This window comes from Homo sapiens, chromosome 12 (assembly GCF_000001405.40).
Source record: "Homo sapiens chromosome 12, GRCh38.p14 Primary Assembly".
NCBI lineage: Eukaryota > Metazoa > Chordata > Mammalia > Primates > Hominidae > Homo > Homo sapiens.
Window position 1 is genome coordinate 78,674,259 of NC_000012.12, and position 910,054 is coordinate 79,584,312.

At 36.2% G+C, this 910,054-nt stretch overlaps 1 protein-coding gene, 2 long non-coding RNA genes, 1 other non-coding gene and 3 pseudogenes across 20 annotated transcripts, besides 23 other annotated features; 4 read left to right on the forward strand and 3 right to left on the reverse strand.

Annotated features, from left to right (window-relative positions):
- Positions 84,938–86,137: an enhancer, noted in NCBI's record as "MED14-independent group 3 enhancer chr12:79152976-79154175 (GRCh37/hg19 assembly coordinates)". NCBI's record gives its function as "activates an origin of replication core promoter dependent on BRD2, BRD4, P300/CBP and CDK7 cofactors, and independent of MED14, by STARR-seq in HCT116 cells {active_cell/tissue: HCT116}" and the evidence as "EXISTENCE:reporter gene assay evidence [ECO:0000049][PMID:35650434]".
- On the reverse strand, positions 119,066–119,998 carry LOC642550 (RAS like proto-oncogene A pseudogene; annotated as a pseudogene).
- Positions 119,129–120,328: an enhancer, noted in NCBI's record as "CDK7 strongly-dependent group 2 enhancer chr12:79187167-79188366 (GRCh37/hg19 assembly coordinates)". NCBI's record gives its function as "activates an origin of replication core promoter dependent on BRD2, BRD4, P300/CBP, MED14 and CDK7 cofactors, with strong dependence on CDK7, by STARR-seq in HCT116 cells {active_cell/tissue: HCT116}" and the evidence as "EXISTENCE:reporter gene assay evidence [ECO:0000049][PMID:35650434]".
- Positions 144,298–144,498: a silencer, noted in NCBI's record as "peak1851 fragment used in MPRA reporter construct". NCBI's record gives its function as "represses an SCP1 promoter by STARR-seq MPRAs in K562 erythroleukemia cells {active_cell/tissue: K562}" and the evidence as "EXISTENCE:reporter gene assay evidence [ECO:0000049][PMID:32103011]".
- Positions 161,154–161,655: an enhancer, noted in NCBI's record as "NANOG hESC enhancer chr12:79229192-79229693 (GRCh37/hg19 assembly coordinates)". NCBI's record gives its function as "activates a minimal SCP1, AML or CMV promoter by ChIP-STARR-seq in naive H9 embryonic stem cells {active_cell/tissue: H9 hESC(naive)}" and the evidence as "EXISTENCE:reporter gene assay evidence [ECO:0000049][PMID:30033119]".
- Positions 165,754–166,567: an enhancer, noted in NCBI's record as "OCT4-NANOG-H3K27ac hESC enhancer chr12:79233792-79234605 (GRCh37/hg19 assembly coordinates)". NCBI's record gives its function as "activates a minimal SCP1, AML or CMV promoter by ChIP-STARR-seq in naive and primed H9 embryonic stem cells {active_cell/tissue: H9 hESC(naive and primed)}" and the evidence as "EXISTENCE:reporter gene assay evidence [ECO:0000049][PMID:30033119]".
- Positions 166,568–167,380: an enhancer, noted in NCBI's record as "OCT4-NANOG-H3K27ac hESC enhancer chr12:79234606-79235418 (GRCh37/hg19 assembly coordinates)". NCBI's record gives its function as "activates a minimal SCP1, AML or CMV promoter by ChIP-STARR-seq in naive and primed H9 embryonic stem cells {active_cell/tissue: H9 hESC(naive and primed)}" and the evidence as "EXISTENCE:reporter gene assay evidence [ECO:0000049][PMID:30033119]".
- Positions 189,300–189,359: a silencer, noted in NCBI's record as "silent region_4680". NCBI's record gives its function as "represses an Ori minimal core promoter by ATAC-STARR-seq in GM12878 lymphoblastoid cells {active_cell/tissue: GM12878}" and the evidence as "EXISTENCE:reporter gene assay evidence [ECO:0000049][PMID:35858748]".
- Positions 189,724–777,750, forward strand: SYT1 (synaptotagmin 1). 16 transcript variants are annotated; one of them, XM_047429481.1, is made up of 16 exons: positions 250,761–252,462; positions 253,005–253,107; positions 260,892–261,029; positions 263,893–264,022; positions 279,969–280,100; positions 281,204–281,308; positions 303,541–303,673; positions 373,039–373,104; positions 543,245–543,427; positions 611,529–611,713; positions 617,750–617,872; positions 621,811–621,978; positions 625,126–625,293; positions 679,244–679,361; positions 769,815–769,948; positions 774,660–777,750. In XM_047429481.1, the coding sequence occupies exons 9-16, from the start codon at positions 543,262–543,264 to the stop codon at positions 774,864–774,866; spliced, it is 1,269 nt and encodes a 422-aa protein (XP_047285437.1). In that variant the 5' UTR covers positions 250,761–252,462; positions 253,005–253,107; positions 260,892–261,029; positions 263,893–264,022; positions 279,969–280,100; positions 281,204–281,308; positions 303,541–303,673; positions 373,039–373,104; positions 543,245–543,261; the 3' UTR covers positions 774,867–777,750. The 16 variants fall into 16 exon arrangements, with proteins under 16 accessions (NP_001129277.1, NP_001402869.1, NP_001402872.1 ...); XM_047429482.1 differs by adding an exon at positions 265,024–265,059 and having other exon boundaries at positions 220,109–264,022; XM_047429479.1 differs by having other exon boundaries at positions 220,109–265,059.
- On the reverse strand, positions 230,766–428,621 carry LOC105369863 (uncharacterized). 2 transcript variants are annotated; one of them, XR_007063385.1, is made up of 7 exons: positions 421,428–428,621; positions 418,141–418,241; positions 394,715–417,895; positions 362,228–362,315; positions 302,335–302,411; positions 269,616–269,686; positions 230,766–230,898 (listed from the first exon to the last, which is right to left on the reverse strand). It is a non-coding gene; the product is annotated as an uncharacterized LOC105369863 (long non-coding RNA). The 2 variants fall into 2 exon arrangements; XR_007063384.1 differs by having other exon boundaries at positions 394,715–428,621.
- Positions 370,550–371,136: an enhancer, noted in NCBI's record as "OCT4-NANOG-H3K27ac-H3K4me1 hESC enhancer chr12:79438588-79439174 (GRCh37/hg19 assembly coordinates)". NCBI's record gives its function as "activates a minimal SCP1, AML or CMV promoter by ChIP-STARR-seq in naive H9 embryonic stem cells {active_cell/tissue: H9 hESC(naive)}" and the evidence as "EXISTENCE:reporter gene assay evidence [ECO:0000049][PMID:30033119]".
- On the reverse strand, positions 471,876–498,710 carry LOC124902973 (uncharacterized). Its single transcript, XR_007063386.1, has 2 exons — positions 480,338–498,710; positions 471,876–474,042 (listed from the first exon to the last, which is right to left on the reverse strand). It is a non-coding gene; the product is annotated as an uncharacterized LOC124902973 (long non-coding RNA).
- Positions 559,297–559,376: an enhancer, noted in NCBI's record as "active region_6685". NCBI's record gives its function as "activates an Ori minimal core promoter by ATAC-STARR-seq in GM12878 lymphoblastoid cells {active_cell/tissue: GM12878}" and the evidence as "EXISTENCE:reporter gene assay evidence [ECO:0000049][PMID:35858748]".
- Positions 578,151–578,445: a silencer, noted in NCBI's record as "tiled region #15006; HepG2 Repressive non-DNase unmatched - State 24:Quies". NCBI's record gives its function as "represses a minimal TATA promoter and a strong SV40 promoter by Sharpr-MPRA in HepG2 cells {active_cell/tissue: HepG2}" and the evidence as "EXISTENCE:reporter gene assay evidence [ECO:0000049][PMID:27701403]".
- LOC100420794 (RE1 silencing transcription factor pseudogene) lies at positions 633,305–634,809 on the forward strand (annotated as a pseudogene).
- Positions 689,998–690,198: a silencer, noted in NCBI's record as "peak1855 fragment used in MPRA reporter construct". NCBI's record gives its function as "represses an SCP1 promoter by STARR-seq MPRAs in K562 erythroleukemia cells {active_cell/tissue: K562}" and the evidence as "EXISTENCE:reporter gene assay evidence [ECO:0000049][PMID:32103011]".
- Positions 695,858–696,058: a silencer, noted in NCBI's record as "peak1856 fragment used in MPRA reporter construct". NCBI's record gives its function as "represses an SCP1 promoter by STARR-seq MPRAs in K562 erythroleukemia cells {active_cell/tissue: K562}" and the evidence as "EXISTENCE:reporter gene assay evidence [ECO:0000049][PMID:32103011]".
- Positions 706,835–707,433: an enhancer, noted in NCBI's record as "OCT4-NANOG hESC enhancer chr12:79774873-79775471 (GRCh37/hg19 assembly coordinates)". NCBI's record gives its function as "activates a minimal SCP1, AML or CMV promoter by ChIP-STARR-seq in naive H9 embryonic stem cells {active_cell/tissue: H9 hESC(naive)}" and the evidence as "EXISTENCE:reporter gene assay evidence [ECO:0000049][PMID:30033119]".
- Positions 744,999–745,063, forward strand: MIR1252 (microRNA 1252). The gene has a single exon (NR_031700.1). It is a non-coding gene; the product is annotated as a microRNA 1252 (primary transcript).
- Positions 838,438–838,938: an enhancer, noted in NCBI's record as "H3K27ac hESC enhancer chr12:79906476-79906976 (GRCh37/hg19 assembly coordinates)". NCBI's record gives its function as "activates a minimal SCP1, AML or CMV promoter by ChIP-STARR-seq in primed H9 embryonic stem cells {active_cell/tissue: H9 hESC(primed)}" and the evidence as "EXISTENCE:reporter gene assay evidence [ECO:0000049][PMID:30033119]".
- Positions 838,939–839,439: an enhancer, noted in NCBI's record as "H3K27ac hESC enhancer chr12:79906977-79907477 (GRCh37/hg19 assembly coordinates)". NCBI's record gives its function as "activates a minimal SCP1, AML or CMV promoter by ChIP-STARR-seq in primed H9 embryonic stem cells {active_cell/tissue: H9 hESC(primed)}" and the evidence as "EXISTENCE:reporter gene assay evidence [ECO:0000049][PMID:30033119]".
- Positions 858,581–859,081: an enhancer, noted in NCBI's record as "H3K4me1 hESC enhancer chr12:79926619-79927119 (GRCh37/hg19 assembly coordinates)". NCBI's record gives its function as "activates a minimal SCP1, AML or CMV promoter by ChIP-STARR-seq in primed H9 embryonic stem cells {active_cell/tissue: H9 hESC(primed)}" and the evidence as "EXISTENCE:reporter gene assay evidence [ECO:0000049][PMID:30033119]".
- Positions 865,277–865,788: an enhancer, noted in NCBI's record as "OCT4-NANOG-H3K27ac hESC enhancer chr12:79933315-79933826 (GRCh37/hg19 assembly coordinates)". NCBI's record gives its function as "activates a minimal SCP1, AML or CMV promoter by ChIP-STARR-seq in naive H9 embryonic stem cells {active_cell/tissue: H9 hESC(naive)}" and the evidence as "EXISTENCE:reporter gene assay evidence [ECO:0000049][PMID:30033119]".
- Positions 865,789–866,302: an enhancer, noted in NCBI's record as "OCT4-NANOG-H3K27ac hESC enhancer chr12:79933827-79934340 (GRCh37/hg19 assembly coordinates)". NCBI's record gives its function as "activates a minimal SCP1, AML or CMV promoter by ChIP-STARR-seq in naive H9 embryonic stem cells {active_cell/tissue: H9 hESC(naive)}" and the evidence as "EXISTENCE:reporter gene assay evidence [ECO:0000049][PMID:30033119]".
- Positions 868,353–868,864: an enhancer, noted in NCBI's record as "H3K27ac hESC enhancer chr12:79936391-79936902 (GRCh37/hg19 assembly coordinates)". NCBI's record gives its function as "activates a minimal SCP1, AML or CMV promoter by ChIP-STARR-seq in naive H9 embryonic stem cells {active_cell/tissue: H9 hESC(naive)}" and the evidence as "EXISTENCE:reporter gene assay evidence [ECO:0000049][PMID:30033119]".
- Positions 870,915–871,428: an enhancer, noted in NCBI's record as "OCT4-NANOG-H3K27ac hESC enhancer chr12:79938953-79939466 (GRCh37/hg19 assembly coordinates)". NCBI's record gives its function as "activates a minimal SCP1, AML or CMV promoter by ChIP-STARR-seq in naive and primed H9 embryonic stem cells {active_cell/tissue: H9 hESC(naive and primed)}" and the evidence as "EXISTENCE:reporter gene assay evidence [ECO:0000049][PMID:30033119]".
- Positions 873,020–873,748: an enhancer, noted in NCBI's record as "OCT4-NANOG-H3K27ac hESC enhancer chr12:79941058-79941786 (GRCh37/hg19 assembly coordinates)". NCBI's record gives its function as "activates a minimal SCP1, AML or CMV promoter by ChIP-STARR-seq in primed H9 embryonic stem cells {active_cell/tissue: H9 hESC(primed)}" and the evidence as "EXISTENCE:reporter gene assay evidence [ECO:0000049][PMID:30033119]".
- Positions 873,191–873,485: a silencer, noted in NCBI's record as "tiled region #2515; K562 Repressive non-DNase unmatched - State 13:Ctcf". NCBI's record gives its function as "represses a minimal TATA promoter and a strong SV40 promoter by Sharpr-MPRA in K562 cells {active_cell/tissue: K562}" and the evidence as "EXISTENCE:reporter gene assay evidence [ECO:0000049][PMID:27701403]".
- Positions 873,191–873,485: an enhancer, noted in NCBI's record as "tiled region #2515; HepG2 Activating DNase matched - State 5:Enh". NCBI's record gives its function as "activates a minimal TATA promoter and a strong SV40 promoter by Sharpr-MPRA in HepG2 cells {active_cell/tissue: HepG2}" and the evidence as "EXISTENCE:reporter gene assay evidence [ECO:0000049][PMID:27701403]".
- NOP56P3 (NOP56 ribonucleoprotein pseudogene 3) lies at positions 884,522–885,007 on the forward strand (annotated as a pseudogene).

Sequence of the window (910,054 nt, forward strand, 5' to 3'; positions counted from 1 at the left end):
TATAAAATAAGCGTTTGGTGCAAATGAGAACAGACATGTTTTGTTTCCAAAGGTAAGGATGGTAACCTGCTTACAAATTACTCTCTGAGATTCATACTACATCACTAAGACTTTGACTGTTATCAACATCATACTTTCATGATTTTCTATCTCTCAGACAAATTTTGCACAGAGAAAATGAACTTATTGTGCAGTAGAGTCCCCAGGGCCTCGCAAACCACACAGCTGTAAAAAGCTCCTCTTTTGAAATGAGTTGGGCTAAAGTAGAAAGGTTTATTTAGGCCCTTATATGAGATGATTCAGGAGGAAAGTCATTTTCAGCCCAATTACCACCAGTAGAGTTGGGAAATCTGCCTGGATACCTTTATCCAAGAGACGAGTATTTGGATATCCAATGCTTAATGGAAATTGAGGGGAGGGCTCTGATATTTAAACAGCAAAATATTCACCCAATTCTCACACTAAAATTTTAAGTACTTCTCATAGAAGAAGAAAGTAACTGCATAGCCTACAGTGACACCAATGATTCAATGTGAATCAAATATATTTTGAAGATCCTAAAAGTCTGCTGGAAGCTTCAGACAGCCTGTCAGCAAGCTAGCCACATGACTAACCAGAGGTGACATCAGAACTACCAGTTTCCCAAGCAGGAAAGCTTTCCAAGAAGCCATATGCCACTAGAAATGTGTCTGTCAAAATTCAGCATCTGAATCTAATGCTTGATTTCAGCTCAGCTAAAAGATATCACAAAATGCTTCAACTTCCCACTGAAATTCTCTCTTGCCTTCAATTAAATTATTATGTTCTTTAGTGCCCAGAGGGCACAACAAGTAGGTATGAATTATGAAAAAAAAAAGTAAGTCACTAAGAAACAAGGATCTTAAACTTCAGAGGCAAATAACCTTATTGAAATATAGTGGACAGTGTTATGATACATAATACTGCCCCAAGCCTTCTTAGTCCCTTCAAGGTCTTAATTCCTGAATCATGAATCCCAGGTATAAGAAAGGCACTGAAAATATCTTGCATACAGGTACAAAATATAAATATGTCTATGCTTCCAGGGCTGTTTGCATGTTAACAGGGACCAAGAAACCTTAAGTCAAAATAATGACACTCTAGGGAATTACCTTCAGGCACAAGTGAGATGGAGGGAGAAGTATATTTCAGGGCACTGGTCCCTGTTCAGCATCCCAGAAATCATAGGACCTGAACAGATGATTACCCAGCTATATGTAAGTTTAGTCCCTAATTAGATTATATTAGTCTGATTGCCTATAAAGCAAAGATTTCTTTTGCCTCAATAATAATAAACCAAAAATTACAATAAAAATATGATTAGCACTGTATGTACTTACGCATCTATTATTTAATCTTAACCTTGAGTTATGAAAAGCACTTAATTTTATATTCTCTTTTTTTCAGAAATGAAAAGGCAGACTTGGGAGGTATATATTAGTTGCTTACACATGACAACTTTTATGAATTAGAATGAACTTCTGAGCTGATGAAGCTGAGTCCTCACGGGTGATGGTAGTGTATTCCAGAGGCAAGCATGCCTAACACAGTGAACATTTTTATTCAATAAACAGTGAGATTAGTAGCTATTACTACATGGCAAAGTGCTATGGGCATCAAATGTGGGAAGAAGCAAGTTCAGAGAACAGCAAGAAGATTACAATAAAACAGATTAGTGAAATTAAAGGAAATAATGAAATAAACAAAAATAAAATCAAAGGTAATAATAAAAATATCCACAGATACTCTAATAGCATGTTTCTGTTATTTGAAAAGGGGAGAAAATTGATTATGAATATCATATATAAAGAATTTTCCTGACCAAGTCTCAATGAGATATAGGATTTAAATTATGAAAATTATGAGAATCTTTGAAAAGGTCACCCACAATCTTGACCAAAACACACTGTAAGTTGCTGCCAAATGACTGGACAGAGAGAAAGGCAAGAGGCCATTTCTGACTACAAAATAATTTCTGCATGAACACATAAAGTTTTTGCCTAAAGATCAAGCCTGTGAATATGATTACATTGATTCCATTTTATAATATTCTTCGATAATGACCACCAATGAGATAGATCCACATATCCAAATAAAATTGGGGAATGAATTGAGTATTCAGAAGAGCTAGACAAAGCACTTGAAGCAAGCATTAGTGACAGAATGCTGAGCAGGGTAAATTATTATACTTATATGTATTTTTTAATATGTTACATTAATAAAAGGCTGGATTATTCAGGCCACTTTGTAAATTTTTGATTACCCACTTCCTACCTAGTTTCTACCATATCCCTAACCAATGTAAAATATTATTAGGATAAGTCCTATTTCTTAAGCCATGATAACAATGTAATATCATGGAGGAGAGCTTAAGTCAATAGAGGCTACCATTTCATTTTTCCAATGTGCTCTGAGGTGAGCTCAAATGTGCAATATCATTAAGAATTATGACAACATGTTTCATAAAAATCAAACTAAATTTATGTAAACATGATGAAAAAGTCACATTAGGAAATTGTTTCACATTAGCTAAGATATTTCACATTACCTTCACATTTATCTAACATTTGGGATAAACTTTAGGCCTTCATTAAATGATAGCCTAATTGGTTAACAAAGTTATTGATATTGCTCATTTTCTGTTCCTCATGCCAGACTCTTAAGGGAATAATAAGATTAGTTTAATACAGAGAAATAAAAGGAGTTCTGAAGGTTAATGAAACCAAGGGTAGCAGAGAAGGAAGATGTTAGTTCTGGCGCACCAGCTGCGTATTTCAAGTACAGAAGCATCTGTCTCCTGTCTGTGGGCCTATTACTATTAAATTTGTCAAAACAACAGCACCTAATGGAGCTTTCTGTATTTTTTCAGGGAAAGGGCATTTGTTTGACAAAGTCAAAAAAGGGTTCTTGAGTTCATGGAAAACTCACACTTTGAAAACATAGTTTCCTTTATACATTCTGAACTTAGGTCTTTTATTTCTTGCCTTCATCAAGTCTTATAGACCAGCCTGGTCAATATAGTGAAACCCCGTCTCTACTAAAAATACAAAAAATTAGCCAAGTGTGGTGGCAGGTGCCTGCAATCCCAGCTACTCAAGAGGCTGAGGCAGGAGAATCGCTTGAACCTGGGAAGCAGAGGTTGCAGTGAGCTGAGATCGCGCCACTGCACTCCAGCCCCAGCAATAGTACAAGACTCTGTCTCAAAAAAAAAAAAAAAAAAGAAAGAAAGAAAGAAGAAAAAAAAAAAGTCCTGAACAGATCTGAGTACAGATGTCTAGGGTAATCCCGTTAAGAATACCACCTATATCACCTGTAAGGAACCATACAAATAAAGGGGTACAAACTCAGCATGACTAGTCCTATACAATTATTGAACATACACAACATTTATTAAGTTTGACATCTTATGTGGACACAGTTTGTGATGCCCCAAAACAATTCCAATGTAACATAAAGCATTACTGATCAGAAGCCACCACAGAAGATGTAATAATAATGAAAAAGTTTGAAATATCGTGAGAATTACCAAAATGTAACACAGAAACTCAAAGTAAGCACAGGCTGTTGGAAAAATGGCACTGATAGACTTGCTCTAGGCAAGGTTGCCACAAAACTTCAATTTGTAAAAAACACAATATCTGCAAAGTGCATTAAAGAGAAGCACAATAAAAAGAGGTAGGCCTGTATACCTAAAATGTTCAATTAAATAAGGCATAAACAAAATTCAATAGGTTTCCTGTATACTGGTGAGATATACATGTATTTCTTATGAGAAAATTTGCTTTCTCATATGTTCCTGATTGGATTATAAATGAAAATATTTTGGAAAGTAACTTCTTTGACCTGATAATGTATTTCTAGAAAATTCTCCTACACAAAGAAAAAAAAGTAAGTATAGAAAAAAGCAGCCTTAAGCACATGATTTTTATCTAGCTTTATCTATACAAGTGAAAGATAGGAGGCAACATAAATATTTAGTAATACTAAATGGATAAATACCATCTTGATGTAATCTCACACTACTGTAAACAACGATGGTGATTTTTATTCAAAATAATATAGAAAGTGCTTATGTTGCTATGACAAATTTTTTAAGTATACTAAATTATTTACATAATATCAACATACTCTTTATTTAGCATAAATCAAACCCCAAATATAACACATAGAAAACTAGGACACACACCAAGTATTAATTATGGCTATTTTTATGTGATGAGAACATTGTTGTTTTTGTTTTTATTTCTTTAATTGTCTAGGTATTTTTTCTCATAATTTCTTACATGGATACATTTTATAATGGAAAATATTTGACCTTTTATTTCAATGAGTGAAATAGACAATTAGACTTATGAAAAAGAAACAGTGATTAATGCAATTATTGTCTTCGATCAGTACTCTGGGCATAACAGCTTTTATAACCTACTTAATAAATGCACAGTCATAAATGTCTTTGGTATGCTTAGTAGTTCCTTAAACCCCATTAAAGTATATGTCCCCTATATATTTCGTTTTAAACTGGTTCTATTACTTTTTCCTCTGTCCAAAATTGAAGTTCAGAGCTTTTAAACTGTTATAATAGGACATCATCATCATCATCATCATCATCATCCTTATCCTTATCACCATCATCCTTATCATCATTATCATCATCTCACTTTGGGCAATTAACAGAGATACTCAGAAAATCTCTACGTGTTATTCCAGGCTAGCCTTCTAATAAATTCAAAGACTTCTCACATGCTTTTATATTTGGTGAACTATTTTAGACAACTTTTGTTTCATAGCCCAATCGAAATTTTTTTAGATCAACTTATTCCATAGGCAGATTTCTGTTTTATAGTAAAAATATGTGCCTTGGGCCAGGCACAGTGGCTCACACCTGTAATCCCAGCACTTTGGGAGGCTGAGGCGGGTGGATCACCTGAGGTCAGGAGTTCGAGACCAGCCTGGCCATCCTGGTGAAACCCAGCTTATACTAAAAATACAAATATTAGTTGGGCATGGTGGTGGGTGCCTGTAATCCTAGCTACTTGGGAGGCTGAGGCAGGAGAATCACCTGAACCTAGGAGGCAGAGTTTGCAGTGAGCCAATATCGCGCCATTGCACTCCAGCCTGGGTGACAGAGCAAGACTCCATCTCAAAAAAAAAAAGTGCCTAATTGAAAGACCCAAACAATCATTAGTCATTTTAAGAATCCTTAACCCAATAGCCACTATGCATTTATACCTGATTTTATTACTTTATAATGAGTAATTTACCACCTGCGTCCTGGAGAAAGCCTTGATAAGAGAAGCTAATTTCAAAATATGCTATAGGGTCCATCTGGCCCGATATTTTCATTTTCATTTTTACCATTTCTTTAAATAAATTATTATAGATCAAGCTCCTGATTCACATTTTATTTTAATCAAATCTTTTTAAAAATCCTGATATCATCAACAGAAGAACAAGTCAGATTCTATTTAATAATGGAATTACATTGTTGTCGACATATCAAAAATTGAATTATGATCCTTCCTACTGTCAAATAACATACAATGGTTCAGTTCAGTCTTCCATTAAAATTTCACATTTATTTGTTTGTTTTCAAACCCAGACCCTTTTATGCTCAGCTTAATGACAAATTATCATATGATTAAAATGAAGGTACCCAACACTTCTACCAAAACCATTATTGACCCAGACATAAGTCATATACCAAGGAAAATGGCCATTACATTAAATTCATGAAGATTCTAGAATCTAAGGTCATGTCTGTCTATATGGTCCTCTGAAAAGCGTTACTGTGGCTACAAAATCAATTTGTAACACCTGTCCTCATTGGGAAAGCAATCAATTCTGAGGCCTCTAAGCTTTAACTGTCTGATATTCAACAACATAGTCCCATTATTTCTTCATCAAACTTGTCAAACATGACTAATCACTTGTACACATGAAGATTGCCTAGTGCTTACCTCGGGCCATATAAATTATACATGTAAGATATAAAAACTGTACAATTATGAAACAGGAGACAACTGTAATATCTAACGTAATGAAAGAGGTTAAGATTCAAAGACAAGCTTGACTGGTCTTTTTGTTCCGTGTTGAATTTAACCATCTTTAGGTCTCCAATCTAGTCTTTACCCTGTTCAAAGGAAGAGAGCTGGGAGAGGAACAGGTGCAAACTCCCTCAAATTACACTAAATTCTGGCTTCACTCTCACAAAAAGAGAAGTCCTCCAGGGGATACAACAGCCAATGAGAAGAATTTGGATAAATATCATCTAACCAGACTCTTGCATTCTCTGAAAATGTTAACAGTGTAGTGGTCACAATCAAGCGGTGCGTGGCCTTGTTTACCACAATTATTAAAAAGCTAACCCTGAAAATACTCCATCTGACACAAAATGGGTCAGGTTCCTTTAACACGGAGTGTGTCAGAGAAGAGAGAGCCCAAGGTGTTATCCTGAAACTCTAGGAGACTTTCAATGTGGCCTAATGCTTCCCTCTCAGGGAGCAAGCCAGAAGCGTTGCATTTTCTGTAAGAATCTCTAACCCACTTAGCACTCTATCTCCTGGGTCTGGCCTTTTGTTTATTTGCCTTGAGCCTAGACCTGATTTAGTTAGACAAGCAGACTCAGCCAGATTCTTGTCATTCAAAATCTCTTCCTGAGTCTTTTGTATTTTATTAATATCATTAGTCTGTTCCCAACACCCTGTGAAGACTTTCTCAATTATCATGTTCCTCATATATCAACATTTAAATTCCAAGATAAATGTAAACAAGCCACTTTGGGTTGCAAAGTACAACAAATATATAAATACATTTATCATATTTAAATGTATTTAAAAGTCACAACAAGCTTGCAATGTAAAAGAAATGCATGGGAGTCCTTTCATAAGGCAAAGAAGCTTGAAATAAATCAGTGAGGAAACGTGTATTCGAGTAAGCATGGGTTATAAGAGTCAGATACATGCCCCAACCCCCCCAAAGGCTTATTGTATAATCTCAGGCAAGTAAATCATTTAACCTCCAAACTATGATTTTTGTTCATTACAACTGGAGTGTTGGATTATATAATCTCCATGTTCCCAGTAGCTCTAAAATTTTACTAAATTATGTTTTAATTAACCATCTGCATTATGAGCACTCAGCTTCTACAGAGTTTATCAACACAAATGACCCCCTGCATATGCAGTGTCCACTTCTACCCATGAGCTACATCTCATACCTCACATGCCACCCACACAAAAGTTTTAGGCCCTTGCTCTAAATAGAGACAATTATAACTTATGCCAAATGAGACATTGGCTGATTTTGCCATCATCTGTATTTAGGCACACTAATTCCTTAGCTTTAAAAGGTAGGATCATTTTTTTCCTTTCTCACAGAGTTACTGTAAACATTCAATAAAATAATGCATATGCTGGTGCTAGTATATCTGGAGGAGAAAATAGTGAATTTGATTTTTCACATTTAGATAGAGTTAGAATTGCCTATAAGCCATTGGTTATTCTGGTCCCAAACCATAAGAGATATTTAACTAATGTGAAATTGTTATTAGTCATATAATTTATTGGTCCATCTTTTCTCTTTGCCCCTTTACTCTCCCTCATCCCCAGCAAGGCTGTGAATTCATCAGTAGCAGACCCCATGCTCATAATTAAATTAACTGTAGTGTCTACATTTTTGGCACAGTATTTTGCACATTTTTAGGGCTTCATGTTTGATGAAGGTGATGGTAATTTTGGCGATACACAAGAAATGGTTTCAGAAAAATTTAGGGAGACCAATTAGAAGACAATTAAAGTAATACAATAGAAATGTTTGTAACTTAGAAAACATTATTAGCAGTGAGAATGCAGTTATGTGGATGGATTTGCGAGACAGTTATAAGGTACAGTCATCGGTACTAGCTGATGAAGTGGGTGTGAGGGGGAGGCAGAGAGGGCAGTCAAGGACAATCAACAGCCTTCTAGCTTGAATTGGGTGAAAGGTGGTGTCATTTACAGAGAAGAGTAGAGGTTTTGTACATATTAAGTCTGAGATGACTGTGAGCTATCCAAATGTCAAACAGATGGTTGAATATGAAAATCTTGAAATCAGAAGCAGTGTGAGAGCTCTAGAAATACAGCATTTAGATTATAAATTACAAGTGAAGTCATGGAAGTCCATGGAATTTCCTAGATGAAAGGATATTGAATTGGGAACCTAGAAAAGAATCCTGATAATTTCTAATATTTAATGACCTAGTTGAGAAAAAATAACCAATAATGAGACCAAGGAATAGGTAACAGAGATACTGGAGCAAAATCTAGAGAGATGGTATCATGAAAGCCAAGGGCAGAAAATATTTCTAGTAAAAGAAAGTTACCAGCTGTATCACATTCCACTAAATCAGCTAAATCATAAAAAACATTTTCAAAATTTATACCATTTTTATATTACACTATTGTGAATTGCAAACTACAGAAAACTAAAAAGAAAGAAAATAAAAAACACTCATAATCCTATAACTCTGAGATAACTCCAAATAACTTGATATTTAGCCTACTGGTAGTTTTTTGATATACACATCACAGATACTTTAAATACCACAACCATAGCAATTTTTAATAAAAATAATGTTACTATAGTTATATTTGGCATAAAATTAAATCGGTCTTTGAAAGCCTCTTATAATTTGTTTTAGGCACAGGAGATATCAGGACAAATTTCAATAAGGTGCAGTTTGATAAGGTATGAGTAAAAAAATAAAATAATTAAAGAGGTATTAATGAAATAATGGAAAAACAAGTAATTAACTAAGGAAAAGTGCCATAAAGGGTGAAGTACTCTTCTAAGATCATAAGAATTGATTCCATTTGTCTTTGTGACCATCCTATGAAAGCAGCACAATTGTTTTCCTAAATTCATAGATAAGAAAACTGAGTCATAGATGATTAATAACTTATATGAGGTCACACAGCTAATATGTGATATAGCCAGGATTCAACCAAGACAATCTGATAGCAGAGCCGGTGCTCCTCATCACCATGTGATGCTGCTTCCTAGGACTTTATTTAGCAGAAGGTTTGCACAAACGTAGGGAGATAAAAGTCCACGATCTACTAAAGGAAGAGCCAGATGTTTTCTGTAGCAGTACAGAGTGTCAATGTAAGATAGTGGAGGAGATTAGACTGGGAGAATAGGTTGCAAATAGATTATAAAAGCATTTATGCCATATTAAGGAATTTGGATCTTACCCTTGAGGCAATAGGGAGCCACTGAATTATTTTAAGGAGGAGGAAGACATAAATTCTGTGTGGATTTCCAATGCAAAATATTGGCATCACCAATTTCAGTTCTAACGTGTCAGAAATCACTTGTTAACTTTCTCTTCACAGCATTATACTTTAGCTTGTTTTTAGAAGCATAGAGGTATTAATAATAAAATTAACAGTAATAACAGCTTAGATGGAACAAGAAGTCTGTGCCTTACTCCAAGGGGCAGTTGGGAGAATGTTAGGACATGTACTGGGTACCTTTGTTTAGATGTAAATGTCTTCAGAGCGCTTATGACCAATTGGAAGGGCCGTCTTCCTGTTTCTTGTGTTCCCCAGGTAGCAACTGAAGAAGGTGCAGGCCAATGAGACATTATCTTTAAATGTTAAGAGGATACAACTGAGTAAGTGGAGGAGCACAAATTTACTACTGGAAATAATAGCTCTGAGTACGGTATATACTTTCTAGTATTTTGCTACAAAGTCATTCCTTATACTGCTTTATGACTACAACTGATATAATGTTTTCTTTAACTTCATTTTCACATCTTGTAGAATATACACGATTTTACTAGAAAATACAGAATTTCAAATTAAGGATGTACTTAAGATATCAGTTTCCAGATCCACAAAATATTTTTAATGCACTTGGGAATCTGTCTTTCAGGTTTTCAAGGTGTTAGATATCATACAGAGCAAATGTTTTGGAGATGTGAATATAGTCTTACCTTTTTAAATTGATATTAAAGGTATCTATATTCTAATTGATAGAAAAGGTTTTCCACAGGAAAACCTTTTCCTAGAATTATTAAATGGTGAAAAACTAGGCCGAAGTTGTAGGCCTTGATTTTTTTTCCTCATTTTAAATGGGAGTGCCAGAGAAAACCAAAGTGACTAAAAGATATGAAAAACAGGTATAAAGTATAGAGCTGAATCATTTTCAGAGCACTGGTAATAGGATTTGTTCATGCTCTATTTTAGCAGATGAACATGGAAGGGACAGACGATGTTTTCTTATTTGGGAAATTAGACCATTTCCTTTCTTAGTTAACTGTAAACAACCCGTCAGATTTTATGAGCTTCCTTTTATGCTGCAGCTGAAATTTGTAGAGCTATGGATTCTGTTATTCTGCTTCCTAGAGACCGAAGGTAATTAGTCATGGTTTGCCAAAATCCAGTCTCACAAACAGAATATTAAATTAAGGTGAATAAATATGCCCCTACATTTAGGAAATTTAAGCAGCAGAACAAATAAAAAGGGAAAGGAGTTTTGCTCTATTGGGTAGATTAAAAGCTAGCATTGAGCCTTGAATTCTAAGGCTGAGCTCTGCCACTCCCTTGTTGTTTATGAGAAACTCTGTTTAAGCTGGAAAAGTCCTAGGCAAAAATCTCACTTTATCGCTTTATGTAGCCACTCCCTTCCATCTTTGTTCAACGCACTATCCCCTCACACTCCCAATCCCCCATCATCAGTTGCCTCTTCTTTTAATCTGATTCATATCAAGGTAAAAATGACTTGATATTGGTGGGTGATGTGTGGAATAAGCAAAGCTAATCCCCAAGGAATAAGTTGCTAGTAATGAACAATAGGCAATATAACACTTCAATCAGCACACTGTTTTGAAGCTTAAGAGTCTACGTAGTTTTCCCAGGTCTCACTGAATGCTAATTAGGCAGCATGATTTTGCTCCTCCTGGACTTGAGTCCTGGATTCTCTATATACATACACTTGGACATAGCTATAAAAAACCTTGGATGTAATACTTCATCTCTCTGGTTTTAGTTTCCTCATCTCTACAGCTGAAATGACAGTAATAATACCAGCCTCATTACCTCGCAACCACCCCATAATACCTCTTGAGTAGCTGGAACTACAGTTGCATGCCACCATGCCTGGCTAATTTTTTAATTTTTAGTGGAGGCAGTGTCTCCCTATGTTGTGAGGGCTGGTCTCGAACTCCTGAGCTCAAGTAATCCTCCCTGATTGAGAGGATTGTCCCAGGGTGGGAGGGAAGGTATTATAGGGTTGTCAGGAGGAATAAAAGAGGTACAATTGTCTTAGCCACAGCAAGCACTCAAGAATTATTAGGTGTTATTTATTTATTTATAAATTTTCTCAGGGTTCTAAAGGAAAAAGATAAATGCTTGGCATCAATTTTGTTAACAAGTCCCCAAAATCACTATTATTATTAAGAATAGGCTGGCATGGTGGCACACTCCTGTGATCCCAACTACTTAGGAAGCTGAAGTGGAAGGATCACTTGAGCCCAGGAGTTCGAGGGTCCAGTGAATGGTGACTGTGCCGCTGCACTACAGCCTGTGTGACAGAGCAAGACCCTCAAAAAAAAAAAAGAAAAATAATATATATCAAACTTGTCATTTATGATTTGTGGGTTAAAATATTTGCAATTTCCTCTGCCAAACTTAGTTTTTGTAGCACTCCTCTTCTTTTCTTTTCTTCTTCTTTTTTTTTTTTTTTTTTTTTGAGACAGAGTCTTGCTCTGTCACCCAGGCTGGAGTGCAGTGGTGTGATCTGGGTTCACTGCAACCTCTGCCTCCTGAGCTCAAGCCATTCTTGGGCCTCAGCCTCCGAAGTAGCTGTGATTACAGCCATGTGCCACCCCACCCATGGCCAATTTTTGTACTATTAGTAGATGTGGGGTTTCACCATGCTGTCCAGGCTGATTGCAAACTGCTGGCCTCTAGTGATCTGCCTGCCTCAGCCTCCCAAAGTGCTGGAATTGCAGGCCTGAGCCACTGCACCCAGCCTAGCACTCCTCTTCTTACAAAGAGGTTGGTAGAGGTAGGATTGATGTATCATGATGTAGTAGAAAAATGCTTGGACTTACAAGGCTTTACTTCAAATCCTGGCTCTGCCCCTTAAAACCTAACCAGTTTATTAAATATCCCCGAATCTTAACTTAGTCCTCCATGAACTGGAGGTGGCAACTGCCCACTTTGTTGAGTCACAGTGGCATATGGAGGACACTAGTTATCCAGATTAATCAAATAGCATATTAAAGAAAGAGGAAGAAGAAGGCTTGTGGAGGTATATAAATTCAGCCATGGTAAGATGTCTCCATTTCTACTTTCCACCAAATATAAGTTTCTACTGAGTAATCCATTAATTGTCTTAGTCCATTCAGGATGCTATAACAAAATACCATAAACTGGGTGATTTATAAACCACAGTTCTAAAAACTGGGAAAGTCCAGGGTGAAGGTACCAGCAGATCTGGTGCCTGGGGAGTACCTGCTTCCTAGACTGCTGTCTTTTCACTACAAGCTAGCATGATGGAAGGGAGGAGGGCACTCTCTGGAGTCTCTTTTATAAGGGCATGAGAAAAAGAAAAGTAGAGAAAACAGCTCAGAGCAACCTGGGCTATGCGAGATATGCAGGGTGCAGATTCACATGAGTATGGGACTTCAGACTTCAGTCAACTTGCCCCTGCCCCCGCCATGGCCCCATTATCTTCATGTTGCTAGAATTTATAATACAGTGAACAATGTATAGTCAATCAATAGCTTATGTTATTTTAATATAAATTTTTGGTAAATACCACAGGAACTGCCTCTTTTTTTCCTTCAAAAATTTACTTATAACCACTGCTAATCAGAGCTTATATTCAGGGCAATAGAATCTATGCTTCTGAATTGTTAATTCTCAAGCTTAGCCCAAGTAAACTCTCTACTTACGTTAATTTTTGACTCAGCATCTTCCTTTTAGGTTGACATATCTGATGTAGCTGATAGGACTCAGAGTGACTCCCTCTGACCACCTGGTACTTCTCTCTGTCTTTTTTTTTTTTTTTCAGACAGAGTTTCACTCTTGTCACCCAGGCTGGAGTGCAGTGGCACTGATCTTCAGCTCACTGCAACCCCCGCTTCCCAGGTTCAAGCAAGTCTCCTGCCTCAGCCTCCTGAGTAGCTGGGATTACAGGCATGTGCCACCACACCTGGCTAATTATATATTTTTAGTAGAGACAGGGTTTCACATGCTGGCCAGGTTGGTCTCTAACTCCTTACCTCAGGTGATCTGCCCGCCTTGGCCTCCCAAAGTGCTGGGATTACAGGTGTGAGCCACCGCACCTGGCCTGGTACTTCTCTTGAAAGTGGCACTTGGAACAGCACAAACTCTTCATCCGTAGAAATTTCACTGGGTATTTCAGGTGAGTTCTCCTGAATTCAGACCTCCAAATCTTTGACTGGAGATCTAGACTGTATTTGAGCTGCTTTCAAACCCTCTCTTTTTTTAAAAAAGTGAGAATTTTGGTCTCTTCTTTAGACAGGATTTCAGGTAAAGAGCTCTGCAGAGAACCACCTTTTATTCTGCCTCTGTCTCACAGCAGACGTTTAGGTCAAAGGTTTGGCAAGTAGGCACCGGTGGTTTCATTTTACATAGCAAGCTTTTAAGATTGCAGCTGTTTTCTATTGCTTGAAACTTTGGATTTAGCTTTTCATTTGTGACCAACTCCTCTTAGTTTCTAACTGAAAAGTGTGCCCCCATTTGCTCTTCTGCATGAGTATAATATGAGATACCTTGAGCACTCTGCTACCATCTCGCAGTTAGAGGCAGTCCAAGATACATCACACCTCAACCCTAAATACGTTCCTGGCCTCAATCGCTTTTGAAAAGCTTCCGAATTATGGAAAATCAAACTTCAAAATCTAAACACTTTAAAAAAAATCAGATGAATTCATGTATAACATTATGGGACATCCTTTTGTAAATATCTAGGAAAATGAAGCCACCTAACCCTGAATAGTCATTAGAATCAGTATTCAAAATATAGATTCTTTGAAATGTCTGAAATACTTTATTTGCACACACATTTAGAAAAACTGGTTTTAGAACCAAACTGAATGAGAGACCTAGTTTATATTTGTCCTGCCTAAAATCTGATAAGAGAAAGCTAATTTTCGGCTCTACTTCTAATCTCTTTCTGCTTTTCCTCTTTTGGATCCTGTTTCTGGGAATTTTTTCTTTTGACTAAAACCCCCTTTTAAATGTTTTTTGCCCCTCTGTTTGCTTACTATTGAAACCGCCTTTGCAAAATTATGACTGAGACAGTGAAAGACATCTAACTTAACCGACTTCATCTTGCTTCTAACCTCCAAGCTGTCCTGGTTCATTCCTGGGCATAGGCTGAACTAACTTTGGGAGAAATTTAGTTTATAGTTTGAACAAAGACAGTAACATCCCTTTCCCAAAGCAGACCTCCTTCTTGTCTCAGGACTAGATTGCCTCTGTAGGACTAACATTAGCCACAAGATTAGAAATTATGGTTTAGGAGCCCTGCAGCTGGAGGCTATGTGATTCTGACCATCCCTAAACTGCTACTAAGATCAGTGCTTGAGATATTTTGCAGACTCTGCACTTGATGGATCAGCTGGCACCACCCAAATCAATAAACTGCCTCATCTGATCTTGTGGCCCCCACCCAGGAACTAACTCAGCACAAGAAGACAGCTTTGACTCCCTGTGATTTCATCCCTGGCTAATCAGCACTCCTGGCTCACTGACTTCCCCAACCCACCAAGTTATCCTTAAAAACTCTGCTCCCAGAATGCTCAGGGAGACTGATTTGAGTAATAATAAAACTCTGGTCTCCCACACAGTTGGCTCTGCTTGAATTATTCTTTCCCTATTGCAGTTCCTCTGTCTGGATGAATCGTTTCTCTCTCGGCAATGGGCAAGGTGAACCCCTTGGGCGGTTACACTATCTTGTTGGCATGATTTTTGCTGAAGAATGTTAAACTAAATTGATGTTTTTTGTTTGTCTTTGAGATGGAGTTTTGCTCTTGTTGCCCAGGCTGGAGTGCAATGGTGCGATCTCAGCTCACTGTAACCTCCACCTCCCAGGTTCAAGCAATTCTCCCACCTCAAACTCCCTACTAGTCGGGATTACAGGCATGAGCCACCATACACAGCTAATTTTTGTATTTTTAGTACAAACAGGCATTCACCATGTTGGCCAGGCTGGTCTCAAACTCCTGACCTTAGTTAATCCTCCACCCCCCACTTGGCCTCCCAAAGTGCTGGGATTATAGGTGTGAGCCACCATTCCCAGCCTGTATTGATGCTTTAGAAAGCTTCAAATCTCCCAAAATTAGTTTCTCTAAGATTTGTTCTTCTATTTCCTTCCACTTCTGCTCCTCCTTCCTTTTGCCATAATGATACCACATGAAGAAATTTAGAGGAGACAACTAATGACTTTGAGATCCCTTGAAAAATATAGAAAAAAGCACCACTCACCCTGCCTACTTTGTGGGGTTTTCTGTTTTCCTTGTAAAGTCTGAAGAGTTCTGGGCAGTTTCTTCTGTTTTGAAAAAACTCTGCTCTATTTTGCACTATATTACCTGATCTCCTTGGTTTTGGGTGGTAGCAGGGATTACTTTGTATTGTGAGTGATAACTTGACTTTTTTGTGTGCAATGGCTGACAAGTTACCTGTGAAAGTTGCACTTTTTAAAATGGCTGACAGCAGTTGCAATGAATGGATGTAACTGCAGGGGGGCTACCTACATCTTTGTGCACTTAGATAAGAAAGACACTGCTTAAACATTTAGAGAAATGTCTTCCTCTACTCATTAAAGCACTCCACTCTGATGTCAGTCATCTAATAAAGAAACAAACTAAGTTGAAAAGATCACCTATCCAACTAGATCAGTCTCCAAAACATGACTTTCAGGTATTTAGCTGATTATTTTGAAACTTTTTGTAAAGAAATTCACATCTGTAAAGGAAATCTCCATTTGTAATGGCATTTCCCTGCACCCAAGCCATTAGAAACTTTTTTTTGTCTGTATTTTTTTTTTTTTTTTGAGATAGGGTCTTGCTATGTTGCCCAGCCTGGTCTTGAACTCCTGGGCTCAAGCAATCCTCCCACCTTGGCCTCTCAAAGTGCTGGGATTACAGGCATCAACCATCATGCATAGCAAGCCGTTAGAAACTTACAATGGGAAAGGCATTGGCTTTAAATTTACATACCAAACCTTACCTCAGTTTAAGCTACTTTTCCTCACAATCTTGTCTTGGCTGGTTATTTCTGTTTCCACAAACAATGGTGTTTAGATCTAAGTTCTATGCCTTTGGAATGCTAATTTTCACCTGAGTCACATCTTTGAAAATGAAAATTTAGGGTTGCCTAGCTAACAATTTTTTAGAGTAATGGCACAGGTAAACAATAAATTGATAATCTAAAGAAGGAAAGAAAATTATTTGAAAATTGACAAATGAAGAATCTTATATAGCTACAAGATTTGCTTCTGTCTGTGTTCCTATGTCTGTATGTTTATATTGGTCATGTATGTAATATTTCACTACCAAAATATATGAAAGAACTCTAATTAATCGGCTTTAAGAAAAAGTGCTTGAATCAAGTATTTTATCAGAAAAATAGGAACTGATTCAAATGTCTTTTAGTTCACATGACTGGTAAGTATTTGGTAAATAAAACTAGTTTGTTGGTTTAAGGAAAGCAGCCATCTCTTCTACCAGCAAAAATACCCATGTATTTTAACTTGAGGGTTTTACAGGCTGTAGAAACGATGAACAAATAAATAACTTGAGTTGATAGCTAGCTTTTTAAAATAAGCTACTCAAGCATAATTATTAAGAATGAATAAATTGGCTAGGCATGGTAGCTCATGCCTGTAATCCCAGCACTTTGGGAGGCTGAGGTGGGCAGATCACCTGAGGTCAGGAGTTCGAGACCAGCCTGGCCAACATGGCAAAACCCCGTCTCTACTAAAAGTACAAAAATTAGCCAGGCATGATGGCAGGTGCCTGTAATCCCAGCTACTCAGGAGGCTGAGGCAGGAGAATCACTTTAACCTGGGAGGCGGAGGTTGCAGTGAGCTGAGATTGTGCCACTGCACTCCAGTCTGGGCGACAGAGCGAGACTCCGTCTCAAAAAAATTAAAAAAAATTAAAAAAAATAATAAATAAATAAATAAATTATGTTAATGTAAATGGGATAAAAGCTTAACATTAACTATTCACACTTTCAAAAATCTTTTTACATAACTTAAAGTTATGTTAAATTAAGTTTAAAAAGCCATAAAATGGCTGAGTGTGGTGGCTCACACCTATAATCCCAGCACTTTCAGAGGCTGAGGTGGGTGGATCATCTGAGGTCAGAAGTTTGTGACCAGCCTGGCCAACATGGTGAAACCCTAACTCTACTAAAAATACAAAAATTAGCTGGGGTTTGGTGGCACGTGCTTGTGATTCTAGCTACTCAGGAAGGCTGAGGCAGGAGAATCGCATGAACCCAAGAGGCAGCAGTTGCGGTGAGCTGAGATCACACCACTGCACTCCAGCCTGGGCAACAGAGCTAGACTCTGTCTCAAAAAAAAAAAAAAAAAGTCATGAAATGCCTGAGTCTATTTCTATGGTATAGAAAATCTAAATATATTTAGATATTTTAATAAACAAAAATTGTGAAAATGTCTTTCTAGAAATTATGAAATGATTTCATCTACAAATACTGATATAAAACAGTTCAAAATTACCTACTTTTGGGTTTTCCCTGGAAGATAGGATTACTAAGAGTTAAAATCGTAGTTAACATGTGTAATTAAAATTAAGTATAACAAACAATTTTATATAGAGAGTGTATAAAGAAAGTAATATGTAAAGAAAGCTGAAGAGGAATTTTTTTTTCCTTTTATGTGAGAGATAACTGTGTGTTTGAAATTATAAGAGGAAAAGGGAAGTAAATTTTATTTCTAAGATAGAATGCCAAAATAAAAAAGGAAGTATAGGACAAAACTGAAGGTTTAAACAATTTGTAGAAAGTTTGTGAAAGACTAATCTCGTGAAAGATTCAGTATGTGATCCAATAGGTTAAAATTAAAAGGGAATACTTAGATTTTTTCTTTTTTTTTTTTTTTTTTTTTTTGAGATGGAGTCTGGCCCTGTCACCCAGGCTGAAGTGCAGTGGCGCAATCTCGGCTCACTTCAATCTCAGCCTCCCGAGTTCAAGAGATTCTCCTGCCTCACCCTCCTGAGTAGCTGGGACTACAGGTGCCCACAACCATGTCTGGTTAATTTTTTTTGTAGTTTTAGTAGAGATGGGGTTTAACCATATTGGCCTGGCTGGTCTTGAACCCCTGACCTTGTGATCTTCCCACCTTGGCCTTCCAAAGTGCTGGAACTACAGGCGTGGGCCACCTCAACTGGCTAGGGAATACTTAATTTTTCTAAATATTTATAATTAATATCAAAATCATGCTGACATAGAGAGTGTGAGAGCCTGTGTTAGAATAACAGGATTTTCTTAGAGCATTGATCTGCTCTTTAATTGAAAATTGTTAGTTTTGCAAGGTTTGTGAAAATCTTATCTTTTGTGGTCAAAGCTAGTTGAGATTGGATGAATTTGTTTACAAGTTTATACTAATATGCTGATGCAAAGAGAGAATTTGGTTTTCTCTTTTGTACAGAATTTTCACATAATAGTCATAAGTGATCATAAAAGACTTTGTTCACCTTTTGAGTAAACTGCAAAATAAAAAATAAAGCAAGAAAGACAGATTCTGTTGGGCTCCTGCTGTCTTTCTTAGATATTTTGATTGTTTAAAAAGCTGATTCTTCTATCAAAGATAAAAGTTTTTGCTTTTTGAAATCTTTGAACTATCATTTTGGTTAACTGAATTTGATTAATTGAACTATTATTTAAAATGATCTATGATCCTATTTTTAATTAAGTGTTTTAAATCTTTAATATTTGACATACTTCCAAAAATAAAATTTTAAATTCTAAAATTAAGTTTTTTCCAAAAGTACCCCTGGAAGTCCAAAAGGTTTACTAGGCTCTTATTAGGTTCTTACTAGGCTTATGTGGTATATAAAAATCTTATTTAAGACATTGTCAAATAAGAAATTGTGTTTAACTTTCTCTGAGCTATATTTATATGGCTATGTTATTAATATGTGTTCTACACTTTTATGATATTCCTAAAATTTTGATATGTCTATATATGTTATTAGAGATTAGTGTAGTTATTATTAGAAATTGTTATATGTCACATAAAAGACCAAATTTCCTTAATAGTGGTTTACAATTGGCTATAGTCCAAAATTTGCCTGTTTTTCAAGGAAATTCATGGAAAAAGACGTTGAAATGTACTCTTGAATACAAGTTTCTAAGTTTGGAGATCATACAATAAACTGATGCGTTCATGAAGATTGCTAACCCAACATCAAATAGAACAAAAATTAATTACATGAGACTAAACTGATTAGGAGTGACATGATTTTTATAGCTTTTTATTTGAAATTTTGCTGATTATTTTTATATTTTGTTTTCCAGGGCCAGGAAAACTTTTATTCTTTGAGCTATTTATAGCTTATAACCATTGTGTAAAATATATCTTTGTGAGCAAAATTGAAACATTTGCCTCTCTACCTGATTTTTCCAAAACTTGGAAACTATTTGTGAGCATTCTGATTTTATGATAATGCAGGTATTTGCATAAGCTCAATATGAATCTGTTTTCTGGAACAGGACATAATTTGAGACACTGGTTGTTTTATCAAGGCCTTGACTAAAGTGGCATATTTTCTGGACAGACTGCTTTGAGGAATTGAGGTTGACTTTTATAGACCTGATAAAAAGCCCTGTGTAAAGGCAGGCCTGGTACTTTGTCTTCACAATTCTCTTTAAAGTTTTCTGAACTTGCAGTAAGTTAGGCCCAGGAAGCTCTGATATTTTGGGGACCTTGAGAAGAGAGGAATTCACCCAATTCATACAGTACAAGTACAGTTTAATAGTATATCTAGGCTTGGCTTCCTAACCTTGAGGCCTTTAGGAGTTGAATTTGAAATTCCCTATGAAAATTTTAGCAAAGCCAACTTTAAAAGTGTATATGGCCAATCACTATTCTTATTAAACTTTATGCAAATAGTCAGGCTAAGTATAATACTACTAATTATTTTGCAAGTAAATTGATTCTACTAAGATTTATTTTTGGTAAAAATGGGAACTGGAGAGAGAATACAATTATGTGCACTTGTTAATAGATTTCAGCCCTAACCATTGTTTTTGAATTTTTATTATTTTGCTAAAATTTGGACTGAATCTCCAATGTAGATGTATCTCTCATTGTTTTACTTCTTCTGAGAAAACAAAAAACATGAAATTCCAAGATTAGAGGTGATTTAACAAGCAGCAGCAATTATATAAATCGGTGACTTGACTGAGGACTATCAAGGAATGAGCCTTCTCAGTACCAAGGGATGAGAACCTCTATCTCTATAATCTAAGCAGAGATTTATTATCAATGCTTCCATGGGAAGATTTTTCATCAATGAAGGGGAAATGAGAAAAGAAAAATAGCTTACAGTAGTTTCAGTTATATGAGTTATGGAGGCTGAGGGAGACATGAGTGTGGGACTTCAGTCATGCCCCTCCATTTCCCTCACCCATGCCTGGGGGAAATTATTTAATCTTTTTATTCCCAGCTAACTGCCTCAGCTGTTATCCTCATATTCCTGGAATTTGTGATACAAAGAACAATATATAGCCAATAAATCAATTATTTTGTTTCATAAATTATTGATAAACAACTCAGGAACTGCCTCTTCTTTCCCCTTAAAAATCCACTTGTAACCCGTTGCTGATTATCAGAGTGTATATTCATGGCAACTTGAATCAATGCTCCTGGATTGCAATTCTCAAGCTTGACCCAAATAAACTCTCTACTCATAATAATTTTGCTCCAGCTTCTTCCTTTTAGGTTGACAGGCATTAATCACATTCATGAAGCCTGTGCCCTTGTAACTTAATCACTTCCCAACGACCCCATTTCCTAATATCACCACCTTGAGGTCAGGATTTCACATACGAATTTTGGCAGGACACAAACATTCAGACAAGAACAGTGTTAATCTGGGCTGAATGAACCCTGCTTTCCTAATGTCTATTGGGAAGATGAATCAGCCAATGTGTAGCATTGACTATCTCTGCTTGTTTCTCCCTTGGCTTTTATATCATTTCTGGTTTTCCTCCTACTTTAGTGACCATCATATCTCAGGTTGATTTTTATTGTCTTATCTTTTTTTAACTCTCTCATTTAAAAGTCCAGGTTATTTAGTATTCATTCATTACCCCACTGTTCATTCATATGCAACATTCCACTTGGATAATCTCAGTAGATTCAACTACCATTTTTAAGTGGGTTACCCCCAAAACACACCTATCTCCAGTTTAGCCTTCTCGGCTCTACTTTGGACTAACCAGCTACCCTTGCTGTAAACCTCCATGAGATATTCCGCAATCATCTGACACTTAGCCCAGTACTGAACTTAACTCAAATCCCAAGTGAAAAGAGTTTTTTTTACACTCTATCTTGGAAAATTACACTACTATCAACCCAGTCACTCAAGACAGAACCTAAAAGCCCTCTTAGTAAAGTGCTTTGTATGTAACCTCCATTATCACCGCTTATGTCTATTCTTCCTTGATATTTCTCACATGTCTCCAATGTACCACCCTAATTTAATTTAGCCTCTCCTGGCTTCTTGACTGATTGAATATAATAGCCATAAAGTGGTCTCCCTACATTTGATATTCTCATTCTTAAGCCTTTCCTCTCACTATGACCAGTGATCCCTTGCATGGCAAACTGAACTTGTCTTTCTGCTTAAAACCTGTAATAGCCTCCCACAGCTTTCAAGATAAAATTTAAAATACATAGGCTAGTATATTGGTATTCACACTCTGGCCTTGACTTTTGTCTATCACTGGACTGTGCCTGCAGTATCCACATTTATCACCTTGAGGTCACAGGACAGTTTCTGACACAGGCATCAAGATCAGCAATTGGATTCAGGCAATGCAATGAATTCCACTTGAGACACTCTCTATTGCACCAAATTACTTCCAGAGACAAAGGAAGGAAGTAAAACTGGCTTTCCAACATTTGAGCGTAGTTGGCCATGGATGTGGAAAATTCAGTGACATAATGTGTAAATAATGCTAGTTGGACTCCACAAGCCGGTTTGAGCTAGATGGAGTAGAGAGTACCTAGGCTAATTAGTGGTGTCTTTTTCAGACTTAAATACTGTGAATGTAGAAATCATATATTAATGGACTTTGTATACTTGATGCTTAATACAAAAACTAGCACACATTAAGAGCTCACCAAATTATCATTTAGGGAATAAAAGAAAAAGCAATAGGGGAGGACGTAAGAGCATTTATTTGGCACCTCACTCACTTCCTACATTTCCTTCATTATTATGGTATTCGATGTGATAGAAGATGAGAGAAAAGGAAAATATTCACCAGAATTTTAAAACATTTACTGAGATAGGATTTACATATGGTAGTGCCTCCTTTTCTGAGGTTTCATCTTCTTCAGTTTTAGCTACCTGTAGTCAACTTCAGTCCATAAATATTACATAGAAAATTCCAGAAATAAATAATCTCTAAGTTTTAAATTGTTTGTGGTTCTGAGTAGTGTGATGAAACTTTGCGTTGTCTCCTTCTGTCAGGGGATTGGTTCCACGACCCTCTTGCGATACCAAAAGCCAAGGATGTTCAAACTCCTTATATAAAATGGGATAGTATTTGCATATAACCTATTCACGTCTTCCCATGTACTTTAAATCATCTCTAAATTACTTATAATATCTAATGCTATATAAGTAATTTTTCTACCTATTGTTTTCTTATTTGTGTTATTTTTCTTGTTATACTGTTATTTTTTTATTTATTTAAAAATATTTTTTAGTTGTAGTTGGTTGAATCCGTGGAGGCAGAATCCACAGACACAGAGGTTCAATTATAATAGCCTGATGCTACATCACAATGCCTACATCATTCATGTCACTTCATCTCATTATGTAGGCATTTTATCATCTCACGTTCTCATAAAAAGAAGGGTGAGTATAGTGCAGTGAGAGAGATCACATTCACATAACTTTTATTACAATATATTGTTATAATTGTAGGTTTATTATTAGTTATTGTTAACCTCCTAATGCACCTAATTTACAAACTAAACTTTATTACAAATATGAATGTACAGTCTTAATGTCACTTTTTTTTTGTTTTTTTTTTTTTGAGATGGAGTCTCACTCTATTGCCCAGGCTGGAGTGCAGCGGCACGATATCGGCTCACTGCAACCTCTATCTCCTGAGTTCAAGCAATACTCAGCCCCCCGAGTAGCTGGGATTACAGGCAACTGACACTAATCCCGGCTAAAGTTTGTATTTTTAGTAGAGATGGGGTTTCACCATGTTGTCCAGGTTGGACTTGAACACTCAACCTCAAGTGATCCACCCACCTCGGCCTCCCAAAGAGCTGGGCTTACAGGCATGAGCCACCATGCCTGGCCTAGTCTCAATGTCACTTAATGATAGAAATACATTCTGAGAAATGCAGCAGTAGGTGATTTTATTGTTGTGCAAACATCAAAAAGTGCACATATATAAACCGAGATGGTATAGCCAGTACACACCTAGTCTATATGGTACAGCCTATTTATTGCTCCTAGGCTACAACCTGTACAGCATGTTACTGTACTGAAAACTGTAGTCATTTGTAACACAATGGTAGTATGTGTGTGTATCTAAACATAGAAGAGGTACAGTAAAGATATGGTGTAAAAATAACAAGTGGTACACCTGTATAGGGCACTTACCATGAATGAAATTTGCAGGACTGGAAGTTGCTCTGGGTGAGTCAGTGAATGAGTAATGAGTCAATGTGAAGGCCTAGGACATTATATTACTATAAAATTACTAAACACTGTATATACTTAGGCTACACTCAATTTACAAAACAATACTTTCCTTTCTTTAATAATAAAATAATCTTAGCTTATTGTAACTTTTTTACTTTATAAACTTTTTAAATTTGTTAAGCTTTTTTGTAATAAAACTTAGCTTTAAACTCACATTATACAATTGTAGAAAATATTTTTTGTCTCTTTATTCTACACGCTTTTTCCATTTTTAAAATATTTATTTATTTTTTACTTTTTAAACTTTTGTTAAATAGTAAGCACAAACACACACATTAGCCTAGGCGTACACAATGTCAGGATCACCAGTATCACTGTCTTCCAGCCTCCACATCTTATCCCACTGAAAGTCTTCAAGGACAAAAACATACATGGAGTTGTCATCTCTATGATAATAATGCCTTGATCTGGAATAACTCCTGAAGGACCTGACTTAGGCTGTTTTGCAGTTAAATTTTTTTTTAATAGGGAAAAGGAGTATACTATAATAATGATAAAAAATAGTATAGTGAATACATAAACCAGTAACATATTTATTATCATTATCAAGTATATACTGTACATAATTCTACATGTTATACTTTTATACAAGTGACAGCACAGTAGGTTTGTTTGCACTGGTGTCACCACAAACACATGAGTAATGCATTGCACTGCAACATTACAATGGCTATGATGTCACTGGTGATAGGAATTTTTCAGCTCTATTATAATCTAGGGGATCACTGTCATATATGTGGTCTATCCTTGACCGAAACTTTGTTGTACAGCTAATGACTACATAGGAACAAACATTGTACTTATAGGATTCAGTACTATCTTCAGTTTCAGACATCCACTGAAGGTCTTGGAATTTACCCTCATGAATAAGTGGGGACTACTAGACAGTAAACGCACATTTTTAACTATACAGTATGATGCATTTTCACAAATGTATATTCCAGTATAACCACCACTCCAATCAAGGTATAGAAAATTTCTGTCACCCTAATTCTTTCATGATCCTTTTCTATCAATCCTTCACCTCTGCACAAGCAGCCATGTTTCTTATTTCTAACACCGTAAATTAATTTGCCTGTTTTTGAGCCTCATTTAAATGGAATCATGCAATGTACACGTTTTAATTTCTGGCTTTTATTACTCATCATAGGTTTTAAGAACTGACCCATAAATTTGAAATGTTCAATCATAAGTTATTTTTTTATCTCTGAGTAACATTTCACTAGATTAATATAAATATACCCAAATTTATTTGTACACTCACTTGTTGGTAGACATTTCCACCCCCGAACACTCCATCATTCAGTTTTTGATGATTATAAATAAGGTTTCTGTGAAAATTCTTATACAAATATTTCAGGAGAAATATGCTTTTATTTTGTGGAAGTAGAAACTTAGGAGTGGAATTGCTTGTTCACATGGTAAATATGTGTTTAAATTGATAAGAAATTGCCAAACTATTTTCTAAAATAGTCATTGATTTTACAGCAGCAGTTGTCCCAAATTTGGCTAATACTTGACATTAACAGTGTTTATAATTTTAGCCATTTTAATAAATTGTAATTGTAGTTTTAATTTGAATTTTCCTGATTACTAGTGATGGTGACCATCTTACATGCTTACTGTCCATTATATAACTTATTTTGTGAAGTGTCTGTTCAAATCTTTTACCCATTTTTATTGTTTGTCATTTTATTATTGAGTTCTACATAACAGACTATTTATAAATATAATGAATATTATAATACATATATAATATTTTTTTCTTAATCTGTGGCTTGTGTGTTTTTTTCCTTAACAATGTCTTTTGAATAGTAGAAATTTTTAATTTTGATGAAGTCCAATTTATTATTTTATATTTTGATTAATGCCTTTTTATTCTAAGAAGCGTTTTCTACCCAAATATTATAAATACATTCTTTTATTAATTTTGAATTAACTTTTGTGTATGTATATCAGTTAGAGTTAGATATGGGTTAGGATTAGATATGACATAGTGTTCTTTATTTTCCATGTGGATATCTATTTGCACCAGATAATTTGTTGAAAACTTTCCTTCCCCTGTTGAATGTCTTTGTCATTTTGTCATCCATTGGCCATATAAGTATTTGCATATTTCTAGACTCTCTATTCTGTACTACCAATCTATTTATGGATCCTTACAGCATACCACACAATTTTAATTGCTACAGGTTAATAGTAATTTGTGACATTAAGTAGTAGACGTCTGTTCAATTCATTCTTTCAAGACTATTTTGGCTATTTGGTGTACTTTGCATGTAATCATTTTATATATGTTAGAACCAGCCTGTTTCTACCAGGAGAAGAAAAAGAAAAGAAAAGAAAAGGAGAGGAGAGGAGAAGAGAGGAGAGGAGAGGCGACGAGAGGGGAAAGGAGGGGAAGGGAAGGGAGGGGAGGAGAGGTGAGAGGAGAGGAGGGGAGGAGAGGGGAGAGGAGGGAGAGGAAGGGAGAGGAGAGGGGAGGAGAGGAGAGGGAGGAAAACTTGCTAGAGAGGGAGGAAAACTTGCTAAGATTTTGATTGGGACCGATAAATTTTGGTGAAATTGACACCTTAACAGGTTGACTCATCCAATAATTTGATGTATTTCTTCATTTGTTAACTATAGTTTCTCTCAACAGTATTTTGTAGTTTTTCAGTGTAGATATCTTAAACATTTGTATTAAATATATTCCTTCTTTATTTTAAAAAACAGAGATGACATCTTGCTATGTTGCCCAGGCTGGTCTCAAATTCCTGGACTCAAGCAATTCTGCCCTGGCCTCCCAAAGTACTAGAATTACAGATGTGAGCCACCATGCCTGGCCTATATCCCCTTTTCATGATCTTATAAATGATAGAAGTTCTAAATTGTATTATCTAACTGTTGCTGGTTTCAAAAAATTCAGTTGATTTTTGTATGTAGACCTTGTAAACCATGTAACCTGGACAATTTTCTTAGTAATTGCATCATTTCTTTTCTTTTCTATTTGGCAGATTTTTTTTTTTTTAATTCACTATGAACACAGTTATGTTGACTATAAAAAATGTACATTTCAGTTTTTCCTTTCCAGTCATTACTATTTTTACTTCTTTTACTTGCTTTAATGCACTGATTGGTAACTCCAGTGCAGTATTGTTAGAAATGAGGAGAACAAAGCTTAGCTAGTTCCATCAGAAAGGAAATAATTTTAATCTTTAAGTATGATGCTAACTGTAATTTTTTTATAGATGACCTTTATCAGATTGAAGAGTTTTCTTCTATTTCTATTTTATTGAGATTTTTTAATGAATAGATACAAAATTTGATCAAATGCCATTTTTGCATGTATTGAAATATCCACACAATTTCTTAAATGTTTCATAGAATTCACCAGTGAAGCCATTTGAGCCTAAAGTTTTATTTGAGATAAAGTGTCAAATTAGGAGTTCAATTTACTTAACAGATATAAGGTTATTCAGGATCTCGATTTGTTATTGAATTAGTTTTGGTAACTTGTGCTTTTCAAGAAGTTTGTCCATTTCACCTGAGTTGTCAAATTTACTGGCATAAAATTGTTAATAATGTCCCCATATTATTCTTTGAATGCCTGTGGAATATATAGTGATTGCTTCCCTTTATTGTTGATACTGGTAATTTGCATTTTCTCTCTGTTTTGTTGTTGTTCATTGTAGGCACAGTTTTATTAACTTTGTTTCTCTTTTCCAGAAACAGGTTTAGTTTCATCGATTTTCTCCATTTCCTGTTTCTATCCCACAATTTTCACTTATTTTTCAAAATTTTCTATTCTGCTTACTTCGAGTTTAATTTGTTCACCTTTTGCTAGCTTCTTAAAGTGGAAACCTGGATAAAAGATTTTAGAGCTTTCTTCTTTTCAAAATCTATACATTTTCTCCAGGAGCTGTGTAAAGAACTTTCAGTATACTCTGATCAATTATGGAGGCTGTTTTATCCCTGTGATTTAGTTTATCAAGATTTCATTGCAAATGCTGCTTTTTCTTAATCTCACGAAAGTATGATTTTAATTTTTTATTTATTTTTTATGTTTCTTGTTTTCAGCATGGGAGAAATGGTCTTTCAAATCCTTTTGCATCCAGACTGACACGGTACCTCACACCTATAATCCCAGCACTTTGAGAGGCTGAGGAGGAGTTTGAGACCAGCTTGGACAACATGGTGAAACCCCGTCTCTACTAAAAATACAAAAAATTAGCCGGGATGGTGGCTTGCATCTGTAGTCACAGCTGCTTGGGAGGCTGAAGCAGGAGAACGCTTGAACTCGTGAGGCGGAGGTTGCAGTGAGCCCAGATCGCGCCATTGCACTACAGCCTGGGTGACGGAGTGAGACTCTGTCCAAACCAAACCAAACCTAACCAAACCAAACCAAACCAAACCAAACCAAAACCAAACAAAACAAAAATCCTTCTATCTCTAACCTGGCTACCTGGTAGTGAAAGTTTATTTAATGACTGTTTAAAATACATATCCTAAACATACAGAGGTTCTGCTAAAATCTAGTTTATGAAACATTCATATATTCTTAGTATCTTTCACCAATTTCCTGATTTACTCCTAAGTAAAATCCTGGCATATTAATTCTGAATAATCTCAGAAAAATTACTTTAAAATTCAAAATGATAAATATTAGAGGTGTAGTTCAAGGCTTAGCTTTTCCAGGCAAGGAAACAACCAGTTATCATTTTAATTCATTTCTCTAAATGAGTTACTAATCTAATTTCCAAGATAAGTTACTCAAAGAATCTCTTTCACATCTTTTTATTTCTGCTTTAAATTTTTAAGTAAAAAGAGTACTGTAAAGTGATCTTTAAGCATAAAATATCTTCAAAGATAAAAAGAATGAAGGAACATTTTATTCTATCATAAGACTCATTCAACAGATATTAAATTCTCTTAGGTGAATTTTCTTTTTAGTCTTTTCAATAAATGACAGCTATTACTTGTATTTTAGAACATGTACACTTCAATACTCAAAGAAATTGCCAGCGATCTCTAAAGGTTCACTTTTTTTTTTTTTTTTTTTTTTTTTTTGAGACGGAGTCTCGCTCTGTCCCCCAGGCTGGAGTGCAGTGGCACGATCTCTGCTCAGCAACCTCCGCCTCCCAGGTTCAGGCAATTCTCCTGCCTCAGCCTCCCAAGTAGCTTGGACTAAAAGCGCAAGCCACCACGCCTGGCTAATTTTTGTACTTCACTGGAGATGGAATTTCAACGTGTTGCCCAGGCTGGTCGCGAACTCCTGAGCTGAGGCAATCCGCCCGCCTCGGCCTCCCAAAGTGCTGGGATTACAGGCGTGAGCCACCGCGCCTCGCCAGGGTCACATTTATCTTTGTGGATTAATCATGTCAGATAACCCTATTGTGAGAAGCTAAAGCCATACCCACTGGATGATTTTATTTCAATAGATTTCATTTTCTTCTTCTGACCGCCACTTTCTTTCTGGTTGCATTAGAGAAAAGCATAAAGAAGTCCCATTGTGAAGAGAAACCAGGAAAAAGCTTTGCTACAAGGCAAGAGCTAATACACTATTCTGTAGGGACTGATATTCATCTATTTTTCAATAAAAGCTAATGGTTCAATAGTCCCAATGCACCCAGCTAATCTAGAAAGAAGTTGATGCTTGGGAACAGGGATTCAATCAAGATTCATGCATAAGTGCTATTACTACATATAAAATATACTTACACCTACTTGATACATGACTAATTTAAGAACATAACCAACTGACTTTAGCCTTGGCAACATTGCATAGACATTTGAAAATGTGATGCTACTGAATATACCAGTTTGGGTAATATAGCAAATGTTTATATCTAATTAGAAAATAAATAAATAAATTTCTGACCTGGAAAGCAGCCGTGCATTCCCAAGGTCCTTTAAAAGATTGAAAATATTTAAGTGATGCCATTTAAAAATAACTCAGTGACTGCTGTTTACTATTCAGTATTCAGATATTCTAATAAAATGAAATAAGCTTCCCTATGAAAGGTATTTTTGCTGAACATTCCCAAGGGTAAGAGCAATTTCCTTTTTAGATGAGTAATGTGTTAGTTAAAGGCACGACTATGCTACGCATATCAAGATCTGTAAGCAGATAGGAATTCATGAGCAGAGAAAGAAAGCAAGTGAGAAATCAGGAGCATAAAATTCTGAGACAATTAAAGTTCTTAAATAGGTAAGAAACAGAATAGTTTCTGCATGATTAACTGCATGACTTGGGGATAGCACTGGGTAATCAGTGCAAAAATAAAAAAGTCTCCTAAAATACCTTCTCTTTACTTAATTATATACTCTTTCTTTAGATGGTTAATTTTAGTTAGCACAGAGAAATGACAATGTTAAATTGCTCACAATTGCATAAAGATATAGACATTTAAAGTGTGATTTTGATTTACCAAATACTCCTAATATAAAAGTCACATGCTATTCTTTCCATCATTTCAGCCACAATAATATCAACTTTCAATTTTATTTGGGATTTTGTTCTGCATCTAAAGGCAAAAAGTTAATTTTTAAAAGGGGTGCAATGTACTCATGATGTGTTAAATGAAACTATGTTCATGTATATTTATGTGGGGTTTATGTAAAGCACATGCATTTAATTGATATTTATTCAGTTGGCATCTTACTAACAAGTGTTTGAGTATTCTCTGGCATTTGAGTATGATTATATATATTTAATTTTTAATGGTCTACTTATGCTGAAAATATGTTAATATTGGTCTAAGCAAGTAGAAAGTGTACCATGGTGAGTTATTTCTTCTTGATATAATAGATATTATATTAAACCCTAAGAGTTGTATTACATATTGAACACTCATTGTGAAAGCTCTCTACTAGGACTTAAATTTGATCATGTGACTCTATAATCTCCTACACCTCTTCTTATTCTAATACTGTATAACTATGTGTTTGTAGTTTTGACTTATAAAGGATAGAAGTAGGCCTAGTATCTTAACCCAAGGAAGTGCTGTGCAAAAGTTTTCAGATTACCAGATTCATCTCTAGATGGCTGTGACCTTTGAGAGATTCAGAAGCATCAGCAACAATTGACAGGTTTTTTTTATTATTTAAGGTTAAAATGCATTGCTCATTGCCTGTAAAATTTAAAGAGTGAACTTTGTATTCTGTAAAAGTTTTGTTCATCTGTAAACCAGAGTGGTCTGCAAAATGGTAGCTATTTGGCTTGGAAGCATATCTTTTTATTTGTGAATCCTAGAATGAAACTAAACAACCTCACAACAGTGGACTAATAATATTTAATGTTTATTGACCACTAAATATATGCCAAGAGTTCTTCCAAATGCTCTAATATATGAACCTATGTAATCCTCACAACAATTATTTGAGACAGGTATTACAATTATTGTTATACCCATTTTACAGATGATACACATGTGAACAATTAACTTGCACAAGGTATAGTAAGTAGCAGAGTGAGAATTCAATGCAGACATTCTGCCTCCAAATTCCACATTTGTAATTAATATACTGTAGTGTTTCTATGTAATAAATGTTCAATTGAACCATGTCATCTATAGTTCCACATCACTGGTTTTGTTTTTTTTTTTTTTAAATCACCAAATTAGATAACATGGAGCATCCTATTGGTCTGTAACAGCTGAGTCCTGCTTGCAAAGGAGGTCATAGGGACCCAAGTTTTCAAGGTCTTTTCCTTCCAGACCTTTACTTATTAATGTATTCATTTAAATATTAGGCAGTGTCTTAATCTGCTTGGGCCACTATTTAAAAAAGGAGCCATAGACTAGGTGGCTTAAACAGCAGATACTTACTTTCTCACAGTTCTGAAGGCAGGGAGTCTGAAATCAAGGAACCAACATGGTCAAGTTTTGGTCCCTCTTCCTGGCTCACAGGTATTGCCTTATCACTGTGTCCTTACGTGGCTGAGAGAGAAATCTGTGTTGTTTCTTCCTCTTCTTATGAGGGTGCTAATCCCATCATGCAGATTCTATTCTTATGAGCTCATTGAAACCTAATGACATCTCCAAAGGTCCACTTTCTAATACCATTACATTGGAGGTTAGAGATTCAAGTCATAAATTTAAACGGTCCCCAACATGGAGCCTGTAACAGCCAGCCACTGTTCTAGGCACTGGGGATGCAGTAGTGAACAAAGGAGACAAAAATGCCTTGCCCACATGGAACTTAGAGTCTCATGGGGAAAATAGTAAGATAAACATGTAAAATAAATAGACTATTTGACGTTAGTAAGTGCTATAGGAGAAAAAAGAGGAAAGGAATGCTAGGAAATATAACGTGAAATTTGGATAGAATGGTCGAGAAAGCCTTTCTGAGAATCTTGGTTGACTCAATCTGAATAGGCTATGCTGGGAGAAGGCAATTGCAAAAGACTTGAGGGGAGTTTAGGGGGTCTGTTCAAGACAACGAAGCAGGGTGGCTCAACTGGTGTGAATTAGACAGAAAGTGTAAGGGATTTGGTTAGAGAAGTAAAAGAAAGGCCCAGACCATGAAGGTCATTACAATTCATAATATGAACCTCAGATTTTATTCTGAGTAAAACAGAAGCTATTAAAGGATTTTGAGCAGAGGAGTGGCATGATTTGGACATTCATTTGAACGGAATAATTCTGGCTGCTCTGCTGAAAAGAAACTGAAGATAGGAACAAGAGCTGAAGCACAGAGACCAGTTAGGAGGCTAACATGTCAAATCATTAAGAGATTAGGCAAATGGGTGCTAATCAAGCCTCATATGAATTGACCAAATGTTTTATTTGCTGCAGAGAGAAAATGTGAATATGATTTTAATGCTAATTTGGGAAGACTTCCAAGAAAGTTGGCATAGTGCACAATGCATTAATCTCTCTCAAACCCTTTGACTGAACAAAAACAACCTTGAATTGGATTTAAACTACATATACAATGAAACTAAACTGTCACAGTAAAGTCCATACTTAACATTCTGAAAGTAGTCTGCTAGAAAATATAAAATGAAGACATAAATGAAGTATTCTGTGATTGCAATAAATATTACTTGTAATACTAAATATGAAAAAGAGTTTAAAAGGTGGATGATAACATTCTGAAGAGCACTACTAAATTCTCTAACCTGCAGATCAATAGTGAGAAATGTTTGTGGACACATTTGCATTCTGTAGAACAGGATGGATAGTGAGCAAGAAACCTCTTGACCATACAAAATAACTTTTATTCCTAATGTAAGAGAAAAGGGAGCAGATTGTAGCAATAGCCGGATCAGAGGAGAGACAAGGAAAAAAAGGTGGAAACATTAGGGGTCAACAAAGATATCCTGTGTGTAAATTCAATAGCAACGTTCTGTGGGCCACAGATATTCATATTGGATGTAACTTTTCACAAGGTTGGTATTCATTTTTGGAAGCCTAGATATGGAGCTCCCATACTCACCTCACACCTATTTGACCAGAAATGCCAGTAGGAGATGGGGTTCAATGAACCTGTAGGAAAAATCAGCAAAATGTTGGCTGCATACTGCCCTTTCCCTTAGTGCCCACTCCTCCAAGCAGCTGAATAAGCTTTAGCAATTGAACAAAGGTTAAAGTCATCAACAACACGGAGCATTCCAATTTAAGATATTGAGTGATACGATGGAAAGAAGGAAAGTCAAAGAGAATTTCTGCACAGTGTTTGGAAGCAATTATTGGCCTTAGTGAAAGTGTCTATACTGAAGTCAAGATTAATTGCAGTATTTAATTGATACAAACGTTTTTCAAGATAATGAAAGAAGATAAAGTTGTACGCAAAGCATAGATAAGTCAGCTTTTTGAATTTTAGAAAAGGATGGCTTACTCTGTCCAGCATATTAAAGATATCAAAGATAAGATAAAAATATCAAATAAATTATCAATTGGAAAAGGAGCTACTACAACTAATAAAACTGATAATTTCAAAAACATATTGAAAAGAGCAAAAACATACTATTAGTGTTTTTTCGATGGCATACCAGACAAATTTGAAGAGTACAAATACAACACTGAGAAAAAGGGAAAGAAATTAATGTTCTCAATGCAAAAACTTGATTGGAAAAATTTGACTGGACGAAGTTAAACAAGTAAGGAAGATTTTATTCAAGGCTATTGCAATAACAAAGAAAAAACAGAAGGCAATGTGACCGTGACTCTGCTAAAAAAGGAGCAAGAGAATTTTTAAGCTCTGGAGTACGGAGATCATAGTCTATATGTATGTGCTAATTGGCCTCACCCAAAGGAAAAGTAAGCTTTTTCATATCTTCATGACAGGCGATAATTACACAACTTGGGGAAAGACTAGCTAGTCTCCTACCCTCCTACGAAGATTGGGAGATAGTGGTGCTATCTCTTTTAATGATTATGATTCAAAGGGATGGCTCCCAGGTCCGTGAAAAGACAGTCCTGTGTTGTAACACAGACAACAGGATTTTTAAAAAATTTAAATTGCACAGAATCAGAGAAGGAATTTATAATGAAAAAATATTTAAGTAAATGTTTTAAGAAAAGGGAAAGAGGGACCTCTGTGACTAGTGACTGGGTTGAGGAGAAGATCAGGAAGAAACCTGTCTAAAGTATAGACAAGTTGAGGGTAGTGTTGAGGCCATGTTAGTCCATATAGATAATATAGTTCGTATGGAGGCCAGACAATGAAGTTTCTATGCACAGATTCGCATAGAAAATACTTTCACAGACATAAAGGAAGAATAATTCCTGAAATCAAATAATACCTGAATCAGTACATCAAAATATGACTGTTCTAGGACAATTTAACACCGAGTTTTATCTTGATGAAACAACTAAACTTTGAGCAAAAACAGTTGCCAGTTCCCACAAGTTGCCAGGGCAGCAGGAGCACGGTGAACATAAAACAATTCCAAAGGAGACAAAATATTTAGCCAGGCCACCTTCAGACCTCAGACATCAAAAGGTATGGTTCAATGTCATGAGTATTCCCAGAGACTAGTAGATTGCAGAGAGAAATATATATCAAGCCAAAGAATTTTGGTTTTATTTTATGTGAAAAGTCAGTTTTTCCCAACTGGATGTTCCAAAATCAATGCATGCTACAGTCTTTCTCCACTCCATCTTTTAAGATTCAGTTCATCTATTAGCACATTAGAGTCAAGAAGTTCCACACAAGCATATGTAACTTTTGGTAACAAATATTTCCTAAATTATTTGACAGCCAAAACATGTTTTGAGGAGCAACTTTTAATGCTGCCTAAATTAAGTAATGTTCCCTCAAAATACTGTCTTAGGTCATTTAATCAAAACATCAACATAAACAGATGGATGTTTAGGGAGATTAACACAGGGTTTTGAATAGAATGGATTGAAAGCCAGAAGAGCTCACAAACTGGAAAGCCATTGAGATGACTATTGCAATAAGCCAGACAGGGGGAGATGACAGCCTAGAGAGTTATAAAGAAAGAATTGCTAAAATGCCTTCCTGAGTTTCTTTTGCTGAAATGCCCTATTCTCTCCTCTCCAGCTTGGATTTTAAATAATTGTTAAAAAAAAAAAAAACTTAAACAAGGATAATATGATACTACCATTTACTACTTAACAAATTGTAATCACAAGTTTTCCCCTTATTTCTGTAATCTTCTCACTTTTATTTGAATGGACACACAGGCTTTTAAGAATAGATTAACTAGTTAAAGTGAATGTAATAACCAATCAACATTAAAAATCAGTGTTGGCAGGCTCTGCCCACTATGCATCTCTAAAAATTGCTAATTATCTTAATATACAAGGTCAAATCCCACTGCTTCACCTAGAATTCCCAGATCATGCTGTCACATATTAACTCTTTCATCTCTGAATTATGTTGGCATTTACTTCCTCTATTACTGTAATATATCTTGCCTTAATTTGTCTTTTTAAATGTATTTATTCTTATTACTCATCTATATTGTAAGCTACTCTATGGAAGGAATCTTCTCGTGCTTTCCTTTCAGTACCATCTATGGACCTATTGCACAAAGCACAAAATAAGTAATAATTGATTATTTTACATATTCTACTTCCCTTGATTTTCTACTATATAATAGAGAGGCTGTGAATTTTACTTAAGTATTCTCTGTATATTGAAGAGAAATTGAATGGAATAGGGCACTTTCTCATCGATGAAAAGTTTTTGTCATCCAAAAATATAAACTTAAAGGGTACTTATATTCGCAGTTAAGTTAGTTGGAAATTATTACAATTTTTGAACTTTCCATTAAATTTATTACAGATGGTTCCTGATATAGTTTGGATGTGTGTCCCTGCCCAAATATCATATTGAAATGTAATTCCCAGTGTTGGAGGTGGGGCCTGGTGGCCTAGTGGAAGGTGATTGGATCATGGGGACAGATTTCTCATGAATGACTTAGCACCATTCCCGTTGGTACTGTCCTTGTGATAATGAGTAAGTTATTGTGAGATCAGTTCATTTAAAAGTGTGTAGCATCTCCCCCAAGTTCTCTTGCTCCTGCTCCCACCATGTGAGACGCCTGCTCCGCCTACACCTTCTGCCATAATTGTAAGCTTCCAGAGGCCTCCCTAAAAGCTGAGCAGAAGTGAGCATCATGCTTTCTGTATAGCCCGCCAAACCATGAGCCAATTAATTCCCTTTTATATAAATTACCCAGTCTCAGGTATTTCTTTAGAGCAATGCAAGAATGGTCTAATACAGTCCCAGACTTACAAAGTTTTGACTTTGCATTTATCAGGGTAGTAGATGCAGTTTTGACATTTTGATTATGGGTTTATTAGGAAGTAACATCATTGTAAGTAAAAAAAAAAATCTGTATATTTCATTGTAAAACAAGATAACTGATAATATATCATCAAAAACATTCAGCCTTAGAGCTTGTATGGAAACAAAAGTTCATATTCATTTTCTTCTAGGCAGCCAGAAGTGAATACAAACCAAGCATTAAAGTTGCCTACCTTCCTTTTTTAAAAAATCAATTTTTATAGTGATACAATATAATTTCTGGAGCCAATGAAATCAATAAAATTCGGTTTTAATCACAGCCTTTGTTTTACTTGCTAACTGACCTAAAGGCTGCCATAGCAAAATACCACAGTTTGGGTGGCTGAAACAACAGAAATTTATTTTCTCACTGTTTTGGAGGCTGGAAGTCTATGATCAACTTGTTGGCAAGTTTGGTTTCTCCTGAGACCTCTCTCCTTGTCTTGCAAATACCTGCCTTCTTGCTGTTCTCACACAATCTTTCTTCTGTGTTCATGTGAATTCATGGTATCTCTTCATGTTGGATTAAGGCCTGCTTTTATGGCCTCATTTAACCTAATTTCTCCTGAAAGGCCTTATCTTCGAATGCAATTATATTGAGAGTTAGGACTTCAACATATGAATTTGGGGGAACATCATTCAGTCCCACTCTCTGCATGTCCCCCACAATTCATGTCCTCTCTCATGCAAAATACATTCACCCCTCGCAATAGTCTGACACATCTTAACTAATTCCAGGATCAACTCTAAATCCAGAGTATCATCTACATATATAAATTAGGTAGCCGTGAAACTTGAAGTATGATTTATCTTGAAGTTAAATTTCTCTCTAGCTGTGAACCTGTGAAACTCGATGAGTTATATGCTTCCCACATACAATGTGGAACTAGGATAGGGTAGACATTCTCACTCAAAGGGAGAAATTGATAAGAAGTCAGGGGTGACAGGTCCCCAATAAGTTCAAAATCTATCAAGGCAAACTCCATTAGATCATAAGGCTCAGAATAATCCTCTTCGTCTCAACGATTGTGGCAGCATCATCCCCACAGCCCTAGAAGGTAGAACCACCACCATCATTCTGGGCAGCGAGGTTTGTTTCTGAGGCACTGGCTGGCAGTGGCAAGGCCTGCTGAAACCAAGAATGAAACAGGCTTGACTTTTGAAACCAAGAAGAAAACAACTTTGCATCCTCCCCAGTCCTGACCACTCAGGTCCAGTGATGAAGATGTCAGAATTAAAGATCTCTGAATCACCTTCAGAGTCGTTCTTTTCTTTTCTTGAAGGATGGTGCACATTTTTACACAAATAGCTCTATTGCCCCATCCTGCAGAATCTAGAAGTCTGCTAGCCTTGTTTTATTTTGTTCTGTTTCTGTTACTTTTTGTCCCAGCTGGCAGTGTTTCTACTGGTATAAACTTCTGTTCCTAGTTTCTGCTGATGAAAGATTAAATCCATGAGTCACACCTATCATCTCTTTATTAAATGATTTTTCCAGTCACCCCCCTGGTCTTTTCTCCAGAATACACTTTCTCCTTTTTCACAATATACATAGGTTGGGAATTTTTTAAATCTTTACTTCTGTCTTCCTTTTACTTAACAATCCCTTCAATTTATCTCCCTCCTCTTACATTTTACTATAAGCAGTAAGGAGAACTAGACAATATCTTCAACACTTCTTAGAAATCTCCTTAGCTAAATATCCAAGTTTATCATTTTTAACTTTTGATTTTCTTAACACATTAGAAAACAATTGAGCCAAGTTCTTTGCCACTTTATAACAAGGAAAGACTTTCCTCCAGTTTCCATTGACTTATTATTCCTCATTTCTATCCGAGACCTCACCAGAATCACCTTTAAGGTCTATGTTCCTACCAACCAGCTCTTTAAGACAATGTAGGCATTTTTCAACATGCACCTCAAAACTTTTTCAACCCATTACCAGTTTCAAAGCCATTTTTACCTGTGTAGGTATTTGTTACAGCAGTATTCCACTTCACAGTATCAAAATCTGTATTAGTCAGCATTCTCTAGAGAAAGAGAACTAATAGAATATATAGATGATTAATTTATTATAAGGAATTGGAGGCCAAAATCTGTAGTTTAGGCCAATAGATTCAATACCAGGAGAGTAGATTCTATAGTTCCAATGAGAAGACTGGCTGTAGCCTGGAGACCCAGGAGCGCCAATAGTGCAGATGGAATCCAAAGGCAGTCTGCTGAATTCCCTCTTGCATAGGGGGGCAGGTCTTTTTGTTCTAGTCAGACCTTCAGTTGGTTGGATGAGGCTCATCCGTATTATAAAAGGCAATCTGCTTTACCGAAAGTCCACTGATTTAAATGCTAATCTCATTCAAACACAGCCTCCAAGTTGGCATATAAATGTAACCATCAAAGAGTTAGATTATGTTCATTTATCTTGATTGTACTAATGGTTTCATGGGTGTACACAAATATGAGAACTTACCAAATGATATATTTTAAATATTTATAGTTATTATATGTCAAATGTACCTCAATACAGCTGTTAAAATATTATGAGAAACAAATAAAATAAACTAGTCTTTATGTTAAAAAGCTGTTAAAATATTATGAGAAACAAACTAGTTTTTATGTGCATATAAAATAATCATATAATTTACTGATAAATATCACTCTATAATTTTTAAGTAAAATCTGTAAAGCACAACATTGGTAAGAAAAATTAATCAGAAACAGATGTTTAAGAAAACAATATCTCTAATGAACAGGGTCATCTAATGAGTAGGGATCTGCCACAAGAAAAAGTCAGCAAGTTTGCATTTATCTTTGTATTCACTTATTGCCATGTGATGTGTATTAAAAGACATATCTGAAATCTAACCCCCCCAATTAAGAAATACATAAAAATTTTGGCTCATAGATGTTTGCCAAATTTTTATTAAATTTGCTTGTTCCTTTACTTTCTTAATCCAAAGTTTTAAAAAATATGTTTTACATCTATAGCAATAAAATCATTTCTATTTAGTTTGAACAAACGGGTGGTTTTACAAAATAATTTTCTAACAAGAGGTAGCAAAATCAATATACAGAGAAACTGGCACCAAGTATCACAAGTCAAAATGTAATGCAAAGTAGATTCAATAAGGGTCCTTGAGAGGTAAGTTGTTAAATTCTGTGATATTTTTAAAATTCACAACTAGCTGTTTCTCCCAAGTTGTATGAAGCTCTGCCTGCTATTTGTTTATTGCTCTGAGCAATATACCTGTCGACTGTTAGTAAGCCTCTGATTTGGTATGAAGTGGCTGCTTACAGAAGTGACAGGTCTGAATTACATAGGGCAGTAATTAATAAATATGTACTGATGTAGTCATAAGGATTCAATTAGTAAATACAGTGAATTTAATGGAAAAATTATCATCATTTGGGGAGCTCTCTGTATCTGACTCTAAACAATAAAAAGGGTTTATATACATCCACTAATTTTTCTTTTAAATTGCCTATTTTTGGTTTTGAGATATTACTTGTATACGTGTTAGTATTTAAGTCACCCACCTACTTATCAGGCGAATTTGGGAATTGTATTACTCTTTATAAACAGAAGGTTTCATTCATAGAGAAGAGTAAATAATTATGTGAATGAGATATATTTTATCAATAAATGCAGCACATGACACTTTCCTTCTTTTGTAGACACTACCTACTTTGCTTTTTAAATGTCATCCATATTTATCAGACCACATGCTTCTTGACATTTAGGAATTTTAAAAATCAAATTGTAACTGAAGCTTTGACAACAGGAGCTGATTACCAAGGGACTGAAGAGTAACAGTTTTTTTTTCAAGCAGTAGGCTACAGTAGAAGTGTGAATTATCAGTCATTTGTGATACTCTTCAGGTGATTATTTATGCTTATTATCATAATGTAATTAAGCCTTTCTTAAAGCACTTAATAGTTCTTGGAAAGTTCCATGGAAAGTTTTAGGAATTAAGTTGAATTTACTAGCCAACTTATTCTTTTTGTGTTCCCAAGTCATCTGTGTACATCATATTAGAAAATCATTCTGAAAATCTTCCGCAAAACAAAATGTCTTACTTGAAAAGGAGTACTTAATGAAGATAATTATTTCTTCATAAAAAGTGAATTAAAACAAATGTTAAAATGTGTTTGATTATTCAAATTTATCTCTTAAAAGCCACATTCCAAAGTATATTAATGACTTGTCAACACTTTGTAAACTTTAATATTTCCACTAGATATGCCTGTAAATTATTTATCATCAATTAATATTATAATTATTTTCCTGCTCTCAAACCAGTTCATAATAATATCATCCAACATGTTTAGAAATCTCAGGGACCACAGGTGAGGGGGAATATTTACTGGGAAACTTTTAGTAAAAATAGTGGATTTATCAAGAATTGTGAGGGGCTTGCAATTTTACCCTATTTAAAGGTTAACAAGTTAGTAGACCACAGTTTACATTTGAAAAATATAAATGAGCAAGGAAAACATCAATTCACTTTTTGAGTGCAGTATACCCAGATAACAAAACCGTACAAAAGCATCACAAGAAAATAAATGTACAGACCATTATCCCTCATGAATATAGACACAGAAATCCTTAAAGAACAGTGGTTCTCAAAATGTATTTCTAAATCAGGAGCAGCATCTTTTGAGAACTGATAAAAATGGAAATACTTGAGCCCTATCCCAGAGCTGCGGAATCAAAACTTTCAGAGTAGGAAGGGCAGCTATTGGTATAAGATACAAGACTCCTGGATCAGAGACTAATAATAGTTTATTTCTCACAGCAGTGGCTTTAGACAGAGTATCATTACTTTTGCTTTGGTTATCTGAGGCTTGATTCTTGCAGGCTAATATGGAGAGAACCAATGGACATCTGCATATATAGTGGGTTGCATTATAGGAGAAGAACCCTGAGGTTAGAGAACCTGAGTATTTTGCAATGGGCAGTAATTGTGCTTGGCCTGTGCTCTGGAAGGAAATATCATCTTTATCTTTTAAGTTTGTTTGCTTCTCTGGAAAAGGTAGTGTGGCAACATGGTAGTCAATGCCTCTGATCTCAAGACATTCTATTTCTGAATAAAAACAGGAGAGATCCATAAAGAATTGTCTCTCAGTCATATTTTTTTTTCCTGGATGTATCTCTAGTCACTCTACACAGTAACTTCTCTAATGAGTATTTATCATGTGACTGACACAAAAATTTGTAAAAACCTCTGTATATTGAGATCTATCAAATTATGTATTGATATAGTATCAATTCACTTACCATACTTTAGGAATGATATGTAAAAATCCTCACATTCCTACATCAAGGGAAACTTTATTGTTCTGAACAGTACACAAATCAGCCATCTTTCTTTGATTTAATAATTCTGGCTTCTATTACCAATTCTCTTGTTTAGGAAATCCAGTTCATTTCTTTTTTATTAAAGATATTATTAATGCAGTTATTTATGTGTAATAAATATAGAGAATCTAAGATTAAAAGTGATCATCAGTAGTTAAAACAATACACAGAAAAGGAACAATCCAAAATCCACAACCATCTATTCCTCTATTAATGGACTACAATTCATAAAGGCTCGGCTAAAAATCCTTTAAGCTGATTAAGGTATCTTAAATATGAATCTTTAGAAGGATGTTTTATTAATTTTAAGATAATGCTGAGCAGCAGCTATGTACTAGAAAAAAATGTAGCTGAAAAGAAATTGTATTAAAATCAAACATAGTTTAATATAAACACAAATAATAAGGTATAAATAAAACCTAAAATGGACAATGGGATAAAAATAACAGAGCCTGAAAACGGCCAATATTTGATATTTTGGAGGTAGCCACAGAAAGTAGGATTCAACATTGTGCTAGAGATGAAGTAGTTAGGACTTTGTTTTAGAAAGCTTCAGTCCCCTGCTTCTAATGTTATGAATAGATGTGGCTCTTCTCATAAGATTTAGCCCTGAAATTCAGTATTCTCCTGCTTTAGTCCTGCCCATAAAATATGAGATCCACCATAAATCAGTGAGAACCACCAGGAATACCAGCACTGAGCCATAAAACCATCACCAGAGAGCGGTGTTCAAGCCAAACAGACTGATGCTGGGATGCTTAGTCAAAACCTGTGCCCAGTAAGTGCAGTCCTTATTGGGTGGACTTAAAATGACTCAGTTGGATACTCTCTTGCGGAGATTTTAAAAATGAGATGCACACAAGTTTTAAATAGATGATTCTTGATTCTAAGAAAAATGAAGCATGATGTGTTATTTGAGTTGTCGTTTAGCTTGAATCATAGTAAAACTTTTTTTTTCTATTCTTCTTAAGTCTGGTACCCATTCAAGCCGTGGAGCTGTAAGTAGGATCCAGGAGCTATACAACTGAAGATGGCTTTCCATGATCACTCCCTTCTCCCTGCATTGATAGAATACATCTTCATTATCTAAAATAAACTGAGTACCTATCTTCCCTTCAAAGGGGAAGAATTTCCCTGATACATGAACATAGGATTAATTATGACTGAAGTATATAGTTTATAATATGGTTAACATAATGATAATTATGTACAAAATTGCTTATGCTACATAAGGTAATTTTCTATGGATCTCTCATGGAAAATTCATTTGTAGAAATTAGTGAAATTATTACTTATGTCTGACTAAGGTGAATAATGTCTGTGTTGGACAAGTGTAGTCCAGGCTATTACCCAGTTTATCTTCTATATCTATATCGATTTCTCTAGAAATACATTTAATATTAATTTGAGAGAATTCTCTCTCTGAATCTGAAGTGGCTCAAAATTTAATTTTAATCAAAGAACTCTTATAGATGGAATTTTTATAGCTCTGGAAACTCTGCTTTAAATTTTATTCTTAATTGCCTAGAAGATAAAATAGGCTTTTTCTCCTTCAATACAGTTTTCAAAATGTATTGGGTCAGCTACAAATTTGACCCTCAAGAAAGGCTTGTCGGATACTCCACAGGACACTATATCTTTCTGTTCTTTCTCTACAATGCTTTGCCTATATTTACAAAATCACTACAGCAGCTACATATCCTGTAAATCCTGTAATCTAATTATGCTGCAATATATTGCAGAGGGTTGGGGGGAGCAGAATTTATCCTTCTGTGAATATTTTTGAGAAGAGGATTCAACTTGAAAATACTTACCATGTGCACAAAAGTCTGATATCCTGTGCGTCACTAGTTTTCACAAATCTAGTTTCAACAATGTCTCCTTCACTTTCATAGCACTGGTTTTATTAATTATTTCAAGATCTCTGGTGTGTAGACTACATATATATCTATTTAAAAGTAGTACAATAGTGTAAAATTTTAGCTGTAAAACTGCTTTGTAAATATCTGGGGAAAAGAGAAAACATAAGAATACATCTACCAATGATAGAAATTACTTTGCTATGTAAGATGAAATTAAAGGCGTGGGCCGGGCATGGTGGCTCCCGCCTGTAATCCCAGCACTTTGGGAGGTTAAGGTGGGCAGATCACGAGGTCAGGAGATCGAGACCATCCTGGCTAACACGGTGAAACCCCATCTCTACTAACAATACAAAAAATTAGCCGGGCGTGGTGGCGGGTGCCTGTAGTCCCAGCTACTCGGGAGGCTGAGGCAGGAGAATGGCGTGAACCCGGGAGGCGGAGCTTGCAGTGAGTCGAGGTCGCGCCACTGCACTCCAGCCTGGGCGACAGAGCGAGACTCTGTCTCAAAAAAAAAAAAAAAAAAAAAGAAAGAAAGAAATTAAAGGTGTGATTTTTAATTTTTTAAATATATTTAGGGAGTACAAGCACAGATTTCTTACCTGCTTACATGCATATATTGCACAGTGGTAAAGTCTGAGCTTTAGTGTATCCATAACCTGAATAGTGAACACTGTAGCCAATAGATAATTTTTCAACCCTCACCCCCTCCCATCTTTGTAAAAGGAAGTAGTAGCTATTAGGTTGATGCAAAAGTAATTGTGATTTTGCCATTACTTTCAATGGCAAAAATGACAATACCTTTTGCACCAATCTAATAGATGATCTTAAAGGTTTCTACTAGTTCTAGCACTTTAAATTCACAAGATTATTTTTAATACCATCCACTAGCTAGTATATGGGGAAAAAAAAACCCTTCTACTAACCACGCCAAAGCTCTATTTTATTTTAGTATTAAAGGCGAACAAAGGATATAATGAGATAATTGGTCATAAGAAGCATCTCTTTGCCACTATATAGCATGGTCCTAGCCCATAGACACCTGATGGGCCTCTCTGGACAAAATATTTATGCACAAAATTTTCCCAGATTTTTACTTAAATCTCTTACTGTGATTGATAAAATTGAAATTAACCTATCCAGTCTTCAAATGATTTGATGGGATAAAGAGATCATGAGGGAGGAGAGGAAAATGAAGATTCCAAAACAAATGGTGGATCCTACTGTTACCTTGGAGACAGGGTCTCCATGTTTTGTTTCTTGATATGTAACCACTTTTTCTGGTGGAAGAGCACACATACTGATACATGAACTGAATGTGTATGATATAACAAATGCCCAAAAGAGGAAAACTTAATTTTATGAGTGGGTGTTATATGTAGGGTGAGGAGTTTGGGTTGTTGGAGGTACTGAAACATGTCTCTCTGCCTATAGATAAGATGCATCGATAGCCCCTTCTCTTTTCCCATGTATCTATGGAGAAATGTTTGTTGACCAAAATGCAGAGAAAAAAAAAAACAGAACAGTACAGCATGGGTAACCATGTTCCCTGGGAATGTGAAGCATTCATCAGAGCCATCATTTAAAACCTCTGCATGGAGAAAGTGATTAAATGAGGCTTGAGAAACTAGGCTCCAAGAGAAGGAGAGGAATTAAGTTTTTATCTAATAAAACAGCAGCCAGCCACAAGCCTGAAAGGTTACCCTTTCTTTATCTTCAAACTTTGTAAGAAAGCCACAAACATTTGAAATGCTTGATATGATTGAAGCTCTTGTCATGGCCAATGGTAGAAATAGTTTAGTGATGAAGAGCACACATGAGTCTCCATGAAGGTAGGAACCGAGACCAAAGGGGCTTTGAGGAATTAAGTTTGGATGCTTTCAGGAGTGGCAAGGGAGTCTAGTGTTACAAAGATGGTAAAATCATGATGTGAGGCATGCTTATAAATCTCAAACCTTATGAGGCCTCAGATGACCTAAATACATTTAGTCTGCCCAGTTACTTAAACACATTTAGTATGCCCAGTAATTATAATACTACACAACTTCATAAACACAGTCATATGATTTCTTTTTTTGCACTGGGAAGTATCTCAGAGACCATCCCATAGCTGAGGGAAGTACTGGACTCTACTCCCTCTGGATCTTAAATTATTCTTTTATTTATACTTCATTAAATTACATTAAGATGCAAGGGAACTTCATAGTGTTGAGAAGTTTAGCTGAGTTTATGTATTCAGAGTACAGTTGGCCCTCCCTATCCATGGGTTTCATAACCATGGATTCAACCAACTGCAAAAAAAAAAAAAATGGATGGTTGCCAAACACGTCCAGACTTTATCATCATTATTTCCTAAATAACACAGTATAGCAACTATTTACGTAAATTTTACATTAGATCGGGTATTATAAGTAATCTACAGATGATTTAAGGTATACAAGAGGAGGTGGGTAGGTTATGTGTGACTATTATGCCATTTTCTATAAGGGACTTAAGTATCCATGGATTTTGGTATCCATAGGGATCTAAGAATCAATCTTCTATGAACACTGGGGGATGGCTGTTCTTAGAACTGTTTCTAGCACAAAATAAGTATTCGATTAATTTTAGGTGTTGTTGATGTTACCTAATCTGTGCTCTTTTGTAGTACTCACAGCTTAATATTTTTAATCAAATAAAAAATCCATACATCTTACTAAAATGCTTTTTGTTATATGAATAAATAAATGTTTTGATCAATAAAATGCTTTTTGTTATACGAATAAATAAATGTTTTTATCAAAAAATTTTCTAGATTGTCATGAAGGCATTGTTAGGGAATTTTTTTGTTGTTGTTGGGGTAAATGAAGCATGAAAGCATAAACAACACTAAAAGCTAACCAATTATAAAACTCAAATACATACTGAAAAGTAGAGTGACCTTTCAACAAAAAAAATCACTTGGTTTAACAATTTCATTTTTCAAATGAAGAAACTGAGGGCCAGAGAGTTTGAGACTCGTTCTTAGAAATAAAGTGACAAAAAAGACCCTAGAACTTAAGTATTTTGACCTAGAACCTTTTTTCACTATGCCACATACAAACTGCAGGGAGTTAAAAAGGATCAAGTGACATTTGATTCAGAGGGGAAAAACACATCAAAACAAGCAAACAAGAAAATGAAAGGGTATTTCCTGTGTGAGATATTAAGTGGGGGGGGGGCGGCTAATGGGGGTAGTTAATTAAGTAATAGCCTCTTTCTGCTTCCATAGATTCCCATAAAACATTATCTTTGGGGCTGATTTTTGAAAATATTAAATGCAAAATCACAGGGCAGTTTATGCCCTTTGATTCCACATATGCGTATGTGCATGCACAAATGAGACATCTGTATAGAAGACACAGCAAATGAGAAAAGTTGCTTTCCCTGGAAAAAAGCATGGTGGTTAGAGGAAGATGCAGTTATTTTAACTGTATACAATCATATGCTGCATGTATTTTTATAATAGTATGTCACACTTTACTATTAAAATGATATATAAGCCAACACAAAATGCTAGTTTTGCCTTTCACCCTTTGACTCTGAAAATATGAAATTTCTTAACAACATCAACTATCTTTAAATTCATGCAGAGACAGCTACTTCCTTGCTGTGGACCATCTATCATTTTCTTAAATCAGAACACAAAAATCATGTTATTTATTATTTTATATCTCCTTATGTCTCCACTGGAATATTTATTTTAAACCCCTCACCAGGAAGACCTTTAAAAAAAGAAAGAAAACATGATACTCAGTCTAATGTGAATACTGAAATTTATTACAGTAGTAACAAGCACTGTACAGCAATGATTTGCTGTATTTAGATTGCATGTGATCATAAACAAAGAATTGATCTCACACAAGCCTACTTATACTTCCTGTGACTCCCACACAAGCCTACTTACACTTCCTATGAACCCAGAGAGACATTGTAAAGTAGCAACTATAGTAAAAAAATTTTCAGATGCAGTGTGTCTTTAATAACATATTGTAGTTTTGTGATCTCCAAGGAGCCTTTAAAAGATAGATTTTCTTTAAGGCAGGCTTACCTATGCAATTCTTTTTTGATTACAGTTACCTTCCCTTTCTTTTTCAAATCTTTCAAAAGCAATAACAACTGAGTTCACAAAACAATTTCATTGCTATTCTTTATTATGTATTTTACAAATAAGCTTTTTATTCTCATATTTTATGATTAACCAATATATGTTAAAGTAGGACTGCTATGTAGTCTACGTGCATAACGTGCAATCATGTCAGAAGTTCCAGATGTTAACATGTTTGAATATCTCAGAACTAGTAGAAAAATAGCCACAACCCTGAGTTCCCTTAGCACCTCCCCCAGTATTTTGGCCATCCTGTCAAGATTGCAGCAAGATCCAGAAATTATGAGCTAACATTTGAAACAGTAGGGAGCCCCTAGAACTCTGCCTTAGCCCCTGCTCATTTGTGACATAATTCTTGTTAAATGTTTTGAATATCAAGGGATGCTGATTTGAATTTACATTGCATACTACTTTTGTTACAATTTTTATATTAGAAAGTAGAAGAAAATAGTTGCATTTAAGCCCAAGAATATGGGCTATAACCTTATTACACTGATGTACCTGGTTGGGTCTATTTCGGGGACGTTTTCTGGAAGAGTTGTTGGAGGTCCCGCTTTCCAACTGATGATTCCTTGGACACCACAACCCAGCTTTAGTAAAAAATGCAAGATCAGGAGTTAGACTGTCTGGATTTTGAATCTTGGTTTTGTCACCCCACTAGCTGTGAAATCTTAGGTGATTTTTTAACTTATCTATGCCCTATGTAATGACGATCATAAACAGAGTAATTTTTATACATATTTGATGGCATATTTTAAAGCATATTTTATACAATTAATGTAAAGCACTTAAAAAAGTGTATGAAAAATATTATGTTCAATAACTATTACTTGTCACTGTTGTGTTGAAGGTCATTGTCAGTATTACTGGGTCATATTGCCATCATTCAGCAGGCCAGAAAATTTCTAGTGATTCATAAATTTAGGCCTAGATTTCAGAAACAATGAGTAATTGTTTTATACAATCTATTCTAGCAGAAGCACCCCCAAAGTAAAAGTTATCTTTCAGTCTACCAAATAAAATCTTTCTGCAGAAAGGCACTCATTATCAAATCACCTTTAATTTAATAAAATATACTAATGGTACAGTATTACAATAATTCAGTTACAATTCTGCTCTGTACTTACCCTGCTTCTTGTCTGTTCCTTGAAAAAAGAGAAAACAGTTAATGAACTTTTGCATTCTGCACAGGTAGGAGACAGTAGCAAGCAGAAGAACTACATATATTTAAGTCTATTATCTTGATTCCTCATAGCACTCTTAAATAGTAGTTATCATTATTTCCGTTTTACAAATAAGGAAAAAGATGATTAAGAAAGGCTAAATAACTTTTCTAAGATTACAGACCTAAGTTGAATAACTGTTTTCCAAAATCAAATATGCCATTTGTAAAAGTATTTAATAAATAAATAGCCATGATAAGAGTTGGATAGAATGATCTATGGCAAACCTGCTTCCGTATATCTTCATAATCTTAGGATGCATTTTTTTTTTTTTTTTTTAGATGGAGTCTCACTCTGTCGCCAGGCTGGAGTGCAGTGGCACAATCTTGGCTCACTGCAACCTCTGCCTCCTGGGTTCAAGCTATTCTTCTGTCTCAGCCTCCCAAGTAGCTGGGATTACAGGCACGCGCCACCATGGCCAGCTAATTTTTGTATTTTCAGTAGAGACAGGGTTTCATTTCACCATGTTGGCCAGGATTCTCTTGATCTCTTGACCTCATGATCTGCCCGCCTCGGCCTCCCTAAGTGCTGGGATTACAGGTGTGAGCCACCATGCCTAGTCCTTAGGATGCATTTTAAAAAAAATGTTTAAGAATGGGAAGCTGCTTTTTTCACCCCCAAATTAACTCTTATGTGAAAACTATATACATCATAGCTAAAAAAGATTTGTCAATATAAGCATATTTTATACTTTCAAATTCACAATATATTGCTGATAAAATCCATGAGTGAGAATAAGTGAAGCAGTTTTGAGTAAAAACTAACTTTTCATCTAAGGGGTTATGGGCATCAGCTGCATTTGTCACCCTTGACATCAAAATCCATTTTTTCACTTGCATTCACAAGAAAAACCTTCGTTGTATCTTTATTAGTTTTGCCTATGAAAACAGTTTTTCAAGTAGATTTCATAATCTCAGGTTATTCTTGCATTAAAACTGATCCAAAAGCCTGAAATTGGAATAGAATGATACTTAAGTTTCCAAGTGAAAAATTAGCCATAACTAACATAGATAACATTTTCTGTTATAATAGTTTTTATTATTTATTTATTTATTTGTTTATTTTTGAGACAGAGACTCACTCTGTCCCCCCAGGCTGGAGTGCAGTGGTGCGATCTTGACTCACTGCAACCTCCGCCTCTCAGGCTCAAGAGATTCTCGTGCCTCAGCCTCCTGAATAGCTGAGATTACAGGCATGTGCCACCACGCCCAACTAATTTTTGTATTTTTAATAGAGATGAGGTTTCACCACGTTGGCCAGGCTGTTCTCAAACTCCTGACCTCAAATGATCTGCCCACTTCGGCCTCCCAAAGTGCTGTGATTACAAGCATGAGTCACTGTGCCCAGCCTTTTTAAACAGTTTTTAAATAAAAGAAGAAATATTCATAAATTACAAAAGTTTTTTAAAAATAAAACCACCTAGTAGATTAAATATTTATTTGATATGTAACAACTCACATATAAAATGGTGAAGATTCGTCTCTTACCTGATAGTAATTTATCTCCTTTGCTTTGCTTTGCTTTGCTTTATTTCCCTTACCTTCTCTTTCCTTGATCTTTCCTCTAATTCTCCTTTGCCTCCACATTTTCAAGCACCTAATTGTGCTCTATTCTTTCAAGTGCTCTATCTTTGGAATAATCTTGACAACTCAGCAATTTCTGATGTTGCTGAAAATAATGCAACTCTCTGTGATAAATATAAGATTTAATTAAAAGCAAGAGAATAAGTCCAAAGGAAAAAGACTTGAATGCCAACATGAAAATGATTTCTTTTCTAATTCTGAGGCTATCTTAGTTTATTGTTTAATTTTTTTAAAAAAGATCCCAGATGCAATAAAATGAGATTCAGCTTGTAATATAAACGATTCTGCCACTTAATTTGTTTTATCTTTGCTTCTCAAACAAAAGAGAGATTAAATCAAATAATTAAATCAAACCTAAATACAAAGTTTGAGCTAACTCATACTGCATATGCCCTAAAATGACCAGTGCTTTGTACCTATATATATGATGAGGATAAAATTAGATGACTTCTCTGGTTTAATGCGAACATTCAGCATGGAATTAATGAATGATTATTATTCATGGAAAAAGTGTGAAACAGAGTGGCTTCCCAAATTGGTACTATTAGTTGTTGCTTCAGAACAACAATAACAACAAAATAGTTAATGATTCTGCAATTGCATAATTTTTCCAATAAAATTAGCTGGCGCAACCTCTTAAATTTCTGAAATATTTTGCAGTTTGATTAAAAAACATTCTCTCAACTGCCAAAGTTCAGCGTCATGCCAAGAGAGTAAAGTGCTAAAATTAAATGCCATTCTCCTTTTAAACAATTGAAATAAAAAGGCAGCTCATATTGAGTAAATTTAACAAAAGACTTTGACTTTCAGAGCATCACTGAGAAAAATCCCCAAACAAAAGCATGTTCAATGTTAGTCAGTAAATCCCTGAAAAGCCCAACCAAAGACAAAAAGCATATTATAGTATTTTAATATAATGTGAAATGTTTTCAACTTACATAAAATGGATTAAAAGGGGTTGGACCGTAGGTGTCTTTATGCAAAAACTTGTCTTTGAAAACACCAGTGAAAGACTGACATCCCTGTAAAACTTACCTTTCCACAGAACTTAAAGACTGTACAAATCTAGGCTACTTAAACAGATTGTAATTCACGAGGATCTTTGATTTGGCTTGACTCTGTAGTACAAAGGATATACTGCTGTAGCATGTTTGTTCATCAAACAGTTCCCTTTGCCCTGCCTAACAACGTGTGTCCATGGCAATGCAATTAGCACAGAGCCATGTGAGATCAAGGAATGAGGAATCAAGCTATAGTGTTGCTTCAACATTCTTTGCACCATGCAGTCTCTCTCTGTAATCTTGTATCTGTGAATCAATGAGTAGAACTAAATTATTAAATGGATGGCCTCAAAAATTTACAATGACTCTAGAATCACTAATCAGTTCTGACAGGAGCTTAATCTCAAACTGAGTGTTACTCAGCTCCAGACAAAAGGTATTGAGAGAAGCAGACTAAGGCACAAGTTATTATCTATTCCCTAGGATCTCAAGGTTTGCCCTCATAAAAGTAAAGTCATCAGGCACACAGTTTTTAAAATTTTGAACTAGGGAGGCTATAAAAGTCACCCATTACATCAGTTTTTTATCTTTTGCATCCTTTGCAAATCATCTTTTTCATTTTTTGAGAACATTGGCCATTAATTTGTTCATTGTCCTTAGAGACAACATGGAATAGCAGAACTTTCAGTGAAATGTGTGATAAGAAAATCTACATTCCTGTCCCAGCTCTGATACTTACAAGTGCTGTAATCTTTTACAAGGCACTTGATTTCTTTGAGTATCAGTTTTCTCTGAAAGATAAGCAGGTTGGACCAGGTGGTTTCAACTACCTTTTCTAGGTTCAAGTCGTCATAAACTTCTGACAATAGTCTCTCTGAATAGGGTGACAGGGTGTGTCTGACAGCTACCTAGTCTCTCTGCTCCAAACTCACCTTTCTATGCTCTGGCTCTGTGATCCTCGGGGCAGGGACTCTACAAACCACATTTCTCCTTTGCCATCTGATTTTATCTCAGATTCTGTAATCAGGAGGCACTAGAGGGAGACTGCAAGGCTGAAGGAAGGAAATGGGACTTGCTCCTTTCTGTTTGCTTCTTGTTCCATGAGCAGCGTCTATCAATCATAAGTTGTCCCAGAAATCGGTTTCTGTATCCAGCTACCTTCAACACTACTTCTTTTTCAGTCCTCTACCACCTGTTTAGCCATTTATCTATATCATATTCTGCACTGCCGTTTCCAGTTCTCTGTCTGGACTTAGACTGGTATTTAGAGCATGGTGCAATGGATAGAGCCACATCTATCAAGAGGTCATGAACCTAACTTATTTACCTTATTCACTGCTGCATCTATTGTTTTGCATTACTAAAACAAAGTAAACTCTCAATACATACTGACTGAGTGAATATGAACGTTTAGACAGGTAACCTTGATTCAGGTTCTAGGTTCTACCACTTAAAAGTCCTGTGATCCTGGGAAAGTTTCCTAAAATTTCTGATCACCCTCAATCCTCAATTACATAATCTATCACAATCTATAAAATACAGAAGTAGAAACTGTGTTTAGTAATTTCTGGTTACTTAAAAAAAAGTTTCTTTCTTTTTTTTTTTTTTGAGAGATGGTCTCTCTATCGCCCAGGCTGGAGTGCAGTGGAGTGATTATGGTTCACTGCAGCCTCAACCTCTTGGCCTTAAGCAATCCTCCTGTCTCAGCCTCCCAAAGTGTTGAGATGACAGGTGTGAACCACCATGCCCAGCTAAAATTTTCTTTTATACCATACTGTCCTTAGCATCCAGCAGATAATCTGGCTTACAGTTGATTTTCAATAAATGTGTGTTGATGAATAAAGTGAAGCCTACATATAATAAACAAAAATAATTTTTATAATTGCAAGAACGTGGTAGGTATTTGACCCATTTTGAGTATATCATCATTATTATTGTTTTGTAAGAGTCAGGTTTCCCCAAAGAATAGAATATGTGTGGGTAAGGACTGTATTTTACATATCTTTCTGATGTCAATGCCTAGCATAGCACCTTGGCATTATTAATATTTATAAATAGATTAATGAAGTATATAGTGAATACTGCGCAACTACACCAAGTGCTTCCACCTGCTCCCGGTTGTAATCATCTACATTTTTATTACTTTAGCTGCATTGTGTATGGACATGGTAAACTTTTGTAATTAAGAGCTTAGGTTTCTTATGTTCAAAACCCATCTCTACAAATTACTAGCAGTTAACATCTCTGCTCTACATCTTTCTCATATGTAACTGAGGATTATAATAGTACCTATCTCTTAGCGTTAGCTTAAGGATTAAATAAATCTTACTGCATTGAAAGCATTTAGACAATGTCAAACACGTGGTAATCATTAATAATGCTAGCTATTGTTATAGAAGCATTCACCCAGAGCAGCTGATATCTTATTTCTGAAATAAGTAAGGTAGATATAGATTATCAATAAACCAATTACTGAGCTGACAATATTCTGGAGATATAAGAACTAGTTATTCAGAGTATTCAGTTGATGGTATAAAAATAGATTGACACTCATTTTTTATAATATTATTATTTTATCAAAGGATGGTGAAGGGGTAAAAGCACAACCTTAGCAATATCAGGTTCATATAACACCCTGGAAAATGGAACATATAACCCAAATCCAAGAAGAAAAATTATATAAAATTATAATTCTCATTTTTTTCTGCAGTTTAGGTGAAGATGAGACCTAAAATAAATGTTACAGTTTTAAAAAATGCTATCCATGCTGTCTCTGAACTCTCTGTTTATCTACCTATTTCTCTATCTACTTATAAATATTTCTTAGCACCTACTAAGTGCTAATTTTTACTTATTTTGCCCATGAACATCCAAAGTTGTGTCATGATCCAACAAAAATTCAAAACAGAAACCTGGTAGCCTTTTCTTCTTCTTACCCTGTACATCTAACTGCTCACTGTGTGCAATACAAAAATAAACAAAGAAGGCCTTTTTATGTAGTTTATTTATTTTACATCCAATTTTCGAGTCTTCATTATATACCAGGCTTCATGCATGGTGCTGATATTAAAACAGGTAGAATAAATCCTTGACCTAAATAAGTTTAAGGGTTTTTGTTTGTTTGTTTGTTTTGTGTTTTGCAGGAAAAAATATATACAATCCTATGGCTGGGTGAAAATGACTGTAACGGTTTTATTTATACAAGATACAGGTGTGGCTTCAAGGCATTGTATTCAACCTCCTTTAGGTAAGTGAAAGGAAAGACTACAAAGAAGAAATCTTTGGCCTACACCAAACAAAGAGAGAAGTTCTTAAAAGACAAAGACATTAGCTGGAAGGTTGCTACAAACTAGAGTGTCCTAACCCAAAACTCTAAGTATTAAATAACCTGATAGATAGTATAAATGTTATTTTTAGGCAATATTTTTTTTTTCTTTTCTTTTTTTTTTTTTTTGAGATGGAATTTCACTCTTGTCACCTAGGCTGAATGCAATGGCTCAGTCTCACCTCACTACAACCTCCGCCTCCTGGGTTCAAGCAATTCTCCTGCCTCAGCCTCCTGAGTAGCTGGGATTACAGGCACCTGCCACCACACCCGGCTAATATTTTTTTTTTTTTTAAAGTAGAGATGAGGTTTCACCATGTTGCCCAGGCTGGTCTTAAAATTCTGACCTCAGGTGATCCACCCTCCTCGGCCTCTAAAAGTGTTGGGATTACAGGCATGGGCCACCATGACCGGTCTAATTTTTAAGTAATAATGTTTCTCTGATATAAGCTCCCATATTTGGCTAAGTATAAGACTAGAAGTTTAAAGAGGTTTAAAAATAAGACAAAAATATATCTAGTCCTTTTAACTATACATCTGTCTACAAGAAAGCATTTTTTAATTTTTTTAAAGTTATCTCAAATAGATTCGACCATTTTATTTCACCCCAAAATGGCATGTAAAATCCTCACAATTTACAGTTTAATAGAAAAATATATGTACTGTACAGATTATATCTAGAAAAGCGATTATCAGTGCCTCAGTTTCATCTGTAAAATAGAGATGCTAAAAGCACATAGCACACAGAGTTATGGAAAGAATTACGTTACCTATGTAAAGTGCTTTGAAGAGTGCCTGTCACATAATAAACTATTAATAAATGTATTATTATTATTGTGACAATATTCTAGACAATCATACATATTTTTCAATGACTCTTTAAATGAGACAAAATAGACGGTACTTTTCATGCTAAGTATTTTGTTATATTTATTGTTCTCTTAATATAAAAGTAATAGCCTCCAGGCACAGTGGCTCACACATGTAATCCTAGCACTTTGGGAAGCCAAGGTGCTTGAGCCCAGGAGTTCCAGACCAGCCTGGGCAATAGAGTGAGACCCCATCTCTACTGAAAATTTTAAAAATTAGCTGGGCATGGTGGTGTGAGCCTGTGGTCTCAGCTACTCAGTAGGCTGAGGTGAGGGAATTGCTTGTGTCTGGGAGTTTAAGGCTGCAGTGAGCCATGATTACACCACTGCACTCCAGTCTGGTTGACAGAACAAGACCCTTTCTCACACCCAAAAAAAAAAAAAAAAAAGTAATAGTTATTTTCTCTAGAAATTTGATACATTAAATTTATTTGTAACATATTATGTATGCATTCATTTAAGGTAGTAGGAGATGATTTGTGCCCGGTCCATAATATATTGAATGAAAGGCCAAAGAGGACATCAATATATAAATGGCTTCTATACCCTCCAGCCCTGAAAGTGAGTAGAGGTGGAGGAGAAACATGGTTTGAAAGGTGCAGAGCTAGAAGCTAGTCTGCGAAAAATCCTTCCAATCTTACAGCTCATCCACAAAAGAACTTGACAGTTTTCCAAAATTAGACAGTGATTGTAAAAATCTGTGTGGTATTGCCTAACATGGCTTCTAAATCTCAAGTTACTTATTTATTTATTATTTATTTATTTTTGTCAGTCTTATTCTGTCGCCCAAACTGGAGTGCAGTGGCACAATCTTGGCTGACTGCAACCTCTTCTTCCTAGGTTCATGCGATTCTCAAACCTCAGCCTCCTGAGTAGCTGGGATTACAGGCGCCTGACACCACACCCAGCTAACTTTTGTATTTTTCTAGAGATGGGGTTTCACCATGTTGGCCAGGCTGGTCTTGACCTCCTGACCTCAAGTTATCCACCCACCTTGGCCTCCCAAAGTGCTAGGATTACAGGCAGGAGCCACCATGCCCGGGCTAAAGCAATTACTTCTAACCTATCAATAAAATATTCAAACTACCACGATAGAGGAAGAAGTAAATTTTTTTAAAAACCTATCTCTGTAGAAAGTGATTTAGGAAATTACTGTTCTAGGAAGAGCCAATCAAGAAGTCTGCAGCCAAAGTTTGTAGAAAACAAAAAGTATTATAAAGGTAATCACTTAATAAATACAAATATTACTTTACTTTCTAAATCTTGTGAAACCATGGTTTCAACTGGCTTTTAACTAATTTTACCTTATTTTTATTTCTTTTTTATTCTTAACAAACATATACTTTGTGCCTATTTTTAGTCCAAATTTTGTTTTTTTATAAATTATTTTATCCTGTAACTGCAAAAGGTGGTTATTTTGTGTTATTTTTTAGGCCCCTCAAATTATCTAAGTTCGGGGTCCCTTTCTCTGAATACGGTTGTTATCTCTGGTTTACAGGACAGAAAACTGAGTCACGGAGCCAAGTCACACAGCCAGTAAGTGCCAGAGCAAGATTACAGCTATGATGTGTTAAGTATGATGAGAAATGCAAAGGTTGTAGCTACGAAAAAAAAAACCCAGAGCAAACAGCTCAAATAGCCAATGTGATGGAGAAAAATTAAAAAAAAATACATTATAAGTATTTTAAGGTCAGAGAGGTGTGTGTTTGTGTCCTGAGTAGATTGAGGGGTAGAAAGGAGAGCTTCAGAAGTTTCGAGATTGAGTGAGGAGATACTCTGACAGTTTGGGAGGAGGTGGGGAAGTAAAGCCAGAGAAGAGAGAAGGAAAGAGAAACATCAGGATGAATGGACAGAAAGAGTCAGAGAAAATGAAGGTTTTGGTTTGACTGAGCAATCTGTTAGGGTTCCACCTCCAAAGAATAGACACCTACTTGAAAGTTTGTTTTTGAGTAATATCGTGCAAGGAGCATATGTGAAGTATCTAGTGAAAATTTATTATTTAGCTGTCTTAATGTTAGCTTACAGTTAAAGAAATATAAGAAACTTGGGCACAAACAAGATGAAATAAAAACAGTAGTTATTCCAGGTCTAAGTAAAATTATATATTATTATTCCACACATTGTAATATACAATAAAATAACATTATTACAGCTTAATGGAGGTTTTAAGTTACAGCTCATGACTTTAGGGGAACCTTTATTGCATGGTTTGGCTCTGTGTCCCTACCTAAATCTTATCTCCAATTGTAATCCCCATGTGTTGAGGGAGGGACCTGGTGGGAGGTGATTGGATTATAAGGGGTGGTTTCCCCATGCTGTTCTTGTGATAGTGAGGGAGTTCTCATGAGATCTGATGCTTTTAAAGTGATAGTGTCCCTGCACTCTCCTGCTGCCTTGTCTCTCTCCTGCTGCCTTGTGAAGATGGTGCTTGCTTCTCCTTCACCTTCCGCCATAATGGTAAGTTTCTTGAGGCCTCCCCAGCCATGTGGAACTGTGAGTCAATTAAACCTCTTTTGTTTATAAATTACCCAATCTCAGGTAATATCTTTATAGCAGTGTGAAAATGGATTAATATACTTTATTTGCATTGAAATAATAAAAAAATAGGTTTTAAAAATTAAAAGGGCCTTAATCACTTAATTATATTGCCACATGGCACCACCAAAACAAAGGTAATCTGCTGAAGTGAAATATTTTATCTAGATTGTTTATGTTTTCATCTGTTTGTTATATTTTTTCACCCAAATCAGTGAATACAAAATATCTATCTTAGCCAAAGATTGAGCCATGAACCAAAAAGCTGTTTGTAATATTGGTAATCATTCCTTCACTTATTCACTCATTTATTCAAAAAATATTCAATGCAAATTGTGTTCTGAGCACTGTGCTTTGTGCCAGGCAAACAGTGGTAAGGAAAGTAAGGCACAATCACTTCAGTCAAGGAATATACAAAGTAATGGGGAGACAGAACTTAGTCAAATAACTACATAAATGAATATATGAGTTCATTGTGAGATAAATACTTTTAAGAAAAGTAATGGAAAGGGAACTTTCCTGAGGATGTGTCTTTTTGAATCAAGAGTGATGGACAGAGAATGTTCTAGTCAAGGGAATCAGTCATGTTAAGTTCCCTGTGCCTTAGCCTAAGAACTAAAGAAAGTAATTTAATGGTGGAGAATGGATAGAAGAGGAGAAGAGCTGAATGAAGAAAGAGTAAGCATAAGTGACAATTGAAGTCAGACAGAAGAGAAACAGGGGTGTCTTGGGTTAGGTGGTAGTGTTGGAGATTGGGAGAAATAAATATGTAGGAGATAAAATGTAAAAGACTTATTGATAAATTAGATATGAGAGGAGTGGTGAAAGGGAGGGCAGAATCATGAATAATTCCCAGATTTCCAATTTTTGCTTCTGGATAGATGGTTCCACTTATTAAGACGGAAAATACCAGAAATGATGAAATATATGGGATGTGAGGGTGCTGGAGATAAGGAAAGTTACTGGGATTACACCGGGCTATTCCAACGATCTACTGCTAATACAGCATTATTCTAAGACACAAGGCTGTATGCTGAGCTACAATTACCTCTAACGATAAATAGCCATATAGGTATAAATCACTTAGTAGTGAGGAGTATTTCATCTTCTTCACAGATAATTCTGTAATAGGACCAAGGGAAGTATTACAGCACAGATTACATTTTATTCTTTAATGAGGTGGCTTCTTCTGGCTCATATAATTGTTAATTTGGTATCAGAATAGAAACAGCATATGTAAACATGCACACAAGTACAAAGTTGGCCTTCAAAAAATCTTTGCTAAATGTGTTTTTCTCTATGTTATTCCTGAGTAGCCTTTCTGGAACATGTAGTCAGTTTATTATAATCAGTTTATTGATCTCATCTCCCAACATCCCAAAATAATTTAAACCAGAGTGAAAATATTTCATTTAACAGTAACAAAAAAATCTGGTAAAGCTTTTATACTTGGGTAAAACGTATATTTCTAAAGAGTACCATGGGAAAAAAAAATCCTTGCATATCCCAACTGCATTTCTACACAGTTTGCATTTTTTAATTTTTTGACAATTGATGGTATGTAAAACAGATGATAATTATTTGTTTATATTACATTTTCAATAGATTTTTGCTTCCATTGGAAAATAATAAATTTGTTATTATGTTATCCTGAATATAATCCCAATTATTATAGCCCCATAACTTTGTAAATTTATTTTCATTCTTTGTGGATTCTAGGAACAGATGTTGAATACACATCAGATCTTGATTTAATCACCTTATTCCCACAGTGTTAAAAATGCAATGGCTCATGGAATTTAAAAAAATTAGAGTGAATTTCAGATAAGAAAATCAAGGACCAGAGAAGTGAAGCAAGCCTTGTACAGCCGCATAGGAAGCTCCTGACCAGAGGAGGGCTAAAGCTTTGCCATACGCATCCAAAGCATTGTTGGTTCCACATCACTATGCACTGCTTCTCCATCAACTGGCTCTTTTATTTAACACCTACCAGGTGCTATAAAAACTACTTGATAGTACATCCAATGTTTATTCATCTCTTATCATCTCACTTTTATAGATCAGGAACTCGAGGCATAAGGAAATTAATAACCGCAGTACAGGGTCAAACTGAATTCCAACCTATGCCATCTGACTTCTGCATTAAAACTAAGTTATTTTAAAACTAACTGCATTATTTTAAGTTATTAAAAAAACTAAGTTATTTAAAACTAACTGCATTAAAATGCAGTTAACCAACAAACTATGCTGCCTTTTAGAAAGGTCTTCAAAAAAGCAAAATTGACAATGCTGCTTCTTTTTTAATAATTTAATAATTAATTTTGTATCAATATATAAAAATGTGTACTTTATTTCCTTAATGTGAATAATTTATTTTAAACATTTTCAAGGAAATATTCTCTTGCCGAATTCTAAGAAATCATCATGAAACCTTAGTCAGTAACACCCCACAAAGTTAATTTAATATATTTACCTCTTCATAGGCTAACATTCATTATATTCTTTGGAGGAATTCTCATTAATATGACTATTGAGTCAAGTGTAAAGTCAGCAGAGAATTCCCCAATAGTATTCAGAAATAGAATAATGTAATTCAATAAAGGTTCCAGTCTGCTTAGTTTCCTTCTTTTTCATAATGAGGAAGTGGTAAAGTGGTAAAGAAAGTCCAAAATGCCTTCACTTTCTCATTATAAGCTTATCATAATGCACTTATTTGAACCAAATTCTATGCTGCTTTTTTTAAAGGTTTCTATTTAGGCAACCATTTTTAAACACCAACATCTATTCTCATCAGATGTGATAGAAAAGAATACTGAATGAACTGAATTAAGCACAGTTAATGTTTTATGGGATTTTCTACCTTGATATTCTCTATAGACATTAAATCTTTATTAGAACTAGGGAGAAATGTATTAAACAAAGAGGAAAAACATTGTTGAACTAGGTTCTAGGTATTTTCATGTAGGTATTTACCTTTTATTACAGCTCTGAGATAGGCATATGTTTTCTTTATTTTACAGATAAGAAAACTAAGGCAGAAAGACTGAAAATACTGTTCAATATGCAGTCAATTATAGGCAAATTCATGGCCCAGATTCAGAAATACCTGTACTATAGCTGAAGCTTTTCTCAGTAGTTTGTATCATATAGTCTGCAAGGGTAGAGATTGCTTCTAAACCTTTCCAAAAAAAAAAGAAAGAAGCAAGATGGACATTTTCATTTAAGGAAACAGAGGCATTTTATAGAAAGGTAGGTAGAAGGGAGAAGTGAGGTAGAGAACAGTATGGATGTAAGATAATAGCTTGGGAAAGAGAGAGAGGAAAAAATGAAAAAGAGAAAAGTCACATACTGGGAACACAGAGTCGGGATAGGCTGGAGTAACAGAGAGAGACAAAAATATTTTCTAGGAGTTACTCTGTGGCATAGGTGAGAGACACAGAGAAAGAAGATTTTAAAGAAGGTGTAAAAAAATGACTTCAGAATTTATTGTCTTTGGAGTAGCTTTCAAATGCTGAAGCAAAGATGTATATTTTCTTCTGATGAAGTTTTGTTATTTGTTTTAATGTAATTTTGCATAAAATCTGGAATTCATGGGCCTTCAATTTTATTAGTGTTACAGATGAATGATCTATACTGATAAATGTCATTCATAACTATTCTTCCATATTACTGCTACTCTTTTTCCCCTTTCTTTTTACTATGAGGGAAGGATAGAGAAGAATATAAAAGACTTGAAAACATGTAAAGTAGTTCTTTCCACTCTAGAAATAAATACAAATATAACATGTTAGCATTTTGGCTAAATTGAAGAAAGTTGAGTTTTGTGATGTTGTGAATAGTTTAATTTAGGCATTAATGACTAAAAGTGTGATTTTTAGCTACTGCCATACACCTAGATGGACATGGAAAATATGCTTCTCTTACGCCCCAACATTATTTTTAGACATTCATTGCTACCCTGTTATGCTATTTTTCTCAACTTTCCTTTGCGCATTATTTATATATCCTTTGGGGCATCCAAAATTTCCTGATTTTGTTCATTTACCCACTTAACAAAAACACTAAGTACCAACTTTGTTCCAAATTCCCTGTGAAGAATTGTCTCTTACACCCACAATTTTTGTGCTGCTGCCTGAATGGGTGTGTCATATATTACCAAGAGAGTAAATATAATTACAGTAGATCTTAGAGCCCCCTCCTTTTCCTAATGCATGACTACCTACCATGTCACTCTAGGGAGATGGTAAAATAGGTTCAGCCCAGGAAGGTATGTTCTATTTTTAAGCAAAAAACATAAAATAGCTACTAAAATCTTATTCCTTTTCAAATCAAACTGCCTCCCTAGACTAAAGCTTGAAAGTGGCTTAGAAATTTGAAGATAAATATTCAGTCTAAAAAAGAAATGTAGAAGGTTGAAAAATCCTCCTCCAATTGTGAATTATATGGGGGATAAAAAAATATGAGTTCCTCATATGCCAGCAGCCAACTTTTGGCCCCTTCTCATTCAGTGTATCTGGGAGCAAAACACATACCATTTCTCACCGTCATTGGAGGATATCTCAGGGTACCAGCAAGCATCAACTCTGTTTTTTGTTTGTTTGTTTTGAGACGGAGTCTTGCTCTGTTACCCAGACTGAATTGCAATGGCATGATCTCGGCTCACTGAAACCTCTGCCTCCCGGGTTCAAGTGATTCTTCTGCCTCAGCCTCCCAAGTAGCTGGGACTACAGGCATGCATCACCACGCCCAGCTAATTTTTGTACTTTTAGTAGAGACAGAGTTCCACCATATTGGCCAGGCTGGTCTCGAACTCCTGACCTCGTGATCCACCTGCCTTACCTCCCAAAGTGCTGGGATTACAGGTGTGAGCCACCGCACCCAGCACAAGCATCAACTCTTAAAGAGACTTACATTTGAAAAAAATCTCAACAAGTATGACAGTATCTAGGAAAGCATAAATTATGAAAATTGACTCAAAAAAATTAAATGTTTATATTAATCATAAACAGATGCCTAAAATATAGATCAAACCAAATTTTTAGAATAGATAATTATTTAGGTATTTGAAAATTTCCAGAAAAGTAACAAAGATTAAATCCTCCCCCAAATTATTTTAAAGCTAAAAATGTTTTGTATGTAAGCTTAAAATGTTATTATACAAAGAAAGAACAGTTTAATATAACTTATAGAAGGGAAAATCTTGCCGGGCACATTGGCTTATGCCTCTAATCCCAGCACTTTGGGAGGCCAAGGCGAGCAGATCACCTGAGGTCAGGAGTTCAAGACCATCCTAGCCAACATGGCGAAACCTCATCTCTACTAAAAATACAAAAATTAGAAGGGTGTGGTGGCAGATGCCTGTAATCCCAGCTACTCAGGAGGCTGAAGCAGGAGAATCGCTTGAACCCAGGAGGCGGAGGTTGCAGAGAGCTGAGATTGCACCACGCACTCCAGCCTAAGGGATAGAGAGAATGAGACTCTGTCTCAAAAAAAAAAAAAAAAGGAAAATCTTGGGAGAAATCCTTGAGAATTTCATGCAGCAGGATGAAATGCAACAAGTTGTGTTTATTTCAAGAAAAAAAGGATAACTAAACCTTATAAAAATATTTTTATTAAATCCATTATACAAATACATTTATAAGACTTTTTAAAAGTTATAATCAATTTGAATCATTTGATAAATTTAACATCTTTTCCCTAATCTCAGAAGCACTCATAAACTTGTGTTTCCAAAAACATACTTCTGATAACGTGATTAAAAATTTTCCATTTGGACCAACAGTAAGCATCAAGTTTAATGGTGAAATTCTATAGCAATGCTGTCCAATAGAATTTAAATCAATATTGATAATGTTCTCTGCAATGTTCAATACGGTGGCAGTCGTCAAATAAGGCTGTTGATCCATTGAAATGTTAATAAGAATTTTAAATTGCATTTAAGGTAACTTAAATATATATGTAAATATCACATTAGCTAGTGGCTATTATATTGGAAAGTGCAGGCCCAGATGCAAACATCTTAAATTCATGAATAAAACAAAGATACATACTATCGCTCCAGTTTTTTACCACTTTCCTTAAAAGTTTCAGACAATGCAATAAAACAACAAAATATGTTGTAAAAAGTGAGAAGAAAAAGATGAGAGTTTCAGTGTGATGCTTGTATAAGAATAAACAAATCAACAAGATGGAATAATGAATTTAGCAAAGAATATAAAGATTATGTAATAATGGTCATAAATAATAATGAAATTTTTCATTGGTGAGCATACACTAAATAGCTGAATAAATGGTATTAGCAAAACTGGTATTTGGAAAACCATTCAGCATACTTACATCATATTGTATAATGAAATATTCAGATGAGTTATAGACACAAAACTTAATATCTATAAAAGTACTAATTCAAAATATACTTATGGTGTGCCAACTATGTTCCAACTATTCTATGTTCCAGAATAGTAACAAAGATTAAATCCTCCCCAAATCAGGAACTATGCTATGTTCTGAGGATACAAGAGTAGTTGAATAGATCTAACTCTTTCCCTTATTACATTAACATCCAGTTTGTCTCAAAACAAGCAGCAATATTATTAAGAGTACCCACAGATCTCATTTTGGCATGCTGATTTTCTGAAAAAGTGCAGAATTTAAAAGGGAAAATGTAAATAGATATTCACTTCTTTTTTGTATAAGTAAAATCCAACTAGAACGAAAGCTCCTTGAAAAACAGACTTTATTTTGTTTACTATTGCATGTCCTTGGTAAGAATAGGTATAGCACACTGTGGACATTCAATAAATCTTGATGGGAGAAGGAGAAAGAAAAAAATGAAGGAAGAAAGAAAAGAAGCAAGGAAGAAAGGAAGCGGGGAAGGGAGGGAGGAAGGAAGGAAGGAAGAAAGGAAGGAAGGAAGGAAGGAAGGACGGACCACATGGTTTTTCTATTAAATCTTACAATGCTGGATTATGTCATTGACGTTAAATTATTCGATAACATTGGTAATAATATAAGAACAGATTTAATGAGATTTCCTTACCCCTGAGCCATTTATAATGCAAATTATATCACTTAGGCCTACACAAGATTGCTCCAAACATTTAATAAGATGTGTTGGAGAGGATAAAGAATGTTTTAAGATTTTTACAAAAGTAAATGTATTTCAAGACTCCCTACTGCTATTAATTATGAATTTCATGTTATTCTAGCCAGTGACTTGCAAATCAATGGGAATTATAATGTATTTAATATCATTATTTTAAAATTGAAAGAATTTTGTGTTTAACAAAATTGCTAAATACTGAATGGGGGAAAAAGAGAAGGGAAAGCAAAATTAACAAGTCAGCTTGGGTTTTTGGTCTCAAGACGATCTGATCCCTGTAGAAACAAAGGTCTAGCAACCATGCAAGTGACACTGAGAGCAGGATCCATGTTCCTCGAGCCATAGCACAGGGAAAAAGGGTGTGCTTTAAAGTCGGATTGATCCAGATTCCAATTTTTTCTGCTGCAAGTACTGACTTTGTGACCCTTCAATTCTCCATGTATAAGTTTTTATAATAATACTTTACTAGAATAGTGCAGCTGTTTAACGTAATAGTGATAGAAAGCACTAGCACTGAGCTTGATGAATAGTGGACACTTAATAAATGCACGATTCAACATGGAGACCATATATCCCTGCTCAGTATCTTGGTATACATCTTAAAAGTGTTTTATTCCATGGTCACATAGCAATTTGCATAGCTGGACAAGAAAAGTTTTGCATACACACAAAATTTCACTAGTAGTACATTAAAACAACAGTGTTTATTGTCACAGAAACCTCATATTTGCTAACATAGTTAGGCTTTTTTAGTGCCATAGACTCTTTTGTTGAAAATTCTCCTGTTTTTGAAATTCCAGTCAACGAAAGTGGGAATATTTCTTGTTCTTCAAAGACCAGTTGTGGATAAATTACAAGTAAAAGACCACATCTAGTCTGATAGAACTTTTTCAGTCTAAACAGAAGTATTTTCATGTAACCTAGGCTCCATAAAATAAGTGAGCTACATCAATTCATAAATGTTATTTCTCAGCAAATTTCAAAATGCACGAAATCCCTTTGAAGAACTTCCATATTGACCTTGACTGACTCTTGCACTATTCCTGTCACAGTCGCTGATTGATCACAGGGAAAATAGGTTGGGATTGAAAAAATGAAAGATGAAGTAGGACTAGGAGGACATTTTGACCCAATTTCACTCATATCTCCCAGCTTGCATGAAAAATGTAAAAAATGTAAAATCTATTTAAAAAAATAGATTTCAATGGAATAAGAAATGTGATATGCTACCTATTCGTTGAGATGTTAAGAAAGTAAACTTGACTATTAAAAGTCATACTGGGTGGTCTTTGACAAGCTCTTTATCTCCTTCTCTGAAAATAGCAGGATGACAAAATTAGGAAATCTTCTATATTTGATTTTGAGAAGCACTGTTTCATTTCAATCCAGATTCAGTTTTCTTTTAAGATTGACAATGTGGCCTAGCTTTACAGTGCATTTCTTCCAAAAGCAGTCTACTGAAACAACATTGCAGTATTGATTCATTCTACATGGTTGATAGTGTGATTGTATAATTAGAAGAACTGTGAAAACAGCTTTCACAGCTCTGCCCTTGTTGAAGAAATAAACAGCTCCATAGGCTGAATCTTTAAAACATTAAAGGATTTAAAAAGCAAGCACTTTGTTTGTGATTCATGCAGCCCATAATAATTAGGGTTACAGTTATCATTTAGTTATGCAGAAAGAAACTTGAGTGAGCAACATTTTCTAAGAGAAGAGAAGGCTTAGCTATTTCTTGACTTACCGTAGGTAATAGCAAAAGTTAATGATGAATGCTTAAAACAGTAGTTCTCAAAATTTAGCAAAATTGAGAACAGTAGTTCTCAAAATCACCTAATATCTTAAAACATTTATATTCCCCGGCATCCCTCCATGATGTTCTGTTTTAATAGGCAGAGTTTGGGTCTAGGAATCTGCATTCTGAATAAACCTCCAGGTTATTTTGCAACAAGTTATCTTAAGGCCACATTTTGAGAAACACCACCAGAGTAGAACAAAATCTCCCCCTTATATTGGCTGAAAATATTTGTCTTTACTTCACCAAAGACAACTTTTAAATCTACCTAAAAGACACTGCAAATAAGATATAGTAAACAACCCCCCCAAAAATATTTATTTTATTATATGTATATATGTATATAAAATAAGATATAATAAGATATATAGTAAGATATAGTATAAAATAAGATATATTAAATATGTGTATTTAAAAATTTAAAATATATAGTAAGATATCTTACTATATTTTATTTTATATACACATAATATATAAAGATATATATGCTATATAAATATATACAATATCTTACTATATCATATATATATATATATTTCTGGGTTTTTTACTGTATATATGTACTGGGGAACAATCTGATAACACAGAAATCACTGAGGACATAAAATTATTTCATCACAGTAACCAGGAGACCTAAGGCCTTAATCAGAAATCTAGGAAATACCAGTGAAAATCAGATACAGTGGTTTGGAGGGTTTTGTTCCACTTTCAGGTCTGACATATAAAGAGTTTCAAAGTCATCACTGCAGTCATTATAACAAGGACACACAGAAATCAGCAACTATTTGGACCCATCGAGAAATTAGGTTTCAGGGTAAACTGACACACAGAAATCTGGAGAGACAGGACAATATCGAGTCACTTCGGAGATAAGTTTACTTGGAGTAGAAAACTGGAACCATAAATTAACTAGTAGTAACACTTGAAGAGCAATTTTGATGAATCGCTAGAGGTTGAGTGTGAACTAGCATGAGAACAGGAAACTCTTTGGGCTACAGTCTTAGCGGTTCTCCATTCCACTGTGGGCTTTACTTCCAGGAACTTTGCTAAGTTCTCATATTGAAGATCAGAGAAAGATCCCTCTCCTAGCTCTGGCATAGAGAAGAAACAATAAAAATCCAGAACAGATTATTCAGGAACTGTGGGACAATTAAAAATGTGTAATACACATGCTATTGTAATGCAAGAAGAAAGAGAGATGGGAGCAGCAGAAATATTTGACTTAATAATGGCCAAGAGCTTCACAAAATTAAGAAGAAGCCCCAAACAACACATTCAAGAAGGTCCAAGAATAGCAGAATAAATACAAAAATACTAGCAAGCAAAAAAAAATGCCTATGCATTTTTTTTTAGTTTTTTTTTAATTGGCAGATACTGTTGTATATTTCTATCATGTATAACATGATGTTTTGAAATACATATACATTGTGGAATGATTAAATCTAGCTAATTAAGAATGCATTACTTTACATAATTTTTGTGGTAAGAGCACATAACATCCACTCTCTTTACATTTTCTAAGAATACAATATATTTTCATTAACTATAATCACCTTGCTGTACAATGGATCTCTTGAAATTTCTCCTAACTGTAATCATGTATGTAACTGACATCTCCTCATTCTCCCTTCCCCACTAACCACCTCAACCTCTGGAAACCACTGATATACTCTCTACTTCTATAGCTCAACATTTTTAGATTCCATATGTGAGTAATGTTGTACAGTGTTTGTCTTTCTGTGCCTGCTTTATAATGTCCTCCAGGTTCATTGCTGCTGTTTTAAATGGCAAGATCTCTTTCTTTTTTTATAGCTGAATACTATTCCACTGTCTGTATATACATTTTCTTTATTCACTCATACATTAATGGACACTTAAGCTGATTCCATATCTTAGATATTATGAATAGTTCTGCATAAACATGGGAGCATAGATATCTTTTTGACATACTTATTTCATTCCTTTTGGCTATATACCAACTGGTGGGATTGTTGGATCATATGGTAGTTCTATTTTTAATTTTTTGAGGAACTTTCATACTCTTTTCCATATGGCAATACTAATTTACATGCCTACCATGGTGTATGAAGGTCGCTTTTCTCCATAGCATCATCAGCACTTTCTTTTGTCTTTTTGGTGATGGCCATTCTAACTGGGGTGAGGTGATATATATAATATGCATATGGTTTTCAAACTGCAGAAAATCAACCACAAAATGAAAGTCTGTATTGAAACCATAGTACAAAAACACTGTTTTTATAGAGGAACAAAGAGAAAAGTCACAGTGGGCTTCAGGCCACAAAGTAAGAAAGTAATGAGTGTAGTGAAATATTTAAAGTGATAAAAAAAACAACCTCAACAACCTAGAATCTTATATCCAGCAAAATTATCTTTCCAAAGTGAAAGGAAAATAACAAAAACTCTAGAAGACCTGCTCTGCAATGAATGTTAAAAACCATTCTTCAGGCAAAAGGCAAATGATGTAGGTCAGAAATTTGAATCTATACAAAGAAAGAAAGAGCACCAGACAAGGAATAAAGAAAGATAAAACAAAAGATTTTTATTTTTTATTATTAACTTATCTAAAATATAATCCTTTAAATAAATCAACAATTTAACAATGTGCTAAATGATTATAGAATATGGATATGTGACAGATAGCAATATCCCAAGAGATGGGAAAGAACTGGGGATAAAGTATTCTATTAATAAGATTCCTCTTCCATAGGTGAAGAGTATAGTGTAATTTCAGGGTAGAATTAAATTAGTTAAACATGTAGCAAATATATATAGTAAATTCTAGAGCAACCTCTAATTAATGTGTTAAGGAAGGGAATTAAAATGGATTCATCTAAAATGTTCAATTAAAACCAGAAGAGGCAGACAAAGGGAGGAAAAAAAACAAACAAAAACACAATTAATAGAAAACAGTTACAAACAAGGTAGGTGTTAATTAAACTAAATTAATAACATACTAATTACAAATTATCTAAATGTGCTAATTAAATACCATAAATTTTCCAAATGGATCAAAATGGAAGACCCAACTCTGTACTTTCAGAAACATGCATTGAATATAAAGACTATATAAAGTTAAAAGTAAAGGGAAAGAGAAAAATGTGTCACATTAACAATAATCAAAAGAAGGCTGTAGTAATTATTTTTATTTCACAAAGAAGATTTCAGAACAAAGAAAAATATCAAGGATAAAGAGTGGCATTACATAATGATAAGAAGGTTAATTCTCCAAGACAATATAGCAATCTTAATTATATATGCACATTACAACACACAAAATTTGTGAGGCAAAAATGGATAGAACTAGATGTTAGTGTAAACAATGGAGTAAACACCTGTAAAAATTCTTTTTTTTTCTTTTTTTTGAGATGGAGTCCTGCTCTGTCGCCAGGCTGGAGTGCAGTGGCATGATATCAGCTCACTGCAACCTCTGACTCCCTGGTTCAAGGGATTCTCCTGCCTCAGCCTCCTGAGTAGTTGGGATTACAGGCGTCCACCACCACGCCCAGGTAATTTTTGTATTTTTTTTTAGTAGAGACAGGGTTTCACCGTGTTGGCCAGGATGGTCTCAATCTCCTGACCTCGTGATTCACCCGCCTCAGCCTCCGAAAGTGCTGGGATTACAGGCATGAGTCACCGCGCCTGGCCCAAACACCCCTAAAAATTCTTGCCTTCATAATAACAACAATAACAACCAAAAAAACACTGGAAAAATTTTTCAAAATCAACTTTTCTAGAATGCTGGAAACTAACTAGAGTCTGTAAGAAACCCAGGGAGCATTCATTCAATAAACAAATGAAACAAACAAACAGTTAAATCTTGGAAATAACAATGAGCTTTGTGGCATTTTTAGCTTGCCCTAGTCTCATCTCTTCTTTCCACCTATGCAGTAGTTTTAAAAAGTAAACAGCCCAAATTCGTAGTGCAGCCTGGAAGTTGTCTGAGGAAATACAATTTATTTACAACCCTTTCAAAGTCTTATGCACAAAGAATTGTCATTATTTAACCTGCCTGGCGGTTCCCTGGAAGACCCTAGTTGCAAGGCTGTTTGTATATAACATAACAAAGCATATCCAAGTGTAAAAAAGCCCTTTCTTTCACAGTTGTTTGTTGAAAACAATTACAGCAAGCATTTTAATTTTATAGCTGTCTGGAGTGGTGAATAACAGTGCAAACAATAGATTAACTGTAAATCTTAAGAGGAAAATCTGGAGAATAGTATGCGTAGAGACATTTTGAAAACCTCTGACATGTTCTTCGTAATCTAAAAATTCACATGCATGCTTGTATACATACTGAGGATTGTGTGCATGCCTAGGAAAGACCTGAGAGGCCCTGAACATTCACCTCCAGCTAATGCTCCAGCAGGTAGTTAAAAGTAAAAGATAAAGGCTAAGATAGAGATGTCAACTGCTTGTTGTGTTGAAGTGTTGAGTGTTGAAGGCATGCCCCAACATGTACAGAGAGCTTTTGGCAGACATTGGGATATTCATTTGTTCAAAGCAATAAAGAAAATGTCTGTTCAATATTAACTAACCAGTAAGCTAATTGAGCAGAGACTTCAATGGCCATAACAATAAAAAATACATATTTTGCAGAATTCATTCAGAAACATCAAGAAAAAAATGAAAACTACAGTAAATAGCAACAACAGCAAACTCTGGTGAAGGGAGAGAAACTGATTTCCAGATTTGCCACATTATATTATTTTACATGTCCAGTGTTCAACACAAAATTATGACACATACAAAGCAACAAGAAAGTGCAGCTCATAAACACATAAAAAATAAACAGTAAATAGAAACTGTTCTTGTAGAAGCCCAGACAGTTCACTTACTAGACAAAGACTTTAAGACAGCTATTTTAAATATGTTAAAGAGCTCAAAAAATGTTTCTTTTAAACATGGTTTACATAAGTACAGGAAAGTATGAGAATGATGCCTTATCAAATAGAAAATATCATTAAAAATACAGAAATTATTAAAGGAAACCAAATATAAATTCTGGAGTTCAATAGCACAATAACTAAAATGAAAAAAACATCACTAGAGGAGCTTAATAGCATATTGGAGCAGACAGGAGAAGAAATCTGGAAACTTGAAGTTAAATGGGATTGTTCAGTTTGATAAACAAAAAGAAAAAAGAATAAAGAATAATAAACAGACCCTAAGAGACCTGTAGGACACCATCAAACATATCAAGATAGGTATAATGGGAGTCCTATGAGGATAGAAGAGAAAGAAATAGGCAGAAAGAATATTTGAATAAATAATAACCAAAAACTTCCTAAATTTGATGAAAACATTATATGTTCAAGAAGCTCAATGAACTCCAAGTAGGGTAAACTTAAAAGATCCCCTCCTAAGCACATCATGATCAATTGTCAAAAGCCAAAGGGCAGGAGAGACTCTTAAAATCAACCAGAGAGAAGTGACTCATCACACTATATTGAGGATATAAATTATCCTCAATAATATTAATAGCTAATTTCTCATCAGAAACCATGGAATCCAGAACACAGCTGTGTGACATATTCAAAGTGCTTTTAGAAAAATTTAACCAAGAATTCTATATATAAGAAACTATTCTTCAAAACTAAAGGAGAATTAAGACATTCAGGTTTTAAAAAACACTGAGAGAATTCATTGATAGCAGACTTGAATTAATGTTCATATCAACATTATTCATAGTAGCTGAAAAGTGAAAAAACCCAATGTTCATCAATTGAATGAATAAATAAAACATGAAATATTCATACAATGGATTATTATTCCACCATAAAAAATAATGAAATGCTGATACATGTTACAAATGGATGAACCCAGAAAACATTATGCTAAGTAAAATAGCCAGATACAAAGGATGACAAATTATTTAGTTTCATTTACTTAAAATCTTCAAGAATGGAAAAACCCATAGAGATAAAATGTAGGTTAGTGATTGTGAGGTTTCTTGAGCAATAACCAACAAGCACAGGCAACAAAAGCAAAAATGGAAATATGAGATCACATCAAGTTTAAAAGCTTCTGCACAGCAAAGGAAACAATAAACAAAGGGGAGAAAAATAGAATGGGAAAAATATTTTCAAACTTTCCATCTGACGAGGGATCAATAACAAGAATATATAAGTTCAAACAACTCTATAGAAAAAATCTAATAACAATTAAAAAATGAGCAAAGATCTGAATAGACATTTCTCAAAAGAAAATATACAAATGGCAAACAAGCATATGAAAAGGTACTCAACATCACTGATCATCAGAGAAATGCAAATCAAAACTACAATGAAATGTCATCTCACCCCAGTTAAAATGGCTTTTATCCAAAAGTCAGATGACAACAAATGCTGGTGAGGATGTGGAGAAAAAGGAACCCTCATACACTGTTGGTGGGAATGTAAATTGGTACAACCACCATGTAGAACAGTTTGGAGATTCCTCAAAAAATTAAAAATAGAGCTACCATATGATCCAGCAAGCCCACTTTTGGGTATGTACGCAAAAGAAAGGAAATTAGCATATTAAAGAGTTATCTGTACTCCCATGTTTATTGAAGCACTATTCCCAATAGCTAAGATTTGAAAGAAACTTAAGTGTCAATCAACAGATAAATGGATAAAGTGTGGTACATATACACAATGGAGTACTATTCAGCCATAAAAAAGAATAATATCCTGTCATTTTCAACAGCATGGATGGAACTAGAGGTCATTATGTTAAGTGAAATAAGTCAGGCGCAGAAAGACAAACACATGTTCTCACTTATTTGTAGGTGCTAAAAATCAAAACAATTGAACTCATGGAGATAGAGAGTAGAAGGATGGTTACCAGAGGCTAGGAAGGGCAGTGAGGGGTTGGGGCGGGGAAGTCAGGATGATTAATGGGTACAAAGAGATAGAATGAATAACACCTAGTATTTAGTAGCAAAACAGAGTGACTATGGTAAAAAAAATGTGTACATTTAAAAATAACTAAAAGAGTATAATTGGATTGTCTGAAACACAAAGGATAAATGCTTGAGGTGCTGGATACTCGATTTACCCTGATGTGATTATTACGCATCGCATGCCTGTATCAAAATATTTCATGCAACCCATAGATATATACACCTATTATGTGCCCAAAAAAACAAAAAATTAAATAAATGTTTACCAAGATGGACCACATTTGGGTCATAAAATAGAACTTAATAAATTTAAAACCATAAAAATCATACAGCATATCTTCTCAGACCACACTGGAATTAAACTATAAATCAATAACAAAAAGATAGCTAGAAAATTTCTAAATATTTGGAATAAAACAGCATACTTCTTAATGATCCATTAGCCAAAAAATAAGTATTAAGAGAAATTTTAAGAATATTTTGAATTCCATGAAAATGAAAGTACGACTTGTAAAAAATTGTGAGAAGCAGTGAGAAGAGTTTAGAGGGAAATTTATAGAACTGAATTTACATACCAGAAAAGAAAAAAGATCTAAATTCATTAACCTACATTTCTAGTTAAGAATCTAGAAAAAGAAGAGTAATTTAAACCTAAACAAAGTGAAATAAAGTAACTTCTAAAATATTAGAGCAGAAATCCATGAATTTGTAGACAAAAATTAGAGCAAATCAATAAAACTGAAATCTTGTTATTTGAAAAGCTGAATAAAAATAAACCTTTAGTCACACAGAGGCCAAAGGAGAGAATATACAAATCGCCAATAGCAGAAATGAAAGAAGGTTATTACTACTGATATCATGAACATTAAAGAGTAATAAAGAGATACTTCCATGTGTATAAATTTGATAACTTAGATGAAATCGATCAATTACTTGAAAAACACAAGCTATAAAAACTCACACAGGGAGACATAAGTAATCTGAATAGATCTATATCAACTAAAGCAATTGAATCTATAATTAATAACCTTCCAAAACAGAGCACAATGCCTAAATAATTTTACTAATTAACTCAACAAAACATTCAAGGAAGAAATGATACCAATACTCCATAATCTCTTTCAGGAAATAGAAGCAGAAGGAACACTGTCTAAAAAGAAAGTAAAAGGCCAATATCATTAATAAACATAGATGTAATAATCCTCAACATAGCATTAGCAGATGTAATTCAAAAATGCGTAAAAAGAAATGTACACCATGACTAAGTGGGATTAATTCCAAGTATTCAAGCCTGGTCTAACATTCAAAAATCAATATACCATATCAAAAGGCTAAAGAAAAAAATTCTATCCTATTTATTGGTGCAGAAAAAGGTTTTACCTACTGATGATCAAAATGTTCAGCAAACTTCTAATAGAAAAGAACTTCCTAAAGTTAATTTTTGAAATATTTTATTAAAAACCTACAGCTAGCATAATATTTAATGATAAGAGAAAGATATTGAGAAGCCTCTGGTATTGTTTACAACACAAAGATATCATTTCTCAGCATTTTTATTCAGCATCATACTTGAAGTTCTACCTAGTGGAATAATGCATACATGGATAAATAAATAGCATAGAGATGGAAAAGAAAGGCAAAAAAAGGTTTTTGTTCCCAAATTGCATGATGGTCTATGGAGAAAGTCCCAAGGAATATTACCAAAAAAGAAGAGTACTTAGGTACTAATCTGACAATTTATGTACAGGATCTGTATCTATAAAATTGCAAAATACAAATGCAAGAAATCAAAGAAGAGTTGAATAAATGAGCTATTTCTTGTTCATGGATTGAGAGACTCAATACTTTGTCAGTTCTTCCCCTATCTGATTTTTACACTTAATCAAAACCCCAGAAAACTATTTAGCAGATGTTGACAAGCTGATTCAAAAGTTTATATAGAAAGGCAATACCTAGGCTAGTCAAACAATATGACACCAAAGTTCAAAGGCTTACACTACTTGTTTTTAAATCTTACTATAAAAACTACAGTAATCAAAACAGTGTGATAGTGGAGAAAGAATAGACACACAGATCAATGAAACACAATAGAGAGCCCAAAATGACAAACTCAAATACAGTTTACTGACTTTGTACAAATGTGCAAGTCATTTCAGTAGTGAAAGATTAATATTTTCCCACAAATGATGCTGGAACAATTGGGCATTCACATGCCAGAACTTAGATGCAGACCTTACAACTTTCAAAAATTGATTCAAAATGTATCAAAGACTATAAAATACCAAACTATAGAAGTTCTGGAAGAAAACATAGGACAATCTATATCATCTTGTGTTTGATTCTGAAGTTTTAGATAAAATATGAATAGCCCAATCAATGAAAGAAAAAATGGGCTGAAATGAAATTTGAAGTTATAGATAAGATATGAATAGCCCAAAGAAAAAAAATGGACTGAAATGAAATTGAAGTTATAGATAAAATATAAATAGCCCAATCAATGAAATAAAAAAAAGGACTGAAATGAAATTTGAAGTTATAGATAAAATATGAATAGCCCAATCAGTGAAAGAAAAAAAGGAGTGAAATGAAACTTTCTGCTGTGCAAAATTCACTTTAGAAAGCTTAATAATCTCTCCTAAAAGATATAAGGTCCTATTCTCTCAAACCTGTAAATATTATTTTATATTTGGAAAGGGAGTCTTTGCAAATGTGAGTAAATAAAGGATATTGAGAAGGTAGACACTAAATGTAATCACCTCTATAAAAAAAGTAGAAATAAATTTTATATAGACAAAAGTGATCACAATATAACCACAAATGCAGAGATTGTAGTGATGTGGCTACAAGCCAAGGAATTCCAACAGCCTCTAGAAGCTGGAAGGGGGCAGGAACAGGTGCTTCCCTTGAGCATCTGGAGAGTGTATTGCCCAACCAACACCTTGCTTTCAGCCCAGTGAAATAGATTTTGGAATCTGGCCTTCAGAAATGTGTGAGATTATATCTCTACAATTTTAGGCTTTTGTGGTAATTTGTTACAGCAGCCATAGAGAATGAATACAACATTGTTACGGGAATGAAAAAACAAGCCAAAGACTGGGGAAAAATATTTGAAAAGTGTGCATCTAATGATGAACTTGTATCTGGAATACACAAAACCCTTATAACTCGATAATAATAATACAAACCATCCAATTTAAAAATGAGCAAAAGATTTGACCAGTCAGCTTTAAAAAAAAATATATATATATATATAAATGTGTATATATATATTTGTGGTATATATTTATATATGTGATATATATTTTATATATTTGTGATTATATATATATCACATAAGTATTTGAAAAGGTGGTCAATATCATATACTATACTCTTAATAAAATGCAAACAAGGGCCAGGCGCCGTTGCTCATGCCTGTAATCTCAGAACTCCGAGGTGTGCAGATCACCTGAGGTCAGGAGTTTGAGACCAACCTGGCCAACATGGCGAAACCTCGTCTCTACTAGAAAAACAAATATTAGCCAGGTGTGGCGCACACCAGTAGTCCCAGGTACTCGAGAGGATGAGGCAGGAGAATTGCTTGAACCTGGGAGGTGGAGGTTGCAGTGAGCCGAGATCGTGCCACTGCACTCCAGCCTGGGTGACAGAGTGAGACTCCATCTCAAAAACAAACAAATAAATAAATAAATAAATAAATAAATAAATAAATAAAATGCAAACAAAAATAACAGTGAGAAAATATTACACAATTATTAGAATGGCTAAAATAAAATAAAAAATAGGCAATACCAATTTTGGTAAGCAAACGTGGAGCAACAAAAATTCTTGTTCATTACTGTGGGAGGAAAAAATGGTATAACCACTTTCAAAGACAGGTTGGCAGTTTCTTACAAAGTAGAACGTAGTGTTTACACATGATCTAGCATTGCACTTCTAGGTATTCACTCAAATGATTTGAAAACATATGTATATATAAATCTGCATGAGAATGTTTATAGCAGCTTTGTTTATAATCACTCAAAACTGTTATCAACCAAGATGTCCTGCAACTTAGGATGGATAAACAACCTGTGATACAGCCATATAATGGAATGCTTTTCTGCAATAAAAATGAATGTGCTATCAAGCCACACAAAGATATGGATGAATCTTAAATACATATTGCTAAGTGAAAGAAGCCAGCCTAATAAGGCAATGTATTTTATTACTGCATTAAATGGAATTCCTCAAAAGGCAAAACTGTAGAGACAGTAAACAAGAGGCTGTCAGGGGATTGGAGGAGTGTGGAGGAATTACATATGTGAAGAAAAGATGATTTATTTTTGGTGGTGAAACTATTATGTGTAATATTGTAATGGTAAATACATTACACTGTGCTTTTGCCAAAACCCACAGAACTTCACAGCACAAAGAATCAAACTTCATGGATGCAAATCTTAAAAATATTTTAAAACTCAGGTGATTTAAGGATAGGATGCTGAACATGACAAAAGAACCTAACTGTATTATAAAATATGAAGCGGCTTCACTTAATGGGGTTGGGGAATAAAAATGCTGACCTAAGTAACTTTGGAAATGAGTGGAGTCTTTTAAAGTAAAGGCAAAAGGAACTAAACATAGCTCTGTACTCTGGTTGATAAAGTTGGTTTCCAAAGGGTTAGTTGTTAGCAATTTTGAAATTATATATATTGTAATTGCACAGTGAAGTAAGTGGAAGAAGTTGGGAGTCAGTTTTCTCACTGTTTGAGTGGGAGGGTACATGTAATTAGGGGGTGTAGGGTAGAATGACCCACGTGCTAATGGACTAAAGTGGCAATATCAGTATCAACTCATATCTTGCTTAATGTCAGTAGGTATATTTACATATAGAAATATTTGTAGATATGTGTATATACACAGGTTAGTATACACACATTTTCTTTTCTTTCTCAGCTGAGAGTGCTTTTAAACAAATAGTCAAAATTTGTAATTTTGATTTCTGAACTTCCTTTTGAAATTCAAAACATTTCTATTGTTTATCAGTGTGATCTAGCCCTGATTATTGGCTTTATTCACACCTGAATTAACAAAATAAGAAATCTTAAACAAAAGTGTCTATTCATTCAGTTCATCATTCACTCATTCAAAAAGTATTTACTATGTGTTCATTCTGAGCCAAGAATATTTCACCCTGAGAATATAAAATCAATAATATTAATGACCTCATGGATTAATGAGGAGGCCATTCAGTAAACTTAATAATGATATATGTACTATATATTTATATCTTTGATATATTAAAATATTTCTAAAACAAGTAAAATAAAAAATGTTCTTACCCTGGAAGAAAATTTCAGAGCAAGAAAAATAATTCAGTTCTTGGCTTGGTATTTGACAATTGCCTATATATTTTTTCTTTACCATCCAGCCTGATTGTTGCAGTGTCTTCATTAATCCAATTTTGCACTTAATTCAACAAATTCTTGTTGACATCTAACATAAGATATTAATTCCCTTGTTCAATGTTTTTGGAGGGTAACTATAATCCTGTCTCTAGAAATTTTCAAGATGAATTAGATTATTACTTATCCTTAAATAGGTCAGTACAATGGGAGAGAAACACAATTAAAACAAAACAATTTAAATACACTGTCAAGATATGTGCAAAGCATCATGGAACTATAGGGCATACCACTTAATCTAGGCTGAAGGGCAAAGCAGATTCCTGTTAGATACCTTTTTTGAACTGTCAGACTAAAAGTTTGAGAAGGCACATGGGCTCCAGAAGCAGGCAGGAAGAATGTAAAAAATGAGAAATATACTGCATAAAGAACATGAACACTAAGAAAAAATAAGGTGAACACACAGGGAACTGAAAGAAGTTTAAGATGTCTCTTATGTCAGGCAGGAATGACAGGAGATGAATCTGGAGAAAGAGGAAGACTAAGATTATGGAGAGGCTTATGCCATGTTATAGAACTTGAATTTTATTCTATGGAATGAGAATAGCACGTGAGCTTTAAGATGGAAAATTATATGGGCAGATTAGAAGTGAAAGATGTATTCATCTCCTTGAAAATATTATAGCCTCAGAAATCAACTTTCTGTTTATAGGAGGTCGACTGTTCTTAGTCTTTGAAGAAACCTAGAGCTTAGGGACGAAGAAACAAATTCTTGACGTTACACCAGTGGCAAGGAAAGATACCAAGGACTCAAAGAAAAATAAACACAGTGAAAGTTCTTATTCTAGTGAATTTATCTCTCTTTTTTTTTTGTATAAGAAAGTTAGGACTGTGAATTCTGAGTTCTGAGGCTGATCTTTAGAAATATCTATTTTAAGGACTGGAACATTTAAAGAGCAAGACATCTCTACAACAGGTTGGCATATGTAGGAGAAAGATATTTTGTGTACTTTGCATGATCTGAGCAGGATCACTCAAATGGTCACAAGCAAAGATTATCATAATTGAAATTAAGCTTTTGGTTTCTTCTTGTTAAGAATGTGCCTTTTGGTTGGCATTATAAAATGCTTAACACATGAAAGCACCTTCTTTTGAAGCTGGTACAGTGATTACAGAAACACATAACTTTCCTCTTAGTCAACCAAATGAAGCAAATTATAGTGAGGGCTGCAAAGAAGAAAATTACATGTTGTCAACACTTTCGGCAATAGAGTAATAATTTTAATAAAAACTTTACTTATTAATTTTGTCTATCACTTTCTTTCTATGTGTTATTGTTGGATGACTAACCATCCCAATGGTCTAGACAGGTTCACATTAAACGTTTTCTTCTTTAGCAAAGGTTTTTCTAGAAGCTTTCATAGCATTTCATATTTTTATTCATTTATCAAAAAGTATAATGAAAGTGACTAGAAATAAACTCGAAGTTGTTGAGAAGGGAGAAAATTTGAAAAAAAAATCTGACAGTGCACTTAATCTCAGATTTAAAGTGTCACAGAATCACTTGCAAAGACCAGCACTATTCACAATAGCAAAGACTTGCAACCAACCCAAGTGCCCATCAATGATAGACTGGATAATGAAAATGTGGCACATATACACTGTGGAATACTATGCAGCCATAAAAAGGATGAGTTCATGTCCTTTGCAGGGACATGAATTAAGTTGGGAACCATCGTTCTCAGAAAACTAACACAGGAACAGAAAACCAAACATTGCATGTTCTCACTTATAAGTGGGAGTTGAACAATGAGAACACATGGACACAGGGAGGGGAACATCACACAACAGGGCCTGTTGCGGGGTCGGGGGCTAGGGGAGGGATAGCATTAGGAGAAATACCTCATGTAGATGACGGGTTGATGGGTGCAGCAAACCACCATGGCACATGTATCTCTATGTAACAAACCTGCACGTTCTGCACATGTATCCCAGAACTCAAAGTATAAGAAAAACATAAAAGAATAAAAATAAGAAAGAAATTTCTCCACTGTAAATTTACTCTTTGTTAAAGTATAATAAAAAAATTAAAGAAATGTATTAAAATGATAATGACAACATGAAAAAAAATATTGTTTAACATATAATGCCACCGGCCACATCTCTCTTGATTTCAAGAGGGTGAGTAAGATTTATATTTTTTAACACAGACATTTCTGATGCACCCCAAAGTTTGAGAATCAGGGTTAGAAAATAATATAACCTTCATATATCAGTTTAAAAAACTGACTTAAAATTTTCTAGCAAGAACAAGAGTGATTCTTTGCAGCATGCTTAAACATAGAAGTTTTAAAATGCTGTTAAATTCTCTGTTAAAATATGCATGTCATCTACAATATCTGAGTTGAAGATAAAATTTATTTGAATGACTCAGTATAATAATATTTAATAAAGAGTACTATCTATGCATTTAGCAAGTTACTTAATCTACTTATATCTTGGTTTCATCTTCTATAAGATGATCAATAATAGCATTTCTATCATAGAGTTTTAAGGATTAAATGAGATAATATGTAAGGTGTTGGGCACTGGGCATGGCACAGAGTCAGCACTCACTGAATGTTGCATATTGATTTTACCATTACTATTTTTGTATGTATATGATGATGATAGTTCTTATTTAAGTTACAAAATAGAACATACAGTAAAAAGTTGTAATTTCTCACTCATAAAATTGGTTTTAATTAGTTTCTAGAACTCTTACATCAGAATAGAAAAACCAGAAGATTGTGTAGAGTGAAAGCATTCAGGCTTTTTGTAAACAGCTAATCTTAGTATAAACTGGCCAACTTTGCAAAAAAAAGCAACATAGTGAGAGAGAGAGAAAAGGTACAAACAAAATTAGTTTGCTTTCAGGACTGCTCCTTTTATCTATTGCTGCATAGCAAACCACTCTAAATTTAGTTGCATTAAAATAACATTTAAAAATATTATCTCTCATAGTTCCTGCATTTACTGGGCTCAGCCAAATTTCTCTTTGTTAGGATTTATCGTGTGATGGAAGTCCGTGACTGGAACTGGAGACATATCAAAGGCCTTTTAAAATATATTTTTTAATGCTCAACATCACCAATTATCAGCATGCAAATTAAAACCACATTGAGATGTCATCATACACCAGTCAGAATGGCTTTTATTTAAAAAGTTAAAAGAATTGGGAGACCAAGGCAGGAGACTCTCATGAGGCCAGGAGTTCAAGACCAGCCTGGTCAACAGAAGGAGACCCTGCTTCTATGAAAAGTAAAAAAAGAAAAGAAAAAAAAAAAAAAAAAAAACTAGCCAGGCTTGGTGGCATGTGCCTGTAGTCCCAGCTACTTGGAAATCTGGTGCAGGAGAAGGAAGGATCAGTTGAGCTCAGAAGTTCCAGGCTGCAGTGAGCTATGATCACACTACTATACTCCAGCCTGGGCACAGAGCAAGACCTCGTATCTAAAATAAATAAATAAAAATGAAAAAACGACAGACGTTAGCATGGATGTGGAGACAAAGGAATACTTATACACTGTTGGTGGGAATGCAAATTAGTTATTTCAACCTCTATAGAAAACAGTATGGAGATATTTAAAAGAACTAAAAATAGAACTACCAATTGACCCAGCAATCCCACCACTGGGTATCTACTCAACGGAAAATAAATTGTTATATAAAAAATCATTCCTGCCCTTGAATGATTATCCCAGCACTATGCACAATAGCAAACACATGGAACCAATCTAAGTGTCAACCAATGGTTGATTGGATAAAGGAAATGTTCAAATACACCATGGAATACTATGCAGTCATAAAAATGAATGAAATCATATTTTTTGCAGCAACATGTATGGAGCTGGAGGCCATTATCCTAAGTGGACTAACTCAGAGGCAGAAATCAATCAAATCTAATACCACATGTTCTCATTTATAAGTGGGAGCTAAACAATGAGTACACATGGACTTCAAGATGCAGATAATAGAAACTGAGGACTCCAAAAGGCAAGAGAATAGGAGGAAGTGAGGGTTGGAAAATTGCCTGTTGGGTACAATATTCAATATTTGAGTGATGAGGACACTAGAAACCCAGTCCCCACTGTGATGCAATATACCTATGTGACAAACAAGCACACATAACCTCTACATCTAAAATAAATAATAAAATACTTTTTTTGTTGTTTTACAAATTTCATATTTACAAATTATTACAAAAACAGTAATTTTTTATACCGCATACCCAGTTTTCACAATTATTAGCAATTTACATTAGTATGGTACATTTGTCACAATTAATGAACTAATATTGATATATTGTTATTAACTAAAGTCCATAGTTTATTCAAATCTCTTCAGTTTTACTGTAATTTTGTGTTTCAGGATTTCATCCAGGATAACACATTACATTACATTACATTACATTACATTACATTACATTACATTACATTACATTACATTCTATCACATTCTATCTTAGTCTGTTTTCTGCTTCTAGAACAAGATACTACAGACTGAATAATTTGTAAAGAAAGGAAATTTATCTTTCACAGTTCTGTATGCTAGGAATTCCAACAGCCTGGCACTGGAATCTTGTGAGGGTCATACCATGGAAGAAAGGCAAAAGGAGAAGTAATTACACTAGACAGAGAAATAGGACTAAACTTATTCTTTTATCAGTAGTTCACTCCCTGATAACTGACTCACTTTTGTGATGATGGCATTAATCCACTAATGAGGGCAGAATGCTTATGATCTAATCAGCTCTTAAAATCACCACCTCTTAGTACTGTTACAAAGGCAATTAAATTTTGACACAAGTTTGGTGGGGACATTCAAACCACAGCACATACATAGTCATTTATCCCCAAACCCCTTAAACAGCCTTCAGATTCTTTGCTTTTGATGACTTTGAGAGTTTTTAGGATTAACAGTCAGGTTGCTCATATAATGTTCCTCAATTAGGATTTGCCTGATGTATTCCTCATGATTTGACTGGAGTATGTGTTTTTTGGGGGAAGACCATGGAAGTAAGGGGACATTCTCATCATAAAATGTCAAGGAAACATATATCAATATGGATTCCCACTGTTGATTAGCTGTATTTATTTTCTATTACTGATATAACAAGTTATCACAAATTTAGTAGTTCAAACAACAACAACAAAATCTTACATTTCTAGAGGTTACAAGTCCAACATGAATCTCACTAAAATCAAAATGTCAGCAGAGCTGTCCTCTCTTTCAGAGGCTCTAGAATATTTTCAGGTCCTATCCCAAACTGAGGTCCAAGGGGAGTCAGTGGGCAGGAAGCTGGAAAAACACTTGAAGAATCATAGGCAGTTTCAACATGGCTTTATTGTCTCTCTGGGCGAGAAACATATGTATAGCATCAGCAGGGTAATGATATCCTTTGCAGACAATAGTGGCTCTGAGCCAAGCACAAGCTCACGTGAGTGGTCACCTAATGAGCCTCACATGGCGTTGTTACAGATAGTGCAGAGTTGTGTGTCTGCACTCCAAACCTGCTGAGTCATGCTGTGTGGGAAGGCTGCCTTGGCCTACTCCTGACTAAAGCGCAGCCATTTCCCTTACAAATAGCATCCATTTCTTTTATTTTCCAGCTTCAGGATGTTGCCCTCTTCCCTTGACTCCTGGTATCTTTCACCCACCATCAAGGTCAGCAGTGTTGCATCTCTCTGGCTTTTCCATTGTCACATCTCCTGACTTTCCTCTTGTGTTTCTTTCTTTCATCTTTAAGGATCTTTGTGATTTCATTGGTCCCACCTGAGTAATGTAAGATACTATGCCTATATGAAGGTCAACCGATTAACAATCTCAATTCTTTCTTCCACCTTAATTCTGTCTTGCCCTGTAACAAACATATTCACATGTTCCAGGGACCAGGACATGCACATTGTTGAACCAGTATTATGCCTACTGTCATAATCTTGATTACCTGGATTGAGGTAATATTTTTCAGGTTTCTCCACTGTAAATTTACTCTTTGTTTCCCCCCTTTCTCTACTGTACTCTCTACAAGAAAGTCACTATATCCACAGTTAAGGGGCAGGAAATACATATTCTACTTCCTTAAGAGCAGAATAACTACATAAATTATTTGGAAGTATTTATCTATTTTCCCCCATTTATTTCTTACTGAATCATTTTTATAATTATAGACACATGAATATTTATTTTATGCATTGGGTTATGATCCAATACTACTTAGTTACTTTGTATTTCAAGTTTTTCAGCTTGGTTCTTGGGAACTCATTCAGGTGACTTCTATATCCCTTTGACATGCCCTCATAATATAGAGTTTCTTTTTATTTTTTGAGCATGTTCTTCCTTTCTAGAATTACAAAATGCTCCAGCATCTGCATGTATACTTTTTGCTCCAGTTCAAAAATCAGCCATTTCTCTAAAAGGCCCTTGCTCCTTTTACTGAAGTCCAAAGTCTGGGTGGTAGGTAAATTTGTTGCTATTACAGTATCATTGTTTTTAGAACCTTTCAGCCGATAAAGCACAGAGACATGTGTGTATTAAACTATGCATACAAACATATCTATAAATATTTTATATTTAACTACCTATATCCATATTAAGCTAATGATGAGTTAATAATGATGCCTCCAACTCTAATCAAGTATCATATGGATCATGCTACCTTTTTACCCTTGTGTATTTATAATCTACAGCTCCAGTAATTAGAAATATGACTCTGTATTAGTTCATTTTCACACTGCTATAAAGAACTACCTGAGACTGGGCAATTTATGAAGGAAAGAGTTTTAATTGACTCACAGTTCCACATGGCTGGGAGGCCTCAGGAAACTTATAATTATGGCAGACGGCAAAGGGGAAGAAGGAACAATTTTCTAGTGGTGGCAGGAGACAGAGAGAGAGGGAGGAAGTGCCACTTTTAAACTATTGGATCGCATGAGAACTCACTCACTATCACAGAAATCCACCCTCATGATCCAATCACCGTGACACGTGGAGTCTCTCCAGTGACACGTGGGGATTGCAATTCAACATGATAATTGGGTGGGGACATAAATCCAAACCATATCAGACTCCTACCATCTTCTTCCACTTTCTTTATTGTTCAATTTCTCTATACATATATGGTGGTTTTAGAATTGTTAATGCCTATGCCATGGAAAATAATGTTATCAACCAGAATGCAATTATTTTTATTTTTATTTTTATTTTTTGAGACAGAGTCTTGCTCTGTTACCCAGGCTGGAGTGCAGTGGCATGATCTTGGGTCACTGCAACCTCCACCTCCGGGGTTCAAACAATTCTGCCTCAGCCTCCCGAGTAGCTGGGATTACAGGCAAGTGTCATCATGCCTGGCTAATTTTTGTATTTCACCATGTTGTCTAGGCTGGTCTTGAACTTCTGATCTCAAATGATCCTCCTACCTCGGCCTTCCAAAGTGCTGGGATTACAGGCATGAGGCACCACACGCAGCCTAGAGTGCAATTTTTATGTATACTTTATTTTGCCTTCAGTCTAATACTCTCCACTTTTATCTAAAGTTATTTATATCAGTGCTTTATTCTGCCACTCCATTTGGTGAGGTTGTTTTACGTATTTGTAATATAGTCATGTTCTTTTATTCCATTTAATAATTATCCTGGAATTCCCTCAACCCTAAATGATTTTTAAAGCATTGGAATACTTTTTTTTAATTTTATTATTATTATACTTTAAGTTTTAGGGTACATGTGCACAATGTGCAGGTTAGTTACATATGTATACATGTGCCATGCTGGTGTGCTGCACCCATTAACTCATCATTTAGCATTAGGTATAACTCCTAAAGCTATCCCTCCCGCCTCCCCCCACCCCATAACAGTCCCCAGAGTGTGATGTTCCCCTTCCTGTGTCCATGTGTTCTCATTGTTCAATTCCCACCTATGAGTGAGAATATGCGGTGTTTGGTTTTTTGTTCTTGCAATAGTTTACTGAGAATGATGATTTCCAATTTCATCCATGTCCCTACAAAAGACATGAACTCATCATTTTTTCTGGCTGCATAGTATTCCATGGTGCATATGTGCCACATTTTCTTAATCCAGTCTATCATTGTTGGACATTTGGGTTGGTTCCAAGTCTTTGCTATTGTGTATAGTGCCGCAATAAACATACGTGTGCATGTGTCTTTATAGCAGCATGATTTATAGTCCTTTGGGTATATACCCAGTAATGGGATGGCTGCGTCAAATGGTATTTCTAGTTCTAGATCCCTGAGGAATCACCACACTGAATTCCACAATGGTTGAACTAGTTTACAGTCCCACCAACATTGTAAAAGTGTTCCTATTTCTCCACATCCTCTCCAGCACCTGTTGTTTCCTGACTTTTTAATGATTGCCATTCTAACTGGTGTGAGATGGTATCTCATTGTGGTTTTGATTTGCATTTCTCTGATAGCCAGTGATGGTGAGCATTTTTTTATGTGTTTTCTGGCTGCATAAATGTCTTCTTTTGAGAAGTGTCTGTTCATGTCCTTCGCCCACTTTTTGATGGGGTTGTTTGTTTTTTTCTTGTAAATTTGAGTTCATTGTAGATTCTGGATATTAGCCCTTTGTCAGATGAGTAGGTTGCGAAAATTTTCTCCCATTTTGTAGGTTGCCTCTTCACTGTGATGGTAGTTTCTTTTGCTGTGCGGAAGCTCTTTAGTTTAATTAGATCCCATTTGTCTGGTGCTGGGAAAACTGGCTAGCCATATGTAGAAAGCTGAAACTGGATCCCTTCCTTACACCTTATACAAAAATTAATTCAAGATGGATTAAAGACTTAAACGTTAGACCTAAAACCATAAAAACCCTAGAAGAAAACCTAGGCATTACCATTCAGGACATAGGCATGGGCAAGGACTTCATGTCTAAAACACCAAAAGCAATAGCATTGGCATACTTAAAGTTAACGCTTTGTACAGTAAAGTTCTGTAAGTTTTAACAGATGCTTAATGTCCCGTACTGACCATTAGATTGTCATACAGAGCACTTTTACTACCCTAAAAATACCTTTGTGATTCACCTATTCTAACCACTGCCCCCGAATGCCTGGCACCCAATAATAGGTTTACTCTCTCAAGTTTTGTCATTCCAGAATGTTATATAAATTGGAATCATACAGTATGCAGTGTTTCCAGACTGTCTTATTTCCCTAGCAATATGCCTTTAAGGTTCGTCTGTGTCTTTATTTGACTTTATAGTGCATTTCTTTTTATTGGTGAATAGTACACCATTACACAGATAACCAGAGTTGTTTTATCTATTCACCTATTATTGTGGGACAGCTTGGTTGCATCCAGTTGTTGACACTTATGAATAAAGTTACTATAAACATTAATGGAAGGTGTTTGTGTGAACATACATTTTCAAATCAATCAAGTAAATATATAAGAGCATACCTGTGAAACTGTACAGTAAGACTATGTTTAGCTTTATAAGAAACTTTCAAGCCATTTTCTATAGTCATACCATTTTTTATCTTCACCAGCAATAAATGAGAGTTCTAATAGTTCTGAATCCTCACAAATATTTATATTGTCAGTATTTTTAGATTTTAGCCATTCTGATAGATATGTATTACTATCTCAATGTTGTCTTAATTTTCATTTTTCTAATGGCAAATGATGTTGAGCCTATGGGGAAGGAAGACGTAATATTTCAACAAGTAAAGAGAACATTAAAGTCTTGGACAACAGTCTAGGACAGGGAACGCCAAACTTTTTCTGTAAATGATCAGATAGATACTTATACTTCTGGCTTATGGGTCAGATGATCTCTGTCATAGCTCCTCGTCTTACTTTTTTTTTTTCAAAGCAGCCATAGGCCATACATAAATGAATGAGTTGATTAAACTGTAAAATTCATTTACAAAAATAGGCAGTGGGCCAAATTTGGCCCATGGACTTTGTTTACAGACCTCTTGTTTAGAACAATAATGTAAACAAAGTTGAAGGGGAAGAAATTCACAAATGCTATTTTTGAAATAACTAAGTAGGACATGTTGGCTAGGATAATGGGTAGGAGAAAATAAAGAGTAAGATTGAACAGAAATCTGTGAACAGATACTGTAAATTCTTGGGAAAAGTTGAGGGCATAGAATTTATTATGTTAACAAACAACATTCAAATATAACTAATTAAATATTTATCATTAAATAATAATATAACAATGTAAAGGGCATGTTAAAAACTGACCATAATATCATTTCTTTAATGCAGTGACTCTGTGCATTTTTGCATGTTCCCTGTGTGTTCCCAGAGCTTTCTGACTTTCTCACACTGCCTTACAGTAATCTGTTTATAGGCCACCTGCTCCCCTGCATGGAGACTGAGAGCTTCTAGGAGGCAAAGAGTTTAACTGTTTCTGTATCCGTGATACTGATCACAGCATCTAGTACTTTAAAAAATTAAAATAAAATTAATATACATACATATATACATATATATACATATGTAGGTAAAAATGTATGTATATGTATTACCTATGCTCTTTAAATTGGGGTTATCTTGATAAATCCATCATAATTCAAAAATATTGTATGTCAAAATGCATTTAATACCCTGATCAGTCCATCATAAAGTAAAAAATTCACAAGTTGAACTATTTTAAATCCAGATGCTTTTTAACGTACAATGGGGTTACAACCCACCCCCAAAAAACTATCATAAAGTCCAAAAATGGTAAATCAAACCATATATATGCATGTCTATATATACATATTTATGCAAATGTGTATAGTTTTTTTACAGGAGCGATGCCTACTTATGGTTAAAAACTAGCAATAAAGAAATATACGAAATCAAAAGTAAAAGGTCTTCATAACACGAAGACAGTATTATTAAGAATTTATATATACTCTCAGACACTTTTTTCTGTTCATCCTAACTTCATGTCCATATAATATTTAAAAATATGCTAACCAAATTTTACACAAAATATATTTTGTGTATTTGAGTTCAATATAGCATAGTAAGCATAATTTGTTATCAAATAGTGAGTGTAATTATTTTTCTCATGTCTGCATCAAAATTCATTGAACTGATAAGCCCTAATTAACTTAATGATTCTTCTATTATAGAGCACTTAGGTTCCTTCCAATTTTTACAATTATTAATAAAGCTTCACCAAGAGTCTTTAAGGCTATAGCTGTAAATAAATGGAATTAGTATTTTAAAATACATTTCCAAGAATAAGGTTAGTGAATACAAATATATATATACCAAGTTATATCATCACCAGTTATGCAAATGTGACTTCCTTATACTAATATCAACATTGCATATATATGTATATGTATACACACATGCAAATGTACACAAATATATATATTTAAATTGATCAATTTATTTAAGTAAAATTATACCTGATTATTGCTTCTTCTTCTTGTGCTTATTTGATTAATAATGTATACTATTTTATAATGAATTGATTTCTTATTTGTGTTTTTTATATCATTATCCCATTTCTTTATTGCTCTTTATATTATGTTCATATAAATGTGAATGTACTCTTCATACACTACAGTGTTAACCCTTTTTATGTACATGATTAAGAGTTTTACCATTTGACATCCTGTAAGTGATGTTTTTATTATATTCCTTAAAGTCTTTTACATTGTATTCTTATTGTATGTTTCTGAATAGTGATTTGCTGTATTCCTGACCTACTTCCTCACTAATTTGATACTAGGGGACTATAAATTTATCTTCAATTGTTTGAGTTTTTGTTTGATTGTTGTTTATAGATATATTGTCGTATTACTTTAAATATACATAACAGTCAGGAAAAATACTCTGCGATATTTCTGATTTTATGCATTAATCTAATCTTATTTTTATATTATTATATGACAAATTTTGACAAATACTATTTGGTCACTAAAGGTAATGTCTATTAATTATCTTATGTAGGAGAATATTGTTAATTTAATTTTTATCTGATTTTACCACTTTGATCAATCAGAATGATAAGAGATCTAAAATAGTCAAAATCTTTCACTTCAATTGTCTTTTCATATACATTTTTAACGATCCATTTATTCCTATTTTATGCACATTTAGCATTGTTTGGTATAACTAGATGTAATGTTTCTATGTTTTAATTGGTGCTTATTTTCTGCTCATAACATTATTTTAAAATATATAAACCACAAATTTTGGAACATAGAACTTGAAAATCCTAAATATATCTACCCCTAGAGAAAACCAGTGTTAACCATTTGGCATACAGTTCTTTGTTTCTGTTTCTTTTAAATGTACATAGTAATGTTTGTAGAGCTACAAACATTTGTTTGTTTTCTACAAACAAAACTGGGTCTATATTCAACATGCTCATTTCTTTTAATTGCAGTAACATTTATATATGTACAATGTAGAAATCTTAAAAGTACAATCCTGTGCATTTTGATGAATGTCTATGCAACTGTGTAACCAATATTCCTGTAAAGATTTGCGGTCAACTGACTTTTAATAGAAGTGCCATAATTTCAACAGGTTCACTTGTGGCAAGTAAATCTCTCCCCACATACTCTAATTTATGCTAACATAGATAATATTGCCTATACTTTAATTTCATGTAAATACTATTATACAGTACGTATACATTTGATCTGATTTGTTTCACTCCAATGTTGTTTTTGAGATGCATATATATTGTATGTAGCATGTGTCGGAAACTCATTTTTCCTATTGTTGGAAATGATTACACCAGTGATATAAAATGATATTTACCCATTGCTCTGACAAAGGATATATGAGTTTCTAAGTTTTTTATTTTATTTTATTTTATTCTTTTGAGACAGGCTCTCACTCTGTCATCCAGGCTGGAGTGTAGTGGCACTATCTCAGCTCACTGCAACCTCTGCCTTCCGGGTTCAAGCAATTCTCCTGCCTCAGCCTCCTAAGTAGCTGGGACTACAGGCGCGTGCTACCATGTCTGGCTAATTTTTGTATTTTTTGTAAAGATGGGGTTTCACCATGTTGGCCAGGCTGGTCTCGAACTCCTGGCCTCAAGCAATCGACCCGCCTTGACCTCCCAAAGTGCTGGGATTACAGGCTCTAAGTTTGGCTATCAAAATCATTAGGAAAAAAGTAACTGCCAAAGTATTTTTCTCATAATGATTATAACATGTTACCCTTTCATCTCCAACATATAAGTATTCTCTTGTTCCACATCCAAGACAACTTTTGATATTGGCAATTATTTTATTATAATTATAGTAAGATACATATAGCATAAAATTTACCATTAGTGACATTTAGTACATTCACAATGTTGTATAACTATCGCTGCTATCTAGTGCCAGAGTATTTTCATTATTCCAAAGGAAAACCCCATACCCATTAATGAGTAACTTTGTCTCCTTCTCACTCTAGATAACAATTGATTCTGTTTTCTGTTTCTGTGTAATTTTGGCAGTTTCTAATTTTAGCTCTTCTAATAATGAAGTGACAGCTTTAAATTTTCATGTGTTTTTTTTTTTGGTGAATAATGATTTTAAATACCCTTTCTTATGCGTATTGGCCATTTGTATATGTACTTGTATAAAGTGTGTGAGTAGTTCAATTAGTTTGGATACAAGTTATGGGGCAGGTCAAGTATATCAGGGGTCACCAAACACTGGGCCACAGACCAGTCCATGACCTGTTAGCAACTCGGCCACACAGCAGGAGGTGAGCCATGGAGGAGCAAAGGTTCATCTGTATTTAAAACTGCTCCCTATCTCTCATATCACTACCTGAGTTCCACCTCCTGTTAGATCAGCAGCAGCATTAGATTCTCATAGGAGCGTGAACCCTGTTGTGAACTGTACATGCAAAGGATCTAGGTTGAATGGTCCTTATAAGAATCTAATGCCTGATGATCTGTCAGTCTCCCATCACCCCCAGATAGTTGCAGGAAGAAAAGCTCAGGTCTCCTATGGATTCTAAATTATGGTGAGTTATATAATTATTTCATTATACATTACAACATAATAATAATAGAAATAAAGTGCCCAATAAATATAATATGTTTGAATCATCCCAAAACCATTCCCCCACTGCCCAGATCTGTGGAAAAATTATCCTCCACAAAACCGGTCCCTGGTGCCAAAAAGGTTAGGGACCACTGAAATATATGTATTGAGACTATTATCTCTAAGTTTGTAGCTTATACACATTTTTCATATCTTCTGATGAACAAAAGTTTTAATTTTGATATAGTCTAATTTTTCCTTTTTTAAGATTATTGCTTTTTGTGTCTTCTCTAAGAAATATTTGCCCATCCCAAGATCATGAAGATACTCTACATTTCCTTCTAGAATTAAGAAGTATTTCATATATAAATTTTAAAATCTCACAAAATTGTTAAAATATTGATACTAGCCAAAGTGATCTATAGATTCAATACAATTCTTATCAAAACATCTATGATATTTTCACAGAAGTAGAAAAAAATTCTAAAATTGATATGGAATCACAAAAGACCCTGAATAGCCAATGCAAATTTGAGTAAAAATAACAAAGCTAGAGGCATCACACGGCCTGGCTTCAAAATACACTACAAAGCTATATAACCAAAATAGCTTCTTAGTACTGGCATGAAAATGGACACATAAACTAATGGGACACAATAAAGAACCTAAAAATAAATCCACAGATTTACAGCCAACTGACTTGTAACAAAAGTGCAAAGAATACACAATGGAGAAAGGGCCGTGGCTTCAATAAATAGTGTTGGAAAAACTGGAAATGCACCTGCAGAAGAATGAGATTAAACCTTTATCTTACACCATATACAAAAATCAACTCAAAATGGATGTCTTACATTTAAGAGCCAAAGCTTTAAGTCTATTAGAATAAAACATAGCTGAAAAGCTCCGTGACATGTGTCTAGGCAATGATTTTTTTGGATATGACCCCAAAAACACAGGCAACAAAAGCAAAAATAGACAAATGGAATTACATTGAACTAAAAAGCTTCTGCACAGCAAAGGAAACAATCAACTGAGTGAAAAGACAGCCTACACAATGCGAGAAAATACAAGCCGTACATATGATAAGTGGTTAATATGCAAAATATAGAAAAAACTCAATTCAATAGCAAGAAAACAATCTGATTTTAAAATGGGCAAAGGTCCTGAACAGATTTTTCAAAAGAGGATACACAAATGTCCAGCAGGTATTTGGAAAAAATGCTCATCGTCAGGAAAATAGAAATTAAAACCATAATGAAATATCACCTTTCTCCAGGTAGAACAGCTATTATCTAAAAGACAAAAGATAAATGTTGGAGAAAATGCGAAGAAATGGGAATTCATGCACACTGTTGGTGAGAATATAAATTAACACAGTCATTATGGAAAACAATATGGAAGTTCCTCAATAAACCAAAATTAGAACTAACATATAATCCGGCAATCCCATATGGGTATTTATCCAAAGGAAATAAAATAATCATGTTGTGGATATATCTGCACTCCCATGTTTGTTGCAGCATTATTCACAATAGCCAACATATGGAATCAACCTAAAATATCCATCAACAGATGAATGAAGAAAATATGGTATACATACACAATGGAATACTATTCAGCTAAGAAAAAGAAAATTCTCTCATTTGGGGCAGCAATGATGAACCTGGAGGACATTATGTCAAGTGAAATAAGCCAGACAGAGAAAAACAAATATTGTATGATTTCACATGTATGTTGATTCTAAAAAAGTAGAACTCATAGAGGTAGAGAGTAGAATGGTGATTAACAGGGATTTGGATGGTGGTGGGAGAGGAGGTTTGGAAGATGTTAGTCAAAAGTTACAAAGTTTCAGGAAGATAGAAGGAGTAAGTTCAAGAGATTTATTGTACAGCATGGTGACTATAGTTAAGAACAATGTATTATATTTTGTATTCCAATTTTTTAAATTATGTATTGTAATCTCAAAAAATTTTAAGGGAGGTCTTATGTTCTCACCACAAAAATTATAACTATGTGAGGTAATGTATATTTTAATTAGCTTGACTTAGCCATTCCCCAATGTATACATTTTTCAAAATATCACGTTGTTCACAGAAAATATACAATCTGTCATTTTCAAAATAAAATGAAACTTACAATAGTGTAGTTCCAATTACTCTATTCTCTTCTTTATGTTGTTGTTATGATTTACCTCTACAAAGTTTACAAACTTTACAATAATACCCTTTTTATTTTTTAGTCAATTGACTTTTGAAGAAATCAAGAGAAGAAAAAATATATATTCCTTCATATTTACCCACATATTTGCCACTCTGGTGGTCTTCATTCTTCCTGCAGATCTGAAATTCTATCTGGTATCAGTAACTTTCAGTCTAAAATATTTTCTTTAGCATATTTTGAAGTGTATATTCATTAGTAACTAATTTTCTCATCTTTTGTTTATCTGGAAATTTTAATTTTCATCCTCATCTTTGAGAGATATACATACAACATTTTGTTATATGTTGTTGTATATATGTTATATGTTGTTATATGTTGTTATAGTACATACAACATTTTGGGGTTTTGACTGTTTTGTTAGTATTTTTGTTCCAGCACTTTAAAGATATCATCACATAATGATATTACATAGACAATATCACTCCACTATCTTCTAGCCTCCATTTTTCCTACCAATGAAAAGTCTGCTGTCATGATATTCATATTTTTCTATATTTGATGTATGTTTTCCTTTATACTTAATTTTCAAAAATGGACTAAGATACAGTATGTGTGGTTTTCTTTGTATTTATCCTTCTTAGAGTTCACCAAGCTTATTTATCTACAAGTTGATATTTTGCCCTGAAATTAGAGAAATTTCTGATATTATTTCTTCGAATATATTTTTCTTTCCCATTCTCTCTCTATTTTCTTTCTTGGACTCCAGCATGCAATGGTAAACTGGCTGATATTGCCTTATGGTTACTGAAGCTGTATTCCTTTGTTTTTCAACCTTTCTTTCCTCAGATCTTGTCATGGAATTATTTTTGTTTGTCTTTGAATTCTGACCTTTTATTTTTTAGTCTCAAGTTTGTTGTTATATTCATTTAGAACATTTTAAAATTGTCAGATATTATAATTTTAGTATTAAAATTTTCATTTGGTTCTTGTTTCCTATTTCTCTATTGAGATTTTCTATATATTAATTATTTATATCTTTTATGTAAATCACTGAACATATTACTACTAGTTACAGTGAAGTCTTTGTCTGCTAATTCCAGCATCTAGGTCATCCTGAAGGTCTGTTTTTATTAACTGTCACCTTCATTTCTGGCCACATACTCTTGTTTCTTTATACTTCTAATATTATTTGTTTTAAATTATATTCTGGACACTGTGGTTGATGTGCTGTAGAGAATCTGAATGTTGTCTTCCTTAAAGAATATCATATTTTGTTTATTTGGACAAATCAATTACTGTAACACTACTTTATCAATTACACAAATTGATAAGCCACAAATTTGTCTATGAGACTCCTAGTAAACAGAGGAAAGAAGAACAGTGAACACAGTATCAATAATGCTAAAAGAAAATCCATATATTTAGGAGAGATAATTATTTTTGACTTGCCAGAATGGTGTGTGTGTGTTTTATTTTTCCTTCTTTGTGCATATTCTCCACAGCTCTCAGCCAAGTACATAAAGGGACCTCTATCAGAGTTCTGTGTCCATCTCTCTGTCCAGCTGTCTCCTCTTTGGTACCTTACCCAGTACATTCCAGACACCTCAGCAGCATTTCCAACATCTGCCTCTTCAACTTAGCAAGACTTCTGTGCTCTACTTCATTTCTATATCCTTGTAGCACCATCTAGAAAGAGATCACAGGTAGAAAGCAAGGGTAAATGTGCAGTTCACCTCATGTGTCTCTCTTCTTTTGAGAATTAGAGTTTTTAACTTCTGAGGCTTAATGCCTGTCGAGTATTTTATCCAGATTTGGAGTTGGTTGTAGAAGAAAGGGAAGTCTAGAAGTCAGAGAAGTCTTGACTGTGGAACTTTGATCAGTTTACAATAACACTGTGTTACGAAATGATTATAGTTTATATTCATAACAATATTGCTCTCTCTATCCTTCAATATTTTTGTTCCAAAACATATTTACCTCAATTTTTAGCCTTGTATATGTTTTCATATTTTTCTGTGAAGCATATTGTTTGTTAAAAATCAATTTAGAAAGCGCTTGAAGGGCTGTAATTATATTCTGTTGCAATAAAATGGTAAAAAATATTGAATATGAGTGGGAAGTTACAAAATTAGGATAACTTTGGAAGTAGTGTTAAAGGGACTGTTATAACAAAAATCTAGTGAAGACAATATAGTGTGTAGGTTACTTCAAGGTCTAAATAAGATAATGACATGGAAATGGAAAAAATTAGATGGTAAGAGATAGGGAAGTTCTGATGACTCAGTGTACAGTATTTCAAAAATCTCTTTTTTGTATATGTTACAGAATTATAAACACTGACATACAATAAAATAGATTACTAAATCAAAGATAATAAAAAATAAAATTAAAGTCAAATTGCTCAAATCCTAGATCACATGTTCAAGGACCACAGATTTGCCTATGAGATTCTCAGTAAACAAAGAAAAGAAGAAAAGGGAACACAGTATCCATAATGCTAAAAGAAAATCTATATATTTAGGAGAGCATCATTAATTTATTAGTTAGATAGTTTATTTTTTTCCCACCACTTAAGAGAAATTTCTCTGGTGAGTTCTACCAAAAGTAACATATTTCAGGATATTCTGTAACACCTTTATTTTAACCACAAAGATACAGTTTGTTCAAGTCACAAAATTACATATTCTGATGTGTGGGGATAATGTTCTTTCCTTCACCTTGCTCATCCACTCCAAAAGAAGTATATTCACAAATATTGTGTTTTATTATAAAAAGATTGGGTGGTATAGTGTTCTTGATCTGCAATCCTTTTCCTTGATATTACTCATCAGTGTTCTTTAACTATTTTTGCATTTTTAATCATAGTAATTCTTTCTTCTACATGTAATTCTGTATAACATGCAGGTATATAACTGAATAAATGAATGAATGAATGAAATAGGAGAAAGAAAAATATACTAGTTCTAGATGATAGCCTTCTATGTTGGAAATCAAAACCTATTTGTTGCAATAACATCCAACTACCAGTGTGCCAATTGGCCAAGTGGGAGATTTAGGAGCAGTAATCTTCTAGAAAATACTGGATCAAGGCTTATAATTGACCTTTTTGATATTTGTTAGAGTTCAGTCTTCTTGCGTTCCGTCTTTCTTTAGACTCCAAAATGTTGGATCTATGCTAATCTCAACAGGAACTTTTCAGCCCTAGCCTTTCCAGATATAAGAGATATTTGCATAGTGTGAACTTTATATTGATTCTTAGGATTCCTCAGATAAATGTCACTGATGTATTTAAAAATGAATAAAATTCATCTCATAAAACTGACATGGAAAATTAAAGAAAAAATGTGATTTTCCTTAATTCTAAACTTAAAAGTGACTGTCTTATAACAACAAGAAAAAATTTAAAACTTCCTATTTCTATATATCTTTGGTCGTGATCCTTAAATAAATAATCCTTCATTGGAAAACAGTAAGAATATTGATTTTGATTATTTTATTTGTCCATGTACTTCCTTCTTTATTTTACTATCTATCACACATGAGTATGAGTTGTCATTATGACAACTCAAATTAGAAACAGCAAAAAGAGATCAGGTAAAAAAGGGGATGAAGGATTTTAGTTTTGGTTGAATTAAATAAATGTGATTGCTGAGCCATTTATCATCTGACTTATTGGTAGGAAGAATTATATGAAAACATTTCATAAAATATAAATAATTTTGAATGTATGATCAATAATCCTACTTTGTCAAGGATTTTTTTTTTTACTATACTACTGGATATTTTATTTGTCACTGGATATTTCTAAATGAGATTATTTTAGAAATTTTAATTTCATGCCTCTTTGATAGATATTTATATTAGTAATATATATAATGTTAATTAGGCAACTGTTTTTCCTATTTCCTGGAAGATTATATTAACTTTTTTATTTAAAACAGTTTAAAAAGCTATTAATCAAATGATCTGGGGATGTAGCTTGTTTTGGTTATAATTCTTCACAACTTATTTACATACTTAATTATTATTGATTCATTTTGTTTTGTTTCTTCTGTCAGTTATGGTCATTTATATCTTCCTAGAAAATTACTGATTTAATATGCATGTTTTCGTGTATCATAATAGAATGGTGTTCTGAAAACTTGGTTTCTTGAGATATTAGATTCGGGAATTGTTAATAGATATGCCAAGAAAAAGTATTCATTAGTAAAGTAGATTAAACAGCCATATAAGTCAGCAGTGTGCATTCACTATCAATTTTTCTAATTAGCCCTGGAATCAAAATACATCCCTATTTTTGTTTACCCTGGTATTTTTCAAACAGACAGTGAGACTTTTACCACCCATACACAAACATACTTATAAATATGCTGTAAAGCAGTGCTTTGTGCAGTAATGGTTTAGAAACACTAGCATATGGATACAAAAAGTGGTCATCTATATCCATTTATCTTTTATTATGTATCACCTTTGTAATTCCAAAACAGTAAGTGGACATTGCAAAATATGTATAAACATAAACATAAATAAAGTTAGTAAAAGTCTTCATTTGTCTCTTTTAATTTGAACCTCATTTTATAAAAATTTTGAATAGAATGATTGTCTGATTCTTCTTAATTATTAGGTAGTATATAATTTAATCATATAAATCATATGCATTTTTATAGTTTTTAAAGATTATTTTGATTTTTATTTGAAATAATCATTTGGACTGTTTCTTAATTTAACAGTGGGTGATTTCTCATTTAAAATTTTGCCATTAACATTCAGTTTGTTTATCTGTAATTGGAAATTATGCCTGTATAAACCTGACTTTAGGTACTTGTGGAAGTATTCTGTGTAGTCTGGTATATAATCAGATTTTATAATATGTAATCTTATGTATAATCAGATTATTTGATGTTTGCAAAAATATATAGTCATTTGTTGTAAAGTAAAATAGTCCATATGAATTCTTATATTAATAACGTATTCATTACACAATATTCATTCATTTTAAAATTCACATGAAAATACCAAGGTTGAAATTTCCAGTTGAACACATTAAATAAATAGTAGCATAAAGAAATTAAAGGTGTTTGCAAATAAATATTATAATTGATAATAATTCCTTTATTTTAAACTTCTGTTGATCAATTTATTTTTGCCTAATTAGTCTGCATAAAATTTGAATGGTATTTTGCACAATTCAAGTACACTTATTCAATGTTTATTGAATTTATAGTGAGTTTTTGCTTTATTTATTTACGAGACAGAGTCTTGCTCTGTCGCCCAGGCTGGAGTGCAGTGGCACCATCACAACTCACTGCAGCCTCACCCTTCCAGGTTCAAGCAGCCTTTCCATGTCAGCGTTTTGAGTAGCTAGGATGACAGGTACATGCAACCACACCTGGCTAGTTTTGTTTATTTTTTATTCTAGACATGAGGTCTCCCTGTGTTGCCCAGGCTGTTCTCAAACTCCTGGGCTCAAGTGATCCTTATACATCAGCCTCCTAAAGTGCTGGGATTATAGGCACGAGCCACCATGCCCAGCTAGTTTTTACTTTGGGTTGAGTCATTCATTCATTCAACAAATATTTACTGAATATCTACTATATTCCAGGTATTTTTCTAGGTACTGTCAATATATTAGTTAGACAAAAATCGAAAGTCCTTGCTCTCATGAAACTCGTTTTCTAGCATCTCAATATCATCTTTGGTGCTGTGATAGGGTTTGACAGTAAAAGATAATGAAAGGTATGTATTAATTTTGCCTTTTTTATTACTAAACCTATTCAGTATAAATAGGCAACTTAGAATATTTGTACTTGTATGCAAGTTTGTACTTGCCTGGCATAATTTTTTCCATAGCTGGAATTTTTGTTTTACTTCTTCTTCTATTTCTTTATTGATTGCTCCTTTATAGAGAATATACCATTCTGATAGCCTAGATATTGTTTGCTCTATTTTTACATTTATGTCTTGTCTTCACTAACTAGGTATTGTTGCATAGCCTGGGACAAGCAGTTTTTTCAATTCCTGAAAATAAAGTGGTATACAATATAGCCAAGATTCCCGCTCTCCTGAAATATGCCTTCAAGTGGAGAGAGACAGACTATATTTTAGATATTTCTAAGTCCTATGGAGATAATAAAGGCAGTCGAATAGGATAAAGGTGATATGGGATATTCTAGATAAGTGAGCAAAGAAGGATTTTCTGAGTAGGTGGCATTTGCTAATTTCTGAATGAAGATCCTGTCATGCAAAGATTTAAGAGAAAAATATTCTAGGGAGTAGCAAGAGAATGTACATTAGATTCAGGAATTGGAGAAAAAGCCATTGTAGCTGAAGTGTATGGAGCAAGTGGGAGTGAAGGTAGAGGGTATATAGGATTCAGATTACTTAAAGGCTTTGGATTTGTAGAGTGGGCTAAGTATGTAACACAATGTTAAAATAAGACTGCGCATGAAGTCTGGCCTCAAATCGAGAACAACAGTGTAAAGTATTGTTTTTCTAAGCAATAGAACTTGCTTGCAGGACATGCAAAGGAGGTATCCAAAATTGTCTGTGTCAACTATGAATGCATCTCTCACCACAATATTATATAAGCAAAAGCCAAGAATTCCTTAGAGAGAGTGGTTTTTATGAAAAAAATAAGAAATTCTATGAAGAGAATGCTGGTTTCTTCCTCCATCTCCATAGACACAAGCCTGGCACATCCTCCCAGTCAAGTAAGAAAGCTTCTATGAGCATATTCAGAAAGATTGACAAGAATCCAAGGGCTGGAAAGGAACTACCACTGATGTCTGTGTCAAGCCCGAAAATACCTGAAGGCCAGAGGCTGGCTGGAAGGGCCTGGCCTGACAGAGGTGAGAAAGGTGTGTTGGAAATAGACTGAGGTTCAGAGTTCGGCAGGTAAAGACAGAGAACAATGAGAACACTTAGACACAGGATAGGGAATATCACACACCGGGGCCTGCTGTGGCGTTGGGGGGGTGGGGAGGGATAGCATTAAGAGAAATACCTAATGTAAATGTCGAGTTAATGGGTGCAGCACACCAACATGGCACATGTATACATTACATATGTAACAAACCTGCACGTGCACATGTACCCTAGAACTTAAAGTGTATATATATATATAGATAGATAGATACACACATATAAAAGATAGTACTTAAAGTATATATATATAAAGTATATATATACTTATATATATACATTATTAAGTATATATATACTTTATAATGTATATATATAAAAAGATAGTACTTAAAGTGTATGTGTATATATATACACACATATATATATAAGATTATAAGATAGTGTGTATATATATATACATATATATATACATACATATATACATATATATATGTGTATATATATATGTATATATATATAAAAGATAGTACAGATTTTCCTGTGGAACACATTTGAGGAAGGTAGCTAGGGGAGAGACCAATGGGAAAGACAACCTCTACTGACTGGGTCTGGGTGGTGAGGACTGCCTGAAGGTAGAGCAAAGGAAAGGTCAAAATTCGCTACCAGAGGAACCACTGCCCACATCAGGGTCCTGCAGGTGAGAGATTCTACTGACAAAACTGGTCTAGCTGAAGGAGTGGAGGCAAAACTTTAAACTCACCACCTTTCTACTTCTCAGGTGTGTCAGGCATCAGTGAGGGAAGTACAAATGATTTAAAGGGAAAAAGGAAGTCAATTGTTGCTTCAAATCAAATCAGACTTTATAAATCAGAAAAATGAGGATTTCGGTCAATATCTGAGAGTGACTAAAAATCTGTGAAATCTGAATAGTATTAGGAGCAAGGGTGTGAAAAAAGCCTATTTGTATGATTTCATTTCTACAAGTTTATTTTGTTCAATAAATTGACTCACAGGACTTTAATAATTAGCTCCATTTATTTTCATAAGTGACAGTATTGTCTTACTTTCTGCATAAGTGTAGTCTCGGTTTTTGTTGATGTAACCTGAAAATTACATTATATTAATAATATTTTAAAAAATTATTTACCTTTCCATCAAGAATAATTTTTTAACCTTTATACCATATTCAACCATAGGAATTATTTTTAGACAAATTATTTGCCTCCATTGCTCAAAATAAATCTTCATAAAATCACTGTTTCTTTGTTCTTTCATTCTTCATGTTATTTATTCCTCAATCACAATTCATCTTTGAGTAATTTTTTAAAGAAAGTATATTAGTCTGAGGATGGTTTTCTATTGTGTTTGCAAAGGCATGACAACTTGGTTGGATAAATATTTTCCGGTTGTGCAATCTTTTTACCTTAAAACTCTTGTTTTGTTTTTTGTTACTCAATATTGCATAGATGTCTGCCAAAAATCTGATTTTGATTCAAAAAGTATTTGTAACGTTTTGTTTTGCTCTTCCTTTGCCCTTTTTATTATCACACTTTGTCTATATTTAGGTCTATTTCACTCAGCTAAAATTTCTTTAGAAAGAAGTTCAAGAACATCTTCCAGGCCAAAAATGTTTTGTTTGTATATTTATTTGATTGCTGCCTCCAATCCACCTAGCCTGTTTCTCATTCTAAGAGCTGTATTATGTGCAAAATTAAACTTCCTACTTCTTGTATGGGTTGGTCCCAAGAACAAGCATTTCCTACTTGGAATCTGCATTGGTCAGGTTGTTAAAACGGTGTCCTCCCTTCCTGCTTCTCTAGCATTTGTGCCTTCATCTAAAAAGCCTATTCTGCCTGCATACTGATTCGCTAACACAAATTTGTAAGTAACAAAAGACTGATGACTTGTTTTCTGTTTTCACTACGATACAGCCTTTTCTTTGATTTTTTCTTTTTTAAAAAAAAAGCCATTTCTATGGAAATTTGGGAAGAAGTTGTATTTACCTGTATTCTAGTAAAAATCTTATTCAGACATCCAAAGGCATTTCTTTTAAGCAGTGTTATATGTTGTACCCTTATGAAAATATCTATATCCACATCTCTGAATGTAATGCCTAAGGTGAATTGATATAAGTAGAATTATTGGCTCAAAATCATGACCATCTAACCTTTTGATGTATATTGTCAAACTACTTTCCAGAAACGTAATGTCAAATTTTAAATCTCCTAATGTCTGGTTTTCATTTTAATAGGCTAAATTGTATCTTAATATTTAAGTAAATTTGAATTTTCTTCCAGTGAGGTTGAACATAATTTCATAAAATAATTTAGTGTTTTATCAATTACCTTTTCAGGTCTTCAATTTTTTTTTAAGTACATTTAATATGTCACTTATAAATTTGAAAGAGTTATTTGTATATTCAGAATACTAATATCCTATATATTAGTTGCGTTAGGCTTACTGCTAAAATGAATAGACCATTAAAAGAAAAGACTTTTATTACTATGCAGATTTTTACTTAACATAGATTGAAGTAATTTTATATATGATTTTAACAAATGCCAACACAGGACTTTTTACAGGTTTTACGAGTAAGTTGTTATGTCCACTATCTTTATAGTAGATAACTTATACTTCGTTAGTATTTTTCTTTTTTCCTTTTTTTTTTTTGAGACGGAGTTTCGCTCTTGTTGCCCAGGCTGGAGTGCAATGGCGCAATCTCGGCTCACTGCCACCTCCGCCTCTCGGGTTTCAAGCTATTCTCCTGCCTCAGTCTCCCCAGTAGCTGGGATTATAGGCATGCGCCACCACGCCCAGCTAATTTTGTATTTTTATTAGAGATGGGGTTTCTCCATGTTGGTCAGGTTGGTCTCAAACTCGTGACCTCAGGTGATCTGCCCGCCTCGGCCTCCCAAAGTGCCAGGATTACAGGCATGAGTCACTGTGCCCGGCCTTTTCAATTTTTTTTAACCTCGAAATCTAAGGAGTTAGTATATAAGTATTTTGCCATTATCTTTGTCAAGGATTCCTTTCTTGGAGAGAGAATTTTTGTTGTTGTTGTTGTTGTTTTTATTTCAGCACAATTTTTTTAAGGAAAAAAAATAAATTTGAAAAAACATTTATATGTATTGTGGGATTAAGGATGTGGCTCGAAAATCGCATTTTTCCATTACTGGAAGAATAAACATTCAGGGTCAAAATTCATGTAATACACATGAGAAAGCTGAGTGAAGTAAATTATTTCCCAATTCAAGAAACAAACTGTATTAAAACTTAAAATGTTCTTGTACGCCACAAGTTTTTTCTTATATGTTTTAAGTTACTATTTTTTCCTGTTTATCTCCATAAATCACCATGAAGCCAGGATCAACCTCTGTTTTGATCATCAATTTTTCCGTTGGAAGCATACTTGACAAATATTGTCAGGTTAAATAAAATCTTTGTCAACTACAACAAAAAAACTTAAAGTTTTATGTCACCGTATTTTGTGTGTGTGTGTGTGTGTGTGTGTGTGTGCACATATTCATCATATATTCAACAAAAATACATAGGTGACATGTTTTCTGAGCCCTTGAATAGCTGGAAATTTCACTGTTTTCTAACATGGAAGAAACTTTTCTCTAAACTTCTTGGGTCCTAATTGTCCAGTACTCTTTCACTATTACTCCATTGCCCTTTGACCTTCTATTACATATGGTATAAAATTAAAACTGTCTCCTTTTAACAAAAAGTTTATAGGCTAGGGAAGGGACCTCATCTCTTTTTGAAATTCAACACTTCTACTGGATATGTCTTGATAAGGATCTTATTTGACTGAGTTTGGGAGTAGTACAGTGATTCCCTTAATTTATATAACGGATTACTATTTTAAAAACATTTTTTCTCACTTTTAAAAAAATATTGCTTTTGTTCTTATTTATTCTTCCAGAGAAGTCAGGCAAAGTCACAGTCCACTCATAGACCTGAGAAAGATAAATCAATGCTTATTGTGAAGGCCATTTAATTTTGATTTTGTCATTATGCATCATTATTGCCAAAAAAAACTGATTAATATACTGAAAAACTCATACATTGAGAAAACACCAGAGACACTTAATTTAAAGTCTGAAATGAGACAAAGATACCACTATTGTCATTACTATTTAACATAGTACTGAGCTATTAGCCAATAAAATTAGATAGAAGAATGCAGTTAGAGGAATGAGAATAAAAATTGAAAGAAGTTTTACAGATGGCATGATTTTATATCTGGAAAACCCAAGAGAATCCGTGAAAAAACTACTACAAAAAATAAAAGAGTATGATAACATGACAGGAAATAATCATATAGAAATCAATACAATGAATAACCAATTAGAAGGTATAGCAGAGAAAATCCTATTTTCTATAGTAACAATAACAAAAAACAACAGAAAGCCAGAAAAATGTTTATGCACAAACTTAAAACTGCTGTGCAAAATTAAATGAGAAAACTTAAAAATCCGATAAAAGACACATAATATATTTAAACAAGTGAAAAATAAAATGTCAATTCTTTCTCAGTTATAAATTCGCATGATTTCTGTAAAAATATCAACAGGCTTATTTTTCTGCATTGATTATAAAGTTCATATAGAAAAATTAACAAATAAGAATTATAGGGAAACTCCAGCAAAAGAAAAAAAAAAAGAAGACTATTGGGAACACAATCCTACCAGATATTTAAAAATATTGTAAAGGCCCTATAATTAAATGTTTATTGTTATTACAGATCTACCAATATAACAGGGTCCAAAGCCCAAAAACAGATCCAAATGCATGCGGAAAAGTAGTATGCAAAGAATAGGACATTTCAAATGTATGCAGAAATAAGGACTTTTTGATAAGGATTATTAAGGCTAGTCATTTTGAAAGAGATAACTGAATCTATATTTCATACCATACTGCATGATAAGTTACAAATGGGTCAGAAATGTAAATGTAAACACTAAAATCATCATGTACTTAAAGAAACAATAGGTAAATTACTTTAAAACTTGAGGATGGAGAATAATTTTAACTATGATTCAAATAATTAATAGATTTGCAAATTAAAAGTTGCATTACAGAAAACACCATAAACAAGTAAAAATAACATACTGACTGATAAATAATATTTAAGACATAATATACACAAAGTTTCCCTAGAATTATTGTTTGTTAATTTTTCTATATGAACTTTATAATCAATGCAGAAAAATAATATACAAAGGCATCTTAAAATTTGAGGAAAATAAAACTATCAATAATTTTTTTAACTGAATAAAATATATGAACAGACTATTCAAAGCAAGAAATGAAAATGGTCCTCAAACATGTGAAAAAATATATTCATCCTTACTCATAATAATACAAATGAGCATTAAAATTATACCTCGCATTTATCAAAAACCTAAAAATTTGACAACAAGCTCAGTTGTATGGAAACAGGAATATCCATGCATTGCTTATGGAAATGCAACAAGCTTTAACGCTTATGGTGAAGAACACAGCAATATCTGGAAAAACTTTAGGGAATTTATTACTCTCACCCAATTGGCCACTTGCAGGAGTCTATCCCAAATATATACTAGCAAACTTATAAAATTACTTAGGCACAAAATTATTATTTATGGTTATATTTGTAATGCCACATGATTGGAAACAAATATCTCTCAATTTGGGACTGATTGGTAATCTATAGTCGACCTACATAATGTATTATTAGGTGGGTGCAAAAGTTATTGCGGTTTTTGCCATTACTTTTAATGTTAAAAACCGCAATTACTTTTGCACCCACCTAATAATATTGCACAACTGCAAAATGTTAAGAACATATCCCTAAGCTGATATGTAGTGATCTCCAGGATATAATATGGGATGAAAAAAAAAGAAAGGTGAAAAACAGTATACAAAATATGTTCGTTTGTGTAAGAAAAGGAATAAATGAATACAAATATACATGTTTTCTTACATTTCTAAAATAATCACTAGGTGGATAAATTTTAAAATAATAAAAATAGATACTTATAGCAGAATTGAGTAAATAAGGTCAGGGAGCTGGTGAATAAAAGGTCAGACACTACAGTAACTATTACAACACTGTTTTTGTCACAACTCTTCCATTTCTGGACTAAGCATAACATCACTGGAGAAAACAAGCAAAAGGCATCTATCTCTACTTTCTGTAAGGTAAAAATGTTTGCATCATGTTTTGGTCAGAGTACAATTTGTTTTTAATTGAAATATTATTGACATTATGGCTATTGGAAATTTTGCAGAGAGTGCCAGTATTTTGACGACAAGTACTACTTTTTTCAATTCCTTTTTTTTTTCTATCTCTTCATAGGCATCTTGAAGGAAAAGAAAACCTAGAAACTGCATTAGATTGCTCATAAAACGTACACACTAACTAAATTATGAAATTGTACTATTAGTCTTTATGCTATATTTCTAAAATCTAACAAGATATGTACTATTCAGTCTTCTTTTTAAAATGGCTTGGCTAATGTTGTTTGTTTATTTTATTCAGCTGATATTCCAATTCAATCCTACAAAAGAATAAAACATTTCCCACTTGAAGTTTTACTTAAAATTACTTAACCCTCTAATTATTAAAGAAGACTTTAAAGATTTATTCGTTCTTGCAAGACCAGATCATGGTATACGTCTTCATTTATAAGATTTCTCTTACATTGCTCCATATTTGTAAGTAACTTCCATAATGTAATTTCATCATATTTATTGTTAATTTTTTCTCAACATTTTATGTTTTTGTACCAGTTTTTATATAGGGCAGCTATTTATTTTGGTATATTTAGTTTTTATCCAGACACTGCTATACCATTAGTTCTCATAAATAGAAAAGCATGTTGTCTACAAGTATTTATGATTATGATGCCAGGTTTTCAAAAGTTATAACCAACATATCTTATTTGTGGCTTATTGACCTAATAAAATATCAGGCTCGTAATTCTTTTCTCACTTCAAATTATAATGAGAATACCTTCAGAGTTGCATTTACATATGATGCTCGCTGTTCTTTGAATTAAGAGAGAACTTATCTATAGTTTGCTATTGGGGATTTTCTGATATTCTATTCTTTGGACCCACTTTAAAAAGTGGGAATTCCAGGACATCTCTTAGGAACACATTCCAATAATTAATAAACCTAATTATCAGGAAATATATTTATAACATTTTAATCTCTAGTGCTTTACTTCAAATCAACTACATCTGATACTATCCCTCATGAATTAAGGTAGTTCATTGTAAACATTTTTCTCTATAATAACCCATCTGATACAATATTGGAAAGAATTAATTATATCTAATCTCAGCCTTCTCTCTGCTTGGATGAAAAATAAATAAACTTATTTCACATGGTACTTACATGTCTCGGAATCATCACTAAATTTTTGTTGGATGATATTTCAGAACAGGGTAAATAGTCATATTCTTTCCAAATGTGTTAGTGAATCCGTATGTGAAATGTTACTACTGGGAAATTTCTAAGTGAAAACAATAATGGAGAACTTGAATAATGAGACTAGATAATGAGAAAATCCATCCTATTTAAATGTGTGCATACATGAGTTAAATGTTAATATAGCTAAAAGAAAACCTAGAGATGCTAAATTTGAGTGCTTTTATAATGCCAGTAAAAATATCTTACTAAAGGGAGAACATGGATCATTTTTTGGAGTATTTTCAATGCAGGTACAACTAACTAAAGAAAAAAGAGAATTATGAAGACATGGACTTTAATAAACAATATTCACAATTAATAATTAAAAATAATTGCACCTCAATATTTTATAATATAATTCATATATTTATGCTCTTTGTTCTGAACTTCAAATAACTAAGGAGAGTTGAGAAATTACATATATCTATGTATATATATTATATATATGGAGAAAATTGTGGTGTGATTTAGACAAAAGTAATTTTCCTTTAACTTTTTAGGCAAGTTGCATTCTTTTAAAATGTCAGATTGGATTCCTGTAATTGACACGCATCTGAGATTAAGCAGTTAGTGAGTAGAAGATGTAGATGTCAAGAAGCATTGACATTATAAGTGAATCCCAGATTAATTTTGTTTTATCTCTCTGTGTTCATTATTCTTCATATGAAAGTTATTACTCCTTCAATTATTCTCCTATATGCTTCAAAAATATTCAGTGAAGAGTATGCTCATTTGAACAAATACATCATGGGATAGGTTACAATTACTGTTATTATTTCCAATTCCTTATATAACCATATATTTTATGCATGAAAAATGTTCAAGTGGACCCTTGGCCTGATGCTGCAAATTATTTAGTAATAATTTTTAACCTTATTATACCAGAAAAATGTTAATCAAAAGAGAATATTCTAATTTAACTCTAAACAATCATTAGGTAAGAGAAAATTCTTGGGAAATGAAATTTCTGACTTGAAAGTAAATAAGGTTAGAAAATTAGTTTAGCTATATAAAAAATTTTAAGTATGCTGCATAGGAGGTTATATTTGCCAATCAAATACAACCATGGAGTTCTGATTACTAAAAATAATGTTAGGTGATTAGTCAAAGGTAAATATATACATTGGAAAGTATATATGAATTACAATGGACTTTGTTAAATTCTATTAGTAGTTAAATGCATAGCAGGGCAATAAAAATACAAATTATGTATATAAGACTATATGGTCTGAAGTTCTCACTTTAGATAATGAGGTAAAACTTTTTTCTAATTTTCAAACAGTATTATTTTTATATACAGAGATTGGGAAGCCCAACATTTTAAAAGAGGACTACATTGATATTATACTCTCTCTCTCTTTCTGTCTCTCTTTCTGTATCTCTCTCTCTCATACACACACACACACACACACACACACACACACACACACACAGACACGGTATATTGCTTTCAGAAGCAATTCTCAAGACTTGAGACAGATACGTACTTTGCTTTGTTTTAATTCATTGCTAGTTTTCCTGGTTGGTTTGGTAGATTCTAAATAAAGCATGTTTCATCGATAAATAAATGTATATATGTGATAAAATCAGCTGAATGTATTTTTGATCAGTGCAGATTTTGAAACAAACTATAATAATGAAACACAGTAATATTAATCTTATTTATTAAAAAATTTTATTTTTATTTCAAAATTGGTTAATTTTATTTTCTTAGAAACTAAAAATTATACATTTCTGAATCACATTATTTAACTAAAATTTTCAATTTGATGGAAAAAAATGACTTTTTCTCTTGGTAGTCTTCCAGATATGTGCATTTTACTTCAATATTTATCTAGAGAAGCATTTTATAAGTATCCCAGGACTGTCTTTATCAGTGGAAAGTAATAAGTTTAAATATAAACTCCTATCCTTAACCAACATTGTTCACCCTGGGTCTAACTCTGATAGACAGCTATTCCTTCTTCACAGATTGTCAGTGACCTAAGCAAAGCATACAGAAGTTCTAGCAATTAAGCAGAAGAATTAGGTTTTGAACTCCTAAACACTGAGTGTATTGTGATCACCCATCATAATTAAAGTAAAAAATCTTTCAAGTGTCACTAATTTAAATAGGGCTTTTGTTGTTTTATAAAATCCAGTGGACCATTCAGAATAGAGGAATGGTTTTTTTTCCTCTTACTATACCACCAGTGGTCTAATTCAGCCATAATAAAGCAATTCTTCCTATTTTCCTATGGCCTAAGCAGATTTGAAATATGAGGGGAAAATTGATATTATTGATTACTTTTGCTTTTTGTCCTTTTAATTAATTCGGATTTTTCAGTAAGAATGGATTGGGAGAGCAGTGGTTAGTATGCTTGTTATTTCATGATATGGACGAAGTGCTGATATAACTGATGGTTGATTCTGCTTTGAAATTTAAAAGCTTCTCTCACAAATATGGGACTTTTTTTGGAATAAGCAAGTGAGAGTGTAAGGGCATTTATAGGTAATTAAGGCTGATAGTAAGGATACATTTAAATGTTTTTTCTGATTTCCAAAACAATGTATTTTCACCTCTAGCCTCAGCAGCTTCTGATAATAGAACAAAAGAAAGAAGCGGATGGCATTTATCTGGCACATACATATTTTATGCGAACTTTGAACACTCACTCATACAACACAGATTTATTGAGTTCTTACATGACAATTGCTGTTAATAGACACTTGAGATATAATGATGAACAAGACAGATAAACTCCTTACTCTCAAGGAGTTTATAATCTATAAGGAGAAGGTGGAAATTTAACGAACACACAAACTAGAAAAAGTTCTATATACACGGACTTTTAATTTTGTTTAAGACATTGTAGCTTGCAACAGAAAAATGTTCCACTAAAGAACAAAAAGACAATCCGGATAAAATAATTTTTACATTATAGGCATTAGAGAACTACTGAGATAACCAGAATTGGGGTGGGGGTGTGTAATCCCTGAAAAGCAAGCAGTTTCAAGGTTAAGCAAATCAACACTTTGTAGCCAGTTTGCTTAGGATTCTAAACACAGGCAGTAAACTGATGAACACAGTATAGACCCAGAGAGAAGGCCTCTATTACTAGATCAAGAAGAAGCATGTAGTTATTATTGCCCCATGGGAATAAAGTGATAAAAAAGTAAACACTTAGATTGTTAGTAAGAAGGGTGGAACAAAGAACTGATGCCAATACCATCTCAATTTTCACACAGAGTATTTGCCAAATTTTAAAACCACATAAGGCACAAGATTGAGAAACCAAGCATAAACTCTCAACACTTAAAGAAAAATTTTCTATAGTCTCCATGTTAAACAGGATTAGGGTTCAGGGCTCATTTGTGAACACACCCCAAGTGTGGCTGGAGAGTTACATCCAAGATTATAGGTAAGCCAAAAGTATACAAAACCTTAGTAATGCTGAAATCCAGTCTCAAGCTCAACTTTGATTGGATTAAAATAACCTATCTGCATTTTTTGTGTTTAGCAATGGAAAGATTAAACACATTTTGGAGAGCCTCCAAATCCTTAACAATTTTTCATACACAATATCTAATAATCAATAATCAAAGGCAAAGCTCCAGCCAAAAGAAAAAGTAGATAATATAAAAGACCCATAGATGACATTGATTTTGGAATTAGAAGACAGGACTTAAAAATAGCTATGATTAACATGTTCAGGAAAATAGAGGAGATGTTAGAAAACAGATTTTCCTGAGAAACTTGGAATTTATAAAGATAAAGTGAAATTCTAGAACTGAAAAGTAGAGTATGGATGGATGCTGCCAAAAGAAACAGTTGAATTGGCTTAAAAAAGAATGACCAGTGACCCCAGTAGGGAAACTATTCAAGTTGGTCATTTTCTACATCCAGTACAGCACATAAGATATCAAAGGATCAGATAGTGTGACATTTTAGATCAGTAGATCAGTTCCACACTATATGGAAATGTTTGCAGAAGTTATTGGATCTGTATCCCCAGGAGTGAAAATAGAAGGAGGACAAAGCAGCAGAAAATTAGATGAAATGAATCCTACAGAAGCCTCAGCATCCACCGAGGAAGGAATCAAGATCATAAAGTCCAGAAGGCACTAGACTCCTATCTTTTGCATCTCAGAAATATGAGGACCTTTTGCAAAAATTCTTTTGGTCACTTAACAGAATTTATTTGCTTCTACTGTTTGTGCATTATAATGTATGAAATAGCTTATGTTTACATACACTGAAAATTATGCTTATGTGTCTAGGTGTCTTTGAAGGTAAAATGGAGCTCTCAGCTGACCTAAAATATACGTGCAGCATGAGTGAAAACTAAACCTTTATTGCCTTATGCCTCTGAGATTATGTTACTGTGAGTTACTGACATGTAACCTGGCTTAATCCTGTCTGATACACTTCTCAAAATGATCTGGCCATATGCCCATTCTCCATGTTGTGCACCACTTTAGACACACTAGCCTTCTTGCTGTTCCTGAAACAAGCCAGATGCATCTCTGCTTCAATACCTTTGATCTTGACAACCCAAGGCTGTAATGCCCATTCCATCTGATCTCTGTATGGATCAATCCCGCACTTCCTCCATGTCCTTTGTCAAAAATCACCTTTCGTGAAGCCTCCCCTACTGTGTCACCTAACATTTCACCTCTCTCAACAGAATCTCTCTGCCTCCACCTGGCTTATTTATTCTACATATAATTTGTCATCATCTAACATACTATATTTTTTTCTATTTTTTTTATTTTGTTTCTCCTCCACTGCAACATAACTTCCATGAGGGCAGGAAGTTTTTTAATAGTCTTCATTTTTCAGAACCATTTTAGATTTACAGCAAAATTGAGTTAAAGATACTGAGATAGCCCATATACCCCTGCCCCACACAACCACAGCCTCCCCATTATAAACATCCCCCGCTAATGTGGTACATTTGTTGCAACTGACGAACCTGCCTTGGCACATCATAATCACCCAAAGTCCATAGTTTACGTTAGGGTTCACTTTGGTGTTGTACATTCTGTGGATTTGGACAACTGTATAACGAATTTCATGTAACCACCATTATAGTATCATACCAAATACTTTGGCTGCCTTGAAAATGCTCTATGCTCTGTCTACTAATTCTGCCTTCCTCAACCCTCAACTCAACTCTGGACAGCTAGTGATCTTTTTAGTCTCCACAGTTTTGCCTTTTCCAGAATATTATATTGTTGAAATACAATATGTAACTTTTCTCAGATTGGCTTATTTCACATAGTAATGGATGTAAAAGTTTCTTCCATATCTTTACATGGCATAATAGTTTATTTTTTTTTAGTGCTGTATAATGTTGCATTCTCTGAATATACAATACTTTATCCATTCACCTACTGAAGGATATCTTGATTGTTTCCAAGCATTAGCAATTATGAACAAAGCTACTATAAATATCTATGTGTAGGGTTTTTTTTGTGAAAATAAGCTTCTGATTCCTTTGGGGAAGTACCAAGAACTTCTACTGCTCTTGGATCATATAGTAAATATTTGTTTAATTTTGTAAGAAACTGACAATCTCTATTCCAAAGTGGGCATACCATTTTATATTCTCACCAGTAATGAATGAGAGATCTGGGTGCTCTATATCCTCACCAGCATTTGGTGTTGTCAGTATTCTTCATTTTGGTCATTCTAATACGTGTGTAGAAATAATTCATTGCTGCTTTAATTTTCATTTCCATAATGACGTGACGTGGAGAGTATTTTAAGTGTGAATTTGCCATCTGTATACCTGTTAACGTCATTGGCCCATTTTTAAATCAGCCTTTTTGTTTTCTCTTTTTGAGTTTTAAGAGTTTTTTTTGTGTGTGTTTTGGATAACAGTCATAAGGCCTGCAAATGTTTTCTCCCAGTCTTTGGCTTGTCTTCTCATTCTCTTCCCATTTTCTTTCACAGAGCAGTTTTTAACTTTAGTGAAGCCCAGATTATCAATTATTTCTGTCATGGATTGTACCTTTGGTGTTGTATCTGAAAAGTCAACACCAAATCCAAGGTTATCTGGATTTACTTCTATGTTATCCTCCAGGAGTTTTATGTTCTTGTGTTTTAGGCCTGTGACCTATTTTGAGTTAATTTTTGTGAAGGGCATAATGTCTGTGTCTACATTGATTTTTTTGTATGTGGACGTCTGGTTGTTACAGCAGGGCAAGATTTTTTTGTCTACTTCTGAACTAAGTCCTCATTGCCTAAAAAAGTGTCTGCTGCGTAGCAGGCTCTCAATAAATCTTTTTTAATGAAATAATATACATTTTATTGTGTTTGTGAATAAGTCACAATAATATAAACACAAAATAAAAATTCACTTGGATTAAGAAATACTCTTAATGCATGATTATCTATAGGAAAATTATTTTGTACTAGAAATTTCTTAGTGTGAGCTCGTTTTTTAAGTTTGTTTTTTATCTAAGAGCTGAAATCAGGAAATTTGAAAGGGTAGAAGATTCAATTAAGAGATGAGGATGGAAATAGTTGAAAGAGAGAAAGAAAGAAGAAAGAAAAGTAGCATGGCCAGATAACCAAGGAATCAACTTTTTAAGTCCTGAAAGCTTTATGGCCAAAATATGCTAAGGACTCAGTGCCACGCCAGCTTTCTAGATAACAGATGTCTTCAAGAATGTCAAAAAACTATGGTCAGTGAGTTGGATCTTAGCATGAGAGTCTGGTGGTTTTAGACGAACAAACAAGGCAACACTCATTTCACTCAACTGTTATAGAGCAAATTAATATTCATTAGATAAATTTTGTTCAATTCTTCTTATGTTCTGTAAAAACTACCAGACATTTTCACTTTAATTATGTCATTTAATCTTCATAAAAATCTTGAAAGAGGCAGAGCCAGGGGTGAAATTCAGCTCTGCTTGACTATGGAGCACAGAGAGTTTGTCAGATACAGTCTTTTGATGGATAGTGCAACGTCCCAATAGGACATTAAGGACTGTTTTTATGTTATATAGAAAAACAGGTGGAAGAAACCCTCTTCAATGCCAAAATGTATGCACAAAAACCTACAAACATTATTTCAATTTTTTTAAAATAAGTTTATTGGTTTTTAAATGGCTCAAATTGCAAATAAACAAATCAGGTAGTGGCACCAGCCTAAGACACATGATGCATCTTTGTCAGTTGGCTTCATAGCACTTCAGTACCCAGGAGAGAAAAGGTCTCAAAGCAAAGTCACAATGTTAGTGGTTAGGACCCCTGGCTAAATAAGACTATAACGAGTATACAGGGAGATTGCTAGGCCCACTGGCCAGTGTTACATTGGTTACGAATTCTGCACATGGCATAGCCTATGAGAAATATGAAAGATGTACATCTCAAATCCTTTAAGGATAAATATTTAACATGAGAAGCTGGATGTCCTATCTAAAAAGCGAGTTCCTAAAAAGCCTATTTTTAAATTTACGTACACACCTATTACCTGGACTGCCGCCTGAACATATCTTTGACCTGTTGAAAGTAGGACTAAGCAAAAAGAAAAAAATACTCTGTTCAATCAACTGTCCCAGCCCCACTGCAAAGAGGAAAAAAAAATCTGACAGTGGCATATTTCCGACTGAAATTATGTCCCCAAATAACGTGCTAGAATTCTTCTAGCAGGGACACCACGCAATGGTGACACAGCCTAATGTTTGGTCAGTGTGTGCCAAACATATTTTCTGCACTGTATCCCGGTTTGACTGCTTGATGTTAACTTCTGAAAATGTAGCTACAGTGTTCTTCATTATGAACATAAACAGACAAAATTTACTCCTAATAATTCCTATATAAAACTGTAACTTCATGAATACAAACTTGGAAATGAACAGATGGCAAGCATGAATATTTTCCCAAAGTGTTCCAGTGCAAAATGCATTAGCATTATTGACATTTTCTTCCTGTGCCCTGCTCCCAGGAGATTAAAAACTTAACACTTACATGTTCTCCACTGGCAGAAAGTGATTTCCAGGGACCAGCATCTTAGAGAAAAAGAGAGTTCATTCAAACTGGTGCTGAATCCTCGCAGTCAAAAATTCTCTTACAACTACATGCTGGTCCTTCATTTTAAATGACCTTGCAGTTTATTAAAAGCGATCAAAGAGATCTGGAATCATATTTTCAAGAAACAGAGAATGGCCAACATTTTAAATTTAGGCAGAGTCCTAGCAGCCAGTTACTTCTCAAGGATCTTTTATACAAAAGCAGTACTCCATGCTGGGCATATATTTTCTCACCATGACACATGGGGCAGTGGAACCCTGGTGTCAGCAAGAACACATCCAGAATGATATAACTGGGTGTTTTTCAGTTTCTAAATTAAGGTATATTCAAAAATTTCCATGTACACATTTACAGCACTTTTCTAAATTACTCAACAGGTAATTAAATCAGATTCACAGATGAATTACTCTCAGTTTAACTACATGCAACAACCATACCAATAACTTTTTCTTCTAAATTTTGCATAACGATGGTTTAAAAAAAAGTGGTACAGTTTATCATGTTCACAATTGTCATTTTTCAAGGTAGTAGAAGACCAATATATTTTAAAATGATATAAAATTTAAGCTTTATTTAAAAAAACACGAGAGAAAGTCACCTTTCCTCCCATTCCCCACCCCCATCTCACCTCTTTAACATTTCAAGAAAGACTGCCTGAGAAAAGCAAGCTCATATGCTACATTCAGGACGATGATAAATGTAGGCAATAATGAAATAAGTTGAACTTTGCCTCTTGGTAAAGCCACATTTATTTCTTTTTTAAGTAAATTTGACTTTTATTGCAGTTCCAATTCATGCTTTTAGTGATATACAACAATTTCCAAAATGTTAAAGTAATTTCAGTAATTGAGCCTTCAATGGCAATGCTTATAAATTATATTTATTAGTATGGTCAAGATAAGAAAGGAATTTGGACTTTGATTATAAAATGCAGCACCTTTCTCTGATTCTCTTGGCTGAACTTTTCCTCTTCTTTTTTCCATTCTTTTCTTTGCTGTCTTCCATCTTTTTTGCTCGAATTTCTCTCATTAAATCAAAAAGTACCTTGTCAACATTAGCTGTGTTTTAGCAGATGTTTCCACATAGTTAACATTCCACTGGTCAGCTCTGTTTTTTGCCTCTTTTACAGAAACCGGCCTTTTATCTTCTAAATCTGATTTGTTACCAACCAGTAGAAATGGAACATTCTCATCTTCTTTTACTCTTAAAATCTGCTCCCTGAAGTCAGCTGTAGCTGCAAAGGATTCCATTTCTGTAATAGAGAAGACACAGAGAAACCCCTCTCTGCTTCGGAAATAGTTGTCCCTAATTGCAGCATAGTCCTCCTGCCCAGCTGTTTCTAAGATACCGATCTGTACTTCCTCGCCATCCAGTACTACTCTCTTCCGATAGGTGCCTTCTTTGATCGTACATGAACTGTAGAGTCAGAGCTGCCTTGCCCACACCGGCACTGCCCACCGTGATGACTTTGTGTAAGGCCAAATTATTCTGACCCTTGGGCTTATTTGCGGCCATCTTGTGTTGTAGTTCTCACCAACAGGTTAGGAAGAATCTGCACCGTGAGCCAGTCCGCCGCCCCGAGGGCTCCGGAAGCAGCGGGTGCTCGGCCCACGTCGCCTGCGAGGCCCCGCACTGGGAGCAGTCGAAGGAGGAGTCTTTATTATTTCTATTTCACCTATGATGAATATGATCCTCAGTCGGCCAAGGTCACAAAGCTTTTAAGAGGTAATACCAGAATTCATACCCAGATAGTTCTGTCTCCTAATGTAGTGCTTTTCAAATATTGACGTGCATGAGATTCACTAGGATATATTATTAAACGCAGATGTTTATTCCATGGGTCTAAAGTGTATCTGAGATTCATTGTTTCTAACAAACTGCCAGGTGATCTCAATGTTGCTGCTGATGTACCCCACTTTGAATAGCAAGGTCCTAAAAAGTTGAATCCTGAGATATGGAAAGGACGATAAATACAAGAGTAGCCTGTTGGAGCATTTGGAATCACACAAAAAGAGTAATTAGGCTCTTGTCTTATTTTTTTCTCCTACAAGGCAAAAATCTTAGTAAGCAGCAAGACCGTTTATTACACATCCTCTAACATAGAGCAACAATCAAGAGTTGAACAAAAATAATGGGATAATGGACATAAGCAACCAAACCATGGCATTCTCTTCTGGGGAAGCAGGGGTGGTGGTGGAAAGGCCTTGGGTTTCAGCAGGCTTTTGCAAATGACTTCTGTATCAGTTACCTGTGGGTTTGACCACATCTTTTCCCCTATAAATCAGGATGCTATGTTGATTACCGAGAAAGGAAGTAAAATGGAAAAATATTCTTTTTTATTATTATTTTGCAGAAACTGAGCATACCTTGCATGAGACCGCCTAAGTCATTGTGCTCAACTGTGCTTAAAAATTTTGCATCTCAGTTAGATATCAGTCCTTATCCCGACAGAAAACAATATATTGAAAAGGCCAAGCAATAATCCTTCAAGTGCTTCTAAGTGTTCAAGTGAAGGAAAGAGTTATTCATCTTCCTTTAAATCAGAAGCTAGACATGATTCAACTTAATCAGGAAGGCATGTCAAAAGCCAAGATAGGCCAAAAGCTAGGCCTCTTGCACCAAACAGTTGGCCAAGTTGTAAATGCAGAGAAAAGATTATTGAAAGAAATTAAAAGTGCTACCCCAGTGAACCCATGATTAATTAAAGGGGAAAAAAAAGGGCCGGGTGCGGTGGCTCACGCCTGTAATCCCAGCACTTTGGGAGGCCGAGGTGGGCGGATCACGAGGTCAGGAGATCGAGACCATCCTGGCTAACATGGTGAAACCCCGTCTCTACTAAAAAATACAAAAAATTAGCTGGGCATGGTGGCGGGCACCTGTAGTTCTAGCTACTCAGGAGGCTGAGACAGGAGAATGGCGTGAACCCGGGAGGCAGAGCTTGCAGTGAGCCAAGATCGAGCCACTGCACTCCAGCCTGGGTGACAGAGCAAGACTCCGTCTCAAAAAAAAAAGAAAAAGAAAAGAAAAGAAAAAGAAGCAAAGAAGCAGCAACCTTACTGTTTGTCTGGGAAAGTTTTATTTATTTATTTATTTATTTATTTATTTATTTATATTTTTAGTGATCTGGATAAAGGAAGAAAGCAGGTACAAAAGTCCCTTGCTAAAGCAGAATTTAGAGCAAGGTCCCAACTCTCTTCTATCTTATAAAGGCTGAGAGAGGTGAAAAACCTGTAGAAAAAATGTTTGAAGCTAGCAGAGGGTGGTTCATAAGGTTTAAGAAAAGAAGCCATGTCCACAGCATCAAATACAAGGTAAAGTGGCAAGTGCTGATGGAGAAGCAGCAGCAAGTTATCCAGATCTACCTAAAAGTACTGATGAAAGTGGCTGTAACTAAACAATAGATTTTTAATGCAGATGAGACAGACTTTGGAAAAAAATGCCAGGTAGGACTTTAATAGCTAGAGAGAAGAAGTCAATACCTGGTTTCAAAGTGTGAAAGAACAGGCTGACTCTCTTGCCACAGGCTAATGCAGCTGATGACTCAAATTTAAAGGCAGTACTCAAGTACTCATTAAGCATTCCAAAAATCTTAGGGCCCTTGAGAATTATTCTAAATCTACTCTGCCTGTGCTCTATAAATGGAATGACAAAGCCTGGATGACAACACATCTGTTTACAGCATAGCTTGCTGAATATTTTAAGCCCACTGTTGAGACCCACTGCTCAGAAAAAAGATTCCTTTCTAAATATTACTGCTCATTGAGAATGCACTTAGTCACCCAAGAACTCTAAAGGAGAAGTACAATGAGGTTAATACTGTTTCCATTCCTGCTAACATAATACCTATTCTGAAGTCTGTGGATCAAGAAATAGATTTTGTAAGGCTAGAGCTGCCATAGATCACTATGGATGTATATGGACAAAATAGATGGATAAACTTCTAGAAAAGATTCACAATTTTAGATGCCATTAAATGCATTTGTGATTCATGGGAGGAAATAAAAATATTAACATTAACAGCAATTTGAAAGAAGTTGAGTCCAACCCTCAGGGATGACCACGAGGAGTTCAGACTCCAGTGAAGGAAGTAATTGTGGATGTGGTGGCTATAGCAAGACAATTGGAAGTGGAGGAGTTCATGATTTTACTTAATTGCTGCAATCTCATAAAACTTGAATGAATGAAGCATTGTTTCTTATGGATGAACAAAGGAAGTAGTTTCTTGAGACGGAATGTAATTCTGGTGAAGATGTTGTGAATATTGTTGAAATGACAACAAAAAGGCCAGGCGTGGTGGTTCATGTCTGTATTCCCAGCACTTTGGGAGGCCGTGGCAGGTGGATCACTTGAGGTCAGGAGTTATAGACCAGCCTGGCCAACATGGTGAAACCCTGTCTCTACTAAAAATACAAAAATTAGCCAGTCATGGTGGTGTGTGCCTGTAATCCCAGCTACTCAGGAAACTGAGGTGGGATAATGACTTGAACCCAGGAGGCGGAGGCTGCAGTGACCTGAGATCATGCCACTCCACTTCAGCCTGGGCAACAGAGCGAGACTCTGCCTCAATTTAAAAAAAAAGAAAGAAAGAAAAGAAAGAAAGGAATGAAATGACAGCAAAGTATTTAGAATAGTCATAAATTTAGTTGATAAAGTAGTGGCAGGGTTTGAAAAGATTGAATCCAAGTTGAAAGAAGTTGTGCTGTGGGTAAACTGCCACCAAACATCATTGCATGCTACAGAGAAATTTTCATGAAATGAGGAGTCCATTGATGTGGCAAACTTCACTGTTGTCTTATTTTAAGAAACCCAGCCTTCTGCAACCACTATCGTGATCTGTCAGCAGCCATCAGCCTCAAGGCAAAACCTTCTACCAGCAAAAAGATTACAACTTGCTGAAGGCTTAGATGATTGTTATCATTTCTTAGTATTTTTAAATTATTTTTAAATTAAAATATTTTTAAATTAAGTATTTTTAATTAGTATTTTTAAATTAAGTATTTTTAAATTAAGGTATGTCCATTTTTTATATATAATGCTACTACACACTTAGACTACACTGTAGTGTAAACATCATTTTCATATGCACTGGGAAAACAAAAAATTTGTGACTCACTTTATTGAAGTGGTCTGGAACTGAACCCACAGTATATTTGAGGCATGCCTGTACTGTGAGTTACATTTTGCAATAATAGTCAATGAACATTTGCAATATAACCTATTCATGACCTATTACTTGTGTTTCAAAAATTTTATTCAGTTATATTAAATTGATTTGCGTAATTAGAATGCTATTCATTTGACAATAGCTGATGATCCATAGTATGTTAGAGATTAATTTTAAATAACTCAAAACTGATTTTGGAGAGCTTTTACATTATATTGACATTTCAGTGAAACTTGATTTTAAAAATTGTGTTCCGTTGCCTTCACTGGTTACTTAGCAATTAACATAAAGTTTTCAGAAAAGCCTATATACATTTGAGAAGCAAGAAACAAAATTGAGAAAAATAACAAACCAAACATATGGTGTTTGAATTGTTTTTTAAATTAAGGACTGTATTTATAGTTGCTGTGTTTGAGTTACTCATATGCAACTGAGAAATTGAATTTCATTTTCCCTCATTGGTTATTATAGTCAAAACTACAAAGTTATTATTTTATTTTTAATCATTGTCTTTTCTGTTTTCTGCATTACATTTCTCTTGAAGCTTATAGAATTTACCGTGTCAGTCTCCTCCCTAGGGTGACAGTCTCATTCTCTAGAACTTCTGAAAACACATGAACCATGCTTCTTCATAAGTTTTTAAAATATTATTTTCTTTTGATTTGCCATGTGAAAATACTGCAAATTAGTTATAATAATCCCATTTCTATGGAAATATTGTAGATATTATTTAATTAATCTTGCTAGATGCTGAACAATTCATGAACTACTTGCTGAAATTCAATAAGCAATTCATGAATACTTGAATTAAGAGTTTTTTTAAGTCAGAAACTGGTAAATACCATCAATGACAAATATTATTCCATCAAATTCAATCTGGTTATGAAATATCTCAGTTTTTAAACTCATCCTGAATACACTCAGCAGTGAAAAAGATGAGGTGTGACTACAAGGTAACGAAATTCATTTTCTTAGGTGGTTTGTAAAACCAGCTCTCTGAACACAATTCAAGAAGAGGAGTTCCAAAAATTTTTTTTTAAGTGGAAATCTTTTCTTTTTTTTTTTTTTAATTATACTTCAAGTTCTAGGGTACATGTGCACAACGTGCAGGTTTGTTACATGTGTATACATGTGCCATGTTGGTGTGCTGCACCCATTAACTAATCATTTAACATTAGGTATATCTCCTAATGCTATCTCTCCCCCCTCCCCCCACCCCACAACAGGCCCCCGGTGTGTGATGTTCCCCTTCCTGTGTCCATGTGTTCTCATTGTTCAATTCCCACCTATGAGTGAGAACATGCGGTGTTTGGTTTTTTGTCCTTGTGATAGTTTGCTGGGAATGATGGTTTCCAGCTTCATCCATGTCCCTACAAAGGACATGAACTCATCATTTTTTATGGCTGCATAGTATTCCATGGTGTATATGTGCAACATTTTCTTAATCCAGTCTATCGTTGTTGGACATTTGGGTTGGTTCCAAGTCTTTGCTATTGTGAATAGTGCCACAATAAAATGTTTTAAGCCATGGTAACATAATTATCATCAACATACAGTCTCCCAGGGCAATTCCTAAGAAGGTCAACACTCATTGTGGTATTTGTTAATTTTTTTTTATTATTTTATTGTCATACTTTGTAAGTTGGTGTAAAGGCACTTTGAAACAGAAGGAATGCCTCTCAGAGATCCTGGTAGAGCGTGACGCAGGGAGCTTCATTCATATCTGATTATTGAAAAAAGAAAATAAAGTCATTCCCCTTGTATATCAGTGTACATCCGTGTCCTGGTGTCCTGCTATGGATACATTTTTAATTGCTCTCCTTAAGAGCTTGATCCAAAAGCCTTTGAAGTAAGCAGCCCTCTACTTTTATCCTATTACAAGTGAACAGTCTCTCAATCCTGCCCTGATTTTTAGAGCCAGGGGAAGAAAAGCATTTGGAAATTGTTCTGAAATATAGTTTCTACTAACATTTTCCTATGGGTGATCTTACTAGCCTATTAAACATTTGTAATCACACAGAGCTTAAAATATGGAACTGCAAACATGTTAGCACAGTGTGTAATCTCAGTGCTCAGAAGGGATCCAGCACTCACAGTGAGCTTATTTCCAGAGCTCTAGCTGCACCAGCTCTCCAGGGAGCTAAAGCTGCCAGTCCACCCTCCTAACTCCCTTGGAGGAGAATAGGTGGTAGCAACAATTCATGTGGGTGGAAACTGAAGAAATGGAAGAATACAGTAGAAGAGGAGGGGAAGGTAGCACAGGCATGACAGTGACGGAATAAATGACACAGCTTGAATTCAACGGTGCTTCTGTCCCTGTTTTTAGACTGATAATGTGTGTAACTTCCCCTCCCTCTTTTTAAATTAGCAAACATAATCCTTACTAAGCACCTGGCTGCCTTGATTCTAGACCACATCAGCATCTGTCTCCTTCCATACATCATTCTAATAGAAAATATGAATGCAGTTTCACTGCTTTTAGAGATTCACTGGGACTCTGCCGACATTTTCCCAAGTACAAGAACACTTAAAAATACATCTTTGTATCAGAATTTCAAGCACTGGAATAATAAAGGATGATGACAAGAATGAGCAAATGGTTTAGGAGAAAATCACAGTCTACTTTCCAAAGTAACAGTTTTAAAAATCCTATTCCTAGCACAAAATTACAATTAAAATGAAATAATAGGTTATGTTAATTAAGTGCTATGTTTCCAGCTTTTTTTTCTCTTCCAAAGAGGGTCGGGGGAATATGAAATGTAGCATGATTTTTTTGGGATGACATGAATAGCCCAATTATACAAATATATTTCTGGTTGGTTTGGTAAACATTGAAAATTTTGTTTTATCAATATATTAGTATGCCCTTTTCTTCAACACCACAGATGTTTAAATCCCCTTTGGCTGCTCTTGCAAATTCAGCCTAACCACCAGTTCTGTACCTTGCTGCAATTATCTTTAAAAACACAATTCCCAAGGTAGACTGTTTAAGGCTGGGTGGAAAGGTTGCCCTTCGTATTTCTTACACACAATCAGACAGATTATTGTTCATGTGAAAGCCTGTGAACCCTCCCACACAGGAGGGTGATCTATCCACAGCAGTGATAGTTTCTGACTGTAGCTACATTCTTGAGAGGATAGCCTGCTATTACCACCCATTACTTTAGCTCAGTCTGTACATAATGCAAGATGGGAAGGTGTGGAAGTTTTAAATGCCCAGTTTCTTTTGACTCCTGAAGACATTCACAGTAGTGGTAGCTTAGCCAGTTCTGTGTGTATGGCTTATACCATGAATCAGAACCACTAGTAATTTTATATCTCTCTTCCACTTTAGTGTATGTGAAAGCTTGCGTACAAAAAGAAGGGGCAACAACTATACAGGAAGGAGAACAGGTAAATATAAACATAGAAAGGTAGCCGAGTTAAATTAACTCCTAATTCTTTTAGGACACTTTATAATGGAAAAATAATCATAGTGCAAAATTGATGTAATTAAAAGTTATGCATGCAAGAAAATGTTGAATTACTTGTACATTTCAGAATCTACACTCCAAGTGTAGATGTAGATACCCTCTTATTTTACTTTTGATAAGTGCTTTTTACAACTTTCAAGTTTCAAATGTGTTCTAAACTCTGTGCTACAGAGCTAATGTGAAAATAGCTTATTCTAAAATTGTCCTTCTGTTACTGTTACTGTATGTATCCACTTTTGAAAATAATTAGATTGCTTAATATCTTGAAAATTTATGTTGAAAAAAATCTCATGAATAAAATATTCAATAGGATTGCCATTTGACAATGTGTGATAATGAATCCCAGTACTACAGTAATGTTATAAAATTGTAATCTCACATTTGATGAAAAATATTCCAAATGCAAACTAAAAATCTTTGGCATATCTTATCATTTTTAGCTGTATTGAACACCATCAAATTATCAGAGAGTCTGGTAAAGATGACTCAATTAAAGGTCTGTCTCTTTATGTAAAAGTTTCTAGTTTATTTAAACCTTTAAAAATTTAATGGATTACTTGAGATTCACAGAAAATACATTTCAGTTTCGAAGAAGTTATCTATTTCAAAGACTATCTAAATACTTTTTTAAGCTTTAGTCAGGAAGTTATTTTGTGAAATAATATATATTATTGGTTAAGATCAAGGGATATTGATTCAGGCCTACCTGAATTTCACCCTATGTTCTTCTATCATTTAGTTGTTTTGGGGGCCTGGAAAAATCATAAAGTCACAAAGTCTTGATTTTAAGACTTATAAAATGTAGATGACCAAAATTGATCCCATAGGAATTTTTCTGAGGATTTAAATAATATAAGTAAGTTGTTAAGAACAGTGCCTGGGACATGAGGTGCTATTATTATTACAAATCAAAGGTAAAGTTTAAATTACTATAGATTAAATAGCAATCTCATTAGAGAACATCAGAATGATTGCAAAGTCAGTATAAAATATCATTGTGCTACATTTGGGAAATTATTAAATACCTCTTAATAGCCAATGCCCAAAGTTTTAGGATAGCCAAGAACCAACATTATTAAACCTTGAGGAAACAGAGTATCTACCAAATACATGGGTTGAACTAGCTGGTCTCTATTATCAACAGTAGTATTGACCTAAAATCAGGAAGTTTAAACAGTTCATGCTTAAAAGAAGATTAAAGCTATCTAAGATGTAAGGACAATCAAGCCAGCACCCCAAAAATCTTATTTTCTTGAAATGAAAATAAAAATGTCAGAGACATTTGAGATGAGGTCTTTCCTTCCTCCAGTAGAGAAGGTAAAAAATGCAGAGAAGAGGAAAGTCTATGTATTATATGATTCAGCAATTCTTACTGGAAGTTTTTCATCTTCTGGTCAGTAGATCAAATATGATATCAGGAAATACAGAAGACTAAATATACCCATTGTTCCTGCTGCGAAAAAGATGGAATATGATTAAGCTCTCATACCACCCAGGTCCACACCAGACTCAGCTCACCCAGGAATGAGTCACTGCTCTGATGGACTGATTGGCCTGGGCTGAGCCAAAGCAGTGATTAAATAGCTTAGAGCTTTGGAGCTGAAGGGAACCTCTGCACTAATTCTCCTTCATGCTTAAACGAAAGCTGATTCTGGAAGATATCCAGTGATGGCTGGGATTTAGGAGGATGGTCTTCTGCAAACCAACCACAGGAACTGATGCCAACAGGCTCTTCACTGAGCAGATGAAGTGCGGGCTGGGGAGCTCTTCGGCTAATTTGTTTTCCATGTATAGTGAATGTTTTCAAACATAAATTATTAATTGTACTTTAAAAGTTGACTGTATAAAATGAATTTTCAGTTAATCTACACTCCAAATGGTCTGCAACAAATAAACAACTAAAATACCAAACATTTCTTTACTCAACATATGACTAAGTTATTCCTTTAAATAAAACATTACTCTTTTTTTTTTCTTGGACTCTGTATTATAATACTTAACATTTATTTTTCCCATGGGAAAACATTATTGTAATGATCCAGAAAGATCCTTTCTAATCTACTCAAAATAGTATATTCTAAATTAATTGGCTTAGTAGTTTACGGTGGATGCTGGTTAGTTTCATAGGTTGAACTTTGTGATGCTGCTGCCAGGGTCACTGGCTTACGTTCTGTGTATCAAGGTGAGCCATAGATATCCATGCACCGCATGTCCCGGTTACCCATAGTATCCATGCATCGCATGTCCATGTTAGCCATAGATATCCGTGCACTGCATGTCTAGGTGAGACATAGATATACATGCATCGCATGTCCAGGTTACCCATAGATACCCATGCACCTCATGTCCATGTGAGCCATAGATACCCATGCACCGTATGTCCAGGTGAGCCATAGATATCCATGCACTGCATGTTCAGGTGAGCCATAGATATCCATGCACCTCATGTCCAGCTTATCCATAGATATCCATGCACTGTATGTCCAGGTGACCCATAGATATTCATGCACAGCATGTTCAGGTGAGCCGTAGATATCTATGCACTGCATGTCCGGGTTACCCATAGGTATCCATGCACTGCATGTCCGGGTTACCCATAGATATCCGTGCACTGCATGTCCAGGTGAGCCATAGATATGCATGCACTGCATGTTCAGGTGAGCCATAGATATCCATGCACCTCATGTCCAGCTTATCCATAGATATCCATGCACTGCATGTCCAGGTGACCCATAGATATTCATGCACAGCATGTTCAGGTGAGCCGTAGATATCTATGCACTGCATGTCCGGGTTACCCATAGGTATCCATGCACTGCATGTCCAAGTGAGCCATAGATATCCATGCACTGCATGTCCAGGTGAGCCATAGATATACATGCACCGCATGGCCAGGTTACCCATAGATATCCAAGCACCGCACGTCCAGGTGAGCCATAGATATCTATGCACTGCATGTCCAGGTGAGCCATAGATATCCATGCACCGCACGTTCAGGTGAGCCATAGATATCCATGCACTGCATATCCGGGTTACCCATAGCATATCCGGGTTACCCATAGCACGTCCGGGTTACCCATAGATATCCACGCACCGCACGTTCAGGCGACCCATAGATATCCACGCACCGATGTTCAGGTGAGCCATAGACATCCACACACCGCACGGCCGGGTTACCCGTAGATACCCACGCACCGCACGTCCGGGTTACCCGTAGATACCCACGCATCGCACGTCCGGGTTACCCATAGATACCCACGCACCGCACGCCCGGGTTACCCGTAGATGTCCAAGCACCGCACGCCCGGGTTACCCGTAGATGTCCAAGCACCGCACGCCCGGGTTACCTGTAGATGTCCATGCACCGTACGTCCGGGTTATCCGTAGATGTCCATGCACCACATGTCCAGATTATCCATAGATATCCATGCACTGCATGCCCAAGTTACTCGTAGATATCCATGCACTGCATGTCCAGGTTACCGGTAGATATCCATGCACCACATATTCAGGTGAGCCATAGATATCCATGCACTGCATGTCCAAGTTACTCGTAGATATCCATGCACTGCATGTCCAGGTTACCCGTAGATATCCATGCACCACATATTCAGGTGAGCCATAGATATCCATGCACTGCATGTCCAAGTTATTCGTAGATATCCATACACTGCATGTCCAGGTTACCCGTAGATATCCATGCACCACATATTCAGGTGAGCCATAGATATCCATGCACTGCATGTCCTGGGTTATCCATAGGTATCCATGTACTGCATGTCTAGGTTATCCATCAATAACTACGCATTGCATATGCAGCTATTCATAGAGAAAATTTTAGTTCCATCCCCTCATTTGTGTGCAATTTCACATCTGATAATGAATTTTAACATGTCTACCACCACTTAGATATATTAAATATGTGAGAAGGACTTGATTCAATCCATCATCACTGTGAAACACTGCTCAAAGTGAATACATTTGGGAGAGTTATGAGGACAAAATGCATTTACGAACAAAGTGACTAAAATACATAGATGGATCCTGGACTTCTGTAAGTTTATAAGCAAAAACAGATTAACTAACTGACTTTCCATGCAGACTATCTATTGTTATCACGGTGAATAAGGTCATTAAAAATGCATTAAACAAGTGGAATTTCATTTTCAGTTATAAGGTAACAGAAAATGTATTTCTTCTTCTAGTAGAAATAGGACTATAATAAAAGAAACAGTTCATCATGCTTAAAATCTGCTGCTCTGATACTGTGTTCCTCTCATGCATTCATGGTTTCTGTTTCTCCAATTTGATTCAAGGAGCCTTGAGCAGTGAGCTCAGTAATGATAAACACAGAGTTGAATTCAGAGCAGCGTTCATACTCTGGAATACACATTCTAGCTGTCTCATTTGAAAAATGTGTAGCTCTCCTGAGCCTTGGCTTTCTCATTTGGTAAAGCAGTTTGTAAGCCATAAGGTGCTTTTAAAAGAAAGGAGTAGTACTCCCTGAAGTCCCTCATCATGTCTAGCACAATCCCAAACACTTGGTAGATGAAGACACATTGCTAAACCACCTTATTCATCCTTTCCAACTGCATATTTAAAATTTGAAATGGCCTTATGTTTATCTTTAAAAAATCACAAGTAGATGTTATATCATTGGCTAACATGAAGAGTATAAGATAGAATAATAAGAAAGTTTAAAGAAAAATGTATTTCAATAGTTAATGGAAATTAAATATTTATTTTATTTACTGTATTCCTATAAAGTTTTTAAAGCCTTATGAACACTATTTTACTTTTTGTGACACAATGTTTGGACAACCCTAAAGAACTAAAAAAAAAAAAAAAAAACAAAAAAAAAAACCCTCAGGAAATCCAATGACGTTTTCAATAAAATTTACAAACAGGTTTTCTTCTCTTCTGGTGTCATTCAGCACCATATAGTTTCTTTTCCATTACATACAGCTGTATCGCAAATGATTTTTATCAGTGAGTTTGCATGATTTAGCTCAATTATTGTTTCTGTCTGCTTATGCTATTTAACTGAAAGGGTACTCTTAATTGGCAGAAATTTATTGTTAAAAGGATTTATTAATTTTTTTCTAATATTTTATCCTTCCATAAGAGCTACAAAATGGGAAAGAACAGAGAGATTTTTATTCTATTCATGTCTCATCACATAGTAAAATATGAAAGTCATTAATTTGCACATCACATCTGAAATGCCACACAGATTGCATAACCATATGGAAGAGTTACCATCTGAATTAAAATATATTAACAAATTGAAATAGTGAAACTATGAATATGTGTTTTAAACTCAGTGAGACATTTACCTTGGGATATAAAAAGACTATAAAAGTTAAATTTTAATTCAACTCAGTGAAATATAATAGGGGCATATTAATATATTTAATTTGGGACATTTGAATTTATTTCTTTGGTGCCACCTTTAATTTCTGTGTCTATTTTTTGTATTTTTAAAACTTATTCCCTTATATTATTTGTTCAGCTATCTAACTCCCCAGAAAAAGCCATGTCTTTCTTAGTTGGTATTCTCATGTGGCCCACTGTATTGTGCCTTACGTAGTATAGGAGTAAAGCCATGTTTATTAAAGTAAAAAAGAGTTTAATAAATAATGCGATGGGTATATTATAGTCTTATGTGGATATTAAAGCTCTATGGAAAAATATTTAACAACATGGGAAAATATTCATAAAATAATTTGAAAAGACCTAAAGCGGGATACACAATTTGTGTAATCATAACTATAATCCCAATTTTATGTAGAAATGTGTACATACACTGAGAAAAATGCTGGAGGTTAATACACCACAATCATTTTTTTATATACTGAGTATGTTGGGAGCTAGAAGGTGAGACTAGAGATCTCTCTTTTCTTTCTCATATATTTCAGTATTTTTCAAAATGTCTACAGTGAAGGTATATTAATTGTATAATTAATATGCACTTAATCACTTCTCAAAATATATTTTGAACAATAAATTTATTTTTTAAATGAACAGAATTTAGCATTAAATTTTTTAGGGTCACTACCTTACTTCATCCATTTCCAGTCTGATCTTATGCCCAGAGATACTAATGTTCCTTTTATTACTCTACCAGAATATAAAATACACCTGAGTCCTTCAGATACTATCACAAATTGAGGAAAAATCAATTATTCCATCTTCTTTTAATTATGTATTCAACTTAAAATTAAATATACTGAATAGAAAATAATAATAATAAATCTAGTCAGTCAACTATGGAGTATTTCATTATGAAGAGCAATGTCAATAAAATTTTATTTTAGAGTTCCTGATGTCCCGCTCCAGTAGCGGAAAAAAAGTTTTTTGTTTTTGTTTTGTTTTGTTTTGTTTTTTGCAGGGTTGATAGTGTATGAGAGAGAAGAATATTTTTTGTTTGAGCTTTTAAACTTTAATTTGGATTTTAAATAAGTTCACAGAACTCTTCGATTCTTATATTTTTTTTTGCTTTTTGAAAGTAATAAATGCTGAAAGGTTCTGTAAAATATAAGCACCACTTGATACGTCGATAAAGCAAAGCTACAAAGGAGCATACTGCGTGGATAACACCCAATTGAGCATGAGTTTTAATGGTAATCTTAGCTGACACTTACCTAATACCGTCTCTTACTTTGTCATTACACTATTACAGGTACAAGTTTGAGTGGCCCATAAATCAGAGATTCTCTAATTCTGCCTGAAAAATCAAGGCTGCTTTATTTAAATTTATCTGAAATCCTAAGGCCCTTAAAGAATGGGATATTAAATAGAGATATATGGCTCTCTAAGAGGGAACAGACATTGTGTTATGGTCTATAAATGTTCTTAACCTGCTTCAGACTTTTAACTTATCAAGGTTCTTTATTTCAGAATAGGGTGTATAAGAAAATAATCTGTACTTTATCGAAAAGCTTCAATATATTGTGTTTCACCCATAAAAATTTATCTTAAACTGACCTTGAGAAGCTTTCTAAGAGAGAGCTTTTTTTGTTGTTGTTGTTTCTTTTAAGGTGAAATCTTCCACTCAAGAATTCTACCCAGGAGGATTAGAGATGGCTTTATCTCTGTTATGTATGTAGAGATTCCTATTGTTGGGTAAATTTTCTAGTCTGTTTTATGCCAGATCCTTGTCTCTCAATTTACCACTCTAATAGTATTTTCTCATTCAGCATACATTTAAGAGGAAAATGATGTATATTTGCATATATTAAATTACTGTCATCCTTTCTTAGATTTATATCTCTAAGTGTTTTCATTTTAAAAACAAGTAATTTAGGCCTTTCAAATAGCATCCAAAACAAATTAAGGATTGCAAAACTTGAATTTCAACGTAAGCCTTGAAAAAATGTGAGGTTCAATAGTTATCTGGTTTTAATATGTCTTTTTGGTTTCTCTGTTGACTGATATATTCCTGCCTAAAATTTTGATCCAAATTTAATATCTCTTGTTACACAAGATTTATGTAAAAAGTAAATTCAGTTGCTTTCAAATTCATTTTGTGTCTCAGTGAAAACAGAATTTACTAATTGCAAATCTTCTGGAAAGCATTGTTTTTTCCTGCCTCTAATTGTACCTTTAAAACTTCAGTCCATAATTTATTCTTTTAAAGAAAAGTACAATTTATAGTATAGTTGTTAAGATTGTTTAGTAAAGCAAATATGTTGGTAAAATAAGCAACTTTTTAAAAATCTGAAATTATCACCAAGATGAAATTACAGAATTTATAAAAATCTCCTCTATCATGAATTACTTTCTACTGAAACAATTCCTAATAACTTATTTTCACAAAGACTTAAGAATTATTCTAGTTGTAATAGTCCTTCATAAAAGTTACTGGGACTTAAAGTCTTCATTTTGTAAGAACAACATTTTAGTGCTGGAACATTGGCTGACTCCCTCCCACAAGATCAATGTTGTATGAAAAATGGAAAACACTCAAAATAGAGAAAACCTCACAAAGCTTATGGGGTTCTGTTTTGAACTAGTGTATGTGTTTCGTGTCAGGGGATGGGGAGGAAGGGCAGAGAATAAAATTTTTAGCATGGGGCATGGCAATGTTGTAGAAAGGTAAAGTAGAAAATAACTCTTGGGATTAAGTTTCTGCCATTGCCTTGGAGAGAACAAATGTGTGCCCCCACACCGGCCATGATTTAGAGCACCAGTCAGGAGTTTATCAGGAGTAAAATGTGGAGCCGTATGCATTTGAGAATTTGAGTAAAACAGGTGAAAATAACTAAATTTAGGCAGTGTTTTCACACCACTTTTTTTCTAAACTTTCTGGACTGATGAATTATATTCTAAAAAGGCTCTCCTCCTAATGGTCTTTGGTAGGGGTGGGGGTGAAGGCAAAACCTTTTCTGATTTTAGGAAGTGAAAAGGGAATTCCTGTGGTTTTCTGGTAACTCCAAATATTCATCCTAGAGCTCATTTCAGCTCTTCAGAGCCATCCTGGTCTTTCCAAATTGTCTGCAAATAGCTGATATACTCACAGGCAAATAAATACGTTTACTGGGTAAAATAAAATAAAATAAAACCAAACTTCTCCCAACACAACTGCTTAAACAAACTGTTCTTACTGTGAAGAAGCTAATCTTGAACTAATAGACAAAATAACCCAAACACTTTTTTGTTTGTTTGTTTGTTTGTTTTGAGATGGAGTCTTGCTCTGTCACCCAGGCTGGAGTGCAGTGCTGTGATCTCAGATCACTGCCACCTCTACCTCCCTGGTTCAGCCAATTCCCCTGCCTCAGCCTCCCAAGTAGCTGGAATTACAGGAGCACGCCACCATGCCCAGCTAATTTTTTTGTATTTTTAGTAGAGACCGGTTTCACCATGTTGGCCAGACTGGTCTCAAACTCCTGACCTCAGGCAATCCTCCGTCCTTGGCCTCCCACAGTACTGGGATTAAAGGCGTGAGCCACCTCGTCTGGCCACCCAAACATTTTTATCTTCCCTCTGTAGAATTATCTATAATTGCTGCTCCAGGGGAATGTTATAAAGTTTATCAGCAACAGTAAAAGGAGCACATTATTCATAGAAAGCTGTTATGAGAAGAAAAGATATAGTAGGAATCAAAACTTTTTAGCTGAAGCAACACTCCCAAAACATGCCAACCATGAATCAGAGGAAAACTGATACACAACATCAACATAAATTAAACTTAATTGAATCAATTGTTAGAGATAAGATACACCACAATGAAGTAGAAATTCAAACTACTGAATTTTAAGTAGAAATTCTGAAAGTAGAAATGAAAAATACATTATTTACCAGATTAATTGAAGAAAAATAAAAAGTCAAATCTGAAGTGAATATTAAAATAATAAATGGTCATGGGAGAATCAACATGATTGAATGTACAGTGATAGAGATGATACATGCAAAAAACAGCAAAAATAAAATTTGAAAATATAGATTAAAATATGAATAAAAGATATAGATCTGGAAGGCAGGCACGGGAGATCTAACATACCTATAATTGGAATTTGAATATGTAAAAATAAAACAAAATAGTACAAAAAAGCTAAACGTTTTTAAATGTTCTGAAATGGTGAAACCCCGTCTCTACTAAAAATACAAAAAATTAGCCCGTCGTGGTGGTGGGCGCCTGTAGTCCCAGCTACTCAGGAGGCTGAGGCAGGAGAATGGCGTGAACCCGGGAGGCGGAGCTTGCAGTGAGCCGAGATCGCTCCACTGCACTCCAGCCTGGGCAAGAGAGCGAGACTGTCTCAAAAACAACAACAACAACAAAAAAAAGCACCTAATTTTTCCACTAAAGAGGTCCATCTTTGTAATTAGAAAAATTAACCCGGAAGGGTCAAGTCCAAAACATATCACAGTAGAATTTTTAGAAAATCTGTTCTTCTATACAAAAAATGAACAAAAATAACAACAAAAAACACAAAGGCCAACCAAATCATTTTTTAAAGAAAAATAATTGGCATCAAAATTTCCAATATTGTGTGGAGCAATATTTTTAAGTTACTGGGAAAAAATAGTCTAAGCAAAGCATTTTCTTTTGGATAAATTGATTTTCGAGTATCAGAGCTAATAAAAACTGACTTAAACATTAAAAAATACAGAAACTATTTTAGTAGAAGAATAAATAAACATAGGGGACAAAGAGAAAATAAAAAATACAATGGTTAACGTTCTCACAAGTGGGAGCTGAGCAATAAGAACACATGGACACAGGGAGGGGAAAAACACACACTGGGGCCTGTCATGGGGGGCGGGGGAGGAAGGGCATCAGGATACATAGCTAATGCATGAGGGGCTTAATACCTAGGTGATGGGTTGATCTGTGCAGCAAACCACCATGGCACACGTTTACCTATGTAACAAACATGCGCATTCTGCACAAGTATCCCAGAACTTAAGGTATAATAAAATTTTTAAAAATTTGTAGAGAAGCTATTTTACTTATGAGCCAACCTGAAATATTTACTGGTGGACAAGCATCATCCCACCAAAACATGATAGGAGAAATTTCAAAAAAAATTATTTTTCAAGGAAAAATTCTAATGGAAGCACCTAGAAATAAAGCCACATTACTAACAATGAGCCTAACTAGTGAAAATCTTCTGAATATCACTCACAACAGAAGGAATAAGGAAAGCTTGAAGAAATGGCTAATTCTGAGTCTGGAGAGGTATGAGTATGAGATATTCTCAGCCAGAGTATGAGAAGTATGAGATATTCTGAGCCAGAAAGTAGGGAAGATATCAAATATTAATGTACACAAAAGCTAGTTGTATGAAGAAAATTTAACCAAATTTGGAACAAGTTTAGCTTAAAAGAAGGAAAGTAATATTGTAATTGGTATGTATTAAGTATTTAAATATGGACTTTGTGGTGTGTGTGTGAGAGAGAGAGAGAAAGAGAGAGACAGAGACAGAGAGAGAGAGAGAGAGAGAAAGAGAAAAGAATCATATTCTAACATTCCCCAGGCAGGGATCACCAAAAGCTACTAAAACCATAAGACCATTAGGTGAAATGATATTGGGAAAAGATATTCACCAAGTACAAAAGTGTTACCCAAAATATGTATTGCAAAAGAGAGAACAGTCCTTTACAATACAGACATTTGTCAATCACGATCTTTAAGTCACTAAGCTTAGCATCACTAATAATGGAGCAAGCTGATATATGTTTCCTGTTGTGACATTTTCTGAAGTATATATTATCAACTACAAAGTATTTGTTCCAAGAATGCTCAATTTAAATCTGATCAAGTCTGCAGGCATATAATATCCAGTTTATAGGAAACAAAGGGCAATTTATTATAATACTACATTAATTGGAACCAAGAAGTGTGACTATTATGATATTTACAACTTACATTTAAATAATACAAGTATATGTAGGCAAGACAGAAAACACAATTTTGGTTTAGTTATTGAATCTAGGTAAAGGGTAAATAGATGTTTCTATATTATTCTTACAACTTTAAACATTTTTTATACTAAAAAGTTATGGGAGAAACTCAGGTTCAAATTCCTTATAAAAAATTGAACCTCAGGTTCAAATTGCTTAACCAAAAATTATAAGGAAAACCCCACAAAAACAAAATACAATACTTGGAAACATTTTGGTAAGTTTTAAGATTTCACACACAAAGATAAAATTAAGGATACAGACAAAAAAAAAATAAAGAAGAAAAATTGGTTTATCCGAATTTTTAACATTTGATGCAAAGTGGCAATAGAGTCACATTTTCTAAGAAGGATGTTATTTGGAATTTCAGATGTAATACCAGTCATTGTGTAATTCAACTACAGTGTCATGATAAATTTAAAAAAAAAATTATATAAACTACTTGAAGAGAAAAAATCCAGGAGATGCTGCAAGATAAAAATAAAAGCAAGTGATCAAATAGCATTGCAAGTTTTGTTGTCGTAAAAATTTACAAGAGTAAGAGTGAGGTTGGAGTGGATGAGGAGACCAATAAATCAGAGTATGCTAAAATTCTTATGGCAGGTAGAAGCAGTAGATATTATTTTTAAAATAAGATAAAATGAAGGAATAATACAGAAAAGGTGGTACAATTTGAAATAATGAATTAGGGAAAATATTCAAGTAAACCAATGATTATAAAAAGCATCATTGGAGTAACTCAGAAATTAAAGGCAAATAACAGCAGATCGCATTAAGAAAAGAAAGAGATCTGGACGTCTAGATGACAACAAGGAATATGTTCAATTCATAAGGAGATATTAGATCAATTATAAACATGTAAGAAATTTAAAGTTTCATATAAAGTAAATATTATTGATACATCTAAAGAAAGAATTTGAGTATTTTACCATCATACCTCAAGATTTCAATATCACTCTCAATTATTGATAGATTATGGGGAAAAGACAAAAATATGGAAAAGCTACCACCTAATAACACAATTAAGTCTTGATCTCATTGAGGGAGAATATATATACCTATGGGAGTATATATACATACTTCCATGTTTATATATACACACATACCTATATATGTGTATTTATATAGGTGTGTGTGTATATACATATATATAGAGAGAGAATAGCACTTATTCAAACACTCATTAAACATTAATAAAAACATATCAAATACTAGGCCTTAAAAAAGGCCATACAAATTCAAAAAATTTTTCAAAAAATACAAAACATAAAGACTGTGACTTCACCTTATTGACAATTATGATAGAAGTTCATAGTGAAAATATAAATTAAAATTTTCACATTTTGGAGATTAAAAGGAAAATATATTGATAAGTAATTAATTCTTCAAAAAGGAGGTTGTAGAAATTAAGCAACCCTGAAACTGAATAAAAATGAAAACATTATTTACAAACTTACAGGCTACATTAAATATAATTTTTCTGCACTTTCCAATATGGTAGTCATCATCTATTCAAGTCTATTTAAATTTAAACTACTAAACTTATAAGTGCTCAATGTCACATGTGAAAAAGCAATCTATAAACTGGGGAAAAATACTTTAAAAAGTATATGTAATACATATTTTAACATAGACTAAAGAACTCTTACAGCTTAATAACAAAAGAACCAGTCTAGTTACAATAGAAATAGTTCTGAACAGATGTTTTAGAAAAGAACTTATACAAATGCCCAATTAGTACATTAAAACGTATTCAATATAATTAATCATTTGGGAAATCTAAATTAAACTACAAGGAGATACTACTATAAACTAGAATGGTTTAAAGAGATTGGCAATGACAAATGTTGGAAAGAATGTAAAAAATGGGAATTCTCATATATTGCTGGTATGAATTCCACATTATAATATACTTTGATCGTTTCTTCTAAAGGCACATGGACACTTACCACACAACCCAGCAATCTCACTCCAAGGTACACACCAACATAAATGAAAATATATGTCGAGTCAAAGATGTATACATGAATGTTAACAAAGACTTTTTCATAATGACCATAAGCTCTAAACCCAAATGCCTATCTACAAATAAAAGGATAAACAAATTGTGGCATAAACCTACAAAACAAACAACTGTGCTTACTCACAACAAAAGCATTATGCTAAGTAAAAGAAGGCAAAAACAAACAAAAAGAAATTCATGTACCATATAATCCCACTTATATAAAATTTGAATAAAGGAAAAATTAACAATCAATAGTTATTAGTGTTGAAATGGGTATATGGAGGGGATCTACTGCAAGAGGGTATGAGGTTACTTTTTAGGGTGATGGAAATATTCTGTATCTTGAATGCCATGGTAGTTATATGGATTTGTACATTTGTCTCTCAAAATTCACAATACAATTCACTTTACATTGATGAAATTTACTATGTGAAATATACGTCAATTAAGCTGATTATGAATTCCTAGGAAATAATAATTGTCATAGTAGAACTTATAAAAGCTGCAGAATGTAGGAAAATCACAAGTACTTTGTGGAAAACTTATAGCATTAAATATTTATATTAAAAACTAGAAAGTATCATAATGAAGGACCTCAAACATGCATCTAAAGAAATGTTAATGTACCAAGATATTCAGGACCTGGACCCAAAATTAAGCCAAATGGATCTGATAAACCTCTACAGAACTGTCCGCCCCAAAACAATAGAATACACAGTCTTCTCATTGCCACATGGCATATACTCTAAATCAACCACACATTTCGACATAAAACAATCCTCAGCAAATGAAAAAGAATTTATATCATACCAAACACACTGTCAAACCACAGTGCAATAAAAATAAACATCACAACTAAAAAAAATATCATTCAAAACCATGCAATTACATGGAAATTAAACAGGCTGCTCCTGAATAACTTTTAGGTAAATAATGAAATTAAGACAGAAATCAAGAAGTTCTTTGAAACCAGTGAGAACAAAGATACAACATACCAGAATCTCTGGGACACAGCTAAGGTAGTGTTAAGAGGAAAATTTATAGCACTAAATACCTAAATCAAAAAGTTAGAAAAACCTCAAATTAACAACCTAATATCACAGCTAAAAGAACTAGAGAAGCAAGAGCAAACCAACTCCAAAGCAACAGAAGACAATAAATACCAAAATCAGAGGAGAAATGAAGGAGATTGAGACATGAAAAACCATTCAAAAGAGCAACAAATCCATTTTTTTTTGTTTTTTTTCTTTTGTTTTAATATATCCTCGATGAACACACACGCACACACAAAAAAACAAGGTCATGAGGTCAGGAGATTGAGACCAGCCTGGCTAACACGGTGAAACCCCATCTCTACTGAAATAAAATACGAAAAATTAGCCAGGTGTGGTGGCGCACACCTGTAATCCCAGCTACTCTGGAGGCTGAGGCAGGAGAATTGCTTGAACCCGGGAGGTGGAGGTTGCAGTGAGCTGAGATCACACCACTGCACTCCAGCCTGGGTAACAAAGCCAGACTCCATCTGAAAAAAAACAAAAAACAAAAAAGAGAGAGAAAATCCAAATAAACACAAATAGAAATGAGAAAGAGAACATTACCACTCACCCCACAGAAACATAAATAACCATTGGAGCCTACTACAAACACCTCTATGCACACAAACTAGAAAATATAAAAGAAATGGATAAATTTCCAGACACATACACCCTTCCAGAAGTGAACCAAGAAGAAATTAGTTCCCTGAACAGACCAATAACAAGCTCCAAAATTGAATCATTAATATATAGCCTGCCAACCAATAAAAGCTCAGGACCAGATGGACTCAAAGTCAAATTCGACCAGATGTATTCAAAGTTAAATTCTACCAGATGTAAGAGCTGGTAACATTTCTACTAAATCTATTCCAAAAAAATTGAGGACAAGGGACTCCTCCCCAACACATTCTATGAGGCCAGCATCCTCCTGTTACCAAAACCTAGCAGAGTCACAAGAAAGAAAGAAAACTTTGAGGTTTTTCTAAGTTTTTAACGTAGGTTATTTATTTAAAACCAGACAATATCCTTGATGAATATTGATGCAAAAATATTCAGCAAAATACTACCAAACCAAATCCAGCAGCACATTGAAAAGCTTATCCTGCCTGGAGCGGTGGCTAGTACCTGTAATCTCAGCACCGTGGGAGGCAGAGGCGGGCAGATCACCTGAGGTCAGGAGTTTGAGACCAGCCTGGCCAACGTGGTGAAACCCCATCTCTACCAAAAATACAAAAATTAGCCTGATGTGGTGGTGTGCACCTGTAATCCCAGCTACTTGGGAGGCTGAGGCAGAAGAATTGCTTGAACCTGGGAGGCGGAGGTTGCAGTGAGCCGAGATCGCGCTACCAATGCACTCCAGCCTGGGCAACAAGAGCGAAACTCGTCTCAACAACAGCAACAAAAAAGTTTAACCACCACGATTAAGTAGGCTTTATTCCTGGGATGTAAGGTTGGTTTGACATACACAAATCAATAGATATGATTCATCACAGAAACAAAGCTAAAGACAAAACCACATGATTATCTCAATAGATGCAGAAAAGGCTTTTTATAAAACTCAACATCCTTTCATCTTAAAAACCCTCGGTAAACTAGATACTGAAAGAACCAATTTTAAAATAATAAGCACCATCTATGACAGTTGACACCCAACATCATACTGAATGGGCAAAAACTGGAAGCATTGCCTTTGAAAACCTTCACAAGACAAAGATGCCCTCTCTCAGCACTTCTATTCAACGTAGTATTGCAAGTCCTGGCCACAGCAATCAGGCAAGCCAAAGAAATAAAGTGCATCCAAATAGGAAGAGATGAAATCAAACTATTCCTGTTTGCAGATGACAAACCTACACTGACTTTTTAAAAAAAATGCTGATACATAATTGTATATATTTATGGGATGCAAGTGATATTTTGAGACCTGAATACAATGTATAATGATCCAATCAAAGTATTTAGGATATACATCACCTCAAACATTTATCTTTTTTTATGTGTTTGGGACATTGCTAATCATCTGTTCTAGCTATTTCAAAATATACAGTATAGTGTTGCTAACTATAGTCACCCTACTGTGCTATCAATGCTAGAACTTATTTCTACTATCTAAGTGTACGTCTGTACCCATTAACCAACCTCTCTTTTTTTCCTCCCCCCAGCGTTTCCCAGCTTCTGGTAACCATCATTCTACTCTCAACCTCCATGGGATCAATTTTTTGATTCCCATTATGAGTGAGAACATGTAATATTAATCTTTCTGTCTTATTTCGTGTCTGCCTGGCTTATTTCACCTAATATAATGACTTCCAGCTCTATTCATACTGCTCCAAATGACAGGATTTTATTCTGATTTCATTTCGTTTCGGTAAATATCTAGTAGTGAGATTGCTGGAAAGTATGGTAGTTCTATCTGAGAAACCACCATAATGTTTTTCATAATGGCTGTACTAATTTACTTTCCTACTAACAGCACCCTACACTGGTACTTCTTACACAGAAGTAAAGCTTTAAAAATTTTTAGTTATCAATTAGTCATGACATAGTAAATATGTGTCAATATAACCAAATCTATATTTTAAATTACCCTTAAATCCTCAATTTTTATATGAAGACAAGAGTATTCTCTCTCACCTAGCCTCTCTCTGTAAAAGCACCTGCATGGATTTTTACTGGAATAGTCAATTTGGGTGCTTACATATTCCAAGGAGTGAATTAGAATTCAAATGAGATATAACACAAAGTTACAGACACAAATCCATGAACAAAATTTTAATAACTCAAGCTCAAGAAGGTTTATTTCTTGCTCACTTTTCAGTTTAAGCAGCTAATGCCAATCTTGAAGTAATTAGGAGACTCAGGATTCTTCCGTCTTCATTCTACTTTACGGGAGAGCCTTACTGTCATTTCCATCATCCAGTCACTTGAACGGGAGAGAAAGGGTGGAGCAGCCCCACCCATCTTTTTAACCCTTGTCCCAGATACGACATGTAGCACTTCCACTGCATTGCACTGGCTAGGTCTCAGAGACATGTTTACGTTTAACTGCAAGGAAGCCTGGGACTTGTAGTCAAATTGTGTGGCCCCCCACCCCCAAAAAAAGAGCAAATAGATTTCAGTAAATGGCAGTTTCTGGTATAGAAATTCATTCCAGTTTGTATTTTAACATTTGAACTGTTAAGTGAAAAAGCTGAGTTCTTCTGGGGAAAAATACATATGGCATAGTGTCATAAAAAAGATGAACAAAGAATCATCATGCTTGCGCCCTCGATACCTCTGCCTTTAACAAATGAGTAAATAGACAAACTATTAAACTTCTGTAAAATTGCATTTTGAGCAATTTTCTGACTGGATTATTTCTAAGATTAGCTACAGCTTTAAAATGCTATGATTATACTTCTGACAGTTTCCGAGGAGTTGAGCGAGGCTTAAATGTACAAAACTCCAGCAAACTGAAAAAGTGAAAAGCATATTCTGAAATAAATATTAAGGTTCATATGGATGATTTTCATTACATATCAGAGTTAACTTATTCTTTCTGTAGAAATTAAAGTGACAGTAATTGGGTAACTATATGATATACCAATTTATTTAAATCACTTTTTATATTTTATATTTTTAAAACACTATGTGCTGACACTACTATTTCTGGCACATAGCAGGCACCCTATAAGCATGTGCTGAATTAATAATGATGAATAAATGGACAAAATGAATTCAAATAAAATTTAGGTATTATAGCCTGTATTCGTTATAAAAATATTTCCTAGACATCATCTCCATGGTTAATTGAAAAACATATTGAAAAGTCTCCTATAAAATTTAATACTTAAAAGGCAGTGCTCTCTGACATTTTCTTCAGGGCATGTTTTAAATGAAATTTAGATTGGTCTAATAATTAAACTAACTCTAACAAAAATCAAAGAAATGTACTTCTACAACTGAGACTGGTAAATGCATAGATATTATGTAGTTCAAATGAAAAAGACTACATTTTCCCACAACATATTACATACCAAAATTGATATTTTTGGAGGAATTTCCTAAGGGAAAGAACTAAAGAAGGAAATGTAATGTTGAAATATTGGGCCTATTTTCATTCATTATTTAACTTAAACCTAAAAATATAGTAGCAATAGAGTGGTAGATAAGTGAGAGGACTTTGATTCTAAAGCTGGCATAAAGCTTCAAAACACTATGAAACAATTGCCACATTTCCTATTCTCGATTATAACTATCATCCTGCTCCTACACCAGCTTAAGGCAGTTTTCCTTTCTTCAGTGCTTCTGGGACAGAAAAATTTACTTATATTCATGTAAATGCAGGCAAATTCCCTCCACAATTTTATATTTTTACATAATTAATTCTCACCTTTGTTTATTTGTCCAACAAATATTCATCAAGCATTTCCTTTGGGTCAGGCACAGCTCTAGGTCTGAGTACATACTGGTGAGATAAAGACACACAGTTCCTGTCCTTTTTCAATTTGTACTAAAATAATATAGTATGGACCAGTATGTACTCTTTATCTCACCAGTATCCTCAATTATAAATGCTGCACCACTGTATTTGCTGAGTTAAAAGATTGAATAATTTGCCATTCACCAATTATAGAAAAGCAAAACATTCAAAAACTAAAATTAATATAGAGATTGATTTCATGTAAAAAGATAAATGAAGTTAGATAAAGTAGGGTTCAAATCCTATTTCCTTTTTCTTTTATTATCCACAAGTGTGTGGAAATGCTAGAAAAATGTCATAGAATATCTTAAATATATCTAAAAATCAAAAATAGCTACTTTGGAAGGTAGATATTATACATTAATTCATTTATTCATTCTGCAAATATTTATTCTCACCTTGGGACAAACATGCACAGATTTAAAATATAGATCAAGGGCCTGGGTTCATAGTAAATGTTCTATAGTGGTCACTAGTGTTAGACTCACTTATAGAGCCTTAAGTTCACATAAGAGTAGTCAATGATGTTTCACATAAAGAAAATACAAATAGAAAAGCAGGACAACAGAACGATTTTATATCAGGTCCTCAAATAGCATTTGAGGAGCTTGTAGGAAGTGGACTGAATTGAGAAAAAATTAGTAAAATATTACTCTGGTAAAGTAGAGTGGCAGAAGTTTGATAACTAAGAACTTGTATGATATTCTATAGAACAATGCATAACAGATTTGTGTTATAGAAAATTATTCTAATAGCAACTAGAAGGTATACTGGAGATGAAACAATACTTGGATTAGAGAGATCATTTTCAAAGCATTTGAAGGCACACATCCATTTTCTCCATGTACCAGGCACAATGATAAGTGACATTGATGCATAAATGAAGAGACGTCCACTTGTAAATCCAGCAGAGAAAGGATAAGGCTTGAAATGAAGTGGAAGAGGGAATAGTGAGTCATGGATTTGGGAAAACTTTAGGAGGTATAATTGACAAGAACATATGACCAAGTACATGTGGGCTTTGAGGAACAGGGAAGCATCCAGGATGACTCTCAAGTTTCTGACTAAAGCAGCTGAGTAGGATAGAGGCAGCACAGGGCTGGTGAAGAGTGTGATCTCTAGAGAAAAGATTGTTTGGGTTCAAATCCGGACTTCATGATTTTTTAGCTGACCATACCTTGGATAAGTAGCTCCTCCAATTATTAGCCATATGCCTGAGGTGGAACAGGGAAGACCTGAAGGTCAAAAAAGTAGAGAAATCCTCCCAGAACTTGATTGCTTTTCTGGAGGGAATTGAACATGTTTGCAGTTTAGGGTTAGTTTTCTTATTAAGAATATTATTTTTAGAAAGGTAGGTATAGACACAAGAATATATGTGGAAACCAGACAGCCAAGGAGTAATTGCATGAATATTTGATCGTTTGAGGTACCATCAATATTAAATCCTTCTTCTTTCCATTGGTAAAAGAGGGAATAACATGGACAATATTTGTTCTATTTTCTTCTATGGAAACTGAGAGCAATTGCACCTAATGGCAGCAAAGCTGTGTGCAAGTATGTAAAGCAGAGCCCTGGGTGTTGAATCTGAATCTGAAGCAAATGATGTAAACACATTAAGATGGTTGGAATCATTAAAATTAGCTGTAACTAAATCCAGAGACAGAAATGCTTTAGCTGTTTGTTTATTTAGTAAGAACACTTATAATTCTTACTATGCTTCAGGTCCAGATCTAAGTGTTTTACAAATATTCACTTACTAGGAAATGTTTATTAGTCGTTGACACTCTTCATCAAATACTCTGAACTCATGGTACAGTTGTACTCCCTGATAGCCTTCTGGTTGAGTGAAACCAAATAACCAGTTTTGGCCAATGAGTTAAGTGACAGTAGTTCCTTCTTTAGCCTGGTCATAGAAATGAGAATGACAAGACAAGGAGCTGTTACCTGCCAACCCATAATAAATATGTACCATGAGTATAAAATATACCTTTATTTAAAAATTGTTGAGATTTTGAAGAGTCGTTACCAAAAAGTAGCCTTCCCTAACCTAACCTGCCCAACACAAACCTTTATGAGGTAAATACTGTTATTATTCCCATAGTATAGATGAGGAAACTAAGCCACGGAAAGGTTAAGTACCTTATACAAAGCCACAGAAAGGTTAAGTACCTTATACAAAGTAACATAAGAGTAAGCAGCAGACCCAAGATTCAAACCCAGTCACACTGGCTTTAGAGCTTAGACTATTAATTGATAAGCTATGCTGTCTTTCTAGATTGTCAAACATAAAGCATGATTTCTGTGCTTTTTTGATTTTTATACTACCAGACTTGCCCTATACCTGTGTGCCTTCTTTATTAGCTACCCATTATTAGTTTGGGCCCTCAAGTAAGTTTGTCTTTTCTTACCTAACATAGACAGAGTTGTTTTGATGCTTAAAACCAAAAACTCCAAAAGACACATGTATATGCATGCATGGCTTTCTATCTTAAAAGCAACAGGGATTCACTGAACAAGTTAAAATGTAATGTCATAATCCAATTGTATTAAAATAAGTCGAATATCTTATAGAGTGATCCTACATTCTAATTTTATGAATTGGAAGTGTAGTAAAATTAATTTATTTAAAATAAGGATATTAGCAAAATGTCTTCAAGGTCCCAATGAATTGAGTCATGAATCTCATAGAATTTTAGATATTAGGGAAGGGTAACACAGGAATGCTGTGCTCTCGTTATGATGCTAATATCAAATAAATCCTAACTGTAAATATTCATTCCAATTTTTAGAAACTGATTTCTATAATGTTATGACTAAGAAAATATATTCTGAAAGTCCCACAGAACTACTTTTCTATTCACTATTGATGTTAAAGTATTTCCAAAAATCCTGGTTAAACATTTGGAACTCCATTTTAAAGCTAAAAAAGAAGCTTTGAAAAACTAAGACTGGATTTTACATTTGATAAGACTGCCAATTACTTTTCAATTTGGCTGTTAAAAATATTTAGATAGTAAATTGAAAGTTTTTATATCTACCACTAAAAAGTGGTGTTTGTCCTCAGAATGTCTGAGATAGAAATACATGATGACGCAAAGGCCTAAGAAAACTTTTAGTTACAGTGGCTGGAACTCAATATATATCTCCGAGAAGTAAAACAATACATACTGTCAACTTGGATTATTTCCATAATTGTCTGCCTCTTTAAATCAGATTTTTAAAATCTGAAACTAATCGAAACAAAATAATAGTTTACTCATTATACTTGAAAACTGCAGATAAATTTTATTATTATTTGTATATGTTAAACCTCTCCTAGAAAACATAGGACTAGATGTTATTGCACAAAACTAACCATAATTTTTTAGATTTTAGAATTCCCAAGGCAGTTAATAGAGTATAAGGATGATAATTTTGTTTTAGGCCATATAAAAGAAATTATGCTTATACAGATTTTTCTGTTTACCTTTTACAGAATAGTTGCATGTATTTGTTTCTATGTGTGCTGGTTTATTGTAATTTGCTATTTTTTTCAGTAATCTCAATTGCAATGACTTCTTTCTATGTAAAGAGAGAATATTAGTAAATTTGGGACCATTGTTTATAAGTAAGGTTTGCCAAAAGGCTAATACATTCTTTTCTGTAAAAATATAATTTCATGTTTGCATTACGGAAGAATGAATTAACATATGCAAATCCAATGACATTTTTGTTGGAGATCTTGCTGCATAACCCTATCATCTTGATCTACTTAAAGTGAAGTTTGTCCCTTTGTTTAAGTTCTAATACAATTGCTAAGCAAGGACCTTTACTTAGGAGGTACTGTGGGGAATACAATTCAGAGATTCTGTGAATAAATTTTTGTCATTAACTTTGTCAATCACACTATAATTCTTATCATAACTTCTCTCCCGGATGGAGTAGAATGATGTGGTAATTTCCTGCCAAGGTAAAATTGTTGGCCAGGAACTCCCTAACTTCTTAGTTTGCCCCAGCACAAGCCAGCCTGAGAGTTTAGATGCACAGAACCACTAAGATGTTTCAGGTTTTAACTGTCAGGTAGAGGGCCAAAAGCCGTCATAGAACAGCTAAGTATGGCTTGAATATTACTTTTAAGCAGAATACAAAAGGTGCTTGGCCTAATCAGAAAGTACTGCCTTGTCAAGTTTTAAGACTCCCCCAAAACAAGTTACCAGTGTCTATTTAGAATCCAGGAAAAGACACGTAAACTGTGAGCAATTAGGATGATTTTTATATTTTTCTACTATATTTCTTCAACAGTAAATATGAAAGAAATAGGCTTGTATTGCTTGTTTGGAGAATCTCACTCTTCTGTTATTAATCTCATTATTTGCCTAAGTGCTTACTATGTAATCATTAGATGAAGAAGTATACAACAATAGAAGGAAAATGTATGAATTCTAAACTAAGTTTATCTCTGAAGTCTGTCAATTATACATTTTCTTATTCCCCTAAACGAGGAGAGAATATTACTTATAATTACATTATTTAGTTACTAGAAAGAACGGAAAGATCTAAACATAAGGTTCAAAATCATAATTAGATGGTTCCTTGCAGTGAGCTCAGTAATCCATAATAATTTGATACAAACTGACATTTGGCTAAACCTGTGACAAGGAAAAAAACAAACTTTCATTGGAAAATAAGTAAATAATCTCCTAGGATCTTGAAGTATAGGCTAAAATTAAGGGTTTTTCGAGCTGAAGATAAGCTGATAAGTGTTACAGCACTTTCCTCCAGACTTTCAGCAAGCCCACAATCTACAATAGTCCCTAGTATTCCTTTTATTTTGCTCTATCACTTGCTTTTCTTTTTCTTTTTCTTTTTCTTTTTTTTTAAACTCCCCAGTGACTGAAGACATTTTTCTTAACAGGTGATTTTTCAATGAAATGTCATTTTGGCTTTGTGAGTATCCTTAGTGGCATGTACCAAATGACTCATTTCATTTGTGACCAGGGCCAAATTCAAATTTAATTTTCCAGAGGGGACAAGTTAATGTATAACCTATTGTGCCACCTGGCATCCTAAATTAAATTTCCTGAACTTTTTTCACTGAGAACAGAATCAGGTATATTGCTGTGTAAAGGCATTTTCAAGTGTCAGCTGTGACTTTGATCACTCTTATAGTCATATAACCTTTTTGTTAGAACTAATAAATAATAAATACCCAAGATTCTTAATTTTGAAAATAACAATTGAGTTATTTGGCTCTATGGAATTGCAAATGCCTATATTCTGAACATTACGGAAATACTAGAAGTTTTCACTTGGACTTTCATTAAAACATCATATATCCAAATGATATGCTTTATGAATACAAACTTAGAGTAAAATTTTAATTTGAAATTCAAACCCAAACAAATTTAATTCCAAGGATTCCAAAGCCCATGTTCTTCCCACCACATAATATTAGAGTTGCAGGTATTTTATTAATTTTTATGGAATGTGTGTATATCATTAAATTAAACAGAGAGAAAAGCATTTTAGACCACATCAAAATGGCATCTAGACACAAAGCCCTGGTAACATTTTATATCTGTAGGTTTAAACAAATGAAGTAAAACTCAGAAGGATTCCATGTGTATGAAATTCTGATTTATTAAGGCCACTTTTTGTCTGGAGTGGCTTGACATGTCACCAGGACACAATAATCATCTCTAGCATAATATATATCCTGTAGCTCACCAATTTACATTCCATTAGTAACTTGCTAATTTTTATACAAATATTCATTTTTCTCTATATGTTTGACTAAACCCAAAATGAGCCATTTCAAATAGCTAACAAATATTACACTTTTTAAATTAATTAAATACTGTTTGAATTTATGAATGAATTTTTTTTTAATTTCAGAAGCTGTTACTCCCTTCCTTATCCTTAACTGGAAGTTAAGACTACAGATTCTGAGTTAGACCAAGCTTCAAATTCCAGATATGCCATTTATTTGCGGTGTAACCTTGGAAGATAATAATAATGATTTCATTGGCTAATTATGAGAATTAGGCAATTTCATTTGACTAACGCACTTCAAACAACACCCACACATAGTGAATACTCAGAAAACATCAAGAAATACCTGTCTATAATACTTGATTTCTAGTGTATTTATTTTCTCTTTTCCCTCCTTTTTACTTCATTTTTCTGACAAGTGATAAATAATAATTATAAAAAATTAGAATATATGAAAAATAAAACTCATGGCATCTCCATCTAATCACATGTGCTATAAATATTTGAGAGTGTTGCTTCTTTTTTAAAATTTTGTTTTAGGTTCAGGGGTTCATGTATCGTTTGTCATATAGGTAAACTTGTGTCATGGGAGTTTGGTGTACAGATTATTGCATCACCCAGGTACTAAGCCTAGTACCCAACAGTGATTTTTTCTGATCCTATTCCTCCTCCTACCCTTGACTCTCAGCTATGCCCTGGTATCTGTTATTCCCTTCTTTGTGTCCATAGGTACTCTATGTCTAGCTCCCACTTATAAGTGAGAACATGTTATATTTGGTATTCTGTTCCTGTGGTTGCTTGCTAAGGATAATGGCCTCCAGCTCCAAACATGTTCCTGCAAAGAACATGATCTTGTTCTTTTTTTATGGCTGCACAATATTCCATCTTACATATGTACCATATTTTCTTTATCCAGTTTGCCATTGATGGACATTCAGGTTGATTCTATGTTTTTGCTATTGTGAATAGTGCTGCAGTAAACATACACATGTAGGTGTCTTTATGGTAGGACAATTTATATTCCTTTGGGTATATACCCAGTAATTAGATTGCTAGATTGAATGGTAGTTCTGTTTTCAGTTCTTAAAAGGAATCACCACACTGCTTTCCACAATAGTTGAACTAATTTACACTTCCACCAGCAGTGTATAAGTGTTCCTTTTTCTCCACAACCTCATCAGCATCTGTTATTTTTTTACTTTAGTAATAGCCATTCTGACAGGTTGAGATGGTATCTCATTGTGGTTTTGATTCCATTTCTCTAATTATCAGTGATATTAAGCATTTTTATATACTTGTTGGCCGCATGTAGGCCTTATTTTAAAAAGTGTCTGTTCTTGTCCTTTGCCCACTTTTTAATGGGATTTTCATTGCTGTTTGTAAATTTAAGTTCTTTGTAAATGCTGGATATTAGATCTTTGTCAGATACATAGTTTGCAACTATATTTTTCCCTTCTGTAGACTGTTTACTCTCTTGGTAGTTTCTTTGCTGTGCAGAAGCTCTTTAGTTTAATTAGATCCAATTTGTCAATTTTTGCTTTTGTTGCAGTTACTTTTGGTGCATTGATCATGAAATCTTTGCCAGTTCCTATGCCATAAATGGTATTGCCTAGGTTATCTTCCAGGGTTTGTATAGTGATGGGTTTTACATTTAATCTTTAATCCATCTTGAGTTGATTTTCATAGATGGTGTAAGAAGGGGTCCAGTTTCAATCTTCTGCATATAGTTACCCAGTTATCCCAGTGCTATTTTTTGCATATGGGGCCTTTTCCCCACTGCTTGTTTTTGTAAGCTTTGTCAAAGATCAGATGGTTGTAGGTGTATGGCATTATTTCTGGGTTCTCTATTCTGTTTTGTTAGTCTATGTGTCTATTTTTATACCAGTACCTTGCTGTTTGGGTTACTGTAGCCCTGTAGTACAGTTTGAAGTTGGGTAACATAATGCCTCCAGCTTTGTTCTTTTGATTACCTAGGCTATTTGGGCTCTTTTTTGGTTCCATTTGTATTTTAAAATAATTTTTTCTAATTCTGTGAAGAAAATGTCATTGGTAGTTTGATAGGAATAGCACTGAATCTGTAAGTTGCTTTGGGCAGTATAGCCATTGTAACAATATTGAGTCTTCCTATTCATGAGCATGAAATGTTTGTCTGCTTTTTGTGTCATCTCTGATTTCTTTGAACAGTGTTTTGTAATTTTTCTTGTAGGGATCTTTCACTTCCCTGGTTAACTGTATTCCTAGGTATTTTACTCTTTTTATGACAATTGTCACTGGGATTGTGTTCTTGATTTGGCTCTTGGTTTTGATGTTGCTGATGTATAGAAATGCTACTAATTTCTGTATGTTGATTTTGTATCCTGAAACTTTGTTGAAGTTGTTTGTCAGCTGAAGGAGCTATTAAGCAGAGACTTTGGGGTTTTCTAGATATAGAAGCATGTCATCTGCAAACAGAGATAGTTTGACTTTCTCTCATCCTATTTGAATGCCTTTTATTTCTTTCTCTTGCCTGATTGCTCTGACTAGGACTTCCAATACTATGTTGAATAGAAGTGGTGAGAGACGACATACTTGTCTTGTGCCAGTTTTCAAGGGGAATGATTCCAGCTTTTGCCCATTCAGTATGCTGTTGGTTGTAGCTTTGTCATAGATGGCTCTTATTGTTTCAAAATATCTTCATTCACTACCTGGTTTATTGAAGGTTTTTTAACATGAAAGGATGTTGAATTTTATCAAAACCTTTTTATGTATATATTGAAATAATCACGTGCTTTTTTGTCTTCAGTTTTGTTTCTGTGATGAGTCACATTTATTGATTTGTGTATATCAAACCAACCTTGCATCCCAGGAATAAAGCCTACTTGATCATGGTAGATAAACTTTTGTGCTGCTAGATCTGGTTTGCTAGTATTTTGTTCAGTATTTTTGCATCAGTGGTCATCAACAACATTGGCCTGAAGTTTTATTTCTTTGTTGTGTCTCTGCCAGGTTTTGGTATCATTATGATGCTGGCTTCATAGAATGAGTGGGGAAGGAGTCCCTCCTCCTCAATTTTTTGGAATAGTATCAGTAAAAATGGTATCAGCTCTTCTTTGCAAATCTGGTAGTATTCGACTGTGAATCTATCTTGTCCTGGAGTATTTTTGGTTAGTAGATTGTTTATTACTGATTCAATTTCAGAGCTCATTGTTTGTCTGTTCAGGGATTAAATTTCTTCCTGGTTTTTCCTAGGAGTACATACACACACTGTTACGATCACATTGCAAATATGATTCTTGGTCTTGCCTTATTCATATAATATTACAACAACAACAAAATATTTTCTAAGAAACATGTAGACATCATTTTAAATATCCACATAATGGTTTAAATTATTAATATATACTAAGTTATCTAACTATATTTCTATTATAGAGCATTTAGTTTATTTTTATCTTTTTATCATTATAGTTAGTGTCATGATTCATTCATTCACCAACTAAGAGTGTTCTCTAGCCAGGAGATACGGTAGAAAACAAAAGATGGAGAATCCCTACCTTTGTGAAGCTAATACTGTGGCTGGGGAAGAAATAATATAGACACAGATAAAAACTTCTATATACATATAAATAAATGGCATGGGCTACAAAGAATACTAAGGCAAGACATAGATATAAAAGGTAATGGGGAGGCTCTCTTTTAGACAAGGGTGAATTGAGAAAGCTTCTCTGAAGGGGAGATAGTTGAACAGACACCTGAATGCAATCCTGATGAAATCATAAAAATATTAGTGCATAAAATGTCTCATTATAATTTTTTTAGTATATATGTACATTTATACATAGATGAAAAATCAATAGGTGCAAAAATCCTAAATATTTTCATGCCGTATCCTAAAGGCACTCCCCAGCAAGCATTAATATAAGCAAATCAATAACATGATAACAGCAAAATAAACATATTTGACTCACTGGTTGATAGATGACAGGTTCAAAATATGGCTCATAGAGTTACATGATTACTCAGGCCAATTTTCTTGTCTGGCAGGTTACAAGTCATGGATCTGAAAAGGGAATTTGGCTTTATATTTCTCAGCAAAATCGTCATCATCTATTTATAAAATATGGTCAACATCCATGGGTATGATTCTAACAGGCTCATCTGCTTGGGTTCAAACTATTGGCAACAGCATATCTACATATTATTATACCTATAAAACAACTTAGACTCTCCTGTGGAATCTCAGTAGACAGAAACCTGTTATATTCAGCAATCTATAACCTGCAAAGAATTTCTTCTGACAGTCAAGGTGCATAATGGAGGCTGCCTTTGCTTAGAATTTTACATAATCACTGACAGTCAGCCTTCCTGTAGAAGTTCCCATATTCAGCGCTTCAGCCCTTTGATCATAATGCAATAGGACACATGTCAGAAATTATATTTCTATAAAGTGAAATAAATCTTGTTCTTTAACCCAGAAATGACTATAAACATTACCTTCATGCAAATTTCACTCATATGCATATATTCAGCTTCTGTAAGGAGAACACTGAATGACAATTAGGTAGTGGTATTTTTAATTGAAGACAAGATTAAATTTTACTTAGCAGATTCTCAAATAGTACAAGCTCAAAACTTTCATCTATATTCTATAGTAAAAACACAACCCTTTGACCTCAAAGCATTTCAGGTTTTTAAATTTTTCTTTGACTGAAAGAAAAAGTGAAATTAATTTGGATAAGTCCTCTTGATGGAAAAAATTCATACAATATTTATATATCTGTTCTGTTCTTTAGTAGTGTGTTTATATATTTAGAGATAAAACCCAGAATTTCTTTTTTAGTTTTTTTGTTTGTTTGTTTGTTTGTTTACAATGTAGTACTATAGGAGCTCAAAAAACCTAAACAAAGCCTTAGGTGCATATACAAGGCTCAAATTGGAGATATGAGGGATTTAAGACTGGGCAATGGTAAGAAAGAGGAAAAGTAATGAAATGAGAACATACCTAAAAACACTAGGGAAGAATTTGTGGTAAGAATGGGCAGATAAGTGTCAGGCATGGTGGCTCACACCTGTAATCCCAGCACTTTGGAATGCCAAGGCTGACAGATCACTTGAGACCAGGGGTTCAAGACCAGCCTAGCCAACATAGTGAAACCACAGTTTCTATTAAAAATACAAAAAATCAGCTAGGCATGGTGGTGCACATCTGTAATCCCAGCTACTTGGTAGGCTAAGGCATGAGAATTGCTTGAACCGAGGAGGCAGGGATTGCAGTGAACTGTGATCAGACCACTGCACCTCAGCCTGGGTAGCAGAGCAAGACTCTGTCAAAAAAAGAAAAAAAAAAAAAGAATGGTTAGATAAGAATTAGAAGTACCATGAGAAGGAGAAAGCAGAAAAGGAGGTAGGTAGAAAAAAAGACATAAAGAGTAGATAGAAATAGAAGCAAGAAGAAAGGGAAGAGAAAAGAAGTATTAGTAGAGAGGATTATATCAGCCCTCAACAAAAAAGAGGTATCAAGAAGGGAAAAGAGGAGAAAGTTAGAGGCAAAGGAAAGATAAATTCCAAGACTGAAAGTTACATAATACAACTACAACTAGGGATGGATGGATGGATGGTTAGATAGATGCATAGATAGATTAGATAGATAGATAGATGATAGATAGATGATAGATAGATAGATAGATAGATAGATAGATAGACAGATAGATAGATAAACTATCTCGTAAAGATACACAGCTGTCTCAGAGAACACAATATGTGGAAGTTCAACCAGGTCTTTCCAGGAATTAACACCAGGACTAGAAAGCTGATAATTTCAAGACCTTATAGTCTTAATTGTATGTACTTGCTCCCTTCTTCTCTTTCTGCAGTTTGGCTTCTAGTTAGAAGTTTTGTTTTCTCACAGTTGCCAGTTTTTCATCTATTCAGTATGACCAACATCAGAGACTGGCTAGGATTACGAATTTTAATCCTCGACTTACCCAAAAGGCAGCTCTGCTTTGGGCCAGCCACCCCTGCAGGAGAGCCTACCACCAGAGAAATAAGGAGAAAATATAATATCCATGAGTATTCTTAGAAGTAAGGGAAGAGGAATGGCTTACCCCTACCTACAACATTCCAAATTAGTGAACTCATATGATGAGTGAGGTGCATTAACTAATATTGAAACAAAATATAAATGAATAGTGAGAAAAAATGAGATCGAAAAATTTTTACTAAATTTTGTTTTAAGTAAAGATTTAAATTTACTCACTAATAATGCCATTGATTTCTGCTTGTAACTAATACATTATTACTGTTTTTATTTATTTCTTAATGATAGCAATTAAAGCTTTGGTTATAATTCTCCTACATTAATTTAGTGGAAGCTTTCCAACAGTAATCTATTAAATTGTCCCTGTTAAATTAGCATGATGGACTTTTAATGGATCTCTTAATAAACATTATGATGATCAAAAATATTGTGAAATCAAAATCACTCTCAATGACATTTCTGACTTTGTGTAGTAACAGTCCTCAAAGTCACGGATTCTGGTCCTCTGAGAAATATCTCAAAATCCATTATTAAAAAATTTCTGTACTGCTAGCAAGAAAAATGACAAGCGAACATAGACTAGGTCACGTTTAACAAGATTTTTTTAAAGAAATAAGCTCTTTAATTAGCTAATTTAAAGTTTTCATTATGATTCTCCAATTCTATGATCTTTCCCAATAAAATAGAGATAGAAGAGATGAGATTTGATTTTGAATTAAAGGAGTATAATAGATGGGCCATCTATTTGTATTTGTAAACTTCATGTCTTGGGATCATGTGTTCAATGATTTGGATCACCCATAAAGGCAAATCTTGAGGAGTTTAATTTAACCTAATTTCAAAAACGACATTTCCTCTAGGATATAGATTCTTAAGACCTTCATGTACAGCCAGCAGCTATTTCCCTTTGCTTCTGTGGAAACAGACAACAAGACTCCTTGAATTAGCAAAAGCTAGAGAACTTCAATAATTTAACCTGGCTTGTGTCATGAAAAAAAAAAAAAAAAAAAAACCCGCTAAGCTGCATGCTTACAGTCTCTGAGGATATATTTTAAAGAAACTTCTGCAAGTGGTTGAAAGTTGTGCTCTATGCAGCTGCAGTAAGACAATGAAAACTGCTTACCTTGGGAACAATGACTATACCATGCTTATATCATCTGTGTTCTACTTAAATAGTTTACATTGCTGAAGGGGTAGCAAGGCTCATTGTTATGTTTCTTTCTTGCCACCATCATTTCCTATACTCACTGGGTATTTATTGCGAGGAAAGCAAATAGTTTTTATTTGAAATTTTCATTAGATTTTTATTATTTGTGTAATATATTTTCACCAAAGAAAATGTAAATATATACATATAATGACAGAACAGAATTTAGGAAATATTTGTCTTTCTTTTTTTTTTTTTTTTTGAGACAAAGTCTCGCTCTGTCACCCAGGTTGGAGTGCAGTGGCACGATCTTGGCTCACTGCAACCTCTGCCTCCCAGGTTCAAGTGATTCTCCTCCCTCAGCCTCCAGAGTAGCTGGGATTATGGGAGCCCACTCGTGGCTAATTTTTGTATGTTTAGTAGATATAGAGTTTCGCCATGTTGGCCAGGCTGGTATCGAACCCCTGGCCTCAGGTGATCTGCCTGCCTCAGCCTCCCAAAGTGTTGGAATTACAGGTGTGAGCCACCGCGCCCAGCCAGGAAGTATTTGTCTTATAATCCAGCACTTTATTACAAATCCTGGTAACAATTTAATTAATAACCATTAAGACATATTTATATGAGAATATTTGTTTTGCTTTGTTTTATTTTCCCTCATTATTCATTTAGTTCATTCATATATAAAGAATATTTCAAATGCATTAAACTTATAATTTCTAATGAACTACAAATGTTATAGAAAATTTTTTTAAAAATGAAAGAAATATAATAAATTGGAAATACTATATATCATTGCTCTCAGAGACAACTACTATGAATATTTTAAGATAAATATTTCATTTTCCCAATTTGTATTCTGAATAATTGAAATAACTGAATAATATATTAAGAACATACCCCATGTCAGTAAATGTGGAGAAACATCAATAGCATAGTGACCCAAAACATCATTTCTAGAATCACTTTTCCTGGTTTTCTGAATTAAGACTACCACTCAGTTGTGGACAACGGGACAAATTGCTTAACTTTATTGAACCTCATCTCTTTAATGGGGAATAAAGCACTACCTACCACATATGGCTATTGTAAAGTAACTAGTACATGGCATTTATATAACTAGTACATAGTATTTTATATAATACTATATAACTTGATACAATATTATACCACTAGTATATATTATTTTAGGTCACATTGTATATTATAACATAAAATCTTATATTTTTATTACTATTACTGCATACTTTGTCAAATGAATAGCTATACTATGAACTATTTAATCAATTCAATTTTGATGGACTTTCATAGCATTTCCAATTTGTCACTATTAAATAGAATGCCTGTGATAAAAATCTTTAGACATATTCCTTTTTCAATTACCAAATTATTTTGCACAAAATGGAAAGATAAGTCCAAGATTATTCATTTGAAATAATTTCAGAAAATACAAAACTTTAAAATTTTAAATCTTATTAATTACATGCGAGTATAAATAAAACTATGAATAAACACAAAAAGTATCAGAACTCTTCTTGGTGTCAACAAATGCCATTATTTATAACTTGCATGGAGGAACAAAAGGACTCACAATCTTTCAGAAACTTATCTGTTCATAAATAGAAGAATTTTTTTCTTGCCAAATTTCTTCTAGAAAGTTTATACCATATATCTTACATCACGTATTTTCTGTTTAAAATATTCAAACAAATATTTAAACAAAAATAAAAACCGTGTAACATAAATTTATAAGTAACTGTCAGTGTGTAAATATTTCGTGTTCAAGGGTTTATTTTAAATTTGTTATTTGTTTTTTGGAACTCATCTTTCCAACTGAGGGAGTGATAGACATAATGTAGTGATTTTCAGGCTACCCCCCCAAAGACTTTATAAATCATGCTGTGTCTGAAACACATAATTTTACAATTTGTTATAATCTAATATTGAAACAAAAAATTCATGGTGCAAGGAGAATAAAATTTATATTTCTCACAATACTTGATACAGCCACTAGATACTTGCGAAGGGTGTTGACTCTCAGAGAAAGTCTATCAAGCTGGTTCTTTTGGGTTTTGTAAAGGAAAAAAATGGAAAAAGATAGAATAATGGAAATGAGAGAGACATAAAGAAAGCTTAGGATTAGAAGACATTCCGCTAAAAATAATATAAAATTTTGGAAAGAGATGGAAGAAGAAAAATAAATCAGTAGCTTTAGGATAATGATTGATTTTTCCTGATGGTCTCCAGGGCAATTCCTCAAGGACCCAGAGGCAGAAATACTATTTGACCCAGCAATCCCATTACTGGGTATATACCCAAAGGAATATAAATCATTCTATTATAAAGAGACATGTACGCATATGTTTATTGCAGCACTATTCATATAGCAAAGACATGGAATCAACCTAAATGCCCATCAATGATAGACAGGATAAAGAAACTATGCATAGAAAGAAATGAGTTAATGTCCTTTGCATTGACATGGATGGAGGTGGAAGCCATCATTTTCAGCAAACTAACACAGGAACAGAAAACCAAATACCGCGTTTTCTCACTTATTAGTGAGAGGTGAATGATAAGAACACATGGACTCATGCGAGCAAGAAACATACACTGGGGCCTGTCGGAGGAGGCTGGGGGATGGGAGGAAGGAGAGCAGCAGGAAGAATAGCTAATGGGCTATTCAGAATAGCTAATGCTAGGCTTAATACCTAGGTGAGGGGATGATTCATGCAGCAAGCCACCATGGCACATGTTTACCTGTGTAACGATCCTGCACATCCTGCATATGTACCACTGAACTTAAAATAAAAGTTGGAGAAAGAAGAACCTGAGTAACGCAAGAAAAATGAACAAAATTTCTTCTAGAAATTTTATACCATATCAAATTTTATACCATTTTTTAATATGTTTAGTAGAACATGTATTTTTATATCTTTTAATTTTTTTCAAAATAAGCAAATAGAGAATGGCCTATAGGGAGAAAAAGAGAAAAGACATGACAAAGAAAAAGTAGAAAATGACAAACGTTACAAATAAATTGAAATAATTACTAATTATAATTATAGATGGACTTAGTTATTTAGTTAAAAAATAAAGTGGTTCTCAGAGGAACATGTATAGCCTCAAATGTTTATGTTTTAAAAAAAGTAATGACCATAAATTAAGAGGCCAAATCTTTATTATTTTCTCCTTCCTTCTCCCTCCCTTTCAGATGGCATCTTTGGCCACGGATGCATGTCTTTCATGGTTCCTCTCTGAGGTCTCAGCTCTCGCTGGACGGCCTTCACAGCAAGAGGAACCAGGGAGCTTGGCTCCTCATAGGTGGTAGTTGTTTCCTGATGCTGTGGAGCTCTAGATTCTCTCAGCTTCCCTGTATGGCCCTTCAAGTTTTTCAACCTTTGCAGCCACTTGGCTCTTTGAAATGTCTGCTGTTGAACTACTTGGAACACACTCTAGTTTTGCTGACTGTATCCTTAGAGATAGAAGAAGGATTTCCCACAATTCCCTCCCCACTCAGCGCCACAAAATAGTCCACAAATGATTGTAAAATTCACCACATTAAAATATATATATCCTTTTTTATCAAAAACAGTGAAAATGAAAGACAAAAATGACAAGATACATGCAACACATATAAATGATTAGTACCCAAAATATGTATAAACATCTATAATAAGCCAAATTAATAACTATATAAGAAAATGCCATAGATAAGGGAATTCTAATAGAACATTTGAATGGCCCATAAACATATCATAAGCTTAAGTCTATTAGTGAACATGAAAATGCAAATTAAAATAGCATCATTTTATACTCACTAGATAGAAAAAAAACTTTAATCTCCCAATATTAACTGTTGACAAGGATGAAAAGCAACCTGAAAATTATACAGTTCTGGAGGCAGTACAAACTGATTTAACCAATTTCAAAAACAATTTAACATTCTATAGTAAACTTAAGATTGCATGTAACCTCAGACTAATGTTATCTGATTTTTAGAAGTACATACTCAAAAAATCCTCCATGCTTGCAACAAAAAATATGTGTAAAATTGTTCCCAACAACAACACAGACGTAGCACAAAAAAGCAAATGTACTTCATTTGAGAATCACACAATAAATCACGATATATTCACATAATGGAGTAATATACAGCAGAAAATAAATGACTTGCAGCAACACTCAACAGTATGAACTGATCTCAGCAACTCAAAATTGAGTAATAAATCATAAAATGATAGAGCAGAAATTTAATTATATAAAGTTGTACAAAATGTTTAAATGTACAATTAAATAATGTATTGTTTAATGATACGAAGATGTGGTAAACTATAAAGAAAACTATAAATATGTAGGGGACTATTAGGCAGCAACTTCTGGGCAGTGGTAATCTCTGACGGGGGATGCAGTGGCTTGGGTCAAGGAGGGGCATACAGAAAGCTTTAAAGGTAAAAGTATTTGTTTTGGTCAACTAAATAGTGTGTAAAAATTGGATGATATTTTCATTGTATATTATTATAATTTACATATGCTTGTAAATATTTATCTGTATCTATGCAACAGGTCCCAAAAGACAAGTTTTTAAAATGACATAAAACTGCCCACTTGAGCTAATAATTAAATCCTACAGTACTTCATACCTTAATATGAGTTATTAAACATAATTATTTGGTAATTCACTATTATTGGACTTCATATACTTATACCAAACATCATCTCCTGTATAAATCGGGAAAGATATAGTATTTACAACCAGTGTCATTCTGGCTATTTATAGATATATGTTACATATCATGTTTGAGTATTTATAATTCAGAACATGTCTATAGTATCTTCTAAAATCTAAAATAAGTAGCTTTTCTTAAGTTAAAAAATGTATTCTATCAGCCAAAGATTTAAAATGTAGGCCCTCTATCTCTTATAACATTAAAAATATAGTTTTATGATAGTTGAACTTTACATACAGACAAACTTATCTTGATGTAATGAACTCACATTTTATTTAACTTCTTGCTCATTTTTAATCCCAAATAAGTTTAGGGAATTCCTATTGATACACCACATTTTCCTGAGTTACCTCTTTTAAAGAAATGCCAAACTTAAATATAAGAGTTATAGTAAAAGTTTCCAGAACTTAATCCTTGAAATTGATTCACTTGTTTTTATTGATGTGAGATGGACTAAAAACTTTATTGATATTCAGGGTTCCAAGTTTTATTTCCTTGCAGGATTGACTTTATGACCAGAGGAATAGGTGAATTAAGTATATTAACACATAAAGAAAAAAAGTCACCATTTTATGAGAAATTTTGTTTAAGATTTATCTGATCATGAAATAATTAAAATTTAGTAATTTGTTGAAATGCCTAAAGTTCTACATGTCTTAAAAACCTAAAATTAGGTTATCATGTTTCACTGAAATGTTTCCTCTATTGCAGTGCTTCCTGAAATGTTTTTTTCTCCTTTCTTAACTTACATTTAGTGCTCCTTTCCCCACACAGTATGCAACTTGGCCAGTATTTCTTCTTATTTTAAATAGAATAACATGGATATCAAGAGGTTCTTAATTTTCATATTTCAGATTGTGCTAATTGATACCAATCCCTTACATTTATATTTTTAATTATAAGTGAGCAATTTTCCAAGTTCAAGTAAAAGCACTTATTCTAAACCTTGGCTTTATTGTTCTATTTTTATAGTTCTTAAACAACTTACAAGTATCAATATCTTCCACTTTAGGTTATTAAGTGAAATCAAGTAATAAATGTACAAAGTATAATTGCTTGATGATGCTCAATATGTTGTAATATTATTATTGCTTCCAGGTGATGAAAATAGTGGAGGTTTGTTTATTTGGGAGTCTAAATAAAGAGTGAACAGTACCAGGTATCATAAACGTGCAGAATTTCATAGTGTATGGAATGAGGGCAAAATATATATCAATCATATTATTTACATCACTTTTAAACTCAGACACATATAGGAAAGACATTTATGTGAATGATATGTTCAATAAGGAAACGAAATGAATACTAATGTTTTTAACAACATAAGGTTATTTTCTAATATACGAAAAAACTTGTTAAAGGATATGCCTGAAGATCTCACAGTAGAAAATTTTTTCACAATCAATTTTAATTAGAAAACTTCCCACAATCCAATTGGAAGGAAAGCAAAAGAAGTGAACTCCTGCAGTGTCATATGTTTGAGAGCAATGAAATCCCTTCAGTCCAAGCATTAATAAGCATTTTCAGACTATAGAATAGTACACTGTTGGCATACTTTAAGAATGAACTTCTGGTTACACAGGAAGATTGGCATGTGTGTGTTTCTCCATCTTTCTTTGAATCATATCAAACATAAAATATACCTTATCTGTATAATCCTGTAAATCAAAAACTTGTAAATCCAGAGGGTTTGCAATTGTTTACGTTAAAAATAACTTTTAAATGTCTCAGAAGTAAATGATTTAAACTCTAATTTGGATATAAGAGCTGCTTAACTTTACAGATCTTCCACAGGTGCTGGACAATACAATTTTGAAAGCACATAAAAAAATTAAAGGAATCAAAGATGATTAAGGGGTGGAAAAGTAACACTGGTAAGAAGAAATTAAACGAAGAGGGTTATAATGTAAAAAAAAAAGAAAAGAAAAATAGAACTAGTAATTCCTTTTCACACATAGTTTGTCTAACTTTGTAGAGACTGAGGCAATATGCTGATACCTTGTTAGGAAGGGCTATCTGTATTGGTATGTCCTGAAAAAGTATCACACATTAACCATGGGGTCAGAGAAGACAAATTCAGTGTAAAATTGTTTCAGCAAATTTCCCATACAAGTGCTACACTGTAAACAGCTTTCTTTTTATTTTTTTATTTTTTTAATTTTTTTGGAGACGGAGTCTCGCTCTATCGCCCAAGCTGGAGTGCAGTGGCGCTATCTCGGCTCACTGCAAGCTCCGCCTCCCGGGTTCACGCCATTCTGCCTCAGCCTCCGGAGTAGCTGGGACTTTCTTAAAGAAAAAAGTTCAATACAGCACCTCATCAACAATGAAATGAAGTTCTATTTCAAGGGTCTCTTAACAACTCTCTTGATTCCTTCTAACTCATGGGATCATGACCATCAAAAGCGATATTCTTAACACAAAAACATACAATGTTATTCTCTTTTCCCACTATCTCCTTCTGAGCACATGGAATAATTTGTCTTTTTAAGTTTTTTATTATTATACAATACATATAAAATAAGAAATTTACCATCTTTCCATTTTAAGGTATACAATCCAGTGGCATTTAATGTCGTAATGATGTTGTCCAATCATCCCCATGATCTGGTTCCAGAAGATCTTTATCACCTCTAAAAGAAACTCATACCCACAAGCAGCCACTCTCCTTAATGGGTTGTCTCTTTCCCCCACAACCCTTGACAGTTATTAATATGCTTTGTGTCTCTATGGATTTAACTCTTCTGGGTATTTTATCCAAGTGGAATGATATAATATGTACCCTTTTGTGTCTGGCATTGTTTACTTAGCGTAATTGTTTCAAGGTTCATGTATTTTTTTTTTCTTTTTTTTTTGTGTGTGAGCAACATGGCTGTTTATTTCACCTGGGTGCAGGCCGGCTGAGTCTGAAAAGAGAGTCAGCGAAGGGAGATAAGGGTGGGGCCGTTTTATAGGATTTGGGAAGGTAAAGGAAAATTACAGTCAAAGGGGGTTTGTTCTCTGGCAGGCAGGAGTGGGGGGTTGCAAGGTGCTCAGTGGGGGTGATTTTTGAGCCAGGATGAGCTAGGAAAAGGACTTTCACAAGGTAATGTCATCACTTAAGGCAAGGACCAGCCATTTACACTTCTTTTGTGGTGGAATGTCATCAGTTAAGGTGGGGCAGGGCATATTCATTTCTTTTGTGATTCTTCAGTTATTTCAGGCCATCTGGGCGTATACGTACAAGTCACAGGGGATGCGATGGCTTGGTTTGGCTTGGGCTCAGAGGCCTGACATTCCTGCCTTCTTATATTAATAAGAAAAATAAAACAAAATAGTGTTGAAGTGTTGGGGCGGCGAAAATTTTTGGGGGTGGTATGGAGAGAGAATGGGCGATGTTTCTCAGCGCTGCTTCAAGCGGGATTAGGGGCGGCGTGGGAACCTAGAGTGGGAGAGATTAAGCTGAAGGGAGGTCTTGTGGTAAGGGGTGATATTGTGGGGATGTTAGAAGAAACATTTGTCGTATAGAATGATTGGTGATGGCCTGGATACGGTTTTGGATGAATTGAGAAACTAAGTGGAATAACAGAAGGAGAAAAACAGGTATAAAAGGTCTAAGAATTGGGATGACTCAGGATGTCTGATTAGGGAGTGCCTAAGGAGATTTAGCATAGTCCTGCCAGCAAAGATTATTTATTTACTTCAAGAGTTAAGAGTGGCAGTTTGGGGATAGCACCAGGAGATATCAGCTGTGATGGCTTGGAAAAACAGTGTAAACCGGCAGTGTAAACAAGAGCAGGGCATGTATGAGTAGTTGAGAACGGTGAATAGGAGTATGACTAGACAGAAGATAGTAGGGACGACAAGTTTTTTGGGGCACAGTGTAAGTTGGTCTGGTGTCTGGAATGAGACTGGGGCCTAATAAAAAGGAGTGTCCATACAGGAGCTCAAATGGGCTGTAACCTGTAGCATTCTGAGGACAGGGCTGAATTCTATGTATTTTATAAGCATGCACCGGGTACTTCATTATTTTTCATAAAAACCATATTCCATTGTTTGTTTATACCACATTTCGTCTGTTCGTCGATTGATGGACATTTGAGTTGTTTCCACATTTTGACTATCGGGAATAGTGCTGCTATGAATATAAAATATAAAATTTTTGGTTTGAACACTTGTGCTCTATTCTTTGGAGTATGTATCTACAAGTGGAAATGCTGGGTCATGTAGTACTTGCATGTTTTACTTCTATGTTTTAATTATTGAAGAACTGTTTTCCATAGCAGCTGCACCATTTGACATTCCCACCAGAGATATATATGAAAGTTAATATTTCTCCACATTCTTGTCAACACTTATTTTCATTTGTTAAATGATTATAGCCGCCCTAGTGTCTCTGAAATGGCGTATCATTTTGGTTTTAATTCTCCCTAATGACTAATGATATTGAGCATTTTTCATGTACTGGTTGGACATTTGTTTATGTTCTTTGAAAAAATGTCTACCGACATTTGCCAATGTATTAATTGGGTTGTTTTTATTTTAGTGGTGATTTGCAAATGTTCTTTATATATAGGAATACCTCAGTTTATTGCACTTTGCCGATATTGCTTTTTTTCTTTCTTTTTCTTTTTCTTTTTTTACAAATGGAAGGTTTGTGGCAACTCTAAGTCAAGCAAGTCTACCAGAACCATTTTTTTCCAACAACGTGTGCTCACTTTTTGTCTCTATGTCACATTTTGATAATTCACACAATATTTCAAATGCTTTCATTGTTATTATACCTCGTTATGGTCATCTGTGATCAGCAATATTTGATGTTACTATTGTAGTCGGGTTTTTTTTTTTTTTTGAGACAGAGTCTCAGTCTGTCACCCGGGCTGAAGTGCAGTGGCGCGATCTCGGCTCACTGCAACCTCTGCTGCCCAGGATTCAAGCAATTCTCCTGCCTCAGCCTCCTGAGTAGCTGGGATTTCAGGCGCCTGCCACCGCGCCTGGCTAATTTTTTTTGTATTTTTTTGTAGAGATGGGCTTTCGCCATCTTAACCAGGTTGTTCTTGAACTCCTGATCTTGTATTCCACCTGCCTTGGCCTCCCAAAGTGCTGCGATTACAGGTGTGAGCCACTGCGCCCGGCCTTGTAACTGTTTTGAGGTACCACAAACCTCAGCAAACTTCATTGATAAATATTGTGTGTGTTCTGACTGCCCCACCACCTGACTGTTCCCCTGTTTCCCTCTTCTTAAGCCCCCTTGTTCCCGAGACAGAGCAATATTATAATTACATGAAGTAATTAATAATCCTACACTGGCCTCTAAGTGTTGAAGTGAAAAGAAGAGTCATGCATCTTTCATTTTAAATCAAAAGCCAGAAATGACTTAACTTAGTATGAAAGGCATGTTGGAAGCCAAGCTAGGTCAAAAGCTAGGCCTCTTATGCTGTGAACGCAAAGGAAAGGTTCCTGAAGAAAATTAAATATGCTACTCCAGTAAACACATAAATTATAAGAAAGTGAAACTATTTTATTACTAATATGGAGAGAGTTTTAGTGGTCTGACTATAAGATCAAACCACCCACAACATTCCTTTAAGCCAAAGCCTAATACAGAGTAAGGTCCTAACTCTTAAATTCTATGAAAGCTGAGAGAGCTGTGGAGGCTAAAGAAAAAAAGTCTGAAGCTAGCAGGGGTTGGTTCATGAGGTTTAATAAAAGAAGTTGTCTCCATAACATTAAAGTACAAGGTGAAGCAACAAGTGTTGATGGAGAAGCCACAGCAAATTTTCCAGAAGACTTGGCTAACGTATTTGGTTGCCACACTAGAGGTGGCCACACTAAACAACACACCTCTCTTATAAAGGAAACAGCCTTATATTGGAAGAAGATGTAATCTAAGACTTTCATAACTAGAGAGAAGTCTATATCTGGTTTCAAAGTTTCAAAAGGCAGGCTGACTCTCTCGTTAGAGACTAACACAGCTGGTGACTTTTAGCTGAAGCCAATGAGCATTTACCATTCCAAAAATCATAGGGCCTTTTAGAATGATGCTTTATAAATGGAAAAATAAAGCCTAGATGACAGCACATCTGTTTACAGCATGGTTTATTGAATATTTTAAGCCAACTGTTGAGACCTACTGCTTGGAATAAAATAATCCTCTCAAAATATTATTGCTCATTGACAATGTACCTGGTCCCTCAAGAGCTCTAATGGAGATGTACAAGGAAATTAATATTGTTTTCATGCCAGCGAACATAACACCCATTCTGCAGCCCATGGATTAAGGAGTAATTTTGACTTTCAAGTCTTATTATTTAAAGCATACATCTTGTAAGGCTATTGCTGGGATATATTGCGGTTCTTCTGATGGAACTGAGCAAAGTAAATTAAAAACTTTCTGGAAAGGATTCACCATTCTAGATGCCATTAAGAGCAATAGTGATTCATGGGAGGTAGTCAAAATATCAAGATTAACAGGAATTTAGAAGAAATTGATTCCAACATTCATGGATGATTGAGGGGTTCAAGACTTCTGTGGAGGAAGCCACTGCAGATGTGGTGAAGATAGCAAGAGAACTAGCATTGGGAATGAAGTCTAATATTTGATTAAATTCCTGCAATCTCATGATAAAACTTTAACAGATGAGGAGTTGCTTCTTATGGGTAGCACAGAAAGTGGTTTCTTGAGGTGGAATGTGCTCTGCTTGAAGATGCTGTGATCATTATTGAAATAACAATCAAGGATTTAGAATGTTACATAAACAGAGTTGATAGGGCAGTGGCAAGTTTTGAAAGGATTAATTCTAATTTTGAAAGAAGTTCTATTGTGGGTAAAATGCTATTAAACACTATTGCATAGTACAGAGAAATTTTTCTTGAAAAGAAAAGTTAATCAATCTGGCAAGCTTCACTGTTGTCTTATTTTAAGAAATTACCAGTCACCCCAATCTTCAGCAACCACCACCCTGATTAGCCAGTAGCCAGCCATCAATGCCAAAGCAAGACCCACCACCAAAAGCAAAAAGATTACAACTTGCTGAAGGTTCAGATTATTGTTAGCGTATTTTAACAAAAAATTATCTTTACATTAAGGCATGTACTTTTTTAGACATAATGTTTTTGCATATTAATAGACCACTGAATAGTGTGAACATAACTTTTATATGCACTGGGAAACCAAAAATTCATGTGACTCTGTTTATTGAACTATTTGCTTTATTGCAGTGGTTGGAAACCAAATCCACAATATCTGTGAGATAGGTCTGTATTCTGGACACCAGAACCTGACCAAATTTATGATTTGCAATTATTTTCTACCAATATGTGGTTTATCTTTTAAGACTCTTGATTGTGTCCTTTGATAGATAAACATTTTTAATTTTGATGAAGTCTAATGTATCTATTTTCTTTTGTCGCTTGTGTTTTTGGTATCATATCTAAGAAACGATTATGAAATCCATGGTTATACAGATTTACCACAGTTTTCTTCTAAGAGTTTTATAGTTTTAGCTCTTATCTTTGGGTCTTTGATCCATTTTTAGTTACTTTTTACATATGATGTGAGATAAAAAAGTACAACGCATTGTTTTGCACATTGCAATCCAATTGTCCCAGCACCATTATTGAAAAGATTGCCCTTTCCCTTTTGCAAAGTCTCGTCATCCTTGTCAAAAATTAATTGGTCATAGATATTTGGTTTATTTCTGTACTTTTAAGTCTATTTCATATGTCCACCCTTATGCCAGTACCACATTGGCATTGATTACTGTAGTTTTGTAGTTACTTTTGAGATCAGGAAGTGTGAATTTTCCAGTGTTTTAAAAAATATTGTTTGACTCTTCAGTGTTCCTTGCAATCTTACATAAATTTTAGGATCAGCTTTCCATTTCTACATAAAAGACGATTGGCTTTTGATAGAGATTTCACTGCTTCAATAAATTGCTTTGAGAAGTGTTGCTATTTAAGTAACATTAAGTCTGCCGATTCATGAACGTGGAATGTCTTGCCATTTATTTAAGTATTTTTAAATTCCTCTCAACAATTTTAAGAAATTTTCAGTGTACAAGTGTTATACCTCATTTGTTACATTTATTCCTAAATATTTTATTCTTTTGATGCTATTATGAATAAAAGTGTTTTCTACATTTTGGAGGATTGTTCATTGATAGTATACAGAAATAAAACTGACATTTCGTTTTAATGTTGTATCCTGAAAATTTTTCTGAATTTATTTCTCTAACAGTTGCATCTTATGGATTCTTTAGAATTTTACATGTTTAAGATCATGTCATTTAACAATAGAGATAGTTTTACCTTTTCTTTTCCAATTTAGATGTCTCATATTTCCTTTTCTTGCCTAAATACTTGGACTATAACTTACAGTACAATATTGAATAAAAGTACAAAATGAAATTTTTCTCTTTTTCCTGATCTTAATGAGAAAAGTTTTATTCTTTCTGCATTGAGAATCATGTTAGATGTGAGTTTCTCATAAATGCCTTTTATCTTGTTGGGGTATTTCCTTTTTATTCCTAGTGTGTTGACTGTTACTATAAAATGGTGTTAGATTTTGTGAAACGCTTTTCCTTCACCAATTGAGATAATCATATAAGCTGACTTTTTGTTGTTGTTTTTCTTTTCTTTTTTAACCTTTGTTCATTAGTGTAGTATATTATACAGATTTGTCTATGTTGAGCCATTCTTACATTCCTGGTACAAATCCCACTTGTTGGTGGTCTATTTCTCACTTGGTCATGGTGTATAATCTTTTTAATATTTTGCTAGATTCACTTTGGTAGCATATTGTTCAGGATTTTTTTCATCTATAGAAGTAAGGGATATTGGTCTGTGTTCTTGTGGTAGTTTTGGCTTTTTATCAGCCTGGGCACATGGAATGAATTAGAAGGCATTCCCTCCTCTTTTAATTTCTGGAAGAGTTCAAGAAGAATTGAAGTTAATTTTTCCCCAAAATTTTGGTAGAATTAACCAGTAAAGTGATCTACTCTTGCACTTTTCCTTATTGGGAGGCTTTGTAGGGATATTTTACATTGTTTTAATTTGCAATTTCCAAAACATAAATGATTTGAGCACTTTTAAATGTACTAAACATATTCTTTTGTGACATGTCTGTTGAAATCTGTTCCTCATTTTTTAAATTGCTTAACTATATTTTTATTATTGGGTTTTAGGATTTGTTCATATCTCTTGGGTACCAATGTGGCTTGCCTATTTAATTTCTTAAGTATCTTTTGAAGAGATTTTTAATATTGGTAGACTGATTTGTCAATATTTTCCTTTAATAGTTATTATTTTATGTGTTCTGCACAGTTAAGAACTCTTTAAATGCTCTAGATTTCAGTATTTTATTAGAAATGTGCAGTATAAATGATTTATCTCAGTTTGTGATGTGCCTTTTCAATCTTTTAATAATGTTTTCTGATGATCTGAAGTTCTTAATTTAACAAAGTTCATTATGTCAATTTTCCATCAATACTTAGTTATTTCCATTTAAGAAATGTTTGCCTATCTGTACCATGCGAAGATATTTTTCTATATGTTACACCAGAAGATTTACTGTTTAACTTTCACGTTTAGGTCTATGTTCCAATTCCAATTATCCAATTAGATACATACATCCAATTGGTTTAGTATTATATATTAAACATAAATCCTTTTTCCCACTGAATTGTAGATGTGCATTTGTTATAAATCAGATGACTGTACACTTATGTGGGAGTATTTGTGGACTCCGCATTCAATTCCATTGGACTATTCACATATTCTTTTACCAGTAACACTGTTATGATTATTGAAGCTCTATAATAAATCCTTATACTCAGTAGTATAAGCTTTTCAATACAGGTAAATTTCTTCAAGAAGTTTTATGGCTACTATAAGACCTTTAGAGCTCCATATACATTTTTAATCAGCTTGTCAACTTACATTAAAATTGGTATTTAATTGTGCTGTAAATCAGCATAAGGGAAATTTATATTTATTCCTCTAATATAAAAATATGATATTTTTTCCATTTGCTTAATTTTTCCTCAGCAACGTTTATAATATTTAATATAGATGTCATAACCATATTTTGTTAGGCTTAATATTTAATGTTCTTTGATGTTATTTTAAATGGTATTTTAAATGTTATTTATAATTATCTGTTTCTAATATATAGAGAAGTTATTTATTTTTGCATATTGATCATTTATCCAAAAATTGGTTGTTTGTTTATTAAATTTAAGACCATTTATCCTTTTTAAAAATTTTTTGCATATAGAAAAATGTAATTTGCAAATAATGACATGTTGATTTATTCATTATTTACAAACACACAGACATACATACAAATTCCTATGTGAATTTAATTAGATGGGAATTCTATTTTCCAGAATTTCTTTCTATGTATGATGTAAATAGAGAGTTGGTTCAGTGTTACTTGTGTAATATATGAAAGATAGAAGTAAAGTTGCAGCTATTGGTCACAGAAGGTCCTCATACTCAGATGTGATATCTGACAGAAACTGACAAATGTGTAACATAAAGAAGAACTTGGCAATTTCTAGCTTTTCCTCATATCTCTCCATTCTATACCCAGTTTTTCTTCCTAATAATGCCCTCAGACCCATAACCAGACCCTTGGCTGCAGACCCACAGACACAGAACCACTTTCTATAAATCTCTCCATAAGTTTCATGTATTAGCTCCTTACTAAATATTAAGCTTACAATTATAAAGGACAGATAACTTAAACCTCTAACTATTTTTTAAAAAGCAAAGAAGCAACAAAATGTATTCTCAGGCATTCCGAAGAAAAAATTTTTAATATGCAGAAAGAATATAAAATAGGTTTATATTTTATGATGGGTTGCCTGGAAAACATAAGGGCGAAACTTGAGGAAGTATATAAAGAAATAGTTGTTTCAGATAAATTTGAAGGAAAAAAACGCTATAATTAAATCATAAATTATTTTATATTTAAAAATGAAATGTTCTTCAACTTCTACAGACATTAACAATATAGACTGTTTATTTTAATTTTAGCGCTATTAAGTGTGTAGTTTGCAAATACATAAATTGCTACAAAATATTTTAAAGTACCATATAATAGTTAAAATCTTACACATTAAATTTGTGATTAAAATGCACCTCATTGTATTAATGATATTTAATTTCCAGTTCAATTTTTTATGTTTTAAAACTGTTCAATTTATGTAAAAATATAAACACATAAATTGTTCAGCTAAGAAACCCATATGTAAGCAGAGAAATGTAGACATTTTGAAAATAATAAAACCATTGTAAGCAATACTCATTGAATAGATGATATGAAGTTCTTATGGTTTCATCACGAATGTTTACATTAGACATGCCAAGACATTTGGCATAATTTTGATAAAATGCTTAAGAAAGCTGTATCGTCTCTACTAAAAATACAAAATTATCTGGGCGTGGTGGTGTATGCCCGTAATCCCAACTACTCAGGAGGCTGAGGCATGAGAATTGCTTGAACCCGGGAGGCGGAGGTTGTGGTGAGCCTAGATTGTGCCATTGCACTCCAGCCTGGGCAACAAGAGCAAAACTCCATCTCAAGAAAAAAAAAAAAGAAAAAAGAAAAAAAGAAACCTGTATCTTGCAGATACATTTTATTAAAATAAAATCATAGAAATCTCAATTGTACGCACCTAAATTTTTAAGAAAGTAATTCTTTGACCAATAAATACCTAACCTATAGTCTTAGGAATAGGCAGCAAAACAAAGTTAATTTCCCAAATTTTAGACCAATTCAAACTCACTTGAACCACCATTTTTACTAGCTCTTTGCAACTTGTGCTCTGAATTTTCTTTCAATTCAGTCCATTTTCATTCTCATTGACCTTCTCCTAATTAACCTTTTTCTAATCAGTTCCAAAATCCTCTGGTCTGTTAGATATGCCCAGAATCAGCTTGCCCTCTCATCACCCCAAAACCAGAATGTTAAATTCTTACTATTTAAGCTAAAACCACCGCAGATTTTTCTTCCCTTGGGAACAGCTTTTCTGATCAATGAATTGAAATAGCTGCCTTTGCCTAGTTATACCTCATATTTTTTAAGGCTTTACTGGCATAGCCTGAAACTATTCCTGGCTACTGCATTCTGGATTTTGCCTGGCATCAACAGTTTACTCTGACACTATCAATGTAGATGATACAGAAGTAAACTAGGTAAAGCAATAGACATAGCATCAGTAGAAGCAAGTTACACTCCTATACCATTAATTGCTCTGTAATGTTTATTGTGACCTTTAAACAATCTGACTGTTAATTTCATCCTCTGTAAAGTGGGACCAATGGAAATGAGATCAGAAGGCTATGAGAATAAGATGATATGGGTACAAATATTCTGTAACATACAAAGTATTCCAATCATAAAATATGCAAATTTTGAAAGTATTTTTGTAATATTCTGACATATTGCACTGATGTTTTTCTCCTGTAGAAGTAGTATTACATATGATGGTTAAAATAGTTAATATGAATTATTATTATTAAGCTTTAGGTGTATAATGGATTGTATAGGCCTTTGTGAGTCCTGTAGAAGAGCATTATGACAATCCCTCTCTCTCTCTCTCTACCTCTACCCCTATATATGTGTGTGTGTCTGTATATATACATATATACATATTTAGTAAGCAACCATCTTACAAATAAACTTTTCATTATAATTTATTAATTTGTTTATTATAAGTAAAGGTAGCTTTTTTTTCTTTATATAAAATTATGCTCTAAGAAGCTTATGAAAACAGGGTAAATGGTGAGATACAAGTATTCTACCTTATTGTTAAAAATTGTGTGCTAGAACAATAGTACAAATGGCAAGAGCCCTTTTTTCTTATTGTGTTCCATGAATTTGATCACAAATAAACAACCTCTTCAAAGTGCTATCTTGAACCTGTACCTGATTGTCAGAGCTGAATATTTTTGGCCTATGCAAACACCATCATATCTCCTTTCCATAGGCAACCTAAACTTCACAACTCCCACACTGAACTGACATTCTTTTTAAAATGTAATTTTTCTGTATTTGGACCTTAGTTAACAACTAATTTAAAATTTTCAATTAAGTCAGAAATCTGCTATCCTCCTATATTTCTCCTTTATCACCTCTGCCCTCAGACCTGAAGAAGTCTTAATTTTATCTGTTAAATATCTCCCCAGTGTGTTCCATCTTATCCATTTACTATCACTGACTTCATTCGCGTTCACATACATGCTGAGGCTAAAGGCCAGCAAACTTTTCTTGTAAAAGACCAGAGAGTAAATATTTTAGGATTTTTAGGTCATATAACCTCTGTATCAATTACCTACTTCTGCTGTTACACCCTGAAAGCAGCCATAGACAACACATAAGCAAGTGGGTGCTGTTGGGTTTCACAAAAATTTTATTTACAAAAGACCACTGAAGCGGCAATTCATGTCTAATCCTGTAATCTCCCTCTCAAATCCATACTCCACATTTTATTTTCTGCATTGAAAAGAAAATCTGACTATATTTCTCTCTTTTAGTTGTTCTTTATTATTTGTAGATGCTCAAAGTTTGTCCTTCATAATGTAAGTCCTGGCTAAAATTTCAAATTTATTTTGAGAACCCCAGTATACTCATCTACAGTTCTAAAGTTACTAAAGTACTTGCAGTTCTTGGCTCCTTACTCATGGATTTGGTAAACATTTATTAAGTACATATTATCTGCCAGTGTGGACTATTTTCTTTTGTGTGAATCTCTCTCTAGACTGAACACCTGGGGTGTGTCGATCTGGTAGCCCAAATTTGCCTCCTCCAGTTTCACTTAAGAGCTTCATATTTTTATTTACTTATTAAATTTTATAATCTTCCCAAGGTTTCATTTTTAGCTCTTGATTTTCCATCACTATATATTTGATCTACTTTTATCACTTCAATGCTCACTCATAGTTGCCTGAATCTAAAATACATATTCCTGGTTTAAATTTCTGCTTTAGTTTCAATTATGTATTTACTATTGTCACATGCAAATCCTTTGAAGACATCTCCAACTGAACATACCCAAAACCTGAACCATTAGCTTCCTTTATTTCTTATCTTGATTAGCACAACTATTAAATCAATTACCCAAAGATTCTCGGTTCAATGTAATAAAGACTACATCTTAAGGTTGACAGGAATGTTTATCAAAATTTGAAACTCAACTTTTATTTATTTCAGCTCATTAATACATTAAGGTGAACAGCCTCTGTTCTATCCACCTACCAGAGGAAAAGATAAATTCTCTGTGGATGAATATATTTTAAGGCTCTATATTTTTAATGAAAAATGTGATGCATTCTAAAGAAAAATAATATTAAGGTATGCTGAGAGAAAAAAAAATGAATGACAACAATCCAAGGTTAAAAAAAAAAAGAAACACAAAGATACAAGTGATAAAAATATTGTAATTATGGTTAAGCATTTTTTAAAAAATAATCATGATTGACAGTCAAAAAAGGAGATTAAAAAGGAGAGCGTGAAAATATAGGAAAGGTGTAATAAAATAGAATTAGAGTCTATGAAAATGAATTAAATAAGGCTGGGCTTGGTGGATCACACCAGTAATCCTAGCACTTTGGGAGGCCAAGGTGGGCAGATCACAAGGTCAGGAGTTTGAGACCAGCCTGACCAACATGGTGAAACCCCGTCTCTACTAAAAATACAAAATTTAGCCAGGTGTGGTGGCACGTGCCTGTAGTCCCATCTACTCAGGAGGCTGAGGCAGGAGAATTGCTTGAACCTGAGAGGCAGAGGTTGCAGTGAGCCGAGATCATGCCATTGCACTCCAGCCTGGTGACAGAGTGAGACTCCATTAAAAAAAAAAAAAAATGAAATGGATGTTCTAGAACTGAAAAATACAATAATTAAATTAAGTATTATATGGATTAAACAACAGATTAAATAGAGTAGAAGACAGAAATTGTACATAACAATTAAATTAAACATAATTCCATAGAGAAAATAAAGACTGCATACAGAGAGAAAAAGAATAGAAAATACAGAAATACTACAATACAGAGGTAGAGCACAGTAAAAAAGGTCTAGCATACATATAATAGGAGTCCCAGAGCAAGAGAAAGTAAAAGAAATGAAACAATATATAAAGATATATAAAGTGACTATAAAATTTTCAAAACTGAGGAAAGATATTAAGTCATATATTAAAGAAGCTCTGTAAACCCAAAGCAGGACAAACCAAGGGAAACCACAAATTGAAATAAGTTAATAAAATTACTGTAAAACACAGACAATTTCAGAAGTGATCAGAGTGAAAAAGAAATATTATATTTTGAGAACAAAAAAATAGATAATTTGCTTCTCAACAGAAAACAATAAAATGAAATATTTAAATGCTGAAAGAAAATAACTGACCACAGAATTCTAAACCCAGTGAAAACATTCATTAAAATGAAAGCAAATATGAAAAACTTTCACTTCTAGCCATGACAAAATAACAAGTTCCCAACTTACATTCTGTTCATAAAAACACTAGAAAACTGGACAAAATATATGAAACAACTGCTTTCAAATATTGGACAAGAGATACATAACTGCATTCCCCAAAATAGGGAAAGAAAAGAGTGTCACAACCATCCTGAAATTCTGCCTGGAGGCACTTTCTGGACTGTGGTTTAGAAAGGAGAAACTGAAGCAGTGCAAACTCAGTTTGCCTCTGGGTTTGTCTGACTCAAAAGAGACCATTTTGGACAGTCTGAAGCAGCTGGAATTAACAGGGAAGGGTACTGGAAAAGGCACCAAATAGAGATGGAACAGAGATCCTGAAGTCAGCATAGAGATTACTTTGACTCTTTGGCTGAATACTAAGATCCACATGAGGGAAAAAGGGAACTTTCATGAGGGTGTGAATTCAACAGCTCACACAGGGCAGAGAAATAATCAGTTTCTGACCTACTCAAGCGGAGGAACTTTGCTGAACACCCAGAGCATTTAGTGGAGACCTCAGAGAGGTCATGCCTTAGGAAGAAAGCTACAGTAATCCTATAGTAATGGCTACTCTAGATGCACTCTAATGAAGCTAAAACATAAACCTTAAAATGAACAAGTTGATCTTAGATAAATAAATCTTCATGCCAATATAAAATTCAACACATTTCAAAAGAACACAACAATGCTCAGGTGCTCAACAATATAATATTCACAATGCCCTGTATTTTTCTTTCTATGATTAGGAGGAAAATCGTTAATAGAAAAATAACAGAAATAGCAGAGATGATAGAATTAGCAAAAAGGACTTCAAAAGAGCTATTATAAGTTCAAGCATTTAAAGGTAAACAAACACATAACAGAGAAAGAAATAGAAGATAGGAAACAGAACAACATTCTGAAGTTAAAGGCCCACTATCTAAAAGGAAAAATGATAGGCTAACTAAATATCAAATAAGATACTGAGAAGAAAAGAACAGTGTATAAAGTGACATAGCTATAAAATTATCAACACCCATACTGAAACAAAGAAAAAGAAAAAGTTAAATATATAAGTTTTGGTTAACTGTGAGAATATTAAGAAGTCTAACATATGTATAAGTGAAATCTTTATTAAAAACAAAATAGGTTTAAGGTGGGCAGAAGAAATATTTCAAAGATTAATGGCCCTAACTATAGACTGAAACTCTAAATCCATATATTAAAGAAACTGAATGAACCCAGCCAAACTAAAACAAACTTTTTGCAGGTATTTTTCCGTGAAAATTGTGAAACTAATTTTAAAAAGCATATTGAAATGCAGAGGACTAAGAATTGTCAAAGCAGTCTTGGAAAAAATCAACAAAGTATGAAAACATACTACCAAATTCAAGGCTTATGATGAAGCAGCAATGTTAAATAAGATAGTGCAATATTGTCATAAGGACAAAGTAAACCAATTGAACAAGATATAGATTCTATTAACAGAAGAAGACCTGTTGCATATTGATTGATGAGAATTGCTACTGCAGTGAAATGAGCAAAGGATCAGTTTAATAAATCCTGTTGGGTCAACTAGATACTCACATTGAAAAAAAAAATCTTGACCCCAACTTAAAGCCATACATAAAATGTAATTCCAGATGGAGTACATAAGTGAATGTTAAAAGCAACAAACAAAGCTTTTAGATGAAAATTCAGGAAATTGTCTTTACAACTTTGGAGTCAAGGAAGATTTCTTACAGTAGACACAAAACAAACCATCCATAAGGGCAAAATGCGAAACATTGTACTACATAGGAAAAAGAACGCATGCCCAATATATTTTATTATGATGCTACAGTAACCTTGATATCAAAACCAGCAAGTATAGCTCAAGAGAAAAATTATAGTACCATCTTAGAAGACAATAGGAATGCAAACGCTTCAACAGAATATTATCAAATGAAATCCAGTAATTGATTTAAAAATATTACATTATATTAGAGTTCATTTATTTCAAAGATGCAAATGTAATTTAATTAAAATACCCATTGTCTAGGTACAGTGGCTCATGCCTGTAATTCCAGCTCTTTGGGAGGCTTAGGTGGGAGGATTCCTTGAGACCAGAAGTTATAGACTAGCCTGAGCAACAAAGCAAAACCCTCCCTCTACAAAAACTAAAAAATTAGCCAGGCATGGTGGCATACACCTACAGTCCCAGCTACTTGCAAGCCTGAGGCAAGAGGATTGCTTGAGCCCAAAAGTTCAAGGCTGCAGTGAGCTATGATTACACTACTGCACTCCAGCCTGGGTAGCAGAGGGAGACTTTGTCTCAAAAGCAACAACAACAAAAATACACGTTGATATAAATCATGTAAACCACATTAACAAATTGATAGAAACTTGCCCTCTCAGTATGTGTAAACAAAATAACAAACAAAAACCTAGACAAAATTCATCATCCATTCATGGTTACAATAATTAAAAAGTAAACCAAAAATAGAAGAGAACTTCCTTACCCTAATAAATAACTTTGTCTAAAACCCTACAGCAAACATTAGATTTATTGGTAACATATTATAGCATTTTTCTTAAAGGGAAGATAATAAGAGTCCTTACTTTAAGTGGATAATCCACCCAATGCAATAAGTAAGCATAAAAACTGAAAATGATAGATGTTGGAAAAAAACAAAAGCTACTTTTCATCGATTTTATGTTTGTCTCTAGAGAAAATTGTTAAAATCTGCAAAATATTATTATTAATTAGAAAACAGAATTGCTAGATACTTAATCCCTCTACAGAAGTTAATTTATTTCATTTTTATGAGGAAACATAAGTTTTAAAATAGTAGAATTTACAACATTAAAATTGGTATTAAATTAGATCTAGGAAAAAATGTGCCTTGCCTTTATTAGAAAATATATTAAATTTTTATTGAAATGCTTAGAGGAAGAACCAAATAATGAAACTATAAGCCAGATTGATAGAATCAAAGTCAAAATAATGCCAATTTTCCTCAAAATTAATTTTAAAAAGTAATAAATGATAGCAATAGATCAAGCAGGTTTTCGTTTTGCTGGAAATTTACAAGGGGACTCTAAAATATATATGAGCATGTTAAAGATTAAGAATAATCAAAACATTTTGGAAGTAGAAGCAAGAATTTGTGGGGAAATGCTCTTTCAGATATTAAAATATATTAGAAAGTTACATTATTAAGCAGTATGCTATTAATGCAGGAATAAAGAGGTCAAATAGAATGAAGACTTTTAGAAACGGATATGTGCATATATGAAAAAATGATAGAGCTAGAATTGAAAGTTGATGGGGAAAGAAGAGGCTCTCAATAACTGCTGGGAAACTGATCATTAGTGTAGAAAAATGGAATTAGATTATGTCTTATAGCATAAATAAAAATTATTTTTAGAAAAGGAAAGCAAATATAAAATGATTAAATTTTATTAACTTAGAGAGAATATAAAGAAAAAATGATAGAATTGGACTACACTAAAATAAATTTCTCATATGAAAAGAAAAAACCTCCCTAAAATTCAAAATATGAGCCACAAGCTGGGAGAAGATATCAATAGTATATAGTAGCCAATGCAGTATTAATATTCAGACTATCAAAAATTCCACTGAATCGAAAGGAAATATTTAAAAATAAATAGATTATGGGCAAAAGATCTGTGAAGGCATATCACAGAAAAGGAAATATGAATGGCCAATAAATATGTGACATTGTTCTCAAATTTCTCAGTATAAGAAAAATATAAATTTAAATCTCAAAAATATATCATTGGTATCCGCCACACTGACAAAAATTATTTAGATTTGTTGTGATTTATTTTCTTATTCCATGTAAATATAAACATCAGTGCCTAATTTGGGGCTATTTTGTTTTTACAAAATACCTTAAATTATAAATATTTCCAATCTACAAAACCTGGATCCAATTCTTACCACAGGAGAAGCTTACCCAAGAGAAGCTTATGTATGTGTGACAATGTTCATAACAGCATTGTATGTAATATAAAATAATCAGAATAATGCAAACATCTAAAGACAGAAGAATGGGTTTAAAATATTAACGCAGCAGGGCGCAGTGGCTCACGCCTGTAATCCCAGCACTTTGGGAGGCTGAGGCGGGCGGAACACAAGGTCAAGTGATCAAAACCATCTTGGCCAACATGGTGAAACTAAAAATAAAAAAAAAAAAATAAGTGGGTGTAATGGCACCTGCCTGTAGTCCCAACTACTCGGGAGGCTGAGGCAAGAGAATCGCTTGAACCTGGGAGGCGGAGGTTGCACTGAGCCAAGATCACGCCACTGCACTCCAGCCTGGCAACAGAACAAGACTCCATCTAAAAAAAAAAAAAAAAGTAATGCAATTGAACACAATCACGCCTGTAATCCCAGCACTTTGAGAGTCCAAGGCGGGCAGATCACTTGAGGTCAGGAGTTCAAGACCAGCCTGGCCAACATGGTGAAACTCCATCTCTACTAAAAATACAAAAATTAGCCAGGTTTGGTGGCGGGTGCCTGTAATCCCAGCTACTTGGGAGGCTGAGGCAGGAGAATCGCTTGAACCCAGGAGGCGGAGGTTGCAGTGAGCCAAGATTGCGCCACTGCATTCCAGCCTGGATGACAGAGCAAGATTCCGTCTAAAAAAAAAAAAAAAATTGATAAAATAATTTCAGTTACATAAATAATTCTCAAATTTTACTCTTTCACTAAGAAAGCAAGTGTCAGACGTACATATTAAAGCATGATTCTATGTATAAAGCATCAAAAACAGGTAAAACTAATATACATGGTAAAACTATAAAGAATAGCAGTATAATGGTAAACACAAGATAGTAGTTACCTTGGTTGTGCAGCTAGGGAGAAATATCAGATGGGGGAGAGAAATAGGTGATGGCAAATGTTACCTTAATACTTGATTTCTGAAGCTGGATTGTGGGTATACTGGTGGCTTTATTATTAACCTTTACAGCATGCATACTATTTCATAATGAAGTTCTAAGATTTCTTAAGCCCATAGCTAAAACTCAGTCGCCTCATTGATTAAAGAGAGTGACTGGAAAAATATCCCTACTCTAGCTTCATGGATTTCCCTTGGTGGTGATGTGATACTTATATTAATAGATGTGATTCAAACTGTTCCTACATAAATCTTTCAAGTTACTCAGTATTTCTAGAGTCTACTCAACTAGACTGGTAGTCCTTGAAATAGTCACAGCTATTTTTAATATATCTTAATTGTCTATTAACATTATCAAGCCATGGCATTTGAAGGCATGGAAGAGGGGGAGTCAGCCACCATGTGATCTTCAAAAAATTACTTAACATTTCTGTGTCTCAGGTTTTGCAAAAATGTTTGTTTTTATTTATACCATTGGCTTCCTGATACTCAAATCTAGTTATTCAGTTCTACTTAGGATAGATGTGGGGACACACATCCAGGACATCTATGGTCCAGGAGATGTCGTTTTTTTGCACCCATAGTAGGTTCCCGCCACCTGGAGTGAAAGCATGCCCACAGACAGAGAACAATCACTCACGTCCCTATCACCTCTAGCATGTCTTCAATATCCAAAAGACTTAAATATACAAATGGAAGTATGCCCAGGTCCATGACAGACATTTCTGCTGGGGCCAGAGGCAGAAAACCTGGTGTCCTTACCCTTTTTATTAGTTCAATGTCCAATAAATGAACCTTCCTTTAGGAGTCCACCAATTTATGGTGCTTTATTTAGTATTAGGTGAACTAGGAACAAGTAGTACAGATTGCATAAAATATTGAAGCAAACCCATATGGTCCGCTCTGCAAAAAGCCATCCAGAAGTGTCCCGGAAAGGATCAAATGTATTTTTCAGCCCTTATCAGAACACTAAGAACCACTGCAGAATCAAATTTCAAAGTAGAGGTTTTGATTGTCTACCATCCTTCTCTTCACAATTGTATTATTAAAATAGTTTTATTTTGTTGAAAACACAGACTCTTCTCCCACTCACACTCAACCCTCTATGGCTTTTGGTAACTCGATTAGTCTCTCTGGACACACTTTTCAAATAAGTTGAATGAAGCAGCTGAACTATAATTCTCTGTGTGTTCAATTAGATAGAAATCCTTCCTCTGATTTCAAAGGGAATTAATGTAAACTTTAATGTTGCCCTTGCTTTATTAGCAAACTAGTTTTCACCACGGTATATTCCTTTTATCATAGAGTATTTGAAACATATATCATTTGTTTCCTTTCTAAGACCTTTAGCTAACATTAGCTCAAACTACTTTTATTTTGCCCCTGAGATAGATTCACCTAAATGATATTTTCCTTGCTAACCTCAACAGCCTGACACAGTATATTACTTTTTGAGTAACTGTCCTCCTTTTCATTTCCAATACTTTCTTAGCCACATCTTTAAGAAAAGGCTTTTGTAAAGCCACATAGAAAACTACTAGCTCTTTGTTTTCCTTTCTTTGGAAATTGTGAAGTTTCATCGTTCAATTATGGGGCTCTAACTCTCTGCTCCAGAGACTTGACTCCCATCAGTATTCATTTTTTTTCTTCTCCCATTTCTAGAGTCTCTTTATTAAATTCCATGGATGTTCAGTATAAAAATCAACACAGCTAATTTCTAATCTAATTCTGATACAAGGAGCCTTCATGTTTTTTCTTTACCAATTGGTTACAAAATCACTAGCAGTAATCCCAGGACAAATGATCTTGAGAAAGATGAATGGAAGAGAAATAAAAATGATGGCTCTACTGTCTTCAAGAGCATTTTCTAGAAAACAAAACAAAACAAAACAAAATAGTGTTCATCATTTTTTTTTTTGCCACCAGAATTGGATATTTCTTAATTTGAAAGAATAATATAAACAAATGTTTTTATGAAAAAAAAGCTTAAGTATCCATCCCTAAAAACTAAATTATTCATCTCGTAGATGATTACAGTGTAAGACTACTACATGCAAGACAGATGACTGTTGTCATTTTACGTATTAAAAAAGTTCTGTATCCAGGCGCGGTGACTCATACGTGTAATCTCAGCACTTTGGGAGGTCAAGGTGGAAGGATCACTTGAGCCCAGGAGTTCAAGACCAGCCTGGGCAATATGGCAAAAAAAAAAAAAAAAAAAGAAAGAAAGAAAAAAAAAATTAGCCCAACATTGTGGCATGCACCTGTAGTCCCAGCTACTAAAGAGACTAAGCTGAGAGAATCACCTGAGCCTAGGAATTGGAGGATGCAGTGAGCCATGATTGAGTCACTGCGCTCTAGCATGGGCTACAGAGTTAGACACTGACTCCTCCCATCAAAAAATAAATAAAAGTTCTTATAACATGAATTAACACCCTTCTACCTTTAATGCTCATAGGTGAGGAGTCTATGGCTCACTATTGGCTTAAATGGATGAGATGATGGGAGGAAACCCAATAACCCAGAAATCTGGAAAAAAAAAATAGTAGTAGCAGAAGTAGCAGCAATGATAATGATAAAATGATAATAATAGTCATTAAGTTCTTGCTATGTGCTTGGAACTAGCACTTTATGTGCACTGCTTTTTTTAATCCAGAAAAAAAACCTAATGATAAATGTTGTATTCTTATGTACATATTTTAGATGACAAAACTGAGACTTGGAGGGGTTTTGTACATTTTTCAAGGTGGCATAGCCAATTAGTGGTGAAGCTGGAATTCTACCCAAATTCTGACACCAGAAAACATTTAATTAATTATCTGTCCTGCAAAGAGACCAAAAAGTCAGTATCTTGAGAAACACAGATATAAAGTGAAAAGAATAGTAAGATCTGCATCTATATAAAAAATAAACAAAAAAATAGAAAAATTTAGAGAAGTCAATTATTTTTCTTTTTTAAAGAAACAATCCTGGGTAATGATATTTATAAATAGCTTTTACCAGACAACTACTGTGGCTACTAAAGATATAAAGTTTAATGATGTATGAGTCTTAATTAAATGTAACTCTTTTTTTATTATTTATTTATTTTGAGACAGTCTCGCACTTGTCACCCTGGCTGAAGTGCAGTGGCGGGATCTCGGCTCACTGCAAGCTCCGCCTCTCGGGTTCACGCCATTCTCCTGCCTCAGCCTCCTGAGTAGCTGGGACTACAGGCGCCCGCCACCACGACGGGCTAATTTTTTGTATTTTTAGTAGAGACGGGGTTTCACTGTGTTAGCCAGATGGTCTCCATCTCCTGACCTCGTGATCCGCCCACCTCGGCCTCCCAAAGTGCTGGGATTACAGGCGTGAGCCACCGCGCCCAGCCGGATTAAATGTAACTCTTTAGTATCATTGATCAACCAGGTAATTCTGGCCTTTCCAACAACCTGCAGAATTTTCTTGATACCTCTCTCACGTTAAGTATTCTTTCTGTGGTTTACAGAAACCTTGGCTAAGTTTCCACTTAATGAATTTCTAGTTCTAATGTCCCTAATTCCCACTCTTGCCATAAGACACACTTTCCTCCTCAGTGCCCCAATCCAATTTAGTTTCTATTCTGATCCTGTAGCCTAAAATAGATGGCAAAGGAAGCATGAAAGTAGTAAATAGATGAATCCAATAAAAAAGGAATAAAGAAAATATTGAAAATGAGATCTTGATCAGAGCAAAATGTGAAGAAAAATTAATAACACTTTTTTAACGAAGAAAGAGGAAACAAAACATTAAACAGATTTTGTAAAAGTTCTGAAAATAATATTTTTAAAATACCATACAATCAGGGGATAAGTTAATTCTCAACAGCAAAAGTACTCTAGATGTAAAAGTACTTAAGAAATGGAATGATAAGAGTGACAAAGAGCTCTCTCTTTGTCTCTACAGAACAATTGACCCGATCTTCCTTTTAATAAAAATGAGTCTGCTTCAATAGGCAAAGAGATGATACACACTTGCGGCAAAGTATAATGTTGTGTCAGCCCAGTAGATCCAGGAGGACGTCTTCAACACATTCCCAAGAGCTTGGAGAGAATTTAGGAATAGGAGGGAGAGTTAAAATCTTAGTATAGCTACAGTCACCATATAAATAGAGTCTTCTTATTATTTATGTACAGAAAATGTTATCAATTCTAAAGTTAAGCACAATATACATGTAAAGCCCATTTCTTATTTTAACCTGCAGTCTCCCTCAAGGAACATTGGGTTACAAACTTCTGATACCATTCATGTTGCCAAGGATTCTGGCCACTGAAATAGAAAGATTGCTAGGTAAGATGTGAAGTAAACAGGAAAAGAAATTGACTAAAATATTAATGACAAAATCAGTGTCTGGAGCAAAAATTTTAAAATCTGTATTTGTATTCTATTGACTAATTTATTCTAAAATAAGCATACTTTTTTTCTACATGCAGCTATTGGTAAATAGGATAAATGTGCCAGTTTTAATCACTGGAATCTAGAAAGTATGCTAGGCATATATTTAGAATAAAGATCTATATTAAGTGGATATTATAATAATCTTCTCATCCAAAGATATTTATTGGACAACAAAATTACAGGGTTACTTAATTCTTCTTCGTCTTCTCTTCCTCCTTCTTCTCCTTTTCCTCCACCTCACCATCCTCCTTCTCCTCCCCTTCCTCCTCCTCCAACTTCTTCTACTTTTTATCCTGTCGTTTTTCTTCCTTCTCTGTCTTCTCCTCCTCCTCTCCTTCACTAAATAACTGAAATAAAATTTAGACCAAATTCTTTTATCTTATTTCTCCAACTATGAAATGATTTTAAAATAAGGTTTGGAGACTATTTTGGAAAATGGAAAGTGAATATTTACATGAAGTCACAAGTCTGGGGTGCATTATTTTCACACTTCTACCTCTAATGTTAAACTTCCTATTATTCAAGCATAGCCCAAATACAAGTGTTTGTCACTTAGAAGGATATATTTATATCACGTTGCCTTCTTTTCCCGTATACTTAGAATAAGGATCTTAATCTTAAACATTACATAAGTAGAAGAGATTTAATTAAAAACTTGAAGAAATGTGTTACTGTTAATTGAATTCTTGCTACATTTACCTTTGCACACCAATGTTAATAAAACTCCAGTTCAAAGTGGATGGGTTTGGGGAATTGAGATAGCTATTTATTTCCCTACCTGAGATGCCAAGATAATCTTCTCAGTAAAATAAAGAACCCAATTAGGAGAGTTCTCATTTGTAGCTATTGATCAAGTTTACACAAAATGCTAGGATTTCTAAATAAAACAAATAAGAGGTTCAAAGGCCTTTAAACGAGGTTGAGGGAGGGAGAAAGGGAAATAGTTCTCTCCGTTTTGAAATCCTTTCACCTGTGGAGCAGATAATGGACGGGCCCCTCTCCCAGCTGGGCTCCGCTCCCGCCCCTAGCCTGGCGCGCGGTCCCTTCCCCCACCCGCTGAGCCTTCCTGTTCGGTATTTCGGTATTACCAAGCTATAAATTGCCTGAGAGCTTAGAGACAATCAGGTCACCACCGCCCTCACAAGAGAAAAGCTTCTTACTTCCGAGCAGAACGGTTCAGCTGGGAAGAGAGGAAGCAGGGAGAGAATCTATGCTTTAGTCGTCACTGCTCTGGCAAGGGGTCGAGAGAGATGGGGGAGGGAGGTGGCAAAAAATAAAAATGAAAAAATAAAAAAGCATCTCCAACAATGTTGCACTTGACCCAAGTGTACAAACTTATTGGTCGCTGCAATGGAAACTCCCAGTGCACTCTCCACGGCCTGGCAGCCGCCGCTGATGGGTGGAGTCGCGCTCCCGGCCCCACCTATGGGACGGAGCTGCTTCTCCCGCATCTCGGCTCCACCGCACCCTTCGCGGGAAGTCCCCAGGCTTCCAGCAAAGCTCAGCTTATCCCGCCCCCGCTTCCAACCCGGAACCCCAGAAGAACAGCATGATGAGCCTCCGGCAGCCAGGTGGGCCACCTCCCCGCGGCTCAGTTTGAGGACACTTGTGCGGAACCCTTTCACATCCCCACCCTACCCAGCTTTCACAACTCCGCCGGGTTAAATGGCCAAAGACAAACTTCTACCTCTCCTGTCCCCGGTCCCAGCTTTTCAAAAACCCACAGCTGGCGAACCCACACACATCGAAACTCCTAGGTCGCTGTTGCAGTCTGGGCATGCTCAGTATCAGGGTAGGTTTTGATTGAGAGTAAAAAAAAAAAAAAAAAAGCTTTGTATTATGCTCTCTTTCTCCTGTGCATACTGCTTGCTGAACAGCTTGTGGGGCATTCCTGAGTCTACCTAGAGGTTTTATCAGACGCCCTTGATTGTGTCTCCTTGGGATCTGTTCCCCTCTTACTTCACCCCCTCCCCCAACCCGCCTCCACCCCGCTTCCCAGGTCCCTGTCCGCTGTGGGGATGGAGAGACACTAACAGAACTGGGATGGGCGATGTTGGCTGAACGGATCCACCTATTATTAGTGCGCGGGGATTGGCTCCTTGGCGCAGCGTACCCGAGGTGGAGCCAATCAGGATGCTGGGGCTCGGAGATGATGGGCGGCCGCCTCCTCACTGGAGGGATTCCTGGAGAAGCTGCAGTGTGGGGATGCTCTAGACCGAGTACTGCCCCCAGTGTCTTTCCACCTCCTCCTGCAGCAGCGGCAGCGGCAGCAGCAGTTAGCAGCGGCAACTTGAGGCTGCACCCCGGGCAAGTCCCCAGGGTGGTGCTCAGCCGAGAGGGGGGCTTGGCGCCCCGAAGGGGTGTGTGTAGGGTGGGGGCGACCACGTGGGACCAGCTGGTGGCCCTGGAAAACCTCCCACACACCCACACCCACACACCCCTTTTGTGTTGCAGGCTGCCCCTCCAAGAGCGGAGGCAGCGAGAGTACGCGTGTGCCTCGCGCCGGTCCACGCGGGGAGAGCACTGGGGACCGAGACCCGGCACCACCTCCCGGTCCGCCCTCCAGGTAAGGAAGCGGGACTGGCGGCGCGGCCACCTCGGCGGTGCCTATCTGCTCGAATCCATCCCAAAGATTTTCTTCTCGATACACTTGGGTTTTAGTGGTGGGAGTCTGAGACCTAGGGAGGGATCCCCGGGTGGCCTATTGTGAGAAATATGAGACTACATGTGCATCTCCTGGAAAAGCACTTTGCACAGCGCCCGTGATTTAGAGCCTGGAGTTGATGTTGGGCATCCCCCATCTTCTTGCTTCCTCTTTCCTTCTCTTGTTCTCTCTCCTCCGTCCCCCACCCCCAATCTCAATCTTTTCTCTCTTTCTCTCCCACACCTCCCCTCTCGCCCTCCTCCCACCCTAAGCACGCACAGCGTTTCTTTCTCCTCCTGGAGAGGATTGCCTTTCTTAGAGGAAAGAGGGGGAGTGAAGAAAGGAGAAAGATTTCTTTCTGTTGGGGAGAGGGATATGGGGGGGGGGGGGAACGTAAACAAGATAGAATACAAGCTCTGCGAAAATCAGAGCACATAAAGCAATTAAACTGAATAAGGGGAGTAGACAACCAGTCCAGCTTGGGCTGTCAGAGAGAGGAAGCGTCAAGTTTGACTTGATTTCCTCCTTGCAAGAGTCTATGTCTCTCACTTGATTCGTTCAAATGGAACAAAAATAAACCGACAATCCAACCCACTTTCAACTGCTTAATTGCTTTTGCTTTTGAGTGCCAACCATCTGACTTTTCCTGTTTCCATCTGTCCTGTGGGGCTAACAATTTGGTATTGCACATCAGTGTTAATATCTGAACTTTGAAAGCTTTCTTGAGTAACAAAAAAAAAAAAACAATTAAAATAGATTATTACTTTCCTGAGGTTTCTTGGTATGGCCTGTTGTTGGGGGATCAAAAAATGTAAAGTTTCAAAACATTTGCAAGGGACAACAATTTTATAGGGAGGCTTGGATTTCTACTTTGAGAAAGCTAATCTTCTAGTTAGCTTTGTGTACATGTTGATATTCACTTTCTCCAGTATTAACCCTTTCGTGAAATAAAGCAACTGTTTAACTTTTGTATGGAAGCTACATTTGTGTAGAATTTTCACTTTATTCTACCTTTGTACTATTTGCATTTTATTGTCTGGATACCAAACTTATGCCTGGCTTTATTTTCTTTTAATAGGACAATATTTAATGGATGTAAACATGATGTTTATACAATTTCAGCACTCCCTTTAGAAGGCACATGGAGGCTCAGTTGGACAAGAATCCTCCTGTACTGGAACTAAGTTTAGAAAGTAATGCTAGAAAGATACCCTAAATTTTAAAAATCCTGAAGGGGAAAACATTTTTGTAACGTCTTGTTAAAAGAAAGAAAAATATATCAAAACACCAACATGCCCCTGGCTGCCTGCATAATAGGTCAAGTAAATGGTACTTGTTGGACAGAGCCTTTACAGCAGCTTCAGCAGTCTCTAATTCCATCATTGGGGATATAAGCTTTCTTTTCTTATTATTCTTCAGGGACAGCTAAGCGATAGTACTGTCAGATGGAAGGAGGTATAGAGAAATGCCTCGTTTGATGTAATAGGAAAGCATTCCAAGTGGGTCTTACCTGAACACAGAGAAATCCACAGATGTTAGTATACAAAACACTTCTTTTTATTTATCAGGGGAAATGCAGAGTCTTACTTTTTTTTGTCTAGAACTCCACTTGATATAAGAAAAGAGAATCTTCTATCTTAACTGTGTCTGACCTTCCACACTAATTTTGTATCTCAGAGAGTATTTTTTCACTACGTACGTTTAATATATAAGTTTACACACCAACTTAGAGAAGAGCTGAATTCATTTGCCATCAGTGTAATGTGTACTATTTTCCAAACCATTTTGCATTTGAGGCAATGATCTCTCCCTAAATAGAATTACCAAGTCACGAAAAACGATTTTCTTTCTAGGGCTTTGACATTTAAATGAAAAAAAAAAAAAAATAGTGTCTCTGTTGAAAGCTAACTCTGGTTTTTAGAGGTGCCACCTTTTGGTTACAAGGACAAAGGGACAATCACTTAATTACCTCACATGTATGTACAACTGAATTAACAAGTTTAGACATGAAAAGATGTACAAAAAGGAAGCCAGCTGCCTTCATGTGAGAAAATTAAGATTTTGTTTTCTCATTTCTCCACTGTCTTAGGAATATGTGAAAATTTAGGCTTGGTTTGTGACATTTATTTTCATGACTCTTTACAAATGTTAATTATAGAAATAACATCTAAAAATATGGATATGAGTAGTTTTTCAAATACTTCTAAAAAATTCAATATCTGTGTATTGGAAATCAGAACTAATTCCAATATATAGTGAGTGGATTGGGGAGAGACCTTACATGATATATTATAGGAAATTCTTACTTTGTTATCCCACAAAATAGTCTAATGTCACAATTTCATACAATCTTTGTTTTTTCTCCCTTTGACAGGATATTTTAGTAAATCTCATTAATGTTTCAGAGTAAATATGATAATTATGCCTCGAGGTATTTTTGTCAGAATTGAAGACTGCTAATATATAGGGAAAATCCTAAAATACTAATTTCACAAAAATACCACATGATTGAGAGTTGTTGCTGAGTAGTTTTGAACTTCATTTCATAATGGAGAATATTAGTTATTTCATCTGGTCAAATTATCAGATAGTTCTAATCAACAAATATGAAAATGAATAACATTGTATTTATACGATTTGCATATTAGACTGAAATTGAAACTAAAAAATAGTATTAATTATATGCTTGTATTAATTATATGCAAGATGAGCTGGAAGATTAATAAAATAAAATGTAGAATATGTTAGAAATCTGAAAGTTAATTTGAACTTCCTGTTAGCCTAATAACACCATTAACATAATATCAGTTCATCACTTTTGATGTCAGTATATTAAGTTGATTTTGAGAAAATTCCCAAAACAGTTAGAGCCATCTAATCTTAAAGAACACACACTTAATGCAGACAATTATACGAGCCTGAAATATAGTTCTTATGATTTCCAGTTTGTGCAACAACCAAGAAGAGCTATCACTAATTCCAAATTGAAACATAATATTTATTTTCCTAATGGTAATAATTAAGTAATTTGGGGGGAACAAGAAATAAAAACAGTTTGATTATATAATGGAACAAATCTTTGTCTAATATTACCAAAAACCCATACCAAAGTTAGACTTTCTGCCATTGTGTAATGTAGGTATGCGTCTTGCATGCATTCTGCAGAAAATATAATATTTTTAAAAAGTAAATATCTGATGTAGTTGTGATATTTTAAAATTCTTAAATAATTTATTTATCATAAATATATCTGTACCAAAAGTTCAATACATGACGTGGCTGATTTTAGCTGAAATTTTTTCACTGAAATTGACCAAAGCCATTTAAAAAGAGACAAAGTATATGGCAATATACATAATAATTTCAGCTAGAATTTAAGGATATGTGTGTGTATATACATATGCATATATTTGTGTGTATATATATTCCGAAATTATCTAAATTTTTCAAAAAGGTTTAGAAACTCATGGACAGTAGACTATAATTTGCTGAAACTAGGGGCTATTCATGTACAAAGTACCATTTAAAGAAAGATGACGGTGTCTTAGGAATGCTTTTAAGGGTTCTTTGGTTGAAAGTCTGGGAATACTCAGAGATAATATTAATGAGAGCCTAGAGTTTTTTTCTTTTAAAATGGGGTTCCATGGCTTTGGGCAGAAATGATTTTTATATGTATCATGATTGAAAAAACTCTCAGTACAAGATGATGCACTTCTTTATACAGGTAACAAATAAGTTGAAATCATATTTTTACATGATTTAGATATGATGGCTGATAAAACTTCTGTCTTTCTAAGGCTTTTGGCAGATGTTTCTTTCAATATTTGCATTAAGGTAAACATTCTTAATTTTTTATGTAATTGAATGGCATGATTATCATTGCATTGGGTGGGAGAATGTGGGTTGATATGTTTTCATTAAATTCCTCAAGAAATGATCAACATTTTTTCAGTCTTTTTGCAAACTTGACTTAAACTTCTCCACTAAGTGTTTCCATTTCCTTAAGGAGAAATTTAACATTTCCAAAAAAAAAGATAACCAGCATTTTTCTTTCAGCTGGTCATTTTAAGAGTGTTCTTGAGGAGCTAGTTTTATATGGACTGTAAGATAAACTGTGGTAGCCGGGTATGTGAACATCACTCCATTCATATGTACTAGCAATACAAAATAAACTTATTTAAAATTATAGTGCAAATGTATGCTACCTATTAGAAGAGAGCATGCCATCATTTACTGTCTACATCAATAAAATTAACTTTTGTTTTATTAAAAAAGGAAAACTTTTCTTTAAAGTGGACAATAAATATATTGCTATGTTGTAGAAATGGTAAACACTAGAGATGCTATTTCTGCAATTTAAAATATAATATTAGAGATTCTATTGCAAAGAATCCTAGTTTTAAAATGGCATCTACATTACATTATTTTAAAAAAGCAATATTTAAGAGAGTTTCAAAAGAAATTAAAACCTACATTAAAGTAAAATAACACCTTTATGGTAGTGTTAGAAATGAATTTTCTAGCATGTCTTTGACACATGCAAAACAAATATTTTAAAGAATTATTTCTGTAATTGCTCTAATTTTTATATTTATTTAAGCCTTAAGTTCTGATTGCTGATTTCCATACTTTACTAATAATGCAAATGAGAGGTCAAAGTTTATCTTTTTTGGTTACTGCTATTGCGGAAATACAAAGAAAGCATACTGGTCACTCCTATAAATGTCTCACACATAGTATGTTTTATGTTTAACATTATTACTTATGCACATAAAAAGGCATTTTGTTAAAGAGGAGCTCTAGAAAATCATAAAGCAGATGAAGATATAAAACACGCCTTCTATTTCTAGCTGTTTGTACAAAATGAGAGCTGGGGAATTTCCATGTAGAACGGGAATGGCCTATAAACTAGTGTAAGAATTCGGTGAAACTACTTGGTTAAGATATAATTTAAGATATTATTTCCAAGAGTTCATACAGCCCTGTTGGACAACATTTCATCACAGATACTAGCTTGCAACCATGCTACGGCAATCATAAATACTGTTAAAAAGACATTTAGCTAAGTGCCTCAGTTAGAAATTAATTTCTGATTGAAATATCCACTTAATTAAATTCAGGTATGGTACTGAAACTTGGTCATATCTTACCTCAAAGAACCTATTTCTGTACTTGTGAAATATAGCTTTATTAATAATTTTAAAGTGCTTAGAGTTCCGATATTTTTTTATCAAAGGGTATTATATAAGTAAAAGTAATTGTGTCTTATTTCCTGTGATAGATAAATGTTTTCTTTCTCTTTTGAAATCAAAGATAAAATGCACATATGCACTCAAATGCAAACATATTTGAAGAGTTTGAAATGTAAACATTCTTATTTTGCAATTGCTTACATGAGAAGTATATAGTCTCCTGTCCTCTTCCATCATGCTCCCTGACAGCAGCCATCATTTCAGTCCCTTGAGAATAGAAAGGAAAGCAGACAAACCACCTGAAAACTCTGGTGAAAGTTCTCATGATGTGGCCTCCAGGGAACAGCCTCTTGTTTTACTTGAGGCTCATTTCCGCTGGGCCATCCTCCTTGCATGTCACTCCATGCCTACTGTGGGTAGGAAACAGGTACTTGGATTGACTGATTGCTGCTTTGAGATTCCTTGACATATTTTTTCATCAACATGAAGGCAAAAGGACATGAATACTCAGTCAAAACATGCAGAGCTGTACTTACGTGAACACTTTTAAAATGCGATACTGAATCTTATATAATTTTAGGATAATTTATGAAAAAGCTTTTCTTTCTTGGAATTTCTTTTGTTTACTCACAAGTGATCCAAGCAAAAGATGAAGCTGTTAAACCATGAGTCAGTATAGTATTTTTTTAACTTAACACCTGAGAATAAAGCTGAAAGGATTGTTTAAAAAGTGTTTCAAATCATACTTTCAAAATCCATCTGTGTCTGGAGACCCTTAAATAAGCACATGCTTCATGGTCATTATCCCAGATAACTGACAATTTGTTTTTCTACAAAATCTCTGGATATTATGAAACATCACACACGAGCTTGCTTTTAGGATAGATTATTAATAATGTATTTTTCAGACACAATTGTATGTGAGAGTTTCTGCAAGTATAAACAATAAGATAACATTACAGCAGCAGGCAACACTCACTAAAATATCAATTTTGAATTGTCTGCTCTCTCTTTGAGAAGGAGAAAGAGCTAACTGAGTATCTTTTTCCCTCATGATGTACTTACTGGTCTCCAATATCCTATGCCATACAAACAGTGGACATGGTCCTTGCTTAGCTCCTATGAAATACGGAAACTGCCTACCTGCTTATTTTTGAGGGAAAAAAAACTTTTCTAGAAAGATTTTTAGACAAATGATTTATTGGCCTTTGAAGCAAGGACAAGTGCTATAACAACTCATTAAGGGACAGTTGAGCTCTAGCAATCAGGTTTTGAGTTATCAAGATTATTAGGAAGAAAAGTTGACACAGTTTCTCAGGAAAAAGACAAGGAAGCAAAGCATTGAAATCTGTTTCTGACTTGGAGTGTCTGCCAGATCCTAGTTTACAAGGCTGGCTTTCTGCCTAATCCCTAGCATTTTCATCAGATTTGAAGACTGAATAAAGTGAACTATTGGGCATTAGAGCATATTTCTAGAGCACCGAGACCTCTTCTATAAATAGCATAACATCACTCTTCTATTTTAACCAATGTTCAGAATCCGAGGCCACAAGTTTTTATATTTAAATATGTATAAACCAGATCATTCTATGCCTGAAAGTACTAGGGTTTTATCTGTCTGTGTACAGGAAATTCTTCTGTTAAAAGCTTAGTTAACAATATGACATTACAAATAATGTACCTATTTTTAGTGGTTTTATTAAATTATAATGTTAAATTTAAAAAGCCAAGCATTCACCTTGAGCTACATCTGAGCCTGATAATTCAAAAAGTGACATTTCAGTACAAAGCCAACATACCCTTAAATTGACAAAACTGCCCTGCTTTTAAATTGTTTTGTAAAAAAGTACTTGATATGCAAGTTTCCAACGACTTGTTTTTTTTCTGGAGAATCTTAGATACTTTCTGAACCACTCTTAGACAACACAGAATGAATATTAATGACAGGAGAGAGCTGACTCCTTCAGGCAAAAGTGGATGAGACAAGTTCTTTTATGCCTTTGAGAATCTGTTTCATCATTTATATATTGAACACATAGCAACAGTTTTATTTCTCTTGATTTCTGGACTTTTAGACCTGTATGCATCGAAGCATATTACACCTCACAGCCTGAATAGGAAAGATTTGTTCAGTTCTCTGGTTATAAGAATGATATAGGAATTCCTTTGTGTTCTCTTCCTTTCTGTACATTTTATTCCTTTCTCATGTCTTCTCTTCCTACTCTGCCCTTCTTCCTTCTTTTCTTCATTCTTTTGTCTTTCCTTTCTTTTTTTGTATCTTAATTAAATATTTTCCTATAGAATCACTAAATGAAGGTTTAGTACTTTTGACCCATAGTAATCTTCACCAGCTGAATTAATTTGTGTCAACAACTAAGAAATGTAATTCTTAGTTTGTATACATTTTAGGTTAGCTTCACAAAATATATGTATAGATAAATAAAGGAGCAGCCTTTTAATTTGTTTATGTAATTGGCACACTTAAATGGAATGTGTCATCATATGAATGTTTTTAAAATTTTGCATGTAAAGGGCTTGCGGATAATTTTTAAACCGTAACTTTTTGCAGAGAGACAGAATAATGTTTTAGAGTCCAAAAAACTGGCATGTACTATTTGGCATGTTTTTCTTTATTTTCTATTTTGCCATTGCAATGGTAACAAGTTACTGTGTTCATGACAGGCGTGCAGCACTGTATTTTTATTTGTTTATTTATTTTATTGCCTTGTTTGATGTTGATAATGAAGAGGTTCTCTCTCTTAAAGATGCAATGAAGGAGACTCAAGTGTTGTTACTTGCCTGCAATTACACATTTAGAAAGCCTCTTATATTTTTTGTCTGTTGGAACTTACTGCCTCAGCACTTAATAAAGCAGGAAAAAGCATGTTTTGTAATTCTCTTACTATGTAAGAACTAGTTTGCTTTTGCTTATCTAACATCATTATTGAGTATAAGATACATAGTCTTTATTTATCCCACTGAAAAAATAAGAAAGATTTGATATACCATTATTTCTTCTGTGACTCTAATTGCAAAATAAATTGAGTTTGTGTTTTAAAATTATTCAAGGGACATTTTTGTAATCTACAAGAAAAGTCACTAAGCTTGAGTCACTAGGCTAAGTTGGCCTTTAGTCATTGCTATATCACTGTGATGTTAGATAAGTCACCTTATTTGTTTTCTTATTTGTAAACTCCATAGTTCCAAGCCACCAAGTAGGGTGCAATGAGAAGTGATTGTAATCATAAGTGTTGTAGCTTTATCACTAACTCTCCAAACTTATCTCTTATTATTCTCCTCATTGATATTCATACACACCTTCTTGCTGTTCCTTCACATAACATTAGTGGAAGTTGTTGAATCTATTGATACTTTTTATCTTCTATTCCAAGGTAGAATGGTTAAACATTCTGCTCTAAGTGAACATATCCAAACCACAATTATTATTCAATTCAAATATGAAGTCTATCAGTTGGCAATTCTTTGTGTTAAGAAACACATTTGCGAGCAATAGCTAATAGCCATACCATTGCAATGTGGAATAATATAAGTGTGTTTGTAGCTAATCTGATTTAAGAAAACAGGAATTTTAGTTGGGAAGGGCCTATAGAAAGAATACAAAATTATATGAAACATAGGATAGGTATTAAGGGAGATATTTGAATGAATACAGGTATTCATATTGTTTCTTACAATATGTCAGGCACTTTTCTATGTACTTTCCATGCTTCATCCCATTTAATATTCTCAATAACTCCTTGGGATTTGTGCTAATTTGTTTATAATTTTTAAGTGAGAAAGTAGTGGAAAAAGAATAACTGAGCAACTTCCCAGGGTCACATTATGTAGTAAGATGTAGAATTAAACCCAAGCTACCTATTTACAGAGCCAATACTCAATCATAGGTAGTCACACAATCAATAAACTCATAAATGTCAGAAGAAGAGAATAGATGGTGGCAAAGAGGTAGAGGTACCCAAAAGAGATTAAATAGTGATAGGCAAATTGATCCACTTTATAGGTTAGGTCAATATGAGCATGATGGCAATAGGATAAAAGTATGAAACTTAGAGAGCTGGATTCAGATAGCCAACTCTGGAATGGTGAACTTCAATAAGATAGTTCCCCAGGAATGAAAATGCAATAATGTTTGCAAATTGTCTGGTGCCCTGTTACTATATGGTAGATTTGACCACCTTTGCTCCTCTTTCTCTTTTTTTATTTTCAGAAATTCTTTCACTTGTAAAAATGCCACCTGACTCAAAATGCTTAAGCAAGAAAAGGGATTTTGGTGCTCATGTGACCATAAAGTTCATGAATATTCTGGCTTCAGTCATAGGTGGAAATGGGAGCTCACACCATGTGGTCAGAACCAAGCCTATTCTCCTTCCTACCACTGTACCACTAGTACTCAATAATTTAACGACTGGTATGATTATACCAGTGTGAAAAGTCTACCTATAAGAGGATATTGGCTGAGTTGATTGTTATTTAATTCTAGTTATGTCCTTGCCTTACTCTGTTTGGCTTCCTCACTTTTTAATGCAGAAGGGTAGATAGTCTTTATTCATCTCATTGCAAAGATAAGAAGAAAGTCCTTTACAAGACTTGAAGAAATTAAGCTTAGTAGAACCAAGAACAGCAAATTGCAGAGCCACTTGCGTGTAAATGAGAATTTCAAACTTTTATTAGTTTTGTAAGGAAGGAGGGGTTATTTCAAGGAGTTTATAAAGTTTTAACCTACATATGCTACAGATTAAACGTTATCAATTTGTACAAATATATTATACATTTTTATCTTTGTTGTACTCTGAATTGAAGAGGAAATATTTGGGAATAATATATTTCTTCGGTAAGTATGATGATGTTCCTATTATATGCCAGGCACCATTTGGATGCTGGGGATACAGAAATAAAAATAGTAGACAGGTTTCCTGCATGTAGGAGCTTACATTCTAAGGAAGAAGAGAGACCATTAAAAACAACAACAAAACATTGCTATGGTACTTATATAATAAATACTATAAAATTGTAAAATAGGCTAATAAATAAAACAGAGCAATAGTGGGGAATGTGATCAACCAAAAGGAAAAGGAGCCAGCCCTGTAACTATCAGGGGAAAGCACTGGGGTCAAATGAAGCAACCAGTACAGAAGCTCTACAATGGGAACAGTTTGGTCTATTTAGGTATAAAGACACTGGTTTTATGTGTTTCCCGTGCCTTAATATTTTAATTAAAAATAATCTGCAAACATTATTAAGAAGTTTTCAAAACAGTGTAATCATGTATAATCTCACCATGCTTTAAATATATGCTGTCTCATTTCTGTGTAATATGTTTCCAGTGTGTGTTCATATGCTTACATTTTTTATGGCGACAATCATAGAATATACACTGTTTTTACTTTGACTTTTAAAATGTATTCTCAGATGTCTTGTAGACATGTATTTTTATACTCCAGTTTTATCTTCGGAAGAGTAGCTGCTTTTCTTTTATTCTGTATATTCCTCAGACACTTTCTACATATCTTCCGTTTCTTAAATCTTAATAATTCTTTCCCTTTCCCCTCATTTCTAAAGAAATTAAATACATGGCCTAACTCCAGTTTTATTGTTCCTATAAATTTAAGTCAACACCTTAACTTTTTATCACATTCATGACACTTGTCAATGCAATTTCCTTTTGAGTATATTTTTGATTATATCCTACAAAACTCTAATTTAGATTTTGAAACAAAAGTAAATAAACACAGAAAACATAATGAAACAAATCATTTTGTGTCGATTATCACTTAGACAACACAGTTCTTGTAGCATTAACCGGAAATTATTTTTCCTCTATCTAGTCTCATATCCTGGTTTCAAGAACTCAATAACCTAAGTCTACCTAGGTTGCTATATGATAGTAAACCAGTTGCCTACAAAGGCATATTAACTTTTGTGAGACTGCATTACCACGCAATCTGCTACACAGTAATGAAGTAATAATTAAAGCCTCAATCATAAATGTTCCTCTTTTATTTTCTGCTAATGCTCTCTATAGACATTATATTCTGATAATAACATGTTTTGAAAATGGAGGTGTTTTTTTTTTTTTTTTTTTTGCCAAACTACTCTGCTCCATCAGGCTCTTTTGTATCCTAAATATTTTATGTTATACTATATATATGAGTGTGTGTATATATATACACACATATACACACACACGTATACATATACACATGTAAATATATACACATATGTATATACACACGTGTACACATATGTATATACACACGTGTGCACATGTGTACATGTGTGTATATATACACACATGTAGTATATTATATAATATATTATATAATATAATTATATATTATATATTATATATTGTATATTATATATATTATATATTTATATATTATATAATACATATAATATATTATATGTAATACATATCATATATTATATGTATTATATATAATATATATTATATATAATATATATAATATATTATATGTATTATATATAATATATATTATATATTATATGTATTATATATAATATATATTATATATTATATATAGTGTATTTTGATTTTTTAAATGCACCTGGCTCCTCTAGTAAATGCCAGTTTTTCAGAATTTTGCGATGACATTTTTATCATCTCTGACTCTTCAGTACCTGAAAGATATTAAGGAGTGAATATTTTATAGAATATTTATTGAATGAGTGTATTAGTCTGTTCTCACGCTGCTAATAAAGACATACCCGAGACTGGGCAACTTATAAAGGAAAGAGGTTTAATGGATTCACAGTTCCACATGGGTGGGGAGGCCTCAAAATCATGGCAGAAGATGAAGGAACAGCAAAGGGATGTCCTATGTGGCGGTAGGCAAAGAGAGAGCATGTATAGGGGAACTCCCCTTTATAAAACCACAGGATCTCGTGAGACTTATTCACTATCATGAGAACAGCATGGGAAAAACCTTCCCCCATGATTCCGTTACCTCCCACTCTGTCCCTCCCACAACATGTGGGAATTTTGGGAGCTACAATTCAAGATGATATCTGGGTGGGGACACAGCTAAACCATATCAATGAGTAAATCCAGTAACTCTATATTTTCTAACATTTTTAACTGGCATCCAAATTTAGTGTATGCATACACACACTATTAGCAAAAGTTCTATGAAATATTACTTGTTATGCTTTCTGATACTTTTCAATTATCCTTTTCTATTTCATTAAATAAGTACTGGTCATGATCAACTAAGTTTATATTACAATCTAACAATGTATAACAGCCTGTATTTTTTTTCCTTTTTGAGACAGATTCTGGCTCTGTCATTCAGGTTGGAGAGCAAGCACATGATCCTCCCAACTCAGCTACCTGAGTAACTGAGACTACAGGTGCATACCACCACGCCTGGCTAATTTTTGTATTTTTTGTAGAGACAGGGTCTCACTATGTTGCCCAGGCTGGTCCTGAACTCCTGGGTTGAAGAGATCTCCCTGATTCAGCTTCTCAAGGTACTAGGATTACAGGCATGAGCCACCACACCTGTCCTCAAAAGTATAATCTTCTTGCTATATTCACATACAGGTAATTTTGTGTGAATTTATAATCCATTATTTTTAAGTCCACAATGAATCTAGCACCAATGCTGTTATTGGCCACTCTTAAGCAGATTCACGTCAGTTGGCTACCTTCTAAGGGATTCAGCTAATAGCTCTTAAGCTTCCTTTTGGTTGTCATGGGGTTGATATATTGCACTCTTTTTTGTGTGTGTGTGTGTGGATAAACTTTCTTGTAGATCGGAAGAGGATACACGAAAGGAATAAGGGATTACCTCTTTTCCTTTAAAATAGTGAGTGGAGAACTAGTCTATGGAAAAAATAGACAATGAAGATTGAGCATAGGTATTTAGAGTTTTGTATTCAAATTAAGAAACAAACAAATAACATAAAATCTGTCAATCCTTCACCAAGTACATAATGTGGGAATTTTACTAAATGATTTCTCTGACACCTTTCAGTGCTAACATGTGAAGGTCTGTAATTGACTATGGCATTTTGCTGCAAGAAAATTAGACATATGAGTAACGCAGCACATAAAGCCTTTGGCTTCCCTTCTAACATTTGTTTACTCTCATAGTGGTGAATAAGTTTGAAGAGTATGTCTTTCATCTTTCAGTCATTCATTAATCTACTCAAAAATAGTTAAAGTACACAAACAAACTCCAAGACACCATTAGCCACCCATAAAAGAATTGAGTACCATCTAGTTAAGAGTGAAACCATAAGGAAGTAATGATTCATTCACATGTGAGCTGTGAAATAGCATTGTGTAGGATATTCTGTGGTAGCAAACAGTACAAAAGCCTCAAGGGCTTCAGCACGAAAGCTTTATTCCTTGGACATACCACATAGCCATTGCGGATCAGAGTGTTTGGAGAGTACATAGGGGAGAGTGTCCTCTGATTTACATAGTCATTCAAAAATCTAGACTCTGAGAGCTCCAGTGCCCCAGTGTCTTATAAGACTGTCATCTCAATGTAAAGTTTAAGGATTCATTGCAGTAGGGCAAAGAACATCAGAATTTCTTACCAGCAATTATCTACTCTCACCCTGTAAAAGATACATAAAATTTCTGCTCACAGTCCATTAGCCAGACCCAGTCACGTGGCTCCTAATTACAAGGATATAGGAAGTATAACACACCCATTCCCACCCCAGGCTTGGAAGAAGAGGATATTGGCAAGTATTTGAAGAGATAAGCTGCATCAGGAAAATGCAAAGCTTTCTGCAAACACATGAGAGTGAATGACAGCTGAAACAGCAATGGCTTTATATAGGAGGTGATGCATAAGATACTCTGAGTGACTTTGGGGTTATGTTAGGTGTTCAGTTCATTCATTAATGAAAGCATCTCTTTTTAAAAATCTAAGTCTCCAACAATGATATGTGTTTGGTTCAGAAGGCCAGCACTCCTGGCAAATTTGGAAGCTGAACAAAATCATTCCCGTCTTACTAGGATTCCTGACACGTAGTGCAACCACCTACATGGCAGATCTATTTAGAAGCCTGAAAGACATCTCAAACTCACCACATTCAAACTGAACTCATCTTCATCAACATATGTAGTCCTTCCCTAGTGTCTTCAATCTTGGTGAATGATTGCACCATTCATCTAATTTTGTTATCTAGAAACCTGGGAGTTATACTTGTTTCATATGTCTCTCATTTTTAATCTCAAATTCAGAATATATGTCTTAATAAAATTTTTAACTCATAAATATCTTTTGAATATGTTTACTTTTCTCTGTCTACATTGCAGCACCATAGTTCAAATCAACTTGCCTTCTCAAATCTATTATCCTTAACTTGACTTTCAAGTCCATGCATTATCTGGCCCTACGTATTCACCAGCCTCATTTATCATATTGTTCCTTTGTTCTGATACTCTGGCCATATTGGCCTTTTTTCAGGTTTTTAATATTCCAGATTTTTTTCTGCCTCAGGATCTTAACACATGCTGGTTATGATGTTGGAGTGCTTTCTTTTCTCTTTTATCTGGTTAAATTCTATGCAGCCTTCAGATCTCAATATAGGTATCAACTATTCAGGGAAGATATTTTTGACTCTTCAGAATCACTCAGAACTTTGCATTGTACCTCCTCATAGTGACCTGTATTTTCCCTTTACAGAATTTATCAATTTATCATTATATATGATTATGTATTTATTTGGGTGGTTATTTGATTAGTAACTTCTTCCCCAACCAGATTTGGAGTTTCAACAAAACAGGCATGATTTTTCCTCATCCATGTGGACCAGAGCCTCACAAATAGTAATTAGTCATTACATTGCATTCCTGCCTCAGATCCTTTGTTCTTCCCCTTCCCACTGGATGGAATGCACTTCCTCTGTATTCTCTTTTGATTACTTCTTCAAACCTTTTGTGTGTTTACTCAATTTTTGTGTGGTCTTTCCTGACCAGTCTTGTAGTACATTTATATCTCCTCCCACTTCCCTAACATCTTTCTTCTTATCACTTATCACTCTTTGAATACAGTTTTTAAATAAATAAATTTATTTATTTATTGCCTCCCTTTGATCATTAGACTGTAAATTCCATGATAACAGAGATTTTTATATTTTTTACTTCCTGATCTCCGAATGCCTAAAACAACACATATTTGTTGTTCCATAAATATTTGTTGAGTCAATGAATAAATGAACTGTGAATTGTCTCTCCATTAATTAGAACAGCTCTATGCATCTCATCCAATGAAAAAAATATTAATTTACCAGTCTTAACAATTTGCATAGAGATGACAAGCTTATACCTTTAAAGTGCATGTAGGAAATTTTCTTTTTTTTTGTAGACTAAGTTATAATTTACAATAAGAAGGCCAAAATGACTAATTTGTCTATTATACCATACTTGGAAACTTAAACTTTCTAGTGAAAGGGTTATATTTATTATAAAAATAATTTTCAGCTTAGCTATTTTCTGTCATCATCCAATCACCTTCATCCTACTGAATTTTCCTCCTAACTATTGCTAATTTGTTTCTCTAATCTCACACTAATTATTGTAAGAAAAAAAACAAACCTTTTTCCAACTGGCTTTTCTACCTTACAGTCCTGCTTTCTTCCAACTCATCTTCCTCACAGTCACCTAAGTCACTGAACACAAATGTGATCAGATTATTCTTCTGATTGACATACACATGCAGCTTCCTCAAAATTAGAAAACAAAAGGAAATGCCTCTCATTCCTATATACCCATTATAATTGACTTTGCTTGGCTCGTCACAGTACTTGTCACCCCCAAATACTTCCCTCCTGTCCCTCTCCATGAACAACTGCTACCCTTAACTACATCAATTTTATATCGCTCCCTTCACTTCTAATTTATTTTTTAGGTCTGTTTCTCAAAGAAATTTTTCCCAACCCATCTCTGTAGTTCAAAGCTTATGTAATACTCTCAGCATATTTCCAGCATTACATTTGTCATGTTGTTTTAGGATTATTGTTCATAGAGCCACCCCCTTTTGGTTTTGAACTCGCTGGGTTTAAAGATTGTGTCTTATTCTTTGTATTCCCATTTACTGGAGGAATGTCTGGCACATAACAGACATTATCGAACCTTGTTGAATAAAAAGAGAATGAGTATATTTAGCCTTGATGGGGGAAAACTTCTAAAATATGCACAGAAATCAGGCATTTTCTAACTGTGTTTGTAAAGCTAAACTTGATTATATCACTAGCCATTTATGCTTTGGGGAGAGTAAGCTTCATGCAGTCTAGGGAAACCAAGTAACCTTCGCTTGGTAATTTTCCTTTCAAAAGAAGAAAAGAGGAGAGGAGATGAGGAGAGGACAGAGGAAGGGAAAAGATAGAAAAAAAAAGAGGAGATAAAAGAAGAAGAGTACCAGCTCTCTTTGAGAAGCTGATTCTAGGGCTCATCTTTGACAAGAGAAATGTTAAGATGATTTTTTTGGCTTGCTAAACTTGACTCATCCCTCAGGCATCTGCTTAAATCAGAGAGGATACTTCTGATCTCTCAATGACAATTTTGTCTCCCATTATATTTCCCATAGCACCCTGTATTTTTTTTATAACATTTGCACAATTTGCAATTATATATTTATTTATTATACTATTCATTAAATGCCAGGAGAAGCCACTAAGAACATAAACCATAAGAGGTCGGGGGCCATGTATGCTCTATGGAAGCAGCCACAATGCCAGTTACACTCAACACCTGACACATAGTAGATGTTCAAAAAACGTTTGCTGAATGAATGGGGAGATGATAAGATGCATAGGCGATTGACTGAACTTTAAATAGATGCTTTCTTTATCCCCTAATCTTTAAAGAAGTATGAAGTTTTCTGTATTGGGGAGGAAACAGAAAATAATATTGTAGTCTGGTATATTTGAGGGAGGATGAGCAGGCTTGGTTAAAATAGAAAGCTGAGCTTTCCACAGTGATTGGATCCAATCTGAATACAAATTTAATCACTCTATGAGTGTATCTACTATCATTAGACACTAAAATTGTAAATTCAGCAATGTAATATGGCTGACTCTTTAAAAATAAATTTTTATTATTTATATCTGAGAGTAAATATTCAGTTTTTTCATATTATAGTAGTATGAATAATTTGCTTTCCAAAATTCCTCCAGAACTGCCAAGAATTGGCAAACTCTGCGTGGTAGAGAGATTTGAACAAATAATTGCAACAAAATGAAAATATTTCGGTAAACCCTAAGTAGACATTAAGTTTGAAAATATTGAAAACTTAAACGATTTTAAAGAAGAAATATATTTATAAATTCATATCTCATAGGTGAGGGTACTGATGAGACTAAATTTAGTTGACAGAAATCTGAAGTGAATGTAGAGAAGTGCTTTAAATATATATTGCTAAAATTTTAACCTTGAGTTTTTATCCAATTGTTTTGATAATCTCTTTTCTCTGAATCATGGCATCATAGATTTTTTTTTCTTGTTTGCTTCTTTTCTTTGTAATGGGAACAGTCTGTGATCTTACATCCTCTGGGTGTGAAAACTCATTTTCAGAAACTACCTAAAAAAGTGCAGTGAAAAATAAATCTTCTAGCTAAAGATAAAGTAGAGATTGTTACTGAAATACAAGGTCATATGATTTTTTAAAAAAATATCTTATTACTTGATTACCCAGTTGAGAATAACTATGTCAAAAAATCTCTGAGATTCTATGTGTGTATTTCTGTAATTTCTTCGAACAGTAATACACTAAATTATAATGTTATAACAGTGAACAATTGATGTTTATTGACACAATGCAAAAAATAAGATTGAGTTAAGTCCTCTATGATTGCAGGAACCATTTCTATATTGTTTGCAATTTTTTCCCCAGTACCGACCTAGCAATACATGGCACATACTAAGTAGTACTTAAAAATCTTTGGTGGATATCACTGAAGTATCATCCTTCTTGATTTTTTCATTCGTTTCTCACTCACTTATATATTTCTTTTGAATAAGTGTAATACTTTAATGTGTGGTTTTGGTAATAAGCCTTCATGAACTGATATTAGATGTAGTCAAGTCTTCTCTTCCAAGGTGAAATATGACTTTCTTTCTTTTCTCAGTCTTTGTTTCCCTAGATTAAATCACCAGGTAGCTCACTGTTAAGTTTCAAATAAAATATGGTAATTTAAATGCTCATTTTGTCATGGACAATTAAGAGTGAAGAGATGATGTATAATAATATATTCCAATTTCTCTTTAATGGGACCAACTAATGTTTTGGATTATTTGAGCCAATGTTACCTATCTCTGAAACAGATAATCATTCTTGACTTTCTCTTTTCCCTTTCACTTTCTCTCCACCTTTTCTTCTTTCTCTATTTTTAACCACTTCTTCAGTTATATTATAAATCTCTATGGCATCCAAAGTGCGAAGGGGTTCTGTCACTGAAAAAGTTATTCCTTCTGTAAATATATTCAATGTATACTTAATACTATACACATGAAAGTGATATTTTTAAGAAAATTATGATTCATTTCTAGTAAAGAGAAATATTTTAAAGGAAATATTTTAGCTTGTTTTTTAAATAAAAATAATTTTCTAAATAAAAAATTATTCCATAAAATTATTTAAAATACTCAATCTAATAATATATAAATGGAAAAATTAGTCTTTTTTCAGACACTGTTTTCTTTCAGTCAGCCACTGTTACCAATCTCTTATATTCTCTAACAGAAATATTTAAAGCCCCTAACAGAAATATTGCATTTGCAAACATCACATTTAAAATCAACATTCCATGATATACACAACGGTCTATACATTTTCAGTTAGATTATTTTATTTATGTTGGATTAGATATTACTTTATACAATCTACAGTGATTTTTAAATGTATAGTTATATATTTTATATATTAGGAATAGCTATATCTACTGCTTTTGGTTAATGCAGCATTAAGTAATTGTGTGAAACATGTTAATTTGAAGTGATTTTTTACTCTAAGCTAATTCAGTTTGATAATTTAGTTTTTTTCTAGTAAAATTTGTGATGACAGTAACAATGAACATAAGGTGTACTAAAGGATTTTATAGATTGATCATGTCTAAAGATTTTTGTAAATGTTCCACTTCTTTCATACTGCAAAGTATCCTTGTGTTAACATATTTTATAACATCTTGTTTGTTTAATATTTTCATTAATAATTGATTCTCTTTATCATAATCTTAGAATATTTTAATGTTTGCATTTCTATATACATTCAGACATTATAAATAAAATTTTATAATTATATTTAATATATCTTTGGTTTGGGGCTGCAATTGTTGAGTTTAAGAATATTAAAGCTTTTCAAAATGTAAACTTGTTAAGAATGAGCTTGCACATGTTAGCTACATGTAAAATCTTTTTAAAACAAAAAGAAAAAATATGGAATCTGTCTGAAGAAATATGAAGTTTTAAAAGTGTTTATAAAATTTGGCAAATTTAATAATAATAGTTTATATGTATAGAGTTTTCATTACATACCAGGTGCTATTTTAACTGTTTTTGTATATTGCTTATTTAATACTTACTTCAAAACCTCTGTGAACTATTATAATGCTTATTTTGGAAATAAGAAAATTGAGGCACAGAGAAATGATACTATTTGCTTTTAGGTCATAGCTGTTAAATGTTCGGGGATTTGGATTTCAATCCACTAGTATCTAGATGATTTATTACTTCATTAATTCAAAAATCTCTGAGCATTAGTTCAAAATGTTTCAGTATTAATAAGTTATTTACCCTCAAATAACTTACCTTTCAGTGGGGGCAGAAAAATAAGTGGAGAAAGGAAGGAAGGCAGGAAGGGAAGAGTGAGAAGAAAGGGGGAAGGAGGGAAGGGAAGGAAGGAGGGAAGGAAGGAGAGAAGAAAGGAGAGAGGGAGGGAAGAAGGAAGGAGGGAAGGAAGAAAGGAAGGAAGGAACGAAGGAAGGAAGGAAGGGAGGGAGGGAGGAAGGGAAGGAAGGGAGAGAGAAGGAGGACAGGTGCTATTAATAAGCTTTATTTTCATGATTGCTATCAAAAAAATAAAAATAAAAAACAAGGAAAGAGAGTAGAGAGTGCCAAGTTGGGAATATGAAGACAGAATACATTTTTAAATAAGATTGTCACTGAAAATCACATTTCACCACAGATCTGGAAGAGGTGAGGAATTAAGCTAGGGTTAAAGATCAGGCCATGCCTGGTGATTTCAAAGAAAGCAAGGCGTCCACGTGGGCCAGGTGCTGCAGGCTGAGGGAGCACTGAAAGCTTTTTTTCTGAGAGGGAACACAGGGCCAGATGGTGTAAGGCCCTGGGGTGACTATGGTTTTTATTTGGAATGAGAGGTGAAACCAGTAAAGGATTTTGAGCATATGAGTAACACATCCAACTTTGATATTTTTAAGGATCATTGAGAATAAAATATTCTTGCTAGAATAGACTGAATAGGGCCAAGGGTGGAAACAAGAAGGGAATTTGGACTTTGTTGGCCTATGATGGAAGCAAAATACATATCTATTTTATGTATTTCCTAGATTTTGTGACCTCTAAGTACATTAAGATAGCAGTGGAAAGCTCAGAAATACATTCCTATCCATTTTTTATAAGAAATGGAGTTTAACTTCCCTCATACTTGGTAGGGCTTATCATAACACTAATTTTTTTAACATGTTATATGTACTTCCTCAGCCACTTTGCCAGCTAATTTATTATCCTGGGGCAAGTAAATAAAAGTTGGGCTAACTTCAAGGCATCTAGGAAAATAGCAGAAAAATATCTTTTTATTTTTTTCTATGATTGAAAGACTAATGCATTCACAAACGTCAGAGAATGAGAAGCATTAAGGGTTCATGAATATAGAGTGAGTGCAATTGGTTCTAAAAGCTATCCTCCTCAAAATTCCTGGATTGGTATTGCTTTTCAAGTAAGTTATTTTGAGACAAAATGGTTTTGCTTTTCAATATTTACATTTAATTTCATTTTAAACAAAAACAGATTGATACCAACATTCACAGGGATACCTACTGTGCTGAAGGCTGATTTTGACAGTTGTAAGATAATACATGCAATTCTTTGAAATTAATCATCACCTAAATGTTGCTTATTATAGACAAATACATAGCAACAAATTTAGAATTAAAAGATGTTTGTAACCATATGCCTGTGATGATCTATATTTTAATCAGTACATACTCCTGATGTTTTTAATACACAGTCAGCAAGTATTTACCTATTGCCTGCTCTGAGATGAGCATTCAGCCACATTTGAATAATGTTTTGAAAGGTTTGGGTTGTTTTCAGGGAGAATATAAAGTAAACAGCCAAGAAAGACCCACAAAATGCTTTTGGAGAAAAGTGTATGATAGTGCGTTATTTATTGCTCAAATAAAGACAATGGATATTTAAATAAAAGCCATGGGAAATAAGCTGATACAAGCTATATGGGGTTAAGTCATTCAACACATTTTCATGATCTATATTTAGGCATGAGATTAAACTGGAAGCCCCACCAGTCAGTGTAGGATAGAGTGCCAGTTTATGTATGAAGTTTTAGAAGGAATATTTTTCTTTGAGATTAAGGAAATAATGGTATCCCATGATACTTGCACTTTCTACCTTTTACAGTAGTCCTCCTTACCCACGATTTCACTTTCTGTGGTTTCAGTTACCCATGGCCAACCATGGTCTGAAAATATTAAATGGAAAAATTCCAGAAATAAACTATTTGTATGTTTTAAAATGCATGTTGTTTTGAGTAGCATGATGAAATCTCACGCCATCCTACTCCATCCTGCCCAGGACATGAGTCATCTCTTTGTCCAGTATCTCGATGCTGTGTTATCCACCCGTTAGTCACTTAGTAGTCCTGGCAGTTGTCACACTGACTATCGGTATTACAGTGATTGTGTTCAAGTAACCCTTATTTTACTTAATAATGGCCCAAATGCACATGAGTGTGGATGCTGGCAATTCGGATATGCCAAAGAGAAGCCATAAAGTGCTTCTTCTAAGTGACAAGGTGAAAGTTCTTGACTTAGTAAGGAAAGAAGAAAGAATCATATGCTGAGATCATTAACAGCGATAGTAAGAATAAATCTATTCATGAAACTGTGAAGAAGGAAAGAGAAATCCATGCATGGTACACATAATTATTGGTACTAGGCATAGTTTCAGGAATACAGTAGGGGAGCTGGAACATATCCCCTACGGATAAGGGAGGATTTCTGTAACGTAATTGCTTTTGTATATTATCTTCCCTATTAGGACAAGAGCTCCTCATAAGTAAAGAGGATATCTCAATCATCTTTATATCCAAAATTATATATCATAAAGTTACTATTCAGTAAATATTTATTGATTGAAGTAGGTGATGACATACTAAAATATAATTTCAATATCTAGCCCTTTCTTTAGAAGAAATTGATTATTCATACTTGTTTTAAAAACCTGATTGTATTTCTCAAGTATAATATTGTTAACTTATTGAAGACAGGTTTACACTGTTAAGATTTAAATAATTAAAACCAACTAACTGAATTTTATTTCTAAAGAGGACTGCTCAAATTTTGTGCCCAAAAAACTATGATAGACAATTTAAAGTAAGAGATTTTCAAGTTATAATTAGTAGTGGAACTCATTACATGAGAAAATTAAGATGTGTCATTGGTAATAGTAATAAGGAATATAATTTTGTAGAATCACAGATATTATAATATTTTTAAATCCTTTCTTAAGAAATTGATAGTTTTTTTCAAAATCTATGATTTTGGAGGATGAGGTATTGTAGGTATTGGCTTTGTTTGTAGAAGATTACACATATAATTGTATAAAGTTAGTGTAAATGGATTGCTCATATTTCAATTCTTAGACCTCATCTTCATTTCCTCTCCTGGAAATCCTTGTGTACAATTACCCTGGTAAATGGATGGACCCATTTCAATATTTTATATTTAATTTCATTTTAAATAAAAATAGATTGACATCAACATCCCCAATGATACCACTCTGCTGAAGGATGATTTTGAAAGTTGTAAGACATTTTATGCAATCATTTAAAATTAATCATCACCTAAATGTTCCTTATTATAGTCAAATGCATAGCAACATATTTAGAATTAAAAAGATGTTTAGCACCGTGCTGGACACTTAGAAATGTCCAATAAATATTTCTATGATAGTTATTATCATCTTTTCTAATCTTGTTGGAGTTGTTCACTTTTAGGAGTGCTTCAAAGATCACTTCTTCTAGTCACCTTCTGAACTCCTCTTTACTTTTTATAGTTCAGCATACCACTACCTGCTGATTGGTTAATATCTTTGGTAGCTTCTGAGTCATGGTTCATCAGGAAACCAAGGGTGCGATTTGCATTCAAGCAAATCCTCCTCCTTCCTCCTGCTCACTGTCACTTCTATTTTTACTTTGGAGCGCAAGGTTCTTTAAGGCGTCTGGTATTCTGAGGCTTCCTGCATTTACAGATTTACTACCTGCTTCTCTATAAGAAATGTGAATTGGTGACAAATCTTTACCAGAAAAAGGCAATTGTAATTAGATTAATACCTAAGGCCAAAGCTTTTCTTTGCTCCGAAACCCGTATTCTTTCCCCTTTTTAGACTACTATCAATTTTTATCTCAGTTCCTTCAGAGCTCCTGGTTAATTTTTTTTTTAAGAAAAAATCAAGACTTATTTGAGAACCTTATAGTTAATGCATTGACAAACATGTATAGAATTCCTGCTTTGTCTGGGAATGTTTGTTAAGAACTAGTTCAGGATTTCTTATCCTGGCATCCATGTTTCTTCAAGGGTTTCAGAGAATTTTCTCTGAAATTTTATACAAAATGTGGTGTATACATTTGCATATGCATTTTTCTGGGGAATGAGCTTATAGCTCCAATCACGTTACCAAAGGGTTGAGACTCCAAAAAAGTTAAGATTCACTCACTACACTGGCAGAAATACAAAAAACACATTTCCTTGGTTGAGGAACTTGTAATATAAATGAAGCTGACACCATAAATGACAGTATAAAAATAAAGGTGAAATGCTCTACAATAGGTAAAAAGAGAAAAATCACTTAATAATCATTTTGGAGAGGAATAACTGAGACTTTGTCTGGATTTAGAAATGTTATTTATGAAAGTTTTATGGGACTTCTATCCTGTGTGGGAAAGAGTGTGAGCAAAGCCTTGGAATTAGTATTGATTAGAGTGCATGGGAACATAACGAAGAGCCCATGTCTTGAATAATATTGATTTATAAAGAAAGAAAGGTTATTGAACATGTGAGATATTAATAATTCTCATGGTTTAAAATGTTGACTAATACAATGATACATTGTAGTTGATATTTTAGCTAATTACCCTTAGATTTAAACACTTTTGGATTTTGAAAACCTTAAATATTCTTCAAGGATGTTTTGTAAAATGCCTCAGTCACAATGATCATCATGATATATAATTAATAAAGACACTGGTCCATTTCCCAAAGGGGCTAAACACAGTTTTCCAATAACAAATCACATTATAGCAGTTTACACTGACACAGACTGCCCCAAACTTATGTATATTTGAGTTTTATTAAGTACATTCAGTACAGTTTGCATCTGGGCCTCTGTTTTATTTGATTAAAAGAAAAAAGTTCAAATTTTATGGCTAAAGAGAGCAGACATATCCATTTGAATATTCCACTGTCACCTCAAAAATAATATTTTTTTCTTTTCAAGCAGTGCTTTTATTTCTTACAATCTGTACAATAAGGTGACTTGCCTTGAAAGCATTTCACTTTTTCTATCCAAAAAAGTTATAAAAATTTGCAAAGTTAACTTTTATAAATTGATAGTGTTGTCTCTGACTCACATCATCATATTAGAGATGAATTTCCATAGTGGGAGGGAAAGAACCTTAGATCCAACATACCCACAATAGTATTTTAGATCAAGAAACAACAGGGTGGGGAACATCACACACTGGGGCCTGTCGTGGGGTGACGGGAGCGGGGAAGGATAGCATTAGTAGATATACCTAATGTAAATGACGAGTTAATGGGTGCAGCACACCAACAAGGCACTTGTATACATATGTAACAAACCTGCACGTTGTGCACATGTACCCTAGAACTTGAAGTATAATAAAATAATAATAATAATAATAATGTATCTTAAACTAGACTGTTCAGGATGCTCTCCTCCCTTCTACTTTTATCATCTTCCTCCTCGCTCCTTTTTCTTCCAAGCTTCACAGTTTCTGTCCATTGTAACCAGTCTTTCATTCTCCAACTCCCTCATCTTTCCCAAAATGGACTCATTTTCCCCAGAAAATTACTTTCTTCATCTCCTTACACTGTCTTTCTTATTTTCACTCCTCGCTATAACTGCATTTCTGTTACCTCCAATCTACAATCCGGAGTCTATCTTTTCCTTTCACCATTTTAAATATTGCTCTAAATTCAAGGCTTGGCTGAAGAGTAACCATCTGCTAGAAAGTTTCTGAATTACAACTATGCAATAATTATGCCATAGAACTATGCTCCTAACATGCACCTCTCCAGATTTTAGGTACATAGCTCACTATTTTATTTAGAATTAATTCTACTGATTCCTCATGTATATGTGTATTACCTATCTTCTCACCCAAACTATAATATTCTTGGGTCAGATATAAGTCTATTTTATTATTGGTTTATTGTTTGTTTTATTTTGTTTTGTTTTCATCTATCAGATCATTAGGCACAAAATGAGCTCTTGATATGTAGTTATTAAGACACTGGCAAGATTTTAGGAGGGGAATGACACATAGTTGCTAGCCGCCAACATATAATTTATGGTGTACAAAGCACTTTTACATGCTTTTTCTCATTTACTAATCATAGCAACACTATTATATATTATCATCCACATTTTGCAGATAAGAAAACAGTACATTTAGAGAAAGTCATCGATTTGGTTAGGAATAGGAAACTAGTAAATTGCTAAACTGAGCATTAAACTCAACATTTTTACTCCATACCCAGGTTTCCATGTTACCATAGCTGTCTTCCAAGGCTGCATTTTGTACAAGAGAGTTAAAAATGAAATTGTTTCTAATATCTGTTTGATTAAAGGAAAATATCTGGAACAAATTTGTCAAGATAGTTAACAGAATTTCTAGGTGTTACTGAATTTTAAAGTCTCCACGGTGAAATGATGGTTAACTAACATTTATTTACATATGGAAGAAGGTATTTTTGGCAGCTTTTTAAGGTGTAAAACTTAAGACACCTCAGAACATGTAGGATAAAAGGAAACTTTGTCAGGGATGTCTTGAGAAACCTGTGGCAATTTGAACTGTGCTCAGGAGGAAGGACACAAATCATGGCTGTAGTGAGATCTGTGAAGTAGTCTTCCCTCTACAGCTTCTCTTTAAAAGCTAAGTAATGGGTGGCAAAATAAACCAAACTGAAACTGAGATGCATGTCATCTCATTAGTGTCTTCTTAGATCCACAGTGCTAGCACTGATAAGCTCAAGTGCTGAGAATTGTTCAAATAAATTCTATGTGCAATCAATAGAAGACCTAAGAAAACTGTGAATAAGTTAATCACTATAATTTTATATATTAACAATTTTTCATTCTCTTTCTCCTGATATAAATATTTTTGTCTTAATTCTTATGAATTGAGGGTCAAGTTATGTCTGGTTTTCCTTCCATATCATGTATGGTCTGCCTGAACTATAGATCTGGCAAGTCCTTGAACTATGCTAAGTGGTTTAAATGGGATAATACTTAACATACTTTGATAAAAACCAGGTGGCTTCACTCATTAACCTCTTGGATTCACTAATATGGAAAACATCATCTTATCACGTTTTTAACATGAAAACAACCTACCTACTACCTACCACTAATTTTTAAAATAATAATCTTATCATTCAAATTATAGTACATTTTAGGTTCTGCACATAATACTACTCAGAAATTAGCTTAGTCACATACACCCAGGGGATCAGTCACTGCTATTATAAAAATCAAAAAAGTTATAAACCATTCTTCAGTAATATAAAATAGAGAAAATATTTTAGCAATAGGAAAAATGACCAGTATAGACCTAAACAATCAGTTGTTTCCCTTTCCCCACCTCTCTAAACACACATTTTAAAATAGGAGCCGCCCCGATCAAATTTTAAATTTTGGCAAATAAATAGAAGACTTCAATCTTCCATAGAAAATAACATTCATTTTATTTTACTGGAGGTCTGATTTAGAATTCAAAAGGAAGTCAAAATTTAAAAGGAAGTCAAAAGGAAGTCAAGATTAATTTGGAAATAATGGGACACAAATATATATGGATATTTAATTTAGCAATACATTAATCACCCAAAATAATCTCAAGGGAAAAAGTTTAATGACAAATAACGGTAAAGAGGAGAATTATTTTTTTCAGAATTACACAATATTGTTGAAATAACTAGATATGAATCCTAATTTGAGTAAACTCACTTTCACAGAGAACTTAAGAGAAACATAAGTCATATTCTTGAATTGAAAAATTAGGATGTATAAGTAGCATTATAATATTCTCATAATGGTTTGGACTCACTCCTAACTAAATTGCCCAAATAAGTTGATCTACTGCTGGCCTTTGCCATCAAAAATATTTACCAATCTCCACTAGGATTGTGCAGATAAATGCAATGGCTGCCATCATTACAATCAGTATGCATGTACTTACTGAGGAGGAGTCTACAAATGAAAACCAATTCCTGGGAATTTGTGGGCAATTTCAATATTAAGAGCAACCATGACTAACAGTAAATGACAGGCTACATTTTTCAATTTGCTAATAATGATTCTTGCTTTAATTTTTTTAAAATTTCCACTGCTGATTTATCAAAATATATGGATTAGCACTGACTGTAAAGTTATAATCTAGATGGATCATTATTAATTCTTAGTACTAAAATACATATTTTTGAATTAAACTTGTCAAAAATTCAATTCTGTCTCCAAAATTTGAATCAATGTTAAGCATAACTTTCAAAGCCAACTCACCTAGCAACATTCTTCTACATCTGTATTAAAGAGGAGGAAAGTCTTAGTGCCAATAATCACTGAATACTAAAAAAATAAAATGCTCACAAACTTAGATACTCATGAAGTCTGAACTATAAGAGAATATCCTGGAAAAGTTGAGGCAAAGATGTCAAGTCTTCTATTTGAATAAAATTTGTTATCCTATAATTTCTGCTTACACTAGGCCAGTAGATGACAATATGTTATGAAAACAAACTTCTCTGAAGAGAAACTAAGACTTTAACTAAAAAGATAGGTTTAAGGCTAGAATTTATCTCATGTTTTATAGATAAGCAAAAAATAAAAACCATGGTGCAGTGTTAATAAATTAGAAGTGAGTTTAATGTTTATTTTATACGGATGATTCTGCCATAACCAAGGCAATTATAAAAAATAATAATAATAATAAAGTTGCCCTCTGCATTTCTCCTGAAGACCTCAACTTTCAGTCTCTCATGCGCAAAGATGCTTCCAGGGGCTTGGAATGAGGAGGCTAGCAATGGATATGTTTTATTTTTGGAAAATCTGCAAAAATAAGCTGTTTTAACCAATATTGGTGAGAGCACTGTGTTCTTTCTACCTAACTTTGTATTCATATTGCTTTTATAATTTTTCTTTTTTTTTCCAAAAAGATTCTGATAATTGTACAAGTGTCAAGAAACTTAACACCTGGAACCACTCCTACATTCTTTTTCTCTGCTTCAATATCTCTCCCCATCAGTCCTGCTCACTGAAATCCTTCCTAGCAGTCAAGGACTACCCTAAATACCTCCTCTCTAGGCAGTTGTTACAGTATGTTTATAGTACTTCGATTGTATCCATTTTCAGTTTTAATTTTACTCGGTCTTAATTTATGATTGTGTTTTTTAATCTGTTTTTTTTTTTTTTTTTTTTTTTTTTTTTTTTTTTGTGATCACCATAATGTAGTAGCAAATGTCTACAGCCTAAAATAAGGCTGGCAGAGACTTGTACCCAAGCCTTATGACTTTCTAGCTGTGTAACATACACAAAAAAAAGTCACTTATTCTTTTACTCTGATTGAGCCTCAGTTCCCTTACATTTTGATACGCATCAAAATAATAGGATTCTCTTCATAAACTCCTCACGATTAAATGAAACAATGCATATTAAGTGCTTATCAGAGATCTTGGACAAGGATGACAACTCATTATGAGCTAGTTCTTACAATTACGGCTATTTAAAGCCAGGCACAGAAAGCCAAATATCTGACGATCTCACCAATATGTGGAATCTAAAAAAGTCAAACTCATAGAAACAGAGAGTCAAATGCTGGTTACCAGAGACTGGGAGGTGGGGATGGGGAGCTGTTGGTTAACGGACACAAAATTTCAGTTAGACAAGAAGAGTAAGTTTAAGAGACCTATTGTACATCATGATGACTGTGGTTAATAGCAGTATATTGTATACTTGAAAATTGCTAAAAAGTAGATTTTAAGTGTTCTCACCACAAAAAAATAATTCAGTGAGGTAATGCATATGTTTATTAGCTTGATTTAGCCATTCCACAATATATACATATATCAAAACATATTATACAATATAAACATACACAATTTTTATTTGTTAATTAAAAATTAGATAAGCTAAAATTAAAAACTAAAAAAAATTGTGACCAAGCCACTATTTTTGATGTATTCTCCGTTGAGGTTTTCCATACCATCCTGCAAAATACTTAGAAAATAAATATTTATTGAAATGAGTAACTCATGAGAATATTACTTTTTTGAGATATAAAATTATTTTGAATACAAAATGAGCAAAGATAAAAAAGTGTTTTTTCATAAAACTAATTTGTGACATTTAGGATTATAGGATTAAGTAATCAGCATATTAAATAAAACAACCAAAAATTCTTCAACTATAATGTTTATTCTGTCAAATGCATAATGTAAAATAATATTTGTTTTGGCAATTACTGAAGACTAAGCATTTGTTTGCCTCCCACATAATAAGCAGACTAAAGAAAAACACATTTGGTAGCTTGAAAAATGGCATCTTCATATGAAAAATTAAATATTTCTATAGACACATTTTCATTTATTTGTGATAAAGATTTAATTTTAAGTATTTTTAAAAGTATTCCATAACACAATTCCATTTGTTGTTGTTGATCTATATACTTACCCATATGTAAAATATTTTAAATAATAACATATTTGAAGCCACCGGGCACAAAAATGAATGATTGTGAAATGTGCAAAGTATTTGAATAGTGAGAGCTAATTCTATACTATTAAGGACAATAAAAAGTGCAAAAGTAATTGTAACTGCTAAAATATTATTTCAAGTTTTAGTCCATATTTTGATCTATGGTCTAAATTGAAGTTTATTGATTCTGTAACTCATTGGAGTTTCAACCTAGAGAAACCAGTCACTGTATTATGCTGGGGGCCTTATAAAAAGTATAATTGTGTAGAAGAAAGAAAAATGGGTAAGAGAAACGTAAGGACAGGAGACAAGTCAGCTATTTAGTTACCATGCAATGCAGTTATTTGGGAGCTTTTTCTCAAATGTAAACTGAGAATAATTATACCTAATTTAAAGCTGGGTGGTGCATAGAGCACTTGGATCAATTTCTGGCATATAGTCTGTGACAGAGCTATGTAAATAAATTAATGAATTTATATCTAGAAATCCAACTCTGTATACCACCAAATCCCTTTATTATTTTCTTTTCTCTAAGCATTTAATGTAAAGTTTGAACTGTATTATTCTTTCCTACTAATTTAAATTGCTGCTTGCCCTATTTGAATAAAAAATTGCCTATTTCTATGGTTTTGCTAAATAGTGAATAACTAGTGCCCTTACAGGAATCACAAGAAAAACACACTGAAAAATGTACTTGGAAGAAAGAATATATGGAAATATATGATAAAGAAATAACTGGGAAGATGCCTTAGGATAAATTATGAAAGAAAATATTTTAGCTACCCTTTTCTGTTGAACAAATGAGAAAATGTGGTCAAAAAACAAGGATAAATCTATTGGGAAAAAAAATTTATCTCCTATTACCCAAAATTTTACCTGAAACATGTTTTTAAGGAAAGAGAGAACAAACATATTCTGAAACATAGAAGAGGTGAGTTTAACTTGAAATTAAGAGCAACCACCCTCCCCAAGGGGAAAAATATCTCCAAACCTCTCTCCTCATGTAAACAGAGACTTTAGAGTATTAGCAGTCAACAATATTTTCATTAATTATTTATAATGTAGAAAGCCATGCCCATTTAATTCCATTTTCATTTAAAACACTACAAAATATGATATATCTTCATTTTAAAAATTATGTGAAAAGAAAATATCTGAATTATCTTCATTTCTTTTTGATGAATACAAAAAGAGAAAAAGGAAGTAGTTTTTACTTTACGATTTCTATATCTTTAGGAAGATAATAAGGAATCTTAAAATCCAACATATAAAATATCACTTTCTACAGCAAAATTACTTTCAATAAATGGAAACCTATAATTAAATAATTTACCTTCCTTAAGTCTGAGAACCTCACAATCATGCTCTTCAGTTCTTTTGACTTAACAAAATATCTATATAAGTGTATGACAATGTCAATAGTCAACTGAAGGCAATATATTCGAGGTAAATTTTATTTTAAACTTTTCTTCTATTTCATACATATAGACTACAAAATAGCAAACCTGGCATTTAAATATATAATTCCTTCAAATTAATTAAACTAAAACATGTCATAAGTAGCTTTTATACATGTTTTATTAAAAATAACACTTAGAAAATATTCAGCCTAATTTATCTTTAAAAATGTCAAATACCAGGATACTTTTAATGATTTTTGAGCATAAAAGAAAAGCAACTTTTCTTTCTCTGTGGTTCAAAGATACAGACATGGGAATATTACCCAGTAAACTATCCTTGTAGGATTAAATTTTCAGTGACCAGAAGCTAGATTGTTTTGTTTTGTTTTGTTTTGTTTAACAAATTAGGCTCAAATACTGTCCAAACCTAAAAGTGGATCTTCATCATTACATAAATTCTGCAAGCCTAAACAATGACAGCCCGAGACTGTTGTACAGAGACATATGTGAGACTTTATCCTGATCCTTTAAAATGAATAGTCAGATGATGGTTTCACACTGATACAAATTAGATTTCATATGCTGATATGCTCAATAATGCTAACAAGGATCTATATATAACTTATTAAGTGCTACAGGCAGAGCCTATGCTAGGGCTTTACATCTACCATTTCAAATGCTCATCAAAATCACAATTAACCTATTGATAAGTTTGTACTGGTAATTTAAAATTTGGAGGCATTCTTTTTCCAGTGGTTTTGAAATATTATGTTCATTAGAGAATATAGTGCCAAGCCTCTGATGCCTTTGTTGGTTTTTATTTCATGAAGTTAGTGTACACAGCACCTCTGCCTGAGCAGAGCTGAAACTCCCAAGTTAGGACATGAACCAAATATAAGGGCCACCCAGAGCTTGGGTTTAGGCAGCCTTCCTCACCTTTAGCTCCTAAAGGGTGAAACATCTCAGATGAAAAACCTCACTAACCAAAACTCCTAATTACTAAATAAAACTTAAGGCATTCATAAACGCTTGAATGTCTGAAATTGCAAGTCTATACAGTTGAAAATGCATTTTCTGAATTCAGATATTTGCCCTTGCTACATAATAACTGTAGAATGTTGAGCAAATTACTTAAACTCAGTGTCTCATTTGTCTTATCTGTAAAATTGGAATAAGACTAGCACTGCCTCATAGACTTATTTTGAGGATTAGAGTGACTTAATAAATATCAATACTCTTGGAACGATGCCTGGCAAAATTATTATTGTTTTGCCTTGTTGTTATCTTAGATAGGTTGTCCCTATACCATGCCAAAACTATTCTGTCAATTTGAGGGGGAAAAATTAAGAGTCAAAATAGCAAGTTGGTGCTTGAACATTTACTTTCCTTTTGGTTATTTTATCATTGTGTCAAAGAATTACAAACAACATAATCCCTATTTTCAAAACTTCCTTAGCCCTCTGATCTTCCCAGAGTCACAGAAAGTAGTAGTTGAATGGCTTTAATCTAGTTTGTCTTAGTAATAGACCAACAATCCATCAAGAAACAAATGCCATTCTATGGCCCTAGTTAGATAGAATTCATGATTGTTTTTTCCCCTAGGACTGCATTGCAACCTCAGACAAGAATGGCAGACAGCCAGCAGGTTCTGCCAGCTGGCTTTGCACTGCTCTCTGGGTTTTAGAGAACAGGAGCACAGATATTTTTGATTCTGCAGGCCAATTCAAGCATAATTTACAGTGAAGAAGAAACCCTTTAATAGTGATTTCGCATGTAGAGAAATTATATTTTTAATATAAAAGAACATCACAATTTTTTAACATGCGTGCATTTGAAATGGATACTTACAAATTATCAGCTAACATGGGACATTTCTTTAAAAAGCATGTTTTCCAACAATTGATTGCAAATCCAGTAAAGATATAAAATGACCTGTTGGTTTTGAGATATTTTATTCATTCATCTCTTCAATACATCTTTAGTGAGTGTCTACTATTTGCTCAACACTGGCATGACTCTGTATTAACTTTATTATTGACAGCTTTGATGTGGCACATTCTGCTGTAATATTGTTGCTTATACTATACTAATAGTGGAAACTATTGCTCACTAACTATAACTAGTTTAAAATAAAATCTGAGATTAAAATTTAGCATTTAACTTTCTTAATAATTGAGATTATTGCTGAAATCATTATGAATGTTTTTAGTGTAGGGAACTTTGCCTTGTCCCTCAGTGTACTAGAACAGTGCCTGACAGTTAAGAGTGCAATGTAATAACTAATTCAGTAAATAAGTATGAAAATCTAAGAAATGCAGAATGTCAATTAGAGGAATTATGCTAATGATGAAAGGCTACGAACCCTGGAAAAAATTTTCATTTCAAAAATATACATAATATTCTCGAAATATAATTTTTATTTATATTTAAAAAGATGTGCATAATTTGTATTAAATACATATGAATGTATTATAAGGTAAAAAAGATGCATGTCTATATTTAAGTGTGGGTGGAGAGAAATACAATCTACTCTATTTAAAAGTTTCTAAAATGTACTTGTGAAATATTAATATTTTTCACCTAAAAGAGTTTTTTCTTTTTTCTTATTCAAGAAAGTTTTCTCTTTGAAATTTAATGTAGCGCTTAAAAATATTCAGTGCTTTGTTTAATACGCAAACTTAGCATAATTGGATTTTGTGAGCCTGGCTCTTAAAACACTATGTGAAAACTTTTTCTCTAATACACTTAGTTCAATATGCTTTATACTTTTTATCAAAACTTTGTAATGAATTTTAAAATAATTTTATAGCTAGATTATTTTATAGGTAACACAAAATATTTTCCAAGATGAAGTTCTTTGAAGCAAAGTCATTAATTTTGTTATATAATTGAATTTAGCTCCTACTTTTTAATCTAAGTTACTTTTAGAAATATAAATTAGAAAGTCATATGAATAGATAGACTCCTTATTGAAAGTAAAGTAGCATTATCTTGTAATTGTACAGTAAGACCAAACGCAAATGTGACAAACCAGGTTAATCAAATAAATGGTCATTGAAAATTGCTATTAAATGTGTAAGTGGTGACTAAGAGAGGCTGAGGTAATGATAATTATATTTCCATAGTTTTCTGATAAAGTAGATGTTTTGGATGGAAAAAATACTGAGGTGATGTTTATTTACTTATTATTTTATTCTTTCATTTAACAAATATTGATTTAAATTGACGCTTTGCCAGGCACTCTTCTATTACTAATACTAAATTTGTGAACAAGCCAGATAACAAAACTGCTCTCAGGGAACTTAAATCTGGGAGGAGAAGGCAGATGTTAATACATTATAACTATGGTGAAATCAGGTGGATTTAATTGTGAGAAGAAAATAAGAAAGACCAGAAAATGATGTGGGGAGACAGGGCCAATTTAGATTGAATAGTCAAGGAAGTCTCCTTTGAACTGAGATCCAATGACAAGATGCCAGCCATTACAAGATTGTGAGTCCTATTCTCTAGGCAAAAGAAAGAGCCAAATGTTCCAAGGGAGAGAGCTGATCTCGGTGTGTCTGAAAAATGGAGAGAAGGCACATTAGAGTGGAGCATGGAGAACTGGAGGAAGGAAGTGGAGAAGAGGCTAGAGCACATGCAAAGTACACCACATAGGGCCTTGTAGGCCATGGAAAGAACTGGACTGAACTACAAGTATCATGAATTGTGAACAGCATATTGGTACTATTTATAATTTTAGAAATTTCTTTTATGTGGAACAATAGCTGTTCTATACTTTTTATAGTTACATGAATTTGGATTCCTGTTGGTGAACATTCTTATTTCTTAATTTGAATACTCAATACCATCAAAATGCATGTAATTTTTAATTCATTGCGGTTTGTCAGAACACTAGAGGCAATTAAAATCATTTGACATAGTATTTTCCTTTTTATCCTTTTACATGAATGCATTTTTCAGTTATTTCAAAATTCAATTGAACAAAATCTAAACCATTTATTTCACTATATCCTTCATAAAACATCACACTTTTTAAAACTTGTATGGATATGTATCTCTATCTGTTTGATTTTATATTAATCCATTGCTTCTCTAACCAGAAAGAATAGTAGTGAACAATATCTTTTCAGGTTAATGATTTAATGTGTCATGAAATTTTTCATGAAGTGTATCATGAAATGTTTCATGATGATAAAACTACTTATTTTCTAAAAACATTAACTTTGAATTGAATGTGGACCTCCTAAAATATTTTTTTCCAAAAAGAAAGTCTTCTTCCATGAATGATGAAGATTAGTGTTGGTTACTGAGTTCGAGATTTTATTTTGGTGTAGTATTTTTTCCCTTTTCTTCATTTTCCAGACATGAATGTCTGCCAAACACACACTGTATTTAAACCCCTGAGAAGTTCAAAAGGGATTGGAGACAGCAAAGGGAGGTCTTTTATATTTCAATATCCTCTGTAATTAACATTTCTGTCTTAGCATTAATAAAACTAAGCTTTTGCCTACTTTTGCTTTTGATTTTAGTGGTTGAAGCCATTATTATTTGTGCAAAAAGACAATCTAGTAACACAAGTGTAAATTGGAGGGTAATTTGAAGAGATAATTTGCTGTTGTGAAAACAAGTCCAAATATTTGTTCATGTAGTTGTTGGCAAAATGGTGATCATAGACCAATCCAATTCTCCTCAGACACCAACTGGTTGTTGTTGAGTGCTTGGCCTTCACAGTAGTCATGTGATCAAACTCCATCATACATGCTTGAAACATCTTTAAAAATGGAGAGTACTCTTAATGGATGAAATGTGGATGCTGCCTCCTTACCTCTACATTCCTAAAAATAATCTACATTCCTAAAAATACACTTCAAACTGGAAACCATCATTCTCAGCAAACCAACACAAGAATAGAAAACCAAACACTGCATATTCTCACTCATAAGTGGGAACTGAACAATAAGAACACATGGACACAGGGAGGCGAACATCACACACTGGAGCCTGTCATAGGGTGGGGGATGGGAGGGAGGGATAGCATTAGGAGAAATACCTAATGTAGATGATTGGTTGAGGGGTGCAGCAAACCACCATGGCACATGTATACCTATGTAACAAACCTGCACGTTCTGCACATGTACCCCAGAACTTAAAGTATAATAATAAATATGTATATATATATATATACTTTAATACTGATTATGCTGATCATATAATCGCAATTACACACATAGTGTTGATCTTATGTGTGTAACTATGCCCACTGATTCTTGAAAAAATGACAATACATTTGTTTACATAAATTGTAAAGAATCCAATTGAAAGCAAGCTCAACATATAGAGTAGTAAAAACATGAAGTGTATCTTAGGGACATCTCTGTACCTTCCACATAGGGCAATATAATAGGTCACAATTTATAAACAGCCATCTACCAGTGTTAGTTCCTTATAAACAATGATGCAAACTAGTGTAGGTAATATAAACTGAAAATATGGAAAAGAAAAAATAATTTGTCAGTAATAACAGCCCTCACTTTGAACTATAGCAATACTATTGATGAATATCAGTATTATTATATTTTTTCCAGGAGGTTTCTCATTTTTCTAGAAAGTGGTAGACCTTGAGTTTTTTAACAACCAAATAAATAAATATACAAAATCAAATTAAACATAAGAAATTTAAGTTTATTTTTTTCATTGATGTGGGTGCACACACATTAACTGTAAAGCAGAAGTAAATTGATAGTTGGTTATTTTACTGGCAACTGTGTTTTGTTTGATCTTGACATCTGATACTCATGAAATTTGTAGCGTGCTGTGAAAGACTCTGACACTATTAAAAATTTGAAGCTCCAAATAAACATACTGGATGCACCATTTTCTGAAAGTCATTTGTGAGATTATGTACTAAAGCAAGGGTCTTAATTTCAAGTCTTAACTATTCAAACTCTACTAACGTAAGTTCTGAAAGAGGAATTAGGGTCATAGTATTAAATCAGCTGGATTTGGCTACAATTTTACAGAATCAATTCTTAACTCAGAAAATTGTCAAAATTCATTTATCTTATACCTCATGTGAAAGTAGTATGGCAGTTCATAGAAGTAAAATAAAAAATCGTCAAATCTGAAATTTATCTTTCAAATAAATGTAGATACTTTTTTGTGTTTTATCTTAAAAAGAGTTTTGTGTTTTATATTAAAAAAAGAGAAAAATCTCAAAATATTTATACATATACAAAATATATATACAAATATATATTATATGTATATATATTTTTGAGATGGAGTCTCACTGTGTCGCTCAGGCTGGAGCACAGTGGCACGATCTTGGCTCACTGCAACCTCTGCCTCCTGGGTTCAAGCTATCGTCCTGCCTCAGCCTCCTGTGTAGCCTGGGATTACAGGCACGCACCACCATGCCCAGCTAATTTTTGTAATTTTAGTAGAGATGGGTTTTCGCCATGTTGGTCAGGCTGGCCTCGAACTACTGACTTCGTGATCTGCCCGCCTCGGCCTCCCAAAGTGCTGGGATTACAGGCGTGACCCACCGCACCTGGATAAAATATTTGTATATTTTATATGTAACACTTGTTTTATAATTATCTGTACAATTCAATAGGCTTTTATTCTTTCTGCATTCTATAAAAAGGTTTTCTTTATTGGTTAAAGAGATACACATATATTAATTTCAAAAATTGCTGAATGAACATGATTTACAATATTCTGAATATTTAATAGGTATGTATATTTATCATAATCTTGAATGACAAATTATAAGATAGTTATACATAAATTAATTTATAAATGTGCCAAGAATTTTCTTATAGTTTTTGACCATATTTTATAAAAAGAAATTTTTGTACCTTTTAAGCTAGAGGACAATTCTCTTACCCCATTATTTTTTTTCTATTAAAAAATCACATATTATTAAAGAATCACAGTTGAATCTGTATTACAGAAAACTTGATCTGTCTCATTAATGGAACCAAGTAACTACTGTATTCAGTAAGAAAAATAATAATTTAAACAGCTATATATCATAACAGTTATTAGAATCCCCGGTAACCAAAATTTAGTCATAAACCAAATTTACTAATTTTTGTTTTTATAGTGAAATGTTACAATTTAAAAAACAAACTGGAAACACTAGTGTGTATTGAATTTGAATTTATATTTTTATAGACAATGTTTTCCTATAAATATTTGTGAGATTTTAAATTGGTCATGATCTGCATATGACTTAGCCTTATGATACTTCTATATTAAGTTACATGTGATTTATCCATTGGAAAGCTAATGGAAAGCTTAGATACATTGAAGAGAGACACTATTAACGTGTAAAAATATAAAATTTGAATTTTTTAGTAAGTATTCAATGAGCACCTACTCTGGAAAAAAATAATGTACTGGATCTTTGGAGAACATGGATGTATAAAACATCATAACCTCTATTCACCAGTTTTCGAGTATCTCGACCTAACTCTGCCCAAGGATGAAACTCATTAATTCTAGAGTAGCTCATGATACGTAAGTCAACCTGAAACACAGAAAAACTATCTTTATATGGAAAACTTTTAAAAAGAAAAGTGCTGCAAGATAATGTTATTTGACATTTGAAGGGAAGAGATACATATTCCATTGTTCAAAAATGATGCAAAATCTGCTCCATTACATGAGTAATATTATATGAGCCATAGTCTATACAACATAAAAATACACAAGTGGACATTCTTAGTGTTCTAATAACATACATACAATTTTAACCTGAAAGATCAAATTATATATATAATTGTCATTGGCAATTAGGCATAATAGAACTAAATGTTTTAGAAGAGATTTTATTTTTTTGGTAAAAGATTTCAAAGTTTAAATAGAATCAACTTTCACTTAAATCCATTTAATAGTTTGTAATATTGTCCTATCTTGAGTCTCAATTATCATTGTATTTAATCATCTTATAATAAGAAGGCCAAATATGAATTAAGCAATCTCCTAAGATATCTCATAAAACTGTAGCTTTTTTGTTGTTATTGTTCTTACCTGAATACATCCAATAGTAGGCACTGATTACTTGGTAAGGCAATTTTTTGTTCCAGGACCATTCTAATCTTGAGAAATGTCTTCCTGTTTTCTGTGGGCCAGAAAAGTTTATCATCTTTCTTTAGTAACATGTTGCCATGATTTTAAAGAGATTAATTATCTGGGGCCAGCCCATAGTTCCTTCTTAGTAGAAGTACAGAAATCCCGCGGGGGGCGGGAACTGACTTACCTACACACTTCCACATAACATACAATGGGTTTTGCCATTAAGATCAGCTTTAGGAGTAAGAATCCACCAATTTCATGGAGAATTGGAAACTCTCCCTATCCAAATTATCTAACTTGTATGTTGACAGTGGTGTCCCGGTGGTAATTGAAGGAAAACAGTTGTAATAGTAATAGCTAAATTGTCTTGAACACTCACTAATATCAGCTTTACATTCAATGTTTCCTTCAAAGTCATACAATTTATGTTTACTAAAATTCCTTAAGCAGGAATGGTTGGGAGAAAGGTAAACCATCTATTCTTCTCCCCTAACCTTTTATTACATGGCATCTACAATATATTGGATTTTGATTTTCTTACTGTTGTTTATTTTCATTTTATTTCAGTTTCAATAAAATAAACCTAAATACCTGAACATTGGACTATTATTCCTTTTAAGGGAAATGACCTAGGAAAAGTAAAGATAGAGTTTTTTGACCTTTTTAATTTTTTTTTAAATTACAGCACATTACAAGGCTATTAAAAGTGTTGTAAATAATGTAAAATCTATTTAAAACTCTAATATGGAGAAAAATTACTCTAATTATATGTGCTGCAGCATCAAGGAAGTTTTTTCCCCCAAAGGGCTTCTCATATTTCATAAACACTGATGAGTTTTCCCTTCACCGAAGTAACATCAAAATTATATTTGTAATTTAGAAGTAAGTCTCCTTGTCAGTATATTTCAAGGAATCTGAAGAAATAAAAGCACTATTTTTAGCATACTCCAATCAAGCCAGTAAATAAAGATATGGAATATATAAATATAAAGAAATTTGTGTATTTAGAAAGTACAATTATAAAAGAGGTTCCTTTCAATAGAAGATGATTTATTGAATTATTTTCTATAACATTAAGAAAGTCTTGAAATAGAAAAAAAAACAAAATGAAATCAAATATTAAGTTCTGGTGATTGATTTTATTGTAGGCTTTTGTGTATGTATTCAAAAAGTAGGAAGATGTTCTGAGGGAAAAATGTATTTCCTCATGACAAGTGGAAGTTCATTCAAGTATTTAACAAATACTGGTGAGTACCTGCCAAGTACCTGATTCTAAGGGCTGAAGATATAGCAGTGCCCAGAACAGAAAAAGATACCAACCTTCATTTAGTTTATGGGATAATAGAGAGAAGCAGATAGATGTACTAAGTTGTAAAATATTTAGTATGTCAGACTCTAAAATTCTATAGAGAAAAGAAAGGGAAAAAGGCCGTAACAGCAGTAAATACATGAGTTGTCTGTGGGCCACAAATTCATGCGACAGCATTCAAGTTGTGAGGGATACACTGGAAGTCCTGGCCTCTTGTGGAAATTAGAGTAAACAGAGGATTCATTCTGCCTGTCTTGATGCAGGTCGTGGACAGACTGGGGGTGTCTGTCCTGGTGTAAGAAATGACCAGAGTCCTGCCAGGAAGAAGCAGTGTTCTGGGCTCTATCTTTACTCTGCTAGAGCACCACGGTATCCCTAGGCCGTATTGATCATTCTGTCATTTTCAGGTTAACATCTCATCACCAAAACATTTATTTTAGTGCCTACTGTGTCAAACGTTATGCTATATCTTGTGCATACAAAGAAAATTAAGACTTCATAACCGCACATGAAAAGCTTAATTCTGGCACTTTAATAATACCTACTGCTATAACTTTTGATGTAAATTATTTAAAGATAAGATTTTCATGTTGTATTTATTAAAGTGTACATTTATGGCAAAGTGTGTTTAGACAGGGAATTTAACATTTATTGAGGTCCTCCTCTTGTTTGGGTTTGTGGTAGGTGCTTCAGGTACATTACCTTATAAAATCACCTTAAAACATTATCTTCAGTTGGGTGTCATGTTTCCCATTTTAAAAGAAGAAAAAAAAAGATATGCAAGTTCATAAAGCAAGCAAGTGGCAAAGCAGACAATTGAATCTTAAGTATTCATTTATTCTTTCTGTCAAAATAGGATGCCTGCAAAAACCACCCCATAAAATAGATTCATTCTGTAGCTTGATAATATTATCATAATTACCTATACAATATGGAAAAATCAATTAGTTTATATGAAAATACATTAAATCAGAATATATTACATAATACATAAATAGATTTATGTATAAATCAGAATATATTACATAATATATTATATATTAGCTCTCTGGGATATCACTTGTCTAGTTAAGGACCAAGAGATTGAGTTTCTCTAGCAAAGCAAAATGATTACGTTTCGGTAATGATTCTTAGAGATTTACATCGTCAAAGCAGTTCTTTCCAGAAGTTGCATACTTATTAGAGCATTCAACACTAAATTCTTCTCTTATGTACTGATGAAAGTATCCGAAGATGAGCTGTCTGAAACCAAAATATAAAATGCCAAGTGCCGTTAGGTCAAACACTCTGATCTGCCTCCCAGTTATTACTGTCATGAAGCTACCTTTTATTTTGTCAAATGAAATAAAAATGTGAGTTTGCCTATGCTTTACAACCAAAAAAGCATCATCAAAACCACAAGTTCTTAGGACTTAATAGAAGCAAAATGATCAAGATGACTGTTTGTACAAAGCATTGATCTGTTTCTCTGCTTTATACTTTGAAGGTAATGAGTAATTTAATTACCTCTCAGGTATATAGAGAAAAGTTTTTCTCCAAACATTTTCTAGGGTCTGAAGTATCTGAAATTGATCAGCCAGCAGCCGTGTGATCACACTGAAAGTATGCAAATTTTGGTTTTGCCTAAAGGTCAAAATAATAGAAAATCACACCAAGCTATTAAAATCTTACTTTATTTTTTTGTGTGTTTTTCTCATCTTGCCAGTTTTCAGAAACTCAAGGAAAATAATCTGTCAAGGATTCTTCACTATCTGATCAGCCTGAGGCAAATAACTTCATCTCCCTCTGCCTCAGTTTCCTCATATCCACAATCTCCACAATTCCATGAAAATCCTACTCATTCAACTAATATTCATGGAATTTCCCATTTCTAAGCACAGAGGGTCTTTCTTAATCCATTATTTTAGTTGAAATACTGAATTTAAAATTACAAATTTTGAAGACGGATCAGTTTTTCTTTTTTTTTTTAAGTACTGGTTATGTTATTTCTAAATATAATGTTACCTTAAGGGCACATGGTACAACTTCAAAGAAACCAGAAGCTCAGGCTACAGTCTCTGTCAGTTTTCATAAGAACATATCTCAACAATATAAAACTGAACAGAACTCAACAGTTCACTCTTAGAGCAGAATCTGTGTCAATCATTCTGCTCTAATGATCAGTACTTAAAGCCAAGATATTTTCCCCAAACACTAAAATATGGTTTTCCCATGTTCCAGTGGTTATTTGGTAATATTTCCACTTTACCCTGTATTACAACTTCTAATATTTCTATAAATAAAATAGACTTAATAGAATATTGCAGTGGAAATGAATAAAAAGAATTCATGGAAAGAGTCGGCAGAGTCCACTATTTTGGCCCTTAGTAAAGTCATGACATGTCCAGGTTTAACCTCTTATCTGGAATATGCAGAAAATCAAATATTTTTTTTACTTCATTTGGGATTGATCAGGTTCTGGGACACTGATCTCTATTATATGTTTCATAAAGAAATGATTTAACAATCAGATCATGTTTTATTAATATATAATTAAGGCATTTCAATCAACCAAAAGATTCCTAATCCCTGCAGGACAAAGAGGGCATGGAAGTTGCCTTTTATGACAGACTCTGTATTGCTCCTCCCTGTGGATATGGAATGATTTCTGCCCAGAAATGGCTATCTTAATTGGCATTGCACTGAGTAAATATATTACAGTTACTGTTTTTTCTAGCCTCCATGCATTTTTTGTGCTCCCATTCACAATTTTATTAACTTATTGTAAATATTTCCAAGGTGAATGGTTATCTAATATAAGTGTATGATTAGTTTAATTACTTTATGAAATTAAAGTATGCTATGATTTATCATCCATTTATTTACAAAACATCTCAGGGTGAGTTATTTCTAAATTGCTTTGCTTCGTCTGTTTCCTTATTTTCTAGGTAGAAAAATAATTTATTTTTTTTCTTATTACATCTTCAAATTGTTTTCGGTATTTATAATTCCTTTTTGCTCTTAAGATTCTGATTAAATTCTAACTGCAACACAAACAATAAATATAAGCTTATGCTTTATCCATAGGGAAAAAAATCCAGGGACATGTATACCCCCTTCTATCCAGAGAGAATTGTTATAGAAACCATTCTAACCAGACTTATTTGCTGACATATTTTTCTTATGGTTAAATTTTGGTCCTCTTATAATCTAAGCCTAGATAGACAGAGACATAGATATAGATAAAGATTTTGTCCTCATTGTCCTCCATGAAGGAAAATTACAGATAATGACTAATCAATATAATATCTACTTGTTTTCTTGAACATTGCCATCACCAAACTAGTACTTTAATAACTAACACCTATCTCAATATAATCCATTTCACTTTTGGTTGTTGTAATTCATTTTACTGCAATCGAATACCATGTTATTCTAACTTAGTCTTCAAAGTGTCAAGTACCACCCACAACAGGTTGTTCTTTCAATTTTTAAAAAATGTACTCTCTCTTTAAATAATAGTCATTCATAAAGTTATCAGATATTACTGATGCCCTAGTACCATCTCCAATATTGTTTGACCCCTTCTTCCTCCTCTGTTCACATATATCCAGCTTGGCATTATCAGCCCCCAACCCTGTTGTTTCCTGCTTTATTCATGTACATCCAAGAATCACTACATTTCATATCTAGAAATAAATTAGAAATTGCTTCCTCACCATTGAGTGGGCCCCAGAACTATTTACCTACTAGGTTGTAAGCTTCCTAAGGAAGGGCAGTTGTCATCTTACATTTGTAGCCCAAATGCCTAGCATAGTCCATGTGGCATAGTAGGTGTTTAACAGATATTTGCTAAGTAAATGGATGAGTGAATAATTGGATAAACAAAAGCATGAACTTAAACCCTGACCTCCTTGCCTAGTTCTTATAGTTCCTTTATTGCATATCCAGTGTGTCAGTTCCTAAACATTCAATTTCTGCCTACTGCCTTGTACTAAACCTGGGTTAACTTTTTTAGACTCTAGGACTCAAATAATAAAAAGGCTTAGGGATTTTTCTGCCCTTTTAATTGATTTCTCAGCTCATCTTAAATCCCTAGATATTTACATCCATCTGGTTCAGACTGCAAACATTTATTTGTTGATTCATTCAATTGGTGTATATTGATTTTTTAATGTAAGTTGTTGAATTTTGCATGCAACAGGGAGTAAACACGCAACAAGCAAAGCCCTTGCCTTCATGAAAATTGCAGTCTAGACAAATAGAGTAATTAGATAATTATTGCAAAAACACGCAAAGTTACAACTCTGAAAAATTCTACAGAAGAGGGTAAAATATACCGTGTTCTGAGAGCTCATAGTAAGGAAACTTGACCTTATCGAAGAATCTAGGCTTTCACCAGTAGTGTACATGTGAGCTGACACCAGAAGGACAAACTGGAAATAACCTAGATAATGTGCATGGGAAAGAGAATCCAGGCAAATTATTGAGAGGGCAGACAAGAGAATGAAAAGTCCCCTGTATGTGGAAGTTCAGGCAATGCAGAAAGGCATGTGTAAGAAAAGATCAAAGTAGACATAGCCAGATCATGCAGGGCCTTTTAGATTATGGTGAGATTTTGTTTAAGAGTAATGGAAGGCCACTGAAAGGTGTTGAACAAGAGAGGAAAATGATCAGATTTGATTTTTAAATTATCATCCAAGCTTCAGTGTTGTAAATAGGTGAAAGTAGCACTAAGGTGGATGTAGACAGATTAGTTTGTTGTCAAGATGAGTTTTCTGGCTTGTACAACTAGACGGATGTGGGTGTTATTCATTGAGATAGAAAACACACTGAGTGTGTGGGAAGGCTGTGAATTTGATTTTGGACATGAATATGTGTTTGGAAATAAATCCTAGGAGAGATGTCTTATAGAAAATTGAATATATTGGTTGAGAGCTCAGAGAAAATAATTTGTGTTTAGGTAGTAATTCAAGCTGTGGATGTGGAAGAAAGTATACAATAAAAAAATGGAGAGCCTAAGACTGAACCTTGGGGTGCGCCAACATTTCATGTCTATGTACACGAGAATAAGCCTGCAAGCTGATAGAGGAAAGACTAAAATAAGGCAAATATGTGAGAGAAGACCTGGAAAGACATGGTTTAAGAGTGAGAGAAGATGCTGTATCAAAAAAAAAACAGTCTCCTTTGAGATCACCTAAAAACTGAAAAATGTCTGTTAGATTTAGTAATATGGAAGTCTTTCGGGATCCCAGCAAGGGCTGTTTCAATGCAGTCATGGGACCAGTCAACACAATGGTGTGGGGTGAGGAGATAAGTAAAGACAACTCCAGCCTCTCTGAGACTTTTTGGTCATGATGTTGGTGACACCTTGGGAAAGTGAGGAGACTTAAATGCTGGGGAAACATTTGCGATTGCCTCATTTCTTTCACTTTATTCTAAACATGGTAGTGATGGAGTCCTAGAGGCTCCCCATTGGGACTACCTACTTTGTTAAATTACTAAATGTGATGAATATTTGTTGACAATAGTACCTAAAAATTTGTATTAATAGAATCATAAAGTCTTCTACAAGGCTCAAAGTCCAACATAATTGATGACATCGTGTCTGACTTCCAATATTCATGACTTCCCAGGTGAGTTTCCATATTTCTGAAAGTTTTCTCTGTAACACTTGGAAAATACAATTTAGAATTGGGATATATAAGAAAGATAATATCAGGGATGGAATGTTAGGTGTATCTGTCATTTGTGATATTTTACAAAGTGAAAATAGATTTATTCATATATTTTTACCCCATCTTCTTCCTTTCGTATTCTTTTTTTCTTCTTGTTCTCTTTAAGAAATGAATACCTAATGTTTATTCCGTACTGTACAAGGCACTAGATGATAAATAGAAAAAGGAAATTATGAGATAATGATAAATACACTGAAATTGCTGAAAAAGAAAGGCTATGTCAGAATGAATAAAGATAAGGTTAAAGAGAATAGCATTGAGAGGACAGGTATGATAGATACTTTTGAATGCAAGGCTGAGACGTGGTGGAGAATAAAGCAGCATTGAAAAAAATAACATTTAACAGAGATTTCCTAGCAGCTCTGTGAAGGTCTAAAAATAAAGAGAGTTTGGTTATTGTAATAATCTGGATATCAATTTTAGGAAGTGTATATAAATGAAAATCATTATGTAATGGAAGTAGTCTGAAGACTCAGTAATCAACAGGGGCATGCAAAGGTAAAGGCAGTGAATTTGGAAATAACAGGAACTTTTTAAAAAAGATGCTTTAAAAGGGAGATGTTTTAAATAAGTAAAATTATAATTATTGGCTTATTGGGCATCATGTGTTGGTAGGACATCTAAGTGTTCATATAATAAGCAGGAGAAAATGCTCACACACTTGGGGTTGCCCTGTAACTCACCTCAAATTATCACTGGGAATACCCACTTAGTAACTAGCATTTTCTAAGAGATGCTCTACATTGATAAATACAAGTGAAAATGTCCATTGATTGAAAATATGTTACACATCTATTAGATTTATTTACATAAGACTGGAAAGTTATATTTTACTTCTAATTATAAGTAAAGTTATTTTTAATATATTCACTTCTACTGGATGTTATTGAGTCTATTCTTAGATTACCTAAATAGAACATTTCAACTTTGTCACAGAAAATGTACACAATAATCTTGATTTTCCATTTAAAATTCTTATGAAGAAGGCTTATTTTTAAGAACTAAATTCTAAATTTTATTTCTCTGTTCTTCATAGATATGTTTTATTTAATTATTGAATTTATTTTGTTTTCTTTCAAAATAATTTTTAAGCATATTCATTTTGCATCAATCTACACTCATTGTAAAATCTAACATTGACTTATAGCTATTAGTTAATTTTAAACTAAGCAAAATACACTCTTTTTGTCTTATTAATTGTGTATTTGAGAAGATCCATAAACTTTGAAAAAATTCTATTTCTTCAAGAAACAATTTTTAAACTTCTATATAATGAAATATTAAATACTTTATTATAGTTAAGGAACTTTATATATTTTTTCTCTAGATCTCATAATGATTTAAAATCCATACATGCTTCAAAAATGCTTTAGTATGCTCATTTCTCCAATTGTTTAACTGAAAAATATCCTGTAATGAGGTCAGTGATTATTTTTTATAAAATGCAGAATTCCTCATTCATTCTTTACTCTGAATAAGTATTTAAGTAGCTTTTTCCAGTATGAGTTGTTTGTTTATGCTTTGCTTGATTGATAATCAGATTCTTTACAACTTTTATTTGATCTTGTAAAATATGTGATTTATTTAACACAATGGTGGGTACATGAAATGATTAAACTAATAGTAATTACAGTCTAACCATTAACCAGTGATATAGATGGTGAACAAATCAACCTTATGTATCACTAGTCACATACATGGGGATATTGGAAGGGTATCTTGCTATCCAAAATATTTATTGTGTCTCTAGGAGTCTCATAAAAATTTAAGTATCTTGGGAAAAATGGGTATGTTGTAAAGGGCATTGAATTGGGTTTGCCTTGAGAAAATCAGTTAATTTCTTTAAGTTTCAGTTTCTTCATTTGTGACATACAGATAATAATTTTTACCTATTTCACAATGTTATTCTGACTATAAATTAGATAATATAGGTAAATTTATCAAAATAAAAAGATGATATTAATGTTCAATTAATTATTCTTTTGATCACCTATCAAATTAATCACTAATCAAAATTCTGAGGATATACATATATATATATAAAAGTAAATTTTCAAAGGGGCATTGGGAAATGATTGTGGATCTTTTACATTGGAGAAATGGGTATTGCAGTGAAGATACCCTGGAAACTATTTCTGTGAGTGGGAAAAAGATGGCTTGTGGTGCTGATAATGAAGAGTGAGGTGCATAACTGGGACTAGAAACACAATGGAAAAATTCTATTTCCTGGTTTGTCCTGGAATCTATTCTGATAACAGTCTATGGCCTCTGCACAGATGTTTTCATATGGATTAGCCACCAAGCAGTTTAATGCATTAAGCCTACTATAACAGCAACAAATTATAATTTGTTTGTATTGATGCACATGTTAGATAGATAGATGATAGATATGTGAGTATAGATAGATAGAGCGATAGATGATAGATAGGTAGATAGGTAGATCGATAGAGAGACAGATGTTTCCACTTAAATGCCCTCATTTACATAAGTTTAAATAGACATATGAATTACAGCTCAGGCTGATTTGACTTCATTTATGGTTCCTATACCTTTTGATGTTTGCCTAAAGATATATTCAGCTTAAGTGCTATATTAGGAATATTTATTTTTCTTCTTATAAAATCTCTGAATTCAAGAATATTATTTTGTTTTCTATGTATTTTTATGTATTAATTCATGTAATTAAATATGTACACTTGTGAGATATGTACACAGAATACAGAGTTTGTACATATGCAGACAATTATAATACAAAAGTGAAGATTACAAATGCCACATTAGTCATACAGAATGTTTGGGGATTCCAAAGAGGGTGTGATGACTTCTCACAGGTGGTGAAAGTGGGCATCTTAGAGGAAGTGTCTTCTGAGCTGTGCCTTGAAAGATAACTAGTAATCTCTTTAAAAAGATAGACTGGAACTCAACTATGAGCTATTGAACGTTTTAAAATAGAAAGGTGATGTCATCAGAGAGATGCTTTAGGAAGATTGAAGTAGTGGCTTGAACCAGGTGGACTGGAAGGCAGGGAATGACTCTGCAGGTAAAAATGCAGTCAGATCACTATTTTAATAATAGATCAAAGGTTCCCAAGCACTGAACCCCCTGCTACAGAAGCATCTGCAGAGACTTTTGAACTGCAAATTTCCAGGCCCCTCCTCAGGGCCTAATTCAGTGGGTCTAAGATATAGCCCCAGAAGTAATATTAAAAACCTGCAGAGTGATTTTGATGCATAGCCAAGGTTAAGAACCACAGGCTGCAATGAAAAAGCTCTGGCCTCGCTGATAGACTCGAAGGAGGGTGAGAAGACAAGACAATGGGGTCAAAAAAGAAAAAAAATGTAGAAATGACACAGAAGATATTTTCTTTCCTGTTGTCCAAATTTCAAAATGATAATTTCCACTATTTGAATTTAATAAAATACACTTGCCAAAAAGTTTGTCTTATATATGTATTTGTCTGTATTTTATCTATAGATGTATTGAATGGTTCTTTTCCTGCCATTTTTCTCTTATTTAAAAAACAACAAAATTTGTCTGAATAAGCTTACAATATTTCTTTTTTTTCTATTTATTCTGGCTAGAATTTTGAAAATGTTTTAAAATTTTATGTCCTTTTACAATTACATTGATATTTAAAATGACTCTGCTTCTTACCATGGATATTTTTAAGAAGAAAAATATCAGTTGATGAGAAAGAAAACCACTATGCTTGAGACCATTTTCAGGGCTTTGTTATCTACTTTTCATCCCAAATTCTATATATTTTTATTAAGATTCCCTAATGCATAAGGATAGAAATTGTATTTGTAAATGCTAACTTAAAATACCAGTATTTAATTATGTTGTGTTGATAGGGATGATTTATTCTAGACTTTAATCGGATGTTTTTGTACCTAAATGAAATTTAGTCTTATTTTAATTAAATGGTAGAACATGCCAAAAATGATGGGTAAAACTAGAAGAAATGAACCCCAACGGAAGACTCCGGTTTCAGTTATCAGTTTTGTAGCTGTAAAGTAGTTAAGCTCTGTGGTTGAACCTGCCAGACAGGCATTAACATTATGGTATAGGATTCATCTGCTGAGATAAGATTTTCTCTTATTTAACTTTATTGAAATGTCTGAATAAATCACTAAGCCAAACGTATGGTTTCTTGTTTAAAATATATTAAAATCATGGCATAAAACAAAATTCTCATGTGAAGTAAATAATAAAAATAATTGTGAATGTATCATTCAAAACATTTTTTCAATAAAAAATGTTTGAGGAGAGCTCAGATTTGGTTACTGAAACCAATATTCCTTTGATAACTTATTTCTCTTTTTTGTTTCAAAGTTCAGACTAGTTAAATTGACTTATTTCTCTCTTATCCTACTTTTTTGTAGTCTTGCAACTAAATAAATTTAGTTATTACTTATTGATCTGTTCGCTTGAACCATCTGACATTTTTTCCTATTGTGTACATATAAAATAAGCAAAGTATCCTTTATTTATAAAGGACTTGGTTAATTGTACCCAATGAAACTATCAAAACCTTTTTTAATTACTTCTAAAACTCTATTCTCTGTTCAAGTCTCCGTGTTTAATATTTAATATTGAAACCATAGTGTTTACTGTTTTGCTACCTAATTTCTTTTTAAAGACTTTATTTTTTAGAGCACTTTTAGTTTCACAGACAAAATTGAGAGGCAGGTACAGAGATTTCCTATGTACCCCCATTCTCACAGATTCATTTCTTTTTTAAAAATATAAACTTGAAAACTTTTCTTTTTACAATCTTAATATAAATTCTCAAAGCATTTACAATTGTCCCTGTCCTTTATTAGAAAATTCTCGCCCAGGCTGGAGTGCAGTGGCATGATGATGACTCATTGAAGCCCTGACCTCAAAAGCAATCCTACCACTTCAGCCACCCAAGTACCTGGGACCACAGGCATGCACCACCATGCAGAGCTATTTTTTTTATATTTTGTAGGAAATAAAAGAAAGAAAGTTCTTTCCTATATTGAGTTGAAATGTTTTCTTATATTTCCACCAATAGCTCAATCCCTTGTGGCTACACAGAACAAATCTTACCCTACACGGCAGCCTTTCAAGAATTTGAAGACAGTTGTATTTATCCTCCTACATCGTCTCTGCTCTTGGCAGTTTTTCATGAGTCATGGCTTTGAATTCTTTATCATCCTGTCTTCTGAATGTATCCCAATTAGTTTCCATACCCAAAGTTGACTGTAGGACCCAGTTTTAGTCTGAACATCACAGCAAAAGGAACAATGAGAGCACTTGGACACAAGAAGGGGAACATCACACACTGGGGCCTGTGGTGGGGTGAGGGGAGTGGAGAGGGATAGCATTAGGAGGTGTACCTAATGTAAATGACGAGTTAATGGGTGCAGCACACCAACATGGCACAAGTATACATATGTAACAAACCTGCACGTTGTGCACATGTACCCTAGAACTTAAAGTATAATAAAAAAATTTCAAAAAAAAAAAAAGGAAAACCAATTTTGTTCTTGAGAATAAATTTCCGTTAACACCCCTTGCTGCCCACCCACACATCCCCACAAACCTGCCTAATGAGATTAGCTTTGAAGATGGTTGTTTTGTAATCTTGACTCATATTGAATTTAAGGTTGACGAGAATTGGGCCTTGGACAGAACTAAAGCCTACGTTGTTGGATAGCCTAAAACACAAAATTTGTTAACTCTTAAGAATTAATGTTTTATATGGAACAAAGTCTTTCAGGAATTCTAAAAGTCATACATCAATAAAGAGATTTTTATGTCTTTGGTAAGGCTTTTAAGTACTGTCATATTAAATCCTCCCTAAAATAATTTAGCTCAGAAATGTACAAGCAATATTAACACAGGTTTTTTTGCTTAAATAGTTCATTAGCCTCTGTAACTTCTTGAATATAAAAAATAATGCCAGGATTTTTTTAAGGTGTCTTTAAATCTGCTAGCAAGTTAAAGAAAAGGTTAAACTTTTTCAGACGCTATGCTTTAATGAAAACAACAGAAGACACATGTTTTATTGTAAATAAGTAGATAACTTTTCTATTAAGATTTGGAGCAAGGCTATGCACCATACATGCTCTGAGTGGGCTTGATTCCTCCAGGGAAGAGGCCAGGAAAGCATTGATGTGAAAACAGCCTTTCCCTTGCCATTCTCTCCATTCCAGGCAGGTTATCTGCCAAGAAGCTCATCCCTATCTGTAAAACTGCCAGCATCAGTTCATGCAGCATTCATGTGTAATTTGCTTTTTCTGGAGAGCCATACCAGGGCAGAGTTGACTGATTGAGGGAATTAAAAGCTACAGACTCTGGGACAGGAGGGCTGCCCTGTGGGTATATGAGCTGGTTACATTTTGGCCCCTTTTCAAACCAGGGATATGCAACTCTTGATATGTATGGGAAAGGCAGAACTGCCAATACTGACAGCGCTCCTGAGCAGCGCAAATGCTCCACATGGCAAATGCATCATTCACAGAGGACTCATCAGAGCAGCACCCAGAAAAAAACCAAACAGAGCAATACACAGAGAGACCAACTGGGGCCAGATTTTGTATATAAAACATTCCTCGTAGAGTGACTTATAATGGGTAGAAAAAGGATACGTCCTGAATGGCAAACTATTATAGTACTGATTATAGTACATCCATACAAAGAAATATCATGCATTTATGTATGATGATGGTAAAGAAAAACCTTTAAGATCTTCAGGAGAAATGTTTATGACATACTAAATTAAATATTAAATTTCAGTGCAGTATGTATATTGTTACCTCATTTTTAAATTCTTAACTAATTTATTTGGAAAGAAAAATGGTAATTAAGATCAAGATGTGGAGACAGGACAAATGAAAGATTATAACGAAAATTTTAAAAGAGGCCAGGAAAGCATTGATGTGAAAACAACCTTTGAGATGACAGAGTTATTGATGACTTTTCATGATTATTAATTCCTGTCTTTGTGCTCCTATGTGTTATGCAAATATTCCACAGACAATAAAGTTACTCCTTTTGTAATGAAAGTCTGTGTAATTAAATTTTTTTTAAAAAAAGTTGTGACAGGTATAAAAGTTTCTGGTTTATGAACAATAAAAACTACCTCTGGGGACCTTGAGCAAAATAATGATGGGTTAGAAGGCTATTAAAGAACTCCTAGAATCTGCTGGGTGGCTAGATCCAAGCTTCTGAAGGATGTCAAGGGAAGCTCCATACCAGGTGAGACCAGGGAGCTGAACACAAAGCTGGATCAGGCAGACCAAGAGAATAGTCTGGCTACAACTCTTCCACTTGACAATCGATCTGTGCCACAGCCTTTGACCCCTGGGCTGTCCTGCCATGAATAATCGTTAGTTCCCCTTACATTTTTGCTTTGCTTTGCCAAGAAACAAAAACTTAAGGTGGTGTAGTATATATGCAGTATATATTACCACCCCATTTCCCATGGCATATGCCGATGTCTGAGCTTCCAGGGACTTGCATGTATATTTACTGCTTCCTTTGGCTTCTAGTGAAGGCATTTCTCATATTTTGAGATTTCTGTAACTCCCTGCCTCCAATAGAAAGGTGTTGGATGCTAAGTAGTGGCAAATGTCCTGCACATGAAATGTTGGAATAGAAGATAAAGTATTGTGTTAGTACGTCTCTGGATATTTTTAAAATCCTTAAAATAAATTTTTACCTGTCCAAGAAAGTCTAATTGTGTGTGCCACAATTCCTAAGACTCTAGAACATTTCCATAATTTGTATTATATATGTCAAGCATAATACAAATACATTGTCCTAGTGATCAATGTGTGATCTGATTTATGTATGCATTGCCAGCCTCAGACACCATATATTAGTAGCAATATATTGTAGAGTATCATTGGGCTATTTTTTTTTCAAAGAGCTATGGAATTTAGTCTTTTTGAAATACTAAGGCAGAAAAATGTGAAGCTAACTACCGAAATTTAAATAAAATAAATTTTCAGTTATGAGTGATATATAGTAATGTGTCTTTATTAATGGACTTGAATGAAATGTGCAAACTAAATTAAAATCTTGGAAATCTATAATTAGGTTAATAATGTAGTGATGACTTCTTACCAGAGAAATAATAACATTTGATAGGATATGCTTTTTTCTTTCATAAGATGTTTTACAAGATAAGAAATAAAGTTATAGATATAATACCTGTGACTGGGTTGTCTTATGAGCTAATAGATCGCATTCAACAAATGAAAATGAAAAGACAAAATATGCATCATAGACAAACAGATGATGCCATCATCTATGAATGCACAGTATGGGTTATTGGAATGGCTTTAACACATTGAAGTTGGTCTAGTAAAAATTCAAGAAGCAATTTAGTTTTTAATTCACATGTTTTAATTTCTTCTTTTACCCACTTAGGTGCATGCATTTTTATAAACTTTTATAACCAAGTTCTCTAAATAAGCATTTTTTATTAAAATGCTTACATAACCACATTGAGAATAGAAATAGCTCTTTAAATATTGCTATTACCTTGGGGTATATAAAGTAAGTCTCAACCGGCAATTCAAAACCTTCTATGATCTATTCAGTTGAAATTAATCCCCTTTCTTTCCCTTCATGTTTCCACTAAACTTTGCTTTAACCTTTATTATCTGATTCAAGTTTGTATTATATGATGCTGCTAATAATGATGATAATGATGAACTTTTAGTGATTTGCAAATCAAAGATTAGACAGATTAGCAGGTTTGTTCAAGGCCATGCAGCTGACAAATAAGGTATTAATACTAAGATCCAGTCCTCAGCAGTCAGACTTGAGTCCATAGTTTTCATTTCTACACGATTGATAGATTATCTATTTTCTTCTCTGCATCATCAGTTTTTTGAAGGTGAGGCATTGATTTTTATTTAGTATTACAACTTTGAAGATACTTAGGACCACCATGACCACCAAATAACTAAAATTAAAAGAAAATACACCAAAAATTTTAGTACAGTTGTATAGTGTGATTATAAGTTCTCTATCTCATGTTTTTACCACTTTAATTTTTTTAATATTCTATAATGAACAGAAGTTAGCATAGGGGAATACTTTAGAGTAGAAATTTTGGTCAAATACAACGGATTTTAAATTACTTCTTCCTCACTTTACGACTATAACAGGTTATCTATTGCTTCATCTAATCCATGAATTGGGAGCTGTTGGTGAAACCGATACTCAAGTTTGTTGTAACAACTATATATACACTTAGAGTCTCTGGCAGAAAGCAGTCAGTAGATGCTAGTTATTATTTTTAAATCAAACAAAATATTTAAGGAGAGACTTTAATATTCTTAAACATAACCCTTCAAATCCTTAAACCAGATTTTTTTTCTGTACAAGAAAGTCTGGTTGTATATGCTACAATTCCTAAAACTGGAACATTTCAATAATGTTATTACACAGCTCAGGTCTTGATTCTAATGCTCAGGGTGGATAGAACAGGCAAAAAGTGCTAGGTAATGAAGACATGCCCCACCAGGCTTCTTCCCATTGGTATGCTGCCTTGACACAGTCATATTTAACAGTGAACTCTGTTTGGAAGCAATTTATATGCATATATAGATATGTTCACATGGCGCTGCTGAGATAATTACAATGTTATTTACTAGTTTTGTCTGGTATTTCTGCTATGTCTTTAATGACAAAATGCTGCAGAGACACGGGTGAGAGAGACAAAAGATGATGAGGATGAGGTGATTTTGTAAATAAGCAAAAAGAGGAATATTTTTGCATACTTTTGTGCTGGATGAAACCAGTAGAAGAGCAAATTTAGGTCTAAGAGAAGGTAATAAATTATATGCTTAAATCAAATACCTTTAAAGAATAAAAAAAAAAACTTTTGATCATCACAGGAAAAATTTCAAAATATTTTATCTTGCATCAAAAAGTTACATCTAAATATTACTTCATAAAAATTATCCTAGGGTTTACTTGACTTTTCTCCATGCAATTCCAAATAAAATAAGGTTTTATGAACTCTGAGATTCTTTGAACAGTTTGAAGAACTTGAACTGGAATATCTCTTACACTAAGCACAGGAGACTGTTCTCCATATTTAACACTATTTTCACAGTGTATACTACCATATCCAGTACATACTATGTGCTCAATAAATATACAATGAATGTGTAACTAATAGAGTCAAGAGGCATAAAGGACTTGGAGTTGCAAGACCTCGCTTCAACCCTAGGCTTTGCCAGTTGTTGATTATTCAACTTTGGGCTAATAATTTATCATATAAAATGTTGTTTATTATATTAAATTTTAAATATATAATTTCTTAAGAAAACATATTATAAAGTAAATTTATTTATTTGGAAAATTAAAAAAATTCTCAGACTGTATTAAGGAAATATATGTAAATGATCCTTGCAAATTATAAATGCTAATTGTTTTAAAGTCACTTCCAGGGCAGAATGGCAATGCTCTTAATATTATGAAATCATAGAGCCTCTGTTGAAAGAGACCTTAAAAGGCATCAAGTTCAACCACATCTCTGGTTTTTAATTATCTTTCTACATAGGGACCAGATGGACACATGCTGTATATTTAACTTTATCTTTAAGGAAATTGTTAACTGTATCCCTGGTATGCCTCAGAATGTTCTCTTTGAATTATAAAGGAGTGTTCTTTTCAGTACTTTATTTCATTCATTTAGTTCTCACACAACCCCATGAAGTACTATTACTGTTCCCATTAAACAGATGAGAAACCTAAATAAAAAATGTGGTTACTTGCCCAGCAACTCAAAACTAGTAAGTTGTATAGTCAGGACGAGAACCCAGGTAATCTCCAGAGCCCATTCCCATAACCAGTACAGAGTACCCTTTCCATGTGAAGTGGAATGTGAAAATCTCCTCTGCTTCTTGCACACGATTGTGGTTGAATGTAAGGAGCACCCCTTTTAATTGCATTACAGTATATCATCCAAACCAGCAGAGTCCAATTTCTATACAAATTTCAGATGTGAAAGAAATATTCTATATTTATGCTGTCCAATATGGTGGTTAGTAGCCACATTTGCCTTTTGAGCACTTGGTATGTGGCTAGTGTGACTGAGGATCCAACTTTATTATTTTGATAATTTTAATTTAAATAAGCACACATGGCTGTTGCACATGCCAGCACTTATTGGGCAATGCAGTTTAAGTTCTATATCAAAGCTCTTCAGTGTTTTCTTTATTGGCATGTGTTACAGCTCCTATTTATATGTGAGACACTCTCCCATAGCTGTAGGCTGACAAGACAGAGAAAGTAGTGACTAAAAGTTTAGATGCTGAAGAGACAAGTTTACATCTTGGCTGTGGAGCTTAGTATGTTACTCTGAGTTTAGAGCTGACTTACCCTTAAATTGGGATGATTATTGAACTACATTATAGAACTATTTAAAAAAAATTTATTTTGACATAATTTCAGATTTCAGACGTTCAGAATAGAGACAAGAATTGTACAAAGAATAACTGCATGAACTTCACTGAGAATCTCCAAAGGTTTCTGAACTCTCTCTCCACCCCCCCTTTCTTTCTCTCTCTCTCTCTCTCTGTGTGTGTGTATATGTGTGTGTGTACACTTTATTGTTTTCATGAACAATGTGAGAGAGTAAGTTGCTGGCTTACTCCTTTTCTTTTAGGTGCATATTTTCTAAAAATAAAGGCATGATCTCTCATCAGGAAATTAACATTCACTAGTCTTAATACTATTATCTAATCTACAGACTTAATTCAGATTTCATAGGTTTCCCAATAATGTCTTTTATAGCTAAAGAAAATATCATCTTATGCCTTGCATTCCATTTTCATGTCTTTAAACTTCTTTATTCTGAAACAATTCCTCAATCTTAATTTGCGTTTCATGACATAGACATTTTCTAAATAATATAAGCCAGTTATTTTGTAAATAGTCTCTCAATTTAAGTTTGTCAAATGTTTCCTCATGATGAAATTTATTCTATGCACTTTTGGTGGCAATACCACAGAAGTGATGATGTGTCTTTTGCAATGCATCATATCAGAAGGCCCATGGTATTCACTGCCCCATTATGGTGATGTTAACTTCAATCACTTTATTATCGGGTTAAGGTGCTGTCTATCAGAATGGTGTTTGCTAGTATAGGCAATGTCTGCCAATAATTTCAATGTAGTTATTACTTTTTCCCTCTGTAATGAAAAATATATTGGGGAAAGTTACATTGAGAATAACTAAATATCCTGTTGCTGCCTCGAATTTTTACACACTTCTTTTTGCACTTATTCATGATTCTTATGTGAATTCTTATGATGATTGCTAAATAGAGATTTTCTAGTTCCATATTTTCTTTACATTTATTAGTCGAGTTTCCACCTGAAAAACAGCTTTTTTCCACCTAATTATTTATTTATATCCTGGTAGACATATATTATTCAATGGGTTGTCATCCTTTATGTCATTACATATAATACATGTGAATATACATATATATGTATATATATTCTTTATATATATAAATATATATATTTGTATATATTTCTTTATATCTTTGATGCTCAAATTGTCCTGGATTTGAGTTAAGGGAGCTCCTTCAAGCTAGCTTCTACGTCCTTTTGATGTGTCTCCATAATTCTTTGAATACATCCCTAATTTCTGGCACAAGATGAGGTTTCATAATGATTTTCTACTTTCCCTCACTAGCCCTGGAATCAGTAATTTTCCTAAAATTCCTTTATTCCTTTGAGTGAAAAGTATTTAGAAGCCTAGATCATGGGCTAGGTCTTCTTCTTGTTGCTACTGGGTGTCATTGCTTCTAGGCCTTCTCAGCAGATAGCCTGGAAGTAGGACTTGAAATATTCATGAATGTATAATTATCTATATGAATAAATACATATAAAGGCATATATATTTATACATGTTTATGAGTATATGTGTCACTACATATCTATTTCTATTTTTATGCCTATCTATGTATCTAGCTATCCATCTTAAAACTCTTAAATTCAAACTGACGCCTCCAAAATCAACACCTTGGAGTTCATTCTATCTTCTCCCTTTTCCATATTTGTAATTCCCTTCTCTAATTTAGCAAAACTTAGTTACCATTGGCCACAATTTATTTTATTTCTTTGCTCACCTTAGAATATATAGAAACTAGTTTCCAAACTGTTAATCTAGGAATCTGAGCAAAAGCTACTCACTAGAATTGAATATTTGTTCAGAGTTGTCTTCAGACTCAGAGTACATAGTTCTAATAGTCAAGGTTCATATAGTTCAAAAGTTAACTGAGGTTCCCCCTAAGCTGTGTGGCCATGTTATTCATTTGAAATATGACTCTGTTCATGTTTTTGTTTTAGGTTTTTAGTTCTAGGAGTTTTTTCCTCCCATGCTTGTTAGTTTTCTATTCTTTTTAAAGTATGTATGTGAAACATTAAAAATTCCCAAAAGTCAGAACCATAAAATATTATACTCAAGAAGGTGTAAGTCCATCCTCCCTTTCTTCATAGAGCAGTTTTGAAGAGTAAATAATATTATAAATGTTTAGATTTTGCATTACCTGGCACATATTTAGGTCTCAAAAAATCTAATATAGCTATTCATCTAATAATCGCGCTTTTTCTATGTTCAATTACACACTCACTAAGTACTTCATACCTTTTTCTCAATGTATGAAACCAAATAAGAATGCACATATGTGAACAAAACTCTTCTAAAATTTTGGTATTTTAACTCTTACTAGCAAAATATTATTTGCAATCTTTCTCACAATTAATCACGAAACAAACTATTGTGTTTGATTTCCTAGCTAAGAAATAATGGCTTATTTCATTCCTTAAAAAGTAGAACATGAATGCTGCATGTGGCATAAGCACAGTGTTATTGCAGGAGTAATATAGAAAACATATCAGGGTCAGAACTCATTTAGTGGTGCCTTAAATGTGAAGAAAATAGCTGTAATTCTGCATAAATGTTATAATTGTTAGATTGCAGAGAAACAAAGAGTCCTGAGGCATGTCTGAAGAAATGAGCAGATTACATGCTTAACTAATTCTGGAAGATAAGGTTTCTAGATTAAGTCATGCTCTGCAAGGGAAACAAATAAAGCAAGCACTACATCATTAGAATCTATTTTATTTTAATGTATTTCTTTAAAGAGAAAGCTTTGATTCTGGAAATGTCTGACATTGCTGCATTTTTCTCATGAAGTCTTCTGTGCATACTTAACTAGTGATTCTAATACGTATATTTTACTAGTGATATTCAGTAAATATGTCAGAGAACAGATTTCTTCTCTTGGCTAAATGTTTGCAATAAAATTTCTGGATAAAATTTGAATTATTTTCCTATTTTGTGAATCATATATCCTTACTAAAGCATCTTTTTACTTCTTTTTTGATCATGTATAAAAGTTATTGAGTATCATAAGAAATTTTAAAACATTTTATTTTTATCACATAACAGGAATGGAATAAACCAAAAAAAAAGTATACTTAGAAAACTCTTAAATGACAATACAACTATGAATCTTAAACATTTTTGGGAAGCAAATAGAGATGACATATCAAGATCAAATTGTAAAATCCATGTAAGTATCACCAGCATGACAATCTTTCTAAGAGATGTTTACTTTTAGATATACTCCCTATATTCTTTATAGTATATAGAAACTTTCTTTGTCCATATCTTAATAGCAGGGTGAACTTAGAGGTAAGTTACAAGTTGCATACATTTAAATGTTAATTTTAATGCACCTTTGGTACACTTTATATTTTGAATTGAAGGGAAATTTTAATTCTGTAACATAAGTATCTTAATAGATACTTAATCATATATCCAGAGATATTAATAGATATCCAGTTTTACCCAGAATTTTCTTAAAGTAATACACAGATGCTTACTGATTGGTTAGTACCCTTCTTTCACATTTCTGAGGTCTCATCTTCCAAATGAGGTAGATTCAACAACGTTTCCAAGTTGTAGCTCCTCAGGACCCAAGTCCTCTCCATGCTGTGGCTAGGGCTTCCAAAGTCCCTCATTTCCCCACATCACCACTCCTCTTTAAGATCTCCTTCTTTCCTGATTTCTCATACAACTTTTTTATGCCCATCTCTGTCCTTGATGCTGGAGGGGGAAGTGAAACTGCCAAACATCATCACCAGGATGTGCATGAAATCCAACCACACATTGAACCCCAGATTTCCTTGGGCTCTTTTGAACACCCAATCTTTGGGTAAGATTATTTCTATGAAAATTTTGTTTCAACTTTCTAAACAATTGAACTGTAAATTTTACTGTAAGATTAGTGTGCGTCATTTAAAAAATTTTGTGTCTTCCGTGCGTTATGAGATATGTCCCATTCTGTAATCTCTGACCATGGAATCAAGCTTAAATTTCATGACCCTTTCTGAAATTACATAAGTGTCTTGAGTTTGTTTTTAACTGATATTCACCCGCCCCGCTTGTTGGTCTAAATGAAGAGGAAATTATCCTAATGACTTTATTTTCCTTCTTTAGATGAAATTGTTAGCATGGCAAGGAAAAAATATATTAGCTTTTCCATGTTTATTGCAATAAGATTTCCAGTAGATATCAGGATAATTTAAGGCTTCCGTTGCTACAGTTGCTTGCCTTTCTCTCTTCTGGTTTTGAAATTATCATTAGGAATAAAGAACTCATTGCTTTCTCCTAGCTAACCGTCTATAGCATAATACTAAATACCCTTTCAAAATGATGCTTCTATTTGCATTTATGTTACTTCATTCTACTAATTTTCCCTATGCTTTCACTCAAAAAGCTATGGATACCTCCACACTGTGTTTTTCGGTATTTCTCCCCGTGTTCTTCTGCTGGGATTTGAAAGTATACACTTGAACTTGAAATAAATAATAGTAATTCATGCAATGTAAGAAATATGCTGCTATTATAGGATAGGGAGAGAGATAACTTAGAAAGACATAATTTGTAACAATAAAAGTTTTGAGTATTTTTCCTTCTTGGCTGACTTCGTTAGTAACTATCATAGAAGCATTTGACACTTCATTTTAAAGTACAGTAGTCCCCCATTATTCTCCAGGGATATATTAGAAGACCCCCTAGTGATGCCTGGAACTGCAGATAGTACTGAACCCAATTGCTGTCAATCTTCCTGTTCATCTTCCACCTACAAATTTAATACTTATTCCACCTTAACTAAGCCCTTATCATACACTCTAGCCATAACTTTTATAGTGAAGTATGACAGCAAAGCTTGCATAATTTGTTTTCCTTCTTCCCGATTTCATGAATAGAAGACTCATTCTTACCATAGACATTAGCAACCTCAACCTCAGCATACTTTTTTTTTCTTTCCTTAAGTGGAGAACTTTCACTTTTTCCCTTAAAGGAAGCACTTCCCAGCTTCTGTTTGGCATATCCAAATTCTCACCAACATTACTATTGTGCTTTGGGGTTATTCTGAAGTCAATTAAGGGTTCCTTGAACACATGCACTGTGATATCACAGACAGTCAATCCATCACAGAGACGGATACTAAGTGACTCATGAGCAAATAGCGTGGACAGCTTGGATACACTGGACAAAGAAATAATTCACATCCTGGGCCTGTAGGAGCAGGATGGCATGAGATTTCATCAGCTACTCAGAATGATGTGCAACTGAAAACTTATGAGCTGTTTATTTCCAAAATTTTTTATTTAATATTTTCAAACTGCACGGTAACTAAAGCCATGAAAACCAAACCTTGAACAAGAGGGGAATGCTGTATATATGTCTGAATCATATTCCATTGGGAATAATTTACATAAGATATACAGCATAGCTATATCTGTATAAACAACACAGGTTTGAACTGTGCGAATCTTCTTACAGATGAAACTTAAGATTGTTAACTAAAAAAAAGATGGTAGAAAATTACATATAGTTTTATTTTATGTCTTAAATAATAATAATCAGGAAATTTGGATAAATATATAAAAAGTTATTAGCAGCCAGGCATGGTGACTCACTCCTGTAATCTCAACACTTTGGGAGGCTGAGACGGGCAGATCACCTGAGGGCAGGAGTTCAAGACCAGTCTAGCCAACGTGGTGAAACTCCGCCTCTACTAGAAATACAAAAATTAGCTGGACGTGGCAGCACATGCCTGTAGTCCCAGCTACTCATGAGGCTGAGGCAGGAGAATTGCTTGAACCCGGGAGGCAGAGGTTTCAATGAGTGGAGATTGCGCCAGTGTACTCCAGCTCATCAGCCTGGGTGACAGAGAGAGACTCCGTCCCAAAAAAAAAAAAAAAAAAAAAAAAAAAAAAAAAAAAAGGTTATTAGCAGCAATTAGTTTTATAAAGGTAGGAAGAATCTTTACTCAATAATTTTACTTTCTAACTTCACAATTTATGTAGTGTTTGAATGATTTACAGTTAGCAGTTATTACCTGTCTGAGTAGGAAAAGATAGAGATTTTCAAAAGACAAATTTTATTTTAAAAAGCCAAATGATGTAATGGAAAGTTGTGGAGTTTACAGTCAGAAAATGTAGCAGCCATCTAATCATATGACTTACTAGACTTAATTTATTCCTTCTGAGCCTCAGTATTCTTACCTGTAAAATATGATAATAATTACCAACCTAAAAGATTGTTCTGCAAGCAACATGTGAGAAATGTAAGCTGCAAATAGCAAGATACGTCTTCTGGTTTTGTATGTATGATTTTATACTGACTTACAGATACTTATAATTGAGAAAGAATGTGGTGGGGGGAAGGGTGGTAGTGAGTAGGACCATTTGTAAAATGATGAGAACAAAATTCAATAAAGAAAGCTCATGTTTCTGTGAAGTGGGCTTTTTTAGATTACACTAATAAGTGAGATCTAAGAGGACAGAGGGGAGGAAGAGTTATGGAGAAAGAGGAGCTGTTGATCCAGGGATAAAATTTCAGTTAAACTGGAGGAATAAGTTTTAGTAATCTATTGCACTGCATAGTGACTACAGATAATAATAATGTACTATATATTTCAAAATTGCTTATAATAGATTTTAATGTCTTCACCACAAAAAATCAGTTGCTGAGGTGATGAATACATTAATTAGACTGGTTAAAACTTTCTGCAATGTATAGATGGATGAAAACATCACATTGTACCCTATAAATACACACAATTATTAATTGTCATTTAAAAATAAACCAATAGAAAAAGAAAGCTCATGTTGAAAATTGAAGGCAGAAAGGGAAGGAAAATACAATGCAAATATACTGTAATACATTTTCAATCAAAGTAAAATAGCTATTCAGTGCTGAAAGTAAGGAGAAAGGGAATTGAAGAAAAAGTAACAAAGAAAACAAAAAGTCAAAAGTTGGGAAAAAAAAATAGATGGAGTTAATGACTCAGAGATTTTTAGAAATAGCACCAAGCTGTGAAGCCCAAGAATGGTCATTCAATTTGGAAAGGATGATCGAAGCCTCAATCACTTTTGTAGATTGATAATGACAGGATTAAAATATTTTTAAAGATTTTCACCACTTCCCAACCTCCTCCATTGGGAGGTTGGGAAGTGGTGAAAACTTAAACATAACCAAGTGTTGCAAGCAAAATTTGATCTACTGAATGTAATGCAGCTCTTCATGGCTTCAGGTTACGTGAGCAACAGGTATAAGCTAAGCTTTAGAGTAATATACAGATTTGTAATCTTGTGCCAATTGCTTTTCTTCCTTAAGTCTCATTTTCCTCATCTGTTAAATGAGGTTAAAAATAATAGCTATTCCATAAGGCTGTCAGGAGGAAATAATGTGTTGCTATACCTAAGACTGAATAAATGGTAAATATTGTTGTAGTTGTTGGAAAATTCTCCAGGCATTGTGCATCGATGATTTAAGAAGTTAGATATTCAAGTCAGGCGCTGTGGCTCACGCGTGAAATCCCAGCTACTTGGGAGGCTGAGGCAGGAGAATCACTTGAACCCAGGAGGCGGAGGATGCAGTGAGCTGAGATCGCACCACTGCACTCCAGTCTGGGCAGCAAGAGTGAAAGTCTGTGGAAAGAAAGAAAGAAAGAAAAAGAAAGAAAGAAAGAAAGAAAGAAAGAAAGAAAGAAAGAAAGAAAGAAAGAAAGAAAGAAGGAAGGAAGGAAGGAAGGAAGGAAGGAAGGAAGGAAGGAAGGAAGGAAGGAAGGAAGGAAGGAAGGAGAGGGAGGGAGGGAGGGAGGGAGGGAGGGAAGGAAGGAAGGAAGGAAGGAAGGAAGGAAGGAAGGAAGGAAGGAAGGAAGGAAGGAAGGGAGGAGAGAGGAAGGAAGGAAGGAAGGAAGGAAGGAAAAGAAAGAAATAGAGAGAGAGAAAGAAAGAAAAAGAAAGAAAGAAAGAAAGAGAAAGAGTTAGGTAAATATTCAGAGAGCTTCCATCTGCCCATAGAATGCAGGACTTCAATTCGCATCTTGAGAACTGAAATTGGTTACTTAGAACTGAGTGAACAAGTGTGTAGGCATGATGTAGATTTATTTATTTTTCTCTCAGGAGTTATTTTAACAATTTTGTTTTGAGACTTCTAACAGACTTTCTGGAGCTCTCCTACCAGCTGCTATTGTTCTGTGTCCCTTGCTGGCAAGTACTGTCTTTCAATAGAGATGAGCCAATTTATTTGATGCTGCCTCTGGAGAAGAGAGAAGCCCTTTGGGTACAAAGTGTGCCTGTCATGCAGATGGCTTCTCTAATCTAATGAGGTAGAGAGCTGAGCAGTCAGGAGAGGAAGGAGTGTTGGTAAAAGCAGAGTCTGTTCTCTGCACCCACTTCTCCCATCTATATATGAATAGTTAGTACAAGAGCCACTTTCTACAAGAATCTTTAAACTTTGACATGACTATCCTAAAGATGAGCACATCTGAGTCTGTGCATGGCTGGTGTATCAGTGCAGTCTGTTTGGACAGCCACTTTCCTCTGCCACAAGGTGTGTTTCCTTTTTATTCTTCGTGACAGTTTGGCTTATAAAGTCTTCCCTTATTGATGCAATTGTGAGAGAATAAATTTCATTCTTCCCCTGAATCTGTAACATCTTTAGAATATAATCTGAATATCAAAATTTAGGTTTTTGGTTTGGTTTTGTTTAATTAATTCATTTAACCATAAATACTTCTGTAATGAGAAACCAATTGTAGCTTATAGAATAACCTGATAGTGGTGATGAGGGAGACATAAGCCTGCTGCCTTAATGCTTTCTGTGCCTCAGTTTCCTCATGCATATAAGTGGGAAATATGTCACTATCTTTTACTGGTTTCATAGGATTATATTCAGTGCCAGTTATATTTGTTCTAAAACACTTGGATAGTTATTTGTGCCTTCAAAATTATCTAATGTCATATGAAAATACAAATTTTGAAAGGATACTATTGCAATGAGCTGTCAGTTTTAAATATTTTGATTTGAATTTTATTGAAAAACCAAATTCCACCTTAGGTTTTCTATCTGAAATGTTTAAAATTTGTGTAAATATTAACATCACATGGAAATCATATTCTATTTAAATTTTTTGCCATCATTTATTTTTTATCTGACTCTCCTTGTAATTTTATTTTCAATTGCCTTCAGGGAACAATATGCAAACTCTTCGAGAACTCATTTAACTCTTGTCAATTTGTACCAATAAAAATCAAAGCTTATATAGTATTATGCAAATATTTTATTCACTTGGATAAGAGGGAGTCCATTCTACTAAGTCAGTTCTTGTATTAAAATAATTATTCATTTTGTTTCATCATTTCAATTATAGGCGCATAAATTCTTATATCTTGTCTCAAACACAAAATCTCAGAACGTCTTACTTTCATGCAAAAAAACTAAGTTCTAAAAAAGCAAATTTATATCACCTTAAGACGTCCAAAAGTATAAAGGTTATTGGACATCACTCCTGGTATCCTTGGAAATATTTGTTTGATTTTGAAGAAAGCCTCTAAGCAGTCAAGTTGAGTAATATTTTTAACTTACTCTTCTCGACTTTGAAAGAGTGCACCTGTGAAGAAATATCTAGGGCATAGATATTTCCTCATCTCTCTTTATCATCTTGCTTTCTACCATGTTGGTCTGCATATGGTTAGATGAATCTGTGTGACTAATACCAGGGCAATCTTGACCTCAGTGTATCAACTTCTGTGAGCCTGTCTTGTCTAAAATGAATTTGGCTGAGTTATAGAGCCTCTAAGAAACTCTTACCAGAGGAAGGAAGACAAAAGTTTGCGGTGGGAAAGTGAAGAGGTCAAAAAAGGAGCTAGAACTTACTAAATAAACATTTTAGCATATATTATCAATATAAGAGTAACCCAGGAAAATCATTGTTATGGCTTCTATATTCTTGAATTTAGTAGTAAAAATAATTTGATTTTGGCTTAAATGTAATGTTCTATTTCTTAAGGTCCTGTTTCTCAAGGTCCCATTTCTTTTCACTCTACTTGTCAAGTTCAAGACCATTTAAAAAATTAGTATTTTGCTAGTACAGTTTATTAATAACCATCTCATTTAAAAGATAGAGATATATGTCAGGTGCACTCAACTTTATGTTTCAGATCACCTTGGATACTGTTTTAGCATTAGTTTAATAATTTTTGATAATTCATCATAAACTTCCATCACAGATATTAGCATAAATTCTACAGGCCAATTTTTTTAATAAATCCTTGTTTTACCTCATCAAGAGAGAAATAAAGAGTGAGAGAAAAGTGAAAGAGAGATTGAGATGGGGTAGAATCCGATAACATTAAAATTTAAGGGAACATGCCTGCTTTGTGTGTTTGTCTGTTTGGTTATTTCCAGAAACATAGGAATCTCAGTAGGAGAAATTGAGTATAATGTTCTGTATTTAAGGGATGCAGTTTATATGTCTTTTTGGTCAATACAGTTATTCCCTTTATTCAGGGGGATATGTTCCAAGACCCCCAATGGATGCCTGAACCACAGATAGTAGTAAACCCTATATACACTGTTTTTACATATATATATGTGTGTATATACATATGTGTGTGTATATATGTGTGTGTGTGTATGTGCGTGTGTACACACACACACATACACACACACACACACACCATACCTGTTGATATGGTCTGGCTGTGTCCCCATCCAAATCTCACCTTGAATAACCGTCATGTGTCAAGGACAGGGCCAGGTGGAGATAATTGAATCACAGGGTGAATCACTTGAGTCAAGGAGTTCAAGACCAGCCTGGGCAACAGGGCAAAAACCTATCTCTACAAAAACAAACAAACAAACAAAACAAAACAATTAGCCAGGTGTGGTGGTGCACATCTGTAGTCTCAGCTACCCAGGAAGCTGAGATGGGAGGATCACCTGAGCCTGTGGGGTTGAGGCTGCAGTGAGCCATGATTGTGCCATTGCACTTTAGCCTGGATAATAGAGCAAGACTCTGTCTCAAAAAACAAACAAATAAAACGAAATAACAACAACAGAAAAAACACTTGTCTTACATCATGTCCGGAATTGAAAACACCTGTCACGCAGTCAAAAACTAGATTAATTTTCTATGTGGAATATAGAAAAAGAAAGAAGTTGAAGTGGAAAATCTGGAGCAAAATATTTATATTGAAATAAAATCTGAACATTTTTTTGAAAAGATACACTGAAATTTACTACACAAATAAGTCAAGGCTCTCTCTAAAGAATGTGGCATATAATTTTTGTCTTTAGAAAGTATTAGAAGCATGGTGATGGCTGCACGGCCTCCACATTCTCTGCGGGTAGATGAAATCTTGAATTTAGGAATTCAAGCAGATCGTGCTTTCTGCCCTTAGAGAAAAGGTATTACATGTTGGTAACTGAGGTATAAAATAACCAAAGCCCAGATCTCGTCTCGTGCTCCACGGAAATCATGCCTCGCCCGAGTCTATAATTGGCTGAATTCATTTCCAATGAATGAAATGCAAAAACATGGAAAAGACTAAAATTGAAATTTTATAATTTAAAAGATTTAAACTGTGAGGATGGTACATCCTTGACCTAGAGAATTTTGAATCTGTCTTTGGACAGGTGGGCAACCATAGGAAGCAAGTAGGTGTCTGGAGATGGCTGCAGAGACATCCCGTCCCCTCGGTAGCACTGATTGCATTTTCCATGAAGGTTGCTCTTAACTTCAAAGCAGACACTCTGCTGTGAAGGTTCTGAGAGGTTAGTTCTGGGTCTCGTTGTTTCAATTAATCATTTATTCAATTAATAAATTTTGAGCTCCTGCTGTGAATCAGGCAGTATGCTAGGCCCTGTGGCTACAATATAGGCATGGTTCATGTTTTCAGCAAACGACATTTTACTGCTTTGGTAAAAATAACAATTCATCAGAAGAAAGGCTATATACTAAGTTATAGAACAGAACAGAAGTAAGACCCTCCAAAAAGGAATGTGAATATACAAGAATGGATATGAATAATTTTCCAAATTATAGGTTCAGCTTGGGTAAAGAAAACTGTGGGATTAGTTACCCTTGCTTTATGCTGAGAACTAAGAAAAAATAAAATAAATAAAATAAAATAAAACCGTTCATGTTAATCCTTTCTAAGACAAACATGCTTTTATATTCTGATTTTAATTTTCCATTTGCCAATGAAAGGCTCTTAGATAGCAGTTAAAAGAAGTATATAAAAATTAAAACAAAAAAGAAATTATTCCTAGGTTACTAAGTATTTAAGAGCTACAAACATATATAAAAACTAAAAAATTTGTTGTAAAGTCATTTGAAAAGGAGTATACTTATCTGTAGCCACCTAAGCTATATCTTAGGGCAGAGTAAGCACAGCTTGATCATATAATCTGGAAACCAGAATTATGTTAGCCTCATAAAGTATTTCCAAGTACAAAGAGTTCATTTTCTTTGATAAAACAAAGGAGAGATACAGTAATCTTATAGCCAAGGCAAGCCTTTGGATATAAGATTTTTAAAAGCTTGGAGAAAATTATTTTATTATAATAAAATCAATTATTGAGATCCACTGTATTTATGTCACTTCTTTTAGAGTTACATAGAAATTTTAATCTTTGTCTACAAAGAATTACACTTTAAAGGAACAATTTCAGTGTAGGAAAGGTTAACCGATGAAAATATCATATATTTGGGAATGTTTGCTTAGATAAGGACATAGTATTCATTGTTTCCTCATTTGTAACATATGGTGGTTTAATCAGTATTATCTCTAAGTTTCCTGGTAACTTGAACACTAGGATTCTTTAAACCCTAAGGAATTAGAATTCAAATTATGACTTGTGTGCTTCCTACTATATAATTGAAAAGTTAAACCTTGCTTATTTACTGTTTCTTAAATCATTACATATGTGTTACGTCTTTTAAGCGGCTTTTAGTATAATTCTTGTAGATTGGCCTTGTAGGTATGCCTGTTTATTTTCTTTATTCTTTAAATTGGGTATTTATAGATAATTAGGAGGTAAGATTAATTACAATTTTTCCTTTAAAAACCTACTTTTATGTTCACTAATTAAAAAATGCATATTCTTTATTTCTTAGTATATGTAGACTATATTTTTCTGACTTTAACCGAGTTTGGCAATTTTGCATGAACAAGCAAGGGACACTTTATTCAAGACTATTGCAGTAGGAAAGGAAGGCCAGAATTCAGTCTGAGCTCAACTCCACTGAAATAAAAGGCAGAAATGTTCTTAAAAGCAGTGGTGGGGGAATGTTAAGCCATAGGTGTTTGTTAATTGTCTTTACCAAATGGAAAGGAAAACTTTCTCATATCTTCCAGGCAAGGGATGGCTTTGCAACTTGGAGCAAGGTACCCCTGAAACTTAGGCTTCTACCCTCCAAAAGACAGGGGAATAGGAGCTCTATCTTCCTTAATGATGACATTTCAAAAGGATGGCTCCCAGGTCCTTGAGAAAGACATTTCTGGTTATAAAACTGACAAGAAGCTTTTTTAAAGATTTACATTTCAAAGGAGGAAATATTTTGCAATTACAAGTTTTCTAAAGCAAATGCTCTAAGAAAAAAGAGATCAAGGGCCTAGAATCAGGAAGCAGCCTGTCTAAAATTTAGTCAAGCTGAGGGGAATGTTTAGTCCACCTTGGCCAATATATTAGCCTGTAATTTAACTTTTTTTTCGAGGTCCTGTGATTGTGGGCCTTCTGGGTATGACTCATTTGGACTCTTGGAGATAGGAGGAACAGTAGGGATGATGCTTTGGGTACTCTCCTTTACTCTGCTATCCACTATTTATTTCTTGAGAAGACTTTGTGGCCTTTAAATTCTATAAGTTGAGTAGAAATTAAATATTTATTCTGGTAACAAACAATGAAAATGTATCTTAAATCAGTGAGATTGCATAGAAGAGGATTATCATTGAAACACAATTATTAATAATATTTTTAGTACTTTTTTTAGACCGTAAACATGATGGGGAATAAAAAAGAGAGGTTGTTATATTACAAAGATAAATAAATTCAAATGTAAGTCAAGATAAGCAACTACTTAAATAGAATAGCCATATTCTTCTATTAGCTGCTTCTTACCTTCCAACTGAAGTTAAAAGAGAAACGGTGTTTATGTGTCATTTTAGTAAGAAGACTGTAATAATTACAAATTACTTTTTTCCTTCAGAATCTTCTCAACAAAAAGCCACAATTTCTGGAAAATTCTATAGTGTGCTATAATGCTGAAAATAATTCAGAATAAATTTGCTCATAAAAATGTCAGTAAGAAAAGCTAACTGGATAATTTTTATTTCTCTGAAAGCCAGAGCTCTCTAATATCTGCTTTTGGGATGCTGCTTAGGGTAATTAGGTATGATTTTCCAGTTACTTGGGGACGAGCAGATGTGACTGGTATTGCTGAGATCCTAATTTTATACTGCTAATGCAATGCTTACCATACAAAGGCATGTGAAGGTGAGACAGTTAAAAGTCGATGTAAAGACTGGAAACTGGGAGTCTTTGTACTATATTTAAAATAATTACAACTAGGGCTAAAAATAATTTTATCTTTGCATTTCTCTTTTTTCTTTGTTTTCATCCACCATTCCCATAGCACCTGAATTCTCAGGGTCCCTCCTCTCCCTTTCCACCCTTTTCCTTCTATTTCTTTCTCTTTTAACACAGCTTTTCTCCAGGAAAATAGGACACAGAAAGAACATCTACCTGCAAACAGCCATCAGCGAGTAAGTCCAGATCATGCCAGTATTCAGTAAGCCATGTCTGACAACTCACCCTTTCCTCTGAGTTTAATAGGATAAAGCTAGTAGTGGAATAGAAATTGAGAAATGTGGCTCTACTGATAAGGAAACCTTGTCATAAAGTATGAATTAGCAGCGGTTGAGCAGATTTACTTCAGGAGTGTTTCACTGCTATTATATTGCCTGTTTTATCCTTTGGCTTCTATGGACATATCATCTGAGATAATGACCCTCCATCTATTTGCACAGGTGCAAGTAAAAAGGTCCTAAAATGGACACACAAACTCACACACATGCACAAGTAAGCATGCCAAGCATACTAAATTACAGAAACGAATAACTCATCAATAAAGCAAATGTTATAAAGTCCTGTGACTCATCATTCATGATTTACTCATAACACAAATTAAAAAATAATTTTGAAATAAGTTGACAGATTGGACCAGAGGATAAATGTAGGCTATCCAGGAAGTATAACTCTGTACAGTAACACTAAAGGAACAGCTGCCGTCTTTGTGTAGCTCACACACAGTCTGCTTTTATAGACCCTAATGAGGACAAAACCGATTAGCAGATTAGAAATTGACAGAAATCAGAGACACTCTGCTTAAGAATCACTAAAGTTGGATAGTATTTCAACTAATGCTATTCTTTGTTCATCTAAAGATTTATGGAATGAGTGTCTTATGTATAAACATCTGCCTCTTCAGGGAAGCATCTGTCATGCAGCCACCAAATAACATGACAGAGGGGTACTGTGTGCATCTGAAGAGCCTTAAGATCTGTGGTATTGCCCAAGTTCCTACTGCAGATTAAAACTTTTAATCAGGTAGTTTTTAAAAAAAATAAAATAAACCTAGCTCATAAAATGAACTGTTGAATAGTTTAATGTAAAAGAAAGCATTTCAAAGGATATTTCATTTAAATGCAAATGTGGACTATGAGTTATTAAAGAGAATCGAGTTTTCATATTCTTGTTTTTCTAGACTCCTGGGATCAAAGTCACCTTTTGAACTTGCAAAGTAAGCTTCAAAACTTCTGTCTTACTGTTAGGATTTAAGTTTATTGTTTTCGCTATTAAAAGACAAATGCTATCTGAAGCTTTATCTGCAGCATTAATTGTCCCTTAAAGACAAGGGAACTGAATTAACAGGAGAAAGGGTAGGACTCTAGAACATTTAGGTCATGGCTTTGGAATCAGAGCTCTCAGCAGTTTCATGCTTTGTGGATAATTAAAATCAATACAAAATAATTACAGAACTAGAAGGATCTCCAGATACCTAATCCAGTCCCTTGTCTCCAGGAGAAACTAGATCTAGTTTAAACTAACTTCCACACAGATACTTGAGTTGTATGAGAGAAACTGGGACTCTAGATTCACTTTCTGCACTTACCAAGAATATTGCAAATGTGGCTTGGTAACCAGTGTTCAAAAAGAGATTATGGTTTTTATAAGCATGACATTGGCATCATGAAACTATCTTCTACAGTCTCAGATCAGCAATGGAAGGCAATGATGGCCAAAATAATATTCATCTTTCACACTACATTTATAGAGAAATTAGGGTTTCTGACAATGCCCTATCTGCTAGCTTGTCTTCTCATTTTTAGTGTATCCTGTCTTATCTTAAAAGTTTAGATTGGGTGCTACATCCTCCATGAAGCTTACCAATCTCAATTCTTATTGGTTATTTTCTTTTTGATTCCTTTATTTAATAAGACTTTAGGATATATACATAACTCTATAGTAAAAATATAGATGACCATATAAAGCAGCATTTGCCATCTCTCTACTTAAATGAAATGTGCTTAAATGCTAGTCCCTGGAGCCTAACAGAATACTCTTTACTTAGTCACTACTCAAAAAATGCTGGTTGATGATTTTTTTTTTCTAAATCTGGTTGAAATTAATTCTCTTTATTATTCTGTTCTCATGGAAGATGAGGACAAGAATGAGATGTATTGAGTCTCCTGATTTCAATTCCCTATTCCAACATTATATTTCTCTTTATACCATTCTTAATGCTCCTTTTTGTTATGAGCTCAAACATCAGAACAGAGTGAAACAAATATATCCAAGCTCCATTAACTCATTTCTTTAAGTAATTTTAAAGAGACAGTGACTTGCCTATTGCCCAGTCTACAGTGCAGTGGCCCAATCATGGCTTGCTGCAGCCTCAAACTCCTGAGCTCAAGTGATCCTCCTGCCTCAGCCTCCTGAGTAGCTGGGACAACAGGAGACTGCCACCATGCACAGCTGATTTTTTTTTTAATTTTTTGTAGAGATGGGGCTATGTTGCTCAGGCTGGTCTTGAACTCTTGGCCTCAAGCATCCTCCTGCCTCAGCCTCCCAAAGTGCTGGGGTTACCAGCATGAAACACTGCACCTAGTCACTTTAAGTAAAATTTAATGTGACAAAATTACTTTGCAACATAAATTTCTGGATGACTCCTTGGAGTTTAGTTTTATTTTTAGATACATTTTCTTCCTAAAGAAAAGGGGCATGGTTATCAAAGCATTTTGTAAATCAGTAGAATTCAACATGCCTAAGGTAAGGTGTCGAGTTAGATTAGTGGACTAGTACAACAATACTTTCTGTTTCAGAAAGGTCAACATTGAAAACGTATGTGTGTCTGCATTACTGAATTGAATTGGCGAAGTTGAATATTTAATTGTGTGCTCTGTGAGAATAACTGCAGTGAGATACATGTCCTTTAGAGCATTTCTTTTTTTCTTTTTCTTTTCTTTACTTTTTTTTTCTTTTTTTTTCTTTTTTTTTTTTTTTTTTGAGATGGAGTCTCGCTCTGTCGCCCAGGTGGAGTGCAGTGGCACAGTGGCGCCATCTCCTCTCACTGCAAGCTCTGCCTCCCCAGTTCACGCCATTCTTCTGCCTCAGCCTCCCCAGTAGCTGGGATTACAGGCGCCTGCCACCACGCCTGGCTAAGTTTTTATATTTTTAGTAGAGATGGGGTTTCACTGTGTTAGCCAGGATGGTCTCGATCTCCTGACCTCGTGATCCGCCTGCCTCAGCCTCCCAAAGTGCTGGGATTACAGGCGTGAGTCACCGCACCCAGCCTAGAACATTTCTTAATAGAATCTACACACACACACACACACACACACACACACACACACACACATTATGTAATACTTTAGAAGAAAAAGATGGATCATTTTCATTGTTAGAGAAAGTCTTAGGAAAATTTTATATTTTACATCTACTGCATGCTTTGCAAAAATAGAAGAGAGCTTTTAATCAATAGTAACATTAGGCAGCTATATGGAATTGCATCCTATTTCACTGAATCTTGTCATTCTTGACTACTGGTCAAAATGAAAGACTGCTATTACACTATTACAGGAAATGTTTCCCATTGATTGTTATTTCTACAACCAACAGTCTCCACCATACTTTTCTATATTCTCTGATCCACATCTTACATTTCTTTATAAATGCTTCTTCTTCCTCCTTGAGCTAATAGACACCTGGTCAGTTCACCTGCCAAAAACACAAGGCATCCCAAGTGAGGCTATTCATTTCATTACACCAGTTGGGGGTGAAAAGAGAGGGAAGGGCTGAAAATAGGGATGACATTCTCCTCAGTTTCCATTGCCATTCAAGGACCATCACTTTCCTCTTATGTAAAACCTTTCCTCTGCACACACATCCCAGCACTGTCTTCTAATCATTGAGGACACTGGCATCTGGCTTACTATTTTCCTTTTGGCCTCTTTTGTACAACTTCATTGTCTTTGTGGAGAACCCTTCAATATGCCAACCTCCTCTACTGACATTCCATTCAGCAAACATCGTCAAACCTGAGGTCCAAAGAAAAGAATTAACCTTCATTTGATTCCTTATTAAAATCTCTCTCTCCATTCAAGCTTTATGTCCTTTAACTCTTTATGTCCTTTAAAATTATTCATTGAATCCTCCAAAACAACACATTACTGCAGACAATGACTGCTTCCCATGATCACATGTTCAATCTTCTTATCCAGGCATTCAATGACCTTCAAGATTGGTTCTTAACCTTTGTCTCTAGACATTTTTTAATTACTTGCACATAATTATAACTAATCCAACGATTCTCCAAATATGCCTAACTTTTCAGACTCCAAATCTTTCTCATGGCCTCTCTCCATCTTTCCAATTCTCTTCCTCCCCAACAACCCCAAATAATCATCCCCTTTAAAGCCCAAATTTCCAGGCATTCCATGACCTTTCCATGTCAAAGCGTCCATGTCCTTCTCTGAACTTCTGCAGAATTGTGTCCCACTGTCTGAAAGCATTTACTTTCTTGCTCTGTGGTTACCTATATATTTATCTAAGTCTCCTTAACTACTTGGAAGGTAGTACCAGCTTACTGTATTAGTAAAATAGGGTATTAGTTCAGTCTCTGGTTCTAATTAGTTCTTCTGACTTATCTCGCCATCCGTATGAACAACAGTTGTAAAATATATTGCCTGGAACCAGCTTCCACTTTTCCTGTACTTCCAGGCTGAGCCGAGGGTCGACAGAAAGGAAAGCCATTCAGCTCTGGGGTCCCGACAAGTTGGTTGACCCTGCAGCCATGAGCGGAACTCTCAAAGTCATGTCACCCAAGTGAGACCATGCAAAGATAACTGGTTACAGTGCTTTGAGTTCTGTATGTGTTCTATGAAATCATCAGTAAAACTGACCAGGGCTTTCCTATGTTTATATTTTCCACATCACTCTCTGTATAGTAGTCTAATAATAGTAAATATTCAATGAGTATTCATTGACTAAGAAGAAGATATTTACTACATTCTTTTGTATAGAGCACAATAATTTATAAGGGGTTTCTAATCCATTCAAGTGGCTAGTTCTTCGGTCATCTATTACTTCTTTTATCCCATCTGTGGTTGGAATTTCTCATGGAGTCTCATTGTGTTAGGCTGTTCTTGCATTGCTATAAAGAAGAACCTGATAGTGGGTAATTTATAAAGAAAAGAATTTAATAGGTTCATGGGCCCGCAGGCTTTATAAGAAGCATGGTCTTGGCATCTGCACAGCTTCTGGGGAGGCCTCAGGAAGCTTACAATCATGGCAGATTACAAAAGGGGAGCAGGCACCTCACATGGTCAGAGCAGGAGCAAGAGGTGAGGGGCAAGGGAGGTGCCACAAGCTTCTAAACAAATAGATTTCTTATGAACTCATTCACTAGCTTGAGGACAATACCAAGGACATGGTGCTAAACCATTCATAAGAAATCTGCCCCCATGATCTAGTCATCTCCCACCAGGCCCCCTCTTTAACACTGGGGATTATAATTCAACATGAGATTTGGCAGGGACATATATTCAAACTATATCACCCATCTCACAGGCCACAGCTTTAGCCTATGTCGAATACTAAAACTAGTAGAAAAAGCATGGCATGTCAGATTTGGCAAAACAGATTTTTAAGTAATAGTGACAAGTCATACCATGTTACAATGCCATGATTGCTTTGAAAATACTTTGCAAAACTTCTCAACTACAATTCATCATATGGTTCTTGTACCTTGACAATATTTCCCTGATAAAATGACATAAAATTGGCATTGTTACTCACCATTGACAAGACTGCATCACATGATCCATCTGGCTTGAACCTCATACTAAGTCAGAAGTTACAACTTCTTCCTGTTGAATTAGTTGCATATTATCACTAATTTTGCATAATTATATGTGTTTCTTTGAATGATGATATCTCATAAACATTGCAATTTATATCTTTCAGAAACTTATACCTTTTGGTTGTATATATTGATAAATAATATTTAAAATTAGTTTATTCTTATAAAGATTTCAGAATTTTAAAAATCTCTGGGAAGGAATATACGCTAAAAGATGCTTAATGTTCAGTGTAGCTGAAACATATACTTAGAGGAAGGTTTTTCTTTTTAAACAGTTAAATAATGGTAAATTGGCAAGTACCATGCCAATCCCCCTTCTTGCCATGTGTAGTACAGCAGTGGTGATAATGTTAGCGATTAGAGATATTAATTTTATTTATCTTTTTTCCTGGAGATAAAGGCTTAGTAAAAGATGAAAATATTTCTTATAAGTAAGTTACTACAAACAACTTAGTTTCTATTTAAAAAGTGGAAAAAGCTTCTAACTCAGCCTCAGGACATTAATTTTATTTGTGTACCATCTAATATTTGTAAGTGGACTTCATTTTATCTTGGGAGTTCAGAATGCAAATACAAAAAAAAACTCCTGGGGGGAAATGCAGTTATTAAAAACTCCCTTAGAGAATTATTCAAAAGACAGGTTACTTTATTTACTTCAATAAATAAAGTAAAAGAATATTGTGATCACAACATGAAAGAATGAAATTAATCTGTATTTGTTACAGAACAGAAATAAAATTAAGTTGTAATTAATTCAAAACAGAAATATGCCTTATTTGTAATTACCTTATTTGTGACAGCATTTAATTATTCCTTTAAATACAATTTTGGAGAAACTAAAATTTTTGACTAAATTTTGATTTTAATCAACACACACACACACAGTGTAGTCTTATGTCATAATAACTGAGATTAATATCCAGTATGCAAAATACTTGAGATTAATGTAGAATAATTTTGAAGCAAAAATGTTTTTCCCTCAGATGTGGGACATGATTCAGCATTTGATACTTAAATTTCCTTTGAAATGTTGCAGAGACAAACTGTACTCAAACTCAAATAAGAGCAATTTCCATTATTACATACCAATCCTGGAAATGTGTGTGAGAATGACAACTTCAATCACCACCACATCAGTTTGCCTTCCTTGTCGATTTCTTAGTAAAACCAGTTTAAAAGAATGTGTAGCCACAGGTGTGTATAGACAAAACTGAACTTATAAATAACACAGCAATTCAGCTGTTTTTTTGTTTCAGAATAAATAAGTAATTATTTCATTTTTACAAATTATTTCTAAACTTTAAAAATATAAATGCACCTTAACTTGATTTTTTTTCTTACCTGAGCATCTGTGAATGATTAATTGGATTTTTAGCCTAAGATATTCTTTCATGTATGATTTTCTTTGTAGGAACTTATAAAGCTATGCACACATATATATAATATTACACATATGATATGCATATGTTATACATATGCATATATGTACATAATATATTCATACATATTTTACATTTATATTATGTGTGTCTATATATATATATATATATACACATTTCTTTCTTTCTTTCTTTATAAAATTACACAATTTTAGGTTAACCAATGATGTGATTAGGCAAATGTTTTCAAGCCAAACCTCCCTCCTCTGTTCAGAAAATGAGATTAGCAGTGCTTATATGACACACTCCTTGAATCATCAGTCTTTGGTGCTAATTTAGTCAAATTAGGGTTATGCTTCTTTACTAATGTAGATTTTGACAATGTAATCCAAAGACATGAATCTCGTAATATTAATGGGAAGTCACTTCCATTTGTAGAGAGAGTAAAGAATGGACAATTGTGCCCGGTCCACCCTTATTCAGTCCCTGATCCTCAACCCCATAGCCAACATGCCTCACACATATCCTACCTATAATCGAAGGCAGCCCTTCTTGGTTTTACCACTTTTTCTAAGATTCTTTAGCCTTGTAGAAGAAGGTTTAAGGGGGAAATAAAAGAAGTCTAGTTCAAAATATCCAGTTTCCTCTTCAATGGCACCACTCAACCTAATACTGTTCAAAGAAAAATTCAGGACCTTTTCTTTCAAGCAGTAACATCCATGAGAAAATTTTAGGCTATAACACAGTGATAATATTGCAGCTGATTAATAACACACAAATAGTTATATATTAGAGAATTCTTAAATAAAACTCCTTTGTTTTTATTTCAATAAAATGTCTTTTTAAAAACATTTAAAATCTGAAGTAAACATTTCCAAAAGATCATCTCTTCCAATGAGGGAACAGGTTTATTCAGGCCTCAAGAATTTGAGGGGCATCTGGTGAATGCCAGGTGTCTTCTAACTGAAGATACAGCAGGAAACAAGAAAGACAAATGTCTTGTCTTTGAGAAGCTTATGTTCTAGTCATACGTAATGGATAAAAGCTTGTATTTATGGCTGGGCACAGTGGCTCACACCTCTAATCCCAGCACTTTGGGATGCCTAGGCGGGTGGATCACTTGAGGTCAGGAGTTCAAGACCAGCCTGGCCAACAAGGCAAAACTGCATCTTTACTAAAAATACAGAAATTAGCCAGGTGTGGTGGCACACACCTGCAATCCCAGCTACTCAGGAGGCTGAGGCAGGATAATCATTTGAACCCGGGAGGCAGAGGCAGGAGAATCGCTTGAACCTGGGAGGCAGAGGTTGCTGTGAACCAAGATCGTGCCACTGCACTTCAGCCTAACAGCCTAAGTGACAGAGTAAGACTCTGTCAAAAAAAAGAAAAAAAAAGAAAAAGAAAAGAAAAAGCATGTATTTATAAAACCTGGAGCAATTCTTAAACCCACTAAACTCAGTAAATCTATAGTGCCTATAACATTATACTAAATAAGTAATAAATACTTTTCTGATGATACACGTACTCACCAAATGTAATGACCAGAGAAGATATGTTTTTAGCTAAAATATCCTAGCTTTGGGATGAACAGTAGGAGCACTGGATTGGATCAGAATGCAGTATACACATATTTATTTCTTATGAGTCTGCCTCTTAGTAAAAAGTGTATTTTATACCTCTCTGTTTTCAAAAACACACCAAAACCCAAGTTTTGTTTCCTCAAATGTTTAATGACATTTATTTATTGTATCTGAATGATTTATTATGATATTGTGATACAGCATCACTTAAGGTTGTTTGGATTTTTAAAAGCTATTCCCAAAAGATTTGCAACTACTTTCCCCTGCTATCTTGGTTGCTTCCTGTTCTCACAGAAATGTGAATGATGTCCCTCATGTATTGCTTATTTCTTGAGCTTTTAGGTACAACTTGGCAAATATACCAAATGATAGAGAGGAAAAATGAAGGTATTTTTACATTGAAAATTTTTCACTGGCAAAGCTCTTTTCCTGAAGGAAACATCACTCATGTTTAGGCTAGATTATGTGCGCATCGTGACCTAGAATTGGAAACCCAGTGGCTACTGAACTGGGGGCTCCTCTAAAGCCAAACCAAACCATTTGAGCAAGAACTATGGACTATTCATACAGTTTATCAAATTTAGCCAGATGACAGAGACAGTGTCTGACAAAAGGTTGAATCTAGTAAAAAAAAAAAAAAAATTCACTTAGGATAAAATGTCTAATGGAGATTAAAACTTTAAAATATGTACTAAATTGGTGTTCCCCAGGCTGTTCATATTCTCAGTGCCTACAGAATACAGAAAAGCTAGAAATAGCTAATGTAGCTTTGGAGGATAACAGAAATTTTGTTTGGTTTTGTTCCTATGTTTTCTTCAAAATGTTGTTATTCTTTATATAACTATTTAGGTTATTTTAATTGGTTTAAAAAAGCTCGAGTCTATTCCAGGAGGGATTGTTTAAAAAAAAAAGATAGAATTTAAAAAGGTTGAGTCTCTACATGGATGAGAAAAAAAAAGCCAATATAAGTCTTTTATATAAACCAATCTCTTAAAACATTTTAATAAATATTTTATTTTAATCTATTAAAATCCCTTCATAGCCCACTAACATTCTAAAATACCAGCTATAGATTTCAAGTTCATTTTTTAGAACTTTGAAAGAAAAATAGATATATTGCATAAGAAAGGTGATGAACTTAATAATAGTTATGGAAAAAGATACAAATATAACAATGAAAGGTCCTGCAGATTAATTTAACCATTTAATTAAGAAAAAGAGAGCACTATTACTTAGGTAATTTTTTAAAGTCAATATTACTATAACTCAGTATATTAAAGGCTTTCAAAATGAAGGAATTAGTCATGGAATAGTGTTTTGTATAATTAATGACATATTTAACTTTTTCATTTAGTCATATTGCTATCTTTACTCCTAATCAAAATGCAATTTACAGAATGTATTATTTCATCGAGAAATTAACAGCTGGCTTGTAAGAAACATTTAAGTTAGGTTAATTACTGCCTTTTAAATTTGTATAATATACTGTGACAGAAAATTAATGATGCTCACACTATTTAGCATAGTTCATAACCCATATTTTAATGAAAATATACTATTATTAGTGATATACATGATACAGATATAATACACTCTAATTGCTGGTCATTTTATGTCTGTTCTATATAATTCTATAAAATGAAGCCATATTCATTCTGCTTATTAATTTAGACTTCACAGATAAAAATTTGCATTTAATATATTCATGTGTATATTGGATTATGTGAATTTTATTAACCTAAGGCATGACAAGTGGGGTTTGACTGACAGTTTCTCAAGATTCTAATCTGGTCAAGAATTCATTTTCCTTTCATCTTATCACAGACATATGAAAATCTTAAACTGAACACGTTAGCATTTTAAGTAGTATCCATTTTCTTCCTGTGCACTGTGCCAAAAGTGAGATAACTACTTGCATAGTGTCCATGGAGAGGTGTTTCCATAACATGCCCTGATAATAAATTTGTGACAACTCCAGTTCTGCTGTCTCAAATGTAAGTTTCTTACAGAAGCCTAAGTTAAAATCTCTTTCTTTTTCTGTAGCAAAAATCAAGGCCTATTATATTATATTATATTATATTATATTATATTATATTATATTACATTATCAACTACCAAATTTAGGTTTCTTGAATTGGGTCACTGCTTTCTTTAGTCATACTAAGTTCAGTGATCGTCTTTATGCCAGTTGCTAGTGATTGGCTATAGGACTTCTCCAAACAAGGACTACAATTATAGGAAAGAAATGGTATACCTCTGAGCTAATATGAGAACACATATTTTTTGAACCATAGGCAAAAAATACTAGAAAAAGTGCCATTGTAGTTGTACCATAGAACATAATTTTAGAAATATAGGACTCCCGTGAAATACTTGAAGAAAATTTGATAAATATATTGCATGAATAGTCAAGATGGCTATATTAAAATGGGTGTGAAATAAAGTTTTATTACTTTTTTAAAGTAATACCAACTAACTTCTGTGCAGGTCAATGATAACGAGTAAAATATGTCTACTGGTTTCAAGATATTTCCAAGAAAGTTTAGAAGATGTGAGTTCTCACAAGACAATATAGCTCATTAAAAAAAAAAAAACCTTAAATAATATCCAGTTTAAGAGATTTCAAATACCATTGCATTTATAATTCACTTTGAAGTATCTATATTCCAGAAAATCACTGACAATGGCAAATGTTTCTGAGTCATTGCTATAGAAAATATCCAAGATGGGTTATTGCAGACATAAAACTTCCCCTAAAAGAAGAGAATTCAAAGGAGGCAAGTAACAAAATTTATTTTTGAGTGAGAAAATATGACAGATTTTCAAATCTCTCATTTTGGCTTATTCAGCATATTGAGAAAGAAGCATATCAGAGAAACAGAGAAGCCACAGAGGATAGTAGGGCAGTTCCATCCCATTAGGGTGAAAGGACAAACAGGAAAAATGTGAAACTGGGCAACCTAAATTCTATTGGATTATCTGAACTATGAAAACCTTTAAGATATGCATTTCTAACTGAACAGGAAGAGTAAATAAATAATATAATAAATGTTTGTACATAGCAGCAGAATAACTTTTTTTCACAAGTTACAAATATTTTAGCATTTTTCTGTTAACCCACAATTCTCCAATTATTTTTTCAAAAACACAAAGAAAGTAAAAGCCTCCCTGGAATTATTACTATATACTCTAAAAGTAACTGCAATAATCAGTTTGGTGTAAATCCCTTCAGACTTTTGGTAGTGCATGAATATGTATTTTTGCATTAATGACATTTTCCTATAACATTTTGCTATAGACTAGATTTTCATTCAGTCATGAGGCATAAGCATTTTATATCATTACATATGAACCTACCTTATAATTTTGTCACTACAGTGTTTAATTAAATAACTGCATCATAATTCAATTGAATAATCCTTTTTGAAGTATCTTTTTAATACAGTAATATAAGCCATCATGCAACATATGTAAATGAACAATCATGCAACACACACACTTCTAGTGGAATTTACATTTTTACACAGTTTCTAATAAGCCTCTGTGATATGAGGGGACCAGTTTCTGTGGAATATATAGGAACTGCCAGGGACTTTTTCATATATAATTTCATAAAATCAAAACATTTGTTTGTAGAAATTGTGAGCATTGTTTTACAGTAGAAGACAATATGTTTCAAAGAAGTTGAAAAGTTTGTTGAAAGACACATACATAATATACGGCAAAACAAATCTTCAAAATCAGTTGTGTTTGGATGATTCCTTGGTCATTCCAGGTCAACAAACTGCAGGAAAGGCACTTTAAATGTATGTATATTTATTTGATTAGATCATGCTTTTTTAATCAGATGGTTTGAGTCTCAAACTGTTTTCCTTAACCACAAATCTCTGATTTGCTTTTCTAAACAGCACAAAAATTGTGCTGTTCTGATTTTCACCTAACATCCTTAACAGGAAACCTGGCTGTTCAGACAAAAATGGAGTTGCCATAGTGCTCTAGCCAAAAGTATCAGCTCAAAAATTGTCTCAGCAGGAATGATGGGTTTCTATATTTCTACATTTTAAATACAAATTGACATCACCCATGGACATCAAAAATAAAATTTTCCCATCTGGTGCATATTATAGTATATTGGAACTAATTGGTTTGGTTGGAAAATGAGGCAATCCTCTACATAAATGAACGTATGTATTCTCTCCAGAGTGATAGTCAAGTCCAAACTCTCAGTATATGGACTAAATCTTTTTTCCTAATTCAGTAATCCCATTGCTTTCATAATAAATCCTTACTTGTAACTTTTTAAACAACTATTTTCTTTTCTTTTGAGTAAAAAGCGTTCTTTACCTCCTAATACGTCAGTCTATTATGGGATCAGGAAGTCATCTATTTATTTATTAAACAAAACTTATGAAACAATTATTATTTCCTAGATTTATGCTAGACTCTAGGGATATAAAAACAAATTACACATAGAATCAATATCTTCACGTAGTAGTTACCAATATAGTAGGTAGGAAAGTTATATGGGCAAGGAATTGTTATAATGTCGACTATAAGGTGAAAATATAGTCCAAAGTTCATTTTGAGTTATAATACAGAAGACATATGAACACCAGTGTAATTTTGGTTTCCAGGACAACATTAATATGGTATCTAATAACATAAAAATGTTAAAGTAATTGGAATACTCCAAGGTGGGAGAAATGTACCATTTAATATGTGATGTCAATGTGTAATTATGCAAAGAAATACAATGCCTGGTTAACAGTAATTTAAAACTCTCCTAGTCTGTATTTTGAGTCAGTACAGTGAACAAGTTAGTCAACCTACCAGTGAGCATGTTAAAAGCCAGATGAATGACCAGATTTTTTTGTTCACCTGAGTGGGTATTTTGCCATTGTCTAATCGCAACCTCCGTGCAGCTCCCAGTGATTTGGCTACGTGAGTGCTTTCTGGAGCTTATGTGTCATTCAGGGCATCTCTGGCGTCTGCACTTCTGTCTGTTCTAATGACCACACTCAGCAAGCTCCAGCTTTCGAAGGAGACTCCACTAATTAGCTTAGTCGGCATAGCATCTGGTAACTGGTTGGTGGGATAAACAGAAAAGACTCCCGAAGTGAAGGATGGAAAAATGAATTCTCCAGGCCATGAAGAGCAAAATGAAATTATGAGCATACAACCCAAAACCATGAAGAAGCTTGATCATTTACATTAGCCGCATCTGTAACATTGCCTGGCACGAAATCCTGGGCCAAAATGGAGATAATTGGAATTATGCAATACTCAGCGCTTCAGTTTGGCATCAGTTTCATAATATAATAAAACTTATCATTTGTAAGCCTGTCTGCTTTTTCAAAAAAAGACCTAGAACAATTTGATCTGTCCTGCTACAGCAGACACTGATGCAGGTGGTTTAAAAACAAAGCATTTAATCAGGCAGGGTTTTACTTAAACTACTTGATGATTCATCATCCAGCCTCTGCTCATTGTCAATTGTGCCTCTCTGAGCTATTATTTATAGAATATTTAAAGAGCCTGGACTGCATGTGCCTCTGTCTTGGGTTCTATTGTACTATAAATTATAGGTCCAGTTTGTTTCAAATTCGGCATGGACTGTCAGGATACCATGACTCATCCTCTGTTCAGATGAATACTGTATATGGCTAAAGCAAAAAGTACTGTTGTTACTATTAATTTATAGGTAATTCTGGAATATTCCTAGACTACAGTTTTGTCATGTTTTAGGTCCACAGAATCACTCTATTCCTACATTCCCCTATGTTCTTCTTTCCACAGGGTAAAAATAAATGAGTGGCTTTATGACCACTATGTAAATTCTGGTCTTCTAAATGGCCACTGCTAAAGGAGGTTGTTCGGGATGACACAACCCTTTCTCCATCATGAAAACAGACCAACTTTTCCTAAGTAGAGACTGCATAGATTTATTGAAATCACATTCTATATGCTGAGGGATTTTTGTTTTGTTTTGTTTTTCTTAAGCTGACTATTAAAAACAAAGTAAGCCAGAATTAGATTAAAGAAAGGAAAAATTGACCTTTAATGAGAAAACCAAGAGGGCAAAATTTTTTGTGTCTCATTTTTTAGCACTCAATAATTGCAATTAAATATTCAGTTTACTTCATCCCCATAGGCTCCTTGGAAGCAGAACTGTCTATTTTCTTCATCACTGTATTCTAGCCTTTAACACATAGTAAGGGCACAATAAAAAGAGCGGTGGTAGGAATCAATGCATGAGTGAATGAGTAAAAGACAAGTTGTGTGGCTAGACTATTGTGAGTCTGGAGAAAGTGGATTTTTTTAACATTAAAGGATGAGAATAGGAATGAATGATATAGGGAAGAGATGAAATGGATATGTTTGTATCTGGTCTGAGAGTCCACTTCAAAATGAACATTCCCTCTTCAGAGCACCCATGCATTGCTCATGTGCTGCTATTGCACCCATCACATTGATTTGTTATAGCTCCTAGGGGTTACTTAGATGGATTAGTTCACCTTTTTATTTCCAGCATAGAGTGTGGCACATTAGAAGTATCCGAAGTGCATTTATGTATACACTGACTCATACTGGATGAACAGTATCATCATCGCCCAATCCTAAAGTCTTGCCCCGTTTAAGGAGCTTTGAGGTATTATTGTCTTGAAAACTCATGGAAATGGAAATAATGCACAAGAAGCAATGTCTGAAAGAGTCAGGCATTCAGCAAACACAATTTTTTGTAAAATTTGAAAACCCAAACCACAGTATGACATTAAGAAAACACAAATATTACTTAGCCAAAAGAAAAACCATTTTGAAATTTTTCATAAAATATTTAGAAAGAAAGAACTTGGAGCCTGGAGCAGTAGAGTGAGAAATAAGGAAGGAATATGTGGGAGAGAAGAGAAAGGGAAAAGAAAGTGCATCAGATTTTTTATTGTTATTAGCACTAAACTGGTTTGCTTTGGGCCCTTAGCCAGGGTTGCTTTTTAAAACTATCCAAATATTTTTTTTAAAAATCCTCAATGATATTTATATGTCTACTAACATTTCAGTTGTTTTTATAGGGTCAGTGATATTAAGGCAAATTATTCAGATTCACATGGTGAACAAAGGCACTTCATAGAATTCTTGGACTACTTAGAGAATCAGAGAGATACTTTCTCTAGCTGCTACTTCATTTGTGGCCTTAGAGAAATAATGCATTAATCTCCAATTAGATCATGTCATCTTTCAGGATGTTTAGCTAAGGTGAAATGTGTAATTAAACATTTTAAATTGCATGTCACCTCCACCCACAGGGTTGACACATGTTTTCTTTTTGGTATAGTTTTGTGTAAGGATTCACTCAGTATATCCAGAAGTCACCTTGACCATGAAAATAAATCTGCTGCAAATTACAGCCTCACAATTAACTCAAACATTATCATCTATTATTTGTGTTCTCTGACTTGAGGAGCAGGTATTTGATTTTTTTCCACTTTTTACTTATTAACATAACTTTTATATTTGAATATATAGTAATTTTTTAAATTACCAAAATGATAGCAGGTATTAAGTGACAGTCTTCAGAATGATCCTATGTGGTACCCTGTGTAGCTTTTCTTATAATAAAAATATACATGGAACATCAGAGAGAGAGAGAGAAAGAGAGAAAGAAAAATATATGTAAATATCTTTTTAATATTGAGCTAATTTAAGCTTCATCAGTTTGTTGTGCATATGATATTTACCCTACAGATTTGTTTTCAATAATGGTATACTATGATGAATAACTTTAAATAGAAGTATTTTTCATTTAGAACTTTGTTGAATATTAGCACATGAGGGAAAAATAAAATATGTAACTCATCTATCTGTGTAAAATAATAAATGCTAGATCTAAAGGAGCCATTTGCTAAAATGTACTTAAACAAATGCATATTGCCTGCATTATATTTCTCTACTCTTTTATTGCACTATTAGTCAGAAATTTAAATTCTATTTTTGAGCTTGTGATTATCCTGAATACTAAGTGAAAGGGAAGTGATGATGGAATTTTTATTTTAATGATAACAACAGTTTTCAAGGGAGATAATCAAAATCTTTTTCTGAAGTTTGAAGATGAGAAAACTGTGTAAATCCATCTGCTGAGTTCATGTGCCTTTTGAGATTTGCTTTTCTGTCTTTTAATTTCACATTTCTGGTTTTTAAATTATTTCTCCTATAAAAGAATTTTTTGATGTCATTAATGCCGTTTCATTTTGAAATGACGGTTAAACAGAGTTTCTAATAATTCAACAGTTCTGTTTGGTTTTGTACAACATGTTATATTCAGGTGATATCTGAATGATCAACTGGATCAAAATTCAGAAGACAAGAAAAGCGTTGCTTGATCGATTTTCAAACACACATTCAGGTTTTGTCCATAGATCTTGAATGCCATAACACCAGTTGTGCCTCAGGGAAAAGCATATGCTTACTTGTCACATAGATTTTTAGTTGGTATGTTAGACCATTTGGGTCATTATAACAAAATACCTTAGACCGGGTAATTTATAAATAACAGAAATGTATTACTTACAGTTCTGGAAGCTGGAAACTCCTGGATCAAGGCCCTGGCAGATTCTGTCTGGTGAGAGCCCATTCCTTATGGTGGTAACTTCTATATGTCTTCCCACCACAGAAGGGGTAAGCAAGCTTCTTGGCCTCTTTTATAAAGGCACTAATTCCATTCATGAGGGCAGAGCCCCCCCAAAGGCCCACCTCTTAATGCCATTTTTGGAGACACAACATTCAAACCACAGCAATTGGTTTTAGTGTCATTGAACTACAAGCTTTATAAGGACCAGAAAGAAACTTTTTTTTTTGCCCTTAACCTAACAGTTTTCTGGGTCCATGCGTTTTATTTTCTGCCAAGATATTTGTGTGTGTGTGTGTGTGTGTGTGTGTGTGTGTGTGTGCATGTAGAGAGAGAGAGAGAGAGAAGCACTCAAATGCAATGTCTGCACTATCAATTGCATTTTCCCCTATCTTTTGAAATTTCAAGTTCAAACTCGTAGTTTAATATTTTTCTTTGGCTGAAAATAAATGAGTTGATCTGTGTGGAATGGGGTGATAAAAGAGGTCAAGGTGTGTGGGTAAGGATGGAAACTTCTATAATATGAAAAAATACTGCAATGAAGGTGCAGTATGAGGGTGCTTTACTTCTCTATTGAACACAGATACTTTTTGAATGGAAATGTGGTATGTAGTAATTTGGGAGAGAGTATCTTAGTAATAATGGAGTACCAACATTGACAGAATGACTGGTATGGGGGGGCAGAATGTGCATTTAATAAATATTTCACAAAAGTGCAATAACAGTCTGAGAAATACCTGGAACATTTTAACATAAGATATTAATATAAAACACAGACAAATAATCTGGAGACACACTTATTGAGTTTGAATCCTAGCTCTTCTCCTTTTTTTTTCCATGATGGGCAATTTGTTTAACTTCCCTGAGCCTCAGTTTCCTCATGGGTAAAATTGGGGAAACAGTAGCATCTATTTCATTAAATTGTCTTGATGGTTAACTGAGTTAATATCTCTCTCCCTACCCCTGCTAGAAAGAAAACTTGAGGAGGTTTTAACGTGTTTCAGGAATGTGGCCCAAACACCTGAAACAATGATGAAAATCATTTTAAACTTAAAATAGGCATCAAAAATGAAAAAAAAAAAGTGTTTATTGTCAAAAATAATGACATTTGTGCAGAGGTTCTGTATTTTAGTAGCCAATTACTCTGTAATATTTATTGAGATTTGACTCCGTATATATAAGGGAGTTTCAAAAAGCTTATGGAAAATGTAGTTAAAAGATAAAATTAAAAATATAAACTTTATTTCTTGACATAAGTTCTATCAAGTTCAAGAAACTTTTGTACATGAAGAACTAAAGTTCCTGGGAATTTAAATGTACTCTAGAGCAGTTAAATGGAGTCTATTTTTCAAAACCCATCTAGGCCATAAAGCCTTTCCTGACTTGAAAAAGAAAGATCAAATAGGACAGGAGCCCCACATCAGTGATTTCAAGGAGAATGCACAGCAGAGTGAATATGGACTATATCCTTTGTCCATTTTATCAGAGGACTAAGGAGATAAGGTCAGAATCAGAAAAAGATTTGCTGTTGAAAGTCACATTTGTTGATTCCACTGGCTGTCCACTGTTTGAGGGAGACTGATGGGCAAACATCTGCTTAGTTTTTCTATCAATTGTCAATTTACCGGAAAATATACCCATGTGCCTTGATTATTAAGAAGAACACCTAAAACCGGTCACAGTGGCTCATGCCTGAAATCCCAGCCCTTTGGGAGGCCCAGGCAGGAGGACAGCTTGAGTCCAGTTGTTCAAACTATCCTGGGCAACATGGTGAGAGCCTGTCTCTATTTTAAATAAAGAAGAAGAATACCTAAGAAGTAGTTACTTTTTTTCCCTACTTTCATTTTCTCCTTAAATAAAAGTGCTTTCTAAGTATTTTAAAGAAAACTCTTCTTTCTCATCCTGCCTCTTGCTGAAGCACTTACGACGTTCAAACATTAAGCATAATACTTACATTATTTCAACTAATACAAAAACTCTTTGGGATGAATTTTATTGACTTTATTTTGAAGCTTTAAAATGAACTCAGAAAGATTAAGTAATTTGTCTGTGATCACACAGCTAGTAGGAGAGTAGAGCCAAGGTTGGATCCTGTTTCTTTTTAAAGGAAAAGCTTATATTCTTTGCATTTCTTTGGGAGTCAAATAGCGTGCTGAACTGAATCACTACATGGTTTTTGTTATTGTTACTGTTGTTGTTGTTATTTTGGGTTGTTAAGGTCCTGTGCACATTTTTTTTTAAACCTGGAGATCTTAATCTTGTAAGGTGTTTTCAAATAATACTCACAAAATAAGTAAATAAAGAAATCCTACAAAATGTAGAAAATCAGTAACATTATACCAAATTGTTTGGTTCAGAAATTGCTTAAGACTTTAAAATCAGTTGACCCAATCTGTAATTTTATTTGCTTTCCAGCCTTCAGATAATTTTCAAACAAAAGAAATAACTAAAAAACTTTAATTTCTCTTTTCCTTTAAATTCTTGCATAGTTTCATGTGAGATCATAGCCTGTTATAATTCTGTTCAAACTAATTTTTATGGAAAAAAACCATTTTTGAGTGTACTTTTCATCTTTCTTTGTGAAGAAAGTTATAAGATAAAGATTTATCTCCCTTCTCCAAGTGTCCTTTAATAAATGGATTATGCTTCTGAAGCCCAGGTAGTTTCAAGCAACAGCACAAACACTGCACACAAGAGCTGTCACTTAGAAATGAAGTAATCAATAAACACTTCAAATTTCTTTTTAAAATTTATTTCACAAATCCAAACAAAACAAGTTTGTCTATAAGTTCCTTGCCATGTTTTTTTTTCTTTTTTTCCCCTGTTTATATAATTCTTATTTAGTCCCTATCAGTTATGTTCAGGAACAGGCCAAAATCAATCAAAACACAAACAAGGCCGGGAGCCATGGCTTACACCAGAAATCCCAGCACTTTGGGAGGCTGAGGTAGGTGGATCACCTGAGGTCAAGAGTTGGAGACCAGCCTGGCCAACATGGTGAAACCCCTTCTCTACTAAAAATACAAAAATATGCTGGGTGTGGTGGCACACACCTGAAATCCCAGCTACTCGGGAGGCTAAAGCATGAGAATCACTTGAACCTGGGAGGCAGAGGTTGCAGTGAGTCAAGATCACACCACCACACTCCAGCCTGGGTGACAAAAGCAAAACTCTTTCTGAAGAGAAAAAAAAAAAACTATGCATTATTGTTTATGGTGATTGAGTTTTATTACTTGCAGCTGTAATTTGAAATAAAGGAAACCACACTATGCTTAACCTCATTTTGGATCATTTACGCAAACGTGGAAAACTTTCAAGATCTGTATAGTATCTGAGAAAAATATTTAGAGGGCTTACAAGTCTACTTTTTTTTTGATATGTGAAAAGATTTCCTACATAAATATTCTTATAATATGCTAACTCAAACTTCATTCTTTCATTTTTCAGCAAATTATTCAGTCAATCCATTTAGTTACTTTGCAAACTGATAGAAAGCTGTCAATATCTACAAACTGATAAAAAGCTATAAAACTGCAGCATAAGGGAAGCCCATTTGCATTCAGCTGAGTTTAACTTGAATACCTAGATAACTTCTGGAAATTTGAGAAGCTACCTAAGCTGGAATGCGCAAATGTAGCTACCTGCTTACCTCACAGTTATTGTTATGAAATAAAAGACTAAAACCTTAAAAAAATACAGCATGTATATACGTAATTTATATATGCATGCTGTATTGAGGGAAACTCGGGAGATGTTCCAAAGTGTTGAATCAGCTAGAAGAAAGATTTTTTTAACTAAATATGTATGTTCATAAATATATTTAGAATAAAATTATAGGTAACTGCAAATATAATAGCTTAAGATGTTTGTTTAGAGTTACTGAGATAATCTTATTTTAAAATTTGTAATTTAAAAGCTACCTTACATAAAAATACTGATTTTATTTTGCTTCAAATTTGTTCTTTAATTTTTTTGTACACATCTGATATCACAAAAACATTGTTTATGAATTGGCACTGCTACCTTAAAATGTAAATGAGGGGGAACTTCGCCATAGATATCCATTATTCTGTTGGACAATTCTAGCAAGAGACACCTAAAAAGGAAGAATAAGTCAAACATAGAGGTTCTAGCCTCTTATTACAAACAACAGCTGTCAGGGCTTCTTAAGAATATGTGCCCATCAGAGAAGGCTGCTGAGTTCTTCTGTGTCTGAAATTAATAAAAACGCAGTTGCAATGCCAGCTATGTAAGCCAGGGAGGAACTCGGTGGAAAAGTGAGATAACAGGGGAAATGTTTTTATGTCTTTGGAGCTGTAAGTGCATTTCAATGTTATGCCATGATCAGAAGGGCCATATGAAGCAATTTTGTTTCTGAAGAATTGTGGTTATAGAGTTTGAACTGCAGGTATCAGTAAACAAATAAACACTACTGGTGATTTTGAAATTGATACAAAGCCAAAGTTAGGAAAAACTGCATTCCAGAACTGTTTTAAAATGTAATATAAATTCAAAGTTCCAAAATTTATATATTTTTAAATTCTTGGTTTTTTAAAATTTTACCGTCTAATAGTCAATACATTAGTGAAGAAATTTAATAAAAATGGCAACTTTACCACTCATATGTTTTTCTGGGAGTTATGCTGGCTTTTGTTTTAACCCCATTTGAACCCATTCTTTTAGGTAGATTTCTTTCTAAACATTGGCCTTTTCAGATTTTCTCTAAATATGCATTTCAAGTAATAACTTGAATTTCAGGAATTTTTTGGTCATATTTTTCTGCCACAATTTAAATATATACAGCAATCTGGCAATATAGTGACCTGCAAAATCAGTGCTCATTTCTTGAGTGAATAAGTAAATATGTTTATAATTTGGAAAATAGAAACACTTTTCTGACTCAATCTTTATCCCTAAGTTTCCCTTATCTTAAAGAAATGCCAAACAACAACAACAGCAACACCAACAACAAAACTGAGTTCCTTTAGCATGAATGAAACCATTTGGTGAGCTAAATGTAACAAACAAATGTTCTCGCGTGCTTCCTGCTCTGGGACATCCCAGGCTCTTGAAGAGGACCAAGTTCAGAGCGGCACCATCAGTGTCATGTTATGAAGGGGGCTGCAGGATCCGCAGGTACCCAGGAAGGATTCTCACTTACATCAATAGGGTTAGAGATGGCTTCTGGGAGATGTCACCTGGAATATGGAACACTTTTGAAAATTTTCAAGTGAAAAAAACTTAACCTAGCTAAAAGTTTTAAAGAAGGACCTACCATGTTTTTTTCCTGTAGAACTAAAAATATTAGTTTATACTTGAATTGCAAGAATGTCTATTAGCCCAGTGGTCTGTGTTCACATGTTAGCACTTTGGAGCATACGGTAGAGGTGGAAAGCAATATAAAACTATCAGAATTGTTTTATATAGCCCAATATGGCTCTGTCATCCATTAATTTTCTAAAGTTTTCTTCAAAAACACGTATATATTCATTCTACCTTTCTGAAGTAGTTTATTTCTGTACTCAAAATGCCCATTGAGTATTTTTTTGTTGCTGTTTCCTTAAGTTTGCTACTTCAAGCTTTATTTTTTTTAAGAAATTTTTTTTTTAGAAAAAGTTTCTCACTTTGTCATGCAGCCTGGAGTGCAGTAGTGTGATCACAGTTCACTGCAGCCTCCAACTCCTGGGATCACTTCCTACCTCAGCCTCCAGAGTAGCTGGTACTACAGGTATGCCCCACCTACCCACTGGCTAATTTTTTGAATTTGTATTTTGTGGCGACATAATCTTATTGTGTTGCCCAAGCTGGTCTTGAACTCCTGGCCCCAAGTGATCCTCCCACCTCAGCCTCCTAAACTGCTGGGACTACAGGTACCAGCCACTGCTCCCAGCACATTCCACACTTTAAATAGTTCTTACCCTCTTAAATTCTAATGATGCAAGATTTCTGTGACCACGTTCCTATTGAACCAATTGGCTGCTTTCATGTCTTCATGAAAATTGATCATACCTTTTTGTCTTTGTAGAAGGAGAAGATTTTATCTTTGTAACTATGTCTCCTATAGTAGGTTGATATTTCCCTGGGTCGCAAGCAGTATGGCATATAAACATGAGAAGGTAGTTATAGAATACATTGCTTAACAATGAGCAATTCTTAGGCATTACTAATGACAACTTGAAACTATTTAGGCAGAAGGGCTCTTAGTACAGATAAAATGACCATCCTTCCAGAAGATATAAGCTGTATAATTGAACTGGAATAATTGTTGAACATGGTATCCTTTTCTTTTCTGCTTGATATGTCATATTTTGGCAAATGGACATAATCATTTACTAAGTAGCTGATATTATACTTTAGCAACTTCACAGTGACAACTTTTTGACTCATAAGTTACTAAGAACCAATCAAAGATAAAAGGTAATATTATAATATTCTTACAATTTTTTAATGTCACATAATTCTATGTAACTAAATTGTATTGAGACGAATGTATCGGATTATGTTGTTTGTTGTTTTATAGGTTTCTTCTCGTTTTTGTTTTCTTTTGTTGTTGTTTTGCTTTGTTTGGCTTGGTTTGGTTTGAGTTTAGGTTTGCTTACTTCAGTGTTTTGGACTGTGCTGACATAGAGAGTCTACACACAAGTTTGGGTCACTCAGCTAACTTAAGGAATTATCTCAATGAGGCTGGGTATATAATGGAGCAAACATACATATGAACTATCTAATATGATTGTTACAAACGTTAAATAACTTAATACGAGGTAAAGTATTTTGACCACTGCTTGGTACGCAGTAATCATTCAATAGCATTCTTTCTTTTTTTTTTTTTTTTTTTGAGTCTTATAATTAATAATAGCATCACTTCGTGGGTCACGTACCTTTGCTTTTCTCTTGTGCAAACTTATCCTTTATAGCCTAATGATCAATAAATATTGGACATCAGTACTAGAAAACTATCTCAATGTTTATGACCTAATTACATCAACCAAGTGGGTAAATTTGTAAAGAGATTGGACCAATTGAATAAGTATATATATGTGAGGTGTGTGCATTTCCATCTTGTGTGGTGGGGGAGAGAGAGAGGTTGGCCTGTGTGTATTCTCATTCGTAATCTCTATAGGATATTCTAAATCTGAGCTGTCATTTAAATTATGTTTTAATAATGTGGCTCATAGGTACAAGGAATTTGATTAATCAGAATTGGAAAGAAAAAATTGTGTAGCTTAACTTGTACATCTTTGTTTCCCTGAAATCTACTCACCATGCCACAGCCAAAAATGATGTTTCAAAAATTCAGGTCTGATCAAGTAGAATTGCCCACCCGGCTTAACAATTTTTAATGACTTCCTTTTTCATTTTATTGTGGTAAGAAGAGTTAACACAATATCTCTAGAATTAATTCATCTTCATAAACTGAAACTTCATACCAATTGAACAACTCCCCAGTTCCCCTTGCCCCTAGTCTCGGGCAACCACCATTCCATTTTTTGATTCTATGAGTTTGACTATTTTACCTGTCTCATAAATTAGAACCATGAAGTATTTGACCTTCTGTGACTGTCTTATTTCACTTAGTGTAATATCCTCAAGTGTCATTCATGTCGCTGTATATTATAGGAATTCCTTCTCCTTGAATACTGAATAATATTCAATCGCATATATATATATATGACATTTTCTTATCCATTTATCTGTATTCTTAAAATATGTTTATCATAGGGAAAAACATCATGACATTGGTTTTTGCAATGATTTCGTGAGTCTGAAAATAAAATTACGGGCAACAAAAGCAAAAATAGCAAATGTGACTACATTTAGCTAAAAAGTTTCTGCACAGTAAAGGAAACGATGGCGTGAAAAGACTACCTACAGAATGGGAGAAAATGTTTGCAAACCATAGATAATGATGGGTAAATTTTTAATGTAGGAACTCCTACAAATCAATAGCAAAAAAAACACACTGACAACCCAATTTAAAAATGGCCTAAATACCAGAACAGACATTTCTTTAAAGAAGACATACAGTTAGCTAGCAAATATATGAAAAGATGCTCAGCCTCACAAATCATTAGGAAAATGCAAATCAACACCAGAGATATCACCTCACACCTGTTAGGATGGCCACAAACAAAACAAAAACAAAACAAACAAAAAAACAGATGCTGGCAAGGTTGTGGAGAAATTGAAACCCTTATATGCTCTTGGTGAAAATGGAAAAAGGGTTCAGCTGCTAAAAAAGCAAGAGGAGGCTTCTCAGAAAATTAAAAGTAGTGCTATTATATGATTCAGTAATATCACTCCTGGGATTTGGTCAAAAGAATTAAATCAGGATACCAAAGAGACATTAGCACTCCCATATTCATAGCAGCAGTATTCACAATAGCAAGATGTGGAAATAACCTAAATGTCCATTGACAGATGAATACATTTTTTAAATGTAGTATATACATACAATGGACTACTGTTCCACTCTCACTTTGCTTTCTGTGCTTCAGCTGTCCCCGGCACATGCTCACTCATTTTGGAGGAATCTTTGGCATTCTGAATCATCCTCCTATAACACTTTCCCATCCAGGCCCCACCCAACTAATTTTTAATCATAATTTAGATCTCAACACAAAGGCTGGCACAAAGGTAAGTCCCAAAAATATATGTAGGATGAATGAAAAAAAGATGAATGAATAATTAATTGAATGTGTATTTTCTCAGAGGCTCTGGAATAAAGTATAATTTGAAAAGTTTTCATTAGTAGTTTTTCCTCTATTTGAGTTAGTTTTATATTAGAATTATGTCAAAACCCAACTTAAAGCTTCCCTTTCTTATATTTCATAATCATGTATCTGAATGTTTAAGATTCTTAGCAGGGTAACAGAGAAAAGAAATCCTTTATGTGCTACTATTTTCTTTTAAAATTTAGGGTTACTGCATTAAGCAGGGGAGGATAATACATACTCTCTTTAGAATTTTGGACGATTTGAGATAAGGCCCAAAACTTAGCTCACTGAAAATGGAATTACTGCACATATCAAAACTACACTGAATGGTCACAATTGAAATAGTGAATATGCTGCATATGGCATAAACTATTTTACTATTTGTGCTCTAAAGTGTTATAAAACTGTAGTCATACAAAGATACTAAAGTTTAAAAATCTTAAAGTAAAAGAATTCCTGTAAGTGTTATGACCTTAATCCCCTGCAACTGTCTCAGTCTCCTCTCACAGCAGTCTTGGTTGTTTAGAGTGAGTAATTGAGACAAAAATAATTCTTTTGAAAGAAAAAACATTTGAGCCTCAAATGCTGATAACTTTTCTTCTCCTCTTAGAAGAGCAAAAAGAAAGAAAGATACAACCTCTGCACTTTACTTTTATATATAACAAGGTTGTTGTGGTCAAATAAATGTGAACAGTTTAGAATTCTATAAAATTATAAAATACTGATGTAAATAATAATATTTTATTATTAACTATTATTAATGCAAATATATTCTGATATGCCACTGAGGAAAGTGATACATTTTATGCACACTAAATAAAAATAGGCCCAATCTGACAATGAGAAATTATTCCTAATCTTATTTCTAAGCTTTGTAAAATTTGTAAATTTAAATGATTCAAAAATTTTATATTCACTTTAATCTTCCTCTATTTGTTAGTTCCTCACCATATTGGAAATCAATATTTGTTGTCTGATATATTTCTTAAATAATACGAATTAAATATTGTGAGATGTTTTAGGCCTTTAAGAGATATCATTTTTCCTTTTCAGTTTATGAAAATGCTAGTTGCCATTTTATATGTACAGATTAGGCAGCTACTATGAGCATAGAACAATAATACTAAGCAAGTGATGCACAACCTCTGCTCTCCTGGAGCATATAGTCTATAATCCTCTGTTTCCAGCTTCCTACTGAATATTTGTGCTTGATTTTCCTATTGGCATTTCAAATATATGATATTTAAGTTCAAATCAAATACATGTGTTCCCCTCAAATCTACATCTAGTGCTAATACTTACAATCTTTACAATTATAACCTAGTAAATCAAATATCACTTTAACTAGTCTTTGAGGGAAACCACTTTTTGAGAGTTTTCACAGGTGAGAAACAGGAGGCTTAATGGGGCTCAGCCACTTGCCAACAATCACATAGTTAATAAGTCCCAGAGCTGACACTTGAGCCAAGATCGGTCTCCAGGCCCCATTACCATCATGTGATACTCTCTCATCAAAGATCTCATGTTGCGTGGAGCCTAGTAAATCATCAAAAATATTCTGGAATAGGCTTGGTGCAGTGGCTCACACCTGTAATCCCAGCACTTTGGGAGGCTGAGGTGGGTGGATCACGAGGTCAGGAGTTCAAGACCAGCCTGACCAAGATGTTGAAACCCCGTCTCTACTAAAAATACAAAAATTAGCCGGGCACGGTGGCAGGCGCCTGTAATCTCAGCTACTCGGGAGGCTGAGGCAGGAGAATCGCTTGAACCCGGGCGGCAAAGATTGCAGTGAGATGAGACCACGCCACTGCATTCTAGCTTGGGTGATAGAATGAGACTCTGTCTCAAAAAAAAAAAAAAAAAATTATTGAATAAACGAATATAATTGACTTTTATTAATTCATAGTTCACATTTTTTTACTATATCTATTTTCTGTTTTGTTGACAAGGTAGTGGGAAGGGACCAACATTTGCTGAACATTAAACATTTACATTTATTTGTAATCATTTATTTGTTTATTTGTTTATTTTTTGTATTATTTATTTATTGTATTTATTTGTTATTATTTGAATCGTTTATTTGTCATATATCATCCCATCTTATCCTCTTAACTCTAAGATTGGTACCCTTATCATCATTTTAAAGAAGTGAAAACCCAAGAAATTGAACAATTTTCTCTAGGCCAGTGTGTGTTAAAGTCACACACTGACTTTAGACAGACAATTCCAAGTCTGCCTAATTCTAATGACTTAAATCTACTACACCATCTTGCTGATCCATTTTGCCTAGCAAACTATAGAGAGTAGTTTCCTTCTTCACATTTTTAGCGTTTCAAAAGATGTATGGCAAACATTTCTTCCATATTACTTATATCAGGTAAGTCAGAATAAAAAAGTTGATGAGGTGTCACCTATTTACTTACAGTGCCTCAGCCTGAACCCAGGAGCATGATTCAAAAATTCAGGCATGTGTGTTAATTTCCCACTACATCCTTTTGATATGATGTTGGAGAAAGCACTTATTCCTTCTGTATCCTACAGATACATATAAAGCATACCAAAAAGTTAATATTCATAAAAGCATTTTCTTGCCAAAAATAGATAAATTTAAGAGAAATCATTGTTGATTTCTGAGTTACATGTAAAGTCAATATATGCTGCTAAACTCTCTTTAACTTTTCCAGTATGTTACAGTTTTTAACAATCTGTTGTTCAAAAACTAAATACCAGAGGTATATAAAATATTAGATAATATTTGAGCATAAACTGTTGAAGGCAACAGCATAATTTTATTTCCTTATGCCATAATAGAGCATCACATCTCAGTCAGCCTACCCCAATGATGACATATTTTCTGAATTGTTTTTACCCACACATCTTATGCTCAATTTAACAAATATTTATTAAGTGCATAGTTGGCAAGGTGACACTATGGAGGAGATGAAAAAGACTAAGGTATCATTTGTGCCCTTGAGGAATTAATAATCTGACGGCAAAAGCTGACATGTATACAATCAACTGTAGTATTTGAAAGGATAAAGTAAGTCCTTTAATAGCAATATAAACTGCTCGGCTAGTATTGAGAGAGCAAGGCTAGAGGGCAGAGCAATGTGAAGCTTGGATTGAAGTGGCAGGATATTAAAGGCAAGACATCAGTTATGAAGCTAAAGCATATATAGGCAATAACATGATAACAGCCTGAATTAGTCAGTGGACTGATAGAATAGAAGGAAAAGGAATACCAGGGGCATTTCACTGGAAGAATCAATAGTATGTGACAATTAGATGTGAGAGTGGAAATTAGGAGGAGTCAAAGATAAATTCAAGTTTTCTTATCAGATACTGGGCTAGGAAACACAAAATAAGAAAACTGTGGGAGAAGCATATGACATTTCATTTGAGGTTTGTGGGTTTAATATACCAGCAAGCCATCTATGAGCAGATAGCCATCAGTGGGAAATTTGAGTCTACAGTACAGTAAAGAGACCAGCAGCAAAGATATACAGCATAGCAGTAATTGGAGTACATAGAAGATTATAGAAATAGGAAAGTGCCGAGGATAAAAACTTGGGGGAAATTAAACACAGATATGATAAAGGAAGAGTAAGCAGAAAAATACACTGAAGTAGAACACAAAACTAGAAAAAACAAAATGTGTGTGCATTGACACGGAACCAAAATTTTGAAACAAAGAGTGAAAAGAAGCTCAACAATATTAACAATGTAGAGGAGTTCGGAATTGAGAACGAGGTATGGGATTTGACAACCAGGACTTTTGTGATGACTTTAGTAGGATGGAATGGGGAACCTAGATTACTAAAGATTACATATCTATATATGGAAGTAAATGCATAAAAATTTACTATGAAAATTTAATTGTAAATAGGAGAAAGAGGAGTATATGGTTAAATAGGATGCAATGTGGAATTAATATTTTGACTCAGTATGGAGAAAATTGAACATACTTGTGAACCAGTAGGGAACAGAAATAGAGAAAAATGTAGCAAGAATTCTTAACCCAAAATCACGGATTAGGAGTCTATTAGGTTGTTTTTGATCTCCTGCAAGCCTAGGCAATATATTGAATGTACATGTAGTTTTATTGGAAGAGTCATCACATTCTCATAAAGATTCATACACCCCTCTAGCCCCCACCACCCTCAAAAGGAAACTTTGGAATCTCTGAAATATGTAGACAGAGTATTTTATGAGCAATGCCCAAGGGAACAAGATGAAATGCATTTGAGAGGATGTATATTCTACACTATTTCATTGAAAGTTCATCTGTGAATTTCAAGTGTTCCCTGTAAATTTAAAACACATTTAAAAGGAGTAACTCATATCTCTTAATTTACTCTGAATCTTGAGAAGAAAATAGATCTAAAAGGATCTCCACTGTATTCATTAGTTCAACAAATGATTGTTGAACACTTCCCAATCTGGGGCATGCATAGTGCAGAGTGTACTTCAACAATTAAGCAGGATACCTAATTAACCCAGACTTTAGAGGGACCATGCCAAAGTAGGGTTCAGTAATATTTTAGCAGACATAATATCTAAGCTCAGGCATGAAAAATCCATTCACTCAACAAATATTTATATGGTGCTCATATAGGCCAGATACTATCCAAGATGCTGGTATCATGTGTGTGAATAAGACAAAGTGCCTGCCCTCATGCATTGTATGAAAGAGAGAAAATAAACAAATGAACAAGTAAACAAATTCTATAATCATGTAGTGATAAGTGTTATAAAGAAAATATATATGCAGTGACCCTTCTGTATCCACAGGTTCAACATCCTTGGATTCAACCAATCATAGATCAAAAATATATTTTTTAGAATTTGAACATGTAGAGACTTTTTCATGTTCTATTTCCTGAACAATAGACTATAACAACTATTTACATGGCATTTACATTGTATTAGGTATTATAAGTAATCTAGAGATAAAGTATACTGGAAGATGTACGTAGGTTATATTCAAATACTACAACATTTTATATCAGGGTCTTGAATAGCCAAAGATTTTAGTATTTACAGGAGGTCCTGGGACCAATCCCCAATAGATACTGAGGAATGACTGAATAAGATAAAGGTACAATGGCAATGGAAGACTTCCCTACAAAGGTGACATTCGGAAAAAGACCGCAATAAATAAAAGAATAAGCCAGGTTAACATCCAGAGGAGGTGGAGGGAAGAGCAAATGCAAAGCCCTGGGTAAAAACATATCTTGGTTGGGCTTCAGGAATGACCAATGTGGCAAGAGCAGTTTGAGGAGGACAGAGAATGGTAGATAAGGCCAGCAGAGCCATTATGGGCCATGGCAGGGGATCAGGATAGGAATAAGTCAACTTGGGATTGGAAGGAGTAGCTTGGATTGGAAGGAGTAGCATGACTTATTCCAGAAGTTTGATTTGACTGTGATATAATGAGGGGAGTGTGGTGAGATGAAGTAGGAGAAGTCAGCAGGACCCAGGAAATAAAGGGCATTATAAACGTAAGTTATCATCAGAGCAAAGGTGAGCCACTGAAGATTTTAAATGGGGAGGTGACGTGCTTTATCAGTCTTGCATTTTGAGTATTGCATTTTCACTGGATATATTATAGAAAATGCCTTGGCAGATGATCAAGATTGTCTTCAAGGATAAAATTTACAAGTAAAGGCCCAGGATTCGATGTCTATTGCTCTTTCTACTAGTACTTTCTTTCCTAATAATGGGAATGATTATGTACTCAAGTATATTAGGAAAATTAATCTGAAACTGGTGTTTCAGATGAAGGGGAAGTAGAAGATTATTCCAGAGTTTGTTACAGTATCTAAGTATAAAGTGGTAAAGATCTCAGTCAGTCCACTCAATGTATTAATGATGGAAATTGAGAGAAAAAGGTGAGTTGCTGCTAGAGTCATAGAAGAAAGAATTGATAGACTTGTGCCTGATTACAGAAAGAAAGGAAAAAAGCAAAGATGACCTCATGTGGTATTAATGACTAAAGACATTGTTATTTGTATTTGTGGGCCTAGCCCATTGCAAACCTCCAATAAACCCTACTTAAAGTGAATAAATGAACACAGGACCAAGTGAGAAATAAAGAAAGCAAGGTTATGGGAACTGGTTTTAGTTTTAGGCATCTTATATTTGAATAGAATGGGTAAAGACAGTTGCCTAAATTTTAAAAGGTTATCAGTATATTAGTTTCATTTTACATCCTGGACTAACTCAGTAGTATTATAAACATGAGTCAGTTTAGCTAGGTGCACCTATGTTTCAGCAATACACAGAAAAAAAATAAGACAGAGACATGTTTAAGAGCAAGGTCTTGAAGCGTGATAGCCAGGGTTCAAATCTCAGCTCAACTTCCTGTTAGTGTGACCTTGAGAAAAGTATGTAATTGTTATATTCCTATTATCTTCTTCAGAGGATAGCAAAGATGTGATAAATAATCTGCTACCACTAGCCTTTAGCACATACACTATAAATCAGGTTTGCAGATCAAAGACATCACTGAGTAACTTAATTACCCAAGATTCTCAACCGAGAAATAAACCCAATATGGCTTATTATGAGCTACACATTTTAATTGGATTAATTACCCAATCCTCATAACAGCAATGTTGGAGATTTACTATTATACCCATTGTTTTTGTTTGTTTTCTAGATGATGAAATCAAGAATTATAGCTAAGTAGGTGGATCACCTGAGGTCAAGAGCTCAAGACCAGCCTGGCCAACATGGTGAAACTCCATCTCTAATAAAATAAAATTTAAAAAAATACAAAAAGTTAGCAGGGTGTGATGATGCATGCCTGTGATCCTAGCTACTCAGGAGGCTGAGGCAGGAGAATTGCTTGAACCCAGGTGGTGGAGGTTGCAGTGAGTTGAGATTGCACCACTGCACTCCAGCCTGGGCAACAGAGTGAGACTATGTCACTGTTCAATAGATCATGTGAGTTAAAAATTTTCTCTCATCATAATTACTTTCAGCAAATCTCTAGACTAGATTCCTTTCTTAACCAAATTTATCTTATAAAGATGTCCAAACTTCTTTTGAATAATTTAAAAATAAAATTTGAAAAATAAATTTACAAAAGATAAAAGAAATACATTCATCTGTCCTCACTAACAAAGGACTAGAGAAAGTGAAGGCAATTCAGTTGAACAAAAACAGGTTGTTAAAATTCACAGCATAGTCTGTGTTGAGATTTTAGAAATAATAAAAAAAAGAGTAGATGCATTGTTCCATGGATTAAATCAGACAAGAGAGCTAAGCTTTTCAATTCACTTTTCTGAACAATTCACAAAGAAAAATTATATAAAGTTTCTTGTGTCTTTCATTTCACATTGAATAATATGGTAAACAATTTTTCCTAACATTTTTGATAAGAAAACAAACAAATTTTATTTTTAATAATGAAGCTAAAACGTGTATTTCTACGTATTTTATACTATTTTAACTTTGTGATTCTAGAGGCAAATAAAGTCTTATGATGGCTTGACTTGGACTATATATTATAGCAGAGGCAATGTATAATGAAAAGGGCACTTTTCACTGACTAGACTGAGAATCAATAGATATGAATGATACTTCAACTATACTACTAATACGCTGTGAGACTTTGGGCAAGTAAATTCAATTTCTGAACACTGTTTTCAAGGAAGGGAATCATTGACCCCTTTTAAGGGTCTGGTGAAAATGCATAAACATGTATAATTTTACAAAATATTTCAGGAGGTTTGCAGACTTCTAGGAATTAAAGTTCCTATTAATAGGTAATTAAATGAAGAAATACATAATCCTAATGTCTGTTTTACATTCTGTTTCTAATACAATTTGTAATCATTTAATTGTAAATGATTTCTTAAACTAAGAACAAACAATTGAACGGTGTAGGTGAAAGTCTCGCTCTTCTATTTTCTCCCCCATTTGCTGCCTTTGACCTTTTAAACTAAGATTCTTCTTATGTAAATATCATGTAAGATATCTTGCCACAAAGAATATTTCAGTGTAATTATTCCTTAAATATTCATGTCTCAGGTAATTAGCTGATATATCATCTGTGATTTGCTTATACGTAAGGTCAAAAACCTAAGGTAATGCATCATAAACTAATCATTTATATTTTCTTTGCCAAGGTTCACTGAATCTTTTAACCTACATTGACTACGATAAAGTTAATTTTCCATATTAAAGTAATATTCAAATTAGACTTTTAAAAATTATGCTATGGGAAAAAACGAACACACAGAAGTTAAAATTAAGGGTGCCATAAGCAAATAACTTGGCAGCTTTTCTCAGCAAAAAAAAAATATATATATATATATTTATGAGGCACATTTCTCTAAATTATTTAAGTTGGTGTATTAAACCAATTTATATCTAATCCAGTGAAATTTATGTCACATATGTTCATTAGGAGAAAATAATTGATAAATTAAGAAACACTTCACTGTGAAAAATCTATTAATATTCCTAACTCATTCGATTTTTTTTTCACCTTTGAGTTTTTATGAACTTATTTCTATGCCATAACAATATAATATAGATAAGTATAAAATACATACGTTTGGCTTAAGTTATATCCCCACCAGTCTCCCTATCAAATAAAGGGTGCCAGACAGTCTGCTATCTGCATTTATCTCTAAACTGAGAATAACTAAAGGATTCAGAATTTTATGTAAACATCAAGACAATGGGCTTAAAATAATTGAATCTTACTCTACAATAATCGAACTTAAAGTCTCAGAGAAATATGTTAGTTAGGACAAACGTATTTTGCTTTCCCATTAGCCTCTTTACCTTCTATTTTTCATCAATTTGTTTTGCCCAATCGGGTTTTATTTACACCTTTTTAATAAACTACAACAACTCTAACAACTGTTTCTTTTAAATTTATTTTTTAATTCACAGGAAAAATGATATGTATTTACATGCACAACATGATGTTTTGAAGTCTATGTACATTGTGAAATGACTAACACTAGCTAATTAACATATGCATTACCTCAAATAATTACTGTTTTTGTGGTAAGAACACTTTACATCCACTCTTAGTATTTTTATGACTACCTCATATTATTAACTATACTCACCATGTTGTACAGTAGATCTCCTGAACTTATTCCTTCTAACTGAAATTTTGTTTCTTTTGGTCAACATCTCCCCAGCCCAACATCTAAACACCCCAGGCCCTGATAACCGCCATTCTATGGAGGCTTCTCAAGAAATTAGAAATAAAACTACCATATCATCCAGCAAGCCCATTACTGGGTATATATCCAAAGGAAATGAAACCAGAATGTCAAAGGGGTATCGCCATTCCACTACATATTGCAGTATTAATCACAGTAGCCAATGTATGGAATCAACCTAAAGAATGTTTTTAATGACAAACAACCAGGAACACATTTTGTTAATCTAATGTGCTCCAACTTACTACACAGGTTGACCTTGCATAAAAGTAACTTTACAAGAATATTAGCACTAAATAATTCCTAACATCTTGGAGACAATTTTCAAAATAATGCGTTTGTTTACTCATTCAAGATGTATTTACTGAGCTACCACTGTTATATGCCAAGTGATGTTCTAGGTCCTAGACATGTAGCAAAAACCAAACTGAAAAAAAAATTAACTCTTGTAGATTTTCAAAGCAACTATAGCAGCAAGAGGAAGAGACGAACACCAAAAAAAAAAAAAAAAAAAAAAATATATATATATATATATATATATATATATATATATATATATATATATATGCAGTCATGTCTTAGTGACAAGGATATGTTGTGAGAAATGCATCATTAGGCATTTTGTCATTGGGTGAACATCATAGAGTGTACTTACACAAACCTAGATGATATAAGCTAACTATATACATAGGCTAGATGGTATAGCCTATTGCTCCTAAGCTCAAAACCAGTACAACATGTTACTTCAATGAACACTGTAGACAATTGTAACACAATGGTAAGTATTTGTGTATTGAAACATAGTACAGTAAAAATATGGTATTATAAGCTTATGAGACCATCATCTTAAATGCAATTCATCATTAACTGAAATTTTATTATTTGGTGCATAACTATATTGGATAATGATAAGTGCTATGAAGAAAAATATAGCATTACTTATAAATTAAGAAAACAGATCAATCTACTAAACATCAGGTCTTCCGAAAATTATTATTATTATTTTATTTTTATTTATTTATCTATTTATTTTGTGATGGAGTCTTGCTCTGTCGCCCAGGCTGGAGTGCAGTGGTACGATCTCAGCTCACTGCAAGCTCTGCCTCCCGGGTTCACGCCGTTCTCCTGCCTCAGCCTCCCAAGTAGCTGGGACTACAGCCACCCGCCACCATGCCCGGCTAATTTTTTGCATTTTTAGTAGAGACGGGGTTTCACCATGTTAGCCAGGATGGTCTCGATCTCCTGACCTCGTGATCCGCCCGCCTCAGCCTCCCAAAGTGCTCGCATTACAGGCGTGAGCCACCGCCCCCGGCCCTGAAAATTATTTTTTAAACCAATATAATAGTTATTCCTGAGAATAGGTACAAGAATTTTTTTAATCATGATAAATTTCATATCCTACCCCTCTTCATTCCTGCCTCCACCTCAATCCATTCTTCAAAGAGCAACTAAAGAAATTAGATCGTCCAGAGGCTTCTCGTGATCCTCCTTGCATAGACCCTTCAGCACAAACTCACCCATGCCCGCCTCCAGCTTCATCATCCTCCGTGTTTCTCTAAACTCACTATATTCAAGCCATAGTAACTTTTTATTTTTTTAAGTCTGTCAAACGTTTAATGCTCCTTCCTGCCTTGGGTCTTCACACATATATTGTTCCCACGTTGCGCCCACCCCCACCTCCCTGATCCCACCCCACCCCCAAACCCGACTAACTCCTGGTCACTTTTTAATACCGAAGTGTGATTTCTGCATGGAAGCCAGTTCTCCATGAGGTTCCTCTGTTTTCACTCTTCAAGGGTCTTTACCTATCCTTTGGGAACTTACTACTATTTAAATTATGTAAACACTTATGTTATACTCTGTATATTTATCAAATACCCCTCCTCAGATTGCAAGTTCTGCAGGACGAGTTCAGAGAAGGGGTGGAGGCAGTTGTTTCTCTCCTTGGCCAGTGTACTTTCACTGCTTTGCACCCTGCCTGGCATAGACTAGGCATTTAGAAAATTGTTCCTGAGAGAATTAAAGAATAAATTTCATAAAAAATGTCTTCAGTTTACAACATGTAGTTTTATGCAACACTTGGCAAAGTGGGTTCTGGTGGGAGCTGGTAATATCCTTTAAATCATGGGACTGAGCAAATGATTCTAGTTGAATCTGTGTTATTTAATCTGTGTTTTTAAATCTGTGAGGCTCTTGCCCCAGACTCTACTTGAAGTCTGCTGTGCTTGCCTGTAAGCTCATAATCCCAATGACAGATGGTTTTTAATCTTTGCTATTTGGCTTCTAGAATGGGTATGTATTACTAACTCATGTATTTTCTCTAACATGTAGAATCTGATTCTGGTGGCCATTCCCTCTGAGGAATAAGATACTTTCTGGGACTTGTAGCCATGGGAGAAAGGTTTAAAACACTTTCAGAGAGTTGAGGGGAAGCCACTTTATGCTTGGAATCATTGTTGAAAAAAATTCAATTATGAAAAATCACAAATGGGTAAAACCATTAAATAATCCCAGATAGCAGTAGCTCAGGGCATTATTGTTTAATCATCTCATGCTCAATATTCTAAAGGACACACACATACACAGCAAACAAACAGTGTTGGTGATGTTTTCTGTGTTTTTTAGAGTGAGAAATTAGAATTATTTTTGAGGACTGGAAGAATCTTTCCTCACTAACTAGCATATCCCAAATTTACACCATGACACTTACCAATTTATAAAAATATTTTATTTTATTTCCATATATGTCGCCCTAACTTCTTTAGAGGCATGAACCTATCTTTTCTCTTTTTTATCCCCAAGGACTGGCCAAAAAGAAGAAAAAAAAGTTTAAAATAGGCAATTAATATTCATTAAATAAATCACAGATAGTAAAGAAGTATTAAAAGCAGCCTGAGCTGGAGTCAACTATTTCTTGTCTGTATCAGCCAGGCAAAATGTTGCTCAGAAGCCATTCAGGGAATAAAACTCTCTTGTGAAGAATCTGTTCCTTTAAACTAAGGACTTACGTTTTCCCAAACCCTGTAAATTCCCATGTTTTTCTATATGGATTTATGCCAGAATCATTCCAATCCACTGGTTGGCGAAGAGAATGGTTTAATAACTGCAGGGGAAATGTAAAATTCTATTCAGAATATAATGAAAGCTGTATGGTATTATGTATTCATTTACCTTGTAGTAGGAAAACTCAAATCTTCAAATAACAGAGTGTTGCCATGTCAGCTTCCTCTGGAGAGTTGAAAACTAAACTGTAAAGACAGTAGAACGATGTGATTTGTATTGGAGTCACTGGAATCGACAAAACCTAAATTTTTTTTATAATTTATTTATTTCAATTAACAAATGACAAATTTTATAAACTAGTGGTATACAATATGATTTTAATGTATGCTCTACTATGCAAAGCCTCAATTCTTAATTGGTCTACAGGATTCAGCTGATAACGTGAATTCTGTCTACCTGCGTTTTTATATTTGTGAAAGAATTATGCTACTTTATAACTCAGTTTTTTAGAGTTTCTATATTCTAAAATTATTACTTTCAACCATCAAATATAAGATAGTAGAAATATGGGGCAAAATTTTTTGCAGTTTTATATCAAAAAAGTAGATGAATGCAATAGGGAGTGCATTAAAGAGAACAGAAAAAAATTTTAAAAGAAAGAATGGGGAAAAAAGAAGAGAAAAAAATGTAAAAGAAAGGCGAAGGAAGGGAACCCGAAAGGGCAAAGAAAGTGAGGAAGGAAGGGAATATTGAAGTATTTGATAGAGCTTCCCTACCACCCAGATGCTTTAGTATGTGCAGTATTTCAAAGTTCTTCCTAGGTAAATAGCAATGTCTTTCCTTTTTATTAGCACTGCTGCAGCTGCTGTTGCTCACAAAGAGATTCACAAATCAAAATAGACTCAGTTAGCTTTTCAATAATTCTGAAAAGGTAGGAGAACATTGCCAGAAAAGGATAGCACTCCAGTATCCTAACATAGAGTCTTGTTAGCAAAACAAAGTGTGAATTGCTTAGATAATTCCCTGCTGTTGGTAATTCCACTGGGTGTCTTCTGTGGCAGCACAGGCTACTTCTCCTCTATAGACCAATGCCATTGAACAGAAGATGTCAGAATGATATGAAAAAGTTGCTCTTTTGAAATGTTTGTTCTTCTAGATTTTTTTAAAATGTCAGCATGATTCATACCTATTGGTTCTTAGCCTGGAGCACCCAGCACAACCAGGAATTGAGGAAGCTAGAGCAGGATGTGAATAACGAATGGGCTGCATAAGCAGAAGTCTATACCCAGTCAATAAGCAGAAGTCTATACCCAGTCAGTGTGCAGAGTTGCAGGCTAGCATTTTCACAGATTCTATTATTCTCTCTCTCTCAAGGGAAAACGGGAAAACTAGCAAGAGCTAGCAAGAACTAGCAAGAGCTTGAACAAACGCCTGGACTCAGATTGGAAGACTGCTCATTTGTCTACTGCCTCATTCCTGGAAATTGCACTGGAACTGTCTGATTAAGGTATTTGGAAAAAACAAATTTTTGACACATTTTGTTGATGATCAACCTCCTTTATCCATCCATATCTTTTTATATGTGGCGGCGGGGCCGGCGGAGGGAAGGGTAGTATTTGTGCTGAAGATTGAAGAACTGTATCTCTTTAAAAATTCTTGTGATATTAAGGGGAAATTAGTGTTTGTCACATATTCTGAAATTATTACTATTATTAATGTTTTTGAAATGCTGTTTTCGTTGGTGGGGCACTGGCTCCTTGTATAACATGTTTGCTTTCTCCCACTGTCATTTTGTACTCTATCAAATCCAAAGTTGTCATGGTTCATTATCTGTAGATGATCTTGAGCAGTCTTGCATTCTAAAAGAATATGCCATGGCATCTGCCTCTGTGCTTTTGTGGCCTGCTGCACAGATGATATTTTAGCACGAGTATTGGGTGAGGGGTTAGAGGGGAGAGCAGAATTTGTCTCAGACTGATGTTTCCTTGTACCATGCTGTGTCTCATTCTTTCATATATGGCTAATTCAACAGTGAAGTACATATATCACACTGTGACTATTACATATGTTAGAGTACATAATTTGGGTTGTAAAGTATCTGTTTGTCTTAACTAATGAATTCCATCAAATTCAATTACCATTCTTCATTAACCAATCAAATTACTCCTTTGGTCTAAGTCATTTCTAACACACTTTTATTAGGCATACACACAATTCTATGAAGTAAACGTGAGGTGATTAGATTATCTCATGATCTTTATTTGGAGTCCCATGCTACAGAAGTTTGGATTTCTAAAGAATAGCCTTTCACATTACTTCCACTGTATACAGGAGAAATAGTGTTACAGTGTGAAGCTCTGTCTTTAAGACTCTGTTTTACTACTTCTATCTTAGACTTTCTTTTCCCTGAGGAAGTTTGCTACAGTGGATCGCCAATACAAAAATACATAGAAATACACCAACTATATATTCCTATAAAATTAACCTATTTATTAAGTAAATGTACCTATACGCTTATGCGATACTGGATCATAATATTTTTCACCTTTTAGGAATAAATTATTTCAGTACTAGAACTTTCTCCTATCTCTTGCAGTAAGATACCACAGTGTAGGATCACAGTTGTTATTGTTGAAACACTTTTTTCAAATTATCATTATTTCTTTACATGGATTTCTTTTTAAACAAAGTGGTTCTGGAAATGCATATACCCAGTATTGATAGTACTTCAGTTTTCTAGGAAATAATTGCCACAGTACTAATTTACATTGGATATTTTAATCATTTTACAATGAAGGGCAGGTGCCTAATGTCCTTGCAGTATGATTCTTACCATACAGATCTTAAAATATTTCCATTTTGTTCTCTTCTACATTAATGTCTTTTAGGAACATTTTCATCTTCTTTCCTACAACTATTTTGAGAAACATCTCAAAATGTGGTCTAAAGCCAACCTACAAAAATACATGTTCTGAGTTCCATGCCAGACTTAAGTCAGAATCTTTGGGAGTAGGCCCTAGGACCAGCATTTAAAATATACATATTAGGTGATTATAATGTAATCCAAAGTGAAATAACCACTGCTCTACAAAATGAGAGCAAGGAAACAACTGACAGAAAAGCATTGTAAAACTAGATGTATAACTGATATGAAAAATAAAAACACCACAATCAAGTTAAATTTGAATTTTAATTTTTTTCTACATGTTTTCATTACTTGGCTGCAAAAAGCATTCTAGGTTGTTTATTTCACCTTTAATATGAGTTTTAAATATCTTAAATTAAAATTTTAATATTTAGTGTTAATTAAGGATATGGATGTCTGTTATTTAAAAGCTTTTTCCAAGTTGCCAAACAATGAATGATAGTTATAATGGTAAAAGGTATTAAATTTATAATTTGTATCATTCATTAGTATTTTCATATTTGAATCTTTAGTTTTACAAAGCTTTGTAAATAACAAGTCTATCTTTAATATTTTATATATCTAATAAACAACACTTTTTAAAGAATTTCAACCGATCTTTTTGTTAAGGTTTCCATTTAAATGAATTACGTGAGTGTCTTACTTTCAGAAGATACTTTATTAATACAACTAAATTGAATTCTTTGGGCTGAGATTTTTCCATTTTTTCATAAATGAATATTTCCATATTATCTAATCTTAATAAGAATATTTTCTCAGTGCGGCAAGTAAGACATGTTTGCCAATTTAATATACCAAACTCTAAAGTAAGTATACACTCAAATGAGAGTTAGGGGACAAAGAACTGTCTTCTGAACCATGAAAAGACGGAATGTCGTGATTACCTCAGGCACTGAAAGACAGCAAAAATCTACATTAGTTCTAGTAGAAAGACTACAGAGAATGTTTGACCCATAAAATTAATTTTTGCTTCCTACATAGCCGACTCCATGGAGACAAGGTCTAAAAAGGGAAAATGGTCGAAATCTTAGGTTTGTAGGTTAACTTACTTTGTAAACTAGATATGTCCTGAAAAGACTGGAATAATTTAAATTGTTTCTGCGTTCATAAGAATCATTTTATGTATCAAAAATTCTTTTGTTTTCAGCTAGTTTTGAAGATTGTATTTAGATTATGGACAGACTACTTTAATTGGGTTGTGTTTCAAAAGTTTCATTATGAAGTTAAATATTTGGGACTCAAAACTTATTTTCAAATATAAAGAATGCTATAAATGCTGTTTCATGCCCAGATTCAATTTTATGAAATCCACAACATTATAGTAAAATTACATAAGTTATAAAACTAGAAATTGAAGGGAAGAATCATTGAAAACAATACTATATGATCGTCAAAATTAAGCCAATTAGACAAAAAATATTACATTATATATTTACTTTGAATATAAATGCTAAAGGAAAGTAAATTTGCTTATAAATAAATGAGAAATTAAAAGAGGGGGTAGAATATTTTTCTAAAACACAGAGAGAGTGGGGTTATAGCATGAACAGTATTCTCCTGAGCCAGGGGGGAGAGGGAGATGGAGGGGAGAGATGCTGGGTAGATTTAGAGAATGAAAGGCAAAAGGATCTCAAGTATGAGTGGCCAACAGCATTGAACTAGCTATTAAAAAGAAAATTTGCTCATAAATGGTAGGCTTATAATCCAGAAGAACAGGTGTATTCAATGGTTTGTTTGTTTTTGTGTTTTTTGTTGTTGTTTTGTTTGTTTCTTTGTTTTTTTTTTTTTTTTTTTGAGACGGAGTTTTGCTCATGTTGCGCAGGCTGGAGTGCAATGGCATGATCCTGGCTCACTGCAACCTCCAACTCCCAGGTTCAAATGATTCTCCTGCCTCAGCCTCCTGAGTAGCTGGGATTACAGGCGTGAGCCACCACACCCAGCTAATTTTGTACTTTTAGTAGAGATGGGGTTTCTCCATGTTGGCCAGGCTGGTCAAAAACTCCTGACCTCAGGTGATCCACCACCTTGGCCTCCCAAAGTTCTGAGATTACAGGTGAGAGCCACCATGAGCAGCCTTAATTCTTTTAAAATGAATAGGTAACTATGTTGTTACATATCCATTTAGAAAGCAGCTGTGTAGAGGAAATGGTAAGGAGAGATAGTGGGCGAGCATGCATGCTAACTCAGTGAGTGCCAACTAATGGAGTGAAGGGAGAACTAATGAATCTTTGGCCTTCTACTAATGGCTTTATCTCTGAGTGGATTAACTCCTTACTCTTTATTGAGTTCCACTTTCTAAGGAATTCTACCCTTTGTTTCTTTCTGAAAATTCAGCATCAAGTGAACCAAATTTACCAATTTGCTGCCTTTGTGTGCACAGTTGTTCATTTAATTTATGAAATAGTTATTGAATACCTACTATGTAGTCAGCACTATGCAAATTTTGTTACTTTTAGCCCAGACATTAGGACACAAAGAATATTTTGTTGTATTTGAATTTTAGTATTTTGTATTTTACCATTTCTCATTTATTTTCTGTTTCTTAAATTTGGATAGTTGAAGGGAACAGGTGGCATCCATGCCTAGGGATGGAGGGCTAGGAGTGTGGATAACCCAGAGAAGAAGGTGCAAAAAAAGGAGGTATCTGTCTTGTTCCTCTATTCTGCTGATTTTAAGGAGGTCTTAGCAGCCCTAAGCAGAGCCCCCATCACTTCCATTTAACCTTAAAAACAATTTTTAGAGATGGAAAAAATAGAACTATTTGCTCATGATAAAAATTCTACATTCAAAGTGAAGAAAAACTACTACATTCAAATTGAAGACCTGCAGTATATAGCTCTTTTTGAGCTGATATATCTCATTACTAGGCTAATCTATGGTATAAGAAGCAAGAAGTTAGAAAGGCATCCTGGAAAAATGGCCCATAATTCTTCATCAACTGTAATTTTCAGTGAAATAAAAGTCTAAATCTCCATTACTAGTTAGTTTGAAGTACAGAAGGTCATCATGTAAGTTTCTAAAATCCCTTTTAACTCTAGAAATTCTACTGGAGAGACAGGTGAATAAGATTGGGAAAAAATAATTGTTCATCTTTCATTGAAGAAAGTTATTTAGAGGAATTTTTCAATATCAAGCACCCCTCCTTTCCGTTCCATTTTCAAGAAACAAGAGCAAAGGATGAGTTTTGGCAACATTCCAAGAAGTGTCTTAGGGCAGAAATGGTCAATGCCTGTGTTGAGTTACCTGAATCTCTATTTGGCAGCTTCTGAAAGCTACTATAAAAACCTGGGCTTAAGAAGAGGATGATGGTATGGTCTCGCAGCCTTGTGTGAATTTTCTAAACGGTTTTGTTACCCCAAAGCATAGAAGTGATACCTCAAAATTTATAACTGATGCTATATCATAGTTATACTCACATATAAACTTGCTTGATAATATTTCCTACAGTTGAGTTTCCAATCAATCTATTTTTATCTCCTACACTTCCCTGATCCAACAAATCTTATCCATCATGCAGCCTGAGTTCATACCTTTGTTTCTTCAATGTTTTTATTAAACATCTACAATGTCAGTTATTCTTCAAACCTTCTTGTACAGGCCCCTGTCCTCATGGAGACTACCTTCTAGTAGAGAGGTAGACTATTAACAAGGAACAAATATATAAATAATAAGACCCACCAAAATCTTGTTTATTCACTAACTTTAATCGTATTTTTGTCTAAATTTTCTTCTTCCAAGTTTTTTTTTTTCAGTCAGTAATCCTACTCTTCATTTTAGCCTACTTGATTCTTACTGTTTTCAACATTGCCCTCAAATTAATATAATCCACTATTTTAACTCTTTTAAGATTTTCCATCATCTTAAGTGGAAGGAACAAATAAATTCATAAATTTACATATTAGATAAGATGAATTGCCGGAGAAATTTGATCCGTATAGCCAGATGTAAGTAATACCAGAGTGGCTCCAATGTGGCCATTATGGAATCAAATACCTCACAGCCCAGGCCTCAAAGGCATCTTTTCTTATCATGAGATTTTTCTTAATTACATTTTCCAGTGATTAAGTGTCCCATTTCTACACATTGGAATGCATTTTCTATATTAAGTTGTCAATGATCATAAACTATCTGTCAAGAACTTATTCCAATTATCCTAACAACCTCCTCTAGGATCCCTAGCTTAACCATTCTACATTTACTATATGTACTTGGCACAAAGATGGTATAAAGGTTTAGCCCTAAATTGTTTATAAATTTTTCACACTATTCCAGGATATTAGAACAGGATAGTCATTTACTTGTGTACACATATAAATGTCTGAATACACATCTTGAAAATGCAATAGGTTACATCTGATGATGGTTCAAGAAGAACTAAAAGGATAATCTTAAGGGAACATAAAAATTTCGTGTTTGAAGTTACTGCTAAGAAGAATAGCAATGTAAGAGTTCAGATAACTGCAAAAGTAAAGAATCAAGGCAGTGTAAAGTTTCTATAACTTAGGGAACTTAACTAGCTGTTAAAAGGGCACCTCTCTGACAGCATTAACATTTCAAAAATTTGATACATAAAGATGTGCCAGTACAAAGTTTGGTCCTTAGCAATAATCAATTAATGATACTGTCCTTTTCATTCAGTGAATCCAAGAATAATAGTTTTCAGACCTAAATATTTACAACCACAGTTTCATCAAAATACAGAGAATATATATTGTATCAAGTGTGCCTTTATCTAGGGCAAATCTTAATAGCGTCTAGATTCAGACCAACCACCAAGACAAATTGCCAAGAGAATTATTAAGAAATTTGTATAAATCCCTTTATTACATCTTAGATTTTAAAACTTCTCAAAACAATTACAGCCCTTACATACCTGTGATGGTTTTTAATTCCCTGGACAATTTATCAAGAAATTAAAAATTCAGAGCACCCTAGCAACACAGTGGTATATTTACCATTGCAGTATGCCAGTTTTGTTTATTTTTTATGGCACAAATACCACAATGTATTTTATTTATTAATCTATTGGCTGAAGTATAATATGCCAACAGAAAAGTGAATAAAACATGCATTTTATATAGCATTATGAGATTTTTTCTCTTGCTTTTTGGTCATTGATCTTGTAAATTGTTATTTTTTAGTTATTATGATGAGGATTTAATATCCAGAATATATTAAGAAATCCTACAACTCAACAACAAAAACCTAATGTGTCTATTTACAAATAAAAATTACAAATTAGTTTAGATAATTACAAATTAGAAAACAATGAAGAATAGAATTTAATTGAATGGAAAATAAATGTTTATATTCATGGAAGAAACACACATAAAGATGAATTATAATTTGCTATCAAATATACAGAAAATTAGATGGAGTTTTTGGTTCACAATAGCTGACAAGTTGACAATATGCTTATGTTAAAAATAAACATTATTCTAAGGTATTTAAATAGAAACATAACAAAAATAATCCTGGGTACGGTCACTTCGTTAGAGACTTGGGCTCAAATTTAGGTCCCACAATAGAAAAAGAATTAACAGGAAGGTGGAAAGAGCAACAAAACCGCAGTTATTTGTAGTTTGCGACATAATCTTGTAAGAAAATAAGTTCAAGATGCTAAAGAGAGAAAAAAGAAAGATGCATCAAGTGTGGATTTAAAGTAAATATATACCATTACAAGACACATTGTATACCGAGAACCAAAAAGAAACTTACTGAAATTGTAGGAAAGAACAACGAATGACATAATGCAATATTCTGAGAAGAGAATGTTGAAATTTATTCTTGATTTTTTTTAAAAGACAGCTATTTATCTTTTGTGAAAAATCATAATACAGTTCTGTTTAACAATGAAGAACTATTCCACTGTATTACCTCCCAATTCTCACATATTTATACATAAGTATTAAAACTATACGTAGTATAATAAACCTAAATTTCTGAAATATGAACACTATCACAATTTTCTAGGTGATAAGTTATTATACGATTTTGTTATTTAACTGTAAGCAAGGGAGAATCTAAGAAAGAAGAATATATTCTTTCTAAAATAACTCCCCTTCAAGATGGCAGCTGAATACATAGAATAATCAGACTAATCATTTGGGGTTAGTGGTTGTTTTTATGTTACATAGAAGGAGAAATGACCACTATCTGATGGCATCCAAGAAAGTGCCTCTCTGGGGACAGAATTGTCACCCTGATCACCATTGCTCATGAACCCCCTTCATGTTAATGGGCACATTCCAAGTAGAAGACGTGATAACAAATTCTTTATGTTCTTTTAGGACTGTTAATTCTAAAAATTTTGGGACTTATTATATAGTGCTGGTTAATTCTGAGTATAAATGTAAGGAAATTCTGTTTCATAATTTAGTGTCTAGAATAGGACTTTATAAATTGGTTTATGATCAGTGTGCTTCAAGTTTATTTTGGGTACCAAATGTTCCCTTTATTTAATCTATTTAAATCAACAAAAGAAGCAATTTCAAACGGTATTCATCCAATAAACTGTAGTTAGGAAAATGTTCATTAATCTATTTTTATTTACCAACAACTTTGTCATTTTCTTTCGAAAAGCACTTTGAAGGAGGGAAAAATAAAAACAGAAGGAAAGAGAAATTATATACCACTATAAAAATTATATGCAGTTTTGCCTGCTTTTTATGTAACCTAGTATTCAAAACTTAACTGGTTTTATCAGATTCCATTATGTTATGAACACACAGGCCAGTATTTCCCCACCAGTTTCTTCTAACTAGGAAGTACATTCAAACGGAAAATCTAAGTTTGTGTTTTTCTACTGAAAGAAATGTCGCTGGTGAATAGCGAAGATGATTTATGTGCATAAAGCTGACCTTATAAAAATAATCTCTGTGTTCATCATAATTTTATTGCTATGTAACATTTGTTCCATTTTCTTTTTGTATATCTCTGATAAACCATTAGTTTGTAGATCTCTGATGCCTTAGAACATATGACAGTTTAAAAATATCTATTGTGTTTTTCCCCAAATTATTTTATTAGTCAGTAGTTTTTTTTGATGAAACAGTGACATCAATTTCTTTCATGGTTACAATTTTTGCAGTGTTTTAGCTAACATATTTTACTAACTGAAAATTATCCTTGCCTTTTATTTACACTTCAGAAGTTAAAAATAAATATATTTATTAATTAACAATTATATCTCCAAAACAAAGTAACGATTATTTGGTTTCTAATGCTAGCAGTTCTTGTTTATATTTAATGAAAATCGCATTTCTCCTGACAGGGGAAAAATATTTTTCCACATTAAGAAAGGCTTTTCATTCATGTCCTGAAACTACATATTTTTGTTCTGGAATATAAATCATCTATTTATTTGATATGTATGTTGAAATTTAGTTTGTGAAACAGAATATATATCTATTTGTATGTCTCTCTATAATAGAATTATGGACTGTGATGAGTTGTTCTCCATATACATGAAGGATTAGATACATATCTTTCTTCTTTCCAAAAATGCCATCAGCATTGTCAGTCTCAGAAAACAGGTGGAAAATTGCCTCAGTGTTTCTGATATCTCTTATTAAAGATAGTTACGATGCAGAACTGAAAAATACTAAAGTTTTATGAAGCATCACCATGAAATAATAAAACTTTCCTTTAATAAAGGGCTCATATCCAATAAAGGGCTTATATCTGAATGAATATTGTCGTTCACTATGGTCACCTTAAATTTCAGATGCTTCCATCGTTCAAAATATTCTGCTGTTTGTTTGCAACTTTTAGAGCCAGTTTATGCACCAGGAAGCAGTCTTTGACAAACACCACTGTGAAGGCATTATATCATTATGATCAGTACAAATGAGGAGGCACCCTTTCTAAGCATGAGGAACATTTCTTTTAATGAGTCTGTGCCCTCTCCAAAGGAAATATGCATTCATCAAGTACACTTTAATTCAAAATGGTGTGTGTTTTCTAGACAAAAAGATACATCTCTCATAAAGGAGAAGTACTCTGAGGCTGATGGGCTCATGAGGTCACATGTTGGCTAAAAGACCTCGCAGGCTATGCCCAGAACATTAGTTAGACCTTTTCAAGATGTGGGGGAAAAAAAGACACATAAAGTTTCAGGCTGAATCAAAAAGACTATTTTTTTACTCAGCTCTTGTTATATTTTATAGTTACATCCTTATCCCAGACAGGATATAAGGTCCTTTCAAGAACCCATGAGGCTACACATGACCTTCCCCTGCTACCTCTCTTTACTGGAATATGAAACCTTACTTGAGCCTACAGTACTCTGCATACATAGTTACCATTTGCTATTTACTTTACATTAGGGATATATAAAAAAACCCTAAAAAGCCAGCCTATACCAAGCTCAGATGGGCTTACTAGTGAATTTTACTCAACATTTAAAGAAGAGATATTACTAGTTCCCTACAATCTCTTCCGGAAGATAGAAGCAGAGGGAATACATCCTAACTCATTCTGTGAGGACAGAATTACATGAATATCAAAACTAGACAAAGGTAATACAAGAAAAGAATACTATAGACCAGTATCTCTCATGAATATAGAGGCAAAACTCCTCAACAAAAGCCAGCCCATAAACCATCCTGTCAGGTGAAAAGGTAATGGAACTGTGGAGGGATGTTCTGCTTTCCATTACAAACCATTTATTCATTCAACCAATATTTACTTCTGTGAGGTTGATTCTACGTGGTCAAGAAATCAAACCTGTCATCTCTCTCATTCAGTCAGTCACTTATTAATTCACTCACTGAACAAATTTTTTTTTTCAAAATGTACAATGCGTTAGGCATTATACCTGGTGCTGGGGGATACAATAGTGAGCAAAATAGGCCAAATCCTTGCCATCATGGTTTTTACATTATATTGGAGAAACAGACAATAAATGAGATATTAAACAAATAAACAATAAACAACATAAATATATCTATGTTATATACTATGTTATCTTTATATCAATAAATCAAGATACATAGATATCTTGTTTATTATCTATTTCTCCAATATAATGTAAGATATATAGTAAGATTTATATTATATATAATAAATATTATATATATATATAAAATGTAAAGTATGCTAAAGATATATGCCAAGAAGAAAACAAGAACTTAACATGTACATACGGTGAAATTTACATAGATTGTTCAGAGATGGCCTCATTGAGAAAATGACTTTGTGTAAAATCCCAAAGGCAATGAAGAAAAGCATCTTGATAATGTTTCCTGGAAGAGCATTGCAGACATAAAGAACAAGACACAACAACAGAGGCTGGTGTAGAGTGAGTGAGGAAATATACTTGGAGATGTGAAGTCAGAGATTTAGATGGAAATCAAATCATGCAGAGCCTTGTGAGAAATGACATGGAGTTGTGATTTTTGGCCAAATGTAATGAACAGCCATTGGAGGGTTTTCAATAGGAAAATGCTGTAAAATGATTGACTATTATACAAAATTTATTCCAGTTTCTGTATAGAAGACAATATTTAGATATCAAGAGTGCAGGCAGATAGAACAATAGAAGTTATTGCAGTATTCCAGGTGAGGCAGCTACCAGAGTTGGTAATTTTGATTAGGCTTATGGCTGTACACTACTGAGAAATTAATAGACTTGAGATATGTTTTTAAAGTAGAACCTATATGACTTGTTGATGAATTGAATATGGAAAATAAGAGAGAAGGAATCATCAAAATAATTACCCTAGAGATTTCCTTGAACACTTTGGTGAAGCCATTTATTCTGATGGGGAAGACTCCAACAGAAACGGGTAGGGGAGGAGAAAACAAATTTTGTTTTTATATGTTAGGTTTGAGGTCATCTTTGGACTTCTAAGAGAAGCCAGTTAGGCAGTTAAAATATAGGAGGCTGGACCTCAGGGAAAAAGACTGGAATGAAGATATCAAATTAGGATTTGTATGAAGTAAGATACTCTCAATAGCAAATTAAAGAATACCTTACTAAAATTTACTTAAATATTATTAATATTTGTTATGTCACTTTATTATATCTGTTTATTAAATCCAACTCTAGAGAGTACCAAGGTTTATTCAGTAGATTATTGATATGAAAACCCTGGGTCAGCCTCTCTGGGAGTCTCAGGGCCTAGCCCCCCCGTTCCCAGACTTTGTGCAGCATCTCAAGCATCATATCCTCCCATGGCAACAGAGAAGGCAGAGTCACTGTAAGGAGAACATGCAGGAGAAAGGGATTCTTTTTAAAGTTAGCTCTCTTATCTGATTGGGGAGAAGAGAGAAAATATCTTCCAGAAAACTACCAATGGATTTCCCTAATGTCTTCCTCCAGAGCTACAGCAAATGCCCATCCCTATACCATCCTTTGCAAAAGGGAAGTGTATTGTCTAAAATTGAGAGGACAAGTATGAGTTATTACTTGTGACTCAGGTTCCATCATCAAAGAAAAAACTAGGACATGTTGGGAAGGTAACCTTCCATGTCTGCTACAGGAGACATTCTCTTACAGATTTTATTTAAAATCAGGACCAGATGATGTCCCCAAAAATACACCCACTGTGCACTCAAGATATCTTCATCCTCTCTGTATAAAACTCTATGTGGCTACTGGAAGAAACAGATTATATCAGCCTGATAAGGGGATAGACAGACCTGTTGAATCATAAATAGAACAAGCAGAAATAATAGAAGAGCTTAGAACATTCACAGGAAAGTAGAAGAAACTGGATTTTGGAAAATAAGTTTCTGGGTTTTTGTACCACAATTGAGGGATTGTGGGTGGTATTTGAACATGAGCTAGTGCACCTGAATGTCTTAGATGCCTGTGAATGCTGCCATTCACCAGCAGCCTCTGTGAGAGGGCTTAATGGGTATTAATTGTTCATTTGTTTCTGAGACTCTCCGATATACCAACCAGGTGCTGTGCCTGGAGCAAATAAAAAGCAGGCCTCTATCCTCAAAAAGTTCATAATTTCTGATGGTGATCTAGGTAAATTAGTAATATATTAAATATTTTTGCCATAACTCTCCTATTATTGTAACTTTTTCTGACTTTAAAAACTATAACCCAAGCAATCTATTGACATTTAAACCATGACTATCTGGTTTACACTGTCTTTCCAGACATTTACTTTGTTCTATTTGTTCTATTATAGAAAAGACAATGCGAGTTGATATCTACATGTGTTTTTAAGTACAAATTCTTATCTGTGTCTGCCATATCACACGGTATTGTGAGAAGTCCAAAATTTAGGTTCTTTCTTAAATTTAATTATCTGGTACTTTCCTACAACACTGTGTCTCCTATTGACATTTCAAATTTCATTTTGTTCACATATCTTATGTTTGTGTCTCCTTGATATGGATAACAATAGCTGGTGTAAGAGCTTATCTCCTTTTGATTCTGAAAATGTAATAAAGAAGGAAAATGCAGAGTAACAGCCACATGTGCCGGTTATTCAAGCAACCATCCAACTTCTGTATGAAGTTAATTTGGGGAAAATATGGTATGCACGCTGCAGCTCAAGCTCACTTGTGTCAAAGAGAAATACGAAAGGCAAGGGATGGTGCTACTTTGACAAGTACATGAAGGAATAAAGTATTGAAATAAAACAAGTGAATGTGGCCTTATGAGAATCTTTGTTTTACTTATAAGGCACAGCAGTTTCAAGAATATGACCTTGCTTAATATATTACTGTTTTTACTTCAAAACAACAGCATTTGTATTCTTATCTAACAATTTATGAATACAAATGACATGAAAATCATGAGATACTTTTACTCTTTATATTAATTTTTATTCCATTTACTCCACTTGGATATATATCCTAAGTAATCATCAAAATTAAATGAATATTTGAGGGAATATATAACATTAAAAGAACCCCTGAGAAGTTATGTAGTTCTTGCCTGACTCTAGGCAAATTTATAATATGTAAAGATCTTCTAAAGAAGAAATTCATATAACCTATTATAGAAACTCTTCCTTATTTCTAACTCAAATCTTTATATTTTATATTAAGCTTGTTGAAGTTTTTTCTTAGAAAATTTGTAATAAAACATCATATCATGTCTCTTTGGCCTATAGCGAATGAAAAAACCTCACAGTTAATTAATACAGAGATTTTAAAATTGTAGACCTCTAGAAAACTCATTTTGTTTTCTTTGGATTTTATACATAAAAGTAAACATTGATTTGTAATTAAGAGAAGAGAAGAATTCATGATTTGGAATCATTTTCTGTAAAAGAAGAATAGAATTAAAGATGTGGCACTATTTAAAATTAGAAATTAGACTTTTTATCCATGAAAACTCTAGAGAAATAATTTTGATTTTCAAATATGATTAGAAAAACTCAAACATTCAGCCTTGCCCTTTCTTTGAACTCTTTCTTAGGCTAACAAGTTCTTCTAATCTTATAGTTTTAGGTGCTGTTTATAAAATTGATAGTTGTACATTTATAGATTTTACAGAAATGTACTCTTTTTGTGGATAAGTATCTTTATGCCAAGTTTATTTGGCTTTGTGTGAATTACTGTTTGAAAAAAGACTGATCATTTTGTAATGAGTATCATTACATGAAGAGCTATTATTTCCTGGAAACTTTATTCTGCAGCCTCAGAATGTAGATCAGGGGCCCTAGCAAGTTAAGGTCCAGGCTCCTCATCAAGGTCATTTTCCTTTTCATACCACTGCCCTTTCCCCAACTCAAAGTCAGCCTAATGGTCAGAAAGGTTCACTTACAGGGAAAGAAAAGGAACAGTGCCTTCTTTACCTATGCCCTGCATAGCAGGTAACAATTACCTAAAATTCATTGTGGAGGATTGGAATATCCAAGAGTTTTAGAAACAGTTATGCTCAGACACCTCTGTGTGACCCTAGGCAAAGTGACTAAGCTCTCCAACGTATTGTCCTTTATACACAATAATTAAAAAGAGTCCTCAAAACATTATCTCTAAGATAAGATATGAAGGTAGTTATGGTTTTTCCCAAACTATTTTGACTTGTTCTTTGTCAGTAGCATGAGGCTATATTAAGATACAACTTTAAATAGTGCTTCATAAACAGTGGATGGCCATGGAATCGAATTAGTGGCTTGTGATTGGCATTTGAATAAAATAGAATAGAAAAAAATAAAGGATGTAAGTTACATCAAATGCAGCAAGGATTAGTATTGCTTTGTGAAACTTTGTATATTTGTACTGTGTATATGAAATTGTGCTGTAAAATGTATTTCTTACCGTGTGTAAAAGTTTTCCAAAAATGTTTAAAAGATGTCAGCCTACAGAATTGGACCATCTAGTACAACATGAAAACCCCCTAAAAAATACCACTCAAAGATAGAGAGCACAGACTGGCATTCAGCACCACTAGAAAGAAGCAGTGCAGTGATGATCTTCAGGGTCTGTGATTGCTTTGGGCAGTCTTCTTGCTGTCATGTTGCAGTAAGTAAGGTATCTGAGCTGCAGTCATCATGTGGGTGTAATAAGTAAAAACTCACACATGCCCATTCAGTTGGGCACTTGTGGGAAAAAAGCAAATAGAATAGTGTATCCTTATTTAGTATATGTAAGAGCTGTGTTTAGGTATCTTTCCTCAGAATTCATGGTACTATGATGACTGCAGAGAAAATTCTCTATATGTTTCCTCTACAAACTTTTACACTTGCTCTTTGGCATTTTTTTGTCAGCAACAAGATGGCAACTGTATGCTAATAAAATCCCTGTGCATCTACCTGCAACTCATCCCTTCTGATGGCTTTATATCTAATTACTTAAAGCCTGTATTATGTTTATCTGTTTTATAAAACAGAATATGAAACTGTCAGGCCTAAATTATCCTGAACCCCAATCTGTGAAAGGACACATAATGATGGGGAAAATATATTCCTTATCAGAACAACCAGGTGTTCTCAAATATTGACTGAGCTGCATAATCATTTGGGCAAAGTATATCTTGCAAGAAAAGGCAGTAATGTTCAAATTCTTGCATTTTTATTTTCCATGAGTTTGGTGTTTTCCTTTCAGAATAATCATTGTTCATGTTCTTGATAAAATCAAGTTGATGCATCAAGGCAGCTATCCTTGAAGATATAAAGCCTATGACATTAGGTCCTGTGATGTTGTTTTACATGTTGCTTACTGGCATGGATGCCCATTCAGAAATTCTGCTATTCTACTGGGACTCCATTTCTGTTTTTCTAGAAGCAACTGCACATCCATAGAATCTTTCTTCTGGAAAGAAAACCTTTCAAATAAAACACACTCTGCATTTATTTATTTTAAGCCACATTAAAATTTTAAAAGGCAAACAAAATTTTTAAAAGTATTTACATGAACCATATGAAATTGCTGATACTTTGGTTTTTTGGCCTATAAAAATGATGATTTCATATAGCCCAATCTAATATTACTTTTCAAAAAGTAATGTAATATTCTAAACCCAATATGCAATTGCTTTTAAGTATCCAAATTCTTTGAGTTCAGCTGGTATTAGAAGCAGTCTGATGCTCTTCCTCATTCTCATACTTAACAAATATTGTCCTAAGTTTCTGCTATGTTCAGAGTGCCAGGCATGTGGTAAAGAAAGAATAAAGCTGACACAACTTAATAATTATGAAACATTTTTTCTGATGATAGTATGTTGTTGGCAGAACAAAAAAGTTGTGTTTCCATTGCCTACAAAGTGACCCAAAACTTTACAACTCCTTCACATGTGTGGTTTTTCTTAAGCATTTCCTCAACTTCGTACTGCTTTTTATCGAATTCCCTGTATTTATTTCCTCCTGAGTAGATTCACCCTGAATCAACCTGTCAGTGTAGTTTAGTCTTTCCCAGATATTGTTCCCCAATTTTTAATGTAAGAATTAGCCTAGTCTTTCTGTGTCTTGAAACATTAACAAAGCACTTAAGTGAGCCTTTATCATTTCAATTGCACCAACCACGATAAATAAAACATTAGTTGTTCTCATATATTATTGTTCCTTCAGTTTTGAGGAGAGAATCACAAGTGGATGTCTATGTAGTTTGTCCCTTTGTAAGACATTCACTGAATAGTCTGCCTATTGTTCTGCCTAGCTCTTTCACATTTACTTGAGAAGTGTCATCATAATTTTTCTTTTTCTTTGTTTTCTTTTTCTTCTCCTTTTTTTTTTTTTTCTTTTCGCTTGGTGAGCATCCTTTGTTCTGAGGATTTTTTTTTTTTTTTTTTTTGAGATGGAGTCTCACTCTGTCGTCAGGCTGGAGTGCAGTGGCGTGACCTCAGCTCACTGCAACCTCCACCCTCTGAGTTCAAGCGATTCTCCTGCCTCAGCCTCCTGAGGAGCTGGGATTACAGACACCTGCCACTGTGCCCAGCTAATTTTTTGTATTTTTAGTAGATACGGGGTTTCACCTTCTTGGCCAGGCTGGTCTTGAACTCCTGACCTCGTGATCCACCCGCCTCGGCCTCCCAAAGTGCTGGGATTACAGGCGTGAGCCACTGTGCCCGGCCAATATTTTTGAAACGAATGTTTCCCACCATCAATATACCCAATGCTGCAGAGTTTCTGTTTTTTGTTTTTTTTCAGAGCTCTCACTTTGTTTCTCCAAAATTGGTCATCCCACCTGTGATTGCTGCACTGACGCTCCCCAGTCTATATGCTGAGTAACAGTAGGGAAATTCATGGAAGCCAGCGATTCTCCACCTTCACTTCACCCTGGATCACCTGGGGAGTTTTAAAAATACTGACACCTGGGTTTCACTCCCAAGATTCTGATTAAATAGGCCTGAACCAAAGGCTGGGCATTAGGATTTTTTTAAATCTCCCAGGGGGAGCTAAATGCACAGTGAAGCCTGAGAACCACTAATTGAAGTTTTAACAAGAATCCCCAGGCATAGCCTTGTGTCTTTGACCTCATTGAAACCAGGCCCAAACTTTGGAATAGGCTAAAAGCAAGTGTCTATATCCACTTTTAGAAACCCATTGTGGTGATTCATTGGCTACCATTTATTAAGTTTTTTCTATCTGCCCAAAATTCATCAGAGTAGAGCTCAGATCTCAATAGGGGTGAGAAACAATAACCATAATGGTCTTGAAGTCACTTTTTGGTATCCACTGCCAGATTATGCTACTCACCTAACAATTTGGGCAGCTTTCTCCAGAGAGTAATTAACATCTTTGTAAAGATGTAATCACCTGAAGCAGCTATATAAGCAACAGCAGTCTCAAGAGCTTTCATTTCTAGCAGCAAAGAAATTGTATTACAGTAGCATTTCGCCAGCATATCTTAGAACATCAGTGTAATCAGTATTAGAATGATGCATTGTAAGACTGAATAACAGAAAGAGATTAATTTCTATTAAATATCTACATCTGTTGGTTCCCCAAGGTAGATTATGCTGGGAAAATCTAATGGAGGATTTTTTTTAACCCAGCCTCCTTTCACTCCGTGCCCAATTCCTGCAGTTGTTGCTGAGGTTTACCAGATGGATTAAAAGAAAAAATAAGAAGTGGCTCCAAACATGTAAGCAATCCTCAATTCATTGCTGTTTGAATGAACTGTGGTGTTATTTGCATTCAGTCTTAATTTACACGGAAAATGACATCCTTTTGCTTAGAAACAAAGATAGTTTTCTTTTTCTACGTAACATTACTCACTGTAGGATCAAAAACTTGCCTGAAGTTTCTGAACCAAACTTATTGTTGTCCATAATGTCACTAATAACCCAGGTCTATCTCCATCCAGGATTGTTACAATAAGGTCTGGAGGTGTAATTATAGGTATAATTTGACCTCTTTTTTACTACCTTCATACAATTTACTTGGTTGAAAGATCTCTGTCAGCTTTTGCTGAACTTTATGCTTCGCTACCTCAGTGCATTAAGTAAACCATAAAAAGAGGTATTAATAGTAATTTTCAATGAATATAATATCCAGCTGCTCTCAAGAGAATCCCTTGATCACATCTATTGCCATGATTTTGCCTTAGAAAAATGTTACTAAGCACCGACTTCTCCCTTAAGGAAGGGTTGGTTTCAGGATTTTATAGGGGAATCTTGCAAAGACACTTTTGCCCATTGACCAGTATATTGAGACAAAGTTAGAGAAAAGAATGAGATGGGAACTCTGCTAGGTGTCTGTTCTGTTTTGTCAGAACTTTGTTAAAGCCGTGGGGAAGAGCTTTAAACTTCCCTTGATTGTTATTTTAGACGCTAATAGTCAAGGGTATTCTTTAAGGTTCTTAAAGTTCAGAAAGGCCACATTGACACTGTTACCTATCAATAATTAGGTTTCTAAACATCACATCAAACAGCATATGCAGAATGAGCCCAAGAACAGTACGATTTGAGGATGCCGTGGAGTTCCATGCCACACCCTACAAATCCATATATCTGCTTTTCCTGCTCAACTCTAGTTTACCAAAATACAGAAAACGGGTCAAATAAATCACAGATATAAAGAACACAAGTAAACTAACAAAAGCAGCCTGGGAAATGCAGTGCTTTAAAGGAAACTCAGAAACAGAGTTTGGATTATTCACAGAATAAATATAGGCCTGGTCACTGTATGAAGAATCTTTGAATGGTAAGTCATAGAAACCATGTGAGCTAATCTCAGTGATTTTTATCAAAAAAGACACTGGGCTATCTACAGAACCCAAGGAAGCATTAGGCTTTAGCATCTCAAAGAGAGAGGGATCAAAAGCAAATACAGGGAGGTCAGCAGCAGGAGTATGGTCTCCAGGTTTCTGGAAGTCTCTTAGAGGCCCAACAGCATATGCCTCTATATCTCTCAGTTCCAATTCCAAACTGGCAGGAAAGTTATTTGATTTTTCTATTTGGATAAGAGGCTCATCCTATATGAACTAGTGAATTAGCAATAACCAGGAAAGCTGTTCTTAGAACAAAAACATGGCCCGTGGGAATCATTGCTATAGACAGTGTCAGCAGTTCTCACTTAGAAGGACCTAGATAGATAACTCCATAAGATTCTGTTATGGCTATTTTCACAGAGTCCTTAAAATAAAGAAAGGTCACCAAAATATAGGGAAACTTATGTATCATGTTATTCCCAATGCCTTGGGCTTTTCTATTTTGGCTAAATTGCCTTATATTCTTGACAGCTAGATATTAAATAATTATGCCTTGAGAGTAGGTGGTAATACTTTGCTTTTAAAAATAGGGTTAAACTAGTCTGTAAGCAACCTTGAGTTTCTTTTCTCTTGAGTTTATAAGTGATACTTGAGGAGGAGCATGCACTGAGGGTATCTTCTGCCCTCCCAGAAGCCATCTATTACCCAAATTATGTATCTTTCCCCTTTCTTTCCTTCTTTCTCTTTCCTTTTTTTTTTTTCTTTTTTTGAGAAATGAGGAAGAAAACAGTGGAGTTTGGATGAGATGACGGGTAGGAAAGGCCGTGAGGAAGAAGAGACACATGGGGAAGGAAAGACAGTGTCTAGCAGAGAACACTGCTGTTAAACGAGGTATCCCCTCACCCAGCAGCCTCATGGAAAGAGAACCACTGCTTCAAGGAATAATTCTGGAGAAGTGAGACTGACTCCACAGTCACCCCATCTTTCTCTTAGTGATCCTGGTGCCTGAAATGACTTTACAAAAGCTCTGACCCTCAGTCCACATTTAAAAAGGAAAGACTGGATTCATTTAAATTCAAAACAAGTGACAAATTGGCTCCTATCAGATCTTTGCCCCAGATCAGGTTTTGGTAGATCTGAGAACAAATGAAACAAAAGAATTACAATAATCTGAAAAGGAAAGAAAGAAAGAGCAGGATCTGAGAACCCCCAAAATGACTCTTGCTTTCTTCATAGTTTGCCTAGTGCTGTCCTTGATTAGAAGTAATTTTATTTCATTTGCCTATGAAAAAGAAAAATATTGAAATTATGACCAAGCATGGAGATATTTTACAGATACCAACCTTTAATTTAGCTGAAGGAACAGTTAGGGCAAGAGCACAACAGTCAGGATTTGACATGAAACAAATTTCATTCATACTCATTGGAAGATAACCCTAAATATGTGAACTCAGTGCAACCTATGTGTGAAGTCTCTTTGCCAAGGAGCAATGCTGCTTGCTTTGTTCAGGGATCTGGATTATGAGCACTCTGAGAACAGAAGTCATGTCTACTGTGCCATGACATAACACCCAGCACCTAGCATAGGGCCTGCACATGGAGGCGCTGGACTGAGTAAGATTTGCTGAAAGGATATTAAATCATAAAGCAGTATCTAAACAACGATATGATGTTTGAGAAATCTTGGGAAGAAGTGTAGAATTAGTAGTGTTTAAGAGTGGGGACTCTCAAGTTAGATTAAATTGATTCAAATCATGACTGTATTCTCTAGCTTTGTGATCTCCGATTTGTTTACTCTCTCTAAATCTGGTTACTTTCTCTGCAAACTTGGAGTAATAATATGAGCTTCCTCATGGGATCATTCTTAAAAATGAATCAGCTTTTGGACATAAAGCACTTAGCACATCTTCTTTCACACAATGAGTACTCAGAAATATTAAGTACAACAAGTTGCTGTACAGCTATATGCAAAGTCCAGTGGAAATTTGGTCAATATCTTGAGTTTCCGTATTGACAGAAATTTTCATTCTATCACACTGATTACTGATCAAGGGATGGGTGAAATAAAGCGTGGTGATAAAAAGGTCTCGTTTGTAGATAGTAATATTGATGTTCTAGAACATCAATACTTTGGACCATGTCACAGAACATGGCTTATTTTAGTGCTCTGCCCTATCAACTAACCAATAAATAAATTATAAAATTCAAATAGGAAGCTCTGACTCAGCAAGTAATTTTTGGAAATTCATATCTCGTGTTTTTCATCTACATTAGCATCATTCAAGGAGCAGTAGCATGCTCTTGGCTGTGGTCCTAAGTGTTTTTGAAACTTCATTTGCAACATTCTCTCTAGAAAGGCAGCAAACAATTTAGAGGCAACATGATGGTGTTATTTGTCAAGAAGATTCTTATGTATATCTATAGTTTCACTTTCTGAGGGTTATTTTTAAAGAGTCTGGATCTTTGACGTATTTTTCTATTTTTTGTCTAAAAGTGGGAGACTAATAGTGCTGACCAAAACCAGGATAACCATGATGTAAACGGTTTCTGACAGCCCTTCTAATGACAAGTTCAATTTTGATTTATATCACCTTTCCTTTTCTTTTCTAATCCCTCCAGCCTGGAAGAAATAGTCTACTTTGGATGGAATGTATATCTATCAGAATACATGTGATTAATAGCAACTGGAATTAAAATAATCACACTCTCAATATTTGAATTTGTGTGTTTTAGAGAGGATAGGTACATGTAATGCAGGGTTCAGTGTAGCACTTTGGCCCACTGAATTGAGGTAATTCAGGAATCAGTCACTGTCAGTAGTTAATATATTCAATATTAGTGAGAATGGGAGAGGGGACCATCACAAGGTGTAGAAGCTTGCTAATATCCCTACAAAGAATTCATTAACTTCAATATGATGTGATTTGAGAGAAAACGTTCTAATCACTACACATTTTAAATAAGCACTTGCACTTAATAGGTGCCAGGGTGCCGATTATACAACTGGATATTATTTCATACTAAGAAATGCTAACTATTGGAAATGTATCAGTGAAGTTCATGGAAATATACAAAATGTTTGAAGTGTGAAATAAATGCAAACATTACCAATATTAGATCAGATTATATTAAATTGGATTGGGGCGTGTTAGAATATAGGACAGACAACATCTCTAAAGTAATTCAAAATTAATTCACCATTACTAAGCTGTGATTCAGCTGCAAACAAAATGGAAAGCAGAGTGCAATTTTTTTTTCAGCTAAGCAGTGGAAGGATTAAAAATTGTAAACTTCTTGGAAACAAAATACCTCCCTTGCTGTTTAACATAAGTGGTATTTAAAAATGACTTTTTAGAATTGCCTTAACTGCTTCTTTTTTTTTTTTTTTTTTTTTTGTGACAGAGTTTCGCTCTAGTTGCCCAGCGTGGAGTGCAATGGCACAATCTCAGCTCAATGCAACCTCCGCCGCCTGGGTTCAAGCGATTCTCCTGCCTCAGCCTCCCAAGTAGCTGAGATTTCAGTTACAGGCATGTGCCACCACACCCAGATAATTTTGTACTTTTAGTAGAGACGGGGTTTCACTGTGTTGGTCAGGCTTGTCTCAAACTCCTGACCTCAGGTGATCCACCCACCTCAGCCTTCCAAAGTGCTGGGATTACAGGTGTGAGCCACTGTGCATGGCCACCTTAACTTCTTCTTAATTTGAATACATAAAGCTCTTTATCCTTAAAGGGAAATTATAATTTGTCTGTATAGTTGAAGCTGCCAAGACTGAGGTTGGATTTCCTAATGGTGCCTTAGTCATTCATACACATTATTCTGGGGCCAAAGGGTTCCAATCAGTATTTTGTTTGGGGAAGAAACTTTTTTTTCATCACGATTTAATGAATTAAATATTGTGGCTAGACCAAGTGGTTTACCTTTTAACATCAATATCTGTTGATCAAATACCTGTATATTCAGTTTCTCCAAGAAATGCCAATTTAAATTCCCCCAAATATCGCTACTTAGAAAAACTAAACAAAAGCAATCTTAGCCACACTGTCAACAGAAAGTTTCAAATACATTGGATAATTGAACAGTGCCTTTCCAAGAATTCTGAAAGTTTACGTTTCTAATGTGATTGCCCATGGAATCCCTTATTTGTCCATACCTTAATTCATATACTATTCTAGTGTAAAAATTACAGCAAGGATAAGGGGCTCCAGGAGATTTCTAGTTTAAACTTTCAGTAGCTAAAAATTGCCATTATTTAACCAGTTTACCTATTTTACATGCTACATTTAATGGACTAAAATGATGATATTTTGCAAATTCTTTACACATTATGAAGTTCATTTCTTTTAAAAAAAAAAAAGCCCCTATCCTTCTAATGAAGCCACTGTCAGTAGTACAGTAGAACATTCTGAAGTTTCATCATTCAGAGATAATTTAGAGAACATTAACTTTAGTTCCTATTATTAATTGGATTCAAATATCAATACTTAGTAGTTTTCTCTTCCTTTAGGGCAAATTTTAACTCTTGTATAAAGAACACAGTTCAAACAACGCATTTAAGGAGAATCTATGACTAGGGTTTAGAAGACTAAAGATGTTACACTGCTCTCTCTACGATCCATTCTAATGGTTGGTAAGATCAGGTGCTATTAGTGACTATATAAAGGCTCAAGGAGTCAGCACACCACCATTATCTGACTAATTGCTTTGTGAAGTGCTTTTAGAAAAATTGGAACTGAAAGGCACTCCATACTACCAATTTATTTTCTGTTCTTAGTGTCAGTGATGCATGAGAGAACAGCATATTGTAAAGTGTGTTTTTCTGGTGATAATATTTTTGTCAAAGTGATGCAGATTTTAAAATACTCTCTTGCTGAAAGGTACAGACTTATCATCTGTTTTTCCTGATGTGAAGTTTATCTTCTGGATATTGATTTCTTCAACTTTCTTCACTCAGATAAACTAGTGTTTTTTTTTGGCACTTGCCTGGAATTTAAAAGAAGCTAAAAAGAGTACATGGATTAATTTCAGTGGTTGAATTAACTGAGAAGTTTTGCTTTTGGTGATTTCAGGGTTTTATAATCCTATTTTAAGAGCATTCTCTACTTTAATCATCTGCATGATAAAATAACTAAAATATTTAAGGAAAAAACACTGCTACAGTTGCATAGAAATGTTTATAGGTCCCTTTTATAAAAAAGTATAAAAATATAATGTTTGTTTCTCATTTCTTTCAAACAATTAAATCAATTTTATTATAGACTTACTACAATCCTTTGCTGTTTAAAAAAATTTGCAGAAATAACATGGAAAAAGTAAGCTTAAGCAAGAACAAAGTGCATCAATGCAACATGCTCCCTCCCCAGTCGAAAGACTATGAAATAAAAGCAATCATGGCATATGCTTGCTGCTCCTTTATTATAATTTTCATTTATGAACAACTTACTTGCTCTTAGCTGAAATTTCCTCAGTAGGAGGAATAACAGCGCACTTGTGATTTCAACATGAAATATTCCTTGTTTGGCTTTTTGCTCATTGCCAGTATTTTTTTTTTTATGAAGGAAAATTTTGCTTAAAATAATGTCTCATCATTTCACATTTTTAAAAGTTTTTCCTAATGAATGAAGTTTGGCTTTTGACCTCAATTTCGGTATCCAGGTAGGGAGCTACACCAAAAATGTTCTCATGCTGTTTTTATTTAAATTCCCTGAACTCTTGCCCTGAGCTTATTTCATTTATATTCCAAGTCTCCTCTAATTGTGAATCTAGTTTAGCATCACTAATGACTATGTATTCCTTGACGCTCAAATTCACTGAGTCACTCCATTGGGATCCTTCTATTGTTGTTAAGGAGATGAGGAGGTAAAATAAGGCAGAATGAGAAACATAGGAGCCCCCTACTTTGTTTGGAAATGATTTTATGAGATTTAAAGTTTTAAAAATATGTGTTATATTAAGATCAGTATGTCGTTTCCTTTTAAAATGAGTACAAGGATCTTTTATTTATGCAGCACCTTTCTTCCCTAAGGAGTGTTACAAACTATACAAACTATACAGAGTGCAGAAATCACTTGACCCACCACTGGAGTAGAACAAAGCAGCTGTTTAACAGATCACAACAATACTGCAAAATCATTTAAGAAAAGAATTCAATGAGAAAGTACAGCATCCCAAAGAATCTATAGGGAGAGTCAGAAAAAGCAGACTACAGTCTCTCAACTTAGAATTTAGCTAGGATATTCAAGCCAAACACTTCATTCCATTTTTTTCCCCTTAAAAATTGTAGTGCCTTTGATCCAGTGATTGGTATCTAGAAATTTAAGTGTTTCTATCACATGACATCTCCTAGACCTAGTCCCTTGGAAATTACTTGTCTAGAACTGATCCCCCCCACCACACACATACACACAAATTCCACTTAATGACTTGCAATCTTCACTCTTCTAGTGTACCTGCCTTCCTACCTTCATGTATCCTTTCCAAACACAGTCCTAGTCAACATTAGCAATATTGCAACACATATGTTATTTAAAACCCACAGTGGCGGAGTTGTAGCTTATCAAAAGCCTCATAAATATGAACAGGCACACACTTAAGACATCACTGCAAGATTAGAAAAAATTTAGAGATATTCAATGAAGTTAAGTAAATAATGTAGTAGTAAAATAAACCTAGTATGCATCATTGATTGGTTGTTGCTTCTTTGTTTCTGATTACAAAAGGGTATACTTTAATTCATATTATACTGCAGATCTTTCTGAACTCCAGAATATGATCTATTCATACTTGACACGTTGATGATGTAGTCTGTTTTCTCAATTTGTAAGTGTTGAACAGTCCCATTTCATTTTACATAATTCTATAGAAACTACTTCTACAAAGAAAAAATGTAGGCTTTGAAGTCAGATTACAGTTATTTTTTTTTCCATCTGGCAGGTTTGAATCATCACTGTCTCTAAAAGGATTAATTTCTTTTGTTCCAATTTAAAGCAACAATTGCCAGCATCTTGAAAAGTATCAATTATGTGGGAAAACAGCCATGAGCAGAACCATAAGAAAACAGTTAACCTTCGTCTTTAGAGTAACTGTGATGCCACTAATAATTCCATTTTCTATGTTCCCAAATATCTAATGACCCTCCTTTTTAAAAATCTAATACTCTATCCAAGAAAAGGTAATCACATTTAGTTTATATGTATAAGAAATGATAATGAAAAAACATTCATATTCACTGAAATTTTATTCGATTTACAGTTATTAGTGAAGCTACCAGTTGTCTAAAATTCTTAAAGGTAATGTACTTGGGCATTTTAAAGCATGCTATATTATTATTAAAAACAAATTATAAATATGAAAGTGATGACAATTGCAATTTCTGTTAAAGTAATTATAGCATGTAACTAATTCATCTAATTCTCACTGACTTCTCTTATGTACCTGATCAATTCCAAGATTTGGATATGAAGCACTGAGGACAGTCTTGGGAATTACTGAGCTCTACACAAATTTTGCCATTTTTATTATACTATCGTTTTCTTTAGTTGCATAAGTAATTGTATAAATTACTTTAGTTAGCATAAGTAATTTGAATGAAATTTCAATAAAATGTCAATAAAATAGCTATTTTGTTTTGTTGGCTTAGGGCTAAAGATAAGAAAGATTTGATGTTGCAATTGCTTTTGGATATTTTATTAGTACAGTAGCAATTGTTCATAAATACAGAGTGAAAATAATAATGCAATTTTGATACAGATGTGAGAAGACTCTAGACCAATATTTTGTATCTAATATGTCTCAGCTTCCTTTAAGTACTTTACCACATTTCATTTCACAACAACATTATCAAGAAAATATTATTTCCATATTTAGATAAAGGAAATGGAGCAGAAAGTGATTCAGTAACTTGCCCAGGTCACATGGTTATAAGTGATAGATCAATATAGCTAACTCTAAGATCCTTTCTATTAAACAATAATATTGGTTTGGTGAATAATATGCTCATATAATTTCAAACTTTCAAAGCAGAGTTTACACAAAAACTTGAAGCTTAACTTTAGTTGTATGAAACCCCAGGGTTTCATAGAAGGTAACTTGAAAACCATAATAGATAGCATCTTATAAAAAGATGCTTATTGTGTGGGCACAGTAAAACTTTCCTTTAGCACTTTCAGTCCTAGCAAATAAGGCTTCTCTGTGACTATGCTAATTTTATTTTCCTTAGCTATATGTGAAGTCAGCGGAGAACCTTATTTCAAGGGTGCATCCAACATGTGTTATAGGCCAGCCATAGACTTTAGAAAGAGAGTATTAATGAGCTCATAATATATCTGAACCTATTTATTAGTAATGTTTTTCATGATAATATTTTATTCATATCATGAAATTCAATTATATAAATATTTATTAATAGAAAGTATACCCCCCATGGATATTAAGAACATGGAATTTAAGGTCCCACAAACCTGGATTGCAATCTCAGTTTTCCTTTTGCTGGCTCTAGATCTAGGACAAGTAATTTTAATTCACTCATCTACAGTTTCCTTATAGGAAAACTCAGGCCAATAATAATGTCTATCTCAGGGCTGTTGTACATTAATCATGTATTAAATTAGATAGTATATGTAAAACACTTAATGGGATATCTGAGTATAGGAAGCCCTTCAGAAGTGATTTTATTATTTTTGCATATATAATAGCATTATTAGTGATAGATACTAGACATGGTCCTTAATATTAAATAGACACGGCCCCTACATAGACATGTAGGTTATGGACTGAAAAGAGAGGCAGTTAAACAAGCATTGGCCATGCAGTTTACTAATTACCAAGCCAGAAAAGAATTAAAATTGTCAGAGTTCCAAAAGCTTTCACTGAGTTCAAAAGTAATTTCAAGTTGAGAACTGGTCCCATTGAAGGTATATATGTCATGAGGGCCCCAGTCTAAACTCACATTTTCAAATTGTCCTTCCCACCATGGAAACACTTCAACACTCATGGGTTAGAATCAGATACCCAAAGGAGTATTGCCATTTGGATAGGCGCTCTGTTTGCCTACATTTCTTTTCCCTAATTGTTTTGCATTGAAAGTGTTTGGTGCACCTTTTAAGATGCCAAAAGACCACAGGCCTCATCTCCTAACAACCAGATGTGACTGTGAATAAAAAGTTTAGAGAGGCTTCTCATTCAAGGTTTTCTTCTAGGGAGGACCAAAATCTTGAAATTGACTAAAAATACAATTTCTATTTTAGCTTAGAGAGGACATGATGGCATTCATTACTTTCAGGATTTCCTGTCTCTGGCAGGCCAACTTGTGACCATGTATGAAGATCACTTATATCAGGTTTGGGAATTAAAGTATTAGATTCGGTCATCAAAGGAATGCTTGGTTAAGACTAGCCAATGGATCAAGTGACTCCTGTATGGCTGAAATTGCCAAGGCCAAAGAGTGGCTAGTATGTAAGAAGTGGTTCCCATAATATGTTGTCATTGGAATGCTCTATGAGGGGAAAAAGCAGAAGCAGCAGTGACTGTAAATGAGGTCTAGACAACAGGTGCTTTTCTTGAGAAACTGGTCATGTTACTAAGAATGATGATGATGATATATATTTGGCTTTTCTTATCTTTTGGCAGTCAGTAGGGATAAGTATTTGGTGCCATCTTCTGAGAGCCCCTGAAATGACATCTGTCCCATCTGTTTTATTTATTTGTGTGTGTGAATTTTTTCTTTTGTTTTGGGTTTTGTTATCTGAAATATACTATGTAGGATCGTTAGATATTTGTGAGAAGATATTCTCGGAAAGCTTCAGAGCTTTGCGTAGTAAGTCTGATTGCAATGGGGGAAAAGGGGAGGATCCTGCAACACAGTTCCTGCTTTCTCCACTATCAGCCATGCTGATGCTTTTGGCAAAATGCATTATGATCACACTTAATTCCTTTGAAACACAGTTTGTTAATGGGTAATTAAGATGTCTTGCATTGATTATTGACTTTGGTTGATATATAGCTCCTGATATTTCTTGCTTTGTAAATTTTTTCCAGCCACTAGCAGAGTTCTAAAGAAAGAAGTAGGTCTGTATCCTTACAAATATACCCCTAAGCTCTCTGCCCATTAACATTTCAGTTTATAAGTGTTTTCAATGTGAAACTATTCACAGTTACCTTGTTGGCCATTTTTCAGCAAAAGGGCCACTCCTGCTGCTGACAGGCATGACAGCCAGCCAGGAGAAACTGGGCATAGAGGAGAAGCAAATCTCCCCTCAAAATTATGTGAGGGGAAATTATATGACTAAATATAGCAACTGTTTAAATTCATCCATAATTCAAGATTTTATCAAGTCCCTCCTCCTCTGTGATGCTTCGTTAAGTACTCCAAGCCATGTTGACCACCTTGTCCTCTGGACTTTCATGGCTCTTAGTTTATTCGGGTATTTAAAATGAAAAGTAAGACACATTAGTCATTGAGCACATGGAAACTATTTTCCTAGAGGGTGAAAACATGCATGTTTTATGTGATTATTGTATTTTTTTGTAGTCAGCTTCATTACCATTATTAGGAGATTATTGCCTGGATCAGTCCTGACCAAAGCTGTTTAACCATCATGTGGTAATAACAGTACTGCAGGAACTTGATGCCCTTAAGGACCTCTATGTCAAATATCTAGAATTTACTTTTTCTTAATTTAATAGATCATTTGAACTCAGAAGTTAGTGAACGGTTAATTTGGGAATGGAGGACAAAAGCTAGATCATACTTATACCCTTTTTTGTTCCCATACGTCAACCTTCATTTCCTGGGAGGTGTCAAGAAAAGGCTTTGGGAGCAGAAGGTGAATAGTAGATTTGAGAGCTCAATTCTCATTAGAGAGGTAATGAAATAATTTCAGTGCAAAAGTTCATCAAAGGCAGAAGAGTATGTGGGAAGTAGATTCTGAGATAGGAAATGCATGTGGATAAAAAGTATGAGTAATGGCCCCCTTCAGTCATTCGGCATTCAACTACAAATGCTTTCTAAGTGTCTGGCACTGGTTTTAGGAAGCACTTGGAGATATAGTAATAAATATGTTAGCCAGGATCACTGCCCTCAAGGAACTTATACTCTAGTGAAATAAAAAAAAGAAAATAACCAATATGCCTATAAATAGTGATTACTGTGGTGAGGGGAAACATGAAGATAAAAAGGGAATAATGAGTAGTGACTTGGGAGTAGAAGGTCCATTTGTATAGCATGGTCAGAGAAAGGCTGTCTGAAATGGTCACCTCTTAGTTGAAACCTAAAGAATAACAACCATCCTGGAATATCTGAAGGAAGAGGGCTCCAAGCAGAGGATTCAGCATGTGCAAAAGTCCTAAGGCAAGAGTGACTCTGGTTTGTTCTAGGAGCAGATAGAAGTGTATGGCTGGAATTTAGTAAAAAGAAGAAGAGAGGATTGGATGAAATAGGCATGACCACAGCATGTAGAATCGTATAAGCCATGACAAGTGGTCGGACTTAATTCTAATTACAATAATAAGCCACTGAGATGTTTTCAGCAGATAAATACTATGATCCCAGATATATTCAAGAAATTTACTCTGGCTATTGGGTAGCATATTGACTATAGGGAGAAAAGATAAGAGTTAAGAGAGTGAAGAGAATAATGGAAGTGATTTAGACTATAATAGTGGCTGTGAGAACGATATGAAGTAGTTAGATTTGGACCACTTTTTGGAGACAGAATAGATAGGTTATGATAATGTAGAGAGTGAGGGAAAGAACAGAATCACAGATGATTTCCAGGATCCTGGAATCAGCAGTATGTTGGATACGTAAGGTGCTCCAAATGCCTTCTCAGCCACCTCCCTTTGCTTATTCCTGCTTTTTGCTAGCCTTGTTTTCCTGCCTAATGTCCTTCTGGACAAGTGCCCCCATGTCTTTTCTCCACACCGTGTCTAGCATAGCTTGAAGTACACAGCAGGGGATCAATTAAAACTCCATGAACTGATTTTCTCTACTACCTAGAAAAGAAAATATGATTCAAGAACAATTTTCTTCTATAGGAAAAACATTTTGGTAAAATTTATAGAAACTTTAGCTTTGCTCTAACCATGTTTATGGTTCCAAGATTACTTGGAACATGATTGTTCCATTTAGTGGCCTTCCATCAAATTTAAAATATGAGTTGTTCACTTTCATTACATGTTTAACTTGCACGAAGATACCTCTTTTTGTTATTATGTGACAACTTCTGTTGTGGCTGTTATGAAATACAAAACAATATTTTAAGAGCTCTATAAATGGTTAGTACTTTCTATGAGAAAAAAGTCTCTATGATTACTGTGTATCGTATTTTCCTACACTAATACTTTAAATCTTAGTGACTTCACCATTTAGATAAAGAGCCCTCTGGTTTTTGTTTGTTTGTTTTGTTTTGTTTTTGAATTCCAATTATTTATGTAAGGCCATACACTCTGTGGATTGTCAAAAGCAGTAGGCAAACCTACTTTCAGTCTTCCCTGACCTCAGAATAATCTTTGGTTGTCTGCATACTTCCTTATGGATGAGCATTGGCAAATGCAAATCATAGCTATTAATATTAAATTATAGGTATTAAGTTCTTACTTGCTCCCTGGTACCATGATAAACACGTGTATGTTTTATTTCACTTAATCAATGGAAATACCCTATGAAGTAAGTAACATAATTATCCCCGTTTTACTGATAAAGACTGAGGCTTAGAAAGGTTAAACATTGTGCCAATATCATCTAGCTGTTCAACTAGAACTGAAATGAATAAAAGTCTACAACTCACATTCTTAACTGTTTAGATTTTCAGCATTTTGAAATTTGATGTGCTTTCACTTGCATCTCTTCTTTGTTTCCCCATCAATATCAATTCCATTTGTTTCATTATCATCCTATGTTTCCTTTCTTTTATTTTTGTTTCTGAATCTAGATTTGGTGCTTTTCTCCACAGGTACTTTGAGCTTAGCACAGACGGCATCCTCTATGTTTCATGGCACTTTCCCCTCATTGCTGTCACTGTTCTCTCTCCCAGATTCACAATACTGAGCTCTGATAATATTTCCAACATTTCTTACTTGCCTTTCAGTGTCTGTGAATGGAATACTGCTATGTGAGTCTGAGGTTTGTACTGGAGGTTTTATGGGTTTCTTGTTATTGCTAGATGAATACTGTAGGTTATTACTATTACTGTAGGTTAATGTTTCTTTATCCTGTTCTTTCAATATCTTCCTAGTATGATGGAGAGAGAGGTTGAAAAATCAATAGAATTAGAATTGAAAAGAGACCATGACAAGATGAAAATTGGATAGAAACAAATTGAATGATTTTTTTTCCAAGTTGAAGTTCAAGATTAGAGTAAAGAGGTGTCTCCAGCTTCTCTCAGAAAATAAAAGGTGGGGAATGTCTCACATGTATCTATCACATGCCCTTTTCTCACTTTGGTTGCCTACTATGGAATCCTCCACTTCATTCTGAACAAATTCTCCTCTCAAAATGTTTCCTTATGTGTTCACAGCAGGGACCAAGCTGTTTGTAGTAGTATTTCCTACTGCCTCCCTTGATGAAGACCGCACCTCTTTATATGAAAGTGGGGAGAGGAGGTATCTATATTTTATCCCCTCACTTATTAAATAAAGCCCACTACACTATTCCCTACTATATTTTTTAAATTAAACCTGGATTCCTGATTTAAAATTTCAATTCCTCCTATAATGCCTCCAAAACACCCAGATCTTCTGATCTTTTGATTCTCACTGATTATGCCTTTGTTCCTTCACTACAGACTCATAAAGTCCTGTCCTGCTATCAGTTTTCAAGTCATCCCTATGGAAGTTCAAAATTTTTTCTAGAGGTCATCCTAATCATTTCACCTTTCTATCTGTATTTTCATTATTCATTTTATGAAGACAATTTTCTTCTAAAGCTAGATCCTCTAATTGTACCCTTCATTTTATATTTACCTAATTCCTGAGCAATCTTGCTCCCATAAGAATGTTGTCGTTTTCCAAACCTATTTTATTTCCCCTCAAAGGGAAGGAAGGACAGAGGTGTCTTGGTCTAGAATTGTACCTGCAGAGATGGTGAGAAATAGCCAGATTTAGGTCATTATGCCAATCATTGTTGAGAAGTTCTTACAGAATTTGCGTTCTATTTCTTAAAAGAAATAATGGCTAAAAGGTTGCATTAGAATATAATATGAAACTTTACTCGAAATAATATAATGTCATTAGTGAAGAGGAAGTTAAGGAAGAGACCACAGTCTTCAAGTAATGGAAACATTTATTTAACATTTACTGCATATTTTTTCATGCAATAAGTATTTATTAATTGCTAGGTACTCTGCTAGATATTAAAGATTCTCTTGAGCATACAATAAACAATATCTCCTTAAGTTTACATACCAGCTTAGAAGAAGGATAATTAATCAGTTTATTACAAGGAAGTGTGATGAGTGACCAGATTGGGAAATTACAGAGAAATATGCAAATTTATAGTAGGGCATTCCATCTAGTCAAGAAGGAAATAACATTTCATCAGAGACCCTAAGAATAAATAAGAGTTAATCCTATCATAATATTAAGGAGAGAAAGTTGAAAAAAACTGTCCCTGACCTCTAAGAACTTACAACACAGGAATCTATATGCTTTCTGAAAGATCTTGCTAGAAATAGTTCAAATAAACTAGGGAAGAATTTTTAAAACAATAGCTGCCAATTTTGCTCTTAACATTTTCCAGAGATTTGTAAAAAAAAAAAAAAAAAAAACACCTGTGACCAATCACCATTTTAAACCTCCTGAATTAAAATTTCTGGGAGTAGATCCTGGGAATCTGCATTTTATAAGCTCCCTGGGTGTTTCATATATATATGAATAATTAGGAAACTTTGCCTAAAATATAAACATAGGTTTTCTTAAGAACCATCTGTGGGTGTTTTAGGCCTGGCATGGTGGCTCACGCCTGTAATCCCAGCACTTTGCGGGGCTGAGGCGGGTGAATCACCTTAGGTCAGGAGTTCAAGACCAGCCTGGCCAACATGGTGAAACCCCAACTATACTAAAAATACAAAAATTGGATGGGCATGGTGGTGTGCACCTGTAGTCCCAGCTACTCGGGAGGCTGAGGCAGGAGAATTGCTTGAATCCAGGAGGCGGGAGCAGTAGTGAGCCGAGATCAGCCCACTGCACTCCAGCCTGGGTGACAGAATGAGATTCTGTCTCAAAAAAAAAAAAAAAAAAGGGAGAGAATCATCTGTGGTGTATTATATCTGCATACTCTCAGGCTGTACCTGAGAACCTGGAATTTGTAGCGGTAAGAGGTCCAGACTCTATTTTTGGGAATCAGCACAGTCAGTGCTGGTTGAGGAGTAGACAGACCACACATGGTAACTGAGAACTCTGAAGTTTCACCACCATATTATCTATTACAGAAGACAACTGTGGACTAGACACTGATTTAAGTTTTAGAGGCAGATTGGATCCAATCACCTGGATGATATCTTACTTTTTGACCATACATAGCACAAACCATCTCTTACTCAAGCATAATTGAGCAGGTACTATTCTGGTATACAAAAGGCAAACACTTCTTTGTTCACAAAAATGTAAGTATATGTAGAGATTTCAATAAGTAAGGAGAGAATCACTTTTCCAATTCTATTATTTGTTATTGTGGTGCTTCTGGGATCTATGTGGTCACGTCACCATTATATAGCTCTTCCTTTCAAAAAGAGCTGAAGGGAAAATTTATTATAATATTTCCTGGTTCCTTGTGAAGTGTGTAGGCAAAAACAGCCAGCTGTCTACAAACAAGTGTTCAATGCTTCTGAAAACAGGAGAGTGCACCCTGTCGCTGCTCCCTGTGCCTCTTTCCGGACTGCCACTGCTTTGTAGTCAGAATGGCATTTTCCTTCTGTGGTTTCTCATTATGCTTTATGATGAGGTAATGTCCTTAATGTGGCTTGCTGTGCTTTCTGGGACGTACCCCAGCCCACCTCCAGATGCATCCACCCTCTTTCTTTGCTTCATTAACTGTGCCATGCTCCTTTCTACTACAAGGCCCCTCCTCCCATGCAGTCCCTTCTACCTGGAGGTCTGTGCCACCTCTGCTTGCTTCCACACCAGCCTAGCTAACACTCGTCTTTCACATGTGAGCTCAGGAGTCACTTACCAAAGAAGCCTACCTTGATTCCCCATCAAGGTCAGTTATTAAACACTATTTCTATCTTGTAGAGTGCACTTCTCTGTTTGTTTTTGTATTCTCTTTCATGAGTTTATTTGCTTAATATCACCTTAACTAGACTGAATGCAGGGATTGTGTGTTGGTGTGTGTGTGTGTGTTTACCATATTGCCTAAGCATAGTAGGTATTTCATAAGTATTTGTTGAAGAAGTGAATGAGGGTTTAAAACACTTTGAGAGCATCAGGTCTATGATTTCAGTTCACTGAGTGGGTTCATCAAATAATTGTTCAATATTTGCTATGTACTGAGTCCAGTAATGGGCACCAGGAACTCCAAGAGGGATTAACTGTTTATAAACTGTAACTACAACTTGCACACTGAATTTTAGCCAACTCTCTTACAAGTAGATGCTGTTGGAGCACCCATTTGTATAAGCGGTAGCCCTTTCTCACTAACTCATCTCCCCATCTTCTCTGCAAGCATCTGAAGCATATTTCACTATATTTCCTGCGTTTTTTCCTCTATAACACCTAGGAGGTCTTAATAAAAATATCCAATCCAGTCCAGTTATAGAAAACAAAGCAAAAACATCAGATAGGTTCTTCATTTACTATATAAAGCCACTTTTATTCTAGATAGTTATAGAATGTAAAGGCTAAGAGAAAACATTAGAAGGGTAAGCTTATGAAGGTTTTCTTCATGTAAGACCAAGATTCTATCATTATGTCCATTTTGTTAGAAAATAAGCCTTCAGGCCGGACGCCGTGGCTCACGCCTGTAATCCCAGCACTTTAGGAGGCCAAGGCGGGCAGATAATGAGATCAAGAGATTGAGACCCTCCTGGCCAACATGGTGAAACCCCGTCTCTATTAAAAATACAAAAATTAGCTGGGCATGGTGGTGGGCGCCTGTAGTCCCAGTACTCGGGATCATGAGGCAGGAGAATCGCTTGAACCCAGGAGGCAAGGGTTGCAGTGAGCTGAGATTGTGCCACTGCACTCCAGCCTGGCAACAGAGTGAGACTCTCTCCAAAAAAAAAAAAAAAAGAAAAAAAAAAAAAAGAAAGAAAAAGGAAAAGAAAATAAGCCTTGGGTATTTTTGACAACTTCTAATGAAAAACCAGTTCAAATATTTTCATCAGTAACAAGTCTCATAGTTAGTACAATTTATTTTTTCTGAAATTTAACCTGAAACCTATGTTCAGATATGATTCCCAGTCTTTTCAAATACTTTATACTATTTAGAATAATGTTTAGAATTCTTCCCTTTAACCATTCCATATCATGCCTATTTTAGTGCAAATATTTCTTCTCTTTGAAAATGCATTCTCAAAAGAAGACATTTATGCAGCCAAAATCACATGAAAAAATGCTCACCATCACTGGCCATCAGAGAAATGCAAATCAAAACCACAATGAGATACCATCTCACACCAGTTAGAATGGCAATCATTAAAAAGTCAGGAAACAACAGGTGCTGGAGAGGATGTGGAGAAATAGGAACACTTTTACACTGTTGGTGGGACTGTATACTAGTTCAACCATGTGGAAGTCAGTGTGGCGATTCCTCAGGGATCTAGAACTAGAAATACCATTTGACCCAGCCATCCTATTACTGGGTATATACCCAAAGGACTATAAATCATGCTGCTATAAAGACACATGCACACGTATGTTTATTGCGGCACTATTCACAATAGCAAAGACTTGGAACCAACCCAAATATCCAACAATGATAGACTGGATTAAGAAAATGTGGCACATATACACCATGGAATACTATGCAGCCATAAAAAATGATGAGTTCATGTCCTTTGTAGGGACATGGATGAAATTGGAAATCATCATTCTCAGTAAACTATCGCAAGGATAAAAAACCAAACACCGCATGTTCTCACTCATAGGTGGGAATTGAACAATGAGAACACATGGACACAGGAAGGGGAACATCACACTCTGGGGACTGTTGTAGGGTGGGGGGAGAGGGGAGGGATAGCATTAGGAGATATACCTAATGCTAAATGATGAGTTAATGGGTGCAGCACACCAGCATGGCACATGTATACATATGTAACTAACCTGCACATTGTGCACATGTACCCTAAAACTTAAAGTATAATAATAATAAAATAAAAAATAAAAAAAGAAAATGCATTCTAAAACTTTGATATTAAATGTAAGTTAAAAGTTTCAAAGCTAAACTTGCACTCTAATATAAGCTTATGCTGCATAGACTGGACTCCAATTTAAATATGTTTGTAATATTGTCCTTTTGTTTTAAGTAATAATAAGTAACCAACTTTTTTATTTGTTTTTCCTATTTTTATAGGTGTGCACATCAATTTATACCATATATTATCTCTTTGACAATTTGTTTTATCTGATTCATATTGTTGATGTCTGTATCACTTACTACTTTGCTAATGATTTAAACTAGAAGAATCAGAGCCTAAATAGCCAGAAAAATAAAAGTTTATGCATTAAACATATTCATATAAAAAAGATATGCAGCCAGAATATTTCGGTCTAATGGACCGAAGTAAATATAATCGCTCCCTATTTGCTTAAACGAATCCAAAATACCTAGTTGTCAAAACAGTTCTGAAGTTCAAATGAAAGCAATTTGTTTAAAGGCTTATGTGAAAGACACAGTAATACTCTTATGCCATCATGTTTATCCTTTATATCAATAAACTTCCATGTACATACCTATTTAATGTATTCTGCTAGTGTTTATTTTTGCCAAGCTAGGTAGGCCAGGATTATCTACACTTCTTATAAATGAAAAATCTGAGGTAAGGGGAGGTTAAATGACTTTGCCAAGGTTGCACAGTGAGTCCACAGCAGATCTAAGATGAAAACAAAGTGTAATGAGCCATGGTGCCTCCCTTCCTGGAAAATAATTTATCAAGCACTTATCCCAAATCAAGATTAATAAGGTCAGATGATAACTTTTCCTTCACTGAAACACATTCAGCTAATACAACTGAGATCTGTTTAAGTTACCATTTCTAAATTTTGTGTGTAATGAATCGCAAAGAGAAAGACAGTTAAAAACAGAAGTTCTTTCTGTTCTCTAATAATATCAAAGGTTTCACATCTTTTCACTATCACAGCATCTGTGTGAGGTAGGACATGTATAGTGAATTTATCACACCTATCTCCAGATAAAAGCTCAAAAGAAAAATAGGTCTATGGCTCTTCAATGCTCTGATATCATACGTGTTTCTAGAATTAAGGCTGTGTCTAGTGTGTTTCCATAAGCATTATGCTTTCCTTTGGAGTCACATGGTTCCTGTTTAAACAGCTGTCCTCAGTGCAACTGCTTTCATACTGGTTGTAATTATACTTCAAATGAAAAACATTGTTGCATTGTTATTTATAAATTGGGGAGGGAGAGCAACTTAAACTACATAGAGGTTAGTTTTTCAGATCTGGAATCAGTTAAATTATTTACTAAGGGCGCCAGTGTCAGAAAGATTATCCTCTGGTATATTTATACATTTAAAGGGGAAAAACTCAATTACAAAATCCCTGAGCATTAAATGGGTAGCAATGCTTACTGCAACTTAATTTGAAATGGATTTTTAAAACTGGTGGAAGTTGTTACTAATGATGTCATGGAGGAGGCATGGTGATTAAGTTAATGTTCAGTATATGCCCAGGATTTAAATATCTGCATTTGGTCTCCCATTCAGTTTGTAACAGTTTAATAAATAACTACCAACAAGGTATAAATTTGGGAAAATTGTTATTTTTTATTTGAAATGTAGTGTAGTTTGATGGATGAAGGCCACCATAAATCCACTCCACTATGTACTAACTATGATGATTTTGGGCATTTTAAGAGGCAAAGCATTGGTCTGTTTAATTATCTGCTCCTAGATATGGACAAGGGGCTTATTGTGTTTACACAAATTTTCTTACATCCATCACTTATTGACCTATTAGAAATCCCTGGTGGGAATGGAGAAAAATATAGTGACTCCCTAATATTCCACAAGATTTCCAAAGGTGGCTTTAAAAAACAACCTCAAGTCAGCTACCTGAGAACTGGGAAGTTCTCTGCTTTATGATAGGTAGATATTCACTTTAAGAAAAATATGACTTCAGATCAGGAGACAAGAATATTAGAAATAATTGTAGTACATTCATTTTATACTTACTTGTATTAGGCATTTATTTTATATCAAGCATTATGCTAAGTGTTAAGAATAGCAAAATAATTAATCATAGTCTTTGTCTTCAGTGAGCTGTCTAATAAAATAACCAAGCATGTAAGCAAATAACCACAATGTAATGGTAGAGTCTCTAATTGAGACACATAGATCAACAAAGAAAAATTAACTAGGATAGTTCAAAAATATAACAGAGATGTTACTGAAGAGATAATTGTTCAATGATTTTTCAAAGTATTTTATTTACCAACAAACTGATAGATGAGGAGGGGGTTGTGAGCAATGTGTGTGATACAAAATTAGGAAATCTAAAAGGGCATGACACATTGTGGGGAGGGGACTTCAACCTAGCCAGAACATGTAAGAGTTGGGAGCCAATGTTGGAGGAAGAGGTTGGAAATATAAAAAGAGGTTAGGCTGATAAAGGTCCTGCATGCTCTGCTAAGTAATTTCAGGAAGCAGCTGTTGAAGATTTTTGACCAGAAAATTGACATGATTAGATTGTACTTTGATAAAATGTCTCTGTCAACGAGGAAATAAATAGATAGAAAGAGTAACACAAGTCATATAAAGCTAGCAGCCAAGAGTTTAGTATAGAAGTCATGGCATGGTCCAGGCCAAAGGTGAAGAGGTCAGTAGGGATGGTTTAAAAAGACTGGTTTGAAATAAAATTGTTTATTTTGGTTAGAAGAGTAGTGTGGCATGGATGGCAATGGATAATGAGGACAAAGAAGGACATGAAGAGCAGATCTAGGTTTAGGGCAAAAGACAATTTTTCTTAAAAATTGTGCACTGTTCACAATAGCAAAGACTTGGAACCAACCCAAATGTCCAACAATGATAGACTGGATTAAGAAAATGTGGCACATATACACCATGGAATACTATGCAGCCATAAAAAATGATGAGTTCATGTCCTTTGTAGGGACATGGATGAAGCTGGAAACCATCATTCTCAGCAAACTATCGCAAGGACAAAAAACCAAACACCACATGTTCTCACTCATAGGTGGGAATTGAACAATGAGAACACATGGACACAGGAAGGGGAACATCACACACCAGGGACGGTTGTGGGGTAGGGGAGGGGGGAGGGATAGCATTAGGAGATATACCTAATGCTAAACACGAGTTAATGGGTGCAGCACACCAACATGGCACATGTATACATATGTAACAAACCTGCACGTTGTGCACATGTACCCTAAAACTTAAAGTATAATAATAATAAAAAATTGTATATTTATTAAAGTCTTTCCTCTTATATAAAACAAATTCTAAGTGAAAACCAAGTACCAAGAAAGGAAAGAGCTGCTAGAAGTGGATTTCCCTTGGTTGGATGGGCCAAACCTAAGTCCTATAAAGGCCTAAAGAAAAACATTTGCCACTTGAGGGTGGAGACTTTCTAGAGTTGGGCAGCAAGACATTCCTGGAAGAAAAGTTGCTCCTTATGGGTATCATTATTTACCTTCAGTAAGCATAAAGACTGGGTTCTTTGAGAGTTAAAGAGTTTCCTTCTAATAATTTGGGAAAGACATGTTAATCTCAGTTCCGTGAATTAGTAGTTATAAAATTTTGTATGAATCAGTTGGATTCTCTCTGAAACTCAGTTGTATTATGCTTAAAATGGGAGAATAATATCTGCCTCATAATTATTTCTAAAATTAAATGAAATAGTATAAGTAAGGTGTTTTGTATTCTGCTCAGCACATACGTAATTTGTAAATGATAGCTATTCGTCAAATTCCTATTGAAAGTAGTACATGTGTCCATTAAATTAAGGGTTGCCAAACCTCAATTTTATATTTCTTTATATCTTGTTTCTCTCCTTTATTCAATCAACAAGCAGTTTTTGAAGTGTTGTCCTGTATCAAGGGGTCACAGATTTGCTGGCTATGGTCTGACAATCTAATGGAGAGAGAGAAGTATTGTCAAATAAAGACAGTAAAATGTGATTTCGCAGTCTATAAATATATACAAATAATATTTCATTCATGAGTATTCTTTTAATGTCCTTCTTAAAATAACTTAATTTGGGGATTTGTCTTTAAAACTCTCGCAAAAATTTGAAGCCAAATTAAGTTACTCATGAGATAACTAGTTTGAATTACCATCAACATTCCAGGGTTATACTGCAAAACCTATAGATGATATAACTACATAAACCAATCTACACATTGATAATATCATAATGATAGTAATCATAATGAAGTTAAAAGTTAATGCAAACATTATATTTCAGAGTGCCTACCTACCACAGTTGCTATCTGTATAGATGTAATTATCAAGGATAATCAACATGAGAGACATTTTATTTATGATTCATCTGCCTGGTTGGTACTATGTTGGTTACTTTTAACTTCGATGGGAAAAATGACATTGGACTGGGAGGAGTTAGAAGTGAAGAAACGACCTACAGCATTTATTTATTTATTTATTTTACTAAACTCCTTTCATGTCAGAGAAACATAAAACTGCTGATTAGAGAAACCAGGAGTAAAATTTGTCAGTGAAACAAAACAAATTCTAATCAATTCTTGTTACAGTACTAAAATGCTTTCATTTTCATAACCCATTTAACAAGTAGATGTTTCCTGTGATGCAAAAATACATTTTTTTTCCTTTTCACACCTCTACAAATTGCTTTTGTGTGATACACTGCACCACAGGACACTTATCCAAAGAGCTAATGTAAAAACCTCATTTTGAGAAACAAAAGTAGTGTCAATTTATATGTCAAGAGAATGAATACTGCATTCCAAGTTGATACAGGATCTGACATTTCAAATCCAACATAAATTATTTGGAAGACTCCTGTCTTTTTCCCTGATCTCTGTATTAACAGCTTTTGTGACCTTGAATGCAAATGAAGTACAATACTAAGGATGTTCTTCATCAGTATGAATTAGAAGTTTTTTAATGTATGTTTCTGTGATCATCAGCTTATTTTCCAACATTTATTTTTTATCTCCCTAAATCAGTTTAACCAGCAGCATGTTGCGAATGTGACTCATGTCATCTGTGCCTGTGGTTAACATTATGTTGCTGCAACAAGTCCACCTGACAGATTTTTTGAGCCTAGGAAGTTGTCCATTTCAATTAACAGGATGCCCAGGACATTTCCCTGGCAGAATAATAAAAGCTCACACTGGTTCTCCTCCTCTCTGAAAAAGAAGAAAATATTATGTACTATTACCATAAAGTCAACTTTCTATTTTTGTTTGAAAGCACAGTCTTAGCAGGAAACCAATATAAACAACAACAAAAAAAGTATGTGCTGAAACTTAGAGAAGTGTGATTTCTTTATTCTCTGCATTATAGTATATGCACCAGGCATTCCTTTCTTAATTCTGTCTCTCCTGTGGAAAATAGATGGATACATCCATGAGTTTATATTGCTGCTATTGCCTGCTGTTCCCTGTCCATAGCAATAGGTCTGGGTTTTCTGTGCTCTGGAAAGAAAGCACTTTGAAGAAAATGCATCATTCTAATGTTTAAATAGCATTTACTCTATGAACTCTTTGAAGAAACCTGTGGTGTTTAATTCCTAGACCATTGCTAAGCAAGGCTACCTAATGGGTGGTAAAGTAAAAACACAGTGTGATGATGACTCCAAAGGGCTTCAAGAAGAATTTATGCAGCTTCTCAATAATACTTTAATGAGATAGGAAACTGACATTTTCTCTTAGTCAACGTTGGTGCTAAACTTTTAACAAAATTGCATTGTAAGCCATAACTCTTTTAGTCCAACTCAATTTCTCTCTGTTCTATTCTTGATAAATATTTTTAATTTTCATGTAAACCTACATCAGAAAAGAGGCCAAAAAAAGAAAACCAAACTGAAGCAAAGCTCCATTCAGCTATAAAAACATCCTTGCAAATGTATGCAGGCACTCCTTAGATATACCATTTTGTATGGTTGAGCTTCACAAACTCATCTCTGCAGCAGGCTGCACATTTGGCTAGGAGACAACTGAGTTATAAAATTGGTTTTGGACTGTTGAGAAAAGAAATGGAGCTAAAGCATAGAGATTCTATCATGAGCCTAGTAAAATAGGAACCATTTCTTTTAGTAAATTTTTCCTCTAATATTGGTTTATTGTCTTTCATAAGGGGCCTGATCATTATCAAGCTGCCTCACCCTGTTTCTCCATGCACAGTGATCCTCAATTAAAATTGTGCATATATAGATAGTGAGGAGATGAGCCTAAAATACTGAAAATATCTCCTTTCTTAAAAAAATCAATTATTACTGAAAATAGTATCATAGCATCGTACAATTGATAAATTATAGCATTATGAAAAATAATTATAAAAAAAGAACCATAGCATCATACAATTTGAGAACTGAAAGGATGATCAGTTAACCCCTCCAAAAATTATTTTAAAGATGAAAATTGCTGTGCACAAATGTTGATTTGCACCAAATCAGAAAGCTAGCTAGTATTGGAAGAATAGAAGTTTAGAAAATATATAATGCCCAAACCTAGGCTTTTTAAGAAAATAATTTAGTGTAATTCTTTTTATTTGATTTTTCAAAGAATTGAATTCTAAGCAGAAAATTTAACTCACTCATTAACATTTTTATTCTGTTGCCAAAATAAAATTATTTTTTATATTTGTACGCCCCCTTTTTTTTGAAAGCATCTTCAAATCTATTATTTTTGTCTTCATAGCCATTCTGTAAGTTAGCTATAAAAATTTCTGATTTACTTTTTTCCCACTGAGGACAGTGTAAAACAGAGATAAACTACAACATTTCTAAGTTCACAAATCAATGTCACTACAGACATTGACTATATAATTATGAGTGCCAATGAATTTGCGGAAGAAAAAAAAAAGAGGAAACTTACTTTCACTGAATACAAAGTTATTTGTGCTGAAAACTATTGAGAGAAGTTTTATATTTATTAGGTAATTATCTGTGGAGAGCCATTATCTCAATTTCCCAAACAACAGACTGAGTCTCTTAGATAGGGTAAATAATTCAACTGAGGCTTTAAAACTGCTTGGAGACAAAGGTGGGATTCAAACTCAGTATTGTTACTCCAAAACAACTACATGGTCTGCTACGTCAGTGGCTCTCAAAGTATGATCTGGGTACCTGTAGACCCCAAGACGTTTTTAAAGAAGATTCTAGGATTAAAACTATTTTCATTATAATACCATTTAAAATCTCATTCTCTAACAATTGTACACTGGAGTTTTCTAGAGGTTACCTCCAGCTGCTTGACTGAAGAAGCAGAGTCCATCTGTTTTCTCTTAAATCAAACATTTAATAAGATTTGCAGATACAAAAAATAATGTCATGCTTCTTATTATTTGTTTTGTTTTGGAAAATTGTTTTAAATATATTAATTATGTTACATGTTAGAGGTTTATTGTTTATTTTAAAATAAATTAATTATATTTTTATTTTTTACTTTTAATATCTAGTAGGTTATATGTCTGTAGATGCAGCTCACACACATAAAACCTCTCATGCATCCTTAATTTTTAAGAGTATAAAGGAGTTCTGATACAAAAAACATTTTGAGAACTGTGCTAAATTAAGCTTCTTTACTGAGTAAAATTGGAAGCTACAATATACAGCAAAACAACCCAGGATCTAGCTTTCGAAAGACAAGCAAATCTCTGTGTACCTTAGTTTTAGTGCTAGAAATAACCTTTAGATAAAATCTTGCTTCCATGCCGGTTTTTTATTTAACTTATCCTAGAAATAAATCAGTAATTATTGTTCTTTGCTTGGAGGTCATGAGTTATGAATTGTCACTGTAACCAGGTATTTAAATCAGACTCTTTTGACTTAGTTTGAGCAAAGGTCTAAAAAGCCAAAAAGGAAAAGATGGGTGATAAAACTTGCACGTTCCAATGTGAGGGGCTAGAGTCTCCACAGGGCTTTCAAAGACAACTTTAAAAATTGGTTTGACAATGCTGCTTCTACCTGAATATAAAAGAGTTGAAGTAGGAAAAGCCAGGTTTTTGGAAATTAAATAATTTATTTGATTATGGCTGTCATTGTGCTCTGAATCTTCATAGAGGAGGGAAGAAGAAAGCTTCTGTCTCCCACAAAACCTGAGGGGTGGGGCTTTAGAGAGACCATCTGGAGATCCTCATCTGTAACACATGACATTTCTGGGGCTCCACAGAGGATGTCTGACCCACAGCAGGAAAAGTCAAAGGTGGGGATATTGTGACTGACTCAGCCCTCAAATGGAGGAGCATGCATTGGGAGCTTCATTGAGAGCAATCTGTGCTTACAGAGACTGAGAGCCAAGAATGATGTTTCCTCTGGGACCAGATATTGAGAAACCAGCCTGTAGTCGTTGTTTTTAGTAACTTTTTATTTTTTATTATATATAACTGACAATAATACATTCATTATTATTACATAATTATATTGCATTATTTCATGCCTACAGACGTTACAAGACAAGCACAAAAATCCCCATATACTCTTTACCAAGCTTCATCAATTGTTTCTGTTATCTCATTTGCTTTATTATTCCATCTCTCTCTCTCTCTTTCTCTCTCTCTCCATGCACATTCATCACACATCCACTTTTGTTTTCTGAACTATTCACCTATAGGTTAGAGACATCATACCTCTTTACTCCTAAACACTTAAGTATGTACTTCCTAAGAATAAGCACATTTTCTTATATAACCACAGTACAGTGGTCAACATCAGGAAATTTCACATTGATGCAATAGGATTACCTAACACATAGCTGGAGTTGTTTTAAATTCTTCGCAACACTGCCTGGAAGAGCATCCTAACCTCACGGAGGGAGAGAACTGCTGTTTTCCCAAAGGTTGAAGGAGGAAGTGTGAAGGGCAAACAGATGGAAATGCATGGGGTTCTAACTCAGTCTTGAGTGTCTAGCAATGATTCTAGGAAATTGGGGCTGGAAATAGAATAGAATCATTTACTGAAGGACAATTCAAAGACGTATTTGCTGGGTAATGGGATTGAGAGAGGCGTGTGGCCAGCAAGCAGCAAGGCAAATTCGAGGATGGGTTGGAGAGCACCTATCCCAAGCTTCTGTTTGTGCCTATTGACTAATGTCAGAATTGGTGGCAGAACCCAGGGTTGTGCTGCTTCAAAAAGTAAAGCACATTTATGTTAGCTGCTGTACTCTTATCCAAATCCAGAATTTTGCTTGACAGTATGTTAATATAATGTGTAATGTATCTTTAACATTCTAGGGCTATAAACTCATTTATTCATTTAATAATCAAATATTAACTGAATGTCTACCTTGTAAAGATACCTGAGCAGTTTGTTCAACACTCATTCATTCAACAAACACTTACAGATAAGAATGATGTACCAGAGTTTCTAATTGCTAGGAAAACAGTATTTGACTAAAATGGGCAAGACCCCTGCTCTCCCCTGGAAAGTACTTTCTAGGGTACATTCTGTTGTCCTTGTTGAACTTAGCAATATCATTTCTGTAGGGGGATGCTGAAATGATGTTTTGGTATATCTGACATACTATATTTTTTATTTTTGTGATTAAGGAAAGATTTGGATTGGAGAATAACGCTAAATAAAATTTTGATCTAGCTTTGTTCCTCAGAATGATCTACTGTCTTCTTAAAGTCCTGTTTGTTGGCTACATATTTTGTTATTTTTAAATATTTTCAGGATAGCAGGTACTTTATGCTGCATTTATTGTGACCTTTGATAGTCTAAAGCAAAGCAGAACACACTTATTTAAAATGTGCTTATAAGATGCTTCTTTAGGCAAATAGAATTTATACATTCATGAGCAAAAGCTTACAGATGTATACATTAATGAACTAATTATTGTGAATACCAAGTGTTGATTTTATATCCAAAGTTCCATGTGTGTTTTTAATATTTAGGAAGTTATGATTTGTCTACAAGTATTTTGACGTGATACATGTATTAAACACTCAAGCCTGAATTCAGAGTAATTTTCCTCTGGAGGCAAGAAAAAAATTATCTGAACCATCATTAGTTTTACTTCAATGTGAATCATGACTCCACATCAACATGATTCCATTTCCCCTAAGCTGACTTTAAAACTCTTAAACTCAAAGCCAAAGCTATAATGACATTTGCTTGTTGAGCTTTATAGAAGCACTGGGAAGCCTGGAAATGATGCTTAAATTATATTGAACCTTGTTGTTTCTAGTAGCCTTTTTTAAACCATGAGAAACTAAGTTTAGTAGCTTGCTTTGGGGATATTATTTCTAGACACACAAATCTAGTGAAAAGAACTCGAAGTACACTGTGTCAGATTTCTGGCTATTATACGTTGTAGAATAAAAACATGATTGATATCTTAGGCATACACACACATATAACACATATGCATATATATGATATATGTATGTATATGTGTTTTATATATACATATATATTTCTTCTATACATATGTATATAGGCTCTGTATTTTGTTCTTCAGTACTTGTAATGTATGCATTCATATATATGTTTATGTGTGCGTGCATAATAGCTATTAAGTGGTAGCAAGTTATAAAGCCTGTTTGACTCTAGAGCTTTTTTAAAAAATACCAGACATTGTAACTGTATAAGTGACCTTTTCAGAAGGTTGGTAATATTGACAACCTCGTTGGGAAATGTGTTTTGATTTTGCTAAATAGAAGTAGATTATGTTTATATATGAATATGAAACTACTTTAAAGTGAATCTTTCCCTCAGTGCTAGATATAAGATACTGAAAATAGATATTTAAAAAGATCCTTGAAATGCAAATGCCTTTGGCATAATATTATGATAAAGCATTGTGTTTAAAGCCTGATTTGTTAATTTTATGCATCATTTATTTGAATTTTATATAATTTTTAAAGGAAATATTACTATTCAAGTGTTTTAAATCACTTCCTTTTATAATTCTAAGTTAACAGATTGCTTACAGCAGTTTATGCTTCTGTTCAAACATTTTAAAGGAAGAAGAACTTTATTAACTTGTTGGGCATAGAAATTATATCTGTTCCATAAACATGTTCCAAGTACAGTACACAGTTATTATTGCTTCTTGATGAAGGAGGAGTGCATGTCCTAGTTATAGAAATGAGGAAGTAAAGATCCAAAGAGTTAGTTGCATTCTCTGAATGTGTAATGCATTTATATATTGAACATTGGAAAAAATGCCCATTCTTATCCATTTAACATGTTCTTTCTTGATAAGAAAATGCAATTTTGCAGTTAAGAAAAGCGAAAAGTTATAACAAATAAAACACTATGCTTTTATGTTATTGGAATCACGTGGTTTATTTATTTATTGGTTTTTAGCTATTAGAATATATTTAAAGCTAATTGAAATTCCACAGAACTGGATACTGACTTGTTCCTTTTATACACATATATGTATAATATTGTGTGTGTATATACATATATATTTTATATATATATATATATATATATATATATATATATCACACTTTCATTGTCCATTCACTATCAATGGACACTTAGGTTGTTTCCATTTCTTAGCTATTGTGAATAATGCTGCAAGAAATATGAAGTGGAGATATCTCTTTGAGATACTAATTTCTTTTCCTTTGGATTTATCAAGACCACAATGAGATTTCACCTCACACCTATTAGGATGGCTACTACAAAAAAAGATAAGCGATAACAAGTGTTGGAAAGGGAATGGAGAAAAGGGAATCCTGTACATTGTTGATAGAAAAACAAATGCTACAGCCGTTATAGAAAACAGTGTGGAGGTTCCTCAAAAAATTGAAAATAGAACTACCACACAATCCAGTATAGCCCACTTGTGGATGTACTCTGCTTTATTAAGAGGACTGAGGTTCTTGCTATTTCTTGAACACAGAGAACTATCTGCTGCCTCAGGCCACTGAGCCTTCAGCTCTCTCCACCTTCTCTCCAGGAAGTTTCTTACCTGGATCCTCAGCTGAATGTCTTTCTCACTTTACTCTGGTTTCTGCTGAAATATCTTTCCAGAGACCCCTTTGCTGACCGCCTACTTTAAATAGGCTCTCCTCCCTGTCTCCTGCTTACTTCCATTAAGCTTTACCTGCCTATATTTTTCTTCATAGCCATTATTACTACCAAGAGTTATATTGATTCACTTTCTCAATGAGTCCATGAGAGTGAGGACTTCATCATATTTAACACTAGAAACACTGTCTATCATATTAAGGAGGTGTCAAAAAATAAAATGTCAATGCATATATAAGGCATATAAATATATAAGTATGCTTTTTATTATATATAAGTATAACAAATAATACATAGATATTATGTAGATATATATAAACTTGTCAAGCCCTCTGTGGAATAAATGCATTGGGCAGGTTGAAACTCGAAAGCTTTTAGGCATGTGACAACCATACATACTCGAAGCCAATTTGTGATCTTAAAAAAATTCATTTTTTTCCCAAAGAAGAAGTCAAACTAAAACATAATATTCTATGGATATTTTAATGTGGAACAATAGAAATAATTTATTTAAAACCATAAATAAGAAGCTTTATTAAGATACATTCTATCTGCAGCAATATAAAAGCATAGCACCACATCAATTATCTTGAGTTTGCTTTAAACAGATAGAGACCAGTATAGCCATAGACTTCACATCAACCACCGGCCAAATTTTCATGGTCTGATAGCCTTTCTGTGGATGGACATTTCTCCTTATACATTCCCACCTTGTGTGCATTTGAACTTGTCTGTCTCTTTATGCAGTCATATTATGGACTGATAAAGATCTCCACATTTGATCAGATTAAAGGGGAAAAAGAGGATATTGAATATGACCAAATCCATAAGATGAGATTATCAATTGCTTGTTCAAGTAATATTGTAAAAACACGTGGTTAATTTTGTCATCTCAAAGGTATTTCTATGGTGAATGTGTTCAAAAACCAGAAAAATCACATACTGTGTACTGAAAGCCTCTTCAAATTTTCTGTCTGTCGAGTTATTTTTTGTGTTCTACTAACCCTGTCAGACCTTATCAGATATTTCTTCACTTCAATACAAATCTGTTTTTAAGCATAATCTTCTCTTATGTTACTGTTCTTCTAAAATTTTAAGTGTAAATGCTGCAGAATAATGCATGTTGCTGACTAATCTAATACTATAGAAGTTCAAAATTCAAAACACAGAAATAAAGGAATATTGATAGAGCTAAGTGCTATTCAAAGTTTTTTCTGTAGAGAAAATTAGAGCCTGTATATTCGTTACAGAGACTGTAAACACTAGGAGAGTAAAGTCCCTGTGCGCACTGTGGGCCTCATATCCAGGGCACTTAGCACTATATAGGCACTCAATACATCTTTGTTGGATAAACAAAAATTTGAGGCTATGTAAATGATCCCTTTTCCCCCAAAATAAAAATAATTATAACACAGTATTAGCCATTTAGGTATAATTGGTAAATAGTTAATATAGTCTTACTTTGGTCTAAAATGTGCCTGTTTTTCTGGATGTGGTATTGGGAAGGAATGAATTATATTCAATAAACAATGAAATGTATAAGTATTATAGTTGTATAATTGAGTGACAATTTTATGCCGTTCCATAAGTAAAAACTTCACTTTACCCATGACCTTGTCTCAAGAGCAATAGAATAGTTGAAATGGGACAAGACATAGAAAACGTATGTAGAGGTTCCTGCCATTCAAGGTGGAATAATAACAGTAATAAATATTCTAAGAGCATTATTTCAAAAGAGTCTTTTATGTTAACAATAGTCACAAAAATATTTCATTTTTCTATATCTTGTGGTTGGGACATTAGTCTCTTATGCAGAAATATGTACAAGATATATTTTTGTTTTTGAAGTCCTACATGGTAGTAGGATACTTTCTTGTTCCTGGGTAATTTCTACTAATGCAGGTATCAGTTATGCCTTCAAACTATTCAATACCTCACCCTTGCATACTATCGGTAGTGCAGATTTGTTTTTGTTTTATAGCCTTTGTTAATGCATTTGCAGATTGCACTGAAAAGAGCCTGAGAAAATTACTCCATATATCAGCATCAACAGTACAAATTGTTTTTGTTTCTTTTCTTTTTTAATTCACACACTGTGCTAGTGTGCCATATTGTACAAATCAGTAAAAAAAAAAAAAAAATAGGTAATTAAAGCTGTTCTGGAAAGTTGTAGTGCTGGAGCAAATATATTTTTTCAATGTTTCTCAAAACCAAGCAACAGAAAGGGTAAATAAAATAAAACGTGAAGCCAAACATACATTCTGCCCTCTTCCAACCACAAGGATTCAGAAATATTTGCAACTTCTGATTTGGTGATTAATTTAGCATCACTTGTGAAATTAGTGAAATTAAAATATTTTTCATGCATGTAATGTTATTCTCTAGCTAAGGAATCCTGAATGAAATTTTATTTATGTAGATATGCTAAGTGTGGCCATAGGAGGTTACATGGTATAAGTTAAGTAATTAATAATAGCTGTAATAAATGTTATTCTAAGAATTCTCACAGTAACATTTTACAATTAGAGATTATTTTATAATCAACTGTATTATAAAGATAATGATTTTCTTCTTTACTCAAATGTAGAAAGAAAAGTTAGCTGATTTGTATGTTGCTAGCCACATGTATTATATAAATTCTAATACAATTACATGTCACTGTGCTTAGTTTTTATGTCAGACTTGCTTCACCATTCACAGTTTTCCTTTTTCTCCTTGAACACAGATCATCAGTACCATATAAACTACATGAAATTTTGTGATTTTAAGTCAATCATGTTTTCTCTTCAACATGTGATGAATTTCAGTATTAAATACACTTCTATGAAAGAAGCAAAAATTCTACATACTTCATAATTCACTTTCTAAATTTTGCCTTACAATATTTTATTTTATTCAAGTACTGTGACACATTAAATGAAACATTACCTGATCAAATAAATGCTACCAAATTCTTGTGCTATATTAATTTTCTGAGTTTATCACTGTTCTCATGAGAAACCTGAATTTGCTCTTTGTTGCCCTTTGTGACCTTATTCTAAGGATGTCTACAATATGGTCCAATCAACTTTTTCAGTCTTCTTTCTCTCTCCTTCCCATACTTACCTTATTCTCCTGCCACACTAACCTACTCTCTAGAATCCAAACATTCCCAGTGCTTTTCTCCCTCCATAACTTTTCTCCTTCATAACTGAAACACTTTTCTCTATCAAAACGCATAGAAAGAATGGTCACCCTTCAAGGACCAAATGCCATTAGGGCTTTTACTATTCCATTGAGCTCTAATTTGTATGCATAAAAAACTCATTATAGTCTGCCTTGGGTAGAGTTTTAAATGGGTTGAACTCTCCTTTTCCCACTCCATCTTCTGGATTAAAAATTCTTGAAAGCAGAAATTTCTTGAGATTTCTTGCTTTTCTATTTTAAACAGCATTTGGGAAAATGCTTTGCCCAAAATAGTCTATCAGCAAAATATAATGAACCAATATACATTATGAGTGAATGGCACCAATTACTTTGGTGAGGCCATCCCAAAATAAAAACAATAGTTCTTTATACACTTTTATGTTTAAATTAAGTGAAGGAGTAAGGTGATGCCATCAGCTCTACTTTGTCTTAGAAGTATACCTACATTGTCTTTAAATAATGATGACATTTAGATGAGATGGGTTGAGTTCTCCTCAGAGATATGTTATGTCTCCAGTAGAGTTATAGTATTCTCCAATCCTTACCTCCAATGCGTACTCACTCCCAACAACCACTATCTAAACTTTTGGAGCTGCTGCTCATTTATATATATTCCAGAAAGAATGAAATGCGTAAGTTTAAATAGAGAATAAACACATAATTTTAAAAAATGATTTACATAAATAACATCTATTAAAATTAGCTGCTCAATAAAATCTCTACTAGTTGAAATAATCATCAAAATAGTATTGATTATACTGATATTAACTATTAATATCACAATTATTTGACTTCTCTCATGTTAAAACTCTATTCTAGAAAATAAATAAGAACATTTTCCTTAGTATATTAAATAAACGTAAATTTTATTTTATGCCTTCTGCAAATACTTCTGATATTCCCTTTTAAGTAATATTATAAAATTTGAGGTTGTAGTAGATTGTGCCTAATGTATTCATCAGGGCTTCCATGTTAAGTTATTTTCTTAGCTTTGGCTTCTTCACAATAAAGAAACATGAACAATGTACAACACAGAAACGACCTCTCAGGTTTGTGGATAATCTGTTATAGCTTGTCAGAAAATGCAGGGGAATTTTATATTTATGGCTTGAATATCCCTAAATCACCAAATCCATCCGCTCTTACTTCCTGTTAAGATGCTAATTCTTGTTAGAACCCTATTATGTAACTTTCATATTAAACACATCACAGAATTAATCCTGGCTCTTCCTTATAGAACTTAAAAGAAAAGCAAAGGCATGCATAGTTAATGGGCAGGAGGTTAGTAAGGTTTGAGGTGTAGTAATTATCAGACTGGGAAAGAGGAAAAATGAGACATAGAATAAGATATAATAATATTCTACTTTTGGAAATCCTAATCATGGGAAATGTCTAGAATATATGCCCACATATGGCAAAGTATCTCCTGTACCCGTTTTTTCTTTCTATTAATGGTCACAAATCATGTTTAATGATGCAAGCTGGCATGTAAGCCTTTGTGAAAATATATATATGTTATTAATCTAAATAAATAAATATCATGGGAGATAATTGAAAATTATTTTATGTCCTACATAATAACTAAATATCCTGTAGAAATCAAGTAACTTTTTTCACGTTTACATAAAAGTCAGGAGCATAGCTAGTATTAAGCCTAAGTGTAATTGTAGCTCCATGATTCAACTGTACCACCAGATTGGCAAGGTAAATTCTGAGTGAGAGGATGCTGTGTTGGGAAAGGGGACTGATTGTGTCCTTTGAGCTTTTAGTTTAACAAATATTTATTTAGAACCTTATATGTATATACCAGGCAATGTGCTAGGTACTGTGAACTGAAGATTAGTTAGATAGCATTTCTTGGGGAGCTTCTATTGCCCTAAACAACAATAACAAAAACAAACAGTGTAATGCACTAAGTGATATATGATAGAGACATGAATTTTATAGGCAGGGACCTTATCTTGTACTCTTTTTTACACCACACAACTCCTGGAATTAAACAATTTGTTGATGTTTGCCTGTTTTATAGAAATGGAACTTTGGCTTCACTTGGGGCTACCTCCAGTGTATTGACATAAGAATACAACTCACAAAAATACTGTGATTTGTATTCAGCTAGAAGGGCTGAGCTTCCCATCAACCTCTGCCAACCAAGTTTGCTAGTCTTAATACAGTTAGCATTTAAACGATTTCATTATGTTGACATTTTAGGTCATGTTACAATTGTTAGTAAAATTAAAAATCCACATGTGATAGATGGTGTTACAAGATTCCAGTAAAGTCTGTTAAAGTGAATTATTTTATGATTATTTTCTGATTATTCCCTATTTCAAGGATACAAAGTAATTGTAAGAAAGACAGTTTCTTTTCAAAAGTGTTACAAACTTAAACCATAACAAGAGAGAAAATCACAACGCTAAGGGATTCTATGGCAAATACCACAATGATGACATTGAAAAACAAAGCAAAAAAATCACTTGAAATCACTTGCTATAGTATATAACTCCAAAAGAATTTGAATTTCAAATTGAACTTCAGTCTCTTTAGTTGAGTTTTATATCAGAAGACCAAAAACTCAGATCCTTATAATCTGCCTCGAGTTGTACCTCCCAGGAAATTTGCCTGTTCTAAGGAATTAATCTGATATTTCTCTTGAATATGTTCTTTTGTCAGTAAAAATTAGTTGCCATTCACATTAGACACCTAAAAGATCAAAGATTGGAAGCTGAGAAAACAGCTCATCCATGTTATTGCTTCACTTGATCTGCTGTTATTCTATTCATTGTATCATTTCATGGGTGAAATGAGAGTCTCCTTCCAACCAAGTCAAATAGTGTCAAAATTGTAGGTGTAATTAGATTGAACTCTTCCCCAAATCTCTAACCATAGTGCACCCAATTGCTTCCTCTAGTGAAAACTTTAGTATGACTTAACTATACGTTCCTCATGTAATTTGTTGAATGCTGTCTATTTCTCTCAAATATAATTACATTACTTTAAAAACATCTTTGAATTCTCCTCTGAATAAATCATTGATTTAGAATTTCATAGGATTGCATTTATGCTCATTTTAACATTAAAGAATAATTTGATCAGAATTAGGTGGTTGGTTCTTAACTTATGGTGAGCTTCTTTCTTGCATCGTCTCCTACCTTTGGTCTTTTCTGTTTATCAGTATGTTTCATCCATTGAAGGGGGATCTAGAGTCTAGTATTCTGAAATCATGGCTTCATAAGTACTCCAACTTCCGAACATCTAAATCTAAGAACTAGCTTTTAAAATGTGTTTTAACCAAAGTAAATTTTTAAAAATTTTACTTCTAGGGCTTTTAGAATTAAAGAAATGCTGTCCATTTAAAAGGAGTGTGGCTATTTGGGTTAACATGGTCTTTTGTGATTTCAAGTCTCCATATAACATATCTTACCCATCTCTCTAGTACTTACCTCTTCACTTAGATTTTCACTCATATTTTATAGACTATAATTAAGACAAAACATATCTCTAGACCTCCATAGACATGTGGTTTTGTTTTATGCCTAATGTAATTCTATGTGAACTATGTAGAAATAGATGTTCTGGAGTTAAAAGTAGTATGACAAATGTTTTGAACTTCTCATAAATTTATCCTGAAGGCAAGCCCACAATATTAAATCATCATGTGTAGAGGAAGCTGTCCTGTTGATTTTGAATTTTTTAAATATAAGAATCATGCTGTTCAGGCAAAAGCCCCAGGAAAACTGATCAATTTAAAGATGTTTTATCTTGAAAATTCTTTGGAAAGCCCTTTTGTTTTAAGGCTTTTGTTCCTCTAAGATTAGATAAATGATTTTCAGAAATCTAAGATACCTCAATAAATTAGTAAATCTGTTCTCTTTCCTTTGGGTAAATACTGCTTTCTCCCCATTTTACTGATGAAGAAATTAAGATGAAGAAAACTTACATTAATATGAAGGTAATATATCTAATAAGTAGTAAGGAATGTCTAAAAAATTGATTTACTACCCTCTCAAAGTCCATTCCAAAATTACAGAGACTTTTTTGCAAGAGAAAAACAGGATTTGGATACAAACAGAATTGAATTTAGATCCCAGCTCTGATACTTATTAACTCCAAAGAAGTTATGAACTGAGTTTGCTCATATGTAAATAGAGATAATTAACGCCTACTGAACAATTTCCTTGTGAAGCTGAATGTGATAAACATATGCAATCTGCTGAATGCAGCTTATTAAATAGCAGCTGTAATTTTTTTAAACTATGCTGCTTCTCCATAAATAGGCATATAGCCTCCTCCAGTGAATCTCTGAAGAGGGCAATTTTCATGTGAATATAAAGGTCCAGGATACCTGTGAACAAAGCTGTATTATTTTTTATAATCTGACACCTTTTTAAAAAGTTTTATTCTATTTTTAATTGATATATGCCCTTTTGATATACCTGTAAGTTGGTGTCTTAAAGACAGGGATAAAAAATAATGGTGTCTTTAGAGTAATTTAGCATGAGAAGTTGATTATTTCCTATTTTATTTCTACAGTTGTTCTCCACATGGATGCCCAACAGTGGAAACCAAAGACCACTTCCTCTAGGCTGTAATTTTTGTCCTTACTGGTCTTGCATTTCCAGCTTGGCACCTTCCCACCATTGTCATCACAGGGTATGGTACTGAACTAAACTCAGAATATAGCAAAGCACCTAAAGATGAGCCGCTAGTCAGCTCAGAACTATAAAAATCTCACGCCGAACCCCAACATACCACTTACTTGTTCAATGACACACTGCTGGGTTTGAATATGGAGCAAACCAAGGTTTAAATACATAATTTTCTCTTCTTCAGTCTTAGGCGTGTATAGAGAATTGCTACCCCATTCTCTCTACCTCACTTCCCCAAAAGTTGGGAAAGCTGAATCCATTTATGTTCATTGTTTGTCATTTCACCAACATCCTCCATCCTTATAGGAAATGTGCAGAGTTTAGGCAGTTACCTTAGAGCACTTTGTAAAGATTTTTGGTTGGCTTCTCCTTTTTATGAAGCCAACAATTATGTATCTGTTTTATCTCAACATTCTCCAGACTCTAACTGTTGCAGCATCAGAATCTGTGTAGATATCAATACCTTCTGGAAATGAAATAATTCCTTTGCATTCTCTTTCCCTCATGCCTTCCTCCTCTTCTGTAGTCCCCTTTGTTTACCCACCACTTCCTGCCCACAAAGCCACCCATTCTGCCATCACTGCCATGCCAGCTTCCTTATAGGAATATTGCCATGGTGGTCTTGATTTGTACATAGAATCATAAGAGACATTCTGCTCTGTTTTGATATAGCTGAGAAAATGACCCCTGCTCACCCCTGCAGACTCAACTGGCAAGGAAACTTGAAGCTGTAGCTTCAGTTGCTTGTAATGCTTTTTAAATAGACCTTTCTCATTAAAGAACTGTACATCTTTGAACCTCATGTGATAAGTGCCCTGGCCTCTCTTTCCAAGAACACCTAGGAGAATATGACAATGAGAAAACAAAACAAACAAACAAACAAAAAAAAAAAAAACAAGGTAGAGGCATCACAGAAGTCCCAGGAACCATCCAGCCTTCATGGCTGAGAAGTCATCTTTGGCAGCTGCCAATCAACATTCCTGTCCAGTTTTTAAGCTCAGAGTATTTTCTGCTCATCTCCATTCATTGATGAGAGTTTATCTAACAACTACTCATTTTAAGTACCAGCTTATTACAGGGAAGCACAAATATATAGTGCATGGCCTCCTCTAGTTGTCAAGACTAAATGAGCATTGATGAAACTGGGAAAATAGAGAGATCATGTGTAAGTAAGTGTTGAATTTTGTGTTACAGAATGTAAGTACCTGACAAGCTTGTAGGAAAAAAAATACCTAAGGAAGCCATTGTTGGTATGGAAAGCTTCATGGAGGTGTCAGTAATTGCCAGATGGGTATTGAATTAGCTCTTCATGGAATTAAATATAGATGCTAAGAATTTATTCAGCTCCTTTTCCTCTACAATGAGTAGTCTCAATTATATGACCCTGTAGTAAAAGAATGTTTACATAAACTCCTACCATTTTGTAGCATCTTTTGAACACTCTTCATATCTCTTCACTTGGGGATGCTAAACGTGGAAGCAGGAAGTGTGTAGAGTCACTCTGACTGTAATAAAAAGAAAAGATAAAGATTTCTACATCTGCATACCTATATCAATAGTACATGTGAATGTCAGTTCATGCATACAAAAACCATAAATTACCTTTGGCATTCTCTCCTTTATATTAAAGCCCCTTTCAGTGGTACTTACTTTTCATTATTTGAATCAGTGCATTGATCCTTTATTCATCTTTTCTATTTTTCTCATTTCTCTTTATATAATTCATATCAGGCTATTCTCTTTCACGAGAGTGTTCACAATGGCCCATTTTAATAAACGGACCTGTATGCAGAAATATTTAAAGCTGGAAGTCACCTTGGAGAATCAACTTCTCCCACTCTCTCATTTCACAGCTAATGAAATCAAGGTCAGAATAGATGAAGTGATTTGCCTAAGGTTATGGACTAAATAGAGGCATCAGAAATAGGATTATAAGATACAGAATTTTACTTTTGTCATTATGTAACCTTATTAATTGAACATTTATTTATGTGACAGGTACTATTCTAGGGGCTGGAGACCAACCAAAGCCCCCCCAGGTACAATTCTGCTCCTGATATTCACATCTCTGCAGATTTCAGTTAGATGTGCTCAATGTGACTTTCCGTTATAGATTTTGGTAAATAGTTTTGTTTCTTCATGCTTTGATAGTGCCCTTATCGTCACTCAGTCCCAATTAACTTCCCCAAGCTTCTCATTTAATTAATTCCCATCCTTTTTTTTTCAAGGTACATACTAGCTCTCCTGACTTAGTGCCATCCTGCCTCATTGTCATCCCCCCTTTCTAAAATAATTATTTTGAGTATAATGAAATGTTAAACATGATTGAACCCAGTATGTGATTATTGTAACTCTGGCTGCCAACAGATGTTTTCGTATTTGTTGACTTGTATAATAAAGTGTCAAAACAGAAAAAATGAGTAGTTCTTTCATCCCTGCCCCCTTTCCCTTTTTAAAATCTTTGTTACTAAACATTTGTTCTGTCATAATGAGAGCGGGCTTGTAGACTTATGCCTCTTACATGGTTGTCAATGGTTAGACAACAAAAGAGAAAAAATAGGAAAATTCTTCTGCCCTAAATATGAGGTACAATCTTTTGGCCTTCTACCTTCATTTCCAAGAAAGTCCATATTCTGAACCATTACCTTCCATACTGTTCCTACCAGCAACCCCACAGGTACTTCTAGTGGTTACCTGTAACCATAGAACATTTCTTTGTTTACTCTATTACTTGATGAATTCTTTTTCTTTCACTACCTAATACTCTTTAGTAGTTATCCAGGTAAACATTATTATCTTCTATAGCTGTAGACACAATCAGATAATGTTGTGCTTAATGAACAAAATAAAATAGCCACAGTTTCATGTAATACAGTATTGATAATGAAAATGGCATTTTATTTTTGTTTAATATTTTTAAAGGATAGTTGTATGGTCTTTTTTTGGTAATGTTTATTGCTCTATAATTTTAAGTTCTCACAAAAAGCTGCAGGGATAGTACAGGTTCTCATATGCCCTCTACCTTGACTCACTAATTATTTACCTTTTGTCATATGTCATTTTTTCTCTATCTTCTCTCTCTCTGTGAATATATGAATATATATATATATACACACACACATATATATACACATATATATACACACATATATATATACACACATACATATATATATATAGTTGTCCAATACAGGCAATTTATCTTTAATATAATGGTATTAATATAATACCATTATCTAAATCACAATCTATATTCAAATTTCATCTACTGTCCTAATAATGTTCTTAACAGTTAATTGTTTTATTTCCCACTGGTCCAGGATCCAATCTAGAATCATGCAGTGAATTTAGTTGCCATACAGTGCTTTATTTTTGTGTTGAAAAGCTTACATTAACAATAATGATCTGGACAGTGTCCTTTTAAAAATAATCCCTGCTTACTGACTGCTGTTCCAATAATAAGAATTTAAGTCAAAAGATATGTAACAAAATCCCTTAGGATTAGTGATATCTGTGCTGAGGATATCTGTGCACATCAACCTTGTAACTATTTTCTAACCACCAGTTTTGGCATTTCAATGGGAGAGGGTCCAAGACAGAAAACTCTGAGTTTATTAATATTTTACAGTTTTGAAATTTAAACCTTAGGACTAGGATTCTACTGCCATTCTAGTCCATCATGGGTTAAAGGGATAGTGTTTATAAGTAGCCATGGAACAAGGATTCACAGTGCCCTCTTTAAAGCCAATCCTAAATAAATATTTAGCTCAGCACTATGCTACCGAAGCCTCAAATAAAATCAATATTCTCCTCAAAAGAAATGCTTGATATATTTAAAACAAAACCTGGATGTAAATATGAGTTGTCATTCTTGAAAGTAAGTTATCTTTTTAAAAACATACAGCTATGCACTTTTAAATGTCCAACATTAAAATGAATATAAATAGTTGTCTTCCTCCCCAAAAATGCCGCAAAAATTATTTGTATATTTCTGATGCCTAAAGCATGCAGTGTTTTGCTTAATTCTGTAAATAGACTATGGTTAGGTCTACAGGGTGTGAGCAGTTTGCTTTCTAGCCTCTGTCGAAGCAACAATAATCCCTAAATCTCAGATATATTTTCTCAATGTCAAGCCTGTTTCTAAAACTAGATACAAAAAAACACTAAAAAGTCATCAGCTTTACCAACTATGAATGTATATAATATTTTGTGAAAAACACACAACCCTACCTAAACAGATTAATGTTCTTTAAAAGTATTGTACAAAAACATAAAAGTATCAAGCCTTGATAAGAGAAAATTATCTGAGTCAGTTAATACCAATTACATTACTGAAACATCAGATAGATGATGGAAGGTGCAAAATAATCCTTTGCTATGTTCACTTTCTCCTCTAAAATAAAGACAAGGCATTTATACATGCAAGAAATAGAAATTAGCTACCAGAAAAATGCTGTGCCCATCCATATTCAGAGCATAGATTAAGAATAAAATAGTTTTTTAATTGATTCTACCACATTTTTTATTTTTTTATTTTTTATTTATTTTTATTTTTTTATTTTTTTTATTATACTTTAAGTTTTAGGGTACATGTGCACATTGTGCAGGTTAGTTACATATGTATACATGTGCCATGCTGGTGCGCTGCACCCACTAACTGGTCATCTAGCATTAGGTATATCTCCCAATGCTATCCCTTCCCCCTCCCCCCACCCAACAACAGTCCCCAGAGTGTGATATTCCCCTTCCTGTGTCCATGTGATCTCATTGTTCAATTCCCACCTATGAGTGAGAATATGCGGTGTTTGGTTTTTTGTTCTTGTGATAGTTTACTGAGAATGATGATTTCCAATTTCATCCATGTCCCTACAAAGGACATGAACTCATCATTTTTTATGGCTGCATAGTATTCCATGGTGTATATGTGCCACATTTTCTTAATCCAGTCTATCATTGTTGGACATTTGGGTTGGTTCCAAGTCTTTGCTATTGTGAGTAATGCCGCAATAAACATACGGGTGCATGTGTCTTTATAGCAGCATGCTTTATAGTCCTTTGGGTATATACCCAGTAATGGGATGGCTGGGTCAAATGGTATTTCTAGTTCCAGATCCCTGAGGAATCGCCACACTGACTTCCACAATGGTTGAACTAGTTTACAGTCCCACCAACAGTGTAAAAGTGTTCCTATTTCTCCACATCCTCTCCAGCACCTGTTGTTTCCTGACTTTTTAATGATTGCCATTCTAACTGGTGTGAGATGGTATCTCATTGTGGTTTCGATTTGCATTTCTCTGATGGCCAGTGATGATGAGCATTTCTTCATGTGTTTTTTGGCAGCATAAATGTCTTCTTTTGAGAAGTGTCTGTTCATGTCCTTCACCCACTTTTTGATGGGGTTGTTTGTTTTTTTCTTGTAAATTTGTTTGAGTTCATTGTAGATTCTGGATATTAGCCCTTTGACAGATGAGCAGGTTGCAAAAATTTTCTCCCATTTTGTAGGTTGCCTGTTCACTCTGATGGTAGTTTCTTTTGCTGTGCAGAAGCTCTTTAGTTTAATTAGATCCCATTTGTCAATTTTGTCTTTTGTTGCCATTGCTTTTGGTGTTTTGGACATGAAGTCCTTGCCCATGCCTATGTACTGAATGGTAATGCCTAAGTTTTCTTCTAGGGTTTTTATGGTTTTAGGTCTAACGTTTAAGTCTTTAATCCATCTTGAATTAATTTTTGTATAAGGTGTAAGGAAGGGATCCAGTTTCAGCTTTCTACATATGGCTAGCCAGTTTTCCCAGCACCATTTATTAAATAGGGAATCCTTTCCCCATTGCTTGTTTTTCTCAGGTTTGTCAAAGATCAGATAGTTGTAGATATGCGGCGTTATTTCTGAGGGCTCTGTTCTGTTCCATTGATCTATATCTCTGTTTTGGTACCAGTACCCTGCTGTTTTGGTTACTGTAGCCTTGTAGTGTAGTTTGAAGTCAGGTAGTGTGATGCCTCCAGCTTTGTTCTTTTGGCTTAAGATTGACTTGGCAATGCGGGCTCTTTTTTGGTTCCATATGAACTTTAAAGTAGTTTTTTCCAATTCTGTGAAGAAAGTCATTGGTAGCTTGATGGGGATGGCATTGAATCTGTAAATTACCTTGGGCAGTATGGCCATTTTCATGATATTCATTCTTCCTACCCATGAGCATGGAATGTTCTTCCATTTGTTTGTATCCTCTTTTATTTCATTGAGCAGTGGTTTGTAGTTCTCCTTGAAGAGGTCCTTCACATCCCCTGTAAGTTGGATTCCTAGGTATTTTATTCTCTTTGAAGCAATTGTGAATGGGATTTCACTCATGATTTGGCTCTCTGTTTGTCTGTTGTTGGTGTATAAGAATGCTTGTGATTTTTGTACATTGATTTTGTATCCTGAGACTTTGCTGAAGTTGCTTATCAGCTTAAGGAGATTTTGGGCTGAGACAATGGGGTTTTCTTGATACACAATCATGTCGTCTGCAAACAGGGACAGTTTGACTTCTTATTTTCCTAATTGAATACCCTTTATTTCCTTCTCCTGCCTAATTGCCCTGGCCAGAACTTCCAACACTATGTTGAATAGGAGTGGTGAGACAGGGCATCCCTGTCTTGTGCCAGTTTTCAAAGGGAATGCTTCCAGTTTTTGCCCATTCAGTATGATATTGGCTGTGGGTTTGTCATAGATAGCTCTTATTATTTTGAAATACGTCCCATCAATACCTAATTTATTGAGAGTTTTTAGCATGAAGGGTTGTTGAATTTTGTCAAAGGCTTTTTCTGCAACTATTGAGATAATCATGTGGTTTTTGTCTTTGGTTCTGTTTATATGCTGGATTCCATTTATTGATTTGCATATATTGAACCAGCCTTGCATCCCAGTGATGAAGCCCACTTGATCATGGTGGATAAGCTTTTTGATGTGCTGCTGGATTCGTTTTGCCAGTATTTTATTGAGGATTTTTGCATCAATGTTCATCAAGGATATTGGTCTAAAATTCTCTTTTTTGGTTGTGTCTCTGCCCAGCTTTGGTATCAGAATGATGCTGGCCTCATAAAATGAGTTAGGGAGGATTCCCTCTTTTTCTATTGATTGGAATAGTTTCAGAAGGAATGGTACCAGCTCCTCCTTATACCTCTGGTAGAATTCGGCTGTGAATCCATCTGGTCCTGGACTCTTTTTGGTTGGTAAGCTATTGATTATTGCCACAATTTCAGATCCTGTTATTGGTCTATTCAGAGATTCAACTTCTTCCTGGTTTAGTCCTGGGAGAGTGTATGTGTCGAGGAATTTATCCATTTCTTCTAGATTTTCTAGTTTATTTGCGTAGAGGTGTTTGTAGTATTCTCTGATGGTAGTTTGTATTTCTGTGGGATCGGTGGTGATATCCCCTTTATCATTTTTTATTGCATCTATTTGATTCTTCTCTCTTTTTTTCTTTATTAGTCTTGCTAGTGGTCTATCAATTTTGTTGATCCTTTCAAAAAACCAGCTCCTGGATTCATTAATTTTTTGAAGGGTTTTTTGTGTCTCTATTTCCTTCAGTTCTGCTCTGATTTTAGTTATTTCTTGCCTTCTGCTAGCTTTTGAATGTGTTTGCTCTTGCTTTTCTAGTTCTTTTAATTGTGATGTTAGGGTGTCAATTTTGGATCTTTCCTGCTTTCTCCTGTGGGCATTTAGTGCTATAAATTTCCCTCTACACACTGCTTTGAATGTGTCCCAGAGATTCTGGTATGTTGTGTCTTTGTTCTCATTGGTTTCAAAGAACATCTTTATTTCTGCCTTCATTTTGTTATGTACCCAGTAGTCACTCAGGAGCAGGTTGTTTAGTTTCCATGTAGTTGAGCGGTTTTGAATGAGATTCTTAATCCTGAGTTCTAGTTTGATTGCACTGTGGTCTGAGAGATAGTTTGTTATAATTTCTGTTCTTTTACATTTGCTGAGGAGAGCTTTACTTCCAAGTATGTGGTCAATTTTGGAATAGGTGTGGTGTGGTGCTGAAAAAAATGTATATTCTGTTGATTTGGGGTGGAGGGTTCTGTAGATGTCTATTAGGTCCGCTTGGTGCAGAGCTGAGTTCAATTCCTGGGTATCCTTGTTGACTTTCTGTCTTGTTGATCTGTCTAATGTTGACAGTGGGGTGTTAAAGTCTCCCATTATTAATGTGTGGGAGTCTAAGTCTCTTTGTGGGTCACTCAGGACTTGCTTTATGAATCTGGGTCCTCCTGTATTGGGTGCATATATATTTGGGATAGTTAGCTCTTCTTGTTGAATTGATCCCTTTACCATTATGTAATGGCCTTCTTTGTCTCTTTTGATCTTTGTTGGTTTAAAGTCTGTTTTATCAGAGACTAGGATTGCAACCCCTGCCTTTTTTTGTTTTCCATTTGCTTGGTAGATCTTCCTCCATCCTTTTATTTTGAGCCTATGTGTGTCTCTGCATGTGAGATGGGTTTCCTGAATACAGCACACTGATGGGTCTTGACTCTTTATCCAATATGCCAGTCTGTGTCTTTTAATTGGAGCATTTAGTCCATTTACATTTAAAGTTAGTATTGTTATGTGTGAATTTAATCCTGTCATTATGATGTTAGCTGGTTCTTTTGCTGGTTAGTCGATGCAGTTTCTTCCTAGTCTCCATGGTCTTTACATTTTGGCATGATTTTGCAGCGGCTGGTGCCAGTTGTTCCTTTCCATGTTTAGCACTTCCTTCAGGAGCTCTTTTAGGGCGGGCCTGGTGGTGACAAAATCTCTCAGCATTTGCTTGTCTGTAAAGTATTTTATTTCTCCTTCGCTTATGAAGTTTAGTTTGGCTGGATATGAAATTCTGGGTCGAAAATTGTTTTCTTTAAGAATGTTGAATATTGGCCCCCACTCTCTTCTGGCTTGTAGGGTTTCTGCCGAGAGATCCGCTGTTAGTCTGATGGGCTTCCCTTTGTGGGTAACCCAACCTTTCTCTCTGGCTGCCCTTAACATTTTTTCCTTCATTTCAACTTTGGTGAATCTGACAATTATGTGTCTTGGAGTTGCTCTTCTCGAGGAGTATCTTTGTGGCATTCTCTGTATTTCCTGAATCTGAATGTTGGCCTGCCTTGCTAGATTGGGGAAGTTCTCCTGGATAATATCCTGCAGAGTGTTTTCCAACTTGGTTCCATTCTCCCCATCACTTTCAGGTACACCAGTCAGACGTAGACTTGGTCTTTTCACATAGTCCCATATTTCTTGGAAGCTTTGCTCATTTCTTTTTATTCTTTTTTCTCTAAACTTCCCTTCTCGCTTCATTTCATTCATTTCATCTTCTATTGCTGATACCCTTTCTTCCAGTTGATCGCATTGGCTCCTGAGGCTTCTGCATTCTTCACGTAGTTCTCGAGCCTTGGTTTTCAGCTCCATCAGCTCCTTTAAGCACTTCTCTGTATTGGTTATTCTAGTTATACATTCTTCTAAATTTTTTTTCAAAGTTTTCAACTTCTTTGCCTTTGGTTTGAATGTCCTCCCGTAGCTCAGAGTAATTTGATCGTCTGAAGCCTTCTTCTCTCAGCTCGTCAAAGTCATTCTCCATCCAGCTTTGTTCCGTTGCTGGTGAGGAACTGCGTTCCTTTGGAGGAGGAGAGGCACTCTGCTTTTTAGAGTTTCCAGTTTTTCTGTTCTGTTTTTTCCCCATCTTTGTGGTTTTATCTACTTTTGGTCTTTGATGATGGTGATGTACAGATGGGTTTTTGGTGTGGATGTCCTTTCTGTTTGTTAGTTTTCCTTCTAACAGACAGGACCCTCAGCTGCAGGTCTGTTGGAGTACGCTGCCGTGTGAGGTGTCAGTGTGCCCCTGCTGGGGGGTGCCTCCCAGTTAGGCCGCTCGGGGGTCAGGGACACACTTGAGGAGGCAGTCTGCCCGTTCTCAGATCTGCAGCTGCGTGCTGGGAGAACCACTGCTCTCTTCAAAGCTGTCAGACAGGGACATTTAAGTCTGCAGAGGTTACTGCTGTCTTTTTGTTTGTCTGTGCCCTGCCCCCAGAGGTGGAGCCTACAGAGGCAGGCAGGCCTCCTTGAGCTGTGGTGGGCTCCACCCAGTTCGAGCTTCCCGGCTGCTTTGTTTACCTAAGCAAGCCCGGGCAATGGCGGGCGCCCCTCCCCCAGCCTGGCTGCCGCCTTGCAGTTTGATCTCAGACTGCTGTGCTAGCAATCAGCGAGACTACGTGGGCGTAGGACCCGCCGAGCCAGGTGCGGGATATAATCTCGTGGTGCGCCATTTTTTAAGCCGGTCGGAAAAGCGCAGTATTCGGGAGGGAGTGACCCGATTTTCCAGGTGCGTCTGTTACCCCTTTCTTTGACTCCGAAAGGGAACTCCCTGACCCCTTGCGCTTCCCAAGTGAGGCAATGCCTCGCCCCTGTTTCGGCTCGCGCACGGTGCGCACACCCACTGACCTGCTCCCACTGTCTGGCACTCCCTAGTGAGATGAACCCGGTACCTCAGATGGAAATGCAGAAATCACCTGTCTTCTGCGTCACTCACGCTGGGAGCTGTAGACAGCACTGTTCCTATTCGGCCATCTTGGCTCCTCCCTGATTCTACCACCAAGAATAAAATAGTTGTTTGTCCCCTACAGTAGAACAAGTTTGCCCATTCATCCTTGTGATAGATATGCATGCAAAACCAAAATGAAATCAAATCCCCACAGATGGCTCGTAAGTCAAAAACACTGTTTAATTCTTTCACTGCATCCCTTTGGGAAGCCTGGCCCTTGGTAAGTAGTAATGTACAATGTATATAGTGTCAACTATTCTCTTATTTTTTAATAGAATGTCTTTGTCTTATTTAACAGGTTTTTTTCCCATATTTCTTGTAAGAAGCTCTGTGTCACTGTTTACCTTAATGTGTATGTCCACAGAATCTTGCTCTAGTTTTTGTTTTAATAAAAAAGAAGTGTCCGTATACTAAAACTATACAAAGCATATCTAAAATTGATTATGGCTCTAAGTCATGTTTTTAGAGGCAGTCAGGCAAACCTAGGTGCATTTTAACATTGCTCTTCCAAATGGATTTTACTAAGAAACAGTTGAGTTTCAAGCAGGAATAAAGGAAAAGCAGATCTTGGAGATTTAACTGTTGAGCAGATGCAGTAAATGAGGTTTTGGAAATACCGCTGTCACTTTAGATATTTTATGCTGAGTTACCTATGTGACCCAATAGCTAGAGCTGCTGATATTAAAATATTTTTGTAATTCTGTTGAAAATAGATGCCATGAGAACTCTTAAAAACAGAGTAACATACTTATTATAAGACCTATTTTAAATATTTCATTCTTTCCTCATTTTCATGATACCTAAATTTTTTGAAGACTGAAAATGATGAGAACTTATATAAAAAGGTACTTGTCTGTAGCATCATGGAAATTTTCATTTATGAGTTGTTAACATGTCAAACCAAATCAGAAATTCCTGATATCTTTATTACATTAAAGCAATTCTTAATGTTGCCTCTTGAGAAGGGTTTAATTTTTTTACTCTTTAAACTGAAAGTTTATCTTTTTTATGCAATGACGTGCAATCATTTTTCTCTTAATTCCTGATGGGCTTGTAATATATACATATTTATTTGTGTGTGTATGTACCTACATATCTATTAATATGTATATAAACATGTATATTTAAATACATGTATGTTTATCCTATGTACTAGAATAGTTAGTAGGTTATATCTAGATATTGATTAGCTTCTGAAAATAGGCAAATATGTATAACATATTGAGGTGTTTCTAACATCGGTGAAAAATATAAAACTTAAAAGTAACATGGGGCTGTACAAGGTTGATTTGTAATAGTCATATTGGTAATTGAGACAGCACCAGATATTTAATTGACTAAGAATCATGTGATTTATTTCTTAATAAATGTAATATTCTCTAATGTCTGCCTAGATTAGTGTTACTCTAATTTCAAATTAAAACACTATAGAAAGCATAATTGACTTTTCATAAAATCAGTATATAAACTATCCACAGACTCTCAATCTCTAGCTCATCAAACAACTTTAAAATCCAAACTATCTGTATTATATATACTAAATATGGATATATATGACATTATTTTTATTGGAATATATAGTAAAATTTTAAGTAGAAATATTAAATAATAAAATTAACATATTTATGACAAAAATGATTCTGAACTATGTGTAGTCAAGTAACCTCTGTATATATTGTTTTCCTTTTAGAAAAACAGAATAATTCTGAAAGAAAGAAAACAAAGAAAAACATACTCCAGAATTCCTAATAGAACAGTAAGTACTTTAATGACACAATGATGATAATAAATCTGTAAAATTAGAGCTTACAAATGTCTTTTATAGAAATACTAACTTCTATTTTCTAAGATAATAAATTAGTAGAGGAAGCAAGTTGAGCCTTCTCTTTCAATTTACTGGAGTAAACTGAAAATCATTTGTCCTATAATCCTCTTACATAAGAGGGCAAAGTACTCGTTGTGATACATTTATGGGGCAGAAAACGTTTATGATGACTCCATCATATCTTTTGACTAGCATAGTATCATCTTAAATTCTAAAGAAGAAAACAGTAATAAGCTAGATGTAATCAAAGTGCCTCATTTTCTCCATATGTGATAAAAAGTTTTTACTTATTTTGAACAAAATTTTAAATACTATTGATGTGCTTGGTTTATTTATAATCACTAAATTGGGATTATTAAAAAATGGCAGCTATCTGCAGGCTTAAAATCTACACCATATTCTCATTAGTACATTTGTTTCTAATCTCACAACTTAACTAAAAGTGTATTTCCTAGAAATGTATTTCCTTGCTATTGTTTGATGATAATATAGTTTTCCTAAATATGTTCTCACTAAGCAAAGTACATGTTGATGTCAATCTTTATGGTAAAATTGGTGACAATATAAAATTTTCAAGATGCAGGCAATTATAAATTTTGAATATGTGAATATGAAGAACAATAACATAAAGATAGAAAAGCAAAACCCATGTTGATGACCCACGTTGTATCACATTTAATATTTTTGAAACTGCATTTGAAATTGCATTTCAAACTCAATGTTTCAAAAGTTTCAAACAAATATTAGAGTAAAACATAGTATAATAAATTAACAAAATGAAACATCTATATCTTAGTACATATCAAACTAGAGTCAAGTTCAATGGAAAAAAATGTAAGTTTGATATATAAAAAGTAGAAATTTCTAAATAATTTTATAGGATATATACAAATTATTCCTGCATAATAACATTTTTTAGCCCCAAAGAACTTTGATGCATAAATTACATCTTAACTTTGAATGATTGGGTATAATTAATCATCATCACGATGATATAAATGAAGTTTATCTGAAATATATTTTATTTATTTTTGAGGTGTGAGAAAGGCAGAGAAAACACATTTCTTTTACCTGCCTGTCTGAAGGTTATGTATGTTACAACTTCACACAAAGCACTCTGCCACTTACTTTTTGTTGTAGTTATGAACGGCCATATATTTTAAACAGAAATCTATAAAATTTATAATTCAAAATGTTTACACTTTTAAAAACTACTCTTTGATTTAAAAAATTAACTCTAAATGTATGAAAGTCTATTTTGAGTATTCAGAGCAGGTTACGGGCATGTTTACATAGTTCTGGGTACAGGGATAATTTAAGAATCAGATTTTTCTGTCATATATAACAATTTTTGAAACCTGCAAATCTGCGTGAGTTACAAGATATGAAATAAGTGAGAAATTTCTTTTTGACATAGAAATTTTTTATCATCTTAATACCCTAACATAGACAATGAAATCATTCAGCCAAAACAAACCTTTTTCAACATCTAAAAGACTAGACTGTCTTAAAGTTTTGTTTTTATATATATAATTCTGTTTCTAAACATAATTTCAATTCTGTACAATACTCATTGGAAAATGGTTGAATTTTTTAAACTGACAGGACTGACATAAGCTCTTTATGCAAGAACCAAGTGATATCTACTTCACTCCCTCACAATTTCTCGGCCCTCTGAGTATAATTTCATGTGAAAAGCCATCAATGACTCCTTTTCTGCGCTGATTTATGTATAAGTTATTTGATCTATTGTTCAGGTGTGACCTATATAAGTTATTTGACTGGAACTGTAATTTTCATAATTGTATTGAAATAGGATTTAGCCTAGCATACCTCGGAGACATCTCATTCAAGTAATGAGATCTCCTGTTCATTTGCAGTAATCTTAGAAAAAAATAACATACATGTTTCCAAAGAAGAAATTATGCCTCTTTTCATGCATTTTTATGTGGTTTGGAGCAGGTTTTAATCTCAGATTTTAATTACCTATTATTTAATAATTATATGCTAAATCACTCATAAATTACATGCAAAAAAAGACTCTTCTTATTATACTGTAATAAAAAGTATAATTTATCCTTTAAAAATTTTATCAGATATTGTGAAGAGGAATACTCTGACTTAAATGACATTGTCAAAACATAAGAGTTCTTAAAATATCTTAGCCACTAAAGGCTCGTGAGTTAGTGTTAGACAATACATGGAATAAAACATGATATCAGATGAATATAATAGATAATACAGTGACATTTTATCTATAGATTGTGCATGTGTTTCTAGCCCATGAATGAGTTTTATGAATTGTATTGGAATCAAAACTTTATAAATGAAAGCTTTTTAGCACAGGAAAGCTCTACAAACCTCTTACAATTTTGCTTTTAAATCCATAGCTTAAGAACAAGTTGATAATTGATTAAAATATTACTATAATATTGCTAAAGACGCTTAGAGCACATTGCATTTATTGCTTACAAAAGGTTTTTGTGCTTAAGAAATATAAAAGATAAAAATATAAGATGCTTTCTTATAAGAATAGAAAAATAAAAGACCACTGGAAAGTGTATTCTAAAATACAGTTGACTCTTGATCACCAACTCCCACACAGTCCTAAAATTCCATGGTTAACTTTTAACTCCTCCAAAACTTAACTACTAATAGCCTACTGTTGACTGGATGTTATCAATAACATAAATAGTTGATTAATTCTTATTTTTCATGTTATGTGTATTATATACTCTTCTTAACAATAAAGTAGGAAAAGTGAAGAAAATATTACTAAGAAAATTGTAAGGAAGAGAAAATGTATTTACTATTCATTAAGTGGAAGTGGATCATCATAAAGGTCTCCATCCTCATCTTCACATTAACTAGGCTGAGGAGGAGAAGGAAGAGGAGGGGTTGGTTGGTTTTACTGTCTCAGCAGTGGCAGAGGCAGAAGAAAACCTGTGAATAAGTGGACCTGCATAGTTCAAACCCGTGTTGTTCAAGTGTCAACTATAGTCATCTTTCTTTTGATTGCTGAAGCTCAGTAATACTTTCAAGAACTTCATAGTCTCCTCCTTGTAAACTCTGATCACACTGGATACTAATAATAAAGAGGGTGTGTTTAAAAAATCATTCAGATGCTCAGACATCCGTGTTAGAAACTCTTCATATTATCCTAGATTTCCTAAGCCTCTTTAATAAAACTGGGAGTTGATACACTCACTCAAAGTGTGACAACTATTAACAACACTGCTTTCCTGAAAAAACAAATATAGCAAGAAGTTTTTAGTAAGAGTGATTCTAATGGAAGGCAGATTTTAACCAATAAAACATCTTGTGGCTCATTAGAGAATAAATATTATTTGCAAATATCCCAAATGTTACCTGCAAATGCTCCTGACAAGTTTTACTTAGTCAATATTTCCCTATTAGAAGTAATAAAGTCCTGCAATAAAAAAGCATAAGCCTGTGAGTGTGTGTAATAGTGGCATAAAGCTAGGAGAAAATTTAGAGGTCACCTATTCTAATATTTTCATTTTATAGAGGTTACCTCCTCTAATATTATCATTTATATATGGCCTGATAGGTCAAGTCATTTGCCTAAGCTCTTATATCTAGTGATAGAATTGAAAAAAAAATCTGTGCTAATTAACCACCCACCATTTTTTTCTATCTGCCATATTAACTGAAAGTGCTGTTATTAAAAAATGCATGTGTCGGAACTGTTAAAAAAAAACTCTTCTCCAAATTTAATCTTTTTTCAACCAAAACACTAGTGAAAATTTATGTAAATTATTGTTTGTCTAATCTCTAGTAGTTTAAAATTGTATTTTGATATAGTTTATTAGAATGATGTTTATAAAAGTTATATATCTCCACAGTATAACCTTTATAAATAAATATATATATACATATATATGTATCTCCACTATGTATGTATAAAGAGAGCTCATTTATATAGGTATTTATTTATTTATATTTATATATATCTCTACTATATATGTATAAAGAGAGAGGTAATCTGAGTCTTGGCTTAATCCATCTCCACCTAATATTTATTAATGATAAGTAGTAAAGAAAAATAACATATGCACATTAAGTTTTCATGTGCAGCGAATCCATAGGAAAATGTGAGGACATTCAAGATTACACAGTGAAAAAACAACTAGATAATAATAATATGTAATAATAATACATAAAAGCAATCTGCCATCAGCAACACTTAAGCAGTTATCTCAATGAGTCTCCCTTTTCTCATCTGGGTAATGAAAAATGTCTACCCAGCATACTTCCCAAGATTCTCTGAGATTGGATTAAGTATATGAAGATCTCTATAGTGATATTTAATTTAAAATTCTTATATATATTATCCTTTCCCCATTGCTTGTTTTTGTCAGGTTTGTCAAAGATCAGATAGCTGTAGATATGCGGCATTATTTCTGAGGGCTCTGTTCTGTTCCATTGGTCTATATCTTTGTTTTGGTACCAGTACCCTGCTGTTTCAGTTACTGTAGCCTTGTAGTATAGTTTGAAGTCAGGTAGCGTGATGCCTCCAGCTTTGTTCTTTTGGCTTAGGATTGACTTGGCAATGCAGGCTCTTTTTTGGTTCCATATGAACTTTAAAATAGTTTTTTCCAATTCTGTGAAGAAAGTCATTGGTAGCTTGATGGGGATGGCATTGAATCTATAAATTACCTTGGGCAGTATGGCCATTTTCACAATATTGATTCTTCCTACCCACGAGCATGGAATGCTCTTCCATTTGTTTGTATCCTCTTTTATTTCATTGAGCAGTGGTTTGTAGTTCTCCTTGAAGGGGTCCTTCACATCCCTTGTAAGTTGGATTCCCTATTTAATAAATGGTGCTGGGAAAACTGGCTAGCCATATGTAGAAAGCTGAAATGGGATCCCTTCCTTACACCTTATACAAAAATTAATTCAAGATGGATTAAAGACTTACATGTTAGACCTAAAACCATAAAAACCCTAGAAGAAAACCTAGACGATACCATTCAGGACATATGCATGGGCAAGGACTTCATGTCTAAAACACCAAAAGCAATGGCAACAAAAGCCAAAATTGATAAATGGGATCTAATTAAACTAAAGAGCTTCTGCACAGCAAAAGAAACTACCATCAGAGTGAATAGGCAGCCTACAGAATGGGAGAAAATTTTTGCAATCTACTCATCTGACAAAGGGCTAATATCCAGAATCTACAATGAACTCAAACAAATTTACAAGAAAAAAACAAACAACCCCATCAAAAAGTGGGTGAAGGATATGAACAGACGCTTCTCAAAAGAAGACATTTATGCAGCCAACAGACACATGAAAAAATGCTCATCATCACTGGCCATCAGAGAAATGCAAATCAAAACCACAATGAGATACCATCTCACACCAGTTAGAATGGCAATCATTAAAAAGTCAGGAAACAACAGGTGCTGGAGAGGATGTGGAGAAATAGGAACACTTCTACACTGTTGGTGGGACTGTAAACTAGTTCAACCCTTATGGAAGTCAGTGTGGTGATTCCTCAGGGATCTAGAACTAGAAATACCATTTGACCCAGCAACACCATTACTGGGTATACACCCAAAGGATTATAAATCATGCTGCTATAAAGACATGTGCACATGTATGTTTATTGCGGCACTATTCACAATAGCAAAGACTTGGAACCAACCCAAATGTCCAACAATGATAGACTGGATTAAGAAAATGTGGCACACATACACCATGGAATACTATGCAGCCATAAAAAATGATGAGTTCATGTCCTTTGTAGGGACATAGATGAAGCTGGAAACCATCATTCTCAGCAAACTATCGCAAGGATAAAAAACCAAATACCGCATGTTCTCACTCATAGGTGGGAATTGAACAATGAGAACACATGGACACAGGAGGGTGAACATCACACACCGAGGACTGTTGTGGGGTGGGGGGAGCAGGGAGGGATAGCGTTAGGAGATATACCTAATGCTAAATGACGAGTTAATGGGTGCAGCACACCAACACGGCACATGTATACATATGTAACAAACCTGCACATTGTGCACACGCACCCCAAAACTTAAAGTACAATAATAATAAAATTTAAAAAAATTCTTATATATATTATATAAATTCTTATGTATAAAATAATGCATATTAACTTTAATTAAAATTATTTTATAATATTGACAATTATTTAAAATATATATCACCAATAAAATATATTGATTTTTAATTAAAAATAATTAAAATTTATATATAAATAAACAACACTTATTTTTAAACAAACAATAAGTATTATTACATAAAACTTAGACTATATTATTGTAAAAATAAGTTGTTTTTGTGAACATTTGCCTTAATTGTTTTTGGAGTACCATGCATCATTTTATGAAGGCATGTTTCTGAAACAACCAAAGTTGTTGGTTGATTTTTGCTTTAGGCAATAATGATCATCCAGAAAAAAAATTCTCTTTTTCTTGAATTTATAATTTATCTTTAATCCTGATCTGTGTTCCCACACATAAGCCTAAGAGAGTTCATATATAGAAGGAAGGGAGTTGGGAAAGGAAAGGAAGCATTTATTGGGCTCTTGTTTTGTGTCAGCTGTTTAGTAGGCATTGAACTAAATTTCATTTAATTATTCAAAGAATTCTTCTGATGTTATAGTGGTTTTGCAGATGATGAAAATGTGGATTGAAAGGTTTATAAGGTTAGCTTACTTAGTATGCAGCAGAGTTGCCATTTAAACTCAGGTCTGTCTGATTTCTCCTTTTCAAGTTAGGACTCAACTAAACGGGGACAACTAGTGAAAGTAAGGCATATTTCACCTTCCTATATGAATGTCTATGCAAAATACTTAATGTGCACACGTTACTTTTCTTTTCTACTTATCATCAATAAATATTAGATTGCATCATGCATATTTGTCCTTCAGATGCTAAAAATAAACCATGGTAGGAGAATTTAATTATTAAAGACAGCAATCTTTTGATAGGAAAAGTAGAACCCAAATCAAAATGGATTATAGCCATAAGTATAAACATTCACCTAAAGGAGAAAAACAATATTTATTTTGTTTGTAAATAACAATACAGTGGACATTCACCATATATACTTAGATTTTTATACATGCTACATTATCTGGACTTATTTTCTTTAAAAACTTTGGTACAACTTTGGAAATTCATTCCTTTATCCTTCATTCTTTATTCAACAGCTGCTATTGATTACCCACTGTATACATAGTTCCAGGTGTTTTAGATATAGGAATAAATAAAGTATAGTCTCTGTCATCAAGTAGTTTATATTTTTAGTAATTACAAATATAGAAAAGTTTGCTTCATAAGGAGAATAAAAGTTATATTGACTATAAGTCATAGATTTTCTTTTCAAGCTACTCGTCTGTTTAACCATGATCAGATTAAATTATGTTTTTATTTGTCAAATGATTCAGTGTTTTGTCACTTTCCCTGGAAATTGAGTAAAATGGGTTTCCCACAATCATTATTATTCATGATAAATCTAAACCATATTTCATGATTTACAGTATTTTTTGATACACTAACAAAGGAGTCTTTTATAATCTTATTATAGCATAGTACTGGCTTTGAAAATTCTCTATATTCAAATGCCAGCTCCACCACTTATTAACTATGGGATGTAGGACAATTTTTTAGACCTCTGTGAGTTTTGATTTCTCCATTGAGTAATTGTGATATTCAAATGAGTCAAATATAGGCAATGTCTTTGTTTATATAAGTGTCTTGTTGATTGTAGTTACTGTATTCAAGTTAGCTATTATAATTAGTTGATAGAATTCAGTTCATTGTTTCTAAAACTTCTTATTAATCTTTGATTTGTAAGCTCTCATTGATATTAGTCTTTATTTTATTCTGAAAAACATTATCTTTCATGACTCTGATATGTAAGTTGTCTAGTCAAAAGAGATAAAGTGGAAATTATTTAACCAGCATTTACAGTTTTAAAGAAATCATGTAAAGTCCAAAGTTAATAAGACTTTAAATCAAATGATTTAGCTATATGAATTATTAGTTTTGATCTGCTATAACATTATGATTTATTTACTTGGCTACACCAGGGTTTTGCCTTGGGTTGCATTATTCTCCTTTGTAATTAAGAATGTTTGCACTGGATAAAAAACTGTATTCAAGTGCTATTTCTGCCACTTACTACCTGTGTGTCAGCAGGAAAACAAAATAAGCTGCCTCAATGTCCTCTTCTATAAAAATGAAAATGAATCCTATTTTATACGTTTCATATGAGAATAATGACATGTTTATTAACTGCTTATTACAGAAATTAATATAGTAACATAAGTAAAAATTATTGTTGTTATATTTGTTATTTAAAACATCTTAGTAATATCAAAGGGGCATTCTTTTCTTTCAAATTTATTTATTTATTATAAATTGACATCTTTTAAATTATAAAACATAGTCATGTACCACCTAACAAATTTCAGTCAATGATGGACTGCATATATAGCAGTGACACCTTAAGATTATAATATCAGATTTTTACTGTACCTTTTCTGTTAAGATGCACAGATACTTACCAATGTGTTATAATTGCCTACAGTATTCAGTACAGTGACATGTACAGGTTTGTAGCCCAAGAACAAAAGGCTAAACCATACAGCCTAGGTGTGAGGTAGACTGTACCATCTAGGTTAGTATAAGTACATGCTATGCTGTTCAGCAACAACAAAATTGCCTAATGATGCATTTCTCAGGATGTACCCCTGTTGTTGAGTGATTCATAACTGTATATAGAAGTCTAGATGGAATAAAGAGGAAGGGAAAGTGTGAGGGAAGAAAGAAAAGGAGAAAAGTCTGGTTGGAAATCTTTAACACAAGATGAAATTTCGATTTGATAGAGTAGGATGCAGGCTTGCTTTGGGAGGAGTCCATCAGGAGCCCTCTCCTTGAAGGCCTCTTCCTTCTTAAAGCAAACACAGAAATTAGACAATCTCAATAGCATGACTCACTTCCAGAAAGGTGGAGAGTAAAGCTTGAGACATTTTGACAGTCTTCGTGGCCCTAGAAGTAGGCTGAATCAGTATGCATCACGATGTGAAGGGTAGCAAAAATGCTTTCTATCTTATCATGAAATTATTTTCTTTGTAATAACAAAGGGGACCACTTCCTCCAGAGAAAATAGACCTAACCAAACTCTAGACTGAACAGATGTCCAGAAATAAATTACATCCCACACATTGTTATTACATGCACCATTTTAAAGTTAAGGGCAGTATGATGCCATTACATGGCAACTCTCATTTTAAAAAATAATAAAATTTTGTATGTGATGTCTGAAATTGAAATCACAGCATTATTCTTTTACCAAAGAAATCTCAGTTGACAAAGTTGCTTATTTTGCTGCATTTTTCCCTCATGATACAGAATACTGTTTCTCCTCATTTTAAAACCTCAATTAATTATCTTCAAATGAAAATTTTCATATTCACCATTTTAAGTGGTTTTGTTGTTTGAGTCATTCTTTTGCAAACACCATAAAAATCCCTTTACAGTCTGACATGGGCTATCAATCCTAACACCACTTCTCCTTTCAATGTAAAATCTTGTTATGCCTCTAAAGATGAGTATATCCCAGTCTTAGTAATAACTATTCCTGTTTCAGCAGAAAGTAATTCATAATAAGTATCTTAGCATTTTCCTCCTTTCCTTGGAATTGAATCATTACAAATACTGACAATTTTATTTCTTTTCTATTCTGAAAGATGAAAAATCTGGTTCAGCATATGCTCCATTGTACATTTGAGCAATCTATATCCTCTGTTCTTATGGTTAATATGAATTGCTTAATCCTGTGATTGTTTTTGTTTTCCATTTTCAAAGGAATCCTGGCAAAGCCTATGTTCATGAATTTGTACAAAATGTTTCAGACTAAGGAAAATGTCTCTAAACAAAAGCTCAAAATACATTGGTTTCTAACTCATATGACCCCCCCCAAATGATATTATACAATTTTTCAATAGTCTGAAATATATTATAAGAAATAATTCTTAGCAGTAGTTTTGCAAGTTGCTCAGGATTTTTGCTTATCCATTTTATATTTGCATGTGGCATTGACACAATTTGCTATAACATCTCCTAGGAAGTAATATATTTTTTTTAGGCATTTACTATTTGAGCTGTGAAGGTTAGTCTTAGATGTTCTTTCTCTTTTGTACTTTAAAATTTTTTTTCTAATTTTGCACAAGGTAAAAATGTTTTTAATACCCTCTATGTCTTAGACTCACCATGCAGGGGTGTCCAAGGGAGAGAGTACAGTCATGGGTTCTTAGTTTCTGTTTCTGGTTGGGCCAGTAAAACCCCTTCCTCATCCCTCCTTCCTGCTTACAATTAGACACAGAAACCAAAAATTATGGCTTCAGGCTGCTAAAAGCCTGAAACAAAACAAAATAAAAACAACAACAACAAAATAAGGCAGGTTGGACAAGCTCATGAGCATTACATATGTCACAACCTTTATAATAAATACCATTTTATTACAGAATGCAACAAAATAATTATTTGAATTATGCCTAGTAACATAATTCCAGAAAGAAATGGGTTTGGACAATTGTATATTTATGGATATATCCATTGTTCCCATTTTAAGAAGTGAACAATTATTAGTGTGTTTTTTTGAAAGGCAAAGCCAGATTTGTCATTAAATGAGACAGCTAAAAGAATGGAAGCAATACAAGCAGTCCCCAACTTATGAATGAGTTATATAACAAAATTCCTTTTAAGATGTTTTCTTTCCATTTTATAAGATGGATATTTATCGACAGTGGCCACACAAAAAAACCTGTGAAAACCCACAGCTTATGCTAAATGACAATATTTTTAGCATTGGTTATGGTGACTGTGTGAGTGAGAGGGACACAAGGAAAAACATGTTTCTCCATTTTTCCTGATACTCAGTTGACCCTGCCCAATATGTGAAAAATAACTAAAGCCAGCTTTTCACACAGCCTTCTCTCTCTTTGTCACCTTTGTTTTCTTCCTGAGGTAATGCTGTTTCCCAACTGATATTCTCTAGCTGCCTTTTCTTTAAAGTGGTTTTGGTTTCCAATTTTCTAACCCAACTTATCTCTTGATCAAAATGACTCAGTACAGCTGGTATGGGGAAATGTCTAAGAAAAAATAATTGGGCCAAAGTGTCCACACCAGCCCTGCATCTTGCATCCCCTCTGCTTCTCACTTCCCGACCCCCACACCACAATTGTTAATTTAAATAAACAAATAACTTAAGGAATTTCTGGCAGTGTGGGGTCCTGGAGTGATACATGTATAGATAGTATGGGTGAAGATATTTGGAGACAGGAACTGGGATAGGTGGGAATTCAGCCTTAAATGCAGCATCCCCTGCACTGCTCTTGAAGTGATACATTTTCTTCAATACTATACTTAGGAGCCTATAGTTTCTTTATTTTAATACATACACATTTTCCCAGTGGGTCTTGCAAAGCTTGTGATAGAAGATTTGTTAATGAGGTATGTATTAGTCTGTTCTCACACTGCTAATAAAGACATACCCAAGACTGGGTAATTTATAAAGGAAAGAGGTTTAATTGACTCACAGTTCCACATAGCTGGGGAGGCCTCACAATCATGCCAGAAGGTGAATGGGGGTCAAAGGCACATCTTACATGGCAGCAGGCAAGGGAGCACGTGCAGAGGAACTCCTTTTTATAAAACCATCAGATCTCATGAGACTTATTCACTGTCACGAGAACAGCATGGGAAAGACGCCCCCATAATTCAATGACCTCCCATTGGGTCTCTCCCACAACAGGTGGGAATTATGGGAGCTACAATTCAAGATGAAATTTGGGTGGGGACACAACCAAACCATATCAAGATGTAATAAGCTAGAGATAACTGCTTCATTTTTTCTAAAATGTAAAAGTAAATGTAAAATACATGATTATATAATATTGTTTACCTATATTTTAATTTTAATTCTTTTCAATACCTCAAATGTAAAACCATCCACTCATAAAGTAAATTTTAAGAGTTACCTCTATATGAAAGAAATCGTTATTTGTGTTAGTTATAACATTCCTTATACCTGGCCACCCAAAACAAGAAAATAATCAAGTTTTCAATTTTCAATTTTTTTATCATAACTCTGGATATAAATATAACTAAAATGTTTTCAGTAATAACTCCATGCACAATGATCAAACAAATGCTGTACTTGTTGTGGGCTGGCATCAACAATTATGAAAGTGGCTTGGTAAGGCCAGGCCAGACCTTTGTAACCAGTTATACCAGGCTACTGTTAGACAGCCCCAGATAGCCCATCCCTCTGCCTCAGGGCTTATGGAAACAGTGGATGTTGGTAACTGAACACTTACTCCCTGCTGCATGCTTCCCATGTCATTTCATTCCTGTGAAGTGCATTTTCATATCTATATTTCATAAATGAGGAGACAGATTCTGAAAGGCAAACCAACTTGCTCAAAATAACTAGCTTATATATTTTGAGCCAGATGCAGACTAAAGTCTGTGTAATGCTAAAACCTGTGCTCCTAGACATTATGCAAACTGTTTCATGGGCTTACACTGAAATAATATCTGATGAATTTCTCTTTGCATAAGAGAGTGAGCTCCACAAGTGTGGTAGGCAGAGCATCCTCCTATCTCAGAACCTGACACAGCGAAGGTGCTCAATGCTGGTTGAACCAAAGTGACAACTTGTTTATCCAGCTCTATCATAGCAGTAACTTTACTAAAAGTTCTCTGTTCCCTTACTTTTTTTCAGAAAAGTTATCCACGTCCCCAAACAAAACCTACGTCCCTGTAACAAAAAGCTTTTATTTTCAAGAGCTGTATCTTTAGCCATTTTTTTAATTGTGGTAAAATATATATAACATCAAATTTACCATTTTAACCATTTGAAAGTATACAGCTCAGTGGTATTAAGTACATTCACACTGTTGTTTGATCATCAGCATCAGCCACCCTCAGAATTTTTTCATCTTCCCAAAGTGAAACTCCGTACATATTAAACAGCAACTCCCCATTCCCCCTCCCTGCAGCCCCTGGCCATCACTATTTTACCTTCAGTCTTGATGAAACTGACTATTCTAACTACGTCATATAAGTGGAATTAAACAGTATTTTTCCTTTTGTAACTAGGTTATTTTGTATATTGTCAAGGTTTATCCTTATTGTAGCATGTGTCAAAATTTTCTTCCTAAGGCTGAATAATATTCCATTGTATGTATATATCACATTTTGTTTATCCATTTATCTGATGATTTATTGAGTAATGGAGTTGTCCAAAATGAAATCTTTTTGCCAATTCTTTGATGGAAAGATAAGATGCAAATATAGAAATGCAATGAGTTCATGATTTTTAGAACATCTCTCTTTTTATATCATAAGCCCTAAAATTAATCATGGAAAACTAGTTCAGTTTAGGCAATCAGCAAAAAAAAATAGATGGGCTTAAGATAATTTAGGATTTATGAGTTATAAATATGCCACATTTTAACTACTCAGGCTGGAATTAGCCTGTCTTCATTTGATTATCTGTTTTGATACATTGACTGTTCTTCAGAAGATTCGTGAAGTTAGGGTATTTAAAAATTGCCATTTCTCTAAAATTAAATAGAATAATAGGGAAGGGAGCATTGATTCTAAATAAGAATGCAAATTTATAGCCATCAAGTTTTCTACTACTACCATTTAACTTCTAATCAGCGTATTATGGAATATTCTTGTTCAAGAATTGGTGTCTGAACCTTAAGTCAATAAGAAGGAAATAATCTATACAGTTTTTAGTATTTTCAGCAGTTTTCCTTATGTGCTAACCAATAATTTTTTAGCTGGCATTTATCAATGCCAGAGACACGCTCATATACACATATTATATATCCTATAATACACAGCATTATCCTCTAATCCTCACACTGAAAAGTAGACATCATCACCATTTTACAAATGAGGAAGGAGAGGATCAGAAAGGTTAAGTGACTTTCTCAGTTAATAACTGGCAGAGTTGGCATTTGAGAACAGGACTTCTAGATACAAGGCTGCTGCTCTGTCACCTCACACTTCCCCTACATGTTGTGAATGGTGCTGGGCCACAAAAATGAATGGGACAGTCTCCACCCTGGAAAAATTTATATTATACTGGAATGGATGGGCATTTTTAACTAATTAAAATATAATAGTATGAAGATTAGAAGTTCTTTGGATGCCAGCAGGTAGACATAGCTTAACAGTGCCTGAAAAGCTTTGCAAAGGAAAGGGCATTCCATCTTGGCCTTACATGACTTCCTTCCATGCTGGTTTTCCATTTTAATTAGTAAAGAATTTAGTTAAGCACATGGGATGATTGGTTAAAGTTGAAGCTGTAATGAGATCATGAAGGTTAAATTAAAGTGTTTGAAGTTTATCTCTTAGCAGTGGAAAACAAATGTTTTTATGTTTTCATTCTTGCTACTTTTTTCTGCTTAATCTACCATTCTGTAGAAGCCTTAGTAATAGAACAAGCGAAGGAGAAGAAAAAGATAATTTTTTTAAAAAAGAATCCTTTTATGAGCTTATGCTAGCTTATTTTAATGTTCTTGCATTATAGGCATGATTAAAGATTTTAAGTGTATGACTTTGCATTTTGATCAGAGTTATCATCTCCCTCAAGGCTGCTCAATAACATGATCCATAATGACATTTTGTTGTTATTTTCTGACCTGTTGGGTGAGGCACTAAAGCCAGCTTCCCTAGGTCTATGTAGCTTTAAGTTATTGCAGTGAGGAAATTTCACAGTGCTGTCATGCTTTTGGTTAATACAGTTTTGTGTTTTGCTTGGGAAAGACAATTCTGAGAGTGTCCTATTGATTCAGATGTTTTCTGACAGTAGCTGCCTACCAGGTTTGCCTTCATTGACTTTTCAATGTTCTGTTACAAATAACTTGCATGTACAATTTGATATTGAAAAGCCTAGAAGGTTCCCCACTGTGCATGAAGTTAGAGCAGCCCTGAGCCATGGGGTGGTGAGTGCTTATTATCATTCTGAAAATCATCCACTTGTCCTAGGCTGTTGCCATAAAAGGGTTGTGTTTTCTCTGTTATTCTTTTTTGTTCTCCTGCTTCTTTTATTCTTTCAGACATTCCAATGCACTTCTTATTCTTTAAAAGTTTAAACTTCATTCTTAAAAATTCCCCATGGTGACTGAAACTTGAAATATAAAGTCACAGGTGTTTTCTGATATTTTTGAACACACGGAATGTGAGATGGCTTGGATTGGAAGTACTTATTTTGTTAGTACAATTTAAAAGAATCACTTCTGTGAGATTTTCCTAAAATGATGAATGGTTAGAAATGTTCTTTTATAATCATAATAAAAATAACTACCATTTATCGAATGCCTACCATCTGCCAAGATCTGTGCTTAGCAACTTTCATGCTATCTATAATATTGACAACTCTGTAAGGTAGGTATCATTAAACCATTTACAGATAAAGAAACAAAGACTCTGAGAAGTTAAGTGACTTGTCCAAGACAAGAATGATTACTTCTATCTTTCTAATTGTGGTTGACTTCTACTTATTAAAAATGATGGTAATATCATTTGGGTTTGCAGAGCACGTCACGGTTTACATAGCAGTTTCACATATGCCACCTCCTTTAACCTCACAAAACTGATAACTATATTTTGCATTTCACCTTAATCTTTGTGAGACCATCTTGAGGCTTTAGATCAGAAATGGGGTATGAATTTCCTTGTGCTGAAATATGACCCTTTGTTAAGTTAGCATCATTTGCAAAAATGTCTTCTTTTCTACCATTACTAGTTTATGCTTCTATTTTATCAGGGGAGAAGGCAGCTGGAGAACTTGTCTGTTGATGCCCTTGAAGAGTTTGTGGGATTATGTTTACCCAGAAAATAGTTGCCTGTAGCAAAAGCATAATAATGTTTTTGAGACCCAGCTGCTCTGCCCCTGAAAACTATGTAGGAAATACTTACATAGCTGCTATTTCCTGCTCTCTCCTCCCAGGATCCCAGCCCGTGGCATCTCTGCCTTTCAAAGACATTCCACTGTGCAGTCTGTCCCTATGTCTGCTTGTAAACCAAAGCATAATGTTCATTTACACATAAGTGGAGGAGGGGGAAGGAGAACCTTATAGAATTACAAATAAGATAATATTATAATGGGTAATAAGTACATTTCTGCCTTATCACCAGTATTTCCAAAACCCAATGGCATCAAATTCTCTGAAATAATTTAGGGCTCTGAAATGGGAATTGGGTAAAGAAAATAAGTAAAAAAGTTGTTGGATTCAATAGGGAAAAATAATAAAACAAATACAGTAACAGGTACACTACCCTCCTCTATCCCCCTTGGGAACACCAAAGCAAACCCACTCACCCTTCCAAAAAGTATCATTTCTTTCAAATATCAGAGCTTTGACCCAGGAGTCTGACCTCACTTTTCCTGACCTAACTCCTCCTAGGCGAGATTGGTTTCTCCCTCTCTTCTGTATTCTCAAAGCACCTAGGACATGCCTCTGCTTCAGTATCCATCTTCTCTACTGGACATGAGCAAAATGAGCCCCCTCCTTATCCCTACCATTCCGGAGAACAGTCCATCACTTGGAGCATAAAGCTTAGTGCACAAGTAGATGAATCTATTCAGCCATGCAACAGTACCAGACCTTCTGTTAGTGCTGTGTGCTACACTCAGAGAATGTTTAAAGAAATGAGGAATGAAGAAAGGGAGTGAAGAAGACAGGGAATGTAGGAATGAGAGAGACAGGGAAGAAAAGACTGAAGGAGAAAGGAAAGAGGGAGTAAGGAAGGAAGGAAAGAAGAAAGCCTGGCCCAAGATGTGAATAAGAGTGTAATGATTTCACTTATCACATAGTATTTCACATAATATCTATTGTTTACTTTCAGCAAAGAAATTTATTTTGAGAATATGAATATTTCAGAGGAATAATTCACAGTGGAGATGGGGTAGATAGTTTTGTAGAAGACTAGAAATCAGTTTCTAAATGTTTCTCTTTCCACTAATTTCAAAGTCTATTTTTCTTATTACTAAAATATTTCCACTTTTATATATGTGAAGATAAAACTTTTGCTTACTCCTTAGCTAATGAATTTTATAAACAAACTCTTTTATATGTTTTTATAATATAATATGTGAAATGAGAAGACTAAGGGATTTTACCTACCACCTACATATTACCATATTAAGATATTCCTGAATAAAGTAAACCCCACCATAAATGTGTGTGTGTTGGGGGGTATGATTTTTCTTTTTGGTCTATGAAACAGATTATGCTAATTTACACCAGCACTTCCAATAACAACTAACTATTCTGCACCCCAAACACACACACACACACATACACACACAACACACCCCATCTACTCTTCTCTCTCCTGCTCCAGTACTCTGTAGCATTAGTTTAGTTTCTCTTATTCCCTCAGCCCCACTCTTTAGACAAAAAAATAGAGAGAAAGAAAGAAAGAAAGAAAGAAAGAAAGAAAGAAAGAAAGAAAGAAAGAAAGAAAGAAAGAAAGAAAGAAAAGGAAACCTTTCCTTCTCATTTCTAGGGCTCTAAGGGTTTGCACGCTGCCACTCTACCATTCTTCACACATTCCAATTAGAAACTTAAGGGAGGCCAGCGTAGTGGCTTGTGCCTGTGATCCCAGCACTTTGGGAGGCTGAGGTGGGTGAATCGCTTCAGCCCAGGAGTTTGAGATCAGCCTGGGCAACATGGTGAAAACCCGTCTTCACAAAAATAAAAACAAACAACAACAAAAATAGCCGGCATTATAGCACACACCTGTAGTCCCAGATACTAGGGAAGCTGAAGTGGGAGGGTCGCTTGAGTCCGGGAGGTGAAGGATATAGGCTGCAGTGAGCCTTTAGTGTGCCACTGCATTCCAGCCTGGGCGACTGAGCGAGACTCTGTCCCAAAAGAGAGGAGTGGAGGGGAGGGGAGGAGAGGGGCACAAAGGTGCCATGCATATCAGAGGATGCTTTCTTGTCTGCTTATCTCAAATCTGGCCATACATTTGAATATCAAATAAAGCTGATATTCTCATTTTCTTCCTCTCTACTGAAAAATAATCTATCCCAGTAACAACAGTTAGCAGTCACTGCAGGCAAGATGATAAAGAGGAAAATAAAAAAATCTTGAGGAAAAAAAAAGTCAAGGATGATTTTGAATATTTATTATATTATCTTGAAACCCATCATAATCACTTCACAAATTCTTAATGAAATCTGACCAAAATGTGCTCCCACTATTTGTTGAGATCTATAGGAAAGTCAAAATGATACAATTTCTCATTTTATCATTATTTTTTGTGCACTTATGCGCACAGAAGATACTGTGTGAATTGGTTTGAAGTTTTCCTTCTTTTCACTATCTTATAGCTTAATTGGTAATGAGCAGCAAATTTTAAAAGATTAAAAATTACGGGGGGGAAGGGAAGAGGAAAGTTAGTGCCCTAGATAGAGTGAAAAAAATTACAAAAGAACAAAGTAATTATTCACAAGATGGGAAAAAGATATAAATGAATTGAATTATGAGTCAGACAGAAAAGACCACACACATATATACCCACATGCATGAACATACACAAACACAAATACACATGCACACACAAAAAGACATGCACACACAGTCTACACTACACACATATCATCCACCCACACAAATGCAGAGACCACACATTTGACACATGCTCACAAACACACTTATCCAAACATGGCAAAATTATGCTCCCAATTTAATTAGCAAAGAATACATTTTACCAGAAGCAGGGTAAACACCACATAGGATAGTAGCATATATCAGAGTAGCTTCCCTTGATCCCCAGAGTCCTTGTGGGGGCTCACAGCTGCCTATGAACTGGACATATAAGCAAACCTATAAACCTGAATTCTTTCTGCAACACCGAACTTTTATAAGCCAGAGGTACAGGATGACTTCAGAAAATCTTAAACTTACAATTTTTATGCCTCTGATTAACATTAAGCATCACATCTCTTGGTTTGAAAAAAAAAATTAAAAAAAAAAACAACTCAGTGACATGGAGGCCATATCATCATCTGGGGAGAGAGAGCAGAGTCAGTGAGCAGAAGCTATGAGCAAAATGGCATTACCTTGCAGTAAATATTGTGAATTATACTTAATCTAATATTCAATTTACAAATGGGGATAATTAATAATTAGTGCCTAATTAGAAATAAATGAAATAATATTGGTAACATAGCTAATACAATGCCTGGCACATCAAAGATGCTTAAAAAAACAGAAATGGGGAAAGGTGAGACAGATTTTCACTTCCTTGTTATAACTGATGATTATCCAGTTGCTTTTGGTCTAGTTGGTTCCCCTTGCATAATCCATTAGCTTAAACTAATTGCATTTTCCAACTTGATCTCCATTTAGTGTCCTAACATGTATTAATATGGGCTACTGAATCTGCATTCATATGTCTCTGAGACCTGAATAAAACCTTAAAATTTTCAGGGATAGGTTGGAAATACACATTACATGAATGTTACTATACATTGCCTTGATGCAGTGTTACTATAATTGCCTCCACGCAGTGTGCTTTGGGATCATAGATCAAAATGATGGGAAAACCTTCCTGCCACAACAAGCCAGTTGGCTTGTCCCACTGTGAGATTCTCCCCCAGCTTACAAAATAGACATGCTTTTTCAAAAGTGTTTCTTTTAATTTGTTGAAATGTCAAGAAGAGCCTAATGTTATAGATTTTGGTGAAAGGTAGTTTTCCCTTATCAAAATCATATAGCTCATACCTATCTATTTTTTTCAAATGTCCATTGTACAAAAATACAGTCTTTATGGGTATTTAACTCCTACAGTTGACTTTAAGTTCTGCTCTCTATATTGAGCAGAAAAATAGTCATGGAACTGTGGAATTGGAATTTGAAGGTATGTATATCAATGCCATTTAAATATTAAAAGTAGTAGGAAACTATATCTATATAAATATAGTCATTTTCTAGAGTCAGTTAGTTTCAAGAGGCTTTTCTTTTTTTAACATTTAAGATGCTTTACTTGGAGTTCCTTAGAGAAAAATTTCTTCAAATGCTAAGATAATATAAAAACCATAGCTTTCCAAAAACTTTTACATTAACTTTGAAACAAGTAACTAATGCAAGTGAGGCCAAGCAATTAGTTTGTAAGGAGACCTTGTAATGCAGAGGTGTAGGGGATTCCAGGTAAAACATCAATACCAACTGTACTTTTTTGCTGTGTGGTGTAGAAAGGCAGATGAGAGAAGTCGGGATATGGACACAGGTCCTGGACTTTAAAGATTCACTTAAATTTCCCCACTTCTTTATCCTGGCATACATCCTCCCCTAGGATCAAGCTGCCATGGGCTAGAAATAAAGACTCAGAATATATTTGTTCAAGACCAACAGATCAAGTAGAAATTGTTGTAGAACATATATGTGCTGCTGCGTTTCAGGGTTGAATATAATCATTTGGCAATATCACCTCTACATTTTTATTTCCACGAAGACACACCCATGAGACAAGCCTTAAAGAAGGTGACAGCAATAGATATTATTTCCAGAGCTCCTACCATGCTTTGGATTACAATCTTATCAATTTGGGTTGAAGTTGCAAAAAATTCAGGCCAAAAATGAACTTTGAGTAGTTTATGAAACCCAAACACACTTGTCAAACCTAACCATGCAAAACAGCACAAATTAAGTCAACTTTCAATCTGGTTTTGTGCCAAATGGAATGAAGCCTCTGGTGGGCTAGACAGCTCTATTTCCTGCTTTCAATTTTGGAGATTCCAATTAGTAAATTAAACTTTAAAAAGCTGTCTAAAATAATTAATTAGGTCATAATTATTCAGAAGCATATTTTATAGTGTACTCTAATCTAGTGTCTAGTCTAAATACTTGAAAACGGTATCAATTTCATTATTAAAGAATTAATTATAATTGGGCCTAATCCTTTGCTGATGAACGTTGAAAAAATACTCTGGGGATAAACTGTTCACATATGCGAAGTGGATAAATTCTTTCAGAGCTCAAGAATAATAGTTATGCTCTGGAAGTGTTTTCTGCTTATATTAATTCCTTTGTTAAAATTCTTACAGATATCACCCAACAAATAAAAGTTTCATAGGAAAAAGAGCCCTCTGTTTAAATGAGTTTATCACATATGGACAACTGATTTTCCTCCTACTCTATTCCAAACATTTTCCATAATCAGTACATTGGTACAGAAAAGAGAAAAGAAACAGGGAGAAGTAACCTGCCGGGCATGGTAGCTCATGCCTGTAATCCCAGCACTTTGGGAGGCCGAGCCAGGAGAATTGTTTGAACTCAGGAGTTCATGAGCAGCCTGGACAACATCATGAGATCCATGTGGGAAAAATTTTGATATTTCTTTAACTTCCTTCTCATTTCTTCCTAATGTCCTTTTATGATCTAGCAAATCAAATTTAAAAACTCAACATATCATAAATAATGATACCAGAGATCAGTATAGCTTACCTGTTTCCATCTATGTCAGAGAGAAGAAATAAATATAGACCATTTCAATACTCTTCCTGCATATACAGGCCAAATAGAATTATAAAGCCAAAGCTCTAGAGTTCAATAAAGGAAAGGCAGTTAATGATTATAGTTTTATGGGTAAATTGTTGTAGTGAATTAATGTGTTTTTCAGAAGAGAGAGAACAGGAATGGCAGGTGTTCATCTATAAATGGTGATGAACAATGTGAAACCAAGACCACAGGTAATATTTCTGGTAAGGATTTCACAAGAGTGTAAACCACAGCAGCTAAAAACAAAACTTAAATCCATAAGTAGACAAGTTAATCAGAAACATATTTTATGCACTGTTTCTTCTATAATTTTAGGCTTCACAAAATACATTACATACATAACTAAGGCCATAATGCTGACTTAAGCTCTTATTTAAATGTATTTGTTGAAAATATTCACAGACTTTTTCAGAACATATGTTCTTTTTATATTTGTCTATACATGTTTCTATTTTTTTTCAATTGTGTTTGGATGTTGAGACTCTAAGTGATTTTTCTATTTTATTTATGGATATTATAATATTAATTTTAATACTAATTCAAAATTTTAAAAATATAAAAAGGAATCTAAAAATCCCTGTAATGTAGAAAGATGGCTACTAACTATGACTTACATGTGACTTGACATTGATAGAAAAATACTCGTGTGTTTACAAATGAACACATAATAAGTATGAAATAAGGATATAGTCAGATGTTAAAATCCCTTTCTGGATCTCAGTCCTCTTGGCAAACATAACTGTTGTGTTACTCTTTTTATTTTAATGGGAGTAAAGTGTTTGGGTGAAAGAATAATTTTTACTTTTATGTTTCCAAAAATACAAATACTGCTGTTTTGAGATGCAAAATGGAAAAATTGAATAGAATAGAATTAAGTCTCATTGTCCAACAGAATCAATAAATAATAAATGAGAAAAATAAAGAGATGCTCAAATATAACCTTGAACATAATGCTTTGCAGGGTTATAAGAGTGTTCAAATGCCTTTCATTTTCATCCTTTCAAATTTTTCAAAAGCTAATTAAGGTGTCATAGGTAAATAATAATGCTTCTATTATAACCAAAGCCTATTCTTTGAAGGCGGTTTATCAAGCATTTCTGCTAGTTTATATAACCGTAGTGGATCTACCAATACACCCAATGAGTGGCATACAAACTGATCAAGATAGACCCAGGAATCTAGATACATGTCCATCAGTGTGAGAATAGCATTTGCCAAGTCAACATTTTTGCCTCCAAAATGCTTTATAGACCTCAAGAAATTCTAACAACACTCTTGAGAGAACATTTGCTCTTATTAACAATTTCTAGTGAGAAATTAATGGCTAATTAATTTGCCCAAGGACAAAGAAAGTCAGATTATGGTTTTCAGGCTCATTTTTTTTTAGTCTAATTGATTATTAGCGTTGCATTATCTCTTTTTTTAACCTTGAAGGTCTTTTTGTTTTCTTAAAAATGCAGCATTCTTTGCTATTGTGAATCCATGTTGTGGCTATACTTGTATTTGAGGTTACACTTCTATTCTAAGTTCCTATTTCCAACACCAATTTTTTAGGCGTTTTTCTCTTCTTTTTTTTCTTTTTCTAAAGTTTTACTTTATTCTGCAAAGCTAAACTAGAAAGATGTACTAAAGATTGTTTGGCACTGGGTACACTTGAACATAAACACGGGAACAACAGATACTGGGGATTACTGAAGAGGAAAGACAGCGACAGGGGCAAGGCTGAACAACTACCTATTGGGTACTATGCTTACTACCTGAGTGACAGATCATTTATTCTCGAAACCTCAATATCATGCAGTATACTTTTGTAACAAACCTGCATGGGTGCCCTCTGAATCTGAAATAAAAGTTGAAAGGAAAAAAAAGAAAGAAAATTGTTTGGTTTTGTTTCAATTAGCCAAAATTTGAGATAAGTAATAGCTGCAAGTAGTAAAAAATAGTCTACGCTGTGTGTACATAAGAGTAGATAACTCAAACCTCGGTTCCCCTCTAAACACAAACTCTAAATAAAGGAAGAGGGTTCTGCCCTTCAAAAGTGAAGATATATAGACAAAAGAAACAAATATCTTGAAATGCTGAGCCTCATCCTTTTCAAAAAATACTTAAATAACTAGAAAAACAAAATAAAAATAGAATTCAGGGTGTGTGTTTGAGAGCAACAGATCCTTCTTCAGTATATTATTGGCTGGAAGTGTACAGAAATCTTTGTAAATTTTATTTAAAAATAATTTATTGGCTAATTCAAGATTTTATTTACTACTTTCTATGCCAGACACTATTATGAGTTCTGAAGTTACAATAACAAATGATATGGACTTTGTCCTTAAAAAGCTCACAGTCTAAGAGAGTGGGGGAACCCAAATATAATAAATCTGTGCTAAAAGAGTACAAGGAAAGAAGTAATTATTAATACTTCTGTGGACAATAAACACTACTATAGATCAGAAAACTGTATCCCAAAGCCTAAATGTGGTTAAATGCCTACTATATTTGTTTGCTACCATAACAAACCACCAATTTGCATAACCTCAACAAAAGAAATTTATTCTCTCACAGTTCTGAAGACTAGAAATCCAAACTCAAGATGTCAGTCAGGCAGTGCTTCCTCTGAACTCCTTTAGGGAAGGCTCCTTCCTTGCTTCTTCCAGCTTCTGGTAGCCCCAGGCACTTCTTAACTGTGGCAACATAACTCTAATTGCTGCCTCTGTCTTCACATGGCTGTCTTCCCTCATTGTCTTTGTCTCTTCTGTTCATTTAAGAACACCAGTTATGTTGGACTTAAGGCCTACCCTACTCAAGAATGACTTCACCTTAATTACATCTGCAAAGACCCTATTTCCACATAAAGTCATATTCATAGATACCGGGGATTAGGACTTCAACATATCTTTTTAAGAGGCACAATTCAACACAAAACACTTACTCAGCTAGGTGCTCATTAAAACACTGGATTTCTGCCATTCTGAATTTAAAAGGTAATGATTTAATTAAAACATCAGAGAATAAAATGACATATTGTTTTACAGTTTACAGTTCTATATATAGGCATATATATACACAGCTGTCATTATTTCATTGTTATCTGTAGAATTTCTTATTCTGTCTTTAAATATAAAAAGGATTATCTTCTATGAACAATAAAAAAGATAAACTAAATTTAATTACCAATTAAAGATGGGGTAAAAAAGAGCAACAACACTCTAAAACAGAATAATCATGGATATTGTGTAACCTCTCTCTTTCGTAGTTTGTTCATACTGGGAGACTAATGAAATAGAATGATAAAATCTTGTCCAGAGATGAGGAGGAGTATTAAATGACATCCTGTTCATTTAATGTGAATATAATAAACTTCAAAGTCAAAAATGTGACTATAATAAAGTTTGAAATTTTTGAAAATATGACACATAAGCATAAATACGTACATAAGATTAACACATTTTATCTATAAGTTATTTAAATTTATATACATATCCAACCTGAAAATTGTTTAATATTTGAGTTTTTTATAGTGTCTAAGAATGCGTAAATGGTATGCAAAAATATTTTCAATTTTTTGCTTACCATAGTTGAATGTTACAAACTTACTGTATCCAGCAAATTCCAAACTATATGCTAGAACTTGCAGAGAAAACAAAATGTTTTCCATGACAGCAAGAGACTCTATTTAATCATTATATTAAGAGATTTAAACAAGATGAGAATTAAGGATGGGATGGATATTCCAGAGAAATGGAACGATTAATTCATTCAATTTATATATGTTGAGTTTCTGCTCTATACCAGGCACCGGTCAAGGTATTGGGAACACAGCAATGAACACAATGTTCCAAGTCTCTGCCCTCAAATAGGTTAACCTCAAGTAGCTTAAATTCTAGGTGAAGGAGTAAGGGGAAGGAAGGGAAACGGGATGAATAATAGATAAACAACAAATAAATTTTTAGTACAAGTATGTTCCATGAAATATTTGGGACACTTAAATAATTAAACAATGAATAAGTTGTCAGAATAGGTAATGACAAGGACAAGTAATAATATTTTTCATATGTCTGATGCAATAGTTAGAACATAATTATTCTTTTTTTTAAAAAAAGACAAGGTCTCACTCTGTTGCCATGCTGGGGTGTAGTGGTGCCATAATAGCTCACTGCAGCCTTGAACTCCTAGACTCAAGCCATCTTCCCACCTCAGCCTCCCTAGTAGCTGGGACTATGGGTGCATGCCACCATGCCTGGATAGGATATAATTAACTAAAAAGTTTTTTGTTGCTTGTCTGAAGTTCAAATTTAACTGGGTGCCCTGTATTTTCATTTGCTCCATCAAACCATCTTAACAGGAGGAGATAGCAAATAAAGGCATTTTTAAAAGTAGTATGTTATATGGTGATAAATGCTTTGGAGAAAATAAGGCAAGGTTAGGCGAATTCGGAATGTTGTGAGGAGTGGGGAATCCCTACTCCATACATCAGCGGGATGACCTCTCCAATAATGAAGCATTTCAGCAGATACTTGAAGAAAGTGAGCATGTGGTCCAAGCCACCGGAGTCTTCCTGGCTTGGCTAGAAGGACAGCAGGTGAAAATCCCTGAGGCAGAAGAATGGTAGGTCTCTCCAGAAACAGAGAGTCCAGTGAACTGGAGTAGAGGGAGGAAGGAGAAAAGCAAATTTTTGCTTACCCTTGCAGTATTTGTTGTTGGCCAGAATTACTTCTTCGACATTAATCAAAACATGACCTTCAGCTGTATGTATCTGCTCACCTCTGTCTACCTGACTCTCTTTTTCTGTCTCTCCCTTTATCTCTGCCTCTCAGCACAGGCACCTATCTGTCTTCATATATAGCTTACTTATAAACCAAACACAAAGCAATGTCTGCTGCAAGAAAAAATAATGAGCAACTTAATTCAGGCCTTATTTACCCTCACGTTGTCAATTTTGATCATTTGCTTATTTAACTAAATTGTTCTGCTTTCATTCCAGTCATTAGCTTCCATATATAAAAAATAATGTGCTCACATTCCATAAGTATGTTAGATATTCACACATTTTGCATTTTGCAATAGAGACCAAGACTCTGGAGTGTTTTTATTTAATGAAACCTCTAATCAGATCCTGTGGATTTACTAGTAATTAATCTTTAAAATAACACCATATACAGGACTTTAATACCCCAATATGTTAATCTCATCTTTTGTTTTGAAAATCGTCCTCTATTTAACATTCTATCACACTGTATGCTGCCTCACTCCTGCAGCCCTCATCTCCACACAGCTGTGGTCTACATGGCCCCAACATGTGTATTCAGTACTGCCCTGCCAATTGTAAATGAGAGGTTTAAAAGGCTCCAGATCCAAGTGACACATGCAGCATTTGTGTTGAGGTTCTGCCTCCATCTTTGTGCCTAAATCTCTAACTGTGTAGCTTCCCACAACTAGTCTCTAGAAGCCTGGAACTCCACCTTTATCCTCTCATTAAGTCTTTTAAAAATCTACTTGTTCTCTGATTTCTAGCCCAGTTGCTGATAGAATTTCACCTGCTGATAAAATTTTCTGAATAAAATGTCAGAATATGAATCATCCTTCATTCTTGAGTTTTGCTTACTTATGAACTGCGACATCCTATGTCAGCCTCTCAGACTCCTATTCTTGACTTTCCCCTCGACCTGTACCCTGCTATTATCATGCTTCTTGACACAGGCCAAGGTTTGCCTGATAGACTAAATTTCTCTGAGCATCAGCTGATGCTCTTGGGCTTCATTCAAGCCCAATTCTGAATGTGATTCCAGATTTTATTATCCCTGTCTTCCCTCTTTGGATTTGGCAGGGCTGAGACACTTAGGGATAAGGTAAGTTCTGCCCTCTTCTCAATAATGGGATTGGTTGGATATTGCTTTTTACTTCTTGTTTTCCATGCAGTAGGAATATAACCAAAAAATACTATGTACTTCACTGTGAAGTCCTGAAACAAAAATATCATCGTAAATACCCTGGATCTCAAGGATCTCTAATTAGATGTACCATACACATATTGTATAACACTTCCAGAACCAGGGATTAGAAGAACAAGCCCTATATTTGCAGAAATGCGAACCTTAACTAATATATGTCTAATCTCTTTAATTTTACATACTGATGCAAAAGAGATACTAGGAGTTCCCCCATCAGTTCGTTCAATCTCTTGCTTCTTGGGCAAAATCTTCAAGGCTCTTGAATTTCATAGTGAATTTCTCTTTTTGGTCTGTGGGCCTACTCTCCATCTTTGTTACTTCTCTTTTGAGGCTTTCACCTTATACTCACTACAACTTCTCTCTCTCTCTCTCTTTTTTGTGCTAATCCAAATAGACTTTTTGGCCTTGCCCTAGCAGACATTTAGATTTTCCTTCCCAGCAAGTGTCTGTCTCTAAAGCTTGATGAATAGTTGCCAAAGAACACTTTCCTGATATAAGGAAATAGAGCCATGTTTGGTTGGGCTTTAAGATGAAACACAGAATCGTCTTTTTCACTGTGGTGAAGTACATCTGATGCTTTAACATTTATATTCTAGATCTAACATTTAGACTATCAGTTGTGTGACCTTAATCCCCAAGTCTTGGTTTCCTTATTTGTAAAATAAGAATATCGGCTATTTGATCTTGAAGGTCACCTACACCTCTGCAGTTTGTGATACAACTATTCATCACATTTAGCAGATGCCCTTCTCTTTAGAAAAATCTCAAGCCTATAGAATCGGATACAATTTAAACGATCCCCAGCATAATTTTGCCCTCTCAGGATTTCTATCTTCATAGTCATACACAGATTTTTTTGAAAACCCCAAGAAAAGAAAACCATGCAAATTAGAAGTGAATATATATTAGATGATTATAAATCACAAATTATATCAACCTTGTAGGGAAGAAAAGATTTCTTTTCTAACCCATAGCTAGGTTTGTAGCTGAGGCCTTTATAACAAAAGTCATTAACAAGAGAAAAGCACACAGATTTTTTAATAAAAATTTTATGACATGTCATAAAATTACATTACAGAACACAGGAACCTTCAGAAGTGAAGAGCAAAGGAACGGGGAAACCTATGACCTTTTTGCTAAGTTTGATGAAGAAGTGGATAGTTGTGGAGAAGTATGATGTGATCTAATGGAACAAGCTGGGGGAATTTAGGAGGGCCTATTTGTTCAGATTCTCCTCTGTGTCCCTGTTCCTTCAGAGATAAGGATGTTTCTTTTCTCTGGGTATAGCGAGGCACCTCTAGAATGAGGGTTTTATGACCTGCTTCAGGGGAGAAAAATCAAAGGAAGGTGACCGTGACCTTCTTGCTTCTGTTGTTTCCTCAAATGCCAAGATACATTATTTTGTGGTAGCGTGTTCTGAACTCCATATTTAAAAAATAGAATGTTACCAAAATTTTCTAAAAAGAAATAATATACTATTTTATATGTTGTTACTCTCATACTTTCTATCCATTCTTTACTGTTTTATTTGTAGGTGAATACATAAAAAGTTTCAGAATTTTCTAAATTAACCAAATCAGGTGAAATGCAATTGTGACCCCTGGTCCTCTGTTTTTGCTTTTCATAGTAGATATTATAAATATAAAACATTCAGTGCGAGCATATTTATAAGAATATAAATTGTTGAGGCAGGGTGCGGTGGCTCACACCTGTAATTCCAGCATTTTGGGAGGCCGAGGCAGGCAGGGATCACGAGGTTTTTGGGAGGATTTTGGGATCACGAGGTCAGGAGATCGAGGCCATCCTGGCCAACGTGGTGAAACCCCCTGTCTACTAAAAATACAAAAATTGGCTGGGCATGGTGGCACGCATCTATAGTCCCAGCTATGCGAGAGGCTGAGGCAGTGGGCTTGTCATTGCAGACTTCCATGCCTAGATTTCACTAGTATTTACAGAGATGTTTTTTAGCCTGTCTTCCTTCCTACCCCTAACCCCAACTCTTCTCTGGATTTTCCACTTGCTGGATCTACTGTGTCAATTACTGAGCCAGTCTTGACAAAGTTCAGGTGTTTTAGTGCAGGCTGCATCTCAGCATGCCTTTATTCCCTTGTCCCAGCTGTTGCATTAACCACCATGAATTTTCTACTTTGGTCTGCTGCTGCCCTGAGCTCTCTTGGATAAAGCCTTATTCCTGCTTGGTTTCTGTCAGCCCCACCTCTAGAGAATGAGAAGCTATTTATTCCTACAACATTGCTATATTCCTTCCAGAAATGGGCTACTTTGCCCAGATACAAAGCACTGCCATCCACCTAATTCTGATATTAAACATACTGCTTATTCTTCCATGATACAGTGCATTCACACTATTGTATTCAATGCTCACAGTAACCACACAGAGATCTACCATTTGACACTGGATAGGACCAAGGGAAGGTACACTTTCTAGTTTCCAGTTTCTTGCCCATTTCCTTTCCATTGTCTCTTGTTGATGAAATGGCTCTCTGGCCCATTCTGACCGATCCAAATAGTGAGGGAAATTAGGTGGTTATTTGGGTAAGTTATCATGTTCTTGGGCAATTAATGGGAAAGGAATTGAGGCAAATTATGAATATTCTTCTTTTAAAATAAAGTGATATTAAGCAATGTATTGAAGGGTCAACTGTGCAGTATTTGCAAGAAATAAATGACAATTAATTAAAGACATAAATTTTGACAAGAGCATTACATACTTTCTGCTTTTCAATGTGTTGTTGCTTTTCCTACAAATTGTTAGCTGAAGGGAACTATGAAAAGCTGATTAAAAATAATGTCACATAAAAATAAGCATTGGGCCATTCAGTATTATCATGTCTATCTTGCTGGCCCTATTAGAAATACCATGCCCTTTTTAAAAAATTGTATGCTTTTTTTTTCTGGTTTGATAAATTTTTACATTTAAATTTTAAATCATTAAAAAGTACTACTCACATTTTTTTCTGATATGTTTTCTGAAATATTTTTGCATTAGTTTTTATGTTAGTAGGTACAGAGGCAATTTTGTAAAACTACATTTAAGAATACATTTTTGGTGTTTAAAACTTGTTTTTTATGAAATGGTTTTTTTTCTCTAAAATTTCAATAAGCTTCACTAGAACTATAAAATTAAGGTTGCCTTTTTCCCTTTACTCACTGGTCATTGTCCAGTTGTAATTTATCCTACTGACTATCACTTGAGAGCCAGAGCAATGTTGGGGAAGAAGCAAGTTGACTTTAGACTTAGAGTTGGGAGCTGAGCGTGCCTTCTCCCCTCACCTTCACTCTGTTCTTGGATCTCACCCTCTTCAGCCCCCAAATTTTCTCATCTCTAAATAGTTAAGAATATCAGTGTCTTCTCTAGCAGAGGTCATTTTTAGGGCTTTTATAATAGCCAATATATATAAAGCACTTAGTTTAGTGCCTGACATACAGTAGGAGCTTAATAAAATAATTACTTAATAAAACAACATAATTACCTATCTCTGAAGGAATTAACCTTTTTATATTTTCCATTATTTTTTTTCTAATACTAACAACCTCCTTGTTTTTTTCTTCAACTTTTAAAATTCTGGGGTTCATGTGCAGGATGTACAGGTTTGTTACATAGGTAAACCTGTGTATGGTGGTTTGCTGCACAGACCAACCCATCACCTAGGTATTATGCCTGGCCTCCATTAGCTATTCTTCCTGATGCTCTCCCTCCCTCAACCTACCCACCCCCAAAAGGCCCCAGTGTGTGTTGTTCCCTCCATGTGTCCATATGAAAAAACTGCCTTTTAAGAGAAGAATACATCAGTTTGTGTATACACACACACAGAAAGAAACGGGAGCGTTATTTCCTGGTTTAGAGTTTCAAGAAGGTTTTATACATACTGTTTGCCCCTGGATGCAAATGGATACTTATGATGTATGGTGTGACTTCATGGAGAGTCCATTGTACTCAATGGTAAGTGATAAATATATTCAGCTATATTAAGAGGAAGAATTTAAAAGGCACATTAATTTAAAAGAATGCATGAGATCCACCTAAAAATTCTGTTCTGACAGGGGACTAATTTAGGCTACAACCCTGAATCCCCAGTATGTTTAGCGCTTGTGATGTTTGGAATACCCTATAACTAAAGAATGAATAGAAAATATTTAACTTGCAATCATGGTAAAATATAAGTCTAATAAACTATTGTCACAAGTTGGCAAAACTATTGTCACAAGTTGGCAAGAACATGAGAACGATTTCAACTGACTTTCACCTCTCCCTACACAGAGATTAATACAGTAATAATTTTACTTTGATGTATAATCCATATTAAAAATACACTGAGTGATTTAAATGGTTCCTATGCTATATGAAGCATTAGGTATATCAAAAGCCCCTGAATCCAAGATGTAAAAGCCTTGGAACTTTATAAGAAGATTGACATGTATTTGTGAGATTATTTTTGTAGAATGTAAAATAGGAAATTTTATCTAGCTAAATTTAAATCCCCACTAATACAGATTATCATCTCATTTAAATTATGATATATATGTTGTTATTTAAATTAATTACCTAGATATTTTATACATAGATATATCAAATAAAATTAATGTATCAAAGTATGATAGTAGAAATGACATTTTCAGATATTTGAATTCCTTTATTTTTTCTTTCATTGTAGCAATGTTCTATATCAACCACAGAACCTTTGAAACATGCACGTTATGTTATGAACATATAAATAAATAATTTTATTCATTTGAAAGGCCACAATAATTTCAAAGAACTATTTGCAGTTGACATTGACCAAAATAAAATACACTGAAGTGATAAAACAGATTTTAGATCTTAAAGTTGTAGTGGCTGTTAACATTGAATAGATCCATAAACATGAAAAATGGGCCATCTGTCCTTTGTGCTGACTCAAGGATAATACTTTAAAAATAAGATCAGTACTTTTACATAGCTGCTGATTGTTATGGATAACAATCTTAAATTCAAATTTAAGATTGAATTTAATCTTAATTCAATCTTAATTAATTTAAGGAGAATCTTAAATTCAAAGTACAATATTTTCTATTATTCGCCAGTGAGTCATTGTTACCAAAGTAAAACCTTCACTTCTTCAATAGCAAACTTTCTGCTCTTTCAATGAGATTAAGCATTTGACTAATCCTCATTTTATGTTTAATATTAACTTATTGGTCCTATAGGAAAACAGCCTGAGGATTTAGTATATAGACATTTATCCAATGATATAAAATCTGTGTATTTGGACAAGAAAGAAAGAATTATGCAAATTACTTATTTCTTTTTATATTATATCAGACATCTGCATATTTGGGACATCTGGATATTTGACAACCACGAACCTCAATATGATTAACTGAGCATTTCATTTTTTATCTAAATGATTTGGCACCAGGCAAAACAGATTTAATGATTATTAATTAACCTTCAGGTCCAAGGAGAGTTAGAGAAAGTTCTGCTATAAAATATAAGAAAAGCCATTCACTACACTAAAATTATTGTCCCTAAATCTGAATCTGAAAGGAATCACAATGGATTTTGGTGGATATACATATAAATACATTTTCTTCAATCTTTAAGACAAAAAAAAATCACAAAAAGATGGTGGGGTTGAATATATAGGTTTTATAGGCTAAATATCACAAGCAAAAATTGATGAGAATGTACTGGCTCCAATATAAATTAGCAGCAATTACACCAGACAATTTTTAGACTCTATTATCTTAAAGGCATTCAGATCTTACCAAGTCCACAAGCCATCTACTTGGATATAACAGCTCCCGAGAGGCTGCCTAGCAGCCACAAGGATGCTGTAGACTAACTAGGTTAGTACCTTCCACTTTCAATACTTCGTCAAAACAGTTTAAGATGACAGATGGGACAAGGAATTTAGGAATCCTGTAATGGATGTGAGATTGGAGAGTGTCTACAGCCAAGACATGGGTTTATGATAAAAGCAGATTAAAGAGGATACTATTGTGACTAGATGGGGGATTTAGGTCATGCTGTAAAACTCTTCAGATGGTATAGAGCTATATGTTAGGTCAGTGCAGAGGCTGAGGGTGGTGGGAATGGGTCTGTAAAGGAACTGATAAAAGTTTGGGACTGAAAAGATTTTAAAAAGACAGAGATCTTGGAAGAGCTATATGTTATATCAAAAGCTATTGTGTGCCTGTGCATATGCATGTGTACGTGTGTGTGCACCTTGCACACATAACCTGCTGCTTACTACTCAGCCCCCTTGTGTCTTCTCCCCTTCCAGAGTAGGCCATATACCTATGAACGTTTTAACGCTCATGTATAAAATCTATAAAGAAAAGAAAAAAGCAAATTACTACATTTTTACCTCCACAGTGGAATCTGAGACACTGTTATGTCACACAAATTCACTTTTTTTTTTTTTTTTGACAGAATCTCACTCTATCACCCAGGCTGGAGTGCAGTGGCATGATCTTGGCTCACTACAACCTCTGTCTCCTGGTTAATCTGATTCTCCTGCCTCAGCCTCCCAAGTAGCTGGGGTTATATGCACCTGCCACCATACCCAGCTAATTTTTTTATTTTTTAGTGGAGACGGGTTTCATCATGTTGGCCAGTCTAGTCTCAAACTCCTGCTCTCAGGCAATCAGCCCACCTTGGCCTCCCAAAGTGCTGGGCTTACGGGTGTGAGCCACGGTGCCCAGCCCAAGTTCACTTTTTCTACAAGTGACATGTGAGGCCTATTCTGTATCTAGTCATTCGTCCTCATTTCTCTCTGTATTCCACAGTTTCTTCTTCCTATCAAATTTAAAATTAACAATTTGTTTCTCTGATGGAGCATATTCTCTGTCAATTCAAGTACTTCTGCTCTGCTTTCCCCAGGAGCTTCTAAGAGCACAAGTGACTGCTTTACCATTGAATTCATCTCACTGTAAAGGAGTATTTGTCACAATAAGCCTCTTATTTTCAAACCTGAAATAAATACAAAAATATATAGAAAAAATAGAAAATTATTTTTCTACAAAATAGAAGTAGTACATACATTGACATTAAAACTTTTTCCTACTGAAACTATTGTGGCCAAGATGAATAATGTAGTAAGCTGGACCTCAAATGCCCATCTATTGAAAGGCTTGTGTGAATTCAACACAGATTTTGGAAGGAATTTTGACCTTTTATAGATGCTTTCTTAGAGAGGAAGTTATATAGCCTTTTTTCAGAGTTTTGTCATTTTTTAATCTTTTATTATTTTTAAAAATGTTTGTGGGTTGGTGTCCTTTGTCTTCTTTTCTGTATGTTTCCACAAAGGCTTAGAGACCCATCTCCCACTCAACAGTCTGCAAGAAGTAGCTTCAATAAACATCACAGGATAGCAACTTTCCAGGGAGAATAAGAAAATCTAATCATTCATTTATTAGTTCATTTACCATAAATTTTTGTGCACCTACTATATCCCAGGAAGTACCCTAAGCACAAGTATGTTAGCTCTGAACAGACATGATCCCTATCCTCAGGAAACTGGTACAACAGAGCAGAAGTCAGACAATAAATGAATAAGAAAATAATATATACATAAACATATACCTTATAATATGTGTTACGAAGAAAATAAGTTGAGCAGTGATGGAAAATAGCTATCAGAGAATTATGGGAAGAGGATGGCTTGAATATATCCCTGAACCCTTGCTGCTTGCTGTATCTGAGCCAATCAGCTGCTAAGGCCTCCTGCCCTGCTGAACTATTGAAAGAAAGAGCTAAGGCAAGAATTTTTACTTCATGAGCCAAGGAAGAGGCAGGGACCAGTTAGGGGAGGTCCAAGGTGAGGCCCCAGTGCATGTGTTAGATTCTGAGAAAAGCCTGGCCTGAGGGGTATATGAGCTAAACCTGCCTGTGAGAATGGTCCTTGCCAGGTGAACACGTCTTCTCAGGCTTTGAGTAGCTTCCAGGTAAAGGAAAAATTTTTTAATGAAAAAACAAAAATAAAATAAGCAATAAAAGAAATGATTGTCAAAGATAACTCCAAGAGGATTAAAAGAAACAAACAGACACAAATGAAAAAAAAGGTAAAAAACATGAAAGAACAAGTCAAGACTAAGAAAATATATTTAAAAAACAAATAAATAATCCAGAAGAAAAATAGGTAAAAGATAACATCAGATATTTCATTGAGGAAAAAATTATAATGTCAATAAATATATCAAACGTTAAAGCTCACTAGCAACTTCTGAAATATTAATAAAGGAGGTTGATTGAAATTAATTAATTTTTAAAAACCAAGGTACTAGTGAAGATGTGAAAAGATAAGACTTATATACATTACTGACTGAAGTATAAATTAGTACCACTGCAAAGGAGAGTATCTTCAAAACACCTGGTGAATTTGAACAGGCTTATGAGCTATGACTCAGCAGTTTTAGTAGATGAATCCCCTAGAGTAGCTCCCACACATTTCCATAAGGAGTTATGGGCCAGGATGCTCAGGTCAGCTCCCTTTGTAAAGGTGAAACATAGCAACAACATAATTATTTTTAGTAAGAAAACAGATAAATAGTATTGGCTGAAAAATACTATACTAGCCATATGATTTTTAAAAAGCAAATTGCTAAAAATAAGAGTATTAAAGTATTTAAAGTTGTAAAACGTATATTAATGTAAAAAATGCATTTATATACAATCTTTAAGTCTAGAAAATAGCATTACATATATTGTTTATATAGATATCCATATTTTATGAAATATAAAATTATGTGGAGATGTAATATACACCAACTTCAGCAAAATGATTGCATTTGAGAAGGAAGGGAGGGCAAAATAATAGAAGAAGCTTTAGCTGATATCTAATATTTGATTCTTGGAGAGAGAGAACACTGATGCAAAGATGTCAACACGAACATCTTTGTGTTCATGGAAGTGGACATCCTTTGTAATATTATTTTTGTATTTCATAAAATCAAAATCACAATGGAAGATTCACAAATGAGCATATCTCCTAACAAGAACTAAAACAGCAGTTTGTCAAGGAGAGAGGCAGGTTGAGGGTGTCCTATGTCACAGAAGTGCATATGTATAGAGTAGCTGTTGGTGTGCTTTGAGATCAGGTGTGGAGCAGTTCAGATGTAACTATTTACCAGATGTGAATTTTTTAAAAGAGTTATTTCTCCTTTTAAAGATTCATTATTTTCATTAATAAAGTGGAATCTACTTCACAGTACTGTGATGCAATGTACTAATATTGCCTATATAAAACAATTGTCACTATGCCTAGAATAAATATTCCATAAATGTTGATGGACACATAGTTTATTCATTCATCTAGATATTATTAAAATTTCAGGAATAAAAACATAATTAGCATAAAGATATTATGAGGGTAAATGGTACTTTAATAGTGAGAATTAGTTGAACATACACTAGTCTCCAACTACCTTACATAATTAACCTGATACCCTCCAAATAACCATGCAGTGGTGACTCCATCATTCTATGTAAGGAGACCGAGACTCCAAGAGGCTCAGTGCTTTGCCTAAATCTGAGGTCCAGATTAAAGTCCATATCTGACTGCTGCACTCTTTCACTTTTAGTGATATTCACACTGGACTTGCAGAGGATATGACAGCTTAAAAACATTTGAGAACCATAATTCTACACTACATGCTCTTTATGAATACTAGTAGATGTTTTCTAAGGTTCAGAGGAAGGCCTGTACAATTGGCCAATCTATAACTTTGATACCAGTGTAATATATCAATTATATACTACAAGTAAAATTTTAAAAAGAACAAAATTGTTTAACCTTAAGCTTATGATTTAATTTTTTTGATGTGTATTATAGAATTTGATATAGATAAAGTAGTTAATCAGATGTATAAAGAAAATAATACAGGTTGAGTATCCTGTAGCCAAAATGCTTGGGACCAGAAGTGTTTTGAATTTTTTGATTTTTTTCAAACTTTGGAATATTTGATATACATAAAGGGATATCTTGGGTTTGGGACCCAAATCTAAACACAAGATTCATTTATATTTCATAGAGTACTTATACACATGACCTGAAGATAATTTTATACAATATTTTTTAAAATTTTTGTATGAAGCAAAGTTTGTGTATGTTGAACTATCAGAAAGCAGAGGTGTCACTGTCTCAGCCACCTATGTGGACAACCTGTAGTTGTTTGGCATCACCATCATTCCTGACTCTGAATTTATATGCTAATGATAAGCAATCATTTTCTTGCAGTTACTCACACATAAGTATTAGCAGTAAGAAATATGACATACCATTACTACAGTGAAAAATTAATGTGGCAGAGGTGGAATTTTCCACTTGTGGCGTCATGTCTGTGCTCAAACAGTTTCAAGTTTTGAAGCATTTCAGATTTTGGATTTTTGTGTTAGTGATGCTCAGCCTATACAAAAATGACTCTTATGCTTGAAAATCTTAGTCCGTCTCTTCTGGTTTTTAAGTCATCCAGGAAGTTTATATGTGGTGGAAAATGCAACTGGCCATGTCCCAGGGCAGACACCTCCTCCAGTGCTCACAGTGGAGGCCACTGAAGTGTTATGACCATGTTCTGTCAGTGATGTGTACCTTTCTTTGGGCTCACAATGGCATAGAAAGATGTAACCAAAGTCTAGGGAATTGGGTCCTAATTAGAGAACTGCCAGTAACCAGGAGTAGGACCATAACACCTGGGACTCTGAGCTTCACCTCTCCAGGCTCCAGTTTCCTCATCTATGTAAATGAAAACATTGAACAAGAACAATACAGCAGTTATCAGGTCTGTTTTGACTCCTACAGTCCTTTATTCACTTGAAATTTTAAGCAAATGTTAAATATGTAAACCTGAGCCTGAGATGGGACTTTGAGTACTCTCCCCAAATCCTCAGAGACATTTCAAGAAGCACTTTGGAACAACTCAGAGAAATCTTTGTAAAAATTAGTGGACAAGATGAACTCTAAGATTAAATTAATTAAGGAGAAAATTGAGGGTCCCATAATATGATCACCAGGTTTGAATCCCAGATCTTCCAGTTACTAGTCAGTCTGAATATTGACTAAATTACTTAACTACTCTACAAGCAGTTTACTAACCTTACAGGATTATTGTGAATATTAATTAAGATAATTCATGTGAAGCACTTAGAAAAGAATCTAGAACATAAAGAAGAAATCAATAAAGTGATCTGTGATCAATTTACCATCACCATCATCATCATCATCATTGTTATATAAATGTGATCAAATACATGAGAAAAACCTAACACTTGTCTGGCACAAGGGAGCTGTGTATAGGTATATGTGTGTGTGTGAGCCTGTGACTAATTTTTTAGCCTCCGTCATTTTTCCTACTTTCCTGTCAAGATATCTACTCTCTATCAGGCACTAGAAATATAAAATGTGATTAGTTTAGATTAAAAGATACTGAGGAATGAAGTACCAATCTCAGAACACGGTGACGAAAAATATTTTCTGCAGATTAAAATGAATATTGAACTAATAGCATTTTTGTTAGAAACTTTCTTTCATCCCCAGAAGTTTAGTATTCCCTTTTCTGGACATTTTAGTGGTTGAATCATTCCTGGCTTCGCAGGATGTGAAATGTTCATTAAAAGAAGCATCATGGTTACTGCCTTGTAAAGATGATCCTAACAGCTTAGTTCTTTGTGAACTATTTGTGTGTTGGCTTGCCGTGACTTTGCACAAGTTAGCCACTGAAGCAGAAAAATCACTGCCGGGGTTGTCAAATATCATTGGTGCAAGGTGCCTTTCTGTGTGCCTGGCTGAGCAGCTTCCAATGACATGTGATGTGGGGTTTTCTCCCAAGGCTGTTGCGTGCTGTGTGCAGCATATCTAAGCTGAAAAACTAATGCATGGCCGGGTATTCTTGGTAGGCCTCCAGGCATTTCACATTCATTTATAAAATGCCTTTTTTCTACTTCAAATTAATCTTATGTTCTTTCCAATCACCATTGTAATACTCTTTTGACTTTATATTCTGACAAGCTTGAAATAGCCTGATAGGATTGAACTAAAGTATAAAAAACCAGAGTTACAACAGTCAGAAACAAATGAAAAACTGAAACCGAGTCTGCAGCGTTACCTTCACAGCTGTGTTAGTACACAATTCGGGCCTTTTCTAGCTTTATGATTCTAAAATATGTCTTTGTTTTGAATTAAGTTGCTGGCATTATGTTTGCAGAGCAGTTAATCCATCTCCAAAATTTGTAATAGTCATGGTTATTCTGTGACTTTCATTGCAAATGGAACTTCAGTGTCAGGTTTATGGGACAGCTATTAAAAAAGCAGAAGGAGAGTTATCACAAGTCTCTTATGGAACTCGTTAACTTATGGTAATTAATCTAAATAGGACATTTATTTGAATTCTATCTCAGGAAACCAAATGAACTTTCTCTTCTTGAATGTGCAGTTTAATGCTCATTTATGTTAATATTATATTTCTTTAAGTTGTTAGTCACAATTTGTGTTGCTGTCTCATCTATTCATCTAACAAGCATGTATTTGGCACCTCCTGTATGTCTGACTTGTAATTGAGTGATGAATAGGACTAGTTCCTGTCCTCAGAGAGTTCCTAGTCTGGTGGAGGGGAAGCTTTGCAGGCAAAGAATGAGTAAGGTGCATCAAGCCCAGTGGTGAGTAACATACACCAGGCAGAGGGATAACAGAAGAGAATGGCATTAACTCATTCTGGGAGTTGAAGGAACACTTTCTGAAGAAAGTGATGTCTCAGCTGGATGAAAAGGAGTAAAATAGTGACAATCCATGATAGAAGCTCAGGTATAGTAATTTGTTAACCAAAATATTCCAAGTGAAAGTAATTGAAATAGGGCATCTGAACAATTTGCATGGGGCTTTATATTTAACACTTTCCTGCTTTCAACTGTTCATTTTTTCCTCCCTCTTACAGAAACTCCCTGAGATACACAAACTGATATTCCTCTGAGTTTTCAAGTTGGAGAACTGGCCCTTAGGGTACACTCAGTGACTATTAGTTGAATGGGATAACACAACCAATATTTATTGAGTGCCTACTGCCTCTCTGTGCCTTAATTCTTTATTTGTAAAATTAGCATAATAACCAGGCCTCTCTCCTATGATTATGGTAAGGAAAAAATGAGATTAATATGTTATTAACATAGACTAGCATTGGTCTCAAAATCAGGGTTATATAAGCCAGTTATTATTACTAGTAACTGCTACTGGTTATTAATTAGTTATTATTAGTAACTGGCTAGTTACTAGCCAGTTATTATTACTAGTAATTTTCTAGATAACAAGAAGTTGGTTTAGGGGTGAAGGGAATCTTCCTTACCCCCTTCGGAAGGTTCAATAATTTGAGTCTGTAAAACAAACTGACAATAGACAGGTTAACAGGAAACAGGCATACAAAACGATACTAGTAATAATAATTAGTAGAGACATGCCACGCACTGTTTTAGGCACTGAACGTCAGCAGAGCAAAGGCTGGCTTTCATGCAGTTTAAACCGTGTGGCCAGAGCGGAGTGGCTGAGGAAGGGAGTAAATAAAAAGAAACGAAGTTGAAAGACTTGCTGGAGGAGGGAAAGGCACAGATTACAGAGGGATTTATAAGCCATGGTGAGACTTCAAAATTTTAAGCCAAGAAGGAACCTGATCTAACTTAGGTTTTAAAAGAATTACTTATGCACTCTGAATAGATTGGAGGAGCGCAAACATGGAGAGAACAGAAGAATCAGAAGGTTATTCAGATCACAGTGGCTTTGGGCCTGTGTGTGTGTGTGTGTGTGTGTGTGTGTGTGTGTGTGTGTATGTGTGTGTGTGTGAGGGGGCAGAGAGAAGTGGTCAAAATCTGGATATATTTTGGAGGTTTACTAGGCAGAATTCACTAATGGAGTAGATATGTGGCATTCAACAAAGAGAGGTTCCAGAATTTTGGCCTAAGCAGAAAAATAGAAGCTTCCATTTCTTGAGATGGGAGAAGATTTATGAGGAAGAAAACTGGCTTCAAGAATGAAAATTTCCATTTTAGACATGTTAATAATAAATCAGTGAATATAATATGGTATTGCAAAAGACCAAGGAATTAACCTGGGTTAGGAAAGATGGATAGAGATAAAAGAGAAAAGAATGTGAGAAAGATGTTACTATGGCTTCAAGATCCAAGGTGAGAAATGGGAGACAATAAGGCTCATAAAAGAGAAATCTGTTTGGATCTGAATCAGAAAGATCACACAGTATAGTAATGAGAATTAAAACTGCACAGAAACAATCAGGGTTTAGAAGGCTAAAGTGGACAATTTGAACTCATTTACTAGTAGCTTGGCAACAGTTAAAATTTTCAAAACAAGCTGATTTGAGCTAAGTCTCTTAGCATTCACCACATTATACTGAGTTATCTATTTCTGTGTTTTGCTATCCCACCAAACTGTAAATTCTGCTGTGTTTTATTCATCATTTTACTGCCTCTGCCTAGCATGGTACCTGGTACATGCTTGCCACTCAGTAATCACTTGTGGAAGTCAACTGAAAAAAAAAAAAAGAAAAGAAAAAAAAAAAGGCTTGTGCCCAAACAAGGACACAAATTGAAATAACAGGCTCCATTGGTTCAAATTCAAACTATTCCCTTATGCAAAGGATTCAAGTTTGCTGAGACCCCAGATCCAAGGCCCTATATCTGTCTTAATATGATAACAAGGGGTAACACTCACCTCACATATCCCAAAAATAATTTTCAGTATCCTGCTACTACCTCATTTTGTCTCATACCAGAATTGAGAGCAAACACTCAATGTTTCTTTATCTCTTGCGTTTAATTTGCTAAACTCCAAATCAAATTGAACCCTGGTCTATTTGAAGAAAATACACTGTAGTAGTTTCTCCTCCCCTGTGCAGGTTCATTTATCTGTACCCTAATTCACTCAAAACTCAGAGGAAAAACACATCTGTATTGAAACATTTTTGTGGCATTGATTGCTCCCCATGTGATTATTCCAACAACAACTATGTAACAACGTGAGGGTGAAAATAATCTCTGTAGCTTGTTTTGTGTGGGCTAACACCCTAGTGAGATGGAAAAATAGCCTAAAACTATGTCTACTTTTTCCTGAGACTTGTCTTTTCAATAAGAGCTTATTTACTATACCTCCTGCTTGCTTTTAGTCAGTAATATGTTTTGAAGATAGAACAAATGATCTTTTCTACTTGAAAACACAATTTATTTTTATTGTAGTAAAACTATCCCATTAAAAAGTTTTTAAGATGTGGAGAATAGATCTCATTGTAAGTTGGTACAGCCTGTTCAAATTTTGATACAATAAATCAAACTGAAGGTGTTGAAGGTGTAGGATAGCAAACTTTTTTCTCCAGTCCCACTTAACAGCCAAAACTACATCACTCCAATATATCTGCCTCCATTTGGTTTCTTGCTCTTTCGTATCTTCCCTCAATTATTATGGTATCTCAAAACACCTCTCACACTTTCCTGTTTTGCCCATCCAGCCAATACTCCCTCATTCCTGAAGAATTCGCCCCATCAGAGACCCATAAGCAGTGCTGGGGTTCATGTACATCATAATTTTCTAGATAATAAGTTGGTTTAGGAGTGAAGGGAATTTTTCTTACCCCTTCTGAAGGTTAGATAATTTGAGCCTATAAACCAAACAGACAGATTCACAGGAAAAAGCATACAAATTTATTACATGCACGTGCACAGGGAGCTACACAAAATACAGGACTCAAAGAAGGGCCTAAGGTTTTTATATGATACAGAAAGAAAAAGAGGCCTGAAGCTCCTGGAGGCTGTGGTGACAGGTTATGGAAGGGTAAGGGGAAGAATGCACTGTGAACAAAGGCTGTTGTTTCATTGTGCAGAGAAGGTCTATCAGGTAATAGCCCTCAAAAAGAGTAGATGGTAACCTGTGGTAATAGTTTCTCTGTCAGACCTTTAAAAGTGTCAAACCTGTCTTTAGTCTTCTTTTCCTGTGAGTTAATCTTTCCTAGATTCAAATAAAAGGACCTCAGAGAAACCGTCTGCCTGCATCCCTTGTTTGCTTTATTAATATATACATGTAAATTTATTTTACAAAAGGATAAATTTTCAGAGCCATGCTTTGTGTCTGCAGACCCTCTGAATAGCCATCTCAAAATATGCCAAAGAGGCACGCTTTGGATGGCATATTTTGGTTTCCCACAGTCCCCTCTTTGAAATTTATTTTCAGAAAGTTTTACATATTAAAATAGGATTGATAACTGTGGAAAATTTGCTTTAGACATTTTGAGATAAGACATTAGCAAAGGGAAGAAAAACATATATTGGAATAAGTAGAAAAATGTCTCATTTTAGGAAGTGGTGTTGCAGGGTTCCCACAGTTAAGTCTCTACATGGTGTAAGCAAACAAGTTTTTAATATGAGGCTTCTCTAAAGAAACAAAAGAAAGACAAAAGTTAATAATTGAAGCAGCATATAAACTAGTTCTGAGTCTAGCAGTTGAAAAGATTTCTAGATTTGGCCTCAAAACATCTTCAGTTGAAGTGTGGATAGACAGTGACAATCTGACAGATTTTAAGTTGTTATTGTGATTTATCTGGAGTCAACCAGCTTCAGCTTTCAGGGCTTCAAGAAAAAGGCACATTTAATTTCAGTGATTCCAAGTCAGAAAAAAATTGGAGAAAAAAGTGAAAATGTTATTTTGGAGAGTTGCAGTCAGACATTAGAGGAAACTAACAATTTCAGAATCCAGTCTAAATTGTAGGTAAATAATAAAATCTCAAAAAAATGAACAGAGCTAGAATCTAATAACAGATACACTGTAGTTTTCTTTTAAGTCATAATTTTTCTCTCTCGAGTTCCCCCCTTTTTACCAAAGTTAATCACAATAAAACTAATTTGTTTGCAAAATAAGTTTTAGGCTTGTTATACTTTGCCTAATAATTTACAGAAGTACAGCAAAATGATGATTAATCATATAAGCTCATTTTCAATTTTGCTTTGCTGGAACTTTTCACAAGGAATCTCAGATTAAACTTTTGAAAGCCTCTTGAGGCTGGGAAGCCAATCCAAGGAGGAGTCACCCTCAAATTGTGCCTGTAATACCTTTAAACTTGAGTGAATACTTCTCTTCTCAAGGTTCCCAAAAATATATTCAGGTTCCAGGGCCTCTCAGGAAGTGACATTTTTTCTCACCTGTAAATCAACCATGTTAATTATTTATCCAAGATATCAAGATAGATTTTCCAAGGGGTTTTAATTGGCTTTATAAAGTCAACTTTAATTCCTTAGAGCAATCTGGTCATATCTCAGAATAGGACATGTCAGGCAAAGCCTTGGTAATATGGCCAATGTTTCCAATTGTGTCCTATTAGAAAGAGAATAGATTCTTCTTAAATGTAAGCAAATAACTATATTGTTATTGAAATAAGAATACTCACAAATAGTCTCCAAACTCTGGAGGGATCAGGTAGGGAGAAAAAAAAATTTCAATTCTGCACACAAAAGTACACCTTCCCATATTCCCGTAAACTGTAGATAGCTGAAAGAAAAAAAAAATTAATGTGGAAAATGAAACATGAAAGAATAAGCCATGTGCCAAACAAAAAAGTCATAAAATCATAATCTTTCATTGCTTTAGTCCCATGTAATAATTCTTATTCTGCTTGATGTTGGGTTAGTAGTTTTTTGAGTTCAGTTTTTTCACTGAAGTTCGGAATTCTTACCCAGTCAAATACTACGATCTCAAAATCATCAGAAAACTATATTCAATGGTACTTGTGAGAGTCTTTTCTATAAATTTCATTGAAGAAAAGCAATTTGGGGCTATAACTGACTGCAAGATGCTTTTAGAGAAGAAGCAAAACCACTGTCTGTCAATGACAAAAACTTACAATAGCCATGGTTAAAAACCTAATGAGAATTCATAACAAGTCATTGACAAGGAAATGTGTTGTGGCACACAACGCTTTAACATAATAACCATAATTATTACTGATAATGTACACTAGGATATAAATTTCTAGAAATTTCATACAATTTTGGAATACATGTGAATAACATATCTATAAAATTATAACTCAAAGAAGGTTAAACATACATGTGAATAACACATGTATAAAATTGTAACTCAAAGAAGGTTAAACATCACTTGCTATTTGGAGTGCTTCCCATATAACTTAGCGTATTAAATAGGCCTAACTTGTTTAATATCTCTCTTTTGTACTGCTAGGGGTCCTTCTGGAATGCCCAAAAGTTAGTCTGAGGTCAAAAAGACTTAATTTTGATTTGGAGAAGGTTGTTAAAAAATAAAGGTTCGAAGCATTCGATCAAAAATAAGATCACAGGTTACTGTTAAATTCATTTAACCAGAATGGCAATTTAAAGACTTCAAAATAAAATGCAGGAAGTTACATAATTATAGAAACAGTTTAATTCTTTAACCCAGTTTTTCTAAGTAATCAAAGACCTAATAAAGACAGTATAAAGCATAGGAAATTATTTTGATAAAATGCAAAATCTATCAATACTCTTGTTTTTAAAAGAGAAGACCAAAGTTTAGTTTTTTACCAGTGCACTTTTTCTATTAAAGCTCATTTCTGAAACCTTTATAATAATTTTATTCAACTTTAGTCAGTTTAACCTTACAATATTTTCTCTCACTCTCTTTACCCAACTCTCTTGAACTGTCATTCAGCTTTTTATGTATCATTTCTTCATTCTGAAACAACCTTTAAACTAGAATAATTATTTTTCTTCAACAACAAAAAATCCTTATGCCTTCCTTATAACTTTCCTCACCAAAAACACATCCTAGTTTCCTTCTACACTTACATACAGAATTTTTTATCTTATTTCTAGTAGTTTTAATTACATATATTAATTAGAATTTCAATTCTTAGTAATCTTATTTTCCAGTGAAAATCTAGGAAGTAAACAATCTTGAACTGGCATTGTACCAACATGTTATCAATAGATTTCATAATTTCTAGAAACAAAAGCTTTCTCATAAAGTAATTTTACAATGTGGATCAGGACATATTTACCAGCCAAACCAAATATATTTAGTTCTCTTGTAACAAGAAGTTAAAAGTAAATAAGCTAAAATGTATGATTAACAATTAATGTTCCAGTATTATATCTTATTTGGAAATGATCTAATTATTTAAAGAATATTCATTATCTAATTTAGTTTAGCAATACTTTAAGGGTGTAGTTACCTGAAAGATTTGAGAAACCTTTGAAAGTATATATTATAAATCATAATTATTGTTAAAAATTAAATTTATAAAGTTTTATCTCACTTACATCTATTTAATTACTTTAAAACCAACAGCATTAAGCTAGTCCTATTTGTGAAAGATTTACCCAAGTCACATGAACTTGAAAAGCCTTTGAGTTTGTTACCATATTTCTAGCAGTTTTAAAAGTATTTAATTCATAAGAACAAATTTTTCTTTAAGCCAATTTGAAATTCTTCCAAGAAATTTTATCCCATGTAGATACAACTTGCACCATACATGCACACATGTATAAACATATACAAACATACAGATAGGACACAAACAAAAATATTATAGTTTTTATTGTAAAACTTTAGACAGATACAATAATATAAAACTCACCAATTTATGAAGTATTAACCAAGTTAACACTACCTGTTTACAATGGTCAAAACCCTTTATCAATATTAATAGAAAAGACCTTTAAGATTTTTCATTTGTTTTAAATTTTTAAATAGCTTTTTTTCCCTGAGTATATAGTTCCATTTTAGCTTAGGAGAGAAGGCAAAGAAATTCTTATTATGCTCTGAGTATGAACCACAGCCCTAAAACAAAGGTATATCTACAAGAAACTCAACAGCAAAAATAATTCTCATGACCTAAATTAATAAGCCTTTTAATGGCTTTAACCAAGTGTCTAAAGTTAGAGCAAAAAGATACAGGCTGCTGAAAATCCAAAGCCACTCCCAAAAGAAAGGCAGTCAAAAAGAAAGAAAAGCTTTGCTTGCCAAAAATGGGGTACAACCCATATTTCTGTCCAGCCATATTTGTGGGTCTCTCAACCTTTTGGTAGGCCACCCATACATGAGGGCCTAATAACCTGTGTGCCCTCAGTAGACAAAATGTTTAAAAAAGACAACAGTTGGTAAGACAAACAGGAAAACAAAAGCCATTCATGAGAGGGAAGAGGATCATTATCAAACGAGTACCCCAAAAGTCAAGAGTTATACAAATTCAAAACAAATAATTCAAATAAATTCTTATAAACTAATTCTTACAAGTATTTATCTCCTGAGCTAAAGAAATGTACTGAAAAAAATGGAGGTGGATTCAGAGAAGGGAAGTTTTAAACTTTGGAGCCCAGAGATCCAAAAACTTTTCTCATTTAAAAGGATTTTAACTTTGTTCTAAAACTGATTTTTATTATTTTAATATTGCCAAAGGAGTCTTTAAGGGTAACAGTTATATTTACGTGTGTCTCTTCTTTTTTTTAATTTGATCTTTTCATAGATAGCAATAGTTAAGATGAGAGTTTTTCTACATATAACCAATTTATTTATTACAAAAGTGATTCAAATCAATAAAAGACTTCATTTATAGACCTGTTTTCACCAGCAACTCCAAATTTGAAGGAAAAAGAGACAAGGAGTGACTCTTGCCACTCTTACTCAACTGGGCTCTAAAGGCAGAGATCTGGGAATACTGACCTTGGTAAAAATTCTTACCTTTCTTGGCTGGCTTTTTTGTTAGTTGTCCCAGGGTCCCATTTACAGCCTCTAAACTGAGCAGAGTGACTTGTTCTCCTGCCTGGGCTCACCAAAACTGTTAGGGACAAAGGCAACTTTCCTCCCTCTTCCTTCTGAAGATTCAATAATTTGTGTCTATAAAACCAACTGACAAGAGACAGATTAACAGGGTAAAAACACATACAAATTTATTATATGCACATGAGCATGAGAGTCACACAAAATATGAGACTCAAAAAAGAGCCTGATGGCTGACGTTTTCATATTGTACAGGAAGGATAGAGTCTTGGCGGTCCTGAGGGCTGTGGTGGCAGGTTATGGGAGGATGAGGGGAAGAAATGCACTGTGAACAAAGGCTGTTGTTTCATTGTACAGATAAAGTCTCTCAGGCAATAGCCCACAGAAAGAATAGATCATAACCTGTAGTGATAATTTCTCTGTCAGACCTTTAAAAGTGTCAGACCTTTCTTTAATTCCCTTTTCCTGTGATTTAATCTTTCCTAGGTTTAGAAAAAAGGGACCTCAGAAAAAGCCTCTCCCTGCAACTTTTGTTTGCTTTATTAATATAGATAGATGTAAATTTCTTTTACAAAAGGATAGATTTTTCAGAGCTATGCTTGTGTCTGCAGCCCCTCTGAATAGCCGTCTCAAAATATGCCAAAGAGGTACACTCTGAGGTGATGTATTTTGGTTTCCTGCATTGGTCAGGTGGAACAATATACCAGCTAGCAGGGATCTTTTGATCTCCTGAGAGACACTTTGCTAAGTGTGATTAATGCTTTAACAGATGTAGTCCAGAAGATACGTTTCTTAACACTTCCTGGGGCAGCTGAGGAATATTACACTGCAGAGATGTTGTTTAGTTGAACCTTGAAGGATGAGACAGAGTTTCCCCTTGAAAGGAGGCATTTTAGGTGAAATAAGCAGTATGTTAAAAGGAACAGAGGAATGCAACAATATGACCCATTTGGAGGAAAGAAACTAGGTGTGATTGGAAGGAAGAATCATGAAAGATCAGGGTAGATACTGGTGGGGCAGCTATTAAAGGAGTTTGAGCAGGGGCATGACATCTTCACATTGAAAGCAATATGGGAGTCGAATTAAATTTAGTACCCAGTTGAGATAAAAGTCCATTGCCATATTCACAGTGAGGTGGGACAAAAGCAGAGTCAGAGAGATTAAGAGGCTGGGAAAGATTGAAGTGATTTTTAGGAATCAGAATCCACATCAGTTGATGACAAGTACAGAAGGGCACAATAGCAAGAAGAAGAAGTAAATGATAATTCCTAGATGCCATTAGTCACAATCAAGTACGGAAGAGACATTATTGACTGAGGTTGAATCAGGGCAGAGAAGATAATATACCTGATTTTGGAAGTGTTGCATGTAAGGGGGCTTCGATTTCAGCTACTTACATACTTGGGAATCTTTACAAAAGCAGGAAGGCTGAAGCCACAGATGTGGATGTAATTACTAAAAGTAGAAGAGGTAGAGTGAAAAGGGACATGGGATGAAGCAAAAGCAACATTTGAGACTGTCCAAAGAATACAGGTATATTCCCTTACTGCAGTAGTCAAAGTCCACAAGACCCTGAATAGGCCTAGTCCGTCTTAACTAGTCTGAGGGCTATCAGCCATACATCCGGTACATAAGCATATATTCCTTGGTTTAAATAATTAAAATAATATATTGTCATCCTCTAAGATGCATGAGACTGCCAGAATGACCTGTTAGCCAGAGGTCATTGATATCATCTATCCACAAGAGATTAAACCTCTGAGGTATTAGAAAGCAGTTTTTGGAGGGCCTATAGAAACACATGTTTCCCTTTTCTTATGACTCCCTATAGCAGCTGGTATCACTATAAAATACTGTGTAATCTTTGAAAGTCCCTCTAGAAAAACCAACACGCTCACAAACTAAAGCTAAGATTTTGTCAAATGAGGCCTTACCCAGCTTTATTCAAGAAATAAGCAGTCCTATTGACCTCTGGAAAATGACCTATTTGTCTTCTCCTCCAAGGAATAGTAGTAAAACTATAACAACTGTACATTTATATTTAATAATGATAGAAAATTTAAACTTTCAAGTATCCTGCTTAGAGATGGAAAGCCAGGACTCCCAAAGCAACACTGCTTGTTCCTAACTAGGGAAAAGCTTAGTTTCTTCGCCTTCTTTAGTGTGAAACAAGAGCCCATTTCGGGTGTGTGCATGTGAGCATGCATATTACTCACACATACACATTTACCTGAAATCTACCAGACATTGCATGGTCTTTTAAAAACTTGTTTTGTTCTCCTGAAATGTTTTCTATTTTGTTTTCTCCTAGTCTCTCTGGGCTTATGTTTTATCTCAGCCACCATTTAATGAGTTTCTATGCTGTTCAAAACCATAGAAGTTTCACATTCTTCATTTCATTTTATTTTTCAATATTTATATGAATGAGATGTTAACATCCACTTTTATACACGAATCTCCCTCTGCAAAAGGCTCAACAACTTGCCCAAAGTAAGTCTTTCTGACACTAAAGCCATCACTTCTTCCACGACACTGTCATCTCCAAATGAGCTGGGGAGAAAGTGGCCCCTAATAATTCTAAGTTACCTTGAACCTCTTTATTCCAGAATTCATCATCTACTAACAAAATTTTTTGTATGTAAATAATAAAACTAGAAATGAAAAATCTCAAAGTATTAGCAACAAGAGCCCAATAAGTATGAAACACCCAGCAACAGAAACTATTTATATTGGCTAGATCTAAATTTGTCTATGTCAGTTAATATTATTTATGTTACCTCATCTCAAAGGGTATACTAGAATTTCAAGTTATAAAGATGTGGTTTCAATTAAATATATTAAAGTAGTTCTCAAAACAGTTATTTTACAGTGTCCAGTTATTCACTAAGAAAAAAACATTTAATGTTCTGGTTAGTGGTGACTTAGTACGATGTTTCCATCCTTGGGCTCTTGGCCCCAGTCCAATCATAAACATGTTGTACCCTGCTGTGGTACAACAGGAGAAAACCACGTGTTAGCAGAGGCTCCTATCAGGACCTTTGAGGAACTGAATCTCTTTGTGAATAAGCAGCTCCTAAGAAAGATCTGATCTAAGCATAACATGATCTGAAAATTTTTGCCTCTCCACGTGCCATTTTAGAACCTGTGAACAGCACACTACACAGATTGGTAGCAGAGCAACTTCAACTGGTCCAATGTATGAGTATCGACTTTTTATCCTTTAGAGCTTTACTGCTGCCACTCAAGGGCAAATTGGGAAATAATTCCAAAAAATGCAGCCAATGGTAATTTTCTACATTGTAAGCACAGGAAAGGAGGAAATAAAAGAAAAGATAAATAGGTTACCTTAGTGCTATCCTTAGTAACTCTGTTCAATCTTGGCAATGACAAACCTATATAAACTTTAACTAAATAAAGGCAATGCAGCCAGAAGGTGAATTTTGCTACTTGGCTTACAGTCCTGATCCTGAGAAAACTGTTAATTCCCCTGATGTCACTAAATACTCCCTACAATTAATTACTCCCTCAACTAATACATTGAGAAATGTATTAATTCAAAAAATCCATTTTCCACATAAAAGAGAAGCTTTAGCACAATAACGTTTTGTCTAAACATTATTTATTCATTGCCACTGAGAGTTTTAAAACAATGCAATTTGGAATAAACATATGCCTGGTTAATGTTATCCTTTAGAGAGAAATAAAAATTAATAATTTAAAACCACATAGTTGTAAGGCATCTGGTTTGATAGAAATGTACTCTTGAGGTAGAACAGTGAACAATTACTCAAAAATCAGAAATATTGGAGGAATCACAACTTCTCAGATGGTTAAAGTAGTCTATCTGTAAATACAAAGTAGGGTTTTTAATCCTTAAATAGCTTGTCATTTCTAACAATGTGAAGAATATATTGATAAATATCTTTAAAAGAATGAGTTTTTTTTTTAACTTCTGTGTCTGTGTTAAAAACAAACACTGGTATACTTTGAAATAAATTGTCAGTAATGTACTGTGTGATTTTATAAAAATAGCATAGACACTAATTCCTAATTATGACAGTGACTGGCTTACTGGATTCAATTGGAGATTAATCTAGTTCACATTTTTCAAAGCACAGCACTAATACTCTGTACTCCTAATCCGGATCCTCTAAATTAGAATCCCAGGGGAAGCATTTCCATTCAACATTCCAGGTAATCGTAGGCATGCTAAAGCTTTAGAATCACAGTAAACATATTTTGCCATAGAAATTTCTGAAGATTTGTCAAATTATTTAACACTTGATTAAATAATTGTACATGTTCTTTGAACTTTAAAGTAATAGAGTAATATATTATTCATACGTTATATATAAGCATATTCAAAAATAGATGTATGTTAAATAATAATAACGAACATTTGGAGTGCTTCTTTGGAGGTATTGTTTTAAGGAGGAGTTCGTTAATATTATTTTGTTGAGTACTCACAGCAACTGTACGAAGTATTATGTTTATCGCCCATTTTATGATGAGGAAAAGAGGTAACTAATTTGAATAAATTGCCTGAGGTCACACACCTAGCAAGTGGCAGAGCCAACTTTGGACTCATGCAATCTAGCTCCCAAACCTCGTCTTAACCACCAGGTCATACTATATCTTAAAGGTTTTTCAGTGAAAACTGGTCTGCTAAGAAGTCATAATAATAGGAAATGCTTTTAACACATTATTAGTTGAACAAGAGGAACCAAGGTAAGGAGGAGAGAGGAGAGGAAGGAAAAGAAGGAAAGGAGGAGGAGGAGAGAAAGGATCTTACAAAACAATATAGACACAACTGTTTTGCAGTGAAAATATACATAGAAAAAAAAGACTAAAAAGGTATAAACCAAAATACTTATTATCAGATGATGGGGTGGCAGTAATTTACTGTGTTTTCTCTATTTTCCAAATTCCCTATAATAAGAGAATGAATGATCATGTATTGCTCTTATAGTCAGAAAACAATAAATGAGTCATTTTACAGGCTGATTACATATGTCTTAGTTGACCTGTTTCGTAAATATAGGAATTGATTTAGATTTTTAATTATACTTATTACTTAGCTACCTTTAGAACACATAAATGTATAATAACTGTTTTTTAAAAACTTTGAAGAATGGTTTAATCCTTATATGTAAATTCTATATTTTTATATTATGTTTAGGTGCTCTGTGAAGAAAAAAATGCAAACCACATTGTGGCTTTAAAATAAGTATGTTATTTCTACCTCACTGCAATGGAAAACATTCCAATCTTATTTTGTTCTCCAATATTATATACATAATGAAATAAATAAGATTATTTATCAATACATTTTATTTTACATTTGTTTTATTATTCTGATCAGAATTTATTTTGTTAGAATTCAGAAAAACTGTACCTTAAAATGTAAGGTAAGAACAGATATTTGCACACTGGCGTTCATAGTACCACTATTCACAAGCATCATTCACAAGCCAAATAATTCATAGCACTATTCACAAGTACCACTTATCAGTGGATAAGTGAATAAACAAAATGTGGTATAACCGTACAATGGAATATTTTTCAGACTTAAAAAGGAACAAATTTCTGACACATGTTACAAAATGGATGAACCTTGGAGACATTATGCTAAGTGAAATAATCCAGTCACAAAAGAACAAATATTGTATGATTTCACTTATATGAAGTGACTAGAGTTGTCAAATTCATAGAGACAGAAAGTAGAGTGCTGAAGGAAGGGAAGAATGGAGAGTCAGAGTATACAAGGTACAAAGTTTTAGAGAAGGTGAAAAGTTCTGAAGATGGAGAGTGGTGTTGGTTGTACAATGTGAATGTAGTTAATGGCAAAGAACTGTCCACTTAAAATGGTTAAAATAGTCAAGTTTGTGTTATATATAAATTTCCTCAATAAATAAGCTTGGTGTGGTGGCTTATACATGTAATCTTAGCACTTTGCAAAGTTGAGGTGTAGAAACCACTTGAGAAGAGCCTGGGCAACATGGCAAAACCCCATCTCTACAAAAAGTAAAAAAATTAGCCAGGCATGGTGATGCATGCCTGTAGTCCCAGCTACTCGAGGGCTGAGGCCAGAGGATCACTTGAGCCTGACAGGTCGAGGCTGCAATGAGCTATGATCATGCCACTGCATTCCAGCCTAGGTGACAGAGTGAAACACTTCCTCAAATAATAAGTAAAATTGAAATAAATTAATTAATAAAATAAAAGATATTAAATAGTATTTTTCATTTGTTATTGCGTTCAAGACAGATCACATTCTCAAAATCTTAAAATTACCTATTCATAAGGGTTGTACTCCTAAAGATGCTTTAATAGACATCTTTTTTAGAAACCTTGCATTTATCGCCTCCTAATTGGTCTTTGATCATAATATATCCCTGCTTATTGAACTCCTCCTGTGGGTATCATTCACATTATAAATAAAATCCAAATTCTGCAAAAAATGCTTTATAATATTGATTTCTGTGCATAGAAATATACCTACACATATGTCCCCTCTCCCTCTCTTTCCTTCTCTCTCTCTCTCTTTCTCTCTCTCTCTCTCTCTGTCCTTCCTACAGCTGCACAGGCTTCTTGCTGTTCCTGGTACATACCAACTTTTTAACTTTGACAAAGACATGACACTCAATACTTCCACCCCTGGAAAGCTTCCCCTAGACTTCTGTTGTTCCTTTTCAGCAAGGTCATTCCTAAGGGCCCCATCCAAAACAGTGCTGCTTCTAAGATGCAGCCACTCTACGCTTTAGCCTTCTCTCTGTGTTTCCTCCTTAGCACTTCAATAACTAAAATGCTGTATGGTTCACTTGTGTGTTTTCTTTCTTTCTGTAGTGGAATGTGAGCACCAGGACAGCACACATCTCAACTGTCTTGTTACCACTGTATCTCCAGTGTCACAGCACTTAGCACAGTGCCTGGTACAAAGTAAATACTCAGCAAATACTGCGTGTGCAACTGTTTGTATAAACATATTCGAAATACCTCATTGGCTGTCATTGATATTTGTGGTATAGATAAAATGAGATTGAGGTTTGCAGTAGTAAGGATGAGCCATTTCTGAATCAACAAATTTTAAGTAGGTGGTCATTTGTTCTCTGAGATAATATCCTGATTTTAGGTAATAGAATTTCATAAAATGGACCCAACTTTTTTCTCCACTGAGAAATAATTTGAATATGAGCATTTGTCATGTATTTTCTTAAATGCTTTACATTCATTGTAGCATTTCATCCTCACAACACTATAAGGTAAATATTATTATTGCCATTTTACAGATACAGAAACTGAGGTACACAGAGCCATTTACCCCAGGTCAAGTAAGTATTCAAATTGGATTTCATTATTAGCAATGATTCCCAAGCTAATGCCTTTAAGCAGTATTGACTGTGGCTTTCCCTAAACACAGATAAGTTTTACTTATCGTGGCAATTTTTTATTACCTATTACATTTAAAATGTGTGCTCATTCAAAAAAGTGAAGACATGAATATTCAAATAAGAAAATAATATAAAAATCATCCCTAATCCTTTAATTAGACATTACCACTTTTAAAATAAATTTTCCTTATCTTTGGGCTTTGCATAGACAACTTAAAATAAATAAAAGTGAAAGAGGAATGAAAATAGTGAACCAGTAAAATTCCAGAATAAGCAAAGTCCTAAAAGATATTTTTTTCATTTAACATGTTAAATGTTTTTTTCAATTGTATCCATTCATCTTTTACTTTATGATATGGAATGAGGAGTGAAAGTTTCCTTACTAAAAATTTTTTTTAAAAAACTGACCTGGCAGATAGTAGGTATATTCTTTTATGTAAGTAAATATGAAATTATTTAAAGGGTATTCAAAAAGTTTTAATTGAATAATATAGCATAATATTTATTCCATAAAATAAAAATATTTTAAGTAGTTATAATATTAGATTCATAGTGGCTTCTAATATTTTTAGGGAAATAAGAATGATGTGACCTCTTAGTGTCCAACTCAACTTCCCTGGTTAAACTGTATCTGTGATAATTAACCATATTTTGAACAGATTTACTCTGAGCAGGCATTTTTCATATGTGTGAAAATGAGCCATAAGAGCTTCAACAGATAATGCCAGAGGATGGGGCTCTCTTAAGAATATGTACTTACCCACACCAGCAGTGCAACCTTACCCTTGGGTCTGTAAATTTCACTTGATAGATATTCCACATGCATACTGTAAGAACATAAGGCAGGAAATATAGAAAAATTGAATGCTCCCACAGTGACAAATAGTAAAATTATACTAAAAATAGCTGCACAGGGATTGTTTTACAGTATTATTATATGCTGTTGTCACTGGAAAATAGTGTTTTTCTTGCAATACATTGCAATGTTATATGATATGTTATTATAAAAAAATTATGTTGACATCATTCAATGGAGTCAATTTTTTTTTTTTTGTAATTTGGTCTACTCTATCAGACAACACTCATCTCAATGTGTCCTTCAAAATACAGAGTTCTTTTTTCAAATTTAATAGAGATTTAGTGAAAACTGTAGAAAGTATATAAATAAGGATTTCTGTTGCTTACAAAACTGAATAAAAGATCATACCTCTCTTTAGGGAACTTACAAATTAGGAGGGAGAGGGATTTTTAAAAACACAGTACATGATATATATATACAATACATATATAGCATGTTCCCTAATCGCTACAAAATCCTAAGGCAATTTAGAGAAAAAAGTGACCATAAAAATTATGATTAGGAAATAATGGGGAGATGCATAAGTCCTGATGTTTCATCAGGATAATGGCTTTAATTTGGATCCTGAAGTATTAGTAGGCTATTAATAGGCAAGGATCTCTTTATTCCTTACACACATATTAATTTAGCATCATACTATGAACTTGTCCAAGGGCTAGACAGATCAATTGAACAGCACTAAGTAAACCCTACTCTAAAGGCTTCTGGTAAACGAATACTAGATAAATTAGGTAAGTTCAGATACTGATAAATTCTATTACAATAATAAGATAGGATAATAGCAAGTTGCTTGAAAGAGTAAGTTGCAAGCAAACTTGAAAGTTGTTTGAAAGAGGAGAGAATGGGGCCTTTTTGTGAGGTAGGGCTTTCTGGAAACACAGTATCTGAATAAATATTAAAAGCCAATCTCAAATAGAGCATTTCAGAAAAAGGAAATAGATTTATTAGAGATTCCGAGATTGAAACAATATTGGTCATGAGTTCAAGAAACAATAACTAGAACAAAACGGCGGTGGGACAGAATGAGGTCAGATTAGAGAGGTAGACACAGATCATACTGTGCAGGATCAAGGAGATATTCAAGACAGAAAGAACAGCTAGAGCCAAAATACAATTCAAAACACATAGAGCACAATGGTTGAACATAGGTGGCTATTGGGATCAAATGGCTTGGCTTCAAATTCTAGCTCTTCCACCTCCTGTTTGTTTAGCGTTGACCACATTATCTATTTTTTCGAGCTTCAGCCTTCTCATTTTTAATGCAAAAATAATGATGATGCCCAGCTTCCCATGTGTGATGAGTACTTCTTGGTATGATGCATGTACAGGGCTTAGCAACGTGTCCAGCACTAACAAAGTAACCATTCTAGAGTATTTTGAAGAACAGAATTGAGTCCAGTTTAATTGTTACATATAAGGAAGAGTAATGGAAAATGAGTCTACAAATAAAACAGGAACTAGAGTTAAGCAGAATATGAAACATCAGACTATTTCATAATCAGGAGAAAATCCTTGCACTCCTTTAAGCAGGGAAGTGATGTGTCAGCAGTAAACTTTGGGTAGATTAATATAGCAATTGTTGACAAAGTATTTTGGATATTGGAGATAAGAAAATAAGCAGTTTGGCCGGGCGTGGTGGCTCACGCCTGTAATCCCAGCACTTTGGTAGGCCGAGGCAGACAGATCAGGAGGTCAGGAGATCGAGACCATCCTGGCTAACACGGTGAAACCCCGTCTCTACTAAAAATACAAAAAATTAGCTGGGCCTGGTGGCGGGCGCCTGTAGTCCCAGCTACTCGGGAGGCTGAGGCAGGAGAATGGCATGAACCCGGGAGGCGGAGCTTGCAGTGAGCCTAGATTGCGCCACTGCACTCCAGCCTGGGCAACAGAGCTAGACTCCGTCTCAAGAAAAGAAAAAAAAAAAAAAGGCAATTTAATTTGTTCTAAGATAGAGACCAAAGAGAAGGACTGGATTGAAGACATTGTAGAGGTTAACTTGGCAGGACTTTGTGACTAAATGAATGAGTACAATCTCAGGAGCCTGAGAGAATATATAATTGAAATACAGACGGTGGGGAAGGAACCAGTTTGAGTCAGAAGAAATTGAGTGAACTGTAGACCTGCTGCTCTGAGATTCCTGCAGCTATCCAGCAAGCAGTTGGAAATGCAAAAGTAAACTAAGGGGAAAAGTACTGGCTGGAAATGTAGGCTAACATTCAGATTTTAGCTGCAGCTTTCAGATTGCCGGTTGGATTGTCAAGAGAAAAGAATGAAGATAAAAGAGCAGAATACTAAGGATATAACCCTAAGGTCCAAGTATAGTTCACTAACAAGACTAGAAGAATGAGTTTATGAATGAGATAGGCGAGTGATCCACATGGTCAAAGGAAAGCCAGAAGAACAGGGATCATATTCTACATGTCAATTGCTGGATATAAATGATACCTAAATAATGAATTTAAACATTTTAACTCAGATATTCAGTTTATGGCATGGCAAACAACTGATTTAAAAATTGTTTATAATGCTTTTTTTTTTTTTGCTCATAATGAAAATGATGTAAAAATTCCTGAACTCTGTGTGTTTTTCCTGTATATATCTAATTTACTTACAAAACTCTCATAGGGAACTTTTTTTTAATGTTCCATTTTTAAAGCCTAGAATAACTTCCTAAGGAAAGTGTGAAATATTCAGACCCATAATAGCTTCCTAGAAAGTAGTTCTTACTTTCCATATGAAAAAAAAAAAATTCTTTGACATAATAGCTAAAGGTGATGAAATTGTTTCTTCTTTAAATGACTCTAGTCTTATGGTGGCATTTAGAAATGCATCTTAAGTGAGGGGTTATCACAAAGTCTTTTTTATCTGCTAGTTTTTCCTCTACTTTACCTTTAATCATAGTAGGAACAAAGTATAAACAAAATCAGCAAATATAAATAAAAATTGTATACATTGTTCTATTTTATTTGTTATCCAACATATGTCTCACTTTGCATTGTGTAGACCAGAATTCGGGTTCATAGAAAAAATTCTTTCTTCAAATGAGCATGCTTATCTATATAAATAAAATTATAAATGGAATTAAGAAATAATAAAACTTATGTAAGGTATTTAATTACTATGACCAACTATATATTAATAAACTTGCAAATATCAGTGAAATAAATATCTCAAAAGCTAGAAATGATCAAAATTAACTCAAGACATTTAAAACATAAAGAGTTCAATAAACCAGGAATAAATTTTATTTTTTATCCAAGAACTTTAGGGCCAGAGAGTTTACTAATGTTATTTTGAAATTCAAGTAATAACTTGATATAGTGTTTGTATAATATAAAGTGTAATGGTTATCTATTATTGTTCCTGATGATTACAAAATTTGATCAACAATTTGATCAACAGCATGAAAAAATGTAGTACAATGATGCAACTATTAACATAGATGAATACAAAAGTATAAAATATATACCAACAAGGTATTTCCAATAATACATTAATGTATTGATGACATAAGATAGGTTTGTTCCAGAAGTTTAAAAAATGTTGTCAATGAATTTGATAAAGTTTAATATTCACATTAAAAGTATTACCGTTAAAACCAAAATATAGCATACTTATTCTCTCCATTATTTTGGAATAAGAAAAAATTATTCTTTGCAGAGCTCATGCTTATATGCATAGAATACCCCAGAGAGTTATCTGAAAACTGTCAGACATTATTCTTAAAGACTTTAGCTACAAGAATTTAGATACAATATAAATAGCCTAAAAACCAGTAACTTGATGTTGTATCACTGATGACTGCTTACAAGATGGAAATAATTTATTATCAATTAAGAAAAAAGCTAAAACATACCCAGAAACAATCCTAACAAATCTGTGGGAACTTTACCAATAAAACTATAAAGCTTCATTTAAAAAACAAAAAACTAAATAAACAGAGAGATGTACTAGATGGGCTACTGGATGGAAACAAATATTGTAAAAATATAAATTCTAAATTTAGAGATTTAATGCAATCTTCAGCAAATTACTAGAATATTGTTAAGAACTTAACATAATCATAAAGTACATTTGGAACAATCAAAGTAGAAAGACAGCTACAATTAAATGACATTACTTTTTTTTAATACAAGAAAAAAGAGCAAAGATGAAGATATGCACCAAGCTGATAACAATATAATCTCTTGGGGGTGGAATTAAAAGGGTTTGATGGAGGGGTGAGGCTATTTCTTTTTTTCTATATTTCTTTAGTGGGAGTGATTTTTACTTTCTTCTGACTGTATTTTTTTAAAAAGTTGTTAAAGCAATAAAAGCTGAAAATCTAGGGAAATATTTACATCCAATATAACAAATGTTTAATATCTTTAATATGTAAACATATGTATCACTTATAATAAAAGTATTCTAATAGAAAATTTTATAAATATTATCAGGTAATTGGCACTGAAAATAAGAAATTAAAAATTCAATATAACAAAAACATTTTAAAAATAGAGAAAGCTTTTTTATCTCTGTAATTTTGTGATTTAAATGTTAAGACTGATAAGGATACAGTGAGAGAGACCCTCCCATGCCCCTTGGATAGGAATGCAAAAGGGGAAATGAAAATCTCTGATTGCTGAATCATAATGCATTTTTACTTTCCTTCTCATACATTTGTGGATTTTAAAAAATTCTATAATACTACACATTATTTCTATATTAAGGAAAATAAAAAGTATTTCAAATTCAAGAAAGTTATGTTTTATGTAAATGCAGCAAGCTAGAACTTTTAAATATAGTACTTCTTTAAAACACTGCTTTTTAAAATTTATTTATGAGTACTGAACATGGTTATGGTCTCAATTTCTCTCCCCAGTAAGTTCATGCCTAACATTTTAGTCCTTGAAATGGAAATACACAATGTCTTCTCATAAGGATAGTAGATGGTATATATAGTAATAACTATCATAACATTAGTAACGTTGCGGGAACTTTTCCTTAGTTCAGCTAAAGATGGGTGTCCACAAGAAATTAGGCTTGCAGACAATTTGAAGCATGAGGAGGGCAGGGTTCAAGGAAAAGAGGGAAAACAGGGACTCTCCACAAGGCCAGGGGCCCTGCTAGGGTGCTTCCAGCCTGGCAGATTGAATCCCAGGTTCTACTCAGGAAGAGGAGGGCCAGGCTCCTCCCTGCTGCAAACAGCACAAACTTTTATGGCTCCAACCCAGTGCGCACTCCTCCCAATGTTCAGGCCAGTTGGAGGCTCTGCCAGGGAGCCCTTCCCACCTGTCTCAGTAATAGTCAAAATATTGAACTTTATCATATGCCGGATACTGTGTTAAGCTCTTCAGAGGCATTAGCCCAGTTAATCATCAAACCCTATGTGATGGATGTTACTGCTTTCACCATTTTGTAGATAAAAGAATCGAGGGTCAGAGAAGTTACATGAATGTCCAGGATGGTGGGACTTGGAGGAGGAATGCCAACACCTACGCCCAGCTAGATCACTTATTTATTTGCTATCTTCCCTGAGAGGCCATTTAACTTACTTGAGCCAAAAGGTTCTCAACTCAGCTATAAAATGGAAATAATAATACTTGGCAATGTTGTGAAACCCAAATGATGTACTATATGTGAACGCACCCTGAATAGCAAATTCTATAAATTCAAAGCATAATAGAGATTAAGTATTTACAGTTTCCTTCTTTAAAGTATCTTTCTTATTTTACCACTTATCTTTGCCCCAAACTTTAAAAATTGTGATATTTCATAGGAGAAATTATTTTTCCTTATTGAATCCAATATCTGAAGCTTTGTCTACCCAGTGTTGCTAGTCAGTGTTTTATTGCAGACTAACCTATTAATGACCTCTTTAAAAGTAAATTCCAACCACAGAACCTGTCTTCCTGTGTAAGACTTTAGGTGCAGCAAATCATCATGCATCTACAGCAAGTTTTCCACTCTATATTGCTACTGCCAAAGAATCTCAGATGAGATATGAGAGAAAATAAATTAGTCTCATATGATTCAAAATGTAGTGAACACTTTGCAAACAAGTATTTTTTAGCATCTTAAATAAATTTTGGTTGAATTACGTCTCATTTACAATATCACATTTCATCCTAATTTCAGTTGTTTTCCATATTGTCTCCTATTGACTTCTACTCCATTTCTCAAGAAGAGTAAACCTTACTTTAATTTATCTCCGAATAGAAGATTGAAGGAAGACCCTGCTATAAGCATAGCGTCCTACACAAGGAATAGCTAGAGATGTAGGAAAATTTTTATTGATTGGAAAAAAAAAAGTGAGCTGACCTCCAATATTTTCTGTTAGGTTTTCTCTGTAATATGGCACAGGAAAAAATAAATAATAATTTGAAAAAAGAGGCAGCTTTTTCATATTGCTATGGAGCAATTTATGAATAGGACATAAGTCCTTTTTTCCTCCTAAAATAGGGACTTTATGGGGTTTTCATCTTCTTTTTTATTAGTGGTTGGATTATCTGATCATTTACATTATAAGAAACACACGAAAATCTAGAAAACATTTTACATTTTGTTACAGATTTACAAATAGCATGTTTTCACTTTCATTCTAAAACTAATTATTGATATCAGAAATTTGTATCTTACCTAGATCATTGGTTAACAAGACAGATTTTTAATTCATAAACTTTAATTCTTCATATGGCAGTCTGATTGAACCAATACATTTTTTAAAAATTTATAGCTAATTGAAGTATAACATGAATTAAACACACATAGACTTCAAAATAAAGCATAAATAGAAGTGCATGGAAAGATGTACCGATGATTGGTTCTTAGGAAATTAATAATAAAGGCTAACATTTGTTGAACTCTTACCAAGTACGACCTGCAGTTATAATATGCGTTACTTCTTTTAATATTCACAATAATTTTATAATTAAGTACCATTGCTACTTTATAGTCAAACTATTAAGTGATTTGCCCAAGGACATGCCACAAAAAAAGTGATGAAGTTGGATTATGCAGGCACTGGTCGAACTCAACAAGCAGTGTTCCTCACCTCTCACCTACACTCTGGGTAACATTTATTTTTCAAAATCTTAACTATATAAAGTATAGCAATGAAAAATGAAGGATGTTCTAAATGTAAATTGCCCTCACTTAAAAGCTTAAAAAGAAACTAGCTACAATGAAAGGAGAATTCGTATATGTCAGCGTGATCTAGCGCAGTATTTGTAATAAAGCTGAGGTGGGGGGCAGTGGAATAAAGAAGGGAAAATCCCTAGGGGAATATATTAGAATTAAAAAGGAGCATTTTAATACTATGCACACACCACCTCCCAACTCTAGAATTTCCCACCAGTTTTTCTCCTGCCTTACGTAGCCTTTCAAATACTCTTTCTCTTCCTGGAACACCCTTTCTACCTCTCCCTCACTTCAGGGCTAAGTTCTGCAAGTTGATCTCTTCTAGACTATCAGAACCTTTCAAGCAAGGACCATGAGTTTTTTTATTCATCTTAACATAATAATAAGTTGTAATAATTATAATAAATTATAATAAGTTATAACAACTTTTAAAACTATCACGATGCCTCCCACAGACTCAACACTCAAGAAGTATTTGTTGAATAGACAAATATGATATATTTCAAAGTATCTCACAGTTTGCAACGCATTTTCTTATAATACCTCATTCTATTTTCATGATAAGCCCCTATGGTGAGTATTTAAATAAGAAGAAACCTGAGACACAGAGAAGCTAAGAAACTTGTCTAGATTCACAAATCCTGCAAAAAAAAAAACTGAGACTCAAACTCATGCCTTTCAGTTCTGCATCCAGTGTTGTTTCCCTCACAGCTCAGACAAGAAATTGGTCTTCTGGTAAATTATAAGGCCTTCCTGTCATGTACCTAATTTCATGTTCTAAAAAATTTTACTACACCGAAGTGTTTACATTCCACAGAAATTTTTTAACTTTTCATTTCAACTTAACTGTTTATTGCAGAGCGCAGTGGTAGTAAATAATAGATACAATCTTTGCCCTTGAGAGAACTTAAAGTTTAGTTAGAAAGGATCAGGAAAAAAAAAAAAACACAAAGAACTGCAATTCAAAGCAAGAAAGACATGGTATAAGAGAGTCAACAGTTAGTTGGACAAATTTTATTAGGTAATTAATCTATGCACCAGCCTTAATACAATATGCTAGTACATGAGGAATTTAAAAGAGGGGATTGTGGACTCAAAAGAAAGAGATACTAACAGACTCATGGGTATGGTAGAATCTGAGACAAAACTTGAAGAACTGGTTTACTTTTAGAAGACAAATATAAAGGTAGTCATTCTGAGATAATAATGAGACGTTGAGTAAAAGCTACGATGTGGAGACGTGTGGGGCATGTTTTGGAGAGAGCCAGTTTAGTAAGAGTGATACAAAAAAAAGTTCTATTTCTTAGAATATAAGAGTGAAATATTAGGACCTTAAATGCCAGACTAAGGAATTCATTCATAATTTGATAAGCCATGTGGAGCCATTGAGAGTTTTGAGCAGGGGAATGACATTATTGGAGGTGGGGTTTATAAAGATTGACCTACCAGTGAATACAGGATGCTGTAAGAAGCTCAAAGTAGGGACACTAGTCAAGTTTTCAAAGATAAAAATGATAAAGTAGCATCACTTAATTACACCATTGTATCTCAGAAAATATTTAGGTGATCTAAAATAAACATATTCTTTTAGTTTATTCCCTCAAATAGATAAAATGAGTTTAAGAGAGTCCCTGATGATGAGTTTTTATACTAAACAAAATGCTTATTTGGGTGAGAGATTGCAACTCAGTATGGTTAAATTAGATTTGTTATTTCTTAGAACTACATTCCCTTTGGTACTTGTAGAGAACTTCTATTTCTGATTTAAAAAGAACACAAGGCATATGGCAATTTTTCATAGTTATTACAGGTGACATCTAAACTGGCAGAGTGCAGACAAAGGAAAGGCATATAAATTAGACAAATAAAAGTTTCTTTAGACTCATACACAAACACCAACAGAAGTGTACAAAGAGATAATGAACTTGCCTAGGATCACTGCAACTGAATGAACAAGCCCAGATATCTATCAATTCCAAAATGTATTCGACATAAAAGTCAAGTTATGTTTTTTATTGCTGTTTTCAAAAGCAGCCATTTTTAGGATATTTGTGTTTCTGATATGTTAACCAAAATGTTTTATGTATGGTGTCCATTTTAATGGTGTCAATACTGAGTATATTGTGCTAATAATGACCATAACAATTGGCATCTCTAAACAACATAGAAGGTCAACTTCATTGATTTAACTTGAAGTTTTTAGCAAATAAAATAGGAAAGTATTTTCCTTGATGCTGGCTATTGAGTCTGGCACTTACTGGCACTGAATAAGCAGTTTTTTAATGATAACTATCTTATACTAGAGAGATATGACTTTGAAACTACGTTGTATTCGTTGACCAAAAAAATTCTTAGAGTTATAAATTCTGTGAAATGATCTAGAAAAAATTATATTGTCAATTGAATTTTGGAAATTTGTGTATTTTTTTCTTTTGGAGATACATACTGTGTAGTAGCATATTAAAGTCTAACATGTGCTACCTAAAAATAAAACCTATTTAACTTTCTTTAACCCAGTGCTTTCCAAACTTATTTGACCATGAAATTGATTAATCTTCCTTGAACATATATTCAGATTCCATGCTGACTTTAGGAAATTTTGCCAGAGAACAAGGAAAGCAGCATTATATACCAGAGAAATGTGAAGTTTTAATAAAAGATCTGCTCACCACTAATCCCAGTTCCCACAAAAACTGCTATAGTGTCCTGTAACCTCACCCAACACCTCAACCCAATAGGTGTTCAAATTTAACCTAAGTGTTTACAGGATTTTCATAGTCCTATCTAATTCTGCCTCAAAAATAGAAAATTATCTCTGATTATTTTATCTCCCCATCTCTGCTGCCTCCATCCGTTCATTCAACCAAGGCTTTCTATGTTCTGACTCCACAACAGGAAGCATGACATATGTTGAAATGAACTCATGAGCAGACCTCATGGTCCTCACCTTCACTAAACAAGCAGGGTAGTAGAAGAAAAAGACAAGGAAAGAGCCTGATATGTCTTTGCTAAGGAAAATACCTTGGGTTGTGGGAACTGCCTTGGTGGATAAAGGTAGTTCTGTGAATAAACCAAAATCTGAAGGATGAGTAGGTAAGAGGGAAGGAAGAGTTTCAAACAAGGTCTTTGTGTGGGAGAGCACGGCTTTATGGGGAAAAATAAGTGCAGTAATTCATTCCATTCATGCAGTACAGAGCCTAAGGGAAAATATTTTTTACTGTTGGATTTCCCTTGTCAGGAAAGCTTAGAAACACTAAGCAAACCCTGGTACATGTAGGATAATCTGGAGGCAGAATGAGTGGCATCACACCTCTTACAAGCTTTACCTTTGGCTCTTTAATCAGGTAGCTACAGGTATTGGGAGGTAAGGGGGCTGATGCTCAATTCCTCCAACCCCTAACTCCCATGTCTTAAGCCCAGAGTTGCAAAGGGTGACCCACCTACATCATAACTCCTACAGTGCTTTACCTCTGGGGTTTTATCCAACTTTGGAGAAATTCCTTCATGCAGACTCTGGGTCTTGATTGCAATCATATCTTCAGGCCAGAGCACTTCTTTATTGAGATAGAACACAGCTCTTTGAAGTATATTCCCAAAATACAATATATGTTAGAATACTTCTGGCCAGGCCTATATTGATGTGTTTACTTCTTGTCAAAATATTCATTTGTCTTTGAGGAGAAGACCCCCCAGATTTTGAAATCAATGTGTAAGCCATATAGAAGCAAAATTAGAGTTTCTACAATTGAAAATTTCAGCATTTTTCACATAATCTCAAAAATACCAAACTGGCAACATTCCAGTAAAATGAAGATTAAAATGTTTTAAAAAATGAAAAACTGGAATATGTTAGTATATGCAATTATTCTACATTTTTGAAAGGAAACATTCACAGGACAATGTGCTCATTTATCATCCTGACCAGACCTCTCCCACTCTTTTCTCTTTAAAGTTGAAAATGCTGCAATTATTCTGTTATGCCTCATAAAATAGTAAATTATCTCCAATTACTGTACAGTCACAGTAGCAGTAAAAAGCTTGTGTAGAACAACATACTCCCCATAGTCATCTTGAAATTTATTAGAATATCATAAAATTATAACTCAGAAAGGAGTTTCAAAAACATGTCTAGTCCATTTTTATTACCTCTGGGCAGGACTGAGTTGCACATAATTCCAGGAAACTATCTAAAGAGAAGATTCAACAATTATTCTTGTTAGCTAGAGGGTTCAATCACACTTACATAGTGAGAAATATTTTTCCTATATGATACATTTCTTAAATGTTTCCTCATGTTCATATGCAGCTAAATTCTCAAAATTCACTTCTACCACCTCAACCCAAGTGAATGGCATCTGAGCAATACATAAACAACAAATTTTACCCTTATGAACTTAGGAAAAACCTTTCATTTATTTGCCACAATATTTTCATTTTCATCTGAAAGACAGCACTACCTAGACAAATTTTTAACCCCCTTAAGTGAAATATCAAAAATAGTGTTTTAAGAGCAGGAGGTAACCTTGCCTCTGCACAAAAACATCTTGTTCTTTCCACAGAAACCATAAAGTAAGCACAGCTTTCACCACTGATATTGTAGAATATTAAGTAATTTTTTTAAATTATAATTACTAATTTTTGTTGGGAATCAGGGCAATGCCAGATATCCTTTGTAAAATTTTAACACAGTCAACTGTTCCTTTATTGCTCAGCATGCCATCCAGGCTCCATTCCAGGGCATGCCCTTCCACAGTTTAGGGTTGCTTTGAATATTTCTACAGGATTTTTCAGACATTAGCCTGTCAATCAAATATGCAGTAAGTTCTCATAAAATTTCTCACTTCCCCACACCCTGAAAGCTATAATGAGCAAACAGAGTAGATTCTAATGATGTGAACAAGATAGCATACAACCTTTGAACTTAGATATTTGTTTGATACCTGGTTCTGTCACTAACTAGCTGGATGACCTTGGAATTATCATTTGTCTTCTCTAAATTTCAGGTACCTTGTCATTAAAATGGGAATCATGATGGTTGCCTCATAGGTTAGAGTAGGATTAGTTGAGATAATTAATGGAAAACAAATAATAGGTGGTAAAGAAAACTGGCCCTCAGCCCATGTTTGTAGTTACTATGGCTGATATTTTTGTTGTTCTTAGTACTACTATGTCTATTGGGAGTGCCAGAGGATGATGGCCCAAAAAGCCTAACGAAGACATTTAGGATTGGTATTAGTGTTCAGTAGGAGAAGTGCTTGGGGTTTTACACTGGCAGGGATGTACACAATATTCAATGGAGGAAAAGATAGGTGAAAATTAGGAAGGCAAAGTATTTCCTGCACGTGTTGGTGAGGTGTTGACTTAGGATCCACACAAATCAAGCAAAACACTCTCTTATTTGTGTCTTATTTCATAAGTGAGGAACTCACAGCATAGGGTATTAATATAACATGCCCAACGTGGGTGAACTAAGGATTCAAACTTCAGATTTCAAAGTCCAAAGTGAATGCTTTGTTCACTTTTACCAGGCTTGCCCTCTGCCATTTACAAGAGCAGTCTTTCCCATATTCTTCCCTAAGCAGACAACAATTTAGCCCTTACCTATATTGAATTCTCATAGTATGCTATACTCACTTTATTATAGGATAACTATTTGCTGTATTCTGTCACTTTCTGCTAAATTGTGAGCTCTGGGAGGTCAAGGAGAATTTTCCATTCAGCTACATATCTCAGAGCCTACACCAAAATCCTGAGTTTCACCTCTGAAGGCCTGAGTAGGCAAGTTGCTCCTCTCCCCCTCCAGTGAGGAGGGCAAGTAAGATTCTATCTGGGCTCCTCTGAAATCCACGAGCAGCTCTCCAAATAGAGAAGCACTGATGTAGAGATTGTTGGGTAATAAAATTAATGAGGAAGCCATGGTACAAAATTTTAACACCTTTCTTTTCTGAACTAAAGTTAAATTCTTGAGTGTAGGCGTTCCTTCTTGAAAGTCCTGTTACTGGAGAGATTAATCTACCAGCAATATACAAAGACAGATTAGTGAGAGATGGTGGTCCCAATAAAATCATTTATAGGCTAATTACATTCCTTCTTCACTCAGTTTTACTACAATTAAAATGTAAAAGGTCTGTTTACATTTTTGGTGCCTCAATATGTATTGAGAAATACAATATTGTTAAGCAGGTTTTCACTTTGCATTTCTCTGCTTTAATATAATGAAGTCATTATCCATGCGGACCCACAATGCTCCGTGTTAAATTCGCCAACTGCTGTTCTGTACATTCCCTCAGCCAATTTATTTCAATTTCAGAAGGAGCAACCAACTCCACAGTGGATGACTGCTGACTGCAGTTCCACACCATCACTCTTCAAGAGTAAACTCAAATCAAGGAAAAAGCTTCCACATGTGAGCATGGGTGTGCTCAATCTCCTGTTAGCTGCAGCCACAGTTTCAGGCCTGATAGACCCCAGCTTCTGCCCATGGGGTGCAGAGCTACAGACAGCTCACCTGCCTCTACCACAGGACAGATCACAGGACAGGCTGTGTGTGTGTGTGTGTGTATTACATCATATATATATATATATATATATATATATATATATATATATATATATATATATAAAATAAATAGGTTGCATACAGAAGATTTTCAAACCAATCATTAACACATGTAAGAGCTAGGTCATATTATTTATGGCACTGTTGGTGGTAGCCAGATATCATAAATGCAGTGTCATAAATACTTTTGTATGAAATTATATAATTCTTAGGGTAACACCTTAAAACTCATAATTTGCAGAGTTCCAGGGTTAGAGCCTAAATGTTCAGAAATTTTCCACAAATGGCTATCATCAATTTAAAATAGCTATGTTTACCAAATAAATTTGTACTGAGCTAGACACGTGGATTAGCAAATCTGTAGCACAGAGCCGAGAAAGGAACCCCTTGGTCCTTTTGACCTCCCTGCTCTTGTCTCTTATTTTCTCTGTTTGCTGATTCCATCAAATAATTTGATCTTTTTAGAGCTGATCTAGCCTGTTGTTTGACAAGACCCTTTTTTCTTGAACTACATTATCACTTAACCCATTACCTTGTACTTGTGAACAGCATATTAGAATGAATCATTTTGCCATTTAACATGTGTGGTTAAAAATTATTGGTTATGTATTGAACTCCACTAAAACTATGATTTTAATATAGAAGCTGATGTTTCAAGAAATCAGCAGTCTCTACTGGGTTAGGTTTTTCAAAGTTTGGGTTGTGCATGATCATAAGGTTAAACATTTTTCAAGTGTAACATTAAGAACAAATTTTTCATGTAATTTGGATAGATAAGTCATTTCATTCAAGTCTATATACAATTTTCTTGTGCTAATCTTGATGTAAAAACTAATGGTAGACTGTCTTTTTCTGCTTTTGTTGTTTAAAATGACAGTAATCAAGTTTACCATCTCCACCATTTAATAAAGCAAACAGCACTAGTATAGAAATTAGAAAGGAAATAAAAGGAGCATTTAGTGAATGTCAGTGTTGATCTAGTCAATCATTGTACATGTGTTAGCTCCTCTAGTTTCCACAAAGCCAAAATGAAGTCGTTATTATCTGAGTTTTACAGGTGTTAAGAAATTCACCAAATGTGCCCTGGTAGCTCTTTAAATGTTGTGTTCCACAGGCTCCCTATCCTGAGCACTCTAATTTTCTATGGTACATAATTTACCTGGGTGATCTCATCTCTTTACTTGGTTTCAATTGCTACTTATATACTCTGATTACTCTCAAATCCATTATTTTCCACTGTTACCTTTCTTCTCAACTTCAGATCCAGATATCCAACTGCCTACTAAACATCTCTTCCTTGTCCCTAGACATATAATCCTTCACTTACCCACTTTTGAATTCCCTATTCTCTATGTTTCCTGTGGTTGCTGGTACCATCCAGCCAAAGTAGGAAAGGGCTGGTCGTTTTCTTCTTCTCCATTACCCCTAATATATTCCTACAAATTTTATCTCCTCTATAATGTACAAAAGCAACTAGAGAATCTGTGCCTGTCCTCTCCACTCTCACTAACTTCTTATTGTGTCTATCATCATATCCTGCCTGAACTTTTAACAGGTCCTCCTGCCTTCAGTTTTAGCCTCCTGAACTTTGTCCTCCATACTACTGCTGGAGAAGTCAATAGTAAACAATGCAAGTATGCCATTTTGCTTTTTAAAAACCTTTAATGGTTCTCCATTTCCTGGAGAAAACAGGCCAAGCTTCCTAACAAGTCCCTCCTTGATCTGGTTCACGCTTTCTTCTATAAAACTTTACCGCTCTTCAGTTTTTTGACCCCTGACTTTTTTCTCCAGACACACAACTCCTTACATATTTTCTCACATAAGGTGTTTTTTTTTTAGTCATAACTTTTCTTCAGCTGAGAAGGTCCTTCTTATCTACCCTTTCACTTTTTCTATCTAACTCCTCCTCACCCTTTAAGATTCAGTAAATGTCACTATCACCAGAAATCCTTTTCTGACCCAGTCTTACAAAAATTTGTAAGGGTCTTATATTTTGGAATTTGTTAACTAAATGTCTAGAGAGTTGACGTGACAGCAAGAAAGATATTCTTGTAAATGAACTCAAGAAACCCAGGACTCACTGAAACAAAGAGGAACATTTCAAATCATTTTGGAAGATTCCTTTACTTCCTGAATTAATTCATAAGTTGTTTTTTTTTTCTAAGCTAAATTACTTAAATAGCTTTATTCTCCCCTTGAGTAAGGACAGAAGCTAATTAGGCATTCTCCAAGGCACAGATGGGAAAAATATCATCTCCCTTCCTCTTTTCTTAATCCCCAGTATAGCCAGATGTAGTGAAGGTCCCAGCTGCCTCCTAAAGACCTGCTGTGGAACAACAGGATCCAAGAGACTGAGGGAGCCAATCAAGCTTAACATTTGCATGCGAAGGCCTCCCAGAAGCAAGGAATTCAGCTCCCTGGCTCCCTATCTGTTCTGCTGCTTGTGGGCAATAGCACCACACAAAGAAATGGGCCTGTGCTTAGGAAAAAATATATATATATTTACCCAAGTCAGAATGTTCGTATGCGGCGATGAGAACCCAATCAATTCAAGAGGACAGAGCAATTAATTTATATATCAGTTATAAAAATACAAATTGATATAAACATGGGAACAATAAGACACTGTGGACTACTAGAAGGGGGAGAGAGAAAGGGAGGCATGGATTGAAAAACTACCTATTGGGCACTAGGCTCACTACCTAGGTGTAATATTCCCATGTAACAAATCTGCACCCGTACCTACTGTATCTAAAATCAAAGTTAAAATTTAAAAAAAATATATAAAAATGCAAAATTTGAGAGGGAGAGCTGCTTAAAACAGCTTCAAGGATTTTTATCTTTCTTGAATTTCTATTTAGCAGTCAATGTTTCACACTCTTAGTATATAAGTTATCAAAACTAACACATTTTCAGTAAAACTGGACTTCAATGATGTAACTTATGCAAAGTATCCTCTAAAACATGGTTTTTCCCTTATGTAGATCAGCTGAGTGAACTGTAAGCATCAAAGAAATCTATATGAAAATGTATGTTTATCAAAAAGTTATATGATGTTTCATGTGATTAAATTCTAAGAAGATGTTCCTAAATGTCTCATTCTTACAGCTGCAAAGCAGTGTTGACATCATCCGATCCAAATTCCCTGCTTTACAGCTGAAAATCCAATGCATGTAGCAGTTCAGTGACTTTAATGATGGCACAGCCAGTGTTAGCCTAGAAACCCAAGGTGCCTGACCTTGAAGGAAGTTCATATGTATACACATATTTGTGTATGTATATATATCTATATATATATATAGATATATATACACACACACATTTGTATATATATATACACACACACATATTCGTGTACATATATACACACATATTTGTATATGTATATATATGCATATGTTCATACATCTATCACCAATCACATACATATATGTAACCTGAATATATATATCCAGGTTAGGAATCTGTTTGTCTTCCTTCAGATTACTCCTAACCCCTGCCTTCTGTCTTCCTTCTCCTCTGGCAAACCCATTTTCCAATCACGAGCATCCCATTGCCCACTTACACACTGCTCACCACCCAGAATGTAGGGACTGAGTCTTACTCCCAAGAGACTCACTTCAAGCCACCTCCTTCCCAGCCATTGCTGGACTTGGCATCTGAATATGTTTTGTTCTGCAGGAGTAGATAGCCTCATATACTAATCAAGGGTGAAAGTTTTCTTTGTCTGTCAGGTTTCCTCTAACATCTTATGAATAATCTTAAATAAAATGTAGGGAAAGCTTTCAGTAACATCAAATAGATCTCAAAAGAAAGGCAGACTGCTATTCAACATTGCTAGCCTCTCTCTGATTCTAGAAGCAAAGCCTCTGAATAAAGGGTTCAATTTTACACTTTTGTTCTATCCCCACTCAGGACTTGCTAACCACAATCACCCCCTCACCCCATAACCTGCTCCCATGCCCATTTCTTAGTGTGGGTATAAAGTCAGGCCAGAGACAGCTAACGAGCAATGAGTCGGCTGCACTTGCGTACTGAGCCACCAGAGGTGCTAATAGACAGGAAATTTTCTTATTAGATGCTTTCAAAAAATAAAATTCTGGAGCCCAAGTATTGTCTTTAATGTCCTAAGGGCAGATCTTGTATAGAGAACTCAAGCCTTGTATTTGTTTAAATATCAAGAACCTGTCAATGTATTGAATAATATACAAATAGTAGATGTAATTCAATTTGACTAGTGTTTATTAAGTTCCTAATACAAGATAGCCTGATATATACAAAAAAGTGAAAAGCCCTGCTTCTGTGGTAAAGGGGAACTAAGAAAAGCTGAATTTAACCACACAGATTAATGAAAATATTCTGCTCTTGTCATTGCTTTCAGCACTTTTTGAAGTAGATGTCTTCTGTTTATCATATTTCCTGGCAAGATTTATAAGAGTCTTCAAATTATAAATCTTTAGCACATCTTGAGTAAACTCTCATTTCTTCAAACTCTTCATCACTCGTATAATTAGAAATAAAAGACTGTAGAAAAATATGAAATTCCTTTGAAAGAAGTCAATAAAGAGATTCATATTTCAGGCCGGGCGCGGTGGCTCACGCCTGTAATCCCAGCACTTTGGGAGGCCGAGGCGGGCGGATCACGAGGTCAGGAGATCGAGACCATCCTGGCTAACACGGTGAAACCCCGTCTCTACTAAAAATACAAAAAATTAGCCGGGCGTGGTAGCGGGCGCCTGTAGTCCCAGCTACTCGGGAGGCTGAGGCAGGAGAATGGCGTGAACCCGGGAGGCGGAGCTTGCAGTGAGCCGAGATCGCGCCACTGCACTCCAGCCTGGGCGACAGAGCGAGACTCCGTCTCAAAAAAAAAAAAAAAAAAAAAGAGATTCATATTTCAAATGCACATGAACATTTAACTAGTTATTAAAAATTTCCAATAAATTGAGCTATTACTAAACTGGAATATACCTAATTCAGATTCCAAATGTGATGAGTAAGACACATTTTTCTGGTCAAAAGTAAGTTCCATTCATTTTATTGCCTATAAATTGAGTCTGGTAAGTTTGAGTGAGAGATATTTGAGCATTATGATTTTTAAGGTAATGCTTTGTTTCCATCAAGTTCTTAGTAAATAATAAATTCTCAGTTATTTGGAGAAAGATGGCTTTTATTTTCCCCATATTGCCTAAGCCTCCAAGTTATAATTCTAACTGTTCATCCAACTTGCTCTATTTTTTATATAAATGATGACACCTTCTAAGTAAAGTGATCATTAACATCCATCATTTTTAAAAGCAGTTTCACTGAAAATGAAGAATGATAATGAGAAGAGAGCCTAGTTTTACAAAAGGGAATTTTACCTTTTCTGTGGAGACAATTTCTACAGTCACCCACAGAAACTTGTATGTTTAATTCAGTTATGATGGAAAGAATAAAATATCTCTTAAAAGCTTCAAACTAATTTACCATTTTATCCGCAAGTTTCTAGTAGGCTCTAACACTAAGCAAACCAGAAGCCAGTGGATTTCTAGACAGAACCTACCTAAGTGCCCATCTATCTAAAAATGTGCTTTAAGTTGGGTGCCTCAGCATTACAATTCCTATCAATGGGTCCAGTACTCGGTAACACTCTGTTACATGTATCTCTAAAAATGCAATGTGTGTGTGTGTGTGTGTGTGTGTGTGTGTGTGTGTGTGTGTTTAGCTATCATCTCAGAAATCAGGTAAGCAAGTCACCCAGGAAACAAAATAGGTAACTATGTTAAAAATAAACACCTAATGTTTATTTCATTTGGTCCTCTAGGTACTAACATCATCTCCATTCTAAAGATGAGGAATCTGAGGCTCATAGGGATTGAGTAACTTGTTCAAGGCTATGCTCTTAACCACAGCGCTGCATTCTTGTATTGAAAGCAGTTTGTTAACTTACAATTCAGAAACACATTTACTGCATAAATCCAATACTGTTGTGCATAGAACCTTATTATACTTTTTTCCTCTGGCTAAAATAAAATTGAAGCATTTTACATTTCCTTAATTGCCAGCAGGTGTCTAAAGGTTCTGTTTTCCATTTTCTGGTGTTAAACCTGAATGAGCTCAAATTAATGATTCCTGATAAATATGGAATAAACAGAAATGCTTTTTAAAAATTAACAAATATTAGTTCTTTATTTCATTGACCAGTAAATCAGCAAAAAAGAAAAAAAAAGTCTTAAAGAGCTTTACTCTTCCCCTTAAGTGAAGAGGAGGCTAATTAAAGACTCTTTAATGCCAATAGGAGAAATATATTTCCCACCCTGCTTCTGTTTTGTTATTGCTCTTGTGTTTTTGGCTAACATTTATCAAGCACATACTATGCGCCAGGCACTGTGACAAAAACCTGCATCTAACTATTCAATGTTTGTCACAACCCCATGAGGTTTTCCTGAAATAAGCCACATTAAAATTGTCAAAAAGAAAAACCTCTTGCAAATAGCTGATCAAAATTCATCCTCTAAAAGCTATCCTGTAACTTACACATTTTGACTCTGCCCTAAACATAGCCAGAAGTAGGTTGCCTTTCAAAATTATGTGGCCTGCCATGGGAAAAAATTCTCCAGCACCAACATGATGTAATTGGAAGAACATAGATGCCTAGTGTTTTAATATACCCTTCGCAACTTTCTTGCTGTATGATCTTGGAGACAATACCACCAAAGCTCTCAGAATCAGAATATCACATATTATCCTATCTGAAAAGGGACTATGATACCAAACTCATAATCTTCTGAGATTACAACTTACGACTCTTCTTTGGCTTGTCGTGAGGTAGAATATAGATAATATATGGATAATCTGGAAAAAAGCGTGCCCAATAAATAACAGGGTATTACTCTCACCATCATCATCATCATCACCATTGCCATCATCATCATCACCATCACCATTATCATCATCATCATCATCATCACCATTATCATCATCACCATCGCCATTATCATCATCCTCATCGTCATCATCACCTGATACATTCTTAGATTCTTTGGGAGAAAAATGGTAGGAAATGAGTAGAAAATAAGACTCTTCCATGTGGTAGTTGTGTGTATTGTACATATACAACAATATATGAAGTCATTTCATGTTTGGTAACTAGACAATTGTATCTCTACTCTTTTTTTTAATATTATTAGTCAGATGTCCAGTCCATAAAGGTTTAAAAAGTCAAGTATGGACTAATTTGAGTATAACTGAAGAGCTTCATTTGTTTCAAATGAAATGAAGGGGAAAAAAGACTGGAGGAAACCAGGAAAGAAAGGAGGGAAATTGAGAGATGGGGAAAAAATTGGAATGTCAAATTTTTTTTTTCCATTCTCTGCTCTTGTGGGTTTTGTTTGGTTTGGTTTGGTTTGGTTTGATTTGGTTTGGTTTGGTAGGACTACAGTATAACATATGCATCCTTGCGTCTTTTTATTTCTCATGACGAATAATCCATCCATTTTTTGGTAAGCATCTTAGGGCTCAGCAGATTGCTTTATCACAGAAGGTTAAATCATAGAATCCTCAAAAGAATGGGTAGAATCCATTAAAAACTGTGCAAATGGAAAATAACGTACCTATTTATTTTTCTGTTTTCTTCTTGCTACTTCAGAACTTTACTTTTCTTTGGCAAACATTGTAAAGAAAGAAAAATGTTCAGAGGCTGGGCGCAGTAGCACGTGCCTATAATCCCAGCAATTTGAGAGGCCAAGGCAGGAGGATCACTTTAACCCAGGAGTTCAAGACCAGCCTGGGAAACATAGTGCGACCCTCACTGTCTCTACAAAAAAAAAAAAAAAATTAGCTGTGTGTAGAGGCTCGTGCCTGTGATCCCAGCCACATGGGAGGTGGCTGAGGTGGGAGGATTGCTTGATCCTGGGAGGTGGAGACTGCACTGAGCTGTGATTGCACCACTGCACCCCAGCCTGGGCAACAGAACAAGCCCCTGTCAAAAAAAAAAAGAAAAAAAGAAAAAAAAAGAAAAGAGCTCAGAGTTCTCAGCATATTTACACAAAATTTAAAATATAAAAACTATATTTTTCCTTTGACTGCTCTAATATCAATATGCAGCTTGCTAATAGGCATATCACATTCCTGAATAAATAACATTCACTCTTCCTGGAACAGGTAGCCCCCAAGTTTCTTCATGTCTTTGCACAAAGGCCTCCTTATCAAAGAAGACTTTCCTAACCTCTGCAGGAAGTAAGTTCCCCGGCTCATCAATCACTACTTTCCTTATTTGTTTTTTTCTTTATTTTCTTCAGAGCACTTCTTGCAATGTAACATCTGTTTATTTAGTGTCGTTCTCAGTCCATTAGAAAGTAAGCTCCATGAGACCATGGATTTTCTTTGCTTCACTACTGTATGTCATGGCAGAAAACTTCAGCAATAATTATTTCAATGGTAATGCAGTGATTACTGAAAAGTGAATATTAAAGACTTATCTTCTGGAAGAGCAAAGTCCTAATTATTAGGTATCAGAAACTGATAAAAATTAATATCAGCACATTTAAAATACATAGCTGATATCTTGAGTATGTAACCCATATATATGGCCATTAATAAAAGTGGTTTTTGTTTTGTTTTGTTTTGTTTTGTTTTTGTTTTTGTTTGAGACGGAGTCTCGCTCTGTTGCCAGGCTGGAGTGCAGTAGCACGATCTTGGCTCACTGCAACCTCTGCCTCCCGGGTTCAAACAATTCTCCTGCCTCAGCCTCCAGAGTAGCTGGGATTGCAGGCATGTGCCACCACACCTAGCTAATTTTTGTATTTTTAGTAGAGACGGGATTTCACCATGTTGGCCAGGATGGTCTCGATCTCTTGACCTCATGATCCACCCACCTCAGCCTCCCAAAGTGCTGAGATTATAGGCGTGAGCCACCATACCCGGCCAAAAGTGTTTAATAATATGCTAGAATTGTCCCTTAAATAACTCCAGTGAAATAGCGACTTTGGAGGATTTATATATGCAGTGTCAAATAACCCCATTTAAAGTATCTATCTGGACACCTCAAAATGGTGTTAGTAAGAATTATTTTCAGACCTACAATAAGACAGTGTCCTAGATGTCCTGGATTAGTAAGTGAGCAGGTTTAAGGGGTACTAGAGAGTAGGGACTCCCTTATTATGTCTTGGACTCAAGATTGAAATTAGGGTAGGGTTTACCAGTGACGTGAATTCTGTGCTTATTTGTCAACCCTATGGTGTCTATACTGAATTCAGTAAAACTCTGGCTTTCAACTTGAGAATTAACACATCATGCTTGTTTCCAATTTTATGTCATTGACATTGGTGAGAGACTCCTATGTAGGACCATAGCCCACCAGGAAGAGACACTTGGGAGTCTCTGGCAGCATCTCTCAGCATCTAGTCTATTGTCTCACACTGTTAAAATGTGTCTCCAAAGTTTCATATTTTATTCCACAAAATGAAAACCCAGGAATTATCTGGACTGATCTTCCACTGAAAGCAGACAAGTGGCATTTGTTACTTAAGCATAATTTTAGAGCTTCACTCTCTTCAACCAGGTTGCTCATCAGAGTGTTCCTCCCAGAGGCATAAACAAGCTCTAGTAGATGCAATTTTCTCCATCTTCTAACATTCCAAAAATAAATTTTAGTGCCCTTCACACATTGGCTTTCTGGCAAATGCCTGACTGGCCCACACTTAATCTGACTTTGACTTAACATAGCACTGGTTGCAAAAGATGTGAAAAACATGGGCAGTTCTTACGAAACAGATTGTGGTTCTAGAGCTTAGTCATATTTAAGAGCAAGAGTTTTGAAGCCAGTGTAGGTGGTAACAGCCATCTGAATGTGGGAAACTTACTTAATGTTTCTAAAGCTCAGATTCCTCAGTTGTAAGATAGGAATAATGATAGTACCTAGCTCAGAGGAGTGATGTGAGAATATGAGTAAGCACTGAACAACGTTGTCTTAAGGCCTGAGCAGAATAGTGAACATGAAAATGACTATCACATAGCAGTTCAACATGTCTGTTGTTTTCATGTGCTGCCAACATCCTGCATTTGTGTGACTGTTTCTGTTTCCAGCTGTCTTTATCCAGCCACACAGAAGACGAAAAGCTCATAGGAGTCCTAGAAAACAATGGTTACTTTGTCTTTATTTCAAGCAATAGAAGGGGACCTTCTTTAGGAATGCATGTTGGATCAAGTTGGAGAAGTTGATTAATATTGTTTAATGTTGTTTAAATTCAGCTGTTTAGGAAATGGAATGCCTGTGCTGATAATAAAAAAGATCATAGATAGATAGATGGGTAGATAGGTAAATAAATGCATGATGGATGAATTAGGTAGACAGAAAAACAGAAACAGTCATAATATAGATGAGTGGATAAGTAGGTGGGTGGATGGACACAGAGATAAAAACATATAAGGGTGCATAGATGGATAATTAGATAGAGAGATTAGATAGATAGAAAGATAGCCTGGGCAGAGTGGCTCACACCTATAATCCCAGAACTTTGGGAGGCCAAGACGGGGAGGATCTCTTGAGCCCAGTAGTTCAAGACCAGCCTGGGCAACATAAGGAGACCGTGTCTCTCTAAAAATGAAAAAATTAGTCAGGTGTACTGGCTCACATTTGTAGTCCCAGCTACTTAGGAGGCTGAGGTGGGAGCACCTGTTTGAGCCAGGAGGTTGTGGCTGCAGTGAGCCACAGCACTCCAGCCTGGGTGACAGAATGAGATTCAGTCTCAAACAAACAAACAAAAAAAGATACACAGATAGATAGATGATAGATAGATACATAGATAGATAGACAGACACGTAGATAGAAAGAACAAATCTTGGAACTCCCTTCCTCTTCTGAGTTACAGCTGAACACACTTATGTTTAAAGTCTATGCTTTTCAGGCATGGTGCACTCAAGTTGCAAGGAAAACCTGGCAGATTTTCCTAGAACTTCTGATTTTGTTGATACCCTATTAAAATCATCAACATGCCCCTGCAAAATTTGATAAAATCCCAATTTCTTTATAGAACATAAAAACCCATTACTGAGTTGATGGGTGCAACAAACCACCATGGCACGTGTATACCTATGTAATAAACCTGCACGTTCTGCACATGTATCCCTGAACTTGAAGTATAATAAAAAATAAATTAATTTTAAAAATCCATTATTATCATACTTACCTTACTAACTTCTCTTCCTGTCAGTTCTTCCTACTCCTTGAGCCAAGCTGGACTTACTGGTAATTCCCTGAACACTTTTGATTTCTACATGATTTCTATATGCTATTCTTACTAGAATTTTGTGTTTGTGTTTCAAAAAGTGTAGATATAAGACAAAACAAAAAATATATATTTATATTTTATAGAACAAAACCTTAAAGAATCAGTGTCATTTTATGTTAGAGGAGCATGGCCTTGGGTTACAGTCCCCTAGACCCTCCTGATGGTATCCCTTCCCTCTCCTTTAGCTTTATGTGTACTTTGGTGAAAATTTTTAAAAATGCGTGGTTAACCAAAGGACTGCAATAATTGGTGTGGCATGACTCATAAAGCCTTTGCAATTTTTGTTTTATTATGCTTTTATTTTAGCAATGTATAAATTCATTTTTGCTAATACTAAATACACATGCTATTAAGGTGATGCTCATCAGATGATATTTTCAGCAGAAAGGCTATGAGATGCAATGGAAAACAGAACACAGTTTGCTATGAGCAGAAGATAAAAGGCATAGATGCATGCTAAGCCAAAGAAAGATCAAATGCTCAATAGACCCATAAAACTTTCCCTCATGGGTCTATGAAAGAGCACAGTCAAGCTGATAAAAGTTATACTGAAAGGAAGAGTCACTGTTGAAAGAAGATCAATTGAGTAGTGTATTGACCATGGATGCAATTTTCTAAAGCTTTGTAGAAATATTGATGTAATCTAGGAGGGATTACTTTGCAAAATTTGCTGTCTAATTCACCATATTTGAGTATTTTAACCCCACTAAGTATGAGTGTCAGCAAAGACTTAGTACTTGAAAGTGTGCTAAGAGTTCAAAATGGTTAAGAATCTCTGAGTTAAATTTTGCATTTTAAATCAAGAGACTTACCAGTACCTTTTATCATCAAACCAGAACCAGAAAATCAGGGTTGGGGAGGAGGCGGTGGCTTTTAATATAGTAAATCTAAGTATAAATGTATAAAATTCCATTTAAGTCATAGTGCTTCCATGGAATGTAAAGTTGTAACAAAGATGATTCAAATATGGGTATATTATAAACATTTACAGAGATGTATTATTTTGAAAATGGTAAAGACCTCTGCAAATGGCCAGATGGAGAGAATTACACATATACAAAAAAAGTAACATTTTTAGATTAAAAGTTTGCAGATCTTTATCAGAAACCTTTATAAAAGCAAGTAAACTTTTTTCATTGTACATAAAAACATGGAAAATTTGCTAAGTTTCAGCAGGTATTTGGGGTATACAGTTATAGCCACCAAAGAATAATTTTTATGCTCATCTGGAAAGAATATTTTTTCAGGAATAAAGTGTTTTTTCACAGTGAGCTGTAACTGAGTGATTATATATGTATTCATATGAGACACTTTTGAGAGAGGAGGTGCTAAAACAAATTTAAAAGTATTAGTTGATCTATAGCAGGCTTTGTCCAGGCTTTTCTATGAGCAAACTGGAACACACAGTTAATCGAGGAATAATAACTACCTTCTTAATATCATTTGCCATCCTATGCATTATATTGTCCACCATCTCTAAACTCTCTGAGTCTCACCATCGTATTGTTCATAAGCAGTTCTCCATGGATGTCTGTTTCCAAACATCTTGAGAGCACAGGAATTGTCTGCCTTGATTCCAGATAATATATTCAAGAAATTTTGTATGGCAAAGAGCTTTGGAAGCTAGAAATTTGGAGCAAAGATCAAGTTTATTTGTTTGCATCTTTTGTAAGATTTGGATTTTCTAAGACTAGGATTTCTCAGTTCTAACTTCAACCCATTATGTGAACATCATCTGCTTGGGCCATGCCATAATTACCCGCATGGGATTTGGGACTTGGGGTGTCAAGGGGAACTTGCACAAATATAAAGCTCATGCTGCTTGTTATGTCATAAATAATTTGGTCCTTTGTCTTTGAACCAGGAGTCTCATGTCTTCTGCTAGCCTCCATGAATTTATAGCAGGCTAACTTGTTAGCTTACAAGTAGGTCAGAACCTCAGTCCCTTCATAGTTCTTAACACACATCTACAGGGCAAAAGCAAAACAAATAAACACTATAATAGTGATATTCAATCCAGTTGAGCATGAGACAGGGCATTGAACAGGGATTTGGAAGTAAATTGTAATCCCACTGCATTACAACCATTTTTTGAGTTACTCTGTGCAAATTATTTCACTTCTTTCTGCTACTCAATTTCTTTTTTTTAATAAAGGAACTTCTGCTAACATGCAAATGTGTGCATGTGTGTTTTCTTTTTTTTTTTTTCTTTGCCCATTGTTTTATTATACTTTAAGTTCTGGGATACATGTGCAGAATGTGCAGGTTTGTTACATAGGTATACATGTGCCATGGTGGTTTGCTGCACCCACCAACCAGTCATCTACATTAGGTATTTCCCTTAATCTATAAAGTTTTTTTAGAGAGGGTGGTGGCCCTATAAGGTCTAACTCTAAATTCTTAAAACTTGTTAAATTTTTTTCAGTGTTTTTCATAACTCTGTCCCTTATTCCTTCAACAAGGGTTTTTTTGTTTGTTTGTTTGTTTGTTTTGTGTGTGTGTGTTGTGATAACTTAAAAATCAGAAAATATTACATATGGGAAGCTCCTTAGAGATGATGTACTTTAGGGACTTCCACAATTATGTTCTGATCAATCCTAGGTTTCTTCAGAGAAAATTTTGGGTCTCTGAAATGCTTGATTGAACTTTAATTTTCATATACAATTTAATTAAGTTTTAAGCTAATAAGACAGCATGTATAATCAGATGTGTTATAAGCCAAGTGCTAACACATAGAAGACCATCAATGAGTCAACTTATATATTCACTGACATTAAAAATGCAAATGCCATAAAATTCAATTTCTAAAACAAATCTATACTGATAATATATTTATTTTGACTGTTTTTCTATGGAAAGTTAAGAACAATAAATCACTTTGAACAGCCCATTTTACAAATCAGAAATATGAAAAACTAATAGGAATATGAGTATGATGAAAGAATGTGGTTAATTCGAGTAAAGAGAAGACAGAGGAGGCAGGAAGTTAGCTATACATGTATGGAGCTATGATAATTTAGTTGAAGTTTTTTATTCCTTTTGAGTTAAGGATCACGTTTTGTTTCTTTTGAGTTTCTATAGTTAAATGCTGCAATACCATGGAGTGTGGTTAACCAGAGTGAGTTTTCTTCCTATTAGAAATTGTTATTAAAGACTTTGTTACAACTAAACAGAAAAAATAAAGGAATAATCCCATTAAAAAGTATGCAAAGGACTAAATAAACATTTCTCAAAAGAAGACATACAGGCCGAGAGTGGTGGCTCACACCTCTAATCCCAGCACTTTGGGAGGCCAAGGTGGGTGGATCACGAGGTCAGAAATTTGAGGCAAACCTGACCAACAAGGTGAAACCCCGTCTGTACTAAACATACAAAAATTAGCCTGGTATGGTGGCACGTGCCTGTCGTCCCAGCTACTCAGGAGGCTGAGGCAGGAGAATCGTTTGAACCTGCGAAATGGAGGTTGCAGTGAGCCAAGATCGCACCACTGCACTCCAGCCTGAGCGACAGAGCAAGATTCCGTCTCAAAAAAAAAAAAAATGCAAATGGCCAAGTATATGAAAAAATGCTAACCGTCACTAATCATCAGACAAATGCAAGTAAAAGCCGCAATAAAATCATCTTAACCCGGTTAGGATGTCTGTTATCAAAAAGACAATAACAAGGGCTGGTGAGGATGTGGAACTCTCATACATTGTTTATGGGAATGTAAATAAGAATAGCCCTCATGGTCAACAATATGGAGTTTTCTCAAAAAAAAAAAAAAAAAAAAAAAAAAACCCTGAAAATAGAGCTACCATGAGATCCAGCAATCTCAATACTGGGTAGCTATCGAAATGAAAGGAAATCAGTATATCAAAGGGATACCTGGATTCCCATATTTATTGCAGTACTATTCACAATAGCCAAGATATTGAATCAACCTAAGTGTTCATCATTGAATGAATAAAGAATATGTGGTATATATACACAATGAAATACTATATAGCCATAAAAAATAATAAAATCCTGTCATTTGCAGCAACATGGATGGAGCTGAAGGTCATTGTCAAGTGAAATAAACCAGAAGCAGAAAGATAAATATCACATGTTCTCACTCATATGTGGAAGCTAAAAAGTTTCTCTCATGGAGGAAGAGAATAGAATGATAGTTACTAGAGGCTTGGAATGTGGTGGTCAGGGTGGGATGAAGAGAGGGTAGTTAATGAGATAGATAGATAGAAGGAGTAAGTTCTTGTGTTTGATAGCACACTAAGGTAACCATAGTCAAGAACTGTATATTGTGTGTTGTATATTTCAAAATTGCTAGAAGAGGGTCAGGTGCAGTGGCTCACACCTGTAATCCCTGCACTTTGGGAGGCCGAGGTGGGAGAATCACTTAAGCCCAGGAGGTCAAGGCTGCAGTGAGCCTAGATGGTGCCACTGCACTCCAGCCTGGGTGTCAGAGTGAGACCCTGTCTCAAAAAACAAAAAAACTACAAGAGAAGATTTAAAATGCAAAGAAAAGATAAATGCTTAAGGTAATGGATATCCTAAATACCCTGTTTGGATAATTATACCTTGTATGCATGTATCAAAATATCACCTATACCCTGTAGATATTTACAAATATTATGTATCCAAAAAAATTAAAAGGCTTTAAAATGTACATTTCTTCCTTGGCATTGCTACCTCTAATGATGAGATGACAGACCTAAACTTGGGAGAAACCAACCAGAATGAAAAAGAGATATGTATAAAAGACAATATGGAAGAAAAACCACAGAACTTAATGGCAGGTACAAGTACAAAAAAAATTAAACTTTGCTCTTGCATCCTGGTGACTGGGAAATGATTATATTGTTGACAGAAATATGAAAGTTGAACAGAGCAACCGGTTTGGGAAGGAAAAAATTATCAACACAATTTCAGAAAGTTAGGAGTTTGAAGAGATAGCAGAACTCCTGCTCTAAATCTCCAGTGAACAGGTCAGAATTGAGGAGAAAGGCCTAGATAGAATTAGAGATTTGGCAGTCATCTGTGTCCATAGATTGCAGGCTTCATATATCAGATTTTATCTGTTATTCTTGAATCTTGAAGTGCTGGTCATGTGGCAATTTTCTGCCACTCTTTCCAATAAAAAGTCCATATTCTGATTTCCCTGTGACTCAGTAAATTGCCTCAAATCTCATACACTGTTTTTCTTGTTACTGGGTGTCAAACCAAATCTGCCTTTACTTTAAGTGTAAAAGTTTTAAAACTATGTTGTGTATATGCAAACTGGATAATTACATATTCATTTACTGAGAATATGGAAGCATGGAAAAAAACTAATAAATCATTTTCCTCAATCAATGTAAGGAATCTAGGTTTACAAAGGCATATTTGAATTACTATAAAAGAAAAGGAGACCTGACAATTTCTGTTTGATTGTGAGATGTATAGCATCATCAAAATTACAAGGTAAAAGCTGAGGAACATTTTTCTGAATGCTTGAAGAATTGACTGGGTATTCAGCAGAAGCTGAATGAAAATGTCAGGCTAACAATGAAGATTTTGTACTTTATCACACCCTGATGACTGGTACATAGCAAGATTTGATCAGTTTCATAAAAGTAGGAAATTGAACTTTCAAAGACATCGCTAGTACTAGAATATACTAGAATGCTCCTTTAGTATGCATTCAAGTTTTTTAATAGTATGTTACTTGGTTAATATTTATGTCTGTCTCATCCCTTAAGTCTACCTACATTTAAATTTTATTTCTTGGTAAGTATAAAATTATTCTAAGCTTACCTCAGACACTAACAAATAAGTAACAAGGGCTCGATGGGTATCAATTCCATGCCTAACACAGGGCTGGGCATTATGAGAAGTTTAAGACATTCTAATAGAGTAGAATGGTGGTCTCCAGGGGCCACCTGGAGATGGAGAAAATAAGGAGATGTTGGTCTAAGGGTGCAAACTTTCCATTATAAGATGAATAAGTTCTGGGGATCTAATGTATAGCATGGTAACTATAGATAATAATATTGTATTGTACACTTGAAATTTGCAAAGAAAGTAGATCTTAAATGTTCTCACCACACACACACACACACACACACAAATGGTAACAATGTGTTAACTAACTTGATTGTGGTAATTATTTCACTATATATGTGTACTAAAATATCATGTTGTACACATTAAGTGCATATACTTTTTTATTATTATTATACTTTAAGTTTTAGGGTACATGTGCACAACGTGCAGGTTTGTTACATATGTATACATGTGCCATGTTGGTGTGCTGCACCCATTAACTCGTCATTTAGCATTAGGTATATCTCCTAATGCTATCCCTCCCCCCTCCCCCCATCCCACAACAGTCCCCAGTGTGTGATGTTCCCCTTCCTGTGTCCATGTGTTCTCATTGTTCAATTCCCACCTATGAGTGAGAACAGTGCATACACTTTTATTTGTCAATTATATCTCAATAAGGGTAGGGTGGGAAAGTGAGCCAGGACTTCTAATATCCTGCTAGTCAATGCATTTATAAAATGTTATTTAATTACCATGTTCCTATTGTAAAGACTCAGTTTCAATAGTTCATAAATTATTTATTCATTATTGGTGTCCCTGACAAGATAAATAAATATGAAACAGGCTTGCACTTAAGAGGGGAAAAGCCTATGAAAAAATTACAAGCTACTTGGGAAGCCTTTTGGATACTTGTAAAGTAGGTTACTCCAGATTTATTCTGTGATGAGGAAGAATGACAGACTTGGATGGTTTACAGGAGCATCTTGCTTTCGATAGTAAAAGGCACTCATTGGAACATCAGCTTATTCAACTCCATGCCTTTACTTTTAGGGCCACAGGAAACAGGGGTCAATGATGGTGAATGCGTGCTTTTTCTCTTGACAGAAGTAGGAGGATTGAAAGATTCTGGTGCCCTTAAGTGTGGTTGAATTTCTGAACAAATATGATCCTTGCAAGAGTAATTAAAATAAGCTGCTAATTAAAAGCTTTTGTTGTTTAAACTTGGAGAAGCAAATCAAAGTGGCAAGCTTTCACTCCAAGTCAACTCAGTGCTCTTTGACTCCCAGAAGGGCAGCTTGAGACAACATTGCCTAAAAATTTCTTGAATGCCTGAAAGGAGTTGGGTTGAGTTCAGCTTAGAAGTTTAGATTGGAAAAGATGTCTATGTTAGAATAAATCGTGGATTTTTAGATTTAACATTTAGATAGAAAATTACTTAATTTTGATTATTCTAAAAATAAATCTACCATTCCAGTTAGTAGAATAGACATCCTTTCAGCTACCATCTATTGAACTCTTATTAACAGTCTGGCACCTGGTAACTGCATAAGCTTAGTTAAATCTCACAGTAGTATTATGAGGTTGATAATTTAGTTATCCCATTTTTATAAAGAAGGGAAAAATAATGAAGATGTTAAGTAACATTCAAGATTCATTAGCTCACAAGAGTGAGGCTGGAATTGGAACCCAATGTACTGACCCCAAAGCCATCTTCTTTACTACCATATTTTGCCAACCTTGACCAGCTGTAAACTTGAGGAATCCCATACGCATGTGCTGGGTAAAATAGTTTCCAATTACAAAAAGACTTCTAATCTCCATTTTTTTGTACTACATATTACTATTATACTATTTTCTGTAGCTTCTAACAATATATAATACTCTAATAACGACATTGTAATTATTAATAAAAATGACTAATGCAACTCTGTAATTTTCACTTTTAACATGTTACCTAAAGCACTTTTTGCTTAAATGTTTCTTCTTGGTCAATAATTTATTGCTCTTGCTAAACTGAAAAACAATATGTTTGATGAAGTTATTTCATGTAAATGGTAAATCCTTTACATTTAGAAAAAAATCATTTCTCTTGTGTTTTTCATTAATTATAATGGCAGTGATCAATTTTAAATATGGCCTTACTTGCATATTAAAATTGATTTCCTTCCCAGTTTAGTTCTGCAAGTATTACTTATTTAGGAAACAAGAAAAATTATAAAATGTTTTTACTATTCCATGTTTGCAAGGTATGGGTAGTTATTTCTATGGGTCAGATATTTGTTCCAAAATACTATTCCTTTGCTTCCACAAACACAATAATAAAAACAGTTAGGTCTAACATTTATTATTCAATAAATTGATATGTTCCAAATACTATACTTGGAACTTTTTTTTTTTTTCCTCCCCAAGATGGAGTTTCACTCTTATTGCCCAGCCTGGAGTGCAATGGTGCAATCTCGGCTCACTGCAACCTCCACCTCCCTGGTTCAGGCAATTCTCCTGTCTCAGCCTTCCGAGTAGCTGGGATTACAGGCGTGCACCACCACGCCCAGCTAATTTTTGCATTTTTAATAGAGACAGGGTTTCACCATGTTGGTCAAGCTGGTCTCGAACTCCTGGCCTCAGGTGATCCATCCACCCCAACCTCCCAAAGTGCTGGGATTACAGGCATGAGCCACCCCACCCGGCCAGAACTTTTTTATACTTGGAACTTTATATCTATTATCTCATTAATACTCACAACCATCCTATAAAGCAGCTGACATTATACACAATAATACAAGAGCAATGGGGCTTAGATAAGTTAAATAACTCTCCCAAGTCATAAATTAGAAGAGACAAATGATTTTCTAAAACCAAGACTGCCTGCTTCCTAGTACTAATTTTTTACCCTATCAACTTGCTGCATTCAAAATACCTTTGAAAATATTAAAAATTAAACTATAAGTATAAAATAAGACCTTGAGTTCATTTAATATTTGGTTTATTCATAAACATTTTAATGCATATTTTTAAATTTTAGATGAATAGAATTTGATTTAGCTGTAATTCTATAATGCATTTCTTTACATAATTGGTATCATGTTAACTCTTTGTTAGCCTTGTTGACCTTTCCTAGCACTGGTATTCATGTATATGAGCCTGCTTTTGTATTGACAGTGGATATTTCTTCCTTTCCTCTTTCTCTGCACAAATTTCTTTGCTGTCATGTTGTTAGCAAATATTTATTCCATTCCTGCAAGCAGTCATGCATAAAAATATGATAATAGATATTCATGTCCTTTCTTAAACCCCAGCACATACCTACTTAACCATCACGTCATTCAATAATACTTATTTCACCATGACAAGAAGGGCAACATAAATAATTAATATTGATTTCCCTGATCTTGCCTCTAACCCATACAGCTTTCTCAAGTACTGATTGATAGAAAAATACTTTACCTCTGAAGCTGTCTGACATTTAAATATTTAACTCCCATCTCATAGTTCATGAAATATTACTAAAATACACAGAAAAAACTACTTAAAAAGCAGTAATTCAAACTAAAAACTTGAGAAAGCAACTGAAACCAATGAAATCATGTATGATTTTTAAAAGATACCTCTAGAAACTTAAATTCAGGGCATCAAATTTATATTTTTAATCTCCATGAAAGAGGCAAGAACATTATTGCTATTTAGTAATGCAATATTAAATGATATTTTGCTGCATTTCCCAAAGGCAGTAATAACTATTACTAGTAGTTTATTGGTTTATAAAAAAGTACTATCTTAATTCATAAATAGATTACTTTCTCTCACTTCTATTCACCTCCTGCCTTTGACCCGTCAGCTCTGCAACTTTGGGTAAATTACCTCTTTGAGCTTTCCTCACTTTATCTATAAAATGTAATGCAATTCACAGGATTAAATACAAATACACATACATATTATTTGTGTGTGTGTGCATGTGTGTGTGTGCATGCATGCATATGCATAAACAAACGATGCCTGGCATACATGTAGTAGGTTCTCAAAAACTGTGAGTCCCATCCTTTTTTTCCCTTTTTGTATATTTACATGACCTACCTGTGTACACACCTAGTTAAATACCTTATATTTTGCAAGGCTTTCACATATGGTGGGGCCAGGGTGAGGCAAGTGTGCCACTTGCCTTATGCACAAAATTTAAGGTGGTAAGAAAAAAACTCAGTAATTAAGGTGAAATAAAAATTTAGGCAGTATTTTTAAAAATCAGAATTTATCCAAAATTTCCTGATGAACAAAACCTCAAAATATTAAATAAAGGCAAGGTCCACAGGACTGGCATTTCCTTCGCCTCAGCCTCCAGTGTGGCTTAGCCCAGCTCTGCTTTCACCAGCGTTGCCTACACATGTCCCGTAGCTCTGGCCCCCACACAGAAACAACATCCAAGATGTCTGCGTCCTTAGTCGCAGGCCTCCTACATAAGGCAGCTCACAGCCTCATTCCTTATTCTCGGTTTGAGGTTGAAAGGTTTAAATCTTGAATTTGGAGATAGGAATGAAGGCAAAACTCAAGCTGAGAATTTGAGAGAAAGCAAGAATGAGAGAGTATAGAACGTCACAAAGATCTAGCAATGAGGGAGCTTCATTCTGAACTCACCATGCTTGAAAGGCTATAGATGAGCACTGTCTGTTCCCTCAGTCTGCATCAGCTTCATCCAAGAATGATTTTTGATGATGACATTGAATAAGTATCCATGTTTCTGTAATAGTTTTAGGAAGCACAAAATGAACTTCTGGTTCCTCTTAGGCTTATAAATATAAAGGAGTATTCCATAGTTATTTTATCTTCCTATTGGCCTTGAAAAAAATACCCTATTAGTTATCTAAATCCTCATCATGTGTAGGTGTAGAGTCAATGTTAATGGTACTTTTTGATAAATAAAAATGATGACATCCTCCTTCTATAATACCTATTCCCAAATATTTAAATACGCTTCTACTAAAACCAAATCATAGACTAAGTTGGAGTGCTTGGTGTTACTTGGTTTTGATTTGTTCTCTCCTGAGACAGGACACATTTTTGTCTTTGATTTACCCCAAGAGAAAGAATTGTCACCACTGGATAACCCAGTGAGCAGAATAATCAGGCCACTGAGCAGAATGAGTGAGTCATGGTGTTTCTAGTCCTCCATTACCAAATTGTGCACAAAATATATCGCAGCTGGTGCTGCCACGTATGCAGCATTTTAGGTGGGCTATGGACTGCTGGGAAAAGACCATACAAACCTATAGAAAGTCCCTGATTTATTTAACAAGTATCCTGAAATTAATGGAACAGGGGCTCTCCACAGCAGGAAAAGATAGGTAGTATATGGCCTCCCCTTTGCCCCTGGGCTCCCAGAGGGGCACACAGCTGCCAGAAACTCGCTTCATCTGAGAAGACCATGCTAATGTTGAAAATATAGCCAAGTTCTTGCTATGCCACAGTCGCTTAAAATATGAGGCATATAATAACCATATAATATTCCAGTGGCATTTAGGCTAAAAATCTGCATGCTTCCATTATAGAAGCATTTACAAACTTCAGACTCTACAGGTTCTTCTGCACACAAGAATCCCATATCCTCTTCTGGTAGATAACGCAGAATCATGTTTCCCTTTACTGCGTATCTGCCTTTAGAATTCTTGTGTCTATAAAAAACTCTTTTCTAACAGAACACTCCTTGATACAGATTTAGTATGCCTTTACCTAGGTGCTTTCCGTATATAGTGTGATCTTAATAGTCACTTCTCTGAAATATATTGTCTTTACTGTGTGCAAACTTAAGTATTTGTTGGGGTCTTAGATCAAATGAATGTGTTTTAATCCAGGCCTAACTGACTATAAAAGACCGTGTGCTTCGTTACCATGCAGGGTTCTACAGATTGCATACATCAGAATCATCTGGAATGCTTATCAGCACCTCATTGCATCTGGTACTGAATCTTTGTCTTTGGGTATGGGGCCTAGGAATTGTTAGTTTTACAAGCTCCTCATACATGCTGAAGTTTGGAAATCATTGCTTTAATATTATACTGCATCCTGGTTGCACTGATTCCTTCACAATTTGAAGTTCTTGTTGTCTTAGGAAGAGAAGCCTATAGGCTAACAGATTGCCAGCACCCCTGTGACCATTACTGTTTGCTTCCCTCAAAAAAACCACATTGTTGATTGGCATAAGTCCTCTAGTCACTACCTCACCCTGAGCTCAGCTTGCCGACATCTGAATGAACTGGCAGTCAAAGCCATACAGTGCCAAGAGAGTTAGCTTCCTAAGAGTTCCTCATGAAAAATGGAAGCCAGGTTTTGCCCCTTGCTTTCTATCTTGAATTTTGTTAAAACAAAAACTATTTTTATCTGTGGAAACAAGCATGTATGCCATCTGTTTTCTTTGAGATATCAAAGTTCAGTATTGTTTTTAATTCAGCAACAAATATTTATTTTGCCCTTCCATATGATGTTTATTCATACTCGTCTCCTTCACCCTACCAGCTTTATCTGATTAAATTCAGTCTATACATTGGTACATTAATATTGTCTGTTAATTTTTTTCCTAATTAAACCTAAGGAATTGTATATTTTAATATACTGTGACACTCTATGTATTCTTTATTTCTTCAAAATTATACTCCTTTGGAAATGTACAAATAATGCGTATTTGTATCTCTGCCATTTCTTAAGCTTATTATTTAGGCACATAATATATATAATATTAGACATGCTGGTTTAACTAAAATAAGCTATTCATTTTGTTTTCTTCCATTTATATTATTGTGGTTATATAGGTTAATATATTTGAAAAACATGAGAAATATATTATAATTAAATTATTTTGAATTTCATAGTCCAAACAAGTAAAACTAATGTTGTTCTAGCACTGACAATGAGACAAAGAGGAGTCATTGAATAATTAGGAAAAAGATAAAAAATATCTAGATTAGCAATGATTATTTAGACATGAAAAACAAGATGATATCTACTAAAATGTATATAAACTGATATTCAGACATATTCCACTTGTCATAATTAATTTGAGCCTTGTGTATGATATTCATTGCTTCTAATGCTCCCACAATTTTTTTCTGTCTTATGGAGCCCATATTTTCTAAGAAACGTCATAGGGCCATAAGGACACCTTGCCTTCAGATGCATAATTCATTAGGTTAAACAGTGTATGTCATTGGCTTGGGTTTCTTTCTTCAGGGTGCTGCCCAAGTGCATCAGAACCCTGTTTAACTGGCAGCAATTTGAGATGCAGAATTAGCATATTGTTTCTTGGGGAATGCCCTTGAATGTGCTTGAGTAGCTTGTTGTGTAAGGCATGAACAGAATTGCCAAGAGCCAGGGAAGAAATGGGTTCCAAGCATCATGCAGTAATCCTGTGTGCCTGTGCATATCTCAAGAAAGCTCCTCAGGAAATGTCAGATCATTGCTGAATGATTAACGCACAGACATTGCAGACCAGAGTTATACCTGGGGACTCACAGCTCACTCATATTACAGCACACCTGTGCAAAATTCCAAAGCGAGGGATCCCTGTGGTGCCAGGTAAGCGTCTCACCTTCACTACTAATGCTCTAAAGTTACAGCTGAGAAATTATTGAGAAGTTAAGCTACAACTTTGCTACAACTTGAAAACTTACATTTTTCACCTTTGTGGGGATGGAGCTTAATATATTTGTGTCCTGGGAGAGACAAAATGTAGAAATAAATAGAGGGCTGGCTTGGATAAAGTATACTAAAAATGTGACCATAAAAAGATGTAAAGAAAAACAAATCAACTTCCATGTGGACCAATCATGAGAGCTTAGAAATACGACTTTTTATTAATCTCACATGCCAAGAAACCATCCCTTACTAAAATGATGGAATGGAATATTTCCATTTGGCAAAATGCTTGCAGGTGAAGCAAAATTTAATCAATCAAATTCAAATATTAGTAAAATGAGGAGAAATAAACTCTAGGCAATTCATAATTTCATAAGAACTCTCATTTGTCTTTTGAGCAAAGAATAAAATAGCTATCATTGCTTTTAATCACTGGAGAACCAGAATTCTTTTTAGACTTCCATCACTTACTGTTGAATATGCTTGTGTATGAGTCCTCCAGTGTTCTGAACCAGAGAATAGTTTCTTTATGGGATTTGTGTCTGCTGCAGAATGCTTGGAGGAATATCATTTTTGCTTGCAGAAAATTGAAATAGGCATGGTCTATGTCTCAAGTGCATTTTAAAGTAGGAGGTCAAGTACAACTCCTTGGCAAGTGAGAAGCAGACATAATAACAAAACTTCAAACCCTAGATTGTCTTCATGTAACCTTGTGGGTCTATGATTCTAAGAAAATCCTACATTTAAAAAAAAGATGGGTGATTAGGTATAGAGAGCAATATACAGTTTTCTCTGATGATACTCCAAAAATGGATTCTTAAGAACAGACCCTGTTAAGATCTTTCCATGTTGCTAGGAGCAATTGTTACCATAGGAACAATGGTACTAGTAAGCATCATTTATACACACATAACATCCAACCCAGAAAGTGATTTAATTAAATTACCTTTACAATTATATACTGTTGTCTTTTGCAGCGTTTTCATGTGTATAGTACAACTTATTAGGCCCTCTTTTAGGTAAGCTTATGTAAATTTGCTCACTGGTAACTTTCACTGGTTTATATCCTCAACCATTTTGTTACATTGAAGTTTAGTCTTTCTTTGGCATAGAAGAAAAAAAGATTCAATATTCTGAGCTCAATTGTCATTTTTGTAGGGAACTTTGAGTCACAGCAGTGATGGGTGCTCAGCCCTGATGGGGCTGCTATAATCAAATAAGAAAATCAAAGAAAATGTTGACACTGCTGCAGATTTAGATTGTGCTTCACCCACAACCCAGTCATTTTATGTTGAGTATTATTTTGAAAACATAAAATCAGAACAAGTAGTCATCCTCAAATTCCTTAAAACATTCTTTTTTTAATTTTTCATTAAAAATCACATTCTCTGATGAAACTGAAAAGAATTCAGCTCGAGCAACGTTGGAAAATGCTCCTCTACTTCCCCCCTTAAAAGAATAGTTAATTAGACTATATTACAGATACTGATTACAGGCCTGTGGTTTGCTGTTGAAAGAATATGCTAGCTCAGGTTACAGATCTTTCTAAAGCCGAAAGAAAGAAGTATGAATTCAGGTTGTAAATTGTTAACATATTGCCAGAAAACAAATTGGGAGATGCGGTCCTCTGCTGTGATGTGGATTTGTGCCATGATTGTGGATTTCCTGAAATACTCTTAAGTAGAGAGTCTTAGGTACTGGGGAAGATAAAGCACACCACACTTGACTGCAACAGGCTTCAGCTAATGGCACATCCATCCTCACCTCCTTGATCTGTCATTTCCTCCAAAATTAGCTCATTTAGTTTACAATGCATCAAATTACTTTTCAGTCTCTATCAATAAAGTGTGCCATCTATTATTACAACTGTGGAATATACTGGCAGGCACCAGACTTATTTCTCCTGAATCTCAAAAGTGGACAGGAAAAGCAGAGTCAATAACACCTATTAGCAAGGATTATGCATTCAGCAGTGTATATAAAATACTGGGTTCTTTAAAATATAATAGAGAACAGAGCTATCAGTCCCAGGGCTCAAATCCCTTCCCTGACATTTTTCAGTAAGACGCTTCCTTTTTTACCCCACCGCCCAGAAGGGCATGTCTCAGCAGTTTCCTCAGCCCACATTGGGATAAGGGAAAGAGGCTTCTGATTTTCTGTGCAAGGACCCTTTCCAAGAGCATCCAGATGCCAGGCATCCATGGCCCAGGATGTACAATTCCCATTTACAAACAAACTGGGCTAGACAGCACCAGGAGGTAGATGGCTCTTGCAACAAGACCCATCATCTGGGTCAGCCAGTGCAACTATTGACCCGACACTAGGAAGACCAGAATACCTCTCAAACCTCTTCACACCCTGGCTCATTTCGTTTAAGAGACTTATTTCCCAAGAAATTGGCGTGGGATAAGCTTCTAATAAGCTTTCACTTTAAATTACCAATAATTCTGTTTTACCTTTTCAGGGGAGAAATACTCTTGAATCCATCTGCACTGTCAAAATCAAAACACTGTTTCATCCTATTTAGCTATAGCCTGAAGGCACTTTCTAAATTTTGTGTCATGTTAGTGTTTAACACATTCAGAGCTTGGTACCCTCAGTAACGAAGAGTTTCAGAGTCTGACCTTGCCCTGGACAATTTGTTTTTTTCCTACAAACATCATAGAAAGAGCAAGAACCTTGGTATTAGCAACTTTCTAAGCTTCAGTTTACCTGTATAGAAAATAAAGAACATCACTTTACTCCATAATATTGGAATATTAATGAGGATCAAGCTAGATAATGCATATAAAAGTACACAGGACAGCATCCAAATTACTACTCTTGTTCATTTCTACTCTTCCCTTAAATGCTTTAGATGGTAACAAATCCACTTAATATTCTGGAATGTGTACTATACATGCTTAATAATATATTATCTAATTTTATAAATCTCTATAGCTTTGACTCATCTTGATTAAAAACATATTTTTCTAATTTTATTTAGAATATTAACATTTTTAAAAAATATGAATTAACAACCTTTGTCATTTTGTTATATGTGAATTTTAAAGATCATAATCTTCATAACTCATCAGAAATATTTAAATTAATATTTATTTTTATCTGATTCTTTCTATGACTTTAATAATTTTTTATCTAATTCTTTACATGCAATAATTAGTAATAGCTAACAAGTGTATGGTATGTATGCTTACAATGTCCAAAACACCATGACCATTTTTAATGATTTTACATATTAAAATTTACTACTCATGACAACAACCCAATGAGATTGACATCATTACCAACAGCCTAGTTTTGCAAATGTGTAAATTGTGGCACAAATGTTTTATATAACTTCCCCAATATAACACAGCTAATTTTTCAAACCCAAATAGTTGGACCCCAGAACCCAAGATTTAAACATAGTGGTTTTTTTTTTTTTTTGTTTGTTTGTTTGTTTGTTTTTTGAGACGGAGTCTCGCTCTGTCGCCCAGGCTGGAGTGCAGTGGCGGGATCTCGGCTCACTGCAAGCTCCGCCTCCCGGGTTCACGCCATTCTCCTGCCTCAGCCTCCCAAGTAGCTGGGACTACAGGCGCCCGCCACTACGCCCGGCTAATTTTTTGTATTTTTAGTAGAGACGGGGTTTCACCGTTTTAGCCGGGATGGTCTCGATCTCCTGACCTCGTGATCCGCCCGCCTCGGCCTCCCAAAGTGCTGGGATTACAGGCGTGAGCCACCGCGCCCGGCCTAAACATAGTGTTTTAAGTCCTGTGGAGGAGAGGGAAAAGCAAAAAGCTAACAGCACAACAACAAAACAAAAACCACTTCAGACTTCAAGGAGTTTTTAATCATGAGAATGTACAGCCTGTGTCCTAACCATCTTTCAGCCCTAAACATATTCCCACAGACAGGCAGCACATTCATACACCCTCAGACAACACACTACTCCGTCCTCACACTTTAGAGTAGAACGCAAGTTACAAGACAATGTCAATTAATGTTGTTGTAGGAAACAGTCCATTGGAAGGACTGGAACTGTCAGCTGTATGTCAGGCTCTTTCCCTGTACTGTCTCATTCAATCTTCGTCACTTTAGAGAAAACTGAGGCCTAAGAAAGTTCATTACCTTTCTGAAGACCACACAGATAATTATGAAAGTTTTAGAATTCAACCCTCATTCTGACTTCAAAGCCTACAACACCACCACACCACAGTACAGAGGCCTTAACCCAAACTTCCAGTTTGAGAAGACAATGCTTTGAGTAGTGTGAAATGCTAATCTTCTCCAGACATTCACCTCAGAAGCCAGGAGACATTAATAATTAAACAAAAAGGAGTGTCTGTACTTCAACAATTCTGGAAAATAATAAACTTTAAAACATGACCTTATGAAATGATATGGTAGAAGAATAAACAGAGGCCATTGAAGTTCATCAAAGGATGTTTTCTGAACGTTTTTAGATCTGACCTGGGTTTTAAAAAAATTGTGTAAAGTGTCTACAAAGTAAAGGAGATAAAAGGCTAAACAGCATATATCTACTACTTTTTTTTGAGATGGAGTCTCACTCTGTCGCCCAGGCTAGAGCACAATGGCACGATCTCAGCTCACTGCAAGCTCTGCTTCCCGGGTTCAGGCCATTCTCCTGCCTCAGCCTCCTGATTAGCTGGGATTACAGGCGCCCACCACCATGTCCGGCTAATTTTTGTATTTTTAGTAGAGAAGGGGTTTCACCATATTGGCCAGGCTGGTCTCGAACTCCTCACCTTATGATTTGCCTGCCTTGGCCTCCCAAAGTGCTGGGATTACAGGTGTGAGCCACCGTGCCCGGCCAGCATATATCTACTTTAAAAAATAAATAAATCTTCAGAATGTACACATTGTTTGTAAACTGAATCTTTGTAATCATTACCAAAAATTAAGCTGTCTACTCTTCATATTTGCTCTCTTCCTCCACCTCTTAGCTAATATAATATTTATTCTTAGCTATTATCTCCTTTATTTTCTAAGTATATGAAAAGGAAAGACAGGCCTTTAGAAAATATATTCTTAGTGTTCCCCTAATCACAAACTTTCTTGAAAATTAAAAGACAAAGAAAGGAGCTGAAGTATGTTTAAGGTGTACAGCCTATTTTTTTTCTAGACTTACACTGATTTTTAAAATATTTTTGTGAATTTTGAAACTGGGGGAAAAAGAGTGTTACAATGTTCGTTACAATAATTGTAACTTAAATTTGGACAATTTTAAGTAGGCTTTGTGAGGTTAAACAGTATTAACAGATCTTAAACTCAAAAGTTTGATAACTATAACTACATTTCTTACAATACATTCAGTACCAAATGCAAGTAGCTAATAATTAACTTGAACAGTCCCATCACAATGATTAAAAATATGTCAACTGACACAAAGGAACTGTTATACCTAATGAGTTCATAAAAGTCTGAGATTACCTACAGGAAGAAATATGAAATATCAATCCTGAATATTTTAATGTTTTAGTATTTGTAAGTCAGGGTGAGGGTCAAACGTAAAATTTTTCAAGGATGTATAAGGGAATTTGTATTTGGTGAAATAGTAATGAATTTCAGCACTAACATATAATTGGTTTGAAATAGGAAGTTTTGATGCCACATCTGGAGAACAGAATAATATAATCCACAACAGGTAGTAATTACTTACTGAAGGTAATTGTAATGCAGCTTGAGTTGTAAACATTAATGAAAAAAAAGATTTCTAAGCAAATAAAATCTCACGCATCAAAAAGACAAAAAGTTTGTGATAAATGGTTCATTTAGGCATGCAGTGCTGTGTGGGCAAAATTGGATTGCAATCATAGGCATTTCAAAAAATGAAAACATTAGGAGAAAAGAAAATTGGACAGAAATGGCAGGGAAATTACAGCCTTTGATCCATTCCGAAGAACTTTTTTTTGAAGCATCATTATGAGTGGGCAGCAAACTCCTTCCAATCTTCTGTTAAAACTTTTATGAAACCCTGGAGACCACAAGGTAAAAATAATCAATTTAGGACAGACCATGGAAATATTTTTCAGTGATAATCTTTTTTTCCCGTAAAATTGTACAAAACTAATTCCAATGTTAAATTGCTATCTGGTCTTGAAATTGACACTTTTAATTTCAGGAGAAGGTCTTTCCTGAATCATTTTTGACCTCTTCAACTAACGATCAGTTATTAGACACATGCTTCACGGTAAATTATATGGAGATGGCACAATTTCACAAAAATAAAGAGTATTGTAATGCTCTTACTGATATATCATTGAGAATATCATGGGTCCAAGAATCATACCTTTAATAATCACACCTTGAAACATAAATGGGCACTATGCTATGGAAACAGATCTTTGGCTATTGTAAATAATGCACTATAGTTTCCAAAGGGCTGAGGTGCTATATCTGTATGTGCAAAAACTTAAATTAATCCCTACAGCTTTGAAACAATGATGATGATAGACTTGTTCAATTGCTATTAAAATGTCTGTAATTTGATTGTAAACCATTAATATTCGAGATTACCGATTGGCTTTCCTTATTAAACACTGGTAATTAGTCATTTCATGAGGATTTTTGACCTTTATTGTTAAATCTAGGTTTTTAAATTAGCGTCTCAATATCGTTTAAATTAGTTCTTGTATATAAGATTATTTTAAGTTATTATCTTTGGAAGAATGTTACATCCTAAAGTTAAAAAGGAGAATTACTGGCAAATAAGTATAAGAACATTACTTTATATTTGAGTAAATAGTAGCTTTATTCTTCTGAGAGGGCTGTTTAAATCAGATTTACAATGCCTGAAGCAAAATCTAGATTTATTTTTTTACTTTATTTGACTTGACTACATTCTGTTTTCATTAACATTTTCTATTTGACCTTTTGAATTATAGACCCCTTCTAACCTAAAAAGATGTTATTATGAAAGAAGAATGTGTTTGTTTTGTATCTTTGAAAGTGAATACTGGTTTTATTGCTATTTGAAAATATTACTTAAAATATAGGGAGGTGAAATTTCAAATGAAATGACTGAAATATGTTTTTTCTGTCAAGATTTTTAACTCAACTATGGGTAAAGTAGTTTCTAGGATTTATTAATCTGCAAGTTCTATAACTAAAATGAATCATTTGCATGACACTTTTAAGGTTGTAATGGTAATTTTTCTAAATTATCCCTAACAATGTTTAGCATCATAAAATAGTTTCCTAAATAGCCTTTTTCTTAGGTCATTGTAACATATAACATATTTTTTTAATCTGAAAGAGATGAAAATCCTTGCCTTTGCCCTTGAAGAATCCATACTTTATGGAAAAGATTGATAAGTGATAAATTTAAAAATAGGGTGATGAGTGCTGTAAGGGAGGTGCTTAAACATCACTGCCTCAGGGACTGCTAGACTAGATTATATCCCCTGTGATAGACTGCCTTAGCACACTGAACTTCCCCTGTTAAAATGATCCACATTCTACATGGCAATTACGTTTTTCAAATCTGTATTCATAATAGACCATAAACTCTACACTGGCCCCACACCTTCTCTCTTGCTCACTATAGTATCTTCAATGCCAAGCATCATTTCTGACACATAGTAGCTGACTTATACATACTCACTGAAGAAATAAGTAAATGAGGGTGAATGAATGAAAGGTCTGAAACGGTGTTTTGTTATGTAACCCAGATTAGACTAGTTTTGAATTTTTTATTTTTAATTTATAAATAGTAATTGTATATGTTGATGGGGTCCAGTGAGATGTTTTGATATTTGTATACAACATGGTATAATTAAATCAAGTAATTAACATATCCATCAGTTCATATTCTAGTGTTTCATGGTGAGAGCATTTAAAATCTACTCTTTTAACAATTTTGAACCGTACATTATTACTAACTGTAGTCTCCAACAGATGAATAAAGAAAATGTGGTATATACACACAATAGAATACTATTCAGCCATTAAAAGGGAAATTCTGTCATTTGCAACAACATGAATGAACCTAGAAGACTTTATTCTAAGTAAAATAAGCAGGCACCAAGAGATAAATATTGCATGGTCTCACTTATATATGGACTCTTAAAAGTCAAACTCACAGAAGTAGAGTAAAATGGTGTTTACCAAAAGGTGTATTGGAGAAGAGGGGTAGTGGGACTTTGGTCAAAGGATACAAATTACAATTAGACAGGAGGAATAAGTTTTTGAGATGTAGTGGACAGCATGGAGACAGACCATAGTTAATAATAATGTATATTTCAGATCAGACCATTTTTAAATGGGCACTGAACTGTCATAAAAGAAATTCCAAGTGAACATGATGAGGAGGGCACAAAAACAAGATGATAGTCATGCCAAGGTGCAGAGGTGAGAAAGAGCACAGAGCAAGTTAAATCAACTGCAAGGAATCTGGAATGATTGGGCATTCATAGAATAGTATTGCAGAATAATTGCTTAAGATATTATATTGTATTTTGTTGTTGCCCTCCTCCATTTCGAGCAAGTAACCCATTACTTGTCTAAAGGCATTTTCTTTTCAGAGAAGAAAGGAGAAACAGCCAGGAGTCATTAGCAGTTCTTGTTTTTTATGAGAGTTTAAATGTATTGAAGAGATACGTTAAGTGCCTAGAAAAAAGGAAAATAAAGGGGAGCATGATTTTGAGGACAAGGAGGGAATAAGAAGAGCGACTCCTCGAGATAAGAAAGGGGAGCTAGTTTGTCAGGACCGTAAGACAATGGTAATGACTGTGCCACAGACCCAGAGGCTGCTGGCTTCACCTCAGAGTCCTGTGTCCCAATGACAGAATGAAGAAAAGGGAAGATGGGGTGATAAACCTATTGAAGAAACCACACTGGCTGAGAAATTGGGCATGTCAGAGGTGTCAAGGGTTGGCAGAGGAATTATGACCAGAGGAACTTCCATTCCTGCTTGGCATTCAGTAAATTCCTGGGACTTCGGAACAACCTGGAGATTATAAAGTTCCATATTTACTAAGATTGACATTCCCACCTGCCAGGAAGAATGGGAACTTGGAGTCAGTTTTAAGATGATTTATGAAAATAAATAAATGCAGTAGTTTTGTCATTTGAATTTGCAACTTGAAATTCATATGTGCTACCTAACCTAGAAAGACAGGTTAGAGGCACATCACTGAAGGGATCATATATCAAGCTAATACATTTGAAATTGATTCTGAAGAGAGTCGGCCATTAATGGTTTTTAATCAGGAGAATAATAAAAAACATCACCCTAATGATGACAAAAGGTTGGACTGGACAGCAACAAGACTAGTGGGAAGTTGACCAGGTACAGCCAATATTGCAGTCGAGTTGATGAGCTGGACCAAAGATTATGAGTATAGAAAGGAGCTGATGGTTTGAGAGCTATTTAGGCTGTAGAATCACCTTGATTAGATGTCTGTGGTGAAGTAAAAACAAACCTCAGAGCACTCCCAAGTTCCTGGTTCACAGCAGGGCAGTACAGAGGAGATGTAATATTATCATTTGTCCCAAAAAGTACGAGGGATGTGCTGACGAGAGAAGGGAGAAAATGATATGGAGTTCAGGAGAGAGAAATTGGGGGCTTATCAGCAAAGTTGAATGTCAAACCACATAAAAGAGACATGGCCCAGAAATGTATAGATAGTAAAAGGGCTGAGAAAAGAACTGTGTGTATTCAGGAAGTTTCAAAGAAGACTGAGGAAGAGTGAGCACAAAGCTAGAAGAACAGTAGAGAATGATGTCACAGGAGAAGTGAGAGGAGAAATTTTCTGGAAGGAGAGATTAGTCAACTGTGACAGATACTACTAAAGGGAGAGAAATTAAAATAAACTTAGGAAATTTGAACGATAAGACTTTAGATGACCTGCGAGAAAAGAATGTGCAGATGTAGGGGGATAATGTGGAAACCAGACTTCAATGGGTCAAAAAGGCAGTTCTAAGTGATGATGTAGATATGTTACAGAATTTGATCAGGAGGAGAGAGGGAGATGCAGGACTCTGAATGGTTTTTAGGACATAGGAAGTTGGCAGTGGAAAGGAGTGAGATACAAACAGACATACCTCTTCTATTGGCATGGAAGGGTGGTTGGAATCCTTATGAAGTGAGAATCGTTTTGCACTTTGTATAGGGCAGTTAGAAGTGGAAGAAAAGTGCCAGCTATCACGGAGATTGTTGTTTGTTTGCCTCTATTTTCTGAAGGGAAATGTATGAGAGAGGAATTATCTGTTATATGAGGAATATTATGTGAGGAATTATATATTCCTCATATAATCTCATATTACCTAAATATTTATCCATTATATCTATTCTATGAGAAATTGTGTGGAGGTATCTCTATAAAATGAGAAAGGAATTGTATGCTGAGAGTGAGGACACAGCTTGGAATATTAATGGTTTAGAAGTAAGCATAGTAAGTATTTGAAGAATAGAATGGAAAGGGAAGCTTGACTAGGGACAGGTGAAAGGGGTATTATAGAAATTTTTGCTAGGAGCAAAGCTTTCATTTTGGGTCCAAACTATGGAAACTAATTAACTGATGATGCTTCATAAAAAGCAAGAAAAATGTAAAAAAAAAAAAAAAAGTAAGAGAAATTAAGACCTAGGAGAAACCTTAGGTTTTACCCATTATTATTATCCTTCTCATTTATATAAGAAAATTATTACCCTTCTCATTATATATAAGAATATTCAAGACCCTTTAATTTAAGGTAAGCTACATTAATCTTGACAATAAGCTATAAGTGCCTATTTCCCAAGTTGTCATCGATGACCAAAAAACAACCCCAAAAAAGGCATTAAACTCAAAAGGAACCCTCACTGGGAGAGGTTGAGGGAAACGGGGCTGAGTTCTAGCCCAAGACATAGGTATTTCCAAAATTATTTAATTTCACAGGTTTCTCAGCTTTTGTCATCTGGAAAATAAAAACCTTAAATTTAATAGTACTTATGATCTCTATAATCAATTGGATGCCAATCAGATCAAATTCACCTGGTTTCAAATTTAACAATAAACCTATGCCCCTAGCTAGCTATCTGGAAAATTGTAGGTCGGAAGAAGAGCCATTGAACATGTTAGAAAACTCTGTTCTGTTTCACTACCTAAAAGAAAAATCGAGTTACAATTTTGATGGTTTATTGGCTACCCTAATGCAATCTATGTTATAGGATGGCTGTGGTTAAAAACTCAGTTGATGAACAATACAGACACATTAATTATGACTGGAAAAAATAAACATAAGCACAGAGGATATAATGCATTTTGTATGTAAATTATCCTGCCTTATGATAATCAAACTATGCAGCAATGGTAACCCTTCTTACTATAATGGTTATTTTCAAATGCTTTTACTTCGTTAAGTGGACTTCATAGATGATAATCTCTGACATAAAAATCATTCAATTGTCATCACTATTTCTTCAGAAAATTTGAAAGTTCATAGGTCTTTACTTAAAATGAGTCATTACGATGGTGCTATTTTTCTTTCTACTGTTTGTCTGCCCATGTATTCAATTAGACATTTGAGGTTCAGAAATAAAATCAAGTTGAATGTTTATCAGTTGGATATAAAACATGTACCCACATGGAAATCACTGTTGCTAATAATGTTGTCTCTATTTTACAGTCAGAGAAATTGACATTCAGAAAGATTAAAGAACTATGAAAACCAAGCAGATTTTAGTTGACAAATCTGAGAATCAAGCCCCTGACTTTATAAACTTAAAGTCCATTGATGTCCACTCTATAGCTTAGACTTCAGATACATTCTGCCAATCATTAGTGTGAAGTTAGGCTGAGACCTACTAGCTCATGTTACTACTAACCTGATTCTTGGTTAAATTTCTGTGGTGTATATCAGAGTTAAATATTCACAGGTATGTTAAAGAGCCACTGAAGAGCTCTTCAGAAGCTCTTCAATTTCAGAAGCTCTAAAATTTCAGAAATCACAAGAAAACTATTATTTTAGTTTAGTTAAATGTTACCTTAAAATATTGGTTAACATGTATTGAGTACTTACCCCATTGTTATGAGAACATTATGGGTAGGAATTTATTTAATCCTGAAACAACTCTATGACATAGGTACGTTTTTTTCTCCTTTTTTTTTTTTAATAAATGAGGGATCTGAGGGACAGAGAAGTTAAATACCTTGACAAGGTCATACAGCTTGTAAGTTTTGGAGCTAGATTAGGAAGCAGTCTGACCCCAGAATCTATGCTTTACACCACTGTCAGGTAGAGATAATGGGGGGAAAAAGAGCAAAACATTGAATTCAATGATTACTTACATTTTGATGAGAAGCAGGAAAATCCCTGTAGAGTGAAGCATTTAGAAAATAATGGTGTTGGGGCATGTGATAACTAAATGAGGACCACATAGTAACAAACGGAGAGAACTTCAAACACTTCGTGAAAGGGTCACTGAGGACATATTGCTTCATAGTTTCACCTGGAATGTGTGAAGATAAGTTTAGAGGGAAAAGCATATGGACTTGAGGCCTTGGAATCAACATGACAACTAAGGTTTTGGGGGAAAAAAATGCTGTTTCACTCCACTGAAGGCATATTGCACCACTTAGAGGTGCTTATTACTGAATACATCTACCAAGAAACATATGAAAGAGCCAGGAAATTATCTCTACTCCCACATGAAACAGCCATATGGCCATGGCACCACAATTTCACTCTTCTAAGCTCTTAAGCTCAGGATCTGATGAGCAAGAAAACATAAAAATAAATATTTAGCTAAATTTATGAGCCAAGTGTAGAAATTAAAAGTATATCAACATCAAGTTAATGGAAACAATGAAAATATATTATAAAAACAGAAAAATACATCTTGCTAAAGGACAAGCTAAAGAACTATGTTCATTGCCATGAAAGACCAAACAAATGTAAGAGAGATAAAAATAAAGCAAGAGATTATAAAGAGATATAAGAAAAATCATTTTATTGAAGAGCTAATCAAATATTAGAATGGGCTGCCAAGAGGGATTATAGAGGCTCTGTCTCTGAATATCAGAAGGGATGCTGTTCATCCTCATTAGTTAAAAATTCAGATGTTGGAAGGCAGGGACTCCCTAGGATCCCAGTGTTAATATAGAAATCCATACTCAGCTGTAATCATTGTCTCTGAGGCATTAACAATCCAAACATGCCTGAGTTTCTCTGTTGACATTATATTCTTTTAAAATAGGGTAAAACTTTCTTCTCATCTAGGCATCAAATCAACTGTAAAGATTTTGTTTAAAATCTGTGAGTAATTTAGTAGTGTCCTAGATTCACAGTGATGTCCCTAAATAACACAAAATATGTTTTAATGTACTTTATATATCAGAAAAGACAGCCTATTACAGTTATGTTTCCATCAATGCATTCTTTATCACAATTACAAATATCTAGTTTCACTTTTAAAATGTGCATTAAAATGGAACAAACTTCTCTGACAGACTTTTAGTGATGACTCCATTTCAGAAGGGAAAAAGCCAAAGGGAATTCTTCTGTTGCCTTCCGGCCTCTCTTGTGTATTTCCTCTTCACAGAGTAGAACTTGAATACTTTCAACCAACCAACGTGAGATGGGAATTTGTTAACAATTACATAACCTCAGTGGATAACTTGATTGCCTAATCAGCCATTGTTACATGTGTGGAGCAAATTACTAAATCATGTACTCAGTCTCTAACCAATCTTCCTAGAGGAAAAACATATTAAAATCTACTTAGGTCTAACATCTGGTCATTGTATATCTATCAAGTACCGTATGCCAAGTGTGTTACATATACGACTTCATACTAAGAACAACCTTGGACAAGATGAGTATTATTATTATTCATTTTACAAGTGACAAAACCGGAACTCAATAGGGTTTGACAGAATGAACTGACAGAATTGTGAAGCTAATCCAGAGAGGTTTATCTGACTTAGAAAGCCCACCATCAGTGAGCGAGGCCGTATGACCTCATTTTAATCAGGGAAGCTCACTGGTGTTCCTTGTATACACAGATGGCTTGTACGGGTAAATTATCTGTGTATGTGTGTAACCCTTTAAGGTTGTTTGCCTTCAGAGACTATTCTTACCCCCAAACTGCCTGAAAACTGTAGGCTGTTCAGTTAATTGTTGTGGTTGTTGCTGCTGTTGTTGTTGTTGTTGTTGTTGTTGTTCTTGTTGTTGTTGTTGTTATGGAGTCTCGCTCTGTCTCCCAGGCTGGAGTGCAGTGGCATGATCTCAGCTCACTGCAACCTCTGCCTCCCAAGTTCAAGCAATTCTCCTGCCTCAGCTTCCCAAGTAGCTGGGACTACAGGCACATGCCACCATGCCTGGCTAATTTTTTGTATTTTTAGTAGAGACAGGGTTTCACCGTGTTAGCCAGGATGGTCTTGATCTCCTGACCTTGTGATCTGCCCGCCTCAGCCTCCCAAAGTACTGGGATTACAGGCGTGAGCCACCGCACCTGGCCTGTTCAGTTAATTTTTAATTCAATTATTTAATCAAAAATCATCAAAATTTAACACAACTTAAAGGTTCTGATTAGATGTACTCAGTGACTTCACTCAGAGAAGGGTCCTACTTGGCGAGCATGACTGTCACTTGTCACAAGCAAACACTTCCAGGTCACCTTTCCCCTCACCAATACAGGCAGGAAGTGTCCAGAGCTTCACCTCTAGAATTGGCTTAGGCAAGAGAGAGACAGACTGATGGGGAGGAAAAGAGGAGGAGGGAAAGGCGGTGTCAGGGTGAGGTGCAGAGAAGAGGAACTTGTAGAGTTCAAGTAGACTGCCTAGACTGATCCTGGGTCTGGGTCACCCATCCCTGCTCCTGCCACCTCTGCACCTGCTGCAGTTAGTACCCTCTCCTTTCCACTGTCAGGCAAGCTTGTCACGCAAGACAAAGTGAACTGCTTGCCGTTTATTGCAAGGGAACTTTTTAGCAGTGACCTTTAAAAGCACCACATCCTATAGGCATGACTATCATTCACCCTTTGCATTGATGCAGGTGGCTGAAGTATGACACCAGGTTATGCACCTTGGGCAATTAAAAATTGCAAAAGACAGACTGACACTAGGTGAAAAAACCAAAATAGCTACTTCAGAATCAACCTCCATCCCGTCGCTATTTAGAGACTTCTTTTTTGAAATAGAAAGTGACAAAAAGTCCCCCACTTTAAATGAAACCTAAACATGTTTAACTCTGTCTGTACAAAGAACCTGACAAAAATAATGTACTCATTTGACCTTATATGATAAATATGTGCTTCCATTCCATGTTGGTTTGATGGTACTGTTCATCTAATAAATACTTATGGAGTATTGGACAAATGTCAGGAACTAGATTGGGTATTAAGAATATAAGGAAAAAACAGGATATTGTCACTGCCAGTGAAAGACTGGCTTTATAATTGGAAAGGCAAACAATTATAGGACTTTGTACTAAGAGCTTTAACCTTACTATGCCCTGGAATTCTTCTAAGTGATTTAAGTATATTAACCCAATAATTCTCCCAACAACTTTTCACATGGTTGCTATTATTATCCCCCATTTTACTAATAGAGAAAATAAAGCACAGAGAGGTTAAGTGACTTACTAATTTATTTATTAATACCTCTGAAACTAGGACTCAAACTCAGGCAGCTGACTCCAGAGTCCACATTTACATCCACCATGGTATAAAGGAGCAGTCCCCAATTTTGGCATTGGGGACCAGTTTCATGGAAGACGATTTTTCCATGGACCAGTGGGGAATGAACGGGGTGGTTTCGGGGTGATTCAAGCACACTACATTTATCATGCACTTTATTTCTATTATTATTACATTGTAACATATATACATATGTTACAAGTAACTACATATGTACAAGTAACTACATAACTCACTATCATGTAGAATCAGTGCGATCCCTGAGCTTATTGTCCTACAACTAGATGGTCCCATCTGGGGGTGATGGGAGACAATGACAGATCATCAGGCATTAAATTCTCATAGGGAGCACACAACCCAGATTCCTCACATGCACAGTTCACAATAGGGTTGGCCCTCCTGGAAGTATCTAATGTCACTGCTGATCTGACAAGAGGTGGAGCTCAGGTAGTAATGTGAGCGATGAAGAGGGGCTGTAAATACAAATGAAGCTTTGCTGCTTACCTGCCACTCACCTCCTGCTGTGTGGCCTTGGTCCTGAGAGGCCACACACCAGTACTGGTCCATGGCCTGTAGTTTGGGGACCCCTGCTATAATCACCTAAAATAAGAGAGTGACCCTTTCAGGGGAACCAGGAAATATTTCTGAGTAATAATAATAGATGATAAAAGGCCAGGCATGGTGGCTCATACCTGTAATCCCAGCACTTTAGGAGGCTGAGTCAGGTGGATCGCTTGAGCTCAGGAGTTCAAGACCAGCCTGGGCAACATGGTGAAAACCCATCTCTACAAAAAATACAAAAATATCTGGCTGTAGTGGAGCACACCTGTAGTCCCAGCTATTTTGGAGGCTGATGCAGGAGAATCACTTGAGCCCAGGAAGTCGAGGCTGCAGTGAGCTGTGATCACGCCACTGAACTCCAGCCTGGGTGACAAGTGAAACCTTGTCTCAAAAAAAAAAAATTGATAAAAGATAGGTTGAATTTATAGTCAAAGAAAAGTATTTCAAGGCAAAACATGTAGCATGTCCTGAGGCAACACAGTTTGTTCAAGGAACCTTGATGAAGTCTGTAAAAAATGGCATTTAAAGTATGTCAGAGAAATGAAGAAAGGCGGGGAAATTACATTAGGACCAGATTGGAAAAGGCCTCTTATGCTTTGCTGAAGAGTTTGCACTTTATCCTGCAAACAATAGAGAGACAGCAAAGGTTTCCAAAGCAAGGAAAGAGAGGTGAACAGTAAGGTGGAGCATAGGCTGGTGGATTCTCTCCAAATTATAGAAAACGCAAAATGTAGAAATTAGGTAGGTTTAGAGATGATGCATACATATCATATTCAGCATTTTGTTTTCTAAGACTTATCCTGAGGACTGACAAAGAGAGTACTGGGGAGTGAAGACAGAAAGAGGAAACAGAAGACAGAATGGCTGGGAAGGTTGAGTAGTCCCCCCTTATCTGTGGATTGCTTTCCAAGGTTTCAGTTACCTGTGGTCAACCACAGATTGAAAATATTACAGTATTTTGAGACAGAGAGAGACAGAGAGATAGACCATGTTCATGTAACTTTTATTACAGTATATTATTATAATTGTTCTATCTTATTATGGTAATTGTTGTTACTCTCTCACTGTGCCTAATTTATACGTTAAACTTTATCATAGGTATGTATATGTAGGAAAAAAATAGTATATCTAGGGTTCAGTACTATCTAAGGCTTCAGGCCTCCACTGGGGAAATTGGAACGTAACCCCCATGGAGAAAGGGAGATTACTGTACACAGAAAACCATTAGCATGTTTCATCAAATCTAAGGCACCATCGACTGTAGAGCACATTAATTTTAAGAAATCCTAAGAAAGAAAAATACTTCCAGTTAAACACCGTCTGTTATTAGATACATTCCAATTTCTCGGAGTTAAAATGTAGCAGGGAATGCATCTCAGAATCTATGAAATATTGTATAATAACTTAGGCAAAAGTAGAATTGATCACTGGTTCCAGCCACTGAGTAAATGAGAACATAAATTAATTGCAAAAATACTTATTGAGTGTTGCAAAAATACTTACTGAGTATTACATGGAAATATAATGGAGATGTTGAGAATAAATGGCGGTTGTGATTGAAGGGAAGAAATGATCATGTTTTAAGATATTTAGAAAATAGAACTATTAGGCTTTGTTGTGCTACTGAATGCAGATGGTGAGGGAGAGACATTTAAGTGATGTCTAAGATGGCTGATGAGGTAATGTCTTTAAGACCAAAAGGGCAAAAAGAAGATCATGTTGGGCTATGACATCAAGTTTGGCTTTGGACATGCTGAGGTTGAAATATAAGTAGGACTTACATGTGGGATCCCCAGCAGGCAGTTGGAATATTGGCCCTAGCTCAGAAAAGAAGATAGAACTAGAGGTATTGATTTTGGATGCATCTAAGTGATGTGGTCAATGAAACCATGGAAGTGGATGAAGCCACTTACAAAATAAAAAGTCTGGCTAAGAAGTTATGTTCACGTGAACTAAGGGAAAGCATTAGAAATAAATGAAAGGAGACAGATTCAAGACATACTGTGAAGATGTCATTTCTAGGTCTTGATAACTGATGATCTTTAGGTATTGAGAGAAAAATGGTCCCAATAAGAGATACAGAGAAGTTAAGAAATATAGCAGTTTAGTTGGAGAAGAGTAAAAATTTCAGTTCTAGATATGCTATGTTGAAAGTGCTGCCAAGACATCAAGTGAAAATGACCCAAGAATAGTTGAAAATGTGGTCTATATTTCTGGAGATGGGGCAAATCTAGAGATGTAAATTTGCAAATCATCTATTCATAGTGAGAATTGGTGCTGTGGCATAAAAGATTGCCAAGAGAAAAAATATAAAGAAATAGTAAAGGTTTCAAGCATAGAACCTTAGAGTAAGCTATACTTAGCAGAAGTCATGTGGTGCATAATGACCTTTTGATCAATGACAGACTGCATTTATGATAGTGGTCCATAAAATTATAAGACTGGGCCAGGCGCAGTGGCTCACACCTGGAGTCTCAACATTTTGGGAGTTCCAGGCAGGTGGATCGTTTGAGCCCAAGAGCTCGAGACCATCCTAGGCAATATAGCAAAAACCCATATCTATTTTTTAAAAAACACAAAAAATATTAGCCAGGTATGGTGGGTGCACCTGTAGTCCCAGGTACTCAGGATGCTAAGGCAGAAGGATCACTTGAGCCCAGGAGGCAAAGGTTGTAGTGAGCCAAGATTGTGCCACTGCAATCCAGCCTGGGCAACAGAGTGAGATCCTGTCTCAAAAAAGTGGGGGATTATAAGACTGTATTTTTACTTTACCTTTTCTATGTTTAAATACATTTAAAGTACAAATACTTACCATTGTGTTACAGTTTTGCCTAGAGTATTCAGTACAGTCACATGCTAGGTTTGTAGCCTAGGAGAAAAAGGCTACACCATATAACCTAGCAGTGTAAAAGGCCATACCATCTAGATTTGTGTAAGTACACTCTATAATGTTTGCTCAGTGACAAAATCACCTAACAATGCATTTTTCAGACTGTATTCCATCGTTGTTAAGTGATGCATGCCTTATGCCAAATAATACTATTTAATAAAATACTAAAACTACTACTATATAATGGATGCTGACATGTGTAAGACATTTTACATCTGATTTAAAATACTTATAACTGCATAACAGATAATCAACTGTCTATTTTACAACTGAAGAACATCTGAGGTTTAGTAACATTCCCAGGGTCACAGAGCTAGTAAGTGACTGAGTAGGGATTTGAGCCTGAGGCTCTTTCTTGGAAGCCCTCATGTTTCATACTGCACCCAGCCTACACAAAGCCTATCCTCCTTTAATTTTTATACATTGCTCTTACTTCTTTATAGAGTATAATATCAAACCCAAATGCTTACAGAAGACACAAGTAAGTAACATATGAGAGACCCTAGCTGGGTCTTTCCCTAAGGATATCTGGAATTGTATGCTTCTGACACTGGCATGCTTCTTTTAACTATGAAGACATATTGTTCGATTCCACACACAAAGAAAAGGTTTTCTTGAAATATGTGATCTTCTTACTCTATTCTCATTTTTCTGTATTTTGACTGAAACATGGAAACAAGTATTTCTCTACCATAAGAAAGCAACAATGTAAGATGATGTTAAGAGCACCAGATACTTGAATTCAGTTTTGTGTACAATAAGGAATGGTGAGAACTATTGCAAAATGGAGAGTAAAACTCCATCTAAAAAGGTGGCAAACCCCCAAAGCTCTGTGTTGCTCAAATTTCAGATTTTGTAAGGGAAGGTGGAAACTTAAAATATTAGGTGAAGCCTCCCATTGATAATGTGACTCATTATTTTAAATACTATGCAAGCTAAAGAAAAAATCCCTGTGGGCAAAATGCACTTCAAAAGATGACACCACACTGCCTTATATTCTCGAAATTTAATATTTCCAATTCCTTCAACGGTTTATGTTGCTTGATTTACAAAACTTTATACTCTCCTTTGAACAGAGACCATTCTATTCACTGTTCCTCTTAAAATATGACATCTAGAGCTAAACAAAATCATGCAGCTTCTCTCTGGCCTTCTCAGAATTCAGTGAAACTGCTACTATTTTTGTGCTGAGCACTATATGCTAATGTAACCTAGTATTGCATTAGCTTTTTCTTTTTTTAGCATTTACAACATTTTACTGGTGCCTAATGAGTTTTAGTCCATAAAAACCCTTAGTTATTTTTTCACATTAACTGCCGAGGTAAATCTTAACTCATCCAATACTTACAAAGAAGCAGCAATTTTGTTTTGAAATTAAATGCAAGACTTTACATTTTCTCTATTAATTTTTTATGGTGTAGATAGAGTTGAATAAACTTTATTTTATTTATGTGGGCCCATTATTCTAGATTTCAGGCAGAGTTTTCAATCATCTGTCTCTTTCCACAGCTTCAAGTATAAGGATCTACAATTCATTATATGTACTGTGCACAGATACAATGAATGTTCCTGAGAAATCTCATCCACCAAGGTGCACACAATTTTAAAAGGTTCAAATCAGAATTGATCCATAATTAGAATATTACATTAGCCTTTAAGAACTATCCCCACAGCACCCTGCAAATAACCACAGCATTATCTGTATTTGCCTGCCTTATGTATATGCACCCAGAGACGTCACACTGAGTGGGACACCTACTGCACACAGGGTGTCATTTCAGTAATTTCATCTATTTGGCTGCTTCTGCTATCATCCAGAACTCCAGCCTTAAGTCCTCTTCAGTGTTCATGGTAATTAGGAAATTCCTTTCTGGCAACTGTAAACATATGTTTGATCATAGAGAACATTCTCTTCCTGTTCCTCTGTTTAAAAGAACTAACCCATAAACATCAATTTATCTGGCTCATGGGGGCCTTGCACTCCACATGGCTTCCTTTCAGGGAACTGTGTAGGCTACAGTATCAATAATGAAAGTAGCTCATGCATCCTAAGGGGTCACTATGTGCCAAGCACTATGCTGTGCACTTTATGTAAGTCGTCTCCTATATTCCTTGATAACACGGTCTAAAGAAGGACTTCACAGCCAAGGAACTAAGATGTAAAGAACTTGAGTAGCCTCACAAGGTCAGTAATTGTCAGGGTCAATTTTCCAAAAAGCCTGTCTACACTGAAAACTCTGCTCTTTCTATTGCCGTTCTCGTTCCTCTGCAGGTCAGCTGACCCTTCCTTTGGTGTAGTCAAATAAATTACCAGTTGGACAGCAGCACCCGCCATCACCAATGAATACCCTGTGTTCTGTGTTCTAAAGAGCTAATTTGGCAGGCATGTATCAAACCCTAAAGCAGAGTTCCCTCATAGTCCACTACTAAGTCTATACTTTTTAGCCTTTTTAAATCAAGGGGAGTATTTTTCAAACATTTTTCTCATTGTTTGTTAAGTAGGTGCTTTAGAGCTCAACATACACCTTCATTTCTTCAATCAGGCTGTTGGTAGGATATTGAATGAGAAAGAATTCTGGGCTGTGCCATTGTTGTATGACTTTCTATCTTTTTTCCACCATGACACAGATAATTGACATACATATCTGTATCATGTTCACAATACCCATTGCACTCCTAATTCTGAAGCTTCTTTTCCATTAAAAAAATAAGATCACAAGCATAAAATAAAGTAAGCATGGTATTATCGTAGGGACAACATCAAATCAGTTTTACTTTTTAAAGGAAGTAATTAAGAAATGTTGGTGCTTTACCATCGGGGATAAATTACTGGTGTCCCAAGACACTACTGCGGAGGACCACTTAGCTTGAAGCATTCACAGAGAATTTAGTGGGCATCTTTTCTTTAAAACTTCCATTGTTCCACCAACTATTAATTCATCTAAACTAGATTGCCCTCTCATTCTTCATTTTTCCATTTGCTTTTACAAAAAATGTTGCAAGAAGTTGTGCGGATGCCTCACTAAATTAAAAAGTATGTGAGTACGAATAAATATTTATTACTTTTTCATCCACATCAGGCTTTGCTGTCATGAGATGAGAATAAAGAGAAAGACCTATGTCCCTTTACCTGCCTTAGAGCATGCCCAGAAAAAAACAATATAGAGAGAAATCCTTAGTAATTGCTTCTCTCAGTGGCTGCAATCTCTGTTGAGCCTCTTGTTTTGTCTTTGGAAATTTAATGTTTAATTATTTTTAATATGTCAAAATATTAGTTTCTCAAGAGAGAGGCTGTGCAGTAACAGGCATTTGGAGATCATTGGTTGCTTTGCAAAGTGGATAGATTAGATTTAAATTTATTTTTTAATGAATCAAGAAATATCCAGCTTTTACATTTAATAAATAAGAAATGGCAAATGAACAAAGGGAAATGGTGATGTAGACAGAACCCGGCGGATACCTAAATTTCTGTTGAGGGAGATTTATCCCTGTAGTTTAAGACTTTGATATAAAGTAAAAGGCAAATATCTAGAGAGGTAACCTTTTGGCTATCATTGGTCTTTTGTGAAGGAGTTGGACACAAATTTTGATAAGACCGTAGAAAGAGAGGAATCTTATACTGGAATCCCTGTGGAAGTGAGAGGAAAGCAATAATAGGGTTGTTGGTTTTTTTTCATTATCTTCAAAATTTTTGCTGACTAGTGTCCCATTATTGTTTAGAAACGTAATTTTTCTTAGACAAGTATCAGCTAAGCTCATTTAAGAGAAGCTTGCTCTGGGTGACATTTTTGCTGCATTTATCTTTAGAAACAATTTTTAACTCTGTTTTTCTATGTCATTTATGGCTGAAAATTATAATTGAACAGTTAGAAAAAATCTCTGTTGATTAATTACATAGCTTATGTGGTATTTAAATAGCCAAATTTATTACATATTTGTAGCTTGAGAGTATTCTTCACAAATAAAAGCTTTTTTCTGGGCTAGGCACCATCCCAAATCAGATTTAGAACAGTGTTGCAAAGGTTTTGTTCACTAAATGTATTCCAAAATTATAATGTTCTTTAAGGACGGTATGGTTGCTGATTTTATTTGATGGTTTACTGTGAAGACTCTTCGATTAAAATGTGTTTCACTGAAAATTTATTCTTCAAGCAGACGCCTTAGAAATTTATCTTGATTGCAATGGAAGATGGCAATTTAGAACAATTATTTATCCTTATAATAACTCAAGAGCTTTTATCATCAAGCACTTGCTATTTGAAGACCTGACTCCCATTGCTAAATAAGTGAATATTAATCTGATTGTTTTTAGTCCTTATAACATAACTTAATCTTTTGCTACCCTATTGCATGAACTGAGTAAATATTAAATGGGAGCTGAATTGTCCACCTTCTCCACTGTTTATAAAGATACATATTAGGTATGTTACAATAGAATGAGTGCTAAAGCACATTTTCTTTTGAAGAATAATATTCTAGGAAACTTAAATTTCATTACTTGCTAAAGATCACCCATGGAATTCAATTTTTTCTTACTTTTTCTCATTTTGACTACCTGCCTTATTGCACAAAAACATATTACTGTTTACAAGAAATCATTATCCTTTATTTTCAAATGGAAAAGGCAAACCAAAGACAATAATCAAAATTGGATATTATGTCAGATTCGTCAACTTGGAATTCTGAGATTTGATTATTCAAAACGTGGAACAGTACCTATAAAATTTGTTTTTACCTTTGTAAGCCATCTGGAACTCAAGAGCCATTAGACCTGCTTTTGCAAATCACTGTTTTATACAAATAAAACAATTTTTCAGAAGGCAATTTAGAATTTTGAAACACATACCAATTGTCAGAGTCAGTCTGTCAGGTTCTGCTCATCATTAATTTTTTAAAACATCAATTATGGTAAACTCTATCATAATTGCAATAGAATACAATTCAATAATGAATATAAACATTTAATGCAATGCATAGAATAGAATTCATAAGCTGACAATAATATTGGTCTCTTCATATTCTATTCAGGGAAGCCCAAGCTCTAAACTGATATATACACTGCAGAGACTAGGAGACAAAGGTAATATTCTGAAGAAGAATATTTTAGGGAGAAAAAATGAGAAAATGAATAGCCATCTAGGTCATTTTTAGACCAAAATTTTATTTAATTTTATTTTTATGGTGTGATGCCCAAGTAATGGTTCAATAGCATCACAAATAGTCCTAAACCCTGGGGGATAACATGCTCTCCTTCTATTTTTAGAAATGCAATTGACATCAAAATAGGTATAAAAATACCTACCTCCCTGGGTCTTGTGAGGATCAAATGAGATGATGTGTATGAAAGACTCCAGATGCTATACAAATGTTGGTTGGATTATACGGGAAGCTTTAGAGATGCCTTTGCACAGTGGAAGGATCCTTGGACTTGGTAGTTGAAAAAACTCAGTTTTGCTAGCCATGTTATTTTGAGTAAATCATTTAAATTTAATTCCTCTGTGTCATACTTTTTACATGTAAAACGAGGATATAATTTCTACCACAGTGCTGTTTTGTAAATCACCTCAAACAAAATGAGATCTATAATGAAAGTGCTTTATAAACAATGAAGCATAATGCTAATAGTGTAACAGATTGTTAATAGAGTACTTATTAAATATGGCATAAGTAAAGGAATGACATTTACAACAAAATAAATACAATTGTTTAAGTGAAAAATCTATGTAGAAAGGATTGAGAATTGAACTGAGTTCTTCTGTTGAATACTTACCATATTGCGATCTCAGATTCCCTATGAAAAGGACAAAGTCCTGCCCTTGAAAATGTTAGGATTTCAAGAAGACGTAGGGCATACTTTGGGTATCTACAAGATATAAAGGAAATAAACCCAAAACTAAAATTTGCATTATAAGCCACTTTTATGGTTAAATCTCATTCCTAGCCTGAATAATACTTTTTATTGAGAATCAGTTGTATAGAAAGCATTGTCTTATGTCCTGATTTCTGGGAGAATGTGTGTGTTTGTGTGTGCTTGTGTGTAGTGGAAATGGATTTGAAAGGTATACTACAAAAGAATGTAAATGTTTACTTCTATTCCCTCAAGCTTATATACTTGAGAAACATAAAATTTGATAATACGAAGAATCACAGAATAAATATCAAATGACTTACCCTAGAATGTATTACTGAAACTTATTAAGCCTACTATGTGGAAAATGGTCTTTAATTATTTTTACCAAAGAAACAAGAAGGTGAAATGTCAGGGACTGAATATTTGTGGCTATACTTTCCCCCAAAATCTAATAAATTGCAATTAAAACATTAAGAATTAAGAATAATTATGCTTATAGTGTAATACAGCGGTCCCCAACATTTTTGGCACCAGGGGCTTGTTTCATGGAAGACAATTTTTCCCTGGGGGATGCAGCGGGCTGGGAATGGGGTGGTTTGGGAATGAAGCTGTTGCATGTCAGGTCATCAGGCATTAGATTCTCATAAGGAGCGTAACAACCTAGATCCCTCACATGTGCAGTCTACAATAGGGTTCACTCACCACAGGGTTCACAATCCTATGAGAATCTAATGCCTCTGCTGATCTGACAAGAGGCAGAACTCAGGCAGTAATGCTCATTCTCCATCTGCCACTCACCTCCTGCTGTGCGGTCCAGTTCCTAACAGGCCATGGACTGGTACCCATCCCTGGCAGGAGTTTGGGGACCTCTGGTCTAATACATATGTATGTACTTAACTTCTTTGTCTTCTAGTTATTCCTTTAGAAATGTAAAGAGACAGGGAGCTTAAGAGAGACAACTAGATCTGGTTAGAGCCTTATTTGAGTGAAAGTTGTCAGATTACCTCCCTAAGCCTCAGTTTCCTCATCTGTGAGGGAAGTCCTAACTCAATGGGTTGTTGTAAAGATTCAGCATTATAATCAACACAAGTGAACCAAAACCGTGTCAGGCAAATGCTTGGGTCTCAAAAAAGTGAGAGTTTATTAAGTGTCTCAGTAATCTTTATTCTTAATAAACCCACCAAGTGATAGTTTGATCTGGCAAAGATGGGACGGCACACCCAGCACTAAACTTAACTATTCTCTTTCACACAGAATATTGCTAGTTTTTACTGGTGACATTTTAATTTTAAATTTACATTTTAAATTTTTCTGATATAGTCACTGGGAAGACAAAGGACAGAGTTTGTTACAGTGAGAAAATAACACAATTTTCTGAGGTCTTTTTCATGAAATGTTTTAAACTGGAGCTTTGTCTTTGGAAATTCTTGCTCTTGGACATAGTTATCATGTTGTTTGAGGTTAGCAAGGATGTGATTTTGAGGTCACAACCAGACATTGTTTACTGAATGTGTATAAGATAAAATGAGATGAGAGGGTAATTATCTATAGGTTTGCCTTAATTAGCAGATAACATTTTCTAATTTAACGAGGCCTCAGTGATAATAATCAACAGTCAAGTTTCTAAATAGCTTTCCCATATCTTTGTGGCCATTAATTCCCTCATCTTTAAGTTTTCGACATTCTTTTCAAGGCATCTGGAACACTTGAGCAGCAATTTTCCCTGTTTGCAGCAATCACCAGTTGAATGCTTTTGTGAATGAGAAATTAAATGGGTTTTCAACAATGTAGATAGTTTTAAGTGAGAGTCCCATTGAAATTATGGATGAATCAAGGGACAGCAGGAAGTCTGTGATTTTCTCCATTTGCAAATGTTTTTCTAAAAAATGCCATCCTAAGAACACTTTACAGATATTAACCCATTAATTCCAGTGCCTCATTTTTTTGAAGTAATTCTTATTCTTTCTTTATGGCTCCAAAAATTCACAGAAGAATAGTTAGCAAAGCAGCAGTCAACTATCCACACCAAATTTTATAAACTGCATTAAATGTACTACTATTCACTGGAAAACTCTTATAAAATATATACATGCATGACTTACAAAAGTATAAATTATAAATGGTATGAAAAATGCTTCAAAATCTAGAAAGAATGTAAGAACTTAGGCAGGGAAAAAAGAAATATATACAATCTTATTTAGCGATCTGCTTATTATCACATGAATTTGTGAGCAGAATGATCTAGAGAAGGCCTATGACATGTAGTGAGGCAAACAACATTTTAAAAACTCCTCTGGAAGAAGATGGAATCAATGAAGTTTCAAATTCACCTGCAAAAGTTACAAGCAGATTTGAACTATGTGACCAAATCTAGCTGCACCTAGATTTGAAAGGACACCATTTGGATTTGCCATATGCGCTTCTGAGAAGGAGAGAGGTATGAGTAGAGCTTTTTTTTTAACTTTTAAATTTAGGGGTACAAGTGCATGTTTGTTTCATAGGTAAACTTGTGTTATGTGGGTTTGTTGTACAGATTATTTCATCATTCAGGTATTAATCCTGGTACCCATTAGTTATTTTTCCTGATCCTCTCCCTCCTTCACCTACCTGGCTCCAAAAGGCCCCAGGATGTGTTGTTCCCCTCTATGTGTCCATGTGTCCTCATCGTTTAGCCCCTATTTAGAAGTGAGAACATGTGGTATTCGGTTTTCTGTTCCTGTATTAGTTTGCTAAGGTTAATGGCCTTCAGCTCCATCCATGTCTCTGCAAAGGACATGATCTCATTCTTTTTTATGGCTACATAGTATTCCGTGGTGTATATGTACCACATTTTCTTTAGCCAGTCTATCATTGATGGGCATTTAGGTTGATTCCATATCTTTGCTATTGTGAATAGGGCTGCAATGAACATACACATGCATGAGTCTTTATAATAGAATGATTTCTATTCCTTTGAGTATATACCCAGTAATGGGATTGCTGGGTCAAATGGTAGTTCTGTCTTTAGGTCTTTGAGGCATTGCCACACTGTCTTCTACAATGGCTGAACTAATTTACACTCCCACCAACAATGTAAAATCATTCCTTTTTCTCCACAACCTTGCCAGCATCCATTATTTTTTGACTTTTTGATACTAGCCATTCTAACTGGTGTTAGGTAGTATCTCACTGTGGTTTTGATTTGCATTTCTCTAATGATCAGTAATGTCGAACTTTTTTTATATGATTTTTGGCCACATGTATGTCTTCTTTTGAAAAGGGTCTGTTCTTGACCTTTGCCCACTTTTTTATGGGATTGTTTGTGGGGTTTTTTGTACATTTGTTTAAGTTCCTTATGGATGCTGGATATTAGACCTTTGTTAGATGCATAGTTTGCAAAAACTTCCTCCCATTCTGTAGATTGTCTGTTTACTCTGTTGATAGTTTCTTTTGCTGTGCAGAAGCTCTTTAGTTTAATTAGGTCCTATTTGTCAATTTTTACATTTGTTGCAATTGCTTTTGGTATCTTCATCATGAAATCTTTGCCCATACCTATGTCCTGAATGGTATTGCCTAGGTTGTCTTCCAGAGTTTTTATAGTTTGAGGTTTTACACTTAAGACTTTAATCTATTTTATGTTGATTTTATATATGGCAGGGGTCCAGCTTCAATCTTTTTCATATGCCTAGCCAATTATCCCAGCACCATTGATTGAATAGGGAGTCCTTTCCCCATTGCTTGTTTTTGTCAGGTTTGTTGAAGATCAGAGAGTTGTAGGTGTGCAGTTTTATTTCCGGATTCTCTATTCTGTTCCATTGGTCTATGTGTCTCTTTTGGTACCAATACCATGCTGTTTGGATTACTGTAGCCCTACAATATAGTTTGAAGTTGGGTAGTGTGACGCCTCCAGCTTTGTTCTTTTGCTTAGGGTTGCATTGGCTATTTGGGGTCTTTATTTGGTTCCACATGAATTTTAAAATAGTTTTCTCTAGTTCTGTAAAGAATGTCAAGAGTAGTTTAATAGGAATAGCATTGAATCTACGAATTACTTTGGATAGTATAGCCATTTTCATGATATTGATTCTTCCTCTCCATGAGCATGGAATGTTTTTCCATTTGTTTGTGTCATCTCTGATTTCTTTGAGCAGTGGTTTGCAGTTCTCCTTGTAGAGATCTTTCACCTCCCTAGTTAGCTGTATTCCTAGGTATTTTATTCTTTATGTGGCAAGAGTAGAAATATTTTTAAGGAAGATGATTCTTGCTCCTACTAAATAACTATAGAAGAGGAAGAATCATTTGGCTTTCACATGACTTGTGTATTATAAATAAAAAAGTTCTTTCAAATTAATTCCATTTACTATGTTTTATATATTCCTTCCATAATTCACTTATTCTATTCAGTAAAGGCTTAGTCTGCCAAAACCACTGCATGATTTTCCAAAGGAGGTACACAGTAAAAAAAAAATGATTAGAACCATAAGTTCTGGAGTTGGACCACATGGGTTTAGATCTTGGCTATACTCCTTGCTAGCTGTGTAACATGGATGAACTAGTTAATCTCTCCAAACCTCAGTCTCCTCAGCTCTCCTATTATTAATAAAATCGGTTTAATAATAATGTATTCCTCCTTATTTTAATGAGAGGATTAAATGATAGCATGTTGAGAAAGCACTTACACAGTATCTGGCATATTATAAATGTCCAATAAGTACTAGTTATTGTTAGAATTTCTGGATTTAAAGAGATCACTTATTTTTTAAAGGTATCTTGATTGTTACTACTATATCATGCAAATCTTTATCTCTTTTAATTATTTATTTAATGACAGAAAAATACTGTAAAAACTGAAAAATTCAAAATTAATTTTCCAAGTGCCTAAGTAATTTCTAAATAGAGATATAAACACATTTAAGTTCACAATAATAATTGCATTTCATTGGAGTTTTACAACTACTGCTTGGTTCTAAATGCTTTGAACTAGACAGTTAAACTTCTCATATTTTAAATTTTTTTCCAAACATAAAATGCATACATTGAATAACCTAACTTTAGGTATACTGAGACTTCATTTTATAATGAACAGTTACATGAAGAGTGCCTGCTCCCAAAAAAAGGAGTTATAATGCTTCAATTTTAAGTGGTAAGACATTTACTGGGACACAGAGTAAAATTATAGTGAAAAATGTGAAGATGCTATCTGAATAGTGATAAGATAATTTTATTGTCTATTTAAAGACAGGCCTTGGCAATTGGAAAATATTAGTTAAATCTTTTTTGAGCTTTTTGCTGTTATTGTTGTTTTTATTATGTTACTAGTTTTGCTTTCTTTCTTCTATCTTATAATATTTTCCCTAAAGAATGGGGTTAGTTATGTGGGGCAATCTAATATGATGGTATTTATAATGCTCTAAATTAAATTTTTGAGCTAAGAAAATCAGTCACAACACTTGAGATTTGTCAATTTTCTAGTGAATTATAGTTATCTGTAAACAGTTTTGATTATGAAACTTCTATGAAATCTCTCATTATTTTGTAACTTCTTTCCCTTATTTATTTTACAGACTAAGCCATTTTCTCTTAAGCCTATGTTAGCAGCATCTCCCCTTGGAAATACTATGATCATTTGATAATACTGGGTTTCAAACTCTAGATGCCTTTCTCACATTGGCTTCATAGTTCAATTCCATAAGTTTGTGTCAAGATACTACTACATGTAATTCAGGTTACTAGAGTTCCTGCTCTCAAAAAAAAAAAAAAAAAAAAAAAAAAAAAAAAAAAAAGGGAGTTTGGCCTGTCCAGAAATAAAATAATGTGGCAGAAAAGGTATATAAAACCTCTTGAGATTTTAGGGAACTGATTAATAGCATCTCTACCTTTTCACATCAGAGTCCTGAACCAACTAAGAGGTAGAACAAAGTATCAAGCTGCTACAGATCAGGATAGTAGCTTTTTGCATTATGGGCTTAAATGTGTATCCCCAATTTGGTTCCTTGAATTGAGCTTACAATTCAGATCAGCAATGCTCCCCTGCAAGTTCCCTGTAAGCTCACTATGCATCTGATAGAGCAGCATGCAGCCTCTTAGGAGGTAGGCAGATGGACAGTAAGAACCCTAAATGTCCTGGACTAAGCGTGCTTAATTTCTTCCCCCAAATTTGTCAGTTAGGCCAAGCATCCTCCCCACTGCCCCACCTGGGCAAGATGGATGAAGGAAAGGATCCCAAAAGATGTAAATGTTGCTCCTTTTTTCCCCTTTAGTGCATGCAGTGGAAATTCCCCATCACTCGGTTGGAATATGAAGAGTAAAAATAAGTGTTCCCATCCTAAAAGAGACAACATGAATTTCAATTCAAAGAAGAAAGATTCCAGATGGTTGGAATGATCAGGAAATAATTCAGAGAGAAGATAGTATCTGAGAAAGGCTTAAAAGAGGAATACAAATTAAACAGGCAAGATGAAAGAAAAGGGCTACCATAAGGAGCCTTGTAAAACGTCCAGAAGAAATAACTAGAAGAATTTCCAGGCTTCAAAAAGGACCCAGTTAACATTGGAGTGAATTTTTAATGAATTTAGTCAGTACGATTTGAGACTTTCTTTATTAATATTTAGGAGGCAAGGATAAGGCAGACATCATAAAGTGTTTACAGTTAGCAAGTGCCGTAATGTATATTTAACTTAATGTGGCATTCTATGAAAGTAGTGTATCATTACAATAGATGTTGTGGAGTTCAGGCTCTGTTGCTGGACAAATGAAACCAGTATCTGTGTCAGTCTAGGAGGAGTAAAGAAGGGAAAATAATGAACAGATTTATGGGGAAAAGCAGAAGACAGACGTCTATAATGAAAGAGAAGTTTTGGAAAATGGATTAATGCCCAGAGATAAAACCCACACTATAATTATGAAAATCATTAGAATTTTAACAAAAGGAATTTTGAGGGCCAAATAGCAGAGGGTCATCACTGGATGCTGAAATCACTAAGGATGCTTCTAAAAATGTTGGCACAATGTGGTGTAAGCTAGTGGAGAAAGATGGATACCCATCACAGAAGTTGTTGGTGACATTGATGAAGAATTAAATAGCATAAATACAGAAAAAATAAGTGGCTTCAGAACATGCTGTTGGTTAATAATCTGGAAGTGGTATTGGCTGATAAATAATATGGTGACGTATTCTCCTGTCCTTATAGAAAAAATAGGCTAGAAGGCATCAGGGAGAAATCGGGTTTCAATTAATAAAAAGTGTAACGAGCCTTGAAAAAGATTTGAGAATTTATTACAATGTGCAATAAAATGTAGCTAGTCAGTAACATATGATTTATGAGACACTAGCAAGGAAATGGGCCAGAGTATATATGTGGCCTGGGAAACAAGAGAGATCTAGGTAAGAAAAGGGAGTTGGGAACTATCAATAGCAAGGATTAAGAAAATGGGTTGAGAGAGAAGCTCCAGGAAACTGTTGACAGTACAGAAGGTGTCATAATTTAATCACTTCAGTCCTTTGGAATGGTATTGCCAAGTCACTTTGGGATGTTAAAAAATTATATTCCTTCAACACTTTATAATTAGGAACAGGAATTGGCATCATCCTATTGGAGCTTGCTGCTAACAACGTGGGAGTTTTTAGAGACAGATACAAGGTCTTGCCAACACATTCTAATGTAGTCACAATGCCATCCAGTGGTTACTTTGGTTACTTTACAGGTACTTTCCATTGCTCTTTAAGAATATATTTTATTTTATAGTTAATATTCATCAAAGTTTCAGAAAGCTTGTATGGAAAGTGTTTTATTATATCTTCAAAAATGGCATAGCAGGGATTTGATTTGCTATGTACTTCTAAGCTAATGGAGTTATATCCAGCTTGTTTTCTATATGTGTTATGCTCTGGGAAACATGATTTAGCCTGTCCTCTATCAAAATTAATGCAATAAGGAACCATGAAATAATGGGACTTACACTGTATTCAATTTTAGTTCTAATAGAAACACAATGGAAAATAACATCTGCGACATAGGCCTGGTTGATCAGAGGAAAGTAATGGACATTTGTTGCTGTGATTTTATTGGTGCTATGGGTTTTTTCCTTCACGGTATGCTCATCAGTATAGGGATAATGTAATAAATACTTTTGACTTCACTCGTATTTAGTCTCAGTTTGTCTGTAAGGTCATAATGAGCAAACTTAAATGGGAAACATTAATTTGGCAGCTGACAACATAAAATAAATCTAGCTGCCATTAGCAAGGACCCTTCTTAAAATTTTTATAAAAGCACAGCTTTCAAGTTTATTGCACATCTCTTTAAAAATGTATTTCAAAGTAACTTCAGAGACATCTATTTGGCACACTCAAACTTTTGGTGATGAAATTCCCTTTTGCCACTAAAATTCATTATTTGAATCTCCATGGTAAATTAGCTTTATGAGTTAGCTATTGTAATTATTTTTCTGTGAAGCAAAGGCAGGAGTAGAGACAATTTCATCATCTTATCATCATTTGTATGTGGAATCACTAAAGAGTTTACCCATGTGGAACCATGAAAGTCCCTGATTTACCCCTCTATCAGTAGGCATAAACATATCTAAACCACCCAAGAAACTGTACATTAATATTGCTTCTAAGACCTGGGGGTTGGGGGGTAGCATCCCCACAGTCAACAATGTTAAAGTGATGAAACATTTTAAATAATTTTAATGTTAAAATAATTGGAGCCATTTCTTGTTTGATTATTTTCACACTATTGGTCCTTAAACTGTTTAAATTTGGTTCAGAAAGTACAGAGCGGGCCGGGTGTGGAGGGTCACACCTGTAATCCCAGCACTTTGGAAGGCCGAGGAGGGTGGATCACCTGATGTTCAGAGTTCAAAACCAGCCTGGCCAACATGGTGAAACCTCATCTCTACTAAAAATACAAAATTAGCCAGGTATGGTGGTGCATGCCTGGAATCCCAGCTACTTGGGAGGCTGAGGCAGGAGAATCACTTGAACCTGGGAGGCTGAGGTTTCAGTGAGCCAAGATCACTCCATTCACTCCAGCCTGGGCAACAAGAGCGAAATTCTGTCTCAAAAAAAAAAAAAAATACCAAAGTGATTTGGAAAAGAAAGTGATATTGATGTAAATGATGGCAGTGTCTGCAGATTTTCAGGGGTGTAGGAGCAAGAGATCTAATGTTACCCAGACCGAGTGGCAAAACTGAAGATAATGACCACAATAGAAACACTTCACAGTTCACAAGAGTTATGGTGTTTTATCTTCACTCATGTAGCTAAATACTCCATGTTGATATTCATTTGTCAATACTAAATTAAGCTGAGTAATTCTTTTAACTAAACACTGATACTCTACAACCTGCTTCGTACAGTACATTTATTGGGGGCTTTGTTCTTGTTGTTGAGTTCTATATTTTTTTAACTTTACATTTGAAAAAGTTTTAGACTTACAAAAAAAGTTGAAATAGTACAATGAACACACATATACCTTTGCTTACACCAAATGGTAACCTCTTTGCCACATTTGCTTTGACTATCAATTTATTTTTTTTGGAGTAAACTAGATAAAAATAAGTTGAAGACACTTCAACCTATAACCCTGTAAACCTTAGGGTTTACAACCCTACGTAGTTTACAATACTACTACATACTTCAGTAGTATCTCCTAAGAACAAAAATACTTTCCTGTATAACCACAATGTCAATCACACATCCAAAAATTGAACATTCGTCCAATAATATTATCCAATATAATCTCTAAATTTAAATTCCCCCAATTCTCCAAAATTTCACTGATAACTCCATTGTAAAAGCATATTTCTTTTTTTTTTTATGTTTTTTTTTATTATACTCTAAGTTTTAGGGTACATGTGCACATTGTGCAGGTTAGTTACATATGTATACATGTGCCATGCTGGTGCGCTGCACCCACTAACGTGTCATCTAGCATTAGGTATATCTCCCAATGCTATCCCTCCCCCCTCCCCCGACCCCACCACAGTCCCCAGAGTGTGATATTCACCTTCCTGTGTCCATGTGATCTCATTGTTCAATTCCCACCTATGAGTGAGAATATGCGGTGTTTGGTTTTTTGTTCTTGCGATAGTTTACTGAGAATGATGGTTTCCAATTTCATCCATGTCCCTACAAAGGACATGAACTCATCATTTTTTATGGCTGCATAGTATTCCATGGTGTATATGTGCCACATTTTCTTAATCCAGTCTATCATTGTTGGACATTTGGGTTGGTTCCAAGTCTTTGCTATTGTGAATAGTGCCGCAATAAACATACGTGTGCATGTGTCTTTATAGCAGCATGATTTATAGTCCTTTGGGTATATACCCAGTAATGGGATGGCTGGGTCAAATGGTATTTCTAGTTCTAGATCCCTGAGGAATCGCCACACTGACTTCCACAATGGTTGAACTAGTATACAGTCCCACCAACAGTGTAAAAGTGTTCCTATTTCTCCACATCCTCTCCAGCACCTGTTGTTCCCTGACTTTTTAATGATTGCCATTCTAACTGGTGTGAGATGATATCTCATAGTGGTTTTGATTTGCATTTCTCTGATGGCCAGTGATGATGAGCATTTCTTCATGTGTTTTTTGGCTGCATAAATGTCTTCTTTTGAGAAGTGTCTGTTCATGTCCTTCGCCCACTTTTTGATGGGGTTGTTTGTTTTTTCTTGTAAATTTGTTTGAGTTCATTGTAGATTCTGGATATTAGCCCTTTGTCAGATGAGTAGTTTGCGAAAATTTTCTCCCATGTTGTAGGTTGCCTGTTCACTCTGATGGTAGTTTCTTTTGCTGTGCAGAAGCTCTTTAGTTTAATTAGATCCCATTTGTCAATTTTGGCTTTTGTTGCCATTGCTGTAAAAGCATATTTCTATTCTTATCATTAATATTCTCTTCCCAGGATACCTTCTACCCAGTGTTTTTAGCATAGTTGGCCCTTGCCTGAATCACTTATTATATTGACTATTACAAAAAGGTGATTTTCTAATTCTATCATTTCCTTTACATTTTGAGATTTTTTTATTCTGTGAAGACTGTTCTCTTCCTTTTACTTAATAGTATCACTCAGCCACATAGATTCCTTTTTATTTCAATTTTTTTGTAGTCCATCACCATTATTTTTCTTTTTCATGCTCGTATTGTCTGAAATTTAGCTGATGAGAGCCACCAGAAACCACCCCTGTGTCTTTCTGACATGTCTCCAACAGATTTGGGGCATGTTCTTACTTACAAAATAAGGTATTCTAGGCCCACTTTGTACCTTGCCTGTTCCAGACATTTGTTTTTTGTTTTGTTTTGTTTTGTTTTTTGTTTTTTTCCTATGGGCAATGATATTTGGAAACCTGCATATGCTCATTTTTACTGCAATATTATTTTTCTAGGCTCATTTGGTGGACAGGGCTATATTTTTCTTAATAATGAGTACATAGTTATACCTCCAAGTCAAATCCAATACCATAGAATGTTTCCTCACTTTTCTCCATTTCATATGTTTATATCACATCTCCCACTGTCAAAACAGTAATTTGTTTATTTATTTATATTTATTTATTTATTTTTGAGATGGAATTTCGCTCTTATAGCCCAGGCTGGAGTGCGATGGCGTGATCTCGGCTCACTGCAATCTCCTCAGCCTCCTGAGTAGCTGGGATTTCATGCATGCGCCACCACACCCAGATATAGATATAGATATATCTATATAGATATAGATATAGATATAGATATAGATATAGATATATAGATATAGATATATCTATATAGATATAGATATAGATATATAGATATAGATATAGATATATAGATATAGATATAGATATATAGATATAGATATAGATATATAGATATAGATATAGATATATAGATATAGATATATAGATATAGATATAGATATAGATATATAGATATAGATATAGATATATAGATATATAGATATAGATATAGATATATAGATATAGATATAGATATATAGATATAGATATAGATATATAGATATAGATATAGATATATAGATATAGATATAGATATAGATATATAGATATAGATATAGATATATAGATACAGATTTAGATATATCTATATAGATATAGATATAGATATAGATATATCGATATGTCTATATCGATATAGATATAGATATAGATATAGATATATCGATATAGATATCCATATAGATATAGATATAGATATATCTATATAGATATATCCATATAGATATAGATATAATCTATATAGATATAGATATAGAGATATAGATATATCTATATAGATATAGATATAGATATATCTATATAGATATAGATATAGATATAGAGATATAGATATAGATTTAGATATATAGATATGGATATAGATATAGATTTTTTTTAATAGAGACGGGATTTCTCCATGTGGGTCAGGCTGGTCTCAAACTCCCGACCTCAGGTGATCAGCCCACTTCCGCCTCCCAAAGTATTGGGATTACAGGCGGGAGCCACCATGCCTGGCTGAAAACAGTAGTTTCTAACGTCCTTGATCTATTTGCCATTTGCTCTAGCCTAAGTTTCAGATTTTTAATTATTCATTTTTGTCCTTGGACAATGTACCACTAAGGGTGTCTCACTTAACAATGTATATTGAAACTAACTTTACACTTGAAAAAGTTTTAGACTTACAGATTATAGAGATACACTTTATTCTTTTTTATGGCTCCATAGTTCTTCATTTTATGGATCTATCAGAATTTACTCAACCAATCCCTATAATTTGATATTTGGGATTTTCCCCAATATTATGCTATAATGATGTACTTTGTGCATGTTATTTTATATTCTTCAAGACGTATCTTCAGGGTGAATTTCTAGAAGTGGGATTGCAAAGAGAAGAGTTACTAAAGATAAATACTTTTGTCAGATATTGCCAAATTTCCCTCTATTAGAAATTGTACCATTTTGCATTTCCACCATTGTCCTTCCTAAAATAACCAAACCATTATTTCTTTGAAAATATGAACAATATTAATTAACTAATATTAAAAAATAAAGAGCTTTTCTAGAACAAGCATAAGAATTCCTTACACACTATCCTCACTTCCTGATTCCAAACTCAAATTTAGATTTTATAGGTAGAATATGCCACTGCAGAAGCAGAGAAGACTATAATTCTAGACAAGCCTCAACATATGTAATCATTTAAAGCTTTAGTATTGGTATTAGTCCATTCTCACATTGTTATAAAGAAGTATCTGAGACTGGTAATTTATTTTCTTTTTTTTTTTTAAAAAAAGGAGTTTTAATTGGCTCGGGGTTCTGCAGGCTGTACAGATAGCATAATGCTGGCATCTTCTTAGCTTCTGAGGAGGCCTCAGGAAACTTATAATCATGGCTGAAGTGGAAGGAGGAGCAGGCGTCTCACATGGCAGGAGCAGGAGCAAGAGAGAGTGAAGGGGGAGGTGCCACACACTTTTAAATGAGCAGATCTCAAGAAAATGAACTCACTATCATGAGGACAGTATCAAGAGAATGGTGCTAAACCATTCATGAGAAATCACCCCTATGATCCAATCACCTCCCAGCAGGCCCCACCTCCAACGTTGGGTGATATGGTTTGGCTGTGTCCCCCAGCCCAATCTCATCTTGAACTGTAGTTCCCATAATCCCTATATTTCATGGGAGGGACCCAGTGGGAGATAACTGAATCATGGGGGCAGTTACCTCCATGCTGTCCTCATGATAGCGAGTGAGTTCTCTCGAGAGCTGATGGTTTTATAAGGTGATTTTCCCCTCTTCACTCTGCATTCTCCTTGCTGCCGCCACATGAAGAAGGACGTATATGCGTCCTCTCTGCCATGATTGTAAGTTTCCTGAGGCCTCCCAGCCCTGCAGAACTGCGAGTCAATTACACCTCTTTCCTTTAGAAATTACCCAGTCTTGGGTATGTCTTTATTAACACTGTGAGAATGGACTAATCCATCGTCCATTGTAATCCATTGTAAACTAATCCACGTTTACAATTGAACGTGAGATTTGGATGAGGACACAGGTTCAAATGATATCAGTATTTATGATTGCATTTTTCTTGAGCTAATTAAAAATATTAAATAAAACAAAGTCATTCATAACATAGAAATTTGGAGTGGAAAGAAATCTTAGGGATTTACTTTTATGGATCATATTAGCAGAAGGTGAAGTACTGACAATATAAAAATGATTGAATGCATATCACATTGTTTCTTAGAGTATGGATCAATACATATAGCATTTTTGCCACTTTCTACTCAAAATACAATCTTCTCTCCCTTTTTTTTCTTCCAGGGCCCCCACTCTTCTCCATATCAACCGTATACCTTTCTAGATGTCTAATATATTTAAATAGTTCCTGAGACCCTATGATCTGATTTCTCAGTTTCCATTCCCAAGTAGCTAAGTGTGGCAGACCAGGTCATGTGACTGGAACCACTGTGGATTCTCCTCATGAGACACCAATGGGCTTTCACTGCTACTCAGTACTCCTGCTGCTCCAGGCTTCAAATGTCTGAAATTCCCACAATGCCCCTAATCCCTTCTCTTTCAGTTGATAACCTTAGTTTTTAGTTCACATGAAGACCAACAACATCCCATTGTGTTCCTATCAATTCTATCATCCCTTTTCCAGAACATCTTTATTTTCACTCTTTTTTCTCTTTCTCCTAGACAACCCCACCCCTACCTCATCCTCCATGCTCTTCCTCTGGAGCACTATAAGTCATCTCCGTTTTAATTTATAATGTTTTAAATCTTTCTCACTTCTGGTAACTTCTCTTTGTCTACACACATGTATAGGTCTGTAACATTCTAAAGACAGCTTTTCACCATGTTACCCTGAGTTATTACTTTGTCTTTGTCCTTTCAACTGCAAAATTGTGCACTGTTTTAAAATCACAGCTTTTTACTCACTTGTCAAGCCCTTGTAATCCAGCTTCCACTTCATAATGCTGTTCTCTTAAAAGTTTCTAGTGACCTCTAAACTCTAATTTCAATAGTCTTTTACTGGTCTTCATCCTCCTTAAACTCACTTTAATGTTTGGTACTACTGATTGGTCTTTTTTTAACTCCCTTTCTGTGATTTTTTGGGACACTTTGGTGTCATGGTTTTCTTCCTAAATGCTCTTATTCTCTCTTGTTCATTAGTTTGTCCCAACTCCTAAAATTAAGCATTTCCTGAAACATCTTCATAAAGTCTACTTGAGTAATTGACCAGATGAACAACAAGTTGAGGACCATCCATGAGAATATACCTCCTGGACTGTGAAAATAGCATAATGCATCCTGGGGACTCAATCAACAAAGCCTGAGAGTAAAAGGAGAAAAAACTATAGATATGGGTAGGTCCAGATGATATGCGTATAGTTCAAGAACTTTATTTTTTAGACCAACACATATTGCAGTTAATTGCATCAATAGTTTTTAACTGACTGAAAGCAGAGATCTGAACTATAATTTAAAAGCATAAATGTTTACCCTTCTTCTAGCATCTCTGCTGAAAAGATTTTCTTTCAATCTGATAACCTAAAGCAAATTGCATAATATTAGTGTGTCTAAACTGTGCTTAGTTACTTCTCATTAGAAATCAGTTCTGTTACTTCTGTTACTTCTCATTAGAAATCAGTTCTGTTTCCCCATTTTTAAAGGCCTAACAATTTTAAAAAGTTAAATATTGTGTACAGATAATAATATTGTTATAGCTTCATTTGATGTAGGTCAAATTCTGATGCAAACTGGTCCTTGTAATAATCGTTCAGAGTAAGAACCAAATGTGTTATATTCTTTTTAATTAAGAATTTAAGAAATATTTCATCATACATTCATTGCCTAAGTCAGCAAATGTTTATTGTGCACTGACTATGTGGAATTCACTTTTCTGAGCATTAGAGATTCAAGCTAGACAAACTTTTGTCCCCTGGAGCATGCACATTCCATCTGAATGAATTAAACTGGCTGAGATATTATGGTATATGTAGCTTACACATGCAGCACCACTCACTTCGGGAAGAGACAAGTCTTCTGCAGTGAGTGGTGCTGCATAGGATGTACCAGCTTTTAGTGAACACAGTAAGTTGCGCAGACAGGAAGATATTTGTCTTCTGTAGAGAGGAACTGGTTCATCTTTGCCAGTGGTTCTCAACCAGGGATGATACTGCCCCCAGGGGACATGGGCAATATCTGGAGATATTTTTAATTGCCACAACTCAGGGAAAAGGGTGCTACTGGCATTTAGTAATGCTGCTAAACATCCCACAATGCACAGGAGAGCTACCCCCAACCACCAAAGAATTATGTAGTCCAAAATGTCAACAGTGTCAAGGCCAAGAAACCCTTCTCTAGGCTAAAGGGTCTATGTGGCTTAATTACTGGGTTCTTTCTTAGAAGAACATACACCATGCTGTTCCCACAGCCCCTCTCCTCCCTCTTACCGTATAGATGGTCCTTTCAAGCTAATTTTTCTGGCTGTTTTTTGTTCCATGGGTAAACAGAGAATGTTCAGGTTAGATATGTACCTTCTATTTGTTTTTCAAGCTGTTCTCAAGGGTCAATCAATGCTTACTAAAGTTTTCGAGCAAGCACTAAGGTAGTGAGTTCTGTGCCTGCTGGGCATAATTACAGGAAACAACTTTGTTTTTAAAATCTCATAACAAGAAGCACAAGCACAATCCACAAATTACAATTCCTTTGCAGTGTGTTTGTACCCTTAGCAGCTCACAGCAGGGCCACATCATCGTCTCCGCCAGCCACCATTTTTCTAGCTACCTTCCTAAAATATCAGAAACAACAAACTTCCCAGGGTGAGGAAACATCCTGTAGTTTTGCCCACATGGATCAGTATTTTTCCCATTCTGTCATTATGTTGCTATGAAGTAGACAATAAATTATTATGAAAATATGAATAGAAAGAGGAAGTGAGTCATGTAAATCATTATTAGTATTCTATTTCACGTGATGGAAAACTCACAGGGATCTTGGTGTTAGTCCAGAATTCACTCATGTTTTCCCTTTATTTTAAATGCTGAAAAAAACATAGGTTGTAATGTTATCATTGTACTTGTAGAACTATATGACTAGATATGAACTAAGTTACTTGGCAACAGTTGAGCTCCAAATGGAACTTATGCCTTTATTAGTTATGTAACATTAGATACCTCACTTAACCTTTCAAGGGCTCAATTTGGTAATATGTTAAATAAATAAATTGAGCTAGTATCTGGCATGAGAATCCTGGGTTTGAATTTGGCATCATCAGTTTCTGGCCATGTGACCATCAGCAAGCCACCCACTGTGCAGAGAGATTATAATGAGATGAGATTAGCATGGGCATTACAAAGATTTTTGCCATTGCTGTTGTCACCAACAGATAATTATCTTGCATGTGTCTTCTATAGCACAACTGAAAATCACTGTAAACTATATTAAGAGATAATATCCAGCATTCAGAATATCTAAGATGGTCAGAATTAGGTAGGTTTTAAAACTCTTATGTTTCAGCTCTTTCCAAGTCAAATATGAATAACTATAATCCACATCTAGGAGTAGAAGTAAAAGAATGGAAATCTAATTTGCACCCCAGTGGTTTGTGACATCATCTTTATTAACATGCACGCTCTGAGTATTTTAGATTCACTGGGAAACTGTTGATATTTAGAAAGGGAATATTTCTCTTTAAACTGGTAAAGCTTAAGCATCTCCTCTGAAAATTCTTCTATCCCAGGATCTCTTTCCTGACATAAAACTGCATGAGCTGTGTTCTTACCGCAAGAGCATCTTCATTAGCAAACAGAAATGTCACCTAGCAAAAGGAAGTATCAAGAAGCCGGCTCTCTCCACTATGAATTGCCATCTTGGTCTGTACTACTGATCCTCAGGAGCACTAGTTATGCTCAGAAATTGACCTAAGACATTATTTACAGATTCTGTGAATTTCTAATTACCTTTGTTCACAAGAAGTCAATCATCAGTGCTTATGAAGAGTCACCTATTTGAATGACAAATAACTAAGTGCTGGAGATTTATTAAAATGAAATTAAATGCTACTTAAATTATCTTTCACCTATCCATTTGCATTTCTATTTTTCCGACTGTTTTTCTAGCAGTTCTATTGAGCCTGGTAAGGTCTTCACCTCCATCAGGCACTTTTAGGGTTGAATGCACATTGGAGTGATCTAGTGTGAGATTTTACAGAACAACTATTCCACCTTTCCAATATCCCTTCTGTGTTAGATTTCTCCAGAGTACACAGATAATAAGTGGCCACATTATATCTTGTTATATAAGTTTGCACTGCAGAAGGAATGGTCTGAGTCTTCAAGGAGCTGACATCTTTATTAGAGACAAAAGACAAATATATGTTAAAAAAAGAGTAGCCCATTCAAAAAAAGAAATCAGTCCATTACAGCAAATCTTCATTATATCAGCTAACTACTAGCAGTATGGACTGAAAATATGGATCAGTAGTATGTATATAGAAGTGACTTGAAAATATCCATAATTACATACCAGTTCCACTGAACCAAGTAATGTATCATGTAATGATTATTTTATAGCAAAGTTAACTATACAGGCTTTTTCTATAAAATATGTCCTATATTTCCACTAATGTCCATTAGAAAATGAGAGATACTCTCCATTTTTTAAATCTTCAACATTTTTGGCCAAAAAAATATTTAAATGCAATCCTGCAGCATGTTAAGAATTTAACTGTTTTACTTTCTGACATTTTAATTCTCAAAAATAGTTCATTTGGTGTCATAGCATTTTTTATATCTTTCTTTGTTCAAGAAGCTGCTTCTGTCACCTTTTCCCCTGACACCAAAGGATTTTCTTTATATTCAAGGATCCCCTCAAATTTACATCTTCTAAAACTTTCCTCTCATCTTTCTTTGCATGTGATTTTCTGGTATCTTCTGGATTTTACTTATTTCATAAGTATAAAATTTTTATGAGTAATATGACATAAAGTTCAATTACTTTATCAATTCTAGACATTCAAATTCCTCTTATATATTCTACCTCACTTGCATGATACCTATGTTAGTTTGTATTTTATTTATATTTGTTGCACAAAGCCATTACTTTGTAAAAAGTATTCTTATACTATACTGGAAAAAGTGTAGAAAACCTGGGTTCTAGTCTTACATTGCTTGACATTTTCTTTCATCAATATTAGAATGGGAATATTGTACTTGATTGTGTTCCTTTGCCCATAACTTTTTAATTGTGTGTGTTTTTTATATTCATGGGCATTTCAATTTATTATCCTCCCCAGGTCTAGAAAGCAAATTGAACTTTTGAAACTTTTTCTTTGAGAGAAAGGAAGTAATTTTATTCATGATATCCATTTCAGTTAGTAAAAATGTCTTTAAGCAGCTAAGTGGCTCCCCAAAGATTAAATGTCCAATAAGTGAAAAAATCGGAAGTAGACTCCTGGCCCCCTGGTTTCCCACATCAAAGACTAGCTGCCAGATACATTTCCTCCTACCAGATTTCTCTTGAAATTGTAATTTGTCATCTTCTGAGTAGTAGACAATGAAGGCCTAAGATTTATTTTCCTTGCAAGTGAATAATTAGTGAATGTCAATTTCATGTTTTTTTCAATCTGTGTGAAAGTCAAAAATAGTCACGTTAATTATACTTAGCAGGCACTTTTCTGTGATAATACACCAATTCCTGGAGATGACAAATGTAAATAATATTTACTCCTTAAAAGGTAATCTAATCTGGTATTATTTATAAGTTCATTTAACATTGTCTTCCTTATAGATAACTTCAATAGTGTTTTACTAATTAGATATAAGAAAGACAGTCCCCTCATCTAAACATTATTTTATTTACACTTGCTTTTAGGTTTTTATTGTTTCTTTATTTTCTTCTACACCCCCTTACAGCACAAGGTATCTCAAACCTCAAGCAGCTACCATCTGGCTTGTTTTATATAACTCTCTCAGCCCATTCAAGTGGCAATACACCAGCGAAGAATAAAAAGATATATATTGGATGGAGCCCAAGAACTGCACCCAAAATAGCTTTTTAAAAGTCATTGAGCATAACAGTGGGAATAATAGGAAGGTCTTAAGCGGCAGCTGCTCAGAGAGCACTGGAATAATTCTCTCATCATCTTGCCACAGGTATCGTCCAGAAAGCAACGCTCCTAGCACCTCCACTTTCTTTTTCACTTTGGTTTTTATGTCTATCTTTAGTTTTTATGTCTATCACTCAAATTGCAACAGCTGACAAGCACCTGGGATTTAATTCCTGCCGGATTTCATACATTCACATTAATTTTGGTAATTTCCCAATTGTAACAGTGAGAACCTTCCCCAATTTGGGTGAGCAGCTTTAATATTTCATTGCATATTCATGTATCACCTCACGTTATTTTTAGTTTCTAAAAGAGATAGCAGACGAGGCTTCATAAAAGATTAGTAGGAGCCCTAGAAATAGCTTTATCACTATTCCAGTATATTTCTTTTTTCTTTTCCTGAGAGGGCAGAAAAGGATTCCCTTCAAAGAAGGCATATTTGGTAGTGAACAAAAGGGAACCTTCCCAAGACCACTAGCAATCTCGCTGATATGTTGGAATGTCTAATTTTGATTCTCTCAAGACAGCCTACCACAATGCCCCTGTTCAGCTATTGTAGGGCACAAGCTAATCTTTACATTCTGTTTCCTTCCTCCCAATTCTTCTCATTTGAATTATTTAAGGAATATGTCATGTTTCATTATTTCTACATTTCTTTCACTGAACTATCAAGACTTGGGAAAGAAACACGTCTTTTTAAAAAACACACACATGTACAGCACAGGTTATTCCTTTTCCATTTCAAATAATTTATTCGCATTATATTGGTGTCTTGTAAATTTCATATTTATTGTGCTGCTTTTTAAAATAATTTTTTAAAGTGAAATTTCCTATTCCAGTTCCCTTTTTCATCCAGAGATTTTTATAAGATCATATAGCATGTAATACAGTAAAAAACTCAACATACCAGAATATATTTTTAGAATAGAGACATTCTACAAATGGCAGGAGATTTTTTCCATTTTATGCCTTATGAAAAATGGATTTGGAACTTATAAAAAATGTATCTGGAACATCTGAGTGCAAGATTTTTGATTGGATTTTAGAATTCAGATCTATGATTTAAAAGCAATTTCTTCCTTTCTGAAAGTGTCCATGTCAAATTGATTTTTAAGGAGAAAGAAATGGTGTAATTTGGATTTTGAACCCTTTTCTCAGGACTTAGATTGTTTTCATTTATCTTGACTTCCTTTATCTTTATTGCATCCTCATGGAGTTGGAAAAGCATGTGTTTTCACAACTTTTTTTTACAAGGGTTGACCACAGGCAAAGCCATAAATAAGGCTTTATTCTTTGTTCCATTTCACCTTTCTAGCTTCACATCTATTCAATGCCAATGTGGCTTTCTAGCTAATACTCTTTTTTTCTATCTTGAGGGAAAAGTCTTAATATTTTGTAGCATCACTCCAAAAAATAATTTGCTTTTTTCCCCCCACAAAGAGTAAGGAGAGAAAATAGTTAACACAAATGAATTAATCACTAATGGCTGACTTTCAAGTAAAAATCCAATGAATGTGGAGTAGTTGTCTAGGAGATGTAACTGGAAATTTTTCAAGTCCTTGAAAATGCATAGAAGAATACAGAGTCCCACTTTATTATTCTTATAAAAACCAAAGATCTGAGTATCAAATCACTAACCTATTTTTTTTTATCTTGATGCTCAAGCTCTGAAAGTAGCTCTTTCTCAGTCAGGCTTCTAACTTCTATGATGGTTGCATCAACTTTAATGTTCTAATTTTTAGCACAGCTAATGGAGTAAACTGTAACTGAGTAAAAAGATGACTAGACCACTATCTAGCTTTCTGACTTTTGGAAGCAACCATCCCTTTCTGAATGTTATTTGCCTCCTCTAAAATTAGGAGGCTCAAGCTATTTCTTAAAAAAGAGTTCTGCAATAAGCTTCTTGGGTTTGAATTCAGATTCTATCACTTTACTAGCTCTGTGGTCTTGTACAAACTATTTAGTCTGTCTACACTTTAATTTCCTTACTGTAACATGGAGATCATTGCAGTATCTACTATAGAAGGAATTCTATCAAATGATGTTGGCCTAGTTGACTTTCAATAACTTTTAGCTATTGTTTGATTCAGAGGTATGTTCAAGTCATTATAGCTATGTAAAACAATTAAAATAACTGAAAAATGTGAACAATTCCCAAATATTTGTATAATAGCTGACATTTTATTAAGTGTTTATTATATGAGAAACACTAAGTTCTTGATTTGTATATTTCAATTATTCCTCTCAGTAACACAGTATAGAAGATATAATTATCCCTGGTTTACCCATGAAAAAATTAACCTAGGAAAAGCATGGTGACTCACACCTGTAATCCCAGCACTTTGGGAAGCCAAGGCAGGCAGATCACCTGAGGTCAAGAGTTTGAGACTAGCCTGGCTAACATGACAAAACCTCGTCTCTACTAAAAATACAAAAATTAGCCAGACATGGTGGTTCATTCCTGTAGACCCAGTTACTCTGGAGGCTGAGGAAGGAGAATCACTTGAACCCAGGAGGCGGAGGTTGCAGTGAGCTGAGATCGTGCCACTGCACTCCAGCCTGGGTGACAGAACAAGACTGTGTCTCAAAAAAATAAATATAAATAACTTAAATAAGCACACAGTCACACAAGTGAAAAAGTGCTGGAAGTGGCATATAAAGGGGAGCGTGTTTTCCCCCAGAGTTCACTCTTTTAATCACTGGACTGTATTTTGCCTTCCACTCTGGTGGAAGACCTCTGCCTTCAGTCTAGATGACTAATGCATAATTAACTGCAGCACTACATCCTGAAGAAAATCAACCTGTCCATGTTTCTTGAATCATTTTTACAATTAATATCTGATTTATATTTCTTCTTTTCCGAACTTGCCAGAGAATTTTAGAACATGATGCATATATATTTTTCAAGCATGCAAATCCATAAAGTCAAAGAGAGTTTTTGAACCACAGCTTGTTACTCCCCTACCTTCTTTCCTGTCAAAATCACCTGTGAAGAATCAACTTTCTCAGAAAGCTCAGCAACTTATTGAGATTTGGCCTGGAATTCACATAAAACTAGATAAAATTAGTGCTAAAAGGCCTATAAGAGCACCATAAAATAATTGACATCAAAACACCCACACACACACATACATTTTCATTTCAAATGTAAGAAGCCAGAGCTCTGACCCCATTGCTTTCCATAGCTGGCGAAAAGTATGACTTTTGAAATCGATACATTGCAATCTCCATGTTACCATCCTAGTGCAGTACTCCACAGCACCGGCGCCAGGAAGAAACATCAGTGTTTCATTCTCCAGATTAATGATCTCCTTTCAGAGAAATGACTTTCAGCTATTTTAGACTATATGCCCTTCATTTGAGAAGCAGTTTGTATTCATTCACTTACAGTCAATATTCACTAATATCATGGATTGATGGAGTTAAAAAGCTTTTCATTAGTTCTGTTAGCAAGGCTAATTTTTATAGCATTTGATCATTTTACTTCTAGTTGCCCCTCTTTTTTTCAGAACTTTGTGTCCCCCAATCATTCTTTTGATAGAGTAATATATTACATGTTTTGTATCTACAAAGATGTGTCCATGTCCCCAATAATGAGAGCAGCTACTCACAAAACAAGGTTCCTGTTTCTTGAACTAATTATGCACAGAAATTTCTACCTCTCACTTACCAATGAGATAATTAAAATGTGAGTCTTGGAGCAGAGAGGATTAGAGGTTTAGATGCTTGTATAATACATATATTACTGGCTAGTAATTTGTACTGAAAAAAACATAAATATAAATATATATATATGTATAAACTCTTTGCTCCATTTCTCATGTATCTTATTATTTGTTTATTTTTGCAGATGTTATTATTCCTAAATTCAAATTGGTCACAGGTTCATTCAAGAAAAACACTATACCAACGTAACTACATACCAATTATAAAAATAAGGAATGTCTTGATGAAACATAGATATGGGGATAGAATAGATATTCCTGATCTCTAAGTGTACATCAACAGTAGGGTTCTTTCCTCATTAAGTTTAACTTACCAAGAACATGTGTAAAAACTCTATTTTGCTGTTCAAAGACATTCACATGAAATTTTTTTAGTGAAGTAGCAGATCCAAGTACATGAAGAGCCTTGGGAATAAAAATAGGCAAAGCCTTATAATAATGATTCCTGCTAATAGAAATATTTATAATTACACTATGACATCCTGTTTTTAGTTGCTATGCAATTAACATTTTCTCTTTTCTTCTACTTCCTCTTACACTTATACACATGAGGATATGTGGGTTTCATTATGCCAGGATGACTAGGTAGAGACATTTGTTGATATTTTAAGAATTTTAAGACATTTCTAGACTTCAAAAATGCATGGTTAGTTGTTTCTTTTTTATTGTCAAAAACTTGTAGTGGACATTGCTATGCTTCAGGGACTTCACACATACATAACATCTCCTTTAATCCTCATGTAACCTCTGAGGACTTGCTGGTCTAGTATGGAATATGGGACATATACCTGAATAACCACAACTTAAGACACAAAATGGTGACGGCCATGAGCAAGGTACAGAGATCAGTAGCCATAACCGTGCAGAAGAAAAATGTTGCTTCTACCTGAAAAAAATAAAAAAGGTTCCTTTAAGTGGTGACATTAGGAGCTGACCTGAGGGGAAAACAATGGTACTTTTAATATCAATCCACCCCTATAACTTCCCCTTAACTTTAGATGTGTATCATTAGCATTATTCTTGTGTTAAAACATTAGGGGGATGCTTTGGCAAGAACCTGAAATGAAGACAAGCGTGCAAGTAAAAAGGAAAGAGATTGAAGGTCTAAGAATGTCAGAAATACCTAGCAAGGACTAGGAGTGAGAAGGAACAGGAGTGTGTGTTTTAGTGAAAAGAGATCACATAGGATGAAAGGAACCAAAATCTATTCCTAAGGAGTTAAAAATAAAAGGATGCAGAGTAGGAAAATCATTGTTTGATTCTCCTTTGATAGAATTACCAGTTGATATCATTAAGACAGTCTAGTTTATTTGTTGCCTGAATTGACCTATGCAGATGCCAAAGGAGACCTTTTGTCTTCAGGATGGGTAGGGATAAAGTGAGAAGAGTTTAATTTCTGACCCCATGTACAGGACATTGGAGGCTCAGATGCTCATTACTCGGGGAATACTGATGAGGATGAAACAAGAAGTGCATCATCTACTGAGGGTCTGGAAGTTTACTATCGTTAATATCTACAATGTGGAGGGTGGGGAAAGGATGCAAAGGAGGAAGAGACACTTGTTTTGAAGGTGACCAAGATGACCTTTACCCTATAGCTAAGCTGAATGACCTTGCTGGTAGGTGAAGTATTTTGCGAAACCATTCTGGCTCACTTAGGGGCCAGCCTTGTGGATTGTCATTATTCATAGAAAGACACAGTGTCTGCTCCCAACATTGACCTCACAGTATGAGAGTTGAGTAATATGAATGAATTATTTATTACTTATTCAAATTTTAAGACTCACTGGCCTCTAATAGAACCAAAATAAGAAATTTTTTTCTTCCTTCTTTTCCAATAAGTTGATACCTCTATCTATGCTTCTCACAAATGGATTCTCTACAATCAAGTGATTCCTTTCAATACTGTGGACTCACAAACTGGCTAATTATACCTGAATTAAGGGCAGTTCCATTCAGGTGATTCTACATTTCATTTTACACAATGCCATAGCCAGGAATGACCCAAAACAATTTCTTAATAGCCTGAAAGAGTTCCTTAACTTTCCAACAAACTTCAGGAAAAACACATAGGATAATTAAATAAATCCAGGAAACAATTTTTTAAACATTTTCTTTATACTAGGGTTGAGCTAGACACTACCTAACTCTCAAGGAGTTTACAGTATGACTTTTTGAAGCCTTATTTTTTACAAAAATGAAATAGATGTATAAATAATAAATATAATGCTAGGCAATAAGACATAAGAGATGTACTAGGGAAATAAATAAATTTTGACTGGGCTGGCTCAGAGAAGAAGAAAACAGTTGACTTAGAACTTAAACCATTACAAGGATTAGGATAGTAAATAATTAAGTGGGAGTGGAATTTGGGTAGAAAGTTTGCCAGGACTGAGGAAAATTGAGCTCCTATCAATATGGTGAGTTAATTAATAGAGTTAAAATTCAGGTGTGTAACCCAATAATTTACTTTCATTTCCTGGCTTATCATTACTTATTTCCATACTTTCATTTTTTACTATTATTAAGATTCATCAAAGCTGGGTATTGTGCCTCAAACCAGTAATCCCAGCTATTCAAGAGGCTGTGGCAAAAGAATCGTTCATGCCCAGCAGTTCAAGGCTGCAGTGAGCTATGATCATGCCACTGCACTCCAGCCTGGGTAGTGAGAACCCCATCTCTAAGATCCATCAAGTCAGCATGGCCAAAATATCTTTTGTTCAATACATGAAAAATGGATGAAGCTAACATTAAATATCATTCTTATATATTTCTTCATCAAATTCCACATTTTTTATTTTTAAAATGATTCACTTTGTATTGTTTTATTTTTTCTTACTTCTTAGGTATTTCTAAATCCCAATATGCTCTGATAAATAATTATCATAGAGCATATGATTTTAAGCAGAGATGCTAATTGGCTTTAAAAAATACAGACTCATGATTGTAATCATCTAACTGTTGTTGAACCCCAAATTTCAAATTCCTGCTAAGCACTGCAACTCGTATAAAATTATTCAGAAAAGCAGTGTTTTATGCAGAGTGAGCCTCTGAGGAAAAAATTATCTATAGTCTAAATAACTTTTGCAAATAGGCCTACTATAAAATTTGGTAGGCTGATTTTTCCTGTCTCTCAGTAAATCTAGTATAACATTGAAAAAGATCACCACACTTGGTTTGAAGTCTAAATGAAATAATAGGCTTGATTTAAGAGCCATATTGTATGAAAAATATAATTGTTTTTTACTATTTTTTTCCTGAGTGGGTATGATTGGTGTCACCTATGTTTAATAATGTAACTACTGCAGTGGGTCTCAAAGACAAGCCACATCAGATTCACCTGGAGGGCTTGTTAAACTCAGTTGCAAAATTCTACACTCAGAAAGTCTGAAGTGGGGCTTAATAATTTTGTTATTATTATTATTATTATTATTGTAGAGACGGGTCTCACTATGTTGCCCAGGCTAGTCTTGAACTCCTGTCCTCAAGCAATCCCCCTGCCTCGACCTCCCAAAATTAGAATTACAGACATGAAAGGATTTTTATTTTTAATGAGTAACCAGTGATGCCAACGCTGCTGGTCCAGGGGACCCACTTTGAGAACCACTGTGTACACACACACACTTGAAACACATAAATATATATATCTTAAATTAATTTGTGATCATGAAGGGTATGTGTGTGTGTGTTTAAATGCCTGTGTGATTGTACATCATTCAACCAGCTACATTTTTTAATCATTAGTCATTTCTTATTATGTGGCAGTGAATATAACCACTTCTAACCTATAGAACTGTTTTGATGTTCAAAACCAGTTCTCAGCTGCTGGGAATGCCTTAAACGCTAAGGTCAAATTGTCAATAGAATCCTGCCTGCGTAGACTTAATACCAGTAAGATAGATCTAAAATTGGCATTTCAATAAGCTATTTTGCTAAACTTTAATAACACAAATTCTGTTAACCTTGAAGCCCTGATTAAAACACAAATAAGCGAGAAAATCCCTATTGTTAACTGAGCCCATTTTGCATATTTATTGCTACATCTTTTAATTTGTAAGGCCATGGCAGACTGTATAATGAAATCTGCTCTCTAGTTGCTAGGTCTTTCTTTTTGTCTTTTCCACATTATATTACACGTAGGTGCTGGATGTCAGTGTAGTAGCAGCTTACCTACATTTGGAGAAAATATAAAAACCTTTGAAAAATGTTTGCTATCATTCTGTCATTCCTTTCTTAACTCTTTTTCCTATATTTGTCCATCATCTGTTTTCAGAGTCCAAAAATTTTAACTAGTTTTTTCACTCCACCAAAATGAAAATTCTAACTATATTTATTTAGCTATTTATTTTTTAAAGAAATGCTGCATTTTGTTGGGTTGAGTGGTATATAGAGTCTACCAGGTGCTTTGATTAATTCAGAGTTATCCTTTGCACAATCATATATTTGAAAAAAGAGAGGTAACCCTGAAAAAAAAAAAAAAAAAGAGAATACAGTATGAATGAGCTGGGGTTGGAGAGTTTGAGAATACCGAAGTTCAGAAACATGGGGACTATTTGGCACCCAAGAAAATAACCACATAGTCATCATCAGGTTTTGGGACTGCTTATGGGGAGGAAAGAGGATGCCCAAAGTAGTTTAATGAAACACTGAAAGTAATGATTTAGGAACAGATTAAAAGATGCCAGATTCATCACTTCATCACATGATCTGCCTTTCTTTGCAGTCTAACTTGGGATAAACTAAGGAAGAAAGTATGACAATCAAATTACCTGCTTTTCCTGTTTTTATAAAATTATGTAAAATTATAGAAGACAAAGTTAAAACTACATGTCGCATTTCAACTACTGTATCTATGGATTTCTTACTGAGAACTGTCTCCAGTGACACAAATAATTTTAAATTGCATGCATTGTTTATATTTAAAGACTACAAATTCTCTTTATTTCTTCATTCAACAAATATTTATTATGCAGCTTCTGTGTGCCAAGTGTTAGCTGAAGGAAATATAGTTGCGAACAGACATCTCTTGCCCAGCCAGGTAGTTAAGACATACTAAGAAACACTAATAGCAATAAAATGTACATGGAGCTATGTACATTTCTAATTCTGTTGTTGTTGTTGTTGTTGTTGTTGTTGTTGTTGTTGAGATGGAACCTCCCTCTGTCACCAGGCTGGAGTGCAGTGTCACGATCTCGGCTCACTGCAACCTCCACCTCCCGGGTTCAAGTCATTCTCCTGCCTCAGCCTCCCAAGTAGCTGGGACTACAGGCACCTGCCACCATGCCCAGCAAATTTTTGTGTTTTTACTAGAGATGGGGTTTCACCATGTTGGCCAGGATGGTCTCGATTTCTTGACCTCGTGATCCGCCCTCCTCAGCCTCCCAAAGTACTGAGATTACAGGCATGAGCCATCGCACCCGGCTGTACATTTCTAATTCTATATCTGGGTACTCCTCTCAAACTCGAAGAACCTTAATTTGGAATTTAATTTCAATTATATGGAGGAAAAGGAATTAGTCCAACCTCTATACCTTTTCTTTTAGTAACAACTACAGAGCAGAAATGTGTCCCTTTAACCTTTGAAGGGGCTATTTTCCCTTTCAACACAACGGAAGAAAGCTTCAGATCAGAACTAATTGTTCTGTGATTGATTGATAGTTTCCCTCTTGTTGCTACATACAGCCCAATGACATGCATTGTACACACAACAGGAGGTAAGAGAGTCAATCAATTAGGGAAACAATTAGTTCCAGTTTCTACAATTCATTTGATGTTGTAGATGAAATTGCCTGAAAATATTAAGAGCATTAAAGATCAGTGGTGAAAGCTAAGTAAATACATTTATATTCAAATTTTAGAGGCAGATGCTTAGTTGATGCTGCTCTTCTGCAGATAGGCGATGTTAATGCAATAACAATTACAGTTTGGCAGCAATTAATAAATGGACTGTCAAAATCAGTCAAGTTGTGTTCATGGTTTTGGAAGGCTGCTGATTTTAGCTTTGACAAGATGTGGCTGAAGTGTTGCTGAAAAACTCAAAGTGATTAATTAATTTAGAAGATATAATTCTGTGACTCCCCTTCTATGGGTAGTAGTTGGAAATGGGGGAACCCAAACATTCAATGCAACCTGATGCCTTCTTTGGGGTCCACATTTAATTAGTATTTATGTCTAGTAAATGCAATGTGTAGGAATATTCTAAGATTTATGAGATTGATGAAGTTGTAACCAAGAAAATATGACGCAACTTGGAGTAATATAATTGATGAGATCTTCAAGTCATACGGAATTCTAGATTTAGAGCTTTTGTTGCGATATTAGGGTACAAAATTCAGGGTGGGGAGGAAATTAGGATGGACTAAGAGTGATGGGCTAGCTCTAAGTGAGCTCAAAGCTATGTCTCATGCAGAGCAATGTGAGAGACAGGTCCCTCTCCTCCTCCGGGTAAGAAAGCAAAAAGAAAGTTAATAAAAATAATCAAGAACATTTCATCCAAAACAGTAGAAAAGAGAAAATGCTTAAGAATTTTACTATATTTCCTCAAAAGCAAAATATAGGAACAAGTTTAAAGCCATAATTCCATCAAATTTTGAGTTTATATGTTAGCCTATTCTTAATAATGATCAAAGCTGCTTAAACCCAGAAAGTAAATCCTGATCAGTTTCACATTATCTTTTAGTTTGTTCAGCAAAAGAATAAAGAGAATACTGATGTTAACATGTGTATGTCTGTAGTATTTAAAATCCAACACACTCTGGCAGAAATGTTCTAGAGTGACTCAAATTTGATCCCTCAGAGAAAAAGTATATTTTTTAACAAGGTAACACTGTTACTTTGATGAATAAATTTTTTTCTAAAAAACTCTGGATACAACTAAGACAGCTAAGAAACATGGAAAGCAAATAAAACATCACTATCACCCAGAAAAAATAAGATAATACTAATAGAGAAAATTAATTCTAAATATTAAATCCATTTCTAGACCAAAACAGAAAAGAATTCACATTACCTTATTCAGGTTTTTCTAACCTTTCAATAAAAATCTTGTAGAAATTTGTTATAAAATTTCATTTTGTAATTTAATATTAGGAATTAATTAGGAGGGAAAACAAATTGATATTCTCAGCTCCTTATCTTTGGCGTTTTAGTACTTACATTGTCTTTCGTGTTCTAATTAATTTTACTAATCCCTTTAGCTAATGAATAAGTAAATGAGGACCAGGGGAAAAATTCATCAATTGCAAGAAAAGTGTAGAAAATTATTAATTCAGAAGTAACCCATAACAACCACAGTGAACTTGTCAGTATTGCTTTGCTCTCTTGCTAATATTCTAATTTCTGTTTTATTATTCTTCATAGAGCAAAATGTTTCACAGTTAATCTTAACAGTACTTTTGTTTCTAAGCCTTCTAAAAGGCATTGATTTGGGAATAGCCAAATATTTGAATATAAATTGATTTTATGCAATACACAGAAAACAAGTATTTTATTGATATAAGTGGTTTCTTTATTTGTAGAATTACACTTAAAATTATTTTGAAGCAGCATGAACTCTCTCTGGACGGTTTTGGAATTTCATGCCCAAATCAACTTGAACATTACTTTTATATGAGCTTTTTGTCTTCTGCAGTAGCATAAATGCCTATGGATGGAAGTGTCAGGGGAGTAGAGATGGAGATAAAAGCTTCAGGAAACAAGATGTAAGTGTGAAAATGACAGAATGTTCATGTGGGAAGAAATTGCTATAAAGCTTTTCTTTCCTTCATTCCTCTTCCTAAAAGAAATACTTAAATTTTAGGACTTCAGTCATTTTCTTTCAATCTGGTTGATAATAGCAGGAGACTAAGGCCTACTTTATATATTAAGACAGAAAATGCTCAGACATTACAGAGACAGGCATGAAGAAGGGGAAGCCCGCATGAATTTTTGGAATGACAAACCTTCTGTGCTGATATTCTGATGTCAGTTGACATTCTGATATTGATTTTCAGACTTCCTTCACTGAGGAAGTAGTTATAATCTTTAACCAGCATGGCCAAGAAAGAAATCTCAAGGGCAGTAGAGACTTTTGCTGTTGTCTAAGTTCTTTTTATCCTCTTTAATGCCATACCATTCTTACCTCTTTGGAAGGCTGTTTGTCATTCACAACCAATTCAATTCAATTCAGTGTCTGATGATGGACTTCTACAAAGTGCATCTTAATCAGCAGATTTCCACAGAGACTTTTCCTCTCTCTAACACCCTCTGCAAAATGCTGGCTGAAATTTTTACTTGTTACCATGAATAACAGCATGATTTTGCAGCTACATGTTCCCCTCTTTCAAAATTGAATGCTCTATATCCGTTTTTCCCTACCAGCTGCCTTCCCTCTCTCCACTGTCAGCATTTTGTGATGAAAAAGATTCAGTTACAATATGTGCCCCATATTGTGTAGGCTTTATTTTCACTCAGGCTTTGAGTCAGGCCTCCATTCTCACCATAGAAATGCCCTATCACCTCTCCAAACACCAATTCTCTCTAAAATTAAATTTATTCTGCTATAACATGCAAAACCTAGAAATGCATCCAAAGCCTGCTTCTGACACCAGAGAAAAATGAAAAATCACGAGCAAATTCACCTAAGTTTACTCACATTTATGTTTTACTCCCTTATAACAGAGTAATGCAAAATTAGGTTTATATCAATATAAATACGTATCATAAGCACTATCAAATTTTATACTGTGGTAGGGATTGAGACATTGTGCTGAGTATTGCAAATACAAATGTTAATAAAATCCTATCCCAAAACTCAGGGAGCTCAGAGCTGATTGATGAAATAGATACATAAGAAGATAATCATGATATAATTCTAGAAATGCATTAATTCCTAAAAGTCTTGATCCTTTCCCTTTCCCAATATAATGGTGAGGAACTTTGTTTAAGAAAATATGTTTAAGAATAGGTAGCATAAATTTTTTTTTATTAGAATTATAAAGAGGGCTTCTCTTCCTGGTGACATCTTAACCACAAGAGATTATTTATGCTTCCTACCAAAAGCTACTGAAATGGTAGAATAGAAGAGAGATGAAAAGGGTGAAGGACATAAAATTCTGTGCAACAAGAAAGTACCTTAACAAATCAGAAATTCTGAACCGTTTCCAAGACATAGAAAGCATTTTATAATAATTGATAAAGATACCAGATCTGAGAAAACTGCAACCCAGAAGTGCTTGGAAGAAATGTGCTGCAGAGAGAGGAGCCATTTTCCCCAGCTGGCCCTTGATAGTCTAACAAATTGCCAAAGGATTTCTGCTTGGAGGGTAATTACAGTGGAGTAATTTATTAAAGGAGAATTGCCTCCTCACAGCTGGACAACTGGCTCCAGTTCACATAGAGGTACTTAGAGCCACTATGAGGGCTCTCTGAGTAATGTGGACAGGGTGTAGGAGCAAACAAGAAGCAAAGCACAGTCCTCTGAAACTCAAAAGGGTATGAAAGAGTAAGAATAGCCCCTCTGCCAGACAGAAAATGCTGTCCGCTCCCAGAAAAATTCCTCCTTTACCTTGAAAAATGAGGGAACTCCTAGCTTATCTACTGGTACCTGCCCAGGCACTTAGAAGGAAAGTCTGTGTCACCATGTGTAATACTCTCTCAGTCAACACTTTCATTCAGAGAAGAAGTAACTGGGGAAAGAGATTTGCCCAGTTTAGACAAAATCTATACCAGTCATAAGATTAATCAATATTAGATTCCAACATAGAGTTTCTAGCTTCAGAGTCCATGCTGTTATCCAGATAATAACTGAACCAATCTACATAATTCAGAAACATAATCTGTCCACCCTCCCTGTCATATATATCTTGATTAAAGGGGATTTTTTGTAAGCCAGATAAATATCTAATTGGTGAATCATCAACCTGTACAAATAGTGAAATGGTAAGGAAATGTATTTTGGAATCAGAGGGTTATCACATGGGTCAGCCCATCATTTCATGGAGCCATCCTTTGATCATTTCCCAGCTGTTTCCAATTCCCAGAGCTTTTTACTTCCTTCATTGTTGATGCCATGGAGCCTCTAAAAGGCTTATAGTAACGTTCCTAGGATCTGTAGTGGAACACCCATGCTAGGCAAGGGTGATTTCCCCATACGTATTTTTTGGAAGTTGGGGCTTGTAAATAGTTGACTACCTTGACTACCTCTAAGTGTCATGCAAAGCTGAGCCAGAGCCAATGAGAGATTCTAGCCAGTTTCACAAATAATCCTGAATAATTTATTTGGCAGCAGCTATGATTTTATTTAAAAGTTGATAAATCTGAAAATATCTTTAGATCCTATTCTATAAAGAAAGGCAAACAGGCTTCATCAAGAAATTGACAAAAATACTTTCAGTTCTGTGTAAGTCAAATCGATGTTGCTATAAGGCCAAAGGATAGTGAAGTAGGGACGCAAAAAGTTAGCCATATTCCAGGATCTGACCTTCAAAATTATAGGCTCAAAAATTTGTTTAAAGTCATCTTTCGGTGTGACTGACACTACCCAATTCACAAGGGGCTAATATATAAGCCAGAATTTTAATAATTGTTTAGTACTGCGTATCTAAATACAAACATGTTTTCTTCCAACGATGCATCATAGTTTATAACTAGACTGATGAAATAAACTTGGAGTCCTAGTCATCAACAATCTTGAGCTACACAATAGGAAAAGGTGCAGATCTTCCATATATCTGTTGCTTTGCAGTAAGGTAGAAATGACTTCTACTTAAGAATCTTAAAAAATTATAATAGGGCTTTTGATAATAAAAGACATCCAACAACTTTTAAAGTGGAAGTTTGGCACACTCAGTATAAGCACTTTAGATCATGTTTTAGTTTTCTTTTAATGTCATAATATCAAATTATTGATCAGTAAGTATGAAAAAAGTCTAAAGAAATGAGCCAACTGCCTGTAGAATGACTTCATATCAGTGAAATTATAGTATCTATAATTACTGAATAAAACATGAAAAGGCAATTTAGCTCCATGTATTGCTCTTGTCAGTAAGCCAGCATGCCTGTTTATCATGTAAATAGGATAGTAGTTACAGATCATGCTCCAAATCAGAAACTATATTCTTTCTAAACTCTTTATTTGAAGATCTGAGATGCAAACTGTGGTATATTCATCAGTCTTATTAAGCCACTCAGATGGCAATGGCATTAAGTCCAGGCATTGGCCAAAATGAAAATAAAAGTTAAAGAGCCAGAGATAATGACCTTTTATTACAGTTACTTACTTCACAATGTTCAATGTCATGTTCCAATGTGAGATGGTGACTCAATGGTATTTTATAGGAAATCTGTTCTTAACCCCGCTTTCTTAAAGTGGTGTGTTCTGGGTTTGTCAAGACGAAGGAAAGATGTGAAAATTCGCCATGGACATATCCCTAACTTTATTAAAGCGTGACTTGTTGAAGAAACAGAAAATAAATTGTTTCTTACTAAGAAACAAAAGCAAAGAAGAAAGAGAAGGAGTCAGGGAAGAAGCAAAAGAAAAGGAACTCACTAAGAAACACATGGAGATTATGCCATGTAAGAATCACAATAGGGCACCTGCCTTTCAAATATTCTTTCCAGTCCTCCAAGTCCCCCGGATTTATTTGTAGAGTACTCCTAGTAGATCAAGGTGTACTTGTCCACTGCTTCCTCACTTGCAGACTTTGATCAATGATGGACACACTAAAAGGTAGAACATTCAATTGGAATGCAATATATAAAACTGAACCCTTACCTAAACGTTTCAAATCTTTTAAAGCAGCTTAAACCAATCGCAAAACTAATTTTCTTATAATTCACATCAATTCAATTCATATTTATCCAGCTCCACAGGATGCAGGGTGCTGAACTTCACCATAATTTACAGAATGTAGGGAAGACACAACCCTGTTTTGAATAGGAAAAAAATGTAATGAAAATCTCTTAGACCTATTGGGAATCAAAAGCTAGGAGTCAGAGGCACATGTAGGTAAAGAGTATTAGCAACAAGGCAAGTTAGCTTCGCCTAGTAGATAATAAGCCTATGGAAAAAAAAATTTTTTTATTGTGAAAATGAGATTGTTAAGTATTTGTGTATGCTCGTTTTTGGCAGATGTAATACAAACTGAATCAAACCGTAAGGGAAATGTATTATTTTCCATTACAAGAAGTCCCAAGGTATGGTTGTCGTAGGTTGATTAACACAGCTGCTCAACGGCATTGTGAGGTTATGGTTACTTTCAGTTTATAGCTCGCTGTCCATAGAGTATCTATCTGCCTTCCCTTTCACCAGATTCTCTCATACTTACGACATGGCTGCAAGCAGTTCCAGGTACCACAGGCAAACACATCACCACCCAGCAAAGGAGATACTGCTTCCTCTGTACGTCTTTTTAAAGGTTAGAAAAACATTTCCAGAAATCACCCAACAGAATTCCTCTTATATTGCTACACTTCCAAATTGACTCATATGCCCTTGCCTAAACCAACCATCGGCAAAAAGAATAGGATTTCCATGATCAACATATAGACTAATAAGATTTTCTTATGAAACAGGGATAAGGTAATCTCCCCAAAGCAGTACTTGTCAGAAAAAAAAAGTGGGGTTTTATCTTAAATTGAAAGGAAGGAATAGCTGTTAGGTAAAAAACCAACACACTGTTAGGTAAACGGCCAACAATCTTGCTTGTTATTTTTTCGTAGATTGTAGATACTGTTCATTCTTGTCTCATGTCCCCAAATTAATTCATTGGCACACAACAGAAGGTAGAATTTGGGGAGAAGTCTCCTGTAATTATTTATACTAGAGTATATTTTGGATTTTAACCATCTGCGTACATGGCTGTATCCCCAGCCATTCAAATAGTGAATGAATTACTTGAGAATTATTCAAAGCACCTAGTATAATGTTGGACACATTGTAGACACACAGTTTATTCATTCGATCAACATTTATCTATTCATTTATTAGTAAGGCAGACTTCCATGGACTCAGAGCTGGCCTGTTTCAATTTAAATCCTGGCTCCACCACTTACTAGCTGTGCAAACTTTGGCAAATTCTCTCATCTATAATAGAGAGACACTGTAATAATATTGCCTGACTCATGAGGTTTATTTTGTGAGCATTATATGAGCTTAGATGTTTAAAGCACTTATAATAATGTCTAGGTAATAGTATAGCTTAATAAATGTTAGATATTTTTATTTATTGATATATTATTTCTAACTGGTAGGTTGCAACATTTTCCATCATCCTATTTACCTCAGTCTGAACTGTGTATAGATGGATTTTAAAGTTTTGCTTCACTGTGTGACAAAACAATGACTGTTTGAACACAGTGTGATAAAAGAGGGCTGTGAGCTGCAAGCTCAGATTTTCTGTCAAGTGCCTGCAGCTCAGAAACAGCAAGAGTTCAGAGTTGAGTTTCAGCAAAGCAACGGAGAAAGGAAATTCCAAATTATTTATCTGTAACTTCTATAAAAAACACTGAGAGCCGATTGGCTTGCTTCAACTAAGCTATATCTCTTCATAACTACCAAAAGCATCTAGTACCATCTTACTATACAAAAGTTAGAGATCACTTCAATTAATATTCTATACAATGAGTACAGTCACTAAAAAAAGCTATGTCAAATTGATCCATGGAAGATTTCAGTTCCATCTCTAGGCCTTTACATCTCCCTCTTCTATCAAAAATAAATTAAAAAGAAAAAAGAGAGACTTTGCTCCTGTTGTAACTTTTTTTTTTTTTTTTTTTTTTTGAGACGGAGTCTCTCTTTGTCGCCCAGGCTGGAGTGCAGTGGTGCAATCTCGGCTCACTGCAAGCTCCGCCTCAGTTCCATCTCTAGGCCTTTACATCTCCCTCTTCTATCAAAAATAAATTAAAAAGAAAAAAGAGAGACTTTGCTCCTGTTGTAACTTTTTTTTTTTTTTTTTTTTTTTGAGACGGAGTCTCTCTTTGTCGCCCAGGCTGGAGTGCAGTGGTGCAATCTCGGCTCACTGCAAGCTCCGCCTCCCGAGTTCACGCCATTCTCCTGCCTCAGCCTCCCGAGTAGCTGGGACTACAGGCGCCCACCACCACGACTGGCTAATTTTTTGTAATTTTAAGAGATGGGGTTTCACCGTGTTAGCCAGGATGGTCTCAATCTCCTGACCTCGTGATCTGCCCGCCTCGGCCTCCCAAAGTGCTAGGATTACAGGCGTGAGCCACCGCACCCGGCCTCCTGTTGCAACATTTTTTAAAACACTGTAAAATACACCTGAAGTTTTTATAATGCATTTGAAAAAACTCATATCTTTTCTTGATTATGAACCTGCCATTCCTACTAAAATCTTGGGAGGCTTTTTAGAGCCAGAAAAATTCTACATTATTCAGTGGCACTTTTAAAATAAATATGGTTTTTGAAACTGCAATGATATTTTATTTATAGAGAAATGAATGCGTAATAAGTGGATTATCAGCAAAACAATGTTAAACTTGTGAATTCATTAATGAATACGTTTTTAGTTACAATTCTGATGTACCATATTTTTAAGATTCACATCCCTATTGTAGGTGGAAAATGTTCAGGTTTGTATAAAACCTTCTGATTTTCTGTATATCACTTTAGTAATTCAGTACTTGAATTTTCTCTTGGATATGTTTTGCCAGTTTGTTTCCATTCTTTTATTCTCAATAATATAGGTCCAAAGGGGAAAATAACATAGCAATGAATATAGTTTTCACTTGGCTCATGGATTTATTTTTATTTTGGCTAGTTCTTCTGAAATTCATGTTGACTACAATTGCTAAATATAATTGTAATTGATCTTCTGAGAACGAGAAACACAGTTTGTTTAAATTTTTTTTAAGTTTTCCCTTTCCAATACATTATTTATAAACAATACTCATATTTTCTCCTCATTCTTTAGGAAATACGTATTTCATGTACTCTAAGAGACCATTAACTACAAGATGCACCATTATTTTATATAGCACTAAGGAAGCATGTTGAAAACAGTTTCAAAAATGGTTTCATATAATTTGAATTTTATTTTGTATTAAAAGATTATTTAGACTTATTTAGACAGATTTCATTTTGTCACTCTTGTGCACACAAAAAAAACAAAAATAAAAGCAAAATAAATTGGTTAATGAATTTCTAAAATTTCTAAATCTGTTCTCAATACTCAGATTTGATAATGCTCTTTTTTTCAGATACCATTTCTGCAAATATTGCTTTACTGTTGCCTCCAAAATCTTCCAAATTGCTTGACTCTCATTCTGCTAGTTTTGATGGTAAAGCCAATATTAAAAGGTTTCAGACGACAACCCAGATGCAGATCCCTTCTTTAAGTCACCTTTGAGTGATTTGTTGACTGGAACATCAGCAGGAATAATAACTGTGTTGAGCGTACGTTGAGCAAATAACAACTGGGCCTGGCAGACAGTGATAGTAAGATACCACAGATTTTAAGAAAAATCCCCATTTCAAAGATGTAAAAAATGTGAAAAAAAATATTGTGAAAGAATGTATTCAGTTGAGTGTTTAATCCATCACTCAACCATCAGTCTCCATGGCATTTTCCTTAGCTTCCATGATGGGATCCCACATCACTCAATGCTCTCAGTTCTAACAGTCTTCCATGTGCAGTTAGGAATGCACAGTGAAGAGTTACTGACAAAATTCATTACTTCTGGCTATAAATTCAAATGATCCAGAAACTAACAAGACTAGTGACTCCACACAGTAGGTTTTGTTTCTCATAATACTTTCTTGATTACAAGGTGCAGATACTTAGATCATCATCAAGTGGGATACTATGTAGTGAAACTCAGATCGAGGTGAAAACCAGGCCAACAGAAGTGGAGTAACTGCAAGGATGACATTGGACAGTGATCACAGATGTGAGCCCTGGGATCAGATAGCCATACTGGAATCCTGGCTTCACCACTTATTAACTCTGTGACAATGAGCATGTTTATTTTTTTCTCTATGCCTTAGTTTCTTCAAAGTTTTTCATAGTTTAAATTCCTAGGGAATGATTCTTATTGCCTAACTCACCTTTTCATGCCAAACAGTGTCATTGGCCTCAGTCCAATGAGCTGCCATTGAATCAGGTACACATTCCTCCTCAAATTTGCTGTGACTATGCTGTAGGGGGTGGTCACACAATGTGCATGAGCTCTTTCCCACCTTTAGAGCCATGAGAACAATTTTACTGAAAAGGAGCTATCGATGGGCACACACTGGATTTCATACTTTGAGTACATCTCCCACCCACCACCTTTAGGATCAAGGGTTAGATCCATCTCTCCTCAGAGAAAACAAAGTTTTTTGTTTGTTTTAATTTGATTTGATTTTAGGTTCCAGGATACATGTACAGGACATGCAGCTTTGTTACATAGGTAAACGTGTGCCATGGTGGTTTGCTGCGTCCATCAACCCATCACCTAGGTATTAAGTCCCTCATGCATTAGCTGTTTGTCCTGATGCTCTCCCTGCCCCACCAACAAGCCCCGGTGTGTTGTTCCCCTCCCTGTGTCCATGTGTACTCATTGTTCAGCTCCCACTTATGAGTGAGAACATGCAATGAAAAACAAAGTTTAAAAAAAGAAAAAAGATATAGAGATGTTAAACTAGTTGGGCCAGCTTGGAAACAAATCTAGAAAAAAATGACACTTTTTGACACAGGATGTTATTATGATTTTTAAACAATGAAAATTAGGATTAGATGGGAAAATAGCTAAATTCTTAATATAACCAGTCTCCTTCCATCTTTAAGAACGACGGCTCCTAAGCTTTTGCTCAACTTCAAGAGACAGGGATGGGAGGGAATGAACACTGGAGAATCTAGCAAACTACATAAGAAAAAACAAGAAAGAATTCTCATTAACAATATGAAATTTGCAAGTTGGTAAGTCAGTTTTCCAACCTCTGGAAGTAGGATTACCTAGCTACTTAAACAGTTTAACCCCTGGTTTTTAACACAAACATTTGCCTTTTAAGCTATTTGTTCATTTTGAGAAACTTACAGCTGCATCTCTCTGCACGTATCCTTTTTGGGCCCAAATTTCCTAATTCCTGGTCCTATTTGCTACTTCTTCTTCATGCTTTCCCACCTGCTTCCTGGAAATCAGAGTCATGTTCCCAATTATCTAACAATGTCAAGAAGATAACTATGAGTTGTAATTTACCACTATTGGTTTCAGGAGATGACATTGTGGGGGCATATTTGAGTTTCCATAATGGGAGGAAGGGTCAGCAAGCAGAAACTCGTGGGCTGCTTTAATGGTGTGAATTGATGTCTTATTCTCCTATTCTCCAACTGCACACAAAGCATAAAGCTCACTAAATTCTCATTACTTACATCAAGTCTTTAGTACATGGTAAGTGAGACCTAACTAAAAATGATTCTTGTTCTCCCATTAGGGAAAAAAATAATCAAAGAAAGAAAAGAAAAAGTTAAGACCAAGGAAGGGTTATAAGAGGAAATGGAGACTGAAGCATTTCGATCAGAATGAGAAGAGAGGCAGACAGGAGAGAGGGATACGAGAAGGAAAGCCAATAGGGCTTAGGAAGCTGCGGAGAATTTCTGAAGAAGGAAGAGAGAAGACATATAGTAGGGGGAAAAGAGATATTTAAAGGGGATTCTTAGGAAAGGCAGCTGGTGAGCATGCAATATTTCCTTCTGCTTACATTCTTCCAAAGACATCTTCAGCATAACACCTCTACACACCTCTTCAATGTTTGTATTGTGGGATTTGTGACATTGCGGAAGAATGTTTGTTCTCTTCTTAAAGTAAACCTAAGAAGGCCCAGTTATATTCAATTTGCAAAAGCACTATGAGAAATACTTCCTGGAAGGCATACTCTTTAAAAAAAAATCTCCCTACACCTCTGAGGAAATTTTTGTGACTTGTTGAATGGGTAAAATCTGGAGGTAACTAGATCCATTTTGGAAAAAATGGAAGAATCCAGGCACCTGGGTGTTTTAGGTTAGCCAAACTGCTGTGCTTCCAGTTGTTGTAAGGTCTGAAAAACAACCTTTCTTCAGTAGCTGTTTCTTTGGAACTACTGCCATAAGTCAGCTCTCATCCATAGTGACAGGGCTGTTCAATCTCTTGCTTCCCACTTACTTCCCTCAAGAGAAATTATGTTTGAACTAGACAGAAGATACACCTCAAGCCTGACATTCAAACATCTGCAAACTTATGGAGGATTTTGATATGCTGCTAGGCTTTACTTAACTGCCTAAGGATCTTTGGATTTGGAAAGAATTTAAATGAAAGCTTTGACAGTGGTTCATTTTTTTTCCAAAAATATTTCAGAGTAGGTGTTATAGGTCAGATTCCCTGGGAACCTGCTCTCAATCAGAGGTAGTTTACTAGGAAATGTTCTCCATGTAAGAAACTGAAGGAAGCAGATGTGCAGAAGGGGAGATGCTTGCTGAACTGATATGCCATTACAACAGGCTTTAGCTGATCCTGCAGTGTCCTTCAGAGATGAACTAAATCGAGGCCAGCATCCACCACTCATTGTGTGAAGGCCATTCCTGGGTAAGGGGGTTTAACCTTCAGCAAGGCAGCTGCTTTTGGTCAAGGGCAATTTCTCTGGAGTGACTCCCTGGCTGTGAGCAATCAGCAGGCAGCACTGCCTGAAGCTGGGGGAAGAGGCTGAAATCCTTATTCTTGAAAGCCCCAGGGCATGGGAAGAACTGAATAGACCTGGCCCTCACTTACGGATTCTACCTATACCCACAGCAGATCAAGGAAAACTTGGATGGAATAAAATCACTACATTCTGCCCTCCACCTCAAAATATACTCTAACACCTTCCATAATATCTCCCAGCTTCTTTTTAATAATTATTCCAAGAGTTAGTTTCAATATGGGACTTTTCTGCATTAGAAGACTTTTTTTAGTAATATTTTTTCGACCTCCTCCTGTATGTGCTTTAATTTTGCATGCTATTGTTATAAAATACAATACTTAAATAGAGATGGAAATAATGCTTTGTCTAAAAATCATGATGCTATTGCAGTATAGTAGACTATCTTACTATGTAATCTGAGAAATCTATATTAATTTGTAGATCTAGAGATAGGTATAATTAAAGTCCTACTAAGAAGAATAATTTCTAAGAGGACAGAGGGAAGTTGTCATAGCAATCAAAATCCTGATTTTCCTCATTTTATACCACAAAACTATAAACTTTTTTTCATATCTCATTTTTTTTTCATTTTTCGTAACTTATTGGTGTACAGGTGGTATTTAGTTACATGAGTAAGTTCCTTAGTGGTGATTTGTGAGATTTTGATGCACCCATAGCCCAAGCAGTATACATTGCACCATATTTGTAGTCTTTTATCTCTCACCCCTCTCCCACTTTTCCCAAGTCCCCAAAGTTTGTTGAATCATTCTTATGCCTTTACATCCTCATAGCTTAGCTCCCACATATCAGTGAGAACATACAATGTTTGGTTTTCCATTCCTGAGTTACTTCACTTAGAATAATAGTTTCTAATCTCATCCAGGTTGCTGCAAGTGCCGTTTATTCATTCCTTTTCATGGCTGAGTAGTATTCCATTGCATAAATATACCGCAGTTTCTTTATCCACTCATTGATTGATGGACATTTGGGTTGGTTCCATGATTTTGCAATTGCGAATTGTGCTGCTATAAACATGCATGTGCAAGTATCTTTTTCATATAATGACTTATTTTCCTCTGGAAAGGTACCCAGTAATGAGATTGCTGGATCAAATTCTAGTTCTAACAAAAGTATAAATTTTAATGATACCTTCATATCTTTTCTACATTGTATTTTAGCCAGTGGCCATTTTACATATTGGTTAAATATGTAGCTGCATCATTCATTCTTGAGATTTAGCTTCTGAATTACATTTTAAAGTTTTTTTTTTTTTTTTGAAAATCTGACATTAGGAAATTAAACCTCTTCTGCAAGATCCAGTTTTCTCCAGAATAAAAGTTTTAAAGATTTTTTTTCTTTTTGTAATTTAAAATAATTCAGGTTTACAATATTTTGAGAATGTAGACATATAGGGGAAAAGTGGGTATTCTTCCACAAGGCTAACACTTTGTAATGCATCTTTCCAGCCTCTTCTCTGCAAAAGATTTCTTAAAGAAAAACTGGACACTTTATATACTGTCTCATAATTTGTGTTTTTACCTAACACTCCCATGTATTTCCAGGTTTATAGATGGCTACCTTTTAGATACTTTTTATAACATCATTTTATAGATCATTATAATTAAGAGGTCTCTCTGTTGGATAATTTCTGGCACTTCTAATATTGTAAATAATGTTACTACAAACATCCTTATATTAAATTGCTTTTATATCCATTTAAGATTAATTTTTTATTGAGAATTTCTAGAAGAAAAATGACCCTTTCTTTTTTTTATTATTATTATACTTTAAGTTTTAGGGTACATGTGCACATTGTGCAGGTTAGTTACATATGTATACATGTGCCATGCTGGTGCGCTGCACCCACTAACTCATCATCTAGCATTAGGTATATCTCCCAATGCTATCCCTTCCCCCTCCCCCCACCCCACAACAGTCCCCAGAGTGTGATATTCCCCTTCCTGTGTCCATGTGATCTCATTGTTCAATTCCCACCTAGGAGTGAGAATATGCGGTGTTTGGTTTTTTGTTCTTGTGATAGTTTACTGAGAATGATGATTTCCAATTTCATCCATGTCCCTACAAAGGACATGAACTCATCATTTTTTATGGCTGCATAGTATTCCATGGTGTATATGTGCCTTTCTAAACTTTTTGATGTGTTCTGTTAGTTTGGTATCTATAAAGTATCCTCCTAATCTAGTCTCCTTCCTAATTGCCCAGTTTCTTGTACCCTCACCTTCACTATCTATATTTAGCCAGATTTATAAATGAATATGTTATCCCACTGTTATTTTAATTTGCAGTTCTTTATTTGTGAAGTTAAATTTTTTAAGATTTTGCTTTTAGTTTTTGTCAGGAGGTAGAGGAGTTTGTATTTCTTTCTTTGAAAATTGTTTGTGCTGCTATTTACAATAGCAAAGGCTTGGAACCAACCAAAATACCCATCAATGATAGAGTGGATAAAGAAAATGTGGCACATATACACCATGGAATACTATGCAGCTATAAAAAAGAATGAGTTCATGTCCTTTGCAGGGACATGGATGAAGCTGGAAGCCATCATTCTCAGCAAACTAACACAGGAACAGAAAACCAAACACCGCATGTTCTCACTCATAAGTGGGAGTTGAACAATGAGAACACATGGATGCAGGGAGGGGAACATCACACACCCGGACCTTTCAGGGGTGGGAGGCAAGGGGAGGGAGAGCATTAGGACAAATACCTAATGCATGTGGTGCTTAAAACCACCACAGCACATGTATACCTATGTAACAAACCTGCACATTCTGCACATATATCCCAGAACTTAAAGTAAAATGAAAAAAAAAAAAAGAAAATTGCCTGTGCTGGACTTTCTTTTAGAAGATAATTTAATTTTCTATTCAATAATATTTTTCTTGATAATTTAATTGTCTATTCAATAATATTTTTCTTGGTATATTTCAGGATGCTGAATTCCACTTTAACAAACTAAATGACTGTGTCTCTAAAATTAAGTACTATGTTTCCTTTCAGTAAGATGACTTGTGTCTTCCATTTACTGGCAAATAGATTCAAAAGAAAATCATAAATACTTCTTCAGTACTGATTTAATTGTTTAATGATGCTTAAATGTTATTAGTAGAGTAGACCAGTAGAAGGAACCTTGGATCAGGCTAAATCTGTGTAGGACCAATCACTTAATCCTGGGAAAGCCACACTCCAGTTACTTCTGTAAAATAAGATTGAGTTACTTTTCAGGGTTGTAATAGGAATTGAGAATTTTCTCCTTAAATATCAACAACAGTATTTTGGCACAAAGTAGGTGCCTAATAAATGGAATCATTAGTATTAGCCCCTTTTGGTGTTATTTTATATTAATATGTCCTTTATTTTAGTGGTTTTTCAAACTGCAGGTATCAAATCATGAGTGGATTGTGAAACTAATGTACACAACTTTGAGATACAACTAGAATTTTTTAGTGATAAAGAATAGAGTAGAATTGAATTTATCCAAGTATTTCACAGAAGTGTTTTTATGCGAAACTTCTCTTCAGTATATAATATCTAGGCAGACAGAGTGTATATACTGGATGACAATGTAAAATAACCTCTTAACTATGGGTTGTATCCAAAAACTCCTCCAAAAAACAGGATTATATTGGATACTTGTCTCATAGTTTCCAAGTCTTTTGATACTATAGTGGCTAAGACACCTTGGTTCAAATCCCAACTCCATTAATTACTACTATATGACTTTAACTGCCTGGCTTTTACTGTATAACCTCCTATGACTTACTTTCCTCACCTATGAAATGGGTGATAATTATTAACGAGAATAATATGAAATATTATATGCTTTAATATGTGTAAACCACTTAGCGGGTGCTCAATAACTGTTAGCTTATTTTTTAAAGACTGAGTAGAATATCTTTTTTTCTGAATAAGCAAACTATGTACATAAAAGAATATAAAGTCATCAGGCTGGGCGCCTGATGGCTCATGCCTGTAATCCCAGCACTTTGGGAGGCCGAAGCGGGCGGATCACTTGAGGTCAGGAGTTTGAGACCAGCCTGGCCAACATGGTGAAACTCCGTCTCTACTGAAAATACAAAAATTAGTCAGGTGTGTTGGTGGGTGCCTGTAATCCTGACTACTCAGGAGGCTGAGGCAGAATTGCTTGAAGCCAAGAGATGGAAGTTGCAGTGAGCAGAAATTGCACCACTGCACTCCAGCCTGGGCTACAGAGCGATACTGTGTCTCAAAAAAATAAAAAACAAAAAATGAAGTCATCACATTAGCCAGGACTGAATAATCAGCTAATTTTTTCATCCACAAAATGATGCCTCCTGATAAGCATTTTATTTCCATAAATATGAATTTTCAAGAACCAAGTAACTATTCTTAGGTTTGCTATTTACAAACAATATTATCTCTCAAGATATGAAGGAATAAAAATAAAACACTAGGCAATCCCTTAGTCTTTGTCAGTATATTAGATCCTCAATTACCCACAACATTTTTGTATTTTATGATTTTTTTAAATTTCACAGTGGTATGCACTAAGTAAAAAGAACTTTGTCTATATTTCTTACAATCTTTTTTTGATTAAAAAATAAGAATTAACAGGGATGATATCATTGGCTGGTAAGAGTTAAAAGCTTATAGCTCTTACTTTTCTGATGAACACCTTCCAAGGGTATTTTATGTCTATAGAGGATTGGTTTGGAAATTATAGAAACATTCTTTGCTTCCCTTAAAAAAAAGCTGGGTAACTTTAAGAACATTTTCTAAATGTTGACCCTGTTTAGCAAAAGTCTTATTGTTCCTATAGTCTTTTATGTCTTTCAAACTATATGTAGAAATTTTTTATGTACAATTATAAGCTGGAGTAAAATGAAAACTATTTAGCAACTCAAGAAGTGAAGGAGGATCCAGCTATCAGTACACACAAAGGCTAGAAACAACTGTGTAATCACTTGAAAGTAGGAGCTGAACATCAGTCTGAATGACCAGCAACAATATCCCACCTCTACAACTGGACAAAAATTAAGCAGAAACATAGTTGAGCAATATACCTTTAATGTAATGATGGAGCTATTGTACTTAGCTATTTTCATTTAACTCAATCATTTCCTTTAAATTCTACAGTAAGCCATAAGTCCTCAAATATCTTCAACTATCCTGTACAGAGATAAGTAATAATGTGTGTCACATCTGGTGTTTCTCACAGCAAAGGAAAAATTAATTTTTTGAATACGTGCCTGTAATAATGTGTGTATATGTGTGTGTGTGTGTGTGTGTGTGTGTGTGTGTGTGTGTACAATTTTAGTCTGGCTGACTCAATGAAATACAGAAGTTAGGACATCATTAATATCAACAGTTTTACCCAAGTTGTATCAACAGAGCAAACAAAACTTCAAAGTTTTCCAGGGAGATGAGCTCCTAAACTGAACAAAATCAGATAATCAGAAAAAGCTTCTGGGACGTGACTTGAGTTGGAAACAAAAAATTTCCACATTCTGGACAATTCTGGGAGGCCAAGTGCTATTAGAGATGTGTGGATAAATCAATTGATCAATCAATTGATTGATCCACTGGTAGTCTGTTCCATTGATCCACTGATCTCTGGAACAAACTAATATGCCAGTGGATCAATTGAACAATGGAGCAATGGAACAAATTAATATGCCAGACACTATGCTAATTTTTTTGCATAAATTATTTCATACTCATAAAAACCTTACAGATTTGGTCTGATTATCCTCATTTTACAAAAGAAGAAACTGAAAAACGAAGAAGATCTGAGCCGATATCTGTCCAATTCTACCCTTTAGGATTATATTGGTAGCTAGTAATGGAAAATTAAAAACTTAAAAAAGAGAACAAGGCCAGGTGCGGTGGCTCACACCTGTAATCCAAATACTTGAGAAGGCTGAAACCAGTAGGATCATGCGAGCCCAGGAGCTCAAGGCTGCAATGAGCTATGATCTCGCCACTGCTCTCCAGCCTAACAACAGAGCAAGACCCTATCTCATAAAAGAGAGAGAGAGAAATAGTCAATTATAAAATAAAAATTCGTATCTATGTATATGTGTTAGCCTCAGCCATGATCTCCTGGAAGTAGATCCAAAATCTCTGGATTTTGATTAAGATTTTAATAAGAATCTTATGCATCTGAGATTATTCTATTTTCAATTGTACTTTCACTAAATATGTAACTATGCATGACCAACTCACAAATCGTTTGCATTTCTTTCTTTTTTTTTTTTTTTTTTTTTTTTTTTTTTGAGACAGAGTTTCGCTCTTGTAGCCCAGGCTGGAGTGCAGTAGCACAATCTTGGCTCACTGCAACCTCTGCCTCCCGGGTTCAAGCTATTCTCCTGCCTCAGCCTCCCGACTATCTGGGATTACAGGTGCCTGCCACCACACCTGACTAATTTTTATATTTTAGTAGAGATGAGGTTTCTTCATGTTGGCCAGGCTGGTCTCGAACTCCTGACCTCAAGTGATCCGCCTGCCTCGGCCTCCCAAAGTGCTGGGATTACAGGAGTGGGCCACCACGCCCAGACTAAATTTCATTTTTAAAAAAATCTTGTTTGCTGGTTATCTCCACGTCTTTGCAAATTAAAAGGTTTTTATAAGTTCGTCTACTTTCCTGTTAAGAACGTGAAGTGAATCCTGTCCAGGCCTCTTTACTTATCTATTTCTGCCCCAAATCATGCCCATTCTTTCCTCAGAAAGCCTGAAATCTTAAGTTCTGCAGGAAAATTACAAAGTCTGGAATATTTTTAGAATGGAGAATATTCGTTCATTTCTACTCCCTTAGAATACCTTCCTTACATTTGTACCTTCACGTGTTCTAAGAAAAATCCAGGAAGGGCAGGTTTTAGTTCTTCATATTTCAGAAGGTGGATAAATTAGGATGTCAAATGCCCTGTTAAAGTTTATTTAACTAGTGAAGAGGATGAGAACTGATGTCTTCTGAATTCACAGCTGTTTGTATTGATTACTTTATTAATTATTTTGGCATATTTTGGAGGTAAACAAATACTTAAAATAATTGAATACATTAATAAAATAAAATATTCTAATTAAATAAGCTAAATAAAGTAAAATATCTAAACTTATAAGTTATGTTTCATTAGCAGCACCTTGATATATATAGTCAACCATGCCACATTTATAGTGACTTAAATAATTACCCAGCAAGACAAGTAAATTATTGATCAGAGTATTGTTTACAATAAATGTGAAAAAAGTGACTGGGGTGAAAACTTACCATCAATAAATAAGATTCAAGAACCAATTACTGTAATATATTCATAACATCTTAGAGTATCAATATTATGAATAATATTACTTATAACCATTTTTAAAGTCACTAGCATTTTGAGTACATGTTATCATTTATCAACATTTCCAATACAAATATTTTATCTCTTTCTTCCTTTTAGAAAATACAAAATATTTAAAGTATAAAGCATGTATTTCATCAAGAATTGTTTCATACACGTTTTGGTAAGATATGGGTTAAAAGTTAAATCTACACAGCAAATAATTGGCTGTATAAATAACTAATAGATTTGACAGTATACATAGTATTGCTGGAATAGAATGCTATTCAGTAACTATGTCTGGTCTTACCTTCTGGGGAAGAACTCTTCACTCGCTGTGGTTCCATAAATATTTCATTTACCAACACAAAGCAATATGCTAATGATGGACTATTTACCCAGTGAGCAGGTGCCACCTCTGATGTTGTTTCATCTCTGGGATACCTTTGATGTGGGAGCAGTTAAGCCATTTTGAATTGTTCTGTCTTTGCTTCCCTCCCCTCACAGCTTCACCTGAACCTAAAATGGTGAGCGAGAGTCACCATGAGGCCCTGGCAGCCCCGCCTGTCACCACTGTCGCGACTGTTCTGCCAAGCAACGCCACAGAGCCAGCCAGTCCTGGAGAAGGAAAGGAAGATGCATTTTCTAAGCTGAAGGAGAAGTTTATGAATGAGTTGCATAAAATTCCATGTGAGTATTCTATATTAGTACTTGAGTAAAAATAAGTGGTTGAAAAATACCCCATCCATTGGAAAGAAAGTAGAACTCCGTTTGATATACTATAAATTTACATTTAATTTATTACTATGGGAATGATAGTATCCCAATATAAAATGAAATATTCTTGGAAATGGAATATTCTTCTTGTCTTTAAATATACTTCATAAATGAAAATCCAGTTTACAAAAAAAAAAAAGTCTGCAGCTTGTATTTAATACAGGTAGGTTGTTTTCTTTGGTGTCTGTTTCTCTCAAGAATATTAATGTTTATGGGTTCTGTTATATTTATTTTGGATTTGCATTTATGAAATTATTTCATTGCAAAGATTGTTTCTGAACAATAGCTAAGGTTTGCTTTCCCAATATCGCAGGTTTGATTTTCTGTCATTCATTTGTCATCATTTAAAAATCTTATTGTTATTTTTTAAAGTTTCCTTATTGTCATTAAAAAAAACTGCACCTAAGTTTATTTGGATAAGTATAGCACTAAGTCTAATCAGTGACATTTAATTTTTTAATTTTATTTTTACACTGACAGATAAAATCATACTATTGTACAACATGTTGGCTATCATTAATAATATATCTATGGTGTATTCCAGAAAAATGTTGAGAGTGAATATAAAGTGTTCTCACCACAAAAATAACTATGTGAGATTATGCATATGTCAGTTAGCAGGATTCAGTTATTCCACAATGTATCAAAATATCATGTTGTAGACATAAACATCATGTTGTGCAAAAGATCTCTCGAACTTATTTCTCCTCTGTAACTGAAATGTATTCTTAGACCAACATCTCCCCAATTGCCACCTCCCCACAATCACCACAGCCACTGGTAACCACCATTCTACTCTCTACTTCTATGAAATCAACTTTTTTAGATTTCACATATGAGTGAGATCATGTATTATTTATGTCCTGTGCCTGGATTATTTCACTTAACAATGTTCACCAGGTTCATTCATGTTGTCACGAATACCACGATTTCATTTTTTTATAGCTGAATGGTATCTCTCAAGTGGATGTACCACAGTCCATTCATCCACTGATAAGACACTTGGGTTGATTCCATGTCTTGGCTATTGTGAAAATTTCTGCAACAAACATGGGAGTGCAGATATCTGTTTGTCATATTGATTTCATTTCTTTGGATACATACCGGGTAGTAGGATTGCTGGATCATATGGTAGTTCTAGTTTTAATTTTTAAAGAAATCTCCATACTGTTTTCCATAGTGGTTGTAGTAATTTACATTCCCACCAACAGTGTGCAAGGGTTCCCTTTTCTCCACATCCTCGCCAACACTTATATTTGATTTTTTGATAATAGCCATTCTAACAGGTTTGAGGTGGTATTTCATTGTGGCTTTAATTTGCATTGCCTTGATAATTAGTGGTATTAAGCATTTTTTCATATTTCTGTTGACCATTTAAATGTCTTCTTTTGAGAAATGTCTAGTCAGGTCGTTTGCCCTTCTTTTGATTGGTTTATTTGTTTTCTTGCTGTTTGAGGTCCTTATATATTTTGGACATTAACCCCTTATCAGATGTATAGTTTGCAAATATTTTCTCCCCTTCTGTAGATTGCCCCTTTATTTTGTTGATTGTTTCCTCTCCTGTGCAGAAGCTATTTAGTTTGATATAATCCCATTCGTCTATTTGCTTTTATTACCTGTGCTTTTTGGGTCATATCCAAAAAGTTATTGTCAAGACCATGTCATAAAATTTTTATCCTGCATTTTATTCTAGATTCATAATTTTGAATCTTATATTTAAATCTTTAATTCATTTTAGTTGATTTTTGTACATGTTGTGAGATAGAGTATAGTTTCATTCTTATGCATGTGGATATCCAGTTTTCCCAACACCATTTACTAAAGAGGCTGTTCTTTCTCCATTGTGGGTTCTTGGCTCTTTTGTTGAAAGTGAGTTGGCAGTAAATGTATGGATTTCTTTCTGGGTTCTCTTTCTGTTTCATCGTCTATGTGTCTGTTTTTATGCTTGTACCATGCTGTTTTGATTACTATAGCTCTATAGTATAAAACTATAACTCTGTACTATATTTCGAAGTCAGGTAGTGTGTTACCTCCAGCAATGTTCTTTTTGCTCAAGATTACTTTGGCTATTTAGGGATTTGTGTGGTTCCATACAAATTTTTATTTTGTGAAGAATGTAATTGGTATTTTGTAGTGTCTTTGTCTGGCATTTCTATCAGGGCTTTTCTGGCTTTGTAAAATGAGTTTGGAAGTATTCCTTCTTCCATTTTTGGAAGAGTTTGAGAAGAAACGGTATTAGTTCTTCAAATGTTTCATAGAGATTAGCAATGAAGATATAAGGTCTTCACTTATGGGAGATTTTTTATTACTGATTCAATCTTTTGTTCATTACTGATCTATTAAGATACTCTATTTCTTCATAATTCAACCTTGGTAGGTTGTATGTATCAAGGAACGTATCCATGTTTTCTTGGTTATCCAATTTGTTGGTATATAATTGTTCATAAGAGTCCCATGAGCCTTTGCATTTCTATTGTATCAGTTGCAATATCTCCTTTTTTGTTTCTTATTTTATTTATTTGAGTCTTCTCTCTTTTTTCTCTTAGCTAGGCTTGCTAAAGGTTTGTCAATTTTGTTTAACTTTCAAAAATGCAGTTTTGTTGATCTTTTCTGTTGTTTCTGTAGTCTCTATTTCATTTCTTTCTGCTCTGATTTTTGTTGTTTCCTTCCTTTACTAAATTTGAGCTTAGTTTGTCTTTGTTTTTCTAATTTCTTGAGGTTCAACATTAGGCTATTTATTTAAGATTTTTCTTCCTTTGATGGAATAGACATTTATTTCTATAAAATTCCCTCTTAGAACTGCTTTTGCTGTATTGCATAGGTTTTGCTATATTGTGTTTTCTTTTTCATTTGTCTTAAGAAATTTTTTGTCTTCAAGAAATGTTTGTTTCCTTTTTCATTTCTTCAGTGACCCATTATTTATTCAAGAGTATGTTGTTTAATTTCCATGTATTTGTGCATTTTTTCTAAAGTCCCTTCTGTTTTTGATTTCTAGTTTTATATCATGGTCAGAAAAAAATAACTTGATATAGTTTTAATCTTCTTAAGTTTATTAAGACTTATTTTGTGGCCTCACATACGATCTATTCTGAGGAATGTTTCATGTGCAGTTGAGAAGAATGTGTATTCTGTAGCTGTTGGACAGAATAATCTGTATGTCTGTTGGGCTGATTAGATGCAGATTGTAGTTTAGGTGATGTTTCCCTACTGATTTCCTGTCTGGATGATCTGTCCATTACTGAAAATGGGGTGTTAAGTCATTATTATTGTATTACAGTTGATCTCTCCCTTCAGGTCTATTAATATTTGCTTTACATATTTAGGTGCTCCAATGTTAGGTGCATATATGTTTGCAATTATTATATTCTCTTGCTGAATTTTGACCATTTTTATCATTATATAATGACCTTTTTATTTCTTTTTGCAACTTTTGCTTTTATTTTATTTGATCTGATACACATATATAGTTATTCCTGCTCTCTTTTGGTTTCCATTTGCATTATATATCTTTTTTCATTCCTTTATTCTGTATGTCCTTACAGATGAACTGTAGACAGCATGTAGCTGGATCTTTTTAAAATCCATTCAGTCATTCTATGCCTTTTGATTGGAGAATTTAACCTATTTACATTTAAAGTAATTATCAATACTTACTACTGCCATATTATTAATTGTTTTGTAGTTATTCTGTACATTGTTTATTTCTCTCTTTTCTCCCATGCTGTCTTCCCTTGTGGCTAAATGATTTTTCTCTAGTGGTATGTCTGATTCCTTGCTTTTCATTTTTTGTATATCAGCTAGAGGTTTCTTCTATGTGGTTACCATGAGGTTTTCAAAAAACATCTATAGTTATAACAGGTTATTTTAAGCTGAAAACAAATTAACTTTGATCATGAAAAAACCTCTACAATTTTACTCCTCTACTGTCCACATTTTGAATTTTTTATGTCAAAATTTACATATTTTATATTGCATATTCCTTTAAAAAATTATTGTGGCTATTATTATTTTTAATTGTTTTGCCTTTTAGCCTTCATACTGAATTTATAAGTAAATGACACACCAGGATTACAGTGTTATAGTATTCTGCATTTGACTGTGTACTTACTTTTACCAGCAAATTTTATACTTTTAAATGTTTTTGTGTTAATCATTAGCAACTTTTTTTTTAACTTGAAGAACTCCCCTTAGTATTTTTATAAGACAGGCCTGGTGGTAATGAACTCCCACAACTTTTGTTTGTCTAGGAAAGCCTTTATCTCTCCTTTATTTCTGAAAGATAGCTTTGCTGGGTACACTATTCTCTGTTGGCAGTTTTTTTCTTCAGCATGTTTTATAATATTCCACTCTCTCCTGGCCTATAAAATTTCTGTTGAGAAGTTGGCTGCTGGATGTATTGGAACTTCCTTATATATTATTTGCTTCTTTTCTCTTGCTGCTCTCAGGATCCTCTTTTTTGTCTTTGATCCTTGACAACTTGAGTATATGTCTTGGGGTAGTCTTATTTGGAATGAATTTAATTGGAGACCTTTGATTTTTCTGTATCTGGATACTTACATCTTTCTCCAGGTTTAAGAAATTTTCTGCTACTATTTATTTATTTACTTTTTTTTTCTTTTTTCTTTTTTTTGATGGAGTTTTGCTTGTTACCTAGACTGAGGTGCAGTGGCACGATCTTGCCTCACTGCAACCTCCACCTCCCAGGTTCAAGCAATTCTCCTGCCTCAGCCTCCCAAGTAGCTAGGATTACAGGTGTCCACCACCATGCCCAGCTAATTTTTTGTATTTTTAGTAGAGACAGGGTTTCACCATGTTGGCCCAGCTGGTCTCGAACTCCTGACCTCGGGTGATCCACCCACCTTGGCATCCTAAAGTGCTGGGATTCCAGGCGTGAGCCACTGCACCTGGCCTACTTTAAATAAGCTCCCCACTCTTTGTCTCTGTCTTCTTTTTTATCTCCTATGGCTTGATTGTTTGCTCTGTTGATGCTGTCCCATAAATCCCATGAGCTTTCTTCATTTCCTCTCATTCTTTTTTCTTCTCTGACTATTTTTAAATAGGCTGTCTTCAAAATCAAAGATTCTTTCTTCTGTTTGACCAGTTCTGCTGTTAATACCCTCTACTGCATTTTTTTTCTTTCATTATATTTTTCTTGACTCCACTTTTCATTTCATTCATTGTATTTCTTAGCTCCAAGAATACTTTTTTATTATTTAAACCTCTATTAAATGTCTTATTCTGGTCTCATATTATTTTCTCATTTTGTTTTCTTGAAGTTCACTGAGCTTCCTTAGTTATTTGGAATTATTTGTCAGGCATTTTATACCTCTCCATTTATTTACAGTCAGTCACTTGCACCTTAGTTTTTTCCTTTGGTGATTTGTTTCCCTGATTCTTCTTGATCTTTATGATCATGTATCAATGTCTGTGCATTTGAAGAAATAGGCACTTACTTCAGTCTTCACAGTCTTCATAGACAGGCTTTGTCTGTGAAAGCCCTGCAGTAGGGTGTGGTGCTAGAGTGCATCAGAAGCCCAGGACAGTTGCAGCCAGCATGGCATCGCCAGAGCCTGGGGCCCACTGTGGCAGGTGAAGCACTGGAGTGGGCAAGAAGCCTGAGGCAGATGCAAATGGAAAGACACTAAGGTGCTCTAACAGCTGGATGCAGCTGAAGCCAGTGCAGTGCTGCCAGAAGCCTAGGGCCCACTACAGCAGGTATGGCACTGGGGCAGACCAAAGCCTGGGACAGCTGTGGCCAGCATGGCACTTCCAGAATCTCAGGGCAACTGTGGCCATAAGAGTGGTGCCAGAAGCCTGAGGTCCACAACAGCAAGCACAGTACTGGGACAGCTGAAGCCAAGGGCCACTAATGCTGCCTGCTGCTGAGGGTGACCTGAAGCCCAAGACAACTGATACCAACCCAGTGGCGATACATACCAGAGATCGAGTTTGCCATACGAGCCTGAAGCCTGGGGCTTTATGGTCCCTCCTGGCACCAGGGCAAGTTTAGAGGCTCAGTCACCAGTATAGGTCTTGAATATAAGGCCGTGGTAGTCTGCCTGGTACTGAGTTTTACTGTGCAGTTGCAATGCTAGGCTCCAAAGCAAAGTCCTGTGCTCGCTTCCCTCTCTTTCCCCCAAGTTGACAGTATCTCTTTCTGCACCTGTGCTGCCTGGGGCTAGGGAAAGAGTGATGCAGGTGTTGTAGAACTGTCCTTCCTATCTCTTCAATGCATTTTTTCTTAGTATTATGCTACTACCAGTTACTGTGAGCTTTCATGTGGTTTCCTTAGCTCTTGTGAAGTTATTTTCATGCATGGATAGCTGTTCAAACTTATGATTTTGTGGGAGATGGTATCTGGAGAGTCCTACTCCTCCATCTTACTCTGCCTCAGTCCAGTTGCATATAATTTGAATCTTAAACTACAACTTAGTCTTTTTTCTTCAAGTATGAATACTTACTATGTACTAGGCACTTTCCCAAATGCTGAGAACAAATATTTAGCACTCACAGAGCTTATATTCTAGTGAAGAAAAGAAGTTAGAAATTAATAAAGAGGAAAATATATATTAATAAATGATGTAAGGAAAAATATAATAGTGTAAATGTAATAGGGAAGGGGAAAAGCATAAAAGGTTGTTATTTTGGGGATGACCAGGGCTGGTTTCCTTCATAAGGAGATCTGAAGGAAGTGGAGGAGAAGCTATCACAAAACCTGGCAAATAGAACCAAGGCCCTTAGGTAAGAATCTACCTGGAAGAGCAAGAAGCCCAGTGTGCCTTAAGTAGATTGAACGAGGTGGAGACTGGCAGAAGATAAATTTGAATGTAGCAGAAGCCATGTCATGTGGGGCCTTGTCAATTGTTCTAAAGAACTTAGATTTTACACTGAGTGAAATAAAATGCCTTTTTGAGCAGAGGTGTCCCATGATCTGACGGGTGGTTTTTTTGTTTTGTTTCATTTTTTATTTATTTATTTTTTATTATTATTATTATTATTATTATTATTATTATTATTATTATTAGAGACAGAGTTTCACTCTTGTTACCCAGGCTGGAATGCAATGGCGTGATCTCAGCTCACTGCAACCTCCATCTCCTGGGTTCAAGCGATTCTTCTGCCTCAGCCTCCCAAGTAGCTGGGATTACAGGCATACACCACCACGCCTGGCTAATTTTTTGTATTTTTAGTAGAGACGGGATTTCTCCATGTTGGTCAGGCTGGTCTCGAACTCCCGACCTCAGGTGATCTGCCTGCCTTGGCCTCCCAAAGTGCTGGAATTACAGGCATGAACCACTGCGCCCAGCCCTGACTTGAGTTTTTTAAAAGATTATTCTTGCTACAGTGGAAAAAAAAAAAAAAGCAGGGGTAGCAGGCTATAGAGAGGCAAGGGTAGAAGAGAAAGCAGGTTGTTGCAATAATCCGGATGAGAGATTTATAAGAGAATTATTCTATAAGGACACTGAAAAACTAAATGAAGCATACAAGGAATCAGCTTCTTATTCCTCATTAATTAGCAACTTGTTAATTTGTCTGTCCACTTTTAAGAAGTTCAAGTTGATCTAAGACACACACTTAGCACAGTTGTCAGTAATTACCATTCTTAGCAGGAAGACTTGTAAGCCAGTAGAGATGAAGATGGTCCAATACATCGAACACTAGAATGGGAAACACAAAATCTCAGTTCTTGTCCTTGCTCTGCTGCTGAGTTAATGGACTGATACACAAACTCCGGGTACTTTTGATATAACTTTGAGGTCATAACTACCAGGCATAAACCAAATACATATATTATGGGTGCAAACTTTCACTTAAGGAATATTTTATCAAAATGTTTACATAGGAGAAATGTGTTCTAGAGAAGCAGAGAAAGCAATGAACAACATAAATCAAATTCATATCTTGGCTTTTAACACCATCTTCCTCTCTGGAAGAATAAACAACATGAGACACATGGCAAGGCTGATAAGTATAGGATTGAAATGCTCCCCATATACGAGCCTAACTCATTTACCCATTTCCTTTTGGTCTTTGCCCAATGTTAGCACCTCCCCAACCACACTATTTAAAATTGCAATCCATTCATCTCACCCCATCTTTGCCAGTATTTCCTGTCCCCCATCCTTGCTTTATTTCCCACCATATTACTTAGCAATATCTGAAATATCATGTATTTTATTATTTTGTTTTAAATTGCTCTAGCTTCTTCCAAAATAATGTAAGCTCTCTGAAGGCAATATGTTGGGTCTGTTTATGCTCATGCCTAGCACATATGAGGCACTAAATACATATTTGATGAATGAGTGGATTAATGACAACCAATTTAACTTGTATCCTGAGCCATTCCTCTTAGACTTTGAGGCCTTAATATGCTGACAAATTTAAGCATCTTACTAAATCATACATTTTAAATTTCCAACACTTATGAAAGCATCATTTTAATGCTTGACTGTGTCATAAACGTTGAAAATGTAATTGTTTCTTTGGTCACAACTCCTCCATCTTTTAGCCTTTCTCACTCAGAGCCAGCTATTACTTTATTTTTTCCTCCCTATTCATTAGTAGGAAAGCAATCAGCTGGAAAAAAATTATCTATGAAACTCTCCTTTCTTTTGCTTCTCTTGGGTAATCTCATCTTTTTCCTTCCCAAACCATTGTCTTAGTCCTGTGTCCCTCTATTGGGCACTGGAAATCAGACCAGATAAACAATCTGCTTGTCCATGGAGATTTGCCTTTGACCAGCAACCTGAAATAACAGAATGTCAAAGAATCTGAGTACCACCCCTAAAAAATATTATGTTGCTAGCACTCTCCTTGATTTAACAGGAAGAAAAAAGTAAGGTAACTAAAACCTTAAAGTGGTATGGTAAATCAATGTTAGAAAACACTGCATCATAAATAAAAGCCATGCCATTTATTTAAAGTGGTATGTTAAATCAATGTTAGAAAACACAGCATCATAAATAAAAGCCATGCCATTTATTAAAAGTGTGTAATAGTATGTATTTTACACTTTCATTTTAATCCGTCATAATTTTTCCTGCCTATATAATTGACATTTCTAATAGGATTTATATGCAGGAGGCAATACTAAACAAAAATAAAACACATCCTTAAAATCAAATTCCTTTAGGACTATAAGATATATAAAGGTTATCACTTTTGACTTGGCATAACATACTGTGATGCTAATGACGGGTAACAAATTAGAATATTAATTGATTTCAGTCTCTGAACTAAATCTTGGCTATCTGGCAGATGTGTTTTTTGCAAAATTGATAGCAAACAGCTTTACTCTGTCACTTGAAATTCCCACTTGTAAGAAGAGGGGTGTCACAATGGCAAGGAGTGTGCATGTCATTAGTTGGGTAATCTGCACAGTCCAGCATGAAACATATTCAAACCAAATTGCCTGATGATATCATCCAGGCCTTAATTTTTTTAAATTAAGGCTTAAATTTTTTTTAAAAAAAGGAGAAGGAAATGGTAAACGCTTAGCATTTTTATCTTTCAATTCATTCTTCACACTGTTATCTAAATGAAGCAGACAAGGTTTTTTAGAATTTTTTTTATTTTGCAACTTTGATTTTAATATGACTAGGGCCATGGTTGGTCTGTAAAGCATGAACTCATGTCATCTGAATAGCTGTGATTAAGGCTTTGATATTCATGAGCTTCTTGAAGTAGAGTGCACCTTTCTTTAAGCACAGTAGAAAGTCAAATAGCCAGAACTTGACTCTTAGTCCAGAATAAGAGCAAGTGGATTAGGAATAGTTGTATAATTTATGCAGAAATGTTATTGGATAGACAGTTTAATTCAGAAATTAAAAATACAAGCTCTAGCCATAGACTACAAGAGTTCAAACCCTAGCTCCACTGCATACTGGCTTTGTGACCTTGGGCATCTTAATTAATTTTTCTGACTATCAGTTTCCTCCTATATAAAATGGGGATGAAAATAATACTCCCATCATAGGGTTGTTTGGTAAAGGTGTCAATGCATGTGAAGTCGTTAGCAGAGTGTCTGGCACTGAATAAGCGCTCTATAAATGGTAGCTATTATTAAACTCAAGCTGTCACTTTAACAAGTCTATTTCTATTTTAGAAAAACCCTCTATTCAGGTCAGTCACCCAAATTGAGAAAATTCCGGAAACTTTGCAGCCAAATACAAGTGCATTGCATTCTTTAATCCCATTCCAATGATCTCTGTGTTAGAGAAGGTAAATTCTCTCTTGGTGTTTCTTATTTCATCCTCTCCTCCATTTTTTTTTTTTTTGGTCCTATAATTTTACTTTCTCTCTCCTTCATTCCCTTTAGCCTACACACATGCTCAAGATTCACATATCTGATAATGCCTAGCAAAATTCCATACATCGTAGGTTCTTAAGGATACCAGTTTTCTACCTTTATGCTCTAAAAATTTCTTCCCCTACTTTACCTCTCCCATCAAGCTATCATTCTGTCTCCTCCCTTCACATCTCTACCATACTTATTTAAAAACGTAATCTGGACCCTGACATCTGTTTTATCAACTCCCATTACCAACTCAATTCCTTTCACTCTAATTTCCATCCTTTGCATACTATTAAAATTGTTTTTACTAAAGTCCCCAGATACTTCCCGATGTACAATTACGAGGGTTATTACAAATATTCAGTTGCTCAGATATTTCTGCATTATTATCACTATTGGCCTTCATCTACTGAAAACTCTTGACTTCCAGGACCACTCTCCTTTCTTCCTCTTCTTTCCTCCCCTTCTCCTTCACTGACTGGTCCTTCTTTTGTTATGATCTTTTCTCCCATTAGGTGTTAGAGGTCCTTGTTTTCTGGGGTTTCTCTTTTAATCCTATTCCATGTTTATTCTACATGCTCTTTTTGGGCAGTTTCATTCACCTAGCCATTCAAATAAAAAAATCTCACTATTATTCTTGACTCCTTGAGCGATTTCACCACATATTCTGTACCTGCATTCAAGTTATGTGAACTACCTTGAACGTCTCTCAAAACCAGCCAGCACTTCACTACACCACTGTCTCCCCTCATGATTTTCTCTCTTCCTGGATTCCCCTTCCCCAGTACCCTAATACATTGTTGGGGTTTTTTTTGCCATTCAAGAGCCAGTTCAAGTGTCACCACTTGGATGAGAGGTTCCCTCATTTCCCAAGGCAGAAATATATGAGTCTTCTCCAACCTTTCAGAGTTCTTCATTCAAATCTCTCACTGTTTTGGTTACCTGGGGTTTTCTGCCTTTCTCACTGAAATGTAAATTAGCCAAAGGCAGGACCATTTTCTTACACATCTTCGTATCCCCCACATCTTGAAAGTGTCTGACACCAAAGGCATTAATCAAATCCAGATCTCTTCTCGGCACTGTGTTGGGATGAGGAACAACAGCAAAGCTGTCCTTCCAATACATGGGGCAGCCTAAACGGGGAGGAGGAGCTGTTTCCTTTGAGACTAGGTTAATTACTGCTACAAACAACTATTTAGATATCAAATTACAAAAATTAACATTAAAGCAAACAGTGCGGTTCTTGTGCCATGCTCGGAGAAACTGTGATCTAGAAAGCAGTAGTTTTCAAACCTTTTTAGCCAAGGATTGCTTTGTTCAAATGCAGTATTACATAGATACTTAAATGTATAAGGTCTTATTTTATTTCATCATCTTCTTTAGTTTATAATTTTAGTTTAATTTTGACTCAAAATATAGAAAGTGTGTCTGTGTGTGTACTACCGTGTACGTGTGTTTTAAGAGTTACCATTAAAAACAATCCTATGGCAGAAAGTTCACCTAAAGCAGTAGGGTTTTTTTTATTTTTTATTTTTTTATTTTTTTTAGACAGAGTTTTGCTTTGTCGCCCAGGCTGGAGTGCAGTGGCACAATCCCGGCTCACTACAACTTCCGCTTCCCGGGTTCAAGCGATTCTCCTGCCTTAGTCTCCCAAGTAGCTGGGATTTCAGGCGCTCACCACCATGCCTGGCTAATTTTTTGTATTTTTAGTAGAGACGGGGTTTCATCATATTGGCCAGGCTGGTCTCAAACTCCTGACCTCGGGTGATCCACCCGCCTCAGCCTCCCAAAATGCTAGAATTACAGGCGTGAGCCACCACGCCCAGCCAAGCAGTAGTTCTTAATAGAGATGGCACTGCTCCTACAACACAGTGTAAATATTTTGGGGGTCATTTTCAGTATATTAAAAACTGCAGGAAACTCCTGGCATTTAGAGGGCATGGTCACAGGACCCTACACATCCTGTAAAGTGTGGGACAGTTTCACAGAATGAAGAATTGTTCTGAATCCCACACAAATTTCAAAAGCCCCATAGGACATACATGTAGATGGAAACCCTTTCTATAATTATCTGAACCTAAAACTATTTTCTGTATAAACACAAAGTGTTTTTGCATGGCTCTCATATATGAATACATGGAATAGTCTAGTTTGTATTCTAATGTCCACCTAGCCTTTAATCTCCAATTTTCTTGTGATTTTTAAAAAATCTTCTGATTGTCTTCTCTAAATCTAAACATGCTTTTTAGTATTACATAGTTTCAAGCATTTGATTATTTCATTGTGTCTTATTGTATAGTTGCATCTGAAGATTTTTGTACTGAAATAGAATTTTTTAAATAAATTACTGTCATTTCTCCATTATATTATAGTTGACAAATTTTATTAATTTTAAAATTATGTAGGTAGGTATGTTATATTCTTATTTACACTTTGAGACAGAAAAAAAGGAATATTATAAAATATTTGTTATGAACTGGGGTAATACTGATTTTAAAAAACAAATGTGCAGTAGGACTCTATCAACATTCTCTATTCAAGGTGGAATGCTAACAAAAGTACATTCTACTGATGCTACATTTCAGGAAGGCTGTTTATATGTCTCCTTGGATTTTGTTTTATAAACTAGTGTTGAGGGATTTTTATAAACTTCCAAAGCACAGGTAATACAGAGTAACAGTAAGCACAAAAAGCCACCAAGTAAATTAAAATCGCAACTAAGTTTCTAAACTTTATTCAGCTACATTCCATTAGCATTTCAAAGATATTAAGAAAACACACCTGAGGAAAATGAGGGGCTTGAACAAGATTTTGGACCTATATCCAAAATAATTCAGGAATTACTTTGCTGAAACACCATACGAATATACTTTAAAATAGCTTTAACATCTATTTTGTTTTTACCACGTAGCAAACCACAGACTACATTTTCACTAAGCAAAGCCTGACTACAAAAACAAATCTACAAAGATGACAGAATAAGAGAAGCTGGGAGACTGCTGTTTCTCCTCACTCATGACTATGTAGATCTCTTATTGCATTGCTGATCTGTCAGGTTTGTGCTAGTTTCTATTAAATTGAGTAAAGAATTTAGAAGCAGAAACCAGAGGGAATGTATGAGATATACCATTATATTTTTAGTGCTTGGCTTTATTTTTGTTTGTTTTGATTTTCCTTTATAAGAATACTGTAATAAAGGGATTTGTACTTGATATCTTCTGAGTCCACGTGTCTCCCCAGCCTGTCTTTTGAGTGAACCTAGGTAACTTTGAAATAAAGATTAAGAAAATATTGGCCCATTGAAAGATTTCCTCACTAAGCAACACTTTCATTGACACTGCTACCCTGGAGAAATTTCAAAACCACTTGAACCCTCTCCTTTTTTCTCTTCTCTTTCAAGCTGTTTTCACACATACAAGTTTTTCTTAAAAAAAAAAGATAATAGTAGACAACGAATAATAGAAATATATTTGAACTGATAAATATGCCATTTTCTGAAAGTAGTTTATATCTGTCCATAAAAACTCAGAAAAGAGCCAGGATCTTGGGACAATAAACTATAATTGATTTAGTCATATTGTTCAATGCCTTGAAGGTAAAATGTTATTTTAATGTAAAAATATAAAAAATTAATTATTTAATGTAAAATGTAAAAAATTTATTTTTGTAAGGATTTGGATCAGATTATTTTAAATCAGTTAACTATTGCAGTGGATTTAAAACACTGCTGTTATAATCACGCAAATATTACTACCTAAATTATTTGTTATACTTCAGTAGCCCAAAAGTGGTAGCAATTTATCCATAATGCTGTCTTAATCACTCACAGATTCTTAGCCAATATTAGCAACTAACCGAGGTTCAGGAGAACATTGTTTGCTATGGTGAGCATCTATGAAATGAGGTCATTTGTAGTATGAGCTGCAAAGTTGGTCTTCCCAAGTTCAAAATTCTGACTCTACCATTACTAGTGTGTGACCTTGGGCAAATGATATAATTTCTCTGTAAAATAAAGACAATAATAGTACTTTACCTCTGGGAAGGTGTGAGCAGTAAAGTATTCGTGTATATAAAGTGCTTAAAACAATGTCTGGAATATAATGGTCACATTCAAATTCCATAAGCTTCCACTGCATATGTATAGAGCACCTACTATGTGCAAGACTGTATATGCCATAGGAAGGAGTTAAATCAAAGCACATAATTTTTCTGGACCTCAACAGCATTACAACTCAGAACTTTTCTGCGAGAAGGACTTCTAAATTAAAATGTCTTAGCAGGACAGCGATGGCTCTTTATGATATGGCTCTTGCATATGCTCTAGCCTCCTCTTCAACTGTTCGCCCTCACACAGTTTGCTCCAGCACGACAGTTACTAAATGTATTATCCATAGTTTTTCTTTCTTCCAGGTCTTTATACAAATTGTCTCCTCTGCCTGAAATTCCTTACTTGCCATAGCTTGTCTACCTAGACTCCTTCTAGTTAGCCTTCAGAACTCTATTTTTCTTTAAAGCTTTTCCTTTTTTCTGGTACCAACTTCCTAACCCACTATTCCTCAGCAATTCTCCCTCCATAACAAGTTTATACTTTGCATATGTTTATAAATTTTACTTTTATTATTTTGTATTTACTTGAGGCCAAGGACACACTGTCTTTTCATCTTTGTGTCTCCAGTTCCAGCACAAAATCTGGCTCATAGGTAGGCAGAATTATTATTCTCCTTTAGCTCAAAGGCCCTCATATCAAGTTATCAAGAAAGACTTCCAAAGAGCTCTTACGGGAAAAGGGTGAGAGGACATAATAATCAAAGGCGACATTCACTGTGAAGCTGAACCGAAGGTAGGCGACCTTCCAGAACCATTCTGCCATGCCCTCTACCCCACTCTACTTTACAATACATCTTTGCTTTTTCTCTCTCCTTTTATTTCTTTTCTCCCTTTCCTCGACCTTTCTTTAACATTATCATCTTCTGTTCCCTTTCTTTCCTCCTTGCCCCTGCTGATTTAAAATGTTCATTGTTTATTTTTTTCTCTACCTGTCTCGTGGCAGCCCCATCTAATTCAGAGTCAAGATGCAAGCAGCCACCAAATTGGTCCTCCAGCTAAACAGTGTCCTCACCCCCAAGCATGTTTATTCCAAGTGGAGATCAGGGACTCGGTGATAGCTTCATCTTTTTGTTTTAAAAATAACGAATTGTATTGAAATGTCCAGAAAATAAGATTAGTTCATTTTACATGATGATTGTTATCTAACATAGCCCAGTTTCCTGTGTTTTCACTGAGACAGTTCAAAAGAAACCTGGATACACTGTTACAGTGGCTTTTCCTCCAGTGGGTACTTGTGTGAGGTTTGCTTTGCTGAGTAGCTGTTTATACGAAACTTGTGTAGGTTTCTGTGTTTCACCCTATCAGGCACACAAAGCACAGCAGTTCCTCTTTTCAGCTACATTGTCGATATCACCACAACCGTGGATATCATTTGAAGTGGTGCTTCCACGTGGCCTGGACAGCCATCTTCTGCCCACAGTGATTGGAACTGTTCTGTCATCTCACCTTTCTACAGCTGCTGTCATTCATCCACCTTTCTTTTCCGGATCTGCTAATGTGGCTCTAATGCGATTTACCTGGCTGCTTTCCAGGCCCTCATCAGTAGTGAATCTGTTTTGCTATTTTGCATTAAGTAGTCTTAAGCACCAGTGCTACTGACGTGAAAGGCAAGGTACTTCCATAAAAGCTTGAATGTAATAATCTAACAGTTGAGCCCTGCATAATTTTACCAGTGCTGCAATTACAGGAAAACATATAGGCAGTTTCCCAAAGTCAGTTGTGCTGCTGTTATCTTCCATTGGAGATTGATGCCGCCTTGCCTCTACTCTGGATTACTTGATTTGGCCATTCCCTTAGGCAGGGATAGTTGGATCCGTATGTACAAGGCACCCCACACAATGTATCTTACTGTTTATTGAAAATCTCGTCTCCCTTGGCTTCTGATACTCAATTCTCTAATTCTCTTTCTTTCCTTCTAACATTCTTTCTCTCTCTCTGTCTCCTCCAATTGCCTACAGGTGGGTACTCTCCAAGCCTCTGCCTCTGGCATTTTTCTACCTCTATGATTTATTTATAATTTCAGGATTTCCAATACTATATGTAAATCACACTCAAAACTCAGTCCTCAAACTTGATATCTCTGTTGAACTCTCCTCTTTTGTTAAATTAACTTTATTGAAGAATGGTTTACATACAATAAGATGCACCCATTGAAAATGTATAGTTCTATGCTTTTAGTCATATACAAGCAATGTAATCACCACCCCCAAAAATTGCTTCTAGTTCCTTTCTAGCAATCGCTGCCCTGCTACCTCTAGTTATGGGCAGTTATTAATCTGCTTTTCTGTTATTACAAATTAGTTATAACTGTTCCAGCATTTCACTAAAATGGAACCATGCACGTATTCTGTGTCTGATTTCTTTCACTTAGCACAATGTTTTTGCAATTCATCTTGCATGTTTCAGTAGTCCATTTCTTTTTATTGCTGAGTAGCATTTCATTGAATGGATATCCATGAGTTGCTTATCCATGTATTTCTTGATAGACATTTAGGTTATTTCTAGTTTGGGGCTTTTTCTTTCTTTCTTTCTTTCTTTCTTTTTTTTTTTTTTTTTGAGATGAAGTCTTGCTGTGTCACCAGGCTGGAGTGCAGTGGCGCAATCTTGGCTCACTGCAACCTCCGCCTTCTGGGTTCAAGCAATTCTCCTGTCTCAGCCTCCTGAGTAGCTGGGACTACAGGCACATGCCACCATGCCCAGCTAATTTTTGTATTTTTAGTAGAGATGGGGTTTCACCATGTTGGCTAGGATGGTCTCTTTCTCTTGGCTTCGTGATCCACCCACCTTGGCCTCCCAAAATGCTGGGATTACAGGCGTGAGCCACTGCGCCCAGCCTAGTTTGGGGCTCTTAAGAATAAAGTTGCAGTAAATATTTTTGGGCAACTCTTTAAGAGGACATATATTTATTATGTTTTCGTTTCTCTTAGGAAGTGCCTAAGTATAGAATTACTATGTCTGGTAGTACAGAAGTATATTTGTCTTACTTTATAAAAAAGAACTGCCAATCTGTTTTCTAAAGTGGTTTTATTATTTATATCTCCACAGGTGATATATGAGAGTTCTAGTTGCTCTACATCCTTGCTAACACTTGGAATTGTCTAGTCTTTTTCATTTTAGTTACTCTAGTATGTGTATAGAATATATCATTGTGGTTTTAATGTGCAATTCCCTGGTAACTCACAATGGATTGTAGACCTAAATGTAAAAGTTAAAACTGTAAAACTTCTAGAAGAAAATATAGACAATAATTTCATGACCTTGATATAGACAAAGATTTTCTTAACAGGTCACCAGAATCATTAAGTATAAAAGAAAAACTTGATAAGTTAGGATTTTTCAAGGAGTCAAGCCTTCTGCTTTGTAAATATACCATTAAGAAAATACCAAAAACGGCTAGTCACAGAATGGGAGAGAATATTCATTTCATATATAGATATAAATATATATGTAATTAATATATAAATATATATAATGATTATATATAATGACATAGAAGTCATTTCCATAATATATATATTTTAAAACTTCTTACAATTCAATACAAATATGAGCAAAATATTTTTAATAGACACTAAATCAAAGAAGATATGAATGGCTAAGTTCATGTAAACATGTTCAGCATTCTTAGTAAGAAAATATAAAATAACAATGAAATGGATTTTTAAAGCTCTCTTCTAGATTTGTTCAACTATATACCCATTAGCAACTGAAATTCACCATATCCAAAACTAAATTCACTTTCTTTTCTTTTTCCCCCAACAAAACAAACACATGCATGTTTCTTGACTCTGAAGCTCAATACCAGAGCTTATATTTAATTCTACCCACTTTTGGACCCCCATTGTCCAACTAGTTAGCAAGTCATATTTCCTAATTTTCTGTCCTCTCTCTACTCTCAACTTCCACTGTCATTATTCTGGTTTGAGCCCTCATCTATATTGTAAGAGTCTCTTAGGAGGTGTTCCCACAACGATTTTCCATTTATGGCCAGCCCATTGTACATAAATCTTTCAGATGATTTTTCTTAGATCTGAGCTCTGAACATGCAAGTCCCTTGTTCAGAAACCTTTAGTACTTCCCCCTTAGCTGGCTTTTCAAGTTCTTTATTTGGCATTCAAACCTCTCTATAGTTTAACCCCAACCTACCTTTCCAGCCTCTTTCCAGCCTCTCTTTTAAGTACTCAGTACTTTGTGAACTGAACTAATTACTGTTCTACAGATACGTGCTTCCATTTCCTGTTGTTTTACCTTAGTCTGTGGTGTTCTCCCATCTGAAATGACATTACCCCCATCTCTGTATAGTCAAACCTCCCTATCCTAAAAGACTAAGACTCAATTCAAATGCTAGCTCTTCTATAAAGCTCCTGCTGAATACCAGTATTACTCATTTAATATACTTTTCATCTTCCACCAAGTGGTATTACTATAAGCTCATATCTTCCTTACTAGATTTTTAAGAAAACTGTAGAGGTTGACCCATTCCTACATAGTGCCAACTACATGTTATATGCCCTACAAGGAGAAAACAGTCAACAAATGTTTGTGTCATGGATAAACAGCTTGATGATGGGATATAAAATAGAATAAGCCATCATTCTTACAATCTGATAAGAGAAATAGAATATGCATGGAAACAATAACAACGTAGCATGTGATGCATAATAAAACTTGTGAGAGACGTGTAGAGGAGTCATCATAGGGTAATTTGGAATTAGGTTAGAGAGGTCCATCAATATCAGGCTGAGGTTAGACTTTATTTAATAGTTAAAGATGAGCCAGGAACCATTCAAGATATTCAAACACAGAAGTAACATAATTACAGTTTTGTATCAATCTGGCAGCAGTGTGTGGGTAGAATGGATTGTGACGGGGGAACCTGGAAGGAGAGAAAGGCAGGACAGAGAGAACTGAAGGAACACTAGCGTGAGATAATGAAAGACTAAATTGCTAGCAAAAGCGCAGATGTGACAGACTCTGTGAACATGCTGTTGACAGGTGCTGTGTCTGGGTCTGAAGGTGTGTAGAAAAGAGAAAATGAAATATAATTTCAGAGAAGCTGGGTAACCATTCCAGGGTTATGCCCTGTAGGGATTGGACAATACGAGAAAGAGTTGGGCATTAGAAATTGAGATTTCTTTGACCACATACAAGTTTAGGTTGCATTAAATAAAGTGGATATATGTTATTAGTAAGACTACACAGAGGGGGAAAAAAGACAGAAATCCAGTGATAAATTCCTAAAATACAAAACTCATGGAAGAGTAAAGAAGTTGATGAAGAGATAAATGAGCTGTCAAAGACTATTGGGTAAAGTAGAACAGCAGTGTGTCATGGAAGCTAAATTAAGAGAGAGTTTCAGAGAAACAATAGTCATTTCCATGTGAAAGAATGTTTTTTAAAGTACTGCTTAAAGTTTGGAAGAAACAAACAATAGGGAGGCTCTGAGCCTACTCCAGCTCCAGAAGCTGCCCGTTGAAAATTTTAAGTTAAAAAAAAGAAATAAAAATGATTAAAGCAGGCAATCTACCCTTATAGTGTTTTCAGTCTAATGGGGCAGAAGTAGCAGACTTCATCCTCATCATCACCATTCCCATCATTTTCCGAGTGCTTAGTACAGGCCATCATCTGTATATTGAATTATAATTTTGCTAACCCTATACACTTATGATCCCAATTTTATAGAGGAGTAGAAAGTCTCAAAGATGTTATGCAGAATACATTTTAGTACAGGGTTTAATAAAGTACATATTAAAGTGAGATACAAGTGAGCTAAGATCAAAGGAAATACAACTTGTATGGGAATGACAGAAAAGGAGTTAAGAAAGAGATAACCTCTAGACTGTGCCTTGAACCAAAGAAGGATTTGCATAACCAGAGAGTTGGTAAAAAGTCATTCCACACTGAATGAGGTATCATCAGAGTTTTGTGGTTAACAGTGAGGTTGGTGTGATTGCTTGGTGTACAATATATTGTATATACTACAACTTACTGTAGGATACATTTAGTGGTATGGCTGGAAGAGAAAGCATGTGACCCCGTTTTCTAAGAACTTTTAATGCCATCCTAAGCAGGTTTTATGCTGCAAACTCTAATCCTTTGTGGGCTTTAAGGAACAAAGTATGACCCAACTTTTTTTTCTTTTTGGACCATTAAAGAAATAGCTAGACATATAAGCATCCAGGCATGGCAAATGCTTCAGATATATCACAGAAGATTATGCCTGAAAAGAGGGCCAGTGGATTTAGAGCTCTTTGTTGACCTTGGAAAGCCTTGTTTCATTAGAGAGCTGGAATCAGAAGCCAAGTTGCAGGGTGCAGGATGAGAAGTTAAGAAGTGAGGAAACAGAGTGAGAATGTGAAAGCGGTGAGCGTGAACTGTTCTCTTCCATAAGAGGACAAGTAGAATTACAGCTCATGCACTTAACAAGATGCAGGGCAATTGGGTATGTGCTGCGGTAGTGAAAAGAAGGAGATGAAAATAAATAGGTTTTCATTACCAAAGGCAGAGCTAACTCTCCTGCCTACTTCCAAATGCTACCACATATCCACACCCTTGATGTCATTACTAATCCCTCATATATTTGCAGCAGAAGTTGCTTGTGAACCTGGGACAGAAATGTTGATGGCAATCCAACTGATAATCTTGAATGTGAGAAATCCTTTTGGATATATTCATATGGCTAATTTGCTTTGACTATAAAGTGTTGCTGAGACCTCATTAACAAATTTGCGATATTTCCCCTGCTTCTTTGATCAGAGTCTCCCTGTCCTTGGAATTCTCCATAAGCCTCATGCATATAGCACTTGCCAATTTTATTTGTATGTTCTAGTTATTTGCCTTATTCTTCCAAATTATCCTATATTCTGTGGTGGCAGAAATTGATATTTTGTATGTACTGCTCCTATACAGCAGGCACTAAATAATTACTTTTGGTTTGAAATAATTTTAGATACTATGTTTCCCTATTATAAATATGTGTAAAAAATTGACTTGTAGAGATATCTTAGTTTTCTATTGCTGCATAAAAGTTTACCACAAGCTATTCCTCTGCAGAACTAATAGCCCTAGTATAACCATGAGAAAAATATCAGACAAATCCCAATTTAGAGACATTTTGAAAATACTTGACCAGTACTTCTCAAAACTGTCAAGGTCATCAAGAATAAAGAAAGTCTGAGAAACTGTCACAACCAAGAGAAGCCAACGGACACATGACAACTAAATGTAATGTGGTGTCCTGGAACAGAAAAACTCAGAAAATCTGAATAAAGTATGGACTTTAGTTAACAATAATGCATTTACATTGGTCCATTCATTCTAATAAATGTGCCATATTAATGTAGAGGTTAATAATAGGGGAAACTAGGTATGAGGTATATGAGAAATCTCTGTACAGTCTTAACGTTTCTGTAAATCTAAACCTATTCTAAAAAAAGTTTGTTAAAAACATTTGCTACAATATTAGTGGCTTAAAACAACACAACGTTTATTATCTCACAGTTTACATGAATTAGAAATCCAAGCCCAGCCTAACAGGGTCCTCTGCTCGGTGTCTCGCAAGGCTGCCATCAAAATGTCAACTAGACCACAGAAGAGGGAGTCCAGGCTTTTTTCCAAGCTCTTTCAGACTTTTTGGCAGAAATTCTGTTCCTTGAAATTACAGGACTGAGACCCTCAGTTCCTAAAGATGACTCTGCCATATGCAGTTTACAACATGACTGCTTCTTCAAGGCCAGTGGAACATCTCTCTCACCTCAGGAAGGGCCTAGTCATGCTTTAAGGGCTTGCAACTGGGCTCACCCAGGACAGTCTCCCTTTTGATGAATTGAAATACAACCTATTTGGGAATTTAATTACATCTGCAAAATCCTTTCACCTTTGCCACATAGCACAATCCATTACAGTCACGGATCTTTCCCATACTCAAAGAGAAGGCTTACATAGGGCATGTATGCAGGAGAGGGTAGAGTCTTGAAAACCATCTTATTAATAGAATTCTGCTTACCAAAGATTTGGAAAGAGAATGAATGTATGACAGAGAACAAAAGAATTGTTACTTTATGAAAAGGCAATAGATTACCTTTTATCTAAATAGTGTCAATTGGCACTACTCTATTTTTTACAAAATTTAAAGGATTTGAACTGAAAAGCATCCTTCTTATTCTCATTTTCTTCTCTCCTTCTTTTTGGTGTCATTCCATTATAGCCACTAAAATAGTGTATTTTTGCAGGGTTAGCAGCAGCATGGTTATTATAGTGGTGATATCTTCCAGTGCAGATTCTTTAGAGTCTGAGCATTGTTTAAAAAGAAAATGAAAGCTATATCAGTTCACTATTAATTATTCTCAGTCTAGTGAATCCTTCAAAGGTTATATTTTGGTGATGGTGATCAGTTCATATCAACAGGTTCAGGAATGTCTATTTCCAATCTATGAAAACAACATAGATTCCAGGTTGGAGACACGGTTCCAATTCTAAACTTTTGCTTAAAATAAAAAAATGATTAGGAAGAAGTAGAGTTTCTGTGCTTAATTTGATCTCAGTTGTACAACTTGAAATTATGAGCTAGTATACATGGGATTGGTTATTAGAAATTGCTAGCTTGACACATTCATTTTTTAAAAAGTAATTATATATTGCAAGGTGTTGATATTGTCTTTTATAAGAAATATGCATCTAAAAAATGTAGAGGAGAATATTTTATTTAAAAAAGAAAGGGCTGGGCACAATGGCTCACACGTGTAATCCCAACACTTTAGGAGGCCACAGCAGGAGGATAGCTTGAGCCCAAGAGTTGGAGACCAGTCTGGGCAACATAGCAAGATCCCATCTCTATAAAAAATTTTAAAACCAGCCTGTCATGGTGGCACATGCCTTTAGTCCCAGCTACTTAGGAGACTGAGGTAGGAGGATTGCTTGAGCCCAGAAAGTCAAGGCTACAAGTGAACTGTGATAGTGCCACTGCACTTCAGCCTGAACAACAGAGTGAAACCCTGTCTCAAAACAAAAACAAAAACAAATGGTAAGTAAAATTCTGAGATTCTAGAAAAAAGCGATTCGTTTACTGAGGAATGATTTGCACTGGCAACTTTTTTTTTTTTTAATTTTATTTTTGGAGATGAAGTCTCACTCTGTCACCCAGGCTGGAGTGCAGTGGCACGATCTCGGCTCACTGCAACCTCCACCTTCCGGATTCACGTGATTCTCCTGCCTCAGCCTCCTGAGTAATTGGGACTACAGGTGGGCGCCACCATGCCCGGCTAATTTTTTGTATTTTTAGTACAGATGGGGTTTCGCCATGTTGGCCAGGCTGGTCTCGAACTCCTGGCCTCAGGTGATCCTCCCAAAGTGCTGGGATTACAGGCATGAGCCACCATGTCCAGCCTACACTGACTTTGAATGTGTTTCCCAAAACATAAAAATTCATGTTTTTATAAAGCATAGGAAAATGACTAAGTACAAAATAATTGGTGTTGGTGAAAACAGAAAAAAAATGTATCTGCATTAAGAAATTAGAAATGTATTTTTTAAACTCAAAAGTAGATAATGTGTGCTGTGGGTCGAATCATGTGCCCCATACTGTATGTTCAAGTCCTAACCCTTGGTACCTATCTGCAAATGTGACTTCTTTAGAAATAGATCACTTTTTTTTTGAAGATCGAATCAAGTTAAGGTGAGGTCATACCGAAGTAATGCCTTAGAAGAGAAGAGACCAGCGTCCTTAGAAGAGAAGAGAGATACACAGGGAGAACGCCATGTGGCAATGGAGGCAGAGATTAGAGTGATACATCTATAAGCCTAGGAACACCAAGGATTACTGGCAACACCAGAAACTGAGAGAAAGGCATGGAACAGAGTCTCTCTCAGAGCATTCAGAAACAGTATGGCCTTCCAATACTTTGATTTCAGACTTGAAGCCCCTAAAACTGTGAGAGAATAAATTTCTGTTGTTTTCAGTCACCCAGTTTGTGGTCATTTGTTACAGCAGTCATAGGAAACAAATATAATGGACGAGCTGCATGTGGATCACCTGGGTCCTTGTGAACGAATGCTGCAATGACTTTACCATCTCTGCCCAGGATCATTGTCACCCACCGCTCCTGAAGGAGAGAATGTCCCTTAACAAGAAGAGGGTTATAGAGCGGCTTGGGAAGCTAGACTTCATCTACTTATCATCTTCTCTTGGGCTAGTTATGTCTACTTTGGATTGTGTGAGGACAAGGAAAACTCTGGCCTGAGGACCTTTTGCAGTGAGAGGCCCCTCCCCTGTGGGCTTGAAATGCTGATTTATGCACTGGGGCTTGATTGTCCTAATAGCCACCATTGGCTGAGTATGCACCTAGTAATATACAGAAAGAAATTAAGTTTTCAAGCAACAAGCAAAGTGATATTTTTTTAAATCATGGCTTCTACACAGAGGTAAAACAATTTCAGAAATTGAAGATCAGAAATTGAAGATAGAGAGATTTATTAACCAAGATTATTCAACTGCCAAGTAGCAGGGCAGGATTCAAAACTTAGCCAAAACTAAGTTCTTGAACCAACCAGGTTGTCTGCTACTACATACTGCCTCCTCCTCCCAAAATGCCAGTGGAAGACTGTGTGTTATATTTAATATGTAACTTGTATTGCACGTGTATATAACTTCTATGTAACTTTACATTGAAAATTGTACCTTGCTGCTTTTTTCCTAAAATGGTGTATTAGTCATTTTTATACTGCTATGAAGAAATACCCAAGACTGGGTAATTTATAAAGAAAAGGAGATTTAATGGACTCACAGTACCATATGGCTGGAGAAGCCTCACAATCATGGCAGAAGATGAAGGAGGAGAAGAGGCACATCTTACATGGCAGCAGGCAAGAGAGCATGTGCAGGGGAACTGCCCTTTATAAAACCATCAGATCTTGTGAGACTTATACACTATCATGAGAACAGCAGGGGAAAAACCAGCCCCCATGATTCAATTACCTCCCATCGGGTCCCTCCCACAACATGTGGGGATTATGGGAGCTACAATTCAAGATGAGATTTGAGTGGGGACACAGTCGAACCATATCAAATAGTCTCCAAAATGTTCCCATTTTATCGTTTTTTCATGTTTGTTTTCTTTATGACTTGTTAAATAGAATTTCTTAAATTGCCCTAGCACAGCCACATGCTTTCTCACATTTCAGTGTCAAGCAAAACATCAAGTACAGGGCATATTTTTCACACTGATGCAACTTTGCTGGTAAATTAAGATAAGAATATTTATTAGGTCTCTTTTGTGTTTATGTATTAAAATAAATTCTAAAATAAACTCAGCACAGTGAGAATAAATTTGAGGACCTTCCCTGGGAGCAAGAATTGCTAAAGCAATCGAAATCGAATCCCTTTTCCCTGCTTCGAAATTCAAGCATCGTAAAGCATTCTTACCGGCAAGCAGGAGGTCTCTAAAACTAAAGTCACTCCAGAGTGGCAGAGTTGTCACTTTAAAGATAGGCCTTAATGTAATGTTAATTTCAAACCTCTACTCCTTAAATGTACTAAGTATCTTTATCTCAGAAATGGAAAACAAAGTTCACAGGGCCTTCCAAGCAGGAAAAAAAGGTAACATTACAAATTTACTTAGCATAAAAAGTAAGGAAGGAGGAAAGGAGGGAAGGAAAAAAGAGAGGAAGAAAAAAGGAAGAAAGGAAGGTGAGATGGAAGGAAGGAGGGAAGGAAGGAAGGCAGGAAGGAAGGAAGGAAGGAAGGAAATACAGGATGGGGGTGGCTAAATTATACCTAATAAAGCTTAGAATGTGATATAAATTTTATGACATGAAAAGCATAATCCTGTATACTCTATCATAAAGTAAAAGAAAGTTGTTATATATTTTACCCAGTTTCATAATGAACTCTTACACCACATTTTCAATTGTGTTAAAACAATTGATCAATTCACCTTGATTCCATTCTGGGCACTTTAACGTACTGCATCGAAAGACTTCATACTGATAATTATTAGTGTTCTCTTTTCCTGGCCAAAAATTAAGATGCTTTAATTAATACCTTCATCACTATCATTGGCTTTGCACATGCCATACTCTCATTTACTTTACAATTTGCTAAACCTTTTTCTCTCTCTTTGGAAATCTTGATCCTCAAGAACTTTCCACATGATTTCTTTCATAGTTCTTTTGCATTCTTTTTCTCCTTAGAAACTTTCATTTTTTCTACATTGGCACAGGAAACATCAATATTTGATCATAAAGCTAAAGTGATAGCCTGGCACAGTGGCTCACGCCTGTAATCCCAGCACTTTGGGAGGCCAAGGTGGGAGGATCACTTGAGGTCAGGAGTTCGAGACCAGCCTGGCCAACATGGTAAAATCTGTCTCTACTAAAAATACAAAAATTAGCCAGTCATGGTGGTGGCGCCTGTAGTCCCAGCTACTCAGGAGGCTGAGGCAGAAGAATTGCTTGAACCCAGGAGGCAGAGGTTGCAGTGAGCCAGGATCACGCCACTGCACTCCAGCCTGGACGACAGAGAGAGACCCTGTCTCAAAAAAAGAAGAAAAAAAAAAAAAAAGCTAAAGTGCTCCATGGTTATATTAACCTTCCCCGCTAAGTTTCCACACATCTCAGTTTAGTACATGTTGAGCTAGTGAAGCTGGGATTCTAGTTTGACTTTTGAACGGCTTTTTTTTAACTGAGATTTCTATCTTTAGTTTCTTTTTCTATGTGGCAATAATGGAATGAGAACTTTAAAAGTTACTCAAAAACTTCATCTGATGAAGTAGGTAGCTGTCTTGGCAAGTAAATGCAATTCCTGAAAATTTTTTCCACTGGAATGATAGCTATTATGGCTACAAGATAAGGTATGAGCAATGAGTTTTCTGGCCGAAGGAATGACTCTGAAATTGCCATACCTCTGTGTAGAAGCAAGCCATGCTTTAAAAAATGACACTTTGGTCTTTGCTTGAAAACTCAAACATAAATAAATAACTTCTAACCTGGCTTTGACTTCATAAGAACTTCATTATTGCCGGGCGCGGTGGCTCACGCCTGTAATCCCAGCACTTTGGAAGGCCGAGGCGGGCGGATCACGAGGTGAGGAGATCCTGACCATCCTGGCTAACACACGGTGAAACCCCGTCTCTACAAAAAAAAAAAAAAAAAAAAAAATTAGCCAGGCATGTTAGCGGGCGCCTGTAGTCCCAGCTACTCGGGAGTTTGAGGCAGGAGAATGGCGAGAACCCGGGAAGCGGAGCTGCAATGAGCCCAGATGGCGCCACTGCACTCCAGCCTGGGCACAGAGCGAGACTCCGTCAACAAAAAAAAAAAAAAAAGAAAAGAAAAAAGAAAAAAAAAACTTCATTATGTATGTATTCGTGCAGAACTTTGAGAAGAATGTTTATAACAAGAAAAATATAATGGCAAAGCATCGTGGCAAAAAGAAAAAAAAGAAAAAGAACACAGAAAATAATTATGCAATTTTGTTAATTCTGAGACCAAAGCAAGCTGTTCTGGGGAGCAACTCAGGGGAAATCCCTTAAACTAGCTTCTATCACTGTCTAATTAAATTCAACATGATTTCTTATAGATCATGTAGTAGGATAAATATAGGTGAGATACCAAATGAACATAATACATGATTCCTTCAGTTCTAGAAATGTTTAACAGAGTAGTTTAAGAGGATTTCATGAAAAGTAAAAAGAATATATAACAGTAGACTAACACTTTTTTTTTTTCAGGAAAGGGAACCACATGAGCAAATAGATGTGGCCTGAGCAGGGCATAATTGAGATACGTGGAAAGATCAGTTTGGTTGCAGAAAATCAGCCCCTGCACCATAGTATGAGATAAATGTTTAGCATCCAAATATAAAGTACTTTTAATATCAATTTAAAGCAGAGCATTTCTTTTATTTTAAAAAATAGGGAGTTATTAAAGATTTTTACTAGTATTTTAATCATAAGATTAAAATATTTTATGGAAATTATGCAAAAGTCTTAATGAAGAACAGAATCTGAAGACCAGTAGACATGTTAGTGGTCAATTCCAAAAGACGAGGCAATGTGCATAAAAGATATTGTTCTCTTTTTCAATGTAGTACTTATTTTCGCCTCTACTCTTTTATTCACGTTGCCTCTCTTTCACCCATCAGCTTCGCATGTGTGAATTTTACACATTTTTCATGATACCCCTTTCATAAGTCCATTCCAGTTCTTCTCTTCTTTCTCTGGATTTCCACTTTTTTTTAACTTTTGCCTCTGTCTTAGTCCATTCCTGCCGCTATAACAAAATATGTGCGACTGGATAATTTTTAAAGAACATGCATTTATTGCTCACAGTTTTGGAGGCTGGAAAGTCCAAGATCAAGGTACCAACAGGTTCAGTGTCTGGATAGGGGCCTGGTCCTTGCTTCTAAGATGGTGCCTTGAACACTGTCTCCTCACACGGTGGCAGGTGGAAGAGCAAAGGGGCAAATACTGTGTGAAGCCTCTTTTATAAGGCATTAATCCCATTCACAAGGGAGGAGCCCTCATGACTTAATCACTTCTTAAATACCTTGACTTTTAAAATTACCACACTGGTGATGAAGTTTCAACATATGAATTTTGGGGGACACATTCAGACAATAATGGCCTCTGAGGCAATTATCGTTAATTCTATCTGGAATCATAGTCATTTATCTCTTATCTCAATTATTATGATTTTCTGGAAAATTAAGGGGATGCCTTGATTTCTTTTTATCACCCTTGTCCAGCCCAGTGGCTGGAACATAAGGGTTCAGTATAAGGTTGACAGAGCATTCAGTTATTGGGGGTGTTAGATGGATAGAGTGATAGAAGTAAAGATGTACAGTTGCTGAGAAGTCAAAGAATAAAAGCAACAGATTCAAAGGATAAAGGTTTTTTTAATCTAGAAATTTTAAATTTGTTTCCAATTCCAAGTGTCATAGAGGTTGGGAAAAATAAAGATAATTACATTTAGTGATGAGTTTATCACCTGTGACTTTACAGTGTATGGTTTTTATAGAGCAGATATTAAAATTTTAGGGAGGGTATTCAAAAGTCAAGTATGATGAGGCATCTTTTCTCACCTGTATAGAAAATGCATTCTCATTTCTCCCATTTACCGGTACTTTCGGTTCACTGCTTTTAAAAAGATATCTGAAGTTAAAAACCATCTAATATGTATAACTCATGAGGCAGGGAAGGCTTTTCTTATAATTGGACTTTACAATATTGTTTTTAAACATTCTTGGCCTAGAATTAACATACCACTGCTGGGATATATAGAGTATAATGCAAAGTAACACAAGCAAAGTCAGTGATACACAATTCTTCCTCATGAGAGAAACAATTTATGGGAAATTATTAAGAACTCCAGGATTATTAGCATCCCACCTGCAATTGAGAAAGGTAAAAACATATATTCCCTTAATACATGGTAGATTGTTTAGCAACCACCTACACATTGGCCGTGGATCTCTAAACATTTAATGAGTGCCTGCTGTGTACTAAACAACCTTCTAGAGTACACAACAATGGCAGTGGAAGACATTTACAATACAATAGATGCTTTCAGCACACAAACATAGATACTCAAAAGGCTCACAGTTATAAAAGAAAACAAAAAAAAAATAAGAGTTGAAAAACAGCTTCCAGAGCAGTATTTCAAAAACCGCAGGAAGCTATAGTGAAAATCTAGGAAGATGCACAGTGAAGGAACACAAAGTATGAAAGTAATAAGAGCCATCTTGGCTGCTGAAAATATTTCTCTTAAGAAAGAACATCTTGAATTACGTGTTCAGAAAATGAAGGTCAATAAAGATCTTATTGGTTAGAAAAAATAGCGAAGAATAGTCCGAATAATTAAGTCAAATTTTAAAGTTAACTTACACAGAACTAAGCCCATTTGACCCAGTTGGCACAGTCCATTTAAATCTTCCTTAGGATGCCCCACATTAAAGTAGGTGAACTAATCACATAACATTGGTGCAAACCAATGAGATTTCTGAAAAAAATATTTTAAGTGAATCCTCCATTAATGGAGAGTTGAGAAGATTATTTTTAGATCCAAAAGACAGGATTTAATAGTAAGTGAGATGAATGAGATGGATAAAGGGTACAGTAAGATTAGATTGATTAAAATAAAAATATATTAGAAAAAAACTAGGACTCAACAGACGGAGAGATTGGGTTGTGCAGGTGATGGAGAACCTCTATTGTACCTGACATTCTTTAAAGGAGGAAAATTAGCATATTCAAAAAAGAAAAAATATTTTGACAATAGCATGAAAGCCAGAGACCTTTCTTGCCTCCTTGTTTAGAAATCATTATAGCAATTTACGCATGGAAATATCAAAAGGAAGGAGAAGTATGGTGTTTGTGAAAATGAAAAAGTCTTAAGTTTCAAAAATGCCATGGGGAGGAATTTGGCAGTGGATAGGATGTAAATGAGTACCAAAGAAGATGGAGAAGGCTAACTTTACTGAAGACTAAAATGAGAGTCAAGAGGAAATGGTATGTTCAACAAAATGCAAATAGGCAAGAAAGGCTTGCTTCTGGAATATATCAGATTTCAGATCTTGCTGACACAAACACCTCTGGGCCAAAAGTTTAAGTCAGCTGGAGACCCTTGACATTCTAATTGAGAGTTAGCCCTGCAAAGGAGGTGATTGATTAAATTGATTCTAACACATAACTGATTGTATAGAAAATCTGAGAATATTGACCCTTTAAAAATCTGTGAAATTAATTATCTGTTTTTAGAGGTAGGATATCCTTGGCAGAATAAACTGATTTTATTTCTCTGCATGTGTTTTAGCTATTTTTGACTCCGGAGCATGTTTCATCTCCCAGGCATATGGCTATTCCGGCTTAGAGTTGTTGAAGGGCAACCACTATGCAAATTATTCCCTCTTCTCTTTACCTCTTTCTTTTTTTTTTTTTTTTTTTTTTTTTTTGAGACGGAGTCTCGCTCTGTCGCCCAGGCCGGACTGCGGACTGCAGTGGCGCAATCTCGGCTCACTGCAAGCTCCGCTTCCCGGGTTCACGCCATTCTCCTGCCTCAGCTTCCCGAGTAGCTGGGACTACAGGCGCCCGCCACCGCGCCCGGCTAATTTTTTGTATTTTTAGTAGAGACGGGGTTTCACCTTGTTAGCCAGGATGGTCTCGATCTCCTGACCTCATGATCCACCCGCCTCGGCCTCCCAAAGTGCTGGGATTACAGGCTTGAGCCACCGCGCCCGGCCCTCTTTACCTCTTTCTATATCTTCCATCTGAAGAGTTGGAAGTGTGAGTGGTGAGAAATCACATGCATCCAGAGGAGACAGACTCTAAAGGACATACACAACTCTATGGAAGGACTAGACTAGCAGCCCAATCAGGTAGTTAAAGAAAGACCAAAAGTTATTGGTTTTTCTTTAGGGAGATGGCATCAAAGCATTTTGAGCCAGAAGTTAGTGCTAAGTACCTGCAGGAAGGATGTAGAAACAAGGGTCTTGTCATTTGCAGATAACCAAGCAGGTAATGTGGCAGCCAATAGCAGCAGCCCAGCCTTGGTGATGACTTTACTCCTATCAATGAACCAACAAGAGAAGGTTAGGTCACCATTCCTGGAGAAATGGAATTTAAAATTTTTCATGTTAACAGCAGTTTAGGAGAATGAAGCCTGTTTTAGAAATTAGAGTAGAATGTAAAGTATCAAAGTTTTGAACCCCAACATCAGAAGTGAATCTCCAAATCAGAATAAGGCAAATTAAGAAAGCTAGAACTCCTTAAAGTCCCCAGACCAAATAAAAAAAAAATAGGGTTGGGTCTGGAACCTGTAATATGATCATTATCATTAATATAGTGATTATTAAGCACTTTACTTGAATCATCTTAATTAATCTTCATGCAATTCTATAAGATGAATATTATCATTATTTCCATTTTAGAGAAATTAACTTACCCAAAGTTTTACCAATAATATGTATCTAGGAAGATACAAAATCTATCTAAAAGTGGTTGACAAAAAATACCACTGCATAGGTGAAAGGAGGATTCAGGACAAGAGTTGAACATCCCTTTTATAGAAGTCCTTCCAGGAAAAAAAGGAACATGGCTTGGTGTGTCTGACTTCCAGAATATGATACCTCCCAGTAAGAAAAAGCTCTTATTTCTTGTTCTTACTCACTCTTTATTAATAAATACAATTCCGGTATGTAAACATATTCCTCCGTATTCCTAATAAGGGCTTTCCTGGAACACTCACGTTGAATCACCCTCAGATATGTCAATTTCCTTGAGTCCAGCAAGAACAGACCACTTAAAATATTTCAAATTTGAGGGTAATTACCGTGCACAACTTTGGTATATCTCTGCAGTGTTTTTATATCTGTGGAAATGTATTTATAATTTATACTGCAGCAACAATAAAAATCTGTGAACAAAATGGTGAAGTCAGTGATTTTAGGATGATCCAATTCTGGTCATTTTGTTATAATAACCCAGAACTAGAAGAATCTTCATATGATAAAATGGATGATCTATGAATTGTATTTTAGGTGGGGGGAACTCAACTTCAACTTGTGTGTTAAGGGGAATTTTTTGTTTGTTGGTTTGTTTAAGAATTAAGAAGTAGCCACCTACCCTGGCTTCCACAAAGCTGGACACCAAAGGGCAAATTATGTTATCAGCATTTCGTTTTTTCTTTTTCCATCTTTGGCTTGGCTTTCTTCAGGTTTTAACATCTCTCTTAGGCAGGTGTCCTCTACATGTTGGTTATCTGGCAGCTCAAGGTTTCCATTCAACTAGTGGAGCAGCTCAGCATAAAGTGACTTTTCACTTTATGCTGAGTGCCTACCATGTGACAGCATTGTACTCAATGTGGAAATACATCAGTAAAGAAGACTGCAAAATTTCTACCCTTCTGTTGCCTTTTCTAGTTCTAGCATTTGTCACAATAGTCTCAAGTCTGAGTACTACTAATACTGACTTGGGTCATGTACTCAGCTATAGACTAATCATTTTGCCCTGGAGGAATGAAATCTCCTGACTCACCAGACCTGAGACTTATATCCACCCTTAAAGAAGGGAAGAATCACTAATACTCTAATTACCCTGATTAACAATGAGGAAGCATTATTTTTCCAGAGAGGAATTTGAGTGCTTTTACCAAACAATGGATATGAACCTGGAGGGAAAAAAAAAATCAATTAAAACTCCAAAATCCAAATTCAGGAAAATTAAATGAGGAAATCTCCCCAGAAAATAAATAGAACTTGCTCAGATAAGAGAAAATGGAAATTTGAGTCAAAATAAGCCTCCTTAGTCATCAAATCTAGATACTCCCTCACCCAGTCAACAAGCGCAGGTAGCAAAATAGTCTTCCCATAAAGAGTAAGTTGGTGGATGAAGTTGCACTTCTATGGATAACCACACTCTGTAGTCATCGCCTGAATGCATTGTCTGAGGTTTATAACTTCTATTTATAGAAGTTCAGCACTCACCAAGTGAAGAGCTCTGGGCTATAGATACTTGCTTCCTTCCATGGACAGTAAAAAGTGTGTTCAATCTTGACTTAACCCCAAGTGAGTAGAACTCAGGCTGTTAGTGATTGAGGCCTCAGGCTTGGTAATTTATAAAATATACTTTGCTTTTCTGTTTTATGGAGGAAAACCTGCTTACTTCCATGCTTTGGAAAAACTGATTCAAAACGTGTCTAATATGCTGACTTCAACTAAGTGTATAGTAACTGATAAATATCTCCTAATGGAGTTTTATTTTTTTTTCCAATAACAGTGTTATGGTAGTTGAATATATGTTTTTCTTAACAAGATAGATGATTGATAGATAGATAGATAGATAGATAGATAATATATAGACAGATGTGTATCTATATATCTATGGATATTTGAAGAGCAAAAATTTACAGATTTATGACATGGTAGAGCATGTTAGTTACCAGCATAGATTTCACAGCTACACGGCCTAAGTTTAGTAAAAAATCATGACTCTATCATTAAGCTTCTAAATGTGAGCAAGAACCTACTCTGAGATTTTCATCAGAGAAATGAGAATAAAAATGGTACTCACATTATAAGATTATTGTACATATTAAATGCATTAATATTAAAAATTTAGAACAATGGCTAATTTATTGTTGACATTCAATAATTTTAAGGATTATTATCATCATCATCATCATCATCACCATATTTAGTATACATTCACTGCAAGTAACAGGATTCTTAAGCAGAGGTAGTGGTCATTAGTACTGTTCAAAAAGTATTTCTGACTGCGCCTGCTTAGGGGCACTTGGCAGAATTGCACTTTTTTTACTCTCTTGTGGGTAGAATTGTGTGATTCATTCTGACAGGGAAGTTGTGAATGGAAGTGATATGCTTCACTTCTGGGATAAGCATTTGATTGTTGATATGAGATCATCCAGACCTCATTCTTCTTTCAGGAACAGAAACCAGCAATTTTGCAGGTGCTCCTGCTCCATCAACCCAGGTCTCTAAGTGACTGCAATAAACAGAAGTTCTACTGATCCACCGTAGACCTGTAGCATGAGTGAGAAATAAGCTTTTGTGGTGTTATACCCCTGAGACTTCGGATTGTTTGTGACATTACTGGTGCATAATCTAACTTATCCTGACTAATACAGCCACCTTACACAATAACGCATTTAACTTTCTCAGATAAAGTCAAGTAATGGAGAAGGAAGTTCCAGAGCTAGTTGACAGGTTGAGCCAGTAATTCTGAGCCTTCTCTGAATCATTAAAGAACAGCTGTGGCAGCTCCAAACATCATATTCCCACATAGCAATACAATCAGGAAGTGGAATGGTGGGGAGCAAAGGCAAAAAGGATCTTTTCCCCTAGTGCTCTCTCTTTTATCAGGGAGGAAAATATTTTCTGAAAGTCTCCTCCAGGTTTCCATTATATCTTACTGTTAGTGCTAAATCTTATATCCAACCCTAGACCAATCAATGACAAAAAGAAAAAAACTATAAGCTTGCCACATTTTATCATGTTTCACTGTATTGCACTTTAAAGATACCGCAGATTTTTTTACAAATTGAAGATTTTTAGTAAATCTGTGTCAAGCAAATCAATGCCATTTTCCCCAAAGCTACGCTCACTCTATCTCTCTCATGTCACATTTTGGTAATTCTTGAAATTTTTAAATCTTTTTCATTATTATTGTATCTGTTATGGTGATCGGTGATCTTTGATGTTACTATTGTAATTGGGGGCACCAAGAACTATGCCCATATGAGACAGTAAACGTAATCCATAAATGTGGTGTATGTTCTAACTGTTCCACCAAAAGCCATTGCCCAGTCTCTCTCTCTCTCTCTCTCTCTCTCTCTCTCTCTCTCTCTCACCTCAGAAAGCTTCCCAATTCTCTGAGACACAACAATATTGAAATTAGGCCAATTAATAATCCTGCAATGACCTCTAAGTGTTCAAGTGAAAGGAAGAGTCTTGTGTCTTTCACTTTAAATCTAAAGCCAGGAATGATTAGGCTTAGTGAGGAAGGCATGTTGAAACCCAAGACAGGCTGAAAGCTAGTCATCTCGCACAACTTAGCAAAGTTGTGAACGTAAAGGAAAAGTTCTTGAAGGAAAAGTGCTACTCCACTGAACACACAAATCACAAGAAAGTGAAACAGCCTTATTGCTGATGTGGAGAAAGTTTCAGATAGAAGGTCAAACTAGCTACAACTACCTAATTTGATGCCTAATCCAGAGCAAGATCCTAACTCTCTTCACAACTCTATGAAAGCTGAGAGAGGTAAGGGAGCTGCAGAAAAACAGTTTGAAGTTGGTTCATGAAGTTTAAGGAAAGAAGTTGCCTCCAGACCATCAAAGTGCAAGGTGAAGCAGGAAGTGCTGATGGAGAAGCTGCCACAAGTTTTCCAGAAGACTGATGAAGGTGGCCACACTAAACAACATGTCTTCCACGTAAATAAAGCAGCCTTGCATTGGAAGAAGACTTTCATAGGACTTTCATAGCTAGAGAGAAGTCAATGCCTGGTTTCAAAGTTTCAAAGGACAGGCTGACTCTTAGTAGGGATGAATGCAGCTGGTTGAAGCCAGTGCTCATTTACCATTCCAAAAATTTTACAGCCCTTAAGAATGATGACACAGCTACTCTTCCTATGTTCTATAAATGGAACAACAAAGCTGGATGGCAGCATATCTGTTTACAGCATGGTTTATTGAATATTTTAAGCCCATTGTTGAGACCTGCTGCTCAGCCAAAAAAAAGATTATTTTCAAAATATTACTGCCCATTGACAATACACACAGTCACCCAAGAGCTCTGATGAAGACGCAGGAGGAGATTGATGTTGTTTTCATGCTTGTTAACACAACATCCTTTCTGAAGCCCATGGATTAAGAAGTAATTTTAACTTTCAAGCCTTATTATTTGAGAAATACATTTTGTAAGACTGTAACTGCTGTATATAGTTATTCTTCTAATGCAGCTGAGGAAAGTAAACTGAAAATCTTCTAGAAAGTATTCATCATTCTAGATGCCATTAAGAACATTCATGATTCATAGGAGGTCAAAATATCAACATTAACAGGAGTTTGGAAGAAGTTGATTCCAATCCTTATGGATGACTTTGAGAGGTTCAGAACTTCAGTGGAGAAGTTAAATGCAGATGTGATAATGGCAAGAGAACTAGAATTAGAAGTGGAGCCTGAAGATGTAACTGAATTGCTGCAATCTCATGATAAAACATTAACAGATAAAGAATTGCTTCTTATGGATGAGCAAAGAAAGTGGTTCCTTGAGATGGCATTTACTCCTGGTGAAGATACTATGAACATTATTGAAATGACAACAAAGGATTTGGATTACTACATAAACTTATTTGATAAAGCAGTGGCAGGGTTTGAGCAGATTAACTCTGCCTTCAAAAGAAGTTTGGCTGTGGGTAAAATGTTATCAAACAGTATCACAGGCTGCAGAGAAAGCTTTCATGAAAGGAAGAGTTGGTTGATGCAGCAAACTTCATAGTTATCTTATTTTAAGAAATTGCCACAGCCACCCCAAACTTTAGCAACCACCACCCTAATTAGTCAGCATCCATCAGCCTTCAACACAGAAGCAAGACCCTGCACCTGCAAAAGATTATGACTTGCTGAAGGCTCAGATGATCGTCAGCATTTTTTTAGCTATAAAGTGTTTTTAAGTTAATATATGTACATTGATTTTTAGACCTAATGCTATTATATACTTAACAGGCTACAGTATAGTGTAAACAGAACTTTTATATGCACTGTGAAACCAAAAATTCATGTGACTCACTTTATTGCAATATTCATTTTATTGTGGTGGTTTGGAACCAAGCCTGCAATATCTGTAAGTTATGCCTGTACAAAACTGACTTAATTTGGTCATAATCCATCTCACACATCTGGGAAAGGAACCTACTATTCTTGAGTAAATTAATCCCTGCATAATACCAGAACAATTCAGCACTCTCTTAGCAAAAAGTAAGGAAGAAGAATGTCTATGTAACCAGGAACGTTTTTCATAAGAGTAATGGCCTTCTACAAGACTCTGTGGAATTGAAAGATTTCTTAAAATGAGGTGCCCTTGTGTTTGCAGTATATGCAGTTTTGTCTCAGGAGAGAGTTTTGGGTCTACTGAGAAGAAACTGAGGTATACTGATAAGTTTCACTGCTTGTGTATTGTAGTGGATAATGTGGATTTCTAAATAGATTTGCTCTGCCACATTATTAGACAGATGCCTAATAATTTAATGTACATTAAAGTATGTTAATAGGGAGAATGTGTAATCATAAATTAATTACCAAGATTATGATTATCCCAATTTTAAACAGTGCTTGAATTAAAATATATCCCTAGAATACAAAATGAATAGTGGCTTACGTGTTCTAAGGTGAGAGATAAGGGCTCTGCAACCACTTGTGGCTTTGGAAAATGACATATTTTGCAGTTTGAAAGCATGGATTTCAGTTAAACATTAAAAGCAGATGACTGCCATGACTATCTGTAACATGATCATGCAGGACAATGAGAGAAACGGCAAAAGAAATTCTGCCTTTCGGCACATATTTTCTCTACTAATATTTGCAATGCCAATTTTCAACAGCACAGGTGTATTTAATTGCCTCTGAATATTGCAATGCAAACCCATTCAATGTTGAAAACAGGAGCCCAAAAAGGAATCTCAGGCTTTGTTGGCCTGCAGAATCTTGTAGCTCCAGATTGATTTTAATATATCCAGGGAATTTTTTTTCTTTGTCATTGCGCTTTCTTTAGAAGGGCATTTAAATTATCAAACCATTACCTTATCAAGCACAAATGTGATGCCAATTCTTGTGATTTCTGAGTTATATGTGCTAAAAATTACATGAGTTCTATTGAATATTTTTATCAAGTCCAGTGATAGAAACATGTATTTTCTCATGCTGTAGTTCCAAGATCTTTAAAAGGGGTTGGTCAATAACTCAAAACCATTTTTTGATGAAGGGAGATACACTACTAATAGCAGATATGCTTCCAAAAGTTTACAAGCAATAGGAATGCTTCTAAAATTTTTAATGCCAGTTACTCTGCCTGATACAGAAGAAAAATGCCATCTACTCAAGTTAATTAATCCATGTTTCTCATTTGTTTGCCTTACACTTGAGTTTTATCTGAGTAACAATATTACAAAATGTACTTACACAATATGAGAATATTATATTTTACGCAGGGTATACCCATGATTCATCTTTAAATTAACTTCAGGAAATCTCAAATCAAAGCTTCCTAATGTTAACTTCAGCTCCATTTCCAGAGGAGACCATGTTACTAATAAAAATAGCTTCTAGCAACTTGATAAGAGAGTCTCTGTGTGTTTATGGCCAAGATAAATGATCTTAAAGATGTAGGGCACAAAAGAGAATTTTGTTGAATTTAGCCTTAACAGATATTTAGTAGCATGTATCAAAATTCAATTTTATCTGAAACTGAAGAAAACCCATCAGATATTATAATAAGACAATAACTCAATTTCAGACTTGTAAACAAAGGTGACATTAATCTATTGAAATGTGGGAAAATAGTCAACCTGTATCCTTCTCATACCATAAATCAGCATGTTTGATCACTGGAAGCTTCATTTTGATGATTAGCAGTCATGTATTGAGGCTAAATGATATGTTTGTCGCACAGCTAATATTAACTAAATCTATTTATCATCTTGCCAGTGGTACTACAGTGAGGTCACACTTTTGGTGCAGAACAAAAAGAAGCCAGGAATCTGTTAACAGCATCCCATTGTAACATTGCTGTTTTTTGTTTTGTTTTGTTTTGTTTTGTTTTTGTTTTTGAGACGGAGTCTCGCTCTGTCGCCCAGGCCGGACTGCGGACTGCAGTGGCGCAATCTCTGCTCACTGCAAGCTCCGCCTCCCGGGTTCACGCCATTCTCCTGCCTCAGCCTCCCGAGTAGCTGGGACTACAGGCACCCGCCACAACCCCCGGCTGATTTTTTGTATTTTTAGTAGAGACAGGGTTTCACCATGTTAGCCAGGATGATCTCGATCTCTTGACCTGGTGATCCGCTCGCCTCGGCCTCCCAAAGTGCTGGGATTACAGGCGTGAGCCACCGCGCGAATAAACCGAGAAAGAAAAGCATCTGACTATTAACCTCATATACTTTTGGAAATGGATGTTTGTGTCCACATCCCCTTTGATATACTGGGTTATGGCCTTGGCGGTGAAAATTCCTTACTGTATATAGTGGGTTAAAAAAGTAGGATGAATGCTAACAAATGTTTTAGGATGTATCACAACATCTGAATTCTCCCTTCTGATGCTTAGCATTTTATTTCACAAAAGGCAAGGTTACTAAAAGAAGAAAAAAAATCAACTGTTTAGATGAAGAAGCAAAATTAATTAGTAAATATAAAAAGTGATTATTTGAGTTTTGCTATGACAATAAACAAGAATATCTCATTCTCAGAAGAAAGTCAGCTAAAGTACACCTTTATTTTACATATTCCTATGGATTACACATTTAAGAATACTAAGGAATAATCATTCTGATTTATTTTATTTCAGAATGACTGCGATGGTGTTGGAAAACAGGGTTTTATGCTTCTTTTCTTATGTTTTTCTGACTTAACATCTTGTCTGACTTTCAAACAGTTCAAAGGAAAGAGAGTACCAATTAGACAAGGGAAGAAGATGAGAGACTGCCTGAACAGCATCACTTTTGTAAACTGAGAGTTCTTCCAAGGATAGAGTGTGTAAATGCTGACCTACATTAAATACAAGTGACATGGATTTCTGGGCATGTGGGACGCCTTGGTAATTTGAGTGACAAATCACGTATGGTGCGTTTACTACTCTTTTGTGGCTTTAAAGTTAGGTGATTTTGACTCTAAAGCATGAAAGTTCAAAGAGCTGTTAAGATTTCTCTGTGATGTATGCAAGGGTTTTCTTAGGAATAAAAAGTCTAAAAAATTCCCAAGAAGACACTTATGTGTAATAAAAGCATAAAGAAATGTACAGGAATAAAAGCACTAGATTTTGTGTAGAGGTTACCCCTTAGGAAGAGAGAAAAGGATGCAATCAAAGGTAGTCATATGTGGCCTTAGTAGTACCCATACTTTTTTATTTCTTCACTGAGTGTGGGTAAATAAATAATTTTTTACTTGACTTAATTTTAATAATATTTGAAAGAATTAAAGAAGTCCATGAGGTAATGTGAAAACTTGTAATGAAAAAGGCTGAATACAAAATTGTATATGCTGGGATGACAACTCTAAATGTTTGTGTGGAGATGGGGACAAGAAGAAATAGAAAGAGTTAACTTGCTAAGATGGCAGAATTATGAGAAATTTGGACAGAAATTGATGAGAAAAGTGATTTGAGGTTTTGGTGATGAAGAAAGGGAGAATATAACCTAAGGAAGATTAAAGATTTCACATAAAACTAGGAAATGTTTAGCATAAATCAGTTTCACCAATTTGAACCTGGTCTTCCTCTCTGTCCTCTCCCTTGTACTCACCAAATCATTTTACAATCTTCCAATAAGGAAAAATACTTCCTTTGGTATGAATGTCTAGAATTAATATTTATAGTTCTACAAAAAAATTCAGAGCTCTTAACCTAAAACAAGTGAAAGTACAATCATTGTTTTTAAATGTTACAAATACAATACCTGACATTAAATTGTATTTCCTCTATATTGCATATTCTGAATTTAAAACTGTCTAACACCTTTAAGCTTAAAGCTTAAATTAGGCATGTAAAACAAGATAATGACAAAAGAAAAGAAGGCCGGATGTGGTGGCTCATGCCTATAATCCCAGCACTTTAGGAAGCAAAGACTGGAGAATGCTTGAGCCCAGGAGTTCAAGATCAGCCTGGGCAACATATGGAGACCCCATCTCTATAAAAAAATAAAAATATTAGCCAGGCATTGTGTCATGCACCTGTGGTCCCAGCTACTCAGGAGGCTGAGGCAGGAGGATCTCTTGAGCCTGGAAGGTAGGGGCTAGAGTGAGCTATGATTGTGTCACTGACCTCCAGCCTGGATGGAAGAGTGAGTCCCTGTCACAAACAGAAACAAAAAAACTCATATTTATTTTCAGAAGGGACTTGATTATGTGGAGCCATATGGGGCAAAGTGCAAATATACCTTAGAACTACTTTAAAATACCTATTATTTTTTCTATAAGTATCCACAGCCAGAAAGAGCAAAACTTGCTGAGTATGATTGGCAAAAAGATTTTCTTTTGTTTTGATTCCACCGTTCCTTATTTTTCAGGCCTTGAATAAAGTCAAATACAGAACTCTTATGAAAAAATTCAGTGTAGAACCTATAATTTAGCTGCGATTGTTCTCTTGGTTTTATTTTATTTTGATCAATTTCAGTCAGGTTCCCTTGATTTCTCTGAAACTGGAGAGTATTGTATTCTAAACGAATGACTTGTCTTTGCTAGTTGAAGTAAATAAGCAATTAGAGCAAAAGGCTGTTTCATTGAACTTCAAAGAAAATTGTTTTTAAGATTCTGTTGTTGTTCTGTGGCCCCTAATAATGCAGACGGTCTTTATACAACAGAAATCTGTCAGAGAAGAAATTTTTATTGGTAGCTAACTTTACACACACACAAACACATGCACACACAACTTCAGAAGCAGAAGCACAAGGTACTTCCTCAGAGAACCACAAATATCATCAAAGTCTTATTTTGACATAATGCTACTTTAACAAGAAATTCAGATTTATGGAATGAAAATTGCTGTAGTAACAAGTATTTTGAAATCCACCCTAATACCCAGAAAGTGACAGCAAATCCCAGTGCTTCAGTAACTCTGAGCCAGTTAAACTGTAGGACAAAATTCTGTTGTGTTCTAGTATCACTGTCTTTCTGAACTAAGACTGTCTTGTGCTTTGGTTGATAGGAAGCAGTGAGGGTCCTGCCTTTCCCAGGTTTGAACTTTCTCAGGTGGTTGAGATCTTCCTTGCAGCTCCTAAATTTCATTATATTTTTCTCTACTCCACAATCCCCATCCAGTAATAAAAATCTATTCAAAAGTTGAAATTAGGAATTCTTCCATTTACATCTAAGCGTTAGATTATTTTTCTAAGGAAAAAATTAAGATTCTGTTTTTACAGAAATCTCATATTTTTTTTTTTAGTAGACTTGGGTCTCAAGCCATTCTGTTAAAAGGGGAAAGGAGTAATATCATTATATTAAAATATCCAACCATATCATGAGATCAAAGGATAAAAACATCTTGAGGATCATTTGGTGAGTCCGTCTACCTGCAGAAATCCTGCATGTCTGCATCACTGTGAACAGCTCAGTATGGCTCAGGGGTCACCTCGCTGTTGGAACTTCAGTGGTCTCACATAGTCCCTAAATCCAAGCCACTGTCATTGTTCTTGGGGGTTGTAAAGGCCATTAAGTGCTCAGTAGTCTTATAAAAACATGCAGATTCTTCAAACAGAAATAATAGCTTTAGTTAGTGTACTTTAGAGCCATAAGTTTAAAACCCAGCAGGAGAATATAAATGATGGCCAGGCAAGAAAAACAAAACTCCCTGCCAACCTTCACTGCCTACAAAACTTAATGATCTATGCCACATCTACTATTTGTAAAATTCTTTCAGAAAGTATCCATTCTTAACATTAAGAAATGTCTACCTTCCTTCCTCCAATATTTTCAATCTCTCTGCCACACTATGTTTATATTCTCTCAGAATTCTAGTGGATCCCATTGTCTAAGACTTAAAAGCTGTTATTTTATACTGGATTAACTTTAATCATCTGTATTTCTTCCAAATTGTAGAGATTGCATTGGTCCAATTTTCTTTTCCTTCAATTTTTAAGAGAAGCAAATCAAACCAAGTCTTTAAAGGAAGCACAGCAAGTCTCAGATAATTTTATTGTTTGGGCCTAATTATTTTAAATGTTACCAAGGAATATCTTTAGGTTAAAAAAATTAAATTTTAGAACAGAATTTGATATATATTTCTTATTATTTAAAATGGGAAAGGGCATTAGCATTTATTAAATCTCATCTGTGTGCCAAGTATTCATAGGTATCACCTCATGTAATTCTCACAGTTATTATTGCGGTATTATTATTTCAATTTTCATGTAAAGAAATAAAAGCTCAAAGAAGAAAATGACTCACTGAGTTCTGAACACACAATTCTCTGAGTCCAAACCTCTAGCACTTTCTAGAATACCATGAAGAGTGGAAGTAATATGTAACATTATAATTAATGTTTTATTATTTTACTCTCTTATTGTTAAATTTCACACAGTAAAATCTACACATAAACATTCATTTTAATTTAAAATCAAATTATACTGACATAGTGCCAAAATAACTGCTCTATGAGATCAATAAATCCAATCTATTCTGATATAGAAAGGCAAAACCCGTGTGCATTGCTTTGTAATAGTAACCAAACAGTCATTATGTTTCAGCCATTTCAGGAACTTATTTGTGATTGTTGTATATTGATTATAATTCTGGTCAGTTGTAGTTAACAAGCCTTTTTTTTCCTTATACTTTCTTTTTTCCAAAGAACCTATTTTGTTTTATAGCATGGTTGGACTTTTCTCTAGAAAATTACAAATGTATTCAATATAACCAGTATTTATCCCAACTTTCTGAAGAAGAAACTTCTCCTACTTAACTCCAACCTTATGACTCTTCTCTGATATTTTTCCAGCCATAGGTGTTAGCATCTGCTGTTGTAAAATCTTTGGTGTTGATTGGTGTGGACTGAGATGAGGACCAGAGCCAAGATCACTTTTTACAAGAAATATACAATTCTGCCCCTTGTCCAACTCTATAAATTACTAGAAGTTTCTGGAAGTGTGTACATCTTCAAGCTCATCTTAATCATTTCCACATTTGTATTCTTGAGATTATACCTGAGATTCTCATCCACACAATCCTTAATTAAAGCAGCTGACTCGCTTCTCACAATATAGGAAAATGGGGGTGCCAACTGCTTTCTCTGCCAACTTCTGAGTACTGTTGAAGCTGAACTAGCTCCTCAACGCTTCTTCTCCAGGAAATGTACTGCAACTCTCATGCTATTTAGCACCTTCCCTCCTCATTTCAAAAATTGTGCTGATCAGAGACATTCAGAAAAAGTGCAAAAGAACAAAACAGCTCCAAATAGCTTTCCACAGTTCTGCACTGTATTCTTCCCTCTGTTGATTTCCCTACAAAACAAATAGGCAAAAAAGCAGCTCACAAAAAAGATAGAGTACATAGAAAAGAGAAAACCGAGGCATAAGACAGCACTGTGTGCTTCAAGAAAGTCCTGGAGCAAAGCTTGGAGCACAGGGTTCAGGTGAGAACTGAAGTTATATTAGCATAAACATATGGTCGCTTACTGCCCCCTCTGCAATGTCCAGAATGCATTCCTAATTTTCATTCCATTTGTCTCCAATGCGTGATAGGACTTCAAAGAGTCATGATTAAAGAAATTGTTCAGTGCAATTAGTCACCACTTACAAGTCAGTGAGCTCGCATTCTGGGGTGAGTGCTAAGCTTTTTCAATAGGAGATAGCACACTCCATTCACTTCTTTGTTGTTCTTTCTTAAGATCCTTCTTCTGGTGATTTTTTTTTTTTTTTTATGTCCAGAGTTCTACTATTTTCTTTCTTTCTGCCTAATAATACTTAATTTAAAATAAATACATCTTTTCAGAAATAATAATTTCATCCTTAGTGAAAACATTTACCCATATCTGCCCACTATATTTTGTGTTTTATATTCTTTCATTTAAAAGTATTAAGATGAACTTCAATTATAAAATCTTACATTGCTTGAAAGACATTTGCCTAAATATGTTATGTGTCTACTGTAGTTTTTCAAAAAATTTTGATTTAAGAAGCCACAAGTATATTAAAATAATTCTATTTCTTCCAGGAAATGGCTGGATTTAGTGATCCTGTAAGGTTAAAAACATTATAATATTTGTATAGTGACCAGGCTCTTGATTTAGATGGTTACATATAAGCAAAATACTGAATGAAGACAAAAAACACAGCTATCCCTTTTATTAAGTTTCATAGCTTTTAATCCCCTAAGGAAATCCTTTAGCTATTTCACTATTTTACTAAATCATATTAAAATGCAAATTTCCACTAATATTACAATTCTAGTCAAAACCACCAAAAGAAAACATGGGCTCTTAAGCTTTTTTTTTTTTAAGTATGAGCACAGACAGCAGAAAATAAAGCTTTCCTGTAAGTGAATATGGCATCTACATTTGAATTATGTACACAGTAAAGGACTAAAAATTGTGTGGTCCTAAGTAAGTTTAAATTCTATTGTCTTTGATTGATTTGAAATAGAATTATCAGAGATTGGATTAATAAAAAGAGCTTGACAGTTCAAAGAAGTAAGCTTGTGATTGGGCTATGATTTTTTCCAAGGATTTTTTGGGCAGTCATATTATTTTCTGTACCTTAAATTTACCATCTATGAATAAAGATAATATTGACTGCATGAAATAATAAGCCCAGCAACTTTTTTTTTTTTTTTGAGATGGAGTCTCCTGTGTCACCCAAGCTGGAGTGCAGTGGTGTGCTCTCTGCTCACTGCAAGCTCCACCTCTCAGGTTCATGCCATTCTCCTGCCTCAGCCTCTCGAGTAGCTGGGACTACTGGCGCCCACCACCACACCTGGCTAATTTTTTGTATTTTTAGCAGAGACGGTAAACTATTCAGTGGAAACGTGATAAAGTTGTTTCTCAATGAAAAATGATCATTATAATGTAAATGTGCATGTAACTAGTTATTGAATAATAAAAGTTGAACTCAAGGTAGCTTTTTCAGTCACTTCAAATACTTGGCCAATTTTGAAGGAAAAAAGAAAGCAGCACCCAAAAGTCTATTGTTGTTGATGCACTATAGAATTGAGAGTGTGTTCAAGCAAAATCTAGCATGTTGCCAATGGAAAGATAGTAAAAATCTTGCTACTAATACCTGCACTGCTCTGCTGAAACATTTACCTCAGGTAGTGTTAGCTGGAATGGCTAATTATTGAAAATACAAAGTACTGCATATTGTTTATTTCCATTAGTACAAATTTAGTATTATTCTAATGCTGCTTGCATTATTTGAATAAGATAAACAATTCTCAGTCACTGTGACTTCAAAGAACTATTCTTTATTCTCCCCAAAGTTTGATTTACTCATTCTATTGTTTATTCATGAATAGCTGTGTACTACCAAATGTCTTGCCTTTCAGTTTTTCAACAGCAATCTTTACTTTAGAACCTTACTCTCACCTTCTGATATATCATTAAGTTTGAACATGTTGAATGCTTTGACGGTTGTATTATACATGTAAAATTGCTTGTATTTCATCTTTTATCTAGACAGCTTTTATAGTTTGGGTTTTTTTCAACCAAGTTTTCAACATTTTTAAGTTATGAAGTTTAACAGGAATTGCTGACAAATGATAATAACTGGCATTTTTAAACTCTTCTTAGTATCCACTACACTAAGTACTTTACATATTATAAATCTATATATTATCACAAATCATTTACAGGGTTTTTATGCTTATCTCTTCTCTCCACCTGGCTCTCATTTTATACAGAGGAAAACTGAAGTTCAGAAAGTTTAACTAACTTGATCAAATTTATTTGGCAATTTAAGTGGCAAAGCTAGGAGTCCAAATCCATGAAACTTCTTATACTTGATACTGCCCTGTTGTTGTTATGATTAATAGCAATTATGTTTTTTGACAAATGATTTTCACTGATTTGGAGTAAATAATTTAAAATTATTTCATTTAAATTAAGCCTGATAGTACTATACTAACTGATACGTTTACAAAACTAAACTCTTCTTAGCTGTAATATCATTAGCATTTGCTCAATTTTCAGCAGAGACACAAAAGAATGCCAGAATATATGGAAAGAGTATGAAAGCTGAACCCCAAGGACCTAAATCTGATCCCAACTCTAATAGGAATCACTTTACAGAAGCTACATTTTAGATCCCCAATGTTATCATCTTTAAAATGAAGATAATGTTAGCTACTTTAGCTATTCTACAATATGGTGTTTAGGATCAAACCAGTTGAGGTCATGTGAAAGGGTCTCAGAAAGTGAAAAAAACTATAAATGAAAGAATTAGACAATACTGCAAGTGCTGCATGCAAGAAGAGTAAAACTATTAGCATTACTAATACAATGTTAAGAGAATCTTTTCAAGAGGATCTGCTATGCAAAAATTATTTAGAAAAACTAATTGACAGAAAACAATTGAGTCTTTCTGTCATTTCCATAGTCTATCCAGAATAAAGAGTAATGAACACGTGCATACGTTTTCTAAATAATCTGGAAAAGTTGATATTTTTTAAGTGTACCACTTAGATTTAATAAGGAGTCCAGTGGAGCCATGCTTACACTATAGGTAAACAATATTTGAAGAAAGCTTTCTCTGCCTCTGATTATATTTTTATTTATTCAATAAACATTTTCTAAAGACTTAGCATGTACTTAACTGACATTTCATGGAAGGCAAAGGAAAGGAAGAAAGCAGTATCCCTCTTCAGGTAGCCTCCCCCATGTTAGAAAGACAAGTCACAAAGCTACTAGAAAACAAAGATTGATATATGATAATACAAAACAAAAGGAGTGAATACATGCAGATGTGAAACAAAATAAAGGGCTTATATATGGTATTACTCAGGTAGACATTTGGAAGAAATCTTTTGGGAGCAATGTCTTATTTTGGCAAAGAAAAAAAAATAAAGGGGATTCTACATCCTTAAGGGAGATCTGTGAAAACCTACAATAGCAAGAGTCATGCAGGGCCTTGTGGTCATGTGCTTACAGTTGCAGTGCTTAGAATACAAACTCTAAACAGAAGAGGCATATGATGGTAAAAGAAAAAAATCATGAAGAAAAAGTAACTGTGTAAAAGACTGACAGGTATAGGGAAGTCCCTTCAGACGCAAGAACAGACAATAAATCAAGGATCATGGGAGTTGTAGAATAAAGTTGACAGTTTAAAAGCCAGGAAACAAAAAGAAAAACTGCTGCTACACTTTGAAAATTGGACAGATAAAATTGCCATGGAGAGAAACTGATTGACAAAAACAGAGCAAACTACAGATTGGGAGGAAAATTAATAAGCTTGGTCTGTAGCAGCACAAATCCATTGGATAATCAAAGAAAAATGTCCCGTGGATACTTAGGCAAGTGAGGGGCTTTGTTTTCACTGTTGCCTACCTGTCACTTTGTATAGTAATGAAATTAATGAGCCTGAATCTTCCCTTTCATGACTGTAAAGACTCAAACGCCCTGTTCTTCTCCACCCAAGCATAGCAGCCATGCAATTCTGCTGTCAATGCAATCAAATCTTTCCAAGTTACAGAGAATTCTAAAAACGTCCTCACTTGTTTCTAGAATCTTAAAAGAAAGGTAGTGGAGGAAAAAAAATCCTTCCAAAAAACAAGTAATAAGGCATTTTTGTTTACTTATTGCTTATAGCTGTTGGCCTTAAATTATAAAATATCAGGGAATATATCTGCCCCTTTAGCTGATAATCTTTTATCATAATTGAATTTAATCTCAATAACATTAAATTGCTTAGAAAAGAAACAAAGTAGATATTAAGATATTGAATTATTCAGAAGCTATCAACAGGGGCCATGTTCAATTCTTGGAATGAATTTCTTTTTCTCAGGCATCTTTGCCAAAGTTGGAAAACAGGTTAACAAAATTGTTAACCAAATTGAAAGTGTCAAAATAAAGCCAAATACAAATTGGGTCAGAATCCAAGAGCTGCCTATTGTGAAGTCTTCTAACGTAAAAGTTGAAAAGAAAGTTAGCTTCCTTGACAAAAGAAAAAAAAGACTAAGAGGTTATGTGTTTTTAGTTTTGAACTTAGAAATCAGAACTCAAGAAAGACATACTGAAAATTTCATAGGATGAATGGATTTCCCTTTAACCACAATATTGTGTTGTCCACAGCATGAATGAAAACTGTTACAAACTTCCAAAGGCTTCAGATGATTAGCCTGTGAATTGCCTTCACCTCTGCCAACTTACCTGGCATCCTTTACGTTTACCAGCGCACTTCTCCCTGGAGCCTGCAGACAGCAAGCTCCTGGGCTGACTGTGGAGGCTTATCTAAATCCTCTGAAAGTTGTGCTGGGGTTTATCTCTGCCTGAAGACCCATCATTTTGCATGTCAAATGTCAGACATTCCAATACTGTGAAGATATAGATGGCTTTGCCTTATCATTTAAAGCAGACTAATATTATTATAGGCATTTTATAAAATTAATTATTTGACCAATACATGTGCAGATAAAACGTCCTTCATTCAACTAACTTCCATCATCAAGACTAATCATTGCCTGCAGTGAGAAACATCAGTAACCTTAATAAGTTATTCAGTAGGGACTGTGAATTTGTTCAACAGCACAGGAAGTACAGAAATCAGATCAAAGGGTAGAGGATCTGGTAAAAATTTATCGAAGCATAGATTGTGACTTTGTGTATATCAAAACAATATGATATACTTTACTAAAGTTTTGATGTATTGACAGTTGAGTTTATGGGCAAAGAGAGGCAGATTTACGATTCTATTAAATGTTAAGGATTTTTAAAAAATCATCGAAAAAATTGTATTCATTTGACATGTAAAATAAGTTTGCCGTGACTATATAGCAGAATCAAAATCCATTAACCATGGATTAATCATTAACCCTTTAATTTGGAATTAAGATGATATGTGGTATTTTTCACAGTATTTCATATATGTTAGTCAAATCTGCCCAAGCAGACTGTAAACTAATAAATTATTTCAAACTTGTTCAAATGGATGAGTGAATGAATGAGTGAATGAATGAATGAATGAGTCTCTCTTCTAGATTACTGTTAACCACAATTTATCTGCCCTAAAAAGTCACAGGTAACTGACCCAAGTCAATGGCTTGGAGCATTTTTACAGTATTTTTGCACAGACATATATTCCAGTTTCCTCTTTGTCAGGAACACAAATTGAAAAGAGAAATAGAGCTATGTGGGAGGAGAATGTGACATGTATTCTTAAGGAGACAATTCTGAAGGCTATTTGGAGAAGGCTACATGAATTTACTACAAGGAAACATCTTTTCATCTACTATGATAGAAAAATCTAATGCAGATTTTGATAAGTCTGTATCATATTGAAAGCTCTGTTTAACAGAGTAATCACTGGCTGACAAATTAGATTAAAAGGAGTCTGAAAACCAAAGGAAAGAAAGGAAGGAAAGAGAAAGGATGAAAGAGAGGCAGGTAGGAAAAGAAACGGTGTCTTCCAAATACTATTTTCACCGTGGAGCAAGAAGGGCTTTGGAGCATACCTCAGAACGTAGCTCCTCCATGAAGTCGTTTTTGAATTCCAGGCCCCTTTTATCTTGCCCTTCTCTTTTTTTTTTTTTTATTGAATATCAATAAATTTATTGAATGCCAGATTCTGGGCTCAATGTTTTCATACATTTGTTCGCTTAATCCTTACAGCAATCCTGTGAGGCAGGTAGTGTTCTCTTAATTTACAGGTAGAAAACTGTGAAACAGAGAATTTTTTTATTGTAAATAAAGTCCCTCTCCATGAGCTTTATATATATATCTTGCCCTTCTCTAACCAGCTACCTATAAATCCTTTCTGCTCCACTGAATTTTGTGCTTAACTGTATTGCCTCCTATCTCTAGTTTTATTTTCTGGGAGTTAGTCTTTCTAAGCTCCTAGGGAAAGGGAACCATCCTTTCTGTGTTCTCTGTTCTCTCACTCCACCTCTGCATAAGTTCTCTCACTCCACCCCTGTATAGTTTAAACACACAGCAGATTGTCAGTAGGAAAGAAATGAACGGTTAAATGATCTGATGCAGGAATACGTTTTTCCTTTGGCCTTGGTGTGTCTTGCCTTGATGCTCTGAGAAACAGGTTTTTAATTTGGAGTCCAGTTGTCTTCCAGACCTGGAGAACAATAATCTGCACTCGGGTACCACATATTACCAACTGTATGAAAAAGTACACACACACACACACACAATGCACACACGGATATATGCAGTTTCCCATGAAGAGTCCACAACTTTTATCATATTTTAAACTGGACATATGATTCAAAAAAGGTTTAGAACTATCATTCTAAAGGAAAAAAGATACTTCAGTACCCTGGGGCCAAGAATTGGTAGTCTTTGAAGCCATTTTAGGCTATAATGAGAAATTCTTCATTTGGACCTCTGATTGATTTAATCTTAAATTATGTTCTATGAGACTTTACATACTTTTTCAAATATGCATTTAATGTTCTGTCTCCAGAGGTGGCTAATGAGTGTATTAATGCACATATTTCCAGAACTTTTTTCCATTTGTATTGTATAATTTAGAAAAAGCTTGTTTTTATTTTTGCTGATTTTTGAAAAATGATTATCCTTGTGTGTTTTTGAAAATTATTCATAAACAGCCCCAAAAGCAAGACTTTGAAAAAGATTTTTTGTGCTAGTTAACAGCAGAATAATTATTTCCATATTATATTCTGCACCTTGCATCTACTTATAATGATCTAGAAAGATGATGGATTATTTTGAGTAAAACTAGAAATTGGCAAAAAGCATCAGTAAATATAAGAATGAAGAAACATGTAGATTATTCATAAAATGAATAATGCACACATTAGTGCAGTGGTGAAGCATTCATAAGACAAAATAGAGATATGTTGAAGGTAGAAAATGCTTGAAGTTACTGCTGAATTTTTGTGGTGACCATAGCAATGGTATTACCTGTATTGTCTTGAGGCTCTTGGCTGAAATATCTGGGACTGTTACAAATGTACAAGCTTATATTTTTCCAGGGATGAAAATATAGCTCATCCTGTGAAAAAGATATGGATTTAAGGTTGTTTCTTAATATGATAAATGCCAATGGAACTAATAATACAAATCTGCCCTTAAAAGTGAAACCAAGGCAGAAATACAAAAGACAATGAATTATGCCGTAGATTAAACCAAGATCCCAGTGAGTAAATCTACCAAAGTTTTCCAGCCTAGGGGACAGAAATAGCTGACTATGAATGGGAATGAGGATGAAGAGAATCAGTGCTAAGGAAAAGCCCCTTGAGATAGTGGCGTACTTCAAAGACTGTCCGCTCTACTTCTACTTGAGCTTAAGAACATGGCTATGTGGGTTTCCTTCAAGTCATCTAATATTTATTGAGCACTGACTCAGGCATTTTAGGGACTGCAAAAAAGATCCATTGGGAAATAAATGCGTAGAACCGCATAGAGCCTGCCTCCCCTTAGCCATAGGGCACATTGTATAAATTAGAAAAGGGGCTCCTCCCCAATTGTTCATTCAGTAGGTGTGAGATTCAATGAATGTCTGATGAACAGGCCTCAGATTTGGAAGCATGAACTTGACATGCACAGCTGCTAGTCTATAATACCAAAGATTTTCCTTTTTAAAATGTATACTCTGCAACACCCTTGCTCTTGGTGAAGATTTCATCTTTGTTTTCACAATGCTCAATTAAAGAGAAAGATATTTGGAGCATTTACTTTTAAAATATATATATGTCAGGACTCCTTAAGTAAATAATTTTTTAAAAAATTTATTTAGTGCCAAAACTCCCTGGAAGAAGAAATAATGACGTTTTTCCATCCGAGAGTTATATTTTTATTGTAGAAAGAATATTTGTTAGTTGGCTTCACAATAGTTGTATCCCTGAAGCACTAAATTTGTATACAGGAGCCTATTAGGCCATGTAGATTTCATTTGAAAAATGTACCGTATTATGTTCTAAGAGCTGAGTTTAGCAAATATGAGAAATTGAGTTCTTTTAGTAAAATAAATAAGACTGAGATTTTAACACCTGGGAAATAAATAATAAGCTTCATGATTGCACAAACCATCCTTAGCACTGTATCCCAATCCTGAGAAAAATGCCTTGCACATAGTAGATGCTCAATAAATATTTTTCTTTGCACAATTTTTAACTGCTCAATTTATGCCTACTTGTCATGAAAAAACAGGCTTTCTTGATAAAGGAAGATCTTTTTTTCAACAAAAGACTTGCTAATACTAATTTATTTCTAAATGATTCCAAGTATTTCTATTGTGTTTGTATTAATATCAGTGCTTTGTGTCATGAATAATCTACAGAGAGCCAAGATTTAAGTCGGTGAGAAAAACATTTCTTGTATGGGAAGAGAGTTTATTAAGATACATTTTATACATTTGCACACATTTATCTCTTTTTTTCTTAATGCATCTTTTTATACCCATCTAACATAAACCACTCAATGTATTGTATCACATAGTCAATATTTCTACCAATGGGGAGCAGATTTTAACAGATGTATCCGATATTTTTATTGAAAAATCCATCAATGCTAAGTGAGGCATATGGTAAGCCTTGAAAAGGAAGTATTATTTAAATGACTGGAGAGGAAGAAGAATAGCATTTGAAAAAAGAAAGAATGCACTTTAGAAAACACAGGAGTAGAATTGAGCAGGGAACAACTTACCCAGTCTGATGAGAATAGAGGTGAGTGTGGGGGAACAGTGAGAAATAAACACAAATAAGTAGGATGGGCTAAATGACAGAGGACTTTGAACACTGTGCACAAAATAATTGATAATTATATATTGGAAAGTTTTATCTGATTACAATGAACGGGTAAAATGGACAGAGGAGATAATTGATGGGAAAAGAGATCAGATGGGAGATAATATCAGGTCTACACCTTATAAATAGACATAAAAGAAGAGTAAAACACATTGAAGGAGAAATGGCAAAGCTTACCAACCAGTTGGATTTGGGAGTATGTATTTCCCCATTTTTCCAATGGGGTAGGAAACGACAGAAGCACCGACAGAGCCATGGAGCTGTTTTGGAGAACTGGTTTGGGAAGGAGATAAAGGATGCACAAAGCATTCTATAGACTTTGGGAATACACTCCTGGAGTATAGAATAGGGAGTAGAATAGAGTAACTGAACGAGTAGTGAGGCATGGGAAAGCATGTGCTCAACAATGAGTGAATGGGAAGATAACCAAGGGGCTGAGAACCACCTTAAGTAGCAACCACATTCAAGCCTTGAGAATAGAAAGGGAAGGAGAGGGGAAAAATGTAGAGATGTAGCAGAACATGCTGGTAGGGAACAGTAACATGAAAATAAAAGCAGAAGAAAATTTTAAGAAGGATTATGTGATCAAGATTTTCTAATACCACAGACAGTGTTGTTTGGGTTTGACCAAAAAAAGCTATTCATTATCTTTTGGAGAATCCTGAGTACAATGTTAGAGTCTTGAGACTGGTTGCAGAATGAATAGATAGAAAGGGTAGATAAGAAGAAAAGACAGTTTTTTACCCCCAAGATAGCGGATTGGAGCCTTTGTTAGTGTGCCTCAGCCACTTGGAGAGAGCAAAATAGTGTGTGTTACCTTTTTTCTTTCTTTTTTTTTTTTTTTGACAATATCTCGCTCTGTTACTCAGGCTGCAGTGCAGTGGCACAATCATAGCTCATGGCAGGCTCAAACTCCTGGGCTTAAGTGATCCTATCACCTCAGCTCCTACATAGCTGGGACCACAGGTATGCACAACATCCAGCTATTTTTTTTTATTATTTTTTGTAGAGCTAAGGTCTCATGTTGCCTAGATCTTGAACTCCTGGACTCAGGTGATCCTCCTGCCTCAGCCTCCCAAAGTACTGGCATTATAGTTATGAGCCACCATGCCTGGCCACACATTGTGAACTTTTATCCAAGAAGGAAAAGAGAAACTTAACAGAAAAAGTGAAAGAAACTTCACTTTCAAAGGAGCAGTAGGCAGTGAGGCAGAAAACTGTGAGTCTCCAAAGGGCAAAAGAGGGAGAGACCATCACCATGATTCTCATTTCCACTGCAGAGCCTGGCAATTCAGGCCACAGGGGAGCGCCTTAACCCTACCCAGCACTGAAGCTGATTTTGTGAGCAGCGAGGAGGATATGAGGAGCGGCATCAGGACACACTTTGCAGGCACTCCTAGACCCCAGTGAAACAGAAGGAAGACATTCCTGATCCTAACTCGTAAAATCCTCCAAAAGTTGGCAAGTTAAACTCAGCCAGCGCTTAGAGGTTGCCAGAAACTCCCAACTGTGGTGGGGCGTGATGGCTCACGCCTGTAATCCCAGCACTTTGGAAGGCCGATGCTGGCAGATCACGAGGTCAAGAGATGGAGACCATCCTGGCCAACATGGTGAAACCCCGTCTCTACTAAAAATACAGAAATTAGCTGGCCGTGGTGGCACGCACTGGTAGTCCCAGCTACTCGGGAGGCTGAGGCAGGAGGATCGCTTGAACCCAGGAGGCAGAGGTTGCAGTGAGCCGAGATGGTGCCACTGCACTCCAGCCTGGCGACAAAGCAAGACTCCGTCTGAAAAAATAAATAAATAAGAAAGAAAGAAACTCCCAAATGAGATTCGTGATCTAATCTCAAGTGGGGATGAACCCCGAAGGCCAGAGCTAAGCACAAGTGGGAAGTGTGCTCTTGCCACAGGTGCGGGAGCTGGACACCTCTGCTTTGCGGGTCAATCCAGGAAGGGTGTGGCCTGAGAGCCATTGTTTGTGTCTTGAGTGGGAAGTCTTGCATCCTGGGTCAGTTTTGTATTCTGAGCATGAACTGCCTGAGATTCCGCTGGCAGTTACAGCTTTCTTCTGCTGAAGTCTGCAGGTGTGAGACACACCATGTCAGGGGCATGAGAGCTGAGTGGGTCTCACTGTGGTCTGCTGCCCCTCTCTTCCTGTGCAGACTGTTTTGTGCAGCAGAAATGGTTCCACTCCTCTCTGGAACATTACCCCAGTGGCCAGGAAACTTCCTTTCAACCTCCGCTGCTTTGCATCTGCACTTGGGCAGCCGCAGCGCAAACTTGGCTCACCCAACCCCCACACAGCTTCACCTCCTTTATATGCCTTGGTAGCAGACAATGGATAGGGACTTTTGAGAGTTCGATGGCCCCACCCATCTCCTGGGATATCTGAGTACTCTTCCTGGGTAACCTAGGCCATGCATAAATCCCACAGCCACAGCTGGCTCCCTCCTGAAAGTGTCACCTCCTGGCAGGAGGTCAACTGGCACAGCCAATTACAACATCTGCTGACACAACATAGTACTCATAGTGAACATGCTCACTGTAGCTGGCAATTGAGAAAGCCACCACACTAAGGCTATTTATAACCAAGGAAATCTTAGAGAGATACATCACTTCCCTGTCACCCCCATCAGAGCTGGTGCTTGCACCTGCCACTGGGAGACCAGAGGACAGATCAGCCTTGTCCAGCTCCACCCACCACCAGCATGGGTTGTGGCAGCCCCACCAGGTGGCTAGATCCAGAGGAGCAGGAGAATTCACAGTCTTCTGACCCTAAGGGACTGCCACTCCTAGGGGAAAAGGGAGTGCACCACACCAAGGGAGCACCCCACAGGACAAAAGAAACCAGAGAGTTTTTCTCTATTCCAGAACTTTCTGCTTGTGGGCAAAGAACAGCTGCATCTCTTTAAGCAGAGGCACAGGCAGAGTGCTGGGCTCAGTGGAGGAAGACTATGGCTCTGCACAGCAGTCAAGCAGCCCCTGTGCTCATGAAGAGATTTGGAGAAGGGTACTTCTTGTCTCCCTTGGCCATTGCTGCAGGCACACCCAGGAATTCTCCTGTGAAAACTCAGTGAGAGTGCACCTGTACACAGCCTTTCTGGAACATTTGGGGGTGACTGCGTCCCCAAGGGAGGTGTGCCCTCCAGGTTCAGGCTTGCAAGAGGGGTGGAGTTCCACTCCCCCTCTACATGAATATCAGTATTCCTGCAGATGGACCGAGGTGCCTATCTGATCTGAATATAAAAAATCCTGGGATGGGGGCATGATAGGAAGGTAGGTCACTTTTGTGCTGGCCTCATAGTGGAGCTGAGGTGACTCCCTCCCTCCCCTGTAAAGATTTCAATGTATTTCGCTGGGAGCTCCTCCAGCCGCCTCTATCAGAGCTGGGACTTTTGCCCACTATTGGGTTTTGCATTTACCCAGCTGCTTCAGCCACAGGCAGTTCTTACCCTTAGGTGGCTTCTACTGGCCTGAAGGCTGAACTGTTCAACCCAGTGAAAAAATACTGAGGGTGTGGGGAGGGAAGTACACATGACTGGGGAATGAGGTAAGCTTCATGAGACCTCTGCCACCCTAGCCCCACAGGAGACAGTAAACCTGCTTACACATCCAGTACATAGCTACTACAAGCAGCATGTGAGAAAGTCATTGCACAAAGATTCTCTATATCTAAGGAACTCATACAGAGTCTTTGACATGGAAAGCACCCAGAGCCAAAGCTAGTCAATCATAAACTATACACATTATAGTCACAACCTCAAAGCTCCATCAAAATAAATTTTTAAATAATAAGAAGAAATATCCCCAGATGAGAAAGAACCAGAAAAATGATTCTGGCAATATAAAACAAACAAACAAACAAACAGTTTTATAACACCCCCAAAAGATCACCCTAACTCTCCAGCAAAGGATCCAAATCAAATGAAATCTTTGGAATACCAGATAAAGAATTCAAAAAATTGATTGCAAAGTTTCTCAGTGCAATCCAAGAGAAAGTTGGAAACCAACATAAAAAATCAAAAAATACAATTCAGGATATAAATGAAAAATTATCTAAAAACAAATATTTCTTTAAAAAACAAAACAAAAAAAACAGAATTAGTGGGGCGCAATGACTCATGCCTGTAATTCCAGCACTTTGAGAGGCCAAGGCAGGCAGATCATGAGGTCAAGAGATCGAGACCATCCTGGCCAACATGGTGAAACCCCATCTCTACTAAAAATACAAAAATTAGCTGGGCATGGTGGCACACACCTCTAGTCCCAGCTACTAGGGTGGCTGAGGCAGGAGAATCACTTGAACCCGGGAGGCAGAGGTTGCAGTGAGCTAAGATCGCGCCACTGCACTCTAGCCTGGTGACAGAGCAAGACTCCATCAAAAAAAAAAAAACAAAAAAACCAGAACTTCTAGAAATAAAAGACTTGCTTAGGGAATTACACAACGCAGTTGAAAATTTTAACAGTAAACTAGACCAAGCAGATGAAAGAAATTAAGAGCTTGAAGATGAGGCTTTTAAGTTAACCCAATCAGACAAAAATAACAAAAACAAAAAGAAATAAAGTCTCCAAGAAATGTGGCATTACATAAAATGTCAAAACCTAACAATCCAGAAGAAGAAGGAAAAATGATGAAGGAAGGAGAAGAAGAAGAAGGAAGAAGGAGGAGGAGGAGGAGGAAGAGGAGGAGGAGGAGGGAGAAGGAGGAGAAAAGGAAGAGGAAGAGGAAGAAGAAGGAGAAGGGGACAACAATAAAATGTTTAGAAACCTATTTGAGAGGACAATTGAGGAAATATTCCCTGGTCTTGCTGGAATATTAGACATCTAGACACAAAAAGCTCAAAGAACTCCTGGGAGATACATTACAAAAAGGATATCACCACAGTATATAATTATCAGGTTATATAAAATCAATGTGAAGGAAAGAATTCTAAGAGTAGTGAGACAAAATAACTTATAAAAGAAATAACATATAAAGGAAATCAAATAACTTATAAAGGAAAACCTATTAGACTAACAGCAGACTTCTCAGCAGAAACCTTCTAAACCAGAAGGCCTTGGGGTCTTGTCTTTAGTCTTCTAAACAGAAGAACTATCAGCCAAGAATTTTGTATCCTGCAAAACTAAATTTCATAAATAAAGGTGAAGTAAAGTCATTCCCAGACAAACAAATGCTGACAGAATTTGTCACAATTAGACTACCTCTACAAGAAATGCTCAAAGGAATGGTAAACATCAAAGCAAAAGGTTGATATTCACCAGTATAAAAACACTCAAAATTATAAATTCATAGAGCTTATGAAATAATAACACAGTGGAGAATACAAAGCAATTAATGATCCACATGATGAATGGAACAGTTACCCACATATCAATATTGACTTTGAATGTAAATGTTCTAAATTCTCCACTTAAAAGATATAGGTTGGCAGAATTGATAAAATACATAATCCAAATATCTACCTCCTTCAAGAGACCAACTTAACACATAAAGATTCTTACAGAGTCAAGATAAAAGAGTGGGAAAATATATATCATGCAAATGGAAGCCAAAAGCAAGCAGTAGTACCTATTCTTACATCACAGAAAACAGACTTTAAATCAACAGCAGTAATAAAGACAAAGAAGGTCATTATATAATGATAAAGAATCAATTCAAGCAGAAGATATAACAATCATAAATATATACACATCTAACATCAGAGCTCTCAGATTCATGAAACAAATACTACCAGACCTAAGAAAAGAGATAGACAGCAATACAGTAATAAGGGAGAATTCAACAATCCACTGACAGAAGTAGACAGATTGTCAAGGCAGAAAGTCAACAAGGGAGCACTAGACTTAAACTGGTCTCTGGAACAAATGGACCTAACAAATATTTACAAAACATTCTGCCCCAAAAGTGCAGCATATACATACTTCTCATCAGCACATAGAACATTTTCCAAGATAGACCATATGACAGGCCACAAAACAAGTCTCAATAAATTTTTAGAGATTTAAATCCTACCAAGTATCTTCTCAGACCACAGCAGAATAAAACTAAAAATCAATTTTAGGAGGAGCTCTCAAAACTATAAAAAACACATGGAAATTTAAAACCTGCTTCTGAATGATCTTTGGGTCAATGATGAAATTAAGACAGAAATTTTTAAAAATTTTTGAAAGGAATTATAACAGTAACACAATGTATCAAAATCTCTGGGATACAGCAAGAGCAGAGCTAAGAGGGAAGTTTACAATGCTTAATGCCTACACAAAAAAGACAGAAACATCACAATTGACAAGCTAATGTCATGCCTCAAGGAACTAGAAAAACAAGAACAAACCAAACCCAAACCTAGCAGAAGAAAAGAAATAATAAAGAGCAGAACTAAATGAAATTGAAACCAACAAATACAAGGATCAATGAAACAAAAAGTTGGTTATTTGAAAAGATAAATAAAATCGATAGACCAATAGCTAGATTAACCAAAAAAAGAAGAAAGAGAATTTAAATAAGCTCAATCAGAAATGAAAATGAAGACATTACAACAGATACTACAGAAATGTAAAGTATTATTCAAGATTACTCTGAACACCTCTAAGCAAACAAACTAGAAAATCTAGAGGAAATAGATAAATTCCTAAAAACATATAGCCCCCCCAAGCCTGAATCAGGAAGAAATAGAACTCTTGAACAGACCAATAACAAGTCTTGAAATTGAATTAATACTAAAAAAAAAAAAAAAACCTCACAACAAAGAAAAGCCCAGAACTAGATGAATTCATAGCCAAATTCTACCAGTCATAAAACTGACATCAATCCTACCGAAACTACTCCAGTGGATCAAGAAGGAGAGAATCCTCCCTAACTCATTCTACAAAGCCAGTATCACCCTAATAACCAAGCCAGAAAAGGACACAGCCGAATAGGAAATGTCCCTGATGAACATAGATGCAAAAATTCTCAACAAAATACTAGAAAACCAAATCCAACAGCACATGAAAAAATTAATTCACCGCAATCAAGTGGGTTTCATTCCAGGGATGCTAGGAGGGATAAATATATGCAAGTCAATAAACATGATTCACCACATAAGCAGAATTAAAAATAAAAACCATATGATCGTATCAATAGATGTAGAAAAATCATTCAATAAAATCTAGCATCTCTTCCTGGTAAAAATTCTCCACAAACTAGGAATAGAAGGAAAAGGAACATAACTCAAAATAATAAAAGCCAGATACATCAAACCCATAGCCAACATCATACTGAATGAGGGCAAAGTAGAATGTGTTCCCCCTAAGAACCAGAACAAGACAAGGGCTCCCAGTTTTACCACTTCCATTCAACATAGTACTGGAGGTCTTAGCCAGAACAATCAGGCAAAATAAAGAAATAAAGAGCATCCACATTGGAAAAGAGGATGTCAAACTGTCTCTGTTGGCTGTTGATATAAATGTATACATAGAAAACCCCAAAGACTCCTAGATTTGATAAATGAATTTAATGAAGTCTCAGGGTACAAAATCAAGGTACGTAAATCAGTACCACTGCTATATGCCAATAATGATCAAGCTGAGAATCAAATCGAGAACTCAATCCCATTTATAATAGCTGCAAAAAACATAAAATACCTAAAAATATGCTTAACTAAGGAGATGAAAGATCTCTACAAGGAGAACTACAAAACACTGATAAAAGAAATCATAGATGACACAAACAAATGGAAAAGCATCCCATGTTCATGGATTAAAAGAATCAATATTGTGAAAATGACCATACTATCCAAAGCAATCTTCGGACTCAATATAATTACTGTCAAAGTATCAACATCATTTTTCACAGAATTAGAAAAAAAAACACTAAAATTCATATGGAACCAAAAAAGAGCCTGAATAGCCTAAGCAATCCTAAACAAAAATAACAAATCTGGCAATATCACATTACCTGACTTAAAATTATACTACAAGGCTCTAGCAACCAAAACAGCATGGTTGTAAAATAAAAGTAATATAAAAGTAGACATATAGACCAATGAAACAGAATATACCCAGAAATAAAGCCACGTCTCTACAGCCAACTGATCTTCAACAAAGCCGATGAGAACATACACTGGGGAATCGATATCCTATTCAACAAATGGTGCTGGGAAAATTGGATAGCCAAATACAGAAGAATGAAACTGGATCCCTATCTCTGACCATATACAAAAAAAATTAACACAACTTGGATTAAAGACTTAAATGTAAGACCCAAAACCATAAAGATTCTAAAAGAAAACCTAGGGAAAAAAACTCTTCTCAACATTGGTGTAGGTAAAAGATTTATGACCAAGACCCCAAAAGCAAATGTAATAAAAACAAAAATAAATAAATAGGACTTAAATTAAAAAACTTCTGTACAGCTAAATAAATAATCAACAGAGTAAATAGACAACCTATAGAATGGGAGAAAATATTCACAAACTATACATCCAACAAACGGCTAATATCCAAGATCCACAGGGACCTCAAATCAGCAAGAAAAAAAGATAATAATCCCATAAAAAGTGGGAATATGTGAAGAGAGATTTTTCAAAAGAAGCCATACAAGTGGCCAACAAACATATGAAAAAAATGCTCCACATCACTAATCATCAGAGAAATAAAAATTAAAACCAAAATGAGATACCACCTTACAGTCAGAATGGCCATTAATAAAAAGTAAAAAAAAAAAAAATAGATACTGGCATGGATGCTGTGAAAATGGAACTCTTACTCACTGTTGATGTATTAGGTAAATTAGTACAACTTCTATGCAGAACAGTATGGAGAGTTCTCAAAGAACTAAAAACAGTTCTACCATTTGATCCAGCAATCCCACTAATGGATATCTACCCAAAGAAAAAGAAGCCATTATATCAAAAAGACACCTGCACTTATATGTTTATTGCAGCACAATTCACAAACGCAGAGGTATGGAATCAACCTAAGTGCTCATCAATGGATGAGTGGATAAAGAAAATGTCAGATACGGATATAGAGATATAGATAGATATAGATAGATAGATCATGGAATACTACTCAGTTATAATAAAAGAACAAAATAATGTCTTTTTGCAGCAACTTGGTTAGAATTGGAGGCTATTATCCTAAGTGAAGTAACTCAGAAACAGAAAACCAAAAACTGCATATTCTCACTTATAAGTGAAAGCTAAGCTATGGGTATGCATGGGCATATAGAATGGTATAATGAACACTGGAGACTCAAAAGTGGGAAGGGGATGAGAGATTAAATATTACCTATTGGATACAATGTACACCATTCAGGTGATGGGTACACTAAAAGCCCAGACGTTACTACTATACAATTCATCCATTTAACCAAACCCCTAGAGCTACTAAAATAAATAAATAAATGAAAAGACAGCAGAAAATACATGACTAGCCCACATGAATATTACTAATGTATAGTTACCTATATACAGCATATATTACAAATCTCTTGAGGTCTTCTTTGTATCACTTGAGTTCCTATTGTTGCTATAATGAATTATTCCAAGTTTACTGTCATAAAAGCCACACACATTTATTATTTTCCCATTCTGGAGGTCAGAAATCTGAAATTGGTTTCACTGAGCTGAAATCAAGGCGTCAGCAGGGCCAATTCTCTCTTGAAGGTGTAGGGGAGAATCCATTTCCCTGCCTTTTCCAGCTTCAAGAGGCACCTGCATTCCTTGGCTCATGGTCCCTTTCTTTATCTACAAAACCAGCAACAGAGACTCTTCAAATCTCCCTCTCTCTCTTGGACTCTGACATTTCTGCCTGCCTCTTTCACTTATAAAAACTCTGGTAATTGCATTGAGTCTACACTCAGATAATTCAGGATAATTTCCCCATCTCAAGATCCTTAATCTAATCACACTTGCAAAGTCCCTCTTACCAGGCAGGGTAAGGTATTCACAGCTTCCAGAAAATAGGATGTGGTCATCTTGGAGGGGCCATTATCATGTCTACCACAAGGTATTAATTAAAACATCAGAAGCAGTTTTAAATTAATTTGCCTTGTACTTAATTATTATGTATCAATTTACCTTTGGGTCAGATAATATATGTGAGATTGATTCATTAACTAGAAAATGAAAATAAAATTTTTAATAGAGTTTTTATACTAGTCAATTATTTTCTGCTGAAAGGCCTTTAAGTTGAATGTTAAAATTGTTATTATAAACTTCCATGTAATGGTAGTTGGGTAGCAATAACAATAAACTGATAGTTTTCTGCCTGTAGCAGTATTTTGATGAGACTATTTTTGACTGAAACTCTTATTTTGTATTTAAAAAATCACTGCATTTTATGCTGTTATTTGCTTCACTGAATTATTTAATTTAATATGTTCTATTAAAGAGACTTTAAAGCTAGATACAAATTTTTTCTCCGTATACATTTTTAATATTCACATTTTTAACCTAACGACCTAAAGATAAATTTGAATTTCTCAAACTATTCAACCTATAGTTTTTCCTCTGTAAAACTGCAGTGATACTGAACAAAACTGCTGCAAAGAATAAATAAGATAATGTATCTATAACTGTAGCCAAATTGCTGGGCCATAACAGGTAGGTAGGTCTTCAATAAACTTTTAGCCTGATCCAAAATATATTCCACAAGATTTGCTGACCAATATTGAAACATGTTTCTACAAATACTGCAGATGAATAATACTGTGGGTGTTGTTTCTTAGTAAACTTGCCAAATTTTAAATATTTGGTTACTCTACACAATTAAATAAAATTTTAACATGAGCATCCAAGTAACTCTATTTACTAAAAATGGCTGTTTCTTTACATGATATATGACTAATGAGTGAAGCTATCCTATAGCTATACAAAATGATAACGTTAAGCATTTTTTATTTTGTCTATCTAAAGGTGCCAATACATTGTGAAGAAAATTCTGTTAATTTCATTATATTTAATACAGCATATTCCAACTTAAAGTTATTCAGAAGATCAACTGAAGGCAAATCTAAAAGACAGCAGTGCTTTAAGAAATAAAAGTCATAAAACAAAAGTTTTTCAGTGGTTATAAATTACTTTCAAGTTGCATTATTTCAAATTTCTTCCTGTAATCTCATGTTCCTAGCTCTTTAACTCCCTTTGATTAAATGATGTTCCTTTGCTTTCACTATTTTCTTTTTGTGAACTTGTCAAATCATCTTTGTCTTGTCTTGTACAATTTAAGAGACTTTTATGTAGCTCTCTGAGCGACTATCACCACACAAGTCCAACTGGGAGAATAATTTATGAGGTTCAAAATGAAGGGTCATTATGAATGCTGTCTTTCCCGCAATGAATACATACACTCTCTTGTTCATGCATGACAGGATTTTAACTAAATCAATGGAGATAGATGCTTTTAAATGAAGTATTATGAATGATATCATTGGTTACATAAAATAATTTACTTTTTATGTAATCTTTACCTTGTTTAATAAATTTAGAGAACTGGAAGAAAACTTCTTTAGGTGTGGGTTTATCTGTAACTGTCACATAAGTATTTCTTTGGTAGAAAACACAATTTCAAAAGTTGTAGTTTTATGTCCTTAGGTTAACATCTAGTATCCAGTCATAAGCCAGAATATTATGCATAGTAAGTATTCTGCACAATGATACTAAATGCAGAGGAAAAGCAAAGAGAGTAGATTTTCTCAATTTTGAAGAGAGGTTAATTTTTAAGTGTTTTTACTTTATCAAAGTATTCCTGACTGGTGTTCAGCAATCATTGGTTCTAGTAATGTTTATTTGGCTTTTTCTTATCATTTCAGTGCCCAGTATCTTTTTTTTTTATTACAACAGACAAATCTAATTACTTCTGATTAATCTCAATAGCTGTGATTTGGATTATGAATACTTCCCTTCCAATCTAACTGAAATCATAAATGTTTCCATGTCACCTTATTTTTTATAAGCACATGGTGTAAGGCATACCAAATAAGAAAATATATTAACTTTTATCAGAGAGACAACTGTAATAGAAAACTCAATGTTTATTTTAGTATATTTATGTATATATGTTCTATTATTTTAAACAGCCTGTAAACCTAAGCCTCTCCTCTTATCTAAAAATCATCCGTCCTCCTCTCATTGCCTTTGCATTTTCACTAAACTCCCCTCTGTGTATTTATCTTGCTTTTTAGGTATTTACTTGTGTGAGTAGTTTATGTTTTTTCATATGTCCTGAGCTCTCTGCCTTACCCACCATGCCTTGACTATAAAGAAATGATAGCTAACTTTGGCCAGGTGTGGTGGTTCACGCCTGTAATCCCAGCACTTTGCAAGGCCGAGGCAGGTGGATCATAAGGTCAGGAGATCGAGACCATCCTGGCCAACATGGTGAAACCCCGTATCTACTAAAAAAAATATAAAAATTAGCTGGGCATGGTGGCGTGTGCCTGAAGTCCCAGCTACTCGGGACGCTGAGGCAGGGGAATTGCTTGAACCCAGGAGGCAGAGTTTGCAGTGAGCCGAGATCGTGCCACTACACTCCAGCCTGGCAAGAGAGCGAGACTCCATCTCAAAAAAAAAAAAAAAAGAATTGATAGCTAACATTAATTGAGCTCTTGCTATGTTCCAGATGCATTAAAAGCTTTTTAACATATTAATCCCTTTCATCTTTAAGCCAGATGAAATGGGTACCACTGTAATCTTCACTGTATAGAGGAGGAAACAGAAACTCAGAACAGTGAAGCAATCTGAGTAGAGTCACACAGCCTCTAAGTGGCCGAAGCCAAAATCTAAACCTGGGTTAAGAGCCACCGAACACATGAGCATCACCCACATCTGGAGAACTTCAGTGCATACATTTTCCCCATGCTTGATTTTCAAATCACCAAGTACTTTTAATTAACCTTCACTATTGTTATGATTTGACATTTGTTGTTCTATATATACAACTAATATCTGCCCCATACCATGCCAGAACATAAGAATACAACACCTAGTATTTTATAGATGAGTAATAGCAGCTGCCATTTATTAAGCTTTTGCCATGTGCCAGGCACTGCATCTTATTATTTAATACTCAGAAAGATCTATGGGGTACCTACCAATTTATTTCCACTTTAGAGATGAGGAAAGTGAGGCAGAGAGAGGTTAGATGACTTGCCCAAGATCACACAGCTAGTAAATGGTGAAGCCAGGATTTAAACTCAATGGCTGAACTCCAAAGCTTGGCTCTGAATGAGTGAAGAGATGTGTTCCTAGAAATCTAGCTTGGAGAGTCAAGAAAAGTAATAGGGAGGAGATGACATTTGACATATCTGGAAGGGCAAAGTGGGAAAGAAAGGAAACAATACACTCAAGGGAGACAACAACATGGATAAAGTACTGAGGAATGGTGTACCTGCAGCATAACAGGTGCTCAAAAATGCAAATGAAAAAAATGAATATCTTTATAGCCCATGAGTTAAAAGGTTTTCCACATCTAAGTGTTGTATGACTAGTGCTCTCTGTGTGTTTCTTTCAGTGCCACCGTGGGCCTTAATTGCAATAGCCATAGTCGCAGTCCTTTTAGTCCTGACCTGCTGCTTTTGTATCTGTAAGAAATGTTTGTTCAAAAAGAAAAACAAGAAGAAGGGAAAGGAAAAAGGAGGGAAGAATGCCATTAACATGAAAGATGTAAAAGACTTAGGGAAGACGATGAAAGATCAGGTAATGTATTCTTTCTACATTTCTTCTTATTTTGTTTAAAAAAGATAAACAAATGTATTATTTTATGCCATATAATTACAGAAATAAACAACTTCTGGACCCATATCGTTTTTGAGATGCTTTGCAAACCTTTCAGTCATTGTTCAAGATCCCAAAGCATAATGGAAGCATTTGGCAGGGTTTTCCAATCTCCTGAGCATATAGAACAGAAAAGGGCATCCATGATCATCAGGCCCATCTTGATGGGTTTGGCATATGAGAATGATGCCTGAATATTTTGATTACATCTGTTTAACCAGTCTTCATTGCGTTTAGAGTTAGAAAAATCAGATAAAAAGTGCCTGAGTGTTTTGCATTTGGGCAGGGGATCTTTCTAATTTCTACTGTTCATAGTCACTGTTAAATAACTGAGTTTTACGGCTGTTCATCAAACTGGATGAAAGCTGCTTTTCCTACATGTCCATCCAGCTGAAAAATTAATTCTCAAGAATAATGAGTTACATGGGAGAAGGGAGAGAAATATGAGCCAGTTCTAAAGAACACGACAGGATAGAATTTTTGCCTTATGAAAAAGTTTTCTTTCTTATTTCTTATAAGACAAAATTCTCATTTCAATTTAATAAGGACAATTACAACCATAACACTGGTTATAAAATCCATCTGGCTGGGTTATCTTTCCAAGCCCAAAAAAGCTATTTGGATGTTCTTTATGTTGCTATCTGTTTTTGGCTAAATTAATTGGACAACTTGGTTCAAGATAATGTTTACTATTATTAATGATAATTATTAAATGCCTCTTCATTTTTGAAATAATATCCATGTTGAATATCTCTAAAGAATATTTAATTCATATTTTAAAATTAAAATGTAAATGTACAGATTTTTTATAGAATTAACATTTTCAATTATCAATGTTTTCATCAAATACAAAAGTTTTATTTATTCCCAAATAGCAAAATATATAAGCAGTTTTATAAATTCCTCTTATACTATTAATTACTATTAATCAAACTCTTAAACCTGAATCTCCTTAAGAACAATTTAATCAGGTGTTACAACAGGCATTTTAAGTACATTTGCGTTGTTTCCTAGTTCATTACACATTCAGGGACATTAACTCCCCTTCCCAGCTTCAGTTTTAAACTCTTTTTCCTCAAAGACACTATAGTATCTATTGATAATAATTTCACAAAGGCTCATGTTTTACTCCCTGCATTTTTGTTCTGTTTTGGAGCTATGGAATGGATGAAATGCCTGTACTCATACTCAGAGAGTTTTGGCCTGAGCTCGGAGTAGCAAGGGTTTGATTTTTCTGGCAATTTCTAATCACAGTCACAAAAGCCAATGCATAAACGTTCAACTACAGGTGTCTAATAAAGATTTTTCTCTTCAGTTAATTTAAGTAGAAACTAAAATTTCCAGGCATGTCTTACTTTATTTCCACACTTTTCATAGCAAGCAGGACTTGATAAAGATTTCTTTAAACAACTTATTGGGAGATTAAGTGTGGAAATAACCTCCTAGATGGACATGGACTGAATAATATGTATGTTAATTTTATCAATATTGTGAAAACAATAATTTGACAATAGATCACTATCTTTTTCATAATTATCATAAAATTTGAATGTGGTTTCCCTGTGTTCTAGAACTAATTAAAATTACTGAATAATGTTAAGTGATAACGATAGCATTTCTTCCTAGGACAATAAATCTATAATATTTGTGGGATTTGTTCTGTATGATGTAAAATTATAATTTACAGCATAGTGGTGGTGTTTATTACCCCTGTTATGACCTGGATAAATGACCAAGATCTCAAATATAGAGAATTAATGGGGGTTAATTTTTCATTGATGATCTATTTTTTGGATGGGGAGAGACAGAGAAAATGATTCAAACAAAGAAATATTAAGAAGTCAGTGATAGTTTATACTAATCTGTTATTGCAAATTATTTAGAATTTCAACCACTCAAAAAGATGTTTTCAGTTATTTTAGGTAGAGCACTTTGTCTACATAGGACATTAGCTAGGTCTCAATTTTTGTAAGTTATGAACAATTAAATTCACAGAATAAGGTACAATTTGGACAGATGAATATACACTCCAGGGATAAACGTTTATATAACCATAGCTTATGCTACTTTTTGAAGCAGACAAAAGTAGCTAATCATGGGTTCCATCATTTTATGAAGAGGAAGGCTAAAAAAGCAAAATAGAATGTGCAGATTTTAAGAGGATGTTTCATCACATGATGATCGCCAGATCACCCAAAATTCAAAACAGCATGAATACAAATTAAAATTATTATTAAATAATTATATTTTCAAAATATCTTCAGCAGAATGTTGAAGTGAACATGGGGAAGAAAATAAAGATGGCTTATGCCCTTCTCGTTTAAAAACAAGACAGATGTGAGAGGCATTTTAGATATAATTTCTTAATCTTAAGAAATATCTATATATAGGCTCTATATACAAGATATAAAGGCTCTAGGACAATCAATACATTTTTACCATTTTAATTCATATCAAATTCACAGAAATTCCAATTTCAATATTCATGGCTACATGTCTCTATAGTAAGGTTTTGCAACCAAGGAAGATTTTTTTAAATATTCTGCAATGACTACAAAAAGTATAGACATTTATGTTGCATAAGATATATATTTATGTGTTCTTTTGTATGTGTTAAAATTGGAGAACACTAACCAGACAGAGGGAAAATATTCACATGTAAAGTCATAGGTCTGGAAAGGTCATTTCTCCACGGTTTTCACTAATGTGTGTGGATATTTTAATTTTTATTTCTTCCTTCTATGTCCTTATCTGTGTTGTGTCTCATGACTGTTCTGGACTGTCCCTTGCGGTAGGTTTCCTCTGCTACTTAGACATCCCTAGTCAACGCTCAGATACATTTAGTGGCCTGGCACCTGGGGCTCCACAGCTGAGGGTATATCATTCTGACACACATCAAGAGGCTGAACTAAATTGATTTTTTTAAAGATAAGGTGTTCTCATTTTAAACACGCTAACAGATTAAATATAACAGTATTAGAAAGCTCAAGTTTTAAGTTGATGGACACAAAAAGAAATTCAGTCCCTTGTGCTACTTTTCTAGTGCGCCTTATTAAATCCAAATCTGAACAATGTAACTGAGAATGAACAAATGCTCCTTTTGATGGTTGCAAACAAAGCACCTGTTGAATGTCAAAGCAAACCATATGCATGCGCACTTAATCTTTGAAATTTAAGATAAGGTCTGATGTTCCCAACCCAGCTTTTTCTACTGCAATTTATCAAACCTCAGTACTGCTAGGTTTACAAGCTTTTTCTTCCGAATTTTGTTCTATGAAGAGGAAAATAGTGCTCTTGAGATATTATAATAGCTACTGATTTAATAGGTCTGAATTTAATATGATGGTACAGAAAATGTCTTGCTTAAGCTCAGCCTTTGGGACAGGAATAGACTTAATCACTTCAGTGATGAACAGTAGCACTGAGAAATTATCAAAAATTTAGCCCTATTTCATGCAGAATAATTGCAGAGATGGTCCTGCCTTCTATTCAGGTAAAAACCACTTAGGGAGAAGGAGATTTAATATATCAGCTATTTCAAATTGCATTGGGCTGAAACATGATACATAAATTCAGTTCTGAAAGAGACTTTTGAAAAAGGTATTTTAATCAATGAATTTTTCATTATAATAATAGAGCAACATGCAGATTTATCAAACAGAAGTAGATGTTAAATAGCTTGTTATTATTTTTTAAAAACCAAAATCTTATAGGGAGGCAAATTACCGAAGCTGCAATTTCCTGAGCACACCTAAGACAGTGTTAAAGACTTATACACAGCTAGGGTTTTGAAAGGGCAAAGGGATTCCACTGCCTGAAGTTCTCTAATTAAACTCAGTAGTTTTTTTTTTTTTTTTTGTCACTTTACTATCACGTTACCTTTAGTGACCAAGCCCCTTGTTCACAAATTAAACAATTAAAATAAATTTTAAAATATTTTCATGTTGTTTCCTGCCTTTAGCTATTAGTAAGTCAACATTTTAACATTCAAAGAAACAATGAAGCATAGATTAAACTTTCCAAATTAAGTGGTTTGTAGCTAACCAAATTTGATAATGTTTCTACACCGATGTATATCATGATGGCAATTTTCAATTTTCAAAACTCACTGAAGGCTCCTAAGAAATTTCCAGCAAACAAAGGGGAGGCATCACTGACAACAGCTCAATTCTGTTTATATGACCTTCCCACCTGAATGAGTTCTATTAAACTGTGATACAGCTGAGTCTCAGTTTTTTAGAATCAAATTGGAGTTAACCGGGTGAAGCCAAATTAGAAAATCTTGTAATTTCAAGGACTGAGGGTGCCATTTTGAAGCACCACTGAAGATCCCTGAGTAAGTGGGTGGATTGAACAGAGAATCTCCTTCCTGAGAATGCTGAACACAGCAAAGAAAAAAGACCATGTAGTCTTGGATGTGGGGGTAGCAGAGTGGAGGAACTGCGGTCTGATGACTGATGCCTATCTACAGCCTGGTTATACTTCTTGCATTTGAGTTCTATGAGAATTCTTAGATTCAATTTGAGAGCTAAGAAGAGTTAAGATTCCTTTACTTTATCAGAGATATAAAACAGTCTACCACTGGCTTATCCATTTTGATTTCTGTGAGATTCTACAGTAATACATGCATGCATACACATATACAAAAATAGCAATGAAAATGCTATAACCTAAAACCAGGAGACAATAATTGTGATATATAACACAACAATGAAGTTGAAATCATCAAAATACAAAGAGCCTTTGCAAATCAATAAGAAAAAGGCAAACAACACATAGACAAATTAGCAAAGGATATGTACAGGCAGTCCCCAGAAGAAAAAATACAAATGGTTAATGTAAAAGTTTGTAATCTTTTCAACCTCAGGAAAATGTAATTTTGTATTTTTTTAATTTTGAATAATGACTGTGTATAGATTTCTAATTAATTATTCTAATTACTTAAAGCAGTAAGAATTACACATCCCTAGAAACAAAACTTCATGTACTTATAACCTTTGATATTTTTAGCAAAATGTTTGCATATTAGAAAAACACATTATATATTTTGATTTTTTAAAAAGAAGAGCATTTGAATGAAACTTATGAGTTAGTGAGCTTTCTAATATTTCCATTTATAGTACACTTAAGTTTTAGGTTATAAAGAGTATTCAATTGGTCAGACTGAGTTTTGAGAGTTCAATACAATTGATTTTGTTCTTAAATACAAAACGAATTCTTATGCCAATTTGTTTTTGACAGAACTGCAAACTTAACTCTTTTTATCTTTTGATATCAAACAGACTCTTAATCAATTTAATTCAGCCTAGCTTTTGGTGGAGCTGTTATGAAAATAAAGTGGTAAACTGAAATTGGAAGTGGGGTGAACTTTTCTCTAAACACGGATTTGCTGGTGGTATGTTTTTTTCCTCTTTTTCATACCATGATAAATGTATATGTGAAACACAGGGAATTTAAATTTTCTGAGGATCATTACTGAACTATCTTTTTCATAGGAAATAAGGCAACAAAAGGCCATGCATTTTATATTAATTATTCCACTGCATGTAGCGATGATATTTTATATGATGCTGAGCATCTCTTTAAACTACATGAATGTGAAACTTGGCCTGGTTAGTAGCATGTTTATCTTTCCTCTGAAAGCAGCAGTTTTATCAGAGCCAAATACAACACCAAGTTGACACTTTCTTTGCAACAATGTTACATTTTTTGCTTGCAATATTCTGAGGGGCTTCTTCCATCGCTTCCATTTTGCTTGCTGATTGGGGAAAGAAATTCCGTGCACAAAAGGAATTTAAAAAATATGTAAGCAGCAAATGTGAATGTGTGTCAGACAAACAGATTTCCAGCATCTTAGTGCTTGCTTCGAACAGCTTGGAAGTGTAACTACAGGCCCAGTTCAATTTGAGTTTTGATGAAAACTCTGAAATTCACATGTGATCCTTTCTCTATACATAGGCCCTCAAGGATGATGATGCTGAAACTGGATTGACAGATGGAGAAGAAAAAGAAGAACCCAAAGAAGAGGAGAAACTGGGAAAACTTCAGTATTCACTGGATTATGATTTCCAAAATAACCAGGTCTGAAGTGGAGAAATGTCTTCTAATTCCATTACATTTTCTGAAATTACCAAGTAGAAATTGCAGCAAGATACCTCTTAAAATATTTTGTTTGCTGTGAGGGGAAAATGCAATTATCAAAGCTATGGATGAAATAATTTCTAAGAACAGGCAGTCCCCTACTTGCTAATTTAACTTCTGGTAATTAGAATTCACAGTATTCAACCGATTACATCTACTTGTGGCACTTTCAGCAGGCAGACAGAATACAAATTAACTTGAAGCAGTCGGTCTGCTTCTGAGAGCTTCTAGCCACAGTCTCACCTTCTCAGCTTCCTCAGCCTGAGCTGCAGCAACCTTCCTTGGACTTTACAGATTTAGAACTAGACAGGGCTAGGGGCCTTTTGAGTTGGGCCGCTATTCTAGCCAAATTTTTGAAAAATAATATAATGATTTGATAAGGGATCGAAGATGAAAAATTAATTCTTGTCCATTAAATTTAAAAGCAGGATGGCCTTATATGATACTAGGTGAAACTCCTAGTGCTAATGAGACAGCAATTCTAAAAGAGTGAGAAAACCAGAGACTTACTTCTAGTGCCTAGGAATATTGCCCAAAAAGTGACAAGGAACTAAAGGAGGTAACAAAACGGACATTTTTGCTTCAATTTCTCAAGAAGTCATGAAATGTCACCTAGATGAATGATAATATTGGCTACCTTTTATTGACTGCCTGTCAATAAAATAGAGATTGCTGAAAGACAACTGTTAAAAATCGCTTTTCATTTGAAGACATTCCAGGATCCACAACGTTGATGAAAATGTTCCTCACCTTCTGAATTGTTAAAGAAATGTGAAAGCTGGATAAGAATTAGGGGAACAGGCTAAGTTAGAGACCAGGTTTTTAAAAATCTGTAAGACAGGCAGGGTGCAGTGGCTCAGGCCTGTAATCCCAGCACTTTGGGAGGCCAAGGCAGGCATATCACGAGGTCAGGAGATCAAGACCATCCTGGCTAACACGGTGAAACCCTGTCTCTACAAAAAATACAAAAAAAAAAAAAAAAAATTAGCTGGGCGTGGTGACAGGCGCCTGTAGTCCCAGCTACTCAGGAGGCTGAGGCAGGAGAATGGTGTGAACCCGGGAGGCAGAGCTTGCAGTGAGCCGAGATCGTGCCACTGCACTCCAGCCTGGGCGACAGAGCGAGACTCCATCTCAAAAAATAAAATAAAATAAAATAAAATAAAATAAAATAAAATAAAATAAAATAAAATAAAATAAAATAAAATAAAATAAAATAAAATTAAAAAATCTGTAAGACATAGCCCTTCTCCAAGTAGGAAAGTTTTAAACCTCTCCAGTTCATTTTGCTTCTCTCATCTTTTTGGGTAAAGAACTGATGAATGTAAAATAAATACAGTTACTAGTAATGCAGCATGTGCTAATGATTTCCAGTTTGATGAGAAATGAACAATAAATAAATGAAACACTAATGCTCATCTTTGATAACTAACATCCAAAGTCAGTAATGCTGTGAGAGCTCTAAGCAGTTGCAGAAATTCTGTGCTTTATTTAGGAATTGACAGTTCTAATAATGTCTTCACTTTCTAAAGTTTCCAGAGGGTTCCTCATGAAGGATGTACAAATATACTGTCATATTAAAAATAATTTTTTGATCAGCTTCATTATAGCCCTGGCTAGTTATTACATAATACATTCTAGAAAACTACATTATTGGTTTACAGGTTCAGGTTTGTAGTTATACCATTTTTAGTTAATTACATCTGATATTTGTGGTCATTTCTATCACTTCTATGAAAATTTGAGCATCAGGATTTGGTTAGGAGCAAAACCTCTTATTTATATATTCTAGGAAAGATCAAGGACAACTTATATTGGTCTTAATATATAACATATTTTCCAAAAATTTAATCTGGCTTTCTATATGCATCCAGTATTTTTTTCATCATATTGACCATTCATATTTTCCAGTGGAAATCTAGTGGTGTCTCATTCTGATTAGTCATAATTTTGAAGCTTTCAAGTTAGCTTTAATTATTAATACTATAAGTATCATTTTATAAAGTAGTATTTTTAAGAAAATAAATAATAACACTGAGAATTTTTTTACTAAAATATAGTGAGAGTACATTTACTGTTCCCTTTTCAGCAAACATCAAATCTAAAAAGTTATTTCATTCTGAGAAACTGATGAATTTTTAAAATATTACACATTGGTTTTTCCCAAATGTTCTCAGTTAATTTGATTTATAAAGTGATTCCTAAGAAGCAGGAAGTTAAAGTCTGAAAAACTTCATAAAGTTTGGATCAAATATATGTTTACCAAAACTAAAAGACAACCCTAAAATATTCTAATTAAGACGCTTTCATGGTACAGAGAAATGTGATATTTATCTCTTAGGCAGAAGTCAGAACAAGGTTGTAAAAAGTAACCTCATTCTTTATTAACAAAATATCCAAAAACTCTAAATTATAAATCATCTAGTTTCTAAAGAGTTTAAGCCATCTCTCTAGCATTTTTTCTGCTCAAAAGAAAATTGGTTATAAAAAGTGAGGATGAGGAAGTAGAATCTTACTTATTCGCATTACTACATAAAGGTAAATACCAAATACCTACTTAGCAAACAAAGAGACAGACTGTTTCCTTTACTAATCATGTCTTTATAATCCGATGCCTATTTTAGCTGTTTTTTGACCATCTGTCTGTGTTTTGTTTACCTACAATCTAGCACTCTTATTGCCACTGTTGTATCATGATTCCACAAAAAAAAAAAAAGATATTGAAGCATTAAAATAGAAACAACATAATCATTCAGGTTATTGGGCCATGTTAAAAGTTGAGCCACCTAGCCAAAATGCACTTAAGTACACGGTGGGTCACAATTAAAATGGTTATGCATTTTTTTTAAGAGGGGGAATTGCTTTTTTACTCTACTAGCTAAAAAGGCATGAACTCAGATTTTTCAGGCTGAGATGTAAAAACCTATGGTGTTACTGCATTTACAAAATAGCATATACCTTGAATAACAGTAAGAGTCTGCTTTGTTACCTATATGGATCTAAATCAGTCTGTTGACACAAAATCTCTAATGGCAGAGTATCTATGATAGTCTACTCACACCTCTTTTTTTCTTCGCAAAAATATTAACCATACCATAATACCTTAATATTCATAATGAGGCTTAAGAATGCATCAGTAAGAAAACAGACTTAAAGAAATGTAATAGTTCTGTGGTGTTTGGAAAAAATAAAAAACACAGTTACTCACCATTAAAAAACCTCACCTCTAATCTCCCTTGCTTTCTATGAAGCTGAAATTACATTTCTTTTACTCCGTGTCCTATATTTAAACACAGAATCTCATAGATAATAATCATTCTACTGTAAGTTAAAATAAATGTAGTCTGCACACCAGTGAAGGTCAAATATAATAGAAACTAGAAGATCTTATTTTTTATCTCAAAATGCTACCCAATTTCTAAGAAATTTCTACTCAGCTAGCCTGAGGCTTTGATAAAGAATAAAAGTTTCCCACTTTGTAATTACAAACTTGTGATTGCTTAACAATGCATTTTCACTTACAAATCATGCTCTGGAAAGAAAAACAATGCACAAGAGCTTTTAGCAACTGGAAAGTTATTTGATTACAACTCTTTTGCAAAAATGAACTCCATATTTAACTGCAATCAGCAACCTTTTAAAAGCCTCTTTTGTGCTTAAAACCAGGCTTCCCAGAGCCTGCATCAGTCATAATTGGGTTTCTGAAGTCTACATAGCTCAGTTCATTTGCCTTCTGTGTTCAGATTCATAAGAGAATCAGAGTTTTATTAAAAATAAATAGGAAGAGGGAGAAATCCCAATATGCAGCATTGTGAACAAATCGATCTTTTCCAAAATGTCCACTGATATTTATGTATGCTGTATTCTGTCATTTATTTCAGCTGCTGGTAGGGATCATTCAGGCTGCCGAACTGCCCGCCTTGGACATGGGGGGCACATCTGATCCTTACGTGAAAGTGTTTCTGCTACCTGATAAGAAGAAGAAATTTGAGACAAAAGTCCACCGAAAAACCCTTAATCCTGTCTTCAATGAGCAATTTACTTTCAAGGTATTTGTTAACATTTATTTATAACCTTTCCTTTGTTGTTTTACTTAAAAGACTGATCTCATCCTGACACATACATAGACATGCACATGAATGCTTGTTCAGGCACTCACAATAATTCCAGTCAGAATATGCAAAATTCTTATCTTCACTACAGTCAACATTCGATATTGCCTTTCAGCGTGTTCAGAGTAGGATTCGGTTCAGTCATTTCAGAATGGAATGGACTAGAACATGACTAGGATGTCATAGTCACATCTAAAAAGTGAGATCCCTCCCTGAAATAAAGCCAAAGGAATGAAATCATTATTTTTCTGAATTTCAAAGTTTGTGAAAATAAGTACATCTGTTACAATCCCAGGATTAAGTAAGCTGTGTCCCAATGCTTAAATGGTACAAATAGACATGACTCTTGTAACAAAATTGTGTGTGTAGAGGGCAATTTGAGCACTTCAAAGTCATTCTTCTTAACTAATCAATAAAAGGAATATGAACATATTTTTTATTGCATTTCTAGCCTTCTTCCTTTACTCTAGGTTCTGCCCTGATGTTCTTCATCTTGTTGAGGCACCTCAGTTGACAAACAACAGAGAGATTCCAGCCATATAATATCTCATCAGGAAAACATGTCCTGCAGGTCTCCAGGATCTTCGTGGATCTTGGCTTGAAATCATTCATTAAAAACAATTCTTTTGGTGGATATCTTTAACGTGCGAAAAAAACTTTTTAATGCATTACTTAGAACAATATGTTTCTGAAAAATGAAATATCTGTGAATATGCCAGCAGGCTAATTCAAAATCACCACGTCCATCAGCCAGGCTTAGCATATGCCTTGTGTTGGCAAACATTCTGGGATGAAATAAATTGAAAATGAGGGCATGAGTCATTTTCTCAAACCTTGTTTTCAATTATGTAAAGGGGAAGTGTCTTTCTATTCACTCTAAAATTTCTGAGTTTTCAAGACAAAGGTCCCTCATGTATTGTCAGTAATCTTATTTAAAATCTGGTTTTTCTGTACCTAAGCAGTGAATTTAAAGTAGCAGTAAAGACATTCTGGAAATACTCAGTTCATGAAGAGTATCTGCTCATGAAGCTTAATCACTATAGTCAACATACTACGAAACGTAAAATGGAAATAAAATTTTAAAAATATTGTAATAGTAATCACAGTTGTTTTATTCATCTATTTATTAACCTTAACTTAGGTCAGCAGTTTCTGACCAAAACTTAGTAAGGAAATTCTTAAATTATATGAGCTAATGTATTGGGGCTTTGTTTTGTATTGCATTACCTACATTATTATTTCTTTAAAAAATGCTAATAATTTTATTAGTAATTTCTATAAAACCAAGTATAATTATTGAAATTTTTGAATTCTCTATACATTTTTATCAAGTTTCATTTTATTTCAGAAAGGTTGATCAAACTATACATAAATCCAAAGTATAATATATTCTGCTATATTAAAAAATACTTCAATTTTTCTAGAGAACTGGTTAGACATTGTAGATTACTCATCTTGAAATGCCAAGAGGCAATATGATACAGGAATGGAAGTATAAAAGACTTTAAAGAAGCCTGGCTTTACAATGGATTTAAATCACTTAACAGGAACTCAACATGCCCCAAATTAATTCATCTTCTTTTCCCCCAAAACAGTTATCTGAAGGAGCTACTAATCATTCAAACAATAAATATTTTTAAGTGCTTCTTCTGTGCTAGGTGTTTTACATATATTCATTCATCCCTAAAATAGCCCCATGAAGCAGCCATTATTACAGTATTATCACAATTTAATAGATGAATAAACTTATGTTTAATCACGTGCCCCAGGCCCTTTAGTTGGAAAGTCCAAATCTGGTACAAGGTCTGTCTGACCCCAAGTCCAGGTTTTTGACTGTTGCTCTTTGAGTACAATCACTAGAAAGTCTAGAGAGATTTTAGATATACAATAACATTTTCAAGGGTTTATCCTTACTCTAAAAAATTTTGTTTCTTTCTTTGAGAGTCAGCTCTTTGGAAGGGTTTATTTTCCATTCCTTCTAAAATGGAAAAAGGATGATGCTTACTTTTTAATCATATCATTTTAATAAAATAATCAGGTTCCAAACAGATGGTAAATAAATGACAGAAAAGAAAAACTCTTTGGAAAACTAAAATTTCTTGTATGTAGATGGCCCAATATTCTTCCTTTTCTTCCCTCCTTAATATACAGAGTTAATTGAGAAATGTTTGCTGAAGCATAAGACAACCATTTACACTGATAAAATAATAGGAAGTGTATGAAAATTGATCAAACCTTTAAGACAAGTCTAAACAATTTCTTAATTAGGTATTTCTACCCAGTTACTGAAGTGTAGCTTACTTGGATTGCACTGCTTTCACTGAATATTAAAAATGTCACTAATAAACATCCCAACCCATAGCATCTGTCCCAGATATATTTGAACAGCTGGAGAATTCATCAGTTCTTGGCCTTTTGCCACCACTCATCCTAAGGCATGTCATACCCAAGAATGAACTTCAAAACCCATATTATAATGCACCTCTTATATTCAAAACATCAATTTCCTAGTCAGTTCTTGTCAATCAGCAAATTATTTTAGGGAGTAGGTGAGGCACTTGTGAATATCATTTCAATCCTTTCAGACTCCTAGCATAGCCTTTAATAAATCATTGCTCCATTGAACTGTGGCATTTAAATGCCTTGAAAGAGTTAATGGAGCATTTGAAATAAGTTATTTGCCCCTCAGTAAGTTACACCCTGACAATACAACTTAAAACAACAATAACAACAAAATATTCTACAAGAAAAACTTACTTATAGTCAAATGCAATTGGCTTGTTTATTGTTTTATTAATCTTAAGGCTTTATAGTATAACTAACAGCAGGATCCATTATTAATAATGCTAACAGCTTCTAGAACTTTGAGATAAGGCAATAAATCACTAAAATTTCCCATTTTCTCTCAAGTAATTTTAGCCTCAAGCAGTTTGTCAAAAGTCTGAATTTAAAAAATAACCAAAAACAAAATTATCTCCCTGTTCTGTTTATGCAACGTAAATATTAAATTAAGCACCATGAACAAGTAACATGTTTTAAGCATTTTTGTGACTGGATATTTTATCCTCATGTCTTTTAATTTAGGTACCATACTCGGAATTGGGTGGCAAAACCCTAGTGATGGCTGTATATGATTTTGATCGTTTCTCTAAGCATGACATCATTGGAGAATTTAAAGTCCCTATGAACACAGTGGATTTTGGCCATGTAACTGAGGAATGGCGTGACCTGCAAAGTGCTGAGAAGGAAGAGGTAAGGGAATTACTAGCATTTCTAACATCACAAGCTGTACTCGCCAGTTGCTGCTCATATAATAACTTATTGAGAAATACTCTTTACAAAGGGGGATGTGGGCCTCTAGTTGTTGACAGCTGATAAAATAGGGTCAAGGGCACTGCACCACCTCGTTAAAAAGTGTACAGGTCTTCTGGGTGTTATCTGAAAGAAGAGAGACATTTGTGTACTGGATCTAGAAACAGCAACCCTGGACACAAACAAACACACATGCCCACAGGAACTCTTTCTAAAAGCTTACAAAAGGCCACACACACTCATAAACTACTGCTTTAAAATGACAACGAAAAATTATTTTATTTCTCATTTTTCCACAATCATTTTGTGTTTTCTGCATAGGTTATGTAGCTATTACACAGAAATAAAATGGTACTTTTTCCTTGATTGTTTCTGCATATCACAGACAGTTCATTGTTTCTCCTAAAGATACGAGAGCATGATTGGTCAAACATCAAATATAATTCACAAAGCCTGATATTAAATCCATTTTTTAAATGACTCACATTTTTATGCTACTCCTCACATTGTTTATTCCCAGTTTTAATAGTTTAGCCCAGTATTTTTCCATGACTTGAAAAGGGAAGTTCAATATGTTTAGTGCATTTAAGCTTCATAATAATCAATTGTATCTGATTATGCGATGCCTGCCTGGCACCAGCATTTTTCTCTGCAAACATTTCAGTAGACCAATACTAGAAAAGCAAACAACCCTTAGCTTCTCCAAATTCCTAAAACAACTCCTTTCGCAGTCACTCTTTAGTTCCTGACGTAAGGCTGTAATTACGCAAGAGATTGCTGACAGCTCAGTCATTTAGGATCTCCAGGTCCCTAGGATTCCCTGGCCTCTTGGGGTCACCAGGGAGATCAGAGAGAACGTCAGGCCTTCAGAGAAACTCAATCAAGTCCATCACCTGGGAATCCTCTCAGCCTAAGGTTTTCTGTGACCAATCTGAGGCTATGAACTTTATACCCCCTATATGATGAAATGAGGTTTTAGAACAGGCCTATTAATTCCCATGCTGAAATTGAACTTTTCACTCTAACATTGCTGTTTGCTATTTGATTTTACAAAATGAGTCAAAAATACTTAAGTTAAACTCTGCTCTTTTTTTTGGAAAAAAGTATGTATACTTATACTTTCCAAAAAAGAGAGCAGAGCTTAAGTATTTTTGTATATAATATTCATGTATACTTATTATATATATATATATATATATATATATATATATATTTACTGTCTCAATATCTAAGAATGTTGACTAACCTTTCTTAGACATTGACACAGATTTAGCCCTACTGTGGATATTCAAGAATACCCAGGAAAAATACCGAGTTTTAAAATTATATGATTTTATGGATAGTTCTTTCCTATAAGTGAACTAATAGTAATGTTACAGACATCTTCATGAAAAAAAAAATTCGATCATTCAGTTACAATGTTTATAATTATTTAACAAAGTAGTGGGATGTTTCATTGACTTTTTTGTTGAAGTGTTTGACTTTGTGTAAATTTTTTGGGTGATAAAGTAGGACCATAAGAAATGTTTATTAACTGATTGGTTTTATTAATTGACTGGTGTTTGGTTGGCTTGTTGGTTGAATATGAGAACATGAACCACTGGTACTTCACAATGCCCACTTGTGCAGGGTGCATGGTTCACACTTGTTACTTTCACCTGGATAATTATCAGGTGGTAATGACATCCAAGATCACACCCAGTGGGTTTCTGAAAAATTGTGCAATGTTTTTTTCTGAGCTAAGGGAATGTGGACCATTGAGCAAGTTTCCTCTTTCAGAAATCTTTGAGTACGAGCAGAGTTTGAAACTTAACACCAGGCTGACGGGTTTCACTCTAGAATCTAGGGGTTTAGGTAAACTGCCCATTCAGAATTTTAACCTAGAAAGTGGCCTAACATGATTTACCCCTTATCTTACTTACCGATGAAATAGAATAGAACATGAAGTACCCAGCATAGAGTCTGGCATATGGTAAATGTTCACTAAGTGAGAGGTCTCTCATACCTTTTTCTTGGTTAATTTTGTGTGTGTGTTCTCTTTCCCCATTTTGTGTGTTCATCTCCTCATTTGTTGTGTCTCTTCCCTCTATTTTTATCTACTTCGCTATCCTTTTTCTCACCATTGCACTTACTGAGTATCTGTAGGAGTTATTAATGGGAAATATTAATTTTATCATTACACTCGTAAAACTCTAGAGACTTTCCTCTTTGATTTCTACTCAGGAATAGAAATTTTTGGTTTTCAGTTAGACTATTTCTCTTTATCAAGGTATAGGTTATAAAAAACTGTATAAGACAGATGTCTAGCTTACAAAGTATCTCTGGATGACTAGACCCAGTTAGAAACTTTTTCATTATAAAGGAAGTAAGATTCCACTTGCATTTTATATCTGAAGAATTACATATTCTCAATGATATCTGCTCTAACTTTTCATGCCACTGTCCATTAATTGTAGAAAATTATAATTGTGTGAATAAATTGAAGTCTTAGATTGACTTTAGTTTTATGATTTTAAAGAAATTGTTTTTCCACTTTACATGAGCAATTTTGTTCATGATTTTAGTTTTGCTTTCATCTAGCAGTGTTAAGCATTATTTTTAATGTCATAATGAGATGAAAGATATCAAAGAAAGTGAGAAAAAGGAGTTCAAGGAACAGCTTTGGAATCTAGAACAAGTACTGCTAATCATAGTAAGCTGTTCTGCCGGAGACTTGGATTTAAAGAGGTTAAATCAAACCCACTGACAGCCAACTCTGTGATGTTAATTAAATGGAGTAAGGTTTTATTGCCAGAAAGTTGACAACTATAAGTCATAAGATGATGAAGTAATTGTGTAACTTAAAGGATTATGTACTATTTTAGCGACCAAATAATGTGCAAGCAATTTAGAAAGAAATGGGAAGGAACATGGATAGTGTAAGAGCCTCATTTGGAAGTGACTAGGCCCATGTTTAAAAGGAAGTGATGTGGAAGAGATAAGGTGTACCAGGAAGAGCCACAACAAAAGCACATTGTTCCCACTATTCGATTCTATCCCCAGGTGGAAACATCACTGGTGAGGTTTCCATTTGGCTTGATCGTGTTCCGCAAATTTACACAATCAAAGCCACCTCACTGGTTTCCGTTCACTTGCCGGTTTGTTTTTTCAGTGATGCACGGTCGACTACTTTCTTCCTCCACTTCCCCACCTTCTAATAGATGAAGGTGGAATTTGACCTTGGAGACAGGTCAACATTTCTCTTGTTTTTGTTTCTTTAAAACAGAAATATGTATCCTCTGAGTTCCTAGAGATGGTTATATATAAAACTGTTGTTTCTTAATTTTTTTATTTCTCAGTATATGGCTTCAAAATCATCCTTGGTAATCAGTATATAATTCTTCAGTGTGCAAAAGGCTACCAATATGTATAGCCCCAAGCTGAATCTTTGAGATTTTCTTCTCTTTAATCTTTCAAAAAATAAGTATTTATTGTATACACAAGTCAAACCTGAAACCAATCTTTATCTTTTTAGAATAATCTATTTAATATTTTGACTTAATTATTTCAAACATTACAAGCAACAGCTATGACTCCATTTTTCCCTTCTTATAAATTTCACTTATGTGCAGTTTTAAAATTGTCTCAGTTCTGCACCCCAGGATCAGGTATATCATCAAAGTATTTAAACTCTTTTTATTTTAACATTTTGTTCCTATTTATAAAGTTTATTTTTATCTCCATGCCTTCTACTGATATTTGTTATCTCTAAAAACAGCATAAGGAATAGATAGCACCAGAAAAAAAAACTAAGCCTTTTTTTTTAACATTCCGCCCTGATATGCTGCAAGCTCTCATGACTTGAGCAGTACTGTTTTATTGTTTTGTTTCCATTAGAGAATAAGTCTATCACCTCGGCTTTGTGTAAAATTTGGTAAAGAGTGATTTTTAAATGAGATTCTGTAATCTAGTGCAAATGGAAAAAAATTGATTGCAGAATTAAAACAAGTTGGAACATAATTTAATTAGTATCCAAGCAGAAGGGAAGAGAAACTACTTTAATGCTTTAATGGAAAATCAATTTTGCAAGAAAATTTCACATTTTTAAGCCTAATTAGAAAAAGATTTACTTCACAGAAAAGCATGTGAAGAATACATATTCAATCAAATGGCAACAGTTTTTTAACTTCCAATGGTCAATTCCTTAGTACTTCCTTGGAATGAGTTAAAGTCATTATTCCTTATGGCATCTTTTATGCCCAAGGATCATGAAAGAAGTGATGCTATTTCTAAGTACATTTAGCAATCAGACGGCAACTATGCTCTCCAAGAATCTCCACCCAACGATCAATGCCCTGATTGGAAATCCTTATAAAAGGTTAATTGTTGGAATTTTAAACATGGATGCCAATAAGAACCTTCCTGGTCATTCATTCACAACCTATCACATTTGAGAAATACAACAAAAACATTAATTTGCATCCATAGCATTTCAGGAATTATACTTGTTTTTCTTTACTTGTTCATTGTCTATCTTCCTCACTGGACTGAAACTCCATCCAGGCAGCAACCATGTCTATGGTTCCTCACCAAGTGTAATCACAGAGGCAAGAACACAATAGGCGTGAAAAACTATTTTTGAATGAATGAATGGAGATGTTTATTGTATTGTAAGAAATGTGTCCAAACGCCCTTTTTAAAGTCCGTGTTAATAGTCATTGTGTTCATATTTTACAAATGAAGGTTAAAGTATTCTGAAAGCTAATCAGCAAAATGTCCTAGCTCTGAATGCTGAAGATAGTTTAGTGCCTTTCTGGGTTTTTTTGGTATGTTTCTTTAAAGATAGAGGCAGTACAGATGCTTAGCAAAATCAACCTTGTTATTGTTTTTGTTTTTGGTTTTGAAAATGATAATAGATTTTGTCTCAACAACTTTTGTTTGTTTGTTAAAGGCTTATTTAGTGTCTCCCTCTTTGTAACCCTCTTTTTCATCCTGTTTCCATAATGCACATGGAGCTCATAGATTACCTTAATTTTTATTTAAATGTAAGACTGAAAGCTATGGTGTAAGTCTCTGCCTACATCATGGAAATTGATCCAGAGGAAAATGGGAAAGAATTAGTTCTAGGGAGAACTCAAAGAGTAGGAATAAAATCTAAGTTTATCATGCCTAGAATATTTGTTGTTAATCAATTTTATAATATAGTAGATATAGTTTAGTAGTATTGAATTATTTTATAGTATATTAAAACTATAATATATATTAGTGTACCTAGTATCTCTGCGTCCATATCATGGGACTTGGAACATATTGATTTCCCTTTAAACTGCTACAGAAGTATAGATGTGTTTTATTTTTTACAGTATCTTGGGTCATAGCTGTGGTTTATTTGAGTTTGAGTCTTTGGTTAGAATTTCTGTCACCAATTATAATTGTATTCTTATGTATAATAAATGTTATCCACTTCGTGATGTGGTTTCCAAGAACATGATAGGAAAAAGCAAATAACTTGAAATATCTCTCTAGTATGTAGGACTGTAATTTGCTTGCCTTTCTGGTTAAAAAGACTTTTCAGGCAGAGGTAAAAGAAATCCAAATTCTCACTTTAGAGTTTCTAAACAAAAATCCAATATTTTTTATTTTAAATTCCCTAGAAAAGTAATATAAATTAGACTCTAATTTGAAGCAAGAATTAAAGCAAGGAGAGATCCTGGACATTTTCAAAATGCACTTTGGCTACCTTCCATTGTTCTCCCTCACGTTGTCATACTTTAGCCTACTGCACCTGCCTTCCTTGTCACAGTGATAACCACCCAAAGGTCTGGTCTCACAGCCTGGCTCTCTAGCTTCCAAAGTTCATCTTCATTAAAGCTTATATTAACTTCTCTACCTATCCTATAAACACAAATAATAGCTATCATTTACTGAGAGTCTACTATATGCTGACAAAAAAAAAAATCTCATAACATTCTTCAAAATTGGCATTACCAAATCTGTTTTACAAAACAGGGAAGGAAGGGAACTGAGACCCAGGAAAGTTTAAGTAATGTGTCCAAGTTTACACGGGCAATGCCATAACTACAATTCAAACACAGGTCTAAAAGCCTACACTTGCCATTTTTTGAGATTGAGTCTCACTCTATCGCCCAGGCTAGAGTGCAGTGGTGTGATCTCAGCTCACTGCAACCCCCCGCCTCCCGGGTTCAAGCGATTCTCCTGCCTCAGCCGCCCAAGTAGCTGGGATTACAGGTGCCTGCCACCATGCCCAGCTATTTTTTGTATTTTTAGTAGAAATGAGGTTTCACCATGTTGGCCAGCCTGGTCTCGAACTCATGACCTCAAGTGACCCACCCACCTCGGCCTCCCAAAGTGCTGGGATTACACGTGTGAGCCACTGCACCTGGCCCACACCATTTTCTTTAAAGAGTCTCTCTTGGTCTTTTCAGGTCTGTCTGGCTCCCAAACCCATTTTCTCTCTACACTGCCATATTGCCACTAAGAGAGTGCAAGGATATTGTCTGTTTTGTTTATCTACTTAGGCCCAGCACATTGCACTGTGACTGCAACATCCAAAGTGCTTAAATAAATATTTTCAAGTAGATTGGTTGAACAAATTAGAATTTAACAAATATGCATTCTAATGTTCTATCACCTTTGAGAGAGTCATCTTTAAAAGATACCCAGTCATTCCAGTTGCACTGTAGTATCCTAAAATATTTTTGAATTCCAGTCCCTCTCTCCAAGTATCTTTCTCAATGTATAATACATTATCTGTTCTCAATAATGATTTGTCTTTGCTTTGAAAAGGTAAATCTCATTGAAATGGCCATAACTATGTAGGGTCAAGTATAGGCTATTAGTTGATGATCGAATTGGGTAAAACAGTTGTAATTACTGTGGGAAAGTGATGAGATGGATGTTCTTGTGAGTTTTATATTCTGATTCTGTCCTAAATGCTTTGAGCATTAACATCATTACATGGTCTCTCAAATGGTTTGCTATGGGGAAAATTCTCATTAGGAGATATAAATTCTGATACACATAGTACCAAGAAAATATAATTGTTTTAATAGAAATCAATGTAAGTATTAGGTTTTCTTTTTATCCAAAGAATAAAAGGACCGAGAGTTTTCAGCTGAATTTTAAATAAAGCAGAGCAAAGTGGATTTGGGAGCCTGGATTTCATGTGTATAAGCTGGCAGAGCAGAAAGTGAGGAGTGGGAGTTGAAATGGGAACAAATATAAAACAAAAGGAGAATGAGAATAATGATGTAGACAAGAGCAGCCTTGTTTACATCTGGTTTTTCATATTACTGAAATAATGAAAAGGGTTTTGAGTGGGAAGCAATGTGAGCAACACAGGAGAATGTTTTGTTCTGTCTTCCACAGATTTAAACCTATTCAAATGTAATCTTTTCTCTTGAGTTCATCATATGCTTGGGAGCAATATTTTTTATCTTGTTTGTGAATCTTAAAATTAGATGTTTTTACCTTCTGTCTTACTCCTACCTACCTTTGAGCAGGCCAAATGTTTGTGCTGTAAAATCTTTAATCCATTACAATCTGTTACTCTGCAATTAGATGAAATGTCAGTGATTGACTTGTACTAGTTGTACTACAGAATAAGGGAGGAGAATGAGGACTCGCTGAAAAACAAGAGCTTAAATAATTAAAGAATGCGAGAGAGAGGAAGCATACACAGACACACAAACTTACTTGCTTTAAACATGATTAAATTCTTGCCAATTATGAACAAGAACTTTTAAATACTGTAAATTAATTTTATTTATTCATTCTTTCACTGATTTCATCATATATTAAACCTCTTTTATAAGCCAGGTATTGTGCTAACTTCAGGGAATACAGTGGTGAATAAGATAGACCCCCACGTTCGGCCACCTGACCTTCCGAGCTGGCGGGGCTGAGGCTGGAGTCCTCCCAGGAGCCACAGGGGAATGAAATTTGCAGACTTCCGGGGCGCCTGGCCCTGGGCGTTGGGCGAGCCCGGGGATGGTCGGAAGGGCTGGGGGTGGGGGTGGGGGGGCGTGGGGGGGGGCGGCAGGAGGAGCCCGAACGAAGCCTTTGCGATTACAGTCATGGCCACCCAGATGGGGCAGTCTTCTGGAGGAGAAGGGCTGTTTACCGGCAATGGCAACATTGGAATGGCCTTGCCTAACGGCATGTATGACTTGCATGATCTCTCTAAAGCTGAACTGGCCTCACCTCATCCTGTCTTGCTGGCAAATGCGGCCTTCAGTGGGAAAGTAAATGGCAGCTGCTGTGATTACCTGGTCGGTGAAGAAAGACAGATGGCAAAATTGATGCCTGTTGGGGATGACAGCTTTTCAGATAGTGAAGAAGGAGAAGGCCTCGAAGAGTGCTGAAATGAAAGGTGAACCTCATGGGCTGAGACGTTTGGAACTCAGCGTTGTAGAACTTCAGCCTGCATTTGAAGCATCAGCTGCTCCAGAGATTTACAGCTCAAATAAAGATCTTCCTCCTGAAACACCTGGAACAGAGGACAGAGGCAAGAACTCGAAGACCAAATCCTTTCGCTGTAAGTCATGCCAATATGAAGCAGAATCTGAAGAACAGTTTGTGCATCACATCAGAGTGCACAGTGCCAAGAAATTTTTTGTGGAAGTGCGGAGAGGCAGGCCGCGGTGGCTCACGCCTGTAATCCCAGCACTTTGGGAGGCCGAGACGGGAGAATCACCTGAGGTCAGGAGTTCGAGACCAGCCTGACCAACATGGAGAAACCCTGTCTCCATTAAAAATACAAAATTAGCCCGGTGTTGTGGCGCATGCCTGTAATCCCAGCTACTCGGGAGGCTGAAGCCAGGAGGCGGAGCTTGCATGCGGTGAGCCGAGATCATGCCATTGCACTGCAGCCTATACAACAAGAGCGAAACTCCGTCAAAAGAAAGAAAGAAAGAAGAAATAAAGAAAGAAAGAAAGAAAAAAGAAAGAAAGGAAAAGAAAGAAAAGAAGGAAAAGAAAGAAGAAAGAAAGAAAGAAAGAAAAAGAAAGAAAGAAAGAAAGAAAGAAAGAAAGAAAGAAAGAAAGAAAAGAGAAGGAAGCAATAGACAAGGAATCTGGCTCTTCCACTGCAGAAGAGGGAGATTTCTCCAAGGTCTGTATTCGCTGTGACCACTGTGGCTACAATACCAATCGATATGGTCCCTATACTGCACACCTGAAACACCACACCAGAGCTGGGGATAATGAGCGAGTCTACAAGTGTATCATCTGCACATACACAACAGTAAACGATATTTGGAAACTGTAAGCCTGGAATTAGGAGACATAACTATTCCTTCAAGTTTTATAGAATATCACTTGGGAGATTCCAAAACCATAGCTATTACATGGCAAACCTAGGATAAGAGCAGTAGTATGAGTGCTGGCAGACCAGCTGCCACTTTCCTATACAGTGAAAAAGGCCGGTGAAACAAGTACAGGCCAGATTTTTAAAAATCATACTTTCTCAAGGATCTCCACAAACTGGAGGGTGTCCTGGCTGTCTGTGTGATAGCCTCTTTCTACAAGTGAGGCCTCAAATGAACTGCAGCTATCCTGGTGTTCCTGTGGGGGCACTTTGTATGAAAAAAGGGCATGTACTCCAAAACATTTTTGTAGGTTCTTTGGCCAGGCGCCAAACAGTACGAAAGAGTCCAATGTAGGATTTTTCTTACTGATAGCAGTTATTCATTGCAGTGAAATAAAATATGATCCCAGTAGGGAATCTTGAATTCTGACCTCCCATGTTCTATTTTGAAATAACCACTTTATGTTTCTTTTTTTTTTTTTATCTGATGATCTCTTTGAGGCCAGCTTCAGATTTTGGTGGTACAACATGAAAGATTAGGAAAAGCATTAATAATCTGTGGGTGGAAAACTTATTAGAAATCTGAGAGTAAAGTTTGAGTTAAAAGTTGTTTGAACATGGAATTGACTGGGAGGCCAAAGATTTTTAAAAGCAGAAGATTCTTAAGACCTGAGGAATAAGTTATGTGATAATGGTGTGTGTTTTGTGTGCATGAATGGAAATTGTAAATGTTGAATTCTAGGCTCCGATAATCACTGTCAACAGAAGATCAAGCTGCAAATATTTATGCTTTAAAACTTAAATTATAAAGCTAGTTAAATCTTTCTAACAACTAGTTTTAATGTTCATGGGTACATTTTACCTAAGGTACTGTTAACATTGTATAGAGAAAGATTCATCTTAAGCACAGATTGGCTATCAGGAATTAGTTTGGGGATGGGGTTGTTTGTTTTTTTCTTGTAAATTTGTTTGAGTTCATTGTAGATTCTGGATATTAGCCCTTTGTCAGATGAGTAGGTTGCGAAAATTTTCTCCCATTTTGTAGGTTGCCTGTTCACTCTGATGGTAGTTTCTTTTGCTGTGCAGAAGCTCTTCAGTTTAATTACATCCCATTTGTCAATTTTGGCTTTTGTTGCCATTGCTTTTGGTGTTTTAGACATGAAGTCCTTGCCCATGCCTATGTACTGAATGGTAATGCCTAGGTTTTCTTCTAGGGTTTTTATGGTTTTAGGTCTAACGTTTAAGTCTTTAATCCATCTTGAATTAATTTTTGTATAAGGTGTAAGGAAGGGATCCAGTTTCAGCTTTCTACATATGGCTAGCCAGTTTTCCCAGCACCATTTATTAAATAGGGAATCCTTTCCCAATTGCTTCTTTTTCTGAGGTTTGTCAAAGATCAGATAGTTGTAGATATGTGGCGTTATTTCTGAGGGCTCTGTTCTGTTCCATTGATCTATATCTCTGTTTTGGTACCAGTACCATGCTGTTTTGGTTACTGTAGCCTTGTAGTATAGTTTGAAGTCAGGTAGTGTGATTCCTCCAGCTTTGTTCTTTTGGCTTAGGATTGACTTGGCAATGCAGGCTCTTTTGGTTCCATATGAACTTTAAAGTAGTTTTTTCCAATTCTGTGAAGAAAGTCATTGGTAGCTTGATGGGAATGGCATTGAATCTATAAATTACCTTGGGCAGTATGGCCATTTTCATGATATTGATTCTTCCTACCCGTGAGCATGGAATGTTCTTCCATTTGTTTGTATCCTCTTTTATTTCATTGAGCAGTGGTTTGTAGTTCTCCTTGAAGAGGTCCTTCACGTCCCTCGTAAGTTGGATTCCTAGGTATTTTATTCTCTTTGAAGCAATTGTGAATGGGAGTTCACTCATAATTTGGCTCTCTGTTTGTCTGTTATTGGTGTATAAGAATGCTTGTGATTTTTGTACATTGATTTTGTATCCTGAGACTTTGCTGAAGTTGCTTATCAGCTGAAGGAGATTTTGGGCTGAGACAATGGGGTTTTCTAGATATACAATCATGTCATCTGCAAACAGGGACAATTTGACTTCCTCTTTTCCTAATTGAATACGCTTTATTTCCTTCTCCTGCCTAATGGCCCTGGCCAGACTTCCAACAGTATATTGAATAGGAGTGGTGAGAGAGGGCATCCCTGTCTTGTGCCAGTTTTCAAAGGGAATGCTTCCAGTTTTTGCCCATTCAGTATGATATTGGCTGTGGGTTTGTCATAGATAGCTCTTATTATTTTGAGATACGTCCCCATCAAAAAGTGGGCAAAGGACATGAACAGACACTTCTCAAAAGAAGACATTTATGCAGCCAAAAAACACATGAAAAAATGCTCACCATCACTGGCCATCAGAGAAATGCAAATCAAAACTGCAATGAGATACCATCTCACACCAGTTAGAATGGCAATCATTAAAAAGTCAGGAAACAACAGGTGCTGGAGAGGATGTGGAGAAATAGGAACACTTTTACACTGTTGGTGGGACTGTAAACTAGTTCAACCATTGTGGAAGTCAGTGTGGCGATTCCTCAGGGATCTAGAACTAGAAATACCATTTGACCCAGCCATCCCATTACTGGGTATATACCCAAAGGACTATAAATCATGCTGCTATAAAGACACATGCACCCGTATGTTTATTGCGGCACTATTCACAATAGCAAAGACTTGGAACCAACCCAAATGTCCAACAATGATAGACTGGATTAAGAAAATGTGGCACATATACACCATGGAATACTATGCAGCCATAAAAAATGATGAGTTCATGTCCTTTGTAGGGACATGGATGAAATTGGAAATCATCATTCTCAGTAAACTATCGCAAGGACAAAAAAGCAAACACCGCATGTTCTCACTCATAGGTGGGAATTGAACAATGAGAACACATGGACACAGGAAGGGGAACATCACACTCTGGGGACTGTTGTGGGGTGGGGGGAGGGGGGAGGGATAGCATTAGGAGATATACCTAATGCTAAATGACGAGTTAATGGGTGCAGCACACCAGCATGGCACATGGATACATATGTAACTAACCTGCACATTGTGCACATGTACCCTAAAACTTAAAGTGTAATAATAATAAAATAAAAAATAAAATTAATTAATTAATTAATTTTTAAAAAGGAATTAGTTTGGGGAAAATGTTTTTTTGTGGATTCTTTCATACTGCAAAAGTAAAACCATTTGCCTTCTGGGGAATTGAGCTAAATTCTCATCTAGTCTAAGACTAAAATGCTAAAAACAAAAACATGAAGGAAATTAAAACCCCTTATTATTAAATCGATTTGTAAAAATGTTGTTACTGGAAATTTATTGGACTTGAGGCCTTCTTCCAGAAAATAAGGACTTGATTGTCAGGGCCTGTATTAGGTTCTGAACCTTAATGCCATGTATTCGTACTTATCAGAAATTATTTCAGTGAAAAGTACATTAGCAGTATGAACTTCTGATCCAGTTGGAAGTTCTTCCATTTGAAAAATGTGATATTTGCATGGAACTGTTTTCATCTTTTTCTTTTCTAGTCCCACTCCCCCACACTGGATAGAATTTAAGCTAGAATTTTCCCTTTTGATAAAAGAACAAAAAATGAACATGTTATTTGTAAGTTGATGTGTAGTATCTAGTGATAAACTTGAAACACTAGAATACATGACAAGCCTAATCTTAGGTAGTCTTATGAAAACGAATCTCTTACCTATCTTTTGAAACTATATTCACATTGATTTTTAAGATTTTTTAAGTTATATTTTTTCCTTTTTTCTTCAGAGCTGCTTCTTATTTTGGCACCACTTTTTTCTTTTATTGTGTAATTCACAAGGGGCTGCATTTTTTTTTTTTTTTTTTGATAAGGCTTGTAACTATGGCTGGATGTTTTGCTCTAGTCTTCTAAGAAAGGCCATTTTATTTTTCAGAGTCACTTATAAAGTCATGTGTAACTAACTTTGTAGACTGTTTTGCATATGACTGCTGCTACAAATTAAAACCCAAATAGACCTCATTGCATGTCACTCTATGAATGTTGACAATGAAAGGAATACCTTGCCTGTGGTATACTGTCACTTTTGGACTGAAAAGCTGAGGAAGAAACTTAATTTTCTTTTTTGCATAAGTCAGAAAAACTTACAGCTGGTGTTCCCAGTTTCCTGGTTGACTCCAGCAGATGAAATGAACAGATAGTGTTAATTCAGACTGAAGAAATTATCTGAATCTTGGCTTGTGTAGATTTACAATCTACATGCAATATTAACTAAATCAGATAGCTTTTACAGTTTCACATGTGTACATAGGTTCCCTCCCAGTCCCTTCCATACCCATTAGTTATTGAACTTTCTAATTCTATTGAAACATTACAACAGTGTTTTGTTGCACCAATTTTATAAACTTATGCCGTGCAATACGTGTTATTTTTCTGAGGCAGACCAAAGGTAAATTTCTCAAGGTTCTTGCTGCCTTCTTTAGCAGTATTTGAGGGAGGATCTTTTATACATTTGTAACAGATAAAAATGAAGCAGATTGCAAATCCTTTTTTAAAATCTTAAACCATGTACCAAGTTTTTGGTCCAAATTGTGTAGGATAAGTTAACCTTAAATTGCATTCTATTAACCAATAAGAGGGTATTTCCGTAAGCATAGTTATGTTGAAATACAGTTTTAAAAAGCAAAAAAAAAAAAAAACAAAATAAAAGATAGACCTGCTAAGCTTAGTCAATTAAAAATTAATGGTGAGACAGAACTACAGGGTAGATTAAAGCTCAGCCTATATGCATCACCATGACTCCGCTTACTACTGATGTCTCCTTCGGCTTGTTGCTTAATCCTTTCATAAAATGGGATTAGTATTTACTCACCTCCATGAGTTGTGACACACTCTAAATGAGATAATTAATGTAAAGCACTTAGAACAATACTTGGCACCAGAGAAGCTCTCAAAAAAATATTAGCGGGGCCGGGCGCGGTGGCTCACGCCTGTAATTCCAGCACTTTGGGAGGCCGAGGCGGGCGGATCACGAGGTCAGGAGATCGAGACCATCCTGGTTAACACGGTGAAACCCCGTCTCTACTAAAAATACAAAAAATTAGCCGGGCGTGGTAGCGGGCGCCTGTAGTCCCAGCTACTCGGGAGGCTGAGGCAGGAGAATGGCGTGAACCCGGGAGGCGGAGCTTGCAGTGAGCCGAGATCGCGCCACTGCACTCCAGCCTGGGCGACAGAGCGAGACTCCGTCTCAAAAAAAAAAAAAAAAAAAAAAAAATTAGCGGTTTTTGTTATTAAAAACATTGGTCAGAGCCCTTATTTCCTTGCCAGCCGAAAAGCATTGCTCTGATGACTAGATTTACATCCTTCCTTTTTTGAGGACAGTGGGACAGCCTAAGTGTTCAGAAGGCATTGTCATACATGGTTTTAATAAAAAAGTGGATATCTGAGCCTAGATACCATGTGCGAGAGTCTGTGGGATGTGAAAAGATTGCACAAAGACGAACCCAGTTTAAGGCTCAGCACGTGTGAGTGGAAGATAGTGCTACCATGGTGTGACCTCAGTGATTGTGCACCAATTAATTCCTCTAAGCTCTGACACCCCACAAAGGAACTCAAAGTTTCAGGCTCTGCTAAAATAAGACAGACAATAGCAAGTGTTGGCAAAGATGTGAAAAAATTGGAATTCTTATACGTTGCTAATGGAAGGTAAAATGATGTAGCCACTTTTGAAACCAGTTTGACAGTTCCTCAAAATGTTAAATAAAGTTGCCATGCTATCCAACAATTCTACTAAGTTCTACCCAAGAAAAATGGAAACTCATGTATACACACCAAAAAAAATGTACAACAACAGTAGTAGCATTTTTCATAACAGCCAAAAAAGTAGAAACAACCAAAATATTCATCAAGTGATGAATGGATAAGCAAAATGTGGTATATCCATACAATAGAAAATTACTTAGCTGTAAAAAGAAATAGTCTTGATACATGCTATAACACTCATGAGCCAAAATAGGCAAATCCACAGACAGACAGAAAGTAGATTCATGCCTAAGGGTAAGGTTAGGGTAGGAAATGGGGAATGACAGGTAATGGGTATGGGATTCTTTTGGAGTGATGAAAATCTTCTAGAATTAGATAGCAATGATGGTTACATAACCCAGTGAATATACTAAAATCCACCAAACTGTACACTTTAAATGGGTGAATTTTATGGTATGTGAATAAATACCATTTTTCTCAATAAGCTGTTTCTTATTTTTTATTTTCTTTATTATTTTTATATTAAATACAATTAAAAAAATTATTTGAGACAGGGTCTCTTTTTGTCACCCAGACCAGTGTACAGTGGCACAATCATAGCTCACTGCAGCTTCAAACTCCCAAACCCAAGCAATCCTTTCACCTCAGCCTCCTGAGTAGCTGGGACTGCAGGCTGGCACCACCATGCCCAGCTAATATTTTTTGTTTGTTTGTTTGTAGAGACTGGATCTTACTATGTTACTCAGTTTGGCCTCAAACTCCTGGCCTCAAACAATCCTCTCACCTAAGCCTCATAACCTGTGGATCACCACAGCCAGTCCTAAATCTGTTTTTAAAAAAAAGTTTCAGGGACAGAGATCCTAAACATCAAAGCATGATGCTCCAGGCTGACTGGGGTTCCATGTGAAACAGCCCTCAGGTGTGCTGGAAATGTCTTTCCTGGGGCTGTTTCAAAAGTTTTGGGATATTCGCTGAAAATATTCTAGTCTCTCTTTAAAGTAGAACACTTGTCTCCAAAATCACACTCCTTATTACCATTTCTATTGATATAAGGGCAGTACTAAGGTTCACTTTTTAGAGATGAGGAACCCAGGCCTAGGACATATGCTAGCCAATGAGAGCTCAAGATGTAAATGCCAGTTTTTCTGATTCCACAGCCATTTTCTAGTAGTCTACTCTCCCTTAAGACAAGAAGTTTATGCCTAATTCTCCTGATGTAAAAACAAAGTTTTAAACATGAGAACCAATCTTTTTGCAGCTTGTTTTCATACTGTAGCTTCTCAGAGATTCCCCCAAGTTGCTCTTTTCCAGACCTTTTTCCTACTAACATCGTGACTTTTTAAATTGAAATAAAATTGGCATGCAATAAAATGCACAGATGTTAAGTGTACAGTTCAATGAGTCTTGACAACGCTATACACAGTGTAACACCAATCAAGCTACAGAACATTTCTTATCCCCAAAGAAGTTCCTCATACCTCTTTCCAATGTGTCTTAGTGCAAGCTCCTAGAGGTAACTTCTGTTCTGATTTTTCTTACCACAGATTAGTTTGCCTGTTTTGAACTATATACCATGGAATCATGTTATTTTGTGTCTGGCTTCTTCAGCTCAAGATGATGTTTATGAGATTCTTCATACAGTAATATTTCACTCCTTTTTATTGCTAAGTGGTATTCTATTATGTGAATATATCAAGATTTATCCATTTTCCTATTGGTGGACTTTTGGGTTACTTCCAGTTTGAGATTGTTAGGAATAAAGCTGTTGTACAGCTTTCTGTGGACATATGCTTTCATTTCTCCTGAACTGCTGGTTCATAGGTAGGTGTATGTATCACACTTCTTTAAAGCTAAAATGACCAGGACCCCAGGTAATAGTCTATACAGGAATGTGTTGTGATACCTACTGTACAGGCTTCAGTCATGTTTTCTTTTCATTCTCACTAGCCTCCACGATGATGCTCAGTACCACCTTGATTCTTGACCTGGGCACTATGTTGTCTATCGTCCACCGTACAACTGGCACCTCATAACACACGTTTATTCTCTAAGTGTAGGTGCATACCCACACAATGCTGTTAGATAAAAAGATGCCTTGTTTACCTGTTTCGTTGTCTCGATAGGTAGAACATAAGCTTCTTATAAGTGAGGAAAGCATCTTAGCACTTTTGCACATCACAGTAATTAGCTCTTAGGAGAAAGTATGGCATGGATCAAATGAGCATAGAACTCGGAGTCCAAGTCACATCAACTCTCTGAGCCTCATTTCCACATATGTTAAATATTATTGAAAAAATGTAAAATAAATTATATACCTATGTGTTTGAAATTTAAAAGTTATTTTTCAAGCATAGGTCTGTCCAATGCCAAATGAATTCCTAAAATAAACAATCGGATACATCGAGTAGCTATTCACTTTCACTATTTTATGGGGGGAAAACAATCCATTGTTTACAGAACCGTTTAAAAAGTTTAGGAGTATTTTCACTCTCACTGCAGGGCTAGTGAACATCTCAGTATCTTTGTCACCACTTCCTTCCATCCTTCCCAGATTTCAAGTGCCCGAAGGCAAAGTAGAATGACCCCTAAGCTTTTTTCGAAAGCTGATGGAATAATTCCCTGTCAGCCTACTTTATGCAAAACAACTTCCGGCACTGGCTGTCACCCTGCCAACCATATCTCCACTCTTCTTACTTTTTGCTCTACTTTAAATGTCTCTCAAATCATTAATCATATGCAATTATTTTCCCCCTGGGACGGGCCACAGCAAGATTGTGAACAAGAGATGGCAAAGTACTCACTGGGGCGCCTTGCTCCTGGGCTTCAGGAGCTGGCAGACTTCTGGCTTGAAAAAGAGCAGGACATTGCACAGTGGGAGAACCCGGGGCACACAAACCCAGCTCAAGTCAAGCTATCTACTCACAACTTTAAAATGCTTATAGGGCACTGTTGTCAGAGGTGACTGTCGGGCGAAGTGTCAGAGCCCTGGCATCAGGAAGTGCTCAACTCACGTGTTGGTAAAAAGAATTTACCAACAACAGCATAGGTTTGAAAAGGAAAAGTTTATTGGAAAGAAAGAACACTGCAGAAGAGTGCAGCAGTGCACCGCAGTGAGAGGACTGAGTGCACTGCTGTGGGTTTTTCCTTAGGGGTATTCATGGACCTTAAGGCGGGAGCTTAAGGGTAATTTGGACCGTATTAGTCACATAGATCATGATAAATGATCAAGTTTGTAGACATTTTGGTGTGTTAATGTCAGCAAGGGTTGTAAAATGAGTTTTGGAATGGCATTACTGATATAAGATACTGAGCTGTGAAGAATTGCCCCAAATTTAAAAATTTTTAAAGAATGAGAAAGCTACCAAAAATGTATGGTTCCCTAAATGTACTGCAATGGGAACTATGGCACTGACCATTCTCCTAAATTTCCATTTCTATATAAAGAGATGTATAGAAATTTTAATTACTTAGAAAGATTGAAAAAGGCCTGGAACCAGAGGCCAACTTTGGATATTAGGAAAGTCTAATTACTTCTAATTTTCCCAGATAAGGAGTTGTGCCTCCGGAGGGCCTGTTTAATAGTCACCGGGTGACCCGTACTCTCTTCTAAATTCCTCAAATAAGGAGTTTTTGTCTCCGGGGCCTTTTCAATGGTCACCAGGTGATTTTCACTCTCCTCTGTGACCTGGTTTGTCCTCGAATGGAACCCTGCTTCCAGCATCCCTTCTGAAAGCCTTCTACATCAATATTTCTCTTTTCATGTGAACTATAACTATGTTATATGCAAGAATAAATTTCTGGGCCCTGGATAACACTAGAATACAGACAGAAACATTTATGAGTGAAGCGAAAGGCCCCACGTACAATTCTAGATGAGGACAAAAAGGAAAATTTGAAACTATCTCTAGTCAACTTTTCTTATTCTCTAAGCTGCAGATACTCTGGAATGTAGTCAGAGGTTGAGATTTGCCACAAGTTAACCAACTGCTCTTCACTTTAAGCTGTGATTTCTACATGAATAAATCAATATTCCGACAAGGTGCTTCCCTGAATTTTAACGTTCTGCTAGTGTTTTAAAGATAGGAGAAAAAAATGTTTTTCAGAAACCAACATAGCGTCAGAAATAGTCTGCTCTTAATCGTATCTCAGTGTCAAAAAACAAAAACAGAGTGAGATTAGAATATTAAAATAGGCAGAGAGTGTGGAATTTTATGTTTTTATTTTATAACGTATTTTTGGATAGCCTCTCAAGTCATAAACAGGGAATATAGAAAGCAGACTTTGAAATGCCCGCCTGATATAAAATAAACATTAATATTTAACTTAGAATCAGAGGAGAGATGTACGCCTCTTTTCAAGGTCATCAACTTTCCAAGCTGTGTCACACTGATGTTCTGTTTATGTTGAAGCCATGCTGCCATGTTTGAAGATGACATAAAGGCAATGGAACCTATGTGTCGCAGTAGGATTACCTAATTTTGGTTTAAAAAATGCCATTTTTGTTTCTTTTTGGTAAACAGTGCTCTCTATTTCCTGGAAAATCACGTATAGTGCAAATTTACCTTTACTCATGTTTAAGGTCACACCATTGAGTATCTGCTTAAGTCAAGCACTGTGCTCAGTGTGTAACTCATTTACTCACAACAACACTGTGGGGTAGGCGCCATTATTATCCCCAATTTATAGGCAAAGAAGCTGAAACTCAGAGAAGTTGGAATTCCACGTGGCCAAGTAGCTAATAATGGAAGGGCTGAGATTCAGAATTTTGTCTGACCATAAGGTTCTTATCCATCATGTTAAATTTACTCTAACTTAGAAATAGGTCACAGGGCCTATGCAAGGGATGATGTTTTGGTCTGCAATACATACACTCCACACATGCCCTATAGTTGTCTGTTTCTTTACTCCAAACTCCCAGCAATTCTGCCAACACCGCAACACCACACAGTACCAAGGGAGGGCTGCAACAGCCAGCATCCATTCAACACCACTCCCAAGTCTCTTAGCTGCTCCCAAGATTTCTGGGCCACTCTTTCCATGATATACATATGCATGAAAAATCTCATATAAAATTCACATGCTTCTGTTTTCAAGTCCCTCTATTCCCCATCCTTTGCTTTATTCCATTCCACAATAGTGCAAGTTCCTGGAAAAACGCAATAATGTCTTCCATCTCTTTCATCACCTTCCCTTTTACCAAATAGGATGAGGAGCATGGAGTAGAATATCCATCCCTGTAATTATACCTAAAACACTAAAGATCAGTGAAGTGTGTATTTTAATGTTCTCCAAATAGTATTTAATTAGGGGTACTTGAATATATGAGAAATGTCTTTGCAAAGTAAATGTTTTACGTGCTTAGAGTTTTCTAAGCCCTTGTGTTTCATAATGCAATATAAGCTCTTTATTAGTACCCTCTGGCTGAGATAAGATATTGAGCTGTGAAGAATTGCCCAAAATTTAAAACTTTTTAAAGAATAAAAAAGCTACCAAAAAATGTATGATTCCCTAAAATGTACTGCGATGTGAACTGCAGCACTGACCATTCTCCCAAATTTCCATCCCAAAACCCTGCTTCTCATGAAAGAGAGAGAGAAAAATAGGGAGAAAAAAGCACATGCTGCATCTTACAAAACCAGATAGTTACTAAATGCTTGTCATTTGGTCCCCAAATTATCCTTTCTTGAAATCCAAATCTTTAATATTTTAAAGAATAAATTGCAGCATTTCTGCCTTGAGGTTTTTATGTCATCTTCATAGGAATCATTTTGACCAATTTTACATATAACTTAGCTAAATTTTTGTGTTAGATCTGAATCTTGGAGCATAACTAGTCTGTATTAGATGAGGAACAGTTGTCATTTTCAGTTATGACTCTCCAAACGTCATATCAGCTGGTGCTATGGCTCTGATTTCCTCTATCAGCAGCACCTCTCTCGGGTAATTTATCTTTTTTTCTTTTTCCCCTTTTTTTTTTTTTTTTTTTTTGAGACAGAGTGGTGCGATCTCAGCTCACTGCAACCTCCGCCTCCTGGGGTTCAGGTGATTCTCCTGCCTCAGCCTCCCAAGTAGCTTGGACTATAGGCATGTTCCACCAGGCACAGCTAATTTTTGTGTTTTTAGTAGAGATGGGGTTTCACCATGTTGGCCAGGATGGTCTCTATCTCTTGGCCTCGTGATCGGCCCAACTCGGCCTCCCAAAGTGCTGGGATTACAGGTGTGAGCCACCACACCTGGCCTCTCGGGTAATTTCTGAAGACCTTGATTCTCACCACCACTGCAAACCCCCAAACCCAACCCATTCTACCTGCTGGCTTGTGCTCCCTCTTCAGAACTTTCCTAATTTTGTGATTCTAGTTGCTGTTCAGTCCCCTTGAGAGGAAAAACAATGGACAAACTTAATTTAAATCTGAAATAACTGATTAGTTCAATGAAATCTCACAAACTGTGTTACAGATATTATTAAGACAAATTTGCAAATTAGGAAACTGAGACTCAGAAAGGCTAAGAAATTTATCTGGAATCATATAACTAAGGAAGTAATGGCCAAAAATTTAAATCAAAAGTTTGCCTTACTCCAAAGTGTGTGTTAATTACTATTTTAAAGTTCTGTTAAAGCAGGGACTTCATGTTAAATTCCTAGTATTGGGAGTTCAGGAAATGTTCAAGAAAAGCATGAGGGTCCCTGGTAATGAACTTATGAAAGAAATGTATCATGTGAATATGGTGACTTTTCCTTTTTTAACAAATGGATTGAAGGTTTCCTGAAAAAGTGATGAGGGATAACTTTAAAAGGTGCCTATTTAAATTAGCATACAGGCAGTTTGAATTCTAGTTCTTCCTCTTTTAGTATGTTAAAGGGAAGGAAATGGTTTATCCCAGTGACTGCTACTCCATAGACACCTGAACTGAACCTGAAGGTAGAAAAGGAATGGGACTTAGCTGAATTTTAACAAGGATCATTTAGGCCAGGGCTGCTGTTCAGGGCACTGGGTTTGAGTCTGAGACTAGTATTTACCAAAATATGTTATACAAGTCATCAGGGGATACATTCATGGAAAAACTCAGTACACAAGGACAAGGACCAAACCTTCTTTCAGATCCTCATGTTGAGCACATAATGAATTCAGTGCCCTGGGCTAGAATTTAAGTAACTGGGAACAGAAACCAGTTCATCATGTGTAATTTCTATAGGAAGATAATGCTTCAGATATTGTGTGGTCTCCTCCAAGTGGAGCACAGCCACTTGCCCAGCCATTAGTTAGAGTGCCCGGACGAGAGGAGAGAAGCAGAGGCTGGGAACGTAACAGGGGAGTGCAGTTGATTGTTCCTCTCAGGGCCAAGATGAAGTGACCCACCGTTTCCCACCGCCCCTCTCATTCTCAGTATACAGTCTGGTCAATGTTCCCTAAGAAAATGATTCATTCAGCATGCCCCATTTCCAGTTGAAATCACATACACTTGACTTCAGAACTGAGAACGAAAATGGTTCTTCCTAAATGCAAGTTCTGGCATGCCTAAACAAAAATTTCATATATAGTAAGCTAAAATCTCCTAAAGAGTTTAACGCATAACTTATTCAAACGTATTCTGAGACTGTGAAAATTGAGGACTCATCTATCCTCAAATGGAAACTGCCGCTGGCCTCATCTTCTGCACCTTATCTTTCCTTTTAAAAAAAACTCTGAGATTTACCACTTACATGCCTGCATCTGTTTGGATTAACTTTCATGTTCCATATATTTCTGTTTTTATTAGTTCATCTTTGTCCTCCAAATGTGGGTCATCATACAAGTGATAAGTTTAAGTAAGATTTACATTCTCTTTGTTCTTATGAGTGTATCAGTGAATATTATTAATATTGCCTCACATTTGCAGGACACTTTAATGTGCTATGGAAGCCATTGGAACCCAGCCCCGTATTTCTGAACCAAATTCTCTCCTCCCTCAAACTCTCGGGGCGTTGGGCATTTCCTCAATTATGTGGCGTCTATGGCAGTTTCTAATCTGATTGGGGCTCTTAAAATAGAACCAGAATCTCTTTTTTGGAGTGAGAGAGCGCAGTGATGAGTATTTATTAATTAAGGGAAAAGCCTCCACTTGAGGCAGCTGGGAATGACTTTCTGAAGACACTAAAATCCAAATAAAAAGAAAGACATTCAAATGTGGGAAGAAAAAGTAAACCCAGTAAGACCCTCCTGAAAGTGTTAAATGTTGAAACGATATCTGAAAGAACCAACTTCTTTGGAGGATTTTTAAAAATAAGAATTGGGGCATGGATTTGTAGTCTTGCTTCAAGGCAAGGGAATAGACAAGGTGATCTCCCGTGGGATCTAACAGCCCTGTAATTCATCAAAGAAGGTATTTAAAAGCAAAGCCATGGGGGAAAGAGAACAGTAGCATCAATCTAAATCAAGCCTTACATGCATTTTCTCTCTTTTTTTTTTTTTTCACTTCTAATCTCTCCCTGCTTTTTTGTAAGACCTATCACAGCAGGACATACTCTCTACAATTACTTTGACAAACAATGGTAACAGCACTTGGGTTTTTAATGTCTTCCAAAGTAATCTATTTTTGACAGTGAAAAGTAGAGGAAACTGATTCCTGAAGCTATGAACTAAAATGACAGATTTGGGGATCTGATTTACCAGAGTGGGTTTTCCATATATCAGCCCTTGCTGACATTCCTGGGCAAGTACCCACAGGCACAAACTCCCAATGGAAAGTCGGATAAATGTAACACAAACAACAGTCATAAGTTGACTTTCCTATCAGGTACCTTGTGAAAAAATAGGTACAACATTTTATAAATCTTTTATTTTAATGAAGTTTACTTAACACCGAAAACGTCAGTCCAGAGATGTGAAATCTTACATTATAAAGAATTATGGCAAATAGAAACACTAACAAACTGAGCCTTTAGCTGTCATATCTGAAATACTATACATACACATATTCATGGATGCCAACATGCTGTAACATAATTTTACATATTAAAATAGGCTCAATTTTCAATGATAATAAAATGGTTACTGATACTATGACTTCATGGAATATTAGATAGCCATTAGGCATACTTATATGGAAAAATGTTTTAGTATGTTAAATAGAAAAAGCAAAATATAAAATTATATATAAATTATATATATATGCTTTTGTAGTGGGTTTTAAAAATATTTGCATATGTATAAAAATAATTTGGGAATCCATGAAATGAGAATAATTATTTTAGGAGGCTAAGATTATGGTATTTTTGTTTCTATTTTCTTTTTTTTTTTTTTTTTTTTGAGATAGAGTCTTCCTCTGTCACCCAGGCTGGAGTGCAGTGGCGCAATCTCAGCTCACTACCACCTCCACCTCCCGTGTTCAAGCGATTCTCCTGCCTCAGCCTCCTGAGTATCTGGGATTACAGGTGCACGCCACCACTCCTGGCTAATTTTTTGTATTTTTAGTAGAAACGGGGTTTCACCATGTTGTTCAGGATGGTCTCAAACTCCTGACCTTGTGATCTGCCTGCCTCGGCCTCCCAAAGTGCTGGGATTACAGGCGTGAGCCACCGCGCCTGGCCTGTTTCCATTTTCAATATACAAAAATACAAATGCACACACACAGGGAGATAACACATTTGATGTAACAAATGACCGTGCTTTCAGAATTCAGTCCAGTATATTATGGTTGAAGAACAGACTTACATTAAGTGTTCTGCCACGAGTTATCAGAAAAAGTCAATAGACCCACATGACCCCGCCTTCATTCCCTTTTCTCCTCTTAACACCTCTGCCAGCAAGAACACACACACTGAGTGGGCCATTGTAACTTAGATCCATCTGGTAAGATTCTTTTTCTTCTTCCAAATTAGTTTGTTCCAAAAATTATCCAGCAGATTGTTCAAGAGAGGCATTTAATATTTGTCTTTAAGAAATGAGAAAATAGGGAGGTCAAAATGAATTAGCATTTAAAAATAAGACCTATAGCACCCCTGCGGTGCATCTGTGGGGTTTGAGATGTGCAGCATCATACAAATATCACTAGGAAACTGAGACATTTGGAAACAGCTAAGAAGAGCCACGTTGCTGGAAAAAACCATGACTGGCAAAAAAAAAAGCTTTTTGTGAATATTCCATAACCTACAAAGAACGGGACAAAAATAAATACATAAAGACTTATACCCTGGAATAACACAGCAGAAAATATCTTATTAAAAGGTTTTCACTACCTTTGAGATACCATGACATAATCATATTAATCCAAAATACTTCCTTGAAGCATGGATTTTTAAAGCTTGACTTTTTAATGCCAGTTGGGCTGTGTTATAAGTAGCCATCAGATTTTTTGTTTCCTTTTCCTGGCCAACTACCAAAAATCTTTGGTAGTTGGTGAGTTTGCTCTACTACAAGAAAACCTGGTAACCTTGGGATACTCTGCTGTTAATATCCGATTCCTATTCAAGTATCTTCCCAGGAAAAGCATGGGGGTTGCAGGGGGAGGCCAAACCATCTGCTTATTTTAACAAGGCTTTTGGCCAGCTTCTCATGGTTAAGGAGCGCTAACTCTCTGGCTAGCCTACCAGAAGCTCAGAGAATGAGAGTTCCTGGTATTTACAGTGTTACTTTTTAAATCAGTTTCAGAATGTGATTAGCACACCTTCCTAGGTAGGAAAAAGCTATGTTATGGCTGAAAAGAAAAGAAGCAGATACTCTTATTCTTGGTGGATGTGGGAAAACAAACAATTTGGATACTGAATAAAGAATAAATACTGTTAAGCACTTAATTTCATACACAAAATATATAGAGAATTTATTTTAAGCTTTCAATTGCCTTTTAGATGCCAAATTCAGATCTATTTATAGATGCCAGCTTTGAGTAATTCAAAAATTTATATAAAATCATTTCTGTGAAACTTACAGTTTATGGAAAACAGAGAAAGGTTTGCCCATTTCAGGTAAGGCCTATGATTTCCTCCTTTTACACTGATTTAGTATGGCTACAGATAAGGTTCATGGAATAAGAAGGTTTTTGTAGTCAGACCTGGGTTCGGATTGCCTCTGCCATTCATGAGCCATGCAAACTTGAAGACAGCTAACCTCCCTGTGCTTTAATGTTCTCATGCATAAGATAGAGAATATAAAACCTCATCACAGTGTTATTGTAGGGATTAGATGAGATGCAATATGCAAAAACACCCAAAACTAACAAGTATGCAGTCAATATTAGCTCCCTTTCCTCTTTTCCTTCTTCCAGGCTCTTGGGCTACTGTAATTTACACATTAACTCATTCTGTAACTTTAATTTCCTACTACCTCTTTAAAATACAGACCATATTTATTGATGGGGGGAAAATATACAAAGCTTAAAGCATGTGCCGTAAAATAGTTCCTTAAAGGGTAGTACAGCAAAATGGAACACATTTTCTTGCCCATTCACAGGACGACTGTGAATTTTAGCATAATTATTGAAAAAAACTCAGCTACTCTGACTTTTTACAATATCTAGTGATCAAGAAAACCTTTAGATCATATTACTTTTCCTCTCAATGTTGTAGTTAGGCTATTCACTCAGAGAGGCCTGTGACAAGCTATAGTTAATAAGTCTTCCATGGTGTCAAAAGTAATAATATTAACACGCCTTTGTGAGTTAAATTAATTTTGTTTTGTGCACTGGCCTGCATAAATGTGAATGACATTTCAAAATATGATCAGGCAGAAGCTGAGAAGGAGCCAAGTGGCAAGGCAGAATGAGATGCGGTCATTAGAGCAGAGCAGCCAGCTGCAAGCATTTGTCAGTGCAGGCAAAGAGGTGCAGGATATTATTACAGCAAACTTAGGGGGTTGTTCTTTCAGTTCATTTTGCCCTTTGGAAAAAAAATACTGATTTTTGTCTTTAGAGAAAAATAGAGATGTTTGACATCCAGGCTCTCCATGTTTGGAAATGAAAGACCATCTTCCTGCTAATCACTGATTTCAAGTGTCTTTCAACCCACAGATTTTTTTTCTCTGCCTGCGAGAGGCAGCTGATTGGTAATAGCTTTTAAACTAATGACCAAACAGTGGCATTTTAAAGTCTTAATGGTTGTGTTTATTTCAGAGACTTCTTCAGATTCCCCACCACCACCATACACAAAGGCATATACCTCCTGCAAATAGAACAAATAAATATGCTGTCTGTAAACAGTTAAAAGATACAGGTTGAACCTAGGAAGAAAACACCTCAGGATGACTCAGGGATCAGATGACCAAAATGACTGGTGTAATAAGTTTTATACTTTTTACCAAATGGCTGGACAAGCCCTTTTCCACTTGAGTTCTAGTATTTTGATTACTGCAATCAGAAATCAAATTATAAGAAAAATGGAGATGTTCCTATTAAGGCAGTCACCGTAAACAAGAACTGGATAATAATTTAAGGGGCTCTGTACCTCTTCATATGTTAAACTTGACAATTTAGGCAACATCCCATAGTAATGAGCCTCTACATTTCTTTCATATATCTAGTATCACAATATTTTTGTCTGTTCAGAAGTACTACACATGCAACAAACAATTTTTAAATTTGTCTATAGAAGTTTCTCTATTTTAATAAAATGAAGAGCACTATATTCAGAGCTCTGCATATTGTTTAGTATCCACAGCAATCCTACATGATATGAAAGCATTGTTATCCTCATTTCACAAAGGAAAAGTAAAGGAATTCCCTGAAAGCTATAGGACTGTTAAGTCACAGAATCTGTGTTTTAACTCAGATCAATTTCACTCCAAAGCCTGTGCTCTAGGTAACATATAGCCAAAAATACCCATGCCCTATTTCCTTCTGGCAACCAATCCACTGTGACTTCTATGGTAAACAACTATGTTCTGTAGCTTCTGCATTTAACTATCTCAAATCAAAAGGCACCAGCAAAGGAAATGGCTTATTCTGGAAGATTTTGCATTAATCTGATGATTCACTTCAACAAACATACATCTTCAGATCATTTCATGCTGGGCACTGGTGATGTAAAGATGAATTAGACAGTGCTAGGCTCAAGGACTTCATAGGCGATGAGGAAGGGATGATGCTATCTGGAAGTGAAGAGAGTTCAGAAGAGATGGTCAGAATGTAAATTTGAAATGAGTTCTAAAGGATGACTAGGAATTCAACTGATTGAGAATAAGGGCTTCCAAGAAGAGGAAGCAGGGAAAGCATTGGAACATGTAAAGAACAAGATGTCCAGATCTGATTATAATCTAGTACTGTACATGTGAGAGGGGAATGGCGTGAGGGGTAAGCCAGAAAAAATAAATAAGGGTAATATTTTAGGGCCTTGAAGGTGGGAGTTAACATTTTAAGTCTCACATTTGGGAGGCAGGGAGGATATTAAAGCTGTCAGTGGCCACATCAGCTCTGTGTGTAAGAAAGCCAATTTTTTGGCAGTGTGAAGATGAATTGGAGGCTCTTGCCTCCATTTAGGAGTCCATGAACGATATGGCTGTGAAGACAGAATGTGAACTAAAATTGAAAAAGTATTTTCAAAACAAGAATTTGCAGAATTTTGTTACTGATCAGATAGAGAGGTGAGGGGCAGAGAAAGCTATTGAAAATAATTTCAATTAGTTTGGTTGACTGAGAAATGAGCAAACAGGACAATAAATGAAATTACAGGAAGATGCACTAATTTTAAGGGAAAACATTAAGTTCTGTTTTGGACATGTTCATTAAAACAGAGTTCATTTCTATTTAAGATGATATTACATCCTTTTTTACCCCACCACAACTTGTTTTAATGTTTTATATGCAGTATTTAATGTTCTCCTAAATAGTACCATACCCACAGTCAAGGAGCATTATTTAATTTATCTGATTCCACTATCTCTTTACCAACCTAACACTTCTTTAAAATTACTCATGGCCGGGTGCGGTGGCTCACGCCTGTAATCCCAGCACTTTGGGAGGCTGAGGCGGGCAGATCACGAGGTTAGGAGATCGAGACCATCCTGGCTAACACAGTGAAACCCCGTCTCTACTAAAAATACAAAAAATTAGCCGGGCGTGGTGGCAGGCACCTGCAGTCCCAGCTACTCAGGAGGCTGAGGCAGGAGAATGGCCTGAACCCGGGAGGCAGAGCTTGCAGTAAGCCAAGATCACGCCATAGCACTCCAGCCTGGGCGACAGAGCGAGACTCCATCTCAAAAAAAAAAAAAAAAATTACTCACAAAGAAATCATAAAACCATGTTTTTTTCTTTCAAAAGAATTCCAAAGGAAAAAAAATGCCCTGAAGAATAGCAAGCATGGCCTTTATCTTTGCAGCTTAGGATGCTGCATTTTCAGGTTTCCTCATGGACTTTGTGATTTCCATTTCAACACATCCCAGTTAGCAGCCAGGTATAACAAACCGCTACAATCATCCGCTCTTTATTGTGCTGATCCAAGCTCATGGCCACAGAGGGGTTAAGTGGAAAATGAAATCCAAACTGTGTTATCCAAGCACAAGATTCAGTGGACTTCAGCTCTGAAAGACCCACTGGGTGAGGAGGCCGTAAGCAACCCTGCAGAAGGAGAGCCTTGGAAAGGGCCCAAGTGTGGTAAGATACACACCTCCACATAGATGTCTTACAAGGCCTCACTCCATGTGCTCTTCTGTGTGTCTAAGAAAAACCTGGTAAGAGAGCTGACTTAGGGGAATGTCTCTATATGAACACTTACATGACATTATCTTTCCATTAATTAATATACTGAAAATATAAGTGTCTGCTATGTGCCAGGCACTAGCTGAGCACGAAATACACAAAGTTGGATAAAACATTTTAAAATTATTCTTAATTACCTATGGATGGGAATGCTACTGTACTTGAATAATAATGAAATAACTAGCATGCATGTACACTTTCCACATTCTAGGCACTGTTCTGACCACTTTATCTCATCTCATCTCATTTAATCCTCACAACCAGGTGAGATCAGTACAATTATTATCCCCATTTTATACAATAGGAAACAAGCTTAGAGAAATGAAACAATCTGCACAAGGTCACCTATCTAGTAAGTGGCAAGCCAGAGTTTCCAAGCTGTGTCTGTCTGACTTAAGGCTTCAGCTGCAAACTCCTACTCTGTGTAACCTAACAGGTGCTTCACTCACACAGCCATCTCTACACTGTATCCATTGACCTTCAGCCATATGGAAACGGAGAAGATAGCACTTATTGCTTGTTTAGAGAAGGTGGCTTGCTTTTATCTTTTTCTAATTCACTCCTTAAAATAATCCCTTTCTTGCATTTATCCCTCTTTTTTGCAGAAAGCATATCTTTCCACCTATTTTATCGTATTTGACCTCATTAAATCCCTATAAGGAGAGAGGAATAAATTTTATTACCCCTCCTGAGTCAAGGCACTGTAATACATCTCCTCTTAGTCAATCTGTTTAACTCAGGCAACCTCAGGAATGTAAAGGAAAATCAGAAGCTTGTGTTTGGACATGATTCTGCTCCTCTGAGAAACCCTTTCACCTCAACAGTCTACAGATTTCCATGGAAGACCTTGAGACGGTCATTCAGGAATTGTAGCCTGCTGTTTCCTGTGCATTCAGGAAGACATGAAAGCAATTACAAATTGCTTAACAGATGATGCATAATATTAGAGATGAAGAATCTGGCTGTGAACACTTGCACCAGGGAAATTCTGCTGTGTGATTTCTCTTCCAGATCAGCACCTTGTGCTAACAGTATCGTACTGGCATGATGCTGAGTACTCCTAAATAATGATCCAGTATAAGAAGAAAATTAAAATTTCAGAAACTTTCACTACATAGAAGAAAGAGCATGGATGTCTGTGCTTAACAGACCTGTTTTCTGAGTTCTAATAACATTAGGAAAATTACCTCACAGGGCTGACTCTCAATTTGTTCATTCACAAAATGGAGATAATAACTATATTTCAGGGCTGTGAAGATATGAAATAACTTACGTGAAATACCTAGCATATAGAAGCTGTTCCATAAGTGATAGCCTGTTGTTGACATTGACTAACATTTATTGAGCACTTAGTATATGCCAGGTGCTGTTGTATGCACTTCATATGTATTAATCCGTTAAATCCACAGAACGGTCCTTTCACTTAGGTACTATTATCATTTGGATTTTCCTGATGAGGACATGAAGGTCCATAAGGTTTAAGAATATTACCAGATCACATAGCTAGTAAGTGGTAAGCCAGAATTTTTGAACCCAGGAGACTAACTGTAGTCTTAATTATGGCACTCACTGTCTCTAAAATCATCTTGGGAACCTAACATCTTTCAGGCATACAGACTTAACTTCCAGTCCATTTTCGTTTCCTGCAGTTCCTTATTCATAAACCTAGGAAATATTTCTTAGTGACCCCAGGAAAAATTGCCCCAGCTTAACTCTGTAACCTGTTCAATTTTACCCTCACATGCAATTGAGAAGTGTTCTTAATTTATAACAGCAACAGCTTCTTTCAGAAAGCTTTCCCACCTAACTGTACCAATCTCACCTATAAGCGACATCATTGGCTCATTTCTCTACCTTGAATTTCACTCTGGATAAATTTAGAAGTCACCTTTTGTAATTTTACACATTTTCTTTAAATTTTTCCCACAACATAAACCTACAAGATTCTTCTTTTTTCTTAACAGCTTGCAAAAGTGGTCATATATATCTATGATTCATCTCCTTCAGCCAAATGGTCTGAAATATTCAAGGACTTCAACTGCCTAAAGGCTTTTTTCAGATAACACAATTGTGCATATACTCTTTTCAGCTTTAAATTCAAAATACTGTCCATTAGATTTTTCATATTCTCCTAGTTGAAAGACTTTTTAGGACATCTAAAATTTGTGTGAATTTTTAAATTTATGTCTTTTGAGTTATTTTCTTCTTTTATTTTGCCAAGAATTAATATGCATTTTAAAGCAATAGAAATAATTTGTCCCTTTGCAGCATTTTTTATCCCTTTGCAGAATTTATTAGACAATAGTTACTACCTTTATGAAGCAGATTTCCTGGACATCTACAAACTTCTTTAAATTACAGTGTTAGTAGTAAACATGCTTTTATGAGATTCCACATGTGGAAAAAAATAACTTTTTAAGAATGTTTAGTTTGATCTCTGCCCAATAGGATATCATATAATAAAATTATAGGTAAAAGCCACAAAAAAAAATAAAGTCATAAAAAATGATAAAAGTTATCTGGTGAAATTGATTAGCAATGTATGGATCATTTTTCTCATTTACATTTTTCTAGAAACTTATTAATTTTTCTTCATCAAAATGTGATGCTCAAAAGTTGAAAGCCAGAATGCCATCACAAATAAGGAGGAAAATTGTCGTAGTTTAGAATGCCTAAAGTTACAATTGCATAACATATGCTGTTAAAAAAATATATCCTCTATTAGTCATTTCTCACAAAAATCTGTGATGAACTTTACATAACCAAAAAATCCCTGGTATCTCAGCAGGGTCACTCCAGCTGTCAGTGTGAATACATGCAAAATGAAACAAACAAGATATACCTATTTTCTTTCTTTGTCTGAAAAGGATGGCTTTCATTCAAATTCACATCATACATTTGCAGATAAACTATATTTTTGCATTGTGTGATTTAGTGACATCACATTTTCATGCAAAGGACCATTGAATTCCCTAATGATGTTCTGATTTTCTTAACAATGAACACCAGTGAACTTTCCCCTAGGCAAACCAGATGGAAACTAAATCGTTTCTGCAGAATGAACGATTTGTGAAATCTTGGCAAATTGAATTCCAAATATACTTAGAGATGATCTTGACTTTCTCTGTAACTCTACCACAACATGCAATGCATTTAAGGCCTACATGGGAAATACACTAATTAGTTGCATAACCTTTATGCAGAAATGAATGAGAACAGAAGATCACCATCAAAGGAATAAAAGTCAGTAACTCCGAAAAAGAAGTAATATGCAGATGGGACATCTTCACTAAGAAAGTATGAGTTTAATGTAGATATTGTGGGAGGTATTCCCTTGTCATCTTTGAATTGGTTCTTTTTAACCTGCTTTGTGAAGGAGGTAACTCATTAAGCACGTTTCTTTACATTGTTTCAAATACGTCATTTAGCTAGTTATATGAAAATCTGAATTCAAATTCTTAATCTATGTGTCTACATTTTCTACTTCACACACTCTCTTACCTATACCCCAAAATGGAATTAAATGGACTGTGCATGAAAAAGATTTTGTTTCTATTACCCACAATCTAATTATATTATTTTCACAGTGACATTATGAAACTATCCAGTAGATGCAACATGTTTGTCACACAAAAGATAAATTGTGCTTTCTTCTTTATTTCAAGTAAAGAATCCTTACAATTCTCATAGCATTCCATCTACAGAGGGTTATAATTTCCCCAGATGTGACTAAAATGGCCATAGTTATCATTAGGTTTTATATCTTGTCTGAGTCCATTTAGGCTACTATAACAAGATACCATAAACTGGGTGGCTCATAAACAACAAAAATTTATTTCTCACAGTTCTGGAAGCTGAGAAGTCTGAGATGAAGGTGCCAGCAAATTTAGTGTCTGATGAAGTCCGCTTACTGGCTCATGGTCTTTTCACCATGTCCTCACATGTCAGACGGGGCAAAGGAATTCTCTCTGGCCTCTTTTACAAGGACTCTCATCCCATTCAGGAAGACTCAGCCCTCATCACCTAATCACCTCCCATTGGCCTCACCTCCTAATACCATCACCTTGGGAGTTAGGATTTCAATGTATGAATTCTGCGGAGGAGACACAAACATTCACAGCACAGTGTACCTATTCAGAAATTCAGATATTCCACCTCAGCTACTATGTCATCAAGTAATCAGGGCTTTTTTGCATTTTTACAAGGTTCACTCATATCTAAATCTAAATCTAAAGAGGGTTTTTTTGCATCTTTACAAGATTCAGCCACTCAATGTCTTTAAAAAATAATGAGGCAAAGTCAGGAAAACGCTTTTTAGAAAGGGTTATTCTACTGGCATTAAACTAGCAAGAAAAAAAATATTGGCATCTTTCATTTATAGAACAGGTTTAATTTCTCAACACTTTTATGTTTTGACTTGTTTATTCCTACCAGCTCTTTGTTATAAAAGATAGTTACATTATTATTTATAAATCTAACAACAAACAACAAACCAGCCAAATTCCCAATGTTGTTTATGTATCATTTTTCAAACCTATTCATTTTTCTCAAATTGTGATTGTTTTCTCTTTGTCTTGTTTACATTTTTTCCTGCCAAGTTAATTCTCCAATAAACTTTATACATGGTCCGTGACATTGCTCCCCTTCTGGAAACATTGATACCCAAAATCCTACTTTATATTTTTACCTTTGCTTTTAATGAGAAACCCAAATGTATCTTAACTCTTCAAAAAAAAGTTACTGAGTATACGCTATGTGCTAGGCAGCTTTTTCTTTTTAATATCACTATTGCCTGTAGCTTAGTTTTTCATTTTTACCTCATGGTCTTGACCAACTAACTCCAAACTTTTCTTACTGAGGTACAAACTAAGAATGACTATTTTCTCTGTCCTATGCCTTTCCCACAGTTAAAAAAAAAAATCTCTCTTGTCTGTAACTCTATATTCATATGGTGCACACTGTTAGGCAAACCGATTAAAACCCAGGACATATTTAATGAAAGAGGGAGAAAGGTGAGCAGATATTTACGGCACAATATTGCAAGTGCTATACTGAGGGTTTGGGAAGGTGTTACAGAAATGCAAAGAAAGAAGAAGGGCCAAACTTGAACGAGAATGGTCAGGGAAAGGCTCGGCGAGGATATGACAGTGAGAAATAAGTAGGAGACCAGTAGGAAAACAAGGGAAGGGAAGTTGTACCAGGCAGATGAAGCAGCACGTTCAAAGGCTTGGAGGCACAAGAACATGGTGCAATCGAGAACATGCACGCATCCGCTCTCCTTGTTCTATTTCCTGCAACCCTATATGAATTTGCTTTCACGTAGTAAGATTTCTGTTGTGTAAGCTTAATCTCCTTTGATATTTCTTTGATAATACTTTCATCATTTTTCTTCTTATGTCCATAGACTTCATCCTCTACTCTGGCATCATCTTCATAGGTTGCCCTTTGTATTCTTAAAAATCTTTTCAAGTGGGATCACCTTTTCCAAAAGCCTGTCAAGAGGTCAGGTTATGTTTAACCAGGACCCTCCCATGTCTACTGTGTTAATCCTTCTTGCTTGTAAATATTAGGAGAGCCAGGAACATTCACAAAGCTGGTCTTTTTTATTTCTCACGACACATTGACACATCTAACTCACTTTTTCCTTCTCCCACAATTCATTCCCCCACTCCAGGTGACATTCTTCCCCTACTGATGAGTATCAAAACATCCCAAGCCTATCCCTTCAGGTGTGTTGACCTCCCTCTTTACATTATAGTAAAGTGCTTGTGCTTAATAGTAAATTCCATTCTGCTTCCAACACGGCAAGCAGTGCTTTCCTACACTTGTACGATTTTATTTAGTCCCCCAAGACCCTTTCAACTAGATCTTTCTTTCTGGAATCTAATGTCTCCTCTTGTCAGATAGTCCTTTTTCCTGGAACTTGGGTTTTATCCACAGAAAGCCTGTTATGTTTGTCTGTTTTTCCAGCCTTTCCTCGTATTTCTTCTGTGTGTTCTTATGCCTTTCCTTTCCTTGTATGCCTTTGCTTGTGTTCTCTGATGCTTTTTTTTTTTTTTTACTCGCAATCTTTTCTTTAATCTTCTGTGGACTTCAAACACAGGTCCGTGTTTGAAAAGGCAGTGGTTTCCCTTTCCTCTGCAAGAACCATCTTCTCCAGGCACCTTTATCTTGGCTCTTGCTCTTCCGACTAGCTTATTTAAATTCCTGCTGTACCTTTCAATCCATTTTGAGAGAAGTATAAATAATATGTAACATTGATAACATTTTCCTCCATTCAATCAACAATAGTTTACCAACACACACACATACCCAAAATACCCAATGACAACCTCTTTTTAGGGTCCATCCATTCAAAAACACATACCCTGTGCTAAACCTCTCATGCTACCTTTTCCTTATCTGAGACTTTTCTCCAAGCACTTTCTTCTCATGTGATTTGTCAACACACATATAAAGGACATCTCTGGCTGTTCCAGCAACAGCCAGAACTTGTTTCTGTTCTGGATTAAAAGCAGCTGGAAAGTAGAATGCCCATGTTCACCTTGACAGCTTTCTGTTCCATACTTATGTTTCCCTATCCTAATGCCAAATTTCTCTGCTGCTGTTAATGAAACTTTACTACATCATAATGGGATTTTTCAATGAAATTGCCATATGACCTATCTCCTGTGTTACAGTCTTGAAGAGAACTAACAGCCTTTGGCTTTAACTTGCTTGGGGAAATCACCAGTGCCTACTGCTTTTTCTCCTGATACAGCCTACAAAATATATCCATTTTCTCTATCATCTGAGGTTCACATCAAACTCTTTATTTCTGTGGATTTGAATTACTGCAAATATGTCTCCTGGGTTCTTCCCAATTGAACTGATAATTAGGGTCCTGCCACATAGTCCCTCTCCAGGCAACAGCTCTCATCCATTATGAAGTAAGTCCACAAAAAAAGTCTTTCAAAATCCTTCCACTGCTTTCCCCACGATTCCTGAGTTGATTTTCCTTATCTTCTCTCTTCTTTCTGTCCTCTTCCTAATGGAAGATAAAATAGACAAATTGGCACTTTTTCCCCTTTATTCTCTTCCTCAAGCTTCTTTTTTCTCCTCTATATCTTTCTCTATTTTTCCTACGGCTTTGCCTCTCTAACTGCAATTCTTTGCCTTTTTTTGTGTCTTCTCTCCTTTTTTAAGTGTCCCATTTGCATTTGCTGTTGACAGAGGCCATGGCAAGCTAGAGCCAAAAGTAGAGAAGCTGGCTTTGGCCCCCTCTGACCTCCCTAACACTGCACTCATTCATTCATTCATTGAGACAGGATCTCAGTCTTTTACCCAGGCTGGAGTGCAGTGGCAATCATAGTTCACTGCAGCCTCCTTATAACTTCTGGGCTCAAGCAATCCTTCCACCTCGGCCTCTGGAATAGCTGGGATGACCGGTGCACACCACCATGCTGGGCCAATTATTTATTTTTTATTTCATGTTATGTATTTATTTATTTTTATTATTTTTTATTTTGGGGGGTGGAGACAGGGTCTTGTTTTGTTGCACAGGCTGGTCTCAAACTCCTGATTTCAAGAGATCTTCTGCCTTAGCCTCCAAAAATTTTGGGAGTACAGCATGAGCCACTGTGCCCAGCCCCTAACACTCCTTTAAATAGCTCTTCTCTCCTCACCATCTTCTGTGTGACTTGCCTTAGTCTATCCCATGTCTTTCATGTCCTCCTTTTTGGTTCCCCTCCCCCCAGTGTTGGGACCCCTTGGCTCACAGATAGATTGTGTGCCATCCTCACTGATAGGTAAATAGACATTTACAGTCAATATTGCAGTAGACAAAGAAGATATTATTTATCCATTTTAATGGTGGGAGGAGAACATGCTCAGAGTGCACCTAGGAGCTGATTAGTGGCAGAACTCAGGTCTGCTGGGCATTCCCCACAGCTCCTCTTTTATGACAGCTCCCTGACAAGAAGGAAAACTTTCCTTGGGTAATGACATCTCCAAATTGCGTGGCCATTCCTATTCCCTCCAGAGATTTCTTCTTGGATACTATTGTCCCAGAACTAAAAAGAGAAAAATACTCTTTGGATAGAACAACATCCTAGCTTCTGAGCTTTCTGCATCAAGACCCCATTTTCCCCATGATGTCCTCTCAAGTTAATTAGGATGCACTAGCAGAAGTAGCTACAGAGTGACAGAACTTCAGGATACAAAGTCCTTGCAGTCATTGAGTATCATTAGTAAAAAGGTAATGCTGCTCTGTCAGGAAGCCTGTGTATAAATCATTCAGATACATATCTCTGCCACTAAAGATTATGCTTCTCAGAGTTAAAAGTACTAAACAATGCCTTCCAAGGTTTATCTGCCACTGTTTTTCATGAACGCTCCAGGATCAAGAGCACACTTTCTGGCATATTGCTTTAAAATGCCTCCTTTCTAACTGTGCAGGTCAAATCTGCATTGTTATTTAGAAATACATGTTGCCCATATTTCAAAATTACTTGGTATCCACACTTACATTTACATTTTAACAGAAGATAATACTGGTTCCCATAATCCAAATCACTATGAGGCAGCTTTATCCCAGAGCCTCAAAGTCAGGTGAGGACAGGAAAGTAGAATGTTTAAAATTGGATTTGACCCAGAAAACCGAGGACATGTGGTTGACAGAGGGAGAATGTTAAAGTGACAAAGCAACTTGGTAAAAGGTTTGTCTTTGGACGCCATCCCCAAACTGTTCTCCATTAGTTTCTTTCCACTTCGCATGTCCTTAGGCAATTGGCCATTTGCCTGGATTCCTACTTAGCCCTCTACCGAGAGCAGCACCCAAGCTATGGGGCTCACCTACCATCTTCCCCATTTTTCACCATTTCCATTGACTTAGAGAAATCATCCATATTCCAAGAAAATGTCAACTAATTTTTTTTTCTTTTTTCTTTTTCCTTTTTTTTTTTCTTTTTTGAGACAGGATCTCACTCTGTCACCCAGGCTGGAGGGCAGTGGTACAAATCATAGCTCACTGCAGCTTCAAACTCCTGGGCTTAGGCAATCCCCCGACCTCCTACCTCAGCCTCCCAAGTCACTGGGACTACAGGCATACACCACCACTAATTTTCTTTAATTTTTATTTTTAGTCGCTTTGTTGCCCAGGCTGGTCTTGAACTCCTGAGCTCAAGTGATCCTCCCACCCTGACCTCCCAACAAACTGGGATTACAACTGTGAGCCACCACACCTGACCAACTAAAATTTCTCTTTTTTTTTTCTTCAATCCCTCCCTGCCTCCCTCCCTCCCTCCCTTCCTTACTTCCTTTCTTCCTTCCTTCTTCCCTCCCTCCCTCCCTTTTTTTTTATTATACTTTAAGTTCTAGGGTACATGTGCACAATGTGCAGGTTTGTTACATATGTATACATGTGCTGTGTTGGTTTGCCGCACCCATTAACTCGTCATTTACATTAGGTATTTCTCCTAATACTATCCCTCCCCCATCCCCCGACCCCACAACAGGCCCGTGTGTGATGTTCCCCACCCTGTGTCCAAGTGTTCTCATTGTTCAATTCCCACCTATGAGTGAGAACATGCAGTGTTTGTTTTTCTGTCCTTGTGATAGTTTGCTCAGAATAATGGTTTCCAGCTTCATCCATGTCACTACAAACAACATGAATTCATCCTTTTTTATGGCTGCGTAGTATTCCATGGTGTATATGTGCCGCATTTTCTTAATCCAGTCTATCATTGATGGACATTTGGGTTGGTTCCAAGTCTTTGCTATTGTGAATAGTGCTGCAATAAACATACGTGTGCATGTGTCTTTATAGCAGCATGATTTATAATCCTTTGGGTATATACCCAGTAATGGGATGGCTGGGTCAAATGGTATTTCTAGTTCTAGATCCTTGAAGGAATTGCCACACTGTCTTCCACAATGGTTGAACTAATTTACACTCCCACCAACAGTGTAAAAGTGTTCCTATTTCTCCACATCCTCTCCAGCACCTGTTGTTTCCTGACTTTTTAATGATCGCCATTCTAACTGTTGTGAGATAGTATCTCATTGTGGTTTTGATTTGCATTTCTCTGATGACCAGTGATGATGAGCATTTTTTCATGTGTCTGTTGGCTGCATAAATGTCTTCTTTTGAAAAGTATCTGTTCATATCCTTTGCCCACGTTTTGATGGGGTCGTTTGATTTTTCTTGTAAATTTGTTTAAGTTCTTTGTAGATTCTGGAAATTAGCCCTTTGTCAGATGGGTAGATTGCAAAAATTTTCTGCCATTCTGAAGGTTACCTGTTCACTCTGATGGTAGTTTCTTTTGCTGTGCAGAAGCCCTTTAGTTTAATTAGATCCCATTTGTCTATTTTGACTTTTGTTGTCATTGCTTTTGGTGTTTTAGTCATGAAGTCCTTGCCCATGCCTACGTCCTGAATGGTATTGCCTAGGTTTTCTTCTAGGGATTTTATGGTTTTAGGTCTAACATTTAAGTCTTTAATGCATCTTGAATTAATTTTTGTATAAGGTGTAAGGAAGGGATCCAGTTTCAGCTTTCTACATAATGGCTAGCCAGTTTTCCCAGCACCATTTGTTAAATAGGGAATCCTTTCCCCATTTCTTGTTTTTGTCAGTTTTGTCAAAGATCAGATGGTTGTAGATGTGTGGTGTTATTTCTGAGGGCTCTGTTCTGTTCCATTGGTCTATATGTCTGTTTTGGTACCAGTACCATGCTGTTTTGGTTACTGTAGCCTTGTAGTATAGTTTGAAGTCAGGTAGTGTGATGCCTCCAGCTTTGTTCTTTTTGCTTAGGATGTCTTGGCAATGCGGGCTCTTTTTTGGTTCCATATGAACTTTAAAGTAGTTTTTTCCAATTCTGTGAAGAAAGTCATTGGTAGCTTGATGGGGATGGCACTGAATCTATAAATTACCTTGGGCAGTATGGCCATTTTCATGATATTCATTCTTCCTGTCCATGAACATGGAGTGTTCTTCCATTTGCTTGTGTCCTCTTTTATTTCCTTGAGCAGTGGTTTGTAGTTCTCCTTGAAGAGGTCCTTCACATCCCTTGTAAGTTGGATTCCTAGGTATTTTTTTCTCTTTGTGGTAATTGTGAATGGGAGCTCACTCATGATTTGGCTCTCTGTTTGTCTGTTATTGGTGTATAAGAATGCTTGTGATTTTGCATATTGATTTTGTATCCTGAGACTGCTGAAGTTGCTTATCAGCTTAAGGAGATTTTGGGCTGAGACAATGGGGTTTTCTAAATATACAATCATGTCATCTGCAAACAGGGACAATTTGACTTCCTGTTTTCCTAATTGAATACCCTTTATTTCTTTCCCTTGCCTGATTGCCCTCTGGCCAACTACAATTTCATACCATGATGGATGCCATGTTGCCCATTAGGGGGTGAAACAGTGTTTCATATTGTTTTAAAGGACCCATAGAGATCTAAAGCTTTAGCTAAAGGTAATAAATGGTAGAATTTCAAGTACCTCAGCACACTATAGCATAAAGAATCTTTTGACAAGGACACTTTTGGAATTCACTTTTCCCTACTCTCCACTAAAAAGTCACAGTAGTAATTATTTACAAATTCCTCTACTTTCTCTATAGTGGTCCTTCCTAATACATGTTTCTATAATGACACCTACAATTTTATGTTGAATTTTTGTTTATATGCCTGTTCATGCCAGCATTGAAAAAGCTTCTTAGGGCAAAGACATGTTTTAATCATCCTTTGTTTCTAGTTCTTTGTAGCATGACTGGCATATTGAAAACCCAACATAAGGGTTTGACATATAAGACTAAGCTTTACTCATTTTCTACAAACCACAGATTTTTAAGTGGATCACTAATTATACTTCTGAAAACACTGTTTAGAAGTCATTTATTTATTATTAGTATTAATTATTTCAGGCTAGGCTACAATAACAAATAGGCCCAAACACGTAATGGGTTCTGCAAAAGAGAAGTCTTGGCAGGTAGGGCTCTGCTTTATTAAATCTTCAAGGATCCTGTCTCACTGAACCTCTGCCATCTTCAGCATTTCAGCATGTAGCTTCCAAGGTCACTCTGAGGTCACTATCACAGACATAGAAAAGAAAAAAAATCATGGGTAGGAGTTCTGGGGGACTGGGTCTAGGAGTGGTGCACATCACTTCTGTTCACATTCCATTAGCTAGAACCCAATCACAAGACCACATCTAACTACAAGAAAGGCTGGGAAATGTAGTCTAGCTGTGTTCTCAGGAAGAAGAGCGTGGACTTTTGGTAAACTACAGAGACTCTGGCAGTCTCTGCCAGAGTGGAATACTTAATAAATACATTCATTCTTTTTTTTTTTTTTTTTTTTTTTTTTGAGACAGAGTCTCGCTCTGTTGCCTAGGCTGGAGTGCAGTGGCATGATCTCAGCTCACTGCAAGCTCCAACTCCCAGGTTCACACCATTCTCCTGCCTCAGCCTCCCAAGTAGCTGGGACTATAGGCACCCGCCACCATGCCCAGCTAATTTTTTGTATTTTTAGTAGAGACGGAGTTTCACCGTGTTAGCCAGGATGGTCTTGATCTCCTGACCTCGTGATCCACCCGCCTCGTCATTCAGAAAGATGTGAAAGATGAGTGAAAGTTAACTAAGTAAACGGGAGGGTGGCAAGAGGGCAGAATGTCAAGCAAAAGGAACTGTTTATGTGAAGCCTCTGAAAGTGTAGGTGGCGTGGCACAGTTAATGATATAAAGAAGGCTTTCCCCTTGTGGCTGTTGCGCAGAGGGAGAAAGAGGCATTTGATGAGGCAGAGGAATAAGTAGGAAATAGAACTTGAAGATTATTCTAAATGATCATAAGAATTTGGGCCTTTTAACTCAAGAGAGATAGGAGACCTACTTAAGGATTTTAAGATTTGGTTTTTTGATGTTTTGTTTTTTAGAGACAGGGTCTTGCTCTGTTGCCCAGGCTGGAGTGCAGTGCCACAATCATAGCTCACTGAAGACTCAAACTCTCGGGCTCAACTGATCTTCCTGCCTCAGCCTCCTGAGTCACTGGAACCACAGGCATGCACCACCATGCCCGGCTATTTTTTTGTTTTTTGTAGAGATAGAGTCTGGCTTCATTGCCCAGACTGGTCTCAAAATCCTGGTTTCAAGCTATTCGCCCTCCTTGGCCTCCCAAAGTGCGGGGATTATAGGAGTGAGATACGATGCCTGTTATTTAAAAGGTGACTCTGTCAATTGTATTCTAAGAGTAAATTTCAGGAAACCAATTAAGAGGGTATTGGAGTAATCTATATGAGAGATTATTTGATCACATGGTGAAGACTATAAGGATGGAAACAAGTGAACTTATTGAGAGATTTTATGATAAATAAAATCAGAACTCAAAAGAAGTCAATGATCAACGATCAGTGATAATGCCCAGTTTTCTGGCTTAAGCAACCCCTTGGATGCTAATATCATTTGTTGAAATCGAGTGAACCAGATTTAGAAGAAAGATCATAAATTCAGTTTTTGGCATTCGAGTCTAAAACGAGTGTGAGATATTCAATGACTAGTGGACAGTTAGATATAAAAGTCTGGGGCTTAGAGAAAATATCTAAACTAGAGATACAAACTGGAGAATCACTTCCATATTATAACTAAAACCATATACTGGGATAAGATTAGTTTATGAAGAAAAGAAGTTAGTTATAACTACACCCTGCAAAGGGAGACCAAGAGTGAGTGGCCAGGGAGGCAGAGAAACTAAAATCAGGAAATCATTGTATTATAGAATCCAAGGAAAGAAAGGGAGTCAATAAATTCTGCTGAAAGTTCATGGAAATGAGACCTGCAAAATATTAATGGTTCGGTAATATGGATGTCATTTGAAATCTTAGTAGCAACTATTTTAATAAAATGATGGAGAGAGAAATCAATGGAACATGAAAAAATGGGGACAGTGATTGTAACCAATTTCTTCAAGAAATTTGGCTGTGCAAAGGAGCAGAGAGACATGGCACATGTAGAAAAGAGGATAGTTGAAATAGGAATTTTGTTATGATAATAGCGAACACTCACACAGTACATTTTGTGAGCCAGGAACTCTTCTAACTCCTTTTTTACATACTAACTGATGTAATTCTACTGACTCCATCACTATTCTTCCATTTTAGAGATTAGAAAAGTGAGGCACAGAAGAGAAAGTACATTGCCTGAGGCTTAGTAGGTAATAAGAAGCAGACTTGGGAATTGAACCTAAGTAGCCTGACTATAGAGTCCATGTTGTTACAAAGTCACTGAGGAATCTTCTAAGCATATTTTAATGTTGAAAGAAAGATCTCAAATGTTATTTTGTCTTTTGTCAGTAATAAAATATTTGGCACATACTCCCAATATTTCTGTCTTTCTATAAATCATATATATATTGTGCTATACCAATATATGATGTGTTTTATAAAACATATAAATGAAACACAATTTTGAAAATATGGGATAAAAGTAAATATAAATAGAAGGTCTAATATTGTCTTCTCATACTCCAATGGATTATCTTATGAAATCTGCAATGAAGATAACTAAAGAAGAGAGGGAAAGGATAGAGAAAAAGAACTGAGTGCATTTACTGGTTTCGACTACATGTGCAAATTTCCACAAACTCCGTGGCTTAAAACACCCATTTATTAGTTCAGTCCAGTAAAACAGAGAGAAAAACTAGACAGGTAGCTCTAATAAAGTAAAATCATGGAAATATATGATTTCCCAGCCAGAAGAACCTTCAGGACTGTGTTATCCAGACCTGTTTTATAAAGACAAGGAAGGTGGATCCCGATGGTTAAGCAGTTGACCACATTTCACCTCCTTCAAATCCTTCTTATACAGACATTCCCTGAACTTCCTGTTTCAAATTGCTATCCTTATTCCCCACCTACTTTACATGTTTCCACAGCACATACCTCACCAAACATGCCTTTTATTTTACTGTTATTTTGTTGACTTTGCGTGTCTTACTGACCACTGTGCCCAAGTGCCTAGAACAGTGCCTGGCACAGAGGAGGTACCCAATAAATATCAGTTATACCAAAAAATAGTGAATGAATACACATGGTGGTCCAGTGCTCTTTCCACCACTCTATACTGTACTTTACTGTCACTTTTTGTTTGTTTTTGTTATTGAGACAGGGTCTCGCTCTGTCTCCCAGGCTAAACTACAGTGGCACGATCTCTGCCCACTGCAACCTCCACCTCTTGGGCCCAAGTAATCCTCCCACCTCAGCCTCCTGAGTAGCTGGGGCTATAGGCACGCATCACACCACACCTGGCTATTTTTTTGTATTTTTTTGTAGAGACAGGATTTCACCAAGTTGCCCAGGCTGGTCTCAAACTCCTGGGCTCAAGCAGTCTGCCCGCCTCTGCCTTCCAAAGTGCTGGTATTACAGCCATGAGCCACCACACCCGGCCTACTGTCACTTTTAAGAAGCATTTTGATTTTCTATTTTCATCCTTATTTTGATCACATCAGAATATCTGCTTTTCTGTGAATTATTATTTCTAATGGGACCACAAGTGTATCAGTTAATCAAAATATAAATTATGGACATCATGAGGAAATTTTGAATTTCTAAATCATAAAGTGGAAATCCATTTTCAATTAAATTACATGAATTTTACACTTACAGAAGAGTAACTTGGTTTAAGCTGTTCAAGGGGTATAGTACTGTGTACATGCATTCCTGTGCCTAGAACACTCATGCCCTCTTGTGGACAGGGTTCATCCTGACTTCCTGCCGAACCTTCCTTATCTCAGCTCAGGTAACCGCTCCTCCAGGACACCTATATGTCCCCTGCCCTCCTCCTCCTCCCACAGACACCAGCTCTGGTTAAAAGGGGAAAACTAGAAGGCTTGTCTTAAAGCTACATTTGCATGGCCAGCACATTGGTTTTACAAAGAACATGCATTTGGGGTGGCTTGCAGAAATTTATAACGATTATTGAGGGAATAAATCTCTAAAGTCCCCCTCTCCTTAGTTACTAGACCCTGGAAGGTTTCAATCTTCACCTCCTATAGCATTTGTGCCACTTCTGTAGTACAGTCAATGCATTATATTTTTACTCATCTAGGTATCCATAGAGCCTAGACTAGAACCTAGAAGAGTCTGTGGTGGAACTCAGTAATTATTTTTTAATAAGAAATGAACGAATATAAACCAATGAGTTACAGAGTATGCCTAAAGAATAAGCATCCAAAGATACACTCTCTTTCACCTGAACAATTTACTATACATTTGTAGACTAGGCCAGATTCAGTCTTTCTAGCCTGAACACATTACACAGCAACATTTCACACTGTGACCATCTGGTCCATTAGATGTAAATACCGATTTGGCAGATACTTCAGGAGTATGAGAGTAATGCAGGAATAAAATGAAGTTGAAAAATGCTACCACCCAAAAGATATATTTAAAGCCACATATTATCTTATTAAAATTAAAAACCTAACATTGTCCTTCATATAAGTGAAGACTGTTTTAGTATTTTTACTAATGGGGACTATGCAAATGGTCTGAATTTTCATTTGAGAGATAATTGGGTCTCCATTTGTATGTCACCTCTAAACAAGACTCCCAACCTCAGAGAAAAACCATCTACTCATCAAAGAATCTGTTGCCAATTTAACACATAGAAAAATCTTCTTACAATTAACATAAATAGAATGTCCTTTTAAAATGTCACAGCATTAATTCAGGTACTTTTGAAAAACTCACTCAAGAGTACAGTGTTTCCATCAAATGTATGAACTTAGCCCCATTTGCAAAGGTCACTAAAATGAACCCATCTTTTTCCACATAAAACGATGTATGGGGCTACAGAGCCATTAAATAAATATTCATTTTAAATCAAGCTTTTTATTTATCCATTGGAGATGACCTCTGTTCTAATTATCTATAATGCTTTTCAAAAAGGAAAGGTATTTTTGTCGTTGTCTAGTAAATCATTAATTTGTGTCTATTCAATGGCTGCATTTTTTTAAAAATAATGAAATTATCAAGCTGCTCAGAACAAAGCTGCCTTCTGATTGTCAGCTGTATATTCTAAAAGAGCAGGTAAATTTCTCTGAATCTCACAGCTGGAACTTTTCTAACACTAACTGGCAGTTTCCACCTAGTGATCAAGGCAATTGACTAAAATAAATTACACATAAAGCTGAAATTCCTAATAGTAATAAGGCCCCTTCATGAGATAATCACACCAGCAAAAGCACTCATGTGTTGGCTGCAACCCTACAGGGTCTTGAAATTATCTTATAAAAGCTATACCTCCAGAAATGGTTTTGTTTCTAGTTTCATGACAGGGCTAATATGACAGTGTCCATAGCACTAGGTACAAAGGAGGAGCTCCAAACAAAATTCGTTACTTGACTGGATTAAAATGGAGACACTGTTGTTAAAGCACTAACATCAGTGCTATTTACAAAGCAGATGACTGGTGAGGACCTCATTTCAATACAGTCAACTGACAATTATTTCGAAGCTTTTATTATGTGCCTGGAGCTAGGCATAGAAAAGTAGTATATAGTCCCTGCTCTTCTGGAGTTTAAGGTGAGTTGAGCTCACGTGTAAGAAATAAATAGGGAAAAAGTAATCTCGAGGCACCATTCTACCAGCTATAAAGCAATTGCTAGCAGAAATCCAAGTGGGCTAGAATAGTAAGGAGGTTTTTTTGTTTGTTTGTGTGTTTGTTTTTTCTTTTTTTTTTTTTTTTTGAACATGGACTAGGGCTTAATGGTTAGGAGTAATTTGATTAGGCAGAAGGGAATAAAGGATTGCAGATGGATTTTCCAACTAAGCAAAAGTCTGGTAACTGGAAGGAATATAGCTCACAGAGAAATAGTGATTGCTGTAGCAAACTTCCCAATCTTTGTACCATCTTCATGACCAATGCATTTATTAACTGGGCTGTCAGGAGTGTTGATGGCTTATAGCTCATAACTGAGTTCCCCCTTCCTGGCATCACCCTCAGCTGAAAAGATGCTCACCCAAGATGTAGGAGCAGCCCACATCCAATGTTTGGGGGATTCAGGATGATAAAATCTCATCCTTGTTGCCCCATTTCCAAATATCTTTGAAGAACTCTCCCAGCTCCAGAGTTCCCCATAGAATTGACTGAGGTCTTGATGTAACTGTATCACAGCCCAACTTCTCAACCTGTGTAATCCTGATTCCCTCACTCCCAAAGAGGGGTTGATCTAAAGGACACACCCCTATAAACCTCATGTTGAAAATCTGCCTGAGTCTGCTTCCTCAGAGAACTCAACATATGACAAATGAAGATGCTGAAAAGACCAACCTGACTTATTCAGTTGTAAGAAAGCTGCATGTTCTCATTCAGTAGGCATAGACACTATTCCAATGCTGGGAACACAGCAGTAAGAAAAACAAGTCTTTTCTCTTATGGATCTGATATTCTGGTGAGGAAAACCTAAATAGACATAATAGAATGTCAAGTAATGACGGGTGCTAAGACAAAAAAGAAGCAGGGCAAGAGGAGAGGTAATGTTTGTGTTTAGGACTGCATTGGACTACATTAGATAGAGTGGCCACAGAAAAAGTCCCTAAAGAGGTAACATGCAAGCAGAAAGCTGAATAAACTAATGAAACAATTCATACCAGTATCTAGGAGAATATTGCTGACAGAAGGAACAGCAATGCAAAGATCCTCAGATAGAAGTGTGTTTGGCATGTTTTGGAAAGAGGAAGTGAAATCTGGAGAACAGTGGTAGGATACGAAGGGGGCAGATCATATCAGGCCTTTTAGTGTAAGGAACAGATGTTATTCTAAGTAAAAAGGGAAGATCTCAAAGGGCTTTGAGTAGGATTGTCCCATGATCAGATTTCCATTTTAAAAGGATCATGCTGCCTTTTATGTGAGAAGGAAACTAGAAAGGAGCAAGAAGAGATGCAGAGAGGCTATTATGAGGCTATTACAGAGGTCTAGGTCAGAAGTGACAATGACATGGACTTAAGGTTGCCACTGGTCATGGCTTGCCTGGGACTGAGGGGTTTCCCAGGATGCAGGACTTTTAGATCTTAAACCAGGAGGATCTTAAACAAATCAGGATGTTTGGTCACCCTACTTGGACTAGAGTAATAACCCTATGAATGAAGGCATGTGGTCAGGTTCAAAATATATTCTAAGGGTTGAAGAAGCAGTGAAACAAGAGCAAATGGTTTAGACATTTAGGACAGAGGCAAAATGTAAAACTTCTTGAAAGTCAGGAAGAGGGGTTCAGACCTTTCAAACATTCACTTGGCATTAGTATGTAGTATGCATTGAATTTTGAAGAGACTATAACTAAAGAGGTCTTTAATCAGACTACTTCAGAAAATATGACAGAAATGTCACTAGGGCTTAACCACAATGGAACTGATGGTAAAAATGGAGGTGGAGGTGATTGAAATGGTGGTGTTGGTAGTAGCAGAGGTCATAGTGTAGGATGGTGAAGGTGGTAGTGATAGTGACAAGTATCATATAGAGATGGTGCTCATATTGACATGGATGTGGAAGTGGAAGGAAAGAAAGAAAGACAGATGAAAAAAGACAAAGAAAGAAAGAAAGGAAGAAAGGAAAAAAGAAAGAAAGGAAAGAAAAAGAAAGAAAAAAAGAAAAGAAAGAAAAAGAAAGAGGAAGAAAGAAAGAGAGAAGGAAAGAAAGAAAGAAAGAAAGAAAGAAAGAAAGAAAAAGAAAGAAAGAAAGAAAGAAAGGAGGGAGGGAGGGAGGGAGGGAAGGAAGGGAGGAAGGAAGGACGGACAAACAGGAGGAAGGGAGGAAGGTAGGAAGGAAGAGGAAGGAAGGAAGAAAAGGGGAAGGAAGGAAAGAAGGGACGGAGGGAAGGAAGGAAGGGGAAGGAAGGAACGATGGAAGGAAGGATCTAACTTGAGAGACATTTACAAAATGAGAAATATCAGGACTTGTGGGTTAAATGAATAAAGGAAAACAAAGAGAAAGGAAATGGAGATGAGTTAGTGACCCTGACAGAAAGATGTTGGAAAGAATAGTTGAGGGGAGGGATTGGTATTGAACATTAATTTAGTTACAGATATAAAGTAAGAGTGGAATAACCAAGTGGATGGCCAGCTGGGATATTAGTTTCTATCATTCCAGACAGCAGTGTACTAGTAAAGAAAACTCATGATTTTGAGTTAAAAGAGTTTGCCCCAGTTCCTCTCTGAGACAGCTATGTAACCTACACCCTCTCAGTCTCAAAGTCTTTATATATAAAATGGACATAACAGTACCTCGTTCACAGGGCTATTCTAGAAAAAAGTAGACAAAATTGTCAAGGAGCAGCAAGGATATGACTTGGGTATCTTCTTTTTTCTTTGCAAATTTTCCAAGAACCCTTTTAGTCCCCATCACCATAATCCCACCAAAGAAAAACATTCTTTTTAATTTAGAAAATCTTGGTTTCTAGAACTTTAGAGTGATAAATAAAATATTTATATTAAATGTTTATAAATTACTATGCAGCCATCTTTCTTCCAAACTGGCATGCCAAAACTATGAAATTAGAGTTTGATGTAAAACTGTTCATATAAAACTATTGGGTTCTTCTAATTCTTCTATGTTGATGGACAAGAGATATAGTAAAAGCTTCACATGCTAGAACAAGACTCTAGGGACAGAAGTGCTTTTCTTCTCATCACAGAAGTTCAGTGAAAGACTTCACTGAGGAAATGAAAATATTGGTTTCCAAAAATTCGTACTGGCATGAGTCTTTAAATCTGATTCAGGGTAACAACACTGGCTTACTATATAAGCCACAAACACAAGCCTTGTTTTGACTGGGGCAGAATAGAACACACCTTGTGGGGATGACACAGAAGTCCAGATCGTCCTGCCGTGAGGGTCCTTCTTGCGGGCAGTATCAGGGCCTCCCCAGGATGCATATTCTTTTTTTTTTTTTTTTTTTTTTTTGAGACGGAGTCTCGCTCTGTCGCCCAGGCTGGAGTGCAGTGGCGCGATCTCGGCTCACTGCAAGCTCCGCCTCCCGGGTTCACACCATTCTCCTGCCTCAGCCTCCAGAGTAGCTGGGACTACAGGCGCCCGCCACCATGCCCGGCTAATTTTTTCTATTTTTAGTAGAGACGGGGTTTTACCGTGTTAGCCAGGATGGTCTCGATGTCCTGACCTCGTGATCCGCCCGCCTCGGACTCCCAAAGAGCTGGGATTACAGGCGTGAGCCACCGCGCCCGGCCCTCAGGATGCATATTCTTGCTCTTGTTTCACATAAACTTCAAGTCCCTCATCCTCCCCAACATGTGAGAAACACATGACAATCATATTTGCAAATATCCTAGATCAATTAATCTTGGATCAAACCACCAGGTAGTAAAAGAAAGCTGCCCTAATTTTCAAACTTTTGGTAGACAATTATTAAAGCTAATTCTTAGGGCATTAGGGAAAGCATATACTTAAACCTCCAAAAATTTCACTAACAAGAAAATGGTTAGTATAAATTGGATATTTTCCTTGCCTTTTTCTGGAAATGAGTTTTTCTCTATCTTGTTGATGCCCATAAAGGACACAAATTTCAGGAAAATCAAGGACTAGCTTTCAAATATCTTGGAGATCCAGAAGTAATAAAATGCTAAAACTTTTTGAAAAGTAACTTCAGTTAATTAATATAAACTACACATTCAATTTGGCATATCAATTACAATAATTTTATGAGCAAATGAAATTTTACATGTTAAAGTTCTTAAACTAATGAAGCAAATGTAGATCTGTAAAGGGTGCTTTAAAAAAGCACTTTTCCATATTTTTCTTTCTCCCAAAATGCCCATATTTTTCTCTTAAACACTCATTCTTCTCCCATCCCATAACTTTAAAATTACAAGTAACATCACAGATTTCTCCTGCTTCCGAGCATGCTTTTTCAAACTGTACAAATACTCTCTTCTGAAGATAAATATTATGTAAAATCTTTTAAACTTCCTATGTGTCATAAGATTGAGGAATAAAAGGTATTGGAAGAAGACATTTGTGACATTTCTTTGTTCAACACAATTGCAATGCCCCTAAATTAATCGTGGAATTAGATTATGGCCCATAAAGGGAGATGTTATTTAAGAGAGAGCAGTCATGTCTGAAATTCCTAATTAGAACAGTTAGAGTAACCTGATCCTGCAACACAATCAGTTCCCCAAGGAGGCTATTGTGGAAAATAGACAGAATTCTGCGAAAAAAAAAAAAAGAGCCCTCCTCCTAACGAGCATTTTGAACAGCAATTTTGTTCATTTACATTTCTCTTGTCCCATAAAGTTCAGATAAATTTGTCCATATTTTATATTAATTTCCATGATATTGTCTCCCATTCATTATTTTCAGATACTCTGAAGAGTAATTTATTCCACTAGCCTCTCCTGTTGTATAAATTAATTCCTAGGAGTGAGTAGGCACATCAGGTGAATTCAGCACATTAGAAGTAACTCTTTATTATTTATATTAGTGAAAGGGGGTTATGACCTAGATAATTCAAAACAGGTATTTTCTAAAGTTTCCACTTATTTAAGTTTTGAAACTGTGTGGAAAGTGATAATTTAATGATGGATCCTGTCTTCAAGGAGTTTACAATCATGTGGGAGAATTAAGACATATACACACTGAGACAAAAACAGAGTTCTTGGTAACATAGAGATGTATGGTAAAATGCTATGGGGACTCAAGAAATGAAACACTTGGAGCCATAAACATATTTGGTGATGTTTCCAGCACAGACATTACTTTAGCAGAAAGAGGCACTATTTCTCCCTCACACATTGAATGTATTACCTCTCAATTATAGAAAAATTACAATCTTTCTCTTTTGAAAAATGGATATAATGAATACACCCCCCCCCCAAAAAAAAAACGGGGGGGAATTACATTTTCTTACCTGTTAAATTACATCTAGGCACCTATTTCCACACTGGAGACTCTGGCTGACTTAACATATATGTCAAGTTATAGATAAAGACACATATAGTCATAATAAGGGTATTACTTGAAAGTGCCTTAGTATATGGCTTTCTGTAGCTCATTCCTATGTTAAAAGTCTATCTGCAGAAGTCTGACATAACTGTTGCCTTCTGTAGAATCAGAATTCACATTTTATTGTGGGAAACACTAAAATAAGTCTTGATTTGCCATATAGCTAATTCTGCATGTCAGAAAGCACTCTAGAGCCTCCAGTATCTGAGGGGCATACAACAAACTCTCTCTCTTGCACTCTCTCTATCTCTATCTCATGCTTATAAATATGAATGCAAATTCTACTTATGTTGAACAATAATTTGGTTCTTAATTAATCACCCTAGAAAATAAAACACTTAAGGCAGGAGAATCAGTAGGAGTCTTTTCCGAAAAAAAAAGTAAAATTCTCTATACCATCATCATTGTAAACACTTGATCAGTTGTTCAAAAATGCCTGAGTACAGGACTGTTGAATGTTCTTTGGGCCTAAAGTATGGTTATCAGTGAAATAACATGAGAAGTTATGAGATGCATTTGCATTGTGTTACTATGGGTTTCAATTTTCTAGCCTGCTGCTCAGATTTTTAGAATTAGGAATAAAAGTTAGACCTCACTTAAGATGAGTAATACTAAAAGTGCGAAACCTTATACTTTGTTACATTTCAGCTATCAGGAATTCAGAATTTCTCATCAATAAATAGAATTTAATGACACACAAATGCAAGTCCTTTTCCCAAAAACCTAGAGTATTAGAGGTAATCCTATTTGAAATGTAAAAGGACAAAAATTTAGGTCGATTGATTCAACTAAAGTGTTAGGCTTATTTCAAAGCTGTTTAATAAAAACATGAAAATTTTGCCAAGAGTTTTGCAGTGCTATTCAGAGCACAAAGTCTCTTTAAAAAGTCATGTTGTTCTCATTTCCTGCACCATTGAATTATAGATATATTTTGATGAACATTAAAGTATAGATGATCTTTGTTAAAAACTGAAATAGATGGTCTTAAAAAAAAAAAGCTGTTATCACTCTTGATACCTTAGTCAATGAAAGGCCACTGTGTAAATGCCAATGGACCTACAATTTTCAAATTCTAATCAACATAATCCTCCTCTTGAAGAATTTACAATATATATGTTAAAACTCTATTTACTTGTATTTGAAAAATTGCTAATACTTTCTTATTGGTTTTCTTAGCAAGAGAAATTGGGTGATATCTGCTTCTCCCTTCGCTACGTACCTACTGCTGGTAAGCTGACTGTTGTCATTCTGGAGGCAAAGAACCTGAAGAAGATGGATGTGGGTGGCTTATCCGGTAAGCCTGCAGTGTTTATTGATTTTTTTCAAATGCTGTTTCGTCGTGGATACCAAATGCATGGCGCACATGCTGCGACTCCCCACTTCTTAATTGATCACAGTTCTCTTTCCTATGGAGCCTGGAAGCAGTCTCAGAATTCATCCCAACACAGTGCCCCAGGAAGCCACTCTCAATTCATAGGAATTAGCATAGAAGATGAAATCTATTTTCCTTCTTTGGAGCCAAAGTATCAATTGTCTTTTTAATGGCATTGAAAGCTGAAAATGTTTGCTTCTTTTCTGAAAGAGAGTGTTCATGACAGATTATAATTTTGTTGAGCTTAGAGGGGGTTTTTGGTCAAAATTCACCCACGATATAAAAAACAATGTTTTCCATGAGACTTATTTATTAGGTATTTGATAGCCTAACATAGTTCCTACGATACCATTTATTAAAGACACAGCATTTCAATATATATGCATAATGAAATCTCTGTTTCAGAGTGAACCCCTATGGTAATGCATTTAATTCCACAGCTGACATTGAGGATGGGAGAGATGTGGGGATTGAAATTTCCATACAACCCAACCTTAGTAAAACGTGGTGGATAAAGTATACCCTGGCTCAAAAGCAAAGTCAACTCAAGGACTTGTCACTTCCACGGTTGAACATAATTTTTCTTCTTCTGCATATGATTAAATCAATTATATTTTTAATTTTCCGCTAAATCATTAAAGTGTGAGGAATTTTCTTGATATGCCACAAGGTCATCATAAATTGACTGCAGTTGTCATTGTTTGTGGCTGTGGAATTACAACTAACATTACTGGTTATTCAACACTTTCTTTAATAAAAATATTGCAAACTTCAAAAGGTCATCCTAAGGCAGCATGGTGATTTTTTATTCTAAAGCATAACAGCTAAAAAGTGCTACAGCTGAGCTTCCCCTCACTTACCCACTAATTTGTCGACCAAATTCTCCTGGTACCTGAGTGTATTTCTCTTTATAAATAAGTCACCTGGGGAAGCTGTACTAATTCTTTCATGTCATTAAGACCCTATTTAATAACTTGCTGTTTTTATTGTGCCTAGCAGTGTAACACAGCAAATTTGAAGCAAAGAGCACAGTGTTCTCTAGAAGTATAGAGTATTTAATGTGACTATAAGTGAAAAACATGCAGAGAAATTTTTAACTACAATAACAGTTCCCTCCTAGATTATTACTTAGTTTCCTAAGGTAACTTCAGACACCTTTAACATTTCCCTGTCCTTTGGTTCAACAGCCAACTATCATGACATGATTTCTTTGTATCCTGTCTCTTATGCTTTGTCCCAAATATCCATGCCAACCATCCCCTCATAACCTATGTCTAGTACTCTGCTAGTCTTCCTAAGTCATCCTATCTGCTTCAGCAGATAGGATTTGTCCTGGCTTCTTCCGGGGTCCCAGAAATGAGTTCCCATCATCATAGAGAGATATTTCAACCACGAGTTGTTCATCCCAGTTTGCTGTCTGTTTCCACTAGGACTTCTCCACCGTCTGTCCCCTTCTCGTTCAGTGGCATCAGAGAGGCTGGCTGCAGGCATTTTGGAACTTGGCTAAGGGAAGTTAGGTCTAGCAGGTTATTTTTATGGGGCTTACAGTCATATAATGTATAGTGAGGTTATTGCTAGCTATCCCAAAGAAGGAAGGGTACCTGCAATGCACTAACTAACTCAGCATTGTGAAATGAATAAGGAAAGGCCAAAGGTCATACCTAATTTTGTATTCATAATTTTATATTCTTTGTTTCTGAAGAGAACCAGCAAAACCATATTAGCTTCAGGATCCTCACAACCTGGGTTCACCCCTACATTTGAATTACCTGGAAGGAGTTTAATTATTAAGTAAGAATATTTAAAGAGTAAATATCCTGAAAAGCCCTAATTTTAAGGGCTTCTCACTGCCTGTAGAATTAAGCCATAATCACTCTAATCACTTGAGTCTACATAATGTAGATATGTCCAGCCTATGTCATGCCATATCTCATTTTCACCAAATTGACCAACACACTCTTTTGCAAACAAACTATACAACTTTCTGCCTCTATTACTTGCTTAGGTCGTTTCCTTCACCTGGAATTCTCTTCCTTCCAACAATGTCTAGCCAATTCCTACCCATTCTTTAGGCCCAGCTTAAGTATTATCTCCTCCATTCATTCAATAAACATATATTGTGTCCCTACTTTAAGTCAACATTGTTCTGAGCACTAGGTTTACATTTGTGGATAAAACAGTGCAAAAGACCCTCCCCTCCTGCAGCTTGCATTCTAATGTAGGGAAACAGAAAAGAAGCCAACAGATAGCAAAAGCATGAGTCTACCAAGAGATAACAGGTGCTATGGAGCAGTAAAGCAGGAAGTAGGATAAGGAATATTGGGGATTCATCTTAAATGGGGTTCAAAGAAGACCTCTGAGTAGGTGGCATTTCCGCAACAACCTGGAAGAAGTGATGAATTGAGCCACGGCGCGTCTGGGAGAGAGAACAACCACGGGGCTTCTGGGAGAGAGAACAGCCATGGGGTGTCTGGGAGAGACAACAGATACCTCGTGGCTCACTTCTTCACTTCTTCCAGGTTGTTGCTGAAATGCCACCTACTCATGAGGTCTTAAGACCTCATGGTTTTAAGATCCATCCCAGTAGAACAAATCTTTGCCTTTTTTTAAATGCCATTAGCCATTTGTTTACACCCCTCAAACATCATGCTTCTCTCTCACTAGACTGTGTTCTGTATTTATCCCTCCCACAATGCTCTCAGTGATGGGTAGCACTAAGCATAGCTGCTGAATGAATAATGAATTATTTACAAAGGAGCTATGGCCTGAAAAAACAAGTCTTGCATTTCAAATGTGTCTAACCCACTTACCATTAAAATAACTTTAAGCACTTGGATGGTCTGTCTCAAAGTAAGTTGACCTATGTACGAGGAGACCAAAATTATATAATAAGATCATTCCAGGTAATTCAAATGCCAAAGTACATTTGCTGGAAATGACTAGTTAATTGGAACCAAAGTGGGTTGTTTTGCCAGAGTTTAAACTCCATCTGCCACTAACTAGCAATTTGACATTGCACAAGTTATTTATTTAACTCTTCTAAGCCTCAGCTGCATTATCTATAAAGTGGGAATAATGAGAGGACTTTGTTGATGATGCTATGAGAAATAAATGAAAGCACAGGGCCTGGCACAACTAAGTACTCACTAAATACTATTGTAGTCATTTCTATTAGTAATTTTATCAAATCTTGGGATAAATATGCAACATGGGAAAGCAACCAATGGATGATTTAACCAATTACTTGCTTCAATGGGGAAAAAAAGTTTATCTTATTGTTTGATGGAATTAGCTGATTAATTCAGGCAAACGTATCAGTAGGCCCACATTTTGCATAGACACTATAGTGAATTAAGATAATTAACAAAACATTTGAGAAAATAAAACATGAAAACATATGTAAAATAATTTTCTTATTGCTCTCCAACAAGGTTATTTCCTTCCTGCAGTATTCATTCAAAATGCATTGCACAAAGATTTGGCCTCTATTGTATATCCACATGCAAAAAATGCAAATCTCAGCCCTTCATACTTTACAGTGACAAGCCTAATTGGACTATGCACATCTCTACAGTAGATCCTTGCATTTGCATTCTTAATATCCCAACTTTCAAATGCTTGTGAGCAACAGTGAGGATTTCTGAATTTAACTGCAGTCATGTGTTGATTAACAACAGGCATACATTTTGAGAAATGTATCATTAGGTTATTTGATCATTGCACAAATATCATAAACACAAACCTAGATGGTGCAGCCTGCTACACACCTAAGCTATGTGGTATGGCTTATTGCTCCTAGGCTACCAATCTATACAACATGTTACCATACTGAATACTGTAGGTAATTGTATTTGTGTATCTAAACATAGAGAAGGTACAACAAAAATACAGTATTATAATCTTATGGGACCACCATTCTATAGGCAGTCCATCCTTGACTGAAATGTGGTTACACAGGGCATGACTGTATTTGTATTGAGATCTTGAATCTTGCAGGCTGCAAGACTGTTCTTCAGGAGCAAGTTGGTGCTGTAGAACATGTGTAGGACTTTTTGCCTTATACGTGGAGACAATCAAGACTTCTGCCTCTTAAACATGTCTCAATAGCTTCGTTGCCTTTTACACATCTCTGTGTGGAGTAAATCTTCCTTCAAATAAGAAATGTTTTCTATTTGGGAAAATTGGGGAAGAGAATAAAGAGGTCAAAGTAAAGGCATTGGAAACATTGAGGCTTCCCAAAGGTATGAGGCTGTGTGTCTCATAGTTTTAAGCTAAAGTATATAACTTTTATTCTTAAATTTGTACCTGTGTAAACTCCTAAGTCAGAGACTAATCAGATACGTTGCTACTTGTCCCTATTTGTGTCATAGCAATCACTTTCCTCAAGTTTGGTGTTTTGTTTTGTTTTTTGTCATCTCAGAAATTTGACACGTCTGAGTACAGCTTTAATGAGGAATGTCAACACTGTAAGTTTAGTTTAGGCTTTCTGTTGTAAATTAAATGAAATTCTGAAAGTTTTCTATTTAAGGACATGGCCGTTTAAAGAAGGAAACACTAAACTTTAAAATAAGCAAAAATTGAAGTGATTATAGCTTTTAAATTTTGATCTATTCCGTAGAAATTCTGTTTTTCTACTTCAATCTGAGAATTATTTTTAACTGTTAAAAAGTCACATTATCAGTTATAGAACACTTTCTAATTTAGAAATATTTTTTAACTTGGTTTTCTCATGTGGTTCTCATGATAGCCCTGTGAGATACTTTCTGAAGATAGCATTCTGATTTTACCAGTGAGAAAATTGAAGCTTAGAGACATTAGACAATGTCCATAAACTATCTTCCTGCATGTGGCACATAGATGGGGGTGTTCAATACTTGCAATTGCTCTTATCACTACTGACATTTGATCTCAGCTGATTTGAGGGTAGGACTGAAGTTCAGATCCCCCCAGTTCTCAATGCAGAGGACTTTCTAATATAGCATTCAGCCTTGCCCACACCCCTACCTTCAAGATGGGAGAGCAAGGATTCCTCAGCTCTAACCTGCGTGAGGTGCCTCCCCTGCCCAAAGCCGAAACATCAAGATGAGGTCGTCACAGTAGGGAAGACTAGAAATGGAGTCTTCATGGATTGTTGGAAATGGAGGGATTCTTGGAGACTGGGGAAAATGTTCGTAACTGTAAACCCTTAAGGATACTCCTAGTCAAATAGCTCCAGGGTGCCCCCTTTCTTGCCTTCTCAGAACCACAAATTGATTTTCTTGCTTCACTTGTGGTTTCTGGCAGATTCCTCTTCTTGCCTGGCCCAATATGAAACAGAATGTGATCTCACAGACATGTTCTACTTCCCTCATTCCCTGAAGCTAGCACCTAATTCTTCTGAGACTTTTTTCTGTGTTTGTACTGCTAGTAGCCATGGCAAATCAACAAGGGTAAAAAGTGTGCAGTTCTGCTCGTTTGATGTGGTTTGCATTCACCTAAATTGGAGGAGTAGGGAACATAACAAAAGTATGTCAAGCATGGGGGCAAGCTGGAAACCCATATGGTAAAGGGCTGAAATCACATGTAGCTATTCCAGCAGCCTCCTGAACATCAAGGAGCTAGGGAGGTGGCTAGGAGGTGGGATCAGGTCAACAATGGTTGCAAAGTGCTCTCCTTCATCATTTTTCTGTCCCTTTCACTCTGTGTTCTATGACCCATCCCTAGTCCTCTTCCTGGCCATCCCTAGTCCTGCCTTGTTACTATGAAATGAAACCTGTACTGTGAAAAGCAACATTTGGGGCTGTAGGAGAGTTCCTCCAAAACATCTCTAAGTCTCCAAAAGAAAAGGGAAATGAAATGTTTGAAAGTGGCAGCAATTACTTGAGGGAAATGATAGAGAGGGAACAGGGGACTCGTGGTGATGAAGGAGTCACCATCACTATATGTCACACTGCCAGTGTGTGGATTAGCTACTGTGACCTAGGCGAGCAAAATTTACCCTGTCCCCCTCCCTCCACCCACACACACTCTGTTTTCTGGAAGATGCCATTTTTTAAATGTTAATCATGGGTTTGTCTTTTCTCTAGCTCCTTTTCTACTGTCCTAGAAATGTAATTTGGGAAATGCAGCCAGATTTAAATATTTGAGATCATTTAGGAAAGAGCAACTCACCCAACCTCAGGTAACTACTAGATTCCAAGGAGAAACCATGAACCAGCAGAGGTAGGTCATTCCCTCAGGCGATATTTATCAACATGTGATATTTTGCATAACCCCATCAAAATCACCTAGGGTACTTATTAAAAACTAAGATTTCAAGGACTAATTCAAACCAAGCTGTGACTGAGTATCTAGGGGTGGGAACCTGGAAATTGCCTTTTAAACAGGTCCTCCCCGTCCATACACACATACCCATGTTATTTTTATGCATCTTAAATTTGAAAACTACACTTCAGAGGCTTAAAATGCTATGTCATAATTTTAACTGAGGCCTAGGTCAGCCAAGTTCCAAGTTAGAATTTTTTTTTTTTTGGGTCAGTAACATAGAATACATCTTTTGCTTTATATAATGGAATTTCCTCAAATAAGAAGTTCTATTTCTTTCATCAGTCCAGTATCCTCTTCCCTGAAAAATACCTGGCCCACATGTCTAAATTATTATCTTTTTTTCTTGAGTCTCCTCCACTGAAAGAGGAAATAAAAGCAATAGATGTTTCCTTTGTACATTCTGAAGTTGTTTCCTAGTACCCTTGACTACCACCCTTATCTGTCCTTCCACTGGTGCTGAAAGCACAACAAAGAAAAACACTCCAAATTCAATTGATGTGAACTAAAAGCCACCAGTCTGGGAGCCGGGCCAATAAATAAAATGGCAAAAACTTATTTGAACCAATTAGACAGGGATATGCAAATTAATTGGCCATGATATCAGGGTCAAGCAATAATATGCAAATAAACTGGCATCTTATTGAGCTAATGGGACAGGAATATGCATAATAATTTGGCTGTGATGTCAGAAGCTTCATCATAATTTTAGGCATGAATGTTACAATATAATATCAATTCTGGGATACTTCAAAATGCTTAATTACAATATTGATAAAATAATCTGAATTCGTAAAACATGAACAGATTGGTCTAAAAAACAAATGACAAGTCTTGAAACTGGATCATTCTAGAAAATGAGTAATTAGAAAGGATTATAGCCAAGCCCGGTACAAGTTGGGACCCAGGCACAGTTATCCACAGAATGGATAGAAATGCTCTGCCTGAAGGACTAAAAGTTTTAGAGAAATGAGCAGATGTGAAATCAAGAGAAATAAGTGATAGGCTGTAATGTATTTGTTCAGAAGAGTTAGCCCAAAAACTCCTAAGTAGATTCTTTAGCCAGCAGGTATATATCCAATCAGTCAACAAACATCATGTGAAAACTCCTCTGTGCCAGGCACCATGCCAGTCCTTGAGAATATGAGTAAAAACAGCAGACACTTGCATAGCAGAATGTGAGCCCAGACACTGTTCTAAATGCTTTACATATGGCTAACTGATTTAATCCCCAGTACAACCCTATGAGGTAGATACTATTTTTAATGTGATTTTATTGATGATGGAACTGAAGGACAGAGAGGTACATAACTTACCCAAGGTCACAGGATTACTATTTGACAGAGCTAGGATGTCAACCCAAGCAGACTGTCTTCAGACTCCAATGAATAAAACCTGATGTCTAGGTCCTTATCATTGCTCAGCAGGTTCAACCTGGAGAACAGGTGGATAACTACATGCTGCAGTTTGAAAGATGTCCAAAAGTGACCTGATTCCAAATATCCTCTATACTCAAGCTAAAATTCTATCATGGAACTCACTAACATAAATCAGTTGGTTGACTGTTTAATTAGTTCTTCAGCTACTTAGACAGCAAAGGTGAGATCAACAAGTCCATAACACCAGACATTGAATAGTTATAGATGATTTTTATGCTGGAAAGGACTGTATCAGTTTCTCCCTAATGTACAGATTGGTATGTTATTTTAGTGACTTATTCTTCACACACAAAAGAAGATGAGACACAAAACAGTGACATTTCAGCTGTATCTGTGGTACAGAAGAGAGGTTGCCGAACATGGTAGAAGAGAGTCCAAGTTTAAGGGATTTGAGTGCCTTTTAGAGATTAAAGAAAAATTTTACCTACAACTAAATTTTAGCAAGGGCTAATTCTGTAAAGGAGTATGTGATATTATTGGGAGAGGGGCAGTATGATGTAGGAGTACAAAAGCTTACTACCCTTGTAAATTGTTATGGGACTCTTTGGGTCAAAATTACATATATAAATACTAAAATTAAAGAAATTTGAATTGCAATAGACAACTTACCAGGAAAACACATGTCAGCTAGATAATTTTAACAAGAGAAATCTACAGATGAAGAAGTAGAAACAGGGAGTTCCAAAGAGGTCTGTTCTAAGGCACTTTCACCAGTCACCTTAAAACTCATAATTCTGAAGATAAGATAAACGTTTCCAGCCATTGAAATGCAAAGCTCAGTGGTAAATTTAAAAAATCTAGCTAAGCTGAGTAAGCCAAAAAATGTGGTAGATGTGCTTCATTTGGGTCAAGCTAAAAAATAATACACTAAAAGGAAAACGTGACCCAATTTAGAGTATAGAGTAATAGGATCAATTATAAATCAAGAAAAATGTCACATAGAACCATCCATTGAAGACATTCACCAAGTGAACATGTCTTTTTTGCTACCCCAAAAAAGGCTTGATGTTGTCACAGAAGATTTTATAAATAAAAGGGAGGGAAAATCTCCTACCTTTGTCCAATTCCAGAGCTCATTCATGTGTACAACACACAGAGTTTTGGTTGTTCACCTCAGAAAAGACAGTGGTATTAGATGACTATCTGCTGGAGGAAAGCAGCTACAATAAAGGGATGAAGGGGCCGTGTGTGAGGACAGGCTAGGAACAGCGGGACTTTGTGGTCTGAAAAGGATATGATGAAAGTCTGAAAATCATGAAAGGTAGAGCTAGAGTAATACCTACCTATTTATCACATCCCACAATACTAGAATCAGGAAGTCACCTTGATGTTTGAAAGAGAATAGATAAAAGGGATAGCTATTCAGGATGATCTCAAAGGCACCTTTCTACTCAAAAATTCTTTGTCAAATTTTCTTTACTACTTTACATTTGGGTTGTAAATACGTGTTGCTCTAGGAAATGGAACAGATTGAAATATAAGACTGAGATAAGTGTAGGTCTGTTTTGTGTTATAGGCTTACAAGGAGACATCTCTAAACCTTTGTGTTGTCTTGTAGGAACCCCTCATGCCTTTCCATGGGTAACCATAAATAGCCCACAGCTGCATATCTCACTAATCCAACCCAGAATGCTTACATTTGCATCCTTCAGTTGGCCACTTCTATTCCCTTCTCTTCATTCAGTATACAGAAAAAAAAATAAGGAGGGTCAGAATTTCTAATAGGTAATTGCACTGGGAGGAATAGAGTCCCCACAAATTCCTATTTTTAAAAATTATGTTTAGTGGGTTCTTTCAGGAGATATTTGGGAGTTTCTAATAAAACTATTAGAAACATGTAGCAAAAGTCGGTGCTATTCCCCCTTCCTTTTACAAAGGTATAAGATTCCTGTTAGTAAAGCCTATAATAGGTGACAAAAGCATGCAAAGTTTTGAGTCTCAAACACTATAATAATGCTCAGAAATGGAAACATCAAAGACAGTCTTTTAAAAACAACTGTACTGGCCAGGTGCAGTGGCTCACACCTGTAATCCCAGTACTTGGGCAGGCCAAGGTGGGAGGCTCGCTTGAGCCCAGGAGTTTGAGATCAGCCTGAGCTGCATAGTGGGACCCCCATCTCTACAAAAAAAATTAAAAAAAAAAAAAATAGCCAGGAATGGTAGCGCACACCTGTGGTCCCAGCTACATGGGAAGCTGAGGTGAGAAGATCTCTCAAGCCCAGGAGGTCAAGGCTGCAGTGAGCTGTGATTGTGCCACTGCACTCCAGCCTGAGTGACAAAGCGTGTCCCTGTCTCAAAAAAAAAAAAAAATTGTACTTTATTATAATCACTTCTGCTTCCAAAAGTATATACTGTTTCTACTTGGTTCCTTAATCCCTTATTCTTAATCTCAGTTATAAAAATATCATTCTTGTTCCCTTTTCACCATAGTCTTGCCACTTGCTGCACCATGAGCTACTTTGAGAGCAGGGATTGTGTCTACTTATGTCTGTGTTCTCAGAGCCCCTAGCATATATGCTGAAGAAACAGACCTTAATATACCCTGCCTAAACAATCAGTTTTAAATTTTTAAATTCCACTAATCTAACTGATTATTTTGTCTTCATCTTCCAAATGATCTGACTTAATTTCATCACTTAATGCAATTATTTTGGCATCATATAGTAGTAATCCTATTATAATAGAAATATCGGCTCATAAATAAAAACCAGACAATGGAATTCTTAAAACCAATTGGTTATTTTAGCCATCATTTTCAGAAGATTTTACTTCCTTCCTTCATTTCCCCCCTCCCCACCCCCTTTAATGGTTAAACGAAAGAAAAACAGACTATCTCCAAGAGATAAAAGAGAGTGACACAGAAATGCACACATTACTGTAGTTATACCTCAACGACAGTCATAAAGGCATTTTCAAGGGAAAAAGTAAAGACAGAGAATGATCCCTTGGTCACCTTTTGCCCAGCATGAACAGATAAGGCAATGATTCAGCATCTTACTTGTCCACTGTTTTAAAGACTAACTCCTTATCAAAGGAAGTCAAAAGACCATACCGGCTGACAGCCTTTTTAAATTACTAATGGCCTAAATTTTGCGGTACATCATTTTCAATGATGACTGGACAACTAGGAGGCTTCCTATAATTTTTTCTTTCAGAAATAAATGATTTTATTTAACTTAAAAAAAGAATTAAGCGCATTTATTTTATATCCTCAGAACCACTGAAACTGCTTTTAGCCAAAACTAAAGCAACATGATTAAGAAATTAATAGATTTCAAACTACTGATTTCAGTCAACAATATGACAGTGTAATTAACTAATAAAGTGTCCCGTTAACAAACAAAAAGAGCCGAATGCACATTTCGTGATAGTGCACTTGCAGAATTACTACATATACTACATATACATATGAAACTGCAAGATTACTCAGTAATCTACTGACGCAGCTGTCATTTTTAGAGAATATTATGAACTTCCATATCCTTATTAAGGAAACAAATGCTTTCACAAATAGCCCTGTGTTTAAATATTTATCTAGAATTTTAGTTTTAAAATTATAGGAAAGCTCAAGAAATAAAGTTAATCCACAACCCCACCACTTCTTTTCATACATAAGTAAAAAAGTAACTCAAATCAGCCCCCTCTAATCCTTTCCCATTCCTCAGAGTTAATTGACTCAAGGAAATAATTTGAAATTTCATATCCTTCCAGGTTTTCTTTCTGCTTATATCAATTCTATACATATATATACAAATATATATACATTTTACAAAATGGGATTTTAAACACATTATTCTGTAATTATTTTTAACCTACCAATATATAATGGAGATCCTTTGGGCCAACATATAGATCTGCCATATCTAGTGGTTGCATAGCATCCCTTTGTTCGAATGTATCATGGTATATTTAGTAATTCTCTTATAAATATAACTATGAGAAAAACTATATAAATTCACTGAAAGACTTCAAATGAGACCTAAATAAATAGAAAAATAACATGCTCTTGGATAGGGAACAATATAGTAAAGATGTCATGCTTCCCAAATAAATGCCATAAATGAATTTGAAAGATGAGTAACACACGAAAAGAAAGCTTTGCCTCACATAAACAGATCAAGTATTAATATCCCTGTAATACAAAGAGTTTCTACATATCAGTGAGAAAGAAAAGCAATAGGAGAAAGTCTCTATTTTATTAATGTTCCTAAAATTTACTTGCTGCTGCTTCTACTACTGGCTGCTGTTGCTGAGAAGTAAAATGTTACATTTATACAATGTCATTATGCATCTAAATAAGAAAGGATTTTAAAGTAAGATGCAATTACCCTAAGTTCAAAATCTAAAAATGTGTTGCTTAAAAAGACAGCCTAGACTGATTGCAAAGAGTACCAGAAAAAAAAAAAAAAAAGCAGGTCATTAGCTTGTAGATTTTCATATTTTCATCAACTATATTTGCAGGAGTCTGAATCCATTAAAACACTCAATCCAGCAGCATTATTATGATAACAACTTGAAAAGATATGTGACAGTCACTAAAAGTCAAAGTAAAAATACATACCGCTATGAAAGTCATTTTGAAGGGAAGTTCCCAATTTCTAGACTTTATAAAAACAATTAAGCATCTGAAAGCTACTTTTACTAAAAGTTGCCAATTCGTGTATCTAGAAAACACTCCTGCATTTTACAGCACTGTCTTTAATGTAGTGAAAATATTGCAAATGAAACTAGCCTAAAGGGCAATAATATATCACAGTATATCTCCAGTTACAGTAATTAGGAATCTATTCTAATCTTACCTGAAAGATATGTTAGTGTTTTATGTTTATAAGGATTTCACCAAAATTTTTTAAAAATAGCTTAGTAGAAGAGATTTTAAAAGAGGCAGTGAATGTTTATGAATTATGCAAGTCTGAACTTTCATTTTAATAACTCCATTAAAATATAAAAACCTTAAAAGCCTCCCATCAGGAATTTAACTTTATAGAAATGCTTTATATGTGCCCTGACCTTGCCAAGAGGCAGGCCTAAGGCATGATTTAACAGTTACTACAAGGCAAAGCCTAATAATAAATACCTATCTGAAAATGCCAGCATTTGTCCCTGCCTCCTTGGCCTCCAGTGGAGTTGCAACTCAGCCATAAACAGGCCCTCTCCTGAGAGACAGCAGGGCGCAGCAGAAAGGGAGCAGCAACTGGCCCTGGAAAGCCTGGATCGGAAGCCTTTAACCTTTCTGATCCTCAGTCTGTTCATCTATAAAACTAGGGTATTAGAGACAGCCATATTGTTGAATAAACAAATGAGATAACATTAGGTGAAAGCTCCAGGTAGAAAGCACTATATAAATATTGGTTATTTCTAAGCAAAAGACAGTTCTTGGTTAACTCTTAATTTTTGTCACCATATCCTGGCTCCAGGAGAATGTGTGTTCCTATATGGCTGATATAAATAATACTGTGTGTGTGTGTGTGTGTGTGTGTGTGTGTGTGTGTGTGTGTGTGTGTGTGTTCAAAGAATGCCTCTTCATTATTTGGATGGCAGTTAACTGCTTTGGCTAACTTATGTTGGCATCCTGAAGCTAACAGCAAATCCTCCTCCCATCTCCTGTAACTTGTGGCCACAAGACCCAGCATATTTTATAAGAAATCAGACCAGTAGTATATTTCTACGATCTTCAGTTTGTTAAGCTATTTATTTGAGTTAAGACACCGAGTTGTCTTCCAAGTACTTCTTTTATGATAACAGATCCAAGACAGACACAGCTAATTTGGGCAACAAGTAGGGACAAAGAGGAAGAACAGAGCCTCTGTCATCCTAATTATCAAGTTAATGCCTGGTTGCTGGACAAACTCTCCCTCTCTCTAAAATGAACCACCGCAAGTTGGAACCTGCTGTTGCAATGTTAATTTGACTAGAAGTGGCAGGACCTGGTCCCAGAGCAGCTCCTGGTTGTCTTTCCAAATAATTTTGCCCCAGGTAATAAATACCTAATTGATGCAATATGAGTCAGTATTTGTTGTTCATTGCTACATAATTGAGTGGTCAAGGTTTCATCTTTCACCTGTCTCTACAAATTCTTAATCTCCACAAGTAGTCAACATTAAAAACAAGAAAGTTACCCATGTAAATTTCTACATGCTTGCATCCAAACACCCTTTGACTCTCTTCAGCTTGCTTTCCTCTCGATGAAATTTCATTTTCCATATTAAACATATCTCCAGGCTGTGCCCATCTTGGCATTTCAAAAAAAAAATAGAAAAACCTGGTTGGATTATACGTCTGCCTTCTCCTTAAATCAGATGAATTGCTCCACTTGCCGGTAGGATAAATAGTTCAGTTAAAGCATATACTAAGAATCTCAGATAAGTAGCTCAGTTAAAACATATACTAAGAACCTAGGTAAGAAATGTGAAAAAAAAATATTGCTTATTAGTCCTACAGCAGAGATGATACCTTTTTTTAAAAAAAAAAATTATTATTATACTTTAAGTTTTAGGGTACATGTGCACAATGCGCAGGTTAGTTACATATGTATACATGTGCCATGCTGGTGTGCTGCACCCATTAACCCGTCATTTAGCATTAGGTATATCTCCTAAAGCTATCCCTCCCCCCACCCCACAACAGTCCCCAGAGTGTGATGTTCCCCTTCCTGTGTCCATGTGTTCTCATTGTTCAATTCCCACCTATGAGTGAGAACACGCGGTGTTTGATTTTTTTTCCTTGCAATAGTTTACTGAGAATGATGACTTCCAATTTCATCCATGTCCCTACAAAGGACATGAACTCATCATTTTTTATGGCTGCATAGTATTCCATGGTGTATATGTGCCACATTTTCTTAATCCAGTCTATCATTTTTGGACATTTGGATTGGTTCCAAGTCTTTGCTATTGTGAATAGTGCCTCAATAAACATACGTGTGCATGTGTCTTTACAGCAGCATGATTTATAGTCCTTTGGGTATATACCCAGTAATGGGATGGCTGGGTCAAATGGTATTTCTAGTTCTAGATCCCTGAGGAATTGCCACACTGACTTCCACAATGGTTGAACTAGTTTACAGTCCCACCAACAGTGTAAAAGTGTTCCTATTTCTCCACATCCTCTCCAGCACCTGTTGTTTCCTGACTTTTTAATGATTGCCATTCTAACTGGTGTGAGATGGTATCTCATTGTGGTTTTGATTTGCATTTCTCTGACGGCCAGTGATGGTGAGCATTTTTTCATGTGTTTTTTGGCTGCATAAATGTCTTCTTTTGAGAAGTGTCTGTTCATGTCCTTCGCCCACTTTTTGATGGGGTTGTTTGTTTTTTTCTTGTAAATTTGTTTGAGTTCATTGTAGATTCTGGATATTAGCCCTTTGTCAGATGAGCAGGTTGCAAAAATTTTCTCCCATTCTGTAGGTTGCCTGTTCACTCTGATGGTAGTTTCTTTTGCTGTGCAGAAGCTCTTTAGTTTAATTAGATCCCATTTGCCAATTTTGGCTTTTGTTGCCATTGCTTTTGGTGTTTTAGACATGAAGTCCTTGCCCATGCCTATGTCCTGAATGGTAATGAGATGATACTTTTATAACACTTTGATTTGTCATTTTACTAATTGCTAAATTTGCCCATATCAGTCATGTTGAACTGTGCCTCCCTCAAACAACTAGCAAGACTGATCTGAGGTTGAACCAATTGCTTAGGAAACATCCTCTATGAAGCTATAAACCTGAAACCTATCTATATTCAGTCTCTGGAGATGAAAGTGTCAGAGCTGGCAGGGCATGGTGGCTCATCCCTGTAATCCCAGAACTTTAGAAGGCTGAGGCAGGAGGATTGCTGGAAACCAGGAGTTTGAGACCAGCCTGGGCAACATAGTGAAACCCTGTCTCTACAAAAATTATTAGCCAGGCATGGTGGCATATGCCTGTAGTCCTAATTACATGGGAAGGTGAGGCAGGAGGATTGCTTGAGCCCAGGAGGCTCAAGCCCATGATCACTCATACTGCCACACTCCAGACTGGGTGACAAAGCGAGACTCTGCCTCAAAAAGAAAAGAAAAAGAAAGTGTCAGATAAATTTAAGAGGTACATTTCAGCCTGATCCATATTGAGATTAAGGGCTGCTTTCTTTTTAAATAAAGATATGTTTAGTATTTCTACAATAGGATTCAATACAATAGAATTGAAAGTATGTGTAAGTTTAGCCCAAAGCTAAAGAGAAAGATACTATTCTCAAGCCAAATTACATACAGTATGTAGATGTACCTGTATCTTTATCTTTTTTTATTTTTTTTGAGACAGGCAGATATATCTTTTAAAATTGACTTGGCCTCATACTTTTATAGCACATGCAGATTTTGATTCTTGTAACTGTCACTTGAAATTTTGTTTTTTAAAGCTAAATTAGTCCAATCATCTTGCATGCTGCAAGAGGAACTAGTTATTCAAACTATGAGAATTTAGTATTTGCTTACAAGCAAGATAACAAGAATGGAATCTTTTTTATCTTGGGTGGGTCAGTGAGCAAAAAGATATTTCTTTTTATTTCTGTGTGCTATTAATATGGGTGGTTCTTATCATTGCCTCTCTAACTTTCCATTTAAATTTCAAAATGATTTAATCTTAAATGTAAAACAACTGTGAAATCTTATTACCGAGATTATTTATTTCAAAAATGAGTCTCCGGCAACAGAGTTCCTATACTCTATGCTGAGAGATCTGGAATATTGCATTCATTTCTGAAAACACACTTAAGAGGAGAGACATTAACTTTCTGAAGCAAATTCAGCAGGAAATCAGGGTCATGCAGAGGGCAGATACAGTCTCAGTTAAGGAACAGTTCAGGCAATTGGAGATGTTTAAGCTGCAAAATACAGAATTCAAAGAGGACATAACTGTCTGAAAAATGTGAGAAAAGAATTGAACCTACTCTTATTAACTATAAAGACCTGAACTGGGATCCATGAGTATAAGTGATGGAAATCCATACTTGGTTCTTCCCATTTTAGTTCCCAAACAAAAGCTAGAGGAAAGTTTATCAGAAATACTGAGTTAGGGCCGGGCGCGGTGGCTCACTCCTGTAATCCCAGCACTTTGGGAGGCTGAGGCGGGCGGATCACGAGGTCAGAAGATCGGGACCATCCTGGCTAAAACGGTGAAACCCCCTCTCTACTAAAAATACAAAAAATTTAGCCGGGCATGGTGACGGGCGCCTGTAGTCCCAGCTACTCAGGAGGCTGAGACAGGAGAATGGCGTGAACCCGGGAGGCGGAGCTTGCAGTGAGCAGAGATCGCGCCACTGCACTCCAGCCTGGGCGACAGAGCGATATTCCGTCTCAAAAAATAATAATAATAAAAATAAAAAATAAAAATAAAAGAAATACTGAGTTAGGGATGGTACCCTACCTACCTGCCATAGGTTAGGGAATTAACCTATTAAATCCCTCCAATCTTCTAAAGTTTCATTTTAAAACTCTAAAAGATCATGCCCAGCCTAAAGACAACATCAGCCCATGGAAGAGCACATCTATTAAAGACAAATGTATCCTCACCAAAAGTGATTATTTTATTTTTTCCTTAAGATAATACGAATGAAAGACTACTACTGCTAATAATAATTATAGTTATAATCTAGTCAGTGCTTTCTCTGCTGTGCATTTACTAATTTCGTCTTGTTTAATCCTATTCATACTCTCATGAGGTAGGTATGGTTATCCCCATATATGAATGAGAAAACTAAGGTTTGGAAAAGAGACTCGCTCAAGGTCACAAGGTAAAGAAATGGCAAAGGCCCAGCTCCTCACTCCAGCTGCATCTGTTACCTAAGCCTGCCCACTTACTCACAGCTTCCCCCACCTAGACAGTGCACACTGTAATTTCAATTGGCCATAATCCCCAAATCATAGAAACCTCAACTCTAGAAGATAATGAATGCTCTTGAGCAGCAAAATGATCATCAGTTGACTCACAATGAATACTCTCTATAGATTATTTTGACAAAGTAACGCTATCCAACTGTGCCTGCAAATGCCAACACATGCAAATCCCTGCGACTTCATAAACAGCAAATGCCCTAATGAGCTAAAGAAACAATTGCTCTTTATTCATTTTCTTCAGTGTGTTTCTTATTTCTGCTGGAAAATAATGTCCAGAAGGAATTTGTGTTCTATTCAATGACTATAAAAAAGAGGAAGGTTAGTGTTTACAAGTTTACATAATACAAAAAAGAGTGGCCGTGAAACAGTGAGCTGTGGCTTCCTGGTGGGAAGACACTCACATGCAGCCTGTGACTTCCTGGGCAGTTTTAATTTACTTTTAATCATTTCAGAAGTCATGCCTCAGAGGTTTGAGATAAAAAGTTTCATAGCATCTTACCTTTTTCTTTTCTGCCCCTCCTTTTTTAGTTTGGTAAAATGTAGTCCAGAAAAACAGGTGGAGGGGGAAGAGCCAGTTTAAGTATTTGCTCCTCCAGGAAACTTCCCACATATCCTAAACCCATCTTTGTTCTTCTTTACCTTTATACTGTCCACGTTTTTTCACTTGATCACTGACTGTTGTGTTTCTTCAACTGTGTTCTGTACATACCTTTTCTCATTCATGAGAATGAATTGTTTAATCATCAGGGTTGCCAACACCCTCATTATTTCTTTTTCTGTGTTCCCATGGTGCACTGGAGTTATCTCGTCCCATGATTTATCACACACTGTAGGTATTCGTGGCTCTTTCTCTGTGAACTCCTTTAAGGAGACCAACTTAATTCACTTTTGCATAACCGTCATCTAGCATCGCCTAGCACATTGTAGGCCCCCATGAAGAAATTAAATTAAATGAAAACTCGAATAGTTCACTTAATCCCCAGTGTTTAACATATAGTATGAACTGAATTGAAGTAAAGTGAATTAAATTCAATCAGAACAAATCAAAATGAACTGAAATGATTATAAGACATTATTATGTTGGATAAAGTTATCCAGATTATATTTATAATTTGTAGAAAAATTGATTAGCACAGCCTAGCTATGTTGTTGTGTGATTCCTATGATGGACACTCAGGATTGCCCATTATGTTACTACCATAGAAAGGTCAGCAGCCTTTAGGCCCAATATTACAGCTAGTTCTTTAAGCTGAGGCCATAAGGGTAGACACAGTCTAAATCACTGTGTATTGGCTGAGAAATGTAGACCAAACTCCGGAAGGCTGACAGTATTTCTGAACAAGCAAATGATGCTTAAAGTGAACTGAAGCTGTTGATTATACAGGAGGATTCCCCAACAAGTAGATCTAAAATTTCATTTCCAGGGCTAAGTCACCTTCTTGGTCCATGGTTTGCTGTGATCTCAGAGGGAGAGGAAACCATACCCACAACAGCCCCTCATCCCTCCCCTCTCTTCTTATCTCTAGCTTCTAAATAGTTGTCCATCAGCACGCACTGTGCACCCCATCTGAGTTCAGCTGTGTGTTAGGCACCTGAAATTCAGTCAATACCATGAACATTATCTCTCCACTTTTGGGTCCTAACTTCTCAAAAAGGAGACCAACAATAAGTAAGTACCAAAAATATTAATCATAAATGATCACAAATTCTATCAGGCTGTGAAAGAGAGAAATGACAAGATATTTCCCTCATCCAAAAATGTAGACTCTGATTTAGGAGTATAGGCAATTCTTTTCTCAAAATTATATCTCTTTTCATCAAAAAAAGTAATTATTGGTAAACCAGATAAATAAGCATTTTGTAAAAATGAAAATGATTGGGGGAGAGAGGAATATCCTCTCCTACAATTTGTGCTTAACTAGCTTAGGTTTGTCCGATGAGATCAGACATCTTTTAATGTTGATGATGTTCACCTATCAGTAAAACTTTGGGAGCACATTCCTCTTTATACATTTACTTGTAGGTTTGTAAGTGTATATAGACCACTATAGTAATATAAAATGGACATTATAAACTTAAAAGTCAAAAAATGTAAAAGATAAAGCAAAAGTAAACATTTTACAATTTGCTTTATGAATGATAAAAATGTTATTCTCCCTTTAAAATATAATTACTAATTTGTTAATAATAAATATGCCTCACTTTTCTTTAAGATATCTGTTTAACTTTGTAATGTAGCAATTCACAAGCATAATATTAGATTCCATTTATTTCAACACTTAGTTTTATAGATGGTCACATCAAAAAAATGCCTCACAAATGCACAATATTCATAATATTTAATATGAACTTAGTTTGGAATTTACAGAAAATATGTCAATATATCACATCGACTGAAGTTTTTTATTTTTTTTAAATCAAAACTTTTAAAAGCTTAAAACTTTTAAACTTTTAGAGAAGCTTTTAGCCAGCTTCTCTAACCTGAAATAGATGATCATTTTTACCTGTAGGCATGACTGACAGAGCACAGCTGAAGAAGAGGTACCAGCTGGGTCATATTCTCATTTCTCACTCGTGTTTGCATTATCAAGTTTTCTTCAAGCCACAGTTGTTGTTCAGGACTCATTTTAGGCAACATGCTCATTTTGTGAAGAGTAGTTTGGTTACAATTAAATAACATAATCTATAAACCAATTTAACTGGGCTCACATAAAGCGCAATACATAGAAAAATGCTAACAGCAAATAAAGTGCAGGCCCCTCTGGCACCCCACCCCACGGTGGCGCTTCCATGCCACCCTCAGGAAACCTTGAGTACTGCGTGTGAATCATGCCAGAACAGGGGCACCTCTGTGATACTGTACATCAGACCTCAGTAAATTTCCAATCCTTTATTTTTAGAAGAAGAAAATAAAGTAGAAACTCTGGTATTTTCTTCTGGGGTGCCAGAAGTAAATATTTGAATTTCTACTTTATTTTTTCCACACTGGAGATCAGAGAAACTAAAGGTTTCAAGTTTATAAACCAAAAGTCGGCCAGCAAATACATTTTCCTTTCCTTTCTCTTACCAAAGAGAAAAAGATGATATCATGTTGATTAAGTTTTGTCTTTATAGACCAACTATTCATTAACCAGAAGGACAGATCATTGTTATTTATTAATGTGATACCTAATTTTTATTTTAAAAGGGTACACATTCTAACAAATGGTAATTTCTTCATAATTTTCAAAAATAATGCCGGGTTTTAAAAAGAAAAACAGATGATGTAAAGAGGCACTAAACCAGATTAGTTTCAGGACATTCAATGTCACCAGAAGGATAGGAATGGCTGGATGTTGCACCTATAAAGGGAAACACTGGATGGGTAGCAGGATGGCTGCTCACAAGGATTTGAAGAACTACCCTGTGGACAAAAGTATGGAATCACATATTCAGCAAATATGTATTAAATGCCTACTTACTAAGTGCCACAGTGAGGAGCTGGAGAGCTGGTGGTAGTGAGATGGATTTTGTGATACCTGCCTACAAAGAGCTTGGAACGAGCTCAGGGAGATCCACTTTAAAATACTGTGTGATTTAGATTAGGAGTAAACAAACTTTTTTTGTAAAGGACCAGATAGTAAATATTTTAGGCTTTGCAGGCCACATGGTCTCTCGCAACTAAATATTCAACTCTATTGCAACACAAAAGCAGCCACAGACAGTCTGTAAGGAGTAGACATAGCTGTGTTCTAATCAAACTTTTTATTTATGGATACTGATATGCAAATTTCATGTAATTTTATATGTCATGAAATATTAATCTTTTTTATTTTTTTCAACTCTAAAAATGTAAACATTTTCTTAGCTTACGACCTACAGAAACATGCAGCAGCCAGATCTGGTCCACAGGTAGTAACCTGCCGGGAGCTAATTAACAGGATTTCACAAGAGCTCAGAGGAAGAGTACTTAACCTCCACTGGAGATTTCGTGGGCGCTTCCTGGAGAAACCAAGAACCGGGTTGAGGGATTGTGCAGGGCAAAGGGATAGGCCAAAAGGACAGTGAGAGCTAAGGCCTGGTTGTACAAAACAGATCGTGTAGTGTAGAGGAGCTGCTAAGAAATGAAGTTAGAGAGGCAGAGCCCAGTCAGGAAAGTTGAACTTTATGTTCCAGAGGTGGTGAGTAGCCACTGCAGGGATTTAAGCAGGGAGTTTGTGCTGCAAACTGTAACATTAATTCCAGCTCAGGCTGTGGAATCAAACTGACATGATTAGGATCCCAGTTCTGCCACTCACCAAGCATCTGAATTCAAATCATTTTCTTATCCTCTTCAAATATCAGTTCCATCATCTGAAAACCAAAGATAATCCCTACCTTGCTCTTTGTTATTCTCTATTCTTGTACCTGTCTGCTTCACTTATTGCTCATAGTGTCACAACTGGTAATATAAATTTCATTGCTAACTTGTTATTTGACTGATGCCCCCTCTAGATTGTGGGGCCATGTCATCATCCATATAAACCAGGTACCTAGCAGGGCGCCTGACTCAAAAGTACCTGATGAATAAATGGAAAAAAAAAATCAACTCACAATGATAAAGCCAACCATCTCCCACCTTGTAGTTCTATCACTATCCATGCTTGCTTCTTGCCTTACAAGGATAAATATGTTGTATCATTTATTTAAAACTTGGAATAAAGTCATAAAGAAAAATGATTAATCATTTCTATACATCTATCTTATCCATAATGTTTATTTTCTTGAGCAAGTTCTCATTACACTTCATTTTGCCACATGGCTTTTCCTTCTTCCACTGAGACGCACTTCCTCCAAGAAACTTTCTTAATCTAAATGTTACAGGAAAGGGGTCCCAATCCAGACCCCAAGAGAGGGTTCTTGGATCTTGTGCAAGGAGGAATTCAGGGCGAGTCTGCAGTGCACAGTGAAAGCAAGTTTATTAAGAAAGTAAAGGAATAAAAGAATGGCTACTCCATAGACAGAGCAGTCCCGAGGGCTGCTGGTTGCCCATTTTTATGGTCATTTCTTGATGATATGCTGAACAAAGGGTGGATTATTCATGCCTCCCCTTTTTAGACCATATAGGGTAACTTCCTGATGTTGCCATGGCATTTGTAAACTGTCATGGTACTGGTGGGAGTGTAGCAGTGAGGACAACCAGAGGTCACTCTCGGCGCCATTTTGGTTTTGGTGGGTTTGGCTGGCTCCTTTACTGCAAACTGTTTTATCAGCAAGGTCTTTATGACCTGTATTTTATGCTGACCTCCTTTCTCATCCTGTTACTTAGAATGCCTTAGCCGTCTGGGAATGCAGCCCAGTAGGTTTCAGCCTCATTTTACCCAGCTCCTATTTAAGATGGAGTTGCTCTGGTTCACACACATCTGACATAAATGGGCAATTTTCTAGTTTACATTGCAGTGAGCTGGAAATGAAGCAAAATCTTTCCAATGCATAATTCAGGCTAACTTTTAACTTAAATTCACAGGTAGGGTAAATGGCCCATTTCATTAATGATTTACAAACGTCTGCATGCCTCCTTATCTAAATTGCCAAAATACCTTTATATTTCACTGCCCGATATCACATTATAAATTGTAAATATATGACTTATCTATTCATTAGATTTCCAGAACTCTTATTCTAGGGCAAACAAGAAAGCAATAAAATCCATGTTGAATTTTAGCTCATATTTCTCCTTATTGTTCAATTTCATTCATTCGTTCAACAAGTATCTATTGAATGCTTACTGTGTGCCATGTATTGTTAAATCTTCCCTTTTAGAGATGTTTATGTAACATTTTTTGTTTTTTTGTTTTGTTTTGTTTTTTTGAGACAGAGTCTCGCTCCATTGCCCAGGCTGGAGTGCAGTGGCGCAATCTCAGCTCACTGCAAGCTCTGCCTCCCAGGTTCACACCATTCTCCTGCCTCAGCCTCCCGAGTAGCTGGGACTGCAGGCTACCGCCACCATGCCCGGCTAATTTTTTGTATTTTCAGTAGAGACGAGGTTTCACCGTTTTAGCCAGGATGGTCTCGATCTCCTGACCTCGTGATCCGCCTACCTTGGCCTCCCAAAGTTCTAGGATTACGGTAACATGTGTTTTAAGGTGTTTATTTTCTAAATAGCTTAAATCTTAACCACCAATTTATTTTTTTCTTCTATATGTGTTGGTAATTGTGGCCTAGATAAAAGCTCTAGCAATTGTAGTGACAGGACAAAATATAAAAATTCTCAGGGCTATTTAAATTATAAACAGATTTTAAGAAGCACTGTGTGGTGTTTCTGTTATCCTTCTGCTTTCCAAGAGAATATATCTGCATCCTGAAATCTAATCACATTTACTTCAGGCAGAGTTGCTTTTGGAAATTCAGGCTTTGCCCATATTGTCTTTGTTGTATAAACAACTTAGCTTCCCTTTCTCCCTTTTGTTCTAGAATTATTTAGTACTAATTATAGATTGAGAATATCCAGGGTCAGGAAGACCTAGTCCAGGTCTAGGGAGAATCCAGGTTCAGGAAGAGAGGAGAGCATGGGCTTGGTTAGGGACATATTAAGCCTATGACACCAATTAAGACAACAAATGGAGATGTCTAATATGCAGTTAGTCCACCAAAATTATATTCTTATTTCTTAAGTTTTTCAAACTGCCATGGAATAGTCCCTTTTTCATTATCTCAACCATGACAAATTTCTCATATTTATCACTCCCAATACATTTAAAAGGTGTTAGCTAGAGTGTGTTTCTCACTTATTCCTCATACTATCTAATTCTTAAAGCTCTTAACTATATAAAATGCAGGCCATAAGCCATGGAGTTTTCACTCATCCTTATTTTTAATTCACTTGCTAGATTATCAAATTCAAATTCTCTTCTATTAGAAATCTTTGCCTCACTAACTGGAAGAAGCTCAAGTCTTGATTCCTTTATGCAATCCTTCCAATCCAACCCCAGTTTACAGATGTGTGCCTTTTTCCAGGATAAATTTGGAAACCTTCCGAAATATCACAGATATGACCAACTTTTGAAGGATCTTCTATTGTGGTTATGTAATCTGTGTCACATAAACACAACTCTTAAAATTTCAAAGAGAACAGTCCACTGGAAACAACCTTTTTGATTCTTCTTACTACCAAACAGGCTAGATTACGTAGCCCATGAAGCCAGTTTACAGAAATGAATTTGTAAAGAAAATCGCTTTTAAAGAATCAACTGAAGAGAGGTTAGTTTAGTGGCCTCACAGACTTCATTAAAAACAAATCTTGCTCCTGATTTGGCAGGGATTTTCAAACTATTCTGATTCAAGAACCACTTGTGAAGGTCAAAAGCACAATTTACTAGCCTCATTGGCTATAAAAAGAAACAAAACATGACCCCCAGTGGGGTAAAGGCTTCTGATGAGACACTAGCATTAAATTGCTAACTCATGCCAAAAACAAAAGTATAAAGATTGGAATCTAGGTCAGTAGTGATTAATCCGAGGAACAGGCTGGAATGAAACAACCTAAGGACCCTACTTGGGGAAGCATTAAATGTCATAAATAAAAATGGCCATTAGATGAATTTACAGCCCAAATTAGGAAAGTTTTTCTATCAGTTACTTGCATACAGAACTTAGGAAATTTATGGAAGACGTGACAGTGACTTCCAAAATCGATAGAAAAATTAGTACATGTTTGAAAACAGACTTTGGGTCAAAGTGTTTCTTTTCAAAATAGGGGTGGGAGTTGGGGATGTGTTACCCTCTAAAATCTTCCATAGTAATTTCCTCCTGAGAAAAGAAATTCATTTCATTTTAGTGTTCCTATCATGTTTTTGAGAATTTCCATCCTCATTTTCTGTTCTGAGAGCATGGTTTAGTAAATAGTCCTCAGACCCAATAAACATATCAACAGAGAATTTTTTAGCAAGTTAATCAAAATATGAGGAAAACAATGGGATATGCTTGAAATAACAAGTCACTTGATTACTTAATTAGGTTAACAAGACTGCCACAAATTGAAACCCTGTCGTTTTTTAAAACCTCGGTCGAAAATATTTCTGGGTAATGATTCAAGGAATGAAGAAAATTGGCCTTTTTGAAGGTTACCAAAATGTACCAGCTGTGTACCATTCCAAGGAGTCCTCTGAGAACCCTGAAAATACATACGGGTTTTTGTTAATCATTTTAAAATCTCAAAGAGCAGTCTGTGCTACACAATAATACACGAAATCCACATGAAGCCTCCCGGTATTTTATGGCAAGTCCTACTTAGGCCAAGCTTTTTGGATTTGCTTCAGATCTTTATTTCCAAGCTCAGTAGCAAACTCCTGAAAGCTTTGATTTCAAATAAACATCTCCATTTTGTCTTTTGCCTCTTCATGTAGTAATCGTGTATATGTTTATATACTGAAGAATCAATCATCCAATAGAAATCTAGCTTTGATAACTATGTTTACTAAGAGGATACTAAAATTACCCATAAGGTAATTTAAGGGAATTCATTACCCAAATAAAAGACTATGAGCATAAAAAACTATAGATATTGCTGAGAGTTTACTTACTGTGCTTAATACTTCACATGTACTATTACGACTAATTTGCCTTCTTGAAAAGATGAGGAAACAAGCCTAAGGAAATTAAATAATTTGCTGAAGGTTACACCCGAGAGCAAGCAACTGAACCAATCATCTAACCCAGGCCTTCTAACTCCATTTGGGTCATCTTTTCTGATTTGTGGCTCTAAAACCCCCTTTCCAGAAACAATCTGACATTTTTAGAAACCTTCTTTTAGAATTGACGTATTTTACTGAAAAAGATTCCATTTCTTTTGAAGATTAACCAGAGATTTTAAAGCTAATCTTGGCTTTTCTTTCAACATTTCTTCACCACTGCCACCCCCACCAAAAAATAAGAGAAAATGCAGTTTCTGTCATTTAGATATTTTGAGAAAATATTAACTGCAGAAACAAATTAGCATGCTCTGAAAAACAAGTCCCAGAGTTTAGAGAGACTCTGACAAAGATGCAATTTGAGTGTGTTCCTCAAGCACATTCATTGCCATTTATACCTTATTCACAATCAGCAAATCTGGCTGTGCCTGGGATGAAGAATTTTTTGTTTATTTATTTTAGAGACAGAACTTTGCTCTGCCACCCAGGCTGCTGCATCCTAGGTGATGTAGCCTGCTACATGATCATAGCTCACTGAAGCCTCGAAACTCCCCTCTTGCCTCAGCCTCCCAAGTAGTCGGGACTACAGATACACACCACCCTGCTCTGCTAATTTTTTTAATACATGGGGGTCTCACTATATTGCCCAGGCTGGTCTCAAACTCCTGGCCTCAAGCAATCCTTCCACCTCAGCCTTCCAGGTATCTGGGATTGCTGGCATGAGCCATCATGCCCAGCTAAACAAGTTCTTCCCTAAAAGTGAAGAGGGCTTGTTTAAAAGGACTGTAATAAGCTTCCCTTGCAATTCCCCAAGTGGACTTTGCAAAATGTCCTCCTCCCCTCAATTCTTCCACCTCCTAGAAACACCTATTCATGCCTTCTTCCTTCCTGGAAGCCCTAGGAGTTTCCTGGGGTTCCTTGAGCTATGGCAACCCCATATGTATGATTCCAAATTTAGACAGAGGAGTGTAACCTGTGTCCTAGTGTGCAAGCCCAGGAAAGAGAATTAGCACCAATATGTGATACTAAACACTTGACAATCTTTCCCTCATTTAATTCCTACGACAAAACTAGGTAATACTGTCATTATCAACAATTTGCAGATAGGGCTTAGAGACTCTGAAATCTGAAGTCCATGCCTTTGGCTACTCCACCATAATTTCTCCTAGGATTTAGTAGTTTTTATTCCTTGAAACATTGGCAACGAATGGCCTACTATATTATTATGCTGAATTCCCTGATTCCTACTTTAAAACACAACCATTTCCATTTTCGAAAGATTATAGATCCATCTCTTGCTTGCCTGAAAGTAACACATTCTTTCTTCAAAGGTAAAACTGTACACCTAAACTTTGTAAAACTCTGTAGTTGAGACTGTCTCAAGTTCCTGTTGAATCAGATAATTGTTATCAGATCCCCTTGAAAAAGATAAAAGGACCACCACTGTTACAAAGTACAGAGCAACAAAAGCCAAGGCCCAGTTAACAGCACTTCATTGAAATGCAAGAGGCATCTCTGTGTACTTACTTCCCATCTTAGACACAGGAGAGCAGGGGGTTTGAAGGATTTGAATTCTGAATTTCTGTTAGAATAACATCTGCCAAGAATAAGCCCTGAATGTACTACTTTTACCTGTAGAGAAAAATGAGCTTATCACTCAGGTCTTTGTCGAGATAATACCTACACCTGTTGTCAGGCTAAAGATTTAGATAGTCCTGGATGAAATTCCAGGTCTGCTGTGTGAGTGTTAGGGAGCATGGTTGAGCTACAAATTGCGTGGAAGCAAGCTGATTTTAAGTTGCCATGGCAAAGAAAATGCAGAGAATGAGCAGCTTTTACATTAATGTTTTCTACATCTTGTTAGGATAGGATTGTCCAGCTGAGGGGTGCTTTTTTTGTGCTTCTACTGACATGAACAGATAAAATAATAAACACTAATTATAGAGTATTATAATGATTTCTGGGCTTGCCTCAGAGGGGCGTCTATCTGGCTAGGTAATTACTTCCCTGACAGATAGGTTTTTACGTGAGAATGGAGCATGATGAGCCTAGTTTATTGCCTGCTGATGAGACCACGGGGGAGGAAGGTCATGCGGTATGCTTATTAAGACCATTTTAGTCAACGTGTTTTTCAATCAGTCGTCAGGGTACCCACCCCTGGTTAAAGAAACGCTACAGATGAAAATGACACAGTGATTCTCAGTCGTGCGAGTCTGTTGCTTTAGGGAAGTGACTAAATGGTAAGAGACTTCTCAGGTTGAAGTGGAAGGCATTTCTTGAAAATATGATGCCTTTGCCTATAATGCTCTAAAGTTGATCCCTAGTGTGAAAGAGAGTGCTGCTTTCTGTATGATACTTCATTCCCTGAAAGACTATTTTCCCCAGCTAAGTCAGATTCAAGTTCCTACACAATTCTGGATAATGTTTAGGAGGTATCCTGACTTCAAGGAATTTATATTCAAAAATACACAAACACATGCACTCTTCTCCCTTCTCCCGTAACCTAATTGAGTTTGCCAGGAAAAAGGGGCAATGATTTTTTCCCCTTGTTATTTACTAATAGATAATAAAGAATATATACTAGGGGTAAAAAAGACAGAAAATCAGAGAGTCCAGAGAGGAAAGGAAGTTAAAAAAAAGAAAAGAAAAACTAAATGAAGCTTTTACAAAAATGCGATAGTGTACACGTACTGCCCTTCTTGAAATGATCCATCTTATTAAATGATGTGGTTTCAGTGCTTACCTCTTAGTCCTGCTACACCTATGGGAATTTGGAAGAAAGCTAGGTTTTTCACTTTTTAAATGATGGCAAATGTTACGTGCTCCAAACGCTGAGTAGAGATTCTTGGATTGTGATGAAATATAAAAATATAGTGCAGTCCCCACTTTGAATTACTAAACAAACTCAAATATTGTAAAAAGGCAGGCATTTCTTGACTGCTCATACAACATAAACTTTTCTCCCAAGTAGTCTGTGTCGTGTGTGAAACTGTAGATAATAAATCTAGGCTTGTTTGCCATGTCTTCTATGAATGCTCGAAGGAAGTTTATCCACACCTAAACGTAACTGTTGAAATATTTATTGGCATGACATGCTAATAGAGGCCTTATAGTGCTTTGTGGAACAGACACATATACAGTCACGTGGGATACAGGTATGTTTTGAGAAATGCACAGTTAGGCAATTTCATCATTGTTGTGTGAACTTCATAGAGTGTATTTGCACAAACCTAGGTGTTGTAGCCTGCTACATACCTAAGCTATAGGGTATAGCCTATTGCTCCAAGGCTACAAACCTTTAGAGAATATTATTGTACTGAATATTGTAAGCAGTGGAAACACAAAGGTAAGTAAGTATTTGTGTATCTAAAGATAGAAAAGGTACATTTAAAACACATCATTATAATCTTACAGGACCACCATAGAACATGTGGTTCATCCTTGACCAAAACATTCTTGTATTTCCACTTCCTCCCTAACTATGAATATTTTCATGCTGTTCAATATGGTACAATGGCAAAATAAGTTTATATAGTATAGATGGCTATTCAAGATATAGTTATTTAAATAAAAAGTGGGTTTTTTTCCTAAAAACAAAACAAAAGAAAATCTCCTTTTGCTTTTCTAACTACCCTTTATGTCCATTTTGTTGTTGTCCCTTGCAGAATTTACAGTATTAGACAAAACACACAGTGGAAGATCAGAATTTAATTAGATTTGTTTGTTGTTGAAACAGCTTTCAAATTCTTTCATCTTATAGGGAGTGAATCCCTAGATTACTCACAGACACATGAAAATAAAAAACTACAGAAGAATGTTCACATTGCATTTCAGTTCTTCATCATGTAAAGCACTTGGGCCTTTCTAAAAGATGCAAATCACTCTTTATTATTTTGATGAGCTAACAAGATGAATTCATCTCTAGAACACTATAAAAACTAAATTGTGAAAAATGGCGCCAACCATATAACCTGTCCTTGATCATACCTATTATTTGGTAACTCTGTGGGGAAACTAGAATCTTTTAGAAGTATTATTTGTGTCCTAACTATTTAAGTGGATGATTTACCCTCCTCTAGGAAACTTAATATTGAGAGTAGGCTGAGAGGTGATCACGTTAATCTGGAAAATTTTTCATAAATTAAGGAAATTGAGTTTAATAGTTACAGCAAATTCTCCACATGCATCATGTTTCTGTACTGAGTGCTGAACTATACAATAAACAAGGAACTGAAAACAAGCTTTGAAAATATCCAGCAGATTCAAGTATTGCTATTTGGCCTAACAACCTCTTAAACATATGCTCATTTGCAACTGCAAATATAAAAGCTTTTGTGTAAAAGGCTTTATATTTTATACACAAAATATAAAAAATTTTGTAAGATTAGATTTATATGCCAAAAAGAATCTTTCATATATATAATTCTGTAATTCTTAGATATCAAAAACAAGACTATTTGAACAGTTTAGTATTAAAATAAGTGACAACTTACATTACTTATGAGGGCACGTAATCAGAGTGGCTGTACCTGAACTAGGTACAAAAATGCTTAATACTCAGCTTAACACTAGCATGTAAAATGTATGTGAATTCAGCAAAACATATTTTAAATGACTTTACATTCCATTGCTATGTATGTTATAGACACAAAGTTATGGCACTGAGATGAATCACTACTTTTGACAAACATTTTTTGACACTCTCACCTGGGAGATCCGGAGCACCATCCACTGACAGCCAAAATGATCTAAATTTATAGTTCCATTGTTTCAAGGCTTGAATAGAAGCATAGCAGAAAACAAGAATGAAAGCTGATTTTCTATTGTTGGCCGATGTGAAAAAACGTCATCACTTATTATATGATAGGTTTGGTTGGCTTTCTCCTGAGTTACGTAAGATGTTATGTTCCTGATCTGTTTATGTATGGGTGTTTAATACCCAAATCTTTGAATTATTGTTAGATTATTTACTATCTTTTGCTAGTAGTTATTCCCACCAAGCAATTTATAATAAGCAGCTAATGGAAGGGACCACTGGATTTTTTTTTTTTTTTTTTTGAGACAGTCTCACTCTGTCACCCAGGCTGGAGTGCAATGGCATGATCTCAGCTCACTGCAACCTCCGCCTCCTAGATTCAAGTGATTCTCCTGCCTCAGCCTCTCTAGTAGTTGGGATTACAGGCACCCACCACCATGCCCAGCTAATTCTTGTGTTTTTGGTAGAGACAGGGTTTCACCATGTTGGCCAGGCTGGTCTTGAACTCCTGCCCTCAAGTGATCTGCCAGCCTCGGCCTCCCAAAGTGTCGGGATTACAGGCATGAGCCACTGCTTCTGGGCAGGACCACTGGATTTCCATATGGAAAAAACTACTATCAAAAAAAGATTTTTTTTTCCAAACTCTACATAGATAAGGATTGTATAATCAGTTACTGGAAATGCATTCTTAGGATTGTTTGCATAATTTATTTTCTATGTATTTGTGGATGCTCAATCAAGCTTTATGTATATTCATTGATTTTTTTCAAATCTGATTGCCCTAGTTATGCGTGTTTATTCCCCCCAAAATTGTCAGCCACAATTAAAATTAAAATTATGATACCAAACTTACTGGTGGTAGCATGCTATAATTTATAATTCAAGATGGTATCAGAGCCACATTATATACTAAACTGGTTTTGTATATGCAGTTTATCATAGGATTTAGAACAAATCAGTGTATTAGGCCAGAGTTACCAACTGAAGGGAGCATCAACCAACTGTGGTTATACAATTACCCATTGTTGTTGTTGTTGTTGTTGTTTTTTAATTCAGGAAAATGTGTTGTATATGAATATACTAAATAAAGGAAATAAAGCTATTAATAGAATGTGCCACTGGTGTCTTAGGTGAAAACATACACCAAGATTCATAACTCCCCTAAAATTGTTATTGTCAGTTAGCTGGATAAAGTGGTCTATGACTAAGTTAAAAAGCTAGAAAAATCTTGTAGTCAAAAGGAAAACAAACTTTGTTATGTATACTCAGGCTGGCCCACAGAAGGTGGTGCATGGCAGTGCTGGTGAATATCATTGCTGCAGTCTCTAATACTGCTGCAGTGCTGCCTAGCTGCTACTTTAAACCAACACTGGCTCATCTGGGGCCTTGAATTACCCCTTAAAGGTTGTATGGTGCATTACCCTGCTATTTTAAAATTACTTTAAACCATTCCTAAAGAAAGGTACCACATCCTTCTCCAGAGAAGAAGTTATTAGATTCTTTACAAAAACACATATTTATTTAAATAATAAATTTCCAACAAAAAATTCACAATTATAAGATTCCTTTGAAAATTACCAGGGTTTTCCCCAAATACATTTTTGGGTTTTTTTTTTTCCTTCCTTAGTATTCATTAGTTTTCTTTTTTCTTTTTCTTTTTTTTATACTTTAAGTTCTGGGGTACATGTGCACAACGTGCAGGTTTGTTACATAGGTATACACATGCCATGGTGGTTTGCTGCACCCATCAACCCATCATCTACATTAGGTATTTCTCTTAATGCTATCCCTCTCCTAGCCCCCCAACCCCCACAGACCCTGGTGTGTGATGTTCCCCTCCCTGTGTCCATGTGTTCTCATTTTTCAACTCCCACTTACTAGTTTTCTATTGTATGAACTATCTTCCATGCTTATTTTGCTTTTATTAAAAATAAGAAATCTGTATTCCTGGTATTCCCTGGTGTTTCGATCTTTTACACACCTATTAGAACCATAATTTCTGTAACATCATAACGCTTTTCAAAACGTCTCAGTGCCTGTTCCTGAAGTTATTAGTTTCCAAGTCTCCTCAATGCCTAGCCTCGTGCATCCATGGGTCTGTAGTTGCGCCTATAGCATTCTCATTGCTACTTCAGTTTCCCTGTGACCTCCTACTTCACTTCTCTACGGGTGTGCACTCTCCTTATCTTTCTTGCTTTCTCTCTCAACGTTAAATTCACATATATGAAAGACATTCTATGGGAAGAATAACCTACTCCAGCATTTAATAGAGCCATTCTAAACATATCTGACATAGAGATGTCCGCCTGTCACCTGCCTATTCAGGAAATGAGCTTGAGATTGGAGATAGATATATTATTGCAAACCACAATCAAGGCTAATATCTTAACCTGATTTTATCCTAATTTATCTCTGTTTATCTTCATTTTCAGCATTTCTGCTCTTTCTACCCTCTCTTACCCACCTTGTAATCTTCAAATACTATATCTAACTGATACCCTTCATAAAGGGAATATTTTTGCACATATTATGCACTTTCAGTTGAAGAGACAGTAACCCTCCAAGACAGCAATGGCCCAGAAAAGAGACTAGAAATGTAGTGATAATTCATAAGTCAACATCTGCCTCTCTTTTCTACCTTAGCCAAGTTTAATGCAGAGGGCATTACACTTAGTTCTAGTCTCAAGTCTACCATAATTAGAACCATAATCATGGGCAAATCATTTAACTTGTCTGGGCATCAATCTCTCAATGAAAAAACTAAGCTATTTGACACATATGGCCCCTTTTATGTTTAAATCAATTTTATTGTTTTTTACTAAATGAGGTGTAGAACATTGACCCATCAAATGAAATCACTGTAAAGAATATAAAAATTATAGTTAAATAACATTTCAAATATGAAGCTATTTAAATGTCAACTGTGCAGGCAATTTTTAAATATTTCTAGTCAATCATAATCACTGCTTTCTCAGTCTTTCTATTCTTCCTATAAGCATTTGATTAAAGTTGATAACACAGAATTCTCTTTTAATATGCATTCTGTTGGGGATACCAATTAAGATTTCTTTAACTTGTTTATTTTAGAAATTGTTTATAACGCCAGGCAACAGTTGTAAAGAGGATAACATTCCCAGTAGATGGTTTTGAAAACTTCTATAATATCTAATTATGTATAGATCCAGACTGTTTATGTTTGGCATACAAATAATTGCTGGGAGTTAGAATGGTTTGATCAATACATGCAATTAAGTGCACATATGTTAACCTTTTTCTTTAAAAGTTACTTTGTTATATGAACATTTATTTTTTAGGTTATATATTTAATCCCAAATCTTTGCTATCTCATGAAGACCAGTTTGTCATAAACACTTAATAAATGTCATTTTGTTCAATTAAAACAGAAGGGCCTGTACATCCTATGCATACATACTTTTTCTTCTACTGCATTGTACAAACATTTAAACCTGTGTGTGTATAGCTTCAGGAAACTGTAGCTGGAGCTGGGCCAGAAAATGTCTACAGTAGCCTTACAATAGTTTTCTAGTTCCTTGGTCACTACTATGCATCACGAGTGCCTTTACCTATGTCCTTTTCCTCTTCAACCTATATACACACAGACTTTTTCCTGCTTCTTTAAGGGGGAAAAGTCTGCTAATTCAGGTGAGGGACTATGTGTTTGAAAAAGTGTTTTCAAATAAAATACTTGGCCAGTCACAGTGGCTCACATCTGTAATCATAACACTTTGGGAGGGTGAGGTGGGTGGACAACCTGAGTCCAGGAGTTCAAGACCAGACTGGGAAACATGGCAAAACCCCATCTCCACTAAAAATAAAAATAAAAAATAAATAAAAAAATAGCCAGGTGTGGTGGCACACACCTGTAGTTCCAGCTACAAGGGAGGCTGAGGTCAGAGGATCACTTGAGCCAGGGATGTGGCGGTTGCAATGAGCCAGGATCGTACCACTGCACTCCAGCCTGGGCAACAGAGTGAGACTCTGTCTCCATAAATAAATAAATAAATTTTGTAGTGGTAGAAGTTTCTAAGCAGGGATTTCCATGTTCTACTCATAGAAAAACTTACAGAACAAGCAGGTACTTTAAACCCCAACTTCTAGGGCTAACTACGTCATGGAAATTATTCTATAAGGACATGATCTACATCATTACATCACACATGAGTCCAGCCCTCTTTGTCTAAGCCTGTGACACATACTTAAACCCTGCTGTTTAACAAATCAACTCCAAAGTAACCCATCTTTGAATGTCATTAAGGATGAGTATCTGCAATGCAAGAAACTTTGTTATCCCATGATGTTTAGAAAAATCTGCTTAATAAGTAGATATATTCCACTTGTTTGTTACTCTCCATAGGTACTCTCTCTCTACTTACAACAGAATTATATGTAATCAGTTGTTCTCATTCACATAAACAAACCCTGACAAGAAATAAAAATGTGGTAATATCAGTTCTCTGCATCAAGGAACATTTTTAATAAACTGTACTATAGAACGTCTTACTAATCAGATCTTTTAACAAAACATATGTTAGCCGTAATTTCTGTACTAAGACACTGAATCTATATTACATTGTAAAAATTTGAGTATGAGCTATCTATACGTTCCCAGCATTGTATCCTATGTAAAAACCCTAAATTAAATAATACACCCAAAGAAATTGAGACCATTTTTAGTTAATTTAAGAAAATAATGTCAGATATTTCCAGTTGCTAAGCATTTAATATGAATCAGGCACTGTGCTAAGAATTTTATAGAGAGTAGCCCATCTAACCCTCACAGTAACCCTATATGGTAGGTACTGTAATTAATATTATTTTACAGAGGAGGAAACTAAAATGTTAAAAGCTTAATTGTCCATAATTGTAAGTGGAGCTAGAATTCAAACCAAGTTTTTCTGGCTCCTGAATTATATTTTTATACCACCACCTACCAGTACATTTATATTCAGGTTTCTTTGGCTATCTCACCATAAAATGCTGCCACCCCATCTTAATGGTTGAGGAGATTCAACTCTCAGTTCTACCATAAGCAGTAGCATGCAATTTTAGCTATAGCTCTAGAAGTATCCAAGATTATTTAGCTCAATTTCCCAGCTCTGTAGGTTAAATTCATTGTCTTTAATGTGTTTCACTCTAGCTACCCAATGCAAATTATGTCACTAAGAACAAAGGAATAGTCACTACTTGTTTGTTTCCAATAATTCTTTTTTTTTTTTCTTTTTTTTGAGACGGAGTCTTGCTCTGTTGCCCAGGCTGGAGTGCAGCGGCGCGATCTTGGCTCACTGCAATTTCTGCCTCCTGGGTTCACACCATTCTCCTGCCTCAGCCTCCTGAGTAGCTGGGACTACAGGCGCCCGCCACCATGCCCGGCTAATTTTTTTGTCTTTTTAATAGAGACGGGGTTTCACTGTTTTAGCCAGGATGGTCTCGATCTCCTGACCTTGTGATCCGCCCGCCCCAGCCTCCCAAAGTGCTGGGATTACAGGCGTGAACCACCGCGCCCGGCCTCCAATAATTCTTTATTATATACTGTGCTGTATTGAATTACCTTGGATTCCATTATTTTGCCAAATCATTTATTTATAAGGTAAATTCCTAGAAGTAACATTTCTGGGTCAAACGACGTTAGTAATATTGATAGGTACAAAGGCTTTTTGTTATTGTTTGTTTTCATTTTTATTAAAGTTATGCATACAAGCACATAGATTTAAGAATCAAACAATTCTACAATTTTTTTAAAAGGATAAGAAAAGCAGACACTCCCCTCACAGTGCTTGCAGGCACCTCTTTTAGCTTTTTTTTTATTTTCAATTTACCCTCTTGTCTCTAGATGATACGCTGCTTGGTGAATTTTGTTTCAGCGTTACCCACTGACTCCCCGCCATGGAAAATGAGGGTTTAGCTCTTTTCTATGCACACACATATTTCCAATATAGTTATGCCATAATTTTGTCTAGCTCAATATTCAATTCACATTATTGGGATTATGTGGAAACTGCACAATTGAGCCCTATAGTAACCTTTCAACACTTTTCCTTTCTCATCTAGCATTGTTTAATTGTCCCATTGGCTTAATTTTCATGTGTTTATTACCAATTCAATCCCAACCTCACTGCTGATTGTCTAAATCTCTCTCAAATTGCTCATCCTTATGAAGTAGCCTTCCCCAGAACCTGACTTGCTACAGTCTAGACTGGTTGCTCTCTAACTCATCCTGGAGATTCCTGCCATCTGTGTGGGAGCTTCTAATGTCTTCCTCTTTCAGTGTTGGCTCCATCTTGGTGGCAAACATCCAGTAGTAACTAACTGCCTGCAAGGTGACTTTGGGAAAGCTGCTTAACAACTCCAAACCTCAGTCCTCTCATCTCACCTTAATTGTGTCACTACTTTTAAGATTAGTCATAGCCTCTTGACCCAGTGGTTAAAGCAGTTGTTTTCAATTGGCAGAATGCATTAGAAGTTCTGGGGGGCATTTGTTAAAAATGCTGGTGCCCAGGCCCACCCCAGTGATCCTGATTCAATAGCTCTGAAATAGGGTGTATCTGAATATTAAAAATACCTGGTGGTTATTCTGATGCAAAGTCCTGAAGAATCACTTTTTAAGAAGCACCAGCTCAAAGATATAAAACAAAAATAACAAGTCAGCAGTGATTTTCAAAGCCAACAGTAAAAGAAGCTTTCAAAAATCCCTTCCCAGTTCTAAAATGTATACATTGGGGGATGCCAGAAATATATTGCTTAAGATTTTTGAAAAGTTCCCTAGGAATTTTAAAAAAACTAATTTAATAAAGAATAACACAGTCCATAGGTCATTAACTTCAAATCATGTATTAGGAAGATGGCGAAGAGCTAAAGTGGCCCATTTTTATTATTTTCTGAAAGTGGAAAAGATGTTGCCAAAAGCAAAGAAAAGAAGACATTATCTTTTGTAATCATTGAAATAGAATTTTTAGTTGATTCCCGCCCCCCAACAGTTTTGAGTAGACAGTAAGAATTACAAATGATTACACCACTTAGAAAAGCCAGAGAAAGGAATAAATAGATTTATTTTTGTTCAGAATGACTGATTTGTTGTGATCAGAAACCAAAGGATTTTAAAATACTGAGTACAAACCTGCATATGAGGTTTGTAAGACAATGGGTAGAATACTGGATGTCACAACTAAAAATGAGGCCAGTATCACGGTAATTTTGCAAGATGTGTGTCAAATATCAATCCATTGTTGAAAGGTGTCCAATTCATATTGTAAACCTTAGTAAAAAATGTGCCACATCCACACCACATGAACAGCACATATCATCACAAAAATAGTGTTCTTTGAAGAATGCGTAGGTACCACTAGACACCTATTATTAATCATTGTTTCTCCAAAGAAGGAAGAGTTTAGATATGGTTTTGGGAGAGTATCTTAATGACCACCACATTTCAATATTTTTAAAATATATGTTTGAAATATCCTAAATAGGCAAGTTTCCATGGCAATATACTTTGGGCAATTTGAAAGCAAACAAATAACTATGAAAAATGTTATTTAAAAAGTTTTTATTTTCTAGCATATCTACAAAAATCACATCAACTCTTTGCTATTGTGAAAAACTACATGTCATAGGAAAAACAAGTAATGATATAAACAGATTTCATAATTTGAAATAAACTATCAGCTGAACAAAGATTACATTAAGAACATACCCAATAATACAGATTGTAGATGCACAAGTAAGAATTTACACCGGTTTACAGCAAATGAGGACAGGAGGATGGAGGATACTTTACTCCCCATTTGATCCCACATATGGTATATGATTTACTTGGAGTATAAAGGACAAAGAAAAAGGGTATAGGGAGACTATCAGGAGAGGTAAACCAATTTAAGCTAATGCAAAACGAAAAAAAAGACAAATGTTTATGTCTGATGACATAAAATTAAAAGATTACTAGTTCAGTCAGTTTAATGAAGATTAATCTGGTCCAGTTAATAAAGAAAACTGAGTATATGTATTGTAACCATGTCTGAAGAGGCAATCCTGAAAGCATTTTTTTTTTTCTGAAGCACAACTCTTTATTTTTCTTTCTTTTTTTTTTTTTTTTTTAGTTATACTTTAAGTTCTAGGTTACATGTGCACAACGTGCAGTTTTGTTACATAGGTATACATGTGCCATGTTGGTTTGCTGCACCCATCAACTCCTCATTTACATTAGGTATTTCTCCTAACGCTATCCCTCCCCAAGCCCCCCACCCCCGAGCAGGCCCCCACATGTGATGTTCCCCTGTCTGTGTCCATGTGTTCTCATTGTTCAATTTCCACTTATAAGTGAGAACATGCAGTGTTTGGTTTTCTGTCCTCGTGGTATTTTGCTGAGAATGATGGTTTCCAGCTTCATCCATGTCCCTGCAAAGGACATGAACTCATCCTTTTTTGTGGCTGCATAGTATTCCATGGTGTATATGTGCCACATTTTCTTTATCCAGTCTATTATTGATGGACGTTTGGGTTGGCTCCAAGTCTTTGCTATGGTGAATAGTGCCAAAATAAACATACGTGTGCATGTGTCTTTGTAGTAGTGTGACTTATAATCCTTTGGGTATATACCCAGTAATGGGATTGCTGGGTCAAATGGTATTTCTAGTTCTAGATCCTTGAGGAATCACCACACTGTCTTCCACAATGGTTGTACTAATTCACACTCCCACCAACAGTGTAAAAGCGTTCCTATTTCTTCACATCCTCTCCAGCATCTGTTGTTTCCTGACTTCTTAATGATTGCCATTCTAACTGGCGTGAGATGGTATCTCATTGTGGTTTTGATTTGCATTTCTCTGATGACCAGTGATGATGAGCATTTTTTCATATGTCTGTTGGCTGCATAAATGTCTTATTTTGAGAAGCGTCTGTTCATATCCTTTGCCCACTTTTTGATGGGATTGTTTTTTTTCTTTCAAATTTGTTTAAGTTCTTTGTAGATTCTGGATATTAGCCTTTTGTCAAATGGGTAGATTGTGAGAATTTTCTCCCATTCGGTAGGTTGCCTGTTCACGCTGATGATAGTTTATTTTGCTGTGCAGAAACTCTTTCGTTTAATTAAATCCCATTTGTCTATTTTGGCTTTTGTTGCCATCTGAAAGCATTTCTTTAAGCTTCTCTGTCAGCCTCCCTCTTCTTTTCCCCACTCCATCCTTCTCTCTGATTTCTTCTGCCTTCTGGGGAAGAAATGAAGACTGAGCAATTTCATCAGTATATACCCCTCTACTAAGCACTAGCATCCTGTGCTGTTCCCTCCTGGGACAGAGAAGACCAGAAACAGCTGCTATGTCAATTTACACCTTGTCTCTGACTAACCTAGAAGCTATAGCAGGGGCTGCATTAAAGACATAATATGTCATTTGTCTGTAATCTGCTCTAATGCTTTGGCATCTGGTCACATGTATTACTTAAAATCAGACAAATACATAAACTCTTCACATAGCCCAGATAGCTCGGTGATAGCACCTGGTAAATGCTAGGGGTATGTAGCCGGGTATTAACTTGAATTGCAATGGACCAGCAGATATGAAAATGATTTGGGATATTACCAAAGCAGTTGTTAAAATGGAAATAATATTGCTCTTACTGGGAAGAAAAAATTGAAAACAGTAAAAATGCAGCTACAAAAAAAATTACAGGCAGAAGCGCTATAGTATTTTAGATTTAACCTGTGTAGGCAACTGACAAACACTGATAAAGACAGATGGCCATGACAGCATATAAAACAGTCCTCAGGATGATTCAGTATACAAATGTGAACCCATTTAAGCTAATAAAGATCAATACCAACCAGAAGTTGATGATGCATAACCCACCCTTTATTCTTATGTCTCATTTTAAAGGTTAACACATTTCAAAATTTATACATTTAAAGATGCTTAACTTTTAAGATAGGAATTGATTTGGCTTATTTTATGTTAAAGAAAACTGTTTCAGCTCACATCAATAAAATATAATACCTAACTAGAATTCATCAAAAACAGGTTTCTACTGCAACATTTCAACAAACTAGATGATATGTTTTACGCTTATTAATTACTCAAATGCTAAAACATCTGGACTGTAAATTTAATCTTCCAATGAAATAGCTACACAATACAGTTTTTTCACTATTAAATACATTAGGTTATTACCCTGTTTACCTAAAGTTACCTCCATAATTACCAATAGAATTAAGGTTAAGTTGATAAATTTCATGAGAATCCCAAAGTTTGAAAACTATTTTCACACAACACACACATAATTTTATTATCTTATATTATTTTTTAAGGCCAAGATAATTTTAAAGAACTTGATACATAATAAGCCTTAAATACATTTGTCAAAGAGATGAGAGAAAAAGAGGAAGGGAAAGAGGTAGAGAGGAAGACTGGTTGTAGAAGAGACATGAATAAACCATGGCTGCATTTAAAAATTCCTCTGAATGATTTATGAATTCATTACAGAGATCAACTTTTTTGGTTTTTTGGTTTTTTGGTTTTTGTTTTTGAGATGGAGTCACTTCTTTCACCCAGGCTGGTGTGCAGTGGCGCAATCTCAGCTCACTGCAACCTCTGCCTCCCAGATTCAATCAAGTCTTCTGCCTCTGCCTCCTGAGTAGCTGGGATTACAGGGGCCCACGACCACGCCCAGCTAATTTTTGTATTTTTAGTAGAGATGAGGTTTCACCATGTTGACCAGGCTGGTCTTGAACTCCTGACCTCAAGTGATCCTCCAGCCTTGACCTCCCAAAGTGTTGGGATTACAGGTGTGAGCCACCATGCCTAGCCCCAGAGCTCAACATTTATTACGGATTTTGTTTTTTGGCTTTTGTTTTTTGTAGAGACGTCATCTCACTATGTTGCTCAGGCTGGTCTCAAACACCTGGAATCAAGCAAATCTCCTGCCTTGGCCTCCCAAAGTGCTGGGATTACAGGCATGAGCCAACATGCCTGACTATTACAGACTTTGATAGTAGTCTACTTGATTCATAAAGATATTTCCTTTCCTAGTCTATGTGTAGTAAGCACTTTACTTAGAGCATAATAAAAGGGGGAAAAGAATATAGAAATATCAAAGAAGAGAAAAATTGATTTAAACTGATGCATATCATATCAAAATAAATTTAAAATAACATACTCAGTAAAGAACTATCCAGATTTTCCTAATTTTCTAAATTAATAAATTTAGGGAGACATCTTTATAGTTTATAAGATAGCCATTGACTATTTTGTTATCATACTATGGCTGCAATATACCCAATAATACTCTGTATCCTAAATTAGTTACTACACCTGGGAATATAATTTTTAATTGCTTAATGCTTACATACAAAATTATCTATAACCATTTCTAAGCAGAATATTTTAATACTTTAGAAATTGAGTGAGGTATTTAGTATGCTGACCATTTTATAAGGTCCAAAGAGTATGCTAATGGAGTTCCAGGTGAGAACAAGAAATTTTTATAATGATGGCCAATTTTCATCTGGGACCACCCTCAATGCAGAAGGATTGGTTGATGTCATGTCTGCCCTAAACTGAAACTATTTCACTTGAATACAAATTTAGAAAAATATGTTGATAATTCTTCAGCATATTGCAAGTAAATATTAATTTAAATATTAAATGTATAAGTATTAAATTAAATATTAATCCAGTCTTTCTCAACCCTCCCAGTACATCAGAATCACCTTAGTGGATTTTTAAAATACAGATGCCAGGGCTCTATCCCAAGAGAAGCAGTTAGTTGAAGGTCATAGGAAATAATTATTTTTTGAAAGTTTTCCCAGATGATACTAATCCAGTACAAAACAGGATTAAATGAAGTCATCATAGTCCTTTTCTGTCAGAATAAAGGAATAGAGCTTCCATTCAAAGAATGGAAGTTTTATAAATTCTATATCTAGGCTAAGGGGACATAATCATAGGTTAAGTGGAGAAAACTGTGACTCAAATACTTTGTGTGACTTGATTGAAGGATGATATTTTTCTGACAGTGTGTCAACAAATATTTATTGAGCATTTATTTGGTGCCAGGCATTATAATGTTGGTACTAGGAATAGAGAGATTAACATGATATTTTCCCTTCAGCAATTTATATTCTGGAAGAGAGAGTTAAATAATAAACATAAAATAATTTTGGGTGCTGGTAAGTGCAACAAAGAAGACAAATAGAATAATGTGAAAGGTAAATGAAGGGGTGGACTTAGCTCTGGTGAACAGACAAGTTTCTTTAAAAAGGTAACATATGAAAACCTAGAGGAAGAGGGTTTCAGGCAATAAGAAATGTGAATGCTAAGGTCCTGAGATGGGAAGAAACTTTATATATGTTCGAGGAATATCCAGGAAGCTGGAATGGCCAGAACTTGGCCCAGCACTGGGAGAGTGAAAGGGATGAGGTCTCAGAGGCAGGCAGGAACCAGCTGGTGTAGAGGTTTGGAGGCCACTGGAAGGGGGTTGCTTGTATTCCAGTTGCACCAGGGAACTAGCCATCAGAGATTTTGTTTTATTTTGTTTGAGACAGGGTCTCCCTCTGTTGCCCAGGCTGGAGTGCAGTGGCACAATCACGGCTCACTGCAGTCTCGATCTCCTGGGCTTAAGCAGTCCTCCCACCTCAGCCTTCCGAATAGCTGGGATTACAGGCCTGTGCCACCATGCCTGGATAATTTTATTTTTCTGTAGAGAGGGGAGTCTCCCTATGTTGCCCAGGCTGGTCTCGAACTCCCGGCTCACGTGATCCTTCCACTTCAGCCTCCCAAAGTGTTGCGATTACAGGCTTGAGCTACCATGCGTGGCCCATCAGAGGTTTTTAAATGAAAGGAGATCTGCCTGCATTTTGGAATGTTACTCTGGTTGCTGTGTGGAAGTTGGCCTGAAGAAGGAGGTCAACTTTGGAGGCAGGATCCCTGATGCTGCAAAATGATGGTACCTGGGTACTGGGAAGATTCTAATTGATGACCTAAGTCTTACAAATAATGGTTTTTCTTTATCATTCTTTTAGGTCAAAAGCTCTATGCTACAAGACTTAAAGATGTGGGGAGGATGTGATTCATATAAAAAGGAAGCATCCTGATAGATTTTTCCGAGTATATGTGAACTCCTAATCCAAACAGCTTTTCATCCAGGAAGTTTCCATCATGCTCTCCACTATCCACTGTAAATTCCATATCACTATGCAGAACTGAGGTTCCTGACATTTTTGTGTTTCTCAGAAAATGTTGGTGCAGCTTTTTAGTCTTGTAACCGAATGAGGTTAGGTTATGTTCATGCTACAAACATTAGATTCCAAATCACTGCTTAAAGCTGAAAGTTAACCTTCTAATTGAATTAATTTCTACATATGTTTTTCCTGTTCCACCAATTATATTCCATTTGTCATTTGTTATGTTTCAGGAAAAGTGTTCAGTATGAAAGGCCAGTCTGATCCACAGAATAAGGGTAGGAGGGCTCTTGCTGTAACATAGGCTGAGCTCCTCTGAACTAACAGGGAAAATGTGATCAAATGCTATTGAATGAATTCCATACTTTAAGAAGACAGAATACTAAGGGCCATGCTCTGAGTTCATAGCAGTAGTTATCTCATATTTAATAATTGACTTGGCTTTTAAATACTGTCTTAAAATATCTTCTGAATTATTATGTTTAATTCTTAATTTATCCTGGCTTTGTACTGTTAGCCAACTTAATTTTAAATTTCCTGATAACAAGGAGTAGGTATTATATGGGGCCCATGTGTGTTAAGCCTATTATGACATAAAATATGTAATAGGAAGTCAGTAAATAGGTGCCGAATAAAGTAAACGTTTAACAGAATATGGTCCTTATATGGTCCTTATTATGGTCCTTGACTCTAGAAGTCAAGAATAAGGTCCTTATACTTTAGACTTTAAAATGCATTTAAAATATGATAAATGTTAACTTATACAAATCAACATATATAAAATTTGTCAACAGTAGACATGTATCAAAACATTTGCAAATAGGATTTATTGATGAGGAAAATTTTCTGGGAAAACATCTAAATTGCTATTTTAGAAGGAAAATGATTGTAATATATAAAATGGACATGTTTTTTAAATAATGCATTTTGAGTAGGAGAGGGTACAGAATCTAATATCGGGGCCAAACAATTTTCTATTCAACAGTAATTCCTTTTACAGTATTTTTGCCATGGCCCTTGTAGCTGATTCTTCTCCAACCCCTGCTCCAAGTCACTGTCCAGCTCAACACGACCATACGAATAACCAGTACAGTAGATGAAAATAAATCATGTAGTCTCAGAAAGTCTTCTATATTTCTGTCTGCTTAGTCAGTCAATGTTGACAACATTAATACATAGTCCAGTATTGTTGTCCCTGGTTTCCTTTGAAATGCTACAATTTTAGAATCCTATTATTTCAGTGACATTTATTTTCTTAGGGGATTGGATTAGGGCATGAATAAGAAGGAATATTCATCTTTTCCTTGTTCTTTTCAAGTTTTAAAAGGGTTTTTAATATTGTTATTTTTGATGCAGATTGTTATATGACATTGAAACAAGTCATCTGCAGTAATTTGAATTTTTTTTTTTTTTTTTGCCTTTCAAAATTCCAATCACTGTCTTCAGTAGGTAATCCCAAGGAATATTATGATAAAAGATAACATAAAAATTCAGATATGATATTCCTGTTATTTAGAGGTTATATTTAATTTTCCTGTAAGTCAAAGTATTCAAATATGTTTCAAATATATTTCCAAAAATATAATTCCAATCAAACTTAAATTGGCTTTGTTTATAGTCGGAACAGTCTATGTTAACTACGTTTATCCCATCTTCCATAACATATTAGGGGAAAAAGCAGACTAAGTGTTGTCAAGTATACTCATTTGATGATTGCTGATGGATTTAGTTTTAAAGGCACCTTTTAATATACAAATAAATTAAAATTCTCATGTAGAAGATATTACAGAGTAAAGAAGTAGCTCTGAAACATTGGGGTTTCTGAATAATCTGGAGGTCTTGTTAAAATGCAGATTTCCCTTCCCACTCCCAGATGTCTGGGTGGTGCCCAAGAATTTCCATTTCTAACAAGTCCCCAGCTGATGCTGACCTTGCTGGTATAGGGCCACACCCTGAGTACCACTTGTAAAAATGATGCTCATCAGTTCTCTGCTTTTCTTAAGGAATAAAATTGTTCAAGCTAATCAGTTATATCCACAAGTACAATATCATTTAAGAGAAGCTTCTAGAGATCTTTAACCATATTCATATACAGCTCTGCTGGACAAACCAAATTGACTTGAGTTAATGCAAAGAGCTTATCTGAGCATCTTTCTCTCCAAAGCCAAGATGACTGGAATATACCTAGTCCTATTCTTGGAACTTCACTTTTTCTCCAAGAATACACAAGTCATTCCCTCTCCTTCAAGTTCAAACTTCCTACTCGGCTTTCTCACTCCTCTATGCCTAACTTATCCTTTATGTTTATGGACATAGTATAAACTATAGAAAAAAGTAGGTACTAGGACCCATGGCAAGTCATTAAGTTGAGCCACGATTTCATCAAAATGTAAAGGTAATAGTACCTACTTCTGGCTATTGTGGATGGAAAAATGAGATGATATGCACAGAATCAAGCACCATACCCAGTATTCAGGACGTCTCCCCTCCTACTGCCTGCAAAATTAAGTTTTTTCCTATCTTCCTAGAACTTCTGGCTTCTACAGTTATTGATCTCCCTGTCAACTGCATTCCATGAAATTCCCTGCTAATCCTAGAGTGTATCAGACGGAAACTGAAAAAGTGACCATATCAGACAGCATTTTCAGTTTTCTAGAAGGCAGAAAAACACAAAGGGGATAATTTGATGGCTGCTTGCCAGAAAGTAGCAGGACAGAAATTAGAGCTATGGAAATTTGTAACTGTCTTAATCACCTCTGGTGAAACACAACATCCGGCAGAACATAACAAATGAGACCACGCCATGTCTGATAGTAAGTTTTAGACTGAGGGCACATTGCTGAAAGGCAGGTGTTGTTCTGATCACCTTTGTACTCACTGTTGCCTGGGCTATTGCCATGTTTTCATAAGCCTCAGTAGTGCATTTGGTTTCCATGGAGTCCATCCATGAACTAAAAGAACAAAACATCTAATCCCAAAGCAGAATACAGATCTCTTGTAGTTTCATTCACCCTTTTAAACAATATCACAGTAATTTTTAGATTCAAATAATCATTGAGAGACCCTGTACTAGCAGTTAGGGACATGTCATCTGGGCATTGGCTCTATTGAACAATATGATCTTAAATAAACCTTTTCAGTGCCTTGGGTCTATGGCCCATCTGTAAGGTGGACATAATGCTGCCTGGCTAATCTGCCTTTCATTGTTATTATAATACATATCAAATTGCATTGTAGAATAAAAATGTCAAACAAGGGCCAATGGAATACTGGTGACAAAGTTGAATAGCACTAGTAACTAGAATCAAGTCAATTATCAGCTTTCAAACATACCGAATATCAAGAAAGTACCATAAGGCCAGGCACAATGACTCATGCCTGTAATCCCAGCACTTTGGGAGGCTGAGGCAGGAAGATTCCTTAAGCCCAGGAGTTCCAGGCTGCAGTGCACTATGATTGTGCCACTGCACTCCAGCTGGGGAGACAAAGCGAGACCCGGTGTCAATTACAAAAAAAAAGTGTGCCATAATAATCTCATAATGCTTTCACTTCGTATTCATGAAGCTAGTAACATAAGCCCCCTTGATAATACAGCCTATTACAAAATCAAAGTTGGCCCCTTCTACTTTGGAACAAATGTATTTTATGAGTGCTTTGGTTGGCTAATGAATTTCTGTAGAAAGAATTTTACTTTTCAGTTTTCTTCATTTTGATAAAGGAGATTACCACATGGAAGAATGATATTAAAGATAATAATTAAAACTCAACAAAACTCAAACTTTTTTTTTTTTTTTTTGGAGACAAGGTCTCACCCTGCTACCCAGGCTGGAGTGCAGCAGCACAGTCATAGCTCACTGTAGCCTCTAACTCCTGGGCTCAAGAGATCCTCCTGCCTCAGCTTCCCAAGTAGCTAGGACTACAGGCAGGAGCCACCATGTCCGGCTAATTATTTCATTTTTGTAAAGTCATGGTCTTGCTATGTTGCCCAGGCTGGTCTCATACTCCTGGGCTCAAGCGATCCTCCCACCTTGACCTTCCAAAGTACTGGGATTAGAGGCATAAGCCACCAAAACTCAAACATTTGTAGGCCAAAACTCAAACGTTTTTAGGAAGAAAGAGATTAAGAAGGTGGGCTGCCCTGGGACTTACTGATTGTGTAAGCCAGCATTGTTGGCCTAGTGAGTGTTTTAGCACTTTCAGAATCTCAGAGCCCTTCACAGATCCTCTGACAGGAGTTGACCCTTTGGCTTGAGTCAGTCTACACTCCACCCATCGCAAGCTCAGATAGTAGAAATTTCTCCCGTAAAAAGTTTCCATAATGCTACACGCAAACCTCTAGGGAACAGTAGCTCCTCTCTTGCCTGGAAGTGCAGGCTACTTTCTGAAGCTGCCATGTCCCACGTGGCCAGTAAGTGCTGCCATGTAAACTTGTGCAATTTCCCAGTCTCAATACAAAATCAAAGCTTCAAGCTTTGGGAGATAAAATCTGGGTTTCAAGTTTGATAAAATATTTTTCACAGTAGTTATCTAGGATTGATCAATTCTGAAGGCTCTAATTTCTGTTCTTCAAGCTAATTTAACACAAGGCAGCCTGAACAATACCACTCTTGGATGGGCAGCCTAAGAAACAGATTTTCGCAGGTGTTTCCTCTGTGCTGCAAACCTAAATAGCCCCCTACATTCAATCACATCGATGCCAGAGGCAGGAAAAAAACTGCAACAAAAGAAGAAAAGAGAGCAAGCTCAGTAAAGCTGAGGACTGCTCAAGAGCCGTTTTGATGTAGAGATCTCTGTGAAAGCTCATTAAATCCTCAGTGTGTGAGGCAGGGCTTAGGGAAAAATAGAAATAGGGATAATAAGACACCATATCCATCCATACTGACATATTTGCAAAGCATTCATTAGTTAAAATCCTCCAAGGAAACTCCATGTGACTCCTCAGCATATTAAGGACCTGAATCAGCTCTTCTGGTTAAACCACAGTCCAGATTAACAGTTACATACTGGAGAGATACAGTTAGTTTTTGTTTTGTTTTATTTTTCATAATACCACGAACAAACCTATTGCAAAAGCAATTCAAAGCATGGTTCCCATAATGAAGAACCAGTTGGGTCCTCTTCAGGAGGAAAGATAGCCCCATATACCATGAATATCTAATACATCTGAATAAATGATAATAAGTCATTAGATGACGGGTGTATATGAGAAAAGCCAAACTTACTAAGTTAGGTCCCCACTGCTTTTATTTTCTGGAAGACATTCATAAGGAAAGATGTATCTTCATGCTTCAGCCAAAACCCAGATGGGAATAAGACCTTCTATTATACAGGATTCCCCAGAGAAACAGAACCAATAGTGAGGGGGTCAGGGGAAGAGGCAGTTGGGAGAGAGGGAGAAAGAGAGAGAGGCTTTATCTTAAGGAACTGGCTCATTCAATTTTAGAGTTTGGCAAGTCCAAAATTTGCAGAGTAGCCCAGTAGACTGGAGACCCAGGAAATACTTGATGTTCAGTCCAAAGGCACTCTGCTGGCAAAATTCCCTCTTCTTCAGGGGAGGTCTTTTTTCTCTTAAGGCTTCTAACTGATTGGATAAAGCCCACCTAGTGACCTCATTGTAATTTAATTACTTCTTTAAAGACATTGTCTCCAAATACAATCTCATTCTGGGGTGCTAAGGGTTACAACTTCAACATATGAATTTAAGGGGACACAATTTCACCCATAAAATACCTCAGTGGGTTTTATTATGATCTAGATATTAGAAAGAGAGAGAGAGACAGAGACAGAGACATGGGGAGGTTGATAAATAGCAGATGTATTTCTCAAAGCAGTGATTCTCAAAGTATAGGCCCAGGCCCAGAAGTATCAGTATCATGTGAGAATTGGTTAGAAATGCAAATTCTCAGCCCCTACCCCAAATCTGCTGAGTCTGTAAGTGGGGCCCAGGAATTTGTGAATAAACCTTCCTTCCTGGTGGTTCCAATGAAGGCTAAAGTTTGAAAACAACTCTCTTAGAAGTTGCTTTATTAAAAGAATGACGCCACCTAAGAAGTTTTCCAACAAACATGGGTGTAAATATCGTTTAATCTGTGTGTTTTCATTAAATATATCAAGATAAGTCATATTTTATAAGTGAGCCTTGGATCTATTTTACTCTTATAAATTGAAAACAAAGCCAGAGCTCCAAGGATAAGCACCACAACACTGCAAAGAAACTTGGCCTCTGAGTACAGATTTCACAGGGTAAAAGCAAAACTGTGAGTACCCAATAAAGCTAATATATCAAATACCAGAGCAGTCTAATTGCTGTCTGTCTGGTTGGAAGCCTCCATTACCTTATGTAATTCCCATGAATGGCAGACTAAATTATAATGGTGGTACTTAATAAAATTCATTCTACCCTCTTCTTAAAAATGAAAAACTATAAATAGAACTACTGAGTGGCCACTTTTGAGCAAGAATGTAATTTATATTATGTCCCAAAACACCTTCCACACCCTCACAAAAGTAGCATTTGCAAATACACCAGCATTAAACAAGCCTCTCCCCCATGTTCTTTGAGAAACTACAGTACACAGGAGCAAGAAGTTTTAATTCACCTGTGAGTTATTTCCAAGTCTTGCTGGATGGTCAGATCTGTGAACAGTCATACACACAACCAACTTATCTGGAGAAGTCAGCTTCATCCGAGCATATATTCTACTTAGTGGTCAAGTACATGTAACTAAAGGTAAAGCCTACATCCAGGAAGCTTACGTGACTTGCGACTTGCGTAGCGTAGGTTTCAGCACATAAGATGCTAGATCAGATTGCATAATGCAACGAGAGCTAACACTCATAATTACTTATGTAAATTATATGGCAAGAATTTCCCAGGCCTTTAGGGAAAAAATGTTTATTTGCGGAGCCTAATTTTTTATATCAGCTATCACGAAAAAGATTGTCAAGGAGCATATTTGACTATTGGACTTGGATCTAGATGTACCCTCTTTGTGACATTGTCACATAATGACAACCTGGAGGTTAATACATTAAGGCAGCCTGTATGTGAGTGAAGCTTCAGAACTACTTGAAAATTGCATTATTTAACTGTGTCCAGATGGAATAGAGAACATTCTCACACTGAGCAATTATACCAGCAGGCCATTGATTGGGAAGTTGATGTTTGTCTTTTTCCACATGAACAAGGGCAGTCCCATTGCTGGAAGCTAGTGCTCTATCATTTTTAAATAAACAGAATGTTTGTCATTAGCATTTTCTAAAGTATTGGAGATATCTGATCTGGATTTGCTTTTATTTCTTCTTGATCAAATGAAATCTGCAAAGCCTCCATATACTCTTGTGCAATCTTAACACTTACTTAAATCATAGAAGCTCATAGAATCAAAAGTATACTTTTCATAAGAATTTTTAAACCCCAAAATTCCAAACAGGCAGAAATAAATATTACCTAGAGTTCTTGCAGATTTTTCAATGAATGCCTTCCTAATCAAAAGATTATAATTTAAATATTGATTAATTTATCTAGAATTTTAGAAGATTTAGAGTAATATCAACCCAGCTATGGGAAATACAAAAATAAATCATTAAACAAACATTTTATGACTCTTGCTATATCTCAGGAATTATACTGAAGTTTGACAAATAAACGTCTGACCACAAACAATCATAGACCCCTGCCCTCAAGGCTTCACAGTTGGGATATACCCTAAGCAATATCTATTTCAGTTAAGAACACATTGGGCTGCAAGTAACAGAAAATCCTCTGTAAACAGTAGAGTAGGCAACTTGGGAATTACTTTTTTCACATAACAAGAAGTCAGAATGCAACCTTTGGTTTGCCTACTCTATGATGCCATCAGGGACCTGTGTTTTTTCCTTCTTTTCAGCTCCTCTATCCTTAGTATGTTGGCCTCTGTTTCCATGATTGTCTCCTCATGGTGCAATTGAAGACAGTGGCTGTCCCAACCAAGTTTTTCCTCTTTACCAGTAAAGCAAAGGGTTTCTCAGAAATCCCACTCAGACTTTCCTTAGATCTTATTAACTGGAGAGTCAAAGGGCCACTTTTATCTAAAAGACTAAATGAGAACTAATGGGACAAGATCATCATGGCTGGCTTTTAAGTACAAGAATGACAGGAAAGTAATGGTTTAAAAAAATTAATATGGAAATGAAAGAGGAGAAAGGGAGTCAGTAAGACCAAGTGGAGCATTGCTAATATAATTCTGTCATAAGAACAAGAAGGTCTAGGTAATGGATCCTCTTATGATGGCTTAGTTTGTAATACCTTTCATGAAAGAAAAAACATTATGGACAGGTGGTCAGATACTTCCTAAACAACAGTCACAAGTTGCACTGCACTGTGGTGACTGGTATGTCTGTAGCTGCAGGTTAAGCACTATCTCAAGCATAGAGGTGACCCTTGGGGCAAGATAGTGCCTCTGAGCTTCTAAGGGTTACATGTTATAGGTCTGATTTCCACCTTATTCTATACACTCTCTGAAACTTCCAAAGATTCTGCTACATAAATCAACCTCATGCCCAAGTTGGTGGCAGCAGAAATGAACCTTAACTTAGCCCAAAAGGGTTTGAAGAGAACCAAGAAATAAAGCTAGAACCAGATCCAGCACTATCATTATTCTCATGCTACTTTTTAAAGTCTTGTCCACATTAGTCAGTGATAGAAAACTGATGTTAGGAACACTGAGCACCTAAGTGTCACTCACTCTGATCTCTAGTTGCTGCTTCTGATAAATTTCACCAATTAGCACAGGCTTAGAGTCAGATTATCTGGGTTTGAATACCAGTTCTGCTACTTGATAGTGGTGTAATCTTGGGGAAGTGCTTAAATTCTCTGTATTTTTCAATAAAATATTGATCACAATAGCACCTACCTCACAGAATTGTAGTGAGAAAGAAAGTGAGTTAATATTTGAAAGTCCTTGAAAAGTGTGTGGCACATGTCAGCCCTCCCGGAATGTCTGCTATTTTTATTACTGCAGCCATTATTATTCTGGTGTAGAGGTGAACTACCCTGCTTTGGAGGTCATAAAGACCTTGATTCAAATCCTGCCATTATCACTTACTATCCCTATGGCCCTGGACAAGTTAATTCATGGTTCTGAGCCTCAGTTTATTTATCTGTTAAAAAGGGATAATAATGCTTGTTTCATCAAGCTATGGCAAGTATTAAGATGGCATGTGACAGTGCTTAGCACAGGCCCTGACAAATAAGTAATTTGTATTCTTTTTTATCCTCCATGATACACTCTTTTCTCTGGGTTTATCACTAGAACTCCCCCGGGATGATCTGTTACTTATGACTAATCATACTCTGTGTACTTATACCACTAATATTATTTGAGTGAAACAAACTTAAATTCAGCATCAGGAACTACCTTGAAAGGAAAATAGACTCATAAGAGTAGTCTCTTCCAGTTTTGAGAAGAAAAGATGCCATCCTACAAGTATGGTAAAGGTCTTGATGAGGGAGGTAAGACCATGACAGTACCACCATGCCTTCGTCTCACTTCCCCACCACAACTGAGTGATCTAGCCACCCTCTAGAGTTGCTACCACCATTTGTTGGGAAGGCATGAAGTCAAAGAAAAGTTTGAGACCTGGGATAGTTGTCCCCATTTGTCATACCATTGGGATAGCTCTGATCGTCACATTCTTAGAAATGCAAATACTAAGCTCTGAGAAGATACAGTCTTCTTTGTGAATCACCTCCATCCCAATTTTTGACCTCACTTTTAGGTGGGATGTATCTACAGCACAGAGTCTGTGACTCTGAGATACATCAAAGACTATTTGGTGGCCCCTCCTGAAATCAGAAGAGGATGTAATTTGCTGTGGTTTTTGCAACTCTCTTACGCACAGTCCAAGCAAAGAACATTATAGTTTTAGAGTGGATGTGGCTGTCCTTACTCTGGTATACTCACAGGAGAAGGACATTGCTGTCTTCTTTCCTTCCATCTTTGATCACATCACTACTGTATTGTGACCTCTTCTTCCCAGAAGAACAACAGTTTTATCCTCTTAATCTTGTTCAAACTGCCTTCTAACACTGACCACCACCAAAAGATGTTGCTTCGAGAAGAGGCTGAATGGAGAACCTTAAATGCATGGGGAATATTCCTGAGTCTCATTGAAATCAGTTTATCCTGGGTATTACACTTGAATTTAAAGCAAATGTATGCACAGGCAATCCTGGGTGAGCTACTCTGAACAGGAGATGGCAGTAGCAGCCAAGGATTTGGGCAGCCCTTTCTAGTCCTAACAGAGGGGATTTCCTATTGGTTCATTGTCGATTCTGGACTGCAGTTTTGCCTCACCAAAGCCAAGGTGGCTAAATAATATGCCCAAGATCCCAGACCTTGCTGAATTTCACAACTATTGAAGAATTAGAAATTGCTCAAATTGAAGGCTGAACGACCAAGTGAACACTGTGGGGAGCTTTTACTAAGTCTCACTACAGAGGAAGGGAGGAGGCCTCCAGAAAACAAACAGATATGCCCACTTAGATTGGCATTAGTGGGTTTATTGGAAGGAGCAAGGATCGGAGATACAGTGCACATTCTTACTGAGACTTTGAGCAAGTCATTTAGCGAGGTGATTCAGCCCATGCTTTCATGTGGATTCAGGGAATAAAGAAGTCTTCCTCACAGGCTTTACAAAGGGTTCAGTAAGATAACAGCCAGGAAAACTCATTTTGTAAACTATGACATGCTATAAAAATACAAGAAGGACATTTTGGTTGGTTTTAGGTCATTTCTTTGAATTTGTCCTGGCGCCTCCAAATTTCCTAGACCACATTTTTTTCTTTCCTTTTCTTTCTTTTTTTTTTTTTTCCAAGTAATATGGTCAGAAGCTGTTTGACTATGAGTCTATTATTTCTCTGATAATTATAATTTCCCGGAGAGTTATGGCACACAAATTACTTTGTAATAGCTCTAAATTCTTTGCTTTATCCTGAGTCTACAATTATGCACTTATCCATGCTCCTGTCATCTGTGGTACTGATTTATGGAACCTCTGTTCTCTGATCTCCTCATTTCTTACCTCTGCCTCCTTTAAAACTCAAGAAATGTGGCAGCAAGGTCAAATTTCTCATCGGGCCAGCATTACATTCTCAGGTGTAATCATTACCGTCTTAATAAAGCAAGCAGTTAGTTCCACAATGGTCTGTTTAATCCACTAGATAATTGCTAAGCCTTAATTATATAACCCAGCATACTGTCCCTTGCTATAATTCCAGAACCACCATGTTGTGGTTTGAAACATCTATTAATTTGGTGCAAATATTAATTAAAAATTTATTTCTAGCCAAGAATATGATGGATCAAGTGCCATGTATTAAAAAAGGAAAATATAATTAATCTTAACCAATTTCACTTGGAGCAAAAACAATGTAACTGGAAAGTTTTCTGGTAACTGCCACACACTCACAGACTTTTTTCAAAATTTGAAAAAAGGTATGTCTAAATTTTAAAGTATTGCAGTATCAGTTTGGTATTATGGTAGAGGATTTATAAGCCATGCAACTGCACAAAATTTTTGATATCGTTAATAAGGCAAAGATATATTACTTCGCTTTGTTCTGCTTGTGACCTAGAGTGAATTTTATTCATAGCAAAATTAGACCTTACTAGCTTCTTATACCTGAATGGCCTAGAGGTAGAGAAATTTCCAGAACAGCCTTATTAGAGAGTGGGGTGCATGACAAGACCATAATCTAAAGCCAGTTTTCAGTTTTATTATTTACTTTGCTGCCTTGATCATTTTTCTGCACTCATTTGGCTTGAAGGCATAGACATTCCCTGTTGATTATCTCGGCTTGGCAGTGGGTTTCTGCTACACATTTTGATTCCTAATATGGTAGTAGGAGAGGATTTTGTATGAGTTCCAGCGAGTTTCTCTGGGCTTGTGGAATGCAGCAAGGAAAGAATCCTACAGAGATGAAAACATGAACATTTGCATTGATTAAAGAGAAAAAGGAAAGAAAGAAAAAGTATCACTCTAAACTGTTTTTTTTCCTTTTCTTACTCTGTTCACTTCACTTCTAATAATGTCTTACACTTTTGGGGGTGGGAGGAATTAATGCTGTGTGTTCTTTTATTGCTCATATCTTCATGGCCATTTCAAAAATTATTTTGAAATGCTGAGTGTGTTTACAGAGGCAGTGTTAACAAAATAGTTTTCATCATCATCAAGGTTTGAATCCCTGAAGCACCCTATCCCTCTGTTCTACAAATTAGCCACATGAAGAAAACTGAGAGAATAAGTTTCATGTTGCTAAAAGAGAATAATAGGCTGATCATGTATATTCACAGGGTACAAATTACATTGTCTTAATTTTGCAGCAATATGAACTATTACTAAAGAAATACCTTACTTGCCTATCCATCTATTGATTGTGTTGGAGTTCAATACAGTTTTTCTCTCAGGGTCATAAAGCCATTCACAGAATCAGGGGTGTTCAAGGGCGAGAATTCAGTCATGGGTTCTTAGTTTGTGTTTCTGGTTGGGCCAGTAAAGCCCCTTCCTCATCTCTCTTTTCCACTTATCACTACAGATGCAGACTTAAAACCATGGCTTCAGGCTGTTCAAAGTCAAAAAAAAAAAAAAAAAAAAAACAGAACGACAATAATAACAACAAAATAAAGCAGGTTATACAAGCTCGTATGCATCTCAGATGAAGAACTTTCCTCTAGTAATAGGCTCCTTTTCCCTAAATGTATTTACTGAAGGCCTCTGTATTTTAATAAGCTATATTTTCACTGGTTTTAAAACTTCATTATTTTCACCATTATTCACATCCATTTAATGTGTTACTTTTCTATAATTAAGCATTACATTTGGCAGTTATGCCCTCAAAACTGACTATATCAACATTTAAGGTCATGTATTTGTAGGCTTATTGGGGGCTGTATCAAAAAAAAGTCACTAATGAGAGATCATCTACAAATCCAAGAAATTCAGCATGCTAGTGTAGATGTGAAAGTGTGGTTTTCATAATGCTCCAAATATTTTCTTTTTCTGGATAACTTATTTTAAGGAGCCCTTCAGTAAACAGTTCTGATTTGACAGCAATAACCAACCACAAACACAATTAGTCAGTATATTAGATAAGCCCGAGATTGGTTGAAGAATAATGCAAACCTCAAAATAACAATGATGTAAATGACATAGAAATTTATTTCTCTGGAATATGAAATAATGTAAAGATAAGCAGTCCAAAGCTGACATGGGGTCTTCATCTATCACAAGGAACCTAAGCTGCCGTCTTTCTCTTCTGCCGTCCTCAGCATATGGCTTTCATGCCATGGACCTGTGTGGCACATGAGGCTCCAGACAATGAAGAGAAAAAGGGAAAAATAAGTGTGAACCTATGTCCTTTACTGAAAGTCCCACATAGTACTTCCACTTACATCTCGATGGTCATGAATCTAGTCTTGACCACCTGCAAGGGAAGCTGGGAAATGTAGTCTTTTATTGTAGGTGGCAATGTGCCCAGCTAAAAATTAGGGTGCTAAAACTAAGGGAAGGAGGTGAAATGGGTACTGAAGGAGGCAACACCTAGTTTTGGTCATGGTCAGGTTCTCTGGCTCCTTGACTTGCTATCATTGTCAGATCATACAGTGACTTAGCTTTCCATGCATATTCATATTTATTTATATAAATCAAACCTTTTGTGTTTTACTAACATAAATATAAATATTTGAAACAAACATAAATATATGTGTTTACATAGAAATATATATGTAATTGTAGAAATTTTGAAATGTAGATAATTAGAAAAAAGTGCTAAGCAATCATAAAACTCACCACCCAGAAATAAGTGCAGTTAATTTTATGGTACATTTTTCCAGGTTGATTTTCATATACACATGTGTATCTATATACTTCTCTTAATACAATTGAAACATACAAAGCACATCATTTTTAACCTCTTTTTTTTTTAGCAATGATATATTGAGGCGTCCTTCTGCACCAATATTCTTTTCAACATTGTTTTAAATTGCTATAGATCATTTCATGATATCATTCCACAATTTAACCAACGTCCTATTGTTGGCATGGCGAGTCTGTACAGGTCTGAAATGTTACAGTAGATAGCTAGTCAGACATGAACAGGGCAGTAGAAAGTTTATTAAAAAGCTTTAGAGCAGAAAGAAGTAAAGTACACTTGGAAGAGGGCCACACAGGTGACTTGAGAGATCAAGTCCACAGTTTGACCTTTTGATTTGGGGTTTTATACACTGGCATGCTTCCTGGGTCTTGTGTCCCTTCTGCCATGATTCTTCCCTTGGGGTGGGCTGTCCGCATGCACAGTGGCCCGCCAGTGCTTAGGAGGAGCCAGCCACATGCAGAGTGTGTTTACTGGAGTTGTATGCATGCTTACTTGGGGCACTCTTCCCTTACCAGTCAAGTGTCCCTATAAGGTAATATACCAGTTAAACTCCACCATCTTGCCTCTTAGTTTGCATGCTTCAGCCCATTCGCCCAACTCCTGAGATCTTATCAGGAAGCTGATCACTAGTCTCAGGTTTTTCTATGTATTGGGAGACTACTTTCCCTGGGGCTGGCTGCAACCAATTATTATTTTAGAGAGTCAGTTAATAATTGCCTGACCATCATCTGATGGTTGCCTGACATTCCTGGGTGGGGGACGGGACGATGGTCTCTCCTGTCCTGCTCATGTCTGACCAGCCACCTACTGTAACACTATTGTTAATCATTTTGAGTTTTTCTGTATTATAAACCACACTGCAATTAACATCTTTGTTACTAAATCTTTGTTCATATCCACAATTACTTTTAGAAGATAGTTTTTCTGATCAAATAATATGCATATCTTAAAGCTTTGATATGCCAAATTCCTCTCCAGAAAAATTAACGTTTTACATTGTTACCCTACTATCTGAGTATATGCCAATACTTTTGCTCAGCAATAAACATCATATAATTTTTTTAAATTCTTTACCGATTCAATAGACCAAAACATCAGCCTCAGGTTAACTATGCCTTTGATCACTACTGAAGTGGAACATTTCCCCTGCCTTTATATTTAGCCTTTTTTATTATTGTGGAAAGATATGAGAGGAGAGAAAGAAGCTCATGGGCTCAAATTTGGAAACACTAACTTCAGACTGAAAGGAAAAAGCCTCTGGTTCTGAAGATAAGTCATGTATGCTAACTCAGAATGGCAACATAAAAGGAGAGGTTATCCTTCCATTTCAAGAGGCAGTCAATGAAGTTGTCACCTGACCTCTTCCAATAAGGTACCCAGATATTTTCCTCCTTTGAAGAAAGAAGCCACCATGATCTTGGCTCGCATTGTGTTGAGTTTGAAGGACACTGCTTCATATGTGATTTATGGGTTTTCTCCCAGCACAGTTTTTCCCTTGACTTGACTGTCAAGCTCTTGTCTCTGTAGAGTGGCAAGTGAAAATATTCCAAGGGGCTCAAATTTAATTCAAGTAGTCAATAAACCACAAGATCTGTCTGCTCAACTATTTTCATACCAAATAGGATACTCCCCATCTAAATGTGTAACTGAGCTGAAAACAACTTTGTGCCTTTAAATATCTGATGTTGTGTCATGTTTCACTACATTTAAAGCCAATACAGTAAGTAGCCAGATCACAATATGCCAAATAGCTGTTTGTAGCATTTCCTGATATTTGCTAAGTAGAGAATTTCAAATACCCTAGGCACATTCTATTTGTGAATGGGATGATATATTTTCTTGCTTCTGTGTTGTATAAAATACTCTGGAGTAGTTAATTCTTTGCAAGTTTTTAAACCTTTCCTCATGGTCAAAAGCTAAATCATAAATCAAGAATTAATGTAAGAGAAAGTTTGAATACTCTCTCTTAATTCCCAGTTAGATTATCAGGACAAAACTTCAGGTAATTGCATGCCTAAATAGTAAGGTACAAATAAAAACAGGAAGAAAAAAATAATCCTCTAACAGCAAAATCAAAAATTAAATATTGAACCATAACTCTCTTTTCCTCTATAAGCCTAACAGTTCTTTTCCATATATGTAAGGAAGGCAAATATGCATTTTTTGTTTACAATTTAGGCTGGGACTGCTACAGTGACTCACCTGGAGTACACCCCAATGAAAATTTAGTGGGCAATAACACAGAACACCATGCCCATAAAATTATAAAACATTATTGGGGTTTGCCCATCCTCCAATTGTCTTGCTGAAGTCTATTTTTCTTCCTCTATAGGAGAAGCTATTTAGAGTCAAGCATCATTAAATCAAAATGCAAAGGAAGGAGAAATTGAATGTGGGTTAATTGCATTCTGAATGCAACTGAACCGCAGTTGGTACAAATTACTGGCCTATAAGAATGCATTGTGCCTACCAGGAAGACAAGTATTTTGGTGAAGCCGGAGTATGGGTGTGTACCAGGAAGTGGCAGCAGATGAGGATTCTGAGTGTGTTTGTGTGTGTGTATGTGTGTGTGTTGGCAGGTGGGGACACATTAGATCCTTGTATGTTGTACTAAGCAGTTGGTACTTTGTCCTGAAGCATAGCTCTCCCAGGAGAATTGCAGCTACTGTCCAGGAGGATCCCAGTCTATGCAATTTGGCACACTCTGTGTAATCTTCTCTCCTTTATCGCACAAAGAAGTCCTATACCTGCAATCTTGCTAGAGAAGTAAAACCTGTATTCCTTATCAGTAGATCTACAGGGTAATAAAGGGAACACTATGATGGGAGCAGCTGTAATGGAATTGAAGACCTCTTTCTTCTTGGCATCAACTGCCTGAAGATAAAAGGAATACAATTAATATAAATAAAGGGCAGAAAGGCACTGACTCTAAGGCAATGAAATTTTGTAATAGGAGTGGAAAGAAAGCAGAGATGAATGAGGGCTACAAGAATCACAACAGGCTCCTGGGAGGAGGTGATACTTGCTGTCCCTGCCAGATGTAAAGCATAATTTTCAGGGTCCTCAAGAATTAAGTGGCAATAGGACTCAAAAAACCATTTCTCCAAAAGGAATATAGTGATGTGCAAAACAGACAAATCTCTGGTCTCATGGCTCACCACAGAAAACACAGGTACTTGTATTTTTTTGCAGGGCCTTGTTAGGTTACCTGTACCCAAAGGATTTAGGTAACTCTTCCTTTATATATTTTCCATTTTATTTATTTATTTATATAGAATTATTTGCTTGCTTATTTACAATTTGTTTGTTTGTTTAAATTATAAAAGTAATATGTGTTTATGACAGAGAAGTAAAAACAGACCAGAAGTATAAAGTTTCTCTCTCCCCTGCCCTACCCAGTCCTTCCATTAAGAGATAACCAATGTTAAAGTGTTGCATGTGCATCCTTTCAGAAATTTTTCATACATGTGCAAGCATAGATTTATGTTATATATAAATATTATCACACTATTTTACTTTTTCATGTAACTGCTGTAGTGATAGCACCATAATGCTGGTATAAAAGGGACTCCACCAGGGCAATCTGGTTGGAAAGATGGTCTTGAAGCTCCATTGCAAAACACTTATGTAAAATAGAATATCAATTGTTCATATCAAAGAAAGGAATGTGCTGGAAAGTGGAGACAGTAAAGCCCCAGCAAGTAATTCCTTGGTTTTACCACTTAAACATTTTTGTATGATAGCACATAAATAGCTGCCTACGATTCCCTCGAGTGAATGGACCATAATTTATTGATCATTCCCCAACAGTAGACATGCAGATTATATGTAGAGTTTTTGCCTTCATAAACAATACTATTTTGAATCCCTTTGTACAAAGCTTATACTTAGGCAAGGGAACCTATAACATAATTCCTATAAGCAGAATTCCTGACTGAAAGGGAATATGCATTTTAAATGTTAATAGATGTTGCCAAAATTAAGCCAATTTTCCAGTTTGCAGTTAATGGGAGAGGATGTTGTTTTCTTAAGGCTTTCCTTGTAGAAAGAAAGTGCTGAGTAATGCGGCCACAGAACTAGTTCTGCTAGCTTAAGTTTCAAAGTCTACCTACCCATTTGCAACTAGGATCCAAGCCAGGCTTTACATGTTCAGCTTTCTCTGAGCTTTTGATAACGAAGCTGTTTACATTAGTAATCCAGCTAAACTGTGGAGTGGCATAGTCCCATTTACATTGAGAATCATTTTTGTTTTAGCTTGTGGGAGTGTAAATTACTATTAAAGGAGTTCCATTTCAAATCCAAAGAACATTCTATTGAGAAGAAAACTAATAAGAGAGAGGGAACCACGAAGGCCAAGTCTGAGCTGCTGACAGCAATGCAGATAGAAAGAAACAAGGCAAGGCAGAGAAACAAGTTCAGGGAATTGAATAAGAAACGGTGTCACAGTCACATGATCACAGTCATATGATCATGAAACAAAAGGTATGGTAGATATTTGCCTGGAAGTCCCTTAGGAAATGATGGCAGCAAGACCAGACGGCAAAAACAAAAAGTTGAACATCTTTGCCATTTTCATTTCATGTCCAAATGCTTCTTAGAAACATACAACCTTATTGGCATTAACATTTTGACATTTTATGTATAGATCCTCTTCTAAATAGAGTTTAGGTTTATATTCATATTATTGTAGTAAAATAACAGATGATCACTATTTTTTCAAAGATTAAAAAATATGACTCAGAAAAATGCGAGCATTGGTAATTTAGTTTTGGGCTTTGTCAAATATCTTTTAAAAAACTCAGCTAATAATACACTAAGGCTTCTCATACATAATTTGTATTGTTGATTAAAACCTAAGAATGGAAAGAAAAGGCTAAGTCTAATTTTTTTGCTAAAAGAATGAGTAAAAAGTAATCAGCCATGTTAATATTTCAAACAGCAAACTATTTGAAATGCATTTCTGCTTTGAAAGGAAAATTTGAGATGAACAAGTTCTATTATACACTATTGATAAAGAAAGAAGATATAAAAGGTACAATATACTCTTAAAAATGATTGCACTTTCAAGGAAACATAAAAGAATAGCTTCTTTTTTGGCCAGTAAGAAAACTGAAGCCCTGTGTAGTCATAAATAGCAAAAATACAACGAAAATCCTAATATGTGTGTGTGTGTGTTTTCTCTTCTTCAAGATTCCTATAATATCTAACAATGATATATTTGTAACTTACTCTGAATTGCAAAGCATGTATCAATTGTCAGTTATCAAAAGTGTCTCTGAAAATTTGAGGTAGCAAAAAACAAAGAAACAATGAACATGTTCATTTAGTCTTCCCTGCTTTTACAATTTGTCATTGAAACCTGTGTCTTCCTCCTAATCATATTTTCTTAAATTGTACTTTTATTTAGGATTTGGTGATTGAGAGTTTGCGTTTTCTGTTTGCTAGTTGATTGCTTAGGTGGCCAGGTGGTTGGTTTCTCTTCATCCAATTGCATACAATGTATTTCTAAAAGGATTTTTAAGGAAATGTGGAATATCATGTAGTAATATGCCCTGTTGCTCATTCCTCCTAAATCTCTCTCTTATCTCCACCTCTGCCTCCTTTCCCGCAACCTGCCTTGGTTTAGGCCCTCACCACTTCTCTACTGATGACAACAGCCTCTCAAAGCCCAGCCCCCTTGGCTCCTGCCTTGACGTTACTACCAATGGCCTCATCCTAAAGCAAAAATCTCATTATGCCTCTCTCCTGTTTAAAATATTTAATTGGTTTTAATTAGCTTCTCACTACCTTCATGATGAAATTCGAATTCCTTAGAATGCTCTGCAAGCCCTTTCATGACAAGGTCCAGGCCTGCCTCTCCAAATGGCATCACTTGTAAATGGCATCATTTACCCTATGCTCCAGCAGTAATAACACTATGCATTCACACAGGGGAGGTTTTGTGGGTGTCAGTGCTCTCCCTGAACTGTCATCATAGTATCCCCCCACTCCCACCCCCCACTTCAACCTGGAGAACCTCTAAAGTTGTGCTTTTCTGTTTTTCTTTTGCATATCATGTCCTGAGAATCTTGTTAAAAAGACTTTACTTCTGTGGGCCTAAGATGGGGCCCGATGTTCTGCATTTCTAATCAGTTCCCAGGCAATGCTGGGAACACATATTGAAGACAAAGCTGAAAAACCTTACTCTACCGTTACTCCCTCTGTGAAAAACTCTCCTGCAAAGCTGATCTACACAAAGCGTCCTCTTTCTAATGTTTATGACTTGTATATAGAACATGTACAGGTCTTCTTAGATGTCTCATGTCTTATTTAATTACTTGGTTATAGGTCTGTCCCTGTAATCACTTGTCCATCATCAAGGGCTGGAACAGTGACTGCTGCTCCTTGTAGTCCCAGCGCTAACATTTGGTCCAGATGTATAGGAATTTCCTAGAAGTATTTTGCATGGAAATTAGCGAAAATTTTTCACTTGGTGCCCGAATGATCATTTCATAAGGTGTTGTTAAAAATGTCCACTGGATGGAAGGTTACACTAACTTTTTAGCTCTCAAATTCGTGGTTTTTCTTTATGTTATTGACAATCTCTCCAATGGGGTTTTGGTTAGGGGGAGGCTTAAAAGTAATTGATTTATGATTCTTTTAACCAACATGTAAGTCAAGAGGCTGGCCAAGAGTTTGAAGAGCCCGAACCTGTTAGACAGTAAACCAATTATCTTTGTGACCTTGTGGGTGACTTCACCACCCCCACTGCATAGCACAGCCCTGCCTGTTTCCAAAACACCTGGCCTTGCACAAAAGAATGAAGAAAGAGCCAAGGCACAGAGAATATTCTCCAGCAGAGAGTTTGGGCAAGAAGTCTTAAAGATGTCTGAGTAGAGAGACAATTAGTGGAAACAAACATCTGTCCAAGGTCTCTCCCATCATGTCATGAACTTGACAAGAAAGGCCAGCAGTAACTCTTCCAACCGTGGTAACCAATGGCCCTGAAATGTGTTCAATATCAGGTATATCAGAGCCCGAGAGATAAGAGTGGTTTTCAATGCTGTATGCACGTTAGAATCACCTGGGAAGTGATATTTGTAAAATATGAACACCTGAGGCCCCACCCCAGAACAGCTAATTCAGAATTTCTGGGGGAATGGCCAAGGGGTCAGTAGATTTTAAAACTCAGGTGATTATACTGTGAAGCCAGAGTTAACAACCACTGATAGAGGGTAGTACCTTCTTCCCCTATAGGTGCCTCAGAAGTGAACATCTAACTTCAGCTTACACATCCCACTAATTGACCACTGAGTCTTACTTATTTTAGGCAAAACGAAACCAATAGAAAGTTTTGCCTTTTCTCTATGTAGAAGGGACTAATGATTCTATAAGAATTTTTAAATTTCTACTCACATTTCCCATCACACAGTTGTTGAGAAATTGGTAAGTTGAGAAAAAATGTGAGGTGTAGAAAGAAGGAAATTGAATTCATTTAGAAAAGAGAATTCCAAATGAGCTTAATTTCCTTTTTTCTAAATCTTAATAATCTACCTTGCTTTTCTTCTCCTTCCACTGCACCCTTTCTCCATGAATTCATCAGTCATAGTGGTAAGCTCACAGTATCCGGCAGCAGGTCAGGTGGGATCACACTGGCTAACAAAGGATCTGAGGGTACAATGCAGAAGTTGCCAGATAATGGGATTCAATTACATTTCTAAGCATAGACTTCTCCAGTGTTGGCTGTTACACTGCCCAATGTGGAAAAGCACTGCTTTATCTACATGGCAAGTGCTTCATACATTTTAGTTGAATCTGACTCGGAGTACCTCAATTTTTTTAATGAAATATTTGAGGTCTACAATAGTAAGTATAAATAATAATATAATGAAGACTCTTGTACCTATCACACTAAAGAAATAAAACCTAACATCTATAATCAAAATAGCCTATGTCCTCTTTATCTCCTTTCTCTCATTCTCTCCTCAGAGGTAACTGTTACCTTGAATTTATGATTCCCAACCCTGTTTTCTCATTTTGTTTGTCATTCCAATGTATGTTTTTATGACACACACAGTTTTGGTTTTGTATGTTTTCAGCCATATAAATGGCACTTTACTGTATGTATTTTGTGCATTTTCAAGCTTTATATAAATTGTATCATATATCCTTCTGCAACTTGACTCCATATTTCATTCTTGGGATGTATCTGTGTTGATTAAAGTAACGTTGTTACTTTTTATTGCTGTATAACATGCCATGGTAGGTAAATACCCCAGTTGGTCAGCTAATGGATTTTTGAATTGTTTCTAATCTCTTGCTGTCACAGACAATACAACATAGCTCCTTGTGCAAATGTGGGTGAGTATTTCTAGATATTTACATAAGAGTGGGATTGCTGGAATGTAGGGTATGCACAATTTTTAAATTTCCTAGATGTATTAAATAACACCCCAACCAGAAGTGTGTGAGCTTTCCTATTGCTCATATCCTTGCCATGTTGGCACTGTTAGACTTTTAAATGTTCAGCCAATTTTAACTGGTGAGTTTTCCCTTAAAAACCCTGAAGAGGGCAGCATATCCTGGTAATTGCTGCATCTTATACCTGCATTCCAGTTTATGGGTCCCTCCCTTCTTTACTGGTTGAAATCCTTTGACCTCAGTTACTCTTCAACCCACTCTCTCACCTCAGTCAGCTCTGGGCAGTATCTTAGAAGGACAGACAATATAACACTATCTCAAAGCTGAAAGTTACCTCCAGCTTTTTCATTCCACATTCCTGGCACACTTCTGTCCTCTGACAAGGAGGAGGTAGGGAAACAGAAACAAGTCAGTCTGGAATTAAAACACTTTTTCCAGTTCAAAGTAGCACAAGAGAGATATGATGTGAGTAGAGAGTAGTCTTCCACCATTCTAAAGCAGTGGTTTGTAATCTAAATAGAAGGGCATTGCACACTATCAAAAACTATGCTTATGTAAATGGGAGAAATACTGAGAAGTAGGAAAAAGTATTGCAAAGTGGTAGTAGCATTGTTTTTCTTCTAGAATAAAAGATATTTACTCCTTTGCCTTCTCAGTTACATTGTTCCTGGTTCCCTAAGGAAAAAAAAAGTGTTCAGCTTCAGAACATCTCCTAGAATTTCTCTCGTTTAATACCAAGCTAAAGTCCTGCCACTTCCAGAGTTCCACAGTGGGAATGCAACCTTCACAAAGATGCTTTCCTTTAAACAAAGCAGATGTGAAATTGAGCCATGCTTAAAGATTTGACATGGCTGCTTTAGGAGGGAATTTATTGTTAGTACTTTCAAAGTAGACCTAAAAACACCACTCTGCTTTTTTTATTCCTGAACTGGATTTTAAGATCGTATTGCTTTAAAATAAATGAATGAATAAATAATAACATTTTATTTTGGGGAGGAGGAAGTAGAAAAATAAATATGAATTGTTTTGGAATTGATTGCTATTTTGAGTTATTAAATTGTTTTCCCATCCATTGTGGTAGATGAAACTTCCTCCAAATGAGATCTGCTGCTTTTTCATTACTGTCTTGAACTCTTTTATATGCTGGTGTGTTTTATAAATTTCTAAGGTGCGCCATTTAGAGAGTCTGTGCTTCTGAACTGTTTGACCATAGTTTCCTTGTTCAAGGAACACCTCACTGGAGTTCAAAGGTCACACTTTGGAAAAATGCTAGCATAGCTATTCTAAAGGTGGCTACACCATCATTACTAACCATTCTGGCCAGAAATTCACAAGACCCAATTATATGTCATCTTGACTGAAATTCTTTCATGATAGAATATCTGTCTTGACATGTTGGTTGGTATACATATTGCTCTTGCATTGAATGCTGTTATGGAGACATTTGAAGCCAGTCTAATTTTTGCTTTATCCAATGTGACACTTTTTTTGTTTTTTTGTTTTCTGTTTTTTTTTTTTATTGTTGGTGGTGGTGGGTGTTTTTGTTTGTTTGTTTGTTTTCTCAAATTCCCAAGGAATGTCTTTATACTTGAATTGTAAGTATTCAATCAGGGCTGTGTTAAGCATTCTGTTACCAGTATTTCCTAGAACATGGTATGTTCTTTCAATCTATAAATGTGGTTATTCTTTCTCTTTAGTGAAATTTCCTTGTGTGGTATTTGTGAATACTTTTCCTGTTCCATTTATTGAAACTTCTCCTTCAGGGACATCAATTTCCTCATGTTAAGTGCTTTTGAACTCCAATCTGTCACCTTCTAATTCCTTTGGTTCCCTTGTATTTACAAGCCATTCCTCGAGGCCGGTAATTTTATTTGCAGCCATGTTTATTTTGTTCCTTGCTCTGTCACCTTTTAAAAATTCACTCTATAATATTGTTTTTGTACTCAGCCTCCTTAGTTCTGTAACCTTCCTGGGGTTCTGTCAACTCATCTTTGAGCTCTTGTTTTTCTGAGTTCATGTTCTCATTAACTTGATTCATAGTACAAAGCACTTCTGAGGAATTTTGTTTTGTTCTTTGGACTATGTTTTCTTTAAAAGAGGGAGTTTCATCTTTCTTTTGCATGCTATGTTCCTTTCTTTTAAGGTTGATTGGTTTTGTTTATTTTCATTTGGGAGCATTGCCTTAGCATGTTTGGATGTTTGTCACTGATTTCCCCCATCTTACTCATACCTGAACGCTTTATCTGGATCTTCTCTGTTCTATCTAGTATAGGTGACTTATTGACTCAATTTCCATAGACTCTAACTTTTTTCCCCAAAGCTATGGTTAAAGAACTTGATTTTGGATACCATCCACTTAACTGCAGCCTAAGGAAATGGTGCAGGGAGTAGAGAGGGAAGGGAAAGCTCTGCTGAAGCTGTGTGACATCTGAGTTAGAACTCCTGGGCTCTGCACTTTTGGTTGCTCGTGCTCTCTCTCTCTCTCTCTCTGGGATTTGTTAGATACTTTGAACTACATTTTAATCCCTCTCTTTAATCAGAATACATATCCATCCTGAAGGGGAACACTCTAGGATTTTTTAAAATCATTCAGCAAATTTTTATTGAGCCCCTCTCCTTTGCAAGGCACATTCTAATCTAGGTGCTGGAAGTAAGCTGTGTGAACAAATGAGACGATTCCCCTTTCTAATGAGTTTATATGCAATGTGGTATCTTTACCGATACATGCTCTGTCAGAAAGAAGCAGCCCACTTCTGTCCAATAGCCAATCCACTACCCTTCAGACAAAAATGAGAAAAATAAGGATAGTCATTTAGTTAGTTTCTCTCCAGATCTGAAGACTATAGTGAGGTCTTGAGAGTTCAGTAATTCACCAGTAAGGTTCCAGGGGCAGGAAGGGAGTTCAGGGTTAGAAGCTACACTGTACCACTCCAAGATCTGTTCTTTTGTGAGCCAGCATTGTATGTGTGTGTGTCTGTGCGCCCACACATGTGTGCACACGTGCATGCATGCTTTGTTTTGTTTTAATGTCCATATTATTAGGTTACAGTCTTTTCCTTATTTCATTGCTGACTTATTACTAGAAAGGAGGGAGCTAGTGGTTTTCATTGTTGGTATCCCTTGTTTTTAGTTCTGAGAGAAAGAGAAAGAGAGAGACTCTATAATCTGCTTTCATTCTATCACCTGAGCCTGGAGGCCTCAACTAGTTCTTTTAACTCTAATTAAGCCTTAGAGTCTGCAAGTATAAGACAGCTGTGAAGTAGCTCTGCCCTCAGAATTTTGTAAGTACTTTAAGACATAGACAAACACACATACACACAACAAAACAAAACAAAAACATAAAGCTGAGGTGGTTTGGTTGGGTTCCTTGCCAGCTTAGCCTCTTACTCTTGGCTAAAAAACATTTCAAGGACTTAAACTGTGGAATAGTTCTAAGAAATTGCTTAGTCTTATCCCTGGACACTGCAAAATGGATTGCCTCAGATCTAAGAAACCCATTTATCAGAAAAATTCTTCAATTTCATGATATGTTATGGTCGAGATGTTATTGCACAATCCCACAGAAATCTAGTCCCTCTCCTAAATATGCCGAACACCTATACAGATGGAGGCAAGCAGAGAGAGGAAGGTGAGAGTGAACACTTGTTCCTGAAATCTCCCAAGATACCGGCTCTGGGTTAGCATTAGAAGGCCTAAGCACCTGGATCTATTAACCTAAATAGAAAAAAGAAATAACCAAATACTTGTTGAAATAACCAACAAGTATTTGGTTATTTCTTTTTTCTATTTAGGTTAATAGATGGAGCATTACCTAAAAATGAGATGAAGCATCACCTACAAATGTCCCTCAAACAAGTCATACTTAGTTCAGATTATAAAGAGAGTATTTGATAAATGCTGTACGTATAAGGGAATTCGAATGGCACTAGCTTACAGCTTCTTGTGTCACTACCATGCCTCTAATGCAATTTCCCCCATCTAGAAATGTAACCCTCAGCCAGTTGCCTTGAAAGCTGGTTACCGTGGAGATGATTATCAGTATTATGATGACCTATTTAGAAGAATTTCTGCATCACCAGAAAACAAATAACCACAGAGAGAGCCTTTCAAATGAATCATGCTCTTTCTCTGAAAGTGCCTTTACAAACAAATGCCATGGATGTATTGTGTTTGTGTGCTGTGTGTGGATTTGTTCATTATTTGTATTTGCAAAGGTTTTAGTGAAATTCCAGTTGTCTTTAGGCATGCCAAGAGTAGAGAGGGTAGTACAAACAACAGGCATAAGCATATAGACATCTGTCCTCTTCCTACAATTTGAAATGCATGGCCATGGCTGTATTGATTTCTCAGCAATGTTAACATTTCTTTCATTTGTACAGTTTTTCTTGCTCATCCACTGCTTTTTGAGGCTTTTTAAGGACTGCTGGAATGTGGTTGGCAGGTGGTTGGTAAAGACTGGTTTTTACAAACTGATTGGCCATTAATAGTTCCTAAACACACTATGACTACTTGATGACTATTTTGATTTTCTCAAAATTATGTCATGAAATATTCTCTTAACTTCTGTTTGGTCTCCCATTTTTCTATAAAATAGTTTTGTGTGTGATTGTATGCAGACCTAGTGTTTTGTTTTTTTTTTAAGTTTTTAAATTTGTTATCCATTAATCATTGCCCTGCTCCTTATAGGAAAGACTGATTTTCAGCTGCTGCCCTTTTTGGTTTTGTTTTGCTTTTGATTTTTCTTCTTCTTTTTTTTTTTTTTTTTTTGAGACATTTAATTTGCACTTGTAAAAATTTCAGTGATAAAAATTAAACCTTTATTATGTTCATAGAAGCAGCAAATAACAATATAAGCCAAATGTTACCCCAAAGAGGTCAAACAGATCTAATATTTTCCTTCCAGTCTATGAAGGTCGTGTATTATGGCATTTTTATATTTGTTCTTATTGTATTTTCAGGCACACTCCTTTTTCTACTCTCATCCTTCCACCCACTGTCACTTCTTCTAAGGTAATGGCAGGAATGTTCATATTTTCTGCTGTTATTTCATATCATCTAGCAAAGTGCTGGATAATCGATGTTTAATAAACCTGACCCCTCATATAACCTCAAAAGTTTCAAAAGTTCTTTAACCAGATAAACTCCATTTTTGTCTGTTCATGTTCACAATGGCCTTCCAGTCTAGGAATCTCCATTTTTTAAACCATGTACAGGCAGTCTGTTTTCCACAGAACATTTTGGGTTTAAGTCAATTAACTAATTTTGGCCCCATTTTCAATTTCTATACCATAGACTTGTCCTTATGCCCAAAATCACATTGCTCTGAACTGAGGGCAAATATCAAATTCATATTAATCACCTCACTAATATTCTTAGGCTGGTCTGAATGCTATGTAAATCCCAATAAAAATCTTAGTGTGAAAAAATTTTCTTCAACTAAATATAACTCCTTCTCTTTCAATATTTTTTAGAAGTACATTGACATTTTAATTAACAAGTTCTTACTTAAATTTTAACTCCAAAGAGTCTAGCACAATATATTTAAGTAGTCAACTACACAGTCAGTGTAAAATGTTGACTTCTGTCCATCTAACACAGTTGTATAGGAACGGTTTTACCTGCAAAGCACTAATAATACTTATTGGCGTATGGCCTTTGACTCATTTATACCATTTCCTAAAAGAGGCATGAAGGACACAGAGAGCTTTTCCATGTAACTCAGAGCCCATAAATGGTAGCTCCTCTTAGAATATTATGTCTACTCTCTTATTCAATTATTCAATAAAGATTGTTAACTCTCCCTCTAAAGTGGCCTTCAAATTAAGTAAAAAGTTGTGAGTTGTTTGAATCATATTCACATCCAGCACTGTTTGATTAAAAAAAAAAAAAATAGCCTTTCTGAAACCAGACTTGGAGTCCTAATCACCCAGAATAGTTCCAGACAAGATTCAGAATCAGAACTCTGACTCTGCCCAACAATTCCACTAAATTAATTCACTCTGCACTCTCTTGAATGGATTTGGAAGGCAAATCATGAGCTTGCTTTAGAGTATTTCCTCTTTGTCTAATCTTCACTCCTAGAAATGATAGTGCTTAGCATTTAGCACTTGCAATCCTTCCCACCCTGAAGCTAAACTGGGAAGAATGAGAGCAGAGTGTTCTAACCTTATTCATACCACAGGCAATTATTCAAGGAAAAAAAAAACATATTTCACAGCCTTTAATTAGATAAACTTGCTTTGTGAATAGAACACAATCTTCAGAAGAATGATGTGGAATAACTTTTCTCCAGAAACATTCCATGGCTTTATTCCCTCTTCTCTAAGAAAATTCATGTCCTTAACTGCTAGCTATCCAAAGCAAATGATTAACACCCCATGTGTCTTGCAATATTGTATGATAGCGATAATCTAATATTGATAACCTGCAGAACTGCTCACTCCAGGAAGCTATCAAAAAAATGATAAGCCAAGTGAAAAAAGTACAGCCACACAACAGAATGTTAATATTTATGTTTCTAATAACATTTTTTAAAAGGTTTCTAATTAATGTAAATATATTATGATATGGTTTGGCTGTGTCCCCACCTAAAATCTCATCTTGAATTCCAGTCCCCATAATCCCCACATGTCAAGGGTGGGACCAGGTGAAGGTAATTGAATCATTGGGGGAGTTTCCCCCATGCTGTCCTCATGACAGTGAGTGAGTCTCAAGATATCTGACGGTTTTATAAGCATCTGGCATTTCCCCTGCTTACAATTCTCCTTCCTGCCACCGTGTGAAGAAGGACGTATTTGCTTCCCCTTCTGCCATGATTGTAAGTTTCCTGAGGCCTCCCTAAGCCATGCTGAACTGTCAATTAAACTTCTTTCCTTTATAAATTACCCAGTCTCAGGTATGTCTTCATTAGCAGTGTGAAAACAGACTAATACATATTAACTCACTACAGTTATTCCAGCTAATAATTTTTGTCATGTTCTATCCAATCTGGAACAGTACCTGTTAGGGTATTCCTGATGAGAAGCTCAGGGAGGGCACTGCTGGATAAATCAGCTGTTTACAAGTTTCATTCACCATTATGTTAGTGTTCAGTGAGTAAATTATGCCATTTAAGATTTCCAGGGACAATTCTTATGGGCCTGTGCCCAAGAAGTCCCCATAAGGTTTAGCGCCCTCACTCCAACATGCTAAGAGAATAAACCAAAAACCATGTATTCATTAAAGAAGTGATCATTGAGGACCCACTGTGTGCCATCAGGTTCTCAGCTAGTGCTAAAGATATGGTGGGAAGAAAACAATAAAAACGGAAATGGTTCCTGTCTTTTGAGGCTTAGAGATTAGGAGGGAAAAAGACATTTATAAGTCACACAAATAGAAAGAATGAATTGGCATTTTATAAGAATTATGAAAGTAAACTCTGCTTTAGAATGAGGAGTCAAAGGAGTTTCCGTGAATAAATGATGTTGGAGCTGAGCTTAATTGAAGAGGTATGGGAAAGGGACATGAGGAGGAGGCATCCCAGGCATGAGGCATGAGGAGTGGAACACATTCAAAGGGCTAAAAGGTCACTGAGGCTGGAGTGGAGGCAGCAAGTGGGAGCGTCCTGAGAGAAGAAACTGGAGAGGTAGAGCAGGAGCCAGATCATTCAGGCTCTATTTGTCTAGCTCAGACATGTCTGCATTTAACTTATGGTATAATTACTGGATTAAAAACAATATAAGGAGTTATACAATGTTTTAATCCTTCTTTACACAATGTGTATAATCTAAGTTGATAATGCTTATGAATGTTGAATTACAATGAATGTTCAAAGTCACAGGACTTCTGTGATAACTAATATTAACTGTGTGACTGTGGAGTGATAACTTTTAGTCTTAAGTACCTCATCTGTAAAATGGAGGTCATAGTACCTACCTCTCAGGGTAGCCACTAAGTCTTCATAGATAAATTGGAAAGACTGGATGGTACAGTGCCTGGTCAAAGCCTTTTAAAAATTAGAAGAAATATGCAGCACAGCCCTTATACCTGGGAAAGAATGAACCCTATCCTGGAACCCAGAGTTTAGAGGGCCCTATTCTGGTTCTCGCCTAGCTACACTCTCAAAGGGTGGAGAGTCTTCAAGTCCAACAGAATACACTCACCTGGAGGCCACACTGAACTCTGTATTCTAGATGATGCTCTGGATACCTGAGACCCCAAAGTTTCCTACCAAAATGATCCCATGATGATTCACGAGGCCTTTAAGTGTCTTTTCCCCAAGCATGCACCATCTGAAGACAGATGCATACCCCATGTCTGAGGGGTGGCTAGGGAGCAGTGGTGAATAGCACTTGTACATACAGGCAGAGTGTCCTCAAATGTATATGTGAAACTTCTTGCAATGCACGTTGTAGCTTAGTGTGAGAAGAGGAGGGGGACGGGACAGGGCCAGAAATAAACTTTACCCACACTACCAGGTTCTATTGTGGGACCACAGTCTGAGAATTATAAATGTAAAGCTGGATTCTCTGGTCATTATTAACATTTATTTGTCAAGATATGAGAACAGAAAATACCTATTGCCTTAGTCCACTTGCATTGCTATAAAGGAATACCTGAGGCTGGGTAATTTATAAAGAAAAGTGGTTTATTTGGCTCATGGTTCTATAGGCTGGACAAGAAGCATAGTGCCAGCATCTGCTTCTGCTGAGGACCTCAGGAAGCTTCCAATTGTAGTAGAAGAAAGGGAGCAGGAATCACACAACAAGAGAAGGTGCAAGAGAGAGAGTGGGAGGAAAGTGCCAGGCTCTTTTTAAAACTCAAATTTCTTGGGAACTGATAGAGCAAGAACTCACTCATTACCATAGGATGACACCAAGTCATTCATGAGGGATCCACCCCCATGACCCCATGACCAAAACACCTCCCACTGGGACCCACCTCCAGCATTGGGGATTAAATTTCAATATGAAATTTGGAGGGGACAAATATCCAAACTATATCACATATGTTAACAGTTGGATTTTTTGTTTTTGTTTTTGAAACGGAGTCTCGCTCTGTTGCCCAGGCTGGAGTGCAGTGGTGTGATCTTGGCTCACTGCAACCTCCACCTCCTAGGTTCAAGCGATTCTCCTGCCTCAGCCTCCCACATAGCTGGAACTACAGGCACCAGCCACCACGCCTGGCAAATTTTTGTATTTTTATTAGAGAGATGGGGTTTCACCATGTTGACCAGGCTGGTCTTGAACTTCTGGCCTCAAGTGATACGCCCGTCTCGGCCTCCCAAACTGTGGGGATTACAGACCACTATGCCCAGCCTGGATTTTTATTATGATTTTTTTGTTTGTTTGTTTTTGTTTTTTGAGCTGGAGTCTCACTCTGTCACCCAGGATGGAGTGCAGTGACGCGATCTCGGCTCACTGCAAGCTCCGCCTCCCGGGTTCACGCCATTCTCCTGCCTCAGCCTCCCGAGTAGCTGGGACTACAGGCACCCACCACCACGCCCTGCTAATTTTTTTGTACTTTTAGTAGAGACGGGGTTTCACCGTGTTAGCCAGGATGGTCTTCATCTCCTGACCTCGTGGATTTTTAATTTATAACTTTTAACAATTAGACATATGGCACATGGACTTGGATTTGTAGTGTTAATCTGGGCAAGTAAAACAGGGAGGTCTGAGCCTGTGATTTACAAAAGTCTACATATCAGAGAATTCCATTTCATTTAAACCATCTTAAGATATATGGATTTCCTATTTATGAAAATCACATTAGGTTAATCACGAATTTCCATTATGCACAGGAAGACTAGAGAAAGCCAAGGGAAATAGTAAGTTCAAAGGAAGACAGTCCCTCTAGTGACCTCTTTCCCTCTCTACCTAAGCATACCACTATCCAAATATCACTGAATGTATGTCTTATGAAACTGTATATCTCTATGTAGAGGTGGAAGGAGAAAAAAACATGAAAGATGATGTTTAGAATTAACAAAACGTTAGTTCTCTAGCTGTAAAACTTGTTTGTACTCCCTGACTATAAAGCCTCAAATTCAAATTGAGCATTTCCAGCTGAGTGAAAGGTGCCTGCCTGCTCTGAGTTCCTGTCACAGTTATTGCTGTACATAAGTCATTTGGCAAGAAAACACACACGGTCTTAGGCTATCTTTCCTACTACAAAAAATATGGACTAATTTAAATATAACTTTTTTAGGAATTGATGTCTTCTCTTCCCAACTGAACTATAAGTTCTTTGAAGAACAAATTGGAATCTGCTGTTTTCTGTATGCCTTCATTCTCTTGCAGCCCCTAAGAGTTGCTTAGGAAAGCCGGGCATGGTGGCTCATGCCTGTAATCCCAGGACTTTGGGAGGCTGAGGCAGGAGGATCACTTGAGTTCAAGAGTTTAAGACCAGCCTAGGCAACATAGCAAGATCTCATCTGTACTAAAAATCAAAAGAATTAGCCAGGTGTTGTGGTGTGCACCTGTAGTCCCAGCTACTTGGGAGGCTGAGGTGGGAGGATCACTTGAGCCCGGAGGTTGAGGCAGCAGTGAGCCATGATTGTGCCACTGCACTCCAGCCTGGGCAACAGAGCAAGACTCTTGTCTCAAGACTAAACAAAACAACAACAACAAAAGAGACGCTCAGTAGGTATTTATACTTAACTGGTTCATTCAGGTATCTAGCAAATATTGACTGGATTCCCACCATGTGCCAGGCTCTGTGTCAAGCATGGGGATACAGAGTTGAACAAGACACTGGCTGAAAGATAAATACCTGGCACATAACAGACACTCAGTGAGTGAGTGAATAAATGAATGAATGAATTCTGTACCACAAAGTTAAGAGAAAATATCAAGAAAACTGGAATCACCATTTAAGTTGTCTTACATCCGAAGTTATCAAGGTGAAAGATGTCAGCCTGGCAGAATGCCCACAATTCTAGAAAATCTGGGGAAAACAAGACAGTCCTAGCATTTGTTCCTCTGGATCATCTCCATGACTATTTAGTATGTGGTGCTAGAATCTTGCAAAGAATTAAAACTTTTCATAGAAACCAAATTTTCTATATAAGAAATTTAACTAATACCCCCACTCTCACTTCTCAGAGACAGAGCAGTGTATGTCAAGAAATTTCTTTTGTCAAGGAAATCAGTGTATACAAAATATTATTGTATTTTTTACTGAGATCTGAAATACGAATGTGTGGTGATTGACTTTAATCACAAATTTGCTTCATAAAAGTCTGTGGAATCAGCACAGAATTATATTACTCCATGTCATTTTCCTATATATGGTATAATATTAAAGCCATAGTTTATTTTATTTTATTTTATTATTTATTTATTTATTTATTTATTTATTTATTTATTTATTGAGATGGAGTTTCACTCTTGTTGCCCAGGCTGGAGTTGGAGTGCAATGGCACAATCTTGGCTCACTGCAACCTCTGCCTCCTGGGTTCAAGCGATTATTCTGCCTCAGCCTCCCAAGTAGCTGGGATTACAGGCATGTGCCACCACACCTAGCTAATTTTGTATTTTTAGTACAGACGGGGTTTCACCATGTTGGTCAGGCTGGTCTCGAACTCCTGACCTCAGGTGATCCCCCTGCCTCGGCATCCCAAAGTGCTGGGATTACAGGCATGAGCCACCATGACTGGCCCTTGAGCCACCATGCCTGGCCCCATAGTTTATTTTTATTTTCTCCTTCTAATATTGTAAGAAAACTAGATTACCAAGGTAGAAGTTGATCTCTCCCTCAAAGCTATTTATCTCCTTGATGTGCAGTATGCAAACTGATTTTAAACAGAATTTTGCAGCTTTATGAAAGAGAATCACATTTGGTCATCAATGAATTAAAATGAAATATCTCTCTGGAAGGATAAGGAAAATCAACATTCAAATATAAAAATTTAATAATAAACCAACTAACATGTTCAAGGTTTCTCTTTTTAAAAAAGGGCCTACATTATTAATACTATAAAATTTCAAACCAGATATTATAGATCTTAAAAAAATTGTCATTTTTTCTTTTTTTTTTTAATTATTATACTTTAAGTTCTAGGGTACATGTGCACAACCTGCAGGTTTGTTACATATGTATACATGTGCCATGTTGGTTTGCTGCACCCATTAACTCGTCATTTACATTAGGTATTTTTCCTAATGCTATCCCTCCCCCTGCCCCCCAACCCCACAAGAGGCCCCGGTGTGTGATGTTCCCCTTCCTGTGTCCGTGTGTTCTCATTGTTCAATTCCCACCTATGAGTGAGAACATGCGGTTTTTGGTTTTCTGTCCTTGAACATTATCACTTTTTCTAATGGGAGAAAACAACTGCATTGTTCATCCTCTTCCAAGTCCATAGGCTCAACAAAGTCACTTAAGGTTAGGAAGGGGGTAGCACAGGGAAAGAAACTCCCTTAAAAAAATAAGTTTCTTTTCTTTTTTTTCCAGAGGGAGTCTTGTTCTGTCACCCAGGCTGGAGTGCAGTGGCACAATCTCAGCTCACTGCAACCTCCACCTCCCAGGTTCAAGCAATTCTCCTGGGCCAGCCTCCTGAGTAGCTGGGATTACAGGCGTGTACAACCACACCCGGCTAATTTTTGTATTCTTAGTAGAGACAGAGTTTCACCATGTTGGCCAGGCTGGTTTCGAACTCTTGACCTCATGATCCGCCCATCTCGGCCTCCCAAAGTGCTGGGATTACAGGTGTGAGCCACCATGCCCAGCCCTATTTTCTTTTTTAAGCAGAGAAAGAAGCACTGAGACGTTTTCAGCTAAGAAAACTTAGAAGCATTACCCAACCCCCTAGGAAATATACTCAAAAACTTTGAAAAGTACTAGAAATAGTTCAAAATGAGGAAATGAGAGTGATTTTTTTCACTTTTTAGAAGCATTTCCAGGTCTCCCTCAGTTATCCTAAGATTATCTCAGTCCATACACTGCCTAATTCTTAGATGGCAGAATGTTTAAAAAACATGCAGATATCTTAAAGCAAGTGCGTTCAAGGAATAGAGAGTTAATGAAAGTAAAATTGATTCTGGCCAAACCAATTGTAGAACTGAGTGAGCCTGAGTAAGCCACTGAAGACCAGGAACCCGTGTAGTCATATGACGTATAAGATACCCTCTATTCTCACATTGTTTTCATTTTGTACTCATGTTAAATTGTCTGGGGACTCTCTCTATGTGGATAAGAAGTAGCATTAATTTGTCATATTACATGTACATTTATTAAAAATCCTAGCAGCAATGTTACCAAGTAACAGTGTTACTGATATTATTTCATCAATTAGAAATGCTGAATTATTTTTAAAGAAAAATCTCGCTAGTGACCTTTCATCTGACGTAAATAAGAGGCTTAACCTATATCTCAAAAAAAAAATCAAGTCAAATTTACCACTTGTAATTTTGTTTGCATTACTGAATCATTTGACTTGTTTTTGTCTCTGTGTTTGTTAGTCAGCTCATACAAACAGTTTATCCTCAGTCATTCCACCAAGCTCTTTGCAGTCATCTAGAAAGAATCAGACATTATTACTACCATTCTTGTTTACCCTTCCTGAAAGATTTTCCAAAGAAAAGGAGAAACAGGCTTGAATTATACATGAAGAATTTCACCATAAAATCTGAACAAAAAACATCCAGATTATACAAACGTATTGTACTTGCCCCTCTACTAAGGGTGGTGCTCCAACCCTCACACTGATATGTCAACTGCCCATAACCATGCCCCACCTGAGAATTCTTTCTTTGCCATATCCTTGTTTTCCAGCTTTTGTATATGCATCCCTACATTTTTAGTCAAGAAGCTGGCAGTCACATGCTGTCCATTTGCCAATGTTGGAAATGACTGTTGGAATTCAATGGTTTCCCCCACCACTAAGAAAAATGCTTTTCATTTAATTCATAATAACAACAGTTTGCATTTATGTTTTTTATCTGTTTCAAAGCACTCCTCTGCCACCATTAATGAACTAAATCAGCCTTTGCTATTTTATGATCTGTCTCATTAAAATGGAGTTGATTTTCTCTGTGGTAGTCACTTGCATAATGTTGTTTTCTTCTAGCAAACCCTGCACTTAACTAATGTAAATTCATTTTTAAATTGTGTGTTTACACAGAAAATTTTCCCCAAATATATTTTTAATGCTGCATCCTTTCAACAGCATTACAGGGAGTATTTTATTCTATATAGACATTTTAAACTATAAAGACACTTAAATGCTTTAATGTAGTCTTCTCTAAGTACTTGTAAATTATTTATAAAGACCCCCTCAAGTAAATGTGTTGAAACTGCCAGTGGTAGAAACAGAAATTGTTTGCTCTGTGAGCCCTATTAATACTTAATTATTTGTATAGTATTAAATGATTGGCTTACTGATGAACTAAGGCTTAATAAGTGAACAAGAAAACTTGCAGTTGGCAAAGAAACTCTGAATGTTAAATTTATTATGGTTTAACTCTGTCTCTGTTACTACTGGACCACTTATACAAGTGCCTGATGGCTCATTCCTAGGGATTTGATCTAATGTGGGAGGAAGATGTCTCTCTGCAAATAAGTGCAGGCACACACAAGTTTAGGCAGAGATGGTGTTCTAGTGACTCTAGGTTGAGAAACTATAAATATTGGTTGGTTGCCGCCCACCTTCCATCCTGCCTTCTTTTAGGTAGAGACTTCTGGCTTCTGCTTGAGGAACCACCCTATCCTACTCTAGCCTTGTGCTTAGAATAAAATTGAGCTTACCCCCAATTCCAAAGGTAGGTCTACCTGGCCTTCCTAATGATTTAAAGATAGACACATAACTCAACCTAGCTCATCACATTCTTTTAGACACAGGGATTAATATAGAATAAGCATTTCATCTATGTTAGTCCAATCAGAATACACTTAGGACTTGCCCTGGGAATTCTGGATGTAGACTGTCTTTTCCCTTGGGTGGTATAGTGTGATGATATAAGACTTGTAGCTGGTGCAGTCATTTGCATCCATAAGAGGAAAGCCTAGAATGGCTGGAAAGCAATGGCTGGGACCTTGCTGATACTGTTGGATTTATGTTAGATAGGGAACAGACCAAACTGCTGTAACAAAGAGATTCTAAAATACAGGGACTGAAAAAGATAAAATTTCCTTTTTAGATTCTTTTTTTGTCTTTTGTTTTCCTTTTAGTGGAGAATGGGGTCTTGCTATATTGCCCAGGCAGATCTCGAACTTCTGGGCTCAAGCTATCCTCCCACCTCTGCCTCCCTAAGAGCTGGGACTACAGGAGTGAGCCACTGCACCCTGCTAAACTTTTTATTTTCCTTACGTCTCTGTCTATCTACCTCATAACTATATGGCTGGCCAAGAGTGATAGGCAGTTTGGGGTCATGGGGTCAGTTAGGGACCCAGGATCTTCCTATCTTGTTGTTCTGCTGTCCTGCTAGGGTATTGTCTTCATGTTGCAAAGCCAGTGATGCTTCACCACCCTCCCATCACAGCCTTGTTTCAGTTACAAGAAAAAAGAAAGGAATAGTGGAGGGCAAGAAGCTTCTTCTAATGCAGGGCTTATCAATCTAAGCTCTATTGACATTTTGGGCCTGGTAATTATTTTCTGTTTGGGGTTGTCTTGTATATTGTATGTTTAGCAGAATCCCTGGCCTCTAGTGCCTAATGCCTATAGCATCCCTCCCTCTCTCCTAGTAATGACAATCAAAAATGTCTCAGACATTGCCAGCTGTCTGGGAGGGAAAACAGCCCCCCGCTGAGAACCCCTGCTTTAAGGATATCTATGGAAGTTATACATATCACTTCCCTGTAAGAGTCAGAAGATAACATGTGGACACACTGAGTCATAAGACAGTCTGGGAGAAATATTTCTAGCTGGGTGAACTTTTGCCCAGGTACAATTTCAGGGGCTCTATTGCTAAAAAATTAGGGAAAATGAATTTTAGGGGACAATTCAAAATCTCTTCCACACAGCTGTACTTTTGAAGCTTTCTATCATATTAGCCAGTAAGTTACCTTTACAATTTAAACAATTTGGAATAGGTTTTTCGGTCACTTGAAGTTCAGAGCCCTAATTGATACCAGTATTATTATCTTTATCCAACACTGTAAGTTGAAAATAGTGAACATTATCCAAAGAAAAAAGGATAAAAGGAATAATACCTGAAGATACTCAGAAGCTGGGTACTGGCTGAGAAGGGATTGAACAAAACAGCAGAAATGAGGCTGTTTCTTATCAAGAGAAATATGGTAGAAACGGAAAGGCCATGGTCACAGGAGCCCACGGTCACTGTAGTAGTTAAGAAAAAAGGCAATATAATTATGCTAAATTACCAAAATGAAAACTGCAGGCATCTTGCATTATTTGGCTTTGAACTGCTACTTTCTAGTTCTCATTGTAAATACAAAAAGCGTTTAGTGGCTCCCTTATATCTCACACAAAAGGATCATTGCTTACAGCCAGCTGTTTGGCAATTATATTTCTATGAAGTTAGCATAATTTGAGATTAGAACTGCCTGAGAAGAGGGGGGTGGTGATAACATTCTAGTGTATTGAAGTAGGGTATGGAATAGTGATGGTGGAAGCTCTGATTTTAGAAGTGAATGGCCTTTCCAAAGTTCATCTCGAAGCCAACAGTTCTGAATTCAAAACATATTTTGCCATAGGAATCTTATTTTTTTAAGTTATTAGATTAGCACAGGAGTCCTCCAATACCAGAAAAGAAAGAGACATGTACTTTACGGTAGTACAGAAGAAAATGCTGCAGGGCAAAGGAAGATTTGTCTGAAGGTTCAGACTGAGGAAATCATTAGTAAAATCTTCAGGGAAGTGGTGACTTTTAAACTAAGCTTTAGATGAGGAAAGAGAGAAAGGGCCTTTCAGGGTGAAGGACGGCCAGTTCAAAGACACAGTATTTAAAATTCTCCATGAGGAATAGTAAGTGCCTACCATGAGTACAGCATAAGGTTTATGGAGATATGACAATAAGTTAGGACGGGGCTGTGAATGTATGGTGGAGTTTGGATTTTTTTAGTCCACAAGCCACTAAAGAGTTTTAATGAGGAGGATAGTATGATCAAATATAGCTTTAATAATTACATGAAGAATGCTTTGAAATTGAGGACATTACTGCAAGAGAATTGGATTTCTGATCTTGAGACATGGCAGTGGGTTAGAAAGAGAGAAATCACCAGAGAAACAACGTGAAGGTAAATTGGCATGGGAGGTAGAGAAGAAAGAATCAAATATGGCTCCAAATTTTTAGGTCTACGAGGTTGGAATCATGGCACAAGGATAGGCTTAAAAGGAAAGGAATGAGCTCAGTAGGTATCTGTCTGCAGGATAAGAGAAGAGTTAAGGTGGTCATGGCCTTATCGTATAGCATATGGGCTACATTTACATTTCTGCAAAGCTTGCCCATTGGGGTCCCTATAATTGGAGAAAAATCACTTACTGAATTTTGTACCTAGTTCCAGTCTTCCTCCAAGTTTACTTTATATTATTTGTTTGGGATATAGCTCCACATGTTGAAACTGTGCCTCTAACACCAGTGTTGGTGAAGACATTGCATTCCAGTGCCAGATTCTGTGGTCAGAAATTTTGTTTAACAGAGGTAGCAATAATATTGGAAGCATAGGTTGCATTGTAGAGTGTCTGAGAAAAGGGGTGCAGAGAAAAATCCTATCAAACATGTGTTAAAATAATGTCAAATCTGATATACTCATAAAAACATGCCCTTGAACATCTTGGGGCAGAGGAAGGGATGGGAGAGAATAAAGGAGGATCATCTCATGCTCAAAGAGAGAAAAAGAAGAGAGCAAAGGAGAGTTTCGCAGGAAGGGTACTGTGGAAACGCCAGCAAAGGTGGGATCAGGAATTATCTGGAAAAGAGAGAATTTCTGGGGTGTCTTTTGATCCACATCCTACTTCCTTATTTCTATTCCATCCAGGCAGTTGAAGTCATCAAACCAACCAAGCCTTTGTATAGCATGGTAGGTGATGGAGAAGGACAGTAATTGGAACAGTAAGGAAACAGAGGCATATCTCATATGCCATATATGCCTGTATATCATATATCATCTCCTCTTACTCCCTGGCCAAAAAAAAGATGGCAGATTCATTGTATCCAGGATATACTGATGGAGGCAAGTAGGATGGAATGCCATGCCTGAAGGACTAGGTGGAGGTGATAGTTCATGCCACCTAGAGCTAGATATTGGAGCATCAGGGCTAGATCAACGTGCTAGGTACTGATTGCTGGAAGGAACCCTTCAGAAATGAAACTCCTACCAATTAATATGAGAGATCTATGTTTCACTCAAAGTTTATGCCAGAATAGGACTAAATGAACAAAAAAGAATGGCACCAGGCCGCAGGTGTCTGCCCCATGAATTGTATTCAGAAGGGGCTGCCCATTTGGCAGAGTTGTAGAATTGCTAGTTCATCTTTAGAGTTGCTCATAGACTGGAGCTGATCAAGTAATTACAAAACCAGTCAAACAAGGTCTATATCCTCTTCCTTGAAAATAGCTAGTGAGACCAAAGTAGTCATCTGGTCACCATGCTAGGATCCTCTGCTTCCCTCTCACATGGCATAGTCAGTGTTCTAGGTCTCCACTGTCTTGGAGCTGAGGAACAATTTGATTTGATTTGGTAAGTCATATCCCCGTAGCTTTAACACAGTGACTTCCTATTCCTCATTCTGAATAGGAAAGAGTTTGGGGTGCAGGGTAGTTTTACAGCTAAGTGGAAACCAGAAAGAAGAAAACAGACAGTATAGAGTTTTCTCAGAGTAGAAAGGAGTCACGAGAAAAAGTAAGGGAAGAGGTATGGATATTACCTCACTCCAACAACCAATACATACTACCACATCTCTAACAAAAATAAACCTCAAGCCTGAGGGATTCCTTTTCTCTAATTCCTCATTTTCAGCAGAATAAGGAAAGTAGATACTTCAGGCATAATATGCCTAAGTGTATCAACATTAGCTGGCCTCAGAATCTGGAAAGAAGCTCAGTAAATCAGTTTTGATTTACACTATCCTACAGCCTCAGTAATAAGATTCCACCTGGAACTCTGAGTTTAACTTTTCAGCTGTGTGTAATTTGATCTATTGATGTCAGGAACAGGAGCAAACTGTACAGGATGTTGAATCAGTTTCCCATCTCACGCTGCGAGACCACCTCATATAGGTGGTAATGAAAGAAATGTTCCCTTTGTCTTTTATCTCATACATGATGACATTCTTCAAAATGAACCAGTTGTTTAGAGCGGGTATGCTTCTTTCCAGAAATAAATTGGTACTGGGATAGCTTGGCTTACTTGTGCAGCAAATGGGAAGACTCTTTCCCATTTGCTAATGGTGGTTACCAATTCAGCAAAGTGAGTTGAAGGAGAGTCTGATTCACAGATGCTGACTTAGATGTTAGCCCTCTCATAAAACCATAGTAATAATTAACAATGAAATGTGCCAGCCACACTTTGAATCACTTTCCATGTGGTAACTCAATTTAATTTTAACAACTTTATGAGCTAGGCATTATCATTTTCACTACTTTACAGTTGAGGGAGTTATGCCACAAAGAGGTGAAATAACTTCTCCAAGACCACACAGCTAGAAAAAAGCAGAGCCAAGATCCAAGTTAGGTTGGCTCTAGAGTCTGTACTTGTAAACACTGTACTAAATTGTCTCTCTGACATATCACAAAGAGCAGCAGGTTTGGAGTCAGGATAGACTGGCTTGAATTCTTTAAAAAAAAAAAAAATCAGCCTTTCTGGCTGGGCACAATGGCTCACTTCTGTAATCCCAGCATTTTAAGAGTCCAAGACAGGTGGATCACCTGAGGTCAGGAGCTCAAGACCAGCCTGGCCAACATGGTGAAACCCCGTCTCTACTAAAAATACAAAAATTAGCTGGGCATGTGCCTGTAATCCCAGCTACTTGGGAGGCTGAGGAGGGAGAATCGCTTGAACCTGGGAGGCAGAGGTTGCAGTGAGCCAAGACTGTGCCACTGCACTCCAGCCTGGGTGAAAGAGCGAGACTCCATCTCAAAAAAAGAGAGAGAGAGACTCAACTACTTTTTTAAGATAAGTTAAACAAAAGAAGTGAAGTGTCCCATGTCTTGCATCTATTTCATTGGCAAGAAGGATTATCTAAATGACATTGAAGACGGGGTGTCAGTATTTAGATGATGAAGGTTTCCATGAGTTCTTGTTTTGGGGAACAGAATGAATCCATACATGAGTTCCTGTTTTGGGGAACAGAATGAATCCATACAGTTACAGAGATATAGAGTGCCTAGAGACAGTAGCCCAATTTTTTGGTTGCAGGTTTCCTATGCTATTTACATGTTTCAGAAAACCTAGTGAATGTTTAGATGCTATGCATGTTGTCCAGCAGCTGTACTCAGGAAAAGCAAGAGCAACATTTGTGAGTTTCATTACATCTTATTTTATTATTTCCATAAAATTGTGTTTTATTATGCAATCACAAGGACTTCTAAGCCACCAAGAGACTGACAAGGATTTCGCTTTGCAGAACAACCCCTAAAACAGAACAAATTCAATTATCCAGAGGCCTATTTTGTAGGAGAGGTAATCTTTGCTTTAGAATTTTTAAAATTGTATTCTTAAAGCACAAATGTGACTCATAGGCAGGTGTATTTCCATTTAGAGAACTCAACCAGTAGCTGAGGATATAGGAGCAAGGTCTAGATCTCAGAAAAAGTTACGAACAAGCTAAGCAAGAGATTAGGGATATCGCTAAAGGGACCCAAGTTCAGGACGAGACTTCAATACAGTGAAAGAACTAGAAGACACTTAGTTCCTTGGCAATCAAGACTGGAGAAAATGGAGACTCAATCTAAGACTTCAGATTGTTGGGCTAAGAAGATGCTCAAATGTGCCCATCCCAGGTACATAACATATAGTCTAGGCTTATCGAGGCACAAAAGCTGATAAAGAACCCTAAGTTTCTTCCAGCTTTTGTTTTGACTAAGTTGGGAATTTTGCCTGCAACGTAAGTGCTTTGGTACCTGTATCAGGGTCAATCTGCGAAGGCAAAGACCGAGACTTCCCGTTTATAGCAGTTCCAAACCTGCTCCGCTTTCAGCCCTGTTTTGTTGTTGTTGTTGTTGTTGTTGCTGCTGCTGCTGTTGTTGTTGTTGTTGTGAGATTCTGCCTCTGTTGCCCAGGCTGGAGTGCAGTGGTGTGATCTTGGCTCACTGCAACCTCCGTCTCCCTGGTTCAAGCAATTCTCCTGCCTCACCTTTGGAGTAGCTGGGATCACAGGTGTGCACCACCACGCCTGGCTAATTTTTGTATTTTTGGTAGAGATGGGGTCTCACCATGTTAGTCAGGCTGGTCTCAAACTCCTAACCTCAGGTGATCTACCTGCCTCGGCCTCCCAAAGCGCTGGGATTACAGGTATGAGCCACTGCACCCAGCCCCCAACCCTCTGTTCTCTTTTTTATGTATCATGAAATAGTAGAATACATCTGAGTCATCAGAACTGACAGCCTCTGCTTACAAAAGCAACAGATCAGCAGGTCCTAAGTTAACGCTTTGACCTCACCGTCTACCTCTCTTCCCCCTGCCTTCATTGTTTCTCAAACATGCAGAAGGAGGTGCAACTTAGGGCCTTTGCAGGTACTGCTCCTTCTGGCTGGTACAAGCATCACCATACAGCCAAATGACTGGTTCTTTCTTGTCTTTCAGTTCTTGGCTAAAATGTTGCCTTCTCAATGAGGACTTTCCTGATCAACCTTTTTTAAATTACCCTATTCTCCCCAAGGCATTAATAACATCATGTCAGAGCTCTTAGCAAAATCTGAAACTATCTTGTTGGGTTTTAATTTGCTTACTGAAATGGCAGATGTGCAAGGTTTTTTCTTATCACTTATTGTGTTAAATGAATCAAGATACTCAGAGTGCTTCTCTTGAGAAAACCTATGCCTCACTTAGGTTGACAAAGTTTCAACACATGAACACAGGAGGCATATATAGTATATACATGTATTTCATCAGTCCCAAAGAACAACTGGCGACATGACTAGCTTTATAAAATTGCAAGGCGTTGGATGGGGGAGCTAGGGAACTTTACAAAACACACAAGGTCTCTGAACCAAAAATCAACATTGGCTGTGAACAGTAACATGGATTATCAGTGACATTTTTTGCTTCCATTTACAACTGTTTACAGTGGATTTTTTTTTAACTGACCAACTCTTTAGTTTGTGGAGTTGGTTTTACATCTCTAGGCCTGGTTTTTAAAGATATTCTTAATTTTGATGAAAATCTTCATTATGATCTCCTGGACTGGATGTAACATTTAAAAAAATCTCCTAACAACATATATCCTAGTAATGCAGTCTCTGGGGTAGTGGGAAAAAGTCAGGACTGGGAGTCACAAGACCCAGGCTGAGGCCCTAAATAAGTTCCACTTATTCAACAAAAATTGAATATGTGCCAGGCACTGTTTTAGCAAATTCAAATAGTGAATATGACAGACAAAGTGTCTGTCCCTTAGGAATTATGTTCTACTGGGGATAGGGAGAGGGTGATAAAAATACCCTTTTTTCATCTGCAGTTTTCTCTTCTAAAAATAGGTGGGCATTAGACTAGATCATCTGGAAAGTTTCTCCTAGCTCTACATGTTCCGAGAGAGAGGAAAGAAAATTTGAAAGGCTTCGCAGTAGTTATTTTAGGGAAGTAAAATCCTAGATTTAAATTTTTTTTTCTTTTTGGTCATCATTGCTTTCTGATATTTTTTCTATAATGAACATGCATTACAATATGAAATGAAAAAATGTTTAAGAAAAACAGTAGAGATTTTCCTTTCAACCGTGAGCATTGGTTTCTAGTGACCTGAAGGTACAACATTCATCCATTAGTAATGGGAGCTGTAAATGGGAATTGTCTTGCCTCTCCAGTGACTTATTAATCTTTGCCTAATGGGGCTTTAGGGAACCTGCTCAGGGGATCTTTATGCTCCTTTTCCCATTACTTCAGTGTGTACCGGTCTCTTCTCTTTTCCTCGAACACTTGAAGTTCTTCTCCACCTAGGAATATTTAGGCTCAGTTGGCCTCATCTCACCCTTCAACCTTCACATCTCAGCTTAAATGTTAATTCCATAGATGCCTTAACAGAGCAATCTAAAACCTAAATTCCCTTCCTACTTTACTACTCACCATATCATCCTTGGTATTTCCTATATTATCTCTATTCTGCTTTTCTCTTACAGAGCACTCTTGTCAACTTGTAGTTTCATGTCTTTTGTTTCTATATAAACTTAGTCTATTTTCCCCCACAGTCTGAAGTTTCATTGTGAAGACAGGGATAGTCTGTTGTGTTGAGGCTATATTCCTAGGGCCTAACAGTGCCTGTCACATCATAGATACTCAACTAATATTGATGGAGTAAATGAATAAATGAATGAATGAAATGGCTCCTTTGTCCTCTCTCTGTTAAGTGTTTTATTCCCATACAGTGTTGTGCTGCAGGCAAGCCCTTTGCCAGCTCACAAGAGTGAACGGTTAATTTTTCAGGGATTTTGCAAGCCAATTGTTAAGCTTAGTGGCTTGACATTGGCCTTGGTTGGGGTATATATATACCATAGACATAGGGAAATGCTGCATGTTAAGACTTTTTATTCCCACAAAGAGCTGGTTTACCAGCATACCTCTACTCTCATCTTCTAAATCAAACTATAAATATTGAGCTATCATGCAAAATCATGCCCATAGGTTATTTAAAATATTTCAATAAAAAAGTATTGAATTTAAAAAATATTAAATACATGCTATATAATTATTTACCTGTGGGAAATAGTTCTTTTATAAGCTAACTTATAATCTAAAATATGTGTCTCTGATCTCCTAAAGTTTGTTTCCTGTTTTTCATTCAGATCCTTATGTGAAGATTCATCTGATGCAGAATGGTAAGAGGCTGAAGAAGAAAAAGACAACAATTAAAAAGAACACACTTAACCCCTACTACAATGAGTCATTCAGCTTTGAAGTACCTTTTGAACAAATCCAGGTAATGTCAAACATAACTTTGTCTTCCCACTCAATTTCATTCCTTCAGACCACATAAATTATACACACAGACCTTGTAAGTTATCAGTGCACATGCCTTCATTAGAACTGCCATTCTTTCTCCCCATGCACATTTGATGCTTGAGCTACATCAGGAAGGATAAAATATACAGCACAGGATGTGCTGACTCATCAGCCCAAAACAGCTGGCACTGTGTTGAGCAGAAATAAAGTAGGAAAAAGAAAATCAACAGAACAACTCTGCTAACTCAAAAAGTGCATCTATAAAAGTTAAAAAGCCCAGAGAAAACTATGAGCTTTCACTATTTACTCCCAGGCCATAAATAAGTCTCCCCATGAGATCTTTAGAGCAAAAAATAGTGATAAGAGAAATATTTTTGGTTGATGCTAAATATGCAGCATATTGAGTCTTTATTAAAAGATGATTAACAATAGAAAAATTAGGCTAAGTTGTGTTTTCAATTATTTAAATCCAGCTTCCTGTGTCTGAGTTGGAATGGATGGCTATTTTATTAAAAATGGAGCCTTAATATGCCAGACAATAATTATGAAGGGAAATATTCTATTAAATATCCTTGTAGTTAATATGTTCATATTAAGTTGCTATATGTAGCCACAATGATAACATGCAATCTTATCATTTAGGGGTTTTTGAAAATATTTACATTTTCTCACCCCATCTCCATAGTTAGCCTATAAGAATCTAAAGATAATATCCAATAATTTTGGGCCATTTCTTGCAAATCTTTAATGGGCATCAGAGAGTCAAACTGCATAAAGCAACACTATTTTTACATTTTATTAAATAATTGGCGCAGGTGTATATTTTCAGTGATACACAAGTTTGCCCATAACTTGAAGGAAAAACAAAGAGCAGACATCAAACCTACAACAAAGAACCTTCTAAAGGTCCAGAATAACAAATACTCTTTATTTATTTTATTTTATTTATTTTAATTGCCAAATAGTAGTTGTACATATTCATGGGGCACATAGTAATGTTTTCATATATATAATGTATTGTAATCAAATCAGAGTAGTTAGCATATTTATCATCTCAAACATTTATCATTTGTTTGTCTTGGGAACAGTCAATATCCTACTTGTAGCTATTTGAAATTATATCATATGTTATTGTTAACTATAGCCATCCTGTAGTGGTACAGAACACTAGAATTCATTCCTCCTATGTAGCTGTGATTTTATATCCTTAAACAAATCTCTCCCTACCTTCCCCTTCCCAGTCTTTAGTATCCTTTGTTCTACCTTTTATTTCTATGATATCAACTTTTCTTTAGCTTCCACATGAGTAAGAACATACAGTGTTTACTTTCTGTTCCTGGCTTATTTCACTTAACATAATGTCTGCCAGTTCCATCCATTGCCACAAATGACAGGATTCATTCTTTTTTATGGCCGAATAGTATTCCATTGTGTATATGTACCACATTTTATTTATCCATTCATCTGTTGTTGGACACCTAGGTTAATTCTGTATGTTGGCTGTTGTGAATAGTGCCATACCACTCTTAATATGCCAAATTGTGTCTTCATTTACCTTTAATCTATTCTTAGAAGACAGTATCTTATGAATTAATCACAGCTTTATTCCAAGAAGAAAGCTAATATAATAGCTACACTTATTTTATATATATAAAATATATATTTTATATATATAATAAGTATAGCTATATAATATATACATATATAAAATAAGTATAGCTATTATGTTAGCTTTCTTCATGGAAACATTAATCCAAAGACATATATATATATATATATATATATATATATATATATATATATATTATGCCTAGGTCCAAGTTAACCACTTTATGTATGTAATCTCATTTCATACTTAGAAGAACTTTATGAGAAAAGTACTATTGTTATTATCCTAATTTTATATGTGAAAAAACTGAGGCTTAGAATTTCTTTACATGTAAAATAAGAATGATAACAGTCCTTGTCAAAGTGACATTATGCATATAAAAGCACTTGGAACAGCGCCCAATACATAGGAACACACAGTAAATGGTCCTGTCATCATCATCATTATTATTCACATGCTAATGTCCTCTCTTTTTCAAGTTAACATTTTATTAGAAAATAGATCTAACAATAAGATTAAATCAGTATATAAATCAGTGCTGTCTAATAGAACTTTGTGATGATTGAAATATTCTATCATCCATGCTGTCCAATAATATGATAGCCACAGCTGGCCAATGAGCACCTCAGTCACTAATTTGACCAAGGAACGTTATTTAACTTCCATGTATTTAAATTTAAATTGATATAGCTAGATGTGGCTGGTAGCTACTCTGTAGTATAGGGCAGTCTTAAATGACCAAAAATAACCAATAACTCTACCATCTTTGTATTGGTTGATAGTTTTAAATACAACCTTTATCATATAAATTTTCACATGGTGTCAAATTATACATACTTATTTACTTTCAACATCTGTTACATAAGTAAATGCAGAGGACACTGGTTCCCTGTTCCCAATAACTTTTTCACTAGCCTGAACCAGCGGGCCCCCTGCTTTGGACCCACTCACAAACCCTCAAGACATCAATTTTTTCCAACGATTTATTTTGCAATATTTATTCAGTGAACTTTTTTGAGTTCTAAGACCTTATTCCTATGGAAACTAACACCTCCTGGCATTTAATTTTTTTAATTCCACAAAATAAATATAAAGCAAGGCATTGAGATGAAAACTCCCATTGAGCTACAATTCTATGCCTTTAAAATAAATATCCTTTTCAACTACAAACTGCAGAAAATGCAGGTATATTGAAAGTGAAGCACATTAAAAATAAGACACATGCTAGGTTTCTGGGGCAGCATTTCAGAGGCAATAGCGTTTTGTCAGGACAGACAGAAACTATGCCCAATATAGAATACATTAGACATGGAAATAATGAGCATTCCTTTGACTGTATCCCTCTTTCTCTGCTCCTTGAGTCACTTTGTTCTTTTTTTTTTCCTTTTTTTATAGGAGGCAACTTTTCTAGTCTTCACCTTTTTCTAGAAAAAAATAATTGAGTATTTCACATGCTAAAATAGGGTCTTAAGTTTGCCTTATCCTGAGGTTATAAGACAATCTGCCTGTCCTTCTGTCTTTCTCTATCCCTATGAAATGTATTATGAAAGAAGCAAAATATGCTAATTTCCAAATGCATGTGAGAATGTAAGCCCTTCTCCCCCAAATGTAGAAATAAACTACATATGCAGCTGGAAACATTAATCCAAAGGCTTCACAAGGATATTTTGTCTTGAATGCTACTAATCAATGCATTCCTAAGTGGAATAATCAAACTCTAAAAACTTCTGTTACCTTTGTGTGTCATGTCCCCCACCCCATTCATTACAATATGATTGCTTCCTGATAAATTTGCTTAGAACAAGCTCTAAGAATCAGTATAGCCCTCTTCTTTGTTCCAGAAACTATCCAGTGGATAGTTAATTCCTTTCACAATGGAATCACTCCAAGGGAAGATTGTCCGTTTTATTGACAATGTGTTGCATTTCACATTCTAAATTCCACTTGCAGAAGTGATTGTTTTCTCTGCTCTGAAGCTGTATATCAATGACATTTCTCATTTCATTAATATAATAAACCAGTCTCCAGCATATAAAGTCCACTAAAGGGCCCTAACTCAGCTGGTTCTTAATCTGGCCCTAGCTTTTATAATTACATTTTCTGCTACTTTCAACTCTGGCAATAAATGTTACATATTCCATTTATTTTAAACTCTTACCTTTACACTCAGCTGCTAGATTGAAACCATCACATATTCTGCTAAGTAAATTCATTACTTAGGAAGTAGAACTGAAATTTGCTTTTAAAAAGTATATATTTTATACCATAATGGTATAGGTTTGCTTTCATCAGTTCAATCATTCAGAAAAGGAAGTCATCAAATAAACTTTCAAAATCTGATGGAATCATTGAATAAATCCCGTGTAGCCTAAACTGATATTTCCATTTGATATCAATGCCAGATACATTGTAGTTACTCAGTAAATGTTTACTAAGAGAACGTATGGATGAGAAAAAAATATCTTTATTACTACTTTTTAACCATACTTTTCACTATACTATCATGTTTTATGCTCACAATCATATGATTAGTTGAAATTCTATATTAATTCTATATTAATTTTTTTGTAACATGCTGTCCCCCCACCCTTAAAATCAGATTATTGCACATGGTTGCCTTGGGAATTGTAATCAAATAGAGTGGGCTGAACACCAATGCCAGAACTTTCACTGATAAGACAACTGAAGCAAATGAATTTAGAGGTTAGCACAAGTTGACACAGACTCCATGGCATGGAGGTTCACAGCATAGGCTCTGAAAACCAAACAACTCATTCCTTAAACAACCTCAGACAGGTTATATAACTTCTCAGAGCTTCAAGCATCCTTACCTGTATAATGGCAATATTAATAGGATCTATTATGAGAAGTAACTGAGTTCATTCATGTAAAAGACTTAGTGCAAAGTATATAATAAAAATTAACGTTTGAGTATTAAGATTCAAGTCATTTTCATCCTCATCCTAGTGCTTGGAGATTGATTCTTCTATTTCCAATTCTTTAGCGCTCAAGGACGCTTTATAGTCGGGCCTTATCTCTAGAGCTAGATGATTCATATTCATTTCATGGCTTCTTTCAGAAAGTGCAGGTGGTGGTAACTGTTTTGGACTATGACAAGATTGGCAAGAACGATGCCATCGGCAAAGTCTTTGTGGGCTACAACAGCACCGGCGCGGAGCTGCGACACTGGTCAGACATGCTGGCCAACCCCAGGCGACCTATTGCCCAGTGGCACACCCTGCAGGTAGAGGAGGAAGTTGATGCCATGCTGGCCGTCAAGAAGTAAAGGAAAGAAGAAGCCTTTCTGCATTTGCCCATATAGTGCTCTTTAGCCAGTATCTGTAAATACCTCAGTAATATGGGTCCTTTCATTTTTCCAGCCATGCATTCCTAACACAATTCAGTGGTACTTGGAATCCTGTTTTAATTTGCACAAATTTAAATGTAGAGAGCCCCTAAGTCCTTCATCATACCACTGCCCTCCAAATCTACTCTTCTTTTAAGCAATATGATGTGTAGATAGAGCATGAATGAAATTATTTATTGTATCACACTGTTGTATATACCAGTATGCTAAAGATTTATTTCTAGTTTGTGTATTTGTATGTTGTAAGCGTTTCCTAATCTGTGTATATCTAGATGTTTTTAATAAGATGTTCTATTTTAAACTATGTAAATTGACTGAGATATAGGAGAGCTGATAATATATTATACGGTAAATATAGTATCGTCTGCATTCCAGCAAAAATATCAACTCGTAAGGCACTAGTACAGTTAAACTGACATCTTAAAGGACAACTTAAACCTGAGCTTTCTATTGAATCATTTGAGTACCAAGATAAACTTACACCACATACTTGGTGGGTGAATCCAATTTTGTAGAATTCCTACACAGGCAAAATAGCATGATCTGAGCAGCAGCATCCAGGCTGACCTCAAGGAAGCATAGCCACAAAACAGAATAGCACCTGTCTGTACATATTTACAAAGCTAAAATAATGGCTTCACTCTTATATTTGAGGAAGCAACTGAACAGGAGTCAATGATTTCATATTACTGCATATAGAATAACAACAAGGTGTTCCGTGTGTGTGTGTGTGTGTGTGTGTGTGTGTGTGTGCACATTTGTTTGGGGATGGGGGAGAAGAAGCTAAGGGGAGAAGTCAACATTTATGAAATATTGCCTGACTATTTAAAAAGAAAAAAGTAGCTCTCCATTATCACCTTTATACAAAATGTACATCCTGTGAATTCTGTTCCAGATTTCACACCTACAATAATTCCAAAAGGTTTGCACATTAGAGTTTGTAACAAAATATTTTATTATATAAAACCAGGTTAGAAGGAATGCAGGATATTTTTAACACAACAATCTGTGCTTATTACACAAAATTACTTTGTGGTAAACAGACAGTATTGTAATCCCATCAAAAGATGAAAGAAAAACAAAAACAAAAACCAACAACAATTAGCCATAGTTCTGAATGCACTTCAATTAAGCCAAAACAGACAGCTAGTGATCTTTTTATATGCTCTTTTTACTTAAGTTTTAATTTGTCCTTTAAAAAAAGGTGAAACAAACCAAGAACAAGTTCTAGAAAACTGAAGCAACCTCTTATGTATACTAGATGCTTGATTTAGGAGGAGTTTTTAAACGTTTTCAATGTTATTATGTAGTAAATGACACTATTATGAAGCTACTAGTCATTCCATAAGAGTCTTAAAGGACTGCTCTGTGTAACACTGTGACTGCCGTGTGTGCTTAGACCCGTAGTTTCCTCAGTGGATAGCACTCAATTTATTCCGTAGTGATATTGTAACAATACTGCCATTCCCTTCTACTGCACTGCCCAAGGTGTGTGTAGCACAAACAGTTCTCATTACAAAGGACCAATTCAGAACTGAAAAGCTATGCATAGGACAAGGAAGATACATAGAATGGGGTGGAACACAGCATTTTGTCAAGCACTGTGCAATATTCCATATTTTTCCCCACTATGGTAGACAACCATTTCGTGGAAGGGCAGCCTATTATCCCACACTGCATCTAGCCTTTTGTCCCATTCACTTCTGTGATCCATTTTAATTTCCAGGCCACAAGACAGTAGTGATGCTCTGAAATGAAAGTTTGTCTTCACAAATATCAAAACAAAATGGAGGAAAACTAAGCATTGGCCTCATGTTCAGTCTTCAGGATATCACACCACGTCTTTTCAAAAACTAAAGAGAATTCAAAAAGGGCTGATGGTAGGCTTTGAACATGGGGTTGGCTGTTTCCCAGTAAAACTGGAATTCCTGTCGTTACTGTTTCCTTATCAAAGAAGGGGCAAGCTCTTTTGCCTTTTAGGCCAGACATAGCAAACGCTTTATAATTGGCATAGACATAAAGGATAAAAGGAAAATAACCGTCTGCCGATGGTCCGTACTTCTTAAAAAACATAGGTAATAGAAAATATACACAAGTCAGAATGTGAAATTAAATAATGGTTTGAACAGAAAATTCAAACAAGACTCTTTCCAATTTAAAGGGCCAAACCCTACCAAAGAGAGGGAGTTGACTGGCTTTTAAAAAGTATTTAAATACCACAAATGACATTTAATTTCACTGTATTCAGCTTTAAGTTGTTCACAATGAAACCACACTTTCAAACAAGCAGGTTCAAGCTGCTGAATAGACATTATTTCTTGCATTAAAATACCACTAATGCATTCTCTTGCAACACTGCCAGACATGGGATTGTCACCATAGAATTAGTTGGTACTATGCCATCTTTCACTCTTTCACAAGTCAGTGATGGAACCTGCTTTATGACCAAGATTCATCCTCAAATAAGCCACATGTACCCTTCTGACAAAGCTGTGTAAAGTATTAGAATCTGATGCTCTAGAAAGATCCTAGTTGCCTTTGTGTATATTTACTGCCTGCTTGAGTGTTTCTATGTGTGGGTTTTCCCTGTATCTTGTAGAAATGTTGGGGTGTTTTCCTCTGCCATATGGCTCGTGGCCTGCGAGCCAACTATTTCAGCTGTATTTTACCTTCATTTTTGATGAGGTGATTTAAATTTTGTTTCACTTTGTGTAGTGAATTCCACAGTAGTTTTCTGATTGTTGTTAAAAATGACTTAACATATTACACAGATATTCAATAAAAATGTTTTATTTCCTGTTGATGTTGCTGCGTTCCCACTCTTTTCCTTGCCTGACTCTGGTGGTAAGCCAATGGCCTATTGACTTTGGGGGACTCCTGGAAGCAGCAGCAGCTAAACAAAACTGCACTGAATGCCAGCATCTGAGTCACATCTGAGTACAGAATAGCTAGAGGGAAAACAACACCCGGGAGCATTTGGCCATGACCGCGTGGTGTTCCTGGGCAGTGTCATTCTCAACATGTGTTTCTCTATTCCTGTGTGTCATCAGTTCATCTGGCGTACTCTGAGGCTTTTCACTTTGCCCAGCATGTGTCCTTCAGGGTTTTCACTCCAGAACCCAAGTCACACAGCTTCTCCAGAATGGGACGGAAAACAAAACTATTTAAACCCCAGTTTCAGAGGACAGTATGACACATTAAATTCTATGCCTACTACGATCGCTATGGGAAACAAGTAAATACTTTTCCTCCACTAAATTTAACATTTATCAAGTGCCTACTGTACTGGACGCTGAAGCCCACAGTTTCAGGCTGATGTAAATACGCTATCCCAATGCACTGTGATGTGGGCTTAAAAGTAAGGGTGTTGGGTCCCTGAGGACTTTTTTTTTTTTTTTTTTTTTTTTTTTTTTTTTTGCGGAGTCTCGCTCTGTTGCCAGGCTGGAGTGCAGTGGTGCGATCTCGGCTCACGGCAACCTCCACTTCCCGGCTTCAAGCGATTCTCCTGCTTCAGCCTCCCGAGTAGCTGGGATTACAGAAGCCCGCCACCACGCCTAGCTAATTTTTGTATTTTTAGTAGTGACAGGGTTTCACCATGTTGGCCAGGATGGTCTCCATCTCCTGACCTCGTGATCCACCCATCTCGGCCTCCCAAAGTGCTGGGATTACAGGCGTGAACCACTGTGCCCGGCCTATCCCTGAGGACTTTTACTGGATCAATCGTAGTAGATACCATGGTGTATCACCATGATCCCCCTTCAGCAGAGAGGTACTCTTGCTGCAGCTGCTGGAAGTGGTGCTTGCTGACAGCTGACAGCTGTGTTCCTCTGCGCTCTACAGAAGGAAGCTGTCTCACCTAAGTTTATGCACCCTCCCTGGGAGCAGCCCACAATCGGCTGCTGATTTCGGAATCTCTGAAGCGCCATCTCAGTTTCATAGCCCCAGGAGTTAGTGGAGACTGCTTTCGCAACTGCACTGCAGTTCAACTTCTTTCTCTGCCCTGTTGGTTTTCTTCAGTGTTTTGCAGGTGTTGCTCCTAAGAGCACTTCCTCCAATAAAACCCCTTCATGTACAGTTTCATCTCAGAATCTGTATCCTGGGGATCCCATCCCACAGCACATTCTTTGGGGAGGAGATATCAAGAAGAGTTTTCTAGAGAGGATAACACAGCGAAGTACTAAAGGAACTGGCAGGAGTCATCCAAGTAAGGGAGTGAGCAAGACTTCTGCAAAATTTATCTCACTTGACAAGTGTATTCATGATGGAGTCTTTGAGGTTGGCTGTATTATACTTCCTTCACTCAGCTCTATCAGTCATGGCCAAATAAAAATAGGAACTAAACCCAAACTGCTAAGACAACCAGTGGAAAGATCACTTAATAACTATACACTGTGAGGAAGCTGCTGGCGAAGGGTTCAAAATCTAAGTTTATAAAATGAAACTTAAGGCACAACTGGTTTAGAAATTTAAAAAAAAAATCAGCATTAAACAATCACAATCGTTTGGTTTTCAATGGTGAGGATTCTGTTTCTTAAAATGCTCTTGAAATTTGATCCAAAACTATTTAAAGAATATTTCTTAATGAATTATCAAAAAGAAAAAACTCACTTCATCCTTTTTCAATGTCATTTTCCCAAAAGGTTTGAAGGTCTAATATAAATACATTAAAGATATTTATTCGGTGTACTAGCCAGGAAAACAAAACCATTTCACATATTTCAGTGAGAGATTTTAAGATAGGAAAGTGGCTGCATAAGGGAGAGCTGAGAAAGCAAAGCAGAGACAGTAGAGTAACCCAGAGATTAGTACATAGCAACTCTGGGGCTGGGAGAAGAAAAGAGAAAATGTAGTATTCATGGAGCCCGAGACTGGAAAGGAGGGGCTGGAATCTTGGAGAAGGTTGCATGGAGACCCCATGATTCTAGGACCACAAAAGGGTATTAGGCCCACCCTGGAGGTGAGGGAACTCCCAGAAACCGCTGATCCAGTCTGCTCACTATTGCTAGAAGGAAATTGATAGAAGCTGAATGCAGGAAGATAATCTCTTCTCCTCTTCTCCTTTCCACTACAACCAGTGCTTCCCATTGGCAGAACCAGCTGGTAAGGGATTCTAGGAAAATAGTCTGCAAAGGCTCAGACCCCACCCCAAGTATATAGCAGAGTACAAAGGTGGGAATGAGAACAGCCAGCAAATGATCAGTGCATTAGGAAACCTGTTACCAGCGGCAAACACTTTTTAAGTGCTTTCATTTTTCCCACAGAAGAGTCAGATGTTTCTGAGTCACACAAGTCATCCCCCACCTGATAAAACATGCATAGGAAATCACATTCTTATTCTATTTATGCAGAGAGTTTACTCTTAACAGATTTGAAAATTCCAACCATGATTGCAGTTACCTTCCACCCCGACTGCAACACATCTTTATTACATATGCACAGGACTCTTTGATGTTTAGCAACTGATTTAGGCTGCACACAAATCTCTACCATAAAACTGTCACACGGTGACTTTGGAATAAGAAGGTGAAAAAGCAGGAAAATAAAAATGAGAAATAGCCTGGTACTAAATGTACAAAAAAATTTTCCAAAGCATACAGAGTAAGAATTATGCAAGAGGAGCCATCAAGAGAGACCCAGAAATAAAAGCACCATGCAAACATGCTGATGATTTGTGGAATCTAAGTTCTAAGGCTGTTATATACATTTTTAAATCCGCATTTCAACGGTATTGATTTCTTCCCTCCCCACTTCTTCCCACCAATGAATATCCCCAAAGTTGTCACATTCATCTTTCCCTGACAGTAACTATCCTGCCAGCCAAGCCTATCCCCTGTGCAAAATATTCTTGCCCCTACCAGGGCACACACAAGGTTAAGAGGTATTTTATACTTAGCAAGTTGGGACTCACTTCCTTTTCAGCTGTCCACTTTAACTCTGTCAACTTCCTACCTCCTCTGGACTCTGCAACGAAGTGCTGACACCTTTTATAGGTAAGAATGTTTGAGTTGCAAATGGAAGAAATCTAAATCAAGTGGTATTAAGGAAAAAAGAGAGAAAGAAAGGTAAAAAAGTAGGAAGCTTTAGAGAAAGAGATAAACCACTGGCTCACCTAAACCAGGAAGTTCAACGCGGATGATTACTTTTAAGAACAGCTGGATCAAAAGCCACAGTGTCATCATTTTCTCTCTCATTCTCCTTCCCCATAAACTCTGCTATCCTTAGTATTGACTTCATTGCCAAGCTGCTATGTCTCCATGTAGCAACAGGGAAGACCCTTGGCAGCTTCACACATATTCTTCCAGCTTAGCAGGCTTGCAGGGAGTGTTTGTTTCACAATTATACCACCAAAATTCCCAAACCTGACTTGTATGACTGGGTCACATGTTCTTAAAACAATCCCCATAGCCAGATGATGATACAGTATTTACTTCAGCCAAAACTAGGCCATGTCTCTAGACCCAGAGCCAAAGAGATAGGGGAAAAATAGCTCCTCAAAAGAAAATAAAAATGATATTAACAAACAAGAAAAGTAGATACCAGGCAGACAAAAACAGCAAACAGCTACACTTTGATTCCTGGTATACCACCAGCCCTAAGAGGAGGGACAAACTCAGGTGATAACAGCATCCTGGTCACTCCTCCTTTTACTAAAAACACTATTAGAAAGGAAATTGTAAAAGTGTGTACCACCTTTCAATTATCTGAAAATTTCCACTTACTTTCTTATTTATTGCCGGGAAAATCAATCACTTGCTATATCTTTTAACAGATTTTTTTTTTTGAGACAGGATCTTGCTCTGTCACCGGGCGGGAAAGGGTGATAATATCTGCCCTGTGATATGGTTCATGATATCCAGTGGGGGAGAGGGTGATATTACTTGCCATATCACTGGAGGTGTACAATCCTATGTAATATCTACCTTGGAATTAGGAATAACGTTTTCCTAGAATATTTCTAATAAATTCACAGGGTGTACACCTACTATGACATTAGGCGTAACATCTCCCTACGATATTACCAATAATATCACAAGGTGTACAGCCACTGTGACACCAGGAGTAACACCTCAGTAGGATACTATGAATAGCAAGCATTACACTGTGACATTAGGTGTACACTGTGACATTAGGTGTAACATCTCAGTAGGATATTACAAATAATATAAATGGGAGTACACCCCATGTGATATTAAGAGTAATATTAATATTGCTTGGATATTACAAATAATATCGATTAATATTTATGGTAATAATTATTAACACATTATTTGTAATGCCCTAGGGTGATTTTATTTCTAATGTCACAGTGTGTGTACACCATGTGTATACACCCTGTGATATTATTCATAGTATCCTAGAAAAATGTTACTCCTAATGTCACAGTGGGTGTATACTGTGTGTTTACACTCTGTAATATTATTCGTAATATCCTATGGGGATGTTACGTGGGTATACACTATGTGATATTATCTGTAATATCCTGGGGGATGTGACTGTTAATGTCACAGTGGGTGTACAAGATGTTTTTACATCCTGTATTATTATTCATAATAACATAGGGGGATGTTACTCTTAATGTCACAGTGAGTGTACACAATGTGTGGGTACTCCTAGTGATATGAACCATAATATCCTAGGGGGATGTTATAACTAATGTCAGAGTGGGTGTACACCATGTGTGTACACCATGTATGCACACCCTGTGATATTATTTGTAATACCTAGGCGGATGTTATTCCTAATGTCACAGTGGGTGTACACTAGGCGTATAAAATCTGTGATATTATTCATAATACCCTGGGGGGGTGTTACTCCTAATGCCACAGTTGGTGTACACCATGTGTGTTCACCCCGTGGTATTATTCGTAAAATCCTAGGGAGATGTTACTCCTAATTTCATAGTAAGTGTACACTATGTGTGTGCACCCTGTGATATTATTCATAAAATCCTAGGGGGATGTTACTCCTAATTTCATAGTAAGTGTACACCATGTGTGTACACCCTGTGATATTATTTATGTAATTATAGGGGTATGTTACTTTAATGTCACAGTGGGTGTACTCATATAGTGTACAACCTGTGATAATATTCGTAATATTTTTGGGGGATTTTACTTCTAATACCACAGTGGTATTACAACCTGTGTGTACAACCTGTGATATTATTTGTAATATCCTAGGGAGATATTACTTATAATATCACAGTGGGTGTAAACTCTGTGGTATTATTTGTAGTATCCTAGGGAGATATTACTTATAATACCACAGTGGGTGTAAACTCTGTGGTATTATTTGTAATATCCTAGGGCAATATTACTCCTAATATCACAGTGATGACTTGATAACCTAGGAGGATATTATGCCTAATGTCACAGTGTGTGTACACCCACTGTGATATTATTCTTAATATCCTAGGGAAATGTTACTCCTAATGTCACAGGTGGTATAACCTGTGATATTATTCGTAATTTTCTAGGGTGATGATACTCGTAATGTCACAGGGGGTATACACCTTGTGATATTAGTCGTAATTTACTAGGACGGTGTTACTTTTCATTTCACAAGGAGTGTACACTCTGTGATTTTATTTGTTATATCCTAGGGGAATGTTATTCCTAATGTCACAGGTGGTGTATACCCTGTGATATTCGTTATATTCTAGGGTGACGTTACTCCTAGTGTCACTGAGGGTGTACACCCTGTGATATTATTCATAATATCCTAGGAGGATGTTACTCCTAATGTCACAGGGGGTGTACATTCTGTGATATTATTATTTTTGTCATAGGGGGATATTACCCCTGATGTCACAGAGGGTGTATGTCCTGTGATATTACTGGAAATATCCTCATCAGATGTTAGTCCTAACATCACAATGGGTGTACACTCTGTGATATTATTCATAATATCCTAGGGGGATGTTACTCCTAATGTCACAGGGGTTGTACTTCCTGTGATATTATTTGTAATATCTTAGGTGATATTACTTATAATGTCATAGGGGGTGTACGCCTTGTTATATATATTCATAATTTTCTAGATGTTGGTTACTTTTAATGTCATAGGGGATGTACACCCTGTGATATTATTTGTAATATCCTAAGGAGATATAACTTCAAATATCCACCTGGGTGTACATAGTGTACACCCTGTGATATTATTCATAATATTTTAGGATGATATAATTCCTAATATCACCATGGGTGTAAACCATGTGTTTACACCCTGTGATATTATTTGTAGTGTCCTAGGTAGTTATTACTTATTTTATCAGAGTGGGTGTACACTCTGTTATATTTTTCATACATTTTAGAGAACTATTACTTCTAATATCACACATATGGTGTTCACTTCTAATTAAAACACATATGGTGTACACCCTGTTATATTATTCGTAATATCCAAGGGAGATTTTACTCACAATATCACAGTTGGTGTACACCCTGTGATATTTGTTCTAATATTCTAGGAAGATATTACTCCTAATATCAAAGTGGGTGTACACACTGTGATAATTTTGGTAATATCCTAGGGGGATGTTACTCCTAATGTCTCTGGGGGTGTACATCCTGTGGTATTATTTGTAATATTCTAGGGGGATGTTATCCTAATATCACAAGGGTGTACATTCTGTGATATTATTCATAATATCCTAGGGGCATATTACTCCTAATGTGTACACCCTGTGATATTATTCATTATATCCTAGGGTGATGTTACTCCTAATGTCACAAGGAGTGTACACCCTGTGATATTATTCATAATATCCTAGAAAGATATTACTCCTAATATCACTGGGGGTGTACACCCTGAGATATTATTCATAATCTCCTAGGGGAATGTTACTACTAATGTCACAATGGGTCTACACCATGTTATATTATTCATAGTATCCTACTGGAGTGTTACTCCTAATGTCACAGGGGGTGTACTCCCTGTGATATCATTCATAATATCTTATGGGGATGTTACTCCTAGTGTCACAGGGGTGTACACCTTGTGATATTATTCGTAATATCCTAAAAAGATGTCAGTCTTCATTTCACAGGGGGTGTACATGCTATGATATTATTCAAAATACCTTAGGGGGATGTTACTCCGAATGTCACAGAGGGTGCACACCATGAGATATTATTTGAAATATTTCAGGGGGATGTTACTCCCAATGTCACAGGGGGTGTATACACGGTGATATTATTAATAATATCCTAGGGGAATGTTACTCATAATGTCACAGGGGCTGTACACCGTGTGATATTATCCATAGTATCATAGGAGAATGTTACTGCTAATGTCACAGGGAGTGTACACCCTGTGCTATTCTTCCTAATATCCTAGAGGAATGTTACTCCTGATGTCACAGGGGGTGCTCACCCTATGATACAGTTCATAATATCCTAGGGTAATGTTACTCCTAATGTCACAGCAGGTGTACACACATATTTTTTGTAACATCCTAGGGGGATGTTATTCATAATGTCACAGGGATGTCCACCATGTGTGCACACCCCCTGTGATATTATTCGTAATATCCTAAAGTGATGTTACTGCTAATGTCACAGGGGGTGCACCCCATGTGTGTAAACCACCAGTGATATTATTCATAATATCCTAGGGAAATGTTACTGCTAATGTCACAGTGAGTTAAACAATGTGTGTACACCCTGTGATATTATTCGTAATATTTTAAGCAGATGTTACACCTAATGTCACAGTGGGTGTACACCATGTGTGTACACCCTGTGATATTAATCATAATATTCTAGGAGTGTGTCTGTTCTAATGTGACAGTGCCTGTACTCCATGTGTGTACACCCTGTGATATTATTCGTATTATTATAGGGGGATGTTATTTCTAATGTCACAGTGGGTGTATACCATGTGCGTATTTGTAATTATTTGTAATATCCTAGGGGGATTCTACTATTTTTTTTTTTTTTTTTTTTTTTTTTTGAGATGCAGTCTTGCTTTGTTGCCCAGGCTGGAGTGCAGTGGTGCGATCTCAGCTCACTGCAAGCTCCACCTCCCAGGTTCATGCCATTCTCCTGCCTCAGCCTCCCGAGTAGCTGGTACTACAGGCACCCACCACCACGCCCAGCTAATTTTTGTATTTTTAGTAGAGATGTGTTACCCAGAATGGTCTTGATCCCATGACCTCGTGATCTGCCTGCCTCGGCCTCTCAAAGTGCTGGGATTACAGGCATGAGCCACCGCTCCCAGCCGGGGATTCTACTCCTAATCTCACAGTGGGTGTACATCATGTGTGTATATTCTGTAATATTATTCGTAATATCCTAGGGAGATGTCACTCCTAATATCACAGGGGCTGTTCACCATGTGTGTATATTTTGTGATATTATTCATAATATCCCAGTGAGTTATAACTCCTAACACTACAGTGAATGTAGGCCCTGTGATAGTACTCATAATATCCTCAGAAGATATTACTTTTAATATCACAGAGGGTGTACATACTGTGATAATATTCATAGTATCCTAAGGAGATATTACTCCTAATGTCACAATGGGTGTACACCCTGTGATATTATTTGTAATATCCTAGGGAGATGTTACTCCTAGTAACACAGTGAGTGTATACTCAGTGATATTATTTGTAATATCCCAGGGAGAAATTACTCCTAATACCCCAGTGGGTAAACATTCTGTGATATTATTCTTAATATCCTATGGAGATATTATTCCTAATATCACAGGGTGTACACCCACTGTGATATTAGGAATAATATCTTAGGGAGAAATTACTCCTAATATCACAATGGCTGTACATTCTGTGATATTATTCATAATATCATAGGGAGATATTACTCTTAATATCACAGGGTGTGTACACCCACTGTGGTGCACACCTGCTGTGATATTAGGAGCAAAATCTTTGAGAGATATTGCTCCTAATATCAAAGTGGTTGTACACCATGTGATATTTTTCATAAAATTCTAGGGAGATATTAATCCCATTATCATAGTGGGTTTACACCCTGTGATATTATTTATAACATCCTGGAGAGATATTACTTCTAATATCACAGTGGGTGTACACTCTGGGATACTATTCGTAATATCCTGGAGTGATGTTACTCCTAATATCACAGTGGGTGTACACCCAAATATATTATTCATAATATCCTGTGGAGATATTACACCTAATACCACAGCGGGTGTACACCCTGGGATATTGTTCATAATATCCTGGGGAGATATTACTCCTTATATCACAGTGGGTGTACACCATGTGTGTACACTCTGGGATATTATACATAATATATCCTGGGGTGATATTACTCTTAATATCACAGTGGGTGTACACCATGTGGGTACACCCTGGGATATTATTCATAATATCCTGGGGAGATATTAGTTTCCTAATATCACAGTAAGGGTACACTATGTGTGTACACCTGGGATATCATTCGTGATATCTGGGGGAATATTATGTGTGTACACCCTGGATATTATTCATAATATCCTGGGGAGATATTACCCTCTTAGTATCACAGTGGGTGTACACCATGTGTGTACATCCTGGGATATTATTTGTAATATCTTGGGGAGTTATTACTGTCTTAATATCACAGTTTGTGTACACCATAAGTGTACACCCTGGAATATTATTAGTAATATTCTGGGAAGATATTACACTTAACATCACAGCAGGTGTACACCACATGTGTACACCCTGGGATATCATTCATAACATCCTAGGGAGATACTACTCCTAATATCACAGTGGGTGTACACCATGTGTGAGCATTCTGGGATATCATTCATAATATCTGAAAGGATATTACACTTAATATCACAGCGGGGGTACACGATGTGTATACACCCTGAAATATCATTCATAATATTCTAGGGAGATATTACTCCTAATATCACAGTGGGTGTTCACCATGTGTGTACACACTGGGATATTATTTATAATATCCTTGGGAGACATTACATCTAATATCACAGTGGATACACACCCTGGGATATTATTTGTAATATCCTAGGGAGATGTTACTCCTAATATCACAGTGGGTACACACCCTGGGATATTATTCATATTTTAGGGTGATATTACTTGTAATATCAAAGTGGGTGCTCACCCTGTGTGGACACTCACTGTGATATTATTCATAATATCCTAGTAAGATATTACTCCTAATATCACAGTGGGTACACAACATGTGTGGACACCCACTGTGATATTATTCGTAATATCCTGGGGAAATATTACTCCAAATATCACAGTGGGTGCACAACATGTGTGGACACCCACTGTGATATTATTCATAATATTCTACGGAGATATTACTCCTATTATCACAGTGGGTGCACACCATGTGTGGTCACCCACTGTGATATTATTAGTAATATTATAGGGAGATATTACTTTTAATATCACAATGGGTACACACCATGTGTGGACAATCACTGATATTGTTCATAATACTTTCGAAAGATAGTACTTCTAATATCACAGTGAGTGTACACCTTGTGATATTATTCATAATATCCTAGGGAGATATTACTTATAAAATCACAGTGGGTGCACACCATGTGTGTACACCCTGTGATATTATTCATAATTAGGGAGCTACTACTTCTAATATTACAGTGAGTGTACACCCTGTAATATTATTCATAATATCCTAAAAAGATATTACTCCTAATATCAAAGTGAGTGTACACCCTGTAATATTTTTCATACTATTTTAGGGAGAAATTATTCTTAACATCACAGTGGGTGTTCACTCTGTGATATTATTCATAATATCCTACTAAGATATTACTCCTAATATCACAGCACGTGCACCCCATGTCATATTTTTTGTAATATCCTAGGAAGATATTACTCCTAATATCCCAGTGGTTATACACCCTGTGATATTATTTGTAATATCCTTGGGAGATATTACTCCTGATATCACCGTGGGTTTACACCCTGTTATATTATTCGTAATATCCTAGGAAGATATTACTCCTAATACCACAGTGAGTGTACAACAGGTGTGTAGACCCTGTGATATTATTCATAATATCCTTGGTAGATACTACTCCTAATATCACAGTGGGTGTACACCTAGTGATACTATTCATAATATCTTAGGGAGATATTATTTCTAATATCACAGTTGGTGTACACTATGTGTATGCTACACTGTGACGTTAGGAGTAATATCCTAGGGAGATATTACTCCCAATATCACAGTGGTTGTACCCCTTGTGATATAAGGAGTAATATCGCAGGGAGATACCACTCCTAATGTCACAGTGGGTGTATACCCTGTGATATAATTCATAATATTCTAGGGGGATGTTACCCCTAATGTCACAGTGGGTGCACAGCCTGTGATATTATTTGTAATATCCTAGAGAGATGTTACCCCTAATGTCAGAGGGGGTGTTCACCCTGTGATATTATTCTTAATATCTTAGGGGTATGTTTCTCCTAATGTCACAGAGGGTGTACACAATATGATATTATTCATAATATCCTAGAAGGATATTGCTCCTAAAGTCACAGGGGGTGTACACCCTTTGATATTATTCGTAATATTTTAGAAATATGTTACACCTAGCATCACAGGGGGTGTACACCCTGTGATACTATTCGTAATATTCTAGGGGAATGTTACTCTTAAGGTCACTGAGAGTGGACATCCTGTGTTATTATTCATAATATACTATGGAAATGTTACTCCTAATGTCACAATAAGTGTACATTCTGTGATATTATTCATAATATCCTAGAGAGATATTGCTCCTAATTTTACAGTGGGTGTACACCCTGTGGTATTACTCATAATGTTATAGGAGGATGTTACTTCTAATGTCAAAGGGAATGTACATTCTGTGATATTATTCGTAATATCCTAGGGGGACGGTACTCCTAATGTCACAGTGGGTGTACACCCTGTAATATTGTTCATAATATCCTAGGAATATGTTAAATCTAATGTAACAGGGGGTGTACACCCTGTGATATTATTTGTAATATTTTATGGGGATATTACTCCTAATGTTGCAGGGGGTGTACAACCTGTAAAATTATTCACAATATTCTAAGAGGATGTTACTCCTAATGTCACAGGTGGTGTTCACCATATGTGTACACCCCTTGTCATATTATTCGTAGTATCCTAGGATTATGCTCCTAAAGACACAAGGCATATACACCATGTGTGTACAACCCCTGTGATATTATTTGTAATATTCTATGGGGATTTTACTCCTAATGTTGCAGGGGGTGTACACCATGTGTGTACACCCTCTGTGACATTATTCTTAATATTCTAGGAGGATGTTGCTTTTAATGTCACAAGGGATGTACACCATTTGTGTAAACCACCTGTGATATTATTTGTAATATCCTAGGGGGATGTTACTTCTAATGTCACAAAGGGTGTAAACCACATGTGTACAAACCCTGTGATATTATTTGTAATATCCTAGGGGGATGTTACTTCTAATGTCACAAAGGGTGTAAACCACATGTGTACAACCCCTATGATATTATTTGTAATACTTTGGCACGATGTTACTTATAATGTCACAGTGGGTGTACACCCTGTGATATTATTCGTAATATCCTAGAGGGATGTTATTCCTAATGTCACAGTAAGTGTACACAATGTGTGTACACCCTGTGATATTATTTGTAATTATCTTAGGGGGATGTTGATCCTAATGTCACAGTGGGTTACACGATATGTGTACACCCTGTGATATTATTCATAATATCCTAGGGAGTCGTTACTCCTAATGTTCAAGTTGGTGTACACCCTGCAGGTACACCCTGTGATATTATTCGTAATATCTCAGGGGATGTTACTCCTAAAGTCACGGTGAATGTACAAAATGTGTGTACACCCTATGATATTTTTCATGAGATTCTAGGGGAACGTTACTCCTAATGTCACAGTGGGTGTACACCCTGTGATATTATTCGTAATATCCTACAAAGATGTTACTTCTAACGTCAGAGTGGGTGTACACCATGTGTGTATATTTTGTGCTATTATTTGTAATATCCTAGAGGAATGTTACTCTTAATGTCACAGTGTGGGTGTATACCATGTGTATACACTGTGTGATATTATTCATAATATCCTAGAAGGATGTTACTCCTAATGTCACTATGGGTGTACACCATGTGTGTGTGCTGTGTGATGTTATTCCTATTATTCTATGGGAATATTACTCCTAATTTCACAGTGGGTGTACACCATGTGTGTACACCCTGTGATGTTATTTCTATTATTCTACGGGAACGTTACTCCTAATTTCACAGTCGGTGTACAGCATGTGCATACACCCTGTGATATTATCTGTAGTATTATACAAATATGTCACAAGTGGTGTACTCTCTGTGATATAATTCTTAAAATCCTAAGGGAATGTTGTAATGTCTCAGGGGGTATACACCATGTGTGTAAAACACCTGTGATATTATTTGTAATATTTTAGGGGGGTGGTACTTCTAATGTCACAAAGGGTGTACACCATGTGTGTACACTCCCTGTGATATTATTTGTAATATCCTGGCGAGATATTACATTTAATGTCACAGTGGGTGTACACCCTGTGATATTATTCGTAATATCCTAGGGGGATGTTATACCTAATGTCACAGTGTGTGTACATCACGTGTGTAGACACTCTGTGATATTATATGCAATTTCTTAGTGGTATGTTACTCCTAATGTCACAGTGGGTGTACACTATGGGTATACAGTGTGTGACATTATTCGTTATATGCTAGCGGGGTGTTACTCCTAATGTCACAGTTGGTGTACACCATGTGTGTACACCCTGTGGTATTATTTGCAAAATCCTAGGGGGATGTTACTCCTAATTTCACAGTAAGTGTATACACCATGTGTGTACGCTCTGTGATATTCATATAATTACAGGGGGATGTTACTTTGAATGTCACAGTGGATGTACACATATGGTGTACACCCTGCAATAATATTCATTTTAGGGGGATTTTACTCCTAATATCACAGTGGTTGTACAGACTGTGTATACAACCTGTGATATTATTTGTAATATCCTTGAAAGATATTACCTCTAATATCACAGTAGGTGTACACCCTGTGATATTAGGAGTAATATCCTAGGGGGATGTTACTCCTACTGTCACAATAGATGTACATCCTGTGATATTTTTGGTAGTATCCTAGAGGGATGTTACTCCTACTGTCACAGGGGTGTACACTCTGTGATATTATTCATGATATCCTAGGTGGATGTTACTCCCAATGTGTACACCCTGTGATATTATTTGTAATATCCTAGGGGGATATTAATCCTAATGTCACAAGGGGTTTACACCCTGTAATATTATTCATAATATCCTAGAAAAATGTTACTCCTAATGCCTCAGAGAGTGTACACCCTGTGATATTTTTCACATCCTAAGGGAATATTACTATTAATGTCACAATGAATGTACACTCTGTGATATTATTCATAGTATCTTACTGGGATGTTACTCCTAATGTCACACGGGGTGTACGCACATGATATTATTCATAATATCCTAGGGGAAGGTTACTTGTAATCTCGCAGGGTCTGTACACCCTCTGATATTATTCATAATATCATAGGGAGATGTTACTATTAATGTCACAGGTAGTGTATACCCTGTGATATTATTATTGATATTTTAAGGGAATGTTACTCCTAATGTCCCAAGGGGTGTACACCCTGTGATATTATTTGTAATATTCTAAAGGGATTTTAATGTTACAGAAGGTGTACATTCTGTGATATTATTTCTAATATCCTAGGAGGATGTTATTACTCCTGATGTCACAGGGGTTGTACACCCTGTGATATTATTCAAAGTATTTTAGAATAATGTTACTCTTAATGTCCCAGAAAATGTACATTCTGTGATATTGTTTGTAATATCCTATGGGAATGTTACTTCTAATGTCACAGTGAATGTACACCATGTGTGTACAGTGTGTGATATTATTCGTAATATCCTAAGGAGATATTACTCCTAATGTCACTGTGGGTGTACACTCTGTGATATTATTCGTAATATCCTAGGGAGATGTTACTCTTAATGTCACTGTGTGTGTGTGCACTCTGTGAAATTATTCATAATATTCTAGAAGGATGTTACTACTAATGTCACAGTGCATGTACACTCTGTGATATTATTCATAATATTTTAGGCAGATGTTACTCCTAGTGTTACAGTGGGTGTACATCCTGTGATATTATTAGTAATATTCTAGGTAGATGTTACTCCTAATGTCACAATTGTTGTACACCTTGTGATATTACTCATAATATCATAAGAAGATAGAACTCCTAATAGCACAGTGAGTGTATTCTGTGTGATATTATTCATAATATCCTAGAAAAATATAACTTCTAGTATCACAGTGGGTGTACACTCTGTGATATTATTCATACTATCCTAGGGAAAAATTACTCCTAATACCACAGTGAGTGTACATCCCGCATGTGATATTGTTCCTAATGTACACTGGAGGAGAAAATGATAATACTTCCAATATCGTGGGGTGTACACCCCTTCTGTTATATTGTTCCTTACACCCAGGGGGAAAGAGGATTATATGACTCCAAATACCACAGGGGGTGTACTCCCTACATGTGATATTGTTCCTAACATCCAGGCTGGGGGAGGATATTACTCCCAATATGGCAGGGGTGGACACCCACCCTGTGATATATTTCCTAATATCCAGTAGAGGAGAGGATGATATTACTCCCAATACCTTATAGTGTGTACACACTTTCTGTGTTATTGTTCGTAATATCCCTGGGGGAGAGGATAATATTACTCCCAATATCGCAGGGGGTGCACACACCCCCCCCCATGATATTGCTCCTAATATCCAAAAGAAAACACACTGTTATTACTGCCAATATCTCAGGGGGTGTACACCTCCATTGTGATGTTGTTCCTAATACACTGAGCGGAGAGGATGATATTACTGCCAAAATTGCAGGGGGTGTACACCTTCCTTGGGATATTGTTCCTAATGTCCAAGTGGGTAGAAGATAATATTACTCCCAATTTCACAGAAGGTGGACATTCCCCTGTGATATTGTTCCTAATATCCAGTGGGGGAGAGGATGACATTACGCCCAATATCGCAAAAAGTGTACAGCTTTTTTTTGTGATGTGTTTCCTAATATCCAGAGGGGGGAGAGGACGATCTTAGAATCAATATCACAGGGAGTGTACACCCCCCCATGATATTGTTCCTAATATCATGGTGGGGGGAGGGTTAATATTACTCCCAATTTCGCAGCAGTTGTTCACCCGCCCTAAGATATTGTTTTTAACATCCAAGGGGGAGAGGATATTACTCTCAATATCCCTGGGTGTGTACACCCCCTTTTTGATATTGTTTCTAATATCAAAGCGGGGAAGATGATATTACTCCCAACACTGCAGGGGCTGTACACACCCTCTGCAATATTGTTTGTAATATCCGGGGGTGGGGGGGAAGAGGATGATATTACTCCCAATGTCACAGAGGATGTACACCGCCCTTGTGATATTGTTACTAATATCCAGTGGGGGAGAGGGTGATATTACTCCCTACATCATAGGGAGTGTACATCATCCCTGTGACATTGTTCCTAATATCCTTGAAGGAAGAGGATGATATTACTCCCAATATCGCATGGTTATATATACCCCTATATAATATTGTTCCTAATATCCATAAAAGGAGAGGAAGATATTGGTCCCAACATCGCAGGGGGTGCACACCACTCCTGTGACATTGTTTCTATTATCCAGGTGAGGAGAGGATAATATTACTCCTAATATTGCAGGGGATGTACACTTCCCTCGTGATATTGTTTCTAATATCCAGGGGGAGAGAGGACGATATTACTCCCAATATCTCGAGAGGGGTACACTTCCCCTGTGATATTGTTCCTAATATCCAGCATGGGAGAGAATAGTATTACTCCCAATATTGCAGGGATGTACACCCTCCTTGTGATACAGTCTCTAATATCCCAGGTGGGAGAGAATTATATTACTCCCAATACAAAAATAGTGTACAACCCCTCCCCGTGATATTGTTCCTAATATCTAGCGGGGGTATTATAGTACTGTTAATATTGCAGGGAGTGTACACCCCACTGTGACATTTTTTAAATATCCGTGTGGGGAAAGGATGATATGACTTCCAATATAGCTGGAGATGTACATCTTCCCTGTGATATGTGATATTGTTTTTAATATCCAGGAAGGGAGAGGATGACATTACTCCCCATATGGAAGGGGAGGTATACCCTTCTTGTTACATTGCTCTTAATATACGGGGGGGAAGAGGAAAGCATTACTCCCAATATCTAAGGGGGTGTAAAACCCCCCTGTGATACTGTTTGTAATATCCAGGAAAGGAGAGGATGATATTACTCTCAATATCGCAGAAATGTACACACCCCTGTGATATTGTTCTTAATATCCAGGGGGTAGAGGATGATTTTACTCTCAATATAGCAGGGGTTGTACATCCCTGCTGTGATATTGTTCCTTATATCACATGGGGCAGAGGATGATATTACTCCCAATATTGCAGGGGGTGTGCACCTCCCCTGTGATATTTTTCCTAATATCCAGGGGGGAGGCACTATGTTATAACTCCAAATATCACAGGAAATGTACACGCACACTGTGATAATTTCATAATATATAGAAAAGGAGAAGATGATATTACTCCCAATATCGTAAGGGGTGCACACTCCTTTTTAATATTGTTTTTAATATCCACGGAGGAAGAGAATGACATTACTCCCATTATCCCAGAATGTGTAGACCCCTCTCTGATATTGTTCCTAATATCCAGAAGGGGAGAGGATGATATTACTGCCAACTTCACAAGGGGTGTACAAAATTTTCATGATTTTTTTCCTGATATCAATGAAAAAAGAGGATATTACACCGAATATCGCAGAAGGTGTACACCCCCCATGTGATATCTTTCCTAATATCTACGTCAGGAGAGTATGATATTACTCTTAATATCGCAAGAAGTGTACACACCCCTGTGATAGTGTTCCAAATATCCAGGCAGGCAGAGGATATGACTCCCAATATAGCAGGGGATGTACATCCTCCCTGTGATATTGTTCCTAATATCCAGAGAGGGAGAGGATGATATTACTCCTAATATGGAAGGGGGTGTACCCCTTCCGGTGATATTGTTCTTAATATTCAGGGGTGAAAAATACTGTATTACTCCCAATACCTCAGGGGGAGTGCAAACCTCCTGTCATATTGTTCCTAATATCCGGGGGGGAGAAGATGATATTACTCCCAATATCGCAGGGGTGTACACCCCCCTTGTGATATAGATTTTAATATCCCGTGGGGGAGAGGACGATATTACACCCAATATCGCAGTGGGTGTAGACCCCCCCTGTGATATTGTTCGTAATATCCCCATATCGCGGAAGGGTGCTTTTCTGTGTGATCTGTTGCATAATATCCACTGGGGAGAGAGGGCGATATTACTCCCCATTTCGCGGAGGGTGTACACACCCATGTGAACTAGTTCATCATATCCAGGGATGTGGAGGGTGATATTACACCCAATATAGCGGGGGGTGTTCACTCCCCTGTGATCTGGTTCGAAATATTCATGGAAGGAGAGGGTGATGTTACTACCCATATCCCAGGGCGTGTAAAACATCCTGTGATCTGGTTCGTAATATCCGGGGGGCAGAGAGTGATATTACTCCTCATATCGCGGGAAGTGTGCACTTTCCTGTAATCTGGTTCGTAATGTCCAGGATTCGAGAAGGTGACATTACTATCCATGTCACGTGGCGGTGTGTGGGGGGGTATAAATCCCAATGTGATCTGGTTTGTAATATCCAGTGGGGGAGAGGGTGACATTACTACCCGTATCCCGGGGGTGTACACCTTCCTGTGATCTGGTTCATAATATCCAATATAGGAGGAGGTGTACACCTTTCTGTGGTAATATCCAGAAGGAGAGAGAGTAATATTACTCCTAATATCGTGGGGGGTGTACACTCCAAATATCACTGGGGCATACACTCCCCTGTGATATTATTCGTAATACCCAGGGGAGAGAGAATAGTACTCTTAATATCGCAGGGGGTGTACACACCACTGTGATATTGTTCCTAATATCCAGGAAGGGAGAGAATGATACTACTCCCAATATCGCAACAAGTGTACACCTCTTCTGTGATATTGTTCCTAATATCCAGAAGGGGAGAGGAAATATTACCCTCAATATCACAGAGGGTGTATACACAGCCCTGTGATATTGTTTGTAATACCCAGGAGGAAAGAGGATGATATTACTCCAAATATCGCAGTTGGTGTACACCCCCCCGTGATATTGTTCCTAATATACACGAGAAGATAATATTATTCTCAGTATCGCAGTGGGTGTACACCTTCCTTGTGGTATTGTTCCTTATATCCAGGGGAAGAGACAATGATATTACTGTCAATATCGCAAAAGGTGTACACTCCCCCTGTGATATTGTTCCTAATATTTAGAGGGGGAAAGAAAAATATTACTCCCAATATCACACGGGGTGTACAACCCTTGTGATATGGTATCTAATATCCCAGTGGGCAGAGGATGATATTACTCAAAATATCACAGGGCGTATACACCCCTCCTGTGATATTGTTCCTAATATCCAGGTGGACAGATTATATTACTCCCAATATTGCAGGGCATAGACAACTCCCTCTGATATTGTTTTTAATATCCAGAGGGGGGAAATATAACATTACTCCAAATATATCAGGGAGTGTACACACCCTTTTTGATACTGTTCCTAATATCCTGGGGGAAAGAAAATAATATTATTCCCAATATCTCATGGGGTGTACACCACCCCTGTAATATTGTTCCTAATATTCAGGTGAGGAGAGAATGATATTACACCCAATTTTGCAGGGGGTGTACACCCCCACAGTGATACTTTTCCTAATCTCCTGGCGGGGAGAGGATGATATTACACTTAGTATCACAAGGGCTGTACACCACTCCGGTGTTATTATTTCTAACATCCTAAGTGGAAGAGAATGTTATTACTCTTAATATCACAGGGGGTGTACAGCCACCATGTAGTATTGCTCCTAATATGCATTGGGGGAAAGGATGATATTACTCCCAATATCACAGAAGGTGTACATCCACCCTGTGATATTGTTCTTAAAATCCAGTGTGGGAAAAGAATGATATTACTCCAAATATTGCAGGGGGTTTACACCCAACCCGTGATTTTATTCCTAATATTCACTGGCGGAGAAAATGATAGTAATCCCAATATTGTAGGGGATGTACACTCTTCCTTTGATATTATTCCTAATTTCCAGGGAAGGAGAGGGTAATATTATTCCCAATGTCCCATGGGGCATACATCACCCCTGTGATATTGTTCCTAACAATGATATTACTTTCTATATTGCCAGGGATGTACACCGCCCCCCATGATATTGTTCAAAATATCCAAGAAAGGAGAGTACGATATTACTCCCAATATCGCAGGGTGTGTACATTTCCCCTAGTGCTCCTAATATTTAGGAGGAAATAGAATGATAATACTTCCAACATTGCAGTGGGAGTACACCCTCCGCCCCCGTGATGCTGTTACTAATTCCAGGGGAAAAGAGGATGGTATTACTCCCAATATCACAGGAGGTGTATAGCCCCCTGTGTGATGTTTTTTCTAATATCAAGGGGAAAAGAAGATGATATTGCTCTCAATATCGCAGGGTGTGTACACCCTCTGTGATATTGTTCCTAATATCAAAGGGGGACAGGATGATATTACTCCCTATATCGCAGGGAGCATACACACTTTTTGTGATATTGTTCCAATATCCAAAGGGGGAGAGGATGATATTACTCCCACTACTGCAAGGGATGTAAACCCACCCTGTTATATTGTTCCTAATATCCAGCGGGGTAGAAAATGATATTACTTCCAATATCGCAGAGTGATATTGTTCCTAATATCCATGGGGTGAGAGGATGACATTACTCTCAATGTCACAGTGAATGTACACCTTTTCTGTGATATTGTTCCTAATATCCAGGAGGCAGAGAATAATATTACTTTCAATATTGCAGGGGGCGTACACCTCCCCTGTGATATTGTTCCTAATATCCAGTGGGGGAGAGGATGATACTACATTCAATATCGCAGGTGGTGTACACCCTTCCTGCCTCATTGTTCCTAATATCTATGGGAAGAGAGGATGATATTACTCCCAATATCGCCAGTGCTGTACACCCTCCCTGTGATATTATTACTAATACCCAGGGGAGAGGCAATGATATTGCTTTCAATATCGCAGGAGGTGTACACTTTCCTAATATTGTTCCTAATATCCACAAGGGGAGAGGATGATATTACTCAAAATATCACAGAGGTGTATATTCTTTCTGTGACATTGTTCCTAATATCCAGGGAGGGAGAGAATGATATTACTCCCAATGTCCCATGGGGTGTACACCGCCCCTGTGACATTGTTCCTAATATCCAGGGAGAGAGAGGATGATATTACTTCCTATATCGCAGGGGGTGTACACCCTCCCCCACAATGATATTGTTTAAAATATCCATGGAAGGAAAGAATGATATTACTCCTAATATTGCAGGGTGTGTACACCCCCCCGTGATATTGCTCTTAATATTGAGGGGGAAAGAGAATGATATTACTCCCAATATAGCAGTGAGTGTAACCCCCCCGTGATACTGTTTCTAATATCCAGGGGGAAAGGAGATGATGTTACTCTCACTATCGCATTGGAGTGTACACCCTCCGTGATATTGTTCCTAATATCCAAGGGGGCAGACAATGATATTACTCCCAACATCGCAGCAGGTGTACACCTTCCGGTGATATTGTTCCTAATATCCATGGGGGGAGAGGCTGATATTACTCAAAATATCGCAGGAGGTGTACAGCCCCCCTTTGATATTGTTTCTAATATCCACGAATGGAGAGGATGATATTACTCCCAATATCGCAGGGGTTGTACATCCATCCTGTGACATTGTTTCTAATATCCATGGGGGAAGAGAATATTACTCCTAATACAGCATGAAGTCTACACCCACCCTGTGATGTTGTTCCTAATATCCAGGCGGAAAGAGGATAATATTACGCCCAATATCGCTGGAGGTGTACATCCCCCCTGTGATATTGTTCCCAATATCCGGGTGGGAGGATGATATTACTCCCAATATCGCAGGGTGTGTACACCCCCACTGTGATATTGTTTCTAATATCCAAGGAGGAGAAAATAATATTGCTCCTAATATCACAGTAGGTGTACACTCCCCAGTAATACAGTTCCTAATATGCAGGTCAGAGGATGATATTACTCCCAATATCACAGCAGGTGTACAACACTGTGATTTTTTTAAATATCCCAGTAGAGAGAGGATGATGTTACTCCCAATATCGCTGAAGGTGTACACCACCTCTGTTATATTGTTCCTAATATCCAGAATGCCAGATGATGATATTACTCCCAATATCACAGGGGGTGTACACCTCCCTCCTCCTGTGATATTGTTCCTGATATCCAGGAATTGATACGATGATATTACTCCCAAAATCGCAGGGGGTGTGCACCCCCCTGAGATATTGTTCCTAATATGCAGGGGAGAAGAGGATTTTATTATATTCAATATCACAGGGTGTGGACACCCCCCCGTGATATTGTTCCTAATATCCAGGAAAGGACAGGATGACATTACTCCCAATATTGCAGGGACTGTACACCCCAAGTGTAATATTATATTCTTCCTAATATCCAGGAAAGGAGAGAGTGATATTACTACCAATATATCAGGGGGTGTACAGCCCTCCTGTGACACTGTTTCTAATATCCATGAGGTAGAGGATGATATTACTCCTAATATCACAGAGGTGTACACCCTTCTGTGATATTGTTCCTAATGTCCGGGGGTGGGGGGAGAGGATGATATTACTTTCAAAATCGCAGGGAGTGTACGCCACCCCTGTGATATTGTCCCTAATATCCAAATGGAGACAGGCTGATATTACTTCCAATATCGCAGGGGGTGTACATCCACCCTGTGATATTGTCCCTAATATGCAGGGGGAGAGAGGATGATATTACTGCCAATACTGCAGATGGTGTACACCCCCCATATAATACTGTTCTTAGTATCCAAACAAGGAGAGGCTGATATTACTCCCAATATTGCAGGGGTTGTACCCCACCCCTGTGATATTGTTCCTAATATCCAGGCGGGGAGAGGATGATGTTACTCCCAATATCGCAGAAGTGTACGCTCCCCATGTGATAGAGTTGCTAATATCCAAGGTGAGAGAGGATGATGTTACTCCCAGTATCGCAGGAAGTGTACACATTTCCTGTGATGGTGTTGTTAATATCCAGGGTGGGAGAGGATGATGTTACTCCCAATATCACAGGAAGCGTTCACACCCCCACCCCATGATATTGTTCCTAAAATCTAAGGGGAGAGAGGGTGATGTTACTCCCAATATCACAGGGGGTATACACCCCCCTTCCGGAGATATTTTTCCCAATGTCCAGGAAGGGAGAAGATGATATTACTGCTAATATCGCAGGGAGTGAACACCTTCCCTGTAATATTGTTTCCAATGTTTTGGGGGTGAGAATGATACTCCCAATATCCCAGGGATGTGCACCCGCCCTGTGATATTGTTCCTAATATTCAGGGTGGTAGAGGATGATATTATTCCCAGTGTCGTAGGGGGTATACACACCCTCTGTGATGCTGTCCTTAATATCCAGGTGGGTAGAGGATGATATTGCTCAAAATATTGCAGGGGGTGTACACCCCACAGTGATATTGTTTCTAATAACCAGAAGAGGATAAAACGGTATTGCTCCTAATATCACGGAAAGTGTAAACCACCCCTATGATATTGTTCATAAAATCCAGGGAAAGGAGAGGATGATATTACTCTCAATATTGCAGGGGTTCTACAACACTCTTGATATTTTTCTAATATCCAGGAAGGAGATTCTTATATTACTCCTAATATTTCAGGGGGTGCACACCTCTTCTGTGATATTGTTCCCAAAATCCAGGAGGGAAGCAGACATCGTTTCAAGTATCGCAGGAAGTGTACACCCGCCTCGTGATACTGTTTCTAATATCCAGGTGGTGAGGATGATATTACTCCCAATATCGAAAGGGATGTACAGCCTCCCTGGTATTTGTTCCTAACGTTTAGGAGGGGAGAGGATAATATTATTCCCATTATCACAAGGGGTGTACACCCCCATTTGATACGGTTCCTAATATCCAGGGGGGAGAGTTTGCCGTTAATTGCAATATCGCTGGGGATGTACACCCATGCTGTGATATGGCTCCTAATATCCAAGTGGGGAAAGGATACTATTACTTCCAATATCGCAAGGCGTGTACACCACCACCGTAATATTGTTCCTAATATCGGGGGGGGGGGGGTGGATGATATTATTCCCAATGTCGCAAAAGGTGTACCCTCACTCTGTGATATTGTTCCTAATATCAAGGGAAGGAAAGGATGATATTACTCCCAATATTGCAGGGAATGTACACCTCCCTCTGTGATATTGTTTCTAATGTCCAGTGGGAAAGAGGGTGATATTATTCCCCATATCCCAAGGATGTACACCCGCCATGTGATATTGTTCCTGATATCCGGGGGAAAGAGCATATAACTCCCAATATCGCAGGGTGTGTACACCACAGTGTGATATTGTTCCTAATATCCAGGGAGGGAGGGAGAGGATGTTATTACTCCCAAGATTGCAGGAAATGTACATGCCGCCTGTGATACTGTTTCTATTCTACAGGAGGGAGAAGGTGATATTACTCCCATTAACACAGGGCGTGTACACCCCCTTGTGATATTGTTTTTAATATCAAAAAGGAAGTTAATATTACTCCCAATATAGTAAATACATTGTGTGTACAACCCCTGCGCTATGGTTCGTAATATCCAGGGGGGAGAGGGTGATATTACTCGCCATAGCAAGTGGGATGTACACCCCGCCCCGTGCTATGACTTGCAATATCCATGGGGGCAGAGGGTGATATTACTTGCAATAGCCTGGTGGGTCATATTATTTGTAATATCCTAGGGCGATTTTATTTCCAATGTCACAGTATATGTACACCATGCATGTTCAATCTGTGATATTACTCTTAGTATCCAAGAAAAATATTACTCTTAATGTCACACTGGGTGTACAACATGTGTTTACACTCTGTAATATTATTCGTAATGTCCTATGGGGATGTTATGTGGTTATACACTATGTGATATTATCTGTAATATCCTAGCGGGATGTGACTCTTACTGTCACAGTGGGTGTGCACGATATTTTTGCATCCTGTGTTATTATTCATAATAACATAGGGGGATGTTACTGCTAATGTCACAGTCAGTAAACACAATGTGTGGGTACATTTAGTTATACTAATTGTAATATCCTACGGGGATGTTATACCTAATGCCACCGTGGGTGTACACCATGTGTGTACCCTCTGTGATATTATTCATAATATTCTAGGAAAATGTTACTCCTAATGTCACAGGTGTACACCCTGTGATATTATTTCTAATACCTAGGCAAATGTTATTTTTAATGTCACAGTAAGTGTACGCTATGTGTATAGAGTGTATGATATTATTCATAATATCCTAGGGGGATGTTACTCCTAATGTCACAGTTGGTGTATACCACGTGTGTTCACCATGTGGTTTCATTCATAAAATCCTAGGGGGATGTTACTCCTCATTTCACAGTAACTGTACACCCTGTGATGTTATTCATATAATTATAGGGGTATGTTACTTCTAATGTCACACTGGGGGTAAACCATATGTGTACACCCTGTGATAATATTCATAATATTTCAGAAGGATTTTACTTCTAATATCACAGTGGTTGTACAGCCTACCTATGTGTACAACCTATGATATTATTCATAATATCCTAGGAAGATATTACTTCTAATATCACAGTCTGTGTACACCCACTGTGATATTATTCGTAATTTCCTAGGGGAATATTATTCGTAATGTCACAGGGGGTGTACATCCTGTGATATTATTCATTATATCGTAGGGGGATGTTACTCCTAATGTCACAGGGGGTGTACACCCCCTGTGATATTATTTGTAATATCCTAGGGGGATGTTACTCCTAATGTCACAGGGGTTGTACTTCCTGTGATATTATTTGTAATATCTTAGGTGATATTACTTATAATGTCACAAGGGGTGTACACCTTGTTATATAAGTCGTAATTTTCTAGATGTTGCTTACTTTTAATGTCATAGGGGATGTACACCCTGTGATATTATTTGTAATATCCTAAGGAGATATAACTTCAAATATCCACCTGGATGTACATACATAGTGTACACCCTGTGATATTATTCATAGTATTTTAGGAAGATATAACTCCTAATATCACAGTGGGTGTAAACCACATGTGTACACCCTGTGATATTATTTGTAGTATCCTAGGTGGTTATTACTTCTTTTATCACGATGGGTGTACACCCTGTGTTATTTTTCATACTATTTTAGGGAGCTATTGCTTCTAATATCACATGTATGGTGTTCACTTCTAATTAAAACACATATGGTGTACACCCTGCTATATTATTCATAATATCCAAGGGAGATATTACTAATGTCACAGTTGGTGTACACCCTGTGATATTCGTTGTAACATTTTAGGAAAATATTACTCCTAATATCACAGTGAGGGTACACACTGTGATATTTTTGGCAATATCCTAGGGGGATGTTACTCCTAATGTCACAGTGGATATACATCCTGTGATAGTTTTGGTAATATCCTAGGGGGATGTTACTCCTAATGTCACAGGGGGTGTACACCCTGTGATATTATTCGTAATATCCTAAGATGATGTAACTCCTAATGTCACAAGGAGTGTACACCCTGTGATATTATTCATAATATCCTAGAAAAATGTTACTCCTAATGTCACCAATGTGATATTATTCGTAATATCCTAGGGAAATGTTACTACTAATGTCACAATGGGTCTACACCATGTTATATTATTCATAGTATCCTACTGGGTTGTTATGCCTAATGTCACAGGGGGTGTACTCCCTGTGATATTATTCATAATATCTTACGGGGATGTTACTCCCAGTGTCACAGGGGTGTACACCTTGTGATATTATTCATAATATCCTAAAAAGATGTTAGTTCTCATGTCACAGGAGGTGTACAGGCTGTGATATTATTTGTAATACCTTAGGGGGAATGTTACTCTGAATGTCACAGAGGGTGCACACCCTGAGATATTATTCAAAATATTATAGGGGAATATTACTTCGAATGTCACAGGGTGTGTACACACATTGATATTATTAATAATATCCTAGGGGAATGTTACTTGTAATGTCACAGGGGCTGTACACCATGTGATATTACCCATAGTATCATAGGCGGATGTTACTACCAATGTCACAGGGATTGTACACCCTGCAATATTCTTCCTAATATCCTAGAGGAATGTTACTCCTAATGTCACAGAGGGTGTACACATTGTGATATTATTCATAATATTTTAAAGGGATTTTACTCCTGAGGTCACAAAAGGTGTACACCCTGTGATATTATTCCTAATATCCTAGAGGAATGTTACTCCTGATGTCACAGGGGGTGCTCACCCTATGATACGGTTCGTAATATCCTAGGGTAATGTTACTCCTGATGTCGTAGCAGATGTACGCACATATTATTTGTAACATCCTATGGGGATGTTATTCCTAACGTCATAGGGGATGTCCACCATGTGTGCACATCCTCTGTGATATTATTCATAATATTCTAAAGTGATGTTACTGCTAATGTCACAGGGAGTGTACCCCATGTATGTAAACCACCAGTGATATTATTTGTAATATCATAGGGAAATGTTACTGCTAATGTCACAGTGAGTTAAACAATGTGTGTACACCCTGTGATATTATTCGTAATATTTTAGGCGGATGTTACACCTAATGTCACAGTGGGTGTACACATATGGTGTGTACACCCTGTGGTATTACTCGTAATATCCTAGGGGGATGTTACTCCTAATGTCACAGTGAGTGTACACCATGTGTGTATACCCTGTGATATTAATTGTAACATTCTAGGGGGATGTTAGTTCTAATGTGACAGTGCATGTACACCATGTGTGTACATCCTGTGATATTATTAGTATTATTATAGGGGATGTTACTTCTAATGTCACAGTGTGTGTACCAGGATATTATTCACAATATCCTAAGGGGATTCTACTCCTAATGTCACAGTGGGTATACAACATGTATGTACATTCTGTGATATTATTCATAATATCCTAGGGAGATGTTACTCCTAATATCACAGGGGCTGTACACCATACCATGTGTGTACATTCTGTGATATTATTTGTAATATCCCAGAGAGATATAACTCCTAACATCACAGTGAATGTACACCCTGTGATAGTGTTCGTAATGTCCTAGGAATATATGACTTTTAATATCACAGAGGGTGTATACACTGTGATAATATTCATAGTATCCTAAGGAGATATTACTTCTAATATCACAATGGGTGTATGCCCTGTGATATTATTAGTAATATCCTAGGGAGATGTTACTCCTAATAACACAGTGAGTGTATACTCTGTGATATTAATCATAATTTCCTAGGGAGAAATTACTCCTAATATCCCAGTGGGTGTACATTCTGTGATATTATTCATAATATCATAAGAGATATTACTCTTAATATCACAGTGTGTGTACACCCACTGTGATATTATTTGTAATATCTTTGGGAGATATTACTGTTTATATCACAGTGGCTATACACCCTGTGATATTATTTGTAACATCCTGGGGAGATATTACTCCTAATATCACAGTGGGTGTACATGCTGTGTGTACACCCTGAAATATTATTCATAATATCTAAGGCAGAAATTACTCCTAATATCACAGTGTGTGTCAATGCTGGGATATTATTTGTAATATCCTGGGGAGACAGTACTCTTAATATTACGGTGAGTGTAGACCTTTGGATATTATTCATAATATCTTGCGGAGATATTATTACTGATATCACAGTGAATGTACACGCTGGGAAATTATTCGTAATATCTTAAGGAGATATTTGTTCTAATATCACAGTGGGTGTACACTCTGGGATACTATTCGTAATATCCTGGAGAGATATTACTGCTAATATCACAGTGGGTGTACTTCCAAAGATATTATTCATAATATTCTGTGGAGATATTACTCCTAATACCACAGCAGGTGTACACCCCGGGATATTGTTCATAATATCCTGGGGGTGATATCACAGCGGGTGTACACCATGTGTGTACACTCTGGGATATTATTTGTAATATCCTGGGGTGATATTACTCCTAATAACACAGTGGGTGTACACCATGTGGGTACGCCCTGGGATATTATTCATAATATCCTAGGGAGATATTAGTATCAATACCACAGTAAGTGTACATCATGTGCATACACCCTGAATATTATGTGTAATATCCTGAGGAGATATAACTTTCCTAATACCACAGTGGATGCAAAACATTTGTGTACAACCTGGGATATTATTCGTAATGTGCTGCAGAGATATTAATCTCCTAATACCACAGAGGGTGTACACCATGTGTGTACACCCTGGAATATGATTCATAATATGCTGCAGAGATATTACTCTCCTGATATCACAGAGGGTGTACACCCTTATAAAATAAGCATTCAATAAATGGTAGTTATTGTCTTTCTAAATCTAGCCCAGCTGTCAGCAGACTTTAGCTGTAAAGAGCCAGAAGTAAATATTTCAGGCTTTGTGGGCAATACATTCTCTGCCACATCTTCTGTCTGTTCATCAGCCCACCCTTCCTTTCTTTCCAATCCTTACAAATATAAAAACCACTCATAACTCACCAGCCACACAAATACAGGCAGCTGTAGTTTGCTGCCTAGATTCAAGTCATGTCACTCTGCTTCTAAAAAAGCTTCAGCGTTTCCTAATCCTTAAAGATTAACATTGAAATTCTTTAGCATCGCAAGAATGCTGAAGGCCATCCCCAGGTACTAGCTATTTCCCTCTCTCAAACCCTGCCCCATTTTCTAGCAACAAAATTCTCTAAACGAGCTGCATGCTCTCACATCTCCATGCCTTTATAATGCCATCCTTCCACCTGAAATTTCCTGGCAAAGTCCTCCAGGTTGGTGAGTGAGGTGGGGAGGAAGGGAAGGTGGGGAGGTGCTCAGGCAGTTTGGGGGAGGAGACAGACGTGCCATTTATTTCCAACTGCGCTGCACTGCCACTCTCTCTGTGAAGCACAGCCCAGGTTCTCAGGCTTTGTTCATTATTGCTATGTTCTTCTAGCCCACAAATGGCTGTTTCCTTCACTTCCAGATGCTTCTGACCCTTAGGTAAACAGCAATGCTTTTTAGAGCAACAATGCCTGAAGGACACACCACTTTCCTTGAACACACTGCAGAATTTTTTAAAAAAATTCAGGGGAAAAGAAACACATTTCAGAATATGTAAGTGATGCTTTCTCCAGCAAATGTGAGATAGTAGGATGCCTTATCAATTATAGAAAGGAATCAGAAGATAGGTCCCTGACTAATTTTCTGTAAGTACCACAGTTGCTTCATTTTCTCACATTTCCCTAAAAATATGTGTTTCTGGGCTTCTCACAGCCAGGACTCAGACCCAGATGACTCAAATTAGGCAGGTTTGGGACAGTAATTATGGGCTACACGACTCACCTTTGTTCTGCCTCAGCCTACCATCATTGCTGGAGTCTCATGGCCAGGAGAGGAAAAGATAAAGGCATCCTCATTTGCCTCCCCAACCCCAGAAGCCACTGTGACTTGAGCTCACCCCGGCCTGCATTTTTACTCTGAAAGATTCTCCTAGTTTGCTGAGAATTCTTTAGGAATATGTATGCCATCTCTACCTATTTAGTCTTTGAACACTTGCTCTGAACTAAGTGCCTATTATTTGGTTGGGAGTCTAAGGCAGACCTAGGTGGGGTCACTTGGAGCCTGTTATAGACTGAATTTTATGTTCCCTGCAAATCCATATGTTGAAGTCCTAATGCCCAGTACCTCAGCAGGTGACTGTATTTGGGAATAGGGCCTTTAAAGAGGTAATTAAGTTAAAATGTGGGCATTAGGGTGGGCCCTAAGTCAACCCAACAGATGTCCTTATTACAAGAGGTGATTAGGACCCAGTGAGCCACCAGAGGCACCTGGGCACAGAGGGATGACTGTTTGGAGGCAGCAAGCAGGTAGCCATCTGCAAGCCAAGGACAGAGGTCTCGGAGAAACCAAACCTGCCAGCACACTGGTCTCTGATTACTAGCCTCCAGAACTTCAAGAAAATTAATTTCTCTGTTTAAGTCACCCAGTCTGTGGTATTTTGTTATGGTGGCTTTGGCAGACAAATTCAGGACCCATCTATTTGGCCCTTGACAGAATTAAAAATGCTTCAACCCAAGCGAAACTGGCTTTGCTAGGACTGTAGATCAGATCTCTCTGGGCCTCTTGAAACAGAATATACTCTCTCTTGCAAAGTCAGCATAGACCCTTTCCTTCACACTTCTCACGCTCCCTTCCTCCACACTTCTCACGCTCCCTTCCTCTTACCCCCTGGACAATATAGCACCTTTCCTGCCTCACTTACCCATTCCCAATGCACATACTTCTCTTCCTAGATTGATCACTATTCTGCAAAACTCTGGACTCTAGAAATGAGGCAGGGAGGTGGAGTAGGGGGTTCTAGATATGGTGTGTGTCTTTCCTTTGTCTCATGCATGTTGTATTGGTTCTCTAGAAAAACAGAACCAACAGAATGTGTATACGTATTGATGGAGAGAGAGGGAGAAATGTATTTTAACAAATTGGCTCAAGCCACTGTAGAGGCTTAGTAAGTCCAAAATCTTATGGGCTAAGCTGGCAGGCTGGCGACAGAGAAGAGTTGCAGTTTGAGTCCAAAGGCCACCAGCTGACAGAATTCCTTCTTTCTTGGGGAAGTCTGTTGTAGTACTAATCAGGCCTTCAATGAATTGTATGAGGCCCACCCACATTATGGAAGATAACATGCTTTACTCAAAGTCCACTGATTTAAATGTTAACCTCATCCAAAACCACCTTCACAGAAACATCCAGAATAGTGTTTAACCAAATATCTGGGCATGTGGCCTAGCCAAGTTGACACATAAAATCAACCATCACACATGTCATTCTTGAACTAAACTTCTTTGCCCCATTCTCAATGAACTAATTGGAACTATATTGTCAAATACGATCGCCACTAGCCACGTGGTGCTAATGGAGCATTTGAAATGGAGCTAGTTCAAGTTCAGAGGTGCTGTATACATAGGATATACACTAGACTCTGAAGACTAAGTACAAAAAAGTAAAATATCTCATTAATAATCTTTATATAGATTTCACCTAGAAATGATAATTTGGGGAGTATATGGAGTCTATTAGCTTCCTAGAGTCACCATACAAATTATTAGAAACTTAGTGGCTTAAAACAACACATTTATTATCTTACATTTCTGTAGTTCAAAAGTCTGACTCAGGTCTCATTGGGCAAAATCAAGGTTTTGGGAGGGTTGCATTCCTTTTGGAGGCCTTAGGTGAGAATTCGTTCCCTTGCCTTTTTCAGCTTCTAGAGGTTTCCCACACTCCTTGGCTAGTGGCTCCTTGCTCCATCTTCAAAGCCAACAGTATCTCTTCTCTCGCCCTTCTCCATCCTCGCATCTCCCTGACCATAGATTGGACCCACCTGTATGATTCTTGACACTCTATTCTTCTCAAGCCCCTTAGCCTTAATCACATCTGCAAAGTCCCTTTGCCATGTAAGGAATATATTCACATTTCAGGGATCTTGGACATCTTTCATTATTTTGCCTACCTCATTGGGTTAAATAAAATATGTTATTGATATTAATTTCACACTGTAAAAAACTTTTTAGTGGCCACATTTAGTGGCCACAAGAAAAGTTTTAAAATTACATATGTAGCAGGCATTTGTGGCTCTCAATATATTTCTATCGGACAATGCTAGATTAGAAACTGAGAAGCATAGAGATTAAGGGGCTTGTCAAAAGTTGTATATCACATCAATAATGATGCTAAGAACTTTGGTGGGGGATTTTTTTTTGTTTTTTGTTTTTTGAGATAGGGTCTCGCTCTGTCACCCAGGTTGGAGTGCAGTGGTACTATCTCAGCTCACTGCAACCTCCGCCTCCCAGGCTCAGGTGATCCCCGTGCCTCAGCCTCCTGAGTAGCTGGGACTACAGGCATACACCACCACTTCTGGCTAAATTTTTAATTTTTTTGTAGAGACAGGGTTTCACCTTGTTGTGCAGGCTGGTATTAAACTCCTGGACTCGAGCAATACACCCACCTTGGCCTCCCAAAGTGTTGGGATTACAGGTGTGAGCCACCACACCCAGCCCCTAAGAACTTTGAAGGGCCTCAGGGCTCAGACCTCTTCTCTTTCCACACTCATCTTAGGTGATCTCATCCTGTCTAATTAATGCTTTGTTGTTTGTTGTTGTTGTTGTTGTTGTTGATGTTACAGGTTCTCACTCGGTAGCCCAGGCTGGAGTGCAGTGGCAACACCACAGCTCACTGCTGGCTGCCTCAATCTCCTGGGCCCAAATAATCCTCCACCTCAGCCTCCTGAGTAGCTGGGACCACAGGTGTATGCCACCATGCCTGACTAATTTATTCTATTTTTTTTTTGGAGAGATGGGGTCTCGCTATGTTGCCTAGGTTGGTCTTGAACTCCTAGGTTCCAGAGGTCCTCCCACCTTGGCCTCCCAAAGTGCTGGGATTACAGGTATGAGCCACTGTACCCAGCTGACTTGAATGCTATTTACGTGCTGATGACCCCAAAATGTTTATCTTTAGCCCAGGCCTCACCCTTGAACTCTAGCCTCACATCCAACTGCCTACTCAATGTTTCCACTTGGATGTCTAAGAGGCATCTGAAATGGAATGTGTCTCAAAGGGAACACTTGCTCTTCCCCAGCACCCCTGCCGCTCTTCATCCCCACCCACTATTCATATTATTTCCCCCATCTCAGTAAGGCAAAAAACAACTTTGACTACTCTTTTTTCTTTCATGACCCATGTCCAATTTATCAGCAAGCTCTGTCAGCCTTGCCTTTGAAATATATCCAGTATCTAACGATTCACCACCTCTACCCCTCCCACCTGATCCCAGGCACTGTTGTATTTCACAATAATTAGTGCCACAGCTTCTTAACAGAACTCTGTGCTTTCCACCTTCTCCCCTTTAGTATATATTTAATACAGCAGCCAAAGTTATTGTGTTAAAACACACAGATTGTGTCATTTCTCATCTTAAAATTTTCCAGTGGATTTCCATCATACTCAGGAGAAAAGCCAAATTTTTTACCAAGTTCTACGAGGCCTTACATGGTCTACCCTCTGGCCACTGCTTTGACCTCTCTACACAGCACTCCTTCCCTAGCTTCAGACATGCCAACATACTCCCACCTCGGGACCTTTGCACCTGCTGCACCTGCTTTTCCTTCTAATTCAACAGTCATTCTCCAAAGAGCTCCATATATAATTCTTTCACTTTTTTAGGTCCTTGATCAAATATCAACTCATCAGTATCCCCATTCCATCATCCTCTATCCCCCACCCAGCTTTTTTTTTTTTTTTTTTTTTTTTGAGCCAGAGTCTTGCTCTGTTACTCAGGCTGGAGTGCAGTGGTGCGATCTCAGCTCACTGCAACTTCCACCTTCCTGGTTCAAGTGATTCTCCTGTTTCAGACTCCCTAGTAGCTGGAATTACAGGTGTGCACTGCCATGCCCGGTTAATTTTTGTATTTTCAGTAGAGACGGGGTTTCGCCATGTTGGCCAGGCTGGTCTCGAACTCCTGACCTCAGGTGATCCACCCGCCTCGGCTCCCAAACCCTGCTTTTTTTCATAAAATATCACTATCTAACATACTAAATATTTTCTTGGGTATCTGTTTATTGCCTATTTCTTTTCCTCAAACCCTGGGGACTACGCCTTTCAACTGCTTGTTCATTCCTATATCTCATGTATCTAGAACACTGCCTGGCATTGTAAGCCCTCAGTAAATGCTGACCAATAAATATATGAACTATCTCACTCAAAAAGAATTAGTAGTATTAGACTGAATAATTAGGAATAACCTAGATAACCATGTGTTCAATATTTTTTTTCCCAGAACTGCATTATTTAGTTTGGCAGATATTTAAAGGCAAATTATCAACCATGTTTGCCAATTTTCAGATGACAGTCTTATCCACCAAAGAGCTAGTGTTTTCAAATCCTAGTTGCCCTTTTGCTATTCAAGATCAGTGTTTTTTTTTTTTTACAAAGATAATTGTTTCAATCTAGTCTTTAGAACTGACCGGAGAAAAATGCAGATAATTGCTGTTATAATAAATGGAAAAGCAGCAAAAGTTACTGATTTTTTTTCAGTTCATTTAGTCCCTAATCAACTGTCAAACAAAACGTCCGTCCCAACTGACAGCCTCAGTTAGCAAACTTAAAAAGCCTGCTTTTCTGAGGCTCCTGTCACATTGCAAGTCTCAGAAAGCAAGCTAATTGCTTATCACTTATGCAGAATGGGAATGGGGCATTATATTCTCTTACTAGTGTAAAACTCTATCCCCTTATTGGCTAATTTTTTGGAGCTGTTGATTTCAACTTTCAAATTGCATGTTTTCCCCAACCCATATCAATACCAGATGTTTATAACTTTGAAATGAAATCCTCTTTTGCTTTATTTTTCTTAAAATCACATTGCACTCGACACTATTGTCTACATGCGGTATTGCAATGTTTTAAAGAAACTTCCAAACTACCAATAGCCTTTATCTTCTTTTCATAAAACCTTGAACTAATGTTTACATTTTTGCCCAATGACTTACCAGTCCTATGGCCCTTAAAGACCTTAAAAAGTAGAAGGAGGCCGGGCATGGTGGCTCACTCCTGTAATCCCAGCACTTTGGGAGGCCAACGCAGGTGAATCACGAGGTCAGGAGTTTGAGACCAGCCTGACCAACATGGTGAAACCTTGTCTCTACTAAAAATACAAAAGTTAGCTGGGCATGGTGGTGCGTGCCTGTAATCCCAGCTACTCAGGAGGCTGAAAGAGGAGAAACGCTTGAACCTGGGAGACAGAGGTTGCAGTGAGCCAAGATCATGCTGCTGCACTTCAGCCTGGGTGACAGAGTTAGACTCCATCTCAAAAAAAAAAAAAAAAAAAAAAATAGAAGGAGCTGTTCTACTGAATCGTTTTAAAAATTACAATGAAATTGGACCTAAAGGAGTATTAAAAAGTTGAAAAAAAAAACCCATAATCCATAAATTAGGACAGTACTAATTCTTGCTCCAGCAGATATTAGAAAGTTAGATGGTCACCACACTACACAGATACCCCAACAGAATAGAAAAGAAAGTCCAGAGAGACCAAAAATATATATAAGAATTTAGTATATGGGAAAGTAGCCATTTCAGTAGTTTTTGTTTTGTTTTGTTTTGTCTTGAGACAGGTTTCACCCTGTACCCAAGCTGGAGTGCAGTGGCGTGATCTCAGCTCGCTGCAGCCTTAACTTCCTGGACTCAAGCAATCCTCCCACCTCAGCCTCCCAAAGTGCTGGGATTACAGATGTGAACCACTGTGCCTGGCCTTCAGTAGATGTTTAAGAGTGTTTTATAACTGTCCAATAAGTTGAAAAACAAAAAATTTAAATTCTACATCAGTTTAAAATGCTCTGGCTGAAAGTAACAAAACGCAAGCTGACAGAGGCTGAATACATAAAGATGTCGCATATTACCTAACATGAAGTCCAAAGGTAGAAAGTCCCAGGATTGGTTTAATGCCGTAAAGATGTTTTCAAATACCCAGGCTCTACATTTTTCCTTTTCACCATCCTCAGTGGGCTGGCTTTTTGTTCTTGGGCTTGTTGCTAGTGATCCAAGATGGCTATCAGAACTCGATGTCAAGTCATCACACAGCAAAGGCAAGAGGTAAAGTTGGGCCAGGGTAGTGAGACAGAGAGCATTCTGCTTTAGTGCCTCTCTCCTTTTATCAGGGACTAACATTCTTTATTTAGAAGCCTCCCAGAAGAATTCCTCTTGTGTCTCATTGGCTAGGCTAAGTCCATGAGCATTACTTGCTGCAGAGGATGAAGGTTAAACCAGTATCTGATTTTTCAGTCTCTGCAATAGGCAATGGACAAGGGAAGGGGCATTGGAAATGGGTATTTGGTAGCCAATCAGATCGTCAATCACATATATCAATATCAAATACATACTTCTGTCTTTCATGCAACTTAAAAATCCACCCTCTCTATAACCACCTTCTCTATTGTGTAATACACTTAACCTGCTTTAGAAAAATCTAGAGTCCAAAACTGCCAGAGAATTTAATTTCTCTTATTTGGTTTCTAAATTTCTCTGCCATATTTCTTTGTCTTCATTCTCTTTAGGAATTCAGTTGTTGTTTTTACTGACTTCTGATTTACTGTTTATACAGATTTCTACTCTTTTTTTTTTTGGCATAGTGATTTTTTTGGGAACCTATGTAATGGGTACATTTTTTTCACTTTTATTTAGCTTTTTTATAGATCACTATGTTTGGAAATGTAAAAGTAACACGGTAAAAATAAGATATATCTATCGAGAAGCAAAGTGAAATTCACTCAGATGCACTCCTGTATGTACTAGTACTTAAATGAACTTTTCATTTTTTCTTACCTTGTATTAAAGTTATTTTTGATATACTACTCATCTCCAGCTGACGACATTCCAAAAATATGTCCCCCCCAAAAAAAAAGAAAAGAACAACTATCCTTCGTACTACTGGAAACGCACCAATCCCCAAGCCAAATATTATTATATAAAGTTAACAATACTTAATGCTGATGTGAAGTCAATAAATCTTATGTCACATGATAATGAAGAAAGGAAATAAAATGAAGGTATTTTCCTAGTACAAGTGTATACATGCACAAACATGTTTTTAACAAAAGAAGGAGGAAATACTCATGACAATTACAGTCCCTGTTTCTGCAGCTGGTCACGTGGTCGTAGCTGGTATTGATGACTACCTTCTTCTACTACCCATTCTGTACGCCCTTTGCCTTCAGCAAGCACCTCAGCAGGTCGTGTTTTTTTGTTTTGTTTTGTTTTGTTTTTGTCGTTGTTTTTTTTTTTTGGTGGAGTGACCCAAACCTTCATTCCTGAAGCGTCTGGCCATGTGTAGTCCTGCCTAGATTGGGCTGCTGTAGTTTCCCATTGACCTTAATCACAGAGCACAGCAATACTAAGAGATGCCCTAATGGATCTTTTTTTTTTTTTTAAGTTTTAAAAGTCTTTAATTTCACCCCTCCACAAATTCTGAACAATACTTATTTTTGTTTTTAGTTTAGTGACAGGGTCTCACTATGTTTCCCAGACTGGACTTAAACACCTGGGCTCAAGTGATCCTCCCACATCTCTTGTATTCCATGCATACTCTTTCTTACCTCCGTTGTGGAGTGGTAGACTGATTTCATCTTGATAGTCTGGATCAATCACCCCAGTCAACACTGTAACTCCCTTCTTAGCCTGTTGACGTAAAGGTAGGAGGAGCCCAAAGTGTCCAGGTGGCAAACTTAACTTCCAGTTTAATGGAATTGTTGTCATGTCTCCTGGTGGCAGCATTCCTCCCTCTAGAACTAAGACCTCTAGGCCAGCAATGTGAATGTCGTGGAAACAGGAAGCAAAAAATTTGCTAGTGGATCACTAGGGGTGATGGTGAGTGGTGCCACTTCCACTTCCACCCCTTGATTCCTGGATCCTTGAATCCTGGCTATGGGAGAAACAGTACCATATATTGGGCACTGATTCAGAGCATACACAGCCTTCTGGAGAGCTTTGTCTCAGCCCTGCAAAGTATTGTCACCTAGTTGGAGTTTTGTAATTGTGACTTCAAAAGCCCATTCCACCGTTCTATCAATCCAGCTGCTTCAAGATGATGGGAAATATGGTAAGACCAGTGAATTCCATGAGCAAGAGCTCACTGCCACACATATTTAACTATAAAGTGAGTGCCTTGGTCAGAGGCAATGTTCTGTGGAATACCATGACAGTGGATAAGGCATTCCGTGAGTACATGAATGGTAGTCTTGGCAGAAGCATTGAGTGCAGGATAGGCAAACCCATATCCAGAGTAGGTGTCTATTCCAGTAAGGACAAACCTCTGCCCTTTCCATGATGGAAGAAGTCCAATATAATCAACTTGCCACCAGGTAGCTAACTGATCACCCTGAGGAACAGTGTCATATCAAGGGCTCAGTGTTGGTCTCTGCTGCTGGCAAATGGGTACTCAGCAGTGGCCATAGCCAAGTCAGCCTTGGTGGGTGGAAGTCCATCTTGCTGAGCCTATGCATAACCTCCATCACTGCCAACATGGCCACTTTGTTCATGGGCCCATTGGGTGATCACAGGGGTGGCTGAGAATGAGGCTGAGTGGTGTCCACAGAACAGGTCATCCTATCCACTTGATTATTAAAATCTTCCTCCACCAAGATCACCTGTTGGTGAGCACTCACATGGGATAAAAATATCTTCACAGTTTTTGACCATTCAGAGAGGTCCATCCACATACCTCTTCCCCAAATTTCTTTGTCACCGATTTTCCAATCATGCTTCTTCCAAGACCCTGGCCATCCAGCCAAACCATTGGCTACAGCTTATGAATCAGTATATAATCACACAGCTGGCCATTTCTCCTTCCATGCAAAGTGTACAACCAAGTGCACTGCTCAAAGTTCTGTTCACTGGGATGATTTCTCTTCACTTCTGTCCTTCAGTGTTGTCCTAGAAAGGGGCTGTAGTGCTGCAACTGTCCACTTTCAGGTGGTGCCTGTGTAATGTGCAGAACCATCTGTGAACCAGGCCCCAGTCTTCTCTTCCTCTGTGAACTGAATCATAGGGAACTTCCCTATAAGGCCATCAGTGCGGGCTGGGGGAAGAGAAGGCAGGGTGGGAGGAGTGGAGACCATAGGCATTTGAGCTACTTACTCATGTAACTTACTTGTGCCCAATCACCTATATACCACTTCTGTTTGATGATGGAATGCTGCTAAGCATGACCCACTTTATGGCTAGATGGTTCAGAAAGCACCCAGTTCATGATAGGCAGTTCAGGTTGCATGGTAATTTGATGACCCATAGTCAAATGTTCAGTTTCCACCAAAGCTCGGTAATAGGCCAAGAGCTGTCTCTCAAAGGGAGAGTAGTTATCTGCAGAAGATGGCAGGGCCTTGCTCCAAAATCCTAGAGGCCTCCACTGTGATTCACCTATGGGAGCCTGCCAAAGGCTCCAGACAGCATCCCTATCTGCCAATGACACCACAATCACCATTGAATCTGCTGGGTCATATGGCCCAAGTGGCAGAAATGCTTGCACAGCAGCATGGACCTGTTGGAGAGCCTTCTCCTGTTCTAGACCCCACTCAAAACTGGCAGCCTTTTGGGTCACTCAATAAATAGTCCAGAGTAACCCACCCAAATGAAGAATGTGTTGCCTACAAAATCCAAATAGGACCATTAGGCATTGTGCCTCTTTCTGGGTTTTGGGAGGGGCCAAATGCAGCAACTTATCCTTCACCTTAAAAAGAATATCTCGACAGGCCCCAAACCACTGGACCCCTAAAAATTTTAGTGAGGTAGAAGTTCCCTGAATTTTAGTTGGATTTTCCCATCCTCTAGCATGCAAATGTCTTACCAATGAGTCCAGTGTGTTTGCTACTTCTTGCTCTCTGAATCCAATCAGCATAATGTCATCAATGTAATGAAGCAAAAGCGATCAAAATCTCTCAGAATAAGATTATGAAACAAAGCCAGAGTTGATATAACCCTTGAGGTACAACAGTGAAGGTATATTGCTGACCTTGCCAGCCAAAGGTAAATTGCTTCTGGTGCGCCTTATGGATAGGAATGGAGAAAAAGGCATTTGCCAAGTCAATGGCTGCATATCAGTTACCAGGAGGTGTGTTAATTTGCTCAAGCAATAAAAACACATCTGGTACAGCAGCTGCAATTGGAGTCAACACTTGGTTAATCTTACAATAATCCACTGTCATTCTCCAAGATCCATCTGTCTTCTGCACAGGCCAAATGGGAGAGTCAAACGGAGATGAGGTGGGAATCACTACCCCTGCATCTTTCTTTTTTTCTTTTTAATTATACTTTAAGTTCTAGGATACATGTGCAGAATGTGCAGGTTTGTTATATAGGTATACATGTGCCATGGTGGTTTGCTGCACTGCACCCATCAACCAGTCATCTGAATTAGGTATTTCTCCTAATGCTATCCCTCCTCTAGCCCGCCACCTCCCGACAGGCCCTGGTGTGTGATGTTCCCCTCCCTGTGTCCATGTGTTCTCATTGTTCAATTCCCACCTATGAGTGAGAACATGTGGTGTTTGGTTTTCTGTTCCTATGTTAGTTTGCTGAGAATGATGGTTTCCAGCTTCATCCATGTCCCTGCAAAGGACATGAACGCATCTTATTTTATGGCTGCATAGTATTCCATGGTGTACATGTGCCACATTTTCTTTATCCAGTCTATCACTGATGGGCATTTGGCTTGGTTCCAAGACTTAGCTATTGTGAATAGTGCTGCAAAAAACATACATGTGCATGTATCTTTATAGTAGAATGATTTATAATCCTTTGGGTATATACCCAGTAATGGGATTGCTGGGTCAAATGGTATTTCTGGTTCTAGATCCTTGAGGAATTGCCACACTGTCTTCCACAATGGTTGAGGTAATTTACACTCCCACCAACAGTGTAAAAGCATTCCTATTTCTCCACATCTCTCCAGCATCTATTGTTTCCTGACTTTTTAATGATTGCCATTCTCACTGGTGTGAGATGGTATCTGGTATCTCATTGTGGTTTTGATTTGCATTTCTCTAATGACGAGTGATGATAAGCTTTTTTTCATATGTTTGTTGGCCACATAAATGTCTTCTTTTGAGAAGTGTCTGTTCATATCCTTTGCCCACTTTCTGATGGGGTCATTTGTTTTTTCTTGTAAATTTAAGTTCCTTGTAGATTCTAGATATTAGCCCTTTGTCAGATGGATAGGTTGCAAAAATTTTCTCCCATTCTGTAGGTTGCCTGTTCACTCTGATGGTAGTTTCTTTTGCTATGCAGAAGCTCTTTAGTTTAATTAGATCCCATTTTTCTATTTTGGCTTTTGTTGCTATTGCTTTTGGTATTTTAGTCATGAAATCTTTGCCCATGCCTATGTCCTCAATGGTATTGCCTAGATTTTCTTCTAGGGTTTTTATGGTTTTAGGTCTTACGTTTAAGTCTTAACATATAAGGTGTAAGGAAGGGGTCCAGTTTCAGTTTTCCGCATATGGCTGGCCAGTTTTCCCAACACCATTTATTAAATAGGGAATCATTTCCTCATTGCTTGTTTTTGTCAGGTTTGTCAAAAATCAGATGGTTGTAGACATGCGGTGTTATTTCTGAGGCCTCTGTTCTGTTCCATTGGTCTGTATATCTGTTTTGGTACCAGTACCACGCTGTTTTGGTTACTGTAGCCTTGTAGAATAGTTTGAGGTCAGGTAGCATGATGCCTCCAGCTTTGTTCTTTTTGCTTAGGATTGTCTTGGCTAAATGGGTTTTTTTTTTGTTCCATATGAAATTTAAAGTAGTTTTTCTAATTCTGTGAAGAAAGTCAATGGTATTTTATTCTCTTTGTAGCAATTGTGAATAGGAATTCACTCATCATTTGGCTCTCTGTGTCTATTATTGATATATGAGAATGCTTGTGACTTTTGCACATTGATTTTGTATCCTGAGACTTTGCTGAAGTTGCTTATCAGCTTAAGGAGATTTTGGGCTGAGATGATGGGGTTTTCTAAATATATAATCAGGTCATTTGCAAACAGAGACAATTTGATTTCCTCTCTTCCTATTTGAATATCCTTTATTTCTTTCTCTTGCCTGATATCCCTGGCCAGAACTTCCAATATTATGTTGAGTAGGACTGGTGAGAGGGGGCATCCTTGTCTTGTGCCGGTTTTCAAAGGGAATGCTTCCAGCTTTTGCCCATGCAGTATGATAATGGCTGTGGGTTTCTCATAAATAGCTCTTATTATTTTGAGATATGTTCCTTCGATACCTAGTTTATCGAGAGTTTTAGCATGAAGGGATGTTGGATTTTATCAAAGGCCTTTTCTTCATTTATTGAGATAATCATGTGGTTTTTGTCATTTGTTCTGTTTATGTGATGGGTTACATTTGTTAATTTGTGTATGTTGAAGCAGCCTTGCATCCCGGGGATGAAGCTGACTTGATTGTGGTGGATAAGCTTTTTGATGTGCTGCTGGATTTGGTTTGCCAGTATTTTATTGAGGATTTTCACATCGAAGTTCATCAGGGATATTGGCCTGAAATTTTCTTTTTTTGTTGTGTCTCCACCAGGTTTTGGTGTCAGGATGCTGCTGGCCTCATGAAATGAGTTAGGGAGGAGTCCCTCTTTTTCTGTTTTTGGAATAGTTTCAGAAGGAATGGTACCAGCTCCTCTTTGTACCTCTGGTAAAATTCAGCTGTGAATCCGTCTGGTCCTGGACTTTTTTTGGTTGGTAGACTATTAATTACTGCCTCAATTTCAGAATTTGTTATTGGTCTATTCAGGGATTCAACTCCTTCCTGGTTTAGTCTTGAGAGGGTGTGTGTGTCCAGGAATTTATCCATTTCTTCTAGATTTTCTAGTTTATTTGTGTAGAGGTGTTTATAGTATTCTCCGATGGTAGTTTGTATTTCTGTGGAATCAGTGGTGATATCCCCTTTGTAATTTTTATTGTGTCTATTTGATTATTCTCTCTTTTCTTCTTTTTTAGTCTGGCTAGTGGTCTATCTACTTTGTTAATCTTTTCAAAAAACCAGCTCCTGGATTCATTCATTTTTCTGAAGGATTTTTCATGCCTCTATCTCCTTCAGTTCTGCTCTGATCTTAGTTATTTCTTGTCTTCTGTTTGCTTTTAAATTTGTTTGTTCTTGCTTCTCTAGTTCTTTAAATTGTGATGTTAGGATGTTGATTTTAGATCTTTCCTGCTTTCTCCTGTGGGCATTTAGTGCTATAAACTTCCCTCTAAACACTGCTTTAGCTGTGTCCCAGAGATTGTGGAACATTGTATCTTTGTTCTCATTGGTTTCAAAGAACTTATTTATTTCTGCCTTAATTTCATTATTTACCCAGTAGTCATTCAAGAGCAGGTTGTTCAGTTTCCATGTAGTTGTATGGTTTTGAGTGAGTTTCTTATTCCTGAGTTCTAATTCGATTGCACTGTGGTCTGAGACACAGTTTGTTATGATTTCTGTTCTTTTGCATTTGCTGAGGAGTGTTTTATTTCCAATTATGTGGTCAATTTTAGAATAAGTGCAATGTGGTGCTAAGAAGAATGTACATTTTGTTGATTTGAGTTCTGTATATGTCTATTAGGTCCGCTTGGTCCAGAACTGAGATCTTGGTCCAGTGAGCTGAGATCTCACCACTGCCTTCCAGCCTGGGCAACAGAGCAAGAATCCGTCTCAAAAAAAAAAAAAAAAAAAGAAAGAAAAAAAGAAAAGAAACCCAGGGCCCTGGTGGTGTACGTACCTGAGGGAATCTCCTGGTCAGCAGGTTGTGAAGACCATGGGAAAAGCGTATCTGGGCCAGAATGCACCATTCCTCATGACACAGTCCCTCATGGCTTCCCTTGGCTAGGGGAGGGAGTTCCCTGACCCTTGTGCTTCCTGGGTGAGGCGATGCACCACCCTGCTTTGGCTCACCCTCCATGGGTTGCACCCACTGTCTACCCAGTCCCAATGAGATGAGCCGGGGACCTCAGTTGGAAATAACCCACCTTCTGTGTTGATCTCACTGGGAGCTGCCAACCAGACCTGTTCCTATTCGGCCATCTTGCCAGCCACACCCACCCCTGCATCTTTCAAGTCCCTGATGGTGGCACTAATCTTTGCAATCCCTTCAGGGATGTGATATTGTTTTTGATTTACTCTTTTCTTTTTTTTTTTTTTGAGATGAAGTTTCACTCTATTGCTCAGGCTGGAGTGCAGTGGCACAATCTCAGTTCACTACAAACTCCGCCTCCCAGGTTCAAGTGATTCTTCTGCCTCAGCCTCCCAAGTAGAGTAGCTGGGTTTACAAGCATGCGCCACCATGCCTGGCCAATTGTTTTGTATTGTTAGTAGAGATGGGGTTTCAGTATGTTGGCCGGGCTGGTCTTGAACTCCTGACCTCTAGTGATCCTCCCACCTTGGCCTCCCAAAGTGTTGGGATTACAGGTGTGAGCCATCATGCCTGGCCCTACTATTTTTCTAGGTAGAGGCAGCTCTAATGGCTTCCATTTGGCCTTTCCCACCATAATAGCTTTTGCCCTACTAGTCAAGGAGCCAATGTGGGTGTTCTGCCAGGTGCTAAGTATGTCTATGCCAATTATGCATTCTGGCACTGAGGAAATGACCAAAGGATGAGTCCAGGGACCCACTGGACCCACTGTAAGTCAGATCTGAGTGAAAACTCCATTAATTACCTGACTTTCATAAGTCCCTACTTTAACTGGAGGACCACAATGACGTTTTGGGTCTCCTGGAATCAATGTCAGCTCAGAGCCCGTGTCCAGTAGTCCCCAAAATGTCTGATCATTTCCCTTTCCCAATGTACACTTACCCTGGTAAAAGACCAGAGGTCTTCTTGGGGAAGGATGGGAAAAAAGATTCACGCATAAAATGTCAGTAATGTAGTAAGGTCCTTCCTCAAGGAGACTTTGCTTCCCCTTCATTCAAGGGGTTCTGGGTCTGTAAACTGGCTCAAGTCTGGAAACTGATTGAGGGGCCATGATTCTCTGTTTTTATATTTCAAATTATTCTTTTGTCCATTTGACTTAGAAGTTTTCTACTTATATAAATTAAATAGGAATGCAGTAGGCTTCCTATCAATTTCACTTCTAGGAACATGATTAATTAGCCAATGCCAGGGCTCTACATGAGCCAGACTATTCTGATTGCTGCTTTGCCTCTGCTGTCCATTACGGTAGCTATGCCTACCTTGCCTTTGACAATTGAGTGCCACCACTTGGCCCCTGCCACTTCGGGATCCAATTATTCCCACTGTATTTAAATTTTGTAGTTGAGTGGCTGTGGTCCCCACTGTTAGGTCTGACATACAGAGAAAAGCAAGTACAGGGCTCTTCAAAGATGCAGGTGCTGCCTTCACAAATCTATTTCACAAGTCATTGGTCAAGGGTGTATCTTCTGGACCCTTCCACTTGGGATGAGTAGGTCTAAAGTGACTAATCCACTCCACTATCCCAATCTCCCTAAGCCTTTGGATCCCTTCCTCTACGTTAAACCAAGGGAGATCAGGCTTTTCCAGCTCACTCACAGATCTTTTAATCCATACTTCAGCTAACCAAGCAAATAAACTATTAGAACCTTTTTTAACTCCCTGAACTGAAACATTAAATGCGCAGTCGCTACTTAGTGGGCCCAAATCAATAAATTCAGCATGACCCAGTTCTATGTTCCTTCCACCATTATCTCACAACCTTAACATCCATTTGCATGCCTGTTCTCCAGATTTCTGTTTATATAAATTAGAAAACTCAAGCAGTTCTTTTCAAGTGTAGTGCGCCTCCTCATGGGTCACACTCTCAACCTCACCTCTAGAGGTCTGCCAGGACTTTAGTCTAGTTATAGGTCTAAAAGCAAACAGGGGTGCTGTGGGTGGCTCTTGAGGAGAATCAACATTATCTTGCCTGGCAACTGCCTCAGGGGAGGCCATCACTATTGCCTCAGGCAGTGCAGGGTTTATCTCCTCAGATAAAAGTGGAAAGGCTGATGACAGCATGGGTCAGGGAGGGGATGTTGCCACTACTGAGAATGGGGAAGCTGTTTCTTCTGGCAAAAAAAAAAAAAGGTTCATCGGAGTTTACAAACTCATTGTTCCCAACTTCATCAGAGTCTTCCCACATGTCCCCATCCCAAGTTGCAGGGTCCTATTCTTTTCCAATAAATGCCCTCACTTTAAAGTTGACACCTAGTGAGGCTGTGCATGCACCTTTCCTTGCAGACCAGCCACTTGCATAAGAGCTTGTGTCTGTTTTTCCACAGTTTCAGCTCTTTCTCTACAGAAGATAAGACTCTCACTCAGAGCAATCTTAACAGATTTGAGGCTCATCATCTGTTTCTGAAGCTGGGATTTAGAATCCCTGAATTCATCATTTTATTTCATCATGTTAAGTATTAACTCACATGATCACAAGGCCCCACAATGGCTTGCTCCTGCAGGCTGAGGAGCAAGGAGAGCCAGTCCGAGTTCCAAAACTGAAGAATTTGGAGTCTGATGCTCGAGGGCAGGAAGCATCCAGCATGGGAGAAAGATGTAGGCTGGGAGGCCTCTATTTTTACATTTTTCTGCCTGCTTTATATTTTAGCCATGCTGGCAGCTGATTAGATTGTGCCCACCCAGATTAAGGATGGGTCTGCCTTCCCCAGCCCACTGACTCAAATGTTAATCTCCTTTGGCAACACCCTGACAGACACACCCAGGATCAATACTTTGTATCCTTCAATCCAATTAAGTTGACACTCAGTATTAACCATCACATAGTTCTCATCTCGCCAGACCTTGACCTGGCTTTTTTTTTTTTTTTTTTTTTTAACTTTGGACCTCTCATCTGTGTCATCTGTTGCACTCAGGCTCACCTATCTTGGGGTTCCACTACCATCTCATGTCTCTTCATATTCCAGGGCTCTTTTTCTTTCTCCAGGCAGTTTATTAGGTCTGGCTTAGAGACGGCAATACTAAGGAAGACCAGGTTTCTGTAGTTCTCTAACATCATTTTTTTTTTTTTTTTTGAGACGGAGTCTCACTCTGTGGCCCAGGCTGGAGTGCAGTGGTGTGATCTCAGCTCACTGCAAGCTCTGCCTCCTGGGTTCACGCCATTCTCCTGCCTCAGCCTCCCGAGTAGCTGGGACTACAGGCACCTGCCACCACACCTGGCTTTTTTTTTTTTTTTTTTTTTTTGTATTTTTTTGGTAGAGATGGGGTTTCACTGTGTTAGCCAGAATGGTCTCGATCTCCTGACCTCATGATCTGCCTGCCTTAGCCTCTCAAAGTGCTGGGATTACAGGCATAAGCCACCGTGCCTGGCCCCTAACATCACATTTCTATAAAATTACGCTGTGCTGTATTTAGGCATTGCCACTCCTCCAGAAAGAATTCTATGGCCACATCCATAAATGTCACTGGTCCCATTTCTAGGCTTCCAGGAGGTCAAGGTGTCTTAGCTGTGGATCTCCCAACACCTGCAGGCCACAGAGGCTGTATCTCTAGGGGCAGAAGACGTAGAGAAGTCTACGTTGTTATTCTGATAAAGACTACTTTGAATCTGAAGATTGCTTTGGGCGGTATGATCATTTTAATGATCATAATCCTTCCAATCCATGAGCAGGGGATGCCTTTCCATTTGTTTGTGGCTGCTTTAATTTCTTTCAACAGTGTGCTTGGTTTTCCTTATAGAGATCTTTCACCTCTTTGGTTAAATTTATCCTTAGGTATTTTACTTTTGTGGCTATTGTAAATGAAATTGCATTCTTGATTTTTTTTCTCAAGTACTTCATTATTGGTGTATAGAAATGTTACTGATTTTTGTATCTTGCAACTTTACTAAATTTAAAAAATCAAATCAGAATTTTTTGGTGGACTTTTGCCTTTTCTTTCATTTTCTTGCTTGATTGCTCTGGCTAGAATGTCCAGTAATATGTTGAATAAAAGTGGTGAAAATGGGCATTCTGTCTTGTTCCAGTTCTTACAGAAAAGACTGTCGGGCTTTCCCCATTCAATATGATAATAGTCATGGGTTTGTCATATCTGGCCTTTATAATGTTGAGGCATGTTCCTTCTATGCCTAGTTTGTTGAGAGTTTTTACCACGATGAGATGTTGATTTTATCAAATGCTTTTTTTGTATTTACTGAGGTGATCATGTGATTTTTGTCTTTCATTCTGTTGATGTGATGTATCATGTTTATTGTCTTGCATATGTTGAACTACCCTTGCATCCCTGTAAGAAATTCCACTTGTTATAGTGTATTTTTTGTTTGTTTGATGTGCTGTTGGATTTGGTTTGCTAGTATTTTATTGATAATTTTTGCATCTACTTTCATCAGGAATGTTGGGTAGGTCTAGCCCATAGTTTTCTTTTTTTGTTATGTCTTTGTGTGGTTTGGTATCAGGGTAATGCTGGCTTCATAGAATGAGTTAGGGAGAATTTCTTCCTCTTAAACTTTCTGGAATCATTTCAGAAAAATTGGTGTTAGTTCTTTTTTGAAAGTTTGGTAGAATTTGAGCCAGGCATGTGGCATGTTCCTGAAGTCCCAGCTACTCAGGAGGCTGAAACAGGAGGATCTTGTGAGCCCAGGAACTTGACACTAGCCTGGGCAACATAACAAGACCTTGTCTCAAAACAATTTTATGTAAAGAAAAGAAACTTTGGTAGAATTTGGCAGTGAAGCCATCTGTTCCTAAACTTATCTTTGTTGAAAGACTTTGTGTTACTCAGACAATCTCAATACTCATTATCAGTCTGTTCAGGTTTTCTATTTATTTGTGATTTATTTTTGTAGGTTATATGCGTCTAGGAATTTATCCATTACCTCTCAGTTTTCCAGTTTGTTAGTGTATAGTTGTTCATAATAGTCTCTGATTATATATTTTTTTTAATTCTTGTGGGTACATGATATGTATATATATTGATGGAGCACATGAGATGTTTTGATACAGGTATGCAATGTTCTGATGTTTTGTATTTCTATGGTATCAGTTGTAATGTTTCCTTTTTCGTTTCTGATTTTTTTTGGAGGAGGGAGTCTTCTCTCTTTTTTTCTTGGCTAGTCTCACAACTGGTTTATTAATTTAGTTTACCTTTTCAAAGAACCAACTTTTCATTTTGTTGATCCTTTATATTGATTTTTAGTCTGTTTCAGTGTGTTCTGACCTGATCCTTATTATTTCCTTCCTTCTATTAGTTTGGGTTTGGCTTCTTCTTGCTTTTCTCATTCGTTTTGGTCCATTTTTAGAATGTTTATTTGGAATCTTTCTACTTTTTTATGTAAGCATTTGTCTTAGTTTGTTTGCATTGCTATAGAGGAATACCTAAAGCTGAGTATTTTATAAATAAAAAGGGTTTATTTGACTCACTGTCCTGCAGACTGTGCAGGAAGCATGATACCAGCCTCTGCTTCTGTTAACAACCTCAAGAAGCTTCCAATCATGGAGGACGGGGAAGGGGAGCACATATTACATGGTGAGAGTGAAGGAAACAGAGAGAGGAGGAGATGCCAGGCTCTTTCTAACAGTTAGTTCTCATAAGAATTAATAGAGTTATTCAGCAGGATACAGACAAACAAGAACAACAACAAAATAACAAAAAGAGAATTAACAGAGTAAGAACTCACTCAGGGGATTGTGGCCAAGATGGCTGACTATAAGCAGCTGCTGTGCACCACTGTCGTGAAGAGAAATGGAAGGGGTGAGTAAAAACAGCACCTTCAATTGAAATATCCAGGTATGTGCAATGGGATTAATCAAGGATACAACTCAACCCATACAGAATGGAGAAAAGCAAGGCAGGGTGACCACCCACTTGGGAGCAGTGTGGAGCAGGGGGAACCTACACTGTCCAGGGAAGTGGTGAGTGAGTAAGCAGCCCTGGGAAACCATACTTCTCCCATGGATCTTTGCAACCCTCGAATGAGGACGTACCTTCATGAACTCACTCCACAAGGGTCTTCAGTCTGACACACAGAATTATGTGGAGTCTCAGCAGAGCAGCCACTCAGGCACATGCAGAGCCCCAAGAAACTTAGACACCCAGGCTTCTTGGCAAAAGCAGCTGCAACTCTGGCAAAGGGGTACGTAGACCCCCATACGTACCCCTGGAAAAAGGGACTGAATCCAGAAGACTGAGCAGTGACAGGCTAAAGGTCCCGCTTCCACGGCACTTTGCAGGATAAGATCCACTGACTTGGAACTCCAGTCAGCCACCATTAACCATTAACCATTAACCATTAACATTAACATTAGCACCATTAACATTAGCAGTGTTAACCTCCCTGAGACAGAGGGAGGGGTGGGTCACCATCTTTGCTGTTTAGCCAACTTAGCCATTCTTGCCTTCTGGTTTTGGAAAGTCTGAGGCAACTGGGGTTTGGGGCAGAACCTCCGCACAGTATAGCTGCTCTACGAAAATGTGACCAGACTGCTGTTTTAAGTGGGTCCCTGATCCCATTCCTCCCCACTGGGTGGAACCTCCAGACTGGGGTCTCCAGCTACCCATCGTTTTCTGGCCAACAGAGGTTTCAGACCTCCCTGGAATGAAGCTCCCAGAGGAAGGGGCAGGCTGCCATCTTTGATGTTTGGCTGACTTAGCCATTCTTACCTTCGGGCTTTGGAGAGTCAGAGACAACCAGGAGCTGGAGCAGAGCCCCAGAGCAACACAGCTGTCCTACAAGAATGTGGCCAAACTGCTTTTTTTTTTTTTTTTGAGACAGTCGCTCTGTTGCCCAGGCTGGAGTGCAGTGGCACGATCTCAGCTCACTACAAGCTCCGCCCCCCAGGTTCAAGCAATTCTCCTGCCTCAGCCGCCTGAGTAGCTAGGACTACAGGTGTGCACCACCACCACGCCCAGTTAATTTTTGTATTGTTAGTAGAGATGGGGTTTCACCATGTTGGCCAGGCTGGCCTCGAACTCCTGACCTCGTGATCTGCCCTCCTTGGTCTCCCAATGTGCTGGGATTACAGATGTGAGCCACTGCACCCGGCCCCAAACTGCTTTTTAAAGCAGGTCACCAATAACATTCTTCCTTACTGGTGACACCTCCCGAATGGGGTCTCCAGCCACCTCTTACAAGTGCATTCAGGCTGGCAACAGGCCCATACTTCCCTGGGACAGAGCTCCCAGAGGGAGGAGCAGGCCACCATCTTTGCCACTTCACAGCCTTTACTGTTGATATCTCAGGTACTGGAAAATCCAAGGTAACTAGAGACTGGAGCAGACCCCCAGCATGCCACAGCAGCCCTACGGAGAAGTGGCCAGACTGTTAAGTGGAAGCCCATTCCCATATCTTCTCACCAAGAAGGTCCTCCAGGCCTGGGCCTCCAGCCACCCCCTGCCGAAACTAACAATCCAGTAGCAGCTCTGCAACTTCCTGGACACAACTCCAGGATGGGAGGCGTGGGTTGCCATCTTCACTGTCTTGCAGCCCTTGCCCTTGCTGTCTCCAGGCTTGGGAGAGTCTGCAGGCACCAGAGACTGATACGGACTCCCAGCACAAAGCAACCGCCTCTCAGAAAAGTGGCCAGACTGTTCTCCATGCAGATCCCAGTCCTTACTTCTCCTCACTGAGCAGGGTGGCCTGACCTGGGACTCCAGAACAATCACCCTGTCTCCACCTGATCACCACAATCAGAGACAGCCCAGCATTTCTCCAAGGAGGAAATCTAAGTCAACCCACAACCGCTCCACCACCACGTTTTCAGAGGTACAGCTGTTACAGCCCTCGAACTGGGAAGGAACAAAGGTCCTAGTCATTACACTGGCACCTCCAGCACACTGCAGCCACCATAGAGACAGGGGTCCAGCCTCTCTTTGCTGGGAACCCCCACCCCCACTCTTCACCAGGCAGGATCCCCAGCTCATGAGTGCAGAACAGTCACTCCACTCATAACTGAGCATACTCACTGGTAGTGGCTCAGAGTTTCCCCCAGGAGAGGCTCCCGGAGGCATACAACAGCCCCTCTGCCACTGCCACAGTAACAGTTCTATCCCTCCTGCCCTTGATCTGGGAAAGAAACAAAGAACCTGAGGACTACACCGAAGTTTACAGCACAGCACAGCACAGCCACCACACAAAGAGGAGATCAATCTCCTCCCTGTGAACATTTGACCCCCTGCTCCTCAACAAGCAGAACCCCAAGCTCACATGAGCAGTGCAGCCACCCTGCCACACTAGCTTAACACTCCCAGCAATAGCCACTCCAAGTGTCTTGGAAGTGGAGCCCCCAGGGGCAACTGAAAGATTCTCTGCCATTACCCCTGTAGTGAAACTGCCCTTGCTACTCTTGGACTAATGAAAAAGCAAAGACTGTAAGTGCCTTAACCACACCTCCAATAAGCTGCAGTCAACCCAAGGAAAGGAGGCCAGTCCACCTTACACAGGTACCATCCCACCACCACCCTTTCATCACCAGATAGGAAATCCCTGGCTTGGGCCCACAGCACACATGCTCTATCCTGGGATGATTGCACTGAGCAACTTCTGACCTTCATCTCTCCGAGGTGGAGCCCTCAGGAAACAAACAAAACACCCTTGGCCACAACCACCACTAAGGTCCCTTCATCTGCTGCCTCCAAGTTGGGGAAGGAAAATAAACCCTGAGGTTTTCCCAGAGCTGTGGTAGACAGGACCAGGAGCACCAAGCCATGATCTACAACCAGCACTCAAGTGGGAGAGGAGTCCATAATTTCAGAGCATTGAGAGGGAGCATAGTGGCAACTGTGAGGAAATATAGGGGAGCCACACAACTGAGCAAGAGCCTACCAACTGACCAATATGCCTAAGCACCACCTACTAGATTACACTGCAAAGCTTCAACACCAAAATACCTTGCTAACTATGCCCCTGTGAAAGCAAATACAATAAATTAGCTACAAATAAAGACCCTGCACAAAGCCTCAGCCCTGTGAAAACATCCAGAAAAGAAGTTTATTGATTGTACTCAATGTATACTGCAGTTAAAGGAACACCCACATGCAGAGATGAGAAAGAACCAATGCAAGAACTCCAGTAGCTCAAATGTCCAGAGTGCCATATGTCCTCCAAACGACTGCATCAGCTCTCCAGTAAAGATTTTTAACCAGGCTGAGCTGGCTGAAATGACAGAAATAGAATTCAGAATATGAATAGGAATGAAGGTTACTGAGATGCAGGAGAATGACAGAAACCAATCAAAAGGTGTTATTTCTAAGGCCTCTGTTCTGTTCCATTGGTCTATATATCTGTTTTGGTACCAGTACCATGCTGTTTTGGTTACTGTAGCCTTGTAGTATAGTTTTGAAGTCAGGTAGCATGATGCCTCCAGTTTTGTTCTTTTTGCTTAGGATTGCCTTGGCTATGCGGGCTCTTTTTTGGTTCCATGTGAAATTTAAAGTAGTTTTTTCCAATTCTGTGGAGAAAGTCAATGGTAGCTTGATGGGGATAGGATTGAATCTATGAATTACTTTGGGCAGTATGGCCATTTTCACGATATTGATTCTTCCTATCCATGAGCATGGAATGTTCTTCCATTTGTTTGTGTCCTCTCTTATTTCCTTGAGTAGTGGTTTGTAGTTCTCCTTGAAGAGGTCCTTCACATAACTTGAAGTTGTATTCCTAGGTATTTTATTCTCTTTGTAGCAATTGTGAATGGGAGTTCACTCATAATCTGGCTGTTTGTCTGTTATTGGTGTATACGAATGTTTGTGATTTTTGCACATTGATTTTGTATCCTGAGACTTTGCTGAAGTTGCTTAGCTTAAGGAGATTTTGGGCTGAGACGATGGGGTTTTCTAAATATACAATCACGTCATCTGCAAACAGTGACAATTTGATTTCATCTTTTCCTAATTGAATACCCTTTATTTCTTTCTCTTGCCTGATTGCCCTGGCCAGAACTTCCAATACTATGTTCAATAGGAGTGGTGACAGAGGGCATCCTCGTCTTGTGCCAGTTTTCAAAGGGAATGCTTCCAGCTTTTGCCCATTCAGTATGATATTGGCTGTGGGTTTCTCTTAAATAGCTCTTATTATTTTGAGATATGTTCCATCAATACCTAGTTTATTCAGAGTTTTTAGCACGAAAGGCTGTTCAGTTTTGTCAAAGGCCTTTTCTGCACCTATTGAGATAATCATGTGGTTTTTGTCATTGGTTCTGTTTATGTGATGAATTACGTTTATTGATTTGCATATGTTGAATCAGCCTTGCATCCCCGGGATGAAGCCGACTTGATTGTGGTGGATAAACTTTTTGATGTGCTGCTGGATTCGGTTTGCCAGTATTTTATTGAGGATTTTTGCATCGATGTTCATCAGGGATACTGGCCTGAAATTTTCTTTTTTGTTGTTGTGTCTCTGCCAGGTTTTGGTATCAGGATGATGTTGTCCTCATAAAATGAGTTAGGAAGGATTCCCTCTTTTTCTATGGTTTGGAATAATTTCAGAAGGAATGGTACCAGCTCCACTTTGTATCTCTGGTAGAATTTGGATGTGAATCTGTATGGTCCTGGACTTTTTTTGGTTGGTAGGCTATTAATTGCTGCCTCAATTTCAGAACTTGTTATTGGTGTATTCAGGGATTCGGCTTCTTCCTGGTTTAGTCTTGAGAGGGTGTATGTGTCCAGGAACTTATCCATTTCTTCTAGATTTTCTAGTTTATTTGTGTAGAGGTGTTTATATATTCTCTGATAGTAGTTTGTATTTTTGTGGGATTGGTGGTGATATCGCTTTATCATTTTTTATTGCATCTATTTGATTCTTCTCTCTTTTCTTCTTTATTAGTCTGGCTAGTGGTCTATCTCTTTTGCTGATCTTTTCAAAAAACCAGCTCCTGGATTCATTACTTTTTGAAGGGGTTTTCGTAACTCTATCTCCCTCAGTTCTGCTCTAATCTTAGTTATTTCTTGCCTTCTGCTAGCTTTCAAATGCAAAAGAATGGAAATAATAACAAACAGTCTCTCAGACTACAGGGCCATCAAATTAGAACTCAGGATTAAGAAACTCACTCAAAACCGCACGACTGCATTGAAACTGAACAACATGCTCCTGAATGACTACTGGGTAAATAACTAAATGAGGGCATAAATAAAGATGTTCTTTGAAACCAATGAGAACAAAGACACAATGTACCAGAATCTCTGGGACACATTTATAGCACTAAATGCCGACAAGAGAAAGCAGGAAAGATCTAAAATCGACACCTTAACGTCACATTTAAAAGAACTAGAGAAGCAGGAGCATACATTAGATTTTATATCCATTTTTCTACCTGTCTTTACAAAACAAAACAAATCCGTTTTGTTCAATGAGGAAATGTGCTCAGCTAAAAACACTCATCTAACTTAGATCTCCTTATGATCTTGTGACCAAGTTTTAGCAAATTAGAGTTAAGCTGAAGTAATGAGCCTACAGTTTATAGGAAAGAAATTCAAGAGGTACTAATTCTATTGATGTGTCCATTTTGCCTTTTGTCTCTGTCACTTTATCCTACCTGGAACACAGTCATGATGCCTGAGGTACAGCCAGCATTTTGCAACTATGAGATTGAAATCCACCCTCTAAAGCGAATAGAGCAGGAAGATGGAAACAGCCTGGCACCTGATGGCGTTATTGAGCTGCCAAGTCTCCAGAACTTCTTTTTGTTTCAGAAAAATAAGCTTCTTTCTTATCTAAGCTAAGTCTTCTTTCAATTTTAACAAACACATTCCTAACCAACAGTCACATTTATAACATTTTACATAATTTTTTATCTTTGCAATTAGTTGATTATGTTTTGGATTTATTATTCTTATACTTTTATTGACTATCACCTCAAGCCCTTCTTGAAAGTAGGTAGGGTGTACCTAATCAATAAAAAATACTTATATTTATATGTTCTACACTGCAAACTTTGTAGAAAAGCAATTAGAAATAAAAATACAAGTGGCCTGCAATGATTTTTCTAAACCAAAATATTGATCAAAAAATCTAAAACCATTATTTTTTTATTTTTTAGCAATCATCTCCTACAAATTATAATATGTTCCCATTCATAATTAAATACATGAAAATAAATTTTCTGGTGAGAATTTTATTTTACCCTTTGTAAAACTATCACCACCCTTAAGTATTATACTCTTGAAGTTGGGATGCCAGAAACCAGATACATATCTGTAACTTCTACTTTGTCTCTTTTCATGGAGAAAATTTGACTTCATTCCAGTTCCCAGCACAACCAGACTTGGGAATGCTGGGAAATTGATAGCTCTAAAATATGAGGTAAAATGAAGGGGATTTAAATTGCTAAGTATTATCATCATCTTGATGGAATTGCCATCTTTTTCTCTTCTTTAGACACAGATTCACTGGCTGGGATGAGAGATAAAATTGAATTCTATAAGTCTACACAAGAATGGAAAGGCAATAATCCAAACCACTCTCCAAGTTCTATTGAAGATGAGTTGCTTTGCAGTTACGGCAAATTGCCTTGCGATTTTCAAAGGTAACTATAGAGACTTTGACATTTTTAGCTGTGGAAAAGTGATGAGACAGAATCCAGGCTCATTTAGGAAGTTTCACCTGATTGAAAAAGGGCCAAGGAGGCCGGGACAGGTGGCTCACGCCTGTAATGCAGCACTTTGGGAGGCAGAGGCGGGCGGATCATTGAGGTCAGGAGTTCAAGACCAGCCTGGCCAACATGGCAAAACCCCATCTCTATTAAAAATACAAAAATTAGCCGAGTATGGTGGTGTGCACTTGTAATCTCAGCTACTTGGGGGGCCAAGGCAGGATAATCGCTTGAACCTGGGAGATAGAGGTTGTGGTGAGCCAAGATCATGCCACTGCACTCCAGCCTGGGCAACAGAGCAAAACTTCATTTAAAAAAAAAAAAAAAAAAAAAAAGCCAAGGAAATCAAGCCCAATTCTTGAAATTTGCATGCATATTAGTTCTTCATAATTGCAAATGGAATTCTATGGAATGCTGAGGCTGTCACTTAAAAGCCTTCTAAATAACCTGCCATAAAGAGAGAAAGATCAAAGAGGGAAATACTTAATCTTTGGCAAGAGTCACCTCAAATAAATTACAAAGAATGTGCCTCTTAGCTTTGCGTGCAAAAGCAATCTCCTTTAGGTAAGTAATTAATTGACTCAAAATATATTCTGAGCAATTAATAAGTTTAACAAACTCTATTGAGTGCCTATTATTTGTTATCACTGAGATTTATGCTAAGAATACAAAAAACATTTATATGGCAAAAGTATGTAACTTTAAAAAGTTTATAACAGAAAAGGAAATATAAAACAAATACAGGAAAAAAATAATGATACATAGACTAAGTATTCTACATCGAAGTGACACAGCCAAAATGACTACATGAATCCAACATAATAAATAGAGTGCTAGGCCGGGCGCTGTGGCTCACGCCTGTAATCCCAGCACTTTGGGAGGCCAAGGCGGGCGGATCACGAGGTCAGGAGATCGAGACCATCCTGGCTAACAAGGTGAAACCCCGTCTCTACTAAAAATACGAAAAATTAGCCGGGCGTGATGGCGGGCACCTGTAGTCCCAGCTACTCGGGAGGCTGAGGCAGGAGAATGGCATGAACCCGGGAGGCGGAGCTTGCAATGAGCCCATATCGCCCCACTGCACTCCAGCATGGGTGACAGAGCGAGACTCCATCTCAAAATAAATAAATAAATAAATAAATAAATAAATAAATAAATAGAGTGCCATGCCAAGAACTCTGTAAACAGAATAGGCTTGAATCCCTGTTCCATCCACTTCATCTCTGTGACTTGAGGCATGTTATGCAACCTGTCTATGCCTCAGTTTCCTCAACTGTAAAATGGACGTAAGAAATGTACCTACTGCACAAGGATGTTGTAAGGATTAAATATGATAATGTATGTAAAATGCTTCTTATGAAGTCTGGCAAGAGTAAGTACACGATAAATATTACCCATTATAAAAAATTATTAGAGGAACAATAACTGAAGACTGGCTCTGCAACTGCATTGGAAGTCTTTTTAGAGATGTTGTGAAGGATCCAATTTTTTTTTATTTTTTATTTTTTTTTTTTATGAGACGGAGTCTCGCTCTGTCGCCCAGGCTAGAGTGCAGTGGCACCATCTCGGCTCACTGCAAGCTCCGCCTCCCGGGTTCATGCCATTCTCCTGCCTCAGCCTCCCGAGTAGCTGGGACTACAGGCGCCCGCCGTCACGCCCGGCTAATTTTTTGTATTTTTAGTAGAGACGGGGTTTCACCGTGTTAGCCAAGATGGTCTCGATCTCCTGACCTCGTGAACCTCCCACCTTGGCCTCCCAAAGTGCTGGGATTACAGGCGTGAGCCACTGCGCCCGGCTGTGAAGGACCAAGTTAAACAAGAATAGGGCAGGGAATCACTGAACACATGGACTGACATGAATACATATAGGAAAACAGGAATGCACAGGGAATGTTTTAGAATTATAAATTTGCATGCAGCTGAGCAGTATTTTACTTTAAAATGAATATTACAATGAATAAAGAAGCAAAGAGTATGAGTGGCAAATTAACAAATTAGGGAATGATTAGTAAAAGAACACGGAAAAAATGTAGGCTTACAAAGAATCAAAAGTGCAAATTAAAACACAATGAGAGAGGGTGCCTGTGTCAAGATGGTGAATTAAATACACAAATCTAATTATTCTCTGAACCTCAAATCCCAAAAACGACAGGCATGATTTTAAGAAAATAGAACAAAGTGCCACCAGCAGAGTAGGAATGTTGTGAAATGTTTTAACTATAAAAATCACACGGCACTGGATTGATGGAGAATACTCAAAAGAATGTGCAGAAAAAGACCTCTACCTTGCAGAATGCAGCCCTTCTGGAGGTTATCCAAGTTCACAGGTAATTAAAACATGGAGGAGCTGGGATGAATAGTTGTGGAAATTATTGGGTAGCTGCTGTAACAAACACATCCTGAAATCTCATTGGTTTAATACAATAGACGCTTCTTTCTCCCACTTGTATCATGTGCAATCAGCCGCAAGGATGAGTGAGAGCTGCAAGATGGGGGCGCTGTTGCATGCTTTCCTTCAGTTTGATGGACGCTCTGACATCTTTAAACTATAATTTTAGGTATTTCCCTGGGAAGAAAGGGAGGAAGCAGTAATGCCTTTAGACCAGGGCAAGTGAGGCTTTTCTCCTGGGTCATGCCACTCCGGGATCCCTGTGCTTTGGAGCATCTTCCTTGACATTTTCTAAACCTGGTGTCTCGAACTGCCCAGAGACAGTGTCTTCCATGCAGGGCACTTCAAGTCTGGACCTGGTCTAACATGATTATGGTCATCAGAATCTCCTCTCTGAAATGTCCTAAGCTCTCTCCCAGGACTGGGAACAGCCTGAGCTGGAAGTATCATCCAGGTGAGGCACCCTGGGCCAGGACTGAGTGGGTTTCAGTCCGGTTTCTCCCCTTCGGACTATTCTGTGACTCCTTCCCATATCTTTGTTTTTTTTTTTTTTCTAATGTGTCTTTTCTTTTTTTTTTCCTGGCTGCTTTTAAGATTTTTCTCATCACTACCACTTTTCAGCAATTTTATTATGAGTTGATGTGGCTTCATTCGTGTTTCTTATGTTTGGTGTTTGTCATGCTTCTCATATCTATAGGTTTATAGTTTCATCAATTTTGCAAAATTTTGAGTCTTTTTTTTTTTTTCAAATATTTTTCTCTCCCCTCTCCCTCTTTTCCTGGGAATCCAATTACATGTAGTTTTGACTGCTTGATATTGTCCCACAGATCATGATGCTCTGTTGTTTTTTTTTAAGGCTTCTTGTACTCTGTGATTTCTTTTTCTTTTTTTGGCAGTCTCGCTCTGTCGCCAGGCTGGAGTGCAGTGGCGTGATCTGGGCTCACTGCAACCTCCCCCTCCCGGGTTCAAGCGATTCTCCTGCCTCAGCCTCCTGAGTAGCTGGGACTACAGGCATGTGCCACCATGCCAAGCTAATTTTTGTATTTTTAGTAGAGATGAGTTTTCACCATGTTGGCCAGGATGGCCTCGATCTCTTGACCTCGTGATCTGCCTGCCTCAGCCTCCCAAAGTGCTGGGATTACAGGTGTGAGCCACCGCTCCCAGCCTGAGCCATCGCACCTGGCTTTTTTTTTTTATTTTTCTTTTTTTGAGATGGAGTCTTGCTCTGTTGCCCAGGCTGGAGTACAGTGGCACAATCTTGGCTCACTGCAACCTCCACCTCCCAGGTTGAAGCAATTCTCGTGCCTCAGCCTCCTGAGTAGCTGAGATTACAGGCACTCACCATCACGCCCAGCTAATTTTTGTACTTTTAGTAGAGACAGGGTTTCACCATGTTGGCCAGGCTGGTCTCGAACTCCTGCCCTCAGGTGATCCACTCGCCTTGACCTCCCAAAGTTCTAGGATAACAGGCATGAGCCACCACACCCGGCCAATCAAAGGCTAATTTAATTCCAATACTAAGATAACACTCTAGAGGTTTCTTCCCAATGTGTTGTATATAATGAAATCTTTCCACTATGTCTGGTGGGCAGATGAACTATTCCTAGCCTTGAGCTCCAGCCACGATTGTTCCTACTCCTTTCTGATGGTTGTTATTCTGGTCTTGGAGAATTTTTTTCTCACACATGTACAAATCAATACTTAGGACCCCTCTGCAGCTCAGCCTCTCCTTCCCTCTTCTTCCTTCCCTCCCTTTCATTTTTTCTTTCTCTCTCTCCCTCCCTCTCTATGCCTTTCCCTCTCTTGTCTCCTTTGGGAATTCCTTTTTTTTTTTTTTTGAGACAGAGTTTCACTCTGTCACCCAGGCTGGAGTGCAGTGGCACAATCTCGGCTCACTGCAAGCTCCGCCTCCCAGGTTCACGCCATTCTCCTGCCTCAGCCTCCCGAGTAGCTGGGATTACAGGCGCCTGCCACCACGCCCGGCTAATCTTTTTGTATTTTTAGTGGAGATGGGGTTTCACTGTGTTAGCCAGGATGGTCTCGATCTCCTGACCTCCTGATCCACGGGCCTCGGCCTCCCAAAGTGCTGGGATTACAGGCAAGAGCCACCAGCCCAAACAGGAATTCCTTTTATGAGGAGGTTAGTTAGCTAGATGGTGTTTCATAATTCTTGTAGGCCTTCTTCACTCTTTTTCATTCTTTTTTTCCTTTTGCTTCTCTGATTAGGTAATTTTATATGTTCTGTCTTCGATCTTGTTAATTCTTTCTTCTGGTTGATCATGTCTGCTGTAGAAGCTTTCTAATAAATTTTTTAATTCAGTTATTGTATTTCTAGGATTTCTATTTGGTTTAAAAAATTGTTTCTATTTATTTATTAAATTTAGTATTTTGTTCCTGGGCTGTTTCCCTAATTTCATTTAATTTTCTATCCATATTTTTTGTGATTCCCTGAACTTTAAGAGAATTATTCTAACTTCTCTGTCTGTCATTGTATACATCTTCAATTCTAGGTCCATTGGTTCCTTTTAATGGTGTCATATTTCCCTGAGTTTTCACAATCTTTGCACCTTTACATTGATGGCAGTGCATTTGAGGAGACAGTCACCCCTTCAAGTTTTTGTAGGTGTTCTTTGGTAGTATTAGACCTTTACTAATTAGTATCAGAACTTAAAATCTTGGACTGTTGTCTCTTCCCATTCTAGGGAGGACCTATAATGAGCACCAGAACTAAAACACTGCAGTGGAAGTGATTCATTGTCCTGTTGTTATTTCCTGCTCTGGGGAAGACTTACAGTGAGCACCAGAACTTAATGTTGCTCCAGAAATATATTGCTGCTCTGTCGTTGTTTTCCAGGATGGGGAAGAATAAGTGGGCACTGGAACTTAATCCTGACCTTTTAGTTGTTTCTAGGCCAGGGAAAGGCTCCACACAAGAACCTGGGCTTAATGAAAACTCTGACCAGGGAATTGAGGCCTTCCTGTGAATTGTGCCCCCTGTGGCACTATGGCCCCAGCCTGTCTCTTTATCATGGCATCCCTGCTGATGGGAGCACAAAGTATCCATCAAAATCCACATGCTATTTGCTGCAATCTGTGTCCTGCTCTTTGTGTGCAGTTCACTCTGGGTGGTTCAGCCCTCCTTGCACCCCAGTGATTCCTATGGGACAGGACTTGAGTAGGATTCCCTTGAAGATTTCCAGACTGGTGGGAGATCAAATGTCCACCTCTGATTCCCTTCTCTAACCTGGGAAATTCTCTATAAGTGATGTTATGCAGGCTTGCCAGAGGGGCAGCACAGTCTGAAATGACCATTTCTCTTACAAGTCATAGATTCTCTCTGTCTGTGGGCCCAGGAGGTTTTTCTGCTTCTCCCCTGATTTCTGGTAAATTCAGGATGGTATTCTTGTCTTGGAGTAGTTTCAAGTTGCATTTTTGTGGGGCGGGGAGAGATGCCATGGGACCTTTTATCTCACCATCTTGCTCGTATCATCTCCCTCCCTCCCTCCCTTCTCCCCTCTCTCTGTCTCTCCCTCTCTGCAACTCCATTCTCTGCGGTACTCTGACCCACAGATTCTTGCTACTTTGGCCTCCCCAAACTGTAATCTGTCTTTTCACTTAATGGAGAGTGCCAGGTTCTATTTGGGCCCCCTCCCTGTGCTGTGTCCTGGAAACTGCCTCCAGGCAATAAGCTGGCACAGTCACAAATCTAACCTTATTTGTTTTCCTTCTCCCAGAAATATATCTCTGTGCTGCCTATTATCCAATGTCTGAAAACTGTTGTTTCATATATATTTTGCCCAGATTTTTAGGTAAGGTAAGAAAGAAAATCTTTTCCATTTATTCCACCCTGGTCAGAAACTTCTCAATGTAGCTTTAATTTACATTTCTCTGATGCTGAATTCTTGATCAAAGAGTATACGCATTTCAAATGTTGCGAATACTGCCTACTTGCTCTCCAGAAAAAGTGTTACAAATTTATATTTTAAGAATTTTCGGGCCGGGTGCAGTGGCTCACACCTGTAATCCCAGCACTTTGGGAGGCCAAGGCGGGTGGATCACCTGAGGTCAGGAGTTCAAGACCAGCCTGACCAACATGGAGAAACCCCGTCTCTACTAAAATTAGCCGGACAAGGTGGTGCACACCTGTAATCCCAGCTACTTGAGAGGCTGAGGCAGGAGAACCACTGGAACCCAGGAGGCGAAGGTTATAGTGAGCCAAGATCATGCCATTGCACTCCAGCCTGGGCAACACGAGTGAAACTCCATCGCAAAAACAAAGAAAAAAAAAGGAGTTTTGGAGAGTATTTTCTTACATTCAGGACAATCCCAGTGATTGCCAATCTTAAAACATTGGATATGGATAGGCAGTGATCGGAATAGGAAATACAAATGCCTTTACACATATGAAAACATGCTCAACCCAATATGGAATACAGAGACCCAAAGCACAAAATTAGGAAAAAAAGTAACTTAGTGGAAGGAGAGACCATGCAAAAACAGAAAATATCAATATGTTTTGTTTTTTCAGATAGAGTCTCGCTCTGTCACCCAGGCTGGAGTGCAGTGGTGCGATCTCAGCTTCACTGCAGCCTCTGCCTCTCAGGTTCAAGCAATTCTCCTACCTCAGCCTCCCAAGTAGCTGGGATTGTAAGCGCCCGCCACCATGCCTGGCTAATTTTTGTATTTTTAGTAGAGATGGGGTTTTGCCATATTGGCCAGGCTGGTCTCGAACTCCTAACCTCAGGTGATCCGCCCACCTTGGCCTCCCAAAGTGCTGGGATTACAGGTGTGAGCCACCACACCCAGCCAAACAATATGTTTTTGATCAGAGAAGATAATGCATTCATAAAAGAAGACGCTATTTTTTAAAAGAGACATTTCTGAGAAAAAAAAATGCTCTCATAAATTTAAAATGTGATCACAAAAGTTAAAAAAAACAACAACAAGAAAAACCCCAAGAAACAAAAGAAGGGTTGATAAAAGTTCCCATAAGTTGTACACTCACACACACTAAAGGACAAAGATATGGGAAATAAGAGGAAAAAAAAAAAAGATTAAAAAAAAATAATGGAGCCAATCCAAAAAATCCAGTGCTTACATAGTAGGAGTTTCAGAAACAGAGAATATAGAGGAGGAAATTATCAACAAAATAATTCAGAAAAATTTCCCAAAACTGAGATACTAGATTGAAAGAGTCCAATGAGTGCCCAATACAGTGGATGAAAATAAGAATGAAACATATTATGGTGACATTTCAAAACACTAGGACCAAGAGAAGATTCCGTAAGTTTCCAGAGAGAAAGGGAGAGGAAGAGGAGGAGACGGAGGAGGAGGAAGAGGACAAAGAGGACAGTGAGGATGAGGAAAAGAATGTGGTGACCATACAAAGAATCTGATATGAGAATAACATTGGACATCTCAATAGCTATACTGAAGCTGGAAGACAATGGAAAAATGACTTCAAATGATATCCAACTTAAAATTCTATACCCAACCAAATACCAAGCAAGAGGATGAAGGTGGAATACAGGCATTTTTAGGCATTCAAGATCTCAAAACATATATATATATATATCCCATTAACTCAACATTAAGTGAAACTGATGAATGTGTTCTACCAAAACAAGGAAGTAAATCAAGAAAGAGGAAAACAGGATATTTAGGAAAATAGGAGATCCAACACAAAAGGGAAGCAAATGGAATACCCAGGAAAAAGTGAAGGATGATCCCAAGATTACAGTCATACAGTAAGTATAGAGTCCAATCAGAACAGTGTTATTCAATTGACTGTCATATTAAGAAGTATCATGAGCAAGATTCTGCTTCCTTTTTGCTATTATTTTAATCTGAGGACTGAATGCCCAAATAAAGCCTGGCCCAGATTTTCATATATACTTGGCTTATTTGAATCATGTGCAGATGCATCTCTTCGCTCCACACCCTGACTCTTGGATTAGCTAGGAATACTAATTTCTCTCCCGTGAAATGTTTTGCTTTGACCTATTCCTGAAAGTTTGAGGTAGGCCATAGTGAGCTCGTAAGCAGAAAATACAATGCAGCCTTTTCCCCTATTCCTATTGGACATCCAGTACCTGAACATCCACATTCCTTCCAGATACCTCAACTGTGCTAAACCCTGTTTCACTGCATTCACTCATGACCGTGTCCCCTGACATCCCAAAAGGGGCTGAGGCCAGGCTATAGTCTAGTGATTCTGCACAAGTTGTTTCCTTGGAAGTTTTCATCTAATAGTGGCAATATTGACTTTTCCTTACACAGCTAAGTTTGTGCTTGCTACTTAGTTTCTTTAAAATTAAACAATGTTTTCTTAAATTATACAAATATAGGTGGTACAGCTATACAGAAAAACATCATAATAAATACAAAACTCGTATAGCATTTCCTTTGGAAGGGAAAAAATGAATGCAATTAGGAAGAAACACAGAGCTTTTTCTAAAGTGTCAGTAATATTTTGATCTGGTTGGCATATACACAGCTTTTCATTTCCTTTTTATTTTATTATTATTATTATTATTATTAATATACAGAGTCTCGCTCTGTTGCCCAGGCTGGAGTGCAGCGGCACGGTGTTGGCTTACTGCAGCCTCCGCCTCCCAGGATCAAGCGATTCTCCTGCCTCAGCCTCCTGAGTAGCTGGGATTACAGGCGCTCGCTACCATGCCCAGCTAATATTTTTTGTATTTTTATTAGAGACAGGGTTTCACCATGTTGGCCAGGCTGGTCTCGAACTCCTGACCTCAGGTGATCTGCCCACCTTGGCCTCCCAAAGTGCTGAGATTACAGGCATGAGCCATTGTGCCCGGCCAACTTTTCATTTTCTAATTATTCTTTAAAATGCATGTATATATATATATACACACAGATATGTACATTTTATATACTCTTCCATGTGTGATATACTTCACAAACTTTACAATAAAAAAGAAAAAAACACATAACAAACAATATTCATAACTGGAAAAGTTGGCCATAAAATTGAATGCATGCTGTGATTACAACTATGTGCCTTATGTGACTAGAGGGGAAAGAATGGAAGGCAGTTATATCTAAATAAGAACAGTGAATTACATTTAAAAAATTACACATAATTTTCTCACAAATGCAACAGTTTTCAAGTGACTCCAAATGCATTATCCCATTTGGTCCTCAGCATTCTGTGAGGCAAAGATTTTTAACAACCTTCATATTAGTTATGAAGCAGAGGGCTCACATAGTTTAACAAAGTTTCTCCATAATCTGACAGCCAAGGGTAGTGGGCCTGGAATTCAATTCTCAGTCTTCTGGCTTTAACTTTGCCCTTTACTCTGTCCTCCATGCCATACAACATCTCTATACCATGCTATTTTCCTACCTTGGTCAAGTGACAACTTACTAAAGCTCAGCTTCTTCATCTGTAAAGTAACAATAACAATGATAGGGCTTCATTCAGAGTTATCAAGATTAAATGAAATAAATCATGTAAAGTACTTAGTATAATACCTAGCACATAATAAGTGCCCAATAGCTGTTAAGTATCAGTAATGGTAATGTTAAAATTAAAAACTAATTAGTTGAGTTCAAGTACTATTCAACTAAGCATTAGGCATGCAAGAAAGAATATGAGCTCACTGTCCAGAACAGACACATAAACAAATTCAGGAACCTATGGGAATGATGGCAGTATACAGAGGATGCTATGGGAATAGGGAAAAGGAACATTTGGATTGAGACTGGCTGGGTAAAGGCAGATGGGGAAGGCTTCCTTGAGATGTTACATCCTCTGAGATGTACAGCTGAATTGGAAAGGATATCTGAGATGATCATACTATCCCCTCAACCTCCACCTGAGAAAAGGAGACATAATGATAGTTAGAGTAGAGGCAAGGATATGACTATATTCAGAGTTTAATATTACCTTACTGAGGCCTACGATGGCTGTTAAATCAAAGGAATAAAGACAAAAGATCACTTTTGACAATTAAAAGATAACCAGCATTAAAAATCTTGAACATTTACTGGGGATTAGATAATATCAAGGAAGTGTTAATTTTGTTGTGTGTGCTATGGTTACAATTTTTATAATAATAATTTTTAAAATGTCTTTATTAGAAATAGAGAGTTCAGTTTCCATAGTTATATTTAATTTATACATTTGGCCCACAATGCAAATGAGATGGAGGGAGTCAGGATTATTAAAAGAAGTATCACAAGAAAAAAATCACCAGGAATTCAATGAGAAGAATAATTTTATCTGTACTTTTATATTTTTTTGACATTTTTATAATACAAAATTTAAATTTAAAAAAAAGTCAGCCAGGTGCAGTGGCTCACGCCTGTAATCTCAGCACTTTGGGAGGCCGAGGTGGGCGGATCACTTGAAGTCAGGAGTTCGAGACCAGCCTGGCCAACATGGTGAAACCCCGTTTCTACTAAAAACACAAAAATTAGCCAGGCATGGTGGCACACACCTGTAGTCCCAGCTATTCAGGAGGCCGAGGCAGGAGAATCGCTTGAACCCAGGAGGTGGAGGTTGCAGTGAGCTGAGATCATGACACTGCACTCCAGCCTGGGAGACAGAGTGAGACTCCATCTCAAAAAAATAAAATAAAGTCACTAGTGACCTTGATGGAAGCCATATCACTGCTGTGGAGAGAAGACAGATGGCAAAGGATCAAGGAGTGCATGGGTGAAGAACTATGAAGGCAATGAGTCTAGCATGACTCAAGAATGTGGGCCATAGCTCAATGGAATATCGGGTTGAGAAAGCATAAAGAGTAGATATAAATACATAGATATATACAAAAATAAACATACTTTGGCTAATTCTTTTTTTTTTTTTTTTTTTTGAGACAGGGTCTCACTCTGTCAGGCAGGCTGGAGTTCAGTGGTGCGATCTTGGCTCACTGCAACCTCTGCCTCCTGAGTAGCTGGGACTACAGGCGTGCACCACCACGCCTGGCTAATTGTATTTTTTAGTAGAGACAGGGTTTCACCATATTGGCCAGGCTGGTCTTGAACTCCTGACTTCGTGATCCGCCCGTCTCAGCCTCCCAAAGTGCTGGAATTACAGGCATGAGCCACCTTGCCCAGCCTACTTCGGCTAATTCTAAAGGAAAGCTAAACACATATGTAGGTCTAAAGAGATCGTGCCATTGCACTCCAGCCTGGGGGACAGAGCGAGGCCTGTCTCAAAGAAAGAAAGAGAGAGAGGAAGAGAGAAGGAAAGGAGAGGGGAGGGGAGGGGAGGGGAAAGGAGGGGAGGGGGCAAAGAGAGAAAGACTGAAAAAATAAAAGAGAAGGATGATAGATTAAAAACCCTGATGACAGGCATGGGTCCTAAAAGGGGAGGGGATTCAACTGTTAATAAAAGAGCAAAAGAAACTATATTCAAAACCTCATCCAATGGGACAAAATCTTCAGCTTTCTTTCAGCCCAATCCCCCACTAATTTCAGGGAGACAGCAGCCATTGCCATTATGGTTGGGATAGAGCTATTTTGATGGAAGACCTGACACACTGGAGTTGCCAACAAAAAGGAGAGAAAGCAACATAGCTACTCAGAGTGAAAAGTTTCATATTGAAAGACTGGCATTGGGGTGAATCATGCCATTCACCCACAGCCCTGCTGTTCACCACTAAGTTTAATCAGACTTGTTCCAGCAAATGACCTACCCACACCCTCAGGTCTCAAGTTCGGGAAAGGCAAGAGGTCTGACCTAGGTTGGAGTAACCCAAAAGGGTTAATATGGACTCAGCCTGAGGTAACTGGGGCAGGGTTGGGGACTGGAGGTGTCAGTATCCATGTCAGAGAAATTCTAAGTTCCAAATTCAATAGGTTTTTAATCTCAGGGGTCAGTCCAAACTTAGGCCAACTTTGTTTTGGTTTGAAATAGCAGCAGGCTGCTTAAATGGCTACTCACTAACAGTACTCATGCTATTATTCTATACTAAATTCAATGATGCAGGAATTTCGGCTCACCATTTCTCTGTAATTGAATTTCCACACTTACCCCTAAGTTGGCCCCACAGCAGGAGAAAATTATTTCCAAATAATCATCATAAGAAAAAAAATTAATTTCAATAAAGGAATAAAATTATTCCTCTCCTGTATGCAAACAAAAAAAAATTTCCTTCCTTTCCGCCTACACCCATACAAAGACGTATCTGAATCAGCGGTATTTTGAGAGCCAACAATAACTCCCAATTGTTAAGGAACTCGAATTCTACTAGAATAAATCATTTTCCTAACAATGCCATGCAACTGAAACTATTTGTTGCACTCTTTAGTTGTCTTAATAGGACATCATTAAAATTCCCTTTTCCATTCACTACTTGAGATGCAAAGCCAGGGAAATGGTCCACTACGTGTGGGTAAAGACACTCTAATTAGTGTTATTGTAACCCGGTTTCCTGCCCGTGGATATGCTAAATCATGTGAACTGCATGAATAGCGAAATACAGTGGCAAGTGTTTCAGATCTGCCTGCTGTGCTGAATCTATATTCTGCCTCTAATTAGAGCTACAAAGATTTCCTATATACAAGCCTACATTTCTAACTCTCCACTTGTTATTGACTCTTCCCTGAAGCCACCTCACCCCACGGTCCTCTCGGCAGTGCTCACTCCTGTGTATGTTTTTTATTCCCTGGAACACAATCCATTTCCCCTGGCCAAGAATTCTCACTGACAATACCTGGAGAGCAGAGTTATTCTCAGAGAACAGCTTGCCCAGTGCCAGGCTTCATTTGTCTTTCCCTATGGGTCATTTATCACAGGAAGGTGGCCTGTTGAGGTAAATCCCGATTGAAAGCCTGTATATTCTCCTATGTGCAACCTGATTCCAGCACTGAGCAAAGGAAATTATTTTGCACCCTGCACACAGGGTGCACCAGTACAGAAATGAAAAAGTCTCACCAGCTGGCAATAACACATGCCCTCTCACTGTCTTTGGAAGACAGTCTTCAGTTCTTAGAGAAGAGCAATCACATAGTATGGCGATTTACATATGCTACCTGAGATTTCCCCCATTCCAAAGGCTTTAACTACCTTAACATCAGAACCCAACGTCAGAAGGTCAGGTTCCTAAACTTAGGTATGTTCTTACATCCATTTCCTCACCCTTTCCCACCTTCTCTCCATCCTGTTGAACTTGATGTTACAGGTAGAATCCATTTATAAACAACTCAGGTACATTTATTCTACATTCAGTAAACATCTGTAAGTTGCTGGTATGCACCAGGCACAATGGTAATAAGTAAATCCAAATCATTGGAGGAAAGTAGAATTCTGATTCTGAAGAATTATACATCACACTAATACAAGCATTCATTATTGATTTTCAATTTTTAGGGTCTATCTATACACAAAACTTCAACTCGATAAAAACACACAGGGCAGCATGTGAATGTTAACAAACGTGACAATGTAAAAACACAGATGACAGAGTCTGGGAAGTGGAAGGCAGGAATCATTGTTCATGGGAAGGGTTGGGGAATCAAGAAATAATTTCTAGGGTCAATGGAAGAATTAAAAAAGGAATAAATAAATTAAACCTATGGAGTTAATTATAGCAGACATTATTTGTGCCTGTCCTATTGCTACCCCCCCTTCTTCCTCCCTTCCTACTGCTTTTTTTGTTGTTGTTATTGTTAGCAGAGGCCAGTTTTTACTCATGTCTCCACATTATTCTTTGCGATCGGGTCATGAGCTCAGAAGGATTGAGGTAAATCATGATTATTGTAGATTATGGTAATGGCACACCCCTTGTCAGTCATGAATAGTGGGTATATGGCTGGTTTTAGTCGGAGACATGAGGAGGAATCTGCGCTGGGCTTCCAGGAGTGCTAGAAAGGAAGAAACAGCCTCTCATATTCTTTTAGACATTATCTGAATTAATTAATCTTATAGCTGACTTATCTTGGGATGTGTTATTGCGAGAAAATACATTTTCCTTACTGCTTAAATATTGAAATTGATTTTCAATTACTAGCAGTGAATGTACCTTTACATAAGATAAACCACTGAGGAATTAAAAATGATGATTTAACTATACTGGAAGGAAGGAGAAAAGATGGGGGAGGAAATACAAGTGAAGAAAACTTCCACATAAATAGTAGAAAGTCAGTAGATAATAGACATATAACTGATTTTTTTTTAAAGGAAATGAAGTAGTGGTATAATACTATTTAGAGAGATGGAAGTAGTCATCAAAATAAACAGGAGTTAAAAATGGGACCAGAATTGAGGAGGGGAGTGGTGGGTAAACGTTGCTTTCCATTATTAAGTCCTTTTGCACTATTTTATTTTTAAACTATGTGCATGTATTATTTTGATAAAAGTTTTAAAATTGACATAAAAAAGAAAATGAATTTAAAATCACAAATTAATTTCCTTTTCTGGAGGCACTAGAAAGAAAGAAAATAGGAATTTTTCTCTGAGACAAATCAGCAAGTTAATAGAAGTGCTTTTAACCTAGGAAGAGTTCCAAGGGCTCCAGTGCTTTTCCTTGTGCTATTAGCGCAGTAGCGTTCTCTTTGTGCAGATGTGGATTAGGCTTTTGGCAGTGAAAGTGTTTGAAACAGGAAGAGATAAAGGAGCTTGGAAGGCAAATAAAGATAAAAATCCCCTAGCTACAGTCTAATCCGTTTTTCTCTCCCCATCCAAATAATGCAAATGACACAGATTCTCAGATTCCATTTTGTGTTTGTCTGCCTGTTTGTTTTAGAGACAGGGGTCTCACTATGTTGCCCAGTCTGGAGGGCAGTGGCTATTCACAGGTGCAGTCCCACTACTAATCAACATGGCAGTTTTGACCTGCTCCATTTCTGACCTGGGCTGGCTCACCCCTCCTCAAGCAACCTGGTGGTCCCGAATTGGGAGGTCACTACATTGTGGCCAAACATAGTGTGGACACTCTATCAGCATAGCACACTACAGCCCAAAACGGCTGGACCCAAGCGATCCTCCCACCTCAGCCTCCTGAATAGTTGTGATGATAGGTGTGCACCACAGCATCCAGCTCCATTTTGTTATGAATTAGATAACTCAGCATGCTGGATTTCTCCCACCAATTTTCTCCAAACTAATTTCACTCTTAAAATTACAACAGAAAATTGTCTTGGTTATCTTGACAGTCTCCTCAGGGATATGAACACAGATCACCCTTCAAAGTGGATCTCCCACACCTGTTTGACGTTGTTAACTAAAAGGTACTAATGCCCTAACTTGAGCAACCAGCAGTGCTTTAAATCAGCCAGACATTCCTCTTCAATAAATCCCAAAGCCTCCAAAGCTACAATTGTGTTCTCAGGAGAACAGAGTTACTAAAACAAGTTCTAGGAAGAGGACAATCCTATAACTTCCAAAGTCCAAGAGAAATAAACATTTAACTTCCAACTTTATTCACTTAGTGATGTCCCATTGAACCCACTGGTCAATAGGCCATTTGCTTTAAGTTGTTTTTCAGTAATGCAAGCCATACATATTGGTTTAAAGTCAGTTAAAATAAATCCTAACCTGAATCTACTGAAGTCTTCTTTAACTTATTACAATATTAAATATGTCTTTATCTAGCCATGCATATTTCTATGAATATATCCTTCAGAAAAACATACAATATTGTACATTGCAGCATCTTTTCTTGAGGCAAAACTTAAAACGGAAACTGGAAACAATCTGAAAGTCAAATAGCAGGAGACTAATTGAATATATAATGATGTAATCACCTTATGGAATATCATGCAGCTATAAAATCAAAAACAAACTAGATAGAATTCCATGAATTGACAGAGAAAGGCGTTCATGATATGTTGTTACATATATAAAAAGCAAGTTGCAGAAATATGTGCCCAATTTCATTCTATTTTTCTAAGAAAAGGTATGCATTCTTTTTTCATATAACTGAGGGAAGGTATGAGAGGGTATATAACAAACTATTAATGATGATCATCTCAGTGCATGGAATTAGAGCACAGTCGAGTTTTACTTTATATACTAGTGAATATTTTGAATTACCATATCAACCATGCATTATTTTGCATCAAGGGAAAAAATAAAATTCGTCTGTTGGGAATGTGAGAAAGTTATCAATCCTTCTTTCCAGGACACTCCTAATATCACAATTTAATAAAAATATATCCAGTTTTTTCAATATCTTCAGTAGATAAAGATTTTACAAACTTCTGTAATTTTGTCATAATACTAGTTTTGTTTATCAAAAGGCTCAGATGTATAATATAGTAGGTAATTCACATACAGTTACTTATCTACTCCTCTACTAACAGCACAGGCTCTGTTATGTCCATTTTACAGATAAGAAAACAAAATAACTTAAACAAGATCACATAATTCTAGAAAGTAGCCTAGCCAAGATAATAGACTGGAAAGCAGACCTAAGTGGAAAGCTAATGTTCTTCCTAACACTATACTAGAGCTATTAGGCACATACATCTAAGTTAAATCAATCACTTCATTTCAAATTCATTTGTAAATGAAAATAGCATACTATGGGGATCTAAAAAACCTACCTTTTAGAGTTGTTTAAAAAGGATCAAAGTGTTTAAAAAGGATCAAAAGAGTTTTCCCAGTCTTCAACAAATCCCTCTTCTTCTACTCATCACACTCGCCTCCTAAAGAAAACTGTCCTTCATGAGCCACCATGTCTTCTGGTACTCAAAGTCATACTCTTCCTTCCTTATATTCTCCTTCAATCTGTTTTTCTTTTTTTGAGACGAAGTCTTGCTCTGTCACCCAGGGTGGAGTGTAGTGGGGCCATCTCGGCTTACTGCAACCTCTGCCTCCCGGGTTCAAGGGATTCTCCTGCCTCAGCCTCCCGCATAGCTGGAATTACAGGCATGTGCCACCACACCCAGCCAGTTTTTATATTTTTAGTAGACACAGGGTTTTGCCATGTTGGCCAGGATGGTCCTGACCCTCCCAAAGTGCTGGGATTATAGGTGTGAGCCACTGCGTCCGGCCTACCTTCAATCTGTTTTTCAAAAATTACCTGAGTGAAGTCTCTCCAAATTCTCTAGGTTTCTCTAGACTTGATACCTGATCAGGGATCTTCAATATTGAAGATTACCTCACGACTTCTAAAAGCTAAGATTGTATTCATGTATCAGAATATCCTGCAGGTGTGGTGTTATGTTTTGTACATTAACAAAATAAAAAATATTGCAGACTCATAATCATTTAACTCTAATATCTTTTTCAGCTCTACTTGCATATGATTTGTCATTCCTGGCCTTGAATTTGTAATATTTGTTAGCAACTCTATCGGGCAGACAGTGGCCAACAATTTTTACAGGGAAATGCTCATTACAGCAAAAGATGAAAACTCAGTAGGGTTTAGAAAATGCAAAGCATAGTAAATAAGAAATGGGAAAATGCACTAGACATCAGAGAGGAGGTAGCTCTGTCCCCTATTGTGTATCCTGAGACATAACTGAATTTATTACTGATGCTGTATTCCCACACAGTTTCAGTGACCAGAAGTGCTTTTCATCCCATCTCTGGCTGGTCCAAAGATCATACTCTCCAGGGACCTAGTACTTCATAATAATGATTCATTATTTATTCTAGCCCCAGGACATTTCAAATGAGTGTTTCAAACCACTGCTGGTTATTATATTGGATTTAACTCTACTGATGCATTTATTGACACCACAGGATCCACCGAAATGCAGCAGTCTCCACAGCTCTTTGAAAGCTGCATCTTTATTTGATTTTCTTTCTCAAATCCTGAAACCTAGCACAAGAATCTTTCTATGATAATTAATCAAAGTAAACGTATTTGGCGAATTAATTAATAAATGAACATTTAAACAAACTAGCAGAGTAAAATCTAATGACTTTAAAGTTTTAAAGAATTAATTATTTTTCTTAATGAGCATAGCAAACATTTTCCAAGCCCATGCCAAAATAGCCATGAAGGTAGGAGTGGCATCTGGTGTTACCTGGCATACTGAAGAACTCAATTAATAGTTGCTGAGAAAATGAATGACAAGCTAGATTATCAAAACAAGTTATCTTATTATTTTTTCTTGATATTATACAAGTGCTATGGAGTAGAAACTGGAAACATGTCTGCTCCTTTTTTATCTACCTTTAACCTTTCTGCCTGGGATCACTGCTACCTGAGTCACAGTGTCTATATATCCTACAAATAGAAAGAGACATAGGTCATCAGAGAGAAAATTCAGAAGGGTGCTTCCAAGTCATTTCCAGAAAACCAGCCTTCAGGATCAACAGAAGAAAAGGAAACAAAATAACACCCCCCCACCCCATCCCATATCTCCCTAGAGCATAGATGCTGCTAATTGGAAAGGGTGCTTTAAACCCTGAAGAGAAACCTCATCTGGAGTCTACTACAAGTAAATCTTCACAGCTGCATTTGCTTGAGCCCATAAGAAAGGATGTAGAGGAATGAAAAGAAGAGGCTGTTAGTGTAAATGGTAAACCACATACAGTCATGTGCCACATAACATTTTGATCAATGACAGATCATATTAATGATGGCGGTCCCATAGGATTATAATACCGTATTTTTACCACACCATTTTATGTTTGGACACACAAATACTTACTGTTATGTTACATTTGCCTACAGGATTGGGTACAGTCACATGCTATACAGGTTTGTAGCTGAGGAACAAAAGGCCATGCCATAGAGCCTAGGTGGCCAACATGGCAAAACCCTATCTCTACTAGAAATACAAAAATTAGCCGGGTGCGGTGGTGGGCACCTGTAATCCCAGCTACTCGGGAGGCTGAGGCAGGAGAATAGCTTGAACCCGGGAGGCAGAGGTTGCAGTGAGCCAAGATCGCGCCATTGCACTTCAGCCTGGGCAACAGCGCAAGACTCTTTCTCAAAAAAAAAAAAAAAAAAAAAGAAAAGAAAAGAAAAGAAAAGAAATCACAGATATCTGGTACTGATGTATCACCCAGGCCACAAATTGCAGACTACTGGGTATCGGAAAACAAACTGTCATCTGAAAACGTCTCCTGAATAGATACCACTAGTTAAAAAGGTATTAATGCAGCTTTCTAATTACAGTAATGAAGTAGTTTACAGCAGAATGACTAATTCCTTTGCACAAATATGAAGGGAACTCTAGAGAATTACTTTACTATAAAATCCCCCTTTCTCCCCAATGCCACCAGCAGCCTTAATAATAGTACCACCATCTACTCATTGCTCAGATTAGAAACCTAGTAGTCATCCTGAGTTCTTCTCTTTCACATCCAATTCATTTATAAGTCTTGAGAGCCCTGGCTACAACAAACGTCTCTAAACTGACCATTTCTCACCTTCGTTGTTACCACCCTATTTTAAAGCAATTAACAGGTCTCCTTGACATCACATGTGCCATCACATTGGCAAGGCAACCCATTTGGCCATTTTCTTCACAGCAGACAAATTAATTTTTTCTAATTACATCAGACCTCATCCCTTTCCTGCATAAAACACTCAATGACTCTTCATTGCAACATGAATAAACTCCAAACTCCTTACCATGGCCAAAAACGCCTTCAGTGACCCAGCCTCTGCCTTCCTCTTTAGCCTCATCTCCCTGAGCATTCTCCCTTGTTCACCCATCCCAATCTACTGGTCTTGTTTCTATCAGACATGCTGAGCTCAATCTCTTTACCCTCAAAATTGTCAAATGGTTGCCTTTTCCCCAACATTCAGACTTTAATTCAGATATCATTCTTCTGAGAGATCTTTTTTTTTTTTTTTTTTGAGATGGAGTTTTGCTCTGTCGCCCAGGCTGGAGTGCAGTAGCACGATCTCGGTTCACTGCAACCTCCACCTCCCAGGTTCAAGCCATTCTCTGCATCAGCCTCCCGAGTAGCTGGGATTACAGGCGCCCACCATCACGCCCAGCTAATTTTTTGTATTTTTAGTAGAGACGGGGTTTCACCATCTTGGCCAGGCTGATCTTGAACTCCTGACCTCATGATCCATGTGCCTCGGCCTCCCAAAGTGCTGGGATTACAGGTGTGAGCCACCGCGCCTGGCCTCTTCTGAGAGATCTTCCTTAACCAATTTAGTCAATCTGTAATGCATCACTTTATCTTATCTTCTCATGGCTGCACTTTTATCATTTGTCTCCTCCCACTAAAGTGGAAGCTATGTACAGACAAGGAGTCATCTGTGTTGTTCTTTTCTCTGTCCTCATGAACACAACAGTTCCTAGCACAAAGTATGCATTAGTAAATATTTGCCAACTAACCTAGTACCACCATAAAAGGATATTCTTCTCCAAATAACAAAGCTTCGTGTTCAGAATTAGCACACCTGGAAGCTCCATTTTGAAAAACAAACAGCTTATCTCTTTGAAAGGAATATTTCAGACCACTGTGTGATACGATTTGCATCCCTAAGCAAAGAAATGACTTGTCATGGGCAGACACTATAAGTAGTTCATTTTTCATTCTCACTGGATTAAGATGTAAAAGTCTGATTTCAACATCCTGAGACCTTCAAACTAAACTTGATGAATTATTTCCCTTCTCTGGTCAATGGATAAACAGAAACTTCTTGTCAATTCTCACTATAATTTACTGAATCTTAATCTTTGGAAATCTGTTTGCTCCATCTTAGTGCAGTTACAGCTCCACTGTGTGGAAAAACAAGGGAGACAGGCAATAGAATATAGGTATGTTACCTAAGTGACCAGTGAGAAAATTTGGGAAAGTGTGTATAAGAGATTATAATCTGTAAAAACATATGCACAAAATATCAGAATGATAAAGAGTATTTTATTCTTATCTAGATTGGATATGGTATTTCTAAAAATTAATTATGAATCAGGGGCCAATAAATATTTGATTATTTACATGCTGTCTTTCCCATCTTCCCGCCTCTTATTTCCATAGCACGCTTGAAGCTGTTCAGCAATTTTCGCTTTTAACTATTGCATCTCTGTCAGTAAACACTCTGACATGTATAAAAATCACAAATACAAAACACAAAATTCATTCTAGTCAGATCCAGAAATGAGACAATTTAAAGCAAATAATTCCCTATGTGTAGATACATAGAGATGCAGCTATGGAAACTAGCAGAGGCAGCACTCTCTTTTCTGAAAAGAAATGTTTTCCATTGACTTGCATCCCTTGACCTTTGCCTAGGAAAAAAGATCCTTCATAAAACTGTCAATCATTACGAGTGACACTAAATCAAGACCTAATCAATGTCCAACTGGCTCAGTTTCCAGGAGATCAGGTGCAGAGATAAGTTAATAATCTCTTCCCAAAAGGCTCAGAAATATTTTTAACATTTCTTAGGATTTCATACATTGCAATTTTGGGTCTTCAAGGCACCAAAGCATAGTCTGATTTCTAGTAACACAGCAACACTCAAACAAAGAGCTACGCAGCTTCTACTGGTTTACCGCTGAAGACTTTAAAACCATTTCAGACCCAGTTTCAACAAATGACTGATGGAAATAGTAGAATTCTTTCCTTCCCTAGCTTCAGTGGGTAGAATGAGCTCCACTATGTACTACTGGGTCTTTCATTGGACTAACCCATTAGAAGGCTTCAGCTGTTGGTGAAATTAGAAACTAGGCAAAGTTTATCTTTGGTGACTCAAGCAAGATAAACCCTCATCTCCACTCTCCCCCATGCTCCTGTTGCTCAAGTTCTTTTCCTATCAAAACATCCTCTGTGCAAGAAATCAGAACTCCCTAGCATTAAAATAAATGTTCGCTAGAAGCTTCAAGGATGACCTTTCTCAAGGAGCTAAGGAAACGAACAGGAATCAGAGCTCTGAATTATAGTATGTTTTCCAGAAAAAGAGAACAGGTAGGGAGATGATAGGGGAGTTTTACCTGAACCTGTAAAATGGTACCACACAGCAGCTGTCTGCTTTGTCTACACTGTGGTTGTCAATTCAGTTAAAAACTTCAAAACCAGACTCTTCTCTCAAGTCGTTCATAATTCAGACAAGTAAACAATTAATTTTCATTTATGAAATAATTGCAAGGATATTTAAAGGACAGAATTAGTACAAAAAAAGGTTAAGTTTTACAGAGGAGGCAATAATTGAGCTTGGTTTCCAAGAATGAATAAGAATTTGTCAGTGGTTGTGGTTAAAGGACATTTTAAGCAATGGGATCAAAATGAGCAAGCTAAGGTGAACTGAAAAGCATTATATTAGTAGCATGGACTCTAATTCACCTCTCTTCCCCCTCCAGAAGATTCTGACCTTAAGTATTACGAACTCTGCTTACAACTATCAGTGTTCAGTTTTAGGACATAAATATGTATTGAGAATATTATTGATGGATATTCACTGTGTGGAATACAATGATGAGTAAGGTACAGCCCAACCTCAAAGCAGTTTACAATATAATGGGTTTAGACAGAAATGTATGCAAATAACATAAGATCAGTCAAAATGAAATTCATCAAATCCCCCAATCGGACCATAGTTCCCCGTATGGCTGACAGCAGCTGCTTAGACCAGACTTTTTTTTTTTTTTTTTTTGAGATGGAGTCTGGCTCTGTTGCCCAGGCTGGAGTGCAGTGGCACGATCTCGGCTCACTGCCAGCTCCGCCTCCCGGGTTCACACCATTCTCCTGCCTCAGGCTCCCGAGTAGCTGGGACTACAGGCAACCACCACCATGCCCAGCTAATTTTCTGTATTTTTAGTAGAGACGGCGTTTCACCTTATTAGCCAGGATGGTCTCGATCTCCTGACCTCGTGATCCGCCCGCCTCGGCCTCCCAAAGTGCTGGGATTACAGGCGTGAGCCACCGCGCCCGACCATAGACCAGCCTTTACTCAGCTAACAGTATGCAGGCCTGTTAGAGTAAGGAGAGCTCTGCTCCAAGTGTTGACAAATATCCCTCCCCCTGTGGCTAAATCAGCCTGCCCGGTCATCCGTGACGAAAGTTTGAGCTCACCAGGAAGCCTTGACTCCTTTGGCCAGATATCCAGCTGATTGTTTTGGACAATTATGAATTGGGTAAATATTTTCTTAAGGCTGAAATGTTAACAGTTTGGGTAAATGCTCTCCAAAGCTTCAGGTAGGGAGTCAACCACACTTTTCCTTTAGAAAGTCTCATCCTCTCACTTTTAACCTTTTAAAGCAGTATGGGCAAGATTGGAATTCACTGCTGCTTTTCTTTTTTCCTTTTTTATTTTCTTGAGTGCAGAAGCATGGAGGACCCGTGTTAAGAGGTCCTTCTCTCTCAAGAAAACATCTGAAGTCCAAACACCTGCCTTGAGATTCCCACTTACGGAATGATATGAGCCTCTCATGTAAAATGAATGCAGTAACAAAAGATGAAAGCAATCTTAGTAAACACTGAGATTTCATTATATGAAAAAAATGTGAATGGGGTATTCTGTAGTTTAGAATCACAGGAGCATAGACTCAAAAAGACCTCAGAGGCCATTTCATCTGATTTCTCATTTTATGATTTAGGGAATTCATTTTCATTCATTCACTTATTCAAAACTCAAAATGATTCATCCTAGGCCAGCATTCATCTTACTGACTCTCAAAGTATAATCCCAGCAGCATTAACATCACCTGGGCCTTCCTAAAAGTAAAAATTCTTTTTCATTTTATTTACTCATTTATTTATGAGACAGAGTCTCACTTTTTTGTGCAGTCTGGTTTCAAACTCCTGGCTTCAAGTGATCTTCCCACCTCAGCCTCGCAAAGTGTTGGGATTACAGGCGTAAGCCACTGTGCCCAACCAAAAAAAAAAAAAAATTCTTGAGTCCCATCCCAGATCTACTGCATTGGAAGCTGCGGTAGTAGGGCCCAGCATCTGTATTTTAACAAATCCTCCAATTTATTATAGTGCATGTAGAAGTTTGAGAATTACTTCCCTATACCCTATAAGTGAAATGTATTAGTCAGGGATATATAGTTTAACTGGTTTAAGCAAAAAAGGGAATCTGTGCTCTGTACAACTATTAAGTTCAGGGAATAATACTTTCTCCAGAATATCTGTGAAAAACACCACATTTTTGCAATGACTCCCAATTTCCTTCCCCATCAACTACATACTCCTCTGTTACAGTTGTACATAATCTTGCTCCCAAGTTGCCTAACTTGATTTTCCACTGCTCTTCAACAGGCATCTCAGTTAGACTTTGTAGTCTCCTCTCCATGCCTTGACCATGCCATGTCCATTTCCCTCATTCCCATTTCATCCATGAAGTTCCCCTCGACCGTAACACTTTGCATTCCCTCCACCTATCAAAAATCCTGCCCAGACATTAAGATTTAAGCTTACATTCCACCACTTACATAAAAAATCCTTTGTCTGCTCCAACCCTTTCTTATAACTGTCTTATGAACTCCCACAACATTTAAGTCTCTGACTCACACAATGTAGCTGTTAATTACATTTCTGTCTTAGGGACTGTTTCGTTGTAAAAGAACCCATCTGTGTTAGCTTAAATAAGTGTAGATAGTGGTAAGGATTCGGATGGATTTCCCATAATCCAATTGCAGGATAATGAGCTAAACCTCAACAGGTTTGAAAGTCTTAAGTATTAGATAAGAGCACTTACTCCTCATGTTGCAATATGAATAGACATATACTGGCCTCTCTCCTTAACCCTCAATCAATCTTAATCAATTATCTGACTGGTGAGTTTGAAGGAAGAAACTACACATGCTTTGTGCAGCCCTTTCCTTTCTTCTCCTTGGGAATCTTCTGAATGGGGCGTTCAAGGGCAGGTCCCCACAGCAGGGAAAAACCAGGATGGGACGGTGGGCAGCACTGCAGTTTTCCAAGTCTGCCTTTGATTAGGTAGATAAGTTTATTTCTGCAGTGAAGTTGGTAAGCCCCTTGATACTGCAAGATTAAAGTTGTCCTCCTGGTTGGGTGTGGTGGCTCATGCCTGTAATCCCAGCACTTTGTGAGGCCAAGGCAGGCGGATCACAAGGTCAAGAGATAGACCATGCTGGCCAACATGGTGAAACCTCATCTCTCCTAAAAATACAAAAATTAGCTGGCCGTGGTGGCATGTGCCTGTAGGCCCAGCTACTCAGGAAGCTGAGGCAGGAGAATCGCTTGAACCCGCAAGGCAGAGGTTACAGTGAACTGAGATTGGGCCACTGCACTCCAGCCTGGTGACAGAGCGAGACTCCATCTCAAAAAAAAAAAAAAAAAGTTGTCCTCCAAATGGCTTAGGTGACACTTTTATTTCCATGTGCCTGACTTAATTATCTGTCCCTCAATTGGTTTGGAACTCAGGAGATGAAAAAGGGGGTGTTATCAATGGTCACACTAAAATTTAGATAATAGGCACTGATCTTTTCTCTATCTGAAGCTGCATATTTAGGATTTCTGCTGTAATCCACTCCAATTCATCTCACTCTGAAAACTAACTTCTTTTTAACTGGATCTTCTGGTTCCTCACTAACTTGGGCTTTTATATGGAACTAGTGTTATTATTAGTGACAGAGATTACTAATTTTCACCAAAATTTAATCTCCTCTGCTTCTTTATTAAGAGAACACCCAAATAGGTGGTGAATGGTGGCCCAGAATAAAGAATACATTTCTCATCTAGGTGTGGACATGTGTTAAAATTCTCACCAATGAGATTTAAGTGGAAGAGCTGTGCACACTTCCCAGAAGATATCCTAAAAAGGGAAGGAGTTTGATCTTTTCTTCCAATTTCTTCCATTCTATTGATTGAAATGCAATTCTAATGTCTGGAGCGAGGGCAGCCATTTTGGACCATGACAGAGAAACAGAGGTGTGCTAGATCTGGCTTATATGAGCTTGGGAGAGCAGATGATTAAACATTGAGGAATTCTGCAAGCTGGTTGTTAAACCATTGTAGCTTGAAATTGGCCATGGTGGGAGTATTTCCACCATGAAAATCAGGCAAATGCTACAAATTATGCCATTTTCCCCCCCAGAGGGCCAGTTTACCAGCCTGCGACTGGGTAAAAGCCACATGTTGAAAATGGTAGAGCAATAAGACAGAAGGGGTCTGAGTCCCTGATGATCATGAAATGGCTAGCCAGATGAGCCTTCAGGACTGCCTATATTTACATCAGAGAAAAATAAGTTACCATCTTGCTTAGGCATTGTAATTTTTGCTTTCTGCCCCTCAAAGCCAAATTTAATTGTAACTAAAGCCCATTTGAGGCACTAGGCCCAACTCAACACTATCTAAATACAGTTTTGGGGTCATTAAGGAAACTGAGAAAGAAAATATAACTTGTTCAGCTTAGGTCAGGTATTCACATTCCTGGTGCAATCTGTGGGGCCAGAGATGTGGGTTCCATGGTACACACCTAGCCACCTAAACCTATCCTTTCAGCAGGGGCTATTGATTCACATCTGAAAAAGAAGATATGGGCTGATAGACATCCCAAACTAGTTTACTATGCTACCATTTGCTATATTAGCATATAATAAATGGTAGTACAGCACATCGTTGTCATTGTTGTTTTCTTTTTTTGAGATGGAGTTTCAGTCTATTGCCTAGGCTGGAGTGCAGTGGCATGATCTTAGCTCACTGCAACCTCTGCCTCCTGGGTTCAAGTAATTCTCCTGCCTCAGCCTCCCAAGTAGTTGGGATTACAAGCATCCACCACCACGCCTGGCTAATTTTGTATTTTTAGTAGTGAAGGGGTTTTACCATGTCAGTCAGGCTGCTCTCAAACTCCTGACCTCAGGTGATCCACCCACCTCGGCCTCCCAAAGTGTTGGGGTTACAGGTGTGAGCCACTGCGCCCAGCCCTTATCTAATATCATTCTATGTAGCATCTATTCCTTTTAAGCTTATTTGTCTGAATTATTTTCCAAAAATGTTTTATAAATCATTGTTCATATGCATTTTTCCTTTCATTGGTAGATATAGATTTTCTGTTTTGCCATGAGTGCAGTAGACTGTTTTATACTCTGTCAGCCACTGAGCACTCTACTATGCTGCCCTAAGTATCTTGTTTATTCCAGTATGGTCTCTCTCCATTTATTTTATGTTCTAGCCAACCATTTTGACCAATAATGCCTGACAAAACTGTTCAAATGATGGTGCTGTACCACAGGAGACCTTCAAATACCTGTTTTACTGCAGCTCTAAGTACCTTCAAGGAAACAGAGAATAAAGAGAATAAGAGACTTGTAAAGATCTTTTGACTATACGAAAACCCTCATAAACATGACTGCATCCAAGGAGGATTGACCAAAAATCATGTGAATATGGAGCTATAGGACGACATAGATGGAGGCATATCAGACTTTAGGGGATCTGAAAAGACTGGAAAAACTACTGTCACTGTAGTTTTTCAGTGGAAAGGCATTTCCAGTGGACTTTGCTATCATGACCTTTTATATTGCTGATTCAGTTAGGGCACCCCAATTCAAAGACACAATGCAGCATGTAAATGCATCTACTTAAAGTGTATGTGTGTGTGTGTGTGTGTGTGTGTGTGTGTGTGTGTGTGTGTGTGTGTGTATTTCATATCTGAATTGATATTATATTGCTAATCATATTATAAACTCCTGGTGGACCTGGAGAGAAAAAATAAATAAATAAGACAGGATCCTTAACCTATTACAGAAAAGAGAAAAATAAAGAGAACACTACAAAATGGTGTGAAAAGTGCTATGAGAGAGGTAAGCAACGTGTAGTGTTCATAAAAGTTGACTTTCCAATATTCATTCCACTCCCTGCGGACAGTATAATCCACCAATGAGAATCCTATTCCCTTGACTGGCCATTGGCTTCAAAAGTGAACATATGATTCAGTCTTGGTTAATGAGACACAGAAGGAAGTGGGAAGTTTTCTGAGAAAGTTTTCTCACTCCTAAACTGGAGACATAAAGAAGAGATGCTCCCTCTCTTTCGCTGAACTTTGGAGTGGGCTTACTATAAGGCAGTAGATATTATTTTAGCACATGGAAAAGAAGGCCTGGAAAGAAAAAGGTATCTGAGTAGACAGACTTTAAATGCCATAGGAGGAAGTACCATTCTTCTCATGGCCAGGAGCTAAACCTTTTAAAAAAGGCCTAGACCAATTACTTTGCATGATAACTAATTGCAGAAATCTTATCCCTATTCCTTACTATGTTATAGGGCTAGGACCAAGTGTAAAGCAAAACCACAAGCACAGCACCTTGGCCAGCCCAACTGGCAGTGTTAAGATCAAAAATTCCATTTTTTTTTTCCTAAGAGTGAGATTGAGTATTTGATGGTGAGAAAAACAAAATGATTAGTATGAAAATTTTGGGGGGAAATGGAACTATTCAATGATCCCTTCCCCAAATTCTTCATCCGTCAAACTACTCATACAGGAGTTTTGCTTTCTTCAGGTGCACCTCAAGAAACACATGTTTCTCAGGAGACTGATATACTAACCAATCTCTATAATTATTTCTAAATCCTGTCCTTTCAGAGTCTTGTTCTCTCCACTGGTCATGTGAGGTTCTTAATCCTCACTTTGCATCAAAATCATTAGATTAAAAAACAAAACAAAACAAAACCCTAAAACTACAATACCAAGAACAATTGAAGCTAATATGAAGCCAAGACTGAGAAACACTAACTCATTGTACTGGGGACTAAACATCAAGAATCGCAGAGGAAGGCCTGGAGCTAAGAATAAAACTCTACCTCACGTTCTATGTCTAAAGAAGTTACAGATGTATGGGACAGACATCCTCATGCAGGCATTAAAGGCAGTTAATACTTCAGCAGACTCACTTCTCTGATTAAAGACTTGGAGAAAACAGAGGTCACGCTGGGTGGGTGGCTCACACCTGTAATCCCATCACTGCCAAGGCAGGCGGATCACCTGAGGTCAGGAGTTCAACACCAGCCTGGCCAACAAGATGAAACCCTATCTCTACTTTAAAAAAAAGAAAAGAAAAATTAGCTGGGTGTGATGCCACACACCTGAAATCCCAGCTACTTGGGGGGCTGAGGCAGGAGAATTGCTTGAACTTGGGAGGCGGAGGTTTCAGTGAGCCAAGTTATGCCACTGCACCCCAGCCTGGGTGACAAAGTGAAACCCTGTCTCAAAAAAAAAAAAGAAAGAAAGAAAGAAAAGAAAGAAAACAGGGGTTATCTCTTAGGGAGATGCATTTTGTGGAGGGCTGACTATCCCTTCCACCATCTCTTACTGTTTGGGGAGTTAGAATGTGACCTAGGCATTCCACATGAACTAAAATGTGCTTCCCACCAACACCACTAAGCTGGGGATTGGAGATTGGCTCTGATCTGAAAGTTGTCACATCATTGACCTGACACAGCACCTGATCCTTGGGAGAGCAGAGGGAGGAGAGAGGTGCTGAAGCTGAGAAGTGCCAGAGGACAGACTGCATTGCCACTCTTTGGAGTAGCAAGAATAAAGGGTTTCGCATGGCACTGATAAATACCAAGGAAGGTGGCGGGAGGCTTAAGTCTTCGTGCTTTCCCATGAAACTGGGTACTATGGTATGAAGAAGATTGTTACACCTGAGAGAGGTCTCCACCTGAAGCCTGGTCAGAAATATCCTATAGAGTCCACTGAAGAACCAGCATATGTGTCTCAAGAGAGACCACATTCAGACTCCTTCCTATGGATTCAACCAAAAGACAGTCTGTTGGCCAAATAAACAGCCACAACCTACGGAGAGAAGTGAGGACAAGACAACCTCACTAGAGGCAGGCAGGTAAGAGGAGTCAATGTCAGCCTCAGTTTCTACATCAGAGGGTAACTGTCAGGCCTCTGAGCCCAAGCCAACCCATCGCATCCCCTGTGACTTGCACATATACGCCCAGATGGCCTGAAGTAACTGAAGAATCACAAAAGAAGTGAATATGCCCTGCCCCACCTTAACTGATGACATTCCACCACAAAAGAAGTGTAAATGGCCGGTCCTTGCCTTAACTGATGACATTACCTTGTGAAAGTCCTTTTCCTGGCTCATCCTGGCTCAAAAAGCACCCCCACTGAGCATCTTGCGACCCCCACTCCTGCCCGCCAGAGAACAAACCCCCTTTGACTGTAATTTTCCTTTACCTACCCAAATCCTATAAAACGGCCCCACCCTTATCTCCCTTCACTGATTCTCTTTTTGGACTCAGCCTGCCTGCACCCAGGTGAAATAAAGAGCCATGTTGCTCACACAAAGCCTGTTTGGTGGTCTCTTCACACCGACGCACATGAAATTTGGTGCCGTGACTCAGATCGGGGGACCTCCCTTGGGAGATCAATCCGCTGTACTCCTGTTCTTTGCTCCTTGAGAAAGATCCACCTATGACCTCAGGTCCTCAGACCGACCAGCCCAAGGAACATCTCACCAATTTTAAATCGGGTAAGCAGCCTCTTCTTACTCTCTTCTCCAACCTCTCTCACTGTCCCTCAACCACTTTCTCCTTTCCACTCTTCAATCTCTCCCTTCTCTTAATTTCAATTCCTTTCATTTTCTGGGAGAGACAAAGGAGACACGTTTTATCCGTGGACCCAAAACTCCGGCGCCAGTCACGGACTGGGAAGGCAGCCTTCCCTTGGTGTTTAATCATTGCAGGGACGCCTCTCTGATTATACACCCACGTTTCAAGGGTGTCAGACCACGCAGGGACGCCTGCCTTTGTCCTTCACCCTTAGCAGCAAGTCCCGCTTTTCTGGGGAAGGGGCAAGTACCCCAACTCCTTCTCTCCTTGTCTCTACCCCTTCTCTTCTTTTCTGGGAGAGGGGCAGGTACCCCTCAACCCCTTCTCCTTCACCCTTAGCGGCAAGTCCCGCTTTTCTACGGGGCAAGAATCCCCAATTCCTTATTTCCATGCCCCAACCTCTTATCTCTGCACCCCAACCCCTTATTTCTGCACCCCAACCTCTTATATCTCTGTGCCCCAATCCCTTATTTCTGCACCCCAACCTCATATCTCTGCACCCCAACCCCTTTTCCCACTTTTCTGGAAGGTAAGAACCCCCAAACCCCTTCCCTCCGTTTCTCTACTCTCTCTTTTCTCTAGGCTTGCTTCCTTCACTATGGGCAACCTTCCACCCTCCATTCCTCCTTCTACTCCCTTGGCCTGTGTTCTCAAAAACTTAAAACCTCTTCAACTCACACCTGACCTAAAACCTAAATGCCTTATTTTCTTCTGCAATGCCGCTTGACCCCAATACAAACTCGACAGTAGTTCCAAATAGCCAGAAAATGGCACTTTGAATTTTTCCATCCTGCAAAATCTAAATAATTCTTGTAAAATAGGCAAACGGTCTGAGGTGCCTGACATCCAGGCATTCTTTTACACATCAGTCCCTTCCTAGTCTCTGTGCCCAGTGCAACTCGTCCCAAATCATCCTTCTTTCCCTCCTGCCTGTCCCCTCAGTACCAACCCCAAGCGTTGCTGAGTCTTTCTAATCCTCCTTTTCTACAGACCCATCTGACCTCTCCCTTCCTCCCCAGGCTGCTCCTCGCCAGGCCGAGCTAGGTCCCAATTCTTCCTCAGCCTCTGCTCCTCCACCCTATAATCTTTTTATCACCTCCCCTCCTCACACCTGGTCCGGCTTATAGTTTCGTTCCGTGACTAGCCCTCCCCCACCTGCCCAGCAATTTACTCTTAAAAAGGTGGCTGGAGCCAAAGGCATAGTCAAGGTTAATGCTCCTTTTTCTTTATCCCAAATCAGAAGCGTTTTGGCTCTTTTTCATCAAATATAAAAATCCAGCCCAGTTCATGGGCAGCAACCCTGAGACGCTTTACAGCCCCAGACCCTAAAAGGTCAAAAGGCCGTCTTATTGTCAATATACATTTTATTACCCAATCTGCTCCCGACATTAAATAAAACTCCAAAAATTGGAATCTGGCCCTCAAACCCCACAACAGAACTTAATTAACCTCACCTTCAAGGTGTACAATAACAGAAAAAAGTTGCAATTCCTTGCCTCCACTGTGAGACAAACCCCAGCCACATCTCCAGCACACAAGAACTTCCAAACACCTGAACCGCAGCAGCCAGGTGTTCCTCCAGAACCTCCTCCCCCAGGAGCTTGCTACACGTGCCGGAAATCTGGCCACTGGGCCAAGGAATGCCTGCAGCCCGGGATTCCTCCTAAGCCGTGTCCCATCTGTGTGGGACCCCACTGAAAATTGGACTGTTCAACTCACCTGGCAGCCACTCCCAAAGCCCCTGGAACTCTGGCCCAACGCTCTCTGACTGACTCCTTCCCAGATCTTCTCGGCTTAGCGGCTGAAGACTGACACTGCCGGATCACCTCGGAAGCCCCCTAGACCATCATGGACGCCGAGCTTCAGGTAACTCTCACAGTGGAAGGTAAGTCCGTCCCCTTCTTAATCAATAGGGAGGCTACCCACTCCACATTACCTTCTTTTCAAGGGCCTGTTTCCCTTGCTTCCATAACTGTTGTGGGTATTGACAGCCAGGCTTCTAAACCTCTTAAAACTCCCCAACTCTGGTGCCAACTTAGACAATACTCTTTTAAGCACTCCTTTTTTAGTTATCCCCACCTGCCCTGTTCCCTTATTAGGCCGAGACACTTTAACTAAATTATCTGCTTCCCTGACTATTCCTGGACTACAGCTATATCTCATTGCCGCCCTTCTGCCCAATCCAAAGCCTCCTTTGTGTCCTCCTCTTGTATCCCCCCACCTTAACCCACAAGTATAAGATACCTCTACTCCCTCCTTGGCGACCGATCATGCACCCCTTACCATCTCATTAAAACCTAATCACCCTTACCCCACTCAACACCAATATCCCATCCCACAGCATGCTTTGAAAAGATTAAAGCCTGTTATCACTCACCTGCTACAGCACGGCCTTTTAAAACCTATAAACTCTCCTTACAATTCCCCCATTTTACCTGTCCTAAAACCAGACAAGCCTTCCAAGTTAGCTCAGGATCTGCGCCTTATCGACCAAATTGTTTTGCCTATCCACCCTGTGGTGCCCAACCCATACACTCTTTTGTCCTCAATACCTTCCTCCACAACTCACTATTCTGTGCTTGATCTTAAAGATGCTTTTTTCACTATTCCCCTGCACCCCTCGTCCCAGCCTCTCTTTGCTTTCACTTAGACTGACCCTGAGACCCATTAGACTCAGCAAATTACCTAGGCTGTACTGCCGCAAGGCTTCATAGACAGCCCCCATTACTTCAGTCAAGCCCAAATTTTATCCTCATCTGTTACCTATCTCGGCATAATTCTCATAAAAACATACATGCTTTCCCTGCTGATCATGTCCGATTAATCTCCCAAACCTCAATCCCTTACAAAACAGCAACTCCTTTCCTTCCTAGGCATAGTTAGTGTGGTCAGAATTCTTACACAAGAGCCAGGACCGCACCCTGTAGCCTTTCTGTGCAAACAACTTGACCTTACTGTTTTAGCCTAGCACTCATGTCTGCGTGCAGCAGCTACCACTGCTTTAAAAATTTTAGAGGCCCTCAAAATCACAAACTATGCTCAACTCACTCTTTACAGTTCTCATAACTTCCAAAATCTATTTTCTTCCTCATACCTGACGCATATACTTTCTGCTTCCCGGCTCCTTCAGCTGTACTCACTCTTTGTTGAGTTTCCCACAATTACCATTGTTCCTGGCCCGGACTTCAATCCAGCCTCCCACATTATTCCTGATACCACACCTGACCCCCATGACTGTATCTCTCTGATCCACCTGACATTCACCCCATTTCCCCAAATTTCCTTCTTTCCTGTTCCTCACCCTGATCACGCTTGATTTATTGATGGCGGTTCCACCAGGCCTAATCGCCACACACCAGCAAAGGCAGGTTATTCTATAGTACAAGCCACTAGCCCGCCTCTTAGAACCTCTCATTTCCTTTCCATCGTGGAAATCTATCCTCAAGGAAATAACTTCTCAGTGTTCCATCTTCTATTCTACTACTCCTCTGGGATTATTCACGCCCCCTACCTTCCCTACACATCAAGCTCGAGGATTTGCCCCCACCCAGGACTGGCAAATTAGCTTTACTCAACATGCCCGAGTCAGGAAATTAAAATACCTCTTAGTCTAAATAGACACTTTCACTGAATAAGTAAAGGCCTTTCATACAGGGTCTGAGAAGGCCACCGCAGTCATTTCTTCCCTTCTGTCAGACATAATTCCTCAGTTTAGCCTTCCCACCTCAATACAGTCTGATAACAGACGAGCCTTTATTAGTCAAATCAGCCAAGCAGTTTTTCAGGCTCTTAGTATTCACTGAAACCTTTATATCCCTTATGGTCCTCCATCTTCAAGAAAAGTAGAATGGACTAAAGGTCTTTTAAAAACACACCTCACCAAGCTCAGCCACCAACTTAAAAAAGACTGGACAATACTTCTACCACTTTCCCTTCTCAGAATTCAGGCCTGTCCTCAGAATGCTACAGGGTACAGCCCATTTAAGCTCCTGTATAGATGCTCCTTTTTATTAGGCCCCAGTCTCATTCCAGACAACAGACCAACTTAGACTGTGCCCCGCCCCCCCCCAAAAAAAAACTTGTCATCCTACTATTTTCTGTCTAGTCATACTCCTATTCACCATTCTGAACTACTCATACATGCCCTGCTCTTGTTTACACTGCCGGTTTACACTGTTTTTCCAAGCCATCACAGCTGATATCTCCTGGTGCTATCCCCAAACTGCCACTCTTAACTCTTGAAGTAAATAAATAATCTTTGCTGGCAGGACTCTGCCGAATCTCCTTAAGCACTCTCTAATCAGATATCCTGAGTTGTCCCAATTCTTAGACCTTTTATACCTGTTTTTCTCCTTCTGTTATTCCATTTAGTTTTTCAATTCATACAAAACCGTATCCAGGCCATCACCAATCATTCTATACGACAAATGTTTCTTCTAACATCCCCACAATATCACCCCTTACCACAAGACCTCCCTTCAGCTTAATCTCTCCCACTCTAGGTTCCCACGCCGCCCCTAATCCCGCTTGAAGCAGCGCTGAGAAACATCGCCCATTCTCTCTCCATACCACCCCCCAAAAGTTTTCGCCGCCCCAACACTTCAACACTATTTTGTTTTATTTTTCTTATTAATATAAGAAGGCAGGAATGTCAGGCCTCTGAGCCCAAGCCAAGCCATCGCATCCCCTGTGACTTGCACGTATACGCCCAGATGGCCTGAAATAACTGAAGAATCACAAAAGAAGTGAATATGCCCTGCCCCACCTTAACTGATGACATTCCACCACAAAAGAAGTGTAAATGGCCGGTCCTTGCCTTAACTGATGACATTACCTTGTGAAAGTCCTTTTCCTGGCTCATCCTGGCTCAAAAAGCACCCCCACTGAGCACCTTGCGACCCCCACTCCTGCCCGCCAGAGAACAAACCCCCTTTGACTGTAATTTTCCTTTACCTACCCAAATCCTATAAAACGGCCCCACCCTTATCTCCCTTCACTGACTCTCTTTTCGGACTCAGCCTGCCTGCACCCAGGTGAAATAAACAGCCATGTTGCTCACACAAAGCCTGTTTGGTGGTCTCTTCACACGGACACGCATGAAAGTAACCACAGGAAAGGGGACTAGGATGTGAAAGAATAGACCAAGACCCCCCACTCCACCCTCCAGTATTTAAGATTACTAGACTATTCTGGGGGTAGATAGAGGAGAAAGAAGACTTTTGGATAGAAAATGATTTTTACACTTTTTAAAAGAACACTTCTGAGTCTTAAGATTCCAATGAGAGCATTTTTAATAAACTGGATGTGACATAAGTTATAGAACTAGGCTGAGACACCATTAAGGGAGCTTACTGCCCAGCAGGCAGAGTTTTAAAAAAAACACAGTTAGTAGCAATTATGGGAAAAATAAGATCCTTTTGTGTTTATACCTTAACATAAGGAAAGATTCTCACTAAATTGGTTAAGCATGGTAATGTTTGCACTCTTTGAATGTAAGTTGAAGTGTTGCCTCTCCTAAGTAACACATTTATGTTTCCAAGGTGGTTTTCATGGAGACAAAAGGTGGAGAAGGACAGTCCCGTGAAGTGGATGCAACAGTTGAAGGTAACAGTAAGTCTTCATCAAGAGCCAGACATGCCTTAGAATAACAGGTAAATAAATAATTTAAAGCAGAGGCCTCTCATTACCAGACTAAGTCCCAACCAACCAAATCATCTTCCTCATTTGAAATTCCTCTAAGTGTCACAAAGGTTGTTGTGTTTGTGATGTGGGTTTTGACTGTCCTCATGTTACCAGAAAGAGGTCCTGATCCAGACCCCAAAAGAGGGTTATTGGATCTTGCACAAAAAAGAATTTGAGGCGAATCCATAAAGTGAAAGCAAGTTTACTAGGAAAGTAATGGCTTTTTACTAGGAAAGTAATACAGGAATGGCTACTCCATAGTCAGAGCTGCCCCACAGGTTGCTGGTTGCCCACTTTTCCGGTTATTTCTTGATGATATGCTAAACAAGAAGTGGATTATTCATGCCTCCCCTTTTTAGACCATATAGGGTAAAGTGTGATGGCACTGATGGGAGTGTAGCAGTGAGGACAACCTGAGGTCACTCTCATCGTCATCTTGGTTTTGGTTTGGTGGGTTTTAGTCGGCTTCTTTACTGCAACCTGTTTTTACCAGCAAGGCCTTTATGACCTGTATCTTGTGCCCACCTCTTATCTGATCCTGTGACTTAGAATTCCTAACTGTCTGGGAATGCAGCCCAGTAGGCCTCAGCCTTATTTTACCTAGCCCCCCCATTTAAGACGAAGTTGCTCTGAGTTGAATAAAAAGCATTCAAAAATAACCAAATAAAAAACTTTATGTGGATAGAGAATCAGAAAGACTGTGGTGACAGTTCTGAGTCAAACCTTCACGATTTCCCCTCCTTCCTGTAATGAAATTAGACTCAGGAGAAGTTCCAGGATTTAACAAACCCAGGAATAATAGTCTACATTTCAACACTGAAAAGTTTTCTTACTCTGTTTACCAACTATGGGGACTATGACTAAAATATTATGAGAAATAACTCATGTCTCAAGACTCAGAGCCAAATTAATTTCACATATCTATAATTTGCTACACAAACAACCACTTTCCCAGAGGCCTCTGTTCCTATAGGTCAACAAACACGAGATGACTCCACGATGAGACTCCCAGGCTTCAGACAAGTCCATAGCCTTAGGTAATTATGATCTGAGGTGGTTTTGAAGCTCCTCTTACACACACAGACCCCCCAAACCCATCCCTCCCACCCCCTGCACCCCGCCCCATCTCTGGGCCAAAACTTTCTTTCCAGTGGGTCTGAAAAGTACTGCCTGAAATTCTCAGCATTCCTGTCATTCCCTAAAGGCTGAGGCAGCTCTCTAAACATTCTTTCAGGCACCTGAGGAATTGGGCCACCAGCTCTTCTGTGGGGAGCCAACAGGAAATTAAGTATAAAGGGCAGCAAAAGTATTTGGGGAGATGACAATGAGGCATAAAGGAAACAAAGAAGGGTGGGGGTGCAAGAAAAGAAGCCTGGTCTACCTACACACTTTGCCCTGCAGACAGTTCTACCTCTCAGCACGTGTGATGACTTACCTAGGAATGGAATGTGGACCTGGGAGGGGAAGCTGGTACAAAGCTGTGGAGGCTGGAAAGGAACCCAGGGCCCTATTACAAATCGTGAATAGTGACTTTTAGCTAGAATCACTTGCCAGAAGCTTGGGAAAAAAATGTTTTCACTGAGGGCCTAATTGGATGTCAGAAGGCTTCTACAGAAAGCCTGGCTCCTAGAGCTTCCTAGCTGCTGAGATGGGCTATCCTGGCAAGAATCCTCTCCCTCCTCCTTTCTTTCCCTCTTGCTCCCTTCCTCTTTCCCCTCCTTTTCTCTTTTCCGTACACAATCTGACAGTTTATTTGGGACAATTCTTTGGAGAACTGGGATACACCTGCAGTATATTCATTTTTAAGCCACGGACAAACCACTAGAGGGCGATGCCATCACTAATTGCTGAAACTTTCCTGCTTTCCTCTGGCTTCAGCATTCAGCAGGCCTATCCACACATCCTGTGACAGGATGTTTCTGAACTTTTCCTTCAATTCTCATTGTAAATAAACAACCTCAGGGTGAATACATCCAGATGCACATCATAGCGACATGCAGCATGAATTGCACAGGCCAAAGTTTCTGGTCTATCCGGAACAGTCTTGCCTAATATGCACCACAGTTCAGAAACCAGAGGTTAAACTTGCTTTTTTGTCCTGAATTTCTGCCTGAATTTTGGAGTTTCTCTCAAATGCTATCTCTAAGGGCAAAAGGAGCCCTTCAAAGAAATGAAAAGTTAAATAATCCAGCACAGCCCATTTGTACAGGATTTCTGTTTTGTTTCCATATTCAAGTTACAAATATTTGGTTTGCTTAAATGCAGGGTTTGCCCAAATGGTCAAAAGCTATTAGTAGATTAGTCATGTATGCAAATATGGGGAGCAGGGGCACATGTTTCTCACTGCTTGAGAAACTATGTGTATAAACGGGGTCCCAGTAAATTTGGTCCTAGCCGGGGCGTACCAAAGAAAGCAAAGCTAGCAGGGGTAGTGGCTAATGTCTGTAATCCCAACACTTTGGGAAGTTAAGGCAGGAGGATCACTTGAGGCTGGGAGTTCAAGGTTTGCCTGGGCAACATAGCAAGACCCCATCTCTAAAAAAATAAAAATAGTCAGGTATGTACTATTATACAGGTGTGCACCTGTAGTCCCAGCTCCTCAGGAGGCTGGGGTGGGAGGATCCTTTGAGCCCAGGAGTTTGAGGCTGCAGTAGCTGTGATCACACCACTGCACTCTAGCCTGGGTGACAAAGCAAGACTCTGTCTGAAAAAAAAAGGGAAGAGAAAGAAAGAGAAAGAAAGAAGGAAAGAAAGAAAGAAAAAGAAAGAGAGATAGAGAAAAGAAAAGAAAAAAGAAAAGAAGGCTGCTAGAAATCTTAAACTCGGCTGGGTGCAGTGGCTCATGCCTGTAATCCCAGCGCTTTGGGAGGCCGAGACGGGTGGATCACCTGAGGTCAGGGGTTGGAGAGCAGCCTGGCCAACATGGTGAAACTAGTCTCTACTAAAAATACAAAAATTAGCCAGGCATGGTGGCGGGAGCCTGTAATCCCAGCTGAGGCAGGAGAGGAGGCTGAGTCAGGAGAATCGCTTGAACCCGGGAGGTGGAGGTTGCAGTGAGCTGAGATCGTGCCACTGCACTCCAGCCTGGGAGACAGAGTGAGACTCCTTCTCAAAAAAAAGAAAAAAAAAAAAAAAGAAATCTTAGAACTCCTTGAACTTTTTGGGCAGAATCTCCCTTCCTATGAGTTCAACTAGTGTTCCTAGGCATACACTCTGCCTCCTGTATAGGGGCAGACTAGCATCAGACTTCTCTGAGATTAGTATTTCAAGAATTTATGCAAACTAACCTATTGAAGTTAGACTGAAGATCTGGGTAAAAATGTAAATCAGAAAGTATTCAATAAATCAGGTAAAGCACATAACAGGCAATTCATGTACTGGAATACTGCTGCCTCCAGCACTGGTGGTGTACTTCTTCAAGTACAGTACTTCTTCAAATATTTGCTGATGTCAAGCTTATCCTCCATTTATCAGCAGAGGCAGATAAGGTGAGGAAAATATTTGTAGGCAGAGAGATTTCTGGAATTTTCCTACAGTGCTGAAATACCATCCAGAGTTCAAGTGGGCCATATTTGGACAATGATTACTATGTTATTTTTTCTATCGTATTTTCACTGCTATATAATAACATTAACACTCTTTACACAAGGTCAGTACTATTTACCTAAGACTTTCCCAAATCTTTCCCATTCTCTCCCCTCAAAAGTTCATGAACACATTCTATGTTTCTGAAGGAAAAAATATAATAGAGGAAAAGTTTATTGAGATTAGTCAAGTGGGGATTGTAATTCACCAAATCTGCATTTACTAGAAGGAAGATAGAGCAGAAAACTAGTCCCAGGGTTTAAAGACTACAATTCATAGAAGACTCCTATTGTTGGGCCAACACTGTATTTCACAGCAGGTGAAGAGAGAAAAAGTACAGGAAAACAAACAAGGATGGAAGTATGGTACAGGAGGGTGCACAGTGAATAGAAGAAAATGCTATGGAAGACTACTCCTCACCGAGCAAAACCCGACTAGGTGGAACGTGGACTGAAGGTGGAGATGAATTCAAGAGTTTTACGGAGGGCACCTGTCACCTAATCACAGCGCCAACGACGCTACCAAGAAAGCATCATGGCCTTTTCTTTTACAGGCACTTTGTTTACAGGACAAATCAAGGAAATCAAGGAAAAGGCATCTTTTCTCTTCCAGATCACTTTTAGAATCCAAGATTTGGTACACTGGGACAAATAAAAACACATAGCTATGAAAGGGTCGATGAGATCCCATTTGTAACTTGGCTAAATAGAGTTGTTTCAGTACCTGACAACTTGAGTTCAATCTGTATTATTCTGAATGTATAATTGATGTGGCCATCAGTTTCCAGTAAAGGAACTTTTGTTTTGCTTTTTTCCCCCCACTTTCCCTCAGAAGGAATGGCTTTCTCATTAGGAAATGTTCGCATGCCCTCAGAAAAGGTGTTTGGAATAGAAAGACTCCCCGGAATCAGATTAAAATGCCAGCAGAGTTGAGTATGTTCTTCCCCATTTTGAGCTAGTTAAATGAGAACTCACGCCATTCTCCACACAGGGAACTTCTTAGGTAAAACTATTAAAGCCATGGAACCATTTACTTAGTGTGGTTATTAAAATCCTATGGCACTCTGGTGAACAGTGCTGTGGACTGGCAGCCAGAATATCTTTTCCAATTCTAGCCCCTATATTTCCTGGATTTATAGAAGCAAAGCAACTAGGAAAGCTGTAGGTCTTCTCACCCATTTTGTAGATATTTGTTGAGTACCCAATGTTTTAGGCACTGGAGTACAATAATAAACCAGATCTAGCACAGTCCTTGCCTTCACAGTTCAGAGTCATGAAGGAAACAAACCAGTAAAAAGGCAATTGTAACGTCATACCCATTAGCATGGCCATGATAAAAGAGAGAGAGAGAGGAGGAAAAAAAGGAAAGAAAGAAGTGTTGGTGAGGACACTAAACAATCAGAACCCTCATACAGTGTTGGTGTCAATGTAAAATGATGCGGCTACTCTAGAAAAGTCCTCCAAAAGCTCAATACAGAATCAGAATAACCATACAATGTAGCAGTGTCACTGCTAGGTACATACTCAAGACCATTGAAAACATGGCCATACAAAAACTTGTACACAAATGTTAATAGAAGCATTATTTATTAATACTCAAAAAGTGGAAACAATCCAAATGTCCATCAGCTGACGAATGGATATACAAAATGTGGTACATACATACAATGGAATATTTCAACCATAAAATGAAATGAAGTACTGATACATAATACAACATGGATGAACCTTAGAAACATATTTAGTGCAAGAAGACAGACACAAAGGGACAAATATGGTATGATTCTATTCACATAAAATGTCCAGACTAGGGAAATAAATAGAGATAAAAAGTAGATTAATAATTGTCAGGGGATTGGGGGAAGGGGAAACACGGAGTGGCTGTCAATGGGTGTGTATGTGGGTTCTTTTAGGAGTGATGAAAATGTTCTCAAATTATATAGTGATTGCATAACCTTGTAAATATATTAAAAACCACTGAATTGTACAATTTAAAAGAGTGACTTTTATGTTATGTAAATTATATCAATAAGACAAGGTAATTATAATACAATAAGATGATGGCCATATTAGAGCGTGCTAGTCTACATGTGTGGGGGTAGTGTTGGAGAAGAGGTTCAGAAAAGCTTTCTGAAAAAAATGACTTTTAAGCAGTGATCACAGAAGACAAGTAGGAGTAAGAAGGAAAAGGAGGAAGAATGGATCAATGTTAAAGGAACAGCAGAATATGCCCACGGCAGAGGGGAGAGAGCACATGGTACATTTGGAGGAATAGTGGTCCTGCTGGGCTGAAACATGGTGTTCACAGTGGAGAGAAGTAAGGCTAGGGATAGAAGGAGCAAACCAACCATGCTAAAGAATTTCTACTTTATCCTAATTATAACAGGAAACCCTTGAAAGAGCTAAAGCACAGGAATGACAAGATCTGGTCTGTTCTTCGGAAAGGTTGTTCTAAGTGCAACGCGAAGAACAGACTGGAGGTAAAGCAAGCATAGGGGCCAAGAGATTGGTTAGGAGGTTATTGCACTAACGCAAGTCTGAACTGACCAAATAGGGAAAATTGGAAGGTACCGGGGAAGTTCTTCCAAGCTCCCTGTAATGCTCTGCCAACTATAACAGTACTAGGCTCTGCCAGGAAGCAAGATGTGGTTTTAGTAAGGAGGTGGTGCCAATGCTAAGGCTGCTAGCGAGTCTTCCAGCAGACTCTACTCCTGCTTTTGGCCCAAACTTTATACTCAATCTCTAGACTTGGGCTCCCTTTTCCCTCCACAATGAACATAAAGATCCTCACCATGTGCAACAGAGAGATAGTCTACTGTAAGAGTATGGATTTGAGTCAGAAGCACCTAAGTTCAAATTCCTGCCCTGCCATTTCCAAGCTTATGTGATAAGATATACTTAACCTCTGATCTCAGTTTTTTGAATGTGAAATTAGGAAGATAGTAACATATCTCAGTTTTGTGCTAAGGATTATATGTGATTACAGATGTAAAAAAGCCTTGCACCAGGCCTGCCCTTTAGTAGGTGCTCAATAAATGTAGTCTCTGTACTCTTTGCATCACAATCCTATAGTTACAATTGTGTTCCTAATTGGTGGGTTCTTGGTCTCGCTGACTTCAAGAATGAAGCCGCGGACCCTCGTGGTAAGTGTTACAGTTCTTAAAGATGGCGTGTCCGGAGTTTGTTCCTTCTGATGTTCGGACATGTCTGGAGTTTCTTCCTTCTGGTGGGTTCGTGGTCTCGCTGGCTTCAGGAGTGAAGCTGCAGACCTTCACGGTGAGTGTTACAGCTCTTAAGGCGGTCCGTCTAGAGTTGTTCGTTCCTCTCGTTTGGAGTTGTTCATTCCTCCCGGTGCGTTCATCGTCTTGCTGGCCTCCTGCAGACCTTCACGGTGAGTGTTAGAGCTCATAACGGCAGTGCAGACCCAAAGAGTGAGCAGCAACAAGATTTATTGCCAAGAGCAAAAGAACAAAACTTCCACAGTGTGGAAAGGGTCCGGACTGAGTTGCCCCTGCTGGCTGGGGCAGCCAGCTTTTATTGCCTTATTTGGCCCCACCCACATCCTGCTGATTGGTCCATTTTACAGAGAGCTGATTGGTCTGTTTTGACAGGGTGCTGATTGGTGCGTTTACAATCCCTGAGCCAGACAGAGTGCTGATTGGTGTATTTACAATCCTCTAGCTAGATGTAAAAGTTCTCCAAGTTCCCACTAGATTAGCTAGACACAGATCACTGATTGGTGCATTTACAAACCTTGAGCTAGACACAGGGTGCTGACTGGTGCGTTTACAATCCCTGAGCTAGACACAGAGTGCTGACTGGTGCATTTACAATACTCTAGCTCGACATATAAGTTCTCCAAGTCCCCACCAGATTAGCTAGATACAGAGTGCTGATTGGTGCATCCACAAACCTTGAGCTAGACACAGGGTGCTGATTGGTGTATTTACAAACCTTGAGCCAGACACAAAGTGCTGATTGGTGCATTTACAATCCTCAAGCTAGACCTAAAAGTTCTCCAAGTCCCCACCAGATTAGCTAGGTACAGAGTGCTGATTGGTGCATCCATGAACCCCGAGCTAGACACAGAGTGCTGATTGGTGCATATACAATCCTCCAGCTAGACATAAAAGTTCTCCAAGTCCCCATCCGACTCAGGAGCCCAGCTGGCTTCGCCTAGTGGATCCTGCACCAGGGCCACAGGTGGAGATGCCTGCCAGTCCCGCGCCACACACCTGCACTCCTCAGCCCTTGGGCAGTCAATGGGACGGGGCGCTGTGGAGCAGGGAGTGGCACCCATTGGGGAGGCTCAGGCCAGGGACTCGGGCATGGCAGGCTGCAGGTCCTGAGCCCTGCCCCACAGGGAGGCAGCTGAGGCCCAGCAAGAATTTGAGCATGGCACGGGCAGGCTGGCAGTGCTGGGGGAGCCGGTGACCCCTCTGCAGCTGCTGGCCTGGTTGCTAAGCCCCTCATTGCTCAGGGCCAGCGGTGCTGCCCGCCGCTCCCAGTGCGGGGCCCACTGAGCCTGCACCCACCCAGAACTCACGTTGGCCTGTGAGCGCCACGTGCAGCCCCGGTTCCTGCCTGGGCCTCTCCCTCCACACCTCCCTGCAAGCAGAGGGAGCCGGCTCCGGCCTCAGCCAGCCCAGAGAGGGGCTTCCACAGTGCAGCGATGGGCTGAAGGGCTCCTCAAGTGTGGCCAGAGCGGACACCGAGGCTGAGGAGGTGCTGAGAGCAAGGGAGGGCTGCTAGCACGTTGTCACCTCTCACAATCATAATTCTTCAATGCAAGCATGACACCAAAGGGTGAGGCCTGCTACTGTCAAAATTTTAGTGAGCTAGGAGGACTATTCCATATTTTCCTAGAAATAGGTATTTGCTAGTTGACAAACATAAGTTATTTGTATCCATGGTTCCTTAAAATACCATTTCAAAGCCAAATGTATTTAGGGCTGGGCGCAGTGGCTCATGCCTGTAATCCCAGCACTTTGGGAGGCCAAGGCAGGTGGATCACCTGAGGTCAGGAGTTTGAGACCAGCCTGGTCAACAAGGTGAAACCCTGTCTCTACTAAAAATACAAAAATTAGCCAGGCATGGTGGCAGGTGACTGTAACCCCAACTACTCAGGAGGCTGAAGCAGGAAAACTGCTCAAACCCGGGAGGCGGGGATTGCAGTGAGCCAAGATCACGCCATTGTACTCCAGCCTGGGTGACAAGGGTGAAACGCTGTCTCAAAAACAAACAAACAAACAAAACCAAAAAGTTAGACTTATTTAAATTAATTCCTAAAAGGAAAGATCTGAGAGCTCCTCAGACAAGTCATCAAATCAGGCTTGTTTATGCTCAAGCAGGAAGGCCAAAGTTCCAGGTAAAGGCTCTCCTTTCTAGAATCAGCATAACTGCAAGGCAGCAGACCATATAAATAGTTTGATGCTCTGAACAAATGGAATGTTGTCTGGAATGATAATGTGGAAAGAGTTCATGTTAACACAGCAGGCCATTTAATGTAAAGAAACATGTTTTAAAAGCTACCTAGAGCTTTCTAGGTACAAGTGTTTTGTTCAGGTTTTTATGCAGACAGAAACAGTTTAAAAACAGGCAAGGATCGAAGGTATCAAAATGTGTTTTAAAACCTATCTGAAGGAGTTGATTACTATCAGCGCTAAAACCCAGTCTTTAGTCTCCTCCTTAACCAGGATGCAGTTCCTAGAGATAAAATATAATGTTAACACTGATCTAATATAGTAAACAATCGTCAGAACTTTGGAAAGATTTCTCTCTCTCTCTCTACACACACACACATTTTATATCTTTCATGTATCCCTCTCCCCCTCCTCCCATACTATGAAGTAATATTTAACCCCAAAGAAATAACCTTGTTAAGTTTGTTTCCTTCTTTGCTAATCACTGCAGTGGATTTCAGAAAGCACAAGGTGGCAGAAGCACACTAAAAATCCAACTGGAATAAAGGCTACAGCAATTTGAACATCATAAAAATGGCAGCAACTCTATTTTTAAAAATAAATGAGTACTTTTTCATCATAACAAACATGCTCAATAAAATTTTGAAAATATGACAGGTAGAAAAAGGAAAGGGGATTGTATTACTGAGACATATGGACAAATGTTTAATTCTTCCTACTACAATTATTAGTTGTGATTTTATCAGATATGCAACTTTATATCCTCCCTTTTAAACTCTAACAATGGGAGCACTTTCAAATCTGCTTTAGTCAAACATCTCTGTTTCAAAAAATATTTAAGGCATCTGCATGTGTCCATGTTTTTATAAACATTTTCAAAAGATCACTGATTAGAACATGGCTAATTTTATCTAGCCATTTTCCCATTAGCAATGATTGTTTTAAGTTAAACATTATCAATGACACCTGAGCCAGTAAATTTACATTTTAAGATCTCATTTCAAAAATCAAACAGGCTGGGGGCGGTGGCTCATGCCTATAATCCCAGTACTTTGGGAGGCCAAGGCAGGCGGTCACCAGAGGTCAGGAGTTCGACACCAGCCTGACCAACATGGAGAAACCCCGTCTCTACTAAAAATACAAAAATTAGCCAGGTGTAGTGGTGGGCACCTGTAATCCCAACTACTCAGGAGGCTGAGGCAGGAGAATCACTTGAATTCGGGAGGCGGAGGTTGCAATGAGCCGAGATCACGCCATTGCACTCCAGCCTGGGTGACAGCGAGACTCTGTCTCAAAAAACAAAAAACAAATAAAAACAGCCATCTGAGAAAATCAGACATGAACAAATGAAATAACATTTTATTCCAAAACAGAATCAAATGATGCTATCCTGTTTACTTTTTGCACTGGCCTGTGGGTACTTGGACCTTTCTTATTTTACAAACCTATATCTACAGTGTGTGTTTAGAAAATCATTTTATATGTCGAAAATATAACAAAATAATTTTAAAAATACTTAAGTATTGTGGTAGCAGTCAAAAGTTATTTATACTTTTAAAAGATTGCTACCAACTAGATTTGCCCCTGGAAAAATAACCAAAGCCATAATTCATTTGCTACTTTGGAATCAACCTGAATGCCAAAAACAACTGTATAAAATCATTTGGTCTAGTCATCTGCTTTAGACAGGTGAAAAGCCATTATTATTCCCCTCTATTATGGGCTCAGGAAAATAAAGCCAACATCAATGGAAGATGGTGCTCAGAACCCTGTCAAGTATGGGGAAAATTCTGTATCTCCGGATGTCTTTTGACCTTAATTCAGACCTTTAATCCACAGGTCAAAATATGTAAAATTAGAAATAATGTAATGACTTTTCCCCCTTTTAACTGAAACTCAGTTTTCTCTATTAAATGAGCAAAACAATGACTTCCATGAGAGAGGAAATTCAATTGTCAGGAACAAATGTTATTACATTCCAGCACCTTCTGAATGTTTAGTCTTGAGTCTTTCTTTTGTAAGCACTAACTAAGCAATCACAGGGAATTCTCTTCAAGAAGGATTCTCATTCATGATTTTCTCCAGGCCCCAGTGAGAACTCTAAATTAAAGGGCTCTCACTCTTTATGGCTTCACTTGCTTCTTCCTTCCCCAGTAGCTTTGAAGAAATTTCCCTTTTTATTCAAATGTGCTCACCCAGGTCAGAGAGGAGATTTCCTGAACTCTGAACACCAAGGTTAAATCTTCCATGGTCTAACACCTTGCAAGCTGCAAATAACTGAAGAGGGGAAAAAAGATCACCTTAAAGAAATTATTAGTATAGAACCTTTCTGCACTTTCTCAACATTTCTTCTACTTAGGCCTGCATGAGAAATTCAAGACCAAGTCTGGATAATTCAACTATAAACTCAGCATCAGAATGTTTTTTGCCTGCCTATTTGCTAAGGTTTCCAAAAACTGGGCTTATCCATTTCCAGAGCCCTGGAAAAAATTTGAAAACATGAACTATATTAATAATAATGTGCCTTCTCTATAGAGCATCCACATTTTAAAAGCCTAGAGATCCTGGCTTGGGAAAGCTAGAAAAGTAAATACCAACTATGATGACTGGAGAAACTAATTTAAATTCCTCTGCTGAATCTTGTCCCCAGGCTTCCAATAAAAATAAGTTAGGTTTTGGCCCTGAACTATTCCTTACAAAAATTGCTTATCATTATACAAGAATAGTTTCCCTATTTTCTGTTTATTTGTTTTTCCTCTAGTTCTATTCTTTCCCACATAGATTAAACCAAAATAAGATTAGCCAAACCTAATTTGATTCTAATCCAAGCCACACACCCTATGTATTCCATTACAAATCAAGTTTAATTTACTGACTTCCTTGGGTCCCAACTGAATGACCTACTGGAAGCTACGAAAGGGGTCACAGAGTAAGACTGCAGGCCAAAAAAAGAATGTGAAAAACACATGCAAGCCTGGAAACAAATTCACCCAAAGACATAACTTGCTTAAGATGTTTCTTGTGGAATTTGAATGCTAAAAGATCAAGTCTCCTAACAGGAAAAGCAGCCAACAGAGAAGCAGATGCATTCACATTCACTCATCATTCGTTCGCTCATTCATTCATTCAACAATTATACATAGACCTCTCATAGTCATGAGTTTTAACAACAGCAGAAACTTCAGGAGAGTATTTGCTTTCTGGTGCTCAGTTCTGCACTGAAGCCAGTCTCCCATTACCACAGGATTTTTTCTGTATGTTGTAAAATCTGTGAACATAAACTTTAGTTTTTATCTGCTTTTATTTTTTGGTAATTTGGAAGCTGAATTTAAAACATCCCCTTTAATTTTGGCAACGAGTAGCTTTTAGATTCTTTTAATCCAAGGGATTTTAGACCTTCTGAAGTCAAGGTTTACTTCTAAAGAATAAAGAATTTTGTTTGCTAACAATGTGAAAGAGCTAATATAATAGCTACATATGGTCTTATACCAGTGATAAGTCACTAATGTTGTTACAGCTTATGTGACAAACGTTCACAATGTTTTTGGTCCTCAAAATCACCCTGACAGCAGTAGTACTCCAGAGAGGTGTGAGGAGACGAGTGAAAAACCCAAAAAGAAGAAAAAGCAAAAGCCCCAGGAGGTTCCTCAGGAGAAAACAGAAGACCCATCTATCTCTTTCTCCAAACCCAAGAAAAAGAAATCTTTTTCCAAGGAGGAGTTGATGAGTAGTGATCTTGAAGAGACTGCTGGCAGCACCAGTCTTCTCAAGAGGAAGAAGTCTTCACCCAAGACGGAAACAGTTAATGACCCCGAAGAGGCAGGCAACAGAAGTGTCTCCAAGAAAAAGACGAAATTCTCCAAAGAGGAGCCTGTCAGCAGTGGACCTGAAGAGGCTGCTGGCAGCAAGAGCAGCTCCAAGAAGAAAATGTTCCATAAAGAAGCCCAGGAAGATTAGAATGCAAATGGACATTCTCTGGGAGGCGGGGCATACCATAGCCCAAGACGACATTTCCTACCATGTCCAGTTCCCCAATAAAAACAAATTCACACACACACACAAATCACCCTCATGAAATAAGAGAGGAATTATTATGACCACTTTGAAGATCAGGAAGTGGAGGCTCAGGAAAGGGAAATGATATGTCCAAAGTCCCTTTTTCTAAGTGGTGAATTCAAATCTTAAGACTATCTGATCACTGTTCTTTTCTACTTTTCCTCAATTAATATTTAGTTTAAAATTTAAGCTTTTGTGTATTTTGTTCTAGGGGTTGGGACTATAAAGCTGTACACATATATAAAATTCCTCCTTAGCCTAGGCAACATGGCAAAACCCAATCTCAACAAAAAAAATACAAAAATTAGCTGGGCATGGTGGTGTGCATCTGTAGTCCCAGTCACTTCGGAGGCTGAGGTGGGAGGATAGCTTAGGCCCCAGAGGCAGAGGTTGCAGTGAGCCAAGATGGCACCATTGCACTCCAGCCTGGGGCAACAGAGCCCGAAACTGTTTCAAAAAAAAAAAAAAAATTCCTCCTTATGATTCAAGAGATTCCTGCATAGTCCTCAATCTTTGGTTTTGCTTTAAGAACAGATCATCTGCCCCATTTGGCTTAAAAACAAAAATTAAACACATAATACAAACATGAGACTATAAATACATTAGACTTCAATAAATAGAACAAAAATGTTCACTGTTTAGTTACAGCATGTCATTTGATGAGCAGAAAATTAGAAAAATGATTTTAGTCCCCATTTCAGCATTACTTAACTAGAAAACCTTGGGTAAATCTCTCAAATTCTGTGTCTCAGTTTGTATACACTATTAAATGGGTATAAAAAATTGTCCTTCAAATGTTATAACCAGTACAAAATCATTAAATCTAAAATTGGTATATATTTCCTAGTACTACTGGTATAAGAATTCTGAAAAAAGAGAGGAAAAGTTCATTTCAGTTTTGTCTCACGCAATAGTTAACATACAAGGTACTTTTTTTAAAGCTTGTTTAGTATCTAGAATATTGTGTACACATTCATTAAATTCCTTAAATTCTTTTTACTGATATCCCTTTGGACCCTGAATCCAATATTATGTAGCCATTTTCCCTATTACACAAATAGACTGGTTTGCACAGGTTACACAGTATGTTAATGGCAGAATCAAAGGTCAAAATATCTGATCGATATCCTAACCATGCCAGGATCATCCACTGCTAACAAGACAGAACTGTGACAGTCTCTTTAACGTCAGCAGAATTCTCTAAGCTGAGCCTTATTTTAGCTATCAGTTTCCTTCAGTTCCCATGCTGAATTTTATCAGATCTGCTTCTTTCTCTTCCTCTATTCATGCCTAATAAGCAAAGAAATAAAAAAGAAAAGCCGTAAAAAGCAGAGCACAGCATCTGGATAATCCACAAACCAGAAAAACCTGACTGACAAGAGTTAACTAAATGGATTTTTTAGTGGATTTGTTTGTTTTTTTGAGACAGGGTCTCACTCTGTTGCCTAAGCTGAGGGTAGGCGCACAATCACGGATCACTGCAGCCTCAAATTCCTGGGCTCAGGCAATCCTCCCACCTCAGCTGATCCTCCTGCCTCAGCCTCTTGAGTAGCTGGGTCTACAGGCATGCACCACCACACCGGTCTGATGTTTTGTTTTGCTTTGTAGAGACAGTTCTTGCTATTTTGCCAAGGCTGGTCTCAAACTCCTGGCCTCAAGTGATCCTCCTGCCTGGCCCTCCCAAAGTGCTGGGATTACAGTAGTGAGCTACTGTGCCTGGCTGGATTTCTTGTCTACAGTTTAGAAACTCAATCTTCTTCAATCACATAATGAGTCTCAGGATATAACAGCAAGACACAACGTGAATTTGTGATTAAATTTTATTTTCATGAAATTTTTTGCATAGCCAGAATCACAAAACAAAAATGAGGAAATGCTAAAGTTGATTTACAAAAAGTGAAAGAAAAAACACACCCGTGGGAACCCCATCACCAAAACCGTAAAAAAAAAAAAAAAAAAAAATTGCAAAAATCTTTCAGAAAAGGCAGTCTAGTCACCCAAAGAAATTCATAAGTTGACTGGCTGGAGAAGATTTCTTGAAAATATATAATAGAAGTTACAAATTAAGAAGTAACATATGGAGTAGGTAGTCAAAGTGAGAGGCGACAGTGTGCTGGCAGCCCTTGCTCACTCTTGGTGCCTCCTTGGCCTCGGTGCCCACTCCGGCCGCGCTTGAGGAGCCCTTTAGCCTGCCGCTGTAATGTAGGAGCCCCTCTCTGGGCTGGCCAAGGCTGGAGCCGGCTCCCTCTGCTTGCAGGGAGCTGTGGAGGGAGCAGCGTGGGCGGGAACTCAGGCTGCGTGTGGCGTACGCGGGCCAGCGTGAGTTCTGGGTGGGTGCAGGCTTGGCAGCCCCGCACCTGGAGCAGCCGGCCAGTGCCACCGGTCCCAGGCAGTGAGGGGCTTAGCACCCGGGCCAGCAGCTGTGGAGAGTGTGCCAGGTCCCCCAGCACTGCTGGCCCGCCCAAGCTGTGCTCAAATTCTCGCCGGGCCTCAGCCGCCTCCCTGCGGGGCAGGGCTCAGGACCTGCAGCCCGTCATGCCCAAAGAATGCCCCCTGCTTTCCCCACCGTGGGCTCCTGCATGGCCCGAGCCTCCCCGATGGGTGCCGCCCCCTGCTCCGCAGCGCCTGGTCCCATCGACCACCCAAGGGCTGAGAATTGCAGGCACACGGCATGGGACTGGCAGGCAGCTCCACCCGTGGCCCTGGTGCGGGATCCACTAGGCGAAGCCAGCTGGGCTCGTGAATCAGGTGGGGACTTGGAGAACTTTTATGTCTAGCTGGAGGATTGAAAATGCACAAATCAGCACTCTGTGTCTAGCTCAGGGTTTGTAAATGCACCAATCAGCACTCTGTGTCTAGTTTAAGGTTTGTAAATGCACCAATCAGCACCCTGTGTCTAGCTCAAGGTTTGTAAACGCACCAATCAATGCTCTGTGTCTAGCTAATCTAGTGGGGACTTGGAGAACTTTTATGTCTAGCTAGAAGATTGTATATGCACCAATCAGCACTCTGTGTCTAGCTCAGGGATTGTAAGTGCACCAATCAGCACCCCGTGTCTGGCTCAAGGTTTGTAAATGCACCAATCAGTGCTCCGTGTCTAGCTAATCTAGTGGGGACATGGAGAACTTTTGTGTCTAGCTCAGGGATTCTAAATGCACCAATCAGCACCCTGTCAAAACGGACCAATCAGCTCTCTATAAAATTGGCCAATCAGCTTTCTGTAAAATGGACCAATCGGCAAGATGTGGGTGGGGCCAAATAAGGGAATAAAAACAGGCTGCCCGAGCCAGCAGCAGCAACCCACTCAGGTCCCCTTCCATACTATGGAATCTTTGTTCTTTCGCTCTTTGCAATAAATCTTGCTGCTGTTCATTCTTTGGGTCCACACTGCCTTTATGAGCTGTAACACTCACTGCGAAGGTCTACAGCTTCACTCCTGAGGTCAGTGAGACCACGAACCCACCGGGAGGAATGAACAACTCTGGACGGGAGGAATGAACAATTCCAGATGTGCTGCCTTAAGAGCTGTAACACTCACCGCAAAAGTCTGCAGCTTCACTCATGAAGCCAGCGAGACCATGAACCCACCAGAAGGAAGAAATTCCAAACATGTCTGAACATCAGAAGGAACAAACTCCAGACACACCATCTTTAAGAACTGTAACACCACGAGGTTCTGCGGCTTCATTCTTGAAGTCAGCGAGACCAAGAACCCACCAATTCTGGACACAAAAGCGTATGTGGAAATAATAGCAATAGTTCTGCATTTACCATGTGATTTATATTGGGCTATGCATTTTTAAAATCTATTATTTTACTTAATCCTTACCAATCCTAGATTGTTAAGAAGTCCTGCTAGTCCTTAAGGGAAATAATCTCTTCTTACTCTGTGCTTGTTCACATTATTTCTATACTCTGACTAAATGTAAACTTACCGAAGACAGAAACAATCTGATTCATGTTAGTCCTGCCTTGGGCATCTATAGTTGCCTGCCCAATAAATAGTAGAGTTTAAATGAGTAATTTTCAAACTTTGGGTGCATGAGAACCTTGAGTAGATCCTATTAAGAGGACAAAGATCTATTAAGAGAACAAAGATCTATAACCCACACCCCAAAAAACGACTCAGTAGATCTGAGTTTGATCTAGTGCTTATGTGAAATATTCAACAAAAGTTTACTAAATATGCAATAGGTATTATAAACTCCACCTTACAGACAAGGAAATAGAGCCGTCAGTATGTAAAGTAACTTGCTAAAAGTCATAAAACTTAGATGAGTCAGCATAAGTACAATAGACAAGGTCTCTCACTCATTCATTCCTGTATTCACTTATTCAACAGGTATCTGAATACCTCCTACAGCCTTTCTCAAGGGAAATGCATTCAGATAACAAAAATCAATTATTTCTGTACCATTAGCTGACAGTCCTGAAAAGCTTCCCTCTACCAATGTAGTACTGGAATATACATCAAAAGGGATGCAAATCAAGAAGAAAAAAGGGATGTTCTAGTTTTATTTCTAGAGATAGCAGCAACTATTTTAGAAATAGCTGTTTCCTTTGGACACTGAATTTTTTTTCAATGGGGAATAATATTTTAAAAGGCGTTTTTTCTAGGCCTGGCACAGAGGCTCAAAACGCCTGTAATCCTAACAGTTTGGGAGGCCAAGGTGGATGGATTGCTTGAGCTCAGGAGTTCAAAACCAGCCTGGGCAACAAGGGGAAACCCCAACTCTACAAAAAATACAAAAATTAGCTGGGCATGATGGCAAGAGCCTGTAGTCCCAGCTACTTGTGGGGGCTGAGGCATGAAGATCACTTGAGCCTGGGAGGTGAAGGCTGCAGTGAGCTGAGATTGTGCCAGTGCACTCCAACTTGGGTGACAATTTAAGTAAGACCCTGTCTCAAAAAAAGTGTGCCTTTTAAATGTCTTTTTCTGTTTAATGTCTTGGTCATCTTTTCACTGTCCAGAAAATTCATCTACCTCTTTAAATCTGTATTATCTTTGGTAATCCCTATCAATCTGTATTAAAAGTCCCCAATATTTTTATTAATAGTTAAAAAGACTCTGTTTCCTGCTTCTTCTGTTTAATCTCACTCATGGAAAAATAGTTCCTACTAGGTCTGAATTTTTTTTTTTTTAGACAGGGTCTCACTCTGTCACCTAGGCTGCAGTGCAGTGACACAATCTCCACTCACTGCCACCTCCACCTCCCAGGCTCAAGCAATACTCCCACCTCAGCCTCCCGAGTAGCTGGGACCACAGACATGTACCACCATGCCCAGCTAATTTTTTGTAATTTTATTAGAGATAGCATTTCATCATGCTGCCCAAGCTGATGTCAAACTCCTGGGCTCAAGTGATCTGCCTGTGTTCGCCTCTCAAAATGCTGGGATTGATTATAGGTGTGCACCACCCTGCCTGGCCCTGAACTTAGAGATTAAACTTTATTTCTTATATTCCACAAATTTCACATAATCACAAGTAAACATCTCATGTTTATGCTGAGCAGAGTGAGAGGTGACAGCGTGCTGGCAGCCCTCGCAGCCCTCACTCGCTCTCAGTGCCTCCCCGGCCTCTGCACCCATTCTGGCCACGCCTGAGGAGCACATCAGCCTGCCGCTGCACTGCGGGAGCCCTTCTCTGGGCTGGCCGAGGCCAGAGCTGGCTCCCTCAGCTTGCGGGGAGGTGTGGAGGGAAAGGCACAGGTGGGAACCAGGGCTGCAGGCAGTGCTTGCGGGTCAGCTAGAGTTCTGGGTGGGTGTTGGCTCGGCGGGCCCTGCACTCGGAGCGGCCCCAGGCAGTGAGGGGCTTAGCACCCGGGCCAGCAGCTGCGGAGGGTGCGCTGGGTCCCCCAGCAGTGCCAGCCCACCGGCCCTGCACTCGATTTCTTGCCAGGCCTTAGCTGCCTCCCCGTGGGGCAGGGGACCTGCATCCTGCCATACCTGAGCCTCCCCCACCCCCGCCCCGCCGTGGGCTCCTGCATGGCCTGAGCCTCCCCGACGAGTGCTGCCCCCTGCTCCATGGCACCTGGTCCCATCGACCGCCCAAGGGCTGAGGAGTGTGGGCACACGGCGTGGGACTGGCAGGCAGCTCCACCTGTGGCCCCGGTGTGGGATCCACTGGGTGAAGCCAGCTGGGCTCCTGAGTCTAGTGGGGACTTAGAGAAACTTTATGTCTAGCTAAGGGATTGTAAATACACCAATCAGCACTCTGTATCTAGCTCAGGGTTTGTAAATACACCAATTGACACTCTGTATCTAGCTAATCTAGTGGGGACGTGGAAAACTTTTGTGTCTGTCTCAGGGATTGTAAACACACTAATCAGCACCCTGTCAAAACGGACCAATCAGCTCTCTGTAAAACAGACCAATGGGCTCCCTGTAAAATGGACCAATCAGCAGGACGTGGGTGGGGCCAGATAAGAGAATAAAAGCAGGCCGCCTGAGCCAGCAGTGGCAAGCCACTGGGGTCCCCTTTCACACTGTGGAAGCTTTGTTCTTTTGCTCTTTACAATAAATCTTGCTACTGCTCTTTGGGTCCACACTGCCTTTATGAGCTGTAACACTCACCATGAAGGTCTGCAGCTTCACTCCTGAAGCCATCAAGACCACAAAACCACCGGGAGGAACGAACAACTCCAGACGCGCCGCCTTAAGAGCTGTTTAACACTCACCACGAAGGTCTGCAGCTTCACTCCTGAGCCAGTGAGACCACGAACCCACCAGAAGGAAGAAATTCCGAACACATCCGAACATCAAAAGGAACAAACTCTGGACACGCTGCCTTTAAGAACTGTAACACTCGCCGTGAGGGTCCACGGCTTCATTCTTGAAGTCAGTGAGACCAAGAACCCACCAATTCCAGACACAAGAGTACTGACCTACTTACTAGAGTGTATTCATCAGATATGTAGAGTCTAATAATGGTAAGTATAAGATCCAACATAAGGAAAAAATACAACATGAAGAAATTGTCCTGTGTGTATAATTTCAAATTAATACATATAATTGGACAAATAAAATATCCACTTCCCAATTAAAGTCTTTTTCTAGGTCATAAAATAAACCTTACTTTCAAACTTGTGCAATTCAGCAGAAAAAAATGTTTTGTTCTAGACCCTTTCAAGTGCCCCGTGACCTTCTCCCGCAATGATTAAAAAAAAAAAAAACCCTATTGCCAACATCTATACTTGCTGCCTTAAAGCATGCGTATGCAAATCAATAAAAAATGCTTCTTGTTGTACAGGAACAGGAGCAGGTCAGTAGACAAGGAACTTCCTGCTTTGGTATGCTTCCTGTTTTCTGCTATCAGGACATACCTGTAAGTAGTAATCAGGATCACTGAAAAAACAAATTGAGAAGTAGAGAAAAAAAATGACTTGTTGCCAACCCACGTGAATTCAAGCTAATTCATCCTGTTTATTTAGTTCCTGTTTCAGCTTGGTTAATGACACTTCCCTGGAATGTATTTGTTTAGGAGTCCAAGCAGAGACATTTCTTACTAGGAAAACAGGCCCAGGGTGAACCCAGAGATTTAGAGGAAAAGAAACCTAACGGGGAAATATTTTAAGCTTCTCAAGTAAACTAACTCAAGAAACTTTCTTTCTAAAAGATGTTTTCCTTTACCCAAGATTTTGTTCAATATTTCTTCAGTAGCTACAATTTACCAGGGACTGTAGAGATTACATCTGTGTCAATACATACTGCATTCTTTTTTAGAACAGAGTTCTGATTTACTTCAATTGGGTTTCTAAGAGACATAGAGTCTTCCTAGAAAAGCAGAAATTTATGACCAGAAGGCAGTTTTGTTAATAGTCCAGAAGCTTCCTTATAACCTTTTTTTAAAAAAAGATTTTCAGGAAAGACAACCATTACAATCTTCTCAACTTCGCTACTGATATAAACCATATTATCCATGAAAATGCATTGTTTCACACAATTTACATGCATTATCTCATTTGTTCTTCACGATGACCCAACCAAGTTAGGCACTATTTTGTCCTTGCTGTAGAAGAGGAAACTGTAAAGCAACTTGCCCTACCTGACAGAGCTAGTAGTGGTAGAGCCAGGATTTGAATTCAAGTAGGTCTAACTTGGAAGCTAGTGCTCAAGTGTGTCTGATTTGGAAGCTACCACTTCATTAGGTGGTGCTTGTACAAACAGCCTTAAATACAGCACTCAGGTGTAATAACCATGGTTCAGTCAGATGTTGAATGCATTTTTCTAAATATTTCTCTGATTGAAACCAATCTCTCCATCTCAATTCCTTCAAAGCTTGCCTTAAATACTAGATCCTAAAGAAGTCCCTCCTAGTCCTTTAAGGAACGAATTAATCTCTCTCCTTTGCTTGTGCACATTCTGTTCTCTATATGTAAGCTTTTTTGAGAATGGAACCAGGCTGATTTCCTATGCACTCCTGGTGCTTCTCATACAGAAGTAAAAGGACCATATCATACTTAAAGAAACAGGCCTCCAACAGCTGTTTGTAATGCTGAATTCAAATCATGTTCTAAAGAGGCAAGAATAAATAAGCATTAATTTCTACTCTGCTCAAAAAATAGTTTTTATAACTTCCTATACCATATGGCTTGATAGTATTTTGTAATCCCTAGTCTTTCTTCTAAACAGACCTGTGCTGCAGACTAATTTTATTAGTGGTTAGATACCTCAGTTTTCAGGTACTGGTAAATATCTGATTTAATTTATATCATCATGAGATCTCAAATAAATAAAATATCTCCCTCAGCCTTATTTCCCCATCTTCAAATAGATTGATCAACTTCTAAACAGTCAGGAAGACGTTATAAACTCATGTGAGGCCAAATAACAGAAACTTCTCAAGTATCCTAAGGAGGGAATTTAAGTTGTTTTAAGAGTTTTTAAAAATCAATGTATAAAAGGCTAAATAAATACTATTCTAAGTTAATAAATGAGCCAGGTACAGTAAATCCCCCAAACTGGATCTAATTCCCCAACATGTTCTCCTCAAATGAAATAAATCTTTACATAAGAATCACAACAAAATAATAAAATGTCGGCCAGGCGCAGTGGCTCATGCCTGTAATCCCAGCACTCTGGGAGGCTGAAGCGGGTGGATCACCTGAGGTCAGCAGATCGTGACCAGCCTGGCCAACATGGTGAAACCCCATCTCTACTAAAAAATACAAAAAATTAGCCGAACATGGTGGCACACGCCTGTAATCCCAGCTACTCTGGAGGCTGAGGCAGGAGAATCGCTTGAACCTGGGAGGCGGTGGTTGCAAGTGAGCCGAGACTGCGCCACTGCACTCCAGCCTAGGTGATAGAGCGAGACTCCATCTCAAAAAAAAAAAAAAAAAAGAATAAAGTGTCTTGACCATTCAATTCCCCCCTCCACCCACCAAAACAGTAAAAGGATGATGATTTCAACCATAGTGGGAGTGTTTCTCAAGTAACTAGATACAAAGAGCTTGTCAAGTACACTGTACTTTCACCTCAATTGCAGATCTCAGAAGGAAAAACACAGGAAGAATAAATAGATTTAATTGTGGGTGACTTTGGGAATTTTATGAGCTATAGGAACTCAGATATTTGGAAATCCATTACAAAATTAAGAACACAAACTGAGTGTAAACAATTACAAATGCTTTAGAGGATCAGAATGTATGAGAAAATGTGGGATTCTCACTGCCCACCAAGTACTTAATAGCACTGGCCATTAAGGACATGACTTCTGGGCAAAAATAAAATTCATGTATAGGAGGTGGGCTTCAAGATGGCCAACTAGAAGCATTTCATGCTAGCCTCCTCCAGTTACAAGAACCAAAATACGCAGGGTGCGGTGGCTCATGCCTGTAATCTCATCACTTTGGGAGGCTGAGTGGGGCAGATCACGAGGTCAGGAGTTTTGAGACCAGCCTGGCCAACATTGTGAAACCCCGTCTCTACTAAAAATACAAAAATTAGCCGGGCATAGTGGCGTGCACCTGTAGTCCCAGCTACTCGGGAGGCTGAGGCAGAACTGCTTGAACCCAGGAGGTGAAAGTTGTGATGAGCCAAGATCACAGCACTGCACTCCAGCCCGGACAACAGAGCAAGACTCCATCTCAAAAAAAATAATAATAATAATAATAAACAATCACGCTTCAAACTATCCAAAAGAGAATACTAGAATTTAACAGAAAAGTGTCATGAGATAATAAAAGCACAAAAGGAGAAGGAACAAAGGCAGTCTGTTTGGCTGGGAGCCATGGGCGACTTCCCAGTGTGGGGAGAGGTGAGAGACATTTAGGAGTACACATCTCTACCATGGAATTATGCATTCCTGACCACAGTAGAGCCAAGAGACCATGGGACAGAACTGCTGTCTCACATACCTTCTGAGCCCTAAGTGGCTACAGCAAGGCATCATTTTCAAACCTGGGCTTTGGCAGACTGCACTGTGTGCTGGATCCAAGCAGCACCGGTACTGATGAAATAGGGAAACTGAGACTGTCATTGCTGGAACTGGGGCACAAACTTGGGAGCACTCCTGTTGGTAGGGCTAAGCAGCCAGTGAGATATGAGCTGCAGCTGCCAGTCCTGTGCCCTTCTAGGACTGGGCCATGAGTTGGATGCAGTCTCTACCTGCCAACCCAGGCTGTGGCCACTGGGGCCAGCTTCGCCCTCTCCAGTGGCAGGGTGTCAGGGCAGCTGCTACCACTAATCATGTAAGCATTCTGCCTGGGACCTGAGATCACCTGGTTCCAGTCCACCAAGGCTGGTGCCGACTCTCACCATTGGGGGACTTCAGCAAAAGCCCACCTAGCCTGATTTCACCTCTACACTCCTAACGAGAGACAGGAAACTGCTCAGGACCCAGAAGATTGTTCTGCCACCGCTACTGCCATTGTCCACACAATGCTGAATGCTCAGGGGCCTGAAAATCTGCCCACCTGCCTAGTCCACCGCTGCCACTACTGGAATACAAACAAGCCATCTGGTAGACCAAGAATCAGCCCACTGGTAACTGCCAACGCAAGTGACAGCGTACGACACCCTGGGACACAAAGATAGCCATAGTCAACCTACTGCTGCTACCACTAAGGCCTGAAAACTGGCTTACTTGACATCCCAGTCCCCAGCACACAGCTTCACCACAGCCTTCACTAATAACAGTAAACTAACCCACAGAGGAAATCACAGATACTACTAATGCTGTTTATAGCTGAAGAAATAACACAGAGAGTACACTACTGCATACATCAAAAATCAAAGCCAAACTACCCTACACAACCAACACCACAGATATATCTTAAGGAAAAATTCTCTCCTACACAAGTAAATCCAGGCCGGGTGCAGTGGCTCACCCTTGGAATCCCACCACTTTGGGAGGCCAAGACAAACAGATCACCTGAGGTCAGGAGTTCAAGACCAGCTTGGCCAACATGGTGAAACCCTGTCTCTACTAAAAATATAAAAATTAGCCAGGTGTGGTGGTGCGTACCTGTAAGCTCAGCTATTTGGGAGGCTGAGGCAGGAGAATCACATGAACCTGGGAGGTGGAGGTTGCAGGGAACCAAGATCGTGCCACTGCACTCCTGCTTGGGCAACAGAGTGAGTCTCCATCTCAAAAAAAAAAAAAGGAAATTCAAAAATAGGAAAAAGCAACTGTTACAGCAGATGTACAGATATAAATGTAAGGTCATAAGAAACATGAAAAAACGAATATGACACTTACAAAGGAATATCATAATTCTCCAGCAATATCTCTCTTTTTTTGAGATGGAGTCTCCCTCTGCCACCCAGGCTGGAGTGCAGTGGCGTGATATCAGCTCAGTGCAAGCTCCACCTCTCCTGCCTCAGTACCTGAGTAGCTGGAACTACAGGTGCCTGCCACTACGCCCAGCTAATTTTTTGTATTTTTAGTAGAGATGGGGTTTCACCATGTTAGCCAGGATGGGCTTGATCTCCTGACCTCGTGATCCGCCCACCTTGGCCTCCCAAAGTGCTGGGATTACAGGCGTGAGCCAACGTGCCCAGCCTTCTTTTTTTTTTTTTTTTTTTTTTTGAGATGGAGTTTCGCTCTGTCACCCAGGCTGGAGTGCAGTGGTGGTGTGATCTCGGCTCACTGCAAGCTCCGCCTCCTGGGTTCAAGTGATTTTCCTGCCTCAGCCTCCCGAGTAGCTGGGACTACAGGTGCACACCACCATGCCGGGCTAATTTTTGTATTTTTACAAAATTAATTTTGTATTTTTACAACACGTTGGCCAGGATGGTCTCGATCTCCTGACCTTGTGATCTGCCTGCCTTGGCCTCCCAAAGTGCTGGGCTTACAGGCGTGAGTCACTGTGCCCAGCCAGCAATACCTCTTAATCAAAAAAATTTTCTTTCTGACTCCAGAAATAGAAAAAAAAACATTCAAAATCCCAGATAAAAGATTCAAAATATTGATTTTAGAGCTCAGTGAGAAACAAGACAATTCTGAAAAATAATACCAAAATAAACCAGAAAAACAATTCAGGATATAAATGAGAAATTTACCAAAGTGATAGAAATTTTTAAAAAGAACTATACAGAAATTCTGGAATTGAAGAATTTACTGAAGAAAATATAAGACATATTAGAAAGCTTCAACCATAAACTAGGTCAAGCAGAAGAAAGGATCTCAGAACTTGAAAACAAATCTTTTAAAATAATCCAGTTGGGGAAAAAAAAGAAAAAATAATAAAAAGTAATGAGCAAAGCCTAGGTGACACTTGGGACCACATAAAGAAATCAAATTTAGGGCCAGGTGTGGTGGCTCACACCTGTAATCCCAGCACTTTGGGATGCCGAGGCGGTCAGATCACCTGAGGTCAGGAGTTTGAGACCAGCCTGACCAACATATAGAAACCCTGTCTCTACTAAAAATATAAAATTAGCCGGGCATTGTGGTGCATGCCTGTAATCCCAGCTACTCGGGAGGCTAAGGCAGGAGAATCACTTGAACCCAAGAGGTAGGGGCTGCAGTGAGCCAAGATCACCTGGGCAACAAGAGTAAAATGCCGTGTTAAAAAAAAAAGAAAGAAAGAAAATTTAGGTTGGGAGAGGTGGCTTACACCTGTAATCCCAGCACTCTGGAAGGCCGAGGTGGGGGGATCACTTGAGGTCAGGATTCGAGACCAGCCTAGGCAACATGGTAAAACCCAATGTCCACCAAAAAATACAAAAATTACCCAGGTGTGATGGTGCATGCCTGTAGTCCCCAGCTACTCAGGAGGTTGAGGCAGAAGAATAGCTTGAACCTGGGAGGTGGAGGTTGCAGTAAGCCAAGATTGTGCCACTGCACTGCAGCCTGGGCAAGAGTGGACTGCATCTCAAAAAAAAAAAAAAAAGAAAAGAAAAGAAAAGAAAAGAAAGAAAGAAATCAAATTTCAAGATAATAGATGAAAATTGCTTAAGTCAAGGAAGAGATTTAGATATTCAGATACAGAAGCCTCAGGAATATCCAGGTAGATACAATGCAAAAAGTTCTTCTTCCATGTCACATTGTACTCAGATTGTCTAAAGTCAAAGATAAAGAAAAATCCTAAAAACAGCATAAGAAAAGCATCCAGTCACCTCTAAAGAAAACCCCATCAAACTTACAGCAGATTCCTCTGCAGAAACCTTATACATAAGAAGAGAATGAGATAATATATTCAAAGTGCTGAAAAGACAAAACTGTCTGCCAAGGATACTATATGTAGGAAAATTATCCTTCACAAATGAAGGAGAAATGAAGTATTTTCTGGACAAGCAAATGCTGAGAGAATTTATGTATTACCACTAGACTACAAGAAATGCTCAAAGGAATCCCAAACTTAGAAGTGAACGGATGCCACTTACCATTGTGAAAATATGCAAAAGTACAGGCCGGGCGCAGTGGCTCGTGCCTGTAATCCCAGCACTTTGGGAGGCCAAGATGGGTGGATCATGAGGTCAGGAGTTCAAGACCAGCCGGGTCAAGGTGGTGAAACCCCATCTCTACTAAAAATACCAAAAATTAGCCGGGCGCGGTGGCAGGCACCTGTAATCCCAGCACTTCAGGAGGCTGAGGCAGGATAATCACTTGAACTCAGAGGGAGGAGGTTTCAGTGAGCCAAGATCGCGCCACTGCACTCCAGCCTGGGTGACAGAGTGAGACTCCCTCTCGAAAAAAAAAAAAAAATATATATATACACACACACACACACACACACACACACACGTACGAAACTCACTGGTAAAGCAGTCACACAAAAGAGAAAGAGAAAGGACTCAAATGGCCCCATTTGAAAAATCTACCAAACTACAATGACAAACAATAAGAGAAAAAGGAAAAATAATATATAAAATCACCAGAAAACAATGAACAATTATGACAGGAACATAATAACCCTGAAGGTAAATGGATTAAATTCTCCACTTAAAAGATATAGAGTAGCTGAATGAATGCAAAAGCATGATCCAACTTTATGCTGCTTACAAGAAACTCATGTTAGCGAGAGGTGACAGCGTGCTGGCAGCCCTCGCAGCCCTCGCTTGCTCTCGGCGCCTCCTCAGCCTTGGCGCCCACTCTGGCCATGCTTGAGGAGCCCTTCAGCCTGCCGCTGCACTGTGGGAGCCCCTTTCTGGGCCAGCCAAGTCCGGAGCCAGCTCCCTCAGCTTGCAGGGAGGTGTGGAGGGAGAGGCGCGGGCAGGAACCGGGGCTGTGTGCAGTGCTTGCGAGCCAGCGCGAGTTCCGGGTGGGCATGGGCTTGGTGGGCCCCGCACTCAGAGTGGCCGGCCGGCCCCAGGCAGTGACGGGATTACCACCTGGGCCAGCAGCTGCTGTGCTCGATTTCTCGCCGGACCTTAAGCTGCCTCCCCATGGGGCAGGACTCGGGACCTGCAGCCCGCCATGCCTGAGTCTCCCCCTGCCACCCGCCGTGGGCTCCTGCGCAGCCTCAGTCTCCCCAATGAGTGCCACCCCCTGCTCCACGGTGCCCAGTCCCATCAACCGCCCAAGGGCTGAGGAGTGCGGGCGCACAGCACGGGACTGGCAGGCAGCTCCACCTGTGGCCCCAGTGCGAGATCCATTGGGTAAAGCCAGCTAGGCTCCTGAGTCTAGTGGGGACTTGGAGAATCTTTGTCTAGCTAAGGGATTGTGAATGCACCAATCGGCACTCTGTATCTAGCTCAGGGTTTGTAAATACACCAATCAACACTCTGTATCTAGCTAATCTAGTGGGGACGTGGAGAACTTTTGTGTCTCTCTCAGGGATTGTAAACATACCAATCAGCACCCTGTCAAAACAGACCAATCAGCTCTCTGTAAAACAAACCAATCGGCTCTCTGTAAAATGGACCAATCAGCAGGATTTGGGTGGGGCCAGATAAGATAATAAAGGTAGGCTGGCCAAGCCAGCAGTGGCAACCCGCTCCGGTCCCCTTCCACACTGTGGAAGCTTTGTTTTTTTGCTCTTTTCAATAAATCTTGCTGCTGCTCACTCTTTGGGTCCACACTGCCTTTATGAGCTGTAACACTCACCGCGAAGGTCTGCAGCTTCACTCCTGAAGCCAGTGAGACCACGAACCTGCCGGGAGGAACGAACAACTCTAGCCATGCCGCCTTAAGAGCTGTAACACTCACCGTGAAGGTCTGCAGCTTCACTCCTGAGCCAGCGAGACCACGAACCCACCAGAAGAAAGAAACTGCAAACACATCCGAACATCAGAAGGAACGAAATCCGGACACACCACCTTTAAGAACTGTGACGCTCACCGCGAGGGTCCGCAGCTTCATTCTTGAAGTCAGTGAGACGAAGAACCCACCAATTCCGGACACATTAGCACTAAAGAAACAGTTTGAAAGTGATGGAAAAAGATATTCTACATAAACAGAATTCAAAAGCAAGCAAGAATAACTATACTTGTATCAGATAAAACGACTTTAAGTCAAAAACAGTAAATAAAGACAAAGGTCTTTGTGTAAGGATAAAAGGATAAGTCTAGCAAGAGGTTATAACAATTTTAAATATATATGCATCTAACTCAAGGAGCACCCAGATTCATAAAGCAAATATTACTAGATCTAAACAGAGAGAAAGACTGTAACACAATTGTGGGGGACTTCGAGATTTAAGTCCCAGCATTAGAGAGATGACCTAGAGAGAAATTCAACAAAGAAACGTGGATTTAAATTGGACATTAGACCAAATGTACCTAACAGACATTTACAGAACATTCCCCAAACTGCAAAATATACATTCTTTTCATATATATGAGACATTCTCCAGGACAGACCATATGTTAGGCCACAAAACAAGTCTCGATTGATTGATTGATTGATTGATTGATTGATTTAGAGATGGTGTTTCGCTCTGTTGCCCAGGCTGGAGAGCAACAGCTCGATTTGAGCTCACTGCAACCTCCACCTCCCAGGTTCAAGTGATTCTCCTGCCTCAGCCTCTCAAGTAGCTGGGATTACAGATGCCCACAACCACACCTGGCTAATCAATCTATCTATCTATCTATCTATCTATCTATCTATCTATCTATATATGTTTTTGGGTTTTTTTTTTTTTTTTTTTGAGATGGAGTCTCACTCTGTCACCCAGGCTGAGTGCAGTGGCACTATCTCGGCTCACTGCAAGCTCCGCCTCCTGGGTTCACACCATTCTCCTGCCTCAGCCTCCCGAGTAGCTGGGACTACAGGTGCCTGCCACCACGCCCGGCAAATTTTTTGTATTTTTAGTAGAGACAGGGTTTCACCACGTTAGCCAGGATGGTCTCAATCTCCTGACCTCGTGATCTGCCCACCTCGGCCTCCCAAAGTGCTGGGATTACAGGTGTAAGCCACCACGTCCGGCCTAATTTTTATATTTTTAGTAGAGATGGGGTTTCACTATGTTGGCCAGGCTGGTGTCAAATTCCTGACCTCAGGTGATCCACCCACCTTGGCTTTCCAAAGTGCTGAGATTACAGACATGAGTCACTGTGCCCGGCTCAACAAATTTTTAAAAATCAAAATCATACCAAGTATCTTTTCAGACAATAGAATAAAACTAAAAGTCAGTAACAAAAGTAACTCTGGAAACTATACAAATACATGGAAATTAAACAGCATGCTCCTGAATGACAACTGAGTCAATGAAGAGATTAAAACAGAAATTTCTTTTAACGCCTTGAAACAAATAAGAATGGAAATGCAATTTATCAAAACCTGTGAGATATGTAAAAGCAGTGCTAAAAGGGAAGTTTGTGGTAATAAATAACTACATCAAAACAGCAGAAAGATTACAAATGAACAATCTAACAATGCACCACAAGGAGCTAGAAAAGCAAGCACAAACCAAACTCAAAATTAACACAAGAAAAGAAATAATAAAGATTACAGCAGAAATAAATGAAGTAGAGAATAAAAAGCACAAAAGATAATGAAAAGTTGGTTTTCCTTAAACATTATAAACCTCTAGCTAGAATAACTAAGATAGAAGAAACAAATATACGAAATCAGAAATAAAAAAGGAAACACTACAAGTGATACTGCAGAAACAGAAGAGATCATCAGAGACTATGAATAAATATATGCCGACAAACTGAAAAACCTAGAGAAAATGGATAAATTCCTGAAAACACACAGCCTATCAAGATAGAATCAGGAATAGAAAACCTGAACAGACCAAGAATGAGTAATGAGATTTTATCAATAAAAAGTCTCCCAAAAAAGAAAAGCCCAAGACTGCATGAATTCATAGCTGAATTATACCAAATGTACAAATGAGAACTAATACAAGTCCTCTTGATATTATTTCAAAAACTGAAGAGAAGGGAATTCTAACTCATTCTATGAGGCCAGCATCCCTCTGATTCGAAATCAGACAAAGATGTAACAATAAAAAGGAAAACTACAGGCCAATATCCCTGATATTGATATAGAGATGCAACGATTATCAATGAAGTACTACCTAATCATATTCAACAGCACATCAAAAAAATACATGATTACCAAGTAGGATTTATCTCAGGGATGCAAGCAAAGATGGTTCAATATACACAAATCCATAAACATGATACATCACATCAACAGTATGAAGAACAAAAACCACATGACCTTCACAATGATTTCAGAAAAAGCATTTGGTAAAATTCAACATGCCTCAACTGCCTCAACATAAGAAAGACCAGACACGACAAACCCATACCTAACATGGTGTTGAATGGGGAAAACCTAATTAGAACAAGTCACTACTCCTATTCAACACAGCACTGGAAGTGCTAGCCAGAGCAATCATGCAAGGGAAATAATAAAAGGCATCCAAATTGGAAGAGGGAAAGTCAAATGATTCCTCTTTGCTGATAATACAATCTTGTATCTAAAACAAACTAAAGACTACACCAAAAACACCTCTTAAATTTGATAAATGAATTCAGTAAAGTTGCAGGATACAAAATCAACATACAAAAATCAGTTGCATTTCTATACACCAGTAATAATCTAGCCAAGACAGAAATGAAGGCAATCCCATTTACAATAGAAACACACACACACACACAAAAGGATGAAATGCCTAGGAATAAATTTAAGCAAGGAGGTGAAAGATCTCTGTAAAGGAAAACTACAGGCCAGGCACAGTGGGGCTCACGCCTGTAATCCCAGCACTTTGGGAGACCAAGGCAGTATGTAATCCCAGCTACTTGGGAGGCTGAGGCAGGAGAATAGCTTGAACCCAGGAGGCAGAGATTGCAGTGAGCCAAGATCGCAGCATTGCACTCCAGCCTGGACAACAAGAGTGAAACTCCATCTCAAATAAGAAAAAAAAAAAAAAACACTACAAAACACTGATGCAGTCCTAGCTACTAGAGAGGCTGTGATGGTAGTATCACTTTGAGCCCAAGAGTTTGAGGCTGCAGTAAGCTATGATCATGCCACTGTACTCCAGCCTGGGCAACAGAGCTAGACCCTGTCTCTAAAAACAGTGATAACAAAAAACACTGATGAAAAAAATTGGTAACACAAACAAATGGAAAAACATACCATATTCAAGGACTGAAGAGTATCATTAAAATGACCATATTGCCCAAAGCAATCTACAGATTCAATACAATCTGTATCAAAATAGCAATGTCATTTTTCACAGAATTAGAAAACACAATCCTAAAATTCATATGGAACCAAAAAAGAGCCTGAATAGCCAAAGCAATCCTGAGCAAAAAGAACAAAGCTGGAGGTATCACATTACTTGACTTTAAAATACACTACAAGGGTACAGTCACCAAAACAACATGGTATCGGTATACAAACAGACACATAGACCAATGGAACGGAAGTGAGAACCCACAAATGGGATAAAGCTAAATGTTTACAGTCAACTGACAAAGCTAACAAGAACTTACAATGGGGAAAGGACATTTCTTCAATAAATGGTGCTAGGAAGATTGAATAACCAGATGCAGAAGAATAAACTAGGACCCCTATCTCTCGCCGCATACAAAACCAACTCAAGATGGATTAATGACTTAAATGCAAGACCCGGAACTATAAAACTACTATAAGAAAACATAAGGAAAACACTTCAGGACTGTATTAATCCTTTCTCACGCTGCTATAAAGATACCGAGACTGAGTAATTTATAAAGGAAAGAGGTTTAATTGGCTCAAAGTTCCGGAGGCCTCAGGAAACTTACAATCAAGGTGAAAGGCGAAGGGGAAGCAAGACACATCTTACATGGTGGCAGGAGGGCAGGGAGCGCCAGATACTTACCAAACAACCAGATCTCCTGAGAACTCACTACCGTGAGAACAACAAGAGGAGAATCTGCCCCTATGATCCAATCACCTCCCACCAGGTCCTCCCTCAACATGTGGGGATTACAATTTGATATGAGATTTGGGTAAGGCCACAGACCCAAATCATGTCAAGGATATTGATCTAAATAAAGATTTTAGAGCTAAGACCTCAAAAGCACAAACAACAAAACAAAAATAGACAAATAGGACTATAAACTATAAAGCTTCTGCACAACAAAGGAAACAATCAACTAAGTGAAGAGATAACATGTTGAATGGAGAAAATATTTGAAAACTATTCATCTGACAAGGGACTAATATCCAGAATATATGAGGAACTCAAATAACAGTAATAAATAATAATAATCCCATAAAAAATTGGGCAAAGGACATGACTAGACATTTCTCAAATGAAGTTATACAAATAGCCAATAGGTATATAAAAAAATGCTGAACATCACTAATCATCAGGGAAATGCAAAACAAGACCAAAATGAGGTATCATCTTACCCCAGTCAGAATGGTTATTATTAAAAAGACAAAATATCTGATGCTAGCAAGGATGCAGAGAAAAGGGAACTCTTATACACTGTTGGTGGAAATATAAACTAACACAGCCATTATGGAAAACAAGTATGAAGAATTCTCAAAATACTAAGAGTAGAATTACCATTTCATCCAGCAACCCCACTGCTAGGTATCTACTAAAGGAAAAGAAATCAATATATCAAAGCAATAGTTGCACTCACATGTTTTTTGTAGCACTATTCACAATAGCAAAGATATAGAATCCACCTAAGAGTCCATCAATGAATAGATGGATAAAGAAAATGTGGCATATATACACAATGGAAAATTATTCAACCATAAAAAAGAAAAAAATCATGTTATTTGCAGGAACATGGATGAAACTGGAGGTCATTATGTTAAGTGAAATAAACCAGGCACAAAGAAAGAAAAAGTGCACACTTTCACTTATATGTGGAAGCTACAAAATTTGATCACATGCAGATAGAGAATGGAAAGATACTAGAGACTGGGAAGGGTGAGGGGGAGGAAAGAGATTAAAGAGAAGTGGCTTAAAGAATACAAAAATAAAGTTAGACAAAATGAATAAATTCAATGTTTGATAGCTGAGTAAACTGACTGTAGTTAAGACAAAAGTATTGTACTTAGGTGATGGACACTCTAAATAACCTGACTTGATCACTATGTATTATAAACACATAACAAAATTTCAAATGCACTCCATGTATTTGTGCAAATAAAGTAATAAAATTCATTTAACAAAAATTAATGGAAACATAAATTTGTGCCCCAAATCCCCATTCTCAATTTCTAAAGATTAAGGGAATAAATCTGTCTTTTCCAAACATTAGACCTATCAGCATAATTTTTTCATCACAAATTATTACCCATGACATGTATTGACACCATCTCTGTCAAAAAACAAGTGGAGTTCAATTCTCATCTTTTGGAAAGGATCAAAGAACATTCTAACAACCAGTCCTCAATTCTGTGTCAACACTCTTTCATTGGGTAACTAAAAATTAAAATGGTGTTGGCTAGGATTTTTTTGTTCACTACTATGTTCCTAGTACCTAGAACAGAGCAAAAAGTAGGCACACAATAAGTATTTGTGAACCAATACAAAAGACAAAATGCAAGAATTTTAGGCTTCAGTTGCTTTCCACATTCTGGAAGAAAACAGTGGACCCTTCCTTTTGGATGGAGGTACTCAGGGAGCAGAGGAAGGGTTTTGCCAGAATTATGAAGTGGCGTCCCAGGTGATGGCTGCCAGTAACTGGGCTTTATTCCAAGCACTGCAGAGGGTCCTGGTGGTTCCATCAGTCAAAAGGGCAACTTCACAGCCTGTTTTGAGCCATCAACCAACACTTTCCTCATCAGGACTGCCTCACAACCAGCTGTGAAAACTTACCAATGACTGGCACCTCCACACAGACCTTCACTCAGATGTGGCTAGAGATGAAGTATCTAATCAGGAGCACAATTTGGGCATCACTTTTTAAATTATGTATTTAATTTACATAGTTCTGATGTCCTTTCACACCTAATGAATATCTATAAATTTTTACATAGTTATGTGGCTACTACCTAATTTGAACACAACTACTAAAAAAAGTCTTGCTTTTTATAGTCAATCTCCTGAAGTTCCTAACATACATGTATAGATTTGAATTTTCAAAAAAAAAAAAAATCAACATAGAGTCAGTCGTCCCTCAGTATCTTTGGGGGATTGGGTCTAGGATCCCCTATGGATACCTATGAATACCAATTATCTGTGTAGTATTTGCATATAGCCTATGCATATCCTCCTGCATACTTCATCAGCCCTAGATTACTTACAATACCTAATACAATGTAAATGCTCTGTAAATAGTTACACTGTATTTTTAAATGTGTATCTTTTTTTAACTGTTGTAATTTTAATTTTTTCCTAATACTTTCCATCTATGGTTGGTTGAATCCATAGATTGAAAATCCATGGATATATAGAGCCAACTATATGTCTATGATCTGCTGTCTTGCACAGAATGTAAGTGAGAAAATAAATTTTAAGAAGGCAAAGAAACAAGCATATTTCTGTCACCTTAAATATGCAGTGAAAGTACAAGTTGGAGGCTGTAATCCCAGCACTTTGAGAGGCCAAGGCGGGCAGATCACCTGAGGTCAGGAGTTCAAGACCAGCCTGGCCAACATGGTGAAACCCCGTCTTTACTAAAAATACAAAAGTTAGCCAGGCGCGGTGGCAGGCACCTGTAATTCCAGCTACTTTGGAGGTTGAGACAGGATAAGTGCTTGAACCCAGGAGGCGGAGGTTGCACTGAGCTGAGACAGTACCACCACACTCCAGCCTGGGCAACAGAGCAAGACAGTCTCAAAAAAAAAAAAAAAAAGAAAGTACAAGTTGGAAAATATTTCAAAGTCCTTACAGACTTTACAGTTAAGAACTCCATAAATGGGCCAGGTGCAGTGGCTCATGCCTGTAATCCCAGCACTTTGGGAGGCTCAGTTGGGTGGATCACCTGAGGTCAGGAGTTCAAGACCAGCTTGACACATGGAGAAACCCTGTCTCTACTAAATACAAAAATTAGCCAGGTGTGGTGGTGGGCACCTGTAGTCCCAGCTACTCGGGAGGCTGAGGCAGGAGAAATGCTTGAACTGCGGGGCGGAGGTTGCAGTGAACTGAGATTGTGCCACTGCACTCCAGCCTGGACGACAGAGCAAGACTCTGTCTCAAAAACAACAACAACAACAACTCCATAAATGCCCTCTTGTTTTTTATACCATCTAATAATTTAGATGGTTATCAGGCTTTAATTACCTGCAAAAGAAGGTAACCTGGAGGTCCTGAAAACAAAATGTACAAGACGAGATTGGAACGTCTTATGCCAGAAAACAAGGAAGTTATTGATAACCAAAATGATACAGGAACCAACTTGAAGGGGCTTCCACTGGCCAAAGATGAGACGATTTGGACATAAAAAAATAATTACTGCAATGGAGTAAAGCTCATGAAATAAATAAACTCATTACTTACCTCTGGAGGTTACTAAGCTATAGCCCATTATTATAAAATTAGTAAAGAATCAGTATGATTTTATCTTTCTTGTATTTTAGGGAAACCAAGCAGTTGATGAGAAAAGTTTCTCTAAAGAACTCCAACTACTCATGTAAATTAATCACAGAATTAGAAAACTATCACTTTGAAATACCTAAAGATATAATGGATGTGGGCAATAATCATTAATGTTTGATAAAATTATTACACAAAAGGTTGATGGGGAGCTTTCAAATAGAGCAATAAAGATAGCATCTGAATCTACTTATCAATATTAACATCATTAAAAGTGAGACAACCAGACATTATGCATCCTCTGATGTGAATCAGTCGGAAGCACTCACCACCTATTGAATCTAATAAAGGTGTCACATCTAACAATTACCAAAAAATAGAGGTTGATAGAGGGATACATTAATACCATAGATACAGTGAAATCCAGAATGTGGGAAATTCTGTAGAGCAAATGATCTAATTTCTTCAATTTGAAAAATGGTCTAAGAATGGGGAAGAAGGGATAATTTATAGGTTAAAAGACTCAAGAGACACACTAATAAAATGCAATAGTTGACTCTCATTTGGATCCTTAACCAACACTGAAAGGACAATTTTAGAGGCATCTGGAGGAAATCTGAACACAAAGTATTAGATGATGTGACAGTCATAAAAAAAATGGACCTCTCAGATCTCCAGCTTCAGGGTGGGTAATTGACGGGCAGTTCCAGTCACTGTGGTCTGAATCCACCATGGTATTCAGCTGAGGGCACACTTCCTACTGGCTGCTCCGTGCCAACAAATGAGCATTGCAGGATTACAATGGCAGGCCCATTACTACAAGATGTGAGACTGCTCAGGAGCGGGAACATTTGGTTTGAGGACTCCCAAACAGCCTCGTTAAAACTTTTTTAGAATTACTGATGTAGTTTGACCTCCTCCAAATCTCATGTTGAAATTTTATTCCCAATGTTGGAGACAGGGCCTAGTGGCAGGTGTCTCGGTCATGGTTGCAGATGCTTCATAAACAGCTTGGTGCCATGCTCAAGGTAATGAGTTCTCACTCTAGTTCATGAGAGCTGGTTGTTTAAAAGGGCATTAAGGCCTGCTTTTCCCACTCTCTTCCATCCTCTCTTGCCATGTGACACATTGGCTCCCCTTCCTCTTCTACTGTGAGTGGAAGCGGCCTGAAGCCCTCACCTGAAGCAGATGTTAGCACCATACTTCTTGTACAACCTGCAGACCATGAGCCAAATGAACTTCTTTCTCAATTACCTCAGGTATTCCTTTATAGCAATACAAATGGACTAAAACAACTATGGATTAAGACTTCCTGTCCAACTATCCTCCTCTCCCCTTCACCAGGCAGACCTGTATCAAGTTCTGACACTTTTCTCAACCTCCTCTAGCTCCCTCTCCAATTTTCTTCACAAGTGTTTTCCCCCAATAAATCTCATGCATGCCTGCTTCTTAGGGAACCCAAAGTAAACAGATGATATTAAATAATTAATATTAATTTTGTTAGGTATAACATTGTGGTTATTCTTTTAAATTCTTACTATTAGAGATATATACTGAAGTATCTGCAGGTGAAAGGATAATTGGAGTTTAACTTTAAAACACCCCAACAAAAAAGAAAAAGGAAGCAGGACAGATAACAAAAAATTAGCAGGATATTGCTAGCGATTTTCTGTACTTTTCTGTGTATCTGAAATATCCATAGTAAAGTG

Bases quoted from the DNA above. Each gene is read 5' to 3' on its own strand.
- SYT1 (NM_001135805.2), top strand. From the start codon at position 543,262: ATGGTGAGCGAGAGTCACCATGAGGCCCTGGCAGCCCCGCCTGTCACC. The intron at 679,362-769,814 runs GTAAGCCTGCAG...TTTTTCATTCAG, and splicing joins GGATGTGGGTGGCTTATCCG to ATCCTTATGTGAAGATTCAT. The intron at 769,949-774,659 runs GTAATGTCAAAC...GGCTTCTTTCAG, and splicing joins TACCTTTTGAACAAATCCAG to AAAGTGCAGGTGGTGGTAAC.